This window comes from Ictidomys tridecemlineatus, chromosome 8, assembly GCF_052094955.1.
Source record: "Ictidomys tridecemlineatus isolate mIctTri1 chromosome 8, mIctTri1.hap1, whole genome shotgun sequence".
Classification (NCBI taxonomy): Eukaryota; Metazoa; Chordata; class Mammalia; order Rodentia; family Sciuridae; genus Ictidomys; species Ictidomys tridecemlineatus.
This window is the reverse complement of record NC_135484.1, coordinates 11,011,240-12,164,672: the sequence shown is the minus strand read 5'-3', so window position 1 is coordinate 12,164,672 and position 1,153,433 is coordinate 11,011,240. Positions and strand designations below refer to the sequence as shown.

The window sequence follows — 1,153,433 nt, the reverse complement described above, 5'->3', positions numbered from 1 at the left end:
GCAGAAGGAAGCAGGCATATGGCTAAATTCAAAAAACACCCCCAAAGCATCACCACTGAGGAAGAGGCCAAACTTCTGTTTCCACCAAAGGGTGTAGGAGCTCCCAGATCTGCGCAGCCAACAGCAGATGGCCTCCGGACAGGGTGGTCTCAACATCTCAGTCTGGAATCCACAGGGCATCCTGCTCCCGACAAGGGTTTACAAAGAGTCCCGCACCAGCACTGGCAGAAGAAAAACAAAGGTTCTGTGCAAAAGGCCAAGTCCAAGTCAGATCGCAACTGAACAGCCTTGACTGGCAGCAAAGTGCATTTCTAGAAAAATGAACATAAAGTTGACCGTAGAATTTAAGATCAAATTTGTAAGTTTTACCTTCATTTTTTAAATGAAGAATACAGGAAGAAAATTGCTATTGGGATAGTTATTAACCAGGGAAAGGAAGAAAGTTTGGGGAGAAACAGTTTATCGATAATAAAACTTTATCAATAATGATGATAGTGTTTTACAGATAGATGAAAAATGTATATTAATATGATAATACATAGGTGGCATTACTGCATGATAAAGGCATTGTCAAAATTAGTAAATATAATCCATCCAGATAGTGGAATCTTATTTATAGACCATGTTTTGCAGAAATCCCGCGTGTATCAGTTTGAATCACCATGTTTTAGTCAAATACCATCAGCTCCCAACAAGCTGGTGCAAATTGCAGATACCACAAGATAGTAACAGTGAGCAATTGCACAAAGTGCAGACCTCGCTGCTTCAGTCTCTGAAAGTGATGCCCCCATGATCAGTAACCACCACGTCAATTCTTCCATAGGCTACCAGTGACGGTCACATGCATCTGTCACTCAGTCATACACAGACAACACATATAAACAAAAATGGATCATCAGAAGAAAGGCCAGTGAAAATGAAAGTGCAGCAGAGAAACAAAACCTTCGAAAGCTAGAAGTGAACTTCCCAGCTCACACACATGGAGTTAGAAAAGCAGCATTCAACGTGGGAATGTGGATACCACCTCTGTGCCAGCACCTAGGTGTGCACCAGACATACTTGGTGAGGAAGTGAGGAAAGTGGTGGAGAGGCAGAGTATGACAATGTCCAGAGGAAGTGACATGGGGAAAAAATTTAATTACATTAAAGGAACTCTCAGAGATATTCTACATGAAAGCACAAAGGCTAAACACTGGAAGTTGATTCAAACTTAGAAAGTGTGACAATTCTCCACTACATAGAAAAGATACAGAAGGCAATCACTGCACAAACTATTCCTTTTTTAATATTTATTTTCTAGTTGTAGTTAGACACAATATCTTTATTTTATTTATTTATTTTATGTGGTGCTGAGGATCGAACCCAGGACTTTGCACTTCATAGGCGAGCGCTCTACTGCTGAGCCACAACCCCAGCCCCAGTACAAACTATTCTTGATAAAGTTCTTACAGACATCTTAATTCTCAAGGTGTTGAACATTTTAAATGATATGGTTCCAAATGAATATTAATCTTACAATTTTTTTCTTTTCCGTACACATTTATAATTGACAAGAGAATTTTTGACTTTTTGACAAAAATTTTGAAAGTTAAAGAAATATTCAAATTTTTTCCTTCACTTGTGTGGTTTTAGCTTACACAGTCATCTTTATGGTCCTGTATGATGGTGCAAAGAGAGGACTATCTGGGCTGTTTTAATAGGAGCATGAATTCCAGAGTTTTGACCTCCCTTTATCTAAGGCACCCATATGTATGCTCTTGACTAGAATTTACAAGATGTATTAGCTCATTTTCTGCTGCTATCACAAAATACCTAAAGCTGGATAATCTGTAAAGAAAAGAGGTTTCTTTTAGCTCACAGTTCTGAAGGTCCAGGAGCAAAGCACAAACACTCCAACAAAAGCCCTCATGGCTGTGTTACAACACGGTGGATGACATCAAGGGAGAAGCCAGAGTGAGAGAAAGAGATTGCATGGTCAGAACAGGACTCCAGAGAGATTCAGGGGTCTCTTTTATAGCAACTCATTCTCTTGAGAACTACCACATTATGAGACCAGCACTAATTCCTTCTGAAGCGACACCCCCAGGGGTCTCACCACCTCCCGCTAGGCCCCACCTCTGACACTGCCACTGAGACCAAGGGACTCATGGACCCTTCCTGCTCGTGGGGTACACTCAGACCATATCCAAACCACAGCACACAGCAGGGTCACCTCCCGTCTACTTCCCACTGCCAGGTGTCTCACCCAAAAGAAAAAAGTAAGTCTCATACCCACTTCACCCAGTGAAGATGCTAACTTTTAAACTGAAAATGAGCACCTCTTTTTCATAGCATCATTATTTCACTTGTAAAGATGATTACCTCAGTAACCACTCCACAATGATTATCTGCAATTCAAAGACTGATTCCTAAAATGTGAGTGCTCTACAGAGCAAGCACCTGCCCCAGAGCGAGCTGAAGAGACCCACAGTGCAGGTCTTTCATGCCAATTTCCAGCCTTAAAATAGGAACATGGAGGGTCTCCCCACCCAGTGGGGTCTGCATGCTCCACCTGGCCCCGCTATACCTCTAAGCTGAATAGGCAGGCGCCTTGCTGTCTCACAGCCCGTGTTTGCACCTGGTCATCTCCCCTCCGTGAGCAGCTCCCCTGCTCCCAGTACCCAATTGCCTAACTTGGAGACCTCTCTTTCCTGTTTATCTTTAGAACCTTAGTCTCTACCACAGCACCTATCAAATACTAGGTGCCCAGCACATTCTGGATTGTTTGGTTGGGTGGTTGGTTTGGTTTTGGTGCCAGGTACTGAACCCAGGGCACTTAACCTCTGAGCTGCATCCCCAGCCCTTTTTATATTTTATTTAGAGACAGGGTCTCACTGAATTGCTCAGGCCCTCACTCCGTTGCCGAGGCTGATCTTGAACTCACAATTCTCCTGCCTCAGCCTCCTGAGCTGCTGGGATTACAGGCATGCCACCCTGCACCGGGCAGCACATTCCAATTTGAATAAATGAATCAATCCTCAACTCTTCTCTCCGGCAAAACCTCTGTCAAGACGGTTTCTCTGCCTCCACCAATGGACCAGGTACACTCTCCTCCTTCCTCTCCCTCTTCTGATCAACACCTTGTAATCTTTCAAACAAGTACTATCATCACCCTCTTTTAAAAAATATATAAAAATCTCCTCCTGGATCCCTAGTACCTCAGTTCTTATTCTTTAGTTGACACCCTTTGTTTGTTCATTCCTTCATTCCATGATTTACCAGTGGCCATGTTATGAACAAGTCAAGGGTCCTATTATCAAAGTATTAGGCTTGTGGACCAGCCAACACCCACCCAGACAGATAAACACGGCACAATGGCAGCAACACAGCCAGAGGCACGTGGAAAATGTGGTTCGATCACAAAAGCCAGGGCCTAATGATTAGCAAGTGGGAAAGCAATTTTACCCTGCAGAGGCCAATGTTTATAGTAAATCTTAGAAAGGAGTCAGAATTCACTCACCAAAGGTAGTTGAAGTTGAAAAGGGTAGGCATAACCTTTAAAACATACTTTGCTGAAATCTTACCAAATTATGCCATGTCCATATACGGCTATCCCGCAGAGAATCTCAATTAAACATGTAATTATACTTCACTAATAAAAATAATAATAGAAGGGAAATCAGTGGTGTCGAGTGAACAGATCAAGGGAAGGAAAGAGAAAAGGAATGGGAAGGTACTGGGGAATCAGATAGGTCAAATTATGTTCTGTGCATGTACGAATATGGCAAAATGGACCCATTATTATGTGTAATTACAAAGCACCAATTAAAAAAATGAGCAAACAATCCTTTAAAAATGTACTCTATCCATGTTCATGAGAAAGAACACAGTTAAAAATATGAAGCACTAAGGAAGTCAGGCTTGTAGAGGTTGAATTTGAATGGATAGCTGAGAAAAATGAGAAAAGTTTGTCATTAACTTTTGACTGTCATACAACAGAAAAAAAAAAAACTGATGCCCAGCTTCCGACAGCCGTGAGGAACTGAAAGCCTGTCTGTCTAGCAAGGGGAAGTGGAAGGAGGTAAGTAGGACATTACCCATTATTACTCATCCGAGGTTCCTCAGCTCCCAGCTCCATTTTTCTATTGAAGTCACAACTACAGACTTCATCCCAGAAGTGTCCAAAATCCTTAGTTTCAACTGGGGAGTCCAGTCTTACTCCACCCAGCTCCTCCCCTGGATCCCTGGGACTGAAAGGGAAGTAGTCATCGTGGCAAGTAAGTCATTTTAAAGCCTGGCATTTTGACCCAGGTGACTCTACTCCCTACACCTGCTTTCCTCTGCCCAAATCTTTCATCCATCTTCTAGGTTCTTTGTGTGAGGAAACCAGCAGGGGAAGGAGACCATGCTGTTTTATTGACTTATATTTGTATATTTGGTTAAAACAAAAAACATGGCACCACCCAGGTCAGGAGGCAAACACAAACACAGTCCTCCCTGCAACTGAAGAGCAAGGATGTTATGACAGCCTCAGGCATTCATGTGCATCCCGTCTCCTTCCTTTCCTCCAAACCTCTTCCAAAGAGGACATGTGCTCACATTTGCTGACAGCTCAGTGACCACCAGGCCACTTTTGCTTCCTTCAAGTCTTCACGGGAGTCTGTGTTGTAGGAGTAAGGCTTCGTCTCCGGGTCCCAGGAGAACACTCGCTTTCCTCTCCGCTGAGGATCCATCCCTCTCTCCTTCATTAACACGCGACTTGCTGTATCTAACACGAGGCTTATAAACCAGTCTCTTCAAATTCGACCTGCTTAAATCTCCTTGATTTACTAAATCCAAGCAAAAACTCAACAATGAAAAAAAACATTTCCTTGTCTGAACTTGTGCCCAACTTCAGCTCCTGTCTGATCATTCTCAATGACAAATTCTGATTTCTAGATAAGTAATCATCACCTAGTATACTAGTTGTCTATTGCTGAGCAGCAAACCCCCTAAAATTTAGGGGCTGTAAAAGCATTAAACAGTTCCTTTCCTCACCCAATTTCTGTTGGTCAGAATTCTAGGAATGACTGAGGTGAGCAGCCAAGGATCTCATCCATGAGAAGATTCAGAAGGCATGGCTGACTCACTGTCACGACTGGCAAGTCAACGCTGAGTGAGGCAGGGCACCACAGCTCTTTGGTGGCCCCTCCACAAGTCTGCTTGGGTGTCCTTACAACATGGCAGATGCTTCCCCCATAGTCAGTGATCTGAGAGAGCAAAGTTCTGATGCATCTTGAAAGTCACAGTGTCTTTCTACAGCATTCTATTACGATCACAGACCCATCTCCACTCAACGAGGGAGATGGAAGAAAACTGCAGGAGGGAATGAACACCAGGTAACAGCCTTGGCATCGTGGTACATGTGTGACAGTGGTGGAGTCTTCCTGGAGGCTGATCACCAACTGTGGCAAATACTGTTCTGTGAAAGAGTGTGAAGTCAAATAGTCCTCACACTGAACCCAAAGCCCTTCATAAAGAGCAAAAACTAAAACTTTTACACTTCCTCTGCAGAAGATGGATTTCACATTTTTTGCAAGAAATCTCATGGCTCTGGGGCATATCACATATTTTTTAAAAGTCCAAAAATAATATCATATTTCTTGACTGAAGGCTGAGGAGCAGCAGGGTGGGCAGAAACGAGGGGGAAGTGGCAGAAATTGATACTCAAAGCTTCCCAAGTATTCCTCTTGAGAGTCCTTTGGTTTGGTATTTTCTACATGACAATAAGCTCCATTCAGTGAAAGATTTTCTTGCCCTTCTACTTCTGACAACAACTATCATCACAGAATAATGCTAAGCTACGTTTTGTCTTGTGCTGTTTTGCTTTGTTTTCTGGAATGCCCGAAATGATAGCACCCAGAATTTCTGGCATTTCCTTTCAATCTTCTAAGGAGGTCGAAAGCCATAAGTCTAATTACAAAAGAATGTTACCTTTGTTGCTACGAGGGTAGCAAGCCAGAAACCTGGCAAAGCTCAACATTTTTTAAACAGCGGTTTTAAAATATTTATATCAATCTTCATTTAGTTGCCAAACCTTAAAGAATCAGCAGATTTTTCTCAAGGTGCATCCGCATCCCGGAGTCATATTTCCTTAGCCCTCTGTCCCTCATGAACAATGGAATTCAAGAGAAATCTATAAGCGAATCTACCATCAGAATACGTCAGACATGTTTTTCGACTTCTAGGAGGTATCAAGAAAGCCAAGATCCTGCCCTCAGAGAGCTGGCAGAGCTCTGTCTGCTCAGCGCTGAAAACCTTTTAGGCTGAGCAGTGGGTTGTCACGTGCGTCCCCCTGTGAACCTGCAAGGAGACGTCAAATCCAGTGAGACAGGCATTCAGCCTCTTCCTCACTCCTTTCTCTCTACCCACCTGCTCTGGGAGTGTTTCTCCCTTCTGCTCATCCTACTCAGAATCCCATTCTGTCTGTTTCCCCCAGATCCAATCAACATGAATTATGACCCCGCCATACATTCAGAGCTGAGACCTTCCTCCTGCTGGCAATTCCAGTTTCAGGGTAAAAGATGGCAACAAGGAGTGAATCTCAGCCCCCCTCCCCCGCCCCCATGATCTGCCCTGCAGGGCCATGTCCGGGGCTGCACAGGACCTGGAGAGCCAGGGACAGGGTGACTGCCCTGCTAACCAGAGACAGCCACCTTCCCAGGGAAGGAAGTGACAGAGCCTTGGTTTTTCCACTTGGCCTCTTTTTAATCCTTTCTGGGGCCCTTTCTGCTTTTCTTGGGAAGGAAAATACTTATCCTGCCCCATTCAATTAAAGACTCAATATGTCACTTTCTCCTATTTAGATGCCTGAACTCCTCCTCCTCTCACCTGTCATCAAGTCACTCAGGATTCTTTACAAAGAACAAGACACAGTACATAAGCAGCAAGATTTATGAAGCACAGCGTTCAGCCTACTCCTTCAGAGAGCCACACCCAAGTTTCCTAAAGAAAACTTTCTACATTATGGATTAACAATTCTGAAACCTTCCACATAGAAGCCATCTAAAGACACTAAGGGGTCCTTCAAATACAAAGATTCGCACGAAATCATTAGCATTCGGACCTCCTTCATCCCTCTTTCCTCACAGAAAACACACAAGGCCCCCTCCGCTGCCTCCTTGGTCTCTCCCTAGAACCCACTGACAATAGACCTCTCCAGAGTACAGAAGTGAGTGTCCCCTACGGAGCCTTTCCCTTTTGAAATGGAACCATCGTAACCTAATGTTTTAAAGGAAAACAACAAGAAGCCTCAAAATAAATGTAGTAAATAGTGGAACAAAGGGGATAAGACAAGTCATTCTAGTTGAAAAGGGATTCTTACAAATGCTGTAACAATTGCCCTGGTCTCTTCCATTCTATTTTATTTTGTTGTGATGTGGCCAGACACCTAACAGGAGATCTGCTTCTGAAATGTCTTGGTGTAAACTACATTGTTACTGACCAGAGGCACCATGTTGTCTGGCAGATCTCTAGAACTTAGTCTTTGACCAGTAACTGCCCATTCCCCTCTCCCTTCAGCCCCTGGCAATCTCCATCACTAGTTTGGCTGAGCCTAATGCCCTCAGGGTCCGTGCTGTTGGCTCTTGCGGTCTCCTTCTTTCTTGAGGCTGAATGGTATTCCATAGTGTGTACACACATTTTTCTCTATTCTGTCGTCCATTGATGGACATCGATATTGTTTCTACATTTTACTTATCGTGAATCAGCGGCAATGCATGTGGGAGAACTAATATCTCTTCAGGATCCTGATTTTAAATCTTTGGGATAAATATCCAGAAGTGCTATTTGTATGATAGTTCCATTTTTTTTTAATTTTTGAGGCTCTTCCACAGCACACTATCTTCCACAGGGGCTGCACCATTTTGCACTAGCACCAAGTGTGCAAGAGTCCCAGTTTCTCCTCGTCCTCATCAACATTTGCCATCTTTTGTATTTGAAAAAAGCCATGACAGGTGTGAACTGATGTCTCCTGAGGTTTTGATTTGCATTTCCCTGATGATTAGTGACCACGAGCACATTTTCATGTAACTATTGGCTATTTGTATGTCTTCTTTGGAGAAATATCTGTTCCAGTCCTTAGCCCATTTTTAAACCAGTTTTTTTGTTGTTGTTGTCATTGTTGTTGTTTCTTGTTTTATTTTGTTTTATTATTGAGTTGCATGAATTTCTTATTCATATTAGATATTAACCTTTATTAAGAATATGTTTGGCAAATATTTTTCTACCATTCAAATAGATTGCCTGTTGATTTTTTTTTTTTCCTGTGCAGAAGCTTTTTAGTTCGGTGTAGTTGCACTTGTTTTATTTTTGTTTTTGTTTTTGTTTTCCTACCTGTACCTTCAGTTTCAAATCCATGAAATCATTGCCAAGACCATTGTTAGGAAGCTTTTCCTCCATGTTTTTTTCTGGGAGTTTTATAGGTTTTAATCTTATGTTTAAGCCTTTAATCTATTCTGAGTTTCTTTCTGTGTGTGATGTAGATAAGGGTCCAGTTTCATTGTTTTGCATGTAGATGTCCAGTTTTAGCAGTAGCACTTGTTAAAGAAGATATTCTTTTCCCCACCATGTATTCTTGTAACTCTTTGAAGACATATTGACCATATATGTATGGATTTATTTCTGAGTTCTCTATCCTGTTGCATTGGTCAATATATCTATCTTTATACTAGCACCATATTTTTTTTGGTTACTGTATCTTTATAATATTTTTTCTGGAATCAGAAAGTATGATGCATCTGTCATATTCTTTTTTATATTGATATAGTTATTCATATTCTTTTGTTATTCCATATGAATTTTAGAATTGCATTATTCCTGTTTTCAAAAGGCAGGATTATATATGGAGAACACCTTAATATTCCATTTTTAAAAACTGTTAAAACTAATGAGTAAATTCAGTAAAGTTTCAGGATACGAAATCAACTTACAAAAATCCATTGTGTTTCTGTATACAACTTAACTATCTAAAGGGGAAATCTGTAAAATAGTTTCACACACAATAATACAAAAAAAAACAGATTACTTAGGAATAAATTTAGATAAGCAGGTGAAAGATGTGTATATGGAAAATTACAAAACACTAACGGAAAAAATTAAAGAAAGATATCCAATGTTCATGGACCAGAAGACTTAACATTTCTGTTCTTTCTATAGAAAAATAAGCAAACTCATGAAAAAAGAATCTACTCAATCACAATTTAATCTTTAATTAATTATACATCATCATCATTCATCTATACTTGCATTTCTTTTATTTTAATTCATTTTGAAAATGATAAAATGAATATCCATGTATTCCCTAGCCTACCCAAGAACAAGAATATTACTGATTAGTCATGAGTCCCATGTGTCTGCTCCAGTGCCCTCAATACCACCCATGTCTCAGATTCTCAAGCCATCTGTCCCAGCCCCTGGTGAGCCACCCTTGTCTGTCAACTATGTGGCCTGGCCAACAATCTGTACATCTAGAGTTTCTAACACCACCTGCCATTTATGGATTTGGATGAAAGGTCACTCTGCAGGGCACAGGCTCTAGCATCTTGTACAGCCACCTCAAAGACTAAGTGATATATCATGAAAATGTAAAGGTATCAACTTTCCATGAGCAAACTCACCAATGTGAGAAAGGAAATGGGGGACACCCAGGGGATAAAGCCTGTCTTCTTCCTCTCTCATACAGACCATTCCTTATATCTTTCCAGAGAAGTCCCACTAAATAGGACATGATTATCTACACATCCTCTGTAGCTCTCCATGGCTCATTATGCAGTGGTAGCACTTGAGGCTATGCATTTCCTTCAGTATGAATTCACTAGGGCCATCCATGCAAAGTACCAACAGACGGGGTGGCTGAACAGAAGACATTTATTTTCTTATGGTTCTGGAGGCTAGAAATACAAGGTCAAAATGTTTCCAGGGTGAACTTCTTCTAACCTCACTCTCCTTGGCTTGTAGCTGTCCATTTCCCCCTCTGTCTTCACATGGTTTTTCTTTGTATACACTCCATGTCCAAATATCCTCTTCTTATAAGAACAATAGTTATACTGTATTGAAGACGTTCTGATGACTCAGTTATCTTCTAATATCTAATATCCAGGCTAGCATGTGTGAGGCACTGGATTCGATTCTCAGCAACGCATATAAATTAAAACAAAGGTCCATTGCCGACTAAAAAATATATATATTTTTAAAAAGACCTAATCTTAAAACACATCTGAACTAAATTGAAGACCTCAACACAAAACTCATCCCATAATATTTTGTATCACTTCATCTCTTCTTTAGTTTTACTTCTTTTTTTCTCACCCTAGTTGCCCTGGATTTTTATCTTCACAATAAAGCATCAACAGTTTCATTCTTTATACAGCCTCTGTTTTTAGAGATTTGGGGCTCATGCAGCTACACAGTACATACCTTCAGGTTCCTTCTTTTCTCATGCATTTGGTTTCTCACCAGAGGTAACCAACATCCTGAACTTGGCCTTTCACTTATATGATGTGTCTAAATAATATATTTTTTTTTCAGTTTTGAATGTTTAAAAAGAGTACAGTGATGTCCTATGTCATCTTCTGGCATTCATTTTTTTCCACTCAATGTTATGTTAATATCAATAATCTCTGATGTAAACAGCTACGATCTCTTCATTTTCACTTGCTGCAGAATATGCCATCATCGGGATATACCACAATGTAAACATTCTTTTATCAATAGAATGTGCAAAAAATAATAATAATAAGGCAGATGGCATGCAGCACACATCACAGGCCCTGTGAAGACCATTTGTTACAGATACTCCCTGGAAAAGAAGCAATAGACAGAGTATAGATTCCTTGTTGTTCATTCCATCTACAGCCGCAGATAGAATTCTTTTTTAAAAAAATATTTATTCTTTAGTCATTGGTAGACACAATATCTTTGTTTTATTTTTATGTGATGCTGAGGATCGAACCCAGTGCCTCACACAGGCTACGAACCCAGTGCCTCACACAGGCTAGGTGAGTGCTCTGCCTCCGAGCCACAACCCCAGCCCCAGCAGGTAGAATCCTAACTGAGCCTAACCACAGAAACCAGGAAGTCTCTAAAATTCTTGGAGATTTTAAGCTGCATGATTTAGGAAGCACCAGTCTTTCTCCTGGCATGGTCAGGGGTCAAGTTTGCAGTTGAGTGACACTGCTAACTAGCTGCATGATTTGCTTCCGTAGCATCTGTGGTTGGGGAATAACCAGCTCTTCCCTCCCCTGGCAGCAGCAGCAGCAGCAGCAGCAGCAGCAGCAGCAGCAAAATGGGGTCTAAGTCTTGCATTTGATCAGATTTGATTATCCTAAGTAATGGATCATAGTCAGTTTCCAAAGAGCTCTGCAGGAGTCTGGTTCCTATTTTGGGAGTCCAGTTTTAAGGATCATTCCTTTACATTTTAGCATTCATGTCTTATGTTGTTAACAATTTATTTTCCAGCATATCTACCTAAGAGTAAAATTGCTGTGTCACAGGGTATTTAGATATTCAATACTGACCATTGCCTACCAGATCCCACCCATCCTCCTTGTACCTCAAGGATTGGGGGAATGGACCAGATAAATGCCAGGGTAACCTTGAAACCCAAATTGGTGAAGTCATAAAATAGGGTCAAATCATCCTCTATGGAGTGTTAGTAATCCAGGGCATACAAAGAAGACTTTTCAGGGGAATGTAAAATTTTGGTGTGTAAAGCCACTGAGATTTTGAAGTTGGTTGTTATGGCAAGAGCTAAACACAATAAATTTTTTTAAATTAATAAATATAAAAGAAAAAGAAGAAAGGAGGAAGTATAGAGCAGATGTCAATGAAATAGACAGCCAGTAGACAACAGGCCCAACAGAGGGAAGACCGTTTCTCCCTGAACCTCAGGAAAGCCGTAGGTAATGCCCAGCTGTGCTCACTGTCCTCTTGCCAAGTGTGCCTCCATCTCCCCACTGTTCAAAGAGCACGCTGAGAGCCCGCACATAGCAAGCGGCATAGGCGGGTAGTTTACTGCTTCTTCCTCCAGTTGCCAAATAAATTTCCTCCCAGCACAGGAACCTAAGAAAAGGGTGGTAGACGGTCTGAGGTTAGAGAGCAGATCCCGGAAATATAGACAGCTGCTTTGAGCTTCATAGACACACACACACACACACACACACACACACACACACACACACACACTAAAGAACAGAGCAAGAAGCCTAAAGGCCTAAAGTCAGGAGAAACAGGTGGAAAGGGTCAAGTGGAGTAAAGGACCCAGTGTGAGGAGCAGGGCTTCCTGGGATGCTCAGAACCAGTATTTCCTATGCAAGGGGAGAAGGTGGAGGCAGCAGAGCTTTCTAATTTGCATGCACCAGGTATTTTCCATAGCCAAGAATAGAATTCAATCCCATTTCCCATGTAATTAGTGAGAAGTATTCTGCATTTTCAGTTTATCCTAAGAGTGCTTTTGACAAAAGTACTCCTAAGTGTAACTTGGGGAAAAGCAACCATACAGAGCCCCACTAATAGCATTTAATGACGATCATATGACTAATATGATCGTCATTAAACACTATTTGCAAAGGAGTCTCTTCATCTAATGACCTAGTACCTCTTCCTTTTAACTTCTTTCTTTGTTGAACTACGTCACAGTTGAATGTTTCCTGTGCCTCGGCACTTTTTTGAAGTGTGGGGTTCAGAGGAAGCAGACTTTCTGCTTATTTTCTTATATCCATGAACTACAAAGCCACAGACTCAGACGATCCTATGGTAGCAATGAGCAAAGGACAACATTATTTAAAAACTAAGCTTTCACATCAGAGACGATTTCAGCAGTGGAGTCTATTGTATCCAAGACAGATGCAACAGTAGTCTCAGTGGTTCTGTCGCTCAACCCCATCAAGATAAGAGCTCTTAGTAACGCTTCGCCATGTGGTCAGCAGCCTTAGTGTTTTTACACTGGGTTTTCTCAAGTTGAAGTGCATGTCCTTCAATCAACCATCACACAACTGGAATTGGCAAGAGGACTATGAGCACAGCTCCATCTTCCTAAATTTACACAATCATTCTTTTCTTTACTCCCACCATTAATTTTTCTATGGATAATTTGAAACTGCCTGCAAACACCTTAAATGAGCTCTTTGTAGACTTCTGAAAGTGCTCCCATTCTCAGCAGTCACTGTAATTCCAGATCCAAAGAAGTTGTCACTGATGGCCAAGGTTGAGCTCTGACAGCTAGTATGTTTTCCTTAAAATGAAAGCCAATGTAATGAAATTCTATGCATAACAATCTGCAAAATACCTTAACATAAAATATTTTTATATTTTATGATACTTTAATAATCTTTTCCTATTTTTTACCATGCCATTATTTCAATAACATTTATTCTGCCTACCATATGAGCTGTAGAAAGGCTCACAATCCAAGCTGGAAAGCAAAACATCTAGCCAACAGATGAGTCAATGCTCTGGAAAGAGAGGCAAGATCAATTAATTCTGTCCAGAGTAGAATCAGGGCAAGCTTCTCAGGGTGACCTCAGTCTAGAAGAATGAGATCATTGTCAGGATTAAGAATCCAGAACTGAGAGCTATGTGAAGGGTTTAAGAAAATGCATCTTATATCTGGTTGCTAGTTAAAACTAACACACACAGCAAATCTACACCTGGCCTTTGTATTGGATGTGTCTAAAGAGCATAATTCAGCGAAACTATTAGATACCCTCTAACGGGGGCTTCAGTGGCATTCCTTCATTGAGAAAAAAAAAATCTAAAAAAGGCAGGCCCACCTCCACATAAAATACAGTATGTCAAACAAGGTTCCCGTAAAGGTTCTTCCATTTATTTAAATGCTCTGAGAGTAAAGCAGAAGCAAAATCTTGAAAAGTCTCGGCTTAATTCTTTTCTTCTCCAAAAGCAGGGCTCTACTTCTGAGGAGTTTTGATTGGATCTCAAAACCCAAGGCTGACCATGTTTATGCTTGACATTCCACGAACACAAATAACATAAAGTGCAAATGTATTCATTCGTCCATGATTGTCTTCCCTTCTTCCTAGTCATTATCAATGGTGGGCCTGGAAATAAAGAGATGAGTAGGCCCAGCCCCAGAGGTCATTATGAGATGTTCACTGGGTCTAGGGACCCAGGGAGGCAGATAATTAGTATGAAATGTATGTGACACTGGGCAAGAACAGACTTGAGTTTTGTTTAAAAAAATAGAACAAAAATAGAATTTCTGCCCGTGGGTCATTTGCAATCTTTTAGGTTGAGTCATATAAACTGCTGATGACACAGGTGGCCCAATATCCACCAAGTCATAGGGTTCCATCTAACAGATGGAGGAGACAGGCACAGGAACTCAAGCAGAAGGGGCTGGGAAATTCACCATAAAACCTGTAGCCATGAGCGCACCCCAGCACAGTGGCACCGATAAACTGCAATTGTGGACAATCACTGTTGACAACAGTCCTCGCAGATGGACACTCGGGACCACTGCATCTGTGTGCCAATGACCTGCCTGCTCCGTGTGCAGTGTGACTGACACACTGCACATTGCTGAAATGGCTGGATGGCGTGCCCAGCTCAGAGAACCAAACAAGAGAGCCCAGCCAACAACCACATTTCAGTTCCTTTGTTCTTGACATGCACAGTTGCTCTTTCCTTATTCTTTTTCTTTTTTCTTTCTTTCTTTTTTTTTTTTTTTTGTGGTGCTGGGATTGAGGCCAGGGCCTTGTGCATGCAAGGCAAGCCCTCTACCAACTATATCTCCAGCGCCCCCCCCCCCATTTCTTCTACATATTCTTTTTCTTAAGCCATAGAAAACACAGGGATGAGTCTGGGGGACCACTGTAAGATGGAGATGGGAGGCAAAAGCCATTTGGCCCACCAGGAGCAGGGGAACACGCTCAGATTTCCTTTGCTTCAATGTTCTCTTGTTAAGAAAAGCGGAGGGCATTAAAGAGAGAAGACACACCGATGATAAATCAAGCCACTGTGGATTGATCAAAATAAAACTCATTCTGAGTGTGTCCCACTGGGGACAGACTTGTGTCATTTCTTGAGTTGACTCAAAACATCTGAGGAATTGGGATTTGTGCCAGTAAAAAGCACGTTGCCAGGCCACAGACGCCACAGAGGCCTTCTTACAGGGACAGTGGCATTATTTTGCTGGTTTTTGACAAAAGAATGAGTCATACCCTGCGGACTGGCTCCGAATGCTTTATTCACCAGAGGTTGAGACGGCAGCTGAGCTTCACACTGGACCGTCCGGAGGACGGACCTCATTCAACCACCCTGGGCCTAGGAAGTGGATTCCATTGTTATCCCCAGTTCACAGAAAAGAAAAAAAAAAAACTGATAGCAAAGAGATAAGTCACTTGCTTCAAGTCCCAGAGCTCATGAGTGGAAAGATCCAGATTATCTGACTTCAGCTACTAACTACTTGGAACCAATTTCCAAAAGGCAAGACTTCTGAGATAGTTATCATCCCCCAAGTCCCTCCTCCCTTACCCCAGAACAGACTCAGTTGGAATGATGGACAGTGTAGATAAAAGTATGGAAATAGAACCTGACGCTCACTAAATTAAAAAGAACAATTTTTTTTTTTACTTCTGAGACAACATTATTTTATATTAAACTTCATTTTTAAAGCTCTTTCATGACTCTTTAAAATTATCAAAATGTTCTGACCAAGGAATGTCAAAATGATCGAGAGAGATCTTAAAATAAAGCCTCATCTTCATCTCCCTAATAATAAAGTTAAATTATGAACTCCTTTTAACAAGTCTACTGAGTGGAAGACATTTCTTTCATTTTAATCATTTTTCTCCTGATACTTGCGCCTCATGGTAATCACTCCTTCACAAAAAATATGAGCAAAGAGAGAGAAAATGATGAGCCTATCAGCATCCCTAGACACAAAGGGTGAAGACCGTCTTTTCAGGTTTCAAATAAACTTTGAGGGTTATTTCTTATTTTTCCCCTCCAACTTCAGTTTGCACAACTCTTCAGAGAAATGTGAAGCTTGGTAGAAAATAACTGCATAACAAGCTGGTTGCCAGTCTGACCTAAAAGCTTGGGCTGTAAGCTGTCTTCCTCAGAGAGCATCAGGTCCAAAAGGCCCAGTGATGGGCAGCAGAGAAGGCAGGATCAGTGCCCACCTTCTTCATACGTGGCCCTTTGTGTCTTCATCCCTGAGGTCTGTTGTAAATCAGCAGCATAACAGATGCCTGGCTTAAAAGATGAACTTCCATAGTGCAGTGCCACAGGATCTTAGAATGTGCCCAGGGATGACCAGGATACAACCAGGAAGTACCCCGTGATAAGCCGCTGTGTGCATCTCTTGGTAAAGGGAGTGGAGTGTGTGACTCTGCCTGGCAGCTTCTTGGATACGTGACATTACTTGGTTAGTTATGGTCAACATTTCTCTCCTCTCTCCAAATCAGTAGGTCATAGGCCATTGTTTCAGGAGGATATTGTAGTGGGAACATTCTCTCTCCCCACAGCTTGCGACAGATGCCACTCACTACGCTGGAGAAGAGCAAGGCTCTTCAACAAGCCTGGATGTGCCCTGACCCCCTTTTCCTTTACTGACAGTAAACTCCACACTGAGAGCTTCCTCTGTCTTCAGCAGATTCTAGCAGTCATCCTGGCCCGAAACAAATAGAAGCCCTAGGGTGAAATAACAATTGAGAATTTCCCAAATTATGACAAGGTAAACTTCACAGTAAAAGTAATTTATAGTTCCATAGCCTACAAGTTACAAAATACATTTTTAAGTCCCCGTAGGTCACCAAACATGCACAAGGTCCTGCTAGGTTGGTGTGTCATGCAAGGACTCCCATATGTTTGAAGGAACATTAAAAAGGTCAGCTTTGGAGGACTTTTTAAGGCAGTTTTTAAGCAAAAGATTTTTTAAAATATTCTTTTTCTAGATAATTAGCATGAAATAATAAATATGTGAGTGAGGTTAACTGAATGTTTGTGCCCCCCTCAAAGTTTGTATGCTAGAATTCTGATCCACAATATTAGGGTGTTAGGAGGTGGGGGTTTGAGAGTGGTTAGGTCATGAGGATGGGGCCCTCGTGATGGGATTAGTGCCCTTGTACGAGGCAGGAGGGAGCTTGCTTCATCTCTGTGCTTTGTGAGATTCCAGTGAGAAGACAGCATCTGCAAACCAAAACAAGAGCCCTGATAAGACCTGTACCTGCCAGCTCCTGGATCTCGAACTTCTCAGCCTCCAGAACTGTGAGAAATAAATTTCTGACATTTTGACCACTGACTCTGTGGTATTTTACTATAGCAAACTGAGCTAGCTAAGACACAGAATAACTCCAAAAATAAGTAAAATAAAATATCATTGACCAAGCCAAGGTGTGGCTATACCACAAACAGCTGAATTCCTTTTAGGATGCTCACCTTTCACATAACCTCCGAGGAAGTAGCCTGTGGGAGACTCATCCCAAAGGAAATGATGCAGTGCACTTGTTAACGGGGTAGGAGCTAATGTGAAACAGCGGTCTGTGAAAACTAATCATGTAGACAATAGGCAAAAACATCCGAACTAGCCATCTCCATCCCATTCATACCCAGGGTGAAAAAGTCAACATGAGATTTTTTCTCTACTGGTAATATTAAAATATTAAAGATATTTACTAGAACTCCTTAGGGGATGAAGTTACCTGTAAATACCTCCTAAGGTTTTCTGAAGACCAGCAAAATGAAACTTGAGTCCGTCCATGTTCTTTGGACCAGAGGCAAAAAGAAGTGCTTTGCTTTGGGGATGGGGAATGAAAACAAAGAACACCCACAAAACAGATTCTAAAACTTCAGGTGTGGTGGGAAAAGAACTGAGCAGAGACAAGTAGTGAAAGGAAACAGACTGAATATAGACTGAACCACTACTTAAAGATGACACAATTTCTTTCAAAATGCTTGTTCTGAAAGGTACAGTTCTGCCCCCTATAGGCAGTTTTGGGAACAGGTGGCATTGGAGGTACCAGGAATGGGCAGCCCTGGCTTGGGGTTTACCAGGAGGGATAATGGAGAATGCAGAAGACCTCCAGGTTAGACACCAGACAGAAAAGAACAAGCCCCATCAGCACAACTTTCATTTGCTCCCTAAATATTCATGTAGATGGAAATCTAGTTTACAATACTTGAGCCTATAATTTCATTTTATCTATAAACACATGAAAAAAATTTACTCAGTTTTCTTTAAATTTTTTTATAGTTATAGATGGACAGCATGCCTTTATTTGTTTAGTTTTTTATGTGTGCCAAGGATCGAACCCAGTGCCTCACACATGCTAGGCAAGCGCTCTGCCACTGAGCTACAGCCCCAGCCCAAATTTTGTCAGTTTTAATAGGTTTTGGATTTTTCAGGAATTCAATTTGAATATTCTATAAATAAAAGGAAACCCATACCTCAGGGGTGATATGCAAGAATGTCAGAGCCACCTGCCTCCATATCATCCCAGCTCTGCCACTATTGGCTGAGAACCTTTGGATAATATCTCATGTGCAAAATGGGGTAACAGTGGTACTCACCTTAGAAAGACGGTATTTGGAACTGTGCCAGGCACACAGTAAGCACTATTTGAATGACATTTATCATAGATGCTGTAATGTATAGAACTATATCAGGAATTGGCCATGTTTTAGAAAATCACATTGCTGACATCTCTGGTATTAAGTGGCCAATATCACAGACCTGTCTGGTTGGCATGTATATCTGCCATGTTCCTGTCGAGTTTATTTTTATTTTTATTTTTTTTTAAAGAGAGAGTGAGAGAGGAGAGAGAGAGAGAGAGAGAGAGAGAGAGAGAGAGAGAGAGAGAGAGAGAGAGAGAGAATTTTTTAATATTTATTTTTCAGTTTTCGGTGGACACAACAACTTTGTTGGTATGTGGTACTGAGGATCGAACCCGGGCCGCACGCATGCCAGGCGAACGCGCTACCGCTTGAGCCACATCCCCAGCCCCCCGAGTTTATTTTTATTAGAGGTTTATACACATAACAGTCATGTTCATCCTGACAAAATCATACAAGCACATTCACAGAATTCAAATTCAGATCACAATTCTACTTTCCTTTCCATCCTCCCTCTCTTACCCCATTCTCCTTCCTCTGCTTTGCTAGAACCCCTTCACTTGTCTATTTGTTTGCATTTGTTTGGCTCTTTTTACTTCTACATAAGGATAAAAGTCCACTTGGTATATTTATATGTGCATATAACATGATTTTTAAAGAATTTCTTTCCAATGGTCTCCCCCTCCCATCCCTCCACTCTGCCTCTCCATCTCCTTCTTCAACAATAATGACTGTCCCTTTCTCTTTATGATATCCTATCCTTTCCCCCCTTCTTTCCTTTATTTTACTCTAGCTTCCACATATGAAAGAAAACATTTGATCTTTGAGTTTCTGAGTCGGGCTTATTTCACTAAGCATGATGTTCTCTATTTCTATCCATTTACCCAAAAAATGCCATAATTTCATTTTTCTTTTTGACTGAGTAGAACTCCATTGTGTTTATATACTGCAAGTTCTTAATGCATTCGTCTCACGATGGGCACCTGGTTTCATTTATGATTCAGCTATTGTGAATTGAGATGGATGTATCACTATAGTAGGCTGATTTTAGTTCTTTTGGGGAAAAAAAAAAACAAGAAGTGGGAGAGCTGGGGAGATATGGTGTTCCATCCCTACTTTTTTGAGGAATCTCCATACTGCTTTCCAGAATTCTTTTACTAACCCGCGGTCCCACCAACAATGTACAAGGGTACCTTTTCCCTCACATTCTTGCCCGCATTTATTATTGGTTGTGTTCTTGATCATTGCCATTCTGCTACACAAAATCGGTGAAAGAAAAAATTAGTTCTTTGAGAAAAATAAATAAAATTGATGAACATTTAGCCAAACTAACCAAGATAAAGAGGAAAAAAAACCCTCAAATTACTAAAATTTAAGAAGAAAATGAAATATCACCACAGAAACCACAGCAATAAAAAGGATAAACCAAACGTATTTTAAAAATTCATATTCAAAAAAATAAAAAAAAACCCTGAAGATATCAACAAATTTCTAGAGACTTATGACCTACCCAAATTGAATCAGGAGGACATAGGAAATTTGAACAGATCGATTTCAAGCAATGAATTGAAGATGCCATCAAAAGCCTAGCAACCAAGAGAAGCCCAGGACTAGATGGATTCTCAGCTGAGCTCTACCAGACCTTCAAAGAAGAACTAGCACCAATTGTCCTCAAATTACTCCATGAGATGGAAAAGAAGGGATCCCTTCCAAATTTATTCTATGAAGCTAGTGTCACCTGATACTAAAGCCAGACAAAGACACATCAAGGAAAGAAAACTTCAGACCAATATCCCTGATGAACATAGATACAAAATATATTAATAAAATACTGGCAAATTGTGTACAGAAACATATTAAAAGGATGGTACACCATGATCAAGTGAGGTTCATCCCAGAGATGTTATGTTCGTTTAATATTCAGAAATCAATAAACATAATTCATCACATCAACAGACTTAGAAAGACAAGAATTACATGATTATTTCAATAGACACAGAAAAAGCATTTGACAAAATATAGCTTCCATTCATGTTCAAAACACTAGAAAAACTAGGGATATAGGAACATACCTCAACATTGTAAAAGCTATCTATGCTAAGCCCCAGGCCAACATCATTCTAAATGAAGAAAAACTGAAGCATTCCCTCTAAAAACTGGAACAAGACAGGGATGCCCTCTGTTACCACTTCTATTCCACATAGTTCTTGAAACTGTAGCCAGAGGAAATTAGGCAAAAGAAAGAAATTAAAAGGATACAGACAGGAAAAGAAGAATTCAAACTCTCCCTGTTTCCCAATAACATGATCCTATATTTAGAAGATGCCACAAAAGTTCACCAGAAAACTTCTAGAACTCATAAACAAATTCAGAAAAGTAGCAGGATATAAAATTAACACCTATAAATCAATTGCATTCCTATACACCAACGATGAATCAGTTGAAAGATAAATTAGGTTAGGAAAACTATTCCATTCACAAAAGCCTCAAAACAAATTTAAAAAAAAAACACCTGGGAATAAATTGAAGAGGTGAAAGTCCTCTATAATAAGAACTACAGAACAGTAAAGGAGGAAATTGAAGAAGACCTTAGAAGATGGAACGCTCTCCCATGCTCTTGAAGGGGCAGGAGTAGTATGAAGATGGCCATACTACCAAAACTGTTATACTGATTTAATGCAATTCCTTTTAAAATTCCAGTAATGTTCTTCATAGAAATAACAATCATGAAATTCATTTAGAAAAATAAGAGGCCCAGAATACACAAAGCAATCCTTAGTGAGAAAAGTGAAGCAGGAGGCATCACAATAATAGGCCTTAAATTATACTACAGAGCTTACAGTAATAAAAACAACATGCTATCGGCAGCAAGACAGACATGAAGACCAATGGAACAGAAGACACAGAGAAACCCCACATTAAAACAGTTTTCTCACATGCGACAAAGGCACCAGAAATATACATTGGATAAAAGACAACCTCTTCAACAAATAGTGCTCAGGAAACTGGAAATCCATATGTAGCCGAGTGAAATTTAACACCAGTTCTCACCCTGCAGAAAACTCAATTCAAAGTGGATCAAAGACCCAGGAATTAGATCAGAAACCCTGCACCTACTGGAAGAAAATGTGCGCCCAACCCCCCATCATGTCAGCTTAGGAACTGACTTCCTCAACAAGACTCCTAAAGCAGAAGAAGTAAGATCAAGAATCGATAAGTGGGAGGATATCAAACTAAAAAGCTTCTTCACAGCAAAGGAAACAATCAAGAATGTGAAGAGTGTCTCTACAGAATGGGAGAAAATCTTTCCACATACACCTCAGATAGGATGTGTAAAGAACTCAAGAAACTTAACACCGAATAACCCAATCAATAAATGGGCTAAGGAACTAAACAGACACTTTACAGAGGAAATACAAATGGTCAACAAATGTATGAAAAAATGTTCATCATCTCTAACAATTAGAGAAATGCAAGTTAAAGCTATGGAGATTCCACCTCACTCAAGTCAGGATGGCAATAATCAGGAATTCAAGTAACAGTGAATGTTGGTGAGGATGTGGGGGAAAATGTACACTCATACACTGCTGGTGGGACTAACAATTGGTGCAACCACTCTGGAAAGCAGTATGGAGATTCCTCAGAAAACTTGGAATGGAACCACTATTTGATCCAGTTATCCCACTCCTTGGTATATATATACAAAGGACTTAAAATCAGCATACTGCAATGACACAGCCACATCAATGTTTATAGCAGCTCAATTCACAGTAGCTTAAGCTATGAAACCAATCTAGCTGCTCTTCAACAGATGAGAGGATAAAGAAAATGTGCTACATATACACAATGGAATATTATTAAGCCACAAAAAAGAATTATTTTATGATATTTGTTGTTAAATGGATGGAACTGAAGACTACCATGATAAGTGAAATAAGCCAATCCCAAAGAACCAAAGGCTGAATGTTTTCTCTGGTAAGTGGATGTTAACACACAACAAGGGGGAAGGGGAAGAATAGAAGTTCATTAGATTGGACAATGAACTGTCATGAATAACTACTGTCATATATAACTAAAAAGAAAAAAAAATTAAACTGCTTTCACAGTTTGATGTTATCTGTTTTCATTTGTTCTGAAGAATTTCTTGATTTCTACTCTCATTTCTTTTTTAATTCCTTTTTCATTTAAGAGTTTTGTTCAATTTCCTTGATGTTTATTTCTAGTTTCATTCCATTATGATCTGATAAAATACATAGGAGTATATCAAAATTTTTGTGTATTTGCTAAGATCTACTTTGTGATCTAGAATATGGTCTATTTTGGGAAAATTTCCATAAGCTGCCAAAAACATAAATTCAGGTGCTTGGGGAAAAATATTCTGTAGATGTCTATTAGGTCCACTTAATTAATAGTACTATTTAAGTTGGAAATATCTTTATTGATTTTGTGTCATGATGACCTGTGTGTTGGTGATAAGGGTATGTTGAAATCACCCAGTATTATTATGTTGGGGACTATCTGAGATTTAATGTCCTTGAGTATTATATATACATATATAATTATATATATGTATATATATGTATATATAATTATATATATATATATATATATATATATATATATAAAATTATATAATTTGGTGCACTCACTTTGGGGGTATAAATATTTACTACTCTTATAGCTCCTTGTTGTATTTTTCCCTTTATCAGGATGTAGTGGCTTTGTCTCTTCTGATTAATTTTTACTTGAAATCTACTTTGTCTGATGTAAGAATAGCTTCTCCTGCTTGTTTTCAGAGTCCATTTGCATGGAATATTTTTTCCATCCTTTTACCTTCAGCCTGTGTGTGTCTTTGCCCATGAGTCTGTAATAAATAGCATATAGCTGGATCTTGTTTTTTCATTCATTCTGCTGATCTTTGTCTCTTTTAATTGGGGAGTTCATATCATTACTATTCACTATTTGTGTGGATCAGTGTTTGTGGTTTCCTGCCATTACAATTTTTTGTTATATTTAATACTGTCTTGATTCTCAGTGGATTTCTCTTCTATTGATCTTCCTCTGTTTAGGAGTTTTAGGATTTGTTTTGAGTTCCTTTGTGTGCAGTTTATCTTTGAGTATTTTTTGTAGCACTCACTGGGCCGTCCTGAATTCTTTAGTTTATTTTTGCATGGAAAGTTTTCATGGTCTTCCCTCCTTGAATTTAAAAATGAGCTTGGCTGGGCATAGTCACCTTGACTGGCAGTTGTTTTCTCTTAGAGTTTGGAAGGCCCTCCTTGATTTTAGGGTATGAATTGAGAAACCAAAAGTGAGCCTTAATTTTTGCCTCTAAATGTGACCTGAGATTCCTCTCTTGCAGTTTTTAATATTCTTTCCCTATTTTCTGTTAGGCATTTTGATTATGATGTGTCTTAGAGAACTTCTTATTTGATTAAGTCTATTTGGGGGTCCTCTAGGCCTCCTGTATGTGAATATCTATTTCATTTCTGACATGGGAACATTTTTTATAACAATATCATCAAAAATGTTCTTAATTATCTTTTGCTTGCTTCTCTATGTTCTCCTCTATCCCAATTATTCTCAGGTTTGGTATCTTGACATTGTCCCAGTGTTCTTGTATATTCTCACCATGTTCCATAATTTTTTTTTCTTTTACTGCATTCTGTATACTCAAGTTCACAGAGCCTGTCTTTAAGGCCTGAGGTTCTCTCATCAAGGGCTAAAATTCTGTTTTCTACATAATCTAATCTTTTGGTGATGCTTTCAAGTGAATTTTCAATTTGAGTCTTTCACTTTTAGTTCTACTTGGTTTCTTTTTACTGTCTATTTTTTAATTGAAGCATCTTCTATACTTACTTTCTGAATTCATTCCTTAGATCATCATTTTTTGTTAACATTTTAATAATCTTTTTCTGGGATTTCATCCACTTCTATATCAGTGGGATCCTGAAGAAGAATAGTGAATTTGGGGAGTAAATTTTTTGCCTGTTTCCTCATATTTTCAGAAGTCTTAAACTTGCACATCAGTTGAGATGGGTCCTCCTTCCTCTTGTATATTCATGTCCTCTTGTATATTTGTTCTGGGACTTCTCTCTGTTTTTAATATATGAGTAGATGTCAAAGGGTGGGACAATTAGAGGTCACTCTCTAATTGTTCCTCCTTGGATCATTGTTGGTTTGGGGGTTTTGTCGCTTCCATTCTTTGGGTTATTTGGAGTAATGTTAAGGCTCAAGTGAGGCTAGATCATGTATGTGATGAGATTCACTTTTTCTTGGTTGGGACGTATTTCTGAATAGCAGGATCTCAACTCTGTGATCTTGAAGTGTTCCAATTTCTTTCCAGCCCCTCTTAGAGGAAGGAGGGATCCAGGGATGGCACTAATGTTAGCAACAGATGTACAGCCTTAAGATAAATACCTGGTATCTACTTTGTCATTGATAACACTAATTGTCACCTATATAGGAATGGTGGGTCAGCATTTAACAACAGTACCAATGATAAAAATAATTTTAAAAATGTGATCAGCAACTATAGTGATGCAGCCACATCAATGCTTATAGCAGCTTCATTCACAATAGCTAAGTTATGGAACCAACGTGGGTGTTCTAAAACAGATGAATGGGTAAAAAATATGCTCAGCCATAAAGAAGAATAAAATTATGGCATTTTCCAGTAGGGAACTGGAGACTATCATGCCAAGTTAAATAAGCCAAGCCAATCCCCCAAAAATCAAAGGCCAAATGTTCTCTCTGATGTGCGAATGCCAACACATTATGGCAGGAAGCAGTGGGGGGAGAATATAAATAAGTTCATTGGATTAGACAAAAAGGAATGAAGGGAAGGGAGAGGAGTTGAGAATAGGAAAGACAGTAGAATGAATCGGACATTGCTTTCCTATGTTCATACATGAATAGACAACCAGCGTAACTCCTAATCAGGTATAACCACAGGAATGGAAAATTATACTCCTTGTAAGTATAATATGACAAAAATACACTTTACTGTCATGTATATCTAAAAAGAACAGATTAAATAATTAAATTAGTGTGAACTAGATTAGGCATTCAACAGCAGGTGTTGTCCACTCTGTTGTCCATTGTACTAATAATCACAACTTGAATGGAGTAGGAATTACCTAATCTATATAATTTCTAGTTTTAGTAGGATTACAGTTTCTTGAGTAAGAGGAAATAGGGTAGGAAGGTAAGAAAAAGCTGAAGTGTTTGAAAAGGTGATGAGAGGAGAGACAAGAGATAGAGAACACATGTCAGCTGTAAAGAAGAAGGAATGAGTTTTCCGAAGTAATGAAAACAAGAGAGGAGGAGGAAATAAGAGATTTGGGCTGTTATTGGTAGCAGAGAGTGAAGAATGGGAGCTAGGAAGGGCCAGAACCTATATAAGAATGGATCAGCAAACAAAATCAAAACTACTCAAACCCTCGCATAATTGCACCCACAGAAGTCTAAGCTAGGCTACATAATGAAGGCATGCAGGAGGGAGCCACTGATGTGTAAGTCACACAAAGATAGGTAGGTAGGTAGGTAGGTAGGAAGGTAGGTAAGTATAGATAGGTAGATAGGTAGGTAGGTAGGTAGGTATATAGGTAGGTAAGTAGATAAGTAGATAGGTAGGTAGATAAGTAGGTAGGTAGGTAGAAAGGTAGGTAGGTAGGTAGATAGATAGGTAGGTAGGTAGATAGATAGGTGCTGAGGGCCATTGCCAAGTAGGAATGACGCATCAAAATTTCCTTGCCAGGGTACCCCATGTTGCTTAGAGGACATTCGATGGGACATTGCATGTATGCTTTAGTAAGGTGACCTTGCTCAAAGACCAGGGTGGATCTGGGTTTAGAGCTGATCAGGTTTGAGGAAGTATCCCGCTCCTTGAGTTTAAGGCGTTCCCGGTTTAAGACAATATGGGTTTTAGGGAAGTTGGAGGTTGAAGATTATTGCTGCTGGGATTAAGGTGTTCCTGCTGCTTGTTCCCGTTGAGTTCTCGTGAGATTCAAATGGGATTTGGAAATAAGCCTCGTAGAGTAGGTGAATTGTGGGGGCAGATTTGGGATTTCCCCTGAGCGTGTGTGGAGGCTGGTGTGAGTTCGGGAATAAAGGATTGCTGTTTGAATCTACAAGGTGTGTGGTGGCTCATGATTCTGTGCCAAGCCGAGACATTGGCAGATAGGTAGGTAGGTAGGTGGATAGATTGATTTTTCAAACCTATCTGCACGGTGGGAACATACACAACTCACACACGCACACTCATATACAGAAAATAATGGGAGAAATGTGAAGAATGATACAATACAAAAACAGTGTTTGAAAAAAGTTAAAAATTTAAAAGTAAAAAAAAAAAATGAGAACATAGAGGATCCTTTCCAGGGCTTTCTGTGTGGCACTCCCCTAGGAGTCCCACTGGGGTGGACTCTTTGGATTTGTTTTCTCTGAGCCCCCCCCCCCAACAAACTCTGTCCATTGAAACCCGCCTTCCTCTGTGAACCCAGGATTCTCTGGGTCCGTTTCTTTACTTTTCAATTTCTCTACCCCCAGCCTCGTGTCTTGCTTGTCCCCACTCCCCACTCGCTGGGCTGGTGGCCCTCGGTGCATCTCTGAGGGATCACTTCTGACGCTCAAGGTACCAACTTTCTGTATCTCTGGATTTTTCCCTTTTTCCAGTTCAGCGTTAGGTTTCCGAGAGGCTCCCTGATCATGCACCTAGCTAAGGCGCCGTCTTCCTTCCTAAGTCAGGTGCCTGCCGAGGAGCTGCAGGGGGCTTCCTCTCTCTGCTCCGCCCGCCCTCTTCTTCTTCATCTCATGGACAGGTGCGGCCTGGTCCCTTATTCCATTACACCTTGTCACAGGTGGCTCCCCGACAGCATTTACACAGTAAAACAGCCATTTCGCTATTCAGCTTGCACTTGTTTATAGTTCAGTTAGGTGGGTATGTTTAGAGACTAGTTAATTTGTTAATCCGTGCATTTCGTTTCAGAACAGCAAGAGATGCGAGGCCTTTGTTGGAATATATTTTATCGGCATGATTTTCACCTGATGGTTGGAAAGTGATGACATGAAACCTTTACTACAAAAAGGTGGGGTGTCAGGTAGCGCCAAGAGCACTGCTTTACCTACTGTCATCCTGCATCTTCATGTTAACATGTCCACCGCGATACCTGGACTGACACAAGCAGTGTCCACTCAGGTCTAAGAAATTCATATGAACTACTGTTGGATATATTCAAAAGGAGATGTTTACAATTTTTTAGCAGCAATATATTTTTCAAACACAATTTATAAGAGATATCCAGATATAAGTACAAACCAAAACAAAATTGTAGAGACTAACTGAAGGCAGAGGAAGCCAGAACCTTCTTTGTGGCCTTCCATATGGCTGCAGAAAGAGTCTGAGAAGTACGAATCTGGTAGTGGTTTGAGTTGGGCACTTGCATACAGTGAAGACTGGTTCTGAAAAGCCATTCTTAGGATGGTCATTCAACACACATGTGGCATCTTCTCCACAGAAAAGGGCTAATACCTCCAAAGCTTTGTTTGTTTGTCTGTTTGGTAACTGGAATTGAACCCAAGTGCTGAACCACTGAGCCACTTTCCCAGCCCCACTCCTTTTTTTTTTTAATTTAGAGACAGAGCCTCACTAAGTTGCTTAGGGCTTTACTAAGTTGCTGAGGCTGACTTTGAACTCACAATCCTCCTGCCCCGGCCTCCTAAGCAGCTGGGATTACAGATGTGCAGCACCACACTTAGCCCTTCAAAGCTTTTTAACTCCTGAAGCTGTGGAACTACATCACAAGAACCCTCCCCTCACTCCAGGGAGTGAAAGGAAACATGGCCACCCTTCTACACACAGAGCCAGCTCAGGTGACCAGCAACACCAGCAGGGCCCAGCTCTCCTCTGATGGAGCTGCCTCCTGGCCACCAGCGCCTGTCAGCACACTCTGCCCTCCTGCCCCGTGTGGCACACCCACCCAGTTACACGCTCCAGCCTCTTTTATCCCTCCTGTGAGTGGTGCACACACCCTGTCTTCCCGCAGGTCCCCCAGAGGCAAAAGTGAACAGCCTGAGTGAATTCAGTCACACTCACGGCCAGTGGCTGCCAATTCCCTTACCCCCCCACCCCCAAGAAGCCTTTCAAAGACAAGAGGCTCACCACCTCCAGTGAATCCCTCACGGGTTGAATTCCAGGCAATTCAGCAGAATGAACCACTCTGGGATGTGAGGAGGGTATCTGGAGTAGGAAATACCAGCTCCTCCCGGAGTGCACTTGGAAAAGTTCCTGTTGTAATTTTACTCTGTGCCTGTGTCTGCGGCTCCCCTGCTTAATTCGTGAAACCCTCAAATGCTTGGGAGGGTTCACTGCAGTTTTTTCATAGTAGTGCCCACACTGCTGGCAGCTGCGGCGGTCACTTGTAAATCTTTGAAAACACCTTGACCACTCTCCTTCCATAACTTCATGAATGACGCAAAACAGAAATATTTCAATGACAGGTGACTAAGAGTAAGAAAAATATACAACTATATTTAAAACACTTAAATTAACAAGATAGTACTTTTCCATTCTAACAAAATATCATACATTCAGTTTAAACAAGAGTTAATATCCAGACGCTTTTTCAAAATACCTGATGCTAGTTGAAAATTAGTGACCATGAGGCTTTCCAAGATATTTCTAATTAGCAAAATGTATACAGTTTTGAAGAACTGTAGGGTTTTTTTTTTTTAACCAACATAGAATTTTTCATAATTCACTTGAAATCAAAAACCAAAGGTAGACATTGTAATAGGTCAAAATGCACACTGATGTGTCTCTCATAAACCTAAATCTTGCTTGACCTTCCTGAATGATACTTTGGCTTTCAGCAAATCTTACAGCTTCTTTTCCCCTAAAGACAATACATGACAACATCCACCACAACCTCTCACAAATAACCGCGCCCTTCTCGGTGTGTAATGAGCCCTATCCGCATGTGCTCGTGTGTTCACTGACCTAGACGGAGACCACTGTGACACAGGGGCTTGACGGAGGGTCCCAGGTCCACATGTAAACTCTGCTCAAGAGCATCCCGGGTGCCTGCCAATGTCAAAGTCAAAGTCGCTGCACTTAAAATACGGTATAGAGCGTTAAAAAAAAAAAAAAAAATCAAAACAAAAATGTGTTCTCCACTGGCTTTTTTCAGATGAAGAAGATGGACCACAAACCGACACGTCGGAGTGGCAACAGCCACCAGCGAGTCCCCCCAGCCCAGCCCAGGAAACCAAGAACCAACGCTGCCAGGTCCTGACGAGGACCCAGCCTCTGGCCCCCAGGCGATTCACGGTGCCTCTGCGGGTTCCAGTGCCGGGGACAGGAGGCAGAGCAGGCTCTCCACGTCCCTTCTTCCGTCCCCACGAGCAGACCTGCGGTCCCCTGGGTCTGCGGCCGTCCCGTCGCTTCAAAATTCCGAGAAAGGCAGCATCCAACTCTCCAAAAGGAACAAGTGAAATCACACCAGGTCACTCCGTAACCCTGTGGGTGAGGTCCCCAGGGTCTGTCCGCGGGGGAGGGAGGCACTTGGTAGCAGGGGACAGGCGGGGGTCCCTCCAGGGCGGCCTCAGGGAGTCAATAGCTTGAGGCGGGTGAGCCAGCTGACCAGCAGGGACGGCTCTGCCGACTTCCCGGAGGAGGCGGACTTCTTCTTGGTCCCTTCCTCCGGGAACGGGATGGTGGCGCTGCTGTGGAGATCCGCGTTGATGTAGCACCTGCTCCCGCGGATGTAGTCTGCACCCCGCACCAGGTGCCTCTCGGCCGCGGGTCTGCAGAAGCGGTACTGGGAGTGGGTGCTCTCCTCGATGATGGGGGGGATCCGCTCGTTGCTAAAATACCTGCAGAGGGCCTCTTCCCCTGTGTCCGGAGAGAGCACACGAGTCTGTTAAAGTAGCAATCCCTGGCACAGTGCCGCGCGGAGAGTCCTCAGCCTATGACACCCTGAAAGGGGACACCCTACCCAGCTCTCCTTTCTGGATGGGCTCCGAGGCCCAAAGGCTGAGCAGGCCCACCTGGTGGGTGCTCACAGAGCAGAAGTGGACGGGTCCCTCCTGCTTCAGGCTCTTCTTGCACTGAACAGGGAGCACGAGCCAGAGAGCCTGCCCTCCCTTACCCCTGGAAAACCCCTCAGAATTCACTTAAAACCACAAACCAATGACAGAGAGCGGTAAGCTTCTCTCACTCTTTCCCCAGCCATCCTGGCTCAGCACCTGAGCATGAAGTACATGCTGACAGTGTTCCTGCTCCCGGAACACCCCCAATGAGTGCTTAGCAAGGTGGGGTGCCCTTGGATGTCACCCTGAACGAAGGTCAGGCGCCATTAACCTTTAGCGATGAGCAAAAATCTACAATGATTGGGACATTCCTGAACAAAGGACGATTTTGTCTTAAATGCCAGCAGACCTCCTGGGGTGGAGGAGGTGTTTAAGAAACTAAGCAGGAGTTTAAGACACAGGACACATTGGCAACACATAGCAGTCTTTGGAAATTCCACTCCCCAAAATGTGCAAAGATCTATGTACACAGATGCTTATGGAAACACAATTCGTAACTGTGAAAAACCCAGAAAAAATCCTAAATGTTCAACAATAGCAAACTGAATAAATAGGTATCCAGCCATGAGATGGAACACTATTGCAACTGCAGTGAAAAAAAAAAAAAAAAAACATGCTCTAGATAGGATTCGTTTTACATAGTGTTCCTGAACGTCTGGGTTTTTTCCATTTTCCACATTTTTCCAAGTGTATAAGATGTAAATATAGGAATGATTTGGAAGATACACAAAACATTCGCAGTAATTGCTCCTAGGTTGTGGAAGTTGATTCCAGCTGAGTTTTATCTTCTCATGCCTTCTAGATGTTTTCCAGTGTTTTGCTTTTGTGACTTGTTTTGCTTTTGTAACCAAAGGGGAAAAGCCACTTTTAAAAAGTGTCATAAAGCCACATTGTATGAGTCTATTTATATGGAATGTCCAGAATAGGCAAATAGACACAAAGTGGATCAGTGTCACTCAGGGGCCGGGGACAACTGGAATTGAGGGGGATGGCTAAAAGGCACAGGGGTTCTTTTGGACGATGGAAACGTTCTGAAATAAGATTGTGGTGACTAACGTGAATATCCAAAAAACCACCATGTTGTACATTTGAAGAGTGAAGTTCATGCTCTGTGAGTTACATCCCAATAATACCGTTGGCTAAATGCCAACCGACATCTGCAACTCTGGATCAATCACACAAGAAATGCAGAAGAAAGAGTGGAGGGGACTCCCATTTCCCGTTTTCATACTCCCCAACTCCTATGCTCCATCTCTCAACAAAACAAAACAAAACAAAAAAGGCTGCGTGGAGCTCAGAACCATGATAATGAAGAAGATGTCAGCCTCCCCAGATCTAAACAAAGCGCAGCCTGCCACCTGCTGACTGCTCCTCAGTCTCACAAGTAAACTAAGAGTATCCACAGACAGGCCTCCTGGCCCTTTGTCCCTTTAGCACAAGCCTAGTGACAGCAGTACTCAGAAGACACTTTCCCAAGGCCCTAGCTGATGTCAGGGGATGATCACTTTGGAAGCTTAAGCCTCCAGAATGTCCTTCCTCTTCCTTTTACCAACTTCAGGGTCACGCAGCTTTAACTCTTCGCCTGCTCTTTGCTGCCACACTGCACAAGCAAGGTCATGGTCATGCCCTGCCGACGCTGATAACCACAGGGGATCCAGCAAAACCCAAACATTTTAAAACACTTCCCTTAAGACTAGCAGTAATAACCAGTGACCTTGATGACAAGGTGAATTCAACACAAATTTCTCTCAAATAGTCACCATTCTCTAACCCAAGAAGGATTGGGGAGGAGAAAAAACTCCACATTGGTCATCAGAAAAAATAAATAAATGGATTCCAGTAATAAGTCAATAATTCAGGATGAGATTATTTAATAAGCAATTTATTTCACTTGTTTAAAAAAAAAAAAACTTTAAATAGACCTTTTTAAAAGGTCTACAGCCTTTTTAAAGCCCACACTGCTAATCAGGAGATGTGCACTCACTAACTGGGATTATGTAATCTTTCCCTGTATTCCATCCCAGAAATAAGTGGAGCCTTAGAAAGCTTCGGCAGACCTGGTTTAACAGACGACAGAATGGGAGTCGGAGAGGCTAACTACTTTCAAAGTTATCATCACACACTCAGGAATAGAGCGGAGGCCTAGGCCCAGGTCTGCTTAGATAAAACCTACCTTTCTTCCCATGACCTCGAGGTCTGGCAAAAGGGTCCACAATGCCCATCCAGTTCCCGTCCGCAGGCATGGACAAAGGCCGGGGCTTGCCTTCAAAGGGACAAGAAGGAAAGTGACCAGGTTGGAGAGGTTGGGGACTTCAGCAGTTCATTTCCAACTTAGATCCCCAAATGAGCACAGCCCCTTCAGCAGAAGCAATCACAGATTTTAAAACAAGGGAAGTATTTTAAAGCACTGTGTTTCCATAGCAAGCAATTAGGACACAGGCATGCCAAACCTGAGCCTCTGAGTCCACAACTCCCAAGTTAAAACCAGGCCGCGAGAGCTAACCCTGAAATGTGAGCCTGGCCCGCGGGGCCTCGCGGCCAGCAGAGCAGTGACTCACGAGGCTGCGCTCCAGAGCTGAGTAAAGGTCTCATACTTAAAATTTCATTGAGGTTGATGTTTTCCTCGGATTACCCTTTGAGCCTGCCAAATTCACCCAACAGTTCCAAATAAGGAAGGGGTGGGAGGAGAAGTAACAGGGGGTAACAGCAGAACAAGACAAACGCTCGGAAACTCACCGTAAGATGGTGTCTTCTCTCTCATTTTCGTGGGCGGTGCGCTGGTTTCCACCGAGTACCCCGGCAACTGATCAGAGTCAGCAATGGTGAACCTTCGTCTCCGGCTCTCCTGGTCCAAGAAGGAATTCGGGGACTCTGAACCCTTGGGGCCAGGCAACGGCTGTTTACACTTGCTGAATCCGCCGTAGGCATCCCTGGAAGATAATGTGCAACGATCAAGATGCTCACCTCGTCTCCTACCACAAAATCATGGGAATCATACCCCCCGAGCACACGTGAGAAAACTCCTCTCTCCACTGGAGGAAAAGTGTCACTTTACTCAACCCAGTGGCCTCCCAAACACACAGCTCCTTATCAAATAAAAGCAAGTACTGTGACCCTGATGAATCACAGGAAAGGCAGCTTTTTGGTCACGTATACCGAAATGGTAAAAAGATGCTTTTGCAAAGAGAGCTCTGGTGCTCCTGTGTTCTGTCCTGCAGCTGAAGTTCCTATCCATGTCAAGAATCAGAAGTTGAAGCGTGAGCTACCGAACCACTTTCCTTGCACCAAGAGCAGTATCTTTGTCAAGATTCAGCAAATATGACTCTTGATGTATAATGAAGTTGTTAGATTTGAAGATTAAGCCACAGAGACAAAGGATGCTTTATAGTAACCAGTGGAGACTATTTCTGAACTGAATAAAGAAACCGGAAAAAGTTGGACCACGGACTCCACCCTAATTCTATCTAAATGTCAGTTTATAATAAAACTTAATTTTGGTTTATCTCAGGTTACCAGATGGTAAATAATAATTAATAATAACAATAATAATAATAATAAGCACTTAGCAAATCCCTTTAGGCAATCAGGAAAACACCACTGGACAAAATATAGAGGCTGCTGCCTCCTGTGTGTCCTAGTGATGTGTGTTCGCAGGTGCATGAGTGCTCATGTCTCTCCAGGTAGATGAAAGGGCCCCAGCTCCCTCTCTTCCTCATCCTGTACACACCCCTTTCTTCCCTGGGACCCCTCACAGAGGCCCTTACCAGGTCCCAGGAGTATATGGTTTTGTAAACTTTTCAGAAGTAAGGTATTTCTGTATTCTTTTCTTAAAGGCCCCCTCCCCACCAAACTGCACAGCTTCAAGCCCCATATAACCTAGACCTCCCCCTGCACCTCCCCTGCACCTCCCCCTGCACCTGCCCTGCACCTCCCCCTGCACCTCCCCTGCACCTCCCTCTGCACCCCCCTCTGCACCCCCCACACCGTGAGACCAGTGAGCCTCCAGATTCCGTCGGCCACACTGCAGCCCAGCAACCTGCTCTCTCGAGATCCTGGAGGTTTTCACGCCCCTCTTGCTCATCTACCCACACGGGGGCTAGCACACCATGAAAACAGGAACCACGTACCGAGGAGAGTAGGGAACAGCAGGTGGAGGAGGAATGTAAAGGTCCAGGATGGCTGGCTTCTCCTTCTTCAGAGAGGCGTCCATGGTGCCTTCAGGGGACTGGGTCGTCGTGGGTGGGGGCGAGGTCTGCAGTGACAGCCACACAGAGCCAAAAAGGGCAGAGGTCAGTCAGCAAGGAGATTACCCTGGTCACACCTTCCCTCCCCAAGCCAAGGCCAGCCCTGAGTAAGCAGAGGCCAAGATCATCCACAGGTTCACAGCTATTGACAGGACTCAGCTTCCGGAAGACACTCAGAGTTCATTCATGGAATTCCACAGCAGCGCTAGTACTGACGAGGAGTGTGGGCTCAGAACTCTGGGTGTGATCCTGGCTTTCCTGGATTTCTGTGTATCGCTGAGCCAGGCACTCAACCCCTCTGTGCCTCAACTATGAGACGGCAATAAATGGGAATAAGAACAGTATTCAACGGGGGTAGCTAACATTGTTCAAAGAGCCTAGGACACTGCTTGTCACCAAGTAAGCACACAATTTCATGTGCATGAATTTAGCTGTACACGTGCTGCAGATACTCATATACTTAAGTTAATTAAATTTTTAAAGTACATACGGCTTCAGTTTGTTACCAATCTTCAATTATGTTACCAATCTCAAAGGATCTATTTTTTCTTAAACTTTAGGTGAGTCCCCCAATCTTATCCTTCTGCACTCTTAACAATGACAATGACAGACTTTTCTGGTTGATAAAGAACCGCAAGGAGGTCTCACAGTCAAGATGGGCAAACATCTGGCGGGGACCAGAGAGAACTGTGCTGGACCTGCGCCAGGTACAGAAAGCTACCTTTATACCCCCTCTGCCTGGGTGGTGACAGAAGCTGTCACTGCAGGAAGACTGTGAACCAGATTCCAAGCCTGAAAGGACCAAAGAGCCGGTGTGGCCAGAGCTGGCAGTAGCCACCAAGAGAGTCACAGAGTGATGGCTATTTTCAACAGAGACACCAAGACACAGAGGCCAGGCCCAGTCTTCAGCCCCCTACAGCAACCCCACCCTTTGCAGACTTTGCCACCAATGAATGCACAATCTGTCCTTCTATTCAGTATGAAATTAAACTCGCGTTTGTCAATCTTGGACCATATCTGAAGACACGGGGCCAGAATCCAGACCCTTAAAACCTCAGAAGCCAAAGTAGATTGGAATTATTTCCACAGGGCAGATACTCCCTGAACTGTGCACACGGTGCTGATACACGGCTCTATCAGCAACCCTCGTCTACCAGGACTGTGGCCTCAAAGCAGAACGAAACAGCTCTTCTGTGACAGGGTAACACTAATGAGTCAAAAAGAAGAGGATGGAGGGCTGGGGCTGGAGCCCAGTGGTAGAGTGCTTGCCCAGCACAGGTGAGGCACTGGGGAAGAAGGAGAAGGAGAAGGAGAAGAAGAAAAATGAAGAGCTGCCTCCTGAGAGTGGTGGGTGCCCAGGCCTGAAGAACAGGGAAGAGTGAACCACAGAGGAAGGCCCAGGGCCGGGTGAGCTCACGGAGGACTCGCCCAGCAGCATTCACCTTTTGAAGATATCCTGGACACTTCACAAGAACACCTGGTAGCTGAGCTGTTCAGCAGCTCCGCCTTTTGATGGTGGCTCAGATGCAGAACTTAATACCTTTCTCCCTCGCCGTGGGCTCTTCCCAAACATGTCAGGAAGGTAAATCTGGATAAAATGCAAGAGTGAGACTTCCACGGGAGTTTCCAGGAGTCACTGGGGGGCTGGGGAGCCTGTACTTAAACATGATTTTCCATTATGCCCTGGACACATCCATGTGGACTTTCCTCTGTCACCTCCAACTCAGACTAGAGACTCCTGCCATCTCTGCCTTCCAGGTGGCTTCTTAACTTTCTGATTGTTGTCACCTCGTAGGTTTCCCATCACCCTGGACACCCTCTGTCTCCAAGAGCCGGCACTACACTAGGACAGCGAGGCTTACGAAGGTTAGACACCAGCCAAAGGTCCAGAGCTGATAAGTGACAGAGCTGAGATGAGGACTCGAGGGACCCAGCATGAGAGCCACCCTCCTGGCCACCAAGCTGTGCTGCTCCTTGAGCCCCGTGTGGCTGCTTCCCAAGAGGTCCCTGGCACTGTCCATCTTTCATCTGAGCTGCCCAGGACCCCCTGGCCCCACACCTGGACCTACACAAGGGACTTCTCCCTGGTCGGTGTTTCTCGTGTCTAGATATTGCAGTGTGCTGAACTGCTGTCCCCTCAAGTTCTTATGTTGTAGCCCTAACCCCCAGCACCCCAGAAAGTAACTGTATTTGCACATCATGTTAAGTTGCTGGGCACGGCAGTGCATGCCTGTAATCCTAGCAGCTCAGGGACTGAGACAGGAGGATCGCAAGTTCAAAGCCAGCCTCCGCAATAGCAAGGCGCTAAGCAACTCAGTGAGACCCTGTCTCTAAATAAAATACAAAATAGGGCTGGAGATGGGTTTTAGTGCCCCTGAGTTCAATCCTGGGTACCCTCCCCCCAAAAAAGCCAATTAAGTTAAAACGAGGTCACTAGGGTGGGATCAATGCAATATGGCTGGTGTCCTTATAAGAGATCAGGACACAGACACACACAGAAGAAAGACCACGTGAAGACAAAGGGAGAAAACGGCTATTTGCAAACTGAAGAGCAAGGTCTCAGAAGAAATCTACTCTGCCAACACCTTATCTGGGACTTCAACCTCCCAATCTATGGTGCTTGGTTATGGCAACTGTTGCACAACAGTAGAGATAGTAATGCAAAGCAGGGGCCAACCTGTCACCTGTGGGTGAAGTCCACCCCCTCAGCCTCATCCTCTGTACCTGCACCAGACAGTCTCCGCTGACCAGGCGTTTTATCCACCACCTCTGGCTTCAGGGAGTGTGAGATACTCACTCCTTGCCAACCCAGAGCCCCTGAACCAACCAGGACCATCCACATCTGTTGTGGCTATCACCTCACCTAAAAGCTCACAACTGTCCCTTCTCCAGAGGACAGCAGCCTCTCCTGCGCAGGGCCACCAAGACCCGTAGCTATCTGGTGACACCAGGATGCTTTGACCTACAAACTCTGCCCTTCCTTGATGGCAGCTCGTGTGGGCGAGCGTGTTTAAAGAGCAGCGCTCACCTCCGAGACACACACTCTCACCTGCCAGTGCAGGTCCCACCTACGCCCAGCTCCAAAGTGCCAGCTCATCAGGAAGAGGCGCCCTCCCCGTCACAGTCCACATGGCCTCTTCCTCAGAGCCCGCATCTCCCCTGCAGCAGCGAGCTGGCAGGGCTGGCAGCTGGGAGGCACTCCATCAGCTCTCTGCCAGGAATAAAGAGCTTGTAGGACGTTAAGTGTCCCATTCGAAGAATCCAAACTTTAAATCTAAACAGGTTTAAATTTTTATACTGAGCCACTAAACAAAAGCAGCTGGGCATGATCAATATTCTCAGCTATGGGAAGTGGTATCTTGGCTACGACCCCAAAGCACAAGCCACTAAAGTAAAACTAGACAAAAGGGATCGCATCAGACTAAGAACTTCTGCCCAGCAGAGGAAATAATCAACAGAACGAAGAGACAACCCATTCAACATCGTAGAACCGTAGAAAACACCGTGTTAAGTGAAATGAGCCAGGCACTGAAAAACAAAGACTCCACGATCGCACCTCTATGTGCCATCTGAAAACCCCAAACTCAGTAGCCAAGAGTGGACAGGTAGGTGGTGACCAGGGAGAAGGGAAGGAGGGTGGGCGAGATGTTGGTTAAAGGACAAGATTTTCAGTGAGCTGGGGCAGTGGCGGGAAGAAGTCCAAGAGTTCTTATTATACCACATGGTGATGATGTTTAATAAGTATGTTGCACACTTACAACTGCTGAGTAGATTTTAAGTGTTCTTACCACAAATCAATAAGTATGTGCAGAAATGCACCCATTAATTAGCTTGATTTGGCCATTGCACAATGTATACATATTCCAATAAAGTAGTCTTAATCATGTGTCCTCTATCTCTACCCTCCACTTCATACTATTTATTTTTAAACCTCCCCACCCTCCCATGGGTTAGACTTATAGATATATTTGCAGTATTCTCTATCACGAAGTATCCTATCACGGATGGCTTGAGACTATCCACCTTCCATGTGAAGATGTACAAAAAAAGAAAAAAAAATCACAAGCAGCTACACATAAAATTATAATCTCAATTTTATAAAAAGCTATAAAATGTCATTTCTTTACATTCTTGGCTTAGGAAGTAAACGCTCAGGATCAATCACATTATTAGGACATCTCAGCAGTGAGCTCCTTGTACCAGGTATAGACACAAGGGCCTATATTGCTTGAAGAGAATTTAAATAACAAAACTCAAAGTCTGTTTGTTTTTTTATCATCACCAAAGACTGTCAGTTCTGACTGACACCTAAACAATGCTATCGAGCTGTTGCGGGGCTCCATGGACAGGTCACATCCACAGCACCCACCACGCCTTTATAGGGAGCCACTAAAGACTCAACCCCATGGGGACTCTCCAAGCTCAGTGTTCCATTGTGCAAAGTTGTATATGTTGATGAGAAGATCTAAGATGAACTTTCTGCCATGATGGAAATGTCAACATCTGCGCTATCTAATATGAAGCATGAGCCACATGTGAGCATATTCAATATCTGCAATGAGGCCAGGAAGATGGGAGGAACTGAACTTTTCCTTTAATTCATTAATTTAAATAGTTATAAAAGGCTAGTGGCTACTATACAATTCAGAGTAGATCTAGAATTTTTACTTTCATATAAGCAGGATTATCTAAGCATGCACAAACCAACTCCTAAAACCAGTCGCCTTCAAAGGTAATCTTTTTTTTTTTCTTTTTTTTTTTTTTGACGTTCAGCCTTGTTCATACACAGATACTGGGTAGAAGGCTTTAGGACAACAGCTACCTGCACGAGAGGTGGCTTCCAGCGCAGGTTCTTCAAGGGGGCAGGCGTGAAGTTAAAACAACCCGTGGGCCTCTTCTTGAGCAGTAACACCACTCCAGTGGGATTCTCTCTCAATTTCTTCACCAGATTTTTTAGCTGCCATCCCACCTTCAAACCAAGGCAATGAGGAGAGAAGACGGACTCATGAATAATGAAAAATCAAGCCTATGAGTTGATGGCAAGGAAATCAAAATGAGAGCAAACAGGTACACTCTCAATATGCTCATCTTAGCACTGCTTAAAACAGTGGAAAGCTGGATAGAATCAGAAAAGCTTCAAAAAAATTAAACAAAAAAGACTTTTGATTTCTTTTAAAAGTTCTAAAAGGGAAAATCAGGTCTCAAATAAACAAACTCACCACAGTTTGCCGGTTAACCTGAATGACTTCATCACCAGCGTGAATCTTCTGAGATCTGTCTGCAGGAGACTATACAGAAACAAAGGAACCGGTCTGAATTTTTTACACCTTCTATTTCTATTTCTGTTTCTATTTCTTCTCTCTCACTTTCTTTCATTCTTATATAGACAACAAGCAACAGAAATAAAATTTTCTTAGGAAAAAGAATGCTTTTTAGTCTCAAGATGCCGCAGTCCATGGAACCCGACATATAAACACCATATCATCTCTTTTATTAGTGTTGATTGTCACTGATAATCTCTCCATCAGAACAGCTGGTTCATCCAACCTACACGGAGAGTCTGGACACACTGTCAAAATGATTAGCTGCTAGAAGCCATTTCATCTAAAACACACCTTGTACATATGCCTATTAGTCTTGTAAAAGAAAACCACTGCTTAACCTGTAGGGATCATCTTTGTAACTCCGCCATCCCTTTTCCTTCCTGAATATAAATCTTGTTTTCCCTCAATCCTGTTTTATATATTACCATGATTCTATTAAAATAGAAAGTTGGTAGCAAACAGAAGATTTATTTCCTTAAAAGACAAAGAATTTTATTTTTTTCATTTTCAGGTTAAATTCAAAATGAGTGAATCTTCAGTGTCAAGAAAAAGTTCTGACTTTGTTCCTCCCAAATAATGCACTGCTATTAATTTGCAACAACAGAGATACATATGAAAAGAATATAGTCCATTTGTCCAATATTTTGCCCACGGCACTCTGGTTCATGTAAGTAACTGAGAAATCTTTAAGATACCAAGAGAAGAAAAAAGGTTAAGGCTCTGATTTTCAGATTCTAAGTCAACATTATCTAGGCTTGAATGTTTAATTCTGTATCTTATGTAACTAGCTGAATCTTCAAACAATTTACAGCTACGCTTAGACTAAATAGCACCTTTGAACACGGGGAGGGGGCAGCAATGAAACCCTAACACACTTGCTGAATTCTTCCCACTCAACTGCCGTGATAGGCTCAACAGGAAATTAGCGAGCAGAATTCAGCTACCCAAACACTTCTGCTTCTGATTTAGCTGGGCTCAACACAACACCACAAGTAACTGTGCCAGTTTTATATCTGAAAACATTTAACCTGCCTCCACTACAACCAGGAAGCCTCACCTGTAACCTGCAACGTGGGTACCACAGGGCCAAGCCTAACTTGAGTTTCTTTCTCTTGAACCCCTTTCTTTAAAACATGAATTTATCTACATTCCTTTTCACACCCGTGTGTCAGAAGTTTAGCCCATCGTTGCATCCTGCACAAAGGTTTCATGTAAGGTAAGCTTCATTTTATAAAAGAAAGCCCCGAGGCCAGAATGTCCCAGTTTAGAGCCATACAATCTCAAAGCACATGCACAAACGTCCTGAACTGACTTCCCTTCCTAAGGATCCTCCTGCAGCCGTTTCTCAAATATCTGACCAAGCAATTAAGAGCTGTGTTTGGCAGAACACTGGTAAAGAGAGAGCTTGATACCAAAATTTTCCCTAGGGCAGGAACTCTTGCCTATCTTCACCATGACTCCAACTACTGAAAACTGAGGCTTGCTCTGGTTTCCTGCAGATGGGTGATGACCTGAAGAATAATGCCCTCATTCTCCAGAGACCAACCTAATGCCCACCGAATCTTGGGGGTGGAGGAAAGGAGTAAGGATAGAGTGGTCAAGACTCTCATCAAGATCTTGAATAATATCATAATATCAAAAAAGAAGTCCGATAGACGATCATCCCAGTGAAATGATCCTGACTTCTCAGGTAACTCTCCAAAACACTGGACTGGCAGTCTGAGAATGGCCTACTGGATAGTATCCAGCCTGGAGGTCAAGATGGAGAAACATGGAGACAACACAGTTGGAAAGCAATGGTCCAATTCTGCCCACCACCACTCACCCTTCTAGGCTTCCATGAAAACATTGTGACTTGAAATCATTGTGACCTTAAGTGACAGCCAGAAAACTAACCTGGAGCTGACATTTTCTCCTGCCATTCAAGGATAAAATACACACCAGTAAGTGTAAAGTATCCACATTATGTGCTTGAGAAGCAGGCTCTTACCTACTTCCCACCCTCACCTGTAAGACTTAGCCCAGTGTCCAGCACATCCTAGGTATTCAAAAAACACAAGCTGAATAACTGAAGCAACGAGTAAGATTTTTAAATGGATCACCCAATGGGATAAGACAAGTTTTCTTTCTTAGATATTTAACAAGATAGTAACCACTTCTCTCATGGCAACACCAGAATAGATGACATCCAGGTCAACCCTAGATCTGTCACCCAGTAGTATGATTTTGGTTGGAATTCAGGGGTATATATATCATTAATGACATTGGACATTTATTTGATTCAAAAACAGTTTGTTTAAACTTTTATTAACTCTCTTCTTTAAGCAAAAGGGACAGGGTAGAAGGAAGGAATCTATGCCTGCTGGTAATGATGGGGAAATATTCTACGTGAAGTTGCTTCAAGAAGGCCAGGTAGAGTCTGGAACCCCCCAGGTCTGGTTAAGTCAAACAATATAATAACCAAATCACATAACTTCAAACCTTCAGCTCTTTGAAAACACCAATGCTCACCTTCTAAATCCATCGAACTCCAAAACAATGTACTGACTGATACGTGGATATCACTTCCTGTCAGGGATGAACTGCAATATACCAACTCTTCAACAAGGATGAGGGTGAATTATGGAAAGCCTTGAGCACCTTTTCTTTAGCATCCTCCCCTGCCTAAAAACAGAGCTTCCTGTGCTGATATTACCTATCAGGTAAGATGATATAAAAACCCCTTCTGATTCTCAGTGTTTCCTCAACAGGGGATAATTAAAGACACAACTGTCTTCCATTTAATTGTGGACCAGAACTGTGCAATCCACTTGGGATTCATCAACTACCTTAAGCAATGTAATTTTCTTATTACAAAAATCAAGTGTTTATCACAAACACTCAGCAAAGATCATGCTATTTTCTTTTATCAAAAGACAAAGCAGCCAAAGCACAAAATTGGACATGCATTTTCCAAAGAGATTAGAAAAATAGCTGCTCTTTGAAATTATCTCCTCTTGCCTTGGTTGATGAAACAGATTAATTCCCGTTTCTTTGACACATACCAGGGAAGCTACTCACATGTGTTTAGCTTTATGTCAGTGTCATTCAAAAGCCAGCCACACCACAAGTTGCAAGAATAGCTACTTTTTACAAACTGAAAAGTGAAGAGAAAAAAAAAGACAGCCCTACATATAGCCAAATTTCCAGAAGGAAGTGAGTCGTGTATAAAGTCTCTCTTGCAGTTGAAACAGACCTGCTTTTTCCATTCACAGGACTGGGAGCGGGGGAAGACTAAATTTCAGAATCATGACAAATATTATGAAATACAACGCTGTAAAAAGAATTTGTGTCGTGAAAAAAAAAAAAAAACCTAAAATAGCTGCTTTGGAGACATAAAAATTCCACTTAACCCCCCAAAATTACATTTTACACATATGGCCATCAAACCCAGTTCTTATAAGAGTGATTCATAACAACAAAGAGATCATTGTTTTTGTATTCATGGCTTAGCACTGGCACGGTGCAAAAAGAAAGGTACCACAAGACTGGGGGTAAAAACTGGGCATGACGTGTGAACAAGAGCAATAAAGGACAATTTAAATAATAAAGTGACAGCAGCTGGTGATAAGAGTACAGCCCTCTATCAACAGACATAAACAAAACAGGCACCCACGCCAGCTCCCACTGCATGCAAACATTTAAATGCAAACATTTAAATGAGAAGTACAGAGCTCTGTGTCAATTTGTTTAAACACACAATGGCTTTTAACTTTAAGGGATGCACTTGCACTTACATTTTCTGTAGTTCCAGTAATCACGTGCAATCCATCATAGGTTGACTTGATGTACATGCCCTAGAGTTTCACAAAGACATTAACCCGTTACTCCAATATTTAAAGAGAAGAGTAGAGAGAGGGACATAAACTTACAAATCAGGCACAGTCGCCACAGAACAATACTCATTTTTAAGCCTTCTGAAGCACCATGAAACAAAATCCAAAGGGCAGTGAAGGAGAACTAAACAAATCAAAAGTGAAAGAGATCAGACCCGTGAGATCTCTTTGATATGACAATCTGTGTACCTGGCACACAGAATATCGTCCCGACTCTTTATGATGTAGGAATTTTCTCAGACCTGCTCAAACAGGGAGGCATTTCAAACAAGGACTGTTCTTTCCTGACTACTTCTTTGTCCAGGGACACAATACATCCAGTTCAATTGGTATCAAGGGGAACAGCAGTGTGACTTATTCAAACCCACAGTAACTTCAACTGGGGCGTACAAATGAAGATTGCTAAATAATACAACACAGATAGCACATTAGTAGTAGGCATAGCTCTATCTGAAGGGAAGCTGAAGTCTGAGTAGGCTATGCTCCTTCCTAAGAGCCTGGAGGCCAAATCAGAAGGAAATGGCGTGTCAATAGAACGTACCATGCATAAAATATATTTTATTGAAACTATTATAAGATCGGGGAAGGGCAAACAGGAAACAGGGCAAAAAGCATTTTTGCGTGTCTACACTGTACTAATGCAGAAATGATTTTGGCCCTGAACTTGCTCTGCTCAGCCACCTACTGGAAAGAGAACCTCATCAAACACTAAGCGCTCCGGTATTCCCCCCTCCTCTGGTTTCTTTGCAGAGTCCATGAGCTCCCCCCTTACCCAACAGCACTCCCCTTCCCAGGACCCTGCCTGTGTAACATTATGATCTGAAATGGCCGCTCCATCTCTGCAGGGCATGTATCTGTTTCAGTATTACCTATGAACTTATCTCCAGGAATTCCTCCCTATTTAAACTTAATATGCCATGATCCATCATTTACTTTGAAGCCAAGTCTCAGTACGTGTATTTTGACCCACTAAGAATTTCAGCTTGTAGACATGAGTTCTGTTTTCCCCTCTAAGAGCAGGGACTGCCTACACCCCCAGGGCTCCTCCTCTTCCTCCTCTTCCGCTCATCTTCACCAGCACCACCACCAATACCAGCAGTGGCAGCTGCAGCCCTCCATGAAGACACATGCACGCTCTGCACCCTCAGCACCGGGCACTTGGCATGTGTCACCTAATGGCACATTTCAACAGCCTAAGAGGAAACTGACCTGTGAGTGCTCTCTGACTCAAGGCCTCTACGCTCATCAATGGGCCTCAGTTGCTTCCCTCAAAACTCAGCGTATTAATCCTACGGGATGAGTGTTCCAGACTAGGAAATCTGCAATACGCATTCCCAGGGCCTGTTATTACACAGCTCATGCATGTCTTATGAAACATTTCTGAAGTTTTTTTCAGGATTCATTTCCTCCAACCAGCCTGTTCTCACATTCATCTTAAGTGCTAATAGACACTTTCAGAACAGATGTTGTTTTTGTACCCAGAGACCATCTCTCCTTTGCATAAATGTTTTATATTTCCTTGCATTGCTAAGTCCTAAAAATAAAACCATTAAGTTAGGAGTGTCAAGTTTTAAAATTCTATTTCTTTTTATACTTTGAAGATAAACAAAAGTCAACGAAATTTAATGTATCAAATTCCTAACTGTTTAACTGTAATGTAATTCTACTATTCAGAATGGTAATGAAAGCAATAAGAGATAAAAAAATAAAAACAACAACAACAACAAAAAAAAAAAAACTATGGTAAAAGTTGGTGTGCATTACTTGAAAATAAACAAGTGTTATCAGAATCCTTACCAGGCCTTCCCCGGGTTTGATGTTTGGTAAGTGAACTTCTTCCAGGCATGCACACTGGCTCATAACAGGATCGGTGGTAGAGCGGATTGTTTTGTCACAGATGCCATTTAAAACCTTGACCTAGAATTGGAGAGGCCAATAGTCAGGAGAGTTCAAAGGTTAACCATGTTAATCTCAAGCTCGTTGTTCAAGCAATGCATCTGCCTATCATCCCTAGCTCTGCTCAGCAATCATTCTGCTCAATGAACACATGGCATTTGGACTCCATATTTGCAATCTGTGGGGGTGGTGCCACTACTTCAGCTCTGTTTAAAAAGCGCGACTTTATAACCACAACACCTTTACAACCACTGGAGAGTACATGCAGGAAGAAACCCTCTTCTCTCGTTTAAGGGGACGCATCTACTCCCAGCCACCTTAATGGCTTACCACAGACCACTCATATTTTCTGAACACCAAATACTGTCAAGGTTAAAAAAAAAGTGTTGTTGTTGTTTTAGCCTGACCTGAAACATTTTTTTAAAAAAATAGACTTTACTTTTTAAAGTAGCTTTAGGTTTACAGAAAAACTGAACCAGTACTCTGAGCTTCTATCTGTTCCCCTTTTCTCCAGCTTCCCCTATTATTAATATCTTGCGCTGGTGTGGAACATTTGCTATAACTGAACCAATATTGAAACATTATTATAAAGTGCATATTGAATGTCAGCATTCTTCATGTTACACAATCTGTGGGTTTTGACTGTGCTGTGTATCCATCACTACTCAGTATCTGCAGAATAATTTCATTGCTCTAAATATCCCTTGTGGTTGATCTAATTATTCATTCCCTCTTCCTCACCAAGAACTCCAGGCAACCACTGATCTTTTTAATCTCATCGGTTTTGCTTTTCCCAGTTTGTCAAACAATTGGAATTATATAGCATATAGCCATTTCAGATTAGCTTATTTCAATTAACAACATGCCCTGAAATTTCTCCATATTTTTTCTTGACTTGACAGTTTGTTTCTTGTTGTTGCTGAATATATTCTATTTTATGGATGTATCAGATCTGTTTACCTGTTTACCTATAAAGGGACATCTTGGTTGCTTTCAACTTTTGGCACTTACAAATGAAACTGCTAAAAATATTGTGTGCAATATAATACAGAATTTTGTGCACTCAAGTTTTGATTCCTTTGAGTAAATAACTATGAGCACAACTGGTGGATTATATGGTTAGAATATGTTTCGTGTTGGTTAAGAGACTGCCAAGTTGTCCTCTAAAGTGGCTGTGCCATTTTGCGGTTCATCAGCAGTAAGGGAGAATGCCTGTTGCCCCGCATGCTCACCAGCATTTGATGTTATCAGTGTTTTGAATTCTGGCTATTCTACCAGGTGTGTAGTGGTATCTCATTGTTTAAGTTCCAACTCCCTAATTTAAAATAATGTCGAACACTTCTCATGAGCTTATTTGCCATTTGAGTGTCTTCTTTGATGAGGTGTTATTCTGGGCTTTTGTTCACTTTTTAATTGGGTTGTTTTCTTGTGATTGAGTTTAAAATCTTCTTTGCATATTTTAGATAGAAATCCTTTATCTGATACGTGTTTTGAAAATATTTCTCCCAGTCTGTGGTTTCTGTGGTTTGTCATTTCATTTCTCTTAATAGTGTATTTCACAGAGAAGAGTTTTTAATTTTAATGGAATCTACATTATCCATTTTTCTTTTGTGGACTGTGCTCGATTTTCTGTCTAGAAACTCAGCACCAAACTGAATGTCACCAAGATTTTCTCCTATGACATCTCCTAGAAGTCTTGTAGGTTTGTGTTTTGCATTAGGTCTGCGGTCTCTATAGCGATCACTGGCTTTTTCTGAATGCCAAACACTGACAGGGAAAAACTCTGAAGTTTTACCCAGGGAGCATGCCCACTGGGATCTGCCTGGGCAGAAGTCACAGTGGTTACATGCAGTAGTCCCTCAATCAGCTTCATCTAACCTTTCAAAGCTAAATAACCAGTGGAATCAGGAAATTCCAAAGAGAGGCTTTTCTTTCCAAGGGGGAGAATCCAAGGAGTGACACTTTTTACATTCCTCCAATTTATTTGGCCTTCCTATTTATGGAAAATATATTTATAGCAGTTTAATTGCTAAATTCCTCAACATCAGTAGGAGGAAGGCCTTATCAAAAGAACACAGGCTGGCTTATGTCAAAAGGAGGAAGTGATGAGGAATCGTTTCAAAATTCTCTTTAAACAGTCATGGTGCACCCCCAGCTCCCATGATCAAGTTGTTGCCAAGAATTTTTTTTTAATCAAAACGATCCTTATGTGAAATCTGCACCTCAGTTTAACCATTACTGCCAGTCTAAGCTAGCATTGTATGTATAAGCTGTACCCCGATGAACTGTTCAGAAGAAAGAAACATAAAATAAAACCAAAACAGAAACTCTCCCCCTCAATACAGTTAATCCAAGCACAGAGATTCTGACAATCATTGTTCTTGCTAAGTAACTTCACTCTTCCCCTAAATTCGTAGAGGAATAGATTCATAACCCCAAAGCCAATAAGTCCAAGTATATCCTGAGGTAAGTAGCCCCAGCACCTTTATTTGAATCCATGTGGTTCCCAGTGCCTTCAGAAAAGGAACTTTAAAAAGAACTTTTAGAAAGTATACTTACTACAGTTAAAACTCTATCCTCCATTTCTGCCACAAGGCAATCCTAAAGAAAGGGAAGAAGAAAATGAAAACGAAGCATAAGAATAGAAAACTTCCAAATAACCACAGTTCAGCTCTTTGGATTTTTCATGGGGCCCAGGAGGACCTGACCGCTGGGCAGCGCTCCCTCACCTCGACAGGACAGAGGGGCACAGCAAGAACGGAGCTGACGCTGCTCTTCCCTGAGACTCCACTCTTCCCTGTCCACAAGAGTTTACAATCTAAGCTCCATCTGATCAAGTTCTTCACTTGAAAACCTACAAAACCCCCCAGCTGCACTCCACCTGCTCTCCAGCCTGTCAGAGAACAGCGAGTCGGAAGTCCAAGACCAAGAAACTTGACGGTGGCTCCCAAAGTCACCCCAGGCTCGTGAACAAGGGGCCAACAAGCCAGCAGTCTTCAGCTCTGAGCCTGCCTGTAGGAATAGTTTTCAAATGAGGGCTTGAGTAAACTCAGCCACAAAAGTTTATTTTAAGCACCACTGAGATTCAATCAGATATTTCAGTCCTTGGTAGATGAAAAAAGGTTTAACAAAACATTCATTAACACACTGCCAAAAAAGTGGTGTTGAGGTATGCTATTGATGACATTCAATGAAGGGCCGGAATGCAAAGCATTATTTACCCAGCTTGAGAACAAAAGGCTCGGGATGCTGTACCAACAGGGCCAGCTGATTATGGGAATCGCCATTGTCCTGTGCAGAAGCCACTAAAGAAAAACTGCCAATGCAAAACTTTCAACTTGCACAGTTAACCTTCTAGAACTGTCTACAGCACAGGATTTCAACCTCCTCCACGGGGTGCATGTGGAAGGAAAGCAAGATGAACTGCCAGCATCATTAAGCACAATCCCAAATGGGGACAGTCATAAGGACAATGCTAACAATTTTAGGTACTTGAAGAGTTCCAACTCTGTTGGAATCATCAGGCAACAATTTCTACTTAAATCAATATGTCATTTTTAGATCTTTTCTTTTTTCACTATCATTGGTGGAGGGGATGGCTACCAATTTCCACCCTGTGATTTAATAATCAGACTTTTGTTGTCTCCTTAAAATGTTTTAGAATGCTCTCTATCTGAGAAAAGAGTAGGAAACTAAAATAACTACTCTCCTGAACCCCAAATTTACAAAGACTCCAGAAAAGAGCAACCCAGGAGGAAACAATCAAAAAAAAGAAATTTTAGAACTGCATATGTTTTTAATCTAAAATGCATGTGTGAATCTGATGTGAATCCCAGCTATAGGAGCAACTTATGTAAAATATAATAACTACAGATCAAAGATGTCTGCTTTTCTGCTCTTAGTTGATGGAACTAGACGATTCACTACCATTGCAGTGTACCCTGTTATTACTGTCTAAGTGGCAGAGTTATTTAATAAACACCAGATTTAGAAGAACAGTACAGTCATGGAGCTTTGGTAGAAATACAACTAACAATCTGTATTTCTGATCCTTCATTCCAAATTGCAAAACGACACAAGCCCTGTCATCCTTGGGAGACCATCAACCTGAGAAGGAGAGCTCCTCTCCGTGCACCAGAACCGAGAGTCAGCGTGGTGATGTGACCACATGGCTCTAAGCCACCAAGAACACAGGCTCCTTGTGTGAGCCCACAGGGGTGAGTTTGCCTCTCACACTACTCAAGTCAGATGGGAAAGGGCTCGGCGTCACTTCCTCCAGGGTGAGGTGGCTTCCCACTCCTATTTCTGCTGGGAAGAAACAGCTGCAGACCTGACTTCCGGCTGCTTGGCACGGGGGTGATGGAATGGATTAAGAGGGACTGAAGAGTCACCCTGGTGAGTCAGACAGTGGGCAGAGCTCCTCCCTCGCAGTCCCTGGTCACCTGGATGAGCAGACTCACCTGGGCCTGGCAGCCAGTAGATTGCTCCTGCCTGCTCTGCTCACTGCACCTTATCAGGACAGCGCAGCCTTGGGCAACCTCCCTGTGCCTCTGTTTCCCTTCTCTGTGACCCAGGATGACAACAGAGTTGTGGACACCCGACACACAAGGCATGCTCAACCGTGGACTCCTCCTCTTTCACTTCCACAGCCATGGTTCACTCCGTTCCCCATTTCTTGAGCCCAAATCTTCTTCATTTCCCTATTTCCTTCCAGACTGGCTGGCACTGACACCTGCCCTTGCCACTCATCTCGCTCACCATCACCGTTCGGTTTTCACACGTGGAGGACAGGCTGGGCATAGGGACCACATCTCTTCCCACATGGTTTCCACCACCTCGAGACTGGCTGGGAAGTGGACCCCTGGACTTGTGGCAGAACCACAGCTGAGACAGCCTTTAAGGAAACGTGCAGGGGAAGAAAGGCAGGGGCTCATCCTCCAAATCAGCGGATGATAAATTATTGGAAGGAAGGAGGCAGAGAATGTGGCAAGAAAGAGGAGGGAGAGAAGGAAGTTATGCAGGAGGAGAAAAAGGACAAGCAAATGTCCTTTTTCTTCACAAAAGGAGACAAGAAGGAAAACCTGTTCTTCAACACTAGAAAGAGAAGCACCCTTCATCCTCCATTCCCCAGGGAAAAGGAACACATGGAAAGGATAGGTTTCCTCCAGAGTCCACAGATCTCTGTCAAGATGCAGTGAGAGTGGGCAGTTTCCTGGAACCGCTGATCGTGTGGCCGCCATGATGCCACACATTGGAAATGACATCCAACTCACTCATCAAAGTAACTGTCCCAGATTCCTCTGTGTGTGTGTGTGTGTGCGTGTGTGTGTGCGTGTGTGTGTGCACTGAGATTCCCATGGGGAGATCTTTCTAAATCAGCAGCTCACAAGGGCCAACACCTCCACAAACACCAGAAAGGGCGCCCCCTGAGGCAAAGCACTCAGTCCACCCTGCAGGTGACACAGGACCATACCTGGTCCAAGTACTCAGCTCCTCAGGGAGTCGTACCACACACAAGCATCCCAGGTCACATTCTACCCTCGGTCCTGTGTTTCCTGCTCAGCTCTTCATAGCATCATGGCACTATGTCTCCCCCACCCCAATATAACATATATATTATCACATATGCCTCTCTATATATATGTATATGATTTTCCTCATTTAGCACTTAATTTTCTCTTTCCTCTTCAGGTGTTTATTCCTTCTGACACCCCAGTGCCTAGACCAGGGGCAGACACAGAGTGGGTACTAAATAAATATTGACTGAAGGAACTGTCCCAATACCTGCAAAGCAACATCAACCCTCTTAGACAAAGCAGACTCATGCTGTGAAAACAAACGCAACCACCTCTGCCACCTACTTGAGCACTTCCCCGCCTGTCCCCACGCTGGCAGGGGCAGCCTGAGTCAGCTACCTGGGGTAGGGCCCCTCACTGGAGACCTGTGCGCAAAACTGACCCATTTGCTGATTACAATGTTCAGCTCTTCCACTTTCATTTAGTTGATTACAAGAAAACTCAAAGTTAAAAATCAAAGTAGGAGGCAAAATATTAGGAGGAAAAGGAAACGGGAAGGAAAGAGACCACTCCAGGGAGGTAGGATAGGAAAATACCTTCTACAACCCATGCCAGGCCTCGGCGGCTGCTATAACTAATATACCACACCTGGAGCCAGACTCCTTTGCCAAAAATACTTTATGCTTCTTTAAAACACATAAACACAGTGCCACTTAGTAGCTCCAAGCATCTTTCTCATCCTGGCCTCCAAAGCGCCTACACAAAGTTCAATGGCTGCTCAGGATGGCATCTCAAACACCTGCCACAGGCAAAGCCAAATTTCACTCTTCTCGTTTCAGAAACATACAAAGCATGGGTCTTTTCAAGATTTCATCTCTGCGGTGGCATGGTCAGAACTGAGGGGAGGATTTTCTTTAGTTTTTGCCAAGTAAGTAGTGGAAACAAATACTGAATCACAGAATTTTAGAACCAAGCAAGATATGAGGTAGGGGAAACACTTCCTTATATTTCATAGCCTCGATTCAATTAAGAAATAATTAATAAGTATCTACTATATGCCAAGTATATAATAGGAGGTGGCTAGCTTAAGTGCTCATTTTCAAACAATTTTTTTAAAAAGTTAAGATCATATAAGCTAGATAAGTTACAGAATGACTGATAACAAAACTTCTTGGGCCCTTACTAAGTCAGGACGATGAGCCAAGAGTGAAATTGACATGTGTCCCTTCCAAACCAGAACATGTGAACCTCCAGGTTCTCTATCTCTCTGCCATGAGGACCAGCTGCATGAGATACTGGTTGTCTTGTCAGTCTATGTGTTGAAGAGAGGAAAGTCTCAGCAGATCTCTGTGCTGACCCATTTGGAAGCAAGTAATCAAGGAATAAACTGCTAAAGTTTAGGGACTGTTTGTTACTGCCTCATAACCTAGTCTATCCTGACTGGTCAATCCAACAACCAGAAGTCAGAATGAAAGGTTAGAATCAGCAGATACAGCAAAGGGCTCAGAACAAAGATCGCGGTGAAGAATTTAATTGAAACTCCAGAATTTAATTGAAAAAAAAAAAAGTAAGAGCTCTAACATTCGAGTAGAAGAATAAGTCTATTATGAGTTCAACCATTTTAAAATAAAAGAAGGTCATCTCAGATTCAAAGGTCACTGATTATTTTTTCACAGAAACTGTCTGCACGATGCATTTAATTTTAAGTTTTTTTGTCTCTCCCAGATTCTGATGGGGGAAAAAAAAATGTTTGGGGGAAGGGATGTAGGTATACATCATACATCACACATCTCTTCTGAAAAAGAAGAGAAAGGGAGGAGACATTTTTGGAAAGTGACAATGGTGTACTACCCACCTTCTGCACGGTGGTGGTCAGGTCCAAGCAAAGCTGAATGATTTTGTTCTTTGTGACTGAGAAATCGGTGATCCCTGTAAACGGAGCCCTAGAAAGGAACAAAACGTCTGCTTAGAGCCAAATGGGGCTGAGAGGAACCCACGGGCATTCCGCACGTAGCGCAGGCACACAGGGGGCCAGCCCAAGGTATCTGTCCCATTGCTGTTTCCTCAAGGAACACGTGCAAGAGGAGACGGGATGGGAGAGAGAGAAAGGCTGGATAAAAACACATCAAAAAGTGAGCCCCGAAAGTTAGCATCACATCAGGAGTGAACTAACAGCCTTCATACCAACCAAACACCCAATCATTAATGTTTAACCCGGTAAAACATGACCTTGAGCCGCAGTCGCCCTCTCTTCTAGGCTGAGGTTAATTTGTTCCTGTTTTCAACCTTTTAAGCAACTTCCACAGGAACCGGAAGATCTACGCTGATCTAAGATTCCCGCCTTGCAGGGAAAGGACTTGAGAGGGACGATGGTCCAGTTTCCTCAGACCAAGTACAGCCTCCTGTGCCCGAGACCCTCCGCAACTCACCGGTCCAGCCAGGCTAGCAGGGCCTTGGCAGCCCCTATGAGCTCCACCACAGACGTCAGGAACTCGTTGGGGGGCTTATGCGACGTGCTCCCGTCATAAGCTGGACTTTTCCGCCGGCTGCTTATGTAATTCTGTAAATTGTGGGAAGATGCCCGCAGTTTCAGAACCAAGTTCTTCATATTATCCGTTTCAAGGCCATAATTCTATGGGAAATAAAAATCAAAGGGAAAAATGCAAAATGATCAGCAATGTCCAGACTCTCATAATAACTCAAGAGCCCCCCGAGCGACTAGGACGGTTTTTACCGCCAGCCCAGAATCCCACACCATCTACCCACGGCCAAACTCACCCAGTCCCACCCACACTGGCATCTCTGCTCCACCCACAGCCTGCTCTGCCACAGGACTTGGTTCTGAATGTGTCGCTGAGGTGGGGCTGCACAATTCTTGGCTGTGGTGGCGAAGTTCCTGTGCACTGCCAGATGTTCAGCAGCACCCCTGGCCTCTCCCTATTAGATGTCAGATGCATCCCCTCCCCAGTATGACAACAACAACAAAAAAATGCCTCCCAACATCGCTGCATGTTCCAGAGGGACACACCACCCGATTCTGTCCCCCCCTCATCTGCACCACTGGGTCTGTGCTATCCTCCCTGAGTTGGAATGCCAGGCCTGCACCAGGTGGGGAGCAGGGGTCTGTGCATGGCTGACTACTGTTTCCAGCACAGCAAGCAACACTGTAGCCCTGGAGTGGATGGATCTCCATCAGTCAAGACTCACAAAGCAGCCACATTAAGGGTCACTTCACCTGGAACCTATCTACTGTCCCTCTCCAGAACTTCTAACCTGTGTTCTTTTTGAACAAGGTTTGACTTTTTTGGGTAATTTAAACTTCAATTTCATGTGACAATATTGTCCTAGGCTCCCTTTCAGATAAAGAACCAAATCCTAGGAAATAGCACATAAATGGGAAATGACTTTGGAGGGGACAGTGTATATTTCTGTATTGAACTGCACATACATATCCTAAATTGATGTTTATGGTTTTAACAAAAGTGGAAGGTATTTCTGGGGTTACATTATACTCTCTTGATGGCACTCCCAACCAAGAACTTGGTACTATTTAAACACTGGGGACAACATACTGAGCACTTACTCTATGCCAGGTGCTAAGTGTTTGATTTGTATTATCTCAGGGAAACAGCCTATGACGGTGGCAATGTTATTTTCAGTTGAGTGTCCCTTATACAAAATGCTGAGAACCAGAAATGTTCAGGATCTGGGTTTTTTTGTTTGTTTGTTAGGTTTTTTTGGGGGGGGGGTGATGGTGGAATATTTGTATATGCATGACCTATCTTGGGATCCAAGTCCAAACATAAATTCATTCATGTTTCATATACAACTTATACGCATTGCTAAAGGTACTTCTACACACTACATTTAATGAGCCTGCTTCTTGATTATGACCCAGCACATGACAGCAGCTGTGGAATTTTTCACTTGTGGCATTATGTACATAAATGTTACAGCTTCCTAATAAAGGAAAAAGGAGGCCCAAATCTTTTATCACGTCTGACTTCCTTAACAAGACTCCTAAAGCAAAGAAATAAAATCAACAATCAATAAATGGGATGGATTCAAACTAAAAAGCTTCTTCTTAGCAAAAGAAACAATCAATGAGGTGAAGAAAGAGCCTACATTTTGGAAGCAAATTTTTGTCACATGCTTGTCAGACAGAGTGCTAATCTCCAGGATAGATAAAGAACTCAAAAAACTTAACACCAAAAAAACAAATAACCCAATCAATAAATGAGCTAAGGAGCTGAACAGACACATCTCAGAAGAAGATAGACGATCAATCAACAAATATATGAAAAAAATGTTCAACATCTCTAGTAATTAGAGAAATGAAAATCAAAACCACTCTAAGATTTCATCTCACGCCATCAGAATGGCAGTTGAGTATCTTTATATAAAATGCTGGAACCAGAAATCTTTAGGATCTGTTTTTTTGTTTTGTTTTGTTTTTGTTTTTTTTTGGGGGGGGAGATATTTGTATATGCATGACCTATCTTGGGATCCAAGTCCAAACATAAAATTCATTCATGCTTCATATACAACTTATACGCATTGTTAAAGCTGCCATCATGTGCTGGGTCACAGTCAAGAATAAAAACAACAATAAGTGTTGGAGAGGATGTGGGGGAAAAGGCATACTTATACATTGCTGGTGGGACCACAAACTGGTGCAATCATTCTGGAAAGCAAGGTTTTGATAGTTTGTTCCACCTTAGAAAACTTGAAATGAAACCACCATGTGACCCGTCTATTGTACTCCTCAGTCTATAGCCAAAGGACATAAAATCAGCATCTAGGTTAATGCAGCTGCATCAATGTTTACAGCAGCTCAATTAACAATAGCTAAACTATGGAAGCAACCTAGATGCCCTTCAATAAATGAATGGGTAAAGAAACTGTGGTATACAAACACAATGGAATGTTACTCACATTAAAAGAGAATAAAATTATGGCATTTGCTGGTAAATGGATGGAGTTGGAGAAGATAATACTAAGTGAAGTTAGCCAATCCAAAAAAACCAAAGGCCAAATGTTCTCTCTGATAAGTGGATGCTGATCCATAATTGGGGGTGGAGGGAGGAGGAACTTTGATTGGGCAGGGGATGAAAGGGGCAGGAAAGACGGTGGAATGTGATGGACATGATTACCCTATGTACATGTATGTTCGATGCTACATCATGTACAATCAGAGAAATGAAAAGTTGTGTTTCAATTGTGTGCAATAAATCAAATCACATTCTGCTGTCTTATATACCTAATTAAAATAAATAAATAAAATTATAATAAATAAATAAAATGTTGCAGCTTGTGGAACATTTCAGATTTCAGGTTTTCAGATCAGGGATGCTCAACCTTTGTTTTTTATTTTACAGGTGAGGAAATTGGGGCACCAAAAACAATAAATTTTCCAAAGTTACAGAACTCATCAGTGGTTGGGGTGGGATTCTTGCCTGGAAAATCTGAATCCAGGCACAGACTTTCTATCTGTCTACTGTGGATTCATCCAGATGTTGCACACATCTGCCCAAGAAAGGGTCAGGTGTGAAGTTAGAAGTAGGTCGAACATTAGACAAGAACAAGGAAATTAGCCAGTGATCCCAGGTGGAACAAACAATCAAGCTGCTTAACTGGCCAAAATTCTATGCTGACACGCTCCACCTTCCATCCAGCCAACAGGGCCAGAGAGGGCAAGTCAGCATCAAGATGCATAACACATCAATGCATTCAGAGATTTTCAAGAGCTTCCCGCCCCCAGCAAGAACAATGGTAAGTTAACAAAAGGCTTTAAGGAAAAGTCTGACTTTAAATAGATTTTATTGGACATTTAAATTTGTTGTTTACTACAAAAATTTTAAAAAATTAGATAGAAATTTTGGAAGCATAAATGAACTACAAGCCATCTTTTGCAGACTTTAAAAGATGCAAATTTCCAAATATAAATGTGCTCTGCATTAAAAGAAATGTCCTATTGAAATCTTAGATTCACTCACTTTCCCCCATCACTGTGTTTTTTTTATTTTTTTCTCTAGAGACTAAAATATAATATGTCTCTTCAATGGAGAAGACAAAAACAAAAAGAAGTACTTTCATGGTGGCTTTTGAAATTCAAACAATCGAAGACTCACAATAGAACGGATTAAAAGCCCACATGACACAGCTTGTTTTGAAGGACCTGTGAAGAGGATGGGAGGGACATGTCCCCTGGTTCAATCACTCAGCCTGCTCCCATCAACAGTGTTGACAGAGAGCAGCCAGGTTGGCTGTCCACAGCAGTGTCACCACAATTACGTGGAGCTTTATTCCCGCACACATTGACCTCTAGAACTCCAAAAGGATTAGGCACATTTACTATTATTTAAAATCTCCATCTTGTCACTGTTAAAATAAAGGGGGAGGGTAGCTTCTTGCAGCCAGTTCTTTCCATTTTCTACTCCATTTGCTCTGGTTTTTTGTTTGTTTGTTTGTTTTACAAAACAAATCATGGAACTGGAAAGAGATGGAGAGATGCAGCTAAAATTGAGTATAATTTGTAAAAGGAGGAAGGATGGGGGAAAGTTTGCTCCCTTCGACCTCATTCCACAATTAGGAGAGAACAAGAGTCTCATTATATTGGCTGGAAAGGACCTCTGCTGGGGAATGTAAGCAAGGAGGGATTATCGACTTCAGTACCCCACAGTAAAAACTGAAAAATGAAGAACTTCTCAGACTAGATTTGATCATTTTCATGGGTCTCTTCCCTAAAACCTGTCTCCGTCTGAAATTGCTGTAATTTGAGGCATCCAGAAGGTGTGAACTATGGTGGGACTAGAGCTCAGTGGTAGAGATGCTTAGCATGCAAGAGGCCCTGGGTTCCATGAAGAAGAGAAAGAGGCGGGCTGGGTGGTGGCTCAGCGGCAGAGCGCTCGCCTAGTACACGCAAGGCGCTGGGTTGGATCCTCAGCACCACATAAAAATAAATAAATAAAATAAAGGTATTGTGTCCAACTACAACTAAAAATGTAAATATAAGGAAAAAAAAAGAATAGGAAGAGGAAGGAGGAGACAAAACAAATTAAGTACCAAAATGAGTGTCCCCAAAATTACACACATGCTAAACTGCACCCACTGCCATCTCACTCCATTTCCTTAAGGTCTGGCCATCAGCAAACATTTCCAGATCTGGCTGGGAAACTGCACACCAGCCAAGAGGAAAGGAAAGAAGCCAAATTCTCAGTCTTCTGGAGCCTTCAAATTACCCACGTTTTAGCCAAGGACAAACAACACAACTTCTCCTCCTCCTTCTTTTCCCATTTTTCTACAACCTCTGTTCGTGATCTAAAGGCATGTCAGAGGCACAATCAAAGCCATCTCATTGACTTGAGCTAATGAACTAAGAATATACTGGATGGTTTTCCTAAGGGTATTTGATAAGCTCCTAAGCAAGATCAAGTTCAATGCAACTTGATGACAAAGAGTCCTCTTCTGCCTGATATCGCCCATTAAAAGAGAAAGAGAAAAACTTCCCACAGATTTTTCCATGGTAAATGATGAATAATGAATCATCTCGGGGGTGCGGGTGCACATCAGCATGCTACACAGGTAGATTCAGTACCGGTGTTTCACTGAACCATGAATGTAGGCAGTGTGGCTGAACACATGCATTCATTCCAACTTTGTTGACTACTCAGCCTACTTCAACCTTAAAAGGACAGCTGCCCTTGTTTCCCTAGTCTTAGGAGACTAGGGCTTCACTGATCTGACAAAGAATACAGGTCCCCACTGTACTTTCTTAGTATCTACCACAGATTCTTGACCTGTGCTGTCCAACAGAACTTTCTACAAGGATGACAACGGTCTTCATCAGCACTATCCAATATGGTAGCCCAGAGCCACACACCTACTGAGCATGGGCAGCGTAGCTCGTGAGGCTGAGGGGCTGACTTTTAGGTCATTTTAAGTCATTTCTACTTAAATAGTCACATGTGGTAATAGCTATGTTCTGGAAAGAGCAGCTCTATAGTGTGTACCAGTTACCCTTTGCCCCATACAGCAGGAAAAACAATGGGCCCAGATTCTGAGTTCAATCCTGGCAGATGATCCTACTCCATCTTGTAATGCAAGTCAGTCACCTAAGCCACTCCTGCTACCCAGGTCACTGTTCACAAAAGGCAGTTTCTCCCCTTGCTCTCAAACAAGACCAACCAACCGTGAGTTACTGTGAGCCAGTTTGGGGGAATTAACCAATAGCCCTTCCTTATTTTCAACCCCTATCCATTCTATCTACTCCTCTCTTTGCTCCAAAACTTTCCAGCGATTTTGTTATTTCCTCCCTCCTTCCTTACTTCTAATTCTATTCATTTCCTGTCTATCATAAAATCAACATCCACTGAACTGAGTTTACACAGAAACCTCTTTCATAACACCAAGGCCAATCACGGTTACCCATCAACCGCCCAGGACATGAATATGCAGGGCAAAAAGCTATTACCAATTTGTGCATCCAAAGATTTATATGATAGTGAATTAAACAGATAGCGTTATTGTATGTTATGATAAGAATATTTTAAATGATGCTAGGAAGACTAGAGATATTTTACTAAAATGCTTCAGAAACTCTCCGCAGCTCATTTGCAAACCCCCAAGGGACCCTCCTGCCCAGCGTAGTCTGGGGCTCCACTGCACAGAGCAGGTCCAGAATGAGTCTGAGGTCAAAGCCCGGTCTACAGAGGAAATTAGAAGGAAATTGTAGGAGATAAAACACAGCTTTGGGTTCTGGCACTTGTCCAGCTTTGTTCATTTTACTCTAATGTTTTAAGAGCCAGGGAAGAGGAAAGAGCAAACAGAGAGCCCAGAGGCAACTGCTGTTTATCCTCCCGCTGGATGTACACAATGCGCCTCTGGTCGACCCCCTTCTCCTCGGAGGCGGTGGATTTCAAAGTAATTGACTTGCCCTCAAAGTATTACTGCAAAGTGAAGGAGACAATTCAAATTCACAGATCACCTAGCAGAAAAGACTGAAAAGCCATGTTCCCAGAAAGTATAATAAAAGTAAATTCAAACATGTTGGACTGTGAAAACCAGACAGTCTGAATAATAAACAGGATGCTTAGGCATGTCCTCAGCCGTGCAAAACCCTGACCCGTAAGTGCACAGCCCCATCTAAGGTGAGTTACTGTACAGATGGGGAAAACAGACTCCCCAGAGACCACAGAGGGAGGAATCTCCAGAGCCCAGCCAGGATTAGAATGCAAAAATCCTGCTTCCCCGGCCAATGCTCAGGCCACTTGGCCTCGGTGTCTCCCTGGTGGCAGCTCATTTATCAACCACAAATAATTTCCCCATTACTCTCCCAAACAAGAGCAGCGCATCCCAGTGCAGAAGACACGGCTCTGTCCATTTTAAGAAGAAGAATATGCACAATGGGGCAAGTGTTGTATAATCGACGGAACGCAGACCAGCGATGGCAAACCCATCCCGAGCACATTCTTTCCCACATTCTGGGTGATGTAATTGTATATACCTCTGGCTCGGGTTCAGAGCATTACTAACCCAGCTTGAATGCCGACAAGCGCGTCTAAATCCTAACAGTTAAGTAAACGGCATCTTTAACATGGCACCACGGCAGATGGACTTGAATCCCACCCATACCAGCCAGTTTGTAAACAAAGTGCTCTGACAGGTGTTTTCGGCCCACACCGAAAGGAGCTGAGCACGCAGCCACTACACGGTGTAATGCTAGCACCAGGGCCCAGCAGGACGACACCCACTCACATACAGCCAGAGTTAAGCATCTATAATATGCAGTCAAGTTCACCGTTTTCCCATCTAGCTGCCATTTCCTGGGTTGATTATTTCAAACACAAACAGCAATTCATTCAAACAGCACAAATATCTGTGAAACTGAATATGTTTTCAATAGTCACAAAAGCAGACATGAAAATTGGGACATTTCTCATTTCAATTTAGAAGATGATATTTGCAGTCAAGATTGGATCCATCCTTTTAGTCTTTACAAAAGATAAGAAAATGAAACACATACAGACATTTTCCATAAAAGGCAACTTTTTTCTGTAAAGGGCAAAAGAGTAAATATCTCAGGCTTTGGAGGACCACACAGTTCCTGGTACAACTGCTGAACCCCGCTGCTGCAGCAAAAGAGCAGCCTCAGACAACACAGGAGTGAATGAACACAGCTGTGTTCCAATAAAATTTTATTTACAAAAATAGACAGTGGGCTGGTCACTGGTGCACACCTGTAATCCTAGCGGCTCAGGAGGCTGAGGCAGGAGAATCACAAGTTCAAACCCAGCCTCAGCAAAGGCAAAGCACTGAGCAACTCAGTGAGACCCTATCTCTAAATAAAACACAAAACAGGGCTGGGGATGTGGCTCAGTAGTCAAGTACCCCTGAGTTCAATCCCCCCACACCCTCTCCCCAAAAAAAGAATAGACCGTGGACCAGATTTAACTCACAGGCCATAATTTTCTAGCCCTCATTCTAGAAAATGATATTTTTCTTTCCTTCTCATAGTATCTTCAATTTATGCTTCATGGATCACTAAGAAAACAATGATGTGCTAGATCATGATGAGGATCAGACAGAATAAGGCTCTAAAGGAAGTCACTGCAGTACAGATCACCTCCTCCTGAACTAACCAGTGCACAGAGAAGGTCCACCGCCTCCAATACCAGCTCCTGGTGCCCGATTCGTGTGACCCCCAGCTCTTCAAGATCCTGATGGGAAATCCGCAGCAGCTGCTCCCCATCTATCTTCTCCCGCTCAAACTTGTGGACATACGGCTGCAGGCAGTCATCTAACCCTACCAAAAAAAAAAGAAAAATCCATTATCATCATTTCATTCCTTTACTTCCCCAAATGGCCCACATGTACATCCATCTCAGCATTCATTTATCTCTAAATGTATATTCCACCTGATGGGCATCCTTCACGTGACATCTTCTCATCTTAAACAGGTTTGAAATGCACAGTGCAAAATTCTAAAGTAGATCAAGCACTATAAACTAAAGGTGGAAACGCTAAATCCCTGCTGACTTGAAACACTAGTTATCTATACCAGACGTAGGTTATCTGTTTGCTAAGCAATCTTTCCTTTGGGGACACCATGCCTCTCCCAGTGGGCTTGCCAATCAAGATGCTTTGCTGGGCTGGGATGTGCCTCAGTGATAGAGCACTTGCCTAGCATGTGTAAGGAAGGCCCTGTGTTCAACCCCCAGCACTGGGAAAAAATACTTTACCACCGTGGTTGGCAAGTGGCCAGGCACCAGCCAGTCACAGCTGCAGGAATGGTCATGGGACTCAAGCAGAACCAATCAAAATCTCCCTTGTCATTTGGCACATGGATACAAGACAGCAGGCTCTTTCTTCCTTTCCAGCTGTGGCCAGGCACCAGCCAGTCACAGCTGCAGGAATGGTCATGGGACTCAAGCAGAACCCATCAAAATCTTCCTTGACATTTGGCACATGGCTACAAGACAGCAGCTCTTTCTTCCTTTCCAGCTGTTAGTCAGCGGGTACAACTAAGTGATCGGTTTTCTGAGAATACATCCATTTGAGAGGGGGAAACAGTGCTCTGATAATAACCTATAATCCCTGGATCCGACCTTCCTACAGACTCTTCTACTCCTAGGATTTTCTACTTCAGTTGAAAGGCATTCCCCTTCTAGCTGAAGCACGTCTGTGATAAGTTTCTGGCCCCTTCAACTGAAGTTCTGATGAGCACAAACCTGAAGGGGGAGGAGCCAGCAGCGGTTCAGAGAAAGCAACCTGAAGTGGATTAGCTTGGGGCAGCTTTTCCAGGTCAGATAGTTCTGTCAATGTCTGAAATGGGTAAGCCAGACAGGACTTGGGAATCTTCCTTCCTGCACAAAGAACTCTCTGGTCAACTGGATAATGGTTTTAATGGAATAAAATCTTACCCTGAGTCAGTCAATCTTTTCAAAGCTGATGATAAAAGTCGCTTTTGACTAGATTTATATAAATTCAATTACAAGACAAAGGATGAAGACTCAATTTTAAACAAAGCATGTGGAAGGCATGCTGCTGACCCGCCACCGTGCACGAACATGCACACACCGCGCGCGCACACACACACACACACACACACACACACACACACATTTAACCTTCTCAAAAACTGTGTCATGTGGATATTCCTCTGGATTGGAAAAAGTAGAAAGGAGGTCCAGCACTTCCTTTTGGTCACACTAAAGTCCATGAATCTTAAAATCAGATGATGTGGGCTGGGGATGTGGCTCAAGCGGTAGTGTACTCGCCCGGCAAGCACAGGGTGCTGGGTTCGATGCTCAGCACCACATAAAATAAAATAAAGATGTTGTGTCCACTGAAAACTGAAAAATAAATATTAAAAAAATTCTCTCTCTCTTCTCTCTCTTTAAAAAAAAAAATCAGATGATGTGTGATGCTAAACTACATCTCAGCCCCACAAACTCTCACCATTTGCCTCCTGATGAGACATATGTATATGTATATATATATATATGAAGAGTTTTGTGATAACCATTTCTTGCTATCAAATATAGAATTAGGAAAGGAACGATTTAATTTTATAGTAACAAACTCATCCTCTCCAAATTGACATCTGTCTAGCAGAGGGTCTCTGTCCCCGCAAGTGAGCTTGGACACGCTGATACAAACCCTCTCCAACTGCCTTGAGCCTCGTGGCCTCTGGCCTGTGAGTCAAGCGATCAGTGGGCCAGTAAAGTCCAGAGGCTCAGAATGATACCTCCCCCACACCTGGGACCAACAGGCTGTCTCAGCACCCAGCCACCAGGAGCCTGTTCACTGTAGAAGGACAGTACCCATCTGCAGCAGGCAAGAGCGGCAGGGGACAAGGCCCAAGGGCAGCCCCCTAACTACTCTGTCCTCACTTTATAAATAAGAAATTAAGGCTCCTGGAAGGCATGCACGCCGTGGCAGTCACATGGCTGGTGAGAAACCAGGAGAAGGATTCTGTCAGCTCTTCTCTTCAGCTGGATACAGAAGAACAGAGCTTGAACTCAAACCAAGATCTACTGGTCACAAGCCTTTTGCTCTTCTGCATCCTACTTGATAAACAGGGGATTATAACCTGGGATTATAGAAATTCCTCTCCAAGCATCTTCCTAAATAAGCAGCAAGGCCCAAGTTCAAAACAGTTATTAAAATAGAATCACAAAGCCTCAGAGGCACTTAAAAGATACTTTAGATCTAACTGAGTCCCAAATTGGGAAAGAGCAGACCAAAGACAAATTACTGGGAACTCGACCATAAATCCCTTAACCAGGTCACAAGCAGGTTTTCGTGTTCCTCTTTCAGGATCTGTCTTCTCCAGCCCACTTCTTAGCTTTACAAAGAATTTTTGTTTTAATCATTCACAAAAAGTCAGGAAGGTTATCTCAGATATTTAAATACTGTTATGGCTCAATTATATCTCCCCAAAATTTATGTTCAAGTCCTAACCCTCGGTGCTTGAGAACATGTTTGAAGAAGGAATCTTTAAAGAGGTTATTTAATTAAAATGACATCATGAGAGTGGCCTCGATCCATCACTGGTGTCCTTGTAAGAAGATGCACAGATGCACTCGGCGGGAAGACCCCATGAAGACACAGCGGGAAAGACAGCCATTCATAAGCCAGAGTAGCCTCAGAAGAAACAAGCCCTGCTGACCTTGATCTCAGACCTCCTGCCTCCTGAACAGGTAAGAAATAAATTTCTGTTGTTTCAGCCACCTAATCTATGGTACTCTGTTATGGCAACCCCAGCAAATAAATCTAAGCCTAGCCCAATTTTATTTCATATCCATCCACATGACAAACTGTTTTTCCAATACACAAGGACCAGTGACCAGTGGAACTGCAACTGGTGTCCACTGTGCAAAGCAAGCTCAACACTCCAAACTCAAGCACCAAACTCGGAGAATGATAGAAGTTTTCCCACACAGAATAAATTAGCCCATTAGAATGACAGTGAGGAAACCATGTCCCAGGGATGTTCAATAAAAATAGGAATAAAGACGTGACCAGAGTTCCTCTTCCATTAACCAAAAAAAGAAAAGAAAGGAAGGAAGGAAGAAATAGGATTTCAGGAGTAACCGTGGAATGAAGCATTTAAGTAATATGAGGGGAACAGAGAGGAAGACTGAGGATGTTGGTATAGCGAGGGCTCTAGTTAGAGTCAGGATGCAGGTGATCATACACTAAGAACTGTAGGGTACAGAGCAAACCAGAATCTCCTTGAGGATTCTGGGGAACGACAAGAAATGTAACCTCAAATCATCAAAAGCTCCCTAAGACAGGCACCTGGGCTGGTTCCATAACCTGGCTACAGAACTGTGCTATCAACACTGGTGACCGTATCAGTAGAGTGTGCTGATTTTAGTTCTGTGGGATAAATACTGAGGAGCAGAATGGCTGGCCCATACAGTGGTTCCATTTCTTTCTGGTTCTTTTGAGGAACCTCCATACTGTTTCTCAAAGTGGATGTACCATGCATATTTATAAGGCACTAATTAAAGTAAGTAAATATTCAGGGCACAGGGGCACAGGCCTGTCATCCCAGCAGCTGGAGAGGCTGAGGCAGGAGGAGGATTGTAAGTTCAAATCCAACCTCAGCAATGGCGATGGAGAGGTGCTAAGCAGCTGAATGAGACCCTGCCTCTAAATAAAATACAAAATAGGGCTGGGATGTGGCTCAGTGGTCCAGTGCCCCCGAGTTCAAACCCCAGTACCACCCCCCCCCAAAAAAAAGAAGTAAATAAGAAGAAGGGCAATAAGGGTATGGAAGAGGGGAAGGAAAGTGGGGGCACTGGGAACTGAAATGGAGAATTAAGTTCCATGATGTACGATTATGTCAAACTAAACTCAACCGTTATGTATGATAAAAGTATTAAAATAATTAAATCATTTTTTAGAAGTTCACGGAGATGAAGAATTATTCAATAGGAATATCACAGTGCCACCTATATGAAGACCATCTATTATGGCTCACACGCTCAAACACAAAGATGATGACTATGCTGGGCTTTAAACAGAATTGCTCCCCGGCTTTTATCACCCGATACGTTACGGCCTATTGGTCAGTCATCGCAGGGTTCTGAATACAAGTAGACATTTACAAACAGCCAACTTAAACTCCTGCGCAGTCCCACAAAGGAAGAGGAAAGCCCCACGTTGAGTGAACGGATCTAGCAGTTCTAGAATTTGCAATAAACTGTACTCTTTACTTATTTGCCAAATGTACCTATTTGCCAGTTTCTTGCTTTCAGCGACTTACACAAAGTCTAGCGGGACTAAGAAAACATGTAATTAAGTAACATTAAGTGAAACACATTCCATTTACACAAATTAAATTAAACACCCACGGAATGTGAATTCATGGAGGATGGCCCAGGACCCTGAGGGACCAAGCTTCCTACTGTGACTGAAGCTGGCCCAAGCAACCCTAAGCTTACAGAGAAATCCCAAAAGCACAAGGGGCCTGTATAGGCCTGAGTTCCCTTCTCTGTCCCGCTTCTTACTTACTGGGTAACTTGGGAAAAGCTACTCAACTGCCTCATCTGTAAAATGGGGAAACTAATACTACCCACTACAGAGAAGTGCCATGAAAAACTAATATTTATAAAGAGTCTAGAAACGGTGCACACATAGTAAATGCACTCTATATTTTTTGAAGAATGTGTTCAGAATAAAATCTTCTAAGTGTTCAGAATAAAAAAACTGCTAGGGAGAGAAAGAAACCCCCAAATTTAGGTGCCCCCTCCGGAACAGAGTAAATTGGAGATAAAATCTCAACAGCCTGTCGCCTTTCCCAGAAAGTGTCTGCAGATGTGACAGGTTGCAATAGCCTTGGTTTCTTCTAGAAGTGCTTCATGATCTGCATCAGCACATGAGCAGCATGAAAGGAGAGGCTGCCTCTCACCCACCGCTTCTGCTGCTGGCACGAGAACGTTCTGTGTTCTGCACACAGCAGTATTTTGTCCTTCTGGGGGTGAATAGTATTTCATTGTGTGTGTATGTAGGGCATTTTCTTTATCCATTAAAGGATGTTTTAACCTGGTTTTTGCTGTCATCACTGCTGTTTTGTTTGGTTGTTTTTTTTTTTAAGAAATGTTTTGATTTAGAAATCAGATAGGTTAAAACTTGTAGTCTCCCATCTCACTCGGGACTTCGAAGAGTCACAAATGACAGGTGCTGCCAAAGCGCACTCCAACAGGATTCGAATCAAGGGTGTTCTTCAACTAGAAGAGTCTTCAAAGACTCACACACATTCCATTTCATTCAACAAGGCTCAGGTAGACACCGAACATCCCTGCACACCCCGTGGGGATGGACCTCCACTACCAAGGAACCGAGGATCCAGAGCAGGTCCCGTGTGATGGTTGAGCCAGAGGAAAGGAGGCAAGGTTGGAGAGGACACTTGCACCTGACAACATCCTCAGAACCTCCCGCGCTTTTACAGACATTCAGTAACGCAGTCCTGCCGTCAGGACTCCTGTGCTGTCACGACTCTTCTGTCTTCCCAACTTGCTGACACCCCCATCCAGGACATTATAACTTCCCCCAAACGGGACACCTTCCTAAGAATAAAAAGGTCAGGTATGAACCAAAGCTCAGTGTTTTGGCTTCTGCACAAGCACGAGATGATGAATGGGGCGAAGCCGACCTCACACAAAAACTCAGGAGGGCGGTGAGTGGTCAGGACCCGGTCCCTCTCACTCCTGTCATACCACCTGGGACCGACCGTCTTTCTAACGCTTGTTCTGAGGATGTCCGCGGGCCTTCGTTCTAACTGGCTGATAGCGCTGATTTGAATGCAGCCGTTTGAGTTTAGGCAATTACCCTGGGTTGGAAACACAGGACCACGCTGACATTCAGCTAGGTAATTTTAAAGCCTCGATGAAAGATTTTGCCCCAAATTGACGAACCTTTCCTAAATGCTAAGCCGCACCTCGAGGAAGCCAGGTGGGGAGGCCCAGAGCCACCTCTCAGCGGCAGCCTGAGATAACAGGGTCCACTAAGCCTTGGTGCCTTCAGCAGGTCCCGTGAAGGCGGAACCAGTCCCTTGGCAGGGAGAGACAGAAGTCCGAGCCGCTGGAACAACCCCTCCCCTATCATCTCCCACTGGAATACTCGTGTCTGCTCTGAGGACCTACAGCCAGGACTGCGGCCAGCACCACCTTTCTCTGGCTCAGGACCCAACTTCACTCCCAGACCTCAGAAGGCCACGGCTCAGCGGGGGACGCTCACTATTCTGTTCTCCTTTCCTTGGTTTGGAATTCCTGCTTTGAGGAGAAAAGAACCCGTGGACTAAGCCAGTTTTCCTTCATTGACCAACACAGCCCATGGCAGTTCCTGTACTCCGTCAAAGAGCCCGAAACGGAAATGTCCTAAGTGGCCAGTGGGAGGTGGACCCCGTCCAATGGGCACTGTCCATCTCAGCTGGGCATGAGCACTGCTTGGAGGCTCTCTGGCTGGTCACCTCTCCAGTCCCACACAGTGACGAGGTCCAACCTGCTCCAGTTTCCTCTAGTCCCCTTTACCTGCCTACCCACGTCACCTGCTCCCTGGACGTCCAGGCACGGGAGTTCTTCCTGTATACAACAGGAGCTCTTGACACACTTCAGCCGCACCTTCGGGTCATACTGTCTTCCTTTTCCCTTTTCCCAATCCCTCATCTTACACTTTCAAACCCATTCCCTTTCACTTCCTCTAGGACCTAAATTTATCCTCACCGATGCTTGAACTTGAACCTTCCACCTTCTCAATGGCTTTGGTAACAGAGGAATTAGTCAGTGGTTAATACCTGGGCTCCGTCCCTAACCTCCTGTTTGTCCAGGTCACTGCACTCCACCTCCTCCCGACTACTCACAGAAGCTGCCCTGTACTGGTCTGCGAGGACCCCATAACTGTCATCTCCTCTGATTTGATGCTGTTGCCAACTTCTTCATTCTAGAAAGTTTTCTCCTCTGTCTGCCCCATGTCTTTTCTCTTGGGCTGCTCACCAGGTTGGTGAAAGTTTATCCTCTGCTCCTTCTTTAACTGGTTTCCCTATAAACTGTCCCTTGAATTTGGAATAGCTAACTTCTTCCTTGGAAGTCCCCTTCTTTAGAAAAAAAAAAAAATCCTTATCAACTAGCAAGGACTTAACCAATCTTTGTCCCAGTGGTCCACAGGAGAATAAGAACCTATAAGACATGGAAGAAAACACAAGAACTTTGCTATATTACTTTATCCAAAAATGTAAGAGCATCTCAACTTTACCAATATGCACCTGATTCTGGCATATCCGTCTGTCTCTGAGTCCGATGTCCTGCTACGTACTCCAGGGACCCAAAAGCCCTTCCTATACTGAGAAAGGGGAGGAGCTAAACCCAAATGAGTCCCTTCAGCCTATGATGATGGTGATGATGCTGTAGTTGATTATCAACTCTCAGCTCAACTAGTTCTCATAACGCAGGCAAAGTCCTTAAAGAGATTCCTGCAACTGGAACTGCACACTGACGATAATACAAGGGCAAGCAACTAAAAAATAGCAGAACTGACACTCCTAAACCCTGATCCAATCTATCAAGAACCATTCGAAATATGATGTCTAATATTAATGAAGAAATGCACTCTAAGTGTCCACCTGCCTTGTGATGTTAAAAAGTTTTAAATCTTTAATCATCTTTTGAAAATATTTGCTTCTGAAGTTACTCATTAGCAAAGGCCTGATAGTACCGCAGAGGATACATGTTACACATAGATAAATGTCTACTGATTGCAGCTGTGTGCAGATAGGTTTCTCAGTTATAGGAAAGCATTATCAAAACTCCATAGACTTCCGCCACCTGCTCCCTAATCTAAGCTCAGCACACACAGTCCTGATCCCTTCCCTCTCTCATCAAGACTGTCTCTCTTGTTTTCCTTATTTTGGACACTGACCCTGGGACTTGGAGTTTTCCAAGCCACAGACAGGGAACTCCCCTTCTTGTGCATTTTTTATCCTCACGGAGGTCAGTCTTCAAGTACCATCAGCTGCACCTGCTGAACTTCCCTCACCACACTGTGGTTGGATAAGCATCCCCAAAGGATCATGTGCTAAAGGCTGGGTCCTCAACCCGTGGAATTACTGGAACCTCCTGGAGGTGGGACATAGTGGGAAGAAGTTAGATCACTGGGGGCTGCCCCTGAAGGGGATAATGGGACCCCAGACCCTCCTCTTTCTCTGTCTTTGTTTCCTGGCTACCATGACATGAGCAGCTTCTTCCTTCACATGCTGCCCGCCATGACATACTACCTTGCCACCAGCCCAAAAGCAATGGGCCAACCATGAACTGAAACCTCCAAAGTGTGAGCCAAAATAAACCTTTCCTCTTTCTAAGTTGATTATCTCTGGTATTTTGTTATAGGAAATGAAAGCTGACTAGCAGAACTCGGTTCCTCCTTTCTATCTATACTGTCACAACTAAACCTCTCCCTCACTCGGGTTTCTACAGTAATCTAGAAACCAGCTGCCATGCTCAGGCCCTTCTTCCTCTTAAATAATCCTCTATAATTCCATCTGAGCAAAGTCAAACATCACAACTTCACAGACCCAAAACCATTAGCTTAGCATAGCCTCCCAAGCTCTTTAGGGCCTGCCCTTTTGCAAAGTCCTCTGCAGTCCCACCTTCCATCACACTTAACCTGAGAAGGTGGGAGTGTGCCCATTCTAATGCATTTCTCCCGAAATAGCAAAAGTATCACTCCAGATTGCAAATACAGCTCTCAGGACAAATCCAACCTGTACCTGTGTCTATAAGTGAAGTTTTATTGGAACGCAGGCACGGTGCTCCCATTTGCCTCTGGCTGCTCTAGGGCAGCAATAGAGCTTTCAGTAGTTGTGACAGAGACTGTCTGGCCCACAGGCCTAGAATATGGAGCTCTGGCCCCTTACAGAAAAGAGCTGCAGACCCTGGCATAGCTATGCCAGAGGAGAGTCAAGGTGAAGATAAACCTGCCAACCTGAAAAACCAACCAGACAAGTCAGTCTACTCTGACATTGTGCGATCCTAATTTTTCTTCTCTTTTTATATGTTTGGAAGAATCGTTTTCTATAGTTACATTGAATTTAAAAGCAGAGAAAAATGTTATCCCTCTTCTTCCACAGTAAAATACATGAATATATTTTGGGGAGACCCCTTACAACTTTTTACCCACTTTATTATTTTTTTTGGGGGGGGTCAGTGTTATACCTTATACACAATGAAATTAGCCATCAGTGTACAATGCATTGAGTTTTAATCAATACATAATTGTGTAACACTACAGTCATGGTTAAGTGTTCCTATTATCTCCACTCTCTCGTGTCTACTCCAACCTGCTTTCTGTTTAAATGAACTTGGTTTCTTACCCCTGCTCACCTCCACCCACTGCCTGTGAATGGTCAATTCTGGCTCCTACGCTCCTCACCCCTGCATTTGTCTTCCATTAGCTGCAGCTTTGATTTTTTTTTTTCATTTATTTGGATTTGTTATACATGATGGCAGAATGCATCACAAATATACAGCACAATTTTTCAAGACACTGGTTGTACACAATGTATTTTCACACCTTTGTGTCTTCATACATGTACTCAGGGCAATGATGTCTAACTCATTCCACCATCATTCCTACCCGCTTGCCCCCTCCTTTCCCCTCCCTCCCTTTGCCCTATCCAAAGTTCCTCCATTCCTCCCATCCCCCCCTCCAACTGTCATTATGCGCCTGCATCCTCATATCAAAGACAACATTCAGCCTTTGGTTTTTTGGGATTGGCTAACTTCACTTAGCATTATATTCTCCAACTTTATCCATTTACCTACAAATGCTATAATTTTATTCTCTTTTAATGCTCTGTGTGTGTGTGTGTGTGTGTGTGTGTATGGTTTGCATGTATGTAAGTGTGTATGTATATACATGTATAGATCTCAAAGTTTCCCCATCCATTCATCTACTGAAGGGCATCTAGGATGGTTCCATAACTTAGCTCCTGTGAATTGTGCTGCTACAAACATTGATGTGGATGTGTCACTGCAGTGTGCTGTTTTTAAGTCCTTTGGGTATAAACTGAGGCGTGAGATAGCTGGGTCAAACGGTGGTTCCATTCCCAGTTTTCCAAGGAATAGTTGCAGCTTTGATTTCATTAGTCATCCTGAGAGGCTTCTGGTTACAGTTAATTTAGTACCGGGACTAAACACAATGTCTCATAGCTGGACTGAAAAACCTCTGCTTCTGCATGATGCCTAAACTTTACCACTTCCCTTTATTTACACGACAAGAGTATGAAAAAGGAAATAAACTGCCCAGGAACTAAACCCCAAATGTCCTCAGCTAAAAAGCAAAAAGTCATTAGCAAAAACGAAGGAGCCTGGTTTTGAGAAAACACATAAAAGCTCTGTGTGGGTCAGGCTTCCCACCCTGCTCATCTCAGTGCACAACGAAGCCTGTGAGCGGGCTGCTGCTCCCTTCCAAGCAGAACCTGCAAGAACTCCCGCCAGCAAGGACCCTGGAAGCCCAATTAAGAGCCACCAACGCTCTTTCCCTTTGGTTATGAAATGGGAAACGGATTGGGGGAAGGAGGAATATCCCAACTGGCCATTTTTTAGGGTACCACCCTGGGGGTGGGGGGACCAGTAACGCTGAAGATAATGGTTGGCCTTTCACCGTTTGGGAAAAGCTGGTTTGCACGTCACTGAAGAGCTTCCAGATATGTAGCAACCCACTGACCGCTCACATTCCTCACAAGGAGCAACTCGCAGAGCAGGACAGGGAGTGCTAAGGCGCCCGCATGTCCCTAGTGCATGTCCCCGCAGCCAGCTCTGCTGTCTCACTAATAACTAATGTCCCCTAAGGCTGACGTCACTCTGAAGACACTAGAAGATGCCACCAAGAAACAACCCCCCTCTGGGGCTCGCCACGTAAGGAAAAGGTACATCCCTCAAACAAAACTGAGAACAGGAAGCGGGTCCCTGCCAGGAAAATGTAAGGAAGGAAAACCAGAAAACCTTAGCTCAAGGGTCCAAGCTACTCAGAAAACACTAAGAAGCACCAACTCGTCTGAGGTTTCCGAATTGGTAAGTAACACATCCTGGCTGAAAATTTTAACCAGGAAACTCTGGCTTCTTCAAAGTTGTAGGCCTTCCAAGCCCACTCTGCCCCACCCCCAACAGATTCTGCCCAGCCTCTGGCCGCTGTGAAAGAGACCCCTCCCCACCCTCCCAGCACTTGGCACTGGGCAAAGCCCCGCTGCGGAGGGCAGAGAGCCCAAGGTGGGGACAGGGGAAAGGACGGAAGTTAGTTTACTAACTTAGTTACCACTTAGTTACCGTCTGATATCATTTTGAGGGTTAGAAATGTATACTGATGTCAGTCCCTGAGAATCTGTCAACTGGACATCCGTGGTCTAAACCGGTGATCAGAATTCAGAACCCAACAGTGTTCAGCCACAAGCCCTCCCCTCTGCCCCGCCCCACCAGAAACTGTATGATGAACCTGAAAAATAATACTGAGGACGAGGAAAAAGCACAACGTTGGCTTATCTGTCTGCAGGTGTATGCGTGTGCACGTGTGCGTGCTGTACCTACACACACATATATCCTGTGGCACGTGTCAAATCAAAAAAGGGACAAGGAGGAGATGAACACACGGCATACCACAATACTCTGGTAAAGAAAAATGTACTTTCCGGAGTCATTGGTTAACGGTTCAGTAACCAAACCCGCAGCGTCCAATTCTGCAATACTTGGTGTGAAGGGGGGAGGGGAAGGGGAGTGAGACTCAACATGAAACTGAAGAAAAGAATTTCCTTTTGCCCATTAGGTTGTACTTTCTGACCTTCTAGCACAGCTTATTTTGCCAAAGTTATAAGTTAGATTTCTGTCTGAAAACCAAACACTGGCTACAACTGCTGTCCCTGGGATGCTTATAAGGAATCTAGGGAAGAATTAAGCAGCTCCTTGCACAAGCAGCAAGTCTAAAAGGTTTATAGCACTGGGGAGAATCAGCCCGGCACATGGACCACAGGTGGTCACAGCAATAGGCCTGGAACCTGGGCCCCGGCTGCCCTGTTGCCTGGCTGTCAACACCACTGGGGAAAGTCCCACATGACGTGTGCATCACCTCTGTTCTACCTGAGCCCTTGGGAGTTACATGGAAAAACTGCTTTTGGATAACGCTCCATCACAGTCATTTCAAAGTACACAGCCCAAACGGGCAGACAACGCGTTGACTCAAACCCCTGCATTAATGGGGGCTGCCGTGTCTAGAGAGGACCTGCACACACAGTGTGTCTTGATCCTTGTGTGATTCCAGGAAGGGACCAAAATCAGGGGATTATTTCAACAGTTTACAGATAAGGAAACCAAAACTCAGGAGAACCAGGTAAAAGGCAAAGCTAAGCTAGAGCCTGGCCCCGGACTTCAACCAGATCCTTGCAGGGCCTGAGGTGGTCAACAAAGAAACAGAGGTACAGCAGATGGCTTAACCAAGTACAGTCATTTACAGACCTTCTAACATGAGGACTTATACGTCTCAAGCATGATGTTGAGCATCGTGAAAATGGCCAAAGATATAGGTCACTAGTCAAGTAACTGAAGATTAAAGAACTGGGAGCAAAGCAAGAAGGACTTATTAAGCCCGTTTTATTAGCCAGGAGAGGCAATATGTCCTCAGGAGTCAGATTGTCTGGATTCAGTTCTACCAATTCCCAGCTGTGTGACTTTGTGCAAGTTACTTAATCTCTCTGTGCCTTTGGTCATCTACAAATGGAGAGGTTAACAGTACCTACCTCGTGGGGTCAACTGGATGATTAAATGAGTTAGTATTCTTGAAGCACTTAGAAATGGTGCCAGGAACACAGTAAATGCTTGATCTCATGTAGTATTTGTGAAAATAAAAATTTTAAATTTTGGAGAAAAAGAAAAGAAACTGGAGTTCAGGAAGCATTAGTCACTGGCCTAAAGTCACACAACCACAACAGACTGGATCAGGATTTAAGGCCATTCTGCAGGACTGCGGAAGGGCAGCAGGAACCCAGCGTAGGCTGGGGACACCTGCAGGCTTGATGGAACCTGTGTCCCCAGCATGGCCTGCCCTCTCTGAGGCAGCAGGAGAGGAGGCAGAAGGGTGGGCAGACAGGAGGGTGGAGACAGGCCCAAACCGCTGCTGACCGGCACAGCTGCCCACAGTGGAGCAGGTGTGTCAGGCAGCAGCAGTGTCGCTAGGTATTTTCATGACGGCTTTATTGAGATGCGACGCACACACCATACAACACACCTACTTGGAATGCACAACTCGATGGTCTTCGTATATCCACAGAGCTGGCCCTCCGCGGGCACCGCGATTCATGGTCCTCGGTGACTGGCTTCTTAGGCTTAGTATAATGTGCTCAAGGTCCTCTAAAGCCTTCTCAGCCCACAACATAAATGCCACTCCCTGCTCCCAGCCCTGCTGGCTTCCCCTGCCTGGGAATGAAATCCTCAGCTGGCAAAGTCCAAGTGTGCTGCCTGGCTGCCTCCCCAGCCTCACCGTGAGCCACACTCTCCCCGCTCCACGATGCTGGACCCTGGCCAAGCACCTGTCCACCCAGAGCCCATCCCTAGGATGGCCCTGCCTCCTTGTCCCTCAGCCTAAACTCAGTTCTCGTATCCTCGAGGGGCCTCAGCAGGTCACAGGACAGTCAACGGGCAGATGTCTTGATGTTCCCTTCCTGCAACCTACCTGCAAGCACCTCTGTTCCCAAGCCTGCATTTGCCTCTCTCCCCCAGGCTGGGACCACATGAGCCTTATCACTCCCCATGAGGCCTCATGTCATAAAGGGGATGCTTAAACACCTGCTGAATGAAAGAAGGGAACCCCAGCTGAGGATAAAGACCACGGTCTTGATGGGTGTGAATCAATAAGGTCGGATGGCCCCCCACCTCTTGGGATGCATCTGGGTGAACCCCTCTTTCAGTCACTTACTTGCCAAACATTCTTACCGACTCCCCTTGGGACCAGAGCTGTGGATACTCCAAAGGAGAAATCAGAAAAGTCCCAACACTTATAACAGATGATGTGGCAAGGGGAGAACCTCTCAGCTTCTTCAACACAACATTTCCACCAGCTGCTGTGATTGAGGCTGCATGGGGTGTTGGCTCTAGTCAAGCCTTCTCCTCATTCTCTAGAAAATCCAGTTTTTACTGCCCCCAGAGACCAACACAAATGTCATGCTGCTTGAGTGACTTAATGTCACTGTCCCCTCCTCTTACTCTACCCCCTTTGCTGACAGGTAAGAGCACTGAGGTCTTCCCAGCTGTGGGACCTGGAGCAGATCATGTGGCCTCTTCACCAACCCGTGAGTGCAGGGCCTGGGAAGATGGCCCTGTGGTCCCACCAGCCCTGCACTTCTGAGCCTGTACTTGGGGCTCTGCTTCTTTCCTGTCGTCACATTACTGAGGCACAGCTTCATCCCACACCCTGGGACAGAAAGCTCAGGTCATCTAATATCAAAGCCAGAGCCCCACCGTGGGGCAGGGAAGCGACACCATCTGTCTACAGCAAACTGACATGTGAAGAGGGAGGACTTCCGAGGTCACTTAGTTGTAAGATCGTACAGCCCCAGAATTAGAGCAAGATCTTACAGCCCCGTTACACTCCTGGGTTTTGCATCATACTTAAGACACAGTGGTGCGTCCTGTGAACTTCACTCACAGGAAAGCAGGTCTTATGTTGGCTCAGCTGGGACGGTCAGGATGCAGGGCAATGGGCTCCTTAGGAGAGTGGCCTCCAAGAGCATGCCCCTCAGCTACTCCTGCTTCAGGGCTGGAGAGAGTAGACAAGACTATGTCCAAGGAACTGTCTGAGCTTCTCGGAGGAAAAAAAATTCTACACCAGAAACGGCCACACTGACACACAGCGCACAGCGCAGATTTAGGTATGAGCAATAAAAGAAGTGAAAAGTCCTGGGCCCCGGGCGCAGGCACCCTCTCACCAGCGATGTCACAGTGCGAGTGGGTGTGCAGGGGATAGACCCGGGGATGATCTGTGTTTGTGGAACAAACTCAAGAGTCTCCATCATCAAAAGATCTGCAAGATTGAGGGCCTAAGTCCTAAAGTCATTAATGCAACGTGCAACAGAACTGGGACATCTTACCAAATATTAGGGTTAAAAAGAACTCAAGTTTTCTCTGACATGAAATCAAAAGAATAAAGTAGAATTGGGAAAAAAATGAATACATAAAATCACGTTGTAACAGCAAACAGTTTAATGTCACTTTCTACATGGCAGGTATTCTTCCAGGACTTCATGGATATGAGCCCTTGGTCCGAACGTGCCCCACGACTGTGTTACCTACCCATCCCCCTTTGGAGACAGGAGCTGAGGAACCCAGAGGGGAGGTGGCATGCCCAGGGCCACCAAGAGCCACAGCTCACCCCCAGGGGCTGCTGCTCCCCTGCCAGATGCCTACAAGATGGAATGTTCTCAGACCTCCCTTAGCTGATCTAAGGAAAGTACAGTTTTGCAGAACAGGAAATTACACACGTCATTTAAGCGGCCTTAGCTTACTGTCTGTGACTGCCTTCAGAAATCTTAATGGCCTGGTCAATAGAAAAGGCTCTCCCACCCAGATGGGCCAGAAAAGAAATGACTTTAATCTGAAAGGAATAAAAAACAGTCTGCAATGAGGGGGGTCTCCCAGGTTTCTTAATTACACTCTAAAACGCAGGAGAGATGGACTCTATCTTTTTTCAAGGAATTCTGGATAAAATTCTTTTCTATCAACTCCTACCTATAATTCCCAAACTTAGTTTCAAAACTTTCCTTTAGAAAAAGGCAAGCTATCTCTTTCTGGGACCCAATAAAAATAATGTTATTGCTAGGCTGTGCACTGCACATTTTCTGTGTACCATTAGCATCCCAGATTTAAGGAAAAAAAAGTGGGGGTTGGAGAGAGAGAGGAAAAGACGAGCAGCTGTTAGCACAGGTCAATATCTACCTGTATATCCTAGGGCTACAGAAACCAAACACCTGGCCATGGTGACTCCTGAGCAGAGAGCAGCCCAGTGCACCAGCTCGTGCACCCACAGGTGCGGCACCCAAACGGTAAAGGAAGCACCTGCCCCGCAGAAACACAGGAGCATGAGCAACCACACTGGCAGAGGCCTGGAACTAGTATCACCCGGAGGCTCCATTTGATCATCACTGAACCAAGCGTGGACTTCAAGGAAACAACAGAGCAATCCCTGAAAGTGAAGGAAAAAGAATCAAGCTATTTTTCCATGAAAAACAGAGCTAAGCAAAGAGAAGAAACATGTAGGAATGCAGAGGCAGAAAAGAGGGAGATACATCTGGGGGGAAGAGAAAAAGGCAGATTAGCTGGCTACCCAATTAGAGCCCAGGTCACCTTTGCCATCATCCCAGACCAGTGCCTACATGAAACAGCCACAGAAACTCCTCTCGGGCGCCTCCTGGCCCATCCTCCTAGGTACCCCTCAAACTCCAGATACTTAGTTTCCGTCACCTCCATCCTTTCATCTGCCTATTTCCTGTTGGCACTACCCACAAAACAAAAGCTTTCTGCTGGAGTCCAAAAAGAACGGCCTTTTCCCCCAAAGAGCTGATTCCATCTGAGTCAACTTAGGTCATCAGGAAAGACGTTCCAACTCCACGCAGACACAAGCACAGGCCTCGCAGGACTCGCAGTGCCTCGGGGCTTCTCACCAAAGACCAGCAATGGGTGATCCTGAAGATGGGGATGCCACCTCCCTACAACCATCTCAGCTGTTCAGTCACACATACAAACCCAAACCCCTCAAAGAGGTTTGCACACGGCTTATGCTTGATAGGAAAACCACGCATCTAGGATGAGCGTTTACCTCTGAAAAGGATGCATTTAATGTGAAATTAATTTCTATTTATTTTTACATATCTACATACTGTATCATACATATGTATACGATGTTATAAACATACATACGTCTGTTACACATACATACATGCAGAGGTACTTCATGATCATCAATCTTTTTAACAGGTCCTTCCATATATCATACTCATGGCTTTTTCTTTTCTCCTTACATGCAGAGGTACTTCATGATCATCAATCTTTTTAACAGGTCCTTCCATATATCATACTCATGGCTTTTTCTTTTCTCCTTTCGGTACTGGGGATGGAACCCAGCGATGCTCTACCACGAGCTACATCCCCGTCCTTATTTATTTTGACAGAGTGTTATGGTTTAGACGTGGTGTCCCCCAAAAGCTCACATGTGAGACAATGCAAGAAGGTCTGGAGGAGAAACAGTTGGGTTATAGCCTTAGCCCAATCCCTGAGTTTGACCCTAATGGGATTAACTAAAGTGGTAGGTGGGGCTGGCGGAGGTGAGAATTGGGGCATGGTTTGGGTATATATTTGTATCTGGAGAGTGGAGTCTTTCTCTCTCTGCTTCTGGATCACCATGATGTGAGCGGCTTTGCTCGGCCACCCTCTCCACCCATGATGTTCAGCCTCACCTCGAGCCTCAAGGAATGGAGCTGGCCTCCTATGGACGGAGACCTCTGCAACCTTGAGCCCTTAGATAAACTCTTCCTCCCCTACAGTTGTGCCGGTCAGATCCTTCAGTCTCAGCAGCAAAAAAACTGACTAAAACAGACAGGGTCTTGCTAAGCTGTCCAGGCTGGCCTCAAACCTGAGATCCTCCTGCCTCAGGCTCCAGAGAAGCTGGGACGACAGGGGTGCACCTGGTAGGATCACAGTCACTCTGGCACACCACCTTCTAAATTTTTCTTCTGTAGACATCACATTTGACATTACTGTTTATGAGGCTAATGGATCCTGTCTCCTGCCTCTAATCCACAAGGTGGATCAGAGCACCACCCAGCAGGATGCCAGGCACCTTGTTCCTGCAGGTTCTTGCTCACAGCAGGTGCTCTGCAGGTAACTACTGAAGGGATGAAGATGGAACTGTACCAAACAACAGGAGGGCAGCAGAGAGAAACAAAAACAGAGCAGATGTGGACTCGGGCAAGCGGAGTCAGCTGACAACATTTCCTCTGCATCTAGAAGTGGTTCTCTAGGCCTCAGTTTCCTCGGCTTTCTCTAAGAGAACATGAAGTACTTTCCAAATTGTGAAATACTTTACTATGGCTGTTAAGGACAATTTGAGTCACTATTTATAGGGATAGCACTGAAAAGTTTCCTTAGGGGTCTGGGGTTGTAGCTCAGTGGCAGAGCACTTGCCTAGCGTGCGTGAGGCACTGGGTTGGATCCACATAAAAATAAATGAATTAAATAAAGGTATTGTTTTCATCTACAACTAAAAAAAAAAAAGTTTCTTTAGAATAAATCCTTAAAGTAGCAAGTTAACCTGACGTTCTCACTGTCATCTGCATTTTGCAAAACTGACCGGCTACCTCTCAAGTGAATGACAATTTGTTTACAAATTACAGTAGCATGCAAACACCTGGATTCAAGTCCCCACTGCACCACCCAACTTCTGACAGTCTTTTCCGCATTACATATGAATAATAACAGGAATGATCCACAGATCCCAGAGTCCCTCTGTGACAGTGACATCATGTTATGCTTTGCAGGGCAGGTGACAGCTTCCTGTCTGCCCAAGTTAGGATTCTAGCTCCCAAGGCCACATGGTACCACTAGGAAAAGAACCATCGTGATAACAGAGGGATAAGAACTCGGGTCCCATTTCATCAGGCTATGCAACCATCACTAATAAATTGAGAGCATTTCCATCACCCCCAGAAGGACCCCTCTCCCCACTGGCTGCCCCTCCTTTTTCCCTCTTCACCTCAACGCTGGAAATTACTAGTCTACTTTCCGACTCTATGGATTGTCCTGTTCTGAATCCTTCATATAAATGGCATTGTACACGACCCCTGCAAAATAAATAAATGAATAGGACTCATACAATCTGTAGCCTTTTGAATCTGGTTTCTTTCACGTTTCACAATGTTTTCGAGGTTTATCCACGTTCCACACACGTCCGTCAACACTCCAGTCCTTTCCATGGCTGACTCATGTCCTTTGTGTGGACATGACACATAGTTGAGCCATTCATCAGATGGAAATTTGGGTTGTTTCCACTTTTTTGGCTATTATAAATAATACTGCTATAAATATTTGTTGTACAGGTTTTTATGTGAACACATGTTTTCAGTTCTCTCTGAGTCACATGGTAACTATATGTTTGACTTTTTGCAGGAACTGCCAAACTTTTCCAAAACAAAGACACCGTGTGCTTTACATTCCAACCAGCCAATGAAGGCTCCATTTCTCCATGGCTTCACCAACACCATCTTCACCAACATCCACCTTTTTCATTATCGATACCCTAGTAGATGTGAAATAGTGTCAGGATTGTGTTATCAGATCTTAACACACAAATTTTAAATAGGCCTTCAGAAACAGAAATCAATTATCAGACAGGGGGAGAAAAAATTTCAGATTACATCAAGGAAGCACTTCCAATCTAGACTCATCCAAATAACGATCCTTGGGATTTTTGCCAGACCTGAGTGTCATTTCTGATTATTAAAAATCGATTCACTTTAAAGGTCATTTAAAAACCTCCTAAATCATGACGGTGGATCGTTTGTCATAGATAAAGCATCATAAATATAAATGTTGTGAAAATAAAGCCAATGAGGACTCCCCAGGACTACTTCTTCATATGGAAAGAGAACTCGGCGAGTGAGACGTGGAGAGATGGCACTACAAACACACGCTTCCCTTGACCGCGTCAGACTGGACACACAGAGGTGGCACTGTGAGAAAGAAGCCATCTAGCAGCCGTGCCCACAGCCCTTCAGTATAACCTCTGGTACCGTCACAGGCTTTGGGATACCTGCCTTAGCAATGAGGAGCTACCATTCCTGAAGGGGTTCAGAGCCTCCACAGTGACAATCACAGTGACAATCACACACACCTCTCTAACCTGCTGTCCTATCATGGAAGCCCACAGCCCTTGGCTGAGGGAGGGCCCTTCTACCCTCTGTGTGTTCACCAACCTTGTTCAGTAGATTTCCAATACATCTGCCCATACTTTGGCTGCAAGCACCTGGCTTTTCAAGTTTCAACAAAAACAACTGTAAGAGCAAATATGCGTAACACAATTTAAAAGAAAGAGCACCTGCCCTGGGCAGGCAAGCCCAGACAACACTCTCCGTGAGGTGACAGAATACCCGGGCTTCACTGACAGAACTGGCCCCAAGAGTCATAAAAAAAACACAATACACTGCCTCTGCTGAAATCCAACCCAGCCTCCCTGACGCCACCCAGCACATGTACCATCTATTAAAAAATAGCCAGGGACAGCACATTTGGGTACATCAGGATTTTGAGACTAATTATCATCTGTCATCGCCCAAGCTCAATAAAACACTAAACAGTAGACTACATTAAAAGAAAAAGAGCAATTACTAAGTTTGAAGGAATCCCATTGCCTCTGTCCTGGGTGTTCCCACTCAGCCTTCAGGTCTCAGTCAATCAGTCCTTCCCACTGGGAATATGTCCCTGCTACTTGGCACCACATACCCCAGAAACAGACCTAAGGGCACCTCCCATCCCAGCACAACTCCCTGCATGGCTGGTGTGAGTGTGTCTCCCCAACACAACAAGGTCCATGAGAACAAGAACTGGACTTGTTCACCTCATTCCCCCAACAGCTAGGACAGCCCACGGGACAGATTAGGGACTCGAGAATTATTTGTGTAGGAATGAGGTCAAAGGATGTCAAAATTGTGCTAGGCTTCCCACAAAGGTTAGCCAGTGCTGTGGCTTGAAGAGGCTCTGTCTCCTTCAAAACTGTGCTGAAATTTGGTCACCACTGTGGTAGGGGATGGGGCAGGGAGCTTTCAGAGGTGGGTAGGAAGCTACGAATTAGTGCAGTTCTCATGGGATTGGATTAGTTAGCAGGAGAGTGGGCTGTTTCAGGGTAAGGACGCCCCTCTTGTTTTGTCTCTTCTGTGTATGACACTTGCCCTTCCACTTTCTTACCACGTGATGACGCAGCACAAAGACCTTGCCAGATGCAGCCATCTATCATGGACTCCCGGCCTCCAGGAGCATGAGCTAAATAAACTTCTTTGCTTTATAAATCGCCCAGTGTGGTGTATTCTGCACTAGCAACAGAAAACAGACCTAAAACAGCCCATATACAGCTTGGTCATGTTAAGAACTAGGACCAAAAGGACATTTCAAAAGAGCAAAAGGGTGCAGGGCCAGGCCTCCAGAATCTTCTAAAGGTTCCCGCTAACAGACTGCACCTCCCATGCAGCTGAAGCCTCCCTTTCTTCTGATGTAACTTCCAGACAACGGAGTTGGAGACTTGACTCTAGTGAAGTTTTGTAGCGGGCCTGCTGCCCAGGGGAGAAGCGGCCAGTGACGAGGGAGGGAAGAAGAAGACTAAAATTCCCTGAGTGCTTACACATATTTCTAATGTTATCCACAAGAATCCTGTGCTATCACCAAGACACCAGTCAGACTTGTCAAATTCAGGAACTTGCTCAAAGTCACACAGCTCATAAAAGGTCCAACAGGAACAAGAATCTAGTTCTTTAGGAGCTGAACCAGTCAGGCCAGTATCAGAGAGCACGGCCAAGCTGAAATTGGCCTCGGAGAATGGCCAACGCAGGAGAAGGAACAGGAGGGCATCATAGTGAAACTGCTGAGAAGAGCTAATGTTTACTGGCCATTTTCTCTGTGCAAGACATGGGACTGGCGCCTTTGACTCATGCTATTTCGTCTACTCCGGTAAATTCTAGGAGGTGGGCACTGCTGTGATCACCATTTTAGAGTATAAAACTGGCTTCAGAGAAGTGACCTGGGCAAGGTAACCAGCAGCTGATAAGTGCCTGAAATCTGAGGCCCGGGCACATGAGCTGACATCTGGAGCATGTGCCCCTCCCTCCTGCTGGAGAGACTGGCACAGAGACACAGAGGAGGGAATGAGGACGTTCGCAGTGCACGCATTTAGATGGCACAGAGCACAGTGAGTAGGGTGAATGGCAGCCTCTGCTCTCTAGGAGTCACGCGGTAGGAGAGAAGACAGTGAATACAGCACAGTTATGATAGCACGGGGTCTGTGGGTCGCAATGATGCACGCCTGTAACACTAGACACTGAGTTAGGAGGAGCAAAAGTCTGAAGCCAGTCTGAGCAATTTACCAAGACCCTCAGCAACTTAGCAAGACCCTTACTCTAAATAAAAAATAAAAGGACTGGGGGGTGGAGCTCAGTGGTAAAGCACCCGGGGGTACAATCCTCTGTATCATGAAGTGTGAGGTCAGGCCATCTGGATTCAATGGTTGCCTAGCATTGCAAGCTTAGGTAGTGATTTCTCTGTGTCTCAGTTTCCTGCACTATAAAATGACAGGGGTGACACTGCCTAGACCTCATGAGGCTGGCATAAAAGGGGGGGGGGGGTGAGCTAAAAATAAATTTCTTAGAACATATCTGGCTCTTGGAGGGAAAGGGGAAATACTGGAGAATGATACTGGCCAAATGATATTGTTATATTGTGTGCATGTACAAATATGTAACAATGAATCCCATTATGATGTACAACTATAATGCATCCATAAAAAAAAATGTGGAAAAAAGAACACACCTGTAACACAATCAGCACAAATACACACCAGCATGATGCTGAGAACTAAGGAAAACGACTAAGAACAGTATAGCCAAAGCAGAGGACTATGGGAAGGGAGAAACCTGCGGTATCTGGCAAATGTGCGAGATGGCAAAGACTGACACAAGTCAGAGATGCCCTCAGAAAAACTGCCGAGCAATCCACATGGGCAGGGTGTGAGCCTGGCACAGATGTAGACTACGGATCCCAAGAGAAAGAGGAGGAAGTGTTTGGTGGCAGCCTGCAACCATTGCACAAGAGGCAGAACTTAACCAAAGACGACGCCAGGAGTCTGGACCAGGCTCAGACTCCACATCAGGCAGAACATGGGGACGTGAAAGAGAGGAGTGTAGGAAGGGGATGAGGTCATGCATTTCCTCCTGCACCTGCTGAGCTGACAGTGGCTGCAGTGAGTCAGAGAGCAGGCAGAGGCCCTGGGCTTTGGAAGCTTCCGCCGCAGGGCCCTGAGGAAGGGCTGGCCCCAGGGAAGCACCACTGACTGAGCACACACTGTGTCTGTGCTCTTCTGAAGAGCTCACAACATGGGTCTTACCACTTCCCTTTGCTCCTGAGGAAATGATGCAGGGAGACAGAGAAACGGCTGAGGCCAACTCGCCCAGAGAATGGCACAGCTGGTTCATCCAACCCACGTCTCCCACGGGGAGGCTCACACAGAAAAACCAGAAGAGTGAGTACCCTGCAGACGCCTGGCCCGTCCCCACCCTCCTGGGCAGCCCTCCTGGCTGACCTCCTCACCATCTCCAACTCAGCAACTTCATTCATCAGAAAGCACCAGCCCTAATCCTCCCCCGCCCAGGGAGTGCCAAGCCCCTGCCCAGGCACAAATGCTCACCTCCCCACAACTGCAACTCCTGCAGACTCTGCTGTCACCCACCCACCCCGCCTGCACAGAGTTGGGGGGGGGATCTGGTCACCCCACCCCACCCCTCCAACACCCATGGCTGATCCTGCTGGGGAGCCTTTCCTGGGCCTCTGCCTTCCTCTCTGCTCCGTCCAAGCAGCCCTGGAGGCCGCATGATCAATATCCACCCTCTAGAGAGCAAAGGGCTCTTGTGCACCCCTGGGCATCCCCGGGACTGAGCTCCTCTGATGCACCCTTTCACACATTCCAAGTGACCTCGTTATCTCTCCTCCACTCCTTCCTTCTCCAGAATCTAAATTTCCAGAAAGAAGAAGTCACTTCTTGGTGTTCCTCACACTACCTCACCCATGGCAGATGACCAATAAATAATCACTTTTGTCAAAGATGGTGGAAAAAACCTTTAGGACAGTATCACTTTCAGCAAACTCCCCTCTGACACCTTGGGACCATAAGAAAACCCCAAGAGGCCTCTTCGCACACAATACCAGAGAGCTCGGGACCGTTTTCCTTCTGCAAGTCCGACAGCATGCCAACAGAAATGACAGTCTTATAATCTTTCTTCCAAGCTATGGATGGTCACTGGTTGAAACACTTGAAAAAACATAAAATAAGCCCCCCTTGGACCCATAAAAGATAGGATAAGCATTATGCAATAAGGTACATTCATTTGATATCACACAGGACTTCTCAGACCCCACCCAAAGCCTGCTCACTCTGTTTCCTAGTCCTCAAGAGGGACAAGTTGAGTCAGCTGAAGACAGGCGGGTTGGAAATGCCGCTGGAAGCATCTACCACCTAAAGACCAAGCCCAGTAACTGTGAAAATATGGCACTCCAGAGTCTCTCAGCAAAACAGTCCCCCAAGTCTATCTTTAGAGTAATGGCACAGTGCAATAACTGTGACTAGTTCATTTTCCCACTAAATGATGAATGAAGAAACAATTATTAACTAGTGAGCATTCTGAATGCACTCTGTGAGCACAATAAAAAAATTTTAAAATTGTTTTAGAAAGAGTTCCACCCCAAATTGGAGGGAAAATAAAAATATCTGGTCTTAAGTGATGAAGTTCAGTTATCAGGAAAATTCATGAATATGAAACATGAATAGAACAGCCCATTCCCTCAGCAAGCCCAGTAAACAGGATGATACACTGTATCAAATCTCTCAGAAGAAGTGCAGAATGTCCACTCTCTAATCTTTTTTAACTTTGAAAACAACCCAACTGCAAGACTCAGGTGGCTATGAGGTCAGCTGCTTGGATGCCAATTTAGGAGCCAATAAAACCTACTTCTGCAAAAAGAACCCACTGTATTTCAAAGCATTCTGTGCATTTCAAAGACAATTCCCTAAGATTCTTCAATCACTGACCAACAACGATGATTATAGCATTATAACGTGGTGCCTTCTTTTGGAGCACTTGGGCAGCCATTGGCTTTGCTGACAAAACAAACAAACAAACAAACATATTCTCGGAGCTTTGCTGTAATTTGCAGCACGGTTTCAAAATATCTCTGTCAGGACGGTACTGATGCCAGCTATTGGTGTTCACCGGGTCAACAAGCTTGGGGCCACACCAGGCAGCCCAAGGTCACTTCCCCTCAATATGCCCCAAGGAGACTGTCATCAGTCTCTGCCATTCACACTGCTCTTCCCAGCACACAGATACTCATGTGACACCCCCTATGAGACCCCTCAAAGGCTCCCCCACCCACTCAAAGGATGAAGCCCAAACTCCCTAACACTCAGCACCAGACACTGGCGGAATTATAACCGAAGCTCTCACGGGGCTCCGTTCAAATGACAGAAAGCAGGCCAACAGCTCACAGGCTTCCAAAAGCTGGCCCTAGGACTGCAGCCAAGCACCTCTCCTGTGTCCCCTCCCCTTACATCCTGCAGGCCAGCCTGGATCCCCTCCCCCAGCACATCTTGCAGCTTCACAGGTTCAGGAATTCACATGGGCTCTTCCTCTGTCTGCAGTGCTGCCTCCCCTGTCAGGTCGGGCGAACACCTCCAGATCCTGCAAAGCTCCGCTGAAGATCCTCCTCCTTCCTGAGGCCCTCTCTGGACACCACCAACACCCCAGTGCCCTGCCCTGCAAGAGCCTTCTTCCTTCTGCCACCCTGGCCCACGCACTGCGTATTCATGTGTCTGGACACAGGAGCTACCTCAGGGCTGGAGCGCTGACACATGCCTGTCACCGTTCCCGGTCCTTGACAGCGGACAGCTGCACCTCCAAGGGCTCAGAGAGTGAAGGAAATGTGCCTCCTCTTTTTATGATCCCATCTCTGAAAAGTTCTGGCCACGGAGAAAGCACAAACTCACACATGCCTTTTATTTAAAACTCCTTTTGTAAAAATAAATAAATAAATAACTCGCCTCACCCCCACCTCCCCCAGAAAGCTGCAAAAGATCCCTTGGGGTTCTTTCCCCTGTAAAAGGATCTTGACACCCAGCTATGTGTCATGGCGCACAAAGCGGCTCTAACTTTGCAGTTGGAAAAACATCATGTTGTAAAGGGAAAATCTCCACCTGCCAAGGCACTGAGGACTTCTGGAGCCTCCGGGATGCCAGGCCGGACCCGGGGGGAGCCTGACACTGTCCTCTGCAGCCTGCGATCCTTCTCCCAAGGCACCTCCTCAATCCTGCAGGTTGCAACTTTCTTTCTGAGGACAAATTCTCAGTGGGGGAGGGACACGTGCCCTTTGAGCTCTCTCTTTTTCTATAGCTAAACTCTGAGCCTTAGCAACTGGATCTTGCCTCCCCAGCCTTATGATCCCCCCACGGAAGGTCAGGGGGGGGTGGGAAATGTGTCCAGGACACCGTGTGGCTCCCGATACCGACGAGAACTCAGAGTGAACCTTTCTGTGCAGATTCCTCCACCACGGAGGGCCCTAGTGTCCATTTCGTTTTCCACGTTGGGCAAAGGAAAGCCCTGAAGTGAGAGGCTCCCGTTTCCGTAGGAGACGCTGGGTTCAGAGCGAGGTTAGGGCTGCAGAAACGTCAGCCAGACCTCAGGGAGACCGGCCCGAGCCCGCTGCCAGCTGTCCCTCCTCAAGTCCCGGTACAGCTCCAAAACTGGAGACCCCTTAAAAGTAGCAGAGGAAAGGGTCCAGCTGCTGCAGCCCAACTCAAGCACAAAACCAAGAGGGGGAAATGGTTTCCATATTTCACATAAACACAGGTCTGACGGCGACAGCCAGGAATGCACGAGTCCACACGAGTCGACCGAGGGCTGACCATGATTACCACGGCGCGGAGCCCCCGCTAAATCAAGACGGGGGTGTGCCACGCAGAAGGCCAACGACGGGTGTCCCAACGGGGAGATGTCTGTGTGGCCTGTTTCAAAACGGCTTTGTAAAAAGTAGAAGGTAAACATGGGAGCGGAGGGTTTTGTTCCCAAGGAAGCACGTGGAAATTTAAAACTTGAGCCAATGTCATCCGGGATGGCATTCCTGCCGCTGACTGTGACTGGATCTTGTTGGTGGCCCCCACCCCAGACCCCAGCCTGCTGAGCTGCAGATGGGCTCTGCCCTGGAACGGGGTCTGGGCTCACTCTACTGCAGTGCTCATGGCGGGTGGGGGGACCAACAGAGGCAGAGAGCACAGAAGGGCTGCAACGGCAGAAGGGCCGTCTGCAGGTAGGAGACTTTCTTTCTGTTGAACAGTGCAGAGGAGCAAGCCCCAGAGGGGCAGGGCTGCGCCATCCCACTGGACGCCAAAGGAACCTGGGAGACACCAGTGCCAGGCACTCAGCTCCATTCTGCAGCACGAGGGGGGCACAAGCTCCCGGGGTCCACTCATACCCGCAACGACCACGTGATGCATTACTGCCCCGTGGGCAGGCAGGAGGGCAAGCCCCACAGGGAGGAGGGCTCAAGCCACTCTCCCAGGACGTGCTGAGGGAGGAGTCAAGACAGGGTTCTCCCTAAAGCAGGGCTTAGACTTTAGGTCTAGAATGTCCCCCAAAGGCCAGGGTGTTCAAGGCTTAGTCCCCGGCTTGACTATTAGCAAGTGGTGGAGCCCACTAGCAGGCCCTTGGGTCATGGTGGGTGTGAACCTGAAGGAGACCGTGAGATCCCAGCCCCCTCCTCACCCTCTTGCTTCCCAGCCATGAGGTGAGCAGTTGTGATACACACTACCATCGTGATGTACTGCCTCGCTACAGGCCCAAAAGCAATAGGGCCAATGGATCCTGGATTGCAACTCCCAAGCACCTTTTCTCTTTTAAAAGTTGATGGCCTCAGTTATTTTGTTATAGTGATAGAAAGCTGACAAACACAACAGGGGTGTGTTCTGGACTGCGTCCTCCTCAGGCGAGTGAAATATCTGACCATAGCGGGCTCTCACACACAGGATGGCTACAGAGACACAAAGCTGTCTTTCTAGTTGTTCCCCAAGGGATCCAATCAATCAATGCTTAGCAAACAGACAAGTGTGAAATTTAAATCCAGTGTCTGAAGGAGCCACGTCCATCACTGTGTCCCTTTTTGTCCACCGCAGAGAAGTGATAACACCAGTTATAAAAGGTGATTTCACATGGAACTGAAGAGACACCACATTCTTACCCACTCATTTCCCACAAACTCAGCTTCCTTGAAGGCCAAAATAAGATGGTCAACTGTGTATGTCCCACTGTGTCTAGTGATGAGGATTTCTTTAGGAAGCTACTAAATGGTCCACATCTTCAAGAACTTTGAAGGTCCCTCCAGCGCTTATTTCAGAGCAGTAATTCCAATAAGCTATCTAAGTAACAGGTCACAAAATATGGAAGTACCTGATCACCAAAGTCCATCCTTTTCAAGAATGTCCCTCTTCAATGAAGCAACTGGCAATATGAAATGTAAGAAGGCTAGTGCCTTCAAGAGCACATCTCCTTCCTAATTACATCACCACATTACACGATTTCATAGGACCTATACGTATGTTTTATACAATCTGTGTTTTGCTATTTTTAAAGGAGACCTGACCACCAGATTCTGTTCATCTGCAGAACATGTTAGAAAAAGAATGACAACAGGTGGTTTGCAAATTGTTGAGCTGAGAGGGCATCTCCCCCCTTTGTCTAAACAACATGCACTGAGGTCCTAATGACAGCATTCCAACAGCCAGCGCTCCTACGCTACTATGGGGACAATTGCTGTTGTACTTAAGGGATTAGTCAAGGTCTGCTGGGGCGTGGCAAGCTCAAATGCACAAGCCAATTTTAGCAATTTGCCATCAAATGCTTCCCGCGATATCACCAGTCCAATATCACCAGTATGGATGTAATGAATCCTACCCTCATTTCCCTCTCCAAAGAGACTCCCTTGTCAATTCTGGGTCAGCTTCTCAGTACTAAAACTCAAGAAGTTAGCTTGCCCTTTGGATCCAAAATTGATGAACCTCTCTAAAGTGGACGTCGCAAAATTATAAAACAAGCTTTGGGGAAGGTCCCGCATTCTTTCTCTGTCTGGTCAGACATCTCAAAGATTGTATATCATTGTATATCTCACTTTATTATGATCCTGGCTTAAAAATGACAAAGTGTTTGTTTTAAGCAGAGCTGGTGCCACAGTAATAAGCTCACAGAGCAGGAGATCAGTTCTCCCTTGTCAGCCTGACCCAAGATATTTAGCCAGCTGCCAGCCAGCCTGCCATAAAATAACCTGAATCCACTGTCCAGCCCACTGTGGGTGGACCATGGCACCCTCCTCTTCCTGAGAGGCTGACCCAAAATTGCACATAGCCATTCTTAAATTATGAATGAAGTCAATTTTGATTATATAAAAATAACTTCTAAAAACGTTTAGATTTATCTAAATATAGTAATGGAGGTGCACTCCTATAACCCCAGCAACTCAGGAGGCTGAGGCAAGAGGCTCACCTCTGAAAAAGAATCGAAGCCAGCCCCTGCATCTGATGGAGACCCTGACTCAAAATAAAAAAATAATAAAAAAAAAAAAAGGATGGGGATGTAGCTCAGTAGTAGAGCACCCCTGGGTTCAAACCCCAGTACCCAAAATAAATAAATAAATAAAACGATTGTGTTCTTTAGGGGCTTGAGAAAATGGTTCACACCAATACTGATAGGCTAGTTTGTTTGTGTTTTTAAAGGTAGAGTTCAGTGATACAGCTCAGTGGTAGAGCACTTGCCTAGCATGTGACAGACCCTGGGTTTAAATCCCCAACACCACAAAAGAAACCAATGAGTAAAGAAATACAGTAATGTGGAAAGACCTATAAGATACTGTCCAACATAAATAGACACTACAGGTCAGCAGGGCTTGGTGGCACACACCTATAATCCCAGCAGCTCAGGAGGCTGCGGTGGGAGGCGGAGGCAGGTGGATTATAAATTCAAAGCCAGCCTCAGCAATGGCGAGGCGCTAAGCAGCTCAGTGAGACCCTGTCTCTAAATAAAACACAAAATAGGGCGAAGGATGTGGCTCAGTGGTTGAGTGCCCCTGAGTTCAATCCCCAGTACCAAAAAAAAAAAAAAAGAAAAAAATAGAAACTATAGATCAGATACAAGATCTGTGTGAATCCATGATGTAAAAAAAAAAAAAAAATCATGATGAATGAATAAGCCTGAGCTCAGTGCCAAGGCCCGGGGAAGGCTCTGAAAGGGGGTGACACCGGCTCTGAGGCAGGAGGGTTTGGCAGGGAGGGGCATGGGGCCATCTTTTCCAATGGATCTTAAGTTACATTGTTTAAACTTTTTACAAGAAAGTATTTCTGTACTTTTGACATGCCCTATTTTGTATTTTATTTAGACACATCCTAGAGTCTCAACTGACTTGCTTAGTGACTCCCTATTGCTGAGGCTGGCTTTGAACTCGTGACCCTCCTGCCTCAGCCTCACAAGTGGTCGTGTGCCCCTGAGTTCAATACCCAGTACCAAAAAAATAAAATAAAATCTGCAGGCAACAGAAGGATACCGTGGGGGTGAACCTATGGAAACAAATCGCATTCCACAGCCCCCTGCCTCCTCGGGAGGATTTCCCATTAATATTCCTGTGATTACTAAGCTGCTCCAGGAGCCGCGGCGGCTGCCTGCCGCACCAGCAGCAGCTGTTTCCTATCATTCATCCTCGGTTTCCTCCAAGGCCACGGAAACTGAAAGGCAGTTCTATCTGGTTCCAGAAACGGAACAGGCAAAGCGGCATCCACACCTTCACCCCAAGGGCATCTGGGACTCACGACAAGAAGGCTCCGGACAGGGGCTGCCGTCTGTTCCTGAGTCTAAGGCAAAGCGTTACTCCTGAACCTGCCTCCAGGATCACACCCCAGTCACAGAGCCTCACGGCAAGTGACCACGCAAGCAAGTGACCTTGACATGGTCACATCAGCCGCCATATTCAAAGATAGTCACTGTTCTTCAGCACAAAAGCAAGCAGAGGTTTACCATGAACTTCCAGACACGTTTTCTTATGCAACAGGCTGGAGAAGGTGAATCGTGTTGAGTCCAACCTGTTCCCTGCGGTGACCTGCCACACACTGTGCCCTCAGGCACTACCAGTATCCAACCGGTTCTCAGATGCTTTGCCTAGGAGGGCCCCTTCCCCTATCTCAGATCTGGTAGCAAGGTCACCTTTATCCTTTAAAACCATCTTCATGGAACTGTCTCCTAAGCCACATACACCACCACTCTGGGCTCCTCTGAACACCTCTTGGCCGTATAAGCACGTCATTAGGCCACTGGACGAATTATGTCACTGGACGAATCAGACTGCGCTGTGCAATAATCAGCATTGGTCTCTCTTCCCTGCTGGACTGAACGCTCCCAGCACTGGGTCCCCAAACCAGACACTAGCCCAAGCACCTCCTAGGTGGTCAGGGGAAGGGATGAGGAATACCAGGGCTGGTGGGCGGGGCCTCCAGAGCCGTGGTTTGATGTGAGCGAAGGGGGAGGTTGGAGGAAAGAGTAAAATCATAAGCTCTCTGGACGGGAAGTCTGGAGAATCCGGTTCTAACCTAGGTTTCAGGTTTCGCCAGTCCATCTCAGCCACCGCAGTCCTTAAGTATACCAGGAAACAATGTATTCCCTCAAAAGAACATGCTTTTGGCCTGGATGATCTAAGGTCATGGTCAACCCTCAAAATTATAGTCAGTGATGGGAGGAAAACAAAAAAAAGAAAATCATGATGCTGAATTCGCAGTTCAGGAAAAACTCCCTCTCTTACATCACCAGGAGTCAAGAAATTCCCAAACGCGCTTACTAAACGGGGTGTCTTCCAGTTCACCGACCTACACAAGATCAGCATCTTGGCATTGCCTGACGCTAATGCCCCTTCACCATAAAGGTCTCCCTTGTGTCCTTCATCCTAAACCTAAACGCAATTCTCCTCTACGTGCTCCCCAGAATAAAATAGATAGATATTTTAAAATAAAAAGCAGCTGCTGCCATCCCAGCTGATGGCGAGGCCTCTTGGCAAATGCGACCTTCACAGGAACACCCACAGCCAAGCAGGATCCTAAGGCCAGCCCACAGAGGCACTCAGCCACACAAGCCAGGCCGCTGCTGTCCCAGGGCTTTGGAGACAGGGATCTTATCTGGGTTCCTCACCCCTGCTTTCACAGAGAGGAACAGAGCCAATTCCACTGAAGGCAGGCAGGGCTACCAACCAGTTTGGGTTTCAATTCTTTATGGGGTGTTTTGTGGGAGTATTTTTCAACTTTTCAATTAAAAGAACAATTTTGAAAATTGGCAGCCTCTAAAATATGCTGCATGTGAATCTCTTAATTATGGCTTCCATCTCTCTACAAGTGTGATGTTGGGGGAGGAAGGTGGCTATAGATATCTTACAAATAAACTTTTAAGAGTATTAATTAACACAAAAATATAGTCAATTGGAAACTAATCTAGAAAAGGTTATATGGCAGTTTCTCGAGAGCTGGAAAGCATCTTCTTTGGCTCACACAGATTTTTCCAGTTTCAGAACCCCTTTTCTACATTTGTCTCTGCTGAAGTCCTGCTCCAGAAGCAGCTACACACTAAAATAAAATAAAATAAGCAGTGTTTCCCTTGGCTCTAAGAGGCCTTACCAGTGGAGTCCTCTTCATCTCCAGATAGATAGACAAACCACATCACCTCTGGAGCTATTTGTCTAACACCCCAGGCCTCCCCAGCTCACAGCAGGCTGAATCTTGCTCAGCATAAGCCCAGCTCTCCCTGGACACCCTGGCTGTGCTTAACATCTCTCCAGGTTCCTATCAATGAAGGTGCCTCTCCAGCACCTGTGACGATCACTCTTTCCCTCTTCACACCAGCAACCTAAACTTGCTCCAAGAAGTTTGTGATTTTCTGTGATCAGGAAACTAGGAAGCAACTCAGTGAACAAGGAACAGCGGCCAGGGCCCCTCTGACAGCTTTTCCCACAGTGCTTATAGGAGCAGATCTTACGAAATAATCTCTTGGCTCCCAAGAAGAAACCAGGCTGGTTTCCTTAATTGGGCTTGGTGAGACAGAGCACCTTCCACCTAGGGCTGTTCCGCTGGGACAATCACTCAGTGGTGAACATGCTACACAGAGGACACACCCATCCATTACTGTCACACCCACCTGTAATCAAAAGCCACAGTAAAGCAGGAAATGTAGTAAGTCCAGGGCACTGACCATGATAAAGCAAGGAACATGCCCTTGAAGGTGCGCTTGGTGGCTGCTCCCCTCTGTCACTTAGTGACTGCATCCCACATATCACTAGAGGCAACTGCCACGTCCCAAAACACTAGGCTGGGGGAATTACCAAGGAAAGAAATTTAGGAAATCATTTACCATGGTGAAGGGTAAGAGGCAGAGCTGGTTTCTCTTCCAGTGCCATCTTATGTCAACCTACCCTGGGAAGGACTTGTGATCCAATTTTCTCCTTACCATCCCTCTTGCTGATACGTCACTCCGTATTTGTAAAAGGCAGAGTGGTCTTGCTTAATGTAGAGTTGACCCATCCTACTGGAGATGCGCAGATTTCAGGATATGCCGTAGTCCACGCATTGGAATCAGCAGCTGGCGTTTCATTGAGTGCTGCACTATGGCAGGAGCCGTGATAACAGCTTCCCCTGCTTTATCTCCCTAGAGTCTCCCCGCAAGCTCTGAAAGTTCAGTCATAGCATGATCGAAACTTGAAGATAAGCAATGTACACAACCTGCCCATCATCACACACGTAGTAAATGACAAGGATCCAAACTCCAGCAGTCACTCCACAGGGCTGGCTCATAACCCCTGTGCCATACTGCAACAGCCACAAGAGTTTTAGAATGAGGAATGGCCCACACACCAACACACAAATTTGTACAACCACACCAGAGGGAGATTATGAATGAAGGCAGGAATGTATTTTCTCTCCAGGCAAAATCCTTGAGAGGAACACAATCATTCCTCTATTGCAGGCAATTAACTAGAGGCCTGTGCTTTTACCTTCACCCCACACAGACACATTCCAGGGAGAGGCATGATTTCTAACGCTAATACCAACTTGGTTAGAGACTTTCAGGTTTCACCTTCCTCCCTATCGAGTGTTGACCAGAGACCTTCACTTCCAGGTTCCAATTTGAGCAGATAAACAGAGTCCACCCTCGACCATCTCAAGAAGGAATGCTAACACGGATATTTGGCTTTCAGAGGAACACGATGGTTATTCAATGAGAAAAAAGGACACTCACTATGTGGAATAGGAAACAAACCAAACTCCTGACATCACACTGTCACAATATGTCACTCACAGTGCAACTGTGGGTCTGTAAAGAGCAAACAAAATCAACAAGATCTGTACTATGCAATCTGCCTTTATCAGAACAATGTGATAGTCTTACGATGCTCTTATAATGTTGGGTTATACGGTTACCACTAACGATGATAATTATCTACCTTAAGCCACAAAATTGAGATCTTTTGATGAGTCACTATGAAAGATTGATTCCCACCTCGTTTATCATTTCCAGGAAGCCTAAAACAATTGCACTTTATGAGACAGAGTTTTCTAGATCTCCCCCGAAGTCCTAAGAATGCTTACAGGCACTGATATTTTTATTTCTTCATTATAATTCTTAGAAAATGTCCCTTTTCTCCTTGATTATGAGACCATGATTTGGGGAGATGGAACTTTTACAGCAGGGTCAGAAAGTTACATATTATCTCAAGTTAAATTTTTTAATTAAAAAATATGAAAAAGGTCTCAATATACATAATACCTTAATCGTGTGTGTGTGTGTGTGTGTGTGTGTGTGTGAGTGAGTGTGTGTGTTGGTGTGAACGGAACCCAAGGCTTTGCACATTCCAGGCAATTAAAATATTTTTGCAATATCCTGCTAGGGACTTTTCTTAAAAAATAAAGGAGAAACAAAACAACCTCAGAATGTGAAAATAAACCTAAAGATACAAAAAGAACACAGAAATCAATTTCAAATTGTTAAAACATGCAGATAGAGATGTTAAATTGAAAGAAAAAAAAAAATCTATATATGTCCTCCAAGGGGCCATGTGTTCAGAAATAATGGGGGAGGGTGTCCCAGGGGGACAGGAGCAGAAAAATTGGGGCTGTGTTTTTCTTTTAAGAGTAACTATTTAAAAACAAAAAATTTACTTCGTTAAATTATGTGAAAACCACATTCCTCTGAATTATAACTTTCGATTGTTGAAAATGGAAGCCTTCCCAGAACTCAGGATATGTTTAACCCTGGGAAAGAAGTGACAATGTCAACCACTGTAACCACCCGGAAAACAATTCAGAGAGAGAGAGGGGGGCGGGGGTCAGCCACACCCTTCAGAGGTGCTTCTCCTGTTTTCCTTTCCTCCTGCCATCATCAAGCCCATCAGTTTTGAGTGTAAACTGTGGGATCCTGCAGGGTCCGGAAGTCAGACAGGAAGACCCACGTGGCTGCTTCTGCATCCGCTATGCCAAGGGCAGCATTCACTGGGGTCTGGGTCTGAAGTGTTCATTGCAGCTATTTTCAGGACTGGGGTAAAAAATTGCTCCACGCTGGCAGGTCTATGGGGTATAGAGACTAAGCATGAGGTTTACCAAGTAGAAATGAGGCAGGGAGGCAGGGCTGTAAATAATGGGGTACTCATGTGCCCGAGCACCCCGTTGTTGGCACTGGGAGTCCTCCTTTCCAGCCCTTAGATGATATCTGCCCACTTTTAGAGAATCAATTCCAAACACTGCCTCGCTTTGGCTGACTCCACCAGACTGGAGTCTCTGAACATTACAAAGCCTGCATTATGCCCAAAGCATTATTAATCATTAATCAGCAAGGAGCAGCAGATCACGGGTGATAACACAGAACACCCACGGCCCAGGGTGTGACCTCCAGGACACACCCCCTCAAAGCCTAGGTAGTCCAGGCTCCTCACCTCTGGCCGCCCCACCTTCACACCTCTCCATTCCCCACCGGCTTCCTTTTCTCTCTCATCCCGTCACTCAGAACTCCTGTCTCTTCTTTTAGCTCAAGTCAGTATGCGGGAGATTTTTTAACAAAGACTTTTTCTGTTTCCTGAATTAAAGTCAGATCAGTGTTACATTTCACAGATCAAAGGAAATAAATACCCACAAAAATCAAGGCTCTTTTTTTCACAGAGCCCTTAAGTGATGTTTCCCCTAAGATCCAGGGGCTCCCCATAATAGGGTGACCAGTCTTCTCCAGGTGGAAAGCCCAGTATGGTACCACGCTCCATGAAAGAGGCCAGTGTTTGCGTGACAGAATTCTGAATCCAATAGTAACAACAGAAGCATTTAAATAAACAAATACACACCGAGGCACATTTAAATGGGTCTGAGAGTATTTCATGGATACACACATGATGTGTTTGTACTGTGGGTCCAGGTGCTCCTCAAGGAGGGCAGAGTTCACTGGTTTTCAGCTGGTACAGGCATAATCCACCTCACATCAGACCCAGCTCGGGAGGGTTCTTCCTGTCACCAGCAAATGCCATGCTGTCTCTTGCCTCACAGTTTTTAGCCAAAAAACATTCTTTCCCCTACACAAGGCTCTTGTTCACCTGAAAGTTCTCCATCTAGATGTCTCTTCCTCCAAGAAGTCTTCCCTGGCAGCCCCCATTCAAACCTGGAGTGAGATACCCCTCCTCTGCAGCTACGACGGTCCCAGCTTAAATGCCTGATGACTTGTCTACACTCCGCACCACCTGGCCAAAGGTATCAAAGACACAGGGACCCTGTCTTGTTCACTGCACTTAGCAGAAAACATTACCCGTGACAGATGCTCAGTAATGTTTGATGAGTTATATCTAAAGTTGATGGGTTTCCACTAGTTGTACCAATTTTCCTGCTTACAAATGGCTTCTACCCATGGGCTACAACATGCATGATTGCTATATGATTCGATGGTATTCTGGATGCTTCCCATAAATCCTATGAGATATGGAGGTAACTCAGCCACGTAGAATTCTTCTAAGGCTTTGGGTCTGTCCATTATCAATCTTTTCTACACAACTGGGTGAGCTAGGGAATAACACAGAACCCAAACAGAGGCTGCTGAATCTCACTTCCAAATTTTCATTTCCAAAACCCATGTGAAAAAGAAACGGAGAGAGAGAGAATTGCTGCTGAATAACGCGTCTCTGTAGAAGCCACCAGTACCTCGCCGCTCACTAGGTGAATGGCTTCGTTCGTATTCAAGAGATGGCATCATCTACCTCCCAGGTCAGGGAGGACCACACAGGTCCCATTTTATTAAATATTATTAAATACCCAAACGGTCATCTATTACAAAAGTCGGAGTTTACAGGGAACTAAAATAAAAACGCATTCAGTGCTTAAATCATCCTGAGAACCCAGCAGGGCCAAGTTCACTCCAGGAGGTGCGTTTTCAGGACCTGGGTTCCTCTTCTCACCTCTGTTCCGAAGCTTGCTCTAATCAGACACCTGCCCCTGACCGAATCGCCAACACTCCGCTGTCCAGCTCTCCGAGGACCGACCCCCCAGGGCTGGTTCTCGGCCCTTCTCTCACAGGCTGGACAGCACACTTGCCCAGCGGGTCAGCCCTCCTCCTGGGAACACCTTCTCACTGCGAGACACTGCCAGCTCCCAGTTGTCCTCCTACCTCCTGGCAGCAAGTGCACAGCAATCCGTCTACAGAACATCTGCTGGGCCGTTCTCCTCTGCCTCCCTGTCGCTGCTCACTCGGCCATATCATTCAGTCTCTCATGCCACCTCTACTCTGATGGCCACCAACTGTCTCTCTCCATTACCAGCACACACACACACACACACACACACACACACACACACACATCCCCATTAATCCAGACTCATATATCCGACGGCCTGCTTTCTTGGTGGGCTCACAGGAACTGCAACCTTAAAATCCAGACCTTCCCCTGCCTGCTTCTCCCACATTCTTGCACCTCTCAGTAGATGGCCACTCTATTCTTCCAGTTCCTCAAACCAAACATTTCAGGGCACCTTCTCATACCCACACCCCACCCCGCAGTAAATTCCACTGGCTTTTCAGAACACTCGGAGAACGAGCACCTCTCCCGGCCGCCACCAGCTGGACCAAGCATCATCTTGCACGTGATTACTGCCATAGTCCCTCATCCAGTTCCCCAGTTCCAGCCTCACACAGCCACCGTTATGACCTTAAAATGTAAATCTGATGTCACTCCTGGGCTCAAAACCCTCTGATGGCTCCAAAAATACTGAGTGAAAGCCAAAGCACCTGTCACGTCACAGGCCTCCACCCATCTGGCCTCCCGTTTCCTCCTGCATCTTGGCTCCTTCTGCCCTTCTTCCTCACTCCCTCTACCTGAGCCACTCTGCTTTCCTCACCTCCTCAATATGGCGGTGCTCCCTCTGTCAAGAACTCTCTTCCACCTGGCGGCCACACTTCTCACTGAAATCTTTCCCTGGTCACTGGAGTTAGACTGTATCCCTAGCTCCTGTCCACATCCACCTGTGGTCCTTCCACATAGCATAATTCATGCTCTGATTCTACTGATTATCTGTCAACCCTCACTATAATATCAGCTCCTGGAAAACAGAAGCTATTGGTCACTGCTGTATTTTCAGCTCTCAGAACAGGGCCTGGCAAACAACAGGCATTCAATATGTTTGTTGTTGCTGTTGTTGTTGTTGTCATTATTTTGTATTGGGAATTTAACTCAGGAACACTTGACCACTGAGCCACATCCCCAGCCCTACTTCGTATTTTATTTAGAGACAGGGTCTCACTGAGTTGCTTAGTGCCTCACTTATGCTGAGGCCGGCTTTGAATTCACCATCCTCCTACCTCAGCCTCCTCAGGTGATGCTCCTGCCTCAGCCTCCTCAGCTGCTGGGATTACAGGCACGTGCCACTGTGCCCGGCAAAAGTTTTCACAATGAATATCAACCATCTTGAGATCTGGTGGAGGTGCCAGTTAACTCTAGTCACAGACAGTGGATGAGGAAATTAGCTCCGAATGCGTTCCAACAATATATGTCCACGTTTAAAACTTCATTTTCATGTAAGTGGGGTGAGTCTCCATTTAAAAATCAGAGATGAGAAATTGTCAAGTTTTAATGGAAATATTAAACCAGTCAGCACACAAGAAAAATAATCTATAGTTTTACAGCTGAAAGTAAAGGGTTTGTTCACCTTGCCTGAGAGTCATCATAGAAGAAATCGCACCTGCTCCTAAGGGCTGGGCCAATGAAGGCTAGGAAAACGGGCCACGTCACACCCATTCCGGAAGGACCCACCACCCCTTCACTTAGTGGCAGGCCCTGAGGGGCCCTGCACACCCTTGGTTCTCCCCTGTCCTGTCTTCTACTTGCCGCTAGCTCTGAGAAGCCCGTGATGTCAGGGACTGGCTGACCCACCACACAGCAACCTCGGCCAGCTGGGTTAGCCAGGACGGGCATCTCCCTGAGCACTGCACAGGACGGCAGGGAGAGGCCACGTGCACGTGGCACTGATCGGCACGGCCTCACACCTCCACTCGCAGCCTCCTGCAGGCTTCTGTGCAGCCAGGTTGTATTTTGTCGTCTGTGACTTTGGGTGTGCTCTGCAGGAATAATTCAGGGTGACACAGTCATGTATATTGCATCATTTCACACTCAAGTTCAAGGACCTGAATCTCAACGATCGATCGCTAGCCCACTTTAACACATTCTGTCTGCGAAGCTGCAGGCTATTTGCACCTCATTAAAACAGGAGACAATCAGAGCGCCACAGTGAGAGAGGGCACTTTGTCTCCCGAAATGTCAGAACCCGGCAAGACGGTGGCGCTAAGCAAGGTGCGTCATCCACACACCAGAACTGCTGTGGAGGTGGGTGTCCATGAGGGGCGCTCACCCCAACCCCACAAAGCGGCTCTTCCCCAGAACCCAACACACGTTCAATGACACAGCCACGCCACGTCACGGAGGCAGGAGACCTGTACTTCAGAGTCCCCACTCTCCCACTCCCATGTTCAGACCCGCTGAGGCTTCGGGGGTGATCCAGGGAGGCACCTCTCTGCCTGGCTCCCCACCTCTCTGTATGAGGCACTGCCCTGTCCGACTCCAGGGTCCTCCTGGCTCCCACAGTTCAGTTCTGTCCGCCACACCACCTTTCAAGCCTCTGTATGATTTCCCCACAACCCAGTAAACTAAAAACCAACTCTAAAAGTCAGTGGGTCACAGATCGTCTAAAAGCACTTACCCCTGGGCCTCGGGGCACAATGACGACATGGCCAGCATCTCTGCGAGTGAGGGCCAGCAGCCACCTACCTGATCCCTTATCAGCGACACTTACGACCAGTAAAATCTGAGCACCAGCATCCTTTGTGTGTCCTCAGACAACATGGCTGGGACAGATGAGCATGCATCCAACCAACCCAGGCCAAACTAGGGAAGAAGTTAAAAAGATGGGCCGGCAGTTAGAAGGTGTGCCACAGCAGCCAGGACTTCAGGGGCCACCACCCCGGAGAGACCACCTGAAGGTGAGTCACATTTGCCTGAAGGCTGTTACAGATTCCAGAGCAGATGAGAGGCCGGGGAGAAGACACCCAGGGCTCTGGGCGAGCACAGGAGAAAAGCCACCTAATGCCTGAAGTGGACAAGCGAGAGAGTGAAATGCACCTTGGTTCCACCACCTGCAGATGACCATCGGGGGCCTCTGGACGGATTCCCTTGCAGCCCTTTAAACACAGAGCCACAGAATCTCAGAGAACCTAAAATATTAAGTGTCTACCCAAAGTTGCTCAATCCCCGTTCGATGTACTTAAATCTCTCTCTTTTCCATTTACCACAGTCCAGTCGAATGTTTCAGGGAGAAGGAAAAGGTGGCTCAGGGGTGGAGCACTGGCCTCACACATGTGAGGCTCTGGGTTCAGTCCTCAGCACCACATAAAAAATAAACAAAATAAAGCTTTAAAAAAGTGAGAGAGAGAGAAAAGGAACAGTCACGGTATTCTCTAGATTTTTTTAATTCAATGGTAAACTGCAGGTTAAATCGAAGTAGGCCAATTCGAGACTATTAATAATGTCTGTTTTTCCCTTGTTCTGGAAACTTCTTAATAGGCCAAACTTATGTCAGTCCCTATCAAAGAGCAGCAAGGGGAGATGTCTGATCCTAGAATCAAACATTTTTTTTTTTTTTTATTCAAGCCCCATTCACTCACCATGTGACCTCAGATACATGAGAGCTTGCTTTCCTTAACTCTAAGATAAGGACGATAAAAGTCCCAGCATCAAATACACATTGTGAGGACTAAATGAGATAATTCATGAAGAGCTTTAGCAAGGCCCGGCTTGCTAGACTCTCAATAAATGTTGTCTCCCTGCAAAACCATGAGCTTCCCATAGACAGGCTTCAACTAAACCCACTCGCCTTCCTGTCCCTAGCGTGAAGCCCAGTAATTGGCACAAAAAGGGGAATCTATATCTGTTTTTCAAAAGCTTTTAAAAAGGAATTAATGGTTGAAATGAAAACCCAATGAAGGTTTAACAAAACATCATCTATTATGAATATACACACAGGTGTGCCTGCTTGTGTATGTGTCTAATCTGTGTATATGATACGTATATACCCAGCCTGTGTGCTTAAGAGGCAGACTGAAAGGTTAAAATAAACCATGATTTTTTCATGAGCAGTTTGCCAATCATAGCACCATGAGCTACAAAGAACTAAAAATAAAAACCTTGAGCCATTTCACAGTATAGTGATTCAAACAGGACCCCAGAGACCTGGACGTATACTCAAAGTCACACATGAAATCTGACTGTACCCACAGAAACAGGCCAACACTACAAAGCCAATCCTGCAGAGAGTCCCTCAACCCATGCCAATTCCCGTGCTGGTACTGAAGAGTGACTAGCCAACAGCCTGGGTCCATCAAGGCATCCATGTTTCTGGCTGAACAACAACTGCTTGGAATTGTGCATGTGATTTCAGAAACAATGGAGCTGGGTAAACGGTAAAATGAAATCATAGGTTAAAAAAATCACTAACTAAATAGCTGATGAATTATTCTGTAGCCAATTATATTCCCATCTTACAGGAAGAGTTCTCATTAGAATGTTTCTCGTTAGAAACGTCAGGTGTCCCCCAAAAGCCCCTGTGTTGACGCAGGAATCTTCAGAGATGAAATGACTGGGTGGTGAGAGCTGTGACCTAGTGGGTCCATCCTACTGTGAACAGACTGAGACACACACAGTGGGGTGTGGCTGGAGGAGCGGGGACCCTGGGGGCTGCCCTGGAAGGGAGCGTCTTCCTGCAGTCCCTTCCTGTCTCTGCCTCCTGGTCACCAGGAACAACGGAGCAGTGCTCCTCACTGCGCCCTTCCACCATGATGTTCTGCCTCCCCTTGAGCCCACAGCCATGGGGTTGGCCCACCGTGGACTAAACCCCCCAAACGGTGAGCCGAAATAAACTTTCCCTCCTCTACGTTGTCCTTGGTCTCAGGGACAAAAACCTAACTAACACAGACAACAGAGACCTGATGCTTGCTATCCACAGAGGGAATTACAAACTGGCCCAGAGGGGTTTTTATTTGGCCTATGCCAAAAAGCCATAGATGGTTTTCTAAAACCTGGGAAATGTCACAGAGAAACTGATTTCTGGATTCATTTAAAGAGAGAAAAACAACAACCAAAAAAAAAAAAATCTAAAGATCTGGAAACTTTAGGTCCACGATCAGCAGAAAATGAACAATATCTGTGTCTGTGGGTCTCAGTCTGCCCTAAGTATTGGGAAAAATAAAAGATAAAAATTAAAAAAACAATTCTTCCTTGCTAGTGAGACATGTGAGACACATGGTTTGACTGGCAGCACCCGGGCCACCTGGAGGACGTTTCTGTAAAGCCGAGCTGTGAAGCCTCACGCCAGCCCACGCCATCTCTGCACTGCCTGATGACCCAGCAGGGGCCTGAGTTTCACACCATCCTGGCCCTCAGGTTCACGGCTGCGGTGCCCTTTTCCTGCTCACGGCTGTAGGGCTGTCACTCCACCTGCACAGACTCGACATCCCTGTCCTGAGACAAAGGAGCTCTTGACCTTGAAGTGCCACAGAGTGGTCCCTGCCAGTATTTCTCTTCTCTGCTGTGTCTTTCTTTCCCCCCCACTTCTCTCTGCATCTCTGGGTTTTGTTCGAAGCCAAAATCCTGGAGCTGAGTGAGAAAGAACAACTGTCCATTCTCTTCCCCAGGTGCATGCGGGAGGTGTTACATTCTGCTCCTCCATTTGAGGAAGGTCTGGAAATTCCACACGAAGCCTAAACAGGTCCCTTCAGACCTGTGAAACGCTGCCGGCCTCCTGGGTCTGAGTGGGGCTGAGCTCTCACAGAGGCACAGAATAGGATGCCCTGGGCCTGGCACTGAGCAGCTGGCCAGGAGCCCAGGAACTACAGCCTTAACTCTTCCTGCCCGCACTGTGGAAAGGACACTTAACAAACCCAGGCACATTAAACTCCTCCACTTCAAGAGGCCACACCATCCCTACCGGAAAAGCCCTCCTTCCTCATCAAAATCATGTATCAGCTAAAAGGCAACCATGAGCAGAAGTTATGGGACCCTCTGACTCTTGCCATTTACTTCTGTGTGTTCCATGTGAAGGCTTGCGACCAGTGGTCTCCATCCTCAGCCTCCACCAGAACCACCTGAGGGGCTGTTAAGACCCAGCGTCCTGAGTCCCATCCTGGAGCTTCTGTGTGTCTGGGCTTGAGGACACAAATGTCTGTGTTCCCAGGTGAGGCTGGTGCTGAGGAAACCGGTTCAAGGACAACGGTAAGAAGTCACTAGCAGCCACCACCCGTATGTGGCTAGGTGTCTTGAAAAGCTTGGTTTAAAAACTAACTAATGAGAATAAATTTTTTAAAAGAAAAGAGAAAATAATTGTTAAAAAGAAAAAAAATCTTTAGTGATCATTTATGATAGTCACATAGTGACAGATGCCCCTTCGGTTTCCCTATTCCACAGGGACCGTTGATCTCTGTTACCATCCAAACAAGAATGAAGAAAGCCCTCAAGAAAGGCCACCCTTTACAGCTCGGCTTCCCAGGAATGTCTTCCGGTTGGCCTGGGGTGCTAAGCGTCAAACCACCTCATCCCGTGAGTCTCAGATGTCTCACTAGCAGGGAAGGGTTGTTTCTGTTTTTTAATATCTTATTAGTGACTATTTTAAGCTTCTGTGTCGACAGAGCCATCTTCAGAAACGCTGCTCACAAACCTGTCATCTGCTCATGGTTAGCGAAGTCTCCAGGCAGATCCGTGCTAAGAGGGTGCTGCCAGCTCCAACAGGTGTCCCTCAGCGGGTCCGCCCTGCACAGTGCGCTAGTTTTCTGCTACTTCACAGATCACGTTCCAGCTGGTATGTCGCCCTGCATCTCTTAAAGACGCTGTGATCTAAAGCTACTCTGAGAACATGCAAGATGGTTCCATTTACACAGACTTAAGTCAGTTTGGAAATGCACACACACACACACACACACACACACACACACACACACACACACTCCCCCAAACCCAAAGCACTGAATTTCCCCTCTCTTTCTATCTTTGAAAACAGGAAACAGAATGCTTCTTTCACTCAAAGGTTTTCCTCGGGAAGCATGACTGAGATTATGATAATCCTGCCTTTTGGCAAATAACACATAGAGGTTCTCCTCCAACAGGTCTCTACAGATGGTCTCCCGAAAGGTGGCCTAGAAGGTGAGCATGGGTCGCAGGATAAAGCTTCCAGGCTGCTCTGTGACAAGCCTTCAATTCCCTGTCCCACTTGCCTTCCCCTATTGAGAATTGATGCATCAAGTGCTAAAAAGAAAGAAAAAAAAAAAGTGTCCGATTCTTACTTGCTGATAATTTCCCAAAATAGCATCTATTCAACCAGAATGGCTATATTCTCTAAAGTAAAAAATTAGGACAGTCTGTCAGCAGAGCAAAATATTTTAAGTCAGATCTGCCGGTTCCATTACTCAAATAGAAAGTTCCAGAAGTTTCATGTAGAAGGCTTTCTAATTTTACCACCTATTGATCTGTAGTCTAAGGACTTTCTTTGTCCTAATAAACACAACTGCGTTTGCCCTTCTGGTCGCAGGTTAAAAACTGTTCAGTTAGCCAGTAGATGTCAAAGAAAACAAACTAGGCTGAGTCCACTTTCACAAAAACCCTATTCATAGATGAATAAGCAGTTCAGAAACTGTAGCTCCAGCAAAATGTGCCGGAAAAGAACAATGACATGGAAAAGCATGTGAAGGCAGGGTCCGAGTGTGCCTCCATTTTAAATGACCATCTCCATGGCAAGGGAGGTCACCTAACCCTGGGGGAGAGAAAGAAACAGAAGTTCCAATTTCAAATATAATATTAAGTCCCTGAAACTTGAGGCTGTGGCTGTACCTAGATTTGGCTACAGAGAAGCTGAAACCACCAACATGGGAGTCCAAGACACCATCATCTCCACAATAGTGCAACACCTTTCAGCAGGGCTTCCTGAATTCACTGCTGCCCCAGGAAGCCACAAGGATCTCTCCAAACACAGATCAGATAATGTCATGCCTCTTCTTCCCATCAGAAAAAAAAAAAAAAAAAAAAAACTTGCAAGCACCTGACAGTGACATACAAGACCCTACGGATCTGGTCTCTTTGTGTCTCTCACCTCCTCTCCACCCACCACTCTACAACCCCACCGCCCTCACTCTTCAGGACTCCACAACCTTCCATTCCACAAACCCTCCAAGCTCATACCACTGGGCCTTTGCATATGCTATTAATGCCCACTCCTATGATGCCCTTCTCCCTAGTTTTTCCATGGCTGGTTCCTTCCTGCCATTCACACCTACATGTCATCTTCTCAGAAAGGCTTCCCTGATCACTCCATCCAAAGGAGCCTTTATCCACCCACTCTCCTTCACGTCTATGCTTCACTTTCCTTTTGACACGTATCAGTTCTATTTTCTCATTCATATACTTTGTATTTGTCATCTCCCACACCTACCACACTAAAGCAGGGACCACCCAGATCCCTGCCCCTAAACAAGACCTGGAAATGACTCAGTCCTCGGGAATCACCATCAGCGCTCCATAGCCACAGCTTCCCCATCGCAGAGTCAATAAACTGCAGATTGAAAAAAAAATGTCTGGAATGGGCACGTTTAGACTTTTTTATTCCTGTCATTATACCCTAAAGATACAGCATAACTACTATTGACATAGCATTACCTTGTCTTAGGATAGTCTAAGTAATGCAGCAATGACTCAAAATACAGTGCGGGATTCGGGCAGGTTGTGTGCAAACACTATGTCAGTTTTCATAAGAGACTGAACCTCATAGAATCATTCATTCCCTCACTGAGCTAGCTGCCTTCTGAAACAATACAACACAACCAACAAACTTCAACCAAGGAACTGCTAGTAACATCCCAGCTGCAAAAAGGTCAAGCTCAAAAACTCTAGGATCCTCCATAAGCTGTGTACTGGAAGCAAGGAAAGAAAAGGAACAAGTCCCGTGACTATAAATCCCAAAGAAACAATCAGGAAAGAGGTTCCTTGAAGTTGCCCCTTCCCACACCTGGGATCAGGAAGGAACTGGGAGGTGCCCACCGTGACCAGACGAGGAACCAAACAGAAGCCCGTGAAATCTGGTCCTGGCACCTCCCCTTGGATTCTGGACAACCCATTAACTTCCAAAAGCCTCAGTTCTGCTCATCTGCAGAATCTGCTCATCTGGACATCTCCAGGCCTGGGAAAAGATTGGAAAGGACAAATCTTTTGGAAGTGCTCTGCTGAACTCATGGAAGTAAGACTCAATTGATTCATTCAAAGCCTAGGTCATGGCCAAGCTAGGGATGCGACTCCAGGAAGAGCAGGATTGAAAGTGGAAAGGGAAAGTGAGGTGAGAACGTGAATGTCCCCAAGCACAACCCGTTGGGGATGGCCATGGGAAAGCAGGACACTGGAGTGGTGAGGCAGACAAGAGAAGTATTCAAAGTTACGCCCAATGAGATGCAAAAAGCTGGTCTGATGGATGAGACCAGGCGGGAAGAGTCTCCTTCCCCCTCTACTTGGGCACAGGCTTGAGACACTGAACACAACATGACCTTCCAAACTTTGAGAACTGTGCTGGTTATTTATTCCCGAAGTGACAGTCCACGTCATTTCCCATCATTAGTGAAGTCTCCCCTCAAAAATCAGGTAAACGTGAAGAACCCCAAGTAGTCACAGTCGACAGGACAACGCAACTAGCCAAAAGCCCATCTTGTCCTCCAAGTCCCACGGAGGATCTTGAGAACAAGCTGCAGCCATAGTGACCACCAACCACCCCAAAACTCCTCCTTCCTAATTGCCTGAAGAATAAAAAAATAAATAGGACGTTGTGGGAACTCTTGAAGTGCTGAGGGATAGGTAAGACAATCTCAGAGGAAATGTCTCATTTCGTTTGCTAAGAATTACCTGATGCTGTTGCTAGGTGGTGCTTATATAAATATAAGCACACGCCCTAAGATTGCTTTTCTGTTTTAATGAGTAGCTAAATCAAGCATCCTCAAATTAAATGTCATTACTCCAAAACTTAAGTAAAACAGACCAAGCACATGTCCAATCAGATAACTCAATGACACAATGGCAAGACTATCAGTAAAGTTCAAAAACATTCTGCAGCTATGTCCCAGAATTGGTCTTCTCAACTTGTAATGGCTTCGTGGATTGTAACATGAAACAGGGGACCTTGTTACAACACAGACTGCGAGTTAACAGGCCTAAGCTTCTGCATCTCTGAAAAGCCCCAGGAGAGGTCAATGTCCCTGTGAGGGACCAGATGTCCGAGAGGGGTCAGCAATGGACAGTGAGAGCTATCCTAATGTCGTCCTGACTAAAGTCCAGTTACTATTAAAAAAAAATTTTTTTAATATTGAACTATGATTTGAATTGATTGAACGCCCCCCCCACAAAAAAAATTCATGATGTTGGCAAGAGACATTTGTCCTTCAGCTACTCAAGAACCTTCTGGATCAGCTCCAATCCCTGCCCAGACCCTCTGACTTGTTGGCAAACACTAGAGAAATCTCCTTGGCACAGACTGATGGACGTGGATGGTTGGAATTCACCTTAGGACAGACCCAACTACTCAGAGAGAACAGTTCATGTCCTGGAGCTATAGGATAAAAGAAAAGAGGGAACAATAAAAACAGGAGCAGTAATTTACAGAGGCAGAACTGGGATGCAAATGGAGCCTGACTCCTAAGCCCACGCTCCCAACCACTAAACCTCCCAGCCTGGTGCAAGGCACCAGGTGACGAAGCCATGGAGCTGGGGACAGCTTGGGCACCACCACTCACAATATGCCACCCTAAGCACATCCTCTCTCTGCCTCAGTTTCCTCCCTATGTGCTCACATAGTTCCTGAGAGTTAAATGAGGGAATCCAAAAATCAAGCTCATAGATCAGCATCTGCCATATAACAAATGATTCAATCAATTTTTTCCCAATATTATGAGAAAAACCTATCATTGGAGTCAGGAACTAGAATAGAACCAGACAGAATAGAATGAAAAGAAGTACTTTAACCTATGGATGAAAGGTAGACCTACAACTGCTGTAAGAATGAAAAGTCCTCTCCGTTCTAATGACCACAGAAGCTAAAAGAAAAGTTACACGCTAAACTGGAACCAGGTTACAAAAAAGAACTGGCCTCCATATAGGTGGTGGTGGGAAGGGCATAACATAACAGGACAAGGTGGTATGCTCAAGGGACTCCAGTGGGCCTGCCCTCTAGAGATGACATGGAAATCCAGCCCCTACGTGAGCACACAGAGAGCCACGTTAAGATTGCTGGCTACCGTCTACTAGTAGACATTTCAAGGTAAGAGCACAGGCCAAAGCCTGCAATCCCGCAGGCTCAGTTATCCAGGAGGAAAAACTTTGCACTTTGAATGGAGATGGGAAAGGTAACAGACCCTTCTGGCCAGGAAGACTTCTGTTCTAGAATGAAAACTGGGCTAATCATGGCCAAGGGTCGGACAGGCCCGCTGGGACAAACCGGTCCCGTCCTCCTTGCTGAGCACACTCCCCAATGGCCTGAAAACAAAGACTACTTGCATATCTTCATTTAACAAAACTCCTAACGTTTAAATTAAGTTTGGAAACAAAGACCTCAGATAAGTCAAAGTTTTGACCTGAGAAGACTTACCAGGAAGAAGTCATAACACTATTCCTAAAACTAAGCTTGCCCCTGGGCTGGATGAAACAGGAAAGGGTGGCGGGTACTGACACTATGCAAGCTCATCTATGAAAATCAGTGTGTGTGAGCTCCTGGGTGGTAGAGGCACGGGCCGCCCACCACTTCTTCCTTACTGACCACATCCCAGGTTTTTTCAAGGCCACAATATACCACACTTAAACAACAAACAAACAAAAAAAAAAAAACCACTACAGTGACCTCCTCCCCGACAGCATCAGGTGGCCGCGGGACAGTTCTGCAACTAAAATGGAGGCAGGGACCCTGGATGGAATCTCAGAGAACTCTAAGAGGAAGACTCCAAGCCACCAGGCTTAGCCTCTGTGGGTCGTCCTTGCTCCTCCCTGGAATAGGAGCACAATAGGGGGGTAGCACCGCCACCTTACAATGAGGTATTAAGAATGAAATGGACATGACATGCTGGGCCACCCCTTTGCCATGTGCTGGGAGTGTCAGAGAAGACACAGGAGCCTGGGCTGCAGACTGCACCAGAGCCCCCATTTCATCCTGCCTGGCCAGTGATCCCCAGACTCTTAGCAGAGAAAAACAAAACCCTCATTTGGTTAATCCACTGGCTCTTCTGTGCAGCCAACTCTCCGTGTTGTAAAAGATCCGTTTGTTTTGCAAAAGTCTTTACTGAGGCAAGGAGCCATGAGCTACGAATTAATTTGATTTATAAATAACTTCCTGGCATATTCGTATACACAGAATATGCAGAATGAAACATACACACAAAGGAGGATTCTCCTCCACTAACACATAATCTGATAATTAAATCATGAGAATCCTAAAGGCCTACAGATGGCTAAGCTGAAGATTCTCTGTGTGTCTAGGCATGGCCTTTAGAAGAAACTCCTGAGAAGACAGACTGAGGCGGAATCTAACCAGTTGGGGTCAAATGCTGCTCTGCTACCCGCCAGCTGGGTGACACTAGTGTCCTGGTTTTCTCAACTACAAGATGAAAATAACAGTTCCTACTTCAAAGGCTGGTTGCGCATATTAAATGAGTTGCCATTCATACAGCACTTAGACCTATGCCTGATACAATACTAATATTTACTGAGCATTTATTAACATTATGAGAAAACTGAAAACTAGATGAAGTAATTCATTCTGCAGACAGCAACTTCTTTTCTAAGGCATGAAGCTGGCTTACAGTATCAACATGAGCTCAGCTGCAGATGTGGCCAGGCTTAGTTTTAAACCTCAGGCTTTCTCCATGGCTCATAATCACCACACTCATATCCACACAATACCAAGAGTGGCAAAGTCTACCTGAAGAGCTATTTATCTGGGGATGTATTTATAAAATGAGAGTTGGAAGGAGAGATTAGCAGAGACCACTAAAAATAGTCCTATAAGCAAACAACTTTGCATAAGTCAACAATTTATTAAAAGTCAATACCTGAATTATCATTATTATAAAAAAACATTCATATGCCATGCAGTCTGGAAGAATGTGGCCTCTTGTCACCTACGTCAGTCATACATTGGCTCCTTTCATCTTTTTTTAGATTCAAACAAAGAAAATATCCAGGTCTTTCTATGAGGTTGTACCTAAGGGTCCAAAAGTGCACAAGTATTTTGTATGAAGTTGCCAAGTGCTAGCCACAGGTATGTAACCTAATAAGTATCAAAGGTATTCAGCCACCCACACTGACTCTTTCAGGTCAATAGAAAACTCTTTCTAGATGAAAGCAACCTTGGCTCAGTCACAAACGTCAAGGCAATTGGATACCAAAAGCACATTTTAATCAGCTCTTCCTTTTAAATGCTAAACAAATATAACAACCTGTGAATTTACACTTCTCTCCCAATCCCAAGAGGGGCCAAAAGAAAAAAATAAATAAAAACACCAATGACAAATCTTAAGAGTGTGAAGATCTCACTCACAGCTTCTTGTGTGCCCATTATCATTTTTCTTGTTGTACATTACCAAATAGGCTGGTAGAGACTCAGAAAAGTCAAGATGTAACCCTTTCGTGCCTCTAGAGCAGTATTGTCCAATAGAAATACAATGTAAGCCACAAATATGAACCATGGATAACCAAATTTTACTTAAGAAGGTAAAGATAAATAGGTCATACTAATTTTAATGACAAATTTAACCCAATATAAATCTATTGGGTTACTATCAATATGAAATAAATGTAAATACTATCAACATGCATGCAATAAGTTTAAAAATTACTAACAATCTAACATTCTTTTTTCATACCTAGTCTTCAAATGTCACATGCATTTTATATTTAGAGCACTTCATAATTCAGAATAGCCACCTTTCAAGAACCCAAGAGCCAGTCTGGCTATTGGCTACCATTACTGAACAGAGAGGTTCTAGAGGCCAAGTTGCTGAAATCACCAGTTTCTCATGCTGTCCTTGAGGATGGACATACAGGTGAAATCATCACCAGCTTGGTCTCAGCAGTTGCTAGGTGGGGATTTGGTAGCATCTTGAATGGAAAAATGTACTTCATTTCCAACTAGGGCACTGGCAAGTATATAGCTTTTAAGTCTACCCTGCAATGGCAATGCTATTTACCATTTGTCCAGACAAATGGCGGCACAGTATCCAAGTATTTGTTGTTTTCATCCTTGTTTCACCCAAGAATCCAGGAAATCCTGGTCACCCTTCTCAAGGAGGATGTATTCTTTCCCTTCCCCAGAGGAGCGGGAAATGGTCAGACATACCCAGAGCACAACCCACACACCTGACAGCCCATTCCAGTGGTCTATGACAGGCACAGGCATGAGAAATGAGATGATGGGTTTCCATGATGCTGCAGCCATGGGTGAGACGTTTGAAGATGAGCTGATCTTACCAGCATCACCTACCTCACAGGCCTACTGGGACGACCAAGGGCAATAACATAGAGCTCTTAGCAAATTGTGAAGCGCTATACAATTCTAGTTATTATTATTGAGAAAGGACACCATTCCTCACCTGAAAGAGCAGATAGAAAAGAAAAAAAGAAAAAGACAGTAACTTCAAACAGAGGTGCTGAAGTGGGGAGGGGGAACCCCTGAAAAATCTGCTGGTCGTTGGTGGACTTTGTTCTCTTGGAAGAGTACAAAGAGGTCTGAGAAGCCTCCAGCACCTTTTGCTGGGAATCTTGGGAGGCGCTAAAAAGTACAGACAACGAGGAGTAAACCCTTAGCCCTGTTTCGCCGCCCATCACCCACTGCGTATCCTCGCACAACTGAAGACAGGGCTTCAAAACAGACCTCTCCTTCCCAGGAGAAATGTGGCCTGAAAACCCTGCGCCACCGGGGGGTACTGGCGCCTTCCCCGAGCTAAAGTCACCGCCTCCCCGGGAGTCTCGGCTCTAGGTTTCTCTCCAGCGCAAACGCCGTGCTGCCGGCTCTACCGTCTTTTCCAACCAACACAGACAGGCTGGGCCAGGGCCGCGGTCTCCCTTTACCTGTCCAACCGCCCGGTCATGCCCGCGGACTGCACTGGGCAGGCAGCATTTACAAGGTCCAGCGATAGTCACCCACACAAAGGCGCCTTGTGCCTCTGCGCTCGCGGACGGGCAGCCAGGTTCCCGGGCACGGCACCCGGGCAGGCAGGGAGGGCGCCCCCAGCGCCAAGCCCCGAATCTCCATTCCTTATCCCCAGAGAAAGGCAACCCCTACTCCTGTTTTAAAGATGGGGCTCCCTTCGGTTTGCCACAATCCGCACCCCCGAAAGGAACAGCTCAGAGCTGGCACACACGAAAGGGGCGCAAAGGCCACTCGGCAGAAGTTTGCATTGTCACCGCGCTGTGCTCCAGTCTTGTCTCGCCTGCAGGAGGGGCTGGGCACCCCCTCCCCAGCTCCAGCCCGCCCCACTCCAGGGCTGCAGGACGCCGGGGGCCCCCCAGGTCCGCTCACCTCTAGTCCAGTCCACCACCTGTTTGGGGCTCCACTTGGTCACGGGTTCCATGGTAAAGGGCTTCGCTACCCGCTGGGCTAAGGGAGTCAGCGGTAAAGTGCTGCCTGCGCCGCGGCTCGTCCCCTGCGCGCCAGAGCGCCCCGTCAAGGCTGCATGGCAGCGGTCAACGGGTCATCCCGGCGCGGCTCAGTCAGGGGAGTGCGGCCCGGCTGCCAGCCCAGGGGACAGCTGCGCAGCTCCTCCTCCAACTGCCACAGTCCAGCTGCGCTCTCCTCCTTTCCCCGCCGCCGCCGCCGGGACCCCGGGCACAGCTGCTGCTCCTGGGCGACAGCAGTTGCGAGCACGCAGGGCTGCGACCCCAGACGCCTGGCCTCAATTCGGCCCGGGACTCTCTCGGCCTGGGACCGCTTCCTCGGCTCCCAGAACGCGCGCTCCGCTCCCCTTGGGCTCCTTCGGTGCGCCGTGTGCTCTATTGGGTCCCCGCTCCGCGTGCGCTGGCGCCCGGAGCCTTCCCGCCCGCGGGCCCCACCTCCTGCGCCGCGCTCAGGGGCCGCCCTGACAGGGAGGAGCGCAGAGCGTGCGCGCTCGGATTACAAAGTTTCAGCTCCCGGTGTCGCTACCCGAATAAAAGAGGGGGCGGGGCAAAGACCCGGGAGACACTCCTGGGAGGGGAGGATCCGACTCCGGTTACTTTCCCTGGTTAAGCCCGGAGAGCGCACACCCTGAGCGTCCCGGCCGTACTTTCCTTTTCAAGGGGCGGGCTGTAGCTCCAGCGTGCATCCTGGAGAGCCGGTTGGCTCGCGTGAGGCCCTGGTCCTATTGGAGCAGAACAGTCTCTGAACGTGAACAACAGTACACTTAAAAAAAAAAAAAAGAAGTATGGTCTACACGTTCTGTTCGTTTAAAATGTTTCGTATCACAATATTGCTTTTCCATTCCGCTGTCCTCGTTACAAGTGGAATTATTTTATTTATTTTTTGTATGAAAAGATGACAATGTAACGCTATTGCAGTATTTCAATTTCTCAAATTAATCTCTGCAGATTGGCAGCTCTTCACGTTACACTTTGCCATATTATAGTATTCATATTTGCAAAGTGAGCTAAGGCTCATTTAGATTAGTCATTAACCTTGAGGGGGAAATTGTTAGCCAGCCAAGAAAAAAAAAAACAGTGTGTGCATAGTTTCAACGACTAGGGAAGAGCCCTTCCACATTCGTGAGTATTCAATCTGGGACCAGAGCTAACACTAAACTGTGAAAATCCTAAATAAAGACCGGGAAACTTGCCTATATCTCCTTCAAGCCCTCCCTATTCTGCCTTCCAAATATGCATAGAAGTTTTCTTGGCCCTTAGTGATTCTTCCTTTCAATTACAGGTATTGATTTACATTTTGCCTTGGCAACTGTAACCCCTTAAAGGTTGAACCTCCTTCACATTATATAGAGCTTTTTCTCCTCTTCCTCTTCCAACCAACTAGCTCCTAGCATCTAGTACAAGGGTATAGCTAATATTTATTCATTCAGTAAATATCTGTGAATGCTGGCCATGTGCCAGCCACTGCATTAATTCACTATTTGTTGAAGTAGGATAATAGGTACTATTTAGCCCATGAGGGAAAGAGGGCTAGCACCTAGGCATCTGTTGTATAGTGTGATGAGCTAGATCAATAAAGCAGAAGACACATTAAAGGAAGAAAAACATCAGCCCCCCTCTCATGCAGTGTATCTATAGGACTGAGGAACCACAGCAACACAGATATACAGCTATCAAACACAATAGGGTTGTTGTTTTGTGCAAGAGTGATAGACCGGGAAACTTGGCAAAGTCAATGATAAAATTCCTGATAGAGTAGTTGTCCTAAAAAAAAAAAGAAAGAAAGAAGGAAAAGAAAGAAAGAAAGATCTTTGAAATCATCCATTGTTAACTTTATGGCAGTTAAGTAGGAAGATGCACCTGGACATTTGTTCACTGGAAGATATGACCAATCTCATCCATGCCTTTATTTCCAGCAATCACTACATGCTATGCCATCAGTGATTATGATTCGGGTGACCACATACTTTATCTCCAAATCAAAATATTCCTGGTATTGATAATTAAGTTATTGATAATTAGATTGGAATAAGATAAACTAGGCCATATAATCCCTGTAATTATGGAGGGGGGGAGAAGTCAAGTGCTGGTGATTTCGCCATAGTGTTGATGCTTTTATCAAGTGTTAATACTTTCAAACTGTTTTCAAATTCATTTACAGTAGTCTTTACTGAAGAGTTAAAAAGCTAAAATTTGGGATTTTATCCAGCTGAATCAACATACTGTCTACCCTCAGTACATAATCCAGCATAGCTAAAGAGGAAGGCTTGCTAAAATCCCTAACCAGGAAGGTCAATTAACTATCTAAATGAATTAACATTCTGTTTACACTTCAAGTCCTGCAGGCTAATTATTATTTAAATAAGAACTTCTACCTTAATTACAGCTCTTAGCATGTGAAAGTTTTAGGGAGGCCTGACTTTATGTGTGAAATGCAAATTTGAAAATATAGAAAGTCTCTACAGGCAAACAATAAAGGCAGAGTTCTAGGTAAGTAGAATTGGAAATTAAAGTGTATAAAAAAAGATGATTTATAATTTGCCTATTTTTTCCTCTCTGCTAACTATAATCATAGTTACAATGTTACCTTGTATATACACATGGTACCAAACTGCCTCTCTGCAGCAGAACTCTTCTGCTTTACACCTTGATACCACAATTCCTTGCACAAACAAGGAATGGCATATAAGTTTTTTGCTTTTTGTTTTTTTCGGGGGGTTTTGTTTGTTTGTTTAGTTGAATGAATAAAAGAACTAATGCTAGGACCAGGGTATCCTAGAATTCTCTTTCCTGCTGCTTTATTTTTTCTGACCTTGGGCTTCCTTGCACATTTAGATCATTTATTCAATCAATCAAATATGTTGTAAGGATCTGTAAAGTATCTACTCAAAGGGGCACAAGGAGGTCAGAAATGAATGCCCAGTGGCTTTCATAGATCTCGTAACTTTCTGAGGGAGGAGCAGTTTCTTCTTCAATCAGAGGAAATCTGATTTTTCTTGCCTTGAAATTCAGAAAAGAAGTTTTTGAGGACAGATGTGATATTAACAATTTGAGCCAGTCTAAAATTTATTATTATTTTATTTGAGAACTAGGAATGGAGCATTTTTGGATTAGTGACTATTACTATAATTTTTTTTAATAAATACAGGAATAGCAAAAGACCTGGCCCCTTCCCCAGCAAAGCAATGCTTTTCAGAATGAAAAAATAAATAAAATAAATGTAAGCTGCTCTAATGGCCAACGTTTTCTCTAGGGCCCTTCTCTTGATGATCCTTTTTCCCCCACAATATTGCTTGTTGTTGTTGTTGTTTTCAAGAACATTTTTCATCATTTAATTTTTTTCACACATAAATGGCCTCACGTTATGTCTCATTTGTTATCTTTTAACTTGAGAGATACCAACAGATTCTGCAAATTGCTGCCTGGGAAATATCCTACAGTTGGAGCTTAGCATTCTTATCTATGACATTACCTCACTACAAAGTCATCAGTTAACTAAATTATCCAGGCTGCAGATGATCTTGTCTTCCACTCAACTCCATTTGGTCTGGCTTCTTCACACTGTAGTAATGGAGTTATCTCCCTAAACATACCAGGTTTCCATCAGACAACTCAGGTAGTGAAGTTCTCAAACTTGTTCTCATTAAACAAATGCTGCCTTACTTATTTGAATTCTTTTGATCATTCAGGTCCCTTAATGAAGTCATCCTGCAGCAGGAAAACTGATATTTGCCTTTCTTTTACTGAGTTTGCAACTAACTCAAAGATCAATGCCAATTGGATAAAGTTCCAAAACCTCACCTATTTTAAATCATACCTACAGAAGTTGATTACACTTTTATAATAAAAGGAGGAACACAGATGCTGTTCAATCCTATGTTCAAAGATCTGAAGCTGTATTTTGTTGTAGAAGGTAATATCTACAGAAAGTGTTCAGTTTTAAGGGACAAGTGCTAAAGCAGCTGAGGAGCACACACAGCAGAGACAAAGAAAGAACAATCAGCCCTGCATCCCTCCCCCAGGACCTGGGACCTGCACTCTTCTTGCAGCTATCAGGTTGCAGAGTGTCCAGAAAGAACGGAATGCTATTCCCCTCAGTTGTTCTAGTAGTTTCAATTTAACTTTATGGAACTCATAATCTCTGAACAAGTAAATAAAATACCAAGAGTTCTGTGTTGATAGTGACAAAGGATTGAGTGGAAAAAGATTAATGAAAGTCATTCTAGACCTAAAATTAAAAGTCATTCAATTAGGCCAAGTGAAGTTTTAAAATAAAACACAGCTTTGAGTGCAGTAAACACACTAAGCTAAATTGTTTTCAGTTCTCTACATTATTAACAAAAAAAGACATAAAAATGACTGTTTATATTTGTCTTTTATATTTCTCTAACTTGAATTTGGCATATCGGAAATATTTTATGTCATTTCATATCAATAGACATATACATTCAAATACATTAAACTATAATTAAGCAGCTTTAACAAACCCTGAGTACCATCTAAACATTGCTTGCTTTCCTACTGCTTAGCTAAAATTGTATGTAGAGCAAGAAATTTCTAGTTTCCAGCTACACGAGGAGTATTTAAATTCTGCCGCCACTACTAATCAACACATCCAGATTTGCACCAAAAGCTCATTTATGTTTCCCATTTCGGATCCTTAGACATGAGAGCCTACTGTAACAGGACTCTGTTCCTTAATTTTCCAAAATAGCCCCTTACATTTAGATATACTGTCTCCATTTAGGATTGGGGAGAAGTGGAAAGAAAAAGAACATATTAAAAAAGCAGCAAGGGTTTCTGCCTACTCCAGCATCAGAAGGGACAGGATTAAAATTAATACCAATCAGTGTTTTCCTCTCAGGAGTCACAGAATTCCATAGGATTTTGAGAGTATTCCCAAAGGTCTAATTGAGCAGGAGAACTCACACTTGCTGCCAAAAAATCAGCAATATGGTGCTTGAGACCCACAACCAGCTCACAAGAGATGGCAACAGTAACTGTTATCATCCACATGCTCTCCATTCTGGAAAAATTCCTCCAGTTTTTTTTTTTTTCCCCCATGTGGGTCTCATATAAATTGTGCCTTTAGTGACAGAGGAATGGGTTTATCTCCATTCCTTTTCTACTTTCTCCTCCCTTTTCTTGGACTTAGCCCCAAGGAAGCTGCTTTGGTGGGAGCAGGGAGATTCTAGGCACTGGGGGAGCCTCAGTTAAGGGCCAAGGGAAAGTTCTGTGGAGGTCAAACCTCAGTGCCTGGTTTCCAGGAAAGCTCTGCTGCAGGGTGGAGAAAATCCAGGTGTGTCCTGAATAAGAGTGGTGACAAACTCAGGCCTTCTTCATTCTATCAGGCCCCCAATTGTGTCCCCTCTGGGTGTCACATACTGGCCAGTCAGGTGGAGCGAAGACTATGGTATCCAAATATGAGGCCCGCCTCACCTGGGAGGAGATCTAGTTGTCCTACCTTCTCACCTTCTCTTCCAGAGTCATCTCCACCTTCTTCATTTCCTTGTCCTTTCATCAGATAACCTGGTCTCCTCTGTGGCGCTGGTCTAAGATGCCCCTTTCCTGGAAAAACTTGTGTTTTAAAAAGGAACTCTTATGAGATCCCGACTAACTTTATTATCCCAGTGCCTTAACCAGTCTATCACTAGCTGTGTAACCTTGAGCAAGTCGGCCTCTTTGAGCCTCTATATTGAGGATTTTTGTCCAAAAGAACGCTACGGATTCTTTTAGCTTTAAAATTCTCCTTTCCAACAGTGAAATACCAATTGCTGGGGGCAGTGGAGGAGAAGGCCTTTTTCAATGATGGTCTTGACAATACCTTTCTGTCTCCATAAGTCTACCTAGCTTGCCATGGTCATATAACTCACCTGTTGAATTGGTTTGGGAGGTATTCGCTTCAACAATAGGAAATGGCATAATACCAAGAGAGAAAAAAGACAACTCCAAATCCTGCTTGATTTTCTTTTAATGGGTTTTAACACAAAATGAAGATATGCAATTTATCAGAAGCTATAAATATAATGATAGCAAATCATACCCTGGTTATCAAATTAAGGATTTCACTTCTGTCAGTGTTAAAGTAAAATAAGCAAAAGTATCAAACACGCACACACACACACTTACTACTACCACTAGCCCTCAGGTGGCAAACTGGATCTTTCTTGGGGGTATGTCTCCCCAGAAAAGAAACGTTCCCTGGTTAATTTTATGTGTCAGTGTGATGGGGGGCTAAGGGATCCCCAAAGCACTGGTGAAGCATTATTTCTGGGCATGCCCTTGAGGGCGTTTCCTGGAAGAGATGAGCATTCAACTCAGTACAGTGAGTGAAGAAGGTCTTTCCTGGCCTTGTGGGCAGGATTCACATATTCTGCTGAGGGCCCAAGGGAATCAGCAAGGCATAGGAAGGTCAAACTTCCCTGCAATCATCTGGACACCCAGCATCGCCTGTCCTTAGACATGGGAGGTCCTCAGGCCTTCCACACTCCACTTCTCAGGCCTTTGGTCTCACAATGGAAGTGTCTTATGCCGATAGCACAGAACACCACATTCTGGGTAATTCATAAAGAATAAAACATTATGGGGTCACAGCTCCAGAGACTTGAAAGTCCAAGACCAAGGTGCCAGCAGATTAGGGCCCAGTTTCTCCACTTCCAAGATACTCCTTGTTCCTGAGTCCTCCAGAAAGAAGGATGACTGTGTCCATACATGGCAGAGGGCAGAAGGGCTGAGAGTCCCCTCCTAAGAACATTTTTATTCCAGGCACAGGGGCTCATGCCTGTAATCCCAGCAATTCAGAAGGCTGAAGCCATGGCAAGTTAAGGCTAGCCTTAGCAACTCAGCAAGTCCCTACCTCAAAATAAAATGTAAAAAGAGCTAGGGATATAGCTCAGGGAGAAAGCACCCCTGGTGGATTCGATCCCCAGTATCACGCCAAAACCATAAAGAATAGCCAAGAGTCCTTTTATTGAGGCACTAAGGCATTAAAATCACCCATGAGGATGGAGCCCATGTGACCTGATTGCCTTTTAAGGACACCCCCCCCATACTGTGACATTGGCAATTAAATTTCAGCATGAGTTTGAGGGACAAACATCAAACCATAACAAGGAGTCACACCATCCGCTCCCCTTGGTTCTCCAGCTTCTGGATCAAGACTAGATCGTGCCGTCCGTTTTCCTGAATCTCCATCTTGCCGACAGCGTATTTAGGACTCCTTGACCCCCATGATCACAGGAGTCCATTGCCATGATTTCCACAGGCTCTTTCCCCCAAAGAACCCTGACCAATACAGCTGGCATGCAATGAGGCACCCCACTTTACACAGGACCCAAAATGCTATCTCACTTCCAGGTATCTGCCCTCTACATGCACCATAACCCAGAGGTGGCCTAGGAAAGGTGTTTGAATTTCATTTCAGTGAATTTTTTAAAATTTATATTCTGTTTAGTTCTGAGGCTCTTATATGCGCCCCCATATTAAAACATGTTCTCTCTCTCTCTCTCTCTCTCTCTCTCTCTCTCTCTCTCTCTCACACACACACACACACACACACACACACACACACACAATGACCTCTGACTGAATTCTGTTTTACACAATGAAATTCAAGATCAGTGGTTGGTTTTATTGTTCCAGAGTAATGTGCTAGAAGGTTCCAGTAGTTCCACCAGCATCCTTCACCCAGTAATGATTCACCAAATCATTTAATCTCTCTTGAGTCAGAATAAGACCATCTATAAATCTTTATAGATTCATGTCATCATAAATTCAACCATGACAGCATTGCTCAGCATTACGTAAAAATCAACACAAACACATACATCTAAGGCTAACCAAAAGAGTTCTTGAATGCCAGCGTGGCTTGAAACAGTACTTCCTTTTCTTTGTGTTTAGCACTTTATAAAATATTGTCTTTCTAAGAGAATGAGAATCCATCCTCCTCCAACCATTTGCCACTGGTTAACTAGAAGCATAGCAATTACTCCAAGATTCGAAACTCCCCCACTCATGCAAAGGGAGAGAAAGTTCCTCTCCTGCTCCCTTTTCTCTTTGATCTCTGGATCCATCAACAGCTTCTTCCATTTAGGGCAGGATCTAGAAGGAACAAACTCTCCACATAACTGATAGGGTCTGCAGGTTGGCTGATTATTTTTCATTATGTTTTTTCTTCCTTTTTCGTATAGAACTTGATTCCGTGGTTACTAGTTACAAAAAAAATGGGAACAATTCAAGGAATGGTATTATCTTCAATTACTAATTAATCCACTAAAAAACTTAAAAGCTTTCTCTTCTGGGAAAAGGGAGCCCTATGTGGTTGACAAGAGAGCTTTATCTTTAAAGGTTCAGAGGCTAAGTCAGTGTCAATCTCCAATGGAGTGGACATTCCTTTAAGACTCCCTAACTTCTCAAAGAGGAAGCCAGTTAGGAGAAAAAGTTGAGCTTGTCAGACTCCAAATGTACCATTTCAGAGGCTAAGAGATAAGCCCTGAGTCTGTCAACACATCCAGGCAACAAAGGAAGAATCTCTCATCTGTTCCAGCCAAGCATAAAAATATTATAGCCAAGGCCACAGCAAGACTCCTCTACCCACATTTCTATATAATTATGTATGTACCCTGAACAACCAGGCATAATCTCTCGCCAATTGTCAGGTTGAAACGTAGCTGACCAAACTTTCAGGTTTTCTTTCTATCTTACAGCATTTATGTGCGAATGATTGGTAGTGAATGCCACGTAGGAGCTGTACTTGTACAGATGATGGAAGACGCACAACCAGAATTAACTTATTGGTAACCAGAGGGGATTTTTTCCAATTGACAGGTAAAAATTACTTATCTTTATGGTGTACAATCTGATGTTTTGATATTTGAGCACTTTGTGGAATCGCTAAATCAAGCTAAGGAGATTTTATTTTACCTCCAGATCACGTAATTCCAGTATTGCCGCAGTCTGGCTGGGCACAAATAACCGAGCCGCCACAAAGCCTTGTAGGTTCAAACAGCAACTCTTTATTCCCGGACTCTCACCAGCCCTCTACACACACTTCCCAGGTTCACATTCCCTTCACCGGGCTCTCCACGCGCCAATTCTCCCAGAACCCCTCAAAGGGAATTCCAAAGTAGCGGCCCCAAGGAAGCAGGATCCACCCTAATCCCAGCAGGATCCGCCCTAATCCCAGAGCAGGGTCACTTTTCAACCATTCCCTCTAGCAAAATGCCAGGCATCATTCGGACTAAACTGAGGCTCTCAACACAGTATCCCTATCATTCAGGCAACTTGTGTTTGATATAAATATGAGTTAGTGATAAGTTATATTTATCAACTAATCTCAGAAATGAAAAAGAACAAACCTCACCTGTTTTCATTAAGGGAACTCTTAAACAGCAGTGACAGAATAATAAGAAGGGCAAAGCTCAAAAACCCTAATGATTCTTTGCCCAACAATAACGTTAACAAACAACTGAATAAAAGAAGGCATGATACACTAATGAACAATAGGGGGGAAAAAAGGAAAAGCTAATCTTAAGTTCTCTGAAGCAGACCGTTTAATTTTTTTTCAAATGTATCAGGATAAATATGGTGGTTTAAAAATGCGTCCACAAATTTATCGATATCTGCTCTTTGAGAGGGAGAGTCTTATCCCCCTTCCCTTGAGTGTGTGACTTCAGGTAGTGAAGATATGTGACTTCAGGCACAAGTCATAAAAGGAGTTGTAGCTTCTGCCCGTGTATCCCGTGCATCAGTCCCTGGTGGGGGAAGCCAGTCTCCCTGTTGTAAAGTCCTGGGAGAAGGACACACGGTGAACCCCCGAAGCCTCCTGCTGGTGGCCAGCAATGATTGGCCAGCCATGGACTCCGCAGCCTTGGAAGCATCCGTCAACCTCAGTCAACCTTCAGAGGACTATAGCTTTGGCCAACACCCCAGCTGCAGCCCACGAAAGTGCCTGAGTCAAACCTCCAGCTAAGTTGCTCCTACGTCACAGAAACAGGGTAAGATTTTTTTTTTTTTTTAAAGATTGAGTTAGTCAGATTTCTGTTACTATGATAACACACCTGAGATAATTGACTTATAAGAGGAAATGTTCATCTTGGCTCACATTTTTGGAAGTTTCGGTCCATGATCAATTGTCCCCAATTGCTTTGGGCCTGTGGTGAGGCAGCAGATCATGGTGGAGAGTGTATGGTGGGGAGTGTATGGTGGAACAACCCATTCGCTTCCCATTCACCAGGATGGAAGAAGAAGGAAAAGAAGAAGAGAGGTCAGAAGGGACTGCATTCTCACTGTCCCTTGGAGGACACACCCCAGTAATCTAATCTCTCCCACTAGGCTTCATCTCCTACTACTACCACCTAATTAATAGTGCCAAGCTGGGGATCAAGCCTTCAGCACATGGGCCTTTGTGGAAACATTCCAGATGCAAATCTTAACAAATATTTCTTGTTATAAGCTACTAAGTTTGGGGGTAAGTTATGAAGTAATAGGTGACTAATATAAAATATTTCACCCATTTCTACATTAAGATTTCTGTAACATAAAAATATAATAGGGGGCTGGGACTGTGGCTCAGTAGTAGAGCATTTGCCTGGCATGTGTGAGGCACTGGGTTCGATTCTCAGCACCATGTATAAATAAGTAAAATAAAGATCTATCATCGACTAAGAAAATAATTTTTAAAAAAATACAATAGGACACCACCCCAAACATGATATATTAATTTATCCCTTGCCCATCCCCACTGATTTGAATGTAAACTGTACAAAGGCAAGAAGTTTCTGTCTTGTTCAGAGTTGTACACTGACAGGGAAAACAGTGCATAGCATTTGACTAATGCTTTACCCAAGGTGAAGGTAATAAATTTCAGCGGAGAGGCTAAATGGCAATATGTATGGTAAAGGTGGAATAACCATTCTAATGCTATAATTTTATTATGGAGATAAAGTATCTGTAAAATCTATCTGTTAACAAATGAAAAGGCTCACTCTTTTATAAAATTTTATAATTTCTGCACATGGTGTTAACCCACAACCAAGTTTGAAAAGGGAAAGTGCCATAAACAAATAAAACCAAAACAATATCCAAGGACACATACACATATGAACATGTACATACGCATGCACACACACACACACACACACACACACACACACGTGCATATGCAAACACACAAATACCTGGGCATCCAGGGTGGAAGAATGGACTAAATGGTCTCCAGGCACCATTAACTCCATCCATAACTTGTACACGCTGAGACCGTAACATGAGTACATTGTGGTAAGTCTTTTAAAAGACAAAATAAATAGTGCAATGAGCATTCCATTCCTTGCAGAGTTGTTGCTTTCTGTGTACACTACAGAGCAGTAGTGTACTGTTCTTTCAGTAGCTTCCTCATTTGTATCTAAAGTCGCACCTAATCAATCTAATTATTTTCTGCCGCATCCAACTGAATAAATTGATTCTTTATGCAAGTAGCGATCTCCTCTGAATCCATCCACAGCAGCCCATACCTGTTGACTCTCTTTGCACTTGCTGGTCATTAAAAGAATGCTCAGTAAATGGCTGTCCTGTGTTTTACCCTTCAGGTCTAAAACAACTGCAAAAAGCCTGTGCTTCTCTCCGTAGCTACTTGACAAGGAAGCACGTGTCTTCCACCAGCTTCTCCTGCCCAAATGAGATAAACAAGAATATGTTTTCAAAATTAGAGCATCTTTCTAAAAGAAAACATAACCCATTTCAGAAAATGTTACCTTCAGAAACCTGATCATCACACTAGTTTTGGGTGAAGAGACTGGAGGAATGATGTCTGGTTCAGCCTCCTGGCTGAAGTGTGTCACGCAGAAGGAAACTGTGGAAGTTGAGGGAAATCAGAAATGGTCTGCATTTCAGGAGAAAAATCAATGCCAGGTCTTGTGTGCATTGTTTGAGCTAAAACCAGATTGGCTGGCATGCCCTGAGGGAAACACTCTAGAAAACTTAAAAAAAAAGAAAGAAAGAAAGAAAGAAAGAAAGAAAGAAAGAAAGAAAGAAAGAAAGAAAGAAAGAAAGAAAGAAAGAAAGAAAGAAAGAAAAGAACAAGAGAATGAACCGAGGAAAATGACAGTGTGTGAGTAAAGAACACAAAAGCTGAATATTAAAAATCAGGTCCCACTTGTGATGGAGACCGTGCGGAGGATGTTTTGTGTATTATTGGCCCTGGGGCAACAGAGAGCTAGATCGCTGGGCAGTCTTGGGTGGGGAGGAATGGCAGCAGCAGGAGGCTATGGCTGTAGTTACTGTGCTGGGGTTTGAGGGGCAACAAACACATCTCTCTCTTGGTCAGTATCTTGGGAATTGAAATATTGATAAGTGTCATAAACCAGGTACAGACCACTCCCAATCTTAATATTGGGGGAAAGAAAAATCCTTTTAAAAACAAAATAAAATATTGAAAGTCCTCATCCCAAGTAATCTGAACTCTATCCCGTATCCTTCCCTCCCCTGTGAAAGCTGACCTTCTCTCCTCTCTGGCTGACCTTGGGGTTTCCAAAAGGAGGAATATCTGGTTTCACTCTGTAAGCACCTACTGACACTTAATGCTTACATCTATTATTTAGTTGAGGGTTGCAGAATGGTGATGTTCTGATTCTACCATCTTGCTTTATTTATACAATGAAATAATTTTTAAAAATAAGTCTTATTCTCATCTATTTTTTAGATACCCGGTGGTATAGTTTGCATGAGAAGATAGGATACATGCTTGACCCTTTTTTTTTTCTTTTTGTGCAGTTTTCAAGATAATGTGTTGGATATTTGTTATCCTCCCAGGGTGACTAACTTTTTTACCTTTCATTTTTACTGTAATCATTTCCAAAGTCACAGGTTCTGAAGGCACATTTTATAGGTTCAAATCTACTGTGGCTCTTATCTTCGCTGAAGCTCAGACTTTCCCACCTTTGGCCCGTGAGACCTTCTTCCCATGGGCTCAGGGAGCCTTGACAGCATCTCCAGCTCAAAGAATTTCTTTGAGGAGATACTTTTATTTCCTTTTTACACGTGGGTTTAGTGCGATTAAGTACTTTGCCTCTGTCCACACAATAAATGATGGAGTTGGAATTAAAATCCAGGCAGTCTGTTTAGAAAGCCTGACCTCTTCAACACTGTGATAACTCTCCAATGACAAGACCATATCCAATTTGAGACACGATTCGTAACTATGTCAGGTAATATTTTATTGCATACTAGTACGGGTCCAGGTTCTCCAGAGAAACAGAATCAACAGGAGATTACACGTATAGTATATAATACATAGTATATATTTATATACGTATGCGTTTTCCTTATATGTAGAGAGGTTTCCTGGAAGGAATTGACTCATGTGATGGAGGCTGAAATTCTGAGCTCTGGAGTCAGCCAGCCAGAGACCCTGGGAGCAATGGTGCAGTCTCAGTCCAAGTCCAAAGGCCTGAGAACCAGGAGGACCAGGGCTGTCAGTTTCAGTGAGAGTCCAGCTCTGCAGGCAGGAGACGCCCCATGGCCAGCTGGAGACAGTCAAGCACAGAGAACGAATTCTTCCGTATTCATCCTGCTATTCGATTCAGGCCTGCAAGTGATTGGAGGAGGCCCACAGGAGAGAACAGTCTTCTTGATCTACTGACTCAGATGTCGATTTCCCCCAGAAATCCTCTCATAAACACACCCAGAAATATCATTGAGCCAATATTTGGGACCCTGTGTCTCAGTCAAGCAGACGTAGAAACTTAACTGTTACAATCTTCTCTCATAATCAGTGTTTGGAGGAACTCGTTGCAGACAGCCCTGAAGTCCAGCAGAGAGCACACGGGCATTGCCACCTGCCAGTGTTGCTGTTCAGGGAGTTCTCATTGATGGCCACAGCTTGGTGCTGGCCGGAGGTGGGCAAAGCGATGTGGTGTGCTCATTGTAGTACAGGTGACAGTTCAACAGAGTCTCTCCCCAGGGATTTCTCTGGCATATGAGACTTCAGCCATTGCTTTCAAAGGCTCTAAATACTAAACTAAATTCAATCATTCCATTCTGAATATTGATTGGGGTTGATAATTTAAGAACAATATTAAAGACAGAACACAGTCATAGCAATAGTCAGGCAGTCGAGGCTGAATAGGACGCGTTGAATTTATACCCCCAAAAGATAGGCTGAACTCCTAATCCACGGTCCCCCTGTGACTGTGACTTTATTTGGGAATAGCATTTTTCACAGATGTCACCAAACTACAATGAGATCATTAGGGTGGATCCTAATGTCCTTATAAAACAAACAAACAAACAAAAAAGGTATAGAAACATAGAAATGCCCAGGAGGGATGGCCCTGTGACATCGGAGGCAGACACCTGGTGAGGCTTCTATAAACTGAGGAACACCAAGGATTGAGCCAACACCAGAAGCCAGAAGTTAGAGGAGGCAGAAAAGGACTCTCCCCTACAGGCTTCAAAGACAGTAGGCCCCGCAGACACCAGACACCATGAGACAGTAAATTTCTAGGTTTTGTTTGTTTGGTGTTAGGGATTGAACCTAGGACCTTGTGCTTGTGAGGCAAGCACTCTACCAGCTGAGCTATATCCCCAGCCCAATACATTTCTCTTTTAAGCCACCCATACTTTGGTACTTTGTTTTGACAAACCAGGAAACTAGAAACTAATACAAGATCTTTCATGAGTTGTCTTTTTTGCCCCCTCTTAATGGTGCTGGGATTGAGGCACATGACTCATGCAGGTAAGGCGAGTGCACTATCACTGAGCTACATCCCAGCCCTTTTCAATTTTACTTTGAGACAAAGTCTCACCAAGTTGTCCAAACTAACCTGGAATTTAGGATCCTCCTGTCTCAGCCTCGTGAGTCGCTGGGATTAGAGGCCTGCACCACTATGCCCAGCTCCTAGTGGTCTTTTAACCTGGAGGAAATCAAGAGCCAGTGAAGTAAAAGACTTGTCAGAGGTCTCACAGCAGAACCAAGTCTAGAATTCAGGCCTTCTGACTCTTATTCAAGTCAGATTCCAGAGTCCTCCATCAACAATAATTTTCTGCCTTATTGGTTTAAGCATAAGAATTCATTTATTCACTCACTCCATAAATATTTATTAAATATCTACCAGGAAATTTAGACCAATATTCATATATTCATTCCACTAATAAACCAAAAGGCAGGCTACATTGTTATCAGTTTATAAAGACTGGATCAGGCCAGAAATGGTGGCACAAGCCTGTAATCCCAGGGGCTGGAGAGCCTGAGACAGGAGGATCACAAGTTCAAAGCCAGCCTCAGCAAAAATGAGGTCTCAGTGAGACCCTGTCTCTAAATAAAATACAAAATAGGGCTGGGGATGTGGCTCAGTGTTCGAGTGCCCCTGAGTTCAATCCCTGGCACCCCCATCCAAAAAAAAAAAAAAAAAAGACTGGATCAGAAGTTCTCAATAGGGAGTGATAATGCCCCCTACAGAACACTTGGCAAGGTCTGAAGACATTTTCAATGATCACAACTAAGGAGGTGCTGACGGCCTGTAGTGGTACAGGACAGAGGTCATCCTGTAGAGCACAGGACAGGCCGTCAGCAGCACAGAGTTGTCCATTCAAAAGGCAAGAGTGCCCTGGCTCTCGGACTAGACTAAAACAGAGGCTGTTTCTTCAGTATACTACATCACCATTCCTCATTGAAAAGGACCTGAACATTGATGCCTGAACCCACTGTAAATCTACTAGAATTTGTTCCCCACAGGTTTATAGAAAAGAACACATATTTCTCATTTCAAACCCAACGTCTTTGTCTTCCTAACAATGCCATAGCTATTATTTTACTGCTGTCCAGAAGAACTGAACTCATGACAATTGGTATGAAGATTCCCCACAAAATCCAACCAACAGCACCCTGTACAGAATCCATCTCCCATGGACCAGAGAATGGCATTTTCCTGTTCTCCACTGTCCACCCAGCTGAGTAATTTGTGTCTCATGAACCTAGACATATTGAGATGAAAGCCTTTGGGTTTGCTAAGCACCGAGAATAAGCATTTGGAGCTGAGATGAACACCTGAGAGGGGACCATCAAGGATCAAACCCAGCTGAGAGGAGAGAAGACGCACAGGAGACAACCTCACAGCCATTGGATGAGGGAGGGGGAGTGGTGTGCACAGGACCCAAGCGAGGGTCACAGCGCCCATGTCTATTCCCGCTGAGCAGAATAATCCAAGAGATAAGAAGTTTCCTGAAGATTGATGATTCTAAATCCAATAAAGAAATGACAGGGCACATAGGCACACGCAAACACAAAATCCAGGACACCTGGCCAATTCAGACTGGCTGACCTTGAGCCAGGGAATCTGCCCTCTGTGAAGGGACCGGGACCCAGGAGCCAGACCCTGGGTTGAGGCTGACCGTGACCAGATGTGAGGAAGAAAGGTGCAATGATGGAAATCCAACACAAACAGTGTGAGGCAGAAAAATAAGAAGATATCGTCAAAACTGGCAGAATAATCTAGACCTTCTGAGCAAACCTCAGTGAGCAGATTGTGATTACGATCACATTACTCCATCTACCTAATGAACACTCAGAATCACCCAGGAAAAGGAAAACTTGAAAATGATAATTGACTTTCAAAATAAGCCTTTGTATTAAAAAAAAAAAAACTTTGACTTACAAAGTGATGATAACTATGACTAGCAATAGTAATAAGTAGAACATTGTTTTATTTAATTTTCTCATTTAATACAATATTTTTATGAGGTGAGTCTAACAAGAATTATATTTTATGGTTGAAAAATGGGGATTAAAGAAGTTAAGTAACTAGACAAAGGTTATGGAACTAAGGGATGACAGACTAAGGTCCTCACCTACATCATCGATTCTCAAGGCTTGGTAGTTGTTGTTTTTCTTGTCATTACAGGTTGTTATGGTTTGGATCTGGAGTGTCCCTCAAAGGCTCATGTATTGAAGGCTCGGTCCCCAGTCCAGCAATGCTGAGAGGTGGGGACCTGGATCCTGAGGGCTCTCACCCCATCACTTGGGTGGTCCATTGATGGCCTCACAGCAGCATGGGTTAATGGAGGTGATGGAAACTGTAGGCGGTGGGATCCACTTGAAGGTAATGGACCCATCAGGTGTGCTCTTGGGGAGCATATTTTGTCCCAGCCTCCCACCTGCTTCCTGACCAACATGTCATGAGCAGCTTTGCTCCACCACACCCTCTTACCACAGGCCACAGGAATGGGACCAAGCAAACTATGAACTGAAACTGTGAGCCGAATCAATCCTTTCCTCCTTTAAGTTGTTTTCTGGGGTATTTTGTCACAGCAACGGAAAGGTGTGACAAAGGAAAGCTATAACACAAAGGTTGAGTGTCCCTGACCTCAAAATCTGAAATCCAAAATGCTTTGAAATCTGAACTGTTTTGAGCATATGACAGATTTTGGAGCATTTCAAGTTTTGGATTTTCAGATTAGAGATACCCAACCGATAAAATCTTATGAAAATATTTCAAAATATGAAAATCTCCACCATCGTAAAACACTTTTGGCATCAAGCATTTCAAAGAAGAGCTATTCAACCTGTATGAACCACATATTTTAATTGAGAAACTAATACATGAATCTGGGGGGAAAACAAAAACAAAATATGAACTATTAATGAGGGACAATCGTTCTTCCCCAAACCAGATTTTCTGTTCTCTCGTCTTCATGCTGAGAGGACCCACTTTCTCCAGCATTTTTTAAAATATCTTTTTCTAGGAAGTCCATAAAGCATCTTTTGCTCACTTGACCTATTTGCTTTCAACACAAGGACAGCGCAGAGCGTCAGAAGAGGATTAGCAGAGAAGTCCTTCCATGTTTAGTCGTCTGCGACAGAACATTTTGTAGGGGACACTAAGATGAAAACCACAGAACTCAGATATTCCCAGTGGAAGAAGGCTTCCCAAGGTTTCTCAGAGAACCATCATCTGATGCCAGACGTCAGTGCAGTTGAAGGATTTTAAAATCCCTTCAAGTTCATTATCAACAGAATTTGATGATAAGGATGAAGAAGGAAGGGATGTCCAAATGTAGGGTCGATTTTTTTTCAGGTTTTCAAAATGCCAGCCCATAATTCCTGCTGAGATGAGACAGTAGCCCCCTGAAAGGGCTCAGATCCCTGTGTGCTTAGCTTTTAACTCAGTGCAGAGAGAAGACGACGAACTGTCCAGTGCAACAAAATGGGCAAAGACACATTTTGTCTTCCAGCTCTTCATCCCCATTTCTTTCCCAAACTTCAGCAGCTTCTTCTCCCACCCCTCCCATGTCTACCCCTGGCTCGCTGCCGACCCATCCCCCAGTGTGCTCTGCTTTCTTGACTCCAGTCAGGGTCTGGCTTGACCACCAGCTGGCAGCAGGGCCCAAGCCACACCACACCTGCTCACTGACCCTCGGTTTACTCATTTATAAATCTAAGGTGGCATTACGCCTACCACACAGGGTTGTTAGAATCAAATGAGAACGTCCTTTGCAAATTTTATAGCTCCAAACCAAATTGGCCCATTACTAAGCCCCTAGGGTTGATATCTACACAGACACGAGGTAGAACCCATACTACATGGTGGCATCAGAGATGTCCCTGACGTTCTGTGTCCCAAAGGTGGGCCAGTTGAGCAGTCCAGTGGCTTTGGGTCAGTGGTGGACATTCTGGGTTATTAAAGTGCCTCTCTCCTTCTCCCTCCTCTCCTTCGACATAACTGATCACAGCTCCAGGGTTCAGGGGAGCCATGGGATCCTGATGGACCCTCCTATTCCTGTATGGCAGGCCCTGAACTTGGCTTTCCCTCCCTTTTCAGCACTGGATTATCACTTTCTAGCTGCACTTGTCGACATCCACAACCTGGCTCTTGGACCTTCTGCCGCCTGCAGCTGTCCACCCTGCAATTCTGGGGGGCTGGGATCACGGTGTTGGGGCTTGGGTAGCGGAGTAGTGCAGGAGGTTGGGTAGGTGTGAGAGGGCAGAACTGAGGTCTGGCAGATGGGGGATGTCATGGAAGACGGGGATCCCACATACCCTATGAGTTAATGCAGTTGGACGAGTGGGACGTGGTGGGGCTGATGGTGACAGCACTGACAGAGAAGAGTGGGAGACTTCACCTGGAACATTTGGATGGGCTACAAATACACCAGAGCAAGAAATTAACAACCTGTGGGTCATTTTGTAAAAATATAATAACCATCACAGTGATCTTTACAAAATGCTAAGCATGTGTTCGTCCACTGTGATTGCATCTCTGTGGTGATCGTGCTGCTTATTAGGTAGGTGTGAGCTCACCCTTATTGTTTTCTTTGACAACAATAGCAAACAGCTGCATCTGGTACGCACAGCACCCATGAGACTGGTCGTCAGTTTCCTGTCCCCAGGAAGACCAGCAGAGGCTGAAAAACACTGACTGAGCCTGCAAGGCCATCCCAGAACCTGCGCCGCCCTGTCAGTGTGTGTGTGTGTGTGTGTGTGTGTGTGTGTGTGTGTGTGTGTGTGTGTGTCTTCCCTCTCTGTCTTCTGCTGAGCTGCTTGAGTTTAAAGAAGAGCCAACACTGGCTGATCTTGAATGCCTGCCACCATGACCGCATCTGGAGAGTGGTTTGAGAGTTCAGCAGCAAATGAAAACACTGAAACAAAGGGGGCCTCCTGTGATGTGTTAGCTATAAAGGAATCTAGAAAGGTGAGCCGGATTTTACATTGCTCATTTTTTTCCCTCAATCGTTCATAAAATTGAAATAAATGACTATTCAGCATAAATTTTAGATTTTCCCTTTGGAGGGGATATGCAGACAATGATCTTAATACATTTTGTAAATCATCTTTCAAAAGAACAAAAAAGCAGAGCTGAGAAAGATTTTTTTCCTTGAATGATTTATATGACAGGTTAAAAGCCAGGGAAAGTACAAAAATAAATAAAATCCAACCCTAATTTCAAAGGCATTACAACATGGTTCGAGGGTCAGGCAGCCATGAACACTGTTGCTGTGATATTAGGAGCTGTTAGGGCCTTTGTCCATTTAAGGATGGTCTAGGAAGTTGCAGAACAAAAGCTTTTGTGTTTTCACGAAAGTCTTTTGTTAAAAAAGAAGGTGAAGGAAAAAGAATGCTTAAGTTACAACATGTTACTAAAATTACTGAACGGATTTCACAAAAATCTATAAGAATTTTTTTAAGTAGCAAATACTACATTCAAAAGCTATGTAAGTTTTTTGTATGTTTATTTGCTCTTAGGTCTTAGTTACTAAATTCCTTCCCAACCACAGGTTGTCTCATGCCTGCTTCTAGTGAATTTACTTTCATGCAGTAACAAAAAGTGGGTGCATTACTCATGAATCATGAAATCACTTCTGTAAAGTTTAGAAAAGTAGGTACACTGAAAATAGAGAAAATAGTAAAACAGAAGCCTAGAGTTTTGTAATAAAGCCCTACAAAGGTCCTGGGAGGAATGCAAGAGAAGTGGGGACTTGATATTCAAAGGACCGTCCCTTTTATGAGGACAGCTAGAGAGATGCTGGCACCAAGTTATCACAAGCAGAACGAAGGCTATAACACCTGGTGTCCTCTAGCAACACAGGACAGGGCTTTGGGAAACTGGAAAAGCTTAACCTCATTGCACAGCCAAAGCCAAGTCTTCTCGGAACTTTTCCCATCTCAGACATTCAGATCCGCATCTCCTGGGACAAGGCTGGAGCCTGAGAGACCGACACCAACAACAGCTCAGGGTCAGGAAGCCAGAGAGGCGCTGGACCAATGCATGGGGCAACAGAAAGGGGGAAATTACTCTGGGATCTATTTATATATATATATATATATAAAGTAAAAGGAATTTACTTAAGAATTTAGAGAAAGCCCTTTGGCTACAAATAGTACATGACAAGGAATGGTTCATTACTCATTGTCTTCATATATGTAAGATCCACCAAAACCATTTTCATTTAGTGCACTCTTATTTTTATTATATGTAAAAATACGCATAAAGGACTTTGTAAATGCTAAATAAGTTCTTATCATCACGAAAAGACTTATCTAATTGGATCTTTATTTGTTTTGCCCAGAATTATTTTAATTTTCTACATAAAATCCATTTCTGGGTTCTTTATACATAAACAGCAAACACTGATAATCTAGTTTTAACAGAATAATGGTGAAAATACCTCTACTGTTTACATTGATAGCAGAATATTGGTACTTGACTCCTTTATCCAGCAGTAGAGAAACACACACACACACACACACACACACACACACACACACACACACACACACACACCATTCGGACATTCTATGATGTTAAGCAAGTTTCTTAACAATAACCAATCTTTACTGCAGCCATTCCCCAGAACAGACTTTTTTTTTTTTTTATTTGCTGGTAAAACACATTTGTGATTTTTGTAGGAACTTTTCCTCGAAAGTTTCTAATCTTCTAAGAATTGAAAGACACTATCTCCCCAGCTCCCACCCTTTCCTCCCATGAGAACCACCAGGGGATGTGGAGCACTCCAACCAGCAGGTGCTGTGGAGATTCCATTTTGCACCATATCCAAACACGTCTAGACAGCACCATGGTCTTCTGAGAAGCTCTGTAAACTATTCTAACTGGAGTTTCCAACTATAAGTGATCTTCCAGCTCCTGCAGAAGCTTGCAGGGTTTTGATCTGATTACTCTTCCTAATTAGATTGACATCATCGAGGTCAGTAAGAATGAGGATAGAATATACTGAATCATAGTCTCCGTTCCTGTCTCTGTTTTGTTCCCTCATAAGGCATAAAGTTTCTTATCTGTGAATTCTTTACTATGATGTTTTCTAGAAATTAAGTCTAGGAGAAACTCAAGTCAAGAAAGGCACAACCTTATAGAGCTCTTGTGATTGTAACCTACCAGGACGGTGAGGATCTGTGAGTGAGCCTCAAGATCAGGAGGCCTGCCCAAGTTAGGATTCAGGAGCAGAGGAGAAAATACTCCCACTGAATGCATTGCAAAAGAGTCAAATCTATTAAAAAATTGCATTTCAATAACATTCTAATAGTTATCTTTAATGTTATAATTTTTACATTTTTTTAAGGAGGTAAGTTAATCAGGGATGAAATAAAATTTTCTCATGATGGCAAGAATGTATCCACTTGAACTACATAGGAGTTTATATTTTCACACATAGTACTAAATGTTCAAGAAAAATGAACTCATTTCAAAATTATTGTTTGCCCTGCATGCTCACCTTCAGGAGCATTTAAGCTTTTCCTAATCTGTAGGTTCTGTATGTTTGGTAACATGGTTTATTCTTCATAGACTAGGCCTTTGGGGAGGGGGAATTTCTATAAATCTTTTCCCTACTGAGTGAAGGTTCCTTCAGATCTTGAGTGCAGGGTCTCAACTTACTCATCTATAGAGCTGATACTCTGTATTACCTGGGGCATTAAAATATCATGTGGTCAGTTATTAATAAAATTTTGTTAAATTAATTTTCTTGACTTTTAACAAGCTTTTGCTAGCGCTTGTCTCTCAAAAATGGTGCACATGCCAAAGTCATCCCATTTCACCGATGAGCAGACTGAGGCTCAAATGCCCCATAGTGAAGAGTGGAGCCACAGTTCTCAGCAAGGCAGGGTAACCCCAGAGCACTGGCTCTGAACGATTTCGCCAATGGTCCTGGGCCTCACTGATTTTAGTCAATTGAAAAATACGCTAAGCAATTGCTGTGTGCCTCTCTATTTCAGGTGATGGAGAGAGAGGAGAGACAGACAGACCAGGCCTAGACTCGCGGAGCCTACACTCTAGGGTGAAGGGTTTGAGAGCAGGTGAGGAGAGGGCATGAGGGAGGGGCAGAAAGAGAAGTGGCCTTCCCTTCTCTATGGCTACTCCGTGGTCAACTGCTTGACCGGCCAATCTGTTCTCCAAAGTGGCTGCACCACTTTACACCCCCCTCCCAGCGAAGGGTTCCCGTTTCTCTCCACGCACACCAACCCTTGTTAATATCTGAATTTTTTAAATTAATAAATCCATAACGAGTTTCGCTTTTAATTTCTGACATGTGATGTAACATCCTCTAAAACAAAACAAGAAATCCATCAGATTAAGAAAAAAAGAAAGTACTCAATGTTAGAGCCCTGATTACCTGATTGGCTGCAGAGCTCCCCTTTGTGTTTCCGCAGACAATGGGCCAGCCCAGCCGGCCACTCAGTGTCCAGGACACCCACCAGCTATGTGGGGACAACTTTCCCAGATGGTCTTTAAATGATCAATCAGGCTCCTTTTCATGGAGAGTCCCTTCCTCCTTGCTGTGTCAGAAAAAAACAAGGTAAAACTCTAACTCTGTGATGGGACAACAGCAAGCCAGCCCAGGGGCAGTGCTCCTTCTCTTTCTTTTGTAAAAATTTACATTTTACAAGTGTCATAACTCATTCAGACAAAAGTAGATCACCAGCACATTTAAGGTTCACTAGAGAAAGAAAGCCATTTCTTTCCAAGTGGCTGAAAGCAGATTTGGGGTCATTTAGAATTAAAGAAATGTAAAATAATAAATTATGTATTGGGGACATATTTTTCAAACATAAATGCAACTTTTAAAAGATATATTCTAACTCTTGAGAATTTTGATTTAAAAAAAAAAATTGGCCTACAACAAATAAACAGTGTGTTAAAAGTAAGTGATACACCCGGGTAGCAATTCGGTGACATGTAATATCTAAACCCCCAGGCACAGCTGACCTCACCCAAAATATATTCCTGAAAAAAGAGTGCTCCAAGCAAAACTATCTCTAATAAGAACAAGGAGTTGGCCATACATTTGGAATTCCCCATTTCTCTTTGTTCTGATAATGTTTTGCCTTTCACTCAATAGGACAACCAAGTATATTTGTATTAAAGATCAAGAAAGGAGAAAAGTGCAATTGAAAACATGGCTTCATGCCATTTTTAACTACAAAGGACATCAAAAAAAATGTAGTTGAAAAGTTTTACCCGAAGAACTCTTTAGATAGCAGTTTCATAAAATCCTTATTTCATATTTTTTCATTAGTGCTTTGGTCTTCCAACTACTTTTGCTTTCTGGGAACTCCCACAGACTCCTTGTTAAATAAATAAGGTTTGTTTTGAGATGGGCTACCGTGAGAAGGCACTCCTGAAAACTCTGTGATGTCTTCAGTAAAATCCCATTCTTCCATGATTTCTCTTTGCCAGATTATACATAGAATATCAGACATTCCTCTTAACAACTTTGTGGTTTTCAACATAATACTATATTGAAATAATACTTAAAAAAATAACTGTCTTTCATCTGAAGATCTTACAAAACTTGGTTTCGTGACTATACCTCCCTGCCCTACCCTTTCCAAGTGCCACAGAAGTATAAACTTACCTTTTCCAAAAAGAATAAGGTCACAAGACTTTTAAGACTTTTTTTACACAGGAAAAGACATTGAAGAAAGTCTGTAGGTCACTAGTTCTCAAAATGTGGTCTTCAGATAACGTGCATACTTAGAAATGCAAATTCTCAAGCCCCATCTGGGTGAACTGAACCAATATCTTGGGGGTTGGACCCAGACAACTATGTTTCGTCGCAAGCCCTTCAGGTACCTCCAGTGCCAGTGCATACTAAAGCGTGAGACCCACTGATTCAGACAAACCCTCTTATTTGACAATGAAAGTATCCCAAGCCCTGCCAGATTAACAAATTGCCTAAAATCGTTAATGTCAAAAGTGGAATTAGATTCCAAGTCTCAACTTCAATTACAATACTTCTAGTTTGCAGACTTCAAAGGTGTAAGACATATAGGAAAATCTCAACTATTTTTTTTTTCTCTTGACATGACTTGATTAGCTACACCTGGTTGAAATCAAGGCAGGAATCAGCAAAGAGAACTCAGTAATACTGGTTTACAAAAATTCTTTATCACCCTACCTTGACCTACATGATTTGTTGTATAGTAAAACAAAGCACTGAGTTTGGATGCTAGAGAGTTCAGTTCTAGTCCTGTCTGTAACTACTAAATTTTCTGCAGACACATCCCCTCCCTCTTCTTCTGCTTACCTGATCTATAAACATAGGAGAGTTCGATTTGATTGTATTGGAATTTAAGACTCTCCATAGCTTAGAAATGTAGTACTTCCCTAACCCTGACTTCTACACAGATTTTCTTCTTGTCACCAGATAGAACAAATCCATTTACTGGGGACTGGAAAACTTGAATTTTAGTGCTTTTATTTCACACTTTTTTTTCTGTTCTAAGTCTATGTCCTTTACAAAGGCTAATGTGCTGTCATTGATTCGCTTGTGATTGTGAAAACAGAACTTAAAGAGTAAATAACAGAACTTAAAGAGTAAATCACAGAACTATTCAGGAGAAAAAGGTTGACCACAGAAACTGAGTATTTTAACTTTCTCAGGAATGGAAATTTAATATGCTTGCAAGTTCAATCTGAATTAATATCCCCATAGTTTACTCTGTAGATTTGGCCACAGTCCACAAAATATAGCAAGAAAAAAAAATTAATGCCTTAAAGCAAATAGTGTTATACTATAGGCTGAAACATTAGCAGTTGACAAAGTTGGCCGCTTTTCAGTCTGCTCATGTGATTACATATGTTTATAGATACCCCGCTTAATATGTAGGCGCTATTTCACATTTACATTAATAACTGAAACTTCCGTTCAACTGAACAGGCATAGTCCCGAAAATGGAATCTCATGGAATGAAATTTCCATCAGAAGAGAATCACAGCAGGGGGGACTTTGAATCAGGGAGAAACCATGATCAATAAAATCCCACGCAGTATTTTTCCATATCTCCTTAGGAGTCTCCTAGTAGTTACTATTAACACACACACAAAAAAAATCACTTTCCAAGGAAGGCCCAAAAAATCAGTTTTGGGGCTGATTGTTTTTCTACCCATCAACAACAGACATTGCTTTCTAATTGAAACACAAGTCCAAAGTCACAGTTCATCCTGGATTTTTAATGTGTAAGGAAGCTTTTTTTTTTTTTTTTTTAAGGATAAGAACATTAACAGATACAGAAATAAATTAAGGGCGTCTCAAGCTTCTAAATTAAATTTGAAGGTACGTGAGAAAAAAGGAAACGAAGGAAAAATAACAGCACTTCAGGAAATTTCACAAGATTTTTCACCAAAATAAACTATAGCAACTTATAGAAAAGGAAAACTGTGGAATCAGTATCACAAAGGATTAAATTAGTTTCTTTTGTTAAATAGCTACTCTTGTATATGTTATTTTATTTTATTACATAAAGAAGCTAAGAAGCATAAAATAAATTTATTCATTTGAGGACATCATTGAAAGATAGTACACACTGAGAAAATAAAAGCCCACCATTTAAATATGTGGTTGAGCAAAAAAAAATAACTGCCTAGAAGGAAAAATAGAATTTTAAGAACCTTTTTAAGATAAGAATATTCCATGCATACCATAAGATAGCAATACTTTTAAAATTTTTCTTTTAGTTGTTGATGGGCCTTTATTTTATTTATTGATATGTGGTGCTGAGAATTGAACCCAGTGCCTCGCACATACATGATAGAGGAGCGCTCTACCACTGAGCTACATGTCAATATATTCTTTTAAGACAAAAAGAGAATGAACTGAGTATTTAAATCTCAAAATGTATCTTCATTGAGACCCGGGGCCATCATGCCATTGCAGGTCACACTATTGCTTTCCTACTGCATGTAACCCAGTCCCGTGGCCCTCCACAAAGCAAACCCACACAGGTTGGACCTGGAAGTAAACCTGCACAGAGACCTGCTCCACCCCTTCCACAGGTCCAGCCAAGCCAGAGTCCTCCGCCTGGACGAGGCTGGAAGGTCCCTGTCCACCGGGGAGGATGGCATTGCTCCCGCTGCCCCTCCCAAGCATCTCCCAAGGGCGGCTCTCTTGAGTGCTGTTTTCTGTCAAGTCTTCTAATGGTAACACGACTTTCTGTTTCATTTGCTTTGTTTTTGTTTTTTTGGTGCAACTTTTGTTGTTCTTAGACTGGATACGGAGAGACTGCAGTTTTAGGTGAAATCATTGGCTTAAAAAAAAATAATTAAGGAGGAAAAATTATCGCTGAATGACAGAGTTAGGACTTTAGTAGCCAAAGTCCTTGACCCTTCTCAGCGGAGTCTCTCTAAATAGTGTCATTCTCCTGCCCCTGAGGCTTTGCTTCAGATAATCTGTTCTGGTTCCCCCAGAGAATATTGTCCAGAGGGGAGGAATCTTGTCAGCTTCCCCTGTCCCCGTTTCAAACTCTTCCCCTGTCCTCGTGGGACATGCTCCCCACCTGCTGAAGCGCAGGGCACTCCTCCAGGCCCTGAACGTGCCGCAGTGGATCTCATCCCAGACACAATCCTCTATGGCCTTTTGGCTCAGAGGGGAATTTTCCAGAGCCTCAGAATGCTTCTTCATTTATGTATCCCTTCTTGTCTAGATCTAAAAGGAAGCATCCCTGCCAAGGTCCACCCTCCCTGCAGACACCTCTGTGAGCTCCTGCCTCCTGCCTCTTCTGAGGACTGCTTTATCAATGCCTCCACTCTCCTGTGACTGCCTGAGTTCTAACCCGGAATTTCCATTAACCCCACATCCAACCTGTCCTTAAGTCCTGTTAGAATTACATCCCCAAAATGTCGTCTTCCAAGTCGGCACAGCTTCACTGCCTCCTACCAGGGCTAGTCCAGGTGCTGGCAGCTCTTGCCCGCCCACTGCCCGGGTCTCCTGTTCTCCCTGAGTATCTTCCTGTGCCCAGTAGACTCTTTCCCAGTAGTAACCAGCATGCCTCAAGGACAAAATTCAGATCTGATCGATCCCTTGCTTAAGGCCCCCAGTTGGTTCCCTCTGAGATTAAAACAAAAACCAGGTCCTTTGCCCCAACCATCAGAGCCCTGTCCAGCTGGCCACGGTCTGCCTTCCAAACCTCAACTCCTTTAACCCTGATGGTGGGCTCTCTTCTCCTCCAACACAGGAGGCCCACTTCTCCTCTACGTGGGGGGCTGCTCATCTGCATGTGGGTGTCACTGTCCCCTGCTTGTCACTTCAGGTCAGCTCCACTGTCCACCACAGAGCACCTAGTCCTGAAGGTAGGGCCCTCCCACAGCACTCCATGGTTATGTTCTTTATCGCATTCGCCAACATGCAAACATTTGGATGCGTGTTGTTAGTCTGCTGCACATCCAAATGGCACTCCTCTAAAAACAGGGCTGATAACCTTCCTCCCCCTACTTACTAATAGTATCTGCTACAGAAGAGCCTTTACAGAAATATTTCCAACAGAACGCATTTAATCCAAGGACCCATTCCTCCCAGCTTACATATGCTCCTGTCTCTCCCTCAAACATGTCTTCTTTCCAGTATGAATTCCTCCCTCCCCATTGCTTTCTTGTAACTCACCGTAGATTTTCTTGGAAGAGGTTTCCTCCCTTAGGGTCACTCCTCAGCCACTGAAACTTTACCTCTGATCCTGTGTGCCTTCCTCATGGCAAAATTCCATTGGTTTCCAACCCCAAAACCTCGCTGCTCTTGTCTTTTCATCTTAGTATCCCAGAGCTCAATATCATCCAAAGGCACGTGGTGTTTAATTTTTTTAATTAATGTTTAACTAATTAACTAAATCCAGATTATCACACTCTTTTATTATAATTATCAACATGTATTAATTTTATAAATTAATAGGATCCACTGTGTCCTATACATGCACATCTTATGCATTGGTACACAAACTCTTTCTGGAAACTCTCTCTTTTGCCTTCTGCAACTCTGTCTGGCTTTCTCCTGATTGGATATTTTACTAACAGTCTTTTCTCTCAGCCTTTCTCATTGGCTCTGGCCTCCACCAGTACATGCTCATTGAAGGAGAGCTTGTCCATCACAAGAACCTCACTCTTCACTCATGTAGTAAAGACTCTCCCATCTACACCTGTCAGTCAACTCTTGCCTAAAGTCCACGTAGATACCTTTCAAGGTATAGCTTGAGATTGGTGATGCATAATTACATGAAGTAAACATGTCCAAAATGTAGCTCAGACTCACAGTCCCAGGTTGAAACCCACTCCTGTTTTCCATGCATAATCAGTTGCCCAAATTTGGAATCTCAGAATATTGTCTCCCATTCTCCACTGACTTTAAGAAATGTTAGAAAAGAAAAAAAATGGGAAAAAAGAACTATGAGTTTTCTATGCTACCTTATACCATTAGTCTTTTGAGTTTTCCAAATATAGAAGTTTTGCAAAACGTCTCACACACTCCAACTGAGATGTGCAGAAAAAATGTAATTTCTTTATTTTGGTCTTTTTCCTAAGTCTCCAACTGCTTGTTAATAGGAAAAACACATTAAGTTAATGTTCAAGTCTGTTCAAGGCATAACACAGTCTAACAATATAAATAGACCATTTAGGGAATGCCAAATCTCCCTTGGGGTGGGGGGAATGTTCAGTCTCTGAAGAAGCTTCCCCTCCTCCACTGCTTTCCTGAGAGGTTGTCCAGATGCACAGGAGGGGAGTGTGATTGATGTGTCTGCAGTCTGGGGAGATCCTGGTATGCTCAGATCCCACGACATGGTACCCTGGTGTCATGGAACCTGTGATTGGGTCCCCTCAGCTTGGTCAGGACCAAAGGGCTGACACCTCACTGGGCTCCTGCTGCCTGTTTTCCCCAATTTCAACAACCCAGCATCCATTTAGCCCCTGCTTCAGGCATGCCTTGGTTGACACCAATGTGACTTGGCTTCTGTCCCACCCAGGAACTGAGGCTGAACCTTAGAAGGTGTGCTTGGTGCCATTAATTTCTGAGCCTGCATCCTGGGGAGGCTGTGGACAGAGCTCCCCATCCCTTGTCCTCAGTGTAACCACCGACTGAACATGCTCCCACCTCCCAGGACTAAGGGCTGACTGCCGGTCCCCTCCCTCTTCTTCTCCTGCTCACTAATACTTTCTCCTTTCTCCTCCCCACAGTCACTAGGGTTGGAAATCCAGTGGGCTTCTCTTTGACTTCTCAAGATCCTGTCCTGCTCCTTTCTGGCTCTGTGTATAATGAAAGGCCACGTGTGTCTTCTCCTCACTGTGGGAGGATTCTCTAAATTCACCTCTCCAGGCTGACTTGATCGTATGCTAGAAAGGAATTAAAGGGATTTGGAAAATATTTTCTCACAATAGCCTGATGTGCCTGATAAAAATTGAAACTGATAAAGTGAACTTTTATCTCTTGGGCTAAGGAATTTTGATCCTAACGGCAATGTGAGGAACTGTTGTTGACAGTTACAAACATGATTTGGCGGTTACTTTTAAAAAACCCAGCTAAGATGTAAAATGACTTAGACGCTAGCGTTTCCCAGATTTGACAGCCATGACACTCATGGAAAATGTTAATACTGTAGGACACAATAGGGAAACAGAAGAAGCACAAGTCCAGAAAACAGAGAGCTAGTTAAAAGGCAATTTAGCAATTGATGCAAAGGATCATGATAGTATGAATGTTAGATCCAGGGCTGGGGATGTAGCCCAATAGTACAGCCCTTGCCTAGATGCATGAGGCTCTGGATTCCACCCCAGCACACACCACACACACACATACACGTACACACACGAAAGTAAGAAAGAAAAAAAGTTAATTCTAGGGGCATAAATAAATACATTTGAAGGATACAATTAGAAGAAGGACATTTTGTTTGATTAGACAGTTGGACCAAATGTGTGCTAATTCACAAAGAATTTGGAAGGAGTTTCCAAGACAGTGGGCAAGAGGATGAGGTTCTTACTAAGTTTAAAGTAAGGAAGATGGTTCTAGGGAGCACAACATTAATTGGAATTTCTTCCAAGTTAGAAAAGACTCCAGAGATCATATCACCCAACCTATTCATTACTTTTGAGCACTCCTCTTTGTTCAGTTTTTATGGGCTAAGTGTTTCCCCTAAAGGTTCATATGTTGAGGCCTTAACTCCCAATATAATTTAATTTGGAGGTGGGTCTTTGGAAGGTAATTCAGTTTAGATTAGGTCATAGAGCAGGGGAGGGCATGGTAGGATTAGTGCCCTTCTAAGAAAAGGAAAATGGAAAGATCTTTCTCTCACCACCAGCTGTACCAAGGAAGGATCATGTGAGGACACAGGAAGAAGGCAGCTCTCTGTAGCCAGGAAGCCAGCATTCACCAGATCTGTTGGCACCTGCGTCTTCGACTACCCAGCCTCCAGAACTGTGAGAAATAAATGTTGAAACCACTCTGTCTATGGTATGTTGTTACAGCCGTCCAAGCTAAGATGTTAGGCAATGACCAAGTTGCCCTACCAATATCATCTCATGAATCGTCAGGCAACTCTAGGAGATAGCTATCATTATTTAAGAGTAAGGAAATGGAATCCCTAAGAGACAGGTAACTTGCCTAGACAATTCAGAAATTCAGTTGCAGAGCCAAGATTCAGATCCTGATCTCTCTGTTCCCAGAACCTGTTGCTTTTCCAGCATCCTGAACCTCTATAAAAAGAGCACTCCACAATTTATTTGCAAAACTTGCATGTTTGTATATGTTTTACAGCTTCTCTGATGCTTCCGTTTCGTGTCCAAAACCATGGAGCCAGTTAGCAGTAAGTGATCAGAATACGACCTCAGATTCTGCTGCACCTTCAAATTTCTTTCCATGTTCCACGCCCTTACCTTACCCAGTCAAGTACATCTGGGAAACAGCCCGCACGTCTGTGACCCAAAGAGGCTCAGTGTTTTAAATGTAAGGCTGCAGTCAGGCCTGGACGACCCTCCTTGCTTCCCTGACATGGCTATACCAACGATCTCTGCAGAGGCTTTGGGGAGGGGATCTTCAGCCCCCCTCTTTTTCACAGAAGCCTCACAATTTAGTAGTCTCTACAATACCATGAAAGCTGAAGAACAGGGGAATAGCTGGACAAATTTGTATTTTCTTTGTACCAGTTCAGACACAGACTATGATTTCTTTGAATCCAACTATACTAGCTACAGTTTGAGAGTGATCTGCATTTAATTCAATTTACCCTGTTATCTTTTCCTTCTCAGGGCACAAGGCACAGGACCACTCTCCCCATTAAGGATGCAAAGTACATGACAGATGTGGTCAAGTGCCCCAGCAAAGTCAGGATGATGTAATTTCTGTGTTCAACTTAACCATGCCCTAGCCCAAGGGGAAAGACTCATTTTGCTCATTATGAAAATCATAGCTTTGTACCTGGGTTAAGATACGCTTGGTGATATGATTTCATTTCAGAACCATGGCATTTTGAATGCATTATGCTTCAGCTAGCTTAAGCTTCTTCATGGAATGTGCTGTTGATCTAATACCATGCCAACCTAACCACCAGCGCTGTCAAATTCCTTAGATGCCTCAGCACAATTAAGAGAACTGAGTTGTTGCAAGGTAATTATTCAGAATGGATTAATGTGCAATCCTGAAGAGCAGCAGCACCCGTGGCAAGCATGAACTCTATTTTATTACTGAGGGGGAGAGAAGTCAGGTGGATTGGGGGAAATTCCAAAGTACAGGCCTTCATCTCTCCCATCAGCATAGGTGACAAGGTAGTGTTTTGATAACCGAGGGTATCTAACACTCCTGAATTCCTCAGCCAGAGCTGGAGCACCCCGGGAAACACATCCCATCCCTGGCCTGGCACCTTACGAAAAGTATCTTCCTGAATCCTGAGAGAGGAGATGGGTACCCTTATGAAATTTCTTCTTGGGTTTAAATTGGCAACTGTTCCTACAATTATCATTACTTATTTTCTGAAGAAGAGACAGATTTCCTATTTGTTTTTCTTTCCTATGAGCAAAAAACTGTTCTAGAAATATTCTGATTCTGTATATAGACAGCACATCTGTGGGGTTTTTTTTTAAGTTACAATTATTATTATAATTAAGATGTTTTCTTTTTCTTTTTCTTCTTTTTCTCTTTGGTACCAGGGATTGAATCCAGGAATACTCAACCACTGAGCCACATCCTTTTTTTTATATCTTATTTAGAGACAGGGTCCTGCTGAGTTGTTTAGGGCCTTGCTAAGTTGCTGAGTCTGGCTTTAAACTCATGATTCTCCTATCTCAGCCTCCTAAGCCACTGGGATTAGGGGTGTATGGCACTGTGTCCGGCCTGAAATGACTTCTACTCTTACTACTAAGTAAAGTTTCTGTGAAGAACTAGTAAAACAAAAAAACATTCCTCACTCTTAAAAGAAGGGGTAACGTGAGGGAGAAAACAAATTATATATCAAGATATAAAACATCATCAGCCACCCAAAATAACTGAAAATTTACTTTTCTGTTCTCCATGAGAACTTTGGGGACCCCTGGGAGAAAACATCCACAGAGGGGCCTCCTGAATTTGTGGCTCAAATGGCTTTCTCTCATTGTGGGTCCCTTTGATGGTAAATATGGCTCTAACTAAAACAGAAATAAACTTTAGGGGCATAATGTCGAGGGGAATGAGAACAGGTCTTCACACACTAAGAAACCTTTATTACAACATAACAAGCAAACCAAGCAATATTTGGTTTAGAGATAGACGCATGATAAGTCAACTAAGTTAGGAAGTGAACAGGATCTGGGCGGGCTCACCAGGTAACTTCAGTGGTACGGGTAAAGTTCTAGTTCTTAAATTTGGGTGAGTTTTACGAGTGTTCATTTTGCTAAATATAAATACCTGAGTGTGGGGCCCAGCTGTGGCGTGCTAAGGAGTCAAAGTCATAAAAATCCCCCAGTGGTGCCAATGTACAGTCAGGTCGGGAACCCCTGAGCTCAACCCTTCACATCTGGCCTTTGTCAACCCTCAAGTTTACGGCCTGGAAAGCGGAGAGGCAGCCAGATGCAAAGCTCTACAGAGGAGAGCACAGCCTTGGTTCAGAGCCCAGGGGAAAGGTCTTAGCTCCTTGGAGGGTTTAGAGCGTTGTGAAGAGCACACTCGGCAGAGGCTCAGCCACCGTCTTGCCCTGGCTGTGTCTTCCCACCATCTGGCTAGACAAGAGGCCTTTATGGCAGGAAGCAGAGATGATGGGATGGCTGGGTGAGTCATAACAAGTGTCATGTCAGGAAGAAGTCTGCAACGGTAGCCCCCATGACCATGACCATGGCTATGAACCTCTGGGAGAATTCTCTTATCTATTACCTCATGGGAATTTGTGATAAAATCCTGAGGGGGGGTGAGGAACTGCCTGTGAACCTATCTTCTGGCTCGCACGAGTAGAAATGGGGCTCGGCAGCTTCTCTTTGAGAAGAAAGTTAAGGCAAAGAGTCAGTAATGGTCACTTTAAAGAGAGAACAAAAGTCTGCTGAGTCCCTAGGGTCTGTTGCATGAACTGAAACCCTAAATGTAAGGTCTGAAACATATAATTCCTAGAAGAAAACATAGGGAAAAAGTTCATGGATATTGATCTTGGCAGTGATTTGATGGATATGATTCCACAGGCAACAAAATAAAAAGCAAACAAGTAGGACTACATCCAACATGAAAACTTCTGCACAGTAAGGGAATCCGTCGGCAAAAATGAAAAGACGGCCGGCGTGGTGGAATATTCATGATCCACATATCACATAAGGGGATGATATCCAAAATATAGAAAGAGTTCACACAATGCAAAATAGCAAAACCAAAACAACAAAAACCCAAATAACCCCATTTTGAAATGGGAAAAAGGACCTGAAGAGACATTTCTCCAAAGAAGGCATACACATGGCCAAGAGATAAATGATAAAGTGCTCGACATCACTAACAATCAGGAAAATGTAAATCAAAAACACTGAGATACCACCTTATACCTGCTAGGAGGGCTATTATGAAAACAATAAGAGAAAACAAGAGTTGGGAGGATGTGGAGAAAAGGGAACCCTTGTGCAGCATTGGTGGAAATGCAGATGGGGGCAACCATTGTGAAAGCAGTGTGGCAGCTCCCTAAGAAACTAAACTATAACTCCAGTCGGGCATGGGGGTGCTCACCTGTGATTCCATCAACCGAGAGGAGGCTGCCGCTGGAGGATAGCAAGTTCAAGGCCAGCCTGGGCAACTTAGCGAGACCCTGTCTCAAAGCACAATAAAAATCACTGGGATTGTAGCTAAGTGGTAGAGTGCCCACAAGTTCAATCCCCAGTACCTCAAAGACAAAATACAACAAAAACTACAATATGCCCCAGTGTGTTACTCAGCTTTGTGTTGATGCAACCCGAATCCAAAATATCTGGCAAGAACAACTTAGAAGAAGAAAGATCTATTTTGGCTCACAGTTTTAGGAGATTCAGTATGCAGTCTGCCAACTCCAAGGCAAAAACTTCACGGCAGAAGAGTATGGCAGAGGTGAGCTACTCAGCACATAGAAGCTGGGGAGAACAGAGAGGAGCCGGGGAAAAGGGAGACATTTCCAGGGCACATCCCCCGTGACCTACTTGCTCTGACTAGGTCCCACCTCTCAGTGGTCTATTCAGCCATTGGTGGGTTCATCGATTAAGTGAATTATTTCACTGATGAGGTCAGAGGTCTTGTGATAAAAGTCCCACTGTGAATCTTGCTGCATTGGGGACCATGATTTCAATACATGAGCTTTCGGGGGGATGTTGGAGATCCCAATCATTACACCCAGCCATCTCACATTTGGGTGCCCAAAGGAAATGAAATTCCTACCTCCAAAGATATCTGCACTCCCTTGTGCACTGCAGAGTTATTCACAATTGCCAAGATATGAAACAACCCAGTGCCCACTGATGGATAAATGGATAAAGATGGTGTGGTGCCTGTGAACAGCAGAATAACTTTTCAGCCTTTAAACAGGAGATCTTCTCACCTTGACAACATGGCTACACCTAGAGGACATGAAGCTAAGTGAAACAAGCCACAGGGAAAAATAATACTGCATGATCTCACTAATATGTGGAATCTAAAAATATAATGAGCACATTAAAAATATAATAGAAGAAAGATGGTTACCAGGGTAGAAGAGTAGGAAATGGGAGGTACAGATGAAAGGGTACAATTTATCAGATGACTAAACCTAGAGAGTTATATTTAATGTTATTTTATAGTATACCCCAAAATTTCTGATTAGATTTCAGATATCCTTTCTGCAAAGAAAGAAAGAAAGAAAGAAAGGTAATATGAGGTAATAGATGCTAACATACCTGACTATAGTAATCATTTTGTCTATAGTTACAAAAATACTATTCCATGCATGTCAAATACACAACAATACCACACAAAATATTGCACAAAAGAGAAAGAAGAGGAAACAGGACTGGGTTTGAACCGGGGGGCTTGCCTACCTGCAGCACTCCCGTGGACAGTGATAAGCACACTCTGGGCAAGCCTGCCCGGTGAGCTTTCCCAGTCTCTTTGAATCATCTCAGGACAGTACCCTGATCACTGCTGGCATGGCCAATCATGCTACTGCAAACCTCCACCATCCAGCATTTCCCCTGTGGGAACCTGAGGAGGGCAAGAGCCTCCTTGATTCACCTACCTCTCTCCATTCCCCTGTCCTCAGCCCCCAACTGCCACCATTTACAGTCATTGTGGAAACATCCCAGGTCTCCAATTGTCAGACAAAAGAGAAGTATCTTGAACTTACAAGATAGATGTAGAACCAAAAGCCATATTCAGTCCCATACTCACCACAACCAAACTACTGCCAAGGACTTAGCAAAGCGTCTTTTAAAGTGGCTTGTCCTTTTGTGATTTGCTTATGTAGTAATGTTACTGCATTGATATTTGTGTTCATTTACTTCTTCATGACCTAGCTCCCCAGCCTCATCTCTTACCTCTGACTCCATGCACACTGAACTTCTTGCAATTTCTCAAAGACCTCGTTCTCTTTGCCCTATTCCCTCGGGGAAGGTTTATTTGCTCAGCAAGACTCAACTCTAACAAAACTCCTTGGAAGTTTTTCCTGACCACTCAAGCTTAAGTGACCCAAAAAACTGCTGGTTTCAGAGAGACCCAGAACAAGAGAAGGCCCTGCCATAGGCCAGCTGCCGCACAGGCTGCTCTGCCATTCGGGCCACATGATCCAGCAGGTCCAACGATGTTTGGAGTGACAGTGGCAGACACAGTTGCTACTGGGAGTCTTTGGCAGTCTTCTGCAGGAGAGTCACAGGCAGGACCTTGGAATTTTGGAGTCAAGTCCTGCCATCCTTTGCAGACCACTACTGTCCTTTGGAGAAACAGCTATTGGCCTCTTGCAAGCCTCAGTAGAGACGGAATTCTTGACCAGTGAACACCATGTTACCATGCCACCCTAGTTGCCCATCATGACCTGGATATTATCGACCTACAAAGTCATAAGTTGGTGGTTCACAGCAGTACCCCATCATCACATGGAGCTGATCTATGCCTGACTGTCCTGAAGGTGCAGTAAGTCACATGAAGAAGTGGCCCAAATGCCAGTGGACCTCACTCCTACACTGTCTCATCTCTCCCAGCTTCCACCTAGGGCCTCTTGGGGAGTTCCCTGAGATCAGGTGACCGAGGAAAATAAAACTGGCCTGCTTAATGGTGGTTCTGCAGGGATGCAGGAACCACTAAAAGGGGGCCAATGCAGAACTCCAGGCCCTCTCTAGGACATCCCTGAAGGACAGTGAAGGGCATCCCTGAAGGACGGTGGTGAAGGAAATCTTTTCATTGGCAGATCTACAGTTAGTGTACTTGACTGGGAATTTTTATTGAAAAGGGAAATAGCCAGACATATGATGATATATGTTCATGGACTACAGCTAGTGGTGCGGCTGGGTGTCAGAGGAATTAGAAGAAACCCTATAGGAAAATTGGTGACCAGGACATTTGGAGAAGAGGTATGTAGACAAAGCTTTCTGAACTAGCTGGGAATGTGGAAACCTTTTTGTCCCATGTAAATGTTCACCAAAGGGTGACATCAGCAAAGGAGGACTTTAATAATCAAGTAGATATGATGACCTATGCTGAGGACAGCCTCTTTCTCCAGCCACACCCAATATCACCTACTGGGTTCATGAACAAAGTAGCCATGATGGCAGGGACGGGTGTTCTATGTGGAGTCAGCAATATGATCTTTTGCTCATCGAGTCCAGCCTGACCACAAGCCCAGCTGAGTGCTCAGTGTGCCAGCATCAGAGACCAACACAACTCCCAATATGGCACCATTCTCTGGAGTGATCAGCCAGCTAGATGGTGGCAACTTGATTACACTGGTGCTCTTCCATAATGGAAGGGCAGAGCTTTGTTCTTACTGGAAAAGACCCTGCGGATACTGACTTGCCTTTTCTGTACGTAATGCTTCTGCCCAAACTATCATCCATGCACTTGCAGAAGGCCTTTTCCACCACCGTGGTATTCCACATGGCATCGCTTCTGACCAAGGAACTCACTTCACAGCAAATGAAGTATAGTAATGGACCCATCCTGATGGAATTCCATGGTCTTTCCATGTTTCCCATCATCCTAAAGCTTGATAGAATAATGAAATGCCCTTTTGAAGACTCAGTTACAATGCCAGCTAGGTGACAGCGCCTTGCAAGTTTCTCTAGAAGGTTGTATTCCAAATCAGTGTCTAATATATGTTGTCTAACATTGTTTCTTGTACAGCCAGGAATTCTACGTCTGGGAATCAAGGGGTCGAAATGAGAATCAAACCATTCACATTCATCTTAGTGACCCACTGGTAAAACTTCTGCTTTCTGTTTTTAAGACCTTATGCACCACTAGCCTAGAGGTCTTGGTTGCAAAGAGAAGAATGCTTCCCCTAGGCCACACAACAATGATCCTATTGAACTAGAAGCTATGATTCTGCTGAACACTTTGGGTTCCTCATGCCTCTGAATCAACAGACAAAGAAGAGGGTCACTGTGCTAGCTGGGGTGACTGATCCCAACTACCAAGGGGAAACTGGAGCACTACGCCATAGGGAGGTAAGGAGAGTGTGAATGGAATACAGGAGATCCTTCGGGTGTCAGTTACTGCTACCACTCCCTCAGTGGGTAATGATAACTGGTCCAGGGAAACTACAACTCCATCCAGGAAGCTCCAATAATGTCCTAGTATTGTCAGGACTTAAGATTCAGGTCTCTCACCAATTAAAGTACCATGCCCAGCTGAGATGCTTGCTGAAAGTAAATACTGGCCACAACTGCATGACCAGTTACAAGAACAAGAACCATAACTGTCATGAGTATTTCTCCTTATTTTGCTATGAATGTTTGCGTGTCATATCATGTATGATGAGTTGACTTTCTATTACAGTGTTTATGTATTGTTAATTTAATACCACAACACTGAAGTTATGGGATGTCAAGGAAAAGAGTAAACATCAGACCTTCCCTCCTCTTCTGGGAAGGGGTGGTGCATTTTTCCTGACATGAAGCATAACTATATCATGTTAGACAGAATTAGAATTTTATTCTATGTGAGTTTAGAGACTAAGTAAGGTTTAATAAGATGCATGTGGATGGCAAGTTAATAAGTGAACTCGTGATGGTTAATATTATTTGCCCACTTGACTAAGCCACAGGGTACAAAGCTATCTGGTCACATATTTCTGAGAGGGTATTTTTGGATGAGCTCAACACTTAAGTCAATAGGCTGAGGACAGCAATGGACCTCCTTAACAATATTGGGCCTCATCCAATCCACTGAGAGTGTGAACAAAACAGAAACACCGACCCTCCCCCAAATAGGAAATTCCTCCAGACTGAAATTCCTGCCTAACTGCCTGCCTTTGAACTAAGACATTGGTTTTGGATTTTGTTTTTCTTCTACCTTTGGACTCAAGCTGCCGGTCTTCAGGCTGGAACTAAACCCTTGGCTCTCCTGGGTGTCGGGGCCTGGGGCTTGGCCTGGACCTGTCCCATCCACTCTTCCAGGTCCCATCCTGCCACTGTTCCAAACTCGGAACTTGACACCCTGCATAATGCATGATGCAATTGCTTCAAATGAATAAATCCGATTGGTTCTGTTTCTTTGGAGAATTCCAACATAACCAACCCAGGAATGAAGAGGACACAGCCTTTCCCCTTGTGACATCCCCAAATGTCAGCACCAATGGGTCTCAGCTGCCCAGTTCCACAAGGGAGGGAGTCCTACAGTCCCCTTCATGGATAAGGAGGGAGGCTCCAGGTTTCAGCTCATAGCAAGAAGATTTGCACCCCATCCCCTGTTCTCAGCGCAGCCCCTCACTCACTCCCACTGTGGTGTGTGCTGGAATCTCCAGCAGTCCAGAAATCCACCTGATTTCTATGTCAGGGAGTCTCAGATCAGGGGTGAGGGATGTTGTGTGGCTACATGTGGTTGGGCAAGGAGCCCAAGAAATTACTCCTCCTTCAAAAGTGTCCCCTAATAGTTCCTTAATACTCAGATTCCACCCTGCAGCCCTAATCAGTAGTTCTGCTCTTAGGTTGTAGATGCCTCAAATTTATTTATTTGTTTGTTTATTTATTTATTTTCTTCCTTTCCTACTCTCACCCCCCTTTTGTTTTGCAGAAATGGGTCTTGGACCCAGGGCTTCTACACATGCCAGGCAAGTGCTCCACCACAGAGAGCTAAGTTGCCCAGACTGGCCTCCAGCTTGTGATCCTCCTGCCTCATCCTCCAGGTATCTGGGATTATAGGTGATGCCTCAGATTTCTGAGACTTTCTGGGGTTCTGTTCTGCAGGTGAGTTTGTTGCTGACCCGCTGCTACATGAACCTACCAGCCCCAACGGGCACTTACTTGGCTTTCCAGCTTCTCTCGTCCACATCAGCTACAACTTGTCGGCTTCCTATCAAGTGTCCACAAACACATTTTGCTTCATTTGGTATTTTCTCCTCTCCTTTTTGTCCTTGGGTGTCTTAGTCCAATCAGGATGCGACAACAAAATATCATCATGGCAGTTCATAGGTAACAGACCTGCGTTTTTCAGAGTTCTAGAAGTTGGGAAGTCCAAGGTCAAGGCATATGCAGTGTCTGTCGAGGGCCTGTTTACTCCCAGACAGCCATCTTCTTACTCCAACCTCACGTGGAGGACCGAGCAAGGGCTGTCTCTTGGGTCCCTTCTGTAAGGACATTAAGCTTATTCAGAAGGGCTTCATCCTCATGACCTAACCATCTCCCAAAGGCCGCTGCTCCTATTATCACCACCTTGAGGGTTGCAATTTCAACGGGTGAATTCATGAGACACAAATATCCAGGACATATCATTGGGTTTTATGATTCTTTTTTTTTTAAAAAAAATCTTTTACTGATATTTTCATGCAGCTTTGGAAGTGGTAGAGGTAAGTATATGTATCAATCTGGATTTGAACAGAATTGGGAGGGTCACTGGAATACACAAAGGACTACTCATAAGAGGTCTCTTTAGGAGGGTTATGGAATATTCTAAAATTAACTGTGGTTATGAATGTACAACTCCAAGAACATACTAAGAACTATTGAATTGTACACTTTAGGTAGGAAAATTAAATGGTATGTAAATTACACATCAATAAAGTCATTTTAAAAATACCCATGGTGCTGAAGTCTTTTTTTAACAATACCAAGGATCAATGCTGTGTGTACCCCATTCAAACATGGATTATGGATGGGTAAATAAGAGTAATGGATCTGTGAGAAAAGAAAGCATTTAAAATTTCTTTTAAAATCCATCACAACTTCCCCCCAAAACACAACTAAACATTTCTATAAACTTCTGTGATGTCATTTAAGACAAATATTTAGTTTTAAAAGTGTGAACTCACACATATTAAATCAAATCAAGTTAGGCAATTTCATATAATCCATCAATTTAAAAATATAAAATTTAGGGAATTTAAAGTAAGTTCACTTAATCTGCTTATATCGTAAACAGCTGTTCAAATAGCATTTTGTGGTAGAGACTTTTTCAAATATGCTTTATTGAATGATAGCTTCAGACCTCTCTGTGCATGCCAGCTGTTAGATTTAGGGAAAAGCATCTTGTAATTTGGGGACATGTCAAAACCAAAAGGCATGTTGGGTTCATATTTCTGCATCAATTACATTGCTGCCAGGAAGTAGAAAAGCATCCAGGAAAATTTCAATCAGGTACCAGAAATCTACAGGGAAAGTTTCTGTTTCAGTAACCATTCTGTGGATACAATGAGGGGAAATGACCTACTGGGAGAACATCTGGAGCTGTCCAGGCACATTGCTCAGACTGGTCAGCCTAAATGTCACAGGGCAATGATACCATTTTTAAAAAATATGTTGAGTGGCAAGAAGCATTTGTCTCCTAACATCCTCTGGAGTACATTTGTGTTTTTAGTTTGTGTTTTTATGACTAGCTGATAGTATGTTCTTACTTTGCAGGCCAAAACCTCATCTCCCAAGGAACAATAACAAAATCCCCCAAACCAGCAATTATCAAACCAGCTGGCCCTGTGTCCAGCGGAAAGTGCACTGAGGTAAGACTCATGTGACCTGGCTTACAGACGGTGGTGCATTTGCTACGTGTGTGATTGTAATCTGGTCTCCAGATCTCTGACCTTCAGTTTCCTCATTAATGAAATGGGTATAGTCATGGTAGTCTCTCATGATGCACAGGGTTAGGACAGAGTGCAGGACAATCGCTTATATGGATGTGATTTATCAATGACAAACTAGTAGAAGTGCAAATCAGCATTCTAAGTGGCAAGAGTCTGTAGGAAAAAATAAGAGGAGCAGTAATAAGTAAGATTTGCTCAGGAAGGAAAAGGTCACCTCCAATTCTAACAATTTTAAGGAAAAAAAAGGATACTTAAGTGACTATGTATTGGGAAAATACTCTTGACGGCTGGTTTTTGTATAAAATATTGCTATGGTTGGATATAAAGGCCACTGCTGTGACCTTGCAGCAGTGTTCTTAGGCGAAATGGTCAGAGTGTGAGGTGGTAACTGAATCAGTGGGTTGATCCACTTGATGGATTAATGATGTGAAAGAACTACTGCACCAGGAGGTAACCGGGAGTGGAGGAGGCCTGTTGTTGGAGGTGCACCTTGAGGATTACATCTTGTCCCTGGCTCTTCTTCTCTCTTTCTGCTTCCCAGTGGCCATGATCCAAGCAGTTTTCTTTGACTCCACCCTTCTGCTATGACGTCCTGCCTCACTCAGGCCCAGAGCCACGGAGTCAGCCAACCATGGACTGAACATCGGAAACTCCAAGCCCCAAATAAACTTTTCCTCATAAGTTGGTCTTATCAGATGTTTTGGTCACAGTGACAGAAAGCTAACACAAATATCTATCAACATTGACTCCCCATACTGTCTGTCTGTCTGTCTGTCTGTCTGTCTCTCTCTCTGTCTCTCTCTCTCTCTCTCTCTCTCTCTCTCTCTCACACACACACACACACACACACACACACAGTCCCCCAATGCAGATTATATCACAGTCTACAAAACAACACCTGCTGAGCTTTATAGTTAGCTCAGTCTGTGCCGCAAAAAATCAACTTATAGAAAATGATTTTATTTACACAGTTTTGCACTGTCTGGCACTAGCCATGCTATACTTCATAGGGGCCTGCTAGGGAACTGAAATTGAGAACCTCAACCATATGAGCAAAGATAATTTAGGTCAACAATTGGCACGGCATTCAGAACACTGAGTGGGGGGTAACCCAGGCCCAGAGGATGTGGCTATCCAGCTTCAAACTAGGCTCTCAAGAATGATTTTAAATGCTACAGGGACACATAAATGATCTGCTTTGTCAATTACTGCCTCAGTCCAGCAAGAATTATATTTATTTCTCATTCATCTTTTTGGTAACTAAAATGTGATGCCCTCAATAGTAATGGAATTCTGTAATTCTCCGACAGTTTCCTTTTTAACATCCTTCAGGAAGTGGGGGAAATTAATGGAATAGTAATTATTCTCCATCTGCTATAGGAGGCAAGCAGGAGTTGGTCAAACTACAGAGAGTGGCCCACCTGGCCCCAGGATGCAGCCAATCAAAGCAAATCCATGGAATGTAAAAAACTCATGTCCCCCTGGGAGAATCTAGCTGCAGAAGCTATGGCTCAGTGCTGGGAGGGAGAAAGAAAATCAGAAAAGGTGACAAAATCAATGTAGTATGACATTAACAACAAATAGAGTTGCCTGGGTCCAACTCTTCCCATCTCAAGAGCCAATCTCCCTTTGCTCTCTCCCTGCCGCCTTCCCTGATTACTGCCACTTTGACTGGAAGAAGTTTCACAAGGATAAACCACGAGGAACAGAGAAGGGATGTCTCACACTGTGTTGTGGAAGGGAGAGATCCTTCTCTCCTGAAGGTGGTGGAGTGGTTTTCAGATCATACATAACATCCTCATTTCTACTCTTCATCTGAACGATTTGAGAGAGCGATTTAACCTGCCCAAGTCTCATCTTCTTTCACCGTAAAAGGGTCTATGAATAATGTCTTCAAGCTAGGTGTGAGCATTAAGTGAGATGATGACTGATATACAAGGCAAGTACTTAGCACATGGTAAGAATTATTATTACATTGTTTTTGCATTTACTGATGGGCTTTATATTGGGGGACTTTTTCAAGGAAAGAAATCAAATAGGGTGTTGGAAGAGAGTTGTGGTTTTCAACACTTCGAGAGAAATGTTTTATTAAAAGAGGAAGGAAATATCAATGTTAGCTTTGGCAAAAGAGCTCTGTATCTCAAACAATTGACTTCTGATTCATTATCAAGTTCAATAACAGTAGGCAAAGTCCCAGAGACGGGACAGCAATTAAGAATATCCATATAGGCTTTTCTCAGGTTCCTCTGAATCATCAAGTCAATATTTGGGAGATTAAGCTGCTTTTGTTGTTTACATAGATTTCTTATTCCCAAATGGGGGAAAATGGGGAAAACCTCTAAATTCAACATTTGCTACACCTGTTGCCCTTCTTTCGTGTTTTGGTTTAAATAGCAAGGCACTATTCGAGAAACATTTTATAAGAGAACTTTTATTTTAGAGAAACCTTTCATAAACTGGGTACTGTTTCAGAATCTGCTTATTTACAGTTCTCATGGAATTTTCTGTGGTACGCTCTGTTCAGTAGGAAACATCTGTCTTTGGGGTTTTCATCACCGTGAGGCAGTTAACTGTGGGGCTGGGCATGCCTGGGCGCACACAGATAACTCCACGACGGGGACTAGCCCATGCACACGTGTTCACTGTGACACCCACAGCCATGTCCTCCCGTGAACACTCACGTGTTTATTTGCAGATAACATGCAGAGGTGTGGTCCAGGTGGAAGTGTGCCCAGAAGTTCCAAATAAAAAAAAAATTGTCCATCAGTGACAAGTCACGGCCATTTCTAGGACTGAATCTTTGATACTTCGGTGACATGATAATGCTGAGGGTCTTTATTGAAAATAAGCTCAGGCCCTTTGAGGAAAATGTGCTTTGGGTAATTGTAATTTTTTGAAGCATTGACGACCCGTTTACACCTGCATTTTCATGGAAGTCCTGCACTTAGAGAGGGTTTTCTGTTTTGTGTGCTCAGCCCTGGGCTTCACATACGAGGTTCACAAGTGAAATCCTCTAGTTTTTAAGATCTAGGGCATCTCACAGAGACCAAGACTTTTAGACAAAAAGAAAAGCACAGACCCCTCTGTTCCTGAAGCCCGAAGGCAGTCTTTCCCAAGTATGGTCTAATATTCCTTAGGTATTTTTACATCTATGCATGTGGTTAGCTTTAAAAGTAAACTCGCTGATCAAGCTTTACATCTTATTCTCCAACGCCCCTAATAAACTTGAGCAACACCTGATAAGAGAATTAACTGGCCTTTTACTTTTAAAATGCGGTGGAATTCTGGAGTTGGTCCCCAGAGGTTCACAGTGCCAGTTGTGTTTGTCACTTCCTACTCCACGCTCAGTGCTATCACATTGGAAGCTTAAAATCAGCTATTCTGGAAATATTTACACCACCTGAATAGGCAGAAGTTACAAACTGGGGCTTGATTTTGTCCAGACAGCCTGATGTTGAACACTTGCCAGTATATGGCTGATTCCAGCCCTTTCTTATAAAGTTGCCACAATGGGAAGCATGCTGGCCACAGCTCGATCAGCTGCACAGTCCAGATCCGGGCTTGGCTTTTGCGCCTGCCCCAGCAGAGTCATGTGTAAAGGATCCAGAGCCACCTAGGATGCAGGAATCACCGTGAAGTAGGACTGGGCTACCACAGCTACCTTAGAAAGAAAAACTACCTGTGTGAAGGGTAGGGCATTTCTTTCCATTCTATACACACGATTGCTTTCTGCGGGGGAGGGAACTCAGGGGCACTCCACCACTGAGCCACATCCCCTGCCCTATTTTTTATTTTATTTAGAGACAGGGTCTCACTGAGTTGATTAGCACCTTGCTGTTGCTGAGGCTGGCCTTGAATTCAGGATCCTCCTGTCTCAGCCTCCCAAGCTTCTAGGATTACAGGCATGCGCCACTGCACCCAGCCCACATGGTTGCTTTTTAACCTAAGGCTTGACTTTTGTAATTTTTTTTTTCTATTGCCTTCTATTTCTTGAATTCAACTTATTTCCTAGATATTTTTAATATCTTGTTTGGATCATGATTCTGTTAGGCAATACCCTAATTAACCTGAGTGAAAACACTAGGTAAACTATAAAGCCCCACATAAACATAAATCATTGCTGGGATCCTCATGCAAACTCAGCATAATGTATACTACTGACATTCGCACCTGGGTCATGGATAGTCGTGTTGAAAAGGATAGCGCATTGGCTTGCACGTCCCTGGTACAGGCAGATGGTGATGCCAGGAAGCCAGAGCAAAGAGGTAGGCAGAAGGAGGTAGAAGGAGGAAAAGATCCTGGAGGAGGCCAGCAGAGCTCCTGACCACTGTGGAGATCTTGTCAGAATCCCGAAGAAGGTGCACTGGGGACCCGCAGCATGTATCCACTGACTTCCTTCCTGTTCTGATTGAGGGTCACCCCTGAGGACAATAACTCTCCGGCATTTCCAAGCAGTGAGGTCATTTTCCAAGGTACTGAGAAAGACCAATGCAGAAAAGCAGAGTGCTGTGCTCACATCAACCTGCACAGAAACTGTCCACCACAGCCACAGACAAAGCCGACGTGGGTTGAGGGCATGAGGCTCAGCCACCAAGAGTGTCCGCTACAGACAGAGGAGTGAGTTTGGGTAATGAGTTTATTAGTTCAGTAAGTCCCACCCTCAATAAGCTCATAGTCTAGAGAAAGAAGACAGATTTTTCTAAAAAATAGTAAGTATAACCTAAGTTAGTGATTATGCTAGGGAAAAAAAATTTTTTTTAAATGAAAGAGGCAAAGGATTAGAAGGTGATGGGCCCTGGTAGAGTTGGAAGTGTTACTATAGAAAGAGCAGTCAGGGAGTGCCTCCTGGAGGAGGAGCAATGGGAGCAGTGAGGGAGTGAGGGAGGGGCATGCAGATGGGGGAGACCGCCACTAAGTCAGAATGACAGTCACACCAACAAAATAAACTACGGTACAGGCAAAGTCAGATTTGTGTTGTTAAAGGATTCTTCTGTCTCCCAAAGAGGGTCCCGGCTTGGGGTCTACCTACCATCTGACATGGCTCTTGCTTGACTCTTTACTTCTCACTGTCCGTAATCGACAGAGCTTCAGATGCTCAGTGTGATTTGTGACAATCTGCTTCCCGTCATGCTTTCTGGAAACAGGTTGGTTTGTCAAAATTAGAACCAACTGGACCCTGTGCTTCATCCCTGCACAAAAAATAAAGCTGAAGAGAACACAACCTGAAACTTGTATACAGTACTGATTGCTAATGCCAGGCCACGGATTAACCAGAATCAAGGACACGTGTGGAACAGTGGAAAAAACATAGGCTTAGATCCACCTAAGTTCCCATTTCAGTTCATAATGATTAACTATATGGCTTTAGACAAAGTCCTTCACCCCTCAGAAGTCCAACTGTGAAAGGGGGACAGTCATGCCTATTGGGAAGTGTCATGAAGATTAAATCAGGGGGTGGGGCTGTAGCTCGGTGGCAGAGCGCTTGCCTAGCATGTGTGAGGCACTGGGTTCCATCCTCAGCAGCACCCCATGAAAATAAATACATAAAGTAAAAGTATTCTGTCCATGTACAAAAAAAAATTTGAAAAAAGAAAGATGAAATCAGATCACACATAAAAGAATCTGATTCATAACAGAGGCTGAAAATGGGTTATGATCACATTGATCACATCACAGAAATACTGGGGTAGGTGTGATTTTTGTCCTAACAACAAAAACTATTACCAAGGCCCACACAAAATCGAAGCTAAGTAAACAGACTGAAAGGAACTTGTAAATAGATCTGACAAACCAGTTTAGTCCAAAAATTATGCCAAGACACATATTTAGCCTCCATGAGAAACTGCTGGGAGCAGTGAGAAAGGGAATGGCAAAAAGGAAAAGTCAGCAGGCCGCGGGGGATGTCCTGGATGGTGCTTTTCTGGCTGGGAAAGCAGTCGGGGCCACCATGCAACCCAGATGCTAAAGCCTCGAAAGCAGGAATGAGGTTCTGCAAAGTTCGATCCCAAAAAGGGAAGCATATTTTGATGATGGGACCAAGAAATTATTAGCACAGGAAGGCACGCCTGCCATCCGTCAAGAGAGGACCGCATAGCGTCCGTCCTCAACTCCCACTCAGCAAGCAGAGCCCTAATCATCTTTTACTAGGCCTCCCAGATCACAGGAGCAGGCATGCCCTCCGAGCCCCAGGACGGCAAGGTAAGTGGCTCACAGGTGTGCGTGGGTCTACGGCAGGTAGGCCAGCTTGAAACAACTCCAGAGGGGCCTCCCCCAGCCCAGAGTCCCCAACTCTGAGAAGGAGGTCAGCCCCAGGCTGATGCTCCCACACCAGCAAGGAGAAGCTGGGCACCACGTGCACCTACTTCCCTGTCTCTTTTGTACCAAACTGAACCACACACAGGTTAGACTGGAAGCAATGACAACCCTTAATGAAAACTGGGAAGAGAACTGAAAGCAAAAGCTTATTGCTGACAGATCAGGAAATGCAACCAAACATGCTTTATTTACACCTAGGTGCTCAAGTCAGTGATCCATAGACATCTCAGGCATTGGGTGCTTTCTGTGGACCACCGACCCTCCTCCTTACCACTTCCACAATAGCAATGTGTGATTTATATGGTGCTCCATGGCTTACAAAGCATCCCATCATATATGATTTTGTTATACTCCTGCTAGCATCCTCATGTTTTAGAGTTGAGGCATCCAAGCCTAGAAAAATAAAAGTAATTGGTTTATCCAAGTCCCCACGTGAAATAGATACGGGGACAAGGTTTTGCATCCTGGACTCCTAACACCAAGTTTTATATCTGTGTCTACACATTTCATAGAGTTGCCAATTCCAGATTTCCAGAGCCCCCTGGAAGTTATTCAGCTATCTGGTGGCAGTGAGACAAATGAATTTTACCTGTGCTGTGGCCTGGGACCAATCAGTCCTTACCAGCCAGGGATCATGGGTCCAGAATTTAAGCAGTGAAATCTAAGGAAGGTGGGATCTTGGCCAAACCAATAATTTCTCAAAAGCCAAGGTGACCTTGGGCAATTGTGCTCTTACTGAGTGGGAACAGCAGGCTTCTTCCTGTCTTCCAGAAAGCATAAAGGGTGAGTTGGACAGTATTATTTGAAAATCTCTTCAAACCTGTTAATAAGGTTGAAATAAATCATCCAAAAATTTTGCCTACAGGTCTAGTTTTCAAATTTGTTTATACATTTCCTCAAAGCCTTTAAGTAGAGAATCTTGACAAAACATTTACATACAGGCTTTTGCTTCCGTTTTATATAATCTCATATTCTCATAACCTGTTTTACTAGTTAACGGAAATGTGTGATGTGGCAACTCTCTATCTCTACAATTTAAAGCATGTGTCTATCGTTTGGTGGCCAGTCTCTCTGCCATGAACCTTAATAAACATGTAAGTTCATGATGGCAGGAATTCTTGTCTGTTTGAATCACTCACAGACCCTCAATACCTAGATGCATTGGAAGCTCATTAAATATTTGTTGAATGAATGACTTGTGATGATGGTAGGAACATTTTACATTGCCTCTTGGTAGCATTTTACATTGCCTTTTGCCTAAAACTAAAAATAGAGTCAAACCACACACAAGCTAGACTGGAAGCAATGACAACACTTAATGAAAACTGGAAAGAGCATTGAAAGGAAAAACTTACTCCTGTCAGATCAGGAAATGCAGCAAAACATGCATTGCATTCCAAGCCTCAGCCCGGAGCCCGAAGCATCACTGAGCTGAGGACATGATCAGAGGTAAGAAGGCTAGTGGCTGAATTTGTGGATAGAGTACAAGAAAGGAGAAATACACACACACACACACACACACACACACACACATTCAGAGAGAGAAAGAAAGGGAGGGAGTGCTATAGAAGGGTGCTCTCATTTAAACTGCAAGGATTATCTTGGCCAAGAAGTATCAAGTATCTCTCCCTTTCCCTGATAACAGGAGCTACAGCTGAGACATAACTTATTGATTCGTTTTCCAATACTTTGTAGGCTTCAAAATTATCTCATAATTGTGCATAAAAGATAAAATATGTGCCATCGTGTATAACAAATTAGGATAAATAAATAATTTAATTTAAAAAGATAAAGTATGTGATATAAGAAAAGTACTAATTACGTAGATAGTGATTTTCAGAGAACTCCAAGGACCACTCACAAGGGATTATTGTTCCACATCCTATGTGATTTTTCTGTGAGGAAAAAGCCTGTGCTCATTATCTGAGTCCAGAACCTGACTCTCTTTTATATGTAAACACAAAGTATTGCTCCATTTAAATATATATGATATTTCCAGCAATGTAAATATCATATAAATTAAGAAAAAATCAAGACTTATTTTGTTTTTAAATTTACCAAAATTAACTGTCCACTGAAGAAAATCACCACCAACAAATGCTCTAGGATCAGTGGCAGTAAGAAGAGAACGTCTGTGTAGGTCTGTTTTTGTAACTGTCGCATTTACAGTGATAACTCATTTCCTTTCAAAATTACTAGACTTTCACTTCCATTCATGAAGCATTGGTGCCTACAGGAATTACCTCCTTCCATGCACAAATTGCAAACTGGAAAAAATATATGAAACAATGTTTTTCAGACCTTGGACAACTGACAGCACCGTACTATGAATTCAGAAAAAGGCGAATCAAATGAGCTCAGTGCCGTGATCACCCAGCTTCCTGCCTGAATGTAGTTTCCAAGCCTCATCGTTACTGAGCTGAGAGACAGATCAGAGTGAAGGAGGCCAGTGGCTACACTTGTGGGTGGAGTAATGGAAAGGAGAAAGACAGACAGACACACGCACAGAGATCTATAGAAGGGTTCTCTCAAATCTGATGAAACACTAATGATAAATATGAGATCCAAAAGGCAAAAATGCTAGATTGGATTAATAGCCAAGATGATGAAAAGAAATGAACAGTATCAATGATATATGGAACATAAATCCCCCCCAAAAAAAGCAGATAGCAAGAGAAAAAGAGGGGCAAAAAATCAAACAGAAAATAGAAAGGAAATATCAAGATGGTAGATTTAAACCCAACCATACCAATATTTACATTAAATATAAGTAGTCTAAACATTTCAATCAAAGGACAGAGGTCATCAGATTAAAGCATACTATTTTTAACTATAGTAATGTTTATGAGAAAAACACTTACATATAAAGAAACAGATTAAAATAAAAGGATAGAGGGGAATGAAAAATACCAAGCCAAAAAAAAAAAGTTGAAGGAATTATATTTATATCAAACAAAATAAATTCCAGAACAATGAATAGTCCCAGGAATAAAAAGAGACCTTTTTAATGTTAAAAATGTCAATCTGGTGGGGCATAGTGGTGCATACCTATAATCCCAGCAGCTCAAGAAGCTGAGGCAAGAGGATGGTGAGTTCAAAGCCAGCCTCAGCAAAAGTAAGGCACTAAGCAACTCAGTGAGACTGTCTCTAGATAGAAAGCAAAATAGGGATGGGGGTGTAGCTCCATGGCCTAATGCCCCTGAATTCAATCACCAACACCTCCCCCACCAAAAAAAAAGTCAATTTGTTCAAGAGGCCCAGCAGTGTTAAATGTTTATGTACCTAATAGTCAAGGTTCAAAATACATGAAAACTGATAGAACTAAATGAGAAGTAAAATAATTTCAACTTCAATGTCAATATCCTTCTCTCAGTGATTGATAGGATTAGTGGAAAATCAAGTAAGAAAATCAAAGGACTCAAACCAAACTATAAACAAAGTTGACTGCCATGTACAGAGGCTTATGGGGCCACAGAATTTTGCCAGCCCTAGATGTAAAAACAACTTAAATTCAAACTTGGCCAAAAGATGATGAAATTATATAAAAGAAAGCAAAACTTCTTAAAATTGAAAATATGAGATCATGAGGTTGTGTGTCACATCTGAATACTTGTCCTCATTTGTATATTTTCATCATGTTCATAAAGATGAGAATATTAAAATTTTTCTGAGCCAACAGTTTTTAGGAACTAAATCAGAAAAACAAAGCTAGTGCCTGACCTGTTGGTGATGATATCATTTCTGGTTGGTTTTACGAAAAATTTACCAGATAGTGGATGGAGATCTGGACAAGTCTCCCGTTTGGAAGTGGATAACGTGGCATCAAATGTAAGAGTAATTTTAAATTTTTGTAATATGATATGATTTCCATGTGCTGAAACTTGTTCCATGTAGTAAAGACTTAGTAAAATTTAAATTGTGCAAGCACATGAACTAGAAATGCAATTATGTGTAATTGACTTCCCAATATACTTGAAGTACATGCCCTTACTGTATAATTTACAAATCTGTACACAATTAATTTCGTGTGATCTTTTGATCTCTTTTACAATGCTTTACTTTTTCAAGTTATGTGGAATCCTAAGCCTATTACTAAGGGCATTTGTAGATCAGTGCATGTCTCTAACACCCGTAATAAAACATCCATTCCCTTGACATTTCAACTCTTGCTTTGACTGATTAGGCAATAGCTCCACTTAAGGAAGCCAAATTGGTTCTCCACTTAAAAGGGAGAAATTATGTTCTTCTTCATAATTATCTGCACTCTCCTAATAATCCTTACCCACCACTGTTACTATGCAAAACATTGATAAAATATTTCTTTGTACATTTCAAAACGAAGGACTTCACAAATGCATATTTTACTACCTTCAGAAGTAATAGTTTAAATGAAATATATATCTACTGTCTGAGATTGTCAATATTAGCAAAATCTTTAATGTCTTTAATTTATACCCAGACACCTAGAACTTTAAATAGCAGTTCCAAGAAATCAAAAGCTTTTTGACCAAATGTAAAGTTAGGTGTTGCTTGGTTATAGAGATACATCTGGGAAGAACATCACCAGTGATTTTGCTGCTGTGTGAACATCAGCGAGTATTTACACAAGCCTAAATGTCCAGTCCACTGCACACCTATGCTAATGACATAAACTAAAGGTTTATGTAGCTTTGCTCAAGGCTACATACAAACTTGCAAAACATGTTACTATACTTGCTAGGTAGGCAACTGTAGCACAATGATAACCTTACCTGTATCTAAACATAGCTAGTCTTAGAAACCATACAGTCAAAAATACAGTATAAAATGTATAAAATGGAGCTGGGCATGGTGACACATGCCTATAATCCCAGTGGCTCAGGAGGCTGAGACAGGAAGATCAAAGCCAGCCTCAGCAACTTAGGGAGGCCTAAGCAATCACTGAGACCCTGTCTCTAAATAAAATATAAAAAAGGGCTGGGGCTGGGGCTCAGTGGTTAAGCACCCCTGGGTTCAATCCCTGGTAAAAAAAAAAAAAAAAAAAAAAGGTATCAAATGGTACCCCTGTACAGGGCACTTACCACGGACACAGCTTCCTGGACTGCAGGTTGCTCTGAGTGCGTCAGTGAGTGGCCAGCTCACGTGAAGGCCCAGGACATGACGTACAACTGTACACTTCTAAACACTGCACACTTAGGTCACACTCAATCAACTTAAAACCTCTTTTTTTTTTTCCTTTGATATTAAATTTACCTTAACTTACTGTAACTATTTTTACTTCAGAAACTTTTCAATGTTTTATCCTTTTTGACTCTTTTATTATTACCCTTAGCTTAAAACATAAACATATACTCCACACCTGGGCAAAAATATTTCCCTTCCTTGTATCCTTATTCTACAAGTTTTAATTTTCCTTTTTAATTTTTCTTCACTTGTTATACTTCTTTGTTAAAAACTAAGACACAAGGGCTCAGTGGTGGAGTCCTTGCCTTGCACCCCATGAGAGCCTCAGTCCAATCCTCAGTACCAGAAAAAGAAAAACGAAGACACAAACACACACATTAGCCCAGGTGCACACAAGGTCAGGAATATCGATATCACTGTCTCCCATATCCACATTCTTCTCTCTGGAAGGTCTTCAGGGGCAGTAACACAATCTGAGCTGTCATCTCCTATGACGACAATGCATGTTCCTGAAATCCCTCCTGAAGGACCTGCCTGAGGCAGCTTTGCCGTTAATATTTTTATACAACACTCTAAAATGTAGTAAACTCTATGTGTAGTAATGATAAAATATATATATAGTGATTATGCATAGAAACACATATATCAGTGGCATTGTCCTGTATGACCATTATCAAGTATTAGGTACCATGCGTGACCGTATGTACTACATGTTTACAGGATTTGGGCAGTACAGTAGCCTTGCTTACACCAGCATCACCACAAATACATAATACATTGTGCTAAATGTTACAATGATTGCAATGTCACTCAGCATTGGGAGTTTTTTTGCCTGCTTACAATCTTATGGGAATGATTTTATAAGACCACCAGTGGGTATGCTCTCTCTGCTGCTAACTGAAATGTTCTGAAGTGCACAGACTATGTACTGGGGAAGGGATTCCTAGCTTCAGGCCACAGGTTACACACTTTCTAATAGTGTAACAGGATGGAACAATTAGTAGAACTTTTACTTCATTGTCTCAGGCACACTCTCTTCAATGATTTCTCCTGGTCTTAATATAGTTATTGTCTCGTGGGGCCCATCAAAGATTGGCTAGAAAGGAGTCTCTGGCATTTGTTTGGAGCTTTTAAGGAGTTACAAGCTTGTCTTTTTTCTATGCTTCTCCTTCTCTTGAGCTGTGGTTAGCAATTTCTGCCTGCAGTGGCTCTAGGGTTTTATGTAGCTATCTTTTATCTCAGCAATACAATCATTAGACCCTTGATTACTAGAAACAGAGATTTACTTAGGCTACTAAAAAAAAATAATAGGGACATATGATAAAATGTGCAGGTCCACAGCTTCAAAGCTGTAAGAATACCAGGCAATTCTTTTTTTTTTTTAATATTTATTTTTTAGTTCTCGGTGGACACAACATCTTTGTTTGTATGTGGTGCTGAGGATCGAACCTGGGCCGCACGCATGCCAGGCGAGCGCGCTACCGCTTGAGCCACATCCCCAGCCCACCAGGCAATTCTTGAAACCTTGCTCACAGTCCCTGAGTTCTGTCTTTCAAAGTGCTGTTGCTTTGATCTGTAGGTTCATCTTCCTGGGAATTGACTGCATTCCCCAGAAACTCGGGGAATTTGCACCCCAAGGAACAGTTTTGGGAGAAAACTGAATTGATTGGCTTAGCTAACCCACTGTCCCAGAAGGCAAAACCCTTCACCTCTGGCCTGGGGTTTGGTGCTCAGGGTTGGTCTCACCAGAAGCCACGGCTTCACAGCTACAGTCAGTCACTGTCTCACTAAGCAGGAGGCCACAGCCAGGATAGTTTCCAATATTGAAAATAAAAGAAAAATATGGCAGCAGGCACTGCAATAACCTGCCCAGCATGTGTGTAGCCAGAAGGCGCTGCACCCCAGCCTTGGTGAGCTAAGAAAGGGGCCTGCAGAAGCCCAGATGAACCTCCTCACTGTTCATGGAACTGGAAACCCCAAGCTTTGGGCTTCACAGAGAAAACTGACAAAACCCAGAGCAGCTGTACTCTGACTGATAAATCCAGTTCTGCCTTCTTTTGCCCAGATACCCACACATGTTTTGAGTAATTGACCTGGAATTTTAGTCTGAATATTCTAGCCATCTCAAATACCATTGGTTATCTGTATAGCTAAAAATAATTATACTTGTGTGCACTTAACTAGTACACCAGACTACTTGACATTCTCTCCTGCATTCAGAAATTTAAAAGGGTAGATGATCCTGCTGTTTGTTAACTTTCTAGAAACATTAATCTTGGAAACAGAATCTATCATCTTAAGTCCTGATTTCCAGTTGGGGAATTATAATTTTTTATAAAATCTGCCATTTGAACAGGTAATAATCACCAATACATCAGAATATTGAAAGATAAAATGTAGCTAAACTTTTCTAATCACTTTCTCCCTTAGTATTTCTAGATCCTTCCTGTCTGGTGTGCAATATTCTTCAGGAACAGACATGCTATCCGAAAGTGCCCTGAGTTTGCCCAGTTCAAAAGGACATTAGGAAAAATGACTTTGAATGCCCACTAATAGCAATTAGGAAGCAACACTTCCTACTTATTATTTTATCACCACTTTCCTGAAAAATAAACAGTCAAATGTGTGGCATTTCTCAGTTACAAGAAAATGAAAACTGACATGAAATAAATGGAGAGCTAATAATGGATCCAATTTCGTGGGGTCAACAAAAGCCCATGTTATTCCCACCTGAAGGCAGCACGGTTGTGCTTCAGTTCCACGCATCCGTGTGTATATAACGCATGCACATATTTGCTCTGAGGTTGTGGAAGCAGACCTGCGGCAGTGTAAACAGCATCGCACCTACGCTCACGGCAGGACCCGTTTGCACACCTGTCTTTCTTGGAAAGCTCTCAGTTGACTGTTTTCTCAGGTTCACGTACAATTTCAGGGTCCCTGGAAACATCTACTCTGAGTCAACTGTACCAGCCACGGGAGTGCAGTTCAATTAGGAGTGAGGAGGTGGGGAGGGCAGGTGTCACTATTTTAAAGGCACCAGTGGTCTCCTGACGGCTGATTTCCACCGCTTTTCAGAGAGTACTGTCTAAAAGCCCCTCCCTCATCCTCAGAGATTTGAGTTGTGACATTTAAAAAGGGTGGAAAGAGAAATAGAGAAGTGGACCACATGTAGAAAACCTGGAATAAAACTTCCATTTGTTCACAAAAACTGATTTAGTGCCCACTAAATCTGGCCTGTGCCAGACTTTAGACATACAGCCGTAAACTTTCTACTCTGCCTTCTTTTTTTTTTAAAAAGGTTTATTTATTTCTGCTATCAAAGAACAGAATTATGACAGTGTAATTTAACAATCTTAATTGGCTTCATTTTAAATTTTAAAATCAGGTAACACTTCATTTCATAAAACAGAATCAGTTTTCCTATGAGCCAAGCACTCATCAAAAATAATTTGTTGATTACCATCAGATTATTTATTTTGCTTACACAAAATAAGGACAAGGGAACTTCATTATTTCGCCAGTTGAGAATGGCTGTTCTCCCTCCAATCCAGATATGTCAGCTTGGTTTGATTGACTCCATGTTTTTTTTTTTCCTCCCCTGGAACATTGTCTCTGTTGAAAAACTGGCTTCACAAAGAAGGTGGCAGCAGGAAAATTTCAGAATCCAAAGCTTAAAAATCAGTCTTGGGCAGTGTGGGGTTATTTTCTGTCTCTGGGGGAGGTCATCCAGTGTCCAAGGCCTGGGGACAGAGGCAAAGTCCCCAGCCGCCCATCTAGGAGATATCACTCTCAGTAGCATCTGGTGTCCTGACCTGTGCTCGCCCAGGATGACAGTGGGTAAGGAGCAGAAGGTCACAAGTGTCCCCTGACCCTCTGGGAGACAGAGCTCACCCTGGGCAGACCCCGGGGCTGAGGGTCAGCAGCCAGGGGAGAATCAACGATTGTCCCCGACTGTGGTCCCTGAGGTCCTGGGGCAGGGATGCAGGAGGCAGCCAGTGTCACAAGATGTCCCCATCCCCAGCCAGGCTGGGCACCTGGCTAAGCGAGGAGAAAGACGGTGTCCCTCCTCAGGGCCTGGCCCATGCCCCTGGCCTCACTTCCTCCCTGGCACCGCCTGGAAGGGGAGGAAGTAACACCCAGAGGAAGGCCGGGAATTGAGGCCACCGTCACATTCAATTTCAGGGTGCGACAGCTCAGTCTGCCTCCAACAGGCCCCATACTCAGCTCCCCTTCTTGGGCCACATCCTTTCTGAGAGTCACACCCTGCCCTTTATAGGCACAAGGACCCAGAAGTTCCAGGGACACGTCGTCCATGTTTAGGCCCCCAGATCCGGAAGTTCCTCAGGCGTCCAAATTTAGGTCCACAGATCTGGAGGTTCCTCAGGTGCACGTCCATGTTTAGGCCCCAGGATCCAGAAGTTCCTCAGGCATCCATGTTTAGGCTCTGGGATCCAGAAATGCCTCAGACTCCATGTTTAGGCCCCCGGATCCGGAAGTTCCTCAGGCGTCCATATTTAGGCCCACAGATCCGGAGGTTCCTCCAGGTGCACGTCCATGTTTAAGCCCCCAGGTCCGGAAGTTCATCAGGCGCACGTCCATGTTGAGGCTCCGGGATCCGTAAGTTCCTTTGGTGCACGTCCATGTTGAGACTCAAGGATCCGGAAGTGCCTCAGGCGTCCATGTTTAGGCTCTAGGATCCAGAAATGCCTCAGGCGTTGATGTTTAGGCCCCAGGATTCGGAATGCCTTAGGCATCCATGTTTGGCCCTCGGATCCGCTACTCTGCCTTCTAAACAATCATTAGCAGACACATAGTGAGTTCTCCAGAGTGCAGAGCATCCCAGCCATGATGTCTGGGGTCAGTGAGCAAAGGGAGAAGTTGGGACAACAGGGAGAGAGCTTTCAGTGGGTGACTTTCTCCAGATTACATCATTTTCTAAAGTATTTGATGTCATCCAAGTATTATTCTATATCCTAAACAAACAGAAATTTAACTTTTCAATCCAATGGTGAAAAACATTGGTTCATCCACTCATGAATAGATATTTATACACATGCAATTATAAGATAATAAAACACAAACTAACAGAGTTGTATCCTACTAAGGAGGCAAAGAGAAGGAATCCAATCCAGCCTGGGAAGGAGTAAGGAGAGCAGTCAGGGAGGGCTTCCTGGGAGAGGAGACTACTGATGTTAGAAGAGAAGGAGAGAAGTGGAAGGGAGAATATTCTTGACTGAACATCAGCCATGAAAAGGACTTGGAGATAAAGAATTTGACATCTCCAGCGTCTTCTGTGTGGAGCTGGAGTGGAGATCTGCAAGGCATTTAATATCGCTAGAGCCTAGACGATGAATCAGCAAGGGCTGAGAGATGAGGCGAGACTGATAAGCCGGAATGAAATCACAGACAGCCTTGTGCACCACCGGTTCTAGGAAAAGGCTGCTATGTTGGGAAAACCTGTCCAATGCAATGTAATAAAACCTAATTGAAGGCTCAGGAGACCTCACCCAAGACCCTCCCTGCCACTGCCGATCTCAGGCAGGATATTAAACATATTTTCATATTGAAAACCTTTTCCTAATTTTTTGTCGTTGTGATGCTGCCCTCTGCTCTTTATTTTCAAATTCTAGCTACTGAGACCTAGTGGCAGTTCCAAATGAATATAGAAAACAAAGTAAAATCTGTAAGAAATCATTGTGATTATTTATGAAACAAAACAGATCATCAAAAGTCTGCTTCAGATTTGCTCTCTGGGCTTCAAAGATCACAACAGTTAAACTGAATTCAAGAAAAGTCCTATTTGCCTGAGCCAATGTTTTTGTGTAAGTCTGAGAGCCCGCCTGTGTTCCCGTTACCTGGAGATTGGCTTATATGTGGTTCAGATGCCTTTTAGGCCAAAGCTTCATGTTAAACAAAGGAAGGTTAAGTCTCACCTCGAGGCCCCAGAGTCAGCCAGCAGTGTGTGTCATGAGTGGCCACCTGTGTCCTGGGAATCCTTGTGCACAACCCCCATCTTCTGTCCCCTCTCCCACTTCTTTCTCCAGTTCCATGTCAGGTAAGTTCAGTGGGCAGACTCAAGTGTGGCTGGCCTAGAGAACATTGCTTATGTACTCTAATGCACACCAGAAAAGGGTGAACAGAGCGTATGAATGTCTAGTTTCATAAAAGCAACGATTCTTATAACTAGGTTGACCAGATGTCCTGCCTTACCCCGCGACTGCCCCAGTCCACATCTGTGCTGTCAATATAAACTCAGTTTCTTCCCATTCACTGCAAGAGCTCTCTCTCCACTTCCCAGCCCCACTCCTATTCATTCTGCACAGCAGTGAAGATGATGGAATGGCAGTGAAACAAGAATTTCAGCAGCACCTTAGAGATTATGGCTAAGAGTTGGAACAATAATGCATGTGTTCCAGGAACTGTTGGGTAAATTATAGAACTACAAGTAATAAATATAAATTCTCGCTGCACTCCCCAGAAAAGTGAATAGTTATTATTTTAAAACATAAGCATGACCCATCTCCCACCCTAAGCAAAGATGATCAGAAAACCTGGGGCAAAAGAATTGAGTGAGAGAAAAACTGGGAAGAATCCATTAAGAGCCCAAGGAAATGGCGTTTGGTCACAGTCCAGGTCATCTGAGCTGCTGTTCTCCTGAGCTCAGTGGACGGCTTCTTACTACTAATGATTTCTCCACTCTCTGGCCATTCTGGAAAGCGCGTTGCACAATGCCTCCGGTCCTTTGACCTGCCTGCCTTCCCTAATTCTGAGTCTTTTACAGAGGACTCTGAAATGTTGCTTTTTAAAAAACAACAACGACAACAACACCTTTTTTGAGGGGCTGGCGATGTGGCTCAGTAATCAAGCACTTGTCTGGAATGACTGGGGCCTGGAGTTCCATCCCCAGCACCACACACACAAAAAGGTGTATTAAGATAATAGACATTGGGGCTAGGGCTGGGGCTCAGCAGTAGCACACTTGCCTGGCATGTGTGAGGCACTGGGTTTGATTCTCAGCACTGCATATAAATAAAGGTCTATCAACAACTAAAAAACTAAATAAAACTAAAAAAATTTTTTTTTTTAAATATAATAGACATTGGAAAAGTGTACAATTTAATCAGTGTTGAAGCACGATGATTCCTATGAAACCATCACCACAATCAATGCATCCATCACCCCCATGTCTCCCCCACCATTCTTGGTCACTCCCTAACTCTATCCCCAGCCACCTTTCATTTGGCTTAAAAACTAAAAACAAAACAACAAAAAAAAAAAACAAAGAAAATGTTCAGAGAGCTATTCTTGGCAAACACTGTGTAAATTAGTTGCCTAGTTTAAACCTTCCCAGGCTCGAAGGTTTCTTGTAAATCCATGTGAAAAATGTGCAGAAATCCACTTAGTCGTCTGGCACACTTCACATTGAAAGAAAAAATGGACAAATAAGATGCAAGAAAATTCCAAGACAGCAAAGAATATATTTGGCTTGTTTAACAAGCTTATGGAAAAGAAGTATTTGCTTTAGCTTGAAGCCATGGAAAGCATTCTTTCCTATGGAAAAGGGGATGCCAAGAACAGCAAGACGCCGCAAGAGTCCAAGTTTTTATGAAAAAGCGAGCGATGGCCTTGCTGAAGGACATGCCCTTCTTGATTATGGAAATAAATCCTCTTTCACCTGAGTGGAAGCCTTCTGTGTCCCGGAGGTATCAACTACAGAGCAACTTCTTTATCAGCACTTTAATAACTAACTGGAAACTTTAACTGGGAAAACAGATGTTCAAAGTGTATTCTTGATTTGGATTGCATTTGCTCTTGGAAAAATAAGGTACCCCTCCTTTTTTTTTTTGGTACTGGAGATTGAACCAGGGGAACTTAATCACTGAACCATATCCCAGCCTCATTTCCCTCTCTCTCTCTCTCTCTCTCTCTCTCTCTCTCTCTCTCTCTCTCTCTCTCTCTCTCTCTCTCTCTCTCTCATTTAGAGACAGGGTCTCGCTGAATTGCTTAGGGCCTCATTAAGTTGCTGAGGCTGGACTTGAACTCACATTCCTCCTGCCTCAGCCTCCTGAGTCACTGGGATTGCAGGTGTGCCCCACATACCCAGGTCCCTCCCCTTTTTTAATGATGAGAAACTGGCAAAGGCATGATTCTGAGTATCTAGAGACTTTTCCAGTAATTAACTACAGGAGCGTATAGACAAGTCACTTCACTTTGGCTTCTTCTTGGTGCCACGAGAAGACGGAGCTCAAGGAATCTTCAAGCCCTAAATTTCACAGTGTGTGAGTTCTTCAGGAATATCTTTGTCCTCGAAAGGATTCAGCCAGCTCAGATTTACCCCGGAGTGGGAAAAGAGCAGCCCTGACCCTGCTGACCCACCCCCTCCCCGGCCCTCCCCTGTGGCAGCCACCGCAGTGGCCATTGTTCAGCCATCAGACGATCCCAATGGGTGTACCCAGGAGCCATCAAGTCAATCTTAACGTATTTCCAGAAAGCATGGAGAACTGTGCCACCAAACGGCTCCTGTCAGATCACAGGAGTCCTAGGTGCTGCAATTTCACTCAGGGCAGCCAGTGACACATTATTTGTAGCTGCCACCATCGTGCCACAGAGAGAAAGAGGCGTCCCAGGTCTCCGTGTCTGTCTCCTCCCCAGCTTCCAGTTCAGTTTCCTAAGCCCAGCACTTCTCAGCCCTTTCAACACAATGCACCACAGGAAAGTCTACTTCAGCCCTACACAGAAGTAAGTGAGGATGTTTATGGCCACAAGAGACACACCTGGGACTCTGTCCACCTTAGGCTCTACCAGAACTTTCGAAGGGCTACAGAATCCCATCTCTCACCACTCTTGTAACTCGTTCATGATCCACCCCTTTGCCGCAGCTCACTGGTTGGGAAACCTGCTCTAAGTGGTTATCTGGTCAAGCCCAGGTCACACGCCCCCCCCCCCCGCAAAGGAGGCTGGGAAATAACCTACCAATTTTTACCTTTTACTTCTATAGTAAGAGCAAGAGCAGGTTCTCATGGATTTGGAGAATTTCCTAAACAGACACAACAGCTGGAGAGGAAAGTGACATGCTGAGAGCTTTTACCTGTGCACAGACTTATTCTAATGGACCCTGTCAAAAATCCCCTGTGCCCTAGGACAGCAAGGACTCTATTTGGGCTTAAGAGCACGATTTCAGCAGGGACCTGTCTGCCTCCCTAGAGCTACTGAAGATAGCAAGGCTAGATGCCATGATCACTCTTCCATGGTTATCATGTCATACATTACCTCTAGGCCTGGGCACTGGGACCCTGCCTGAAGAGTCTTGTTTGGACCCTTCTCTGGTGACACCCCTTCTCACCCCGTGACACCACCAGGAAGCCAAGGGATGTCCCTACTCTGAGCCCATGCCATCTATCTCTTCTAGAGTTCTCTGGGAATCCAGGACCCAAAATTGTCTTCACAGATGACCAATAGTCCATTTCCAGGGCCAAAGTGGGTCTCTTCCAAAGGGAGAGAACTTGCCCTGTCTGGGTGCACATGCTGAGGACTGAGCAACAGCCAGTGGGCTGCCACGTTCAGGGGACAATGCACCTGACTCGGACATGTGGGCTGGTGGGTCTGCATCCGTGAGTGTAGAGCAGAGCCACAGTGGGAGAGAAGGGCGGGGAGGCAGGGAGAGCCTCTACCTGTGTTCTTGTCTGAGACCTTGCGTCTGACTATACCCATTCCAAAGTCAAGACTTCCAGGCCATCACCTGCCCTCAAAGCCAGTTATCTCCAGTGCCTGGCTTTTCAGCTCTGCCTCTGCACAGAACTGGAAGCCATTTGCCTGCAAAATTGCAGCAAATCGAACCCTGTGGGTCACAGCTGTACTGAATGCATTTCAGAGCAAACTTTAAAATCTCATCAGACATGTGGTTCACATTAATTCACCTTTTAATAGAAGCTGTCACAGTGGAGTTCACAGAAACATCATCCCAGGGAGCATGTCATTATTTGCAGTGGAAGGTCTTAATCTGACTGGGCAGTGAGTGAAATTACCCTCCAAGAGCAATGCTTCCGAAGATAGCCCCTAAAGACCTGAGCAAAGCAACCAAAGAGATTTTTTTTTTCCTAGTAGAGAAGCTAAACATACTCCCAGGTGACGGGCATACCTCCCTTGGCGAGCAGAGTCAGAAAAGCCTCATACAGCCGAACATCCAGCCTCCCAGCACTGTTCCTTCTTTCTGCCTAGCTCTTCAGAAAGCAGCTAGTCCTTCTTATCTGGAAACCCAAATTTTACTGCATCCCAATGACCAACTGACAGCAACGGAGACTTTTGCCAGACCAATAAAATGAAGCTCTTTGATGTTTTCCAGCCCCAGGTTCCTCCTCAGCCCTCATCTTCTGTTCATACCATCTGCCTGCCTTGTGGCCTCGAGGCTCCTCTCCTGTAGAAATCCCAACTCTTCCTCAAGGCCCAGATCAAGCTCCACCGCACTGGGCGGTGATCCCTCCCAGCTCTGAAGTCTGAAGTGCCTTCTCTTCCCGTCACTGATGTAGCATGTACCGTATGGCTTTCTTGTGAGATCACCTGTCTCACTCTGTTTAACCTCTTAGAACTCTGGCACTCCTATACCCACCCTTTAATTTTAGCCATGGTAGTGATTAATTCATTCATGTTGATTGAATTAGAACATAAATGAATATTTTAATGAATTACCAACTAGTTTCTAAATATAACCAATATTTTGTATGAATTTATCATAGTATGCAAGAACAAACCATTTAAATTGATAAACCCAAGGCATTCTGAGAGCCTCAATTATTAAAGATTCAATTAAATATATTGTATACACAATAAATATTCAATTAAATATAATATTCAATTAAATATATTGTATTACAAACATTACATACATCATATACACAGCTAGAAACAAAGTGTATATTTCATAAAGATTTTGAGAAAGAAGATTTGGGAAATATTGGGTACGTTCAAATGTGATTCATGAATTTGGGGGTACCTCTTACCTGTGGGCTAAAACATCCCCAATCCCAGTCCTGGCAACCAGGGTCAGGAGTCAAACCCAAACAGTCTAAGTGCTGATGAAGGGGAAGCTTTCACTATGGTCCAGGTTCTGAACTCCAAGTTCAAGATTCAAGATTAATCAAGAAGATGGAGAGCTGGGGTTGTGGCTCAGTGGTAGAGCGCTTGCCTAGCACGTGTGAGGCACTGGGTTCGATCCTCAGCACCACATAAATAAATTAATTAATTAAAATAAAAGCATTGTGTCCCTCCACAACTAAAAAATATTTTTTCAAAAAAAAATAAAAGAAGATGGAGAGCCATAGGGAGGAAGGCACACAGCTGTGGACAAGTCGAGGCAAGTATCTCAAAATTATACTTGTCAACAGCCGGAAACTTCTGTAGCACTTTTATGTGGTGCCTGGGGGCGTGATGTAGAGGTAAAATTGGAGGTGAAGAGTCACCACACAAGGCAGGGCAAGGATTCTTAAAAACCAACACTCGGGAATCAGAACTGCATTCACTTATTCACTTATGTATCCTTCATTAAATGCTTGCTGAGTGCTCCTGCCAAGTGCTGTTCTAGGTAGCGTGAAAGAGTCCAAGATTAAGTCAAGACACACACTTCATCTTCAAGGAGCCAACCACTGATTGACAAAAAAAAATAAAAGACAATCAAAAACCTTTATGGAAAAGGATCTACGCTAAAATGGAAACATCCAGGAAGTCCTGATGGATCACCCACAGCAGGACGTCCCTTTGACCAGGCACCTGTTCTGTGCAAACCTTCAGTGGGCATCTCGTTCATTCTTATAAAAGTCCCATGAAATGAGGAGTTCATAACTCACTTGAAACTATTGTTCGAAGTATGATATGTCAAGAGCTTTGTAATGTTGTGAACAACCAATAAAAAAAAAAAGATTAATCTCTAAAAAAAAAAAAAAAAAAAAGATTGCAAGCCATCTCATCACAAAGTAATGCAAAATGTATTTCTGTTTTACTATAAAATACTAAGATTTCTGTTTGACCTTACCATAATTTGATGTTTTAAAACTTGCTTGTGATTCTTGCCCATTCGTTGAACTTACCCATGTCCACCTCTTCCTGACTTTTTACTTATATTTTGTCCATTTATTGATTCTGGGTTTTTATTTTTCTTGTGCTCTCATAGTCTTATTATAGACATTGGGACCTAAACCCACATGATGAATATAAAGAATTGTACTCAGCAATAAAAGAGAATAAAATCATGGCATTTGCAGGTAAATGGATAACATTGGACAAGATAATGCTAAGTGATGTTAGCCAATCCTCAAAATACAAATATTGAATGTTTTCTCTGATATAAGGAGACTGACTCATAGTGGGGTAGGGAAGGGGAGCATGGGAGAAATAGATAAATTCCAGATAAGACAAAGGGGTGGAAGGGGTTGTTAAGGGGTAGGGGGTTAGCAAAGATGGTGGAATTTGATAAAAATCATTTTCCAAATACATGTATAAAGACTCAGGTTTGTGTCAACATATTTTATATACAACCAGAGATATGAAAAAGTTTGCTTTATTGTTGTAATAAAAATTGTAATACTTTTCACTGTAATTTATTTATTTTTCAAATAAATAAAAAAATAATTAAAAAAAAAGTCCCATGAAATGAGCATAAGTATAACCATTTTCTAAATTTAAAAAATAGAGAGCCAGGTACATGGCATGCACCATCGTCCCAGCCCCTGGGAGGCTGAGGTGGAGGGCCGCTTGAGCCCAGGAGGACAAGTCCAGCCTGAGCAACATAAAGAGACCATGACTAAAAAAAAAAAAAAAAAACAGAATTTTTGAATTGAACTTTTTGTTCCAATGCACACACTCAGCATACAGCAAAACCAAGATTTTAATCTAGTTGTATTTTACTCGCAGATCGGTTCCACTGCCTGGAGTATTATTAGCATGACTTCACCAAGGCCATAAAAGTACTGAGAGATTAAGTCATTTACCAGGCAGAACTAATGTCTGGATGAGAGGTGCTCTGGGCAGCAGGGCCAGCTTCAGTGGCTCCTCAGAGGAGGTATGTTCATGAACAGCAAGTAGACAAAGTTATCCTCTGTGTCAAGGAAAAAGGATAATGGTAAAGGGCTGCCTTTAGCCCACAGAACATCCCTGCTTCCTGATTTCTTTTGCAAGTTCTTGTTCTGGAAGATCTACGCCATCTCCTCCTCCATGGCCAACCTGAGTTTCCACCCTTGCATCTCTTGCTCACCAGAGGGACCGTCACCCTCGCGTGGCTGTCAAGCTATGTTTATTTTTCTTTATGGCTCCTAACCCATTAACCGCGCCGTGAGGAATTCAAGCTCATCAAGGCAGCATTACCAATATTTACGTCAGTTTTCAAACTTAATTTCTCAGCGTGGAGGTGAGACCACGTAGCTGCGGAATGTTTTTATTTCATGAGCACAGAGTTTCTATAATTGCTTTTTGTTTGAGCTGTGGTTGAAGATGCCTCCTTATTTTTCTAGTCAAAAAGTAAACATTTCCTTCTGCTTCCTGAATAAGAAGATATATCACAAGGACTCGTTCTTACAAATTTCATTATAATGAACCACTTTTATGTTCATCGTGAATACTGTGTCCCAAGTGCAGTAAGATTCAGCTAAGAGAAAGAGCATCCCAGAGGTTGGTCTGTGTCCAGCCACATTCCAGGAGGACAGATCAGCTGTTGGTAAGGCCACTGATAGCCTGAGTCACCCCTGCAAGCTCACTTAGCTTCTTCCTCATGGACCTGAAAGCCCTTCTGCTCCGTCATCTACCGTGGAGCTTGGAACAGAGTGAGACCCTAGTGGGTTTTTGTTAAGTTAGTGATTCAATAGATTTTTCTCAAATTGGGATGCTACATGCTGTTTGTCAAAAAGTGATCTTTTTACTAACACACTGAAATAACCCAATAAAGCAGTTCATTTAAGGCAGCCTCCTAAATGTTTGGATCAAGAGAGGACTAAAGAGAATTGTGCTTGGACACATCATAATCCATGCTGATTCCTAGTCCTCACCTCCCTCTTCAGGGCTCCCCTTGTAGCCCCAGACATAAATATCTGTGTAGCTAACACAGGGCCAGGAGTTATGCCACCTCCCAAGCCCTGGCCTTGTCCTGAGTGTTCTCTGCATTTTCCCTATCGATGGTCTACAGTGACCCACAGTCTAATCACAGCTGGATGGAAATGGGGAGTGCTGACAGAGAGGTGGCTTTCTGGAAGAGGAGGATGAGGTCCCAGTAGGAGATACTCGGGGACATGAGAGAACTCCACGGGGCAGTAGTGAATGCTCCCACCCAAGCAGTAGGCAAGCATAGAAGTAAGGGTCCCCCATTACCCTTCCCCTTAATGAGGCTGAGTGGTGAGAAGTACCACTGAAACAAGCCGCCAAGGGTCCCCATGGTTGTTGGGCTCACTCAATCTCCTCCAGGCAGAGGGAGGACGAGATGTTAATACCGCAGTGGAGTAGCCAGGCCCATGGCCCAGCGGCAAGGCGAGGTGGTTTGGGGATACCTGAGTCAAGGTATCCCCAAAGCTGAAACAGAGCATGCTGTTTGTTTTTGATCTTTGGATAGATAGAAAACATGAGAAGTTTGTGTTTTATAGACTAAGGAACAAGTCGCTGATCAAAAACAAAAACAGATACATAGTCTTGCCCAACAGCAGAGTTAGTCGCACTCATGTGACTGGCCCTGCCCCGGCCTAGACTGACCGCGGCCAAGAATGGAGTGCTGGGCGCAACCGTGGCCAGAGGTACCAAGGACTGTGGCCACATGCAAAAGCACAGAAAAAAAGAGAGACTGTGGGCCGAACCCATTAACTGCTAGGTGATACCTGAGGGAGAAATCAGCACTGTGCTCGGACCTAACCTGGATGCAAGGAGTCAGGGGAAGTAAAAGGTCCCTCTGCTCCCTGCACTCCTTGCACACCCCAACAGGGGACAGCAGTGACTTCGGGAACTGGTGCTGTAGACCCTGACTCATTAGGACTTGCTGTCCACATTCCTGCAGAGGGAAAGGGGATTCTGACATGGTTTGCCTGGGGAAGCGCTATTAAAGTGACCCTGTGGGTGAGACCCCTTGGGTCAGGTCAGTGCATGTTCTGCGGCTTCCACGTTGGAATAGATAGGTTACAGCCCTGATCCTAACTGTCAGAGGGGCTCCCCTGCTCAGGGTCTGCAGCCCACAGAAAGGTGGTGATGGGATATCACTCCGTCGCCACCTGGACAACTGGCTTCTCTGTCCCCCACAAGTGGCCTAGGACATGAGCAGAAGGAAGAAGTCTCTTACTAATGGCTTACTCGGGCCACTTCCCAGGACAACACCACCACCTGCCTGAGGCTTTGTGTACCTCTTTTGAAAAATAAAACAACCTCTATTAACCGCCTACTCAGTTCTTGTTGAAACTGAAGGTCTTGTGATATTGCCACTTGGTGTTGGTCAGGGAAGAATCCATGACTAACAAGGTGGGAAGGGCTCAGCCAGCCACACTTATTAAGTGGAAATGATTTACTCAAGAACACAGCCTTGTTTTTGTAGGACAAAGTGGCAGCCCCCATGGCCCCTTGAGGCAAAGCCACTGGCTCAATGAAACGCTCAGTTTACAGAGGTTCTTCTAAATACCTACCTACTTAAGCACGGCTCACTGATGGTTTGGCTAAGCTTAAACCCAATAGTGTCCACTGGACTGGTGCATTCAAACTCAGTGCCAGCACCACAGACCTAGAAATGACCGGCTGTTCTATTTAGTGAGAATCCCTAGAGGCGGTCCTCAGCACCCTGACCAACGCTGCCCTAAACAAAATGTGCTGTGTTTTGACTGACTTTTGGCTGTTGCCAATGGCTCAGCTGCCACTTGGAAGACTGTAGACTGGTAGATTAAAGACACCCCTTTCTGGGGCGAGGAACTGTGGAAATAAGTCATGATCACCATTTTCACAGATTTTCATGAGAAAGACCCATCTCCAATGGCACTGGCTAGGAAGCTGCTCACTAGGCCTACACCACTCAGACTGCCACCGTTGCCACTTAGATCCATTACTTGTACTGGACGTGGTCATGAGTCACCTTCATAGCCCAGACACACAATGAAAAGGGTTATATTTCTGATGCGGAAACTACCGCGGTGATGAGTGATGCTTTCCAAAAGTTGGTCCATTTGTCTATTGATAAAAGAAACATTCCCCCCCTTCTGTTCCTGACCACTGGACTACATCAGTCCTGACCTCCCAGATACTGTGACACCTAACACTGTTGATACTTTTTCACGTTACAGCATTGCTATTCCAGTTCAAAACATCAACTTTTCCACACCACTGTGGTTCCTGAGACTAAGATGAGTCATTTTTCTGCTTTCTAGATCACATGTACAGTCCGAAAACAGTGTGCCTTTTGTTGAAATCCCAACCAACAAGGGCCCAAGTAAAGCTTTTTAATGGACTTTCTATATACACTGTTATCCAGAGGCATCAGGAATTATAGGACTAAAACAGACTTCTCAAAAATCATTTCAAAAAGATTCCCATCAGGGGCTGGGGATGTGGCTCAAGCGGTAGCGTGCTTGCCTGGCATGCGTGCGGCCCAGGTTCGATCCTCAGCACCACATACAAACAAAGATGTTGTGTCTGCTGAAAACTAAAAAAAATAAATAAATATTTAAAAAATTCTCTCTCTCTCTCCAAAAAAAAAAAATTCCCATCAATGTCTCCTGATCTACATAACTTGGGCAGAATCGGCCCCTGAATGCATCTATCTCTCATAAAAGTTCATCCTAAACAGATACCAATGTGAAAGTGGTGAGGAGCCATACATATATCTATGCTGAAAACTCAGTATTCCACCTTGACGGTTCCTGGCATGGTGCATCTGTCTCTCTCCCCGACAGCAGCCCCAGGCCTGCTGAACTGGTACACTGCCTGTGTGGCAACCCCATCAAAAGGGCATCTGTCACATTCAAACTCCTTGTGGCTCAGCGTCCTGGATGCTCTTGTTGGATAGGCATGGCTCTAGATCATAATGACAATGAACATTTGGTTGGGACAGTGTTTTCTGGGTTCCTGCACAGCCCAGGTAGAGGAAACAATGGATCTCTATAAATTTATTTTAAAAAAGAAAAAAAGCACTCTTTTCCCACTTAGGCTTGATCCTTCAGGGCAAAATGTTTGGGTTCAATTAGGTGATGATTAAGGGGGAGGGTAAAGGCACTGGGACAACTACTGGGATGGAACATGCTGATCGATGGCCACTGAAGGAAAAGCACTGGCTCCTGGGAAGGAACTACCTTAGACCCTGAAGCGCGAGAGACGAGATCACTAATGCTCTCTTAGTCCCCTACACCCACCACCACAGTCTGGCAAAGATACCCTGATCAATCTGGACCGGCAGCAGGACATGACCCATTGCTGGATTTGCCCTTCGCATCTTAAGTTACAAAACACAGACAGATCCAAATGGACATGAACCTCACACATGGGGACTCCCAAACATGAACAGCCTTCACTGTGGACTAGAACTACTTGTTTCAATCTGAACAGAACAAATTCATATGCTTTATCCGATGCCTGAAGAGCCTTGAGTTGTAGCCCGTTTGCAGAGCGAGGCTGAAGCTGCTCAGAGCCACCGTCCATGTGGCTTAACCAACCCTACGTAATGGTGACCCAAAGCAAGTGCAGCAACAAATCCCAAACCAGAGTGACCTATACTCCTTTAGGTTGCATGTTTGTGTGTGCCTAAGTGTACGCCACAGGATATCCTTCCACCGAGAGAGTAAGGATTACTTCTTGACCCATTTATTGCCACCTGTAATTATTGTGATGACATTAAAGATCAGGTCAGTCTAAACTCCTTTGTGCAAATCAAAATAGATAATAACAGCCTTAGACCACATCCTGACCATCTGAGAAAAACATCCACTGTCCCTCCTGCTAGGACTTATTACAGGTGACTGAGTGCAAGACCCTGGGAGCCCGGTTAAGGTTAATTCTGCCAGTATCAGAGTCCTGTCTGCAGCAATCTTAAATCAATGTTGTGTAAGATAAATGGAATGAAAATGGCCCCAGCACCTGTCTGTCATCTAATGAGAGTAGCAGATGAAGTGGCATGCTTAGGTGAAAATTTGCCAGAAGTCAAGGCAATACAGGACCAAAGCATGGTTTACTGGGTCTCCTGTACGCCTGAGAAGGCCAAGAATGCAAGGCCCTGATCTCTTCTTACCCAGATCATTTCTCAGGGTTGAATTTGAAGTGAGCAACTTTGGGGTTTGAGGTAAAGTCTCTGTGTGGATAGTCGGGTAGTCTTGCTTATGACTTGCTACAAAATGATATGTTCCCTAAGCTCAGTATTCCTCAGTGGACACCAATGCACTATTAGTGTAGCCTCCATCTGGACCCTCCACGTTGCCCCCGTGGGTCTTGAGGGCAGGGAACTAAACCAATCATGGGGACATTTACACTGTTTACTGTGCCATGAGGAATACAGTCCTTTATCTCTCATTTTGGAATTTCATGTCTTCTATTATCATCCACAAAACCATAACCAGGTTAATTTAACTTGCAGGAAGAGTAAAACTTCAAAACTATCTCAGTTCTTGACACTGGCTGGGGGTGGGAGTGGAGGAGGTAGCGGAGAGTCAATCAGGTGGTCCCACTGACCTGTCACTACCTTATGACCCTTTGCTGTTATTACTTTGCAGTTTTGTGACTTTGACAACTAGTGGTTAGTTCTCATCCACACTGACTGCAGATTTTTCAAAGTGATTTTTCACGGGCACGTAGATAACCAAGGTGTAGAGCTTGCTGAATGATGTTCATCTTCATTATGTCCTCTGGACAACCCCACACACTATGGGACACTCCCTATTCCTTGGGCCCAGAGAGCTCTGCTGACCTGGATATCAGTGAGCACCTTGGGAGTCCCTCTCTCCCCCCAGAGCAAATGCCAGATTTCTTTGTGAGCCCAAGAGATATCCTTTCTGAAGCCCACTTGACCCCTGCACTTGGGCATGCTGAGGTCACAACCTCCTTGATGTCACTCTGCAGGGCCCCCAGGTTGGAAAGGAAAAGGCAAGAGGTTGTGGGAGACCCAAGGCAGAGGTCACAAGTACAATTTCAAGGTCACCAGGAAGCAAGGGGTAGGGTCTTAAAATTTTGAAAAGGGCTCCCTGAAGAGAGATCATTCCTACCCTGAGAACATGAAAGACGAACGGTGCAGTTTCTGGCTGCACATCAGGCAGACTGATGGCAAAGCTGCCCATTCCCCTGGCACTTCCAGGAACCAGATGACGGCAAGCATCCCTCAAGAACACAGAAAGCCTTGGAAAGTGATAGAAAAGCCTGGGCCGTGGATTTGGATTTACTTTACATCCTTTGTCATTAACTCTGGGAACGACAGTATATTACTTAAAGCTCCACTCAGAACCTTCTGGAATGGGAATGTTAACACGAGTCTCCTACAGGTTAAATGAACTGAAGACAAGGAAACTCCCCGGGCCTGAGTGACATCTGGCTCTCTCTGCCTGGAGGGAACATGTGCTGGCCTCAGCCCTGCGAGGTGACAGTGACAGCGTCTGTGCCCTGCACCCTGTGTCCATCATTCCTGCCCACCTGCCTGCCGCCAGGCCTGTGGGGAATGGTGGAACGGTCCCAGTGTGCACACAGCAGGTCTTCTCTTCGCACACCCACTGCTGGGAGAGGCTGGTCCTGGTGACAAAGCCTGACATGGCCTAGGCCTTCCTGGTCTGAAGGCGGCAGACAGCCCCTCAGCCTTAGCCTTCATCCTGCAGCTCCTGTCTGAGCCTGCACCTGCAGCTGCAGGACAGAAACTCCTGAGCAGGGCCCAGTGGCCTATTTCCATGGCAGTGTAGAGGGTGGGACTCACCTTTATGGGCCCCCAACCATTGCAAGATGGAAAAATCTGCAGATACAATCCTCCTGGCAGCTGCATCTCCTCCTTCTCCAGCTCTATCCTTTTCTCTACCTCACACTCTCAGACCTCACTTCCGGCCAGAGCAGAGCAACTGAGCCTCCAGGACTGGGGCAGAGCACTGCTGCTCCCAAAGTGCTGGTCCTCCTTATCTAGGCTGCTTTCCATCATTGTTAGCTTTGCGCACGCCTTTTTTCCCCTTACAAAATGGGAAACTTCCTTCTCCTCAATAACACGTGGGAAAGTACGTGACATCCCCCCCGCCCCCCCAGTGACACTTGCCCTTCAGTGGCATTTGACACTGACTGCATCGCTTCAGCCCTGACTGCTCCTGCTTTACGTCTGCTGTCCCAGGAAACACGAGCTTGGAAGAGACCCCAAGAGTTCACCCGCGTCATTCCTTTTGTAAGGGGCAGCTCAAATGTTCCTCAGAGTCCCCTGAGACCTAGCAAGGGCAACTGACCGGCCCAAGGTGGCACAGCTGACAATGGCCGGCGGGTGTGTACACAGGGGGCTGCAGTGGTGCTTTGGGTTCACTGAATTATACTGAACTATAATTTGCCTTGACAACTATTGACTTTGCAGGAATAAATCTTCCCAGGAGACACTGAAAAGAACATTCATTAAATGGCGTTTGCAAGAAAAGCATTAAAAGACATTCATCGGTGAAAGGAGAGCCGCCAGCTGCTCAGAAAAGCCTGCTTAAGTTTGCAAAGGGCAGGACCAGGAAAAAGTAGGCTTTTCCCTACAACGAAGCCAAGAGCCAACTGGCACCCCACACCAGAGACCTCCTTCTTTAGGCCTCCCTCCTTTAAACCAAAGGCAAACATGGTGAGAAGCAAGCAATGAGTGTTGGTATTATTTTTCTCTTGAATCTAACCAATACTTTTTATCCTCAGGTTTCAACCACTGACTTCCTTTTTTTCCCTTGTATTTACTTTTCCCAACAGAGATAACAATAAGGGAGGGTCCACATGAGACTCTCGGGGCCCGGACCCCCTCGATCTGTACTAGACCAGACTCTGAATTCCTTTATTCTGTTTTGATCCCGTGTTACTTTTTCCACAGGTAGTGGTTTCTATGAAATCCACAAAGCAGTCATTTGCAGATGGTTTGGCATCTTTTTCTGGGTCATAAAATATCTTCTGCTACTAACAAGGTTAACTTCATGCACTTGATATTTTCATTGGGCGTATATATTTTAGCTCTGAGTCATAAGAAAATAACAGACAAAAGATACATTCCCTGAGGCAAATAATAAGGAAGATTTTAAACACAGATTTCATTGAGCTGGGCTGGCCCACTACAGATATTGCTAATTCCCTTTTGTGGACAATTTTAAGCCTTTTCTATGGATTTATTATATGATCCCCCCCCCCCGATTTTAAACCTGAAGGAAATGTTAAATCCCCTTCCACCATTTAATTTTCCAGAAGAGGAAAATAAGGCTTGGATGTGAAATTACTTGCCTGAAGCCTCCTACTAGTAGAGTGTCAGGAGGCAGGACAGGAAATCGTATTTCTTCATTTTTAAGAAAATTGTTCCTGAAAAGAAATAAAAAGATTGTTCAGTAACAATATATTACTAATGCCTTCTAGAAGACATTATATTATATTATAGAAATTATATTATTGAGTACATTATTCATAGCCATTATTTAAAAATCACTGGCAATTAATAAATAAATGGGGGAGAAGAGACAAATCTCCAACACAAAGGAATTCTGAGTAACTGGTCGCGGTACTCCACCCTCAAGGTGAAGCGTAACTCCCTACCCTCAAATGCAGACGATCCAAGCAACAATCCTCCCAAAGAGTAGAAGATGGAAAGAGGGTGGAGGGAGGGGTGGAGAGCAACTAGAGGGGAGAACCCGGCCAGCACCACCTCATCCAGTGGTCAAGGTCAATGTCAGTGTGATAAGGTGTGTGGACCGCACGGACCCTTAATGTGATACATTGAGAATGGCTCTTCACATCTGTGGTCTTCCAGAGACCCACAACCCCCATCTCATTATGAGGAAGACAGCAGGCAAATCTCAGCGGAAGGACTTTCTACAATATTCTTGACAATATCTTTCCCCAATGAGTCTGAGAAGTTGTCACTGCCGAGAATCTCAAGAGACACACAACGAAGTGTAAAGAAAAGGGACAGAAAAAGGGGAAAACCTTATGAAATCAGAACCAAGTGTGGCCTCTGGTTAGTAGGATGTCTAGATAATGGCTCATGGGTTGTGACAAATATACTATGCTGATTTAAGATTTAAAAATAAAGAAAAATAGGTAAAGATAGATGGGAGCTCTCTGTACTATCTTCTCAATTTTTTAGTAAATCTCAAACTGTCCTAAGAAATACAGATTATTAAAACACATCACTGGAAAAGAGGGAAAGCAGGTGTTTTCTATTGCAGCCCTTTGATCCAATGGCACAATATTGTCTTTTTCACCCAACTGTCTCTCATGAAAATGTGCCTCTCAGGAAGGTTTCCTAACAGAAAGAGGACCGGAGTACCCCTCCCACCCAAATATCTGAGCAATTTGTTCACACAGACCTTCAAGAGAGGACTACAGAGTAGAAAAATTAAAGTGCATGATACATAAAGACGGGGACACTTTTGTCTGATTTGTAGACTGAAATTTCCCCAAATCATACAAGAGTGCCTGGCATAGAGTTGGTGCTCAATAAATATTTGCACAACAAATGAAAGTCATAGGTAAGAAATTATCCTTCTTAGAAACATCTATAGCTTGAAATGAGATCTAAAATGCCCTGACTGATATTTCAAGATAAATGTACAAAACTTATATACTCAAATGAGTGTAGACCCACCAAAGTCATACCCCAGGCGGGCACGCACTGTTCATTCTGATGCTATTATTTCAAATAATTTTAGAGTTCTTCACTCTGGAGGTATTTTTTTTTTTTTTTTTTTTAGAACTTACAGAGTCAAGTCCAAACATACAGAAATGAGGATTTCGTGAGCAAGGCTCCAGCGGTTTCTGCTAAACCCCTTTCCTCAAGGTAAGGGTCCTATTGCTGGAAACTAGTTTTCCCTATCCCCACCCCCTGCTAAGAATTTCCAGTTCCTCCATAAAATCCTAGCTTCGAGGCTACATTCTCTAAAACACTTTTCCTTGCCATCACATTACTGTCACCCCAAGAGACAATTCATCATTTTTGGTCCTACAGTAGTCCCCCTTTATCCATATGGTTCTAAGACCCCATGTGGACACCTGAAACCAAGGGTAGTACTGAACCCTATACATATTTTTTTTCTCCCTACCTATACTTACTTATGATGCAGCTTAGTTTATGAATTGGGCCCAATAAGTGATTCACAATAACTAATAATAAAATAGAACAGTTATAATAATAGTCCATAATAAAAGGTATTTGTAAATTAGGGATTACTTAGTTCTGGAATCTTTCATGTAATATTTTCCGCCCAAGGCAACTGCAATCTCGGAAAATGAAACCGCAGATAAAGAGGACTAAGGTACCTCTGTTCCCTGTTACCACCTTTGTCAGGATGGACCTCGTTTATGTATTTTTATTAGCCTGGGAGCTTCTCAAAGGCAGGAGCCTTCTGTCATTCATCTCCATGTCCAAAGCTACCCCCAGAGCTGTTCCCTCAATGACCGCCTGTTGAATTGAGTGGAATGGGACAGAACTGTAATTAAGACCAGTCATAAGACATATTCCTTTCAATAATCGCAGTGATGGCAAACCCTAATGCTTTGAGCATGGAGACATGATTACAGAAGATCAAAGCCTTTGAGTGCCTATTCTGATGAGCAAGTGGGTAACTGGGCTGAGCAATTCTATCTTATCCCAAACCAAGAAACGTCAACAAATAATGAGGTTAATGTCCTTACATGGCTCGTCAGGTAAGCAGGTTCAAAAAAATCAGTCTTAATATCTCATATCTAAATCCATATCTACTACAAAAATGCTTACAGAAGTAGCTAATAGATTCTGGTGACTGCAAGGATTTGTTCAATCATGCATTCAACAAAGTGCTTTTTATTAAATTGTAATAAGCCTGGCAGTGTCTAGATTTGCACAAGACAAGGTCCCTGTCCCTAGGAAACTCACAGCCTAGGGTAGAGTCAGATCTACACACTTATCACCAACTCCGACTATAATAAGTAGCAGATAAAGGTGTGAGCACTCGATCTGTGAACATGGATTCTAGAGTTGTTCACTTTCATTGGGAAGGTGTGGAGAAAAGGTGTTCTGTGGATTCTTTGCCTCAGTGAGTGGCCGGCCAGCTCAGTAAGCCTAGGGTGAAGTACCTATGGCCCATAGTGCATTTAGGCCAGAGTGCGGCAGACTTCCAATGCTGGTCTAGAGTGTCACTCTGTAAAAATCATGAACCTTTGCAAGTTTCCAAACTCACAGCATCGACAGACCTGTTTCAGGAAAACAGAGCCCGTCGTCATTGCCCTTTGGAAGCAAAACGGAGGATGATCCAGCTAAGGGCTGAGACTGGAGAAGCTCGAGAAGAGGAAGACCCGCCAGGCAAGGGTGCCCTGGGCCAGCAATGCTCACGCACTTGGTCTCAAGTCCCCTTCACACTCTTAAGTCACTGGGGACTCCAAAGAGCTTTCATTCAGGTGGGTTAAATCTATCTACTTTTGCTGTGTTATAAATGAAATTTCAGACAACTTTAAAACACTAGAGCACCTAAGTACACATTCCATTTGCCTTCCGAGAGGTGACATCACCCATACTGTGGCTTCTGAAAAACTCCACTTTCCACCCCTTAAATTATGAGGCTGAAAGAGGGAAATAAAGTTGTACCATGACTACAAAAAAATGCTTCTTTCACCACCCAGGTCTCTGAAAGTGTCCAGAGGCCTCAGGGACCTTGGAAACACATTTGGAAAACCACAGCTCTAGGTCATAGGCCCAGAGCAGAAATAGTAGAGAAGAAAAGAGACCATTGCCCTTCAGAGGTAGCCTCAGCAGGACCTGGGGACAGGCTGAATTGGTGTGAGGTTGGGTGGGGTGCCTACGGAAGAGGTGAAGGAAACAGAAAGAGTTAAGAATAACTTGGAGATTTTCATTTTGGAGAACTATGGGATTTTTTCCCCCAGCCCCTCCAATATATACATATATGGTTAATATATGGTTAATAAAAATAAAACGTGTCCATGCTCACATAATATAACAAAACTGCAGCTTAGATGTTGAGTCTTCTTAGACCTTTCCTTTTTCTCTTTGTTCTTTCTGTGGTGCTGGGGATAGAACCCAGGAGTGCTCTACCACTAAGCTGCATCCCCAGCCCTTTGTAGTTTTTATTTTGAGACAGGGTCTCGCTAAGTTTCCCAGGCTAAACCAGTCACTGGGGTTAAAAGTGTGCACCACCATGTCTGGTACCTTATTGAGATCCTTAAGCAGCCCTGTGGCACCTACCCATGGAGACACTCTTCTTCCTAGGCAAGGTACCAGAGGCAGTAAAGTCCTTGGCAACAGTGTCTGATGAGGGAATGAGTGTGGACCAACCTAGCTGAGTCTGATAAATAATCTTCTGAGCCCTCAGATGAAAAGCACCCCAATACACACCTCCACTCTTGAACAATGACTCATATTTCAAATCTGTGTTGATATGATTGTCCTAAGAAGGCAGCCCCCTCACTGCCAGCCCCCAAAACAATAGTACTAAACTCCACTTAAAAACACCCACCACTTAACTGTGGCCTTTAAGTAGGGTGTGCTCATTTAATTAGTTTTAATGACCAATTAACAGGGTTTCAACATAGAACAACATGATAAAAGTTGATTTTTTTTAATTTCCTGAACTACTGAATCATCCCTGATGATTCTGACTGAACCCTAACTTATTGCCATGATACAATTTCATTTCAGAGCTTTTATGAAAGCTCCCCCCTCTCCTCAGTTTCGCACCCTTCTGTTTCTTAGCCCATCAACCTCGTGTTCAGTTTGCCATTCGATTTTGGTCAACGACCCACACATGCCATTTTTTTTTTTCCCATCCTGTAACTGTACCAAAAAGCCTAGTCTCCTCCCAGAATCCCACACTCAGTCTCAGGACATGGTGTAGCAATTCACATGTTTTTAAAAATCAGAAACTCGGGCTGGGGATGTGGCTCAAGCGGTAGCGCGCTCGTCTGGCATGAATGCGGCCCGGGTTCGATCCTCAGCACCACATACAAACAAAGATGTTGTGTCTGCCAAGAACTGAAAAATAAATATTAAAAAAAAATCAGAAACTCTTGACTCAGAACATGAGGAACGCTGCTGAGATCCTAGCTCATGTTCGACTGTGTCCCTTCTCAGCCCTCCAGGTGCCGGGTCCTGCGCTGTCAGGTAGATGTCACTCCTGATCAGCTTGTGCACATCGAGCTTCATCATGTCTTCCCTCTGCTTTGTATGCACTCCACTCTCTTCCTTCCTTTCAAGGCACAATTTGAATGTCCCTTCCCATGAGAAGCCTTCTCCAGGCCCTCTGGCCTGGCCTAATGGCTCACTTCCCATTGCTTTTCTCCTGGAACTCCACAGTTCTTACCCCGTGACTCATTAGGCTGTGGGCTGCTTCCAGCCATAATGTCATGTGTGTGTATAATCAGCCCTTCATCGTCGCTGCTTGAGTGGATTTGACACCCAACAGGGAGAGCAGGAGAGATAAGCTCAAAGGTCCTACCTCAGCACATGGGTGGACCTTTTCCAAAGCTCTAGTCCACATTTGATCTTTATCCTTGTCCATAAGAAAATACCTCTGTATGTAGCACTTGGCACGTATTACCAAGCATGTCATTACATTTTAAGAGCTATTACATCTCCAATTCATCTTCTCGGAGCGAACAATAAAAGCTTTCAACCGGGAATGAGGGGAACAGATGAAATGATGATCCAAAGCAATGAGTGGGCTGAGCACAGGTCTCCAAATCCTTCCCCCATGGGCCAACCTCTAGCCCTTTGTCTGAGCATGGTACCCTACCTTGTGAATGCATCCATCATTGCTTCAGGAATACAGCTTGTCTGGACTCATCTCTGAGCCTCTGTTTAAATCACTGCCCTGGTCTGAACTGTCCTTCCACCACTCCTTTGCTTCTCCCTTCAAAATCAAGTTCATATGGCTACTTCTTCCAGCCTTTCTTGACCAGAGTCATAAATGCTGGTACTAGAGCTAATAGTTCTATTGCTGATATTCTTCATTCACAAATAAAGAACTGAGATCAGTTAAGTTCTGTGACTTGTCTAAGACCATAGAGCTACCCCCAAATCTGCGTCTTAACTTGCAATCCTACTTATCACCATACTCATTTCAATCTTTGCTCACTGTGCTCTCCTCTCACCCCAGGATCTGGTTAGAGTTGTTTCTGGTGGGAATGATTTTCATTCCCACTGGCTGGTAAAACCCTGGCACAGCATTATGGGCGTCTGAGATGCAATAGAAGGCACATGCCATTTGGAGCTGAGTCCAGATTCAAGGGCAGACTCTCCCACATTCCAACTGTGAGAACTTAAGCAAGTTACATAAACTTCTGAGCCTCAATTTCCTCATCAGCAAAATAGAACTTAACATGAGCCAGGCTCAGCAAAGTGCAAGAGGGATGAACACACCATCAGAAGTTCAACACCTGCCACAAGCCAATGCATGGTCAAGGTCAAGTCCCTTACACTTGATGGCCCAGACAGAGTGGTTTGTATCTGTATGGGCCACTTTCAGTTCTAGATAGTTCATTAACTCTGGGATTCAGGGTAATGTCCATTAAAGTTTAAAAAGAAAAAAAAAACTTGTTTTCAAGAAGGGAAATGTTTATGCTTCCTTTGCATAGAGTCATGAGAGAAAACAATCCAGAGCTTTCCAAAAATATGGCCCAAAACAAAAATAAAAACTTCAGTTTTCTGCCAAAGTAGCTTCAAAATATTCAGGATCTTGAGTACTTCAAAACCCTAAAGCCTGACCTGATGGTCAAGGGCATCAACTTCACAATGCAACTGTGTGGCCAAAGAGCATGCTTCCTCCTTGACCAGAGAGAACATCCTGTAACCTTTAACCCCACACTTGAAAGTCAACTGTTTATCCTCTGGAAGCCCAGGAAGCACAAAGCTGCTCGCTGAGCCCTGGGCCAGAGTAAGCCATAGGCCTGCTTTGCTGAAAAGGCACTCCTTTTTGTTAAAAAATAGAAAAGGAAGCCCTTTTTGTTTTGCATTTTATATTCACATAACCAAAATGGATGGAACGACACTAAAGCCTTAACAGTGGTCACCCCAACAGGTGGGTAGAGCTGAAACGGTTGCCTCTTTCAATACTTCCCACACCGATGAGCCTGTAGTTGTTTGAGAATTTCATCTAATAAATAAAATAATTATTTTTAAAAAGTCATTCCTTCTAGTTGCTAATAAAATTGGTGTTGGTGGTTGTTATTTTAATCCCCAACTAATCTCCATTCCCACCCCCAAAAAGTTACCAAAAGCAGTTTAGGAGATGGTGGACAGTTGGATCTCAGGTTTACTAAATCAGCAGCAAACTTTAACTCTCAAAAATCTGATGGTGAGAAGTTTCAATCCTTTTTCTGTTGTGTTTATATAAATACAACTATGTCCGATTCACCTTCCCTGATGGGTGTGCACTTCACTCGTGAATCAGTAAATTAGATAATCACAAAATTCAGAGAGGAGCCACATGGAAATTTCTCATTACTTTGTGATCACTGTGGATTTCCCACTGCCCAGTGGCCATGGGGCCAGTTGTGGGCAGTCATGCCGTCCCTGGTTCCTTTACCAGCCAGGTGTCACCAGCCCCAGGTGTGGTGGGCATGGGCTGCTAGTGGCCCACAGTTGCCCTTTCTCTGAAGGCCTGTCCTCAGCTCGCAGGAGGTGTGTGCCTCCCTCAGCTGCCAAGAGAAGTCCCCTGCTCCAGGCCTGACACTCACGTGTGCCACCGATGCTGCAGAGTGACCCTGGGGCTCCTTCTGAAGCCACATCTTTGCTTAGTCTCTTGCTGTTTTCTCACTTCCTTATAGGTTTCTCTTTCAATAAATCACATGCACCTGGTAAGTAAATCACTCTTTTCAGGCCTGAGATAGTGGTTTTCATTACCCTGCTGAAAGTATATAATTACCTTCACATAATTATAGTTGATCAAAACCTAAATTTTTAAAAGATGAAATCTTCCCAATTAGTACAACAAACCAACCAGCTCACCACCCAGCCATGCCCAATTCAGGGATGAGGAAATCTGAAATGTCATTTGCATTAGCGGTAAGATCCACTACTCCAAGAGAGAAATCAGGATAAAATGCAATTGTTCTGCCTGGTATGCGTGGCAGATATTTAATAAACATTTAACAACTGAAGAACTGTTTTGTTTTGTTTTTTTGCCAGAAACTAGAAATATTTTTTAAGAATAAAAAAATGCCTGACAATTGAATGTTTTCAAATATTTCGGTGACTTTGGTGTAATTTTTTTTTTTTTTTTTTGAGCCCAGCACAACCCCAAACATGTAGGGCTAACTATGTAGGGTTGGAGAATTGAAGAGCTTGGGCCACATTCCTATCCTCATCTAACCATCAAAAAGTCCAGCATGCACCCATCTCTATTATCCCATCCTATTGACCCAGGGAAGAGTGGGCCCTTAATGGGTAGGTACTAAAAGAATAGTTTGTATCTCTCGATGTCCTTGGAAGTCAGGATTGAGGGCCACATGAAAAAAATGACAACCCACCAAAATCCATGAACATTTTAATTGAGCTTTTAAATATCTAGTTGATAGATTCAAAGACTAACAAAGTAAAACAAAGGGAAAATAACACCCTGTGACCAAAGCAGCCTGGAAGTCTTTTGAGACGGGTCTCACTAAATCACCTGGGCTGGCTGGAATTTGGGATTCTCCTGTCTCAGAGGTGCTGGGATTACAGGGGAGTGGCACCATGCGGGCTCAACAGACCCAGTGGCGAGCTCTCATCTCCCATTCCTTCACCCTTGTGTTTATATACTTCCTGTTCAAAGCTAGTTGAGGAGAAAAAATATCAAAAAATTGCTTGAGAGGTCTAATTGACTTTTTCTAGAATTATTCCAATTTTTGCCCTCAGGGTTAACACATAGGACAGTCCTAGGTTGGCTCTGATAAAAGAGGTGCCTTCTAAAACGGGTGCTATGAATCTCTATTTTCTTTTTTAACTGGAACATTTCCAAGTTTGTCATGGCACCAAGCTCCAGGAACCCCCTTCTTCTGGGGTCAGTCCAAATCTCAAACTAGTTACCAAGCCTTCTTATTTCCCTAGTGCATAAAAAGCCCCCAGGGTCTAAGCTGTTTCCTAGAAATCCCAATGCACAAAAATATTAATAAAATTTAATATTAACACGCACACACTCGCACAAAAAGGAAATAATAGCACATTGGTCGATTATTCAAATAGAATCCTTTTTTATTATTCATGGGGTAAGTTGGAATTTTCCATTCTTTTTTCTTTTTTTTTTTCTTTTTTTTTTTTTTTTAGGAGAATTACTTTTAGGCAGGCTGGTAAAGCACTCGTCTTGCATGCGTGCAGCCCTGGGTTCAATCCTCAGCACCACATAAAAATAAATAAAGTAAAGGTATTGTGTCCAACGACAACTAAAAAAAAAAAATAAGTAAAAAAAAAAGGAATTACTTTTAGGCATGATCTTGATTCAGAATAATTACATAAAAATAGAATTTTAGAGGGGAATTGCATGGAAATGGAAGGAGACCCTCATTGTTATACAAAATTACATATAAGAGGATGGGGAAAGGGAAAAAAAACAAGAGAGAGAAATGAATTACAGTAGATGGGGTAGAGAGAGATGATGGGAGGGGAGGGGAGGGGAGGGGAGATAGGAAGGGGATAGGAAAGGCAGCAGAATACAACAGACACTAGTATGGCAGTATGTATAGACGTGGATGTGTAACCAATGTGATTCTGCAATCTGTACACGTGGTAAAAATGGGAGTTCATAACCCACTTGAATCAAATGTATGAAATATGATATGTCAAGAGCATTGTAATGTTTTGAACAACCAATAAAAAATAGAATTTTAGGATAGAAAATCCCAAACTATATTCTCACCAACTGTGGATTTATGAAAGACCAAAAGGAAAATGTCTTCCTTCACGTTCTGTGAAGAAGGCAAGCATATGATAGGAATGTCATTGAATCATCTCTGCAATCTACAGAGAGGTTAATCCTATTTTAAGTAATCTATGTGTTCTAACCATAAAACAACCCATATTTAAAAATAAACACCCATTCCTTGAACATCTGAAAAGCATGTCTACCACTAAATAGGTCCATCCAAGAAAACAAACATGGTTTCTGACCAGCTCCCACTGTTTACCCCATGTGGGCGGGCTCTTCCCAATCACCTTCACAGACCACAGCATACTCTTTCAAAATTTTTCAGTGGAGAAAAATTCTTTGCCCTTTGAGGTTGGATTCTATTTTCAAAATAGCCAACACCTATTTTTAAAAAGGCGGAGGAAATTTTTAATAATAGGGTTGGATAGTGAAGATAATTACACAGGTCTGGTAATTTACAAAAATACTCAAGCAAAGGGAAGTTAAAACAAAGGTGGTCACCAGATCCCAGCCTTCCACATTCTGACCCAGTCGTCTCTCTCTGGAGTCTCCAGGGGACATTGAAAGCTAGACACAAGTAAAATCTGTTGAGTTTTTCTTACAGTCATGAAGTACAGACCTCAGGACGTAAATCGATCGTATAATGTGGTAATAATATAGTGATAGTCACTCTGGGTGGTATTAGCTTGAGGGTTGACTCCTAGCAGACTACGTGCTTGTCAATGGTATTATAAATCTTAGGTACCATGATGTAGGGTAGGATCATGGGCTTCAAATTCCTGCTTCAACACTTTTACTTGTAAGCCCAGTTACTCAACCTCTCTGCACTTCCATTTCATCTGCTATTATATGGCAATAATAATCGTACCTTCTCCTTGTGAAAATTAAATGATTTAATGTATTTCGAATGCTTCCCATGGTTGACTTATTTAGTCAACCACTAAATAAGTATTACCCATAATTTCTTTGTGCAATTGCTATAACCAGTAAGGAATGAGAAGCTACCTTCAAAAACAACCAGCTTAAGCAACTCAGCAAGACCCTGTCTCTACATAAAATATTAAAAAGTATGCTGGGGTTGTAGCACAATGGGAGAGTGCTGGCCTGGCATGTGTGAGGCACTGGGTTCGGTCCACAGCACCGCAAAAAAATAAATAAAGGTCCATGAACAACTAAAATAAATAAATAAAAAAGGGCTGGGGATGTGGCTCAGTGGTTAAATGCCCCTAGGTTCAATTCCTGGTGCAAAAAAAAAGAAAACAATGACAATAAAACAAAAGCCAGCCTGTGTCTGTCCTGTTTTAGTCAACCTTTTCACTGCTGTGACCAGAAGATCTGACCAGAACAATTTCAGGGAAGAAAAGTTTACTTGAGGGCTCACAGTTTCTGAGGTCTCAGTCGGTAGAAGGCGGGCTCCATTCCTCAGGGCTGGAGGTGAGGCTGAACACCATCCCGGACAGTAGTGGGAAGAGGGAAGCAGCTCACATGATGATCAGGAAGCAGAGAAAGAGAGACCCCACTCACCAGATACAAACTGTACACCCCCAAGTCATGCCCCAAATGCCCCCCTCCTCCAGCCACACCCCACCTGCCTTCAGTTACCACTCAATTCATCCCACCAGGTGATTCATTCACTGATTGGGTTAAGGCTTTCGTAACCCAGTAAATTCTTCTCTGAACCTTCTTGCATTGTCTCACATGTGAGTTATGGGGGGACACCTCACATCCAAACCGTAACATATCCAAAGCATACACTGTTCTAATCCAGATCATAGGGCCTGACGAGAATAGAAAGCCACATGGCAATTCACAGGACTCTGAACATACAGTGAACAGCTATTGAGAGGCACTTGCAAGTGCTGTAGCAATAGAACCCAGAGGAATCTGAGGGACCTGCAAGGGAATGGCATTATTGCTGTTATTGGAATGCAATTGCGGTCAACCTGTGTTTTATTGAATATATGATACTACAGAATGATGTAAGCGTCCTAGCTCCAGAGATAATTACAGTAGGAAATGTGCAGAATCAATGAAACATGGCCCCAGATGTTTATAACAGGACATCAAGCTGTCTAACTCCGGTGGGTCCTTCTACTTTCTAAGTGCAGCCTCAATCCTGAAAGGGAAAACTTTCCCCAGATTCATTTATAAAGGTAAGAACTGGATATTAAATCAGAGACACGGCATCTGATAGAAGAAAAAGTTGGCTATGATCTACATACTGTGGGATTGGGCCCCAAATTCCTCAATAGGACACCCATAGCGTAAGAGTTAACAACTAGAATCAACAAATGGGACTTACTCAAACTAAAAAGTTTTTTCTCAGCAAAAGAAACAATAAGAGAGATAAATAGGGAGCCTACATCCTGGGAACAAATCTTTAATCCACACACTTCAGATAGAGCCCTAATAACCAGAATATACAAAGAACTCAAAAAATTAGACAATAAGATAACAAATAACCCAATCAATAAATGGGCCAAGGACCTGAACAGACACTTCTCAGAGGAGGACATACAATCAATCAATAAGTACATGAAGAAATGCTCACCATCGCTAGCAGTCAGAGAAATGCAAATCAAAACTACCCTAAGATACCATCTCACTCCAGTAAGATTGGCAGCCATTAGGAAGTCAAACAACAATAAGTGCTGGAGAGGATGCGGGGAAAAGGGCACTCTTGTTCATTGCTGGTGGGACTGCAAATTGGTGCAGCCAATTTGGAAAGCAGTATGGAGATTTCTTGGAAAGCTGGGAATGGAACCACCATTTGACCCAGCTATTCCCCTTCTGGGTCTATTCCCTAAAGACCTAATAAGAGCATGCTACAGGGACACTGCTGCATCGATGTTCATAGCAGCACAATTCACCATAGCAAGATTGTGGAACCAACCTAGATGGCCTTCAATAGATGAATGGATAAAAAAAATATGACATTTATACACAATGGAGTATTACTCTGCATTAAGAAACGACAAAATCATAGAATTTGGAGGGAAATGGATGGCATTAGAGCAGATTATGCTAAGTGAAGCTAGTCAATCGTTAAAAAACAAATACCAAATGACCCCTTTGATATAAGGGGAGTAACCAAGGACAGGGTAGGGACGAAGAGCTTGAGAAGAAGATTTACATTAAACAGGGATGAGAGGCGGGAGGGAAAGGGAGTGAGAAGGGAAATCGCATGGAAATGGAAGGCGATCCTCAGGGTTATACAAAATGATATATAAGAGGAAAGGAGGGGTAAGACAAGATAATACAAATGGAAGAAATGATTTACAGTAGAAGGGGTAGAGAGAGAAAAGGGGAGGGGAGGGGAGGGGAGGGGGGATAGTAGAGAATAGGACTGACAGCAGAATACATCAGACACTAGAAAGGCAATATGTCAATCAATGGAAGGGTAACTGATGTGATACAGCAATCTGTATACGGGGTAAAGTTGGGAGTTCATAACCTGCTTGAATCAAACTGTGAAATATGATGTATTAAGAACTGTGTAATGTTTTGAACGACCAACAATAAAAAAATTAAAAAAAAAAAAAGGTAAGAACTGGGCTTTGAGTTCAGCCCAGTGAGAAGGGCCCCATGGGAAGACCGTGTTTTATATATGAGGTGAAGAAAACGCAGAAGAATGTGGAAAATTTTGAGTGAGCATAAGAGTTTCCTAATGCAGGTGTTAAAATTTACCCAAGTGAATTCTGAAATTCAGAACTTTTTCTTTCATCTGTGGAGAGTACATTGTCCAAGCAAAAGTGAAAGAACCAGGCAAGAGGAAAGGATTCCAGACCTCTCTTTCCATATTGCCCTTTGGGTTTCTGGTAGCTCCAGGTAACTGGTAGCTCCAGTTAAACCGCCACCGAGTTTAACTGTAACCTGGGCCAGCTAGCCTTCATCAGGTAGCACGAGAGCCAAGACATGCAAATGGCATTCAAGACTGAAGGTGGGTCAGGTGATTCTAAAGACTCAGGTCCCATTTGTAACCATTTGTTTTTATACTCAAGCTCAAGAAGTATTAGTCAAAGAATCTGGACTAGGTACAGAGTAGTGTGTAGTGTGTAGAGTGTGTGTGTGTGTGTGTGTGTGTGTGTGTGTGTGTGTGTGTTTATGTTTATAAACAAATTTATTTATATTTATCTATACATATGCCCAAGCACAGAGTGTTGTGTGTCTAGGACTGCCCTAAAAAGAACTCTACCTAGTAATATAGGAGCCTACCCTCTGATAATCTCTTATAATCTATCAATCATAAATTTGAAAATAAATATTAAAAAGTTAGTTTGTAAATCTGTGACAGAGTACCTATAATCATATGGCTCTTGGATCCAGGGCTTTTTTAGTAAAAAGTTTTATCGATTTATTTATTTATTTATTTATTTATTTATTTTAGTTGTATATGGACTCAACACCTTTATGTTTGTTTTATGTGGTGCTAGGATCAAACCCAGTGCCTCATACTTGGGAAGCAAGTGCTCTACCACTGAGTACAACTCCAACCCAAAAGTTTCATTTTTTGAGCAAGCCCCTAAGTGAAACTACTGCCTCTTTGGCAGATGAAGAATATCATTCAAGATGATTTATTTCTTAAGTGTAAAATCTGGAAGATGAGCAGCAATATAATTTATCAAGGTTTTTTAAAATAGGACAGAATGTGGATCTTATTTTTATCCATTAAAAATAACTTTTTTTAGGAGCTGGGGTTGTGGGCTCAGTGGTAGAGTGCTTGCCTCACACATGCGAGGCTCTGGGTTCGACCCTCAGCACCACGTAAAAATTAATAAACAATAGAAATATTGTGTCCATCTATAACTAAAAAAATTTTAAAATTTTTAAAAAGTAACTTTTTTAGAAAAAAGTGAGTTGTCTCAGTACTTTCATAGTTATTAAAAAATATCACTCAGACCCTATTACAAGTAATTCTAAATTGCTTAATGTCTCCCATTTATGATTTAATTAAATATTACTTGAATTAAATCATTGACTATCTGGGATATGGAAATCCTAGATTTATACAAGGATATTTGGAAAATAATATTAGCATTTGTTATGGCAAGAATTTGTCAGGAGATCGGTATTGGAACATTAGAAAATTTAAAATTTTCTTGCTTTTATCTCATGTATTTTATGTATTTTTAAAAGGCAACTGTCCCAACTACAAAAATGACCATGTCTTGTGAAATTATCTATAGATTCTTTTCTAATTAACCCATCAATGATGTTGATAAAGTTTTGGTAGTGCATTTTTCTCCTTGAAGAACAGAGAGTCGGAATCACAAAGTCTCTCCTCTCTAGCCTATTATCTTTAAAGCTTGATAACCTCCTAGCAATGGGTTGAAAATGTTGTGCCCCTCCCCGTCATACTCTTCCGGGTATTTTTTCTGAAAGACCAGAGCTCCAGAGCTTATGCCATTATGTCTGAGTATATAAAAGATGGCAGTGATAATGCACATGACATCATGTAAACTATGTTATTTTGACTTTTAGATTTTCCATAAATATAAATCCTGGCTAAGGCTGCCGAGAAGTTTGGCAAAGGCCAGGCTGCTTTTATTCACTCTGAGTGGGTGAAATCAGAATTCCTTGGCCTTACGCATTCTTGTGGTCTCCACCAACAGCCCCTCCTTTCTGACATCAAGTTCATCTTCAGTGTTTACTCAAATGTGTTTGGCCCACTAATGCCTGTTTTAATGAGAATTACAGTTCCCTGCCAGGAGTCCCATTTGGATAATTTACTTTCTCTTTGTTGATCATATCAAGCAAATCATTACAAATAATAATACTGTAATAACATAGTTCTTTCCAGGAAATGTCATCTTGCTGATGGCATCTAAGACTGGATATTATTAAAATCTGACTCCTCTTTTCATCTGGCTGCACTACAATTCAACGCCCCTTGACGAGGGACAACATGGAGAGATGTACTGGCTTGTGATCAGCATTTCAGGTTGGTGGTCAGATAAAAGCTCTGATGGAATGCTTTTCAAGGATATGCTGTGCATGCTCAAGTTCCCTGTTGTAGTTTGGCTCCGGCTGTTTTCTGAATACCTCTGTAAGAACAGACCATTGAGGCAGTTCAGATCTAAACAGAAAAAAAAATTTTTCATTTGTTTTTCATTTTATGAATATGTATAATCCACACCATTACCTTATTATGGTTTAACTAGTAGGATAATTAACTAGTGCAAAAATTCATGCAAAACTTTTTTTAAACATCTCCATTCTGAAATCAAAGCAGTTGATTCCATCTCACCTTTCATCCGCTTTCCCTCTGTTCTCAGCCATATTTGTTTCCAAAAGAACTTTCTGGAGCATTACCTAGCAAATTACTTCTCAAAAACATGGCAATTACTTCTTCAGTGGTAGATGGGTAAAAGTGAAAAAAATGTAGAAAGAATCTGGAGGTAGGGAGGATGCTTAATCTTAATATCAGGATGCAGCAGCCTATAATTACAGAATGCCCAATCAAAAATAACAAAGAAAATGGAAATTTCTATCTCTCATAACCAGAAGAATGTAACGAGGTAGGTTATCACAAGGTTGTCAGTATGGTTCCACAACGTCAGAGCTCTCAGCCAGATAATAGCTATTGAACCCTACGTTCACTCATCCTTCTTTCAACATGCCTTAAAAATTCCTCAGCTCTCCTTGGCACCACTCGATTGCTGGGAGAGGGGGAAAGTGCTGGTTTGGGACTTAGCACAATGCAAGACAACGTGGCCAAGACAAACAAAAGGTAAAGTCTTTGTCACTGAGAAGCTCTTCTTCTAGGGAAAAGGCTCAAACAAATGAAACCAAAGTAAAACAGTCTGACACAACAGTCAGGCCTTCATCCGATGGTCTCAGACGGTAACCGTCTGGGTAGGCAATCATAAAGCAGAAAGGAATTTTTCCGGAAGTTCACTAAGTAACTCACAAAACTTCAAGGCTGAAAATCTGGAAAACAACCAAACCAAAGGAATCCACAGCCAGAGTCATGTAAAAGGAACTGCTTGGTTACAAAGCCACCACCAGACATTGGGTACAAGGCACTGCCAATGCAGGAAAGTTCTAAACTGCCCCTGGGCTGTTGCATGACGGGCCTCAGCACTAGACGAGTTCAGTTCCTGTGAGCTGACCACCTGTCAAGCGGGGTTCTAAGCAAGTTACCTTTGTCTCACCTCATCCTCACGATGAGCCTCTTAGGAAAGTGAGTGCTCCATTTTATAGGTTGGGATACCGAGGCTCACAGAGACTAGGCACCTGGCCCAAGGTCATGGGGCTTTAGTAAGGAAGCTGGCACTCCAGCCCAGGCCGCCAGGCTCCAGGATTTCATCTGCCCCTCAATGCCCAAGTAGGAGCCTCTGCTGACTTCTGAGCCAAGGCCAGTGCCCTAACTGCCATCAGGAAGAGGGTCACATGTGACCGTTCTGATTTCCAAACTCCCATATGGCTGACTCTCCAACATGAGAAGGGCATGCAAATGCTGGCAAAGAAAAGTTTACAAATATCACCCGAACTCTGCAGAGACAGGTGAGAAGTAAAATAAGTGAAATACCCAAATGTGAGAAGAAATGGTCTAGTTATTCTCATGGTCCATTACGATTTCTTACATTCATCTCTGCCACGAATATAGGTCTTTCAGCCTAGAAATGCCTCCATCTTTTTGTTCTAAATATGGGAAGACAAATTAAAATCCAATGTTGCCTTCTCTTTCTCTTTAAATTGTGTCAACGCTGATATAAAAAGGTGGCTCACTAGTTTCAGTCTTCAAACTCATGAAGATAAAAATGTCCTTCCCCTCTCTTACTTCTCAAGTATTGAAATGATTTTCCAGGAAAGATAAACTCAAACATGAACTCAGGGCTTGAAGGAAAAATAAAATAACCTTACTTTTTATTCTCCTCTCTACATGTAGCTAGAAAAGAGCAAAGAACAACTATTTTGTGGAGGCAGGGTTGAGTCAGACATGTTGACATCACAATTGAAGGGTTTGGAAATAGAGTTGTACCCAGAGGACACCCGTCACTGTGCATTAATATATTTTGTATTAAATGCAAGTAAATCAGTATATAAAGTGTATAAGGAAACAATGAATCAAAGAGCTTTCTGCTGTCATGTATAACTGACTAGAACCAATATAATTTAAAAATTTTTTAAAGTATATAAAGATGCAATAGAATGCTAATAGAATCAACCACCTAATAGAGGAAAAAGTAGGCCCAAATCTCCACCATGGTGGATTAGGCCCCAATTTCCTTAACAAGACTCCTAAAGCACAAGAAATAAAATCAAGAATTAATAAATGGGTTGGACTCCAACTAAGAAGCTTCTTCTCAGCAAAAGAAACAATCAATGAGGTGAAGAAAGAGCCTACATTTTGGGAGCAAATTTTTGCCTCATGCACATAAGATAGAGCACTAATCTCCAGGATATTTAAAGAAATCAAAAAACTAAATACCAAAAAAAAAAAAATCAATAATTGGACTAAGGAGCTAAACAGACACTCCTCAGAAGAAAATATACAATCAATCAACAAATATATGAAAAAAAAGTTCAACATCTCTAGTAATTAGAGAAATGCAAATCAAAACTACTCTAAGATTTCATCTCACACTAGTCAGAATGGTGGTTATCAAGAATATAAACGAGCCAGGCATGGTGGCACATTCTATAATCCCAGCAGCTCAAGAGGCTGAGACAGGAGGATTATAAGTTCAAAGCCAGCCTCAGCAATGGTGAGGCACTAAGCAACTCAGTAAGACCCTGTCTCTAATAAAATACAAAATTGGGCTGGGGATGTGGCTCAGTGGTTGGGCCCCTGAGTTCAATCCCTGGTACCCCCCCCCCAAAAAAAAGAATACAAACATTAAGTGTTGGCAAAGATATAGGGGAAAAGGCACACTCATACATTACTTGTAGGACTGAAAATTGGCTCAACCAATTGGGAAAGCAGTATGGAGATTCCTCAGAAAACCTGGAATGGAACCACCATTTAACTCAGCTATCCCACTCCTTGGTCTATACCCAAAGGACTTAAAAACAACATACTATGGTGATGTAGCCGTTGATGTTCATAGCAGCCGTTTTCACAATAGCTAAACTATGGAAGCAACCTTGATGCCCTTCAATAGATGAATAGACAAAGAAACTGTGGTATATATACACAGTGAATATTACTCAGCATTAAAAGAGAATAAAATTATGGCATTTGCAGATCAATGGATGGAGTTGGAGAATATTATGCCAAGTGAAGTAAGCCAATCCCAAAAAACCAAAGGCTGAATGTTCTCTCTGATAAGTGGATGCTGATCCAAAATTTGGGGGAGGGGTGGGGAACAGAGGAACTTTGGGCAAAGGAGAGAGAGAGAGGAGGGGAGCAGGCATGAGGGCAGAAAAGATGGTGGAATGAGATGGACATCATTACCCTAGGTACATGTATGACTGCACATATGATTCAATGCTACATCGCGTACAACCAGAGAAATGAAAAATTGTTTTGCAATTGTGTACAATGAATCAGAATGCTGGGTCTCACTCGCTGCCGCCGGCCCGCGCTCCGCTTTCTCTCGCTGCTCCGCGGTCCATCCTCCGCCGATGGCCATGGAAGAGGAAATCGCCGCGCTCGTCATTGACAATGGCTCTGGCACGTGCAAAGCTGGCTTTGCCGGCGACGCCGCCCCCCCAGGGCCGTGTTCCCCTCCATCATGGGGCGCCCCCGCCACCAGGGAGTGATGGTGGGCATGGGCCAGAAGGACTCGGACGTGGGTGACGAGGCCCAGAGCAAGCGTGGCATCCTGACCCTGAAGTCCCCCATGAGCACGGCATCGTCACCAACTGGGACGACCTGGAGAAGGTCTGGCACCATACCTTCTACCGTGAGCTGCGCGTGGCCCCCGAGGAGCACCCGGTGCTGCTGACGGAGGCCCCCCTGAACCCCCAGGCCAACAGAGAGAAGATGACACACCGACCATGCATGTGGCCATCCGGGCTGTGCTGTCCCTGTACGCCTCTGGGCACACCACTGGCATTGTCATGGACTCTGGTGACGGGGTCACCCACACGGTGCCCATCTACGAGGGCCACGCCCTTCCCCACGCCATCCTGCGCCTGGACCTGGCTGGCCGGGACCTGACAGAGCGCGGGCACAGCTTCACCACCACCGCCGAGCGGGAGATCGTGCACCATATCAAGGAGACGCTGTGCTACGCTGCCCTGGACTTGGAGCAGGAGATGGCCACTGCTGCATCCTCCTCCTCCCTGGAGAAGAGCTACGAGCTGCCCGATGGGCAGGTGATCACCATCGGCAACGAGCGGTTCCGGCGTCCGGAGGCACTCTTCCAGCCCTCTTTCCTGGGTATGGAATCTTCCGGCATCCGCGAGACCACCTTCAACTCCATCATGAAGTGTGAGGTCGACATCCGCAAAGACCTCCATGCCAACACCGTGCTGTCGGGCGGCAGCACCACGTACCCAGGCATCGCTGACGGGATGCAGAAGGAGATCACAGCCCTGGCCCCCAGCACCATGAAGATCAAAATCATCGAGCCCCCTGAGCGCAAGTACTCTGTGTGGATCGGTGGCTCCATCCTGGCCTCACTGTCCACCTTCCAGCAGATGTGGATCAGCAAGCAGGAGTACGACGAGTCGGGCCCCTCCATTGTCCACCGCAAATGCTTCTAGATGGACTGAGCAGGTGCCAGGCACCTGCTGCAGGAGCTGAATCTGAAGTATAAATTTGCTCTGGCAAATGTGTACACCTCATGCTAGCCTCATGAAACTGGAACAAGCCTTTGAAAAGAAATTGTCCTTGAAGCTTGTATCTGATGTCAGCACTGGAACGCAGAACTCGTTGCTGATTTTGACCTTGTATTCAAGTTAACTGTTCCCTTGGTATATGTTCAATGCCCTGTGCATATCTTTGATTTAAGCCTTTAGTCCATGTGGCTCGGTCACCTGGTACCTGAGGTGAGAGCGTGCATAAAGGAGAAGTCCGTGGCTTAGGGAATCTGAGACCACAGCAGTGATCTGTGCAGGGTATTCATGTGTCAGCTGACAGACTTCCAGGATTGCTGGGGCTGGCAAGAGTTCCTGGGCCAGCTGTCACTTCTTATCCGTCTAACAAGGTGGGAAAATCCGAGCCTTAGGACCCCTAGTCCGAGCCAATGTTCTCCCACCTGACCACCATTGGTTATTACTTGCCTTGAGTTGGAAATGGTTTGCATTTACATCTGTAAATTTATTCATTTTAATTCATGTAAGGTTTTTTTATACTCAATTCTTTACCAGATGACAAAATTTTTGGTTTTCTACTGTTATGTGAGAACATTAGGCCCCAGCAACACTTAATTGAGTAAGGAAAAATAAAGTGCTACAGTACAAAAAAAAAAAAAACCAAAAAAACAAAATGCAGTCTGCTGTCAGATATACCTAATTATAATTAATTAATTATTTTAAAAATAATGAACCAAAATTATTACCTATGTACATGTATGATTACATGACTGGTATAACTCTATATCATGTACAGTCAGAAGAAAGAGAATATATAGGGGCTGGGGATGCGGCTCAAGCGGTAATGCACTCGCATGGCATGCGCTGGGCGCTGGGCGCTGGGTTCTGGGTTCGATCCTCAGTACCACATAAAAAAATAAAGATGTTGTGTCCACCGAAACTGAAAAATAAATATTAAAAAATTCTCTCTCTCTCTCTCTCTCTCTCTCTCTCTCTCTCTCTCTCAAAAAAAAAAAAAGAGAGAGAGAGAAGATATACTCCATTTATGTATGATGTGTCAAAATGCATTTGACTGCCATGTGCAAATAATTAGAGTGAAGCTTACATCCAAAATCAGCAAATGAATATTTATAGCAGTTTTATTCATTGATGTTCTGTGAAGCGACTGATTTGGTAAAGGATTGAAAGAATGAAGTCACTAAAAATTTAAAATCTGGCCTTTAGACCAAAGGCTACTCTTGATCCTACCTTTTGGTTTCATGAGAGAGTAAACACAAATGGGACTTTTGTGGGGTCATGATTCAACCCAAGCAGATTCCTTGATTTTAATATTTAAATTCATTTCTCAAATTATTTGTACTATCCATGGAGACACAGTATTCAATTAAAAAAAAAAAACCCTCCCATGGTGGGGTGGGAGATTGGAGATGCAGTGTTTTTCTTAGAGAAGGTGCTCTGTCTGGCATGGCCACATCCAGAATTTGAATTAAAAGGGATTCATGTCTCAGGGGCTGGCCCAGCTAAGTTAGGACCTGGAGGAAAAAAACTAGGAATGCATCTCAGAGAAATTCTGCTCTGATATTTCCTGTTTTTCACCCAATTAAGCTTCAATTTCCTAAAAATGTCATTGCTTTTCATTCAATAAACAAATGATAAAGAAAACCCAAGTTATGAAATCAGTAACTTAATTATCTTCATTAGAACTTTTATTATTATTTTTTTAATCCACAATTAGGGCTGGAGATGTGGCTCAAGTGGTATCACACTCGCCTGGCATGTGTGAGGCACTGGGTTCCATCCTCAGCACCACATAAAAATAAGATAAAGATACTGTGTCCACCTTAAAAAAAAATAAAATAAAAAATAAATTTAAAAAAATAATAATTTTAAACCCCACAATTAGCCCTAAGGACCATGCTGATTTTTATATCAGCTTTAGCCTGGAGCCAATGACTTTTGAGAAATTTTCATTTCTTTTGAGAAATTTCCACATGTCACATGAATGATGATTTGTGTGACAGATTCTAAACATGAAGTCTTTTGCATTTAAATATTTTCATGGGTTTTCCTTCTCCCTACAGGACCCTGGCTCTCAGCTTTTCATTTCTTTTCGAATTCCACAAATATGAATTTCCTTGAGTTTGCTTCTTGACAACTTTCCAGTAGCCAGAACGGGAGTTAACATTATTGGTATCCTAATAATATAGGCAGTGTGGACAAAAGAACCGTGTTCATCTCTGGCTCTTCCTAATACTCATTTCTAAAGACAAATATTCTAAAAGAAAGTTTTCCTCGATGGAGAGGACCCGACATCACCTCCATTTAAACTTGACTTTCATTCACAAACTCCATATATTGCCTTAAACCTGCCTGCTATGCTATCCCCACAAAGTGTCCTGAAAATTCAAAACATCAGTGACATGCTCAGAAAAGGTCTAGCCCTTGATCCTCATAATCACCCATCAGCTTGCTCTCTTTGTAGTTTAACAGGGAGCACCTCCTAGGAAACCGGCTCCATGCTCTCGCTTCCTCTCTCCCTATCAACTCACTCCTGCTCCTCCTAAAAGGACAGTGCTTTACCTTCCCTCTAGAAGAATGATGGGCTAAGGACCCAGTAAATATCAAAGCTCCTCTTCAATTGACATTAATCCAAAATTTTCTCCTGAATGGTAATACAAAGATTTCTTCTTTTTTTTAAACAATGTGATTTTTTTTTTAATATTCATTTTTAGTTTTCGGCGGACACAACATCTTTGTTGGTATGTGGTGCTGAAGATCGAACCTGGGCTGCACGCATGCCAGGCGAGCGCGCTACCGCCTGAGCCACATCCCCAGCCCCAATACAAAGATTTCTTCTAATGATATAATGGAGATTTCATATCAGGTAAAACAACGTTTAGGTTGTTAATCTGCTAGGTATTTTAAATGTTCTTTTTTCCTTCTAAGGCTATTTATTAATTACAATATAATATGGAATGGCAAACTAGCAGGAGTACCTAAAAAGCCAACCAAGAGTGGGCTCTGAAACTGGGTATGGTGGTGTATCCCTGTAATCTCAGCAACACAGAAGGCTGAGACAGGAGGATCAAAAGTTTGAGGCTGGCGTCAGCACCTTAGCAAAGACCCTGCCTCAAACTAAAAAAAAAAAAAAAAAAAAAAAAAAACAAAGGTTTGGGGCTGTAGTTCAGTGGTTAAAGCACCTCTTGAATCAATCCCCAATACTGAAGGAAAAAAAAAAGTGTGGACTGGTTAAATAAATTCTGGAACTCCATACACTGGAATGGAATGCTAAGGGGCTATTTAGGAGAGAAGGAGGAGGAGGAGGAGGAGGAAGAGGAAGAGGAGGAGATAAATATACCGGTGTAATGATTCTCCCATGTACAATAAAAAATCAAAATACATTTTAAGGAAGGGGAAAAAAGTATAATGCAAAACACCATTTGAGTAAAAATAAGTGAGAGTAGAATTTATGCGTAATTTCTTGAATCACAGAGCGAATTTTTGGAAGGATACACACAAAATAGGTTGCCTCAGGAGAGGAGAACTGCATAGAGAACAAAAATAAAGTGAATTTTCAGAATGTGTAGAAGTGTTTATTGCTTACATATTATTGCCAGGCACTGCGACACACAGTTAGGCTTTCTTTCCCTTAAGAAGCAACAGCCTATGAGAAAAGAAAGCAAATGGATATTATGCATTAGAAAGCCATGATGGATTGACGCCCTTGGCCCTGACTGTGATGGCAGTGGACACTGGGAGGAGCTGGGGACGCGGAAGCTGGTGGGAAGCAGCATCTGAGCGGCTTGGAAGGGTGCAGAGCTGCGGGGGCCGCCTGTTCTCTATCTGGGCCAGGAATTCCATTTACGATTGTTAATTGTGTCTTCTTTTTCTCTTTTTCCCCTCATTTTGCTCTCCTCCTCCCTCCTTCCTCCTCTTCCTCCTGTTCCTCTCTCCACCTCCCACTCCTGCCATTCCTGTTCATCCTCCTCCCCTTCTTTTTCTTAAATGGGGTTCTTAGCATTCATATTTCATGAGCATGGATCTTTTAAGCACATTTACAACAAGCAAGGACACTCCAACCTCTAGTGATCTTTCCCGCATATTCCCAGGTCTTTATTTTTCTTTGTTTTGATGAAGTGTTTATTTAGTAGGTATGACATCATTTGTGTGTGTGTGTGTGTGTGTGTGTGTGTGTGTATGTGTGTTACTATGGATAGAACCAGTGGTCCTGTGCATGCTGTGAAAGTGCTCTATCACTGAGCTAAGTCTCCAGCCTTTTTTATTTTAAGAAAAGGTTTCACTAAGTTGCCCAGGCTGGCATTGGACCTGACATCTTCCTGCTCAGCTTCCTGAGGAGCTGGGATTACAGGAGTATGGCCACCGAGCCTGGCTGTGATGTTGTTCTGATGTACCTAAAGCACTGAATATGCCCACGTCCTATTTACATGGTGATAACAAATGGATTACAAAGCAAATATGAGGAAGTGTTCATACTTGATGATCTCAAAATTAATTCCAGAAGTACAACAGTAACCTGTAAGGATGGCCTTAGCCTAAGCAACTCCATTTTAAAAATCCATCTTAAAATAAACCTGCAGTCTCACCAGGTACAAGCCCACAGAGCCCTCCAATATGTCACATCTCCCCTCGACTGATAAAACAAATCACTTTCCACAGCTCTGGTAAAAGTCGGGGTGAAGTCACATGTCATTTGTCATAACCTTGATAAGAGTCAGAAGTGTGATATCAGGGTGGAAATCACCAAACCACATGGCCTGACTCTAAGATGTGAGATGTCACTAAGAAACCTGGTAACAGCTGATAGGGACCAAAAGGAAAAGCAGAAGTCCAAAAATTTAGTATAAATAAGGAAGCAGATGAACAGACATTCAAGCCAGTCAATACTGATTCCCACATGCCAGAGAGCCTGGTGAGGACCTGGACGGACGTCCCAACTCTTCTCATCATCTGCCTCATCCTCTGCGTCATCCTCACTGCTCTCAAAATCTACAGCGGCCTCTTGACGCTGGTGAGAAAGGCGACTTCTTCTCAGCCAGCCATCAACTCCATACCAAGAGAAGCCTCCATCTGTTTCTGACTAGAACACCGTGGTCTGAATGAGTGTGCATCTGCTGGACTTAAGACCTAAGACTTTAAAGCTAGCACTTAAGCCTAGCATGCAGAGGGAATGTCTGTAATCAGTCTATCATGATTAAGTGTGCTTGTAGTGCTTAGAGTTAACTTTGCTTTGAGTTGATTATGTCTATTGTAGTAACCATCATTAAGGATTGTCATTACTTGATTAAGAACCTATAGAGTGAATTGTATTGAATGATTTTGAGTGAATAAAGCATTGAAAAAGGCATCTCTCCCCTCCACTGCAGATGTCTCACCTTTGCTCATCGCAACAGAACCCTTCCCAACAATCTGCTATAAGCAAGAAATTTAACTAAAATGTGCATATTTCATTTATGGAACCTGAAAGCAACAGATGTAAAACTTCAGTATCCCTGGCCCTGATGTAGCAGACTGGAGTAGCATGCTTCTGGTTTTACTTGCCTCTTTATCATAAAATGCTTCCATCTTGCATAAGTTCTGGATTGAAAATTGCTATCAAAGTCCAAGTCTGTAGCAGACACACACACACACACACACACACACACACACACACACACACACAGCTTGCTTGCTCCTCTGGAATCTTCCCCTGGCCTTTGGCTGGAAATAACACAGGAATCAAAGCATTTCCTTAAAGTACAAAAGCCAAGATAAATCCACTTATTCTAAGAAACAATAGAAATGAAATTTCCACTGGGATCAAACTCAGCACAGCTGATTAGCATTTCTTTCATGCTAAGTATTTGGCTTAGATGTCAGGTTAGGGGTGAGGAGATGAAGAGTCCATTGACTTGTTTTATTGAACATCAACATCCACCACAGAGTAATCAACTTGGGTTTTACTTCTTCAAATGCTTTTTCCCATTCTAAATGATCAGTATTAAGTATCATATCTTGGACCAATTTTTGTTTGGTTTTCACATTTTTCCAGTTTTCCAGTAAGAGGCTTATTCTACCACAATTAACAAACCAGACCACCCACCAATCACTGTAGGTCTTCCGGTAATAGTTTGATGTATTTTATGTGTGTTCTCAATTCATCTTCAGTAGCAATTATATCCCATTCATGAAAAAAAAAAACAAAGCTTCAATTTTTTGTTTCTATTCGACATAATCTAAGTAGACAGGCATGGGGACCTAGAGGGTCACCAGAAGAGAAGCCAATATTCTCCTTGGAAGGAAAAACTAACCCTGTTTAGGCTTCTGGTACCCAGCACCAAACTTTGTACCTTCTTTTCAGTAGACTTGGAGCATGAAACCAGTCGAGGATGGTGGATCCTGCCCTCTCTTCTTCTGTATGCCCCACCCTCAGTTTAAGTCCTCATCACCTTATATTCCAGATTCCCTTCACTCTGTTTCCCAGGTCTCAAATTTCCTACTTCAATGCTCACTTCACATAATACTAACCTCCAAATGTCTCTCCAGGCTTTTCGACATCTGCTTTCCTGTTCTTTTTCTGGCTGTACACATTTTCTCATTGAAGGCATTTATCACTATCCTCAGTAAGATTAGCCTGGGTCAGCCCTTCCCCTTGGCCAAACAGGGTAAGAGAATCAGGAAATCAGACTTGGGGAACTTGTTTCAAAAGAAGCTCCTCTAGCTTCCTGTTTCCACTGGATTCTGTTCACTGGGCCCAGTATAAATGCCATAGTCCTTAGCATATCCCCAGCATCCGATACTGTAGTACACATATTAGATTGTGTGTGTGTGTGTGTGTGTGTGTGTGTGTGTGTGTGTGTGTGTGTGTGGTGCTGGGGATCGAGCCCAGGGCAGCCACACTGTGTGGTACAGAGCATGCTTGCAAGGAGCCCAGCAGATCTATCCAGACCTCAGTAAGTGGCACTCTTAGTAAGAAAGTCTGGTGAAAATCCTGAGAGCATCCTTTGTGACCATCACAAAATTCTAGGTTCTTCAAATTAATTCAAGCAAGATAAAGTAAAGAAGGTTCAGAAGATTTGCTATCTTCATTATCTTCAAAAATAAGAACTATAATTGTTCTGGGATGCTGTGAGAAAAACTGCTACATTCATTTCCTAAAACTTATGGGTTTTTTAAATATTTTTTTTTAGTTGTACTTGGACACAATATCTTTATTTTATTTATTTTTATGTGGTGCTGAGGATGGAACCCAGGGCCTCACATGTGCTAGGCGAGTACTCTACCAATGAGCCACAATCCCAGCCCCGACTTCTGTTTTCTTAAACCAGCTTGTATTTGTCCATTCAGACTGCTAGTAAAAAATAAAATAAAAATACCAGACCTTGGGTGACTGTCTACATAAATATCAGAAATTTATTTCTCACAGTTCTAGAAAGCAAGAAGGCTAAAGTCAAGGTGCTGGCAGAGCCGCCTGGTGAGGGCCTACTTTTTTCTGGATGGCATCTTGTCACTGAGTCACATGGCAGAGAAACAGATGAGCTCCTTTGGACTCTTTTTCAGGGCACTAAGCCCATTCTTTAGGGCTCTGCCTTTGTGACCTTTGTGACCTTTCAAAGGTCTCATACCTAGACTCTCACATTAGGGCTTAAAATTTCAACATGTGAGTATGGGGGAAATACGAACATTCACACCATAGCACAGGTTGAATAAGATCCTAAAACTCGCCACCCCAAGTGCCTGTCTAAAACAAAATTTGTAAGTACATACATTGCAAAGGAAAAGTTCTATAATGTATGATTCCTTGAGGACACACTTATGAAAAGAACATGGAAATATAATTTCTGTTTCTATGATACGGTATTTAGAGAGAGAGAGATCTGGGAGGTTTTCAAAATGATATATAAAATATAGAAAGTACACACATCTTAAATATACAGATTAATGAATTTTTCACTGTGTATCCACCCATGTGACTACCAACTAGGCAAAAATATAAAATATTTCTAAGACTCCAGAAGCTTCCCTCAAATTCTCTGAATATTTTCTGAAATATTTTGTGGGTTCCCCCATTAGGGAGATTTTAGATGATTTTTAACTTTCTTCCTTATACAGATCTGTTACCTGTATAATCAGAAAAATAGCAGATTTCCCTTGCAGTCATTTTGAATAACAGAACTGCTCGTGAATCACAGAAAAGAACTTCGGGTGTCTGAATTCCTGAGTCCAGCACTTCACTGGTTAACTCCATCATGGTCTGAATGAGTCCTGTGAAGCCTGTGTGCTGGCATCCCAACCTCTGAACCTCCGTTGTGATGGTTTTAGGAGATGGGGCCTTTGGAGAATGATGGAATGATAGGGGTGGCGCTCTCACAAGTGGGCCTGCTGCCCTTATAAAAGAGGACACCAGGAGAAGTTGCAGTCTGTGACCCGGAATAGGGCCCTCACCAGGGCCCAGTCAAGCTTGCACCCTATCTCAGACTTCCTAGATACAAGACTATGGGAAAGTAAGTTCTGTTTACAAGCCTTCCAGTCCACAGTAGTTTGCTACAGCGGTTGGAACTCAGATAAACTCCTTTAGTATTTTTGTTTTTCTCTGTATGTTTCTTGTGTCCCCCCTCCCCTTTCTTCTTAATACTTATCAAAGACCCCTCCCCCATTGCTTTCTCACAGTCTAATCTGTTCCGACTCTGCAAGGTAACATTTCCAGGCTTCCTAAGCCTCCTAGGAAGAACAGCACAATCCTGGGACTCGGCACTGCACTCAAAGTACAAGGAGCCTAATCAAGAAAGAGGCACAAAGTCAGGAGAAGAAAGATCAACCCAAAAGGTTTAATACTGACAAGGGCAGATTGCAGAAGGCCACTTGGATCTGTGAGCCCAAACAACCTCCTAGTTCCTAAGGCCCCAGAGTTCCACTTCCCACCCATCAGCCTGCAAACAGCTCCCTCTGCAGGAATCCCCTCTGCCTGCAACCTCAGGACCCCTGCTCCTGTGGCTCAGCACTTTCTCCCAGGCAGATAAGTCACCAAAGAGGTGGATGAGGGAAGGGCAGAGGTTATCCTCCCCAAGTTCCTAATAGTCCATTTACGGAACTGGGTAGATGTTTCCTTCTCAAATATGGTTCCCACAGTCTGAGTAGAGTTGATGAAATGACCCTTAAGGTCTCCAGAACAGATTCTGTGATTCCAGAGGGAATTGGCCTCCCTCTTCTGTTCTTTCCTACAGGGTTTCTTAAAGAAAATATATAAACAAGCAAACAAATGAGTGCAGTAAGATTAAAAACAACTTTACAGTATTGCCTGGAATCTCAGAGAACAGTTTCGGTCAGGGTGGAAACCCTCTGGGAATGTGTGCATTATTGAAAGGCCACAACAAAGAGAAACTGGCCTGCCAGCAACTGATCCCTTGTGTGCCTGAGCTCCCAAACTCATCTTAATCTCATTGTCGCAACCTGAGATGATGAGTCACTGGAATTTCTAAACCAAGTGCAGTTGGCAATAGATTAAATGCTGAAACTGAAATTCCCACCAAGCCTGTTTTTGTGACCTGTGAAGTACATTCAAACAATTCAGGACTCATTTCCTGAGAGGATATTCTCTACTTTCCAGCTACTCTGCAAACTTAAAATTGGACTCAACCTTCAACTGGAGAGTGTGCAGATCCTGAAATGGAAATAAACTTGTTCTTCAAGTAAAAAAACTTCAGGGTGGGAAGGGAAGGGGAAAAGTTTACTTGATAATGACGTGTTTCCTTTTCAAAAAAAATTCTCAAAAAGACTTCATGCCTAATTATTAACTTTTTTGTATTCTGTAAGTAAATTTTTTACTAAAGTACAACATACTTGTAGAAAAGTTCGCAGATCATGAGTGATCAGATTGGTGGAGTTTCTAGAATGAATACACCTGTGAGACCAACCCCAAGTCAAGATATAAAATATTACCTGCTATTACTTACATTGCCAAAACTTCTACTGCTCCTCCTATTTATTACCAACCCCAGCAGGACCGCTACTCTGACTTCTAACACCATGTGCTAGATGTGCCTATTTATTTTTAGCCTTCTGAAACTGAAACTATACATACAGGATATGGTCCTGCATGTTGAACGCTTTTGCTCCATATTGTATTTGAGAGATTCATCTATGTGACTACCTATAGTACTTCTTTAATTCCCATTATTGTTTCATATTTCATTGAATGAATATGCCACAATTTATTCATACTACTGTTGAAGAACATTTGGAAAGTTTCCAGTTTAGAGCTCTTATGAATAGTGCCATGTACCCTATTATCTTGGTGAACACTGGTGCACATTCCTGCTGGGTCTATTCTAAGACATAGGTTTTAGGTCACTCGGTCTGTGATAATTGGTTATGGTAGCAATAGGAAACTTACACAGTTACCTTTTCATATGGTGGTTGGACATATGAATATCTTTCTTTGTAAAGTACTTGCCTGACTAGATCTTTTATTCACTTTTCAAAATATATTGTCTTCCTTTTTGTTTTGATTTTTGGGGGTTTCTTTTATATTCTGCATTCAAGTCTTTCATGGAGATTGGTATTTATAATTCATTCTCCCTTTCCATGCTTTTTTCTTTTATTCTCTTGGTGGTATCGTTTGGTAAAACCAAGTTCCCAGGTTTAACCATGTCCAGTGTATTTATCCTCAATCTTGTCCTTTATGGTTAGTGCTTTTTCAACATGTTTAGGAAACATTGACCCCAAGGTCATGAAGGCATTTCCATCTTATTTTCTAAACCTTTAATATCTTGACATCTGCAATTGATATTTGGGCATCATATAAATTCCAGATTTACTTTTTTCTGTATAAAGACCCAAATGGTCATCAGCACTTGTCAAAAATGGCATCTTTTTCAAGCCAGGCACAGTGGTGCACACTTGTAATTTCAGCTATTGAAGAGGCTGAGGCAGGAGGATCACAGGTTCAAGGCCAGCCTAACCAATTTAGTGAGGCCCTAAGCAACTTAATAAGACTCTGTCTCAAAATAAAAAATAAGAAGGACTGGGGATGTGATTCAGTGGTAGAACACCCCTGGATTCAATCCCCACTACCAATATATATATATATAGCAGCTTTTCCTCCCCCATACTACAGTGGCAGCATTGTGATACATCATTTGACCACAGATGCATTGGTCTATTTCGGGACTGTTTTCTGTTCTTTTGTTCTACTTATCCGTCTTTGCACCTGTTAATAAAGGAGTTAATAAAGCAAGCCTCAGGATGCTATCCTTTGATAGGCCTGTATTGAAGTTAACCCTTGGCTGGCTGGCATCTGGGAACTGAGACTTGGAGAGGGTTCCCATTTTCACAATAGGTAAGGTGGCTCATTGTGACTAAACTGCTTGCACACAATATAGTTTATGCTGGAAATCTGCAGTTTGGGTCCATGCTAGGCAGAGAACCTTCAAGATGGGCCCTCCGTAAGAATCCTGGGCACTAGTAGGAGCTTTGCTGCAGTGGCAGAGTGTTTGCTTAGCCTGCTCAGTCCTGTACCTATACCCCAGCACTGTCAAACACAAAAAACAAACAACCCTGTGGGCACTGAGTCTCCTCTGAGCTTCCCCGACTGACAGTTCACACATGTTGTCATAGCTCACAAGGGGAATTAAATACATCCTGTGGGAGTACACTGGAAAAGGAATCTTGGAAATGTGAACCTAATTTCCTCCAGACTTCACCCTGTGCACATTTTCTCTTTGTTGATTTTTGTTTTATGTCCTTTTGTTTTGTATCTTTCACTGTGAAACAAAGTTTTCTTTGTATTTTTTTTTTGCTATAATAAATCATAGCCAGAAATACAAGTATATGCAAAGTCCTCCTAGTGAATTATCAAACCTGAGGGGCCCTGGTTGTGGCCTTAGGGAATCTTGACCGATATGATGCTGTCTTAATTACTATAAATTTATAATCATATTATCTAGTAGCAAAAGTTTTCTAACTTTGTTCTTCTTTAAGATGGTCCTGGCTATTTATTATCCTTTGACTTTTCATATGAATTTTGAAATCAACCAAATTTTCACAAAATCAATTTGGAGTGGGATTTATTTGATCTCTAAATTTATTTGGAAAAACTAATATTTCTACAATATTGATTCTTCCAATCCATGAACATAGAATAGTTAGATCTTCCTTCATTTCTAGCAGTTCTATAAATAATATTTTGTAGTTTTTTTTTCTTGATGAGAATGTCTTATATCTCATTTATTCGACTTATTACTAGGCATTTGATATTTGTACACATCACATTTTTCATTTCTAGCTTGTAAGTTTTTGCTGCAATTAGAAACAAAAATAATTTTTGTATATTGAATTTATATACAGCAACTATATAAATTCATGTGTTGATTCAATAATTTAATCATAGAAACTTTTGACCTGCTATTAAATAATCATGTATTTGATGAATAATAACGACTGGTGCCCTCGTATGAAAAAAACAGGACACAATCACAGAAGGAGGACTTTGCAAAGTCACATGGAAAAGACGTTATCTACAAGCCAAGGACAGAAGCCACATGAGAAACTAGTACTACCCCTTGATCTTGGACTTCCAGCCACCAGAACTCTGAAAAGCATAAACCTCCCCAGTTCACGCCTCCCAGGCCGTGGTACTTTGTTTGGCAGCCCCAGAACACGGATGCAATCATGGTCCTTCACAGCCCACGGTGATTGAAACACATAGACTTGCCAGGCACAAGGTGGCTTTCATTCTTCACAAAATCCAAAAAGAGATGTATTATTGAGTCAGTGATGAACTAGATTTCAGAGGTTAAAAAATGCATCTGCATCACATAGTACTAGACCTTAGGCCCAAGTCTGCAGGACTTTACTGCTTTCCTATTCTATTTGCTTAGAATTGTGAAACACGATTATTGTGACTCCTGTCACTCGCTCTTTATTTAACAGAAAAAAAAAATCACTATGGGAGTACATTTCCCCATGTTAGGGAATACACACACACACACACACACACACACACACACACACACACAGAGTCATAAAGTTCATAAGGATATTTTTGCCAATGTTGGACCACATATTGATGGTGATCCCATAAGATTGTATCACTTAGTGACATTATAGCCATCTTAGTTATCACGGCTACATCTACTGAGTGTGCATGAGTGTGTACACACGCCTATATGTGTACAGTCTGACCTCAGTATCCATGGGCTCCACATCTGTGGATTCAGCTGTCAGTCAAAAACATTTGAAAAAACTGCATGTGCACTGAACATATACAGACTTGTTTTTCTTATCATTATTCTTTGAACAACACAATATAAATATAAATATATATATATATATGTAATTTACATTGTATTAGGTATTCACACAAAGGAATAAAAAGGAATGAACTATTATTATATGCTGTCATGTTTAGTGAGGTGTTCCCCAAAAGCTCATGTGTGAGACAATGCAAGAAGGTTTAGAGGAGAAATAATTGGGTTATGAGAGCCTTAACTCAATCAGTGCATTAATCCTCTAGTGGGATTAACTGAGTGGTAATTAAAGGTGGGTAGGGTATGGCTGGAAGAGGTGGGCATTGGGGGTATATCTTTAGGGCATATATTTGTGTCTGCTGAGTGGAGTCTCCCTGCTTCTTTTTTTTTTTTTTTTAGAATTTTAATATTTATTTTTAGTTTTCGGCAGACACAACGTCTTTGTTTGTGTGTGGTGCTGAGGATCGAACCTGGGCCGCACGCATGCCAGGTGAGCACCCTACCGCTTGAGCCACATCCCCAGCCCTCTCCCGCTTCTTGATCATCATGTGAGCCTCATCCCTCTACCGCTCTCTTCCACCATGATGTTCTCCCTCACCTCGAACCCTGAGAAATGGAATCAGCTGTCTAGGGACTGAGACCTCTGAAACTCTGAGCGCTCAAAATTTCCTCCCCTAAAATTGTTCTTGTTGGATCTTTTAGTCACAGCCTCGAAAAATCTGACTAAAACATATGCTGTAGTATGGACAATGAACATTATAGCATTATAGCATTATACTAAGTAAAAGAAGCCAGATGCAAAAAAAACAGTCTATAGACTATACAATTACATTTGTATAAAATGTCCAGAAGGTGGAAATCTATAGATGGGTGGGCCGATAGTTACTCTGGGTGAGGTGTGGGAGTGGTGTTTGACTGCCAACTGGCTCAGGGAAACTTGTCAGGATATTTGGAAATGTTCTAACAACAGATGATCACCGTCACCATTTCACAGCTGTATACAATAACTTAAGATAAGTGAATTGTATCCTTACAGTGGGTAAATTTGTGGAACATAAAATTACACCTCAATAAAACTGTAGCAAACAACCATCGTGGGATCAGGCATGGGAAGGTGGAAACAGGGTGGCAATAGATGAATAATCATCACAGCTGGATGATAGGTATCGGGGGTTTACCATGCTATTCATTCTACGCTTTCATGTATGTTTGAAAGTTTTCATAGTAATAAGTTCCAAATGATAATGAGAAATGAAATTTGAATTGCTTTCTAAAGATACGTGCTAAGAATTTCATATAATTTAATACACTTTTTATACTTGCAATTACTTTTCAAGCCATTCTACTAAATATGACAGTCTTCAACAGAAGACTAGCACAGGAGATTCCATGTGGTACCTATATCTGTATGTACAGGTTGAATAAGCCTAATAAACTAAAAAGCCATGCCGTCAAGAAATCATAAAGCTAAAGAGGCTTAGAGGGGTCACCAGATGACCCCTGCTTCTGAAAGGGTCTCATACAATTGAGCTATCTTTTCCTTTTTAAATATGTGTAGCCGTACATAAGAGAGTTATTCAAAATCCCTTTGGTATTTTAGGTCAGCCCAATCTGGCTGAGTTAACAAGAACTTCCTGTAATCTGCTGACAGCCAAGTAGAACCAAGTGTATAAAGAAGTCAGAAGCAAGTTATAAATTCATTTTAAGTCTGGCTTTTAATAAAGGGAATTAGCTAATGAAGGGAAATTGTTGACGAATTAAACATATGCATTATTGGAGAGTGTTTAAAGAGAATTTAAGATATTGCCATATCCAACTGCCTCGTGGGCCAGATGTAGCTGAACACCAGCAGCTGGCCCCTGGAGAGAGGGACTTTCCTGGAGGGTTTGCCTTAGGTCAGCTGCCAACAGGATAGCACCATCTCTTAGAAAGAAGAAATGTCAAATGTCATATGCATTTTGTTAGCACCAAGGATGGAACCTAGAGATTCTTTACTACTGAACCATATCCCCAGCCCTTTTTATTTATTTTTTTTTTATTTTGGGACAGATCTCAGTATGTTATTGAGAACCTTGCTTAGTTGCTGAAGCTGGCCTTGAACTTGTGATCCTCCTGCCTTAGCCTCCTGAGTCACTGGGATAAATAGGCATGCACCACCACACACACCTATTGCATTTTCGATGTTAAAAAAAAAAATGTAAGTCTTTTAAAGGACCTGAGAAAGTATCTTATTAGACTTAGAAGCTACAAGTTCAGTGGAACAAGTACCAAATTTTGTTTATGTATCACATTGCCCATGGCAACAATCTGTTTATAAAGAGAGGGTAGGCTGCTAATCTCACACACACCCGTACACACACACACACACACACACACACACACACACACAATTAACAAATCATTTAACATTTGAAATGTCTTTGAGATATCACCACCATTACTTGAAACTCTGAATAGCTACACAGACCACACAGGACCTGTTCTCTGACTTTCCAGAAGTTCCTCATTGTGCATTATATTCCTGGAGACTGCTGCCAGATTTGATGGGACTGTCAATAAATTTTGTACAATATGTTAAAACTCTCTTTAAAAAGCAAATAAGTAAAATACAAGTAGACGTTCTTGTGGCAATATCAATCCCTGGGAAAGATGATACACTTGTTTTATATTTGGAATAAAGTTCCCAGCCTGGTAGATGGGTGAGTATATAACCATCAGAATGCCTGACCTCCTACTTGAGCTCTGTGGGAGAAAGAGGTGAGAAAAGGTGTTGTCACTGCTCCCGATGACCCAGAAGTCAAACCTTTTCCTCAACCTCCCAAGTTCCTAAAAACTCAATGCTCCTAACACTATTTTCTGAGTTAGAAGCAGGTAAAACATGAGAAGTTCTACCAGAAGCATATAAGTCCTCCAGTCCTCTCCTGAAAGATACCAGCCATTATGCAAAATAAGTATTTTTTAAAAATTGTCCCCTCATAGTCCTTTTAAACCTGATAATCCTGTCATTCAAGTTTATGAGCCCTAACTGTATACTGAGTTTTAAGAGACATGTTCTAGAAGAGTCAAAGTACATATACTACAGAAAACTTCTGGTATCTTTCATATTAAAAAAAATATCAAATGGGAACCTCTCCCCAAAAATGCACAGTCCCTGGATCCAACTTGCAAACCATCACCTCGTTGCTGGCAGTAGCCAACTTTCAGACTGTCCTCAGTCCTGTAAGTCACTCAGTCCATTCAACTCAGGGAGAACACTTTTGAAAGGACCAATGAAAAAATTTCCAGGGGATATAACTTCTCATCATTTTAAATGGACACTTGGGCCTGGGTTGTAGCTCAATGGCAGAGCCCTTACCTTGCACGTGTGATGCCCTGTGTTCCATTCTCAGCACCACATATAAATAAATGAATAAAATAAAGGTCCATCAACATCTAAAAAAATATTTTTTAAAAAAATAAATAAAGTGAAGGTATTGTTTCCGTTCACAACTAAATAAATAAATAAATAAAATGTATACTTGGAGCAGAGGTCTCTTAGCCATAGAAAAGAAGCAAATTTGGATGTAGAATAGCCAGCTCTGGTGAGAAAATCCTCACTCCAGAGACAGCAAAAGTCTGAAATATGAGCCACCCCTTCCTTGACCTTGGCACACATTGCTCACCATTAGGAACTGAATCTTGACCTTAAAATGCAATTCAACCATCACTCACATGCAGTATCCAGGTGAGGTGATGAGACACTTCTTTGCAGAGTAGGAAGAAAATATCAGACTATTTTTACTTTTTATTTCATTTTTTGCAAATGTTTTCTAGTGGGTGTGATAAAGCACCATATAGTGGCTTATATGTAAATGCAAATATACATATGGAGCCTAAATTTTTAAAAAATCTTTTACCAATAAATGTGGGAGATCATAAAAGTTTGAAGTCCACCACTTTAAGAACCAATAACCAATAAATTGAGGTTGTTACAGGAAATAAAAAGTCATCAACACTCTACATCCTAATACCTAACAGTATCTTTCCTTTAAAAACAAAACAAAAACCTTTTATTTATTTCCTTATTTCTGCTCAAAATGTTGGAAATTGAATCCAGAAACTATGAATAGCATTTAGGGAAGATTTCATATGATATATTTCTTTAATATTGCCTACAGATTTTTTTTAATTTTTTTTGTGGTTGTAGGCGAAACAATACCTTTATTTTATTTGTTTATTTTTATGTGGGGCTGAGGATCAAACCCAATGCCTCACACATGCCAGGCAAGCGCTCTACTACTGAGCCACAACCCTAGCCCTGCCTACAGATTTTGTAGTATATGCGCTTTGTCTCTTCTATATCATTTGTTTCAAAACTCAGTACAAATTTAGGGCAAACAACTTGCAAGGACAGGGATCACTATGGTAGTAATTAATTCTTTCCCACTGTGCTCAAGACCAAGAAAATAATGATTAGGTTAAAATTCTGATTTTATCCCAATCTGAAACCATATTTTTATTTAGTGACAATAGCTATAAACAGGCAGATTGAAATACTTCATTCTTTAAGAATGAAGTCATCTATGTCACTAGGAAAAAGGATTTGATTGACAGAATTTTACTTACATTCACACTATTCAAATATTTCCAGTTCTCTACCTTTTAGGCAGGACTATACTTCCTGTTCCCATTAAGGGTGGGGCCACATGACATATCTGGCCAATGAACTGTGAGCAATGGCACTGCCATTTGGGAGCATTCCTGGTGAGTGCAGGATCTTGTAGGGTTTTCCTTTTTCCCTCTGGCATGGTGACTAAGCTTCTATCAGCCATAATAGTTAAATGACCAACAACGTTCCTCTGCCAATCTGCTTGGATACATGGCAGGAGTGAGAAATAAACCTATGTTGTTTAAAGTCACTGAGATCTGGTAATTGGTCTGCCTCAAACTATACCCAGATGGAGACCTGAAGTTGCATTCAAAACCCAACAAGTCATAACTCTTTTTTTTTAAGTTATAATTTACACTAATTTTGGTTAATATGTTACTGCATTTTCAAGAGACCCAGCCTTACAGTAAACACCACAGGGAGTTCTCTTTGATAAATTCCCTTGAGAAGTTGACTTTATCTATTCCTATAATTTTGGAAGCAGAATTTCATCCTTTAAATTTTCAGAGGGTAGTCTTTGGTTTCAGGTACCAGACGGGGTCTGCTGGGAGTACACAGAGCAGAAAACTGACCTGACTCACCTTGACCTGGCATTTATCTAACCTTTACTTCTCCTCTCAAGGTGAGAGCTGGTGAAATTTCGTACAACCAGAACCAGCTAGTCTTCCCATTTTTCCTTATTCTTACAATAAGTGAAAAGAGAATTAACCAGAGGTGATCTATTCCAAAATAAAAAAACATCTAAATTTCACAGGGAATTATGTTTAAATATATTCTCATATCATGTTATGAAATTATTCCATTTTTATTCCAGTAGAAAGAAAGACCTATATGAAGCTGTTCCTAAAAGCCTAGTATGGACTGAACTGTGTTCCCTCAAATATTCGTATATTTAAGTCCTAACCCCCAGTATTTCAGAACGTGATTAATTTGGAGCTACGGTCTTTGTACAAGGGATTAAATTAAAGTGAGATCATTAGTTCAAGCCCGAATCCAGTATGTCTTATTTCCTTATAGGAAAACAAAACTGTAACACAGACAGGCCCAGAGAAAAGATGATGAACAGACACAGGAGAAGACCATATCTGCAAGCCAAGGAGAGAGACCTGGAAAAGACCACAAGGAATCCCACTCACAAGGAACCAGTCCTCCTGACGTTGGCCTTCAGAACCGAGAGAGGTTAACTGGGCTGTGTGACCCACCCGGTCTGCGGTACTTTGTTTGAGTGGCCTCAGCAAAACCTGCTGTGGACATAGTGGCAGCGCCGTGCAGTGATGCCAGGAACTCAGAACCTCTCAGCTCACGCACAGCCCTGTCTGCACCGGTCACTTGACCTCCACCACCTCCCACGTCCTCATCTGAAAATGCTTATATTTTTCTTTTTGGATTTTTTAATTTTTATTTTTAATTGGCAAATTAAAGTCATATGTATTTAGGATGTACAATATGTTGCTCCAAAATACGTATGCCTTGTGGAATGGCTAATCAAGCTAATTAACGTGTGCATCACCTCACATATTTGCCATTTTGGGTGGGTGATGAGAACACTTAAAATTGACTCTCCTGGCAATCTGCGTGAATATCATATATTGTTATTATATGATAGTCACAGTCATGTTCAACAGTATTCCTCCTATCTCACTGAAATGTTTTAAATTAATTTATTTTATTTTATTAGGCCTATATGACAGCAGAATGCATTTTGATTCATTCTACTCATTTGCAGCATAACTTTTCACTGAAATTTTGTGTCCTTGACCAACATCTCCCCAATCCCGCATCCCCAGCCCACCCTCCGGCAACCACGTTCTTCTCTCTGCTCCTGAGGTTGACTTTTGAGATTCCACACGTGGGTAAGACCATTTGGTGTTTGTCTTTCTGAGCCTGGTTTATTCCACTTCACATAATGTTCCCAGGTTCATCTTCTGTTGTCACAAAGACAGGATTTCCTTCTTTTTTAAGACTGAGTGGTACCCATCGTGTGTATTTACTTTTTAAAAATGTATTCATCCACTGATGGACACGGAAGTTGATTTCATATTTGGACTATTGAGAATAATGATGCAGTAAACATGGGAGTATAGATTCTCTTCAACATACTGACTTCATTTCCTTTGGATGTACACCCTGTGGAGGGATTGCTGGATCAGATGGTAATTCTATCTTTAATTTTTTGAGGACCCTTAATACTGTTTTCCATAGGACTATGGGAAAAGTTCGCAAAGTTTCCTTTCCTTCCTATTTTAACACTTTAATTTTTTGTCTTTCTGATAACAGCCATTCTAACAGATTTGAGGTGGTATCAAATTGTGGGTTTAATCTGCATTTCCTTGATGATTAGTGATGTTGAGCATTTTTTCATCTATTTTTGGCTACTTATTAATATCGATTCGGATCTTTTGCCCATTTTTTAAAAATCATGGGGCTGGGGATGTGGCTCAAGCGGTAGCGCGCTCGCTTGACATGCGTGCGACCCGGGTTCGATCCTCAGCACCACATACCAACAAAGATGTTGTGTCCGCCGAGAACTAAAAAAATAAACATTAAAAATTCTCTCTCTCTCTCCCCTCTCTCACTCTCTTTAGAAAAAAAAATCTGTTAATAAAAAAAGAGAGAGAAAAAAAAATCATGTTGTTTCCTTACTATTGAGTTGTTTGAGTTCCTCCAATATTTTGGGTTAATTAACAAGCCCTTCCCAGAAGTATGATTTGCAAATATTTTCTCCCATTGCACGGGGTCTCTTTACTCTGTGAATTGTTTTCTTGATTGGACAGAAGCCTTTTACTTGATACCATCCCATTTGTTTATTTTTACTTTGGATGCCTTGTGCTTTTGGTGTCATATTCAAAAAAATCATTGCTCAGGTCATTGTCAGGAGCCTTTCCCCTGTTTTCTTCTCATGGTTTTATAGTTTACATTCAAATTTTTTATCTATTTTGAATTGATTTTTGTATATCGTGTGTCAGTGCTTTTTCTGTTACTATACCAAAATACCCCACAGACCGGGTAATTGGTAAAAGGAAGAATTTTATAATGGGTCACAGTTCTGGAGACTGGGAAGTTCAAAAGCAGTGCCAGCATCTGCTCAGCCTCTGGTGAGGGCCTTGTTTCCATCAGTTTTTTTATTGCTGTAACTAAAAGACCTGACAAGAATAATTCTGAAGAAGGAAAAGTTCATTTCGGGGCTCACGGTTTCAGAAGTCTAAATCCAAAGACACCCAGTTCTATTCCTTGGGACTCAACGTGAGGCAGACCACCATGGTGGACTGTGGTGGAGAGAAGCAGCTCATATGATGATCAGAAAGCAGAGAGAGAGAGAGAGAGACTAAGCTCAACTCATCAAATATACCTGCCAAACTCACATGCCCAATGACCTACCTCCTTCAGCCACACCCTACCCATCTTCAGGTACCACTCAGTTAATCCCTATCGAGGGATTAATTCACTGATTGGATTAATAGTCTCACAACCCAATCATTTGTCCTCTGAACCATCTTGCATTGTCTCGTACATGAGCTTTTGGGGAGCACCTCACATCCAGACCAGAACAGGCCCCAAGCTGCCTCACAGTGTGTTAGAGAGTGTAAGGACAGACTACTGTGTGTGAAAGAGCTCACTTTTTATAGCAAAGCTCCTCCTAAGAGACTAACCCACTCCTGAGTGGATGTCCTTAATCGCCTCACAAGGGTGGAGCCCCACAACCTAATCACCCCTCAAAGGCCCCACTTCTCGGGGCTGGGGATGTGGCTCAAGCGGTAGCGCGCTCGCCTGGCATGCGTGCGGCCCAGGTTCCATCCTCAGCACCACATACCAACAAAGACCAAAATAAATAAATATTTTAAAATTCTCTCTCTCTCTCTCTCTCTCTCTCTCTCTCTCTCTCTCTCTCTCACTCACTCTTTCTTTAAAAAAAAAAAAAGGCCCCACTTCTCAACACCTCTGGGTTGTGAATTCTGGGGAACCCATGCCCAAACCATCGCATGGTGTGAGGTAAGGACTAATTTCATTCTTCTGCAGGTGGACACTCAGCTGTCCCAATGCCATTCGCTGAAGAAACTGTCCTTTCTCCATTGTGAGTTCCTGGCACCTTGGTTGAAAATCAATTGACGGTGAACGTGTGGCTTATAAATCCCCAGTTCTTGCTCACTCTGCCTCACTCTGAGGCTTTCAGAAGAACCTACAGAGTTGTTTATCTGAACACCGTGGAGCAGCTGAGTGGCCTCTCGGGAGGGCCCATCCCTTTGTGGACGGTTTGGATGAGTCAGTGCAGGTAATTCTCATCCTACCATTTTGATGGTCAAATTATTTTAATATCATTCTATGGTTTCTAATTTTTTAATTTCCTCTAATTTTTCTCATCTCCCTTTAGGAACCAAAAATTCTACTTGGTAGAACACAGGAGAGGCTGCGCCAAGGCAAAATCACAAGCCCCGTCCTCTCCCTGACCAATGCTGCCCTGCCCCTTAGCAGCCCCCTCCAGGAGCGTCCTCGTCCTCATCTGGCTCAGTGGGAGGTCCCTGCAGTCACCTGAAGTCAGTGGCTTCTTCCTCTAGTGTCCCTTGTACGTTTATACCTCAGAGGATGTTTTTACCAGGGAGAATAATGTCTGCTAATGATAATCTGTCTCCAGTGATGGCCTTCTGTCCCCACCTGCAATGTCACTAAACAGAAATCAAAATGATCAGGTTTTGGAACAGACAGAAAAAGAGTATTTTGAGAAAGGGAGGCTTGAATTAACATTCTGCAAAACACCACCTTCACATCTCCTAAGCTGGGGACACCGTGGTAGCAGCCAAAGCCCCTGACCAGGCCGTCGTCCTGGGCTCAGGTCTCAGAGGCATGAGAGATGGAGGAAAACCAGGGACCAGAGCAGGGACACGGTTCTGCCCCAGCTCCTGGTGGAGGCAAAACAGATAGCCCCAGCAACCCTGTGCAAAGAAAAGAAAAAGAGTGTTTCTTTGTTTTCTTTTTCTTTTCCCTCTTAAGGTTGGAAAATAGGTTTGGTGTCTGTTGCCAAAAGAAGCTTTTGGAATTTAAATCCCCACCTTGAGTTTCACACTCTGCTCAGCTATGAAGAGAACGTTACGGAAGAGGACGTGCTTGTGACTTTGATGTCATAATGGTAAGGGTGGACTGGTTAAGAATGTCGGGTTTTGTGAGGTGTGGTGTTGGCATTTTTTGTCTTGCTTTCAATCATGTGGAAAACCTGACATTTTCAGGGACAGTATCCTAGGCGGGAGGAACGTTCAGGGAAAAGGGATCAAAACAATCCTGGAAACTCCCCTGGTGTTCAAGCGGCTCCTTCCACAAGGCTACCGAGGGCTGGGGGCTGGGGGACACGGGGGGCCTTCCTGAGAGTCGGGACTTCCTTGTTATCACATCAGAACTTCCTGTCAGCGTCAACAGTCCCTGAAGGGTGGAGCAGAAGAACTGGATCCTGTTCCTGAGAAAACCTACCTTAGTCATGAAATGTCCATTCTCCAACCTTCAGTTCGGCCGAGCAGCACTGGAGCATGAAGGTGCTTTGGAGCTTTAACCCTGCTGATCACTTCTTATGATCCAAAAGGGTGCAAAGCATATATTAATCCTTGTTTGGCTGGATATCATTAGCAACACGGCTGTACACCTGAGGTCAATAAAAAGCATTGCTAGGGTGTTGACATGTTGAGGGCCTTCAAAGGAAAAGGCCTTTTCAGAGTGCATCATTCCGGCCAGAACCCCAGCTCTGGTTCCAAGATATCGCCCAGGAACACTGGGTTCCATCCACTCCTACCGCCTCCGTCCCCCCTTGGAAAACGTGTACGGGTCATGAAGGACGTACGTGAAACACCCTGAGACCATCTGTGAAGGGTCTGAGCCTCTGACTTGCCCCCTGGAGGAGGGCTGCCTGACCCACACCAGAGCACAGAGGGAGACGTGAACTCTCGTTGCAACAGGATCCCCAGATTTCAGAATTTATTTGATTCCACAACGTAATCTGCTGAGTCCTGCCTCATAACTCTTGAGCTTTGTAAATGAAGTCATGAATTGAGTAGGACTATGTCATCATCAGAGACAGGGGTTAGAGCTCAAGGTGGTGGGCCTGCAGCAGATGCATGAGAGGGCCAGGCACGGCCGTCCACGGGCTGCCGAGTGGGGAAGGAAGAGAACTCTAGGACACGTGGGAAGCTTTTCATGATGCAAGTGAAGACTTAAGGTCTGTGTAAGAAATTTCTGGATAACTGGCCACTCTCACATAAGGATAGAGTCACTTGGTAACCAAGGAGAGGCAGACTGAGGGTGGGTGAATGGGTACGGTTGTGACTCCCTGTATAAACCCTTGTCTCTGGAGGGTGGGGGAGGGGGGACCGTTCACACATGGGCGTGGAAAACAACCTCGTGAACCTCAGCCCTCTCTTGTCACACAGAATGTCCTCAAGGCTGAGTGAACCGATCACTCCAAAGAGCCAGCGAGACCTAACAGAAGTCCAGGCCATCCTGCCCCACCCCTCGTGCAGCTCCGAGGGACATTAGCAGTATGCTTTTATTTATAATGAGGAATTATTGACTTCCAGAAGGAAACGATGGCATGACTGGATTTCCTGTAAGAGACATGAAAAAAGTAATAAAACCCAAGATGACTTTATGAAGAGTGCTAGTCGATTTCGCATAAATGCCTGACATGACCTTTTGCGCTTCTGAGCTTCTTCAGTTACAGTAATATCAGAGAAGGTGGCCAAAAGCACTTACTATAAATCATAATGTTTTCCTATTAATGTGAATCACTGCATGAAAACCCAGGCCGACCTCACGTCTAGACGCACTAAGAAGTGCGATGCACAGGTGCACACACAGAAGAAGAATACTTATGCCCTTGTTATCTCATTTGCTTTATAAAAAAAATTACATTAAGTGAATACTAGCAAGTTCGTACAGCCTAGGGAGGGAAACAGCAGCCTAGGAGAGGAAACAGCAGTCTTCACAAAACAGTTATGAAATGCAAATCCCCAGTTAGGCATTTCTAAATCAGAGGAGATAGAACCGCTTCACTGTCCCAACCCGCAGGACATCAACGAGGGCGGCGAACCTAGGTGGGGAGGAATGAAGGGACAAGAGACACAGGGATGACAGCAAGACAGAAGTTCTGATCAAGCTGCAAATTTTTATTGTTCACACAGAGGTATTTATATGCTGGGGATAGGGAAGCTCTCCTATTGGCAGTTGCTGGGCGTAGGTTGTGAAACTGCCCGCCCTAATCTCAGCAGGATCCACCCAAAACCTGGAGCCACCCTAATCCCTGAGCAGGGTCACCTTTCAACCAATAATGCCGTGCGTCATTCCTACTTGGCTATGGCTCTCAGCACTTCACCAAGATTTGCCCTAAATAATTAAGAAGTCAAACACTTGTTTCCCCAAGAACTGAGAATTTAGTAATACTATATAATCATCTCGTGACCAATAGAACTTGTGGACCTCTCAAGTGTGTATGCATGTGTGTGAAATTTTTGATTTGAAATTATTCAACTCTTAAAGGAAATACTATTATCTATCCCAAATGTTTTATTTTGGGGGGGGGGAGGGTGGTTACCAGAGATTGAACTCAGGGGCACTCCACCACTGAGCCACATCCCCAGCCCTATTTTGTACTTTATTTAGAGACAGGGTCTCACTGATTTGCTAAGCACCTCACTTTTGCTGAAGCTGGCTTTGAACTCACGATCCTCCTGCCTCCATCCCCCCATCCATGGGGATGACAGTTGTGGGCCACCATGCCCAGCCCCAATTTTTTCTTTATATCACTTTGGTCACCTGATTGCTATCAAGGGAAGTGATTTACTTTAAAATTTTGTCTGACTGCACAAGCTTTCCTGTACTTCATCTGAAATATGTATCATGGTTCCCCAACACCAAGTGGCTGTGAGAACCCCAGGGCAGGGCTGAGACTTACCTCTGTTCAGTGCCAAGCAGACGGCCCAGCACATGGCCTGTGGAAAGCAGTGACTTGGATCATAGCCTCTGACTGCCTATGGCTGTGTTTCTGCTGGGAACTTCCTGTGTAAAATGCAGGTCAAGAATGCCCAGTTGCTATGGTAACTGTCTAAGGAAACTGTAAAATCAAGGAGTCTGGACCTTGAGCTGAGGCACCAGCTCCCAGGAATAGAGAACTCGAGCATAACAAGATCATCCTAATGCTGCTAGTGCTGCGTCCTTCAGATTGCCTGCTTTGCAGAAACTTTCCCACAGATAACCCTTTGATGATAAAACCTACATAATAGTGGGTGTCCCTCCTGGTCCCAGCTTTCTCTCTGTGTATGTATGTTGTCTTTCTCAATCCCCCATCACCCATCCCAGTTTCTGAATTAATGGCTGTGGCAGAGCTGGCCTGTCTCACTTTCCTGCCCACATTCTCCATTCTCTTATTCTTAGTTTATCCTGCTACATGGTGTGCATCCTCAGAACCAGAATCGAATTCCTTCCAAATGTGGAGAATTCTAAGTAAGTGAAGAAATAAGAGGAGGGCAGGGGAAATGCTTCAGCAGGGAAGTGTCAATTCTGTCCCTTCTGTGGCCCCTTGCTGTCTCTTCAGAACCCAGCACCCTGTACCCTCTGCTGCCTATCAGCCTGGCTCTTGGGTGTCTATCTCTGAGGTCTCATTTGCACTGAAATACAGGTCAATCAATGTGTTGCCCTTCCAGGGGTACTTGTCTTCTCTCTAATTGCAAAATAAGATTTATTATCTCTTACATTCATTTCAGATATCAAAAGATATGGGCAAAAGTAGAGAAAGCAATCAGAGTTGTCTTCCCAATTGGGGGGGAGGGGCGGGATTAACCCACCCACCTAGGGTTGTTTTTTCTCAGAACATTTTAAAACAATATGCAAAGGTTTAAATAACAATAGGCTGGGCAAGGTGGTGCCAGCCTGTAATCTCAGCAGCTAGGGAAGCTGAGGCAGGAGGATCACAGGTTCGGGGGTCAGCCTCAGCAATTTAGCAAGGACTTAAGCAACTTAGTGAGACCCCGCATTAAAATAAAAAATAACAAGGGCTGGGGATGTGGCTTAGTGGTAAAGTACCTCTGAGTTCAATCCCATCCCAAAAATAACTAAATCCATTGCTTTATTGACAACGTGCAGGGAGGAAGAGCCAAATTAGTAAGGATACTAAGGAGAGAGGAAATTATTATACAGAAATTGAAAGACACTTGAGATCAGTAGGCACAGACTGGGGCTGGGGATGTGGCTCAAGCGGTAGCGCACTCGCCTGGCATGCGGCATGCGTGCGACCTGGGTTTGATCCTCAGCACCACATACAAACAAAGATGTTGTGTCCGCCAATAACTAAAAAAAATAAATATTAAAATTTTCCCTCTCTCCCTCTCTCTTAAAAAAAAAAAAGTAGGCACAGACTGTCCATTTATGTAGAAAAGAGATAGAAGGAGATTCAAAATACTAACAGAGAAAAGACAATGAAAATAATTCACCAGTTGTTAGTTTGAGCTGAGAGTTGAAGGTTACTCTGCCTTTTGGAGAGAATTTTGCTCCCTTTTTTGACCTCTCCTATGAGGACTCAAAATATCAAAGTCACTGATAACAAGTTGAATTGTGTTCCCAAAAAGATTATGTTGACACTTTAACTCCAAGTACATACAAAAGTGGCCTTGTATGGAAATAGGGTTTTTTGTTGATGTAATCAAGTTAAGATGAAGGGTTTGAATGGATTAGGGTGGTGCTACTCCAGTGTAAAAGGTGTCTTCCAGAGTTATTCAGTGCACAACATGTGCAGCAGGATGAGGTGTCCTTGAAAGCAATACTGCAAATGCTCAAGTGAAATATTGTTGGTGGTATTTAGAAGGAAAGAACTTGGGGCTCATTTGTTTGGGTTTTTTGTTTGTTTGTTTGTTTGTTTTCTGATATATATTTTTTAGTTGTAGTTAGACACAATACCTTTATTTTTTTAATTTATTTTTATGTGGTGCTAAGGATCAAACCCAGGGTCTCGCACGAGCTAGGTGAGCACACTACTGCTGAGCCAAAACCCCAGCCCCTGGGGATCGTTTTAAAATAAAAGGACAAACCTTCACATAAAGTGTGTATAATATGAATGGTTTAGTTTGAGTCGCTCAGGCCTTGTGACCTAAGACAAATGTCACAGTTTTTTTATGGGACATAAACTTAGACATATCCACATAACATACATATGGATTAGATTCTTTGACAAAATGAAACTGTTCTGTGGAAGAAATTTTTCTTATTATTCATTTTTCTCCTTTGCAGACACATATTTTGATTCATTCAGACTAGATTTAAATGACCTTTTATAAGAGGTGGGGGTGGAAGAGGAGATTTAACAAAAGTCAACAGGAAAAAGAGAGAGACAGAGAGAGAGGGAGAGAGAGAGAGAGAGAGAGAGAGAGAGAGAAAGAACTTACTAATAAACCTGCCAAAAAAGGAAATGAGATTTTGGAAATATTCTGTACATGGTATGAAATCCAAGATTTTTTAAAATGAGGGCATTGTTCACAGGAATATTAATGTGATCGTTTCATTATACTTCAAAAGGATTTAAGACCTAAAGAAACAGTGCGCCTTTCATTTCAGCTGTAAAATATCCAAAACGAGAGATGCTCTGCACTTAAATGCCTGAGACAACACATTCCTGGCCTCCACTGTGCCCAGCCTCCCACCCCGGCATTATTTTCTACATGGGAGGCAGGAGGTGGTAGAAACGTGGGGTAGGGGATTTCAGCAGAAATCCACCAACTATTTCCCCAAAGATTTGACATTTCACAGATTAAATAGCTTATGCTCCTGAAAGTGTAGGATTAAAACAAAATTTTCATCAAAGAAAGGAGTGAGATAGAGTAAGAGGAGACTAATTAGCAGTCCTGGGTCCCCACGGTTTCTCTAGGGTACCCTGCAGGTCTCTCAGCGAGGCCTCTGCCAGGGCTCAGCCTAGAGGACCAGGAGTCCTCATGGAGCACACCCAGCCCCAGGATCAGCTGTGGGACCTCCCATCTGCAAGGAGCGTGGGCTTTGAGGTGACAGGTCTGCGTTCACCTCCTCTCTGTCCATTCACTGAAGTGTTCACCGAGCGCTCTCCGTGCACCAGGGGCTAAACGTTAAACACAGAGGGTGCGGGATATTGGGGAGTGAGGTTGTGTGCCTCTGCCATTGGGTAACACCAAGCCTCCACGGGGGATTGTCAGCCACCTCCTCTCAGAGATGACATTTGGGGGAGGAGGGGAGGTTTCCCTCCCCCACATAGCAAAGTGACTTGAGGAAACTTTTCTGCCCCAAAACCTCCTTGACCAGGACCTCCCCACAGAATTCAGATTGTTGAATTTGAAAACCCCGATATTACGCTGAAGGTATTATTTTATAATGAGGCACACTATTGTCTTTTTGTGCTGGGGATCAAACCCAGAGACCCCTGTATGCTAGGCAGCCCTTTGCCACGAGACACCCCAGTTCCCTGCTCATTTAGTCTTTTTTTTTAATCCAATTACTAACTTTTTTTTTTTTTTTTTAGTATTTATTTTTTAGTTTTCGGCGGACACAACATCTTTGTTTGTATGTGGTGCTGAGGATCGAACCCGGGCCGCACGCATGCCAGGCGAGGATGCTACCGCTTGAGCCACATCCCCAGCCCCAATTACTAACTTTTTAATTCTTTCCACTCCTGATTTTTGAATCCTACACTCTTCCTTTTTGATGGTGCTAAAATCAGCCTGTTCTCCTAGCTGCGTGGGAGGCTGAGGTAAGAGAAGAAGCACAAGTTCAAGGCCAGCCTGGGCAATTTTGTGAAACTCCATTTCCAAATAAAAAGGGCTGGGGATGTAGCTCAGTGATAGAGAGCCCCCTCAGAGATAGACACACACACACACACACACACACACACACACACAAATTATATATATATATGTGTGTGTGTGTGTAAAAGAACAAAGAAGAAGGATCATAGTATATCCTTGAAGATTTTAATCTCCTTGTTAATAACATTTTATTAAATGTAAAGAACAGTATTTAATAAAATTCTAGACCCATTTATGTGAGGGGGAGAAAAAAGGAACTCTTGAGAAACTAGAAATAGGAGGGACCTCCTTTATCATATAAGAGTTATGCCCAAAAGATACGTAGCTGACACCGTCCTTATGAGGAAACGCTGTGTTTCCCTGAGGTTAGGAACAAGGTCAAGTCCACTACCGCTGCTCCTGTTCAACATAGTACCAGATGTCCTAGCCAGTGGAGTACATCAAGCAAGAAACACAGGACAGTAAGATTGAGAAGAAAGAAAAACTGTTATTCAGTTACATGATTGCATATATGAAAAAAAAAATCTAATCTACCCCAAAAAAACCCTATTACAACAGGAAACCAGATGTAAGATTAATATGGAAAATCTGTTGTATATGCCTATAATTGAAAGATAAAAAATTTTAATGCAATTTACAATAGCTTCAAAACCTAGGAATAAGCCCTATGAACAATGAGCAAAACTTTAAAATGAAAGCTATAAGATATAACTGAGAAATTAAAGAAGATTTAAATGCATAAAGAAATATCAATGTGGGGGCTGGGGATGTGGCTCAGGCGGTAGCGGGCTCACCTGGCATGCGTGTGGCCCAGGTTCGATCCTCAGCACCACATACCAACAAAGATGTTGTGTCCGCCGAAAACTAAAAAATAAATATTAAAAAATTCTCTCTCTCTCCCCTCTCACTCTCTCTTAAAAAAATAAAATAAAGAAATAACAATGTGGGCTGGGGTTGTGGCTCAGTGGTAGAGCGCTTGCCTAGTATGTGTGAGGCACTGGGTTCAATTTTTCAGCACCACATACAAATAAATTAAATAAGGGTCCATCAACAACTAAAAATTAAAACAACAACAACAACAACAACAACGTTCATGGATGAGACAACTAGTAAAATATCAGTTCTCCCAATATTGATATGCAGATTCAACACAACCCCTATCACAAATGTTTAAATTGATTCGTAACTTCAATGCAGTCCTAATTCAAAAAAAAATCTCACCAAGTTAAGGGTTCATTTTATGTTTTTTTTTTCCTTTTTTCTCATGGGGAGTGATTGACAAGATTATTTTCAACATATATGCAAATACAAAAGATCTGGAATAACCAAAGCAACATTGAAGGAGAAGGAGGGGGAGGAAAAAAAAAGAGAGGCAGAAATCCATAATACAACTAGCAAAGGGCTCCCAGGGAATCTCTAAAAGAACTTCCACTATCAATAAGAAAAGGACATTTAAATTTTTTTTAAATAGGCAAAAGACTTAAGATACTTTACAAAAGAAGATATTGAAATGACCATAGACCCATGAAAAGATGCTAACACTCATTAGCCACCACAGAAATTCAAATTAAAACTCTCTGTCAGTACCATTATCTACCTAAAGAAATGGCCCAATCAAAAAGGCCAACAATAGGGCTGGGGATGTGGCTCAAGCGGTAGCGAGCTCGCCTGGCATGCGTGCAGCCAGGGTTCGATCCTCAGCATCACATACCAACAGGGATGTTGTGTCCGCGGAGAACTAAAAAATAAATATTAAAAAAAATTCTCTCTCACTCTCTCTTTAAAAAAAAAAAAGGCCAACAATAACCAATTTTGAATGAGAAGAAATGAATCATTTGGAATTCTCTTAAATGGCTCTTGAAAATGTAAATGAGCACCACCATCTTGGGAAAAGTTTGGCAGAACTATCTGTAGCTAAATCTTCATATTCCTGATGACCCAACCGTTCCTTCTGGGTATAAGCTGAGCTAAATGAGTGTCTCTGACCACTCTGGGACAAGTACAAAAATACTCATGGAAGCTTTATTCAAAATATTCAAAAGCTCTATTCAAAATATTCCAATGTCCACCAGGAGTAAAACTGATAGGCTATGGAATTTTTTTTCATTTGTTTCTTTATTTATTCTAACTAGGTCTATATGACAGCAGAATGCATTTTGATTCATTGTACACAATTACAACACAACTTTTCATTTCTCTGGCTATACACAATATAGCCTCACACCCTATGTGCAGTTATACATGTACCTGGGGTGATGATGTCCATCTCATTCCACCATCTTTCCTGCCCCTAAGTCCTCTCCACTCCTCCCTCCACTTTGCCCAATCAAGTTCCTCTATTTGATGGCGCCACCCGTGAGATATTGCATCCCTGGCGAACGTCTGTGCAATTTGGAGGAGAGCAGCCCTGGCAGCGGCACCTATACCCGGCACGGCTACATCTTTTCATCGCTTGCGGGCTGCCTGAGAACGGTGCTCTTCCTGTGGTGTCTGTGATGAGAGAAACAGAGTCCCAATTACTTCCAGATGTGGGAACTATTGTAACCTGTAAGGTCTCCAGCATCAGTTCACGCCTTGCCAAAGTGCACATCCTATATGTGGGGTCCACACCACTTAAGAACTCCTTTCGAGGAACTATCAGAAAGGAAGATGTCCGAGCAACTGAAAAAGACAAGGTTGAAATCTATAAGAGTTTCCGCCCAGGTGACATTGTTTTGGCCAAAGTGATCTCCTTAGGTGATGCACAGTCCAACTACCTGCTGACCACTGCCGAAAATGAGCTGGGAGTGGTGGTGGCCCACAGTGAATCAGGTGTCCAGATGGTTCCCATCAGTTGGTGTGAGATGCAGTGTCCTAAGACCCACACTAAAGAATTCCGGAAAGTGGGGCTGGGAATGTGGCTCAGGCGGTAGCCCGCTCCTCTTGCATGTGTGCGGCCCGGGTTCGATCCTCAGCACCACATACCAACAAAGATGTTGTGTCTGCCGAGAACTGAAAAATAAATATTAAAAATTCAAAAAAATAAATAAATAAAATAAATCTAAAAAAAAAAAAAAAGAATTCCGGAAAGTGGCTAGAGTTGAGCTTGAACTTTTTTTTTTTTTTTTTTTTTTTTAAAGAGAGAGTGGGACAGAGAGAGAGAGAGAATTTTAACATTTATTTATTTTTTCTTAGTTCTCGGCGGACACAACATCTTTGTTGGTATGTGGTGCTGCTGAGGATCGAACCCGGGCCGCACGCATGCTAGGCGAGCGCGCTACCGCTTGAGCCACATCCCAGCCCTGAGCTTGAACTTTTGCTGACCTAAGATGCTACATATTACCCCGTGGAGGGGGTGCCTAACACTGGATCAAGCACTTTATACACCCCTCAGTTAGGTACATTATAGAATGTATGTAGTGATCAGGTAGCATGTGAGTAGTTTGGTAAACATACTGATACAGTGGGTATTCCAGAAAATGTTTCTTGCTTAAAAAGAAGGACAAAGCAGTATCATGCAAGATAGCCAGGGAAGGATTTGTGTGACATGAGATCAAAAGGAATTAAAGAGCTTGGTATATGAAGTTGTCTAGGCAGAGAGAAGCCCCAGCAAAGTATAGAAGCAAAAATGATGGCATTAGTTTGAAGATGAGAGAGATCAGTTAAGCATGAAGAGGCTGCAGAGGACACTGGAAGGAAAGATGAACATGAGATGGTTCTTCTTGGAGATGTTGCTCAAAAGCCCATGACTCCAGTGTGTGCTGACAGTGATGGAGGGTGAGCTTTGGAGACAGCCCACCTAACTTTATGCCCTCTAGTTACTAACCTTCCCCAGATTAGGGAGTTTTTTTGGTTTTATTGAAAATTTTGTTGCGGGGGGGAGCTGGGGTTGTGGCTCAGTGGAAGAGTGCTTGGCTAGCATGTTGGAGGCAACTGGGTTCAATCATCAGCACATTGAAAAAAAAATAAATGAATAAAATATTGTGTTCACCTACAACTAAAAAAAATTAAAGAAAATTTCCCTGAGGTACCTGTAGGTCCACATGCAGTTTTCTTGTTTGCTTGGCTGATTTTGTTATTTTGGGCAGTGGTGGGGATGGAGCCCAGGCCTTTGTGTGTGCCAAGTACACACTCTACCACTGATCTACTTCCCTAGCATGTGCAAGGCCCTGGGTTCCAACTCTAGCACCAGAACAAAAAAGAAAGAATAAAATCTCCAGCCCTGCAAAAAAGAATGAATACAGAGAAAAAAAAAAAAAAACAAAGTTCCTCCATTTTTCCCATGCCCCTCCCCCCATTATGGATCAGCGTGCACTTATCTGAAAGAACATTCGGCCTTTGGTTTTTTGGGATTGGCTTACTTAGCATGATATGTGGCCATGGAATATTAATACAAAGAATTTTAGTCTATTCTGCTTGGTCATAAAAAAGAACTATCTAGCGGTGTGCACAACAACAAGGGGGGATTTTATAAACATAATGGTGAAATGTGAAAGAAAAGCAGAAGAGTACACACTGTATGACTGTATTTAAAGTTTAAAACCAGGTAAAACGAATCCAAGGGGATCAAAGTGAGAATAATGCTCCCTTTTGTGGAGTACTACTGACTAAGAGGACCAATCAGGGAGCCCCCTGAAGCCCCGGACTTGTTCTACATTTTAATCTTCAGCAGGTTAGAAAGGCGAAAGCATTCATAAATCTCATCATGTGCAAAATTCACACTTCAGATCTGTGACCTTTTTCTCTATGTAAAAGTTACAGTTTTAAAGTAAACAAAATTGTTTTCGATTCTCTGGAGAAATTTTCCATCTTGTCATCTATTTTCTTGAAGGTATTTATAGCAATTATTTTAAAACCTGTATGGCTAACTCTGACATTTTTTTTAATATTTATTTTTTAGGTGTAGATGGATACAACACAATGCCTTTATTTTTATGTAGTGCTGAGGATCCAACCCAGGTCCCGCCTGTGCTAGGGGAACGCTCTACCGCTGAGCCACAATCCTAGCCCCCTAACTCTGACATTTGAGTCACCTATAGTCTCTGTGGTTCCTGTATCTTGAAGGACTTGGTAACTTTGTATTGAATGCCAGACATTGTGGGGGAAAGTTGTGCAGTCTCTGGATGACGTCATCCTCTGAGCGGAGGACTGGCCGTCTCTGGCAGGCACCGGGTGTGGGTGTGGATCTGTGCACACTGAGTACTCACGGAGCGGAGGCTGCCCTGCAGTCTTTTTAGAATTTGTCCTTCCTCTATACCACACCCATTCTGAGGTTTTCACTCTCCAAACAAAGCCTGGGATGTTTACTAGAACACCCACTCCTTGGCTCCAATTTTTATCTCCCTGTCTCCGTACTGAGGCTGCCAGGCACTCCCACTCTGATCTAACCTTTTCTTCTGCTTAAGATCAGCAAATGTCCCAAGCAGAAAACTGGTTCTGAGTGCTGGGCTTATATCTCTGAATTTTTTTCTCTTTCCTGGATCTTGGGTCTCAAGTCTCAGAGGTCTTGACAATCCTCAAATTATAATGCTCACCCTGTTGCAGAGGACACCTTCCCGGGAACCTGAGAAAGGCAGTCAGAGGTCCCCACTCACCATGTTTTTGTTCTTGCTTGACAGGATTCCAGGCAAGACTTAGCAAAAGAACCAACCTAGATGCTCTTCAACAGATGAATGGATAAAGAAAACGTGGTATAGATACATAATGGAATATTACTCAGCCTTAAATAGAATGAAATGATGGCATTTGCTGGTAAATGAATGGAGCTGGAGAATATCATACTAAGCAAAATAAGCCAATCCCCAAAAACAAAAGGCTGAATCAGTTTTCTCTGATGTGTGGATGCTAATCCATAATGGGGGGGGGGACTAGGGAAGAATGGAGGAACTTTGGATTGAGCAGAGGGGAGTGAGGGGAAGGGAGGGGATCTGGGGGTGGGAAGGACATTGGAATGGGACAGACCTTATTACCCTATATACATGTATGATTGCATGACCCATGTGACTCTGCACCATGTAAGGCCAGGGGAATGAGCAGTTGTGCTCCATTGGTGTACAATGTGTCAAAATGCATTCTGCTGTCATGTGTAACTCATTAGAACAAATTTTTAAAAAATAGCAAGGTTCATAAGAAATGAAGGGAAGGGCAGGGAAGGACAGGGAAATCCTGGAGGGTGAGAATGGGTCCCGCAGACGGCAGAGAGGCACGGCCCTCACCAAGTCAAGGGTCTTCAAGGACCTCCGGCCCCTTGTCCTTGCCTCAGCTTCTCACGCCCCTTCATCTCTTCACTACCCTTCAAATAGCCCTCAGCACCCTTTTCTGCGAGGATCTGGGATGGCCTGATGGCAGGAATGGCTGGGACGGGCCAGGAATGGCTGGGACATGGTTGGGACACAGTTTCAGTGATAGGGGAAGGTCCTGGCAGGGTCTTGAAGCCATGGTTTTCTTGAGGGAAGGGAATTCATTGCAGCTGGGGAGGTTCTACATGCCAGGCCCTAGGTCCCAGGGCTGCGGGTGCTACGGCGCCCTGAGGTGGACTGCCGATCACCCTTTGTTGTCCTCTCCTGCTTCTTTGTTCTTCTTCTCCTTGTGGCTGACCAGCTCCCTGACGGCCTCATTAGCCCTGTGTATTGCCGGAGGCCCTGCTGGCTTTCACCTTCAAGCTGAATTTGAAGTCTCTGTGTAAGGCCCTGAACTAGCAAATGCCCCAGGGGACCGACCTGTGTGGAGCATGGGGCCGCTCTGGGGACCTGCCCCTATTCCAGTATTGCTGGCTCCTGGCCACACTACTCAGCAGTCTTCCAACAGACGTGTTTGGTTTTGTAACTGGCTTTTCTAGATGTTCTTGATAAGAGCAGTGACCTACTCTAAACTCCACCATGCAGTTAATCTCAGAAATCTACTCATCAAAGCACAAACAAACACTAAAGACAGAGGGACACTGGCAGAAGTGATTGGCATTTCAGGAGTTACCTGCAGAGGCAGCAGTGGAGGGAGAGAGGAGCGCAGTGGGAAAGGTGAAGAAAGGCTAAGAGCCCCATTTATAAGCAGTCTTCAAAGGTTCTAGGGATCAACACCTGGGCCGTTTGCCTACAGGCTAAACCAGCATAACTCAGGAGATGTGATGGAGCCTCTGGCCTTTAGCTTTTCCATTGCTCCTTGCAAATGTCTTAGTGATGCTCACCTTTCCCCACCTGGGACAATGTCTTGGACAGATCCCAAGACATTCCTTCTCAGTTATCAGGTATAGATTAGACCTGTTGCTTTAAATTGCAAGGATTCTTCAATCAGAAATTAACACCCAGTCCCGGACAATAGTTAAAATTTTGAATTGATTCAACATCAGGGCCTCTCTCAGCTTCCCAGCGCCACTGAAGGCTGAGGGTGACAGCAGGAAAGGAAGAGCGCTCCTTCCCAGGCCACGCGTCCACCCCAAGCTGGGCTTCTGGGCTCTCTAGGGCTGGGGCACAGGGAGTTGGGGAGGAACGGGGAGGTTGCTCTGTCTGAACAGGCAGTATTGTAAGGCAGCCTGGCTCTCTGGCCTCAGAGATGCTGAAACTGTCTCCTGCTCATGGTGAGAAACTGATGTGAGGAAACCAGCCTCCACCTCAGAGCAAAGCCTGTCCAAGGAAGGGGCGTGACCTTTGTCCTTGGAAAGACCCACAGAGCACTCCTAGGCACACACCCACCCTGCTGAGTTGTTTTGTCTACAAATAACAGAAGAGATCTGCAGAGCCAGGTGTCCCTGACTCAGTCAAGCTAGGTGAGGACCCATAGCAACCCCCTAGCAGCCACCAATCAGCATGAGACAGGGAAATACCTGGGATGCCAGATGACCCTCCAGTAGTTTATGGTGGTTGATAACGTGTTGGGAAACCATGTAGTTCAGCACGAACACCCCTCGGGGCCTAAACCAATCAGTTCAAAGGAATCCCCCTCTTGTACTAACCAATCACCCCTACCCAACTCGTCCCTGCCAGTGAATGTGCTAAACATGTTTTAGAGTTGTTTTATGATTTTCCCACGGTGTGGGATGATTTGCTAAGAGATGCTATGATGTATGTGGCGTCCCTGCCTTCTCCAAAGAGTTTATAAAACTGCTGCAAACCCTGGGCTCGGGGCCTCTCAGCATCACCAGTTGCTGTGTGTGCGCCCGGAGAACCGAGCTAGCTCGCAATAAACACCCTCTTTGCTGCTTACATCAATCTTGGTCTCTGGTGGTCTTTTGGGGGTCCCGAACTCGAGCATAACAATGGCACCCACAGAGGTTTAACTGCTTAGTCCCTTGGTTGAGCACCTTCACATGGGTGATGGCATCATTTGGGGCTAGTCTCTCTCCACCCTAGAAGCCCTCTCACTTCACATCCCACCTCTCCTCCCAGCTTGTCTCCTTAGGCAGAACTCACTTGCCCAGTGGTCCACAGCTGGTCCACTGGAAACACTCGTGGCCCTCTGCACCAGCCACCAGAGGGGTCTGCAGTGACTCATCCCAGAACCTCTCTGGGTCCCCTCATCTTAGATGCTTACTAAATGACTTTTTCTTCTTCTCCAAACTTCCTCAAGCAGGAGTTAGACACCAGTTCACTCTGTCCTCCAAATCTCAGGAGATGCATATTGGACCCCCCACTTGGTCCTGGTAAAGTCCTCTCCTATTTGAGATGAAACAGGAAATCTGTGCCCCAAATCCTTGGTGGGGGATGTAGAAATGGCTTAAATCTGCAAATCTGCAAAACTTCTCTGAAGAAATCTTCCTCATCAAGCCAGATGCAGTAGCACATGCCTGTAATCCCAACAGCTCAGGAAGCTGAGGCAGGGGGATCATCACAAGTTCAAAGCCAGCCTCAGCAACTTAGTGAGGCCCTAAGCAACTCAGTGAGACCCTGTCTCTAGATAAAATACAAAAAGGGGGGGGGGGCTGGGGATATGGATCAGTGGTTGAATGGCCCTGGGTACCAAAAGCAAACAAAAAAACATCTTCCTCTCCAGATGCCCTCTTCCTTGCCTCTTCAGTATTTTTATATTCTCCAGGTAGAAGTGGAAAGAGCGGCCCAAGAGTCATTCAACTGGGTTTGACCATTTCCTCTGTTAATCTTCATACACATCCACTTTGATATCTATCTTACTGGCATCTCAGTCTAGATGAAGGCAAGAAGCATCCTAATGGCCTGGCTTTGGATTTTTTGACTTTATGATAGTGTGAACCTGACAGGCATTCGGTAGAAACCAAACTTTGGATTTTGAATTTGGATCTTCCCCTGGGCTGGTCATTTGCAGTACCACCCTCTCCTATACTCAGAGCAAGAGACATTAAAATAGTGAGCTGCAGCCTCATGTTCCAGGGCAGAAGTCAGCTAGTACTTTCTTAAGTTGATATATTTGCAATAACTTTAGCAAAGGTAACTAAGTGAATGAAGCTAAAAGGATTAAGATGGGTGATCTTTAAGGACACCATAAGAAAGACTATGATCTTATTAGTCTATACTATTGTATTCTTAAAATTTTGCTTGTAATACTCTAAGACAGTTTTTTTTTTAAATAAACTGAAATAAAAATTCCCTCCACAAAACCCCGACTGTGACACCTTCCCTGACTGGAACACGGATTTCCAGGAAACAGCAGAAGCAAAAGGTGACCAGCTGCACCAAGGCCGCCCATAACAGCAAGTCCACATGCTCAGAAGAGAAGTCTGCAAAGGCTCAACAGGCTCTGGGCCCAGCTTCTGTGCTTGACCCACCTGCTGATCCACAATGACTTGCTCAAGGTCATGTTCTTTGCACACACCCTAAGGGATGGGTGATTCTTCTTCTCTGCTCAGGAAGGACAATGACAATACCTGAAGACCTGCAGAGTATAAACCAATCCAAGGGAAACACCCAGCGCTTGAAGGCCTCCTCCAGCCCCAGCCAATGTCCAAAGACCGCATTTTATCACTGAGCTTCCTACTTCCTCCCACCATCCCATCTCATTAATCCAAACCCAATTCATGAATGCAGATCTGCTCACCAAACCCACTGTGATAACTACAACCACCCGACTCACATTCCTGGAATATCCAGTCTCCTGGATCCTCCATCCAGATGGCACGGAGCCCTGAGCTCAAGTTCCGATCCTCCCCTTGGCAGAACCTCTCCACCATCCTTGGAACAACAGTCGTTCAGCCTGAGCTTTCTCCCAACAGAAAGGGGGCCCAGAGACTAAGATAATTGATAGAAAGTACAGGATGTTTGGGGGTTTTAATTTTAATAAAATAGGTAGTTTTTACTTTGCATCAAGCATCATTTTAATCTCTATGATACAGGTACAATTACCTCCACTTTAAGCAAAGGAAACTGAGGCAATAAAGTCAAGAAAACTGCCCGTAGCAAAAACGTAGTGAGTAGCAAAGTCTGTGTTTTAAACCAGCCTGACTCCAGAGCCTGTGCTCTTCATACCAAATTGTGTAGTATTTCAATATAAAACAACACATGAATGCAAAATGCTGCGTCCATAAAGCAGGCTACAATCATCCAAACCTAAATCTCTTACATGATGAGGCTCTTTCCTCACAGTAAAGAATAGAACATCACTGACAAGTCTTAATAGGCTCAAAATATTTACACACACATACCCTCCATTGTAAATGGCCTAGGTGGCATTCTGAACCTTTACAAATTCCATGAAAAAGAAAAAAAATCCAAGCCTTCTTCACTAGAGGGCGCTTTCCTAATAGGGAAGTCTTTTGTAACAAAGGAAGCTTGCAGAGCCGGCCAAGTCATGGTCGCAAACATCCTTGTAACCAGCAGATGGCGCTAGAATCCCGCGGATCCTGAGGCTGAGCCCTTAGCTACATAACTCATCAGTTAAGGCAGGTTATGTTTTGTTTTGCTTTGTTTTGTTTTTAATATTTAAATATAACCTATTTGGTTGTCAAAAGATTCCACCCAGAACTCTCACACAACTCACTGAGTTTGTTTTCTGGGAAAACAAAACAAAATAAGAAATAATAAGGTAATAGGGAAAAAGAGAATTTGTTGAGGAAAAATGACAGCTCAGGCAAACTCCTGTAATCCCGGCTGCTGGGAGGCTGAGGAAGGAGGATCGCGAATTTAAAGGCAGCCTCTGCAGAAGAAAGGTGCTAAGCAACTCAGTGAGACCCTTTCTCTAAATAAAATACAAAATGGGGCTGAGTACCCCTGAGTTTGAACCCTGGTACAAAAAAAAAGGTTCGAAAATATATTAAAGGGATATCTTTATATATCTTGACATAAACAATGAGAGCATTGAGAGTGCTGGGAAGTGCACTTTTTTAGGCAAGCTGGGATACCAAAATCAATCCTTCATAGATAAAGGGTTTGAAGACACCAGAGAACTCAACTCTAAAGACAGGGCACCTTCCTGGGATGTTTCACGTACTTATTCTGAGAGCCTTTGTAGAGAGAAAGCCCTTCTCTTTGAACAGTCCTCTCTGCCTTCGTGCTCTGCAAATAAATCTCACTCATCATTGACAGTTAAATTTACAGAGTTCCTTCCCTGTAAACTATTCTCCAACCTCCTCAACTGTGGTCAGGAGCTACAGCTCCCAGGTTGGAGAGGAGGGGAGCTCCGGGGCTCAGTGACAGGGCGCTTACCTAACATGCCAGACCCGGGGTTTGATTCTCAGCACTGCAGAAGAAAGAGAGGAAAAAGAAGATAAGGAAGGAAAGGACCAGCAACTCCAATCTTTACAAACTGCCACCATGAATAGCTTACCAAATTACGTACTTGTCCAACTGGTGACTCCAGTTGGTAAGCACCGTGGTCAGCAACACCGCCCCAGCCGCAAATGCCAATGTCAATTCTGGGTTCCCCGGACTAGCTCTGTGGCCTTGTCTGGGTCATTCACCTTTCCCCTGCCTTGTCCCCTCATCCATAAGGTGGAAATAACCATACACTCACTGCACCGTTGAAAGGATTAAATAAGATAAAATATGAGAACGGAATAACGCCAATCTTACAACAAGTATCAGTAAGTTTTAAATTTTATTGGTTTACTTAGTAGACAGTTTGCTCTTCTTTGTATATTGGAATCACCTGGGGTGCTTTCAGAAATGCTGGTGCCCAGGCCCTACCCAAGACCTGCCGCGAAGATTGTTCAGGTGGCCCACAAGGTGAGTGGGAATGGCCCGGGAAGAAGGGCTCTGGAGGGAGGCTCCCGACGGGATCCCCTGGGATTTGGGAGGGGCTCCCGCTCTCCAGTCCCCGTCCTCACTCTTCAGACTTTCTCCATCCTCTTCAAGGCTGCTTCCTGGGAACCCCGCCCACATTTGGTTCCTTTAAACATTTGTTCAGTGAGAGATTTTAAAACTGTCATCCAAACAAGAAAGAGAGAGTGACCAGCAGTTTCGACGGGTTGCAAAGGATCCCAGATTTGGGGAACTTCCAGAAAAGAATCGAAATGGACAAGAGATTTCAAGCCATGTTTAGTGACAAAAAGTTCAGGTTGAACTATGTGTTGATAAAAGAGGGCACCCACCAACCACCGTACCATGGAGGACTTGAACCGACCCCTGCGACCTTTCAGACTCTGATTCCAACCTCTCTGATGAAGATAACAAAGCCCTGAACCAAAAGAAAACGAAGGGGGAAAAAAAAATCAGACCAAAACCGAAATAGATTCCAAAAATCTGACTGAGAAGAAAAAAAAAGAAACTGAAAAAGTTAGTCAAAGGGTTCTGAAAATAAATATGATGTAGATAATTCTGAAAGAGTTCAGGAAAAGAAAAACTCATGTAGATTTAAGAAGATAGATTTAGAAATAAATCCCCAAAAAAATGACAGTGAAGAATTTACATATAAAAAAGTACAAAAGTGAAAAAAAATTAAATGTAGTACAGAGACTCTTTTGCCAAAGGAAAACTAAGGACAGTAGACTCAAGCACTTCTGAAACTGTGAAATCTCCCAAGATTATTTGTTCTAAGACAAAAAGAGAAAAACAATCAGCTTGGTTGGAAAGAACGAGGGATTCTTTGATGTTAAACATGTTTATTTTTATATTGATCTTTTAAAAAACTAAATGATAATAATTTTCATGGTATGTTGGGAATGTTTAAATGCTTAAAATTAAAGCTATGAAAGAAAAAAATAACATAATTTATTTTTTATTTAGCGCTAGAAGACATGTAAAAATTCCATTCTTAATGACTTTGATTTATGTTGGGCATTAGTAAAGGCTATCTGCTCTAACCAGATAAAGTGTTAATATGTAATCACTTCATAAGAAGAGATGTGTCTGAAGGCAAGCAGAATTGTATATTTATTTATTAATTAATTTAGCTACTTTGTGACAAATATGTGGTAGCTGGAACGTGAAATTAGGTATGGTCCCCCATCTCAAGGCTTTTGCTAGCTTATTTGGTGACTTTGGGAAAATTTTAAAATTTTAAAAAGGGCTCACAGTTGCTCCTTTTGTTTTCTTCCCCTGAGCAGACTCAGCCACCCTGCAGGGTACATGTTTGATGAGTGAAGATGCTTTGACTTCAGCTCTTCCTCCTTTGTAGATGCTCACGTACAGGTAACAGCCCACTAAATTCTGTGAAGTGGTCCGACTCTAAAGTAGCACGACCCAACAAAAACACATAATTGAATTTTGAATAGCCATGTTAAAAAGTGAGAAGAAACAGATGAAGTTGATTTTGATAATATATTTAACCGATTATGTCAAAAATTTATTTCAGTTTGTAATCAATATTTTATAAGTTAATGACATTTTACATCGTATTTTTGCGCTCATCTCAAGTTGGATGAGCCATAATTCAAGCGCAAAATGGCCATTTATGGCTCCTTGCCACTATATTGGACAGCACAAATCTAAAAGGGAAGAAAATCAGAACCAGAGTACAAAATAAAATAACAGTTGGTGCCACAAAAGATGTTTTGCAGAGAGCTATGGAAGTTCCTAAGAAGGGGCCACTCAAGATGTGGTAATCAGATAAAAATTGCTAAAAGATGCACTATTTTGATTGAAGTTTGGAAAAAGATTTTAGCTTGAGGATCAAAGTGTTCTACATACAGAGAACCATTTGAGCAAAATTGCAATTGGTCACGTTCAAAAAGAGAACCATTTGTGATCAGATAACATCCTGAAGAGGTAAATGGGTAATAGAGAGAGAAATGACTGGAACGAAGTAAGAAAACACCTGGCATCTAGTTTGTATTTACCTGTTAACTAAGTTTAATAATATTTTGCATTGCCTCTGACAGCAGGAAATTTAAAAAGAAAAGATTCTCGATGTGGCTGCCCAGGTGTTTTGGTACGACTGAAGGCTGCCTGGGTAGGTAGCCTGCTTCAGGGCTGGGTACCACTGAGCTAGACTGTTACCTTTTTAACAGCAGGAGCTGTTCTTTGTAACACCAGCACTCAGGTTAATGTCCCACACAAGGGAGAACTCTGTTTGTTGAACTTAACTGATAATATGAGAAGATCTCTGAAGAAATAAATTTCTTATATCCTCAAAGCACCGCTAAGACCTCAAGGTGATTTTAGGTCCAACTGTTTCCCAACATCATACCCATATACCCAGGAAGGGAAGGCTTGCCTGAGTGTATTAGGGACACTTGAAGAAAAGTGATGGGGAGAGATCAACAGCAAATATTTTCACAGAACCCAGAATTTATACTGATAGAATGCCAACAACTGTAGGTAAAGCTAAACTCTCACCTGGGGGTACTGAGAAAATAACTCCAACACAAGTCAACGAGTACTGCTCAGTCTCAAAAACTACCAGTCATTTCCTGATTCCTGAAACAGGAGTGGCATTTCTCAAAAGCAGCAAATTGTACTAGTATACCAAGGTGCAGGTGGTTTATAAAATTAACTTAACAGAAAAAAACTGTGCCAGGCTGAGGATACAGCTCAGTAGGTAGAGTGCTTGCCTTACTTGCGCAAGGCTATGGGTTCAATCCCCCAGCACCACCAATGATCACTGAAGTGTAAAATCTCATGTCATTTAGGAGTTGAAAACAAAATCACCAGGAACTTTTCCTGGAGATGTTAGAAACTGTTAGACTATGAAGAAATCCCAGAAGAATTTTACATTATTTCAGAATGGCTAGCTGCTGTACATTGTACAAAGTGAAAAGATAAAGGTTTGGATAATTTGGATGACTGAAAATAGAAGTTATCATTGGGGACTTTTCTTGCACCTGCTTTGTAATGATTATTGTAACCACAAAGGGACAACATTTTTGAAGCATTGGTTCTTGTTTGTTTGTTTGTTTTTGGTAATCCCCAAACATTCAGGGGCACCCAAGTATTGAACCACATCCCCAGCAGTAATTTGTATTTTATTTGGAGATAGGTCTCACGGAGTTGCTTAGGGCCACACTAAGTTGCTGAGGCTGGCTTTGAAATCACTGTCCTTCTCCCTCAGCCTCCCAAGCCTCTGGACACAGGTGTGCCCCAATGCACCCAACAAAGCATTGGTTCTTTATGAACGTTCTCTCACCTTGCCATCCTAATTCAGGTTAGCTCAATTTGAGTGAATATTATAGAATTTTGCCCCAAGACTTTACTTGCAATCAGAAAGCACTTATTAAATGCCCATATGCTCTAAGCACTGTACTAAATATGTCAGATTGGATTGCATACTTAATGCAAGTTCTCAAATGGTTCATAATCCCAATAACTGAAGCATAAAATAGTTTAACTAATGACTCAGAACTTGAGCAGACAGAGGCCTGGAAATACATTTCAGGAGAAACACAGAAAGCATTAGTTTTTCCCCATTACCATAAAGCTCTGCTATAGATGGAGATATATGTATGGGGTTTGTGTGTGTGTGCGTGTGTGTGTGTGTGTGCGTGAGCGTGTGTGTGTGTGTGTGTGTGTGTGTGTGTGTGTATGCATCTGTGTGCATGCTGGGGATTGACTCCAGGCCCTCGCACATGCTGAGCACACATTCTGTTCATTCTCTTTTCACTGTCACCAGCCAGAGGCAGAGGATGACACTTCCCTTTCGAAAGTAAAAGGTTTCAAGTGAAACCATGGGTGTCACTTTCTGGTGGCTTTCTGCCTTCTGCCTATGTGTGGGCAGCTAGAACCCAGGAGCCTCTGGCAGGTACCCTTTCTCTTTAGTCAGGCATAGGTTTCAGAGGCAGGGAGCTGGGGTGCTTAATGCAGAACCAGGAGCCCACGTTTCCAACCTGAAGTCCCCCTCATCCTTGTCCTCGCTGCTTTAGGATCACACAACTTGGGAAGCTACTGCTGGTCGTCTGGTGGCATAAGGTCTTCATTCAGTTTAAACGGTACTTATATTATTGCCACAGCTTTGCCACTCTTAAGATCCAGGTGTGTTCAACTTGACCAACCCTTCCTGCGGCTACAACCTACGTTCTAAAATTATGCCTCAAGGGCTGGGGCTGGGGATCAGTGGTAGAGAGCCACCCTGGCGTGTGTGAGGCACTGGGTTCGATCCTCAGCATCATATAAAATAAATAAATAGAGATATTGTGTCCAACTACAACTAAAAAAAAAATTTAAAAAGTAGAAATTATGCCTCGATAAAGATATTCTAAAAATAACATCGCTTCAGCATTTTTTTTTACTGCATCACCTCTCATTTTTCGTTGTTCAGTGTTGCTATGAGAAGCTTGTCAGTAGGATTCAGATGTTTGCTAGGAGACCTGGAGTGTTTCTTGGTTTTAAAAAAGAAAAAAACTCTTAATTTTTTTTCTTTCACTACTATATAATAATGTTCATTTTAAATACACATAAATGGTATCATCTGAATGTGTCACTTTACAACTTGCTTTTTTTCTACCCCAGCACAATTTTTTAAGAGTTATCCACAAAGATGCATAGTAATTTTAACCATTATATAAAGACCTGGGTTTTTTTTCTTCCATTATAAACAATGTTGCAAAGAATGTCCTTGCTCATGTTTCCTTAAGCAAAAGTAGAAGTTTCTTGAAGGAATATATCTTTAAAAGGAATTGCTGAGTAATAGTGGGCGTGCATCTTCGGCATTACTAGATGCTAAGAAAATGCTCCCCAAAGCCACCGTTCCACTTTCCACTGCCACCAAGAGCTCTCCTTCTCTCACACCCTTTAGGTATTTTTCAACTTTTATATTTTGGAGAGAAAATATATTAGTCAAATATAGGTATAAAATTATAGGTATAAAAATAAGATCTTTATCTTCAAGATTCTGAAATTTCACAGTGGTATATTCCATTGTTGGCTTTTGCATTCATTTGGTGGTGGGGGCTGGGTGGGAGGAGGAGTAGAGTTCCCTTTAAATCTGAAGATATACCAGTTCTCTCCTAAAGGTCCTTGATCATCCCCTCCTCTCTGTTCTCATCCCTCTATCCAGGACCATCTTTATGGCTGTACAAGTTGTGAACTGCACAGCTTGAAAAATCATGAAGGTCTCATCTGTCTGTTGCTGAAATTCTTATGAGGTGAATGTTGAACACAGTGAAATGACTGTGATTCTTACCTTATTTGCTCTCTTTTTTTCTCCTTTAAAAAACACTTTATTGAGATACAACGGATATACATGTTATAAAAAGCTGTGCAGGGGCTGGAGTTGTGGCTCAGTGATAGAGCACTTGCCTAGTATGTGTGAGGCATGATTCTCAGCACCACATATAAATAAATTAAGTGATAAAGATCCATTGACAACTAAAAAAATAAAAAATAATAATAAAAAAAAGCTGTGCTTTTTTAACACTTCCACCTCCGTGAATCTGGGAATAAGTACCATCACCACACTCAAGGCCCTAGGCATATCCACTACAAGTCTCCATCTCTTTTTGTTCACCTTTCTGAGCTCTGTCTTCAACACCCTTTCCCAGAGACTCAGGAGCATTTTTGTTAGGAAACCCAATGTTTAGACTGGAGGTTTATGTCTCCAAGTGTGTGCTGAGGTGATGGTACCAGGAGGCGGGTCCTTTGGGAGGTGACAGGGGTGGGATTAATGACCTCCTAACAGAGAATCCCTTGAGCTCCCTCAGTCTTTCTGCCATGGGAGGACAAAGCAGAAGGTGGCCATCTGTGGACCAGGAGGTGGACCTCCCCCCCACCAGACAACAGATCCACCTGCTCTGATCCAGAACTTCTAGACTCCGAACTGTGAGAAATAAACTCCTCTTGTTCACGAACCACCAGTCTCTGGTAAAATGTTCTTTTGTGGCTCCTGAATCATGTGTTTCCTCCAAGGTCAGTTTTCCTGTCTGCCTTCTTGGTCTTCCTCATTCATTCCCATGACCCTGTCCGTCACATTTGGAGACTTAGAAAGGCTGCTGTGAAGCTGGGGGGTCTATGGGCCAGGTCTGTCAGCTGGCAGGCTTTGCTCTAGGATGACCCAAGGGGCCGTTCCCCATCCCCCACCATGGGTCAGAGTGCAGAGGCCGCCCTGATTTTGCCCACCCACATCATCAGCAGATAGTGCCCATTTCATTTACTTCCAATGAAGGAGGAAAAACAAAACTGTTCTTTTCACGTTAACATGTTTGTTCTAAGCATTGTTGACTATACCTGATTACTGCAGATTTGGGGTCTCCCCAAGATACTGCAGAGTGTACTCTGATTGGCTCTCTTTTTAGCAATACCTCTAGGCAGGTAGTTTCTAGGCTTTATGTCATCTTCAGTACTTTATTATTGTTTTAGCAATATTCCATTTTCCACAAACAAACCAAAAACTTCGTTCATCTTTGTTTTGTTGCAATGATTGGCACATCTTTTCCATTGTTAATTTCATAGGGACTCAATATGGAAAAGTGAAAGAGTGTGAGTTCTGTCCACACATTTGAACAAGAAGTCTCAAAATTAATTAGAATAGTAAAAGGAAATGTGTACCCCTAACTAATTAGACTGTATTATTTACATATAACCACGTAACATTGAAACTTATTAAATTATAATCATCATGCAGTAAGCACAAATAAACATGAACTTTTACTGATTTTGCATAGAGAATACCAGAAAAGGAAAGGAGAAAGAAACCACAAAGACATTGGGGACTTCAAAAATTCATAATTGGAGCCAGGTGTGGTGGCGCATGCCTGTAATCTCAGCAACACAGAAGGATCTCAAGTTCAAGACCAGCCTCAGAAGGCCGGGCACGGCACACACCTATAATCCCAGCAGCTCAGGAGGCAGAGGCAGGAGGATTGTGAGTTGAAAGCCAGCTTCAGCAATTTAACGAGGTGCTAAGCAACTCAGTGAGACCCTGTTTCTAATAAAATACAAAATAGGGCTGGGGATGTGGCTCAGTGGTTGAGTGCTCCTGAGTTTAATCCCTGGTACAAAAAAAAAAAAAAAAAAACAAAAAAACCAGCCTCAGTAACTTAGCAAGACCCTGTCTCAAAATAAAAAGTAAAAAAGTCTGGGGAGGGCCAGGTTGTTAGCTCAGTGGTAGAGCACTTGCCTATCATGCCTGAGGCACTGGGTTCGATCCCCAGCACCACATAAAAATAAACAAATAAAATAAAGGTATTGTCCAACAACTAAAAAAATATTTAAAAAAGAAAAAGTCTGGGGATTTGGTTCAGTGGTAAAGTACCCCTGGGTTCAATCCTCAGCACCCCAAAAGAAAAAAAAAAACTATCAAACAATTCCCTTACATTTGGCTTTATTTGTTTTCAATCCTATAATGAGACCACACTTGAAAAACAATTGGTTTCACATGATTTTGGAAGTTCCCTTTTTCATATGGAATATATTACAGAATCTCAGTTACTAGATTTAATGATCACTGTGGATCATCTAATTTCCACTCACTCACAAGGTATTTACTGATCCCTTCTTACCATATGACGAGTTCAGCTGCTCCAAGCAGTGAAAAGAGATCAAACAGCAAGGACAACAGAACAATCCTGTACTCTTGGCCTGAAATTGCTTACCCTCTAATGGAGAGTGGGGAGCTAAGTAGACACAGGTACCACCAAAGACATCGAGGTGCCCTGGTGAAGTTTACCTTAAGATTATCTTAAGACTGGGACATAAATTGTAGGAGCAATGATTATAGACTGCACTTGGAAGAATGGGAGATTTCAGTGCAAGCGGCATTTGAAAAACACAAAGGATTCGGGGAGCACAGCACTTTGGGAACTTTACCGGTGTTTTAATATTGGAACATGAAGTGTCACCAGAGAAATTCTAAGTTAGCATCCCGTACAGCAAATGAAAATTAGTGTGACATGGACCATTAAAAAAAAAAAAGGTTGTTATCAATGTGCCAAACACACTGAAAATAGTAAAAAAAACTTGGTGGTTTCCTTCAAATCTAAACTCAGATTTCAGCTTCATTGAACTCTGGTTAGATTCTCCCTCAACTTCTTCTAATGAATTTCTTCCCTCAAAGTAGAGTTTTCTCCACTATTCCCTTAGGAAGTAAGTGGGAGCTAAAAACCAACTTCTCACAAACCCATCCTCTGTCCAACACACATTGTTATAAAACCCCAAACAGCCACTTAACCATTTCAACAAGACTTGTGGACTACAGAGCAGATGAACAGATACAACTGCATCATTCTATTTCAAGGTTATTACTCCCTTTACATTTTAAGAAACAGGAGAGTTTCTATGTTCTCCTACCTTATACCAGAAACATAAGGATTCTGAAGATGAACAGATTCACCGGAAGACACCCAGTAGTAAAACTTTCAAAACAAAGTAAAGAACTCATAGAAATCAAACTGAAGAAGACACAGCATCCAATCAAGGGGCTATGCACTAACTGTAAAACAAATAACAAACAAAAATCACAATTGATGATGGAAGTTAATACTCTAGTTCCTGTTTCATAGACCTCACTTTCTTATTTCACATTCTGACTGACTTAAATATTCATGAAGGATTTTTTTTTCTCGAATTTGTTCCAATGTCAGTGCTTAAGCATAGAATCTCCCAGATGAGTAAGTGCTAGACCACAGTTGATTCCTGAACAATCCCACAGACCTTATCTCACTTGCAATATTAAAACTGTAAAAGTGTTTCAGTTCCTTTCGTAACGAAATCATAAGGAACATTTAAAAGTAGAAAGTGTTTGTTCTTCATATATACTCCTATTAGAGACTAATGTTATAAATTGCACACACACACACACACACACACAAAAAAAAAGGTTTGCCTAAGCAAAACTTTTTATAGGATGTTCACATGTATAGCAGAAATTGGTAAAGCATCTTCTGTCAACATAATGCTATGATGGTCCTTATACATCAGAAGCACATTTTATGAAGGAAATATACAGAGAGAATAGGAATGGAATTATACAAGTCTATCAATGATTATGTGACCAAGGCTTTTTTTTTTTAGTCAGTTTCTTATAAAATGTCAGTTTCCTATACTTTTTCATCTCTGAAGGAGGTTCTCATTCCTCTAGAAAGTTTATTGATAAACTTATAAAATTTATAGGTTCAGGAGGAAGCCAGGAATCTGATTTACAGGAGTCATGTGCTAACTATTTTTAAGGTTCTCATAAAAGTAAAGCCAACTGTTGTGCCCAAGGAATGTCTCATCAAAGAAGTGAGCAAACACAGTGGGAAAAGGACTTGATCAGTTTTGAAAGGGAGAATTATTTTAGAAGTCCAAGAGTTAAAAGTGAAACATGTTTATCAAGATGGTACTCAGGCCGAGAAAACTTTTACTTCCTAGACAAGGCAAAAATATTTGAGATGAGGAATGAGATAATCAAATCAGCCTTTATCACCAGAGGCAATCAGAATGAAGGTGTGGTGAACACCTGGAGAGCAAGCCTGCTCATTCATTCATTCACTTAGCAAGTGCAGACTGAGCACCCCAGTTTTCTGAAAGATCCTTTACTAAGTAAGAATACACACCAACAAACAGAAGGACTTGCACCAGTCTTGTGAGTTGTCTGTGTTTAATCTTTTTTGTTAACCAAAATTGCTGCTGGTAGCCTGACTTAATTTAGGACTATCCTAACAGCTTTCGGTTCTGTATTTATGCTAATTTGCCTAGCTATTTGTAGTCACCGCATTTGCAATTAAAATGTTCTATGTAATTGTTAGAAAACTACTCTGCAAGTGAGATGAAAAACAATTTTGTTCCACCCAAAATATGTTTAAAAGGCAGAGAGAGAGAGAGAGAGAGAGAGAGAGAGAGAGAGAAGAAAGAGAGAACAACAACAACAAAAAAAAGGTTAAAGTCATTTTGATGCTTACCTGGATTCAACAGTTAAGAAAATTGGGTCTAATGTTAATGTGTTTCTCAAAACTAAGAGGACTCAATCAGCATGCATAACAATAAAAAATCTGAGAACTATTTAATTCAGTAGTGCAGTTAATCTCATGCTGCTGGGAGCTCAGTCTGTGGAGGTGATGTATGTGTCATAGGTTTCAATGCAGAACTTTTGGACTCTTAGTAAGAGGGTGCATAGCCAGCCATCAAGTTAGTATTTGTGTCATGATTTACTGTATCACACCTTTCAACTTTCAAGAAGAGGTATCTTTCTCCATTGTCCTTAAAACTCTGAGAACCCCATTCTATCAAACGATGAGAAATTTAATGTAAACTATTGTTGGCACTGTCAGAAGACATTAGAGCCATGTATGCAGCAGAGATTGCAAACCCAAGTCCATTTTTTTTTCGGCCTGGATTTAGTTCCTGGTTGTGTTTTATTGGCCCACAAAGTATAGATTATAAATAAATAGAATATATTAACAATAAAAAAATTCTAGGGAATTGCCAGAATCAATATGGGAAACTTTGGTATAAAATTTGTATTTCAGGCTTATATTACACAATCAGATCTGGAACTATCTGGCTTCTATCAATTCTTGGCAGCAATTGACTAGAGCAAAGTAGGGCCAGTCCTTTTAAAGGGGTATTCTCTTGTAGCATGACACAGTCCTGATATTTCTCTAAGATCTTACCCTTAATGACTTCAGCACATCATTTAGTTTTTCCTCCTCATCCCCGCAGACACTTGATTTTTTGCAGTCTAGCCCACTGAGTCTTGAAGGAGAAATGTGGCCAGTTACTGAGTTCCTAATAAGCCAACTGAATGTATATTTAAGGGGCTCCAAAAACAGAGCCACCATACCATGATAATTGCTTTGAAATCTGTGTGTTGTTAAAACACTGAAGCAACCAGCAGAAATACCAGCACGGTACTAGATTTTCTAACATCTATTTGATAGTGTAGAGGGTTTGTAAGTTTTATAATTAAATGGGGAGGGAGGCACATTGGCACTTCAGTGGCCTTTTAGTGCTGACAACCATGAAAATCATTACCTTGCCTCTAAGCTGAGATTCAAGCACTGTCTTCCTGTCCCAATTTTCAGTAATGGCAAGAATCAGAAATTATAGCATCTCCAGTGGAAACTACTTGGACTTTCTCAGAGATGACAAAGTGAGCACTGTAACAGGAAGCTCTCATCTTCTATAGTAAGGGTATACAAATGCATCGAGTAAAGCTGATAGGAAGCTCCTAATTTTAATGTTAATTGATTGAGGTCAATTTCATCCCGATTTGGAATGCAAATATGAAACACACAATTGTACCAAAATCCTTTGATCTCAGCCTGTAGCTACTACCTTTCCTCATACCTTAGCAAGGTATTAACAACTTAGCAAGTTGTTACTTGGTTTTGCCCCAGATGGGACAGACTTCAGAGCTTAATAATGTTATGGGAACTGATGGAAGTTAAAATACACAAAAATATCAACTTTATTATAAAACAAAGCAAATATTCAAGATTCTTCTCAAAACAAAATTAGATAATACTAAGAGTAATTTTAAAACCTCTGAAAAATTGTCAAATAACATTAGATCAAGAAAATATGAGGGAAAAAAGAGGGAGGGAAAAGAAGATTGAGCAATGTATACACTGCTTATCAAAAATGAGAGAGGGATTGGGCTGGGCGCATAGCTCAGTGAGAGAGTTTAGTTTAGCATGTGTGAGGCCTGGCTTCCATCCCTGGAAACACACAAGAATGAAAAAGATTTTGTCTTACTGTTAACACTAACCATTGTAGATAGATAGGTTAAAGACTGTTTTTTAGAAAAGTAATGGTCAACATTAGTACATTTCAAAACAATACAAGAATGTATTTTAATAGTAACTGCTAAAAAAAATTGATTTTGAACTATTTGCCAAGAATTGTACAAAGATAATTATAAACATTGTCTGTTTTTAGTCTCTATAGTTGCTTTAGGAAGTAATACTTACGATTGTCCCATTTTCATAGATGAGGAAACTGCAATTTAAAGACTATGTAATATATACATATTGATATCAGCAAATCGTTTATAAAACAGGAATTGAAAGTCAGAGATACCTGATTCCAGAACATGAACTCTTAATGATTATATCCTACTCCTTCTGAAAACATTAGAGAAGATACAGCAAAGAAAACATAATTCAACGTAATTCAATGGCATGGTGGTGCATACTTATGATCCTGGTGATCAGGAAGCCCAGTTAGGAGGATTCCAAGTAGGAAGCCAGCCTGGGAACTGAATGAGTCCCTCTCTCAAAAAAATTTTAAATTAAATTTAAAAGGTCTGGAGAAATATTTCATTGGTAGAGTGCTTGCCCAGCATGTGCAAAGACCTGAGTTCAATCCCTAGCACCAAAACAAATAAACCAAAAAACCCATCATCATTTATATACAAAATTACAGAGAACAGAAGAAATAATTGCAGAGAAAAGAAGAAATAGTATGTCATTTATTTTTAAAAAAATATATTTGAATAAAATTCCCAAATTAAGATAATGTTATATTAGAATCTAAAACAGAGTCTAACCATATACTGTTTATTAAACACAAGAAATGAAATGACACAAAAGAAATAAAGGTTAAAGGATAAGGAAAAATGTTATTCAAGTACCAAGAAAAACTCAAAACCTTACATTAATATCAAGGAAGTTACTCTCAAAATGGGCATCAAAACCTGAGAACTATTTTCTTAATTGTTATATTATTAAACTACACACACACACACACACAAAAAAAATTTTTTTTTCAGTGTTGAGGCCCAAACCCCAGGCTTCAGGAATTCTAAACACATGCACTATCACTGAGCTACATCCCAGTCCTATGCTATTGGTTTAATAAATTGTTTGAACTGTAGACTTCAAGGAAAAATAATAAATTTTATACCATTGAAGGTATAATTCATAATAAATTGTAACTTCCATGAATTTTTATTAAATAGCACTGAACCATAACACTTAGAAAAAAAACTGGTTAGGAATACTGGAAAAACTGGCTCATGTTATAGTGGTGGGTGAATTTAACCTCCCAAATATCTGGTGGGTGAAAATAAATAAGCATAAATGGAGTCTAAAAATAGCATAGAAATTGGGGCTAGAGTTGTAGCTCAGCAGAAGAGTGCTTGCCTAGCATGTGTGAGGCAATGGATTAGATTCTCAGCACCACATAAAATAAATAAAATAAAGGTCCATCAACACTAAAAAATATTTTTTTAAAAAAATAGCATAGAAATTGATTTACAAGACCAAGTAACCTACGGCATCAATTTTTTTTTTTTTTTACTTCGAATTGAACCCCAGGGGACTTAACCACTGAGACACATGCCCTGCCCTTTTTCATATTTTATTTAATATAAATAAAATATATTAAATCACTGAGTTAGGGCCTTGCTAAATTGCTGAAGCTGGCTTTGAACTCTAAATACTCTTGCCTCAGCCTCCCAGGCCACTGGGATTACAGGCATGTAACATTACGTGGCTTGCAGCGTCAAATTTTAAAATCTTCAGAGTATTTATAAAATTTTCCACATTTGAAAAACAATGAATAAATAAATAAAATTCTACATTAGAAAGAGACTCTTACTGAAACACAAACACACAAACACACACACACACACACACAATAATCACCCCAAGGGGCAGGAAGGAGAGGTTGGGTTTCTGCTCATTGCTCTCAGGACCATAACTAAACGTAAGGGGAGAGAAGCACGACAGCAGTTAAAGAAAGACAAAATTAATGGAATATATCGGAATATATTGGTTGCTATTTCGAAATAGACCTCTCTCAAAGAATAAAGGATTTTCAGCAACATGAAGCAAGAATGGTCTTAAAGCAGAACCAAAAGGAATCATAGAATATAAAATGTAATCATTGAAATTAGGAATTCAACAGAGAGCCAAAGTAAAATATTGAGTCCAACCCAACTTATCTGGAAGAGGGGTTACCAACCATCCTGGTGTGCCCAGGGCCAAGGAGCTCCCTGGCTTGCAGGCTCCTTGTGGAAGGGAAAGCGAGAAATGAAAGACAGAGACCAGGCAGAGACACAGAAGACAGTTTATTTGTCTCTCTCTCTATAGGAGAGAGAGGCAGAACAGGCTTGGGTTCTGGGACTTTCATGGGGGAGGCTCAGGATCAGAGCTGGGCAGGTCCTGATGAGGAGGGTTTGGGGTTGGATTGGATGAGAGAGTGATAAGCCTTTCTCAGAAAGGCCTTGGGCAGGAAAGCAGAACTTTTTCCTTAAAATGGCCATCCAGATGCTAAGCAAAGACCTTACACTTGGGCTAAAACTAGGAGTCTAGGGAAACTCAGATTTGGTCATCCCATCAAAAAAATAGGAAGTCTTTCCAAAGACATCAGGAGGAAATAAAATTTAGAAATTATTTGAAAAGTTACCAAAGCTAGAAGTCAAACTGTCAATCCTTACATAATAGAAGATCTAGAAGAAGGAAATATTTTAAGAAATAATAATGAGTAATTTTCCAGAATTAAAGAAAACCGAAAGATCTGAGATGTAATGATTCTAAATTGCCAAAGAAGATGGCATGTTTCTTTTAATCATCTAAGACAGAAAATTATAAAAGCAGACAGAAGTATAAAATACCTGCCAAGGAATATGTATCAGATTAGTATGAATTTCTCAAAAGCAACATTGGATACAGAAAAGAGAAAAGACAGTAAACACAGGTTTTAAAGCATTAGGAAGAAACAATGTTCTCACCTAGAATTTTGTCCAGCTAAACTTTCATGCATAAACTACACTGAGGTATAGAAGGCCTCTGGAGCTTTGTCACACACAGATCTCTCCCAACACACTTTTGGAAATTTCAGTGAGGAGAAAAATACAGGAGAATATCAGAAAGTATATGAAAATAGAGATCTGCAAATAATTTAGTAATACCTGTATACTGTGTGGTCTAGATACCAGCGCAAAAAGTAAATTCATAACTTAGAACATAAACTCTATCAAAATAGCAAGGGCAGAGAAGGTTGAGGTGGGAGGAACTGAGTTGGTAGGAGATAAAAGCCCACTAGATGTTGGTAAGTTTAAGGAATTAATAGAGAAAATAAACAAGTTTAGGTCATAATCACTTGGGGTCTACCTAAAAAATATAAGGAGAAATCATAAATATCTGCCAATCTAGCACACACAAAAAGCCTAGATCCATTCAATGAGATGCCAAAGAAGGAAATAAATATAAAACATAAAATATAAACAATATGTTATTATGTTTAATTAAATGTAAATGGGTTAAAATATAAAATCAAAAGAAATTGAATTTAAAAAACAAAATAATAGTTTTATTATGACAAAAAAACTTATATTTCACCTTGAATTCTAAAAGAAAAGGAGCATTAAAAGTAACAATACAATCAAGATGCAATCTGTTATGATTTAAATAGTAGGTCTTCCCCAAAAGCTCCCGTGTGAACAATGCAAGAACTTTTAAAGGTGAAATGATGGGATTATGAGAGACTTTGTCTAATTGGTGCATTAAACTTCTGATAAGAATTAACTGAGAGAGGGGCTGGGGATGTGGCTCAAGTGGTAGCGCACTGGCCTGGCATGCGTGCGGCCCGGGTTTGAGCCTCAGCACCACATACAAACAAAGATGTTGTGTCCGCCAAATACTAAAAAATAAATATATATAAAAAAAGAATTAACTGAGAGGTAATAGAAGGTGGGTAGGGTGTGGCTAGAGGAGATGGGTCATGGGGGGCATGCTTTTGGGGTATATATTTTGTCCTTGTCCAGTGGAATTTCTCTGCTTCCTGGTGAAATGCCCCAAGTCACTTTTATTCACCACACTCTTTGGCTATGAGGTTGTACCTCACCTTGAGCCCTGAGGAATTGAGCCAGCCTTCCATGGACTGAGAACTTTGAAACCATGAGCCCCCAAATTAACTGTAATCCCAGGTGTTTAGGAGAATGAGACAGGAGGATCATGAGTTCAAAGCCAGCCTCAGCAACTTAGCCAGCCCTAAGTAACTCAATGAGATCCTGTCTCTAAGTAAAATACACACACAAAAAAAAAGGGGGCTGAGGATGTGGTTCAGTAGTTGAGTGGCCCTGAGTTCAATCCCTGGTACCAAAACAATAAAATAAAATTGTTCTCATTGGGTTTTTTGGTCACAGCAGTTAAAAAGTGGACTAAAACACAATCTAATGCCTTCAGCAATATTAATCAACAATTAATAAAATTATAAGAAGAGATTAAACTGCAAATACAACTGGAGATCGTTGCAAATGCTGTCAGGAATATGTTAGTAAAGCACACTGACAATAAGCTACAGATGCTTTAAAACCATGATTAACAAACTCAAATACCTATATAACCAACAAAAAGGCATGTTCTTTTGAAGTATACATGGGACACCTTCAGCTGACTTTGCCTACAACTTATTGGCCAAAACTGTATCTAATGGCTACTCCTACCTGCCAAAAGCCTACAACTAAAGACTGAGATTTAGCAGCCTCTACTCCAGTGGTAGGCAAGGAAGACGGATACGGGTGTAGTTTTGGGTCAGCCAGACTTTAGTGTCAAATCTTGGATATGTCATTGTTGGGATCTTACTTCAATGATCAACAGTAACTGGACCAAAAAAATTCAAGTTCCAAATTTTGATGCTCAGAATCAGAAAGCATTGCTTCCATTGCATCTAAAAGAGGTTTTATACCTGTTTCTTACAAGTTCTCTTGTAGTAGTTGTCTTAATGTTTATTCTCCGAAAGCTTTAAAGATCTTATGTTTATTCTTAAGTTCTGAAGTTGCAGGTGAGTATATGTGGAAGTGGGTCTTTCTTATGTTCATTCTATGTGGCAATCAACAAGTACTTTTAATCTGAAGGTCTGAATCACTTTCCAGTTATAGGACTTTTTCTTCAATTGTTTCTTTGGCAATAAATATTCTCTCCTTGTTTCCTGTTTCTCTTGTTGAGATGGCAATTAGTTGCAGGTATTGACTTTCCCAAATTGTCTTCCTCTCTGATCTCTATCTTATGTTTTGAACATACATGTACACACACATTCTCTCTCTCTCTCTCTCTCTCTCTCTCTCTCTCTCTCTCTCTCTCTCTCTCTCTCCTCCTATATCTGTTGCCTTTGTACTCAAAGTATCCATATACCAACAGCACTGGCATCGGTTGGGAGATTGATAGAAATGTGTAATGTCAGGTTTTAGCTCAATCCTACTGAATCTGAGTCTTTAGTTTAATTAGATCCCCAGTATTCTTATGCACATTAAAGTCTAAGAGGTATTAGTGGATTTTTTTTTCAATTTCACCTTCAATTCTATTAAAACACTTTTAAATTGTGGCATCTATATTTTTCTTTTTGTTTCTTTGTTTTGGTGCTGGGGGTTGAAACCAGGGCCACTTAACCACTGAGCCACATTCCCAGCACCCCGCCCGCCACCTGCTCCTTTATTTTGCGACAGGGTCTAGGTATTTTGTTTAGGGCCTTGCTAAGTTGCTGAGGCTGGCCTCAAACCTGCAATCCTCCTGCCTCAGCTTCCCACGTTGCTGGGTTTATAGGTATGCACCACTGCTCCTGGCTAAATTTTAATTTTCTAATACTCCTCTTTTGTACTATTTATTTTTCAAAAACGTTTTATATATTGTCTTAATTTGCTTGAATTGGTATTACAGAATACCATAGACCAGGTCATTTATAAAGAATATACATTTGTTTTCTCACAGTTCACAAGGCTGGGAAGTCCAAGATGGAGGGCCTTTTCTTGTGTGTCCTCTCATGGAAGAAGGTGGAAGAACAAAGAGCCAAGGAGAGCAAATCCCCTCTGTGAAGCCTTTTATAATAGCATTGATCCATTCATGGGCACCGAAGCCTCATGACCTAAATGCCTCCACTTAGGGCCCACCTTCCATCACTGTTTTATAAATTTCTAATACGAGTTTGGAGGGACAAAAACTATAGTGTGTACATAATATTTTCTTGAGACTTATTTATGTTAAGTTCTCTTCAGTTTCTTGAATTATTTTTCCCCTGGGGTAAGTTTTGTGTGTTTGTCTCTTGATCTAGCTCTTTTGAGTTACCTTTTTAAAAATACATCTGCTGATCCTTGATAACATCTTCATTTTAAGAATAAAAGACTTGGACTGGGGATGTGGCTCAAGCGGTAGCGTGCTCGCCTGGCATGGGTGCGGCCCGGGTTCGATCCTCAGCACCACATACCAACAAAGATGTTGTGTCCGCCGAGAACTAAAAAATAAATATTAAAATTCTCTCTCTATTAAAAAAAAGAATAAAAGACTTGATGGATTATTCTTACAGCTAGTGTGGATTTCTCCTTCTACTATGGAAATGCACCAGCCTCATGAGGAGCCTTCTTCTCTGACTAGGAAGGCTTTATTTGTTGGAGGCCCATGTTAATTGGCATGTTGAACTTCATCATTAGTAGCCAAGGAGACATCCCAGAACTCACCTTGGAAAATATGTCTTCAGACTGTTGGATATCTTTCAGAATCAGACTTTTCTTCTTTTTGCTTTCTTGTGATGCAGGTGGGTGGGGTAGAGAAGTTGGAGATGGGCTAGTATAGCTGTTCTCTTCTCAGCCCCCTCGCCTCCACTTCCTGATTTCTAGACTGGCTGGTGTCCTCTTTCCCGCTTTGCCCCCTGGCTGCAGTTCCAGCTCAACCTCACTGGTGAATGCACGTCAGTCCTACTTTGATTCCGGAACTTTTTTGAAATTTCTTATCCACTGGTGAATCGCCTAAATGTCTCTACTCCCATAGTTTACATAACTTGGAACTTTTCTATAGTGTCATTGCAGTGGGTTCTCAGAAGGAAGGTTAGGCAAATGCACGTGTATAGTTTAAGACCTAGGTTCAGTGGCCTTCAAGGCATTCAGCAGCACTACATTTAAATCATAAAGAGATGGTATTTAACTGTAGACTTCAATCTTTCCCCTTCCATCCATTTGGACTCCCACTTAAAGCTGATTTATGAAATAAATAGCACAGGAGTGTCTCCGCTTTTCAAGATACTTTTGTAGACAAGATTCTGAAATGTGGGTGAATTTGTCTTCAACGGCATAATCAGGAAAGATTGAAATAGAGCTGTTGGGTGTCAAAATGGAAGAGGGGCTTTACAGGTGAAGAACAGAGTCCCTAGCCTGGCGCATGTTAAGTGCCTCAGGGTGCAATGCCGGGTACCAACAACAACAACAACAAAATACAGTTCTTAAAAAATAGGCTTTGGGGTAGCCACATTGAGAATGTGCTGTTTAAATCTACAGATGCAGCCAAACTAGAAGGCTAACATGAAAGGAAAGCGAGGAACTGAGAGACCAGGTGAGCGAGAAATGAAAGACGGAGACCAGGCAGAGATACATACCAGGTTTACTTGTCAGAGCTGACATATAAAGGCCATCTCTCCATAGACAGAGAGAGGCAACACAGGATTGGGGTTTGAGACTTTTATGGGGAGGTTCAGTGATTAGAGTCCAGTAGGTCCTAATGTGGGCAGTTAAGTGTGGGTTTGGTATGAGGGAGTGGTGAGCCTTTCTCAGAAAGGCCCTTGGGTAGGAAAGCAAAAGTTTCTTAAAATGATGGCTGTCACTTAAGATGGACATCCAGATGCTTAGCAAGGACCTTACATAATAGATTCAACAAAATCCAAATTTTTTAGAAGTTAGTAGGTTGGAATGGGCTTAATCTAAAACAAAACAAAACAAACAAACAAACAAACCAAAAAAAAAAAAAAAAACAGAGCTCAATATAGACAAGTATAACAACTAGAACTGGGCCCAAAAAAACAACTGTACTGCAATATAGATTAAAAGCAACAGATGTGATATGATGTCAATGCTAAAGATAGCAAAAGGAGTGTTAGTTTATCCAAATAAAAGTATGGGTTCAATGCTGATACTGAGAAATTGATGTGACTCCATTTTTGAAAAACCAGCCTCTGCTTCAGCAGGGCCTGTCCAAAGTGGGTGGGTGGAGGTGACCCTTGTCCTTGGAAAACCTGTTCCTAGGCACATAAGCTACCCTGCTGGTCATTTGTCCATACCAGATGTCCTTGACTCAGCAAATGCAAGTTCGTGAAAAGACCAAAAGAACGCCTGAGGCCTAATTTCAGACCATAGCAACAACAATTATAGTGAGACAAGGAAGATACCAGAAATACCAGGTGATCCCCCCAGTAGTTTCAGTGATTGATAACATGATTAGGCAACCCTGCAGTTCAGCATATACACTCTTGCAACCCCTTGCGGCCTAAACCAATCAGTTCAAATGTATCCACCACTTGAACTCACCAATCACCCTTACCTGACTTGTTCCCGTCAGTGAATGTGCTAATCAATGTTAAGAGTTGTTTTTTTCTCCCGTGGTATGAAATGATTTGCTGTGTGAAGTTGTGATGCATAGAGTATCCCCCAAAAAACCTATAAATCCTCACTGAACTAAGGGTCAGGACTCACTCTTTGGGACAGCTGCATCTGAAACGGTTGTAAGTCCAGGCTCGAGCTTGCAATAAAGACTCTCCTGTGATTGCATCGGATTCAGCTCCTGGAGGTCTATTGGGGATCCCACGAATTTGGCATTACAATACCAAAACCAAAAAGAAACCAACAAGGAAAAAAGACCTTCTATAAGGATGGCCTTAGGCCTGAGCCTAAGCAACTCCATTTTAAAACTCCAGTTTGAAACCTCGAGTCTCACCAGGCATGCCTAACAGAGCCCTCCAGTATGGCCCTTGGGCACCAACAAGGTCACTTCTACCCACCCTGACAAATTCAGTGAAGTCTCTGGCATGTGGTTCTCACCCTATAAGAGGGAAAGGCAAGAAAATCAGGGTGGGGACCACCAGACCAAATGCTTTAACCACAGGGTAAATGATGTCACTTAGAGACCCAGTGGCAGCTGATAGGGATTGAAAGGGTGGTCAAAAGCCCCAAAATTTAGTAGAAATGATGGAGTAAATGAACAGACATTCAGCCAGCCGACACTGATGCCCTCACGCTGGAGATTCTGATGAGGACCTGGGCTGACATCCCAACTCTTTTCAGCTGCCTGATCCTCTGCATCGTCCTTACTGCTCTCAAACTCTACAGCCACATCTTGACCCTGGTGAGAGCCAGGACTTCTCCTCAACTGGCCATCCGCCCCACCCCAGGGGAAGCCTGCCTTGGTGCCTGATCTGATCATCGCGGTCTGAGTGAGAGTGCATCTGCTGGACTAAGAGCTTAAGGCTTGAGAATCTTGTCTTGATACTTAGCATGCAGAGTAAATGTCTGTCATGAGCCTGTCATGATTGTGTTTGCAGTGCTTAGAATTAATCTAGAATTGTTTGCTGTGAATTAATTAATCTAGAATCGTTTGCTGTGAATTGACTATGTCTATTGCAGTGCCCAGCATTAAAGATTGTCATTTTCTTGATTAAGAACCTATAGAGTGAAATTGTATTGAGTGATTTGAGTGAATAAAGCATTGCCAAAGGCAGAAGAGCGTGAACATTCTTTATTTCTCCCTCTCGACTGCATAAATCACACCTTTTGCCATCTCGACACCTTGCTAGGTCTACTCCTCCCTGAACTGGTCAGTCTTTATTTGGAGTACTGTGTTCAGTTCTGCAAGCCAAGGGAAATTACACTCTGAGAAGGTCTAAAGACAGTGTTTTGGTCAGAGAGATGATCACATTGTTACTGAAAGGTCAGTCCTTGTCTCCCATGCCTATCCAATAAGGAGGACACGGGTTTGAGAAAAAGAAGTCTTATTGCTTTGCTAGCATACGAGAGTATCTGCCGGATACTCTCGGCAGAGGCTGGGATTCTGCTCCTCAGAGGAAACGGGTTTTTTAAAGAGGTGATTCAAAGGCTACATTCCACACGTTCTCTGTCCTTGGTAGTAATACACTTGTGAATTTGGGAGATAGTTTTTTGTATGTGTTTTGGTACTGGGGATTGAACCCAGGGATTCTTTACCACTGAGTCACATCCCCAGTCCCTTTTTATATTTTATCTAGTGACAGGGTTTCCCTGAGTTGTTCAGCACCTTGATAAGTAGTTGAGGCTGGCTTTGATCGTCTTACCAGCTTCTCAGCTTGCTGGGAATATAGGAATGCCCACATGCTGCAGGAGACACCATCATTTCTAAGATCTTCTGGTGCCATCCTCAATTCTCAATTACTTGGTTCCTGTGGTGGGTGTGGCATCCAGGACTGTTAATTCTGCCTAGGATGAGGAAGAAAGCTGATCCTGTTTTCTCCCCACCCCCAACCGAAGGGAGGGGGAAGGAATAAAGAGGAGGAGGGAGAGAGTAAGAGAAAGAAACATGTCCACTTTAATAATAAGTCACAGTGGCAAGGCAGCAAGGGCTATATTCAAAGCATAAAATGGACCTCTGTTACAATATGAAGAATGATAAAGAAAGTATTACTGTTTATGTGGGGTAGAGAGCATGACAGTTTAAAAAAATTATTTATTGAAAGATTATACTGTAGAAGAGAAATTAAACCCTCACAGTGTGACTCTGGAATATGGAAGTGAGACACATAGATGAAGGGTAAATGGGAGTAATGTTTGGCTCATTTTGAGATAAAACTTAATAGCAAACAGTTCAAATAAATTGGATTCCAAGAGAATTTCTGACTTCCCCATTACTGGTATCATAAAAGCAGAAACCAAATGCCATTCACATGGCAGCTAAGCATTGGTATATTCTTAAATTCTTTTCAACAATGAGATTTTATGAATTAAAAGTAGAGAGAGAAGAAATACAAAGTTACTGCTTATTGCACAATAAATTTTTCAAAATTATTCTGGATCTATCAGAGACCTGGGGATACATTTAGAAAGGAAGGGCACTGTTCATAAACCCCTCTTGTCCTCATCTTTTTTCTTATCCAGGCTCAGTTCATTGCTGAGAGCCATTGCCAAGTAGGAATGACGCATCGAAATTTCCTTGCCAGTGTACCCCATGTTGCTTAGAGGAAGGGCTCATGGAAATGGACTTGCCTTGGACATTCGCTGTGACATTGCATGTGTGTTTGAGAAAGGTGACCCTCCTCAAGGACCAGGGTGGATCCAGGTTTAGGGTGTATCCTGCAGGTTTTAGGAAGTATCCTGCTCCTTGGGTTTAGGGCGTTCCCGGTTTAAGACAATTTGGGTTTAGGGTGTTCCCGGTTTAAGACAATCTGGGTTTAGGGCAGTTCCAGGTTTAAGGTTATTCCTGCTGGGAATAGGATAAAAAGCCTGGTGAAGTACATGAATTGCGCAGCAGAACTTGGATTTCCCCAGAACGTGTGTAGAAGCCGGTGTGAGTTCGGGAATAAAGAATTACTGTTTGAATCTCCAAAGCTGTGAGTGGCTCGTGATCTTGTGCCCAGCCAGACTGCGGCAGTTCATTCCCTTCCCAAGTTCATCATCCACAGTTCTCTTGCTATTCTCTCCTGACTAAAATAACAACCTCCACCCCTATTTTCCAATCTCCTCCCCAGACTTATTTATTACTTATCACCAAAAAATTAATCATAAAGTTAGCTTGTTTATTTTTCATGTTGCCTAACTTGCCACAGAAGACTCAACTTCAGAAAGATGCCACTTCTTCCAATTCTATTTGTAAATCTAGTGGGGTTGCAATAAAAATATCTATTACTACTTATGGTAGTAGGAAAGTTGACATTAAAACACTTAAGAAATAAAAGCCAGAAAATGTCTGAAATAGAAGAGCAACAAGGTGGAACCAATCTACCATACAATAAAATATATTATAAAAACCTTAATTATTAGGTATTAATTGTTAATTAATTAATTAATTAACAGGCATATTAATAGACAACCAATGGAACAGAATAGAGCATCCTATTGGAATTTAGTATATGAGTATACACATAGTAATCATAAACTCTAAGCTTAATATTTGGTGTTTGTCTTTTTTTTTGTGTGTGTGGTTCTGGGTATTGAACCCAGGTCCTTCTACATGCGAGGCAAGCACTCTACCTACTGATCTGTATCCCCAGCCCAAAGCTTAATATTTGAACAGGCAAATTTATGTACAACGGTGTTCATCTTTTCCTAGACTATTATGGATTTTCTGTCCGTGTTTGTTGAGGATCAAATACAATCTTTTTTTTTTTTTTTTAAGAAAGAGTGAGAGAGGAGAGAGAGAGAGAGAATTTTTAATATTTATTTTTTAGTTCTCGGCGGACACAACATCTTTGTTGGTATGTGGTGCTGAGGATCGAACCCGGGCCGCACGCATGCCAGGCGAGCGCACTACTGCTTGAGCCACAACCCCAGCCCCTCAAATACAATCTTCAATTCTGAAAATAATTATCTTTAATTATCTTCTATTTTAAATTTAATTATCCATTCCTTTATTGATAGAATTTGGGTTGTTTTCACTTAAATACTGCATCCATGAGTACATTTAAAAATCTTTTTTGAATTGAATATTATATTCTGTCTTCAAAATTTGTGTTTGTGTCTTTGGACACACTATACATACATAGATACAATAGTCTGTACATACACATGTACTGGATACACAAGCATCAAAATGGATGAATCCCCAACATTATACTAATAAAAATTCGAAAAATATTATTCCATTATTACATGAAGTTCAAAATATACAAAACCAAAAATAAACTACATAGGCGTATATCTACACTTTTACAAACACATATGGAATAAACCTGTAGAGAAAAGCAAGGGAACATGCACTTAATATGATAGCTATTTGGGGACCTAACAGAAGTGTTGGGAGGAAGGGTAATAGGATTGGGGAAGGGCATAAGACAATCAGTTGGAGGTAGAATAGATTAACAGAAGGCCTGAGACTGCTATCTCTATAAAGGCTTACTTTCAAGGTTGGACCTCGGTTGGTGTCTGGGAACTTGGATTTGGGGAGGGTTCCCACCACTGCCTGATAAGAATGACTCTTAGGGCTGGGATTGTGGCTCAGTGGCAGAGCACTTGCCTCTCATGTATGAGGCACTGGGTTCGATCCTCAGCACCACATAAAAATAAATGAAAATAAAATGAAAGTATGAAGGTATTGTGTCCATCTGCAACTAAAAAAATTTTTTAAAAAAAGAATGACTCTTAGCATCTAAACTGTTTATACAATGTGGTTTTTGTTGAACACCCACCTTCTTCATTCTGGAAGTCTTGAATTGTTACATACTCCAAAAGAGTCTCCTCATTTGCCCAGAAATAACAAAATCAGAGTAAGAAAAGCCATCAGTCATGTCATTTACTTCTGCTTCTACTGGGTTATTGCAAAGAAATGGGTGAGAAGACAGATCTGAGATCCATCTGGGTAGAAGCAGAACCTTGTAAAGTACTGAGCAAAAATTCAGATCCAAATGGTTAAAGCAGGCATGAAAGCATTCTTCCTAAAGTGGGCTTAATTCTGTAACTGAAATTCTTTTGATGGCGTAAATTAATGTATCAGGTAGCTTATTTGTGAATACCATGATTTATGATGTTCATTTTGAACTCTTGTCTATAAATACATGAAGCTACTGAATATTTTTACACTTGGAAACTGAGCTGGTTGTTACATGAAAACACATGTACAAACAAAATAAAAAACACTGTGGACTTTCACTCAAGCTGATCTTTCTTCCTAGTGTGAGGCAATCTTACCTATCTAAAAAAAAAAAAAAAAAATTACTCTAGGGCCTGATGCATGGGTGAACAGCTGTAATCCCAGAGACTCAAGAGCCTGAGGCAAGAGGATTGAAAGTTCAAAGACAGCCTCAGCAATTTAGCAAGTCCCTAAGCAATTTAGCGAGACTGTGTCTCAAAACTAAAAAATAAAAAGTCTAGCCCTGTGGCTCAGTGGTTAAGCACCTGTGGGTTCAATCTCTGTTACAATCAATCTATCAATCAGTATTACTCTATTCAGCTGCGTGTAATGGTGCATGCCTGTAATCCCAGAAATTTGGGAGGTAAAGGCAGGAGGACCACAAGTTCAAAGCCAACTTCAGCAACTTAGCAAGACCCTGTAAGGCTGTAAGCCAATCTCAAAAAACCAAATGCCAAATGTTTTCTCTCATATAAGGATGCTGATTCATAACGGGGATATAGGTGGGGAACATGGGAGGAATCGACTAACTCTAGATAGGATAAAGGGTAGGGAGGGGAAGGGAGACGGCATGGGAGTAGGAAAGGCGGTGGAATGAGATGGACATCATTAGTCTAAGTACATGCATGAAGACACGGATGGTGTGACTCTATGTTGTGTACAACCAGAGATTATGAAAAATTATGCTATGTATGTGTAATATGAATTGAAATGCATTCTGCTGTCATTTATAACAAATTACAATAAATTTTAAAGACCTAATTTTAATTTTTTTTTTAAAGAGAGAGTGAGAGAGGGGAGAGAGAGAGAGAATTTTTAATATTTATTTTTAGTTCTCGGCGGACACAACATCTTTGTTTGTATGTGGTGCTGAGGATCGAACCCGGGCCGCACGCATGCCAGGCGAGCGCGCTACCGCTTGAGCCACATCTCCAGCCCCTTAATTTTTTTAAAAAAGTAGTTTAGTGATTTCCAGGTGCAGGAAGAAGAATAGAGATGGTGACTGCTAATATCTACTGCAATGTAAAACTAATTAAAACAAATTTAAAAATGAAATAAATAAATAAATAAATAAATAAATAAATAAATAAATAAATAAATAAAGGGCTGAGTATGTGGCTCAGTGATTAAGTGCCTCTGGGTTCAACCCCCAGGTACTCTCTCTCTAAAAATTATCTGTGAGGACTAACATAGTTCAGGGGGCTAGGAGGGGGCATTTGTGGCTACTGAGAGAATCACCAAATACCCAGCATATATACTCATTGAAGTATTAAAATAATTTGTCCCCCAACTCTCAACTCCTGAAGGTAGATGCTGCATATGGGCTCTTCACTAGTGAGCTTGTCCTGTGTGTCATTGTGAGCAAGCTATCATTAAAGAATAACTGAAATTCTTGAATTAAAAAAGAATAAAAAGAAAGAAACAGCGGAGCAATGTCTAGCATCAAACCAAGGGTTATCATGTTCAAGGAACTGAACTGAATGGGGGAATGAGGGAATGGTGAAGCTGGAAGGGAGAAGTAGCTATGGCCATGACCTCCCTGAGATGATCTTCAAGTTCTGCCTTCACAGCTTTTTTTTTTTTTTTTACATCAGGGAGTACACATCCTCCAAATTTTGTTTAAAATTACTTTAGGTATTTTTAAAAAATATTTATTTTTTAGTTATAGGTGGACACAATACCTTTATTTTATTTTTATGTGGTGCTGAGGATCGAACCTGGTACCTCATGCATGGTAGGTGAGCACTGTACCTCTGAGCCACAACCCCAGCCCCTTGCTTTAGGTATTTTAAATCCTTTTCATTTTTATACAAGTTTTGAAATTCAACTATCAGTTTTTAGGAAAAATACCCTGCTTTTTAAAAAAAGGCATTTTAAACTTTAAGTCATTTGGGGAAGAATTGACATCTTCACATTGAGTTTCCATTCCAGGAATGTTGTTATTGCTTGGATTATGATGTAATACTGCTTTGTATTTGATTGTATAATTAATATTACATTATTGTGTTGCTCAAATCATTTCTGCTTTGGCCACTTAGAGTCTTAGAGTTGGCTCCTGTGTCACTTTGACATACACCATCATTGTGTATTTTTGTGTGTTTAGCCCTCTCTTACTTTCTTCCATTAGGACAAGTTACAGGCTCATCTTACATATTCTGTGCCACAGTATGAGAAATTTCTCCAAGAATCTCTGATTCTTTTCATTGGACAATAGTATTAGAAACCAAGATCTGGACATTAGGTGTTCTTATTGGCCATACTGGAATGCATTGCTTCTAGGCCAGTGAAGAAAATAGGCCCTTGGAAGGATGTGTGTGTGTGTGTGTGTGTGTGTGTGTGTTAACTAACGAAAGCACATACCCATGTTTATAAATATTTCTGTATACAACTACCTATATCCATGTTAAGCTGAAAACAAATTCTTATTGGTATCTCTAACAGTAACCCACTGCTTCATTATCTGGCTCATTCTAGCCTTTTCCTCTCATTTATAGATAAACTCCCACATCAACATCCCACCAGCTATTCATTTACTTAATGTTACTTTGAGTATTTTATGTTTTCAGCTCTAGAAATTTAATTTTGTTATTTTTTATACATTGTTTTCTCCTTATGTTCATGTTTTCTTGAATTCCATTTAAAAATGTATACTAGCTGCTACAATTATGTCTGTCATTCCTGGGCGTGCTTCTGTTGATTTATATTTCCCCTGTGTCACTGTGCATTGAAGGGTTTACTCGGTAGGTCTTGGATACTTGAACAGCACATATCCAGGGAAAGGTCTGGCTCTTGATAATGTCCTGGAAGATGACTCCTAAGCCCTTGGAAAATCCTGCCTCATTAGAAGGCATTATTTATTTGTGGGGCTGGGCAACCCAGAAAGTTTATGCTACCATCACGATTTATAGTGCTGCCTTAGGTCATACTGTATTGGTTTGAGGCTGAATAACTAAGGTGAGGTATCAGAAGCTACATGCCTACAAACCAACCCTAATACTCTTCCCACTTCCACCTCCGCCCCAACCCCAAACGAACAAATTAACAAACAAAAACCTGGACAGCAGTGTTTGAGTCAGCTCACTTGGAAACTAAAATACTTTGTGCTTTTTGTGACTCTTGATAGCTGGGAGAATTAAGTGCTGTCCAAAGGCTCCAGTGGCTCTGATTAAGTGTCGTCCATCTGGCTCAAGCTTTTGACAACTGCAGGCTTATGGTTGGATTTTCCTGAGCTCTCCTTTAGATGCCTGGGCCTTTGCTGATTTTAATCTGTTGATTTTCATGGTAATAAACGTTAAGTGTGAGTATAGCAGCTTTTCTAAATTCTGCGAGATTTTCTAATAATTTAACTCCAGGGTGATTCTGGGGACTTCCAACAAGAGTCCCATGTTACTCGTATTTTATGTTTGGTATTTATTTAATGTCGATCATTTTGAATGTCACTTTGATAAAGTTGCTTTTGTAGTCTTCTTTTAAAGAATATTATTGAATTTTGTTTTGCAGGTAGTTGAGTTACTTCTTTTTTTTTTTAAATTTATTTTTTAGTTCTTGGTGGACACAACATCTTTGTTTGTATGTGGTGCTGAGGATCGAACCCGGGCCGCACATATGCCAGGCGAGCGCGCTACCGCTTGAGCCACATCCCCAGCCCCTGAGTTACTTCTTTTACTAGGGTGACTCACTAGAGTGAGTCTACCTTGGGGCACAACTTCAAGTGTTCAGCAAGATTTCTCTGTTGTGGCTCATCAGAACTCTCAAGCATCTCCAACTCTGGCATCTGTTTGGCTTTCAGTTCCCCAGTATCTTCTTTGCATGACTTCTGGTATTTCATGCTGTGCGTGTGCTGCTTTGTATAGTAGTCCCCTGATCCTAGTTTAACTTCATGTCATTTCAGTTAACTATAGTTTGGAAATCTAAGTTAAAAACTTCAGAAATAAGCAATTCATAAATTTTAGATAGTATGCCATTCTGAGTAGTGTGATGAAATCTTGCCCTGTCCCATCTAGGACACAAATCATACCTTTATCCACAGTTTCCAAAATGCATATGCTATTAGCCCATGGCACTAGTCATTTGTTAGCTGTTTCATTTATCAAATTGACAATTGTGGTATCACCATACTTGTGTTCAATTATCTTTATTTTACTTACCAGTGACTCCAAAATACAAGAGTAGGGAGGCATAAAATTTGGATACGCCAAAAATAAGCTGTAAAGCACTTCCTTTAAGTGAAAATATATATAAGTTCTTGATTTAATAAGGAAGGAAAAAAAACTATATGTTGATATCGCTGAGATACACAGTAGGAACAAATCTGCATGCAATTGTGAAAAGAAAAAAAGTGTTCTGGTTTTCCAGTTGTATATTAAATTGCAAAAATTATAGCTACAGGGGCTGGGGTTGTGGCTCAGTGGTAGAGTACTTGCCTAGCACGTGTGGGGCGCTGGGTTTGATCCTCAGCACCACATAAAAATAAAATAAAGGTATTGTGTCCAACTACAACTAATTTTTTAATAAATTATAGCCACAGTTATGAGATACAAGTGCTTATCCTAAATGGAAAAGGCATTATACTGTACGTGGAACACACAATAAACGTGTTCCAATTGACAGTTACATGTTGTGACAGAAAGAACTGGGCCAATGTGGAACTTGAGTACGGGATCTTCTGAAATGAGTGACATCAAGCCATTTATTTACTGCCTGTGTGTAAAAGATAGTATATATAAAGTCTGGTACCACTTGAGGTTTCAGGGATCCACTGCAGGTCTTGGAACACATTGCCCAAGGATAAAGGGGGACTTCTAGAAGTAACCAAAACTCAAGGTGATCTCTGCAGATTTCTAAACCCCTTTCTCCATCTAGCTTGCTCCTCACTATCACTCTGCCTTGCAAATTCCAGCCACCAAAGATTTCCAAAATTTTATCTCCACCTCCTCAACTCAGCAAGACTCCATGCTGTTTGGGTCCTTGCTTCTTTCATTACGATCTAGAAAAAACTACCAGGCAGAAAGCAAAGGGATTATTGAGATAACTTCTTCCTTTTCCTTCTCTATTGCTTAATGTCTGAAAATAGCTTTTGTGTATATTTTATACATTTTCTAACTGTTCATATAAGAAGGCAAGTAAGGTACCAGGTATTCTATCGTGGCAGGAAACACAACACCCTTTACTGTTTGGGTTGCTATTTTACATGGTATTTTTAGATTAATTATATTATAATATATTTTCCACACATATATATACAGAAATCTAATAATATATTATAAATGCTTATCAATTCTATAATTATCTATAGACATTTTGTTTTTTTATTATCTATAAAGACATCAAAATAACTTTTTTTTTTTTGTATACTGGGAATCGAACCCAGGGCCTTGTACATGCGAGGCAAGCACTCTACCATCTGAGCTATATCCCCAGCCCACTTTTTTTTTTTTTTTAATGTTTGGAATTTTCATTTTTTTTCTCTTCCTGCATTTGTTAGGGCTTCCAGAATAGTGCAGAACAGAATTGGAAAGAATGCCCATCCTGGTACTGTTTTTAACAGGAATGTTTTAAGTATTGTTATCAGGTATGGCATTTGCTTGCTGTAACTGTTTTTGAGTGATCCTGATTGAAATACAGATTAACGACATTGTCTTTTAGAATTCAACTGAACAAAACTGTATTCCACCCCCAATTATGTTTAATTCCTAATCCCTGGAACCCAAGCGTATTACATCTTACAGCAAAAGAAGGAAATTGGTTGGTAGGGTGAGAGATGTGATGAAATTAAGGACCTGGAGATGTGGAGATTACCCTGGATTATCCAGGTGGCCCCAATAGACTCGTACATCATTACAAATGGGAGAGGAAGCAGGGGACGTGAGAGGAGGAGGTGTGAGGAGGGGAGGCCATGTCAGAGTGGGGTATGATGTAGGGCCTTCACCTGTCCTTGTTGGTTTTAAAGATAGAGGAAGGGGCCTCTCACCAGTGAGGAATGCCCGCTGCCTCTAGAAGCTGGAAAGGGAAAGAAAATGGATTCATTCTCTCCTAGCACCTCAGTGGGGAGGAAAAACGGCCCTGCCAACAATTGATTTTAGCCAGGGAAATCCATTTTGGACTCCTGCCATCTAGACCGTCATTGTGTTAAGCTACCAAGTTTGTGTAAGTTGTTGGAGCAGCAGCCAGAAACTCATACACCATTATCCCTGAACATTTTTTGCAGGGTTTCCCTGTGAACTCAGGTGAAGGAGCAGTCCTCCAGGGAGGAGGACCACACTCCCTGAACTCCAGGGAAGGATTGTGTGGGCTTCACTATTCTGGGAACATTTTAAACTCTATTAAGGACTTCAGATAATGTACCTTTGAGCTGCAAATCCACGTAGAGGCCGAGATACATTTCTGTTGTTCAGTATCTTTTGCTCTTCTTGCTCTGTTGAACGCGAAAGTCTTTCCTATACACCCTGGGGCGGCAGGTGAAATAAGTTCTTTTTCACCCTAATCCCGGGTCACAGCACTCGGAGGGTCTAACTGGATGTGAAGAGACTCTCTTGTGTTTTCTTGTTTTCAGTAATGAGGCTGGTTTGAATAACTTAGCATAGTCCAGGAAAAATAGAAACATTTTTTACATTCTGAATCTGTCAAAGAAGTCTGGCACACTGGTCTCAGCACTAGGGAGGCTGAGTCGGGAGGACAACAGAGGGAGATCCTGTCTCTGAAAAACAAAGAAAAATGCCCGAATCTGTCAAACCCATTCCCTAAACTTTTTTCTGGTCTGGTTGTGCTGTCTTCTATTTTCTGGCTCTGTCTACTCTTAATACTTTGTTTTCTGGTTTGTTCAATTGTATAATTATAATCTTATGTGCAGTGGACTCTCATTTGTCAGACTTCTTTGAAGGTGAGGTTGGAGTTGCTTTCCTTCCAGGAAATTTGCAGTTACTCTTCAGTTGCCTGGTGGCATGCCAATGGAGTACCAATTTAAAATAATTTCTTTGCTTGAGGTTTTTCACCTAGGTTTTGTGAATTGGACCACAAACTTGCATGAGGTCTGACTTGTGGTTACAGATTCTCAGGGGAAGTTTTTCCCTCTCTTCACTCAGTTCCAATGTTGAGACAGGCAAATTTCCCTGCTACTCTTTTTCTCTTGCCCCTTCCCACAAGTTTTTTGTGCTCTCCCTTTATTTCCACTGCAACCTGATTTCTGCTCCCTGCCCCATCATTCCACTGAAGTTGTTCTTACCAAAGTCACAAGTGAAACTTTTTACTGAATCTCATGGACCCTCCTAGACCTCAGACTTTCTAATGGTAGGGCTGCAGTTGGTAATTTTGACTGCCACCTCTTTATGCTGTCCCTGTAAAAACCTTGCCCTCTGGGTCCTTCTCTCCTCTTTGTTGCCACCTTTCCTTTGTACATTCCCATCGCTGTGTCTCATTCATCTCTGCGTATCCAATAACTTGAATAGTCAAAACGTGAAAGCAGAAAGTCAAAGGAAATTCTAGAAGAAAAGACTTAGAAACATACAATACATATCTAGAGGAATGTGATGTATTATTGATTCATGTAACAGGTTAAGTGAGAAACTGAGCCACGGCAATTGCCAAGCAACCAAGTGATCTAATCTTCCTTTAAGGCACAGATGACATTATTCCAAGCCTCCATCTTACCTGCAAAACTTTGGCTTTCATTGTGCCACACTCCCTGAAAGGAAGAAAATTCTAGTGGTTCCCCCACATACTGCTCTACTTCAGGGATTGGATTGCCTGCAGATCATGGGAGGATGTTTGACCCATGTGTCCTTATGTCGAGTCAAGGTGCTGTGATCCTCTCTAGGCCCAGGAAGAGGTGAAAATCTCTTTCTCCTCATGCCCAAACTGAACTCCAAGTCGGCTTAATAAATTTGCCAACAATGTAGACAAATACTGCATGTGTTGAGCTTCATTCAGAATAAGATTGTGGATTTATGTTTGTAAACAAAAATAGCAACTCCAGATGAAGAACAATACTCTAAAAAAAAAAAAAAATCCAAATATCTTCCCAGAAAAATGAAAACTATTGGCAAGTTTCTCCACTGCTTTCAGCCTATATGCTTTTAGAGATGTTCCAAAGTTTCGTGTTTCACCTGTACTAGTGTGCTGAGGCTACAACAACAAAGCACCACAGACTGAGTGGCTTGAACAGCAGGCCTCTGTTCATAATTCTAGAGGGTTGGAGTTCAAGGTCAAGGGTTCACAGGGTTGGTTTCTTCTCAGACCTTTCCCCTTGGCTTGTAGATGACTGTCTTTTCCCTGTCTCTTCATGTGCATTTCCCTTTGTATCTGTGTCCTAATCTCCTCTTGTTGTCTTAAAAATACATATTTTTTGAGATGGGTTTTACTATGTTTCCCAGGCTGGCCTTGGACCCTTGGGTTCAGGTGATTATCCTGCCGAGGCTGACTTTGAACACACAATCCTCCTACCTCAGCCTCCAGAGCTGCTGGGATTACAGGTGTGTGCCACCATGCCGAGTTCTGTTTAGTTTCTGAGGAATTACCGTGCTATTTCCCACAATCAGTTTATAATCATTTATATTGCCTGTACAATATTCCATTTTGTTTCTATACCTTAACTTACTAAGCAATTCCAGAATCCTTCTTTCCTGAGGGTCTCAAGTTTTCATTTTTCCAATTCAGAGAGAATTATTAGTTCTGATTTAGACAATTTTCTGGGTATTCCCCCCCTCCAAGTTTGAAAATAACTTATATACGCATAGCATTCCTCCTGATAGCTAATGATCGAAGATTTCTTTTTCTTTGCTCAGTGTTACTTCATAATGATTTCACCTTATCTAGGAAATCTGTACATGTGTTATGGTTGGGATGTGAAATGTCTCCCAAAGTCATGTGTTGAAGGCTTGATCCCAATGCAGGAAGGTTCAGAGGTGGAGCATTGAGGAAGAAATTGGATCATGAGGCTTTGCCCTCATTAGTGGATTAATCCACTGATAGGTGAATGGACTATTGGGAGGCAGTGGGGATTGTAGTGGGGGAGGGTTTGTGGTCATGTTGAAGTAAGCAGATCACTGGGGGACATGTCCTTGGAAACTGTATCTTTTCTCTGGTCCTCTCTGCTTCCCGGCTACTATGAGGTGAGCAGTTTTCTTCTAATATGTCCTTCCACCATGAAGTTCTGCCTCACTTCAGGCCCAGAGCAATGGAGTCTGGCCAACCATGGATGGAACCCTCTGAAACCGTGAGCCAAAATGAACTTTTCCTCCTCTAAGTGGTTTGTGCTGAGTATGTGGGTCACAACTAACATGCATGGATGGGAGCCATCATCTCTAGCTGGACGTGTGCTTTCCCATGTGGTAGCCACTAGCCATATATTAAACTGTGAAAGTGAAATGAAGTTAAAAATTATTTTTCTAAGTTGCACTAGGCACATTTCAATCGTACAATAGGTTGGCACTACTGAATTTTGCAAGACAGACACAGATATAAAACATTTCCATAATCTTAGAAGTTCTATGGGAAGTACTTCTCTAGGCTATTTTGACTCTGACCTCCTGGCTGTGGCTGAATTAGACCCCATGAGTTACTCCCAGAAATGATTTAGTCCTAGAGGACAGGTCAATAACCACATTCACAGGAGAATGCCATAAACTCTAGGAACTGAGTGTTGTAATTTACAATTTGTATTATCTCTTTCAGTGGCTGGAATACTCCCACCCACTATCTCTCATATAGTGTTTTTTCAGAATGTAAATTAGTGGTCTTCAGTTCTTTGGCCATGGCCCAACTAATCCAAATGGGATCAATTAAATTCCTTGCTTCCCTTAGGAATCTGAAACTGAGGAGAGGTTTTACGTCCTCTGGCTTTCAAAACCTATAAAACCAGGAGTACTAGTCACATTCCATTATGTAAAACAGAGTTTGCTAAGAAACACAGGAAGTAGAGGGTAGGCTGCCTCCTATGTTTTCTGTATTTTGATTCATGTCCCTTTTTTTAAGCTCAGCTGCATTCCTAACTTTGGATTACTTGAGAAAGATCTGTAGCTTAATGGTGAATTCTTAGCATCCTAATCCATACACATATACACACATACATGTGATACAGATGAATTCTGGTGTTTTCACATTGCCTACAAACTTTGCACAGTCTGGGCCCCTGGATGTTAGCCCCTTCTAATCTTTCTTGATCCTTCTCCCTATTGCTTTATCTCCTCGTCTTAAGTGCATTTGTTCTCTCGGACTCTGCTTTTCTTCCCTCTTTCCCTGATGGAAATATGTTCTCTACTATCTTTGTGGGTATGAAAACTTTATTAAATCAAATTGTGTAACATGTTAACAACTGATTTTACCCTAGCTCAAATTGCACTTAATCATTCAGGCCTATGTAATTAACCTTTAACTATGTGTGACTGAATAAATAATCTCTCATAGGCCCAAGTGCTAAATTTTGATTAGGAGAACCTGGCTTTGTACAGGACTGAGTACACTTCCTCAAGTCCCAACCTTCTACTTTGGAGTGATTGGGACACCTCTTGCAGGGTCAGCTATGAAAAGAACATGAGCAACAACAGGTTGGCTGGGGGAAGATGCACAGACAGATGTCCCCAGTAAGAAAATGCTGCATGTTGGTTGTTAAGTAACACAGACATGGCCAGTGTGAACCATTGACACCAGGAAGGGGAAAGTGGTATGCTTTGTGGTTTTCAGCACCTTCAGGCCAGGGCAAGAGGCTCAGCATTGGAGTTGCAACGGAAGTGCATTAAAGGGATTTTATTTTAAGCAAGAGAGTGACCCGATCTGATGTGTCTAAAAAAAATCTTTCTGGCTACTGTCTGTAAAATGAATAATGGCAAGAAAACATCATGGCTAGGCATATGAACCCAGGCAGTGGAGACAGAGAACTTTGTGTCAGCATTTGAGATATATGAGGTAAAAATGTAAGCTTTTTCTCATTAGGTTTCCCCTTTTACCTTCTGAGTAGCCATCCCCTATAACAAAGCTGTCCAGTGAAATAGATTTAACACCTAAAATGTCTGGAAGGCCTTCCCTTTTATTATATGTGACTCTGGGCTCAGCTCTTAGGAGCAATCTTGATTCCATCAATCCCCCAGCGGAAATTTCTCCTGTTCCTGTCCTCTATTCCTTTTTCGTGGAGCTGGGGAGGAGTGATTGTTGAAAAACGACTTTCAACAAGAGGACAATAGTGTTTGAGGGTCCAGTGAGACACCCCCAAATTATAACTTCAAATAAATGTTAGTTCTCAGACTGGTATGGATTATTGCACGAAACCGGAGCGAAGGCATTTTGCTACCATGTCTTATTCTATTTAGGATATTTTATATGCATCCTCTTACTCCGAATAATCTAGGGCATAATTCCTTTGGATTAATTCCCCCCCGAAGATGGACTCTCCTTTACGTACCCCGACGGTGTGCATTCTGGCACCCGCTCCCGCCGCGCACAGGCACACACACGCATTGTCTGGGCCCCACCAGACCGGGCTCCTGCGCAGCGTTCATTTCCTGCACGGGGCTGGGGCGTTCGAGCTGCCCTGCCCGCCTGTCCTCATCCCGATCCGGAGATTTTATTTCTAACATTTCCTTCCCAAGTTCCTACGCCGCTTGGGCACACAGTCACCAGACGAAAAACTGGGAACTTTTGTTTTGGCAGATAACCTTTAGGCCACTGTCCACTAAAGTTCTGAAAAACCAACTAAACCCAGCCGCTCCTGCAGAAGCCAATCCACAGGGGAACAACGGAAATGGAGATTCTGTTGTTCCCACAATCGGCCTCTTAGCGGGCACATTCAGATTTTTCCTACAGCCGCGCTTAGAAGCGGCCTCCTGCGCCGGACACTGCCCGCCCGCCGCTAGCGCTCCGCAGTTCTGCAGCGCTCGCTCCCGCGCCCCGGGCGGGGGCGGGGGCGAGCGGCCGCGAGTAGCCCCCCGCAATCGGGCCTGCGGGCGGCGACGCTCTGGCCGGCTCTGGCTCGATGGTTTCCGCGCGGCCGCCGGGCCCGCGCGGTCCAGTCGCCAGGGGGCGCGCTGGCTGGCGCCGCCGACTCCGAGGTGCGCGGCCCGATCGTGTCCGCCATATTGGATGCCGCAGCCGCCGCTGCCAGCGCTTCCTCCTCTGTCTTCGCCGTGCGATGCTGGTTCCTGCGGCCCAAGCGGCGGGGAGGTGAAACAGGAGCCCGTGGGAGGAAGAGGAAGAAGGGGGTGGAGAGAGTAGGGACGGGGCCTGCGGGTGGGGGACCGAGACCGAGCGGGGCGGAGAAGAGAAGGCGCCGCGCCAGCCCCTCCCCCGCCCGCGCCGACCCGCCCCGGCAGCGCCTGTGTTCCCAGACCGGCGCTCCGCCCGCCCCAGCGGCCATGCCGGGGCCTCGCTGCCCCTGAGGAGCTTCGCCTGCCAGTGCCTGTCTTTCCGCGCCCGCCCGGATCGCAGCGGCCGCTTTCTCGCCGGCGCCCGCGCTTCGGTCTCCCCTCCCAGTGCAGTGGCCGCCGCCTCTTCCGCCGCCGGGCTCGGGGCCTCCGCGCAGACAACATGGAGGCCGTGAAAACCTTCAACAGCGAGGTTGGTATCGCTGCCGGGCCGCCCCTCTTGCCCACACCGACGCCCCCCCCACTCCCGGGTCCGGGCCCGTGCCCGCGCGCAGAGGGTGGGCGCGGGCCCGCGGGCTCCCCGGGCGGGGCGCGGCGGCCTAGCCGTGCCCGTGGGGGAGGGGTGTACTTCGCGCCCCTCCCCCGGGGCCGGGGGTGGGGGCCGGGGGTGGGGGCCGGGGGTGGGGGCCGGGAGGGCGCCGCGCTGGGGGAGGTCCCGCAGGCTCCGCGCCCTGTGGATGGCTGCGGGTCGGAGGCGAGGCCCGCTCGGGCCCTCCCCCGGAGCCTCGGGCGGTCTCTCGGGGTCAGTTCCGCGGAGGCCTGGCCCGCCCACCTTTTTCCTGGGCCTCGGAAATTTTTAACTGTTCGCAGAATGACACTCTGCGGACCTTCCCGCGCCCTCGGTGAGGCGGGCACCTCTGGGGCAGTGGGCGGGAGGAACCCACGGGGTGGAGTGTTTATAATTGAGACTGTTGACTCGGTAACTTGCCGACTGCGGACTTAGGCCAATGAGCTGTTTGGTAAGGAGGCGAGGTGGTTCTGCGATTTATTTCTGTTTGTACTGCCCTCCTTATCCATCACGACGTAAAGACGCATCTTTATGGTAGGGAGAGATCTGTGCACGCAGGGACGGAGGCAGCTGGGGGAATCTGTTCCCAAGGGGTCAATCACGTGTCAAAGGTTTTTTAAAAAGCAGGTGTCCGATGTTCATTTTTCAATTAAATTTATTGATTGGACGGAAGGTTTCCATGCAATTTATCATTGCTTTTTAAGCTGTGATTTCACTAGATCTTAATGCAAACATTAAACATCAGGTAAACAGTTACACACCAGAAATATTTTTCCAATCTGTATGCCTTTTAAAAAATACTCCAACGTGTTGGTAACTAAGTTAGCATAGTTTTTAAATGAACTTTTGATTTGGAAATGCTAATACATTCAATAATGTAATTGTTAATGTCTTAAACACTGACTTCTTAAAATACTAGATTTATGATTACCCAAATATAACAACACTTTTAAATGCCCCATTTACAATTTTATTTTTTACATTTTAAGAATTAGCATTTGGGTAGCTTAGCAAACAGGCTAAACGTTAGATTACATTATGTGAATAGGACCCTCCATATTAGACTAGATAGTGGTGACACTTGTATGAACTTTTTTGCGAAGGACTTTTTTTTTTTTTTTTTTAGTACTAGAGCTTTATTTTTTAAAAACAGCTTACTAATAAAAATTAGAGCAATAGACTTGGGAATCTTTTCTTTTTATTTATGAATTCATACCTGATAATTTGGGACAAATATCTTCACATAAAATTTGGCTCTCCCACCCAATACTTTGTGGTACTTAGAATATGAAACAAGAATTTAGTGATACTATATGTTTAATTTGTTAATAGTTTCACAACTGTACAGGAAGAAAAACAGCTTTGTAGCTTTTTTATTTGCTACATATAGTATTTGCAGCACTAATATTAAGGTTTTAAAAACTCCCTTCCATTTTAGGGGCATCTCTCTTAGTTTAGGAGTTTTGTATTATGTGTTCTCCCTCTACCCCCCCAGAAGGTTTACAGGAGCCCTCAAGTGGTAACCTAATGGTTAGTGCACTGTGGTTGGTCACAGTAAAGCATAGTAGAGAAGAAATATTACTGGTTTTTTTTTTTTTTTTTAGTATTGGTTAAGGATGAGGGGAGGGGCCTAACATTTACATGCCTAGCTGAGTTTACCACCTTTGTTTCTTATCTAATCTTTATAGGAACTTGAGATTTTTGGTAGTCCTATTTTAGTGTATATGTAGCACTCCCACTCCCTTTTTAAGTTACAAAGAAAAGTCTTTAAACTTTTTTTACTGATAATGCTGTAAGTTTATGTTTTAAGATGGGGTTAGCTTAAAACTAGCAGTATGAAGTCAGGGTTGAGGAAAGGAAATATGTTTGAATAAGACCCAAAATATGCATTTTTTTGGTTTAAAAAGATTGATTATAAAATTGAGTGAATATTGATAATTAGTGAATGTTTTTGTTATAGTAAAAAGTTTTTGAATTAATGTGTTCCATTAAATCATGTTGTAAAGTATGAAAATATAGGAATCTGAGTTATAGAAAAAATGATGTTTTAGAATCCTTGCTTATAATGAATTTGGCTTTTAAAAGCATTTATCCTTCGGCTCAGTTCATCAGAACTTTGGTAAATTTAAAGGTGTCTTTGAAGCATTGAATTGTCAAGAAATTCCTTTTGCTTTATAAAGCATAGAAATTTATGTCTGAAATATCAATGTTTAAGATGTTTGAAATATGAATGCTCAGATACTATGTCATGCCAATTCTCAGGTTTTCCCAAACTGAACTTCCCCACACATGTTTTAATTTTGCAGAGAATTTTGGCTTGAAAATAAGAACATGCTACATTGTTAAGCTAAGAATATAGATTTTTAAATTTTGCAAAATGTGAGTTTAGTCTATGGAAAATCCTGATCTTTTATACGATATGTATGTATCGTTATCATATCTCCTCCTACCATTATAATTTCTCAAAAGGATTCTGGTTCTTTCAAGAATTATGTGGTAAATTCCCCTTAATTATCATGAATTGAATGACATTTAGGTTCAAAAAATGATTTTTGTGTGCTCAGTGTGCTAATTTTGTATGGAAACAATAATTTCTATTTAAGCATCATTGAGATCAAAGCATCCCATGGCTGCTATTGTCAGTTTTGAAATAATGGAAGTAAATTTGCCTATGTTGGAAGATAAGACTTTCTAAGAGTCAATGCTTGACCAGACCAGTTAATCTTTGAAGAATTATCATAATAAGGTATTATAATTTTATTGCTCCATGGTTGTAGTATTTACTTGTTCTAATGTTAGAGTTTCACCTAGGGTATGGTAGGTGATACATGCTGAACTATTTAAATGTGTGGTCTTCTTTAGGACTATGGTTGACTACTGGAAAGTAGCAGTTTTATATGTGAGCTACACATTCATATTCTGTATTTAAGAATAATCACTGTATGGAGATCATTCTGGTAGAGTCTGTCTGCCTCTGCTTCCTTTTTAAAAAGAAAGGAAGGAAAGAGAATGACAATGTCTGACTTTTCCTTTAGAAAATTTCAAATTAATTCGGAGAAAGCAATTTTTTTTAAAAAAAGCATTTTGAAGTAATATATGAAAAATATAAGAGCCTGTTAGCATTGATTGTGCTTACCCGAAGTAGCTAGAGGAGGTGTGATTTATGTGTTGGATTTTTATAATTTTTAAAATTTAAAAAAAATATAATCCCAGTATTGTCACACTCCAAAATATTACCAGTAAATCTTAATCAGTGTTCAATTTTTTTAGCTTCTTTGTATAGCTAGTTGCATTACTCCATTCTCCCCCTACCCGACATGATCCATTTCTCTTGCTACCCTGAATAGACTGAGTAGGAAGATGTAGGACTCGATCTGTAGGTTTGAGATGTGTCAGAAATCTTTTTTTCAGTTTAATTTTTGGATTTACCTTGGCTCATAAACTCTGAAAGGATTTTGTTACCTTTTATCTTTAGGACACTTAAAATACTTGGTGTCTTTTGTCCTTCACATCCTTTGATTAGGTAACTTACTCTTGAAACTGTTACAGGAAACAAACTTCAGACTCAATCTAATATCCAGTACATTTTCCTGTCTACAAAGTGAAACCCATTTCTGTTTTCCTTCATTTTCAGTTTTGTATCCAGAGAGTATTCATTTTGTCTAAACTATGGGACTTTTTATAATCTTCTCACCAGTATCAAGTAGTAGCCTTGGTTTGGTAGAGAAAAGTGGAAAAGGTAGCAAGAATAATAAAAACATATTTGTTTCAATTTGTATGTTTTTTTCTTTGTCTATTGTTCAGGAAAGAGAATTTACATGAAGCAACTCTGAAACATTGTGCTTTTCTTTGATTTTCATCTACTAGGGAACTTCTCATTATTCTTTTCTGTGTTTATTTTATAGTGGGAGTTCTGATTAATTGTGTCAGGCCATATTTGTTACCACCTAGGTAAAAGTCCTTTAAAGAAGTAGCATACTTAAGTTGTAGAAGAAGGAAGCCTTCCCTAACCCCTCTGGTTCAGTTCAGGATTTCTCAGTGTTGATTCTGTTGGACTTTTGGATTAGGTAACTATTTGCTGTGAGGCATGATCCTGCACCTTGAGAATGTTTAGCAGCATCCCTGGCCTTTTCCCACTAGATATCACTAGCACCTTCCCCATTTGTGACAACTGAAAATGTCTCTAGGTATTACCATCTTTGGGGAATGACCTTGATTGAGAACCACTGATTGAGATTTCCTTTTAAGTGTCTAAAGACATCTGTACTTTCCCTTCCAGTGTTTACTATAATTAGTCTTTACCACTGAATTAGAAGAATGACTATATTCTCATTGCTTCATATCCTTGATACACAGGACAGCACTTTAATCAGTAGTACATGTACATACCAACAAAAAAAGTTCTTGAATGAATGGATGGGTTATATACTAACTAGGTAACTGAATGACCTTGGCCAAGGTAGTTAGCATTTCTCGATATTTGGTTTTTAAATAAGTTACTGATTTGATTTTATATTTAGATTCCCTGCTAGTGGGACAATTCTTTGACTAACTTAATATAAAGTTAATTTTATGAGGATTTATTATGCCTAAGCAGTACTTTAAAGGTTATTTTTATGGCACTGTAGGAATATAGGAGATTAGGTGGAAATTTTAAAATTTAAAGTTTTTATCTGATTATAATTTTTACTAAACGAGGGGCGGGGACTTTTTGATTGAAAATTCCAGTTAGGTTAAATCCATCTTGGTTTTATATTGTTTAGTAATTATACTCTGTTTTCTTAAAATGAAGATATGGTAAAATGATGATATGGTAAAATATGGTTTAAAAATTTGAGGATACAAGGATAATTGAGAGATTGATACTGATGATTTTGAAACTGCATGCTTTGAGAATGTCTTAATCATTCAAGATTACATATAATTTTTTTTTTGGCAAGATTGAAATCTATGTTACACATACCATTCAACCATTTTATACTAAACTACCATTGGGTTTGTTACAGTAATTTAGATGAACTTTTGGAGAATTTCTTTATCCCCAATCTCCTAAATACTTATATATTTTATGATTGATTGTTTCTTTTAAAAAAGGGTATATGGGTAGCTTAGAATAAGTGATATTACTGCTTACATATACAATTTCAGATATCTCTTTCTAGAGTCAATTGTGCTGTTTTTGGACAACTTCTAACTCATAAGGGTATGAGAAAATGTAATCAACCTTGACCATGAACACTGGCTGAGCTCCTGAACTCTTAAGTGAGCTCATTTTATCTGGTTTTGTTTTCTCAACATCTTTCTCTACTCCTCTCTCTCAGGATTGTGCCTCTACTCCTGCTTGTACAGACTGCTTTTCCAGCAGCATGGACACAAGAAGCATAGTAAGATGATTATAATCCTCGTAAGGCAGGCGCTTTGGAAAATGTTAGGTTTAAATTGATAGTGAAATGACATATTGATTACATGGGTGGTACTTAGAAGCAAAATGAAGTTTGTCACTTAGAACATGTTAGTAATCTTAAAGAGAGCATGTAAGAAATAAGTTGAATTTATTTGCAAGAAATTGTAAAGTTTCTTCCATGGGGGGTGTGGTTTGCGTTTAGCCGTGAACATAAATCATATATAAACTCTTGTTAAATTTACTTGCATTCTGCTCCACCTAATTTTATGTTTTTTTTAAATATAAGAAATATATTTGATAATGAGCAAATTGCAGAGCTCTTAATTTGATGGTTGGAAATAAAATACATTTTATTTTTTGAAGAAGTTTTTCAAACTATAAGATGACAAATATAGGAATGGAGAAATAAAAAAAGACTAAATCATAGAGGAACAGATTGTGATAGAGTTACTTTAGTTATGAAAATAAATAAATGATGATGAGAAATGTTTTAGATCCTGTGGTTTCTTGTATGAACTCTCAAGTTTGATGTAAATACGATGTGTTTTCTCTGGTTTTTATTTTATGAGTTTATTTCATCCTTTTAACTGTTTTATGAAAGTTTTTGATAAACCATATTTTAAACTTAGGGAGGGATATGCAAATGTATTATGCTACCCACAGTAGGCAAAGAAATATCTTAGAAACTTTGAAATTACTTCATTTAGTCAGAGTGCAGAATAGATTATTCATATTTTCTAGTATGATTGTTAAGTTAATGTGTACCAAATTCATTTTTGAAATAATTTTGCAGTGTAATATAATTTATGTAGATTTACTTGAAAGACCATTCATCCTTTCATTCATTCGTTTGTATAATTCTTTGTGAATGCTTATTGTGTGCTAGGCATTTTTCTATCTTCTGTGGTACATTGGTAAACCAGACCAGCAAAAAGCCTTACCTTGTTGAAGCTTATGTTCTTGTGATCCTTTCTCTTTTGCCTCATTTTTTTTTAAGAGAGAGAGAGAGAATTTTAATATTTATTTTTTAGTTTGTTTGTATGTGGTGCTGAGGATCGAACCCGGGCTGCACTCATGCCAGGCGAGCACGCTATCGCTTGAGCCACATCCCCAGCCCCTCTTTTGCCTCATTAGTCTTGTGTTTAGTGTACTTCATGTAGAGCTGGTGGGGCTGGGCAGGCATACTAACTCTTCATTGCTTCATTGCTGTGGACTGGGTTGGTTGCCTTTCTTTAGTGTCATTTCCACCTGGTCTATTCAGCATTTTGCATTTTTCCTCAAAGAGCCAGATTGCTTGACCACTGGTCAAAATAGAGACTAAGTAGGTAGATGTATTTTAAAAAGATCATGATCCTCTTTTTCCAATAATGGGCAGTTATGACTAGTAACATTAAAATTTTATTTTATAGCAAATTTACTGTCATGTATTTAAAAAACACCTCCAGTGACATTTTAGAATTATAACTAATATAACTTTTAAAGATGTTTTCTTTTTTTGGCAAGATACAGTTTCTATATGCAACTTCTTTTCAGTGGTAACCAAAGCTTTATGAATTTACAATTTATTTTTTTTTACACTGGGGATTGAATCCAAGAGTGCTTAACAACCCTGAGCCCCATTGCCAGCCCTTTTTATTTTTTATTTTGAGACAAGTTCTTACTAGGTTGCTTATAGTCTTGTTGAGTTGTTGAGGCTGGCTTCAAACATGTGATCTTCCTGTCTCAGCCTCCTGAGCTGCTGAGATTAAAGGCATGTGCTACCACACCTGGCCATAAATTATTTTTAAAATAAACTTTTCCTTGACTTTAGTATATGAAAAATTTGAGATATCTCTCTCTCTCTCTCTCTCTCTCTCTCTCTCTCTCTCTCTCTCTCTCTCTCTCTCTCTCTCTCTCTCTCTTTTTGGTACCAGGGATTGAACCCAGGGGCACTTAACTACTGAGCCACATCCCCATCCCTATCCCTAGCCCCTTTTTTATATTTTTTTTAGAGTCAGGATCTTGATGAGTTGTAGACCCTTGCTAAGTTGCTGAGGCTGGCTTTGAACTTGCAGTCCTCCTGTCTCAGCTTCCCAAGCCAGTTGGATTACAGGCGTGTGCCACTCCACCCGGCTGAAATCTTTTTTATAAACACTTATTTTCTGAATTTGGTGTGATTCCTCAGGGCTCATTTCAGTCTTGTAAATACAGAACAAACCAGTTTTGGTCATGTACTTTAATGTGTAGAACTTGGGAAATAGGGGCTGGGTTTGTAACTCAGTGGTAGAGCGCTTGCCTTGCTTGCGTGAGGCACTGGGTTCAATCCTCAACACCACATAAAAAAAAACAAAATAAATATATTGTGTTCATCTACAACTAAAAAATATTAAAAAAAAAGAACTTGGGAAATAATATAAGAAACCTTTATTTAGTAGAAATACTGGGTCACAGTATCTCCAGGGTTGACCAAATCCTAGTTAATGTCTTTTTTTAATTTAGGAATGTTTTTGAAACCATACAGTTTTATGGAAGAAATTGATATTATTGAATTTATCAGAATATTTGACATGGGTAAAAATCTTGAAGTAAAAGTATTTTACGTATTTATTTATTTTTTTGTGGTACTGGAAGTTGAACCCAGGGCCTCATGCTTTCCAGGCAAGCACTCTACCACTGAGCCATATACCCAGCCCTATTTTTTTCTTTTTCTTTTTCTTTTTCTTTCTTTCTTTCTTTCTTTCTTTTTTTTTTTTAAAATATTTGTTTTAGTAGTAGATGGACACAAAACCTTTATTTATTCATTTCTATGTGGTGCTGAAGATGGAACACAGTGCCTCACACGTGCTAGGCAGGTGCTCTACTGCTGAGCTACAACCCAAACCCTAAAAGTATTTTATTTCTGTGCTGGAGATTGAACTTGGACCCCTGGACAGGTGAATATGTAATCTGCCATTAAGCTATACGCTCAACCATGGCATCAAAGATTTTTTTTTTTTTTAAAGGGAGAGAGAGAATTTTTGAGTATTTTTTTTAGTTTTCGGCGGATACAACATCTCTGTTTGTATGTGGTGCTGAGGATCGAACCCGGGCCTCATGTATGCCAGGCGAGTGCGCTACCGCTTGAGCCACATCCCCAGCCCAATTTTTTTTTCTTAATCTTTTCTCCCTTTCAAATGAATCTTGAATAAATGAAATCTTTACAAACTAAAACATCTGATATTTCAAATATCTAGTTTGTGTAACAGTTGCTCACCATAATGGAAAAATGTCTGGCTTATGTATTTTTGAAGTACTTTATAGTATAGTTTTCCCTGGGTGTTCAAGGATGATTGATTCTATGATAACCCTTTCAGTTGGAGATATGCAGGTCCCAAGATGCTCAAATCCCCTGTATAAAATGACACTATATAGTATTTGCATATAACCTAAACACATTCTCCTCTATACTGTAAATCATCTGTATATTACTTACAATTCCTAAAACAATATAAATGCCATGTAAATAGTTGGTATTGTTTATTGTTTAGGAATAATGACAGTGCATGTTCAGTAAAGTTGTTCAGTAGAGTTATTTTTCCCTAATATTTTTGACTTGTGGTTGGCTGAATTCATTGATGCACATGACTCACAGATGTGGAGGGCTGCCTGTATATTATTTTAGATTCTTCTCTTTTCCCCTGTCCATCTTCATGTTTCTGTGAATCTTAAAGGATAACTTTTGAGAAAGGTTGGATAGGTGAGTTTCCATTTTTGCCGAGGAAATGGAGTTTTGTAGGTATTAGAATAGGGACTGAACGTGCAGATGTTTTTCTTACCTTTCTGTGTAAAGGAGAACCATCACTCATGTTTTCATAACTTTTTGCTGGCAGCATGTGCAAATATAAATTAACTTCATTTTTTTCCTCATTCTTTCAAACTATAATTTCACATTTATAGAAAAATTACAAGGAGGATATTTTTTGTGACTATTTCAACTATATTTCTCTACCTTCTGTTAATCATATTTGCTGTCTTATTCTTTCTCTCCATTTACACATGAACACACATAACCTTTTTTTCTGAATATTTTTAGAGTAGATTCCAGTCTCGGTGCTCTTTACCTCTAAATAGCTGTGTATGTTTTCTTAAAACATTATTTAATCATGGTTATCAAACTTGAGAAATTAGCACCCATTATGTTATCTGAAAATCTTTTTCAAGTTTCACAGAATGTACTAGTACGGTCCTTAATAGAATAATTCCTATACCGCACATACCTTAACATTCATTAGCTTTGTCTCCTTTAATTTGGAACAGTTGATTATTCTTTTGTTGTCTTTTATGACTTTGAGATGTTATTTGGTAAGAATAAACCAGTTGTTAGAATTCACTCAATATTGATTTGTCTGCTGTTTATTATTAGGTTCAGGTTGTGCATTTTTGGCAGGAATATTCCGGAAGTGATATTATGTTTTTCTCTATACACCATATCAGTAGGCATATAATGTCCATTTATCTCATTAAAGGGGAACTGTTATCTATAAGGTTTCTCCATCTTCTTGTAACATGTATTTTAAGGGGAGATATTTTAATGCAAGTGTTAAAAATACCATCAAACCTTTTCCACTTGTTTTGATATATGTTCAATTCTTGCCTGAATCAGTACTAATATGGTTGCCAAATGGCAATTTTCTAAGTCTGTCATGTCTACCTCTTAGTTGGTGTTCTGTAAGAGCTTTTCTTTACCTTCATTTTTATGTATGTATGCAATATCATTATGAACTCATGGGTTCTTTATTATTTGCTTTTTTTTTTTTGATAATTCTCAGATTTGACTTAATCAGAGCTCCATCAGGCTGGCTTCTGTGTCCTTTTGATGAGTACTAATCATTTTCTGAATACTCTCTTATTTTCTGGTGTAATAAGATACTCCTACCCTACCTAGCCATGGTAAGCTATTTCTTCAGGAAGCCCTAGTTTCTTTTAGAGGATATATATCTGTCAAGAGATAAAGCTAAATATTTTATACAAACACATGCACACACCTCTTTATCTTATATCTGTCTAAACAGGCATGAGTTTATCATGATAGCTTCAATTCCAGTCCAGCAGTATAGGGTTCATCCTAGCCTTGCTCCTTTTAAAATCTGTAATTCCTTTCTCTAACATTGAGATACCTAGTTTTTGGTTTCTCTAGTATATTTAGTTATTATTTGCTTATACTTCTAACATAGATAGTAGTTCCAAAATTGCTAGAGCTATGCCTGTGGAAATAAACATTATTAACTAGAGTTTAATGTTTGTTTATAATTTATTTTTTGTTTAGCTTGTTGGTATACCATCAGAATACTGTGTATAAACATTACCTGATTAGTTTGTTTCCTTTAATGTGGTTCTGCTATTTGTTTGAACTATAGTGAGGTTCAGTCTTTTTTTTGTTTGTATTCCACTTTGATTTTTTTCCTGTTTCGTGTGTGTGTGTGTGTGTGTGTGTGTGTGTGTGTGTGTATGGTTCATTACAGGTAAATTCTCTTAATCCTCCTTTACTTTTTTCCTAGATTTAACGTCATAACTACTTATGCTCTGGTAAAAACATTATAACTACTTATGCTCTGGTAAAAACAAATCATTTATCTAACATTCTTCATATCAGATAACATTCTAAAATTCAATGTTAAATAAAGAGAAGAGAGATGAAAGTACTAACATTGCAGATTCTACTAAGAGGTGAAAGGCAATCTGTGTTCAGAAAGCATTTGCTTCATTCATTCTTTTGTAACAATTCTTCTGTGAGTAGATTCTCTAATCCATGGATCTGTAAATGTTTTCTGCAGATTGTAATATTTGTGTCCCACAAAACCTAAATTATTTTCTTTGATTTAAGTGACTGACTAGGTTGGTATAAGGGCATGGTACCAGTTTTAATTAAAATGTAGCAACTTGGGAACCTGTATCATTTTTGATAATTTTGTTGCCCTGGAAGATATCTTGATATTATAACATACATTAATAATGGATAAAAATTATAAAGTCTTAAGTTCAAAAGAACATACTGGAACTTCCTAATTATATTCTTCATTTTTTTCCAATAATGGGGAAATGTTGGACAAGATTTTTGAACAATAGATAGTAACAAAATGCAGATCATATCTGGTATTTTGAACAATATTTGTAGTGTTCATCATTAACAAGAATACCATTGCTTTAAAAAATTCAGCAAGGCTTTTAAAGAAATCATTTCAAACAGTAATAAGTATAATTTTTCACTTGGGCGCATAAAAATGTCTTTCATGTTTATACACACATATTTACAATATTTACAAATATATAGATAGATGTATGCTTATAAATATATAGCTAAATGTACATGAAAGATTCTGGAATGTAACCTGCCAGTCTTTATAACACTGGTAATTTCTGATGAGAGCAGTAGGTAGATAGGGTGCAGTGAATTTGAGAGCTTTTAATAGCTTGAATTTTCCACTTTTATTTTGTTGAAACTCAAACTGTATGTGTTTTAGCTTTTGGAAAAGGTGGAATTGTTCTGTTTTACCTCTTATTAAATTAATTTTTAAGAGAAAGGAACCGGGCTGGGGATGTGGCTCAAGCGGTAGCGCGCTCACCTGGTATGCGTGCGGCCTGGGTTCGATCCTCAGCACCACATACCAAGAAAGATGTTGTGTCCGCCAAGAACTAAAAAATAAATATTAAAAAAAAAAAAAAAAGAGAAAGGAATCTTCCTTGTTAAAGTTTGAAGTCTTTAAGCATTATTGAGTGATGTATGAAATTTGTGTTTAAATAAGATTTATCTGACTCTTATTTGGTCAGTATACTCACAGCTTTATAATCTTTTGTCTTTTGATTAAAGTCTACTTTGTTATTAGGTTAAAGCTATTAAATGGTGTGTCTTCACAGTCTTCCACCATCTTATTTGGTGATACAGTTGTATTGTTTACATGATTGCCAGCTGGTGGGTTTCTTTGTTTTTGGTAACTAGATCATATCTATTATGTGTATCTGGTTACGCAGAAGAACTAGGTTTGACACATGGTTCTGTAACTTACTTAACAGTTCTTTGAATTTAGTTGTCATTTAACTAAGTTTCTACATCCATAAGATGAAAATATTCTGTCAATCAATTTTCAGGATATTCTGAAAGTAAAAGTGATTGAACAATTGTGATAGTGACAAAGTACCTTAGATCTGAAAAGTAGTACTTACTACTTTCTTAGCCTCTTTTATCATTTCTTAGATGATTTTAACCTGAGGCTGAGTTTGTTCTCATTTTTACTTATTCTCCTTCTGATAGTTAGTTTTCCATACTTATTCCTTGTCTCTTCAGCTATTTTCTGGAATGATTTGGATTTTTAATTTTCTTTACTGGGATTCAGCCCTGTATATATGTGCATTTGAAATTATATTGCTGTCACCTCAAATTTAAACTTATCTTTCTCCCATAGATGTCCTGCTTTAGACTTGTGTTTATGTTAGTAGTAAAACCATGTCCTTAAATACCCAGACTCAAAAACTTGAAATTTTCTAGATTCCTTTCTTTCACACATATTTTATCAGTCATGAAATTCAGTGTTAATTTTTAAAATATATTTGCATCCTTTCTTATCAAAATTTTAGTTCATGTATGCCTTTCTTCTCCTTTGATATCTATCTATCTATCTATCTATCTATCTATCTATCTATCTATCTATCTATCTATCTAATCTATCTAATTTATTTTGGTACTTTGGATTGAACTCAGGGGCTTTTACCACTGAGCTACATCTCTAGCTCTTTGTATTTCTTGAGTCAGGGTCTTGTTTTGTTGCTTGAGGATCTCACCAAGTTCCTAAGGCTGGCTTTGAACTTGTTATCCTCCTGTCTCAGTCTACAAGTCTCTGGGATTACGTATACACTATCACACCCAGATGTTAGAGTCCATTTTAATTTACTATTTCTTCCTGGTTCATATAGTAGAACTAGTTTTTTTTTTTTTTCAAGATTACTACTTTTTTATTAGATTGATCTCTTTGAATGATGTTTCCTGGATCACTTTATCCTTTTAAAATCCTTTCAGAGTCCCTTTTCCTCAACTGTGTGTGTATATTTTGGGGGATGGGGTGGGGTACCAGGGCACTTGGCCACTGAGCCACATCCCCAGCCCTATTTCGTATTTTATTTAGAGACAGGGTCTTATTGAGTTGCTTTGTGCCTTGCTTTTGCTGAGGCTGGCTTTGAACTGAGATCTTTCTGCCTCAGCCTTCTGAGCTATTGAGTTACAGGCCCATGCCACTGCATCCGGCCCATCTTTGTTCTTACTGGTTTTGTAACTCACTGCTATTTTTCAATAGAGTAGCACAAAGATGTGTTCAGAGTCTAATGTATTTATTTCGTTACAAAGTAAACATTTCTTCCATCCTTTTTTGTAATGACTGTTTATAAAGATTTATTGATGAGTGTGTTATAAATGTAAATGTTGTGGAAGTCAGGAATGCTCTCTTTCCAGTCAGCTCCACTTCCATTTTCTTCATTAAATCTTATTTTTGCTTTTTCCAGTTGGATATATATTTTATTTATAGCCTGTACCTCTTCCATTACCATTATTTTGGCACTAAATTATGTCATGTGATCCTATTTTCATAAGGCAAAGTCAGAGGTTCTCCTGGATCCCTCAAATTTTAATTACAACTTTAGTATATTACTCCTATGGTAGTGTGAGGAGAGAATAATGAAAGATATTCTGTCACTAATAGTTAAGTTTAATATATATATTTCACGTAAGTGTCTGAAAAATTACCTGTGAATATATTTTAGAGACCTTTGGAATCATTGTGAGTTGTCAAAACTGATATGGTAAATTAGAAAACCGAGAATCTACTACAATCTTACTATGTGTATGAGTTTTCCTTTTTCACCTCGGTAGATAGTTGAGGGGAGCCTGGTCTTCATGTTATTTTTTATGTCCTATAAGGCTAAATATTATGCCTATCTTCAGTAGCTGAACACTGGCTCAATTTGACAATTTGACATAAATCACCATTTAGCTTTTTATTTTTTACATACATGACAATGATGGAATGTATAACACTTATTATGACCATTTAGCTTTTTGTATTCTTCAATTCTTTTCATTGATTTTTACCTTGAGAAAAATGTATTAATGATTAAATGTAAAACTTTATTAATGATTTTATTATGAAACATTACAAACGATATAGGGAATTATTTCAGAGTGATACATTCTGTTGCATTGAAATATGTTCTTTATATCCATATATCTATGATTTTTGGCCTGGGATTATAAATACAGGATTCCAAAACCCACTAAGAGTAAAATTCTGCCGGGGGCGGGGGGATATCAGTGTAAATTTATACCATCATTGTGGTATTAACATTATACATCTATCTTGGATTAAACTTAATCTGCATTCAGGCACATTTAGTTGTGAGGATGTTGGGTGAATTTGTTTTGTAGCTTGTGTTTGCTCGATTGCCTTTAGATCCCTTGTGTACCTAGTATGTAACTGTTTTAGCCATTGTGGAAAATATGAAAAAATTGTTTTATTGGGTACTAGTTATTGAGGATTAATAAAACATAAAGTCAGAGTTTTCCGAAGTGGATGGATAGAGGGAGGGAGAAATTGTGTACCTTATGTGTACATGTGCACTCGTGTACAAATACCCTTGGGGGAAGAATATGATTTTGAATGTGAAAACTGTTCCTTTTTATCCTTATGTGATAACAGGAAGAAAACCCTCAGTTTGGTACCACTGTGTCTTTTGCATTGCTACATATTACACTGTAGATTTGCTTCTGGCAAGCAGTGTTATCTAGAGAAAATGTAATAATGTTTTCTTTCATTTGTAATTACTTTTAATATTATCTTATGATAGTTCTGGGCTAGAGCAGTGTTTTTCAAAAACACATTTCTTTTTTTTAATATTTATTTTTTTTTTAGTTGAAAGTGGACAATCTTGATTTCATTTTTATGTGGTGCTGAAGATCGAACCCAGTGCCTCGTGTGCTAGACGAGCGCTCTACCACTGAGCTGCAACCCCAGCCCCCACATTTCTTTTTTTAACCTCAACCCATAAGAAGAAATAGAGCTTTTGTCATGATCCAGGGGTTACATATGTATATTTAACAGGAAGAAAAATGTCAGCCAGGATTTATCAGTGCATGTCATTATTTTGTTTTGTTCTATTCTTTTTAATTTTAACTGGGTGAGAATTATCTGGATAAAGTTCTCTTATAGTGTGTTAGCTAGATTATGATTTGAATAGCATCTAGTTGGAAAGAATGCTATGAAGTAGAAAAACAAATGTGTGCTATAACATTTTTTTCCTGCTCTTGTTTTTGTATTCTTATGTTTATAAAGTTGTAATTATTGCAAATATTTTATATTTCTCATTTTTTATATTTATTTTTTAGTTGTAGTTAGACACAATATTTTTATTTCATTTATTTACTTTTATGTGGTGCTGAGGATTGAACCCAGGGCCTCAAACATGCTAGGCGAGTGCTCTATTGCTGAGCCACAACCCCAGCTCTATATTTGTCATTTAACACATCAGATATTTTTGTTAATTTTGCATTAATAATGTGTGTATTGGGCTAACTTACTGTATCTTACTATACCTTACTAAATCTAAATCATCTTGGATGTTTAGGTTTTTTATTTTGCTTTTTTAACTATCATTTGTTTTGCAGCTTGTGTTTACTCTATTGCCTTTAGATCCCTTGTGTACCTAGTATGTAACTGTTTTAGCCATTGTGGAGAATACGAAAAAATTGTTTTATTGGGTACTAGTTATTGAGGATTAATAATGTGAAAATAAACAATTATGGTTTTTGTTTTTTATTTTTCATCTTTAAGTATGTAAAGTCATTAGTAAAAAAATTATGACTCTTTATTTATCTCTATATTACCTCCTTTCAGATATTTTTCCGTTTTAAAACATCCATCTTTTTTTTTTTCCTTTTTCATTCTGGAGTTTTAAGTCTGAGAATTACAGTGTAGGTGTCCTTTTGGGATTGGCGTTTGTTGATTATCTTTCCCCAATGTAGTAAACAAATTTTCCTGCGGTGTGTATACGTGCCTGTTGGTGTTTTGATATGTTAAGTAAGTTTCACTTCACTGGCACACTGGACATTTTCAATATTATGTTGTTAAGACTTCATTTAAATCCTCTGGAGAATGTTAAATAATTTTTTTTTTTAATTAGGTAATGGACTTGGGCAAGTTCATATGAAAGTTCTGTCCTGCCTTTTTGTGGTGGTTCCAGTGTCAGTTCAGTTTTGAAAATATTTGTTTATTTATTTATTTATTTATTTAAAAGAGAGAGTGAGAGAGGAGAGAGAGAGAGAGAGAATTTTTTTTTAATATTTATTTTTTAGTTCTCGGCAGACACAACATCTTTGTTGGTATGTGGTGCTGAGGATCGAACCCGGGCTGCACGCATGCCAGCCGAGCGCGCTACCGCTTGAGCCACATCCCCAGCCCCAAAATATTTATTTTATTCTTTAGGTGTGATCACATATTGCACCCAAGAGTTGGTCTAGTTAATTGCATAGAGGTTGACATGGATTTTTGTTCTCAGAGCCTTTACTCTGCTTCTTTGGGTTTGTTTCACCAAGGATGATGAGCCCAGGACTGGAATTAGTTCACACGCAGAATTATGGGATATTCTTGTTCTCTTGCACATCCTCATGTTCTCCAGATCACAGGCCCGCTACCCCCACTCCCTACCCTGGACCCCTAGCCAGAATGTCAAGTTGCTTTTCAGGTTTAGTCTTCAGAATTCGAGAAAATTGGGACCCCCCCCCCACTCCCATTCTTTGGATGGTAGGACTCCTTTTCCTTGGTCCTTTGACCAGAGATAGGTGTTCTGTTTGGGTTTTAGATGCTGGAGAGCCAACAAATTGTTGGTAGGCTAGGAGAGAAAAGGGAGAAGGGGGAAAGAAGAAAAAAAGATTGTCTCCTTGTCTTCTCCCTTCCTTGACAGCATAGAGGGGTCTTTTTACATGTCTGTTTGACTAAACATTGGATGTTTCTCCTGGTGTTTTTGCTTCTGGTATTGGCTGTACCATTCTGTAAATCTGCCAGCCCTGGGATCAAAGCTGGAAGATCATGGAAGAATACCAAATACTATGAAATTATCTCCTCCCCCACACAGCCTTCTCCTGCTTTTCCTGGTCAATATTCAGGTTTGACATAAGACTTTGTTTTGCCTGCTGGTTTACTTTTGTAGAGTTCTCAGTTGCTTTTGTATTCAGTCTGAGGTTTTCATGTGTTGGCAAGGAAAGGGGTGCATTAGTTGGTTTACTCCATGTTAGGCTGCACTATAAAGCCGTTTTTACAGTACTCTTTTTGGAGGGGAAATACTGGGGATTGAACTCAGGGTCACTTGACCACTGAGCCACATCCCTGGCCCTATTTTGTATTTTATTTAAAGATAGGATCTCACTGAGTTGCTTAGCGCCTTCCTTTTTTTAACTTTGTTTTATTTATTTAAATTTTTTTAAAGTTGTAGTTGGACACAATCCCTTTATTTTATTTATTTATTTTTATGTGGTTATGTGGTGCTGAGGATTGAACCCAGCCCCGCACACATGCTAGGCCAGCATTCTACCGCTGAGCCACAACCCCAGCCCCAGAGCCTTGCTTTTGCTGAGGTTGGCTTTGAACTTGCCATCCTCTTGCCTCATCCTCCCGAGCTGCTGGGATTACAGGCATGCACCACCATGCTGTTGCTGTGTAATAGGTTGTCAGAAATTTAGTGTTTGACTAAAAACAGCATATATTTACTTCATAATTTTAATGGGTTATGATCCAGGCACTGTTAACTGGTGATTGATCTGTTTCTAGTGGCCTCCCTCTGGTCTTGTAGCCATGGGGACCTCTCTTACACATGGCAGTTTATTTCTTTAAAACCAGCAGGAAATTCTGTCTCCAGTCTGCTGCTGCTGCAGAGACTTATATAACAGTTACCAGAGAATGACTATCTCATCAAATTCATAAGACTTACTCACATTCAAGGGTGCAGGATTATTTGGAGAGGGGGTTTATACAGGGCCTGTGCCACCAAGCAAGGAGAAATCTGAGGGTGCTGTTTTGTATCATAAATACAATGCTTTGGCATTTTCATTACTAACATTTATAAATAGTTCTGATTTTGTAAATAGTTCTGATTATTTAAAAATGCATTTTGTTTGTAGTTTACTATCTTTAATGTAGAACATGAAAAACTTTAATAAAACAATGGGAATGCCAGTAATTCCTATTTAAATAAAATAAATGTAAAATTGACAGAATTCACTAAATAGGAAAATCACATTGTCATGTTCCTATTGTCCTTCATTCCAGTGGCATAGTTGGGAGTTGGGACGTGAGAATGAATAGTTATTTCAGTTTCTACCTCAGTGATTTGGAACTAGGAATAATAATCCTTATGAATGAGAAGGTTCTCTTTTAAATGCATCAAAAAGGTGTGTATGTTTTTCCCTGGCTTTCTCCCCCAACCTCTAATTTATTAATCATGACAATTAAATGCTCTTAATTGGATCAAAAATGTTCATATTATTTGTAAAGGGTCTTAAATAATTAAAATTTATTTTCTTACAGATCTTTATGCTAGGTAGTTCAAGATTTAGGTGCTGACCATTAATTAGGTTCATGGGAAGACTCTTGCTGGCTTTCAGATAGCTGCCGGCTCACTGTGCCCTCACACTGGAGGGTGGGTTAGGGAGAGAACATACAAGACAGTGTATGTCTGAGTGAGAGCTCCTTGGTGTCTCTTATAAGGAAACCAATCCTATTGGACCAGGATTGTCTACAGTGATGTCCTTATTTAGCATCAATTGCCTTCAATGAAGCCCTGTTTCCAAATACAGTATCTTTGGAGTTTGGGGTTTCAATATAAGAACTGGCAGGTAGGAGAGAGCTGAAGAGATGTTTTAAAAAATGTTTGTTTTTTTTGTAGTTTAATTGGACACAATACCTTTATTTTATTTATTTATTTTCACGTGGTGCTGAGGACTGAACCCAGGGCCTCGCATGCGCTCTATTACTAAGCCACAACCCCCGCCCAAGCTGAAGAGATTTTATTGAAAGCCCTTCCTTCTCCTTGATCCCTCCTGTTTTAGTTCTTAATGCTTGAGTTCTTTGGGTGATTACCCTCTTATCAGTAAATAATATTTTTATGCCACTATTTCTTAAAATTTAGCCATTTTTTATTGAGCTGTTGGAATAGTAAGTATAGAGCCTTAATTTGTTTGTACTGCTACTGCCCTCTTTAATACCTTGAATTTTGAGAGATGAAACTCTGGAATTCTGCAGGAAAAATTATTTCACTCCTTGGCTGTATCTTTTGTGTGTGCTGTGACTTGTGGTTTCCTCATTTTATCAGTTATCAACTCTTTTATCACATTTCCATTTTTAGAAGTTTGTAATGTCTGTCTGCTGATTCTTCTCAAAACATATGAGGGAGGCAACTTATGAAGAAGAGAATTTTTTAGTTTGCAGTTTTGGAGGTTCAAGGGTACGTGTTTGCATGGGCTCAGTTCTGGTGAGAGACCTGTTAACTGCTTTAGATTATGCTGGATGGCAGTGGCAGGACCATTTCCAGGAGCAAGTGATCATGAAGCCAGAGAGCTGTGTGGGGCCAGGCTCAGGCTTGTATAACAGTCCTTCAATCCTCCAGGGAGAACTACCAGAGTATTGCAAGAGAAATACCTTATTCTCTTCTGAGAGTAGCTTCCCTGGTGTTCCAAGGACCTCCACATAGACTCTCCCTCTTAAAGCCCACCACCACACTAGCAGCCAAACTTTTAGTATGGGGACAAACCACATCCAAATGATTACACTCACGAAACCTAAAATATTTGCTAACCCATTACAGAAAATGTTTACGGACTCCTGGCCTAATTTATATTAAGTGGCGTTTAAGGTCATTAGTAGAAATTTTGTGGTGGAGTAGCCAGAAGCAGCAACTGAGCTAACATATTTTAGCTTAGGTAAAAGATTCCTCAAATCTTGTTTAAAGTCATTAGAAGCTAATTGGACTTGAAAGAGTTTACAGGTTAAAAATATGCATTTGCTCTGGTATCACAAGTGGTAACATAGAAATTAAAAGCCTTTTACAAGATTAGGGTCGGGAATTTAGCTCAGTGGTAGAACACTTGTCTAGCAAGCGTGTACATTAAAAGTCCTCCTTTTAGCAGCATAAAAAAGTAAGTTACAAATTTAAGGAGGATTATTCAGTGTATACAAGGAGAACTGAATTAATTAGAGCGAGAGCTTTTATTTTGTACCTTTCTGTTGAAATGATGTGTTGGTGACCAAAGGAAGAAGGACAGCTTAGGTTATTCTGAGGTCAGATGAATGTAGTGAGTTTGTGTAAGTAAAGGCATTTGTAACCTTAGATTAGATAATATTAGCACATGGTATATAAGGGGAAGAAGCTTAAGTTTGGGAAGCAGAGTTCAATCTGGTGCACAGCAAGTACCAGGGGATCTAGAAAAATCACGGTAGTTTTAACTGAGGAAGAACTTAATATAACAAACTGAACTGGGGTAAATAGCCACTTGAGGTTTTGGAAGACACACCAGCAGGGAAAACTATTTACCCCAGTTGGAGAGCCCAAGCCTAGAGAGCATGCAGCTGTGTTCTTCTGACCTAAGCATAGAAGTGGAATCATAAGGCAAAACAAAAGTATGGTCCCAGAATCAATTTTAATTCTTCTCCAGCATTTCCCACTGTTAAAACCCTGATGTTTTGTGTGTCCTGATTCAGATTTTGAGAAAATGGAGATAATTTTATTTCTGATTCTTTGTGGATTGTTTACATATTTGATGAGGGCTGGAGTTTGAATGAAACTTGGCAGTTTTAATAATAAGCATTGTTATACAGTGTAAATAAGTTACCTGTTGAATAATATTTATTAGTGAATGCTTGCTGTATACAGTCATTGTATCATATCTTGTGGATCTAAAGATAGTTTGTCTATTCATGTATGGGGAATTATTGTGGAAGTCTGTTAAAAGCCTCTAATTCGCTGGCAGCATTCCATCACTATAGATTTATCATTTCTTCTTCTTCAGTGCTGGGAACGAACCCAGAGCCTTGGCATGCTACACAAGCACTCTACCCTCTGAGCTATATTCCCAGCCCTTATGTTCATTCTTTTCTTTATTTAAAAAAATTTTAGTTGTAGATGGACATAATACCTTTATATATATAGTGCTGAGGATTGAACCTAGTGCCTCACATGTGCTTGGCAAGCACTCTACCACTGAGCTACAACCCCAGACTTTATTCTTTTCTTAAACTACTGAATGTTATAGTGACATTTACAAAATTCTCAGCAGATGTTCGTTGTTAGAAGTCCTAGAGGAAAGAGTTTGATGCTTAGGATTTACTGACAGTAGTCTATATAGAACATAGAAATTTGGAGAAATGAATATACTGGCATATAAGTACATTTTCTAAAATAGGTAGGAATATAGTATATTAAAGTATAGTAAAAAGTATATACAATTATGTTAAAATTCCTTGTTTGATATAGGTATTTGGTTTAATGGGTAGTGTAAGATCTTAAGTATCTTAGCTTAAGAGTTCTTAGAAAGTACCTGTCAGAATATAATCTTAGGAAGTATCATTAGCAGGTGGATCCCTCTACAGGAAATTAAAGGGCGAAGGATGGTTTTGCTTGTACTAGAATTGATTCTAATTTGCACAGTAAATGCTATATATTTACCCCTTGGTAAACTTAAATTGCTTTTAAGAAACTTAACACCCTTTGTTGATTGGTATCAGTTACCATCACCCTTGTGGCAGTCCTTTTTTAAAAATCAAGTATTAATCATACAAGTAAATGTCAGATTACTGCAGTGAATGCTTCAAAAGTAAGTGGCAGGGCAGTGAGCCCATAAAGAGGAGAGTCTTGTCTTAATCTTATTGGAGAGGTAGGAGACCCTTTCCTCATTAGATGATGCTTTAAGAAATGTTCCAGTGCAAGGCCATCAGTAGAGCCAAAGCAATAACAGAGATCCTTGGTCACTGGTTCTTTGCATTCATGCTATAGAGATTTTCAGACAGGTTGCATGTAGTTGCAGGCAGGAGTTTATTACTAGGGAAAGGAAAAGGAAAGAAGGAACACTCTTAAGGGAAAAAGGGAGAGAGTGGGTCCTCACAGAAAAGAGGCCCCTCCTGCCCTCCTGTTTTATTGGGGAGTTCCAGGGAAGTTTTCAAAGAGTCCCACCAAGGTCCACCCCTTGACTTTTGAGTCGCAGCAGGATTGCATAAGACTTTGAAGTCCCACTGCACATGGTCTTACCCCTACCCCATGGAGGGGAGATTTACTGTTATAATGACATACTAAATATCTAAGGCAACTCTTGAGTCACCTTGGCCATGCTTACTGATTTTGATTAGAACTTGGTTCTACAGATTTTTTGATTGGGGGCTTTGCTTCTAATTATTCTATCTGCCTGAGTCCTGTAATCTGGTCTGTGTAAAGGTTACACAGGTACCCCTTTCAGAGTAATGTGTGTTCTTATCATCAGGGAGGAGTCTTTCTTTTGCAGATAGAAGGTTGTTTGTTGATAAATGTAGCATATCCTGTTGGCTTAAGCTACGCAGCGCCAGAGTTTTTTCAAGTAAATTGTAAAAGAAAGCATGTGAGGGTCAGTACATAAGTTCATTCTATAGAATTTTCCCCTTAACCTTATGTTTTCATCACTTGTCTGTCTGCTACCTGTCTGAAAGATAACTACTGGGGAAGCCATGGTGACATGTGTCTACATAGAGGGAACAAGCCTCTTGATTTGGGGCCCAGGGAACTCAACCCTGGAGGTGGGGGAGATCATTTGTTCCAGGAGCAGGGAAGGGCCAATGAGCATGGTATAAACTGAGGCTGGAAATAGACACAGGAGTTGGACCAGGCAGGGCTTTATATATGCAGGCTTTTTTTTTTTTTTTTTAATCATGTATCTGAAGAGAAGTGATTGGCCATATTAAGGGGTGTTGGGAGTAGTTTTGAGTGTCAGTCATCTGATCAAGATAGTTTTTAAAAGAGTTGTAAATGTATTGACAACATATCCATTTAGGTGTTGTCCAGGTGGATGATGAAGGTAACTTGGACTGTTGTCATGGAGGTGGTGACCAGGGGAGGAAGAAGAGACAAATTATGGGGAAAACAACAGATTCCACATATAAAAGAGGTGAAAGTGAATAGAATTTGAAGTCTGTTCAAGTGGTTTTGCAGTGTTTTAATGGTTAAAGCCGTTTCTAGGCTTCTAAATTATTATGCCAATTATAGTTAAAAATGTTATCATCACTGTGTACAGTGGAAAAATAATTTTTTTGAGTGGAAATTAAACTCAGGGATGCTTTACCACTGAGCTACATTCCAGTCCTTTTTTAAATTTTGAGACAGGATCTCGCCTTCCTCAGCATCCAAGAGGCACTGGGAATTCTAGGCATGCTCCACTCCCCCAGATTCAAAAGTTTTAATCAGTATTCATTTATTCATAGTTACTTGTTGCCTAATTTCTCTAACATGTCTTTAACTGCTTTCTTTCTAAGCACTATTTTTACCCTTTGCTTATGTAAGAAATTTCAAAATAAAGATTTTTTGGAGGGAGAATTCTTGTTAAACTTTAGATCCCCTGATTAAAAAGAAATGGTATACCATAAAATCAACCAATTTGAAGTGTACAATTCAGTGGTTTTGCTATATTCACAAAGTTGTGCAAACATTACCACAATTAACTTTAAAATATTTCTTCACTTCCAAAGAAACTCTTATCATTAATTCATCATTTTTCTTGTTTAACTTAGCAAAATGTTTCTAAGCTTCATACATTTTGTAGCATTTATCAGTGTTCCCTTTTTTAAAAAAACATATTTTTAGTTGTCAAAGGATCTTTATTTTATTTATTTATATGTGGTGCTGAGAACTGAACCCAGTACCTCATATACATGCTAGACAAGTGCTCTTCCACTGAGCTGCAACACAAGCCCTCAATATTCCTTTTAGTAGATGGACACAGTACCTTTATTTTATTTTTATGTGGTGCTGGGGATCAAACCCAGTGCCGCACATGTGGTAGGCAAGCACTCTACCAACTGAGCTACAGCCCCAGTCCCTCAGTATTCCTTTTTATCACTAAAATTTCATTGAACAGATAAAACATTTTGTTTATTCATCAGATGATGAATATTTGGGCTCTTTCTGCTTTTCAAATGGAATTTTAATGAATTTTATTTATATGATTATCCATGTAGAAGTTTTTATGTGAACATTTGTTTTTAGCTCTTTGGGGCAGATACCTTGGAGTGAAATTGGATCATTCGATAACTTTAAAATTTTTTCAAGAAACTACCAAACTGTTTCATAAAAACTATTGGAGAATTTTACATTTCCACCAGCAATGTGTAATATCTAAGCAACTACCAAGTGATAGTTCATTGTGATTTTGATGTGTTTCTGTGCTGACTAAAGATTTTGAGCCTGATTTTTAAAAGAAAAGCCGCACTTTGATTTCATTGAGAATATAAAAATGGAAATGTTGGTAATTTCATATTATTGCTTGGGAACAATTAGTTTTGCTGTATTTAAAATTTATTCTTTTTTTTTTTATCAGTTGTATTCCTTGAATGACTACAAACCACCCATTTCTAAAGCAAAAATGACCCAGATTACAAAAGCGGCCATCAAAGCTATTAAGGTGAGTAATAAATTTTACTCTTATGTTTTCAAAAGAAAATACCATCCTAGTATTTTGAAGGAGAAATAATTTTTATGTATTTTCTCATGTGAAGAATTAATATATGTATAGTGTGTAAAAGAAAAAAAGTGTATTACTTGTAAACCCTCCCTCATAAACACTTAAAATTTTGATATTTATCCTTCCATAAGCTTTGAAGTAAATATTTTTCCTTTTCTTAGGCAGGTGATATTTTGGACATTAGCCACATCATGGAGATTTTAAATTGTCATTTGTCACACCGACATTGCAGAATCTTAAATACAAATTAGTAGAAGACTTCTAAATGAAAATAACACCTTATTGATTCTGTATAGATTTAAAAATGGAGCACCGTGGAAAATAATTAGGCCTTGTTGTATGTAAGATACTTGAACTATGGAAAGGGAACACAGAGACAGGTTTTGGATAGGTTTTGAACCTGTGTTCAGGAAAAACATGTATATTTCTCTAGAACATGGATATAAATTTTAAAAAAAAGTATATAAAATTTCTTGGCTAAAGGACCTTTGAAGCTCAACCACAGACATCTTTCCAAGAAGTTCTTGTCCCCACAGCTAAGATTCCGTGCTTTATTTAGGAGGGCTGAATGCCTATTTTTAATTAAGTAGATATTAACCTGTGAATATTTTGTGAATGTTTTCCTATTATGAATTAAAACATCATAACTAGAAGTACCAACTATATAAATTATCTTCTAATAACTGTATATAACATTTAACAAATTTCTATTTACTAATAGTTGCTACTGAGATAAATTCAGATAATGGTTGATTTTGCAGTTTTCTTATAGCTAAAATTTAGTTTTCAGATTTGTAGTTAATATCTTAAACATCATTATAGTTAAAATCTCTATACTTAAATAGGGAAAATCAAATTCTCTATACTTAAATAGGGAAAATCAAAGACAGGATAAGGACAGTTACCACATTTTTCAAGGAAGTAATTTGCTCTGCTCCCATCTGATAGGCTTAGTATATAGAAGAAATTGAGTGTCTTGCACTTTATCTATACTATTTTCTATTATAATGATTTTTACGATCACAATCCTGTGAATATGTAAACGTGTGTTGTCATTTTTATTCTGTAAAAGTTAGAAGTTGGTGTATTTATGTAATTTTCCTGAGCAGAATACTTTTTTTTTAAATAAAGGTCCATCAACAATTTTCTTTTTTAGAGAGAGAGAATTTTTTTAATACTTATTTTTTAGTTTTTCGGTGGACACAACATCTTTGTATGTGGTGCTGAGGCTCGAACCCGGGCCGCATGCATGCCAGGCGAGCGCGCTACTGCTTGAGCTACATCCCCAGCCCCAGAATACTTTTTTAATTAAAGGATTCAGTTAAGTATGGGTGCTAACCGTATTTTCTATTTTCTGATGTCAGAAAGATATAAGAAATTAAGTAATTTGCTGAAATTTGAATCTAGGTGTCTGTCAATCAGGAGTCTCTTTGTTTTTATGAACAGTGCTAATTTGTGCCAATGATTTTAATTTTGAAAAATTAAAGTTGGAAAATATTGCAATGAGCATCAAATATTCTTCCCTTAAATTCACAATTACTAACATTGGCTACATTTGCATTATTTCTACACATATGCATGTGCATACACACTTTTTGTCATTTTTTTCTGGTGGATTCGTTTGATAGTTTCAAACTTCATTCATAATAGTGATTATTAATCTTTATGTACTTGAATTTACATCTCCAAGAACAAAGACGTTCTCCTAAGCAATTGCAGTATAAGAATCATGTGAAAGAAATTTCACTTTGATAAAATACTGCTACCTAATATACTACATAGTGCATACATAAAATAGCATTGACTTTAGTTCTCATGTCTTTTTAGTCTAAGGAGGTGTCCTTTATAAAACATAATTCATTATTCAGGTTAATTTTTCAAACAGCATTATGCCAACCATGGCATTAAAATTTATTAAACGTAAATTCTAGATTCTTTTTTGTTAAATTTATAATTATTTCTAAATTATAATTTATAGTTATAAATATTATTTCTAAATTATAAATTTAGAAATTCTATTTATTTATAGGTTTATGCTTAGTATTTTTATAAAAATGTGTTTTCTCATAATTAATAGTATACCATTATTAATTTTTAATCCTTGTGTTTACTTCTATTTTTAGTTAATTTTGTATGATCCATTAGAACATTATACATCTCTACATCTTAAATGTTCCTGTAGTTCATTTTCTGGAAGCAGGAGATAATAAAGTTGAAAACAGCTCTCTCACATGATTTGCTAATGTTCTAGGTTGATGGGTAATTGATTTTTATAGTACTAGCCTTGCTTTAGCTGATAATTATGGATACCTGTTCTTTTCCTTCCTTGAAAGTAATACATCTCCCATTTTATATATCATAATATTTTGCTGTCAACACAAGTTTGTCAAAGAATGTTTCCATAAAGACTTTAATAGGGGGCCAGTTCTGTGGCTTAGCGGTAGAGCCCTTGCCTTGTACATGTGGGGCACTGGGTTCAATCCTCAGCACCACATAAAAATGGATAAACAAAATAAAGTTATTGTGTCCATCTGCAACTAAAAAAATACATATTTACAAAAGACTTTAATAGTATTCTTTTATATCTACATGAAATAACACATTTTAGACATGCTGACAATGTATCTACTTAAGAATCACTTAAGAAATTACATAGCCAGCTAGTTGGTTGTAAAAGGTGAGTGGTGTGAATGCTTATCTTGAAGTTTTGATTCCCTGAAGACCTTAAAAGAGCATACTACAGGGATACTGCCACATCGATGTTCATAGCAGCACAATTCACAATTGCTAGACTGTGGAACCAACCCAGATGCCCTTCAGTAGATGAATGGATAAAAAAATGTGACATTTATACACCATGGAGTATTACGCAGCACTAAAAAATGACAAAATCATGGAATTTGCAGAGAAATGGATGGCACTAGAGCAGATTATGCTTAGTGAAGCTAGCTAATCCCTAAAAAACAAATACCAAATGTCTTCTTTGATATAATGAGAGCAACTAAGGACAGAGCCAGGGAGGAAGAGCAGGAAGAAAAGATTAACATTAAACAGAGACATGAGGTGGGAGGGAAAGGGAGAGAAAAGGGAATTTGCATGGAAATGGAGGGAGACCCTCATTGTTATACAAAATTACATATAAGAGGTTGTGAGGGGAATGGAAAAAAAAACAAGGAGAGAAATGAATTACAGTAGATGGGGTAGAGAGAGAAGATGGGAGGGGAGGGGGGATAGTAGAGCATAGGAAAGGTAGCAGAATACAACAGTTACTAATATGGCATTACGTAAAAATGTGGATGTGTAACCGATGTGATTCTGCAATCTGTATTTGGGGTAAAAATGGGGGTTCATAACCCACTTGAATCTAATGTATGAAATATGATATGTCAAGAGCTTTGTAATGTTTTGAACAACCAATTAAAAAAAATTAATTGTTTTGATGGGCCTTTTGAGCCATGTTAAATCCTGTGGTTGGCAGGAAATTCTTTTATTAAAAGTGATTTTAATACTGTACCTTTTTTCTCCCTCTTTCAGTTCTATAAACATGTGGTACAGAGTGTTGAGAAATTCATTCAGAAAGTAAGTATAAGCTTTTAATACTTAGACTAAATGTAATGTAATTGTATATTAGTGCCTGTACTCTTCTCCTTTAAATGAAATCCTGAGGTTGTTTTGATAGACTATTAAAAGTAATTCTAGTTATTTTATTTTCTAATTAAGAGAGAAAATGAAAGTGCCTTTTGGATAATTCTAAAATGGTAACTTTCAGGCAAATATTTTTGCTAAATTTACATTGTCTGAGCATGCGTTCCTTGAAAATAATTACATCAATATGATTGATTTTTTTTTAAATGGAATATAAATCTGTTGTTAAATGGAATATAAATCTGTTTTAGCTCTCTGTTTATATTAGGTATGGATAAAATATTGTCTTGGATGTTTTTCTTCTGTTGATCACTTTATTTGATCCATTAGGATGTTACAAATTGCTACGTTATTATATATACCCGCAGTTCCATTTTCCAGGAGAAGCAGAGGAGATAAAGTTGAAAACATCTGTCTTGCATACATTTAGTAATGTTTTTGTAACCAGAGTCTGAGACAGTTGTAGTTCTTGAGTGCACCTGTTTGTGATCATTACTCTGTTGATGCCAGAGTTTCTGGCAGAGGTACTTAAGACTTAATTCCTTATGATACTACAGGAAATCAGTACTTTCCTGATTTGTGTTTAGGATTATTTTCTGTCTATATTCATGTGTCTAGGTATAAGCAGAGGCAGTTTGAGAATCAGAAGTATATGGCATTAAGGATTTAGCAAGGTTGCAGTGTCACAAAAATAGTTGACTGAGAGAAGAGTGCAGGAATCAAGGTGAGATTTGTGTCAGTCAACTAGGTAGCCTTGAGTAACTCAACCTGTATTTGATTTAGGCCTTTTCTCTTTTTTCAAGGGTTATTTTCTCAATACTTAAGGTATTAATTAAATATATATGGGGATTAATTAACTTAGATAATTTGAAGATAAGATGTGAGTAAAATAACATGTGCTTTTTTAGGTAAATTAAACTAAAAAGTAAAAATGCTACTGATTGAAAGATTTCATCAGTCTAAAGCAAGTCTTTAAAGTCTTTTATCTAAAGCAGTGCCTCTTAAGCTTTACTGTGTGTAGGATTTAGTAGGGATCTTGATACAATGGAGGTTTTGTTTCACTGAGTGTATGGAGCAACCATATGAGCGGTAGTCTTCATTTCTATCAGTTTATATAATGTCTTTGCTGTTTATATAGAAGTCAGAATTTGAGTGGTAGAATTTAAAGGATAAATGTGAATTTGTGGAAAATTGTTTGTTGACTGATTTGATTTGGGGTAGAGGTAGTTCTAATAAGACATTTCAGAATCATATGAAGACCTGTAGTGATCAAAGTTATTCCATTGTTAAGTAATTTATTATCCATCAGAAGAAGCAAGTCAATATTTGTTTCCTCTTTGTAATTTTGCATTTCAAGAACAGTTTAAGTGGAATCTTATAGTATGTAGCCTTTTGAGTTAGGCATGTTGTACTCAACATAATTCTCTGAGATCTAGGGAAGTAACTGTATGTATCAAATAGTTTCTTACCTTTTTATTTCTGGGTAGTGTTCCATTATATGGATGCACCACAGTTTTAACAAGTGACTTATTGAAGATCAGCTGGGTTGTTTCCAGCTTTTGACTATCATGAATGAAACTGCTAGGAACATTCATATATAATTTTTGGTGGATTTTTTTCATTTCTCTGGGATAGGAAGTCATGTTTTCATTTTGTAAGAAACTCTCAAAATTGTCTTCTAGGATAGCAGTATCATTTTATATTCCTATCATGTGTTATAATAAAAATAATGCAGGTAAAGGGAGAGGCATGCTTCTAGCTTTGTATTGTGTTAACTATCATTTCATGTTTTGGTCATGAGAGATTTATAGGTGGAGTAATGAATAATGGTGATAAATGAAAAATTAACAATAAAGATGACTTCCTATGAGCTAGAAAAACTGAAAGAATATTCTGGTCTCTGGTCTTTGTCTTAATGAATTTTGCCAAATATCATGGTGTGTTCCGATTTTGTCAAACCTTCATGAGGCAGAAGCAAAGGCCAAAAATACCAAACTCAGACAAATTTTAGAATAGTTATTTGCATTATAAATAACTGAGTTCATTATTCTGAACCATAAAGAAAATATATTTTATTTAGATTTAGAAACTGTACTATTTGCTGACTTTTCTACCATCTATTTGCTACCATTCTATTTGCTAGCTCGAAATGCACGAGCTAAATGTTCAGCTATGTTCCTAAAATATGTAGACTTTAGCCAACTCCTTTTAAATCTTCCTTTGTACATGAGTACTACAAATGAAATTGTCCACTAAATTCAGAGTGAGATTAAATGTCATTACTCAGAACTGTTTCTTTTGTTACAATCTGGATACTATGTTTCAGTCATATACTTAGATGGTATGTGACTTCTCTTCAATACCACAGGTCAGCAAAACATTTTATCTTTTTAGTCTCTAATAATAGTCCCTATATGAACCACCATTATCATTATTTATGTTTTTGACTGTGATTAACCTTCAGATTTTTTACTTCATTGTTAGATCAGTGAGAGTAGGGAATGTGGTTTGATCTTGTAACACATTATGAAAATATTGTGTTAAACACTTTAGGCATTACATAATGAAAGATTTTGATCTGGTAGTTTTATGCCCATTATTTGATTCTTTGTAGTGGATATAAATTTTTTAGATGAAGCCAAAACAGTTTATCATCTTTTGGTATATTTATTTTTCTGCCCAGTGATATTTCCCCAGAGGAAGGATAGAGTCCACATTGAAAGGTAGTTACATTTATTTAACCTTTTTTGTTTTGTTTCATGTAGGGTGCAGTGTTCTGTAATGATGGACTTTTATCATGGGTATTGCCTTACCCTTGGGACAGTGCACATGAAGATTTGGGCTTTGGGGCACAAATAGTTTGAAAGGAGCAGACTTCCATATTCTTACTTTGCATATGCGCTTTTTATTAAAATTTCTTTGCCCTGGGGTGTTTTAGATGAGTTCTAAGTCTCTCAATCTGTAAGTTGCATTTCAAATATATCTTGACCTGCCCTCCTGGGTCATTACAATATGAGAAACTTGGGCTTGTTGTGTGTGTGTTTTTAAGAAACCATGGATGTTTTATATAATTTGTGTTGTGTAGTACACAAACATGCACACACACATACACACAGAAGTGCAGAAAAACAACATATATAGCTGGATTTTTACAAAGAGAAAACCTGTGTAATTTCTACTCATTTGAAATAAAATTGTGATTGATGTGCCTACCACCCTAAGTGCCTCTTCTTGATCACATCCTCCACCCAAGTAACCATAGTCAGACTCTTATGTTAGTCACATTTTTGCTTGGTGTTATAGTTTTATTTAAAATAAGTGCATTTTTTTTTCAGTTTTTGTGATCAAATCCTCAAATATAAGACCTTATATATTTAATACTGTGTGTTACCCCTGTATACGTGGGAAAAAAATTGTTTTACTTTTTCTAGACCAGTATGGCTAATAATTTCTCTACCATACCTACCCTACATGGTGAACTGGGAAACTGTCCAAAGTTGGTATCAGAACTGAAGTTTCTAAAAATCCAAATTCATACATGTGCACATGTCATGTGCACACACACCTTAGGTTAGGTTCTTCAGTTATCTGGACAAAATCATAGAGACATTCAGCCCACTCCATTAATAAAAAGACCCCCAATCACCACCACCCCTGCCCTGAAAATAGAGTTTCCTTACTGTTGTACCTGGAACCAGTTTTTAAAAGTTTCTCAGTTGTCATCTGGAATCTAGAATATTATCATTAAAAATAGGTCTGATAAAGCATGGTTGCTACTTCATATCTTAATGCAAGTGCAAGATATTTTATATTTATAGACTTGTGATATAATACTATCTTAAGTGTAACTATGAATTCTTAAAAGTGATTTAATGTAGTTTTTAATTTCACATAATGGAATTCTTTGTTCATTATATGTTTAGGATTTTTGCATGTTTTGTATAGCAAGATCTTTTGGGGGATGGGGTACTGGGGAACTCAGGGACACTCAACCACTGAGTCATGTTCCCAGACCTGTTTTGTATTTTATTTAGAGATAGGGTCTCACTGAGTTGTTATTGAATTTGCAGTCCTCCTTCCTCAGCCTCCCAAGTTACTGGGATTACAGGCGTGTGCCACCATGCCTGGCTATTTAGCAATATTAGTTACTGCTCATTGTTGTATATATTACACTTTACAAATAAGCTTTAGCTTGCCCATTCTACTGTTTACAGACATGGGAGGGGGTATGTGTGTGGGTGTGATTTTTCTACTTTTTGATATTCTGAAAGTACTGCTGGGAATATTCTTATATATGCATTTTAGTGCATGTTATATTTGTGTAGGAGTAGAATTGCTGTGCTATAGAATATGCATTTCTTCTACTTTGCTATATAATGCTTAATTAGTTTCATAATGGTTATACTAATTTACACTCCCACTAGCAATCTGTGAGATTGTGTGTCGTCTCTCCCCCTCCGCCCCGTCTTTGACAATTCTTGGTATTATTATACTTAAATTTTCTAATCTAGTGAGGTTATTTTCAAAGGACATTAATAAATTACCTTCACAAAAGGAATTAAATTTCAGTCAGCTTTAAAACTGTTTTTTAACTGTGGTGGTGCATGCCTGTAATCCTAGCAACTGAGGGAGGCTAACAAAGGGAGATCATAAATTGGAGGTCAGCTTCAGTAACTTAGGGAGGTCCTGCCTTAAAATAAATAAATAAACAAACAAACAAACAAATAAATAGGGCTGGAGATATAGCTCATTAGTAGAATGCTCCTGGGAAACAACAAAACTTGTTTTCAGACTCCTAAGGACTCATCAGAATGAATTCCTATGACTAAAGAGTAAAACTTACCCTAGTATGTTTAAAATGTTAGGTTGTTTTCTGATTACTATTACTTTTCTTCAAATTAAATGTTTCATCACCTCAGTCCAACCTCAGATATTTCACAAAGATGTATATAAAATTTGGATTTTTTTTTTAGCTGTGTCTTTTCAGGAGCTAAGGTAATATATTTTTCTTACTTAAAGTCATCTTTCTCCTCTCATCATCCCTCAGTGACACTGCTTGCACATCAGTTAAGAACTAATCACCTTTCATCTCTTGCTTCCTTGTTGGTGTGATCAAGATTCTCTGTGAAGATGGGCTAATGATTCCCCTATTCTGGCTTAGGGGTTGTGGAAATGCATATTGCTTTTGTGGAATTTCAGAGCTTCCATGCTTTTGGAATTTAAATTATTACAAGTTTAGAAAATAGCATAAAAGTATTTAGTTGGCCATCCAAGAGAAAATATCATTTGATCTTTCTTCCTATTTTGTACTAATATCTCTTACCAAATTTGTTTTCTTAGCTGTTATTTTCTTAGGAAATACTACATAGATTTGTTCAGAATTGGCAGTGAAGATGTTATAGACTCTGTTAAGAGTATTATTATATGCTTAGTTCCTGTTGAATCTTTACTAAACTAATATTGGATATCCATAAAGTCTGAGACATGCTGCTGTTGTTTTTTTTAATAGTGTAGCTATTATGTTAATTAGCCTAGGTTTGTAGACTTTATAGGTACCCCATAGTATGAATTCTTAGGCTATAAACCAGTTATTATCTTACATAAAGGAAACAAAATCTTAGGAAACACTTAAGGAACATATATAAAGTTTCTCATGATTTCTTAGAATTCCTTAATTGACAGTACATTAAACTGTAAATTTTATAGTTAAAATGATCATGTTCTAAATGATCAGTGTTAAATCATCAACTAATAGTAATTTGCTGCTTAGAAGACTCAGTTGGGGAAAACTTGAAGGACACATTATCTCTCTCTTGATTGTATTTGCAATCTGGTTGGAAGGCATTAGATATATAGTGAATTATTTACTAAACAACTTTATATTTAATAGAGAAGCAACTTTGTTTCTTTTTATCATTACTTCATATAGAATGGGGAGTATAACAGAATTTATAATTTACTTGATAAATAATCCAGTAAAATAGTCATTTGTCTCCTAAACAGCAAGCTTATTTTAAATACAGAAGGGAATTTATTTGATTCTTATAAAATTCTTCCATGTGGCCTATAGCATAATACTGATCTCTTTAAATTCTGTGGGAGAAATAATGCAAGGATGCATTTTAAAGTTAATAATGTAATTTTACTTATACCTGAAGAAATCTATGAACAGGCTTCAGAAGGTGTAGGGAACCACCTGGTAAACTTCCACAGTGTACAAGGAGTCTTATTAGAGAACGCTTCCAAAATGTTAAAAACACTGATTCAGCAATGATTTTTTTTTTCTCAAATAGGGATGAAGCTGCAATTAGGGCCCACATTGTATGAATATTAGAATCTTCAGGAAGGTAGATAATTTGAAAAATCATACTTATTTTTGTAATATATGTGTGTTTGAGGTAGGATGTAGAGATTCCTGAAATAACCTACAGGGGTCAAACAAACAAAACAGCAAGAAAATCTTGGTATGAATGTCTAGAATAGTTGGAAAGCTCTTGGAGCACTTCTTAGCATTGGTGAATTTGATCATATTTGCTAATTACCTGTCAATGTTATTGTTCTTTTTGCATGTGTTAGCTTTTTTTTTTTTTAATGTAAGTAGAAAAGTCCACTGTCTTTGTGTGCGATGACACAAAGGAAGTCTTTTTTTTTTTTTAAATTGTTTTTTGCTGTTGTTGTAAATGGACAGAATACTTTTTTAAAATTTATTTTTATGTGCTGCTGTTGAGGATCAAACACAGTGAGTCACATGTGCTATACAGGTACTCTGCCACTGAGCTGCAGCCCCAGCCCCACAAAGGAAATATTTTTAAGCCAAGGAAAAAGCTATTTTCATTGCAGCTCCCACCTAGTCTACTCTGTGATTTTAAGAATCTGTGTTTACTATGCAAGCTAGAAATAATGGAATTTTGCTGCTAGCACCACTAAATGTTGGCAGCTCACAAGCCAAACTTTTCAGTGTACAGAGGAAAGAAAAATCACTCATGGTTTCAGGCATGACTGTATCCTGGGAATCCTCTTTTCTTTCATGGCTACCATCAGCATCATGCAGTGTCTTGCAGGTATAGCCCCTTACTCCTGTTTTTTTACTGTTCCAGCTCTGTTTTTACGTTCAACTTTTAGTAGTTGAAAGTGGCAGCACAAATTCTAATAGGATTCATATGTGGTCCAACTGGCCTGGAGAGTTCTTTTTAAACAACTCTGCCTGATGATAGCAGCAGATGCTAATTTGGATGGCAGCATGAAAATCACACAAGTATATTTAAAGGTGCATTCTCTCTAGTCATTCTTCCCTTTCTTTTTCTAAGTGACTTTCTCTGAAGCATGGGAAATTGGAAATTATTAGAATATTGTTTGAAGATGGTATATCTGTAAATATTTTGCATAATACAGTTTTTAAAAAATTATTTCAAGAGTCAAAATATAACATGCCCTGCCATTGGAGAGACTTACAAATTCTTGTTTTCAGTCTAATATAATAAAAATGTGAACAACATTTCATATTTCTTTGACTTAACTTGATGTGGTTATTTAAATTCTGAGACACAGCATGTTGGTGTAGAGTATGTCCGAAGGTAACTGTGGAAGAAAGAATGTTTTTCTTTAGGTGTTACTATTCACTAATAAATCTGCTAATATATTTTTGAAGCTTTAGAATCTTCACAGATGGCCATGAAAGGAAATTGTTTATAGCACACACTCATCATTATTCTGAATTAAGTTTATGGTCAGAATTTTTGGTATAAATAAAAGGAAAAGATTAAAAAAGACAACCACATTTGGGACTGGGGTTGTGGCTCAGTGCAGAGCGCTTGCCTTGCACATGTGAGGCACTGAGTTCGATCCTCAGCACCACATAAAAATAAACAAAATAAAGATATTAAAAAAAACCTCAACATAGTAATGATGTTTGGATACTAATTTTTTTAAAAGACACCACATTAATTATTGTATTACTCATACATTAATTTTTAAAACTCTTATCAGCATAAGTTCTCTTCAGTTTTACTCAAGATAATCATTTGTGTAAAATAATGCATTATGTATAAGATTGTTTTCTGCCTTTGGGAAAGTTTAAATGCCAGTCAGTAAAAAATTATTAAGCACTGATCTGTGTTTCTAGCACTGGGGAATAGTGTGTGTGTGTGTGTGTGTGTGTGTGTGTATTTACCAAAGTGGATGTTCTGATTTTCATTAAGTTTAGAAAGTTTTATTTACTGACGGGTATTGTTAGCTAGGGTAGATAGTTAATTCTTTGAATGTATGGTAGTGAAAGGAAGTTAACCTTGGCTAGATGGATAAAGTGAAGAAAAATAAGTCAGTTTTTTGGACATGAGGGAAAGCCTTAACTCTTTGAGACATTTAAAAACAGAAACTTCAAAACAAAGTTTTTTGATCCTTCAGTTTACTCTAAGTCTTTAATGTCCAAATACTAATTTATTGCTCTTTTATGAAATACTTTAAGCATGTAATAGCCCACATCTCTCCTAATAGACTCTTTGAATTACAGTTAAAGTTCTCTGCATTTTTTCCCAGCTTAATAAAGACCCTTACCAGATAGCTTTTTTTTTTTTTTTTTTTAGTTTTAATATATTTTTTTTTTAGTTTTTGGCGGACACAACATCTTTGTTTGTATGTGGTGCTGAGGATCGAACCTGGGCCGCACGCATGCCAGGCTAGCGTGCTACCGCTTGAGCCACATCCCCAGCCCCCAGATAGGTTCTTAAAAAGGGTTTTAAGGAACAAACTAAATGCCACCTAGCCTTTTTGAAGAATGAAATCAATCATTGTTTTGGCTGAAAATCCCAGTTAGAATCTGTGTGTGTGTGTGTGTGTGTGTGTGTGTGTGTGTGTGTGTGTATTTGTTAGTTAGGGATGGGTTTGGGTTTTTCTTTTTTTTTTTTAATTTTTTTTTTGGTAGTTGTAGATTGTCAGGAAGCCTTTATTTTATTTATTTACTTATTTTTATGTGGTACTAAGGATCAAACCCAGCTAGGCAAGTGCTTTGCCACTGAACTACAGCCCCAGCCTGGGTTGGGTATTCTTGTATCAGTGATAATACTTAGATTTCCAAGAACATTCTTCTAATTCAGTTTTGTTTTAATGCCATATGTGCCAGAAAACAACTTTAGGTAAAAATATTTAAGCTTTTATACTACTAAAAAACGAACTTGCTCTGTAACCATAATTTTCTTTTATTCTAATATATGCTGATAGGCAGTCTTTTTTTATGTTTTTGGTATGGAAACAAAAATAGGAGAAATAAGCTTCAGTTTTTTTTTTTTTAAAGAAGGATTCTTCATTGTGTTGACTTACTTACTGTAGGACAAAAAAGCCTGTAGTTAAAAAGTCGGGGACTTATAATTTCACAATAAGATTGAGAAATAACCCAGGAGAGTTCTTGAAAAATGTTTTCATAGGATAAATTCCCAGAATTATAATGGTAATGTCTTATCTCTTATAGTTGGGGTATTTGAAAAACGTTTGAAACTTTGGGTTCCCTGTATTTAGAATGGTATAACTTGCCATTTGTTTTTTATTTTTAAATTAGTGTAGAAACCTTTTTTTTTCAGAGAAAGAGAGAATTTTTTAATATTTATTTTTTAGTTTTCAGCAGAGACAACATCTTTATTTGTGGTGCTGAGGATTGAACGCAGCGCCACGCGCATGCCTGGCGAGCGCACTACCGCTTGAGCCACATCCCCAGCCCTAGAAACCTTTGTTATGTGTTTTATATTGAAATCTAATACATGTAGGCAATGAATTTTTTAGAGTCCTGTCCTTAATTTGCTTTTTCTTTCCGTAGCTTTTCAAAATCATTATACAAATTTAAATATCATAACAATATCTTATTTATAAATTTTTTTTTCATTGAAATCAGTTATGCAGTACTATTTTGGAACTTGGATGACTGACAGTTGAACTGAATGAGGAACATAGCCAAAGTAGATTCTTTAAAATGCCATTCCAGAGACATATGGTGTGGAATACTCAGTGTTTGAATATTCATTACAGCATGAGCAGTGTTTATGTACTTCTATAGGATTTATGATGATTTTTACCTTTGTTTTCTTCCCTTTCCACTCTTTTTCTCATCAGTGTAAACCAGAATACAAGGTACCTGGACTTTATGTTATTGACTCCATTGTGAGACAATCCCGACATCAGTTTGGTCAAGAAAAGGATGTGTTCGCACCCCGATTTAGTAATAACATCATTAGCACTTTTCAGAATTTATATCGTTGTCCTGGGGATGACAAGGTATGGTGCTGTTTTGCTTGGTGTTTAGATTATTCTAAATTCAAATATTTAATCATTACAATATCCACATTCATTTTTTGTTCTTAGAATTCCTTGAAGAGTGAAAAAATGTTGGTTTTTGCTAGGTTTTAATTTATTTGAAGCAACTGCTGTTAAAGAAATTGGCTACAATATCTTTTGGAATTATATTAAGCACTTATTCAAATCTAGGACTATTTTAGGATTGTGATGTTTGAATTGATATTTTCCTTTTCATTGTTCATGGAAAATGGTTTTGCCAAGTAATTCATAGAAAGTAATTGTATATCAAAATTGTTTTGTTATGGTACAATTTTATTAAAAGTGTTAGAAACCATTACTATTAAATCTTTGAAATCTGAATATGTACATATTCTGTAATTAACAAGTAACAAAGAGTTTTGGACCCAAAGGCAGAATAAAGAAGAGTTGTTTATTTTTATATTTGCCCTTAAATCATTTTGATGCTGATTTGGACATTTAGGTGTGGGTTTTGACAGGGTTGAATGTAATGTTGATTAGTTAGCAAAAGGTAAGAATGGGTGAAGACTAATGGAACTCATTTCTAGGTAGTTTTATTTATTTAAAAAGGACGTTTATATATAAAATATGACAATATTTCATAGGTTACTTTACACAATAAAATAGGCAGTACAAAATAATAGTGTTGCCATAAGAAATACCCAGGTATACTGATATCAGTCACATGGATTTAACAGTTATGAACAAACTATCATTATATGTAGTTTTATTTTTAATAGCTAAAAGAGAATATTGAACTGGAAGAAGAAAACCTTGTTATAATGAGTAGATAACAGATAAATTTATTATGTTATATTTTTAGTGAACTATTTTTGGATATAACTTCTTAACAGTTAATTTTTTTAATTTTGATACTTCGATACTTAGAAAGGCTGAAAGAATGTTTAAGATTTTAAGTGGCCCATCTTAATTGACTGTTAAAATAGGCACTTTGCAATTTTGAAATTTTATATCAGCATTTTAAAAAGTAACTCAACATTTTGACTTAGAAATTTCATTATTTGGACTTTGATTTCTGTCAGTTACAATGAACAAATCAGTCTTCAATTTGTGTATCATAATGTAATATCTCTTATAAGTATTTATGGAATAGGGCCTTTTTGTTTTTTAAAACTCTAGGAAGTAAGATTATATTAATGCTGTAATTTCGATAATAAATGAGGGGCATTATGTGTATGTATGTAGATTTTTAGAATGATAGTTGTTAGATAGTAGTTATTTTGAATAACATGATGGGTAAATGTCTTAGAAACTGGGTTGATTCTTGTGTAAGGCACAGAACTTTCTAAGTGCCTATCTTTTATAAAGAAGTAGTCGTCAAATCTGAAGTTATTAAACATTTGTTGTGTAATTTTCTTTTTTTGTGTGCTGGGGGTTGATCTAGTACCAACTTTACTGCTGAGCTGCATCCCCAACACCCCACTGCCCCTTTTATATTTTGAGGGAGTCACCTAATTGCCGGGTCTTGCTGTCTTGCCAAGGCTTACCTTGAATTTGTGATCTCCTGCCCCAGCCTCCAGATGGCTAGGATTATAGTCAGGCACCCACTGCGCCCTCCTTGTTGTGTCATTTTCTTATGTTTCATTTGAAAAATTTGCATATTAATGTGATTTGGACATAATTTAAAAATATATAAACCTAATAGTATGAGGAGCTTAAAAATAAACCAGATCTTTATTCTGAAAATTGGTCTGTTACTGCTATAAAACATATTCATTTAATTAGTGCTATTTTTGAATACATATTAATGGCCTCTTTTTCCCCCTAATTAAGGAGTCCCACAATAATTTGTACCAAATCTACTTGCTTATTGTTTACAATAAACTTTTATGTGTTTAAAAAGTTGTGAATCAAATTGTTCAGTGTCAGTATCAACGAAATGGTGATTAAGTGTATATTCTGTGTGAAGTATTTGTATTTCATTAAGCAAGGTTTTAAGAAAAACAGGCCAGTTGATGTTACTTAAAAAAATATTGTAGAATATCTTGAGACATTCTCTTTTTAAATATTTTTTAGTTTTAAGTGGACACAGTATCTTTATTTTATTTTTATGTGGTACTGAGGATCGAACCCAGTGCCTCCGGGGTGCTAGGCGAACACTCTACCACTGAGCCACAACTCCAGGCTGAGAGACATTCTTCTTAATTGGGCATATTGTTGTGCTTGTGTAAATCTGAAGCTTTCGGGCAAATTATCACATAATCAATGGAGATGTATAGAATTTTTTCTGATTATCAAGTTTTCTCTAAATACTATTTATTATGCTTTTAGACTTCAGAATTGTCCAAGAAATAGAAGTTGGTGATACCTATCTTTTTAGGTTCTGTGTTTATAATACTCAGAATATAACAGGAGATAGGCAACAATACAATTAAACAGAATTTTACAACTGAATGAAATTTCACTTAATCTCTTGGAGCAAGATTAGGGTATGCATAATTAAAGTGAAGTGCCATTTTATAGTGTTGCTATAAGAAGAACTGTAAGTAGTAAGTAAGATATAGCTCTCTGCCAAGATGTTCACAATGGGAGTGGTTAAGATTTTCAAGACCTTCAAAATACTGGTCAACCTAAACAGTTTGATACAATTTGAAATTGAGAAAAGAAACCCAAGAATACTTATGGTATATAGTCTCATATTTATAGATAAGGGAACTGAGGGTTTAACAAATATATTTTTTTTAATTGACACTTTTGGCTTAAGACCAAGGTTAATGAGAAAGGTTATGTAGATAGCATGTATTTCATGAATTTTATAGCAGCTACATGAATGTTATATGATTGGAGCCTTACCAAAAATATGAAGTATTCATACATAAGGGATCTAGAAAAGGGTGAGATTAAAACAAAAATTGAGATACCTGTGTATGTATGTATTTGATTGGGTTGAGTTGGGCAATGCTGAGGATCTTTAGGGGGGAGTAAAAGTAAATTGGATTCAATGCTGCTATTAAAGGGCCTACGAGAAAGAGAAAAAGAAAATTACTCAGATGGTTCAGATATGTAAATCTGCTTGTTAGTAGCAAGCAGGCTTTTTTTTTTTTTTTAATAGAATGGTAAAGACTTTTCCGATTATGGTAAGTGAAATAAATAAATGTAGAGTATTATTCATTTATAATGGTATTTAACATTCTGTGAGCTACATTAAGTAATGCTGTTATGGGATTGGCATTATGCAACAAGGGGAGAGTAGGGAAGAATAATGAAGGGGGAAGGTGCAGAGTGAAGAGAGGTTATATTTCACATTCTGTTCAGACAGAAGTGTGTATGTCTCTGGTTTAAAGCATCAACAGGGAAGTAGAATTTATGACAAGGTGCTTAGAAATATCTTGTAGAATATCTTGAGACATTCTCTTTTTTTATATTTTTTAGTTTTAAGTAGACACTGTATCTTTATTTTTATGTGGTGCTGAAAGAAAGGATTAATTTTGTTAAAAATATGCTTGGTTTTTTTTTTTTTTCTTCTGATGGCAGGATCGAACTCAGGGCTTCATGTATGCTATGCATGTCTCCATTAGTGAGCTTATATCCCCAGCCCTTGGTTAAATTCTTATACGAAGAAATGCCCTCTCCTATATTTAAATAGTTTTTAAAATGAAAATTTGTGAGAGTCACATTAGTAAAGGACTTTATCCTGAAGTTATTTATTTGCTCAAAAGATAAACATTTTATGAGATAAAGTTAAAATTAACTTTAAATTTAGTACTGAGATGAATCCTAACTCTGTTTGGAATACTTAATACAGTTCTATAGGCAACCATAGTATTAAATTAAGCTCATTAGAATTGCGTGGGAGATAGAGACTAGTTGTTGTGTCTGCTTTCAGCTAAGTGTAGCTTTCATTTATATTGTATGTCTATTAAAACTAATGTTTTCCCCCTTCAACTGAGATAAGATTAACAAATGCAAAATGGTAGAAATAAATTTTCAGTGGTAGAAAGTACCCCAGAAGTGTTTTCATCTCTTCTTCCCATCCAGCACCCTAAAAGCCCTTATGAAATGATTATACTAATGTTTTGAAAGCAAAAAATCAAAATGTCTTATTTCTTTTTTTCTCTAGAGTAAAATAGTGAGAGTTTTAAACTTATGGCAGAAGAATAATGTATTTAAGAGTGAGATTATTCAACCGCTTTTGGATATGGCAGCAGGGATTCCTCCTCCAGTTGTCACACCTGTTTTGGCCAGTACTACTGCTGCTATGAGCAACACCCCAGGTATATTGCTACAATATAGATTTGATTTCTAAATATTCTCATATTTTCACATGGCTATTCATATGTACAATAACAATTCTACACCACTGGAAAATTGTGATGCTATATTAGATAATTGAAAGAAAATATAATTCAAAGGAAAAATAAAACCATGTATTTGTGTGTGTGTGTGTATTTGTGTGTGTGTGTGTGTGTGTGTGTGTGTGTGTGTGTGTGTGTATGTTTTAAAGTAGGATTGAACCTAGCAGTGCTCTATCATTGAGCCACATCCCCTATCCCCCTAGCTTTTTTCATTTTTTATTTTGAGACTAGGTCTTGCTAAGTTGCTCAGGGCCTCGCTAAATTGTTGAGGATAGCTTTGAACTTGTGATTTTTCTGCCTCAGCTACTTGAATTACTGGGTTACAGGTGTGTACCATTTCGTCCAGTCCTTTAAAGTTGCTGAGGCTGGCCTCAAATTTGTGATCCTCCTGCTTCAGCCTCCTGAGTCCCTGGGATTACAGGCGTGTGCTAGCCTTGGTTGTTTCTGTATAATTCTCTCATTCTGAAAGCTTTTTTTTTTTTTTTTTTTTTTTTTATCCCAAGAAACATAAATATAATGAACTTTGGAAAATGAGTGTGTCAGTTAGGTTTTTCCAGATTATTTGGGTTGTCTGTAATCTCTTAACACTTGATATAAATCAACTTTATATTTACAGGAAATGAGGTTAACTTAATCTTTACAAAGAACCTTAAATTGTTTGATAATGCCAAGAATGCTTTAATAATAATCTCAAAATCATGTTTTCTTAGGGTATTTAAATGACATTTAAAAATTTTTATCACAATTACAAGAATTGAATTTGGTAACATTTTCATTCACATTTAGTTTTTGTGCATTTATTGAAAAAAATAGTTTTGTAAGTTCTGTTTCCCTCAAAATTGTATTTTTCTTATTATGTTGTTGAATCTCTTCTAATGTTTTATTTATTTATTTATTTATTTATTTTGAAGTAGTTGAACACAATACTTTAATTTTTGTTTTTTAATGTGGTGCTGAGGATTGAACCCAGGGCTCGCACGTGCTAATAAACGAGTGCTTTACCATTGAGCCACAACCTCAGTCCCTTCATAATGTTTTTAATGGCTCCTAAGTAAGCTTTGTTAAACTCTTAGCTCAGTTTTTAATGATGCTACATACACTTTATTAAAGTACTATCTTAGTTCACTGAGGAGAAGTATGAACAATCCTTTTGGTTGTTTTTTGTTTTTTAACCTAATTACATGAAGGATTTTTAAAATTTTTCTAAATGCTGACAATAAAATAAAAATATTGATATACATTTGTCTATGTTTTATAAAAGTAATAGAACAAATTCCTCAACTTTTTCAAATTGTATTTATTTACTTCTGTATTTGGTGGGCTGTGTGATGTCTTTTTAAAAAGGAACACCTGTGACACCTGTTACTCCAGCTAATGTGGTCCAAGGCCTTCCTGATCCATGGGTATCTCAGATAACAAATACAGATACACTTGCGGCGGTTGCTCAGATCTTACAAAGTCCTCAAGGCCAACAGGTGAGCAGATTTTTTCTTATGTTGAGAGCGATGTATAATTCATTATTTTCCTAATGTACTGTTATATAGTATACCACCTAGAGATAAGTATTTTTTTAGTTTTCTGAAAATAGAATCACTATATAAGTTACTCTATATATAGCTTCCACTTTTCATTTAGTAATTCATCACAGTTACTCTCATGTCATTAAAAATTTTTATGCCAGGAATGGTGAAACATGCCTTTAATTTCAGTGACCTGGGAGGCCGAGGCAGGAGGGATTGCACATTTGAGGCCAGGTTGTCAACTTATTGAGACTCTGTCTCAAATTAAAAAGATAAAAAGGTCTGGGGATGTAACTTAGCGGTAAAGCAACCTTGAGTTCAATACCCAGTACCCCACTCTAAATAAATAAATATTTTATTAAAAAATTGTTTGGCAGAATCCTAATTTTTAGCACTAGTTTATGCCAAACATTATTAGGTGCTATTGCAACCCCAGTTACAAAATGGATGGGGTGCTCTTTTATCTTAGGGATAGGTGTCTTAGGGGAGACAGACAATAAAAAAATGACAAAATTACTTTAGGTAGTCATAATTGTCTTAGAAAAGGTTAGGTGGATATAGTTACCAAGTTGGGCTAGGGGTGAAAACTAGAGAAAGGATGCCCCAGAAGATGCGCTTTGAGGAACTGGTATTTGAATTGAGACTTTTGGTATGTGGTGCTGAGGATCGAACCCGGGCCGCACGCATACCAGACGAGCGAGCTACCGCCTGAGCCACATTCCCAGCCTGAATTGAGACTTTTGAGAATAGTCCTAGCAGGATGGGATGACAGGAAGCAGAGAGAATTGCATGTGTCAACATCTTGAAGATGGGAAATAGTGTGTTGTATTGTAGGAATAGAAAGCAGACTGCTGTGGCTCTACTGTTAGGAGCAGAGGAGAATCATGCTACGTTTATCCATTGATTTGAGGTGTGTGTGTGGGAGAGATATCTTTACAATATTTAGTTATTTATACTTTATTGTTTATAACTTAGGCTTTGTAACTTATTAAATGTAGTTTCTTCATAGTTTGTAGGTTTCTGTAAATATATTTGAGTAGATTGGATTTTTGTTTCCAGTGCCAGTCTAATTTCTATTTTCAATTTATTTCATTTTCCAGTTAAATCATATTATTTGCAACTAATGGTAATTCTGTATCTTTGCTTTAAGTTCCTATGTCCTATATATTTTTCTTACTGCACTATGTAGATGCAGTGATAGCACTCACAGTGTTTGAGTTCGTGGGCTTTGCGGTAGGGTATTTAAGATAAACAAGACATATTCTTTGGCCTCTTGAAGCCTAAAGTCTAATAGATAATTGGAATACATGAATATAATTAAAATGAAAAATGAATAACAATCCTGAGAAAAATAAAAAACTTTGGAAATTCAAAATTAGGGATAATGCCTTGGCTTAAATAATTGTTTCAGGGAAAGTTCTTTTGTACAAATGACAGTTTGTTTTTAAAGTATAGGTAAGAAAGGGATGCCGAGGTTTAGTTATGTAAACAAAGAGACTCCTGAGTAAAAGGTGGATTCTCAGTCTTTCAAACAAAACCTTCTCCACCTGCATATTTCTCATATTAGTTGGAGATAAGTATCCTTCCAGTTTCTTGCTTTATTTTTTGCATTGAGAGATCAATTCAGAAATGCTTCTTTTTCTTGAGCTCAAAAACATGGAGCCTATCAGATTCAAAGTGACTTATCCTTGATTCATTTCTTTAATTCATCATATCTGATGTCTTAAGTCTTATATAACTGGGGATATAATTCACTGTTAGAGAGCTTGCCTAGCATGTGTGAGGCCCTAGAAAGAAAGAAATCGTCTACTTATATTCTGAATCCATTGACTCTCACTACCTCATTACTAGTCTTGAGTTACATTATTATCTGTTTTGTTGCAGCTGCCTCTTATGGGGCTTTCACCCTTGCTCTACAACAGTCTTTCTCGTGAGCTCAATAGCTCCCTGTTTGACTCAGTAAAAGCTTTAACAGTCACTTCACTAACCTTTTTATGTTCTCAACTTGATTTCTTGTTTCCTTCTATTTTCATCACCAGTCCATCATTTTCTCTAAATTAGAGATAAGTGTTTTGTTTATATTGACCCCTCCTTAGTGTTATCATTTGTTTCTTTCATTACTTCTTTTTCCCTCTGATTTGTTCCGCCCTAGCCACACCTGCCTTTCTGCCATTCCTTACCTATACTATTATAATCCTGCCTCAAGATATTTGTACTTGGTGATTCCTATACTGAAAACTGTCTTTCCTCATATATTCATATGGTTTCATTCTCCCGCAAGTTGTTTAAATGTCATCGTAATAAGACCTTCAGTGACTGGTGTTTAATATCATAAACTGGACTTTTCATCTTTTTTACTTTGACTCTCACCTTTATTTCCTTCCTTAGCATTTACTACCTTATATGACATTATATAATTCATTTATTTTTTGGATGATGATGTTACTTCATCTCTTCCTGCTGTACTATGTATGTTATACTAGGCCTAGGATTTTTGTCTGTTGTTTTTTTTCCACTATGTCTAGATGATAGTAGGTATTCAGTATATTTTTGTGGAATTAATGACAGAGGTATAACAGAGTTGGTTTTGAAAACCATAGAAAGCAAATTGAGAAATGACAGTTCATTTACTGAGCAATGGGGAATGGATAAATCTGTATACTGAAGCCAAATGATCTGATTAGTACCTTAAATAAGATGGAGAGAAGTCTAGAGATAGGGAATATCTTCCTTTTAGTAGTAGTGATATTGAAAGACAGGTAATGACTATGGGGAAAATATTAAGATTCTGAATTCTCTGAAAAAGATAAGCTCAAAAATGTGAGGCCTGTCCAGTCTTTTTAATATAAAAATCAACTCAATGAGTAGTCTTAGACTGGATACAGTTTCTGCATTTTTTAAATTGTAGACAGACACAGTACTTTTTTAAATGTGGTCTGGAGGGATTGAACCCAGTGCCTCACATGTGCTAGGCAACTGCTCCACCACTGATCTACAACCCCAGCCCAGTTTCTGCATATTTTAAAAAATATTTTTTATTGGTGCATTATAATTATACATAATGGTAGGATTCATTATTATATACTGATACATGCACACAAGAGTTTCTACATTTTTGAAACATTTGGGAAACTGATTATGGACCAGTATTAGCTGAAATGATAAAATTATTTTGTGGTAATCCCTTTACATTAGTTTATATAAAGCATGTTCTCATTTTAAAAGATACTACCAAGTAAATATTTTTTATATAAATTTTCCAGAAGTATGGAGTTATTTTTATTGCTTTCCAAAGAAAATAGTACAAGGAGGGTTAATTACACACAGATAATGAAGATATTGACAAACATGATGGCAGTAGAGGAAAAAAATGCTGAGGTAATTTTGAATTTGGGTGACTGAAAGAATAACAGTGTGGCTGGGAAAAATGGCGATGTCAAAAGGAATAGTTAAAATGTATAAAGGATAAATATGGTATTTTTTTAATTTCCCTTTCTATTCTTGTTGTCCTTTTCCTTACTTTTTTCACCACAGTAATGTGGAGAATTTATATCTTATATGTATTTATTGGTCTTAGTCATTCTGGAGCTTCTGGGGTGCAGTTAGTTAACTCTCATGTAGTATTGCATTTTCTTTTTTATCCCATTAGTAGTTTTGAAGAAGATGCTTGGTGGTTAAATGGTTCTAGTTTGTACCCTAATGTTGCTATTTTAGAATAGACATGAATGATTTTATTTACTGTCATCTTGCATGTTATTTGTACTTTCTCATACTAAAAGTTGAACTTAAGGGAATACAGATGTCTTGACAATCAGTTTGCTGTTCTCTTTTTCAAATATAAATTGATAATTTTCATATATACTTCAGGTTTAGGGCTTTTTCAAAATGATTTTCATTTTTAATTGACACATAGTAATTTTGCATACTTAAAGGTTATATATGTGTATATATGTATGTATATAATGTGTAATGATAAGTTCAGGGTAATTGGCATATCTATTACCCCAGTCCTTTTTTAAATTTCTTTTTGTTGGGAATGTTAAAAATCTCTAATGGCTATTTAAAATAATTAATAGTTAATCATAGTTCTAGCATTTGGTAGAAGTTACTCCTCTCCAACTGCACCAATGTGCCTATTACAGATTTAGAACTCAATTATGTATTATTTCTGTGATGAATGTAGGGATTTCTTATTTATGGATCTTACAAGTTTTTTAGCAAAGGTGAGTAAATAGTGGGAAGTGGGTTTCTTTTTACTGTACTTGACACTCTTCATTGTTAATAACTTGTTTTTTAGTCTCAAAGTTGGCTGTAAGAATAAATTTCTTAATTACTCTCCTTTCAGGATATGTTCTTAGATGATATGTCTGAATGATAACAAAAGCTCTGCTGTTGTCAATACTTATCCCTTCATGGAGTTAATTGAAGAAGGGGTGAGAAGCATAGTGAAAAGTATTATTTATCTTGTCAGGAGTCCCTTTTCTGTTTGTTGTGGTATAAGTGCTTTATTTTATTTAAAGTTTCCTGACTTCCTAGAAGACAGACTTACTAAGGACTGTGTTGTATATGCATACTAGGAAAGACTTTTTTTGATTGCCCAAGATTGTAGAATGATTAAATTTATTAACTAAAAGTTTTACATGGGCACTCTTATGAGTAAATTCCAACAACTGTTTTATAATAATTATTTTTCCTCTAGCTTCAACAGTTAATACAGACCTTACAGATACAGCAGCAGAAACCGCAGCCTTCCATCCTCCAGGCCCTGGATGCTGGTCTTGTGGTTCAATTGCAGGCTCTCACAGCACAGCTTACAGCTGCAGCTGCAGCAGCCAACACGCTCACTCCCTTGGATCAGGGAGTCCCTTTCAACAAGGTAGCCATTAAAATATTGGATGCATTCAATAGGCAGTGTTAAATTGTGTGAAGTGTCATGTGGATTCTATAAATTGTGTTTTATCATATTCTGTCGATATACACTGTACTGTAGAAAATATATTAAATTTAAAAAAGATTTAGACTTTAAAAATTCCTCTTCAGATGTTTAAAATACTTTTTTTAAACTAAAGATAAATGGTCAGTGTATTTTCCATTGAGGTAGCAGCTTCTAAGTCTTACTTAATCTAAATAGCTTGCCCACATAAAAAGCCTTTAAGTTGAATATTCAGAAGGTGACAGAACATATGAAGATGAGGATCTTCATGTTCTATCAAGGGATAGATGCATTGTTTATGCTTCTAGGTGTTACCAAGCTGTATTGACATGGCAGACCACTTCATTATTTTAATCCTTAGTCTTATGTAAGATTAGTGTCAGTGATTATATTATCTATTTTATAATTTGTTTTGTTATTTAAGACAATACAGTAGATCTCTCTGGTCCTCTGGAATACATTCCAGGACCTCTGCTGGGTACCTAAAACTGTGGATAGTACCAAATTGTACACACACACACTCACACGCACGCACACACATGCACGGGACATTCTTCCTGTATGTGCATACTTGCAATGAAATTTAATTTATAAATTAGGCATAGTAATTAACGTCTGCTTAATTAACATTAATAACATTTTATACATTAGGCACATCATTAACATAATGAAAATTATATATGACTATGGTCTCATGAACAAACCAAGACAATAGGCTGCTGTTGACTGGATAACTGAAACTGCAGAAATCAAAACTGGATAAAGAGGACTACTCACTATGTATGTCATGGTGCTCTCTCTCTAGAAAGAGTATAGTATACAATGATATAAAACATATTAAAATAAAGAGATAAACTAATGGGATATAAGTAACATTTAAATATTTATGTAAAACACTTTAATTTGTCTCTTTTTCCTTGTCATGCTCCCCTCCCACCAGAAGTTGATGGATAGGTTTGATTTTGGGGACGATTCTGAGCATAGTGAAGAACCCAAAAAGGAAATTCCAACACCTCAACTGTAAGAATTATATTTTTCTTTTTCTGTGACTTTTGTAAATATTGGGTAGGATGTTACCATCTACTAAGTATACTTTGACTCAATTAGGATTGTTATGTCAGGCTATTAAATTCTTACATACAGAAAGGTGGCAGAATTGCTGTTTTGTTGTCTCCCTGGATTATTTGTACTCTTTTTCAAGTTTTGCAAATAGTTGTACTATGTCAAAATTTTTTTAATAGGAAAAATGATAAATAAGAGTAAAGATATAGGCTGGGGTTGTGGATCAGTGGTAAAGTGCTTGCCTAGCATTTGTGAGGCACTGGGTTCGATCCTCAGCACCACATAAAAATAAATAAAGATAATTAAAAGAGTAAAGCTAATTGTGATGTTTTTACATCTATTTGTTTAATTTAATTTAAATTTAAGAATATTTTCAATACAAGGACAGACACTTTCTTCTAGTGCCAAATCTGCTTCTAGGAAGTGCATCAGACTAATCAGAAATAAGAATTGATGTTATGGGTCGTTGAGAAAATTATTAAAAGTTTTGATTATAAATTATAAAAATTGAAGGAACATTTGAAGTTATGTAAATTGCTTGATGTGATGGCACATGCCTATAATCCTAGCTGCTTAGGAGGCTTAGGCAGAAGTTAAAGTTTAAGGCCATCTGGGCAACTTAGGAAACTCTGCCTCAAAATAAAAACTAAAAAGAGCTAAGGATGTAGCTTAGTGGTAGAGCACCCTTGGTTTCAGTCCCCATCATGTAAATCAGTGTCCTAAGAAAAATATAAGAATATCCTTAACAGTCCTGATAGTTTAAATATCCAGTGTTAATGCCTTTCAGAAATGAGAATTTAATTAAATTAACATTTAATTTAACATGTTATTACATGTTCTTTTCTTGAACTAAATTCCGTTTATTTTCCACACTGATTCAGGATTTGCTTTTTAAAGTGTGGAGACGAATTTGCTCCATTATATTTTGAGATTTAGTCTTTCAGTATTTGAAGGTAGCTGTTGTTCTTCTTGTTAGGTTTATTTGCTCCGGATGAAGGTGTCCCACCCCTCAACCCCGACAATGGTTTCTAAAGTTCTCAAAATCCTGCTAGCCCTTGGGGGGAATTTTTAGTTCATTTCTTACCTTATGGAACCCAGAATTCCAGGTTCTTCCAGGTGTGCATTTCCCAGAGCATAGTTGAAATTGTTTTCTCTTGTCTAAATACCATTTTTGTGTCAATATACCTAATAAATAACAGGTATGCTTTCTAAGTATATACATTTTTTATGGTCAATTATAATTCTAAGTTTTACATATACTGATTGATGTAGCATATTCCACACTATCTCATAGTTAGAGAAGGAGTTGAAATGACATTGTTTAAATACTTTAAATTGTTTATAAAAGTGTTTTATTGAGATTTATTTTAAAATCACTAATGTATATGTATTTAATAGCCTGAAATCTTCAACCGAGCATCTCTGACATGTTACAGACCCATTAAAATACTATTGAATTTATTTATCTTCATATTAATATTCTGAGGTATTCTCTTTTTTGTGTTAATATTTTAGAAGCAAACATTATATTAGAATATGATTTCTTGAGGTGGCTTTTGTTTCCTTTGAAAAAATAGTAATTATCATATTATCTTTAGTGGATTTTAAAATATATTTCTACTTTCCTTTTAGTTCTCATGTTTCAGAATCTGTGAACAATTCCATTTTTCATCAGATAGCAGAACAACTACAACAACAAAACCTTGAACATCTCAGACAGCAGCTCCTGGAACAGCAACAGCCTCAAAAGGTTCATAACCCCATCTTGTGGTCTTAGGAGTTATTGCTGTTCGTATTATTTATAGGATGATTGGTTTTTGTTTGATTTGGGTATTAATAGAGTGTTTTTTCCTCTCTTATTTTTACCACTTTATTTCCTTTCATAGATATGGTAATTTTTCTTTGAATGTTTATCACTAGGAAGATCAGTCTTTTCAAGACATAGTTTTTTTTTTTTTTCTGTAATCAGAATGTATTCTGGCAACTTAATGAATCTATATTGTAGAAATTAATACCAGTGTACCACTGGATAGAAGGAAGAGGTGGAGTTTCAGAATTGCCATTTAAACCTTGATGTAAATTCTATTCCGTTTAACAAGTCAATGATGATTGTGTTACCGGTGATGATAATGACGACAAAATAGATTGCCTTTTTTAATCCTAAAATTTTTATTGCTGTTACCCTGTTTTAGGAGCATTATCAGCAATGTAATAGGAAAAATATAGGCATAATTACATTTAATTCTCATTAGGTAGACACTGTGACTTTTATTTTACTGCAGAAGAAGTTGAAGTTTGGTGAAATTAAATATCTAATGCAAAAGTACAAAGCCAATATTATATATGATCAATCTTAAGACACAACATTATTTATATATAACTGAGATTTTCAAAATACTTCTAATTACAGCCTAACATCCTTTTGAGGTATAAGAATCTTACTAATTTGAGGGATAATAAACCTTAAAAAAAAATTACACGTTAGAATTGATAAAATATGTCAAGTTGCAGAGCAAAGATTAAACTCATTTACAAAGCATATCTCTGCTATATATGAGAAATATTTATAGATACCAACTGTTTAGGAGTGTTAGGAAGGTCCTCTGTTTCCCTTTAATAAAAAAACTAGAGATTAATGAATTTAGCACAATACTACAAAAATTTTAAAAGTAAGAGCAGTACATTCTTAGTACATTTTTAGGAAAGCCATGTATACAAAGTTGTACAGGAAAATGGTTTTCTGAGTTCTGGCTTCAAGTAACCTCTTCTCTGGTGGAGCACATACATTTGTGTAAGCACATCGCAGAATTCTGTAGTTTTTTAAATAGAGGTTACAGTAAAGGGTCTTGGCACTATGGAATAGAGAATGGGTACTTTTTATTTTTTTTATTTTTTGAGGTTACAAATGCCTTTTGTTTTTAATACGCATTTTTAAGAAGAATTCTACAATGAGTATACAAGATGTATTCTAAAAATTTAAAGTTAGTTCAAATGAAATTATCTGTTGACTTATCCAAAAATACAGAATTGGTTCCATTGTTAAAATGTCTAAATCATATGTTTCATAGCAAAAGTATGAGGACCTTGGTCACTCCTTCATTCTTTTGGAAGAAAATTTGCAACACTGTCATTGCAATTTTTAAACAATCTTTGCTAAATTAATCCATTCATTCATTAAAAATTTTTTTTGCTCTTTTTAGATATACATGACAGTAGAATGCATTTTGATATATTATACATATATGGAGTATAACTTCCCATTTTTGTTGTTGTGCATGATGTGCAGTTACACTGGTTGTGTATTCAGACAGGAATGGGTATTTTAGGTGGCAGGTATAGCAAACTTTAGACATAGATGGTGCCTGCGCTTGTCCTTTTAATGCAGGTAATAAGTGTAAAATGGATATTCATGGAACTCATGCATAGAATTATAGAATGGAATTTTATACCTTGTTTTGAGGAACTAATTCTGATAGAATTGGTCAGAATAAAGGTAGTATATTTAAAGAAAAACACAATGAAACTCAAAAGAAATTGGTTGTCAGTGATGTGATACAAAATCACAGAATTGATGCAGAGGTAGCATGTGGTAGAGACAGAAGAGTTTATCCAGCAGCACGTTTGTTCAGCTCTAAATATGACACTTTTTGAATTGCCTTAGTTTCATTTCAGAAGGTTTAGCAGAAGCAGTAAAGTCAAGGGTAATACTTTAGAACTAAACTAAAGTGAAAATAAACTAAAAATTTGAAAGAGCGCCAGTCTGCCTAAGAATCTCACCTACCAATAAGAGAATTCTAGACTTAGTTACTAATTCTGTATATTAATTCCAGAGTTTCACCACTTAAATAAACACTTTCCTTTGGATAGAATGGAAGTTCTTAAAAGCTTCATCGTTTGAAATGAATCCAATGAAGAAAAGAGGAGATGAAGGGAGAAAAAACTTTTCTCATGGACAGTGATTGTGAAACTAACAGGTTTAGAGTAGGAAAGCAAGTTAACTGCATATCAGTTCAATTTAATAGGTTGTGATTGCATCAACCAAATTTTTTTCTTTAGTTAAGTACTTAATTTAAAGTAAGATAAGCAAAAAAAGGTAAGCATTTTCATTTACCAGTAAGCTCAACATGACTGTGTAAGTTATCGTAGGGTCTTAGTTAAAGGTGTAATAGGATTGATAGTGCTGTCCTGCTCATTGCAGTTCTTAATCACACCTGTGGTGTATGTTGATTGTTATTTTCCATTAAAGTTAAAATTTTTTTTCAAAATTGAAAAATTGGACACTTTTATGGAGAAAAATGGTGAGAATTGTGAAGGGATTAGGAATTATGTCAGAAGAGGAGTGATTTATGTTAAATAAGTTTATGATTTTTCTAATTGTTTATTAGGATAGTTAAAAGGTCACAAGAGCTATAACTCAAAATGAAATCCAATGGGAATATTTTCAAAGAAGTTAATAATAAGATTAAGGAAGTTAATAATAAGACTAATGATTAATAATAAGTTAATTAATAATAATCAATAATAAGTTAATAAGATTAAGGAAGGGGCTGGGGTTTGTGGCTCAGTGGTAGAGTGTATGCCTAGCATGTGTGAGGCCTGGCACCACATAAAAATAAACAAAGGTATTGTGTCCGTCTACAACTAAAATAAATAAATAAATAAATAATAATACTGATGAAGCACTCTTATTAAGATATCAGAAATATGTAACTTTTTTCAGAAAAATTTTTACATAGTACAATAGAAATAGTAGAATTGAAAACGATGAAATGTCATGAGTAATGTAAAGAGTCCTGAGTTGTTGTATATGAGTTGCTGTCTACAATCTCAGATGAATTTCCTTTTCAAATACTGAAATTATAGTGTTATTTGATTCATAAATCCAGGTCGATGCTAAGGTATAGCATATGTGTATTTCAGTAAAATCTTTGAGTCTTTATTAACACTTCTACATTAAAAAAAAAGAGAGAGAGAAAAGAATTTTATAACTGATTAAAATGTGACATATTACAGTGTTAGGGCCAAACTTGAAAGAAGTGTCTGCTAGCTGCTGTTAACCTTATTCTCCCCACCCCAGTATTTTCATTGCTGTTTTGTATGAAGATATTCAGAAGGAAGTAGACATGTATAAATAGGATGTAAACTAGAAAAGTTATTTGCCACTTTGGGCCAGTGAAGGTCTCTTTTTCTTATCTTTTTAAGTCATGTTATAAATAATTATGGAAGTGAGACTATAGAGAGAAGGGGAGCTGTAGTAGGAATTTTAATATAATTTCGATGTTGCAAAGCTTTTTTTGGTGTCAAATTCAAATATTTTATATACTTTAAATAAAACGGAACATTGCAGGATCTTGTTGGAAAACACTGCAAGATAAAAAGTTTTTCTGTTGAAATGGCTGAGAATTTTTCCTTAGAGAGATTTTTCTTGTACCAGTTCTTGGTGATATGGATGGAAAATTCACGACCTGCTGCTTATTATGTTTTTCTGTTAAATTTCACCCTCAGTTTTGCAATCTTGTTTGCATTCACATTTGTCTAATGAATATGAAGTACATTTCCCTGTTATGTTTCCTTTGCTATTAAGGGCCAAAATGTATAAATTAAATTTTCAACTGTTCAGGGAAAGATAAAAGTAGACTATAGAGATGGTGTCTAATCATTTTCTTGAAGTATAGCACAGTATTTTTGTTCATGTATTAAAACTCAATAATGATATTTATTTCACTATTAAATCACCCCTTTCAACAACTCTGTTGGTTTTATTTTATTTTTTGACATAATTGGGAATAAATGATGAATAATCTTTTGTAATAATGAAATAATTCTTGGGAATAATAAAATAGCAAATGTTTAAAAATAAAGGAAAATAAGACCTCTAAAAACCCGTGACATATCTTATGTTTATTTATTTAATAAACATAATTGCAAAATAACATAATAAATTTTCTTTTTTTTCTTTGTAAGTTCTTTAAAAAGGAAAAAGTTTAAGAATAGCAATCTTTTCAAATAGGTAAAACTGCTGAAAAAAGAAACTCAAAAACTAAAATTGGTTGCAGTGGATCTTGATATTACACTAAGGGTTAACCTGTTAAATAATTAAGGGTGAACTACAAATGGGATCAGATAGATGTAGAGCTTAAGATGAGTGCTGAAGTAAAAAATAACATGACAATAGGCGAGCATTGAATTACGACTAAATGTGAAAGGATGAAGTTGGAAAACATCTGCTGTGTTACTAACAAATTCTGCTGTTATTGTACCATTTTAAAGGCTTAAGCCAGGGGCATGCTTAAAACACATCTGGAAGATAACACTTGCCAACTTTATATATCATGGTATAGAGACTGCTATCTGTTTTATTCAAACTCTAGCTTTATTTCTTAACCTTGAAAATGTTGCCTGTTCTCTCATAAATTAAGGGACTTGAAACTGTTCTTTAATTTTTGTTTTTTCTCATTTTGCTCTTTTCTTTCAGTTTGATTGTTAGTACTTATAAGAATAATATTTTAAAAATGCCCTTGAAAATAAATTCCTATTCTAATTGATTTGGTGCGATTCACACTTAAGTCCTGATCTTGCTTTGAAATTTTTTTAAGGACACATAAAATAATCAGTTTTAGTATATACTTAACGATATTGTTAAAGAAGAATGCTGACTATGGCCAAAATAGCTACTATGTGCTATTGTGTTCTTTATTTCCATAGAGGAAAAACATGAAAGAAAAATAGATTTTGTATTATTGCCAGGATAAGTTCTCTTTCATTAAAAAGACATTTTGAGGTTGAAATAAATAATTCTCAAGAGTTCTCTTAGTTTAGAAAAAGCATATGTACAAAGGTGATTTAAAATCAGTGTACCCTAAGGCCTAGGAAACTAATTTTTGAGGATCATTTTGACATTTATTCTACTTTGAATGTGTTTGGAATTCTTTATGGTTTTTTTTTTTTTTTTAAAAGAACCTCAAGAAATTATTGTAACGTGATGCAACTCAAACAAAATTAAATGATATATCTAATCTGTTTCTTGCCTTTTAATAGTGAGAATTGCAACCATCTAGTGATTATAGGAGAAGAACTTCTGAACTTCTGCTTTAATAGCCATTTGGACATTACCAAAAATAACTAAAAATCAAAGAACATTTTACTCAAATATCTGAAGTACCCTCTCTAATGTTCCCTGATTTCAAGTAAATTTGTATTTATGTACAAGTGCAATTTTAGATTGATAACTTTAAAAATTATTTAACATGAAATTTCTTTATGTGTTGGACTACTTTTAAACATTTTATTGTGATATCTGCTGTGTATAAATTTGCATTTGTAATTAAATTATCTCCCAACATTTGTGTGCTCTCAACAGGCAACTCCTCAAGATAGTCAAGAAGGGACATTTGGATCAGAGCATTCAGCGTCACCATCACAAGGGAGTAGTCAGCAACATTTTCTTGAACCTGAAACAAATTTGGATGATTCTATAGATATACAGCAACAGGTAAAAATAAATGCTTTATCTAGTCGTAGTTTATAAACTTATTTAAATAAAACAAAATGTTGTATAGTGGTAAGGTCCTCATGTGGTTTTCTGAAGCGTCACAGTCCATCTGTTTTTCCTAGTAAGCAGTAATGTCATTATCATGAATATTTTTTAAGGCACAAATGATATTATGTAACTAAATCTAAGCTGGGATTTTTATGTGTCTTCTTCTTTCTAGGATATGGATATAGATGAAGGACAAGATGGAGTGGAAGAGGAAATCTTTGAACAAGAAGCTAAGAAAGTGGCTGTTCGTTCCAGATCAAGAACTCATTCGCGATCTCGTTCAAGGTCCTATAATATTATTTAACAGTAACTATGTGTGAACTTTTTAAAATGTTGGCTTTTTTTCTTTCCATCAAGATTAAAAGATTTTTTTTTGACTGATTTTTGAAATGTTATCATAAAATGTGTTTTAAAATCAAGAACAGGCTGGGAGTACGTTAGTACACACCTGTAATCCCAGTGACTCAGGAGGCTGAGACAGGAGAATCACAAGTTTAAGGCCACCCTCAGCAACTTAGCGCTGGGCCCTTACCAACTTAGAGAGACCTTATCAAATTAGACAGGACTGAGGGAGGTAGCTCAGTAGTAAAATGCCTCTAGGTTCAATCCCCAAGAATCCTCACCCCCCCTATTGGAAAAAAAAAAAAAAGAAAAAAAGAAACAACCTTTGTTCCATTTTTATATTTAGAATGTTTGTGCTATTGATTTGAGTAATTTATATAATAATAGCTGTATCAAGAGACTGGATTTGGGTTATACTTGATTTAATAATACTACTAGGAAGGCATCTAGTTTAGGATATTATTGCCTCTCAACAGCCATTAAATCAAGCCATGTTTCTTGCATTTCAGTTTACTTTATGATATTAAAAATGACCAGAAAAATAAAACTTTAAAAATTATTGTTATTATTACTTTAAATGTTTATTTATTTTTTAGTTGTAGTTGCACACAATACCTTTATTTATATGTGGTGCTGAGGATCAAACCCAGGGCCTCCTTGCACAAGCTAGGAGAGCGCTCTACCACTGAGCCACAACTCCAGCCCCCCAAAATTATTTTTTTAAAGCCATTATAAGAAATGTTTGTATTTATGGGCTCACTAGGCTTTAACTTTTTCAGATTTTTTTTTTTTTTTTTTTTTTTTTGCAGTATAGGGATTGAACCCAGGGCATTCTACCATTGAGTTACATCCCTAACCCTTTTTATTTTTTTGAGACAGGACCTTCCTGAGTTATGTAGGCTGTCCTTGAACTTTTAATTCTTCTGCATCAGCTTCCCCTGAATCTCTGAAATTACAGGCATGCACCACCAAACCAGTAATTTAACCACTCTTTAACATTTTTTAGACCCTAATTTTTATATGTGAATGTTCTTGAGAATTTGTACAGTAAATTTTAAAAAGTATTTTAGTATCACCTTTCAATCAAGCACTGTATGAATTTTAGAAGTTGACCAACATTAAACTGAATTATTTAGTGGCCTACATTTTATAGTGAAGTCCTTTCTCAAATCTCATTATTCTTCTTGCTCCTGATAGTGAATAATCGCTAAGACTCAGAAGCACTAGACAAATATTTGTGGTTAATGTGAACCTACATTGCTCTGAGAATTGAGCACTATGTGTGTTTGATATAATGTTAAATGTTTTAAGAGTTAGCTGAATATACATTTTTCCCCTCATTTAGAATTGAGCAGTGTTAAAGAAGGACAACATTGTCCTTAAAAATAAAAAGAAATGTGTTTTTTTGTATGTTTTTGTAGATCACCAAGGAAACGGAGGTCCAGGTCAAGATCTGGTTCTCGCAAGCGTAAACACCGAAAGCGATCAAGGTCCCGCTCAAGAGAGAGGAAGAGGAAGTCATCACGTTCATACTCCAGTGAAAGGAGAGCCAGAGAAAGGGAGAAGGAACGACAAAAGAAGGGATTACCTCCAATTAGATCTAAAACATTAAGTGGTAAGTAACATACTTCTGTAAAACTTTGGTTTCAATACATTCAAAAAATAGTTATCTCCTGTAAGTTCTCTAAACCAAACTATTTTGGACTAAAAAATTGAAAATGGGTTAGGTAAATGAATGATTATGTCCTAGTTTTTTGTTGTTTTTTTTTAATGTGACAGAAAAAAAGGAAAAGTAGATTCTACTCAAATACTAAGAATGTTTAGAGTAGATTTTTTTAAAAATTTAATGCAAGTCAGGAAATATGACTTTAATGACACATAAAGCAGACCAGGTTAATATCTATAGCATAATGCAATTTCTCTTATTTACAGCATCCTAACCAACTGTGAACACCAGTTTTATAGAAGTAATTATTACATGAAGAATACACTTTGTATTGTGTGTAAAATTTACTTATTAATTTTGTAGACCTAGGGCTTGAACCCAGGGACTTCCTCATGCTAGGCAAGTACTCTAGCATGGAGACATGCACATAGCCCTACTTTGCTATAATTTTTAAACCATATTATAAACTTGCAGGTTAATTCTCGATGAGGAATTCCTATTGTACAGGCTGTTTCCCTCTTTATATCTTAATCTTTTGTGTATAATTAGAACAAATTTAGTAATGGTTGAGTTTGTTTTAGGAGCAGACTAGGGGACATTCATATAATAGAATTGTCAAGTATAGCATAATAAAATGAATTACTGCCAAATTCTGCAAGGGCATTTTTATTGGGTTGTCACTTCTAAGGTGAACTAGTAGACTATAGATGGGCACAGATGTATATAAAATGTAGCAAGTTATGATCATTTGTTAAGAAGTAAACTTTAATCATGGTACCTAATTTCTGAAGTTTCCAAATTATTTCTGCATGAGGGATAGATAAATATTTGGTGTAATGTGTGCTACTAAAGCATTATGAAATTGCAGGCCTAAAATTAAAGGCAGCAACACCCATCTTCTGATTAAGTTTTGGCAATTCGAGTAGGTCTTGACTATCTTCTGAGAATCTGGTTATGGGAGGTAGTATTTAATATTGATATTTTATCTTCGTATGTGTCTCTTTGTTCCTTTGGGTGAGAGACTAAATGTAAAATTATTAAGTGCTGTCTGATAAAGGAATAACGTCCAAAATCTCTACTATGCCTCCTTGAATGGTTACCAGTAGAACATTCAGAATTACTCATTAACCAGTATGAAGGTAGAACTACTATTTAGAGTCTCTTTCATTTAGTTCTCACTTACATTGTTGCTGTCACCATTACATAGCTGTTGACCGTGGAATCTATTTTCTTTTTTTTAAAACTTATTATTTTTTAATTGACACCCAATGATTGTGCATATTTGTTGGGTACAATGTGACATTTCTATTCATGCATACAATATGTAATGATCATGTCGGGGCATTTAGCATATCCATCATCTCAGACAATTATTATTTCTTTGTACTGGGAACATTCTTTTGGCTATTTGAAATGTAATAAACTTGTGACTCTAGTCACCCTACTTTACTATAAAACACCAGACTTATTCCTCTTATCCAGCTGAACTGGGGATAGGGCTCAGTGGTCTAGCATGCACGAAGCCCTGAGTGCAATCTCCAATACTGCAAAAAAGTAAAGGGAAAGAAGTAAAAAAGAAGAAAATCAACTTTTTTTGTTACCCAAAAATCAGCTTTTTTCTATGAATCTCTCCCATACCTTTCCAATTTCTGCTAACCCTTGAATCTTTGTTCTAGTCTACTTCTATGAAATCATTTTTTTTTAACTTCCACATCTGAGTGAGAAGATGTGGTGTTCTGTGTGTGTGTGTGTGTGTGTGTGTGTGTGTGTGTGTGTGTGTGTGTGTGCCCGTGCCCGCCCCCTTTATTTCTCTTATCACAGTCTTCTCCATTTTTATCTATTATCCTGCAAATGAGAGATTTCATTCCTTTTTATGGCTGAGTAATATGATGGAATCAATCTATCTATCTATCAATCATTTTTGTGGCACCAGAGATTAAACCTAAGTGCTTAACCATTGAGTCACATCCCCAGTCCTTTTTTATATTTTATTTAGAGACAGGGTCTTACTGAGTTGCTTAGGGCCTTGCTAAATTGCTGAGGCTGGCTTTGAACTCAAGGTCTACCTGCCTTAGCTTCCTAAGCCGCTGGGATTACAGGCATGTTCTACCGTTCCTGACATAAATTTAGGTTTTATTACTGTTATTTTCATGAGTAAAATATCATACAGTAAAAAATAAAATTAGAAAATACAGTGAAGAATATATCTCACATTGTTAACTACAGAACTATTTTTACTCTGAAACAATATCATATTCCTCTGATCAATATTCTCTCTACATATAATAAACTCATGCGGTTGTGCTTCCCTGTTATTGGTGCTTAGAGTAGATTTTAGAACACAAGATTTTTGAAAATAGTTCAAGAAATATGAAGCATCAACAAACAGTAACATTCCAGGAATCAAGTTGTCCTCTCCTTTTTTAGTCAGCCTTCTTAGCAATGACAAAAATCAATAACAACAATCTAGAGGAGAAAAAGTTTTTTTTTTTTTTTTGTTTCATTGGTTCATTTTGTAGTTGGCCAACTCCATAGCTCTGGACCCTAGGTAAGGCAGAACATCTGGCAGAAGGGTTTGGAGAGAGCTCTGCATTCCAGGGACAAAATGTAAACCCTAAAGGCTCAACCCCAGTGACCTTCTTCTTCCAACCATATCTTGCTTGTCTACAATTAATGCCCAATTAGTTCATATTTGTGGATTAATCCAACGATTAGGTCACATCCCTTATAATCTAATCGTTTCATCTGAAAATTCTTGGGTTGTCTCACACATGAACTTTTGGGAGATATGTTGTATCTACAACTTCTCATGGAGTCAGGGAGAATCATTTTTGCTTCTTAGGAAAATTTGTAGAAAGATTACAAGAAAGAGCTAGGAAACATGAATAGAATTTGGGGATATTAAGACAGCTAGAAAAATGCAAGACAGAGTAAGGAAGAGGAAGGAGCTAGTCAAATAACTTAATCAGACTGCTAAGGGTTTGTGGTAGATTGAATAATGGGCTCCCAAAAGATATTTTACATCCAGTATTTCTGCAATTTGTAAAACATTTGCATTAGAAGGCAGGTAAGTTAGCTTTCTATCACTGTAACAAAATATAATAAGTAACCACCTCAGTAAGGAAAAGTTTTATTTTGATTTACAATTTCAGAGGTTTTAGTCATGGTTGCTTGGTCCTGTTGTCATTCAGACTGTGGTGGCATAATGCATCATGGGAGGATGTACAGGAGACCACTTCATATCATGGGTCTGGGAAACAGAGAGAGAGAGGGAGGAAGGGGTTGAGGTTCCAGTATCGCCTTCAAGGGAAAGCCCCCAGTGACCTATTTTTCCTTGTATTAGGCATCATCTTCTAAAAGTTTCACCATCTCCCAATAGTATCACTGTCTGTCAGCCAACTCTTTATGGGACATTTTGCATCCAAATTATAGTAAGACAGACTTTGTAGTCCTTTTAAAACTAAAGCTCTAAGGCTGGAGATGTGGCTCAAGCGGTTGCACGGTCCCTTGACATGCGTGCAGGCCGGGTTCGATCCTCAGCACCACATACAAACAAAGATGTTGTGTCCGCCGAAAACTAAAAAATAAATATTAAAAAATTCTCTCTCTCTCTCTCTCAAAACAACAACAACAACAGCAATAAAAAACCCTAAAGCTCTAATTTAATATTTTAAAAATATTAAGGATCATGAGATGGAAAGATTTTTTTGGTTAAGTATTATATATGTGTAGGATAATGCTACATGAGACAAAGAGTAGCTAGCAATGAAAGAACATTTATTAGTGTTCTGTGATAGCTAAATAATTTCTATGGCTTACATAGGTCTGGAAGATGTTTGTGTTTTGAAAAGCCAGAGTGGAAGGACCCAAAATGACCTTGCCAACAATCGTACTCCAGTGTGAGGTTAAGTTGACCCCAGAGTAGAGCCTGTCCTAGACCTGCCCTATCAAGATCAAGGTAGTCAGAAAGCTGGAAACTTCATTTTTAAAATGACATTGACATAAATCCAAAGTCAGTATATTAAAACTTAGTGTCAGCTGTAATATAAATATCCTCAATAAAAGGTGGTATTCATGGAGGCATAGTCCAGGTGAAAGTAGACAGAGAGTCTACATTTTATTAAGGAAATAAAATTATAACAAGGAGTTATAATTCAGTCGTCTTGCCCGTGTCCCGTATAGGCAGTGGAATGGAATTCCCTCTGTGGAATGGGCTGGCTGAGAAATAAAAACTTAGAAAAAACTAGAACTCAGAAAGTAATGTCAGAAGCAGGGCAGAATGGGCAAGCTGATCAGAGTGATCGAGCTTGTAGACTATGGCAAAATGGAGCCCATTCCTGCTTTATTTATATCGAGAAACATCAAAGGCCTTCCATAGAATGTTCTTTTCCACCAAAAAAGGTTAAAGGTGGGCTGCTCAGTTCCTAATTGGTTATGCCCATTTCCGGAGCTTCTATGGGGGATCTTCCTAGTAATGTGAAGATAAAGGTCACATGCATTGGGCAGTCCTTTGCAGTGGTATAGTTAGGTATAGTTCCCACGGCCAAACCTTACTCTCCGTGGCTTCGTGCCAAGAGAAGATCCTCATTTCTTGGATGGCTTCCTGAAAAGTCTTTTCCCCATTTAATCTCTGTGCAGAGTATTATTATTTCCTTAATGATAAAGTAGGTAGTATGGCTTTCAGATTTATTTGTTTTTAGGGAAAACATCCACTTATTCATTCTAATACTGAAGGATATTTGAAAGATTGATGGATAAGATTGTAATGGGAAGTGGTTTTAAAACTTTGTTGCACATTGTGGTCAGCTGGGGGAATTAAGATAAAAACAAAAACAAAACCTCCCATATTCTGGTGCAGCACGCCATGTACCACTCGCAGTCTCCTACAGGAGACACTGGTTAAATTGAGAACAGGTGACATGCAAGAGGTTGACACAGTGGAAATGTGACTGAGTAGTTGGAATTGATTCGATCAAAAACATAACAGATATAAGTGTCCATTAATAAGTATTTTAAGTATATTATGAATTTTATCTGTCATTAATACTTTTTCCTCAAGTTACTTGAAAGAAGTAACTATATATCTTTGTGATTTAGGTCATTTTGTCTATTTTATTTCTTGACAGTATGTAGCACTACTCTCTGGGTTGGTCAGGTAGACAAGAAAGCGACACAGCAAGATTTAACCAATCTTTTTGAAGAGTTTGGACAAATTGAATCCATTAATGTAAGTACCACCTTTTAAATGATAATTTGAATTTTAAAAGTCAAGCTTTTCACTCATTTAAAGAATCTACTTTAGTTCCCAGTTAAGCTTAGTAGTAGATTTTTTAGTAGTTTAGCACTGTATTTATTTAGTTTTGCAATACAGGTGATTGAACCCAGAAGTGCTATACTACTGAGGTACGTTCCCTTTTTTAAAATTTAAAACAGGGTTTCACTAAGTTACCAGGACTGACCTTGGGCTTGTTATCCTCCTGCATAAGCCTCCTGAATTGCTGGTGTTACACCACCAGCACACCCAACTAGAACTTTTTTCTTAACATCAAATGTTTGAATTAGCAGGAACACTGTGACCTAGTATTGTTTCCTCTCTCTTTTTTAAGATGAATATAAGAAACAGTCTCACAGAATAGTAATCACTCTCACATGGGCACTTGAGTGTAGTAGTTTACATGCTTCATGAATCATTCTTCAGATCTGTAACTGAGATTATTTTTCTATTGTTAAAACCTTTGTTCAGAAGTCTTGTTCAAAATAAAACAAATGTAGTTTTATCATCAATTGTTAAAGAATACAGATTTTATATTAAGGATGATACTTCCCCAAAACAAAACCCTTCACACATTCCTTAGTTAATCATTTGAAAAAGTTGAGAGTATCACTAGAAATAAATTATTTGCCTTCAAACATTTTGGCTATACAATATTATTTCCCTTTTATTTGGTAGTATTTTATATATGGAGATACATAATTAATTTTGTTTTAATAGTTCTTTATTTTGTACTCAAGAAATCTTAACATTCAATATTTAAGATTTCACATATATTATGACTTAAAATGAAGCCAAATTGGGTTTTGAATTTTGTTTTTAACTGAGTTAATTGTACATAAATAATATTAATAATACATAAACAAAATCAGTAAACAGAAGGACAGGGGAAATTAGTTGATTAACCTACAAAAATTGGTGTATTAGTTAGTAGTCAGTGTTCTGTTTCACTAAAACTGTAAAATCCAACATGAATTTCCATCCTTATACTCTTTCTAAAAAAAAAACAAAAACAAAAAAATTATTTTTTTTAAATAGATGATTCCTCCCAGGGGTTGTGCTTATGTCTGTATGGTACATCGACAAGATGCATTTCGGGCTCTTCAGAAACTGAGTTCCGGATCATATAAAATCGGTTCCAAGGTTATTAAGGTGAGATTTGGAGGAGCAGGGAATGGGAGGGATTTTTAACTTTTTGGTGTTCTTTTTTTTTTCGAGGGTGTGGTGGGTACTGGGGGATTGAACTCAGGGACACTTGACCACTGAGCCACATCCCCAACCCTATTTTGTATTTTATTTACAGATAGGGTCTCATGAGTTGCTTAGAGCCTTGCTTTTGCTGAGACTGGCTTTGAACTCATGATCCTGCCTGAGCTACTGGGATTACAGGCATATACTGCTGCACCTGGCTGTGTTCATTTTTTTCTCCCACGGTGTACTGCCAGAGATTGAGCCCAGGGCTCAAGCCTGTGGAGCATGCACTGTACCACTGAGCTACAGCCCTTAGCCTTGTTTTCATTTTAATGTTATAGGCACAGCTCATCAGAAACATTCCTTCAGTATTGTTGAGTTACAGAATTAGATATAGGTAAAATAAGTCCAGTAACCAAACATTAGTCAAATTATTCCTTAAAACCACACTTGTACAATATTCTGAGTAAACAATGGTACCATTTTATGAGCTTCCTTTCTGTTTATTTTATTTGCCATTTCATGGCAAAGTTATTTTTGTAAACTCAAGTATAGCTAGTCATTTTCTTTCTTGGTGTACAGGTTTTGTTTGAATTGTAATAACTATCCTAATTATTGCTAATGTAAATTTGACCTTTTTATAGTGAAAACAATATTTGGATTGTCTCTGGAAATGTATTATTTTAGCGTTACAGTAGGAAGTGGAAATAAATCTTATACACACTATACTAATGCAGATTTAAAATTAGCAAAACTAATTTTACTTGTATTTGTAGTATTAAAATAAAGTTTTGAATTTTTTACATTGTTGTTAAGGTATACATAAGAGCTTCCTTTTTTCCCTCTCCCCATTCCCAATAGATTGCTTGGGCTTTAAATAAAGGTGTAAAAACAGAATACAAACAATTCTGGGATGTGGATCTTGGAGTTACATATATACCATGGGAAAAAGTTAAAGTGGATGATTTGGATGGTTTTGCAGAAGGAGGCATGATTGATCAGGAAACTGTAAATACTGGTAAGAACCCTAAGGCCATTTTTAAATCCTTTTTAAAAAATATTTGTTTTAATTGTAGATAGACACAGTAACCTTTATTTTATTTTTGTATGTTGCTGAGGATTGAACCCAGTATCTCACATGTGCTAGGCAAGTGCTCTACCACTGAGCTACAACTCCAGCCCCCTAAGGCCATTTTTTTATTTAAAAAGGTACATTTAGAAGGTTGTACTTGAAATGGATTTGGAGTGATAGAGTGAACTGTTCTATTTTATTTACTGAATTCATCTCCCAAAAAAGAGGGAAAAGAACACTGCTGTGTCCATTGTATATGTTTAATGGGTCCTATTTCATAAGTCTTAAAAGCATAGTTAGAAAATTGTGGATTAGAAGTGTATTATAAATGTAGCATTCCTCATGTATATCTTATTTTTTGACACTTGTGTACATGGAAGGTTTTTTGACTAAACATTTTTAATTTTTTGAGTACAGTGGGAACTGAGAGCTTGAAAGTCTTTGAGAAGCTCTCCAGATTATTTTGAATATTGTCCATGTTGGGAAGAGCAGTAATAGAATTTGTGTGTGTGTGTGGTGGTCGGGGGGTGGTACCGGGTATTGAATTCAGGGACACTAAACCACTGTGGCATGTCTCCAGCCCTATTTTGTATTTTCTTTAGTGACAGGCTTAGCACCTCACTTTTGCTGGTTGGATTTAAACTTGCAATTCTGTTGCCTCAGCCTCCCCAGTAATAGAGTCTTAGTCTAAAAAGCTGCAATTCACATTCATGGAATATAATAATACTTCTGGAGTACCTACATCATTTGGTCTCCTTTTTTTCAAATTTACCTTTTTTGTATTAAAAGATTTCAGTTATAAATTCACAAGATAATTAGCAGTTATATCCAGAAGGAAATATTAAATTGATATTTGGGAAAGAATTGAAATATGATTGGTGACTTATTTCTTCACATCTTAGCTCTCATTAAAATTGGCTAATTTCCACAATATTTTTGTTGTTCGGCCAATGTAGATATTTTTTCTTGGTAGGAAATATAGCTCAGTGATAGAGTGTGCGCTTAGCCTGGGTGAAGGTCCTGAGTCCAATATCAAGCAAGACCTTAGTTGTTTTCTTTGTTAGTCTCCCTTACCTCACCTCAGCTTCTTCTCCAGAACGTTCATTCTTTTAATATAGACTTTAGTTCTTTCTTTTTTTTTTGTAAGTCCTAATTTTTGGAATGGGAATTATGACAGAGACTAATATACAAAAAATTATTACTGACATAAGGTATAACACAGGGGTCACAGTACATCGGTCAGATCCTGCCAGTGTGCTGTTCTGCACAAAAAAATGTATTGAAATATAATAGTCTCACTTGGTTACCCATTTCATTTGACTTGTTGTTTGCAATATTAGTTGAATGGTTGCAACAGGGAGCATATTGCCCACAAAGTCTGTGATACTTATATAGGAAGACATTGCCAATCCATGTTATAATGGAAATAGATAATACATACAAAAAAAATACAAATTGTATAGTGTTTGTGTCAATAAGTTATAAGAAAAAAAAGCAGAGAAGGAAGATAAGCATATGGGTGTTTATTACAGTTTTTAAGTGATTGTAGGTCTGGTGGAGAGAGTTATTTAAAGAAGTGAGACAGCCTCTGGGGGAGAATGCATTCAGTCAGAGGGAACATGAAGTGCAAGTCTATATTCAGAAATTTGGAGACTGGATAGCTTTAGCAGAGCGGGTGAGGGAGGAATATGAGGTGAAGGCTAAGGGGTACAAAGGGGTAAATTCTTATTAATCTTATTTGATTTTTTTATTCTAAATGAGTTGGAGAACCACAGGGGGGCCCATAGGGCCTCTTTGTGCTATTTTTGCATAGTTCTATTTTTAGGAAGATTTTTCTATATTGGGTTAATACTTCCTTTGTTGGTCTCTTCTTGTATCTTGTGATGAAAATATAGATAAGGCTGGCTCCTTGTATATCCAACATCCTTTGTGATATATTTCTATTATATCTCTTCTAAGTGTTATCTTTAGATGTCTTGTTTATCAAGCTTTTTTGGACTCCTTAATATCTGGGCAAAAACCTAGAGTGCACCGAAGTTGTGGATGTTTCCTAAAGTTTACCAAGGTAGATGAAGGATTTAGATGTGATATAGATGTATAAATAGGAAAAATTGAAAAGTTGTACCTATCCAAAGGAAGTTAATTTCAAATATTTTGTTTAGAATGGGAAACAGTGAAGAGCTCAGAACCCATTAAAGAGACGGTCCAGACAACTCAGAGTCCAACTCCAGTTGAAAAGGAGACAGTGGTCACAACTCAGGCAGAGGTTTTCCCTCCACCTGTTGCCATGTTGCAGGTTAGTGCTGTGTGGTTTTTTTTTTCCTTCTTTTTAAAAAATATATATTGTTTTACATTTCTGTATTTACTCATGTATTCACTATTTACTTTATAAAAACTTGGAGGAAATTGTTCAAAGTAGGAAAGGTACTTGTCAGTAATGTTAGGCAAAGAATTTTTCTTTTAAATCTCTTTAGTCTTTTTAAAGATTTTTTTTCTGGTGCTATGGTATCATTGTGCCAAACAAGAAGTTTAAAAAAGGTAAATATGGAAAATATTGCCTCTGCAAACTTGTATGATCATTTTCTTTGTTTAATGAGTTCTGGCTCTGAGACTTGCACTATTTTAGGAACCTGGGGTTAGAGTAACACATTACTGAGGGGGAAAAAAAAATCCTGCCCTTTTAGGGCTTTCATTTTTAATAGGGAAGAGAGAATGTAAAATAAGAGTGAGATGCTATGGAAGGGTAAAGATAGTCTGAAACTGGTTGGGAGTGTCTGGGTAGGTCCTTATAATTTTAAATATAATGGCCAGGGTAGACCTAGTTGAGAATCTTAACATTTGAGCAACAAAGGTATACTAAGGGAATTAATCATGTGGATATCTGAGGAGGAGCCCACTAGGTAAAGGGAACCACCAATTGGAAGGCTGTATGCCAGGAACATACTTGGTGTGTTCCAGGTGCCGTGAAACTGTAAGTGGCTAGAGTAAGGCCAGTGAGAGGCAGGTTAGTTGACAATAAACCTCTGTAAGGTCTTTGGTTGTCATTCTGAATGAGATGAACCATTGGAGGATTTTGAGCAGAGGAATGACTTGATCTGACGTGATAGTTTTAAAGGAATGTGCTGACTACTATTTTGAAAATAGGCTATAATGAGCATTGATAAAAGCAGGGAGCCCAGTTAAAAACCAATATAGCAATAAAGGTGAGATATGATGGTGACTCCAAATAGCCTGCTAGTTGTGGCAGTAATGAGAGTTGGATAAATGTTAGACATGCTTTGAAGTTATGATCAATGGGACTTCTAGAAGTATTTAATATGGATTTGTGAGAAAAAGCAGAGGCAAGGATTTTTTTTTCCCTAAGATATTAGAAAGATGGATTTACCATTAATAAGAATGGAAAAGACTGTGAGAAGAGTTCTTTTGGGAAGCACAATTGGGAGTTTGTTGTTTTGTATGTGCATATTAAGTATGAAGTATCTTTTAGACAGTGAACTTGAGATGTTGAATAGACAGTTGATACAGTGGGAAATTTAGGTAAAGTTATGTAGCAGGTAAATTTATAGGAAATTTTGTACCTAAGATGAGTAAAGGATATTTATGTTGGGATAAGAAGATAAATGTAAGAGAAATTTGAGCCATTCTAAAGCTGTTATTTCATGTTTTCTAATAGTGTGTCGTAACATTGGTAGGTATTATCTAGGCTTAATAGGAGATTAGTAGGCAGTTGAAAATTAATCCTAATATTCAAGTATTCAACCAGGCATCCGTTATTTTACATCATTTGAATATAAGAAAGATTTCACAATCTCCAAGTAAATTATCTATTGTGTATTATTGCCTTGCTTTTACCTTAATAAGTATACTTATTGACAAAATTGTGGGGGTTGGTAATGATATTTGGTTGCTTTCCTAAAAGTCCACACATACATGTAAAATTACCTTTAGCTATCCCAAGATGTGATCATTGCAAGTGAATAAACTGATAAGTGGCTTTTTTAAAAATTCCTTCCCACTAAAGATTCCAGTAGCACCAGCGGTGCCTACAGTTAGTTTAGTTCCACCAGCATTTCCTGTGTCCATGCCAGTTCCGCCTCCTGGATTCAGCCCAATACCTCCACCACCTTTTCTGCGAGCAAGTTTTAACCCTTCACAACCACCTCCTGGTAAGAAATTTTCACATTATTATTTTGTGTTGTTGAAGATTGAAACAGGGCCTCTGTGCATGCAAAGCCAACATTCTACTCACCTTATTATTCAAACTGTATTTAGAATATCAATAAAGTTGTTCTTTTTCCAGGCTTAAATGTCAAGGAGCCAGTGGTTCTTAGACCTTAGCATACCGGATTTTGTTCCTCTAAGTTTGTAGATGGGCCAGAGTGTTTTCATTACTAATTTATGCTCAGAAGGCACATTTCTGGAAGAAGCACTGACAGAGAAAAAGGAATTCCTTTAAAATAATTGAAGATAACAACACTTAATGTAAAACTTTTGGTACTGGGGATCAACCAAGGAGTTCTTAACCATTGAGCCACATCCCAGACTGTTAATTTTTTGTTTTGAAATAGGGTCTTGCTAAGTTGCTGTCTAAATTGCTGAGGCTGGCTTTGAACTTGAAATCCTCCTTGCCTTAGCCTCCCAAATAACTGGGATTACAGGCATACACCACCTTGCCCAGCTGAAAGTTATTTATAATCGTTATTTTTTGATCAGCAAGTTTGCATAAAATTCTGTAGATTGTTTCATTATATTAGAAATTATACTTTAAAATGCTGATTGAACTTGGAATACTTTTGTTGGCCTAATAAATTGTTGATAAGCAAAAGTGCCCAAATCAGTACTTTCATGTTAAAAACTATAAATTACTTAACATACATCTTTTTTTTTAATTTAATTTTATATTTTAGTTATAATGGATACAATATCTTTGTTTTATTTTTATGTGGTGCTGAGGATCAAACCCAAGGCCTTGCATGTGCTGGGCGAATGATCTACCACTGAGCCACAACCCCAGCCCTTAACACACATCTTAACAATTAAGTATATGTAATTGCTTTATAAAGTTTATAGAGTTTTTAGTATTAGACCACGGAAAGTTAAAGGAATGAGGGAGAGATACAGGAATCAAATGATTTAGGTATTGTTTCTTAAAATAGTTTTTAGCTTCATAAATTATTTGCACATTTAAAGAAGTGCTTTGTTTTCTTTGATTTATATTCTTAACCATTGGGTATAGTTCTTAAAAATGGTCAACAAGAGTAGAGAGTAAATTAATGTTGGATGTGGTGGCACACACTTGTAATCCCTGTGGTTCTAGAGGCTGAGACAGGAGGATTGTGAGTTCAAAGCCAGCCTCAGCAACAGTGGGATGCTAAGCAGCTCAGTGAGACCCTGTCTCTAAATAAAATACAGAATAGGGCTGGGGATGTGGCTCACTGGTTGAGTGTCCCTGAATTCAATCCCCGGTGGGGCCCCCCGCCCCCTCCCATGCCCCAAAAAAGTAAATTAATCTTCATAGAATGCTTTATTTTTCAGGTTAATATAAATTTTTTTTTTAAATATTCATTTATTTATTTTTTTAGTTTTAGGCAGACACAACATCTTTGTTTCTATGTGGTGCTGAGGATCGAACCCGGGCCGCACGCATGTCAGGCGAGCGTGCTACTGCTTGAGCCACATCCCCAGCCCCAATATAAAAAATTTAATTTCTGTTTAATATATAATATAAAATTGAAAGATTTTTTTAATACTTATTTTTTAGTTGTGGTTAAACAAAGTACCTTTATTTTATTTATTTATTTTTATGTGGTGCTGAGAATCGACCCCAGGGCTTCAAATATGCTAGGTTAACACTGAGCCACAACCCTAGCTCCTAAAATGGACAAATTTTAATAAGAATTTTATCTTTAATATTTTAAATGTTGAAAAATCTTTCCTGTTACTGAGCATGGTGGCACATTCCTGTGATTCTAGCAACTTGGGAGGCCGAGGCAGGAGGATCACAAGTTCTAGGATGGCCTTGGCTAAACCCTGTCCCAATATAAAGAAAATCAGAAGGGCTATGGATTTAGCTCAGTGGTAGGATGCTCCTTATTTCAATCCTCCAGTATCACAAAAAAAGAAAGAAATTACTCTTTTCCATTATTTTCTGTATTCATTTGAAAATGAAAATTTCTGATGCTATTGTGAAATTATACTTTTAATAATTGTGCCACATAGACTTGGTAAATTATTTTCCATCATTGAATTTGTTGATAATATCTTTATTTTTATCACTGTTTTCTAATAAAGTTTACTGGTGGCTTGGTTTAAAATAAAAAATGCAAAGAATCAGATTCATAGCATGATCATTTGATCTTTAAAATAATAAAAAAGGCAGTATTAAAATGAAAATTTATTCTAGTCCTCAAAACATATAGTGTCTCTAAGATTAATGAAAATATTTTGATCTAATGGGTAAACAGCATATGTATCAAAGAACTAAAATGGTGTGTCTCATAGATGACATTGCATGTAATGTGATCAGTAGTTTGAAATGTGTTTCACTGTCCCCATGCACACTCTGTGCTTAAAGTAAATAGTTTAGCTGACTTGAATTAATCATTGGTTTTATAGCAACACAGAGTGTGTCTCAGGACTTGAATGAGTAAATACATACAATGTGTTTATGATCAGTATCTCCCTGCTTAATCCTAATTTAGGATTTAATAAAGTACATGCTTTACATAAATGTCATTTAAAAAATAGAAAATATATGTACAAATATGAGGGCATAGTAATAAACAGTGGAATTTTGCTGGATGTGGTCGTGTGCACCTGTAGTGCCAACTGCCCAGGAAGCTGAGGCTTGATGGATCACTTTAGCACAGGAGTTCAAGGTTAGCCTGGGCAACACAATGGGATCCCCATCTCTATAAAAGAGAAGAATGTGGAATTTCATTTATAGCTGTTGAAATCTCTGATTTGAAACAAATAATTTTACTGTTTTATTTTTGGTCTTTTTTTTCTCCTATGTAGGTTTCATGCCCCCTCCAGTTCCCCCGCCTGTTGTACCACCCCCTGCAATTCCACCAGTAGTACCAACATGTGAGTTTTCTACTTAGAATTTCCTTTATTTCCAGTAGTATTAAGTGTATTGGTTCTAATTCCTGTGAATTTATTTTTTTAATGAAAGTTTTCAAACAAATGTATTTGTTAGATGATTTCTAAAAATTAACAGTATTATGACAATTTTTATATTTGCTCAGTTGTCTCAGAATGTTTTTCTGTAATTGAGTTTAGTAGTCAGGAAGTCAAAATTCAAAGATCCCCCCGTCATATTTGTGGTTTTTGTTTGCTTTATTAAATGTCTTAATCTAGAGCAGATTCACCTAAACTCTGCTTCCATTTCATTATTCTTCATGACATGTTGAAGAAACAGTTCAGTTTTTACCCCCCATCATGTTTGTGGTTTTTGTTTGCTTTATTTAATGTCTTAATCTAGAGTAGATTCACCTAAACTCTCCTTCCATTTCATTATTCTTCATGACATGTTGAAGAGACAGTTCAGTTTTTATATATATACAAGATCCCAAATAATGGATTAGAATTTTTGCATCTTTGTGGTATTAAATTTTTTCCTTTTGTCTCTACATTTCTTATGCAATGGAAGTGAGCACTAAAGACTTAGATCCTAGTTTAGCTTTTTTCACAGCATACTTAATAAGCCAAATGCCTTAAACTTGGCATGGCATCACATCAGAAGTCATGTAGCATCTTATCTTTTTACCTTGTGGTTTACTTTGTTTTTTAGAGCATTTTTAGTTTCATGGTAAAATTGAGCCAAAGGTACAGAAATTTCCTATATACTCGCACTCTTGACATGCCTAGCCTCTCCAGAATGGTGTATAGTTACAGCTGATGAACCCACATTGAGACATGATTACAGAAAAAGTTCATAGTTTACATTAGGGTTTAGCCTTTGGTGTATTTTCTACTTTTAATGATGTTATGATGGATCAGAACATTCAAGTAGTGGAACTTGGTCATTTGAAACATTTTCCTTCAAGTTTTTATATGATGGTTTCATCCATTAGCCACTGTTGCTTGAATTATTTGCCATTAATTGCAAAGTTGTATCTTTTAAAATCTAGAATTCCTTCTACATTCCTTAACTAGAGTTTTTTTTAATTAAAAAAAATTATTTCTCATCAACTAATGGTACTCGTTTAGTCTGGGCAGGAACGTCAGGGTAGATGTGAAATCTTATCTTTAATTTCCATCTTTCAGTATGATGTGTTAGTTCTAGGGAGTCTTCCTGTGATAACCAATAACTGAGGCAGGGAGGATTTCTTATATCTCTCCTCTTCCTCTCCCTTGTCCTCCCTTCTTCCTTTTTTTTTTTTTTTTTTGATTGCTTTCTCAGTGTTTATGGATTAAAAGACTTTCTTCCAATCACTTGCATGTATTGTTCTTCATGATGTTCAGATTGCTTCATCTTTGAACAATTTGGAGAACCTATGTGTTGCTTCTTTGTTAAGATGATTGCATTAGTTTTTCAAGGCCTTTTTTTGGCCCATTGTGTCCCTGACTGATTTTGTGTTTTTCCTGCTCTAGTTCAAGAATCCATCGTTTCTCCAAATGGGATATAGTATTTAGAGGTCACAATTGGGGTATAAGATTTTCATTCTGCTTTTGCGATTTCTTTGGGCATAGGAATTTTCAGTGTATAAAACTAGACAGTATATGTTTTGAAAAGGAAAAAAAAATATGAACATACACTGTAAAACAAATTTGACTTTATAGAACTTTTTTTTACTTAGCTACTTTGATTTTTAAATTTATATTCTACTGAAAACATTAACTTGATTACTTATTTTCATTCTTATAATTAAAACCTGCACACCCAATACACAATAGTTTTTTGTGAAAAGGCCAGGGTTAGTGCTAAGAAGCATTCTGGATGAAACTTAACATTTCTCCACTGATATCTTTATCCTCAGAATATGTATTTATTGAAAATGTATGATCAAGTTGCCCTTAACCTACAGTCACCTGAAAACATAATTTGCTCTTTGTAGTGGTGGCACCAGCTTCATGTGTGAATTTTTCATTTTTTTGACATTTTCATAGAATAGGCACCCCAGCCTACCTGGTTTTCTTTACTAGAATAAACATTTCAAAAGGAAAACAAGAACTGAAATGTAAATTATTACAGACATTTATTACCTTTAATTTCTTAGTCTTTTTCCTATTTTTGGACATTTCAGAAATGTTAAATATGCCCTTTTATTCATTTTTATTGCTTTCATGTGTTTTCCCTGTAGCTGTTCTTTAATCTTCTAAACAAACCTTTAGTAATTTGGGTCAAGCTTATCTCAAAAATTAGACCTGAAAAGGCCCATATTACAAGAGAATATATATGCTAAATAGAGGTCTTAACTTTGGATATCTAATGCATTTTCTTAATATTCTTTTTTGTTTGTTCTTGTGTATACATGACAATAGAGTGTATTTTGTCATACTATACCTACATGGAGTATAACTTCCCATTTTTGTGGTTGTACATGATGTTGAGTTTCACCTGTCTTGTATTTATATATAAACATAGGAATGTTCTGTCCGGTTCATTCTACTGTCTTCCCATTACCCTCTCTTCACTTTATTTCCTTTTGTCTAATCCAGTATTTTCTTAGGATTCTTAAATGAATTCTTCTTTCAGTGTTTAGGCCACATTAGAATTTTTCCTTTTTAATATTCTTGGTTAATTAGGAATAATTATTTATTTCAGAAAATTAGTTTAAGTGTGCAGAAGTTATTTCTGAATTTACACAAATTATGCTAGATCCTGCCTCCTAATTATTCCTAGTTTATTAGTTTGGAAAATCTGGAATTGATTAATAGAAAGATGTTCTGGTGTGCTCCAGATTGCTTGCACACTGTCTCATTTTTAATAATTCCTGTTGCCTGATCATAGGGGTTTTAATCTGTATTTTACTGCTCTCTTATGTGCTAACAGTTTGTCCTGGTAACTCTAGAGTCAAATGTGAGGAAAAATATTTCCTAAAGTCTCCAAATATGATTTCAAAATCATAGTTGTGTAGTTAACATTCCTCTAGTTCTGCTTTTTAACATACAGATGACATTTGGTCTTGAGAATTTTTCTATCACTTCTTTAAAACATGGTTTCAATAGCTTTGTATTTGTAGTCCATCTCATCTGTATTTCTAATTTCATTTGAAAAAAGGTAGTGAATGTAAGAATGTACCTTGTAGGTTCAAGGAGAATGGGCAGGTTTTCATTCTGATGCTAATCATTTGTCTGTGTTAATCATTTCTGTATATTTTGCTTTTCTGGCTAGTGTCTTTGGAAAAGTAATTTTTTGTATTCCTGGAATTTTCTTTAGTCCTGGTTCTTGCTTTACTAAACACTTCTGTTAAAAAAAAATACTTCTTATACCTGTTGGTGTTCCCTATTTTTAAAAGTAAAGTTTTGTAAATATGCCTTAGTCTCTTCATGATATTTCATTGGTCCTTTTGAGCATTATTTATTATATAATGTCCTTAGTAATAAAGATGCCATAAAGTGAATCATTCAAGCAGCCAGAAAATGTAGCTCATGAATTCATTAGCTAATAAATCTGAGATAACATTATTCTCTCTTTAAACAGCCTTAGTGCAACCACCACTGTCCATGACCCCTGAAGCTGTGAAGGATGTTGGATTTGGTAGTCTTGTTTTACCAGGTGGTCCAGTTGCCAGCAGTCTTGCTACTTCTGCTCTACCAGCTGGAAATGTTTTTAATCCTCCACCTAAACAAGCAGAGCCTGAAGAAAAAGTACCTCATCTTTTAGAACACCAGATTTCTTCTGGTGAAAACAGCAGATCAGGTAAAAAATAAATAAAATAAATCTCTAGAAATGCTATTAAATCTTTATGTATTTCTTTATGTATTGATATTTAATTCTGGGGTGGCATGCATTTGCACAGATGTTGAAATATTGTAATTTTCAGAGAGAGAGAGATCACTATATCCTAGCGACTTTGATTTTTTAAATGACATTTTACTCAGAATAATGTAGATTTCGGTTCCCTTGCACCTTTTTGGCCTGCCTCAGTGGATTATTATGAAAATAAAGCTGCACAGAACCTGTATGTTTATAAGAAAATGAAATGAGCAAGTATTAGGTATGAATAACTTCTACCAATCCTGGATATTATCCAGTTAGATCTGGATGATAAATATGGTGTTGGAAAGCATTTAAGTTCTTTTGTTATGGCTGTGCTATTGGTATATTAAAAATTATGTTTTAAAAAGGCTTTCCATTAAAGGTAAGTGAATCAGTGTAAAGTTTTATAGAACAGTCCCACTTAAGTTTTAATATTTAAATTTCACTTTGTATAATTTTAATAATTTAAAAAAAATTTAATATGTATTTTTTAGTTATAGTTGGACACAATACCTTTATTTATTTTTATGTGGTGCTAAGGATTGAACTCAGGGCCTTGCACGTGCTAGGCGAGCTCTCTACCTCTAAGCCAAAACCCCAGCCCCAATTTTAATAATTTAAACTCAATTTTTATTTAGTGTTTAGTATAGCTTGATTTTTGCGGATACAAGTAACTGATTAACTCCAGCTAATTACTGGAAATTATAGAATTAATAATGTATAAGTGAAGTTTCCTTTTCATGCCAGAATAACTATTATTTTGAATTATTTCTCCTCTTTCCGCTTTTAGTGATTCCGAATGATATTTCAAGTAATGCTGCAATTTTAGGAGCACAGCCGCCTAATGTGACAAGCAATTCTGGAATTTTGGGAGTCCAAAGACCAAATGTATCAAGTAATTCTGAAATTCTTGGAGTCCGGCCATCTAATGTTTCCAGTAGTTCTGGGATTATTGGAGCTCAACCACCAAATATTCTAAATAACTCTGGAATTTTGGGAATACAGCCACCGAATGTGTCAAATAGTTCTGGACTTTTGGGAGTGCTACCCCCAAATATGCCGAATAATTCTGGACTTGTAGGAGTACAGCCACCAAATGTTACAAATACTTCTGGACTTTTGGGAACACAGCCACCTGCTGGACCTCAAAATTTACCCCCTTTAAATATCCCAAGTCAAAGGATGCCTGCAATGCCAATATTAGACATTCGTCCAGGACTAATACCACAGGCCCCTGGACCAAGATTCCCTTTAATACAACCTGGAATTCCACCCCAACGTGGAATCCCTCCCCCATCGGTACTTGATTCAGCTCTTCATCCACCACCCCGTGGACCTTTTCCTCCAGGAGACATTTTTAGTCAGCCAGAAAGACCTTTTCTAGCTCCTGGAAGACAAAGTGTAGAAAATGTTATTAACCCAGAAAAAAGGATACCGCTTGGGAGTGATAACATTCAACAGGAAGGAGATAGAGATTACCGGTTTCCTCCCATAGAAACCAGGGAGAGCATTAGTAGACCTCCCCCAGTGGATGTTAGGGATGTGGTTGGGCGGCCTATAGATCCAAGAGAAGGTCCTGGAAGGCCTCCATTAGACGGTAGGGATCATTTTGGAAGACCTCCTGTAGATATCAGAGAGAATCTTGTGAGGCCAGGTATAGATCATCTTGGTCGAAGAGACCACTTTGGCTTTACTCCAGAGAAGCCCTGGGGGCATAGAGGAGATTTTGATGAGAGAGAGCACCGGGTTCTCCCTGTCTATGGTGGTCCAAAAGGATTACATGATGAAAGAGGTAGATTTCGGGCTGGAAGCTACCGATTTGATCCTAGAAGTGGTCCTTGGAACAGAGGATTTGGACAAGAAGTTCACAGAGATTTTGATGACCGCAGAAGACCCTGGGAAAGGCAGAGGGATAGGGATGACAGAGATTTTGATTTCTGCAGAGAAATGAATGGAAATCGTCTTGGACGAGATAGAATTCAAAACACTTGGGTCCCCCCTCCTCACGCTCGGGTTTTTGATTATTTTGAAGGGGCCACTTCTCAACGAAAAGGTGATAATGTGCCTCAGGTTAATGGTGAAAATACAGAGAGACATGCTCAACCACCGCCTTTACCAGTACAGAATGATCCTGAACTTTATGAAAAACTGACGTCTTCAAGTGACATAAACAAGGAGAAGAGTGACACAGTTGCTGATATAGAAAGTGAACCAGTGGTGGTAGAAAGCACAGAAACTGAGGGGACATAATCATCACTCAGTAGGTAAAAGATACCTTTTGTAAAGTTGTCATCTCTCTGTAATAGATTAATGGCTGACTGGACCATAGTTGTTCACTTTTGTCTGCCAGAATTAAGTTAATCTGATGTTCATGTTCACCTTTCTCTTAAAATAATTGTACAACTGACTTGTATAGACATTGTTCTTAATATGAACATGATAGGTAAACTTTTTTTTTATTTTTCTGATAAAATATAAATGTTGCCCCAGATTCTTTTAACGTCAAGGAAACGAATAACAGCTTGTCAGAGACTTCCTATGGAAGAAAGAATTTTTTAGATACTATCAGTAGGTTGGATATGGTAATAGATATATTTCAAAATAGCAAGTGGTGGTATATCTTATCCATATCTCTAGGCTGCTGCAGCATTTTAAGGTAGTAGACAAAGCTGTGATATTTTATGCAAAGACTGGCTCTAGATATTTGAGGAGCATACTACAGAGATTTTAAAAAGTGATTTTGTAAAATCTACACTATGGTCTCTGTTACTCCAAAGTAAGTGTGTGTGATTTGTTCCTCATACTGCAGTGAGTAAAAGAAAAAAAAAAAAAGTAAACAACAACATAAATATTAAAGTACGTTTCAATGTTGGGTGAATTTTGTTTTTAGATGCCAATAAAACTTATTTGTTTGATAACAGTGTTCTAGGAATTGTATTTTTTTAACCTACAAATTCTTAAGACTCTGAATCATTAGAAGCATGTGCTTAGTTGTGAAAATTTTCTATTATTCTTATAACAACATCAAAGAACTGTGTGGTAGAAAAAGCATTTACTTTGTTATTAAAATCATGCAGTCTCATATAGTATGTATGCAACATCCATGTATGTTTACTGTGTAAGTCATAGTTTTTTTCTTTTTCTCTGTATGTTGGTCTTCATGTACATACAGAGAAAGTGAAGAAGAGTTTAGGTAATGAAACGTTTTTTAAAATCTGATAGAAAATTGGAAAAGTTTGGCAAATTTGCTCATAGTTACAGCTTATTGTTTTTAGTCTTTATGAAGATAAAATAAGAAGTATTATAAAGAAATACAGTGGCAGGGTGGCAGTTCTTTTTTAACATAGCTAAGTGAAGCCAGATTTAGCTTGGAGCCATATTTCACATAAATGCTTGCATTGCTTTGTTTCACACTGTATTTGGTATTCTGCATAGTTTAGTAGTAGCACTAAAGACTTTCTTAATTCATGTGCCTGACATGAATTACTTAATTGAACAAAATGTATGTATATATAGATAGATATAGTGGTGTTGGTGGACTTTTAAGATACTAATTTGTATACCAAAACAAAGTGTCCATCATATGTTTGGTAGGCTCTGGGTAACACTTTTGGGATTAGCCTCCCAGGTAAACTGAACAGGAGAAAAATTTGGGGTTAGTTTCCTGTTTGGTTTTGCTTTTATGTTTCATTTATTTGCTATTTATATTCTTTTGGGTTTTTCATATATAGTATATACATATTTAAAAACCCTTTGATGTTTTTTAGTTAGTTTTTAATGGAAGGCTTTCATTTGGTTCTATGAATAGTCATTTTCTTTGCTGTGCATTTTGAACAACTATTTCCTTATCAAAAGTACTTAAAATATGTTTGTCAAGCCTTCAAAAATGATAGAGCACACCAGCCATTAAAATTGGATTGGTTTTCCTTACCTCTGATTAATCTAGAGATGCATAAGATAACTTTAAGATTTCTGGCCAAAAATAAAATCTCTTTTTTACAAGGTGTCTTGACTAGAGATAGTACATTATCTATTTTACTTTCTGAAAAAGTAGGTGAGAGTAGAAATGTTTAAATACTGTTTACTTTGTTTATTTCCATGGTAATTAAGTGAATAATTTGGAGTTAGTTCGAGATAATTTCCTTAGGGTAGTGAGGAAGAACTACGACATTGGTGCAAAGTTTTAATGTTAGAAGACATTGGCCTGGTCCTTAAGGAAATAATATTGAGTGGAATTTGTTTTCAACTACTTTAGTTGTGTTTACCATGATTAAAATTAAGTGATATTGAGTTGAATTAAGTAATTATGAAAAATGTGAAGCTTCCTAGTGTTTATGGATCCCAGACTTTTCATCACTGTTACACCTCCATGTAGGAACTTGAAAACAAAATAAGTTCAAGTGTTAAGCTGGTTTGAAGGTTCTGAAGGTGAAAGTTACCTAGTCAGTTGCCAGTACTATATCTTGAAACCAACCTAGGAAATGTTTGAAAATGCTCTTTTTAAATAGCTAGAAGGAAATTATGATCTGCTTCTTTTGCTCACAGTTCTTTCACAAGAATGCTAACTATTAGAAGACTGTTCGGAGTAACATAGCTATTTTAATAACAGTGGTTTCAGGTGCTGCAGGAAGTAACTACTTTAGATCCTGAATTATGTAGTGGTGGTTTGTTCTGTGCCGGGGATGAGACTAGGGTTTGTGCCTGCTAACCTTGCATTCTAGCACTGAGCAACGCCCCTAGCCCCACATAGCATTTTAATATGTGACATGTTAGAGTGATGTGACTTTGTCAGTATTAGTAAACCAAGTAGGTAGTTTTAAAATATTTTAATGTCTCTAAACATTTCGTTAAACACGGGCTTCTCTACTTAGCTTAAATGTATATACTGTATTTGATCTTTCATACTGTAAATAGAAATAGCAATGTTGTCTTTATCTGCATCATATTATGGGTACAAGCTCTGTTCTAATTTTGTTTCAATATGGGGGTGGAGAAATACTTTGAAAGATAGTAGTAGTATGAAATTATTCCTTTAAAACTTTGAAAGTGGCCTGATATATTTCATTGATAAAATCTATTTATTATTTAAGCGATTGTATTCTTACCAAAGCAGTGAATTTAGTCACTTCGTTAAATTTGCCATTTTTACTTTTATATAAAAGGTTATATTTTATAGAACCACACATTTAGAACTTTTTGAGGGCAGTGGTTTTACATTTAAAAAGAAGCTACCTTTTTTAATTTGGAAAAGTGCTTTGTATTTCATTGGAAGCACCATTTGGAAACAGAAATTGCTTTTGATAAGACATGCCAGTAATTGTAAAATTCATCACTAATTCAAAGATGTTGTATAAAAAGAATGATGGTATCAAATAAATCTAATTTATTATTGAAATAGACATTCAATAGTGAGAATGTATGAGTATTACTATTATTAAATGAATTTGGGTAAATTTCCTACCCATTTAAACTTTCATACACACATCCATACTATTAAGTGATTTAGAGAATATTTTAGTGTTTTTCCTCACTGCATGTATTTTAGATGGGTACAGCCTTGAATGACAGGAAATTTTATATTCAATTAAAACTAATTGGATATACCTTGTGTGCCTTCATATTAGTAGAGTAGTATTTATTGGGTGCTATATTAAAAGTGGCCTTTTGACTTTCAAAGAAAAAAGACTAACATTTTTCTCTTTTTAAATATTTTATCTGCCTATTACAGAAAGGAAAACAAGTACCCATTCACTGCTAAGATAGGAAAAATAAAACATTGAATTATCTTTTGTTTTTAAAAGGACACAATACTTTTATATAGTTTTTATGTGACACTGAGGATTGAACCCAGTGCTTCACATGTGCTAGGCAAGTGCTCTACCACTGAGCCACAACCCAGTCCTTGAATTATATTAAGTAATCATAGATGCTGCAGTGCGGCAGAGAATTACAAATGTTTCCTTAATTGTTACTGATGTGGTTTTATATAAAGCATCTTTTAAACTAAAGTTGTAGGAACTAAAATTTTCATTTTTCACTTCTAAAGTAAAAAGATTTGGTTATTGTCATTTTTAATACCAAAAATGATACTTTGATCCAACGAAACTGCTGAAGCTAGAAAAAGATAGCTTTCTTTTGGTGCATGTAGGGGTCATACTTTAAGTAAGGACACTCATATTGAAAGCAGTTTGAAGTGGGCTTTCTCTGTGATTCTCAACAACGTATGACAGACTCATTTGTGGAATTTTTTGAATATTGGGCAGAAGCCAGTTATCACAGACTCTTCTGTGGTAACATTACAAATATAAATTATATACATGTGCACATTTTTAGGGTGTATTTTTTTTAAGCTCACCACATACTGCCATTTTAGATATATTAAAATAAGTAAATATTTATTATAAAATTTTTAAAAATTAAAATATTTTGGTTATATAGAATTATTTTTGTGTTAACAGTTAATTGTGGCAATTGATGTTGACAGGTCACTTATAGATGGTTAAAATTTAAACATTAATGAACTACTATATCAAGAAGAGGAAGGAAACTTATGAGATAGGTTTGTACGAAGTGCTTTTTTGACTCAAGTGGACCTGTTTCATAGAATACCTCAGAGAAAGTTTTGATTAGAAGTAAAAGCAAGTTTGGGGGCAAAATTGTGAGAGTTAAGATTTATCAGGGACCAAGAAGTAGTATTATTAATTAGACTACTTCAGTGTAAGTTGCATATCAAAAACTAATGCAAATCAGGTTGTTAGTTCGTGTGGAAGATTTGCTCATTTTTCTTCCCTCCACTTAATTTCCTCCCTTTTCATCAAGCTCTTCATCCCTTGTAGACACTTAAGATTACTCTGCCTTGTTGTAAAAATTATTCAAGATACAGAACAAAAGACTGTACATGCATGTGTGCATGTGTAGTATATAAACAAAGAGAAAGGTGCTAGTGGACTAACTTTTTATTGTATTAAAGATGTTAGATGCTTCAGATAGTAAATTGAGAGTACTTTTGCATGAAGCTTAATAGATAGTTAAAATTGAGTATACAGTTGTCTCTTGTGTTCACAGGGAATTGATCCCAGGACAGTGCCTTCAGATACCAAAATCTGCAGATTCCCAATCTCTTATATAAAATGGCATTTTATTTGCATACCATCTTTGCATATCCTCCCATAGTCTTTAAGTCTTTCTAGATTACTTCTAATACCTAACACAACATAAATGCTGGGTATTTAGTTATTATACCTGAAGTTGTTTGAATCTGTACTTGTGGGACCTATGGATACAGAATGCTGATTGTAACACTTGTAACACTTTCTATGTTCTTTGTCTCTTCATTCCCCCACCTATCACTTTTGTTTTGCTGTCTTTCTCAGAATTAGGTTCCCAAATCCTAACTATAGCACTCAGTGCCCTTTTTGATTAATCATTATAGGTAGAGATCAATTAATTTGTTAATTGCATTGAAAATAGTTTGCTGGTCCTTTACTGGGTGATTTTTAAGGTTATTTCCAGCATTTAAATACCTTGAGCTTATGAAATAAATTTTTTCTTCTGTAAATGACCAGTTGAAGAAAATTAAGGGAAACAGAAAGAAAAAAATAACTATTGGAAGAGTTAAGATAAGAAGCCTTTTTTTGCCCTTGGTTTTTTTAAAACTAGCTTGAGCAATTGCTAGCTATATGTCTTTGGACAAGTTTCCAAACACTAATCGTTATTTTTTAATAGCTAGTCTGTAGAGTCACAATTTTTATTAGTAAAGATAATAGTAGCTAATATTTAGTCAACATACACTATATGACAGGAACTGGCATAATTGTTTTATTTATATAATAATACTCATGACCATACTGTGAGGTAGTTATTATTTTATGATCATTTTACTTAAGAGAAATCTAAGTCTCAGATTTAAGTAACTTCCCAAACTCTTATAACTTGTAAATATTCAAGTACAGCTTGAAACCCTGTTGTACCAGATTTAGAAACTAGAGTGTACCACCTCACAAAGTACCTGACATGTGGCTGAGGCTTGCCACATAGTAGTTCCACAGAAAAATATAAACAGCCCACCCAGGCTTATCCTTACAAATTTATGGCTGCATTGAAACACTGAAGTTCTGTTTTCATTGTTACAGGTGTGCATCATGTTATCTTTCCTATCAGGAAATACTCATGCTAGATTCTATTTTCATGATTTTTTTAATGTTATGCCATGCCATTATATTTTGAACTTTCTCAGTAACTATTTTGGAGGTATGTTTATGTCGACTCAAGTTCGTAAGGTTTCTTTTGAAAACACTTTCCCACAATTAAATAAAATTTCAAAACCCTTCTTTTGCCCTTTGAAATGCTTTGTGAAGCATTAGTGGTTGCTTGCAAATGTATATTTCAGAATGTGCTTTAGGTGTCTGTTTTATAAAATTTAACATATGTTGTCTGTATAACTAAAACTTAGTGCTTTCTTGTGCATAAAACTAGGTTAGGAGTACTCCATTGACTTCAATTAAATGTGTGAAGTTACCTTTATAGCATTTAATGTTGGTGTTTTCTGCCATTAGTTTGCAGTTGTTTTACCTTATTAGAAAATATAATTTGGTTTTAGGTTTTCTTTAAGTCATTAAACTTAGATTCATATAAGTTATAATCCAAAGCATGTCATGGTGCTGGCCTTTGATGCCTTGAGCCAATGATTCTGAACATTGTGGCCATGTCACTACGCAGTGTACACCTCAGGGGGACATGCTTATTAAATTTATGGATAAACTTGATATTTCTGCTAATCTTGTCAAAGTTTATTATTTGCTTGTTATATAAAATAAAATGTTGGATAATAAGTGTATTCATGATGAAAAAATACTTCAAGTATTTGTTTACAATCAGAATTCTTGTATTAAACTAATTTTGGAAGTATAAAGGATAGCTGCTATTTAAGAATAGACCTTCCCTGCTGTGGTTAATTGCTCTCAGCCCATTAGATAGTAGAGGGTAGAATTTAATACATCACTGTGGTTAGACTGAGGTAAGGACTCATTGTTTTTCAGTGGCAAAAACATCAAGAGCCCTATCTAGGACAGTATTTTTAAGAAAGCTTATTTAATAATATTTTAATTGTAGACCTTTTTTTGAGTATATTACTTTCTGAATTGCTAGCCCAGTAGTCCATGATTGTAAATTAAAATGCATTCTCATTACGACAGAGAAGGGTTTGTGGAGAGATCAACATTTTAAACTCTTTGTAGCAGGCATTCTGCATAATTTCTTGCTTTTCAGAAAACCTCTTTGGTAGGCTTTGCTGTCTCTTCTTTACAGATGAAGAAGCAAACTCAGAGGTGTCCGTGATCCACAGCTCTTGATTCACACAGGAGCTCTGATCAGGTTTTTCTGACTTCAGAGCTATGCTTTACTTGAGATGCTCTTTCAGGAAGGTAGATGTTAATGTATGATCTGTTCGATTACTATCTTGGGAATGCTGAAACAGCACAAAAAATTGGGTAGCTTAACACAACAGGAATTTATTCTCTCACAGTTCTAGAGACTTAAGAATCCGAAATCAAGGTGTCAGCTGAGCCCTGCTCTCTCTGAAGGCTGTAGAGAAGAATCCTTCCTTGCCTCTTCCAAACTTCCGGCTGCTGTCAACCAACCTTGGTGTCATAGATAAACCACTCCAGCATCTGCCTTCATCGTCATTTGGCCGTCTTTCTTCGCTTGCCTTCTTCATCTTTCCTCCGTGCATGTCTGTGTCCAAGTTTTCCTCTTCTTAAGAGGCTATCGGTTATATTGAGTTAAAAGCCCATCCTAGTTAACTAATTGTATCTACAACAACCCTGTTTCTAAATAAAACATGCCTTCTGAGGTACTTGGAGTAAGGACTTCTACTTATATTTTGAGAGGAAAAAGCTGCCCATAATAACCTATGAATAAATGGTATAACCGCCTTAGGATCTGAATAAATTGACCTGAACATCTTCAAACAGAGTGGAAGGAGGAGGTACATTTTAGAATGACAAAGCTAAATCTTTTATAGAGCTTCAGTTTTAAATTAGTTTTGGTGTTACAACAACCAAATTTAAATTAAAAAAATAAAAATTATAAACCTTGAGACATAATAGGCAGCACTGCCTACTTCTTAGATGAATTTGTGATGTCTGTACTTTGATGTTTCTTTGTGAATAATTTTTTTTTCAAAGGAAATTCAGTATATTCACATTATATAAAGTAAATCTGGTTAATGCGAGTTATTCTTCCATTAAAAAGTACATACATAATGAGCCAGGGGTGTAGCTCAGGGCCAGAGTACTTGCCTAACATGCAAATTCAGTCCCCAGCCCCACCACCAAAAAAAGAAAAAAATGCTGGTGCATAAAGCTGGATGTTTCTAAGACTTCATTCAGTCCAGCTGCTCTAAAATGTGTGGTGCTGGGTCTCTCCATTTTACTTCTGTATGTCATGATTTTGAAAAAAAAAAACTGACAATCCTGGCACAGTGACATATACCTGTAATCTCAGCAAGGCTGAGGCAGAAGGAACTCAAGTTTGAGGCCAGGCTCAGCAGTTTAGCACCGTATTTAAATAAAAGGCTGGGGACAGTGCAAGTAGCTGAGTGCCCTGCGTTCAATCCCCTGGACCACAAACAACAAAAACAATGTCAGTATTTTCAGTTTTTTCTGATCCTTAAAAGATTCTCTTTAGAGTTACATAGGGATCACTTTGATATTCCATTGGTGTATCACAGAAGAGTTTTTTGTTTACCAGATTTTTCAATGTTTTATATGTGTATAACCTTAATACATTTATTTATTTTTTCATAGAATTTACTAGCAAAATCCAGTGAAGTAAAAACAGCTTTGTGTCTGACTGAAATCCAAGATATATGTGTTCTTCCTAAATAGGTGTCTTTAATAACACCTATAACTTTTACAGTAATTTGAATTGAGATTTCTCCTGGGTATTTGAAGAGCACTGTACCTACGCACAGTGCTTGGCACTTAGTACCATATAGGTGTCTATTATGGCCAGTAAAGACATTGAGAATGTACAAGTCATATTTTTTTTTATTTTTTTTAATATTTATTTTTTAGTTTTCGGTGGACACAACATCTTTGTTTGTATGTGGTGCTGAGGATCGAACCCGGGCCGCACGCATGCCAGGCGAGCACGCTACTGCTTGAGCCACATCCCCAGCCCTACAAGTCATATTAGTGTCCTGTATTAATTGCAAATAATTAAGGTGCAGATCATGAATATTAGAACCCAAAGTATGTTGAGCTGGGGGGGGGGTGGAGTTACAGGTTTCTACAAGCTTTTTGACCTTGAACTTGGGATCTTCCTGCTTGAAGGCAGTTACAGCTGTGGGCAGGCATCCCACTCTCCCAAGTGGTGGACTATCATGGAGAGACTGCTGAGATCTCATTGCAGAAAGAGTGATGAGAAAACTTCCTTTGGTTAATTGTTTAAATATGTGTAGAAAGTAACAATTTAGTGGGTTACATAGTTTTATTGTTTTTTTGGGTACTGGGGATTGAACCCAGGGTGCTTACCCACTAAGCCACATCCCCAGTCTTTTTTTTTTTTTTTTTTCCTCACTAAGTTGCTTAGGGCTTCACCAAATTCCTGAGGTTGAAATTCCTGAGGTTTGCTTTGAACTCAATCCTCCTGCCTCAGCCTCCTGAATCACTGGGATTGTAGGTGTATGCCACTGATGGTTTTTTTATGAATGAAATAGAAAATAAAGATTTTCAAGTATGCTTTTTTCCTGATTATTTTTTTAAAAAGAGACTTTTCCCATAATTATGTTAATGCTGAAGTTGTTAATCATTGAAATAAAATAACCACTTCCTTAAATTACCTCTGACTCAATCTATTGTATGGAAACCACATTTAGAGAAATCATTTAAAAGTGTTTTCATTGCCTCCTCTTATCATACAGAGATATTGAAAAGCATATTTAGAGGCAGTTTATCCCAAAGTAAAATTTTCAGAAAACTTCGTAGATTTTTCATTTCTTTATGATTGTTTTTGAATATTCACAGGAATCATAGTAAAGATCTTGGACCTACTGGAAGTTACAAAATCCTACAATAGTGATCACTGTCTGTACTTTTAATTATTTTATCAGAGCTTTATAAAAAGAAAAACAGCTGGATTCTTCAGGGTAGGGGATATTGTAAAAATGTTATCTTCAGATATTAAGTCAAATTTGAAGTGGAGCAGTCCCTTAAAGAACTGCTACAGGCTCTAATTTTTCTTTGCTACATTGGTTATTTTAAGTTTATATGTTGGAATAAAGCTATAGATGGAGGACTAAATGGAAAGAATTAAGTGCATAATTTACCTGCTCAGAATTCATAATTCAAAACTTTTATACTCTGGGCAAGGAAAATCTATAATGAACAGTTTAATCAGTGTAGAGTGAGAGGAATTTCTTAGAATCAGTTTTCAAAGGGCTTGCTTATTCCCCAAACAGTTGTTTGGCTGATGGTTAGAGAAAGGTATATGGGAATGTTCATGAATTAAGAGACAACTCTGATGGAGGATCTTCTGTGGCAAAACTGTCAAACTATGGGAGTGAAGACTAGCTTTTTAGGCTCAGCCACAGTGGCACATGCCTGTTATCTCAGCAGTACTCTAGTGATCCAAAGGTTGTGGACAAGTTTGGCCCGGGTTCTTATCTAAACCTCCATATATCAGAAGTGATTTTATTAGTATAACCAAGTCTTGTACAATTATGATTTCTAGTTCTAGAAGATTGAATGAGATAACACTTGTGATTTGTTATTAAGTCCTTTCAGGTAGTTTTTTTTTATTGTTGTTGTTGTTGTTTTCCTTTTGTTCTAAATAGTTTAGACCACTCCTCGTTCCTTTTTTGTAGCTTCAAATTGCTTGTCTGGTGGATAAAGTGATTATGGAGCCCTACCTTTTGTTGGTTGGTGTCAAATACCCACTCAGGCATGGAGCACAGAGCATTTATTCTGGCTGGGTATGGTTGAGCAGGTAAATACTTTCCTATTGCTCATTGAGTATCTTTGATTCTGTCTTGGCCCTTTATATTTTTAGTTTAACATTTCTAAATAGTTTCTAATAATCTAATGTAACTCATAATGGAAATGTGTCTGTATGTACACATATTTTTTCATTTCTTTATGCTTGTCCCTTGAATATTCATGGGAATCATACAGAACAAGTATATTTTCTTTCTCTGCATATCTCACATTGGTTTATGAAACTTGTTAGGACTTAGAACTTTGAGGCCTGATATTTTCTAATCAGGGCCAACTTAGTTTTCATTAGATATATGGCTGCTTTAAATGCTCCAGTAACCAGAAATGAAGACTACATGTGCACTAAGCATAGAGAAGGAGAACAAACAAGAACCGAGTGTAATTTTCAATGTAGTGGTACTACTGATAACTACGTTGTAAAGCATTAGCTTTAAATTACTTTTGAGTCATTGATTAATCTGATTTATTATAACCTACCAGTGGTCTTTAAAATTAGTGTCTAGTACCAGGCACAGTGGCACATGCCTGTTGTCTCAGCAGCAGAAGGATCACAAATTTGAGGTTAGCCTCAGCAACTTAGCAAGATCCTAATAAACTTAGCAATATCCCATCTCAAAATAAACAGTAAAAAGAGCTGGGGAAGTAATGTAATATAGCTCAGTGGTAAAGCACCCCTGGGTTCAGTCACCACTACTCCTCACCCACCACCTTCCATTGTTGTGTAGCTATGTAGTGCTTTGAATAGCATCAGAACTGTGGTTCATTTTGTGGATTAACTTTAATTTGCTTGTTTGCTTCCATTTTTTTTTTCTTTCTCCCCCCACCCCTTATTGGAAGACAGTCTCAGTTGCCCAGGCTGACCTTAAACTTGGGATCTTCCTGCTTGAAGGCTCCTGAGTCACTCAGATTATAGGCATGTGCCACTGCACCCAGCTGCCTCAACTTCTTTCTTTGAACCAGTTAATTCAAAGAGTTGAGAGATTAACTGAGGCTGTCCAAGACTTCTGAGAAAGGACAGAGCTATGAGGATGGGTGAGAGCCATGCCACAGTGGACAGACATACAGCCTGATGGTGGCCTTGAATCATTTTATAGCCTCATATTCAAGAACAAATCTTTCTTCTATTTTTAAAAATTTTTTTGGAAAAGCCTATTTTATGGCTATTCTAGGAAATAATCTAGAAATTATTAATCACTATTTTTAGATTTTTGCCAAACTGATGAATATAAAGTGAAGTATTTAATTTCAGTGAGCTAGTGTGGGTAAGGTTGATTCATGAGAAAAGATAATATGGTTGGCTTCATATATAAAGAATATGAAGCAGAAGACTTCTTGGGATGATAAATAAAAAATAAAGAAATTTTAGCTCTAGGCATTTATTGGGTTTGGGGATTAACCTGGGAAGGAAACCTCTTCAGTGCTCCTGACCACGCTGCCCGTGCATTCCTTTGGGTCCTCTGCTACAGCTTATTCTAGAAAATGAGAATTAGTGGCATTCTCAGTAGTTTCCATTCTATACTCTTCTGGTTTCTAGACACAGTATAATAAAACACTGTAATTTGCCTCTGTAACAGAACAGTTGAGTCCCTGACTCTTTCTGGTTTTCCCAAATTGTCTCGCTCTTACAGGTTTCATCTTTTTTTAAAGAATCTTTGAAGGCTGAAGGGAGGAACTTGAGAGAACTGTTTTCCTGTGGTTGCACAATGGGAAGAACCCAGAGCCTAGGGAAAGTTGACTTTGTAATACCCGTAGGACTAGGATTTCTTATTTTCTTGGCTACAACATTCTAATTTTAGTGAAAAAAATGCACAGTGTGCTGACATTTTCTCTCCCCCCCAAGAGATACATGTACCTTACCCCCTTAACTGTAGCTATTTACCATGAATCTATCCCAGGACTCTCCACTCCTAAGCCCAGAGTCTTCTATATTTCTCCAGGCAACCATTATAAATTACAGTTTTCACATTAGATCTGGAACCTATTCTTCATTCTTGGTCCTGGAACATTTTGCCATGTAACACTATGTGCTTAATTTATTTCAGTGACCTCCTTGGTTTGTCATGTACAGATTTTAGTTCTTAAGATGATGATGTGTGAATTGTAATATGTTAACTTTGATTTGGGAAACACCATTCTTCCTCACCTTCCACTTGAAATACACTCAAGTAATTAACCACTCAAGTGTTTGTGTTCCTCAGTTCTTTGAAGTATTTTAAAACAAAAATAGCAATACAGTAACATTTATTAGCCCTTAATTTTACAGATGTCACAATGCCCTAATTATTACTCTAGACTTATTTTTATCTCTAGGGAAAAGAATTCATAGTGGAGATGTTAAATAGATTATATCTTTTGCCATTTGTTTTAGAGTGAGTTTAGCCTTATTGAGAAAATAGTTTTAAATTATTATTGGAAAGATTGTAATACATAACCTTTGAAGCCAGTTTGGATAGTAAAACCTTATTTTTAAAAAGTTGAGTAGTTTATCTTCATTGTCCTACTATGGAGGAAGAAATTTTTATAAAGGGACAGAATTGAAAAGAATTTAAAAATAGAATGGAATATTAGGATGGTACTCTTGTATTACTTCCCAGTAAAAATGAAACTAGTGAAAGACTTACCTAAAATTGTTTAAGAAAAGAGAAAGCATTGTTTAGCACCTAAATACAGTCAGGTTCTTTTTAGAATGAAACAGTAAAGCTTTATATTAGGCTTTCATGTTTATGAAATAATGGGCCCAGAGATGAATATCAATTGTGATCCAAATAGGATCATGGAAATTAATGCATATGGCCTTGCCAACTTTTTAATAAGTACCCTTAAAATATTTTGATCCATTTTGTTCATATTAGGAAAAGTGAAAATGGTCTCAATAAATAGTCCACTTTGTAATTTGCCTAAAACCAATTTACTAGAACAGGTCCAGTGAAATCTGATTTGCTTAATGTTTGGCCCTAAAATAAATGATTTAGTAACTTCTGATGATAAATAGACCCAGAGTTGTATTTTTTTTTTTACCCATAGCTTAATACTTAATTTGTTAATTTAATTGATTATGGCTATACTGTTCTTCAGTGAGTATATTCCCTTGCTTGATTTGTGTTCTTAGTTTTTTACAAGTCATATGCAGTTTTCATTTCCTTTGGGGCACTAGAGACTAATGACCTTAGATGGCCCTGATTACTGTGTGAACATGTTGGCCCTTAGGGTTTATACTCACTTGGATGTAGGCCTGGGTATCATTTTATTGTGTGGTTTTGGGTAAAAACTTTTTCTACAATACCCTCTATCTTGGACTGGCATTCGGAGGCCTCAGCCTCAGGTGTGCTAGTCAAATTTGAGTAGTCAGATGCATTTGAATAAGTTTGTACATTGGTTCTTAGAGTACGGAATTTTAGATTTTTTTGTCTGTTAACTAGTAAAGATAGCAGATCTGGAAGTGAATCCAACTTAATTTTCTTCATTTGGAAAAGAACTGGTAACCTCCAAGCTCTAATCTTTCTGTACTCTTTTTCAACTGCAGATGTCTATAGAGCCGCCAAATGTGGCTTCTTTCTGGTAGAAGAACGTCATACTCTTGAATACATACTTATTCTGAGACTTAGTAGCACAGATGAGAATCTTTGCCTCTTATATCTGGGATTGTTGTTTTGGCAAATTTAGTTATGATATTTGTGTCAGGATGCATTTGATCTGAAAGATTGCTAAATGCAAATTCAGGTCTGTGGCTGTGCCTGGAGGTTTTCAATTAAGTTTGTGAATGCAGGGAAAAAAGAATTTCTGGGGTCAAGTTCCATAATATTTTAATAGATATTTTTAGGAGTTTTTTTTTTTTAATGAGTTAATTTCTCTGAGAACACTTTCCTAGGTAATACATCTACTAATAGTGGGAGTATTGTTTCACGTCTAGTCTCTCTGCTTTCATGAGTGCCTCCACTTAAATTGTATTGTGAGTCAGTGCATATTCAGCCGCCTTAGGAAACTCAGGACGGTTGAAACATTTTTTTATAACTTTATTTTTATTATTTATTTTTATGTGATGCTGAGGATAGAACCCTGCCAGGGCCTTGCATGTGCTAGGCGAGCGCTCTACCGCTGAGCCACAACCCCAGCCCTTAAAACACATTTTTAAGAAGACAATTTAGGGGGATGGGGTTGGAGTTCAGTGGTAGAGTGCTTGCCTAGTATGCACGAGGCAATGGGTTCTATCCTCAGCACCACATAAATATAAAATAAAGATATTATGTCAACGTAAAACTAAAAAATAAATATTAAAAAAAAAACAATTTAAAGGATCTGAAGACGTTATAGCAGCATCTTCCAGTCAGTCACTTTTGACAGTGTACAGTAATTAAACTTTCAGAACCCAAGGTGTAAATAAATTTTTCTGTATACTGAGCACAAATGTTAATGTAGACTATTATTACTCAGCAGTATATGAAAATTTAAAAGTGATGCCTAATCTAAAATATCAATGTATTTTAACTTTTTTGTCATAATAAAATTTAAAATGTTGATTTTAATGGATAGGATTTGAAATAAATAAAATGTAGTAGACTTCCTGTTGAAAAGTTTACAAAATTATGATAAAATTGTGTGTTCAGGGTAATTTAAAAAAAAAAAAAAGGTAAATTCAGTTTTTATTGTTAAAACTTGTCCTGGCAAACAAAAACATGGTTCTTCTTAGTATTTTTTCAGGATGACCCTATACCTTAAATTTTTGGAAAGAATATTTTGATAAAGGTTCTTCAGTACAGTCTTTTTATTTTTGGTACCAGAGATTGAACCCAGTGACACTTATCCACTGCTGAGCTGCATCCCCAGCCCTTTTTCTTGTATTTTTTTGTGAGATGGTCTCGCTAAGTTGCTTAGGCCACACTACGTTGCTGAGGCTGGCTTTGAATTCATGATCCTCCTGCTTCAGCCTCGTCAGCTGCTGGCATTGTAGGTGGTACTTGGTTCTAGGTGCATTCTTAGGCTCAAGTTTCTTCTGTGAGCTGTTTTTGGAGAGCTCATAAATGGAAATACACTTGCTTTTATGTCTGGAAGGGAAAGTATTTCTAATGCCCAGTTTTGCTTTCCCTAGGTAGGTGTCTCTCTCATTCTCCACAGAATCATGTGAAGCTTTCCACTTAACACAGACGCGAGCAGCCTTCCTCAGCTCTCAGCAGAGGGCCTGGCTTCCTTTTTCATGGTACAGTTAGTAAATGACAACCCCTCTTGGCTTCCAGTGTGTCCTCTTTCTTCTCCCAAGAGACAGTTGCCCCCTTCTTTCCCAGGGACGTTGAACAATTTGGAGACATTCTTGGTTGTCACAGTGAGGTTGAGTGCATCTGGCATCCAGGATCCTGCAGTGCACCCCAGGACAGAGCCATCTGTCTCCTTGACAACAGTGCTGAGGCTGAGACCCTTGCTGCTTGCTGGTTTCTGTCTTACTGTCCTGTGTCACTCAGGACACCACCTCATCACATATTTTCTCTCTCCTGTATGTTTTTCCTTTCCCTCTTTACTGACACCAACTTTTCCTATTAATGTGCTCAAGTTTCTCACACAAAGAAGTAGAATTTTTCTTTTGACCTTTGTTATTTGCTAGCTATTAGTCTTCTTGATTCCTTATGGCAAGAGGAATAGTGTTTCTAAAGAGGAAGGGTGTTTCTAAAGAAATTCTAAGGAATTGAAGGCAAATCATTTCAGTTTCTTTTTTTCCACTGACACTGCTCTGTCTAGGTGCTGGTGGTCTCTTAACCAAATCCAGCAGCCCTTTCCTCTGCTTATCTTCCTCGTTCCCTCAACACTGTTTAATGACAGTGACAACTTTATCTCACAAGACTTTTCCCTCAGCTTTTGCAGACTTCTCTCCAGTGTCCATCTTCACCTTCTTCATTGAATCCCACAACTCCTCACCTGGTTCTCTCGGTTCACAAACATTGGCCCACTAGTGGCCACACCAGTGATGCCCAGATCTACCTAGATAGTTCATAAGTATCTTACACTTAATCCCCATGTGTTCTCTCCCAAATTCCTGCCCAAAGTGTCCTTTGCCCTGGTCTCACTGCTTGACACCCACATTCTTTTCATCTCCCGAGCTAGAAACTGGGAAACTACTCTCTTGTACATCCATAATATCCCTTGGCAACAAATAATTACGTTTAAAGGGAATATTATTTTTCCTCTTTAAACGTAACTATAAGTCTCATTGCCGTGTCCTGGCCTTCACTTGGTCCTTCAGTATCTCTTTACTTGGCTTCTTCAGGCTCAACACTGATGAAGGCATCTTCTGCAGTGCTCACCAGTGCCTTTTTTCCAGAATGCTCCTTGAGAAGAAGTGTATGGCCTCTGGGGCTGTACTGCCTGGTTGGAATTGAGGGCAAGCTTTTTGGTGCCTCATAATTCTCAGTGTTACTGAACATGTTAGGTTAAGTAAGTTAAAAATGTAAAGCATTTGGAATAATTCCTGGCATATAAATAAACAGATGTTTGTTACTATTATTATTAAGTATATTCAGATGTATATTACAATATTATCTAGGAAGAGTCCTTCAATGATGTGATAACTTCCCCAACAAAGTCCAAACTATAAGTCTGGCATGCTGGACTCATTTTGATGTGAGTTTCTCATCTCCCATAAACCCCGTAAGCACCATGTGTTTTAGCAATTTGATATTACTTCAGCTGTTTCTCCAGAGTGCTTTGCTACTTGTCTTTTGCCTGAAATGCCATCCTGGTCTCCTCTGCACAGACTTCCTGCCCTTTTCCTCTCACTGCATATGTTAATTACGGTCCTTTGCAGTTAACAGTGCAATTGCCTGTTGTTCCTTTTTTTTTTTTTTTTTTAAAGCAGTGGGCTCATTGAGAGCAGAAACGAGATCATGTGTTCCCAGTGAAGTGCCTGAATCATAACACACATTTAAAACGTTGAGGGGGATAGCATTTTTTTTTTAAGTGAAGAGAATTATAAAAACAAAACATTGAGATCTGGAAAAATTAGTCCTTTGCCACACAGATCCTTGAACCAGCAACTTCAGCGTGACTTAGAAGCTTATTAGAAATTCAGAACCCCAGACTTTCAGAAGCAGTATCTGCAGTTTTACCATCCTCATGGTTCATACCATGACAATATTTAAGAAATGGTGCTCTAGTTCATTTCTTTTTCACCCAACATCAGATTTTCTTTTTGTTCAAAACTATATTATTTGATACTTGTAAAGATTTAAAAATAAGCAAATAATGCTTAACGGCAAGAAAATCAAAATATATAAAAGGGCAAATTTAATAAAGTTATGTATTTTTAATTGTACGTCTCCTAAGATAACCATTAGCAGAAACTCTAGGTCATCTCTTGCTCTGGCTAGGGCAGGGACAAGGTTTTGGGGTTTTTTTGTTTGTTTTGTTTTGATTTGGTACTGGGGGTTGAGCCCAGAGGTGCTCTAGCACTGAGCTATAGCTACAACCCATTTTATTCAGTATTTTGAGACAGGGTCTCACTAAATTGCCCAGGCTGGCCTTGAACTGCATTGCTCTGATTAGAGGTGTGGCCACTGTGTATTGAAAGATCGTTTTGAATTAGAGTCCTCTTTGTGTATTGAATAGTATTCGATACCATTCTGACAGTATTTGTAACAAGAACATTTCTTAGGTGAATATTTTTATTTTGCCTATAGACCACATTTCATCAAGTCTTGGGGTGGAAAGCTGAAGGAATAACTTCTTAGATGGTTTTGGCCCTAGCTAATTTATTTGGCTCACTTTTCTGCCTCCCTTTAGATACTGATGGAGTGCCCATAGGGGTAAATACAAGTTAGTCAAGTGTGGAAGGCCAAAAGTAAATGACATTGATAAACGAGATGCAAAGATTGGAAAGTATTGAGGCTTCGTTAAGTTGCTGTAAGCACCTTGCCTCAACTCAAGGACATAAAGAGGTGTCTTCTGTACTTTAACACACAATGGTGAGTGCTTATAAGAAACATCTTTTGTGTAACAAATATTTCCATCATAGGGTTAAAGTTTCTATTAAGATATTTCCAAAAATTATGGGACATTTGATTTTTTAAAAGTATAGGCTTGAAGTAAACAATTTGAAGTTAAATATTTTCATTTGACATAGAGTTCCAATTTTATTTCCAGATTCTTTGAAACTATGTATAAAACTTAGAACTTTAAACTTTCAGCTTGATTCTAAAACTAAAATATATAGATGCTTGAGATGTCTGAGTTGGAAAAAGTGTGACCACATGTATGTTGTTGGAATGGAAGCAGATTCATGCTGAATTCAGCAGATACTTACTGAAGAGTGTATGTATTTCAAGGGTCTTGATAGATACTTTACATAACTGTTGGTGGTGCTAGGTGGCTAAGAAAGAGAAGATTGACAGAACACAACCCCTTCTTCCAGGAAGTTTAGCTTTTGGAGGGGGACAGCCAGTAAATTACATCTCTGTGTAATGTTTGAAATGCTGTAGAAGAAGGATCTTTGGGATCTTTCCAGAAGAAAGAAGGGTACTAGTTGCTGGGTTTCAGTTAGAAGATGCTTTTTTGTTTTAGCAAATTAACTCCCTAAGTCTCAAGATCCTCCTCTGTGGATAGATAGATGAGGAATATATCTACCTGGAAGGCTTGTTTTGAGCATAAAATAAAAAATGAATGTTCACCCAGGCATGGTGGTGCATGCTGTAATCCCAGCAGTTTGAGAGGCTGAGGTAGGAGGATCAAAAGTTCAAAGCCGTCCTCAGCAATTTATTGAGGCCCTAAGCAACTTAGGGAGACCCTGTCTCAAAAGAGCTGAGGATGTGACTCAGTGGTAAAGTGCCTCTGGGTTTAATACTGGACACCTCCCACCACCACCACCAAATGCATGTTCAGTACTTAATTCATGTGTACAACAGACAGTTCATTATGAAATACAGACTGCATAATAAATTTTGGCTGCCAGTGATAATCAGGCAGTTTCTGTGTAACTCAAGGGAGTCTGTCTTCTGTCTTAGCAGTTTCTGCCCCCCATTCTGTCCTCTTTTCTTTTTATATTCATAGCCTCAGTGCAGGGATTTGAGGGGAACATCTCAAAAATCTCGGAGGTCAGTTTTAGTTTTCTTTGGAAGTTCTTTTTCTCCTATTGTCCCCCTTAACTATAGTCTCCTGTCACTTTTTAAGTTTTCCAGAACATTAATGGTATAGTCTTCTTACAGTGTGGTGTCTCTTGTCATTCAATATTTTTATTGTCCAGTATGGTACCCCTGGGTCAAGTATAGCTATTTACATCCAAATAAGTTAAAAATTTAATTCCTCATTCACACTGGCAACCTTGAAATGCTCCATCACCACTTTTAGCTGGTGACTGGAATGTTGGACAGCACAGATACAGATTTCCAGAATGTTACATGTTGTGGTGCTATTGGAATGGTGACTGCTGACAGCATCTAACCAGGGAAGTGGACTATTTGCTCCCTCCTGGGTACATGGACATTGGAGATGGAGTTCTTCTCAGTGGAATGGGCTGGCTGAGAAATAAAAGCTAGGAAAAATAGAACGGCAAAAGAACCTCAGGATACAGAAAATGATTTCAAAAAGCATGGGCAGGATGGGCAAGGATCGAGCTTCTATACTCTGGCAAAATGGAGACCATGCCTACTTTATTTATATAGGAAGATATCAAGTTCTCCCACAGAATGTTCTTCTCAATAAAAGGTCAGAGTGAGGCTGTCCATTTTTCAACAGGTTATGCCCACCTTTGGAGCAACCTTGAGAGATCTTCCTAGCCCAGCGAAGATAAAGGCCATGTGCCTTGGGTAATCTATTGTGTGGTAGAGCCACAGATAGTTCCCAAAGTTAAACCTAAAATCTCCCTGGCTACATGCCGAGAGAAGATCCTCAGGTGTTTTTCACGGATGACTCCCTGCAATTTGCCTTGGCAATTTTACGACTGAAAATTCTCCCCCACCATATTATTTCTTCAAAAGCTTAACACCTCTGGCTATTTCCCGTTGAGCTATAATGCTTAACAATTTTGATTTATTTTTATAAATTAAACTCTGGGTAGGTAATTTATTTGCATTTTAAGACTTACTAAAATATTAGAGTTTTTGTCCAAAAACAATTCAGTGAAGTTTTCAAATAGTATTTTAGACACATATTTAATATATTATTTTGGATAAAGGTAATGGTGTTTGATTACGAGAAACATACATTCAGCCGACTGCTTTCATACCTCTTTCTTCTTCAGTCTGTTACCATATTTGCGGCTTTATGTTTTAAGCAACTCAGAGGCTTGTATTTTCCAAATGCAGTCAGTATTCAGATGCCGGTCTCTTCAGCTTCCATTTACATCTGTGGTACCACTGACTGCAGACACAAAAACATACTGACACATGATTTTGACTAAGTCAGCCTGTGATGTCCTGAAGTCAGATAGTGGTGATGGCTGTACTACTTTGAATATACTTAAAACTACTGAATTATATACTTGAAAGGGGTGAATTTTATGATATATGAATTAATACCTCAATAATAAAAAAACAGTAATGTGTGTAAAGCACTTGGTAGATGGGATATAATAAGCTGTCTTTATTATAAAGATCAGCAGCTGCTTTTATCAGAAATCATTTGTGATTCAACCATTACTAGATGATTTTAATGAGGTTTGCCCGCAGTGGAATGTTTATAATGTAAAAAAGGTGTTTACTAGCAACAGGCTTTGAATTCAGGTATTAAATATAGCAGTTTTTGTTGTTGTTTTGTTTGTTTGTTTGTTTGTTGCAGGAGAGCATTCCATGTTATAGTCAATATTATAATATTATTTCCATGATTTTCTTAACATAAAAATAATTGCCATTAAAATGGTAAATGTCATGTCATTGTTTTTTAAAACAATAAATCTCACGTCTCGTGAAGTCATTCATCCTTGGAAAATCTTTACTTGCTGTTTTATAGTCCCATCCCTTTTATTCAGGAAAAGATAATTACAGAGATTAAAAAAAAATTTGTAATGATAGCAGATTATATGTATCTTCAGTTTGGGGCTTTTAAAATAAACATGGTTTCAACTGAAATCTAATGTTTCTGTGTACCAGATACTGAATAGGGCACACAGGAAATAAACTTCATGCCGTAAATTAATCAATCTAAAGATGTTGTTGTCATAAAAGACCAAACATTCAGCTGTAACAAGAGTGTCACTAAGTTGTTTAAATAGAAAATGCTCTGATCCCCTTTCAGAACGACCGTAAAGAGGTACTGTAGAGCCTCGGAATGCTGGTGGCAGGAAGAAATCAGTGGTTTCAAAGGCTTCCAGGAGAGCTAGTTGAGGACAAAGACAGTTTGCCAAGTGCAGTCCCAGTGCCCATTCTGATGTGTGATGGTTATTTGTTTAGTTTACAGTATTTATTGGGATACAGCTTGCTGATAATTAAATACATAAGTTGCCGCAACTGTTTATCAAGCCATTTCTATGCGCTATATTTTGTTAGGGTGGGTGGGAATGGAGATACTAGGAAATTCCGTAACTGTCATGGTCTTCAAGGACTAGAAAGTTGTCGAGTGACGGGGGCGCTGAAGAATGGTGTACATGAGGCTGAGTACAGTTGAGTGCTCCAGTGAGATACAGTGGCGACTGAGTCAGGGTGGCAAGCCGGGAAGTAGATTCCAGTGGGACCCTGAAGGGCTCCACTGAAGGCAGAGAATGGGTGAAGGGCATCCTAGACAGGGTGCCAGCCAACCAGGACACTAACAGGGTGCAGCTTCAGCGTTCCTCAGAGGCAGCCTTCAGAGGTGACAAGTTAGGAGCTCCCTCTGGCTGGAGCTGACAGTCACTTTGGGAGTAAGTGATGGATATGCTTCATGGGTTGAGACTGGTCAGACAGAGTCTTAAGTGCCAGAGGCTTTTCTGACACCTAAGGCTGGGCCTAGGCAGAATTACAAGTAGGTTGTTCCGTTTTGCCACTATTTTTCTTGTCTCTCCATTGTCTTAGTCCTCTTGGATGTTGACAGCCGTTATTCCTTGAATTATCGTGAATTAGTGGATAATCTTTTAAAAGATTCTCTTAGAACCTCACTTAAATAAGTGACTTTTTCTTTTAAATCAAGAGCTTTCCTTTCATATTTTCATTACTGATGAAATGGCAGGTAGCTCTCACTTTTGGCCAGGGCAGACTGCCCTGTGGAATCCCCCATGGAGGAAGCCACCCATACCGTAGCTCACATCTTCTAGATCAGTGTTTCTCAAGGTGTGGAGCATGGATAACCGTATTAGAATACCCAGAAGATTTTTGAAATTAAAAATGCTTAAAATACGGGCTAACCCCTTTCAAAAGACTAGAGATTTAAACTTTGGGAGCGGGTGGAGGAACCCTGCATCTTTAACAAGCAGTCCAGGTAATTTATATGTAAGCTGAAGTTTGAGAACACTTATTCAGGAACCAGTGTATAGAATTGTCATTCCAGTCAGGAGATTTCTGAAGACTTACTTCCTATGTATTAAGTTGCTTCTTCCCATCATATGTGGCCTCTTGTTTTCAAATGGAAGCCAAAAAAACATTAAATAGTTTAGTGGTGCTTGGGGTCAGCTTTGTACTGTTTCTTACAGTGCAAGCAATTATTGTATAGCACAGCAAATGATTCCACCTTTGAATGGTTGAATACTGTGTGAACATAGCAGCACAGCCTGCAGTGTTTGTGTTCAATCTGTCAAATCTCATATATCAAATTCCTTTTAAGAATGTCAGCACTCTACCAGTTCCTGGAGTTGAATGTTTTCTACTTTACCTGTTGAACTGCTTGCTTCCTTAAGATTTCCCTGCCTTAATTAGGTTCTTTCCTAGAGGGTTAAAATGAGCACTGAATCTGTATCTTTAAATTCTTATAACTAGCCTTTAAAAGAAAAAAGTTGAACAACAATTCCAGTTCCAAAACACCATCTCATTTGGGTGACAGTGGCACACTTTGTAAATCCTAGTGACTCAAGATGCTGAGGCAGGAGATTTCAAGTTTGAGGTTGGCAGGAGCAACTTAACGAGATCCAGTTTGAAAAGCGGGGGTGGGGGGTGGGAGGAGATGTAACTCAGTGGTAGAGTGCCTCTGTGTTCAACCCCAGTACCACCAGAAAAAAAAGAAGGGGAGAAAAACCTCTCAAAAGTGAGATTAGGAGCTTGGGTTGTGGCTCAGTGGTTAGAGCACTTGCCTGGCACATGTGGGGCACTGGGTTTGATCCTCAGCACCGCAATAAAAATAAATGAATAAAACAAAGGTATTGTTTCCATCTACAACTTAAAAAAAATTAAAAGGCTGGAATGTAGCTCAGTGGCAAAGCACTTGCCTCATATTTTTGAAGCTCTGGGTTGGATCCCCAGTCCCCCACCCCATCAACAAAAGAACCAATAATAATAATAAGATAATTAAAACTTTTTTTTTTTTTTTTTTTTTTTTTTAAGATGAGTGAGTGAAGCTGGCCTATTTTGGAAGTGTGCAGGGGTGGGTGGAATAGAGAATCACTAAGGATCATTTACTTCTCTCTGGGTACAAGTTCTAACCCTTGATGTGGGTACTGCCTTTTTGTTACACTTGGCTCCCTCTAGATTATTTTTTTAAATATTTATTTTTTAGGTGGAGATGGACACAACACAATGCCTTTATTTTTATGTGGTGCTGAGGATCGAACCCGGGTCCCACCTGTGGTATGCGAGCGCTCTACCACTGAGCCACAATCCCAGTCCTCCCTCTAGATTATTGACCTTTGGTTAATATAATTGTGAGTAAATTCAGGTTATTACCATTTTGTTACTTTTTTGACTGACAGGCAGATTAGATACTTAATAGAACAATGAATTTCTTTATATTCATTTGAGTTAGGAATGGAACCAATAAATATTTATTCCCCATGGCTATAATATATAATGTAGTGTGCTCCTTTTCATTCTAGTTTCTTGGTAACATTGAAAAGAAAATCTGTCTTTCTAATGTGTCCATACAAGGTCCTTGAACTAGAGTCTCTTGTCTGCAATGTAAAAGGGCAACAGTGGGAGGAAGTAGTGCGTTAGTCCACCTTCTGTGAAGCCCAAGAGCTGTGTTTAAGAAGACCTTCAGAAGTGGCAGCTGGGTACTCTGCATTGATCAGATTAGATGCAGATGTGAGGTCTGGCTTTAGCTCTCCTTTGTTCTGTGTATCTCCTTTGTTGATTTTTAATTTGGAATGTTTTCACTTTTGTTTACCTTTAAGAAAGGAAAAGGCATTTTGTAGATAACAGGAATTCAACACCCCATCATGATGCAGATTGATGCAGTTAGTTTAATGTAGACTGTATAACTTTTTCCATTTGCAACTTAGTTGTGTATTTAAATGACAAAGAAGTGGCCAGGCAGATTCCATCAAGGAATGTAGTATTTAGAGCTTCTATCATGTAAGACCTATGTCATATGCTTCGAGTAGAAAGGAGGATTTTGAAATTCTTTAGCCATCCAAAAAAAAAATGCTCCTGACACAGCAGCATTACTACCAAGTGAAAAATCAAGTCATTAGCCATAGCAAAAGTCAGTTTTCAGTTAGCAGTTTTCCAGAAATCATTTGATTTTTAAATCTGCTATAAGACTGAATTGCACTGTTATTAAAATGGAACATCTGGAGTCTCTTTTATAAAACTGAGAAATGAAGATGTCTCTGGTCAAACATGAAAGCTTTTAGCTGAACATGTTATTTTGAACCCTTTACAAGGGTAAACCGTCCTATCTTCAGGATTGTCACCTCATTTTACTCTTTATGTGATATTAGATACCTTTCTGTGGAATATACTGTAATTTCTAAGACCCACCCCACAAAGACAGGGTGTCGCTGTGTTGCCCAGGCTGGCCCCAAACTGAGGTTCAAGCAATCTTTCTGCCTCAGCCTTCCAAGTAGCTGGGACGTGCATAGTGCCCAGCTTGATTTGTGTTAAATTTCAGTTTAAAGAACTGAGTTTGGAGTGTTATTAATTCCCCTCCTGTTGTGAACTTTGGCAGAATTTTGCCACTGCTGAATGATTTATCGGGGCCAGGGTTTTGACTCTTTCATGTATGAGGGCAAAGTTTTACAAATCATGTGATGATTAGCTTTGCCAGATGCGAAATGTTGCAGTTTTTGTTTCCCAAGATGATAGATCTTTAAAAGTGGCCAAGAGAATTGATGAGAAAAAGGATAGTCTCCAAAACTTCTGAATTGTGAAATTATAGTCAATGCTAATAAACACTGTGGATGTGGAGATGTTAGTATAACTTGTTCACAAACTCTTTCAGAATGAAATCTAAAACACTCTCTCAGGGTCAGATGAGCTACAAAATAAGTGGAGTTTGCATTTTTTTGTTTTTGTTTTTTACTTCTAATGATTTTTTCCACTCTATTCTTTATTTGTTCTTTTTTTATTATGTTTTTCTTTTGTTGATATTTAAATGAGTCTGTATCTGGCGTCTTTCAGGGAATTTTTTAAAAGTCATCCCTTTTGTGCCCTCACTCCCTCTGTCTCACTCGCACCTTCTTACATACAGCAAAAGCTACACATCACTGAAGTGAATGGCCACCGAGTGACCGGGAGTTCACAGGTGCGGATTGAAGGCCATCCCAGACCTCTGCTCTCCGGCTGTCAGTGTGTAGCCAAGCTCTGCTTAGGCTTTGTGTCCTTGTTGCCTCAGTGCAGCTCACTTTGACATGGACTAGCTGCTAAATGGAAAATTCACACTGTGGAATTTCATACTGGACAACCATGTTGCAGTTACTGCTGCTATTTGAACAATATTTTCTCAAAGTAAAGGGAGAAAAAAACCAACCTGTCATTATAGCATTTTGGAGCCTTAGCATTTTAAAGCAGTGTTGTGTGTTTGTAAATAGTAGTGGTTCTCAAAAAATCTTTTTACTACCTTCTTCGTCCTCATGAAGAATTCTGTCAGGCACAGAATTTATTATTCTGGTTGCTTGAGGACTTACACAAATCTTTCCTCCCATGATATCACATTCTTTAAGCCAACTAGGCTCAGCCTTAAACAAAGCTTTTGAAATTTATGGAACAAAAGCTTCTCTAGGTGAAGGGGAATATCATTTTGCTCAGAGCTAATTCTTGGAGTGTCATTTGGGGTGATGCTTTGAATTAAGCAAACAAATAAGAAAATTTGTGAGAATGCTTGATATTCCCCTCTAGAGTAACCTTCATGAGAAGATTTATTTCCTTTTAGCATTTTACCCTATCAGTCATCTTCTTATTTTTAAAACTGACAGTTTCTTTTGGCAAATAAATGTATCAAATAATTCGTCTAAGCCAGGCACAGTGGTGCACTCCTGTGATGCCAGCGACTCTGGAGGCTGAGTCAGGAAGATTGCAAATTAAAGGCCAGCCTCAGCAACTTAGCAAAACCCTGTCAGAAAATAAAAAGGACTGTGGATGTAGCTCTTTTTGATAAAGTGCCCCTTGGTTTAATCCCCAGTACTCCCCTCCTCCCCACACACACAAATAAAAGGTCATTTAACCAAAAGTTTGACAAGTTTGGTACTCTGTTGAGAAAACCTACCACCCTGACCTGTTTCATTTCTACTGTCCACTGCACAGCTCTTGTAATTCAAAGTGATCTATTGCATATTTTTTTTTGTTTCTTTTTTAAAAATAGTACAAGTTCTCATAAACAATTCAAGCAATACCAAAGACTATGAAATAGAAAAGTTCATAGCTGGCCAGCCATCCTTTCTCCTTGCTGAAGTGATCACCGCTATCAGTTCTTCACATATCCTTCTAGATGCACATAAAGCAGATCATCTTTTTAATGCTTTTTGAATGCATAATATTCCACTCCTTGGCTAACCCTAATTTATCAACCAATCTTCTCCTGAGAAACATTTCAGCGATTTCCTGTTTTTTTTTCTCTCCCCTCTATTATACGCATTTTTGGCAGAGTTTTAAATGTTACTCCTGTTTTAGACATGTTATTTTAGAGTACTGTCAAGGTTTTCGTATTTACATAGATTTCTTAATTGAATGTTTATAATTTTAAAAGCCATGAAGTCTTGCAGGGAATTAGCGCTGATTTGTAGAAAATTGCTTTTGTGGTCCTGTGCTACCCTCAGGTGAAGGAAGCATTATCCTGAGGGCAGAGTGGAGCAGGGACTCCAGTGAAGCAGTGAGGGACCCAGCATGGGGTTTCACTAATTCCTGTCCCCTACCAAGAAGTCCTTGGGTTTGTGAGGCTAGGCATGTTGTGCTTCTGTCACTGTTGGGTGGGAGGAGAGTGGTAAGGCTGAATTGTTCCTATGAACAGCTCTTGAACCAGAAAGCCAGCTCCCTGTCTTTTCTCACCGCCCCCCTCCCCAAACGAGAGAGGAGCTACTTTCCAGTATTCAGAAGCCGGGCCCCCAGTGGCTCCAGATAATGTTGCATGGGGTTGAGACAGATTATATGAAAACTTTAGATTATTTTATTGAAATCTCCATATTTTAAGAATAAGGTATTTAAAACATGTCTTTATAATTACTTGCATAGAGATAAGATAGGGCCTTCTTCACCTTGCTCTCCCCATAGTGCCTCACATAGCAGACAGCAAGTAGTGATCAATTAACAAATAGAAATGAAAAGACAGTTTTGTTATACACATCTGTAAATCCTATTTACCAAAGATGAATAGGAATGACGTCATTTTTCCTAATTTATCACTCCTATTTTAGCAATAAGGAACATTTCTGGAAAAAGAACTCTACATTTAATCTATTCTACTTTGTGCAAAAACAAGCTAATACACCAATCCTCAGTTATATCTGTTATTAAGCTTAGTTAAAAAGAAAGCAAATGGGAAAGCAAATAAATTTAATAAACTTGTGGATAATTAATTTTTTATAACCCTTGAGACTTAAAAGAGAAAACCAAGACTTGACCTATTATTTTGAAAAGAAAGCAAAAATATTCATGAGAAAGTAGGCCACTTAGTATTTGACAATAGAAAGTTTCAAAGCATTTTGAAAAGTTTTATTCTGTAATTTTTCTGTAATTGGTGCCTTTGAAAAATCTTAGAGTATATTGGTGATATTTCCCAAAAGGATATTTTTATATAACAGTTTTCATAACTGTGATACTATAGCCACAGTATTATCAGCGGGATTAATTTTTGGACTAAAGTACTGTTTAGTTCTCTCCTTTAATAATATGATTTCAGCCTACTTCAATTTGAATGTTTAATTCTAGTAGAGGAGTAGATTTATTTAAGTAAAAATTATACAAACATTCCAAAGAATAAGCCCTGCATCTGAAAATTCACTGTGGAGTCAATCACATTTCAAGATTCTGTTTTTCTACCAGTAGAGGTCACTGTGCCCCTATAGAAGGAAACCCAGTGCTGATGGTCATCCTAGAACTAATAATAGTCGTTACTGGACTGGAATTTCTGGGATCTTAAGCCCCAGCCCCAACTCACACACACATCAACAGTGACACTTAGCTATCATCAACCAAGAGTCATTTGTCACTGTTTGTGCACGTGAGACCATATCCTGATGAGGGCTAGTGGAGTTACAGCCCAGCTTCCCACAGTATACTTGGGCAAGTCAGCTTTAGCACCAGGAATGGTTCCACAAAAAAAATTAAACAAACCAAGACATTGAATCTCACGAGTTTGATAGAAGCTTAACATTCATCAGATTCACTTTGGAGGAAGTGGGGTGGGGAGACTTTTATTATTTTAACAATTTGCAAATCCCAGAGAGTTTCAAAAGAATTCTTTTTAGTACAGTTATCTGCTTATTACTAATGGGAATTTGCTTATTAAAACTGTTCAGACCTTTTTACCATGGTAGTGTCTATATTACACGGTATTTCATTGTTTGCATATACTAACCAAGTATTATCTAGGAGAATAATGTTCTATTGGTTTGTCTACAGAGATATCATCTCGGAGGACTTTTCAAGAATAAACACAATGCGGTTGTTATAAAACTAGTGATGCCTTTACCAGATAACTAAAATAAATGCAAATTTCAGATGAGCCTTGTACATTAATCCTCCTTACTTTTAAGGAAGTTGTTACAACTTCACAACATGGAATGTTGTGAAGATAGCAAGCAGTAGGGAATCAAGGGACACTTCTGCAGACCAGTGTGATCAGATGAGGACCCTGTGCCTCATGCTTTTGCAGTGCCTTTCAACAACATCACTCTCATGCGTGCAGGGATGAGGGGACATTTGAGTCCTAGCTCTGAGGTTATCTTAGTGAACACTTTGTGCCTCAGTTTCCACATCTGTGAAATGGAGTTAAGAGTACCTGCCCCGTAGAGTTGTGATGTGATATGTGTGGAGTACTCACAATAGTCTAGAACACAATGAATACTTTAACTGTTACTACACAGCCTCACTTTTTCTAAACAGGGCCCATGTGGGGATATGAAAGTTGAATTCGTACACTTTCAACTATTCTTGACTATTTTGGGGATCAACAGAGTTTATTCTGTTTTTGAATTAACTCTTAATCTAGTTCCATATCAAGGAACTAGATGAGTGTATAATCTTTAATGATTCAAGTTTTCTTCATTTTTTTTCTTTGAAGTTTGTTTCCATATTGGTAAAATGATTTTTCTCCTCTGGTCCAATATTTTGCTCTAGTATTTTCCCTGTGAGGTATATAATCATGTTGCACTTGCTTTTTTTTTTTTTTTAATGATTTGCATTTAAATGTTCTAGTTTCGATGAAAGTCATAAAATATAAGAGATTGTTTTCAGGATTGTGCCTTAATGTCCTAATTTATTATAGCACTTTGAATGTTAAAAATGTGTTCTATCATTTATAAGGCATTTGTGTTCTACACAATTAAGCACTTAAAACAGTAATCTGGCCATTTATACCACATACTAATTCTGGATGAGGGAAATCAATATCTGGTACAGAAACATACACATTTTTATAGGTATAGATTTGGTCTCAAAAGGTGAGACCAATAATAATTTATTTTAATTTTTATTATTGAAACTCCATTCTCTAATAAATTATGTGCATATGCACTGCCTCTGTGTAGGTGAGATAAACCCATTTCAGTGAAACATTTTGGTTTCAGCTCACTACAATCTATTACTAGGTATATGAACTAGGAGAAAAGTTACTGTCAAACGTGTCTAATAAACATCCAGTATTTCTTTAGGGGTGGGAGGGATTCCCTAGACTAGACAAAAGGAATCCCTACAGTGTCTTCTCCAGTAACTGAAGAACCATATATTTCTAAGACAAAGGGTGTTAAAAGTGATGTTTCAGGAAATATAAAAATATTCCCTGAAACAAACCTCATATTTGCACTTAGGCTCCTGAGTGGGTCACGTAAGTGGCTCCCCACCCCGTGGGCCCAGGAGCACACTGGTAGACTGTTGCGCAGTGCAGCATCATTCCAGCCATTTCTTCTATGTGACTGTGTTTAACCGACCTATAGATCAGCCACCAGGGAAGGAAGTGGGCCTCCTTCCTGTTTCTCACAGTTACATTAGCATTTCTTGCATGAAGAATGCAGAATGCCAGTCAAGTCTCTGCAGTGGCCTCATGGCTAAGGGGGGGAACTTTTACTGGAATATACTGCTGTGAGTTACAGGGGGATTTTTGTGTTTTTCTTTATTGGTGCACTATGATTTATGTATAATTATAGTGCACCAATAAAGTGGGATTCCTTGTGCATTTTGTACATGCGCATGACATCATTTGATCACTCCATTCCCAGCACCTTCCCTTTCTTTCCCTTGTTACTCCCCTGATCAACCTGCTCTATTCTACTATCCTCCATCTATTATTATGATTTTGTTTTGTTTTGTTTTGGAGACAGTCTGGCCAAGTTGCTGAGGCTGACTTAAAACTGGTGGTGATCTTTCTGTCTTGGCCTCAGGAGTCGCTGAAATTACAGGTGTTCATCACCACACCTGTTTTCTTTAAATGATAAAAATAATCATTGCTTTTTTATAGTATTTCCATGCATTTTATAAGTTTAATAAAGAAGATAATTGGAGATACAGCATCAGTTTAGCCTTTCAGAATTCCATTGTGTTGATTTGTTTCATCAGTAATTCTTTTTTTATTGGTTCATAATTTTTTTTATTGGGATATTGGTGCATGCATGTAACATAATTTGATCAGTTTTCTCTCCTTACCCTCCCTCCTCCCTCCCCCTGCTCTCCTTTTTTCCCCACCTTTTTTTTTATTGGCGCATTATAGTTGTATGTATTGATGGGATTCGTTGTTATGTATTCATACATGCACACGATATACTATAATTTGGCCAATATCACTTCCCTGTACTTACCCCTCACTCTTCCTTGGTCCTCTTTCTCTACTGATCTCTCTTTCAATTTTAGGAGCTCCATCCCACCTTTGATTTTCCTCTTTAGCTTCTGCAAATGAGAGAAAACACATGATCTTCGACCTTCTGAGTTTGACTTATGAGACTTAACATGATGGTCTCTGGTTCCATCCTTTTTCCTGCAAATGCCATAGTTTAATTTTTCTTTATGGCTGAATAAAACTCCATTGTGTATATGTACCTCATTTTCCTTATCTATTCATCTGTTGATGGATACCTAGGCTGGTCCCATGGTTTGGCTATTGTGAATTGTGCTGCTGTCAACATGCGTATGCCATGTACCACTGTAGTAAGATGACTTTAATTCTTCAGAATAAATACTGAGAAGTGGTGGTATAGCCGAGTCATATGGTGGTTTCATGCCTAGTCTTTTGACTCCATAGTGGTTGTACTAACTTATAGTCTCACCAGTGGTGTAAAAGCATTCCTTTTTTTCCACATCAGCATTTACTGTTATTTGTATTCCTGATGATTAATTTTATTATTGTTGTTGTTGGAATATCAGTGCATGCATAGAGCATAATTTGATCAGTTTTACTCCCCAATACGTCCCTGTTCCCTCCCCTCCTCCTCCCCCTGCTCTTGTTCTGCTCTATTGATTTTCTTTCTGCTTTCAGATGTCTTTTTCTCCCCACTTTCTCTTCCCTGCCACTAGCTTCCACATATGAGAAAAATGTGCAGTAATTCTCTGAGTCGAAAATATGGAACGCTTCATGAGTTTGCCTGTCATCCTTGTGTAAGGGCTGTGCCAGTCTACTCCTGTCGTTCCCATATCAATGTATGTGCTGCCGAGGCAAGCACTCACCAATAAATCTTTTAGGGAAACTCTGAAAATAGCCCAGAAAACTATTTAGACCACATTTCAATAATAACTTCATTATAATTGGCTTTTGTGATATTTGCAATATTATGATCTATTCAATTTTTCTGTCTTCTAAAACAAACAATATAACTATTTTATTAGATATTAAAAGCAGTATTTGAAGGCAAAAATTAATTTCTTACATTTGTGCTTGTGGACAATTGTCATTTCTTTTGGGTCCAAGGAAGCTAGGAGCTGGAGATACACTCTGTATTAAATTATTGAACTTCTAATCTTAGATGAGGGGCCTGAATTGAAAGTATCATCCTGCCATTGAATGTATTCATTCATTTATTCATAGACTCTGAAGCGCCATATGCAAAAACAAAACAAGGTCTTTGCCCTGGAGGAATCAATCCCCAGTGTTGTTGAAAAAGCAAACCTGCAGATGGACAGATGACTAGATGGAGGGGTTGGCTCTGGATGGAGGTGTGAGCAGCGTGCCTGGCAGGTCTATCGGGGAACATCCGCCATGGAGAAGGCTGGACTAGGGAAGGCAAGCAGAGAAAGTGGTGCTTGACCAGGGACGGTCCTGCAGCTTGCTAGAAGTGAACTGCATTTACAGGGGCTACTCAAAGGCACAAAAGGACACAAGGGCCTCTGCCCAGCTGACTGCAGTGGGAATCCGCAGCAGGAGGTAACTGGTTCAGACCACAAATATACTCTCACCTTCTGAACTCACATCATCATGTAAACAGAAGTGAAGTCAGGAAAAGTGGTTGGGAAAGGCTTCAGATTCCCTGTCTGTTTGGGGTCCAGTACTCCTGTCATCTTCCGAAGTACCCAGTGGCCTTCTCCCTCCCTCAACCTTGATCAGAAATGACCCTCTGCTAGATCAAAAGGAAGATATCATTGCTTTACCTTACCTTTCTATATTTTAGTAGTCAGGACTTCTTCCTTCTGCACAGACCTATTCTATATGTAAAATTTTAGCTAGTTGTTATTTAGGGTATTAGAATAATGTATGGGCAAAGAAAACATCCCTTTGGAGTCAAACTTCCCTGAGTTTCCCTAGTCATATCACATGGGGCAGGTTTCTCGGTTGCACTGTGCCTCAGTTTCTGCAAGAGGGTTTGTAACAGCACACAGTAGTGCAACTCCGAACAGGACTGACACGTGGTCAGCACTTAATACACAGTAGCTATTTTTTATCATTATTATTCTCTAGATAATAGAAAAGAAAATGTCAAGACTGCAGACTTTAGGAGCGCCAGGTTCCTAAAGACTTGTTGTCAGTGTTCTTCTTCAGAGTGCCCTAGAAAATGTATGGAAATGGAATGGGGAAGGGTATCTTTAGATTGAAAGTCTTCTCTCTTTTTAGTAGTCCTTCCAAAAGCACACATCTTACAAGACATCTAGGTGACAGTGTATTAGATGTGGCATAAAGCACCCCACAATCAGAGTCTCTGTTGTTGTGTGTTTTTTGTTCAAAAACAGATAGCATTGTTGTGCATAAACAGGTAACACAGTATAGAGAAAAAAGTCATTCCAGAAATAACTCAGCAGCAAGAACTGGATGGTATGTGAGCAGGGATGTTATTTGAGAGTGTTGCCACCCACATGGGCTTTTTCCTCTGCACTGGGGAAGGGAGAGGTGGGGACTGGTCTGTGGAGCTTAGCGCAGAGAGAGGCTGCTACCGCCCTCACGGGTTCCGTGCCAGCCAGCTGCCTGCCAAGCACAGGGGCTGAGCCGGCTCCCCACCCCAGAGAACCTTGAAATGATGTTGAATGCAGTAAGGTATGCACGGGACCGACTCTGGCCAGCACTGTGGGACCCTCACATTGTTTCAGTGCAGTGCAGTTTGTCTTGCCCAATGATATGCAGAGAACAGCAGGCTGTATGCGCCGGATCTGCAGCCACACACTGTTTGAGATCCTTGCGTTGTCCTTGAGACTTCACAAGGTTATATAGGTGGGTCATAGATCAAAGAAAATGAGAGCCCAAAGACTCTTGAGAGATATTGGAATGGAAAGTCGGGATAGTGAAGAAGAGGGAATTTGAAAAACATGTTGAATGTGCTTCATTTTATAATACACAATGGAGCCTTTTTAGATGCTTTTGGTTGAGGGAAGACAGGTGGAATGTGGTGATGCTGTAGGGGATTGTAGGGGCTTAGATTGCTCAGAGGTGTGAGATGAGGCCCAGCTCTGCAAGGTTTACAGATAGTTCCTCATCTGTAAAGCAGGAGAGAAAAGACCAGCAATTTAGAACAGCACCAAATGACATCACAGTGTAACAACTCCTTGGAAGTCTGGGGAGGCTTGAATTCAGCTTTTATAGAGAAATGGTGCCATTTGTTGTATCACAAGAAACCACACTCCCAGTCCAGGGAATTGAAGATAAAACAGATTTTTTTATATTCCCTTCAATGAATGACTGAGAAAAAATAGAGGCTTAGAGGGCTCTCAAATAAAAATACAGGACACCCGGTTAAATTTGAATTTCAGATTAAAGAGTGAATAAATTTTAAACATGCCTGAAATTCATGCTTAACTGGCATCCTGAATTTTCTCTTTCATTTCTCATTGGAAACCTAGAATCACAGTAGTGCCAGGACACTGACTATGGCTCAGGCTCATAAAAGATGCAGGCATGTACCAGGGGCTTGGCCTCCATGGACTCTTCTAGATACTCAGCAGTAATGGCTCACTCTCCTCCTTCTGCTCATCACCAGAATCACGGAGTGTCGATACAAGCATTTTAGTGGCATCATTGAAGAATAATAATAATAATAATTACTGTATTTTGAGTACTTTCTCTACTAGACCTATTATTACATAAATTGTTATATCCTCATGGGGAACAGGCATGGTTACCGCATTAAGCAGGACTAGGAACAGTTAACTTCAAGTTACACAGGTATTTTGAGCAAAGAATGGTTTAGACTTAAGGGTGTGTGACGGTGCAGCCTGAGTTCTTGACATCTACTCTGTATGGATTGACCAAGACAGCTTGTAGTTGACTCTATAACAGAAGTTCATTGCGGGATTGTCTTATTTTTCTTTACTATGATAAGTATTTTTCTTTATATCCATGGATTGTATGTCCAAATTCCATGCTCTATCATTTTCTCCTCAGATTTCAAGTTTGTTTTCTTTTGCCTAAAATAATACCTTTTCTTGCTAATTAATGTGCACTTCGGAACATGTAGGTGTGTTCTCAATTTTATGAATTTCAGCATGAATTAAGTGAATTCATATTAGGTATTACATTTAACAACCTGTATGCAAAATCCTATGTAGGTCTGACCTCAGGTACTCTGTTGATAATGTACCTGTTTTATCAAACTAATTATATCAAATTAAAGAATGAGAATCCTTTATTGAAAAATATCTTACCAACCAAATTGTGTTTAAAACTATTTTTATTAGCTTTCAGCTCTCTGAGACACAACCATCTCCTCCATCTGATTTCATTTCTGCCATGTTCTTGGTGACAAAGATTTTAGTATGAAGACAGTTGGTTGACTACAAATAGGATCTGTTTTTACTTGTGATCATGGATTTAAGTTTGGCAAGCTAAAGGAATGTCATGTTCTACTTGATGACATGACCAGTACCTACCCAGGAATTGTTCTAATTTAGAATGTTTTTAGTTCTCTTCGTGATTGCTGCTTGGAGTTTGGCCTACTTGAATTTGTAAGAGACTCTATTAAGAGAATTTAAAACCTGCCTGTACCCTGAGCAGCCTCCCTGTGTGGACCCACCTCTCCCCAGGTCATTTTGTCTCTTCCATCAGGTGCAAAGCTCCTGAGAGCCACTGTACACCCTGTGCCCTGAAAGGCTTGTCTTTGTCATATTGCTCTGTTTAAGCTGCACTTGACAGCTGCACGTGACAGTTGGGAAATTGCTTTCAAAGTCTGGCATTTGGGTTTCAGTAGCCAATTTAAATATATAAGAAACCTATGTCTACTTAAAAATTTTTTCTTGAAGGCATTTGCATTCAGTATCTTTTAAATAAGGAATAAAGTAAATGAAACTGACAACAGGGTCCAATTTTGTTAAATGTCTTTTGGTAATGTTTTGGTAAGGGGCATGGGAAAGACTTGAATGTGATTCAATACAGCATTCCAACATAAAATCGATATAACCAGTAATAACTGTAAATTTAAAACCTCGTTTAGAAATTGAAGTTAAGATACATATTTGATACCATCCTTGGAGAACCCATTTATGTGTGAATTTTAAATGAAATTATGCTAAGTAATAATAATAACAAACTGTTCATGGCAGAAATGATCAAGAGAGAGATTTTATGAATGAATGCCAGCAGAGTGAGTATAGGAATTCTACCACATGCATAGTAAGGGATTTTAGTCTTAGTGATTGAAACTCTTGTCAGAGTCAGAAGTATTTGCTCTTAATTTGCTAGACAATTTCTGTCCACTGATTATTGATTATGCCTTTATCAATCAGGGAATACAAAGTCACCTTTTTTACTTTTATTATTGATCCCTGTGAGCTATTTGGGGGTATTAGTGGTAGCAACTTTTCCTCTCTGGTGCTCTGCAAAATTCTTGACGGTGTCTCTCTCTCAATGAATATTTGTTGCATTAAAATTAAATAGCCTGGTTGAGGCCTCAACCATGTGCTCATCATGTCCATTATATTTAACAGAGAAATAAAAAGATAGTTTTTAAATTTACCTTACATGTTCCCCTTACTGTTAAGGAATGTGGGGATAGAAAATTTGAGCTTCTGAAATATTTTGGAGGATAAATTCAGTTGTAAATATTTTTTCTTAAATACATGTATTTATATTCACCTTTTATACACCTATAACACAGGAAAATATATATTTCATTTTTTAAAATATTTATTTAGTTTTTAGTTGTAGTTGGACACAATACCTTTATTTACTTATTCAGTTTTATGTAGTGCTGAGGATTAAACCCAAGGCTTCGCACATGCTAGGCGAGCACTCTACCGCTAAGCCACAACCTCAGCCCCTATATTTCCTTTTTATTATATGTTTTTATCAGTATCCTTTATATCACTTATCCATCTTTTCCTATCTTCTGTTTTTTTAGAGCAAGTATGAATAGAATTCTCTATAGTTTAAAATAGTATAATAATAAATATTCTCCCCAGAAGCCAGGACTTCTTGTGAGTAAAAGTTTTCTCTTAAAAGCAGGAGTTACAGGATAGTGTGGGCTTTGAACACACCTTTCTCTCGTAGATGTCATTAAACACCCCAACAGTAAACTGTATTCTGAGGCACCTGAGTTGCATCCTCTGCCCAGTGACCTATCAGTCAAACTTTGGGAGAACATCACCTTGGCATAGTTGTCTTGTTGTAGAATATTCTTTTAGTAAGGAAAATCCTACCTTTATCACTGAACTCAGAGAGAGAGATAAAAATAAAATTTTGGGATATCATGGATTTTGCTAGAATTTATTCCCTAAAGTCAGAGTCGTACCTGAAGATGACAGTGACAGAAAGAATAGGCCCATGGAGTACAAATAGAAAAGCAGTTTGGAAAATCTATTTCTACACAGAAGTTTTATGTAGTAGCTGAGAGTTTTGAGTCTAATTCTGGCTTTTTATCTATTACCTCAGCTTCAATAAGAGTACTGTCGATTTTGTTTTAATATTAATTTTTTTTTAGTTTTTGGTGGACACAACATCTTTATTTTATTTTTATGTGGTGCTGAGGATCGAACCCAGCACACCACGCATGCCAGACAAGCACACTGCTGCTTAAGCCACATCCCCAGCCCGTGGCTGTCGAATTTTTTATCTAAAATATTCAAGCACGGGGCTGGGGTTGTGGCTCAGTGGTAGAGCACTTGCCTAGCATGTGTGAGGCACTGGATTCTATCTTCAGCACCGCATAAAAATAAAGTAAAGGTATTGTGTCCATCTACAACTAAAAAAATAATAATAATAAAATATTTAAGCTCAGGAATTACTGAGAAAATTATACAGTTATTGGGGGGGGGCGTGTCTTGTAATTTAACTCCCTAACAAATACTTCCCATCAGTGCAATTGTTGTATCTTTAAGCAGTATGGCAGTAGGACCCTTAGAGAGAGCCAGTCTCCTATCCTTAGCCAGTACTATGTCTTTGTCACATGTAACTTTTCCTAAAAATTCCTCTAGTCTTATTTTAGGCCCAAGATATATAGGTGAAATTCATCTTGATTTCACCTGACTTAAAGTTTAGCAACACCATGCATCCCAGATTGTCCCCAGTAGACCCCAGTTGATGCCTGTTGTCCAGTGTAATTACTTAACAGTGCCTGTTTTCACTCTGAAAGATGTTCTTCTATGGACAAGAAATTGTGTATTCGTCATATTTTTTTAATGTTTTAGTTGGACACAGTGCCTTTATTTTATTTTTATATGATGCTGAGAATTGAACCCAGTGCCCTGCACATGCTAGGTGAGAGTTCTGATGAGCCACAACCCCAGCCCCATCATTTTTTTTTAACTAATGGAATCAGATGAATCAAATACATTTGTTACAAGTTGTACAACACCACATGAAATATGGGTGATTTAGAAAGGAGACAGGGAGTAGGCAAAATTTTTGCATAAGTACATCCCTGTGCATGCAGGAAGGACTTGGGTTTCCCTACCAACTCCACTGTGGAAGACAGGTAGAGCAGCTTTCTGCTTTACATGAGGTAGCCAGTGCCTCAGATGGCTTTTAACCTTGAGCTAGAGATTCATTTGAACAAGCTGTTAAGGGCCTGCCAGGTAGCTGGTGCCATGGGGTACAATAGCAAACACCACAGATATGACCCTGTCACCACAGAGCTGATGAGAATTCTCCAGATTTGGCTGTCTGTCCAACCTATATAATCATTTTAAAGTTTCCCTTTTACTTTTTAAACCAAAGATGTAGGCTGCGTAACCACAGTCTGCAGAGTAAGTTTTATTCCTTCCAATTTCATATACTTAAAATAATTCTTTATTGGGTCATTAAATTCGTGTGGCGTTTCTCTGCAAAGAAGCAGCTGTGGCAGTTGTGACATCAGATTAGTTACACACCATAGCACCTGATACCTGCTCTGCTGGTATTGGCACAGTGCCTTCAGAGGGACTGTGAGAGTGTCCATCAGGATGAACACTTAAGAACAAAGCAAACTGGGATTTGCTTCCAGAACCATCCGAAGAATCAAGTACATACAAGGAAACCTAGCTTAATTAAAGTCACTTTTCTAGGGCCTTCAGTTATTCTTTTTTTTTTTTTTTTGGATACCAGTGATGGAACCCAGGGCACTTAACCATTGAGCCACATTCCCAGCCCCTGGTGCTGGGGATTGAACCCAGGACCTTGTGAATGTGAGGCAAGCACTCTACCAACTGAGCTATATCCCCAGCCCCCCAGCCCTTTTAAATATTTTATTTAGAGGCAGGATCTTGCTAAGTTGCTCTAGGGCCTCTCTAAGTTGCTGAGGCTGGCTTTGAACTTGCAATCCTCCTACCTCAGCTTTCTGAACCCCTGGGATGCACCACTGTGCTTTAGAACAGGAGGCAAGACAAAATCTGCTTTGGGGCAGGCAGCAAGTGGGATTTTAAGTGCCAGGCCAAGTATCTCAGGTTGGGCAGGCCAGAAGGTCACAGCCCAAGGAATCAGTCAAGGTGATGTCAGGCAGCCAGGCCCAGGGCCTTGTTAAGGGCATCAGGCCCTCTGAGTACTGGTGGGGTGTGTGAGAGAGTGGGTGGGAGCCTCCACTGTATGTAGTGGTCACAGGCAAGTGGCAGAGCTGAGCCAGTGGGAACAGCTTACTCCTGGGCAGGAGGCAGGCAGGTGTCCCAGCAGTGTGTGCCCTGGGAAGTGAGCTCAGCTCCTGGCCCTGCTTTAACAATTTTCTGCCGTTTGATTCTCTTGTCCAAATAATCCAGATGAGGCTGACAAGGCGTCCTGGTAGAGCAAGAAATGCGAGCATCTTAACCCAGTGACTGAACTGGCACCCGGGTCGAGCCGACAGCCTCACACAGCGAGTGCCAGCAGCTGGTGGCTTTACAGTGTAAAATAAAAAGAAAATCCCTCACAAACAGAGCACAAGTCATGTCCTGTCCAAATATGCCACTGCAAACAGCTGGGTTTGGCTTCAGGTGCAGCTGTAGTTTTGAAAAATTATGTAGAATATCCTATTTTTCAACACAGTAGGCAACAGACTGAATGCTTACTGTAGAAAATAAGTGATCTGTTTAATTTCCAACTTAATTTTTATGACCAGACACAACAAGAAATTCACATTTAACTCTGGAGGCTGAGGGTTTTTTCCCTTCAAGGGACCAGCTTCTCTTCTCTAATTCTAGGGATACGAGGGATGTGGCTGTGGCCTTCACTTTGAGTTGCTGCTATAGAACATTGAGTACCATTCTTTTCCTCTCAACACCAAATGGTTTTCTGAATGTGCACTGCTGGATTGTCTTTTTCATTTGAAAATACTTTGAAGTTCTTCCAATGTTATTAAGAAAGTTTATTTTTTGTTGAATAAAAACAGTAGCAAGTCTGTTTTACTTGAAATTAAGGGCAAAGATTGTTCCATGTGAAACAGGCAGAATCCTGTCATGTGAGGATGACCTGACTCAGATCCAGGGGAGTTAGCAGTCATCTAAGCGCCACTCCTCTGGTCACACAGGAAGGCCAACGACTGTGCATTCCTCAGGGCTCTGGGGGATGGCAGGAGATGATGCCTGTGTACCTGCACACCCACAACTGTCCTTTTATTTTCATGTGATTTTGAGGGATCATGTATGCTATTGACTTAATTGTCATTTTAATAACATTATATGAACCACACTTCCCTCCCCCCAGGATGCTGGTCACAGTGTGTTCCTGTGACAGTCCAGGGCTCTTACCAGTCCACTAGCTAGCCCTGACTGCGGGGAGGATGGGAGGAAGAGAATCACTGTGAAGCTGGTGGACAGGAGGGACCTCGGCCCCCAGGGGAAAGCCATGGAGTATTTGGGGGATAGGGAAAGGTGTACATTTGACCTGATCTATTAAGGAAAGGGCTTTGTGTTTACTTTGAAAGATGAAATACACCCTTGCAAAAAAGTGACCTAAAAGATCACTGCTGACCCTCAGTAACTGTGTCTGGAAGTACTCTCCTTCCCCACTTAGATCTCATATAGCTCTAGACTGAATTATTTGGGCGGATATTTCATTTTTCATTTTATGACAGCTTTATAGTGTGCATGTGTATATTGCATATATCCTATTTAAGGAGTGAAATGAAGTGAAATGATTGCACTTGTGTATATTGGGGCTGTCTTTTATATATTAGATTTGACACTTATGCAGGATTTTAAATGAGAAATGGGTGTGGTTGTATTCTTATTTCTAAAATTTAGATATCTGTGGCTTTTAGTGACCATCGTTCCTCTTAGAGCAACAGAAGCAAACACATTTGGCACAAGATGCTTATTTGAAAGTTCTGAACATTCTTTATGTTCCCAAGAGAACATTCTACTCAGAATTACCACTCTTCATTATACTTAGCTAAAATACAAAATGAATTGTAAGTGCTCGGTTGGGTTGAAGTTCAGGTGTGGGTATATTTACATGTGCGTCTGAGCACACTTAATAAACTTATTCCTCCTTCCACCAGGAAAACCCTGCCAGGACTGTGTTTATAGAGTGAGAGGTTTCCTTCTTTCCCTCCTTTCCTGTTCTTTTCTTTCTTCCCTCCCCTCCCCTCCCTTTCCTTCTTAATCCCTTCTAGAATGCAGAAACCAGAACCCAGTAGAGCAGGGAGCAGCTGGGGGGCAAAGGTTAGTGGGAGTTCCAGCCAGGGGAGGTGAGGACGCTGGGGTGAGTAAGAGCAGGTGAGAGATGAAGACTTGACCGTAAGGACTTGCAGAGCGAGGGGAGTGAAGGGGCACAGGTTGGTTTAATGTGGGGGCAGTTTTCATCACTTTCTAGAGGGGATGAGCCATTGGGGAGAAGGAAGTGGGGGGAGGGGCTGTGGGAACTCATTGCCCCGCCCACTTTCCACCTGGCAGCACTGTAGTTATGATCTCTGTGGTTGGGGCAAGGTAGTGCTGTTTAATTTTTATCTGATAGTTTCAGTTGAAGTTGGGGAAGTAGTATTCTTACGTATCAGACGTCACATCCGGATTCTGGACTCCTAGAGTCAAAGGAGTATTGGAAAATTGGGGATCTAGTCGTGGCCCTGGCAGGTGCTTAGACTGTTGCCACACCCGAGTCTCTTTCTCATACACAGGTGGCTTTAATATTTATCTTAAAAACATGAGAAGAAAAAGGGGCCCTTGTTCTGTAGCAGTCCTGGCACGGGCTCTGTAAATGCTGTCAGTCTCATCACCTGGGATGAGACCCGCCAAGGTGTGACTGTAGCTAGTGTGAGCATCAGCAGGATGTAGGGACATTCCCCACAGCAGCCTGGAGTCATCCTAGGGTTTTCTAAATGCTAAGTACTTGGTGAGAATCCTTGGGCCTTGATTCCTTCAGCACACAGGTCTGTATCCACTGCCTCTCAAGCATGGCAGCAGAGGCACTTAATTCTATTCAAATAGCAAAAACACACATCCCAGTCTGAGGTTCTCAAAAAACAAAAGAAGCCAGTGCCCATTCTATAGTGGTATGAATGGTGACAGACAACAGCTTCAACATCAGCATAACAGGCACAAATGATTATAGTCTTTAGTGACCCGTATTTGGCTTTGCAGGATAGCATTTTAGCATCCAGTAATTATTAGGTGCCTCTGTATGACACTCTCCTGGTGTTCTAGTTGGCAAGAGGTTGAATGAGACATGAGCTCCATATTCATAAACTTAGAGTCTCGTGGAGGGGATAATTTATAAAACAAAAACTAAAAAATGAAGTAGAAAGTATCAGAGTATAAGACTTTGTAGCCACTTTTCCCAGTTTTCAAATGAAAACAAAATGCATAAGTACAGATTTTCAGATTTTCTACATTATTATTTGATAGAATGGAGAAAAAAGGAAGTGTCAGAACTATAAAGAATGAGCTCACATTGGTATCAACTTGGCCTCAGGCTTTGTTTATTTATTTGTTCAGCCAGCAAATGAGTGGTCAGTGTTGCTGGATGCCAGAGAAATTCAGAGATCTCGCCCTCATTCACCCTCTGAGTCTGGTGGTGACAGTACAGGAGGCATGGCAACTGGGTTTGCACAGGGAGCTGCCTGCGGCGGAGAGGGATCCTTGAGGAAGGTTAGTCTGTGACTTCTGAAGACCCTAGGGTGGATTTCGTAGGAAGCTGGCTGTGAGGGTTGTGGACACAAGCCAAGAAAACTAAGTGGACCTCTTCAGGAGGGTGAATCTTTCTCATGTCTTTGAGTCATGATTTTGTCTGGTCAAAAAACATGGGCAATTTTATAGTTTTGAGAAAGGGAATGAGGGAAATATAACATGGTAGTGGGGTTTTAAATTTTTTGTTGACCTTTTCAATTAGGCTTGGAAAGATTAAAGGCAAGTGCCCTATTAAAGTATCAGGATTAAGCTTTTCTAGAAAGACAGGCAAAACATTTTCAAGCCACAGTGTTTATTAACCCTAGACATGAAAGATTTATAAGAGGCAAAAAGAAAGAAAGAAAATTTGATAGTGTTTCACATAACTGAATCCCAGAAAATCTTGGCTCTTCTTCTAAAAATCTTGAAATAAACTGTTTTCTGGAACATTAATTGGAAGACAGCTTGCTATCACCAAATTGTTAGTCTGCAGTAGAAACTCAAAACTGCTAACAGATGCACCCTACAGATTTTTAAAACATGGAATCATTTTAGCCAGCTGCCAAACCATTGATCTATATAACTTTTAAAAATATGAAATATAGGGCCTGGGGTTGTAGTTCAAGGGTAGAACACTCACCTAGCATGTGTGAGGCCTGGGTTCGATCCTCAGCACCACACAAAGATAAATAAGTAAATGTATTATGTCCATCTACAATTAAAAAATTTTTTAAATATGAAATATACATATAAGTGTACATAACTGTTTAACTGACAGAAGTGTTTCTCTTTGTTCTATATATCATAAACATCTGATTTCCAAATAGAGACTTGCCTTGAGTAGACTGAACCTATTTGAATTAACCTAGTAGTTTCTCCAAAAACAATGTAGATTAAATTCAGTTTTTTTAAAAGTAGAGTTTAGGTGCCAGTCCCAACTCATTTAATTCCATAACTTTGGGTAGGTCTCTTAGCTTGCCTAAGGATTTTCCACACTTCTTTAAAACCATATTTTTTCGAGGGTGTGCATTTGACATTCCTACAACATGCATAATCCATGATGTTAGAATATATTTAGGAAAAACTTTTCCCAAGTATTCAGTTTCATCAATGAAATGAAATTCACTAAGGCATCTGGGCCCAGGTCCACTTTATACCCATTTATATATTAACCATAATTGTTCCCATGAGGAGTCGAACAGAGTCAGTAGTAAACAGAACGTGTTTTGGGTTCCAGTCCACATTGGCCAGTCTACTCAAAAGCCACAACTCTTTAGGGTTTTGTTTAAAATGGGAGCATGAGTGAGTAGGCATCACAGGCTTAGTAGTCTGGGGAGGTGGGGAGATGGAGACCAAGTTTATGCAGGCTTGCCCACAACTCCTCCACAATCCACCCTGCTAGATACCTCTTTAAAAAAACAAGCAAGTAGGGCCTGGGGACATAGCTAAGTTGGTAGAGTGTTTGCATCTCGTGCACAAGGACCTGGGTTCAAGCCCAACACCACCTTTAAAAATTAATTAATTAATTAATTAAGCAAGTGGCCAGGTGCAGTGGTGCATGCCTAAAGTCTCAGCTGCTGGAGAGGTTGAGACAGGAGGATCGTGAGTTCAAAGCCAGCCTCAGCAAAAACAAGGCAACTCAGTGAGACCCTGTCTCTAAAATAAAATACAGAATAAGGCTAGGGATGTGGCTCAGTGGTCGAATGCCCCTGAGTTCATCTCCAGTACCAAAAAAAGAAGCAAGTGTCTCTCACCCATTTTTTTAATTGGATTTTTTTAAAAAAAATATATGTTTTTAGTTGTCAATGAACATTTATTTTATTTATTTATATGCAGTGCTGAGAATCGAACCCAGTGCCTCACACATGTTATGCAGGTGCTCTACCACTGAGCCACAACCCCAGCCCCTCTCTCACCCATTTTTATAATAAAATTCCAATCATGACACTTCCATTTTGCAAACCTTTGTTTGCAATCTTTATAATGTTTTAGGAACTTTTGCTAAATTTTGTAAGAATCTTATTTATTCCACTGCGTAGATAAAATTGGGTCTCAGGTTGTATATATTCTGTTTCTATTATTATGATCCTATTTTCTAAAATACACAAAACATGCATAGTGCTGAAAATTGTGTAAGATAGAGGTAAGTATGGATTAAATAATTTATAATCCTAAATCTGGACCTTTTTTTTTTCCTCTTTATTTCTAAAAATATAGAAATCTGTTTGCCATATAGAGAAAAACCATGCAGGTAGAAAACTGTAAGAGTCCCAGACAGGTTAGCTTAGCTGAAGACCTGTGCACCATGGAGCTGCGTCCGTGCGGCAGTTTTGCCCCTTGCTCAGCCTATTGGCTCTGGCCACAGGCTCTTTCTCTTCAAGTCTCCGCAAAAGTTAGGTAATGATGTGTCTGTGCAGGGCGCTGGCTGCAGTTCATCCACGCAGGGCAGAGAGTGGAGTAAAGAGGTGGCCATGAGTCCTACTGGGCCTGACCACTTGGGCCTGCGGGACTGCCTTACTGTGACATTTTGTGAAAGATATTCCAAAAGGTTTAGAGATGAATTTGACAGTTTCAACAAAGGGAAGCAGAGAGGGAGGATAACTCCACAGGATAACCCTGCTGGTGCAAGTCACATGGCACGTGGTGCTGAGGAACAGATCAAGGCCTTGGGACCAGTTCTGAAAAGAGCCAACAGAAGACGACTCTTAATTCAAGATGAGTATAGAAGAGCTGTACAAAACTGTGGAAGGTGAACTGGAAGGCTAACAGTGGGCTGGAATGTGGCTCATGTAAAAAGGGGACGTTTTAGTATTGCTCAGAGCCAGAGAAGCGCAGCGGGGAAAGGAGCAAGCAGCCGTGGCCTGTTAATAGATGTGGGAGCCAGAGCTTTACGTCCAAGGGGTCAGAGCCTAGGAGAGGTGCAGAGATGCCCAGAGGTCCTAGTTACACTGTTGCTGCTCTGGCTAGAGAAACATCCCTGGGAACTTGGGTTACCAGATTGGCCCACAGCATGCTGCAGACAGGCATGTGGTGAGCAGGGTAGTACTCTGATGCTTTGAAAATATTTTAACCTTCAAGCAAAGAAAAAAGTAGTTTCCTAGAAGTGCATGCCAGTGAACTTGTTACTCCCAGCATGATGCCGAGAGGATTTAGTTAAAAGACTTGTCACTGTTAAGAACGGGTTCTCTGCCCTGGGGTCACTAAGGACAATTCCTGCCAGAAAAATAACCAGCTTTGAAAGAAGGTTATTTCACTGCGGATGAGAAAGATGTTGCAGATGCTTATGGTTCAGTAAGGGAGCGAGGCAGTCAGTCGCTCAGTTTCTTTGCAACAAGGAGGGAGGAGTTGGTCTGGATGGCAGTGCAGCGTGGCTGGCTTGCTCCACTGGGCTAATGGCTTAGTGTGAGCCTCAGGGAGGAGGGCTGCCAGGGGGGTGATGCAGGCTCCTGATCTCAGACGCAGCCAGGGGGAGTTGGCCTGTCCTATTTCTTTTCTAGCAGTTATGTCTGGGAAGCCCAAATCTCTGCCCTTTCATGTCACAGAGCATAAGTCCAGTTCCTCCGTTGTATTTCACTTATTTTAAGCCACTGGCCTTACAACCCCTCAAATGCCCCCAGCCATGGCCTGAGAGTTGTGGAGCAGAGGTCAGAAGACAGGGCCTGGGTCAGAGGAGGGAAGACATGCCCAGTGGATGAAGATGGGCCCAGACACAACAGGAAGGAAGTGAGGGAGTCCGGGGACCGCCCAGAACACAGGGCGAGGAGCTGGTTCCCCTGGGAGACAGAGCGTTTCAGAGAAAAGGTGTTGTGGTTCATGAGGGTTCCCTCCATCCTCCATGAGTCCTTGCAGATTGTCACAGGCTTGTTTAAAGGGGCTGAAAAGGTACATCAGACATGCCTTCTTCAACTTGTTTATTACTGATTTAAAAGAGGAAATGGATGTCAGGCATGTTAATTAAACCCAGGAGTGACATGAAAGTGGGAGAGAACTAAAATGTTGGACAAGTTCTGTGTCTGGGTCCAGAAAGCTCAGCTGTTCAGGTGTGGGGAGGAGGCAGCGGCTTGTCAGTTGGGACAGACCATTCTCAGTGCTCAAGAATACGGTCCAGGCCTGGGGATGTAGCTCATGCAGTAGCGCGCTCGCCTGGCTTGCGTGGGGCCTGGGTTCGATCCTCAGCAGCACATACAAACAAGGTTGTTGTGTCCGCCGAAAACTAAAAAATAAATATTAAAAAAAAAAAAAAAAGAATACGGTCCAAGCCAAGATGATTGACAGGCCATGACAAAGTGATTCTGTCTCACACAGATCAGACCGCAGCTATGGTTTTTAAATCTGTTCCGTACATTGAAGAACAAATTTTGAGTTTGTTGAAGGAGAATGACCTAGATATTTTGGCACCACGTGTGTCAAATGAGGACTAGTGTGGGGGGAGATTTGAGGGGTTGTAAGGCCAGGGGCTTAAAGTAAGTGAAATAAAGTGGAGGGATTGGACTTATCCTTTGCGACCTGGAAGGGCAGAGATTTGGGCTTCTCAGACATCACTGTTGGAAAAGATTAGTGAGGCTTTGAGGGATCGGTCCTGCCACTAGAGAGGAGCAGGGACAAAGGCCATTTGGGGAAAGAGACAACTCAGGGATCCCAGAGAAGTTGGTCTATAATGAGAGACGTTGGCCTGTAAGCCCATCTGCACCTGAGATAATGAGGTTCCAGGTCTGTCTTTTGATGTGTGGTTGTGATTACCCATGCATCACATGCAGATTCAGAATCATTGGTAGACAAGTTTGTGATATTTAAATTGTGTCCTCCTTGTTAGGGACGTGGTTCAAAACTGAAATTTGGGGGTTATCTTGTATGATATGGGCATCAGTTTCCACCTGGTTCATTCCGTGACCTCAGTAGAGAAACTTGATTGAAACGAGAGGCCAAGGAAGAGCGGTCAGTACCGTGAGGCTGAGAGGCCTCGTTTTCTTATCTCCACTTCCAGGGAGAGACAGCAGAGCACTCCTAGAATAGATGAAAGTGTGCTGTGGGTTTTTTTATATTCATACTTTGAATTTTTTTCTTTTTTTTTCAGATGGGCAGGTTAATAAAATACACATTTTAATGTAAATTAAAATTTCAAGAATTTGCATATTATAAATGTGCAGCATCTTAGCTGATAAAAAGCTGATCCTGGCTCAGGCAGTGCTGCTGTGGCCACAACCTAAGATCAGATATTCATGGGAACTTGGTTTCCAGCCTCCCACTCTAGGCACCCTTACCCTCCTGGGAAGATAAGATGTTAGTGGGTTGACGTGCACAATTTCCTCGTGTCCGCAAATGGGGATGCTGTTAAGGCGGAGGGAATTCTTTTTCCAGGTCTTAGGTTTATCATTTTTGTTTGTTTTGTTTTTAAGCTGCTCAGGGCCTCACTTAGTTACTGAGACTGGCCTCAAACTTGGGATCCTCCTGCCTCAGCTTCCTGAGTCACTGGGATTACAGGTGCGCACCCCCCAGCTGAAAATCAGCTCTTAAATGACAGGTGCCTTCCCTGTTGCTTGGGATACCATTTTACCAGCCACAGTACTTGGCTTAGTAGTTTGTTTTGTCTTCCGAATGGCTCCTGGGAAGCTCTGTGGGGACTGTCATTGTCCACACCTCCCTCCTCCCTCTGCCTGTCCTCTCTGTTTCCTCTCCACCTTCCCTGTCCCCTCTTAGAGAAAGCCTTTGAGGGCACCTGGTCCAAACAGTGCCCGTCTTTCCCTCTCCCTGTCGTTCCACTCAGGTTTTCCCTGGAGCTGCTGCTCCGGCACAGCCCCCCAGGTGGGACGCGCACAGTCACTCCCTGATGGGGGACTGGAGAGAACTTGCAGAGAGTGCACTTTCATCATCAGGGGTCAGTAGTAAAAGATAAGCATCCAAACCCATCTTCGGTTCTGGAGGGCCATTTTGCTGTGGAGTGAACCCACTTCAGGGTTCTTGTCACCGAGGTGCCCACCTCTGCCCCCTGAGTAGGGAGAGAGAGAAAACAGCACACACAGCAAATTTTAAGCCTCGGGTAGGCAATAGATGAGTTTTGGTATATCCCACATATCACATGGGATGTATTTATAAATTATTATTATTGTTGCCTAATTTGGCAACCCTACCCTTTAGTTTCCTGATGCATATCAATTGTCTCTCTGTTAGAAGGTTTCTCAGAAGAAAACTAATGTCATTCTTGCTCCTAGTATGCAGTACCAGGCTTCATTCAGGACTTTGTTGGAATAGAACTCAAATTTCGAAAGGTGTTCCCCTGCCTCATCCCCTCGGTCTTCTGCTTTCTCTACCCAGGAAGCCATACTGACTATAAATGAAGATGACTGCTGAAAGGGTAACCTGGAGCCATTCCTGCTTTGTCATTTAAAACAAAGTATTTGCAGATGTGGACTTTAGGACTGTAACCAGACTTAACAGATGACTTGTACACATCTCAGCTGATGGACCTTGTTTCCTTGCAGATTCACAGTGAGGTTCAAAATGGGTGGCTTAGAGTTTAGAAGTAGAAATGAGGGTTGTGGATTTATATTTTTTCTTTCTGCAAGAGAAAAAAAAAATACTTTGAACCCAAAGAGGACCTTCCTAAAGAGAGAGAGTTGGCTTAGTAAAGGCCATCCCACCTGTTAAGAAAACAAGCCAGGATGTGGGTTTTTTTACAGCACAGTTTTTACAAGGAACAAAATGGAGTCAAAGTTAACTGCACTGACTGGGCCTTTTGGCCATGAGAGTATAATGAAAAGCTGCTTCAAAGTACAAGGGCCACATAAATGGGAAATGGATATATTATTTCATAGCTGATATTCGCTACCAAGCTTTTAGTTGTTTCTTACCTATAAAAATTGGTTATGCAGTTAAAATACCAGCAGCATTAAAGGCCTGAGACACAGTTGGAATAAACCAAAAATAAAGCTAGGTGCGGTGGCGCACACCTATCCAGCAACTTGGGAGGCCGAGGCAGAAGGATAGCGAGTTTAAAGACAGCCTCAGCAACTCAGCAAGGCCCTGAGCAACTTAGTGAGATCTGTCTCAGAAAATGAAAAGGACTGGGGATGTGGCTCAGTGCGTAAGCACCCCGGGTTCAAACCCTGCCCACTGCCCATCCCCCACCAAAAAAAAAATAAAAGATATCCCATAATATCCACTGAGATATTTTTAAATTATTGCATTGAAATATAATTGAGGATTTGATATATTTTTTTAAAATCTTAATATACTGTCACAGATGAATTGTATCTTGATTTTCATTTTTTTCTTAAATGAATAGGCATAATTTTTTTCGAGTCTTTTAATTCTACTTAAGCCCCTATTGTCAGCACTTTTGAGACCTCTGAAGAATGGTTATTGCATATGTTAAGTAAACTACAAATAAGATAATGGCAGATGAATGCCCATCTTCCAGTCTCTGGGAACTCCTACTAGTTTTATTTTATTACTGCTCTTCCCTGTCATTATTCCAAGCACCAGCCCCTCATTGCCCTGTGGGGTGTCTGTGTAAGTCCATCTACTATGCAGACTTTGGACACCTTCTCCAAAGTGACGCCATTAGGCATCCTGGGAAGTGTGCCAAAGAGTGAGCCCAGAAAGCGGGGGAAATCTGGCTCATCACAATTCCAGTGAGGAAGAGCGCCAGAGTTTTGACAAAACTTTTTGGCAGCGAGGCACATTTAAAATGATTTCTCGCACGAGCTTCCCTGGCAGCTCTAACCCAACAGTGGGTCAGGATGCAGAAGAGCCCTTTGTTGGGCTGGGTTCTTCCTACACTCAACCTGCAGTTAGAAGACCAAAACCCCTGTAGCCACCCTGGAGACGCAGACCCTTGTTGCGGGGTAAACAGGTCTGTTGAAACATCACAGGGGAGAGAAGAGACTTAGGAACAGACGTGGGCTTCACCTGCTATGAGCAGGAGGCGCTGAAGGAGCTGAAGGAGCCTCTGCAGGTTAATGGGGCTGCTGGAGAAGGGCTAAGGTGAGCGTCCACTGGCAGTTTGGCACCTGGCCCAGGTGCTGCCTTCCCTCCTCCCTGCAGGGCTAGATTTACAATCAGACCTCATTCCCTCTCCCAGGACTGGTTAAGGCTCACCATGTTCATATTGCCGTTTAAGGGCAGGGATAAATAGCTAAGGGTCTGAAGAGGCAGAAATATTTCCTTTAAGATTGCCAGAGAGGACACTGGAGCTTTAGATGTGTTCCAGGGCAGGTGGTTGGAAAAGTCAGTAGCAGTTTCTCTTGAAGACAAAAAAGAATCGAATTGCAGACTTTTGTAAATTGGCTTGGTCTCAAAAGGGACATAGTCTTGTGTAAAACTTTCTTACAAACAGTTTACATTTACGGCTGAATTCAAGTTGTCCTGGGACCTGTTGGAATTTTGTTTTCTTCTTTCTCCTGTCTCCCAGCCAAGAGACCAAAGCCAGGACTACCTGGGCCTGTTCCACCCTGCCCCGTGGCACTCCATTTGTGGGTGGCTCCAGGTCAAGGCCCTCCTTCCCTGGGGCCACAAGGATCCCTGGGCCTTACCTATTTATGTATCAGTTAGATACAGATGATAGTGTACTTAACGCCTAGAGACTTTTGTGGCCTGCTTGCCAGTATGTATGTGATTGGCAGAAGGGAGGGACAGACTGAGAAAAAGATTTAGAGCTGATTTGTGTCCTGAAATTTTTACACCCAGGTCTGACTAGAAAACCTCCTTTCATCCTGAATTGCCATTTATCAAGTGGACAGGCTCTCCTGCTATACACATTGTCATTTCAGGGCGGGATTCGTTCCCAGGGAAACAGTTCAGCTTCCCAAAACGTGCTGCTTGATGCCAGGGAGGACCGGCTACAAAAAGGTAGCAGGGAATTTTGATGGATATCAGATTTATTTAATATTTAACTTTAATTTAATATTCATGGGATCAAGGAAGCGGATTCTGTGGGATTTGGTTTGAACAGATTCAGTGGTGGTGTTTAGAATCATCTTAGTTGGAATGCTTTGGTTCATAGGGCTTAGAATAAAATGAGTTGTATCTATTAGGTCAGTGGCTTTTAAAGTCTGTCTTTTAGAGGCTGTGGAGGAGGAGGAGGAGATGGGGTCCCCCAGAGTCCGGACAAGCTTGGCTTCTTCGCAGGCTGCTTGGCACTCATGTCTTACACACCAGATCTCACAGCTTAGAAAGTAGGAAACTCACGCAGACCCATGCTTGGGAACCGTGGCATGCCTGGCTCTGACGTTTGGTTTCAGCTCTTCCAAGTCAATTCATAGTGGATAATAAGATGTGATTTCACTGAGGCACAAATGTGAGTGGCATTGACTGCGGGCTGGTGGGTGGCAGTGTGTCGCCCAGCTGGGTGAGTCAGCCCTGTTGGCCACCGTCAGCCACACGTCCACGCAGCCTCTTTCACTGTGATTGTACACTATAGTGGGATTTGTCATTTAAGATTTGCTGATATCTGAGATGTAAAGGGCATTTGCCTTTCACAAATGTGTTAGGTCTTCTGAAAAAGGAATAGGACTCTGGACAGCTTAATGGAATATAGGTGCTTATACCCAGGGGAATTGTTAGGTGTGGTCTGGAAGCTTCCATGCCACATCACCTCCTGAACATGTGAGGAAATTGTATTGAGCAGAGATGCAGCATGCATCAGCTCTCAAACACTACAAAGGAAGAGAGATTTCTTACCCCAGATCTTGGCCAAGGCTTCTAAGGAATATGGTTATGGAAAGCCACCCATTTTTTTTTTAAATCATGTCTTGTTCTATTCTGTGCTTTTGGATATGCCTGAGACAAATGTTCCCAAGATGGTGCTGTGTTTGTAAAAAATGAAGTTCTATTAGTGGTTCATTAATTTAGATCATATTTGGAGTTCTCTTTGAATTTGTTAAAATAAGACTTTGTGCCTTCCCGAAATCTGTCCTTCAGCTAAAAAGAAAAAAGCCGAGTATTGTGATGTGTGCTTATAATACCAGCAACTCGGGAGGCCGAGGCAGGGGCATGGTGAGTCTGAGGCTAGTCTGGGCAGCTGACATCATATTTACTACAGGTTAAATCCCACACTCTGGGACTGCTAGGGATGTTCCTGGTGGTGGTAGCCTTAGGGGAGGCCTTGCTAGGAACGAGTGACCTTCATTGCTGTACTTGTGCCCTGCCTTGCACTCGCTTAATGGATGTGGAGCCTGGTTTCTGTCATTGTCACTAGAGCATGGAAAGCACAAAGCTCAGCTGAGCAATGGAGTCAGGCCCTGGGGGCATTGACTGGCCAGCCACTCCAAACACACAGGCAACTTGTCTTTTTTTTTTTTTCCTACTTTCCTGTAGTTTTGTTTTGTTTTGTTTTTGTTTTTGTTTTATTTTTTAGTTGTCCATGGGCCTTTATTTTATTTATTTATACATGGTGCTCAGAGTCAAACCCAGTGCCTCACATGTACTAGGCAAGCGTTCCACCACTGAGTGACAACCCCAGCCATCCAGTCACCTCCCTCTTTTAAATGCTTATTCTGGACAAGAAGAGACAGCACATGCTGCAGAGTAAGCCTCAGCGGGAGGCAGAGCTGGCCCTGTGAGGGCGTCCAGGCATGCCCACCAACCTGGATCTTGTGGGTGCTATTCCAGTCTTAAATACCAGGAGCCACCGCTCCTGGCTGCCTGTCCCTGCGCTGGCTCTCAAGGGCTCCAGGTGCTGTTCCTGTGTCGCTATTCCACGGGTTACCTTTCCCTTGGGCTGCGTTTTCTGGCATCCAATGAAAGTGTGTCACTTGTCATTTCTTTGACTATGTCAGTTCTCTGCCATTAATGCAGTTTGCAAATTGGTTTCTGTAGCTATTAAAAAAAAATAGCATCTGCTCAAATGGGCGGCGTGTGGTCTCTCCAGCTCAGCTGTGAAGACAGCTGAGGAAACCAGATTGAGTTTGCGCTCAGCAAACTGGATACAAGGAAAATCAAAAAAAAATTTAAATGGATGATTGTTCACTTTCAAAAGGTTTCTTTACCTCAGGAAAAAATATTAATAGGATTTCTTTAAACATCAACTCTTTTCAGTACACTAAAAATAAAATTTAATGTCTTAAGTTTCTAGAGCATTCTTTGTGCAAACAGGTGGCATGTCTATAGGAAAAATTCTAAGTCTCTTAAAGTTAACTTTAAAAATTATTAAAAATTTTTATCCAGTGGGTTCGATTCTACAAAAAAATTGATAGTGGTCACTGTGACTTGGAGGTAGGGAAGAGTACATCTTGGTAAGTGATGGTTTAAACGTGACAAACTTTAAAATGAGGGTACTACAGCATGTGACCCACATGCATCAACCTGTTCTTGAAGACCCAGAGTCCAGCTTTTAACCCTTAAGCTGGAAGGAGGGCCCTCTAGGCTCTCAATGAAAATTCTTTATGCTCAGCATGGGCCCTGGCCTGGAGGCTGCAGGCAGGGGAGGTGACTCCCCAGTGTTTGGAGTGCATGTCCTGGGGCTGTTTTACACCTCTGGCCTCAGGTGATTCACTGATGGACTGGCCTTCCATGACAGCGGTTTAGTCTTATTTCACTTTTATCCACACCTTCCCTCATGCCTCCTTGAGCATCGTTATTCCCCCTGCCTGGGAGTCAGGCTCTTACCAAAATGAGTTTGGACACGGGCCTTGCTCTTGGCTTGTGTCTCGTTCCGTCCTGTGGACTTGGCGGTCTATTGTAAGGTTGCAGAACAGTGCCTGGGTAACCTGTCCTTTCTGTGTAAAGACTTCTGCCCTCTCCCCCATCCTCCACCTGCAGGGTGTCCAAGTACAGAATTGCCAGATCATATATAGCCCGAGCACAGCACCGGCTGTGGCACATGTGGGCCCTGGTTTTCTGGGAGTGGTGAGCAGAAACTCTTGTTTGTTTGTTTGTTTGTTTGTTTGCTTTTTGTACCTCAGCAAAGGCATGAGCATTGGCTTACTGATTCCTGGGTGCTTGTGGTGATTCCCTCCACTGTAGTAGAAGTGGTCCAGAGAGAGAGGGAAAGGACTGGGTTGGGACTGGGAACAGGGTGGAAAATGGGAGTACTGTGGCTGCTGCTGACATGAGCAGAGGTGGCTGGCTGTGCCCACAGGGTAGAGAAGAAAGGGAAGCGTGTCCCCTGCAGGGGGATGCAAGGCCTTGTTCCTTCTGTCCATGGGTGTCTAAGAACATGGCCGGCTGAAGGACGAGTGGCCCTTTTCCTCCTCCATGAGGGGCTTCCCACAGAGCCTCTCAGTCCCCACGGTCAGCCCTGAGGCCAGGTGTTTGTCTCCCTCTCACATTTGAGTGACCAAGGAACCCGAGTGCTTACAACCATCCTGCCACCTGCCTCCCTCAAGCCAGCTCACGGCATGGGACCCCACCACCTCTGGAAACCGCTGGGTCCATTATGGTCCCAAAGTCTACCTTATACTCTGATCATTTGTGCCAAGTGGTCTAATTTTTCAGGATGTACTGTTTGAGATTTTTTAATTGAATGAATAAGGGACATTGATGGACCAAGAATAAGAGCATCATGTATTCTTCACAGACTCATCTCTGCGTGTATTGGGCAGGGTGGGGCGGGGAGCGTGGAACCTCAGAGCCCCAGTTTGCTGATGTTTTAAATGGAAGTTGTGTGCCTTGCAACTCCTAAGGCCTGTTTTAGTGCTGATGTGATCTATCTTTCTATTATGGTGGAACTAAGTAACTTTTTTATGGACTCTCGTGGATCACATGCACAGTGCGCATGTGGACATGAGGCAGGAAACGTGACCTTGGTGAAATAGAGGAGCCCTGTGTGTCCCCATCATAGGAGTAACCTCCCCTACTAGGCAATGATTGCCTGATTTATTTTAGTTATTCTCACGCTTGGCACTTGGAAAGACACGCCTTCATATTGTTCTATTGTAATGGGACATGGCTGCACACATTTTAAGTAGGTTTTTAACTACAGAACAATAAAACATTTAGCAAATTATGTGAGAACATGTCTGCACACTCTGCTACTGCAGCTCTGTGCCAACCATCCAGCTCCCATATGGGCTGACCAAACGGATCAGCTGGACGAGGCAGATTGGGGTCTGGCATCCACGAGTAACTCTGGCACTTTCCCTTCCACATGGCAGGACCGGCTGGCTGAGGCTTGGGTCTCAACGGCTTTTGGAAAGGTGCAGAACATTCCAAATGTCTATGATATTGCTCTATCGCCTTTTTGTCTAGCCCACTGGATGTTGATCCAATATGATGACTGCTGGAACAAATCATCCCCCCTGTGGATTTTCCATCCCCCTGGCTTCTTAATCACAAGCCTTTGTCTTTTGTGGAGAAGGAAGGAAGAGGAGGACATGAGATTAAAGAATTTTCCCGGTGAAGGCATGGGTGTGCAGGAGACTCATTCCAGAGGGTTAGAGGCTCTCTGCAGACTCTCCCATTTTGTTCTCCCTGCCTTCTTTTTTATCAATTATAATTTAGAAATGACTCCTAGATTATATACAACTCCTGGCCTGCTAGTAGGTCAGTTGGAAATCAGTTAAGGATGAAAAATGGAACCACCCCACAGGATCTTTTCCATAGTGCAGAAGTCAACTGCATTTCTGTTTCTTCATGCATTGTGTCCCTCAAAAGGCACTCTCTCTGCCTGGTCCTTTCCCCAGCCTTGCTCTGTGACCTGAGTCACTGACCTGGGGACCTGGTCACTGTTCCTGCAGCAGGTTGTGTGTGCTAGGAGAGGCTGTCGCTGCTGTGAAGCAGCGGGCCACTCTGCAGCCCTGGTCACTCGCTGCTCGGCCTTCATCGTGGGCCAGAGAGTGGGATGGCCACTCCCCTGTCTGGATACTCAGGGATCTGAGGGGAGCAGCCTTTGAGAGGAAATGCATGTCATTTGGGAATCAGGCACATTTAGTTTGAAATCTAGGCCCTGCTCCCTCCTTGGTGTCTAATCTTGGCCTTGTTATTTGACAAAAAAACTTCAGTTTTCTTGTTTGCAATGTAGGATTGATGAATAGATCTATTTGCAGGGCAGCTTAGACTAAGCGAGAGGTGTTACCTGGAACCGGTAGACTCCTGGGCATTTGCGTCCGTGTAAGGAATACCTTTGTTTCCATGGGTCTCAGTTGTGTCTGGTTTACACAAGTGTAACTAATTGAGGATTTCCAAATGCAGGAAAGCTGCAGAGTATAATCATCTCATCGTGAGCTGCAGAAAACTGCTTCTAATTCATTTTTTTCTTTCTTTTTTTCCTTTTGGTATCGGGTATTGAACCCAGGGACACTTTACCACTGAGGTACATCTCCAGCCCTTTTAATTTTTTATTTCGACACAGAATCTCACTAAGTTGCTTAGGGCCTGACTAAATTGCCGAGGCTGGCCTTGAACTTACAATCCTCCTCCCTCCGCTTCCTGAGTTGCTGAGGTTATAGGCATAAGCCACCACACCCAGCTCAGGTTTGTATAAAAGTCATCTTGTTCTTTGCACCAGGTTCCCAATAAAAAGTAGGAACTTTCTTGGGCCCCCTTTTTAATTTACAGTATTATGGAGGGGTCTTGATGTACACTGGTAACTGCTAGTGAGAGTGACCCCTGACTGAGGGAGAAGGGAGAATGGATTTCTTTACAAAAACTCCAGCTACTTAAGGAGTTTCGAAGAAGCCACCTGTCACATCCCAGCAGCTGTGGCTGTCCGTAGCAGCTGGATCTCCTTTTATGTGACAAGGCATTAAATGCAGTAACTTGTGTTGGCTTTGATGTCATTTAGGTGGAAGCTCCGAACCAGGTATAAAAGCTTCTGCGCAGTGGTACAGCATACAAACAGTGCCCTCCAGGGGAGAAGCAGGCAATTAAAACCAATATGGCTTCAACCCTGGCGCTCCATGTATATATATATATATATATCTCATGCCTCCCCCGCCCAGAAAACCATGATCGTGAAAACACTTGCCAGGATGCCATAGTACATTTTACATACTGTTTGTTGAAGTTCATTTGTCAAGACAGAAATATTTATTTCTCTTCCCTGCCAACAGAGAGACAAGCACAAATTTAGTCCGTGTTAGTATTGTGTGCATTTACAGGTCTTTCTTCCTTGTTCCCACCCCATAATTTGAGTAAATTTGTGTCTTTTTTTTCTTCTGTTCCCCTGTGGTCTCTGTGCCTTTACCACAAAAATGCTGATCTACTGTGGACAATAACCCTAACCCTGCTACAGCCTCAAATCTTATTCAGATCGAAGAAGGTGGCTCCGGAACTTGAGTCTTGCAGCCATTGAGAGTGAAATGACTGAGCTTTTGAGTAGAATTTTAAGACACCTTTTTAAAAATCAACTTTTTAAAAGTCCTAATTTATGTTCAAAAGATAAACATACTAGCAAAGCACTTCGAATAATCCAGAGTAATAGATGACATCTCAGCACCAGTTTTGTTTTGTGTGGCTCATTCACACATTTCACAAAGTTTTGTTTCCCCTATGTCAAAACCATGGGAGAAAGGTGAAAAAAATCGTGCATGTCATTATTCTTGCCAATCATTCAAGCCATTGTTCTTGTCACACATGACAGAGTGCCTTAAAATATATAATATGATGATATATAAGTATGATATGATATCATGAAGCATACTATCACCTAAATAAGTCCTCTAAGTTTTACCAACTGCAAATACATAAAGATCAAATCAAAATGGTGAAACTTTCAGTTACAGGAACTTATCATTTTGTTACGAACAAGAACTATCTACCCAAAATTTCCAAATATTTAACCTAATTTCTACTTGTACCCTTGACAGCTGTGAAAAACACATGATTTTTAATTGACTTCAGATGTTAATAAGTATTTTGAGACTTCTCTGGAAGTTCAGGCACCCAGGTGTAGGTTTTTGTTGAAGTCTTAACCATTGCCTCAGGCTGACACAGTGGGACTTGATTGTGCTTTGCCAAGAGCTGAGAAGGCAGGAGTGCATGAGTTCAGTAAAAGTTAGAGTTAGATGGCCTTCTTTTTAGACATTATCTACTGAAGTTTTTTCAGTCTATATGGGCAGAACCCAAGGCCCAGCAAGGTCAGGTGCCTGCACTAGTTGTGGGTAGAATCACGTCTGGAGCTGGGTAGCTGACTTCCAGGAATGGCTCCCTCCTGAACCATTTCAGTCTGGGGGAGAAGTGGACACTGCACAAGCTGGTTCTTCCTGCTCTAGTAGAAGAAGAGATGGCATTTTAGAGCAGAGAAATTCATCAAACATTGAAACATTTGCTGTTGTATTGACACCATCTCTTCTTTAGGAATTATCTTGGAAAAAGCTAGGAAAAGTTATTCCATTAACCAGTGATGACCAGTTATTGTTCCTTTTGTCAACAGGCAAGATGATGAATGAAGTCCTGGCAGCTTCCTGTGTCCCAGGCCTTGTAGAAATAAATGAGACAGACGAGCTTCAAAGTTCTAATGTGCATCACATCGGATCTTGTTTAAGGAAGCGTTAAAAGGAACCCACCGTTACCTATTGAGAAGGCTCTGTGCTCTCAGGCATTGTTTCTGATTGAATCCAGAGGTTGCAAGCATGCCTCCCTGTATTACCTGTTGGAGCAGGTTTAATTTTATAAATTTTAAACACAAACTCTATGAGTTTCTAGTTCATAATTGTTCTTTTTGAGGATCCACTCAGATGAACAGTATCGCATCTGTAAGAGATACACACTTCCACAAGCCCAGAATTGATTGGGAGATCAGTGGCAACAAACTCCATCTGTAGCATCCAGTACCAGTGACGGAGGAGACAGAGCTGGAGGAAACCTATCGCGGGGAAAGTCATTGTGTTGGAACTACAGATGACTGGAACCATAGCTGTAGTACACTGAGGCTCTTTTCTTGAACACCATATGTGCACACTGTGTAATTCTTGACCAGTGGCTTTAATCCATTATTATTGGTTATCTCTTTGGACGTTCAAACATTGAAAGTTTTGAGCTTTCATTTAAAAAAAAAAAAATTATGCAGGTTTGAGAAAATCCAGGGTTCCATATCGTCTTCCAAGTATTTCCCTCCAGCCTTCCTGTCCTGTTAGGAACAGCAGGTACCCAGGCGGTAGAGGAGCAGCCTTATGGGAGAGAAAGGCAATGGGGGTGAGCAGGCATACTACATTGTACCGTAAACATACTTTATAAGTACTTCGCTCCTTAGCTTCTCATTCAGGCAGACATTGCAAACGTCTGCTGCAAGTATCCAGAACGGATCTGTGTTTTTGGAACTCATCAGTGTTCACAATACCTGCAGGGGAAAGAATTGCAAAAATATGAGCACCCTTTACACCTAAAAGAATACTTTTTATCATTCTTTTATTTGTTTTGGCTCTGTCAAAAATTAAAGTGCTTGGAATGCTGTAGTCTGTGGTCTCTTGAAGTTTAGTCAATGAGAACCTAACACCTTCACAGAATGCTGTCACTTTGGACATTCATAATAAAAACTGAAACTGATTTTGGTTGTTAGTCATTTATTTTGCTTTATAGCTTAGTACATCTTTTGTGGTTCATCGTTGCCCAGGAGCCACGCACTCTGTGCTGCTGTGCATACAGAGAGTAGAGAGACGCACCCGGTTCAGGTTCTCGCTGCCTCCCTTGTTGAATCACAGACGTTTTCCAAATTTGAACAGCCACTGTCTTTGTTATTTCTTGAAAGACTAAGATATTTTTTAATGCCATAGTCTCTTTCAGTATGCATTGGGCAATTTGGATTAAGGATAATTCCCGAAGATTACATCTAAGCTGCCTTGAATTTGGGCTTATATTTTCTATTAAATTGATATACTATATTTTTATTATAAAATATTTCTCCTGAATAATAAGTAGGAAACTGGAGATGGCCATGGGCACTACAGGCTTTGCAGTAGCATCTGTCTTTGACCGTCGGCCCGGTGTGTTGGAGTGCTGTTTTATGTATTCTGTCACACTGCAGTAAGAAAGAAAACAAAGAAGTCCAGACAATGAGTCTTGTGTAGAAAACTTAGATCTTGCTTGTCACTTTTACTAAACTGGATATGGCTGTAAGAAAAGAACCCTTCCCTTCTCTTCTGTTGTAATTACACCTCACTTGGCAGGTATACCACCCCTGTAGCTCCCTCCTCCCAGCCCCCCAGCCCTCCCCAGAAGGGTCAATGTGGATTTGGGATGTACCTGGGTATTCTGGCACATATATGAGCAAATGAAGTGACCTGGGGACTTCTTTTCTTTTTGAGATGGGGTCTCGCCAAGTTGCCCAGGCTGGCTTCAAATTCCCGGGCATGAGCAATGCTCCTATTGGCTGCCCAAGTAGCTGGGACTACAGGCAAGTGTCACCACACTTGGCCCTAATTTTAGAACTCTTAAATCGGTGGTGGGGAGAGGGCCTCTAGGTTCTTCTCCATGGATGAGATGGGAGAAGAAAGTAGAACAGCAGCTGTACCTAAAAATGGGCTCATTCTTTCAGAACCGAGTGCATGTGCAGTTGGTGCTTAGCTGGCGGTGTTAATGGCCAGGTACACAGAGTGACCATGGGTTAGAAGGGTCATCTTTTAAAAACCCCAGGGCCCCATCACAGGGGCAGAGGTTGGTTCAGTCTGAGGTTGATTCCCTTGTAGAAGCTTCCTGTGCCCTCCACATCCGGAGGGGCCTCTTTGTAATGTGCAGCCCTCACTCTGCCTGCCTGCAGTCCACTCTTTCTCGGGACTTCCAACATTGTGAGCTGGCTGTAAAAACAGTATTGGTGACTTTGACACCCTGGAGCTCTTTGGTGTTTACAGAGTTACAAAGACTCCTCCATGTGGGTCCTTGGGTTCTGGAAGTGCTGGCCACTCACTTGAATTCCAGGACAGTGAGCTCACTGGAAGCAGATGGGTGGTCTTAAGCAATTTCTTTAGTGGTTGCTACATTCTTCTAGAAGGAAAAAGGAAAATCTTTTTCCAATGGACTCCCCAAAGGAATTGCTCATGGATGATTACTTTCATCCAAAGTAATTTGTGTTTTAAGCAATTTAGAAATATAAGCAGTTAAGAAAGTAAAGTTTTATGCTTTAAAAGAAAGCCTCTTTCCATTCATTATTTGAGATTTCCCCAAATCCTGTATTTCTGCATTTGTTTGATAAAATTGGGGAACCTTCCACACTATGGTGGTGGGATTGAATCCAGTCATTTGTAGCTGGCTGTTCTCAAAGGACTACTTAGGATTACAGATAGAGACAGCCTGGCACAGTGGTTATTGTTTTAGATGTTTATTGTTCCTTTAATTGTCTGTGAGAATGCCTTGTTTTTACCCCTCATTTCTTTTGAGGCACACGTCTCCTTCAAAACACGTTTTAAAAAATATCACAGAAAAAGGCTCTACCCATAAGCTATAAGGAAATACAATGAAGTCCATTTTTATGAAGTCTTATAGCAGAAATAAATTATTTCCAATCCAGTAACAGTATACTAACATCAAATGCCCGTTACTACAGACAATGTGAAAAAAAAAAAAAGATTGTGAACCAGAAAGAAATGTATTTTATTATCCAAACTTGATTTAAGTTATAGAGTATTGAGATTTTTTTTTCCAAAAAGATGTCACTCATAAAATTAGATACAAATTTTAACATCCGTGAAAGGATCCATGCCCTTAGAAATAAGCATGACTGTCACATGGCTGAGACCATCAGATTGCACAGAGGGGAAGAAACCCAAGTGCTCCTTTTGTCATTTTGCCCTATTGATCATGGGGAAGAAGAAGTATATTGAACAGCAGCAATTGCTGTTCAAAAGATTTTTTTGAAAACTCTGAAGTCTGTGTGAACCAAATCTTGCATCATCATAAAGGAACCCTTGACAGACATTGTGCATTCCCACCCACCAGGTCAACAGGCGAAGAGCCACAGCAGTCAGAGTGGGCACGTCCTGCTCGGCTTTGTGTCCTCCTTGTCCTTCTTTACTGACAGAAAAACAAAAACAGCCAGAAACGTGCAAGTTATCAAGAGTTGTATTTTGCCTGTGTGGATCGGAGCACACAACACACTTCATGTAACTGGCGGCATAAGCAGAGGAACCAGAATTTTCTGAGGTCATTAAGAAGCAGAATTCCCAAGTGAGGCCTCGCTGGGAACTGCCAGAAGGGCGCAGGGACCCAGAGGCCACCCCTGCATCTGCAGCAAGCATAGCCACCCTCCTACATCCACAACCAAACCCCAGAGTCTTCATGCTGAACCCAGTGCCCGAGCTTCACTCTTCAGTAGAAAATACCAGTATTCCTTCATTCATTCAACACACAATTTATTTAGCACTAAGTGCCTATTACTGTGCTTGAGATCAGAGATGGAACTTGGACTGAAATTATGCCTTTGCACGTCATTAAGATGCACATCTTAAAAAGTAATATCTGTGTTGGGCCTGGGGCTCTGGCCTACCATGTGTGAAGCCCTGGGTTTGATTCTCAGCACCACATATAAATATATAAAATAAAGCTCCATTGGCAACTAAAAAATATTTTTTAAAAAAGGAATATCAGTGTGTTGCACTTTAAGCAAAAAATCAAATAAAAAAACAAAAAGAGTCACAGAGCAGATGCAAATAAGTACTTTAAAAATTTGGTTTTCCTGCATTGAACTTTCCACTATAGAAAAAAAGGAGAACATTTCTTAAAATTTATAATTTTGCTGTTTCCTTGTCAGCAGCATGTTTATTGTTTTATTTCACTTTGAAAATATTGAGATCATATTTACCTCAGTAGTGAACCATTTTTATTCAAATATTTCCAAAGACTTTCCTCCAGTTTCATTGGCCAAGCAACAAAGATCTCCATAGCAAGATCCCACAAGTGTTTTCTCCATACAGGAGAGCCTAAACAGGACCCGTACTTCTGCACCCCTAAACTTTAGCCATGATACATTCACTATACCATCCGTAGATGCTGCCATGGTCACTGGAAGTGACAGGTTTCAACTATGAGCAGGTGACAGGTTTCAACTATGAGCAGGCATAATGAATTTGGCTTAGCAACCTTTGGAAAATTATAATTAAAACTCGAGAAGCTATCACTATGAAACCCCATCTATGAATTCTGTTTCTTGAGAAATCTCTCCCATTTAAAAATATAAGTTTAATGTAGAGTAGCATGGAACAGATAGGAAATTATTCTTAGCTGACATTTTTTTTCTGAAGTGAATTTGATTGTCCTGAGGCCATCCTAACAGTACACAAGGAACAAGGTTGGTTTTCTCAGATCTCTCTCAAAATTAACAGTTGCATAGAAGGAAAATGGACCTGACTGAAGGTTTTTGACCTAGTGGCATCTTGCATAGAAAGGTGTTTGTTAAATACAAAAGAGGAAAACAAAGCCAATACAAAATCCGTGAATTGTGAATTCAATTCACCATTAGCTTGGTATGTTCTTCTGAGGCAAAAAGTCGTGTCAGAATTTAACTAATTGGAATAGAGACTTAGCAAAATCTAAGTTTGCTTTGGAAACTCACGTATTTCTATTCCAGTGGTGAACAGTGTGGATAATACATGTTACATAAAGCAAATTATTAACTCAAGTAAGTATAACCATAACCATCACCAAATCCCTTGCTTACTGCCCTTTCTTGGACTTTAGCCAAGATAAAAGCAGTGATGCTCCATTCAACTAAAATCCTGTTCGCATTCCAGTCAACCTTGGTATGTTTAACTGTACCATCAGATTCTTCAAACTGAGACTCTGCAAGAGAATACCATAAAACCTAGAAAACTAACAGAATATAGGATTAAGTTTTTCTCATGGATCTCCAGTGTTTAAGGAATTTGAATGCATTTTTTAATCAACATAAATGCTCTACTGGATATGATCTTGTGGGTCTTTGGTGTTGCAAAGACCATCAGTGCTTGGTGGTGTTCTGAGCCTGGCCAGCCCTCTTAGAGCTCATCACGTTGGACTGGGGGTTGTAGGCACAGAGCTTCTAACTTAAGTCGATTAATGTCTACTTAAGTCACTGTCCCCAAAAGCAAAGCAAAAAGGAAAACCCACTTAATAGGAGAGAAGTGCTTAATGAATTTTAGTTCATCTCCTAAATGCTGGGTCTCTAAAACTGGCCTCCCACTTGAATAACTGGGCTTGATCAAAGAAGTTTCTTCTCTTAACAAATTTCTTCTATTACCCCCATAAAGAGAACAAGCTTTCTTGTTGGTTGCTCTTGATGCCCACTCGCCTTCCTTGGTGAATGCTCTCTGCTCAAGATGCTCACAGACATTTCATAAACGTGTCTGCACATTAGTCTCCTAAAAAACTTAAAAAAAAAAAAAAAAGAAAGAAAGAAAGAAAGAAAGAAAGAAAGAAAGAAAGAAAGAAAGAAAGAAAGAAAGAAAAATCCTAAGTCCCTTCTTCAAAGATTGTGCTTCCGGAACTCCCAACGCTGAGTGTTGGGAGTTCCGGAAGATCCGCAAAATGGATTCTAACGCAGGGACAAGTTTGGTAGTCCTGGACTAGAGGGAAGAAAGACTTGGCCGCCGAGGCCTGCATCCACCTCTGCCTCCTTGATCGGTGTTTGATTTGGGGCAAGTGATTGAAGCACACTACGGCTTGGTTTCCTCCACTCTAAGATAGAGCTGATCATGCCAGTTTTCTCACCTGTGTAATGAAAACATCGTTTGCATTCTGCAATGAGTGGTGTAATTGATGGGTTTGGCACAGGATGGGTGCTCAGGAAGTAATTTTTATTTATCCCTAAGGTAAAATGAAGACAGGGAAACAGCTGTAGCCTAAGTGAGGTCACGTCAGTGAGAGTGAAAACAATCAGGGTGATACCATACTCACGTGGGGTACCCCCCCACCCCACCCTGCCCGTCCAGTTCCTCTATTGTGAGCTTTGGAAAGAGCAATCAACTTCTACTCACAGATAAGGCCATTGTGTGCATCTGTTTTCCCAGGGTGGAGTGAACAGGATCTGCTCGGCAGATAAATCTGGAGGGGCATGGGGACTTGGCCTTGGCTTCATGAGTTTGAACGGCAGATTGCTGATCAATCTCACCATAGCCCACGGATGTCTCCAAGGACAGAAGAGGAAGTCAAGGGGCCAGTACCTATCTTGTCCTAGGCTTTTGGCTCATCAGGATCCAATACGTGATTATCTTTTAATCTAATGAGTCTCTCTCTCCTCTTTTTTTTTTTTTTTTAAGACTTTGCCCAGTCTGGCTTCAAACTCCTGGGCTCCCATGATCCTCCTTCCTCAGCCTCTTGAGTAGCTAGGGGTGCGGGTCTGTGCCACCGTCCCAGGCCCCACTGTCTCCTTTCATTACCTGTTTTGCATTTGTCTTAAACAAAAGTCAATTTTGTTTTTAAGAAAATGAACCCCCCCACACAAGGCCTGTTGGGATGAATTTAATTCTTATTACACAGACTTGAGGGAGGACAGAGAATGCTTCACTCTGCCCTGGGGGGAGTCTTGTGATGGATGAGAAGGGGGAGTTAGTGGCGTGCATGGCTCTGGTGGAGAGTGGTGAGCAGAAGGAGCCCACCCCCCCACCCCCACCCACCCCGTCCACAGAGGTTTCTAGCTCTGAACATAGGCGACATCCTTGGCAAGTTTACGTTTTAGTTTGAGAAGCAGCATGAGTTTTCATCTGATTTTCAAAGAGCTCAGGAACAGTCCAAGACCAAAGAACCACTTTTATTAACAAGGAATATGTTCAAATGAAACTGCAGAGTCCGAGCTCAGGTGGCCGCACTGCTCTCCAGACTGTTTCCCACCCCACTGGGCGCCCGGGCATCCCGTGGCAGCGCTGTCCAAGCCCAGGTGCACCAGGTGATCCCAGCCCAAAGCCTCTGGGCCCAGGACACACAGGAGGCAGCTCCGTCGTCCTTTAGCTGCAGACGTCAGGTCTCCTGAAGGCACAGGAAGGAGGGAGAGCTGTTGCTGATGGAAATTCTCCAGATGTTGACCCCAACACTGCGGTCAGGCAGGCCCAGGGCACACGGGTGCAGAGAGGGAAAAGGAGTTAGAGACCTAAAGACAGGAAGAAGAGTTCAGCCCTCCTTTTCCTTTCTTTAATATCTATCGTTCAGCTTTCCTGAGCCAAACAGAGTTTGAGCAGGATGCAGGAATTTTACAACTGTGTCTGAGACTTAAACTCCGACACCAAGCAGACAGCCATCGGGCTGTGACACCACATTCACCTGCAGTGGTCAGCACACTGTGGGAGGGTTGCAACAACCACTGGGAACCTGTGACTGGGGCTGGCAAGAATCCCCACCCCTAGGAGTTCCCTACCTTCCTCCAAGTCTCAATTTCCATCCATAAAATGGGGATAATGGTGTCTCTGTGGTGGGAATCATTGAGGACAGAATGAGACTGTGATTTTAAGTAGATCTTACGTCTAGCCCATTCCGGATGCTCATTATATCAAATATATTTTTCATTGTGAAATCATGTTGTAACTTCCTTAATTATTAATCAGCAGCACATATGAAAGATTCGGGCCTGATCATTCGAGTTCAGAATCTGTGAGGAAAGGTCTAGAATGATCGCCAGTTGCTTCCTTTCCCATTGGGCCCCCGCCACAGGACTGACTCAACCATTAGCTTTCTTGGTTTGTTTTTGTTTTATTTTGCTTTTATTTGCAGTGCTGGGGGTGGAACCCAGGAGCTCACAGATGCTGGGCAAACGCTCTACCACTGAGCTCCATTCCCAGCTCTGGCTTTGCTTCTTTCATTGTCCAAGTAAGAAAAGAATGCATTACAAGTGCTAGCGGACCTGTAGGCCCGTGTGGGGAAGCCCAGGAAACATCTTGGAATCAAATGTGTTTTCCCAACCTGCTGACCTAGCCGAATGTCATGGTTTCCTGGTGATAGACGCTGGAGGACTCTGGCACTCCAGGGAACGTGGTATTGTGGCAGTTTCATGGCTGTTGTTGCATGGCCTCAAGAGGCTGTCCAGGGTTAGAAAGGAGGACCTGTGCGTGGCCCAAGAAGGGACATGGGGAGACAAGAGACGGGAGGTGCAGACCCTCCAGGGAACAGGGCTTCCTCAGGGAGGGAGTTGGTGCTACTGCTCTCTGCAGAGCCACTGGGGCTGTGCTGGGTTCCGGGGCAAGGTCAGCCTCAGAGAGGGCAGGGCTGCCCCTAGTGCTGACTGCGCCACTGTGCACATTCCAGAGGGGACCCCTTTGTCCTGTGGCACGGGGAGCACAGCTGGCTTCCAGTTCCTTCAGTGGGTGCTCTTGAGCAGTAGGCCACCTGCGTACTCCTTAGCAGCCCTGGACAGACCCAGCGTGGCCACTTTACCCCAGCCAGGAAGAACAAGGGGCTGGGATCCTTGCTCACATAATGCCCAGGTTTGGAGGGAGGGCAGGATGGAGGTAAAGGTGCTGGGGGTGGGGAGGCCAAGGACTTTCCTTTTTAGAACTGGTACAGGTGTCCCCCTCAGGCCTGTCCAGGGCTCCATGGGAGCTCTGAGCCTCTCCAGCCGGCTGTTCTCTCTTTCTCTGCCTCCTGGCCTGCTCGCTCCAGGTCCTCTCCCCCTGCCCTTGTTCCCGCTGGTGGGATCTTGACTTCTGGGCTGCAGAGGGTCCTCTCTGCGGGTGATGTTGGGAGAGGCTCATCTGGAGCCGGATTCTGAGAACTAGAGGGGCCAGGAGACAGCAAAACCGGCTGCCCTTGCCCAGCCTCACGTCCCAAGGAAGGAAGCGGTGGGGCCTTTGGTGTGGGAGGAATGAGCAAGGATGAAGAGTTTGGGGCCCTTCTGTCCTGCCCCACGTTCATCATGATTGAGCTTCTCGGGGCCTCATTCTGTCTCGGCTGCCTCAAATTCTCTTGGTTTTCTCTTCTGTCTCTTATAAGGACACTGGTCAGGTTCAGAGTCACCCAGACAATCCAGGATGATCTCGAGATCTTAATGTCCATCTGAAAAGGTCCATTCTCCAAATAAAGTCACATTGGCAGGTTCCAGAGGTTAGTACATGGGCATGGCCCTTCACCCTGCACACCGTAATCCAACCTGCACTATTGCCTGATGTATTTTTCTATATTTTCCCCAGAAGACTGGTGTTCTGTGACATGCCTTCAGGCCAGCCCTGCGTAGAACACAAAATATTCTAGAATATCATCTGAACAGAGCTAGAACACTGTTGACTGGGGAACGCAATTCCATCTAAAGGTCCAAACTTAGCACCCCAGGAATCTAATTCTGAAAGATCAAATGATCCTTAAATATGCGTTTCTCTCCTCACCCCCACCATCTTTCCTAATGCCAGCTACCATCACCTCGAAACTGAATTCTTACATCACCTTCCTAACCAGCCCACCTTCTCCCACGCTCCCTCCAGTTTCCACACCACAGAGGCCACATGCACACACAGAGGCCCCTGCACACACACACACACACACACACACACACCCTCACTCCTAAGAATATAACCCAGTTGGGGCTCAGTGGCAGAGTGCTCACCAGCATGCACAAGGCCCTGGGTTTCATCCCAAGAAATAATGAAATCCAAGTGCACAGGCCTGGAGGGACGTAGCCACGCCCACTTCTTTGCCCTCCCACACTATCCGACTCCCCAGGCCCAAGCCACCTTGTCTTCTCACAGCTCTGCCTGAGTGTCCTGCCCTGACGCCTGACTCAGGCCCTTGGGCCTACTTTCATTTGGGGGGGGGGGGATATATATCTGCACCCACTCTACTTGCCACAAGATCATGTTAGAGATTTTTATTTGTTGGCTTTTGCGCTATTTGACGAGAAGTGGCTCTCGAGAGCACATGGGTCCTTGGCCATCTCCTGTGTGCTCCAGAAGTAGTGGCAAGGAGAGCAGTCCATTCGGCTTGTTCTCCTGTAGAGCAAATTCTCCGGCACCACTGAGTCCTAGCTGTAAAGCCGGCAGCTTAACTGGCCTCTTATTAAGCAGTTTTCATTTCATCTTTTGGGGACATTTTCCTCGGGTCTCACCCTTTCTCCACGTGCCCCTTCTCTTGCCAGCCTTGCCTGGCCAACTGCCACTCACCCTTCAGCTCTCTCCTCGAATGGCGCTCCCTTGGAGCCCTCCTTGACCCCCTCCTTCCAGCCAGTCCCCCAGGCACACCATCCCATGGCACGAGGTCGCTTTCCCGTGAGCACATCTCAGTCTAACTGCAGACTCTGTGCTGGCCGGCCCCCCACAGCACTTCTCTTGGCACCCCGAAACTTCAGCATTCAGATTCTTCTCACGAGCTTAACCCTGATGGCCACGACCCAGGAGGTCTGTTGCTCGGTTTAGCTTTCCTGCTACTGAAACGCGATCCAGCGTTACTCGTTACTGCTCACAGCGACTACTGACTACCGTAACCCAGCAGCACACCTCCTGTTCAGGGACCCATGTGGGCTAGGGACTGACTCAGTCTCGATTGCCTGCATGTCTCGTTGGTGAGCAGCGCATGTCCTGGGTCATGTCACATCCCTCACCATCACTTGTCCTTGTCATCCTGCCAACCAGTGTCCGGCAGTCTCTATTTTGCAGAGCTAGTGGTTTCCCTGCTGCTTGGAATTACACAGGGAGGAGGGTCAATGGATGCACAGGGTGGCACTGTCTGGAAAGAACTTGGCCCAGACCTGCAGCATGGGAAGCACTTGTGACTAGAGCTGTCATTGCCGTCAAGTTGGCAGTACCTAGATCATGTGAATATTGGTTTACTCATCGTATGTTTGATATTTAGTCCCCAATGTGCTGATTTCACTGCGTACCTTCAGATTTGTAAGGCTCAAATAAACACCAGGTCCTGGGAGAGCTGGGTGTGGGGTGCACACCTGTAATCCCAGCTGAGGCTGAGGCAGGAGGATTGCAAGTTCAAGGCCAGCCTGAGCAACTTAAATCCTGTCGCATTATAAAAAATAGAAAGGGCTGAGATTGTAGCTCACTGGTAGAGACACCCCTGGGTTCAATCCCCAGTACTGCAAAATTAATTGATTATTTTTCATTTTAATGAAAAAGTTTATGTTTTTCAATTACATGGGTATTTAATTCTTATTCCAACTCTGCAAGACCCACATGAAAATAAAACTTAAGGGGCTAGGGTTGTGGCTCAGTGGTAGAGCACCTGCCCAGCTTGTGAGAGGCACTAGGCTTGATTCTCAGCATTGCATATAAATAAACAAAGGTCCGTTAACAAATAAAAAAATATTAAACAAAATAAAACTTAAAATAGAAAAGGAGAAGAAGTTAAAAAAAATGGGTGATTCAGAGCATTTGATTTACTTCTGGACTCTGGTCTTTGAGTGGCTTTGCATGGTCTCCTCCGTCTGTATTGAGCACTCCGTATCTTCAACCCTCGCTACATTAATTTTTAAGAAGCAAAAAATGAAATAAATGCCGGTGCTTCTCATTCTCAGTTCAGCTTTTGATCTGGAATCTAACACCACCAAAATTGTAGTCAATCAGAGCAAATGGATGTTTCCTCATGGTTCTGTTTAGAAGGACCAGATTTAAAAGTGGTTTGGTTCATCAGCCGTTTCATTGAGCTCTGGATGTTCCCTCCATCCTGCTTCCTCCGAAGAGCACCCTCGGAGCGTGGCGCGTGGAGCAGGGAGGCTGGTACCACTTGCTCTCTGCCTCTCATTTATTTTGGGAACATTCACTAAGTACCTGCTAAACAAAGAATTGTGCTTGCCATGCAGGAGGATTAAAAACTGGAGGAGGCACAGAGCTCCTATCCTGGAGACGGCTGGGAGGCCAGTGTCAAACTTCTGTGAGACAAAACGAAATCAACGGGAAACTGCAGGCGGAGGAGAGGGGTGGAGGTGGGGTCCTGAACAGCGGGCAGTGAAGCTGAACCTTGAACGTGGGGAGGAGGGGTATAGGATTCCAAGGTGAGGAAACCCAGAGCAAAGACCAGGAGGTGGGCAGATGCACAGCAGGACGCAGTGAGGAGCTCAGGGACAGAACAGAGTCCTGTGGGATGGAGCAGGGGTGGACCGTCTGGTCGAGAGGGGCAGGAGTGTCAAACTGGTGACCTTGGTTTTCTCCATCTGCTGTCTGCTTTACTGGCTGGTGTTCTGTTCATTCTAAGATTTGACGCGTTCATTTAAGATCAGCCTCATGTGGACCAGGCGCTGCCTCATCTCGGCTTCCACAGAGCTTCCAGCCAGTGGGAAGGGAAGGATAACAGCGTGAAGGTCGTGTCTTGGGTGGGCGTGCATGCTAAAAGCAGAGTAAACCGGGGTAAGGGGCATAGAGAGGAAGGGTGGGAAGGCCAGGGTTAATATTTTATCTGTCGCCCTCAGGAAAGACCTCACTGACGTTTGAGTGCAATCAGAAAATGTGGGATGTAAGCTCTGGTTGATGGCTTGAAAAAAGTGAATGGCGAGTGAGTTAAACCTGGTGTTTGGCCCAATGGGGTGGTTTCTGGCGTGTGGGTGTTCTTTGCCATCGCCACCACCCCCACCCCCCACCCCCGCGTGCAGCTTTGCTGAGTCCGTGCATTTCTGGGAAAGCTGTTGCTGTCCTGGGTGTTTGCCTGTAGACCAGCAGAGAGAGTTCTGGCTTTGGAGTCACCTGGAGGTGACTCAGTTGCATCTGTGCCTTTACTCGCTCCATGACCGTGCATTTAGACTCCTTAAGCCTGTTTCACAGAATGGAGAGAGATAATGGTACTGCTGAGAGAAGTAAATAAGGTGGGTACCCACGGAGTGCTCAGCTCGTGGCTGGTGACAAATGTCATTTGGGGACAAATGTTAGTACAGTGAGGATTTTGTCTAAAGGATGGGTCATCCCAGCAGGGTTTGTGTGGAAGTCACTTCCCTGCAGTTAGTCTCCGGCCTCTGAACTTGACAGTGCACGGCTGGGGTTCATCAAGGGCAGGATGCGAGTCTCCTCTGTGGGCTCCATGCCGTGGTCTTTACCGTGCAGCAGTAAGGAGGCTCTGATGGAGAAGTGGACTGTTGACCGTGACTCCCCTGGGAAGGGCCCAGCGGAGAAAGGATTCTATAGAGGAAAATATCAAACTCAGGAAGAAAGTTGCTTTTTATTGAATGTATTTCCCTAAGTTTTCCATGTTGATTTCTAATTCCATTTTTATGATATTTAGAAGAAGAGGCTACCATCAGTGGTAGGGCATGAGCCCAGCCTCCATGGGGCCGGGGTATGACCCTAGCACAAAACATAAAAATAAGATTGGTGATAAGACATTTTTTTTTCCATAGGAGACCTGAATTTCAGTGGTATTTTACCAAAGTTCAGACGTATTTTACCAAAATTTACCTTGCAGCAGAATTGCAAAGATAAATGACAAACTGCTGCTTTCTCTAGTCAGCCGGGGTTAAGTAAGTCTCCAGGTCCCACCCTGTGAGCGATGACCAATGGCTGTGAGTCTTTGAGGCAGAATCATCAAGAGCAATCTCCCATTTGAGGGATTTAATAATTTCTACTTATATACAAGGACTTTTTTAAAAAATATATTTTGTTTTATTTTATGTGGTGCTGAGGATGGAACCCAGTGCCTCACACCTGCTAGGTGAGCGCACTACCTCCGAGCCCCAGCCCCAGCCCTACAAGGAACTTTGAGAAGTTGAGCTGTAAGGTGGCATAGGAGCTCACCCATTATCATCCTTATCGTCATCATTATTATTATTACTTAAAGAGTGGCAGGGCCCTTGACCACAAGGGGACAGATGTTGCCTGGTAGGACAGGGACCCCCAGCTCAGAGCATCGTGGAAGGAGCCCTGATTGGAGCCCTGACTGCATGGACACAAGGCCCCAGCAGGTCTCTTGAGGCCAATCTTCAGGGCATCAGTGACCATTTCAGGCCATAGGTGCTCATGATCTTTCCATTCGAGCCAGATTACTCTCGGTGCTGTGTCACCAAGACTGGGTGGTCTCTGATGACAGAGGAGGATGCTTTTTCTCAGCCAGCCATCAGAGCGTCAATGCGTGCATTGGGCAGAGGCCATGTCCCCAGCTCCCCGCATCCCTGCAGCTGCTTCCCTTTGCAGCTGAGCGTGAGGAGGTGATTGTGCACAGTCTGCACCTAAGTATGGCTCCTCTTACCTGCGGAGGCCACAGCCACCTTCTTTCACTGAACGAAGCCTGTTCCCAGGGACTAGGAAGATCACAGGCTTTCACAATCCTCAAAGGATTGCTTTTAGTCAATATCCAAAAAAGAAAAAAAAAAAAAAAAAAGAAAGAAAGAAATGCTGGTTTGCCTGTCGAGTTTTCTTCCCATCTCTGTTTATCCTAGTGTGAAGAGAAATGTTTGGGCAGCAGGAAGTGGACAAGAGAGGGGCCCAAGCCGAGTCCCGAGTCCGCTGTGTCAGCAGCAGCCCGACTGGGGCATCTTCCACCTTCACCAGCGAATGCCAGGCATTTGCTTCCTGACGAAACCCGATGGTGACCCAGTCCTTGTCTTTGTCAAGAGTGTGGGTGCAGCAGGTCAGCTTGCTCCTCGGCTCTCCCAGCTCCTGACCTGGGGAAGTTGCTGGTCTTTCCGAAGTTCTGAGTGAAAGTCCAGAGGGCCTTGGCCAGGTTAGAAAACTCTCCCGGTTGATGGCCACATGGTTGGTCACTGAGACAGTAGCTGGCTAGTGAGGGGGTTGGGGGGCCACCTAGGGCAACTGCCTAGGCAAGACCAGCCTCCTGCAGGAGCAGGCTGCAGGTGGTGGGCACGGGGCTTGCAGGGTTTCCTGTGGAAGAAGGCACCCAGCTCTTCCGCCCCCTCCCACACACTCAGTAGTGACACACGCTCTTGGTCATCACGTGCCAGGCACCGTCTGAGCACTGTAGAGGTATTTTCTTACTGCCCACCACCTCTCTGTGAAGTGTACCCTCTCATCTGCTGGCAGAGTTTAGAAAGGTAGGTAACTTGTCACCCCTGGTTGAAGAGGTGGAGTTGAACTTCACCTCCGTGCACCGCCCGTCTCCCTCCCTGTCCAGGGTCACCTCTGTGAACACGGGAGCGTAGCTCTGTGGCTCGGAGCCAGGCCAGGAGTCGGGTGAAGGAAGTTCCCAGCCAGGACTAACCCGCTCCTTCCCCCCGGGACGCCAGGAACTTGGGCAGCCTGGGCAAGGAGACTGGCTTTGGTGGACAAGGGTCAGACCCAGGTGTCCTGGATCTCTCTGTGGTGGCCCAGCCTCCTGCCTCCGGGTTGCTCCTAACCTGTCCTGCATCCTGACCGCCCTTAGCTGGACAGAAGTGCAGCCAGCAGTTCCACCTCAGGCTTTCACTGCTGCCATTCTCGAGGGAGGGGCTGGGGAGTCAGGAACCTGGAACCTCGGGGACTCCGGGAGGAGAGGTGACCTTGCTGCCCTCACTGCTGGTGGGAGCGTCTCCTGAGGTGATGGGGGAGTGTGGGGTGCCTGAGGGGCAGGACAAAACCCAAGTACCAGTTGGAACATGTGTTCCACCTTCGGCCAGTTTGTTGGGAGGCCCTGGGGGACAGTAATGACAAGCAAGCCCGGACCCCGTGTGCGTTTGGAACCTTTGTTGAAATCCAGGAGCAGCACACGTGCTCTGTGCTGTCACCCAGAAAGTGGCAAACGAATGGATAAAGTCACTTGAAGGTTTAAGAAGTACAATGACCTTAGCAAACCAGAGGCCGAAGGAGACTCATTGGGGTGACATTGTGCGAGTGGGAATGAAAAGTGTCGCCAAGGAAAAACCCTACGGAGGTGACGTCCTGGCTGAGACACAAAGTCTGTATTCATTTGTGGGTGCGAGGAGCAGCCCCAGCGAGGGTTAAAGGAGAGAGGTCATTGTGGCTTTCATCCCGCCACTTCTGCTGCCCTGGGGAGAAAAGATGGCGGAGGTAGGGAGGCCAGCTAGAGGCTCTTCCCACAAGTCGAGGTTGCTGCCCCAGAGGACAAAGGTAGATGTGAGAGAGGGTGCCTCCGAAGGACTTCCTGAGGGCAGGATTTGGAGGTCCTGGGGGAAGGAGTCAGAGGTGATTCCTGACGGGCTGGGCCTGCGCCATTTTCTGAGTTAGAGGAAGTGGTCTTCAAGGCAAAGGAGCGCACAGTGGTCGTCTGGGGGTCTTGAAGAGCCAGGGGAATGGCAGCAAAAAGGACTGCGGGTCCACTGGTCAGTCTGTAGGTGGAGGCAGAGAAGGGAGTCTTCGCGGGGGTGACCTAGAGGCTGTGTTAGACTGAGCCTTAGCACAGAGCTGGTGGCCTGGAGATGACGCCATGGTGGACCTGGCCAGACCCTCGTAAGAGCCAGGACAGATGGACAGAAGAGAAAAGGAGAGGGTCAGGCATGCAGGCCCAGCCTGGAGCTGTCTGACCACTTCAGATCTCCAAAGGAGAACCAGAAAGCAGCACAAGGAGGGAGCAGGATCCCTCTCGCTGAACACTGAGGGCCTGCGGGCAGCACATAGGCAGCCTCATCTGCTCTGGGAGGCTCTAGGGACGGGCTGGAAGCTTCTGGATCTCTGACTTGACTCCAGCAGCATCTGACCACGATGCTTGGCCTGAGTCCTGGTGCCACTGACATTAGCCAGCCACCGAGCATTTCCTCTCACATTGGGCTCGTCCTCCTTCTCAGGGAAAGGATGTCTTGGTCACCGTGGCTTCTGCTGACTTCTCTGCAGTCTGACCCCCTCCTCTCCATGGCGTCCTCGGTCCTCCCGGTCACAATGTGGGCAGAACATGCACTGTGCCCCGACAAGACCCAGGTCTCCCTGTGATCCCAGTGATCTGTGAGAGAATAATACACCCGATTTTTAAAACAAAATTCCCTTCTAAAAACTTACAAATTGAAAAAGGATTTTGATCGGAAATCTTTGCTCTCAAAATAGATTTCTCCTGACTTTAAGTGGAGTCTGACCTGAGTAAGCTCTGTGGGGTCAGGAACATTATCCTTAGGAAGGACACTCATGTCACATGGGTCGTGCCGTTTCATTACCAGAAAACGGGGATTGTTACATTTGCCTATGTCACAGGATGTGAGCTGTAATTATTGAAAGGAATTTTTTTAAAAAACTAACTCGTGATTTTCCTGCAGAATACATCTTCCTCCCCAACCCCCCTCTCTCTCTCTCTCTCTCTCTCTCTCTCTCTCTCTCTCTCTCTCTCTCTCTCACACACACACACACACACACACACACACACACACACATAATCATCTCTTCCTCATGAGACTGCAGATATTTCCCCAGGATTCACTAGCAGCCCTACTGAAGGCAGCTTGCTGTAGCCGTGACCCGCAGTGACAAAGGCCCAAATGGAAATGCAAGTTTGGGGAACTGCTCCTGACCTTCAAAGCCTCCTGCATCACTTTCCATTTAAGTTTTCTATCCTGGGCCCATCAGGATGTAAGAGGATGTCATGGGGAAGCCATTGGGAAACGGGACACGTGTCTTCTGTTTTCCCCCAGGCATGGTCCCAGGCCTTCCCTGGTCTCGAGGGGCAGGTGGGAAAACAGACTGTCTGCTGTCGTAGCTCATCGTAACAGGAAAGAGCCAACCCTGGGTGCTCTGCCCCAGTTTGGCCTGGTGGCGTGACACACCTCCAAGGCTCATCTGCAGAGCCCTGTGAGGGACAGTTGGCAGAAGTGTCGGTGGCTCTCAAGCTGGGAGGACACGAGTCTGGATTCCCCGTGTGGGGCCATGTCCAGTGCTCTCAGAATCGATGGACCTTTATTTTATTTATTTAGTTTTATGCAGTACTGAGAAGTGAACCCAGTGCCTCATACCTTCCAGGCAAGCTCTGTACCACTGAGCCTCAGCCTTCCCTCCACCAGACACTCCTAAAGGCAAAAGAGAAAGAATAAATCCCCATCCTTTGGGCCAAGGGCACAGCGGTGGCTTGTCACAAGCATGCGATGCCTGTTTTGTCACAGAAGTCCTGGCGATCATCAAGCCGTGGCCAGCTTTGCCCTCCATTCCTCCCTACAGTAGGTGTGCTGTCTCAAGCTTGTACACTCCTGACTGCACCTCCTCCCAGTCTTCAAATAAAGTTGAGGTTCCAGGAGGATCTCGGGGTTCGTCCCGCAGCTCTGTGGGCCCCGAGGCTCCCCAGGTCGGGCCAACTGTGGAAGGGCCCAGGCCTCTTCCAGGCTCCCCCAGGCTCTCCCCCACCCCATCGTTACCTCCATTCTCCAGTGTGGCTGCCTCCTGGGATGTTTCCAACACCCACCGTCTCCTCCTTTAGACACAAAGGCCACCATCCGCCTGCCTCTTTCTTCCTTCTTGTTTCTCCAAGATCATTCAAGTCCTGCAGACTTGCCCTCAGTTCCTTGCCTGGTTTTCCATTTGAATACGTGGGCAGAGGTGGAGACCTAAGCCAATGAGTACTGACAAAACCGAAGACGCAGAGCTCACTGAAGAGGTTCCCCACAAGAACCTTCTGGGGCGCCATTTACCAAAGAGTGAGCGTCACCCCTCCTCTGTGCCAGGAGGGGCTGGAGGGGCTCTGAGGGGACCCCACATCCCAGACTATGCTGGTACCTTTGGAGGAACTGTGACCTCGCTGTTCAAGTACGGCATGCAGGTCACCTGAGGGAAGTTGCTATTGTTTTAATTAGACAGATGACAGCCAGAATGATGGTGAAAAATCTAGGGAAAAGAGATCATCCGCCTGATGTTGAAAGGGCACAGTAATCAGGGACACAAGAAGTTGATTCAGTGGTTTAAACAAAACAATGTCCCACCTGCCCGTCCCCAAAGAATCTTGTAAGTGTAGGTGATATTAATGGCACCAGGCACTTGAGTTCCTCTGCACCCTACCCCGTGCCATCGGCTGTGTGTGCCTGTAAAGAGGGTTCAGCCTCTTCCCAACCCTCTGACGTCACTCTCTCATCGCCCCCATTCTGCACGCGACTCTGAGGGGCTGAAAAACTTCAGGATCACGCAGCTTCCAGGTGGCGGAATCGACAGGCAACGCGGTCCTCTGACCTAGCAGGCTGTCCCTCCACCACTGTGTGACATCCCCACAGCTACCACCTGTCTCTGGAGAAGGCTTGCCCTTTTCTCTTCACACCAAGAGACGATATCTAAAACTAACAGGGATGTCAAAACTGGAACCACGTTTGTGTTTTATTGTAAGGGACGCATTTAGTCAGGCACTGGGTTTTTTTTTCTCATTTACATTATGTTGAATTTTGGGAGATACAATCTATTTCTAGTAAGAAGATGCTTACATCCATAATTTAGCCAGTATATCTTCTGGGATTGATTTGTATTAGCCCCCTACCCTGGAACTGTTGCAATGAATTCATAGCACAGTCTTTGGCGTATTTACAAAGGCAGCCTCAAGAGGGCGCTCTGCACAAGCCTTAGATTTCATTTCCTTGTTCTGTTCTCTCCAGGCCAGGGACTTGGTTTCAAGCATATTTTCAGAGAACGGATTACAGTCCTGCATGAGGAGAGAGGGAGTTCATGCAAGAGCCACGAGGGAGCACAGAAGTGCAGAAATCGGAGTTCTTAGGGTTCAAGCCAGGAAGGGCCAGGGACTTAGGGTTTCGGTAAAGATTGCTTAAAGAAATTCCCCTGTGAATATATAGATTTGCAAAATAATCATGGATATTTTGAAAGTTGAAAGTGACCTTATTATTTTACCCAACAATTATGTTTTCCTCAGGACAGAAAGCTTGATGGGGTGCCATTCAATAAATATTTTCTATGCTAGGTTTTTCCTCAGATCCCAGTGATAATTCATCAAGGGAAAAAAAAAACACACAAAGAAAAAAGAAAGAGAGAAACTCCCCTATATTCTTTTTTTTAACCTTTATTTCACTTATTTATTTTTATGTGGTGCTGAGGATCAAACCCAGCATCTCACTGAGCGCTCTACCACTGAACCACAACCCCAGCCCCTCCCCTATATTCTTTACTATGTAGAATCATAGAAGGACCAAGAAGATTAGAAGAACTGTCTCCCCATACTTAAGGACTTGGGGGGGCTGGAATTCCCGATTCTCCTTGGTAACCAGTTACAGCGGGCCCCAGAGATTCCTGAAGTGGGAATAGTTCTGAATCCTATATATGCCGTTTTCCCTAGACATACCCACAAAACTGTAATAAAGTTCAATAAGTAGATTAGACACAGTGAGGGATTAACAATAATTAATAATAAAATAGAACAATTGTAACAAGATGCTATAATAAAAGTTATTTAAAATGTTTGGGTTACTTATTTCTGGAATTTTCCATTTAATATTCTTAGACTGCTGTTGAGTCAGGGTACCCGAAATCTCAGAAGGCAAAGCTGTGGATGTAAGGCGACAAGTGCACATCATTTAATATATTGATTTGGATCCTGAGGCAGAGGGTGTTAGGGTATTTGTTTTTGTTCCTTGAAAAAATCCCATTAGTTCTTTCAGAAAAAGAAACACAGAGACACAGCTTTAAAAGGCAGAATAAAATTAAGGATGGAATTCAAAAGAATATTTAATTTATAGAGAAGGTAAGAAAAAAGAAGCAGAGTAAAAAAAAATATATATATATATGTATCTCCAACAGAAAACAGAGCATCAGACTTAAAACCAACCACATCAATAAGTAAATTTTGGATATAAATTAACATTATGTATAAATTTGTGAATTACATTTATATTTAATAAATGGACTAAGTACTCTAATTCAGAGGCACAGAATCTTAGACTGGAGAAAAATGAAAACTCCAACTATATTCTGCCTTTAAATACAATTAAAAATGGGTTCAAATTTTAAAAAAGATGGCCGGATGCAGGGTGCATCCCTATAATCCAGCAGCTCAGGAGATTGAGGCAGGAGGGTTGCAACTTTGAGGCCAGCCTGGTATTTAGCAAGGCCCTAAGCAACTTAATGAAACCCTCTCTTCAAATAAAAAATAAAAGGGGCAGGGGATGTGGTTCAGTGGTTATGCACCTCTGGGTTCAATACACAGTACCCCCCCAAAAAAAATAGATTCAAAAGATGGGATAAATATGTCAAACAAACACTACACCTTAGAAGGCTGGAGTGGCCATGTAAACTTAAGACAAAGAGACTCAAGATGATAAGTATTACCAGAAGTAAAAGGGCTGTTCTCCAGGGACATACAACAGTCATGAGCTATATACGCCTAGTAATAGAGCCTAAGATACATGCAGAAATATTGACTAATTTAAGGGACTAATAAATAAATCCATGATTTTGTTAATTTGGCTTGTTGGTTTATCTTAAGATCATACACCTTTTTAATTTTTTGAGTAAAGTTATTTTTTTTTGAGTAATACAACTACTTTTAAGCTTCACCTAATTCAGAGAGCAAGGAAACAAGGCTTAAACTGAACTAAGAAAATGCTAACTTAGAAATAAGAATTACTCTCAGAGCCGTCCAGAGTTTAAGTCTCCACAACCACATGAATCTCTCTGTGTAAGCTGGTGAGAGATTTTTCACATGTCTGTCAGTACACGATAGAACAACCAGACAAAAAAGCACACTCATCCATCTAGCTGGCCTGTCCACAGGGGACCGCGCTGGCGCCAGCCAATGAGTGCCCTGCTCACGAGAGTTTCTATTTCATTTTCTTGGCTAATGAAGAGCCGTCGTCTCAGCATCCTTTGTTAGCCCAAGGACTTCTTGAGGTGGGTAGTAATTACCTGTGAGAGTGAACCTGAACTCAGCCTACGCAGGTGCACACCAGACTTGAGACTCACCCTGGGCAGGAAGGGTTTCTAGAGCACAGAGGAAATTGCTTCCACTCAGGGAAAGTGAGGCTCCCCTCTGTCTCCTAGGAGCATCTCTTAAAGTACTGTTTAGGAAACACCAGGCTGGTGGGAAGTGGGCTCCTTGGAGGGCCCTCCTGCCCCAGGTTTGATTATGCTGATGAGCTCACAGCTCCCGGATAGTTTACCTGTGTAGTTAAGTGGCACTTCGGATCAGAGACCCTTTACCTACCCAGCTGCTCCCTTCCCCACCAGATAAAGGTCTGCTGGGAGCTAATAGGATTATGACAGCAGGAGGACCAGCCTCATTCCCCCAGCTACAGGCCTTTTCTCTCACCTAATTCTCAGCCTGACCGGCTCCTAAGAAGGGAATTTTTCAATTTCCTGCCCTGATAGGATTTTAACTGTTTTTCGTGCCTGAGAAAACAATGGCTTTGGATCTTGCAGGCACTGTCTCGGGACAAGGCAGAGAAATTAGTTGGACGGAAGCATCTTTTGCCTCGGTATCATCAAGATTCGCGTGATTGTGAAGACTGGACAGTTCTGAGACAGTGTTTTCTTAGTTTCGTTTAAGCCTTATTCCTAGTTTCCTACCTTAAGTGGAGCTAGAAAATAGATCTGCTATTACCCAACTCTACTCAAACACAAACAAAAAAGTCTGAAAAACATTAGGGACTAATCCCTGGGAAGGGGATAAGTGCTCAGCCTAGTCTTGCACAGAATCATCTAGCACACCCCGCCCAGAGACACTTGCCTTCCTAAGTCGATCGTAGGTTTTGAATCAAGATTGTGGTCTCCATAATTCCTTTCCTTCTGTATGGTACATTTTGCAACCCCTGTTCCTTCCACCTGGTGTCTTCAGCTAGGTTAGTAACTCTACCTTGATGTCACAGAGAGACTTCAAATCCTCGGTGGTCCCTGTGGCAGGTCCCCAAATGGAGTAAGGCATTTTTGTCCCCCATTTTGTCTTTAATGAAAGAAACGGAGCATGAAAGCACCGAGTATTTCCCTCCAGCCTCCTGGAAGGCCCTTCCACTTGCCCCTGACGGAGACGGTGACGGGGCGGGAGGGGAATTATGGTATCACTTCAGAATCCGGATACATCATCTCCATGAGTTCTTTCTCTTCTGATGGCTTGATTACATCTCCCCATGGGAGAAAGACATTTGGAACCTGTTTATTTTTGCATAATAGATTTATAAGAGGGGAAAGTATGAAACACTTCTTATCCCAGTTTTCCTTCTAATGATTTAAGGAGAGTCAGGAACCCTGACGTACAATGAGAAAAAGCAACTCGGAGTTCAGAGTCAAGGAGATCGCCAGCTGTTGGTCTTGAGCTGGGACACTGGAGTCTCCTGTGGGCCTCAGTGTCCGGAGACGGGGGAGATGAGTACTTTCCTGCCCGCCTCATATGAAATAGCAGCAGAACGCACGTGAAGGCTTTGTGGGTCACAGCCCAGGTGTCAGGCAATCCTGATCTACCAGCCTTGGTCACAGTCTGGGACTCTTCTTTCCATTTCTTAACCCTTCTCATAATCTATTTATCTTTTCCTTTGGTCCAGTATTCTTTTTTTTTATTATTAGTTGTTGATTTGTATGTGGTGCTGAGAATCGAACCCAGTGCCTCACCCATGCTAGGCAAGCGCTCTACCCCTGAGCCCCAGCCCCAGCCCCTGCTACAGCACCCTCCTATATTCCCCGCCTTCACTCATCTGGCGAACTATCATGATTTTCATAATTCACCTCCTGCCGCAGCTGCCCAAACTATTCACGATACCTGCCCTGTTATCCTTCCTTCCTTCCTTTTCTTTCCTTCCCTCTGTTTTTCTTTCTTTTTCTTTTTCTTTTTTTTTTTTTGCTGTGTGAGGGGGTGAATGCCAGGCAGATGCCCCAGGGCTGAACTACACCCCACCCCCACCCACGGGAAGGGACCCCTTCTTGAGGTCCGTTGGCAGTTTTCTGATCCTGACCTTCCCTACCTTGCCACTCAGCATGGAGAACCTAATGTTTGCATTCTGCTTGGGAACTTGCTCTGAGCAGGACACACCTCTGGTCGAGAAACCAACCCCCCTTGGTTTCCAAGGCCCCTATTTGTTTTTGAAATTCATTTAAAATTTTAGAATTTTATTTATTAATTTATTTTGCTTTTTAGGCTCCGCAGGAGAGTCCACTTTATAAGCATTTTGACCCATGTGTTGTGAAACGTAGGCCTGAAAACAGAACTACCCTTCAGGGCCCGCAGGCTCTTGTGCTGGCGTTGGTGGCCCGGTTTTTCTTTGGAGGATAAGTCTCATTGATGTAATTCTGAAACAATTTTAAACCCACAGATTAGGAACATATGTTCCTTCCTGTCACATGTTGAGAGAGACTTCGACTCATTCTGAAGTCTCTATTGCAGAATGTCTTTAAAGCAAAATCGCAACTTTACAGCTACATCATCTACGGATGACACCAAGTATGAGCAGAGCGACCCAGAGAGTCGGGGGAAAGGCCTGTCCTCCTAGAGGCCTTTCTCTGGCGAAGGCCTCTGGGTTCTGGCCACGGGTGGGTAGGGACTGTGATGAGGTGGGAGACTTGTTGTCCCTGCTGCTATGGGTGTCAGGAATGTCCCCAGAGCTGAATCTGTCAGCATGAGCTTTGCTCGCTCCTTCTTGAGGCTGTTTGTATTTTATCTGCTCCCTCTTAGCACCTAAGTTTCAAGTTTCTATTCTCTACAGTAGCACACGGGGCTTCCTCTTTTCATCCTACGATGACCTCATTGGAGCTGCGCGGAGTGCCCTCCTCTCCAGGAGCTTGGATCTGCTTCTTCCCCGTCCAGTTGACATGAGCTGGAGGCTGTGTTGACATCTGCTCAGCCTTCAGCACCACCAAGAAGGCTAATTATGGCTCAGAAAGTGGAGCACTTTCAAAAGAGCCTTCCTCCACCAGCCAGATAGGTTTCGTCCTGGGGTTTTGATGGGGTGCCGCGGCCCTCCTTGTTGAGATGCAGGACCACGTCTCAGCGCTGCTGACAAAGGGTTAAGCCTGGTAGGCGGCATCGGTATAAGTGAAAAGCAGCCCCCATCCAAGGCATATAACGTTCGCTCCAAAATAAGCCAGCTCGCCCCTCTTTAATGGGATCACTGCAGCCTTGCCAAATTCCCTGGCTAGTCAGTCGTATACATCTGGTAAAACTTTTCATACCATTCAACATTTGCTGCAATATGATTTTAATTGCATACAGATTGGATGGCTGGAAGAAAGCACTGGAATTAAACAGAATCCAGTTAAACACAAGCCCTTTTATAAGTGGTCCCAGGTTGGTTGGGATGTATGCAAGTGACCGTAGAGGACAGGGAGAGGGATGTGTAGTGGGGGATGCCGGGTGGGGGTGTGACTCTTCTTCAACGTGGGAGCGCAGCCATTGATCTGGAGGGGAGTGTCCTCAGGATGATGCTTGTCCCTCCTCCCCTGTCTTCCTTCCAAGTGTCGAGTTGTGTCTGCAAGACAAACGGCTCTCTCGGCAAAAAAAAAAAAAAAAAAAATGCTTTCCGTTTGAAAGGCCGTGGGGATTAGATGTAGCAAGTCGGTAGTTTTGAAACCTTCCTCCCGCCACCAGACTGTATTAGGCTGTGCTTGTTTCTCTGATGTACGTTTGACATAATGGTTCCCAAAGGGATGCTGTTTACTTTGTGCAAGAAAAGGAGCAGGAAGAAAATTCAGTTTCAGAATCCGAAGTTGTGACTCCCATTCCTGAGGCCCTTACGGGGTGACCCGCCCTTGTGGAATGTGCTTCCCTCCACCTAATAGCACCACTTTGGTTTCCTTCGGAACTTACTGGAATGGCTTTTACTGGGTGGATATCTTGTGGGCAGCCACTCTGGATTTCAGCCTTCCCTGGGTGAAATGAAGCTACCTCACGATGAAGTCGGCCTGAGGAAGTTTGAAGGCTGCACCCCACAAACCCTGGCCCAGGGCCGGGCCTGGCACACACCTCTGAGGGCCAAGAAGGTGCAGTTAGGAGGAAGGCCTGGGTCTGAGCCTGTCCTGCCATCACAAGAGGCAGGAGAGAGGCCAGCCTGATGGGTGTGCGTTTGTGGGTGACGTGTCTGCACCAGGGAGTTGAACCTGGAGGAGGAGGCGGAGGAGTGGAGGAGTTGGCAGACCCAGATACTGGGGGAAACACCCTCCCCACCCTCCTCACCCTCTCCACACCCTGGGCCAGGGCAGCCGAGGTAGTCCCCACCTGCCTTGTGGCCTCAGCTCACCTGGATGGCAGCCACAGAGGGGCAAACATCTGCCTCCCTGTTCGTCCTCTGGGTGGACATTTGCGTGCAGACCCTAAGCTGCAGATACGCACGCTCGAGTCAGATTCTGTGTTGGGCTTTGGCTCGGTCCCTTTTTTGGGAAACACCAGTTTTAGCCTCTAGGGAGTGGCAGACTTCATTAATTTATTTTATTTGAGTTTCTGCATAATAGTATCCATAATAGGACCCACAATACATGATGCTATCTCACTTGGGGGAAATGGCAGAATTACCAGTTAACTGTAACTTGTCCATTGAATCATGAATTTCTTGAGGCAGCGTTCCCATTCCATGTGCTTTTCCTATATCCACCGACTCAAGATTAATTTCACTTAGTTGAAATGCACTTTTAAAAAATGCACTGTGTAATTATGTGTTCAAATATACAACAATGACATCTACCAGTCATATTTAAAAAAAAAAAATGTTGGGGCTGGGATTGTAGCTCAGTGGGAAAGTACTCGCCTAGTACGTACGGGACCCGGGTTCGATCCTCAGCACCACATAAAAATAAAGGCATGGTGTCGTGTCCATCTACACCTAAAAAATAAATATTTTTTTAAAAGTTTTTCTATATTTAAAGTTAAAGAAAGAAGCTGGACACAGTAGCACACACCTATAATCCCAAGAGACTCAGGAGGCTGAGGCAGGAGGATCACGAGTTTGAGATCAGCCTTGGTGATTTAGCAGGGCCCACGGCAACACAGTGACCCAATCTCAAAATGGAAAAACAAAGGGGGACTGGGGATGTGGCTCAATGGCAAAGTGCCCCTGGGTTCAGTCCCCAATGCTCCTTTCCCTTCTCCCCCAAAAATGAAGGGAGGAAGGAATGGAGGGAGGGAGGGAAAGAAGAAAAGGTTTAGGAAGGAAGACATAAGGATAGGAAACCGCTTTTCTGTACTTGATTTCAGATGGCAATTCCTCTTTCTTTTTTGATGCGTCCTAATGTTCTTAGCTCATTTGGCCCCAGGCTTAGTTACACCACTAGAAGCCACTTCCGTAGAGACCAGATACTTAGTTACCAAACCCTGAGGAAGTCAGAGATGCTGCATGCAGCTGCTGGTGTCTCTTGCTGGTTCATCCCAAAGAATTCACCCTACGGCGAGAGCACCGTGATCCTGTCCCTACGCTGCCCCCCCTCGACCTCCCCAGTGAGACCACAGCCCTGGGGGGCCTGGGCTAAGCTCTCCACACCAAGACCATCTTCCCCCACGTTGGGGAAGGGGCAGGCTCCCAGGCATGAGTGGGGGCCAGTAAGAGAGGATGCCCTAAATGTGCTGGGTTCAGGCCCTTGCTGAGAGGTTGGTGTGCCCTTGCTCTGCCGCGCCACCGTGTGGTCCCGGCCCAGCTGGCGCGCAGGGGAGCACAGGCACTTAAGTGAATAATTACAGCAGAGGGCATGGATTTGCTGTGCCCCAGGAAGTGTCGTGGCCCAAGAAGGGTGATGGCTGGAGGGGCTTGCAGAGGGAGCTGTTGGGCAGCTGAAGGATGAACAGGGGTTCAGTGCACAGCAACCTGGGAGGGCCTGTCAAGCCATGGAGATGAGTTAATGATACGCAAGTGGCAAAGGACCGGCCGCAGTAGTCGGACAATAAAAAATTGAACATGGTTGGAAAGCAGTTCAAAGGGGCGGGGGAATTGACTGGATGTGAAGCCCTTTCCCTGGATTGGGGCCAAATTGCATTGACCGTGGCCAACTATGATTATCTGCCTACATGTCCACATGTCCTGCAGAAGCGTTTGTGCCCTGAGATCTGGGAATAGGTCTTACTTACTTTTTTCAATTTTTTTTTCCCCCAAATCCCACTGTTTCGTGGGGCCCAGGAGATTTCCACAGAGTGGATACCTAAATGGTGTCGACTGGCCCAGAATGCTGAGCCAGAGTGTGAACAGGTCACGTGCCGTGGTGATTTGTCTGGACTTCACCTGGTGGGTGGTATAGAGTCATTAAAGGTTCTAAAGTGGAGGGTGATGGAAGCCTATCTGTGCAGGAGGGCGATTCTGGCTGTAATGCAACACCTTTCTGGGGAGAGACTGTAGTTGGAAGAACAGTACTGAAGTCCGGGGTTGGAGGAGCTTTGGGAAGGCCAAGACAAGAGACTTGAGAGGTATTTACTGGGCAGAATTAGGGTCCAGTCCTAATTTTTGGAGAGCACTGGCATAGGAAGGGGGAAATCAAAGATCACTGTGCTCTCAAGTGAAACCAATTCTGACTTTCAAATAGATTTATATTCAAAGACAAAAGGGAAAAGAGAGCCTAAATACTTGGGCACTCACCATAATGAGCTCAAACAGAGAATAAGAGCTCACTAACCAATAAGATTTTCTGGACATACAAAAGAACTGGTTTATATTGGATATTTAATATACACACCGCTTTTGTAATATACATAATGTACAAACACGTGAATGAGGAATAATTCTAATATCACACGTGTGTAATCAGGGTTGTTCCCTGTGGTCTCTCAGGTTGCACACTGCACAACTCTAGAGGACAGCACTATTGAAGGTGAAAGGTCACCCTATCAAGCTGCTCTGTGCTCTTCTTATCCTTTAAATCAGCATATTCATGGACTGTTCTTTTTAACAACAAATAAAGAAGCTGTTTAGTGTGAGAAATTGAGACACTTGCAAGGATTAATCATCTGATGAGATGTGAATCCCTTGTGTGGCTGACTCATTAATGTTAGATATGTGTTGGGCAGAGGTGGGTGGTTGTCTTGTTACGTTGAAAATAGAAGAATTGTTTTTCCACCACCACCACCTCCATTTTGTTTGGAGGCAAGGTCTCGCTATGTTGCCCAGGGGGACTTGAACTTCTGGTCCCAAGAGATCCTCCTGCCTCAGCCTCCTGAGTAGCTGGGTCTTCAGGTGCACATCACCACCCTCAGCCCTGTTTTTCTCCTTCCTAAAGCACTTGAGAAGCTTTTCCCTTCTATCGGCTTCTGGAAGCAACGGGAGAGCCCAGCTCTGGTCGGTGGGTGCGTGGTAGGGCTTCCTAGTGTGTAGCATGCTCTGTGCCGTGACGGGGTTCAGAGGCCCTCGTGCAGAATGACACGTGGAGTCAGCCATTAACGGGATGGATTCATAGAGGTGGATGAAGAAAGCAGGATCCTGATATCCTTTCACAACAATCATACGTTGCTTTAAATTTTTGTGGCTCTTGCTCACGTGCTTCAAGGGGAACTGCTCCAAAATGTGATGGCCCAGAATTTAGGTTTGGCCTGCTCTGGGCTGCAGCCTGCTGTGGCTGAGGTCTCTAAGCTGTCACATCATTTCTCCGTGGCGGCCTGAGACTCAGCCTGGAGGACGCGGGAAGCTCTGCAGAACGTGTCAGAGCCCAGCATCTCCCTGGATGTCGCACTGCCGAGGGCTAACGAAGGGAGGGAGTCCTTGCTGATTTCAGGGCGGCCCCGCCTGCTTTGCATCGTGGACAGTCTCAGGCATGGTCTGGAGTGGGATGTGAGCACCGAGCAGGTAGCACAAAGGTCTCTTTTCTCCACACTTGCCGCTGCCACCGTACAGTGGAAGCCAGTCAGACTGCCCCCGGGCTGTGCATTTAGTTTGAAGAATGTTGGAAAGGAACTGTGTCGCTGGCCATCTTCCTCCTCCCGGGGAGTGTTTGTTGTGATTGGAAGTCCTTCTGCCCGCCTGGTTGAGGCTCCCCCCCTCTTTGTCCTCCAATGTTAAACAGCCCTCTGAGCAAATAAACAGAGAAGGCGGTTTGTAGTCAGCTCCAGAAACAGGAGCCAAAGTCCCAGACCCGGCCCTGTCCTCCGTGGTGCGCTGGCTTTTCTGGCCCTGGAGGCCCGAGGCCAGGCGCAGAGTGGAGGCCCTTGCTGGGTGCTGGAGGCCCAGGATCAGGTGTTGCCTGGGCGATGGCTGCCCGGGCTTGCTGTCCAGCGGAACTTACTGAGGATCCATCTCAACTCATTCCCTTTGGGGAAGAATTTTTGAGGTGCTCCACACTTGATTAAAACCAGTTAAAACTGAGCAAGAAAGCCGAAAAACATGTGCATTTCTGACAGCAAGAGTTTGACAGTGTGCTCCACGGCTACCAGAACCTCCATCTGCTGCTCCGCGGTACCTGCCGTCCAGGCAGCTGTGAGCAGAGGTGCCAGAGAGGAGGAGCCAGGGGTACCCAGGGCTGCTCGGCAGCCACGGAGCACACAGGCCCTGGTGGCCTGTGCCACCAGGACCCTCCCAGGGCAGCCTGACCCTTGAGTGATGAAGGAAACGTGGGCTTTTATTTCTTTTTTTAAGTATATTTGTAGTTGTAGATGGACACAATACTTTTATTTTATTTTTCATTTATTTTTAGGTGGTGCTGAGGATCGAACCCAGGGCCTCCTCCGTGTGAGGCAAGCGCTCCGCCACTGAGCCCCAGCCCCAGCCCCTTCTGTCACTCTTTTTGTCCTACTAGACCTGGAAACACCGAGTGGTCACTGTATTGACCGCTGTATTGTTAGTCCCCCGTTTCAGACAATATCTTTATGTAAACTCCTCTAACTTAAAAGAAAACCCCGCAAATGTGGAAAAGCTGAATGAGTCGCAGAGCAGACAGCGCCCCGCCAAGCCAGGAAGCCGCCAACCACTGTCCCAGAGGCCCTGCCGGGCTGCCCCAGCCCAGGCCCTCTCGTCCCCAGAGCAGCCACCCCCTGGCTTTCTGTGGTCCCTGTCCTCTTGAGTTTCCCTTTGAATAGTTTAGTCACTCAAATGTTTGATCCCCCGAACTGAAAGTTTGTTCTCACCATGTAAAAGTATGTAATGGGGCTGAGGATTTAACTCAGCGGTAAGCACATGCTTGGTGTGGGTGAGGCCCTGGGTTCCATCCCGAGCACCAGAATAAATAAGTAAAAGTACTTAATATCTGTTCATTCCTCTTTTAAAAAAAAAATCTTTTTTAGTTGTGGATGGACACATGACCTTTATTTTATTTATTTATTTTTATGTGGTGCTGAGGATTGAACCCAGTGCCTCACGTGCTAGGCAAGGGCTCTCCCACTGAACTACAGCCCCAGCCCTATTTATTCCTCTTTTAAACTGCAAATGCTCCTCCAGCCCCTTCTATGTTATCTGTTGAACAACTTTTAAGTAAAAACTGGGCTGCAGGTAGGCTCAGTACAGAGTGTTTGCCTAGCATGTGCAAGGCCCTGGGTTTCACCCCACCACTGCAACAAAACTGAAAGTATTTAAGTTAAATTCTATCCACCAGCACAGTCACTTTAGTTATCTAGTCTTGGGTTACCCATAATTTTGAGATATTTTTCCCCCCTGGAAAATAAAATGGTTGACACTAATTTTAAATGAAACAGAATGAAAATAGATCTCATTGATCTCACAGCTAAGAAGTAAAAGAAATTCTTTTGGATCTAGACTCACTGTGAAAGGATGTTGTTTTGCTAATGTTCAGATGGAGCTTTCTCCTTAATGATACCATGGGTGCCAGGCACAGTGACCCACACCTGTAATCCCAGTGGCTTGGGAGGCTGGGCAGGAGGATTGCGAGTTCAAAGACAGCATCAGCAACTTAGCGAGGCCCTAAGCAACTCAGTGAGACAAAAAAGGGCTGGGGGTGTGGCTCAGCAGTTAAGTGCTCCTGAGTTCAATCCCTGGTACCAAAACAAAAACAAACAAAAAATGATACCATTGGTTTTGTGATGTGTGTGGTTTTAATAAATAGAATCATCATGTTCTATATCCCCACCTATCTTCTGGACAAAGACTAGAAAGAAGTTCATATGGCTTGATAAGAAATGGCAAAAATGACAGCCAGGGTCACGAACAAGCTCAGAGTCAATAACAAGGGCTCCGTTGTCATTCTAGTTGGGCTCCTGTGTGACCCTGGGCCCTCCTGTGTCCCTTCATCCATCTGGTGAAATAATGGGACCCGTTTATGAACCAAGCCCACCTGCACTTGTGTTATAAGGGACGTGTGTGTAAGGGCTGTGGATGTGGCTCAGTGGGAGAGTCTTGTCTAGCGTGCACAAGGCCCGGGGTAGATTCCCAGCCCAACAACAGAAAGGACAATATATGTTGATCCCTGAATGTGGTACTTAAAGCTGAGTCCTCGATTTGAAAATAGATATGTGAAAAACACAGACTCGAGAACTATTAAATACGATGTCATTTATTTGTAGGCACTAAAACATTGAAATTTTTACTTGATTATTTGTTAGCTTGATAATAACTAATATGGTAAATACTTGCAGAATGCCTTTCAGTTCATGAAGCACTTTCACTTGAACTCTTTCATTTGTTTCTTTTTTAAAATTTGTTTTAATTAGTTGTACATGACAGTAGAATCCTTTCTTCCTTTCTTTCTCTCTTTCTCTCTTTCTTTCTTTCTTTCTTTTGCTGGGGATTGAACCCAGGGCCTTGTGCATGCGAGGCAAGCATTTCTGAACTATATTCCCAGCTCCATTTCTGAATAGAATTTTTTAAAAAATGCCCTAATTATTTCTCATGCCTTCAACATCAGCTAGCTGCTCTTCTAAGTCGTAACCTGTTGGGAAGAAAGATTTGTTAAAGACCTTGTTATTTGTACAGTTCTGTCACACACGATGGGTGAAGAAATACAAATACGAACATCGAGTTGTTATTTTTCTATGTGTTTCTGGAACTTTAAATTTTGTCTAGTGTCTAATTCTTGTCACTATCATCATAAGTCTGTCTAGGGAAAAATACAGATTAAATAATGGAGAAGATGGTTAATCCCGACATCATCCGTGTCATTGCTTAACAGATAGATATGCAATGACCAAGTCACCAAAATAACGATCGGCCTTTGCCCCTTACCTACTCCTGTAGCCCATCCCACCAGAGGCTTCTGGTGTGGGCAGCACGGCCTGCTGTGTGGGCGGGTCTTTTCCCTCCTGCCATCAGTCCACACGCGTCTCCATGCGGCGTTCTCGTGAATTGCCACGGATTCCCCACCCTGCAAACACGGCACCCAGAATATCTGAATGCACTTTTAGTAAAAGAAGAGAAAACTCTATAAATGTTTTATCCTGGGAAGGGAGGTGACAATAACTCACTGCCCTGAGGAGGCTCTGCTTTGGGACTGCGGTCATTTGTGAGCCCCACGCCTGCCTCCCTCCTACTGGCCGTCTAGATTCCAGGCCCTGTGTGCTTTCCCACAGTGGGATGGCAGGAACCTTTTCCAGATCCAGCAGATGTTGGCAGACCTTCCCGCAGCTCCCTGGGTTCACAGCCCTTGGGGCTAGATTTGGGGTCCCGTCTTCTTGAGGTTTAACCTCCTCTTCTCGAGCCCAGCTCCATCCTGCCATGCAGAACTGGTGTCCTTGTGCCTCCTCAGCTTGATGGTGACCCCACGGCCCCAGGCCGCAAGAAAAGGGAACGCATTCTATTTTCCTGTGTTGTTCCTGAAACGTCCTACCCGTTCTTCTAGCTCTTCCCAGCTCTGAGCATTGACTTGAACACCTCGTCCTTAAGAGACTCCACCCAGGGAGGAGCCCACCTTGTGCCCAGCTCACTCCTGCGCTACATGCTGACTGACCCCTGGGCAGACACCGGCTCCTCTTGGCACTCTCCATTGTACACACAGGCAGATACGTGAGCGATGCAGGTAAACGTGCCCAGTGGGTTTCCTTACCTTCATGCTCACGTGCCGTCTTGCACGCTGCCCATCTCTTTTATTTATTTGTGCATTCACCTACTTTCAATGCTGATCAAGAGCCACTTAAATGAATCCCATGACCTTTTAGTGTGTCAGAAGCTACAATTTGAACCACGTGGTTCTAATTAAGGTGCCCGGTTCCGGCTCCCCCTCTGTGCTGGTTTGGGAATTCATGGAAGGCAGAGTGTGTCCATTGCTCTGTGGTGTGTGCAGCACGTTTCTTGGTGCCTGGCATGCAGCAGATGCCCAGATAAATAATGACTGAACCCAAGGACAGAGCCTCTCTGGGCCTCTGTACCCTGTTGGTACAATGGAGAAGTGCCGTGGTAACTCACGGGGCAGGCGTGAAGACTGCCTGAGACCCTGCATTTGAAGCAGAGTGCACAGAACCTGCACCAACAGATGCCCTTTTTTTTTTTTTTTTTGTACCAGGGATTGAACTCCTCAAGGGCATTCAAATACTGAGCCACATCTCCAGCCCCATTTTGTATTTTATTTAGAGACAGGGTCTCGCTGAGTTACTTAGTGCCTTCGCTTGTTCTGAGTCTGGCTTTGAACTAATGATCCTCCTGCCTCAGCCTCCTGAGCCGCTGGGATGACAGACGTGCGCCACGGTGTCCGGCCAACAGATGCTCATTTAATATGTATTTTATCTGGGGATTTTCTCTGTCTGACTCTCAGTAGTTGACGTTTAACTCTGCACTGCAGTTTCTCTACCTGTAATGAGAGGTTGGAACTCCATTAGCCCAACAGCCCAACATTGGGACATTTTCCAATGGATTATGGAGCCAGTAGGCAAATTGTCCCTCAGGGACCCAATTCATTCCTGAGGTTTAGCATGGGTCACACTCTGGCTGAAAATATGTGAGTGTCATGGGGGCTGGTCCTTTCTGTCACACCTTTTGGGATTCATTTCTTTGTAAAAATGGAGACTTAAGCTTATTATTAGAATTTCATTGCAGAAATTAAAACTTCTGTATTTAGAAAGATTATAAAATAAGTTTAGAATAAACATGAAATTCAGAGTTTTCTTTTTTGGAAATTGAAAGATTTCATGAGAGCTGTTATATTTTTCTCTTTGTTCTAATTAGTTATACAAGACAGTAGAATGCATTTCAACACATCGTACATAAGTGGAGCATAACTTCTTATTCTTCTGGTTGTACTTGATGTAGATTCCCACCCGTCGTGAGTCATACATGCACACAGAGTAATAATGTCTGATTCATTCTACTGTCCTCTCTACTGCCATACCCCTTCTCCTCCTTTCACTTTCTGTCTAATCCAAAGTACCTCTATTCTTCCCTAGTTCCCGCCCCCCCCCCCGCATTGTGAATTAGCACCCGTATATCAGAGAAGGCATATAGCCTTGGATTCTTTGGGATTGGCTTACTTTGCTTAGCATGATATTCTCTAGTTCCATCCATTTACCAGCAAATGCCATAATTTCATTCTTCTTTAAGGCTGAGTAATATTCTATTGTGTCTATATAACACATTTGCTTTACCCATTCATCTGCTGAAGGGCACCTAGGTAGACTCCATAGTTTTGCTATTGTGAATGGAGCTGCTACAAACATTGATGTGGCTGTGTCACTGTAGTATGCTGATTTTAAGTCCTTTGTGTATATACCAAGGAGTGGGATAACTGGGTCAAATGGTGGTTCCATCCCAAGTTTTCTGAGGAATCTCCATACTGCTTTCCATAGTGGTTGCACCCATTTACAGTCCCAGCCAGCAGTGTATGAGTGTGTCCACATCCTCACCAACATTTATTTCAAAGCCATGAATGCGAATTAGCAGGAAGAGCACTGGTTGATGAACTTGTGACCGGGCTAGCAGCTAGCTGCTGGGTTGTGTGTGCGAGAGAATGTCTGGATCCCATTTCCTCACCTTTGAAAAGAAGAATCCCATTCAGCTCCCAAGTCCTGTGCTCCGAAGTATGAACTCTGGGGTCCTTCAGCTTACACTCACTGGAACACAGGAGCCAAAGGGGACATAAAGACCCAACAGACGTCCCTCGGCTGCAGAGTTCAAATCCCCTGTGGCACCTTCTTCCTTGATGCTCCATATCCGTCCCTTGGTCCTCCCATGTATAAAGGTTGAATGATGCTTCCACTGACGTTGGAACAGGGAAGAGTCGGGTTGGCAGTTATTTAAGTAAATCAAGCCTCTGCACAAATCATCACAGGAGTTTGTGCTGAATGACTCTTCATCTTGTGCATGACACGTGAGTTTTTCATCTGGTGCTGCGTGACGTGATGGTTGGTGTCTGAGTGACCTAACAGGCCCGTTTGCTGTTTCCTTCCAGGGCAGAATGACGGGGAAGACCGGCTTTGGAGCTGCTGGGGGACTGTGAAGGCTCTCATCTCCAGCTGTCGGGTTGAAGCTCCAGAAGGTCAGTAGTGACCCCCATGGGCCACCGTCTTCAGGAGTTCTTAAGGAGCTGGCGGTCTGAAGTTGGCAGGGTCACTCCCGAGTCGCGCCTGCCTGGGGCCCTTCTGACTCGTAGAGTGAAGTTCCCCAGCCGCGTGGGAGAAGGGGAGGGCGTGCATGGTGAGGCTCTCGCTGCGGCTCCATGCCACCAGCTTCCCTACCTGGTGGCTTCTCCTCTGCCCCTTGGCAGTGCCCCCTAGAGACGCGGATGGAAAAGAGAGTTCGATGGCAAGCGATTGGACCTCCAAGGCTAAGCACCAGCCCAGAACTTTCCCAGGGGCCTCCCTTCCCTCTGTTTTCTAAAGGGCTGCATCTCCAGCTTCTGGGCAAAGCAGGGGCCGTCACTTAGGCGCTGCGTGGAGAGGAGAGGAGCTGCCTGTGAGACCCTGTCTCGCGGCCCAGTTGCTCCCCGCGGTTCGCTTGGCCTCAACCTTCTCATGAGTCTTGCCCCCAGCTCTAGTTCCACCACCTAAAATAAAACACGTGCCCTCAGGCCCTCCCTGCGAGGTCCCCCTCATCCTGGAGATGAAGTTCAGCCTCAAGTCCTCTCTGATCCGAGCCCCACACGCCCCTCAGCCTCATTGCTTTGTGCCCCTCCGTACCCGTGGGCCCATCATCTGGTGGGTCCCTCTGTCTTGCTATGGCCTTCTGTCCATCTGGCGTAATTAAATGCCCCTCTCCTCCATCTCCCTGGTCAGGCTCAGCTGCATGAGCCTTTCTGAGATCTCTTGTGCCGTCCACAGGGCCCCCCCACCCCGAGGCCTTCCACACAGCTCACCCCTGTGCTCACCACAGTATGTCTATGTCACACTTTTATCTCAGTCTCCCTCCTGTTGCACTGGGCACCCTGCTCGGGCAGGGACTTCCTTGTTCTTGAGGCAGGAAAGTACAGTGGTCAGACCCTGCAGGCTTAGTACAGATTGAAATCTTGGTTCGGCGGTTTCCGGGTTGATCTCCAGCTCCATCTCTTCTTAGCCTACTTTCCCTCCTGGGCGTAAAGAAGAGAGGACCATGTCCGTGTTAACTGAGTGTGTGAAGCACTGGGGCTGTGCTGTGTCGCCGTTATTGATGACGGGTGCTCATGTGGGACAGATCACGTTGAAAGACACTGCATTTTCTTTCCGTGAAGATCAGAGCCATGGAAATGGCAACAGTGATTTGTAGTTTGTGGACATCTGGGAATTATCTGCCTAGGGAAGTCGAATGCGAATGTGGTGTTTTGTGGTGCCGCAGGGGTCTCTACAGTCATTCTTCACTGTGCAGTAGAATCGCCTTTGTTTCCAGATACTTCTAAGCTCATAAGTCTTTTGGAGGCTTCCAAAATGTGGCTACAGTGTAAGTCCCTCTCAAGTCCCCATATCTGTTCCCTTACCCTCTCTGAAGGGAACAGAAGACTCAGATTGGTGGCAGAGGATCCCCCCTTTTCCCCTGAGGTGGAGGTTGTGCTGAGGGTGAGCCTCTGCACTTGGGCCTCCTGGGCTCAGGACACGGCAGTCTGCTCCTTGGCTGACTCATCAGTGCCCCCACAGAGACTTGGCGTGACAGCTCAGCGCTGTGTCCACTCTTGGTGCTGCCACCCTGTTCCTTTGATGTGGCCTCTGTGCCTACTTGCCTGGGGGCCTGCTGTCTGGACACGATCCTCACAGGCAGCGGGAACAGCCAACCCAAGGAGGGGTGGGGGCATCCTGCAAAGGGAGAGCAATACCAGCACCAGGCCTCTGAGTTCCAGAAACGTCCAGGGCTCAGGCCCAGAGCCCCTGCCCCTTTGCACATGCCCCACCCAGCCAGGGTCGCTGCCCTTGGCCTCTTTAGGGTTCAAAAGGCTTCAGACATGGGGGACTCACCGACCCAAACTCCAAGCCATAGAAACGTGTACTGGGTGGACCTGTGACCTGGAGGAGACAGCGGGCCGCGCTTCAGTGTGTGGAGTCTGCCGAGAGCTCACCAGGAAGATCTCCATCCCCCACTCCTGCCCCTCCACAGAACCTGCCGCTGTGCTTCCCGCCTGCCTGTTCTCCTGCAGCCTGCTTGCCCCCGCGTGCTGCCTCAGTCTCTCCTACAGATCAGGGAACTGACCGGCTCAAGTCACACAGCTTCTCCTCCTGGCCCTCACTCTCCTTCTCCTTCCCCTGAAGCCTGTCACTGCAGGCCGCCTGCTGCCCCGCCCAGGAGGCTGCCCTGGGCACTGGACAGAGCCTTTGCTCTTCCTCAGCTCCGAGCTGCTCCTTCCGAGGGCCCTTAGTCAGACGCCTTGGCCCCAGCAAGCAGGTCTGCACCCCACCCCGAGCACCCCCCTGGAGCACCCTCCTGTTCTCCTGGTGGAGCACCCTGTCTTTTCAGAGCCATGGTTTTGGGGGTGACTTAGAGATTTGAATCTCGAGCCCCGACTCCCGCTCTGAGTTATAACTGCTGTCTGGACACCTCAGCTCAAGGAATGGATTAGAATCCACTGTGACTAACAGTGGACATATTTTCTGCCCCCCACAAACTAATTCCTCCCGGAGTCCGGAGTTAACTGATCCTTTTACACCAGAGCCAACTTGGACCCAGTTTCCTCCATCTCCTGGAAACTGTCACCAAGTTCTAATTTTCTTTTAGGGCATTCAGACTTGCCTCAGGGCCTCTGGCCGTGGTTCCCCTCTGGATTCCTTCTCTTCCCCCATTGCTGTACTTAAGCACCCCTCCCCCCACCCCACATCACTTGGCTCAAAAGCCTTTCAAGGCCTCTTCTGGCCTACGACTGGCAAAGTCCCTGTTCCAAAGCCCCATGGGACCTGACCCGACCCTCCCTATTAACCTTGTCCCCACGCCCTGCCAGGCCTTGGCAGATTGCCTGCTGTCAAGTCACTGCCCAGGTTCCAGGGGAGTCAAAGGACCAAGGTTGTCAGTCCCTCCTGCGAGACCCGTGCAGTCGGGTGCAGGGCTGGGGCGGGGTCCCCAGCTCGTGGACTCTACTGATAACACCAGGGCCTTGCTGAAGGCAGAGGAAGCAATGGGAACAGAGGAGGGGCCATTACTTGTGACATTTCCTATGCTGTGGCTTGGAGAGTAACTCTCTCAACCTGGAGCCTTAATGTGTTTCTTGAGCCACTTTGTTATCAAGAGACCTTGTGAATACCTATGAGATGATATTAATTATTCAAAGTGATTTTCTTTTAGTGTTTTTGGGGATTGAACCCAGGGGTGCTCTACCATAGTGCTTATATATATCCCTGGACCTTTTTATTTTACATTGAGCAGGCTCTTGCTAACTTGCTGAGACAGGCCTTGAACTTGTGAGCCTTCTGCCTCAGCCTCCCAAGTTCCTGGATTACAGGTGTGTGCCACCATGCCCTGCTCAAAACAATTTTTGAGTGAAAAATTACATCGACTTTCCTTGATTTTTGAGGTCAGAAGAGAAGAATGGGGGTGGGTAACGATTTGCCTAATTTTCTATTTTTGAAAGAGATCTTTTGAATCTTCTTTTTATTGGTAAGTGTTCTACTGAATCTTCATATAATCATTAAAGTCAAGTATCTGACTAATATGAAATGGTCTTCTTGGAGAATTTTCTCCTTGTCCAATGGGCTGGTTTTAGGCAAGGTGAAGTCATGGCAGGTATTGCGCTCTTTCTGTGAGGTACTGTTTTTAAGAGGACCGTTCAGCTTCCTGTGTGGCTCTCCACAGATAAATCTGCAGCCAGAATCCTCACATCGAGAGAATTCCACCCCTATGGAATTTCATAGTCTGTGCCCGTGGCCTGGCATTCATGAGACGAGGTTGTGCTTGGATCAGAAAAATTCTCCAGACTTGAGACTTTTGTTCCTGGATGATTCCTTCTCCTATTACTTCCTCATTGTATTAATGACTTCCCAAGAATCCAAGATAAACTATTTCCCCATGCCTGCTGCAAGACCATAGCTCAAACATTTGCTGTTTTATTGCCCCATATTATTAAAACCACCCTCTGGATTTGCACCTAAACATTTGGGCATATATTTGCATGTGTGCCCAACTCACACAGTAGGTACACACACGCTCTCACGCCTTTTGATACCTGTGTGAATTCTGGCTGAGATATTGGGCATGTGCAATTGGGGTAGATCCTTTGTTGGGCACACATAGTCCTGCAGCCCCACCTGGGCTGTTCCCCACACCTGAATGTTTGAGCCAGAGAAGGTGTCAGCATGAGCCAGCGCCAGGCCCACCTGCCTTACAGACAAACACACCCAGGCACCGTCACCTGAGCCCTCCCGACCCACCCCAGCCAAACACGTACTCACATGTCCAAAGGTACACAAAAGGCTGCCCTCAAAGTGGGCCAGACATCCACACTGAGAGTTCCAGGAGGGGTGTCCACAGGCACACAGTGAGTGGACTCCGAATGGCTCTCTCCTTTGTCTTTACAGTTTACTCTCCTTCTCCCTTTGCCAGATGTATTTCCACGAGGTGCTGTTTCTTGGATCTGGTCTTTCTGTCGCCGTGTTTCTCCCTGGCAGAGTTCCTTCACACAGAAATCCACACTCTCTGTCTCTCATGATCAATGGCATTGGCAGGTCCCTGGTACCATCTGGGCAGAAGCCACCATGAACCTTTTTCTTATTCTAAGCCAGTGTTCTCAGTGGCAGTGTTTCATCATCATCATCATTATTGACCCGAATCAGGTATTGATATTGTAGTATCTGATTTTATTGATCAAAAGAGGATCAGGGAAGCTGAGGGTGTAGCTCAGGGGCAGAGCTCCTGCCTAGCATGCACAGGCCTGGTGTTCAATCTGCACCATAATAGGTAAATTAAAAGTAAATGAAGGTCCTCAGCTGGGGGTGTGGTGCAGCGGGAGTGTGCATGCTTAGCATGTGTGGGTGCCTGGGCTAGATCCCCAGCACCGGGAAAGAGGATCTCTTCAGCCTATCACTCCCGGGCACGAAGAGTCATCCCCTAGAAGATGTATGAATCTATGTAATCTGGTAGACATGTCAGGCTTTCTTTTTTGACTTTAGGTAAATTACTCTGCACAAAACACATTGGATGAATATATATAAATGTGCACAACAGTTAAGTCACTATTGCAGAAAATCTGGGCCTTGCTGGTGGGAACTGATTTTAAAAGCATTTTAAAAGGATATTATAGGAAGAGTGGAGTGAAAGACCCAGGATGAAGACAAGGAGACTTAGGGCAGCTGAGGCACAGCATGTGTCCTGGCTTGTGACGACAGAAAAGACGGGAAAAGGACTTTTAAAGCTCTAGTTAGAAGAATATGAGAATGGGAGGCAAGGAGTGGCCCGCTGGAGGTATCACACATGGGCTAGGTGTCCTCTTCACCAGAGAGGGAGTTCAATGGCAGAGCACAAGTTGACCCTTCCGGCCTGAGCACCTGTGATTCTGTGAAACAGTTGTTGGTGTTCTGTATGAGAGCCACGGGTGTCTCAGGAGGTGAGCTATTGAGATAATTCTGGAAACTGAAAGACCAGCTACTGAAGAATGATCAGTCATTACTGCTTTTAACCTGAAACAGGTAATGCATTTTCCCAAATTATTGAATTGATTCCCAGGGCGTAGCTTATTCTCTGGGAGAATCTGGTTTGTTCCCCATGTTCCGACTTCAGCAGATGATAATACTGTGCCTTTAAATAGGCCTTTTCATCTGTGACTCTCAAAGAATTCTGTAAGCATTAATTAGTTCTCACATGTGACCGGGAATTTATTTTCTCACTTGTCAGATGGATAGGAAACAATTTCACACCTGGGCAAAGCTCAAGTACTGAGGTGGTGACTCCTGGGGAGATCTATCCAAAGAAGGGAAAACCTCAGTCACCCTTCAGGATGGTGTCTGACAGGTACCAGATGTCCCTGGTGTATGGATGAGACCTCAGACTTTGATACTGATGCTCACATGAATTCAGACTTCTTCCTGCCGTTTATTTCTATTCAGATTTTCTAACACTAAAATCTCAAACAAGATGTAAAAATTGAGAGAAGTTTCCAACCTAGTCAGTATATAGATTGAAGAATTATGGGCTGGGACTCTGGCTCAGTGGCAGAATGCTCACCTAGCACGTGTGAGACCCTGGGTGAGATCCTGGGTTCGATTATTTATAAGTGAAATAAAGGTGTTGTGTCCAACTACAACTAAAAAATAAAGACTTTTTAAAAATAATTATGTAACCCTTTTGCCTCTATAAAATTATATTGCACCAGATGTGAGCTGTCCGGAAGGTTCTGGGTCAGGACAGACAGGTTATCATCTCCCCACCCCCTGTCACACTGCCCCGGCCCCAGTCACCGTTTACCGCTGTTTAAGTGGTCACAGGGAACTCTCTGGGGTCCCAGATGAAGGGAAACGCGTCACACCTTCCTGCCGCTTCAGTTCTAACTCCCACCCTGAGGTTTTCGTAGTTAAGATCTAAACATCACCTGCTGCCTTCAGGACCTGCCCCTTGGTTCCCTCCTTGACCCCAGGTCCCACCGGCTCCCCACACGGAAGTCACTAGGTTTTCAGTGACCTTGTGGGATTCCAGGGGGTGCTTCTTGGGGTCATGGCACTTGACCTCCCTGATGCTCTGGCCTGTCCTCTAGAAAGTCTCTGTTCCCTTGACGCCAGTGTCTCCTAAACCCCCGCTTCCCTCTCCCTTCCCTGGCACATTCTTTCTTGTTGGAAGACATTCTACTGGGACCATGGGTCCTCGACTGTCTTCTCAGGGGGTCAGCTCCACCGTCCTTATCTCTCTCCATTTCCCTGATGGAAAAACTGAAGCCTCTTGTTCTTCTTTCTTTCATTTTCTCTACCCAGAGGCTCACAGAGTTCCTCTGTTTCCTCTGTAGTGGCTCTTAACCCTCTCTAACACCTCCTCTAAGCAGGTCCCTAGCATTAAATGTGTGTTTAGTGGAGATGCAGCCCACTCTTCCCATTTTCAGTCGTTTGCGTACCATACACACTGTCTATTCAATGAGTGTGACATTTAAATACACAAAATGGTCGCTCAAAAGGAGGAGGCTTTTCGCTTGTTCATTTCTCTGCAGTACTGCGTATTGAGCAGGAGCCTCCCACGTGGCAAAGTGCTCTACCACTTAGCTACAGCCCCACCCCTTTTTATTTCGAGACACAGTCTCCTGATGTGGCCCAGGTTGTGATCTGTGTCAGCCTCCTTAGCTGGGACCACAGGGGTGTGTCACCCACCTGGCCAAAAAGGTGACATTTTAAAAAGTAGATGTAAATTAAAATACTGATATCTCTTCCCGTGTCCCTGCGGATGATCTGGAGAAGACCAGGGAGGACATGCCACCCTCAAAACCAGTGGCCCAACCATGCTGACCCTCACCAGGCATCCGCCTCTCCTTCCCATCGAGCACCTGCGTTCCTTTCTTTTCCTTACCTGAGGTGTCCTGGACTGCCCAGGAGGGACAAGCCCAGCTCTCAGGGGACCCCAGGGCCCGGTGATCCTGGGGCCTCTTCCCCAAGCCTTTGCTCCTTCCCGCACCCCTCTTGCTCCTCTCCACATCTGGAGCCTCACCTCATCCTACCTTCCCTGTCCACTCCAACACCTGAGCCTCCCTCCTGACCGCCAACTGGGCGTATGGCCACCTGCCTCTCAGCAGTGCTGCTCGGCCTGCCCCAGGAGCCATTATCTCCTCAACTGGACTCTGATCCCCCCAAGTCCAGGTCTCTTCCTTCCTTCACATCCTTCTCCAAGGAAACCAGTGTGGACGGCGAACCTGACCACTCTCACTTTAGTGCTGCTTCCTCCTTCTTTCCGGATGGCACCCTTGTCAGGGACACCCAGGGCTTCTCAGTGGTTGCATTTGGGCAGAGACACCCACAGAGGCCCCAGAATCTCGGGCACAGCCCCACTTACTGATCACAAGTGCGCCTGGGGGCTCACCATGTCTGTGGCTAGCAGTTTAACTCCACTGAGTGCTGCTCAAGCTCACCTTCTTCCAGAAGCTGGTGGTGAATTCTTTTAAAAATTCAATAGAAGAAAAGTTGGCTGCTTATTAGGAGTCTGCTTTGGACTGCCAACTTGGATTGCTTTACATGAATGTTGATGCACGGGCAATTTATTAGCAAAGTATCCATCTCTTTAGTGCCCAGCGGGGTGCAGGACATGCGTGTAAATCATCCAGATGACAATGTCCTGGACTGGGCGCTTGGCACTCACCTACCACCAATCAATGCACCTATTCACAGATGGCAGAGTTGGGATGCTGAGGCCGAGCCGAGAGGCTGCCACTCAGGAGCAGAGTGACGGACGTGCCAAAGAGGCCTCGAGTCGGAGCTTCTTCCACATCTTCTCAAACTCGCCCGCAGTCACTGACCTGGGAATTGGGAAACAGAGGACTGGAATAAAGATACCAACCAGCTTCCCTGATCTCCAGCTTTACGGCCCTGGGGCTGAAGGAGCCATTCAGTTCTCAAAGGTGCATCCCCGGGGACTGGCTGTCCCTGGAAGGATAACCTTTGAGACCCCCTTAATTGAAACACACTCTTCTTAGTAAAATAAATGCATACAAACTGAAAATTAGTTTCTTTGGTCCACTGTAAGAGGAATTGTCCAAGAAATTGAGTTGTTTAATATTTAAACTACATTTTTCTTGTTTACATGGAAAACTTGGCAGGCTTGGTGAATGTCATAATTGTGTTCAGAGTCCAAAAGTTATCCCATAACATATATTTCAAGTGTAATAGAGCTCAGTGTCTTGAGCCAAGATGATCCTGCCAACCTCTTTTGGGTGGCCGGGAATCCTAGCTGATCTGGAGGGTGACAACTCATACTGTAGGCCGGTGACCCTGGGGTACTGCTTTTCAGATTAAAGTGTCAGCTTTGCTACTTTAATGAGGGGTGGCTGTTGGATTTTCTTATGCTTTTTTCGTTACTTATGAGTTTCTCTTAACTCTGAAAGCAAAGGGCCAATTTGGACAGTGAGTCAGGAAAAGACCGAAATCTTTTCAGAAATCTCTGCTAGTAAAATATTTCTTTGAGATTTTTGTTTGTTTGTTTGTTTTTAACTGGGGATTGACCCCAAGGTCATTTAACCACTGAGCCACATCCCCAGCCCTTTGTATTTTTTTAATTTAGAGACAGAGTCTCACTAGCTAGAGTGAGACTTACAGCCTCGCTAAGTTGCTGAAGCTGGCCTCGAACCTGCGATCCTCCTGCCTCAGTCTCCTGAGCCTCTGGGATTACTCTTGTATATTTTAGGAGACCCACAGAAAAAGAAAGAAGGAAAGAAAGACAAGAAGGGGGAGTGGAGGAAGGAGGGAAGGAAGAGGAGGAGGAGGAGAGAGAGAGAAAGAGAGAAGACAGAGAGAAGAGAGAGAGAGGAGAAAGTCTTCCCGGGGATCCCACCCAGTTTCCTCTCTGCGCAAGTTTAGCTCAGGACACAGCTTGTCTTTCCAGCCTCCAGCTCCTGCTGTGGCTCTTGGCAGAGGCTACTGGGACCACTGCAGATGGCACTGGGAGGGGGGGATGCAAGTGCTGGCCTTGTTAATTGCCGCTGGACTTGGGCTGCCGTCTGGGAAGGGAATACCCACCTTGGTTGCCAAGTGAAGCATTTTCACAGCCTGAGGCCATCGATGCGACTTTGCTTTGTGAATACCAAACAGATAGAGGAACAAAGTGCCAGTCCTGAAAGGCGAAGAGAGGACCATCACTAAGTGCCATGTAGGAATTCAGAATGATTCTTGGTACAGCTATTCTGTGGCTCGTGAAATAATTTTGTATGAAAATAAGGCAACTTCTAGTGAGTTGGTTCATATTATTTCTTTCTTACTGTTTTCTTTAAACCCTGCTTTGAAGTATATTGGTACAAACCCGTAAGAAATTTGGAAAGTCTGTGCTCATCATTGGGGTGGATTAAAACACTCGGAGCCTTGCAGAAACCTGTGGTCTAGAGTCATGGAAACCAGGGGATTTAGAAGTCTAGACTGATCCAGGAAGAAAGCACACATTTTCTCTGAAGCACTAAATTGTTTGCCTTCCATTTCAGATTCATAGTTGACTCATTTCAGATTATAGTTGACATGTATGAATGCCCATTTTTCCAATGAAGGATTGATGCATTTTGTAATTACCAGTCAGGGGTATTTACCTATAAAGAGTCATTTTCCAAATGTTCATACCATTCTGTAGCCCTCTTTATTCCATGACATCTTAAACACGAGTTTATTGTGCATCTACTATGTGAGCGCTAGGGGTATAATTGTAAACAGAACCAGAGCCAACTGGCCCCTTTCCTCAGGGAGTTCCTTGGCCCTCTCTGGTGCTCCTTGGTCTCTGTAGTCATGTTTGCAGGGCAGCACTTAGCTTGTTCTTGAAAAATGAACTTGACTTTCACCAAGTGTCCAATAGCAAAGAAAAATAAATGATTTTGAACGCAGAGACGTAAAACAGAAATACAGCTTAAGTGAACCACACCTTCAGATGCTAATTTCAATGATTTTTCTTGTCTTCCTCCTTCTCATGCACCCTGTTCTCTCTTCTGTTGAATGACGACTGGGTTCATTGCCTTTAAGCCACCATTGATTCGTAATTAATGACCGCACTTAGGAATGTCTAGTATATTCCAGGACAGGGCTGGGTATTGAGATTGTAGAAATACAAGGACACCTTGACCCACATGGTTTTTCCCTCTACCAAAGTCACTGTATTTTGCCCAAAGTTGTCCATTCTCCCACTTTTCATTTCTGGGCTTCTTCTTCATGAAAGGATGATATTCGTAGGATTTTGAAAACATAAAGAGACCAGAAAAGAGATGAGTTTTAAAAACATCTAATTGCTAAATCTTAAACCCTAGATTTCCAAAGGCAAATCCCCCCAGCTACACACCTGGGGGTCCACACGAGTCACCAAGCAGGACTGGAAGCCCATCTGTGTGCTTGAGCCTTCCTGTCCTCAGAGCAGTGTTTCCTGGGAGCAAGGAAGACCAGTGGATTTTTCTCTGGTTGCTTTTGAGTCACTAACCATGGAAATACTTATGCTCATTTTATAAACACCAACTACATCCCAGATAATAAATGTATACTGATTCATCTCCTATTTTTATAAGTCACTTTCAGAGGATAGCAGTGGATCTTCAGAGGATGAGTGAACCCTTCCTTTAAAAAGCATATTTCAAACATCCCCCCCTAATTATATTGGAGTGAATTATATTATATTTTAATTCATAGAAAGGTCAGTGCATTTTCAAAAAAAAAACTCTTGCTCCATCAATATAACTTAAATATTTTAAACTAAGATTTAAAATATTTAAATAAACTGGATTTATGAGCTTTCACTTGTGTCTTGGATGAAAGAGAGGAAAAGAGGCATTTGGATTTATCTTCGTGACCGATTGTTCTTTCAGGAACAAGGCTGCCTTGCTAAACCGTGGTCGTTTCCCCGGGTTTGAATGGCTTTGGGTTGTAGTTTTCACAGTGCTGGGATGCAGCCCAGGGCCTTGCCCTTGCAAGGCAAGTGCTCTACCACGGAGCTATCCTGAAGCCCTGAGTGGGATTTTAATTCAGGTTTATAGATTTATCTTCAGGAAGGTGAGGCACGCTTGCTTTCTTTCCCCAGAGCAGAGCTCAGCAGATGGCCCTCCTCTAAGGAGACCATGATCTAGTGTTGGGGGGCTCTCTCTGGACCTCAGACGTGAGACAGGCGTTTGATGCCAGTTCTCTTCCTTGTGTTTGGAAGATTCCATCTGGTCCTCTACGTGCATTTCTCTATCCCAAGAACCTTCTAGGATGTGATTACTAAGTTAAAGCAGCACATAGAAAAACTGGTTTTTACTTCTTGTTCATAGAGAGTAACACCCCCAGAATTGGCAGAGCTAGTGTAATGCCACACCTGTGACTGGGAGAGGTCAGTAAAGTCTCCTGGGATCCACGGAGGCTGCAACTGGACAGAAACGTGAATTCCTAGTCACTCCGTGAGGCAAACGACTGTGTCCACGAGGAAGAAAAGCTCCTATTAGAACAAGATGCAGGTTGGGCCTTCTGACTGCAGGAGGGACACAGAGCCCTTCTAAGTGTGCCGGGCTCACGTCACTCCACATATAGTGTTTCTCATCTCAGGGTTTCCAGAAAATGTCCTGTGAAATGTAAATCCCAGGTTCTTTTATTCTGGTGCATTCTTATACATGATCAATGAAATTCAGCTTGATTACATTTACTGATTTGGCCAATTTCCTATAATTAAGGGGGCTTTTCACAAAGAGACTAAATAGACTGCTGAAGAAAGTATAAAAAGACGTGTTGGCGGCACATTGGTGTTTGGGGCACAGTTGCGTTTGAGTTTTATGAAGGTTTCCTTCCTCCACGGAGAAATCTGGAGACTCTAGGGCATAGCAGCCTGCAGTGTTGTTTTTAAAGGCCTATGCAAGCCAGTTTATTTTTATATTGAAAAATCACCTCCTTTAAAACTCTTGAGAATTCCCCAAATTCCACATATATATATATAGTAAGTTACATGTAAAGCTCACTTATAATTTTTGGAAAATTTGAGAAACTTAATACTTCAATGGTAATGATGTCAACCTTTTGAAAATGGGAACCTGCCACCGGCCAGGGGAACGTGCTAAACACCTTGCACCTTTCTCTCAGTAACGCTTCACAACAGCCTCATAAGGCAGGCACTTTACACCCGAGGAAACTGAGGCCAGAAGAAGGCTAAAGTAACTGGCCCAAAGTTAAAGAGCCAGAAAGTAATGGGATTGCACTCCTGTAGGTTGGCTCAGTTTGACTCCAAAGCTCATGATCTTAATGAGTTTACTCTGCATTGCTTCTCTGTAAATGATAAAAACAGCTGCCTTAATTAATGATTGTGCAAGTAAAAACAGCTTCCTCATAGGAGGTGCATGCACTTATTTTGATTGGCAGTTACGTGGTACCATAGCCAAAGACTCCTAAATTTCCTTAGCAAGAACATGCACAAAGAGGCTAAAAGCATGCTGTTGGTCACTAGTGTCTAATTTCCCTGTTACCTTCTTTCTTCAATGACTGAATCAACAGGTATCCCTTTTGTTTAAATAATGGATATATTTATATATTAATAACTAGAAAGCAAAGCTGCATGAAGTAAAAAAGTACAACAAGGAAAATTAGATTGTAGAATTAAGCTTTAAAATACAAAATACAACACAATTTCTTTTTCTTTTTTTAAAGAGAGAGTGAGAGAGGAGAGAGAGACAGAGAGAATTTTTAATATTTATTTTTTATTTTTCGGCGGACACAACATCTTTGTTGGTATGTGGTGCTGAGGATCGAACCCGGGCTGCACACATGCCAGGCGAGCGCACTACCACTTGAGCCACATCCCCAGCCCACAATTTCTTATTTTCTCTTAGATTGAGTCTCTGATGTAAGATGATAGTTCACAAAGCATCTCCAAGTGCTTTCATTTTATTTAAAAATTTATTTATTTATTTATACTTTTTTAGTAGTTTGGGGATTAAACCTAGGACCTCATGCATGCTAGGCAAGTGCTCTGCCACTGAGCTGTACCCTGAATCCTTTTTTAAAATCTTGAGGCTGGGTCTCACTAACTTTTCTAGGCTGTTTTCAAATTTGCAGTCCTCCTGCTTCAGCCTCCCACGTAGCTGGGATTACAGGTGTGTGTCACCACACCTGGCTCTTGAGCCCTTTCTAATTGTGCTCACACACACCTCAGATAGACATGTGGCACTTAGGCATCAAGCCAGGACTGCAGCCGTCGGAAAATCATCACGTGATACAAAGGGGACGAACTCTGACCTGGGTTGGGTTTGCTTGCTTTCCTCTTGGATGACGGAACGCTAAGAACAAGGTTAAGTTGCCCCTTGCCCAGCTCTCACAATGATCTGGAGTGGAATCAGCCTCCTGCTTGTCCTGCTGTGGCTTGGAGCTTTCTCTAGGTCAGGAACCATGACTGTGTTCCCAGGGACTGGAACTGTGCCTGTCAGAGTCCACAGCTGGGGGCTGGTGAATCCGGGAGTCCATAAAGGAGCCTGTTTAAAGTGAAGGACTCCTGGCTTCTGCTCTCGGTCTCACACTCCCTTTGTAAAATGTTGCAGTAGAGGGTTGTTTCCGCTCACAAGTTTGGAGTTCGAAGCCAAACATTCAAACAGAGCCTCAACAAAAGAAGGTGCAAGTTCAGCCAGGTGCAGTGGTGCACACCTGTGATCCCAGCAACTCTGGAGGCTGAGGCAGGAGGACCATGAGTTTTGAACTCAGCACCTTAGTGAGGCCTAAGAACTCAGTGAGACCCTGTCTCTAAATAAAAAATAAAAAGGACTGGGGATATGGCTCAGTGGTTAAGTGCCCCTGGGTTCTAGCCCCAGTACCAAAAAACAAACAAACAAACAAACAAAAAGAACACCTCCAGCACTGTCTCTCCCTAGGATCCCTGTTCCTTTCGGGTGTTTTCCAAGGTGCCTGGGGAGACCAGGGATGTGTGGTTAAGAGGGGGTGTAGAGAGCTGCTCTCACTTCAGCGGGGTCATCCATTGATATCTGGATCAAGATCTCTCATCTTCCAGCGGGCATTCTGAAGGGGTCTGGTATAAGTTCATCTCCACTGTTGCCGGTTTGGAAATTCAGCGTGGCTTTTATTAAGTTGGAATGCGGGGAAGAAAGTTTTACCTTATTACTAGCTGAATTTTCTGTAGCCAGAAGTGACTCTTACACTTTGCTTGTTTTCTTCCTGTGGCACTCACCACAGACTATCTGTTAAAATTGTTATTTGTGTAGAAATCTTGTCATCCAAGACGGTTAGCTATTTGCTAGATATTTGTTTTGTTTGGTACTCGGGTTTGAATCCAGAGTGCTTTGAACCAGAGTGCTTTACACATCCTCGGCCCTTTTCATATTTTATTTTGAGACAGGGCCTCACTTAAGTAGCTGAGACTAGCCTCAACTGATTCTCCTGCCTTAGTCTCCTGAGTTGCTGGGATGATAGGTGTGTGCCACTGTACCCAGCTATTTAAAATATATATATATTTTCCCTTGGCCTTTGCTTTGGAGGTCGGGAAACTTGGAAATGAATCCTGACTTCACTACTTCTGGTAGTCATAAAAACTTGGGAAAATTTATTTGCCTTCATTACATTTAGTTGCCTTATCTGCAGATTGGGAGAACAGCAAGTTCTACCTCCTCTGATTGATTTGGGAATTCAGAGCATGCTGTCTGGCACACAGCAACTGCCAAGTGAGATCTATCCTTATCAGTAAGGAAGCCTTGGAACTTTCCTCAGGGGGAAGGAGTTCTGCAAGTGTCTGCCCTCATCCTGACTTGATTGGCACTCTTGGAACCCACAGGTGTCTCTTGGAGCATATTCCAATTAGGTACGACAACCTTGCCCTGTGTTATAAGCTGCCTGTCACTTTTCCGTGTGATATAGTCAGTGTGACTTGATAATACTTAATGAAGCCTTAAGCAACTTGAACACAAGTTCTTCTCTTCAAAATTTTAACCTTGATTTCAGGCTGTTCCTATCATTCCTTGCCTGCCCTTACCCCCACAGGAGGCCAGGAAGGGAAAATGGGATTCTGTGCATGTGACAGCATATGTTTTTGAGCATTGACATTGCCCCAGATACAATGCCAAGGGGGCAGCATTTAAAAAGAAGTATAAGAATTCAGGCACTGCAATATGCCTGGAATCCTAGCAACTTGGGAGGCTGAGGCAGGAGGATCCCAAGTTCAAGGCCAGCCTCAGCAACTTAGACCTTGTCTCAAAATAAAAAATACACTGGGGGCATAGCTCAGAGATAAAGTGCCCAGGGTTCAATTCTCAATAGAAACAAACAAACAAACAAGGACATTACAAGAACCCTCCTCCTTGTACCAAAGCAGCCAGCTGCTACTACCCTGATGCCTGCATCATAGATTAACTTCATTTTTTTGAGCTTCAGTGCATGTTGTTTTATGTCTGACTTACTTCTAACATCGGGTCTGTAAGCTTCATACAGGAGTTGGTCTATTTGTTATGCCATATACTAGTTCATGTTATAAATATACCACAATTTCTCCACCTGTGATTGAGGGACATCCGGGTTGTTTCCTGTTTGGGCTGTTACAAGGAATGATGCTGTCGACAATCTTATGTGCATTTCTGCTGCATTCTCCCCCTGGAGTAGAATCCCTGGGTTGTTGTGGATGCTTTTGTGCTGTTTCAGTAGTTACTGTCAAAGTTTTTCCAAAATGGTCGTAAAAAATGTCACACTGCCACCATCAATTTAGGGGACTTGCTTGCAAACTGGCCAGCACTTTGTATTGTCCTCCTTTTAGTTTTAGGCATTTGGAGGGCATGCACCGGAGTCTCTTTGTGGTCTTAGTTTTTCTTTTCTTGATAGTTGAGAGGTGGAGCCTCTTTTCATGTGTGTTATTAGCTCCTTGGATAACTCTTTCCAACGGTAACAGGTCTCATATTTGAATTGCAATGTCAGATGTTTTGTTTTTATTAATTGGTTTGTCCAGTTCTGTGTGTACGCCAGATGCCAGGTCTTTATGGGACACAGTTCCTGCAGACGTCTTTTCGGAGGCCACCTTGGAGCTTAGTGGTTGGCAAGTGGGTCTCGGGGAACGGGAAGCCAAGTGCGGGGTTTCCTTCTTCAACTTTGCCTTTTCTCTGGGATTTTGGTCCAAGACCTCCGAGTCTGGGTCACTCTTGGATGACCCCAATATAGGAATTTTGGATGCTTCATATTTTATCCAGCTTCCCTTCTAGATTTTCATAAGGATCAATCTGAAGTAAACTGTCCCTTCACCTTGACGCAGTTGATCACAGAGGATCACAGAGGAGTACCTTGGGACGGAGCAGGGTGTCTGGTACCCTATAAACATGCACAGAGAAAATCCTCTGGGCCAGCCTGAGCGGGAAAGAGAGGGTGAGGAGTTTAGATGGGGCCATGCAGGGCTCTGTCCTGTGGCTTGAAGGTCTTGTCCCTAGTCCAGAGATCCTAGCACGACATCCCTGTGAGACTGTGGGCCTCTTTGGAAAACTCCATCCAGTGGAGTCATGAAAGAAAAAAAAAAAAAAAAAAGAAGGACAGGAGGGAGGGAGGGTCTTTTGGGGGGAGGGTGTAGTCTGGCTGTGGGTACACAGAGCTCCTCCTGCTGAGGGACAAGTCATCCAGGAAGCTCTCCTGTAGCCATATTGTTTAAAGGTACCAGAAAGACACCTGTGGTTCCAGAGGTGGCCACATAGCAAGTGGCAATTCTGTTGAGCACCCAGGAGTGGGCTAGAGAAGGAGAGTGCTCATCTGATCTGAGGCGCAGAGCAAAAGAATCTCAGAGTGAAGGAGCAGGTGAGAAGCCACCAGCACCGAGAACTGCTACAAGGAGCACCTTTGAGCTGAAGGGTCCAGGACATGGGGTCCTTTCCAGGCGAGAACCCCCGAGCAACTTAGTGACATGCACAGTCCCTTGCCATGGCTAAGCAGATCCCTCCTGCAGCATGGAGATGGCGGGCCAGGTGGATGGCATGGCTCATTCAACTGCTTGAAAAAATTGACTGTCCGCTGGGAAGGCATGCCGGCAGGCAGGCAGGCAGGCAGGAAGGGAGGGAGAAAGGAAGGGAGGAAGAGAGGGAGGGAGGGAGAAAGGAAGGAAGGAAGAGAGGGAGGGAGGGAGAGAGGGAGGAACGAAAAAGCCAGGGCTAAACTCGGAGCAGAGGACACCTCTTCGGTGCTGTGTACCCCCGCACTGTGGTGGGGGCTTCCAGATGCTGTCTGTCTCTCAGAGCACGGTGCAGAATTTGGCTGGGAAGGGGAGGAGGGCGTGCCTAAGGGCTGGCAGTGTGGCATTTACTACGAAGACCATGGCTGATGCCCAGGTCCAGGCAGAATGGAGGATGGGGACAAGTCTGCCACCCAGATGTCCCTGGCATCAGGCTGGTCTTGCCACCCCACCCTCCCCCTCCTCCTGGAGAGAAGAGGAAAAGCGTGGGGCATTGTGGGTAATCCCTAACTGTCGAGAGTATTCCAAGGGTTTTCAGTTGGATGGGGCTGCAGTTCTTTGGTAATGAGACCTAGTAGCCCATTACTCAGAATGGGCTGCAAATATATAGCAAGGTCCTAACTCCTAGGACCTACCTGTGACTGTGACCTTATCTGGAAATAGGGTCTTTACAGGTGTAATTAAGGTAAGATGAGGTTCTTTGGCTGGGCCCTAATTCAATGTGATTGGGGTCATAAGAGAAGAAACAGACACAGAGAGAGCAATGTGGCCGCAGAGGCAGACACTACAGCCCTAGGCCTACAGACCTAGGAACACGGGGATCGCCACCAACCCGAGAAGAGAAGAGAAAGGCACAGAACAGCTGTCCCCTGCAGCCTCCGAGAAAGCAAGGCCCTACCCACCCCCCTCCCGACTGTAGATGTTCTAGAAATGTGAGCCACTGGGCTTCTGTTGTGTTAAGCCACTTAGTTTGCTACAGTTCCTGACAGCAGCCCCAGCAGACCAACACAAGGACTAACTAGCCATGGGGGTTGGTAAGCCGAGTTCAGTTCACATTTCCACGCCCCTCCTCATCTTGCTTTAAAGTCCATCTTTGAACTTGTGTTTTGCTTACCAGGGTAACCTCCCCTGCCACCTTTGGACCCGCCTGACCCCCACCACAGTGTGCGAGTGTCAACCGCATTGCGTGCATCGATCACAGCAAGTGTCAGGAGGCGCCCGCCCGGTAAGCCAGCTGAACCTGGCTCGAGTGAGAATTGACACCAGCCGAGGACACAGATACAACTGACAGTGCAAGATGTGACTGTGCAGGAAGAAATGACTCAGGCCAGGGTCCCACCAGGAAGGGAATGGCTGAATTACTCTGTGCAGTTACAGCATTTTCTCATATGAATGGCTCATCAATCTGTCTGGATGGTGGAAGGGCTCCCGGGGATTCCTCCTTGATTAACTCACCTTGTATGTGCTGAGATCCCATCTTGCATCCTCATTCCTTGGGTTCCCTAAGTCCTCTGTCAGTTTTCCAACTTCAGCAGAGACATCGCCTGAGAAGGTTGGCGGTTTGCACTCTTAGCAGCAGCCAGCAGTTGTTCACTGTGTGGTTCCAGCCTGGGACCTATAGGGTCTACCGAGTAGGTCACAGGGAAGGCCAGGGATGTGGCCTAGGGCCAGGTCATCATCATCATCTCTCTTAGCTAGCTTTTTTGCTGCTGTGACCAAAAGACCTGAAAAGAGCAATTTTAGAGGAGGAAAAGTTTGTTTGGGGCTCATGGTTCCAAAGGTTTCTGTCCACAGAAGGCCGGCTCCATTCCTCAAGGCCTGAGGCAAGGCAGTGTGGCCGAGGAAAGCATCATGGCACAGGAAGCAGACAGAGAGAGAGTCTAAGCTCAGCTCACAAAATACATTCACCCGAAGGCACGTCCCCAGTGATCCACCTCCTCCAGCCACATCCTGCTTGCCTGTAGTCACAGCTCCCTGGTGGGGACTAACTCATGGACTGAGTTAAGGTTCTTATAACCCCATCATTTCACCTCTGAAGTTTCTTGCGTTGTCCCATACAATAGCCAAGATTCAACGAACATCCGGGTAGGAACAGTGATAATGGACTTGGAAAGCTTGAACTATGTTTTCAAAATAGAAGTTCATGGCCCAAATGAAGAGTTCTGTCTTCTCTGTGTGATCTGTGGCCCATCCACTCGGTGCTCAGCTGATCCCTAGCTCTGTGACGGTGAGCAGGTGGCTGGCTCCTCTTTGTAAGCTTCAGGGTCCTTCTCATCTGTGAAATGGGATGACAATACTACCTACCTCAGGAGGAGGTGGCAAGATGCAATGAGATGAATCGCCTAAGATGTTGTGTCTGCCAAAAACTAAAAAATAAATATTAAGAATTAAAAAAGAAAGAAACAAGCCCAGTGTTTGGCACAGAATATTCAATGAATGTTAGTTTAACATCAGTCTGAATTTTTTCTTCTTCATTAATATATAGTTGTTTCTTCATGTAATGCCAATTTTTGCTAAAACTGTCTTGTTCCACGGAGTGATCCAGGGCCCTATTTTCAATCTGCACCAGGAGATTAGCTGTCCATCAAAAAAGCATTCGGGTCCCCATTCTGGGCAGGGCCCCACTCTGCCACCTGTGTGTTTGTCACATTGAAAATACACCCACATAAAAAGAGCATCAGGACAAGAGGGATTCCTCAACTGTTTTTATCTTCTGATACTTGGCGCTTTACATATATGTGCCCTTTACAAATATTAAGTCATTTCTTCTGTATATAACTTCATCACATAAATTTGATTATTATCCCTATTTTACACACAAGGAAATGGAGGGACTGAAGGTTAGGTCACTTCCTGAGATAACAGAGCTGGTGTGGGCAGAGAAGCCGGGATTTAAATCAGACATTCTGACTCCAGTCTCTGACCTATGAAGTAGCCTGCTGTGTGTGGGCATGTGCCTGGTGGACGGATGGACACACACACACACACACACACACACACTGCATAGCTTTTACTTTCCATTACGCTGACTTTCACTGTTCCTGAAAATGTGTGATGGTCCTAGATTTATATTTTTCTTTTTCCTTTTTTTGTCTTCCTCCTTCCCTCCCTCCCTCTCCCCCTTTCTTTCTCTCTTCCAGGGATGGAACCCAGCCCTTGTTCTCTGAGCAGTGCTCTGCCACTGAGCCACACCCTAGCCCGGCTAGATGATTTCCTATGCAATCACTTGTGGAGTGGTGGAGTGGGAAGGAGGGGTTGGGTGGCTCACGGGGACAGGTCTCTGCTACCTCTTCAGGGAGGCAGAGAGTGACCAGCAGGGTGGAGTTGCCATCCCTAGATAGTTCTGCCCTCGGTCCTTATGGTCTTATCTCCACTCTCAGCTGAAGCTGACCAGCCTGAGGTAGTGAGGGAGAGTTGTGGAGGACCAGCTCCCAGATGAGCAGGGAGGGAGGGAAAGGAAACTTGGGAAAGCCCGTTAGGTCAAATGTGGCGAGGAAAGAGCCTAAGGTGACAGAGAAGGGAGGGGGGAGAGGGTCTGCCCCCCCCCTGGGGAAAAACATCCAGTTGCCGTATCACCACTGCCCAGGACTCTGCAAATTGTCTGTGCCCAGCGAGACAGGAAGGCAGCTCTGCAGAGGAAACCTGGGCCCCTCAGCACTCCAGCCGCTCTGGAGTTAGGTCCAGCTCCTGGGCCAGTTATAAAGACACTTGGCCACTGTGCTTGGGAAGATGGAGTGACAGTGAAGGATCTAGTAGTCGGAAGACTCCAGAAGCCCAAAGCTGGCTCCGGCTGGGCAGACCTGGTAGATATGCACAGACGGATGCCATTTCTGCCAGGCCCTGGACCGTGAGAGGGTTACTTTGATTTGCTGCCGTTGTGTGGGGGAAAACCGTCAGGAACGGCAGTGGAGAGGCAGAGAGGTTGGGAAGCTCTTTAGGAGGGAACAAGGAGAAAGCTGGAGGCCAAATGATTGAGAGGGACAGGAGGCGACACAGGAGGCCCCAGGCAGTGTGGACACAGAGAAGCTACTGACTGCAGTAGGGAATGGGGCGGAGGAGGGGAGCTTTGGTCAGCTTTGTGTCACTGACCAAAATACCTGATGAGAACAACTTAGAGGAGGAAAGCTGATGTGGGGCTCACCCTTCCAGAGTTTCAGTCCATAGACAGCCGTGGTCACTGCATTTGAGCCCAGTGTGAGGCAAACACCAAGGCCAAAGCCGCCCAGCTCGTGGTGGCCAGCGGGTGGGGGGAGCAGGGGTCACAGTGAAGATGCACCCTTCCAGGCCCTGCTCCCTGTGACCCACCTCCTCAGCCACACCCACCTGCCTCCAGTGACCACCCAGTCAGTCCACTCAAACCAGGATGGACTGATGAGGCTACAGCCCTCACAACCCAGTCATCTCACCTCGGAATATTCCTGCATTAACACAGCTGTTTTCCATCTAAGCCCCAACAAGGAGCAAATGTGGGGCCACCACAATGACAAAGTGATTGTGAAGTCTGGTCCAATGGGAGAAAGAAAGGCAGGGTTGTGCAAAATCCTAGAGTCTTAAGGTATGTTTTTGGTAATTCTCCCACTATTTTTTTTCTCCTGGCACTGGGAGGTTGAACCTGGGCATTTTACCACTGAGCTACGTCCCCAATCCTTTTTATTTTTTATTTTGAGACAAGGTCTCACTAATTTGTTGATGCTGGCCTCAAATTTGCAATCCTCCTGCCTCAGCCTCCCCAGTAGCTGGGATTATAGGCATACACCACTGTGTCTGGCTTCCCCACTAGTGTTTCTATACTGATGAAACTGTTGGACTGGGAACAAAGCAAGAACAAAATGTCACTTTCTTCAGGGGTAGTAGGTGAGGAAGAGTTGGGGGTGGTATGGGGCCGTGAGGCTGCACAGTGACCCTTAAGTGGACAGTTTTATGTATTCCCTGGTTTTTAGCACAGGCTGGCAGCGCTTCAGCTAACAGCCTGCCAGTCCCTCCTCTGTTTACCTTGCCATGAGGACAGTGCCAGGGAGACTCTCGAGGGCTTCCAGTACATTTTTGAATTGGCTGTTTCTCATTACCTCACCCCAGTGAGAAGATGGATTTCTCAACCACCCACTGCCGGTAGGTGAACTTGGAATGCCCTAGAGTCTCAGGGTGAGCAGGTAGCAGCAGGAGGGTGGCTTTGGTTGCTTCACTGTCTGGTTCTCTGAGATTAATAGAAATGCTCATCTGGAGTGGTTGCCATTCTCCGTGAAAGGTCAGGTCCAGGTGGGACTCCTCACAAATCCAGGAGCCAGCACCCTTTCTTGGCTGGAGGTGGAGCTCAATGGTGGAGGCCCCGATTCAACCCCCAGCACCGAGAAAATAAAAACAAAAACCAATCATCACCTTTCTTATTACAGAAAATTGTATTTGTGCTAGGTGCAGTGCCTGTGGTCTCAGCTACTCAGGAGGCTGAGGCAGGAGGATTGCTTGAGCCGAGGAGTTCAAAGCCAATCTAGATAACCTCCGTCTTTTGGTGGGGGTGGAGTGGGAGGTGGAGCAGGGGAGGGAGAGAAGGAAGAGGGAGAAAGAAGGAAAGGGAGGGGAAGGGAAGGGAGAAAGGGAGGGAGCCTTTGTTGGCTGAGAGTACAGATTTGCACAGGATGAATCAAGACAGTGTGAGTGGAGAGGAGGAAGGAAAGTAGTTCCCAGTGTCTCTGTCCTCTCTCCTTCTCAGGGCTGCATTTTTAAAGCAGGGTGTGATGGTTTGGATATGAGGTGTTCTCCCAAAGCCCCTGTGTCCGTGCAGGAATGTTTGGAGGTGAAATGATTGTGTTATGAGGGCTGTAACCTCAGCAGTCCATCCTAGTTGGAGCAGAGTAACTGGGTGGTGACTGTAGGCAGGAGGGGCGTGCCTGGAGGAGGTGGGTCAGTGGCCTGAGGGGTGCATCTTCCCTGTGGGCCTTTCCGCCTCCTCTCTGCTTCCTGGTTGCCATGAATGGAGCTCCTCTTCCCCACCCTGCCCTTCCTCTATGAAGTTCTGCCTCATCTTGGACCCAGAGCAATGGTATCAGCCAACCAGGGACTGAAACCTCTGAAACCGTGAGCCCAAACAAACCTTTCCTTCTCTAAGCTGTTCTTGTCAGGTGTCTGGTCACAGCTTTGAAAACCTAACACACAGGCCATCTGTTTGATTAGGGAATCCCGCACTGGTCAGTGCGTTCACTGAGGCTGTCCTCCTACAGTGATGTGGAAGGCTTCCACCACGTGCAAACTGGCTCTCCTCGCCTGTGTTGGAAGAGGGATGGAGAGGTTGGAGTGAGAAAGGATATTGTTGGCAAAGAGTAGCCAACAATAATTGATTTTTTTTTTCTGTCTTTATTTCTTTCTCTTTAAAATTTGGTTAAATGCGAATACCCTTAAAACTCAGAGGGAAATTGTGGGCAGAAAGATTTCACTAATCTGTAACTATGGGGAGCCACTGCAAGTGTTCATGAGAGTTCTGTAATAATCAAGAGGATAATATTTTAACATCAAAAATTTTTATTTTTTTTAAAAGAAAAAAACTTGGGGCTGGGAATGTGGCTCAAGTGGTAGCGCGCTCGCCTGGCATGCACAGGGTGCTGGGTTTGATCCTCAGCACCACATACAAATAAAAAATGTTGTGTCCACCGAAAACTAAAAAAAATAAATATTAAAAAATTTTCTCTTTCTCTCTCTCTTTAAAAAAAAAGAAAAACTGTTCTTTTTGGTCTCATGATATAAAATTAACCTTTTAGTCAGTCCTATTGAACACTTTATCTAAGGGCTGGGAATGCTTGCCTTAGCATCCTGAGGTCTTGGATTCTAGCCTTAGCACTGGACAAAAAAATCCAATTTAAAAGCTTGAATTTGGATTTTTAATATTTGTGACTTTCTTAAAGCTTATAATTAGAAAGTTTTGGTAAAAAGCAAATAGTAGCCCCAAGTTCAAGGTATTATTGCTCAAAGATTTATGAATGCATGTATCTGTTAATATGTATTTATGTTCTGTGCTAAGACATAAAATTTAAAAAGAGACTTCTGCATGACACCATTCTCCAATATATCACTAAGGTTGTGAAATTCCTTTAAGAATCAAAAACTACAAAAGTATAATGTTAGATGAATTAGTTAAGGCTGTATATATTGACATGCAAAGATATTCATTTTATACACATACATATATATGACATACCGATGAATATGTACTAAAATTATTATAGATGATACCTTAAGACTTCTTCCTCCTCTTCCTCCTCCTTCTTCTCCTTCATCTTTTGTACTGGGGATTGAACCCGTGGGTACTTTACCACCCAGATACATCCCCAATCTATTATTTATTTACTTATTTAGCTTTGTTGTTGTTTTGCTTTTTGGTACTGAGAATTGAGCCCAAGGGTTCTCTATGATGGAGCTACACCCCCAGCTCAATTTTATTTTTGAGACAAGGTCTCGCTAATTTGCCCAGGCTGGCCTTCAACTTGGGATCCTCCTGCCTTAGCTTCCAAAGTAGCTGGATTATGGGTGTGCACCACTGTGCCTAAGTTTTAGCTCATTTAATAGCCTTACTTTGATACAGGAATCCCAAATTACATATCATCACCCAATTATAATACTTTTTCAGGAAGTACATGATGATTAGTGTGTACTGATTCAACTACTCGTCAGTACACCTGGACAGATTTCACAGCTCTTTTACACAGGCAATTCTAACATCCTGGCTGAAGTCCATTATCTAGATAGTTTAACTTTAAAAATTAGTTCCTTCTAAAGATCCCATCTGTGCACCAGATGGCCCCATGCCAATAACTTTCCACTTCAAATGGGACTCAATTTATCTTTGTCAGCAAGCAGAAGTATTACCTGTTTTCCTGTCCTTCTTATCCATGTAGAAATGAGACACCAAAACCCTAAACCCCAATATTCCCAATAATAATAATAACAATAAGCAGTTTTAGAACAGAAAGTTAGGGAGACTAGGCTGTTGGGGGCAGAGTGGAAAAAAAAATTGAATATCCACAGAGAGGCCTGGGAGGAAGCAAAAGGAATTCAGAAGAGTCAACAGAGAAGCTTTTGGTGAAGTCCAAGAACAAGTTTAATGGGACGAGGGAATTGGAAAAGTAGAACTAGGGCCATAAAGGGAAATTTGAGAGAAAAGGTATGCTTGTATTTTGTAAGTTTTGCATTTCACAGTGAGTTTATGGAAACATGAACACATTTCCTCTGCTGAGGGCGCCAGTGAAAATAACTGCTGACTACATGACCAGGTGCTGGGCGTATATAGTATTATATGCAGTACTTTATTTTGATTCGGATACCTGTTCAGATACGTTCATCAGGCTGATTTTATAAATTGTGAAAAATAAAACAAACTGAGCAATCAATGTCAAGGTGATATTTTTTTAAAGGATTTCCTCTCTGAGGGTGAAGTCCAAGGTAAGTCTTTGTGAGCGCACAGGGTGCCTGCACACAGGCTCCTCAAGAGACAGGCTGGAACATGAGCTAGTGGAACCACTCAAAACTCACTCAATTTGAGAATGGTCTGCTTCCCAGGGAGCACCGAGAACTGCTGTCTCTTCTTTGGAGATGTCAGTGATGGGGTGGAGATGCTAATGGTCCTGGTGAGGAGAGAGTCGCTGACATGAATCAAGGTTTTGGATTTGGAATCTTGAGCAGTTGTCTGAAGAAAGCATAGATATAGTTTAGATATTATAGAGATTATAGAGTATTAATACAAAGTGGCTATTTGTTTTCCAGTATTCTTTCAAACTTGTCGGAGGGAAGGGAAACTGGTGAAATAAATCTAAGGGAAAGAAAAGCAACCTCTTGCCCATGTATATGTGCATACACAGGGTACACACATGCATGCCCACACACATGACTATATCATGCAGTCATACCATACATATATGCAAATGGTTTGAAGCCACTGGAGGGTGGATCAAATTTGGGGCTAAAGTCAGCTTTTTGGAACTCCAATGAAGCCTATCTCTCTCTCTCTCCTTCCTTCCTTCCTTCCTTCCTTCTTTCCCTCACTTCCTTCTTCCCTCCCCCCCCCTCTCTATTTCTTTCATTTAAAACATGTAGCAAAGAAATCATACAAGGTTCTGAGCAGCCAGCAGAAAAGATCCATTTGTATTTGGTCAAGTGATCTGCAGAAAGGAAACCATGTTCTTCCTTGGAAAGGCTCTCCAAGAAGTCTCAACTTCTCCAAAATTAGCCTGACCCAAGAAGGCAGAATTCATTCTGAAAACATCACGAGGCACCTTCTGAGTTTCACAAAGTGTAATAACTGGAGGAATAAAAAAGAGGCATTGGACAAGACCCCTTCCCTTAGATTTGGGTAATCAAAGAAAATAGGACAACAAGGCTCTTTCTAAGTGGTGAGATGGCTGCTGTTATTCTTTGTTAACTTTTTAGAACAGAAAAGGATCTATAACGGGGTAGTTTGAAAACCTTGATGGCTATGAAGTGAGTGGATGCCCATGACATTGGGGTGACCGTTTATAACCTTCACACTCTCTTTTGCTGGAGTGGAAATTTGAATTTATCTCTGCAGGTAGATTTTCTTTATGTGGTTGTTGAGTGAGTCTACAGGCAAGCGGATTTTTTTTTTTTTTTTTTTTTGCTATACCATGTGGACGATCCTGTACACTTCTTTGTCTCCCTCCCCCTGCCCGTCCTCCTCTGTTCTGTCTGCTAACCCACCTCTGCCTTGCAAGGCTCTGTCTCCTCTCATTCCCCGGTGTCTGCCCAGGGTATTTCAGCTTGCCCACTGCAACACGTTATTTCTGCATGCCAGTCTCAGTCTCCAGGTTCAACCTATATCCTGAGCATTAGCTTCATGTATTCTTCCCATGTTCTTCCCAGATGTGTCTTAAATGTACCCCCTAGTCTATTCTCCATCACCAGCTAGTTGGGTGCTTAAAAGCCACTGGAGGGCTCTCATTGGCCTAAGAATGAAAATCCCAAATCCTTAACATGCCCTCCTGACCCTGCATGATTGGCTCTCACTTGCTTCTCTGGCTTCATCTCCTGTCAATCTGTCCTTGTTCCTTTCAAACTCCAAGCCTCAAATGTACCATCCCCTTTATCTGGAATGATCCAACTCTCCCTCAGTCCTTCAGGACTTGGCTCAAATGTTGCTGCCTCAAGGAGGCCCTCTCGAGGGACCATCTTGAGTGCTCTCTGCGAACACTCATCACAAGTTAAGCATCCCTAATCTGAAATCCTAAAAGCAGAGATGTTCCCAAATCCAAACATTTTGAGTGCCACCATCATGACAGACACCAGAAGTAGAAAAATTCCATACCCAATTTCACTTCATGTGACAGGTCACAGTCAAAATTGAGGCACACTAAAAAATATCGCATAAAAATTACCTTCAGGCTGTGTGTATAAATGCATGAATTTCGGGTTTCGACTTGAGTCCCATCCCTTAAATATCTCATTGTGTGTCTGCAAATATCCCAGAATCTGAAATACACTCTGGCCCCAGGCATTTAGGATGCAGGGTACTCAAACTGTATTATGCTGTGTCCTCACCGTATTTATGAGACATTAAAAAATAACTATTTGTAAGTTTTTAAATTTACTATCACCCTCAAATTGTAACAGTTATGCAGATTACATTCCTACTGCCTGGTACAGTGCCAGGGTTGGGTAGACACTCAGTAAATGGATTACTAAATGACCAAGTCAAGGTGTTGAGAACTAATTTTTTCTTCCTAAAGGGATATGCACACCATTTTTTTAACTGACAGAACTATCTCCACAGATGATGGAGTGGGACTCGGATTGAGGATAAGGAGGAACATTTGTTTTTCTCTGTTTGGCCCTGATGGCAATGCAACTTGGGTTTCAGTGTGGGACAGTGATACATCTTCCATGTGGAGGGGACTTACTGCTTCCCTGCCCAGTCCCATGGATGTTTTCACATCTTCAGAACCATTATTGGGTCTTAAGTTTTTTCTTTTCCCTTTTGTAATTCCTAGGTTCCATCCCCACCTGTCCCCAAAGTTTTTGTCAAATTTTGTTGAATTCACAGTTTAGTCATAGCTGTGCTAAGGGACCTGGGAGAGGAGGAACCATCTCCAGCTGTGAAGCTCCTGGGGGAGAAATGCTAAGAGACAACTTGCAGCAGAGAAGTCCAGGTCAGGAACCAATCAGCTGGTGCAGGGGACAAGTGCCAGCCAGGAGAAATTTGTAAAAATGTGCAGATTCATCTGGAATGAGCAGGAAGGTTTTGAGAGGGGCACTGGGCAATGCCTGGACTTTCTGAGGTGACTTTAGAAGTCCAGTTGTCTCTCATCTTTTTTGCCTTCTCCGTACAAATGGATCTGGTCCTTTAAATAATTGCCCTGTGTGCAGACTTGTTAAGCTTTGTCAGCAGGGGGCAGGTGAGACCTTACTGGAAGGGAGAGTTTTGTCCTCTGGTGGCTGCCCTGGCATTGTGCAGACCTCTTCAGTATGGGCAGTTTCTCCAAGAACACCCATGGAGTTAGCTTTTCCTGAACTCTGCCCTTCAGCTACTTTTGTAATATAGATACCAGCATTTTTTTTTTTTTTTTTTGTGCCTGGATTGAAACCTGGGGCACTTAATCAGTGAGCCACTTCCCCAGCCCTTTCTTATTTTTTTAAAATTTTGAGACAGGGTCTTGCTAAGTTACACCCTCTTGCTGAGGGTGTCCTTGAACTTTGAACCTCCTGCCACAACCTCCAGAGCTGTTGGGATTCTAGGCACGGGCCACCAGGCCTGGCTCTAGCAAGTTTTAAAGGGTGGATTTCCAGCAGGCACCAAGGTGACATATCAGTTGTGTCTCAGCCCCAGGGGAAAAGGAGGCTCACCCTGGAGGACTTTATCTCAGCTGGAGGCCTGGTGGCTACTTCTTAAGTTTTTGTATCTACTCTATCTACTCTTCCTGTTTTCTTTTGACTTCTCACTGATCAGTTCCTCATTACTCCAAATCCTATTACAAGTGATGGTTCTTCATATTAAACATTCACTGTTCAAATGGCTGTGTGTTTTCTTTCTATACTGATATGCATGGGATGGAGGCTCAGACTGGTTATGTGGCTATCAAGGGACAGAGTCTATAAGACTGGGGGATTTGGAGTTATCTGGGTTGTATTTTTCTAAGTTTACGCTACAAACATGTTACTTTATAAGTATTTTAAAACTGAAGAAATGCACTACAATAAGCAAACACACACACACACCTCTCCCCAGACTGATAGATGTGGAAGAAGTAACATATTAAGGAGGAAATGTGCCTTGGAGGAGGTGATGTGACGCTGGCATTGAGCAGGGAAGGTTGGGGGGGGGGTGGGGGGCATTTCCTAGGCAGAGCCTTGGGTGTAAGGATCTGGAGACAGGACCAGGGCAGCCTACATAGTGGGAATAATCTGGCACTACTGGTTCAGTGTGCACAGAGCCTGTGTTGGTTGCCAATGGAGAGCAGGTCTGTCTGATCCCAGCCAAGCCATGGGGGCTTAAAACTGTGGGTCCTGTTGTGGGAAAGTTGATTTCCTTCCAGAGTGTGAGAAGGCTGTCAGAATGCTTCTCACAGATCTGCACGGAGCTCCAATTATCGTGGAGCTTTACTGACTTCCAACTTGGCTGCTCCCAGGAGATCGGTGTCCCCCAAATGGGTGGATTTGGTTGCAGAACTCACCAATGATCTTAGACTATAGGAAGTTAGGTGGTGGCTTCCCTCGGTGCTTCATTCGGGCTCAGATTTCACACTGCCAGGCTTTCTCCCTTAGTTGCCTTATTTAGTTTTACAGTCATTTTCTCAAAGAGAACCCTCCACTCCTACTCCTGTCTTGGGGCTGCTTCTAGGAGACCCCATAGTAGCACATCGCTCCCATCTACCTCCCCATCCCTCTCCTCTCGGGGCAGAGCCTCAGCCTCCTCAGCCTTCTCTCACCACCACTCGAGTTTCTCTAATAAACCTCACAGCCTCTGCACCTGGAGAATCCAACATCGGCTGGATTCGGAGTCTCAACGGCCTCCTCCGCCTGAAGCCATCCCACGTCTGGGTCTCAGCAGGGGACAGATGGGCAGTCTCCGCTGCCTCGGAGACGGCGGCTCCCGGTGAGACCCGGGAACGGACAGACCGTCCACGCTCACCCCACCCCGCAGTCCTGGGCACAGCGACCGGCCTCTGGCTCGAACTTGCGGAGCTGTTTTCTTTACTGGGATGTTGCCACGAAAGCGCGGGGTGCGGGGGGCGGCGGCGGGGTCCGGGGCCGGGCGGGCCGGGGGCTGGCGCGGGGCGTGGCCGGGGGCAGGGGCGGGCCGGGGCGGGGCCGGCGGCCGGGGCGGGGCGGCCGGGGAGAAAGGTGCGGCCGCGGCTCCGGGCTCCGAGGCGCAGCGCGCAGGCCGGGGGCATCCTGGACCGCCGCAGGCGCACCGCGCGCGCCCGAGCGGAGAACAAAGTGACCCCAGAAACTTCTCCAACTCCGCCCGGCGTCCCGGCTGGGCCTCACGCCGAGCCCGGGGCAGAGCTGGGCGCGACCGGCTCTGACTGCGTCCAGCTCCGGACCCGAGGTAAGGGGCGCCGCGGGGCAGGGACGCGGGCTCCCGGGACGTGCGGCGAGCGCGGCGCCCCCTTTGTGGATCGCCCCCTCTCCTCCCCCCTGGTGTTGGGACCCCGCAGAGGGGCGCGGCTGGCATGGAGCAGGGAAGGTTGAGAGGGTGGGGGGGCTACCACCCTCTCCCCGGGTGGTAGCCCCGGGCCCTTCCTGTTCTCCCGTGCGGAGCCTGGCCCCGGGTAAACGTTACAGAAGACTCTGGAACGGGGTCCCCAGGTCCCCCGGTCCCCAGGTCCCCCGGTCCCTCGGTCCCCCGGCGCGGACACCTCAGGCCTACCCCTACCGGATCCCGGGGGGAGCAGGCGGCGCGCCCCGGCTGGCAGAGGCAGAGGTCCTCGCCCAAAGCCGAGTTGTCCAGGGCGCCCCGGGGTTCTGGGTCCCCCGCTCCACGGTGTAGACCGAGCCGTCGCCGCTGCGCCCTTCTGAGCACCCGAGTTTCGCGTGGCGTCGGGAGGTGCAGAGTACCGCCTCGGCCACCCGGCAGACCACCCGGACCCGCGCTCCCTCTGGGGACCGAGGTGCCGAGTTTCTTTGAAAGCCGATACGTTGTGCCCCTGCGGGATCATATTTACGAAAAAACAGTCTAGGAAGAAAAGGGCCCATTCTCCCTTTCTTCCAACCGTTGACTTCTGACAGCGCCGTAAAGTGTGCAAGTAAGATCGCACGAGGCGTTTTGAAAGGGTGAAACTTAACATCAACGTGTTTCCTGCCTCGTCTTGCTTTTTTTTTTTTAAATTGGAAAATGGGGTAACTTATCTACAGAGTGTGTGTGTGGGGAGGGCGGGGGTGCTGCGTGATCCCCGATTCAGGGGGAATTCTTCTTGCTCTTTGCAGCCCCAGGGTTAGAGGCCACTTGGTGACACTGCCAGGCAGCCTTGGGTCGCCATAAGACCTTTATTCACTATACGTGAGGGTCCTGGGGTTCTCTTCTCACAGGGTTTCACTCATTCTACCGGCTGTTTCTCAAGTGCTTCTGATATAGACTTATTTTAACCGATAACACCTGGCAATCTCCAGTTCTCTTCTCAAGAGATTTAAGCCAGATCGCCTCTCAAAGCTTTTGAAATGTCTTCCAAGTCTCTTACAGGTGCAGATCATGTGTTCCAAAAATCTTAGCCCCAGGCTCTGGGTGAAAAGAGCCAATAGCCACTTTCAGAATTTTGGCATTAAACATTAGAACATGTACATATATACACTTAGAAGTATTTCCCGATAGTCTGAGATTTTTGTTTTAAAGGTGTCTCAAGGGGCTGGGGATGTGGCTCAAGTGGTAGCGCGCTCACCTGGCATGTGTGCCGCCCGGGTTCGATCCTCAGCAGCACATACAAACAAAGATGTTGTGTCCGCCGAAAACCAAAAAATAAATATTAAAATTTTAAAAAAAAGTGTCTCAAGATCAGTACAGTTCCAGAAACTTCAATTTCATTGGATTTTACCTGCTCAGTTTACAGGAAAATAAAGCCTGTTTTAGGATATTAAAGACTTTTGTGGGGGCTGGGGATGTGGCTCAAGCGGTAGCGCGCTCGCCTGGCATGCGTGCGGCCCGGGTTGGATTCTCAGCACCACATACCAACAAAGATGTTGTGTCCGCCGACAACTAAAAAATAAATATTAAAAATTCTCTCTCTCTCTCTCTCTCTCTCTCTCTCTCTCTCTCTCTCTCTCTCTAAAAAAAAAAGACTTTTGTGATAAATATAAAAAGTATGGCAAGGTATAACTGAAGAAAAGTTTATTATTTACAATCATGAAACAAGCCCCTAGTGATCCCAGAATTGGGTTTCAACATTTTACCATGCTGTATAATATGCTTAATAATATGGCCTCCTGCCTGCCTCTGCAGTCTCATCTGATGCCCCTTTTCAGGTCTCCCTCCCTGCGACTCCCCCCACCCCACACAGAAGCACACAAACACTGCCTGCTGCAGACATATCAAACTGCTAGCAGGTTGTCATTTTTAGGCCACTATCTAGAATGCGTGACACTCTGCCTTCACTGTTCTTACTCCTCTTGTTCATCTGTTGACAACCCACACATGCATCCTTTGTCAGTCAAATACCTTCTCATTTCCCCTTGATCTATTGCCAGAGTTAAGCTCTTCCTCCTCTAGTTGTGAGCTCTGCTAAGAGAACACGTTTTTATTTGCACAACTGCTCATGTGATCTTGTAGAGTTGGGTGGGTTGTTCACTGCACAAGGTCATTTCAACCAACAGGCAAGCAGAGACTAAAATCCAATTTGCAAATCAACTCGCCAAGCCTCTGGTGCAGTTCACTCTGCTGGAAGAAGATATCTTTTGTAATTTACCCAAAGTTACAGTATAGGTTAGTGGTGATCCTCCCTAAGCCTGTTCCCACTGTTTTCAGCATACATTACCACAAATGATGGAGTAGGAGATCGGGTAAGGTTCCCCAAATCAATGGGAAAAGAAAGGGTTATTTTTTGTGAACTCTAGAAGAAGTAAGGGTTGTGTAAGCAGGTGTATAGAAATGTGCTCAACTTGGCTCCTATCTGGCTATTCAGATAGAAGCCTTCTAGTTGATTACAGGGAAGACTCTGATGTGTGAACTCCCTGGTGGGCAGCAGGGATTTTTATCAGCATGTGGTTGGCTGCCTCTGCTGGCCTTGCAAGGCACTGGGGTTCCATCATCTAAGCATGATTTGCCAACACAGATAAGGTGCAAGAAACTCCAAGACCACAAAGAGCTTTGCTCAGTAAATGCATGCTAACAAATTGGATTAAAGTGCCATTTCGTATAGAAGAATTTCAGGCATCCCAAAGTGACATTATCATAGAATTAAATGGAGAAGAAGAAGAGGGGATTTTCAATCTGATTTATTTAGGTTCTCCAGTGAAATCATTTAAGATCACAATCTGCCCATGAAAATGCAATTTTTATGTAGGGGCAATTTACAAACTAAATTGGATGCAAAATTCTTAAAAATGCTTCAAATATGTATGTACTTAAAAACTCCCAACAATGCACGAGGGTAATCTGGAAGTGTTTTTCCAAGTTACAACGAGTATATGGATCATCTCACAAAAATTTATAGAATTGTGATATAAAAGTATGTCCTTGGTAGATGTCAAGAGGGCTTGCCAGTTATATGGAATCCTAGAATGTCTACAATTCATAATAGCATTGGAATAATTGGAAAAATCCACCCATTTTATAAGTAAGGAAACTGAGTATCAGGGACTTCTCCAAGGTCACATAAGAGCTTTGTCTCCACATAAGAGATTGTAAGGTCTCACAAAGTGAACATTCTCAACTCCAAACACAATGCCTTCTGTGACGTCTGCATGCTATAAGTACTTGCAGATTGGAGGAATGAATGAATGAGCCAGTTGATGGCTTACTTATTTAAAGTAATTATGGGATGTGAAACAAACCAAAGTCCTTTGGAGTCCGTTATGGTGGAATTTGACCTGTTTGTTTGTATTCCTTAAATGTAATAAAAGAAGCCAGAACTCTTGACAGAAAGATATGACTTTAAAAAAAAAAGAAAATTAGGATTTATAATATAATGAATATTGACCATGATTTGACAGGCCTTAGACATCACCAGCCTCAGTTTATTCTATTCTATGGCCTCATAAGTCTTAGAGTTAATGGAAGAATCAAGTGAGCTTTTATGGGGGAAGCACTTGGCAAGCTTTGGAACAGAAGATAAGAATCAGAAGTTGAGGTAGTAACTACTGGGCACTGTGCTAGGTGCTCTGTATACACCCTCCAGTTTATTCCAAAAGAAAGAAAGAAAAAAGTCCTTTATGGAATAAGGAAGAAACCCAAATTTAAACAACTGCTCCTCAACACTGAACAAGAGTTGAGTGGTCCCCGATAATGTGTTAAGAAGTTAAGGTCCAGTGATGAGGTCACCGAGAGAACTCCAAGCAGAGAAGATCAGCAAGTCATGTTAAGTGAGGCACAGGTCAGGGGGAGAGAGGTTAGACTGGTCCCTCTTTGGGTTGTTGAGTGCATTTGAGGAAGCAAGACTGGCAGAAAGAAGATCAATTTTAATAGTGTGCATGATCCAAGGCAGTGGCAATAGGGGAGTGGTGGTGGCGGACATGGGGGAGGTTCCAGAAAGGCAAAGTAGGCGACTTGGCAAGTGGGAGTATGTGGAAGGCAGGGAGCATGACATCCAGGATGTCCACCTCTATCAGCCACGAGGAGGAGGAGGTTGGGGACCTGTGACTCCCTTACCGCACAGTTATGGAATCGCACAGCTGACGTGGGAATCCAGGTTTCTCCGACTACCGGTTGTTAGCATGCCCATAAATGTAAACCAATCAAAGATTTTTAATAAAAGTCATTTAGAATTTGAAAGCTTTTATTTTTATGAGCTACTTGTTCATAACCTTAGGAACAAAAAGCACTCGGTTCAAGCCCCTCCCTCAAATGGTTAAGGCCAGTAAACACGGGCTGGGGCCCTGCCCAGGGCCCTGCCAGGAGTGTATCATGTATTTCCTATCTTGGATCTTGGACGCCTGGGTGCTGGCCACTCCTCTCCAGGCATGCCATCCAGCTGGAAAACGGTCTGCCTGGTTTCCACTTATGAGGTTTGTAGATTGAGTAACAGAATCGGGACTGCAGCTTTCATTGTGTTTTTCTGGTGTTGGATTACAAGGTTTCTTTTAAATTCATGGTTAGATTTCCAAATGTGTCTTTTGGACATGGTTCTTTGAGTTCCCATTACTCAGTGATTTCTTTGCATTGGGAACGGTATGTAAAACTAGAATTTTGAAGATTCTTTTGTCAGTTTGGGAAACAGCATAATAAGTAAGCTTGCTAATCTTCCCTTAACCCAGTGAGAGTTAAGGATTCCCAAAGCTTTTAAAATACAGTGGTGGATTTTAGTCCAATGTACTGTACTTTAATATTCAAAACATTTTTTTGTTGTTAGCTAGTAAAGAGGGTTTTCCTCTCTAAGAGGAACATGACAGCAGTAGCTTCCTCAATGGAAGTTTGTTTTAAGAATTGATAATTTGATGGATTAATTAACACCGTGTGCTTAGAACTGGGCCAACCGTGAGAGGGTTTGGTTTTAGCTATCTTCCTTATTTTCCTTTCCTTTTTTTTTTTGGTACTGGGGATTGAAACCAGGGGCACTTAACCACCAAGCCACATCCCCAACCCCCCCACCATCTATATTTCTGTCTGTCTATCTATCTATGTATCTATCTATTTTAAATTAGAGATGGTCTGGCTGAGTTGCTTAGGGCCTAGCTAAGTTGCTGAGGCTGGCTTTGAACTTGTGATCCTCCTGCCTCAGCCTCCTGAGCCAGTGGGATTACAAGCATGCGGCACGGTGCCCATCCTTTGTTTTCTTTTCCGGTTCTTCCCTGTTGGTGGATACAAAGCCAACTGTGGAGGCTTGGCAGGGCCTCCACTGAGTGTGAGGTTCATTTTCTTGTGCTTCACGGGCTCTTTATCCTTGCCTTCAGTTGTCCCATCCATCATGTAATATTTAACACTCTGTCACATAGAGAGTCCCCTTGCAGGACCAGCATGGTGCCTTTGGAATTCTTTTTAAAAAATTTATTATTTAGGGGCTGGGGATGTGGCTCAAGCGGTAGCGCGCTCGCCTAGCGTGCGTGCGACCCGGGTTCGATCCTCAGCACCACATACAAACAAAAATGTTGTGTCTGCCGAGAATTAAGAAAAAATAAATAAATATTAAAAAATTCTCTCTCTCTCTCTGTCCCCCCCTCTCTCACTCTCTCTTTAAAAAATAAAAATAAAAAAAATAAAAAATTTATTATTTATTTAAATTGGGTATATATGACAGAAGACTGCATTTTGATTCATTGTACACACTTTGCAGCACAACTTTACATTTCTCTGGTTGTACACGATGTCATGTCACACCATAAATGCAGTCATACATGTACCTAGGATATTGATGCACAATAACTAGGATAATGATGCACATCTCATTCCACCATCTTTCCTGCCCCCATACACCCTCTCTATCCCCCTTTGACCAAAGTTCCTTCATTTTTCCCAAGCTTCCCCCATCCCCATTATGGATCAGCATCCACTTATCAGAGAGAATGTTCATTCATAGCAGTTCAATTCACAATAGCTGAACTGTGGAAGCAACCTGGATGCCCTTCAATAGATGAAGGGATAGGAATACTTTTGATTAAATGTGTCTGACAGAATGTGTGAAGTGTCCGTTGAAATTCTTTTTGAAGGTAATGTCATAGTTATGAAGCTGACTCTTTGGGTTTTATCAATAATAAAGTGCTAAAAGGGTAATAACATCTGTCTTTCCTGGGTAGTGTAGTAGTACTGTCATTATAGTGGGTATTAATACATCTATATTCTAGTCTAAAACATACTTTTCCTCCTTTGGAAAGTCACTTAAATGTTCGAGGTCCTTTGTTTCCTCAGGGAGAGAATAAAATTGTTATTTAATGATTCCCAATGTCTTCTGGCAAGCGCGGCATCAAATTCTTCTCGTTAACTTACCTCCTCTGGCTTCATGCTACGGTGGTGATTGGTAGGATAATATTCATACTTATCCTTACATTCTTAACCATGAAATTGGTTTAAAACGAAGGCTTTCAAAGGAGGGCATTTGTGCATTTGAACAGAAAACGGTGGAAGAACACATCTGGAGTCCGTCAACGTGAATTAGGCTCTCGTTTGTGTTGGTGGCATTTGCAACTTCTGGGATCAATACCTATGGTATGAGTTCATGAAGCCTTGATGAATGTTTGCTGAATCAGAAACCAAAATACTTTCATTAACATGTCCATTTTGAGCTCTCCTTCTGGAAAATCTTAATCATTCTGTGAAAGCGTAGTTCTCCACAGTAACTCTTCTTGACAACTGTCTGTTGGGCTCCTTGTTGGGAAGTACATTTCATAGCATGTGAGCAAAGAGCTACATTTTATTCATGATTTTTTAAAAAGAAACCTCACTGATTGGTTCTATTCATTATTAAACATATACCTAGCCCTCCTCATGGTCCCTACTATGTTTTTCATTTTCTATATTAGAATTTGGCTGTTACAACAAGAGAGCACTAGTCTCCTCAGCCCCTAGGTTCATCTCAATGCTCCTTCTAAATCTCTCCTTGATTGTTCTCTGACCCCCCTACCCAGTCTTTCTCTTGAAACATCATCTGTTCTTGCTTTGCCTAGGTGCCGTCCTCTGTATGGTCACTGAGTTAGCCAGCTTTCCATTGCTTTGACAAAATACCTGGGGGGAAAAAAAAAAACAAAAAACAAACAAACAAAAACCTTAAGGAAAGACTGATTTTGGCTCATGGTTTCCGAGCTTTCTGTCCACAGTCCTTTTTTTTTAATATTTTATTTTATTTCTTAGTCTTAGGTGGACACAATATCTTTATTTTACATGTATGTGGTTCTGAGGATTGAACCCAGTGCCTCATGCATGCTAGTGAGCACTCTACCGCTGAGCCACAACCCCAGCCCCTGACCACAGTCCCTTGGCCCCGTGGCTTTGTAGACGAGCAAAGGCTCAACATGACGGGGAGCGTGATGGAGCAAAGCTGCTCACTTTATGGCGGCTGGGAAGCCCAGAGAGACGGGAAGGGCCAGGGATGAGACCCACCCTTCCAGGGCACCCCCTACCTCCAACTAGTCTCCACCCTCCACAGTTTCTACCACCTCCCAACAGTCCATTCAGCTGTGAACCCCTCAGTGGGCTGATGAGATGGAGCCCCATGAGCCAGTGACGTTCCAAAGCCTCACCTCTGAACATTGCTGCACTGAGGATCAGACCTTCAACACGTGAGCCTTTGGGAGCCGCCCCAGAGCCACAGCGTAGCAGCCGCGTGATCTGTGCAGTGGCTGTGGATGTGTCTGTCCCTCCTCCCACCCTCCCAGTCAGATTCCTTACTAATTTTATGTAACCATGATCATGTCAGAGTTTGTTCTTTGAGATGTTTTGGGACACAGGACTTTATTAGTGCCTTCACGTCTTCCTCCCGATGGATGCTCGAGTGTGAACCGTGTAAAAGGTACTTGTGTGTGCTTGAAGGATTTTTCTTGTTATCTGTCCCGTCAGAGGTAATAATCCAGGGTAGTTAGCATGTCACACTGAAAAGATGACTTGGATCTCTAGGTTCTGGGTAGTTTTTGACCAAAATAGCGGTGTGATCATGAACAAAACATTCTCCTTGGGTTTCCATTTCTTAATTTGTAATTCTGGTGGGCAGGAAGTTACACTGGATTAACTGATTTTTAGGGATCCTTTCCATTTTAAAACATATTTGTTCTCTCTCTCTTTCTCCCTCCCTCACCCAGGAATTGAACCCAGAGCCTTACATACTGAGCTGTTCTCCCAGCCCTCTATTTAAAATTTTGTTTTGAGTCAGAGTGTTGTCAAGTTGCCAAGGCTGGCCTCAAACTTGTGACCCTCCTGCATCAGCCTCCCCAAAGAGCTAGCATTCCAAGTGTGCACTGCCACACCTGGCAAAACTCAGTGTTCCTATGCAGCTATTGTGAGTAAGAAAGCAACAGGAAAACATTCATAAAATTGAGAGAGAGAGAAAGTGTGTGTGTGTGTGTGTGTGTGTGTGTGTGTGTGTGTGTGTGTTGGGGGCTGGGGGCTGGGGTCGTGGCTCATGTATGAGGCACTGTGTTTGATCCTCGGCACCATATAAAAATAAAGGCATTGTTTCCATATACAGCAACAACAAATTTAGAGTAGTGTATTTGTAATCTGCTGTTGTGCTCACTGACACTTGCACAGGACTAGATAACAGGCACCATCACCCAACGCTAGCAAGAAAGGAGGATTTGTGAACACGTGCCTCGTGGTAAATCCAGAATGAGTAATTAGGCATTGTTATTAGGTTATTTTCTGTGCTCTTGGCTGTGGATCATATAAATTTCAAGGCCTCATGAACTGGAGGACATATTTCATATTGGAATAGTTGGAAGAGTTGCCAAGGGAGAAACTGAATTAACAGTAATGGCTTAATGTGGGCAGTTATGGAGAGCTGGGGAAGGTGGAGCATGTATGCAGAACAAAGTAGCCATAGAGGAGGAAGAACAAAGTAGCAACATAGATGCTTGTAGAACAAAGTAGCAATACAGAATGTGCCTAGAAGATAGTAGCCACTGGGATCAGAAGGTAAAGCATACAGTGATGGTTGGTAAGATGGTTGCAGTGCTGGTGAGACAGATTGTAAAGAAGAGTCAAATAAGAAATTTAGAGATATTAAACAGTGTCTGTAAATTTTGTCTTACATGTGGAAAAACAGAAGGGGGTTCTCAAACTTGAAATTGCATAAATGATTCTTTTTAGGACCTGTTAAGATGCAGATTCCTGGTGCTCACATCAGATTGATTCTGGAGGTCAAGGGTGAGAAACTGCCATAAAGGCTGTGAGACTTGTCCCTAGGACACTTTTTGGGGCATCTAATGACCCTAGGACACTCTTTGGGACATCTAATGAGGTCTCTTTCCTCAGGTGTTCCCTGGCATGATCTCCAGTTGAAATGGCTTATATAAGATTGTGAGGACCAAGCCAACTTAGTTAATTTGCCAGAGCTGAATAGGAGGTTTGTAGGTTGTTCACATATAAATGCAGCACAGTTTTCCTTATTTTAGATGGATCTTTGATTTCTGGTCTGACAGAAACGATTTTTAAAGAGAAACACCTGTTCTGTAAACAATGTAATATGTATGGTAATTGTGAAAATGAGTGGGGGAAAATTTCAGCCAGTTTAGGGGCATCTATTTCGTGATAACTGATAGGAAGTGTTTCTACCCTTTTCCGTATAAAGGATGCCAATAGGTAGCACTTTGTTTTGCTCTATTTTGGTTTTCTATGTAATTGAAAATAAAAAAAAAAATACCTGTCCTAAAAACATTTGAAGATGTCAGTAAAACAGACGGTGACAGTTCCCACCCTGGTCATTAGTCTAAGTGTGAGGAAACTGAGCCCAGGAGGATAGGTGGCATTACAGCATTCTTGGTATGTGTTGAAGAGAAATGTCATTGCAGTGTGGCATTTTCTGAAGAGCTGTCACTGAAGCAACATTTTGATGGCTTGATAAATCTCATGATTCATAAAATTCACTACAACTTGGAGTATACTGAGTTGACAGGCAACACTTGGAATTTTCAGCAAATCCATAAATGGGAAGTTCTGAGATGGACAGGCATATGCATATGTTATTGTCAACATTAAATAACACCTCTTCTAATTTTTTGCTATCATCTAAAGGAAAACCTCTACACATACATAGAGGGCATTAAAATTCTTGAATGAATTCAGAAATTATAAATTTATCTGTGTACTATAGATATGACAAAGCTTTAAAAACTATTTTTAAAACAGTGATACTTAAATGAGAATTTATTATATTCACATGTGCATATTCAAAATATTGTGGTCCTAAGTCACAAATCATGCCATATTATTTTAATAGTTGTCATTTATTAGCATGCATTTCAGAACAGGAGATACTTTTAAAATCATGTAATTTGGGCTCAGTAGTAGAGCAGTTGCCTGGCATATGTGAGGCCTTGGGTTTGGTACCCATCGTTGCCAAATGAAAAAGAAATAACTGGATTCCGCCCGTTTTCATAAGAGAAGCCTAATGTTTCTGGCAGGTTAAAGGACCTGCTTCAGGCTTCCTCCCTGAAAGTTAACAGTAGATAAAGCTAAGTCTTGGTCCCAGATTTCTTTACTGCATAAGAACCAAAAGGTCTTCCTATGAGAACTGCATCAGAAAGCCAAAAAGTATTTTAGATTTTCCATGAGAATGGAAACTAAAGCATTGAATTTTTGGAATTAGCAAAGACAATAACAACTTCTTAGCTTGTGTGCTTGACAGCAGAATCCAAGGAATGCACAACCTACCCAGGGAGAATGGCCTTCCAATAGGGTGTAGGGCATTTGCAAAGGCAGATGGTATCTTTGGAGCTAAGGCCCTTCGATCTTTTTCCAATCAAATGTGGTTAGGAGACGCAAAGACATAATGAGTGTTGTTTGAGCTGAAAGGAATCTTAGAAATAATGTAGTTCACCCATGAATATATATGTAATTTATATATGTAATATAAATTTAAAGTCTCCTAACACCCCAGGGATACTATATCACTGAACAACATCCCTAGCTCGTTTTAATTTTTATTTGATGCAGGATTTCACTACCCTGCCCAGCCTGGCCTCACACTTGTGATCCACTTGCCTCCGCCTCCTGAGTCGCTGGAATGACAAGCATACATTGCTGCACTTAGCTCTCCCTTTATTTTGCATAAGATGAAACTCACTTTTGTCCTTCCTGATATTATCAATAGCTATGATGTTGTTGTTAATTGTTTTTAAAAGAAATGCCTGATGTCTTCAGTCTACTAGGTTATATTATAAGCAAAATAATTATAAGGCAATGTCCATGAAATTCATAGTTTATTATTAGATCAGTGGAAGAGGTTAGTGATGGTTCTACAAAGATGGTAGTTTGGGGGCGGGGCTTTGACTGGTGTTTCTTTTGTAAGTCAGTGTGCCATACCCCAAACACCCCCTCAATTGCTGTGTAAGGGTAGGTAGGCAGCCTTGCACGGATAGCACAAGGTCCAAGTCAAGGAAGCTTTTCCAGTGTGTATCTTTGGTCTGGAATTGTTAGGCAGGCTCTTACAGACATTAGCAAACCGGCAGGAGCTTGTTGTGATAAGAAGCAGGTTGCAGAGATGAAAGGCTTTGTCTATCAAATCATTACTGCATTGTAACCCTTTATACTCATAAATATTTGCAAGGTAAATAAATGAGCAGAGGTTGTAGCAATTCTTATGTTCTTTGTGAGCCATGTTATCCAGGAAATTAGCTAAAAGGCTTCCCCAAAGCAAGCTCCTTAACTTTGGTACATATTTATTTTTCAAGGTGATGTTCATTTAGGGAGTGCTTAATAAAGACTAGTTTAAAAGATTTTACTTTAAAAAGGTAAAATGTCAGTAACAGGACCAAAAGGTTGATTCTTATAGTAGTGTCTCATGGTTTTAGATGTTAAACTTCATGTGGTAAGTTATGTTTTTTGGGGGTACTGGGGATTGAACCCCAAAGCACTTTATCACTGAGCTACATTTCCAGCCCTTTTTATTTTAAGACAAGGTCTCACAAAGTTGCTTAGGGCTTTGCTAAGTAGCTGAGGCTGACCTTGAATTTGTGATCTTTTTGCTTCAGCCTCCGAAGCCACTGTGAGGTGTATGGGTGTATGTGACTACGCCTGACTCTTGGCATTCTCGAAGTTTGTTAAAATCGAGCTGCCTGCATAATGTGTTATTTGTATATTTTGCAGAAGGTCAGCAGTTCACATGTATAGATGGCCAATATATTCCTCTAACCTCACATGATAAAAGATAAAGTGAAATTAATGGCGTCACTCTGGAGATGAGAAGTAGTGATGTCACTACTTGCTTTCAAGTCGCTGGACCAGGTTTACCTGGAAGGAGCTGCTGAGTTCAGTGATCTTCCCATGTTTTGTCTCTTTGGTATTCTTGTAGGTTTGGATGGCCACTGACATCCGAGGCTACAGGGGTCCTTGTTTTTTAGAAATTAATTTCTTAGTATCACTTATCCCTTATGAAATTTCTGAAGTATTAGTGAATTCTGCACTCTTAAATTATTCTGTAGGAACCAAAGCTTTTTTTGACCCTTTTGGATGGGCTTTCTTGCTGAGCAGAGCGTTGATGCCATGCTAGTCTTCACGTGCCTTATGGTGATGGCTTTGCTTTTTCAGAGGACTAATCTGTTGGCCCAGGGTTTTGGGGAGAGTTGCTCAATGTGTGCTGCAGGAGAGGTGTAGGATTGAAATAGGAGGAGAAAGAGAATAATGGGAAAGGGCATTAGATGAGAGGTTCTCAAACCCCAGGGCATTGGAACCACCTGGAGGGCTTGATGACACACAGCCTGCTGAACCAGTCCTCACAGCTGCTTACTCAGCAGATCTGGGGTGCCCTGAGAATTTGTTTTTAAATGATGCTTCTGCTGGTAGCTGGGAACCACCTCTGGAGAAATGCTGCCCCCCGCCTCCGTGCTGGTCTGTGCTGAATGGGGATTTAGATCCGTGGACAACATTCAGCTTCTCCATCTCTGTTTTCCTGTCTGAAGTGGCACAACACGAGTGGATCTCAAACCTCTGAATATCAGGGGAATCTTTGTTTCAAACCACGCTTGTGTGAAACTCCAGTCTAAAACAAATGCTGAGGTCGTATTAATTGTAGCAGGGATCAAGGACACAAGGGCTCAAGAGCTTGCCTTTCCTACTCCCTTGGGTGAAGTTGGGGGGAGCCCCTGAGGCCCCTCTGAAGATCCTAGTACTGTAACAAGTCGGAGAAAGAGACAATTCCAAGGTCCCCAGCACTTGTAGATTTCTCTCATTGTATATTCTGTTGAAATCGTAGACTGTTAGAGGGCTGAGAGAATCTGACCAAGAGACGTACCAAAACTTAAAGTGGTGCCTTTTAGTATAAGTAGCTGTGCTTAATGGCTGTGGGTGTAGCTCATAAGTAGAGCAGCTTGCCAGGCAGAGCAAGGACCCGAGTTCAATCCCCAGGACCAGGGAGGCAAAAAGACTAACAAACCCAAAACACAGAAAACCTGTGCTTAGGATGCATATAGAGGTCAGGAATAAATTTAAGATTTTTCTAGTATCAGAAAAGATTTCTGGCTCATTTCCGCTGGAAAAAAAAAGGAATTCTAGTAAAAAAAAAAAAAAATGGGAGAAATGATTTATGTGCCTTCTGGCTTTGTACCCCACAGGTGTGTGCAGCTGAATGAAAATACTTAACCTGTTCTTATAAGTCCGGTCAAGCCTGATTGAATAATCTTTTCTGGAAAATGGAAGAGAAGGAGAGCTGTAGCACAGGCCATTCAGTAAAGGGAGTGAAAGAACTCATCCTTTACGAACACCCGGGAGGAGGTCTCCTTCTGTCCTTGATTCTTTTTGCCCACCACTTTGTGGAAGCCCTAAAATTGACTTTAGGGAACTTGTGTATTAGTTTAAGCTTGACTTTGGTATTTTATGCATCTCTGTTTTGGGATTGTTTGTTTGGGTACCAGGGACTGAACCCAGGGGGCACTTGACCACTGAGCTGTATCCCCAGCCCTTTTTATGTTTTATTTAGATACAGTGTCTTGCTAAGTTGTTTAGGGTCTCACTAATTTGCTGAGGCTGGATTTGAACTTGAAATTCTTCTGCCTTAGCCTCCTGAGCTGCTGGGATTACAGGCATGTGCCACCATGCCTGGCTGGTCTGGGTTTTTGAACTCCTTATTTTTAACTCTTCCTTAGCTTTCTTTTTTTTAAAAAAAGATCAAAATAGAAACAATCTAAACAAATGAGGAACAATCTCTGTGGACCGAGAAAGCAAACCAGGTGCAGAACACTGTGTGTCCCTTGCCATTTAAAAAATAAGACTGATTTTCAAAGTGTGAGTCATGGGTAGTGAATTGGTCTAGTGGATCAGGTTCATGTGTGTTTTCCTATGAACAGACTTCAAAGATTTCAGTGGCTTTCTGACTTTTTTTTTTTTTTTTTTACCAAGACCCATATTAAGACCCACCTGTTGAGGAGCAACCTCATACACTGTGGAATAGGAAGTCTCCATATGCATTGCATCATTTCTTGAAACTGTTAGTTTATCTATCATTGGTGTGTTTGGGGCTTTCAGGGAAACAGAACAATAAGGTACATAGATTTGTTGGCAAGAAATGACACGAACACTTGTGGAGGCTGACAAGTTTGCAGAGTGAGCTGGCAGGCTGGAGACCCAGGAGAGCTGCTAGTGTAGCTGGAACCCAGAGGCAGTGGGCAGTTCTCTTGCTCAGGAGGCTGGGCTTTTGGTTCTGTCCTTCACTCTGTATTCAGCTGATTATTGGATGAGGCCATGCAGGGAGGGCCATCTGCTGTACTGAAAGTTCACCAATTTGAATGTTAGATAGCATCCCAAACCCTCTCCAAGCTGACCTGTCAGGTCCACCAGTGCCTATGCGTACACTAAGTTATAAGATGAAACATGTCTTGCCCATCGAAGTTAGGAAGCCACGGAGATCTGTATCCCTCTCTGTCTCCTTAGAATATCTCTGAAGGCTACACAGAGTGGGTCAGAACTTGAGCTATAGCAGAGGTTCCCAGTCTGAGGAGAGAGTCTACCTTCACCTCCTGGAGAACCGTTCTAAACTCCACATGTCGTGCTGTGGCGCCTGCCCACAGATCTTAAATGAGATGATGAACTGAAGCAAGAAAAGACGGAAGTCCTGAGAGAATTTTAGGCTCTATGTAGCAAGTGGGAGGCACTGAGCTCCTGGGGTGCACTCCTGTGCCCTGGTTGACAGACCCTCTGGAGTTCGCACTGGTCTCCGCCGTGCTCTACGGACACCACGCTGTTTTGCCTGCCCTCATCCCAATATTCATGCTAATGATGACAAATGCACGTGTGATAGTAATGCAGATGGTTCACGGGAACCTGTACCGTGTACTTGTGGCATTCCCAGGACAGTCTTTAAGTTTTAACATCATGCTTATTGTTAACAAATCTACTAAATGTTATTGCCATGCCCTGTGAATCACCGGGTGAAGTTTTCCCCAGGGATGAGGGGCTGGGGACTGGGAGATGACAGTATACATAAATCAGCAGTTGACTGGCTTTCTTAAACCTCGGGAGGAGGTGCCAAGTTAAATTTAGGGATGCTTCTTTGAAGAGGGTGTTGGGGGCACCCTCTGTAACATAACATGATTCCTTAAGATGTTCCAGGTAGCTACTCAATTTTTAAGGCATACTTGCCATTAAAGCATGGGTGTGTGGGTGTGTGTGTGGGGGGGAGTCATTCTGGAATTGACACTAATGAGGAAAAGTTTTGGAGAGCTGATCATTTAGCCAGGTCTCTGAGGCCTGACCTCTGTAGCTGTTACATTCCCAAACCCTTTCAACTTATAATGGAAAGGAACTGAAGTGTGATCCTGGGGCTTCTCAGATTTTTCCTATCCTATTAAAATAATTGAGTGTGAGATACTTCACTTTGAAAAATCTGGACAATTGCTCTGGTTTCAGTTGTAAGCCGGGAAATGGTCTCAGCACACACTTCCTCTGCTCATATTGATCTGTTTTTTTTTTTTTTTCCTCTCTCCTGAGAGGTGTGTCTGACAATGGCTTGCCCTGTGACTGGTATGTAATTTAAACATGTGCTAAGCATAGCTTTTGCTCCCTTGGGATCACCATGAGATTTTATATCTCATCTGGCTCTCACAATTCCGTTTAATTGTAGCTATTTTGCTCTTTGGCCAAGTCAATAAAACTAGTCATCTCTATGGGGAGACAGTAAACTTTTGCTGGGCATACCAGTGACAGTGAATTCTCCTGCAAGCAGACACCTTTTCAGGAATTATTCTTATAAATGCGGGGAGGAGTTGGCAGCATTTTGATGCCTTGGGAGGGGTTTTGATGGGTGCCAAATGGCGTATAGCTACTGTGTGCTTGGAAAATGTTAATGAGAGGCTGGGCTTTTCAGAGTGTGTGTTTTGGCTTCTTGAGATAGCTTCCTCGTAGGAGGAACCTTCTTTTAAAACCAAATGTAGCCCCTGGATGTCTTCCAAGAGAAGTATTGTAAATATATTCGAACTGATGCTGCATTGGGTTTCTTTATAGAAAAAGAAAAGGGGAGTGGCTGATGAATAACATGGCGCTGGAGTGGAGCTCACAGTTCAAAGCGATCATCTTTCCTCGTGGTCAGCTTATTGTGAACACTGAGTCCTGTTCCTCCTGCCCTCTGCTCTAGGGCCCTGTTGCATTTTACAACGGGTAGCCCTCTTCACTTTAGGGCTGAGCTTTGCATCCTGTTCTTTACTAGGAGCATTAATGGAGCAAAAGGTTGTTCACTGTGCAGGAGGGGAAGGACGATCTTTACAGTGTCTTGATTTTTTCCCCCCCCCTCCTGAGCTTTCAATTGAAAAAAATATATGCTTTGCTACCTTTATGCAAAAGGTAGGGTAAGATTAAGAGCAAAACCCAAATAACCAATCTCTATTAATTCATATTTCTACCCTATATATAAAATGACTATTTTACAGGACAATTTCTGATTCTATTTTTTAATAGTTATTTTTTATTTGTAGTTGGACACAATACCTTCACTTATTTATTTTTCTGTGGTTCTGAGGATCGAACCCAGGGCCTCACACACGCTTGGTGAGCGCTCTACTGCTGAGCCAGCCCCTGATTCTACTTTTAAAATATTCTGCACACACCTCCTTTTCTTCCTCCTCTCTCCTTTCCCTGGGTGACGTCTCCTCAGCTGCCCAGGAAGGCTTTGAACTTGTGATCCTCCTTCCTCAGCCTGCCTCGGAGCTGGGCTGACAGGCACGTGTCACCTCCTGCACGACTCCTCCTCCTCCTCCTGCTTGAATTCTTCCATTGGGATCTTTGGAGTCTCTAAGCTCTTACAATGAGGGATCTTAGTGTGAGTTGAAGCTCACTTCAGAGCATGGAGGTAGGAGAAACTCAGTTATGTCCATACCCTGAGCTAGGGCGTCTGCGCATCTCCTCGTATTCCTCGTACATGGCCTGCTGTGGCTCGTCATTGGTGTGTCTTCCACGGTGGAGGACCCAGGCTTTCTCTGTACTAAGATGCCCACCAGTCTTCACAGTTCCTGTAGTGCAGCTGGGTTTTGGGGTCTGCAACTAGCTTAGATCATCAGTGCTCCCTCAAGTGTGAGCCATAGGTAATCCAGGAAGTGGGATTACCCTTCCAACTTATTTAGGTGTTTGATCTCCTACAAATGCTTCGTATTCAGACTTTGGCATGGAGTTTTGTCTATTTCACTTTGGAGAACTCTGTAGTTTGGAAGTGACATGCTGTGAAAGTTTGAGCTCAAGGGAAGAAAGGTGTGTCTAATGACATTTCAGGAATATGTTTTATGAATGGAATATTGAAAATGCTCCGGACCCAAAGCATTTTAGATTTGGGAGGTTTTCAGACTTTGGAATATTTGTATGGGCTTGACTGGCTGAGCATACCTAATCTGAAAACCCCAACTCTGAGATGCTCCCAAATCAGAGACTCTTTGAGCATCAAGTTGGCATTCAAAAAGTTTTGGGTTTCAGAGCATTTTGGGTTTGAGGGTTAGAGATGCTCAGCCTAGGTGTGTCAGGCACTGTGCTAGGCACTCACAAGGGCTTTCCAAGTGAACGCTTCCTGTTCCATGTCACGTGGGGATCGTAGATGAGCATATTGAAGTGTGGAGCTAGGATTGAATCCCAGTTTGTCAGATTTCACATCTTGCCTCCCAGTCTTTCTTAAGAGGGGGAAGGGCTTGCAACACATGTGCACTTTACAAGCCATATGGAATTCTGAAAAGCTGCTCAGCTCTGACAGCTGTTTAAATTATCTGTGACACTGCCTCCTACCATTAACCAGGATGACGGATTGTTGACAGTATCCATCAGAAGAGGCTGGGGTCCTGTGCTAGAGGGGTACTCATAGGCTTTCCTAAGTGTTCAGTAAGTATAAGTGAAACCTGGCTTCTAACCATTACTGCCAGGCTAGAAAACCTTTAAGGTAGGATGTTATACACTCATATGCACAACTGGGGGGAGGGGTGGTGGCATGTCATTATACTTTTGTGTCTTAAAGCAAGAAAACTAGGTAGAAACCAAAATGGAATATATACATTATTTCCATGTAGCAAATCCCAGGGAGTTTAGTTTGACTGATCTCATGCTACTCATTCATATTTCATTTTTGTTGATTCTTTGTCTTTGAAACAAAATTTTTCTTCATCCTTTCTTATTCCATAGGTGTGTTTCATCTCTGTAGCTGGTGTGTGTACTCTCCAAGGTCATTCACTTTGTCTCTTATTTCTCCATTTTCATCCCCCAGTTATGTAGAATAGAGGTAAACTCACAGGCATCCAATGTTTATTGAGTAGTTATTTTTGTTGTTTCTTTGCCATATTACTAGCTGAAAGATGAGATATTGTGCTAAATTGTTCTTCCATTGTTTCTCCAAGGTTTCTGTATTGGTTGGCCGGCTCTGGAGGCTTCTTTTCCCTCCTTGTGTAGGACTGTCCTCCTGGTTTTATTGTCAGCCATGAGACAGATGTGCATGTGAAATGATTCTCTGCTATTTGTATAAGTGAAGGGTGCTTTTGACTGTGGTGGGTGATTCTTCTCTTTTGTCTTTAGCTTTTGCTCATGTTTTGAGTGACTATATAAGCCCTATTGCAGGTTCTTGTCATTTTATATTACATGGCTGGTTGGTTTAATTTCTTCTGCATTTTAATTTTTTTTTCTCATTTTTAAAAATTTTGTGGTACTGGGGATTAAACCCAGACCCTCATCTATGCTAGGAAGCTCTCTACCACTAAGTCATACCGAGAGCCCTTTCTCCTTTTTATTTTTGAGAAAGGGTCTTGTTAAGTTGCTGAGGCTGTCCTCAAACTTGTGACCCCCCTGCCTCCGGCTCCAGAGTGGCTGGGATTACCACAGAGCCTGGCCAAATATTTTCCTCTTTAAGACCAAAAGAGAGAAAGACATTTCCTTGGCTGAAGCAGGGCCAGAGCAACAGAGGGAATTCCAGTAAGCATCTGTTTACCTTTCTGTTCCCTCTCCATAAATTCTTTTCCTATGAGAAAAGAAGCTCTGGGCTACAGCCACCTGTTGTGTTTGTAGTACAAGAGAGTCGTGGGTTGGAGGTTGCAGAGGCGCTTCGGAACAAGAGCTTGGAAGGACTGAAGCCCGGGCCTCACTGGGCGTGCAAGAGAGGAGCAGGAGGGTTGGACGCAGGGCTGGGGGTGTGAGCTGGAGCTGGGGGTGTGAGCTGGGCTGTCGCAGGTGGTGGTCTGTGAGGGGAGTTCCCCACCATGTGGGTAAGAGAGAGGAGGAATAACTGGGCTGGCTGATATGTGGACAAAGTAGAGAGAGGGGTCAAGTGACAGTGGGCATGCGAACCAGGGCACTGGTGACAATGAGGGTGCCACTCTACTGGAAGAACTGGGCGAGGACTAGGTTTGGGTTTGACCCTTCTGAGTTTTGAGATGCCAGCAGTTCTATGAGAAAGGTCCCATCACTAGTTAGAAACCTGGAACTCCAAGAGCAAGGGCCCTGTTGCTGTGTGGGTTAAGGTTCATCTCCTAGAGGGGACACTAAAACCCTGCCACAGAGCCTGCAGAGAGAGCAGACAGGGACAGGACAGACTTGTTTATAGTCATTTTTTAGAAGTGGAAGAATAGGAGACAGAGGAGATGGCTCAGAAAGGATGTCAAAGGAGAGAATTAATTTCCTGAGCAGGATGCGAGGCAAAGGAGAGTTCTTAAACTCTGTGTACATGAGGCCATCAAGACTGGAGTGAATTTTAAAAAGCTGCAATGTCCCTTACTAGCAAGGAGTTGCCCAGCATCGCTGGGAGGAATAACCATTTTATAAAGATTTCTGGCACAGTTTATCAAAATTTCAAGTGCACATTAGCCTCTGAACCAGCAGTTCCTGCCCTGGGACGCTCCCATAGAAAGAAAAGCTGCCGTATGTAATTTGTTTGTACAAGATTATTTATTGCAGCGTTGTTTGTAGTGGCAAAGGATTGGAAGCTAAGTGGATGCTTTCAGCAGGGAAGAGCTGGCTAAAAGGTGGCACATCCAGGCCTTGGGTTTCCATTCACTTGACCTGGAAGGAGTCCCATGAGAAAGAGGAGGTCAGACCATGTAAAACACGATCCCAAGTTTGCAGAACCGGAAAGGCTGTGAAGATTCGTGTGCATATGCTGTTTAGGAGGAGAGGTGGCCAGTGTGGGAGGAGGTGGGCAGGGCAAATGAAAAACAAGGCTGCTTACAGAATGTCCAAGACGAAACGCCAGGAGAGCCACACAGGTGCGTCTACCTGCACAGACAGGGTGGGGGACATTCACCAGGTCACTACCTGCAGGTCTCTCAGGGTGCAGAGGTGCAACTGATTTTTGCTTTCTTCCTTATGACTTTTCTCTGTTCATTGCAAATAAATGAAGAAAGGCTGTGGGTCTTAGAGTCTAGGAATCATTGAGAACCATTCAAAGGACAGTTGGGAATTCCTTGCTGTTAGGAGTGTTTGCAGATTAGAGATGTCACATGCAGGTATGTTTTTTTTTTCAAGCGATTTTGAGGGAAAATCTTGGTAATAAAAGTGAAGAGACAACTTGAGAGGGCAAGGAAAGTTTTTTTAGTGTGGGGCTGTGTAGAAGAGCTAGGAAGCACAGGAGGGAGCCGCAGACACAGTGGAGGAGCCGCAGACACAGTGGAGGGGCCCCAGACACAGTGGAGGGGTCTTCCAGGTCCTGAGCACAGGCAGGTGGCCTTGACAGGGAGATTACATCTCCTGAGGCCAACAGGCCAGGTGAAGAGGCAGAAGTGGTTTGAGGTTTAGAGGAAATAAATTGAGGGAAGGTGTTCTTAGAATAATATGGGAGGTGGGATTATCAGGTAAGCATGAAGGGGTCTCACCTTGGTGGCTTTGGATATTTGGACAGATGCAAAAAAATCCCCTGTCTCCCCTCTTCACCTGCTCCATTGGCATCTCTGGACGGATTGGCCAGACCAGAAAGTAGGGATGGCATGATGGGACTTCAGAATTTATTTTCTGTGGGATCAGTAAGGCTTATCCAGGAAAATTAAGGGACATAGGGTTTCAGGTTGGTGTTGACATTATCGCAATAATGACCAGAAATAACTAGGGTCCAACTGATGGAGACAAGTTCAATAGGAGGGTCCCTGGGAAAGGGACTGGAGGGACCAGGGGCCCCATGAGAGGTGGACAGCAGATGACTTGGAGTCCAGGGAGGCTGCAGGCCCCGCGATTCTGAGAGCGTGAGGGTGGAGCAGCAGCAACAGTGGTTGATAACAGGCCCCTGCTTCCTGTCACTACCTATTCTAGAACATCACCTGCTTCCTTCCGTCCGCTCACAGGTAACAGCCTGATACCGTCCATCCATTCATTCATTGGTGCTGGGGATGGAACACAGGGCCTTGCACATGTTGGGGAGCTGGGGGCAAGAGCTGGTCTGTTACAGGAGGCTTGGAGACCTGCAAGGAGAGTTCCCACTATGTGGGTGAGAGGGGAGAAGTCACTGCCCAGGCTGGGCAGCAGCGGCCTACCACTGAGCTGTACCTCCAGCTCCAGTCTGACGTTTAAAGTTGTCTGTTTTGGGTGTCCCCAGGAAGCCTCTGCTTTGGTCTAATTGGTTTAATTACTGCCCCTTAAAAAACCACCTAACCGGTTTGCCTCTAGCCCTGTGTAAGCAAATCAGTAGCCACTAGCAACATGTGGCTGTTGAGCCCTTGGAAAAATGTGAATGCAACTAAGGTATGTTATAAATATAAAATACACACTGGGTTTTGATGACGGCACACACAAACCTCCCAAATATAAAATATCTTGTTAATATTTTTAGTGTTTCAATTTTTTTTCCCCCTATTTTTGGTGATACTGGGGATTGAACCCTGGTGGAGTCTCCTACGGAGCTACATTCCTAGCCCATTTTATTTTCAAGACAAGGTCTTGCTGAGTTGCTCAGAGACTGGCCCCCAAATCTCAATCCTCCTTTCTCAGTCTCCCAGACATTTATAATATTTTGGGTTAAAATATATTATTAAAATTGGTTTTCACCTGTTTTTTACTTTTCCAACATGACTGCTAGGAAACTGACCTTAGATATGCCACTCACCACTTACTTCTATTGGAAGCTCTGCTCGGGAACTTTGTTTATGTGGTTTCTCTCTGGATGGCTTCCCAGTTTCCATCCACTTATCCATACTTCAAGTCCAGTGTTCTTTATTGCAGAATGTTTGCCTGCCATAATTGTTGTCTTCCCTTTTATCACACACTCCCTTCTTAGATTGGCTCACCACAGGCTTTCTGTCTTGTTTTTTTGAAATCTGGAGTTAAAAGTTGCCTGTTTCTGTACTGGTCATTGTTGTATTTCTTACTTAACACACACCACGTCCTTCAGTACTGTGTGAGGTGCAGGATTTGACAGAGATGGTTCAAATGAAGTCCTGTCCCCGATCTACTTTTTGCTGTTGCTTCCCCCAAATGAATTTACACTGTTAATCTTCCAGTTTAGTCGCCCCCGGTAGAATCTGCAGCAACCTGCTTGATAACTCTCGCTTCTCTTTTCCTCTTCTCTCATATTATTGGCCCAAAGGAGCCTCTGCAAATGAATGCTCTTGCCATGATGGAGTGCTCAGTGCTGGGTAACTTTCCAGAAAAGCATCTGAGAAGAAAGCACCCATGAGATACAAAAGGGGAGGTAGATTGTGAGAGCCGTCAGTGGCCCAGCCGTGTGCCCAGGTGTGCCTTCTCGCACTTGAAGAGCTGGTTGACATCATCCCAGGCACATTGAATGCTTACAGGAGACTTGTACTGCTTTCCCCTGGTGGGGACAATTGCCCCTGGCCTCCTTGCAAAAGCAGTAGTGTCTGTGGTGAAATCCCCTGAGTTGGGAGGAGTTGGTATGGTTACTACTCCATGTGAGGTTGCTGGAATGAGGGGCTAGTGGCGGTTTTGTGGGGCAGCATTTCTGGGGCTTGCTTGGGTCACGTTGCTGGGTTTGGCTGCTGTGAATGTGTCCAAAGTAAATTTCTTGCATTCATCTTAGGTTCCCTCCTTCCTGGCTCCTGTTTTGAAGAAGCAGATTTTTCAAACTAGGGCACTGAAAGAGAAAGAGGAACTCGGTTTTCTTTTCTTTCTTTCTTTCTTTTTTTTTTTTCCCCTCCCTGGCTAGTGATTTTTACTTTATTTTGAAATTTGCTGACCTTTCCCCTTTGTGCAAGGTATCCGACTTTGACTTGGATTTGCTTACAATGTCTTTAGGAAATCCACTTTGGAGGAAAATCTGAACCAGGTGGGAATCTCAACTAGAGAAACTGCCTGTACCTGGCACCTGGTGTGCTGTAAGCCAAGTCTTAGCCTGGAGTGAAATCTGGAGGGTGAAGCCCAGCATGATGCAGAGGGTTGATAGGTTTCAGTGTAAAGAGGCTTTGTGATTAGGGCAAAAGCACTTCTTATTAAACTTCACAAATTACTAGCAGAGTTTTCCTTTCCATATTGAACCCCTCCACCCTTCAAATGATTTCTATTCAAGTTGACATTTTCTCTGAATAGGAATGGGGTCCATGTGGGTCCGGATGGCATTGGGTCTGGGTGTTCTCTCTTGCATCCTGAGGGGGTGGGTGGCGTCCTAGCCTGGAACCAGCTAGAAGTGCACAGTCTCTACTGGCCAAGCAAAGATGAAGACTTACTTGAAGTCGAATAAGGGCAGATTTTACCCATCATCCATCGGGGGCCTGCCTGTGGGGAAAGTGGCTATTTGTGCACACACTCGGCAATAACATATGTAGCCAGCCTCCCTTGGGATGAAGCCCCTTGTGAACTTGAACATTTTTGTGCTTTCATTCCTCATCTGTAGAAGTCCTAAGTGATTCCTTTAGTTGTCCCAGTGTATAAATGACTTGCTGAGCTGCAGATGGTTGGTTTGTGCGTCACGTCCATTCTCTGGTCCTCACTGCTTTGTCTGTGAAATGAAGGGATTAGAGAAGGTCTTTCCAAAAGCCTACTTCAGCAGCCGTGGTAGCATCTTTTTCACTTGGCAAAAGCCTGTTGGTGCCAGGGGCTATATCAGCCACTTCACCAGCATCCCATTTTGTACTCTATATGCATTCAGCCCCAGCACCAAAACAAACAAGAGGTACTATGCAGTAGCTCTCCAGGCCTGTAGAGAAGGGCACGGGCTGCCAGAGGTCAGGAACTCTGTAGTAGAGCTGTATCAGTCTGATCAGAGGTCAGATCATATGTGTTCTTAGAACAACACCATGCTGGTCTCTACAGCTTTATGATCCTGGGAAAAGTACTCATGGACACTTTGCCCTGGGGTAATCGAAGGACAAAGGTGAATTCTGTACCTGCCTCGAGACTTGAAAGTACTGGGAAAACAGTTTTTCTCATTGTAAGATTTAATTACTAATATCAGGACCAGAGATCATAAGAAGTAAAACAATGTAATGTAATTTAAAAATTTTCTGACACTTTTTAGAAAGAAATTTCCTAGAAGAAATAAGGTATGAAGTTGTGTGTTGTTTTTTCTCCCTGAGAATGTCATAAAAGCTGGTTTAGTGATTGTCATTTGGTGTCAGATAAAGTCACCTCTGCCTACCTTAATATTTTTGCTTCATAGGAAAAGAAAATCCTCCTAAATTGCTTGTTATATTTAGGTCTTTGGGGTGGGATCTTGTGAATGTGCTATTATTATAGACTGAAATCTATGTATAGGGACACTCAAATTAAAAGTGGTGTAAATCCATGTCTTTAAAAAAAGAAAGCAATTACTATGTTGGAAAGCCAAGCTATAAAAAGTAAATGAAATCATAGGCGATGCCAGTCAGGATTGCACTTTACTAAGCAAATCTCCCTGAATCTCTTCCCCCTTTTGTGTCCTGCAGTGGCATAGTGGGGATTGCAAATGTTTCAAAACCAGGATCATAGAGACTTATAGGTGACTGATTGGAGATTGTCCCTGTGGGCACCATCCTATGGATTAAGTGACAGATCCAAAAGGACCACTCAGCTTTTACCTTGTTATGTGTCGTTTTAGTTATTCCCTAGAACATGGTCCTAGTTAATAAAATTAAAAGGGTTAGCTTTTATTTAAGGCACACTTATCCACATTGTAATATTTTCTCAACAAAGTTGAAATTAATTTCCTTGACAATAAATGTCGTTTTGCAACTGAAGTTTAAATAATACCTGACAATTTTGCAAATTCCAGTTTAAAATATTCTTATTAGGTACTAGGGATTGAACTTGGGGACGCTCAATCATGGAGCCATATCCTCAGCCATATTTTGTATTTAATTAGAGACATGGTCTCACTGAGTTGCTTAGTGCCTCACGTTGCTGAGGCCTGCTTTGAACTCACGACCCTCCTGCCTCAGCCTCTGGAGCCATGGGATTACAGGCATGGGCCACCACTCCCAGCCTAAAATCTATTATTTTTAATACATAATACACAAGTGTGTGTGCGCACACACTCATATTTGAGCATCTTTTATTTCCCAACAACTTCTCCCTCTAGAGCCAAAAGAAACGAAGGAAGGGAAGAAAAGCCTTTGTGGGCTTCTGGAAAGTGCTGCGACCCTTTGCCTCTGAGCGGCGGGGTGTGAGCCTCGCCTGACAGTCTGGGGACTCGGAAGAAGGAACAGGATTGACTGTCCCACAGGTTTCGTAGGAATCCCAGCTGAGAACTACGATGGGCTCGCTAACAGTTCTTCTTGCTCACAGGTACCTTGAGGCCCCCAGACGGGAACGGAAAACACTGACCTCCAGGCATCTTGTTTCGTCATCAGAGAGTGTTGCATGGCTTTGGCTGGATAAAAACGAACTGAGGAGAGGGACATCAGACCCAGGTAAGCTGTCACACCGTAAAAAGTAAAACAGTGTCCCTCTTAAGGACCTGTTCAGAATTTCAAATGATACAGATCTTTGTTGCTTCCTCAGCAAATACGAATGAGGTTGCATCACTGTGAAGCGTTCCGCGAGTCCTTCTGACTGTTAAGACTCATCTCTGTGATGAGAACCGAGTTTCTCTCCCCCCGCCCCTTGGTGGGAGTAGCAGTTACTTTTCTTTGCAGAATTTGCCGTGGTTAATCACGTTTTGAAGGGAAGAGACAACTACTGAGCACCGAGGGAGGCTTGGAAAGTTTAGGTAACAAAGAGGCTGTGAGCTTGAGGGGGATGCTTCCAAGCAGGACCGACCGGTCAGCAGGGACTGACTCACCGTGACTCAATGGCAGCCTGTGTGGCCCTTTGGCTCTGGGACCAGCCTTTGAAAGCACAGAGGCAGTGCCTCCATTCTCTCACAAGAGCCTGAAGGGTGGATTACACGGTGGTAGTCATGGCTTGCCTTGAGTGTGGGCTCAGCCTCGCTCAGGGACTTGGTGAGAAGCTGTCACACACCTTTGGCTTTGACTTCACATGTGGTTGGGGAAGAGTGGCTGCTGCTGGTCTTATACACCAGTGAGACTGTCCCCAGAGAAGTGGGGGTGGGGTGGGGGTGGAGAAAAACCTTGTTTGTTCCTTGTTACGGGGCCCAACTTTACCTGCTTGGAACACTGTTCTTGTCGTGTTCCGAGTCACCTCATAACTTCTCTTTGTGGACTTCCACTATTTGGGCTCAGTAGCAGACATTATAATTACTGTAATTTTATAGAATATTTTATTATCTGATAGGGCAAATAATCCTTTTCCCCCTCAAAATATGCTTTCTTGACTATTCTCCACAAGGTTATTTTTTCTAGATGAACTTTAAAAAAATCTACCACATTGTTTTAAAAAAATGTGAGATTGCACTGAATGTTTAACAATGTAAGGAGAATTGACCTACTCTTGATTTGAATCTTCCTATCCAATAACATAGACGGCTCCAAACTTTGTAAGTATTTATGCCCTTTAGTAAGTTTTACATAGGTTTTTAAATTTGTTTATGCATGCAATACTGGGATTGAACCCAGGGTGCCATATTTACTAGAAAGAAGAAAAAAATATGGGAGCCATATCCCCAGCCCTTTTTATTTTTCATTTTGAGGCAGAGTCTCACAAAGTTGCCAAGGCTGGTCTTGAAGTTATGATCCTCTGGCCTCAGCCTCGTGAGTTGCCTGGTTTGGCTAAATTTTTATAAAATTTCATGCAGTTGATATTCACTGGATTCTCTTGTAACGCATTTTTTACTTTGACAGTCTGTTGAAAATTCCATTGTGAAAATGCACTTTCATAAATACTTCACACATTTGGGGGCTGGGGATGTGGCTCAAGCGGTAGTGCGCTCGCCTCGCATGCGTGCGGCCCGGGTTCGATCCTCAGCACCACATACCAACAAAGATGTTGTGTCCGCCGAGAACTAAAAAATAAATATTAAAAATTCTCTCTCTCTCTCTTTAAAAAAAATAAATAAATAAATAAATAAATACTTCACACAGTTAATTAGCTGAGTAAAGGTGTTACTTAATTTTCCTGTCAATTTCTTTGGTTTTAAAAGGCTAAGTACATGTGTGCACCTATGTGTTAGATGTACCTTAGGATGAGTCAAGACAAATCCCATTTTAATAGCTGTCATTGTTGCTGATATTTAAATTTTTTTGCAATTCATTTATAGTTTTATGATAAATAAAAAACAATAATTGTTCTTATAAATGGAGTTGTGCTGTTTCCACACATACACACATTGTGTGATCAAGTTAAACATCTATCTCAATCATTTATCACTTCTTTATTGCCAAAACATTCAAAATCCTTCCTTCTAGGCTTTTGAGATCTGTAATACAGTCAATACTGTCACTCAGCTGTGCATTAGCACACCAGAACTCTTTGTTATTCTTTTATAATTTATCTCTAGTTTTAAAAATTAGTGATCTCAAATTGAAAATGAGTTTTGTTTGCTTTTGAAAGTGAAGTAGTAGTTAATCTGGATACTATCATTGTCTTTGGATATAATAGTCTTTAAGACTAAAACAAAAGGCAGAGTTTGTGTCTAAAGACAAGGAACTAAATGTATTAGGAAGGCTTTCTGCAACATGGGCTTTAGGACTGAAACGGAGCATTATTAATTTGAATTAACTTATTCATTTTTCATACTTTTGGATAGAATCAAAAGTTAAGAGAATTCTTGGGAACAGAAGCACATTGCATATATGATTTGAAGTATCTGTGGAAATTATTTTAATTTGTGTCTTGAAGAAGTATAGAAAGAGACCAGAGGCTACTAACCGAGGTGACAAATTTACAATTTCTGTAAGTGCTACTTTGGAATGGCAGAAAAGCTTCGGTGAGGATGTAGGGACTACTTTTTATAATATGCAATGAACAGTTTGGGAGGAAAAGAAAGGCTTGGGTCAGTGAGCAAGGTTACACTCATGTTAAAAAGGAAACTTCAGGTTGAACTATCTAAGCTGTTTGCCAAAATGTTTTCTCCAGTGTCTCCTTGTGTGGTCTCCCTAGTGGGTCTGAGACTTGTGTGAAGAGGAATTGAAGTTTAGGAGCTTCCCTGGTCTTTCTTGCCCCCACTCCCATCACCACGTGGTGCGTGGAATGGACCACTCAGTGGGTTTGCCTTTGGAAAACTTAAGAAACTGATAGCAGTCTCTGTCATGTCCAGCATTAATCATTAAGCCCCTGTCCACCCAAGCAAAATTAAATGGAGGATTAAGGCATCTGTGAAATAATTCAGGGAGACTCCTTTGAGGATGGTCAAGATTTGTTTCCTCCATTTCTGTTGCACTCCAAGCCTCTTTAGCATGTGAGGAACTTTTCTTCTCCCTTCTAAACTTTTGCATTGTAGATACACTAAAGGAATTTGGGGCACATAGAGAATCATTTCCTCTATTTTCTGACCTTGAGTTGATCAGCCATGTGTTCAGTTACTGTCCTTTGCAATCCCAGGCCCCGGGCCAGTTAGACTTCCTCTGTTGCCCCTGTTGATGCTCTTGCTTGTGTGCTTAGGTTGTACCCCAAACACATGTCTGGTCAAACTGGTTTTGACTTTCCTTGTTCTCCAGTCTCCTGGTCCCCTTTCTGAACCCTGGGACTTGACTGACAGCTGGATCCCATTTTGAGTACGTAGATAATCATTGACACCATGGTGGCCCAGGGCCTCTGCTGCCTCCCTCAGCCCTACTTGAATGCAACCCAAAGAAACCACAGGCTGTTACCAAGAGCCATTTCTGTGTCTCTTGGTAATATACTGAGTGTTTTGCTCCCTTAATTCTCAAGGGCAGTTGGCATGTTCCCTAAAGCAACTGTTAAAGATCAAATATAGACTTTAAAATACAAAAAAACACTAACAAAACAACAACAACAAAAACAACTCTGGAGTGACCTTATTTGTGGTCCATAATGTTTGTTCTGTTTTGTGATATTTCCCAGTCATGGAGTTGGTATAGATAACGCTTTGCTTCTAGATTCAGAGTTAACACAGCAAGTTTCTCAAATTTAAAGATAAAAGTTTAAGAGCAGAAAGTCAAAAAGAAACTTTTGAACTGAAGTCAAGAGGAAAACTGTGCGAGTGAGTTACATGCAGAAAGAGAAAACTTGCCCCAGAGATTCGCGGGGCAGTGACTGTCTCAGAGCAGCCCTACCTGCTTCCTGCTCGTCTCCTGAGCCTGCTCATTGCCCTCCTGTCTCTTACTCACTTCTGTGGTCGCTGTTCTTTTCCTGCCTCCTTTTGGGTTCTGTTTCAGCACCCACTATCAGACAGTGGTGTCCCTCCCAGGCTGCCGTCCCAGGTGCTCATCAATGGATGAGTTTTGTCTTTGAATTTGCCTTCACCTAAATCATGACATGCCAGTTACTGCCCTTGTAGTTGACCTTTCACTGGGACCTCTCTCTGGGGGTTCCTGTGTGTTTAACTCCCATCTGGATGTCTCCATCTGGATATTGGTGACCCTCCTGGACTAAGTTCACCAAAAAGTAGCCAGGTGCTGTGGCACATGCCTGTAATCCTAGGGGCTAGGGATGCTGAGGCAGGAGGATCCCAAGTTCAAGGCCAGTCTCGGCAATTTAGCAAAGTTTTAAGCAACTTAGTGAGACCCTGTCTAAAAATTTAAAAAATGAAAAGAGCTGGAGATGTAATTCTGTGGATAAGCATCCCAGGGTTTAATCCCCAGTGTCAAAAAAAAAAAAAAAAAAAAAAAAGACAAAGCCTTTTCCTTCAGGATTGTATCTCTTTTTAGAGCCCCTGCTACAAAGAGTGTGCTTGAGATTTGAAGAGCTCTATGATTAAGTCCTGTCTGAGCCAATTGATCTTTTCCTATCTTATCACATTGGCTAGAACCTCAACATTGGCTTGTTCCCGGACTTAAGTGGAAAGATTGCATTTTAACCATTATGTTAGCTATAAATGTTTTTTGGGTGTATACTTTTTAGTAAAGTTTAAAAAATATTTGTCATTATCTGATTATGAATCAACATTTTTAAAGTTTAGAGGCTCCTTATTTATACCAACAAATGTCAGAACCGAAATGTAGTAATTTTAAGGAAACTAGACTAGTATTTTAATGCAAGTGACACAGGTCAAAGAAACTTTCATGGTTAAACAGGAAAAAGGTAGGAGTGTGGTTTGGAGGGAGTGGGCTATTGTGGTAGCTTGTTTAATTCTGGTAGGCATCAGTTCTTTATTTGCTGAATGATGTAAAAGTGATGTAAATTTAGGTTTGCTAATTTTTGGCTGATGACTTTAAGTGTATTTTCCCTTTAATAGTTCAGGAGGCTGACAGTGAAGGAGGGGTTTTGGAAACATCTTGTTACCCCCATGTCGAAGGTGCTGACCATCATCACTGCAACCTTTATGTCTAAGCAACTTGGAATTTAATCCATCCTGTAACTAAGAAAACTAAACCTGATTCAATCCCAGATGAGGGCCTCTGGAAAAGCCTGAATGTTCTCTACTCATCAGAATCACAAGTTAATCAGAGCATCGTAATTTTATTATCTATGTAATGATCACTGAGTGAATGGTGATTAGCTCTCGGATAGGGTCATACAATCCTTACTTGGGTGACATAAATGACCCTGGGAATACTGTGGTTCATCTTTGGTTTGACAATTATTTCATCTATTGACTCTTTTATGTATATGTGCATTTTAGACAGATTTTCTGGGAAATCTGTGTGCACAGAATAAAGAAAGAAAAAGTGTACACAGGATGCATCATTTGGGCATTTTAGGAGATGATTAATTAGAATCGTAAAGGTGCGCCCACACAGAGGTGCTCAGCGAAGGTTGAGAGTGTTGGATGAAAACAGGCCAGAAATGTCTTGGGCTGAAACCTGTCATTCATTCTTGGTTTCTTTCTTAGAAAGTGAGCTGATCTCAATGATCTCCATTAGCTGTAAAATTTGGAAAAAAATATAAAAGGTTTTAAAATTAAAATTGTTAGCTGTAGGGTTTTATGTCAAGGAACTTGCCATTATCCCTAGGCACAGCTCTCTGTAACTTTTTCATTCCTCCTCACCTGATTTATAGTTTTTCCATCCTCTTCTTCAAGGTCATTCTTCCAAAGCAGGGTGCAAGGTTGGGTTGCACACCTATAATCTCAGCTACTTGGGAGGTTGAGGCGAGAGGATCACAAGTTTGAAGTCAGCCAGACCCTGTCTCAAATTCAAAAGGGCTGACATGTGGCTAGTAGTAGAGCACTTGCCTGTTATGTGCAAAGCCCTGGGTTTGATCCCCAGCCCTGGGAGCGGCAGGGAGGATTCTTCCAAGTTGCCCTGGCCACTTGCGGTGATTTGGGAGGAGCATCTTTGGAGTTCGATGTGATTCAGATCTTTTCTTTATTAACTCTTATGTAATACATAGATTTTAGGCAAATTTTCTGGGTCTCAACTTTCTCTTCTGTAAAATGGTGCAATGAAATACCTCAAATCTAGTCGTGAGCCTTGAATGAAATAAAGGGTTGACACCATCATATTAAACATGTATTAGGTACTAAGTAAACTCTGGAAATTACCATTTTCCTTTTCCCTTAAGCCAAGATAGTTCTGCAGTTTCCTTTTCTCCTCCCCCCCCCCCATTTTTTGTGACAGGGTCTCCCTGTGTGCCCTGGATGGCCTGTAATTCCTGGTCTCAAGACCTCTTCCTGAGCAGCTAGGACTACAGTTACACAGCACTGTGCCTGGCTCTGGTTTTCTGTTTTATAGGATTTCTGTATCTCTGTTGTCCTGGGGTGGAGGGTGGGGGGTGGAATCCCAGCCCACTCCTGTCCTCCAGCATGGACGCTCCCTCCCCAGTGAGGCAGGGCAGTGGGAATAATGTTCTTTGCACTCTTCGGAGTTTTCCTGAGTCTTCACTCTTCCTGTGTCCATTGCTGGTCTGAATCTTTATCCAAAGCTGTAATTCGCTCGTCTTTGTTCTCTGTGCAGTTTTTGCAGGGCCTGGTTGACCCTAAGGAATAATTTGTCCCTTCACGTTCTCATTGAGGAACTAGAGAGCCAGTCTCTCTCCCATCATAAAGAGACGCCAGAGCTTGAAGATTTTCTTTCTTGCTGAGTTGCTAACAAAGAAGCATTTTTTCTTTCTAAATGCTTTTTATTGAAGCCTTTGGGTGCAAATCATGGTGTGGAGCTCTGTGATTTGTTCCAGTGTGGACACACCTGTGCTGTAGGGCTGTAGTGAATCTAAGGATGCTTCTAATTGCTCCAAGCTGTTCTGAGCCTGCCTGCCCCTTATCTTTCAGATTACCCACCTGTTGTGAGGAGCATTTCATCCTCTGCTGCCCCCTGACCCACCATCTGCCAGTTAGTCTGTTGGGACTGTGGTGGCCCGCTCTGCTCCCTCCCCTTTCCCTCACAGGGGGGCCTGGAGCTAGAGAGACTGGCTCTTTGTTCCCGGTGCTGCCTGCATCTTATAGATGGAGGATGCCGGATAGAATGCCGGATTCCCCTTCCCCTTCAGGTGGCCTTAGACAGTCTTCCCCTGTGGCTAGCTGGATGTGAAGTAGAGAAGCTGCTTCAGAAGACATTGACTCCATGCCCCTCTGTGTTCACCAAAGTATGTCTCGGAAAGGTTGTGAGAGACAGCGCTGATAGGTGGTTAAAACCTCCACTTCAACTTTAAAACATGAAGAGTAAATGAAAGAGTTAGGAATGGAGGCAGGAAGGTTACGTGGTCTGTAATGTAGGAGCCAGAAGGCTATAGACAGAAATCCAGGCCTGGAGGTGGGGGGTGGGGGTCTTGATTGCTTTATGAATAGCTTCCTGTTTGAGAGGGCTCTGCAGATCGGAATGTTGGGGTTAGAGGTCTGGACAGATGGAATCGTGTTTCCAGCGGCCACTGTCGAAGATTGGCCTTGACTTTCCTTAATTCTAATGCTTTTGTTATCATGTAGTTTACTAAATACCATAAAGGGTACTAATACCTTTTTGCTATCAGTTGTTTAGTGACAAGAGATGGATTATGCAGTCATTTTGGCATTGGATCAGAGATTTTTTGGAGGTGATGATGCTAAATGTTTTCAGATGAATCCCAGCTTTACCACTCAATTAGTAGTGGACTGTTAAGGATCCTTGGAAGGTGGACGAGATAAGGCACAGGGGGCTTCCTAAGCTGCAGGAGGTTGTACTTCCAAGCTACCTGGTGCAGCGCGACAGTCCCACCTTCCGCACCTCCTTTTCTCTAGGTTCTTCTTGGGCACTGAAGTGCGTCAAGTTCTTTCATATTCTGCCAGTTGTTCTGGTTTGCAAAGGCCCACAAACCTCCCTTGGGATTGATGGGAGACCTGTCTGGGATTGGACGTCGGTTCACTCTGCCACAGGGTACCAGCTCCAGGGATGGGCTCCACCTGGACTCCTGTGGTCCACCTGCTCACTGGCACTCTGGTCTGCAAGATGCCACTTCTTCAGGAGGTCGGCCCTGGTGCCTTTGCCACCAATCCTAGGTGACTGCTCAGGTGGCATCTGCCTTGACAGGTCATGGGGTTCGTTTCCAGCCATCGGATCTCATTTGTGCCTTAAAGTGTCTCCTGAAATAGGATCATGTTTTGTTCTTGTTGGGCTTCAACAGCAGAAGTGTGTCTGCTCATGGTTCTGGAGGCTGGAAGTCCAAGGGAGACAAGTGGGCGGGATGAGTCCTGGAGGAGGGTGGTGGAGCCCCCACAGCAGGAACACACCAGGTTGCACACTTAACAGTGGTTAGGATGGCAGGGTTTACGTTATGCACATTTCCCCACAACTGATCAATAAGAACCATTTACAAAAAGTCATGTTCCCTGTACACTGTTTCTCTAAGAGAAGTCAAATGGGCACGTGTGAAATTTTCAATTTAAGAATTGTGTTCTGGTCAGTCTTGGGAGAAGGTTTTGATTACCGCCAAAAGAGTCTCAGAGCACAGATCTGGTAACCAACCCCCTCCCTGCTCTGCCTTCCCCTGGACCTGAGGTGGGGGGCACTCCTTGAACCCTTTCTTGGTGTTTGTCTGGAAGGCAGAATTCTGGGGGCCACGGGTAAGTGGCTTCCTGAGAGAAATTTATTTCCACCGAAATTTCCCAGAGGTTGTAGGATAACTAGATAAGGCTGCCCACCCTCCAACCAATAAATAAATAAAATAAAATCAAGGTCTAGGGAGACCGCAGTCATTTGTTTTAAAATATTTAAATTTATTAACTGATAAAGACTAAAATCATACATTTGTATGGGGTATCGTGACATCTCAATACATGTACACATTGTATAATGTTGAAGCTCCACATAACTCCTTCATCGTTGCCTCATAGCAGAGACATTCAAATCCCTTCTTCCAGTTTTTTGAAACATACAGGGTGTTATTGTTACCCGTAGTCACCCCACTGTGCATAGCACTCAGAGCTTCTCGTATCTCACTGTAATTTAGTGCCCATCAACCCACCTCTCCCTGACCCTCTCTGTTCTCCTCTTACACGAGATCAGCCTCTTAGTATTTTGCGTATGAGTGAGGTCACGTCGCACTTGCCTCCCTGCCTGGCTTATTTCACGTAACATGCTGCTCTCTAGTTCTACCACGTTGTTGAGAATGACGGGATTTCATTCTCTTTATGGCTGAACGTGCTCCATGGTGCCTAAGTGTCCCATTTTCCTCATCCGTTCATGAGTTGGTGGATGCCCAGGTTGCTTCCTTTCTTGGCCACGGTGAATAGTGTCAGTGGTCGTGGGAGGCAGGCGTGTCTCTGACACCCTGATTTCTTGGGTGCACATCAGTGGTGGGTCTTGTATGGTAGTTGTTTTGAATTTTTTTTTTAAAGAGTGAGAGAGGAGAGAGAGAGAGAATTTTTTTTTTTTAATGTTTATTTTTTAGTTCTTGGCGGACACAACATCTTTGTTGGTATGTGGTGCTGAGGATGGAACCCTGGCCGCACGCATGCCAGGCGAGCGCGCTACCGCTTGAGCCACATCCCCAGCCCCATGTTTTGAATGTTTTTGAGGAGGCCCCGCGCTGTTTTCCATAATGGCTGCACTCGTTGGCATTCCCACCACAGGTGGGCAGGGGCTGCCCTTTGTCGCCCTCTTGCCAGCACTTGTTACCTTTTGTCTTTGGGGGGATGACCATTCTTACTGGAGTGAAGTGATGTCTCTTTGTGGTTTTGATTTGCATTTCCCCTGATATTTAGTAACACTGTTGGTCATTGTATATCCTCAAAAATGTCTAAGTCTCTTGCCCACTTTTTAATTGTCTTATTATTGCTATTGAGGGGTTTTTTAAAATTTTTTTTTTAGATGTTGATGGACCTTTATTTTATTCATTTATTTATATGTGGTGCTGAGTATCGAACCCAGGGCCTCACACATGCTAGGCAAGTGCTCTACCACCAAGCCACAACTCCAGCCTCAAAGACTTTTTTTTTTAAGAGAGAGAGAGAGAGAGAGAGAATTTTTAATATTTATTTTTTAGTTTTTGGCGGACACAACATCTTTGCTTGTATGTGGTGCTGAGGATCGAACCCGGGCCGTACGCATGCCAGGTGAGAGCGCTACCGCTTGAGCCACATGCCCAGCCCCTGCTATTGAGTTTTTGGTGTTCTTTATATATTTTGGATATTAACCCTTTGTCAGAACTGTACTTTGCAAATATTTTCTCCCTGGGAGATCCCCATTTGGTGAACCTCAAGCTCATACCATTTGGGAGTCCTCTTCAAGGAAAAAACAAAACAAAACTGCAAAGAGATCCTTATTCTGTACTTTTTTTTATCTCTTGTTGCCAACACCCAGAGTGAATCTTCTCTGATTCTACAAGGACATTTGTTATGAGCACATGTCATTTGTTTTGATTCTCAATTAGAGGCAGAATAAAATAAGGATTTTCTATCCCAAACTGCTTCCTTCATCTGAGTTTTATTTCCAGAAGCAAAAAAGACTTGGAATAATGTGTAACATTCAGAAGATTTGACAAGTAGCAGGGAAACCCCTAAGAATGGAAAATGGGTTACGCCATTGAAACTCAGCTGCAGTCCATGTTTAGTTTAACCATTTTTTCTGAACTTCAATTTGACAATAATTTAGACTGTAATTAAGTATTACAAAGTGACCTTTGACCAAAACCAATTAACTTTGAATTTCTCTCCTGGATTGTTGCATTATAAAATTTTAGAGGCATTTTTTTCTGAGAAATTACATAAAATTTCCATGGTAATGATGACCTTGAGGTATTCTTGGGTCAAAGAAGATGCACAGTCTCTTCTTTGGTAATTACTTTCTCATCTTTTTCCTCTTCTCTGATTAGTCTTCCTATTTGTTTTCTGACTTAGATAAATACTTCATCAACCCCAGATTAGAATCCTCTTATTACCTGTGGGAATTCCTGCGTGTGGCCCAGGGCTTTAATGGAGCGAGTTAGGGAGCGTTTAGCATTGAAAGTGACTCTTAGTGACCAGATGGACCATTGGGAGCTGAGAGAAGTCACAGGAAGCCTGACTCCTAATGGGGCAGAGCAGGCAGAAGCAGGGTCCTGGTCTAGTTATGGGTGCTTTGTTTTAGTACAAAACAGCATGAGCAAGTTTCATAATCCTTATTTCTTCTTCTCAGGAGAAGCACCTTTCAGAAGTAAAATCCCAGGTATTTTTTTCAGGTCATGAAAATGGACGCAGAAATCCAAGAATGTGCCTCATTTCTTTTCCGGAGCAGGGCTTGCTCTATGCACAGAGTGGGTGAGGCTCGCCAGGTGGGCATCTGCTGCCAGCCTTCCCACTTGGCCACGTCCCTGACTGCTGGATGTAGGGTCAGTGTCCAGGTCTCCGCATGTTCCGAGTGCCAGTGAGGCACTCGGACATAGTTGACAAATTCATTGTCACCCTTGGCCAAAGCCAGAATTAAAGGTGAAAAAAGCAAACTCTGGGAGCCAATTACACCCCGTTGTCATTCAAGCAGGACTTGTACACTATCTCAGGCCATTTGCATAACAAAAAATAATTGAAAAAATTTTTTTTTTCGGGAATGGGAGAACTTTATCAAACTGGTTCCTCTGGGTGGTGAATTGAAGGCTCCTCTGACTTCATAAGTCTTCAGAAAAGCAAAAGTAAAAGTGGTTCCACATCCGTCAAGGGTGGCAGCCATTTCCACTGTATGTGAATTCGGCCAGATTGTTTTTGGCTGGGTCTATATTGCAGAGGAGAGGGCGTGGTAGAAAAATGAGATGGGAACGAGTTAAACAAGGAGTTCTGTATTGTTCTGAGTTATCCGTGGTGGAAGGGGGAGAAGTCGAGAATAGAGCCAGACAAAAAGTAGCTGGCACACCCGCGTTGAGCTTTGGTGGGGTCAGGAGTGCTTTCAGACGATGTTCCCTGCACGGTGCGTCCCCAGGAACGCGGGAGCACATTCTGAGAACCTTACTTAAAATACGACACTGAGATTTGTCTTCAATGAGCTCCTCTGTACAGTCCCTCCTCCTTCTGAGGTGGCCACAGGGCCGATGTGTTGTTGGACCCATTGGAGCTGTTTGAACATTTTTATTTTTAGCAGGAGAGGGAGATAGTGGTGCTGGCACTGGGATAAATGGACCAAGAGTCTCAGTTGAAAGAGTTTTGTGTTGGAATTTGTTCCCTCGCCCTGGCTGGTTGGGCAGAAGCCAGCTACAACTTCACTGTACTTCACTGTCCCCACCCAGACAGTTTTCCCACGGCCTCCTGCCCGTGGGCTCCCGTCCTGTTGCAGGTGTTGAGCACTGTAGTACCCATCCCCTCTCGGGCAGCTGCCCTGGGTGCCACCATGCTTCCCCCCCGCCCCAGCACCCATCCCATTGGTCAGCCCATTCTGTCAGGGCACTTTAGGATGTCACCTTTCAGCTCACACACCCCTCTGATACTTTAATTATAGAATTGGAATGATAATAAGGACTACTGTTTGAGAACACCTACTAACAGTCAGTTTCTGAGTTCAAGTTCCTCACTTGTTTAATTTTATTTAGGCCTCAGGACACTACAGGGGATGCATTGTTATTTCCACATACAGGGAAGGAAAGTGAAATTCACAAGGATCAGAAACCTCAGAGTTGTGGGCCGTGGTGGTGCATATCTGTAATCCCAGTGGCCTAGTGGGAGGCTGAGGCAGGAGGATCGTAAATTCAAAGCCAGCCTCAACAACTCGGCATGGCCCTGGATCTAAATAAAATATTAAAAAAGCTGGGAATCTGGCTCGGTGGTTGAGTGCCCCTGGGTTTGATCCCCAGTACCAAAAAAAAAAAAAAAAAAAAAAAAGCTCAGAGTCTCACTGATGGGAAGAGGCAGAGAGCGGCCTTAAATGCCCTCAGCATTGCCCTCTCGCCTTCCGTGGAGCTGGCGGGACCTCCAGAGGTCATCTTGTCTGAGTGCTCGTGGCACTGATTACACATTAAAATCCTCTGGGAGTTTAAAACAGAGAAAGAGATTCGCTTGGTCTCTGTTTCTGGCCTGTCCGGCAGACACTCTCGGGCAGGACTTAAGGAGACCCAGTGGTGGTTCTGCAGCTCAGCCAGGTGAGTACCACTGGTCCAGTCCAAGAGCCTCAGTGTTTTCTAGATCATCAGGTAGTTAGTTACAAGCAGGGACTTGACCCCAAGTCTTCTGATAGCCCCTAATCTCTTTCTGCTGTACAATTTCTGACCTTGACAATGGAGTCTAAACACAAGAAACTTCATTTGGGAGGCATCTTACCCCATGACATGCTGCCACTGTGTGTACTCGAGGGCCCGGCTCCATTTTGAAGGATCACAGATAGTGAGAATGTGACCTTGTGGATATTAGCTGAAACCTTAATATTGTTACCCGTGATGCATGCCTTACATCGATTCCATCCCTGTGTGCATTCACATGTATACAGCTGTCAATCATAGTTGGTTTGCATGACCGCCTGCTTGCTAGGTGGTTTGCATGTGTGACATCCCCAGCACAGCTAGGCAGGACCATGACAATCTCTGTTTTCTGGAGGGAATGATTGGATATGGAGGTGACTCGTCCTGCACAGTCACGTAAGGTGTTCCTCAAGCCAAGACCAGAAGTGAGGTCTTTCAGTCATGGTTTGGTTCTCTTGCCACAGAGCCACTGAGCCACCTATGACTTGTGAAGGATGTGGTGTGCCCTATCTAGAGCCCTTTGGGTGTCGGGGGGCATTGGTGATGCTGTGTTCCTGTTTTGGGCTGCTTCTCAGGCACTGGGCCGAACATCCCGAGGGCTCGGGTCCTCATTCTCGGGAGACTTTCTTAGTGCTTTGCTCTCCCTGTCCCCCAAGGTCTTAGTGACTCTGAAATGCCTCTTCTACCTCTGAATATATTAATCCTTGTCTCAGCTTTTTTGCATCATGATGTTTTTCAACAGTATCTCCCAGATCACAGCTTTGGTTATTTTGCATGGTTCCCTTTATTTCTCAAATCCATTGAAGTTTCTTTTAACAGTCATTTGAAATTTATTTCTTACCCTCTTGTTGAATGCTCTGATCGCTTTTTTATTCATAGAAGCCTGGTCCTGCTTTATGAGCATAATATTGTCTCAAATCTTTCCTAAAATACTTAATAGATTATTTTTTAATGCTGTCTTCTCTCTTGGAAATTGTTTCCTCTGGGGTCAGTTGTCCTGTGTTTATTCTGGCCCCTTTCATATTCTAGTTTTTCCTCAAATAACTTATGATCCTTGGTTTTTGGTTTTAGTTTTGTGAGTTAAGAACTCTGTAGATAAACTCGGAGGATTGCTTTGATCTTCTGTGCAATTGTAAAACAGGCCTGTGTAAGCAGCACTTAGATTGTCCTTTGCTGGTGATGTCAGAGGAAGGGGTGCCTACCAGGTGCCTTTGACACTGTGAACTCAGGATTCCCCTTAGCTCTTCTATAATACCACACTAGGATTCCTCCAGTCGTAGGACTGATTTTTTTTTTTTTTTGAAAAAAATTTTCTTCCATGTAATTTCTTTTCTTTGGTGAAACAACACAAAATGCATTTTGGGTGGGAATTGAATAGGAAAAAAGTACATAACGATCAACGGAGTTTGCAGATATAGAGTTTAGGTATATAGATCTTGTTTAGGGTTTTAAAAATTCTTTTATTAGTACAGTATAGCCATTCATCATAGTTGGATTTATTTCACACAATCATACATGTATGGAGTTTAATTTGCTCCATTTCAGTTCCAGGTACCTCCTCTCCACACCCCATGCACCCCTCGCCCCGCACTTTCCCTTCCCTACTCTACTGATTTTCCTTATGTTTATAAATCTATATATTTTTAGTTGGTGCTTTATAGCTGTATGTAAAGTGGATTCGCTGTGGTGTATCTATGGGTGCACTTTGTGTAATTCTGTCAGATTTGGTCTGCATTTCCTCCCCTTTCCTGCCCTGCCTTCCCTTCCCCTCAATCTCCTTCTGGTGTATTGATCTTCCCTCTGTCTTTGATACCCACCCTTTTCCCCTTTTATCTTACTCTAGTGGAAAGCATTCCACCCTTGATTTTCTGAGTCCGACTTATTTTACGTGGCCTGATGCTGGGAAGAGAAAGGGCAAGAATGGTGGGAGGGGAGCTCTTCCTGCATCATCCCTGGGCTGCCCCAGGCCCTCTCCACACCCTTATCTTCAACTCCAGGTTTGATACTGAGCCCCTCTTGGAAGGATGCTGCTCACCTCCAAAAGTTTGTGCTGTGGTCTTTGCTGTCCTATCCTTGCAGTGGGTGTATCTGCTCCCTATTTTCCAGGATTCCCTCAAACGGTCTGGTCCACCTGGCTGCTTTTCCTATCTCCAGCATCATTGTTTTGTGTTCTTTCATTGGATTTGGATCCCCCTTCCTCCTTGCCTGGGGCCTCCGGTGAGGAATCTGCTCTGGGTATGCTGCTGCTGTGCTGTGGTATGCTTAGGCTCCTCTGGGAACTTCCTCCCCAGGCCTCTGCGCCCCCTACAGAGGGAGATGTGTGGTGGTCACTGCCCAGGGAGTGTTGTAGCCACTCTACCCTCCTCGATTTGCCTCTGCTGCTTGGATTTTCATTTGCTGCCAGTGTTTATTCCCGTTGGACTCCATGTGAGCTGTGGCGGTGTGGTAGGGGTTGGAGCCTGTGGAAATGTGTTCTTGGAGGTATTGTAGATCCATGAAGGCCAGCTTGAGCTCAGGAAGGGAGAAGGAGAGTCCAGGTGGGTTTCCAAGTGCAGATGTGACCTGGTTCAGGGTATAAAACACCTTCACTTCTCCTTGAGTCTTTCCAATGCTATTACCCTCAGCCCAGGTTCACCAGGAGGGCAGCAGTGACTGGCTATCCAGCACCTACAGGTCTCTCAACCCAAAACATGGTCTAGGGAGGAAGAGAAACCTACTACCACCCCACCCTTGTATGTTCTCCCTTTCTTTCGTCTTTTTACAAGTCTTCTAAAAAGCCCATTAACATCTTGAAACACAGTTTAAAGAGGATGAGAAGCAATGTCCCTCCTGAAGTGTGTGTGAGGACACAGCGTCTCCTATGTTGCTGTCTCCACCTGATTTTAGAGTGGAAGGCACGGGTAAGGAACGTTATGAGTGAGTGGGAGCTGGGGTTTGGGCCCACACGGCACTAACCATCCAGTCATATCAGGCTGAACGGCAAAGGCTTGTGCAGGTTGCTGAGCAAGGGTGGTGGTAAAACTTCGATTGTACTTTCTGCTGCTGCCCTTTGTAACCAAATGTTTGGAGCAGAGCATGCACAAGAAGAAAATGGCACGTGGATGAAAAAGGCATTAGGGTGTGTATGGTTATGAAAGCATGGGGAAGGAGTTGGAGGGGAGTAGGAGGTCTGGGGATAAAGAAAATGGCCCCTGTGGCAGGGCTGTAGGCCTGAGGACGCAGAAGCTGGGGCTGCTGAAGAGGCTCAGGAAGGGCCTGATGTCCTTGGGATGTCCTTGGGAGGGTAGCATGGTGACTTGGAGAGTTTTGGCTGAACTCTTCCAGAATAATATTTTTATAGCATAGTAAGTGGAGCAACAAACAAATAAATGCAGGGCAGGGCATGCTGGAACAGAAAGAGATCTCGAGAAACTTAATACCCTCTTTGGAAGGGAACCTGGCTCCTGGTTGAGGCCCAAGACTAGAGGTCATGCCCCGCTTCTGACCGGCTGCCAGGTGCACGTGCAGACCTGGGGTGCAGCGAGCCATTTCTGCCTGTCGTCTTCCTGGTGAGAGGACGCCACAAGTCACCCCGTGGAGGTCAAAGAGGGACATGTGTTCACAGGAGGTGGCTCTCCAGGTAGCTCATCCCTGAACCTCACTGAAGACTTAGAACTAAAGTAGATGCGTGTTTCTTTCTTCTCGGTGTTTTTCTAGTGTTTGCCCACAGACTTGCCGAGCACGGTGGATCATTAGTGCTGTGATAATTGTTAGATTTGGCTGGTGCTTTTAGTTAGTCTGACGGTGCCTGCAGTTCAGCCTTGGCATGTCTGTTGTATGAACAGCAGCTCTCGGGGTTTGATGGTATATTTTAACTGGTTCACTTATCAGGATGATTCTAATTTGAAATAATAGCCGTCCTTAAAAATGAGCATTAATTAAAAAGATAATGATATAAATGTCTGGTTGAAAAGGCAAATAGACCCATGACCTCAGGGCAAGCAAGATACTTTCATTTAAAGTTTTCTCTTTAAATTGCAGGAAAAAAAATCTTGTTAGAGAGTATGGTATTTACAGGCAACAATAAGTATTAAGTATATTCCATTATAAGGGAAATAGTAGCTTAAATGGTTCTTGTCGGACGAAAGCTGAAGAGTTTTGATAGCTTTAGTGAATACTTTGTCAGTACACTGTTCCTCGCTTCCTGAATTAAGGTCCTAAGACTGTTAATTGCTTTAGGTACAGAGTAAGTGTTTGACATTGAACCTGAAGTTCTCAGAGGGGTGAGGCTATTACATTTTCTTGTCACATACTATGGATCCTCCTGGACAGATAGTTTGCCTAAAATATTTTTGGCTTTTAAAACGTTAATCTTGGCATTAGAATTAAGATAATATCGGTAAGCAGATCTTTGCTGATTTTAATACTTGAGATGACAAGGAAATCAAAAGAATGGCTTTGTGGCTGCTGCTGGGCCAACTTTTAGAAGGAAGGTCTCCCAGGCCAAGACTGTCTGCCAAGTCCTAGGTACTGAACCATGGAGCGTGGTGTAATTTTGATTATGGATCATGTCACCATCTCAGAAAATTGGGATCATGGTCTGGATATAGATTGAGATAACCCTCTTTAAAAGAAGTGGATAGGCCAGGGATGTGGCACAATGGTAAAGCATTCACCTAGCATGCACAAAGTCCTGGGTTCTATCCTTAGCAGTGTGGAAAAAAAATGAACGAATGAATGAATGAATGAAAGCTTCAGGTGTTGGAACTCCTGTCTGCTTCCTGGAAGGGCAGAAACTCCAGCCACGTGAGAGGAGGGGAAGGTCTGCCAGCTGTTGGGTTCCTTGCAGTAGCAGTACCAGTGGCAGAAGGTCTTCCAGTACTGTTCCACCAAACCCCTACTTGGGTCTTCAGGGAGCAGGTGGCTTTCTGTCAGGACAGTGGTTTCTTTCTTTTTCTGAAAGCATGGTCTGGTTCTTGTTTGAACGCGTTTCCTTTCCCTGAGATATCCCGACCTAGCCAGTCCTGGTGCGGGGAGCTGTTCCTTACAGATTCCCCCGTTTCTTTCATGCACTATTTTTATTCATCTGAACTAGACTCTCACCAGAGTCATTCTCAAGTGGGAATCGTTTCGTTAATTTCTCTTTTCCCTTCATTTTCCTCATCCTAAGTGATTGAAGTGACTGACAGAGCAAAGGGAGTGGAAAGAGGGTGACACTGACTTGAAGCTAGTGGGCATGGGGCAAAGGCGCTGGTCTGTGTGCACGGCGAGGTCAAGGTGGGGAGCAGGGGAAGGTTCGCAGTGACACATCTAAGAGAGCAAGTGAACAGCAAACACAGACATGAGCAAATGGTCTCGGGGGAGTAAGAGGAATGGGGGTTTGGGGTGTCAGATGGTGGTTTGTGCCCTTGGAAGCAGAGCCCGCTTAGACCTGTCACCTGGGGCTGGGGTGGAACATGTCCACCACGCTGCGTGTAAAGCCAGCCCCTATGCATTCATTATTTTGAATCCTTTTGACAACTCAGGTTGAGTTTTATTTTCCATGTCTATTTTCCTTAGAGAAGGAAGGAATTTTACTAAGTTGCCCAAGGGCCCAAAAAAAGGAACTAATAATAATGAGGAGGCCAGAAGTGAGTCCCAAATCCACCTTGTTCCAAAGCCTACATTCTTTCTACTAAACCCTCATGTTTCCTGTAAAGTCTACTTGCAAGATATTTTTGGCCTAAAATGTCCTCTTGTTCAGCTACATTTTTTTTTTATCCTTCTAACAAACAATTTGTAAATCTCACCTTTTTCAAAGACCTTAGCAATCAATTTAAAATGAGGTGGCAGTTTCTTCCATACTGTTCTATTTAATGGCATAGCTTCCAAAGTCACTCAGTAGTTACCACCAAGGAAAGTAGATTTCCTTTTTTTTTTTTTTTTGCTGTTTTTTAGTTGTTGATGGACCTTTATTTTTTATTTGCTTATTTATATGTGGTGCTAGGAATCGAACGCAGTGCCTCACATGTACGAAGCAAGCGCTCTACTGCTGAGCTATAACTCTAGTCCCAGTAGATTTTTTTTTGAAGTTACCTGTGATGTGCGAGTGGAGGCGAGACATGAGAGAAAAAAGTGCTTAGCTATTTAGTGCACCAATGTGTAATGCATTAAGGTAAAAAAATGCAGATTCTAACAAAATCCTTCAAATAGTTTCCTACTAGGATGATTTTACTTATTATGATGATATTGTAATATATCATATTAAATATATTTGTTTATATTATAGGTGGACAAATAATGTTTTATGTTAAATACGATTTGAAATTATAGGGAAGTTACTTGATATGTTGATTAGCCTTTTTCTTTTCTTTTTGAGATGGGGTCTTACTGTGTTATCCAGTCTAGCCTCAAGCTCTTGGGCTTAAGCACTGATCCTCCTGCCTCAGCCGCCCAAGTAGCTGGGACTACCACCAAGCCTGAGGACAGATCTTTTAAATATCTTAATTATCTGTTGATTATGCTTAGCAAATACTGAATAATGGAAGGATTAAGAAATCGATTGCACAATTCGTCACATGGGGAAATCTTTATTCTCCATGATCTGATTGGCTATACATCTTATGAAAGAAGTTAATCCTAGGAAACTATTCTGTAGGGCCCATAAATGCCAGGACCATGTTAGTTTCATTGACCACGATATCTTTGGCACTTAGACGAATTGTGTTATTATTAAGTATTTACTGAATGAATATGTATGAGAATGAATGAAATTTTTTTCTAAAAGCAAAACCCAGTTTATACTAATAATACTGCAAATCCATTTCAGGCTTCTGTATTTTTTATTGTACAGTGGAATAAAAATGGATTGTTATTATGACCTTGAGCAAAGTGGTGAAACGTTAAGGAAATAATTGTTGATATTTAGAAAGTACAGATGGTAGGAATACAAAGTATTTATCAAGATATTACCCTAAAGCATCTGTATGGAGGGGAAGTGCATTGGGCAGCAGGGAGCAAACCAGGTGAGATGGTGACATTTGAAGAAACTAGTTTTCTGGATGAGGGGGATGTGGCCTTAAGCTATTTTTTAAATTCAGTGGCCTGAAACTATTTTAAAAACAATTCTTTACCATAAAAACACATCGCCATGTATTTTATCAGTAGTGAAACTCAAACAACACTGGCAGTATTTGCAGATAAGGACGATCATCCTTTTTTGTCAATGACTTAGAAATGGAGAATTTATTTCTCTTTGAAAGTTAAACTATAAAAAGTTCAAGGTGAATCAGGGCAGAGATGTACAGGGTCACCTGACAGATACAGAAGGGCCTGCGAGACCTGCATGCACAAGCTTACCGGCTCTGTTAGTGTTGTTACCAAACTCGGGAGGGTTTATCTTTCATTGGGCAAGGGATTGTTGAGGAGATGGATGTATCGGCTTTTTCAGCCTGGTGACGTTAAGCTTCTTTTTCTTTATTTGATACTGGGAATTAAACGTTTTGCCACTGAATTACATCTCCAGCCTATTTTATTTTATTTTGAGTCAGGGTCTCACTAAGTTGCTGAGGCTGGCTTCTAACTTGGAATCCTCCTGCCTCAGCCTCCTGAGTCACTGGAATTACAGGCAGGCGTCAACATGCCTTGCTAAACTTTCATTTTTCCCACCTGATCCCCCTGCCCCTTCTGTGTCCAAGTTCAGCTAGCTCACTCTGGTCTGCAAATTATGCTGAGGCAAATATCCTGGTCTGCTGAAGAGTGACTTTTTCTTGGACTGGGTTGTGGCCTCAGTGGTAGAGTGCTTGCCTAGTGGCCTTGGGTTTCATCCGCATAGTATACAGGAGTTAACTTTTCTTGGTCAGTGAATGAGGTGTCCCCTAGGGGTGTGGCTACGTGCACCCTCCCTGGAGGTGCTACCCCACCTTCCAGGCAGCAGCCATGCTGGGCAGGTGGGGACTCATGAAGGCCTCCTGAGTGAAAGCTGGTTTTTGAAACCGTTACTTTCTCTTGTTGCAAAATAATGTTCAGAGGCAATCTCAGAAATAGGAGTTAGATGGGTGGGGTGAGGAAAGAAAATCACTATGTGAGAAAGGAAAAAGGAAGTTGGAGAGTTGTTTGGTAGTGGCATTCTTTAAGTATTTGAAGGTATCAAAAGGATTTCTATTGCATATAAGAACACCATCTTAAAATATGCAGCATTGGAATTGTGATGTAAAAGATCTGCTGTGGTTTTAGTCAAAGTATTTGACATTGGGCGTATTTATTGAAAAGTATCATTTCAAAAGGCTTCTGAATATCCATTTTAGCTTTTATGACATTTGTGCATAGAAGGTTGGGTTGCATATCTTGAAGTCTATAATTTAATTATGGACAGTGATTTAGTTTTTGTGGTCTGTGTGCATATCAAGGAATTAGAGTGCTTTTTTTCGTAGTTCGTGTTTGTGTGATGGACGAGAACATTTTGTGGTTGCAGGAAGCTCTGGAACATGATGTTGGCTGTGGAATTACGATCTGGAGCCATTTCCTCCACTTGGGGAGTCATTGTTGGGTGTGTTTTGTGTTAGAAGAGATTTGTCTGGATCACAGATCATTTCAGAACATATTTCATTAGAACAAGAAACAAGTTTGTCTTTCTGGGCCACATACATTCTATAAGCCTCTGGCTTATTTCTTTTGTGATACATGCTAAAATCAAAGTACTATGCTTTAACAGCAGCTTAAACATGCTAAAGTCCTCTCATACATTAGGAATGTGTTGGTGTCCCTGTGCAAAAATTTCTCAAAGAAACCAATAAAAACAGGCTGGTCACCCATGGAGTCCAGAGGGACTAGTCCCAGAGGGGCCAGCTGTGGGAAGTAAAGGTTGTATGTAAGGTTGAATCGATACATATTGTATCTTGACAAAACAAAAACAGTACAAATTTGACTTCTCAAATCAAGTTTGGGGACTTGTCTTCTAAAATCTGAAACAGTTTTTGACTTCAAACATGAGAATTTTTTTGCCTGCTGTCATTTAATGCACTTTATTTGGAAATATCTTTTTTTGTAAGGAGATAGAATATTTATGGGTGTTAGTGAACACATCAGAGGGAGAGGGTGGTGTTTGGTAAAGAATTATTGAGTGTTTATGGCGAAAAAAATCTATTCAAAATGAACTGTTTTCTTCCAGAATTTTTTGTTTGTTGGTTTCTGATGGCTTATCAAATCTACCTTTCTGTCTGGGCGTGGTGTTACATACCTATAATCCCAGCAGCTCTGGAGGCTGAGACAGGAAGATTGCAAGTTCAAGGCCATCCTTGGCAACTTAGTGGGGCCCTAAGCAACTCAATGAGACCTTGTCTCAAAATAAAAAAGGCTGGAGATGTGGCTCAGTGGTAAAGGGACCCAGTAGTCTCCCTCCAAAAAAAAAAAAAAAAAAAAATCTACCTTTTAATTTTTTTCTGCACACTCTGTGTTCCTATCGTATTGGCTCTAGTGGCCCTCCTGGTAGTTCTCAGATCCTGGGAATTTAGAGAGTTCTTGACACCTACTTATTTCCCATATGTGAGTCCCGCCCTTTTGCAGTTTCTTTGTTCTGACCCACGACAATGATGCCATCCATTTCTCTCTTGGCCAACTTTTTCTCTTTCAATAAAGTTTTGTTGTAGGACAGTTTTAGACTTACACAATGGTTGTACAGATAGTATAAAGAGTTCCCGTACGGCCCACACCCATTTTCCCCTGTTATTAACCTCATTGTGGTACGCGTTACGAGTAGTGAAGCAACATGGATATCATTAACTGAGGTCCATGCTTAATTCACATTTTCTGTGTTTCCCCCTACTGCCCTTTCTCTGATCCAGGACCCCATCCAGGAGACCACACGACACATCTCTTTAGCCGCCTCTTAGTTGAAACTATTTCTTCAGCTTTTCTCTTGTGTTTGAGGACCACGACGGTTTCAAGGGCACCAGTCAGATTTTAGGGAATGTCCCTCATTACTGGGTTCACGTATTTGGGGGAGGAAGACCGCAGCTGTGAAGTGCCCTCGGTCCATGATGTCAAGGGCACATTCTGTCAGCATGCCCTGTCACTGTTAATGTGACCCCTGATCACCCAGCTCATTCGCACGTTTTCCAGCTGTGAAGTCACCCTTTCTCTTTCCATACTGTACTCTTTGGATGAAAGTCGCCATTTGCAGCCCACACTTGGAAAATTCGAGTTATGTACCGCCAACTTGAGGTGGAAGAAATCCACATACATTATTCATAATTCTACATGGGAGACTTGTAGTTATTTGTGCAGTCATTTTTATCAGTGTGGTTTCGTGAATATTTATTGTAGGTTATGATCCAATGCTGTCTGTTGTTGCTCCAGTGGTTCCAGCTTAGGAGCTCTCGCAACTGGCTCCCGTGTCCCTTTGATTAAACCCCCTCCTTGTGGGTTTCTCCTGCCTCAGTCCCAGAACTGGCCATTTCTCCAAGAATCCCTGGTATTAGAAGCATGCTAGGTGTGCTCTTTGCTACTGGGATGTTCCACATACATATGTTTTAATGTTTATTTCCTATTCCTCTGACTAGATTTGTGGATCTCAACTTGTCCTCAGAGTAACTAAATCAGAATTTCTGATGCTGGGACTTGGACATTAGTATGTGGCTAAAGTTTCCCAGGTGATTTTAATGTGCATCCAGAGAAGCAATTCTTTTTTTTTTTTTTTTGGACCAGGGATTGAATCCAGGGGCACTTTACCACTGAGCCATATTCCTGACTCTTTTTTATGCTTTATTTAGAGATGGAGTCTTGCTAAGTTGCTTAGGGCCTCACTAAGTTGCTGAGACTTGTTTTGAATTTGCAATCCTCCTGCCTCAGCCTCCTGAGCCACTGGGATTACAGGCGTGCACCACCACCATGCCCAGTAGCTCTTGATTTTATAACTGAGTAAAATTGAGGCTCTGAAAGATTAACCAGCCTACTCAAGATCACATGGTAAGCCTTGGAACTGGAATCTGAGTCCAGGTCTGTGGTTCTCCAAGGGTAATGAGGATCATCACTTACCATACTGTCTTTCCCAGGGATTTTGAGTTAGAATGGGAGAAACAAATTGATAATTACATTAGAATGGGACGTTTTATTACAGAAGTCTCTGTAGGATGATATTCAGGAAAAAACAAAACCGTGCCAAGTGATACATGTTACAATGGAGCCACAGGGCGGTGGGATCCGACATAACCAGGGGGGTCATCGTGATGGAAGGTTTCCTGGAGTAGGCATCTGGCCTGTGTTCAGAGGGAATGTTAGAAGTCAGCTCTGCAACTTGGACAGGGAAAGGTACTGTGGACATCAAAACAAGGCACTTAATGTCGTACAGTAATAATTATCTGAACTACCGACCATTTGGATTTTTGCCAGTTTTTTCACCAATTTATGTTTTCTTTTGCACAATTCAGGATCTGATTGTACATTGCTCTTGGTCATTATGTCTTAGTGGAGTATACGCTTGTCTGTGGATGACTCTTAGATTTTCTTTGTCTTTCATGACGTTGACGTTTTGGTGGATAGTGATCAGGAATTTTGTAGCATGCCCCTCTATTGGTGCTTTGATGTCTCACTGGATTGGGATCCAGATTTGGCAACAATATCATGAAGGTGATGTGCCCTCCTCCTTGCCTCATGTCAGGGGCATACCATTTCACCAGAGCTCTCTGGGGGGGATGCAGTCCTTGGTCCTTGGTTGATAAGTCAGGTGGCTCTCTGGGCAGTGAAGGGGTTATGTTTTGCTTTCTGTTCTCCACTCATTAGAAGCAGGTATCCAAGTCCAGGCCACACTCACGGGGAGGAATTTCACTCTGCCTCCCGGAGGTCTTACCTGATAACAAGCATGGTGTCTGGCAAAGTTTGGAAGATCAACTTTGAAGCTTTGCTGAGGTTTGTTTCTCCTTAAAATTTCCCCCCGTCTATGGCTTTTACTGTTCATCCACGTGATGGCAATTAGGATTGTGGCTTTCTAATGATGACTCTCCCTTGCACCTTTTCTTTCTTGCAGTGCTGGGCATTGAACCCAGGGCCTTGGGTATGCTAGGCGAGTGCTCTACCCGAGAGCTACATCTCCAACCCTTTCTTGTGTCAAGAAGATTGTTTCTTCTCCCCCACCTATTTGGTCATTTATTTATGTCATCACAGACTCATGGGGCATCTGGGAGGGGGGGTCATAATCCAATACCATCATGATTTTGTCATTTAGCTTGGGACAAGTTCTGCTGATGAGAACTCTTGGATAGGCTCCTGTGTTCTTTTCAGTGTTCTGCATGACAAGATGTGTCTGACTTTACTTTTCCTACTCCAGTCCTAGAACGAGCTGTTTTCCAAATAGTCCCTGAATTTTTCATTTGAGAATGGCACTTAGATGCCAAGGTCTGGGTGCTTGGTGTGCTCAGTGCTATTGGAGTGCCCCTTCTTCTTCTAGGTCTTTTCCATAAATAGAGGTTAGGAATACTTGTGTATAGATTAACCCATCTATATCTGTCAATCAGAATAAATATGAGTTTATAATGATACCTCTGGTTCAGCTCTTTATTTCTGTATCTGTATATATGCGGAACACAAATACATACTGCTCTTTCTAAATTCATACCCATTATCTATATTTATTTTTGTATCTACTTACCTGTATTTATGTTAAAATAAACATGAGCTCATAATGATGTCTTTAACTCTCATCAAGTGCTAGAGTACTTTCTAGCATTCTCCCTTTTGTAACTTCTTTTTCTGATGGTGAAAATCTTGGCTCCCATTATCTACGATTTATTTGCACATTTCTTCAGTTCTGTGTATGTGAAGTAGTTTCAGAATTGCCAGCTGTGCTTCTGATGGCGATGTATTTACCTACTGCAGTGCAGTGTTTGTGTAGTTTTACTTCATTTTTCTGTCGTTGTCTTATAGTATACAATCAAAATAGTAGGTACCAGAGGTGCTTAGACCAGTTCCTTTTTCCTCGCCAACTGCAGTGAAGTTCTGTGTCTGTACAATGGCTACTTCTTTCTTCCAGACTCATTCCACCTTGAGCTTCCCTGACACCCTTTCGGGTTCTTTAAAACTTGTGCAACAGGTTAGTTCACTCTTTGAGGTGTACGATTCGATGAATTTTCAACAAATGCAACCACCACAGTGCTCTGTGAACAGTTCTGTCATCGGAAATATTCCCTTCTGTGGTTGCCCCCGCCCACCCCCACTCTCTGGCAACCACTGACTTTTCCCTAGAATTCCACCTTTTCCAAAGTGTCACATAAATAAAATCATAAAGTATGCAGCCTTTTTTGGTCTGGCATTTTTCATTTAGCAAAACTCATTGAAAATTTATCCAACTTATAGAGTGAACAATGGATTGTTACTTTTTATTTCTGTGTAGTATTCTATCGAATGTATCATTGTTACACATTCAAGGACATTTGAAGGACACATTGAAGGACATTTTGGTTATTTCCAATTCTTGCCTGCTATAAACATTGTGTACATTTATAGTAAAGCTGCAATAAACACATGTGTACAAGTTAGTGTCAGCCTAAGTTTTAGATTCACTTGGGTAAATACCTAAGCGTGGGATTGACGGTCATATAGTAAATGTATGTTTAATTTTATAAGATGCTGAATTAGTTCCCAGGGAGGACTATATCCTCTTGTTATTCCCACTTGTTGCCCCATATCCTCAACAGCTTTTGATGTTATTAGTTTACTTTTTAAAATTTTTAGCTATTCTAAGAGTGTAGAGTGATGTCTCCTTGTGATTTTAATTTGAATTCCCTAGTGGCTAATGATGTTGATTATCTTTTCACGTTCTTATTTGCCATGAATATGTCTTTCTTGATGAAATATCTACTCAGATATTTTGCCAATTAAAAAAATGTCTTGTTGGTAGTCTTATTTTTGAGTTTTAGTAATTCTTTATATATATTTTTGAATACAAGTCCTTTATCAGACATGTGATTTACAAATGTGTTTTTTTTTCCCATTATGTGACTTGTAACATTTTTCTAAAGAAAATAACAGGTTCAGATTTAGTGGCAAGGCAACATGATTTAATAAAAGGGGTGGTGATTCAAAACTTAGCAATGCAGTAACAAGATATCTGCAGCTCATTGTAAATGATAGTTTAAATACTTTGTTTTCCACAACTCAAAAACAACGTTTTAGCAGTTGATCATATTGTGGTCAACTGATTGTTTATACCACAGCTTACTGCAGTCTCAGGGGTGGAGAGTGTGTGGAGTGTGTGTATGTGTACATGTACAATTGTGTGTATACTTCCTGTAGGGTATCTTTTTCTTAACAATTACATGAGTACATGCACATATAAAAAGGGATGGGAGTGTTAAAATTTGTGCATTTCCTTGCATGCATAACTGAATAAAAAAAACAGTGAATATGGAGACATAAGGTAGTGAAGCTCAATAGCAGGGTTGGGGATAAAAGGAATGTATGAGAGACAGCAGAAATTATGTAAAAAGAATGGATGACTAAATATGGCTAAATATTCATGAACGATTATAGAGCCACCTAGGGTGGATGAAGGATCAGGAGGTGCTTGCTAGATATCTGATAGCTTTGAAAAATTTTATCTTGATCACCATGAGTGATTAAGTAGTCAACATCTTGATTGCATGGTTTTACTGAAAACCAGGATTGACTTGTAAATTCCTTTTCAGTGTCTTTCCCTCTGGCAGTTTATTATTGCTAGAAGATTTCCTTTGCCTGTGTAGGAATGAGCCTGGTGTTAGTGGAGAATCGGGTAACGTGGCACATAAGACTCACGTTAAGAAGCAAGTCTGAAGTCTAAGGGTCCAGCTTTTGCAGCTTGAGGACATGAAAATCGCATAACCCAAGAGCTTGGAGTCAGAGGTGCGTTGCTAAAAAAGACCCTGCATCCGGGTTCATGTTTCTGACTTGCCTGTGCCTTCGTGGAGAATTGTGAATATAGTTGCAATTGGAATTTAAATATTTGACCTTCTCAGAACTTTTGGTTTGGCCTTGAACCAAGTGTAGTGGGAGTGGGCCGGCCCGGCAGGAGGTGTCTCACTGTGGGTTTTATTACTGTGTTGCTGTAGTCCTCAATGGGGTGAAATGCTTTTGAGTATTTCCAGGCAGAAAGTTGACAGGGCTTGAACATTAAAACCAGGTTACATAATTACACTCCGTGGCCTGTGTGATTAATAACCCGTGTGCAAGCACATTGAAAAGAAACAGGGCCTCCTCCTCTTACATTTAGGTTTTCCCCGGATCTAGCTACTACTGCTGCGAAGGTACACATCCCATGTGGCCACCCTCCCTGGTCCCCTCTTCCTGCCTGCCCATTCCCTTCCCTCCCTCCCCCTCCCTTCTCTCCCGCAGTCCTCTCTTCCCCAGGGTCGGGTATGGGCAAAATTATTTTTGTTCTTATATACACACTATTCCTCCATTCCTTTCTTGGCTTCTATTCAAGCAGGGCAAAGTCTACTAAAAATGATCCTGTGGAAATGATCCCACATTTCCTTTCTTCCTGCCCCTTTATAACCTTGTTATTTTTAAATCAAAAATAACTTTTTTTTTCTTAATTCAAAAGCACAACTTCCTTTTGTAGTTTAAAGTGTGAATTTACATTTGAATAAAAATAATGACATCATGCGAAGGAGGAAAAGATCCTTTGGGGCTTGGCGACTCTGGTTGGAAAAGAGGTGGGAGCCTATTTGACAGTAGGTCATGCAGATAATTTGTCCTCGGCAGACCCAGTGTGGGTGATTTGGAGACAGGTCTGTGCTGCATACCTGGAAACCTTTGGAATGGATAGCATTTCAGTTTTAAATCTCAGGCCCCCTTCCAAGCTTTCCCAGTACCATGGCTCTGCCTCATGCCATCTCTGTCTGGCTCTTGTTTGTCTCTTACTTTGCTGATTTTGTTGGTTGTTTACATCATATTACATGGGAGACTGAGAGCCCGGAGTGTGGGCAGAAGTCAAATCTGAGTGACTCGTCCCTGTACAGTGTCTTGGCCTGGAAGCGTTTCTTCCTGCCCAAGGATTTGTACAAACGTCTGCTAACTTTTGGAGGGAGGCGGCCAGGAGAAGCCTTTGGTGGGCAGGCTGAGATGTGTTATGGTATTCCTGCATCTGTATTTCTGCTGTGTCTTTCTTGTTCGGCTCCGGTTTGCCCTGAGTTTTATCCTTTATAATAGTCTTGGATTTCAGACATGGGAAGCAAGCCCAGATTTTAACAGTAAACTTGGGGAAAAAAAAAAAAAAAGAATGGTGTACCTTCTTGATATCTGACGGCTGATGAGTTCCTTACAAGTATTTCTATTTATGATCATCTCAAACTGCTGGATGTGGAGGGCTGTCAGAGAAGGCCTTGCCCGGGGATCTCCTGGTGCAACCACAGCAGGATAGGACGCCTAACTTCGCAGGACCCTACTCTTCAGGGGAACGTGCTCTGGGCTTGGCAGAAGGGGTCCCCCCTGACACGGTTGCTCCTGCCCCGAACTCTCCCTGCCCTCCCCAACTCCAGGGCCCCCTCTTTCTTCCCTGCTGCTCCCAAGTTACCACATTCTGCCTTTTAGCAGTTGGAACCAGGTGTCTCCTGAGATCTCCTTCTCCTTTAATCCTTGAATAAATTGACCTGAGCTCCTTATTCCTCTCCCAGGGAAAAATCCAGTATCCCCAACAAAGCTGGAAAATCCCCGTGAGGACTCCTGCGCTCCTGTTTGACTCTGAGTTCCTGTCTCTCCGGAGCCTGATTTCTACTCTCCCCCAAGCTCCCCTGCCTCTGTGGACCCTCTGCACTGACCTCTGAGCTGAGTGCTTTGCACATTTTAGTCCTGATGGACACAGGGGTGGAAGGAGGATTTGAACCCAGGACTGCCCCTGCCTCAGTCTTGGAAGTCCCATTGGCCACACTATTTTAGTTCCATTTCCCTCTTCAGAAAGTTCTGTGAGAAGCAACCTATCTTATCATCCTCTAAAGTCCTTTACAACCCTTTGTAACTGTCGGTAAACTTTGAAAGCTGATTTTTCCATTGTTTCCTTGAGTATCATCAGACAACCACCAGGGCCTCATTCACAGGAAGAAAATAATGACCCTACTTTGGAGAGACTGTTATTAAGGCTTCTTCAAAGCAGCATGTATTTGTCTAGAATCCTGGCGAAAAGTAGCCCTCTGTTTCTGTTTGGAGGTAGGGCCCCTGAGAAGCGGTTGTAAACAAGGAGTGACGTTGTGATATCATAGAAGGCCTCTAGCAGTGACTCAGATGTGGTGTCAGGGGTTTAGTGTAGAGGGCTCACCCAGTGCCTCGCTGAGATTCTGCACAGCAGCTAAAAGGTACTAGCAAATCAGATTCGGGAGATTTGCTTTGTCTTCCACTTTGGGTCAACACCTTGCTTATTGTTTAAGCAAAGAAAATTGAAACAGTAGAAATGTTAAATAAATCAATTGCCTGTTTTCCATATGTTGTCAGTTTTGCTACCCCATGAATGCTCTGGAAGGTGCTACCTGGCCAGATAGTCCTTTTTAAGCTGAAATTTAATTTACTTAAAAAAAAAAATCCTACATGATGTAGTCAGAAAGAGTTAAAAACTGTTTCTGGTAAGCATATCCTTTCCTGAATAAGGTGGGTTCTCAGGACTTCTCTATGTGGAACAAAACCCCGAAATGATAAATAACTGAAGGCAAAGGGCCTTAAAAACACTGCCATAAATCGTCCCCATCTCTTCTTGTCAGAACGATGACACTCTGAGGTGGGAGTGGAGACTTAGTTCCAAAAAAGTCTCCTTTATTTGTTTGACTCTATGACTGAGCCCAGTGGCTCAGCTTGGGGTTTGAATCTATATGAAAAAAAATTATTTTTAAAGGGAGACTTTTTTGTTTTTCAACATTAATATTCTATTGTGAGTTCAACATCTTTCAGAAAAATGTGGAACCAAAAAAACATCAGAAAGGAATCGGCCCAACCCTGAGGTTGGGGAACTAATAGTACCCAAACCAAAAACAGTTGGAAAATTTGCTTGATTAAAGGAAGATAATGAGTTTAAAATACTGCAACATGTTTTCCTCCAAAATGGAATATAACAATATTCTAAGCATGGGAGATTTTCAATTCCCCTGAAGGCACAAATGCAGGGTAGAAAGACTAATATTTAAAAACAGATTAAAATAACTCACAAATGAAGGTAGTTTCCTTGGAAGACCAGTGGAATCCCAGAGGTGCTGCCTCGGCTGGAAAAACATTTGGAGATTCTCTCTGTAGAATTCAGGCAGCTTATTCTTTTTTAAAAACTAATTAATTCATTTTATTTGTTTTAATGAGTTATACTTGAGTGTAGAATGCACTTTGATACCTCATATATAATGGAGTACAATTTCTCATTCTTCTGGTTAAACATAGACGTGGAATCCCACTGGTTATATAGATTATATGTACATAGAGTAGTAATATATGATTCATTCTCCTATCCTTCCTACCTCCATTTCTCTCTTCTAAAGTAACTCTATTCTTCCCTAGCCCCTCCCCTATTGTGAATTAGCATCTGCATATCTGAGAAAACATTTGGCCTTTGGTTTTTTTGGGGATTGGCTTATTTCACTTAGCATAATATTCCTCTATCTCCAGCTTCATCCACTTACCAGCAAATGCCATGATTTCATTCTTCTTTAAGGCTGAGTAATATTCTATTGTATATATGTATATATGTCACTTTTCTTTTTTTAAATCATTCATCTGTTGAAGGGCACCTAAATTGGTTCCATAGTTTAGCTGTTGTGAATTAAGCTGCTAAAGCATTGATGTGGCCGAATTACTGTAATATGCTGATTCTAAGTCCTTTGGGTATAAACCCAGAAGTGGGATAGCTGGGTCAAATGGTGGTTCCATTCCAAGTTTTCTGAGGAATCTCTGTACTGCTTTCCATAGTGGTTGTACCATTTTATATTTCCACCAGCAGTGTATGAGTGTACCTTTTCCCCACATCCTTGCCAACATTTGTTGTTGTTTATTAATTTTATTTGTTTATCACTGATGGTCTCGATCTTTATGTCAGAATGGTGACACTGAGGTGGGCGTGGAGAGCTGGTAACTGCCTTTTTGACTGGGGTAAGATAAAATCTTAGAGTAGTTTTGATTTGCATTTCTCTAATTGCTAAAGGTGTTGAACATTGTTTTTTATATTTGTTGGTGGATCTTATTTCTTCTGTGAAGAGTGTGTTCAGTTCCTTAGCCCATTTATTGTTTGGGTTATTACTATTTTGGTGTTTTTTGAGATTTTTATAAATCCTGAAGATCGGTGCTCTCTCTGAGGTGTATGTGGTAAAGATTTTCTCCCATTCTGCGGGCTCTCTCTTCAAGTTATTGTTTCCTTTGCTGAGAAGCTTTTTAGTTCGAATCTGTCCCATTTATTGGTTCTTGATTTTACTTCTTGTGGCTCTAGGAGTCTTGTTAAGGAAGTCAGATCCTAAGTTGACATGGTGAAGATCTGCGCCTACTTTTTCTTCTGTTAGGCACAGGGTCTCTGGTTAAGTGCCAAGAGGATATGAAAAAAAAAATCTAAAGGCATGTTTGAACATTGTGGAATAGGTCCTCACTGGGGTGTCGCTCTTTGAAATCTTCATCAAGATACGGACGGTAACAGGACTTGAGGTAGCTATGGCTTTATGGATGTGCAAAGAAAAGTACAAGCTGCTTTTTAGGATGCATCTGTTGACCACGAGACTGATACATTTCATTTGCTCCTTTACTAAGCCACTCATTCCCCACACTCACGGGTCATAGGTTCTTTGCCACGCTGAACAAAGGCTTGTGGAGCAGAGTTTGTGCCCCAGTATAACAGGTGGATAAGCAGGTGATCTCTGCACAGTGGGGTAAGTGCTGATCAGGACGGGAGCTGGGAAGGGGAGTTCTGTGGGCCATAGAAAGAAGTTTTGGCCTCTAACTGGAGGGGTGGATGGTGTGGAAAGGTCTCATGCTGGAGCGCAACAGGATGAGATGGATGCTTTAGCATTTTCCTCTGGCTGCTGTGTGTGGGGGAGATGTGTGGATAGGGGGAGGCGTGGCAGTCCTCTAGGAGTCCAGAGTCTGGAGACTGCGGTGGACAGAGGAGAGGGGGCGCATGTGAGAGAGCCACTCAGGAAGTGGAAGCCAAAGGACTTAAGGACTTCCTTGAGGCTCGGATGAGGAAGGAGAAGGGTTCTCTCCAGTCTCCAGTACCCAGAGGAGGGGGTAGGGCAGGGCTGAAAATAACTTGGCCTGGGTTATGTGACTTAGAGGTGGCACACCCAGGGAGTGGCAGGTGGCTCTGGGGTTGAGAAGAGGTAGACACTTGGCTTTTGTCAATGGTACTGAAAGCCACAGAGTCACCCCCAAGAAGAATATTGGAGATGCAGAGGTGAGGATCTTTCCCAGAGCCCCGAGGATCACCAGTATGTCCCAGGAGTGGGCAGAGGTGGAGGAACTGGGCACAGGGGCCAAGGGTCAGCCTGTGAGGCTGAGGGCCGAGAGGGGGCCGGGGAGCAGGGGATCCAATAGAGAATGGAGCCTCAAGACGTTGCACGGTTTGTTCTTATTTTATTTGCAATGATAACTAGAACCTCACTTGTGCCAAGCCAAGCGCTCTACCACCAAGATACATCCCCAGTCCTCTTTATTTTTCATTTTGAGGCAGGATCTCGCTATGTTGAACTTGGGATCCTCCTGCTTCAGCCTTTCCAGTAGTTGGTGTTCCAGGTGGGCGCCACCACGCCCGGCTTCATCCCCATTTTAGGTTTGGTGATAAATGAAAGATGTCACTCAGGAGGACTGTAGTCAGTAGTCAGCAGAATTAAAATTCTTATTTACTGTTGGGAAGTAAGTCGACTTGATATTAGCTCCCTTGTGTAAATTGGTAGTTGTCATGTCCCAAATCTGTGGCTATCGTTTATTTAGAGATTAAAGGACTTTCTCGGGGATCACCCAGTTTTAGCTGGTGCCTGGCACTTCTCTTGGGCAGAAGGGCCGGAGTCAACAGCCAAGTCCCACTTTGTGCGACTGTGATATTATACAAGGGTTTCCACTTGAGCTTGATTTCCTCTTGTTGAAGTCCCCCTGCTCAGGGTGGATTTGTGTGCTCAACCTGGGTTTAAAGAGCAAGGAAGGGAGGCTCAGGGTCACACCCACCACAGCCAAACGGAGGGCCGAGTTCCTCTGCGCTCGGCAAGCTGCCCCACGTCCCCGTAATTAAGAGTCTGCGGTGATTTCCACTTCAAACGCCACGTCTCCCTACCTGCCATAGACCTTCCCACGGGGCAGAGTGGGAGTGCTTCTCCACCCAGTGCTCATTAGCACCTTTCATCCCCCAGATGAAAGCTCCCCAGACATCAGTCATCCCCACAAAATCCCTTTGAGGCAGAAGGTGGGAGCTCGCCAGCAGCCCAGCACTGGGACCACCGTGCCCACTGGTGATCCGAACCAGGCGCACCACGGTGATGCCAGGCCCTGCCCCACTCTCACTCCTGATCCCAGTCGGGCCCCATCCACCATTGATGGCGTCGTGGAGCCGCTGAGGTGGCTCCTCGGAACTCATTCAAAGAAAATTCCTGATGGCAGACTCCACGGCGAGCTCTCCTTTCCCCTCATCGGTTAATGGACTTCCACGCAGTCCTTTGTAAGAGACTGTACCGTGACTTTATCTGCCAAGGCTTAAGAATATTAACCTTATTGAATCAATGTAATAATAAGCTCAGGTAAAATGTTTTTCCAAAATTTTCATGATGGATGTCTTTTTCTTGTCGGTCGTCCTATGGGACTCGGGGGCTTCTTCTTAAAATGTGATCGATGTGCTTTGTCTTCAGAGCCAATGGCAGTGCTGTTTGAAGTGGGCATCACTTCAGAGGGTTGTCAGTAGAGGGAAGCGGGACCTCCAGCATTCATCCGTGACCATGGCCTGGGGAGTTCAAGGATTGGGCAGCTGGCAGACCTGTGAACGAGGAAGGGGCCTCCGTGCTGTTCTGCACAGGGTGGTGGGTGCAGCTCTAATTGTGGACAAGGTGGTGGGGTAGGGCACAGTGTGGAGCAGCAGGCTGGGACCATGGCCCTGCCTCCCCCTGGTGGCCCTCTTCCTAAGGGAGGAAATCTGTGTGAGGGAATGGGGAGATGGAATTGGATGTTCAAGTTGGATGAAGTCAAAAGAAAGATCCCCTGTGTAATTAGCACAGAACACTGTTAAAACTATGCTCATTACCATGGGAATATCAGTAGTGCAGAGAAATTCTGTAGTCACCATTAGGACTAAAGACTAAACAGGACATTGGCCTTTTTGTGTCATTACTTTGGAATTAAAAAAAAAAAAAGAGCAACTACATTTTCAAGAAAACCTTCATCCTTGCCTTTATTTTAGTTTTCTTGGGGGGTCGAGGCTATAATGACTACATGTCTACTTTCCATGCCTGATGTCATTGGGGAGTCCCTAGGGCTTTTAATGAGGTGAAAAGGAGGTTTCACAAAAGAGTTGGTACAGAGGAAAGTGAAGGACAGACAGACAGTGGGGCCAAAAGCAGACTTGTCAGGAAGGAGCATGGTGGGGGCAAGGCTTGAAGCCAGGCAGAATATGGGGCAGAGCTTGAAGGAGCTGAGAGTACAGATGCCCTTGACTTAGGAAGGGAGTTACATTCCAAGTAAGTCCATCACAAGTTGGCAAATGTCCTTAAGTTGAAATTGCATCTAACGCACCTACCATGCCAGACATCATGGTCCAGCCTCACCTATCCAAGATGTGCCCCAAACACGTGTCAGTCCAGAGTTGGGCAAAAGCATCTCACACGAAGACTTCTTTATAATCACGTATTGCATGGCTCATGTAATTTATGGAACACTGTACCTGAAGTGGAGACCAGAATGGTTCTGTGGGTACACGTTTGCACCATGGTAAAATCACAAACTCTTAAGTCAAACCCTCCTTAAGTCTAGGACTTAATTGGGTGGGGAGGTGCATAATAGTGATGGAGTTTCTTGGGTGGGTTAAAAGCTGGGAGGGGTAGAGCTTTTGCTCAGGGGCCTGACACTGGTTCAAATTAGGCTGTATCCCTGTAATGTGTTTCATGTAATAAAAATCAGTGCACATATGTGTTGCTCCCCTCTCCCTTGACACCTATAGCCCTTTTAAATTGAGGTTTTTCGTTATTCATGCTCATGAAATAACAGATAATAAAACACCTATAGGAAGTTGGTTGCTAATTTCCTGCTGAAGTAATTAGAATCAAAGTTCTGAAATTCTTTCAATAGAAGAAAATTCTGTGATCCTGGTTGTTGCGGGAGGTACACGATTTAGAACTAGTAATCATCACTTGATGCTAATTTGTGTGAATGTGCTAATTTGGTAAAGGGAGAAGGTGAGGATTGATTGCTGAATTGTTGACCACAGGACGAGCAAAATCCTGAATATATGATGTAAATAAACCCTGCCCCCCTTTTTTACATCTCTGCTACTGGGTATTTGAAATTCTTATCTTTGCCCTAAATTCTTTTGTTTCATATACATAAAATTTATATTTAAATTTGTCATGATTTATGTTAGTTTCTGAACTTTCCCATAGTTTATTGTATTTTGGGCCAGAAGGTCAGTAGGAAGCTATTAATTCTACAGAATCCTAAAGCATGCTCAGTACTTTGCTTAGTGATGGGTAAATTTTTCAGTTTTGAAGAACAGCTCTCCTATGGGCTTAGTCTTAGGCTAAGCGAAGGAAGGGACTTGGGGTAACTTGCCGATTCAGGAGGCCACTGTCGTTGCCTAGAATGGAGGAAGCGTCAAGGCTGCAATTAGTTCATTACTTTTGATTTTAGATAGTTATGAGATTATTTAAATATTTTACTAGAGATATAAAAATCATCCCCAAGTCTATTCAGGTTTCTCAATTTATGTTTCCCCTTAAACTTATAATTCACTCACCTACTTGCTTCCTGGAGAAATGTTTTTTGAGAAATGTTTCACAGTATTTGTTAGTAACGGACATTTCGGCCTGGCCTTGGTATTACTGAGTCATCCTGCTAACCTCGAGCTTGTTAAGAATAATTCAAAGTTTTTATTAGTGCTGCGTACTGCGGGAGACTGCCTGATTTCATGGTGGGATCCCCGAAACCAGGGCGGGAGGAGAGAGCTCCTGTTCATTAGTGAATATTTAATAATTGACCTAGAACCTGTGTCAGATAAGACAGAGGTATTTTCTCATTTTGTATTCTTAAGAGTCCCAGGAGGTGCATATAATCATTTTCATTTTGCATGAAGGGAAATGGGTTGTAGAGAGTGATCAACCATCCAGAGTTGGGGACCAGCAAGGGGCAGATCCGGGGTTTGTGCTCAGCCCCTCCTGGTCCAGGTTGGGGCATGCGCACTGGCATTCTTTCAAGTGAGCGCTCCTCTATGTTTCGAGCACACTTCAGAATCCCCCACTTTGTTTTCATCTGTACCACCCACTTTCCAGCTGAAGCTCATTTGGTTTTGGGTGACAGTGACAGCCTAGTGCCTGTGGGAAGGCCTCTTTGCTCCTGGGCTCCTGACTTGCTTTGTGGGTTGTCTTCTCAATAATGAAGTGCAAGTGACAGCCCAGACTTCGGTGGCCTCCAGCATCTGCTGCTTTCCCCATGCTCACCTCATGCGGTGTCCCACTCTGTGTCCTCCTGCCTTTGGTGGTCTCACGCTTCCTGGCCCCTCTTTGTCCATGCTGTTCTTGAGAACCTGCAGCAGCTGCCTGGTTTTTCATGTCCAACTGGGGCACATTCTCCGGGGCCGGATCAGCCAGCAGGCCTTTGTGCCTCTGCCCAGCCTGACATCGTCTGCCCCTGGGTGAGCTCTCTCCCGTGGGAGGTGCTCCCTGGCGTCCCCCAACAGGCCTCCGGGGGCAGTCTGCTCTTGTTTGAAGGGTGCGGTATCTGCCTTTATCTCTTTGGAAATGGATTCCATGCATGCTCCAAATCTTTTGTAAAGTTCTGAGCCTTGTTCTATCATAGGAGTTGATGCTTTCCTCTAGGTATGTGTTGTTCAGCTTTTAAGCTGGATCCAAACTGTTTCTTCCCCTAGTTCAACTGACTCACGGCCACTGGAAACTCTGTTTCAGCTAGAGTTAAGGGATATTGTTTTGGTTTTGGTAAACCAAGGCGAGCAGCACTCGGCATGCTCCTTCACAGCACCATCTTGCTGCCATCCCAGTTTATCCGGCCCCTTTATAAGTTGCCTTTTCTCCCCTCCTACTTCTGGGCCCTCCAGTGAGTGGTGGTGGGCCTGACCAGTCCCTGTGGGGCATGCTCCAGTGTCTGGCACAGCACCTTCCGGGTTCCTAGGTGTGAAATGAGTTTCTGGTCGGCTGTGGCCAGTGCAGCTGCAAGTTCAGATGTGCACAGTGGGAACCTTCAGGCAGATCCCAGCTCTGGCTTAGTATAAAATGTTCCTGAGGTTGGTTTGCTTCTTGGGTCATTTTAATTTGCTCATCACGGTGGCAGGAGATGGGAACAGCCTGTGACCTCCAGGAGCTCTGACACCAGATCATTCAGTGAACCCAAACCAGAGTAGCCTTCTGTCAAGTGTTTTTCTCACCTTCCAGAAAGGCATCATTATCTGAGCCTGTTAGCATTGTTTAAAAACTTATCTCTGATTTCCTTACCTTGACACAAGCATCCTAAGGGCCCCAGTGAGCTAGGACCTCCGTATCTCACGTGCACTCTTTGTTGATTAGAGGAAATGAAAATATTTATGAAGTGTGTTTAAAAGAGAGTTTATTACAAAGCCGACAGATTCTCTATTTTTAGAAATAAAGCTATATATTCTGCAGAAAACTGCATGAACCTAGATTTTCTTTTTCCTGAGTATTTGACTTTCAATAAAAGTTTAGTTTAAAAAAGATGACATCTTCAAGTGTCAAGGATGGCATTTTTTAACTTTCAGTGACTTAAAAGTTTAAAAAGAGCATCTGAAATAGTGTCTTACATCCTGACCAACGTCTCCCACTCTGGGACAAACCTGGGAGAGTCACAGTTGAAGCAGTTTTGAAGTGAGCCTTCCCTGGAAGGAACTCGGTGCCTCTGGCCAGGGTCACAGCATTGACTTTCTCAGCTATTTTAATGACTAACGGCGAGAGAGAGAGAGAGAGAGAGAGAGAGAGAGAGAGAGAGAGAGAGAGAGAGAGGGAGGGAGGGAGGGAGGGAGGGAGGGAGGGAGGGAGGGGGGGGAGGGGGAGGGGGGAGAGAGAGAGGGGGAGGGAGGGGGAGGGGGAGGGGGGAGAGAGAGAGGGGGAGAGAGGGAGAGAGGGAGAGAGAGAGAGAGAGGGAGGGAGGGAGGGAGGGAGGGAGGGAGAGAGAGAGAGAGAGGGAGGGAGATTGGAAAAAGGCAGGAATGAGCGAGTCAAGGCTCACTATTTCCTGGAGGTCCACAGTGGGGGCCAGTCAGGAAGAAGTTCTTTGGGCATGGACTTATTAGCTTGTTCCTTCCTGGAGGAAGGGAAAACGGAACGGCTCTGAAAAGTTGAGGATGGTAGAATATTCCCGTCATCCGCAGTGTCACCTGCGGCAGGCTGCAGCAGGAATACCTGCTAGGACACACCTCTCCAGATTCTCCTAAGTCCAGGGATTCTGGGACCATGGAAATGGCCACAGCACCAGTGACTCACTCACTCCTGCCTTTTCCCAGCCTCTCTCTCTCTTGCTGTTGGTCATTACACGGTCATCGTCCTCAAGGAGGTCTTTTCCATGCCGTGCCACTTTTCCGAAGTCACGTCTGGCTCATGAGATCGTATGAGCCTTTGGAGAGAGTGTCTGGCCCAGGCTCAGTTGGCTCAGCTCTGAGAACAAGCTAGGGTCCAGGGCCCAGGCAGGCAGAGCCTCTCTTCCTGGCTCCATGGCATTTAGGTTCCCCAGAGTCGCTCATTCCTCAAGTATCTGCTGAGGACCATGGAATACATCCTTCAGTAGAGGTGGCTCAGGTTTGAACACACTCCCCGATACAGAAGCGTTGGAGTTTGCCTCGTACCTGTGTTTTTGTTTTTTTTTTTTTAAATTTTATTTTTTTAACTTTTTTTTTAGTTGTAGATGGACACAATACTTTTCCTTTATTCATTTATTTTTGGGTGGTGCTGAGGATCACACCCAGTGCCTCACACATGGTAGGCAGACGCTGTGCCATTGAGCCACAACCCCAGCTCCATACCTGCATCTTCTGATGCTCACCTGACAGATGTGTTTCCCGCTTCAAGATGGACAGACCCCTGGCTTGGGTTTCGTTCAGCTGGGAGGCTGCCTTGCTGAACTGCTGTGTGGTACTCATTAGATACGTGACGATTCCTCCTGGGTCTCATTTGCCCTCCTCTCTCACTCTTGGGCTTCTTCAGTGTTGAAAAGGAGCACTTGGCTCAGCCTGAAAATGGTGTAAAGAAAACACGAGTGTACAAACCAGGCTGTTCCCACCGGGAGGGGGCCTCGTCCCCGCCTCTCCCGGAGCTCCTGCAGCTGTGAAGACAGGTACTTGGCCTGTCACCGAGGGAGCCTTGCTAGGCCTGGCACTGTGTGGACAAAGCTCAGGAGGTGAGGAATAGAGACTGTGGAAGGACACGTCGGGGAGACACCCCGCTGCTTTGTGGCGCCCCCCTCCGCCTCCACACAAGCACCCAGTTCCATTGGCTTCTGAATCTTATTTCCCTTTTCTTCCCTCTTTGAAAAGATGCTTGGAATGATGAGGGGATGGTTTTCGGTATCAACAGGGATAAAAATAGAAATGGAGATGGGCAAAATGGTGGCAGCACAGGAGGAAGAGGGAGGCTGGGATTTACCGCTTGGGCTCCGTGCAGTTGTAAGCATCTCATGTAAAAGGGATCTTGGGCCTCATCCCTGTTTTCCACAGGTCTAGCATGCTGCTGCGTGTGAGGTATGTGTTATAAACACGACGTAAAACTAAATGTGTGTACTTCTAGGGTGGGAGGCTGCCACCGTCCATTTGGAAGTGACAAGGCATCACCACGGGTCTCTAGTGGAGAGGGTCATTTCCCATCACCCACTGAGCTCTCTCAACCAGGTAGTTGAGGGCTTTCCCTCATCTAGAAGCTGAAATTCAGACACCAGTGCTACATCGATGTCTTTTGTCTCAACAAGGGATCGGATGAGATTCTTAGAAGTATGTGCTCATGTGCTGGAAAATGTGGTGGAAGGTGGCAGGTGGGTCCCAGCATTGAAGGAAGCTGAATCTGATGCTAGATCGGAAGCCTTGGGGCTTCAAGGCAAGCACCCAAGTGCACACTTCTTGGCCCAGGCCTGACAGTCCCCAGGGTTACATCATGGCTGTACTGAAGGTTGATGCAGCTCCCAGGGAAGCAGCACGGACTGCCCACCCCCTCCAGGAGAGGAGTGTCACAGGATTCGCAGAACACTTCAAAAACATTCATAGGATCCTAGTGAGGAAAGACCCATTCTGATCTTCCAAAGGTACTGAATGTGGGCAGTTTTTGTTGTGCGGTTTTATTATTCTCATGTTTGAGTCTGCTTGAAGACTGGGACAGGGGTAGTTCCAACAGCATCTTACCCCCCTGGACCATAATCCAGGCTGATGGCTGAAGTGACAGATGGCTTATTTGTTCACAGTCTGTGCAAAACCCTAAGCAAGCTCTCGGGCACCTTTATATCCCAACACTCAGCATAGTGCCTTGAACACAATAATTGTCCAGCAAGTACTTCTTGAATTGAATTGAATTAACTCAGTAAACCCGGTACATAGGTGCTTAAGCCACAGTGTGCTAACTTTTGCACCCTTGAATTTTATCTCTGGATACACGAACCCTTGTGGGAATCCCGGGAAGACTTATTGTAAATAAGCTCAGTTGGCTGATGTGACCCTACCATAGGGAATACAGTGGACCTAATGGATGCACCTTGTTCTGCCTCCAGCTGTTCATGTTTCACATGAGCCATTTCATGACAAGGGCCCCGTTGTAACGATTTGCAGTAAGTAGTCGGTACTGGGCTCCATGTATATAGATGGGGAGGATAGACTGAAACTTGCTATTTTCATTGTAATGAGTCATCTCTTTGTCATGAAGGGCAGTTTCTCTCACATTCTGTAGTCCACTGGGGGACTCCTCGGTTCCCTTTGTGGAGGGAAACATCTGATCCCCTGGCTTTTTGTGCAGGAACACTGTGCTAGTGTTGGTGGGAGAGACAGGTGGAGACTGTCATGGACAGTGGGTGGCACGTCATGCTGTCGTCTTACCAAATGCCCGGGACTCGGTTGCAGAGTTTGGTTCATTATGTCCCTGAGTCTCTATGGGCCTTGAGATACTAAATCATTCCTGAGGGTGGAGATTCTGGAGGTGCTCAGTCACTCAGTTCGACCCAACAGACCTGGGTCATAGGAGGGGTTAATGGCAGCCAGAGTCATCTTTCTCACTCCCAGGCCTGGAATGGGTCCCACATACCATGTTGTTTTGAGTCTCTAGCATCGAGAAGCTGCCCAGCTGGTAACAAGGCTGAAGTGACCCCGAAATATGAGTTTTTTTTTTAATTCCAAGATATGCTGATTGCAAAGAGGATATATGTTGAAGAAGGTGTGAATCTCAGAGTGAAATATCTCAGGGAGAATTGTTCTTTTTTGCCTAGTTGGGGGCAAGGTAGGAGAGAACAGGTCTTAAGCACACAAGTGAAGTAGGCACCTGACCATTCTCTTCTCCATCAACTTTGACAGGTCACTGTGATCAGTTGTGCTGGCTGCTGAGGGCTCTTGCTCTTGCCTGACAGTGGAAGTTCTGCAGACTCGGGGCCTCTGAACTTGGTCCAGGCCTTTGACAGCTTATGGCATGACTAGTATAGCAGTTCTTGAGGGATGGTCTTCCCTTCTTAAAGATTTAACTTTTATACTTTGTGATGTAGCTGAAGGAGTGGGCCACAGCTTTGGGGGAGGGCGTGGGGACAGAATCTTGAACATTGTAAAAATCTAACCCCTTTTCATCTCAGAAAACTTCACGGGGAGCCAGGTGTGGTGGAGCCTGCCTGTAATCCCAGTGGCTCAGGAGGGCTTTAGGCCCTCAGCAACTTAGTGAGAGCCTCAGCCACCTAATGAGACCCTGTCTCAAAATAAAAAGGGCTGGGGATGTAGCTCAGTGGTAAAGTGCCCCTGGGTTCAATGCCTAGAACCCCGTCCCCCAACCAAAAAACACAAAAGGGAGAAAAACGTCAGGTGTGTCATGTTGACTTGCAGTGGTTTCGTGGTGGCAAGCAGTCTCTTGGGCTTCCAGTCTGCCTGGCATGAGTGACACATATCAATGAATAACTGTTCCAACCTGGTGTCTGCTTGCTGCTCTAGGCACAAAGATGCTCTTATAACTAAGAGCGTGGAATGGCTGGAGGGTTATTACAGATGTATTTACCGGGCACTTCCTTGCATCTCATAGATCACATGGTCGTGAGACACTGCTGCCCCTTTTCATGGCTAATTCTCCTTCACACACGGCCTTCATTGGCAGCTGTACCCCATCTTCATTTGGTGCAGTGGATCATAGACAACCAGGTGACAGTCGTGTCTGTGTGACAGAGGGATGCGTAAGGAATGTGGAGAGGTTGTGAGGAAGAGTCCGGGATTCACAGAGAATACTCTTGGCAGCCACTATTTTGTCACACTGGGGACAGAACTGATATCATTGTTTGGAGAACTGAGTCCCAGTTCTTTCCCACTCCCTGTGTGACAGGTCAAACGGATCTTTTCTGGGCCTCGCTTTCTTCATCTACGAAATGAATGGGGTCGAAGTCAATGTTCCCTAAGCAAATTCTGTAATCCTGCCTAAAATCTCTTCAATCCTACATGATTAGTAGGTAAACCGCAACTTTCCCTTTACTTTTAACCTAGGTGGTGGTGATGGGATGGAAAAGCAGGCTAGTCTAAAGTGAAATCATGTCCTAAGAGCAGTTTGATGATCAGTTCTTCCATCGACCCATTTATTCTGTACTTATTAATGAGCTAATAAGGAGCTCACGTAAGGAGCCGTGCTAGACACTAGGCGAACAGACTAAGACGAGCCCTTCACTTTCCAGACAATTAAAATTGGGTAAAGGAGAGAAACAAGTGAAACAGCATCGTAGGGCTTGCCTCTGTTGGATGGGGCGGGGAGGTGGAGGAAGGACGACCCTGAGTTTGGGGGACGGGGGGAGCCCTTAAGCTGGCTCTCAGGTGATTGGGAGTCCTCCAGGGAGACATTCCCAGTAGGGAACAGTGTACGTAAAGGAAGAGTCACGAAATGGCAAGGCATTCAGTAGGAGTACGTGGAAGCTCTATCGTGTAACATGCTTAAGACAATATTATCATCACTGGAAAAATTAAAATGTGGTAGATCTTCTATTTTATAGATTTTTGGTTCGTAAATAAATATCAGGCCATCAGTAAAATATGACAGTTCTTGATTTTTCCAAATATTATCAGTGATGTACTTAGATGGACTCTTACAACCTAAAGATATTCTGTCTCTACTGAATTAATAAAGGGAATTAAAATTTCTTGTCAATGTGAGATATTTTCTTCTGAGGTGTTCTTGACTGGACATATCAGATTTCTGAATTTTTTCTCTAATTGTGTCATGGTGGGCAGATCAGGCTCTTTTGTGACTTTCAGTTCTCACCTATAGCGTGGGGGAATTAGGTGGTTTCTAATTTTTTTTTTTTAATTTTTTTTTTTAGTTGCAGATGGACACAATATCTTTATTTTTATTATTTTTACGTGGTGCTGAGGATTGAACCCAGGGCCTCATGTGTGCGAGGCAAGAGCTCTACCACTGAGCTACAACCCCAGTCTGGGAATTAGGTGGTTTTAAAAGGTCCACACCGTTCTGATAGTCAGATGCGATAAGTGACAATCACACCTCCGCCACTTCTGGTTGTATAGGTGTGTTTGCACAGCTTGCGGTCACCAAGGAGATCCCAGCAGCAACTATTTGTAATCAGAGTCCAGGGGTGGTTTATTGCTGTTCTGAACATTTCACATGACTCACCCGCTTTATTAAGTACTTTTCATGCGTTATTCCATTAAATACTTATAAGAACATGTGGCCCTCAGCAAGAACACTGTCGGTAGGTAGTATAATTTCCATTTTATAGTTAAAGAGACTAGAAGTTCAGTCCATCTAAGTAATCACTCGGCTGGTTGTACGGAAGCTTTGGTGTGCATGCCCATGTCCATCTGCGGTTTCAACGTCAGAGTGCTCTGTCAAGGACTGTGGCTGCCCAGCACATCAGGACTGCCCTCATGAGGGACAGCGTGAGCACCCCAATCCCTACATCCGAAATCGGATAAACTCCAAAATCCGAACTTTTGGATCATCATGTATGTACTCAAGAAGTTTTGGGTTTGGGATCATTTGGGATTTTGAATTTTTGAAACGGGTATGCTCACCTGATACCATCCAAGCAAATATTCTTAAGAGTTGAAAAACTCTGAAATCTCAAACATTTCTGGTCCCAAGCATTTTGGACAAGAAATGCTCCATCTGTATCTTGTGTATGCCTCAGACTTGATATTATACCTTATAAAAAGATAAGCCCCTCTCACTGACAGCAATCTGTTTTACATTTAAACAATTAAAAAAAAAGGAAGTACTGTCTGGTGTGTTGATTAATGGGCCCATGCATTTTCACACGTCCCTGGGGAGCAGATCAAACATAGGGAGGAGGCATTGTTCTCCATAATCTGAGAGGACTTAGACCTGTTTAATGAGTAATGAATCTTGCTCCTTGGACACCCCTCATTTGCATTTGGATTCTGCTCCGGAATCCATGATAACTGTTGAAGACTTGCTGGTTCTTACTGGGGCCTTGGCTGGTCTTTCTGTGTGTGGGAGGTGGAGGCGGAGGAATCTTTTCCCTACCTTGGCCTACTTGCTATCTCAGAGAGCCATTTCCTGATCTTCCAATTTAAATTAGTCATTTGTCACTCTTATTACCCATCTGTCTCTACACTGCATATTTCACTCTGTTTTTTTTTCCCATATTTTTTCCCTTCTATTTATTTTGACTGCTTTTCCCCATTTGAATGAAGCTCATGGGAGCAGAGACTTTCTTATTCACGTTTATATTTCCAGCTAGCTCTTGGAGTAGTGGCGTGATCATGGTAGGCACTCCCTGCCTGCCTGCCTGCCTGTCTGATCTATCATTCTATCATTTATCTGCCTATCACCTGCCTGTGGATAGCTATCTCTTTTTTATTTACCTGACTCTCTTTATTCTCTCTCCTGTCTGCCTGTTTTCTCCCTCTCCTGCCTGTTCTGTGTGTGTCTTTCCTCTCTCGCTTGCCCTCTCTTTCCTCCATATAGGTCTATTTATTAATGTGAAGGGATGGGATGAAGCAGTAAATCTGCTTCTTCACTTAGGATGTGGGAAGATCCCTTTGTTTTCTTTATTGTCAATCACTTGCCCTTTGATTTCTCTTTTAGACCCCCTCTTTTTGTATCAAGTCCAAGTTACAGCAGAGTGCTGAGAAATTGAGCTTTAATTACAAAATTCTAATTTTGAGAAATCGTTTCTCACTCCTCCTGTGTGTTTATTTTCTCTTGCCAGGGCTGTGTATTTGAATGACAACGATTGCTCCTCCGCCAGCTGGTTCTGCATGGAGGAATGAATGAATGAGTGCCCAAGTGTGCTCTGTCTACACCTCCTCTGTGGGTAAGTTGAAGGCCCCGAGTGTCTCAAAGGTGGTAAGAGTCTGTGTCAGTCTCTGCCCCTGATGGATTGCCACATTCCTGGGTAGCTGCTAACTGCTTTTTGACTGAGGATTTGAGTGAGGAAGGCCAGTGAGGATACCTCCGTGCTTGTCATTGAGGATGCTGTGGCAACGGGGCACCAAACCTGAGCAGATTCTTACTGAGTCTGACATTACGTTACCTCTAAATAGGAAGATGTCTAACGTTCCTGGGTATTTGCACATATAGTGCCTATGAAAGCTAGAAATATTGATGGTAATTGGCAACTTGTGGGTTGACTGACCTTTTTGATCACTGCATTGGGCTAATAAAGAGATATCTAATTAGACTTGGAAAGATGTTTATATTTTAATGAAGAACCTCAAGTCTAGAGTTATTTGAAATTAGATTGAGTCTTTTGAATTCTCATCTATGTCATCTCCTGGTTTAGTGACCCTAGGCGGTTTATTTAACCTGTTGGTGCCTCAGTTTCTTCTTATTAAAATGGGTGTAATACAAATATTTTTCTCCTTAAAGTGATTAGGATTAAATATGTTATGTCAACTGGGTTTAAAAAATTATATCTGGGTACTGTTCATCAAAAGTCAATTCAGGCCTGGGGTTGTGGCTCTGTGGTAGAGGGCTTGTCTAGCATGTGTGAAGCACTGCATTCGATCCTCAGCACCACATAAAAATAAAGTTATTGGGGCTGGGGGTGTGGTTCAAGCGATAGCGCGCTCGCCTGGCATGCATGCGGCCCAGGTTTGATCCTCAACACCACATACAAACAAAGATGTTGTGTCCACCAAGTAAAAATAAATATTAAAAAAATAAATATTAAAAAAATTAATATTAATATTAAAATAAATATTAACAAAAATAAATATTTAAAAAATTCTCAAAAAAAATAAAGTTATTGTGTTCATCTACAACTAAAAATATTTTTTTAAAAAGCCAATGCATTTGTGTGGAAAATTTGTTTTGCATTGAAAACAACAGTCTGTTCCTGGGATCAGCTGAAAGAACAGATTTGATCATATTGATTATACTGTCATTAAGTCATAACAACACCACTGATAGCACATACGTCATTTTGTATGTGTATAGCAATACTGTTGTCTTGCTATCAGACAGACTTGGTTTGAGTTTTTCAGTTGTAGTAGTTTTGTGGTCTTCAGCAAATTAGTTCCAAGGCCTCAGCTGCTTCTTCTGCAAATTAGTGATAGAAATACAAATCACAGTGGAATACGATAAGAATTAAATATGAAAATGTGTCACACTTCTGGCGCTGTACGCCTGACAGCTGCCAAGTGTCCCTTTGCTTCTCTCCAGACCTTAGATTTATGCTGTCCATTGATATCTGGAAGGAGGTGTGGAAATGGTGTCCCCTCCGTACCTAGTGGTGCAGTGAGCTTTGCAGGGGGCCTCTTCCTATGTTGAAGCACTTGGGACGACACCTGTGAGAGGGAACAGGAGCCATGCTGTGTGCTTGGGCTGCTGCTGTTGAGGGACACATAGGAGCCACGGGCAGCAGCAGAGGGAGGCCAACTGGACTGTCTTACAGAGCTGTGGAGAAGTGGGCGTGGCCTTGTGCAGGAATTGAAGTTTTCAGTACAGTGGTGTCTGGAGGCTGGTTTGCTGGAGATCGAGAGCTCTGCAGAGAGGCCCCTCCATTCACCAGGAAGGTGGAGGGCCTGGCTCTTACGGTCCTTTACAATGCCTCTTCTCCATGAATGGCTCCTCTCCCGAACCAAGCCTGCATATCTGGTCACCTTAGTCAAGTGGAGGCGTATGTTCTTAGAGGGTCAGAACCAAGCTTTGTTGAGTCGGGGAGTTGGGACGATGAATTGTTTTCATTGAAAATGTATTTCAAGATGGAAAATTTTCCTGTTTGTGCTTTGTTATTTTCATGAGGGGTTGTAGACTCATGGGCTTCCATCTGGTTCTGGGCTATGGATAACTTGTGTTTGGCCTGCAAAATGCATCCTTGACAACAAGCATGTTAAGAAAATTTAATTTAGTTAACTACAATTAAAAACTAAAAACTTTACCTAAAAGCAGCATTTTCAGTGTTTCTTAAAAATATGATCCGTCGGACCAACTCTGGTTGTAGACATTTGGAATCCCAGCAATTTAGGAGACCGAGACAAGGAAGATCACAAGTTCAAAGCCAGCCTCAACAACTTAGTGAGGCAGGCCCCAAACAATTCAGTGCTTATCTCAAAATAAAAAATAAAAAGGGCTAGGGATGTGGCTTAGAGGTAAAGCACCCCTGGGTTCAATCCCCAATACCAAAACAAAACAAAACCACAAGAAAAAGGTGAGTCATCTGGCACGGTGGGTTCTGCCTCCCAGGAAGCCGAGAACAGCTGGGGCTGGGTAGCTCCTGGCTCTCTGTTGCTCACACGTGGGCCAATCTGTCCAGCAGCAAGCAGCGGTCGCCATTTTTCTTTCACTTGTTTTGTTCTATCTTAGAAGAAAGCTGGAAAGAAAAAATACGGATCTCTGTATCAGTAATGGGAAAACTATTTCCAGAATTTCTTATTTTAAGAAGGATAGAAGAGAGCACTGGTGTGTGTATCACTCTGGTAAAAGTGTAATTTGCACAAGTGGTTTGTGGGCCCTAAGGCTGCAGTACTCGGGCCTGCTTCACACACTCATTTTTAGTGGCTCTGGAGGTATTCAGGTGGGAGAGTAATGTTCCCTCTGCCTTCAGACCACGCGCCCTTTCCCTCAGTCCTCTGCTCTTGGAGAATGTTGCCTGGCGGAACAGCGTCTTTGCCTTCCCTGACGTCGGCTGTTGGGCCTACTGGCTTGTGAAATGGGAACAGTCTGTAATTTGTATACCCGAGTGGACCCTGGAACTGGGTTCCGTTCTGCCTCCTCCTGGGGACCCCAGTCCTCCCTGGATTCCATAGCTTCAAACTCAGGGTCCTGTAAGCAAGAGCATGGACTCTATGCCTCGTGGGCCGCTCTTGAGTCTGAAAGCTCAGCACTCTGCTCTACATGCCTCCTGGTTTCTAGGGAAGGGCATGGCATGGTCTGGCTCTCTTCCTTTGTTTTGCTTTACAAGACTGATTCTGCTTCCTGGTGAGGGAGAGCCAAGGGTGCAGAGCCAGGCAGGAGGGAGCTGGAAAATCCAGGGATGCTGCCTTGGGTTGTGTGGAGGGTGGTTGGGTGGAAGAGGGAGCCGGACGGGTGTTGACAATGGCAGAAAGAATGACATTGATGAATGGAAGTTCTAGAATGACTGGTTAATGCTGCAGGAGGGAGTTCCCCTCTACCAACTGGTTATTTCACCAAGTGGTTATTTAATCTCTAACAAAGCTGCGAACCACCCTTCATTCAGGGTATTTAAGTAAAGGAGAGTGGCCCATCTGTCGGGATGCTGTAGGAGGTTCTCAAATTGGAAGGAAGGTTGGGCTTAATAGGTGACCTCTCTGATCTCTTTAGAAACTTGGATTCAATTATTCTGAGAATTAAACTTATTAGAAACCTTTCAGCATAAGCAGCTTCAGTCAGTAACGGAAAGTACTGTGAGCCAACTGAGAGGCTGCATATAAAGTGTTAAGTTACATTAAGATCCAGGCAGATTACTTGTACTTTCTTAACTGTTCCAGTGTAATCCTTCAAAAATGTTGTAAACAAATGTATCTAGTCTAGGATAGTATTTATAAGCCAGGGTTTTACAAGCATATTTTCTGAATGATTTTTTTCTACCAAAATTTTTATTTTAACTTATCGAAACTCATTTCTGTAGGTTTCTTTTTTACATACATATTTCTCATTTACTTAAAATACCACCAATTACTTATTATAAAGCCTTCTTTTAAATTTCAAAATTTAAGATGTTCTGCACTATCATTCATTATGAATTGTCAAAGTATATTTAATTTGGAGGGAATGGCCTACAGGGGAAAAAAACACAGTAAGGGAAAGCTTTCATGAAAAGTTTTAATTAAATCTTGATTTTTATGTCGCTTTATATTTGCTCATTCTTGCAAAAGTAATGGTTAAATTATTGGAGCTTGCTTGTATGTAATATAAGTTATAACTTTGTAAATATTTATGCCATAAAACCTCTCATTTCCATGACAATTGACTCCTTTAAGATATTTTTGCACATTTGATGTCTTAGAAACACATAGAAAAGCTTATGTTATGGAATTCAGATTTTTTTTATGGCCTTAAAGCAAGACATAACCATGTTAGTATTGTTTTTTGCGTTTTCTTAAAGTTGACTTTAACTGATTCTGAAGACATGTCCACTTTGCTTTTAAAAATGTCACAGATCTATTTTTTTCTCTTTATTTTGTTCTCATTTAAAACAGCCATTGAGTGCTTAGGAGCATCTTAATGATGGTATAGTACAGGTCCACCAAAGGGGTGCATAGCCGTTTACAGTGGTACATGTCTGTAATCTCCCCCACCCCCCAAAAAAGTGGTACATAATTTTAGGGCAAAGCGTTCCTGCAGAGGCCCTGTAGGCTCCCTGGCATTCCTTCCTGACAGAGGTGAGGCGGCAGAAGCAAAGCTACTAACATAGTGTATTTAGTTGTGCGTTTTGTTATGTTTAGGATTTGTGTAGATTTGTCTGCATCAACCCAAACTAAGTATTGAGTTTAAACTGGGCCCACTGGACTCTGCTTTCTTCAGCAGCATTTGAGAGAGATGCGTTTTCTAACACCCTGGAGTCACTGTGCACAGGCTTCATCTCAGGGAAAGTTTCAAAAGAAGAACAGAAGTTTGAGCTGTGAGACGCAGGTTCACAGCCCCTGTGGTGCAGGAGGCGGGCGCCAGTGGCCAGCACCAGTGCAGGGGCTTTGCAGTATCCCCTTGGTGCTGAAGAAGCAAAGGTTGCTGCTTAGCCGTCCTCTGAGACTGAAGCAGCCTGGAATGGGAATCACTCCCTGAGAAGGGCTGGGGAGCTTGCAGAAGAAATGCTTGATGGGCAGTGACCACATGTGGGGTGGTGTATTTTAAATAAAAGGATCAAATAGCTTCTGACACATAGACTTGGACTGCAGCCAACACGGTTCTTCCTTTCACGTTCACCATCACCACTACCACCACCACCACCGCTGTGAGCTTTCTACTCACTCGATTGCTTGTTTGTTCATGCATTTATTTAACCGGTGTGTACTGGGTATTTACCGTGTGCCAGACAATTTTTTAAGTAATGGACTTTTAACAGTTAATGATTTTAATAAGGACACTGATTTATGGAGTTTCCATTCTCAGCAAGGGCTTGTGTTGAACAGTTTATTATTTTACTCAATTCTTACAATAGCCCTGGGAGGCAGGTAATATTGCCTGCATTTTACCAGTTTAGAAACTAAGTCTCAAGAGAGGTGGTTGAGTCATCTTCTGTGTTGCTGTGACCAGTGTAGCTACAAGAACAACCTAGAGGAGGAAAAGTTTATTTTGGCCCATGGTCATCTTGATAACACAGCTTTGGGCCCAAGGTGAGGCAGAGTATCATGGTGGAAGGGTGTGGAGGAGGAAAGCAGCTCAGGTCATGGCAATCTGGAAGCACAGAGACAAAATATAAACCCCCAAGGCATACCTCCAGCGACTTATCTCCTCCAGCTACACCCTACAGATCTCCAGTTACCACCCAGTTAATCCATATTAGTGGATGAATCCACCAATTAGATCCCACCTCTCATTATCTAATCATTTCACCTCTGAACATTCTTGCCTTGTCTCACACATGAAATCTTGGTGGATATATCGTATCTAGACCATAACAGCCACCAAGTAACATATACAGAGGCAGAAAGCAATCAACGGAGGCAGGCCTAAGGAACTCTACTGTCCAGGCCTGGGGGTTCGGCTTGCTTCCTGGGGATAATGACTGAGTAGCAAATGGACTGCATGTGTCAACTGTGCATTGGTGAGTTTTTAAAAATAGTTATTTTTTAATTATAGGTGGACACAATATCTTTATTTTATGTGGCGCTGAGGATCGAACCCAGTGCCTCACGCATGCTAGGCGAGCGCTCTACCTCTGAGCCACAATCCCAGCCCTGCATTTGTGAGTTTTTAGGATCCACCTGGGAGGTAAGCCTTCAGACCATGCCAGGTTTAGACAGAAGGACCAGCTGTGCATGCAACTGATGTATTCTCTGGGATAACTTGGAAGATTTTGGTTTCAGAAACACACCTGTTAGGTTTTGGGGTATGGGGGTCACCTTCTCAAGAAATACGTCTGAAGCTGTCAGCATCCTCATGTGAATACATCATATGCATCATTTTCTTCTCCTAGTGCCCTTATCCAGAACATTTTTGCAACCGTGTCTCCAGTTCTCTCTCTCAGCCCACTCTGTTTGATGGATTGCTTTTGCATGGAGAGCACAAGGTTCTTCCATCTCTTTTGCTCAAGGGGGTAACTGCTTCACAGGTTGATGCTGACAGGTGTGAGCCATTATTTGATCATTTGCATTTTTGTTTGGTAAAAGTAATTTATATTTTTAATCTTTATTTACTGTTATTATTTTGTTCTCATTTTTTTAACCATAAATTGACTATAGACTAACAATAAGGAAAGATGCTTGGTGAGATGTTCTTTCAGTAGTGTTCTTTTTGACCTTAAAGGTGGAGTAAAAGGGTGGATTCTTGAGTTTTAAGCAAAGAGGTTATTTCTGACAGCTCACATTGCTTCTAAGATTGTCTTTTTGGACTGGGATATGACTCAGTGGAAGAGCACTTGCTGAGCATGCATGAGGCCCTGGTTCCATGCCCACCATGCCCCCCCCCCAAAATTGTCTTTTTATGTCAGATTTTCTTTATTTATAGATTATTAGTGCATTTATTTATATTTTTATTTGTGATAAACACTATTATTGATCCCACTTTATGATGAAGAAAATGGGTTTCAGAAAAAATAAAGGTACTTTGGATAAGGTAGCGGGGAGTGAAGGGAGGGGGTCAGGGGTAGGAAGTTTTGTTGAATGAATTGGACATTATTACTCTATGCACATATTTGATTACATAATGGGTGTGATTCTACATCATGTACAATCTGAAGAATGGGAAGTTATACTTCATTTATGAATGATGTGTCAAAATGCATTCTACTTGCCATATATAACTTATAAGAAAAATTTAAAAAAGGAAAAAAAAAAAAAAAAGAAAATGGGTTTCAGACAGCATTGAAGTTACCATGAGATCAGTTCCTGGTCCCGGTACACTGGTTTTGAAATCTGAGATGTTTCTACAGCATGTCTCACACATGAAATCTTGGTGGATATCTCATATCTAGACCATAACAGACACCAAGTAACATATACAGAGTTATGTTATTTTTTTTTTATTAATTATGTGATGGTGGTCCTGAACAAAAAGTTTTTTGTATGTGGTGCTGAGGATTGAACCCAGGGCCTCACGTATGCTAGGTGAGCTTTGTACCACTGAACTACTTCCCTAGTCTTCAGATATTTTTTTAAAAAATTCTGAAGGTATTCCTAAGCCATAATTTATCATTTTATATCCTCCAGCTCTTCTCTGGATAGACACGGAAACTCTCGGGAGCATGCCTTTATGAACACGTGCTTACACACTCACTGTAGGATAATTCTGTCTTTAAGAATTATCTGCTCAGTCTTGAGGAGGTATAGAGTAAAACCAGGTGTTATGATTGGCCAATTGTGGGATGCACCTGTGTGTACGCATGCCATTTCTCCAACCTATTATTAAGGAAATTTGCAAAAGTACAAAAAAAAAATTGTACAGGGAACACTCATCATAACCACCACTTAAATTCTATAATTGTTAACACTTTGCTATACTCGCTTCTAACTGTGCCATTTTGTATTGAATGCTTCAAAATTGAACACTTCCTAAGTAGTAATTTACATGTTTCTCAGATCTTTGCCAAGGAATTTAATTTTAGATGCTTGTTAACACATATGTCCTGCTATCTCAGAATAAAGCATTAAAAAGATCAAGTCTAGTTTTATGATTTGAAAGTATGCTGGTTTTTGGAGTTGTAGGATGGAGAACTAAATTGAGTATTTTATGTAGTTGGGCAAAGTCTAAAGAATTTGAAAAACCTTTTTGCATAGTTTGAATCCCCAAGTGACTTTAAAAATTCACAGAAGTAAATTATTTGGGTGACCTCAGTAATAAAAAATAGACCAGATAAATGAAAATCCATTTGAAATGTCTGAAGAATGTTGGAAGTAGTTCATTCTTACAAAAGATTTTTAGCACAGAGAGATCTACATATAACATGTATGAAAAGACCAGAGTTGTCTCATGAAAATCTATAAGCAGCAATAGAGCACGGACATCCAAGTATGTTTCTTCTGAAATATTTTTCAACCTTAGAAATATAATCAATTTAAATTTTTCTTCCTTCTTGTATTATCTTTTCCTATTCATATTTAGAAGTCCTTCCCTGTCTCAAAGTTATGTGGAAAGCTTCTTTTACGCTAGCTGATATTTTATTTTACTTTTTTTTTTTCCTTAACAAAAATGACACTGTTGATCTAAAGGAACAGGAGCTCAGTGACTTAGCAGAATTCTTATGACTTCCGTATTTACCCAGAGTATTTTGTTAATAAACATACATGTCTGGTTAACATTTGGGGAATTCCCACATTTTATGTTATGAGACTTGGTTTCCATAGCAACCTTCTGACTTCAGTCCCAGGGCTTGTGGTCACTGGGGTGGTACATCCTTGCTCTGCCGCCTGCAGCTGACCAGCTCTCTGACCTCGGGCATTCACATAAGGGCTCAGTTTCTATATCTGTAATGGGAGGGGGTTAGAATAGGGAACTTATCAAGTTTATTCCATGAGCGCTAGAAATTCCTTGGTTCTATGTTCTAAATGTGAACACACAACCAAGGAATTTAGACTAAATCTTATGACTATTAGACTGATTATTTTATTTAATGGCTTTTATTTGGTAGTTAGGATTAGAAAACATCCCTTCAAGCATGTATTAACTAATATATGGAAAAAAGTCCAGTTTTTTCTACCATACGTCTGTATGGTAGATGTATACGTGTGTCTGTAAAGATACATTTTCATACAGGGAAGGAGTTAACTTATCCGTCTTTAGTATAATGTGGTCTTTCATATGAAATAACAATTTTGCCTATTTCATATGTAGCTCCATTTACTGTTTTAAAATAATGAAAATATTTGCTTACCAAGCTCTCCTTATGTGTTTATCCAGAACAACTATGTCTCTGCTCACTTAGAATATGCATATCTTGAAAACTTTTGATTAAACTGTTTTCTGTAGAATATAACTTCAAAAATTTTAGAACAGGGCATGGTGGCACATGCCTGAAATCCCAGTGTCCGGGGGGCTGAGGTAAGAAAATCACCCTGGGCAACAAAGTGATACCTTGTCTCAAAATCAAAAGGGTTGGGTATGTAGCTCAAAGGTAGAATACCCCTGTGTTCAATCCCTGCTGCTTCAGAACAAACACAAAAATATAAAGCCCCCCACAGATGTGCTCTGTTTTTTCATTCAGCAATGGCACCCCCCCAAAAAAATATATAAAATTATCTGAACATGTTGCTTTAACTTTCAGGTATATGTTTTATATTTAAGGTGTTTTTTCAAAAGATACAGTAAGACTTAAAAACAGTCCGAGATTCTGGTGAATAACTTTAATTTACTGTAATTTAATCCTTATTCTTAGAAAAATTTTGAGTAAAATAGGCACTTAATAAAATAAGGTAACAAGGACTTTGAATGTAAGAGGACACTGTAGTTCAGCTAAGTTAAAAATGAAATAACTCCATGCGGGGAGTGTGTACCGGCTATTTTGCAAATCATTAAATAACTTCAGGGTTGCTCCGGAGGCAGGTTTTTTATGAGCATGACATTCCAGCTGTGGTTTTGGGGGCAGAATGTTTACTACCACCCCAAACACACGGGTGGTAGGTGTGTGTTTCTACTGCTAAAGGGCTTAAAAAAGAAGCTGAGTCTCCCTTCAAGTGAGTCAACCTTTATTCAGCAAACCCTGGGCCGGTTCCTAGGGAACTTTGGTGGTCACCCTGGAATGCAGGCCCACACCAGCCCAGTCCTGGGCAAGCGCAGCGTCGCTGGCCTGATGGCAGGCTGTCCCGGCTAATCGCTCCAGGCAGCCCGTGGAAAACCACTTTCTGGTTCAGTCTGCCTCATACTGTTCCACCAATGGAAAAAATTGAACATGATGAGGGTGTGTAGCTAGCAGACAAAAATACATCAGCATTGCCCAGGATCCGTTTTTAGCTCTTAACGGCTGAGCATTGAAGTGTTAGACGCTGCTTCCTGGCTCTCCACGGGCAGGGGCAGGAGAGTCCGGGGATGTGAATGTGGATTCCAGCTCCGAGGAACTTTTTCTGTTAACCCAGAGACCCTGAGGAAAACTGGCTGCATCCAAAGTTTGGGCAAAGGTAAGCTTAGACGTGTTTATTTTCCTGCTCCTGGAACTGAGACTTGATTTTATATGTGAGTCCTTTGGCAACATCGCCTCCTGTGCCGACTTATCCTTGTTTTACGTTATTCTGTGCTGAAGCTGCCCACGTTGTTGTGCAGAAGAGAGTCACCATCCATGAACTGGAGTGTCTATATGCTTTCAAACGCCTCATGGTGAATTTTTTTGTGGTTTCCTGCCACATTTTATGAATTAAAAATTCTCCAAAAGCCGATTCTGTGGATTTCTTTTTCTTGATGTCTCAAGGAATCATGATCACTCCTGTAAGATCATGGTAAAGCATTAATGACAGCTACTCCGGCTTTACCGGTCAGTTCCTTCAGGATGAATGGAAAATTTAAGTATGTCAGATTTTTTTTTTATATAGATTCTTGATTAATATGTAATTCCATCGGGACTTAAATTTTTAGCTGTGTGAGTTCTTTGGCTTAAGAGTTTTCAGATTTCTAGTTTGGAGTTCACTGTTCGGTACCGTTTGTTCTTAAATTGTGTCTCGGACTTTCTGAGGGAGAAGGATCCCTGGTCATCTGCAGGGTGGGAGTACCTGGTTCCAGTGGAGTGACGGACCGCACTGCCATCAGGCAGAGCTGCCCATTCATCAGGCGCGGGACACGGGCAGCATAGCGCGGGTGCTGAACTGCGGGGACAGAGGAGCCCTGACTTCCCTGAGCTGCTTCCTGGGCTTCACATTAATTTGGCCCAGCATGTAATTCTCAGAAAATTGGTAGGTGGAGAGACAGAAATAGGAAGCTTTATTGAAGTCACTGTGACTCGGAGGTTATTTATAGGTTTTCTGGAAAGTGAGGATATAGCTGCTGGGGTTTCCTGACCCGCGGCAGCGCCTCCCTGTGGTTTGCATCACACTTAGGGACCCTGAACTGGGACACTTAGGCTCAGTGTAATGGCTGTGTGAGTTGTTCTCGTGTGGGCAGCGTGGTGGGTCCCTTTTCAGCTGCAGGAGGGCTGTCTTCTCCCGTGCATGTGATCTCTCTCTCTCTCTCCTTCCCTTCAGTTCCTTTAAAAAAAAAAAAAAGTCTCCTTGGGATAGAGGAACTGAGTGTGGTCTGGGTGAGTTGGAATTAATAGACACTTTGTCACTTTTTATTGATGAGCTTCCTTTTAATCTAAGAAGTGCTGCTCTGACAGAGCCAGTGAATACTCGGAGGAGGAGCAGAGTGGAGGCCCAGCTCCGTCTCCAGTGAGATTAACACTGTCACTGACTTTGATTTTTACCAGAGCTTGCACACAGAAGCGGCCTCTGTTGAAGGACCTGAAGACCCAAGTCCGCACCACCAGGCCGTGAACAGTGTTGTGAATACTCACAGATAACACCTCCTGTCTCTGTCTCCGTGCAGAGGGCGCAGCTTGCAAAGGTCCTCTCAGGCCAGGCCCATGGGAAGGGGGTCTGGAAGTGCAAGATAAGGGTTAGGGTCCTTGAGAAGAGATCATCCTCCCAACGTGGTTCCTCACCCATGAAGTAAGACAGATGATTCCGTCTTGGTGGTCTCAGCTTGCATTTGAGTAGAGACAGATTTCCTTGTGCAAAGTCAGTATGGAGCCTCTGCAAACTCCTCCCGCCAAAACTATTAGAAAGAAAACCCAGAGTTTGCGTTCCTTAAATATCTGCTGGGGTGCTTTACTAGTTCTGTTTGTGCCTCTAGGTTTGGTGTGCTTTATAAGGTTCACTTGTGTGATAGGAAGTCAGGTTAGTAAGATCTGTTAGCTCAACTGTTAGTTCCATAGAAAGGATTTTTTTTTTAATCTTTCAGAATGAGGTCTTTTTAGACTTTTGTAAGAGCAAGATTGCATTTTTCTTTTGAAACTTAATGTGTCTTAGGTAAAGACCGATGTAACGATGGCTTCATGATAAGAGGGGAGATAAATGTATGGAATTGAAAGAAATAGCAACAATATTGAAGATGGGGAAAAGTAATAATGATGATAGTAAATGTGAATTTCTAATGGTTGATATCTTTTTAAAAAATTATTCAGTCCTGTTTAAAACAGGCTAATAAGTGTTAGTATTTAACCACATCCTAGGAATATGTCATATAGTCTGTTGTCAGTTATAGTCTATAGTATTATACAGGCACAGAATCTTAGATCTGAAAATGGATCTTGGATAAGTTTTCAAATTGGAAAACTGCAAAGCCACAGAACTGAAATGATGTGTCCAAAATGACAGAGCTGGTTAGTCACCCAGATTCTGTATCCTGTTAGTCCTTTTCTTGTACCACTCTTAAATCGGGAATACCTCGGCACATCCCATCCTGATATGTCTTAGTAAATTGATAGAGATAGGGGTGTGCATACGTGTGTATGTGTGTATGCACACACATGAATGCACATGTATATTCACATGTGCATATATGTATATCCATTTCCCCTCCATTCTGCCCGCCCACCCGCCTGCTTTTCTCTCATGTTCGTTCATTTTACCAATCTTCTTATCAAGCCAGAGAGATTGGATGTTCTAATCAAAGGCAGGACTTTTGTTTTTTTTGGAGCCTAATGAATCTCAACCCTGTGCCCCCTCTGAGTAGCTAATGTTAGAGAGAATTTTAGGTTCACAGGAGTTACTCTAACCTAGTTGATTAGACAACTTTGATTCATCTGCCAGACTGTTCCTATTTGAGCCTTAGATTAAGAAGGTTTCTGCCCCCCCCCTTTTTTTGTATGTGGTCACTTTGCAATAGATTATTTAAATAGACTATTTAGGCTTTGTTCCGTACCTTACAAGAGACACTACAAAGTGGAGCAAAAAACCTAGCAGATAAGCTTGGCTTTGGTGCCAAGATAATGTAAGGTACTTTTAGAAAAATAAACTTTATGTAAAAAGTGGTAGACTAAGTTATGACTTACGGTCTAGGGAAGGACATGGTGGGCGGTACAGATGACCAGGTGCAGTTGACCAGGAAGTTCCCAGGACTTTGATACGGGCTCCCGCGTATCTGTAGAGTGAGCCTGCTCTGCACTCTGCTTCTGTCCCCAGCTGTGCCACATCGCTATGGCTGCAGAATTGTTGTAGCAGGACGCGGAGGAGGGTGAGGCAGGAGTTTGCAGGCGGGAGAGACAGAGCTGAGGTCCATGGGATCGAGATGGCGGGGAGGAAGTCTCCAGGGGAGAGAATGGAAGTGGACTGGTTTTCAGGCCCTCCATGGCCACCCCTGCCCACCACCTGGAAGTCCTCTACAGACAGGTGAGGGGACAGTCAGCAGTTTACCAAGGAAACTTGTGGCTGAAAGAAGAGGAGAATGAAGCGCTTCCTGGAAAGCGGGTAAAGTCAGGCCATTTTAAGTGGAGAGTTGGGTCATGGATGAGCCCAGGCAGCCAGATGGCCTACCTGTGGGACAGAGTAGCCATAGCTCTCGGTCCCTCCTTCCTCCCAGCCACCCCCCAGCAAAACTCCTTGAAGGAGCTGCTTCTTTGCATCTTGAGCTGCCTCGACCTCCTCCATCCTCTGCAGTCGGCCTTCCTCCACCCTCATGCTGTTTGCAAGTTCACCAGGAACTCCCACTTTGCAAATCTGCCCAGCCCGTGCTCCTTTCTCAGTCCTGGTAATTTGAATCAGAAGCTTCTGATACTTGCTCACAGTTTCCTCCCCGAAGCAGTTTTTTTCTGTTGGCTTCATGGGCAGCACACTCTCTTGCTTTCCTTTGAATTCAGTTGAGGGCTCCTTCTGTTGCTTCCCCCCTTCCCCATACCCCATTTCTTGGACATCCTAATGCTGGAATGCTCCAGGCCCTTCTGGGATGTCTGTCTTCCCCTTGTTTACTTATGGAAAGCTCATTCATTCTGTGGTTAAATGCCATCTCCACTGGCATATGCAGCAGATTCGGACCTCCAGCCCGCCTCGCTCCTGATTCCAGACTCAAGACCCAAATGTCCACTCAGTGATGTCACTTTAATGTTGACGGACTCCTCTAGTCAATTCCTTTATCTTCTGTTGGTCAGCTTTCCTTCTCTGTGACAAAATACCTGAGAAAATAAACTTTAAGGGAGGAAAGGTTTATTTGGTTCACAATTTCAGAGGTTTCAGTCCAGGGTTGGCTGGTTCTCTTGTTTGGGGGCCTAAGGACAGGCAGAGAGGGCACTGTGACAGGGAGCTCACAGAGGAGCAAAATGCATCTCGTGGGAGCTGGAGAGCAGAGACAGAAGGGACTGGGTCTCGGTCTTCCCTTTAAGGGACCCCCGCCCCCTCCGACCTGACTTCTTTCCAGCGGGCCTCTCCTCCTGAAGGGTCTACCACCTCCCAGAGGGGCCTCAGGCTGCAGACAAGCCCTTAGCACTTGGTGCTTTGGGGACATTAACTCAGTGGCTTACATGAGAGCCGTAGAGTTGGCCTGGAGGTTGCCCACCACTCACTGCTGTCCCTGGGGTCCTGTGGGGGTATCCAGAGTCAGTCCACTCTTCTCTCTCAGCCTCACCTGAGCCCTAAATGCCGCGTCTCTCCCCTGAATGACTGCAGTGGCCCCGCTGGTCTGCAGCCTCCACTTGCCCTGGCCATCTGGGTCCATGCAGCGGACACAGTGATCCTCCTGAAGATATGCCCCATTGTGAACCCTCTCTGTCACGACGTAATCTCAGCACAAAAGTCACGGTCCCAGGCGTCCTCCAGGCCGATTCCGGGCTCCTTGTCTCTCTGCGGCCTCCTCTGCTCTGCTTTCCCTTGCCCACTCTGCCACCCTGGCCTCCTGCCCACTCACCTCTGGTGGGGCCTGGGATGCTCTTTCCCTCGTGGTCTCCCTCCCTGTCACTGTTCCTGAGGCCTCTCCACTCCCTTTACGGAAATCAAGGCTCATTCTTCTGTCCCCGCCCTCTTGGCTTCCCCTCTCTCCATCTCTGTTTGGGCCCAAGAGCTCAGCACTTTCCAGTGTGTACTTTGTCTTCCCTGCTTGGGCCTCACGTCTCCCCACTGTCACATAAGCTCCATGTGAGCAGGGACAGGTCAGTTTGGCTTATTGCTGTGTCCCCTGGAGCTAGACTGAGGACCTGGTAGGGAGTAGTCATTCAGGAGTATTTATGGCAGTAATCGGCAAGAGCACATCCCACCTGGGAGCTGCGACCTAACTACAGCAACCCAATCTCAATGCTGAATGTCCTTGGATTCGTATAGTTCATCTCAAAAATAAAGAAATCTGTATTTTACTTGATGTATAGGTTTTATTAGGGAAGCAGGACTTAACTTACTTGGCATTAACTGAAATTGGAGCTTCAGGAAGATGCTCTGGGTTACCCCGGGTCCATGGCCATGTTCCCACAGCCTCTGAGAGGAATAGTTTGTGTCAGTTGGAGAGAATAAGGACTGCGGTGCTTACAGCATGAAGAAAACAGAATTCTCCCCCGTGCAATGTTCTCTATGAAGCAGTAGAATAGAATAGCCAGACTTAACCTTGAAGTTCCTTCGTTACCTTAAAGTGCCAGAGTTTGTTTCCTCTCCACCTCTCCTTCCCTGCTGTGGAAGCCCTCACTGCTTGGGAAAAAGACACCCCGAGAGAGACTCTCCCAGTGTTTTATTTGGAAAAGAGACATGGATCCGTCTTAACCGCTGATGTGAAAGGGGCGCCTTAAAGTTGAACTGAACTTCTTAAGAAAACAAGGAATCATGTCAGGTTTAAAAGATGCAGAATTTAAAATTATTTTGAGGGGCTGGGACCGTGGCTCAGAGGGAAAGCGCTTGCCTCGCATACATGACGCACTGGGTTCGATCCTCAGCACCACAGAAAGATAAAGATACTGTGTCCACCTGTAACTAAAAATAAATATTAAAAAAATATTTTGATGTCATGCATATATTAAACCATGATCTGACAGGTCCAGGTTTGCTTTCTGCCTTTACCCTGTTAATGATCTTGGTCAAATAATCAATTCATGGAGGTGAAGGTTCCCTTTTCTGTGGTAAAGGGATGACCACACAGACTGTTTGTGCTCTTGTGCCCTGTGAGGCTTGGCCCACAGCAGCATTCGGAATACGATTAAACCCTTTCCCCTTCTTCCATGCGTCTGTCTGCTTTGCATATAAAGATATTTTAAATCCCTATAAATTTTTTTAGCTAAAATCTTACCAAGTTTGTGAATAATCATTGAGTTAAGGAAAGTTTCAGCAATGCCTGGTTTATTCTTGCCTGAGGGAGGGCCCAAGGGCAGCTTAGGTTGTACCATGAAGACACAACCTTATAGAAGTGAACTCTCAGGTAGGGCAACACCTAGCTGAAGGAGAGTAGTCACACACTCACGAGGGTGGGGAAAGCACCTATTTAAAGGAGGGGAAAATGTGTGGTTGAGGCCTGTTCATTTTTTTCAACTTACATGGAACAGTGAAAGAGTCGGCCAAGAATAACTTGGTACAATCACCGTGGTATATTTTGGTCTTAGAATGTGATTGAGGCTCAGGAATACACTGTCTGCTTCCAATTTACCGAGGCGTGTGCCTTCTGTCTGGGGCCCCGGGTTGGTGAGAGCCGAGGCTGCAGCCGAGTTCCAGGCAGGGCCTTCCGTCTGGACAGAGCTCACCCTGTGCCTGAGCTTGCTCTCTGTGGAGTGGCTCAAGCTCATAAAAGTCAATCAAGAGAGGTTATTTAAAAGCCATGCTAACAGTTTTGAATCTCATGGTCATAAGTTACAAAATAAGAATCGTTGGTTCTGTTAGTCACCCAAACATGACAGATTCCCTAGAGACGGAGACGTTGGGCAAATTTTTGGATGAGAATTAAGGAGAGGTGAGAAAGACAGAGCAGGTGGGAAATGGTGGAAACATTCAACAACAACAACAAACCCAGCAAATCCATGCCCGGAAACGTATGGGATCAATAATCTCTAAGCAAAAAATAAGGACAATGTTTTATCTCTTACCAGGATTATTTTCACTTTAGATTATATGGATTCTGTTATCTTGCCTGAAATGGTGGTATTTTTTTTTTTTAAACCCCGAGCATCTTCAGTTTCCAAGATGGCTGGGCAGTAGCTGGGTCGCCCCATTTATTTGACCTTCCAAAAGCAGACCAGTAACGTTTGGGGGACACACTGTCTCACCCGCTCCCTGGTAAGCTCAGTGCTGGGGAGGTTGCCATGTGCTCCTGCGGATCCTCCAGGATGCGTTTCTAGTTTCTACTCTCACCCCACTTTGTGGGAGGGTCCTACCCTGTCCTGCTCACTCCACCCTATTTCTGGGCACCGTGGGTGTTCCAGGCCTAGTGGTGATGGGCGACCCCCCAGCTTCCCCTCCTTCTCAGCCTGGCCCCCCTGACCTCCTCCTCCTCTCTCCAATTTGTCCCCACCACCCTGGTCACCCTTCCCGGAACCAGCTAGGGCTTCCTCTGCTCTTCGCTGGGTGTTGACTCCGTCCTTTGTGGGTTCAGCTGGGAGCCCCATCCTTGCTGTCTGTAGCTGGAAGCCTCATCCTTGCTGTCTGCTCCTCTGGAACCCCGTCTTTCCTTTCTTCACCTGACAGATTCTCATTCACTGTTCACGTCCCAGTTATCTTCCCACTGGGCCATTCCCAACCTTCCTAGGAAGAACTGGAATGCCCGGGGGACGTTCCCCTTCAGTGGTAGAGGGCGACCATGGGAGGCCAGGGCCCCACTTGGCGCAGAACTGCGCTCTCCTGATGAATGGTCCCCTTCTTGTCTGGTGCTTCCCGTTTTAGCCAACGCGTTTGTTGTGGATGATGATTTTTTTTTTTTAATTATTTGAGACTCTTTGGAGCTTGGTTGCCCTCAGGTCTTATTAGAACGGACGTACTGTTCTGATGATAGTCCCCTGGAAGTTTCATAATCATTCATTGTTCTTTGAATTTTTGTTTTGCACCACGACTCTAGAAACGACGCTTTTCCTTCTCACTCCAGCATACGGGCAAACGCCCAAGCACTCGATTCAGTTTCGTAAGACAGTTTGATCCTATTGGGATGAACTCTGTGGCTTCCTGTTGTGTTTATTATACGCTCTCTGCTGCACTGTTCAAACTCTATCCTATCCTACCCAGTCCCATTAACTTCAAAATACTGGCAGCATCAATTTATTGAAGGAATTTCATGACCCCACATAGGACCACGACCCATAGTGTGATCAAGACTTTCATAAGTAATATTGCAGATGTGGAGGTCTCTTTTTTCTTTTCTTTCTTTCTTTTTTCTTTTCTTTTCTCTTTTTTTTTAACCAAACAGGTGTGGGTTCTGAGATCCTCGGGATGAACTGACTCACTGAGGGGATGATCTGTGCACAAAGCCAGGCCATTGTCTCTGTGGAATTTATCACTTTCCTCCTGTTGAACAGCAGCCAGCTGGTGAGGGCGGTCCTGCCCCTCAGACCCTCAGTGCTGCGACTGGCTCGTCCCTCCATCCTCACGGTGCCCGCCCAGGGAGGAGTCCTGCACCAAAAGAGGACCCGGGAGCGCCCCCCACCCCCCCACGGGTCTTGGGTTTGCAGCCTTTTAGCAGCAACTTGCTCTCTGCCAATCTGATAGTTAAGGATTCTTCTTCCTGGGCAGCATTCCCCTGGGGACCTCGTGACACAGAGCTGGCTCATGTCGTAAATGAGAAGTGAGCTCCTTCGAGTTTTGGTGTTGGGTTCATGCATCCAGGGTGGAGTTCATTGACTCGGGATGAAAGAAGCAGATTCTGGAAATATTTACTGTGTAAGTTTGGATCCTCGTTAGAGTCTTTTCTTTTAGGTCTATGTGTCCTTGTATTTTAGCATTTCTACATGCACAGTAGAACTGCGGGGCAGGCCTTCTCGGCCCCACCACTGTGGATGCCTTGGGCCAGATGCTTAATTTGCTGTGAGGAGCCCTGTGTGTTGCAGGATGTTGAACAGTGACCCTGGCCTCTCCCGACTAGGTGCCAGTGGGATGACGGCGGTGGTGACAACCCATAATATCTTCAGACAGGCCAAATGCCCTCTGTGAGGCAAAGTCACCTTAGTCGAGAATGTCTGCTTTAAGGTAACACCAGTGGTTCAGTAGGCACCAGGATATTTCCTCCTCCTCCTCTTTTTTTTATTTTTTATTTTTTGTGCAGTACTAGGGATTGAACCCAGGAGCCCTCTACTACCGAGTTACATCCCCACCCCCTTTTATACTGATTTTGAGACAGGATCTTGCAAAGTTGCTGAGGCTGGCCTCAAACTTGCGATCCTTCTGTCTTGGCCTTCCGAGGCACTGGGATTCCAGGCCTGTACCACTCTGCCCCATATTTACGACCGTGAGTATCTAGTAATGCAACTGAATGGGTTTTGTCCTTGTTTTCTTGATGTTTGACACCTCTCTTACAAGTTAGGTCGTTTTTTCGTACTGTACTACTTTGTGGGAATTAATTGTAATCAGACACATGCTGATAGTAGGATTTAGAAAATTCCACATTGATATATTTATAATATTTAGTGATTAATAGTTAATGGAAGATCTGCAGTGACAGTTATAATAAAATCCGATATCATAGTACACAAAGTTAGTTTTATAGCTAAAAATTAATAAAAGTACTGTGTTGCATTTCACAGTTTTTTTAGATGGTTCCACATACATTTGTATATTTGATTTTTAAAACATGAGGTGTGTAGGATGGATTTTTTTTTTTTTTAATCCTCAAGTTGCAGATGGAGAAAATGAAATCCAGATAGGGTCATTCTCCCACAGATTCACAGGCTATTCAAGAGGCAGAAGCTGATCTTAACCCAAGTTCTGGCAAAAACCAGCCTAGAATTCTGAGACTCTCCCCCACCAGCCCAAATAAAGGGAACCTGGAGATACTGTGATAGCCCATGATGGCCAGCCCATTTCTTATCTGGTTATTATCTCTGTGGAAGTCTTTGCCTTGGCAATGGTGGGGGTCCTGGTTTCAGTGTAAAAACCTCTCTGGAATTATGTGAAGCCTGTGGGTTTCCCTTGGAGGGTGAACTTGAGTTCCCTTACCCCATCTCACCCAGCCATAAATGTGCCTGGGGCAGTGGCCCTGCCAGGCCTCAGAGGGGCTTGCCCCACCCATCCACCCCTCCTCCACACTACCCTCTGCCCACCCTCTGCGTCCCTCTTGTTCTCTGTCTGGGCAGCCCAGAGGCAAAGCAGAGTCCAGTGGATTAGTTTTCCTGCTGCTAACAGTGCCCTCCCTGGAAGCAGAGGTGTTGGGACTCTGACGGTCAGCGTAGCCCTGTCTCAGGGCAAATGAAGACAAGGCAAATCTTGACCTTCCTCTCTGCACTTCAGTGGCTGAAGCACAGTGGCTGCTGGGATTGTGGTGGCACACTTGTTAAATCCGTCCACGCTGCTGGACATTTCTAGTGTGGAATTAATCATAACTTAAAAACCAAAAACCTTTCACCCTCGTGATTTTAACTTAAAAAGCTACATAGTGCTCTCATGTGAGTGGGGATTGGAGGGGAATGTAGAAAATTAAAAAAAATAGAGTTTTTTTTTTAAGGTTCATAGGATTGTGGCCAACTTAAAAAATTTCCGTATTTATTTTGATTATCCAATAAATGAAATTTGTATAAGATCATTTTCGAAGCATATCGTTTTGGGCAAGTACACACTTAGTGCCATCTTCTTTTTATCCGGGAGTGACTTCACTTGTATTACCTGCCAGCCGTGTCTGTCTTTAACAGGTGTTTTTGCTATTTTCAGGCACAAAGTCCTTTTTTTTTTTTTTTTAGTATTTCTTGTTTGTTTGTTTGTTTGTTTGTTTTAAGAGTTCACAGGAAATCTTTTCTTTTCTTTTTCTTTTGGTGGTGCTGGGGATTGATCCCAGAGCCTTGTGCCTGGGAGACGAGCACTCTGCCAACTGAGCTATATCCTCAGCCCCTCACAGGAAGTCTGTTGTCTTTATTTTCACCTCCCTGAATATCAACAAAACAGTGCTAAAGCTTGAATACCACTAAATTCCCTTAATAAAGGAGGTAGAGCCACAGATTGCTATTTCTTTCTTCCAGACAAAGATCGCGGCTGAAGCATGACAGATAAATATCTGTTAAATTGGTCAAACTCCTTGGGGACAATAATTACTTATTCTCCCTCAGGGGTTGTCCTTCCTGTCAACAGATTTCTCATAAATATTGGATAGATTCTTCCTGCTGCAGTTTGAAGCTATATTTCCCCACGGCCAGCACTGACCAGATCTGTTGAACAGCTGGTCAGCATTAGGCCTCTGAAAAGTGCGTGTTGGTAGTCACTCTGTCACTGCTAGATTGCTCTTCTCCAGGCTCTGTTGTTGTCACGGTGGACGGCCACGTGGGCTTTTGCACCAATTTGGCCCTGGCCGGTTGGGAGTTCCTGCTCTGCCTGTGTCCAGGTCATCTTCCAGCCTGTGAAGTCACTTTCCTGCAATTCAGCAGGTGTCTGTGGAGGGCTTCCCGTGGGCTTCTGTTTCAGGCCTCAAGTGGACAATGTTTCGTGAAGGATGGAGTACTTACTGAAAAGTCACATGAAACAAAAAACTAATGTAACAAGTGGTGAGATGCACTGAGGTCTTAACCTGCTGCTAGGGTGCAGACTTCCAGCTCGGAGCCCTCGTGTAGTTTTGAGTCCTGGCCTTCGTGTTTCCGGGAGCATCTGACAGTCCCTGGGCGTGGGGAGCTGGAGGCCAGCGGGGTGTGCACGCGCGTTGGCTTGGCAGGTCTGAACTTGGGAGAGGCCCGGAGGCCTGCCCCTTGAGGTCATGCCTAGACCTTGATGTTGAAGAAAGTAAACAGATGCAAAGGCTCCCTCTGGTCAGCCAGTTGTGAAGGTCTAGGAGGCGGTAGCTGGGAGCTTCTCTGGCCACTTTTAGCTCCCTCAATTTGGGGGGGGGAGAAGATTCATGGAGCAAAGACCAATCGTTCAGGTTTTGAACTTCAAAAGGTGGGATTCGTGCAGTCTAGTTGCAGTGTCAGAGTTAGGATCTGCAACCCCACGGCTGGTCCCTCTTTCTGTGGTGTAGAGTGCTGCCCACTATAAGGTACAGGCCAATCACAGAGCAGGCTCCCCTTCAGTGCATTAATTGGGTGCTGGCCTCAGTTCTAATAGGCTCTGATGAGCTATTGGATTTCCTGCTGGTGCTCGAGGGGAAAATCTATTTGACTTTTTTCTCCCCAATCTAAAATATATGGGATAAACTCAAGCAGGAGACTTGTCTTTGGCCCTATTAGAAGAACTTATTTCCAGGGCTGTTTCTTCCCTTCTTTTTTTTATTTTTTTATTTTTATTTTTTTTATTTACTGGTTGTTCAAAACATTACAAAGCTCTTGACATATCATATTTCATACATTAGATTTAAGTGGGTTATGAACTCCCATTTTTACCCCAAATACAGATTGCAGAATCACATCGGTTACACATCCACATTTTTACATAATGCCATATTAGTAACTGTTGTATTCTTCTCCTCTTAAAGTCACTGAACCCTCCAGTGTAGATGCACAATACCAACGAGCACAGGGAAGGATGTCACTCATCAGGGAAATGCAAACAGCAGTGGAATACTGCAGTGGGTATCACCACCACCCACGAGGGCACTGCTATCAGAAAAAACAAAAACCCAAACAAACTAAAATCCGAGATATTAACAGGTATTGGCAAGAATGAGGAGGAATTGGAGCCCTGCTGAACTGTCAGTAGGAATGTCAAATGGTACAGTGCTGCTGTCATAGAATGACCTGATGATCCAGCACTTTCACATCTGGGTATGTGTCCAAAAGAATCGAAAGCATGGTCTCAAAGCTGTCTTTGTCCACCCATGTAACAGCATCATTCACAATAGCCAGGAGGTGGATGCAGTCCAAGTGTCTGTTGGTGTAGGTGAATGGATGGATGGATGAATCGTGGTGAATACATACGGTGAAGTGTTTTTGGCCTTAACAAAGAGGCCATTCTGACACACGCTCTACAGGAATGAACCTCGAGGACATGGGTGTGTGAAATAAGCCAGTCAGACTGACAGACCTTGTGTGGTTCTATTACACGGGGAACTGGCGTTGTCAAATTCATAGAGAGCGGAAGTAGAACGGTGGGAACCAGTGGCTGGGGGCCAGTAGAGTGTGGGAAGCGGCTGTTCCGTGGGTGTAGAGCTCAGTTTTGCAAGAACAAAAGACCTCTGGAGGTGGATGGTGGCCACAGCAGCACAGCAGCACGAACCCACTGAGCACTACTGAACTGTACTCTTGACAAAGGGGTAAGATGGTGCATTTCATGTTAGGCACATTTCACCACAGTGACCAATTGCATCTAAAAAAGAACTGAATGGTCACTCCTGAGCCCTCACCATCCCGTGCTTTGTGTCTACAGACAAAATCTAGGATCTGTGTTGGCCACGGATGCTGCCAGATGCAGCCACCAACACAGCTCTTCTTTCTCCCCATCAGAAGCCCCTCTGTCCCCTCCAGGGCCAGCCTCCTAGCCCTACTAACGTGTTCTGGAGAAAAGCTTTGCATGTCATCCCTGAGGTCAACCTCTGTAAGGGGAGCTGTCTTGGCCAAGGGCTGGTCGCTGTGGTTTAACATTTGGGGTTTGTTTTTACTGCTTAGTGGAGTGGAGGACAATGAAGTGCTGTCCCGCCAGGGGGTGCCCCTGCAGTCCTGTCCACAGGAGTCTGAGGGTTGTTTTTCTGGAAGTGCTGACAGATGAGCCAGGCATGACTCACTCCAGCCTCACCTGCCCTCCCCTCAAACAAAGGCAGGCCTTTGACTGCAGACCAGGCATGGGCTTGATGGCCTTGACGAGATTGGATGGACAGTTCTGGCTTCTTTGCATCTTCCAGACAACCTTGCTGAATCCAGCAGTCCATAGACATTTATTATCTTGACAGCGATTCCAGACATGAGTTGCTTCTTCAGATAATCTACGTTAAACCTGTTTTTCCTTTCCGGGAGCTTGGTACACAGTGCTTGATGGAGTTTGTTCACGCTTCTCTTTTTCAGGATCTCTTCATGGACTCGCTTCCCGTGCTTGTTAAACGTGCCGCGTTGCTCCCAAGACCATGTAAAACCTGCTGACCTTTAATCTCCTCAGAGCAAGAACGAGGCCGCAGGTAACCCAGCTCTCCTGCGTGGGGCTCGTGTTGAGTGTGTAACTGTGAGTCATAGGTACACCTTCAATTATTTGGTCCAGTGATTTGAATTTAAAATGTTTGGCTTTGGGGGCTGGGGTGGTGGCTCAGTGGTAGAGTGTTTGCCTAGCACGCATGAGGCACTGGGTTCAATCCTCAGCACCACATGAAAATAAATAAATAAAATAAAGGTCTATTAACAACTGAAAAAATTTTTAAAAAAATGTTTGGCTTTGCCAGTCTACTTGGCTTCTGTTTTGTGGCTGTACGTTCTTATATATGAAATTGAAAACCTGAATTATTGGGAAAACTACCGGGAAGCGTCAGCTCCACCTTGACTCAAATAGCGACGGGCCGTTAGAATGGAAAGCGGGAAGTTTGGAGCAAATTTCACTTTGCATTTTGCCTTAGGATTAGCGTCCTTGAGCTAACGGGGACTGCATGGGGAGTTAAAAGACCCTAATACTTTTTTTCTGGTTGATGGCCACATTCTTATGAGCCAGCTTTAGACCTTTTCCCCTGTCCTTCTCTTTCTTTGTGGTGCTGGGAATGGAACCCCGGGGCTCTCACCTGCTAGGTAAGTGGCCTCCGCTGAGCCACATCCCAGGCCTTCCTCAAAGTGGGGATGCCTGAAGTCTTTAGAGATGCCCAGGGTGAGTTTTATTAAAATGTTTTTCTGTCCCTCTCTTGTTTTATTTTAGTCTTATTTATTTATTTATTTATTTATTTTGGATAATGGGAATTGAACCCGGGGTGCTCTACCTCTGAGCTACATCCCCAGCCCTTTTAGTTTTTATTTTCAGAGCTTCTTGCTAAGTTGCCCAGGCTGGCCTTGAACTTGAGATCCTTCCGCCCTCCTTCTGCCCTAGCCTCCTGAGAAGCTGGGATAATGAGGGGGGGGCTAGGTATGCAACCTGATTTTGGAGGACTAATCCTTTACTTGGGTGGTATTCCTAGCTTTGTGATCCATGAAGACTTTGCAGAGCCTGCTACGTGGGGTTGTGTTACCATAAATACAGGAGTTTTTGAGCAGTGACCTTTTTATACAACTGGCATCCGTATCTATGCCTTTTGCACCCATGAGTTCAGCCAGTGGCAGGGTGAATATATTTTTAAAAAAATTGCTTCTAGCCTGGTGCTGTGGCACATGCCTATAATCCCAGCTCCTGGGGAGGCTGGTGCAGGAGGATCGTAAGTTTGAGACCAGCCTGGGCAACTTAGTGAGGCCTGATCTCAGAATAAAAAAATGGGCTGGAGTGTAGCTCAGTGATGCAATGCTTGCCTAGTATATGTGCAGCCCTGGGTTCAGTCCCCAATGAAGAGAAAAAAGCACCTATACTAAACACCTACAGACTGTTTTCCTATCATGGTGTAACAACTATTTACATAGCATTTACATGACATTAGATATTATAAATAATCTAGAGATGATTTAAAATGTTTTTGAGGAGGTGTGTAGTTTATGCACAAATACTAAGCCGTTTTATATGGGGACCTGGAGCAAGCTCAGATTTTGGTGTCTGTGGGGATCCTTGATTCAGTTCCCCAATGTTGTGATGAGTTGTTAGCTCTTCCAATAATGAATGTGTAATGAAAATGTATCTTGCTGATTACTGAAGCCTTTGTCTGGTCTGACAGAGTAAAGGAACTTTCCCTTCATCTTTGTCTTCAAGAACCATTATTCAAAACCTGCCAACATCAAGCATGAAGGAGGTCTTTGCCTTCAGCTGATGTTTATACCTATTCAACTTTTGAATTTATGTCATGCCACAGATAATTTATTTAAAATTACTAGCACACAAGTTTCCATTATTGTTTATGTGGCTAATGAGCAGCTTCTCACAATGAGGAGAGCCAGTTGAGTAAGCAACTCTTGTCTCTGCTCCGAGTCATTCCAGGCACAGACAGAAGTTGATGGTTTCCTGTGTAATGTGTCAGGTGTTATTTTTGAGAAAATTTTGTCATAATGAGATGTAACTAGCTTATGGCTCTTAACGATGCAACTATTCTTAATTTAGGTTAAAATGGGGAACTCCGAGAGTCAATACACCCTTCAAGGATCTAAAAATCATAGCAATACTATTACTGGTGCTAAGCAAAAGCCTTGCTCCCTGAAAATACGCAGCATTCATGCAAAAGATGAGAAGTCGTTGCATGGATGGAGTCACGGAGGTGGTGGAGCAGGTTACAAGTCCAGGTCCCTGGCCCGGAGCTGCCTTTCTCACTTTAAGAGTCACCAGCCTTATGCATCAAGACTTGGGGGACCCATGTGCAAACTCTCCAAAGGCACTGCCTACTCCAAGCACAGGGCGAGCGCCCCAGGAAATGATTTCCAGGGCCACAGTGCTGCTTTCTCACCTGAGAATGGCTTCCACTATGTTGGCCGTGAGCCGGCGGATAACCACATCACCTCGAGAGACTGCAACGGACACCTTCTCAACTGCTACGGGAGGAACGAGAGCGTGGCCTCCACCCCGCCAGGGGAAGACCGCCGGAGCCCCAGGGTGCTCATCAAGACCCTGGGGAAGCTGGATGGGTGTTTAAGGGTGGAGTTCCACAGTGGCGCCAACCACAGCAGAGGGCCCGCAGGGGACCCCAGTGGACCTGTGCAGCTGCTGAGATACTCGCCCACCCTGGCCCAGGAGACCTCCCCTGTGTCCGAGGCCACAAGGGACTCCAGTGCCGGCTCCCCCGCCAGCCAGCGCCCTTCTCCCACCGACTCTCACCTGCGCTCCAGCAAGGGCAGCTCCCTGAGTTCCGAGTCGTCCTGGTACGACTCCCCCTGGGGCAACGCTGGGGAGCTGAGCGAGGTGGAGGGCTCCTTCCTGGTCCCCAGCACGCCCGATCCCAGCCTCCCCATCAGCTTCCCACCAGGTGATGCCAAAAAGCCTTTCAACCAAAGCTCTTCCCTGTCCTCCCTCCGGGAACTGTACAAAGATGCCAACCTGGGGACCCGCTCCCCCTCCGGCATCTGCCTTTCCGATGAGTACATCGGCTCCCACACCTGCCTAAGCAACCGCGTTTCCTTTGCCTCCGACATTGACGTGCCCTCCAGGGTGGAGCACCGGGACCCTGCCCAGTACGGTTCCTTCACCCTCCCCTGCCGCAAGTCCAGAGCCTTCACCGAGGACACTGCCAAGAAGGACACCCTCAAAGCCAGAATGCGACGGATCAGCGACTGGACCGGAAGCCTGTCGAGGAAGAAGAGGAAACTCCAGGTGAGGCCTCCTTGGGGCAGAGGGACGGCCCCGAGTGTCCTGTCTGTCAAATGGGAAAGGTATTAGGAGGCACTCAGACGCCTGGGGAGCCAGCTACACGGGGGAGTCTGGCCTGAGACCTGGCCCGTGTTTCCAGGGTCTGTCTGTCTTATTTACTGCAGATGTGTGTCATCACTCGTAGCCTGTGACCTCGGACTCTCCATGTCTGAGTCCCCTCAGGCTGCAAACTAGGTACCTCTGCCTGGCCGGCTCCAACTGCAGCTCTGCTTGCCACAGTTCTGGGGGCTGGGAAGACGGATGGGGGTGCCAGCGTGGTCAGATTCCAGGTAGGGCCCTCCTCCTGGTGCAGGTGGCTACCTTCTTGCCAAGTCCTTGGGTCACAGGGAGAGAGGGAGCCTAGTCTGTTGTTAGCAGGTCACTGATGCCATTGAGGCTCTGCCGTCACGGCCTCCTCTAAGCCCAGTCCCCTCCCCCAGGTCCTACCTCCCAAACCCCTGCAGTGTGTGAGGGCTTCACGGGGGACTTGGGGGAGGCACCATTCCGTCCACAGCTCCAGGTTCTGTGCCTGACTCCATGGTAGCCCCACAGGAGTGACCGTAACGACTGGACAAACTGTCCTTAGGTCGGAGCTGGAGGGAATTCCTGAAGCATCGGAGGATTTTGCTGGACTTCCTTCTTTAAGTCCAAACAAAAAGGATGAGGATGATTATCATTATTTTCTGGATAACTAGGCTTTCTGAACTTTTTATTACTTGAAAAAATAAAAGTTTCTATGTTTTAATCAGAACGTTAAAGAAAAAAGAAAAGGAAGAAGTTGTTAGGGTAGTATACCTGTGGGCAAAATCTGGCCTCTTGCTCATGGGGGTAGCTAGGCACTTTTGAAAGCATCTTATAGCTAAGTACAAGTAATAGCAAAAATATAATGCTGATATAAGAAGAATGATGATGATGATGCTGCTGATACTTTTAATGATATATGAAGTTTTTTAAAAATATTTTTTTAGTTGTTGATGAACCTTTATTTTATTTGCTTATTTATATGTGGTTCTGGGAATCGAACGCAGTGCCTCACACGTATGAGGCAAGCACTCTACCACTGTTACAACTCCAGCCCCGACATATGAAGTTTTAATGTGTCAGCAAAGTGGTTAGCCACCAGGAAGGAGAGCGATCCTTTTTCAGTAACTGGTGACAATTGCTAGGTTTTCGGGTTGTGGATGTTTCGGTCACTTTTACTTTTAATAACAGAAGGGAGAAAGCTTCCCGCCTCCCGCCTCCCACCGTCACTTTGTGTAAGTGACAGAGCTGAAGAGAGCTGGACTGGGCAGTCAGTCTCTAACAGAATCAGGTCTCATCCATCCTAGACAGACAAGTATAAGACTCGTAGAGCTTCAGGAATAGGAAATAACATGACTGCTCTGAGTAGGCCGTTTCAGCGTCACTAAGCTTACCCTAGCTATGTCCCTCTTGTGTGTGATGTCCACTGTCATCGCTCCTGTACGGTGCTCGCCTGCCCGTCTCCTCCCCATTGAGACGAGGAACAGATGGTCCCCTGCCTGGCTCCAGGGCCTCCTCTTATCCCTGAATATAGTAATTAGCTTCCTCCTTAGTCATCACTTCCTGGCCTAAACCACTAAACTGAGCAGTTACCATCCAGAATACTGTAAGTCACTCTGGACAGGAGAAGAAAACAATCTGTGTGCTGAATTTTAAAGCTTCTGCTTGGAAGTGACACATTTGACCTCTCACATTTATTGGGCAGAGTGAGACTCATGGCCCTGATAACTTCAAGGGAGGCGGGGATGGGAGCGGCCCAGGGGAGGACCAAGAATATTTGGAGGGTACACTGGCAACTGCTGCAGATTTATCACGGCCCAGCTGAAGAACACAGTCCCCCAGCGTTTCTCGGAGTTCTAAGTCCAAGAACTACAGCCACAATGTTGTCTCAGGGAGTTTCTACAGAGAACGCGTGGTTCTTACTAATAGAGAAAAATGGCAAGTGAACAATTACAAGGTATGAATTTAGTACTGGCTCCTAGGATGTGAGGAAAGGCCACCGATTTTCCTTTAGCTTCTAAGGAGTTAAATCCTCCATCCCAGCCTATTGGGGTAAAATCGACAAATAGAATTTGTGTGTGTTCAAAACACACACCTTGATAATTTGAAATGCAGGTACGTTGTGAAGTGGGCACCGTGAACAGGCCTGTTGACACTCTTGAACTTCACAGAGTTGCCTGATTTTTTTTTTTTTTTGAGTCAGAAGATGTCTTGGCAAATTTCAAGAAGGCAAACCAATTTTATTAGTTGCAATAGTGTATGTTAAATCTCTAGAACCAATTCATCTTGTGTAACTGAAACTTGTACACGTTGACCAACTTCTCCCTGTTGGTCTGCCTTCTGGCCCTGGAAACCTTTCTGCTCTGCTTCTATGAGTTTGACTATTTTGGATCATGCAGGGTCATCTTTCTGCTGAGTGACATCTCTTGACTCCCTCTCTATTTTGGCTACAGTTCCCTGGCCATCAAGAATATATTAGTCATTGTTTGCGACTATCTGATTGGGCAGAAACAGAAATCATATGCCTTAAGTACATATATAACAAGCTCTATGGTTTCACAAGGACGAGGAATTCTGTCTGAACTTATTTAAAAAAATATTTGATTTTTTTAAAAAGGCCCTGTTTTAGCCTGAAAATTTATGATGGATGGGCTATTAGGATTATAGGATTAGAAACTGGTTAGACACTAGGGAAATTCGCACCTATGTATAAAAATCAGTTATAAATATGAATGTGCACTAAGGAGAATTGCTTCACTGTGGTTGGATGTTGAACAGCCCTACAACTTGAAGTCTCTATCTAACGAGAATCAACAAGAGTGTTTATAAGTCACATGTAACTTTGGCACTTGTGTGCTTTTCTCTGGCAGAGTCCTGCTTGTTTTGAAACGCCCTATTGTGGCTCTTGCAGGGTAACAGAGTAGTCCCAGTGTTTTGGGGCAATGAGTCAGAGAGTCATATTTGTAGCTGAAATGATGTTAATGCTAGCTAAGAATTCCTTCATCTGTTAGGAGTTTTGGAAGTTCAACAAAGTGACAAAAATCTGAAAGTATTTTGAAAGTTTCCTAAGTGACTCACAGCGGCTGCTTTATTTGCTTTGTTCTACACAGGCATCAATGTATAAATAAATATGACGATGGGACAGAGTGTAAACACAGTGGGAAATAATATTTTCATTACTAATAGCTGTGTTTGGGGCTCGGTTGTTTATAGCTCCTGGGCATTTAGAAATATTCTTCAGTTGCATGATCATGATTTTCTTACAAAAGGCAAGTAAATGCTACTAGTTTTCTGGATGAAATTTTTTTATATCATATTTATTTTTATGTGGTGCTGAGGATCGAACCCAGCGCCTCACACGTTCTAGGCCAGCACTCTACCACTGAGCCACAGTCCCAGTTCCTGGATGAAATTTTTGAAAAAAGAATCTGTCCACACAGAGGAATATTCAAAATAATCCCTTTAATCAATGGTTCTTGGCCCAGTTAGCCCCACTTTTATTTTAATATGTAGGGAAATATTATTGAAAGCCCAGTTGTAGTTGAGTGGACTTGAATGTATTTAGCTTTCTCTGCCATTGCCTATCTAAGCTATGAATATGGAATAACTGTACCTTTCAGGTCAGGAGTTAAGTTCACTTTTGGCTGAATAAGATAGTACTCAAGTGAAAAGATGTAAATAAATGCATTTTTTTTCCAATGAAAGAAATTCCCCAATTAAGTAAAAAATATGAATTATGGAGAAAAACTATAATTACTGGCAGTACCCTTGGTGGATAAGGAATCCTTGGGGTGTGGTATTTAATATAGGAATTGGGAAAATAACCTAGAGATCCTTAAGTCCAAAGTCTAGACCTGGACAATTGGCCAGAAGCTGAGGACAGTTCATCACAGAAGAGGAAGAGAAGTTTGCGTGGTTTTACACAATAACACCAACATCTCTATTCCCCACCCTGCCCTGGAAACGGTGACTGTATAACTTAAGTTTTTAAATAATATAGGTTGAAAATAGATTGCAAGAGTGTGAATTCTTTCCTGGAAGTCATTGATTTCACAGTTAAAAAAATAAATAAAAAGAAATATCATTCTAGAAATTTTCACTAGTGGGTTAACTCTACCAGTTAGTTTCTTGATGCTCAGCGCAGGTTAGATACAGGAGAGTCTGTGGTATTTATTGACCTCTCTAATTGTCTGTGCTGCTGATAAATATTGGCTTGGGCAGCCCCATTCTTATGAAGCGCTCTACCACTGAGCTACATACCAACTCCAGGCAACATGGTTTCTAAACTTCTTTCTGTCTTGAAGATACGATGATTAAAAATGTATTCTTTTTATAAGAATTTTATTGTAAGAATTAGCTACTACCCATATGATACTGAGGCTGTGTAGAGGGGGAATACTTTAGGTGCTGGGACCTCTGATGCATGATCATTTGTATTTGCACAGGAGCCACGGTCCAAGGAGGGCAGCGACTACTTTGACAGCCGCTCTGAAGGGCTGAATGCAGATGTGCAGGTGCCCCCTCCGGGCTCTGCGCTGCTGTGGCCAGGGGGCTCAGCTCACGTCCTGTCTCAGAGGAGCGAATCTGCTCATGCGATTGGTAGTGATCCCCTGCAACAGAACATTTATGAGAATTTCATGAGAGAGCTGGAAATGAGCAGGACCAACCCAGAGCACATAGAAACATCCACGGAGACCGTCGAGTCCAGCAGCGAGTCACTCAGCTCCCTGGAGCAACTGGATCTGCTGTTTGAGAAGGAACAAGGAGTGGTCCGGAAAGCCGGGTGGCTCTTCTTCAAACCCCTCGTCACTTTGCAGAAGGAGAGGAAGCTGGAGCTGGTGGCACGGAGGAAGTGGAAACAGTACTGGGTAACTCTTAAAGGTGAGTGCCCTGTGACCTGCTGTGGGCGGCAGGTGGCCCCGTCTTCCCCTGTGCTTGCCTGGGAAGTGCCAGTGAGGTCGGCGTAGACTGGAGCCAGCGGGCAGGGCTTCCACGCAGAACCTCACGGCGTGCTTCACCACAAGCACTTTGCCAGACCTGTATAAAATGGTTCACTTACTATTTGTGTTTAGTATTCAGTCTAACAAATAATTAGTTCATTTAAAAGCGATTGCTTATCATTTTATATGCATTACTGTACCACTCTTTGATAGTGTTCCTACTTCTTGGGAAAGAAAAACAAAAATAAGACCCAAACCAAACTAAATGAATTGCTAAATGTAGTTCAGAAATTTCATATTTTGCATACATTCAGAATTTGACAGTGATTCTTCCTAGCTTGAATACCAACTGGATTATTGGATTTCTATCATTCCATGTTTATGAACTAAGAAAGTGTAATTGTTATCCCCAGTGCAACAACTTGCATTCCTTTTTCTTTCTTTCTTGTTTTTTTTTGGTCTTGAGAATTGAACCTGGGGCTTTGACCGTGCGTGATAAGCCTGTGCTTTACCACTGAGCTATACTCTCAGAGCAGTCTTTCTTTCTTTTTATTGTTAATTCCCGCCCAGGGCCTCACACATGCTAGGCACGCCCTCTACCACTGAGTTATAGATATTGTGTCCATCCACAACTAAAAAAAATATCGAAAAAAAAACAAAAGAAAATCAGAATTGCTTTGCTCCTCGTAGTTGTGTGGAGCTGAGAAATCTGAATGAGGAGGTATGGTGCCCTCAATCAACACAGAGCTGATTGACACAGAGGCAGACAGCCTCGCCACCCCAGCATTTCTGTGGAGCCCCCCCCCCCCCCCGTGCCTCTGTCAGAGGAACGAGTGTGACATTACAAGTCAGACCTCCTCAGGTGACACCGTACCCTACCCAATCACAGAAGAGGGCAGCCGCATCTGTAGCTAGTAGGTGTGAAATGCCCAGAGCCCTCCGAGGTGCCCCTTCCTTGCTTTCCTTTGCCCCATATTTAGATACCCACAGCCTGGGAGGGCAGGCCTCATTATTGGATGACCAGTGAGCCCCCCCTGGTAAATGGGCACCTATGGAGGCACTTTCCCTGTAAGTTACACTTTTTCCCCAGTGAAGGAGCTGTGTACCTCTCTCTCTCTCTCTCTCTCTCTCTCTCTCTCTCTCTCTCTGTGTATGTGTGTGTGTGTGTGTGTGTGTGTGTGTGTGTGTATGTCTGCACACACCACAGTCTTTTTTCTAACCCTGGATTTAGATCCTTGTGGTATGTTATGGCTGGGAAAGACAAAGAACGGACCTCATTTTCGGATACTGGGGAGACAGGCTTTCATATTTTAACAGCAGAGATTTGGAAAGTTGAAGATCAAATTTTGAAGGAGTAAGAAAACTTAAAGATTTAAGTCAAAAGAGACACCGAAGAGGGGCTGGGGATGTGGCTCAGGCGGTAGCGCGCTCGCCTGGCATGCATGCGGCCCGGGTTCCATCCTCAGCACCACATACCAACAAAGATGTTGTGTCCGCCGAGAACTAAAAAATAAATATTAAAAATTCTCTCTCTCTCTCTCTCCTCTCTCACTCTCTCTTTTAAAAAAAAAAAAAAAAAAAAAAAAGAGACACCGAAGAATGGGACAGGGAAACATGGCAGCAAGTGACAAAGGTTTGGGGGCTTAATCAGCAGACCACTCAGAAGAAGTTTCCAAGGTGCTCGCTAAAGTCAGAGCAAACATATTTTAAAGGAGGGGATGTTGTCCTTTGCTCTATCCTTAGCGGTGCCATGTCTCTTGCAAAGGAGGTGACAGTGGTATCCTTTGTTCTGGTCAGAGTTAGCTGTTCCCCTCCTTGTGGGCCCTGTATTTCAAGAGACTTGGTCAGAAATAGAAAATGATTCTTGGAAAGGCTCTACGTGAAGTCTCCCTGCCTAGAGCGGCGAGGACACCTGTCCCCAGGGCGTGATCCTCTGGAATCATTTGCAAACCACAGTCTGAAGATGACTCCTACTTTCAAGAGGGAGAACATAGATGTCTTATTCCGTCATGCGTCATGTATCCATTTTTTTAAAGTTTGTTCCTTAAAGTTGATGCTTTGGGAAGTTCTTCCCTGTTTGCCTGTGGCATCTCCACAGTGGGGAGATGATAGTGGGGCTTGTGTGTGGCCACATCCCACCTGAGAAACAGGGTGTGAGTGACGGTGAAGGGGTTTGGAGCCAGGCCCTGGGGACTGTCCACCCCAGAGACAGCAGAACTGGTGTGAGGGCGAGCAGTGGTGTTGTAGAAGGGCGTCGACTTCCTTCTGTAAGACGGACTGAAGGTCGACAGGCTGGTTCTAAGTCAGCGTGAGCTCCACCACCGCTGGAGCTTTGGGCAGGTGGAAAGACACCACCTTCCTGGTTTCCACACTCCCGACTTGTGCAGGGCCAGTTGGTGGAGGCTTTTTGGTGGTGGTGAATTCAGAAATACCCTCAGGGCTGGAAGATCCAACTGCCATGCCCCTGTGTTCCCCTGAAGGTAAGCCAGACTTCCAGCTGCTGGCTTCAGGGACGGGAAAGGCCCGAGTTTTCTTTGACCCCTGAGAGATCTGCGCTCTGCTTGTGAAACACTTCACGATCCACACACAAACGGAGCTTTGTAAACGTTATCAAACACTCATTCCCCGTTTCCTTTGCAGCCAGGGCTCGCCTTGCGATAAAGATGTTTTTCCCAGCACGACCTTTCCTATGTGGCTCTTGACACCTTTTCCTCTGGGACTTTAATATGTCAAGTTCCATTTCCTTGGCTTGAAGTCCAAGTTGTAATGCTCAGACTTAACTCTTTGGTTTAATCGTCCTTAAAATCATACCTATGTGTAGATTCGCATAAATATTTAAACAGGGTTTTAAACTTACTCTCAAAGAGTTTTCAAAGTATCTGTGTAAGTAAATCAGAACCGGGTTTCCGGAGAGAGCAGTTATTAACCAACAACCTGGTGGCCTGCTTCCCTTGAATGTGCAGGTGGGCTACGGGTACACAAATGCAATACTTCAACAAGGTGGTTCTGCTTTACATCTGTCTTTTCTAATGAGTGGATTTCATGCAGTTAACAGGGACTTCCTGGGCCAAATTGTTGGCAAGGCACTAAAGATGTCCCTCAGAGTGCACATCACACTGTGTCCAGCATCAGGAGAGGAGTTGATCTGATAATTTGAGGTTGCCCGTGATTCTGCCCTGAGACAGGCCAGCGGCAGGGAATGGAGGGAAGAGTGTGGGACAAGAAGGTTTTCACGAAAAGGAGGTTTTCAGGGAGGACTGAAGCCAGGTGCTCTCCTTCCGCTGGAGGTATTTCTGTTATCACCTCTTGTATATTGTACTTCCACTCCTGTTCCAGCGTATTTTTTTTTTTTTTCCTGCTGCAGAGGCAAAGAGGATACCCTCTGTCCTCTCCAAAAAAACCAAAGTGAAACCTGAACTTTCAAACTGTTCCCGTGTGAACACTAGCACCTGGTGGGCCCTGGACAGGGCTGATGGCTGCTGCCCCCGGGGTGAATGGGAGGAGATCTCATCAGTACAGATCAGTCCCTTCACCCCCCTCGAGAGGCAGAGTTCCTTTAAGTTAAAATTGGTGTAACAAGAGTTAAGATGGATTTCCTGTCCTTTAAATTCAATAGGCACGCCATTCTGCTTATGGAACTACATGCTGGCCGGCTCTAAAGTGAAACGTCCACGTGAGCCGCCGTCTGGTGTTGATGGGGTGTTTGGCAACATCTTGGCACGTGTCCAGGGCTTGTGTTCATTTCCTCTAGATGTAATGACTCAGATCATGGCCTTTGGGATACAATGGCAGGGAGACTGGGAAGAAAACCTCAACCCATTGGAGAGAACGCGGGCTTGGGCGCACTTAGCCTTGCTCTCTCACCTTCGCCCTGACGCGTTCAGCAGGGGCCATGGTCCTGATGGAGCGATTAGAAATGTACCATTAGCTGGGGAAAGAGAGAGACTCAGACCCTCGAGAAGCAACGCTGGCCATTAATCTCTTGCTGTTTCCTTTGTCCTTAATATTTGAGCATGTGTAGCCTTTTGGGGTGAGGTTTTTGTTTTGTGAGGGTTTTTTTTTTTGGTGCTGGGGCTCAAACCCAGGGTCTCCAGCATGCTAAGCACACCCTGTGGCACTGGGCTCCACCTGGAGCCCCTGGGTGATTTATGCATGGGAGCAGACAGCTCAGCTCAGTGCCTCCTGAGCTCATGAATTGCAATCTTTGAAGAAGAAAGCGCCAGTTATGAAGTCCAGTCTTGGGCTAGCACCGTTGTGCTGTTTGTTTAGATTAAGACTTATTTTTAGAGGAAGCAGCGAAACTGACAAGAGTGAAAACTCCTAAACTCTTACGACTGAGGACACCCACACGCAGGATGGAGTGCCGTTAAGTGACTCTGCTGGCTCTCAGGCAGGTGAGCGCTGGCTGGAGTGAGAGGTAGTTGCTGAGCTCATCAACTGTGACCACCTCATTCGTGCCATGTGCCGGAGCCTGGCTCAGGAGAGGTGCTCAGAACTGATTCTTGGACGGAGGCCGAAGGGATAATAAACCTAAACCAGGAGCATCAATTTGATTAAAAATTGTCTCTAATAATTATAAGGCATTTCTATCTAATCTTCAGACCCTTGTTAACTTCTACCAGCGATTCTTTACTAGCTTAATTTCGGGGGAAATGAATACTGAAAAGCCTAGGAAGCAACATTCTCAGAGTAATATTTAAAATTCAGGAATACTCAGTTTCATGTTTCCCCCTTAGCCTGAGTCAGTAAGATCACTGTGATATTTTTTTTATCACTTGTGAAATTAGAGAATTTACTAAAAGGAAATCATTCGCCCCAGCCTTTGGAGGATACACGGGGCACTTTCTCAGAAATGGCCAAGTTACCTGGTTGTAGTTTCTTGTTAACTCCTTATTCAGTAACTGTACCTAGAATCTGTGGTTTCTTTAGCCTCCCCTATTTAATAAATACATCCTAAATAACACTGTAGTCTGCCCAAGAACCAGGAGGCTGGGGCCAGAGGGCCTGCATTGATAGCCCTGTCCCTGTGCCAGCTGTGGGGTTGTGCAGGGAGTCCACCCTCCAGGGTCTTCGCCTGAAGAGTGGGTGAATAGCCACCTCCTTCCTGCAGGGCCCCAGGGGGATTGACTGAGCCACATGTGCAGAGAACCCAGAGGAGTTAAGCCCAGTCTGTGCTGGGCATCATTGTTGCTGATACGTTTACCGAAACATACTCCCCTGCCTGCTAAGACAAGCAGGCCACTTCAGATGCCATCTGACTTGTTGGTGGTAAACGATGGTCTCATTTAGGGCTGGCGGTCTTGATTGCATGCATCCCTTACTCTCATGCCTTTCCCAGACCCTCATGTCTTGTGTCAGGGACATTATCTTGCTTCTCTCTTTCCCAGGCTGTACCCTGCTGTTTTACGAGACCTATGGGAAGAATTCCACGGATCAGAGCGGTGCCCCGCGGTGCGCTCTCTTGGCAGAGGAGAGCATAGTGCAGTCCGTCCCGGAGCATCCCAAGAAGGAGAACGTGTTCTGCCTCAGCAACTCCCTTGGTGACGTCTACCTTTTCCAGGTACTGCTGGGGCTTTGCGAACGGAGGGTCGAGGGGCTGCCCTGTGATCAAAGGGAACAGAGTTAAAAGGCAAAACCGAGAACTGAAGCCGGGCTTTGGATTAAGACTTGCGCAGCAGACACCGTGGTGCTAGCTGCCAGTGTGGTGGTACCATGGCCAGGGTAGACACGGGTGCAGCTGGCATTTCCCAGGCACCCATCGAGTGCGGGGCTGCGGCCCATGAGATGCTCACAGGACACAGAGAAACATCACGGTCCCCGCTCCGGCACCGCTCACGGTGTAGAGAATGCAGCGTCTGGGATTCCCAGAGGCGAGGCCTATTAAAGGAAGCCTAGGGAACCATGGAGACTCGGGCTCCTGAGAATTCCAGGGGAAGTCAAAGAAGCAGCTTTCTAGGAAAAAAACCTCCTGGACAAGTGAGGTCTCATTTCCCTGGGAAAATGGCCTTTGGAAGTGAAAATTCGGGCCATCTGCTGTTGGAAGTTTGAGCCACCTTCTAGTCACAAAGGCAGCGTGGTAGAGCAGAGGGGTGCTGAGCCTCGGGTACTGGGTCACCCTTAGATTGGAACTCTGGTGCTGTGGAGCACTTGGGAAACTTCTGAGCTTCAGACCCTTCAGCGTGTACGTTTATAAAACCTAACAGGATTGCTTTGAGGGTGAATATCATCATACGCATGTGTTCAGTCCTAAAGGAATTCCAACAGTTATTTGAGATGGGGTCTTGCTACGTTGCTCAGGCTGGTCTCAAGTTCCTGAGTTTAAAGTATCCTTTTGCCTCAGTCTCCCAGGTAGTTGGCTCTACAGGTGCCCATCTGGCTAGGAAATTTTGACTCTTGTTATTGATCCACTCAAAAGAGTTGGGAGGGATCAACGGGAAGTGAAATGTGCCCTTCCAGTGCCTCCTAACCCAAGCCTAGTGCTTGGGGTAGATGCAGCGTGGGCTGCAGATTGTATCTGGCTGGAGGGTTCGTAGAAACCTATGTGGTGGACACTGTTACCCAAAGTACACATATAAAGACACGAATGGGTGTGAATGTACTCTGCACACAACCAGAGATATGAAAGATTGTGCTCTCTCTGTGTAATAAGAATTGCAATGCATTCTGCTGTTATATATAAATAAAAAATTAATTAAAAAAAAAAAAAGAAACCTCAGGGATCCTGGTTTAGGTCTCTGGTAAATTTGGTCCAAGGTGCCCTCAGAAGCCCTGCAGAACAAATGTTCTCGAGACCAACTCTGGGAGTCCAGAATTCTCTAGTGCCACTGCATCAGGGTTTCCTGAGAATAGCCTTACCTCTGTCCCCAAACTGACTTGACTGATAGGAATCGGGGCCTGAAGTACGGTTTTCCTCCTCTTAACAGACAGATCCTTTAACACCTTTCATAATGTTTTAAAGTAAAATAAGGAATTGATGTCAACCCTAATGCGGGCAGGTAAACCCCTTACGTTAAATCTGTGTGGACTTCTAGGAGTGAGTGTGAAGCTAACATTTTGCGATTCAGGCAGAATATTCTTACTTTTAAGACCCTCTCCCAATTGGTCCTATTCGATGATCCCGAGGCCAACGGAAGATCCACTCTTTGGCTTGTGTGAATACGGATATTTCTGGACACCATGAAAGTGCTTCTCAGCCTTCTCAATGTCATATATATTTGCACATTCCACTTAATTTAGGCCTTCCTGATAGTTGTTAAAATATTTTCCTTTTATAAAAATAGTATGGTCTTTGCATCCGAAGTCACTTACCAAAGAGAAACCTTTACAAACGCCCAGTATTGGAAGACGTCTACTTTAGTGTCCTTGGTGTGCGTCCTCTCCCTATATTTTTTATTGATTTTTTTAATAATTGAAGCCACATTGTAGACATAGTTTTATATCCAGATTTTGTGTTTTAGCCCCAATATTTTCTTCTCCTATTAGACTGATGAAGAGAAGCAGCCACTCAGAGTGGCATGATGGAGCAGCAGAGATGTGGCCTCGTTTTCCGTCATTTCTGTTGTTGACTCCTGGCCGCTCCTGGCTAGGGCCCCAGGGTTGTGTCTGCTCCGCAGTCCACATTCTCTCTGGTCCTCTGAGCCCAGTGAGTGGTTGGGTGTGTTTTTGAAATTAAACTCTTTTTTTATGAAATGCAGGTATTTCTTGGGATTCACTCATCCAAACCCAGCCTGCCATTCTGGAGAGAAGTTTTGTGTCCAGGTAATTTCAAACCATCTCCTCGCTCTCTGTGTTTAGGCCACCAGCCAGACAGACCTGGAAAACTGGGTCACGGCCATCCACTCTGCGTGTGCATCCCTTTTTGCAAAGAAGCATGGGAAAGAGGACACGGTGCGGCTGCTGAAGAGCCAGACGAGAAGCCTGCTCCAGAAGATCGACATGGACAGCAAGATGAAGAAGATGGCGGAGCTGCAGCTGTCTGTGGTGAGCGACCCCAGGAACAGGAAGGCCATCGAGAACCAGGTACAGCAACCAAGCGTGTAGACTCGAATTAGGATCCTAATTCACGTACTCTGGGGGAAGTGGTTTCTTTTTCTTTCTTTCTTTTTTTTATTTGTTCATTTTAGTTATGACGGTAGAATGTATTTTGACATATGAAACATACATGGAGTATAACTTCCCATTCTTGTGGTTGTACATGATGTGGAGTTACACTGGTCCCGTATTCATGTGTGAATAGGAAGGTTATGTCCTGTTCATTCTACTGTCTTTCTTATTCCCATCCCCCCTCCCTTCATTCCCCTCTTTTTCTAATCCAATGAACTTCTATCCCCCTCCCTCCATTGTGCCGCATCCGCATATCAGAGAGAACATTCAGACTTTGGTTTTGGGAGATTGGCTTATTTCACTTAGCATGGTAGTCTCCAGTTCTATCCATTTACCAGCAAATGCCATAATTTCATTCTTCTTTATGACTGAGTAATATTCCATTGTGTATATAAACCACATTTTCTTCTTCCATTCATCTGTTGAAGAGCACCTAGGTTGGTTTCATAGCTTAGCTATTGTGAATGAAGCTGCAATAAATATTGATGTGGTCACATCACTATTTTATGCTGATTTTTTTAGTCCTTCAGGTATATACCGAGGAGTAGGGTAATGAGGTCAAATGGTGGTCCCATTCCAAGTTTTCTGAGGAATTTCCATATTGCTTTCCAGAGTGGTTGCACCAGTTTCCTGGGGGAATAGGTTTCTGTGGCTTCTAAGTTCACGTACTTACGGCCATCTCGTGTGACACAGGTGATGTGGTTCGCTTTACAACCTTCAGTGGCTGATCAGAAACACATTGCACATCCCTCATCTGAAATGCTTAGGACCAGAAGTGTTTTGGATTTTCTTAAAATGTTTGAATTTTGAAATATTTGCGTATATACAATGAGGTATCCTGGGGATGGGACTTAATAAAAATTCCATTGTAACACACCAATTTGGACAGACTGATGCATTAGAAAGAAATTTTACTTAAAACACAAAAGTAATTTGTTTCATATGCACGTTAAACACAGAACCTGGGTGTAAGTTACATAATGTTTTAAAGAATTTTGTGCATGAAACAAATTTTCATAGTGTAGGATTTTTCACTTGTATCATATTGACACTCAAAAAGTTTTGGATTCTAGAGCGTTTCAGATTTGGGATTTCTGGATTAGGGTCGCTCAACCTATATACTGAAATAGGTCATAACCAAATCTTTTTGCCTATGTTAAGTGGTGCCATTTGGCCCAGCTGATTATCTGAAAAATCACTATTTTTCTGAACAAAATCCATGTGATAGAAACCCCAGAGGATTGGACAGCTAAATCCTAATACAAAGAATGGCTTGGGAAGGGGGGTTTGGTGTAACGCAGCTAGCTATTCCTGTGTCTGTGGAGTCTAGAAACCACTAACAGACAACGGGGAAAATGCTTTCCTTGGTCTGCTGCCACATTCATGCCATTGGGTGGCTCCTATCCCATAGGCATTGTAGAGGAGGTGAGGTAGCTTTTTAATTTTTATTTTCCTTTGCTTGGACCACCTCAATACTTAGGAAAGAGCTCGCGAAATTTCTGACCTTCCTCTCAAGTCAGGTTCCCTGGGAAACAGACTGAGCTGGAGAAGTGTCCGTGAGGAGTTTTACTGGAATGCTCTCAGGAGCCATAGTGGTTGGGAGTAAGGAGCAGGAGTGGGGTGCAGCCAGCAGGATTGTGACAGCCGGGCAGGTCCCACAGGAAGCCCTGGAGCTGGATGGCCATGCAGAGCTGTCTGCCTCGTGGCAAGGGGGCCAGGCTTCCGTGCCTGGCAGCTCCCTTCAGTGGAGGTCAGTCCCCAGAGGCATCCAGCTGTGAGCCTTGAGCAGCTGATGCTCCCAGCAGCCACAGGAAAGAACACCTCTGTTTTCAACAAGGGGGTCCAGGAGATGCAGTGTCCACTCTGACCCTTCCAAAATCAATTGTCAAGTGACTTGAGAACTTGAACAAGGAATAGGGTGACGATAAGTTGGCATGTTCTTGAATTTTTCATCCTTTTTACTTGAAAATGAGGTTCTTAAAAAATATTCCATAGTAACACAGAGATGTGGACCAGTTTATTAGAAAATTTTGCCCATGATGTTTTACTCAAGTCGCATGCCAGTCTTCCATTATGTGTGAATGTTTAGCCTTGTTCAAAAGTTGATCATCTACATAGATTTGAAAAACAGTAGGTGTAGAAAGAAATTCAGGTTATAGTGGGAATCACGCATGAATTCAAATGATGTATTTGTGATACGCTAAGAATTTGGAATATATTAGCAGTAGTAAAATAACCAAATAACTGACTCTCATCTAGTATTTTTAAAGGACGATGCAATGTAGGTGAATCTTCTATTACTCTTCCCATCTTTTCCTGTTCTTATGTTCTATTCGGTCTTCATTCCTTCTCAGTTCTTTCCCTCTTATCTGCAGGTACTGGTCAACCTGACAGATGCATCTGGCTTCAAGAAATAAAAATCATGATGAATTATGGACCCTGTTGCTAATTAGTGTATAACTTAGTTAGAAAACCTGTTAAATATGAAACTAAAGAACATTCTAGAATGGGATGTTTGGTGACAACTGACAAAGTCATCCAATTTCATGAGGGATCAGAGGGTTGGCGTCGTGGGGACTTCCTGGGAGGACATGGCCTTCAAACACTGGTGGATTGTGCAGGTGCGAAGGATTTCCAGGAAAAGACCTGGGGCAGGAGTAACAGGGATGGCTTGGAGCTCCTGGGCACACCACAGAGCGTGTGGCTTGGCAAACGAGGAGTAGTTGGTGCTGAGCTGGACAGGCCTGGGGCAGTTTTTGGAGTGTTTTGTCTTATTCTGTAACAATGTACTATCAACTCGGTGGATTAGTAGCAACCCACATGGTCCCCAGGGATGGGAAGTCCAAGGTCAGGGCAGATTCCAGGTCTGGTGAGGGCCTGCCTCCTAGAGGTGGTGTCTCCCTGCTGGGTCTTCACTTGGTGAAAGGGCAGGGAGGCTCTCTGGGCCTCCTTTGTAAGGACACTCATTCTCTTCACAAGGGTTCTGTTGCTGACCTAACCCCTCCCCAAAGGCCCGGCCTGCTAATACCATCGCTATAAAGGTTGTTTTTCAACTTGAATTTGGAGAGTGGGGCGCCATACCCATTCAGGCCTTAGCAGTTTTGAATGCTGGGCTTGGATAGAAGTTTCAACTTGTATTCCACATTCAAAGTAGAAAGCAATCTAGTTTTCTGCATTGTGTCTTGGGGAGACCCATCAGGCAGTGACTTGGAGGACAGATTGAAGTGGGGAAAGGCATCGGGCAGTCCGATGGCACTGGTCTGGATGTGTGCCTACAAGGGCTTGGTCAACAGTTCTCATGGACACCAGAGAGCATGGTCTGCTGTGGCTCTGTGGACTCTAGAGTCACCTCCAGTCCTGAGTGGAGCTGTTCTGATACAGGAGATGCCATTATCTACGCCTGCCAGCTGGAGGCGCTAGACGACAAGACAGTTTCCACATGGAGGTGAGAAGGCAGCATGAGCTCCAGGAAGAGAGCAGGAGTGGAGGGGCAGCGGGTTGGGCAGGAATACCCCTGCAGCCCGCCGGAGCCCTCCCCGCTCACATCTGGGAGGAGCCTGGTCCTGAGGCTGCATGACCGCACTGCCCAGCCTCCTGCCTGGGGAATGCAGGGTGTGCCCAGCTCTGCCCAGGGTGTGAGTGGAGAGCTGAAGGAGAGACGGCTATCCTGGTGTTTTCTTTGTACTGCATCCCACCTGGGGTCCTGAGGTCCAGTTGTGACAACCCTTCTGCTGGGAGAAATATAACTCATGGGGTCCAGTGTCACAGAATGCTCGGGTGCCCTTGTCAAAGACCACATAGGACAGTGGTGGGATAAAGTACAGTTTCAACCCTTCTGGGAGAAATGAGGGAACATTGACAGGCTCCCTTTATGTATGTGGACCCTTTTTTTTTTAAGTTACAGATGAGCACAATACTTTTATTTTATTCATTTATTTTTATATAGTGCTGAGGATTGAACCCAGTGCCTCACGCATGCTAAGCAAGCGCTCAACCAGAGCTACAGCCCCAGCCCCTATATGGAGCCTTTTTATGACCACAAGAAGTCCAAGCACATGAATTTTTCATTAGGTAGACTTTTTTTGCCTGCCTGTAGTTTGTGAATGCCTGATGGATGATGTCACCTTTGGTGCCATTCTCTGACTGGGAGGGGTTACCCTTGCATAAACCCTTTCACAAATCAAAGGGTCCAGAATGATTGGCCTCAAGAGCTACTTCTCTTATGAAGAATTAGGGTGATGGCCACTTGGGGCCCATTGTCCACTCTTGCCAGAGCCCGTACCTTAGTTATTTTGTCCTCGTGCTCCAACCCCACCGGCTTCCTCCCTGCTCCTGTACCTCCTCCACCTACCCCCCACACACCTCCTGCATGCTCATCTTCTAGTTGTACTCTAGGGAATTTCTGGTGAGATCCTGTTTGGATTGATATTTAGAAATTTCACCTTGACTAGTTTTTAGGTCATAATTTAGTCCTGTTTTCCCAAAGGACTTTGCCGTTATTGAAAAGCATCACATCTGGCCATGAAAGGTGAAAGAGCTGTTTACTCTCGACCTGCAGACACACAGACTGAGAAACGCACAGACACACAGCGGGGAAGTAAGCACATGCTCGGAATTGCTTTTATGAGATCCCCTTTGACTAGGAAACGGTAATGTGACCACAAAGGTATTTACAGGCTGAGGCCACTTAGGTCCAGGCTCCCAATATCCCATACACGCACAGTGTTTAAGACCTCTATGAAAGAGCAGTATTCAGTGCACTTACCATTTAAAAGTCTCAGGTCCACTACATACTTTTTTTGGGTGCCTGGTAATTGTACTGAATAGTGGGCTCATTGTGACATATTGGCACGTGTGCATAGCATACTTTAATAACTTTGACTCCCCAGTGCCTGCCTTGCCCTCCCCTTGTCCATCCCCTGATCCCTTTCCTCCATCCTCCTTATCTCTCTTCTATTTTCTTTTTTCTTGTTTCTAAATATGAGAAAAAACATACAGCCCTCAACTTTATGCATCTGGCTTGTTTTGAGTAACGTGATGCTCTCCAGGTCCGTCCATTTTCCTGTGAATTTGATAGCTGACTAAAATTCTTGATAGCTGACTAAAATTCTGTTGCGTGCACATACCACATTTTCTTTATTCATTCTTCTATTGGTGGACACCGAGGCTGGTTCCATAGGTCGGCTGTTGTGAATTGTGCTGCTATGAACATGGGTCTGCATGTATGTCTATAGTGTGTGGACTTTAGTTCTTTGGGGTAAATACTGAGGAATGGTATGACCAGGTCATATGGCGGTTCCATGCCTACTCTTTTGAGGGACCTCCACACTGATTTCCCTAGTGGCTGTACTAATGTACATTCCCACCAACGGTGGGTAATTGTTCCTTTTCTCTCCGCATCCTCTCCAGCATTTATTGTCACTTGTATTTCTGATGTTCTAACTAGAGTGAGATAATATCTCAGTGGCATTTTGATTGAATTTCCTCGATGATGAGAGATGAAGATTCTTTTCCTTATAATTGTTGGCCATTTCTACCTTTTCTTTTGAGGAACATCTATTTAGTTCATTTGCCCATTTGTTGAGTGGGGTGTTTCTTTGGTGTTGACTTTTTTGAATTCTTTATACATTCTAGACATTAATCCTCTGTCAGAAGAGTAGCTTGCAAAGATTTTCTCCCATTTTGTAGGTTTCTTCCTCACACTGTTAATTGTTTCTTTTGCTGTGCAGAAGTTTTTTAGTTTGATGTCATCCCATTTATTAATTCTTGATATTATTCCTGAGCTACAGGAGTTCAGGTGAGGAAATTTCTGCCTGAACCAATATGCTGAATTGCTTCCCCTATATTCTCTTCTAGTAATTGCTAAGTTTTTGTCTTATTTCAAGGTCTTTGATCCATTTTTGAATTGATTTTTGTGCAGGGTGAGAGAGAGAGATCTAGATTCTACATATGAATATACAGTTTTCCTAGCACCTTTTGTTAAACAAGTGTCTTTTCTCCAATGTTAACTTTTTGCCAAGAATCAGATGACCATAGCTGTGTGGGTGTCTGTGTCTTCTGTTTTGTTGCATTGGTCTATGTATGTTTTCATGTCAGTGCCAAGCTGCATTTGTTACTGTGGCGCCATATTATAATTTGAAGTTGGGTACTGTGATGCATCCAGCCTTATTCTTTTTGCTTAGAATTGCTTTGTCTGTGTCTTTTGCATCTTCCATATAAACTTTATGACTGTTGTTTCTAGTTCTGAGAAAGATATCTTTGTGATTTTGATGGGGATTGCAGTGAATCTATAGGTGACCTTTGGCAGTAGCTATTTTAACAATATTAATTCTGCCTGTCCATGAACATGGGAGTTTCTTCCATTTTTTGGTGTCTTTGATTTCTTTGTTCAGCATTCTAGAATTTTCCTTGTAGAGGTCTGTCAACTGGAAGTCTTTCCTCTAAAATCAAGAACAAGACAAGGATGCCCACTCTTACCAATCCTGTTCAATATAGTATTTGAGATTTGCCAGAACAAAGGAATACAAATAGGAAAGGAAGCAGTCAAATTGTCCTGATTTGCAGATGATATTAATCCTATACTTAGAAGACCCTAAAGGCTTCATCAAAAGACTGTTGGAGCTGATAAACACTCTAACAAAGTAGTAGATTAAATACTCAACATACAAATATCAGTGGTTTTCTATACAACACCAGGGAATCTTCTGAGAAAGGAATCAGGAAAACAATTTCATCCACAATAGCTTTATAACAAAAGAAAATATTTAAAAAATAACAACTTTTTATTTATGTATCACTTTCTTCCAGAGACTCCCGATTCCCTCAGATCTAGTCATATGATGCATGCCAGTAATAGCAGAATATACAGCATAGATGACATCATGCAAGATAAAGTCCCTGGGTCAGGTTTTCTTTGAAGCATGTGGGTGGAAGAAGTCACTGTCAATGCCTTTTCCTAACAAAAAGACACTATCACAGTAAGGACACTGAATTTCATACTGGTATGGGGTCATGTGCTTTGCTTAAAATAAACCATCATTCAGGCTTGTCCTCAAGCCTCTGGGCTTTTCCATGGGGCAGGATGATGCAGACTTCATTTGAGCATATCCAATTTGGACCAGACCACACTGTGTGTCCACATGTCAGAGTGTCTTTGAAGTTCTGGAGGAGGAAGCCTTGTAAATTAAGTCCAGTTAGTACTTTATTTTCCTTCCCGTTTATTATTTCAAACAAGTAAATAAGGACAAAACCTCACCACCCTGAGGCCCTCTTGGCATCCTCCCAGATGGCTTCCCCCAGACGGCTCATTCTGTGCCCTTCTCTGGTGGGGGGGGGGGCTGGCAGTTTCCTGTGTTAACCAGGCGGAGAGGGAGGGGATAGCCAGACCCCCAGGAGTTCTCCAGTGAGTGGGATGTGGAATGTGGGCTTCGTTTAAAATGTTTACTTAAAGGTTTAACGTGATAAGAGATTGTAGTGAATCTAGACAATTGGAAACTGGTGAAGGGGCCAATGTGAACAAGCTTTGAGGAAAACACAGTAAGGAGTGTATGCAGGGTCGGGGGAGCAGCTAGAGAGCAGAATATTTGTGAAGAGGGATTTGAGGGAGCAAGGCCTGTTCCTGCAGGTGCTGGGTGGAGAACAGACTTTGTTCTGTAGCTACTGGGAGACGGTGGGTCTGTGTCGTTGAGTGAGCTTGGGTTACGTGCATCCATACTCTGGGCTGGAGAGTGCGCCTGGATGGGGTACAGAGATCACTGTCCTCGGGGTGTTCTCATCCTAGTAGAATGACAGAGAGCTGAGCACAGAGTTTCCACAGGATACCATGAATTCAGGGTAAATGATGTTTGAGTGCCAGGGAAGACGGAAATGGGAGGACTTCCCGGGAGAAATGCCTGAATGGCTTCTTGAAAACCCAGGGGTGAATCGGAAGAGGATGGAGAAGAGCATTCCAGGCGAGGTTCAGCCGTGGCAGAGTGCTCTGCCAGTTCAGCGTCTCAGCAGGGGTAAGAGGTGGAAGAGGTAAGGGGGCTGTCCTCCTCCCTTCTCTGTACTGCTGTGGAAACCTCCGGCATGGCCTTGTCAAGTTCGTCTTCCACACAACCAGAGCAGATGTCATCTAGAAAGGCAACCTGACTGTGTGTTTGTCTAGCTAGTGGACCTCCTGACTTGCAAGATGAGGACCCGCAGAACCTCTGCCCTGCCTGACCTGTGTCGACACTGTGACAAGACTGGCTTTCTGTAGGTCCCCACTGGAGCCACCACCCCACTCCTCACTGTGGCTGTCTCCTCTACAGTCAGGACTCCATTTCCAGGGTGTGTGCATGTCCCTCCTCCCTGTCACCGGCTCAGCCCTCTGCATTATAATGAAGGCTGAGGGGCACATCCTCCAGGGGCTGCCCGACTCCCCTCCATCCACCCCATCAAGGACTCCCATGGTTCCTGGTTTCTGTCTGTATCTGCACTCCATCACCTTGAGGCTGATCTTACACCTGCTATAAAACATGAGCTCCTAAAGCAACGTGAGTAGATACCCCCATGTCTCTCTGGTGAACCCAGGAATCGCTCCTCTTTGCTGTAGGAGCAAACTGACTTCTCCTCCGAGACGGTCCTTCCTTGGTCCTTCTCCAGGGCTCCTGGTGTCTTTCCCCGTAGCACAACTCCTCCTCCTGCTCGCTCCCTGCCACGATTCCCTCCCTGGTCACTAAGAGAGCTCCTGTTTTAGGCCATAGTCACTCCATAGGTAAAGATGTGTCCGTAGTGCCCTCAGGTGAATTGGATTTTCTAGTGTCACACAGCTGTTCAGTGGCAGAGCTGGGGTCTGAATCCAGATCTGTGCTGCGGAGGCTCCCCTGCTTCTCAGTAGGATTTGGGTACATCAGATGATGCCTTGCTCACTAAACCATGGGATGAATTATTTGGCATAAGTCAGAAATTAACCCTTAAGTTATCTGTTATCACAACTTGTTTTTTTTCAGCTCAGTGTGTTGGGAAGTATATTGGTTATAAACTAGACTAAATTTTATCTCGAAACCAAACAAAATTGATTCTCTAAACTGTAGCTGGTTGTTCTAACTACTAATGAACTTTAGCATAATCTGTGTCACTGGTTGGTGTCTTCTATGAAGATAGGTTTTTAGAGTTTGTAAAACATGGAAGTTTTTCAGTTTATTCCACCAAAAAGGACAAATGAATTCTCTTTTAGGCTGAACCTAGTCATGGACAACTGGCCAAATTTCATAATTAAATGACTACACAGTGGAAAGTAGTTTTCTAGGAGCACTGGGTGTGGTAGGAATGTGCTTGTCATCTTTTAAAATGTGTCATTCATTTGATTCATTTGTTATTTTTATCATCAGGCTTCATCTCTCCCCTCCCTCTTTTCTATAGCAGAGCACAACCTCTCTGAGCTCATTAAATGAATATAGCTATGGCTGTAATGAAAAGGAAACTTTTTAGCATTTAATTTATGTCAGAGCTTAAACATGTGAGTTTTCCCTGTGATTTTGCCAATAACTTATCCTTTTACAGTGAAAGAGAATGAAAACCACCTTAGAGTAGGTTTTTTCATCCTTGTCATTTTCTGTTTTGTGCAGGGACATGAGAAGAAATGAAAGCTCAGTCTACAGGTTGAGTTTTTAATATCATGTCCTGAGACTTACCTTTAAAAGTAATGTCCAGGGACAGCTGTCAGGGTGCAAGGGATTCAGAAAAGAGGGGGCAGTCTTGGCTTCCAGGAATTCATTTTGGAAATTTTGGTTTGTAATAATGTTTGGAAGAAAATTCCAGAATTAATTAAAAAAAATCTGTGATAAACATCTGCTGATGGCATTTCCAGCTCAGCGATAATATTGATGATGATGATTGAATTCAACGGAGGTAGCATAATCGCTAAGGAGACTGTCTTTTGTTCCTGCCTTGACATTTTAAAAGTGCACTTTTATCTCATCGTCTGCAGGATTATCATAAAATGTTTTCTTTTTAGTTAGCATTACTTTAAATGTGGGCTAAATCTGAATGTCAGGGTTAAAAACTGGAAGGGGAACAGTTCAAGATGAATAAGTCACTAAATGAGGACGCAGGCAGCTCCGCTCCTTCTCTTAGGAAACCTGGGCCTTGGAAGAAGTGATGTTCACTGCGTCACTGAGGTGGAAGTTGCTGCAGCTGGCTTCAGGAGCACCGAGTCCTGCGGGGAGGGCAGCAGACCCCGTAGCTTGTCGGGGACAGCGGTGTTCACACTGACAGCACTGTCAGTGTGGGTCTTTGTGAGTCCGGAGGGCTGGCTTATTCAGACCTTGACTGGTACGTGGGCCTTGGCCTCTACTGAGGAAACAGGTGGGGCTCCAGATTTTCCAGGTCTTGTGAGGTCTGTTTTGAGCTCACGGATTCAGCCCTCTGCCACCTCCTCCCCTCTAGGAAACCAGCCACATCTGGAATCTAGAATTCTCTAATTTGGCGAGACCCAGAAGAGCCCCTCTGAATCCACATTCACAGCCCAACTTTCACCTGCAGATCTTCTAGCCACTCCCTAGAATTTGGTGAGTGCAGGAAGAAAAGTCAAACATCTCATTGTTTCTTATCCGACCACAAATCCTCCGTTAAGCTCAGTAACTGATTCTCTGTATAAAGAACCTTGACCTTAAAGACAAGGTAAATATTGTCTTTAAATGCAATAGATGTGCGACTGATGCTGGCTTCTCCTGCCATAGAGATCTGTGGGGTAGACTGTATTACTCAAGGGTCTCTGGAGAAACCACGTGCACGCACACCAGGGAATTGGTGATCGTGCAGGTGGGGAAGTCTCAAGGTCTGCAGGAGAGGACAAGCTGGAGAGCCGGTGGCTGTCTCTAGACCCAAGGCTGATGGCTCAAGACCCAGGAGGAGCCAGTGGTCCAGTTCACAGTCAGGCAGGGAACTTCTCTCGCTCCAAGCCCTTTGGGTCTCACCAGGCCTTCAGCTGCTTGGATGAGGCTCACCCATATGAGGGAGGGCAGTCTGCTTTGCTCAGTCTATCCATTTAAATGTTAATTGCGTCCAAGAACACCCTCACAGACACACTCACAATATTGTTTGAGCAAATATCTGGACACTTGGGGCCAAAATCAAGTACAATAAAATTAACCATTGTAAAAGCTGATGTCAGGGTTAGGATAAAGAGCACTGTTGAAATAGTCACTTTCCTTGCATTTTCTACTAAATTCCATTTTTAAAATGCCTCTACAGCATACACTCTTAATTGAGGCACTTAAACTCTTGGAACTTAATCACATACATTAGCCAAAGTCATGGTCTTTGTAAGGTCTCTTTTGGTCTGTTAGGGTCCCTCTGCGTCTCCGTCCTCCAGCAGATGAAAGCATCTGGATTCTTGTTCTTGTCATGAACTCACTTGCATTTTGGGGGGAGAGATCTAGGAGTGTTGACAAAATTTTGTTGTTTTCTTTCTTTTTTTTTTTTTTTCTTGACAAAGTCTTAAGATTCCTTGTTTATTGTGTGGGATCAAACCGTCCTTGCCTTTCAGTGGTACTTTGATGGGTATTCACATGAATACCTTAAATGGCACTTTAAGAAATACTCTGTAGTTTGTAGAACTGGGTGTAAGTATAAGAGATTGTCATCTTTCCTGACCTGCGGTGACTGGTCCAGACTGGGCTCTTATTTCCTTCATCCTTTTAATCCACGACGATGGTCTGCACATCTTTCCTCTGGCATCCAGTGACCTTCCTCTCAGGTCTACAGTCCCAGTAGACCTCCCAGAAAGTATCTCAGCAATTTCACACCGAGGGGTGTGTGTGTGTGTGTGTGTGTGTGTGTGTGTGTGTGTGTGTGTGTGTGTGTTGGGGGTGGGGGGGCTGTCACCCGATCTGGAAATATACTGTGAGAGGACAAAGGAGAGCGTCTGTGATTATGGGTTTTCAGGAACCATCTAGAGGGGAAGAGGTTTGTGAGGTGGAGCTGGAAGTCTAGTTTCCACTGCAGCTTGGGGTCCTGATAGACTCTGTTTATCCCTCTCTGCCACATCTGGAATCCAGAATTCTCTAATTTGGTGAGACCCAGAAGAGATTTGCAGCTTCCATTGGAAGTCTCCTTTCGGTCTTGGGCAGTGGTCCTCACTCAGGCTGGGCACCAGAATCACAGGAGGCACTTTGGAAATCTACACTATCTTAAGCCTTGGACCTGATGAGTGGACTCTTTGGGGTTAAGACCGAGTCATCTCTGTTTTAAAAGCCACCATGTGCTGCTGTTCGCTCTGGCTAACACCAGTAGGCTATTCCACCATTGGCAAGGATACAGAAAATCCCACCCCCGACAGATTTATTTAGGAAAGCACCTTCAGAGGAGAAGAGGGCCATCTCCAGAGGGAGAGACGTCCAAGGGCATGTAGACCCTTTACCCTGGTTACATTCCTTGTGGACATTCAGGTCCCTTCAATGCTCTCGTGAGTGACTTCATTGATTTACTGAGACTGATGAATCAATGAATTATTTATTAAGAGCTATAGCCATCATATTTCTTTCCCACAGGAAAGTTGTTCAGTGACCTTCCTAAGGAAGTGATACAGACAATTTAGAGGAGGTCTGGGGAATACCCAGAATTTGTGACTTTTCTGCAGGGAGAGACTGAAGGGGTCTCAGTGTCCAGGGTTGGAAGTCCTCCAGATTATCATTGATCCAGAATTAAGAAGCACCTCAGCAGGTGGCTGCAAAGGCAGGGACATAACTCCCTGTCCTGAGCTCCGCATGACGGGCCCTTGCTGTAGGCCTCTTGTGTTCTGAGATGGTCCCCCAGACCTGTGGAGCCAGCTTTCTGCTTGGCTTCAGAGCTCCATATTGGCAAGTGACCAGAGCCTCTCTCCACCTATAGTTTCCATCTTAATGGAGTAATGCTTGTGTGTAACACACTGTGACATCCTTGGGAAAGTGACGGAGGCCCCCAGAGTTGAACTATTTCTTTACCCACTCAGGACTTCAGTTTTGAAGAACTAGGAGGAATTTCCGTCGTGTAAATAACTGTAGATTCTTTAATTTCATTCAGATGTACAGATGGTTGTTATTCTCAAGATCCCTAAAATAGCGGTCCCAGCTCTGTTTGTCCTCACCCCCCCAAGTCCATTTGCTTCTTATTGTTCCTCAAGTTACTCAAGTGAACAGGACTGCAGAGGCCCTGCCTTCACAGAGCCAGTTCAGTTAATTTGCTTTCAGATCAGAGGCTGTAAATGGGAAGGGAAATGAAACAAAGGGGAAAAAAAAATCATGTTTTGATTTTGCATCCTGATGTAAGTCAGTGTGGTTTAATGCCGGAGTTCTCCAAAGATCAAGCCATCTTGGCATGTCACGGGATCAGGACCACCAGCCACCCTTGGTTTTTGGCTGCCCTGATAAGTGTATTTTGTTGGGAGCGCGGAAGTGGCGAGCAGAGAGGGCTGGTTTAAACCTCTGCAACTCCAGCTGAAACTAATTTTTCCTTGACGTTTGATTGCATTTTCTACTTGGTCCATGCAAACTCCTAAGTTTTATTCAAGTTCCTTCTGCTTTTGCTGTTTAAGATCCAACAGTGGGAGCAGAATCTGGAGAAATTTCACACGGACCTATTCAGGATGCGCTGCTACCTGGCCAGCTTACAAGGTGGGGAGTTACCGAACCCCAAGAGTCTCCTCGCAGTCGCCAGCCGTCCTTCCAAGCTGGCCCTCGGCAGGCTGGGAGTCTTATCCGTGTCTTCTTTCCATGCTCTGGTGAGTTCCTTGGGAGAGGATCACAGTGGCTCTCCTTCTCCAGCTTGTCCCCCTCAGCTCCGTGGGAAGTGAATCTAGTATCTAACGAGGCTCATGCAAAGGCCAGGGGCTGGGATGTGCAGAGGAGACCAGAGAGAGCCCAGTTTGTCTGCTGCGTCTTTTAGGACCCCCACTGCTAGCGGACAGTTAGTCCATATTCGTGTCCTCACCTGCCTGCCCTCAGCTCCTCTGCATGCCACCGGGCAGGCAGGATCCTTGAGGAGTAGCGACAGTGGCCTGAGGAAGCGAGGAGGGTTGTTCCTGTCAGAGCTGCGCTGGGTTTTCTGGGATTGCTCCTGAGGTGGCGTCTGTGGCCGTTCTGTGACCCTGCTCCCATGTGGGGAGTCTGAAAGCTCCACCTTGGCTTGTGCTGCCTGGTGGGAGAGAGCAGCATGGTGGGTGCTGTCCTAGTGCGCGGGGACACGGAGCAGCCCTTGACACCCGCCAGGACAGGTTTCTAGTGAGCAGAGCTTCCTCCTTCCAGGGCGACTGTTAATGCTTCTCTGGTTTCTAAACTGTTTTAAACTAGGTGTGTTCTAGAGATGACTCTGCTCTCCGGAAAAGAACCCTTTCGCTGACCCAGCGAGGGAGGAGCAAGAAGGGCATATTTTCTTCCTTAAAAGGGCTGGACACGCTGGCAAGGAGAGGGAGGGAGAAAAGAGCGTCCGTGACTCAGGTGAGTCCTGAGCCACCTTCCTGAAGCCCCTGTTTATTGGCCTGCGATGAACCGTCGGTGTTCATGCCCTCTTCAGGGTGAAATAAGAGTTTGCTCAGGCCAAGCGTGGTGGCGCACGCCTGTGATCCCGGTGGCTTTAGAGGCAGAGGCAGGAGGATCGTGAGTTCAAAGCCAGCCTCAGCAGTTTATTTATTTTTTTTTAAAGAGAGAGAGAGAGAGAGGGAGGGAGGGAGAGGGAGGGGGGAGAGAGAGAGAGAATTTTTTAATATTTATTTTTTAGTTTTGGGCGGACACAACATCTTTGTTGGTATGTGGTGCTGAGGATCGAACCTGGGCCGCACGCATGCCAGGCAAGCGCGCTACCGCTTGAGCCACATCCCCAGCCCAGCCTCAGTAATTTAGCAAAACGCTAAACAACTCAGTGAGACCCTGTCTCTCAATAAATACAAAATAGGGTTAAGGATGTGGCTCAGAGGTCAAGTGCCCTTGAGTTCAATCCCCAGTACCCTCCTCCTCCAAAAAAAGAGTTTGTTCAAAGCAATCCCTTTTGGCACGGACTTTTGATTCCAAGGGAAGTACATACAAGTTGCTCTGTGTGCCCATGCACACCTGCAGGAACCTTGTGTAGTGCTTAGGCATACGAAGAATTATCAGACAGTCATCCACACTCTTCAGTGCCTTTGGTTCTAACATTTATTTTCCCATAGCCTTCATACAAAAATAAATATAGAAAGTTAATACCAATCAGAGCGACTGCAGCTAAATTCTGTTGATAGTGCTGGATTCTTTTTTCACTCAAACCTGGAAATATGAAGAAGGAGTTTTCTTTTATAGAAAAGGAGACTGACACTAGGAGAGTCACTCAGACTGACACTAGGGGCAGGGCTGGGACTTATCTGCCTTGAGTCCAAAACTCCGAAACACTGGACAATGGCTGCTGCTCATTTTCCCTTTAGAAGTAGTGGCTCTTTGACCATTTCACCAAGAAAAGACAGCCTGAACATTTGCTCCTGGAATGTGGCCCAAGTATAGCGAATTCGGTGTTCAGAACCGAAGTGTTTCCTGATGCCCATGACATAGCCTGTGACAAGGAGATTCATCGTGCGATGGGTGTGTTTTAGGGCCATTATTTTTTCAAATACTGTAGAAAGAGAAGTAGTGTGATGGTCTGATCCTGTGAGTGGGGAGAATGTGTGCAGTGCCCTGGGGAGGAGCTCTTGGTTTTATTTTCAGTGGACTGCCATTCTTCCGAGTATGCTTTCAGTGTCATGGGAAAGAGTGGTCACATTTCGTGGAACTTTATTTTCTAATTCGTGTGCGGCTCTCTATTCAGAAGTATATAATACATGTATGAATTAGGTGGATAAAAGGACTAGTATCAACTTCTTTGACTTACCTAAGACCTTGAAACAACAAGGTCAGAAGTTGGAGGGAGTGGATTAGCTGATGGAAAGATAGCAGAAACACAAGACTTCTTTTACGTAGCCAAGAATATCACACTTTTTTTTTTAACACATATCATTATTTTCATTGGTCAGAGGGAAATATATAATTAAATTTATAAATAATAACACATAGTCGATAATAATACACATTTGACACAGGTTTCATCAATAAAGGTAAGTACAATTCACTCTGAACATGAGTTTTTAAAAATATTTATCTTAAAGCTAAAGATGGTATTACAATTCATGGTGAAACACTAGTTAGCTCTCCATTTACAAAAATGTTGCCGGTCATCACCACAATTACTTAACATTTGGAATGTCCCAGCCATTTCATTGTTGTAGGTAAAGTCTCCCCACAAAAAAGAATATTTTCCACTCTAGTAAAACATAGGTAAAATACAAATATGTGATGACATAAAGTGTATTAGGGGCTGGGATTGTGGCTCAGTGGCAGAATACTTGTCTAGCATGTGTGAGGCACTGGGTTCAATCCTCAGCACCACTTAAAAATAAATAAATAAAATAGAAAGGTATTGTGTCCATCTACAACTAAAAAAATTTAAAAAAAATACTAATTTTCTGGCGTGGTATTTAATTACAAGGTTATCTTTAGCCATGACTTGTTAAGGAATATCATACTTTAAAATCATACTTCTACTTATATTTTAATTTACATTATGCATTGTAGTCATAAATCATTGGCTATACTGGGCCCAGGTTTTCTCCCCTACCACCATATTTTTTTTTTTAATTGGTTGCATTATAGTTGCACATAATGCTGGGACTTATGGTCACAAATTTGTACTTGCACACTGGGCCTGTGCTTCCTGAGCTGAACTTCTGAGATGTTTAAATAATGTCTTTAAGGCCAATCATGATTTTATTCAAGATGATCAATTTTGTGTCATTAAAATGGATAGCTTGCTTGTTTTTCTTAGATGTAGATGTTTAGCTAATTACAAATGAGCTTAAAATGGTCTTTACCCCAGCATATATGGTAAATGTTCCCAACAAAAGGTTTATTGATGGACAAAAAAACATTTGGTTGAACATATGTTTTTGTATTAAAAAAAAAGATGACACCAACTATATTATTAGTATTTATATAATTGAATCAAGTTGATTTAGTAGATATTATTAAATGTTTAAATGATCTTTAATGCTAGTTATCTACAAAATTTAGAAGGAAATTTGGAAACTTAAATGATTCGTAGTCTGTTTATCCAAACACAGTCACTTTTAACATTTAGCTGTTTTCTTTCAAAATTTATTCTGCATGCATTAAAAGAAAGGATAAGCTTGATTTTGGAGCCTTTGCCAACTCTGAGCTCTGTTCCATCTCTTCAAAAATGTGAACTTGTCAAAAGTGACATCAAAAAGATTCAGAATGACTTGATTAATATATGACATCATAGAAAAGTAAAATACATGACTAGGAAGAAAGAAAGCAACTTTTTTTCTTCAAAGTTAGACCTTCAATTGGGTTGGAATATTAGACATTACAAATTGAGAAATGAAGATCTTATGTTACACAACTTTAATTTTTAAACACTGTAAAAGGGTGGATGCCATATGAACTTCTCAGAGCCATTTTTTTTTTTCTCTCTTTTACCCCTGTCTGTCAGATATTTGATTCGAATAGCGGCCATGGATTTTCTGGAACCCAGCAACCTCAGAGCTCCACCAACTCCAGCGAGGTAAAGTCTGCTCCAGGCAGCCAGCGTGATTTGTATCGGTGACACAGATGCTCTCTGAAGCAGGGAATGCTGGCTCAGCATTCTACTTTCAACAGATTCATCAGAATCTCTATGTGAATCTGTTGAAAATAAAGTTAGAATCGAAATGGTCCCTGCTAGGTAGACTAAGATGGGTCCTGAATGCCAAGTCTTTGGGGAGGTAAACTCATGCCAACACCATCCTCGAATTAGTGGCACAACTCGACCAAGGTCCCGAGAGCCTCTTCACTGGGGCTTCTCTCTTCCTCACCTGAAGTTGAGTGAACCCCAAACTGCGTTTTCCTCTCCTTGTTCCTGGAGGTCTTCCTGCTGTACATTCGGTGCTGTGGGTGTCTCCAGGTGCCCTCTGCAAAGCCCAGTAGACTCTCTTCCCAGACTCCAGATGCGCTTCTTACCAAAAACTCGTCAGCTGTTTCCGAATGACATTCTGAAGTGGGTGAAGTACTCGGGCCTCTTCTTTGGTGCCTTTTCAAACCCACACCTTCCCCTAGAAGCTGGTGCATGTTACGGATCTGTTCTCTGACCTCCCCCTCACCAAAGCATCTTGTCTTCAGTGTTATTTCTAAAGAAGCTCTGAGCTGTTTGTTGGAATTGAAAAGCTAATGATGACAGGCTTAGACAAACTTAATATACCTTTGCAGAAGCAGGCAGCCTTCTTTAGTGAGTTAATGGGGATAATTCAGTGAATTGGGAATTTAATTAGAAAAAAAAAAATAGAGGAAAGCCGAGTGTTAGACACTGTGACTAGACCGGGGGAGGGGAGTGAGGAGGAACCCTTGGGTCACCCTAACATGTACAGCGTAGATGGCCGTATTCTGCCTGCACGTAAGGCTGATTCCGGGCTGTTTGGCCATCATGCTGCTGAGACGGCTCCAGGTGGCAGCTCGGCCTGCAGAGTCCTGCTTCCCGGAGAGTGAGCTTAAGATGGGTCAGGAGAGCCTCTGCTGGGTGCCTTGCTCCTCATCACCTCCGTCCTTAGGGACAGGGCTGCCAATAGACAGGTTATGCAACGGAGTGTCCTGTACCAGGAAGCTGGGCCTCGGAAGTGGCTCCTGGCCTGGGTTCTCCTTTTGCTAGATTTAACCAGCCATGGGGGACGAGTGCCTCCTTTTCTAGAAGTCATGATGAGTGGTCAGAAGTCAGACCTTTCATGATGAATGGCCTCCCTTCCCAGCCCCTTGGGTTCTGTGCATCTGCAGAGGCTGTTCAGTCGGCATCCGTCGCTCCGTCCTCCAGGGACAGGACCGTCCTCCAGGGACAGGACTCTTTGCTGCGGTTGATGCATCCCCATTATTTCCTGGTTCTTACTCTGTCCTGCCTTTTCCTATTGGCTGCCCTGTCTGGCATATGCTTCCAGGATACCTGGTAACCAGGACCCTGGGTCTGGAGAGTTTGTGTATATTCCTTTGTTAGATATATATTCTAAATCGGTAACACACTGCCGTGGGTATAGCACCAGCTTATGAAAGTTTGCTGATTGTGTTAGGTGCAGTCCTCTAATGGCTGAGAAGAAGTGTTTGCTCTCTGAGAAAATTTTTGAATCATTCTCTCTTCCAACATCAATAACAATTTTAAATTCTTGCTTTAAAAGTTAAAGAGATTATATCTCAGGCACTCTTACCCCTCCCAGGCACACTGGGCTGGGAGTCATGATGAGTCTTTCTTTCACCTTTGATTTTAATAAAATCCTTGCTTATTTGCCTAAAGAATAAAAGAAATTATATCTTAAAACATTTTCTGTTATCTGAACTTATGGTGGATTTTGACAGTCAAATTTGCTTAAAATAGTCATCAATGGTGAAATTCAGTTTTGTGCTTATTTAAATCAAGCTCAGCTGACCAACCCATCTTGTGATTTAATTGATAGACCTTACCAAAGCACCAGAGGTGAGAGAGAACCATTGCTGCATTCGTTTTTTTAAGCATGTATATTCAGCGATCCCTATTTATTTTAATTACGCATCACTTCCAGTATAGGGATAATCAAAGACGGTCCTTTTGTGGGCAGGACTGTTTTAGTGGTGCATCTGGTGAGTCTGTTCTTTCTGCACTGCCTGCAGCACTGAGCTAACTAGGTCTGAATTGAATTGCAGCTAAAACTAAGGGCGTACGTAAAAAAAGAAAAAAAAAAGTCTTTGGGACTCAAAATTCTTCCTGTAGCTGGCCAAGGAGTTAATATTACATTTCACTGCTTTTCCTCTGCTAATCACTCTTGGAGACTATTTATAACCAGCACAAACCATCTATTTTTATACAGTAAGTACAATATGTCCATTTGAGCAACACAGAAAGGCCATTGTGAGGGAGGGGCCGCGCACAGTTTTAAACACTCTAATTGGTGCTTCCCGTCCTGTCCAGCACTTAGTCACCCTAATCCAAAGTCTGTTAGGGCTGGAATAAAGCCAGTCTCATTGGAGCATTTTTAAAATGACACCTTGGCTAGCCAAAAATGAGAGCCTTTTGGTCTCCCCCTTGATGAGTAAGGAGGAGCTTCCTGCAGTGTGGCAGGCAGAGTTTGTTATGGAGATTGTGACAACAACCCCCCACCGGGCTCCCAGGGTCATCTGCCTCAGAAGCTGCATCCCAGACATCCTGCCAGCCTCTGGCCTTGGCCCTCTCTCCTGGAAAACTGGCCTGGGGTGTCCCAACTTTATGGCAGCGAGTGAATGAAGTATTGTTGTGTTAGTTATTAGCTCCTAACTAGATGGGTGTGGGGGGACCTCAGGTTGGTTTGTGAAGTGGAAAATGTGAATTAAGAACTGACTCCTGACCGCAGGATATGCCGCTCAAATAGGGAGCTTGTCTGGAGCCCTGCCCGGCCACAGACAGACGTGTGTATGGTCCCTGGACGTGTGTACGCATGTATGTACAGCTGGCCATCCGGGGCTTTGTCTCCCTTCCTTCCAAAAGATGGTCGGGCACCAGCCCAAGAAGGAAGTAAACACTGGGTCTCTGTGACACTTCACTGCTAAGGACACCCAGAGCACATACCTCCTTTTGTGCCTGCTCCTCATCTCACTTGCTAATAGACTTTCCTTTTATCGGCAACTGTGGCGGTGCCGGCCCATTTGTGACAGCCAGATTGCGACTTTGCTACTCGCTCCCCTCCCGTGATCCAAGTAGTAATTACCAGCCATTTGATCCAAAAGCATCTGCTGTGAGAACACACGGGTTTCCATACTGAGCAGAAGGAATCGGACATGTGGTTTCAGGGCCGTTCAAGTAATAATAATAAGAGACGTCGCCCTGCAAGGAGGGAGCAGCAGATTTGCAAGTGTTAACTGGTCAGTGTGTTGCGGCTGCGGATCGCTCTGCTCCCACGTCATGATGGCCAGGGGGAGCTGGATGGCAAGGTGCTCTCGGCGACAGTGGCCCCACTCTCCTGGGTTGCCCGGATTTTTATTTTTTTTAACAGGGGATGACTCCCCTGCAGTTCTGACATGGCCATCCTTGAACTGCCATTTCATTCAAAAATGGTTATGGGTAGAACAACCTAGTGCCCCCGTCCACGCTGCCCTTCTGAAAGTCTTCAGAGTGTGTCTTTCAAACACCCTTCTTCTGTCTCCCTGTGAGGCTGGTGTTTTTAAGGTAAAGAAACAGAAGTGCAGAGACATGGTGACCAGGCTAGCCAGGCCTCGCCAGGCCGGTCCTGAACCAGATTGTCTTCCCGTTCGTGTATCTTTGCCACCTTCATCCGTACCAGGGACTGCAAACATACCAGGGACTGCAAACTTGAACGAACAGTTGGAAGGTGGACACGGGGAGGTGTCGGGGCAGGAGGTGGTGTGGATAGGCAGCAGGTAGCCACTGGGGGGGGGGGGTCTGGGTGAGTGGTTAAAAAGGTTTAATATAGTACCTTTGCAAAGGATATGTTGGGAAAAGAATTTTCCAGATGGAAACAAGTTTTTGTTTGTTTTCAAGATTCTCTATTCCTTTTATGAAAAGAATGTCAGAATATTTATCTGGCTTATTGAAACTGAAGCATGTGTATTTTTAGCTTAGATAGCATTGACCTTTCTCAAGGGAATCCATCCAGCTTTCTCTCCAACGGGGAAAGCTCTCAACAGCCTAGAAGGTCTGTAATCATCAAGTAGGTTTGTTTTCTAGTTCTAATTAATTCATTCCACATTCTTGAAGCTTTCTTTGAATAATCAGGTTTTATTTATTTATTATTTTTTTTTGTACCAGGGATTGAACCCAGGGGTGCTTAACCACTGAGCAATATCCCCAGCCCTTTTCATTTTTTATTTTGAGATAAGTTCTCACTACGCTGCTTAGGGCCTTGCTAAATTACTGAGGCTGGCCTTGAACTTGTGATCCTCCTGCCTCAGCCTCCTGAGTCCTGGGAATTACAGACATGCACCACCACACTGGCGGATTTTTTTTTTAATTTTTTTTTTTTTTAGTGTCAGTGAACTTTATTTTTATTGTATGCGGTGCTGAGAAACTAATCCAGGCAAGTGCTCTACCACTGAGTTATCACCTCAGCCCACACCCAGCAGTTTTTACTTTTTTTTTTTTTGTATTACATGCATTTGTGGTGTGTGTGTGTGTGTGTGTGTGTGTGTGTGTGTGAGCAAAAATCTCATCTAATTTTTCTCTGTCGGGTCTATTGAGAAGGTGTGAACTTTGATGGCCTTGGCTTTGATGCACATCTTCTATTATTCACTAGAGCTTAGTTAACAGTATAGACTCAAGAAATGAAGCCTCAGAGTAGCTGTAGGTAAAAAGCCAAATTTAAAAATAACTGAATATAATAGAACTTACCTCTGGTCTTTCCTTCTCTTTCTCTATTTACCTTTGTACTTTTCTTTCATTCAATATTTCTTCCCTTTAATAATCTGTTGATTTGTTCTCTTTAAATTTGGGGGTGTTATAAGGACCTGACATTACAAAAAACAGCCTTAAATCGTATTTGGCCAATAGATGACCTTCACCTTGCAAGCATCCAACCCAGCACCCATGGGCTGGGCACCCCGTGAGCTGCGGTGTTGTGGGTATAGTGCACCATGGTAGGGGCTGATGGAGGCTAGGGATGAGGAGGTCCAAACCCGTGCTGTCATTCCTCTGACCACCCCAGGTGGAAGGACCTGCAGCTGACCATTGTGTGAGCTGGACTTTGCTAAACACACATTATGCCAGGAATAGGCAAGTGGGCTCATCTAGGGGAGTGGAATTGGGGATAGGTGGGGCAGAGAAGGAGGCATTTCAGAGGAAGGGGTGGCATTGAAAAAGGGTTGGAGGACACGTGTGATTTCAGCGCCGAAGCTGTGAGGTGGGCAAGGAAATTGAAAGGGGCAAGGATCTGTAGCTACTCCTTTTGGGGGAAAGTCAGGTGATCCAGTTTGTTTGACTGGAACTGGCATGTGTGATGGTGAAAGAAGTCAGGAATGTTAGGTCATGTCCCCTCTACAAGGAGTTCGCCACCAGGGTGACATTTCTGTGCAGGAGAGGGTGTTATGCAGAGGCTAAAACCAGACTTCAGGGATCAGATCCCCACGGAGAGACATGCACAGGTTCAGTGGGCTTGGGAAGGTTTCTAGGATTTTCTGCACCTTATTTTTCTCACCTGAAAATAGTATGTCATGTTGGTGCCCACCTGAGAGGGCCATCTGGTGGGGCATGGATCTGTAGCTACTCCTATGGCGGACGGCAGGGGACGGGGCCACAGGGCAGCAAGGCATGGCTGTGGATTTATATTTCTCAAGTTTCTCCTCTACCTGTTGACCTCAGTCACATTTTTCCTGTTCTGATCTGAAAGTGCAGCATCAAGTCACCCAGCACAGTAATTATTCTGTGGGCTTCCTTTGGCTTTGATCTTCTGTGGTTTCTTACTCCACAGCGCCCTCTGCTGGGGTTTTAGTTTGAGTCGCAACAGTAGTTTAAGAAGTGGGGCTTGCAGGGCTGCTGCCCAGGCACCTGGTTGAATCACTGCCCACGTAGAGGTCCCTGGAAGAATGAACTGGGAAAGCTTGTGGTTGGTGTGAGCTTGGAGCCTTCAGGAGATGGTGGTGTCCCCGCTGGTTCCTGGCATCCTTGGCTCCAGGCATCTGCTCCTTTGTCTCTTTTCCTTCATGTTGGCACACGAGGGGACAATCATTCTGGCTGTGATCATCCTTCCAGGAAAATGTGATGAAAGTGATGGATTCGTGACAGATCCAAAAGTGTCATTTCAGAGTTGATCACCACATTTTCAAAAAGACGACTTGGAAAGATGGATTCTTCCCTGGCTCTGCCCAAACCTGTTCTTTTGAATTTCTTTATTGTTTTTATTCTAGTATTTAAATCCTATGGAGGGGAATCTTTTGCTTTGTATTTAAAAGATTAATGGAATTAAATGTAAAATCACCCATCCATGGTAATTTTGAGGTATGATCCATGTGAAAACATTGACTCAACATGTGACGTTTTCTGGTATATCAGACATTTTCACATATATGACTTCCTTTGTTCACAGAAGTGTGTATTGTTAGTGAACAAACTCAAGTAATTATAATAATCCCCTTTGACAGAATAGGAGCTGAGGCTTAGCCACTTAATTGACTTGCCCCGGGCAGCTCTTTGCTGCCTAAGTGATAAGTCTGTTACTTTTGATCACAATGAAAATACAAGAACCTAGCCTGAGAAAAACATTTCTGAATTGCTTAATAAGTGTTAACAATTCTTTAGTTAAACCATAGAACACATTAGCATGAAATTATCCAATGACGGTGACGGTGAAATTAGGAAAGTAAGCCATTTGGAAGAGCCTCCTAAAGATGGTATTTGGGGGTGATTTTCAGAGTGCCTACTCAGAAAACAGCTGAAAAGGCAACTAGAAACTCGAGGAAACTTGTGCTTGGATTAAGTGAAGTGCCCTTCAGCCTCAGGATGCGGGCAGAGAGCAGAGGTCGTGGATGAGGTTTGAGGAGGATCGTAGTGTAGATGCAAGTTTCACAGTGGACCTTCTCTAACATAGGTCTTGAGCAGGCAGACTGCACACCAGGTAGCCCTGAATGGGTTTCGGTGTTCTGTCTTGATCTGCGTGGAGAAAGGTAGAGTGGAAAGAACAGGAGTCTGCCGATCTTGCGCCCTTGCTGGGCCTCAGTCTCACCCACGTGGACCAGGGGGAAACGGGCTGTGCTACCCAGAGGTTGTGAGAAGCTGCTACAGGAGGAGTGTGGAAGGGCTTATGAGAACCACTTCATAAATCAAGGGGACAGTTTTTCAGGAGTTTCCTTCATTTGAGTGTCTAACCTGTGTGCGCTTTCTTCCCGTATCTCAAAACAGGTGGATGAACTTCTGCATCTATATGGGTCAGCAGCAGATGGTGCTCCCCGCAACACCACGTGGGAAATCCAGGCTTACATTCACTTTCAGGACAATCAAGGAGTCACTGTAACCATCAAGCCAGAACACAGAGTGGAAGACATTTTGACCTTGGCATGCAAGGTAATGAATGGGTTTTACTGCACAAATATACTTATGAATAGAATTAATTGCCACACTCCTGTCTCTTTTAATTTGGTGTAGTGTAAAAGGCTTCTACAGAGGGAGCCTGTTGGCGTACTAGTTGATATATTTATTTGCCTTCTTTGATCCCTTCAGCAGATCGAGTTATTCACCTCCATGAAGAACCTGAGTGTTCTATCTAAATTCTAAATACCTTTACACCTAGGATGATGCTCATGTGTATTGCCACTTCAGTTACCTGGAGATGGTACTCTGTATGAAGGTGGTATAAATGTGAAGTGCTTTGATATTATCTTAAATCCTTTTACCTGGTTTCTCCAGACAAAATAAGTAACATGATACCATTCACAGTTGCTTCATGGAGATTGGCTCAAGATGATGTTTTATTCATTATTCAAACTAGACTTTATTCCGAGTCTGAAAAGGAAGTACATGGTAATGTTAAAGACAGCCTGCAGCCAGATGAAATCCATTCACGAAGGAAGCTCAGAAGCTTTCAGACCACCAGGTGGCACAGTAGAGCTTAAATATGGAAGTTAAATATTGAGAGTGTGTAATGTGTGTAATGGAGAAAAAAGGCTACATGTAGAGTTGGTGACTCTGTACCACATGCAGGCAATAGATAAGGCTGATGGTTGCTTTTAGTACTCTCCTGTCATTTTGACTTGAGGCTTTAGGATTCTATATGTTTACATATGTACCCTGCAGCCTCAGAACCGTATGTGCCTTTTGTTCCAGTATGAGAGGTTTTTAATGCAGAAAAACAACAATGGTATTCATAGGCCTGAGTAAACTTCTCAGTGTTGAAAATGTATAGGGTGGGAGAAAGAATGTGTATTTGTACATTTTTTTCTTTTAAGAAATTATGTGGTGGGAAATTCCCAATTTTGAGATCTGTAGAACCTGAGATTACTCATATCTACTTTAGTTATGGGAAGCCACTTAAAGTTACATTCAACCAATATATAAAGAGACAGTGTTTGTTGTAATGGTAAGTATATTCTACCATCAGATTTGTTTTACCTTAATTTTATCATTAAATGCATCCCTTGCATTTAATGATAAAATCATTTAGAGAAAATCTTTCCTAGAAATGATTATTTGTCTATTCTTTCTTACATAAAATTTGAGCTCTTTTATAGTTTTAAACTCAGCAAATTATATAGTCTTTGTGTGTGTGTGTGTGTGTGTGTGTGTGTGTGTGTGTACGTACGCGCGATAGGGATCGAACCCAGGAGCACTTAACCACTAAGCCATGTCCCCAGTTCTTTTTTTTTTTTTAAATTTTGAAACAGGGTCTTGCTAAATTGCTGAGAGTCTCTCTAAGTTGCTGTTGCTGGCTTTGAATTTGCAATCCTCCTCCCTCACCTCCCAGACTGTTAGGATTATAGGCATGTGCCACTATGCCTGGTTTATAGTCTTTTTTTTTTTTTAAAGAGATTTCTACTTTGATTTTAATGGGCCTGCTGAACAATGATAAATTTGAAAAGAACATTTAAAATCTGATTCCTGTCTTCTTTTTTTTTTCCCTAGATGAGGCACTTGGAACCCAGTCACTATGGCCTTCAACTTCGAAAATTAGTTGATGAGAGCTTTGAGTGCTACATTCCTGCCCTGGGTGAATACATGCAAGAACAGGTGAGTGCATTAACTTTAGGAAAGGGAATCGGAATCATATCAAATCATTTTGGGTTTGAAAAATGTAATTTTGAGGGAAAATGGCTTAAATTTCGCACATGGTTTGGAAATGTCCCTCATCTAAAGTGTAGTTTGTTGATAGCTTTCTTGTTTTGTTATGTAAAAAAAAGTAAAAAAAAATCCAAGATACCATTATATCAAACCTCTGATTTTGTTGTTTCTGCGGTTTTCAGGTTTATGATGAAATAGAAGTCTTTCCACTAAACATTTATGATGTGCAGCTCACGAAGACGGGGAGTGTGTCTGACTTTGGTAAGTGCAGGGAGCTCTGTGCTTTGCTGGTCCCCACCCCCCATCTTTGGACCTTGTTGTTTTATGTTCACGTTTTCAGAGAATGACAGTAGATTCTGAACTTCCTTTCTCTTTTTTACATTACTATTTACATTAGTAGAATAAAATATGTCAATATTTGGGAACAAGGCCTGAGTAATGAAAGGAATGAGTATGAACATTGATGAGTAGCCACAGTAATAACACTGAATTTACCAGGAGGCAAGTGTTCAAGGAAATATTGTCAGTGGGTTGGGGAAGTGGAGGGGTGAGGTGAATTTAACTTTTCTTTTCATTCCCAGGGTTTGCAGTCACAGCCCAGGTGGATGAGCACCAGCATCTCAGCCGGATATTTATCAGTGACGTTCTCCCTGATGGCTTGGCATACGGGGGAGGTCCGTGTGGCACCATGTCTGTTCTCTCTAACTCTCAAACTGTAGAAATGTGGTCTACTTTGTGCAATTTTTTGTTTTGTCAAAAAATGGTTTCTCCTGCAATTTTAAAGAAAATAAACTTAAGAGTTTAATTGAAAATGCATGTGTATATAGACACAGAAAGCTTGTGTGCATGTGCATGTACATTTTAAAAGACAGAGCATGCGTCCACGTGTACAGACGAAGGGAGAGAGTATGAGAGGCAGGCCAGACACAGATAAAGCAAACTCCATTTCCCAGGGCATTTGCCCTCAGAACATTCATCAATCAGTGGCTCTGCAAATTGTGTCATGTCAGAACTCTTCCCTGTAGTGCTGTGGCTCTGAGTGGCTGCTAGCTACTGTAAGATGTGGTTTTTTCTCTGAGGAAAGCAACAGGCAAAACCATCCCTCAGAGTACACGGTTTGAGTCTGCAGCCTTCAAGATATTTCAATAACCTGTTTTCTTCTTGTTTCCCTATGCTGCTGCTCAGGATTGAGAAAGGGCAATGAAATCATGACCTTAAATGGGGAAGCTGTGTCTGATCTTGACCTCAAGCAGATGGAGGCCCTGTTTTCTGAGAAGAGCGTTGGACTCACTTTGATTGCCCGGCCTCTGGACACAAAAGCAACCCTGTGTACTTCCTGGTCGGACAGTGACCTGTTCTCCAGGGACCAGAAGGGTCTGCTGCCCTCTCCCAACCAGTCCCAACTGCTGGAGGAATTCCTGGACAACTTTAAAAAGAATATAGCAAATGGTAAGTCTGCGTCCGCTTCCTTCTTACTGGCTGGTATTTTTCCTCAGGCTGATACATTGTTGCAAACTCAGATGATACAAACTTTTCAAAGAATCCTTCCTGAGAGAAGAACACAGATGCCAACTGGAATAGATTGTAGCAAGAGTCCATGCATTTTTGTAGTTATGGTGCTTTCCTGAAAATAGAAAGTAATTTTTTATACCTTTATTTTATTTATTTTACTAATGTGGTGCTGAGCATCAAACCCAGTGCCTCACCTGTGCTAGGCAAGTGCTCTACCACTAAACCACTACCTCAGACCCCAAATTAATAATTTTTGCACAGAATATTCTTTAAAATTGCAGACTCTTTAAACTCACCCACGGTATTTAGTACCACAGTTGCCTGTCATGGAAGGCAGGTGAAGGCCTGCATAAAAGCTGAGGTTGAGGGCTTTTCCTTACTCTTTGGGGTCTAGAGCAGGCCCCTGTTGAGCACTATACTGGCTCTTGTAGCAGCCAAAGTGGTTCTTTTCTTGTCAGATGCTTTCTCAGTAAGCAGGAAACTTTCAACATAGGTTGTGAATTTCAAAACTTTGTGAAGGCCTAAAACTGAAAAATTTGATGCCAGTGTATTTTTCTCAAGGTAAGATTTCCATCTGAGGAAATCATCCCAAAGCTTAAATTTCTGAAGTTACTGCTCATGCATATGGCCTATGCTGCAATTTAATGGATTAGAGGCTCCAACTATTTGGGAACATGAGAGGCAGCACTCTGTGTCCCTGAGGTCAAGCTTCAGAGGAGCCCAAGACAGGGTCCTCATGCTGGGAACACAATACTTAACTAAAATGACAATGCATTTCAATCGAAGCCTTCGCATGATTACCAAAAATAAATGAAAAACCCCAAAGAAAAGCTGTTAGGATGGATGTAATTATAAAGCAAGTTTATTAGGTCACTTTTGGAATTAAAAAATTCAGATTGTAAGATTTGTGATTCAATAAGATACCTAATGCTTTCTCCTCCTCTCTTTTGGTTTTCTTCCCATTTAAAATGCTATTAAATTGACTATTGGGATATAAAAGGGAGCATCATAAAACAAAAAGTTATGATGGAACTCATTAATTACGTGCCATATTAGGCCATCACTCAACCTGCTGGCTGCTGTCACAAGCCTGAGTGTTCCACATAATCTGTGCGTGTGTCGCTTTGCTGGATTCATTACTCTGGAGGGATGTGTGCATTTCCTGTGTTATACTTCTGTGCATTTTATCACAATAAGGAATCACTGAAGAGTCTATTATACTTTTGATACTTTCATAAGTGAATTCCTATAGAAAGCAGCAAAAGGGTCGAATTTACCTTTTTTTTTTTTTTTTTTTTAATAGAATGAAGCAGGTGAGGTAGGCTTGCCTACCACTTTCTGCAATGAAACAGGATGGAAAGGTGGTCCTGGGTGTGTCAGACGGCTCTAGTCCTCATCCTAAGAGCCTCTCTGGTGGTCTGGTCTTTGATAACTTTCCCGAGGAGCTGTGAGCACAGGTCACTTGGCTAGCCAGCCGCAGTGGGGCTTGTCCACAGCTGGCCTTACCGCTGGTGCCCATCTATGGGGCTGCAGCGCCCACATGTGCAGATTTCTTCCCTGGACGGGGCTTCCCACCAGCCAGGGAGAGCCACTAGCCCCTTCCTTCCTGGTTTCCTGGTGGGACTGTGTTCCTTGGAGGGTGACAGCATCCCAGGCAGTGTGCCATCCCTTCTGCCCTAGGTGGTGGTGTTTGTCCCCTTTCCTGAGCTCCAGGTGACTGTTCCATAGTAATGTGCTTGTGTTGGAAGGAAAACAGCCACAGGGGCCAGTTCTCCACACACTTTGCAAACATGATTATTTTTCTTTCTTTTTGGGATAGTTACGTCACTTGGGAAGGAAGTTAACGGCCTGTGAATGAACACTTCAGAAGGAAACCTATTCATTCTGAAGGTAGCTGGGTGGATGTAAAATAGGGGGTGGGCAGGTAAGAAATTGAAAGAGAAAAGAAAGAGCAAACTTCTCATTTGTACATAACATCTCTGCGTTAAAAGAAGCCTGCGTTCGTGGCATTTCTGAGAGGGGCCGTGAGGACAAATGTGCAGGCCCAGTGAGAGTGGGGCTTGAGTCTGGTTTGGGGGGCCTGGTGGCGGGTGCTACCCCTCTTCCTCCTCCCTTGCAGAGGCTCCATGCTGTTCTTCGAGTGGCCCCTGGGGGGCGCCCCGGTGCACACAGAGATGCCTCACACTGTTCATGGGCTTCTGCCAGTTTCTCTCTGCTGCTCTGGGGACCACCTGCCACATAAACACCTATAACCACCCCTTGTCTGAAACCCTGATTCTCCCGCTTCCCTCGCCTTTGCAGCCTAACATTTTATTGAAACTTACTTTGATTTGCTTTTGCAGTGAAGCAGAAAACGGTAATCCTGTTTTCTTTCTTTAAAAAAAAAAATTAAATTGTCACAGATAAAGACTTAAATGCCTTTGAAAACCAGTTATTAACACAATTCTGGTTTATGCTTAGCAGTGGTCATTTCTAGACGGTGTCTGGGTACTTGGGAAGAGGGAAGGACAGCTCTGCTTCCTTGCCTAGAAAGGCCAGTTCTCTGTCTGTCAAGGACTCCCTGAAAGAGAAGACCTGTTTTATAAGAATATCAGAAGATGGAGGAGGAAGAAAGCACTAACTGGGTGTTGGGTCATATTTGGAATATTTACTGACCTCCTCCCTATTGGGTGTTTGAATGTGTGAGGTCCTGGGGAAAAGCTACATGGAGCGTAGGGCTTTTGGTCTATTTTGGGTTTTGGTCAGATATCCAGACATTTATGTTGGTTAACCTTAGTCTCTTGATTAGGTTTGAGTAAAGGGGGGAAAAATTATCTGTCTCTATCTGTGTCTAAAAGAAGTGTTAGTCACAGTGACATGAGAGTCAGGGAAGTGGCTGTGGGTTGCTGTTTAGGCTCTGTGTTTTTTTGTTTTTTTTTTTAAAGAAAAGATGGGTTCTACTGGTATCGAAGGCTGCTTGATCTGTGTGTATAACATTCAGGGAAATGGGTCTCAAACTCCACAGTGAGTGAGACTTGCTTGATGGGTCCTGCTATGAGAGCGCCTCCTTCAGGTGATTTGGAGCAGCGCAGGCTCCGCTTTTAGCCAACCAGGGTGGCCCCCCAATGGCCACACCTGGTCAGTGTGTGCACTCACGCTGCCTCATGGCCAGTAGTCTACAGGAGGCAAGCCTGGACCTAAGCAGCCCCTCTCTTTGAGTTCTTAAAAATTGAAGGAGATTATAGCAAAAGGTGACTGTTGTGCTCAGGTGCCTCAAACTGCTACCACTGTCCTCTGTAGTGGTCAGAAAGCAGCAAGTTGGACTGGTTAACTCGCCTTACTTGCTGCTCAGCCCTTGCTCAGGAGACTGTTCTATTCAGTAGGAGAGTCCACCAAGAAGCAGAGGATTCCCAGTCACCAGCTTCCCTTCCTGACGTCCTCACTGACCAGATTCTGAGAACTGTGTTCCACAGGAAGTTCCTTTGCCCCCTAAGAAGTGAAGGGCTCTTTGATTTTTGCCTTTAATTCCTGTTCTGATATTCGTAGGAAGAGGGAATGTCCATGAGCTGTATCTGACTTGAGCTGAAATACCATCTGTAAAGACTTTTTATAGGGAGAACTAATTTCACCACTGGAATTCCTCCGAGGGAATTTTAGTTATTTTAGTGCCAACCAGGCCACCATTGATGGGACCCGGTGTTCCAGGCCTGTTTATGCTGGATTCCTGTTCATGAGCTTTTATGAGTTGGGCATGAAAATCCCTTTTCTAGTGTTTGCCATCCTCTGAACAATTCCAGCAGCTTTCAGGGAAGTCTCATTGGACACAGAAGAGTTCCTGCACAAGGTCCTTATGTCAACACTGGGCTCGTGGCTTGGACGCATGCTCTCGATGCCTTGGTGTCGCGTGGGGGTGTGTTTAACGGGAGATGAAATGGGAAAGGCCAGTGCAGACCCAGCGAATGTGTCCCCAGGGGTGAAGGTTCCTCTCGAGCCCCAGGCTCCCTTTGAACCTCTCTCTCTTTGAGAAGAAGCCACTTAGACGTGAGTTTGCTCTCCTGGGTGCCTTGCTCCTGGGGATGTGTGTGTCCACGGTACAGCTTTTCACCAGGGGAAGGTCTTACAGAGCTGGCTGTGATGGGGCCAGGCCACTCATTTCCTGTTTGTGAGAGTGAGGGCATTTTGTTTGGGATGACTAATAGCATTTAGCTTGGAGAACACACTGTTTGTGTGTAAAACCGCTATTACTGAGTCTGTCTGGCTGACACCCTCGACTCCAAAATATAAAAACATATTAGTGTTCCTAAAGAAGGGAGATGCATTTTTATTTTTTAAAAAGCTGATTGGGAAATATCGGTTTTGTCAGGACTTGGAACTTTGGTCTCAGATTAAGTAGTTCCTTAGAAACATTCTGAAAGGAGGTTTCAGTGCTGTGCATCACCAGAATGGAGTATGTGGCTTTCTGTTAGCTATGGAGAGAACAAAGATCTTGGGGACACATTCCCTTGCTGAATTTTGTTTGGGAGTCTGATTCCCTTTTTCTCACTCTTGCCATTCACTTATTTGACCTTGGTATGTAAGGATGAATTCACTGTATAATCTCAAGAAACTTGCAGTTGAGTGGAAATACTTGTGAATAATAAAATACATTAAAAATCAAAACTTTTACGGTGAAGAGAACAGGGGTCGGAGGTGGGATTTGACCTTGGCATGTGAAGATGAATGAGAGGGCGGAGGAGTGCGCAGTTGAGGACTGGACTCGCAGCATGAGCGCCCAAGAGAGATTTCTAGAGGGGATGGCATTTGATCTGGGCACTGCTGACGCACAGGTTCTGCGCCCAGAGGAGGCACGGGAGTCTCCCACGGAGCCGGTGGCCTGCACAGAGGTGGCAGGCAGAGCTCCTGGGGAAAGGCGGGTCAGACTGCTGGGCAGCTTGTGGGATTTACAGGAGATTGTGGCGCCATCTGGAAAACCCCACCACCTTCCCTGTGTCTGGTGGAGTTCAGAGGACTCGTCTGGTCCTTTGATGACCTCTGGAGTGTGGTTTGAAAACCCACACCAGCCTATCAGCTCTGTTTTCTCACACTATGGCTTCCTTCCTGCGGGTCTTATTGTTTTTAATGATTGGAAGTCCCCTGAAAACTAATAAAAATGATTTGGGGAAAAGAGTGAATGACTGTAAGTTCCCTGTAAAGCCCAAGCACGTGTCAGCATTGGGAAGCCATAGATACTGATGGTCAGTCCTCACGGGTCACCTCTAGGGATACAGCAGACACAATAATGTCCTGTGGCCTGCGCTGGGATGGCTGGTAGTGAGGCGATACCTCTCAGTAAGGAGGGTGGGGCAGTGCTGTGGCCAGGGCAGAAGCTGCCCAGAGTTTGCCAGCATTTTTAGTAAAAGCCAGCTTTGTGTTCTTTCTCTGACCATTAAGTGCAAATACACCATTTAGGTGAAAAGCTAAGGGACCTTCCTTGGAAGGGCAGTGTGTGGAGCATTCGAAGCGTGCCACTTTTAGAGAGATCTGAGCCTTCTTGACGCCCTGCCTCGTCTCCTGTGCACACAGAGTGAGCCAGACCTCTGTGGCGTGTAGCTCTCTGAGTCCAGGCTGGCTGAATCCTCATAGCCTGTTGCATAAGGAAAAGAAAAAGCAGCCCCTCTATTCCTGTGGACGTTCAAGCTCTGGCTGCCAAATGATGCTCATCTGTATTTCCACCTCGGATCCTCTTCTTTTGTATTGGGCTAAAAAAAGGATTATATTCCTGACTCTGTTCCTCCCTATGAAGGAATTAAACCATCCAGAATGACCACATCCTGGTATCTCCTTTTTAGCTCACTCTATTAGAGATAACTGTTTGATTGACAGCATCCTCTGTTTTTTTTTTGGATTGGTAATACACGTGCATGGTATGAAATCCCAGCAGTGTAGAAGGCTGAACAGCCACACCAAGTGCCCTGGGATTGGGTAGCGCAATGGTTAAAAGCATGGACATTAACCAGACATCCTGGGTTCAAGTCCTGGCTCAGGCTCTTCTGCTTCCTGGATGTGTGGCTTCGGGCAAGTCACGTGACCCCTCTGTGCAGAGTTACAGCAACTGTAAAGTGGTCTGGGATTTTTGTGGGGTTAGTGAGGAAACAGGAGGAAAACACTAGGTTGCTGGCACATGGCTACAGTATGTGTGTTAAAGAAAATGGATTAATTCCTCCTGCTTTGTTCTCAGCCCCCGAGGTTCTCCTTCAGGGCAGTCGTTGTTCTTGGTGTCTTTCTCATTCTGGTCTGGGGAAGCTTGAAGTTGGGGGGAATGGTGGGGTGTTTTTCTGCTTTGTTTTTATAGCACTACCTTAGTATGTGACTGTGGTAGGCAGAACGAGGGCCTCCTTCAAAGTGCCCAGACCCTAATCCTCAGAACAGCAAATGTGGCAGCAGGGAGTTACGTGGCAAAAGGAGCTTTGTGGATGGGAGGAAGTGACGGGCCCGAGAAGAGGTATTACTCTGGGTTATCTGGGTGGCGCAGAGTCCACCCAGGGTCATAGGAGGGAGCAGGAAGGCCAGAGCCAGAGCTGTGCCCTGTGGTCAGTGTGACCGGACCACAAGCCACGCCCTGCAGGCGGCCTCTGGAAGTTGGCACTTGAAAGGAGAGAAACAGTTTCCCTGCGTGGATCCAGGCGCCCAGAGGGAACCCAGCCCCACTGGTCTTGGCCTTCCGACCTCCAGAACTGTAAGGTAACCCGTTTGTGGTTGTGTCGAGGGCTGTGTTGGATGGCAGAGATGCAAAAATGGAGAAAACACAGCCCTACCTTCAGGTGCTGGGCTGCAGGTGACGTGGGCACCGACACCCACTGTGGCGACCACCTGGTTTCAACAAACTTGGTGTGCTCCTTCTGGATCCTTTACTGCTAGGGATTATTGAGGACCCCAAAGAGCCCCAGTTACATAGCTGTTTATTGTATTAGAAATTTAAACTGAGAAGAATCTCAAAAATACTTCTTAGTTTTAAACTTGCAATGAACCCATTTCATGAAATGTTTTTTCAAACCAAAAAAAAAAAAAAAAAAAAAAAGTTGTGAGAAGAGTAGTTTTGTTCTACAGTTTTGCAAACCTCTTGATCATGTATCTTCCCGGAGGACCACTGGACTCTCAATTGGTTTCCTCGTGCCATTTGTTGCCATGCAGTGTTCTGGTGGCACTGTTTGAAGATGGTCCAGTCTCGCCCAGACGTACGCACTCAGGAAGGAGTATTTTAATAGCCCTTTCTGATAATTGTGGAGACTGTTTTTCATATTACACCAAAACTGAAGAAGTTGTCCTTCAAAGTTAGTTGCAGCGTGGCATCTGAGAAGGTGTTAGTGGACTTTTCTTCGTGGTCACGAACATCCAGTAGGTCATCTTGCAGTTGGAATGGATCTTTTACTCATACATTATTTTATAGCAGGTATTGTTTATTTGAAAAACATGGGCTCACTGAGTTATGTGGCTCTCAAGTATGGATGTCTTATTACTCTGTATTAAAAAATTCTCATCAAATCTCATTGGAAAAGTCTTTGAATATTGGGGAGCTGTCACACTCATAGTGGCAGATACAAAGTTGCCAAGAATCTAATTTTTGCCTGAAAGTTTGTATTATATCTGCGAATACTGTCAGTTGTTTTCTTAGGAGGCTCACTCTGTTCATTTTAAAGGAAATATTCTCAATTAATTGTGTTTTAAAAAAATTTTTTAGTTGTTGATAGACCTTTATTTTATTTATTTATATGCAGAGCTGAGAACCGAACCCAGTGACTCACACACGCAGGCAAGTCCACTACCACTGAGCCCCAGCCCCAGCCCCCAATTAGTTGTATTTTTAAGTACAAATGCCGTTTCACGAGTTCAGTCTGAAACTCAGTTGTCTAAGTGCTTTTCCTCACAACCACCCACGTCCCTCCCTTGGCCTGTGGCAGAGAGCTGTGTGCACTTCTCGGCTGCCTTCTAAGGGTCGAGGTGTAGAAAGCTTCTTAATTCGTGCAGCTTCACTGGGGAAATTCCATTCTGAAGTGAAAGTGGAATACTTCTCAGACTGAGCACGTGGCGGTGAAGAACGCCGTGACGCCTAGGACAGACGGAAGTCGTTGCCACTTCTGAGGGAGGGTCTCCTTTATGTTGGACTCTGAAGCATGAAGGGGTAGAGGAGGAGGCTGAGGAAGTGGGGAGGGAGCTGGGAGCCTGGCTGTGGGGAAGAGCGTGAGACTGTAGGACTAGAGTCTGGTGCCAACGGGAAGGGGAAGGGCAGCCCGATGGGCGGCCAGGGCTAGGAAGTCGGGCAGAGAAGCCGGGTGAGATTCTCAGGGCTGGTCACGTTTGTATGTAAGCAAGACAGGCCACTCTGGTGCCAGTGCTGGGAAGGGCATAGGAGCTGCTCCAGCCACATGGAGACAACAGAGGCCTGGAATGGGGTGGGAGTGGGAGCTGCGTGTGGCAGGACCCTGGCCGTCCTCCACCAGAGCCATAGGTAGGCAGCGGGGCTTGCCCTCCCTCAACAGGTACTCTTTGAGCATCAATAACTCTGCAGCACATAAGCAGAACCACTCAATAAATATTTGCTGGAACATTTCATCAATAATAAATAAAGAATATGGAAACGACAGCACTGAGATGTGAAAAAGAGGCCACAGTCCCCAGCTCTTCACCATTCACCATCCTGCCCTCACGGTACGTGAACAACTATGCTGCCTCCCAACTGTGGTCTGTTTAAAGTGTAGAAAATCAGACTTGTAGCCAAGAAGGGCATCCTGGCTTTGTTTATTCCTTGAGGTTTAATCTGTGGTGTAAATAATTTGACTGAATTTCTTTCTTTTTTTTTTTTTTACCTTGAAGTTGGGAAATGAACTTTTGTCCTTATTTCTGAATTCAAGGCCTTCCTTTAGGTCCATGAAGCACATGCAGCCCCTCACCCCCACAGTAGGTTGCATTACCTGCAGAGAGCACCCTCAGCCCCAGCTGAGAAACTGGTGGTCTCTGGAAAACACATATTTGCCTTCTTTAACTTTTCTTTCAGGCGTTCGCTTAGCAGCTATTTAGTGACTAGCTATTGTGTGGCAGGGACTGTTGTAATAAAAGTGTACATTCAACAAAACAGGTTAAAAGAAATTCTTACACATTTTAGTGCAGGAAATAGAAGATGGGCAAAAGCATAATAAATAAATTAAGTAGTGTACTAACAGGGAATTTCCAAGTGGAATGGAGAAGTTGGATCAGGGCAGCCAGGAACTGGAGTAGGGACTGGGGGGTGACATTGTAAATCCAGCAGACTTCAGGAGAACTAGAGGCACATTGGAACAAAGGCTTGAAGGAGGTAAGGGATAGAGCCCTGGGGACATCTGGGAGCAAACTCTCCAGCAAAGGACAATGGCAAGTCTCTGAGATGACTGGCCAGGACATTGGGACACTGTGCTAAGTCTCTCTGATGCATGTCTCACCTACCTTCAAGATAATTTTTAAATGGCTTGTAGTGAAAGTCCATCTAGAAAAATTCCACAAAATTGATCAAAATTAGCAACATAGAATGATAGATTCGAGTGACAACTTGCCGACTTTAAAGATTTTCACTCCTCGTGTAAAGCAAACACACATTTGTTTGTAAAAATAAATAAATAAATAAACTTTGAAATACAGTTTCAGGGCATCAGTTTCTTTCAGACAATTCAGTGATGATCTGTTGTATCTTATAAATTTATTTCTGATGCTACAGTAATCACCCATGATCATTTGTAAGTTATCCATTTACAAATCCTTTTTTTTGGGGGGGGGTCATTAGCCTCTTTAATATAAAATGAAGAAAATGACAAAGTTCAAATTAACCAATTTTGTTACTTCTTGGTAGCTCTAGAAAATTTCTTTGGAAAGAGACATGTGACATGGTTACCAAAATTATTGTGCATCTTCTTCTCCAAGGACAGCTAGAGCCCTGGCAGATGCACAGTAATTTGAATGGAAGGACGTGTTATCGTCCACTGCTTCACTTACCTTTCCAACACACTGTTCCCTCCTGAATCGCCAGCTGTGAATTGAATTCCGACTTCACGTTTCTGTGGATGAATGACCGTGTCAGGCTTCTACGAACTTTAGATGTCTTTTCGTGGTAGTATCAGCAAAATTTTCTGAGTGTTCATTAGACTTCATCATTTTTATTTTATAAAAAATGAGGGGAAGAAGGGACTATAAATGTTGGTAAGAAGCCTAAGTTTAGTGCTCATGGCTTAAATGCCAGCCGTCAGGCGGGCCCTGGCCAGCAAGCCTTCAGCACACCATGGTTGTCCTTCTGTCTTGTGGAGGTCAGTTTGACTTAGCTGAGAAAGGAGACTAAGAGGTGTGACAGGGTGTTTCAAGGTGAGATGGGAGGTAGATTTCATGAGTCTTTGAGGAATCCAAGATTGGGATTTGGCAGACTCTCTACTCACCTCTGCACTTGTCTTTTAGGACTGTGTTCTGTGAAATGCAGGGGCTGCCCGCAGGTGGAGAGTCCTGGGCTCTCCCCGTTTTGAGCTCTGCTGTGTACGGGACGGAGGAGTTAGCACCTACTGCTTACGTATTCACCTCCTGCTAAAAATCCCGTGAACACGGGGACTTGGTAGAAGCCAGAGATGTTTGAGACACAGCGCTAGCACACTTCTCGGTCAATTGCAGGTGTTGAGTAAATAGTGACAACCAAAAGGAAGGTGTCAGGGCTGTCGCTGAGAGCAGGCTGTGGGCATAAGCAGAATCCCTGCCGCACACTTTGAGGCTCCCGGTCTCTTCCTTGATCTACTGCAGGGAGAGTGTGGGATGTGACTGAGGTCTCCGCTTACTTCAGCACATGGAGGGGACTCTGAGCTGGCCTTTGGCTGTGCTGGGCTGGGAACGGGATGCTCTGGCTCTGAAGAGCCTTACCACGCATCCCAGCAGCCTGAGTCCAGCCAGGGTCCCACATCTGTCCTGTTTGCAATTGCAGTGGGTTGATTGGTGTTTATGATCTAGATAAAGTGAAAACCACAACTAAAAAGGAGCAGGAACGTCTGTGTCACCAGGCTAGGTCAGAACTGATAGTGAGATGCGTTTTCGTTGCGAAAGGCTAGGTCCACAGGAATCATGTCTGGACTCTCATCCCCGGCTTTGTTCTGTGTGAGCTGGGGCAGGTGGATCTGATTTCCATTACTGCAATTCCTAACAAGGGACTGGACAAGACAGTTTAGTCTTTCATTTTTCTCTCTCTAAAATTCATCTATTTCGTACGATTAACATAACAATTTAATGACTGCAGGAATGCTCATTTCTTAGGAAAGGTTATAAAGTGAAAAAAAAAAAAAAGCAATGTAATGGATCAAGAATTCCATTTAGTTTTGTAGGCATCTCTTTACCTCTTTAAATAGAGTCAGGTCTTGACTGCTGTGAAGAAGGTGTTTGTTAGGGCTCTGGAATAATAGCAGGCTGTCTCAATATAAAGATCACAGAGAGCCTTAAAAGCACTAATTACCCCTTGCTTCACCCTGATGGAGCAGAGATGTTATTATCATTTCACTCTCACAGCTGGGTAAATCAAGGCACAGAGACACGGGAAGTCCCTGGGAACTTGGAGAAGGTCACAGTCAGTCTCGGGGAAGGACAGTCCTGTAATGCCTTGCTTTTCCCTCCACATGGGGAAATGTCTGGATTTTAACCTTGTCTTTTTTTTTTTTTGTCTCCTTTTAAATATTTCTCTATTAATGCACATAGAGTAAAACCCACTAATAATTTGCCCTTTAGTAGAGCAAATTTAGATTTAACTGAATTCATGATGGCCCTTGTTATCTCATCTCCGTTCTTGTCTGGGGATTGGGGGTGGCGGTTAGGAACTGCCTGCCTTGTGATAGTTGGTGAAAGATGAGTTGCTTGTAGTAATATTTTCACTATCTTTATTGTTGTGCAGTGTGTGTGTGTGTGTGTGTGTGTGTGTGTGTGTGTGTGTGTGTGTGAGAGAGACTGGGATTTGTACTGAGTCTCCCACATGCTAGGCAAGTGTTCTGCCACTGAGCTACATTCCCAGCCCGTTTGTGACAGGGCTTCACTAAGTTGCCCAGGCTGAGTTCCAACTTGTGATCCTCTAGCTTTGGCCTCCTGAGAAGCTGGGATTACAGGTGTGCACCACTGTGCCTGGCTTTGGAAGAATGATCTGTCCCCCTAGCTCCTGGTAACCACAAATCTACTCTATGGATTGGCCAATTCTAGGCATTTTGTCTACCTGGAATTGTCCTGTAGGTGGCCTGTCAGGTCGGATTTCTTTCACTTAGTGTGATGTTGTCTGGGCCCCTCCGTGTTGTGGCATGAGTCAGTACTGCATTCCTGTTTGGCCACCCTTTCATGTGGTAGACCAGTAGCACTCACTGAAAACAGGATGGCTCAGCTTTCCTTTTCCCATAGCAACGTTCTCAAGAGGGAACTCATGCATACTTTTTTCTGTTGTTTTTTTTTTTTCCTTGTATCTTTGAATAGAATTCTAAGTAAGTTGTTCATAAGCGTTTTATACCAAAACTCCACTTCATTAAAATCCTTTAAGTGTCTGAAATACAGTCTTGTCTGTGATACACCCCTGAATATAATAAGCATGGCATTTGGTGACCCTCCCAACTCTGGAGAGTGTCAGTGTCTGGTGATACCGAGACCTTGGCTGAAGGTCTCCTTTGTCATGGGCTTTATATTTTTCACAGGGGCCCTGATGAGGGAAAGTGGGAGGTTCTCCTTTTTGGGGGGCTGAATACTCTGCCTGGGTCACAGCCAGAGCTGCCTGTAGAACAAGGATGTGGGTGTTATCCAGAGTCTTCTGCCACGGTCCTCAGAGGAGCTGTATGCTGCAGTCAGCCAGGGAGGTGACCGGCAGCACATTCCTACCCTGATGGCACTCGCCGAGCTCCTGCTCCTCTTTTGACTCTAAGGGTATTTATCACAAGATAGTGAATCCAATCATGGCGGCGGCCTGTTATTAAGAAACATTTTCTACTGGCATTTCCCTCCCTTTATCACCAAAATTGAACTTAGTGTGATGTTGTCTGGGCCCCTCCGTGTTGTGGCATGAGTCAGTACTGCATTCCTGTTTGGCCACCCTTTCATGTGGTAGACCAGTAGCACTCACTGAACTTTGTATCTTTGTATAGAACTGGCTTTGTCAAGAACATCATCAACTGGATTGTGACCTCAGGTTAAGTGAACTTGAGAGAGTTTTGAAATTTCCTTTTTTTTTTTTTTCTGGTATGGTATTTATGCTATGATAGAATTTACTTCTCTGCAAACTTGACCATGACATTTGGTCTTCTCCTTTGAGTTTCCTCGCCTCAAGAAGAAGAAGAATGCAGAGTCCTAGATAAGGTCAGATTGATTTTTAATCTATATTGGAGGATGTAATTTTAACTGGTGATCTTTTGGTTAACAGTTCAGTTTAGGACTTGATTAACTTTGTGGCCAAATCAGTTGTTTTTCTCTCACAGAACAGTTCATCTATTATTTCCAGGATCTCATTTAAACAGATTTATTTCATTGTGTCTTGCCGACTGATAAGAGAGTTTTGCCTGTGTGACAGAGTGCAGCAAATGTCATTAGTGAAAGGTGTCACCAACCACTGCATTTTAAAGTAAGAGCATGAATAGAATTCAGGGAAATCAGTATTAATTAAAAATAAGCATTACTGCACCCAGTTTGCACATTTAAATTTAAAAATTGGGAGGCTCTAAGCCTCTTTGCAAAGGAACTCACTGTTCAGTGTGCTCTTTGTACCATAACCATGTTGTGAGCATTTATGCAGAGTTTTGTAGCAACGGGTGAAGCTTGGAGAACTGAACAAGAGGTTTAAATTTATTCTTAGAAAATGTTGATATTCCTCAACTGGACTTTGATTTAGCAAGATATTTATCTTCTCTTAAAACTGCACTTGTATTTAAAGGAAGGAAGAAATCAGAATAATTTCTAGGTTTTTTTTCTGATCTAACTTTCTTTGATTCTCTACAAGTTGTTCATTTATGGAATTGCCCAGTGGAAATTCTAAGAAATTGAAAAATCAAATAGATTAAGAGCAGAATTCACACAAACTATGTTATCTAAATGTGAGAACATAGTAGAATTAAGTATTAGTCACTGATGCATGACCAATGCCACAGTGGATTATGTAATTGAAAACTTAAACCATTTAGAATTCACTTTTAGCTTCTTTGATATTATTTAAAAATTGTTTCCACTTTCTTTATGGAAGCGTATCCTGATTTTCACATGGTGGGGGGGGGTTCTAAGGATTGATGATTTAATCAATGATTCTATTTTTGAACCTCAGATGAGAGGTCCAGCTGAACAGGATGTGTTGCTGGTCTGGATGTTGTATTTTTACTGTGGTAGTGAGCATTCTTTCTCTTGCTTGCAGAACAAGGACACTAATGCTCAGTGGATTGCTGCTCTCAGCTGGGTGCTTTTGGTGCATTTTGGGTTCTCTGATGCCACTGGACTCTCCCAGAGAGAAAGTTGAGGCCCTGGCCAGGGGGAGAGGCAGAGGCAGGTCCCAGAGAAGGTGGCATTGCCAACCACATGACGTCTTGGAAGTTTGTGGGTCTGGTTTGGGGGATACGTGTGCATAGTGATCTGAGCCAAGAGCCAGCTTCCCCCACAGCTGGAAGGTGCTTTGAATTTTCTAGAAGTGCAACAGACCAACAAGTCAAGGGAAGCATGTCCTTTGTTTTGTTCACAACTTTGCATAGAGTTTTCCCCTCTTTGGAAAATTGAGTCCTGATGGTGACCTCCAGGACACCTGGCTGTGGGTGATCTGTGACAGAGCATGACTCTGTGGCTGGGATTCTCTTCAGTGTTCACGGTGGGCCACTTCCACACAGGTTCTGGAGTGGTTGGGTCCGTTCTTTGCACATTGAAACACATATTTTATAAAATCAAAAATTACTTTTCATATATTTTTCTCCCTGTGTTAACTGCTAGGACAGCATATATTTTTTTTTGTGGGTGTGTATATTTTGTTTTAATGAAAACACATGTAGAGGTAGATTATATTAAATGTGATTTTTATTTCAGGGTAGTATAAGCATATAGTATCCAAAAGGGGGCTCTGGATCTGATAGTATTGACCAACAGTGTGCTATAATATATACCTTGAAACATGGGAAAAACAGTTGAAACACAGCTTCCAGGGCGTCCGTGGTAGAGCATGTGCATAGCATGCATGAAGCCCCAGGTGTAATTCCCAGCACCAGGAAAAGCAAAAAACTTCTCCCCCTCTCCTGGCCCGGCCTTTTCCTCGCTGTCCCAGGAATCCTCAGTTCACGGAGGGACGCGGAGCTTCTCTTGACACCACGGCTCCTGTCTCATTCTGTTCGTGCTGCTGTAACAAACACCTCGGGTGATCTCTGGGCAGACCTCCCTGGCTGCAGCTCTGGAGGGGGACTTCCCACCCTGAGGCACTGGTGGGTCTGGCGATTCTGATCCAGATGGTGCCTGCGCTCTGCATTCCCCCACGGCAGGAGGTGGAAGGGAGGGCGTGACCCACCCCCCAGAGCCTGTTGTACAGTGACATTAATGTGGTCACCGGAGCCCCTCATTAGGCCCCATCTCCCAGCACTGACCCTGGGGACAGTGCTGTGCTGGTGGCATCCCTGCTGGCATCCCGCCTGCAGCCTAATCCCAGGGAAGTCTGACCCGACTCTTCATCACGGGTTCTGGGGGACACGGTCGCATCCTAACAACTAGGAACCTTGATTTCTCAAAAAGTCTGACCCCAGAAGAAAACACAAATGCTCTCTCATCTTGTATTGGTACAGAAGTCGATCGCCTCGATTTCTCTTATAACTGCTGCCCCCAGGATGCAGGAGGCATTCTCAGACTTTTGACCAGAATCCTTGAGACTGTCCTCAGGAGGCGCATCCCTGGCTGCTGCTGTGGACAGCTGCACACCACCTGGGCTCTCTGGGTCTGCTGGCAGCCCCTTGGTGGTGTCCAGGGCCTGGGAAGAACTTTCATGCCAATCTCTTGCTACCTAGTTGAGTAGGGAGGAGGCAGCCAGAAGATGGGATCCTGGGCTGGCCACAATCAGGTGGCCCAAACATGAAAGCTGCCCACAGTTCCAGGCTGCAGGTGGGATGTTGGCAGGGAGACCACTGCAGCCAAGTCTCTCCCGGGCTTCCCCACGACACGCTTCCCAGGGAGCTCCCCTGTGCCTGTCAGTTAGCCCTGGAGTGTACTGATGCTTCTTATCTGGCAGGGAGGTAGACAGCAGAGCCTGCACTCCTGCACGTCCCCCCCCCGCTAGACTAGATTGAAAGTGATGTCACTGTATAACTTTGAATTCAAGATTACGCGCTGTGTGGGTGAAACGACCTTAACTTTAACATCTCTTGATGTTTCTATTTTAAAGTCGGTACCCAGGATGTTAGTTCAACACAGGTTTTGCCCTTTAATTGTAAAGGATTTGAGGTTGCCAGCTACTTGGTGACAGTGGCACTAACGGGGTAGGTACTGACGCATTGTTCAAGAGGAAACTGAATTACGAGGTGTGTCATGCCTAAAGCCTCGTGTTTCCCCCTCGGTTGTCTATATGGAAGCGCAGGGCTCATTTTTCCTGCCTGCCTTCCTGCCTGCCTGTCATCCATCTCTACAAAGTAATTGTTTATTAAATGAGAAAGATGGGTGGGCCTGGGCTCATTGTGGCACCTGATCTAGCACCTGGTGGGTGCTCAGTGCCTAGCTCTGGTGGGGGAATCGATAAATCCAACAGGTGGGTCCACTTGGGAGCTAATCCCATAACCCAGGACGCTGCCGCCATGCTCAGTCAGCTACCAAATAGACGCTTTCGTTGGCCACATTAAATGTTATTAGGTTTTCCAAATTGCAGGACTTCACCCCAAACTTAATTTCCACAAGGAATAAGATGAGAAAGACAAAGGGTATATCTAACAGAGAGAAATAGTTCTCTTGAGTTTGCAGTTTGGTTTTCTCTTCTTTTAAATTGGTTTACAGTTGTATGTAAATAAGTTTATGTTTATATAAATGGGGGTTTCTGGACACTGGAACTTCATGATGCTGAGTGTGGGGAGGGCAGGAAGCAGATGCTTCGTGTTATCCCCAAGGAATGAAGAGCTCTGGGAACACGTCACAGTATATGCATCCTGATGAGAAGGCTCTGCCAGGTGGAAGCCAGTTTTTTTGCAGGATATATTTACTCCTGTTAGCAGCCCATGCTCAGGATGTGGGTGGAATGTAAGTGGGGCTATGTAGGCATCTCTCTCCAGGACAGGATGCCTGTTTAAATCAGCTTTGTAAGTAAGCATTCGGATCTTACCAGCTTACACCCTTTTTATAGCTAATCTTCCATCCTTCCAGAATGTACTTTTTCCTTATTTATTTCTCCTCTAGAAAGAACACTCAGGCCTGCTCCTTTTGCAGGTTCTGGTGAAGTTTAGACTCTGGGAACTGGGTCGGCAGCCATGGGCACTGTGGAGTTTGCCTCTCCCTGTGCCTTGTCAGTCTCCAGGACAGCTCTGGCACATTGCTGGTCACCACAGGGCCTCTGCAGATGCCTCTGTGAAGTTAGGGTGGTGGACTGTTTTGAAATTTTCTGTCTTGGAGATATCAGAAATTGTCCGGAGCTGCCTCTTGGGTCCCAGGAGTTGGTTCCCGTGGCCATCCTGCCCAGGCTCGTGCCTCAGAGGAGCCCAGCAAAGCTCCCTGAAGCTGAGGGCAATGAAGATGTTAGGGGAGCCTCGTGGACTGTAGCTCAGCCTTTGTCCTAGGTGTGCTGGGTTCTGACGGGAAGGGTCTCAAATCTGTTCCCAGGTAAATGCCCCACCTTTTCTCCTGCTTGCTTGAAGCATGCGGGTTTCAGAACCTGAATGAGTCTCTCTCTGTAAGAAACAGTGGCTCAGGGAGTTTCCTACATTTTAGTTTCAAAGTTTTGTGCATAAACTCGATGAATGACTCAGAGTTTGCCTGGCACCTGCTGTGACATCTCCCGTGCTATTTTCACCAGCGTCCATCTGGCACTGCAGGCTCCCAAGCTCCTTATGCCCTCGCCATGCCTGACTCTTCGTGGGACTCAAGGTCTCGCTCCCCTTGGTGTCTCCAGCCTTTGGTGCCTGCTGGTGACATAGTGGGTGCCACAGCCGTCTCCATCAGGAACGAATGCGTGTGTGGACTGCGCCATGGCTCCTGGGCTTGGTGAGCTCTTTGGAAATGCCAAGCTCCTTGTTTGTAAGGAAAAGGCAGCCATATTGCGGGTCTGGCTCCATAACCTAGGTGACGTGGTTCTGCACCGGCTGGCGTGACAGTCTCCTGCTTTCCTCAGATTCCCTGTGGAGACAGGTCGCTCCTTCAAGGGCCCTGCCCCTTTGCCGTAGTGTTTCCAGGTTCTCTCCAGGCATCTCCCTCAATACCTCTCTTTTCTGTGTCACTTAATAGGTGACAAAGAGGAGACCCATGGCATCCGCCTCCTCAAACTCTCTGCCTGCACTCACTTTCTTGTTATTACTCTAGTCTGTGTCCGTTTGGATCCTGTCCCTGTCCCTGCAGCATTTCTGTGACTTTCCGATCTGTCCGTCTGCAAGGTCTTGCCGTCCCAGGCTGCCTCCCCTCCCTGCCCCAATCTCTGCTGCAGCCACACTCAAGCTCCTGGTCCTGCCTGCTCTCTGCTGTCCATCTTCACCCAGCTGTGTCCACTCCTAGAGCCCCTGTCCCCTGTCTTCAAGTCATCTTCCCCTTTAAGACAGATCCCCCAGATTTAAAGATGTCATTCAGGAGTCCCCTCTTGGTGACGTCTTCTAAGGCCCAGGGAGGAGGACTCTCTTGCCCAGCATCCCCGCTCGTCCCCGTTCAGACTGCTCATGTCATCTGTGTTGCTCTGTCATGCTCATAACCCTGCCCGTCCTGCCTCTGCCAGCCACCTCTCCCAGAAGTAGACTTGGAGACTGTCTTACTTTTGTGTCCCCAGCACCTGCCTCAGTGCCTAGAAAAGCAGGTAGTGCTCAAGAAGTGTGGCTTGAATGGATGGGTGGACAGAAAGATGCATTTGTGCTGAACCCACGGGAAGGAGGACTCTTTTCCTCCTGGGAAGGGTCTAGTTGGTCTCCCAGGAGAGCATGGTGACTGCAGTAGAAGCGCGCTGGCTGGTCACTTTGGAGGGCCTTGGTTACCCGCTTCAGTCTGCTTGCCAGAGCGTGGGTATGGCATCGAGGCCAGGACCGCTCAGCCTTTGTGATGAGCTCTGCCTTATCTAGACTAACTTAGCTCTACCCTAACATCACTCAAGTGTGACTTGGATTATCTGGTCTTTTTATGGGTGGGATCAGGGTATTGGAAGAGGCAAAGGGAAGAAGAAATTAGAGCTGCAGAACTGTGTAGCTCATTAAAATGCGTTCTGGACACGCCCACCCCATCTTACAAGTAAGTGCCTGTAGAGTGATGGGTAGTGTCAGTGCGGATAGGGTAGTATCATCCCTACCCATCTGTTTCCACCTCCTAGGGCTCTCAGGGCTGCTTAAGGTCTTCCAGAGACCACACTGCCTGCCTCAGGCAGGCTGGACAGTTTCTTTGCAAGTTTGCCCATGTCTTTTGGGCTCCAGCAACTGGTTGGCTTCCTGCTTAGCTGCCTGGAATCAGAAGCCTTCCGATTTCCCCTAGGTAATGGGAGTGCCTGTCAAATGCCAGCCCTGAAGGAAAGCCTCTGCTGTGTTGTGCAGAGGCAGGTCTTTCCATCTCTGTTGAATTCGTCAACTCGAACAGTGGAGAGGTGGGTGTGTGTAGCTGTAGCCTGGGAAGCCGTGTGCTCTACCTACTGCTAATTATCCCTTTACCTTTCCTCTAGAAGTTAACAGGATATGGTCTAATATTTTCAATTTAGGGTGAAATCATGGTTGATGCCTAAAAAATTATTCTTTCAGGTGAGCAAGAAATGGATTGCAATGTGTCTATGATATTACACTATTAGTTTTCTAAGAGATTTCTGGTAATTTTTGCCCTCTCTTAGCCAAAAATAGAGGCATATCAACAGAGGTCACTGCTGTTGGATTCTTTATCCAAATAAACTGTGTAAGATCAGAGGTTGGTGAAATACAGTTTGCACAGCAACGGGAAGGGTGACAAGGGCCGTAAGTCATTATTTTGATGGGGCACCTTTGACCAAAACAAGCAGAAGATGCTGCTTCCTCCGTGAGAGCCCCGCTGTGTTCCCGAGGGCCAGCTGTGTGCGTGCGCAGACCTCAGGGTTGTGAAGGACTGCTGCCAGCGTCCCTCTAGGTTGCGGACAGTGTTCTTTCCCTGAGCCAGTCTACTCTGTCTGGCTGCAGGTGGCCAGAGTCATGTATGTCTTTGTCACTTTCCCCTGCAGATTTCAGCAATGTTCCTGACATCCCCACGGGTCTGAAGAGGAGTCAGACCGATGGCACCTTGGACCAGGCGTCACACAGGGAGAAGATGGAGCAGACGTTCAGGGTAAGCTGCCCCAATCACAAACCGAGAGCCAGGCAGCCCGGGGTGAACCTCTACCTGAGATGGGAAAAGGGGAGGTAGACTCATCCTGTCCCTGGTACAAACTTATTTTTCCCCTTAAAGAATATATTTTCTTTTTACTTTTTTAAGTGTTAAGTACAAATGGGAGCCATTATCTTTTTTTTTTTTAATATCTATCTATCTATCTATCTATCTATCTATCTATCTATCTATCTATCTATCTATCTATCTAGTTAGTTAGTTTTCAGCAGACACAACATCTTTGTTTGTATGTGGTGCTGAGGATCGAACCCGGGTCGCACGCATGCCAGGCGAGCACGCTACCGCTTGAGCCATATCCCCAGCCCCAACCATTATCTTTAAGCAGAACTTTGGCATGATATTGAAGGGAGCAGCGAACGGTACCATTCCTACATTATGATGGTTTTGCTTAGCTATTTTGACAAGGAAGTCCTAAACTCAGGTGTTCCGAAAACCATGTTAAATTACTATTCTGTTCCTTTCTACATCCCCCCGACCCCCTCCCATCTCCGCCCTGCCCACCGTGGTGGGAGGGTCAAAGGTAAGCCATTTTTGGAATGCTTTCGTGTTATTGTTTTGATTAAAAAATACATAAAATGAAATGTGTCACTGTCACCATTTTCAAGCATACACTTCAGTGGCCTTCAGCATATTCAGTTTTACAACATCTTCATCATCCATCTTTTAATCCACACAGAAACTCTGCCCAAGAACGAGTCGTTCGCCATCCTCTCTTACCCTACCTCCTTGGTAACCTCTGTCGTACCTTCTCTCATTTGCCCATTCTAGGTACCTCATAGATTAGTGGAATGATGTGTGTCCTTTTTCCTGATACTGATTTCATGCATCTGAGTTCACCCATGTTTTAGCCTGTGTCAGATTTTCATTCCTATGAAGACTGGATAATATCCCGCTGCCTGTAGAGCTCACATTTTGTTTGCCCACTCATCTGTGATAGGTGCTTGGGTTGGTGCTGTCATTTGGTTATCGGTGAGCGAGGCTGTGGCGAATGGTGGTGCATAAATGTCTGCTGAAATGCTTGTTTTCCATTATTTCACTTATACACCTAGAAGTGGAATTGCTTGGTTGGAGGCCTTTCTGCTGAGCTCTGAGGAATAGTCCCACTAGTCCTCACAGCGCTGCCCCCTCTTACACCCCACCAGCCACTTACCAGGGGTCCAGTTTATTCAACGTCCCCAGTGGCTCTTGTTACAGTCCCTTCTTTTCCTGCAGGTTTAACTGTTTGTAGTTGGCTACTTTCAAAAGGGGTCTGACATGATGTATTTAAAATCCAGTCTCGATTTTGAAATTGTAACTGTTTTGTATTAGTTGCTTTTCTCTTAAATACGAAATATGAATGGAGGAAATATGAGCAGCAATAGGTTGGCTTCGCATCACTGACCAAAATACATGACTAGAACAATTTAGGAGGAGGAAAAGTTTATTTTGGCTCACAGATTCAGTTGTGTAGACCAAGGTGAGGCAGAACATCGTGGGGAAGGATGTGGTGGAGGAGACCCGCCACACCATTCATGGTGGCCAGGAAGCAGAGAGAGGGAGGGAAAGGGGGCTGGCCACAGGGAAGGTGAACCCCTCCATCCCACGCCCCCCAGTGACCCACCTCCTCCAGCCACGCCCCACCTGCCTGCAGTTACCTCCAGTCAGTCCACTCAAACTAGGGTGAACCGCCTCACCTCTGAACACTCCTGCATCAACATCTAAACCATGACAGCAGGAATTTAAGTAAAAACTAAAGTGGGACTGCATGCCATTCGGGTTTAGACCAACTCCAGGAGCCAGCCCCTGGGTGGCAGTCTCCATGGCTGAGCCATGTGGCACGCCCTTTGTGGATAATGATGTCCACTATGAAGGGCACATCAGGTGAGAGCCTGCACCTTCAGAGTGGTCACTCCCTGGTGTCCACTCCTCTCTTCCCTTCCCCTTTCCTCCATTCCCTGCCTGCCTCCTGCCATAGCTCTCTACCCTTCCCTGCCAACTCCTCAGGGTCTGCTCATGGCCCCAGGATGCAATTTCTCCTCCTAAACTGAAGTCCATCAGCATTTTTAGTATTATTCCTGTTCTATCTCTGGTGGGTTTTTTACTTTTAGAAACCAATATTATAGCAAATATTCATCAATATTTTTTTATGAAGCCGTTGCTCCTAGAGCATGAAATAGATAAGTTTCTTTGCCTTATTATTATTTTTTTTAAGAAAGCAAACATTCCTGAAACACTCATGAAGTGAGGTGCTCTATTTAAAGCAAGTATGCCCAGGAGGCACGGGCACAGCATGGCAGCTGGGGGAAATCACTTAGCGCCATCAAGGATAATGATTTTCTCTCTGTGATAATCTGCTTGAGTTACACATTGAAGTTCTTAAGAAGGAAATTAATTCCCCACCCCAAATTTGTTGTATTTTAAGATTCAATAAAATAGATATGTGGAAAGTTAGCATGTTAAGGCTATTTCCAACTATCCAATGACAGTGGCTGCGGAAGATATAGCAGTTATAAAGTCAACCTGGGAGCATCAGTTAGGAATTTAGAAGAGCAGTGAAAGCTGTGGTCAGGTTGGAATTAGGGTGATCTGAGCTCTCATCTCCATTGTTACTCATGGTGAAGGGAGTGTGCAAATACATGCATTCATGCATACCTTTATACCTACCAAAGAACACAGGAGAGAGAACCTATTGAAGGAGAGTACCAGTTAACTATCCCCTATCCAGAATTCCAGACACCAAAAGAATTTGGATTTCAGACTTTTTTCAAATTTTAAATATTTGCACTATATGTTTGAGGCATCTTGGGGGCTGGGACCCAATTCTAAATGTGAAATTCTTCTGTTTCATATGCACCTTATACACAGCTGCTGGAGGTGATTTTATGCCGTGTTTTTAGGGTGCTTATGTTTTGACGGCACCCCCCCCCCACATGAAGTCATTTGTGCGATTTTCCATTCGGGGTATCATGTCGTGCACAAAACGTTTTGGACTTTGTAGCATATTGGATGTTAGATTTTTTGGATTGGGGACACTCAGCCTGTGTGAATAGGTTAATCATTTGCTGCAAAATTCCTCTCAAGTGTATGGTAATCACCTTCCTGAATTTTCAAATATTAACATACTTAGGGAAATGCTGAGTGGTTGATGTGTTCCTTGTTTCTTAGGGAAAAAGAATCAAATGGCACCAATAATAATAATTGAGATGGATATAAATGAAAAGTATGTTTCAAATTTAATGATAAAATATGTTCTTCTACACCTTTCTAACCTCCTAGGGACACTGTTGTGTCTGAAAGCAGTCCTCTTCTGTTTAACATGGTGGCTGGGAGTGTCTTGATGCCCAATGTCGGGGAGCAGATCCTCAGGATGCCCCCAGGCACTGTCCTCTATAAGGTGCCCGCAGGACAGGGTCGCTCTGAAGGAGAAGTCCTGCCCCTGCTCCTGGTTCTTCTCAGGGTCATTAACTTCTTTTCAGATTAGACTCTGGTTGAACCTGGGCCATTTGGGATATTTTACTAACAAGTATTCTAGACTCGATAATAAGGAATAATTTCCATTGAAAATCAAACGAAGCCTGGCTTGATGAAGCACAGCTGTAACCGGGGCTTTTGACAGCCCGGCAATTTCTGCAAATGGTTCATAATTGATTGCCTTCTCTCTCCTTAAGGGTGCCTATTACTGTCACCGCTCTTTGTGTGACCCTGTCAGCCTCTCCTGGGTGGGGGATTCCCCCCCCCAGTATTGTTAGCAATTAGCATATGCTATTGTAATAGTTGGGAGTTTGAAAGGAATAAACAACTTTTCTTCAGGCGAGGGGGTTGAAAGAGTTTTGGGTTTGTCGTGGGAATTCAAGGTGTGTGAAGCAGTCCCCCCACGGACTTGGCACTGGCTCTGAAGACGTAGCACTTGGTGGTTCTGCCGTCTCCACGTCTGCCGTAACCTGGTGCCTCTCCAGGCAGGCAGGCTCACAGTGTGGGGTGGGCATCTAGAGGAAGAGGGCGAGCCTTCCCCAGTCCCTGCTTTGGCTGCTTTGGAGGAAGAGGGCGGTGGTGCTAGGATGTCCTCGTGGATGTGACTGGGAGGAACAGTTTGGGATTTTTTTCCTTTCATTGCCTGGGGATGAGAGGGGGAGAGGACGTGCCTGACACGTCTCCCTGCAGCCGACTTGGATGTGATCCTTTCTCTCAGAGGGAGCAGTTTCCTTTGAACTTGTCTCTTTTATGTACAGCATGTAAGTAAAGGAGGGTGTGGGTTTTCTTGGGTGTAGATTCTGATCCAATTGTGGGCATGCTTAAATGATTTTCTTCGTTGAAAGTTGCTTTGACTCAAAAAATGTCTCGGGCTATTATGTAGATGAGAAGACACTGTTTTCCTTCCACAAGGTATTCCGGCAGTAATCTCTGAGCTCTCTCGATGGCGGACGGTACGAGAACTTTCTTTTGTACACTAGTTCTGTGGCGTGGTCAACTTTTCCCCTTCTCATTCTTAGGTCTTTGAATTGATCTCAGAAATTGTTTTGTCAGAGACAGATTATCAGAAAAGACTAGGAACATATTTACTCTGTGTAATGTGTTTGAAAAGAGAGAAAGGAAGAATTCACTGGTAGCAAATAATTTTCTGCTTGTAAAATCTGGGGAGCATAGCCCACACTTGCACTGGGCTTAATGCTGTGAAAGAAAATCCGCAAAGATGAAGCCCGTTTTCTACAAGGTAAGCAGAGTTTTTCATTTAGTTCTTCCCGATTAAATAATTTTGCAGCTTTTTAGAAGAATTTTATGTAATCACCTCGTGTAGCTTTGGCAGTGATTATTTTTGCAGATTGTAGGCGTTGTGTTGATAGAACAGAGCATTGAGAATCTGGAGATATACAGCATGACAACCGTGTGTTGTGCTCTTTGCAAGTTAATCATGTTTAAGTTATATTTTGTCCTGTTTATTTTTTCAAGGTAGAAGAAAAGAATGCACACTAATGGTTAGGTTTTTTTGTACACAGTGTGAACGTAACTGGCATTTAATATTTAACTCCTGCCCACCCACTTAGCCCAACCTTTTCAGGCTTTTACATGAATTACTTGGAAGGGATTGCATATATAAGAAGCTAAAAGAATAGGAAAAGATTATTGGACTACATGGTTAGTTTTCCAGCACTTCCATGTATGTACCTTTCTTTGAGTTTCCTGCATTATTTCATGGTTTTCTGGGGGTGTAAGATGTTTCTTGTTAAAAAGGCAAATTAAAAATATAATTTATTTATAAACGGTAGTCTTTCTATATGACTGTCCATTGATAGATTAATATCATCATATTTAGTTTCTTAAAACTATTCATATCTATTTCTGAATTCCAGTTATTGGATCTAATTCCTATTTGAATGGATGGGGAGAGCGTTCTCTGAGCAAATGCTTTGCTCCTGAAAGATGACTTGGGATGTGATGCCCTCTGGTAGCGTGACCATCTTGCTTGATGATGTAATCCCAGGCAGTCTTTCTTTGCAGGCAGTAGTGTTTTGGGGAGGTCTTGAGTCTGGTTGGAAACCTGAATTTGTCTGCCTGGATTTACCACTGTGTGACCGGGCAAGTTACCCGGCTTTTAGGTGATGAAGTTATAAGTCACCGTCTCCTGAACATCTCCATGGACCCGTTTTTTGAGTGCCTTCCCCCTCCATTCAACCAGCGGCCTCGTCACCTGGGAGATTCAGTGTCAGATAAGCATGCTAACAGGATGTCACTGAAATGAATCTGACCACATGACTTAAGTGTCTTAGCTGCCACCCGGTCTTCTTGGAGTTAGTGTAAGTGGAAATCATCCTGAACTGCCTCATGAGATGGAAAGACTTGGAGGCCAGGGTCTTAGGAATGGGTCTTTGGCTCTTTGTCATCTGTATGAGGATAAGGCCTGCTGGCTTCGTAGTGAATTTTCCTCGGGTATGGTGGCATGAACGGATGAGCTTTTCTGAAGGGTAGTTGAACATGATTGAGTAACAGCTCTGTGTGTGAGTCCTGCCTCCTCCTTCGGCCGTGGAGTCCATGACTACTGAGGTGCTCAGGAAGCCTGGGGGTGCTGCTGGCCCCTGGGGTCCTGCACACTCCTCCCCTTGTGGAGGAGGGCTGGGAGGACACAGTCTTGACAAGGAACAGTGTTGGGCTGAGTTTTGTACCTGGTGCACCCGTCTGCCATACTTCCTTTTGGAAGGACCTGGTGGCAGGCTGTGGACCTGCTTCAAGAGTCTGTGCCGGGTTTTCATTGGACTCTGAAGGGCATTAATCTCGCTGTAGTTAGTTGGATTTGTTTTCTCACCTTCCTACACAGGACATTAATGTCCTATTCTTCTGGGTTTGACCTTGATGTGCCAGGCAGATGCTACTCCTGTGCTGGGTGTGGCAGGATGGGCTGGCATGTGGAGGGAACCAGGAGTCCCGTCCTGCTTTGTATCAAGGATCACATACACACTATGTGCACCAGGGTTGCAGATATCACTCATCTATCAAAATGCAGAAAAAAAAAAAAAGAAAGAAAGAGAATAACCCCAAATTCCAGTGCAGGGAGCTGGGGAGGGCCTGGGAGTGAGTGAACAGGGCGCTGGAAGTGTCCGGAGGCCTGAGGACCAGAGTGCTTGAACCAGCAGCTCCTGACTTTTCTTCCTGCCTCTTTGGGGGGCCCGGTGCTCCTTCACCCCCTCCAGCTCCTGAGGCCTCTCGCTGGAGAGCAGGGTGAATGCACCCAACGTGGTGAAGTTGGAAGGATTCTGAACGGACATCCTGGGAAGGTGGCTGCTTGGAAAGCATTTGGGGAGCGGCGAGCTCATCCTGGAGAAGGAGGGATTTGATGGGAAGGCAGGGGGAAGAAGTCTTGCTCATGACTTTTCTTGCTAGTTATGTCGCTGCCCCTGCCCTGCAATGGCTCCAATTCCCTTTGCCAAGCGTGTGGACAGAAGAAAGGGCCAGCAGGCGCCAGACACTTGGGCATTGCCACCCCCTGGATGTTGCCTGATGACTGCTCGCAGTCTTAAAACTCAGACACTCAGGTGGCTTCTCAAAGTTGAGACCTGGGCTAGGGTTGGGTGGCCTCCGGGCTGTGAGTTTGCAAGTCACTGTGGAAAGGTGTGTCCCTTCTGTATTTAATGTGGAGCTTGTGGTTTGGGAAGCAGAGCATCTGAAAGGCAGGGACTCCGGAGCTTGGGGAGCTGGCAGGAAGCCCAGAGCACTGACTCTGGGGGACCTGGTGCTCCTGTACCCTTCCCGGCTTTTCAGACCTCTCATCGGAGCGCAGGGTGAGGCCCTGATGCGGTGAATTTGGAAGGACCCCCAGGTCCTGCATCTCCGCCTTCCCCTTCCCATCCCAGGCCCAGGGTGGGTGCTTTGACGGGACCATCTCCTCCACCGTTCCCCTCCTCTGTTCATTGCCTCCAGTGTCCCCCCGTCTTGCTCCAGCCCCTGCTTTCTTAGTCTTCTCCAGACTTTCCCTGTCATCCTGTTTTTCTTGGGGGTGGGGTGGGGGGAGAATCGGTTGTTCCTGAGGATCATCTTCAGATCAGAGTGAAGGAGGAGAAAACAAGGGGAAGTTGCAAAGAGACGGCCTGGGGAGCCGGTGTGAGTCACCGAGGGGTGGGCTGCAGGATCAGGGCTTGTCAGGTGGAGCCCTGGCTCTGGAATTAAGTCGCTGTCAAGCCAGCCGGAGGCTGAAGGGATAATTACACCCTCTCCTCCCCGTGCTGGAAGGATGACTAACAGGAAAGTGACTGGAGACTCCCAGAGAGGAGGACACAAGCTTTGACCCGACCCAGCAGAGAAGCACAATTCATGGACAGGGCAGTCTCGTGCCACATTGATTGCTGATGCAGGGTCCTCCTTGCTCTTTCCTGGGGAGTAGCAAGGACAGTAGTTTCGCTCCCATCCTATCTGAGACCGAGAGGGATGCATTCATCCTTTCTAAGCCTGTCAAAGGTTCAGTTCAAAGAGTAGCCAGCCAGCTCCCTGTACCCAGGAGGAGTGGGGCCTCCAGACTGGGCTCCGTGACATTCCCCTTTCATGGTGGCACATCTGCATGAGCATCAAGAGGGATTGTATGCACATTCCCTGTGTCCTTCCTCTCCTCCACCCTTCATTGTCCAAGCCCTCGCCTGGTATTTATAATCTCTTTCCTTTCTAGACTTCCTGGGTCATAGACAGACAGTTATGGAAACTTCAGTATAATTTTACTTTTGGGGAGAGAAGAAAGCAGGGAGTTTGATTTACTTATTTGTTTCCTACCAGGGGTTAAACCCAGAGGCACTTAGCCACTGAACCACATCCCTAGCACTTTCCACTTTTTATTTTGAGACAAGGTCTCACTAAGTTGCTTAGGGTCTTGCTCAGTTGCTGAGGCTGACTTTGAACTTGTGATCCTCCTGCCTCTCAGCCTCCCAAGCTGCTGGGACTACAGGCATGTGCCAGAGTTTGAATTTTTCAGCCAAATCCTAATCTTGGTATGAATTCCATTTGCATGTTCCCGTATATTCTTAGGGGAAGCCATCTGGACAGAGGGTGGACGCAGGGAGAGCACATGGGTTTTGGCCCTAAGTCTTACACTGATAATCACTTTGTGGTCCTTGGATAAACCATCACACCTCTAGTGGGTCAGCACCTCTGCCTTGCTCTGATGCCTTTTCCTGTCTGTCTTCTGCCCAGACACCTGATCTAATGTAGTGTTTTCCTTGATGTTCATTTTTTTTTTTTTAATTTTTATTTTTTAGTTTTAGGTGGACACAATATCTATATTTATGTGGTGCTGAGAGTCGAACCCAGTGCCTCAGGCATGCTGGGCGAGCGCTGTACCACTGAGCCACAACCCCAGCCCCTTGTTTTTCTTTTTAGTATTTTTATAGTTGTAGATGGACACGATACCTTTATTTTATTTATTTATTTTTATGTGGTGCTTAGCATCGAACCCAGTGCCTTACACATGCTAGGCAAGCGCTCTATCACTAGACACAGCCCCGGCCCCTTAATGTTACTTTTTGTCCTCAAAAAGAAGGAAAGCTGCTTAGAAGAAAGAAAGAAAAAACTTACCCTATTAAAATAGCACTGATCATCTATTGTTCTTCATGCAGTTCACCAAAGTTGAAACCCCTGAGGTTTGTGTAGAGTTGTTGTTTGTTTTTTTTTTTTTGGTACTGAGGATTGAACTCAAGGGTGCTTAACCATCTCCAGCCCTTCTCTGTATTTTGTTTTTGAGACAAAGTCTCACTGAGTTACTTAGGGCCTCACCAATTTGCTGAGGTTGGCTTTGAACTCAAGATCCTCCTGCCTCAGCCTCCGGAGCTGTTGGGAGGCTGTGCCATGTGCCTGGCTGGTGCAGGATTTTTAAGGTAATGGTAAAAGGTCAAGATACTTATCTCTCTGCTGTTTGCATTTTTTCTTGTTTAGGAAATTATTTGGAGCAGACCAATATAGAATTATTTAAAAGCTATAAATGAAAGCTATGAATTCATGAAAGCTATGAATCTCCAAAAAATTGCACTTATTCATATGTTAAAAAAAGTTGCATGCAATTCCATGGAGGTTATCAGTCTCATGACATTTGTCCAGGGATTTCCCATTTAGAAATCTATGAGCTCTGGGTTCATAATCCTGACTTTGAGTAAATGTCTGAATCATCCATCCTTGGTCTTGACTTAGTATTATTGACATTGCAGAATCAATGATCAAGTACCTACAATGAGAAGCACTGTGTTTGTTTAGTCCAGTTGCATCTTGAATTTTGGTTTTTCAAGACTAATTGGTTGGGTGGGTTTAACTATTAAGGCTTTTCTTTTTTTAATATGCTAAGAGACATTGAGGGGTGTTAAACATAAAACAACCCCTAGATGGCAAATAAATGATCAGGTTGAGACCAGAAACGATTACATCCGTGGTGGTGATTGGACATCTCCAGATTGTTGACACTAATGCAACATTATGTGCCATTGCTTTTGCATTTAAAAAGGTTTTGTTTTCTGTAATTGGTAAAAAACAAAAAAAAAATGATTTTAGGGGGAGAAGGGGAGCAAGATTATAAATGCTGATCCCAAGCCTAAAATTTATAGACCTCTTTGGTAAAATAAGCAGCCGTCTGGTGGTCTGATGGGCTAGGAGAGGTGGTTTATACATGCACTCCTCTTCGGGGGTGCTTAGGCAGTGCTGGCTCCCAGGTCTCATCCAAGGGCATCACGAGAAGCTCCTCAGCCACTCGGCCTCCTTTTCTTTTGAGGGATAAGAGTTACAATGATAGTTAGGATCTAATTTTGGCTTGCTACTATTTGGGTACCTTGAATCTCACCTCATCTTCAGTGTTGTCCAAGAGAGGGAGGGGTGGGATCACGTTATGTGTTCTTTAAACTCCTCCGCTCGGCCTGCCTGGGTGGAGCACCCTTCGGCACCCTGGACCAGGCGTCCTGATCCCTTCTTGAAATAGTCTTGTGCATGTAGCAGGCCGGGGACACCTGGAGGGTGCAGACTGAGTGAGGCTGTTTGTGTCCCCAGGCTGCTTTTGTGCCTTTGGTGACTCAGGGCAGATTCCCACCTTTTAATAAGGTCCCAGCCCCGCAATGTAGCTGCTTTCACTTTTGTAAAAAAAGTAAGTTCTGAGCAATTGTTCTGAGTCATTTGGCAGTTTCCTCTAGAGTCTGGGCTGTGAGTCGACTCCTGTGGCACTGTGTTTGGAGATAGGGGTTGGGGGGGAGAGGTCGGGAAACACCCTGCCTGGGATGGGATTGCTCCCTGCAGGAGCACACTGTGGTCTTTTCTCCACCTCCGATGGCTGAGGTGAAGACTTCCGGTGTGTCAGAGTCCTGCTGCTCTTGGTAACCACAGAGACCAGGGCAGCAAAAAACTCTGTCACTGAAACGGGGAAAGGAAACGCTGGAGGTAGGTGGCTCAAGTGCTCCGTTTCATCCTTGTTGTCACCACCTCCTCTGTTGCTTCTTCAGCTACCTGTGCATCTCTCTTCCTGCAGGACTCGCTGCCCGCTGAGTTGTTGAGTTCTCTGTTTCTTCGCTGCCACCCAGGTTCTCTAGTGTTCTCGGAAAACAGCAGTCAGATGAGGAAGCTCTGGGATGTGTAACTGCTTAGATGGTTCTGGTCTGGCATTGGCATGACTGGGAATTTCATAGCTAGAGGCTTAGAAACTACTAATGTCGGATGATTTGAGGAGTCCTGCATCTTTCTGCATCTCACGCCTCATCTAGCTTTGGAATATTCTAGAAACCCTTACCTTCATGGTTCACTCGATTGCAAGATCAAGGGTCATCAGAGAGGAGACCAGCCTGGCCACCCTGGCTTGGTGCTTCTAGACATCAGGAGGGTGCTGAGCTTCTCTGCTCTCCTCTCACTCGACTATGGAGGACTTGAATAGGAAGCTTTAATATGGGAGTGCTGAGTTGGCAAGACCCACTATCAAACCAGTAACCCAAGGAGGATTTAGGTCACTTAGATATAAGGCTGAGGCTTTAACAAATATCCCTTTCCACTCTGTCTTGGTTGCTTTGCCTTTTCTTTTGGTTTTGCTTGAGTGTCTGTAGGTGCACACCTTTCCTAGGCCCAGTGTTGATGCTCACCTCCAGGGAAACAGGGTTTTAATTACTTTGTATTTTTCAGAAATTTGGTCAAAATTGCAAAACTACTTATTGAGAATAATGGTAGTCTTAGTTTAAATTTTATTACTTCATTTCTATTATGTAGTTAGTGTTAGATGTTAGAGATCAGTAAGTGATGAAGTCTCAAATATTTAGTTCTATGGCCGACATTGCTTTTTTATGTGATTATCATCATCTTGAGACCCTGTCAGTGAGGATGCTAAAATCATGTAACAGATTTGACTATTACGTTGCTTAAATCCAGGGGGGAAAAAAAAGTCACCTAAAACTCTTAATTAAAGGCTCATGCAGTTTGCATCTTGCTCTCTTATGGAAATAGCCTTTGGAAATACTCATGCCTTATTAAGGTTGCCAGGATATTAACATATTTTACATGCTTATGATTTTTCTTCCCCAAGCTTCTTTTCTCTTGAAACCAGATTCCAAGCATTATTTTTAGCTGAATATTAGAAATGAAGGCCTAGGCCCTTCTGGGCACGAGGGGGATGTGTCTGGAGGCCTGGCCCTTCCTGCCTAGCCCTGTACCTTTCTTCCTAAGTGCCTGGGAGACCTCCTTGAGCCATGCAACTTGAAGGAACAGCAACCAGTACAAAGTGTGGGTGTGGAAGATGGGGAGGGACGCGAAGACGTTGGCTGCCCATTCTCCTGGCTCCGTAATGGGGTGTCATGCAGTGCCGGGCAGTCTTAGTAGCTGGCCCTGTGTTTGCCAAGCATCCACCATGGCTCTGCTTCTTTGCGGAAGCAAAAAATTATATCAATGACATTCAAATGCTCAAAAAATAATTCTTTTAAGAATTCAGTCTGTCTGCAGCAAATCCAGGCAGGGAAACCATGACTTGGTTTCTTTGGGGGACAGACATACGGAGCATGGGCAAGCACACCCTTGTGGCCTCATGCCTCGTCTCTGTGGCTAGGAGTCAATCTCGGGTTGACTCTGATTTTCTCAAGCGTAATGCTGTGCCAGACAGCACGTTTGTACTATGCCACTGAAAAGCAGATAGAGGAGAAAGATAGGGGAATTAACCAGAAGAGAGTCATCCTCTGCTGCACTTAGCTAGGAAATAGACATTTGCTCTTGAATTTGCTGTTGCATGAAGTGGAAGGAGCCTTGTGCCCAAAGGGCTGGGGTTTCCTGTGCACTTGTCAGTGGGCTTTAGAAAAACTGTCCCCCTCACCCCCGAGTCCTCGGGCACCTATCAGTTAAAAAGAGTGAAGTCGCATTTCTGCAGTAGTTCACAGTGGTGCGATGGAACGGAACAAGACCCGCATATGTGAAGTGGTTTTGTAAACTGCAAGCATGCTGAGCAAGATTGCTGAGACAGCCCAGAGTGTACTCTAGGAATTTTAAATATATCATCTCACTTAAACCCACTTCCTCCACAACCCTGTTGAATAGATATTATTAGTCCCTTTTGACCTGAGGAACCTGAGAACCAGAGGGGGGAAAAAAAAAAAACCAAAACCTATCAGGCTAGTGTGTGATGGCCAGTAAGTTTTGGAGCTAGTGTTCAGACCCAGCTCTGATACTAAAGCCAAGCTGTGGTTCACGCCTGTAATCCCAGCTACTTTGGAGGCTGAGGCAGGAGGATCACAGTTTGAGGCCAGCCTGAGGAACTTAGCAAGACCCTGTCTCAAAAAGCTCAGTAGTGGAACCCTTGTCTTCCATGAGAAGCTCTGGGTTTAATCCACTGTACAAACCAGCCAACCATTTTTCCTACTATACCATTCTGGAAGGAGAAAGTGGTGCTGATTGTAGAGAGAAAGGGGAGGGGGCTGTGTGTAAATACCAGATGTGTGGAATTACCCCTGAGTTGATTCAAAAGTAGAGCAACTCTATTTGGTAAATTGCAGGGTAAGATTTTGGAAAATTGGACACAACTGTTTGATTGATTAGCTTAATTTACAAACTGGGTTAGGCTGTTTAAATTTTTGTTTTATTTATTTATTTTGCTTTGACATATATATACTTTTCAAAATATGATTTCGTGGACTTAAAATGAAATTTCCAGTAGTTACTGTCACTTAATTTGAAATCTGCAGAAGTTTATAAGTCCTAGAATATTGTTAATAGTTCGATAGTTTGAAGTATCCAATAATTTAAAAATCATATAGTACAATACTGACCTTTTAAAACTAGCCATTTAAAATATATTTGGGGGCACACATAAGCACAATTTTTTTTTCCCAAAGTGGAAAATCACAGGTATCTGTGCAGAAGTGCACTTTTTCTCTGTGGGGCTGGTTGGCTGGTTTCTCTCTGGGCCTTCAGCATACTGGAGGCTGAGTGTTCTCACCCTGGGAACTGCCTGCCTGTGGCTTCGGGGTCTAGCAACAGTGAAGCTATGATTTTTGTCAGTCATTGTTAGAGAACATTTCTCCATTAACTTTTCTGTCTGAGAGCACTTTTTTGTTAAATGTTGGGTTTGGTCCGAGCTCTCTCCTTGTAGGTTTATATTTACCTGGTTCCAAAAACCATGTGAGAATCCCGTCCCCAGAGGGGCAGTGTCTTCCTCTGGGTTTGCTTCTGCTTTATTTCAACCCCCACCCCCATGGTGGGGAAGGCTTGGCTGGGGAGAATGGCCTTTCAACAGCTGTAGGCACGGTGCTGACAGACTGCCCAGGGTCTGTCCTGTGGGTTCCCCGACAAGAACACGCTGCTGCTGATGGTGTCTAATGAAAGACTAATGCTCTGTATGGGGTTGAGCAGTAGGGTAGGTACCAAGTGGACTGTGTTGTTGGGTGTTGCCGTGAAGCCCCCACTATTCCATGCACACGAGGAATCCAAGGATATAGAGGTGGGCCATGACAGCTAGAGGGAGCCAGCAGAGGATGGGACCCTGCGGCACTCCAGAAGCTGATCTTAGATGCCCACGGAACTGGAGTACTGGCTTTCAAGCCTCTAAGAACTGTTCTCAAAGCTGAGGGTCTTGGTGCATTTCTAGGTAAGGAACCCACGTGGATTATAAGTAGAACGGGAAGCAGAGAAGGGTAGTAGACATGGCTGGGATGGTCTGGACTCGGGCAGCTGGGCGGAGCCATCTACACAGCGTTGGACACACCGGTTAGACTGGAGCCCGGTGACAGGGTCCAACTCTGTCATCCCGAGTCTCCTGTGGACAGTGTAGATTTGCCTGCCCAGAAAGGTGGTGGCTGACACTGGGCTGTCAGGATTTGATTAGTTGTCATCAGCGACACATTCCTCTTTAGAAAAGTGATAAAGAATCTTTTTATTGCTTTAGTGTCCGCCCATTAATATGCGAAAGAAAAAAAAAACCTTGGTAATTCAGAGAATGCATACTATTTAAAGACCTTTCCTGCAGACATTGCTCAGGGTGTATTGAGAATGAAGTTAGAGGCATAGCTCTGGAGTGAGAAACTGTGCTTCAGAAAACTGGTGCTTCACGCAGAAAAACCAACCAGAATAAAGGCATTAAGTGAAATCATTAGCTACTCAATAGTCATTGTAGATACTCGTAAATACAGTTTTGCACTAATTTAGGGAACTTTAAGAACCAAAATAGGCCACGAGGGAAAACTGAAGGAAGAAAATAGAGACAAGACCTGCGACCTGGGATAAACCTACTGATGGGAAAGTCCGTGGAGGTAGAACTAAGTCAGAAGGTCCCTGGTAAGTGCGGTGGCCCACCTTGACCTTGAGAGAGACTGGTTCAGAGGCTGCTGTAATTCCATAAGTACGTATATAATGACTGTTAAGAGGCATAAGATAATCACCTCAAGGACTTAAAGTAGATACTAAAGCTCCCAGTCACGGGAAGAGGATGCAGACCCATCTCTCTGGCAAAAGCAACACAGCATCAAGTACCAACTGCAGAGAAATTAAGCATTTTTCTGAGCCTTGGAACTAAGCTAGGCGAGCATTCAATTTTGCTTAGTTTTTGACATAGTTGAAAACACACCACATAAAAGATTCTGTACCTAAGTGAATTACAATGTCATTTGTAGTTCTAGGCAAATAACCGAACAGTCGTTTTTTAAAATTTGCACTTTGTAAATGACTTCCGAATGAAGTTCTACAGATTATTTTCAGTTTTAGTTCAAAAGAAGAACCTTTTTTGATCTGGGTCCATCTCCCTATAGGAGAGTTGAACAACTTGGCCTTTTCCTGTCAAGGGCCAGCTGGTAAATACCCCAGGCCATCAGAATTACTCAGCTCTGTTCCTGATGAGAGAACAGCGTAGGGCAATGAGGAGACGCATGAGCAAGCCGAGTTCCGTGGAGCTTTATCTACAGTAACAGGGCAGGCTGGGGTGGCCCTCTGGCCGAAGGTGGCCAACCCTTCTCCAGTGATCCACCTGACTCGCCTGCTTGTCTCAGAGTGGGGTCATCGGTGTCTCTTATAACCTGGGTATTGTATTATTTGCATCCAGAAGTCAAGGAAAATTTTGGCTCACTTGCCTCTGTCTGGGTGAGCAGGTTAAATTATGTACATCAGAAGCCCTGTCTTTCTAGTTTAAAAAAAAGTGGGGGGGAGAGACACAAAGCCCACACAGGAGACACCTATTAGAAAGAGCTGCTGTTTTGTGTAGATTCCGAGAGAGGAACATTGAGAAACCCAGCATTTCCTGTGAAAGAGGTGCTTGATTGCGTAGATGCTGCCCTTGTCCTTGAAATGTCCTTTGCAGAAAGATCTGGTCTCTTTCATTCCTGAATTCCCACCAAACTGCTGTTAAATAAGGCAGTGAGCAGAAGGCAGGCAGAGGACACACAGGCCTGCCCCAGGGCTCCTCCTCTTCCCCAGGAGCTGCTGCTCCCAGGGTCTGTGTCCAGGAGACACTGCGCAGTGACCCTGGTGCTCCTGTGTGCAGGGGCACTGCTCCATCCTGCCTTCCCTGCTGTGCTGAGCGCTGAGGATGAACCCCAGGCCACTCAGTGCCTCCTGTGCCCTGCGTCCCCAGGAGGGCTGCGCTTCCGCTGGACATCTGGACAGCCGAGCGTCTGCCCTCCGCCTCCCTCCTTTGGGGCAGCCTCACCTTCTCTGGCCCCTGTTAAAGTTGCAGCCATCCTTTTTCCCACCCCACACGGTGTGTCCCCTTTTTGTCATTCATGTCACCTGTCTATGCCCTTCCCCCCCAGTACCTAGAACAGAGTCCAGGAGGGAGAAAGGTCTCTGTTAAAAATGATCCATGAAATGAATGAAGTTTGACCCTTCTGCCCCTCCTGCTCGGCATTCAGAGAAAGTTGGTTCTCCATACACCTATCTTTCCGGTTTAAAAAAAGAGAAATGACAGTAAACCCCATCATTTTCATTGAGCCTCAGCCTTTCTTGAGCCCTTGAACTGTGCTAAGGATTTTTACATATTTCATCTCATTGCTTCCTCTGTAAAATGTGCTCCCTGCTTCACAGGTGCGTCAGCGGAGTCCGGGCAAGTCGGTCAAGGTCAGGTGGCTGGCAGCTGCCCCGGCCAGGGGCTTAGCTCCAGAGTGTGTTCCTAAAAGGGCACTTGTTTAAGGTGGGGCCCTGGGGTGAGCTGGGGCTTTACGCTGGGAAGAAAGGGGCAGCGGCTTGGGAGGACCATCAGGTGCTCGTCACCCTCGCCAGCCGTCGTCAGGACCCTGCACCCAGCCGGCGTGTGCACAGTGGGTGGAGGTTGCCACGCTCACATCTGCGGGCTCTTCTGCCCACCCTGGCCCTCCCCTGAGCTCTGCTCCTTAGGTAAAGGTCACCGTCTTGCCCCCTGCTGCCTTGGTGTCCCCAGTTCTTCCCTGGTGCCTGGGAGGGTGTCTCTGTCTTCTTCCATGTGTCCCTGCAGGCCCCCATCCTTGGACCCCGCCACGCTGGCCCTCAGTTCCTGCATGTTCTACATGTTCCGTATGTTCTCCAGCCTCAAGCGTGGCTTCCTGTAGCTACCCTGACCTACCCTGCAGTCTGGCTTCAGTGCTCCTGTCCCCGACCTTGACCCAACCAGAGTAGCTCCCTCAGTTCTGTTCTGAACCCCTCATTTCTTGGGCTCCTGTCTACCTGGTTTCCTTGCTCAGAGCTCATCTTCCCAGACACGTGGACACCAGGAGCGGAGGGCCTTCGTCAGCCTCCTTCGTCCCCATGCAGCAGTGTCCTGTGGAGCCTTTTTGGCCTCAGATTCTTTTTTGTAAAGTGATGGGAAAGGAGTCCTTTTTTTTTTTTTAACTTAGAAATTCAAGTACTATATAAAATAAGATTCAGATAAGCTAAAAGATTAAAATTAAAATAATTTAGAATGCGGTGTTAACCATTGCATTTATTATATATATCATTCAATTTTATAAAAATCTATACATATATCTATATTTATAGATAGGCTGCATATTTAAAAGTTTGTATATATATTTCCTATTTTTTCCCCTTACCAATAAATCATTCCTTTTTTTCTTTTTTGGTACCAGGAAATGAACCCAGTGCTTCACCACTGAGCCATATTCTCAGCCCTTTTAAAAATTTTACTTAGGGCTGGGGATATAGCTCAGTTGGTAGAGTGCTTGCCTTGCATGCCTAAGGCCTTGGGTTCAATCCCCAGCAACACATACACACACAATTTTATTTAGACGCACACAATTTTATTTAGAGAGAGGATCTCACTAAGTTGTTTAGGCCCTCATGAAGTTGCTGAGGCTGGCTTTGAACTCTTGATCCTCTTGCCTCAGCCTCCCGAGCTTCTGGGATTACAGGCGTGTGCCACCACACCTGGCTCATTCCTTTTTCCTTGGTAGTGGGTGTCAGTCTCTTGGTATTGCTGCGGGCATCTCACTGCAGTTCTGTACCATCATTTATGCACGTTACTGTTTGTGCCCACAGTTTACCTCCTTGGTCTGCCTGGTGTATCCTTTGGAAATAGAATCGTCTGGTCCAAAGAACAAAGGACATAAGGCTTTTCAGTGCAGGATTTCCTCATCCTTTTTGTATCATTTTGATAAGAATTTTAAGCCCCTTCCCTAGAATTCGCAATCTCTTATGACTGTGATGATTTGGGGTGGTCTGTCCCCACAGGTGTTACTAATTATCTAAATCTGTTTTTATTCCCACCCCCACCTGCCAAGGTGCTAATATATTGTCCTCCCTCCTCCCTGTCCCCTGCCTTGCCCTCTCCACCCAGCCTGCCTGTGGGCCTCCCAGCTGCCCCCAAGCATCCCCCAGAGTTTGGCCCTGAAGTGCTGCCCTGGTGTGGTGGGCAGCTCAGGGCAACTTAGGTTGGATACCAGGATGTGGCCACCTGTTCTCCCAGAGGAGCCCTGGAAGCATGGACAGTTTGACTTGGCCATGGTCTGTTTCTGCCTCTCTATGGGAGGTCATCGGACCCTCTGGGGTTCTAGGTATGCTCTGCTCGGTCTTTTTATAAGCTAGTGATGACTTTAATGAAGTGCAAAGTGAGTTGAGGAAAAGTCCTTTGCACTTCTTAGTCTTTTTTTCCTAGGGGAACTTTTCTGACTTGACTTGCTGGGATCTGACAGGTGCCACCTAGTTCACTCTGAGGTGACTTGGTAATGCAGCCTCCTCCTGGCTTCCAGACAAGGAAGGGAGGATTTTTTTAGTATTCAGTATAGAGGAACACAGCAGGTGAGCCACATCCTGCTGGGGCCGGGCTGTCTTTGAGGCTAATTGGCCATTTACCCCAGGCCTCATATATTGTTTAATTTTTCCAGTATTCTCTTTGGGGGCAGTATGAGAATTCACAATCTGTTTCTGCCTAATGACCTGGTATGGTGAAACTGTGGAAGTATCTTGATGTGGATTTGGTCCAGATCAGTGGCTCAGTGTGGCGGAGGAGACCAGAGACCACACATTGTTGTGTGGACAGTTTACACGGCAAGAGAGTATCTTCAGGTCTGTGTGTTGTCAAAACTGTACTGATTCCCCTCCCCCCAAAAAAAGTTAATATTCTTTTCCTATAAACTAGGACCTCAAAGGTATTACATGCTGAAAATAATCTCTAAGTTTCCTTAGAAATATTGCCCCAAATTATGAAGCACTTTTAAACCTTTTTTCCTTAGGCTAGAAGTAGGTTTGAGGGGAAAAAAAAAAAAAAAGTACAAACAGCTGCCTTGACAGATGAGCCTGCGTACCCAGAGCCCCTGAGTGAGGCGCTGCTGTGCACTGAGCCAGGAAGCGGGACCCAGCTCAGCCCTTGATCAGCGTCAGTACTGCGTGCAGCAGCGACGGGATCCCAGTCTATTCTGGGTGATATAATATACTTAACATCTATTAATTTTTTTTTAAGCTTCCAAATCCCACAGGAAAACTGGAAAGCCTTAGGCAGTCAAGTCTCCAATTAGGAGCAAAGTAAATATCAGAGTCGTCACGATCAGAATCGGAGAAGAGCTGTTTTTTTTTTGTTGTTGTTGTTGTTGGTGGTGGTGGTGTTTTTAACAAATGCAAGCCAAGGGGAGACTGTCCTGGTATTTTCTGATGAAAAGTAATCGCTGAATCCAGATCAGAAGGGTCATGGAGTGACTCAGAACTTGGTTTGAGAAAGATACTGTCCCTGCTGTCCTCCGGTCTGGGGCAAGGCACCTGATCATCCTGTGAACAGTTTTGGTGCCAACCAAGAAAGGCTTATGGGCTCCTTGAAAGCAGACACACTTCAGCCCATTTAGAAGGAAGCAGGAGTATCCTTGCCCATCCATTCAAACAGAAATAGTTCTGCTTGGCTGTCTGAATCCAGAGTTCCTGAGTGAGCCCTCCGCATCTATAGATGAGATGAAATCATTTTCAAGTAGTGATCAACCATAATGTAGCCTTAAAAACCTGAAAAAACGGAATTAATATTATTTGTCTTCCAGACAGCTTAGTTTTAGGGGAACAAAGTTCTCATTTAGTCTTTTTAATGAATTCTAAAGAAAATAGTGTTTTACGCCCTCTTATCAATAGGCTCACAGTGAGCCCAAGATCTTAACACTGTTATACAAAACACTGGAAAGCACGACCCGGGGCCCATGCCTCAGTGGGACAGTGTTTTCCGTTTTGCACACGTACACGCTGGTAGATACTGCATCCATGCACACCTAGCTCTAACGTGGGATCACAGCATTCTTCAGTGGCAGGGGCGGGACCCACCTGTGGGTGTGTGATAGCTGCATTTGCCTCTCTTAGCCGAGATTACTGCACCCCTAGATCCCCTGGGGCCAGGAGAGCCCCTACCACCGTAGTGAGCCTGCTTTGCCTGTGCTCTGCTGAATACTGAGGAGGCCACTGCTGTGTAGACGGAGGAAGACAGGCCTCATGCCACGAAGGTCCTGCCAAAGCCTCCCTGCCCCTCAGGTGGAGAGCCTCTGCAGGTCACGGCAGACTCGGTGCTGGTGTGTTCTGTGAGAACACCCGACGTGCGTGTGTGTGGTGTGGAGCAGGGGCTCAGCAAGCAAGACTCCCTCTCCTAGACCCAGGGCCGGGTGAGAGTTGCTGGATGGCAGAGGCACACTGCTGCTTTTCATGAGTAAGGACTGAGACTCAACATGGTCACTGTTCCTGGAAAGTGCTTATCAGGTCTACACAGAGCACCGCCCTGAACTGTTCAGGGTACACCATCTCTAAGAAGAGAGGAACTGAACTATAATCGCCCAAGTGACTCGTTCATATACAGTCTTGAAAAACACTCTTGGGATCACTCTTCGGCTTTTCCCAGCCCTTCTGCCTTTTGACCCCCAGGTTTTCCTCTCAGTTGACCTTGGACAACAGCTAAACCGTCCAGCAAGTGGAGTCTTTGTAGCACTTGAAGCACTTAACTGTGGTACTTTGAAAAGTAGACTTACTATTGAAAAAATTTCAGCTAACACTTTTTGGGAGTTAATCCTACCAGAAGTGTTTTTAAGATGGATTCTGATTTTTCTAAAATGGCAAGATACTTTATTTTTGAAATCTCGTTATTTTAACACTGCATTGTTAGGTGTGATTTTTGACATCCCAGCGAGGCAAAGCTGCAAACTCACCAGATGCCATTTAACTTATGGTGCATTTTGTCAGATCTTATTTTACACAGTATATGCATGCTTAATATAGATCCCACAGCCCTGGAAACGGTTAGTTTTGGGGATTGCAAAATTACATTGTCTGAGCTTGTGGTGCAAGTCCTATGATCCTAGAGATGTTAAGTAAATGGAGTTAGAGGGGCAGATCCAGAACCTCAGGTCAGGGTGTGATTCCACCTACCTCCTGGCTTGTGGCCTCAGTCCACACCCCTTTTACGTGGCTACCTCAGTGCAAGCCCCAGGGACAGGGTGATCTGGCTGGAGTGGATACCACTCCTGGAAAACCCAGGCAGGTGCGGGTGCCCTGATGGGTAGACCAGTTGTTCTCCAAGGGACCACACTTGGCATCACCTGGGAAGCTTACAAAACACCTGTGACGAGGCCCCAGGGATTCTGACTCACTTGGCACAGGTTTCCAAAAGTTCCCCTAACAAAGCTAAGGTGAGGCCAGGTAGAGGTCCACTGGTGGGCTGGGGGAAGAGCCGGAGGGCAGGATTTGGAGTGGGTTGGTTATACTCTTTCATGTTCCTTTGGGACACTCACATCCTGGGAGAGAAGTGTACCACCTATTGGTGGCAATGGTTATGTGCCATTAGGCTTTTTGGGCACGACCTAGTAGCATCGGAGCTTGTTCCATAATGAATCTGAAACTTTGGTTGTTATGAATGTGACATGAGACATTTTTAAAAATCAAGGTTGCAATCTGATTGCCACTTTAAGATCCATATTTCTTATTCTTTGAAATTTTACTCTGAAATACATGTCTTCTGACAGGTATCACCAGAAATATACATGTATTCACATTTAAAAATAAAAACTGGTGGAATATGCGTAGGTCCAAGGAGAATAACTAGTATTTATTTATGCATTAACTATTTTGGAAGTAAATTATTATTTTTTAGACGTTGATGAACCTTTATTTTATTCATTTATTTATATGTGGTGCTGAGAATCGGACCCAGTGCCCCTCACACATGCTAGGCAAGCGCTTGCTCTACCACTAAGCCACAATCCCAGCCCGGAAGGAAATTATGCTCTGTGTGTCTGGTTGGAAGTTCAGTCCCTGTTCCCAGGTTGATCTAACTTGTGTACCAAGATTTTCATGTCAAAATGAAAGAGAAAGCAGCTTTACGTTAGAACCTGGCAGTCTGTCAGGGGCTGTCACTTGCCCTTGAGCCAGGCTCTGTGGGTTACTGGGCCCATTCTCCTACCTCACCTTTGGCTTGTGCCCTAGTTCTGCCTTGGATCATGTACCCTTTAGGACGCATATGCCGCGACCTTCCTGGGTACCCTGTCCCCAGGCAGCACTTCAATCTGTGTAATCTCTTGCAGTTTCTATTTGTTCCACCCAAGCTTGTGTTGGTTTTCAGACTGCTTGAGGCTGTGCTTTGGTGTGTCCAGCCTTGGCGAGTCTCCTGTCCTTGGGCAGGATCTGTCCCCGACTTCTTTGGATTAAGAGCAGGTCTGCAGCTGGAGCCACTGAAGTAGACCGAGAGGCCAGGCAGGAGGTCCGTGCTGACTTCTTGTCTTGGTTGTGTGTTCCCATCACTTGAGGACGCTGTCCGGGAGGGAGTCGGATGGGGGAAGGTGGGCCAGAGAGGCCTGTGTTTTCTCTGAGGCATTGAACTTGCCTGGTGACAGCGTGTGTAAAACGCATGTCAGGCCACCACGTACTTGTATCATGTTTGTGTTCTAAAATTTCCAGGCAAAGTGAATGAACTAAGCTAGCGTTAAGAGACCTAATGTCAAGTTCAGCTTTTTACCCCAGATGGAGATGGACCTAGTCCAGGCATGAAGGCATTTAAACTGAAGGAAGGACTGTTTGGGTTGAGACACAAGAGGCTGGCTAATGGTGATGAGCACTGGTTGTTGGCACTGGGTGGCCGCTTTGTTGCTGGGGAAGTGAGCACTGAGCTGGGCGAGTGGGGCAGGGGCCAGGAGAGGCCTCCAGACTGACATGGGGTAAGATGGGGTGGGCTGTAGGTGGGTAGGAGGGAAAGAAAGAGCACAGAGGACACTTGGGGTGTGATCTGATGGTGCTCCAGGACCTGTGGAGGCCAATGGGGGATGTTCTTGAGATGGGAAACCCCTCCCCTGCAGGAACACACAGGTGTCGCCGTGAGAAGCCACTGCACGTGCTCAGACCTAACAGGGACTGGCACCGAAGGCCTTGCTCTCCCCAAGTATTCCTGCTCCTCCTCCTTTTTTTTTTTTTGGTAGTGGGGATTGAACTTAGGGGCACTTGGCCACTGAGCCATGTCCCCAGCCCTATTTTATACTTTATTTAGACAGGGTATCCCTGAGTTGCTCAGCACCTTGCTGTTGCTGAGGCTGGTTTGAACTCGCGATCCTCCTGCCTCAATCTCCCAAGCCACTGGGATTACAGGCATGTGCCACTGCGCCCGGCTTCCTGCTGCTTTTTGACTCAACCTGTGTGACTCTGTCCCCACTACCTGGATGAGCGCCCTCTCTTGCCAGGTCTGGCCATGGCTACTCACTGCCAAGTCCCAACTTGGCCCTACTCCAAGGTTTCCCCCGGGTCTGGCCTCTGCTCTTGCTCTCACTCTCACCGGGTGTCACTGTGGCACCTGCTTCCCCCCGTGCCCCTACTGGGCTCTGCAGCCCCTTTCAGAAGGCCTTCTCTCTCATCTCCCAGTCTCCGCCCCGTTCCCAGCATCTGCACCAGCTCGAGACGTCTCCATTCATACTTGGCACATGTTGGCTCAGCTAAATGGTCAGATTTGAAGGCCAGACTCTAGGTGGACTGGATCCAAGCCATCCTAAACTGGGTGGCACTTAACTGTGATTCCTGAGCATCCGGAAAGCTAGGCAGGCCAACTGTTGAGGGATGTGGTGGGCCCAGCTGGGCCATCTCCTGTGTGTGCTTTTCAGAAAGGGACCTCACCCTGGTTTTAGAGCAAAGTCAGCTTTGCAGAGGGTGGGCCCTGGGCCTTGAGGTCGATTCTAGTAGGAAAGAAGCATGTGAGGGCTGTCACGAGTGGGAAGCCTGTGTCGGTATTAAACACAGGGTAGGCGCCATTTCCCCCGATGGACTTTTAAGTGGCAGAGTGGTCTGGGATGGATGAAACTGTGTGCCCTTGACGCAGCGCTGTGCGATTCCCGAGTGCCGGCATGGCTGGCTGGCGCTGGTGGGAATGGGGAGCAGCATCCTGGGCATTAACCACTCCCCACCTCTCCTCACCTCTCAGAGTGCTGAAGAGATTGCTGCGCTGTGCAGGGACTTTACCGACCCCCAGACCAACAGCATGGAGGGACCCAGGGAGAGCCAGGACCCGCCTCCAAGGCCACTGGCGCGCCACCTCTCTGATGCCGACCGCCTCCGGAAAGTCATCCAGGAGCTGCTGGACACCGAGAAGTCCTACGTGAAGGTAACGGAGGGGCCAGACGCGAGCTCCTCTCTGGTCACGGCGAGTTGTTACGTGAGCCGTGGCCTCACGTCACCTCTGCCCGGGACACCTGCCACTCATGAGACAGACACCTGCTCCCCGAAGCCATGAAACATTGCAGGAAAGGAGGGCAGGGTGAGCGGGTGGGAGAGCTGAGAAGACTCGGAAAAAATGAGATTCTCGGCTCATTTTGTTACCAAGGTAGCTCTCACTATGGAAACAGATGTTCTAGTTGTCATCTGCAATCTGTGGGAAGGGAGTCTGCACTGCTTTAGGGCCGGGCAGAGATCACTTTAGGTGATAGGACACAGGCAGCAGTCTGCACAGAAGCCACTGCAGATGCAAGCCCCCAGAGCCCAGGGTCATGGGCGGCAGAGGCTAATGCAAGGGTATCACGGGGGAACATTCTCACTCCGTGATGAGGGAGTCATGTCAAACGTCTAGGGGACCCAAAGAATTCATTTCCTTATCTCCCCTAGCCCAGGGGAACACTATGAGCACAGGCGCCTGGGAAAGCACACTTCCTCACTTTAAGTATTTGCTGAAACTCGGGACCTGTTATCAGGTCACTTCACTTGTCTGTTACTGGAACAGGATGGCACAGGTTGGTGGCTGAGAACCCAGGCCTGGCTCTGCCGAATCTGGCTGCATGTCCTAGGACATCTTCTCCAACTCACTTGGTCCCTGTTCCCTTCCTGAGCCTCCAGCTCCGAGGCCAGGAGCCGAGTGGGCTCCACACATGTGGCTCTTCCCTTCCTTCTCCACAAGGTGCAGCTGAGATTCCCTCAGTCACCTGTCTACTGTGCCTTTGGACTTTAAAAGCCTTGCTTACAGGTAGACCAGGAAAGCTCCCCCAAGCCCCTTCCTTTGGTCTATAGGGAGAAAGAAAAGCTAGATGAGATTAGTTCTGCTCTCCATTCTGTCTGGTGTTGCAGTGAGCGTGGGGAGCTCAGGGGACCACAGGGAATGACAGCCAGATTTCTGAGCAGTTCTTTGCATCCACGGTGGCCTTTCTCCAGGTAGCTCTGAGAGCTCCAGAGTCCTTCTGACATCCTGAGTCCTGGAGCCTTGACGGGCAGAGATAAGAGTAGGATCAGGTCCCTTTTTGTCACCATTTTCTTCTCCCTGATACCTCCTGCTGCTCTGGGCAGGTCATCTCCCTGTGAACTAGTACCTCTACTACCGTGCAAGCTGTGGGTCAGGACAGGAGGGGCTGACTCCCCTTTCTCTGCAAGAACCTGCACTTTGTTTTCATAGGGCCTCAGGCTGCAGCTCTTTGCCACCCCCAGCTCAGCGTGACCTGCTCTTTCTGTGCAGTAAGTCCCCTGGGTGGCCTTAGACTGGACAGCAGTGACTGCCGTGCCCGCCACTGTCTACAAAGTAACCGCACCTGGTGCCTCCTGTGATTCACACACACACCCCACTACTGCTATTTTTGTTGACATTTAACACGTCATTTTCCTTGTGGTCATTCTTTAACCTAATCTGGACTCCTGCATGCTCCCTGAAACGATCAGCATCTGTGTGCTCCCTTCTCAGGCCACTGTGCAATTTGGCGAGGGAGGAAAGCAGGGATGTTTTTATTGTGAAGCGCCATTAGTGTCACAGGCCTGGTCTTGTTCTCACGCTGATGGTCCAGGAGGCACTTTGGGCTTGAGAAAGCTCTCTGGCTCTTAGATTTCTCCCTTGTAAAATGAGGGAGCCACTGCAGCTGACTTAGTAGTCAACCATGTCTAGTATTTTAGGACTAAAAATTCTTCAGGATAAATGAAAAACCAAAGAGAAATATTTTCTATCACTTAATTATATCCTGGTCTCAGCTTCAAATTATTAAATTAAAAAACCCTTCATCTAGAGGGTTTGTAAATACAGTGAGCTCCAACTGTTCTGCGCTTACAAATGTAGCTCTCGTTTTAAACATTCTAACTGCTAATCTCTGGGGATTCTTTTCTTGCACTTGAACATGGGAATTTAAAATTCTGCTAATGTGTCAACCCCCAAATCGAAGAGCTCTCCAGATCTCGTTCTTCCAGTCCCATGCTGGAGCTGTCCGCCTGCACTGGTGCAGAGAAGCAACCCAGATATCCAGTGGGGTCCCCCTGGCAGTAATCCCCAGCCACACCTCGCTTCCCCTGCAGGGAAGGGGGGTCCTGTGGCAGTGGCCTAGAGACAGGCGTGTTTTGTCAACACAGATAGGAGATCAAGCTGTGAGGAAGGTTGTGGAATCCAGTTGACAAGTGTTGTTTATTAAGCTTTGCATTAGGTGAGCAAAAAACAACCCCTCTGGGTGCCCAGAGTGTCAGCAGGACGCACCTCACCATTCCTAATGGGAGCCTTTGGAGCTGCTGCCTGCTGCTGGAATCGCTCGGGTATTTGAGATTTAGGTGTTAAGAAGACTTTCTTCTTTCAGGATCTGAGCTGCCTCTTTGAATTATACTTGGAGCCGCTTCAGAATGAGACTTTTCTTACCCAAGATGAGGTAAATAACGCACTCGCTCCCTCTGTGTACTGACAGGCAGATTCCTGCTCCCTTCGAACCGCTCTCACACAGACTCTGTGTACTGATTCCAATGAGTACCCGGGGCGTGGGGTCTCCTGAAGGCCCTACGTGTGGCCTCTATTGCATGAACACAGCAAGGGCAGAGGGCTGGTCATTGTTATTTATAGTGGAGGACGTATGTTCCCAAACACTTTCAATGTTAAGCCACAGAAATTCATTCTTTTCTGTGGACTTCCATCTTTCCTGATTTGAATACCAAGAATTTTACATCTGTGTAAAAAGTTGTCTTAGAAATATAGAATCATAGGGGCTGGGGCTGTATGTCTCTCTACATTCAAGTGAAATCTCTTATGAAAATGCTCTTCTGGAAAAGATTTGCTCTTTCTGCTTCTTGGGGACCTTCCCTGTGACTGACATGCGGGCCTGAGGGGGCACCCAGCTTGTCCTGGCTCACACCCCTTTTCAAACCCCAACCTTCACGTAGATGGAGTCGCTTTTTGGAAGTTTGCCAGAGATGCTGGAGTTTCAGAAGGTGTTTCTGGAGACGCTGGAGGATGGGATCTCGGCCTCCTCTGACTTCGATGTACTGGAAACCCCCTCGCAGTTTAGAGTGAGTATTTTAGACTTAGATTTAAAGCAAAATTAGGTGGGAATGGTGCAAAAATCTCTCTTCAAGAAGGCGTGGTGTCCCTTGTCCAGGTGAACTTTGCACGTTCGCTGCACTGTTTCCCCGGCAGGTGGTAAAAGAAGGCCATGGATTTTTCTCCTAAAGTAAATGCCCTGCCAGTCAAAGTCTGGGCAGCCCCACCTCTGCAGCATCCCCTGGCCGTGGACCACACCCTTCTCCTTCCTCAGCTTTCCGGGAGGTATCTAGGGTCTTGCTTCTGAAGCAAGAGCACCTGCCCTGAACCTCCCCTTCTCTGTGGTCCTGGAAACCTGGGTGGAGAGCATAGGTTTCAGATGCTCGGATGGAGCCTTCTCCTCTGTGGTGCCAGAGTAAACTCCATGGTTGACATGAACACCCCCCCAGGGACGAGAAGCCAAGAGGCCGTGGAAAGGGGTCCAGAAGTAGAGTCGAGTTCCAGGCTCTGTCCAGCCCAACACCCCCTTGGCCCTCCTTGGCGGGGGCATTTCTTAGCACTCTCTGCTGCCTGTCCTCTGACGGCACACCAGGTCAGAAGGCTCTGCCAGAACCTCAAGCTGTTGGCCCACTGGGGGAATCGGGGTGCATCCAGAGTGAGCAGAGCAGCCCTGGGCGTATGTCAGTGGGGACTTCTGAGGCCCTTGTGTTTTGGTACCAAGGGGGACATTACGGAGCAGGCCTGCATCTGCCAGATGTCCACTCGTGGAGCAAAGCGAGTCTGATTTGACTTTTCCTCCCCTTCTAGAAACTGCTGTTTTCCCTTGGAGGCTCTTTCCTCTATTACGCCGACCACTTTAAACTGTACAGCGGATTCTGTGCTAACCACATTAAAGTACAGAAGGTTCTTGAGCGTGGTGAGTAGTGCATACCTTTTATAGATGTGTTTTGGTCTTTTGTATTTTTAGTTTTGATGCAGAGTAAATTTATATTTTAACAAGCAGAGGTAAGTGCAATTTCAATGGATTTGGCTCTTTTCTTAGCCTTGAAAGTGTCAGAAGTTCTGGGGACAGTTTTCACTTATTTCAGGGTACTGGCAGCACTGAGCAGATGTGCCTGAGACACAGTGGCTGCTTTGCTAGGTGGTCGCCCTCTGCTGTTGGATTTCATGGATTTCTTTCTTACCACATCCCAGCCTTATGGAACCTACCACCATACATCTTGGATGGGATAGAAAGAAATGCGTGCTCAGGACTTTCTGGTGTCAACCCTCTTTAGCTGGAGGAGCAATGACAAACTACTACCAAACCCACAAGACGTGTGTGAACTACTGGAGTCTCTCTGTAGAACTGGGAAGAACTCACTCTCCCAGTGGTGGCCCTTCTCTGCACACTGTCCTGGGGCACCAAGATCTTTCTCCTGACACTGTTTAACCACATCTACAGCTTTTGCATTTAGTTTAATGTGGAGCTGTCAGTACCTCAGAAGCCCCCAGTTTAACAGATGGAGTCTTGGGACACTTACAATTCCTAAAAATGGCCAGAATCCACTGTGTCCAGTCACTTTAAACAGAGGTCTGAACTCCAGGCATTTCCTCCTACAAACATCATCTTATGTATGTTGGTCTGTAGAAAAATCAAAACACGCAGTGCCCAACCCCCTTCTCTGTTATAATGAGGTTCACCTCACCACTGAGTTGACTGAAAATCATGTTCAAAATGGTACTGCATCTTCTAGATGCTGAGATTTTGCCTTTGTCAAAGAACCCCAAATAAGGGCATATCCTCATTTGGATGGGTTGCATTCCAAACAGCTGGCCAAAGGAGGCCACCTGGTGGAATGCAAAGTGGCAGCTGGTGTGGCCACTGGCACTCACATCATGGGCACCGGATTCCTGGGTGTACTTCGTGGCACTCGACACTGAAGAGAAAGGCAGTCCTCACTGCCAAAGCCGGTGCATCAGCGCTGTGGCTCTGTGAGGCTTAGGCTGCAGGGCTCAAAGGAAAAAATTTTCAAAAAATTTTCAAAGGAAAAATGGTGGTGCTTTTTCAGATAGCACCATGAGGCGGAGACAAGAGGGAACAGCAGTGCTAGCGAGGCCAGTGGAAGAAACTCTGGCTGTGCTACCATCTGAGTCACATGAGGGTTCGGCCGAGGTTCTGGAAGCAGTCTTGTGGCTTGATGAACTGTTTGAAACTCACCTTCCAGGCCGCCTGTGAGAGCGAGCCTGAGTGTGCACCTAGAGCCAGACAGGCGCGTTCAGACTCGGTGCTCCTCTTGGGGTGGGCCTGTACTCCTCTGCCTTCCCAGTAAGCTTCCTTTGCTCAGCGGGCCGTTAGAGCTTCAAAGCTGGATCCCAGGTTGATAACCGGGTACCTGGACCTTTATTTAAGGATGGCATGGACTACAGAGTGGAAGGTCTAAAACTTTGTTAAGACAAATGACAGACAGTGTCATGCGTCCCACCAAGCTCTTCTAAGGGTCTTTCCCCATTGCTTACAGCCAAAACCGATAAGGCCTTTAAGGCTTTTCTGGATGCGCGGAATCCCACCAAGCAGCACTCCTCCACCCTGGAGTCCTACCTCATCAAGCCGGTTCAGCGAGTGCTCAAGTACCCTCTGCTGCTGCGGGAGCTCGTGTCCCTGACGGACCACGAGAGCGAGGAGCACTACCACCTGACAGGTGAGGCGGTGAGGACGGCAGCATGAGCTGCAGGGGACACATTCTGAGTCACTGTCACGGCTGCGACTCATTCGGTTTTCCTATGTGATGACAGCTCAGTATGGCCATTCCTTTAGAATACAGGGTCCTTTGGTAAAATCAGTTTCCTGCAGAAGCTCCCAACAATTCTGAGGGGTGATTCGATCTGAATCTTTGAAAGAAGGTGATTTAAACTCAGTGTGTTGAAGTAAGCTACCTGAGTCACTTGGCTGGTAAACTGGCTGCCAAAACAACAAGTCAGGCCTCCTCCTGCCCCCAGGAAGCTGTGACAGTGGCTGCCCTGGTGCTGCCGATCCTACGTGCTGGGGGAGGCGCCACCTTGTGGACATCTCTGAGCAGAGCAGGGCTGGCGGTGAAGTGCTCAGTGGCAGACTGTGCTTTGAGGTCCAGGCTGGTGTGTTACCATCTGAAGCCTCTGAAATGACTGGCTTGAGGTACGACTGGACAAAGCACAGGGCCCTGCAATTTCAGAGTAGAGGATCCCTTAGAGAGATGCTTCTTTTGGACAGGAGAGAGAAGTAGTAATTTATTCTCCACATGTCAAAACTAGGATGTCAAGTTAAGCCAGCTCATAAAATTTCTGGGGAGAGAAACAGATTTGTTAATAAAGGTTAGCAGTAGTGAATAATAAGCACCAGAGGAGTAAACTTAACTTGTTCATCCATGAAAAGCATACTATGGGTCATAAGTGGTGCAGACAGAATTATTTTATATAAAAGTTAAAAATCTGTTAACAACTTCCTTCCAAACCTCCCTCCTGGCAGAGGATGAAAATGCTGAATCAGGAGAACAAAGTGTTAAAATACTTATTTTGAGGTGACTTGGAATTTTGCTTTTTGATTTTGATAGAATCATTGTGTCCCTTATGTGCCCTCATACCATGTATTAAACACCAGGTATCAATACAAACCACTGCTCTGGCAGCAAGGTGTTTACACAGTTTACATCTGTAACTTACTGGATTCCAATCCAGTAAGTGGCCTTGGAGGAGAGGCTGCCTTCAGGAGCAGGTGCCCTGAGGCCTGCCACTCTTGGGTTGAATTCTGACCCCACCGTTTGTTTTTATCCAGAATCTGGCAAAGCACTCTTTATCTCAATTATCTCTTCTTTAAAGTGAGGTTGGTTACAGCCATCGTTTTATGGTGGGGATGAGATGATTCACACTCATCACTCGTGATGCATGTCTAATGGGAAGTGCTGCATGTTAGCTGCTGTTAGTCATCACCAAGAGAATTTGAGGTAGAAGGTATCTGGCTGTTCACAGAAAGGACTAGATTACAGGGGGCCCTGGGAAGCCACACCTGAGCAATGCTGGTGGTGGTGGGAACCAGTCTGGATGGCTCTCCTCTGAAGCTCCTTCATCACTGTTGTTGGACAGACTTAAAGAAAACAAAGATGATAAACACGGTTTCATATTTTGCAGAGGCACTGAAGGCAATGGAAAAGGTAGCAAGCCACATCAATGAGATGCAGAAGATCTATGAGGACTACGGGACCGTGTTTGACCAGCTGGTAGCTGACCAGAGTGGTCCAGAGAAGGAGGTCTGTTGGGCTCTGGACTCAGAGAGGCCCTAGGCCTGGGTGGATGGGGTTTAGGCTACGCTGATAGTACTCTCCTGGGGGAGAAAACCACCTAAAATTTACTTGATTTTTAACATGCAATTCACTACATTGGTCTCAAAGTGTAACCTAATGACATGTTCACAATGAACCAAAGACTACAAGTAAACCACTTCACTGGGCTCATGTCCCCACCCCTGGGCATGACATCTCCCAGTCCCAATTCTTGTGCTGGGAGGGAAGGCTGAGGGAAAGAGGGAAGCAGCCTGCAGAGAGAATCAAGGGCTTCTCCTTTTTTATTCTTCCATTTTGAACATCAAATATTAGTGGTTACCTGGCTTACTGAAGCCAGTCCAAGTGGGATTTGACATTTTCTACATTATTCTTTTCTTGTGACTGTTAAATTTAGAGCCCTGTGCTTTTAATGCCCACATGCATGCAAGAGGCAATATAGTTTGAGTAAAAGATTCCGGAATCTTTTCAATAATGGTCAGTTTCAATGTTGGTACTTCTTTTATGATCAAGTCTAATGCAGTTTGGGATTAGAGGTGGCAAATATACTAGATATTGACACAGGCCCTTCAGATGAACACCGGTGGAACTAACGTTATGGAAACAGTAGCTCACGAGGCCCCTCTCACATCCACAGTGTGCAGTGAAGCAAAATATTTCACCTTCATGTTGTCTATCCACGGTTTGATGCTTAGCTCACATTATAAAACCTACTATTTAATACTCTTGTGTTATTGGGACCATAGAAAATAGGTGCATTTATCTTTTAGCAAATGACCACATATATGTAAACCTCTGGGGGTTTCCACATCTTCTTTATTTCCTGTCTTTACAATCTAGGTAACAGAACTTTCCATGGGGGAACTCCTGATGCACTCTACAGTTTCCTGGCTGAATCCGTTTTTGTCTCTAGGAAAAGCCAGAAAGGACCTTGAGCTTACGGTATTTGGTTAGTATTCCATTAGAAAGAATGTCAACTCTCAAGAGACAGACAGCAAGGAGAACTGGGCCAGCCCTACCCAGCTAGCCACATGCTGATTCCCAGGAGTCGGGAGAACAGCCACCTCTGGCCCTTCACAAGGGCCTCGCCTTGTGCCGTGTGGCTCAGAACAAGAGTCATGGGCGCAGATCTCCCAAGGCTGTTTTGAAACCTGCTATCTTAAAGCTTGCTGCACTCAAAATCTCTTAAATTCTGAGAGTCGGAAGAGCAAGTGTAGAGGGTGTAGTGCCACTGAGATGCACACCGTGTCCTCAGCCTCCAGTTAAACAGGAAGATTCGCAGTGCCAGGTGCTGCTTTAGAACACTCCACGCAGCATGACCAGAAGGCAGCGCGGTTACTCACCTGGTGTTGGGATCACACTGGGATCTTAGCGACTCCCAAGCTTGAAGAGCTTTTTTCTAGTAAAACATTCAGCATTAGTTTAACCTTGAAAAAGTCTCTATTAAATAATGACTTTTCTTTCTCTTTTCCTTTTAGTTTTTAAGAGAGCTGTCATATTGGTTTATAAAGAAAACTGTAAACTGAAAAAGAAACTGGTAAGAATCACTTTTAATTAAAACTACCTCTCCACAGCTGTCTCCTACGATGTTAAACTAGAAAGCTCGCTGAGCACCGCAGCTCACAGGCTGATTGGTACTTATTCCGAGGGGAACTAATGAAATCGGGTTCTAGGGGCGTTTCTGAGTCTCCCTATAGACAATCTGTTCACGTGGGGGCTATGTAAGAAATCGACTTTTATATCCCTGAAAGTGGCCCATGTTTATTCCACACACATTGGAGTCCGTGAAGCTTGTTTTAAAAGACTTTTGACCTTGACTCAAAACACAGGCTCCCACAGGCCCCTAAGTTAGAACTGGGCCGTGGTCCCAGGCCCTCAGCAGCAGGTGCACAGGGCTGGCTGTGGCTCTGGCCTAGAGACCTGGAACCCCGGGCCCCATGGGTGAGGTCTTGGAGAACCAGATGCATTCCCGATTCCGTGTCCTGGACCCGGGACAGCGGCACACAGCCTGTCTGCACAGAGGGACTGTGCACACCTGCTCCGGAGAGCTCCTTAACCCTCTTTCCTGTGGTCTTTTTGTTGCAGCCCTCGAATTCCCGGCCTGCGCACAACTCCGCTGACTTGGACCCGTTCAAATTCCGCTGGTTGATTCCCATATCGGCCCTTCAAGTGAGGCTGGGGAACTCGGCAGGTAACTGTTGTGCAGTGCAGCGGCAGGCAGTGAACTGAGGAAGGAAGCAGCGGCAGGCAGGGGCAGGTCCGCTCTGTTTCTGTGATAAAAGCAGCTGAGCGCCAGCCGTCAGGAGGACAGACTCATTTTAGCTCATTTCACAGCACTCATGGTGGGGGGAGGCCTCGCCTCGAGGCAGGCAGGAAGCAGGAGGAGGGAGGGGACTGAGGTCCAGTGCCCTCTTGAGGCAGGCAGGAAGCAGGAGGAGGGAGGGGACTGAGGTCCCGTGCCCTCTTCAGGGCACACCGCCATGCTCGGACTTCCTCCCACGGGGCCCCACTTGTAAAGGTCCCCCCACTTCCCAGTGGCACCGCAGGCTGGCAGACAGGCCATCAGCACGTGGGGGTACACTTCTGTCTCTCTTCTTTTTTGTGGTACTGGGGATTGAACCCTGGGCCTTAGATGGGCTAGGCAAGCGCCCTGCCACTGAGCCGCACCCCAGTGGTGTGTCTTGTTTTATAGGGAAGGAAAACAAGGACAAGAGGTGGTTTTGCTATTTATTGACAAACCCTTTGCCAACAGATGGTTTCCTCTGACAGATGGCCCCTTTCATCACTTCATTTTCATGATCAAGTTTTCACTGTTTCTCTTTTTAGCCTAACATTCTTTTTTTTGGGGGGGTGGGTGGGTACTGGGGATTGAACTCTGGGGCACTCAACCACTGAACCACATCCCCAGCCCTATTTTGTACTTTATTTAGAGACAGGGTCTCACTGAGTTGCTTAGCACCTCGCTGTTGCTGAGGCTGGCACTGAACTCACAATCCTCCTGCCTCAGCCTCCCAAACTGCTGGGATTATAGGTGTGCGCCACTGTGCCCGGCTTTAGCCTAACATTCTTGATACCCTAAAATTAAAAAAGTCTTTGGCCCTGGAAAATGGTCACAGACCCTTCCAGAATAACCATGAGTTGCTGGCAGCGAGTCAGGTGACAGAGGGCGACAGGCTGGGGTGTGCAGTGACATGTTGGTTCTCGTTAGTCTGTCAGAGGCACTGGGTTTCCCCAGGACGGGACTGTTACCTCAAGGGCCCGAGCGCTTTCTTCCGAAAGGCCAAAGAGCGGGCCAGAGGAGGATACATGTCAAAGCATTTTTTCCTGGAGCATTGGAAAGGCAGGATCAGACAGATAGCTAGAAAACTTCAGCAGGAAATACCAACTGTAAGCAATAAGCATATCAAAATCACACACAGCCCGAGCCACGAAGGAACCATGAGTCAGCACTGGGACCATCTGACTTTTTAATCCCGAGTGTTAAGCTTCACAAGGCTTCTCAATCGTGGCACATGACAAAGTCATAGACTCTTGTTTCCATTTCTTTTTACGCAGGGACAGAAAATAATTCCTTATGGGAGCTGATCCATACAAAGTCAGAGATAGAAGGACGGCCAGAAACCATCTTTCAGCTGTGCTGCAGGTATCCTGACTTCCAGAAATTTAAACCAGGGAAATGACAGAACCGACCCCTAGGAAGCGGAGTTTTAGTGCCCACCTGAGCTTTGGCTCACACCCACCCCCAAACACAGCCACTGAAGGCCCAGTGGAGGGATACGTTGGTCAAGTGTAACCCACCTGACCCTCAGGGAGACCGCCTCTTGCCTCCTTTTGTAAGTGGGGACAGCCAGGCAGAGAAGATGGCTTTCTGCCAGCTAAGCCCATGCTGGAGGGCATGGCTGGCAAAGGCCACGAGGAGCAGCGAGGGCCAGGGTAAAGGCCGAGGACCCTGCAGACCATTGCTGTGCCCCCACTCCCACAGTGACAGCGAGAGCAAGACCAGCATCGTGAAGGTGATCCGCTCTATCCTGCGGGAAAACTTCAGGCGCCACATCAAGTGTGAGCTACCTCTGGAGAAGGCGTGCAAGGATCGCCTGGTCCCACTGAAGAACCGCGTTCCGGTCTCAGCCAAATTAGGTGAGCACTTTGCCAGCTCTGTTTATCCACGACGTGGTGGGACGGGGTGTGCTCTTGTCACCCATCTCTGGGGAACACTGTCCGTGCTCAGGGGAAGCTTCGTTTCCAAGGGACCCAACCTGGCTCCTGCTCCAGCCAGCCTCTGAGGAAGGCATCTGCCTCCAGCCCAAAGCCCACTCTCCCAGGTCTGGATTCCCCATCTGTTCTGCTCACTGTGCATCCCCAGGTTCACAACGGCACCAGGCATCTAGGCCCAGTGCTTAAAATTTAAGATCAAGAAACCTAATCTTCTACACAAGCCAGCAGGTGATCACTCTAGGTTCTGCTCTTCAACTTTGTTTGCAAAATTTTAGCATCAGTCTTCAGAACTTCAGTCTTCGCTGTTTCATCTTTTGTTGTAGTTACCACACAGTTTGTAAAACTAAAAACATCTTTTTCAGCTATAATTTGACCTTTTCAGATTATGTGTTTAATGTCAAAATAAACCCTGGCCACCAAAAAATAATATGCAGCTAATGTCTGGAAACACTTCAACTGCAAGTTCCTTTCCCCATCAGCCCAAGAGAACAGAATGAAACACACACATGCAGAATGCAGACTCGCTGAAAGTTGCTTAGAAATTCCAGAGAGGGTTCTTATGAAAGATAAAGAACATATTTCTGCTTTTAATTGAGCAAGGAAAATAAACAAGAAAATATGCAGAGAAAGATGGTATAATCTTGATTATCAGATTACAAAGATCGGAACCTAGATTTTATTAGTGATTAATTTTCAGTTTACTTGTTGGCAAAATAAGAGTTCTAGGCTCTATAGGTAGTTTACTAGAGCTTCATTATTTATAAAAATAATAAAAAATGCTCACTTCCCTGAACTTATAATTTCAAATGAACATAAATAAAAAATTTCTATGCTTGCAGTATTTACACATTTCTGTCTAAATACCAGGTAATAGATTTCAAATGATGGAATACAGTCTTACGTAATTAAGATGTTAAGTCTCATACCTTACGAATCAGAAACTGCCCACTATGTAATCTCTTTGGGTCACAAAGGGAGAGCAATGTTCTTTTCTCGTTGCAGCCTCGTCCAGGTCTTTGAAAGTCCTCAGGACCTCTGCCAGCAGCGATTGGCCCAGTGAGTCCAGCAAGGGCCACTCTCTGGACTCAGACGAGTGCAGCTTGAGCAGCGGCACCCAGAGCAGTGGCTGCCCTGTGGCTGAGAGCAGGCAGGACTGCAAGAGCGCGGCTCCCGGGAGGGACCCCCACGTTGGCCCAGCAGAGTTTCCAGACAGTCTCATCAAAGAGAGCGATATTCTGAGCGATGAAGATGAGGACTGCCACCCGACACTGAACCAGGGCAGCCCTACCAAGGACATCGAAATTCGGTTCCAAAGACTAAGAATCTCTGAGGATCCTGACCCACTCCCGGCTGACCACCAGCCGGGCACCAGGGCTGACGAGGGCCAGAAGGGAGGGGAGCAGCCCAAGCTGGTCCGGGCCCACTTCTGCCCCATTAAACGAAAAGCAAACAGCACCAAGAGGGACAGAGCGACTCTGCTCAAGGCGCAGACTCGTCACCAGTCCCTTGACAGTCAACCCGAAAACGCCAACATTGATCTAAATTTGGTTCTAGAGCGGGAATTCAGTGTCCAGAGCTTAACTTCGGTTGTCAACGAGGAGTGCTTTTACGAAACAGAGAGCCATGGAAAATCATAGTGCAGCTCGATCCAGACTCATGACACTGATCCTTGACTTTTAAAATTGGTGAAGTGGAAACTGCAGAAAGACCACTACTGGGTTTTGTGCAGTATATATTTTCCCACAAAAACATTGTAAAGATTTAAGTTATTTTAATTTATTGTGGACCAGAAAACCAGATTAAACTGGTCAGAATCTGTAAATTAGTTTATATCCCTTTTTGAGCAGGTATCAAAATGATTTAGAATCCTTAAAATAAAATTTCATTCTAATTACTTTAAGTTATGTGGAAAAAGTAAGGTCGGGGAAGTTGTGATTAATAGCTTTAAAGGGATCCTTTTTTCCCCCAGAAGCTTCTGGGCATTTTCTTTGAGCTGTTAGTTTTTGCTTTATTTAAAGCAAATTTAAGTTATTTTAATGTGGTTTAGGGGCACAATGTGCAGAGATTTCATTTTTGTAAGGTTGTAATAGATGCTGTTTATACTAAACATGTCATATCTATGCAGTATATATTAAAAGAAAGCTGGTACTGTATCTTGATATTTATTTTCTTTACCAAGTTGTACAGTAAAAGGAGCATGGCATCTGACCACGGGTGTTTTACTGTCGTTCTGTGAAGACGGACAAGGACTGAGAAGCCCACCTGCTGGCTGCAGCCTGCTAGGGTCCACAGCTCTCCTTGTCACTGTCTTTAGTCTGATTTTTGCTTCTACTTTGCTTGAGTTCTTCTCGGAAATTATAAGCAAAGAGCTGTGGGTCTTCGTCACACATTTTTCTGTATATGTCACAGAGGTTCTTAAAGTGCAAAACCGAGAGCTGGGTGGGACGAAGAGTGGGGTCTACGTCTGCCAACTGCAACAACCTTCCTGTGCTCTCCAGGCGCTGAGCTGCAGGGAACAGCATTCTGGGGGAAGGGGGAAAAAGCAGAATTTTACTTAAATTCTGGGAATCGTCACATCTCCTACTCTTAAAAACGACAGGGTTCCTGGCAATTGCCACCTTGAGGGAATGACAGAGGCCACTAGAACCTCTTGGATTACAAGAGGTACAACCCACCAGAGGTAGATGCACCCTGCTTTGGAAAGCAGGTGTGTCCAAAATAAAGTTTCCAAAGCTAGCTTGCTACACATCATATCTGCTCTGCTGCATCTTGCAGAAGTATGTTCTGATTTGCCTCAAATTTTGATGAAAATCTTCTGTATTCCTAGGTACCAAAGCTCCAGTTTTGTTTCTCTATAATTTGAATTTCCTTCACCCCCAAGAGTGACTGTTTTGTAAAGCTAGAACACAGTTGATGGGAAAACAGCACTTCCCCTCTTTAAGATATTTTTGAAGCATCTTTACAGCGTTTCAGAGTACTTTAAATTGCATTTAACCAAATGAAGTCATTATTTTAAAAGAATGAAACAACTGCTTGGGACACTGGGAGGAGGTGGGCCTGGCCCTTGTTTTCTTCTCTCAGACCTCAGTCCACAGAGCTCCCCCGAATGGCTTGGGAGGTGTTGAGGCCAGCGAAGGCTTAGTGTCCTCAACAGGAGCTGCAGGCCCCCACACTTTCAGGTGAGGTGACCTCAAAGTCCAGCTTCATGGCAGGAGGGTCTGATGATGCTCTAACATCTGGGACCACTGTGTGATGTGGTGTGACTGAAGGACACCAACACACCAAAGCGGATCACAATATTTGTCCACACCCACAGACAGAACTGTGTGCAGAAATGAATGGGGCCTGTCACTTAGCGGGGGGTTGCCTAGATGACGGTAGGGCCAGCTTTAAGTTCAGACCAACTCAAGGATTTCCAAAAGCAGGATATACTTTGTGATGCTTCCTGGCTATGAATCAGGGTGGTCAGGTACAGCTGTGAGTCCCACCTGGATCAGCAAACAGCAGGCCAAGAGTTAAAATTGCCACCAGAAAAGAGGTTTTGTGGAATTCTGCCTAGCAGAACCTGAAGTCATTTCACAGGACCAGAGAGGGAGCTATGCCAGGAGGTCCTGGAAATGAGAAATGTGTGCTGTAAAGCCGAGTCCCTTTCAACAGCTAAATGCTGCCCATTAGGTGGAAATCTATAAAATACATTTCTCAGCCTTCTTAGACTATAAGTGACCCTCAGGATACAGGATATCACTGTGGTCACTGCAGGTCCACTGAGGTATGTGGGCTCTGAACTAAGACCCAGTGTCTGTTTCCCGTGTGGAGCAGCGAGCAGAGCAGGACCAAGTGCACTCACGGGAAGGAGCCTGTCACTTTGTTTTGGCTGCTCAGAAGTTACATCTGCTTCCTAGTTGTCATGTATCCTTCAAGAAGGGAGATGGCAACGTGGTGCAAAAAGCGTGGAAAAGCCATGGTCTGTCTGTGTCCATCCTGAGAACCCATCACCTCCCTGGGACTGGGTCAGCACCAGGCCTGCAACCCTGCCAGGCCTGCGAGTGGCCTCTGAGGCAAACCAAGGCAGCCACGTTTTGCTCATCGCAGGATTCCAGCTAATGACAGAGTAGGAGTCACAGAACTTTAGGAATTTTAAGGCCAGAGAGGAGGGACACGCTTACCCCAGGCCGTGGTGGCAGTACTTCCTCCGGAACTGGAATGCACTCTGAACGACCTTCTCCACCAGCTTGAATGGCTGCTCTATCTTGGGCCGTATCAGGGGCGTGAAGTGCACCACTCCCACGTCCACCTTGATGGTAAACAAGCATGCGTCACTGTGTGGCACGTGTGGCAAAGCACAATTGAGCAATCTTTAAGTCCCAGAGTGTGGGCTGCTGAAAACACAGCTTCACAGACACACCTTTCCACACTCCTCTGGCCACATAAGAAGCTGTGTTCGACTTGAGAGGATTCAAGTCCCAGTTGGCTCCATCTATTCCATAATACATCCCCTAGATCTGTGCCTGATGACCACTTAATTTACAAATGAAGCCTTACAATAGCCTTTATAGTCCATTCCAATCATCATTAAAGTCAGGCAAATAACAGCTACCATTAGGATATTTTAGTTGGCTTTGAATGAATAAAAAATAAGCTACAGCAGCAGTTCTCACTGTAAGTCAGGGCCTCAGAACAGTGAAGGCAGATGGTCCCCAAGGACTATTAGCACCCAGCTCCTGGAGAGGGAAACAGTTAGGACACCATCTACTATGGGTATGGACATGATTGATCAGGTGGACAGAGTTCAGGCACACAGTCTGCACAGCCACCTAACTTTCTGGTGGGAACTTTACGTGCCCCAGGAGGTACAGGCAGGACTGAAACTGAAAATGGAAATCTCCAAAAAATGTCACTGAGATTGTTTAGGCTGCTCCCAGCTATTGAGATTCTTTAATTATCAGAAAATAAAACTTTTCAGGCCTATCTTTTAAGAGATTTATACCCAGCCTTAGTCCAAGAATGGGCTCAGCGGCTCTCGGGATACGTTAAACACAACAAAGGGAAACACTGAAAGCAGAGACAAAGGGAAAGGAAACCGAAACAGCCTGACAGGGACTGTGACCCTGGACATGCCCACCAGGGGACCTGGCTCCAGGAATTGACACTGCACTCTGAGCACCCACAGGCCCCCGACGGCCGAGAGAGAGAGCAGTGTGGGCAGTGTAAGCTGTGCTGCTGTTTTCTGAACCCCTCAGAGGGCATCTTCTCCTGAGAGTCTCCCTAGAAAAAGGCTGGAACACGGGTCAAGTGCTGTTCTGCTTTGGCTTCAGGGTGGAGGAAACATGGCCTATGGTGTGATACACATGCAAAGTACATGTTAAACACTGGGTTTCCACATACTCTGAAATGCCTGTCCTCACCTTTCTTCTTAGTTTGGGATATCTGATGTGATACATGGTGGACAAGAAAGGAAAATGAACATGCTAAGACGTGCTCAGCATGTTTTCTTCAGGTCTAAGGACAGCCCAGCCTTCTAGGCCACTGCCTCCTGAGAACCACCAACAGAGAGGCTTTACACACCAAAAATGCCTTCCCCAGATGTTTGCCAGCTTCAGACCATTTCAGTGAAGATTTCATGGTGGACAGTAGTTATGAGTAATGGCTAAATACAACGTTAAATGTTCCTTAATTTTCCAAGTTTTTCTAATTGTGCTCTCTGCGTTGCTTCACTAGGTTAAGTTAGCAACTAGTACTTCCGTAGGGCGCTAGAAGGCCAGCACTTTCCAGTTTTTTCAAACACTGAGCATGGCAGTCAGAGGGGAGAGACTGAGAAGGTGAGTTAGGGGCTCAAGGGGGAAGAATGCTGCCATCAGCAGAGAAGATGGCTCCCTCTTAGAGCACTTCTGTGGAAGGAAAGAGACAAATGGGGCGCAGTGGGAGGAACAGCCCAAGGAACACCATGCAAACCACATGTTAACCCTGGATTCCACATACTCTGAAATGCCTGTCCTCACCTTTCTTCTTAATTTGGGATATCTGAGAAGGTTCTATGACATTCTCTAGATTTCTCCTGCCTTGTCATTCTGTGACCACCACTCCTCCTTTCCTGTCACCATCTGAGCTCCCTGGCATCCCTGTCCCTATCTCTCATTCTGCCAACCTTTATGACTCATTTCCCCAAACCCATCCATCCAATTCTCCCAAATTACACAGTCGATTCCAGCAGCTGTGCACTCACCAGGAATGATCCAACAACCTGCTGGTCTCCAGAGAAAAACATCTTTCAGCAAAATACAGCCTGATAAAATTTAACCCCTACCCAACCCAAACTATCAAAGAATTAAAACTCAGGATAAGTTTGCCTGACTCTAAGACTCTGGGAGCAAAGGCGCAGATTTGGGGTTGGAGCATGCTCCCTCCCGTTCCTTCCCGCACAGAAACTGTCACTTCTGGCTTCTTTGAATTAAAAATTCGGTTTCATCATTATTTGACTAATTTCATTCTTTTGAGACACAGTTGGTGTTTGCAAATACAGGAAACGTCTAGTGTTTGCTTTACTTAAATATTTTAAGATCCTGCAGAAATATAGCAGCACCCATGTAAATGGCAGCAGATTTCCAAAGTTTGAATACAATTCTGACACTCAGTGAGGCTGGCTAACATTTATATTGCAGCTAAAAGAAAACCTCCACTTTCAAAAGCAGTACTACTTAGTGGGGACCTCTATGAAACTCAGAGGCAAAAATAATGTGGTCAGTAATGCCTGCTGCTTCTAGTGTGGGAGGACCTCTCCTATACACCCTCTTCTCTATCCCTTTCCCAGAGACTTGTTGGAATACTCTGTATGACAGAGGCCATTTTCTCCACAAACAGAGGAAGGCTGCTGTGTAACTATGGTAACAGATACAAAAATGCTTTTTACTTATAATTGATGCTTATTTAAAATTACAATCATTATTTTTTCTTCCTTGAGTTTTATAAAAATGAAATCACGATAAAGGCACTAGATGCACTTAACATATTCTAGCTTACTGTGGCCAACTTCTTTCCACAGTCTATCTGCAAAACAAAATGACCCAGTAATATTTCAAATCTAAGGGACTTATAATGGATTTTTCTATTTGCCTCTCTAACCATCACAGTGCCAACGCTGTACCAGGCAGTTTCTCAATGTCAGCAGCCATGATCATAACAGCCTGAAGCACATGCCTCTTCTGGGCCAGCATATCTAAGGCATGATTGGTCATCAGCTCAGAGCAGTTACTTTGCATTCAAAAGGGACAAGGGTCAAGAAGCTGTTAAACCTCAAATCTTGGATATTACAACTCAGATCCCTAATCAGTGCATCCTGGCTCCTGACGATGATGTGACCCACCTCCTCAGCCACAGCCACCTGCCTCCAGTTACACCGCATGAACACACACAGTCCACTGTCTGGAAAAGGGCCTCCATGCAACACTCCCTATGGTCCTTATCCCAAACCCAAATTAAGGACAGAATTTCAATTATAAAACCTTAAAACTTTAACAGCAGTCCAGGTATTTCAAACCAACGTATTCAACAAAGATAGACTGTCAGTACACGAACAGCTTTCTTTAAGGTTTATAATTTGTGTTACTGTAACAAGATTAATTTCTGTAGACCACCTCACACTTTTTTTTCCTCCTATAGATCTTTACAACTATTAGAAAGAACAGATTTCAGCAGTAACATAGTATTTCCTATCAGAGCATGAGAGGCTGGGAAGAACCAGGCCTGGAGATGACAGTAGGCTTAGACCACAATGACAACACCAAGACCTGCCTGGGGGGAGGACAGTGGAAACTTCTAGAGTGTGGATTCTGTATGTAAATGCATGTGACTTATCCCTGCAGTCCTAGTAACAAATCAGCGCCTCTGTCTAAGAGATGTGCAGATTCACAGAGATGAACACTTCATCCTAAAGAATGCAGAGAAGAATAAAAACTAACAGTTTAGAATTTCAGTTCTATTTAACCTGGAGTTCCTGGATGACCATGTGGAAAACATCTTCCTCAAGCCAAGACTTTTCTCACAGTCCTGACCTTGGTGACCAAGGCTCTCAAGACCCTGGGTTAGCTGTCCTGCATGTGCTCCCACTGTGGTCAGCAGGTGTGGCAGGAACTGCTTGACTCCCCTTGGGGCTCCCTGCAGGGCATAGTGGACAAGCACCCAGGTCTGGCCCCCAGCTCTGCAGATCCAGAAAAACTCCAGCACCTCAGGACTGATCAGTCCTTGAAGATGGTTTCAATGTGAATAAACTCACGAAAGATTAAGAAATGCTGCTGCTATTAATGTTAGTATTGATAATATGGATGTCAATATATGAATTCAGAATGAGCCAAAAACGTTAAGAGACCACCTCGAGGTGCCTAGCCAGTACATCCTTCCTGTCAAACTCCCCATAACTGCAAGCTCTGGGGTTACTAAGGTCACACAGTGCGGTGGAATCAGAGCCAGGGCACTGGAGCCGACAGCTGTAATGGCTCTGTGTGCCCCTAGGGCTGGGCACTGAGTTCTCTCGGGGGTGTGCTCCAGGCAGCCAGACCACCTCCTCTTTTGTGGAAGCTTTTCTTCTCTACATTTTCCATATATATATATATATATTTTTTTTGCAATGCTGGGTTGAACTCCACACCTTACACTTGCTAGGCAAGTGCTCCCCACTGAGCTACACCCCCAGACTTTCACATGGGTTAATGCTGTCCTCTGCGCTTCCTATTTCTAACACGTAAAACATCCTGGGTTTTCTTTCCTTTTTCTTTTTGCTTTGTTTTGTGGGTTTTAAGGTAAACTGGATCCCATCCTTTACATATTTGTCTCACTGGCTGAACTCACGAAGTCTGGTGGAGGGAGCTAGCTCACTGCCTCCTTTGGTATCACCAGAGTTATAAAAAGTAAGAGGAATGATTCAGAATAATTAATTCTCGAATCTGGTAAAATCCAAAGTCCACATGAACTTACCTGAAGACCCTGCAGTGGGCTCAGGGCTGAGATGCTGGGGAGAAGAGAGCAGGCCCTAGGGGGCAGTCGGAAGTGGGGGGAGGAAGAGGCCAGGGAGCAGCAGTACTGGCATGGACAGGCTCCTCAGCCCAGGCTCAGATACACCAATGAGGACGGTCAGAAACAACCAGCTCTTCAAATAACGTACAAAGGAAATATGCTATGGGAAGAGCACAAAAATGCATATCCACGCCATTTTGAGACTGAAAAAAACGAGTTTATCCTGCAGCTTCACCATAAAATGCATGGACAATATTCTAACATGAGGTAATGAAGACACAGAACATGAATTCTCAAGATTCTCCCTCAGGAAGACAGAAAAACGAGTCACAAATGTAAAAATGACAAATAACAGACCAAACGAAAACGCAGCTGTAGACAGAAGCACACACCTGCTCTGCTAGGAAAATCCACAGCAGCAGGACGACCTCAAGGAATCAACACCAACACACCCAAGAACGTTCCTCTTCATTTACAGCAAAGTCCTCTACTGACAGTGAAGCCACAAACTACCAATTTTAAAAGTTGGTGAAGTTTTCTGCTCAGTCTATAACATTATTTTTAAACTAAAATGGCTGTAAGGATGGAAGAAAATGGCAGACTGATGTGTTCAGAGCCGATGCTGCTTATTTCCTAAGATTGGTCAGAAGAAAACCATCATTTTAAGATCAAATCAATTACATTTAAATTTGTGAGACTAGAATAGGTAAGTAGCTTATCTTTGAATCATTTTCAACATTGCATAGAAAGCTAACAAGAAAAGATGTTATTTTTCAAAAATGTAGAACCCAACTTTTCCTGAGAATTAAGTGGGCAGAACTGGAAAAACACACAATGGGGTGCCATCCCAGATCAAGTAGTCCTACTGCCACTGACTTCCATGTCCTTTCTTCCAATTCAAGAGCCTCCCAGAGTCCTTGCCTCCAACCTGGGCCTCTTAAACACACTCTCCAAACCTCATCAGAGTGCTTGCAAAACCACCAGACCCACAAGAGCTAACTCCAGTTTCTAGTGGCATTCAAAGTCCTCATTAGAAGAAATGCCAGCCAAGTGTTTCCCTTTTCCTCAGGGACCCTTAGGCTTCTCTTCTGAGAGATAATACCCTTGTCACCCTCTCACAGGCTGCTCCTGGGATCAGGTGATAGATGGTGAAAGGGAAATGAAAATAAACTGTTAGGTTCTGCACAGAGGCACAGCACTATTTTCATCAAGTGCTCAGATAATGACTGATGCTTTCAAAAAGAAAAGCCAGTCGGAAGACCCAGGTTAGCATCACTAGGCAACACATTACGGGGATTGCATACAACTTTTAAAAATAGAAACAGAAATGAAAACATTGTAAAGAAGCAAACAGATGGACTGCCTGACTCATGGGTGAGAACAAGCATTTTATGTGAAGCGATTTCAGAGTTAATGTGTCTCCATGAAATGCAAAGACTACCCTGGAAAGAAATGGTCAGCAAATGAGAGCTGGACATGTGCTGTCCTCAAAGCAGGAGGGCAGTGCTCTGCTCACACTATTCTGGGCCTCAATCTCATTCCTGAAACTTATCATTTTGGGCCTCAGTCAATTACTTCTCTGTATACTGGTTTTCTTATCTGTGAAATACAGATTCCTTTTACCTCAGAGGTTTGTCTGAGAACTAAATACTAGAGTGTCTTAAACAGCACCCAGGATCTAGGTGGTAGTTCATAAAAGACAGGTATTATTATCAGCCAAGGCAAAATAAAGACTTGCAAAATTACTTAAAATTCTAATCTTCAGAAAGGATAAAATTATATTTTAAATCATTCAAGAGTAACCCACAGTTTAATTACTGATAATTCAAAGCAGCTCCTGAATTTGTTCAAACCCCTCCCTGATTCTAGGCCCTGCTCCTGGCGCAGGGGACCTGGCGATAGATAGGACAGACAGGAGGCCTTGCCCTGGGAGCTTTACAGTGCAGGGGTCCTGAGTGGAGCTCCCCGGCCCCTGGTACTGGCGACCGAACCCAGGGGATCCACTCCTGAGCTATAGCCCCAGCTCCTTTGGTTTTGAGACAGGGCCCTGCTAATTGTCCAGGCTGGCCTCAATTTGTGATCCTCCTGCCTCAGTCTCCTGAGCTGCTGGGATGAAGGGTGTGTGCCATCACACCTAACTTTTTACAGAGGGGTCCTAAGCCACAGTAGAGTGATAGAGGGGACCAGAGACAGAAGGACTCTTGAATATTTTTAAATTAGAAACAAAACAATTTGTTGACTGACTCCTGAGTAGATGCTGCATATGGAATCAAGGATGACTTCAAGACGTGGGGCCTGCCGAGTGGAGGAAGGACGTGGCACTAACAGATGCAGACAGAGCAGGGTTGGAGGCCGGTAGTTCAGTTTTGTGCCACAAGAGGTCTGCAGTGTCTATCAGTGAAGTGGATCGGCAGATGGAAGCGCGACTTGGGAAACAAGGGAGAGGGTCAGGCCAGAGACTTACGGGGCCCAAAGATTTACCTAGAGAAGCCTCTGGACTCAGAAGACCTAATTCCACTTCGTGTCCACGTCAGCAGCAGACCCCAGTCCCGCTGCCTCGCGTTTCCACACACGCCTCCACGCCGGAGCGTCCTCCTCTGGCTCAGGCTGGGAGGCCAGCCCTGGGCTTGTCACCAGTTACAGTCAGGGCTCCGGGGGACCTGGTGGGGGCTCTCCTGCCACGGCAGGAACAGCAGCGCCCCTTCACCCGGTGCTCACACTCAGAACTGTTCACACCTTTCCAGGAAACAAAATAAGAAAGTCTGCATACTAAAACAACACTGTGGCTAGAAGCCAAATCCAGTCACTAGATTTCTGAAAGGAAAAGAGTTATCTTGCCAAATGCCCATCTGAGAAAAGATGAAAACAAAGACAAACAAAAAATCTGGAAAAATCTAGATACTGGAAATGTGTCTTGTTATTTTACTTATTTTTAAAAATATTTTTTTTAGTTGTTGATGGAACAATACCTTTATTTTATTTGCTTATTTTTATTTGTTGCCAGGGATCGAACTCAGTGCCTCATGCACGCGAGGCCAGGGTTCTACCACTGAGCCACAACCCGGCCTGCTGTTTGTTATTTTTATGTCTAACATAAAAATTATCTTCTTTCTTATAATGGCTATAAATTTCTACCCTGTAGAATTGAAATTACTAAGAATGAAAAAGGATAGCAGCAAAATATGTTGGTTTAGACATTCACAGTTCAGAGCCTCAACTCTTCCATGGTTTTACTTGATATGTTTCCTCACAAAACTTTCCAAAGTCTCCAACTTACAGACACTCCTGTAGCCTTTCTTAGGGGAGGGAATTAAAGAAAATGGGGCACTGCAGGAAACAAACACACCTGATCAGACTGCAGCCAACAGCTGTTGCTGGTTTTTTCTTTTATTAAATTTTTTTTTTTTAAACTTTCTTCTGAGTGGTCATTCTGAAAATTAGCAGTTTTGTGAATCTTTGTTTCTGACAATAAGCAGCAGATAATACGGCAGTCTCAACTACCATCTGCAAAGCACAATCCAGCTAAAAATACTCCATTAAATACTTTAATTTCTGAGGACATAAAATAATAAACTGTTTTTCCAACACAGACAAAAATTCCAAAATAAATTATAACTATGTGACTACCACATAATATTAAAAGAAAAAGGCCCTTTTTTTGGTGGGTACCCAAATAATTCCTCTTCTGTAGGCAGCAACACAAAAGCATTTTAGCTTTCAGGTTCTGACAAAGAGTGTTGAAATAACTCCCTCCCTTCCCCGCCTCTCCTTTCTTAATTCTCCCACAGTCCAAAAAATGAGATGGAGAACCTGGTATTTATCTTCCAGCAACATCAGCACATTTCACACGAACTCTCTGATTTCCATGTGGTTCTTTATTTGCCATTTTCAAGTTAACTTGGAGCTTTACGAAAAATACTCACTCGCAGAAACAAGTCTCACATATGTGGTTTCTCTTCACCAGACCTGCCTAGAGCTAATTTGAAGGCAACTGGCAGAGGGGAATTAAACCCCTGAAGGCTACCAACAAAAGGTATGGAAAATGAGAAGTTTCTAGAATGTTCAGAGACTGTTAGGTATTTAATTTGAATTACAAGCTATAAATCTGTTTTTAAGTATCATTTTTAATATGAATAAATGTTGCTGGAAAACTGACTTTCCATTTTAATGAAACCTACTAGAAACTTTCTTGTAATGAACAGGTCACGAACCGAATATACGCAGGCTGTGTCTGTGTGTGATCAGTGTTCTCTATAGACTGTTTGTACATGCCGCCCTTTTGCTTGTGATTATAGTCACAGTATTTTGCTACCACAGCCACTGCAACAAAGTATGTCTTTATTCTCTACAGGACAGATTTGGGAGCATAGGCCACGAACCTTTTTATGCTTAAAGCCAAAGAGAGGGGAAAAAAATCTCAGCAATACAGTCTAAATGCCAGTAATTGGGCATGCAAGGAACAGAAGAGCGACCTTCATTTTGGTCAGGGTTTGGTTGTAGCTGGTTAGCTCAACACAGATTGATCAATGTGTAAAGGTTATCTGACCCAAGAATGGAAGAAGCAAGCAAGCAGATCTCAGGGACCCCTCCTCGGCCATTTCACCACTGGAGAATCCCTTGGCTGAACATGGTCTGGGAAAGCAGTAATTTAGCAAGTTAGCCAGGCTCTGAAATGCTAAAATCCAAACTTGAAAACAGTTATTATAAAACTGCAAATATGTGCTTAGTTTTTCTCTAGAATGTTAACTTTTGTTCTATTTTGGTCTTAGTTAAGGAAAGAAATTTGGAAAACAGAAAAAAAAAATGAAATGACTAATAGCAGGCAAATCCTAAACACATGTTTAGAGATAAGTCTGACTTCAGGATTTACAATCCAACTGAAATCCTCTTCTAAAATTACAGGATTTGTATTTCAAGATTATGTACAAAAATAGAACGACTCAATCCAGGCCGACTTAACATCTTAGAGAACTGATGTTTATAATCACAGAAAGTCGGGGCTCTCACATGGGTGGGGCCTAGCACTGACTTCTGACACCTCACAGCCAGACCCAGGCTTCCTGGTGAGTCACGTGTCCCTTTAGGACCCTATGGGGTCCTTCTGTTTCTGTCCTAGTGGGACAGGGAACGGCGAGACAGTTAATGGTGGTTTTTGTCCCCAGATATGGCATTTTCCCACTTTCCGTGGGGAACCCCACAAAAGGAGTTTCACAGAAGAACGTCCTGTGGTAAAGGGGAGGAGAGGTGCCGGATGAGGGGCAGGGGAGGCGCCAGGTGGGAAGACCGCATGGCCTGGGGGGTTTTCTGGCTGAACACCCCAGTGGCATCCAATAATGATGCTCAGATTACAGCTGAGGTTTCTTTTTGTTCCAAGATTCTACAAAAATAAGTTAAATCAGCTAAGGAAGGTTACAGGAAAAAGCAAAAAGATCCAAATGTTTTTAAACATTAATGGTCATTCATATAAAGTAAATAAAAACACTAAGGTCAATTATAAACCATTGAGTACTTTCTGTGATTCTACTATTCGAAGCCCTTAAAATCTATCAATGTATTTAATCCTTTGACATAGGTACTATGATTCTCCCCATTTTCTAGAAGAGGATACTGAGGTTCAGAGAAGTGATCTGGGCTGTTTGGATTCAAAAACCCAGGCTGCCTTTGGTGAAGTATCTATGAATCACAATAATATGCTACAGAGCCCCTGTAGCATATTATTCAAAATTAATTCTTAAAGACATAAATAATAATAAATAAAAAACTAGTACTGCCCTATTTCAGGAACCTTACATTTCTCTCAAAGACAGTAAGTACAGCCAGATGGATGGTCCCAACTAGAAGGCTCTCACATTCTCATAAGCAAAACACTGGCTTGCCTGATCCGGTTTCTGGTTCCAGGGACCTGAGGAGAGCAAGCACCAGTCCAGTAAGGACTGTGCAATGGACAGGAGCCAGAATAATGGAGCACTGGGCCGGGACCCTGACCCCCCACTGCTTTCCTTTCCACCTTACATTCTGAAAACTTCTCTAGTATATATTCATAAGTCATGTTAAAGAAGTTTATTTCCTTATTATCTATATCATTCTTTTAAAAAGTCCATCATAGCCAACGTCCAAGACCTGGTGACTGCAGAGAGCAGGAATCTGAAGTGCCTGAGCTTCCTCCCGGCCCGTGTCTGCACACAGGCATCTTCAGCACACTCTGGGTTCCCAGGAGCAGACAGCTCCTTGCTTCCTGTGTGCACTGAGCACGGCCATGACAGCACTCAGCAGCACCTCAGCCTTGCTGGCCTGCAGCGAGCATCCCTCCTGGCTGCAGCCCCTGGTCCACCGGGGTAGGCGCGCGCGCGGGGCATGCAGTGCCGTGCCACTCGGACACCTCTGGCTCACTGACTCTTTCTTCCCCTCACCCTGCCTGTCTTCTCTCCCAGCTGGTTCTCTGATTCTCCACTGCCCAATTCTGACACAGCACCATCAGAACTAAGCATCGGCTCTCCAGGGGGACAGACACAGGACATCATGGCCTCGGCGGGCCTCCAGCTCCTGGCTTTCATCCTGGCCCTATCTGGGGTCTCTGGAGTGCTCACGGCCACTCTGCTGCCCAACTGGAAGGTGAAGGTGGACGCGGGCACCACCATCGTGACGGCCATCCTGCAGCTGCAGGGGCTGTGGATGGACTGCACGTGGTACAGCACGGGGATGTTCAGCTGCACCCTGAAGCACTCCCTCCTGTCCCTCCCCACCCACGTGCAGGCTGCCAGGGCCACCATGGTCCTGGCCTGCGTTCTGTCTGCCTTCGGGATCTGTACTTCCACTGTAGGAATGAAATGCACGCACTTAGGAAGGGACAGAGAGACCAAGAGCCACGCGGCCTTTGCCGGGGGGGTCTGCCTTGTGTCTGCGGGGGTCTCTGGTTTGATACCAACGGTGTGGTACACGAAGAACATCATAGCCAACTTCCGGGATCTGGCGGTTCCTGAGGGCAACAAACACGAACCTGGAGGGGCTCTCTACATTGGATTCATTTCAGCGATGCTGCTCTTTATTTCTGGCATTATTTTCTGCACTTCTTATATAAAAAAGAACCCTGAAGCGTGGCCCTCCCCGCCCAGGCAGGAGCCCTCCTCTCCCACACAGCCGGAGAACAATCCAGCCTACAGCCTGAAGGACTATGTGTAGAGAGCTGTGCCGCACACTCGCAGCAAGGCTTCCGGCGCCTGCTAGGACTACACTGTAGACACAAAAACATCAGACACGTGCTCACCTTTCTCTACAAAAAGTGAGAAATACCTAAAAACTACAAGTAGTTTAAAGTGCCAACTAACTAGCACACACAATTACATCTGTCTCAAGATTCCTTTATTTTTTTTAATCATTGTTTTCATGTTTTATTTAAGGGTTTATAATTAGAATCGATTCTGACTGCATTAAGTAAGGCAATTAACCGACAGTGTGGTTTTTTTTAAAGATGACTTACTGACACCTCTTCTAAACTGGATTCTACAAAAGAACTTAACTGCCAGGTCTAAAAAGCACCTTCCATGGTGTTAAGACTATCTCCTTGGGCAATGCTTGAGGAACCTGCTTGTTTTAAAGCCACAGGGGTGAAGGGGCCTCTGGGAAGAGCTGCCCAAACCGCACAGGGCCAGCCTGCCCTCCACTCTGGCAGGTCTGACCTCAGCACAGCACAGTAGGCGAGCAGGATGAAGGGAGCTGGCAAGCACTGCCACAGCCAAGACGCCCCGGCCCTGGGCCTAGAGCATTAAGTCCAAGTCAAGTGATAGTTTGTCTTAAAATGCTGAGGAACTCTCTTTTACTTCTAGCAAAAGGATCCTCAGATTAACTTCATTTTTCCTACAACAACTGAGACTCGCCCCGCCCCGTTTAATCTACTACCATTTGAATGGTAAGTTATTCCAGGTTGTCATTTTTCCTTCAAATTTGATTCAGGTTAACAAAAGTTCTCTTATAAATGCGCAGTTTCAATTAGTTAATGGGTGTGAAAAAAGTTAAAGACTGCTTTTAAAATACGGGTTAAATTAGTTTATGATATGTAATTTAAAACTTTTAATAAGAAAATATCAACTGGATTTTTCATAGTTGCAAGGACAGCACTGCATGCTGTCATCTTCTAATAACTCAGTTGTTAATCTATGCTACTAATTGTTCATAATACAATGGGAAAAATAAAAAAAAATGTCTTTCTTTGTATACTGATAACTCAGGAAGTGGGAAGATGTTTTATGTCAATAACTAATTTTCATGTGTGCATACAGAAATAGAGACTAGAAGACTATACTTGTTCTACTTGGAACATCATCATTTTCCTCTGCAAAGGAGATTCCATTAGCTATTAATGGAACAGCAAAAATGAAAAGGTACTATTCATATAAGAACTAAGAAGGGAATCATTTCAGCAGAAGTTCAAATGATTATTTAAAATACGTCTTTTTTGGAACCCTCCCTGACATAATCAGTTGGCATGTGGTGCTAACAAGGTCTGTATTTGATTGGTCAAAATGTTATTTCCTAAACAAAACAAAATGTCATATTAAAAAGAACTGACCAAAAATGTTCTAAGACTGCACTGCCACCTGTGTGATTGTCTCGCCTTGCTTATCGTGTCTGTGCTGATACGGTCCTCACAGCCTGTTAGAGTCCACTTCATGTATACTGAGGTAGTTCTGTGCCTGCTTCAAAGGTCACCTTTATTCCCGTCAGGAATGTTTCTCCCCACCTGTGCCTTGGCATGCTTCAGACTCTCGGAGAGATGGCACTTCAGACACGGTGAAGGCCAGATTCCTGTGCACTGCAAGTGGCCATGAGGAAGGATGACGCCACGGCCAACCCCAGCTGGGTGCGTCCCTGTGCTGCGTTCTTCCCTCTGCCCGGGACCCACTGGCTCACAGCGATCTTCACCCTGCCTCCACCTCTGCCTCAGAAATTGTCGTTTAAACGAGTTATGAGTCTACACAACATCGTCTCCAACCAGAATGGGAGTCAAGGTACTGTTTCCACGTCTGTGTCCTCGGTGAGGTGCCACTCCCAGTGCCACATGCCAGTCCTGCCCTACATCTCTGCGTACACTGGCTGGTTTGCCTCCTAACACTTCCAGCTTACAGGAGCTGAGGCTGGAAGAGCTTAGGTCAGTTACCTGGCCTGCCCAAGGCCACCAGCTGAAAAAAGGGACATGGACTCAGCCCAAGGGACCAGACTCTGGAGTCAAATGCCTGGGTGTGAACCCTAAAAGCTACACAGTGCCCCGCACGAGTCTCAGTCTCCTGTGAAAATGGGGACGGAGACAGCCCCTCACACAGAGCTGGCTGAGCACGGACGCAGCACAGCGAACGCCGCCCGACAGCGGATTTCAGTGGGCGAATTTAGACAGTGCCTGGAAACACTCTGGGCTCTCACAACTGAGGTGCTGCTGCTGGACTCCAGTGGGAAGAGACCAGGGAGGCCACCAAATAGCCGACAGTGCAGAGGACAAACCCTGTGACACAGAATTATCTAGCTCCAGTTATCTAGCAGGCAGTTCTGAGGTTGAAAAACTTTGGTCTAATATATTGAATATATTTAAATATGTATTTTTCTTTGACTAAAAAGTTACCAAAATAAAGGTAAAATGGTGAAAACACCCCCCTGAATACCACGCTAGGTTTTACCTGTGGAAGGCGTATCATGTATATATGTCTGTATGTATGCAGTTTGTCCTGAAGGGTCCTTATGCTGAAGCTTGGTCTCCAGGGAGGTGGTACACCTTTAAAGGTGGAGCCTAGTGGAAAGTAATTAAGTCTTGGGGTTCCTCCCTTACGAATAAATTAACACTGGTCTCACAGAGTGGCTTAGTTCTCACGAGAGTGACGAGGTAGAGAGTGAGACCACCCTACACGCTCGCCTCCTCTACACAAAGTTAAATGACAAACACTTAAATTATGCCAGGAGAACTGGGAAGACCATTAGGATGGTGTGAGAGAAACGTAGGTGATGTCAGAGTTGGTGACAACCGATCAACTATGACAGTAAAGTAACTGGCAGTGGGGTGGCACTTAAAATGACCTCTAAATCTAGGCTTGTGTGACCTGGGCACATGAAGAGGTCGTGAGTCAGTGCTATGGTTTGGCTCCTGGACACTCCTCTAAGGTCCAGGTGTGAGGGTTTGGTCCTGCTATCAGGAGGCGGTGGAACTTCAGGAGGGGGGACATGGGAGGTGCAGCTTAGGACACTGGTTTGGTCTGCCATGTACACCTGCTATGATGTGTCGCCTCCTCAGAGTTTCAAAGTAATGCCATCCTTGGTCTTGAACTGGAAAACTGTGAGCCGAAACAAACCTTTTCTCTTCAAAAAGTTAATTATTTCAAATATTTCATGAATTTCATGCAGTGATGGAAGATGGATTAATATAGTCAGCATACTGACTATGAGGAGGAGGAGGAGGAGGAGGCTGGGACAAACAGAGGTGATTTCAGTGTGTGACATGACAGTGCTTCCTCATGATGTCTCCTTCATCACTGAGTCGGTAGCTCTACACAGTATGTACTGTATACCCAGTGGACACTAACTTCATTTTCTTTTTTTCCCCTTTCCCCAATCATCTCATTTATATACAGAGAAATATTATATGAAAGAGATAAATTATATGGTTATCTCAATGGATACAGGCAGAGCACTTGGTACAATTCAGTATCTACTCTAAGGATTTAGTTTTAAGGATTTAAATCATAGCCCATAATTCTCCAAAACACTGTTGCAAACATTGTGATTATCTCTAAGAAATTTTGCTTTCATCTCATTTCATTTTATACATATAGAGCCACCTGCTTTCAAAAAGAATTTGAGGCAACTTAATAATAACTGCAGCATGATAAATATAAAACACAGAGAAAAGACTAAAGTTACAAAGAAAGAGAAAAAAATGATCTGAAATAATCCTGGTTGAAGCATGCTAAAGTATTTAAATATAAAACTTAGTTTAAAATTTCTACATAACCTGTGCAAACAAGGCCATGAAGGTTTCTTAGGGCACTGTCTGCTGGTAGGAACCTCCACAGGATACTGCCGGAGCCTGCCCAAGTTCTGTTCACTGGCTGGAGCACCATCCCCAGCTGCCCCCAGTGCTCACAGGTCTGGAGCCACCTCTGCTCAGAGGGCACTGCACCCCGACTTGCGGCATGTGGCCCCCAGCCCAGGCCTAACTGCACAGGAGACAACTCAGGGGGGCAATCTGTGCTCAAGAGGGCTCCTCTCCCCCATGGGAGCAGTGAAGAATCATTTCAAAATCTGAATTCTGACCATTTATCATGATATGTCTTACGTCCTCCTAGATAAGTGCTTTCCTAGATCACAAATGAATCCCCTGCATGTAATATTTACAACATAATGAAAAACATGTCAGAGAAGTTGCCGTATGTTTAATTTGAAACAAACAAAAAGCCAAACAAGAATTCAGTAAAAAGAGAATCAAAGACATAGCTAGTTTTTCCCAAAAATATAAATATTTTCTTGAGGGCTTAATCACAAAGGAAAGAAATTTTAAAAACAAACTATATACCTTACTAATAATTTCTAAACACCATAAAACATTTAGGTAACTAAGAGAAACTTTCCAACAAAATGTTCTACATCCATCCTGAAAAATCCTTGGTAAAATTCAGTCTGTCTAGGATTCTGGCTTATGATAATAACCATAACTGCAAAAGCCTTCAAGCCAAGATTTTGGTTTCCTCAAAGAATGGGTTTTCGGCCACTCGGAATGCTCGAGCACACACACGACAAGAAGAAGGCCAAGTATTTGGTTACTGGACCCTTTCATCCTAATGGCCACCTGCCGCAGGAGAGAAAGCCCCTGAGAGCACAAGGGTGGCGATCTGATGATACTCTCCCCTCTCGTCTATTCTGGAATAAGTCCTCTACAGTGTCTTTGCAATCCTGAGGGCAGCGGTGGAGGTGGGATGGCTAGTGAGTCTCCTGAGTTTGATTCAGGGAAAGCTGATGCGTCTGCTTCAGAAGTGGAAGATGGACTAACTTTTTAGTCACCTGAAAACTCAGCTAACTGTGGTGACGCCAAGAGGAAATGCAAAGGTGGACACACCTGACACCACACTCCAAGAACCACAAATCGTTTTAACACTAATGGCTAGAGCCCTTGTTCCAAATCTACAACCTGAACCTGCACCTAAATCTATAAAACACATACTGCACCAGACAAGTGCTCTGCCACTGAGCCCTACCCCAGGCCCCATACACTTGTTATGCTATCTACTTTTATTTATGGAGCTAAACTATGTAAAGACTACTCTACAAAAAATTTATATTTAAGAGTTTTAGTTACCACCAAGAGATTTCTACCCTTTATCAGACTGTGAACTTCCCGAAAGAAGCTCCATTTCTGATTTATCTCTCGCCTCCTCACTGATGTTGCATCCCCAGCCCAGCTTCTTTCAAGCAGTAGGCACCCAATATACATTCAGTGAAGAAATAAATAGATTTTATACTACATGTCCTACAGTAATTCATCAAACAGTGGTTTTGCCAAAACAGACACTAGCTTTTTAATTACTGGCAAAGAAACTTTGTTTCTGTAATTAAAACTTACTCATATAACTAGCATGGAATAGTCAAAGCCTAAATTAACATTCAAATGATTTTCCACAGATGATTTATTGCAAATAACACTGCCAAAAACGTGTAAAAAAAATCATGATGAATAAATAATGTCTGATGTAGCATTAGTTAGAATCACTTCTCAGAAACCACAAACAACACTTGATTCCTTTTCCCAAGGACTGGGATGCCTCTGGGAGCAGGAGGGGTGATGAGATGATGAATACTAATAATCAGTCACCGTCTAAGGGAGAAAAAGATTAGTGTAAGAACTATCTGTATATTTTTTGTGGTTTTTATTCAAGAGAAATAAACTAAGCCATAGTTTGCTATAAATAAACATTAGATACTAGAGACTATTTCCTATGACATACTACAGGGAAATAAAAATTATAACGAAGATCAAATTATGATATACTAAATTATAATCATAAGCAGAAACTCACCTCTGGCTTGGGGACAAAAGCCTGACCTGGAATCGTAAAGATGTGCTCCACGCTGCAGAGGTACTGGGCCATGATGGAAAGGCGGCTGCGCTGTTTGCTTCCTTTAGTGGCCGTGAGTCTCTACAGAAAAACAAAAAATGATTTTAGTGAATAATAAATCCAGAGCTAACATCCCATCGTATCTGATGTTGGACTTCTGGAAGTAAATTATAAAAGCATGGCATGTAGCCAATAGGAGGAAGAGTTTCTTCCAACATCACCATCAACAGATGCACACCTCATTCATGTGATTATACCTTATACGGTCTGTGTCATGCGTAATGCACTAAAAAATCAGGGAATAAATCTTCCCTACCACTGACTGCTGGGGATTTTCAAGCCACTGTCACATTCTATAGAAGGTGGTCCAGCTTTATAGAACTAATAATTAATGATGAAGTTAGCAAGCATAATTAAAAAAAAATAAAGATGCTCAAATACTAAATTTTCTGAATTATCCCAATATATGAATGAACATTTTGAAATACCCCAATACAAAAATGAACATTTTAACAGTGTGCTTTTCTTTTTTAGAGAACTGACTATTCTTGACAAATAGTGTCTGCAAATAACTAATAATGTATTCTTTTAAGCACCTATTTTTATTTTGAAATGTATTAGTTATAATCAAATTAATTAATAAGTGCAATAAAATTTTAGTTAAAATTGCAGGATTAAAGAATGACCAAGACACTTCTGAAGAGTACCAGCAATGTTGATAGGGGGACTCACTCTACCAAGTGTGAAAATTATAGTAGTATGCCGTAGGCACAAACCCAAGATTTGGAGAGCTGATAAGTGACAGATGTGATACAGAACTGCTAATGGGAAAAGGGATGGACCTTCAACGGAGATATGAGTATAACTAGGTATCTACAGGAGGAAAAGGTATGACCCCTCCATAGTAGGGAAAATTTCTTAAATATGCAAAAGCAGAAGCTCATTAAAATGAATGTCTATACGACAAAAACACTATGAAGACAAATTTCAGACTGAGAGAAGGTATTTGCAGGACTAAAGGATCTGTGTTTGGAATGCAGAAGGAATGCCTGCATGACAGGCATTAATAATCCTAAGATAAACAACAGAAAATATGGTAAGACAGATCACAGACGAGCAACCCTCAGGGGCTGAACCATGAACTGTGCTCAGCCACTTTACAGATCAAAACCACAATGAGATGTTGTTTCATATTCACGAAACGAACAACACATTTTCAAAAGAGCCTGCCAGAACCTAGCATTGGCAAGTACATGGAACTACAGGAACACTCGAGCATGCTAGCACGGGAGCGGGAATCATCACAGAACTCCGGAGCACAATCTGGCAACATGTAGCAAAGTGGAAGTTAAACAAACCCTCACGACCCTTTAGTTGTGTCTCTGGAAATACACCTTAGAATGGTTTATGTGCTTGCACAAGATGTGTATATGAATGTTAATTGTAGTATTACTGCATATTAAAAAAAAGCAGAAAAACATATAAGTCCATCAAGAGGTGAATGAATAAATTGTAGTACTTTTGTGAATGAAATAAGAAATAATAATTAAAATGAACGAGGGGTCATCAATGTAGGTTAAATCTCAAAACAGTAAAAAATTAAAGTGGCAGAAAATAAGTCTAGTGTGACATTTATATAAGAAGACACTGTTGTTTGCATTGGTGTCCTGAGCTGACCTGTTCTAACAGCCCGGTTTACTCTGCTGCTTCTAACGGCGGTGGGCCTGAGACCCACACAGTCTGGCTGGTTGGAGTTCTGCCTTAAGATCAGAAACTAGGCTCTGCATGAGATGCTGAGGAATCTTCTCATGAGCAAACCTGGAGATTCTGTCACATCTGTTTTGATAATCAGAAGTCATCCCCATCTCACTCCATTTCTACAATTGAAATTACTGGGAAGCTGAGTTCAAGGGTTCAAGGTAAGTGATAAGTTGCTCTAAGACACAAGGCAAAATCCTTCCTCATCAAAGTGTAAAACCAAGAAATGCATATATTCTCAAGAAAATATAAAAAAAAACCCACCATACAGAATTCAGTTAAAGAATAAGCTTCTGAATCAAATGACTGAAAACATTTCTAATTCTCCATGAAGGAAAAAAAAAAATGTTTTACTACCGGAATAAGTGGAAAATGCAAAATGCATTATAATTAACATCCAACTCACACAATTCAAGGCAGACCTTTATAATAAAATCTAGTATGAACATAATCACAATATTAAAAAAATGAACCAAAATAAATGCCCACATTTTAAAAATTATTATTTTATTCTGGATTTCTTTCCCCCTCACAGCTAATATTTTACTTTATGTTTGAAAGGTATGCATCAAGTGATGAATTCAAGAGAATTTAAAAATAACTAAAAAAAGGAAAACTGTAAGGCATGAAAATTATTCTAATTTGATGTAAAAGCACATTTAAGTATATTATTTCACTTAGAAAACTAAGCACCCAGTGTAACCAGGAGGGGGTGTCTTAACCCACTGGCTTGACCCATTCAATCTCTAGCAAATATCCCTGGGTGGTGGAGGTGAAAACATGTGAACCACAGATTTTACTTTGGAATAGAGCAGCACATATAACTGTCCCTAACTCATAAGGTAAAAATTCAAGTCACAGGCTGGAAAGCCCTGTAAAAGACTTCATTAAAAAATAGCCTAAGAGTTAAATGGCCAAGCAACCATTTGAATGTACAGCACCATCAAAATCCATTAGGAGTTACACGATTTTAACAACAAAAGGCCAGGAAGCCAAACCAGCTGAGTTTTTAAGTGAAAAGCAATTGCTAACCCTTGAGCTCTGAAAAGCACTCTGAGTATGAGAAAACAAGGGGTCAAAGACTTCCCAAAGACAGTGCTGCTTTTCCTCTTATTCATCTCAAACAATTTTAAGTACAAGTAGAAAAGTTGTGCTTAGAGTTGAGAAGCCACACAGCCGCCCATCAGGGACAATGACAGCCACATAGTCAGTGGCAGGAGAGGCCCTCCTGCTAGGAATGTACCCATCAAGACAGTGTCTCCTGGGCATGAGAGACAACAGACAGGCTGATGCTGGTCCAGTTAGGAAAAACCTCAGGACCAGCCACATGGAGGAGTTAAACCTTGTGACTTCATTAAGTCAGACTGAGCCTCCGTTTTCTCAACTACAAGGTGAGGTTAGATGAGGTCTGTTAAGGTCTCATTTAGTGTTACACAGTCTGATTCTATTTTATGAGCTATAATGTAATATTCTCTGTATATCGCCTCACATGTACTGGCTGAATTCTTGTATTTCAATCCTATAGTGCTCGAGAAAGAAATAAGAGGATGGTGTACATTTCTGGTTTTTTATTTCACAAAGCCAATGTTAAAAAATGTTTTCTGTGGCTAAAATACAACACAATGTTGCTAGTGTCCCAGTGAAACTTTCTCACAAAAGATGTGAAAATCACTGTACTTCTAATGCACTCCATAAATTGTACACTTGATAACAACTCTTCTCAATATTATGCTCAAATTTAACTAAAATCAACCTTTATTTGATAAAGAAACTGATGGCCTTTGGTGACATGGAAGCAACACTTACTAACCATGGATGACAATGAGTCATCTCTTAAAGACTCTGCCCCTGCTCTTCCCTGGGAAAGAGATGGAGTGCACGAATGAAATATCACAATAATCATGTCACCTGAGAGAAAAATAAACCCACCCACTGTGGAGTAATAGGAAACAGACTTGGTCTTTTTCCTGGTGGCTGGCAGTCTCCTGGGGAGAGGGTGTCTTGTTATTCATCACATCTGAGTCTATACTAAGGAGAACACATGGTGGGTGAGGGGAGAGGAGCCTCCAGAAGGGGCTGGCTGGTCACCAGAAAGACCAACTGATGACTCATTACTTAAACCAGAGATGAAGGGGTTCCCTGAGTTCTGAGCCATTCTGAGAAACCGTGGAAACTGATGAGGGGTCATAGGACCCCCAGCTTACAGCTGGCTGCTCAGAAGTTTTGGAGGCCCAGATTTGTGAGTGGTGTCTGATGCACTTGCAGAACTGAGCCCTAACCCTGTGGATCTGACAATAACTACAGGTGGAGAGTCTCAGAATTTAATTAAATCATAGGACACCCAGCTGGTGTTTGGAAACCTGGAATGCTTGGTGTGGGGAAAAAATGACACACACACATCTCATGTGAGAATGTTGTGAGTATAAACAGAGTGGTTTTTGTCAGAAATGACAGTTCCAAAGGTTGAGAAAACAATGAAGGAAACTTCAAGCATAGGTCAGTTAAGAAGCCAGTTAAGACCAACAGAAGGTAAGATTCAGTAACAGGAAATGACAAGAACGTGGGGAGCACTGACATCATCTTTGAGTTCCCACGAACACAAATGGGTCCTACATGTTTGTGATAAAAGCCCCACAACTATTGAGAAGATTTCATTAACGAATACCACAAAGCCAGGTGTTCTGGGCCTTGGCTTCCTGGCATTTGGGGATGATTAATGCTGGGCCAGTCCTTGCTGTGAGGGGCTTTCCTGGACCCTGAAGGACATTTACCAGCATCTCTAAGCTCTGCCAACAGGGACCTGAAGCATCCTCTGGCTGTGACAACCAAAAATGTCTCTAGAGATTGCCAAATGTCCCCAAGAGGTAGGTGGGACAAAAGTTTCATCACTAGGGATGATTATAAGAAGGGACATAGGTGGAGAGGGAGATGGATTTGAGAAATCAAATTCTTACGACACACTCAAATTATCTGAGAGAGAAGAATCTTAAGAATCAAACTCATGTAGTTATACAACCTACTCTCAAAGGAATTCTGATAATAAGTTTTGTTCCAAAGCTGAATAAAATATGGAAATGTTTTTCACAAACTGAATAGACCCTGCAGGTCTGTGATCTGAGGAAGGGAAGGAGGCAAGCCGAGACTGCTCCCTGGGTACCCGAGGCCCTGCCCTGCACAGGCTGTGGCTCAGGCAGAGGAGGGCTGCACCTGGGGAGACAGGATGGAGGTCAGAGAGGCCTGGATGGGGAGAATTGATTGATTGATTCATTCATTCTCATTCCCTCCCGTCTCTGCTGTCTCTCTCTCTCACACACAGAGTGAAAAAGGGGGTGAGGGCGGAGCCAGAGCTCCCATATGCTGAAGGTCCCCTCAAGTCTCAGGAGCCCTGATCTGCCTAAGGACTGGAGAAAGAACCCCGGGAGCCGTGGAGCTCACACAGGGCGAGCAATGGCTTGTGCTCCCCTCAGCTAAAGGCAGGGGGGTTCCGTCCCCAGCACCACACAAAACAAAAAATAGTAATTTTAAATTTTAATCATGAATAAAAATGCCACGGAAAACATGGCCACAGTGAAGAGAGAAAGATATAAAAAGGCCCAAATGGAACTTTTGGAGATAAAAATACAATATTTTAAGTAAAAATTCCATTAGATAGAATCAAAGATGAATGCTGGAGCAGAGAGTGGTGAATGCGAAGAGGCAGTAACCAGAATTTTTATGCAAGGTAAATTACTAAAATTTCTTTTCTTCATAACAAGTGACCAAATATTCCCAGAATGACTAATTCCTTTCTTCACTGCTGACTTTTTATCTGGCCACAAACATACACTGGTTGTTGATTCTGAATATTATGATGCAGCCAATGACCGGTTCTGCGCCGCGTCACACCGCTCTGAACCTTCAAGTCTTACCTCACACTTCAACACTTGAAATGAGATTATGAGATTCGTTTCTCTTTGTTTCTCCCTCTCAACACTACTTTTGTATTCTTACAGGTCTCCTCAAGATGGTCCTGGGAAATTCACTACATTTCAAGATAAATTCCCTAAGGATTAAAAGTGTATTAGATATACAAAGTTTTCTGGAAATGATCAGCATCTTTACAGTAATCATTTTTCCTTCCAGGGGTATGATACATTTTTTAAGTGAAATTTTGAGACTCTTGGTAAAGACTCATGGTTATTTTTTCAGATCTTGCTTTTCTTCTTAGGTTTTCAAAGTAATTTGTTATGTCCAATTAATATTTTGTTTACTTCTTATTTCAATAAAAATCTCTTTGATTTGCTTTACTCTCTGATGGATTAAGTTATCTATCACTAATTCAGTCCTAAACTTTTGTGTAACTATTCTTTCAATAAGTGCAAAAATGATAGGTACTTGTTAATATGGCTAATGGGGTGAATTGGGATCCACATGTTATAAATAGTAAAATTATTTCTAATTCGACCTTACAAAAAAAACCAACCAAGTGGATAGAAATGTAAAGGAAACAAAAAGCTCCTAGAAGATAACACAAAGGTGTCTCCACGTTCTCTAGATATAAAAGGATTTCTTCAACAAAACACAAAAAGCACTGATTATAAACTTAAGAATTAAGAAAACCCAATCTTCAAAAGACATTGTAAAAAATACAATGACAAAACTCCATCCATCAGGAGAAATTTGCAACCCATTTAATAATGTAAGAACTCCTCTGAATCAGTAAGAAAAGACAAGCAGCCCAAAGAAAGGTGAGCAAGCAGCTCACAGAAGATCCTCAAGTAACCTAAAAGGCCAGGAAACATAAAATGGTGCTCAAATTTAAAAAAAAAAAAAAAATTAACAGACCAAATAAAACACCACAACACACCATCATCCTCAGATTAAGAAAATGCACAGGTCTGTCAACACCAAGTACTGGCAAGAAGTGGAACAAAATGAACTCTCTGCAGATGGCATTGCAACAGGCGTTCTCCTGAGCACCACCCAGCAGAGCAAAGACCTGCAACTCCACTTTACAGCACATACCCCAGGGAAACCTTGCCCTTGTATGACAATGTTCATGACAGTTTTGTTTGTAATAAAATCACTGAAACTAATTTGGAGTCCCCCAAATAGGAGAATGCACAAATTATGACAATCAAACAGTGGGAAGTATATTGGACTATGTAAATAAAATACAGCTAGTAGTAACATGAGTGAATCCTACAAATGATGTTCAGGATAAAATACATACACACACACACATACAGGTATACGTGTGTGTGTGTGTATGTGTGTGTATAACAAACTCAATTATAGAAAGCTCAAAAATGGCTCAAGATAAAGGCTATTACCTATATGGACAAGTCTATGTGATAAGACCACGGAGAGGAATAATAAATCCAAACGTCATAGCACTGGTTATCTAGGTGGTGGGAGTGGAGAAGAGAGGCAATCAGAGTGAGCCTACTCACAGTGTGCAGGCCCCCCTTAAACCTCTGCAGCTTGAAGGCTGCCCTTTCCATCCTGAGTGAAGGGGCCCTGCCTGCCTTGGGGATGCAAGCACAGCAGGCCAGCTGCGCTGGGGGTGGAGACAGTGCACGTGCTAGATAAAGAGGGCTTCAACCCCTGCCCTTCTCAGCAACAAGCTGATGGTGACATTCTTTTTCATCCTAAGAGTACAAAGGACAAATCTATGCTGTCACAGGCCAGTCTCCACATGTGAACACACAGGCAATATGTTCATCCTTCTCTGCTCGTGGCTGTGGCCCTCACGGCCCTGCATTCACCACCAGGCCTTCCTGGTGGACGCACATCAGTCACGCTCTCCCGGGAAGCTCCCAGCAGGGGTCAGTCATCCCATTACAGGTTTAACGTTTGGCTGAACCATTGTTGGGTTTTTCTGTGTATAATGGAGTATGAAGCTAGAATACACAGGTAAAAATGCATTATCGTTTGGGATTTTAATCATTTAATAACCAGAAAAAGTTAAGCCACAAAGTTAATGCTTACCTCAGCCACTTCCTTTTGAAAAGTCAAAGTCATCTGAGTTCTGCCATAAGTAAAAGGTCCATCTCTACAAGAAACGTTTTCAAGCCATTTGATAATCAGTGGTGTTGAAACACTAAAAGGCAGATTTCCAATTATATGTATATTGGGGGGATCTGTTTGACAAGGAAAAAAATAACTTGTAATAATTGTCATCAATAAATTCTGAATACCATTTTAATTAAGAGTAAAATCAAACTGGATATTAATAGCATCAAACACAAGTATCTGAAAAGATAATGACTGAGTATTGTTTGGTCCATTGATTCTTCAACATTTTTTCACAAAGTACTCACAAAGTACTTACTTAGTGCCAGTCAGGTAGTGACAGTGCTAGGAATTCTGACTTAGAAAATGTATAAAAAACGAGTTGAACATGATGAAGTTAAAGCACTTCTGGGGTGGGCAGGGGCTCAGATGCCCTGGAAGGCGATATAGGCTGGGTATAAAGATGTGAGTGCCAAAAATAGTTGAGTGGGAAGTAAAGCCACAGAAGTGGAGCAATCCAGACATGTAGCAAGAAGACATGCTCAGAAAGAAAACCAGCAAAAACAACACATAAGAACTCAGTGGAAAGAAACCACTGGCAAAGAGTTGGTAGAGAAAGTTCACAAATGTCAAATAAAAAACAGGAGGTATTGGCATTAGGGAAGATGAGAGAGAGAGAAAGAGAGAGAGAGAGAGAAAAGAAGGAGGGGGGAGGGGAGGAGAAGGGGGGAGGGGGGAGAGGGAGGGAGGGAGGGAGAGAGAGAGGGGGAGGGAGGGAGGGAGGGAGAGAGAGAGGGGGAGGGAGGGAGGGAGGGAGAGAGAGAGGGGGAGGGAGGGGAAGGAGGAGGAGGAGGAGGAGGAGGAGGAGGAGGAAGAGGGAGGGAGGGAGGGAAGGGAGAGAGGGGGAGAGAGGGGGAGAGAGGGAGGGAGAGGGGGGGGGGAACACATACAACGTGGACAACAGCAAAGGAATGCAGGAGGATGCAGTCAGAATAGGTCTGAGGGCAGGAGATCACTGTGATCCTAGCTGGAGCCTGTCCAGGGATGGGGCTGGGGGCTGGTAGGAGCCTCCAGGCAGTGCCCAAAGGTCTGTCAGAGGCTGGCACTGCAAACACAGACCACCCTGAAGAAGCCTGGCCCTGGGGAGGCCAGAGACATGGTCAGCTAGATAATGATGTGTCAAAAACCTCTTCCATCTGTTGTCAAAGGTTTTGATGAGCAAGAAATATACTCTATCTGTGTACTCTGGGGAGCTGGCACACAGCAGATTCCCAGTGAACACAGTCCATGAAAACAGAGTGCCCTGGTTAGAGTGTGAAAGAAAATGGAATAAAGTTAAAACCAAGGCTTGGGTGTGGCCTGCTTTACATTTCCTTTTTCACATTTAGAAAAAGAAATGCTTTAAAGAGTTTATCCCATGTATATGGTATTGTAAAAATGACGAGTTTACTTGCACAGAATCTAAAACATTTGAAAATCTGAGACAAAGAAATTAGAACTAAGAAAAGGTTATTAGGTTTAAATTTTGAAAGAAAGAAGGAAAGTAAAAAAATGACAATGCACATTATTTAATTCTGTTCAGATAGTCTAAAATATAAACATGTAATAGTGAACCCTTATAGTAAAACTATAATAAATACTTGTGATATAAATAATGACAAAAGAAACATTTTAAAAAACATGCCCAAAGTACTTACCATCTTCCCAGTGTCTTTTAAGACTTTCTGGAAAAGCCTTTTCTATCTTAAAGGTCAACACATCTCCATGAACAATTCTCAGTTTTCCAGGTGCTGCATCAGAAAGCATCTAGTTTATAAGATCAATATAATGAGCTCACATACTCAGTACAACAGAACTACAACGTTTAAACCTGTGCATCATTACATCTGCTGGAAAAGCCAGAGACCAGAGTGACCGTCCACAAACTGAGAGTTTCTCTCCAACACAGGGGGGTTAGGGACAGTCACAGGTGACACAGCAGCAGCTCAGGATTGCACACGTGGCACATGAGTGTAACTCTGGCCCTCAGAATGACTTCTACTTCTGCATAGAACTCAACATAAACTGTACTCCTATCTCTAAGTCTTACAATTACAGACTAAGGATGTGATAATGAAATTCTGAGAATTAGGAATAAGAAAAATAAGCTTGAATCCAACTAAATCTTTATAGTCTAGACACCTACACAGAATTCTACACATTACCTAGATCTTTACCTTAATCTATGGGTAGATTCAAACTAAGTAGAAAGTTCCTAGTCAATGCCATGCCCCATTTGGCATTCTGAGACTACCCTCACCTAGCAGCCCTAGCCAGAACCTTTCTTGATTCACAGGCATTATCCACCTATGAACTGTCCTGGATATAACTGTCCTGGGTATATATAGTTCCACACTTGCTCTCTATCAGCCCCTTTCCACCTTTCAGTTATCTGCTTTTTTCCCCTTTCCTTCAATTTTTTTTTTGTGGGGGGGGTGTACCATGGATTGAACTCAGGGGCACTCGACCAATTTTGCATTTTTTTAGAGGTAGGGTCTCACTTTGCTGAGGCTGGCTTTGAATTTGCAATTTTCCTGCCTCCACCTCCTGAGTGGCTGGGATTACAGGCTTGTGCCACCACGCCCAGCCTTCCAACAGTCTCTTTAAGGAAAAAAGAAAACCAACAACAAAACACGGCTTCCTTTGTAATAGATCTCTCTGTCTTAATTTCATTCACTTTATTACCACACTCCCACAGTACATAATAAAAAGCTGGTACTTGGTTTGAAAAGGCCGTATGAATAAGCCAACTATAAATCTGCATTATGTGTCCCTACGCCCAATACAAAACTTGATCCTCAGTAAAACAGAAAACATGCAGCTCCTAGCCTACAAAACTTAAAATGCCAGAGTGAACTTGCCAGATGAGACGTCACTCCAAAAGCAGACTGCAAGGAAGAGATGATCCTCCTACAGCAAGGCTCAGCTCAGGGGGCCCAGAGAACCTTGGTCTAGCTCAGCTGCCGAAATTCTAGAACCTGTTGAGGGCTACACAGGGATTTTCAGTCAACAAGTCAAGGGGACTCTGTCCTTCTTCTAGTTCCATAAGCTGACCTTCTCTCCTAATACCCTGTCCTCACCTATTTAGGGTAACTAACAGGAAGGATGAAGAGGTGTCAGAAGTCAGGAGTCAGGCAGCAGCCCTCCACTGTGCCTTGCCTGTGACCCTGAAGGCACTTAAGATCAGAGTTCATGTGCTTAGTCTCCTTCCTCGGCAACAGCATGAGCGCCTTAAGGCAGCACCTCTTTCCTATGTACTTGAGCAGCACCTGCATTAGGTACTAATGCATATTGAATAAGGAATGAACACACGAATGATCAAACAGCATTCAGCTTCTTGGAAGCTGGCTCCCAAAACGTGGGGTCTAGAAACTTGCAAAGATTTACTTCACTAGTAAATGAGGTAGAATTATATAAATAATATTTCAGAAATACATAGCTGAAATGCTTATATAGTTAAGAGAATAAACATTTTAAGTTTGGAATCTTCTAGTTTTACTGGTTAACCATTGCAGTTTAGCAAACCTAACAGCATACCTTTGGTACTAACATACTTTGGGATTATTTTAAATTACCATGATTTGCTAAAACTTAACCTGATGGGTTTCAGACGATAAATCTCAGAAAACATAATAATCATAATATACTAAAGAGCTAGCTCTTTATAGGACATGCTCTTACTGTATAAACACTGAGAATTTAATTGACAGCATTGACCAAGATTAGAGAAAGCTAAAATTTCTTGATAACTATGTTTCACATAATTAAAACAAAACAAATTAGCATTTCAAAAACAAAGTGGCAGAACTAAAAGTTTATGTTACATAATGTTAATATACAGAAAGTAATTAAGTAATTTGTAATTAGGACTAAAAACAATGTAAATTCGACTGTTTGGTGTTAATTCATATGCTCTGACAGCCACACTTGAAGCATTAACTTTTTCCACACTCACAAACACAACTGCATACCAGAAAACTGACAAAGACACGGACCTACTTTCTTTTCCTAGGTTAAAGTTTCATGTCTACTCTATTTCTTCTGAATTCCCAGTTAGGTTTAGGTCTCTGTCAATGACAGCCCTGTGCTCCAGCTCCCTCTGTGACTCCCCACTGCAGGAGGAATGGATGCTGGTGTTTGCTGACTTCCCTGAAGACCTTGGGGCAATTCTGAGGGGAGAGTGCAGGACAGACTGACTGACACTGCCATTACAGACAAAGCCTTCTACCCAGAAAGGACAGGGGACTCTGCAAACTAGTCACAGAGGAATGCTTTCACCACTGCAGCACTGCTGGAGGGGGATGTGGCCGGGTGGAAGGATCCCTGTTGCTGCCCTTCAACAACATGCCCAAGGTGTGACCACATAATGCGCCCAGAGGCACAGTCCATGGTGAGATCATAAGTGTGGGCACCTGAATTCAGCCAGGTGAGTATTCATAGATACTCTTAACCTGGTCCATCATTTAAATTTCCAAAATGAGAGGGTCTTCAAGTAAAAGACTTTCATTAACTAGGACTACAAAATAAAGAGAAAACCAAACCATGAAAAGGAGAAGAATGTATTTTTTTACATGTGTGCTAAGAATCCTATCATTACAATTGTTAACACTCATGATTTGCATAATGAAATATATAAACCTTACTCTCTATTAGAAGTATTTAGACCAAGTCTCCAAGAGAGTCATTTTTCTTTTTCCTGAAACCAGGTTTTGTAAAGGGTACATGGAACAATATAATGGATAGTGCCATTCTATGGCCATTAAAAAAATAAAACACAAAACTCTTTTAACAAGTCAGTCCCAGTAAAAGCTTTTCTGTAGGGGGGTAAGTAACAGTGGTCCACCTCGGTAGCTTTTTTGGTGATTTAATTTGATGAGGAAAGAACAAATTTTTGAGAACAAAGAACCACATGTAAAATGGATATTTTGTGCATTTTATGCCACCTCCTCAGGGTGAGGAGCTCGTGGCAGTCAACACTTAGAGTGGGCTAGGCATTCATCACCTACTTCCTGATTTGCCGTAGAGTAGGGCCTGAATGCTGCTGGAATAAAAACTTGCAAAAGGGCTGGGCAAAACTGTCTCACAAGTAATATGAGAATGAAAAAATATACAATTAAAATACGACATGTGAAAACTTAAGGTCTTTACTTTTATGTAGACTACACAAAAAACAGCAGTGCTGTTATTCAACAGGAGCTTAATATCTCAACACTTTTTTAGGGAGAAGACTACAGCATGACTTCAGTCAGTGTGCTTGTTGGTTAGACTGAATCAAATATGTATGGTAAGAGCTTGTGTACTTGGCCTCATTAAGGAATCTAATGTCTGCTTACGTATACTTCCCACACAACATTTACTCCTTTATTTGTTAACATTTCTTAAGAAAATCAGAGTGGCATCTTTTTAGACTACACTGGACAATTCTCCTAAGCAGAAAGCATTGCTCCTGCTTTTCGTGATGCTGTCGGTCACTGCTGCCTGAAGAGCAGTGGCCTCATGGGCACAGAGGTGCACTGGAGTTGGTATTATTTTAAATTACCATGATTAGCTCTCTACTTGATTTATAGCTTTTCTGTTACTGTAATAACTGCTACCAACACTGACCTTTATCCTTCTCCTTCAGTGGACTGCAAACCACTGCAGCTGTTTGGCACATTTTGTTTAACCAAGTCTGTCTTGCTGTGATTAACTGTGGTCACCTCAGTTAGGCATGTCTCAAGGGAACAGTCCCGTCAAAACAGAAAGTCAGATAATTGATCTTTTTGAATAATTTGCTAGAGATGAAATAATTTCAAAATTTTATTATCTTTAATTAAAAAGAGCTTTCTCTACAAGAATGTGTGAATTACTTTGTCCCTTATAAGATGACAGTATTTGCTTTGCATCTGGAATGCCCCCCAAGAGCTTATGGACTATGCAGCAATGTTCAGAGGTGGAATGATTAGATCATAATAAGAAAATCTGACCTATCAGTGGATTAATCCATCTGATGGATTAATAACTGGGAGGTGGTGAAAACTGTAGGAGGTGAGGCGTGGCTGGAAGGAGTGGACTGCAGGAGGCATGGCCTTGGAGCCTGGATCTGCCCCTGGCCCTTCCTGTTTCTCTCTGCTTCCTGGGTGCCACGGGCTTTCCTCCACTGTGCCCTATACCATGATGTCTTTGCCTTGGAGCCAACCAACTTCACTGAACCTCTGAAACTGTGGGTCAAAATGTTCCTGTCGGGTGTTTTGGTCAAAGTGACAAGAAACTGGCTAATAGACAAGAGGAGGAATAATTATATTAGTAGCAACCATCCACTGGCTCCTGTCAGTACTCCAGGTTCTTTACGTCAATTTCTACCTGCCCTTGTAATCTCCACAAAACATAACTATTAATCCTGCTGCATATGGGAAAACTGAAGCTAAAAAAAGCTGAACATCAAGTTCAAGGTCACAAAACTAGTAAATGGCATATCTGAGATCTGAACACCAGTTTGATTCTCAATCCCATGAACTTTCCACTATACTTATGAAGAAGAAATAATCCCTGCATTAACCTATTATAAAATGCAGACTTTATCTAATATTATCTATCAATAGTCAATGACATACCTTCTGTCTCCAAAATTCCATGAAACAAGCATAAAATTTAACAGTCAGTAAGAGTCCTTGAGTTTCCTACTTTGGCCAAGATGGAGCATTAGGGACCAAATATATTCTTCTATCTTAATCTAGTAATAAAAAGACACAAAATACTCAAAACAAGAATTTTCAGATAATGGACAACAAGAAATACAAACATTCTGTAGCTCCAAGAAGCTTCACGGACCTCGTACAGAAAACATGAAGAAAACTACACAGAGACACATCATGACCAAATTGCTCGAAACCACTGGTAAAGAGAAAATCTTCAAAGCAACCAGTAGAGAAAATGGAGGCACAAAGATAAGGATGACAAGAGATTTCTTCAGGGCACTTGAGCTTCCAGCATATTATTACTCAAAACAGTCAAAAAGGGGCGGGGGTGTGGTTCACTGATAGAGGCTTGCGTAGCACATGTAAAGCACTGGGACTGATCCTCAGCACCACATGAAAATTAAAAATTAAAGTTATGACCATCTACAACTAAAATAAACAAACAAACAGGCAAAATGAAGACTTTTCCAGACAAAGGAAAAGACTAAATGATTTATCACCAATAGAACCACACTACAAGAGAATGCTAAAGGAAGTTGTTAAGGCTAAATAAAGGCACTAGATCAAAGTATGGATAAAGAGCTCTAGAAATGGTAACTATGTGAAGAAATATCTAACAAGTTTTTCTCATTGTCTTAATCTTTTTAATACAGAATATTAATATTGACTTTTAAAACAAAAGTAACACTGTCTGTAAACTTTATAACATAGGAAAAAGCAAAATGTAGGACAAGAAGATGGTGCAGGGCCTGGCAGGAGATATGCAAAGACGCTGAGGCACGATCTGCAAGCTGTAAGTGAAGTGACAATGCCACTTGGAGACAGACTGCATTAAAGACGTTCACTATAAACTTCAAATGACCACAAAAATAATGACAATAAGCTACAGACAATAGGTGGAATACTGTACCCCCATCTGCCTGCAAGATGTTTACCCTCTAATCTATGAATCCTTGAGGGAGTGATCTGAGACAGAAAGGGGATTTTGCAGACGTGTTTGAGTTAAAGATATTGGATTGGGGAGATTATCCTGGATTGTTTGGGTCCAATAAAATCACAAGGGTCCTACAAGAGAAAAGCAGCAGGATTAGAGTTAATGGTAGAGATGTAGAAACAAGAGCTGATGAGTATGGGTGGCCCCTAGAAGCTGAAAATCAAGGCATCAGATTCTCCGCTGAAGTCTGTAGAAAAAACACAGCCCTGCCAATCCTGATTTTACACTTTACAGTCCAAGAACTTTAAGAGAATACAATTTGTCCTTTTAAAGACATTGAATTTACAGTGATTTGTTAGAAAACTAATGCATAAGGTACAGACTGTCAAATCAGAGGGAAAAGACCTGACTAGACACTGCCTACAGAAACCTATTTGAAATATAAAGTAATGAACAGAGAAAAGAGAGTATTCTGACATTGATCAAAAGAAAGCTGGAATAGCTAGGTAATACAAGACAAAGTGACTTCAGAGGATAGAGTATTACCAGGGAACAAGAGATCATTTCATAATAATAAAGGGGTTAATCCACCACAAAGACAAAGCAATCCTAAATGTTCATGAGCCTGATAATAGCACTTCAAACAGATGAAGCACACTGACAGAACTGCAAGGAGACAAATCCGTGATTATTATTTGGAGATTTCAATACTATTCTCTCAATCAATGACACTTCAGTAGACCAAATAATCACCAAGGATAAAGAAGACCTGAACAACATTAACTTGATTTAATTAAAATGTACAGACGGTGTCATCCAAGGACGGCAGAATGCATACTCTTACAGAATACCTGTTCTTTTCAGAAGAATGCATGTTCTCTTTAAGTGCATGAGAACCATCTCCCCAAACAATATTCTAGGCCATGGACTAAATCTGATAAGATTTACCATGCTTTAGGTCACATAAGCAGGTTCTCTAATCACAATCCAATTAAACTTAAAAATAATTACAGACAGAATTGAAAAAAAATAACCAAATTTGTAAGCTAAATGACACATTTCTAAATCATCCAGAAGTCAAATACAAATCAAAAGGAAAGTGGAGCTGAATGTTAAATGGAAATTCTGAACTACTTCTGAAATATTTCCTTAAGTCTACACCTCAAAACTTCTTTTGAGGGGCTGGGGTGGTGGCTCAGTGACAGAGCACTTGCCTAGCATGTATTAGGCACTGAGTTCAATCCTCAGCACCACATATAAATAAATAAAAGTACATCAACAACTAAGAAATATATTTTTAAAAAACCCTTCTTTTGAAGTCTTCCTGTAAATTTAGTATCTTAAGGTGTATAATTTCTGAAAGAAAATGAAAATTAAAATACAACATATCAAACCTTGTGGAATTCTGTTAAGCAGTACTTATCAGGAACTTTATAGTACTAAATGTCTACAAGGAAACAAAAAAGCCTCAAATCAATGACCTCAGCTTCCACCTTAAAAATGCCGTAGAAAGAACAATGAAGCCCAAAGTTAGCAGAAGGAAGGACATGAAGATTTCAGAGCAGAAGTCAACACAATTGAAAACAAAAAACAACAGAGAAAAATCAATGAAACTGAAAGCTTTGTTTGAAGAAGATCAATAAAGTTGACCAATCTACCGCCAGAGCAATCAGGAAAAAAACAGAAAATGATCAAGACCAAAGAAGGGAAAGGTGACACCGCTACAGGTTCTACAGATGGTCTGACATTAAAAAATATGATTCATGTATTAATGAACTAAAAAGAGAAAAACCATGTGATCATTTCAATAAGCAGTTTTGCACACTCAATATTTACTCATTATTTCACTCCCGCCCCAAAACAAGTGAAACCTCAGCAAACCAGGAACAGAAGAGACCTTCCTCAGCCTGATACAAGGAGATCTAGAAAAAACCTACAACTCACATCACGGTCTGTGGTCAAGACTGAATGTATTTCACCTAAGGTCAGGGACAACACAGGGGTGTGTATTCCTACTACTGCTATTTCACACTATACTGTGGATCATAGCCAACAATATAAGGCAATCGACCACCAGAAGAATCAACCACAGATGCTGGAATGCAGAAGGTTAAACTGTGTTCATTTGGTGACAGGATAATGTACACAACAAATACTAAGCCACCAATAAGTGAGTTTAGCAGGGTTGCAAGATACAAAGGTCTACCTCTAAAGAATCAACTGTTATGGATAAATTTGACAAAATTTGATGCACATGCAAAACTTGCAAGACAAATCAGAGAATATATCCCATCTGATTCAAATGTATGATATGTCGAGATCACTGTACTGTCATGTGTAACTAAGTAAAATAAATTAAAAAAAGAAAATATGGAATATACTACATTCAAAGTTGAAGAGAATATATCATTAAGGCATCAATTCTCCCCCAAATTAATCTACAGTTTCATTTTTAAAAATCCTGCCAGGCTTTTTAAAAAATGAAAAATTTGATAATTTGATTCTAAAAATATAGGGAAATCAAGATCAAATGACACTGAAAAAGAAGAGTAAGGTTAGAAGACTACACTACTTGACTTCATGTCCAAGTATAAAGATACCATAATCAATGCAGATTGATATTGGTGAAAAGATAAACCTATGAACCAAGGGAACAGAATTCAAGGTCCTGATACAGACTGACACGTATAAGACAACAATACTAAGCCAATTCAATGAGAAAAGAAAGATGATTTCAACATATGGGGCAAACAAAACAAACCATCAAAAAACCTGAGCCCTCATCTAATAGCACACACAGAAACTCACATGCATCACCAACCTCAATACAAAGGTAAAGCAATAAACATCTTGGGGAGGGAAAAAGGGAACAATTTCTACCAATCCTGATTGGCAAATATTTTAAAAATATGACAGGAAAAGTATCATATTTATTTTTTAATGAATAGAAATGTGTTTAATATTTAAAGATACTGCAGATTCAATATGTAAAGAGACAATAGATTGAAATAAATAAAAACAAATATGGGAATTAGTTAAACAGTAAATACAGCAGATGTTTATTACTTAGAAAATAGTTATAGTATGTTAGAATTTTTTAATGTTATTTCTTTTTTCCATATTTTTTATTGGTGCATTATACATAGTGGTGGTATTTGTTCTTACATAGTCATACTAAAAGCATATTTAAGAGGAAAAACTGATAAATTTTGTGCTCTTCAAAAAACATTGTCAAGAAAATGAAAAGATGAGTGACAGCTGAGAAGACAATATTTGCAAAACATGTATCTGAACTATATAAAGATCTCTTAAAATTCAACAAGAAGCAGAAAGAGGTGAAAAAAATTAACAAGCAAAAAAAAAAATCTGAACAAATTCTACATGGAAGATACAGATGGCAAATAAGCACATGAATATACATGCAATATGATTCTTCATTAAAGTAGTGCCAATAAATCACAATAAGATACAATCACTCCTGACTAGGATGTGAAAAACACTATACTATGAACCAGCAAGAAGAAAAACCCTCATGCCCAATGATGAAAATGTAAAAGGGTACAGCTGTCTCCCAACCTATATATCCACACACAGAGTTTCATAGAATGTTCAAATAGCTTTATTTTCATGTTCAATGGTAAAAAGGCACCTGAAGTCCAAAAGTAGGTGGATATATTTACAAAACTGGCATATCCCATAAAATGGAATACTATTAAGCAACAAAAAGACAAACTATTGGTAAGACACCTCAACATGGGTGAATCTCAAGAGTAATTATGCCAAATAGAAAAACATCAGACAATGTTTTCTATTTGGCATACTGAACAATTCCATTAATACGAGCTTCTAAAAAAAAGGAAAACAGTGCAGTGACGAAAGCAATCCAATGGTTGCCTGGAGACAGGGAAGGGGAGGAGAGGGGATGGGTTCCTAGGAACACAGGCACTCTTCATGGAGAAATTCACTATGTTGAGTGCGGTGATGGTTTTGTGTGATCTTACATATGTCAGAACTCAGTGATTTTTATATTTGCAACATAGGCAATTTACTGAGCATCAGCTGCACCTCAATAAAGGTGTAAAACAAAATATTAGCATGGCAAATTCTTCATAAATATTTTCTATTGTTGTTATTAATGTATGAAACCTTTAAAAAAGACAAAAATGAAGAAGAATCTGAACTGTCTGAAGGGAACACATTATTGATGAAGTTATCTCCAGCTCAGAAATGGCAGGAGAACCCATCAAGGCTTCAAGCTCCCTGTGCTGTCTGGAATCTCTTTACTCCCCTCCAAGGCACAGAGAATCCACTCAGCCATAAAAATGTAAAAAATAAATAAGACAAAACACCAAAAAATGAACACCAAGAACCACACAATTGGAATGTTACAACATCAAGAGAAAGAAACCCCAGGTGCCCGATGCAGGCTGGAGGAGTGGGAGAAAGCCCCACCATTTCCACAGCACTGCGGTTTCCAGCGCGCCGGGAGTCACATTAATCTTGCCCCACACTCATTCCAGATGAGCAGTCTCCTGATCAATCCTGAGTCACCAGAGGCGCCTTTATTACTGTGTACAACAATTTAACCATTTATTTATAATTCAGATTTACCAAGTGCTTGCTAAGTGTCAGGCATCACTTAGTCCCACCAACCGCCTATGAGTAACTGAAGCTGAGACAGCATCTGCCCAGTGTCATACAACTAGTGCAGAGCCTGACGTCCACGTTCCTCAGCACAGAACCGCACCGTGCTGTGTTCGGGAATCAGACACGGTTTCTCACCTCCATAGCACTAAGTTATCACCAGCCTTCCTTCCCTGAGCTGCCTCCTGATTACACTATGTGAACTTAATTAAGCTACAAATGATACACTTTCAGCCAGAAGACTCTTTATAAATTATTATACTTTCTTTAAAAAGTAATTCTATTAGCTTAGAAACCACTAAAATGGAATCCTTAAAATAGATCATTCTTCTTCTGCTTTTACTCAGTTTTATGATTAATTTAGGACCTCTAATAGAAAGTGGTTTTACATATTGAAACATTCTTTATAGGAGAAAGAAGCCTATTTGATAATTTAGTACCCAACATTTCTTTTTAAGGTGAGTTCCTTTTCTGCACAGAAGACACTAAGAATTAATTTTACTTCTTCTGAAATGGATGAGCAGTCAAAAATATATATATCTCCTATAATTCACCTCAAATTTAGCCTTGATATTGGGAAAAAAGAACACAAAATTTCTGATAACCCATAAGACATATTTATTTTACTATCGAATGACTCCTTTAGTCAGCTCACATGACACACAGATACATACACAGTTACAGAGGCCGACTGCCTTCTTAGTTCCCCTGGAGTCACCACTTGACACCTGTTCTGCAGCAGGCACTGCCACCTGTAGTGCAGATTCAGCAAGGAAACCAACACACTGAACTCTCTACCCTCACGGCACCTACATTCCAGAGGAGTGAACAGAGAAACGAGGAGAACACATACACCAGGTCCAGTGATGTGAAATCTAATGAGATAAAGTACAGTAGAGGGTTACAAGGCACGGACTGGAGGACTGGGGCAGGGGGTTGAGAGATGGGGGCACTGGTCTTTAAAACAGCCTGTCTTCAAAGATCTTCAGATCAGATCACAGAGGAGAATATGTAAATTTAAGTTGGAAGTTACAGAAAACTGATTCACCCCTTTGCCTAATAAGAAAGAATGAATGTAACAGATGAGGAAATTTGAGGGTTAAAAAAAATCCCTTTAAGGGAGAAAAAGTCAGATAAGTACTCCTCATATCCAGAAAATGCTACAACAAACCTGAAGGGAATTAATCAGTATCCAATTTCTTTTTATCATCTCATGAGCTCATCAATAATAACATTATTCCCACTTCCACCTCAAGTTGAGACACAGTTCTTAAAACAAGAACATGCCTGAAAGCAAAAATCACGACTAAATCCCACATTCGATCAAGAAATACGTATCACGTTACAATCTCAAAATAAATCATTATACAATTCTTTAAGGCCTAAATACCAGATAAAGATGAGAAATAAATTGTTGTTTCTAAAAAATCTGATGTATGCACACAAACTCCTACATCTTTAAACAAATTTTCTCATACTGCTCTGACAGAATTTAAACATTTTTCTATTAATATACACACAAATAAATATTAAAATATACTAATTTTAAACCAATTTTCCCTCTTCTATGGAAGAAAGAATGTGGATACTTTTATTGTTCTATTATAGTCACATAATAAACTGTCAAAGGATCAGGGCTCTTTCAATGTTTCAGAATTACACAGGAATCAAACAGAGGCCCTTAAGTCATTAAGTGCCCCCTACGAGGAACTCCCTTTACACGATGCCCGACATAATCAGTTCCACTGTTTGCCGAGGTTTTAAAAACTTAAGTCCCTCCTTATTTCAAATCCATGATCCTGTCTCCTTCAATTCCCACCTGTTTTAGTTCTTAGAAAAGATCAAAACAAGCTTATTCTCTCTACCGCCAGCCTCTGATAGGCAGCTAGGAAGACCCTCCCTCAAGGTTTCTTCTCTCCCGCTAAAATATACCATTCTTTCACATATTTCCCATGTAATAATAGTATCTGTGTTTTAAAGGTGTACCACTTCATTCAAACCTTATCCTAAATCTATAAGCAGAATGATATAACTTCATTTCCTCACTTACAAAATTCTCTTATAAGAATGTTTAAGCTTAACAATTAGTCTCTCTAGACAAATGAATGTCTTCTCTGTCTTTTGCTTGTGGAAATGCATTTTGAACCTAAATGAATGAGGTTCACAAAAATCATGCCAATGAGTCATTTCTGGCCATTATTGATTTTCACTTTTTTTAAGGAGCAGACATGATATACACAGAAAATGATAAGTGATTTAAAAAAAAAAAGGTAACTAAAAACATTTTAGCATCATTGTGTTTTCAAGCAGTAGTCAACAGACCATCTGGGGATGCTTTATAGAATGCAGATTTCTAGACCTCTCTGTACAGAATCAAAATCTCAGTGATTCTGATCTGTAGTCTAGGAGCAATTTACGTAACCTTGGTTGCCCAGAGGCCTAAGAACAATGGCCTAATATTTTAAATTGTGTTTTTGCTCCCTAATAGACACTTTAAGTATCTTACCTGTAATCCAGGAATAAATCGAGTATCCTTTTCAACCACCAAGAGATCAGCAACGTTGGCATTGAGAATGGACCTTGTGATTCCCCCTGGCCCGGGACCCACTTCATAAACATAAGCATTTGTCAGATTGCCAGCTTTCCTTACAATTTTATCTAGAGGGAAAAAAAAGTTTAATCATCTTGATCATCTTGGCAAATTTCAATGTTTAAACTTTAAACTGTACTAATTCTTTAACAAAAACAGGATTATCATAGCACATTTCCTTAAATTCAGCAAAATGACATTCACAATCAGAATCTTCCATGCTGCTAGTTGAAGGCGCAAAAGCAAAAAGTGCAGTCAGTCTCGATTTTTACCCACAGACACCTATTTGGTAGTCAGAATGGCAATGGTAACACGTTCCTGGGTGATATGACTCTCAGAAATTTTAATTTTTGGATACTTTCAGATAAAGGTTAAATTCAGCATTCGGGGTTTTCTAAGCTTTGCAAATATTCATGCTAACATGAAAATAATAATTCTTAGAGTAGTCAATTTAAATCAGCAGACCTTAAGAAATCAGAAGGGTAGAATACTAATGTTTCATTGCAACTTATCATTACTTCTGGAAAAACATACAATGTGTTGGTCTTATCGACTGATATTAAAATCTGATCAACAGGGCCTTCTAGGATAGGAAATTTAGCTACTAAAAACACACCAGCACTTTTCCTCTGACATAAAGTTCCAACTTTGCTTATTTTTGGTAAGCTTATGTAAGCTGAAAGGCAAAAATTCTCTTTCAAAGATAGTCTTTTAATGGATGCAGGGAGGGAATTAGCATCCACTGACCATTTATGTTATAGGCGATTTTCATAATCCTCTCACCAAATTCCTCCTATACATAACTAACAGCTACTCTTCCAATTTAGTTTCTCTGAACTTTACAATTTCCTTGTCTATTGTTTTATTTGTACACAGTCACCTAAAAAAGCAATGGCAGAGAAAAAAAACTCCAATTCAGGTGTAAATTATAAAGCCAGTATTTGCTCCCTTACAGCTACCAAATGCCTTAGAGGGAACAAGAATGATTAATTAAGCATAGGCTTTATGTAGTGAATTTAAGATTCTCATTTTAAAAAAATGTAAAGCTATGACAGTAGGCAGGACAGTGTTTTCACCCTCAAACTTCTCAGGCATTCAAATACAAATGAATATCAAAGATGTAATGTCAAATCATTGAGTGAGTGTCCATCTTGGTCTGCTCCTACATGTACTTTAATCTCCCTGTGTGCTTTGGTTCTTACAGGAAGAGTGAATTATTATCATCTACAATCTGGAACTTATTCCTGAGGCTCAGGAAAGACTCACAGGAGGGCTGGGGATGTAGCTCAAGCGGTAGAGGGCTCGCCTAGCATGCATGAGGCACTGGGTTCGATTCTCAGCATTCCGTAAAAATAAAATAAAGATACTGTGTCCACCTAAAGCTAAAAAACAAATATTAAAAAAAAAAAAAGATTCACAGGAGAAAATGTAAATGAAGCTTCCTTTGCTGTTAAAATAAAAAGACCTGTTATCTTCAGCCCTAAGAATGGTTTTTATATTTAGCATGTGGCCTATAACTAGTTTAAAGGCTGGTACTAGTTAACCCAAAGAATGTTGGAAAATGGGCAATCTTTTAAAGCTCTTGTAGTAGGCCCCTCTTCTAAATAAATGATGATTTGAGTGGAATTAGACTGTTTTATCCAAAATGATACTGCTACAGACAAAATGAAAAATTCAGGTCCAAGAAATTAAAACAACTTATTTATGCTTTATAAACTGTGCATCATTTAATAGAAACGTTATGGGTGATTCACCGATTTTTTTAACTTCTACAGGGAGGCCAAATAGTAAACTGAAATATCAAATCTCAAAACATGAGTACTGCAGCAGTGAATCAGTGCACATATTTATAATAGAGCTTACAGCGATCTCATACAAAAAAAAAAAGGGGGTGGTAAACAAACATAAAAACGTATCAACTCATGCACCTCCAACTGGTGAATTTCACTGTTTATAAATCTTACCTCAAAAAGTCACTTAAAAAAAAATAAGGCGTGGGAATGTAAACTACCTGCTCACTCTCACAGCTTGTGCAATATGTATTTACTGGTCATTTGCACCCTCGAGGATTTCTTAGACCCAACAAATGTTTAAATAACAAATCCTGCAAAGATTTCAAAACGAGTTATGGCTAAAAGCTGCACACGACTTTAAGCGCTAGTAGGTTCAAACTGCACGACAGGCAAATCTGATGGGCACGTGCAGGCCCGCGGCGGAGCGCAGTGAGCGAGACTCCACCGCCCCGAGCCCGTGGGGAGCTCAGCGCCCGCACCGCCAGCCTCCGCGCACCGACACCCCAGCACGCCGGGCTCCGTGCAGACGTCGCACTTCACGTGTCTGGGCCGGCGGGACTCGGGACTTCTGTCGTGCAAAGCGAAGTGAGGACCTGACCGAATGCAGGTCGCCCACCTACACAGACAGGGCTGTCCCTTAAGACCCGCCGGCGAGGTCCCAGCGAAACCCCTCGCTGCAACCCCTGGGGCACCGGGGATACCACGGGGGCGCACTGGCTAATGCATCCACCTGTCAGCCTCAAATCCAGAAGAAAATTCTGGGATAGCTGCTTCGCTGCTTGCAGTCGGAATAACTTAATGAGTTCCCGAATGGTGGGCAGCGGCGGGAGACGGAAGCTGCCGAGGTTCCCGGAGGCAGCCATTAGCCCCACAACACACCACCCGGCCTTTCCCGGATCCCCCCCGCCAACCTCCGAAACGCGCGGCAGGGGAGGAGCCTGAGGCAGTAGGTTCCGCCTCCTGGCTCTCCTTATTGGTTGGCTGTCCTCCCCGGAAGTGGCGACAGGACAGGAAATCCGGGTGTGCTGATTGAGCACGCGCTGTGTCCCGCGGAGAGCGGTGCAGGATGGGTGCGCGGTGGTTTCCGCCCTGGAGCGCGAGGAGGGTCCGTGGGGCTGGATTCTCGCGAGTGGGCGGGGTCTGGGAGAGTCGGGGAGCTCGGCAGCCCGGTCGCCGTGGGGCGGCGCAGGCCTTGGCGTTCCAGGTGCGGGTCTGTGACAGGTAGAAGGCGGGTGACTGGCGGTAAAACTCCGTGTTGGCTGGGTGTTTAAGAACTCAGCTCGCAGGTGCTGCACGGCACGTACGTAACTGCTGTCAGCCTCAGTCCTTAATCTGTTCAATGGCCCAAGTTGTAAGCGCCGCTTGAGAGGCCCCCAAGTGTGCGAAGTTAGAACGTGGTGGAATGCGGGGCACCGGGCGGACGCTCAGTGGTGGTGGGCATTACAAGTTAGGTGGCAGGTGGATGCGATTCATTGCAGCACATTGGTTGAGAGGGCCAGCACTAGAAGGCAGTTCCTCGGGCCCTTCACACTGTATCCAACGGAGGAGAAACCCACCTTCTTCGTGTTAAATTAACCTGAGTTTCGCCCGAGTTACCTCCACTCTAGAGTCCCTCGTGGGGTACTGTGGCCTGGTGTGGTACCTAATCTGGGAGTATCCTTTTTTAACAGCGGAGTCTCAGCTGATCACAACAGCAGGGCTCTAGTAAACTGCTGGCGGACAAATGGTTCAAATAAGGCAAAAACATCTATGTAATCAGGCATCTGTGTACTTCATTATTGTTTTCTGTCCATAAATCCTGCCAAACGACGTTGCTGGCTGGAGTTCTTTGAACCTGTTGTGGTTCTGGAGGCTGCCTAATTTTAGAATCGTGAATAAAAGTCAGGATCTTTCATCTGAGTTTGTTGTAATGTTGTCTTGTCGTATTTTAGACTTTGGAAAGTGTTTTCAGATTTTACTTTAAAAAAAAACTTATTACAGCCTTGTGGAATAGGACAAGTAATACTAACCTCAGTGTACTGAGTTTTTAAAAAGTTATTGGAAAACCAAATAACAGTGGTTATGATGTTGAAGTGAGAATTCCCTTGGAATTGCAGTGGAGACCCCAACCATTCTCTTACAGCTATCTTAGAACTCTGAGGTAATCTGATTCAGCTTCTAGCTTTAGAAAATAGAGATGTGACCCCCATAGTGGTAAGGAGATTTGCCTGATGCGGCATCAAAAACGTAGGTTGAAGGTTTGAACTCTCGACCCAGAGGTCTTATCTACCATAACACACTAGACCTGGAAAAACATTCGCTCATTTTATCTTCGCCATTTTGTTTTCCTATCACAGTTTTTATGAGAATGAGATTTACTGTGAAGAAATGAAGGTGAGCTGCTCAGGGTCACATAGCAAAGTACATGAAGAAGGCAACCTGAGTGTTTCCTCATCTGAGTTCCTGTCTTATTTGCCATATCTCTCAACTACTGTATCAGCTTAAATTATTTTTTAAATGAATTAATTTAGGTTAGTTTTATAGCACTATTTAAATACATAGAAATAAGAATCTAGGTATGAATTTAAACTTACAAGTTTCATATGACTATTTAAAACACAATTACAATAAATCTATACAAACTTACAAAGCCAAAACCAATTCTCTTGTTAATTTACAATGATGATTGATGTTAAATCACTACTCTTAATGCTGGCTGGCTGGCAGGATTCCTTTTTCTTTCAAATTCAACTTATCAATGCTATAGTGTTCCACATTTTGATTGAATATTCTCATCAGTTTTCTGGATTCAAAATACTAACAAATCTTTGTTCAAATTTTTTGTCATTATCATTTGGGAGAAGATGGATTTTACATATTAAGTCTGCCTATGTCTGTTTTCATTAACTTGAAAACAATTGAAATTGAATTATTTGGTATCAATTCTGCTATGAGTACATCTACTGCCTCAAGTCATAAGGAGGATATTCAGATGACCCAAAATATAAACACATAAACTTCTTACAAGATTAACAGCAACCTTTAAAATTTATTTAAAAAATAAATTCAAAAGTGGAAAAAAACAGTGTCATGGAGAATTTGTAGATTCCTGAGAATTTGTCCCCAGATCTAAATAGGGATTTGTCTTAAACCATGCCATCTGCAATAATCTTTATTTGTGAGGTTATGGCCCATCACCCAGCAACGTCCCTTGCTACTTCTCTTAATTCTCTTTTCAATTCTGTGTTGTTGTTCACAAAGATGTTCAGTGACTCACTGTCACCTGGATAGTAAATGAAGAAGCTGAGTGTAGAAGACAAATCTTTTGATTCTACTGCTTTCTGAAAAACATTGTATGTGTTAAATAATTATTGAACCAAATAAAAATTCCATCTTAGAAGAATCTTACAAGCTTTTAATAATTCTTGAGATTCAATTTTTATCATCATAAATATCTGATCCTCAGTCTTTTAATTTCAGAAAATTATGCATAACTCCTTGCAAAATCCTATGAAATCAGCAGGGGGTGTTTTAGTAGTATATTTCACATATTAATGCAAACAGCTTTCTCCCTTAAAAGAGAAGCATGCAGTTTCATCAGTTTTGAAGCTTTGAAGCGTCTGCTCCATCTAGATATAGATTTTAATATGCTAAAATATTATAATTAAAGCAGAAATTACTAGCCCCACCTATCAGTGAAGATGAAGAACTACAAATGATTCATACCAAACTATAATGCAGAAGTCTAATTTGCATGAATCCCAGAATAGCTATATAGGAAAATTACTTATTATTTTAGTCTTTATTTTAATGAAAATGCATATGTGACTTTATTTGATATAAGTCATTTAGTGTCTATTTATGGGAAAAGTGCTAATTCTAAAAGATTGTCATTTTACAGTTCCCTGAAAGAGACTTGAAAGCCACAAAGAGTAATATCTTCCTGCCATGTGGGAATTTTCAAAGAAAATTAAATGTGGCTTTGAATTGCCAAATTGAACTTTAAAAAAAAAATGACTATTATGGTATGTAAAGTGCCCTTTTCTGATAGTATTTTATAATTCTGTACAATATGACTTGATGCTCTAGAGAAATATTAAGAGCTACATTTCATACACATTTAGTTTCTTTCTTTTTTAATGCCTGTTTGCCCACTGTTCACAAAAGAATCTAGTGACCTACCTAGAGGGGAGAAGGAAAAACGCAATGGTTCTGAGCAGAGAGACCAAATGCTTATTCTGTAGGGACAGAAGCAGGGCAGTTTATGGAAAGCAACGCAGCCTAATTGCCTGAGGGAATCATGTAAGAGTTCCACTACTTTTTAAATATGGTGTTTATCACTATTCCAGGCAGTACTCAGAAGCCTGCTCATTGTCCCCAAAGATCTATGAATTATTGTCAAGTATCCTAATGAGGCAATGAAGATAGGCAGCCCTTCAATTTGGGATGACTCAGGGAGCATTGGTAGAATTTTTCCCTACACAACAAAGCAGGTCTTTTTGTGAATGAAGAAAAAGTTGGCATGTGCTAAAGGCATTGTACAATATTAACCTTCATTATATTATCTGTTTGTTAGTTTAAGCCTCAATATTTAATTGGAAAAAGTCAAGAATAAATGAAACCATGAATATAAATACATTCACAATGAAACTTTTCTATGAGCTCAAAAAGCGATGGGAAAAGTGATTGCTGTGTGAACGGGAGGCTCTGAGCGCAATGAATAAATGTGTGTTCCTGAGCATCTTGGTACAGCCCCCTTCCTCCCTGGCAGAGATCTATGGGAAGGCTAGTAAATAAGGGCATGCATCTATTTCTTCTTTTTCTTTCCCAGGTCCCCAGACCTTGCCTATCCTTGCCTCACTTCCTGAAGACCAAAGTGTATGCTTAGGCCATAGGATGAATGCAGTGCCTCTTTGCACACAGCATGGCCTGTGCTCTGTGTGCTTCCATACAAGTGAGTGAGTAGGAATTCATTCCCAACCACTGGCTGCCTGTTTCTCCAACTGATAAGGGGAGCCTTGCTTAACTTGGAAGAGGGCCAGAGCGGACCTGTTGGCACCTCTCACTTCCCTTTTAACTTCCCCCTTTGGATGAGCCTGCTGTTGGACTGTCCATATTCCTCTGAACCCTACTAGGTTTCCTCTCCTCTAAATCGCCCCCAAGTTATTATGGTCCTCACTATTCTCCACAGTCCAATTTAAATCCATATTAACCTAATGAATTTCAGTTATTGGGTTAATGACCTAGGAGATGCCTTTTGATTATCTCCCATATTACTTAGCTATGCTTGCTCCAGGTTGGAAACTAGGACCTGGAAGACATCCTGGCTAAAATTCTACCCTGGCCATGACACTCCTTCACCTAGGATGAACTGAGCCAGTTCCTGTTTCAGGTGTCAGGGTGGAAGCTATAAGGGAGAGAAAAGCCAAGCTACTTTTAAAAGAAATTTAGCAGGTGAAGAAGAGCAAGAAGGGAGAATTTGTGGCTCCTAGAGGCCAACAGAACCCACATGTGCGTCCTATCTTCCTCCCAATGACCATATCTCTATCTTAAATAGGTAAGAAAAGAAATCAGATGGGGCTGGGATTGTGGCATGTGCGAGGCCCTGGGTTTGATCCTCAGCACCACATAAAAATAAATCAACAAAATGAAGGTATTGTGTCCAATTACTTCTAAAAAATAAATATTAAAAAAGAAGAAGAAATCAAACACTTGCTGAGCTATCCAGCTCCAGCTGCATCTCCAATCCCTCTTCACAGCCAGACTATTCAGAGAGTCAGGTAGACCAGCTGTTCTAACCTCATTATTTCCCTTCATTCTTTAGTCCACTCCATTCTAGCTTCTAAAACCACCATTGTGAAGATTCCCAAGGATCTTTATGTTTCCAAATCCAAAAAACAGTCTCTATCCTCATCTTACCTGTGGATGACAACAAGAGGTGGATTTATCAGCACTGACTACATCTCGGGCCCAATCCTAGAAGTGCCCATATTTACTTGTTCAGAATGCACACCATATCACCCTCTTTCACTAATGAGGAAAGTGAAGCACAGAGGAGCTGAGTGTCCAAGTTCATACAGCTCTTCCCTGACAGAGAAGGTGCTGGACTGGGACAGACTAGAGCATCTGCACACTTCAGCTTCACCCCGCTTCCCGCCCCCGCATGCACCCGGACTCACAGTGACTGACACAGTCTGTTCTCTTGCACGGACAACAACTCCGTGTCTTTCTCTTTCTCAAGAGCTGACATCTGTTGCTCCACCTAAACTCTCAAGCCTATGATTCTCAGTCCAAGATCCTTCTCTCTCTTTTCCCTCCATGAAACTGTCTTCCCACAAACTTTTCCACATAATAACTCACCCTGGCAACCTACAAGTTCATGGCTCCCTCCCAATGCCCAAATCCTATTTCCAACACCAGATCCTATTTCCAACACCAGATCCTGAAAACTCTCCTAGCCACATAGGTCACACCTGATTTCTGTTTGTACTCCCTCCATCTTTCACATGGCTCCTTGCAGCAGCTTCTGGTCTTCTTGCTCTGCAACTCATTTATGTCCCACAGTAGCTGTGGGATACTGAAAAGCCAATCTCCCACCTCATTTAATTTGCCTTCCTGCTAAGTTGCAGCCATGCTGGGTCTTCTTTAAATTCCACAAGTATATCAAGTTCCTGCTTCCTCTCTGTTTTTGTAAACACAATTTTTTTCTGTCTGGAATGATCATCTCCCACTCTTTAGGTGACTAGAACCTTCATTTTTTTCTCTCTCAACTTTAAGGTGACCTTCTCATCCAGAAGTTTCTAGATGAACTCTAACAAGATAGGGAATTAATTTGACCTATAGTAAACTTTCCCTAAGGTTTTATTTTTACACTTTTCCTTTAATTTTGTTTTTAAAGCATAGTCTTAAGTGTCATATCAACAGATTTCCTTTAAAGATTCCATTTTGGTAGAAGGGTGCCATAGAAACTTTTTCTTCTTCTCCATCTATGTCTCAGCTAACTGATCTACTAAGAGGTGACTGAGTCTAATGATTGGAAAGGATTCTGGAGGTCACGGAGCTGTAGCAAGATCTTGGAGGCTTTCCTTGGGCAAGCATTGAATCCTTGGTTGCTACTCTGGGGGGGGACTTCTAGGGAGTCTGAAGGGAGAAGCTAGTGTGGCCCAGGCACCAGCGAGGGGTAGATGGGGATACTGGGAGCATTTATTTATGACAGACGTGGCTGCCCTATTTCAATATTTTAACAAGCTCATTCAGGTGAGATGTCAATCAGTAGCTTTTTTGCCCAGGGGACTACCTTTTCTGGGACTCTCCTTCTCAGCTTTTTCTTTGACTCTTTTGGTACAACTGTCACTCAGTTCATTTATTATTTTTGTGTTTACATGCTTTTCTGTAAAAGCATGTCCATTTTATATGTCCATTTTCCCTATTGAAATTTAGGATCCATGGAAACTGGGTAATATCTATTTGTTCACGATTGTGAACTGATTATTCACCTCGCACAAATCCCAACATACAATGGATGTTTAATAAATATTCACTAAGTAAATGAATAAAAATGACTCCCTATAATTAGTTAGGGGACACTTTATTGTCAAAGGAATATGTAGCTTCCAGAATTAAAGCCGACCTGGAAACTTAGCACTCCAGGTAGCTGTTAGATCATCTGGTTGGTCTTGCTTCTTCTCAAGACCAACTGCTGTGAAACCATCTCCTCTGCATCCCTAGCGAGCTCACATTTCCAAGCCAGATCTGCTCATGCTCCTCTTTAGCTCAAAAATGTCCCAGGTTTCTGTTTCCCATTCCGAAAGTTCAGACTCCTCACTATGCCTTTTGAGGGTTCATGCAGTCTGGATTCCAAACTCATGCTTGGGTACACTTCTGTTCATGTCTCCTTTTGTTTCCCCCCTAGTGTATCTCAAAACTTGCTTCTCCACAAGAATCCCTCTGCAGCCTTATTTATTTGCTCTGCTGAGTGAAATTCTATTCATCTTTCTGGCCATAACACAAGCATGACCCTTAGCGAGAAGCCTTTTGATGTGGACCACCTTCTCGCTGCACTCCCTGTCTTGGTCCTAACCCCTCCAACTTTGAGTGCCTATAGCACCTGTTCATAAATCCAGCAGAGTATACAATACATTGCAAAATGATTGACAGAATGACATGCTGCAATATTATATAACAATAGGATGTTGGGGTCTCCTTTGTCAGACTCTTCACTCTCCCAAGAGAATGATGTGCTTTATTCATCCTTGTGTACTTAGCACTAGCATGGTATCTAACATGCTGATTGTCAAATTGAGCATGAGATGTATTGCCTGACTGGACCTAAATCATGGGGCTTGTTGAGAGTTTTAGACATAAGAACTTCACAGCAAGGCATATTGAATAGATCAAGGGAGCTGAAGCCAGGCAAATTTGTGAGAACCCAGGTTTTGCACTTTTACACATTAATTGACCTTGGCCCAGGTACCTAAACTCAATGGAACTCAGCTTTTTGTGGTAGGCAGAATAAACTGCCCCCAAATGGCCACACCCTAGTCCCTAAAACATCTGAATGTGTTGGGAATTGCATGGCAAACACATATTAAGGTTGTTGTTGGAGTTTGGGTTGCACACTGGCTGGTTTTAAGAAGGAGAAGAGAGTTGGAAGCAAAACCAAGGAGATGGTAGTGTGGGAAGGACCCTGGCTGATTTCTGCTGGCTTTGAGAGTAGAGGAGAAGGGTCAAGGCAGAGAGAGACAAGCCTTCAAGACATGGGAAGAAGCTAGAGAATGCAAGGGATGGATTCTCCCTTGAAGACTCCACAGAGGGATGCTTCCCTGCTTGACTTTAGCCCACAGAGGCCCCTTTCAGACTTCTACACTATAGAACTATAAGATACAGATTTGTGTTGTTTTCAGACACTATGTCTGTGATAGTTTTTTTTACCACAGCCACAGAAAATTAATATAGTTCCTCAACTGTGATGTGAGAATAGTAATAGACAGTGTTTCATTGTAGTTCTAAGATAATGCACATAATGACAAAATGTGGAGCCCCACACTTTGAAAGTATTTCATTAGTATTAATTTTTTCCCCTCCTTTCTTCCTCTCTGAACACACTTATCTAGAAGATATATATCTAGCTATGTATAACCAACATATGAATGGTAGGGTGTTGAAATCGATACTCTTATGGTATTGAAATCAAATAACCATCAGGATGTGGTCCCTTATTGTTGTTGCAACATATGACAAAGTAAGCCCAGAGGATTACAGGCTCATTTATTATTCTGCGGCTCTCATGAAAGATGACTTTGCCTTCTGCAGATTTTTATTAAGCTTGGCTGTTGCATATAACTCTTTATTCTTTTGCTTCATTATTTAGAGGCATTGACAATTTTAACACTGTAGAGTTATCTTAAGGATAGAATTACAAATGTTATACCTTAAAACAAATATGCCATTTGATCTAACCATTGCCTGGTTTTAAAGTTGTATTTATTTTAGCCTATTTAGTACCTTTCTTGTTCTTTTGGAGGATGATAGTGAGGAAGGGTGAGTGGTTCTAATCTGGCTTAAAGGTTTAGGTAATAATTATATCATATCAAAGCTAGTGGCAGTACAAAATGTAAAATCTCAAACTATCATTAAATGTTAAATTATGCTGTGAAATGTATTCATATGCTATGACTGAAATTCTATTATTTTAGATGATCTTTCAAACAGTTTACTCAGAAGTCTTTTGAATGGGAGAGAGTCGGGGAGGGAACTGGCAGTTATAGCTAAGGACTAAGAATCAGTACAGTAGTCTTTTATATTGCATTGTGTTTTATTATACCATACCATATGATATTAATCATATCATACCCTACCATATAAAATCATATTGTTATTTCTATACTACCTATGAGTTAAATAGACTCTGTAGTCTCACCCAAGACTCCAATCATGACTTAAACTATGTCTACAAGAAAAATGCCTTCCAAATTCCAATGGATTTGCAAATGATCAGCTGCCAAATTGGGCTCTGAAAACTGTCCCTGTCATTGTTATACTTTTGTGCCTCAATCTGTGGCTGCTCCTGTATTTTTCATATGTATTTTTCAAATATTTTGGACTATGACCCAGAGTTAAGAAATGCCAGTTACCGTTATAACCCTGCACAACCACCCACCCACACAAAAATGTCATAAAATGCTGTGTGATGCCCCCTATCTTAGATGCTTCTGTTTTAATCTTTATTTCTTCTTTATAAATGATTGCTACCTCCTATTACATTAATTTTTACTGACAATAGATTCTGACCTGCAATTTGTAAAACACTGTCTTATTATTTGTCCCTAACCCTAAAGTGAAATGGGACACCCTGGCCCAGTGTAGGGTCTCTTCCTATGTTCCTTCTTCCACGGTGATCATTTTAGTAACTCATATGACATTTTTTGCAAGTCACTAACAAATGTGATAGGTGTGTAATTTTTTTCTTGTATAAATATATATATTCTCAGTTTATTATAAACGATGATTCTGATCACATCAGAAAGATGTCATGCTGTTTTCTCACGCTGGTACTCACAGCCCTTGTGAGGGTCATTGTCTGTATCCCTTTCTGGCATATTAAGCACAACAGCTTGCTCTTTTCTGTTACAGGATAAAGGCTTAATAGATCACCTTCATTATTAAAAACACTTTGGGAAGAAGTGGCTTGGAAGTTTATCAACTTAAGAGGCTCTAAGTTTAAGAAAAAGAATCTAGAATTATAAATACTAACTTCAGTATCAAAGCCAAAACCTGACATAAACTTTTGGATTGTTATCAAATTTGAGAAGCCTTTACAAAGTTTTCTGCATATGTGATCTGTATGTTTTCAGATTTTTTTCGCACAATGTCCAATTTAACATTTGAATAAATGACACTCATCAAGCAACTTGCCAGTAATGTCTTGTGAAATTATATTATATTATATTCATTGATATCAGTATTTGGTGTCAAATAATTGAGATATTTAATTTTTTTCCAATGTATTGTATGATTCATTTCAGTTTGTTAATTGGATTATCAAGTAACTCATAAGCTTATCTTGATTTATTCTTGTTACTAAATTAACTGCATTTGAAGTGCCAAATGCTTCACTTGCAACTTACCTCCTGACAGGGGAATAGTTTCTGTTGACTTTATTGCTCACTCTTCTGTTTTTGTTTCTTATGCCATTACTATTAAATCTAAATGTTCTCTCAATTTCTTAAAAGCAGAAAGTCTACTCTATGTTCACCCAAATCAGGAGTCTATAATTTTGCATATGTTTTACTTAAATCTTCTGTAACATCTTCCCAAATTTCAGTTAAAATGTGCATCATCTGCTGAATTCCCCCCTTAGCCAGATTTCCAAAGTGACCTCCACCACCCGAGTACAGGCTGGGAAGGCACAGTGGTCTTACCTGATGGTAGTTAAAATGTCTTTTGCAGTTTTATAAAAACACAACCACACGAGTTCATTTCCAGAACTTGTCTCTGAGCCTCAAGAGAGGCTTGGTCAAGGTAAATGCTCTGATGTTTCAACGTGTTTAGCTTCATGGTCAGTCTCCTGGATTACCGGGAGAAAAGCCAGACTGAATAACTTCTGGGGACACTGTGATTAGGTTGCCAAGGCAAAACCAGGGCTTCTTAATAATACAGTCATATGTGCTGCCTGAAAATCAGACCTGAGGAAGGACATAGGCGTGGTAGTTGGTTTGTTGGTTGGTTCTGTTACTGTTCTTCCTGGGGAGGCGATCCCAGGAAGCACACACAAGGAGATGGGGGGAAATGTCGTGGGAAAGAGAGAAAGTCCATTTCAATGTAGTTCAAGTTCAGTGCTAGGGCTCTAGGACAACTGGAGCTCAATTCCAGTGTGCAAACCAACTCTTAACTGTCCCACCCGGAGTCGGAGAGCTTCCGGAAGCCCCCTGGCACAGGAGACAGAAGGGGAGGTGGGGAGCTGAGTTTGCCTGGAGCTACTGCTGCCTAGGAAGGCTGGAGGCCCCTGGGGATGTGGGAGGAGCAAAGCCACACTGCATCTGCTGCACCGCCTGAATCCCTGTCACCTAAGAATTCAGGAACTCAGACTGACTCAGTGATCAAGACTCTCCAATGCTGTAGTTCTTTCTGATTTCATTAAGATGACTTTGAAGTTTAGTGGAGAGGGGATTCAAAGACCATGTGGGTTGTTCCTAACTTGCCAAAGGAAATTCTCCAATCCAAGCATTTAAATCCCAGAATTGAGACATTTTGAACCAAAGATAAGCATTTTCTTTAAATGAAAAGAGGACATAGTTAGAATTTCTAATTGCTTCCAATTAAATTCGATACCTTCTGAGTATAATGAAAAGCGATGAAACATTTTTGAGTATACTAAAGTGAAATATTCATTCACGAAAATGAATTTTACCACTCCAAGGGTTCCCAAGGTGCAGCATTCTCATTGTGATGAAGGAAAAAGTTGATTGTCTTATGCTCATCTGCCATGGTCATCTATGAAGGACCAGATTATCTAATGGGGAAAAAGATGAATGGGATTGGTTTGGTGGGTAAAGATCACCAGGCTTATGCAGAAAGCTGGGTTTTGTCCCAGTTTAATCAGCTGCATAAACACTAAAAAGCCCCTTTTCTTTTTTTGTGCCCCAGTTTCCTTATCTGTATGTAGAGGACTTGATTGGTAATCCTGAAGGTCACCTCCAGCTCGGAGGTGCTGTCATTGAAGCATGATGCCAGTCATGAGCACGGTCTTTCTATGATATCTTGAGCATCACCAAATAAGTTAAACTTTTGGACCTTCTGTTTACAGCTTGCCCATTTGAAAAATGAAGGGACTGGGCTAGATGCTTTTTAGGGACATCTCTGTTCTATAGTCCAGTGAAATAGAAATGTCAGAGGAAAAATCTGGAAGTCTGCTTAGAGGGTCCCCAGCCTGGCCACTGGGTGGCGATCTTGTTCCATGTTAGGATAGATTTTATGGCCTTTACAGATAGCTCCAAAGTTGGAATTAACTAAGCATAGTAAAGAAAGATTTTCAAAAGGATACCGAAATAAAAGCAGGTCAGCAGAAACTGGAATTATGGAGGAATGACAATAAACAGCAATGCCAAATAAGAGACATAAAATCCCAATCGTCAAGGCAGTAAAACAGGGGGGTATGGCAGCGTGTGTTTGGGGTATTATTTAAAGGAATACGGGGATTGGAGTACATCATAAATTTATATAGTTTTTGAAAAACATGATTTAAATGTTAACTCTAACATTTAAAGATTTTACTTGTAGGGTCACCAGACACCCAAAGTCTGTACTGAAGTACAAAAGTCTAAGTTTAAAAAAAATCTAAACCAAATCAACCATAGGTTATTTCTTTGTCTAAATCCAAAGGGAGCATTTGAGAGAACTGTAATAGTCTTCGAATCTTTAAATAATAAGCCCCCCAACCCTCAATAGGGGCTGTCCCGTTTTACGAGGATGTGGTCTCCACCTGGTGCCTGGTGTCCCTTTACAATCATTTCATGGGCTGATGGCTCCCGGGAGCCAACTACCCGGGTTGGTGACCTCCGTGGCATTGGGATGAGGGCCATGTCTGTGGAGAGACTCAAGGGAAGACACACAGGGGCACAGGGGCTTTGTGATGATAGCACTGTATGCCTCTGACTCTAGAAATGGCAAAATTCAAAGAAAAACAGAATCTCCCCACCAAACACAGTGAGGAAGAAGGGAGACCCAGGGACTCAGGAAGAGGGCAATGACAGATGGCATTCACACTCCTGAATAGTGCAAATGATCGCCTAAACCAGGAGCTGGGGTCTGACGGCAGGAGCATGCGCAGATCACAGCCCCTCACCGTGGGGTCCTCTCCCAGCGGCTCCTCTTCCTCCTGATGGGTGCACACGGTTCCTTCTGAAGGCCGGAGCTTGGTCTCACTGCTCTGTTTCCAGGACTGTTCTCCACCCCTCCCTTCCTTCCATACAGTATTTATTGGCTCTCAAAATCCTCCCCCCATTCAACAACAAGATAAGTTCTATTGCTAGGTAACCTTTAACAATGAGGAGCATTCATTTTGCATTTGCTTAATGACACAAAGGCATTGTTTGCTGATTTCAGGAGATAGCAGCAGATCAAAGGCACCAAGGCCAGAGGAGCCGGCAGAGTGGCATGGAAATAATGCTTAGCATTTATGTCACACTTTATACTCTCAGAGGAGTCTGCAATTATTAATTAATCATTGCACATGATAACTGGATGAGGAAGGTCAGTGTCATTAGTTATATTTTACAGGGGAAGAATCGGAGGGTGGAGAGATTCCCCCCAATCTTTAAAGCTCTCCTCTCAAAGGGGACCCAGGGCTGGGGGTTGCATGTAAAGTACAGGTGGCTGCAGAGCAAACAGTCTGGGGCTTCTTCCTGCCATGCTCCAGCTCTGCTGAGCTGTCTCCAAACCCCCTGGACACAGGCCATCTTGTGGATTCAGGTGCTGTGCCCTTAGCCCTAACAGCCAGGTTGCTCTTGTTGTATTTGACTTTTCCATATGTCAGTCACTTGGCATGTAATTTCAATTCCTTTTCATTCATTCAATGAAACCTAATCGGGCACTTTGGCTGATTCTTCAGATGATTCTTGTCTTGGAGAGCTTTAATTTCTTAGCAGGAATGCGCACGCACACACACACACTCACACTCACACACACACACACACACGTGCACACCTCCTTGGGAGGAGAAAGGAGTCCTTTCTCCCTGGGAGAAAGGAGGAGGTCTCTGCTGAGGAGGTGAGTTTGGTTAGACCTTCAGTGGGGCTCCAGAGCCCCAGTCCCTCGGGGGAGAAGATGTGAGGCTTCCTGAAGGTCAGGGCCTCTCAGTTCTGCCTTGGGCCAGGTCTCCTGTGGACTGGTTGATCACCTCTCCTTGTGCAGTGTCTTAGCAATTGTCTTAATAATTTGTATAAATGGTAAATGATATTTTTAAAATAGAACTATGAGCAATTTGAAAGAGACTAACTCTTGTAGCTCGCAGCATACTGTAGGAAACAGCAGCCCGGGGAAGCACCGAGTATCAAGTGGCTACTCTTTCTACTGCTTTAAGTGGCCGATGTGACAAAGAGTTTTGAGTCAGTTTTTATTCTTTTTTTTTTTTGTGAACAAAGAGAACTGAGTCATTTGTTCAAAGCTCCATAGCTCTTCCAGCCATTTAATAGGAATTTGGTGACCTATGCTCAGCACTAAGCCCAGAGATCCAAATGATGACCTACTCAGACATGGACGCTCCCTGTGTGCAGCTTACAGAATACTGGGAAAGCCCGACGTTGATAAAGACGTGTCAGAATCTGTAGCTCTGTATCAATATGGAATCACAGCCTGGGACAATGTCCTTAAGGGAAAACAAAAGGTGCGATACAGAAGCTAGTGCAGGGACCTGGTCCTGACCACAGGCCAGGGGGAGGGGCAGATAAGTGGAAGTGCTCAAGTTCAGGGGGCGAGAACTTGGAGGCTGTGATGTGGAGGCTGTGATGTGGAGGCTGAGTTCCAGAGCCTTTCAAGAGTGTGAAGCAGGCCAAAGGGAAGAGCAGGTGCAGAGGACGACGTGTAGGAGGAAGTATTTGAGAATTTGAGGGGAGGTCTGCTGTGCCCGGCTGGAGGAGGGCCGTGGATGGTGTAGGACCTTGTGGGCAGGTGGGGGCTGATGTCCAGGAACAATCAGGTTTTAGAAAACACAAGCCTTGATCTGCTGAAAAGTGAGTCTGCACATGGTGGGGATTGGTGGAGGGGGGCTGGCGTGTGAAGAGGGACTCTAGGAGAGGGGGTGTTGCAGTCATCCTGGGGGGACATGGAGAGGCCAGCGTGGGGATGGGTGAGGCCGTGAGAGGCAGATGGGCCTGTGCAGCCAAAGGCAGAGCTCTTGGTGGAGAGCAGAGAGGAGGCAGAGGCAGGGGTCGAGGCTGATGCCCCAGATCCCGGCTGGGACAGTGGGCGAGGCTGTGCTCAGGATGGGCACTGGTGTATTAGGAGGAAATCAGGGCGTCGAAAAGAGTGATAAGGACAGAATTTGAGCCTAGGTCAGCTGCCAATCAAAATGTGCTTCTCATCTAGCCTTTTTTCTCCATTGCTTTCTGTAGCTATAACTGGATACCACAGAGTGGGTAATTTATAAAGAGTAAAGGTTTATTCAGGTCACACAATTCTGGAGGCCAGGAGATTGAGGGGCTGCATCTCATGAGAGCCTTCTTGCTGGTGGGGACAGGGGCATCACAGGGCTAGAAGTGGAGGAGGGGAGACACAGCTAACCTGGCTTTTATAATAGATCAAACCTCCAGGCAGCCAATTACCCCATTAACCTATGAGTAGAGTACTCCGTTCCCAGAACAGGGCCCTGTGACTTCATGACCTTCCAGAGGTTCCACCTGGCCCCACCTCCCAGAGCCCAGAGCCTCACAACTGGGATTAAACTTCTGACCTGAGCTTCCGTGGAGGCTGTTTTTGGAAACTCAGTGCTGAATCACACCTCCAGCTGGCCCCTCCCACGGCCCTCCAGCGGATCTGCTGTGGCTTCTGCAGGAAATGAATGCACTTCCCTCACCAGTGAGGGACGGCAGTGGTGGATCTGTCCATCCTGCGGGCCTCGCTGGCCCTGCACACTGGGCAAATTGTCTCACAGTTCTCACTGTGAAGAGGAGGTCACCACGCCGCCTTCCTCATCGTGGGGTTAGTGGAAGGATCCGGGTTGCTGCCTCATTCACCTTCACAATCCTCAATTCATACAGAAAATTCGAAGTTAGTATGTTATATGATTCTCATTAATTACAATTATGCAAACATAAAATCATTCTGAATAAATAATATAAATGACATTATTAAACACAATATAATATACAATTTGAATTTTTAATCACAATAATTAGAAAATCAAATATAGAAATAATAGATATGTAACAAGCTGAAAATTTTAATAGCAGTTAATTATGAAATTTCCATAGCAACAAATAAACAAATGCTCTAGTATAATTAGAAGATCGTTACATCGTAATCTTTAATTTATGTCAATTTAATACTTTGTATATTATTAATGCTAACTTAATATTAGCTATTCCGTAGCCATTGGTATCATAATGAAAGCGCCTGTATGTTTGAAATGGAGCTCTGCAGTCTAACAAGTGGCAGACTATGTGGCCACAAGGTGTTGAGCTGATAAGAGATTAAAAAAAGAAGTTTAGATACTAATTAGTAAGACTGTGAGAAAAGCAACTTCTTACTTAGAAACAGGTTGTTTTGAATGTCGGTAGGTCATCAAAATCTCAATAAACATATTCTCCCTTGTAAGTCCACAAGGAATGTGATATGTATCAATCCTATTAAAATAAGACATGTCACTAACACCTGTCAGAAGACTGCCTTAATAAATGTGTGGCTCACTCATCTTTGAAGTTAACTATGTTATGATAAAAATGTGAAAAATCTTCAGGACAATAAAGCAGAACATGATGTGGCAGTCTTCTCTTGTGCAGTGTACAACTAAATCACTGTGTGCGCTGGTTCTAGTAAGGATTACAAGAAGCAATTCTATAAACTGAGCAATCACTAAATGCTAGCTTTTAATTTAAACTCTTAAACTTACATCATATATGAAGTGCTTTAGGATTAAAGTGCCCTGACTCACATCTTAGGTTCCTTTTTAAATTAGTACCAAAGGTAAATTTTTGGTGTGGATGAAGAAATTCAAAGAGAGATGCTCAAATTGCATAAGAATTTTATCAGTTAACTCCATCTCCTTTCTTGCCAGCACCAAAATACAGCAGGCATAACTGTAATTATGGGGTGTATGGGGCCTTGTTATCAGCTGCAGTTGATGGATTGTTCTCAGATACACTACAGAGAAAAGTAGCATTAGGGCTTATTTTGGTGTTTTGCTTTAGTTCTTTTAATGGCAGCAGCTGGAAGGAACCCCGAGGCTGATTGCTAAAATACAAATAACTAGTCGCCCAGTGGGAATTTACCTGGAAAGTCAAGGGAAAGAAATGAGAGTCATTGAGTGCTCAGGGGTAAGTGTATTTAAAGAAAAGGTAAAAATAGAACTTTGCCATGTGATTTAAAATGATGCAGAGGAAGGAGAGAGAGAATGAAAGGGATTTTCAGGTACAAGAGGGAGATATGTGGCCAAAACGCTGGCAGGATGACCCAGCCCAGGAAACCTGAGGCCAGCAGCAGGGAGCCATGTGGGGTGGCTGGCTGATAGCAGCAGGCACAGAGGAAACAGCACCCTGTCAGGGCCCTGGCGGGGCAGGCCAGGCGGAAAAGCACTGGCCCCAAAACCAGGCAGGAGGCTTCCTCAGGCTCAGGTGGGTGGAGCAGGAATGCCGGAGCCCAGTGCTGGTTTTGTGCAGGAAGAGTGGAAAGGAAAAATACCTGTGGAGACAAAGACAAAACTTCCTCAATTTTGTTTCTGTTCATTTGTTTTCAGAAATCATTTTGTTTTTAGCATCCTGTCCTAGTCGTTTCAAAGGGCTTTATCTTTTTAAAGACCAATGGCACATAAGTTCAACGTATTATTAATATGTGGGGTTAATAATGGAAAAGTGTTTCTAAGAAAAGCAGAGACAGAGAGGGTGGGTGGAGAGGAGAGAGGAGAATAGCAGACAAAAACAAAGCAACAGGAAAAACTTGACAGGAAGAAGAAAAGCAAGAAAACTGTTGTTAGAGAGGCAGGGAGCAGAGGAAGATGTCCAGCCTCCACGGATGCAAAGTCATAATGATAGGAACCGCTTTGCTATTATGTACGTGGATTTCCCTGCTTGTATGTCTGCCCATACTTAAAAAAATCAAGATTAATCAGAATGATTCGTAAATAATAAGCAACCAGAAATCAAGAATAATCAGAACTCAGACGTTGGTCAACTTTTTTCATGAAGTGGTAGATGTGTGACGTAGCAGGTATTCCAGGATTTGTAGGCTGTGGGTCTCTGTCACGCCACTGTTCACTGAGAGCATCTATGGGCACCATCTAAAGAATGATGGGCGTGTTTCAATAATACTTAATTTACAAAAACAGATGGTAACTGGATTTGGCTGACGGTTTGCTGAACTTTCATCTGAAAAATCAAATCCCCTCATTTCCAGATGTAAAGGAAGTCTTGAGTATTTCAGAAAGCTGCCAAAGCCTAGTTGAAGAAGATGAGTGGCGACCTACAGTCTATTTGGGCAGATCCGATTGTGTCCAGGGACACTCGGTTGCACTGAAATTCGGGGTCTCATACATTTTCTGAATGCTTTACTTTGGATAATGTAGAATGATAGCTAATGGGTCTTAGGTCTTTATTGTTTGTTTGAGACAGGTTCTTTCCATATTGCCCAGGCTGGTCTTGAACTCCCAAACTCAAGTGATCCTCAGCCTCAGACTCCCAAGTATCTGGGCTTACAGGTGTGCATTGCCATGTCTTTCTAATATATATATATATATATATATATATATATATATATATATATATATATATATATATAATATATAGAATATATAATATTTCTATTTAATAAAATATATCTCTATAATATTATATGTAATAGAATATGTTATATTCTATTACATATAATATATTAATATATAATATGAAATATTATATATTAATATATGTTATATTTTATTATATATAATATGTTATTATTATAGAAAATATATATAATAGAATATAATGTATATTATATTACATATAATATATATAACATATATTCTATTATATATGTACTCACACATTTATGTATGTGTATTTATATAATACATATCTATATCTCCTTCTCTCTCTCTACACACACACACACACATACACACACACACTTTTTTGTGGTATACAAAACCCAGGGGTGCTCTGCCACTGAACTACATCCCCATCCCTTTTTATTTTTTATTTTGAGACAGAGTCTTGCTAAGTTGCAGTTGGCCTTGAACTTAGGATCCCTCCTGCCTAAGCCTCCTGCACAGCTGGGACGACAGGCATGTGCCACCCTATGCAGCTCATGTTAACTCTTTTGGGATGGGTCCTCTCCCTAAGATCTATTCCACGTGGACCATGCACCTTTTAAAGCAGCACACCAGTTTATGTCTGTGAAAAACAAGATCAGATTCAACATTCAAGCCAATGTTTGAGCTGAGAAGGTCATTGAAGGTCGTTTGACCCAGTCCCTCAGCACCCTGCCCAGCCTCTGTCGGGCCCTGGAGAGGAGCCGAGGGTCTGGCGTGGCCGGATGTCAGTTCACCAGCAGTGCTTGTGGCTGCGGAGCGCCTGGGTCCAGCAGCGTCCTGTCCTTCCACAGGCTGCAGCCAGCTTCAGGTGGGTCAGCTGGGGCTCCCAGAGCTGTCTGCCCTGCCCTTGTCCTTCTGGCCAGTGGCAGCACCTGAAGCCTCCCGCTTGCTGCTAAGCCCTGCAGAAGCCAGAAGCCGCATTCCAGGTTTTGGTGGCGTTGCCCAGGTCTGGCCTTAGGCGCTGGTCCTCGCCAGGTGAATGCCCAGAACCTGCTCCTTCCCATGAGCTCCTGGCCAATCCGGATTTGTTGGGGGCAGCTCCTGCTCGGCTTCTCCTGTCTGCTTGCCTGTCACCTTTGCTGCCCTTGTCCTTCCTCATTCCTCACCTCTCCTAAGAAGTCCCTGTAGCCTCCTACCCCATGGAAACGCGGCCAACCAAGCCATGAGCTCCGGACCCTGCCATTGCTCTGAGGCAGCCGGGGGGCTGCACATGCCCTTGGGATTGATTTGATATTTGGATGGGCCACTAGCCACAAAGCCACCAAGGAACCTAGTCATTGCCTGTGTGCTTCCTCCCGCTCAGCGTCAGGTCACCTGGTGCTTCAGGTAGAGGTGTGCTGCTGCGAGAGGGCACCTGAGCCCTGACATGCCGAGGGGTGCCCCTCCACAGGCATGACCCGATGTCCTCATTCTAGGGTGACTGTTCAGGTTTGCCTGGGATCACCCCAGGATGTCATTGTCCTGGAACAACTATGAACTGAGCCTCAACCATTGTCCCGATTAGCATCAAATAGCTACATAGTGGTTCTCCATTTCTCATCTGAAAACATGGGGTGATATGGGAGACCCTTCCTTTTTTACAACTCAGTTAGGAAGATCAAATGAGATTATGTCTATGGAAACCTCTTCAAAGGATTGGAAGCCCACCTGCCCTGGCTGCAGGAGGTGATATTATTATTTTTTTTGTTGTTGTGATTATCTGTTTTGGCTGTCGTCGACTGATTGGTTTGGTTCTATTTCCTTGGATACGTTTTCGACTACTGAGGTCATGAAACAAGTTATCTCCAGGTTGGGGAGCTGTGGTTATAGACACGGTTCCATTAGCAGTAAAAATAATCTCATTTTTTCAAGTTAACACTTCATTAAAAAATACAATTGATTTTTACAAAATAGAACCATGCTACCACCATAACTTTCCCCCACGATTCTTGCTGGACTTCTAAATGACGAAAAAGGAAAAAGATATGCGAACAGAGTGTTAGGCTATAGCAATACAGGCCCTGTGTGAATGGTGTGTGCACACACAGTGTTTTAATGGACTTAAGAAATATATAAAAAATGTGCTACGACTACATTGTCCTGTCGCTGTTAGTTTTCAAGTGGATAAATGCTTTCAGAAGGAAAGGAAAAAAAAATTGAGGCTGGGTAAACAACAAGATACCGAATCATATGCTAAATAACGGAGGCTTCCTGTAGGTCAAGCAGTGACATTTCTTCTTTTTAGCCAAACAGACAATCACATCTGTAATTAAACTGTCTGATTGTGTTGCTATATCTCAGGTTTTGCCTCTGGTGTAATAATGTGCTTTCTCAGATGGGATTGCTTTTCTATTGCCCTTTATTCCTGAGTGACCTGTTCTCTCCTGAACCAGGGAAAAAATGTGCTTAAATAAATAAAGGAGGGATTTTTTTTTCAGGGTTTGGCAATACTATGGGGAAAGTTATCTCTTTTAGGATCTGTGATGATGCCCCCGAGACATGGAGTTAACTTTTCCCAAATAGAAAATTAAAAAGTAGAAATGAAAATTTTCATAATGGCAAATTAAAAGTGGGGATTCCTTAAAAAGGAGGAAGGTGTTTATGGATTTCACGGGAAGATTCTTGGATACTGCTGCTTACCCTGACTGTTCAGTGTGATTTTCTTTTAACCCCACTTGTCCCATCATCTTGGATAAAAACTTAAACTGAGAACATATACCACTTATGGTAACTTTGAAATAACTATTATGTTTTTAAAGGTCTACTGAGAAAAGTAGATGAAAATACGTATAAAGGATACATAAGCACTAGATTATATTTCCAACATATTTTAATGCAACTGTGTCAATTTCATTGAAATAGTCACAAAATGAAAAAAACTTGGATTTAATTAACTTGGTGAATATAATGTGTGTTAGAATACCTCAGAAGTTGAAAATTTGGAGCCTATATGTTCTGTTTGATCTGAGCATTGAAATGATTTTTTTAAAATTTTATATAGAAATATGAATTTCTGGATTCTCTTTAAACATTGGGATATTTCATATGTCAGCACACTGGCTGGAAGGACTAGTGGCCAGGTGTCCTCCTAGTGGCAGGGGCCCCGCCAACCCCCCTCATGCCAGTCCTCCAAGAGACTGGGTGTTACATTTGCAACTCTTAATCTCAGTCTGCATTTACTTAACAAATTATAAAGACCTGTTATATGCAAAACCCATTTGAAGAAGCTTAAACCAAGATGTGCATGACCCTGTTAAATCAGGTATCTCACGGAACCACAGTCACAAGTCCTGTGGACTCCTGGGCTGGGAAGTGCTACATAAGTCTTCCCTGGATATTCAAAATGCATGCTATTTTATTATAATATCTGAAAAGCCTCCACAAGGATACATGAAATATTTTTTAAACTATTGTTTATCAAAAATGCTTCTAAGTGAAATCTCTTACTTCTTATAGGACTAGTTCTGGGAAGCCCACTTAGCCAAACTGTGATCTGTAGCTTAGCCATACACCAAAGGAGTCTACTGACAGTTACAGGTTCATAAACAAAGGAACTAAATTAGGAACTAGGAGTTTCTTACAAATATATTCAGAAGGAAAACACACACACACACACACACACACACACAACTGAATTAAAGACGTCTGTAATCTGAAATAGGCCCTTCAGATGTAAGGGTCAGTTGCCATTTTTGCAAAACACTAACGTTGGATGGAGCTTTATACTTTCTCTTTTTTAACATCTCTATTTCCAAAGAGAATTTTTCTAAAATCTAGTCAGCATGACAAGTAGGAAGACTCGATGAATATGAGCTGTTTTGAGGACTGATTTTCTAATGTAGTCACGTCTTCACTTCTCATAGCTAAATCCTGTGGGTTTTACCTCCCAAACTCCCCTGCAATGCACATCGTCCTCTCTAAGGCACTGGCTCCCTGCAGCAGGCACCTCTGCCACCAATCTCAGGTGGACTGAATGACCTCCCTGTTCTAACGTCTCCCATGCTGGACTCAAATGAACTTTTAAAGATGGGAATCAGATCACATTTCTTGACACCTTTAAGCAGGCTCCACTTGCTCTTGAAGATGAAACTCCACATGGTACCTGCAAACCCTCACCTGATCTGGGCCCGGGAGTCTCTTCCACCTCATCTTACTCTACCCTCGCCCTCTCTTTCCGTGCTAATTCTCTTACGCCTTTTCTCAGTTCTTCAAGGAGCAGCCCCTCTCCTGCCTCAGGGCCTTTGTACATGTTCTTTTTTCCTTGTCCACAACTTTCTCCTCCCTCTCTCGACCCCTTCTTCCACCCTTCCTTCCCAACTTCTGCTAAGTTTGGGTCTATTTGTTTGCATCTCAGCTCAAACATGGAATTCCTCGATTCTACCACTAGGATCCCTCAATTCTTTCAGAACCCTCAGTTGGTCCCAGGGAGAAGGCTCTACTTTCCTTCTGTTGTTCATCATGATTTGCAATTATGTAATTTTTTAAGGATTACCCTATCCATATTTTTCTCCTTTTGCTTACTAATCTCCTAGCACCTAAATCAATGAGGAATACTCAATAAACATAAGCCAAGAGGTATGTAACAGAAGTTGGATTTTTTTAATGCATATTGATTTAAAAAAAAACTGTGACAGAACTCACCTGTTTGAATTTATAAATAAACCAAAATTGTGACTGGACCGAGACACTGATCCTTACATTGTAGTATATACTTGTTTGCTGATGGAGGTTGGGAAGCAGGGAGAAAGGCTGAAACTGATCTAGCAGCAATGAAAAACAATTTCTTTTATTTTTTTTCTGGTGAAATAAGTAATGGTTTTCTGGTTGGATAATTCTACACACAGAAAATGATTGATTAACGCTTCCTGCAAGCCTGGGCTATGCAAATATAGCAGGTGTCTGTGGATATGCAAGGCTTGAACACAGTCTTCAATTATTTTTTTTGAAAAAGTTGCCCTGGTTGAGTTTTGAGTCAGACTTCCACATCTGTTGGTATGCTGCAATTAGGACCCAAAGGCAAAAAAAAAAAAAAAAAGTAAGAAGTAAAAGTAGTTTGGCTGTCCGGTACTCTAGCATTGGTGAATTAATAAATGCTCTAACTTCCTTGTTTAAGTTAAAAATAAATGATAGGACATTCATGAAGGCATTAAGTATTGCCTAGCAGTTTGTTGGAGGCTCCAGAAATCTGTGTTACATTAGCCAAATGAATGAGTGAGCCAGTTAAATTTAGCAGAGAAGGAGCCACTGGATTCTGTGGCATTTTGCACTTGGTCCTGGAGTGATGGAAGATAACCCAAATTGCTTGGGAATCCGCTCTAAGCCTTCTAGCGCACCAGAGTTCCTTTGGCAAACGCTTTTGATGTGGCATTAAAGGAGTCCTGAGGCGCCCTTAGGAAGCTGATCAGAAGAGGTTTGCTTGGTTCCTGAGAACACTCAACATTTCTTGCAGGATCAATGTCTCAGGTCCATTTTTGCCCCACTGCATTCCATCTGCTGTATCATGTTGCATGGTCACTCCTGGTCTTTCTCCTTAGGTCTCAAGCAGACCATGGTCACTTAAAAGTGGTTGCTGGCAATGAGCTCATCAGCAAAAATTTATTCTGGCTCATGATTATATTACTGCTCAGTTCCTCTTTGTCTTGTTTTGCAGACAAGAATGTTCTTATTTAAACAGGAATTGCTGCAAATAGTGATTAGGATGCATTCATATATAACTGACACTAATTTTCAAGATCTAGTTTTTTTCATTATTGGCAAGATTTCAAAATTGGCATGTATTTATTAAGTGCCTGTGATGATTGCCAAGGTTCCTTCTAATTCCAGGAAAATTCTATTATTCTCTTCTTAGATAAACCATCTTAATTTCTGATTCTGTGACCCTGATTTATATTTGAGTCTGAGTTTAAACTCTGCTCAATTGAAGAGAATAACAGTATCCATTTCTAGGAGCACAAGCTAAGAAAACAATGAGTCACATTAAATAAATGAAATAACTGTATTCATTTTAGAAACAGATATTAATATTTTGATTTTTTAAAGTTGAAGGTAGTAATAGTATCTTACTAGCTCTTTGAAAGCCTGGATTACTTAAGATCTGAAGAAAGCAGACATGAAAGAAAATCTGGATATTCTAAATAGAGAAGAAACTTGGTAAAACACATAGAATCCTTCAAGAATTCTATTAATGTGAGCAACTATTTTAAATCCTATCAGTTAAATATATTTTTTTAAAAGACAAGCCTGTGTTATTTATCTAAAGGGTTCCTTGACTATTTAAAATGAAGCACGGCTTACGATGCCATGATTTTAAATGCATTTATTTAAATGTGTCATACTTAATATGCAACTTGAAAATCTCTGAGCTGACATGAAAACATATTTGTCTGGCTCTGATTTGCTCTTCTGAAGCCTGGCCATACTTCTTAGTCTTGCTTCTCTGGCTCTCAGGGAACTGACGAAAAATTCCCCAGGTCTTAGGATCATTTTCTGTAATTCAAATTCTATTCTGAAATGATCCTTTGTCGTTGGGCACTTCCACCCCTGAGATTGATTTAATCTCTTAAAATTATTGCCTAGTGTCTCTTCATGGTTGTCACAGTATTTACCTTAAAAAAGGGTCCCTCCTTCAAAGAAAAATGTCACATTTAATGATAGGTTTTGCTAGATAGGACGTGGATTGCATTACAAAAAGTAATCAAAATAAGTGGAGTGGGTTTTGGGTCCTCCTTCAGGGCCACTTAGGTGACCACGAGGTTCCCAATGTTGATCGCTCTTAGTGCAGAATAATCGTGCGCACAGGCATTTTTATCTCTGTTCTAAAGTCTTTGAAGATTATGGATCCCAACTTTTAAAACCCAACTAACATTTTTCACTTCTTCAAAAGACATCCTAAATGAAGGAAGCTAAATGGTCTCCACCACAGTAGTCTCCTCACCCCCTTAATTAGTTGTTGTGAGATCTTAGTCTTCAGCCATCTTTACCCCACAACCTCTATTGTTATTTTCTGGAGTCTCTAAAATGGCCATTAAATTTCTCGATGTTGGTTTTAATCAAGAATAACTGTATTCCCTCACTCAACTTGCCAGAGATACAACGAGGTGTATATTACAGACATAAATGCTTTGGAACGTGGAGCTCTCTCCCTTCTCCTTCGCTCATGGAAAATGGGGCTGGGATGACTTCCTGGAGGGAGACCAGGGATCCCATGGATTGGGTCCTCTTTGCTGCCAGAGCCCAAGGAGGAAAGGGGAGTTCCACAATGGCTAGGCTCAGGTGCTGGGGAACAGTCCACATTACTGGGAGCCCAAAATGCACAAGTGAGAGCACGAGCTCCATTGATGGTTGGTTGATTCATTCATCTATTCCACAGATGTTTTCAGAAGGCTTGACTTTGAGTGGCAGGAGGAAAGGCGCTTTGTGTGCCCCGGGGCTTTTGCTCCTGGTGAGCCAGCTCTGTTTTTAGGGTTTGTCTTGGTTCCTCTTTACAGGGGCTCCGTGTTCTCCTACCTGTGTTCCCAGGATCAGAGTTCAGTAGATGCCTTTTTCTTGAGGATGAAGTTGGCAGCAAGGCTGTGGACCTAATGGAGTGGCGGGGTTTCCTGTCTGAGAGTTCCTCCCTAGCCCACGTCACTTGTCCCCTTCTTTCTACAGCAGCACTGGGTCTTGGATGTGCCCGTGTGCCACTCCTCTCGTGCCCTCCCCTTTCTTCTTCAGGTCACACTCTTCCCTGGCTAAGGAAGGACAAGTGCTGGAAGGAGTCCCCACCCCACTTTGAGCGCCCCTTTTGTCTTCCCTTTCCCGGCAGCTCTTTCATTTTATGCTTTTTTCTTTTGCCTTTCTCTTCTGTGCTCAGTGAAGTCAGTTTTGTTTTTTAAGCACCTCCCACCATTTCTTTTCAAGGTGCCCAATATCCACTCTTTGTTCCTCTCTTTTCTTCATCTCAATACTTCCTTTTCCTCTTTGATCTTTCCCTTGCTCCCCTTCTTATTCTCTTTTAAATTTTCCAATAGAACCTCATTTTTTTCTTAAGCAATTTCTTTCTTCCTTTTTCTGGGTCCTTTCATTTTTTCCTAATACCTTAAAAGAAGGAAGACCAAGAGTTTTTAAGCGTTGCTGGGGAGAGCACACCTCCACACCTGCCTCCCTCAGCAGGACGGGAGGTGGCATTGGCCTTGAGCACCTGCCCCGCTGGCCCTGGTATCAGAGTGTCTGGGGCTGAAGGCCCTGGAAGCCACCCCTGAGCCTTTGCGCAGTGCTGGGTGGCCATTCATCCCAGAACACAGCGGTGTTTCCTTTGTCTTAAGAACCCTCAAAACGACTGCAGATTTTAGCAAGTTTTCAAAGTGCTTATGTCTTATTTTTTCCTGGCAACTTGAAGGAGAGTAGGCAGTGACCTCCAGGGGCGAAGGAGGCCATCCAGGACGAGTGAGGGTCAGGAGCTTCCCAAGACCTCCCCCTCCTGCCACAAATGCATGGGCCTGGGGTGATGGCGGGAGAAGGTCCGCGGCCTTGGCCCCCAGAGTCCAACCCCTGACTCTCCACTCTCTGGGACCATAGAGGACCCATCTGGGCCAGTCAACTTCTCATCACTGGGACCAAAGTACCTGGGGACAAGAACAACTTAGAAGAGGAAAAACTTATTTTGGGCTCACAGTTTCAGAGGTTCAGTCCGCGGTGAGCCAACTTCATTATTGTGGACCTGAGATGAGGCAGCGCATCAGGGTGGAAGGGCGGGGTAGGCCCCAGGACCTGCTTCCTCCAGCCACACCTACCTGCTTACAGGTACCCCTACCACCCGAGTTATCCATTTAAACTATTAATCCGTCAGTGCTTAGTCCCTGATCATGCTACAGCTCTCATGATCTCCTCCTTTCACCTCTGACATGGCTGCATTGTCTAACGTGAGATTTTGGAGGATGCCTCACAAACCGTAAAACCATCTGTGCATCAGTTGGCAGAGGAGGCATTGCCCGAGGTTCCCTCCCGTACCTCAACTCCAGCCTGGCCTCCCCCAGTCAGGAATGGTGAGACATGGATTCCTGACTCTTTGGCTGGTGAGGGAGGATCATTCACTTTTATAGATCCTTCTGGAATACTAGGGGACCCACCAATCTCTCTTTAGTATTTTGTTTTTTTCATGGAAATACTTGTTGAGAGTTTTCTTAAAGTACATTTTTTTTTTCTGGTTGCTATTTAAATAGAAAGTTACTTCCCTGTTTTTTTTTTGTCCCTGTTTTCACTTTTTCTAATTTTACAAATAATTATTCATAATTGTGTATGTTTGGATGTAGACTTTTACAAATATGACTTTTTATTTTCTAGGTCCTAACCTGAAATAATATGGATTTCAAGGGTGTTAGGAGGAGAAAACCTCATAGTTACGCTCAAGATTTTCTTTCAACCTAGAGGCCAGGAGCTGAAAATAGTAATGTAAGTGTGTAGTGGGATCTATTTTCAGCTTTAAAAAGGGAAATGCATATGAACAATAAATTGTGCAGATTATAAAAATGTAAATTTTGAACTCTTGAGAATAATTATCACTTCAATGTGTCAACACCGGTTGTCTCAAGGGAAAAAGAAGGAAGAAATATTGTCTAATGAAGGTGATTTGGCAGTCCAGAATTTTCCCAGCAGGAGACCAGCATGGGGGAGGAGTACTCCATGTGGATCCTTGTGTTCAAAAGAAAGGAGATTCTGCAGGGGGACACTCTCTGGATCCAAATGCATAAGTGGGTGAGCAGAATCAGAACCAGGGAATTCAGACTCCTACTCAACTATTTTCCAACAAACATTTACGGGGTTTCTGCAATGGGTCAGATGGATGGAAAGTTGGAAGACAAAGGAACAGGTGACCAAGTAGGAAGACACAATGTCTGTCAACAGAGTGACCTGGCAGGTGCTGTGGACTCTGCTGGGGTGAGCATTGGGGTCCTGGGAACTTGTAAATTTTCTGGTTTCTGCTTTCACTGACTATTTGTTTTACGTTTATTGGGTGTACTTACAAAATGTGTCTAGGTTATGTCTATTTATATCTATCTCCTTTGCTTTTAACCTGGAGTGGTAAATTTAGCTTGCATTTCTCTGTGATTAGCCCTTCTTCCACTTTTAAACCTCTTAAACTACAGTTTAATCCCCCCTAGCTTGTCAGGTGTTCCGTAAATTTCTTTTAAATATATAGATTTAAATATATATATATCTATATATAATAATGATATGCATTTTATTCTCTAATTTACATGTTGTTTTCATCATAAACCTTTATTGAATTCCATTCCATTGGGCCTGTCCACTTCTTCAGCTTATAATCCTTATTAATTATAAAGTGGTGGGGCATACCTTCCAAATTTTCTGTTTTCTGTGAATTTATCTAAGTAGCTAATAATAAATAGAACTTAATCCAGGGCTAACCACTGTTCTCTGCTAAGGTCCCTGTTCACTGGATGAATTTATGAGTCCTAACTCACCCAAACCTTCCTAGAAAGTTTTCCAAAGTCAAGTGCAGCAAATAAAGTTATCATTAATTATATATTCAAAATTCATTATAAATAACTTTAATTTTTAATCAAATTTATGCCAGGGTAGAATTATATTTTTAAGTGATCAAGTGTTTAATAGTAGGTCAGGGTCCTTATATAATCATTGTAAATATTCTATTCTTGCTCATTTTATAACACCTGTTTACAATACAAATTTTTGTGGAATTTCCCCCCTACCTGTGGTCTAATTTTACTATTTGAAACAATTGTATAACTCTATAGTTGTATCTTTTCCTTTATGACATATTATTGTGCATACCAGTGGTTTATTGGATTCAGAGTCCTTAATCAAGAACAACCCCCTGATTATAAATTAATTCCTCCAGGAAAATGCAGTCTGCTTTACAATGTTATATTTAGTGATGAAGTTTTCCAGGAATTCATTTTGGTAACAATAAGGGACTACCTGCACTACAAACTATTTTAAGTTTAAATTTCTATCAGAGGTCTTTGAGATTGAAAAAAGGCTACCATTACATTAAATAAACTAACTTAAGGTCATTTTTTTTGAGACAAACTTCTTCTACCTTAGTTTCTGTGCTTTTTAAGAACAGAGGATCTGAAACCTGATTTATATCACTTAAGTGACTTAGAGATGTTTTGGTTTATTATTACAACACATTAAAGGGAAGGAAGAGGAATTATATAAAATGGTGAGAGAAGGAGGGAATGAGAGAGTTTGCCGAAGAAACAGCATGGAATAGATTAACGGCCCAGGGAAAGGAGGGCTGGTGGCACCCTGAGCCCCAGATTCCACGGAGGAGACCCCAGCAGGAGAGGGCCCTGCAGCTCTGCTCCATGTCCCAGACTCTGGGCACCTCTTCCCAAGTCACCCCACACCTGCCTAAGCATCCTTGGAGCTTAGTTATCCCGAAGGGAAATGGACTCAGACTCAACTCAATCATAATATATAGTTAAATACAATCATCCCTGCCGTCCATGGGAGAGTGGTCCCAGCCCCCCACCCCCATGGACAGTCAAGTCTGTGAATGTGCAATTCTCTTATATGAAGTGGTGTCGTGTTTCCCCAGAGGCTGAGACCTAGGATGCAAGGGCCACCTGTAAAACAGGAAATACTAATCCAACCTTGGTTAGTTCATGCTCCTCTTCAGCTTTCTTTAGGATTAAGCATTTGCCTCCCTGAAACTGTTCCATCTCTTCAATGCAAGAGACACTGACTCACCTTGTTGTTGGTATTGTTACTTACAGGTGTAGTTTACATGTATGATTGAAACAGCAAAAACAAAAGGTCCTCTCCTTCCCTCACCCAGGCATTTCTGTGTCATTTCTCATTTGATCTAACCTCACTCTGTCATCCTCTTGGCCTGGGTTCCTCCCACAGCTCATGCTTCAAGAGAAACACCACGTGACGGTTGAAAATCTTAATCATCATCATCATCATCTTCTCCTCCTCCTCCTCCTCCTTTCTTCTTCTTCTCTTATTCTAATGGCTGCAAAAAGAAGAGAGAAAGTAAAAAATCTATGGAAGGAAAGAAAAAGGCTGAGTGGAAGCTCTGCAGAAATCTGGGTTGTAACTTGGAGCTGTTCAGGTACCGACAGTGGAGTCCATCTTCGTGGAATGCATTGGTTTGAAGTACCTAGAATGCTATTAAAGTTTTAAAATTTACAACCAAAATTCTGAACTTAATTAGGGTTTGGAACAAGGATAAAACAATTTTAGGAAATTTTATGTGCATTCATAATTGTTGATATTTCTAGCTTTTCCGAGAAATGTATTGTAGTCATGTCACGGCATTGATGACTTGGCACCCTGCTATTCTTGCCTGGAGAAGCTATAGCTTCAAGGCCTCTGATGCTCAGATGGGGACAGTCATGAGCTTGGAGGTCCTTGAAGAAGACACGAGTGGGTGGAGGAACTAGGCAGCCCCAGGGAGCTTGTGGAACTTGACACTGAACAGCATTCTTCTAAGCCCCTGTCCTTGGTGCTGCCAGCAACCTCCAAAACCAGCCAGATGCCACCAGTTTTCCCCACCCAAGTCTGCACGTGACAGAACACTTTGAACTTGAAACCCTTCCTGTGTTGTTCCTAAAGTCTTATGGAGCATTCCCTGTAGCCTTCCTTCTTTCCACCAGTCCTTCTTGCATCCTCCACTTAGGGCTGTATCTCCGCTGGCTTGTCCCTGAATGGCTTTGACACCCTGGCAGTGTTGAATGGAGACTCTTTCTTAAAGGATGGCCTGCAGTGTGATAGTGACTTAGCTCTGGCGTATTATGGTCATCGAGACCTGGGCCAAGCATTCTTCAGTGTTCCCACCTACAGAATGCTCCCAACTTTCCACGGTTCAACAACAATTTCTTGACTTTATGATGGTATGAAAGTTACGTATACATCCAGCAGAAATTGTACTTTGAATTCTGAATTTTGATCTTTTCCTGGGCTAGTGATAAAGCATGATACTCTCTCACTGTGCAGGGGATCCTAGACCCAATCCCCTGTGGATATGAGGGACGGCCGTACAAGGCAGAGGTGGTACAAATAATTCTCAGCAGTAGAGAATGCAGTGATCTCATTTTTCCCAACCTTAACCCTTCTCCTGTTGGAGTCTTCAACAACTCTGTTCTTTTTCTTCTCAAAGACACATGATTTTTCTTTCTTTGGCTTTCCCCTCTATGGTGGAGTTTCTCCCAACCCCTTCTGTCCCTAGACAGTGTTGCCCTCTGAATGTGCAGAAGGAAGAATGTTTTCTTGTGACAGTTCTGTATTCCAGCTGTCCCTAAGGGCTTCACCTGTTTCAATCTGAGACTGGCTTCACTTCACAAGGAACTGAGAGCCACGGAGAAGAAGGGCAAGGATAATCTTTTTAGGACCACTGGGCTACCAAGGAGCAATGCCATATATCGACAGTTCTTCAAGAAAGCCAGGGTCCTGCAGAATCTCATCCTTGACTGGCCCTTCCTTCTTTTGCTATTTCATACCTCATTTGTTCCTGAATTTGGTCTTATTATTGCCACATTTTTTTGAACATCATTAGAAAAGCTGGGTTGGCATAAATTATGCTGATAATATCATCTATAACTCAGTTATTGAAAAGATGATACAGATTTGAGAGACATCATGTTTTACAATTGCTCAGACATATGTTTGAAACATACTCTATTCATCATGATACATTCTGTATATAGTTTTATTTAAGGATATATAATGTGTTATTAGCAATATGCTGCTATGTTTTACATCCTATGTAACATGCAGTATACTTAAAATGCATAATGTTATGTATGTGCTAAACCAAAAAATAATTCAACCTACACCTCATAATAGCTAATTGTTCTCTCAAACATCCCATTTACCTCTATTTAACTAAGAAATCTTTGGTGTTGAGAATAAGAGGGGAAAGACAACAACAACAAAAAAGACAAAAAATGTTTTTTTTTGATGAGTATTTTGCTAGTTCATCACATTGGCTTGGACTTCATTATGTGGCACGTAGTAAGCGCCATATGATGGAAAACCCTAGAACTCTCAGCTTTCCTCCCAGGGATGGGCAAAGCCAGCATCGTTGTGGGGGAGGGGACACCAGGCTCCTGCAATTGAAGATGGAGCCTGCAGCTGCTCTCTGTGAAGAGCAGGAGAGAGACCTTAGGTCACCTGCTGGAGGCTCCTAGGGAAGGCTGACAGTGGACATGCACAGAAGGTGACCTTGGGAAGTGAGGAGGCTGAAACCAGGGTCAGGTTTGGGGAAACGTAAATAAAACTCAATTGCATGAGACCCTGGATTCAGACTACTTTGGTCAGGGGATCCCAGGTGGCCTGAGGTCCACCTGCAGCCAGGAGAGGAGCTGAAGGAGGTGGGTCCATCCGGTGGAAGCAGAAGGCAGCGGCCAGTTTTGCCGGGATGTTCCCCACTCAGGAACTCTGCTCCCCATCTCTGATCTCATTCTTTCCCGCAGGTTTTAGAGGGTTTGAATGAGATTAAAGAAAGCACAAAGAGCAGAAACAAGGTCCTTGAGTCACAGAAACAAATGTTTGGTACTGAGTCAATATCGGCGCTATTTTTGGCTCCTGGGTCCTGGTTTCAGACTCAGCCCTCGGTCCCCTCGGTGCCCTCACACTTCCTGCATGTCCTCATCCATTCGTTTGCTGAAATCCCAATGACTTCAGCGATTTTATCTGCGGCTTTGTTTTCTTGCCTCAGGTCCAGCTCATTCCAGACGCCTACACCCTCCTTCCTCTTGAACGTTTCTGTCACTGCAGACTCTGTGACAATCGGGAGCTCAGCCCCTCTGCCCTAGTTTAGCAACCTCTCCGGGGAGTGTTTTTCTGGTTCTCCTCACACGATCACAAAGCCTCAGAGTCGGCACTGAATGGCCCTGCTCTGGCTCCTAGCCAGTCCATCCCAAGTCCTGTGGGGTCTTCTGTGTAAACTCCTTCCCCTCCTTTCTTTCCAAGCCTGTTAATCCCACTGTCCTCAGATACCTTCCATCTCTCACCCGGATCCTCTATGACACCACCCGCTCCCTTCTGCCCGACATAATAATGCAGAACACTATCTTCCACACACTTCAAGAGACTGTGTTGCCCATGCAATGCAGCTTGAAGGAGACTACACAGTTAGAGTTAGGGATGGAACCCAGGATTTTCTTTTTTGACTCCAGTATGTTTTTACCAAAGTACACTGTATCTTATGAATGCCAGCCTAAAAATGCATTATTTGTCCTATTTTATCCCCAAATGCTGCAGTTCTCTGTGCTTTGTTTTAATCTGGAAGCTACTTCAATTCTTTTTTTGGGATCATAAAACTTAAATAAATGAAAACAAATGTTGGTGAAAATAACATTGCTGTGCAGAAAGACAAGGCAACACCACCACCGTGTAGAACGCGGCTCTCATTGTTTTTGGAGACTGATCAACAGTGAGGATGTGGTTTCACTTGCCACCGGCTACCAGCGCTGGGTGGTTTCTGATTTGGAGTCCCCCCCCCCCTGCCAACTCCTGCTCCCAGGGAGACTGTCCCTGTCCCACCTGGCTTGGAGGGAGCAGTGCTCTGAGCTTGGGCTCTTGTCATGCTTGATTCAAATCTAGATAGCTCAGATCTCAATATTGTTGAAGAATAGAATACCATCTACCCAGGGAACACTAGCCTGAATCCCATCTTAACAAAATTTAAATCAGGGTTGGAAGGACACTAACAGACTTATTTATGAAGACTTCACTGCCCCCCAAGCAGCCTGCCATGAGGGTCCTCTAGCAGCAGCCTTCAGGGAAATTGGCCAACAAAAGCGGAGACTTTGGAGAAATGAAGCTCCCCAGTTGTAACCTCAGAGACACTGGAGAAGCACTCTCTATGGGCAAAAGAGCCTCTATGTACCATCTTGGGCTCCATCTTTGCCTCAACTATTAGAGGACTTGTTTCTTATGCCACTAAGTGGTAGCCAATGAAATATTGGCTCAATATCTGAAGCCCTTATTTGGCAATTTTCATCTTCAAAGCACTTTCCAAATGTTAACTTGACAATGTTCCATTGAACACTTGTACAAAGTTTTATGTTCGAAAACTCTTATATGCTTTTTTATTGCTTTGATATTTCATTTCTGGTTTTTTCCCCCCGTGTTTGTCTAAGGCCACATTAGCATAGTTCTTTGCTGATGTGATGCCATGTCCACCTCCACAGAGTCTAGGTATCTTTGAAATGGTAGCTACTCAAGCAAGGACCTGAGAAGAGGATATGGGAAGGAGGGCAGGAGGGAAACAGACCTGGTATAGAAACTTGGAGACCTCCTTCAAACCTTCCCATACACTTTAGGCTTTGTTTTAAACTATAATATTGCTCATGAAAGAAGTTCCATGTGCTCATTTTTTAATGGGATAAATACAATTCAATTTGTTCTAAGGCTTTTCCATTCAAACCTCAAGGAATTAGTGACTAAGGCTACTCTCCTACCATCTGGTTCTTGGATTTTAGGGTAATGAACCTCATTACAAAACTGATGAGGATTATCACACACACACACACACACACACACACACGCACAAGTACATATGTGTGAAAAAATGTCTGTACCATTTTAAGGAGTTTATAAATCTTATAAAGTCCATGGACCCTTGGTTAAGGTGCATCACCTTCCTCAATCTCAAAATGTCACTGTTTTGTGGACTTCATCTTGTTTGCATGAGCCGTCACTCTTAGATTTCATAGATGGGAGCATGCCAGTTATCAGCACTGATTCTCATAGGCAGTGATCTTCAGGTTTTTGGTTTCTTTGAATCATCTCGGCCCTTGTTAAGGTAGAGCTCGAACTGCAGAGTATTCTAGCCATACATAAACCATTGTTTCAGAGAACAGAATGTTGGTTTCCACATCATTTTTTGATCTTTACGTGGAATCAGTGTGACGCCTTTAGGGTACAAATCTGCGATGACAGCGTGCCGCATGTTCTGCGTCTGACTGGAACCTGGGAATCCATCATTTCCAGGGTAATTGGGATGGTACCAATACTCCCCTGCATGTATTCTCTTACACTTGCCTATAAGGAATATCATCTGCCAGTTTTCTGCTCCCACATGCAGTCTTGTGAAATTTCCACGGCTTCCTCTGCATAAATGGGATGATATTTCATTATTAAAAAGAACTTAGTGTCATGTGCAAACCTGAGGATTTTATTATAAACAGTCTCCTGTTAGGTCTTAGCATCCGTTTGTGAGTTGGAACAATTTGGAAATTATTTTTCCTCGCCCTTCTCTCCTCTTTCAGAGCCAGTGTCCAAAATAAAACAGTTAATTAAATTCCATGTTTGGTCCCAAATAATGAATGGAAAAGTATTAACAGTGGATATCTTTGGTTGGCTGGATTATGGATGATTTTAATTTAATTCTTTTTGCTTTTCTGTATTTTCCATAATTTCTACACAGAACATATATTGCTTTTGTAATAGAAGGTATTACATAATGGCATAGTTTCTCATGTAATCTTTTTTCCCCACATTTTTATTGTTGTATTATAGTTATACATATTGATGGAATTTGTTGTTCCATGTTTCTACATACACACAATGTAACCATACAATTTGACCAATATCAATCCACAGCCCTTCCCCCCTTCCCCTTCACTTCCCACTCCTTGGTAACTTTCATCTACTGATGTCTCTTTGATTTTCAAGAGATCACCCCCACCCTTTGTCTCCTTAGTGACCACATATGACAGAAAACATAGAACCCTTAACCTTCTGAGTTTGGCTTATTTTGCTTAACATAATGGCCTCTAGTTTCACTTATTTTCCTGCAAATTCCATAATCTCATTTTTCTTTATGGCTCAATAAAACTCCCTTGTGTATATATACCACATTTCCATTAATCTGTTGATGGACGCATAGGCTGGTTCCGTAGTTTGGCTATTGTGAATTGTGCTGCTATAAACATGGGTATGAATGTCTCATTGTTGCAAGATGACTTTAATTCTTCATGCTGAGATTTGGAATAGCTGGGTCATATGGTGGTTCTATGCCTAGTCTTTTGGGGAGCCTCCATGCTGATTTCCAAAGACAAAATACTCATTTGCAGTTCCACTAATAGTGTAAAAGTGTTCCTTTTTCTCCCCATCCTCTCTAGCATTTATGATTATTTGTATTCTTGATGACTACCATTCTGACTGGTGTGAGATGAAATCTTGCTGCAGTATTGCTGGGCACAAATCATGAGCCACTGAAGCAGGAACAAACTCTATTTCTGAACTCCACCAGCACACTCCATACACGCTCCCGGGAACTCTCCGGAATGCCATGCGGCTCTTCCTGGAACCACCAACCAGAAAATCCCTCCTCCGGCACTTCCCCAACCAATGGGAACTCTTCAGGAATCCCGGCTCAATGGGAAATCCAAGAGAACTCAAAAGTCATCATCTTAATGGCTCACTGGCGTCACCTCTCAACCACTACTTCTGGCAAAAATGCCAGGCGTCATCCTGACTCAGCTGTGGCCCTCAACAAAATATCAGTGAAGTTTTCATTTACATTTCCCTAATAGCTAATGATGTTGAACATTTTTTTCATGTATTCAGTGGTCATTTGGATTTCTCAAGAGGGGCTACTTATTAATTCATTTGCCCATTTATTAATTGGGCTATTTGATAATTTGGTGTAAAGTGTTTTAAGCATTTTTATGTTCTAGATATTAATCCTTTGTCAGAAAAATAGCTAGGAATGATTTTCTCCCATTCTGTGGGTTCTCTCTTCATATTCCTAACTGTTTCCTTTGCCACACAGAAGCTTTTAAATTTGATGCTGTCCCATTTATTAACTCTTGGCATTATTTCCTGAGCTTAGGGGTGCTTCCTCAGAGAATTATTACTAATGCCTAAAAGCTGGAGTGTTGACCCCATGTTTTCTTCTAGGTGTTGCACAGTTTCTGGTCTAATTCTGAGGTCTTTGATCCATTTTGAGTTGATTTTGTGCAAGGTGAGAGATGAGGTTCTGTTTCACTCTTCTTCATGTGGATAGCCAGTTGTCCCAGCCTCATCTGTTAAAAAGCCTGCCTTTTTTCCAATGTGTGTTTTGGCACCTTTGTCAAGGATCAGGTAACTTAGATGGATGGGTTTGTCTCTGTGTCTTCTATTCTGTACCATTGGTCTATGTGTTTATTCTATGGTAGTACAATGCAGGTTTTTTGTTTGTTTGTTTTTACCATAGCTCTTTATAATTTGAAATCAGGTATTCTGATACCTTCAGCATTGCTTTTTGGCTTAAAATTACTTTGACTATTCTGGGTCTTTTAAATTTTTTTCCCAATGAATTTTAGGACTGTTTTCTAGTCCTGTGAAAAATGTCATTAGTATTTTGATGAGGATTGCATTAAATCTTTAAATTGCTTTTGATAGTGTGGCCATTTTAAAATAGTAATTCTGCCTATCCATGAGCATGGTCTTTCCATCTTCGGAGGTCTTTAATCTTTTATTTCAATATTCTTTACTTATTACTGTAGTATTTTTTTAAAACCTAATTCAGTTAGATTTATTTCTAGTTTTTTTTTCTTGAGGCTGTTGTGTTTGACATATTTTCTTTCTTACAAGATTCATTGTCAATATATAGGAAAGCTATTGATTCTTGAATGTTAATTTTGTAACCTGTTACTTTGCCAAATTTTTTTATTAGCTCTACCCATCTTTTAGTGGATTTTATGGATCTTCTAGGTAGAGGATTATATCATCTTCAAAGAGTTATAATTTGACTTCTTTCTTCCCTATTTTTATCCCTTTTATTTTCTTCTCTTGCCTATTGCTCTGGCTAGAATTTCTAGCACTATATTAATGATGAGAGTGGACAGCCTTGTCTTGTCCAGATTTTAAAGGAAGTACTTACAGCTTTTTCCCTCTTACTAGGAGATTGACTTTGGGTTTCTCATAGTCTTTATGATGTTGAGATAGTTTTCTTCTATCCCTAGTTTTGTTTTTTTTTTGATCATGAATGGTGCTGAATTTTATCAAAGGTCTTTCTGCTTCTAGTGAGATAGCTAAGAGATTTTTGTCCCTAATTCTGTTAATGTGATAACTTACATTTATTGATTTGTATATAGTAAACCATTTTTGCATGTCTTCAATAAAACCACCTTTGTTTTGGTGTATCATATTCTTAATAAATGTTGTTGAACATGATTTGCTAGCATTTTATTAAGTAGTTTTGCATGTAAGTTCATCAGGGATATTGGTCTATAGTTTTCTTCCCCATGGAATCTTATCATTGTCTTTGGGAGTATTTAAATAGTGGATGACCACTGACTTTTCCTTTTCCACATGCTTCCTTAAAAATGTTAGGGAGGGATGATCATGCTAGTGCATGCCTGTTATTCTAGCAAGTTGGGAGGCTGAGCAGCAGAATCATAAATTTGAGACCAGCCTCAGCAATTTAGTGAGGCCCTCAACTTAGTAACTCTATCTTAAAAATAAAAAAATAAAAAATAAAAAGGCTAGGGATGTAGCACAGTCATAAAGTGCCTCTGGGTTCAATCCTCAGTACTTCCCTCCTCAAAAAAAAAAAAAATTTAGAGAGCTATATCTCTCTTTCAGAAACTACCTTACCGTTCTTAAAGGTGCATTATCTTATTGTTAAATGGACAGGGAATCATATCCTTGGTCCTTACTCAGGAATGCCTGTCCCTTTAACAGCCTGCCAGTCCTCTGTTAAATTGATCTGTCTACATGTATTTTGAGAAATCCAAAATTTCACCCTTGACTTTCTTCTAAACTCTGAGGTGGAGCCCATCTATTTCTAGCAATTGCTCAATTTTGGGAAAGAAAATTGTGACAGAATTCATTCCTGATTCAGTCAGGAACATCTAGTTTGTTATTGCTATTCAACCTTGTACCTGGGATAGGTCTAATTCAAAAGTTAGTTTAGTGAGAATGTGAGAATTTGACCAATGCTTTCTTTTCATTTTTTGCTGTCTCCCTTTTACACCTGTGTGGACCTTTCTATCATGGTCATCAATTGATTGGTCTCATAGATCCCCTGGCTGCCTTTCTGCCTCCCATGGTTCTGGCAAAGGTTTTACCACTGAGGTCTGTTCCTCAGAAATGCCCAACTATCCTGTTTTAGCTTTTGTTTATTTATTTATTTATTTTAACTTGGGTCTGTTCTTCTAGGGATGACATTCCTTCTATTTTTCTTCCACTTGGGCAGTTTTGTTTTTATTTTAACACCTCTTCTTTTAAAACTTCACTGATAAAGCATATAAAATGTCCTCCATAATGTTGGAGAAATTCCTTGTCTCCTCCTCCATGCCTTACATGTTTCCTGGTCTCCCAAAACATTTTTAAAGGAATTTTTGAAGTTTTAAAAGGGATTTAAAAATTTTCTTTGGATTGTTATTTCAACTTTCTTATTTTTCTTAATGATGTAAAATTTCTCCATTTGTGTCTTTTCCCAAAGTTGGGTCTCTGATCATTGATTTTTTTGTGGGCCGGCTCAGTCAGTTTGGAATCGCTCTTACATAGAGTTCCCACAGGCACTTCCTATCGAGTTCATACCTATCTCATGGAGCTATGGATCAGAGACCCCTTTCTTTGAAATTTCTAAAGTGACTTCTCCTAGGAAGAAGTAGTTGTCTTAATTAAAACCACCCCATGAAATGGTCTGCAAATTATTGGGTGGATAACTGAAGTTTCTCATTGGAACTACTTGGGTTGACTTTGTAACTTTGCTGCTTTTTAGAGTATTTCAGTTTTTGTTTTATAGTCTACATTAGAGGCTGCAATTTTTCTATAAAGAGTCAGATCATAAAACTCTAGGCTTTGCAGGCCACATGGTCTCTGTTGTGGCCATGAACAGTACTGACGTAGTATAGAAGCATCTACAGACAGTATGGATAGAAATCAGTCCTACTGTGTTCCAGGAAAGCTTCATTCATAAATACTGAAATTTGATTTTTTTATGATTTCCATTGTACCGTGTATTCTTTTAATTTGTCAGTCATTAAAGAGTCAGAAAACAATTCTTAGCTGACAGCTTATACAGAGGTAGGTAGTGGGCCAGACTTGGCCCACAGGCAGGAGTCTGCCAACCCCTGATCTGGAAGTTTAAGTTTGACATTTCTCTTCACAGTGATTGTACCAGATTTCCTGTCCCACAAAGTTTTGCAACTTGTTTTGGTTTAAGATGTCCCAAAATACACAGCCACATCCGCTCCTGAGTGCCTCCACCAGATCCTTTCTATACGTGTTTTTTGTTTGACGGCGAGAGACAAGCTGGTTCTTTACACGCCAATTATATCATGGCCTCGTTTGGTTGCCAAGTGTCCCCACACGGCCATCTGATCTGGTAAGTCTTTAATGTTTCTTTGCAGCAGTTTCGCAGGATGGATTGGTCTTTCACCTTTTATCCCATTCATTACCTCTTAGATTAAGGCACACTTATTTTATTATCCTTATTTTTTCAGATATGCCCTCAACCTCCTCTCTGATTTCTTTATTTGAATCTTTGGCAGCCAGGATATCATGTTTTTCCTCCTCATTTCTTATTTTAAGCTGTCTGAAACCTGAAAGCTATCTTTAACAGGTTGATGCTGTTTTACCTCAGGCGACTGCTTTTTATACTTAGGATCTACTTGTCCCCAAAGACATCTTGGTTCTTGGTGAATCCACAAATACCTCCTTGTATTATCTTGTCTACATATTCAGGCGCTGGGAATCTGCTCATCTTTCAAATTCTTCCTAGAATTTACTTGAGGAACTTGGTCTGAAGTCACTTGCCTTATAACGTAAAATTTGCCCAGGTATAATTTAAATAATACCTTCCTGACATTGGTGGTCTGTCTGATGAAGGTCACAGGTATTCAACACCCAGAACATGGCCAACCCAACCTATTCATGAGCCAGTTTATTTAATCTACCAAGCCCATGTTCTCCCTGTTCAGAAGCATCTCTTGTCTTGGAGAAGTTTGACTGGGGCAAGATGATTCTGGAAACCTCTTAGGAGTTGAATTCCAAATGAAGATCAATTTCTGATCTCGCCATTTAGGTATTTTTTCATTTTCTTTGGTGTAAATGAAAATAGCATTGAAATAAGATTTAAGATATTTGAATTTTTGTTCTGATAATATGACCTTAACCAATCGAGTTAAACTAGTTGGAGCTAAGTTTAGTTTTCTGTAGTAGGTCTTTAAGACTCTCTCCTTACCATCTGAGACTCTGTTCGGGGCATGCTCAGGTGCTCTGACACATTGGCGTGTAGAGACGTCCATTCTAGGATCATGATGCTTGTATGAAGTCGAGTCTTGCTGTGGCTTGGATGTTTGCCCCTTCCAAAACTGTTTGGAATGTAATTGCTACATAATATTACTAAGCGGTGGAAGCTTTAAAAAGGTGATGAGGTCATAGTAGGATTGGTGACATTAAGAAGAAGTCACCTTCCCCTGCTCTCTTGACCTCTGCCATCTGCTTTCTGCCATGCATGACGCAGCAAGAAGGTCCTTGTCAGCACCTGGCCCCTGTATCTTGGACTTCCCATCCTCCAGAGCCAAGAGCCAATGCATGTCTGTTCTTTATAAATCATCCAGTCAGCAATATGGGCGGAGACATGTCGTATGTTTTAATTGCTTAATTCCTTAATCTAACAACTACTCAAAGAACTTTGAAAATTGTTGCCTGGACTATGTGTATGAAGAATCAGAAACACAGATTCTTCTCAAAATGAGAAAAAAGAAAAAATAGTGCCATGTCCCAGAATTAATTACCACATTTCATATACAGCAGTTTCAGTTTGAGAAACATTAACCTGAACATTATTGGTTCCTGAACGCTATTGCTAATGGTCAGTTCATGAAAGTCTGCATATGTTATTTCAGTTCAAATTGGTTTTGACTTCTTATTCTCAAAGTCACTTTTCATAATAATTATGACCATCCAAGGCAAAAAAAAAAAATCTTTCTTTCTTCTGGGACCTCGAACCAAGATTTTTATTTATTTGTTATTTTTTTTTGATAAAGCAAACTAATTATGTAGAAGAAATAACACTTGACTTAAGCAAGACTCAGATATTTTGGATTTGATATATTTGTTGGCAGGAACGAGATGAATTGAGAATTGAGAAAAACGGTAGAAAGTCTAGCTTCTGTCCCTTATTTTTGGTGTCTGATGTTTTCAGAGGGTGGTGTACAGGTGAGGTAGGGCCGAGGGCTCTTTGTGCCAAGAGAATTTGGAAGTGTTCTGACCTTGTGATTTTTAACTTCAAGCAAACAGAGCAGGCTCTGATGCACAGGCTTTATTTAGCATGGTGATTTCTAGATAAAAAAGTCAAGGAGAAAGATGTGGTCTTCTGAATGTAAAACAGCCTGACTAATGTTTTGGTGGCATTCCTGGGTAGGTTATCAGGCAAGCCAGCCCAGGGTAAGGCATACATAAGTCATGGGCAGAAGATATAGAGGAAGCCATGTAAAATTGTCTGTAGGCCCTGAAAGACAAATATTGCATGAGTTCAATTTTATGAAGTACCTAGAGTGCTCAAATTCATGGAGACAAAAAGTGGGGTGGTGTTAGGTACTGGGAGGGGGGATAAGGAATTGTTGTCTAGCTGGGAATGGAGTTTCCATTTCGTGAGATGAAAAGTCCTCTGTGGTTAGCTGGTGGTTGTACACTAATGTGACTATGCTTAATTCCCTCGAACTGTACCCTTAGACATGGGTAAGATGGTGAGTTTATGTTTTATTTTACCACTATTAGAAAAACGGTTAAAACGATAATTGTACATATGTTATCCCACTTAAAGATTATAAAAAAATTTAATAATACTGTCTTAAGTTTATTTGGCTTATGTATAGCTCTTTTCCATTCTTACGAAAATTCATCCTATCAGTGGTTCTGCATCACAGATTTTGTAATAGAAAACATCTCTCCTGATACTTGGAATTATTAAGTGATGAAGAATTCAAGAAGGTTCTTTAGAGGGCCTCTTCCAGTATATAGATATCACAACAGTGAGAAGTACGTTAGCATTTCTCCAAACCATCAAAAAATTAATTATTAAGGGGCCTGCTAACTCCACACTTGCGGCCCAGAAGGCTTTGTTCTCCCTCTTATTAAGCTGAAGGACTAGATGCCCAGGAGACCTGGTGGCAATTTCACCCTTCACTTGGCTTCGCTCAGAGTGTTCTCCAACCTGAGAATTTCTTGACTGTCAGACTCACAGAAGACCTGTTTGCCCAGTTCTATAAACTTGATATCTAGCAACAGACAGTTTACTAAGCTTTTTTAAAACACGCAGAGCGGAAATCTCAAATCAACTGTGTTTCACTAAAATGCAGGCACATCTCAATCGTTTCTGGATGACTCATGGGGCAGAGCGTGTGTCGGTTTGTACGGAAGACCTGGGGAAGAGTTCATCTCAATAGAAAAACCAGGCTTAGATATTAGGGTTTGAGGAAATTAAAAGATAATGTCTTCTTATCCAACCCTTGTCTAAGTTCTAAACCAAATGATAAGCAGGAAAGAAGGGGGGGAGATGGAGGGGAAAGTGTTATTTTATTGCAAAACTGGAAAACATGTGAGAGAGTGGACTTCCACTTTGAACCTCAGAATCAGACAAATTGACCTGCCTGTCACAGGCAGAGCCAAGGCCCTGGCTGTCGGGACAGAACATTTGCCATTAGGTGTTGGCATGTGACAACAGACCCAGAGGTCCTGTCCTGCCTTGGCAGGGTCCCGGCTGCCTATGTCTGGCGCTTGCTCCCAAATTTGCCCATAAGTAATCCTCTTTCTACAGGAAAGGCGGGCGAGGAGGCAAAAAGTTTCCAGAGGGACCTGTCACTTGCTGCTCCTTCCTGTGGGAGCATGAAGCCAGGGTCAGGAGCCCTCACCCCCCTGTAGCACAGCTTTCTGGCCGGCGCTGAGCAGCTGGTTTTTGCATTGACCACATTGCTTGCCACTCAGGTCTGGTCCCTGTGGAAGAGGCTGCGTTTAGAGCAATAACAACAACACCACCACCAACAACAAAAAACAACTAAAAGAGAAGATAGGAAAAAACCCACATCATGGAGGGTACAGGCCCTAGCAGTACTGGCTTCTCCAGGCTGGGCAGGAACTGGAGACGATACCCCCACATTGATCATCTCTGCTCTGGACTGTGGGTGGCAGCAGCCTTCATGGTAATGCCAGCGGGCATCAGTAGCAGGGATGACAGCTTGGAAATAATAAAAACAACCATAATGATAAAAGCCAATATTAACAAGCCTTGACTGTGTGCCAGGCATTCTGATAAACAATCCACACGCGTCATCTCCTCCTTTTAAGTTTTCTTGTTGTGACTGAAAAGTAGATTCTGAAGAACAATCACCCACCGACCCTTCACCTCACCTAGTAACTATTCTCCTTTTGCTGTATTCGTGTCATTTTTATTTTCAGGGGAAATGTTTTAAACCAAGTTATAGAGACCATGACAATTTACTCCTAAATATTTCAATACACACCTCTGAGAAATAAGGACACCTACTACATAACCATGCCATCATTATCCTTGACAAAATTAGGAATTCTCCAACATCATCTAGTACCCAGCCATATTCAAATTTCCCCAATTCTCTCCAACAAATGTCTTTTATAGCTTATTTGCTTAAGCCTGAATCAAATTAAATGTCACATTTGACTCTGATGTCTCTTAAATATCTTTTAATATGGAAAAATCTTCCTTCTTTTTATTTTTTTAAGGTATCAACATTGCCTTAAAAAAAATCATAACATTGGCTTTTGAAGAGACTAGAACTGTGTCCTTCCTAATGTCCCTCCTTCGTCTTTGTCTCATTGTTTCCTTGTGGTGTCATTTAACCCACCCTTATATCCCCTGTAATGAGGGGATAGATTAAGGCTTGACATTTTGGAAAGAATACTTTATAGCATTTTGTACCTATATTTCATCTGGTATCACGTTGGGAGGTACTTTACTTCTGGTTGTCTCACCCTTAGGGACACTAGAATTGATGGCTGGGTTAGGATGGTGAGGGCCTGGTCTCTCCATGGGTGCACTGTATCAGCCACGCCCACCGCAATGGTCATCATCTGCACGAGACTGTGGTGGGGCTGCAGCCCCCCACCCGGGTATCCAGGCTCACGCCCTTGCTTGTCCTGACTCCTATCTCAGCGTTGGGAATGCCCACCAGAGGGGCATGGCCGACATTTTTTCCTTACAGTACCAGGGATTGAACCCAGGGCTTCACTCTGGCTAAGCAAGTGCTTTACCACTGAGCCACAGCCCCGGTCCTTTCTAACATTCATTTTGAAACAGGGTCTTGGTAAGTTCCCCAGGCTGACTTTGAACTTGTGATCTGCCTCTTCTCTTGAGTTTCTTGGGATTACAGGAGTGTGTCCCCGCCCCTGGTTATGGCTGACCTTAGTGAGTGCCCCTTCTTACCACAGTGACCTGGGTAAGGGGAGAAGGAAAACCACAGAACTAATCTGGAAATTCCCAGAATCACTAATAGGAAGGCAAGAGAGAAGAAAAACATTTTTGTAAACTGGCATTATACATTTGAGGGTTTTTTTGCTTGTATATTCACTCAGGTTAAAACCCATGGTTAGGGACTGGGGTTGTGGCTCAGCAGTAGAGCGCTCGCCTAGTACGTGCGAGGCCCTGGGTGCGATCCTCAGCACTATATAAAAAATAAATACGTAAATAAAGGTCTTGTGTCAACCACAACTAAAAAATATTAAAAAAAACATGGTTACACAAACCCAAATGTGTCTGTAGCCACTTTCCTTCCCACCAGGGACGTAGGTGTGCGAGCGAGTTGCTAGTGCTAGTGGAAGGTTGGCAAGCGTAAGGTAGGGCCAGGGAAATCATCCATCAGACACTCCCTGTGCTGACTTTACGTTCGGGTAATTTCGCAGAGATTCGGATCACGTGTTGTTGTTCTTTGTACGCAAAGTGTCGTTTCCTTCTGAGTGTAAGCCCTGTGAGAACAGGTGTCGTCTTTTTGTCTTTTAGAAGCTCATCTTTGGAGCCAGGCCTAATTAGTCTTGAACACGGGTCATCCAGTAGATTCTCCACAAGGCTGCGTGCCAGTCAGTGCACCTCTGAGTTCGAGTCTCCTGGTCAGGAAGGTAGGAGGCCAGTGATACACACCTGGAAGATCTGCTCTAAGGATTCGTTCATTCCACAAGTATTTTCCAGCATGATCTATTTGCCAAGCCCTGTCTAGGCAGGAGGAATTCAGCGTCCACCCCAAGACCAAGTCCCTGATGGTGGAACTTTTAAGAATCAAATGACAGAACAGGTACGACACTGAGCAGAGTTCTAGCTCACGAGGAAAGCTCAGAAAGGATCATGTCCTTTGTTCCCCTTTGTACCACCGTCTGGGTCCAGCGCTGTCTTACAGCATCAAGGGGAGTCCCGGCCACCTGAGCTGGCAGTGAAGGCACTTGTGGACTCACACCTAGGGCCGTGGGTGGGGTGCAAAGGCACATGCGCCCACGGGCTTTCCCTTCTGGGTCATGGCGGAGCTTTGACAGGGAGAAAGTCACAGCAATAAGGAAATGGGAACTTCCTAATTGAGCACGTTCAGGGAAAATGTAGAAATACACATCACATACCATGCCAAAATAAAAATGTTTATATATGAATATATGTATCTAAACACACTTATTCTAGAGAGAGAGTGAGTGGCTAAATTCCTAGAATATTTTGCTTAGAGTTTGGATCATTTCAGCAATTTATTTAAAATCTGCCCTCCTATTTCTAACAGTCCCTGTGTGTGTGTGTGTGTGTGTGTGTGTGTGTGTGTATTTCACCTGCCCCCTGTGGACTCCAAGCTCCCTGTGGACAGTGCTGCTGTTTGTACGATGTCTTGCCCGACACCGTGGGGGCATAATTAGTGCTCAAGGACTGCTTAGGCCAGGCCATAATAGAGGCTGCACCTTGTACCCCTCTGCAGACCTCAGGGTCTGGTCAGCCTTGCAGCGTCTCTGATGGACACACACTTTCCACCTCAGACTAAGCCGCAGAGTTCTTCTCTACTCTGTATTTTGGTCACAGGTTGCTATTCCACACCTCCAAGCACTTTCTGCTAAAGAAGCTGACTGAGCAAACCCGGGAAGATATTTTTCATTTCCTTTGATGGAGCATAATGCTTTCGTATATAAACACAATAACACAGTCATTACATATGCGCTTACATTATTGTAGTGGCTGTGCGTTCAGCAATCCTCCCAGCCAGGCAGGGAGCCCAACAGTTCTCTTTTCCATTCTGATCTAAATTATGTTCATAATAAAAGAGTTTTCAATCAAGGTAAATACAATTTCATCCTTGCCTAACATCTATATTCCTGTTCTCTCCTCCTTTTATTTTTTTATTTTTTTCCCCTAGAAATTCCTTTTCTTTTTATTCTAGGTCACTCACCCTGATATGCATGAGATTGTCCTCTGGTGGAATAACAGCCGTGCTCCTCAATGAGCTATAACAACGGCCCTAAATGCATCTCCTGTAACATACCTCTGTGATTTGCAAAAGTGGGAATAAATCAAAGCAGGGAAGAGATGCCACGTTAAGCCAGAAGCGAAATGTTGCATCATGTAGCAGGAGGCTGGGGGAGCGAGGCTGCTAGTCCTGGCAGCGCCGATATCTTTGTGCTTGTTACCTCCGCTGCAGCCCCATTAAAACAATCATTCTGAATCTGTGGGAAATTGTCACCTCTTTCTTTCCTGCCATGGCAGCTGGTATTGGAGGCTGCAGACGCTGCTCATTCCCTTCAAGGTTCTTAACACACATGCAAAAAAAAGAAAACGAAGCTTAATTTATTTAAAAAAAAAAAAGTGTCAGCGTACCCTCAGGCTCAGCGCAGGCACCAGGGAAAAAAGAAAAGATAAATGCCTCTAGGTGAACTGGCAGCGACTGCAATTCTCCCCTCTCGGTGCAGCTCCACTGTATGCATCACATTAATCACGCAGGATGGGGAGGCATTTCAAAAACTTAAGCAATTTTAAAACAAAGACGCACCATTTTAAAAACACAATAACATGGCTTTATTTTGTGATTCGTTCTTTGCAATGGCGTTGAATCTGAAAAATGTGCTGCAGATGTGAGTATAAATAATTAATTCCCTGGGTGGGGGCAAGCAGGAGAGGCTGGAGGAAACAGAGCAGGTGGAAGAGGGGCCCCTCTCCGTCACCCTCCCCAGACCACAGAGCCAGGCCAGGTCTTCCTGGGCACGGGAGGCTCAGCTTTGCCTGGCACCTGGAGGGATCCAGTCCACAGACGCACGGTCTTGAAACAGCTCCATCCCCTGGAGTTCCAAGGTCGTGGTGCACACCCAAGAGCCCAGTGATGACCCTGTAGTCCTGGGGGCCCTCACCTGGAGCTGAGCGCTCTGTGGTCCTCTACCTTGCCCTGCTCATTCGAGTCCAGCGACCTCTGCTCCTGATGTCCAGCCCCATGGCAGTGCCCTGGCTCCTGTGTTTGTGTTGCCCTTCCTCATAGTGAGGAGTGTGTGTGTGTGTGTGTGTGTGTGTGTGTGTGTGTGGTGAGGGAGGGCCGAGGTGCCAGGGACTGGGTCTTTTTCTTTTAATACTAGGAATTAAACCCAAAGGCACGTTATCCCGGAGCCACCATCACAGCCCTTTTTATTTTTATTTTGAGGGTCTCACCAAGTGGTTTAGGCCCTGGTTAAATTGCTGAGGCTGGCCTCCAACTTGTGTTCCTCCTGCCTCAGCCTCCCGAGTCCCTGGGATTATAGGCGTGCACCAGTGTCCCCGCTGAGACTGGGTCTTTTTCAGTCAGGCTGTGGGAGTTTCCAAGACACCCATCCCCGAGAAACAAGTCAAGGTCCCTTGTCACAAACACAACGACAAACTGGAAATACTCTCCCTGTTTCTAGAAAACCAAGTGTCCAAAATTTCACCTGTAATTGATGGCGTACATGACAGAATGTCAGCAGGGGGGAACGGGGAACCCCAGGCATGGAGGAGAAGCTGTCTGTCCCAGGGATAACCTGGGGATTCGCCCCTCGCCTAACAGCAAAAATCTACCAGGAATTTTCCCTTCAGATTTATTTGTTTTTTTTCAGGTAATTTTCCTTTTATTTTTAATTTGAAAAATATTGTGTATATTTATGGGATAAAATGTGATGTATACATTATAGTAAGATTCCGTCAAGCTCATTAATCTACTACCACCAGCTTATCATTTTTGTGGCGAGACTCTTAAAAATCCGTTCTCTTAGCAATTTTGAAATATAAAATACTTTATTATTAACTACAGCCACCACCGCAGTATGATTCGTAACAAAAACTCATTCCTCCCATCTGACACTTGGTATCCTTTTATCATCTTTCCTTTGTCCATTCTTCTCCCTCCTCCACACCCTCTGTGGGTGTGGTAACCATTCTTGTATTCAGTGTCTATGAGATAAAATTCTTAAAATTTCACATTAGTGCCATCGTACGGGATTTGTCTTTCTGTGCCTGCCTTAGTTCACATTGTCTTCTAGTGCCCTTCATATTTTCAAATGACTTCCTTTTTAATGGCTGTATAGCATTCCATTGTGTATACATATATATATTTCTTTCCTTTATTCATCCACATTTTTTTATCCATCCATTGATGGATTGTTTCTGTATCTTGGCTATTGAGGTAATACTGAGATAAACGTGAGTACAGGTGTATCTTTAACATACTGATCCCAATTGCACTGGATATATACTTGAAGTGGGATTGCTGGGTCGTATAATCATATTTCCAGTTGTTTTGAGGAACTTCTATATGGTTTCTATAATGGCTGCACTAATTTACATTCCTACCTACAGTATGTAATGGATCCCTTTTCTCCACAACTTCACCAATACTTGTTAGTATTTGTCTTTTTTTATAACAGCAATTCTGACATAGCTTTAGGATGTTTCATTTCCATTTTTATGACCACACAATATTTTAAAATTTATTTTAATTTCTTCTTAATTACTCAAAAGTATTTTGTTTAATTTCTACAATGGTTTTCCAAGATTCCTTCTGTTATTAATTTCAAGTTTCATGCCATCATGGTCAGAAAAGATATATAATATTGGTTCAGGCTCTTAAATTCGTTAAGATGTGTTTCATGGCCTAACATGATCCATCCTGGAGAATCCAAGAATGTTCTCATATTATGAAATATATCAGGTATATACAAAACTCCATCTTATGTACTACAAATTAAAAAGCCAGTTTAAGAAATAAATATTGCAGACACTATTTCAATCTCTTTTAAAAAATACCTTATATACAAACAGAGATATGAAAAATTGTGTTATATATGTGTATTAAGAACTGTAATGTAAAAAAGTACATGCAGAATGGCATACACTTATGTGAACATACTTTATGTACAGAGATAAAAAATATGAAAAATTGTGCTCTATATGTGTAATAGGGATTGTAATGAATTCCACTGTTGTCGTTGTGTATTAAAAAAATAATAAAATCAATAAAAAAAAATCTGTTTCCAGTCTCTCTTTGCTCTCATCATAAATAATTTGGGGCTTAATTTCTGGAGAGTTCTGTCCACTTATAATATGCTTGTGATTGTGTGTGTGTGTGTGTGTGTGTATAAATAATATTGTTTTGCTTGCTTTACAATTTTATTTAGTGGTTCCACTCTATATGTATTCTTCCACAATTTTTCCCTTAATATTATTATAAAGTGGATCCGTGTTGTTTTAATTCTGGGATCAGCCAACTGTGGCCTGTGGGCCAATCCACCTGCTGGTTTGTTTTTATACAGTTCAGAATAAGCTAGGAATGATTTACATTATAAAAGCTTTGGTTACAAAATAAAGTCAAAGAAGTAAGCGTGAGAGAAGCCATATGTGCCCAAGAAAGTCTTCAACATTAACTATCTGGACCTTTATAGAAAATTCTGATGCCTCCTTCTCGTCCGTCTTGTCCGAGTTAATTGGTCCCTAGGTTTGTGCCATTTCACCTGGCACTAGCCTATCCAGTGTGACTTTTTTCCTTTCAGTTAATACAATTTAAGTTCTAAAACTTGCATTTGATTCCTTTTATAGCTTCTGTTTCTCTGCTGAGAATACTTTTGTCGTGTGTTTCCTGAGTGATTTTAATTGTCTGGTGGAATGTTTTTTTTGTAATAGCTATTTTTAAAAGTCTTTGTCCAACATTTGTGTCATCTTGGTGTTGGCATCTGTTGACTTTCTCCTTTTGAGTCGAGCTTTCCTTGTTCCATGTGTGACAAAACTCTTGGATTACATCCTGTGCATTTTGAGTACAATGCTGCGACACTCCGTTTCTCATTTAGATCTCCTATTTTAGCAGGCCCTTAGCAGGTTTAGGTTCAGAATACACATCTTGGCCCACTTTTGTGGTCTGTGGCTCAAATATCAACTTAGTTTTCAAAGGCTCTGCAGTGCTATTTTGGTATGCTCTACTTGTGTGTAACCCAGAGGCCAATTTGAAACCTGGCCTGTATTGTTCACCAGAGTTCAATTCTCCAATCATTGGCTGTGTTGATTCTGGTTGGTTTCACACACTGGCCCCTTGGGAAACCACCTAGGACGCAGATTTAAAGAATTCTTTTCTTCACTTCTCTTGTCTCTTGTCTCTGTAGCCCCTAGCCCCAGCACACACACTCTTTGGCCTCTGACAGATATTTCCTAAGTGCAAGACAGGAATAATTGACAGGTCTTTACCCACAGTCGCCCAGGGCAGAGACAGGGTAGAGAATGGCAGCATCTCTGTTCATCTTAGCAGGTGGCAGGTTTAATAGAGTTTAGTCATTTTCTTTGATGAGATTTCACATATTTTGTTAAAATTATTTATTGGCACCTTATATTTTTAATGCTGTTCTTACACTTTAAGCATTTTTAAAAAAAGTCAATTTGACTTTGGAGGTAAGTTGACTGAATATTGGAAGGGTGTGGCACAAGATTATTATGTAAGTATGTAGTGATGGAGTTCCTTTCCCTAGTTAGGGATTTACCTAAGGGAATCACTAAATGGAGACGGCAGCATTATTGAGCTGTTCTCTTTAAGACCAATGGGACTTTTGGAAGTAATTTGAAGGTGTGTGAAATTGATAAAGACTTCTTAAAGCAGCTTTTCTTTTGTTCAGTTTGGGAAGAAGGACTGGGAAAAAGTAACTGGGAGGGCTGTGGATTTTCTTATGGAAATTAATAGGGGGAACCACTTAAGATTGCAGAACAGGAAAACATGGAGAGAAAACAAAATCCAACATGATAATAGCTGGTGGGTGTGTAAGAAGATGCTTCAGGTTGTTCGGTTGTGAGTGACCTCTGTGGATGAAACATGCTGATCCAGGCCCCTGAGTCAGGCCCATCTCCTAGAGCAGGGAAGGTCTGGTAGCCTGGTGAGCAGCGCGTTCGTGGCAATAGTGTGCGTGGACTTTGTGAGTATGCATAGTTAGCCTGAAGGTGGATTAGACAAAAGCGATGGTGTTAACTTAGAAATTTCTATTTTACCTATTGGAGCCCACAAAAGCAAAATCTAGCCAGGCATGGTGGCACACTCCTGTAATCGCAGTGGCCCTGGAAATTGAGGCAGTAGGATCTCAAATTCAAAGCCAGCCTCAGCACCTTAGCAAAGATCCAAACACCTTGGAGAGATTCTGTCTCAAAATAAAATGTGAAAAAGGGGCCAGGGAGGGCTAAGCAGTTAAGCATCCCTGGGTTCAATTCTGGTAACAACAACTACAAAAAAGCAAAATCCACGATTTTCTGAAATGTTTATTAGAAAAGATGCAACTAATGAAATGATGGAGAGTAGTTTAGTGCAGGGTTTGGAGTGTGATGAGGTTTCAATGTCTTCAGCTGAGGCATTTTGGTAGCTGATGGTGCAATAGCAGAAGAAAAGGGGAGAGAGAGCAGCATGGTGAGGTGGCCCAGGGTTGGGTTTGGAATGTAAAATTGGGGCGTCTGCTGCTTCTTCCAATGGTGAAGTAGGACGTGAAATACCAGACTGGAAGGCAGGGGAGAAGGCGAGGTGAGATTTTCAATTTGGGGTCTTCTCTGGAAACAGGTGACGTTTAAAGCCACAGGATTACCCAGCTCAGGAGACTGAGGCAGGAGGATTTTGAGTTCAAAGGTAGACTCAGCAACAGTGAGGCTCTAATCAACTCAGTGAGACCCTGTCTCTAAGTAAAATACAAAATAGGGCTGGGGATGGGGTCGAGTGCCACTGAGTTCAATCCTGACAGCGTTAAAAAGAAAAAAAAGTTGACTTTCTCTGCTGGAAGAGAATTTCAGTGTTGCAATTTGTTGGGGGAAGGATTCAAAATTTCAAAGTCTGGGAGCCTCTCCTCAAGGAAATATATGCTATACCCTCCCTTATTCCATTAATTGAGTCAAACAAGGCACAGGGCAGTCAACATGATCCCAGAAGATTGAATGGGGATTATAAATGTAACACAGGCTCTGACCCGCTGAACCAAGTTCCTCTTAAACAGCACTCCATGCAGTTGGTGTTCTCTCAATCTATAGAAAGATGGATAAAACACGAGACAACCGGGCCCAAACCACGGTCCACACAAGAGCTTGTATGTGAATGTCTACAGCAGCAGTATTCATAATGGCTCCAAAGTGGGAACAACTCAAAGGCCCTCAACCAGTGAATGGCAATTAACTGTGGCATAGTCCTACAATGGAATATTGTTTGACACCAACATAGGAACAAGGTCCCGGTGCTTGCAGCATCACAGATAGATTTTGAAAGCATGCTAAGAGGAAGAAACAAGTCACGCAAGACCACATATGGTAGAATTCCATTTATGTGAAATGTCCAGAAAGGGCCAGTCTACTCAGATGGCGAGCAGATTAGTGGTGGTCTTAGGCTGAGGCACTGGGGGACTGGGGGGACTGTCTGCTGATGGATAAAGGCTTCCTTGATGGAATGATGAAACCATTCTAAAATCCATGATGGTTAAACGACTCTATAGATGTACCAAAAACGATTGAATGGTAAACTTCAAATGGGTTAATTTTATAAATTACATCTCAATAAAGCTTTATAGTTAGATAACAGACAGCAGGGGTCAGGTGGGATGGGGAGAACAGCATCAACAAAAAAGATAAAAAGAAAGAAAACATGGTCTTAGAGATCGTGTGTGTGTGTGTGTGTGTGTGTGTGTGGGTGTGTGTGTAAACAACCTATAATAACCCACAATTTATTCATAAAACCAATAAAATGCTTGGGCAATCAACTAATATAAGTTTTTAAAAAAAGCACCAGGGATACATAGCAACTGTGAAAAGGTATTACAGGATGAAAGGGGAAAATGCCCTGTAGAGAAGAAGAGGGTGCCCCAGCCTGGCAGAAGCCGTCACTCAGCCATCCCTCCCTATTTGTTTGTATTATGGAGAACTTAATGAGAACATTAGTGAGAGAAGTAAAATAAAAGGACCAAACAAATACAGGACCCAAACAAAACACTGTGAGATCCAAAGGGACATTACAGGTCTAAGGTCATACACCAAGGCTCAAAGCAGCATCTTTATAGAATGAATTAAAAAACTTATCAACATAAGGAAAAGAATAGACATTTCTAAAAGCTCAATTTCAAGTCCAAATCCCTCCTTCATATGAAATTCCCAAGTTTAAGTAACTATGAAAACTGAGTACTTTTTTTTTTAATTTATTCTTTTGGTAACCCACTTGGAGGCATAACATGTCCTGAACAGATGTGAAGTTATTTATAAGCTTTGTTTTTTCAATGTAACTTGGATATTCATATTCATAGTTTTGTTTGAAAAAACATTAATGCTTCTGAACACTGCCCAGACTCCACTGGGAATATTACATAACATGTACAATATGCATTTGTTATTTTCTAAAATATGAAATCATTTTGAATTCCAAAATATATCTTGTTCCAAGGATTTCAGAAGGGATTGTGAGTCAGTAACCAATTAGGAGAAATGACCGTCTTAAGAAAAGAAGCGGGCGGGGGGAACTTAATTAGAAAAACTGACAGGCCAGAGAAAAGAAGAATCAATGATCCACTGTAAGAATAATTGATGTGTATAACATGTCAAAATACATTTTACTGTTAGGTATAACTAAAAAGAGCAAATATAAAAAATAATTGATGCTTCTAAAATAAGGAAACAAAGAGCTATAAATGTATTCAAAGACCTAATGCAAGAAAATTTTTCTGAAGTGCACAAAATAATGTTGTTCAAAAATCACACTGGAATATGAGTAAAATTTATGTAAAATATTTAATTACAGAAGAGTTATGAGCCCAAAAGATAAAGGAAGAATTATTTAGGCATCTGGGAAAAAGAAAAATAATTTATTTACAAAGGGAAGAGGATGAAGTTGGCCTCATACTTCACTGCAGCAGTATTCAATGACACTAGAAGTACTTTGTCATTGAACCGTACAAAGTTCTGAAAGGAAGAGAATATGGTCCCCAAACACTAAAATACTGCCAGATTATCACTTGGTAAAAAATGTGGCAGACTGACATTCTCATGTATGAGTTAAAGAAGAGGAAGTAACATGAACTTCTTCCAACACTGCTTGACCCTCCCACAGATCAGAAGCTTGAGTTCAATAAAAACCGAAGACTAGAGAAGCTGTGTTAGAGGGGGTGGTGGTGAGCAATGAATCCATTCCAAATTATCTTTTTTCCCCCAGTGATGGAGATCAAACCTAGAGCTTCCATCTTGCCGGGTAAGCACTTAACCACTGAGTCACATCCCCAACCCTGAAGTTCTCTCTTTTAATTTACTTACAGAACCTAACAAAGGCTATGCTTAATCAATAGTTCTTTCACTCTCCTGAACAATGGGTGGACCTTGGGGTGCCCTAATTCCGGTGCCACCCTCCATCTCTCATACTATTCTTGTCTAGTACTTTAGTTCTACTTTTAAAAATGTTCCTTCTAAAGCAACCACTCATTTTCTCTTGCCATCAATGCTTAGAGATTTTGACAAAAGATTTTTCAATTTCTTTGCTGATCACTGCTTATTGTATTCCATTAATTGCATTTCCTTTTCTTAAATAGATCCTTTTGTAGTTATTTCAGAGAGGGAGGTAAATTTTAGCTTTTTGATGTTTGGAAATATCTAGATTTTTGCCTTGACCTTTGAATACTAATTTCACCGAGCCCAAAAATTCTCCACTGATAGTTACGTTCCCTCAGCACTTTGAAGATAGTATTTTGTTATCACCTGGTGTCCGGTGATGCTTTGGGAAGGTCAATGTCAAAGTTACTGTTGGTCACTTGTAGATACAGCCTCTCCTCTCTGGTAGCTCTCAGGTCTTCTGTTTCAAGATGACTCTTCTCATGGAATTTCTGTCCTTTCTTCTTCCCCCTCACCTCCCCCCATCATCTTCTTTTTCTTTCTTTCCTTTCCTTTGTTTCCATTCTTCTCTTTTTCCATTTTTAAAATTTATTTTTTGCTTGTCTTTGTTATGCCCTCTCCAAAATAAACTTTGGAATATCTTCCATTTAGAGAGAGAGAGAGAGAGAGAGAGAGAGAGAGAGAGAGAGAGAGAGAGAGAGAGGTGTTTAAAATCCAGAATTTCTTTCAGCCTACCAATTTGGAACAATTTAATATCTTAGTATATTTAATGTTCACATTTGGAAATCTGCTACTTCTACTCACTTCATGTCTCTGTAAATGTTTATTCATTTGTCAAACAATCTCCCATAATTTTTGTTAAGTGAATTTATAGGTTTGCTACATTTTTTTGTTTCTATTTTGAAGTGAGAATCTCCTTTTTAAAACCTACATTTTCTATTTGGTTATTACTAAACTAAATAAATCTACTGGTTACTATTATTATTTTTCTCCTGGTTAGGTCAGATTCTGTATAGTATGTCATGTGAGTAACATAAAGATCCAAAAGTCAAAAGGTGAGGTAAACCTATTTTTAACGACAAGAATATTTTATTTCATTAGACAAAAACTGGGTGATCAAAAAGTACATTTGATTTTCAAGAAGGCAAGGGAAGAAAAGTAATAACTAGATATGAACAAGAGAAAAAATTTTGATGTATAAGTTTTTCTGCTAGACATTAGATCTGACTACAGAAATTTCTAGTTTAAAGTCTGAATCAAACTAAAATGGAGGAAACAATTACACAAATGACTGAGTATATTAAACTTAGTAGAGTTTGAATGATTTGCATCAAGTGACACTTAAAAATACTGAGAAATTCCAATGCAGGGTACTAGAAATCATTTTGGAGACATAATTGAATATATTCATCTTTTCTTTTTCTTTAGGGTAAATTTAAAATATACCTCAGAAACTATAGAATTAGTATCAATTGTTGAGAATAATGTAAAACAAATGATCAGGTCATCATTTAGAAAAACTTGGAAGAGTGTATGTGGCTGCCTGATTTGGAAAAACAAATCATGTCAGACCAGTTTAGTTCTGTTTTATGACAGGATAACAGTCTACAAACATAATAGGCATTTGAAAAACATAATTCCTTTTAATTTCAGTAAATGTTTTCTTCTGTTGTATATGACATATCATAAGCTAAGAAAATATGGCGTGGTGTAGTGTTCTCAGTGGCTAGCTATCATCAACCAGATTCCAACTGGATGCTGACATTAACAGGTGCTCACAGGAATTCCTGGTGGATTTCTTTGAAGGCAATAACTCGGTTGAAAACCTAAACAAAAGATTTGAGATGTTACTAATTAAACCTGTAGGTACTACTAAGCTACATACTGTTTTTGGTCTCTGGGTCTAAACTTCAGAACAATCTTGAAATATTAGAAGGAAAACTTCAGAAACATTAACCAACACCAACAACTAAGTAAGAAAACTAAGATGTGGGGAATGTCTTGGAATCCTTTGGGGTGAAACAGCTGCATGGTGTGAAAAACTGGCCAGATGGAATTTAAAATTAAAATGAAGATCCCAGTTATCTTGTGGGGAAGAAGTTGAGTTGGGATGTAAGAGTCAGGATCACCGTAGACAGAAATGTGATAATAATGAAAAGTATTTGTTAAAAGAGAACAAGAAAGAAATAAGGAGGGAGGGGAGGAAGGGAATGAGGGAGGAGGCAAACACAGAGTTTAATGTCCTGTATGTGGCCTATAAGATCCATGAATGTCACTTTTCTGCCCAGGACTGGTCATGCGGTTATTAGAACATAATGTCTCCTTTTCATCCACTCCTTTAGAGTGGATGTAAGTGATTCTGAAGAAGAGCAATGAGAAGAATTGAAGGGCTAGAATGTACAACCTAGGCTGAAAGGCTAAAAATTTCCAGTTGTTTGGATTAGATAAGGGATAGCCAGGGAATAGCTTCGTTATCATTTTCACGTAAACGGTTTTGTAGAAGATAACCCCCACTGGTGACTTCTCTGGTCCTCACAGGATGAAAAAGAGCACAAAAGTGCTTAATTTCAAATCTGAAAAGAGCAGGTTTGGACCTAAACGCAGATATCAGTCATCAGGGTAAAGTAACTTTGAAAGGGTTTCTAAAGGAGGTTCAGGCCAAGTAGCAGCATGTCTCCAGACTGGATATAATGTTAAGTATGACATCGAGTTTGAGAAAGATGAACTGTGTCAGAGGGTAAGCTATATCCCACAGGCCAAGTTGGACCCACCACCTGATTTTTGGATGATCCACGAGCTAACGATGACTTTTACATTTGCAAGTAGTTGAAAATAAAAATTTTGTAACAAAAGAAAATTACGTAAAATTCACCTTTGGTGTCCGTGAATAAAGTTGTACTGGAACACAACCACACCCATCCCTTGGTGTTCTTGTTAGTGGCTCCTTGGGCCCCTGACCATGGCAGAACTGAGTAGCTGAGATTGAGACGGTAGGTCCACAAAGCCTAAGCTGATGGCTATTTGGGACCCTGGCCTAGATGACCACAGCACTTGCACCATGTGTAGATTTTACCTCCAACATCTAGAAGCTTTCCTTGTTGTAGAAAAAATGAACCCCTCTGGGGTCAGCCGATGAATACAGGCAGCACATCCTTTGAAGGGTTTTTGACAGGGCTTTGGGTCCACAGAAGAACACACCGATGCTGCTGCTGGAGGGGTAGGAAAAGGGAGCAGTGTTACCCAGGGCAAGGCCAAGACAATCGTGGAGCTCGGAGGGGCTGTGGACGTAGGCTGCTTATTCATTTACTGACCTGCATCCATCCACCTCCTTTTTCCTTAGATTCCCTCTTCCTATTTTCAGTACCTTGCTCCCTCCCAGATTCAGGGGTTCACCTAGATGGCTATGCAGGAGGTTTTGAGAGAGAGAGAGAGAGGGTGTCACCTGGATTTTTTGATCAGGTGACCTTGATTAGCATCTTCTTGGATCCATGGCTAGAATATCAGCTTTCTGATATCAGAAACCTGATCTGGTGTGATCCCAGCCCTTAGGACAGTGCCTGGCATATAAAAGACAGTCAATACATATTTGTTGAAGAAAAAGGTCGAGTTGATTATGATCTGTATGCTCTTGGGCAAGACCTGAGATGTTATTTTCCATAGATATAAGACAAAGACAATAATCACATGATATGTTTTATTTACATTATATGTTTTATGGAAAGCAAAATGAGATAATGCATCCAAAATGGTTTTAAAAGGGTGAGTTAGTACTAACATTCTGCTCAACCCTGCCTTTTTTTTTTATAGATAATAAAATTTATACTGAAGTCATAGCAACTTGATTTATTTCTTCGGTTGGAATTCCTTTAATTTTCCAAGAAGTCCAAAACAAAGAGATGGAAGGAAAAAAGACATTGCTGAAAACAGACGCAGTCCTCTACAATTATGACATCTCGGAAAACATGGCCGAGGAGATATTTTTACATATGGTGACTATCCCTGGGAGGCTCAAATCCCTTGTGACATCACAGTGCAAGCCTTCAGCTTGTCTCTGGAAGTTGTGAAGTTTCTGGGTCTAGAGGGAGTTACAGAGATGATGTCTTTTTTTCCCTTGTTTTGAATATCATTATTCCCTGTAGCATTTTTCCAGTCTTTGCATGAGCCAAATTAGTTACTCTAGTCCAGATCAAAAATTCTCCAACTTTACCATGCTTCAGGCCATCTAGGAAGATGGTTAGAATGCAGATTCCTTGGCTCCAAGGAATGCCTGGTTAATATGGAGCCTGGGTGATATTCACACACAATGTCCTGGGAGCTGCCTTTGAGGAACTGTCTTAGGAACATTCTTCAGACCCAGGACCAGGGCACTCTCCGGTCGTATTCCTTCCGATCTGGCTTTTGTTGGGGAATGCCTACATAGCCTAGTTCATCTTAGCTTCCACAGAAGCAGGGTTCTCTGCCGTATCAGAGCCACCTTTTAATTATGTGTTCCAGAACTGTAATAGCCATGGTGGCAGTCGATGGTTTAATGATATCTTACACTAGCTTCAAAAGAACTTATCAAATGGCTTCATTTGTAAATGACAATATGTTTAAGATGTGTAAGTACGACTCTCAGAGATATCATTCCCCACAGCTAAATTTGACAAAGTAATTTTTCAGAAAATATTCTCTAGCCTGAAAAATACGACTTAATGAAGCAGTTTACAGGGGGTTGCAGAGCGAAAGGACAGGGTCAGGGTGCTGTTGGTTCCCCCCAGTTGGCTGCTGGGTGACTTTGAGCATATTAATTATCTTCTCAAAGCCCCCATCACCTCATCTGTAAATTGAGGAGCATAAATCTAGTTTCCAGCTCCGGGAATCTCTTCTGCTCTCGTAGCATCGCTGTGAAGACAAGGTAGGCCACGGCAGGTCCAGCTTTTGGCCTCAAGCGTGGCACGTGGTGATTTCTCAGTGACTCTTAGCTTATCTTCGTCATTATGACACACTGTGTCTGCAGGACTCTGCCTACTCCACGCAGCTGAACAGGAGAGGGAGGGAGGGAGGGAGGGAGGTATTAACTCGGAGGCGATGATAGACTTACTTGAATCAGCACTATGTCTTTTGAGCTCTGGAATGAAACATTTTGAGTGATGCATGAGTCAGGTAAAACCCTTTCCAATGAGAAGTCACAGCTCTGCTTTGTGTCTGATGCCCAGAGGGACCCTTGCATCCATTTTTCAAAGATGCTGTTATGGGTGGTGATATTTTTCCATTAGTGTAGATGTCACCAAAGAGATTGCCCACTGGCCCACTCCCAACAGGCTAAGATGTCCTTTCGTTTACAGCCACAGTCACTGTTTGCAGGAGCCAATGGTGCTCTTTGATGCTCTGCCTTTAAAACTCCATTTCAAAGGCTTCTTCTGATTGCTGGCTGCCAGGTGTACCACTGGTGTCCCCAGCGGTTCACAGCTCCCCTGCCCCTTTGAAGTGATGGCTATTACACTGCACAGCTAAGTGCATACTTTTCTGTACTCAGGGTCCATAACTGTCATGGTTATGCGATTGCCAAAAAGTCTTACAAAGGCCATTCATTATCTATCTTTGCTTTGACCAAAAGGTCAGCCCTTCACCAGCTGGCTGCACATCACTGTCCCCAAGCAAGGCATTCTGTTGCCTGCCTGCTGTTGCCCTCTTGGTATTTACAATTCCAAGTATGAAGATTTCTTGTCACGAATGCATACCGTGAACCACGGGGCCGAGATTCCGTGAAAAGCGGTTAAGGCGTAGATGCGGCAGTTTTTATTTTTTTATTTTTCTTTTATGAGGCAATGGACAAATGCAAAGGAACCCTAAAGGGGTTGGTAAAGAAAAAAAAATCTTCTATAAAATTTAATTACCCACAATTGCTCAGAATTAAAAAAAAAAAAAAGATTCTCTGCAAAAGAAGTATAAAACCACGAGACACTATTTATTCTTGGGTTTACAGCTGCAAGCCGTGGAGTTTGCACAGGCGAGAGGAGCTGGATCAGGGACAATGTTAATGGCATTGATCAGTCTGGGCTGCTGACTTTGATGAGAAAAGGACACATTTCACATGGGCTGCAAAGATGGTTAACATGCACAGCGTTATTTTTAGCTCTGATAAACAGTAAGGAAAATCCTCCTTTCTCCTTCTATATTTGCTAAATAACTACTGTGCTCTTCTCTGTGGGGTTGGTGCATTTTTCAAAACAGGGCAGCGATACCATGCATGAAAGGCATCCAAAATATCACCCGCCAGGAGATTTCAGCCAGCAGATATATGGGAGTGAGGGTGCGCCTGGGAGTAATCCCACCACCTTGCTGGATTCCCAGGTTCTGCTGCCGTGAGCTCTACTCTCTTTAAATTGTGTGTTTGTTTTTATGTGTTGGCTTTTATGCTTGGTAAGTTATAACCCTGTAGGGGCAGACCCTAAACCCCATTTTAAAAAAATCAAATTACTTTATACCCTGAGTGCATTCTGCAAATAAAATCGATAAACAGAAGGTTCCCGTGGATTTATGGAGACTTAGAAAGAAGGCACCGAGAGCTATAGACCCTGTTTCACACAATGGACACAACTTCTGGTTAATCTTTCCTAGTGAGTGTTTTTCATTAGAAAACCCTCCAAATGATTTATCACATAATTATAGTTTATACAACACCTTCTTTTTCATAAGCACAGATGATAATTGTGCTGGCCAGCTTTTTTTTTTTTTTTTTTTTTTTTTAAACCTATCTTCCAGTCCTTTGGTAGCTGCTGGCTGCATTACTTTCCTCTGTGCGTTAATTACTGGGCTGTTCGTTACTTGCTGCAGACACACCTAACAGTGCTCCGGTGTGACTCTTCTGCCCACTTCCCACCAGCTCCATCTTCTTTGGCAGGCCGAGCCGTCTGGCTAGGACTCTGGTCCTAGCTTTCTCCTCCATGTCTCCATCCCTCCTCTTGCTCATGCTGGCCACTGCCAGGCTCTGAGGTGTATGGATAAAACTGCTGCCCTTGAGGGGCTTAGGGTCTTATAAGGGAGAAAAATAAAAGCAGCTAACTTGGAAGCTTTGGATTTCTGAAACTGGTAGAGCCATTTTCCCCCAATCCTATTCTCCTCCTCTACCCCAACAAAGCACTAAAATGTATACACTTCATGCATAAATAACCTGCTGCCACAACTCATAATTTGATAGATAACATCATCAAAGCAGCTTTGCAAAGCAATAACGAATCCACCTTCTACTTTCTTACTCTCCTCCCTAATCCCCCCAACCACACGTAGAGTAATTCTAGTAATTTTTGTTGTATTTTCACTTGGTTCTAACCAGAGAGGCAGATGCCCTCTGGTGGGAAGGTACTATTTAAATATGCTGACAATATTCGCATCCTCAGTTTACAGTGGCTTTATTTTTCTCACAAAGCTATAATTTATCATGTGTTGGATTTTCATGTAAGTCTACTTCTTTGAGTGTTCTGAATATTTTAGTCATATAATGAATGTTTAAGATATCCTGTTAGATAAAAGACCTTGTGTGCTAGCCTCTGAATGCTAATGTCTTAAAAATATCATTGAAAAACATTTTGCACATATGCACGTACAAATGAGAATTGAAGGGTGTGCACACAAGCAAATGTGGTTCCAGATGGACACATTTACTCCATTTAGTATAAAGGTATTTTTACATTTCTGAAAACAATGGGTGGTCTAAAATACATTCATGCAATATGGATCCGAAGCCCCCAATCATATGGCAAGTTGACACCTCTTTTCATTGTTGGGTTGGGTCGAACTGCTTTAAAAAGGGGTGTCGTATGCTTCCACGCCTTATTCTTCCCGTCAAGATAAAAGAAATACTTCTGAAGTTTCCAAAAGTGGCCAGAGCTTTAAAGTTGTTATGGTAATTAATTATATAAAGTTTACACCTAGGAGGCACGGCCAAGTTATTAGCAGATAAGTCAAAAGCAGCAGACTATAAATATTATCTGAAGCGTAAGATCAAACGCGGAAGCCCTATGGAAAAACCTCATATTCAATTAATTAAAAACAGCTGATCCAGAAATTCAGAAGTTTGAGCACATACACAAAATGTGCCTTTGACAAAGGAGTAGCTTGATGTGACAAAGCTATATTCATTTTCATTCCGTCTACCTTCTTGGCAATGATCAGCTGACTCCTGAGTACTCGTCTGTAGCTTGGGAACATATTGAGGGTGTTGACCAAAACAATGAAATTTAGCTTCCCCTTGGTAAAAGACACATTTCTATAGATTAATAAGACATAGATGTCAGTGCATTATTTAATTAGCCTACTATATTTTAATTAGGAGAATGATTTTCATTGTTTTTGTTTAGAGTGCTTTTTTGTGTTTGTCTAATTGAAGCAATAAACAACAATTATCACAGGCATGTGAGTTTGGTAATAGCAATAAAAGACATTATTTTATACATATACTTACTATTTGCTGATTGCCTTTTAAAGCTATTCTTTTGTTTTTGCAAATTCAGCTGATATAATTACCAATATTAATGACAAATAAAAACAATAGATACGCTTTCCTTTTTTCTATTTCCAGCCTTTGATCTATTTTTAATTTCTCTCCCCTCTTCCTTATTTGTATTCGTTTTGATGCCATCAATTTGTTTCTCTATTACTGTTATTTTTGCAATTTTCTGTTTCCTTTAGAGCTTGCCCAACTCTCTTTGATCTGCTTCCCTTCAAGCTTTATTTTTGGTGCTGTTTTTCATGTTCTATAAAAAATACTTTTGCCCCTCTTCCCTTTATTCTTTTGATTTAACTCCTTCTCAGAACAAGAACCAACTCCAGCTTTGAGTGAACAGGTAAATGTTTTTTCAAGAGCAAGTCCTGAGAATCCTCGGCTTTGCACTGATGAATAGACATGGTGGAGAGCCTACTTCAAAGGCCCTCGAGAACAAAGGACCTTTCTGAGACCACTAGCAAATCTACCAATTCCTTCTGAACCGTCTTTGCCAAAAGATAGGAGCTAACACAGGACAAGCCTGTCTGCAGGAGTGGCCAAGTGGGCTTAGGAACAAACATATCCTTGACATAATAAGGGGAAAACATACTGTTTATCTCTTTAATAAGCATCCTGAGGAAAATTAATGTGACTTTGTCCTTTGTGCAGAACAGTAATTGGATTGTGTGTTTCATTTCTATCTGGACAAAGGCCAGGATATTGAAATACTTTTCAATATTAGATTTTCTTGTTTAAAAATTAGATTTTATTGGCATTCTCTTTCCGAGATTTCTTCATTAAAAGCTTCATTAAACATAAATCTCCTTTTACACAGCAGAAAACAAAAATTATTGCAACGAGGTCATTTTGAACGTCTTCTAGAAGGGCGGGGACAGCTGCCTTGCTGGAGACTCCTCTCTCCCAGGGACAAAGTAACAACTGACTTTGTGGGCGTGGGTCTGCTATTTGTCATATTGAGGCTTGAAACTATATGACAAGTTGCTGTGTTCTAGAGTCTTAGGCTATTCCAAATATGGTATTTTAAGAACACCTAGTTGGATGTGGTGGAGCATACCTGTAATCCCAATGGCTCAGGAAACTAAGGCAGGAGGATTGCAAGTTCAAAGCCAGCCTCAACAACATAGTGAGGTCCTAAGCAACTCAGTGAGATCCTGTCTCTAAATAAAATACAAAAAAAAAAAAAAAAAGGTGTGTGTGTGGGGGGGTGCTGGGAATGTGCATCAATGGTTAAGGGCCCCTAAAATTAAATCCCAGTACCAAAAAAAAAAAAAAAAAAAAAAAAAAGGGCTAGGAAGTAGGCTTAGAGGCTTGATTCAGTGACATGCAAACCTGGGGGCCTCTTCTCTCCTGAAAGATGCAAAGTCATCCGTGGGGGAGAGAGAGTTTGCAAAGCTAATGTGCTGAAAAATGCACTGGACATGAAATACATTTCTGCACTTCGGTTCCAGCCTCTAGAAAGAAATGAACACACTCCTGACAAGGCAAGTGGGGAGGGTGACAGCCACAGTTTTCCCAGCTCAAAACTGTTTTTGCTGCTCACTCCCTGCAAAAATTGGACAGGCTCACTTCTCAGCCCTGCAAAGCATAATTTTCTGGGCAGAGTTTGTGCAAACCCAGTCTTACCCTCGGTCTCCTGACGCACCGTGTTTCTGGCTCACACTTTCTGAGGGGAGAGAGATAATGAAATGGTTTGGTTTGAAAGGCCTTCCCCACTGGGCTGCAGGCTTCATGTGTAACAGAAATAAACAAATGCGCCGTGAGATGTCAGTAAGAGATGAGCCTAATAAAGAGCCGGACTACCTATAAGAGCTTACAAGATATATAGATCCCTGTTTAACGCCTGCAAAGTGGGAAAATTCCTTTTGTGATAATTGAAAACTGAGTGCAAAACATTGGTCAAAAATAAACTTTCACCAAAAGGTGAAAGTAGGAATAACCCCCCCCCCAACCCCAAAACCCTAGTGATCATATATGAGCTTTGGACCTCTTAATTTCTACCTCTAAGTGTTTTAAGGAAACTGTAGATGAAATTAACTTGTTGCTGCGCTGGACAAGAACTGGATGGGGGTAAGGTGACCGGTGGTGACTCTCAGAGCTCAAAGAGACTTGGGCTCCAGGATCCAGGAACAGGTGTTGAGAAAGGAGCCCAGAGGAACTGGATTCAAAGGTCTAGAAGCTAGGATGGGTTGGCAGACCCTGTTGGAGAGAAGGTCTAGGCCAGGTGTCCACAAAAGCCAAGGCTAGAGGCAAAGGGGAACAAGTGGACTCCTGGGTGAGGGGCTGGAAAGAGCCGCCAAGGCCACTTGCCACAGGTTGGCAGCTCTTCTGGGGCATCTGAGGCTGAGCCCCGGGAGTAAAAGTGAGACTTGGCAATTGACTGTGCAGCTGGTCCACTTCCACGCCAACCTTGAAGCTAAAAGTTGTTGGTTTTTGTTTTTAGCTTTCTTTTTTTTTATTGGTTGTTCAAAACATTACAAAGCTCTTGTTTTTAACTTTCTTGTTGGAAATTTGTTGCTCTCAGACGACTCAAGGTCAGGAGGAAATTTCCACAGACATTCCCTCAGCCTGCGTTCTACCCAGGGCTGTGGGCTCAGGGGCCTCCTCAATGAATCCTCTTGTCTTGGGTGCAAGCTTTCTCAGGCAGGCTGTCCAGGAAGCAGGGCTCAGAGAGAGCTGGGCAGCTGAAGTCAGAGGGACTTCACACAGAAGGAGGGCACTGGAACTGTATGCCTATGAACCTGAGGGCCTCTGGGTACTTCTTCCCCCTTCTCTCTTCACAAAGCTCCTTCAATAATGATCCAAAGAAGTCTCACCATGTAGTGACAACTAATAAAGAGTAAAATGGATAGTTCTGGCACAAACTGACTACATGCAAAAAAAAATGTAAGAAGGAGCTGAACTGACATCAATAATATTCACCAAAAAAAATATTCTATGGAGCAGAAATAAATACTAGGAAGCTACGAAAAGGTTAATAAAGCATAACTCCTATGAAAGAAGAGCAGAGAGCAGAAATGTAAGGAAGCTGCACGGAGAAGTCACAGGTGTTAGAGATGTGGTCAGAAGAACCCTAGGATGTTTTAATTTACTTCTGATAAAGTGGACAGAAAGAAGGTTGGGCTGTGGAAGACCTAAGTAGCACGGTTAATAAGGCAGATAAGAGTAATAGTCATTCAACTTTGGGACTTGCACAGGAGAAGGCTTTTCCCTACCCTCCAAATGTTGTGGGTTTGGAACCCTTGTTGATCTCTCTCTGCTCCATTGGTCCTCTCATTTGGTGTTATGGCCTCCAACCCAGCTTCTGCCCTGGAATCATGATGCGTACTCACTGCCTACTTGACGCCAGTATGTATAACGGGAATCTTCAGCTGAACATGTCAAAGAAAAAAACTCCTGAGAGCCTCTCACTGACAGCCAGAATGCTTCCAGTGCCATCCAGGTAGAATTGGGGACTTCATCCTGGTTTGGCTCATGCCTCATATCCAACCCATCAGCAAATCAGGTCAGCTGCCTTTGCCACCTGCCCAGAATGTAAGGGCCTCTCAACACCTCCACTGCCACGCCCCACCTCCACCGAGCTACCTCCACCGCCCACTGCCTGCCTCTCCATTCTGTCCAAGGCCCCACTATTCCTTAAAGCAGCCAGAGAGATCTCATGTCACTCTTGGGGTTCAAATCTCTAAATGGCTTCTCCTCTGTGAATACAATTCAAAGTCTATGATGATCTGCAACTGTCCCTTCTCCTAAATGCAACCCCCTGTTACTCTCCCTCTCAGGTCCTCTGTCCCAAACTACTGGCCTCCTGGATCATGCCTCGGGACTTTGCTTGTTCCCAGACGCCCACTTGTTACACTCCCTCACTTCCTTCAGTTTTGCCTCAGACAGGGAAGATGTTCTGCCTTGATGACAATATTAGAATATACTGACGTTCAAGAGCCATAGATGATGAGGGTTCACTTAGGGAGTTAGAAGAGCAATGATCACTGTTTGTGTTACTGCTTTATACCTAACTTCTTAACATACTGTATGATTTTAAAAATATGAAGACAACACCATGAATATTATCATCTGTATTTTACAGTGGGGCACAAAACCTCAACCCAGCTGGCTTGCCCAAGCTCACCTACCTGGAAACTTCTAGAACCAGGAAATATAGGCTTCACTCTAGAGCAAGTGCTCTTTCTTCTTTACATTAAAATTTATTATATAATGATAATGATAACATTAATCCTCGAATCAATAATAGTAATATCAGCAGCAGCAGCTAAGCTCATGGAGCAGAGTATAGTGAGCACTATTTTAGGCACCTTACATTCATTCATTCACCCCCACACCTAGGTGCTTGGGCTCCAGTTCCTGAGTCCTTAACCACTACCTTAACTCCCTGCTTAGTCTTAGAACATGTTCTCTCTGCTTTTGCTAGACATGCTAGATACGCCGTACAGTTGGACATAAGTGAATTCTCCAGTTGGGTAATTAGAGATAACTGTGCTCACCAAAGTTTTCTTGAAGGCATATGTTGTTTAAGAAATATCATCTTTAAATTGAGGTTAAGTGTGAAAATTTTCAACATAATCAATAATTGTCAGAGGCTGTAAGCCAGTTAAGCAGAAGTTTGTGGTTCTCTAGGAGATGTGCAGCACCGACTTCAGATTCACTTCCCGAGTCAGCAGTAACTTGCACTTCTCAGGGGAGGCTGCCAGCAGGCAGAGGAAAGAGAGCTGGCCTCACTCACCTGGGGTGGTCGTAGGCTATCTGCTTGAACTCGTTGTTCCAGTTGGGCCTCCCGTAGAAGGTTTTCTGCTTTAAGCCCGTAATCACATCGGTGTTCTCATCCCAATGTAAAGCTATGTGAATAGCCTAAAATAAGAATCGTGGTATCAGATGACATTTAGAACAAAAGTAGGAGCCTCCTATAAATAAAGGATGAAATCTTTAAGCTCATGTGTAGATTTGATACAAAAAGCCTTTTCTACAGGACTGGAAATGCTTACCATTATTAGCAGATACCATTGATGTTGCATTTTAGGACAGGTATCATATTTCATATATCTTTGCATTAGACCTACTGAAATAGTACATAGTAGGTATGCAGTAATATTAGCCTAAGAAGGATATTTTTCTTTGAAAGGAGGAGAGCCATACAGCAAATGTGGCTAAGGGAAAGCAACACTAAGTGGTTTCCCTTTTTTTCTGCCAGACTTCTTAAAAATTAATCTCCACCTGCTGTCCCTCTTTGCTTCATGTTAAATCCTGAGTATTTGAGAAGGGCATTGCCAGATTAACGTGCCATGAAATGTCCAGGAAGAAGATGGGTCTCACGGTCAGATCTGCCTACTGGGTTGAAACAGTTTGATGTGCAGTCATTCCTTGAAATCCATGGGGGACTGGTTCCAGGACTGCCCCTTCCCTGCAGATACCAAAGACTGAGGATGCTGAAGCCCTTTATAGAAAATGGCACAGTATTTGCATATAACCTATGTAGATTCTCTAGTATTCTTTGCATCATCTCTTGATTACTTATATGTAGCATCTACTAGGTTGAAATCTGCACTTACAGGTGTGGAACCTATGAATAGGGAAAGCTGATCTTATACTGAGAGCCTTCAAATACTGGGAGGCTGTTGAGGCTGGCAGACAGGACACGGAGGCCAGAGCACAGCAAGGGGCATGGTGGGAGCTCTGTGCCCAAGCACTTGCCTTCGAATTCAGCGAATCCACTACTGTATCATGTCAGCCAATGAATAAGCAAGCGATTGAGGTGTATCGTTCCCTGGTGATAGTGTTTTCAGTTGCTATCATTGTTTTAGCTCCTGCTGAATTCTGGTAGCTACCCCGTTCTTTCCTCATGGGTGTGTGACCTGCGCTACCCTTAGACCCATCACAAACATTTCCGCTCACTTGTCTACACTTTGGTGCTTGATTTGGCTTCGCCTTCTGACTCTTCCTAATCCTGAAAGTCTGGGTAACAGACAACTCATGCCCAAGTTCCCACAGCACAGCCTTTTTCCTTGTCTGAGAAAGAGACCCGGGCCAGCGAGGTTCTGCTGGGAATAATGGAAGTGGCCCCAACAGGCCAGCAGATAATGGCAAACTGGAATTTCAAAACTCCAGGCTACAGGAGGTTTCCACCAGGCAAGTTTGACTCCAGGTAGCAAGACTACTAATGGAGAAGAGTTTGGGGTTAGCATTCCAGGCAGACAGAGAATGGGGAAGAAAATGGCAGAGGTTTCTGAGTGACCTGTCAGGGAGGGGGACCAGTAAGAACAAAAACATGGTTGTTTTGAAGCATCGGTGGCAGGATGTGCAACCACATGTTCCGCAGCCCTGGCACCAGAGGAAACGGATGGGGCTTGATGGAGCTAGGTCAGGTTGGGAAGGGCCTTCAGCACTTGCTAAGAAGTTTGGACATTATTTCATGAAGGCCTTACTTACTTCTCTTTGTAGTGCCGCCAATCACTGATGTTCAAACATTTGGAATTATATTTGTTCCATATTTCTCAGCCCAATGTTCAATTAATCTCCAAACTCTTTTGATTTGCCCTTCATAATACTTCTTCCATCTGTCCCTTCTGTTCTTGTCATTTTGCCACTTTGAGGTTGTTGAATTCAGTCTAACAATTGGCTATTTCTATAACAGCCTCTTGATGCTTGATTTACTGACAGAATGCACCAATTATTTTTTCCTTAAATGTTGAGATTAGTGATTTCTTGCCTGAAACTTGGGAGTCTAAAGGATGTCCAACATGTCATGGGAAAAATTTAAGAAAATATCTCTTTTAATTTACTTTTATTTAGGAAAAAATATATACTCTACTCTACTCTTGGAAGTGGCAGAGATAGGATGGAGACTGCAGGGTTTCATTGGCACCAGATTGACTTCAGATCTCAGCTGGGAGAACCCAAGTCTCATAACTCCCAAATGACAGGGGATGCCTAAGCAGACACTGGGGATCGATTTTCTTTAGAAGTAGAAGATAAGGCATGGTTTTGGAAAAGAAAAGTCAAAAGCTGTCTCTATACTTCACCAAATGGATCATCAGTCAAAAATCCCACTTGAATAAGGGAAATGTTTGTTAAGAAAACATAATTAACACTATATAATTCATTAAGATGTTTTAATCTTAGTTTCCAAGAAACCCACATTTCAAATTATCCCAGAGGATTAAATATTTAAGAAGGACTGTAAATAAGACCATAAAAATTCTTAAAGCTACTGAAATACAAGGAAAGTCTATTCATTTGCAGAAGGACAAAGCCAAATTATAGCAATGTTCTACAACTGTGTGTGTGTTTGTGTTTGTGTGTGTGTGTGTGCATGCTTGTACTGACACATACAGAACATTCATTTATAAATTTAGTGATTAATCAAAACTCATTGGCTCAGACTCACTTCCTTGGAGGTAAACATCAATGATAGTTGCAACTGAGATGCTGATTAGAATATACATTTTATAGCCTAGTAATCACTTTATTGTTAACTCTAATATTTGAGGAGTTGAACTGGATTCATATGTACTTGTCATCATTCAATATTAGTAACATTGACCTATTACTGTGGTCCATATTTTGATATACATTGTTTTTGGTAAACTCAGCCTTAGTATTTCATTAATACCATGGATTGTAGAACATCTGCCTAAGCAAAGATCATCTTGGTCTCAGGTAAACAGACACATACATACACCCACAATTTCTAAGAACACCTTAAGGAAAAGAAATCTCCAGACAAACCATGCGTCCCTTATTATTTTCTGTAGTTACTCAGATACTTTTCAATGAAAAAGGTTCAATATAAATACCTGGGAATCTTTTCTGTTTAAATCTGAACAGCTCAAAGAATGGAATTAAAATCAATTACGAACTCAACAGATGATATAACCAATCAATACTTGCTTAATGTCACTCTTAAAGTGACAAATGCAAACTTCTTTGGGATTTCCAATCTGGATTGTCCTCTGCTGTCCAACCTGTTTATCTTCTTTTCTCTTCCACGGTAAGATAACTATAGGTCCTTTTATTGCTACAATTTATAGTTCTTTTTAATCTGGTTTTATTTTACTCTCCTTTCCTTTTTAGGAACATAAAGATAATTCTTTCATGCTGCCAGATAACTAGATAGCTCATTACTGAAACTCTCCCTTTTGTGTTAAGCAAGCCAGGTAATGATGCTCATTCTCAAAATCTTATCGATACCTGATTTTCATCCCAGCCAGTAAGAAATATATGATAACTCAGAAAGTGAGCTCTCCCCTGCTCGCTCATCCGTGTTTCCAGTGAGAGTAAGAGATCAGCAAACCATTCAAATGCCCTTGCATCCCGGCAAATCCAGTAGAAATACACCTGTCAGGAGAGAAGGCAGGAGAACTGAGCCATCTCTTTTTTCAAAATGTGCTGATAATCACAGACTACTTTATCTCCATTAAATTATTTGAGCCCAAATGGGCACTTCTGCAAAAATAACATGCTTTTCTTTGCCAGTGAACAAACTGTCACACTGTGATTTCTTTTGAAAAAATTCACATTGTGTTTGAAAAGGCCCGGAGTGAATTCAGAGTCAGGAGCCCGTGGGCTGTGCCAGTTCCTCTGGATGAGGATCAACTCACCACATTTCTGGCTGTGTTTCTTCTGAACAAGATTAATAATCATAACTAGCTGTGCCTTTCACTGCTCCCCAAAGGGGATAAGCCCTTAGACCAGCCCCCTTCATCTTTACTTATGACCTAAGCTCGGGATTTCAACTCTCTTCTCCAGAGACCCCGAAGGCTTGGGCACTAATCCACTTCACCAGCCGAGGCCTCAGGAGAATGGAGATTATGGTAATTGTGGAGTCAAGCCACACAGGCCAGAAATCTCTGCTCAGCGAGACATATCAGTGTCCAGAAAGGCTGGTGCGTGGGGGCTGTGCCCGAGTGTCAACTGCTGTAGTGAAATTATGTCCAGGGAGATGACTTAAAAAAAAAAAATCAACAGCTCACTGGGTTGAGCAAATGGCAAGTGACAAGAAGAGTTTTCTAAAACAAAGGCTTAGTTTTTGGGCTGTGAGTTTCAGATAACGGCATCTAGAAGCAACCATGGGAGAGAAATCTGTTCATTCTCTGCATTGTCCTCATACTCCTACCCATTGCTGATACTACTCTTTCCTGCACCAGGAGATATCCCAGGAGGTATCTCCAGGCCTTAACAACATCTGTGGGCTGGACTCGACCCCAGGCACTGCCAGGTGGGTCTCCAAAGGCCAGTGTTCTCCCTCTGTGCCAGCCTGCCTGCAAGCTCACAATCATGCCATCAGATTTACAGGTGAGATTTAACCAATAGATCAAATTCACGAGGAAAAGGAAATTGCGGAATGTGTTCAAGGCTAGACATCTCACCAGTCCTCTTCCGATTTTTACAGAAATCTACAATATTAATAGGAAGAGCAAAAGCGGGCGGAGTAAGACCCTTCCACTCAAGAATTAGAGACGTGTTTCTTGGACAGCTCCTGCTCAGAAGACACTTAAAATATTAATCCCAGGACAAATGATCCCTCAGTCCCTAAACACAAAGGATCCTCCTCCATGCACCCTGCTGAAAAAAAAAAAAAAAAGGATTGCCTGTCTCTTCCTGGCTCCCCCACTTCCTGGAGATTGAAGTACACAGTCCTGCAGAACCCAGCCAATGACTCCCTCTGGTGAATGCCCTGAGCATCCCCACTAACGGGGTGTCTGTCATCCACGCGTTCACAGACTCTACAGATACATACTGAATGCTCACTAGTGTCCAGGCCATTCTATGTTCTGGAACAATCGAGATGAGCAAGAGAGAGACACACAAAATCCCCGACCTCATGGGGGAGTCTGCATGTTAGAAGGAGAAGAAAGATGACAGATAAACATGCAAAACAGAATATGTCAGGTGGTGACAAGTGCTGTGGGGACACACAGGAAGACCAGGAAGGGTTGTGACATCAAGCCCAATGGCCAAGGGAGGTCTCGCTGGAAGGGGGCTTTGAGCAAAGATCTGAGGAAGTAAGGGAGTCAATGGGTGATCTGAGGATGGTGGGGCAGAAGGGTAGAGGCCCCGAGACCTCTCAAGGAAGAGCCAGGGGGCTGCAGCGGAGGAGGAGCAGCAGGGGAGGAGAGAGAACAGAGGCTGTCCCATGGCTCCGGGGCCATGTTGACTTGAGTGGGCCAGGAAGGCCTGCAGGGCCTAGCAGAGGAATGCCACCATCCCCGGCCTGTGGAGGGCTCTCCCGGGCTGCTGTGTTGAGAGCAGACTGGGGACTGTGGGAAGCAGCGGGGGCAGAATGGAGGCTGTTTGGGAGTCCGATTTGATGTCCTGTTGGTGATGAAATCTGCGACCTTCATCTTCCCTCCATGAGACGGTTCATCTAAACTATTCTTGAGTACCTCTGCCCCTGCTTTAACTTGCTTTGCTCTCAGGGGAAATGGAAAAGCTGTTGACTGAATTGGACGCCTGCTCCACCGTGCACCCCCACCCCTTCCTGACCCGTCAGTTGTCTTCTCTCAGAGTGAAGGGGGCATTCGGCGAAACACCATTGATTTCCTCCCTATTGTTTCCCAGCCGTGAAGGGGCCCACGCAGAATGCACCCACACCTGGATAATAACAAGCCATTCCAACCGTCCTTACTTGAAACATTCCCACATCTTCACTTCCCCCAAACTCTAATCTTTGCCTTTTCAAATAGAAATTATTTCTGTCCTTGCTCTCTGTGGCACAGCTGTGTGTCTGTGTTCTTAGGTTTTGCCGGGCCTTTTATTCTTTTTGCTTCCTTCTAATGGCTTTGTGTCTTTCCCCTCCATAATTGACTTATAGGTGACACTGGCAGCTTTGGTACAAGAGACTTATGAGGGAAAAATGGATAGGCCCAGAAGAAGTGCTTCAGGCACAAAGAGGGGGAAAAAAGAGAGAGACTTTGAACGGAAGAAAAGGGGTATTTGCTTTGACTCTTTTTCATCCTTCTAATGGTAGGTGACACTTGCTGTGAAGGGACATAAGAGTTCCACCTCTTCATTTTGCCCACTAGAAAGGACCTGGTCAATAGTAGAACAAGTGTCCAAACAATGGGCTACAACTCTGTGATCTGTGCTTTCCGACCCTCACCCCACCTTAGTCTCCAAAAATAAAACTAACCCTAACATCAGTTCACTGTGTAAAGCAGGGCTCTCAGAACTCTGTGGCTGATATCAGAGACCAAAAATACCAAGATTTCTTTAAAAGATGCTACTAAACAGAAAGCCATCCCCAGGGAAGTAATGAAAGTTCTAAACTTTCAAGGTAGCCCAAGTTTCCCTGATTCCTATGAACATGGTGCTTGCCTAAGGGTTTTAGGTGGCCCCTCTGGGACTCTGCAAGGGCTTCTCTGTGCATATGGCCTTCACTGTCACATTATTCCCATGGACTGTCGACCTGACCCAACTTCCCCGTGTCCATCACATGTGATCTACACCCAAAGAGCTGAGCTCTCTCCTTCTATCTCAGTTCCGTAGCTCCCAAGCCTGGGCTTCTTTTAAAGAATTCCTCAGGAAGGTATGTGGACTAATTCCAAGGGATTTGGAGCTGGTAGGAAATGGACCTGTGCTAATTTTTGATAATAAACATCAAAAAATGAAAACAAGAAGAGCTACCAATTTATCTTTGCCAGTGGAGCTCATAGATTCTCCCATCAAAGGTTGACTCTTTCAGGCTGTTTCATGTCAAAAGTCCCTGCCCAAACCTGGAGAGGCACCTGCAATCACAGGCAGAGCACAGCTCTGCAAATACAACTTGTAGTTCTTTAGATCCAAAATTGATTTCCTGAGGATGAATGGGGAAAAAAGTATTTATCTATTCATTTATTTATGGCTCAGAACCACTGCAAAAAAAGGAAAGTGTCCATAAGGAATGAAATACAACACAGTCTTTAAACACCGAGAGCCCTTGGGTTCTCTCCTGGACCCCTGGGAGGTGCAACTGGGACAGGCTACTTAACTCAAGACTCAGCTCCCATGTGTGTAAGATGTCCATACACCGAGGAGAGCTCATGAGGTCATTGTGAGGACAAGGACATGGCCTATGGAAGCAGGTAGCACCATGTCTGATGAATGAAGTGCTCAGAAGATGTTCACTATGACTGCTGCTCCCGTCATTCGGGAAAGCAAACAGATTGAGGATGGTGTGTTTATGTCATAGAGTTAAGAGGGACATTTGCCTTACATGGAACTGCGTTCTCCTGGGTCACTCCTGAATTATAGAGTTAGTGATTACTGAGAGCAGATAAAGCTAAACTTTTTTTTTTTGGATGGTATTGGGGAACCTCTTCTTTTGAGCTACATCCCTAGTCCCTTTTTGTTATTTAAAAAAATTTTTTTTTTAATATTTATTTTTCAGTTTTCGGTGGACACAACATTTTAATTTTATTATTATTATTTATCTCGACAAAGGGTCTTACTAAGTTGCCAAGGCTAACCTTGAACTTGCCATCTTCCTATTTGAACGCCCCCCCCACCCCGCCCCCATTGGAGTTGCCAAACTTGATTTCTAGCACCAGTCTTGGAACTGGAATTTCAGCATCGATCATGATGACTTAGCTCTTAACGAGGAGTCCTCCTCTAGGGCAAGTGCACTCACCCCGGCTCCGGGTGTGCTAAACACACGTGGGAGGTGTTTATAGGTGCCTTCCCTAAGTAGAAGGCCAGCGGGGAACAGGGTGGGCCACCTCCTGCAGGGCAGCACACACCTCTGTCTCCCACTCTGGACAGCAAATCTACACTAGAGCCCCAAGCTAGGACTCTGCAGAGAGGAAATCATGACCACTATCCCAAAAAAAAAAAGAGTTTCTCTTTCTGAAATGGTACAGATTGCAAATGGTATTGAGAAAATATATACTATCTCCTCAATAAGCGATGCTATTATTGTTCTGGCTTCTATTTTGTTATTACTGTCAAAGTAATCCTGGATGAATACAATAGCATACAAGAAAAAAATACATGGCAAATATATTTCTTCTTACTGATAAGTTTCCCTAATATGTAAAATTTCTAATTTTAAACAATAAAATCATATGTTTTTTTTTTCCCTAAAAAGTCACTCTGAGACTGAGACCAGGCTGGTCAAGAGTTTTTTCATGCTTAAGATGTTTTTCTTAAAACCATCACCCTAAATGTTAACTATTTCATGACTATGTTACCGCTTTGCCCTGTGGTCCAGGGCTGAACCTTTGTTCTTTAGTCCTTGCTGGACAACAGAAGCATTCATGAATAGCAAAGTGATTAAACAGATCGTGGACTTGCCATAACATGGAGTACTCTGAAGGTACCACATAAAATGAAATAGGTCATCAGGCTTTGACATTGACGTTGCTTCCAGCCACGTTCTAGCGGAAACTCAGAACTAAACAAATGGTATGTATCCCCTCTCTCTACAGAGCACACACACATTTATGTGACAATGACCCCTCTGCATGTAGGTGTAGGGCTGCGTACTTGCATGGGACCAAGAAGAAAAGAATGAAACCCACTCACTCGGTGCTCAGTGGGGAGCTGAGTGGGGCATGGTTAAGGTGGGCAGGGAGCTGAAGGAAGGGAGATTTTTGAGAGTCTTTTAGGTGAATCTTTTACAAGGAGACTGTAGTCAGGTATGGCTTGTGTGGTTGATAAACCAAGGTGCTGAAAATATTGACACTGGACACCTCCCACGGGGCGATGTAAGGCCCGATGGGGTGCTGAGGTCTTCTGGGGTTGCCGGATCTAAGAGGGGAGCCCACGCGTCTTCAGGGAGAGCGAACGGGGCCTACTCCACCCTGCTCAATTGATCGCAGCTCTCAGTGGTTAGGAGAGATGATCAATTCCAGGAGTAGCCCGAGCTCCAGTGTGAGAGAAAGCGAAAGTAAATAATTTCTCAAACTAAACAGACTAAATTAAATGCATTTTTCATTCATTAGAAAAGAGAGCAGGTCCTCCTTTGTTTTATTAATATCTTTAAGCAGAGTATGGATTTTTGTCTTTCTTGGCCTCTTTCTCTTGTTCCCAGTGGCCCATGCTGTCTTTTTATTTGAATTATCTGTTTATTATATTAGGTTAAGAACCCAAAGGCCATTTTGCCTGGGACACACTATAAATACCCATTATCACCGTTATCTATTATTGAACTGATGAAGAGAGACAATTTATGGAGAAATTAGATTATCTCAGTTTTTTTTGTATAATCTATTTTACCATAGTCTAAAGATTACATATACAGTTAAGAAAATGAACCAAATCTTCCAGTTGGTAGTTCCTGCGGTGGTTCCATCTACCCGGCTGTGATATTAGGGGGAACCACAATGTGTAAGCCAATATATTTATGTCAGCATGCTTCTCCCCCCCTCCCCATTCACACACACCTATTTCATTCATCATCTTGACAGTTTGCACAAGCAAACTGTCCTAATTTTTTTCAAGAGCTCTTTTCACAAATTGAGTGTGATGTAGAATTAATCATACCCGTTAGGCAGGATTGGAGGCCTTTCAGCCCTGCAGGGCATTCCTGTCCCTCAGCCCTGGAGGGCTTCCTTGGACTTCTGCTGCCCGCCCTCATCCCACAGGGCCCAGGGTTCCCGTCTGCTTTCAATCCAGAGAAGTTTGCTCTTACTTCTGGGTTGAAAATACCCTTTTCATGTGCTGAAACGTTCCCTGCTTTCTTCCCAGCAAAATCTCCTACACTTAACTGTTCTTTTGTCTTCTTAGGAAGCCTCTCCTTGACCATGTCTCTCCCTTCCTATACTGCCCTCATATCTCTAAGAAGAAAAGATGGAAACAAAGAAATGTCAAAACATCAGCTTCAAATAGAAAGTGCTGCTTATGACCCCAAAGGAGCCGCTGGTGCCTTACAGTTAAGTGCCTGCATTTCACTCCGTTTTGTAGAATACAGGGTACGATGGGTACAGGAGAGGGGTCCAATAGAGAAAAACTGGTACGATTTATTTATTTATTTATTTTGCTGTAGACTTAGGACTTGGGACTTTGGTATATGAATGTATGCATTTATGCCAACTAGTATTTTACACACACAGAGGAGAAAAATTCTTTTTAATTGCAGTTAAGCACTCATGCTTAAAATTCCATCTCTGAACCCCTATTCTGTTTTTTTCTTCTTTCTTGTTACAAGAGAACAATGTGAAAACTGTAGCCCAGACCTGAAATGGTGAAGATGCTGTTAGATAAATATGTACTTCTTTGCTTAGCTGCACTTTGAAAATTATATAGCGGCTGACAGTTCAGTGGAAAGAGTAGTATTTATATCTCGAAAGCGCACAGCAGCCCTGACAAATATGAGTTACATAACCCTAATGATAGCTGTTCTCACACACACCAAGTTGCTTCAAAGGAGAGAAAGTTCCGAACTTGTTCTCATGCACACCCGCTCTCAGGAATTGCATCTTAAGTGTAATTCTCAGCCTCAACTTTCAAGAGCATGAAACCCTCACTTCTTTCATGAAGGAGCTTTGAAGTGGAAATCAGAAACCCATGCTCTGGTCCTGACTCGGTGGCCCACCAGCTCCTGTGTAACCACAAATAAGCATGTCCAGAGAAGTCAAGGAGCTCACAGCCTGCTGGGAAGAGAAAATATTTTGTGGATCCTAACGCAGGAAACAAAGGTAGGTGATGGAACAGGAGGAGAGCAAGGAGGGTAATGGAGGAGGAAGAAGGGAAAGGCTATTGGAGCCCAGGTGCGAGTTAGGTTGTTGTAAATTATGCGTGACAGACATCTTATGTCAGTCTGGGAGAGCCCGGCACATAGTAGGTGTTGAATAAATGCTGATTGAGTAAGTGAAAGTGAGACATATGATCAACACCATCTCTGTGTGACCCCCAAGTGTGACAGGAACTGAATAATGGGCCACCCCTCACAGTGGGTGTTACTTGGCAGACAGCAGGAGGAAAGGAAGCGCTTGAGAGGCCTGACAAGTTGTCACAGACCATAACAAAGCTCTGCCCTGAGTTCCAGATGTACTCCACAGTACTGTTCTGCTCTCTTGGTGAAGTCCCCGGGGTGGGAAGTGGGGAGGAATGGGCTTTGGCACAAGATGGACCTAGATTCAGATGTGAGTTCTGATACTTGTCAGTGCTCTGTGCTTCAGACTCTTCATGGGTGAACTGAGAAAATTACTTATCTGAACAAATTATATAACAACTCGCTAAGATGATTCTATCATTCTTATTAGCTTTGTGATTAGCTTCCATTTTTCTCATCTGCAAAATGGGAATTAAAGTGGCAGGTACCTTGAAGAGATAGTGGGAGAAACTGTATGCAAAATGCCCTGCTAGGTAGTAAATGCCTGATCCATCTGGGCTGGTAGAGTTAGCATACCAACAATCAGTTTATATCTTGGCAGGTATGAATAACGTTTACATGATTTTATACACATCTACCCAATAATTCTGTAGTCCACATTACTTATTTGTCTTAAGTGTTATTAAAACTCCTAGTTGGATATGGACTCTTATTTCTCCATTGCGTGGAGGAAAAAATCCAGTTACAAGAGGTGGATGATGAACTGAAGGCGATACTTCAGTGACAGCAGAGTCAGGCAGATTCCCGGATCCAAGTCCAGGAGCAGATTTTCTAAGAGCCCCACAGCCTTCCTACCTCAGTGCCCTAGGGCTTCAGGGGGTGTCGGTGTCACGTCCACCATGTGTTGGTCATGTCATGGAAAGAACCAGATGGAATCCTGACTCTGCCTTTTGTTACCTGTGCATTTCCAGGAAAGTCACTTTAAACATTTCTAAGCATTGGTTTGCTTATCTAGAAAACAGGATTTGTATTATTTATCTCATATATAAGATCAAGTGAGATCAAACCAAATGCAAAAACAAATGTCAAGCACTTGTCATTAGAAACATCATGAAAGAACTCTTATCCTTGTGTCTTACATGGTAAAGCCCTGGCACGAGAGATCTTTGAGTGTGATATTGTCCTCGGGGCTCACAGAATGCTGTTCTAACAGGTGTCAGGTGGACAATGGCATTAGGTAGACAAAGGTATTGGTGGGCCAATCCACTTGGGAATATCGGGTGAAACAAGACTGAATGAGGTTCTTTTCTGCGGTACTGAAGTTCTGTAGAACTTCCATAGGGTAGTCGATGACAGGAATCTCCTAGAGTGGGATGAACTAGAGCATTTCTTAGGTTTATCTAACCACGGGATCCTCTTTAGCAGACCAAGTCATGTGACTGGTGTTCCACAGAACGCACCAGGGATGGGCTGATTGAGTCCAGCATCTTCCTTTGATGGATACAGGAGCTACAGCCAAAGGCTCACTCAGAGGAGCAGCAGCAGGACCAGGACCGGCCCAGCTCGTCTGACGTCACGGTTTGCCCTGTATTCACACCCCTGGGTGTAAAACAGTTCCTTTTTTGCAGCTGCTCCATTGCCTGCTGCTGGTCCTAAGGGGGTGATTGAGGCTCAGAAAATGATACTCCAGAGGATGGCTTTGGCACGCTCAGTGCTTTGAACTCAAGGAGAGCCAAGGTCTCTGGCCTCCTCCTGCTCCCTGCTCCTGTCTCTCATCCCTCTTTCCTTCAGTTCCCTTGGACCCTCTAGAAAACTAAGCTACAGGAAGAAAAACTCACAGCCCACGTGAACTCTGCTCCAGGCACTTGTCTTTGGGCCCACTCCTCTCCCCTAAAAAGTCATTTATTCTTCCTCTGAAACTGCCTACAGTGCCCACTCCCCTCTCCACTATAAAGAAAGTATTTCAGCTGTAACCATCTGGTCCCTCTTTGAATTTCATGCTTTGCTTGACTCCTACTTGCCTGCATGAGAATAAACTTGCACCTTTTCTCCTGCTAATCTGTCTCTTGTCAGTTGGTTTTATGGATTCAGATTATTAGACTTCAGGACCTGGAAAGGAAGCTCCTTTCACCTCTGCAGGATCAAGGTATGAAGTCTCTAGATGGGTCAGGGGAAGAAAGAAAGCCTGAAGAAATCTGGTCGTAGCACATACAAGAATCAGGGACTGGGTAGCAACAGCAGTGGAACAGGCCAACGAATCCCAAGAGTGGCCATGAGAATAAGAGGCAGCGGTATGTTTGCAAACAGTATTCATCTAAAGGGGCAAAGGGGAAGGCTGCCCACTAATGTCACCAACGGCAGCCCAGTCACATAGCCATGTGCAGCCTGTCCATATTTTATTGAGATGAGCATTGACATGTCCTGTAATGGCAACGAAGCAATAAAATTTATGTCTTGTCATCTTTAACAAGATTAGACATAACCCTTCTCATAAACGCAGTACCGAATGGAGATTTTTAAGAACATAAGTATAGTTAAGGATCCTTGAGTTTATCCCTCATAGTTAATTAAAATCCTCCTCAAGAATTGGCAGATGATAGATAGGACGTCGAACCTTTGAATCCAGAGAAGGGTGAACTCTGGATTCTTCCATACCTTGCTCAGCCTCGGCTGGCTCCGTGACTCACAGCACTTGTACCATATGGATTTCAGAAGAGACGCGAAGGGCGTGACTCCGATCCCTGCCGCAATGCACACGCTCACAGGGTAGTGAAACACGTCTGTCAGCGCGGCTCCAAATGGCCCGTCCACTGCCAGCCTGGAATCACAGAGCGCAGTGCATTTGACCTTGAGAACACCTTGTTCTTGACACAAAACCAGCCAAGCCAGTGCTTTTCAAAGGTCCTATTTTGTGCTCAAAATCGCCCCATTCAGAGAGCACAGGTTCAGCATGAGGATTTGGGGTCTTGCCTCAGGGGGAGAAACCAGTTAGTCCTGCCCAGGTGCCATCTATGGAGGGAAAAACTCTGCCAGCTCCTGCATTAGCGCACACCTCTCCCACCTGGTGAGCTCTGCTTATAGTTCCGAGAGGTTTGCTTTGATTCCGAGCATCATGGAGAAAGAGACGGATGGAGGTGGTTTATAAGGCTTTTCTCTACTTTTCCTCAGGTAATTCTCTCTGCGTACATTGATTTGGTTGCATTGCTTTGTCTGTTTGTATCATCTAGTCTAATGGAAGTCTTTCATTTGGAATAAATTTACTTTTGAAATAATTTGTCTGTTAGGGAGAACTTCTACAAATCACTATCTTGGGTAATGCTCACTCGAAATCTGTGATAATTAGGCCGGGGCCAGCAAAGATGCTTTGTCTTTGCTTGGCAAATTTTTCTTTATAAGCATAAAGTATATTCATGGAATAAGTCAGATGGTCTTTAACACTGTCCTACGCGGACTGGCTCCTTGGATTTATCTCACGGCTCATCACTAGTTCCCCCGTTGGCTTTTCTTCCATTTCCCTAATCAGACAGGACTGCCTTCTGCATGTGTTATCTTTCCACCTGGAATACTCTGCCCAGTTCTCCCCATCCCTTTACTTGGTTAAGAGTTACCCTTTCATGAGGTCCTATCTGGGGAGTCTCTCTTGGTGTCCTAGACTAGATTAACCCCCTTCATATAGTTTAGGCACCATGTACCCCCGCTTCTCATAGTTACGATTTTTCCGTGTGTGTGTGTGTGTGTGTGTGTGTGTGTGTACTTGCATGCATGTGTGACTTAATTCCATCTTGAATTCTGGACCCTCAGGTCTATGGAGGTAGGAACCAGGTCTCTCTTTGTTCAAGCATCTCTTTGTATCTCAGCACCTCTCATGCTATCTGGCATGGAGCCGTTTAGCAACATTTGCTGAATCAATTGTACAGGGAATCCTCAAAATATTTCAGTCAGCAGAATGTATTAAATGACCCCAACGATTCCAAAAGTACACATTTACATATGAACAAAGATATGCTAATTAAAAGGTTTCTAAGTTATTCCTAACCATTCCCTAAGGAGAGTCTGTGGAAGGCACCAGGTTGGCCCGTTTGGGCTGTGTTATGTGTTCGTGAAAGTTCAATTGAATTTATTTAAAAATTTTCCATATTCTAGACTTCCTAATAATTCAAATTAAGTCTCTTCAAGTTAATCTTAATTAATAAGGCTTTATTACATATTGATATATGGAAATGGAAGAATAAAAATAAAATGTCATTAATGGGAAAACATTAGTATCTTAGCCCACGGTAGATTATTTTACAAATAATTAAAGAAAATTATTTTATAAATAATTACAAAAAACCGCCTACAGATTACATTGTCTTATTGTTATTATTTTTATAATGAGTAATACTTGGGATTTATTTGATACCAATTTAAAAAAGATATCAATTATACCCAAAGAAGAATTATGTCCTAAACTCCACAGAAACACATGATAAATTTCTGCATGTTTAGAATTGAGAATCCTCCCTCCTGTCTCTGAGAAGTCACGTTTGGATGTTACAGTCCAGGATACCTTGATGCCTTTGGGGACACTTCTAAGTTTGGGGCAATTTTTTCCTGTCTTACTGAGATCTGTCTTCTGACGTCTCTTGTCTTTTGCCTTCCTGAGAAACGTGTCCCAGGTCTTTCTCCTTTCCTGTACCTCAGGCCTTTCAGTAGTTGATCACAGCTGTCATGACAACCGTTATTTTTTTAGAGGCCCAAATCTCCTCGCTGCTCAAGACCCTTTGCAATTTCAGAATTGGCTTCCTTTGCCCTAATTCTTGTTTTCAAGTTTACTCCAATATCCCTCCTTGATTCCAAATCTCGGTTTCGAATAATGCACAACAGGAAAAGAGTCATCTTCCTGGCCTCTGTGTCCCACTGGGTCCTTGCTGTGTATGGTCTGCAGCAAGCCCCCTGCCCCGCCATCAGCCTCCATCTCCTGCCTTTGAAGTCTTCCCATCCAACCGTTACTTCCATTGTCCTCTCTGGTGCTCTTGCTTCCTACTTTGCAAATATTAATCATAGCTGATTTTTTTGAGCACTTACCATGTGCTGCCATGAATCATGACAAAGCTTTTATAAAGAACCCCATGGCTAACTCTAAACCAAGCCTTAAGGACTGCTTTTATCATCTTCTCGGTAAGATGAGGAAACCGAGGCAGGGAGTTCCACACATTCTCCAAGATCATGCCCAAAGTTGGACTTGAACCCAGGCCCTCTGAGGCCGGAGCCCTGGTTCTGGGGAACAGGTGAAACGGCTGGGAACTCCAGCATCAACTCGGAGGAATCCTCCCTTTTACTTCAGGAGGCGTGGCCTCCTTGGCCCCACGTCGTCCCCCTTTCCTGGGCTGAGGGGAAGGAGCACTCTCTCTTGCTAGCCTTGCTTCTCCTCCTGCGTCCTCACTCACCCTTTTCCTCTCGCACTCGGGGGCTGGGTTGAGACCTTTCAGGGTCCAAGCAGTGAACAGATGGGTGCTTTCCCCGTTATGGTGCAAAAGTAAACCAAGGTTAAACTGGAACCTGGGCCAAGGTCGTCCAGTAAGATTTGGATCCTTTGTGTCTTGAAGATCTGAACAAATTCTAGTTTTGAGGAGCACTTATGGCTCATACATATAACTGCACCTATGTAAAAGCAGAGGGCAAACCAGTTTTACAAATGACAGGAGGCGGCACTGTTCACGAGCACTCATTTAGTTATTGGATAGACACTGGTTGAGTTCTTACTTAGCAGAGCTAGTTTCAAGAACCAGCGATGTTAAAGTGAACCAAACATATAACTCCCTCTCTCCACGGAGCCTACGCTGCAGAATGGGGAGAGACAGCAACAAGCAAACCAGCCCCTGTTTAGTGTGCCGTGTGGTGGTGAGTACTGTGGAGAAAATGAAAGGGTTGGTTTATATGGGGAGGCAAAGAAGGGCCTCTTTGGGAGGAGATCTGAGTGGAGACCTGGAGGGAGCACCAAGCAGAGATCTGGGAACAGTGTGCCCATGGAGGGAACAGCAGAGGCCAAGGCCCTGAAAGCAAGTAAAAATCAAGAGGACTAGCCGTCCACAAATGGGCACATCCAGAGAACGTGGAAAACAGACACAGTGGAATACTATTCAGTCTTAAAAAATGAAATTTCCTTATTTGTGACAACATGGATGAGACTGGAGGACATTCTATTAAATTAAATATTTATCAATTTCAATATATTTTGTAAGATATGTGTATTACATCTATGTCATTACAGTTAGGGGGGTATGTTCACAAGGTCTGTATTGTATAACAAGGTGACTGTAGTTGATACAGATGATATGTTGAAATCTTGAGAACTGCAAAAGAGTGGATGTTAGGTGCTTTTGTCACAAACATGTTGACTCTGTGAGGCAATACAACTGACGACTAGCTAGATTTAACATAATGTGTCGCTCTCCCTCTTCCTCTAGATCTATCTATCTGCACACATAATGCGTATGTACTTAAAAAATTGTGTGGTATGTAATAGATATATATCTATATAAGTAATTTTATCCATCAATCGAAACACAATCATAAAAAAGAAAGAAGATTGGAAGGGCTGAATCAATGAAGGGATGGGAGGTGGAGCAGAGAGCTCAGGGAGACCCCAGGGGACCAAATCATGCAGGACTTGGTTCTGGACCATGCACTCCACAGACAGAAAGCACATTCAGACGGAAAAGATACTGAGGAGTACACACTCGGGGCTTACTGGAGGATGGCTTAAGGGCTAGCTGGTTAGCAAGGGGAAGGGTGGCTGACAGACCAAAGAGCTGCTGCACACTGCACAGAAACCAGGCTACGAAGGTACCATCTTGAGGGTGTCCGTCCTGGCAATGTAGGGGAGGGCAGGGCTAGGAAGCTGTCAGACACCTCTGCATGTGTTTTTATTCCTGATTTTAGGCTTTTGCACTGCATCCTGAACCTTATGATTCTGTTCTGTTTCCCAGTTTCCATCCTATAAAAGCAGTCTTAGCTGAAGAGTGAGGCGACGTCACCTGATTTGGGGCTCTGGCCTGAGCCGGTGGTGATCATGCCAGGCTTGATATTATATCTTCTTGAGTACCGACATTTGAAATGGAGGATGCAACTTTTCTTACCATTGGACAGAAACAAACCCAGCGGGACATTCTTGGTTCTCTAAACCATGGGAAGGGGACCACAAACTAATTAGATTCTGTGCCTTAAGTTATACTGGCACTTAGTCTGTCACCAAGAAATATGTGAATTAAATAATCTAAAGAACTCATTGCATCAGAACCCATTTTTTTAAAAAAAAGTTCTTTTGTCTTTCCTCTGTTCCCTCTGTGGGTCAGATGCTGTTCTAGGCAGCAGAGAAGCAAAGAGGAAAGACAGTGTGCTGCCCTCACAAACTTCATTCTAAGCGTTGTGGATATTTTCTACCCAGGTTCCTAAGGTAGCATTGCTGTTCCTGAGGATGGCAGAATTAGGCATATCCTTTGAAATACCAAATTCTTTCAAAATATTTTTATCATCTTTTTTATTTTTGTGTCCCTGTTTCTCTAGGGCCCTAAACATGGATTTAGGTGCAGGATTTGGGTGCAGCAGAACTAGGCCTCCTGCCGTTGTTTACTACAAAGAGCTAAGGAGCTGTAACTTACAGTGGGACTTCTGTCATGTGCTTGGGACTTTTTGAGTAGGGTGGTATTGTGGATTGAATTGTGTCCCCTTGTTGGTATACTGAATATGAGAATGTGTCTGTATTTGGAAATAGGACTGCAGAGGTAAAGAATCAAGTTTAGACGACACCAGATGGGAGCAGTGTAGGCCCTGAAATCCAATAGACTGGAACACAGCCTCCTTCTTCCAAAGACCAACCTTCACAAATATCTGAAAAGCTCCAACTGTGATAAAAAAAAAAAAATAGTTCACAGAGTTGTCTCACCCATGGCAGGTTGTATATAATTAGCCAAGAGATGCTTTTGGAACTGGGAAAGCAAACTGTTCCTTCTTCCTGGATCATTGCCTACTTTTGTTGAACATTTGTTTTTTTTTTTTTTTTTTTTTTTTTTTAGAGAAATCTACTTGCTTCTCCTGGAAATCTTCTAAATGACACTTTTTAATGTAGATTCTCAAATTTTAAAAAATGGACTCCAACTTACAACCTGGCTTAAAGATACTGCTGAATTTGGTAGCATGTTGATGCTTTAAAAATTCTTTACTGTGCAGTATTATGACTTAGACATAAAAGAGACATTGGCTCTAACCTTGGCAGGCTGTGGAGCTCCTTGAGGGCCTGTCCCTCTGCACCAAAGGCCTTAAATAAAGCTCCCGTCCAGTCTCCGGCTACCCGGATATGCACACTGAAGAAGTCCTCCTGGGGGGCAGAGGTGAGGGTGAAGGGGTGCCATTCCAGAGGGGATATGGACGGGCACTGGATCAAGATGTACTGCCCTGGTGCCATTTTAAAGCCACGTTTTTTCATGTGAAGTTCTAGGACTGCAGACGGGTGGCTTACCACCTAAAATAGAGCAAGACCGTAGACAGTTGTTAGCTGTTTTATTCAGGTGAAGTCAATAAGAAAAGGGCTTTCATTTCACGAAAGTTTTCAAAATTTTAAATTGGCCTTTTTAAAGATATAAATTTCAATGATACCACTGCTTTCCGGGTTTGAACTTGAGCAGAGTGAAGTTCGTTCTTCACAGTGCTGTGGCGGACATTTGGGTAGCTGCATCCAGGTGCAACTTCATGCCCAGCACATGACTCTGTGTCTCCAGTGACCAGGCATCCCCCAGCACAGTTATCCAGTTTGAAGAAATATCAGCAAGTATAATCTGCATATCATTTAACTGTGCTTCAAGTTATTAAACTGCTCAACAAAAGCATTATTTCCATGCTTTTAAAAATCTAGGAAGAGTTTACTACCTTTGTCAATGACCTATAGGAATAAAACTGGATCTTCCTTCATGCTGAATGAGAAACAACCTTCTAGCTCTCAAATATTTATTTGTTAGGTCTTCTTTTGTTTTGACTAAACCTTGTCCAGTATCCTACCAGTATCCTGAGTTTTAGATGCCAAAAAGCATTGCACAAGGACTTAGGACCTTCAGTGAGAATCTATAACTCATTGCTTATTCAAGGAAAGAGCACATTTTCTACTTTGGATTTCCATCTTGTCTTTTGAAAAATCTCTCTAGATCTTTTTTTTTTTTTTTTTCTGGCAAGAGACATAAAGAAACAAAACCTAGTATCTAGACCCTGGGACAGACAGTACTTTTCCATTAAGAAGAACGTCTCAGTCTTTTACTCATTAGTTCTAGTTCTCTCCCTTCCAATGTTTGTTCTGATGCTGCGGTTAAATGGTCTCCCTAGTAACCGCTCTAGGTTTCCCCAGTTTTACAGCCTGGCTCTTGATGCAGCCTGACATCCTTTGGTGCTTTAACATAACGACAGCAACATTGAAACAGCTTAAAGCAGGAACAGGAGGCAATTTCTATATCTCTGCTTTCTTGAAGACTGTGAAGGGGATGTAGTATTCTGTTAAAGCTATACTAGTGGAGTGCTATAAGTTCTGTTAGGAGAGAATTTTTTTAGGCATTTAAAAAACTAGGGATGGTAAAGATATTTATAAAGCAACATCAAGGTGAAGGCTTTCTCTCTAGGCTTTACCTAGCACTATCATTAATTTGGTGGTTCCTATTTTATCCTAAACTCATTTCTATACTTAAAAGCTCAAGTCCATCAACTAATTGATGCACTTGAAAGTCTGAACTTAGAGATAATATTAAGATGGCCAGTGCATGCATATGTAAATAAATATTATTTATATCTTCCGAAGAACTGGTAATTAAAAAAGAAGAAGAGGATTAATATTTGGGAATGGTATTGCATTCAGAAATTCCTATACTTTTCCCTGATCAAAATGAAAATAAAAGTTTTTATTTTACTAATTATAAAAGGAATATATTCTGGTATTAAAAATTAAGCAATCTAAAATTAATATAAAGAGCCCTCACTTAAAAATCTACTATCTGAAAGTAAGCACTATTGAAATTTTGTTGATATTTGTATATTTAGATTTATCACTTTTTTTGGCAAGAAAAGGCATGGAAAACTTACCATATAAAATCAAATGTATACATAATCAGTTTTATGATTACTATATGGTAAATTAATCAGTTCTCCATTGAAATTTTGTATATTACTTACACATTTCACTATGATGAAGAATGTTGCAGTGGGGAAAAAAAAACCACTTAGGGTTGGGGTACAGTGCTTTATTCTTTGTCTCCTGGACAAGATTATTGGTCTCTTTCTATCTTGCTCTGCATAAAGAGTTGTGAGCCAGGATACTAAGACTGGGAACACTACCAAGGTGCACTCCACTCACCGGGGCAGAGCACTGTATAGGTCCTTCCTCTTTATTTTGAACCACCTTGTGCCCCTTCTTACCCTGAAGCTTCTGATTCCCTGTCCACTGCTCAGCAGTCCCAGGTGGGAGTGTACAGGCTTGAAAATGTTTATATGTTATTTGTATGTTTGCAAAATCTGTGTCTTTATATGGTGCATGAAGTTATTCTAGTGGAATACATACTCAACCCATCTGTCTTCCCAACCTAGAGAGAGACTGGAATAAGGAGAAATAAGGCAATTCCAGTGCTGTACTATAAACCTTTATTGGAATTCTGCATACCAGTCTGGAGCCCTGATCCCTGTCTTCAGTAAAATTAGTCACACTAAAAGATGCTCAGGATATAAGCAATTATTAGACAGAAGATGAGCCTCTAAATTACAGATAGTTCTGCAATAAAAATGGCAAATTAAAAACTTGGGCTAATAAAAAATTTTCATCTACACTCAGGCCTTTATTCAGACATAAAGCTCCACGCATACCTTGGTAATGACAACTTCTTGTTGAGATCGCCAGAACCTAATTATTCTTTCACATGCATACAAGACCACAGGGCCCAAAACCCATTTCCAAGCCTGCAGAGAGCAGAGAGAAAGAGAAAGGAAATGAAAACAGAATCCAAATATTTTCAATTTGAACCAAATCAATATATAATATGATGGGTTAGACATTTTCCTTTAACTTTGGCCCTGTTATCAACAACAAAGATGTCTCCCTGTATTAAATACTATAGCATTTAATTATTCCTTGAGGTCTACAAGCTTATTTAAGAGATTAAACTCTTCTATATTGGTTTTTATGCTTACTTGATCAATGATGTCTTTATGTAATTAGAAATAATTGAATTTGCAAAGAAATAAGGAAGCAGATTGATGTTTATGTTACATATGATAGGGTCATAAATGCTCCCAAACTCAGCCAAAGTCAAAGGCTTACAAAGCAGCATTACTCAGCCAACACAGGACATGAAAATTAAATGAAAAATCTCAAATAGTAATTTGAACATTGCATTACTAATATGGGGTCTGTCTGAATATAACACACACACACACACACACACACACACACACACCCCACACAAACCAATGTCCTCTGGAATAAAATATGAAGCTAGTTTCTTAGCCTCTTAAATCTTAGGTATAGAATCAGAACAAAAGAGTCATCAGTTTCTGGAGACCCAGGACAGTGAACATTCTGAATAAATCAGATACTCTGTTAACCTTTCATGAGCATAGTCTGCATTATAGATGATCGATTTACCAGCAGGCTATTCTAGGTGTTGTGCACAACACAGTGTCTTACCTAAGAAAGGGGAAGGAATGGGATCTTAAAATTGATGAAGGCTTGTATTAGGTTGGAAATGGAGTCATCCCATGAGGCATATGATTATTATCTTTTACAGTAGAGAAATTAAAGCTCCATAAGACCAAACAACCATCCATGGTCATCAGGCAATAAGGTGTCCATTCAAAATGTGAACTCAGATGTGCCTAACCATCTCAGTTTTTGCTGAGAACCGAGACCCTGGGCTGCCTCTTCCAGCATCTACCATGTAACGAAGATGCAAACAGGCTTCTTTCTATCCAACACTACAAATGGTCCTGAGGCTTGCTCTACAAAACATTAGAAACCAACCCATGAACTCATTGAATTTCAAGATGTTAAGGTTCTTATAAATCTAGCCCAATTCTTTTGTACAAGAAGAAAATTCAGGGTCCCTGGGAATGGGAAGGAGTCGCCTAAGGAGGCAGAGCCAGACCTCAAGCCGTGGAAAATGACCTCATGTTTCCTCTTTGGTACTCTAAATCCGCTCCCCTACATATGATAGGGTCATAAATGCTCCCAAACTCAGCCAAAGTCAAGAAAAGCAGCATTACTCAGCATTCCTCTCTTGGGAGCAGGAAGGGCCTTGCTTTCTTTTGAACTCAAGGGTTCTCTAAACCCTCACCAATGCACTCATTAATGACTCACTATTTACTTATCAGTTATTCTGCTCTGTCTCTTGGATTGACACATCACAGACTCTTTAGCATTATTTTACCTCTTTTGAGTTGTCTTTCTTGTTGGATTTCTTTCTTTTTTGGTTATTTCTGGCTCTGTCTGTATGGTGTCTCTTCTCTCCTGCACCAACCCTATTGGCTGCTTTCCTGGTGGCCTCTTGTGTGCCTCATAAAGGATGCACGTATGTAGGTAACAGAGCAATTTGACCCACTTATTCTTTTCTGCCCCCGTGGGGTTCAGCAACATGTTCAGATTAGCAGCGAGAACAAACCTCTTTGTCCACCTGGACTCGGGGGAGGTGGGAAAGATGATCAGGACAAGGCAAGAGATAGGAAGTGGCAGAAGGACAGGTTTGAATGCAGGAAATACAACCTTGGGTTCCTAATGCTTGAGTGAACCAGGAAGTGCTTACAGAACAGCTTTGGGTATTTACAGAAATTGCAAGAATGCAATTCTCTTTATGTGGGGTTAGAAAGGTATTTGGAAAATACACATTCTTTATGTATTTGTATAAATAATCTTCCATACACGTTTTAGAATGTTTAGACTCACATCCATCACTTGGGGTAGTGCCAAATTAACCACAGTCTCTGATATTTCCAAGGTGATGAAATGGGATGGGTTATTTTTCCTTTAATGATTAGTCAGGAAGGAGAATGCAAGCTATCAATCCATCTCATTACTAGTAAAGACACTGCTCTGGGAGGAGATAGCCCAGTTTCCTTCCCAATGAGACTCCTGGAACCCCTGGAAGTGAAAGAGTGAGGATGAGATGCACCCAGAGAAGAGCCTTAGGGAACTGGCTGGCCTTGGTGACCAGGACAGGCAAAGCAGAGCGAAGACAGGGGGTCCACACTCCTGAGCCAGAGGGATGGATGGTGAGGTGGCGCCTGCTCTGTGCTTGGAACTACACCTCCCCATCCTGTGCCTCGGGCCTTATGATGCTCAAATTTTCTGTTTCATAAAACAGGGAATGGTTGGAGAATTTTTTAAAAATCTAAGCTCCCTCAAAGCTTTGGCTTTATTCACAGAGATAAATGTGATGCTGAGGTTATGTACTTGTACACAGCATCAGAGACCTGACCAATAGATCTTGGGGAAAGGTCAGAGATCCAAGCAATCATTGAGGGGTGCAGAGGGAAAAGTCACAGCCACAGGGTCAGGAGCTCTGGTTCCATGATGTAGCTTTGCTGGGAATGTCCTTCGTGACCATAGGGGAGAAAAAACTCCTTGGACCCCAGTTTTTCCCCATCTATGAAATAAAGGAGCAGAATTATGCAGCATCTGAGTTTCTTCAATGTTAAAATACTGTGTCGATTCTCAGCATTATTTTTTCCTTCTTCGGAAATACTCAGAAAGTCATGGTACAGTGAGTATTTTATGATAGAAATAAAACTATGTTGATTTAAAAGCAGCAGTAATGAAACTTGTTTCCTCCGCTTTCACTCCTGGTTTTTCATTCCTACCAGAAAATAAGAACATGCTGGCTTTGATTTTATTTTATGTGTGTGTTTATGAATAGCCTCTTTTTCTAGACAATAAGATCTCCCGGGGCAGGAACCACAGCTCTGATTCCTGCGTCTGGTGAAATGCAAGCACTCAAGAGCCACGTGTAAAAGTTGCCTGAATTAACTCCCCCTCACCACTAATACCATTCCCTCGTAATTAAAAAAGTCCACCTGAAGATTATGACTGGCTGATATTGTGGTTAAATGAAGTGAGGTGCTTCCTGGGCTAAGGAGGACCCAGCATTTTTTGATATGGGATCACATGAGCCGTCCTGGAATCTGGAGTCCCCTTGTGCGGGTAGTTTGGGGTAGAAAGGAGGAGTCAGACACATGGGAGGGGGGTGCCAGGTGTAACTGAGGGAATGAAGGGAATGTTCAAAGCATTCTTTGTCCCCACGTAGGGATCGGTGTACCACAGAAGGTGAACCGGCAAATACTCTACTGATAAAAACACTGGGAGAACCCACTGAAATCAGAGAGGAAAAAAGAAAGAAATGGAGTCTTGCAAAGACTGGGTAAGGCATGGTGCAGTGAAGCACAGGAGCCCTTCCTTGTCCTTGGGATGACTTTCGGATTCAGTCTATGAGACATCAGAGAGAATATTGTACCGTTCAGCCAAGCGGTAATTGCACAGCCCACACACACTTTGAATCAGGATCCATTAAAAGTAATGGGAAAGAGTGACACCCTGAGTTTGGGTGTGCAAGGAGGTGTAGCAGGGGAGAGTTAACGGAGAGATGGTAAGTTCCCCCCTCTTAATGATAATTAATGTCAGCATACACTGCTGGGAGCAGGCCCTGGTCTGCATTCATGAGGTGTGGGAGAGTATTGATTTTTTTATGGAGATGCTGTAGCTGAAAATTTTAGAGAGGCATTCATGTTCCTCATTAATATGCAGGCTGAATCGTGGCTACTGAGAGTTGAGTTTAAGACAGAGACAATCTATACTGGCCATTAAAAGAACCACAGTCTAACGGGCACATCTATTTCAGTTGTCTCAGTTTTAAACATTCCTCCCAGTAGTTTTACCCTTAAAACCTGGTGCTTAATTTAATATTTTGAGGGTTTAACAAAAAGCTATTATTTATATTCTTCTGATGTTGATGACTTAATTTCCTAAATCCCCATCATTCGCATATTAGTATATTCTGTTTATGCTACCTATTTTTGGACACTTGTTTCCTCCTCGTTTTAATCTACTGGCTTTAATTATTTTCCCTCATGCATCACCCAGCTGTCCCAAAGGTTCGCACCATTTTAAGACCCTGGATGCGACCAAATAGGATTGTTATTTCTATTTACTTATGCTACCAACTATAATGACTGCAACATACTCAGAAATCTTACTTTGGAGATCTATGGACATTACCATCTACTCAAATTAATTAAGTCTATTCTTGGATAACAGTGCTATCATTTCATCCACGAGAGCCTAATTAGAAAAAGAAGGAAATGAATTGGACGCCCCGATTTTTCAATCCCAAAAAACTGTAGGAAGGAAGAAATAAAGGAAGGGAGCAAGGAAGAAAGCAAGCAGGCAACCTTATAAAGAGGGTTTGGTTCTCACTTGGCCCTAGCAATCCGAGGTTGAGAAGGGATGCTGTTAATTCTCAGAGTGGAGAAGGCAGCTACGCAGGGGGACAGGCAACCGAGGAAGCAGGAGGGCAGAAGGTAGCTAGGCACACGCTCATTCCTCCAGAGCCGTTACTGTGCTATTATGGATCCCCACAATGTCTGACATCCATATTTAAGTATAAGTAGAAGAACACATTTCAAAGCTGAACAGAGTGCTTTTGGCAGTAAACCTCTTTTAAAATTATCCTTAACTGGATTTCTCCATTAGTACACTTAATAAAGAGTGGGCTTTCTCTAGTGGTGACATGAGCTGTTCTTTTTTTTCAGGCATATAAAAGCTCTAGTTATCTTAACTGTGGGGACAGTTATTTTTAAAAGCTGCTGGGTTCATTCTTACCGAAGGTTCCTTGCCAGAAAACTGAGGCACAGGGCACAGGGCAGTCGCCCGCCATTCAGTATAGCGGTCTCTACAGAAGGTGACATTGTGCAGCAAGAGACTCTCCGGAGTTTGACCTCGAATAATTTGACTTATTAAAAAAAAAAAAAGCACACACACACAAATGTCAAACTGATTTTGTGCAGTTTTGTTATACCACAAGATTCATGTATTTTACAGCAGGCTCTGGATCAACAATTCTATTGCTTAAAATCTGGGCTGTCACTCATTTTCCTCAGCATCTTTAAAAATAGGCATTTAAAAAGCTTTGGATAACTTTGAAGATCCCAGAAAAGAAGTGCCCCTCTGTGGTATCCTGTGCTAAATTGAAAGTGTCTATATTAGAGAATTCATAATGAAGGAAATTGTTTGAACACATCCTTTTGTAGACTGTTGAATTTAATTAGGTTTCATCTCGTCCTGATTGCTGATTTGGGCTAATTGGCTAACTTTGTACTATTTGGTTCTTTTGCAGATTGATTTAACTTCTACCCTTCTTAGTTTGTTTCTGAGAGCTTAGAACTTTTCAAGTAAAGAAGCCAAAAGAAGTGCCCTGAATAATGGTTATTTTTCCCCCCAGTGAGCACTAGCAGCCTTAGTGTATGACAGGGTCAAAATAGGTCACTATGAAGTATGTCTTTGAGACTGTATTGATAAATTTAAGAGTGCAAAGTGAAGGCAGCCTTCATGAATGAAGCGCTGGATGAAGAGTCCTGTAATTCTGTTCTATTATATTTGTCAGAAATGTACTACCAAGTGACCTTTGACAGACTGCTTTGGTTCCAGCTCCTGGGGTCACACACTGGTGTACTGACAGTGAAAAGCACCAGACTTTGAGGTCACATAATTTGAGGGTTGTGTAGTGCCTCAGTGTTTATGAATAAGATGCACCGATTTATTTTGCCAATAAAAAATAGACTCTTGGACTGAGATATTTTAGTATGTCACACAAATCCATGTCCTGGACAGCCTTTGGCATTACAAGGCATGGGAGGAGGAAGCAATAATGCCTCTGGAAAGAGCTTGGGGTCAGTTAGAACTGATGTGCTGGTCTCTGTCTGGGTCTGTTTTATGGACGTCATCCAAACCTGATAGCACACCTTCGAGTTGATGAGCAAAGCTTTGATCTCCAGGTGCAAATAATGTCCAGACATAGCAAGGGTGAACACTGAATGGGAGCCAGAAGAGGGGCACTGTGAATGTCACTGCATCCATTGCCAGGCCTTAGACAATGTTTCCTGGACTAGGTCCCAGAGGGTTCTACAAATGAAGTTATCTTTAACATTTAAAAAAGGTTTTTGAACGTCTCCATCTATGTCATCCCATAATAGGTAGATTAGTGGGCTTTAACACATTCCAGTAATCCTACTTTTACTTGGCATTTTGTATAGAATTTTGCAAATTACTTTTGCTGTAAACAGTAGCTGTAGAACACTTCAAGCTGAGAAGATTAAATGAAGCCCTGATCCCCAAATAAGCCTTTCAACTAGGTAAAAATGACTAAAAAATTTCATCTTGAAGTGTTATTTGGATATCAAAAAAGTATCTCCAATGAAACACTGCCCACTGAAGTCCACTGCTTCTACAGTGCACCAGGGTGTGGACCAGGGAACACGGGTTAGAGGGGTGACTTCTGGGAAGAGGATCTCTACACACCCATGGACATGGATAGAAAGAGCCTCCCAAGGTGCCGGGGGCAAGAGCTGGGCATCGGAAGAAGGCAGAATTGACATCTCTGAATGGAACACTGGGCCACACCCTCCACTCTGTCTGCCCCAAGTACAAATAAATAGGAAGGTTGAGGTGTGCACACTCCCAAGAGCCAACGGCAGACACTCTAAAGCTGAAACAAAAGAGAAAGTCTTTAACCTGTTACCAGCATAAAAAGGAAGGTTGACCAGGATATAAGGATTAGCAGTGGGAAGGGCACTCTTGTTAGTGTAAAATACACCCCCAGGGGTACCCCTCCTTGTATAATGTGCGCACAGTGTGTGCACAATGTGTGCATGTCAGACAAGCACCTGGACACGCAGCTTGCAATGAGGCAACGTGAAAGTGTCACCCCTTCGAGAAGTGGGGCCTGGGCAGGAAGGAGCATCTCCTATAGGGAGGGAGTTTGGAGGGGACAGCTGACTTGCTAAGGTGCGAATCTAAAAGAGCTGTCTCGGGGACCCAAGGGGACCACCGAGTCGCCAAGGCGCTGCCCTCCCAGGCCAGGCGGGTGGGGTTGCGCACCTGCTCTTCTGCGTCTGCGCAGAAGCTGAGCCCTTGGGGTCCAGCCCCTCGTGTGCGCGCTCTGCAGGGGCACAGGCGGGAGAAACCCGAGTGAAAGAAGGTGTTCAGCTAGTCGGGACCGAGGAGGAGCCGAGAGGTGTTTGCACCACCGCCTGCCACGTGTTTCTGGAGGACGAAGGTAAGCCTTAAAAACATGGAGGGTCCGTTCGTTCTTCAAGGGCTTCTTAAAAGTAGGGGGTTGTGGCTCCGGGGTAGAGCACTTGCCTACCATGTGTGAGGCCTGAGTTCGATTCTCAGCACCACATATAAAGAAATAAATTAAATAAAGGCCCATCAACAGCTAAAAAATATTTTAAAAATAGAGGTTTAATTCCCTAAGGATTGGGAATTAAAGGTCTGACTCTGCCATTCATTCACCTGGGACCTTGAGTGCCACTGGACTCCTCCTTGTGAAAGGGGACACCCTCACCTTTTCTACTTTCAAGATTGTCGTCAGGGTCAAATTGATCCTGCAGATGGATATCCAATGGGGGGAAAAACACCAGTCGATGAAATGAATAAAAAGGGCAAGCTCATTTGTAGACAGCCATTAGTGAATTCAGGTCATTAAGGAACTGACACGTACAGGTGGGTACATTGTGCACCCTTGAATACTTCAGGTGCTGGTCCAGCTTCTCCGTGAGGGTCAACACTCTGCAGGTGCGGAATGCCAGAATCAGTCCTCATAGAGGTATCTGAGAGGTCACATGGGGAAACTAAGACTCAGAGAACTCAAAACACTTGTGCCCAGTCACTCTGCTAAATAGGGGTAGAGTTGATCTCTGGAGCCCAGGTCTGGCTGGTCATCTCAAACGCTCTGTGCTCTCCTGCACACCGGTCTGCCTAGTTGATGGATTTGGCTAAGCAGAAGTGAAATCCAGATGTCAAAAAATATATCTCCTGACTAATCCCACATAAATTGGATTGCAGAAACAGGTACAGAATGAAACATAGATCTGCTGTCACCCAGCATTCATTAGAATTTCTGAATCTTATAAACATGTCAAGACTCACTAACTGAGTGAGCTTGGAAAAATAAATAAAATACCCCTCTACCTAGGTGACTTATTTTTCAGTATCACAAAGAGAAGTTTGCCACAGTGGGCATGCATTGTCACACTTAATAGGCGTCCTGTTGTCACCGCACGTCGGGTTCCTTTATTAGAAGGACTTCCAAAGATTTTGACGTTCATGGAGATAATAATCTGAACATGCTGAACATAACTTGGACTTACCCTGCGCCGTGGACAGCCAGGCTGATGAAGAAGATGGTGAAAAGATGGTGCGTGTACCAGAACAGCTCATAGGAGAACTGCCTGATGAACTCTGTTGAAGAGGTCACGATCAAGACCAAAGCCAGAGAGAGCACCAGGCCCGTAACGCCCGCTACTGTCGACAGCAGCTCAGCGGTTGGGTTCTAACAGAAACGGACGCCTCGACATTAATATCTCATACACTTTGTAGGTTTTAGAATCAACACTTGAAGGTCCAAGCAAAGAGCCATTCACAATGTTTTGCTTAGAAGCCTATTAGCTGGATAAGATTTGGGAACAACTCAAGAAATGAGTTCCCTCACCCTTCCATCTTTCCCTGTGCTTAGCTCGAATTTTATGAAGTGCCATGTCATTAACTACAATTTTTTTCCCATTTATACACATTAATTTTCATGTCCAACTTACTGTATTGGGTAGACATTAGCATAAAATATAAAGAGAGCATTTTAAGATAGAATATAGCAAGTCAATCCATGTTGTTAAGTTTTTAATTTTTAAAATAAAAAATGTGGATCACCATGCTTAATTGCATTTTAACATTAATAAACACATTTTTTTTTTTGAGAAGTCCCTTAGGGGCATTCCTAATACAGCAGCTGCACACTCTGTTCCCCTGGTAGTTCTTCCTAGCTCTTGCTTTTTAATTGGAAAGACCATGACTTGCATTTCTTTCACGCCACCTTAGGGGGCCTGAAATAAGGCTTGGTAAATCCTAGGTGATCAATAAAGGTACAGCTATTCTTTTCTGGTGGATACTCCCAAAAGGCCTGAATTCTGACCCAAGAGTGCAAGGGACAGTTAAATAGTCTTTTAGAATATGAAGCAGAAGGCGTTTGGTTTTCATTGCGAGTTTCCCATATTCCTGCCCAGTCATTAGTATTCATACGTTGTGCTACTATCGCTGAGCCAACCATGAGCTCAATAAACTCACACTATATCTTTTGTCAGTAAAACCTCATTAATTTGGGCTGCTTTGAGATCCGAAGGTAATTTGGACAGGGACTTCTCCATTGTTTATTTTTTCCTCACAAGGCAAAGAGTGAAAATAAAATTGAAAGGGGTCTGTCTAAAACATTTAAAGGAGGTTTTTGCAAGTATACTTGAAATCCATTTCCAGCATATGCTGTGCTAATTTCAAATCATCCTTCTTTGACTATTAAGGCAAATTTCCTCTTTTCTCGCAACACGTTTATAGACTGGTTTGAGTTGCAATGAATCCTCTAAAGCAGTCCCCCTCCTTTTCTTCCCAATTGCTGTGTAATACACTTTGTGTAATTGATATCATCTCTCTCCAAACACCCCAACTTAGAGGGCTTTCTGAGCTTAGTTAGTGCCTACATAGTATATTGCTTAAAAAATGTAAAAGTAATTGTGTTAATTATTTTGTTCAATGGCTTTAAAAGTTACTTATCATGTATTCTGTTTATTACATGATCTTTTTAAAATGTTGATAATTATTCTTATATTTGTGTAGCACTGGATTTTCTGGAGCTTTCGGGGGGAAATGGGTTAGCATCCGTGGGCGCACAGTGATGGGAGAGGTCTGCCCACGTGCTTAGGACATGTGCAGTTTTGATTTGTCACTGTGAAATGTGTGCTTCTAACTGCCGTCAAGTGAGCAAAGGAACTCAACCTGATCAATGGCTCGATATTGAATTATCATCTTAGGGGAGTTAGGAGTTTAACATGGGAGAATCACTCCCAAAACAGATTTTGAATTTTCCCCCCTTCAGTAAATCTGTAGGAGTGAAATGGTCACTCATGGAGAGGGCCCAGATAACAACAGAGAGATTTCTACTGCTGCGTTGTGTTGCTTTCAAAGCCCTTTTCTTGGAAAATATAGACCTTTTAACACGGTCACCATGCTGGACACATATTGCAGTATGGGAGTACGTGGAAGAGAGTTGGGGTCAACCACCAAGGAAGAGTTCTGGAGGAAGGATTGTCCTTTTCTCCAAGGGTAGTGGGTGTGTCTACATTTGGGGTTTCCTCCCCACAGGTGCTGCCACTCTGTGCATATGGGTCATGAGCATCAGTGGGGTCACGAGCCGTGGAGGTCTCATTATGAAATTAGCTTCTTTACCTCGTGCCTGTTTTCATGTGGGCCAAAATATGAGGTGTAGGAGAAGGGATCCAGGAAACAATTTGCAAATTGAAAATGAAGACATCCAATTTATAATCTCTGCATTTAGATGGGACTCACATTCTTTATGAGTCTAACCAGTGGGGGGAAAAACTGATCATGAGCTGCTTTGGAATTTTAAAACATTAGGTTTTTACATTAGGTGACTACATTCTTAAGTACCACCTATATATTTTCACTACAAATTAATTAATTGGCATGTGTTTCCGCTTTGCTCATAACCTCCCAGGAACATGAATGGTTGAAAAAATAAGTTTAAAAAGGTGAAAATGATAATAACGTTTGGCATAAACGTCTTCTCTCCAGATCTTGTATTAAAAGCTATTGAAATATATATTTTTTTTTCCTGATAAAGGGATGAGATAAGGAAGGATTTTTCAAATGGGAAACTGGAACTCACTGTGTGGAAGGTCCGGACAGGGTTGAGGTAGCTCTCATTTGGGGTGTTTCCGAGCTTGGAAAGTGCTGCCAGGAGTCCCTCCGCATCCTCCGACTGGCTCAAGTGGTAGCGCTCGAGGTTGAACAAATGGGCCACAATGTGGATGGCTGAGGATGAGGAGATGACATAGGTAGGACATGCAACATGTGGATTTTGTCCTTTGTAGTTACTCAGAAATGCGATGCCACTGTGATCAGGTTTCTCTGTTCTGGTTTTCACACTCCCCAAGGAAAATTGATTTACTTATGCATCTTTCCCAGTGTCTTGAATAGAGTGGATCAAATGCTTCTGAAAATGGTGTGTGATTCACCACATTCGTTTCAGTTACGTTGAGAAAGAAAGCAATTCTCAATTCAACATAACAATTTTAAACATACAGCCTCTAGAAGTGGAATAGGTCTTACGATATCACAACATAATTATATATAAGATATAATTCTTAAAGAAGACATGTGCATGTAGATAAAAGTGTGAAATTTCTTAAGAAGGCAGAAAGCATTCCTCTGGAATTCTTCATACACTCTGATATATTTAATGATATACATGAATGATACCAGGATATATTGATTTTGTTTTCTTTCAGACATCATATTGTATACATTTTAGCATTTACGTCTAGGTATACATATCCACATGTCTCGTGGAGTTGAATGTATTAGTCCTACTGTATTGAAATACACCAGTATTTATGGAACTAAAATACCCTCTCCATATTCTTGAAAAGTAAATTCTGTGCTTTCTAGTTTTGAGAATGGGTGAATAAGATCAGGGACACAGAATTATCTAGATGGCTGAGGATTCTGGGTCTGATGTTCCTCCACCTGTCTTGTGAAATCTTCCGGGCCGCCAGCAATCACAGTGTCTAGACAACTGCATGCTTTTGCTCTGGAACCCCAGCTGGGGAGCTGGTTGACACCTGCCTTTGTGATCAGACTCAGTGGAGGACTCATTTCCTGGGATTGGGATATAGGCAATTCCCCAGTTGATATCTCGTCTCTCTCTCTTCTATTATAGTATATACCAGTTGTGGGTGAATTATGAGATTCTCCATGGTTGTCCACTGTAGGTGGAGGTGCGTAAGAGAAGAGGCAAATGTGACCAGCAGAAACTTCTAGAATATTGGTGTCATTTTGGTCCCTGTGGTCCTAATCACATATTTATTTAGAAATGCCATTTTCTGTTTAGAAGAGATTTTCTGTTACCCTAGTCTTTTTTATCAGAACTATTGCCTTTTCTGCCTTTCAAAGTTTTACTCATGCTCTAAGACCTAATTCAGAAAGTTGTTTTCTGTTATAAATTCTCCACTTCCATAGGCACAGCTGATATTTTGATTACACGATTTCTCAGAAATGATTGTTGTGTTTATTTATGTTTGTGTCCCCAAAGGACTTTGACTCTTCGAGATTTAGTCCTCCTTAAAACTTTTGTGTGTGGCCCATTGCTTAGCACCAGCAAGTACTTAATAATTATTTTCTCAGTGGCTGTGATATTATAGAAAGGTAGAAGGGATAAAGAAAGGGTCAGGAAATCAATGGATTCAACATTGACTAGAGACGTATATCTGCTGGCATATATGTCTAGCACATTTTTCTTCATGCTTTAATAAGTTTGAACTCAAATCAAACATTACTTTTAGTTGTGACTCACCAAGGAAAGCAAGGCATATGATAGTGCTTCTGCATTTACGATGTTTGTTGCCTGTTTGTGAATTCAGTGAGGTTTGCACTGAAGAGAGTATACTTTCTCCTATGTGCTGCTATGGTTTGGGGGTAGTTTGGGGAAAGGTGTGTGTATTAGAAGTGTGGTCTCCAGTGTGACAATGTGGAGAGGGCCCTTTAAGAGGTGGGGCCTAGTCGGAGGTCTCACTGGTGGCTCCGTGTCTGGCTTCCTGTCTCACCATTACTCGCTGTCTCTCTCTCTCTGTGTGCTCCAGCCCTGGTGCCTCTGCCAGGAGGTGATGCAGCAATAGGGCTCGTGCCAGAGCTAGCACCATGTTGTTTGGAATTTACACCTCCAAAGTGGTGAGCCAATGCGTCTCTCTTTTTTTTTTTTTTATAAAGCACCCAGCCTTACTGTTTCTTTACAGTAATGGATAATGGACTAATACATGAGCTTTGTTGACATGTGGCCGTGGCTATGAGAGAGCTGCCTCGTTTAGCCTCAACAGCCACAAAGCCAGAAAAGCTCCTCCAGTAGCCGTCTCTTCCAAAATGCTGTACATACACTGGGAACTGTTTGCCAATTTGAACACACACATCGTCCAGTGCCACAGTTCAGCTGCAGCAAAATAACCGGGGGGTGACGAACAACTTGTGTACATTGATACAGCAGGAGTAGGAGCCCTTTATTGTAGGACAGGAGGGGTATTTATGCATTCCCCACAGCTTATCTAATTAACATAAACTAGATACAGCAGTCAACCAATAAGGAATCTCCACACTTAATGACTCGCTGGCGTTACTTCACAAACCACTCCCTCTGCAAAATGCCAGGCGCCATCCTGACTTGTTTACAGACCCTAACAGTCCAGCATTTCTAATTACTATTTTCTGATAATAACCTCAGAGTTGTTAAAAACAGGTGGTATTTCTCATATTTGAATGTCTACACCAGGCGTTGTTAGAAATGCATAGGCATATCATCCGATTAACCCTCAGGGATTAGTCTTAGTCCTGTTGTATAGACCAGTGTTCAAAAAGTTCATGGCAAAGGTGAGATCAAACCCCGTTTATGTGACTTCAGGGCCCCATCTTTTGACATATAGGCTTTACTGCTTTTTGGACTAAAAATATATAGTTCTGCCTTACTGTTTTCTCAGAACAGGGCTCTCCCACAAGTTTAGGTAAAGCTCTGTGAATGGCTTACTGATGCCCCTAATCTACCATTCTTAATTAAGGCTGATGACCGATGGTGACATTTGGTGTCCTTATTGTGAGCTGGTGTAACTGCCCCTTTGCCTATCACTTGAGATACCCAGGTACTCCTCCTATTTCTGATTTTCCCTCCTCCTCCTATTTCTGATTCTCCCACCAAACACTAAGGCACTGCAGAGAGACTAGAGCTGTTCCCATTTTATAGAAATAGAAACCAAACTTCAGATTAAAATAAAATAAGTGACCAGTGTACTATTGCATAATCCACAGGGGACAGTCAGAAAGAGAATATGGAATAAATTCTCTTATGTTCTTCTGTTTTTATAGCATTCCTCCCCCATGTAATGAGCTGTTGATCACAATCTGTTTTCTATTAGATTGATTTCCACATGAGGATTTGACACTGTTAAACTAAATTTAAGTGTGTGGATTGAATGAACAAAGATATTGAACTATTTATTTATTCTTATTGCCAGGTCTCTCCTAACAGAGCTGAAGAATCTAATGAAGTAGGATAAGAGAGCCCAGGACACTTTTCAAGAGGTGGCTTCTGAGGGAATAGGCTGAAAACCACTCTCCTCGGTATTTTTCACGAATTTGAAATTCGTTTCTTCAGGGTTTCTTTGCTTCAGTGCCTCCATTTTGTTTTTGCTTCACAAGGCAGAAGATAAAAGGTGGGATATTTTATCTATCTCAGGAACTCTCAGAGCGAAAACTGTGTATGCCCATTTTTGTTTATCTAAACATTTTATTTTCCTTTTAGATCAGATCCTAATGTTATTGTGATCTTGGCTCAGAAATAAAGCTAGGCCAGCTACTCCATCCAGGGCTGCCGGGACTTCAGAGATACCAGGGGAGGCGTTGTTCTTGTTCTTTTTTCAGACATTGTATTTTCTGTTCTCTCTTTTATACATTTCACTCTTTTAAAATACGAATAACCATGCTACCTATGTCATGGTGGCAGTTGCTCAAAAGAGGTGATAAAGTGCTGGTGGTATGGCTTGACTTTTCTCTCTCAGTCGTCAGGACCATTTCACGTATTAGATTTGTTGTTTGCATGCGGCACAAAGAACATGGAGGTGTTATCTAATTTCATTAAGCCCCGTTTTTTTTTTTTTAATCTGTAAAGTGAGTGGATTGGAGGAAACTACAGTGTATCTTAACTTCCTTCCACCTATGTAGCTCTGAATCTTTCTCTGAAGTTAAACAGGGATGTTTAAGATCCAAAAAGGACCTTCAGACTACTATTAGAGTAATAATGCAAATGTGAAATTCATGTTTTCTATAGTTTTCAAAGTCAGCGCTGGTTTAGACGGGACTCGTCAGTCTTGCAGTAAATCCAGTGGAATCAACTACACAGGGGAGCTCTTCCAGGTGTCCCTGTGGACTTTCCATAGTACACACTGCTCTACCCTCCTTGGAAGAGCCAAGATGCAGGGGCCAGGACTGTAGCTCAGTGGTGGAACACCTGGACTGGCATAGGACAGGCCCTGGGTTTGATCCACAGTGTAAAAAACAAAAACAAAAACCAAAACCAAACCAAAAAAAAAAAAAAATCCCAAAAAACAAAAGCAAAAAACTGAGATGCATAACCCACCCAAATGCTCCAGGCTAAAAGGTGCTATAACTGGGTCTTTCTACAATTTTATTTTCTCACCAAAGTTACTTTTAAAAGAGAGTAGCAATCTTGGAAATACTACACATGCACATTTAATTGGTGTGTGAACTTCTGAGTTCAAATAAGGAGCTTTTACTGAACAGTGAACAAAAAAAAAAAGAAAAAAAAATCATAAAGGCTACAATTAGAGCCAGCTGCCCTGAGATAGTTCTTTTTCCTTCTTTCATTCCTTCTTATTTTTCTGAAGATCAAAGGACACATAACAGAGGGGAATTTTGGAAGTGTGGTCAGTTCTAGCTGTCTCTCTGCCTGCCCGGCAGTGATAACAGTCATTTTGGAGTTAGTCACCTCCTAATTAAGCAGCCTTTGGAAACAGGGACCAGGACAAATCCTGAATGCACTTCTGCAGCCAGAATTTGGCCGAGACTTTGGAATTTGCGGTCTGATTTCTGCAGGAAGACCCATTGATTCTGGCACCCTGGGCCTGCTGTGTTTGTGAATTGAATTAGATCCCTGTTGGGCAGGACTGGAGGTGGAGCGTCTTTGGGGCTCCCAGTCCCTCCAGCAGAACTGGTTAGTAGCAATTCTTTGGGGGTCGGGCCCTGAAGAGCTGGGGCTCTTGGTGCTCTTCTCTTCCACAGCGGCCTCCAAATCTTTGCTTTTTTCCAGAACCTTTATTCTGAGCTCTCTGCTCTCAAGTTGCCCCTGTTCTGTTTATTGATGTTTGTAAACTAATTTTAGCAACTCATCAGAAACTGCACTCAGGGTAATTGTGCACCCCTGAAACCTGGCAGACGCAAGCCGTGGAATTTGCTGGAAAGAGCTGCCTAGGTCACTATTTACAGCCTCCTTTGATGGAAGCTCAGGCTCAAAGTACTACTTTTCAATTGGAGGGGTCTTCAAGGTCTGCCGTGGACCAGGGAATCCAGAAAGATCCACATTAATAAGAACGGAGAGGCTGTGAAAGTACGATTTTTATACCGGTGGGGTTATAGGTGCCTGAGCATGATTTATTAGTGTTTGAAGAATGCTCCGGCAGCTCTTATCATAGGCAGGCAAGCAGGGAGGCAGGAAGCCAGAAGAAGAAGGGCTCCTGTCACTGCGTTTTCGGTGATGCCCTTGATTATAGAGACCATTGTTTCTCCTCTTCCCTCCTCCTCCCTAGCCTGCTTCCACCAGTCTCTAATTACATCCTTTAATGATCTGACCAATTAAAGCCTGCAGTTCAACTTGGAGGGGAACGGATGAGAAATTAGAGTCTGGCACGCAAACTTCAATGTGGATGCACTTCTCCCAAGGTTACACACCTCTATTAAGCCAGTCGACTATTTGAAAAGCAGCATAATGGGCGAGGCTAATAAAATAAGCGCAGGGACATTGCAGCTGCTCTCCTGTGAATGCACCAGAAGGACAAAATGTGGAAAGCAAGGTGTAGCTATGAAACCAGGGTTTAGCTTGGTTTTTTTTTTTTTTTTTTTTTTTTTTTTTTTTTTTTTACCCCCTAAAAGCACAGTTGCCAGCCGCGTTGCTTAGTTGATGTGAAATGTAATAATTGCTTTGTCAGGCTTTGGGAGAAGCGGAGAGCTTTCTTTCCACCTTCCTGCCTTTGCCTGGGAAGCAAACCTCGGCAGCGCGCTGGTTGCCATGGAGGTGTGGACCAGGGGGCACGCGGCTCTCAGATGCAGCTTTGACTCTGCTGGGAGAGCCTGGGGGATGTTTGGGAGCCTGGCTGAGCACTGGTGGTTCAAGAGGAAGTGGGCTGGGAAGGATGCTTGATGCTCTCCAGGGATTTGTGAGGGAAGAGGGAGAAAGAACGTCCTGCTGTCCATAGTTGCACAGAATGTGAACTTCTTATCTTGAACAATGGGTGTCATTTTGAGCCACTTCATGCCCCCTTCTCTGTGTTTCATCCACCCAAAGCTGCTCCTGGCTCTCTGAGCAACTCTTGTACTTGGGTCTTATACCTTTCCCGGTAGCTCCTTCAACCTCATGTCTGTTGCCAAATCCCACTTATCCTCAGTTTGACCACATCTGTTGAGGATGTGCTATGTGACAGGGACAGGGGAAGTCAACGTGCATAAGGCACATCAGAGTCTGAGGACTGTCGAACTGAGGTAGGAAGTGTGACCTCAGTCTAGAGGGGAGTGGGCTGACCCTGGGTAAGTAGACCAGGATGTGGTGGTATGTGGATGCACTTCTCCCAGGGTTACACACATCCTCCAGTGAGGATGATGAAGGAGAGGTGAGGCACTTCAGGTAAAGGGAATGCCATGAGCAGAGGTCCAGAATGCTCTGGAGGGCAAAGTCCAGTGGGGTATGGTATGAGACTCGGATGGGGCCGTGGAATCCGACTGCCAGGCTGCTGAGCTTGGGTTTGATCTTATCTGCAGTAGCAGCAAGTGCCAGTCCTGGCAATAATCTGCACATCTCATCGAGATGCATGAATTGTATTACCGTTCTTTGAATTCCATAGAAGACATGAAAAGTTTAATCCGAGATCATACAACCAACCATTAGCCCGGGCTTTCAATAGCTTGATCATGGGGTTCTAGTGACTGCTGCTGGTTCTGGTGACTGAAGGATGCTCCATGGTAAAAGAGCCCTGGCCACCCTTGTTTGAGAAGGCTGCAACCGCTGTCAGGGTGTCCTGCACACGGGAGACATCCAGTGTACATTCAGTGTACAAAAATGAGGACTCCTAAGGTTTTAAAGGAAGCCTAGAGATTCTTTGAATTCCTTTTCTGATGAGCCTACCAAGCTTTCTGGCCTCTGCTTGGACATTGCCCACAACAGAGAACTCAATGCCCCGAGGGGCTTTAAATATCATTTTAGATAAGTTTCAAGGTGTGGAAAAGACTTGCTTTCTAAGCTGGAATTTAGTTCCATGACCCCCATTCCTCACGCATTCACTTATCCATCAAAAGTTGCAGGCGCTGGGTCACCAGGTGAATAAGCCTTGCTCTTTGTCCCCCATCCTTCAGTTGATTTTCTCTAGGACATGATGTCTTTGTACCCTTATCTCTTAACAAACCACAAAGACCCTCTGCAAAGCATTTCTCGGGTTGGTTTAATCTGGCGTTGAAGACAATCAATGGGGAGAATCTTCCCCTGATGTCTCACTGCACACCCAAAGTTGTGTTAATTGGCACTCGGGCACCGTCTGTCATGTCTTGTTGCTTAATTAAATTCACATTTGTTTTGAGTGTTCCTTTTACTCTGCTATTTTTTATGCATGAGAGGATAAAAACAAATGAGGAAAACATTTTATAGTTAAATTAGTTTGAGGGAAACGGTCCTGAATCATAACTCTTTATTGTTCTGATGGCCTTTTATTCCAGTGTCTGTTTTCCAACAAAACCACGATGCGGTTGATGATTTCCTTGCTTTCTCTCTTCCTGACCAGCGTCTAACCTTGGCCTGGGATGCTAATTTCTACCAGACAGCCACCTTGCCTTCTTGAATTAGAAGTATAATAATAACAACAGGACTTTATATGCCAATAAAGATTCCCTTCTCTTCAAGATATTTCACAAATCCACTGGCTCAGTACTCTTCGGACTGAGCTCAGTACTCTCCTTCACATGACCTTCCTTTCTTTTTTTCTGTCTCTGATACCATTTGGTAGTCATTTTCCTATAACTCTGAGAGCTTGAGCACAGGTCAATTTTATTTCTGATGTAAATTACATTGAATAACAAGTGTTCATTTGTCAAGTAGGTATTTGTCTCTGAATTATCAACAAGAGAAGCTATTTACAAATGAACAGGAAATCTCACCAACTTTCATAAATTTAAAGTTGTTGTATGGAACAATCTATATAAGAGTATAATCCAGAAATTAAAAAAAAAAACATTCGTATATGGTTTATCTATCAGATGGATGGTAAAGATTTCTTTTACTTAAGGGTGAGACTTGATAGAGGGATTAAAATCAGGTTTGACATTAGGTATCATAAAATCCATTTTGGAATTAATAAGTACTTACTTGCATTAACAGCTATCCCATAGGCAACCAGTTTGTGAAATTTGAGGTTTTTGTCTAATTGCCTCCTCCAGGGTCCTTTGCAACACTAGATAAAAACAAATAAGTAAAAGCCCAATTCAGGGGAAGGTCGCAGTGACAACCTGGTCTTAAGAGTTAAGAGAGCAGGACTCAGTGCTGCTGCTAAATTTCTCAGGGTGAGACTACAGGACGTGAAAGTTAGCAGCAGTCAGTCATACAGCAAAACAAAAGATTATTATTTGCTTTCATGAAATTTCAACTCAGTAAAAATTATTGAATTGGTAGTTTTCTGGCTATAATTAACAACTCTCGAATAAGGGTTCTCTATGCATGCTTGAATGCAATTTCTTTGTTTAGAAACTGGAGGTGATGGCCTTCATCCTCATCCATGGGGTTTAAGTAATCTATAAATTATTCCTCACTATGCAGAAGGGCACTATATGCATGTATATCCAATATTCATAAAATGATTATGAAAATAAATTGATCATGATGTAAAGGTTATCAAAGGCCTCATTTTCCGTATGTTATTCTGTTTCAGATGGAACACAGTTAAGGTACTCAGTGCCATGACGCTACTATAATTAGGAAATATCCCGATATGCCAGGGAGATGTTGAAATCTACGTACTGAGATTCATGTACCATGATTGTGTTTGGGTAAGAACTCAGATGTCTCCTGGGTGGCTCATCTCAACTGTATATTTGTCCTCTTTCAATCAGAAACGGTACCAGGCCAAGCTGTTGTAATGCCTCCATCTCCACGGAGCAAATGTACCCAGAAGAGGTGGAGCTGCGAAGGAGGCCAATGGCAAAAGCCAAAGCCACATGAAACTGGTTTTCAGCTTTAGCTCTTCTTTTCTCTCATGCAGAGAAACAAACCTAAGCTTAAGGAGGGTTCCTGGGTGTGGCCAAGTGCATGTTTGTTTTCAGTAGCCCTATGTTAGTTAAGTTGTAACAACTTAGATGATTTCAAATATTTTAGTACTCACGGTGCTTGCTCCTCTCATGAATGAAATCAGGTTCCGACTGACAGGTAACAGAATTAGCATGCAGTTAAAATTCAGGCACAGTGCCGATGCTCGTGCCCACGCCAGAGTCGACTGTCCATAGGAGAAGACACAAAAAAAGACACCATGAAGATGAGGGACAACAGGATGCTCTCTGGAACAGTAATGCCTAGGGCCAACTCTACTTACGCCCAGCAGGGCTCGGGTGTAGTGGAAAGACTCCTCCTCTTCATACCAAAGGAAAGTATCGATAAACAGATATAAATTCACTCCCAGCCATAAGACCTAGAGTGAACGAAAAGAGAACCCATCAATGCTATCTTCAACCTTTCCTCCACTTAGAATTCCTCATTCTTTTGAGATGAAACAAAGAGCATCTCCATATTAATCAGAATTGCTCCACGTATTTATTTCTCACAGGTCAGTTTTTGGCAGAGATCACAATGGTAAAGAGTTGATGAACTTGGTTTTAGACACCTAGGTCAACTTCCAATAATTTAACGAAAACTACAAAACCTTCTTAGTCAACATGGCTTGGCAGACAACAAGGGGGAAATCTTTTAAGGTGCTCTAGAAACATTCCAATGTCATAGACTAATTCAAAGACTTCACTTGATTTAGAGAAACCCTCATATATTATGCGAAAACAAACCCCTTGACTTTAAAAATAATTAAAAATGAACTCAGTCGGAAAACAACTTTGCACGATTCTATAAGGATAAATTAAATACATCGGCTGAATTTTTTCTAGCAAGTTTTAGTCTTTTTAACTGAAGTAATGTTTCAAGACTTCTAAGGTCTCTATCCAAGTCCTCCCAACAATCAGTCTCTTGAGTATGTACATTTAAGGCAAACTGACAAAATGACACTTACTACTATGGTGATGGACAGACTCTCATTCAAAATCCAGCAGCCCCTCATGGCCATTTTCCTCTTTGCCATTAGCCGGTGACTCCTTGCAGTCACCTGAGCCTGGACGTGTGTGCTGAAGAGGGTCACCCTTCTCAATCACTTTGCCTTTTTGTCTTGGGAAGCACCTACTGGATTCAAGGAATTTCTAATTAAGGACTGCCTGCCACAGGCAATCAGCACGCTGACATGCCTCCTGACCTGGGTAAATACAAGGCGGGTCTCTGTCTAGTGATTCCTTTCTTCAAAGATTTCATAAGAAAAGAAAGCTTGTTTTATTAAATTGTCCTCTTGTACTTTATACCCCATTCATTTTCTACATGATTGCAGTCTCGATGGCAATAAGTCTACATGTAAAACTGGGAAATAGTGCGGGGGCTGCAGGCGGCACGCAGGGGGACGCTTTGACATAGCTCCCTCTACTTTGTTTTTACTTCTTTGCTTCTTCCCCCTTCTTTCCAAAAAGGTCTCCAGAGAAGATATGGAGTGGGGGCTAAATATGATTAAATGGTGGAATATGGTGGGGAAAAAAAGATTCTAAGAAAAATCACAGATAGAAAAAGTCTTACAAATCTAAAAGTGTGATTATTATTAAAAAATGAGCTTTTTTGGTGGGGTGGGGTGGGGTGATGGAATAGAACCCATTCCCTGCCCCCCTACCCCCCAAGCCCACTTAGTGCACCAGGGAGGCAAGTGAGACTATCTTCTCATACTTGGGCAAAACCTGAAGTCGCTACATTTGAGCCTGATCATTCCCTGATTTTATGTTGTCAAAGTTATCATAATATAATGATTATGTGTCTATTCTGGTAGACAGAGTTATCCCCATTGAAGCAATTCTCTGGCTAGTTCTGGCTCAAGTATTTCATTTAAAAATTTCAGATAATTAAGATGAAAATAGGAGATTTGTATCATTGGGATAATTGCCAAAGCTTTCTGTGTTTTCCTAGGGTAGATCAATTTCATTGTCCTAAAATAATTTTGTTTTTTTTTTTAAATTGTAAATCTTGTAAGAACAGTCACTCTGAATAATTTTGACCTGTATGTACACTAGCACTTAGTTAAGAACTTTTCAAGCTTTGTCTAATGAAATCATCCATTGCCTCTAACAGGTAGACAGTATGAGCCCCATTACACTAATGTAGAAAGAAGCTCAAATGAAACCACTTGCTGAAGGAGTGAGGCACTTGAATTCAGTTCTCTCCGATTCTAGCTTTTTAAATTTTGTCCATTTACCTTTTAATGCTTCATTTATAAATTCCTAGCATATGGATCTGTGCATAAAAGCTACCTAATAGATACACATTGCAGTCCTATAAATCAGACACATTTGAGTTGTAGGAATTCATTTAATTCACAAATTTTGAATATGTTGTTATGTGTGATGAAGTTATTTCTATATAATGCAGTGAATGATGGAACAGTAAACATAAGTCATCTTATTAATCAGGTATTTTTTATCCTACATTTTGTGAGACTTTGATATCTTGGAGCCTGCAGTGGTTGGAACGCGTCCCCAAACTTGTTGCCAACGTGATCCTCAGTGGGACCGGTGTTGGGAGGTGGGGCCTAATGCAAGGTGATGAGATTCGTTACTGGATTGATGCCATTTTTATGAGGGTGGGTTCCATATAAAAGGAAAAGTCAGGCCCTCATTTTGCGCTCTCTCTCTCTCACCCTCTTTGCCCTTCCACCATGGCTGGAAGTTAACAGTTAGTTAATTTCAAGCTACTTGCCTATGAACACTCCTTTAAAATCCAAAGTAACCAATACAATGCAGTGTTCATACCTCCCAGCCACCTCCTTTATCAAATGCTCACACACCAAGCCAACTTTTCCTCTGTCCTGAGTCATCCCAGGTCAGGTACTGGTGACGGCTAGCTGGTGACCACCTATTGCTCAGAGCCTCCTGCAGTTATTCACACTGTCCAATCCTAGGCCCACTCCACTGCTGATACACCTTGCCCCTTCTTCCTGTGGAAATCACAGTAAAACTTTGGGTCTATAATTTCCCTCTGATTCTTCTAATTCCTGATCAGTCTGGTGCTTCCCTTCATGGCCCTGAGTGACATGGGATGGCCCTACTCTTGGGACTAATGAGTAATAAACACTTCTTTCAAGGTAGATGTCTTTATGTCTGTTGTCTTACCACACCTGAGTATAAGTCCCAGATACCTTTATGGGGGTTAGGGATTGAACTCGGGGGTGCTCGACCTCTGAGCCACATCCCCTGACCTATTTTGTATTTTATTTAGAGACAGGGTCTCACTGAGTTGCTTAGGGCCTCGCGATTGCTGAGGCTGGCTTTGAACTCATGATCCTCCTGCCTTAGCCTCTAGAGTCACTGGGATTATAGGTATGTACCACTGTGCTCGGCCGGTTTCATTTTAAAACATCTTTATCTCTAAACATCTAGAGATTTAGAATCACAGTTTGAACATTTTGATGAAGAAGTGAACTTTCTGCTTGCCATCCAGCCCTGACTATGTGTTACCATTTTGAGCCTCAGTTTCTGCATTATTTAACGGTATTAATTATAATGCCTACCTCCTATAGTCAATGTCACTGCTTCTTTACCTGTGCATACACACACATACACAGAAACATACCCAAACCACAGGTAAGCAAGATGGTGCTTCTTTTGGAGAAGTCATAGCTTTCATAGTAAAAAATTTTATAGATTTATTTCTCCTTAGAAAAAAGGCATTTTGTTTTAAGAATTTTCCCCTCTAGAAATTTATAAAAGCACAGGTATTTTGGCAGCATTTACTTGAGATAAAAGAGTGCAGTTAGTGAAATATCTTCAGTAGTTTCTTTAACAATAAGCAATATGAAGATGTAGTCTTCATATTGAATTCTTTAAGCCAATAATCTTCGATGATGAAATGATTTGTTATTTCTGAAGTGTTTAGGATTTACATATCTTAGAAGCCTTCTTCAATTGAGTTATAAAAGTCAATTCAGAGAGAACACATCCAGAATTTTATAATATCTTCTATTTTCGATTCAATGAGTGTGAAGAAGAGTTTAAAATTTCCCAGCCTTCTGTACACTATTATAAATGAGAGACATATATTGATCTTCTTGGTTTGTATCCCTAATGTCCCCCAAAAGCTATGTGTTAAAGGCTTGTTTGCCAGAGTATAGCACTAGGAGGTGGGGATCTAGTGGAAAGAAGTTAGATTCCTGGGGCCAGGCCCTTGAAGGGGATATTGGGACTCTAGCCTCTTCCTCTCTGTCTTTTTACTTCCTGGCCATTACAGGTGAACAGGCCTCCGTACATGCTGCCTGCCATGATGTTCTGCCTCACCACTGGCTCAAAGAGATCATGGACTAAAACCTCTGAAATCATAGGCTAAAAGAAGCATTTCTTGGTTCTAAGTTGTTTATTGTAGGTATTTTGTCACAGCAACAGTAAGCTAACTAACACATGCTGAGGAATAATGTATAATCACTGTTTTGTTAGTTGCTTAAAATATTTCTAGTACTACAGCAAAAAAAAATACCACTTAAAAGTTTTTGTTTAAAATTTGATCTTTATATGCTTCATCCTTATTCCTAAAATGTGATTTGTTGATTCCTCGCTTTGAATATGTAAAGAACATCACGGTTTAGCGTAACTACTATTCACTTATAGAATACAACATTTCTTAATGGTTGTATTATGAAACTGTGACTCATGATTTAGCTTGAATATTTTCTTCATAAATTTTATTTTTGTAGAACTTGGAATGATTTTTAGCTGACTCATATCAAAGAATCATAAGTAAATTTTAAATTATGTTCAAATTCATTCAGGGCTCAGTAATTTTGCATACCAAAGTCCAATTCAGTCTAACCTTCAGGGTCCTTTATAAAAGCACTCAATTTTCACAAATGTGACATTGGGTTACTCTTATTAGTTGTTAACCTACCTGGTAAAAGTTTGAGGGGTGTGTATCATGCCTGAAAAGGCTGCCTCCGTTTTTACTTTGTTGAAGGAATCTATATAGATGCAGATTACAAGTTAAATAAAGACTGAACATTTTCAAAGAACCAGGGACAGATTAAAGGGGCTGCTTTAAGCAGGAAGGAAATTGTGCAAAATCTCTGAAATGATATAAACGCTTAGCATAAATTAGATCTATTTTTATCCAATTATTTTCATCACTAATAGGCGGTGCCTCTCCCATGTTTCAGAATTGTCTCAGAAGAAGTGAAATTTGCCTTGTTTGTTTGCAAGGTGGTGCTTGCTCTGATTCAATGGGTTTACTGGTTGGCTCTCCCAGCCCACCGCAAAAGAGGATGGGGGATTTTGTTCTCTTAAAGCTCTCCAATAGCAATTCTTCATAGTGGAGGGAGTCAAGGGGGATAGAGCAAATGTTTGCAAAGGCAGGTTATGTTTGAATGCAGACTGTCCTAACCTTGCTGGATTCCTGGACTGGATTCATTCTATTACATTTTTAGTCCTTTTCAGATTCTTAGTTGATCAGTTGACCCAACAAAGAAACACTTTGATCTTCAAGGGCAAGATTGATCACCTCGTAGCTTCTGCTGCTGCATACTAAAATCTAGGTTCCCTATAGATGCAGCAGCGTTCATAGAGTATAAAAATAGCATTGCCAAATGAGCCTCTTCTAAGCATTAAACATGTTCTTGCCTTTTCCTAAAAGCATATATAAACATTTAAGCATTAAGGTGAAAAGAGATGAAAAAATAAAGAAAAAAATTGCTAACACATATAATTCCCAATCCTTACATGATTATTTTGAGAAGCATTTATTGTGACAATTATGTAATTATGTTGAATAAATCATGTTGCATGAATTCCATCTTAAAGGAAAAGCAGAATAAAAGAAGAAAGCGAAGAAAGCATACATATGAGAATAGCTGAGTTTAAAATAAATCTAATTAAATCTATCACCAATAACCTAACTTTTGTCAATTTAAGTGTACTGTGTATTTATTTTAGCAAGTATGTTTTTTTATAATACCACTTTTAAATGGCTTGTATCGCAGACGTACTTGATTCTCCTGAGTTTGAGCTTTCTCCCCTCCCCTGTCCCATGATTCTTAGGTTTATCCAACGCACTAGCAATTTCAAATGAATACCCGCCAAGATCGCTGCTTATGTGCATCACACAATCTTAGGCACAGGGGGGTTTTGAGGTCTTGCTTCTGCTATTGAGAACCTGTGACAGTGGGGGAGGTGACGGGGACATATGCAAGGATTGAAGAATCATGTAAAAGTGAGGGCCTCCTGAGTGGTAAAGATCACACACTTGGGGCCTCCGAGCATGGAGAGAGGGACAATCTTCTTTTTCTGAACCTCTGAGCCCAGAACTTCAGTGATTTGTCGGCTTCCCATATCCCTGCCTTCATCTTCCTCAATGCTCACAGACATTTGCAGCACATTTCTTCTTCCTGTGTGCCAAGTCACTAAACCCTTCTTGAAATCAACCTGAAGACTCATAAGAAACCAGAGTGACTAATTCAACATTTCTTACCCTAAACTGAAAGGCACCATTCAAAGTCTCCTATTTTGTTGGTTTTAATTTCTTGGTTTAAAAATCCAACAAAAGCCAGGATTATCCTGCTCTTTAAATATTATATATTGATGTGTGTCTAGCACACATCAGAAGTTAATTAATGTTAAATAAGAAATACAGAACCACATCCATTTCTCCCCTTCTCAGCAGAAGACAATTCTATACAAACCCCCACACAGAGTCGCGGGGATTTTAAAGCAGTCAGTGGCTTTCATTAAAGTTTGAAAGCATGAGGAAAGTTCTCCTTTCCAGGTAGTGAATCATTTCAACCTCTGAGTTCAGGAAAATTGAAAGTTTAAGAAGTCTAGTCGAGAAATCCCTTCTTTGCATATCCAAGCTGTTCATCTCTCAAAAGTCAAAGTGGATGCCAGAATTCCATAGATTTCATTTTTCAAGATGAACATTCATATTTGAACATATTTCAAGCCAGATGGTTTACAGTTCATGTATTTGTTGGCATTTTCCTGCCACAACAACTAAATATTGAAGACACATATTTGTGATGAGAAGAGCACTTCCAACCATCCTTTTCCCGCAGCTCTTCACGCTGCGTGCACAGCGGCCCCCCAGCCTCCCTCCGTGCCTGCTGCGCCAAGGCTCTGTGGAGGCAGACCGTGAATTACACCCATTTGATTTAATAGACACGGGATAGGTGAAATAACATAAAACAGCCCTCCTGCAAATAAATACTTCTTGCAACACTCATCAATTTTCCGGTAGCAAATAAGAAGGCAAATGAACATGTATTGAAATTCTCTGTTTTCACCATCCGTTTGGACAAGCCGGAAAGTTTACTTTCCATCTTTTTGGAAATTCACAAGCAAGTCTGCCAAACTGTGGGACTGTTTGACCAGAGTTCAGAAAAGAACAGGAAGCCACAAAGGTTTAATTTATTTATTTTTTTTAAATAAAACCATCAGACATGAAATTCTGAGCTGGAGGAAGAGCTCACCTGTGTCTTCAAGGACGCCAACATCAGTCATCGCGTGCGCTGGTGTGTCCCTCTTCCAGGATGAAGTCGGTTTTTGTTCATTTGTCATCTCGTGCAATTTAGTATTTTTTTTCCTACCCAACTGTTAATGTGCATATTGTTAGTATTTTAAAGATTCATTTTGTTGACCAAAGGCCATTAGGAAGCTAAATCAAGACAATACAAAATTTTTTTTTTTTAAATGAAAAAGAAGCACAGGGTCATCATCCATTGACCCAGGACAGGCACACACAAACAGATGCAGCAATTATTCTTTAGTAATGGTTTGCAGAGTCCCATGTTTTGAATAAATATTCCTAGAATTATGATTCTCAAGACATGAGTGAATGCTTAGGGTTCATTTACTGCCATTTTCTCATGTTGAAGAGAAAACAGAGACCAGAGAAGTTAAGGGACAAGGTTAAGGTCATACTTCTGGTTAGTGGAGAAATGAGACTGAAGTTGGGTGGTCAGTTTCGTTGGCTATTTTTTTTTTTAAGACAATACACCTCTGCTTTCCTGTCTTTGCTATATACAGTGGACAGAGAAGAAAGAATCAGCAGAAGTCACCTCCTGAGAGCTCACTCAGAAGTGGGATCCCAGGCAGTGGAACCTGGAAGTGCTAATAGGAGGATCTTTCCACTTTCCAAAAGCCAGGAAAATGGGTATTTTTGGAGGGTCTTTCAGAAGCCAGGCATCTTGTATGCTGGATACATAACCCTCACAGAGTTATGAGGAGGTACCATAGCACAGTGTTATAGATGAGGATGTGAAGATTCAGAGAGGCTAAAGAACTCTCCTAAGATGTAGAGAAAAAGCTGAGTTGTGAGCTCATCATACCCAAAGCCTAGTCCTGTGGTCTGCCTGCCCGGCCATGTCACTTCTGAGTCCCAAGCACAGATGCTTAATGACAACACCTGATGACAACTTCCCTTATCTGCATGAATGCTTCTGTTTTGATTGGCGTCCAGAGCTACAGGCGTTTTATGGTGGCCTGGCTGATTAACTTGAATCAATAAAGAAAAAAATGTGATTCAGAATGACTGTGTTTTCAGTCCCGTGGAAAGAGAGGATCAGTCATCGGGTGCTACTCTGCTCTCCCTCACTGACAGCGCAGCTCTGGAGAGAGTGTACATTTCATATCCACTATTTAAACGTGGTGCTTAAAATGTGAATTTTCCCAAGTGAAGAACATGACTTCATAGGACAGTGACCTGAAGAATTGCCTTGTTCGTGCTATGTAATTTAAAAGTGAAATTTATTGTCCCCATTCCCATATCTTAGCAGTTCTTTTCAGCCAAGAAGAAGAAATAAAGTAATTGCTCAAGACCCACATTAGAGTGTTTAGAGGACGGATTTTTTTTTTTTTTTCAGTACTAGAAGGGATTGAGCTCAGAACCTCATGCAGGCCAGGCAAGGACTCTACCACCAGCTACACCTCTAGCCTCTGAATCTCCAATGAGAGCAAAGAACTCTTTGTAAACATGTTGAAAATCAGGTGTATTGGTCTAGAGTTGCTTGTGATGCCTGGCTCCTCTTCTGTCTCCTCTCTAGGGAGTCATCCCTCCAAGCTAATATAAGTTTCATTGGAGTTGCAGGTGCTACAAATTGACGGTCCCTAACTGTAGATCTTCAATTTTTCAGTTCAAAGTCTCTTCTAGGAGGTTGCGGGCCCCTGGATCCACAGGTGAGGTGTCATGACTGTGTATCATCTGATGAATGGATATGGGTTGTGACTAAAACAAGTTTGGAATTTGAAGGGCAGGTCAGAAAGCGAGGTAAGAATTGATATTGCACAGCTGGCTGAAGGCTCAGGCAAGGCAGGATTTCTGTCCTGTCTCTTAAGAATTCCTTCTATGTGGAAGAGCTCAATCTTTGCTTATAAGGCCTTCACTGATTGGGTGACAGTCACCCATACATAAGAGTAACCTGATTTGCTCCAAGTCTACTGATTGACATGTCAATCATCTCTTAACAAAACAAAACAATACCTTCAAGGCGACATCTGTATTATGGCTGGCCACACAACTGGGACCATAGCTTAGTCAAGTGGACATGTAAAATTAACAAGCCCCTGCCTTATACATTCAACCCTTTTTGAGGATCATTTCAAATATGATCTCCACTGTAAGATGTCTTCCCCTGAAATAGCTCGAGTCTAGTGCGGAAGGTTATAAAAAGAAGGTGTGGTTGCACAGCAGTACCACCAGGGGGCAACAGCCTGCTCATCTTGGGGAATAAGGAAGAGACACATTTCAGGGGATTTGTAATTTAATCAGGAAGGAAAAAATATGAAGGGTCTTCCAGGGAGGGTAGCCAACTTTTTGTCAGTGTGACAAAATATCTGAGAAAAACAACATAAAGGAGGAAAGATTCATTTTGACTCACAGTTTCCATAGTCGCTTGGCCCTATCACTGTGGGTTTGTGGAAAGGCAGACCATCATGGTGGGAGGGTAGAGTGGTACAAAGGTGCTCTACCTCATGGCAGCCAGAAAGGAAAGAGAAATCAAGAAAGGAAGGGATCGGGACAAGATATGTCATCAAGGACCCACCCCCAACAACCCACTCCCTTCCAACTAGCCCCCAACTCCTAAAGTGTCCACTACCTCTCAGTCCCTTCAGATCATCAGTGGATTAATCTGCTGATGAGGTTGGAACCTCAAGAGCCAACCATTTCCCCAAAGTCCCGTTTCTGATGGTTGCTGCAGGGCGGGCCAATCTTCAGCCCCTGAGCCTCTGGGAGACATTCCAGATGTAACCATATCAGGGGGAGCCGCAGTTGCAAAAGCAGTTACAAAACCACAGGGGTGTGAGGGAAGAGCACGCAGATAAACAGGTCAAAGGTGAAGACCAGAAGGTGACAAGAGACATGGAGAGATAGCCAGGGCCAGGTCACTGAGTATCCTGGGGACATCATTACACATACACATTACCATGAAGTCGGCAGCTTCAAATAGCAGATTTTATTCTCTTACAGTTCTGGAGGTCGGAAATCTAAAATCAAGGTGTGGGAAGTGTTTCTTCTCTCCCAGGGCACCTAGGGAGAATCCCTTCCATGCCTCTCTTGAAGTTTTCGTTATTGTTGGCAGTCCTTGACCTTCCTTGGTGTGTTAATCAGCTTTCTGTCACGTAACAAAACACCTGGGACAGTCAAGTTAAGAGGAAGAAAGGTTTCTTTTGGCTCATGGTCTCCGAGGTTTCTGTCCCTGGTGACTTGGGGAAGAAGAGAGAGCAGAGGAGAGCTGAGGGAACAAAGGCCAGTTTCCCAACATTCCTTTCAAGGGTGCGCGCCCAAGGACCTAACTTTCTTTCCCTGGGCTCCACCTCCTAAAGTTCCAGCTTCTCTTAATAGTGTCACTATTGAGGTGGCACCAAGGTACTAAGCCTTTAGTATCATGGCCTTTGGGGACATTTAAGATCCATCCAATAGTGCCTGGCTTGGGGCAGCATAACTCAGTCTCCTTTGTCCTGACATGGTCTGCTTCCCTCTGGGTGTATCTGTGTCTTCTCCCTTTCTGTCTTTGACAAGGTCTCTCACTCTGTATAAGACTGCTCTCATCCAGGGTGGTGTCTCCTTGAGCGACCTCGATTATATCTCAAAGATCCTTATTCCAAATAGGGCCACGTTCTGAGAAAACACACCTGTTAGCTGGAAAGGTCCCATGCCCTTCAGTTTGGGACTGTCACTGTAGGGAAGCAGTGTACAAGCATGCAATGCAGAGGAACTGGCCTCAGAAGGTATCAAGAAGATGATCTGGGGGTCAGGGCGAGGGCAGACTGGAAGGAGTGATTTGGAAGTCAGAAGGCAAAGTAGGACGTCACTGAAATAGACCAGGGGAGGGCACATGAAAGTTAGCTCAAGGAGTGCTAATACCCAACACATTGCCGAGCCCCACGTGAGTGCTTTCTGAATAAAAACGTGAATTAGGGGCTTTTTAGAAAATCGACAGCATGAAATAATAAACCTTATGGAGGCAAACATTTTTCCTTATGGAACTATTTCAAATATCAAAGAGTTCTTTTTTTTCTCTTTCAAGAACTAGATCTATCAACTATCACTCTTCTTTCATTTTCAAATGAAAAATATAACCATATACATAACTAATTAAATTAATATAGCTTATTACGACAAAAATAATTTCTTTTAACTTTGTGGACAGTACCACATTTTATATTAAGCTGCTAATACTCATAACTCTATGATTTTGAAATCAGCCAAGCTTGAAAAATTATTGTCTCTGACATTCCCCATGATCAAAGCAACCCCAATTATAATATTATATTAACCAAGCTGAAAAATAGTATTACAATTTCTAACCTTTCTGAACTGTAATTAGTCATCTACCTATGTATCCAAATTTATTTGATATATTTGCATAGTTAATTAATTATAACTTATTTAAAAGTGTTCCATTTGTAAAACTTTGCTTTGCTTAGTCTGGAAATCAAATTGCCAAGTTATAAATCTATTTAAAAAAATCTTCTTAAAATTGTGTTCAGAGACATTTAAGACATTGAAAAGATATGATTCTTTCTTTTCCTAAAATTTAGACTTTGAAGAAGAGATGAGGGCTAAGTTGGAGGAATCTGGTAAATGAAATGCCAAGATTTATGAAAAGCCTCGAATCTCCTTCAGAACAAATGACCAAATAATGAACTGATGATAAGATAGTGCTCCTAAAAAGTGATTGATGCACTCCCAAAGAAAAAGCTTTCAAACTTAAGGGATAAATGCTTAAAAGGGTGCATTTTTGCATTAAAGTCAAATTAGCAATAAAGCATTCCCATTGGGTACAAAAAGCATAGGTATCACGCCCAAGATTAAATGTTTAAAAATCTCTTGAAATGACTACCAGAAATCAAACTGCATGCAAATTTACCTGAACTCAATTTTCAGGGGAGAAATTTGACCCGTCGTTCAGATGCCTACAATTACCAAAATATCTGGATGAGGAGGGCTTCTGGGTTCCACCTGTCTCTTCTGCTCTGTGTGAATGTGTCTGAAAGTTTGCTTTTGGAGGCTCCTGATCATGACCGTGACCTTAATAGATACAGGGAACAACACTATTCCTTGGAGATGCCAGCTAAACTAGTTCTAACTATGAAGAAATGCATGTGCAGGTTGATGACACAGGTGGAAGCCCCAGTAGTGGTAGTCAGTGGGGTTCCCAGGTTGGAACTTCGCCCCTGGACCTGTAAGTTGTAGATGCCCCCTGTGTACCCAAGGAGGAGGACCAGGCTTCTTGTCTGCAGTAGTCCATTTTCTGTTGCTGTTACCATGATGCCCAGAGAGGGTAAGTTTTAGTGAAGAAAGGTTTATTTGGGCTCACAGCTCTGGAGATCCAAGGTCAAGAGGCTGCATTTGGTGATGGCTTTTTTGCCGGCAAAGAGCCAAGGAGGCAGAGGGCATCGTGTGAGAGTTGTATCTTTTCCGATCTCGCTTGTAAACCCCTGGGTTCAATTTCGAAGGCTCCTGCCCCCATACCTTTCTTAAATCCTGATCATCTCCCAGGCGGCCCCCCATCCACCTCTGAACACTATAATTGATTGTTTCTACCCCTTTTATTCTTCCCCAATACTGGGGTTTAAACTCAGCAGTGCACAGCTGCTGAGCTATCCCCCCAGCCCCTATTATTTTATTTTTTAAATTTAGGAAGGTGGTCTTGCCAAATTGCCATGCTGGGCCTCAAACATGCCATCCTCCTGCCTCAGTCTCTGCAGTAGCTGGGGCTGCAGGCATGTGCCGCTGTACGCCGCAGTTTCCGCTCTCTTAATGTATCCCGTGGTGATTAAATTCCAGTACATGAAGATTCAGAGGATGCACCCAAACCACATCCAAACCATAGCACTGCCTAATGGAGGAAGCTGTGAGATCCCTAGGAACAGGAGAATGTGAAGCCTGGAAAGAATGGAGCATTCCTTATCATGGGAGAAAACAGAATCGCCTGGAGTCAGAATTCCGAATTATACTGAAAGTTGAAGAAGCACAGAGCCACAAATTCATGTAAAAATGTTTCATAACTGGTGAAACTTTCGGCACTGCTGAACATCCCATAGAAGGCAGGGCTCTAATATTGGGTTTCTCTTAAGGCTGAAAGATGACCTTACATATAGATATTTTATACATACAAGGTTTGGCACAAAGGAAGACATGGACAGTATGTTGGATAATTACCTTCTAAATGATTGAGAAAAATAAAGCAGTAATTACATGCAGAGGAATTTGCTTACAGTTTATGATGTGTCTTTGTAGGACAAAATGAAGTAAAACATTTTTCTGGCAATGTTATTCTGAAGGTTGCATGAATCGAAGGATAAAGACAGGGGCATTGATCTTGTTGCCATTGAGAGCCAAGGTTTCACGTGTGGGGAAAGAAAGGATTCAGATGTGAGATCGACATGGTGAAGTGGCAACTCTGTGATCATGGATTTGAATTAAAATTATCAGTAAAAGGTCATAACACGTTTCATCTAAGCGATTGTTTTCTTGCTATGTTCAGGGGAAAGGTCTAGAAAAAAAGAAGAGTGTCCACGGACAGTGAGCATCCCTTGGATCAGGTCCCGGTTTCTAAATGTTATTCATCAATAAAACCATGAGGGGCCGAGTCTCAGGTTTGCTGAGCAGGAAATTGAGAAGAGCCTGGGATAGATCTCGTCATAGCAGAAACTCTCAGAGACTCCAACTGACATGTCGAGGAGACTTGAGGGACCAAGTGGAAAAGTTCCTGCTGGTCAGAGATGAGATAACATGAGCATCAATAAAGATCACGACATATCAGATATATAGAAGGTGCATGAATTCACAGAGATACTAAACAGGAAGCACTTTAGTTGTCACATTTGGAGGATGTTGAGCTATCAATGGTATTTTGAAAATTGACAAATAAGGAAAAGAATCAAACATTTTTACTTCTTATCCTGTTGTTCTGTTCGAACTGTACCTAGTACAATCAAATCATGGATGAAGGGGACATTTTCTTTTTAGGACTATGGTCTTTCGACTTGGGATCACAAAAGAATAATAAAAGTTAAGAAGATCACTTGCAACCCCTGATTTTCACCCTAGCCTAACTTGAATGCATTTATCAGTTCTGGGTGCTAACATCACAAAAAGACATTTGACCAGATATTGCACACATTTTTATGGTTCATAATATTGTGCAGTATTTGCCAAACAAAATATTGAAACTTTATGTGATCAGGTGCCAACCTACTCAGTTTCATCAAATAAAAGACAACTACTCAAAAATTGGAGGAAAGCTACAGATGACAGAATTAAGAGATATTAATCATTTGCAATGTATGCAACTTAGTAAGAACTCGACAGAACTATAAAAAGTTATGAGATAGAAGGGAAAATTGGACATTGAACGATCTCTGGCCATATTCGTTTTTTTCTATCTTTTTAAGGATAACAAGATAAATGTAGTTATATTTTTCAGAGTCCTCATGATTTAGAGATGTATACTGAAATGTGTATGGGTGCAATGACATACTGTGATTTTTTTTACTTCAAAATAATCAAGAGATAGGAGGAAGAAGGTGGGGTAGCAAATGAATAAAGATTAGCTCAGAGTTTATTACTTTTGAAACAGGGACAGGTACATGGGAGTTCATAATATTTTCTTTTCTAATACTTTGCACAATCAAAACTGCTAAAAAAGGAAATAATAGATATGTGAAAGAGATTTCAAAACAAATATGTTTACAATATAAAATTATGTATGAAAGGAAGCCTTTAAATCATAAAATGAAATAATGAAAGAGAAGTCAAACAAAATAATGAAGATAAAAACAAAACAACTAGCCCAATATAAATTATCTTTTAGCCTCAGAGTATACTATCAACAAGTATACAAAATTTTGAAAAAAATTGTAAAAATATGATTTTCAAGAAAATAGGGACTAATCCAACGTACTCAAGGAAAACTAGAAGACTCCAGTAAACAGTAATGTTTAAAGAAATTACCTAACAATAAAAATTCTATACTGCCTTTCCTAATCCAGTGATTAGACAACAGTTCTAAGTAGTTTAATGAGAGTATTATTGACCCTTTAGAAGAGACCTCTATCTTATAAGAACAATTTCATGCTCATGTAATCTTGATGACTAAACTAGATAAAGAAACTTGGAAAAAGAACATAGACAATTTTGTTTTGAAACTTGAAGTAAAATTTCTAAGAAATCTTGTATAACCAAGAAAACTGAGCAAATTGAGCATAAGGCTGCATAGGAAATTGTTAAAACCACCTAATGTATATTTGGGAAATGAAAGATTTTTTTAAGATGAGAAAAATCTCTTAAGTGTTATTACATAGGAAGAGCATGAGGAAAAGATTAACATTAAACAGAGACGAGTGGGGGGAGAGAAAGGGAGAGAGAAGGGAAATCATATGGAAATGGTAGGAGACCCTCAATGTTACACAAAATTACATATAAGAGGTTGTGAGGGGAAAGGGGGAGGGAAACAAGGAAGAGAATTGAACAACAGCAGATGAGGTAGAGAGGGAAGATGGGAGGGGAGGGGGTTAGTAGGGGATAGGAAAGGTAGCAGAATACAACAGTCACTAATATGCCATTATGGAAAAATGTGAGTGTGTAACCGATGTGATTCTGCAATATGTATTTGGGGTAAAAATGGGAGTTCATAACCCATTTTTACCCCAAAATTTCATACATTGAGTCAAATGTATGAAAGATGATATGTCATGAGCTTTGTAATGTTTTGAACAACCAATAAAAAAAGTATTATTACATTAGTAAATTCAGATCAAAATCCACATGACCGTCTCAATAGATGGAGAAAATAACTGTATAGGACTAGTACTCGTGTATAATAAAAAGTTAACAAATTAGGAATATAAGGTTCAGGCCATAAGCTGGGGAATCTCTAACACAAAGCTATATTAAACATTATACAAAATGATAAAACTTAACATTCCCATTAAAGGGCTTGCATGAAGCAAGATTGTTCACTGTAATCCTCTAATCCTGTTCTTAGAGACCTAACTAGAAAATATGACAAGAAATCGAACTACAATATTTAGTCTGTAAATGATCATCTATATACATGATCCAAGAGAACACACTGTCAAACTGTGGTAACTACTAAAAGATTGTAGGAAAGTCCTCCAGAAAAGTAGTCAAATGAAACCAGGCAACTTGAGAAGAAGCCACACGTTGGTCAGCACATGGAAAAAAGGAAATTTAACTTTATTAAAAATCATAAAAATACAAGTTGAAGGGGGAAAAGCATCCTTTCTTACTTATTTGGCAAAATTAAAATGGCAGGCTAGCTGGGCATGGTGGCGCTTGCCTGTAATCCCTGTGCTCAGGAAGCTGAAGCAGGAGGATTATGAGTTCAAATCCAGTCTCAGCATCTTGGTGAGGTTCTGTCTCAAAAAATAAAAAGGGCTGGGATGTGGCTCAGTGGTTAAACACCTCTGGGTTCATTAGTAAAGGGCTGTATTGAGTTGGCCAGGATAAGGGAAAAAGAGCTGTGGAAGCTGCTGGTGGAGTGTGAACTGCAGACACTTGGGGAAGCTATTCAGCAGGGTCCTCAACTGAGGCATTGGTATCATCTAGCAGTTCTGCTGGGTATCTGCCTGAAGGCACCTCTCAACACCTGTATCCAAGGAATTATGGACAAGACGTTCATTGCAGCTTTTAAGAAAGTGATAAATTTTAAACCACCTCATGTCCATGAATAAGAGAATGCATAAAAGGCACTTCACTCTGAGCTGTGTTCATTCTTGGGATTTTCAGTATCATCTTCATGATTCCTAATCAAATCCATTTCTTGTCCCGTGCTTAGCTATTGATGTGGTGGGCAAATGTGTCTTCCTTGCTTCGTCAGTGATTTGTTTAATGATTGCATTTTGATATGTTCTTATGAATCCTTAAGTAGGATAAAAAAATCAATCAGAAATTTCAAATCACGAGGCTCTGATTTTGATATCCCTCATTGTGATGTCTCTAATTAGTAATCCACGGCTCAGCAGAAAGAAGAAATTCATGGGGTGGATGGAGGAGGATGTGAATGGAGAAGCGTTTGGGGTGAAGGATTTTGGGAGAAGCCGGGCACTCTAAAGGACAAGCAAGAATTGGGTTGAAAGGTCACAGGAAGTAGCTTTTCAAGACCAAGTTCTAGGCAAGTTTTTAAATTTTCTATTTGAAAGAAAAGAATTATTGATGAAATATCTTACAAAAGGCCATGTTATCACCATTCAGACCATTTTTAAAGCATATATAGATTTTTAATAGAGCCCTGTTGTTGACTTTTGGGTACGAAGCCTCCAAGACTATTTTCCCCCTTTATGATTACATGTTAATTAAATATTCTGATTACATTACATTGTGATTACATATTCCCTTGCTCCAGTCTTTCCAAAGGCAGCATTTTAGACGATCTTGAAGTAGTCTTTCATAAATTATCACTTAATAAAAGAAAAGAAGCGTAGCCAATTATAATTAAGTGTTCAAGAGCTAACAATTTTTTTTTCCCTTCTCAAAAATAAGTTCTGGGAAATTTGTGCAGCCTTGTATTCTGAGAGGCTAAAAAAGCCCTATAGCAACTGAAAAACGACATTGTTAAATAAATGAGGTGCAAAATTTGATTTACCTTAATATTGTTACAGTCTGGTGGGGAAAATCCACAATATTCTTCATCCTGTCACTTACAAATTAAAAAAGTATCCTTTGTTTATTTCAGTCCTATGAGGCTGTGGCTATCCACATGTGCACAGATGCCAGTTTTGCAATGTTCAGGTGCTGTATTTGTCACATGCATGCACATATATGCTGACATATGTAGGCCTACTCTTTGAGGGCAGGCATGATTTGTGCATGTGTGTGCACATGAGTGTGTACATGTGTGTGAGCATGCACACACATGTAAAGAACCAGTGAAATGAATTCCAGTTATAGTTCAGGGCAGGTGTCATACTCTTGCTCACCTGTCTTGAATAATTAAAAAACTTTCACTTACCTGCAAGTTTGGAACTATTTATCATGCAGCTGTTTTAGGAGAAAAATTTAAACTTTTGGTAATTGCTCTACTAAATCATTATTTAGGTTTATGTCATTGTATCCATTTAGTTTTGGGTCACTTAGGAAGGTAGGATAGAAGTGACATTCAGGTTCAGAGTTAGTTTAAGCAAAATTAATTATCTGTCTAGTGGTTTATCTGGATTATGTTGGATCTGCAAAGTCAAATTTTGTAATATATAGTTAGTCAAATGCATGATGTAAGGATAACTGGAAATTTACAATGTGGTGCTCCTGACTATTCAAGTGGAAGTTGCAATAGTTTTTTTTTTTTTTTTTTTTTAATGTGGATTTGAGCTCAGGGGCACTTGACCACATCCCCAGCCTTTTTTTTTTGTATTTATTTAGAGAGAGGATCTCACTGAGTTGCTTAGGTCCTTGTTAAGTTGCTGAGGCTGGCTTTGAACTCATCATCCTCTTGCCTCAGCCTCCTGAGGCAGGTGGGTGGGACTGCAGCTGGATGTCACTGTGCCAGGCTAGAGTTAGTTTTATGCTATTTCCTCTTAAATTTTTACCCTGGGTGTTTACCTTTTTTTGGATAACCACATGGGTTTATTTTCTGGCTATTCTGTGTTGCCAGCCGTGGTGCCTTTGTAGTGGGATTGATAATTTACAAGTGGGAGGCAGCAGAGTTACATACAGAGTCAGGTGGAGTCAACAGCGGGGGTTCGTGTGGATCCTGTCCTTGCTCTTACCATCTGGCTACCCTTGGCTAAAGCACTAACCTTCTTGCATCTCAGTTTCCATCGCCATATAAGGGGCTAATTATAATACTTACCTTGCAGGCTGATTATAGGATGCACTAAGATGATGGACATCAATTCCTGGGCACAGTGCAGCCTAGGTACATAAGATGCATACCTGTCATGCAAGGGGAACCAGGCCATGTTACCCAGATATGCCACTCTGGCCTGAGGATTGCTTTGAGCCGAAAGCCTTTGAGAAGAAGTAGATATCAGAAAAGTTCCCTGCCCTCCCTCTGTTTGCCTAAAAGCAGGACATGTGTTTCCAAAGCTGGCCCTCCTCCCTTCTCTACTAGGAAGGATCAGAGTCAACTGCTGGAGGTAACTCTATCTTCCTACCAGCTTGCACATGGCACCAGAGGAATCTGTGTTCCAAACATTAGTAACCAGCTTTTATAAACCGTTGGTTTCTCATATATATATATATATATATATATATATATATATATATATATATATATAGCCTCTCAGTTTTCCACTCTTTAAAGAAGTCCAAACCCACTTTCCTTGGCCCTATTATTTCTCTATAATTCCATTGTTCTTTGTTGAAGATTTGACATAAGCCAGAGTTCTGAGGCACCTCTTTGAGTTGCTCATTCCCTGAGTTCCTCCCATGCACAAGTGAGATGAACATGTTAATCCACATTTGTGTGGTTTCTCTTGTTGATCTCCCTGTCACAGGGGCCTCAGCTGAGAATACAGGAGGGTAGAATGAGAGATTTTTTTTCCCTCCTTATCTACACATGCCACAGAAATCCACAAGTTTCCTCTGTGAAAGAAGCTTGGAGCCGATTCAAATCCGAATCACTTTTGAAGTTAAAAAAAAAAAAAATACAGATGTCAGGTGGAGCTTAAAATCAATTAGATCAGAATTTTTGGCATTTGGCCTGGGCGTCATTATTTCTTAAAGCATCTTAAAGTGACTCTACAAGTAGCCAGTGTTGAAAACTTGTAACAAATGAAGCTTTTGCTTTTAAATCAATCAAACAAAACGACAACAACCCCCCGCCCCCCCTTACCACCACCAAAAAGAAAAGAAAAAAAAAAAAACCAAAACCCAAACCAAGGCTTGTTTCTTGGGTGTTTATGACTTTTCATTGAAAAGCATCAGAATAGCTGCCTTCATTTTGTCATTTACAGGTCTTGGTTTTTTTGTTTTTAAATGGCAGGGGGTGGGGTCAGACCCAGGCCCTTGTACTTGCCAGGCAAGCACTTTACTGCTGAGCTACGTACCCGCCCACCATTCTCCTTTCAAGCTATGCTGTGAGTTCCCGCCCCTGCCCTGGCACCTACCATGGTGGTGTTCCAAGCAGAATCTGCCACCCATGTGTGATCACTCTCTGTCTCCTCTTCCCCTGACTTTAATGGCAGCCTCATCCAGTTTCCATCAACACGTCCGGCTTCCTTTATGAACCTTTCTTCTTTTGTCTTTCTCTTAAGTACTGGGGTCCCAAGTGTTCATGACCCCTTTGCTTCTCACGCTCCATGGGGTCTACCAGCAGTCTCAGCCATGCCGATTGGTTTAACCATATGCTGGTGGTCCCAAATCTCCATAACCCAGAACTTCACCTTAAACTTCAGAGTCTGTGTTACAAACCTTCTCGTTGTCATCATTGTGGTTGTACCTCTAGAATACTTTCTATCGTGTGGTATGGGCTTATTTTTTTAAGTTAAATGAGTCTGCTAACGGGCAAATGGTCTACAAGGCCATGCAGACTAAGCAGTATAGATTCTATCCTGCAGGCCATGAGCAATCACTGGGAAACTTAGAAGCATTAAGCTGAGATGAGCAGAGGTGCATTTTAGAAAAGTAACCCTAGTCCTAATTTAGGAGATAATAGGAGAGGAAGATCATCAAGAGACAGAATAAAAATATAGCAAAGTAATATCTACTCAGCTTGAAGCTAACTAGAGTATGCTACCCCAAGACTTACCACTTCAAAATAAGGATTATTTTGAGATGAAGACAATTGAGGAATAATAGAGATAGGAAAAGCTCTAAAACCATAAATATGTATGGAATTATATCTATTCTCCCACCCTTGTTACTCTGTCTTCCATCATTTTAATTCACAGGGCTTCAGCAACTGAACTTAGGCAAGTTCACACCCTACATGTTCCTACTGTTTGCCAGGCACTGAGACATGTACGTTCCATCTTTTGTCTCATTTTTTCAATGTACACAGTAGCCTGTGATAAAAGTTTTGTTACCATGCCCATTTTGCTAATAGGAAACCTGGGGATTAGAGAGAGACTTAGTTATTTATGAGGTCATAAAGAAAGTTAATGTTGGAGCACTGTCCCAGGAAGAAGTTGTGAGGCCCTGAACTAAGATTTGGGTAGTAGAGATAGGAATCAGAAAACTGAGCAAATATTAAGGGAACATAACTTTGTATCAAGTTAGCGAGGTGGGACAAGGGGGAGTGGGTTGGTTTGAGGGTCCGTGACTCTAGGTTGCCATTCTGGGCGTATTTATCAGTCTTTGTAGAATTATCAACCAAATCTTCAGTTTTATAAATTATATACTCCAAGATTGAACTCACCATTTATATAAATTTGCATTTATGTTTTTGGACTTTTTGAACTGGCCTCCACCTTGATATGATTCTTTCTTCTATCTATTTAAATCATATAAACAACGTCAACATTTCAAAATCTGTATCTCAAGTATTATCTCTTCTGACAATTTTCTTATAATTTTTTGAGGGGTACCGGGGATTGAACTCAGGGGCACTTGACCCCTGAGCCACATCTCCAGCCCTATTTTGTATTTTATTTAGAGACAGGGTCTCACTGAGTTGCTTAGCACTTCACTTGAGGCTGGCTTTGAACTCACAATCCTCCTGCCTCAGCCTCCCAAGCCACTGAGATTACAGGTGTGCACCACCGTGCCCAGATAAATTTTCTTGTAATTTTAGCCAATACAGAATCTATATCTTAAAATGTCTCATCTACATCTAAAACTTTAGGCCTGCAATCAGAAGTCATAGAAAATAGGGGTTAAGTGCATGAACATGAGAGCCACAGACACTGCTGGCTCAAGGTACCAGCTGATGACTTGGGCCGTGTCATGGATTGACTGTGCCCACCTCCTCCAGGTCATATTTGAGATCCTCACTCCCAAGGTGGTAGTATTAGGAGAAAGGGCCTTTGGGAGGTGAGAGGTCATAGGGATGGGGTCCTTATGAGTGGGATTCTTGCCTTTATGAAAGAAACCCCAAAGGCTCCCTTGGCCCTTCGGCCGTGGAAGGTTACAGCAGAAGCCAAAGGTTCCTGAGGACGCTGGCCCTTACCAGGTGTCAAATCTGTTGGTGCCTGAATTTTGGACTTCCCAGCCTCCAGAACTGTGAGGAATAGCTCCTGGTCTATAGGATGTCATTGCAGGGTGCTGAATGAACTGAGACAGCCAAGTTAATGAACCACGTTGAACTGAGCTTCTCTCAGCTGTAAAGTGGAGGTTTCAATAACCATGGGTATAAAGTACAATGAATGGTAAGTGAAAGAATGCCTGTCAAATGCTTCACCTTGCCTGACACCTGGTGAGCACCTATAAGTGTTGGGTAGCCCTTTACCATTATTCCGAAGCACCCCAGTTCTTCTCAGTGTTCTCGTGGTGTTCGGTTTCATACACACAACCTTTTCTTCCCAGGAACAATGTAATCATCTCAAGGGCTGGGAAAGCATTCTGCACATCTGGAAAATTGCTAAATACTTATGGAGTCCTGAATGAATGGATGATCATGCAACTTCTTTTGCTTTTCTTCCAGTGGCTAACAAAATATCAGACCCAAGCTAAACAATTCATAAGCACTACTTGGGTGTTTTGAAATTATTAAAAAATAGCAATGAGTATGTTCTCATGGTTGACTAGCTTAATTGAATGGAACTCTAAATATATTGTCGCCAGAGGAATTTTCTCTAAATTTCATAGAAGCAGAACATTGGCCTGGTGCCTTCTCTTGGTGTCATTGGTCACGTGTAACCATTGTTAGGACTACAAAGGTGGAGTCCTTTAATTTATCAGGAGGGTGCAGAAAAATTCCTTCCTCTCTTCCATCCACTTTCCTTCATCCTTTCCTCTCTACCTCTTTTTCTTTCCTCCCCACATTCCACAAATCCATCTCGCGTGCCTACTGTGTGCAAGGTGCATGCCGGCATTGAGAGCTAAAGAGAAACATGAAAATTCAATGGAGGATGAGAAGCACTTACCACCTCAAGGAGCTTATAATTTAGAGGAGGGCACAGACCCATAAATAGAGAGTCACGCAGCAACATGATAGAAGAAAACACACGGTGCTATGGGGCCAACATGGGGACCACTAACTTTAGACTGATTACACCATTCCTGTCATTCTAGATACACTCAAGATATAATTCTCTTGGCGTACTAAATTAATGTGAAAAACACATCATCGTGACCTTCAATCTAGAAGATGGAGGGCAAGATGAGGCTGGAGCATCTCTTTTTCTTCTGACATTATACATCTGATTTCACTGAAATATAGTACACAATTACTTGAAATGAGTGCCTATAAAGGTCCATAAAACTAAGTGACCTTTCAAGATATAGAGGAGGTAAAAGGTCACTGTCATCACTCTCTATGAATCACTTCATTATCAATACTTTAGACTTTGAAGTAAAATAATGCAAAGTTTACCTAAAGCAATGACATCAGATAATTAAGCCACTCTTTGGTATTTCACATTAATATTTCAGAAATAGGGCTCAAGAGTATATTTCTAGATGCACAAATGCTGATCAATTTTGGGTTGATCAGTCTTGCCTTTATAACTTAGTAAATTCTTATGCATTGATAACAAGTGCTTCTCTTTACATGGCATGTGATCATGGTGACATTTGTTACTCTGATATTAAAGACATGGCACAATAGATAATGACAGAAGTTGCAAAGCAAAGATTGCAAAATGTATAAGAACATTTCTATTTAATTGTATGCTGTATTTCATTCTCTACCATATTTACTTTTTATTGAATGTTTTAATGTGTGCCATTAAGTAAATGTCCTCACACATTCATAAATATATTCTGTATTGTTATTGCAGGGGAATGCCCATTAAGGTATCTGACTTATTAAAAACAAACAGCTACATGTGTACTTGTGCTGCCACCCATGTGACAAACTACAAACTTGGTGTCATTACAGTAGCCATTTATGGGAAATGGAATAATTATGCTGCTGCTTTAAATTACAAGAGGGGTTCTCATTGGAACTGTGGACTGTTAATATGGGTGGCAGTCATTAAGGATTTATCAGGTTTTCCTTTCTACTCTGAGTTGGCATTTAAATATGTGTAAATTCATTTACATAAGAAATTGAAAGCCATTGATTAAGGCGATTGGAACAAGAGCTTTCAGATCTCACTAAGTTGTTTTCTGCACAGTTGAAGATGAAATAGTCCTAAATCAAATTTTAGCAAAGCATTCACAATAATCGCATCCAAAGTGACAGCAACAGGCAAAGGTCAGAAAATGACACTTTCAAAAAGACAATTTCTAACTTAGAGAAACTGTAAAAATAAGTTCCATTAACCATCAATAAAACCAAAACAACAAAAAATAGGAAAAATAAACTGGTCAGTTTTGTACATCACAGACAAAACAATTTGGGTTTTTACCTAGATTCATTTAAAAAAATATTAATATCAGATTCCTTTATAGTGATCCTATAGGGATCTTTCCTATATAGGGATCTTTCAAATTGTCACTTAAGGATATCAAATAATTCCATGTATAGCAGTCCATGGCTTTGCTTTCTAAGGCTTTATCTAACTGTGGTCAAGTCCAAAAATATAAAATGGAAAATTCCAGAAATGAATAATTCAAAAGTACTAAGTTGTGTGTTAGTCTACGTAGATAATACAATCTTGTACCTCCTACTCTGTCCCATGCAGGACACAGTCCTTGCTGTGTCCAGTGTATCCACTCTAATATGTTGTTAGTCATTTCATAGCTTTATTAGTTACTATTTCAGCATACCAGGTATCACAGTGCTTGTTTGGATAGTCCTTATTTTACTCAATAATGGTCCTAAAGCACAGAGCAGTGATGAAAAGGAGGTACTGAATATAAAACACGAAGGGACAGGTTAATTTCGGTACTATGTGGGAACACTAGAGGGCACATAGAATAAAAACTGTATGTACAGGGTTTGGTGCTATCTGCAGTTTCAGGCATCAACAGGGAGCCTTGGAATGTATCTCCCACGGGTAAAGGGGAGTCCTGTGCACTCTACTGCTTTGGTTTTCTGTGGTCACATATACATGATACAGTCTGGTAGAAAGAAGTCCAGCAGTGTAATCTTTTCCTCTAAATAGCTGTCTGCTAATCCACTCACCCCCTGGGATTGTCTGAGTAAAAGAAATGTCCTAGACCAAATTATCTTTTAAGGTCCCTTCTATCCCTGATGTTCCATAATCGAGAAAATTGTTTGAATGTCAATGTGGATTTGCAGTCACAAAAAAAAAAAAAAAAATCCCCCTCCTGCTTCGGCTGTCTTCCGTGGAGTAATGGTGTGTGTACACTGTCTGGGGCTTCTTCTCATCTTGGCAGTGTCACTTATTGCAGAGGGGTTGGGGGAAAAACTGTCATATTAGAAATATTCAAAATTACAGTCTATTTAAAACAATTAAATAATAGTTCTGTGTTTTGCTATTGTGTTTGCATTTAGAATAAAATAGCTATTTAATCTGTATAACAATTTGAAGCTAATGATGGTTAAATCACCTAATACTGCTTGATACCAATGCATATTAATCTGAAATTTAACTCCATTTATAAGAACCTCAGTCTCCAGGCACTTGTATTAGATCTCTTCTAGAAAATGATTTTAAAACATTCTGACATCAAATCCTTCTTGACTTTGGAGTCTGAATTTGAAAGTACAAGAATTTGTCATATTGGATCATAAATCTGCTCTATGAGAACTTCTTTTCCTTAGATTCTAGAGTTCAGTTTATGCTCCCAACAACAATTATACTAATAAAAATGTCTAAGCAGGAGATAAGCAGAAGGAAAAAGTACATTAGAAGCCCAAACAAGATTTCCTTTTTTTTTTTTTTTTTTCACAGAGAGGAATAGACACCTCTTTGGCATTCACCATTATAAAACACAAGATTAATGCAGTTCTCAATAAGAAAGCTGTGCATAAAATAAAACAGCACAGCCATTATCCATCTCAATGGAGATGCCTCCAACTTACAAATCCCAACAATCCATAAAAAATACATGATGTTATTAGGTGGTGGAAGCTGGCAATATATTGTCCATAACTTATTTATATAAGTCTGTTCTGAGAAGCAATGTTTAACTCTGCTGGCAAAGCAGATGGGAGGTGGGGCTTGGGTGGTTGTTTACGGAGTCTGAAGGTAATCGATAGACAAATACTTCTTGAAAAAAGATGAAACCTGGGACATCTTAACCTCTCTATCATTATCTCTTGAACCAGTTCTCATTTTCCTCCAAGCTTATACTGATTTCAACCAAGCAATGTCATCTCATTTTTTTTTTTTGTCTAAAGTTTGTTTCTCTCATTCATGGATTTACTATTTTAGTAAATGACATCCAAATTAGAAACTGGTGGTTTCAGGCAATCACAGAGGTGTTTGAAAAGACTGCTGCTGTCTAATTGGCTAAAATACTGGAGCCTACCTTGGGCTTCCATGGGACTAGGTTTGGGATATCACCAGTCTCTAAAGAGAGAAGTTGTTCGTTATCTGGGGAGGTCTGTGGGTGTCAATGAGAAGTATGATTGAATCTAGGTGTTCAGGGGTCCTGGGCTCCTGAGAGTGTGTGCTCAGACTTTGTGGGACGCAGACTCCTTGGTCAGTTACCATAGTTCACAGATGCTTTGATGTTCTGTGTCCATATTCTGAAAATTTTGCTTACATGACTATTTCTAAAGCTTTGTCTATTTGCAAACTTCTTTCACCTTAAAAATAAAAAAGAAAATTTTCTGTTTTTAAATAAGGAGTGGAATAAAAATGACTTGAATCTTTATTCAAGGAGTCAACACAAGGAGTGAGTAATGCCAAAAGAAGAACTTAAAAATTTGCTCAGTATTTTGGCAAGGTACCCAACTCCCAGCAGGCTCTCAGTACTTATTTCTTCAGTCATTTTTTTTTTATGGGAACTAAAAGTTTCCCATTAGGATACACAAGGCCGTCATTGAGCTTTAAATGTGAGAGTGCCCTCCCAACCCATTTGGTAGGGATAGCTCATGTCTTTTCAGGTCATCCGTTTATAGGGGAGTTAGATCATCTTTTCTTTCTAGGGATACTGTGCAATTGATTTCTCAAAGGTCACCAATGAACTTCTTCAAGTCAATTGAATTTAAAATTTAGTTTGGCCTTAAAGGGCTCCGCAGTTCAATGGGCTAAATCGGGGATTAACAATTAAAATTCTGAACCCCATTTTTCTGGCATCTGGTAGCTTGGGAGATTTCATGGTTGTCATGTTAGCAAGGGCTACAGGCTCTGGCTCGTGCTCAGACATATTTTCCTTGCACAATTGATGTTGGAGGTGTTTGTTCTTTTTTAAAGACATAAATATGCCTTGAGAATTTTAAGATTAGTGTACTTTATAACTTAATATGATTTACTCTACCAAGTTAATTAGAACAGTTCCCATGCTGAGTTTACTTGCATGAGGATAGGCAATCTTGACCAAATCAGGGGCATCCATTTATGAACAGGTGGGAGTAGATGCTGTGGGGTTAAGACCCTGGAAAATAATGTTTGTCTAAGTTTAAAACAGAGCAAACAATAACAACACTTGCGTGTGTGTGTGTGTGTGTGTGTGTGTGTGTGTGAGAGAGAGAGAGAGAGAGCGCCAGAGATATTGAAAAAAAAGAATGAGCCCCTTGAATCTGTTATTTCTACTTTAAAAAATTTAAAGTTACTACTTCCAGATTTTTTTTTAGAATTTTAAAATTTTACTTAATTAGTTATATATGACAGCAGAATGCAATTCAATTCATATTACACAACGACTTCCAGATATTCTGAGGGATCTTATGTGTATACATATATATATACACACATACATACACTTATATATGTATACATATGTATACATATATATACTTATACATATTTGTTTACACACATATATAAATCATATTTTTCACTTAAGAATACACTATGGATGCTTTGAGCTCATTCTTTTTAATGGCTGTGCTAACCCATTAACTTGGTAAATATTTAAGAATGAGTTTCTTTACTTCTCTGCACCACAAATGTTCCATCTGTTAAGTGGGGATAATAATAACACTTATCTCATAGGGTTGTTTTGAAGATTAAATATGTCAAAGTATATAAAGAGCTTAGACGTGGGTCTGGATGGTAACACCTAGGATAAAGGACTTAGATATGCTCTTCACCATTATAACTTTTAGCCACAATGTGATAGTGGTAGTCTGTAGAGATATTAAAATGTGTCTGCAGAGTCAGTTGTGTTTTCAGACAGTGGCAAGTGCAGGAGAATCAGAGAATTTTTTTCACACTTTTGTATGCGGTGTCATTTTGCAATTTAATTTTAAGTGAACTGGAGCATGAATGAGATAGAATATAGGAGAATCCCTATAGAGTGGGAGAAGTCAGTTCTGCCTTTACTCTGCCACTGGACATATGAGACTTTGAACAAGTCATCTCTGAATTCTGGAGCTAAGGTTCCTCATATCTAAAATGAGGATGTTGGAAGAAATGGTCTCTAAGTTCCCAGTGGCTTTGATGGTGAGCTGGTATTGTGGAAATAAAGAGAAGGTCCACAGGATGCAGCTTCCCCCAGAGTTAAGGCTCTGGGCGGGCAGGTGCCTGATGTCTTCTTTAACACTGAAATTGCAATGACTGGAGCGTGCCTTTTCGTCTACTGGGCATTCAGTAAAATTTCACTGGAAGAATGTTCTAGAAAGATGATTCAAAATGCAGAATGAATACCAGGCACACAATAGGTTTTGTTTTTTAACTGATCATCTGAATTCCTCTCTAGAAACCTTTCTGGGAATTCAGTGGAGATTCCTATTTTATCTTTGAACATCAGAAAAAATTCTAAATTAGATTTAATATTAGTGCATTATTGTATATTTATTTCTACTACTACATGAAAATACTCTTAAGTTAATCAAACTAATCCTTGCAAAATATTTCTTTCTAGGATATTTTGTTAAACTAAAGGAATGGAGAGTGAATGAAAAATTCTGTGTTCTTGGTGCGTACTAAGTGAAAAAGTCTAGGTCCTCTTAGGGAACTACTTAAATGCAACAATGAAGTTGAAAGGACCTCTTGGACTGTTAATTGGAGCAATTTTTTTCACAGTGAGAAATTAAGATGAATTTTTATAGAGTAGCACAATTAGATGCAGTTATATTCCACTTTGATAACATTAGCATTTGTTATGTGATTAGAAGAAGAGCCAGAGATTTTTGTTAGGTGAAAGGACTAGCCCCTTAAATCTGTTAGTTCTACTTTCTATTTAAAAATTTGAAGTTACTACTTCCAGAGATTCTGAGGGACGTCATGCAGCCTGATGTGTAGAGGCCTCTGGAATAGAATTATTTTTAAAGTATGGATTTTTAAAATGCCAAGTTTCACTTAATTACACAATGAAACCAAACTCCTGTTCTTAATCAGAAATATTGTGGGGGAAAAGCTATGGAAAAGCAATGAATTATAATAAATGGTAGTGAGTTTTAATATAAAACTCACAGAAAGATGCAACAGGTCAACCAATCTATGAACCTCTGGAGGGTAAGAAGACAGTAAACTTGACATTGCACAGTATTTGACATACTGTGGTATTTGACATACAGTGAATCATTATTTACATTTTATCCAAAAACATTTACCTGGGAAAAGGTCATGACGTTAAATTTGGAGACATTTACAGCAATTGCCAAATGTTTACTATCTACATGAATGTCATGCTTCTCAGTCAAAAGCAGGTTGATGTGCTAAATGTCAATTATTTCAACTTGTTTGATGGTAGCACAGATTGCCAGGCAACATAAAAAGAGGTTTAATAAATATTATATACACTGCTAACCATTAATCTTGCCTAGCAGAGGCTCGAGTTTTACGTATAGAGGATTTATGACAAGCAACAGCTCAGGACATTAAAACTCAATTATTGCCATCCTGGATGGCGGCCCTATCATTAGCTTCTGGAAGCTGCACCTCGTTCCCCCTGCTTCTGCTGTCACTTTTGAGAAGGCATTGGGGAGGATGGAATTATTTCAGGAAATAGCACTTTGATGTTTTCTTTGTGTGTTTTTTTGGTCCTTTTCAGAATTAGCAGCAAAGGAGGATTACCTAGAGTTATGTTGGTCGGAAATTGAATTGTTCCATTTTTTTTTTCACTGATTGTAAGGCATAACGATATTTTGTAACAACTCCAAAGAATAGGACAGAAATGTTAAGAGGGATGCAATAGCATCGACTACACAAGAGTTGTGAGGGAGCAAGCAGAAGTGTTTTGTATTCCATGCACTAGAACTCGAAGAAAACACGTTAGTAGCAAAATATGTATATAACACAGGGCTTGGTTATAGAAGCACAGAAGTCCTTTGGATCAAGTGCTCAAGATTTGTATTCTAAAAAGCTGAAATCACACACACATACACACACACACACACACACACACACACACACACACTATAGCCTTTTCTTTGGAATTAAGTTTGTGAATAAACTCAGGTTATTGGCTGATGTTTGCTATTATCTGATAAGCATTTGTTGAGCACCGCTGCATCCAAGGCATGGTACCAGTCTTTTGTGTAACAGATCATTATAGTAGGAAAGATGGTAAAATAGAGAAAGTTAGACTATTTAAATACTCCAACAAGGAAAGTAAAACAAAAATAAAATATAGTTGAGAATTTAGAAGGAGACATTCTGAGCAATAGCAAGAACATCTTTGTGGGAGTCTTAGGCTGTATTGGGCAGGTAGAACAGGCTCAATTGGAATCAAGTGGCAAAGGACGATCCAGGTAGAAAGATACCAGTGGCTGGGGTGAAGATGTCTGTGAGGTGAGAGGCAGGTACTGCCGTCAGCTCTGTCTAAATTGAGGATTTATGAACAGAGTGTGTTTAGTCAACCTGAAAAGGCAGACTTAAATGGCTCAGAAAGAATCCAAGCCTGGTTCTGTGGTGTGCACCTGTGATCTCAGTTACTCATGAGGCTGAGGAAGGAGGATCACAATATGAGACCAGCCTGGGCAACTTAGAGAGAATCCCTCTTAATAAAAAGAGGAGGAGAGCTGGGGGTGTTTAGAGCTCCTTTCAATTGAATGCCCAGTACTGCAAAAAGAAAAAGAAAAAATCCGATTACTGGGTGAGCATTTGGCTTTTATTCTGCAACCAAATAAAACTGTTGGAGTTCTTTGAACAGATCAGAGTTAGATTGGCAAAGATTAATCTGGCAGGGTCAGGAGAGCGAAAAATGCCATTATTGGAAGAATAGAGATAGGCAGGGAGACTCACGGGTATTGAAATTAGGGCAGGAGGGCTGGGGACAGACTGTCTCATTCTATACAATTCTGCTTTTTTATTTGCAGTGCTGGGGATTGAACCCAGGGCCTCGCATGTCAGGCAAGTATTCTACCATGGAGCCACCCCCAGCCCACCTGTCTTACGTTAAGTGCTGTGCTGGCAAAGGCAGTCTTAGGAAGGAGTGGCTTTTCCTTCCTGGGAGACCTCCCATCAGTCGGGAAGTTTCCAGAGTTCTCTGTTGATAAAGACAGCCGAGCTAATAGGCATCTTTGTTCATGTGATGAAGGGGTTTTGAGAAATAAGTACAAAGAATTAGTCAAGAGTTTTCTTCCCTTGAACCTGTGAGGGTCCACTGGCAAATGTTTATGGTAAGCCTCTTACATACCAGATGCAAATGCAGTTTGGTGGAGCTGATTTGCAGCTAATGCCAGAAGGGTTGAGTCATCTTCCAGAACAAATAACATAAGCAATTCTTTCAGCTTTGAAATGTAGGTCTATTTTAGAATTTGAGACACATTGCTGTTGTTCTCTGGCCCTGGGCATGAGCAAATGAAGTTTACTATCTATATTTATAATTTTATTTGACACATAATAATTATACATACTTATGGGGTGAGTGTAATATTTTAATACATACAGACAATGTATTATGATCAGATAAGGTTAATTGACATATCCATCACCTCACACATTTCTTCTGTGTTGGAAACATTCACAATCCTTGCTACTTGCGATTTTGAAGTATATAATTAATTGTTGTCAACAGTCACTGCCTTATTATTGTGCTGTAGGACATTAGAAGTTATTCCTCCCTATGCATCTGCACTCCTTTACCTTCCTCTCTCCATCTCCCCCTTTCCAGGCTCTGGTAACAGCTGTCCTATTTTCAAAAGGGTTAAAATCACTTCCTGGATCTCAAGATCTCACTTCTTTCAAATTGCTGGGTCGCTTGATGTTGGCAACATCTTAATATTTATTCATTCTAAATAATGAAGGCCTCTGATAAAATATAATGATGTTATCAGAAAAACTAAACCCCTAGGTTACTTTCACTTCTTAGTAAAAATTCACAAGTTAGATTTCTCATTTGCCTAACGGGGACTTGAAGGAAACATCGTAGGTAAATGATGAGGAAAAATGTAAAGTAAGAGTTTTCCCAAGATATGGAAAAAAGGTCTTGGGGAGGATGGGACTATTTCAGGAAATAGCACTTTGTGTGTTTTCCAGTCAAGCTGATGCATAGGTAGGTGAATCTATGGATGCCTTTACTTCCTGAACTTAGCTGGAGTCCTGGGCATATTCAATGACCTTAAACACTGATTTCAGTATTCAATTGTATGTTTAAAAGGTAGACTTCTGCTTGAACTTTAGAGCACAGAAGAAGAATTGGAAGCCCCATGTTTTTCCCCAATCCGAATAAAAATACACAGAATAAAAATACATCTTCACTATTCAAATACAGAAAGAGTTAACTCACAAGGTATGGAATTTCCTGAGGGCTGAGTAGCCAATTGGGGTACTTTTCACTGGTTTGCTGGGTGAGTAAGATTTAGATGTCCACTGGGTGGCTGGACTCAGGTGATTTTTTTATATGCCTCACAACTTAGAGCTCTTTACCCAGAAGAATGCAGGGGACGATAAAGAGATCATATTAAGGACTTGTGCCTAAAGAAAGTGGCTGGAATAACTCAATATGCTTTATATGTCTCAGTTAAGTGATGAATTGAAGAGATGCAATAACTCTTGACTGCCATCCGAAGGGTAAAAAGAAGGGTAGGAATATATATGGTGCCAAGAGGAAGTATAACAAGAAATAATGCCATGGAATTTACTAAAGGAGACTGTGGGATCTGAATTGGAAACATTTTTTCAATTTAGAGCTTCAAAATCTAATGTGTTTTGGCACCGTCTCCCAAGGGCCTTAACTGAGAAAGTCCTTTGAAGCGCTCTGAACAGCCTTGGTTGGAACGATTTAAGCAACATGCCCTTTAGAAAATAAAAAGCCTTTTCCAGAGGAGAGGGGCTGGAAGGATCGCACAATTTCTTTTCAACACAAAATATTTTGATGTAAGGTGCTTCTCTTAGGTTTATCCCCCGCAGACCAGCTCTTCTGTAAACAGGCTGCAGGCCCATCAGGCTTACTGGTGCCGACATTCACAAGCAGCACATTAAGAAAAACACTGGGGCCGGCTCTCAGCCGGCTCCCTGTGACCATGGGCATGGAGTGACAGCAGCCAAGTCTTGGGCTGCCTTCTGTCATCTCTCCTCTTGGAAGCGGGTTTGGGGGAAACCTGGACACCTGTGCAGATCTTTCCCTTCACTCAGTCTCTAAGCTAGGCTTCAGAGTCTTCTGACACCAACACAGCCTAGGCACTAGCTTCTGTCCCTTCTCCTGGGTCACATCTGTTCTTCACTTTTGGGACAAGTTCACCTCTCGGCCTCACTTCTTTTTCTCATCCAGAAAAAAGTCACATTGTCACTTGTGTTCAAACCCAGGAGAGAGCTACTTGGATCATCTGAGCAATATCAGAAGCCAACTGCCCTCAGGCAGTCAGAGACCTGGATCCTTCTAGCTGGGAAACCTCACTGTGTAACCTTAGCACGTCTCTGGAACATTCTGGAGCGTAGGTCCTTCCTGTGTAAATTAAAGATGTCCTGTTTTTCCTCACAGGACTGCCACTGGGATCAAAGGCAAGGACACATGCATGTGCATTTTTTTGGTTGTAAAGTTCTACGTTAATGTTAGTTACTGTTGTTAGCAATAAAACAGACAAACCTTTCTCTGGTTCCTTGTGTTTACAGTGATCTCTCTGAGAGTGACTGTATCTCTCCTAACAAGATCTAGGTTCTAAAACGGGAAATATCATTTAATATGTTATATTTTAATGTTGTAAAAAATCTTCAGGAGATTATGAACATGGTTTATGGGGTAGAGAAATCAGGGAAAATCTGGAAGGTTGTTTCAAGTCTTTGGTGGACTCTGGAAGGAAGATATCTGCATCTTCCTTAGCTGGGGGTGGCCACGGAAGGGAAGTGGACAGTACAGGGACAGGTGATATGAAAGGCAAAGGGGAAATGAGGGGCTGGTAGAATTCATTTTTGCTGGGTTTCCTCTGAGAGAAGCTATAATGGGCTGAATTATGTCCCCTCACAAATTCGTATGTTGAAATCCTAACCCCGTGTGATTTCATTTGGAAATAGGGGCCTTTAAAGAGATGATTAAATTAAAATGAGGTCATTAGGGTGGGCTGTGCTCCCATATGACTGGTGTCCTTATAAGAAGAGGAAATTTGGATACAGACGAGTACAGAGGGATGATGACGTGATGGAAAGATAGAGAAGAGCCAAGAAGAGAGGTCTCAGAAGAAACCTGCCCTGCCTGCACTTTTATCTTGAACCTTCTGTCTCCCAGAATTGTGAGACAATTAATTTCTATTGTTTAAATGACCCCGTCTGTGAGCAGACGAACACAGAAGGCTCAGGCAGTTGTGGCTGCTTTCTCTGTCTGCAGGAACCCCACCTTGCCTTCCTGAGACCCTCCTCCTCAGCAGTCATCACTGAGAGTCTGGAGTTGGCAGCTTCCATCCTCTCTGGTTAGCTGGATGCCTGGGGGTGATGTATGTGAAGGTTATAATAATGGAAACATCCCCCCCTGCCCATGGTACCTAGAACCTGGTGCTCTAGGTACATCAGAGTTGTTCGCTACAGCATGCTGGCCAAATCTGGTCTATCACCTGCTTTTATAAATAAAGTTTTATTGCAACACAGCCATATTCATTTGTTCATGTGTTGTTTATGGCTGCTTTTGTGCTGCCATGGCACAGGGGCAGAGTCGCGAGGAGTTGCACAGGCACCAGCTAACCAATGAAGTGTGAGACACAGTATGCTCTCTAGTCCTCAACAAAATAAATTTGCTACTTCCTGTTGCCAAATAAAAGGGCCTTGTTAGGGTTTAGATTACATGTCTTTCAAAAGCTCTCGTGCGATAGACAACACAAGAAAGCTGAGATAATTGGGTTATGAGAACATTAACCTAATCATGTCTTAATCCCCTGATCAGGATTACCTGAGTGAGGACTGCAGGCAGGTAGGTTTGGCTGGAGTAGGTAGGTCATTGGAGCATGAAGGGAGTTTCTCTCTCTCTCTCTCTTTCTCTCTTCATAGCCACGCCCTGACCTACTTTCCTCCAGCACTTCCTTCTGCCATGATGTCCTGCCTCACCTTGAGCCCTGGGGAATGGAGCTGGCCTTCTGTGGACTGAGACCTATGAAACCGTGAACTCCCTCTAAAACACTTTTCCTCGTCTAATTGTTCTTGTCAGGTCATTTGGTTAATAGCAGTGAAAATACTAGCTACGATAGGCCTCTTGTGCCCAAGGCCTCAACCATCCTGGGTGTATGGCTTTTGAAGGGGAGGAAGAAATTTGTGAGCTAGATGTGGTGGTGCACACCTGTAATCCCAGTGGCACAGGAGACTGAGGCAGAAGGATTGCAAGTTCAAAGCCAGGCTCAGCAATTTAATGGGGGCCTAAGCAATTTAGCAAGACCCTGTCTCAAAATAAAAACTAAAAAGGGATTGGATATGGCTCAGTAATTTAGTGCCCTGGGTTTAATCCCTGGTACAAAACAAACAAACAAAAAAACTATAGGGTTAGCTATACAGCCAAGGTCATTTATAAATCAGGAATTGCATATTTTAAGTCTTCAGCACTACTCTTGTGGTGATCCTCCCCAATATAGCTTAGCATGTTTTCTTAATTTCCACATTTATCATCAATTTCCACAGTATGGGATTCATTCAGATCATACAAATTGACTTCTGCAGAGTACCATATACTTTAACTGGATACTGTGGGATACCAACGTCAATAGAAAAAAGATTTTTTTTTTGTCTAAAGTAATTTTCACATGTAATAGTTCAAAATGCCTGGTTAAGTAGGGAAAATGGCAATACATTCATAGGACTGATCATTTAAGTGGCTACACTTAAATAGTAAGAAACTTTAAATGCTTAGGGCAATTGAAATTAAAAATAACAAAAGAAGTACAAATTTGTGTACTGAATATCATAAAATCTTATCAAAAGAAATTAAAGAAGAGGTAATTAGTAAGAAAAAGACATCCTATCTTCATGGATGGCAAGACTTAATATTGTTAAAATGGCAGTACTTCTCAAATTGATCTGTTAATTCAACTCATTAAAATCCTATCTGCCTTTTTTTGAGCAGAAATTTACAAGGCAAAGTTCTAAAATTCGCATGGAATCTCAAGGAAATCATAATAGTCTTAAAAGAGAAAACCAACACTAGAGAAGACTCACTTCTCAATTTCAAAACGTACTGCAAAGTTACAGTAATCAGAACAGTGTGGTACTGTCCTGATTACAAATGTACTGGTCTGTGGAATGAGGTTAAGAGTTCAGAAATCAACTCATATATTTATGATTTTTTTTCCTATGAGAGCGCCAAAATATTTCCATGTAGGAAGAGTAATCTTTTGCTGGGAAAATTGGATATCTACAGACTAGTGAATTAAGTTAGACCCTTACCTTATGCCATGTGTAAACATTAACTCAAAATACACTAGAGACTTAAATGTAAGAGTTAAAACTATAAAACTAATAGAAGAGAACACAGGAGTAAGTTTGTATGATCTTGGGTTAGGCAATGATTTCTTAACTAAAACACCAAAACCCCAGTGGCTAAAGGAAAAAATAGAAAAAATCACACCACAGTTAAAATCCATGGTGTTGAAAGTGGTATCATCAAGAAGTAAAAAGAAGGGGGAAAATATTTTCAAATTGTGTTTCTGATATGGCATTTTCATCCAACACATAGAAAGAACTACCACATCTCAATAATAAAAAGACCAATAACCCAATTAATGTGCAAAGTATTCAAACAAAAAACCCTCATAAGAAGATAGATAAATGACTCATAAGTACATGAAAAGTTGATCAACATAATTGTTCACTGAGAAAACACAAATTAATATCACAGGGAGATACCCCTTCTTGCTCACTAGGATGGCTGTAATAAAAATTACCGATCATAGCAAGCATTGATGAGGATGCTTTGGAGAATGATAGTGGGAATGTAAAATTGTGCAGCCTCTTTAGAAAACAGTTTGTCAGGCTCTCAAAATGTCCATCATACCATGTAATCAACATTCCCCTTGTAAATATACACTCAAAAGAAATGAAAACATATATCCATATAAAATTTTGTGCATAAATGATTATAGCAGTATTACTTATAAGAGCCTCAATGTGAAAAGAAGCCAAATGTCCATAAATTGATGAATGGATAAACAAAGTGTGGTATGTCCACGCACTGGAATGTTATTCAGGTATAAAAAGGAATGAAGTTCTAAAACACGCTACAGTATCAGTGAACCTCAAAAACGTGCTAAGTGAAAAATTTGAGTCATAAAATACTATATCTAAAACAAATATTGTATCTTGTATGGACCTGGTATTTACATATATATTTCAAAATTATATAATTGTAATTATATATAATTAAAAATAAGTCTATGGACAAAAAAAAAGCTTTTGTCGGGGTTGGACTAAGGGAGAATAGAAGAGTGACTTGTCGTGAATGGGGGTTTCTTTCTAGAGTAATGAGAATGTTCTGAACAGATCGTGAGAAATGGTTACACAAGTTTGTCAATATATTAAACCACTGAATTGTAAGCTTGAAATGGGTGAGTTTTTGATATGTGAATCTGTAATGACTGCTTATTCACTGTGTTATCCTGAGCAGAAACAAGACTTTGTCACCCTAATATAATTTCCAGATCCACCTTCTGTCCCTAATTCTTCAATGTGTTTCAGCCAGATGTCTGCTTTATACCGGTGATAATATCCCTACAGGGAAGCTAGATGCAGCCCACTTGATTGGCCCTGCTGGCCCTCACACCCCACATGGACTGTGTGTTGATGATATGTCACAGTAGCCACTTTGCAGTATCAGTGTTAGCTTGCTTTCAAGTCACCCATTAAAACTCCCTATAGAAATCTGTTTGACTAAATACCTTGAATGAATAAAGGTGGTAGTCCATGAAACCCTCTCTTCCCATGTACTCTCTGATACCCTGTGTGTGGCCTCCAGGCATGATAGGGAACATCCAGGACCTGTGAGTAATAAAGTCTTTATTTTCATCTTATGTTTCTCCTAATCATGGAAGGGTACTCTCCACCTTAAGTTTTCTATTCAAAACAATTATACCAAAACAAAGTTGCTAAGAAAGAAAGAAGGAGAACATAGTAGATATTTAATAAATTTTTATGGAGTGATATTTTTTCAAGATATATTTTCAGCAGATGAATTCATCTGAATATGTTAAAAGGAATTGTCTGAAAAATCCTATATTGGTGTGAACTGCATTAGGACATTGTGAAATTCCCTTCCCTGGAAGACATTTTCAAATACGAAAAGTTTTTATCTGCTTTAGATGATTTTGATGTTGTCCTTCTTGCAAATAAGAAGAAAGATTATATGACATTTAGCCCTAACGCTCCACTCTGAGTTTGCCCTTTACTGGTATCTAGGTATAATTTTTAAAATAAACCTTGACTCAGTAAGAAAATAATTTTTATTTTCCTCTAGATTTCTCTGGTATCTCTTATTGGAGTCCATGGGTTACAAGTGAGCTATCAGGCTCTGCTACTGTCAGAGAGAGAGAGAGAGAGAGAGAAGAGAGAGAATGAGAGTGAGTGCTAGTGCATGCTCTCCTGGTAGGGGCTCAGTGTTCTCCACAGAGTTCCGTCCCCATGGAGAATTTTCTAGGGAGCAACCAGCATTTTTCTGTCCTCATTTTATTGTTGGTGATCATGATCATGATGTCAAATGGTTAAATACATACAGAATCATTTGCTTCTGAAATATATACATCTGGGATGGTGTAATTGATAATTTGTTATTGTGATATTAAATGAAAAACTATAGAGAACCGATGTGAAGAGTTAAGACCTGTTAATGATCTTGAAATGAGCTTACTCCTCTGGAGAATTAACTCAATGCTATCAAATAAGTAAATATGATCATTCCAAATCACTCACTGTCCCTTGAGTCACTTCTTTTTGCCATTCTAAGTAGCATTCCTATAGTTTGTTCATAATCTTGCTGTGAGTTAACTAATGATCAGTTATATTACCATCGTCTAAAAGCATGATTACAATGCTCTTATCCTGACGTTTAGAATTGTCAAGGAATTTTATTCTCAAAAAGAAGTTAGCTTCCTTAGCTCAGAAATAACAACAAAGACCCTTTTTAAAAGGATTAGGTCATTTGCTGGGTGAGATGCAAATATTAACTTATCTGCTCCACTAACCCACAATGACCTTGTGTTTGATGACTGAAAGAAATTCAGAGCAAGTTTTCTAATCTTCACGGTCAGCTGTGACAGCCCTGACTTTGTATCATAGTGTAAGAGTTAAATAAATTCAAGAGAGAATATTATTTTAACTCTCTGGCAATGATATTGTTATTTCCTTTTGTTATTGAATAATTGAAAAGGTATCAAATAGCAGTTTCAATTATTCATCAAGTTATTTCATTTACTAGACTAATGTCTGTAGGCAAATAACTGACACTTGAATTTAAAAACTAGCAGCATCTCCATAGGTTTGTTTATTGGGTCATCTCTGCTAAAATCCTCAACTATAAAAGCTTCATACAGATTGTTGGTCAGTGTTTATAGAGAGGGTACTGTATTTGTATTAGTTTTTTGTTTCTGCAATAACAAACTACCATTAATTTAGCAACTAAAACAACACCCGCTTATGATCTCATAGTTCTGTAGATCAAGAGTTCAGGCAGAATGTAGCCCAGCTGGGTCCTCTGCTTAGAGTTTCACAAGGCTGATCCTTTCTGGAGAATTTGGGACAGAATCCACTTCTAAGCTTATGCAAGTTGTTGAAAGAATTCAGCTCCATATGGTTGTAGGACTGAGGTCTCCATTCTCTTGCTGGTGTTTGCTCTTAGAGACTGCCTGAGTTGCTCCTAATGAATTTCCTGCAGTGCTCCTCCAGTAGCAACGGGTGCTGCCAATCTCTCTGGTTTCCCATCTGATGCATCTCTCCTGCCTCTATCTTGAAAAATGTTCTCTGCTTCATTGTAAGGTTTCATGTAATTTGATCTGGTTCATCCAGATAGTCCAGGAAAATCATCCTACTTTAAAGTTGATAATTTTAATTACATCTGCAAGGTCTCTTTTGCTATGTTTTATAACATATTTCAGTTTCTGGGAATTAAAACATGGAAATTTTATGGAGCTGTTACCCTGTCTACCGTAGTATTGAATAACAAGGCAGAGGGTTTTCATATTCCAAATATTTAGAATTTGGGGGTTGCTGAGAGCCATTGCCAAGTAGAAATTACGCATCGAAATTTCCTTGCCAGCGTACCCCATGTTGCTTAGAGGAAGGACTCGTGGAAATGGACTTGCCTTGGACATTCGCTGTGACATTGCATGTATGTTTGAGAAAGGTGACCCTGCTCAAGGACCAGGGTGGATCCGGGTTTAAGGAGGATCCTACTGGATTAGGGTGGATCAGGTTTTAGGGAGTATCCCGCTCCTTGGGTTTAGGGCGGTTCCAGGTTTAAGGTTATTCCTGCTGGGAGGGGGTTTTGTTTTAAAGAAAGAGTACAATGATGAAGAAATACCCCTATTGGGTGCTAAGCATAAGTTTAGACAGTACAACTATATTTCTGTAATTCCAGAATATATTTCCAGAATTTTGAGCTATGCAATTTGTTTCTATAAGATACATTTCTATTCCTTCCTTCCACTCTAGAATTGCAAGCATGCAGCATATATTTTGATTGTGTTGTTACTTCCAAAATAAAGATGTACTATATTTTACTTGCAGAATTCCTTTAGCTTTTGAATACCTTTTTGCAAACCTGTGCAATATACTTGTCTTAATTCCAGTATCCTGACTTCCTGCCACACCCTCTTTTGTTTTAAAGCCCCACAAATTGAGTTGGACCATGAAATCAGAACATCATGTTCTGAAACCTTGCCTCTATCATATTCTTTCTGACATTTTTGTTACATCTTACATTGGCAGTCCCTGGGAACCAATGCTGCATATTTGGTTATTTCAGCAATACTTAGCCTCCTTACATCTTTCCCATTTTGTGTCATTCAATCCTCTCCTGACATCCTTAAACCTTTGCTGCTACAAGGGAAGATATTTACCTGAAAATGTCACCTCCGTGTAAATGTTACAGCTGTCAAGAACTATGAAGAATCTGAGGTTTTATCCTATTTGCAAGTTAATAAGTTTACCTGTCAAAATTTCACGGATGCTTGGAGAAGATACGAGACTCTTGTGTCTGAGACAGAGGCTATTATTACTCATGGCACAAGAGAAAGTATGAAGTTCATGTTCACAGTGTTTCCTATGCTCCTTGGGACCCAGAGACATGATGTGGTGCAGACGAGATGGACACTCCATTTGCAGTGGGTTTGTCCCACAACTGAGGAGCTGTGAGCTTTTAAAGGGAGCACAGGAACAATTCTTTCAAAGGAGACTGCAAGCAAACCTTCCCAAACTTTGCCTGAATAGAGACATTATCTTTACATGTCCTGAGTTGCAAATTGTCCTGGTGCCCCATAGGAAGATACTACATTTTCCAAGGATGTTGCTATACAAATATCCTCCAAAAAATGTACTGAAAAAAGTTACCTATAATTCTGATCCTAAGACATCTATAAATGCAAGAGACCCATGGATAATTGTCTTCTAATAACTGCTTCTTATTTACAAATATCCCTTTGGAGATAAGTAGGTATGCCCATTTGATATAGACTAACATGGTCTAGGAACTTTTTTTTTTTTAAATATTTTTTAGTTGTCAGTGGACCTTTATTTTATTTATTTATATGCAGTGCTGAGAATCGAACCCAGTGCTTCACACATGCTAGGCAAGTGTTCTACCACTGAGCCACAACCCCAGCCCAAGGTTTAAAGGTTAAATTAGAGCCACTTAAAGTTTGCTAAATTATATGTATACTCTTCATTATTATTTATTGTAAATGAATTGCTTATATATGTATATATATATATTCAGACATACACATACACAAACAAATGCTCTCCAGGAGACTATTACAAAACAAGCAAAACAATTATTTATTTCTAACATTTATTCAGCAGAACAAATGAAACAACATACCATTAAAAGATCAAGTGAGACATGGTTTAGAGAATTATGTTCACAGATTTCAGAAAGTGTTTCTCTGGGAAAATAAACCCTATTTTAAACCAGCTTATCTAAAGTGTGTTTTTCAAATACAAGTTCTAGTAGTTGATCTTTGATAAAAGAATTCATGATCTAATAATTTGGGGACATCCTATTTAATTTGTGTCTTTCTCAATATGAATTAAATGCATATTGTACATTAAACACTCTTAGAAGTCCTGACATGAAGAAACTGGTTTATTTTGTTTAATTCAATATTTTCCTGTTGATTCGAAAATGAAGTCATGGTTGTGTGTGAGTGTCTCCATGCAGCATTCTACAGAACACACTTAAAGAGTTTCTACCTTTCAGGAACTAAGATTTAGATTTACCAGGTCATGCTTTTCTTATTCAGTACAGGCTATTTAAAGTTTGGAAATGTACCTTTGAGGTTGATTTATTCAACATATTACATTTAAATAATATGTTTTTATTGGCCTTGATTATCCAGAAATGTCATTAACATATTCTGTGTCCTTCTGCCCCTCTGATGTATTTATAAGGTCAGCCCCAGTAGTTTAATTTTTATATTGATGAAGAAGTGTGCTCAATGTTACAGGATTGTTTACAATGAGTTGAAAGCAAAGTAGAAAAAGAAATCCATTCCAATCAATAAACTGGTTTTTAAAATGTTGACAAAATGGTCTAGAAGTGAGAATGCAAGAGGGTAAACATATTATTCCAATGTTATTTTCATTATAATTGGTATATAAAATCAATGGCATTGATTATAAAAAATCAAAATGCTCTAAATTAAACCATAATTCAATGTTTACTGAAAGCAGTAAACATTGACATTTGTGTAGGTATGTCAAATTACTTAATAATTCACAATAAAGATAAACATCTATCTGTACTCTTTGCACTTCTGAAATATAACAGTTAGTTAAAAAACTATCGGTTGTTATGAAAGACTTTAATTTTAAACTAAATTAATCTTATACCTTTTGAAGTCTTTCCACACTGTTAGTGTCGGTGTTCAATAGCTTTATTTTTCCTCTGCTCAATAAGACGTAAAACATATAACAGGACAAACAATAAGAGACAAGAACAGTTTCTGTTAATCCAGATGTTTTAATAAATGAAGATGATTTCTTTTTAATTATATTTTCTTCCAATCTGTTTTTAAAAATAAACTTAATGAGGTATAATTATAGAATAAAAGGAATCAATTAAAATGAATAATTAGATTCATTTGAACAAATGTATAAAGTTGTGTGAGCATCATTATAACCAAATATAAAATTTTTACATCACCCCTAAATTTCTCCATGTCCCTTTGCCCTGGACTCTGGAAACTAGCGGTCTTCCCTTCAGCATAGTAGTGACTTTTTTTGTTGGGTATGTGATGCTCTGTGTCTGACTTCTGTTACTTGCATAATCCATTCACAATCATCTACCTGGATGGGTCTGTCAGTGGGTGTTTCCTCTCCTGACCAAGCAGTATCCACTTCTATGTCAAGGCCATAGGAGCCATAGAAGGCAAGGCCACCCCTTGAGGCACACTGACTATAAATAAAACTACCAAGAGCCTTGGTTATGGAGTCTTTTCATTTCTCTTGAGCAAATATGTAGGAGTAGATTTTCCAGGTACTTTGGCAAAGTGTATTTTTGGCCTAAGTGGAAACTGCCAAACTGGTTTGCAAAGTGGCTGTAGCTGTTTTTAATTTATGTATGAATTACAGCCACAATGATCCAGTTATGGAGACTTAATATCTTAGCAATAGGGAGTCTCTTAATCCATTAACATAGTATATCTCTTCCCTAATCTAAGTTCTTTTTAATTCCTCCTAGAATTATTTTGTAATTTGCAGTAATTAGGTCCTCTCTAATATTAAATTTATCCTCAAATATTTCCATCATATGTCATTATTTATTTAAAAAATCTATTTGCAATTATTTGTTATTAGTATATAGAAATAAGATTTATGTATTAAACTATTATGTATGCAAACTATTTTAGTTTTTCTTTTCTAATCTGTTTGTGTTTTCTAGCATTTGTTATTATTCTTTCAGTATCTGTAGAAGTTGTAATGATGTTACTTATTCTATTTCTAATATTGGTCCTTTATATTTTTCTTTGTTTCAGGCACTTGTCTTTTGGTTACATTGGATTTTCTCTATTTTTGTCTTTTCTATTGTATAAACCTCTTTATTATTATTTTCTTTCTTCTGATAACTTTGAATTTAATTTTAAGGACTTCAAAACTTTTTCTTTATTTAATAAGAATACTTAATGCTATAAAGTTTCCTCCAAACATTTTTTTTTCCTGCTGCATCCCATGAACAGTGATGTGCTTGCTGTATTTTTATTATAATTTTAAACATTTTCTCATATCTTTAATTTTTGACCCATGAATTATTTAGAAGTGAGTTCTTTAATATCCATGTAAATAGGAATTTTTCCATATGAATTTCTTTTTTGACTTTTGGTTTCATCCTGTTGTAGTCAAAGAACATACTTTTCACAAATTCAGCCCATTTAAATCTGTTGAGACTTGTTGACTTTCTCTTGGTGAATGCTCCATGCAGGGTTGAGGGAAATATGTATTCTTGTTTTTTTTGGAGAAGATGGATCTTCAGATGGGCCAAGTTGATTGATAGAGTTGTTCCTCAGATCTCCGATATTTTAATGATTTTTCTCCCTTATTTTTATCAATTACTGAGAAGAGATTGTTGACATATCTAACCATAGTTTTGGATATTTCTGTTTCCCTTCTATTAAAGGCCTATTATTATGTATGCACACTTCTGGGATTGTAATGGATTAGCTTCTGTATTGCCCTAAAATGTCCCTCAGAATCCCTGGGCATATCCTCAATCTGAACTCTTTGGTGTTAGTATAAGCTACTCCAAATTTCTCTTGATGATTTTGCATGCTGAATTGTTTCTTATTCTGTGACATTTGACTTACCTGGGTCCTTATATTTAAGGCCATTTTCTCAGAGAGCATATATCTAGGGCTTTTGAGTTTTTAAAATTACACCTAGCTTTTTGCCTCATTGAATGAGTGTTATTTAGCCCATCATATCACATTAAAGGTAATTCTTGCCATGTTTTGATTCATATCTGCCAATGCTAGTTGTTCTCTTTGACACTCCCCCCCCCACCCATACTCACATTTTTCCTGCTTTTTTAAGTTAATTATTCTTCCTTCTGCTATCTGAGTCTTTCCCCAGCATTCTGGGGTTTTGCCTTGTGCATGTGTAGATCAGTAATCAGGCAGTGATTTGAGTGGACACATCTGCAGATCTCTGGAGCTCTTGGTATAGCTCCACCTTCTTCCCTGATTCTGCCTACAAACTGTAGACCCCAAACCCTGTCCTTCAGCAAACTGAGATGTCCAGTCTCTGTTCTCTACCCCACTGCCTTTGCCAGGCAGGAAGCCGGCCGGGGTGAAGGTAAGGTTCACCCCCACTGCCCTCACAGATCACCAGCCTGCGTCTCCTGCCGTCATGGTCTGAAAACACTGCTCTCATGTGCTTTATGCAGTTTGCTAGCTGTGTCCAGCAGGTGGAGATTCCTAGAGCAGTTCACCCGTCTTGGGTATGAGCTTTGACGATGGGAAAGTCGTCCACATGCATTTATGAGAATGGTGTTTGCCCTCGGCCCCACGGAGAGAAAATACTCCTTTCCTTCCTGAGCATCAGGCTCCAGACCTTGATCATCTTAAATAAAGAATTAGTAAATTGTCACAGACTAAACTACTTGGATCTCAGCACTATGTAGACTTTTTATTTTTCTCAGCTGGAGCTATTTAAAGAAACAGAAAAAGATTTTCTGAAACCTCATGAATTTGTCTTCATTAGACTTTATTTTACTGTCTGAAATTGGGGACTTTTATTTTTTGTTGTTGTTGTCGTTCGTGCCAATGTCACAGTAGACTCTAGAACCAATGGTTTTCTCATTTGCAAAATGCAATTAAAACAATACAAATGCTATTTTTGCATTTTTTTGTAGGAATGGGAAAACATGTAAAATAGGGTGGAAGTGTGAAATGGGGAAATTATCTAATTATCATGATTACCTTTTGATGTAAGCAACTGACGCTTCTCTTTGGCCTTAAAAATGAACCTGTGGCCTGCTTTGAGAAAAAGGAAACTACTGAACACAAATAAGAAAGGAACATGCTGAGCAAGTCTAGAACAGGCACAGTCTGTCCTCATCCGGGTGGAGGACAGAAACCAGGATGAACTCCTTAGCATGTGACATTTGAGAGAGTCCAGGCCAGCACATACCACCACGGTCATTGGGAGAAGTGCATGAGCTGTCACAGCTCAACCTTTGGCACAAGAGCTCTGTGCAACCTTCTAGATCTTTCTTCTCCAACACAGGCGAAGGAAGGCTTAAGAGAACAGAATTCTCTCTCCTTTTCGCTTAACAGGGAAGAGTGGTTTGCTACATAACTATGCAAGCCCAACGTGCTGCAGGTATCATTTTCTTCACAAAAATAACCAGCTGATATTATCAGAGTCCCTGCCTTGAGGAGCATAAGTAGCCTTTTCAAAGGCACTGTACAACTACCTGCACTTGATAAATCAAAATTTGTAGTTTTGCTTGAGGAAACAAGCTGTTAAACAGGCTCATTTTAGAAAGCCTTTTCTGAGAACTTTCTCTTTTCACTCAATCATTTCAAGTATGAAGCCTAGTGATTTGGGCATCAAGGGTATTTATTCAATTTCTTTTCACACTGTACTGTAAGAAACGAGAGTAATAGTGCTCATTTTTTCCCCTGATTTTACTAGGTGATAAGCAATTCCCATTTCAATATCACACAGAGCTGCACTTAGAATGCCTCTAGGCATTGCAGAGCAGAGCAGGACTAGCCTCCTTGGCTTTCTTTGTTGCCCCCAAATCTTATGAGCTGCTGCCAAGTGTTGGTTATGCTTTCTAGGGTGTCAGATGACAAAAAAAAAAAAAAAGGTGGGAAAACAGAGTTACTAGAATGTTCTGAGTCAAATGCCTGATTGCCTCTTTAACAAGTAACCCCATGCCGTGTGAACCTCTGTATGAGATGCACTGTGGTACGAGGTTGGGGAGATGAAGGTGAACAACAGAAAGATCCTGTTCTGGAGGGGCTTGTCGTCTAGTGACATGCTATCCATAATGAGATCAGTGGGTGATGTGTCGTGGTAGAGGTGAAGGGACCTGTCAGAGCCAGGAGATGCCCCAGACAGCTGCAAAACACCCATAAAAGCAATTCTCACTTTCTTTTTGAGATGTTACTGAAAGCTGTGAAAATCATGAGTGGAATGTGTTCCCTGTTTCTGCAGTCCTCTGGTGTAGGAATCGTGGTGTTTAGAGAAGGCTGCTGTGATAGATTAGCTGCAGCACTGTTACAGCAGAGTAAAAGGGAGATTCATATCAGTTTCACAGGAAATTCTCGGAAGGACATTGTATCCAATCTTTTGCAAACCAATACTTCAAAAATAATTCTATTCGAATATTCTAATAATGTATTTATTCTTCTTTTAAAGTTATCAAACTACAACTTTCATTTGATTGTTATGCATACATACTGAAATGCTTCCCCTTGATTTTTGTATCACATATAACCAATAGCATTATACTTCTGAATTATATTGCCACTGATTAGATCAAGACAACTTTCTTCTGATAAAAATGCCCATCGGTTTTGCATAGTAATAAAATAAATTTGAACAACCACATTTGCAAGTGACCCTCCTTAAGGCTTGGGATTTGTAGCAATCTATCATTTTTCTAAAAGAGCCTTTTGAGTCCCATGTACTTTAAGACTGCGATGCAGGACTGGTCATCTAACCAGGGAGCTACTCTATCTAGTCATCCTCTGCTGACTGTGATGTTCAATGTAACTCTCTTTGAAGGACTGAGGAAGTCATTTGAGTTTGTTTTCCCAGATATAACTATTTGATTATTTAAAAGAATTCATAAACTCTAGTGCTGTGTATTAATTTGAAGATACACAAAGCTTTTGGGATTTAGTCCTTTCTGAATGTCAAGAGCTACTAAATGACTGAGGACAATGTAGTTTCTTAGTATCAGGTAGCCAACTGCATGAATTTTTAATTTCTCCTCTTAAAGTCTGTTTCCCCAGATCTTAAGTTTGCTGAAGAGCACCTGCATTAACAATGTACGTTTGGGAAATGGAGCTTGGAGTATTAAAACACTGTCAATCATGAAGCAAGAACATAGCACAGTTCTCTATCAGGGCAGGTATATTATTAACCCAGGCATTTCCTTTCTTTTCAATTCTTGCATGTTCTATTAGTCTCAGTAAGACATCTATTGGATCTCAGATTATGGGTCTGGGATTCTTTGTATTATTACTATTTAAGAAACATTACAATAAGAAGATGAAGAATTGCTGACAGGAAGCAAACAGTTGTTTTAGAGGGAGGTCTGTTTCATGTGGACATAAAAACCGCAGCCTTCAAAATGGAGCATGCATTTGGAATTTAGTATTTGGTATAAGATATTCTTCTTCCTTAAAATGCCTACAAGGTTGATTGAAAACAATTGGCTCCTACATGCGAATTTTCACATTCCCACAAATGCTCAGCTACCCTGCAGTGTGTATTACAGAAATCCAGTGCACCAGCCAGCAGTCACCGGCACTGCCCAAATCTAATACTGCTAGCAGGAGCCATTGTGCCATTAGAGGGGGTTTCACCTTATAGGGCCAGACTCTACACATCAGCATCTAATCTACCTTGCAGTTAAGTTCATAGCAACAAGATGGTACTGCCTAGCTATATATGCTAAATTCTTTGCATAGGTGGTGTTACAGTTCTACTCTAAATAAAGCAATCAATCAATATTTCTTCTCTGCTTACACTCCAATCTTCAGAACTGCTTGTTACGCTAGCGAGATGGATTTACTTAGAGCAGTGAAAGACATTCAGCAAGTCCATCCAATTTCTTGATTTATTTGCTATTGATGCATAAAATAAGCTTGTCTGTGAAATAGCTGGGTTGAAATTGCTGTTCTCATGCATTTTCATTGTTATTATTTGGCTAGACTGACTCTTGTGGGTCAAATTAAAACTCATTCATCCAGAGCTCCATGAGTGACAATAGATAGCTTCTTCAGTTACAATCAGAACCCGTGCTATGTTTGAATAAAACTGTTTAAGAATCGCAGATAATATCTGGATCTACCAAATTTTCTAAAAGCAAAGGTGGAGGAACATCCATATGAATTGTTTACCTCAGAAACTGGAAGTTAGCATCTAGATTTTATTGTCACTAAAAACAAAGAAGTATAAGCCATAAGCCTCAGAAGGCAATGGTAGCATATGTGGAATCATCTACTACCAACAATAATGACATCGATACCTACATTTTGTGTTGTCTTAGAGTTAAAAAAGGATTTTCATAAGTATTGTGGCTTCTGATACAATAGTTCAAGCTTTTTAAGAAATAAACTATTGTATGCTTGTATGAAGAGTGAACAATTTATAATGAAATTCTTAGAAATTGTTATTCAGGAACATTTCCAGTCCTACCTTCTTTCCCTATCATTTTTTTTATTTTTAAACTAGCAATATAAGAATTTTTAAAATATCGGAAACATCTGTTTATATAGTTAACCAAATCTCCCTATCTTTAACAATGTAAAATTCTCTAGAAAATTTCAGATGTTTCATTATTTTTACAAAAAAAAATTTTTTTTTTTTTTAAGATCTGGGAATGTAACTCAGTAGTAGAGCAGTTGGCTAGCATGTGAGGCCTGGGTTCAAACCCAGGTACTGACAAAAAAATATATATATATACATCACACACACACACACACACACACATACACACACACACACACAATATATACCAAACATTAAAAAAATTCCAAAGGAAACAACATTTAGTCAATGTGTTACTATTTGAAAAGTATATATTTTAAAATTTTAGGTTCCTGGTACTTATAAAGCATATTCTTTATTTTTTTTAAGGAGCTTATCATTCTAGTCCAAGGCTTTTGTTGTATACATGAGGAAATGAAGACATGCAAATCAAATCAAAATGACTTTCCAAGGTCACTCATCTAAGTTTCTTACTGTTAGACATTCATGCGCTTTAAGTTCATTGTCCAGAATAAGGTAAGGATTTCACAATTAAGTGTGTCATTTCATTGTGTAGAGAGCCTTCTCCATCTTGATGCATGGACTGATGTACCTTAGCTACCAGGGGAATCAAATGACTGTAAGAATGGGACAGATAGAATTCCAATATGGTGGTCATGTCCGTGATTCCTTCATCTCTGTGCCCTGTCTTTATGCACTTTTAAGTCCACTCAGCAGATGAAGCCAGGAAACAAGGATGGCCACTGATGGGGCCCATACAATCTGGGTCCGCTTTGGTTTTTTCTTGTCATTCCTTTCATTTAATCTAAATATTCTTCCTGTGTTTCCACCTACCACATTTTTGTTAGATATGAATCACTCTTTACAAGTGTCTTTTCTTGTCTGTATTTTTTTTTTTTGTAGGCAAAATGCCTGTCCTTTTATTAAGGAATTTGGACACTATTATTTTTTACTTAAGAAAAAAATTATCTTTTTATTTAAGAGTTTGGGTAAGAACTAGAAGCATCCTATATTTTGTTACTTTTGACAATAAAATTAAGTCTAAAGTGAAAGAAGTGAGTAACCTACAGCATACCCATTTGTCAATGTAACATCCTGAGCAGCACACTTTAAACTTTTAAGCATATACATTTTTAAAAGATTTCCCTATAAATAGCTAATGGGGTAAAGTCTTAATGTATGAGAGCTCTGAGTCATCTGTCTCACTCACTGCTGTTGTCATGAGATTGGGAACAGTGTTTCTCACAGAGAGGGTACTTTTTCCTCCCTGAATTTGCAGATGGCTCCAGATGTGTTGCAGATATCTGGTATAGGTGTTTTAGGTAACGTATCTAAAGAAGATGATTCTTTTATTATAATTTAAAGTAAAAGTTCATTAATAGAATAGAACTTATCAATGGGAAGTATCACAGGAAGGTTTTGAGAACTCTTGCACATGTAGATTTTGGTCAGCTCATTCAACCTTGTCTTTTCACATGTGGATGAGCGATGGAGACCAAGATATAGGTCACATTGCTGTAACCTAGTGGTCAGCTAAGAACACTGTTGATATTCAAGTGAAATGAGTTTGAACAATCATGCATGGCTCTGTAGGAGCTCAATGCTTTCACCAGGATTTTCTGTGAGAGATGGTGTCTAATGGATGGGGAGGCAGTACCTTATATTCTCATGGTTGCCTTTGGCTGTCTTTTGCTTCTGCTGAACTACTGTTGTTCATTTTTAAACTTGTGACTCCTACAGTTTCACTCTTGGTGTTGATGTAAAGGGGGTACATGGATCCTTTTCCTCAATTCTCCTTCACCCCAGAACTTTCTTAATGCAGGTCAGTTATACAAAGTGGAGCTCCTAGTAAAGCTTTGTGGTTTGCATGGGTGAGAAATATCATAGTACTAACATCAACAACATAAAATCGCATAGTAGGTAATTCTAAGATTTATTAAACAACGTTTTTCTTGTTCAGTTTAAGAAAACATAATCACTATATGTGTAAAACTCTTTGAACAGCATGGAAGAGTGTTATGGTTTGCATATGAGGTGTCCCCCAAAGCTCTTGTGTTGATGCAGGAATATTCCAAGGTAATGTGGTTGGATTTTGAGAGTTGTCACCTGATCAGTTCATTCTAGTTTGAATGACTAGATGGTAATTGTAGGCAGGTGGAGCATAACTGGAGGAGGTGAGCCACTGGGGGAGTGCGCTGGAAGGGTGCATCTTTCCGTGACCATTTTCCTCTCTCTCTTTCTCTCTCCGCTTTCTGACACCACCATGAGCACTTTGGCCAGAGAAAAGTGCGTGTAAAGCTGGGGCCAAAGGAAAGTGTCCTTGTTGAAGAGAATATAACCCCTAAAGAGATTCTAAGTACTTTTCACAAAGATAATAGGAAAGACGGCTTGAGGACATCTCAGAAACTTGCAAGGCCAAATCTACAAATCCAGGGAAGAGAAAAGAAAATTCCTTTGAGAAGAGGTCGTGGGGGGGGGATGAGGAGGTTGGTGAACTGGGCTAAGCTTCTCAGGTACTCAGAAGCCACTGCGACTGTGATTCCAGGCAGCCCATGTATTGACAAGCTGGCAGCAGATCTTGACATCATTTATGCAGTGCTGGTTCTGCAGGAATGCCAGATGCTGAGTTCAGTGGTCCTGAAAGCTTCCACAGAGATTTCAAAGGACAGCTTGGGAGATCAGGAAAAGCTTAATCGGCCTAGAATCCTTGAGAATACGATGCTTGAAGCTGTGAAGGGGAAAAGGTGATGCTTGAAACTGAAATGGAGACCCCAGGAATTAAAAGATGCCAATAGCATAGAGTCTCTGCCAAGAAAAGTTGCCGGTTGCATGTGTCCTACAACCAGCAAGGCAACAGGCGCAGGGCTGCTCCCTTTAGAGAGCACATCCCATGACCGAATGTCCTAGATGCTGTAGGCAGAGTTGTAGGACCTGGCTGGGTTTTGGTCTTGCTTTAACACATCCCTTCTTCCTATCTCTTGATTGTTCCCTTTTGGAATGGAAATTTTACTCTGTGCCTCTGTATATTGAATAAATGTAACTTGGGTTTTGATTTTTGCAGAGATTCACAGCAAAGTCGGCCTTGAGTCTCAGGTGAGACTTTGGACTTGGACTTTGAGGTCATGCTAAAACTGTTAAGAATATTGGACTCTTGGAGATGAACTGAATGCATTTTGCATTGTGAAATGCATATGAGCTGTTGGAGATCAGGGGTGGAGTGTTGTGTTTTGGAAATGAGATGTCCCCCGAAAGCTCTTCTATCTATACAGGAATGTTCAGAGGTAAAGTGATAGGACTCTGAGAGCCATCACCCAATCAGTACACTCCAGTATGAGTGGCTGACTGATAACTGTAGGCAGAGAGGCCCGGCTGGAGAAAGTAGATCATAGAAGATGTGCCCTGGAAGGGTACATCTTCCTGTGGCCCCTTCTTCCTTCCCTCTTTCTCTCTGCTTCCTGACCCTCCCACGAGTGGAGTATCATTTCTCTACTGGGCCCATGCCCTGTGATGTGCTACCTTGCCCTGGGCTCAGAGCAATGGCGTGGGATGTCTGTGGACTTAAACCTCTGAAGCCATGAGCCACAGATAAACTTTCCTTCCTCCAAGTTGTTTTTTGTCGGGTTTTTTTTTTTTTTTTTTTTTTTTTTTTGGTCACAGTAATGAAAAGCCAACTAAATCAAATGATTTACAGTGGGAAATATTCTTTCATTAGATCTTCAAGTTGCTCTTTTCAGAAGTATCCTTCTATAACATATTCATAGGTCTACAACTTTATATATGTGTCTCAATTCTGTTTTTGGAAGCAAAATAGGACCATACCAAGGTCAATACTTACCTTGCATTCCATCTGACAAAAATATTTTTTGGTATTCTGTTATCAACACCATAGATCTGCTTGGATATTTCAGTGTCTGAGATGTGCCGTATTTTATTACCCAGCTCTAAGGGATGTTCAGTATGTTTCCAGTCTCATGCTATTTCAATGTATTTCCATGTGCACATGATTAAATGTTTGGTTAAATAAAGTTCTATGAGTAAAATTTTTTAGTTAACAAGTATTTGGACATTTAGTTTCAATGAATATAACCTGGTTTCTCTTTCAGAATAATTTGTCTCACTCTGACCTCTAAATCCCATTTGTAGTTCCACTGGTATATCATTGAATTTACTGAATCATTTAGGGGAAGAAATATTTTACTATTTTATTTTAGTATCTAAATTGAAATGCCTTCCAATGTATTTGTCTTATTTTTTGGTAGCATTAAAATTTTCCATGCTTTAAACTCTGCTCATTTCTTGTTAGAATTTTTTAAATTAAAAATTATCTGATATGGATTCACATTTAATTATATAGAATAATACTGCAAGTTTCAAACTTAACTCACTTTTCTCCCAATGTTAACATCCTGCAAAATTGTAATACAGTATTGCAAGCAGGATAATTAAGTCAACACAGTCCAGAGACAGAATATTTCTTTCACTGCAAGGATCCAATGTAAAGCCCTTTTATAACTGCACCCCCTCCCTGCCCCATTTCCTGTTCCTCATTCTGACCAACACTGAATTGTCATTCCAGTTTTATGAATTTTGTCATCTCAGACTGTTACACTAATAGAGTAAAACATTATATAACCACCAGGGGGTCCCCTTTCTAGAGTTTCCTAGAGATTCATCCAAGTTGCTGTTCCAAAAGTTTGTTTCTTTATAATGCAGAGTGCTATTAATGGTGTCATCATGCTGCAGTTTCTAGAACAATTCAACCACTGGATTACATCTGTTTTCAGTTTTTGTGTATTATGAATAAAAATGTCATAAAAATTTATCTGCAGGTTTTTGTATGAGCATGCTTTCATTTATCTCTGGGATAAATACTAAGAATACAATTGCTGAATCCTATGGAACTTGATGTTTTAGTTAGCTTTGTTGCCGCTGTGACCAAAAGAGCTGATAAGAGCAATGTTAGAGGAGGAAGAGTTTATTTGGAGCTCCTGGTTTCAGAGGTCTCAGTCCATAGCTGAGGTCAGGCAGAACGTCATGACAGATGAGTGTGGTGGAGGAAGCTGCTCAGGACATTGCACCAGGAAGCAGAAAGAGAGACTGCTCCCCTGACCATGGATAAAATATAAACTCTAAAGGCACCGCCCCAACGACCCACCTCCCCCAGCCACACCCCACCTGCCTATAGTTCATCCCTACCATGGGGTTAATGCACTCATTAGGTTAAGGCTCTCATAACTTTCTTGCATTGCCTCACACCTGAGCTTTTTGAGGGACACCTCATATCTAAGCCATAATATTTGACTATTCAATTTTGGGGGTCAAAGACTCTGCTTAGCCCCATCTTCTGAGTATTTTCTCTTATATTTTATTCTGTTTTATACATTTATGATTTACATTTAAGTCTGTGATTAATTTTGAGTGTGAGTTTTAGGTTTTGTTAATTAGGTCTGAGATTTAATTTTTTTTTTTGCCTATAGATATTCAATTACTGCAGCACATTTGTTGAAAAGGTTATCCTTTCTGCATTGAATTGATGTGCAAATTTTTCAAAGAGCAATTAAAAGTGGTGCACACCTGTAATCTCAGTTACTCAAAAGGCTGAGGCATATGATTGCAAGTTCAGGGCTGGCCTGGGTAACTGTCTCAAAATAAAAATTAAAAAAGGGCTGGGGATGTAGGTTAGTGTCAGAGCACTTGCCTACAATGTCTGAGGCCCTGGATTCAATCTCCAGTATCGAAGAAAAATAACAAACAAGAAGTAGTTGAGCATATTTGCTGGGTCTGTTTTTAAATTAGCTATTCTATTCCTTATTTATTGAGAAGAAGTTATTTTTTTTTAAATAAATCATGAGTGAGTTTTGGACTTTGTCGAATACTTTTGTTACATAATTGATATTATCATATATTTCTTTTTTAGTCTGTTACTATGGTGAATTATATTGATTGATTTTTAAATGTTGAATGGCTTTGCATTAATTGAAATAACTTCTAGCCTGAAACAGCATATAATTCTTAGTATAAATTTTATCATTTGATTTGTTGTGATTCTATTGAGGAATTTTATATGAAGCTTTTTTGAGAATTACTTTTCTGTAAATTAATTTTTGTAGATTATCTTTATTTTTGGTAGCAGAAGAGTAGGATTAGTTTGGAAATGGTCCCTCTTATCCCATTTTTCAGAAGAGATGATATAAAGTTAATATTAATTTTTTTTTCAGTGTTTGTGAAAATTCTCCAGTGAATCAATCTGGACCTGAAGTTTTCCTTTGGGGAGGTTTTCAATTGCAAATCCAGTTTCTATAATGGTATAGAACTCGATGGATTATCTGTTTCATTTGGTCGAGTTGGTAGTTCCTGGGTTTTGAGAAATTGTCCCATTTGTCTAAGATGTTGAATTTATGGGTATGACAGGTTTTGTGGTATTCCCCTATTAACCTTTGAAAAGGCACAGGTTTTGTGCTGTTTTCCTCATTTCATCCTTGATATTGGTGATTTGTGTCTGTCCTCTTGATTTTTGTCTGTCTTGCTAGAGACTTATTGATTCCACTTTTATTTGAAGAACAAGTTTTTCATTTCAATGTTTTCCTCTTCCATTTTACTGACTTCTTCTCTTTATGATTCCTTTCCTTTTGATGGATTTGAGATAGTTTTGTTCTTTTTTAGCTTTCGTTCTTGAGGTAAGAACTTAGATTATGGATTTGATACCTTTTTCGAATATAAATACCTAATACTGTAATTTTTCCTCTCAGCGCTACGCATCCCACATATTCAGATAAGTTGTATTTCATTTTCACTTAGCTCTCTGTGCTTTTAATTTTTTCCCTTGAGTATTCCTCTTTGACCTATGAATTATTTATAATGTGTTATTTAATTTTCCGCTGTTTTGAGATTTACTGCTTTTTCTGTTATTGATATCTCTTTTTATTTCATTATGGTTAGAGTACGGAGGAGCTCTGTGTAATTTTGATTCTTTTACACTTTTGTTTTCTAGTTCAAGATGTGGCTTATCTTGGTAAATGCTCAATTAGCATGTGAAAAAAAGTGTAGGCTTGGACAGAGTTCTAAATGGGTCAGTTCTGTTGCTTACATACTCTATATCCCACCAAGGTTGCTGACCTTTGCTATCCAGTAGTTGTATCAGTTACTGAGGGGGGTGTTGGTGACCCAGCTATAACTGTGGGTTATTCTCTTTCTTCTTTCAGTTCTATCATTTCTTGTTTTGTGTGTTTAGGTGTTTTGTTGCTCAGCATAACATATTCAGGATTGACAGGCCTTTATCCTTGTTGCATAATATAACGTCTTTCTTCAACTCTCCAATTTTCGTTGCCCTGAGGTCTGCCTTACCTAACTTTAAGATAGCCTTTCCTGCTTTTTAAAATCATTTTTGTGGTTTATCTTTTTTTTTTTCAATCATCCTTTTATTTTCAACTGACTTATGTCATTAAATTTGAAGTGGATTTCCTTTAAATAACATACAGGTAGATCATTTTCTTTTTCCCACTTGCCAATTTCTACCTCCTAATGGTTGTATTTAAACCATTCACTCTTCAGCTGAGTTTTGATATGTTAGTATTTAAGCTTCCCATCTTATTTATTTACTTATTTAGGTTTGTTCGTTTCTTCTGTTTCTTGTTCTCTTCTCGCTTTCCTCTGATTTACGGAATCGTTGTTTAAGGACTCTGCCGATGCATTCTGAGTGCTGTGGGGGTGTGACTCTTCCTGTTTTCTTAGTGGTTACACTGGGTGCTGCACATATACGTACAGTTTATTGCGGGCTGTTGGTATCAGCATTTTACCGCTTCAGGTTAGGTGTGAAAGCCTTACATTTACCCTTTATCTTTTAATTGTCTTAACTATCAGATGCTGGTATGGTTTTGTTTCAACCATAGGATGTATTTTAGGAAATTCATGAGAGGGGTGGCAGGCTGTCTTGCTTTCCTTACTACTCTTCCATCTTCATCTCAGGAGTACCTTCATTTTGCTTCTGTGGAAGAATGTCCTTTAGCCATGATTTGAGGCGAGCTGACGGGTCCCTGCTGGTGGTTTGGTTGGTGGAGGGCATCAGAAGTCACTAGACCTGTCACTACAGCATGTCTCCACGTGAAGGAATGGAGTCTGGCCTCTATGGACACAGTGAGCTTCTTGGGCTTGGGGGCTGCTGTGGCCAGGTTCTCTTTTCTGCCTAACGCCCCCTGCCCTACCCTGTGGCATCTCTGCATTGAGGAAGGGACACTGACTGCCGTTGTCACTGGGGCTTCAGCTCCATCATGGTGGCTCTGCCTGGCACCTTTGTTGTGTGCAAGACCTCCATTGTCTTTGGGACTTCCCGGCTACCTGCTGTTGTGTTTTGAGAATAGAAAACCCTGGGCATGGGCACCTTGTTCTCTTGGGCAGGGGTTGTACGAGGTCCTGATGATGAGTTGGCAGCATAAAACATAACCTTTCTGTCCTGGGCTCCCAAATCAGTTCACTTCCTCCTACCATCTCTCAAGTTCTTTGATGATATTCTGCATATTTCCAGCATTTCTTATTGTACTTTGGAAGAAGCAAGGAGAGGCAAGTCTTTACCAGCCATTTTGTTTGGATGAAAATTTCTCTTATTAAGAGTTTTTTAAAGTTAGATTGTTATATTTGTAAATATCCTTTACTACCACCAAACAAGGGATTTCTCTCTGGCCACGTTACCCCATATAATACTTGCCTTCTCTATTCCATCTCTGTCCTCCCCGTCTTACCTGGATTTTCTAGACAACCACTAATTGTCACTTGAGTGTGCAGAGCACTGCTCCCCCAGCCCCCAACTTGTAACTCTGCTCCAAACCCCTCGTCTGTCCCAAAGCCATCCATGGGGTAACTCGAACAAAAGAGCCTCCTGCTCCTTTGGCCCAGGGTAAGGCATCTTTCCCTTTGCCGAGTGCTTTGTCCTTGGAGGACGTTTGCTGTTTTAAATAGCCTCCTCTATCACCCCTATGCATTAACACTAATGGAGATGGAGCGGTTTTGCTCCACCTTTTGACCAAAGCCTATGATCTTTCTAAAGGTTGGGATTACATCCCTAGTACCAAGCAAAGTGCCAAGCACAGAGAGGATCTGCAATAAATGTGTGTTAAGTGGTAGGAATAAAAGGCAGGCTGTGAGACTCTTTCTTCCACCGTGTGAATAGGTTCAGCATGGCAATAATAGGTCTGGAGGGACTCTGAAAGGTCAATTAGTTCATCTTTCTGCTTCTGCCCAAGAACACATACTGGATAACTAGGTAGCTGGTCTGATTTTAAGTACTTTAAAAGAAAAGCAAATTACAGTTTCCTTTAGTAATCCATTCCAGTGTTTAACAACTCTCATTGTCAGCAAGATTTTCTTTATATCTAGCCTTAATGTCCTACATTGCATTTTTAAATCTTAGCAGGGGGAAATGTGCAGTCAGGATTTGAAGGGTTTTTATTTTGTTAATTTCTTTTGAGCAAGTGAGCAAGTATTTACAAACTAAATACTTTCCCTGTGTGCCTCAGTTCCTGGCTGCCCTTCACCAGGAGGTGTACGCATTTTTCTGTCCTCATCACTTGGCTCCACATTGCCAGTGCCCTGATGCTGGCTCCTCATTCTGGAATCTTCATTGCACTAAGGGTCCCGACCTGTACCAGCGTTCTTTGTTAGTACCCTCCAACACTGACTTTAAGAATTAACCACGTGACTTATTTTAGCTAAAGGTACCCTTGAAATTACACAGAGCAAAGCCTGGGGAAAGCTCTTGACTCTTCCTGCCTGTTTTCTTGTACTTCACCATAACATGCCTGGGTAACACGCTAGAGGAACAAGAGAACCACGTTTAGAAGAACAGAGTCTTACAAGGTGGGGCCATCCAAGGCCAGCCAGTCCCCAGCCAATGCTTCAGCTGACTGTAGACACATGAAGGAGCTCCGAGCCAAGACAGGCTGAGCCTGGCCCAGACCATCAGAAGAAACTTCTGAATGGACCCCACAGACCCATGAGAAATAATGGGTGGATATGTTTTATTATTTAACTTATTTTTAAGATTCTCTTTTTACTTTACTTTCTTCATAGTTTTGATTGGTGCATTATAGTTGTACATAACAGTAGGATTCATGGTTATATTCTCACACATACACAAAATATAACAAAATATTTTGGCTGGTAATTTCGGCAGTGGTTTATATGCAAGAAAAACTGAAATGATCCTCCGGCTCTGGAGGAATTTGAGCTCAGTAACAAGACCCTCTTGCTGCGGGTGAATCATGTGAGTCTCTCTCTGACTCTTTTTTTTTATATTTATTTTTTAATTGTAGTCGGACATAATGCCTTTATTTTACTTATTTTTTATGTGGTGCTGAGGATTGAACCTAGGGCCTTGCACATGCTAGGCGAGTGCTCTACTGCTGAGCCACAACTCCAGCCCTCTCTCTCTCTGACTCTTAATGTCTTACTTGTTGCCTGTGCATTTGCTTTGCTCTGAGTGGTCTATCCATATAACTCACTGTGGACTACTCTTTGCTTTTGACTCTCCACCATTGACCAGGATTCTAGTTATTTACCTCTGTGCATGTTTGGTGTATACCAGTACAGACCCCTATATGATCTTGTCTTCTTGCTTGATCTTTGAAGTATGGTTAGAGCACTCTCCATTCCAACCATAGTGATAAATTATTATGTGATTGTATTCTGACTTACAACTAAATATATTTCAGGGCCAGGGAGTTATCTAAGACAGTTTGAGTATTATATGAAAGAGTCCAAATATGTAGGCTTAATCCCCATATCAGCAACTAGCTTTATAAAGCACACACATATAAAATATCACCGTTTCATTTAGATTATATTCTGAAATGGGTGAAAAATTACATGAAAGCACACCCCTTATAAAGGATTCTAGGCAGAAGAATTTGGGTGGCTGTGTCAACAATAGTTAGGATCCGGACGCACATACACACAGACACGCTTTGGTGACTGTGGGCAGGAACAAGTCCCTGTATGAAGACAGTATAAACACATCTGCATCACAGCGGAGGAAAACAGTAATTGATCCGAATATGATGTGATCTCAATGTTTGTCCCACCTCTTGTTCTGGGTCCCCAAATTCCTATGTTGAAATCCTGATGCCTAAGGTGATTAGGTATCGGGGTGAGGGCTTTGGGAAGAGATTAGGAAATTGGGTGGTGCTCTGATGAATGGTCGCAGTGCCCATATAAAAGAACCAGAGAGAACTGTTGCCCTTTCTGCTACGTGGACACGAGAAAGCACCATTTATAAGCCAGAAATTAGACCCTTACCAGGCACTGATTGGGCTTTGCCCTTGGACTGCCAGCCTCTGGAACTATGGGAAATGAATTTCTGTTGTCCATAAGCCGGCTGGATTATGGCATTTTTTATGGCAGCCTGAAATGACTAGTCGTATAGAATTGATAATTAGGGAGTCCCTGTGGTACTAACTGGGCATCCTAAGATCATCGACACAACCATTTTTTTGAGAGTTATCTTGTATAGCATAATTCATGAATAGAGTAAGCATTCAAAAACTACCCCTTCCCATGGCAAACCCTCTTAGATTTTTCTATTAAGATTTTTCTATTACCAAATAGAGCAACTGTTGAGTGAACTGATGTCTCTGTTGTGAGCTTCACTAAAGAGTGAAGGAGGTTTGAGTTGAAGACCGAGGGCTGTATCTCAAACCAAGAGATTTGGGGATTTTCATCTGCCACCTGTTGACCTCTGGTTGTTTTTCTTCCTGAGAAGAATAGGCAGGGAAGCTGGTGGGTTACAGCTGGGAGTGATGGTTAGAGGGTGGCCTGTGTAGTGAGGCAGGGAATGGGCTCACTGGCTGGAGCAGAGCTTCCCCCAGGCCTCCTGCCTGCCCTGTGGAAGCGGGGAGGGGAGACTTCACCGCTCCTCATTTTGGGCTCACACTCGGGAGACTGATTGGTGATGGAGCGGGTTTTATTCAAAGCCAGCTTTGAGGAATATAGGGGAGACTTTTTTCTTTCTCAAATCTGCATCTTCCAAGGATTCAGAGGCCTGGAAAGCTTTCATAAGAGGAGAGGAGGCACAGTGGGACGAAAAGCAGGGAATATACATATGTAGATTTAGCTGGGCTGTGCTACCAGAAACCTGTCACCTCTCCAGGTCCCCTGGCTTCCCTCAGGGCCAGGGGCAGCCCCTCACCCTGCCCTCCATTTTCAGTCTGAGGCAGTTCAGAAGTTAAAACAATTGGGAACTTTTAATTTCAAAGGGAGTCTGTTTCAACATTTCCTTCCACATTATCTGTTCTGTGGAGCCGAGTAGAGATATGCACCAACCCCCTGAACAGGAGAGATTTGTTTAGCAAGGGTTTCCCTACAAACATTACTTTGAAGATATGCTCTGAGGGATGCAGCTAATGACTTAAAGGAATCAAAGAAATTGAGATATTTTTATAAGGTGTGTTTTAAGATAATATTAAACTGTGCCAAATCCAAAGGTACCCACGTTTTTTTCCTCAGCGTTCTTTGCATTCCTCTTCTGCTAATTACCCAACTGCTCTGGAACAACTCCCCTGTCCTAGCTGCAGTCCCACTTACTCCTCTCAAAAATGACACTGCCACTCCCTACTGTGACAGGAAACGCAGGCACCTGCTGTGGATGTCCTCAGTGTTATGTTCTCTCTCTCCTGCTCTCAAAACCCTTAACTTTGCTATTCTTTCTTAATCTTTTTTCATACATAGTTAAACTTCTCCACTGCCCTGACACCACTTCATCCTTTTAGTTTAACTCTTTTTTTAAATTTTACTTTTATTTAACTTTTTAAAAAATTTTACTTTAAAAAATTTTTAATTGATTTTTAAAAAATAAATAGCAGAATGTATTACAATTCTTATTATACATATACAGCACATTTTTTCATATCTCTGGTTGTACATAAAATATGTTCACACCAATTCATGTCTTCATACATGTACTTTGCATAATGATGTTCATCACATTCCACCATCCTTGCTAATCCCCTGCCCCCCCTTCCCCTTCTACCCCTTTGCCCTATCTAGAGTTGTCTATTCTTCCCATGATCCTCCTCCCAACCCCACTATGAATCAGCCTCCTTATATCAGAGAAAACATTCAGCATTTGGTTTTTGTTTTGGAATTGGCTAACTTCACTTAGCATTATCTTCTCCAGTGCCATCCATTTACTTGAAAATGCCATGATTTATTCTCTTTTATTGCTGAGTAATATTCCATTGTATATACAACCCAATCAATAAATGGGCCAAAGACCTGAACAGACACTTCTCAGAAGAGGATATACAATCAATCAACAAATATATGAAAAAATGCTCATCATCTGTAGCAATTAGAGAAATGCAAATTAAAACCACTCTAAGATATCATCTCACTCCAGTCAGAATGGCAGCTGTTATGAATACAAACATCAATAAATGTCGGTGAGGATGTGGGGAAAAAGGCACACTCATACATTGCTGATGGGACTGCAAATTGGTGCAGCCAATATGGAAAGCAGTATGTAGATTCCTTGGAAATCTGGGAAAGGAACCACCATTTGACCCAGCTATCACTCTCCTTGGTCTATACTCAAAGGGCTTAAAAACAGCATACTACAGGGACACAGCCACATCAATGTTTATAGCAGCACAATTCACAATAGCTAAACTGGAACCAGCCTAGATTCCCTTCAGTAGATGAATGGATAAAAAAAAAATGTGGCATACATACACAATAGTTTAACTCTTTCTATTTGCACTGAATTTAATTAAATTATATATTCAAGGTAAAAGAAAACACCCAGCTACTTGGGGAATCCAATAACCTTTTGTCAGTGCTCAGACTTCTTGAGCTTTCTTGAATATTCAGCATTGTTGGACAGCTCAATCCCTTCCTTGAAATATTTGCTTGTTTATTTGTGTGTCAGTATAATCTACTGGTGTGTGTGTGTGTGTGTGTGTGTGTGTGTGTTTCCTGATCACTTTTGTAGATGCTTCATAGCTCTTCTTTTTCCACATGCCCATGAGTGTAAAATATCCCTACACTTAAGTCCTTGGCCCTTTGTCTTTCTTTCTTTATATTTCCCTCCATAACTACATTCCATAAGCCCTCCATTTACCCTATCCTTTTTGATAGATAGCACACAGCCATGAATGGTGGGAATGTGAGCAGAAGGGGATAAATCCATAAACTGGGCCTATTCTACTATGCACCCCTCTCTCTAGGTTTTCCTTTACAAAGCAATTTACTTGAGACCACTCTTGCCCTGCCTGGCTTCATTTACTAGTGTATGCTATATTCTTCAGCAAACAGCCTGTTATCTGCAGGAGAAATGCAGGCCCAGAGTCTCTTCCCCGATAATAAGAACAACACACATTATTATCCTGAAGGGGGACTTTTGTGAACTTTACAAAGATCAAATTCCAGGATTCAGGGAGACAGAATAATTAGAAGCAGAGCCCTCAACCATAAAATCTCTAAGAACAAGTTCCAATTAGAGTGATCAGCATGGGCTGAGGTGACTCAGAGTTGCCTTGGATATTTAGCATGTCATTATAATAGTAAATCTCCCCTCCATGGGGTAAGACCAGGTACAGTGGGGACTGGAAAGTCTGATGCAATCCTGCTATCAGTCAAAATCAGAAGGTGCACTCCCCAAAAAAATTGGAGGGCAGGAGGGTGCCCCATCCTTCTTCTCTCTGAGAGAACTCACTCTCTTCCTTTCTCCCCAGAGAGTGTTCTTTTTCTTTTCTCTTTTAATAAACCCCTGCCTTTTGCTACGTGCAACTGTTTTGAAGTTCTTCAGGCAAGATTGCAAGAATTGATGGTTCCATACTTCCATGGTCACTTCAGCTGGGCAGGAGGATCTTGTTCTAAGACACTTTTTTCCCCCCAATAGGATTCCAGCCCTACCTATTACAATATTCAAACCTGTCCACAGAATCTATTCTTCAAGATCAGGCAAGTCATACTGACCTCCATAACTACTGAATAAAGAATAAATGGATTTCAACTAAGTATCCAATTTGATATTTCAGAGCCCAAATAATTTGGTCTAGAATACATTACAAGGCAAATAATGATGTTTTGTTATTTAAACAAGTGAGTCAACCCCGAAGCCATGAATTTCAAAGGTTCACGTGTCTTCTCTTCACTGTAGGTGGATGAATTTGTTTTTTTTTTTTTTTTCTGGCTGTACTCACAGTTACCCCAGCTTCCATTTCTGTTCAGCCACAGTGAGGGAAATGGCTGCCTGACTTTGCTTTGTTTTTTGACGAAGCACAACAGGGCATGCCAGGGGAACTCTGTGGGGAAAGCGCAAAATTAAATGAATTTTATTCAAGTACTGAATTTTCAGCAAGTCAAAGAACTTTTTATTTGGTATTTTCATCCAGCTAGGCTCTTTCTGCATAATCTGCTCCTTTCTTTTGTTCCCTGTTGTTCAATGCGTTGCTTCTGATGCTGAATGTGCCCTGGGGAGAGACATGAGTGATCACAATGGCCCAGCATGGATCTTGGCACATGGTGCAGGAAGCAGGGCAGCACCAGGCTGCAGGGCTCTGAGGGGTGCATGGCTTCTCCAGGCAGTCCCCGGGGCCTTGGCACACGTCACGGCTCTGCCTGGAGTTCAAGGCTGCATGGATAAATCCTGTCCACAGACACGCATCTAACAGAGCCTTTATTCTTGGGATGGGTCTCAGCATCTCCCTAGTTATGTCAATCATTGAGAGCACTGAGTTTTACAGTGTTGCTGCATATTCTTTCATTTCTTTTTCCCGTAAATGAGAAAAGGGCTTAAGGAAAAAAACATCCTGTAGCTCTTGAGCTCAAGCAGCAAACCCAAACTAGGTACCAATGGCTCACACTTGCGAGAAGAAGGGAACTTGAATTACAGCACACTAATAAAATAATCTTTTCATTCCAAAATAGGGTCATGGTCCCATCAGTAAACTAACAATGACTTGGATTCAAGGATTTAAGGCCCTTCTAAGATCACTTTTGCATAAATTGTGTGGATGGCATCTTTCTCAACTTGTGGAACTAGGTCTCTTTTTTTTTTTAATTTATTGGTACCAGGGATTGAACCCATGGATGTTCAACCACTGAGCTACATCCTCAGCCTCATTTTTAATTTTTATGTTAATTTTGAGACAAAGTCTCTCTAAGTTGCTGAAGCTGGCTTTGAACTTGTGTTTCTCCTGCTTCAGCCTCCTAAGCTGCTGGGATTACAGGTGTGCACCATCATGCCCGGTGAACTAGGTCTTTTATGTCAGCATGTTCTAAAATATTATTGATGAAAGTACAGACTTCGGACCAATAGCATCTATACCACCTGGGATATGGATTTTCTGCAAGTGTAGAGTTATAATCCTTATCTAGGTCTACTCAATGAAAACTTGCATTTTAAAAAAGATTCTCAGGTGATATGTGTGCATTTTTAATTTTGAAAGCAAAGTGCTAATGTATTGCATCCATTTTTCTAAATTTCCTTCATTGATATTTTAATCCAGTAATCTTTCTCTTATCATTTGTTTATAATTTGACAAAATATCAAATCACTTCAATACATACATGGTAGAGTTCAGGACTTCTTTGTTTTCATATGAGAAACTTTATATCAATAAAACCATTTTTAAATTGTCTAAATGCCAACATGTGAGAATTTATTTCCAATTCCTGGCTTGTTGATTTGGTAAGACAGTTCTGAGCTGGTGCATGCTCTTTCTCTCTCTCCACCTTCTCTCTCTCTCTCTCTCTCTCTCTCTCTCTCTCTCTCTCTCTCTCTGACACACACACACACACACACACACACACACACACACACACACACACACAGCCTATGGGCATGTAAAAATCTAGTTTTCTAGTCCCAAGTTGAAAGCTGGTTAAACATTATATATTTGAAGCACATTTTAATTGATACAGTAATTTTAGAAGCTCTGAATGTCAAGAATAGAAATGGTTCTAATAAAATTCTATTGCTAGAGTACCTGGTTTAGGAATATTGTTTCCCTGTGGGCTATTATGCTTGCTATGATATCTTTTCCAAAGAGAGACATATTTGATCAAACTCAAAATACAGCGCAATACAGTTAAGTGTAAGCCCGAAGTCTTGAGGTATTCTTATTTTTATAGAAGCAGCAAAACATTATTGACAATATATCCTTGCTTGTCTCCATTATGAGAACAGCCGCTCAGATGGAGTTGAAATTTCTCATTATATCCTGGACTTTCTGATGCCCCAACCCTAGTGCCCTTAGGGCTGAGCTAGAGTGAGATCCTTCCTCAGGGGAGGAGTTTTTAAAAGTTGGGAAAGACACCTGCACTGATTATAGATCCAGACATCTGAGAGGAAGGGATGTCCATCCCTCGGGGTATGTGGTCACCTGACTCCATCTGAGTCCTTGGTTAGAAGCAAAGAAAGGCCTAGAAAAATGTGCAAGACAACATTTAAGCAGAACCCAGGGATATTATGGAAATTCTTTCAGTTTGACTACTTCATTTATTCTCTTACTTATTTATGTATTCATCCAATAAGGGGTTGTTAAGTCCGTCATCTGTCGGGCACTGTTGTGCTCTGGATTTACAGCAGTGAACAAGGCAAAGATCCTGCCCTCGGCACCATGACCATATCAGCAGGAAGTCATCAGAAGATTCTGAGTGGGGGTGCACTGTGCTTTAGTTATGTTTTAGAAAGCTTCCTCTGGGTGCTCTAATGAAAGGAGATGGCGCTTATCATGTCGAATGGGACCAGTGTCCACCAAGGGTGAAGTGTGAGGCTTTCTCTCACCGATCTGGGCTTATGCGTACAGAGACTCAGACCTAATTTCTTAAGACCCCAAGCTAGTTCACTCATGCTAGCATTTCTTCAGGTAGCCCTACTTAAATTATGTTTTGAGTCGAAGAGACCTCCTCAGGCTAGGTAGCTTCATGCTGAATGTCTGGTGCGGACAATGATAATAATATTCCAAAATTGGAGTAAAATCATGATGGCTGCCGGATGTCTTCTGAAACTTCTTATCGGACTGGTGTTAACAAATCCAGTCTTGATCGTTCAGTGTATTAACTTGCATGAGGAATGGATTTGAGAATGAAGGGTGACAAGCCAACATTTCTTGGTGATATGTTATGTACCAGATTCTTTAGGTATAGACTTTTCTATACCTAACAATGTGTGGTGTGGTGGGTGCTTTATCCCAATTCACAAGTGTGGAAAATGCAAATCAGAGATGGTTAAGTGTCTTCCATGTTCCACAGCATGACTGTGATGGGAACAGGACTGGGAAACCCAAGCTCTTCCTCACCGCTGGGCTGCTTCTGTGACCACATCAATGCTGACAGTTGCTCAGCACTGCAGGTACTGCCCTTGGACCACTCACCACTATTGCAACACTTCAGGTTAATTGAAGGTATAGAGTTAGGACCCTTGCAATCCTTACAATTCTGTTATACTCAGGACATCCACCGACCACCATCTTGAATTGCTTGTTATACATTATCCTTGTCAAAATTCTAGCTGGCATAGTTGGTACAGCAACATGGAAGTGACTGTTACCCATTAGGATGGACAGTACCAAAAGAAAAGGAAGGCAGGTGTTGGTGAGGATGTGGAAAAACGAAAACCCTTGTGCGTTGTTGGTAGGAATGCGAAATGATGCGTTTGTTACGGAAAATAGTATGGATGTTCCTCAAGAAGTTAAAAATAGACTTAACCATGTGATCCAGCAACCCCACTTCTGAATATTTATCCAAAAGAATTGAGAGCAAGGTCTCAAAGAGATGTTTGCACACTCATGTTCATCACAGCATCATTCACAATAGTCAGCAAATGGAAGCAACCCAAATGTCCTTTGACCAATGAGTGGGCAAAGAAAACATGGCATTTACTCTAGTGGAATATCATTCAGCCCTTAAAAAAGTAAATCTTGTGACATACTTCATGAATGAACCTCTGTGATATTATGCTGAGTGAAACAACCTGGTCAAAAAAGCACAAACACTATATGATTCTAGTCACAGGAAGTATGCAAAGTAGTCAAAGTAGAAAGGTGGTTGGCAAAGTCTAGGGGAGAGGAAAGGGAAGATAAGTGTTAATGAGTCTAGTTTCAGATTTGCAAAATGAAAATGTTCTAGAGATTGGCTGAACAGCAATGAAAATATACTTAACATGCCACTGAACTGCCACTTAAAATATTTATGGTGGTAGATATAATACTATGTCTTTTAGCAAAATGTAAGAAATCAAGGAAAAATATATATACTTATTAGTACATAATTATCATTAGCACTTGAAAATCTAGGACAATAATTAATAATGTCTTCCCATCTCAGTTTACAAAACGATGTAGGATGTATAATATCTCCATGGATGCTTCTGTTGGAATGTCTCTGTTTTAAACAACTGGTCTTTAAGGGCATGTCTAAACTCACTTCCTTCCGTGTAGTATGGATTTTGGGGGTATTAGTGGTGTTTCAATGTGCAAACAAAGCACTTGCTATTTTTTTTTTTTAAATACACTTGCTATTTTTTTTAAATCACTTTGTTATAGACATTAATTTCTTCATAATCTCCAATTCTCACATTTCCTTTTATCAAATGAATTCACTCACATGCTCTATGCAGAAAAACGTTAGTGTTTAACTTTCTTTTAGAGGGGCTTGACAAATTGCTAATATAGCATCATGTTTTTTACCTCTATCAAGGGTCAAATAAACAAGACTTTATGAAGAATACTTCTCTATCGTTTGCAAAACTGCTATGAAACTTAATTTTGTTACATAATCTTAATGTTCTTTAATAAACACATCTGCATTTGATCCCTCTGATTTGTCTCAGTCTAAATATTTATATTTTTATGCAGCCGAATTATTTATTTATTATAAAATGTGCATTATCTCTCACCTTTTTTTTTTTTTAACTTAGCTTCCAGAAATTTCAGGATTTTTTTTTTTTAATTAAAATTTAGTTATTCTTCCGGCCAGATTTCTGGTAATTAACACTGTCATCACTATGAAGCTCTGCATCTTTTTTATATTTCCTTATAAGAAATTTTAATACTATTATGGATTTAATAAAATAAAATTTCAGGACTTGTGGATGCATCAAACAGCAATTGAATTTCCAAAGTTGTCATCGGCAGGCTTTTCACTCCTGTGCTACAGACTATTGAAGCATTTCTCAACTGTTTAAAAACCTGTCCCTACAGGCAGAAAGGATGCACGAGCGCTCTTGAAGGGGTTTGGAGTGTGTCTCAAACAGCCCACTGCGGGCATGATATTTCTTTGTAGTTTGATGTTTTATCTCCTCTATAACACATCTGCATTTTTTAGAGATAAAAAGATAATTTTTAAATCACTTACCAGTCAACGTACTTAACTTTTCCTCCTCAAATCTTTGAGTAAAATTAGGACTCAAGGTAGATGTACTGTTTTTATGTTATGACTTTGAAATCCCTTTGATTTCTGACACTGGGATACAAGAGAGAAATTCAGAACTGAAAGTAAACTTGCATATAACCTTTTTCCCCCCAATCCTCCGTATTCTGTGTAATGAAATTTAGGGAGAGAGAGAAGTTCAGCTGTGATCACCCAGGGCAGAATTTGCTTATGCTCTCCTGGACCCAGGCACTTCTTATTATCTCACTTGCCTTATTTTAAGATCTTGCATCCAATTAAGTCACCCAGGATGCTGCTCAAGTGATCTCCGGGTTACTCTCCAGGTCTACTACCTGAAGAATTTTTGTGTTTTTGAAAGCAATGACCATGCTGAACTTCATTAATCCGAATGGAAAAAAAAATAATACATGTCAATGTATTATTTGCATCTAGATGCCCAGCCTTCCATAAAGATATATTGTACCTTAAACACGTGGCCCACATGTGGATGTTTTAAAGGATGCACAGTGTTCCAAAACTCTACTGTACACAAAGGTGTGTGAAAGTTTGTATTTTAATTTCCGTTTTCTGTTCACCTCCATTTCTGTCAGAATATAAGTGTCCTAGAGAAAGATATCAACAGAGAGAAACTATTTGTATATATTAGTTACTGGAAATTTATCAAAACCCTTGAGTTATTATACCTTAGCTAGTGCGGCCCAGTAGAACTTTCTGTGGTGATGTGAATTTCCAGTAGACACTGTGCAATATGGTAGTCACCAGCCTGATACGGCTGTCAATCACAGGAAATATGACTAGTGCAATTGAAGAACTGAATTTTAAATTTTATTTAATTTTAATTAATTGAAAAATAGCACATGTGGCTACCAATGACAGTTTTGGACAGGGTAGCCTCAGAGTCTTACATCAGAAGTGAGGCCTGGACACACATTTTTTTGCTAAATGAGGTGATCAATTTTCAAAACATAAGATTAGGCAAATAATTTTATTTGCAGTCTTTGCAAAGATATCAAATTAATCACTGATAATCATATGAAGAAATATCTCAGAACAGGAAAAGCCTTTCTTTTTCTCAAAGGGGGATGAAAAAAGAGTTTAGTGACAGTCATAAAATTTAACTTTCTTAAAAAAAAAAAAAAAAAAAGGGGAACACTATTGCCATCTAGTGGCTCCTGGGCGCTGGGACAGGTTAGGGTTTTGAAGGTGCTCAGGGAGAAGGCCGGAAGCCTGGCTGTGTTCACAGGGGCATTTCACTGTGTGTGCTGAAGGCGGTCTCTACCCCCAGAGTCAGAGGCTTTTGAGGAATACCCACGTGATAAAAGTCAGTTTTAGAAAAAAATAAACAATCTTTTAGCCTGGAATGGCTAAAAAAGTATGGTCAGCTCTCTGAATTCAGTAACAATGAGCTTTTGAAAAAAAATGATAGTAGGCTCCTGTGTTGCCTCAACTCCACAAACTGTGCATCATTTCAAATTTTTTTACCAATGTCCTCCTTCACCTCTTTCAAGTATCATGAAAAAGGAAAAGGAGATAAAATAACCTGTAGAATTTTCAAGATTCTACATGAATCAAAATAAAACTGTCCTGCCGTATTTTAAACTTCTGAAAATGTTTTTGATGGTCATTCATGGCTCATTTTACCTGAACGCATACAAACAGGCACGCACACACACACACACACACACACACACCTGTAGTGATTCAGTTTCCTCTTCCTCATCCCTTTTCCTCTCATTCAAAGAATTGTAGGATCTTCTGGGGCAGAAACTTGGCCTTTGGTAGCATGATGCTTGTCAAATATTAAATGCCGTTTATACTTACGCATTGATTTGTCTTCTGGATCTCCTCCTGCGGAAGGGTCCTAGGTACTCTCCTGGTACAACTGAGGATATGAATGTTGCTTTTATCCTAGAAGTGCTTCTGTGACCAAGGAAAGCAATAATAAAAATGACTTCACATACCTGATGGAGAGGAGAAGGAATAACACTACGTGTGTAATTATGAGGGATGCAGGGGAGGAGAGATGATCCATTATACATACTTTAGTTCTTCCCAGCTGATTTTTGAATGGTGCTAATGATTGATACCAGAGATATCTTGCAAAATATAGTAATAATAATAAATTGACTTTACACTTTTATTTGGGAATCTACAATCAACAATTAGGTTAGGGCATTATGAAAAACCTTGAATTCAGAATTCTGGAAGTTTCTTCTAGCAAGTAATAATCATGCACATGGCACAAGTCCTAGACTAAAGATAGGAGGTACCTCAGGAACTTAAGCATCAGAGGACTATTTATCTCAAAAAAGAACTTACGGATGCATTAATGTGGAAGAGGAAGACACGCATAGTATTCTGTAGAAAGAAATTGCAGGATTTTGAACATATTGTAATGAGCATGTAGTGTAATCTGTGCTATTATAGGCAAAAATGCCAAATCTGAGTCCAGTGGAAATGGACTAAGGAGAGTAGCTAATGCTGGTCATTGAGGTGCGCTAGAGGAGTCAGGATAGGAAAAGAGCTTTCTGGATCATTGATTTAAAAAGCGAATAAAACTTCCTTAACTTTTAGTGGAAAAGGTAAGAATAAGAGAACATACAGGTACAGAGATGTCTGAGAAGTAAGAGACAAATGAGCATGATCCCCAGAGATCAAAAATACAGAAATATTAAAGTTATCAAAACTGACAACAATGAAGATTAACATATGAAAACCAGTAACATTTCAAATGAAGAAGATAGTTCTTTCCTTGCCCAATTTCCCTTTTTCGGGAATAAATTCATTGCCCAAATGTAGGTCAATGAAATAATAGCACATCTTGAAGGTTTGTACACCAGGAAGTTCAGAGGAACGTAACTTATCTTGAGAGACATTTATGAAAGAAAACTCAATGCATAAATTAATTTTTTCTTCTGCTGAAATATATGTAGAAAAAATGAGGAACATTCATCCCTATCATATTAGTTTGAAAGAAAAAACAAAAACGAAATTAGTACTTCCATTTTTGGCCATATGGCAGACTAGGTAACAAAATTGACCTGCAGCTAACATCTAGAAATGCAGATGAGATATAATGAAAATTGTTTGAAACATAGAACTGAGTTAGAAAGGGAACATAGTATGGGAGCCAAAAAGGAGTAGGAAAATGGAAATCATTCCTGTACGTGTGAGCTGCAACTGTGTAATCCTAGAACGTTGTTCAGAGAAGCATGCATACAGAGATAAGAGGAATTGGAGCTTAGCAAGGAAGAGAGGTGCAATCCATACAGCTCACTGCTCCATAAAGCCAATGAAGGGACTATGTGCTGAAGGAAGGGCAATCTTAGAAGAGGTCTACATACCAGCTTGGGAAGGATAACAAAGAGGACTAGTTGTCTCAGCTTCAAATCTGGGAAATTCATAAGTGCAGATATAGCCTCACAATGGTTTCGAGACTTTGTTTATATATTGTCTAAAATGTCTGTAAATTCCAAGGTAAGAGATTAACATGAAAAGGTTCTAGCTAGAGATAATCCTAAGGCTCCTAGCAGAGCAAGAATCCCAAGGAATACTTTCATAACTTAGAAGAGAGTTCATTGATAAAGCTCCTATCTTCAAACAATGAGTTCACAGTGTATCTCAAAACTCAAAATAAAAGCATTTACACACTCAAAAGTGAGCAGGTAAAATAAACAAGCATATTAACCATCAAGAATTTGAGATAAAAAGATTGAAACATGGAATAGAACATAAAATAACTATTGCTAGTATGTATAAAGATGTTAGAAATGTTGGAGAAGAAAATTATAAATATTCATAAAATTAAAAATACAGACTTGAAAAATCTAGTAGATTAGGCAGCTGAACATAGACTTTGTAAACCATAGGATATGCTTGAAGGGATTACTGAATGTTTAGTACATGAGAAAAAATATGGAAAAATATAAACCAGAATAGAATAGTCTCAACATAGTAAATATGAGAACCAGAAAAAGAAAATTAGTGAGAATGAGAAGAGTTCAAATTCAAAGGTGCCAGGCCCAAGATTTTCCAGAACTGATGAAAATCATACACCTTCAGATTCAAGGAGCACAATGATTTCCTGGAAGGATAAAGAAAATTTGATTTCTAGAATTAGTGAAAAAAAAATCAGAATGCCAAAAGAACAAAAACAAAATTCTACAAAATTGTAATAATTAGGTTGTTCCCATACTTCTCCAATTGCAACAAAGGAAGTAAGGAAATAAAGAAATAAGATTTCAAAGGTCTTTGAGAAAGAAACTTCAACTAGATTTCTATACCCTGCTAAACTAATTCATAGATAAAGACATTTGCAGACAAAAACAAAAAAGACTTTACAACTTATTGAATGAAATATCAAAGCAAGAAATATGGCACAAAGAATTTCAAATTCAAAAAGAAGGCAATGATAAACCAGCAAAATGTCAACAGAGGGAAATCTAAATATGATGATAATTAAGGTGAAGGCGTAATTTGACATTGACGATGAATTTGTTTTGTAGAAACACAGTTTGAATTAAATACAGAATAACAATAACATATAAGATGAACAGAGTAGGATTAGTGTTAAAGTTTCTTGTAGGGTATTGCATTGTTTGTGAATAATATAGAGAAAACGACTCATTTTAGACTTTATTAGTTTTATTTATTTAACACATTCTCTTTTCATATTAAAACTCAGGGTAAAAATAAGACAAAGAAAATAGAATGAATATATATTTTTCCGTAAATAATCATTATCCCTATATAATTGAGAGTACTCCCTATAAGAGAACAAGTTGATATCACAGAAAAAATGATATAACAGAACTACTGCATTTTTTATAGTTACTATTTCATTTTTAAATTGTATTTTATTTTTCTACTTCTGATTTCTTTTTTTTTTTTTAAATGGGAACACTTCTTTTATGTATCCAAAATAACATTATTACCCATCATAGTAAATCCTTTTTTATTTCTCAATACCCATTGTATTTTGAACATTGCCTTTCTTGTTACAGAAAAATGTCCTACAGAGGTAATTTCTTTACCTAAGTAGAATCCAATGAAGGAGTCTTACCTGGTATCTGATTTGTTTTTTTCCCTCAAGTCTCTTTCAATTCAGATTGGTTCCCTTTTCCTTGGCACTGACTTCTTGAATAGACCAGGCCAATCTCACCTCATGGATTCTTTTACCACAACCTTTTGGGTGTTGGTGATTTTGATCTTTTTTTTCCTGTATATTTACTATAAACTCAAGGCTAGATAAATAATTGATGAATTCAAGATAGGCATTTTATTTTGTTTTGCCTAGACTATATCTTTGGTGATGTTATGAAATTTATTTCTATCAAATCAGAAAAAAAAATCCTGACTGTATCCCAGCAGGAACCCAGTGGTGGTCTTCTGATCATGAAGAGTGATCCCCTCATTGTACAAACTTATTTTTTCTGGTGATCTGTAGTGCTTGTTTGGTATAAAAAAATACATTTGGTTCTCTGACAACAATTCACTTGATGTTAATAACAATTGGTAATGTTTGCCTGAGTCAAAAATTTCACTGTAGATTATAAAGTGATTTCCTAATTTTATCATTCCTTCTTAAATATATTATCTGGCACTTTCTAAAATATAGCACTTTTTACTTTATCAATTGAGACTACTTAGTTATCTCAAAGTAAAGTTCTTGCTTGAAAAACAAAACCAGTGCTTAATTTCTTCCCTTTATATAATAAATTGTCAAAGTAAGGCATTGTTTTAAGGGTATTCTCAATGGATATAAACTACATTTTTAAAAATTTTCTGTTTTTCGAGAAACTATATATGTCATTAAAAACACATGAATTTTCATAACTGCCCAGTGATTCAACTGACTGCCATCATTATTCTTTTCAATATTCAAATTGGTACAATTATGGCCATTAAAGAGCCCCTTCCAGTCAGCTCTTCCTTCTGTCCTTTTAACAGACCCCATGAACCTTGAAAATGTTACGGCAGAATGAGATACTCTAGGTCCACATGGCCCCTTCTTCACTAGGACCTGCACTCAGTCGTTTCCGCCAAGGACCCTTGTTCCTTTCGAGTTGATGATCATGGGATCGATCAGAATCTGAGCCTTGAGGAGGCTCTTTGCCCCTGTGGCAGCCCCCCTGCTGGGCCATTTGACGCACAATGTCCACCATCACCAACGTGGTTTATTTATGTATTTATTTTTACCCTTCTCTCATTGTGCTACTTTAGGTGGCCATATAAAAATTTATGTTCTTTAGCGGTAATCACAGCAAATGTAAACAGACAAAACTCACCATTTGGAAGGTAGAATTCTTTCAAAAGTCACCTCTATGCTACTTACAAGTGACACTTCTAAAACACACTCACAAAGATGGAGAGTAAAGGAGGGTAGAACAACCCTACTAGGAGAATACCTGCCAGAAGAAAAGCAGAGCAGACATGTTAGTATCAGAACAAGGCAGGCTGCAAGATAAAGGCATTCTAAGAGTAATGAGGACTGTCACATGATGGTAACGGGAATGATTCTTGTACCACATGTAACAACTCTGCAGCCTCAAATTTTATAGAGTGAAATTGTCAGAATTTTGGGAGAAATTTGCAAACCCATGATCATACTTGAATATTTTAACCTGTATCCAGGATGCTTTAATATGTAAGGCATTCACTTAGTAAGATTATAAAGTTGGAACAAAAACTATGAGCAAACTTTGTCTAGTGGTTATACATGAAATCTGGAGACTGCAAGTAGAATCTACTACCAACATACCCAGAGCAGGCACAAAAATGACACTCACTGTGCCATAAAATTGGACCTTCAAGTATGAAAGAATCAGTATCATATAGACTATATTCTCTGATCAATACCATTTGTAACCAAAATGTTGAAGTAATAAAACATGCCCTTCTAGATAACTCATCAAACCCCCCAAATTAATGAAAACATTACACAACTAAACTTGTGTAATCAATCAATCATTTCGTAGAAGAAAATGTGCATCTTCCAAACGTGTCTATTAGAAAAATTAAACATTTAAGGACCGGGCAGCCAATTTAAGAAGTTAGGGAAGAGGAGAGTAGAAGAAGAAAATAATGAAGTTCAGAAATTAATAACAGAGAAGGTAATTGTCAATGGATAGCATCAGTAGAGGTGGACATGGTTCCTGTTGGAAGACTCACAAAATGGAAAAGCAAGGGAAAATCAAGAAAAGGCAAAGACCCAAAATGAAGTACTAGAAAGGATAGAGTGTGTTCTTCCCCGACAGCTTTGGAAGATGAGCTCCCTGGGTCTCCTGCCTACAGCTGTGTGCTCTGCGAGCAGCAGCACAGTTCCTGGCAGAATGGTCACCGCAAGAACATTTGTGAAAATTTCCATGACAAGGCAAATGTCCTTGGCAGTTGTGGCACATTAATTTCTAATTTATGGAACAAATTAATTTATTTCATCATCTTTTTTTTTTTGGCTGTAGCTAAGGAGAGCAGAGGGAGAGAGAAATTTTCTAAGAAATTAAGGGGTGGTTTGGGGAGACTTAGATAGGAGAAAGGGGTGGTATGGTGCAACAAGTCAAAATCGACTGTAATTTAGTTTCTGTGCATTTTATGTATAAAAATGATTTTGGGGGTCTCCTATACCAAAATGATATGCTAAAGAGCTTTCAGAGATTTAATTACACATTTAAGGCAGTAGCTCCACAGTTTTTAGATTAACTGAATTTTTTAAAATAGTAACTGAATTTGCAACAAAGAGGGATATTTTAAAATAATATGGCAATCTAGGAAAACTGAGACATATTCTTCTCCAGTAACAGGGTGTTGGAGGACTGGGCCACTGCAAAGACTTCAGGAGGGAAAAACATGTCACAGAATTGCAAATAATATCATTGAGGGATGTTCCCTGAAGGTAATTTTTTTCCTTTGCCAAATTGTTTGAAGTGTTGCCAGAATCCTGGGAAAAAGAACTTGGACAGACACTACTGGGTCAGCCACAGGATACATACTTGTAACATTTCCAGATATATATGCTCATTTTGGAAGCTGACATATTAACTCTCAATGCTTCCTTTTAATGTTTATTGCTTGGAACAAATGTGACATTAAATGAGTATTGATTTGGATATGGTCTCACTGTCCATTGTGAATTTTATATTAGAAAATCAAACCGTCTTTGATTGTTCTCAGAGGAGGCTGATCCGTACTCAAGTTTGATTAAGACAAATCTGGTTTCATGGCTTTTGCCGAGTTTTCCTTGTAGGTACACCCTAATATGGCAGACACCCTGCTTTCTTTCTTAGGCCCAAGAGAGGGATAGACCAGGAAAAAGGATGCACATCACAAACTAGTGTGTGGGGGGGAAGACGTCAGACATTAAAAGCATTTATTCTCTCGGTGTTCTGACATGAGTTGTCAAGTGATTAGATCCTGATGTTACCGGCATGAGAACTGAGAAAAGCAAATCAAAAGATATTGTTGCATTCAACTCGCTAACAAGATGTATTTGAAGGTGAAATTCTGCAGTGGGAGGACCACAAGTGAAGGCCAACAATTAAAATTTCACAGACTTTCTTTCGGTTAAATAAAATTTGCATCTTGCACAAATTAATTGGAATTTTATAACAGATGGAGCCGGATCTAGGGTCAGCAGAAAAAGAGTTTTCAGTTGATTGATGAGACGATGAAAATTTCCTACTTCCTTTATATAATAAAAGAACTTCACAGAGATAATTTGGGTACATCCGTGCAGTTTGGGCCTTACCGATGACAGGCTCGAGCTCCAGAGTGAAAATACACCAGGGCCACTTTGGTGTCGGTTCTGACCTGACACTTCTCTCGTTGGAATGTGTTTTGCTCTCAGCTGTGCTGGCTAAGTGACAACACAAGGAAGGTGAATTCTGTGTCGTGTGATTTGAGGACATTTCAGCTCTGAGAGTTAAGAATCTCCAAGTGGCGTCTGTGAATAGACTTTCTTGATTTGTATTAAAACAGATTACACCCAACCAACCATCGAGTTCCATGGTGTAAAGAGCTTGTCTTTGTCATGGGAATGAGTTCAATTTGTGTACAGTTTCGCTGGAAATGTCTAGACATTTCTCCTTAAGAGACACAGATTTTTTTTTTCCTTTTAAAAGACATGGAAAAAAAAATAAAAAAAACAACTTTACATGCTTTCAAAAGATTGAAAAGATTGGAGGTACAGGCAATTGCAGATACCTATGGAGACATTTTTCTGAACATTTCTCTGACATACCTCCTCAGTTTGTTGTCCTTTGGTGACCTGCATTGTGGGCTGCTGCTCACAGCAGTGGTTGAATATACATTTGTCATTGAAGGGACTAAAAATCCCCAAAGTGTTACTGGCCTGGGTGTAATAAAACAGACAGCTGAACTCGAACTGATTGAAATGCAGTCTAGCCTACAGCTACAGGCACAGTTAAAGACACGGGCATGGCGATGCTTATAAATTGACTTAGCTTTTAACACTGGCTCCATGGAGTGCCTGCCTCCCCTGTCTATATGCCGGCTTGCTGAACTTGAGGTTATACCAAAAATGACATCCACCAGGAAGAGCGCAACGAGCAAAAGAGCTTTCTCCCACACCACCAACATAAACCAGGCATGGAGACACATTCTGAGTGTGTTTATGTGTTTGTGTACCCATGCATATACACAAAGACATAAAGGCTCTGGAGAGTGCAGGTTCAAGGGCAAGAACAAATAGCAGCAGCAGCAGCAGCAACAACAACAACAACAACAACAATACATTGACTCATTTAACACAGACTCTTCATCAATATCCACTGTGGGCAGGGTACAGGTAATTTAGGATAAGGACTAGATTTCTATATTTACATCTAAGGCTGGAAATTAAACTTTGCCAAGAACACTTTGAACACCTTCAGTTTGTCATCTGCAAAAGCACACTTCAACGACATCTCCAATGTCATCTTTATTGGCTCTTAAAAGAGAACATTGCCTTGGAAAACAAGCAAGGTCGTTGCTATTATCATACAAGAGATTTCCAAGGATTGACCACAACTCTGAGCTCAGAGTTATTTTTAGATGTGCTCAAGGAGTAAAATGACTAAATGACAGTTTGATTTCAGAAACAATGTTCATCCCTGTTATAGATCTGCCTCCCACACCATGGAGACCATTCTCCATCACTGCAAGTCCTTTGTGTTTGTATTCATATTAAATGTGAACTAACAATGAAATAAGGGATGGAGATGAATCTGCAGGATCAAGAAGGTACTGTGCCTACTTGTTCCGGGTTGGAAAAAGGAGGATCAGTTGAAAGCAGAACAGGTAAGATAAATTAACCTATAGTAAACTGGAATGTTCATGAAAAACACTTTTAAAATCTGCTAGCGAGGAGTAAGTAGTCCTTATCCATGACCATCACAGAGGATGAGACCATAGTAGAAGTTCAGAGGGAGGCGTGGGACAAAGTTAGACTGGGGGAATGGGAATCTCTTACCCTCATAAGATGAAGTGTATGCCCCTGTGGAGTAGACAGTCCAGGCAGAGTGTATATTTCAAATCTAAAATAACATTTCTAGCAGATTGCATAACGCTGAATGATAACTGGTGCAGAGAACTAGAAACTGGATAAAAGTTCTCCATAATTCTAGGTTAAAACATGGCTTCTAGTGATAGTTTCAAATGAGAATATGATTTTTTTCTCTTATACTACTGCCACCTTTGCAGCCCTTACCTCTTCCTTAAATCAGAAGAGAGAGGGAGTGGGAATTTTTTTTTTGTTGCCACATTAAGCATTGTTTACTTCCATAGTTATCTTTCTAATTACACATTAGCACAGTTTACATGCAAATAAAGCAACTATATAGGTCTATGTGTGAATTTGCTTGTACTTGTCCCTGTAAGTGATTGCAGCTAATTTTGGTAAATAATTTATGTTGCACTTAAAGGCATGAAATGAATTTACAAATGAGAAAAATTAAAACAATTGTTTCACACCCTCTGACATTTCTTCACATCTTAAATTTGAAGGTTTTTTTTTTATCTCCCTGGTTGGCCTTAATTATCTTTGTTTTTTAATAATTCCTCTTGCAGAAATTATCAGAAAATCATCTTGGATTTTATGTCATCATATTGATGGCACCAGAATTTTTTTTTTTTTTTACCAATATGCTTTTATCCACTACATTGTAAAAGTTGCTTTGGAAAATATCCCATTATTGCACACAAGACTTAGTAACTGAATTTAACATTAGCAAGTATAATTTAGCCACTTGCTTTGATTTGAAAGATCTAAGTGACCAAAATACTGTGTTCTTCTCAACTACCCCATGGGAGATGCAACTTTTTCTGTATATGTAGGGAATTCTTTTCTTGGATTCTTAGGTAGGGATTCAAACACAGACTTCACTTATTAACTCATGATCCAGTAGATATTTAGGCTATTATATATATACTGAAACCCAACAAGTGGTCGAATATACACATTTGGATAAAGGCTGTACTTTTTAGGACCTCAGACTCTAGAGTAAAACCAGAATGTACACAAATACTTAATACCCGATTGGATGACTGCAATAACAGGGGTCATTGTAAGAGGTTCTGGTGATAGAAGGGAAAAGTTCCTAAACACACAGCTAACCTGATGCTAATAGTCAGTCTGGAGCCTGTCTGCTGGGCTTTGAATACAGCTTGTACCCTCTGCTAGCTATCCAACAGGACTCCTGCCTATAAATAAGGCACAGGAAATAGCAAATAGCTCCGAGATTGTTGCTGTAAGTAAAAAGTGAAATATTCTTTAAAAAGCACTTAGGTTAGAAATCACAAAGCATAGGTGTATAACATGTTTTAAAGTGTCTATTAATTCATTTGCTTAGAGGTTTGGGGTGAGGGAAAACTTCATGGAGGTATGTGTTAATTGAATCTTGAAGGATGGATGGGAATTTGTCATGGTAGACAACAGGGTTGATCAGATGGGCGGCTTTCGAGGGTTCCATTCTACATGGGGTGCTAACACATCGCCTGACAATTAAAAGATGGGGAAATCGTATTTATTAGGCCTCCTCCCAGGGAGAGCACTGATTGGAGTTTTAGGGAATGCCAGGAAGAGCGGTCGGGGTGGAGGAGGGAGTCTCCCAAAGGCTGTGCTCATGTAACAACAGATGGTCACTAAGTGGCTTCCTGGGAGCTGGGTCTGCTTAACTGCTACATGGTTATTTAGATGAGCCCTTACCCACGAAGCTTTCCATCTTTCCTCTAGCTTCATATGAATTTGATAGAGTGCCAATTGCTAGATTGCCTCGAAGCAAGGTTATGTGGTTGTAACAGTCAGGGGAGAGCTTGGATACAGGCAGAGAGGCAGGAGCACCCATGGAGGAATAATTCCACGTGGGGGTAGAACAGGAGCTGCTGATGAGAAGAGTCACCTCCAAGGGATGAAGATCCTCAGGTTCAGGTCTCCTGGCAATGGGGAGCCTTTTATGGAAATGACAAATAGATTTATAGCGAGGAAGATTCTCTGTCTATGAGGGGACTGGATGCTGGAAAATACACAGGAGACCATTGAAACAGACCAGGAGCCTTTTGATGAAAGCCTGAAATGAGTCAGTTATTGTGTGGATGAAGAGGGATTGGACCAAAGGACGGGGAGAGGCAGCCACCGTACGTAGATTAAGTGACAAAGTGGGTGGTTATTTCATGATTATTGCTATTCCCATTTATTTATGGTGATAAAGGTAAAAACTCACAGTATGAGTTGGAACCAGGAAAAACTTGAGTCACATTGTAGCAGTAATGGCACTGGGGCATTGCAAGGGATGTCGATGTCCTGAAAGAATTCGAATCAACTATGGACCATCATCATTCAGAAATTTCCATTATTTGTAGTTTCTCAACGCAAACGTAGTTGGGAGTAAATTAAATCTCTGTGCACTTTTAAAGAAGAAATCCTCAGCAACCTCTTTCATCATAAAAGATAAGTCAATATGCAAATGACTCAAGAAAATCATACAAACCCTACTATTTTTGTTTGGGCTTTAATGATATCAAGGCTTCATCCAGACCTTTGTTTATGTCTATCATTCTATGAATTCTTTCTCCTATCCCCTTCTCTGAAAAGAATTTGACAGAAGTCTGCATATCCTTTGAACTTTAAAACCCTTGGCTTTCCAGTGGCTTAATTACGGATTCTTTAGCTTAACTAGGTTATATATATCTTTGTTCCATCCTAATTGGGCTCTGAGCCAGGTCTCTGAGCATTTCTTGATTCAGATTTCTGACATATTTTTCATTGTCTCTTCATTGTCACTCCTCTCACCCTAAAAGAAGGAGCTCTGCCATCCACAGATTTCCTCTAGGCGAGACTGGAACTTCTCCATCACGTAATCTCACACGCAGCAGAAATTATGTTAAACTCAAAACAATAAAGAAAACATGCATAATGCTGTAGTCGGAGCCTGGAAATGATGTCCGGCCTAAAGCCCTTTGTGTGGAGAGGGACTTCCTGGTATTAGCTGTTCTGTGAGCCAGCATGGGCAGCTCAGCGGCCAGCCAGAGGCCACATCAAAGAGGTGCAGCCCTTTCAACTGTAGCTCCTCTGGAAAGAATTCCACAGGGCAAACCTGTAAAGGGGGAAATAATGTGTCAAGCAGGCTCTGGGTTTTGGTAGATTGTAGGAAAAATATCTCAGATTGAAAGCAATAAATTCCAGTAGAGGGGAGAGAGAGGGGGGTGTGTGCAGATAACATTTGTTTGAAATGAACTTTAAACATGTGATAATATGTCACTCCCATGGGAAATCTGTGCGTTGGATGTGGTTCTTTCCCTTTCATAGCTGAGGAGTTGAGATCCTAGGTGAAGGTGCTCAAGATCACCAGCTGATTAGTGGTGGAATCAAAATTAAAACCTTTGGCCCACGATGCAGAAGCTCATGCCTCTATTTCTGGCCCATACTGTTGGACTAATTTTTTTTTCTTTTTAATTTTTTAGAATCTAATATTTAACTCTAATCTTCAAAACGTGATAACTATAACAGGACACATCCACATTTTTAATGTCCTCTGCTTCTAAGTTTATTTCTAAGTAGATTATTTGGAACTTGAACAGTTTTGCAAAGAAAATGTGATACAAAAATGGAGTTATGCTGGGAGTGGTGGCAGACACCTATAATCCCAGCAGTTTGAGAGGCTGGGACAGGAGGATTACCAGTTCAAAGCCAGCAAAAGGGAGGCACTAAGCAACTCAGTGAGACCCTATCTCTAAATAAAATACAAAATAGGGCTGGGGATGTGGCTCAGTGGTTGAGTGCCCCTGAGTTCAAACCCTGGTAACCCAGGGTTACCAGAATTTATATTTCAAGGCAAACTCCCTACTAATCTCTCATGTGGGGTCCTAAAATCAAGGTGTACTTTGAGAAAGAACGCTGTGGATGGCAGGAAGGAAGAGAAGAACTCATTTCTTGAGGTTAAGCTTTGCTCTTGGAAGTACTGCAACTGGTGAAGCTTTTTGGCGATATCTTTTTATATCCCTTCTTTCACCATTAGTGACTGCTGGTATTTTTTCTCAAAAACCACTTGTATCAGTGTAGGTCCAGCCAGGAGACAGAAACCATGCAATAATTTAAAGAGTGGAAATGTAATATAAAAATCACAAAGTTATGATAGCAGAATAACTATAAAAGTACAGACATAAAAAGGGGACCTAGGGCTGAAGGAGAAGACCTTAGAAAGGACAAATTTGATAGAAGTATCCTTCGTTCAAGGCTGCAGTTGAGACCTTATTGGAAAGGTACGATCGCAGCCCCTGGATGGAGGCCCAGGGCTGAGATGGTCTGGTCATGGGGAAAACACGTACAAAGCAAGCTCCTAGGGCACATGCAAGTCACGGGGTCTCAGATTCTGAGGTGTGTAGGTGAGCGAAGGCTGGTGGGCAGGAATTCAGAGCAGTCAGAGCGCTGCTATGGGCAGGGGGCCAGAAGCAGTGGTACTTGCATTGGGAGAACTAGGGACGATGTGGTTGGAGCCAGGCCAGGGCAGTAAGTTCACCAAGAGGCTGCACTTTGGGGCAGAGCAGTAACACTGTCCTGTGTAAACCTGTAACATACCTGTAAAAGCAACAAAACCAACCAACCTCACGACAGAACCAGCACAGGGAGCCCCTTACTCCTACAGTGTGCGGCATCCCTCCAGGGCCTTCCATGGACAAAGCTGTACATCAGGCTGTCTGTAAAGGAGAGACTGCACAGGGACTGAAGGGGGAATTTAGAGCTAAGAAGTAGAAGTTGGAGACTGGACCATTATTTCCTTCTTCCTCTGTGAAAATAACTTCACATAAATACCAGTAAAGAAGAAGCAAATGAAAGTAAATAATGTTTTTATTAATTGCGAGCAGTTGATCACATATCATCCTTGAATGTGGCTGGATTTTTTTGAGGAGGGGTGCTTGTATTTTGCCAATGATGAGCACAGTGCCTGGCTTTCAGCAGGCTTTAATCAATCTTTGTTGAATCAATGAATCTCAGTAAGGTTTATATTCTTATGAAAGAAGTGTGAACTATTAGTGAGAATCTGTAAGTGCCATTCACTGTTCACTTTTACATAGTGAAAGTAAGTGCATCGAGAAGGGAGCAAGATAGCATAGGTAAGGGGAGAGATTCTGGACAAGTGAATAAATGATTGTGTCACTGATGGGCAGAGTTGAGTGCAGATATTTAGATCCAGTCCTTATTTTGCCTTGGCCATTATAGCTTCTTCCCTATTTTTTGAGATTACAGATTCACCAGACCTTCCAAATCGCTTTGCTGAGTGTTTCTAACACAGAGATGAGACGGAAGGATCCTCTGGGTTTGGGGTAATAAACAGGCACAGTGGGTCTGTTTTCTTGATTAGGATTAATTTTAGTTGGGAATTATTGTCATTAACAGGAATGAATAAGTGCCTTATTGAGAATGTGTGAAAATCTGGTTCATATCTATATTTTCCACTTTTCTTATTTATTGTCTAAATATGATTTAAATTTTATTATTGCCAGGGGGAATCATCAAGCCCCATATTTATTATCTATTTATGTGTCTATTTATTAATTTATTATTTATTATCATAAGATAACTCCACCCTTTTCAAAAAGTAACTTTAAACAGACATGATTAAGCCATGTAAAAGATTCATTTTAAAAAAGGCCAGGAAAAGGGATTTTAAAAACATAAAAGGAGGAAAATATTCATACCAGAAATTAGAATTGTATGGCTACGACAGAGGATGAAATTATTGGATGCCATATGTTGGGTGCTTAGAATATTGGTTTAATTAGAAAAATAGTTAACTTGAGATCCAAATATCTAGAATTAGACTCTCACTCTGCCATATGCCTGCTGGGTGTCTTTGGTAATCATTTTTTTTTAGTCTCCACTTTCTCATCTGCAGACTAGACAGAGGTGACTTGGACGTGTTGCCGTGGTGATGGTTACAGGAACTCTGGCACATGCACACGTTTTCTGACACTGTCCACATCTGAGATGTCACTCTCAGGGAAGCAATCTCCACATTCGATATGTGAGCAATAAAGTTGGTATTTATTTGTGAAGAGAAGAACTCATATTTGCCCTCAACCATAGCAATAATCCAATTGTTCCCAGGTAGACGGTTAGGGGTACCCATGCTTAGTAGTGTTCAAATGTTATTGAAAGGAAAGTTCCTGGTTTGATCTCGGCTGAGACTCCCGAGCTCAGGACCACAGGGTAGGAAAGCTCTAACGTGGCCTGGACATCTGTATGGGCAAATATTACCAGTCACTTCAGGCAGACACAAAAACTCCACAGAAGGTTAATTTTAAATAACACTCCTCCTGATAAGTTAGCAATGAAATATACCTTGAAGCACATTGCAAATTAATGCCCACAACAGAGGAGCCTTATTATTCAGAATGACCCTTAAGAATATCTGTCCCCAACAGAACGTTTGATTTGGGATTAACTATGTAATTAACCTATAGCTTCAAAAATGGGATCTTGAGAGCAACACTGTGTCGTTTAATCTTCAGCTAGGGATTCTGAGCATGTTCCTCGGGCCTGGAGTGGGCCTGGAACAAAAGTGGATGGTGAATGAATGCAGTCTCTAACTCTGGCTTCATTTCCTGAGAACTCCAGAAAAATTTATTCTGAAGAAGCCAATGACTTCTGGCTGAGCACCCATTATCTTCCTGTGGTTCTCCTTGTCCAGAACAGGGATGGCGTATTGAGGGAGGAATGTCCGTGGGGTTCTGCATGGCTTCTCATCTCTTCTTATTCACCAGTCTTGGCGTGTGATTGCAACCACTCCATTCACACCACTCCTTCCAATCTTCCAATCGTCCAATCTTCAGATTCTGTGGAATCCCAGCCCTAGAGAGCCGGTCACCCACCATGTATCCAGCGAACTCAGTCCTTTCATCTGTCACGGACATCTCAGATTCAACATGCCTCAGACTCCTCGTTTTGTTTCCCAAACATCCTCCACTGTAGGGCACGCCACATTAGAGAAATAGAAACCTATGATGGAGAAAAGGAAACCTAACTTGCAGATTGATGCTCACTCCCTGGTCTTGGGGCCACTCGTGGCTAAGATGGCGTTACCGTGGGTTGTGACAAAAAAATCAGACCACCTCTAGAGCAGGCTCAGACCCTGCTGACCTTTATCCTGATTGGCTCCTGTGCTTTTATTAGCTGTGTGTGCTTCCTCGGTAAACGAGCTCCAGCCTTGACTGGTCTCCCTGCCGAGTCTGAGGAAGGGCTGGGCGCGGGGGGTCAGTCGGCCCTCTCCTTTCTTGGCTTGTCCTGGCCGGGGCGTGTTCTCCCATCTCTCCTGCAGGTTGGGAGGGAATGAGGGCTAACAAAATTGACCTCAGTAGTTAAATTCAGAAACCGAGGGTCTATTCTGGACATAGCCCTTTTCCTCACTGTGACACCCTTTCCAGCCCATTGACAAGCTCTAGTTCATCCTCTCCCAGGAACATCTCTCAGGTAAATCCCCTTCCCCATTCTCACTGCTGCTGCTGCCCCAGTCACCACCACTTTCTTAATTGTCACCCAGCCAGGCCACCTCATCGCTGCTCACTCTTCGTCTTGGAGGATTGTTCTAAAGCCCAGATGTGGTTATGTCATTCACTGAGAGGCGCTGACTCCTCTCCACCCTTCAGACTCAGATCAGCAGCCACTTACTGTGGGAAGACTTGTCGGATTCTCTGAGAGTTAGCTAGGAAAGTGTCAATTATTCATGGAAAACTTGGAGTGTTTTTTTTTTCCCCCCAGCTTTCCCACCCACGATCTCATACTCTTTTGTTTTCAACTTGAACCCGACAGAATAACTGCCACAAAGAAAGGTGGAGAGAAGAAGGTTGTTCTGCTATCAAAGAGGTTGTGAGCCAAGAACACATCATAAACATTCACAGGAAAACCCATGGAGTGGGTGCCCTCAAGAAGCATGTCTGTGGGGCACTCAGAGGGATTCAGAAGTTTGCCATGGAAGAAGATGGGGACTCCTGATGTGCTCATCGATACCATGTGTGCAAGGGTTTGGAAAATGAGATTCACCAAACAAGTTCTGTACTTCACTAAACTATGTCCCTGCTTCCACCTTAAAAAAATATACAGTTTATGTGGATGAAAACGAACTGCTTATTGCCCAAGTTATAAAAGTACAAAAAAATATGGAAATGGGGATTGTGAATGGCAAGGATACAAGGCCAAAGAGTCCTTTATATGTTGGACCAGTTGAAAAAAATATGGGAATTTATCTCAGAGTTAGTAAGGGTAACGGAACATCTTACAAAGCAAACACACACCCTCGAAACCACAGTGTAATCATGTATTTTTCTAGCATTGCATTCTAATTCCATCTCCACCTTCCTATGTCCATCTGCTTTCCACTTAGACCCATCAAATCATTTGCCCCTTCACTGCAGCACAATCTCTTGACCACTGGCAAATTGCTACTAGATTATTCTCTCTTCCTTGCTTGTTTTCAGAGTCCATTTTTTTGAGCTATTTCACACTGCATGATAAATCTCTATTTCAGGCCTGCTGCCTTGATTATATCCCTCTGTTTTTCCCCAACTCTGTCGGAGAGTCTCACTGTCTGCTGAATCAAATACAGTCTCGTAATAATAACCTCCAGAGATTCCCATCAGACTGGCTCCTTCTCCCGGCCGGCTCTGGTAGAGCTGCAAGCCAACGGAGGCACTCTTCTTCCCCATGGCTCTCTTGCTCTTCCCACTGAGCTCCCCCAACACAAAATAGCAGCCTTGTGTTAGCCTTGCTCAGATTCATCTGCCCCAGAGTCGATTTTGGATTTACCTACTCAAAGAAACTTCTTCCTGTGCTTCTCTTTGCAGCCTACTCTAAGAGTCGCAGCATCTTTCTTTGCACATACTAATATCATGATATTTTCTTGAGTTCACTGTTCATGTTAATCACATATTTTTCTGAATTCTCAAATCTTTTAGAGTGGGAACAATTTCTTTCTTGCTACACATGGTATAGCTTCAAGGGATTAGAAATGGTACCATTTATCCTGTGGATCTTCTACAAATATTTGCTGATTTAGTGATTATTGTGTGTGTATCCAATATTCCAGCTACAGAAAAATGAGTAGTCTAGACTGTGTGCTGTGTGTTAATTGTTGATTAGGACTGGAATGCATAATATAACTGAATTAATGTGGCAAAGATTTTGAATACACTCAAATCCTTGGAAACTACCTCTCATAAGACCTAATGGAAAATGAATTTAGAGATAAGCCTATATGTAAGAATTAGGTGTGAGTTCTGACTGAATATGTTCATTTGAAGGCTTTGATTGCCTTATATGTTAGAAACGTATAGAACTATTTGTATTTTTCATCAATTTCTTATAGAGTAAGGACTTAATATATTTTCTAGGTCTCATATTTGGCTTCAAAAATTATAAATAATTTTGGGTCATTTCTGATTATGATCCATGAAATAATCATTCTGAATTGCTTGTTATATTTTGTGAAAATTTAATGATTTCTAATGCTTCAATTTTTTGTTATATTTTGTAAAAATTTAATGGTTTCTAATGTTTCAATTTTTAAAATTCTTGGTCACTTCCTAAAGACATATTGTGGTGGGTAGAATTCTAAAGATTTCCCCAGATTCCTGCCCCCTGACTAGTCAACCAAACGCTAATGTAGGTGCTGTTGTCAAGGGACTTTGTAGATGTACTGAAGGTTACCAGTAAGCTGACTTGATGATAGAGTCATCTGGACTCTCTGGGTAGACACAGAAATTGTACACCTGTAAAAGGAAAAGAGGAAGGCAGGAGAGAGCATGGACCAGAGCGGTGTGGCAGAAGAGGAAAGCAGAGATTGCATGTGAGGATTCTACATGCTCTGTTTGCTTCTGAGAAGTAGAAGGTTATGTGAAAAGCTGAGGGGAGCCCTTTAGGAGCTAAGACTGACCCCCAGATGGCAGCCCCGACAATCCCAAGGAACTGGGTTCTGCCTACTGCCTGAGTCCGAATGGAACCAGTTTCTTCCTTTCAGTAAAGGCTCAGCCAGACAAAATCTTGATTTTGACCCTGTGAGTTCTATGGTGGAGAAACCAGTCATGCCAGTGTGGATGTCTGACTTGTAGCAGAAAATGAATATTATTTCAAGCCGCTAAATGAGTGATAATTTTATACAGCAGCAACAGGATATAAATACACATATCAAAAACACAGAAAGGTTGATTTTTGACCCTTTCCCTTCTGTTGAAAACCTTTTTTTGGGGAGTACTGGGGATTGAACTGGGGGACACTCAACCACTGAGCCACATCCCCAGCCCTATTTTGTATTTTACTTAGAGAGAGGGTCTCTTTGAGTTTCTTAGCACCTCACTTTTGCTGAGGGTGGCTTTGAACCTGCGATCCTCCTGCAGCATGATCCTCCTGAGCCTCTGGGATTACAGGCGTGTGCCATTGCATTTGGCTCTTGGAGACCTTCTGGCTCATTTCATTCTGGATGGCCCTGTAGGCTCCACCCTGCAATTCATGAAGGTCTGTGGATAACAGTTATATGATAATATTTGCTTTAACACACTTTGTTAGGGAACACAACTTGGTTTATAATTCAAGTAAATTTTCTTTTAAGAAAATTCTTTCTCAATTTTTATTCACATTTGTACACATTTGATAGCAGGTTTGATTTGAGATGGAAATGTTTTATGAATAACTTTTTTTCCCTTACAATTTGGAAGATATTTTCTATTGTCTTCTGGTTTCTAGAGTTGTTAAATTTTCTTTTTGCTATTTTTAATTCCTGATCTTTTGTATACATTCTTCAAATTTTATCTAAAGCTGTTAGAAATCTCTTTAATCCTGATGCTTTGATGTATCATGACTTCAGGTTCTGATAATAGATCTTTAAAATTATGCATCATATATTTACATAATTATATATATTCATATATGGGTGTGTGTGTGTGTATAGCATTTGTATGCACACATACACACATATACACACACATACACACACACACACACACACATATTTTGTCCAGCCTGGGATTCTTCCAATCTATAAATTCATTATTTCATGTCCTGTAAAACTTTCTTAAATTATTTCTTTGAGGGCTGTGGTTGTGGTCAGTGGTACAATGCTTGCCTAGCACACGGGAAGCACTGGGTTTAATCCTCAGCACAAGAAGGAAAGAAAGAAAGGAAGGAAGGAAGGAAGGAAGGAAGGAAGGAAGGAAGGAAGGAAGGAAGGGAGAAGGAAATTATTATTTTTTTTGATGAACTCGTCCCGTTTTTTTTTCTGTTTTTTCTAAAACTCTATTCAAAGGTTGGACTCCGTTGCAAGACCCTCTTATATCCATATTGTTATTACGTGTGAACAGTCTTTTTATTCTGTAGGTTTTCTCAATGTTATATTTATCCCGTTATTAATTTTATTTCCTTGTAATTGTCTACCATCATGCTTTTTAGTTTCTTGAGTTTTCTTTGTGTTTCTGAATTTCTCTCCTTTCTTTCTTTGTATTTTTTTCAGTTAATAACATTTTGTTCTTCCTTGCCATGATAGTTTCAGGGATTTTTGTTTGTTTGATTTTTGTTTTTTAAGTTTTCATCTCTTGCTTTCACTGTCTCGATGCCATCCACATTCCTCTTTTGGGGGTTGTTTTGTCTCTGTTTTGTGAGCGGCAAGCCTCCATTGCAAGCTAGTTTTCTTTACCATTTTGAGCGAGTTGAGCAAATTAAAATGGATAGAATCTTCTCTGATGGAAGCGTCACCTGTAGCACTCTATTTGTGACGTGCTATTTGTGCACCGATAGGGAGGTTTCAGTGTACATGGGTCTAAGCACATTAGACAGGGCTGCATTTAGATTTTAGTTCTAATGAAAAAGAGGAAACATGCATCCTTCCCTGCCAAACCGTATAAGGCTGGTGATGAAGGTCTTCCCTGGTGAGTTGGGTTCCGGACAGCATCTCTCAGCTCCTAGTGGTGGCACCAGCTGTCATCTGCACAGTCCAATCCTGTCTCAGCTGCAAGATGACCAGGGGTTAAAATAGTTATGTGGTGTGATCTGAGAAGAGTAGATGGGATTTCCCTCTTTTGTGGAAAAACATTTCTTTTGTTAGAAGCAAAGGTATCATGTGCGATTGTCCCATGTTACCTTGAAGAAGAAACATGTTTACAGAACATTTCACATGCACACTAGCTCCCTCATCTTGGTGATTCTGTGAGATAAGACGTGCTTATTGGTTTGTATTCTCACAGAATCCTTCTCTGCTGTTACCTGCACTTTCAGTTTCCAGGGGATCCCCTCCTGCCTGCTGTAGCCAGGAGCCTTAGTCTGATGTGTGGTCTCTCCTGGCCTGGAGCACACACGTGACCCTCCAGCTCCCAGCAGGTGGCAGACGAGAAGCAGCTGGCACACACGTTAATTCAGACGACATCACCATAAACCACTGGCTCCTGGACCTGGCGATGCCCTTGGCCTTCTCACTCCTCACCCTGGGCTTCCTGCATCCTCCCAGCTGCAAGTCTGCATCCTCGGCCTTACTGTCAACTCAGGAGCTCTTACCATCCTTCTGATAATTTCCATTTTGTTATCCAGAAGCCATCAAGTTATTGCTCTTTTCTATAATATTACGTTTTCTCCCCACCTTCTGGATGGTTTTGGAGGCAATTGGGCAGCATAAAGAGCACTAGCCTGGAAGTTAGGAGATCTGGATTCTAGCCTTGGCTTACCACTTAATTAGTTGTAGATGAGGCTGTTTATGGGGGGGGTACCCCCCAAAGAACAAAAATGTTAAAATCTGACTAAATATACCTTCTTAGTTTCTTACAGGCTGGGATAATCACGCTGTTGGGAGCAGTAAAAGCAAGGAAAGAAATTCCGCTAAATTAAACCTAGCAAACATTTATTTAAGGCCAATTTAAAAAACATTTAGAAAGAGGAGATAGGAAAAGGGAAAGTCATTGGAAGAAACAGGACAAGCTGACTGATAAAAGGGCTTTAGCTCTGAGAAGGAGAGCCCGGAGTGGAGTGGGCTTCCCACCTGGGCTTGCAGCGCGGCTGCCAGAGCTGTAGGATAAATAGGTGTTTTCTTCCTGGTCCTTGATAGCATAGTTTGTGGGAGGGAGACTTTTTAGGTACCTTAGGTGATTTGAATGATCTCATGTTAAAACACAAGGCTATAATAAGTTTCATAATACAAAAATTAAATGATTCTTAAAACATGAGTCTCCAGGATATTTTGCCATTGTGGCTAAATCTTAGGACCTTCATCTCAGTGTGTCAGAAATACCTGGTTACTGGACATCTTAATTTTTAATTTGTTATTTTTAGATAAACATGACAGTAGAGTTTATTTTTTTAAGAGAGAGAGAGAGAGAGAGAGAGAGAGAGAGAGAGAGAGAGAGAGAGAGAGAATTTTAATATTTATTTTTTAGTTTTCAGTGGACACAACATCTTTGTTTTTGTATGTGGTGCTGAGGATCGAATCCGGGCTGCACGCATGCCAGGAGAGCACGCTACTGCTTGAGCTACATCCCCAGCCCCAAGTAGAGTGTATTTTGACATATTATACATACATGGAGTATAACTTTCCATTCTTGCAGTTGTACATGATGTGGAGTCACACTGGTCATCTATTTATATATGAACATGGGAAAGTTATGTCCAATTTATTTTGCCTTTCCTATTCCCCTTTGTCTAATCCTATGAACTTCTATCCCCCCCACCCCACCTAATTGTGTGTTAGCATCCACATATCAGAGAGAACATCTGGACTTTGGTTTTTTGGGATTGGCTTATTTCACTTAGCACGATAGTCTCCAGTTCCATCCATTTACTGGCAAATACCATAATTTCATTCTTCTTTATGACTAAATTATAGTCCATTATATATACACCACATTTTATTTATTCATTCTTCTGTTGAAGGGCACCTGGGTTGGTTCCATAGATCAGCTATTGTGAACTCAGCTGCTATTAACATTGATATGGCTGTGTCACTGTAGTAACTGGACATCTTGATGCAAGAGTCTGAAAGTTAACGTATGTGGAGAGCCAGAAGGAAAAACTAGTCACCCGATGTCCGTATCTTGGTTTAGGTGACCTTAGCTGTTTGCCTACAGTTTGTTGGATAGGAGGAGAATGGGTAGGATAGGAAGAAGAGAACAAAGGGTTGAAGATAGTTCTGGTTTTCTAAAGGGGTAGAAGTTCATCTCCAAATACACCTTGCCATGAGCACCTTATCTTTACATGTTTCCTGCTTTGGGTTTCTCAGTTTTCATTTTTAATGTCTCCAAATGCCTTGTTTTCAAGTAAGAAATTCAGTCTTGTGTATTGGTGAGAAATACACACTCAGGGAAACAGTTTAATCACTGGGAAGCATTGAAGCTAATGCTCCTCTTCCCTCGCTCCAATTTGCCCTCTTGTAAAGGGGGGATATTGATTTGGCCATGTGCATTTTCATGTCTACATTTCTAAACTCTCATTCCAATTTTTGGTTGATTTTCTTGGATTTTTTCATATCACTTTTTAATGATGACATTTGTTCTGTCTTGTATTTATGCCTCCAGATCCTTCCTCCCTGCGGCCCCTCCCTTCTTTCCTGTAAAGTCTTCAGTACACTGCTGAACGGTACCATGACAGTGGGCACCTCCTTCTTTCTGATTTAATTGAAGTCCTTCTCATATTTTATTATGAAGTGTATTTATGGTATAAAATTGACTTTGATTTAAAAAACATTCTGTAAGATAGGAAATCTCTCTTCCTCTAGAGTTTGATAGAATCTACCATAGAGCTAGCCGTGCCTAGTGAATCCCCCAAGAGTGATATCTTCATGATTTTAATTTCTTCAATCCAGGTAATACATTCAAGATTTTATTCTTGAGTCAACTTTGAGAAATTCACTAATTTAAATTATTCATAAATACATATGCACTTACAATTTAAAATATCTTCCTTATATGGTGTCATTTTCCCTCCCAACGCTAACTTTGACCTTTTGGAGAAAAAAAAAATTGTCTGATCATGCTTAATGGTTTTTCTAAAAAAAAAAAATTAGTTTCAATGGAAAAAAATCTGAAATATATACAAATGTAGAAAGAGTAGTTAAGGAATCAATATACCATTCTCTAGCTTCAATAATTAACAAGCATGGACTGTCTTCTTTCACTTATACTTCTACAGACAATATATAATTTCAAATAAAAATGTGTTCAAGTGTCTGGAATCAGAAACTTGTTCAAGAACTCTTTCATTTTAGCAGAAAACAAATTAAGGAACCACAGCTGAGTGTTGGGGGAATGTTCTTTGGTACTGAGTTAATCTTTAGTTTTAGGTCTTTCCAGTGGAAAGAGCTAGAAAATGTGTTTTTAAATAAATTCATCATGAGTTTGGAATGATACTTTTAAGGTAAATATTAAATATTTGCTTGATTCCAAAGTCAAAATGAAGAAAAAGGATCTATTAAATTAACAAGCAAAGCCATTGTGTATTAACTTATCTTCCTTATAACCATTATTTAGCCTTAGTTCTTCAGATAAAGAGACAGGGTAAAAAGTCTGATGCCTTTTCTGTTGAGACAGTTGGCCTCTTGGACTAGCTTTCTCTCCTTTCATTTTAAACCTCTAAGATTTTAATAGATCATGACTTCATTTTGGCTATTCCAGGCAGGTCTTTAAAGATATGTGGTCACTCTTCAATACATAGCTTCAAGTCCTACTTTGTTTCAGAAAATTTTTGTTGAATTGCAATTTTTGTATGAGTTTGAGTCTTTGGAGACTCCCATTATATTTTTATTTATACATAATCCAAATCAATTCATTTCTCTCAATTCTTATTTATCTTATTGTTCATACCTTTTCAATTTAAAATTTTCCTCCTTTCCAACTTCTGTTTTCCTATTAAGGTACTGGCACTTGTGTTCTTTCCAGCCTATCTACCTTATTGATGATTTAAAAAAAAATGTTAAGTCTTTCATGAATTGTGCTACCTCTTTGCAAAACTTTAGTTTCACAAATCTCTCCATTGCTGATTTTTTTCTCATTTGCATTTGTATTGTTTCATAGGTTCTGGTGTGACTTGTGTTAAAACACGAGAATAGTTTTATCTGTAGAGTTTCTTTCCAGCATGTTTGTATTTTGTGTGAAGATGCTGTCTGGCTCCTGTTTTGCTTAAAGTAACTTTATATGACATTTGATTGAAATTCTTTCTTGTTGTTGTTGTTCTTCTTTAATGTAACATGAGTATACTTTTACTCATAGAAGGCCGGTGAGGGGGTAGTTTTACCCCCCCTTTTAGCTTCTTAGCTCTAGAAATATTTCTATTTTCTATCAATAATGGAAAAATAGCCTCACCTTTTCTGAGATCTGCCTTCTCTGCTTTCCTTCCCAACTTTTATGTGGACCTTATCTTGCTTCATGGTACTTACTTTGGATTTTACTCCCAGCCATTTTTCTTCAGGGTACGGCATTGCTTTGGAATGGAGCTCCGGTTTGCTGATGTTATGAGTCCTAAGGTCCAGATGTGCTCAGCACCATCAGACCTTTTGGAAAGTGAGTTTTTCCCCAGTCCTGTTGGCTGGATCCTGGAGCCCCTCCTGTTCTCAGTCTTTGGTCACCTTGCTGTACTCCACAGTGAATGTCTCTGGGTTTGGGTGGCCTGGGAGAAGCCCAGAACTCTTCCCACTGCCCCCTCCTACCCAGATGCCTGGTGATCTGGAAGCTCTCAGTGGTTTGTCCCTGCCCACTTTGGGGGTTGTGAGATAACCTGTCACCTAGCTTTTTGCATCTTTGCTTTTCTCTATTTTATGGTGGTTTGGGGCACTTGAAAAACAGACCTCCTCCAATACTGCATTTCTTATCTAGTTTGGGGTTCTATTGATCAACTCATTTTTAAAAAATATATTTAAATTTCTGTTTTGACCTTAATAGCTCTTTTTTTTTTAAAGGAGTTTATCTAGATTCTTTCATTAAAAGCTTAATACATTTCTTTTCATTTGTTCTTAATTTCTAATAAATACTTTTAAGACTTTTCTCCCTCTGAGCATGACTTTGGCTAAATCTTTTGATTTTGGTACCTAGTTTAATGCTGCTTATTTTTCCAAAACTGTTGCTATTATATAAGCAACATTTATTGACTGTAGTGAAGTATATTGAAGGTGGAAGGTATAGCTCTGTGGTAGAGTGCTTGCAGAGGTTGCACAAGGCCCTCAGTTTGATCCTCAGCATTAACAACAGCAACAACAATAATAATAATAATAATAATTAATTTTACGATGGTCAATAAGTTTTGTTTATATAATAGCATATTTTGGAATTTCATGTTTTTCCATTGATGGACTTGTATATGAACATTTTTTAAAATATTTTTTTTAGTTGTAGTCGAACACAGTACCTTTATTTTTATTTGTTTTTAATTTTATATGGTGCTGAGGATTGAAACCCAGTGCCTCTCACATGCTAGGTGAGCGCTCTACTGCTGAGCCACAACCTCAGCCCCTATATGGCCAATTTTTGTGAATGTTTTGTGGGCATTAGAAAAAAGTGTATATTCTCTGTATGTTAGATACAAATTCTCTATAAACTTTGAGATCTACCTTGCTAATTGTATAAATCTCTATTTCTGTTTTTCTTTTCTTGAGTTATAGGTTTCTGAGAGACGTGTGATAAAGTAACCAATCATGATTATGGCTGTAGTTTTGTCAATTTCTCCTTTATAGTTCTATCAGTTTTCCTTTGTATATTTCAAAAGAAATATTGATGAGTTCATGGAGTTTATAGCTGTCATGTTCCCGAAGTAAATTTTTCCTTTTGTCAATATGAAATATCCCTCTTGCCTCTTCTATTTCTTCTTGATTTGTATTCTTTTAAATTTTAGTTTCGAATCCTCCTGTTGAAAGTTTATTTTCAGTTTCAAATGCTCTCCTTGTCTTGGTAGGTCTCTTGGGAGGGTGTGAGATGGGGATTGCTTCGTGCTGCCTCATATTCCAAATTTCATGTCATTTTCACCCTGTTTAGGATGCTGTCGTAGAATATCACAGACTGGGAGGCTCATAAACAGCAGAAATGTATCAGTCACAGTTCTGAAGGCTGTAAGTCCAAGGTCAAGATGCTGGCAGTCAGGGTCTGTAAATGATCCTCCCTGATTCATCTCTATAACACCTTCTGTGTCCTCATGTGGTGGGGGAGAGGCAGGCTTCGTACAGAAAAGCACTAGCCCTCATGACCTAGCCACCTCCCAAGACCCCATCTCTTGGGCCCACCACCTTGGGGACTAGTTTTAGCATTAACTTGGAGGGGCAAACCGACCTTCAGACCACAGAAATTCCCTGCTGTTCTCCATGCCTCCCTGCTGTTCTTTGCCTTGCCTGATATATTGGAGTCATCCTTTCAGATTTTATTTCCTGTGGAGGGTGTTCCTGTGGGAGGGTGGGCAGAAAGGTGACATGTGGCTGTGTGGGGCACGGGGTAGTGCCCAGGGTTTAGCCCTTGTCTTGTACACCCTCTTTTAGTGGCAGGCATTGTCCTTTCCCTGCAAAGCTTCTGGTTCTTCTTCCTCCTGAGTTTCCCAGGTTCCTGGGGGCATGTTGGCACCACTCTCATTGATATTCCATCCCGCAAGTTCTTAGCGTGTAGCCTTCTCCATTTTACTTAGTCATCTGCTTTTCATCTTCCAAATGGTAGTTTTATTTACTGTTCTCTTCTCTTGTTCTCTTAGTTCTTGTATTTTTATAGCTTTTTTAGTCCTTTAATGGTCATTTTATTGAGTTTCTGTGAAGGAGAAGAGATGAAAGTATGTAGTCCCAGACATATTTTAAAATACGTGTGTCTTAGTTTTCTGTCTCTGGTAAGTTGCTATGACGCCATCAATCTTTCTCTACATTTTACTTTTACAAATTTGGAAATTTCTATTTTATAGTTTTATTTATTTATTTGTTTGTTTGTTTGTTTATTTATTTATTGCTGGTAGTGATATATGGGCAAGATTGTGTGTTTGATAAATAAAAGACTTGATTGTGAGAATGTATTCAAGGAAAAAGTGATGTTAATAGCCAGCAGGCATTTGCTAAGTTCAACTGATAGAAAACCAGCTTCATTACTTTTTAAGATAGGTCTATATCTACGTCACATTCTGTTTCTACTAAAATTTCACTATTCCTTTTGTCAAAAATGCTGAGCCTGAGAAATGAGAACTTCTCAAGTAATTTTGCATTCCATGCTTTTAATTTGAAAATTATTTTTGGATCAAGTCAACAGAACAAGTTTTGCCATGAGGCAAGGGAAGAGACCATTCTTGCATGTAAAATGTGTGTGCTGTATCAACACAAATAGCTCAGGACCCATGTATGTAAGAGCTGCAGGACTCGGCAGTAAGCATGTCTCTACAGAGTTTGATTTTGTTATAATCAGTTTGGTAATTAGAGAGCATCTCAGTGGAAGACAATAAGTTTGACATTCATTAAAATAGCTCACATAGGGCTGGGGATAGAGCTCAGTTGGTAGAGTGCTTGCCTCACATGCAATAAGGCATTCAATACCCAGAAACATACACACACACACACACACACACACACACACACACACGCACGCACACAAGTAGCTCACATGATTATGTCTTTAAAAGAATTAACACAGTGGCTGAGATTTGAGGGTTTCTTTTTTAAATTTTTTTTTTGTATTCCTTCAATATAAGTGTGCTTTTATTTTTTGAGATTTACAGTTTGAGTCTCCAGTGATTTCAGAGAAAATGTTGAAAAACTATTCTAAATGAATAGTGAATTAAATATCTAAATGAACTTCTGTAGACCAACATTAAATTTTAATATCGTGGAATATTCTGATGTACAGAGAAGGTATACATTATACATATACATGTAAAAAACTTACCTTTTTAGTTCAGTCTTTTTTCTTTCCTATCTTACATGCTTTTGAAATATCTTTGCTCTGCATTTATTCCACATAGAATTCAATTTATTAAAAATTTTTTATGAAGAGACAAGACCATGTTATTTATTTTTTCTGAAATAAGTGGGGAAAATGTACAGTTCCATTACAAAACAATTTTGAGCATAAAACTGTAGTTACATTGGTGTTACGGGACTTAAAAAGTAATTAAGAGTTTCAATGGGTTTTGTACACAGACAGATCTGGAATACTCTAAGTCTTGGGTTCTCATTCGAAAAATTGGAAGTTACGAGGTTGAAATGAGGTAGCGTAAGCAAGTTGTTTAGCTCAGTACCTACAATGGTTATGTTCTTACTTCTCTATCATAGTTTTATAAGAACATGTTTGTTTAGCTTGGAAATATACACTGCTAATAGAATGTGATCAACACTTTGCTCCTATTAAAGAAACTGGGAAGATGTCTTGAAGTTATAGAAGATTTGAATCAAACTATTTTGGGAATTCTATTATAATTTTAAGAATAAAATGGGTTGGGTCAAGTTTCATGTCCTACATAGACAATTTTTTATTAGCTACCAACATAAAGAATATAATTGCCAATGTGAATGATTTTTATGTCATTCATTATTTACTTTTCAGGAACATTAAAAACATGCATAATAAGTATCTTGCAGTTTTACTAGCTAATAGATATTTAAGTTGATTAACAAATTATGTCTCGGTAAATAACATGGTAGAATTGCTTGAAAAAAATGTTTTATGCATCATAAAATTTTTACCCTAGAATGTATTAAGCAAGTTTATTTTCTCTGGTTTTATACATTTCTTTCATCAGTTTACTGACAAGTCTCTTAGTTATGTTGCCTTGGGCTGCAAATAACAGGAAACCTGGAGAAAGAATGAAAAGCAGAAAGTCTTGTCTCCTAGGAGGAGCTGTAATGGAGTAGTTCTAGGAAGAGTGAATCTTTCAAGTTAGCCCTGGTAAGGCCCACGTTTTGCTTGAGCAAAAAGGTTTAAAATGCCTCACATTTCCTAAAGAGTGTCAACCACCTTCTCAGGAGCCAGCGCGTGGGCACACGCCCATGCCTAAATTCATCAGGAAAAAAAAAATGTATTTATGATCACCCTAAACTAATCAGTCTTTTCCTGCCTGGGACTGGGATAGGCCTGTGACTGCAGGGCCACCTGATGCATGATCAGATAAATAGCTTTCTCCCGGAAGAGGACAGTGCCTTGGAGTCTACCGAGGAGTCAAATAAACACCATGGATCAAGCAAAGCCTTGAGCATCTTGTTCTCCTACTGTGTCCCCTTCCCAGACCAGGGACTGCTACTGGTCCCTTCACTTCTGCACTGCCTGGTCTTTTCTTCCGTGTCGTTGACTGCTCGTCTCTCCTCCTCATTTTCCCCTGTTTTTTCCTCCCTACCCTACAAGTCCCTTCCACAGCGAAAGTAAATGCATCTCCTGTTTCATGAATGATAGTTTATTTATAACAATTTGTGGTCTTAGTATTTTTCCAAAGGGCCTCATTTTTATAAATTTATCTAGATGCTTTCCCCAATGTAAACAGAGGGCTTCCTCGAAATGTTCTCAGTGTAAGCTGAGTCATGGCTAAGATTTCTGGAAGCACAAGAAGCCACCAGACAGACTACCCTTCTTCATCATCCACCTAGGGATCTGTTCTCACTTGAATCATCTTTTTTTTTTTCTCAAAGATGCCTTTTCTGGCCGCCTGAATCAGGCCCCTGATGATTCACACTAACAGCACCCAAACACACATTTATTATATACATCACAGTTACAAGATTTAATTTATTTTAAAACTCACTTCAGACTTTGATGGAAGAATTAAAGAGAAATGGGGACCAACATCTTGCTGTGTGTGTTGCACTTTTATCTTCAATATCCAGCAAACCTGGTGTGTGGTAAACACTGCATATATTTTCGCGGAACAAATCAATGAGTAAAACAAGGAGCTAAAGTAGCTGAGCTTGAAAAGGTGAAGGAGCTATCTTGGAAAATAATAGTGAATCAAAGTTGGCATCTGTTGAATGGAGAAAAAAATCATTACTAAGAGCTGCATGATTGAACACAAGCTTAAGGCAGAAACTCAATGGGAAACGGCTGTTGTCACATCAAGTTTGGATTTTGGTAGAATTCTTAGATGGAGATGTGTGTGTAGTCCAATAGTTGGTAATGAAGATTTTTGAGTTTATAGAAGCCAGAAATACAGATTTGGAAGAATGTGTGGGTATCTAGTGGAGAAAAATAACTGAGTTTAGAAGATCGGAAGAAATGTGCACATTAAGATAATAAGGAGCTGAAGATTTTCAGTGGAAGAAGATGAAAAAGTATAACCAGAGACTCACTCACTGGGAGAACCAGGAATTTTAACACTAAGAAGGAAAGAGCAAGAAGATAACCCAAGAGCAGAGCTCAGAATAAGGTGCCCCCAGGTCGTGCAGGAGGTGGACTGGGAAAGGGCTGGGGACAGCTGCCATGCTGTCGAGTACAGCAGGTAGAGTGGTCCTCAGGGTGCAGATTCTCAGGGTTAAGGGAGACTTGGGGGAGAAGCATCTCATTGGAAAAGAGTGGTGATAACGGAAAATGAACAATTACATAAAATTTCAAGAGAATCTCATTGAAGAGGGAAGGTATTTTTAGGAAAGAAGAGATGAGCATGACTGTGGCAGAAGGAAGGAGGCCATATGGAGGAACTAAAGATAGCTCTCACATAAAAATAGTAGCTTTATGTATTGTTATGAATTTTGCTTTGTGTTGTATTCTCGAACATATTTCCCAGACTTGAAAAATTCTGGGTTTTATCCTAGCTACCTTAAATTGTAACAAATCAAATTTGTAGTTTCAGCTTGTAAAATGTTTTCTTCCTTCCCAGGAAACTGATGACCTTGAAATAATTTCAGTTAGAATTTTTTTTTAACCTTGTGTTGTCATTGGTATTAGGACTGTCTGGTATTCCTTCTCAATCCAGTTTTCTCTGTCATAAATTCTAGGAACTGAAAAAACACCGCAGAAAGCAAAAAGTAATGCGTCATCGCACTTAGAAAAGAAGACGTCTCGAGGACCCCGCTCTGGCCACTGTACCCATGGCTTGTCTTGTGCTTTAAGACAGCTGATGATCCAGAGTCACGATGCTCTTTTCAATCTTCTGACCCAATTTAGAGACACCTTTGTGGTGACCAACCCAGATCAACATAGGAAAAGTTAATGTTCTCTAAAGAGCCCCAGCAACTTGGGAGGCTGAGGCAGGAGGATCGCAAGTTTGAGACCTACTTCTGAAACAACTTAGGGAGAACCTGTCTCAAAATTTAAAAAAAATAAAATAAGAAGGGCTGGGGATATAGCTTAGTGGTAGAGGGAGTCCCTCAGTTCAATCCCTTGCACTGCAAAGAATGAAAGAAAAGAAATCTGTGGACATGGGAAGAACTTTGGAATCTTATGTGCCTTTGTCTCTTACAGATCCTGAAGATGCTGACCTACATATTACTCTGGGTTCATCTGATTTCTTTCCTATAATCAAGTGAAGTGATTTTTCTTTTTTTCTTTTCTTCAACTGCTTCTTATTGAAAAGAAAATTCTTTGTCTTTTTTTCTGAACCACTGATTCAAGTCCTTCTCTAAATTTTAAGCTCAAAACCTTCCTTGGGGTATTCAGTGCATGGCCTTTGATGTAGTTTGGTAATTCTATGTTTTGTGGAAGCAGAGTTTATTCAAATGAAAGTGGTTTGCTATTCTTTCATTGTGCTTCTGAAAAAGTTATTAGACTTCAAATGTGATGGATCCATGCAATAACCTGCCTACGGCCTGAATTTCCTTCGCTTGGTCTTTTTCTAAACTGAATTACAGGAATAAGTTGTTTGTCAGCCTCTTCTTTGGTTTGCAGGTAGGAAAAACAGTTATCTGAGCTATTTTGGTTTTCATTATATGTTAAGATAAAGACAGAGTAAAGCTTTCTAGGGAGTATTTAATGTTTCAAATATGAACGTCAGTGTTTCAAATATGAAATAATGAACTATTGCAAAGCAAGGATCAGAATGTAAAAAAGGCAGTTCATTGGAGAAGAAAGTTGGCTCTAGAGTTACTGGTGGGAGCAAGGGGAAATAAATGATCAGGCATCTATTCCCCAGAATTTTTTTCCATCTCTGTATTTGTACTGAATGGCACATATGCATGGATACAAGCATTGTCCAAGGCCAGTACAAACTGTGGCCTCCTTAATTTCGATTAGTTTATTGATCACATTTTACTCATTTCAGTATCTGCTTTTCTTCTTACTATTGACATAAAGTGATTTTAGTAGGACTATATACTTCCCTATTATTTTTATACAGAAATAAAACACTAGTTTGACTTTTCTGTAACAAAGATAAAGCACATGCTTAAATATTGTTCTGAAGTATTTACTGAACTACTTCTGAGAGCATTATCCATAATTCTTGGGGATTGGGTGACCAGTTAATTCCCGATCCACATTACCAAAAAGACAGAAATGTGTATAGATGTACAATGAGGAGAAAACTATGGATATCTATCAATATGCAGAATAAAATAGAGGTGAGTAGTAACGTTGGGAGGACGACTCAAAGATCACAAGATTTTCTCTAGTCCAGGAGGTGCATATCCACCATCTTACATCCTGCTCATTTGCTGAGCTATGCACAGATGAGGACGTGGGAATGAGCTGTAATATCTGTGTTATGGGTTAAGTTGTTATACTAATGTCATGTGTTGGAGGAAAGGTAAGCTAGAGTCCTATGTTGAGTAGATAGCCTTCAGATGTGGGCATATTTGGAGATAGGGTCTTTGTGGAGAGCAGGCTGTACCCTGCTGTGAGTTACTCCATAGAACAGCCGTTCTCAGGCTGTGTCTAACCCTGAGTCAATCCGTTTTCTGGAGCAGTCGCTTGCCATGAGCTGCTGCATTTTGGGTACAAGTGCTAAAGCAGAATGACTCTGCAACGTTGTTTGTACAAGTAAACAGCCACCTTCTGTCTGGTCCAACCATAAGGCACACATTGACAAATATTTCAGTTGTGCCAACTTGTCAAACTAAATCAGGAGCACCTGGACACGTGGGCATTTCCATCCTATCAGCAATACCAGATACAGGTGACTATCAACCTCATCCAGTTGTAAGCCCCTCACCTAAGACCCATAAAAGCAGGAGCTCCCCAAGACTGGGCATGGAGACATCCTGACCCTGTCACCTGCTCACTCTTCATGAGCCTTGCCCAGAAAAAATTGCCACATCCACGAACCTCTTGTTCTCTGTCCCTGGACTTCAGCTCAGCTTCTCCTGTGTGTGGGATCAATGCACAGCCACTCCAAGCTGCCATTCTGAAACTGCCGGAGCCTCAGTGGAACTGGTTCATGAGATCCCTTATCTACAGCGACTCTTTGCATTTATACCTACTCTCAGCTTGTGCCTTTGTCACAGCATTCTGTTACCCTGTGGCCAACTTAACCCTCTCTTAGTCCTTCTGTAATCCATGCATACATTGTGTGAAGTTCAATGTGTGGCTTGAGTGTACTAGAAATTAAGATTGGAATGGAATAAAAGAACTTTCCACTGCTCACCTTCTGACTATGCTGTTGACGAAAGTGGTGTATCGTGGGAATTTGTTGTTATTCAGTGAATTCTGACATTAGGGAAAGACCGTCACATGCTTGATCTATGTGCATGGCACAGCTCACTCCCCAGTCTTAATTGAATCAAGTTAAACTAGTCACTAAGGCCCTAGCCCAATATGATAGGGGTCTGTACCAAAAGGGGAACTTTGAACATAAAAACAAATGCACAATCTTCACATGGCACTGTGTAGCCCTGATTTCATGTGTAGACTGTAGTGATGTCACCAGCCCAGGAGCTTCCAGTAGCCAGGAGAGATGGCTGGGACAGACTCCTCCCTAGAGCCTGTATCGGGGAACATGGTCCCGTCCATATCTTGATCTCAGACTTCTGGTCTCCAGGACTGTAAGACAATAAATTTCCATTTTTTAAGTCGCTCAGCTTGTGCTGCTGTGTTATAGCAATCCCAGCAAACTAATAAACTAAGCTAGGGTAGGCGGTGTCAGATGGCATCTCCCGATCTCAGTGCATGAACACAGAAAATTTGCTTCTTGATCATGCAAAGTCCAGTGATGGGTGGTCCTGACTGGTGGACAGCCTTCCATGCAGCCATTCAGAGGCCCAGATGTGCTCCATCCTTTTGTTATCTAAGGCCTGTGGTCATTTGCTGGCCTCTGTACTCACACAGCTGAGGTGGAGGGAGAGAGTAGGAGGGGGGTGGGACGAGGGGAAGGGAGAAAAGTTATGTTTGACTAAGGACAGCAGAATAGTATCCATGAGTCTAATTCTGATGGGGTCAGAAGTGTGCTGGTATACAGTATCATTATCATTAAAGATGTTTGGACATTTTTAAGCACTTTATACCAGACATTTAAAAAGCACTTTACATATATTATTTGTCTCATTTGGTTGTTAATAATTGGTACTATTATTAACCTCTTTTAGAAAAAGATCTATAATGGTCTATTCTACTATATCATATCCACCGTCACAATAACTTCATTAGTTGCTATATGTTCCATCTCTAAGTTATTTTTGTCCTCTTCATTAACAAAATTTATATGCCACACTAGGTATAATATGTACTAAGGACTCTATTAGCATATTAATGTAATTTGCTTGGCCAGTAAATACTGAATTCTAACTGATACGGATATGAGAACCCCCTCCTCCATTTTTTTCTCTTCTTCTTCTTTTTTTTTTTTTTTTGGCCTTTTCCAGATACAAATTGAAATAAATTTCAAGTTGTTTGATCCTTGGCCACTATTAATTCTGCACACGTTATCTTAATTAAAGCAAGTTGTAACATTTTATATAAATGTATTTCGTTGGCTATAAACAATTCTATGAGAGCAAAAGAAAAAAATTAAAAAGTTATTTTTAAAAATCCAAAGCAAGCTAGAACTCACTGTTGGAATTTCTATTTTATTGCAGATTTTTGATACAATGACAGCCTGGTTGCAAATATGAAAGAGGTTATTTATTAGGTAGTAGTGCCCAGAAAATACAATGAGTGAGGACAAGGAGGAGAATGCTTTCAGTTTTATAAAGTCAACATCTGCACACTCAATAGAAGTGCTGTTTTTTGTCAGAGATTTTTCTCTGCATATGAAAACCACGCCAGGGTTTAGCTTTCCGACAGTTGTGCTGATGGTTCTAATTGAAGAATGAGTCATGGTCACAGTGTTCCTGTTGGAAATATAAACTGAATGGACCTTCTGAGTAAAAGCCCAGCCAAAACAGTGAACCACCGACCTGGAATGTTTAGCCATGTGGCTTTATTTTGTTTGTGGAGTTGAGCAGAATTAGAAGGCTTTCCATTTACAGTTATTTGCTTTGGTTATTTTTTCGGACTCCTTTGATTTATTTTTGTAGTCTTAGCTATACCGGATTACTTTCAGTCCAGGACTAAAAGGTAGTTTGTGGGGATTTTCCAACTTTATTGAAGTTTAATTTATGTACAATTAACGGGCATATATTTAAATTACATAATTTGATGAGTTTTGACATATGTATACATCTGTCAATTAACACTCCCAGAAACAGAATAAAAAACATTTCCATGTCTCCAAAATGTTCTCTTGTGCTCTTTTGCAATCCGCCTCTTCCTTCTGCATCCTGAACATGGGAAATGACTGATTACTTTGAGTTTTCCAGAATTTCATAAATGGAACCACATATGGGCCTTTTGTCTTTTTTTCACTCAGTATATTTATTTTGAGATTCATCCATTTGTTGTGTACATCAATTTTTGATCCTTTATTAGCTGAGTATTATTCCGTTGCCCAGATATGTCACATGTGTTTTTCTTTCACCTTGTGGGCATTTGGATTTTTCTAGTTTGGGTCTATTAAGAAAAGAGCTGTTATGAACATTCATGCATAAGTCTTTGTGTGTGTCCATATGTTTTCATTTCTTTTGGTAAATATCTAGGAATGGAATGGATGGGCCATATGGAGGTATATGTTTAACTTTTTGAGAAATTGGCAAGCAATTTTGCAAAGTGGTTGTGCCATTTTACATTCCCGCCAGCAGGGGGCGGAAGTTTCATGTGCTCCACACAGCTGCCCTCTGTATTCAGTCTTTTTGGTTGTTGACATGTGATGGGAGCCTTGATATTGAGTATCAGTTCATGGGTTTTCTTAACAATTCCCAGACTTTCTTTGAGGAATTCTGATTTTTTTATTCCTTCAAATCTTTTTGCTTGTTTTAAAAATAAGGTTGTTTGACTTATCATTGAATATAAGAGTACTTTATGTAGAGTGTTCTAAGTAGAAGTCTCTTATTTGATATATTTATAAATGTTTCTCCAAGTTGTGGCTTGCTTTTTTTCCCTCTAAATATTGATGGTATCATTAATTCAAAGATCAAAAGCTTTTAATTTTAAGGAGGTTTGATTGTTCACAATGTTTCACTGATTGTGGATTTTGTTACCTAAGATATATATATATAATTTTTTTGTCTAATTCAAGGTCACAAAAATCTTCTCCTATGTTTCCTTTAGAAGTTTTATATAATTAGGTCTTACATGTAGCTCCATGATCTAGTTTGCATCTTGAATGTCTCCCAAAGAACTGTGTTAACAGCCAAGTGCCCAGGGTGATGATGCTACTGGGAAGTAGTGAAGTATTTTGGTAGCAGGACCTTGTGAGAGGTTCTTAGGCCACTGGACACATATCTTGAAGAATACTGTGACATTCTAGTCCCTTTCTCTCACTTTTTAACCTCTGGCTGATGGTAAGGTGAGCATTTTTGTTCTGCCACACACTTCCACCATTTCGTGCTACCTACCAGAGGTCCAGAGGAAAGGGACCAATTGATCTTAGACAGGAACCTCCAAAAATGTGACCCCAAATCAACCTTTTCTTTATATAAGTTGACTATGTCAGGTATTTTATTATAATGATGGAAAGCTAACACAATCTATTATACATTTGGATTAATTTTTTGTGTATTGCAAGGGTTAAAGTTTAATGTTCATTTTTAAAAGTATATAGATTATTTAGTTGTTCCATAACTATTTGATAAAGGCCATCCTTTTCTCATTGAATTGCCTTGACACCTTCAACAAAAATCAGTTAACAGTATATATGTGGGCATATTTATACAATCTATTACATTTGATTTTCTCTAATTTCAAACTGCTTTGATTACTATGCACTTATAAATAGCTGTTTTGTTTAATAAAAAAATATATTACTTTCTAGAGTGGTTTTAGGCTCACAGAGAAATTGAGCAGAGATTTCTCATATATCCCCCATATGTGTTCATGCTTAGCACCCCTGATATGAACAGAGTGTTTGGGTCCTCACAAAACCCATATGTTGAAACTTAGTCCCCTATGTGGCAGTATTTGGAGGTGGGAAGTGACTAGGTCATGAGAGTGGAGCCCTTGGGAGTAGAATGCATGCTCTTATAAAAGAGATCTCAAAGAACTCCATTACACATGAAGGATGGTGCAGGATGGTGGCCGACTATGACCAGGAGTAGGCCCTGGTCAAATGTGGCAGTGCCTTTAACTTGGACATTCCACTTCCAGAACTGTGAGAAATTAGTTTCTGTTTACAGGCCGTCCAATCTTCAGTATTCTATTAAAGCAACCCAAATTTCCTAAGAACTCCCCTATTATCAACATTCTTCCATTAGAGTGGGATATTTATTATAATTGGTGAACGTAGATTGACATACGATCATCCAGAGCCTTTAGTTTAAGTTAGTGTTAGACATTTTATGGGTTTTGACAAATGTGTAGTGATATTTACCCACAATTACAGTATCATACAGAGTAATTTCACTGTTCTAAAAGTTGTAAATGCTCTAACTACTTATGTATCCCTTCCACTAACCCCTGACCTTTTCACTATCTCCATAGTTTTGTCTTTTTCAGGATGTCATATAGTTGGAATTAAGTAGCATGTAGACTTTCAGATTGACTCCTTTCAATTAGTAATGTGCATTCAAAATTCCTCCATGTTTTTCTTTTGTTTAATGCTGAATAATAATATTGCCTGGATGTATCACATTTTATTTATCCATCAACCTGCTGATGGAAAACTTGAATTGCTTCCAAATTTTGGCAGTTAGGAATAAAGCTGCCATTAATATCCATGTACAGATTTTTATGTAGACACAAGGTTTCAATGAGTACATACCAAGGAGTATGATTACTGGACATTGTTATGAGTATGTTTAGTTTTGTAAGAGACTGACAAGCTGCCAAGCCACTTTGCATTCCCCCTAGCAATGATTGAGGGTTCCTGTTGCTCCCCAGGCTGACCAACATTTGGTGATGTCATTGTTCTGGATCCAATAGGTGTGTTCTGTTCTAACAGGCATGCTGGGGAGTCTCATTGTAAATTGAATTGCATTCCCTCAATGACAAATGATGTAAAATATCTTTTCCTATGTTTGTTTGTCATCTGTTTATCTTTTTCTGCTAGAGTGCCTATTCTAGTCTTTAACCCTTTGTAAAATTAGGTTGTTCAGAAAAGCTCTTTGAATTTATTTTGGAATTTATTTTTTGTTGTTGTGGTTTTTAATCATGTAGGATAAATCTTTGAACTTTGTTTTTTTTTAGTAATTTCTTAGTTTATTCTATCCATCTATCTATCTTCTAAAAATAGTTTGATAATTTGTACCCAAAAAAGCATTGATTGAAATTATGTTAAATTTATAGATTAATTTAATTATAAGTACCATTTTAGTGATATTGAATCTTCTAATCCATGAATGTTATATCTCTTCATGAGGTATTTGAGTGTTTTGAGGATTCTCTGAGATTTTGGTAAATAGTAACAGTTTTACTTCTTTTGTTATAATATTTATATATTTCTTTTATTTTTTTTCCTTTACTACAGTGTCTATGACTTCAATTATAATGTTGAATAGAAATGGCAAATGTATTCCTATTTTATTAATCATTTTAGAAGGAAATGTTTGATATATATTTTTTCATTTAATATGAGGGCTGTGTGTATTTATCAGATTGAGGAACAACCTTTCTATTCCTCAGTTTATAAAAATGCAAATGTATCTGCTGAATTCTGCTGATATTTTGTGTCCATGTTAGTGAGGTATATTGGTCTGTAATTTTTAGGTTTATACTCAGAAAATGAGTTTGTCAGCACTTTCTCTCTCTCTCTCTCTCTCTCTCTCTCTCTCAGTTCTGTAAATGTTTGTGCAAAAGATTAATTTTATTTTTTTCCTCAGTGTTTAATAGGATTTACCAGTAAAATCATTTGTCCTTGTTTTTTTTGTTGTTAAATTTTTTTTACTAGTTCAATTTCTTTAAATGATAAAGGAATGTCTAGATTTTTATTACATATGTTGTAATTATTAAAAGTATTACTTTCAATGCATTTTTTTCCATTTCACCAAAATCGCCAAATTTATTGACTTTAAAAATATTTTTATATGATCCTTTCAATATCTACAAGATCTGTATTGATTATCCTCTTTTGATTCTTGATATTTGTAACTTTTGTGCCCTCTTTCTTGATTAGCATAGGATAGGAGTTCATCAATTTTTTTTATTTTTCCAGAAAATCAGTTTTCTTCTTTGCTCATTTCCTGTTTCCTTTTTTCTGTTTATTTCTAATCTTTATTATTTTATTATTTCTACTTGTCTTCGTTTTGTTCCTCCTTTTTTTTCGTAAACTTTTTGTTGGAACCTTATGTAATTAATAGTTTAGATTTTTTCTTTTCTGTTATAAACATCTAAAGAACTAAATTTCTCTCAAAACATTGCTTTATGCATCTCACAAATTTTAATATGCTGATATTTGCTATTCAGTTCAACATATATTCAGATTTCATTTGTGGTTTTCTTTTTTTTCGTCAACCCTTTTATTATTTATGAGCATGATTTTCACTTTCCAAATATTTGTGGTATTTCAAGGTACCTTACTGATAATGCTTTGTAATTTCATGTGTCCAGAAAATGTGAATCGTATCATCTCAGTCCCTGAAAGTTTTTGAGAATTGTTTTATTGCCAGTATTGGCAATGTGCCATGTGCACTTGAAAATTGTGTTTTCTACTATTGTTGGATATAGTATGCTACAAATGTCAATTAGATCAAGACAGTTAATATGGTGGTTTAAATATTCTAAATATTTCTTGATTTTTCCTCTTTAAGTATTCTATAAATTTATGAGGGAGGGGTGTTAAATATCCTAGTGTGATTTTGTAATTCTCTAATTTTCTCTTTAATTTTGTCAATTTTTGCTGCTTGAACTTTGATTCTTTGTTGTGAGATACACACATACCCATGAATGTTATGTCATCATGATGAATTGTTCCTATTTATCTTTAGGAAATGTCTGTCTTCTTATCTGTAATTACTCTTTGTCTTGAGATCTCTAACATCTAATATTGATATTTCCCCCTCTATTCTTCATTATTTGCTTCTTATTTAAATCATGCTTTATTTATTTGCTTTCAACCAGTCTGTGTCTTCATATTTAAGGTATGTATCTTAAGATTTTTTTGTGGCAATGTGCTTTTTTTTAAAGACAAAGATCTATAAAGTCATCATTTACTTAGAATTCTATAACTTATGGACCTATAAATTAAATTAAATTAAATGATTTTTTTTAACAATAACTAAAGTTCCAAAATAAGGGGTGGTGGTGTTAGGGAAGAATAGAGGTGCCTTGGATTAGGCAGAGGGGAGTGAAAGAAGGGGAGGGGGTATGGAAGTAGGAAGGATAACAGAACGAATTGGATATTATTACCCTATGTGCATATGTTGACTACATAACTAGCAATTTCGCTTTTTTAAAATTCACTCTGATAATCTCTGACTTTTGATTATATTGCTAAAATTATTAACATTGAATATAACTATTTATATGCTTGGACTTATGGCATCCATTTTATTAATTTTCTGTTAGTCTTTCTCACTTTGTTTATGTCCCACCTTCCCCTTTTCTACCTTTTTTAGGTTGTTAGAATAATTTTTACCATTGTACATTAATTTCTATGTTATCATGCCTCATTGTTATTTTTCTCAGACCTCATTGTATTTTTAAAATATGTTTGTTGTAGAAATAACAATATATATTCCTAATTTTTCCCAGGCTGCTTAAAGTTAATATTATACAATTTTATTTCAAGTTAGAAAACTTATGATTATAGGAATCCTTTTGATACTTATTTCACATGATATAGTCATATATGATACAACTCTATACATTGAAAATCTCACAAAATGATGCTTTAAATTTGATTGTAGCAATACGTATTTTATAGAACTTGAGAAAAATATTTCCCAAGATATTTACCTTTTCTAATGCTTTTAATTTGTTCCTAAAGCTACATATTTTTCTCTGAATACATTTCTCTTCAGCCTGAAAAAATGCATTGAGAATTTCTGACAGTGAAATTCCATTGGTGAAATACTTCATTAAGTCTTCTTTGACTTCAAATGTCATTTTTAGCTTCATTTTTAAGGATATTTTCACCTGGTATATAATTTTGCATTTAATGTACTTTAGTGTTTAAAATATATCAATCCCCCATCTCTGTCCTCCCTGGTTTCCAATGAGAAATCTGCAATTATTTGCTTTGGGATTCCTCTATATGAGGCAACTTTCTCCTCTTCCTTTAGACTGCTTTCAAGTTTTCTTCCATATCTTTAGTACTTTGCAGTTTGAACTGTGATGAGTCTAGATATGATTTTCTTTGAACGTATATTTTTTATGGGTTTCTGAACTTTGTCAATATGTAAAATTGTGTCCTTCATATGACTTGGGAAACCTGGCTGTTCTAAATTTAGACTTTTTTTCTGCTCCATTTTCTCTTTCTGGAACACCCCTAACATACTTGCTAGATTTTTTGACGTTTTCATACAGCTCCCTTAGGAGCTATTTTATCTATCCATTCATCCTATTGAATGATATCTTTCCATCATTATATCTTTATTCTGATCTTAAGACTGTCCTGTGGATTATTTTGTATTGAAATTCCTTATTCTTTCATTCATTTTGAATACTTATTTAACCTCATGGAACATAGTTATAGCTGATTGCAAGTGCTCATTTGATCGTTTCAGTATTTAGCTCAACTCAAGGTAAATATCTCTTATCCTTTTCTTGAGAGTAGATCACATTTTTTTTTCCATTTCTTTGTATGTCGATTTGGATTGTATAGTGCGTGCAGAATATTATGTTCTATAGATTCTGAGTGCCCCTATGTTGAACGTTGTCCTTTTGTTTTATTAGGCTACCAGTTCAGTTGGCACTGTCTTGCTTCCTTCAGTTGATTGTTTAAATTATATGCCAGTTTTAAAATGTCTTATCCCACCGTTTTGAACCTGTCTCATGTATGTGATGTTGAGGTGCCCGTCTGAGCTGGCATCCTTAGTACACAGAGAGGGTCCACACCCTGGCCAGAGCCACTCCCTGCTCTCCTGCCAGCTGTTGCTTCAAGTTTTGCTTCCACTCCACATTCTCCCTGCTTTTTTCTATGTTCAGAATCCCAAGATACTTCTCTATTGTATTTTGTCCAGAGTTTAGAGTTTTCAATAGAGAGATTGGTTTTTAGAAAGATTATCTTGCTTGTATTAGAAGCTGAACTTCCAATTAAAAGGGATTTCAAAAGGAAACTTTTTCTAGTCATGGTAACACATTTTGAAAATCGCAGCACAATTCAGAACTCTGGATTCAAATATAGATCATAGTCTTAGAGATAAGACTTCACTGCTGAACTCTTTGTAAATTTGGTTAAGTGAATCAATCTTTATGAACCATAAAACTCCATCCTTAAAATGATGACAGGGACCCTATTTCTGTCTAGCTCACAGGTATGAGGGTATATAATAAAATCATCTTCAAATTATAAACTTTTGTTCATTATTTTCAAACTCATTTATTTTGCAATACAGACCACAAAAATGCAATAACCTCCTAACTAGTCCACTCTATCTTTTTCAGGAAATTATATTTTCCTGAAAAGTAAATTTTATATTTGGGGTCCTCCACATCTGTGGTGTACTTTCTGAACTTCCATTCCTATGATCTCATCTCAGTTGAACCATCTAGACCTTGTGCGTTTCTTTTGTATGCTTCTGTCCATGATTTATTAATTTTAAATAGAATTTCCTGATTCTATCGTATCTGGCTGTCTATATTTCCTTGAGATCTAGCTCAAATCTTTCATGGGTTCATTTATAGCTCCAACAATTCCTCCTCTCCCCTCCCCTCCTGCCCTTTCCTCTCTTCCCCACTCCTCTCCTCTCCCTTTTGGACCATTAAATTTTCCCTTTTTCCTTCTGGATTAGTTCCATTCACATGCTATAATTTCTCTCATTAAAATGTCCTTGCTGACTTCGTGTCCCCCTCTGGTTACCTACCATCTCTCTGCTCACCAATCTTAGTGACTTGACTCTTCTATCCTCTCTTGAGCTCTCTCTGACCAGCCATCCATTTCCACCAAATCACTAAACTTGCTCTTGTCAAGATCACTGGTGGCTTCCAAGTCACTTAATCGGATGGTTATTCTCAGCAATAATGTTGTTCCACCTCATGGCAGCATTTGGCGGAATTGATGGACCGCCTTTCTTTGAAAAGCATCGTTTCATTTTTTTCCTCCTGCCTCAGTGGTTGTTTCGTCTGAATTCCCTTTCTTTTTCATCTCCTGATTTCCGACCACTGAACTTCTCTAATTATACTCACTCTGTTGATGGTCTTTTCCAATATTGGGGCATTAAATATCTAATCCTGGTTTGTCCTTTCTGAATTCTAGACTCACACATCCAATGACCTACTAAACTGACTTTTTAGGTGGTATCTCAAGGAAAACATGACAAAAAAAAATAAGTTTATTTTTCCTGCCAAACCTTTTTCTTCACAGTCTTACCTATTTTAAAGATGATAACATAATTATTTCTATTCTATTAGCCCCAAACCTGTGTCTTCTCTGACTTTCATTCTTTCTTGCTTCTTATTTCATCCTCCCCAAAATCTTGCTTGCTCTGCTTTCCAGTAACAACAGGACTCTGACATGTCTCCACATCCCTAGTATCCCTACACTACTCGAGACGTTTCCAACAACTTCCTAATTCTCCTCCTTGCTTCTATTTTTGCTCATTTATATTATATTCTAAAAAGGAGCAACAAGAATATTCACATATGATTCTCAAGTCAGGTCACCCTTTGTCTTGAGTCCCTCCAGTAGCTCCCATCTTTTTCAGAGTAAGAGCCAAAGTCCTTAGGTTGTCCCCCAAGTTTCTGTCCTCTTTGGCTGCCTGTCTCCTCTCCTCTTCCACCGTACTTGGCCTGCCTTATTCTTACCCTCCAGCCACCCTGTGCTGTGGCCCTTCTTTTAATATACCAGATAAACTCCAGCTTGACAATTTCTGGGCATGCTTCAAGGATTTAACGGGAGAGTTGCCATGTAGTGTAACGTTTTAAATTTTACAAGAATGATATAATTACTGATGCAAATAAATGTCAGTACAAATACATACACTTCATTACTATTATCTTTGTCACCATCACAGTGTGAGCTAAGTTCTTGAAACTTGACAGTAGGAACATTTCGCTCTTTTAATGTCCAGATAAATCCCTCAGAGTCCAAAATACAGCTGATATTGAAGTTATAAAACGTGTGTGTACTGATAGGACATACAATTATGACCACTCAAAATGGAACTGGTAGGTCAGACTGACCTCCGTTGCTGTTGGTTGTGGGCAGAGTGGACCATTAAAGTCAATTTCTTCTGCTGAGTCATTTGACATGGGGTAGGTTTTGTCAGAGGTTAGTCTTTCATTCTGCATTGGTCATGTCTTTTATTTTCCAAATACAAGTTCCAGAAATAAAGAAAAACAAGAATTTTTAAAAAAAATTAGAATAACAAGAAGCAACTAAAATTGAAGAAAAGGAACACAGGTGCTTGTAAGTTAGAAGCAGCATATTTTCCACGGACAGGGAACCGATCTTGAGGGAGATAAAATAATAGGGCCTAGCTGAGAGTGTGGGCAGCAGGTATATTCTCAGACGACCCCGAAAATGACAACTGAAGTGAGTGCTAGAAGTATTTTCTGAGCTGAGCACTGTTCATTCCTGTACTAGGTCATGGGAGAAGGTTGTAGACACATCTTGCTAAGGTATGAAAAACAAGGTACTTTTCCGAGGATCGTTTCCATGGGTCAGATGTGGTCCCTGTAGAGGGCATAGGGCTGATTGTTGACCTCTCAAGGTTCCCTTTCAACCCTATCATTGTTCAATTCTGTAACTGAGTAGTAAATAAGAGGATCATCTAATTAACGTTACAGTCAAATCTGCTTAAGGTAGGCTTATGTCCCTGGCGTTTCTGAAAACACTGTAGATGCGATTTCCTTGAAAAGATCCTCTTAAGAAATTGATAGAGGACATCTTGCTGAGTTATCGAAGTCATCTGCCTTTTGGCTTCAATGAGGGCTCATTTTGTTTATCACAGGACAATGTTTGATAGTTAATTAGTAGTCATATGTAGTAGCATGGCAAAAGAATCAAGTATTTTGCTTTTGGCAAAAGCTAATGATTTTTTTTTCCGTAAGAACAGTATAATGTATGATTTTATCTTTCATTTTTTTTTCAGAAAATAAAAAAATTTGCATACATTTCTGCAAGAGTGAGCCCTAGTATTACAGAAAAACTAAGAATCAACTAAAACAATAGCTTAGCATAAATTAAAAAAAGATTGGGTGGTAACATAACACAACAAAAAATAATACTTGACTTGCCTCATTGCACTGAATTTCTGCACAGCGTAAAACTTTCATTGGAAGCCAAAACAGTGGAAATAATAAATGGATACTATAAATTAAAACTGGAGCAATTACAAAGGACATCCCCAAATAATTCTATATTCAGGGTGTTCCAGTTTTATCATAAGCTCTTTTTGTTTTGCAAAACAAATTTCATTTCCAAATTAAGGAAAATATTTTTGATGCACATGATTATAAACAGGCTATTGAATTAAGACTCCAAGGCTTTTACAAAATAGTGAATTCCTCAATATTCCTAATATGGTACAATCTAACACAACAAAGTTAAAATTCTCTTATTATAAAAACTCTCTTTTCTACGTTCAAATGATTCCCAGTGATGAACTTAAAACAATACTCATTATAACATTTATATCATTCCTATTATTGTATTTATAAGGTATAATTGTATTTCATGGGCAGGAAGGAGGTAATAGCCATTGTTAAAAAGAAGCCAAGAGTCTGTGAAATAACTATTTCAGATATTCAAAAGGGAAAATGTTGATTTGCTTAGTATAAATACATGTGGATGATTATCGGCCATTCATTTTGAACTCAGTTTACTTACTCTGATTTTCATGGTTGACTGACGGGGCTTATATCCCCCCAGTGAAGAAGATGCATCTACACTGAACTTCCCTGCTGAATTATTTACCCACAGGGGAATTTTCTTAGGGAATGGCGGAATGTCTCTTTTTGTTAATAGAAACATACTTGATAAAAAGAGAGAGAGAGAGAGAGAGAGATTAAATAAACACATTGATAGCTTTCATTTATCAATTTTTCATATTAAGAACTTATGTTTATCAATGTTTGCCCTTCAGTCTAAGTTTGATAACTGACTCTGCTGCAATGTAAAATGAAAAATGCTTTCCTTCACTTACATGGGAAGTATTAGGAGGCAGGACGGGTTCCTGAATGGTGACTTTAATCTCTCACCTGTAGCTGGGGTGCTGACATTCATAGATTTTGTCCCTTTGGATCATGATGTTGTGTGACCTCCAAGACAGAAGCATCTGTGGTACTGGAATAGTTGCCTGTCCTCTCCATATTTCTCTCTCGTCATCCAATGTGTGGCTACTTCCTTCTCTGTCATCTTCTGTTGCCTTAATAAGATTGTTAGAATTGTCATTGGCTCACAAAGAATCCAGGAAGAAAACAAGGAATAAATACATGAATAGCTTAAGCATGTATTTTTGTAATTCTTAACAATTCTTCTCAGACCCAACTGCTGCACTTTGGATAAGGGTTCCCTGAGGGTCCCCAATGCCGTGCCCTTGGAAGGTGGTGAAAATTTGAAGAGGTGGGGCCTAGTGGGAGGAAGTTAGATCATTGGGGTGTGTCTTTGGAGGGGACTGTGAGTCTCCAGCCCCTACCCCTTTCCATCTCTTTTTTCTACACCGTGCCATGAAGTGAATGGGCTTCCTTTGTGATATGTTCCTGCCATGAAGTACTGCTTTGTCACAGGCCCCAAAGCAAAAGGGCCAACCAAATAGGGACTTAAAACTCCAAAACTGTGAGCCAAAATAAACCTTTTCTCTTCATAAGTTGATTACCTTGAGTATTTATCATAGTAATGGAAAGCTGACTAGCACTCATCCTCACTGTAGACTTCTACATGTCCATAGTTTTCCTGAGGATATTTTATATTTGAAAGAAGTAGTTGAAATGGGCCTGACTTTTGTTATATACTTGGAACGACAAGAATTCAACTCCTTGAAAATTCAATGTCAACTTCTGAGACACAAGGGGGTTTTTCATTTTTTAATAAATAAGATAAGACAGGCAAGTAAACGCATTAATAAAAATGTTACATAGGGGATATTATTGGGGGCAAGAAGAAATTCAGACTGATTTTGCTTACTCAGCCTCTCTACAAATTTTGTTATGAAGTAGCAGGATTCCAGGGCACCTTTATATGGTTCATTTTCTATATGTTTTCACCACCTTGCCATGTTCTGAGTCACAGCTGGTAGTGGTGGCTTGATTTCTCCACACTTGGAAGGATGCAGTATCTGTATCTTCACTGCCCCTAGTTGTAGAGTTGACATTTGAAGTCAATACATGGACTCTGACATGGGAGTAAAAATGAGATCTTTGGAAAATGTTGAGAATCTTTTTTTAAAAAATTCTAATTTATTATATATGACAGCAGAATGCAATTCAATTCATATTATACAAATAGAGCACAATTTTTCATGTCTCTGGTTGTACACAAAGTAGAGTCACACCATTCATGTTTTCATACATGTACTTAGGGTAACGATGTCTGTCTCATTCCACCGTCTTTCCTCCCTCCCTCCCCGCTTTTCTTTTCTTTCTTTGCCCTATTTAAGTTCATCTATTCCTCACATTCTGCCCCCCAACTGGGAATGGAACCACCATTTGACCCAGCTATCCCACTCCTCGGTTTACACCCGAAGGACCTGAAAACAGCATACTACAGTGATGCAGCCACATCAATGTTTATAACCGCACAATTCACAATAGCTCAACTGTGGAACCAAACTAGATGCCCCTCAGTAGATGAATGGATAAGGAAAATGTGGTCTATATACACAATGGAATGTTACTCAGCTTTAAAAGAGAATAAAATCATGGCATTTGCAGGTAAATGGATGGAGTTGGAGAATATGATGCTAAGTGAACTCAGCCAATCCCCAAAAAAACAAATGCTGAATGTTTTCTCTGATATCAGGAGGCTGGTTCATAATGGGAATCTTTTCTTAAATTTCCAACAGAAGCTATAGTAAAATGAAGACCTTGAGACACTACATGATAGCTATGATATGCACCGGTAGTCCTAACTACTTGGGGAGGCTGAGATGAGAGGTTTGCTTGAGCTTGAGAGTTTGAGGCTAGTCTGGGCAACATAGGAAAACCCTACCTCAAAATAAAAATGTAAAGAAAGAAGAGATCACCATTACATTTGGCAATTCACAAGGGAATGTCGTCTTTTAAAAAGAAGAATACAAAGACTTTTAGAGGTTCCATCAGTTTGAATTTCACCAAAAGCAGATTCTGAAAGAAGGACTGGGGTATGAAGAGCTTAGGATATGGTCCCCAGAAGTGATGCATGGTAGAATAAACTGAGGCAAAGATGGGGAGGACCAATAAAATGTGATGAGCCGATCATCCCAAAGGGAGATGCTGGGGCTCCACCAGTCTCCATCTCTGATGGTTGAGGATCGTCCCTGTGGGTCTGATTTCCTAACACTTCTCTCTTCCCTCAGCTGAGAGCCATGCACACTCTTCGGGCCAAAGAAGTCATCTGGTGAAGAGATACCTGAGCCATGGTGTAGACGAGAACTGTGCAGGTAGGTTCTGGGATGGGGTGAAGGAGTGTGAGTAGGGCCCTGAGAGCTGTATACTGCTTATGTTAGGGGAGATGACATCTATGAAGCAATAATGATACTGATCTGTCCATCAGTTAGGGCTCAACCACTGTGAGTGAAAGGGATGGGGCACTGTCGGGGAAGTCTGTGGGAGACTGTGTGTGTGTCTGGAGGAGGACCTGCGTTTTCTAGAGAAGCTGGGACTGTAGTCAGGAAGGAAAGCGAGACACAAATTGGGAGTGAGAAAGGGTTAAGTCAGAACCCCTGAGAATGCTCAGAACCTATGCTCATCACTCACCTCTTCCAACTTGAACACCAAAGGCGAAGCCAGCATTCTGCACCGAAGAGGGGCCTTACTCTGGTTGAGAGGTGCTGAAAGTGGAGAAGCAGCAGAGTTCAAAGAACTGTGCGATCAAAAGCTGGATCCTGCCAGTGAGGTGGGCCAGGAGATGAGTGGCTGTGAGTGGAAATCACAACCTTCCCACACAGTGGCTACTGCTTCCCTTCCACCTTCCCAGTCTCACAAACATGTTTCATGTGGTCACTCTTTGACCCCGAGCAACGAAGGGAAGGGAATTCTGGCTAGCCCACTAAGGTTACAAGGTACAAAACCACCACATCTTACCCTGGTGAAGTTCCATTTCCTGGGAAGAGCAAGTGAAATGTGCATGTACCTTCTGAAAACCAAGGAGTCAAATTATTTTGAGCTCTAAAATTCATAACCTTTTAGAAGGTTAGAGATAGTTGAGTATAACAGTACTCTAAGTTAACCTTTATTTTAACAAATTTATTTAAATGATTTCTCATAGCATTAGATGATCAAAATTTGATTTGATTAGGAGGCTTCTTGTGTGGAGGCAAGGCGATCTCCCCATCTGTATGGTTAACTAAGCCATGAACTCCCCTTTTCTTCTACATTTCCCAAAACATGAAATTCAAATCAAATCAGAATCTCTTAATAACTAGTCACCACAGAAACTAAACTGAGGTATTTTATGAACCATTTTGGTCATTTTAGGGCACAAATGAATTTGTTTAATCCATTATTATCCCTGTCTTGGTATCCTGTTTGGTATAATACTAAGACAGGTATAATAGTATCTAATCCATTATTTTTTTAATATTTACTTTTTAGTTATAAGTGGATACAATATCTTCATTTTATTTTTGTGTGGTGCTGAGGATAGAACCCAGTGCCTCATGCATGCTAGGCCAGCACTCTACCTCTAGGCCACAATCCCAGTCCTTAATCCATTATTGTAACGGTTAACTTTTATCGGTTTAACATGGCTTCAAATAATGGATTGAAGATATACTCATTGGTTGAAATCAATTCTGGAATTTTCCACCAGGATGTCAAAGGACCCAAAGCAAGTACACAGTTTGCTTCCAACCCAAGCTGGAGAAATACTGTGGAATTTTCATGCCCACCAGGAACCTATAAGCTAGGTTAGTTAGTTATCTGGGTTCTCTTACTGTTAGTCTTAAGGAATCTCATATTGAAAATTTCACCACCAGGGAGTTGGTGAAGGCTCCTGAAGGTAAGATGTGAATCATAATGTCAAGCTGACAGTTCAAGGCTAGCAGAGGACTGGGAATGCTCCGGACAAAGCCAGTGGTAACAGGGTACTGGGGGCCTGGCTTGAGCCTGCTCCCCTAAGCTGAGCCACTCTTCCCATCTCCCAGGTGAGTGGCATCACCTTTGTAACTTGAAGCAGTCCTGGTGGAAAAGCTTAGACAACAGATCTTGGCAGACATGATAAATTCTCACGCCTCCCAGCCCAGGCTGTGAAGCTGGTGCAGCTCTCCACTGGAGGAGCATGCCTGAGGCTACAGGGTTGCCTCCCCTCTTCCGGATTACAGGGAGGGGTTCTCTGCACAGGTGATTGATAGGTGTGATTTCTTAACTGTTTGTAACTGTCCTCTTGAGATTTGAATTCAGGCAAACTGGAGGCCTTTACTCAGCACTAATGTTCATTCACTCATTTATTCCTTCTGCAAACGTTTTCTGCATACCTACCACGTGCCAGGTGCAGGCCTGGTGCCAGGTACACAACAGCAATTATGATCCACACGGCTCTTACCTTCACAGGGTTACATTGCCAGAGGGCCTCAATCTTGGCGCTTTGGGGCTGTATTATTCTTTGATGTGGGACAATTAGAGGTGTCTCTGGCCTCTGCCAGCTAGAGGTGATTACCAACTAGGGCGAGTTGTGAAAATCAAGATGGCTCCAGACACTGCCAAATGTCCCCAAAATAGCCCTTTTGGGGAATGTCTGTAGGAAACACCTGTTAAGTGAGTGAAGCTGGTTGTGTGAGAGAAGCTGCCATTTGAATAGGCACAGTTTTCTCTGCTTTACAGAGTAAGAAATTACTCTGATGTAGAGTTGGGGATAAGGCTCAATGGTAGACCACTTGCCTAGCATGTGCAAGGCTTAGGTTTGAGGTCCAGAACCATATACCAACATACAAGCGCACACACACACACACACAAAATTACGAATAATTCCTAAATTGGACAAACAGGAGAATTCAATCTAGGTAGCTAGATGGTATAAACTTTGAGTGGTATAAATTTTGGGTGAGTAACTTGATAGGCAAGACCCACAACATTAGTTTTAAAGAATCATTAAAAACTCGATGTTATTCTATGACCAAAGATCACATGTAGGAAAATAAAGCAGAAATTTTCTCTAAACAAATTTCTGACAAAGAATCGTAAAGGATCTTGATAAAAAAGGGAAGTAGGACTGTCTGAAAAACCTCCTGTGATCCTGTGTTTGCTAAGGGACTATTTCATGAGCCCATGGTGAAAAATGACCTGCAGAAGACGTGAAAGGAGTCGAACATACATGCTGACGAATATGCAGATGCAGGGTGATGCATGGAGTCACCTAGGGCTTGCAAAAAGTGCCAACAACAACAAAAGGATGGTTTAAAGCTGTGTTTGGAGCAAGGAAGAAACAAAGGAGGGAGGCCCTCTACTTGGAGCAGATGGTGTAATGCTAGAAGATGACCAGGAGAGCACAGACCTTCAGCTAAGGCCTCCTCATCAAGGAGGATCATGTTCCAATTGGAAAGATATGTCAGAACAAATATTTTAAAAGAAATTGACCCAATACAGCAAAGAAGTAACTAAACACTTGTTTTCAGCATTTTAAAAAAATTCAGTTTCATCTATTCATTCATTCATCCATCCATCCACCCATCCATCAGAATGTACTGAACAAGTAAAAAGCAATCACTCTCAGTTCCTGTGTTCAAGGATTTCATCCTCTGTTGGAAAAGCCAAAAAAAAAAAAAAAAAAAAAAAGAAGTAAGTAAAATTTTCTGGGCTACCTTGGACACCATTCAAGTCATTACAGGACTCAATAGGGGTCTAATCTGCTGTGATGCTGGACAGGTGAAGTCACAGACTTCTCAAAGTTTGATAAATAAGGATTTCACAAGATGAGAAAATGAAGGGAAGAGACAATAAAAAGGTGCTCCTGGTAGAAGAAAATACCCGCTTACGGGCCGAAAATAACATAATGAGCTACTGAGAGAATCTGCCTATGTGGTCACACAATCACTGTTGGCAAATTTTGAGAAGCCATGGTGCATGGTCTTGGTTCCAGAAGCCTGGGGATGATAAAAACTTGATTATCTAAAATGGGATCCTGCAGAACCCTTCTGTGTTCTCCAGTCTGAACTGTTTCCCCTACATGTGCACATGCTACCTCCTGCTCTTTGTCCAGGCACCACAGCACATGTGGATGATGAAGAAGGAATAGGTCACCTGTGCATCCCTCCTCTCCACACCTGGTTCCAGGTAGCATATCTTTAGGTTCCAATTTATTTTTCTCCATGTGTGGAACTGGTACCACTAATTCTGGTGGGATCAACTTGGGGGATTACCAACTGGGCAATCATCAGAGCCACTACTTATGGTACACAAAATGGGTACAACCTCAGTGGAGACCAGTTCCAGAGGGCTTGGGACCCCATAGAGGGTTAGGTGGAGTGATTAAATATGGTAATATTTAGAATAATGTTTAGGAATGTATTACCACTTTGGGGTTGAAGATTTTTAGTGAGATAATATATCGATCCTTGGCAGGTCTATTTTGACATTAGCATGCAGGGACCCAAATTGCAGATGACTAATAACTGGAAGAGATAGCTCATCAGATGGATGGAAGAGCTAAAAATGAAAGAAAAATAGTTTCCAGTTTATGAGAAAAAGCCAAAACAAGAATGTGAAATTTATCCCAGAATAAATGTTATTCTCTGAATTCTGAAAAATCTATTTTATGAGTGCAGGTTGGAGGAGACAAAATGATTTATGTAAAAGAAGGCTTGTAAAGTTTAATTAATCATGAGCTCAATATCAACCCGTAATATGACGTGGCTGCTGAGAAAACACAGGTGATGTTTCTTTTCTTTGAAATGCTCTGTCCTTGATGCTTTTCAAATTCCAAAACCAATACGTGTCTTGTTTGAAAAAGTGGAACCGAAATGAAAATTTAAAAGGATATGAAAAGGCCTTTCTCTGCATCTAGTTTTTGGCTCCTTTTTGCCCCAACAAAGAATTATCTACCCAAAATGTTAGCAGGAACAAAGTCCAAAAACCTCACCTTATATTTACTTATTCACCCTATTTTTCTATATGCTGTGGTGTCCTGAAAATTATCTGCAAGAAATTTTTTCATGTTAAAGTTTTTCCCTCTGTAAAATGGCAATACTAACAGCATCCACCTTGCAGAGTCGTTATAACAACAACAAAATCAAACGTGAGGTATCTAGACCAGGGCCATGTCACTCTCTTCCTGATGAGGCTCCACGGGAGGCAGAGGAGGAGGAGGGCTGTGCAGTGGGACAGGGCAGCTCCAGCTGTGCCCACGTGGGAGGCCTTGGGTGCCAGGAAGCCGGAGGTGCAGGGTAAACTGCAAGCAGAGTGCGCCTGGTGACGGGTTAGGGTGGGTTTTAGCTTTTTCTGACTGGTCTTCAGTTGGGAGTGGGGACAGAATTAGGGAAGTTGTCAATTGTTAATCAAGTCTTGGACACTGGGGCTGAGTGTTCCAGGTATTATTGTTTAGCTTCTTGGACTGTTGCTGAAGACAGCAGTCGGGCTCCCTGGGTTCATGCTGTTGATGAAGTGCTCCTTTCCTGGGAAGGTTGCTGCAGAGCGTGGTCAACCTTCTGCTGTTATGCATGCGGTGGTCCTTGTCAATTTATTCAGATTCATTCTCTCACTTTGAGGTTCCTCTGATTATCTCTTCCTTTGTAATTTTCTGCTTATTTCATCCGGTCTAGTGCAGAACCACTCCCCCACCCCCAAGAAAAGGCTCAGATTGCTCACGTTTTCATTCAAGTTGATTGTTTCTAACATAAATTTTATGATGTGAGGGGCTAATGATTCTGATGCTCCAAAGTTCAGGTTCTTGAGTCTTATTAAAATTCAAAAGCTAAGGCTTGCACACTTATGTCTCGTGCTGTTGTCTGATGGTTCCCAGAGGCAATGACAAAGAAAAGGAAAGGGCAATAAGGGTAAGAACGTTTAAAAATAAACAGCCCATAGCACACAGTACCTCAGACTCACCACATTTACCCGTGTGACATTGAGTTGCTCTCCCTGGAACCTCCAAACAACTTGGGAATGTTTGGAAGGATTATTGAAGAATAAGCTTTTGGAAATAAGATTTGAGTCAGAATCCAGCATGTGGTCTAGAAACACCTAGGATTAGGGCAAGGCAAAGTGTCTTTTATTTATATTATACATTCATTGTGAAAGTAAATTTACCAAACTCAGCTATGAATTCGCTTTCTTTTTAGGCAACTTGTCAGTACATACAGCTCAGTTTTCCAGTAGCTTGTGCAATTTGTTATAGATTTTTCAGTGCATAATTAATCAGGTCTAGTGTCTGTATCCTATCACTGTAAGGTAGCTCAAATGAATTTGCTTCAACATTGCACCGTTGTCATTTCTCAGTTTGTCTGAAGTTCACTTCTGGTCGCCATTTCCTTTGACATATTCCCTTTTGCATTCAGGTTTGATGTTTTTAATTTATGTTGAGAGGGACTGAGTATGGTTTTAGCATATCTCCTTGATTTTCTTGTTTGAGAGTATTGCTAAATAAAATACAGAGTTCTTGATAAAACACGGTTCCAATAAGTTGAAACTTTTGTTGTATTTATTGCATGTGACTTTGAATTGAACTTTTTTTTTGTTTTTTTCTGTGCTGAGGATTGCATGCATGCTAGTCAAGTGCTCTACCACTGAGCTAAACCCCCAGCCCTGCAATATTTCTTAAGATATTTATAAATTAAACTTTTGGACGATGTAAATTAAAATGTTTCAAGGTAAAAATATTAATATTATAGAACTACCTGATAAAAATAAACCACAGGAAGCAGCTATTAAAATATCCCTATCAAGCCTGCCCCAAGGAGATATTTTTGCAATAAATACATTTTGCATATGACATTTAAAGCAGTTGATTAAGGGAATGGAACGATTGAAAGTTAGCAGGGGTAGAAATCAGATTTTTATCCTGTGCTTTCTCTGCTTTTTCTTTATGATTGCTTAGGAGCTGCTGCACTAAGGTGGTTCATGAAGCTGCGGTTGTAACCCGCTGGGATGCTTGTATTTAAAGATTGCTGAGTTCTGCTTCCTTCATCCTAATGTCTCTTACTTGCAAAACTTGGAGAATATGAGAGATATTTTTATAGGTTTATATGAGTGTGGTTGTTTATGGAAGACTTATAATTTGACTAAAGAGGGTTATCTTGGAAAAAGGCATGGTCAGGTATGTCCTGCCACACTGAATACTAATATGCCTTCGGTAGAGGCACATTACACTTTTATTTCTGACTGTACATTGAATTATTTACACCTTCAAGGCAGCTGATTGAACTGCAGCATCAGTCAATTAGCAAATCAAAAATTTATATGATTCCAATTTAGCATGGAGTCCTTCTCTCTCTCTTTTTTTCTTTTTAGATTTTCACCCTGACAGTGACAAATTACTCCTCTGCTGGCTGAGATTGGAAATTAAAAGCATTTAGAGTTGCTCATGCATTTATGCTAATGAGAACTTCTGATATGATTTGCATGCAAAAGAGGACAATCTGAAAGCTCATCAGTTTTTCATGCTTCCGCATTTTGATGTAGCAGAATTTTTTTTTTTTCTGTTTTTCCGCGGAGCAAATTTTTTTTTTTTTTCTCCAGGAAACAATACTGAATGTGAACAAAAAGAGTTCTTTCAAGTCAGAAAGTTCTTCTTTTTACCCTCCAGATTCTTGTCAAATCCTGCGCCTGCACTTTCAGAACTGTAGCCCACATTCATTAGCATTTTAGATGTTTATCAAAGGAAGGTTCCAGTATCTGCCAAGCAAGATTATAGCTCAGATTCATTTTCAATTCAGCAAGGGAGAGGGTGGAAAAAAGATCTGGGAACCCACAAGAGAAAGGACATGCACTCTGACAATGTTCTTCATTTAGAGCAAATTTGATTAATCACCAAAGGTGGCAGTTTTAACTTTCAAACATGGCTCTGACAAATTTTAGGAAGGGTCTTAGTATAAAAATCTTCCACTGATATTTGTATAAAAGAGAGCATTCAAAATGAACATAGAAAACTTGAGGGGAAAAAATGAGAAGAAACATATTACCTAGAAATTTTGAAAGGAATTTAATAATTTTCATAAATATGCATTTATTGAACCCTTGAGATAGCAAAGGGTGAATTGAAAGGATGAAAATACATAATTAAAAAAATCATTATTATTAGAAATTCGTCTTCCCTCTTAGGGTTCTTCTCATCCGATTAAAAGCTAAAAATGCTTACTATCAAAATGTAATTGGTGCCATGGAAAATTTTATTTAGCCAAAGTAAGTTTGCTTGTATTACTGTGAGTTGTCATTCGATGCAGTTCAGATCTATTTTGTACTAAGTACATGAAGACAATGCAGTGCACACCATAAATACACTATCTATCTACTCACATAAAGAAGCCAAGAGTCTTTCAATGCACATAATCTTATTTACCTAAGGTGTTTTAGGGAGCAGTTCTTAGACTTGCCTTTTTATGCTGGAGTTTACTCTGATGGTGAAAACCCTGGCATTTGATGTACCTGTTTGCATCTGGTGCTCCAAGCTGCTCTCACATGGAGCAATGTGTGCTAGCTGCTGAGGGCATTGCCTAGAGTCTGGGATCGCTTTGGATCACTTCCTTGTGGGTCCGTTAGGACTGTGCTGTTGCACCATTTTCTGCCCCACACCTCTTTCAGGAATCTTGGACTCCCATTCTACATTGTCACTGGATTGCAGATGTTTACTTCCAGTGACCCTGGATTTCTGCAAGCATAAAGAACACCTTAAGCCAGAATTCTATTTTGGGTGATGATACTTGGAGCAAAAGCCACTTCACTGCCAATCATATAAAGTATAGCACATAAATTTACAATGAGATTATGGCGATGTATTTTTAATACTATGGTTTTTATTGTTATTTTAGAGTGTAGTCCTACTTGTAACAAACAAATTTGCTATAACACAGCCTGCTGTGTTATGCTGGCAGCAGCCTCATTAGTCTCACATTTATTGCATTCCTTGATTGCATCAAGAGGCCACATCAAGATTTCTTAATATTTATTAAGAAAAAGCAAATTTCTATACATAAGGTATTGGATTATAATATTTAAAAGTTCAATAGTTGTCAGATTTGCAATTGGGTTTTGTAAAATTCATTAAATTACTTGGTAATTAAAAAAAAGAGGTCACATCAAGTGTTTGATTCATATATATACATACCATTATGTTTGCACAACTGATGACGCATTTGTCAGAATGTATCCCTGATGTTAAGTGACATGTGACTGCACATATAGGAAGAGTCAGCAGAGAACTTTCTCGCTGACATGCAGACCAGCAACAAGATGACTGTCTGCAGGGCAGGAAGAGGGCCCTCTCCAGAAACCAAATTACCTGGCACCTTGATATTGGACTTCCCAGCCTCCAGAACTATAGGAAATAAATTTAATTTGTCTAACCCACCCAGGATATGGTGATTGTTATGGTAGCTTCAGCAGACTAACATATTAGCAAGGAAGACAAGAAATACAGCGGGCCTCTGTATTCATAGACTCTGCATCCATTGAGGCAACCAACTCAAATATTCAAAAAGAGATTGAATTTGCACTAAATTTTTACAGACTCTTTTTTCTTATCATTTTCTAAACAATGTGTTATAATAAGTATTCATTCACATTGTATTTGGCATTATAAATAATCTATAAATAATTTAAAGCATACAGATGGATGTGTGTAGGTATACCTAAATATTAGGCCCTTCTAGATCAAGGATTTGAACTTCTAAATGTCCTGGAACCCATCTGCTACAGACACCAAGGGACAATTATGTTTGATTTCTAGACTTGGGTCTTAATCTTATTTGTTGTGATCTATGCTATGCTGCCTGCATATGGTCTAACATGACCATCTTATGAAATAAACTTTTGATCTGTTATCCTCCATGACCATTTGATTTAGTAAATCAATCTATCATTTTGTATGGAATTACATAAATGAATATTCAATGACAGATAATTGGGTTTGCTGTGGATCGGGTCATGTGCAATGTGGGAAGTAATGCTGAACCCAGTAAGAGCTTGTGAGTTCCTGGGCTCTGTAACCCCCTCCCACCTGCTCAACACAGATGCAGCATAGCCATTTGTCATCTTGGAGGTGAGCGATACAACATTCTACTCCAGGGCTGCAGGCCTTCACCCAATGGCTAACGGGACAGAAAAACCGAAGGCAAACTGGTGTGATAAAGAGGGCTGGCTGCAAAGGCTTGAGTTTTGAGAAACTGCAAAAAGAGACACTGAGAACCCCCTTAGTTAGAACTTCAATCCTGCTATGAAAACTATATTGGAATTTTCTTGAAAAATTCCTTTTTTAGATTATGTGTGCAAAGGCAAGGATTAACATCTTTTTCTTTACACAAAGGTGTGTGTTTTAAGGCTTTCTATGAGAATACAATAACATCTGGTGCCATGTCTCCATCCTAGGTGGTTCATTTACCTTTTCATATCTAGGGAAGTGTCAATGGCACCCTGCTGTGAGCTGCCTGGACTAACAACCAGGAGGAGGCAGCGGTGGGGACCCCAGGTGGTGGTGCTGCAACTGCGGGAGCACTGTCCTGTCACAGAGGGACAGGAGTGCTGAAGTTCTTACTCTGCTTTGCTTTGCCTTTGGCTGGCAGAAACTATCTTTTAAGTCCATTTCTGATATAATTATTTGTTCCTGTGCCTCCTAATATTTGCATTCTTTTATTTTTATTGCCTATTTGTTTTTCATTATATTTGACTTCTGATTCTTTCAAGGGGTGTCAATAAATCTAACTAATAATCACTAACATTTATTGCAAGCATATTAAATGTAAATGTTTAAGTGTTCAAGGTTGATGTGTTTTACAGTCCTATGAAGCAGAGTATTTTACAGATGCGGGGATACAGGCTTTGAAATCTCTTGCCCAAGGCACAGAGTTTCTGTACGTGGCAGAGCTGTGATTAACACAAGGGCTTGTCTGTCTCTGAAGTTCTCAGTACAGGGTTGGTGGCTGGGACATTCTGAGATATTATGACCTGAGGTATTCATTGTATTTTCAGCTCCAGAGAAGGATCAAGAACCCATCTTTTTGGAAAGAAATCAGTGGGCTGGATTCTGTCTCTCTGAGGAAATGCACACAGGAGTGCTCATGGTGCATATTGTGTTGCCTTTTTTAGATGCTCCTTTGAGAGGCCTATATCAAATAAAATGTTCAAATTAATGATGCAAACCAGGTTCTTTGACCCTTGCTTTATCGGTGCAGATTCTCATCCTGGGCTAAGCCAGGCTCTCGCATCTGCACTAACAGAGAACACGTCTCTTGCATGGGAAAAGTCCCATCCACCTTCCATTCTAATGGAATCGCCTGCAACAGAACAGCATAAGCTCATATTTACGCAAACCATTACTTGTGTCCAGCTGACTGTTCATTTACTGAAGGGTTTTGAATGTGCTTGTGTTAGAGAACCAGGCACACGATCCTATTTCTTTAGAACACGTGCTTTCGGGGCGCAATTCTTCTTGCTTTGACAAATTACAATGATGATTTTGCCAGATGGAATATGGACTCCCCAAGGAAACTTGGGGACCGCTAAGGACTCTGCAAAGGCAGCAAAACTTGTTCCACTTGGAATCAGAGGTGATAGTCAAAAGTCAAATAGAGGTTGTACCAACACCCTTTACACTTACAAAGCCCCCTTTACAAAGGAGTCCCAAGGCACAGCGCATTTAGACTTGTAAAAATGTCAGCGGTTAAGGACAACACAGAGCAGCAGCAAACATGACCTTTCGTGTAGCCCTGAATACTGACGGGAGAGTGGGAGGTGTGTGCTTTTTATGGGAAGTACATTATACTAGCCGCATTCTCTCAAACCTGCCATTGTTCCAAATGTGAAACTTTTATCCTATGCCAACGGAGTTTTGTGTTGCTGTGTGATGATAGGATCTGATCCTAATTCAGCAGCATGTCTGAGATTTTTGCTACATGAAATAAAATTGCTACCAGGCAGCTCTACCATGTAGACACTGTAAATTATGGCTGATCACTTTGCTCTTTTAAAACAAGACACAGCACAAATATTTTCATTCACATTGTAATAATCTTTCTGAAATTTGAGTGTTTTTCTATCTTGATTTTTTTCTCAAAAAATGTTGTTCTTTAAGAACTTTTTTAAAAATTCCACACCAATGATATTGATCTTTAACAGTGTTCCTGTGGGTGTCAATGGACTCCTTTTTCTCTGCACTGTGTGTGTGTAAAACGTCGCTGATCTTTTATAGACACAATGGTCCCGTATACTGGAGAGACCAGTGTTGTTGAGATTCTAATATTTCAGATTTGCAAATTCTAAAATTTCAGATTTTTAAAGCTACTTTATGGTTTTAAAAAAATGTTGTAATTTTCTAAACAAGGCAACCCATAAAGTTATACAATGTGATGAACAAAATAACTTCATGCTACCTTTTAGATATTTTTCTTGAGTAGTTTTCTAAGGCTGAGACAAGGAAATGACATTCTAGGCCTTGGTCAGTAGGCAGTTCTAAGTAAATTATTCATTGTTTGATATTGTCAATTTCTTCACCAATCATACCCCACCCCCATTTTATTTTGGTGGCAATGATAGATGACAGAAGAACTCAGAGAGGCTTTCTGGGTGATTTCATCCTCAGGTTCCACATTTTGTCTTAGAGGATTTCCTTTGACTCATGTTTATGGTTCATTTTTTAGACTCCAGAATTATGAAAGTAGATTGATTTTATCCCTAAATATAAATCAGACTAATCGACAGTAGTTTCCAAATTACTCCAAATCCATCATAATCTGACTCTTGAAACATGAATATTCTTTTAATGGATTATAGATCTTCAAATTTTACCATAAAATTCATAAAATTTAGCAGTGAAAAAGATATGTGGAATTATCTATCTCTGGTCCTGATATATCATATGTGATCTTTGTAGCTAAGGACTTAAAATTGTAGAAATTCATACTTTCTTTCTCTCAGCTGGCTGGGAGATGCTTTTGAGACTGTGGTCTGCAAGTGGGGAGGGTAGTACCATGATATGAGCTGACTTTGGATATGCCCCTCCTAAAGCTCAGGAGAAGGAGCACTGGCTACCTGGGGTATATACTCATGACAGATGCCCAAAAGCAAAAGACCAAATGTGTGAACACATTTTAGGTCTCTGCTTATGTCATGTCACTATTTTGCAGTTTACCAAAACAAGCCAAATGGCCAAGTCCAAAATCATTGGATAGGAAAGTAACACTCCCTATCATAAGACCAAGACAAATGTTTGGCTGTATATCACCACCACAGGAGACTGACAGTTTTGACCAACTAATCCATTTCTGGTTAAATTAGCTCTAGAAGATCATGTTATTTAAAAATGGTAATCTATCACAAACCCCAATGAGGATGTGGTATTATTGCCATTATTTTATAAAGAAGGACCCTGGGACAGAGATAAGTCACTTGCTGAAGATTACCAGCTAAGGCATGACGGAGCCTGGTTGCAAACCATGAGTCGGACTCCAGAGTCCTGATGAACCTCCTACACGGGCAGGACAGCTTACAGCACCAGTCTGTCACGGAGAGCAAGCAAAAGCAAAAAGTAAGTAATGAGATAAAATAAGAAAAATGAGAATAGCAAAAATTCTTCAGACTCCAATCTCATGCAACCTGGAGACAAATATTGCATTTTATTATAATTTATTATTTTCTACTAAAATAGAGTTTATCAAAACTGACCAAAATTCGTATACAAATCATAGGAGGGATGTGCTTCTGAAACCATGTTGGAAAAAGTGATCTATCAGGTGACAACAATGGTGGCAGATCTCAACATTCAGGAAATACATATTTCCTGTAAATGAGGGAAGCATCACTCCACAACAATCCAATGTCACTCGCATAAAATAAAAAGCTTTACAACCTGGAAAGAACCACTAGGAAATCAGGCAGAAAGTGCATAAGGCAAAAGTTCAGAATGTGATGAGATGTCAGATCTAAGAAGACACTAGAATAATTCTGGGCCAAGATTGACAAAAAGGAATTGTCATCCAACTGGCCCGAAGGTTCCTCAGGGGAGTGTGCAGGGGAGGAAGGACAGAGCACTCCTGGGAACACCCATAGAAAACACTGCTGAGATTGCACCATTCATGAAGCCTCCTTGAGGGCTGAGAAAGCGCCGCAGACTAGAAACACAGGAGCTCAAAGAAAAGACCACGAGAAAACAGCGAGAGCCGCAACGGGGATCTGGCAGAACCCAGGGGAAAATGCAAGTCACCCAAGGAGAACAGACCCTGTGGCCCTGCAGGCAGGAGCCCAGAGACCGGGGCCAAGGATGATGAGCAGAATGCAATAGGGAACTGGAAATTCCTTCAAGAGATTAGAGAAGACATTCCAAAGGTAAAGGTAAAGGTAAAGGTAAAGGTAAAGGAGTTGCAACACAGGCATACACGGGATTGGAATTTGAAAAAGATAAGCAAGAAGAACGGAGTGGAACAAATATTTAGAAATGCAATTCAAACATTTTGAAAAATACAAGAGTATATTATTATACTTTACATTTGTATCATACATATTTAATACATATTATATATAAATTATATAAAAATATAATTTAAACAAATGTATAATAAATATACACATAATACATATATTTATATATACTACATATTTAAATTTTATAATAGAGATTATTTATACATAAAATATATATTTAAATGTATTGTGATAAAGACACACCTTGTGTCAAAGGAAAGAACACCTGGATGGTCAACACTGTACGAAAGCCTAATAGTTATCGGTCTTTTAAAAAGAAAGAAGGAAATCTCTATACAACCAGGTTCCAAGAGGAAAGTATCATCCTGTGTTCAAGTTTTTCCACAATGACCTTTTATTCTGTACTTGAACAGCAGGAAAGCATCAGTTAGAATGCCTCAGTAATTGAATAATGTAGAGTAGAATTAAAAATAGAATACCATGGACTACACACTCTAGAAATAGATGCCAAATGCATGGGAAGTGAAGGAATTAGGACAGAGTAGCAGCATGAGCCAGTGTGTAAAGGTAGGTAATTCAACATAAGGAACAGTGACCACTGAGTTGTCATGGGAAAAAAATGATATTCAACCCATACATCATATTTCTTGCCAGGATAATTTTTAAAAGAATTAAATAGTAAAATGTGAAAATAAAACCATGAAAGTTATAGAAGAAAATGTGGAATAATTCCTTAAAAATGGAGTCAGCCTTTTTCTTGATAACTCATAATTCAGAAGCTATGAAGGGTTGGTAATTCTGCATGAAAGCAAAGATACTGTGCATCATTGAAGCAGAGCATCAGGAAAGTCAAAATACAAATAAACAACAGGTAAGCTATATTTTCAACTATGCAATAAATAAAGACCTTACATTGTATTAAAAATGCCCAGAAAACAGTATTAAAATGGGGGAAAAAAGAAGAGCACATGGCACACAAAGCCATATTGACGTACGGCAAGATGTTCATTTATCTCAATATTAGCAAAGAAACACAAATCAAACTACACCAAAGTGTCCCCACATCTGGGTAATCTAAATACCTAAAGAGACTTTGAGGACCTGGCCACCTCATTCATTGCTTATTGAGAGTGTACGTTTGTACGACTGCACAGGGGAATAATATCATCTTAAAATATTTACCATGTTACCTGTCTTTCCCCTTCTTCAGACTTCATTTTGGAGTATGAGTTTTCCTTTTATTTCATCATAAGCCGAGTGTTAGATTTTGTCAAATGCTTATCTCAGCCTCTGTTCAGAATTCTCATGAGTTGCTCTTATACTTGGTTAGCAAATGAACTAAATTAATGGAGGTCAATGGATGGAATCATTCTTTTTGTCTCATTCAGGGGAGGGCCATGAGAATGGATACCCTTGCCTGGTGATTTCAAAAATGAGAATTCAACATGGGGAATTGGTGACAAATAGTTTGAGAGAGCTGAAAGAGATGGCTGGGGATGCTAACCTAGCTCAGGGGACTCATGGTCTCTAGGGCTGCAGAGATCAGCATAAGGGGCCATATTAATAGGCCTCAGGACCTAAGAGCCTTGGGGACCAGAACCGGAGGACTTTGGACCCCGGGGGAGAGGCAGCAACTGCTGGAGATGCCTCTGCGGTGGGGAGTTTGGAGAGTCAACCATGAATTTTCTGTAAATTCTACTCTTCAATTTCCTTCTGGTACTTTCCACTGGCCAAACCCTATCAGAAGCTATTATGCCAAGGAGCAAGGAAACCACTTCCATATGGAACAGAACAGGAAAGGGCAGACATGGATCTTTAACCCACTGTTGAATGTATTCTGATTATTTGATTTGGGCTGAGCTGTGGTCTGAAGAGTAGTTTGAGGATATTGCACATCTCTATGATCTGGAATGTGGGGATCATCTTTCTCTTGACCCACACTTATTAATATAAATTTGTTAATTAAATTTTAAGTTTTAAAAAAATGGCCCCCATATCCTTAATTAATCTCCTTTCTCCCATTTTTTTTTTCTTGTTTTAAACTCAGGTCTCCATTTTTTTCTTTCTGATTAGTTAGGCCAGAAATTGGCTTACTGTATTATTCTTTTAAATTATAAAATGAAACTTAGTTTTATTGGTGAAGTCTGCTCTTTTGTTTTGTTTGCCTTTCCACATAATTATTTTCTGATTTTATTATTATTTAATTCCTTTAAGTTATTTTTTATTTTCCATCATCTTGAATGGAATGTTTATTTCATTTTTATCAGTTTAATTTGAGACCAATTTAATATGCATTAAGGGCTCATTTTGCTCTGAATAATGGTTAGTCAATAGCCCATGGATTCTGATAAGTATGACTTTCATTGTTATTTATTTCTCAGTTAATAAGAATTTTATTTTGCTTTCTTCTTTTTATCATGTAAATTCTCAGCTTTTGAAATCTTTTCACATATAGAAAAATGCTTACCTGCATGCCTACAGCCAAATTAAATATCAATTTGTGATTAAGTACAAAATTTTGCCAAAGTTTTGTTTCATTTTTTTGTTTTATCTTTTTAAAGAAATGAAACAGTAGATAAGGCTAAAACTCATTTTTTTCACTCATCTTTTGATTCAGAGGATAATTCTATCACTCTATGTAGTTTTAAAATAAGTTCATGAATCCAAAATCATGCTATTCTGTGTTTTAAACTTTCATAGTTTTGTCATATAGCAAACTTTTTTTTTGCACATTTCACTTAATAATAAATTATAAATTTGGATTTGCATCCTTCATTTTAACTGCTGTATGGTACTTCACTGGTTGAGTAAACCACATATTTTTTTTTTAACTTTGAGACAGATTGCTTTAAAATGTTTCACAACATGCATAGCAATAAATATGCTTTTATATGTTTTCTTATGTAGCCATAGACATTTTCTAAGATAGTTATTTAGAAGTAAAATTTCTTGACAATAAAATATTTCTAGATTCAACTGAGTTGAATATTTCCAGATTTTCCTTAAAAATATTTATTGTTTTACACTCCCACCAGCAGTTCCTATTTTCTCTCACCAGTATTTGCTGTTTTCAGTTTAAATTTTACTAGCATATTTTTAATTTGTAACCAGGTTTCTTGCTCTATGAATTGTTTCTTAATATACTTGCTAATTTTCTATCAATTCTTTGCCTTTTTCTTATTGATTTTCAGATATCCTTAATATCTTATATACTTAAGTGTTTTGTTAATAATATTGGTTACAAATCTTATAAGTGATTTTCTTTTCATTAGTCACCTTTCACAAATCCAAAATTTTAGTTTAATTTAAATCTCATTTAATAAGTTTTTCTTTATCGGGTATGCTTTCACATCTTACTTAAGAAATCATTTCTTACCCTAAAGCCATGAAGTTATACTGTTTTACATTTTATTTAAAGTGTTTATCTTCAAAGGGTATACTTATTAAAAACACAGTGCATACTTACGTCTTAATCCTTTTGTGAGCTATCAATCAACTTTTGACTTTTCTTGTATGATCTATCATTTGCCTCATTGGCATTTATTGACTTTTCCCTCTGATTTGGCATGTTTTCTCTGCCATATGCCAAGAACTTGTTTGTATGTAGATCTCTTTCTATGCTGTTTTCTGTACCAGTAGAATTTTTGTTTATCCCTGTGCAAAATTCTCCCTGTTTCCATCTTTAGGATTATGGTAGGTCTTAATATCTAATGAAGCAAATCATTGTTGCCCTTGAAAATCACTCTGGATATTCTTTGCTTTTTTTTTCTTCATATGAATTTTAGGATCAGTTTGTCAATATTCATAAATAATCTTTTTAGGGTTTTGACCAAAATTAATTTATAGATAAATCTTGGGAGAATTAGCAGCTTTTACGTTATTCTTTCTGGATTTCTCTTCTAACTTACGTTTTCTATGTTGGCTTTCCAGAAAGTTTCACAACTTTTTCTATGAAGATCTTTTGCTACGTTTATTCCTAAATGTTTTAATGTTAGTGTTGCTGTGAATGTTATCTGTTGGGAGGTGAAAATGTGTCACTATGAACGGAGGAAAAGAGGAAAGCAGAATGTGTCATTACAGAAGGAAATGTGGGGTGTCACTAGATGGAGCCTTTTAAAGCCAGGTAGCCATGGCTGTGGCAACGTCTAAGTCCAAGGCGGGGTGAAGGGACATGTTTCTGTTTGACTCCAGACTCCTATCACTTCATTGAGGAGCTAATACCACTCACTTAGATCCAGAAATGGCAGGTGGTATTGCCACAGCATCTGCAGCCTGCTGGTTTGAATGTGCAGAGCAAGAACTATTGCTAAATTGTAGAAACTCCTTAGCCAAACCAGGTCAGGGCAGTCACGCTGGACATTTTATAAAACTGTAATAGTGGCTCCAATTTCTAAGATGGTAGAGATTGATTGTAAAGTAAGCATACAGGTGGCTTTGACCTTAAAGTCCCAAGGAGCCCAGCTCCATAAAAAAGTTCCAAGTTTGGGCTGGGGATGTGGCCCAAGCAGTAGCGTGCTCGCCTGGCATGCGTGCGGCCCGGGTTCGATCCTCAGCACCACATACCAACAGAGATGTTGTGTCCGCCGAGAACTAAAAAATAAATATTAAAAATTCTCTCTCTTTCTCTCTCTCTCTCAAAAAAAAAAAAAAAAGTTCCAAGTTCCCACTGGCAGTAATGTGGCTGATTATGAAGGTGTGGGAAGTGGGAACAAAACTTGGATATTTTATACATAACATATTTCACTGCCTCTCAGAGGCATAAGAAGTTCAAAGGAATCTGCAAATTTGCCTTTATGCTTCTTTCTTCTCCATTTAAAGTAAAATTTCTATATTTTACACTGTTGACTCAGGCTTTATTGATATTCTTTTTGATGCCAAGGTATTCCTCTGCAGCAGATCTACAAAATGATGAACTAAACGTGTATTCAAGTCCCCACAGCAAGATGGATATGGGACGAAGGCAACCTTGGTGACCCACAGTCTAACACTCGCCCGGGCTGTTACGGTTTGGAGGCGAGGTGTTCCCCAGAGCCTTTGTCAGTGCAGAATATTCAGAGGTGAACAGGTTGAATTGTGCGAGGTGTGACCTCGTCAGTCCATCCTAGTTTGAGTAGTCTGACTAGGAAGTAACTGCAGGCAGGTTGGTGTGGCAGGAGGGGTGTGTCCCTGGGGTGGTGCCCTGGAAGGGTGCATCTTCCCTGCAGCCTCTTCCCCTTCTAGGCCCCCTGAGGGGAAAAGCTCTTCTCCACAACCCTCTGCTGGGATATTCTGCCTCCCCTGGGCTCCACAGCAATGGAGTCAGTTGTCTATGGACTGGGACTCTGATACCAAGGGCCAACAGAAACTTTTCCTCCTCTAAGTTGTTCCTGTTGGGTATTTTGGTCACAGCAATAAGAAACTCAGCTGAAACATAGAGACATACTCCCTTTCCCATACGCATTCTTACCAGTCTTTCTTTTGAAAATATGAACTTAGGGACTTAAATATTCTACTAGAGAGCCCTTTGGAAAGCTATTTAATGAATATTTATGGGAAATATTTGCCATTTGAGCTAGTATTTCCTTTTGGATTACCAATTCTGCGAGGGCCCCAAATTCATCTTTCCTGTGGTGGGTAAACCCACTTCATACTTAATTAGTTTATGCATGAAGTAGATTCTTAATGTCACTTGATGCTCCAAGTCCATGATCAGTGGAGAAAGTTTTAGTCTTTTCAAAAGCTTAATATGTCAACAGTTTTATGTCTCATTCTAAACCCCTAATTAGTCTACATCAGGCAACAGGTGAAGGAAAATACAGGACTGGAGTGAACACCACCTGATCTTGAGAAGGTGCAAGTGTCAATGTTAAACAAAAGGAAAAATTCCCAGCAGCTGCAGGTGTCCCCATTATGGGGATGTTGACATCGTTTTAATTTTCTTATCTCTGAAAAATGTTGCTATAAAGTTTGTGAGACAGATTTCCCTTTTTTTTTTTTTCCTTCCCAAAGGAATGTTTTGGGACCTACTGTAAAATCCAAAGAGGATGAAACAGAATGAAAAGGTAGATATCAAAGTCTAGGGGCGGGCAATGTTGAGAAGGTTATTTTAAGAAAAATCAAAATGCACCGGCAGGTGTGTGGAGGGAAGAGGGAAGGAGATGGAGGAGGAACAACCTTCACCTTCAGGACACTGGCTGGACCTGTGTGGAAGGAGGGAAGCCCGGCCCTGAAACCAAGCAGACAGGCTTTGGAACAGCACGTTGAAAGGGGAAGACATTTTTATTCAGATGTCGAAATGGTTCTTCTAATTTTTAAATTGAATTTATTTTTAAATTTACAGACAGTAAAAGTCATTCTTTCTGGTGTGCATTCCTAAATTTCTATATACGCCAACAAAGTCTGCAGATCATTCCAGTCACCTAAGTAAAGTCAGCTGTGAATGAACACACACACACACACACACACACACACACACACACCCGAAATTCCACACAATGTCATGGGATTTTCTGGACCCCACACACAAAAGACCAGAACAGTCATTGAATAGAGGACAATAGTGATCTTGTTAACATTCTAGAGATCTCCAAGGGCACAGTAAGATTGTCCCGCCCCAGAGACCTTCCCCATTGTCCCAGCGACAGCAATTTATATGCCTGCGGTGCCACGGCTTTGCACCCAGCTTCATTTGAATTACTGTTTTGATGACTTACACTTTAAGGTTTGCTGGGACTCCTTGTCACTAAGATTTGTACCACTGAGATAAATATTAGTGAGTCAAAATTCGCTACCTCTTCAGTTAACTCCTTTATCGTGAAAGATATCCTACCAACGTGGAACAGGGTTATCTCCTAAGCCTTTGGAGGGGGTGTGTGCTGATGTCAAACTGGGAGCTTGCATGGTGTCATTATCTTTTCATATGACCTGGCAGAGACATAAGCAAAAATATTGTCACGATCTTATTGGAAATTCCATGGTTAAGTTACTTTCAAATAAATAATGTAAAAGAAGGCAAACTTCTCTGGGAGTATGATCTTAGAGACGGAATTAAAAGATTCAGGGAGGCAGAGGAGGAGATTCTGCCTATTTATGCTCAGCACAAAGGCTTTAGGTAGCATGTAGTGGATATGTGAAAAGAGAAAAATATGTCCCACTGGTATTTATCCATTTCATTCCAAAATAAAATGGGAATTTTTATATAACCTGAAATAGTATACATATTTGTATTTCATTTCCCCTCTCTAACCTCAAGACATAATAAAGTGAGGTGGAGTGGGACTTCTTATAGCCTTTCATGTAGAAATTGACTTTTTAGTAGAAGATTAGTAAGGATGCCACTTTTTAAAAACCTGCATAGCCCTGAAAACGCTGTTGTCTGTTCAATATATATTAAATAATTTCAAAAACATCACTATTGAACTTTGAAATATTGTGTTATTTTACTAAATACTGCCCTGGAGGATTTTTTGAAGAGACGCATTATTTGTATTTATTTTCCAAATAATTCATTGTTTTAATATGGTGTGTCTATATATGGAATGGGATTTCCCACTCCACCCAGTTCACTGCCACATCTCTCTGAGACTCAGCTGGGACCAGCCTTGGGGATGAGGTCTCTCTCCAGCTGCCCTTACTCTCCAGGGATAAGAAGATTCACTTATAGCAACACTCCAGGAGGTTTTTGTCCAGTGAAGCTCCTCTGATTTCTTAGTGCGAACCCCTGACTCTGTGATACTGCCTTGTAATTCTATTGACAACTTACATGTGCATGCAAGAAGCTGATTTTCCCTGTATTGGGAGAAAGAGGCTCGAGCAGTCTGGATTCACCAGCTGTTGAACATATAGATTAGAATTAGACCTGAGTGAAAATTCGTGTGCAAGCCAACATCTTGCCTGCAACTCTCTAATGAGCCCCTGTTGTATTGGTAAGCCTTGACCTCTAAAGCTCTCAAGTTTGTCCTGGTGCACTGTTTGCAGGAGACATGGAGGGAACTGTGAATTCAGGTTAACTCTCCTATAAACACCAGTGAGCTATAGGGGCAGCCCAGCTAATTTCAGGAAGGCAACTAGGGAATTCTGTGGCCGTAAGCACTGTCTTGTGTCTGCTTCTGTCTCAGAGATGGCTTCTGGGAATGCATTTAATCAATGTTTTATCCCCTCTTACATGAATGGGGCCAAGGCTATGTGTTTCAATGAGATTTTGATTGCAAGCTCTCTTGAGGGGGTAATACAGTTATATTATACTTTTTATGCAGCAATACATGGTAAATGTTATACAAAAATAATTGGACACATGATTAATAGCTCGTAAATGTCCACTTAGCACAGGGTGGTACTTTGTAGGGAAGTGTCTATTTTCCGTTGAGAATTGAGTTTAGGTCAGACATCACTGAACACAGGCAGGAGACTATATCTTCCTAAAACAAAGACAAAACACAATGTGGTCTCGAACCGTTAAGAAATGCTCAACCATAAACCTATGCTGTATTCCCCTCTGCTTTAGAAATTTTATCTTTATCCACATGCAAATGCTGTCAGTGATTGGCAGGATGGGACACATGTTAACTTCAGCTTTTCCTATTTCTCAGACAGAATTTCATCAATAGCATCTGATAAATGTTCAGCGCCACGAGATCAGCTTTTATCCAGTTCACCCAGACTGCCTTGGTATAGTCACCAAAGATCTGCCGAGTGGGTGAGTACATCATCAAATGCCCAGATTCCTCATCAATATTGTCAGTCTTCAAACTGAACCTGCATTTGCTGGTGGATGAACATTTTTATGAGGGTAATGGGAAAAGCTTCCCCATTCTTTGTTTACAGCCATTGAAAATAAGTAAAGCCAATTGTCAACCAGATTACAGTGGGTTTTGAAATGAGCAGCTGGGATTAGGACATGGATTGGCATGTAACTGTGAGATCTTGGTCCTAGGCAAGAGCTATCCTTTCCCACTTCTATTCCCTTTCAATAAACATCTCATGGGTCAATTAAATCATTTCAAAATCTAGTTCTGACCCAAGAACCATGCTCAAATCTCTAAGTCTGGATCCACATGGCAACCTTATAAGCCACAGCAGTAGGTGCACAGGGAGAGCAAGCTACCTTGGACTGGGATGGGGGTACAAGTTTAGAAGACAGCCATCTAAGTAAGGAGGTATCCACTGAGCTTGTAGAAAAACCTCATAAGCCACACATTTACACTGGGATCAATACCAGACTGTGTATGATGGCGGTCCAATGAGGTTAAAATGGAACTGAGCCCAGATTGCTGCTGTAAAAATTGAAGAAGGCTTTTAAACTTTTTCCTTCTTCATTTTTTTTTATCCAATCCAATTAGATTTCCTGGGAAAACCTACTGTCTGAAAATGTAAATATTAGTGGACTTTTATGATTTCAAACTAATGCAGAGTTATTGAAGAACATAACTGGTTGCTTAGCAGTGACTTCATTCCTACAGCATGCCTTTAGGGGTCTAAGGATCTTAAATGTCACCTACATTTGTTTCAAAGGTATGATGTACTGTTCAGCAAAAATACCCTAGCTGGGTCCAGATGCGGCAGCCTGTGATTAGAATATTTCATGTTCAAATCAAAAGCTGAAAGGCCAGTGACAGCAAGATCCCCACTGAAAGTTAATAGTGAAATCACTGAGAATTCCGGGTAAGCGTCAGTAGTTTGAAGGACAACAAAAATAAGAAAATCATTACAAACCACCAGCCCAAGAGTCCACAGACGCAGGTTATAGTCATCAAAGGAAGCCGCTGTGCTTCTGCTCCATGTACGCTCTTGCCCCGAATCCTATGATTCAGGGAAGGAGCCTGCAGAAAAATAAGCTTGTTGAAACACTTTTGGTGGAGAGGTAGTTGGCCACATTGGAAGATATAGGATTGCAGGGTGGTGTGCCCCAGAGAGGCAGGCCCAATTTCTGTAAGTATATATGATATGAAAAGTCATATGTAAATTCATAATATACATTTATCGATACAAAAAGCTGATTTTTCTCTGAGCATCTTCATTGAATCATAGAATTTATGGCAAGAACAGACTTTCAGTCCAGAGAGAATAGCTGTCTCATATGTATAGTCATAAGCCACACATTTACACTGTGATCAATACCAGACTGTGTATGATGGCGGTCCAATGAGGTTAAAATGGAACTGAAAGATCCCCCCTCTGGTGACTCTGAAGCCGACTCTGAAGCCCTCATGACACTAGTGCAGCACTATAGTATAGTACCCATGTGTTTGTGGTGATACTGGTATAAACAAACTTACTGTACTCTTCCGGCCACATAGAAGTATAGCAATGCAATTATGTGCAGAACAAAACACTTGATAATGACAGTAAGTGGTCAATTACTGGTTTATGTATTTACTATGCCATACCTTTTATTGTTATTTTGGTATGACAAAGAGTTACTTGCACTTATAAACAAAGTTTACAATCTACCTTGTTATGCCAGCAGCATCCTTGAACATCTCATGTCTACTTTATCAAGAGACCAAGTCCAGTGACTGGTCTATACCTTCTGGATTTGTGTAAGTAGATTCTATGAGGTTTATGCAACAACAAAATAATCTAATGAAACATTTCTCAGAATATATTCCTGTTTTAAGCACCACGTAACTGTATGTATATATATATATATATATATATATATATATATATATATGAGAAAAATAGAGGAATTCATGCTGTGGAACTGGTGTGGATTATAGGGGCTGGGAAGCCTGAAATATGTAGGGAAGCTGGCAGGCAGGAAAGTTGAATTCCTTCTTCTTTGGGAAACCTTGATCTTTACTTTTTAGTCCTTCCACTGATTGAACAAGACCTACTCATGTTATGGAGCATAACTTTTACTTAAAGTTTACTGATACACATGTTAGTTGCACCTAGCAACATCTGGACTGGTGTTTGAGCTAATATCTGGACACAATAGCCTATGTAAGCTGACATATAAACTCAACTTTCATGGTAGGCTTCTCCAGGTTTGCCAGAAGGCCGTACTTTAAGAGACAGTCTTGGTGAACTCAATCCCTCATTCTTCCAGGCTTAGAAACCTGATTCCATCAACACCTTCAGAGAAATTCTGCTCCCAGGACTGACAGTTAACTGGAATGCCAGTTCATAAACTTGCAGTACACCTGTCATGGCTATTAAAAATATTTACATTGGCGTGCCCAGCACATCTTCTCTACATAGACACATCTACTTAAAAGCCAAATGGTAACTTTCATAAAGACTATGATTGTAGTGCTGTTATTAAAATCATATAAAATATATAATAAATTATCTGCATTCAAAAAAAAAGGAAAGAAAGAAAGCCAAATTGTTATCAGAAGTTTGTTATGATGGAACAGAAGATGCCTTGTTTAGCAAAATAAGCCAGACACAGTGAGATGAGTGGCGCATGTTTTCTCTTGCATGTGGAAACTAAAAAACATAAAGGAAAAAAAACCCTGAAAGTAGAGGAGTGATTACCAAGAGCTGGGAGAGTCCCAGGGTGGAGGATGAGGCTAGAAGAAAGGGGAGGATATGATCAATGTGTGCTGCACGCGTATAGAAAAAGCAGAGTGCAGTTAATATGTGTTAATAAAAAAAGGAAGAACAGGACTGGGATGAAGACTACCTGTACAGAAAAATATCCAGTTTGATTACATAAAAGATTTAGGCCTTAATTTAGCCAGGTATAAAATATGGGATCAAATCTTGTTCCCACTCTTTTATTTATTTTCAAGTAAAGTGTTTTTTTTTTTAAGTTTGCTAAGTGAAGAAGAAACGAAGTCAATAAATTACATATTGCAGATGTGTGATGGCACAAGGTTAAGTTGATAAGTTGACACCTTCATCTCCACAAGAGGAATCTTGCTGCCAGGGAGTTGGAATGATGCTAGGTGCTTCTCACTTTCCCTCAGTGGTCACAGATCCACAGACAGCCCTCTTCTTCAAGCTTACATTGCAAGCACTTACCCTTTTGATGGACACTTTCATATGTTAATATATTTAATCATTTTAAGCTGTTTTACTGGTATCATTCTGTCTCTCCCTATATTTTTTCTCATACGTTTTAAAAATTTTTAAAAATTTCATTGGTGTACTATATACATAAAGGTGGATTCACTATTACCTAGTCGTACACGTAGAGGATATTATAGCAGTATACTGTGGCCAATATCACTCCCTGATATTACCCCCTTCCTCAGAGATCAGTACTATTCCCTACTAACTATGCTTTTGCTGCTGGTATCACTTGCCAGCAACAGCAATATTTCCTAAGGAACAGAGAAAGAGACAGGTGGAGAGTGTGTGAATGCTGAATTTGAAGTTCAGGATACACTCCAAGGAAGGAGGATTAATATTGGCTTTGGATGGGTTTTATATTCAGAGCTTTGTTACCAACTCCCTTATATGTAAAATGAAGATAATGAATTTAATATGTGTGTTATTTTAAGAATTAATATAATTCAGATTGGGGCTGGGGATGTGGCTCAAGCGGTAGCGCACTCGCCTGGCATGCGTGCGGCCTGGGTTCGATCCTCAGCACCACATACCAACAAAGATGTTGTGTCCGCCGAAAACTAAAAAATAAATATTAAAAAATTCTCTCTCTCTCTCTCTCTCTCTCTCTCTCTCTCTTAAAAAAAAATCAGATAAAGCAACTAACAAATACAGACTGGCATAGAGGAGGTGACTCAGAACCAATAATTCTCTGAGTTTGCTCCTTCTCTCCCCACCCTGCCCTAGGATGTGAACGCATTTGAAGGTGGAGAAGGAGGGTGATGTTCTTCTTTTCTCTAGAGCCAGGGTGCATATCCTTGGCAGAGTTAGACCACGAGACCTCCATCGTAGTTGTGGTACATTCTAAACAAGGCTCCATGAGCAAATAAATGACAGTTTCAAGGGATGCTCTAATGTGTCTCTGAGCAGAGGTCAACAGAAGCTGAGCAGGCCTGTATCTGAAGTGGACACCTGGTCTGATGAAGAATGTGGAGGCGGATGGTCAGCCATGAAGGATGTCATCAAAAAAAATTCCTCCTTTCAGTGAAGTACAGACAATGAGAATCGCTGCTTCCCAAATCCTGCTGTTGTCTTTGCCTTCCATGTTTGAAGCTCTGCACTAGGAATGAGGATGCTAATGAATGTCCATTTACAAGTAACTTCTGTGAGTGGGACAGAACTATAAGACCCAAGAAGTGCAGGCTGCAGTTGGATGACCTGGTTTATGCTCTGATTGTGGCACATTCTACCTGTACAGGCTCTGCCTCCTGACTTCATCCTCTGAATTTCAGCTTCTTCCTGTTAATAACCACCTTCAGGGTTTTCTGAGGATCACATGAGGAAAGGCCCCTAGTCGGGTGCTCTTTAAATCTCTATCATTCAAATATTCAAGTCTTAGTTATTACCATAATTAAATAACTTTGTAATTGAAAATTTTATGTACAATATTCTTTGCATTTCTGTATTACCTGTCATTTGAGATCATAAACTTCTCATGAAAGTTAATGAATAGTATAAGTATTACATATGAATATATTTAAAAAATGTTTTTTTTTAAAAAAATACCGAGTTTGACTACATGCAAGTTTCTTTAATTTGGCTGGTGTTATACATTTCATATTGTAGGGTACAAAATTTTAACATATGTTTAATAGTTGTGCCTTCATTTACTGAGGTTAGGTTATTTTAAATCAAAACCCATAAAGAACAAGATTATACTGTGAACAAAGAGACAAAGGGAAGCTAGCATGATAAATACAAATTCTTAATTGACCTGGAAGTTGGTTTAAATTCTCATTTCTTAGCCAGAAGAGATAGTATTTTCCCCAATTTTTCCGAATTTAACCCTGACTGTAGTGGCCAGATTTCAGATTTAGTTTTGCTCAGGCATTTGCTACAGTGGTGGGCAGAAGCCTCGGGAGAGTGATTGTTGAGGAAAGACCTGGAAGAACTAAGGAGGTGGGGGGAGCCTGGCTAATGTGAGGGAGCAGAGGCCCAGGAAGGGAGGCCCTGAGGTGGGGCAGGTCCAAGAAAAGTAACCAAGTGCAGAGCAGAGCCTGGGTCACACCAGCAGAAAGCAAAAGGGACATCTGGTGGCTAGGCAAAGCCATAGGCTCGCATCTGCCCATCTTGAGGATGAGGTTCTCTGTATGGAGAGTTCCTTCCTGTTCCAGTCTGTTCACACTTTAGGAACTGACTCAAATTCTGCCCCCACTGCCCGGTTCCTCCTCTGGGTTGTCATAGCGGAGTGTGTGTGTCCCAGTGTGTACAGACTATCCAGCTAGCATCGTAGTCCACATGACCTGTTGTCTAGAATTTTACTGCTCAGAAAGCGTTTCCAAGGACGTGATTCCCTTTGGTGGACAAACTCACAGGTGACTATCCTGTGGTCCTTGATGGGCAGACGAGGACAGAGTTTCAAGTGGTAGGGCAGTAGCTGAGGGCCAGAGGCAGAACCTGGGGTTCTGTCATCTCAGGACCTCCACCCTTAGCTGCTCTCTCTCACTCCCTGTTGGTTGTCATTAGGCTGGGGACAAAGGCTGCATCCCTCTCTTTTTCCTCCCTTCTTTCCTGCTCTCCGCTTTCTGGAGCAGACCCTGCCAGGCCTCCACTGAGCTCCCCAGGCCAATGTCCTTTGGCCTCGAATGGTCTACTGTGAATCCTCTCCCAATACTCTCCAGCTGTTGCAGCAGCTTTGCCCCAAAGAGGGGAGACAGGAGAGCCTGGGAGTTCTAGTCCATAGGGGATGGTCCTTAGCCAGTGGCTCAGGGCGATGCTTTACACCCCAGCACCCGCCCTTGGCGAGGGGTGAGACTTTGTCTATGGTGTCCATTTTTCCTTGTCTTGTCCCCTGAGCCTCACTTCACTGTCCCAGCCCCACCCCAGGAGCATTTCCATAAAAAACCACTTGCACTTGTGTACTTCTCCTTGAAATTGCTATTTCCACCCTTGGACCTAGAACACTTAGCCCCAAACTCTTTCCCCACCCCCACAGCTTGGCACAATGTTGCTTAATACAGTAGATCGATAAGTGTTCATTGAATGAAAATTGGCTGCGGAACAACCATACAGCAGATCATCAATAAACTGATGTATGCCATCATTTGTTTGTGCAACAGACATGACTATGGGCTGTCTCCTGTTTATTTATTATTCCGCTGCATTCATAAAAACAAGCATGACTCTTCTCATCAGTTATAAGAGGGCGAGTCTATTTTTAACCTAAGGGTTTTATCACCTTGGAGTTGTTTTTCTCTCTCATATAAATTGTGAAAATATGTTAGGTTTCTCAGAGTCACCAAAAGCTGGTTAGCACATTTAATTAATATATGATTTTTATAGTTAACTTGCAAAAATAGTGCATATAGTATTTTTAACTTGAAGTAGAAGTCTCCTATTGCTAATGAAGTACCAAACTCAGTTTTTTTTTTTTTTTAAGGAATAAAAAGGTTTGTTATGGCTATCGATTTAAAGAAAATACAGACTTTTGAGTGAAGGATTCATTTAAGATTAAGTAATCTAGATTTATGAAGTGAGACTCAAATAATGAAAAGAGAACTTTTAAATAAAATGATTTGCATTTTTCAGGAAACTTCATTCTGTTTGAATCAAACCCCACATGCGTGCACAGGTGTGCATACGAGCATGCAGGTACACAACACAGAATGCGCTAAGGCAAATGTTTTTCCAATTGTAAAAGCTATGTGCTCCAGTGTCCTTACAGCTGGGCCTTCCCGCCCTCTTCTCAGCCTGCTCAACCAGGTGAGAGCTTTCTCTCCTGGCCTCCCGGGGGCCCACAGCATGCCCTCCTGGTCATTCTTCACACCTCCCAGTGAGCTTCCTGAAAGAGTCTGAGACAGGTTTAAATGCCGCACCCATATTCAAAGACCTTTGAACATTGGGATTGCTCATGGATCTTTAAATCTTCATCCATTTAATTTTTTTTCCTGATTGTAAATATATGTGCTCTTGTAGAAAAAGAAATTCCAGAAGCATTAGTAGACAATAATAAAATTATTCAAGATCCAATCACATAGACATGATTATTCTTAATAATTTAGGATAATACCTTTCACCATTTTCCATATATATTTAATATATATACACAAAATACATTTAATTATTGGGGGATTATTTTTTAATAAAAATAATCCTTACTGTAGAAATAATTTATCATCAGACTTTTCTGAGTTTATCATTAGACTTTACCACTGCTTTATTCTGCAAAGACATAACTTTTACATGTTATTCTATAGCCCATCATACCGCTGTATCATAATTTATCTAATCCTTCCCATATCAAAGGACTTTTATATTGTTTCCAATATTTTCTTCTTATAAAAGTTATATCATAAATAATGAAAAGTTTATATCATAAATAATGCTGTAATAAACATCCTTGTAATGTGAATATGGTCTTAGAAGTAAATGAATGTAATTGTAGAAAGATGTAGTGTTTGGAAACCCTGCTCTGAGACTTTGCTCAATGTGGTGAAGAGTTTAACAATTTGTTATTAACATACACACATTTTTATTTTATGTAATTATGTATATTACTAAAACAGCATATATACATACATGTATATGTATTAAGTTTAATGAAAAATGATCCAACAAACATCCATGATTCCAAAATAGCCTTAAGAAAAAATTACCAATACCTAAGACCCTTGTATGTTCCCCTCTCTTCACCCCAAAGATAATCATTACCTTAAAATTTGTATGAATTGCTGCTTGTTTTTTATAGCTTACAAGCATGTGCATACTAAATATGCTGTTTAATTTTGCCTGCTTTGGTACACGAAACAATGCTGTATGGATTGTGGCTTTTTGTTTCTTTTTTGCAATTTTTTTTTCTTTCAAAACTTCTCCATGCTGGTGCATGATGCTGTAGACCACTCACCTTCATTGCTTTTCAATACTTCTTCAGCAAAATTTGGAATGTTATATATTATGTTCTTATGAACAATGCTGCCACACATGCTGCCCTTTGTGGTTTTAGCCTGGTGTATATATTCAGTTTTTTCTTTCTAGGGAAATAATTCATAGTAGAATGTTAGGACGTTCTTATATGCTCATGTGCCGCTTTATTTAGCAATACCGAATTGCTTTTCAAAGTGATCACACTAATTTATAACCCTTTTAGGAATGTGTAAGAATTTCCATCTTGGCCATATAGTCTCATCAAAGTATTCAATTTTCGACAACATAATGAACTGAAGTGGTACTTTATTGTGATTTCAATTTGCATACATTGACGGAGGGAAGAAAATATAATTCTCTTCTTTAACGCTCAGAGGTTCATCCTTGGGATGGTCTCCTGTAACAAAAGTCAGATTAACAAGAGAAAAAGCAGCCAGTCTATGATGGCTCGATGGCTCGTGGTGCACATGACACGGGAGAAACCTCAGTTCAAAATTCACTTGAAGCGGTGGCTTAGTGTCTGGATTACACACTTTCTCCAGTGAAGAACAGTATATTTTAATGACGTGATAGGATGAAGGAAAGTAGTCCCAGGCTTCCCAGGGTGGGAAAATTGTGTGACGCCAGCTCCTGTTTTCTCTGGTGCCATCTCTGAGCTGGTGAAGTTTGTGAGGGTGAATTTATACTCTCAGAGGGAAAAGGGAGGAATAGAAAGACCTTTTGCCATCATAAATCTGAGTACTGCTTTTGGCACAAAGGGGAAGGCGGAGAGCCCCTGTGCATCTGAATGCCTCTAACTCAAGACTCCTTCCCCTTCTGCCAGGCACACCTGGTTTTCTTCATTGATACTCATGTTTCCGCCTCTGGATTCCTGCACTTCCAAGGTCTTTCAATTGTGTTCATTTCCTTATTGGTTCACACAAGACCTTTATATGTTCTGAGTAATAAATATTTGTTACATTTTTTGCAAATATCTTCTGGTTTATGGCTTGTCTTTTTACTTTTTCTATTTGTTTTGTTTTGTCTTTATGTGCTTTTTCTGGACAGGAAAATCTTGATTTTAATAGAATTCTAATATAAGTGAGTCCCTGTGCTGGTTCTATTGGGTTTAAAGAATCTTTCTCTACTCCAAGATTATACATATATCTTCCTAGAGCATCTTTTGAAAATATCACTGTTTTGATCGTTACATTTAAGTCTTTAATCCACCTAGCCTTTATTCTTGTGAGTGTGGTGAGGAAGGGATCCATTGACGTTTCCCTTGTGGATGTGAAGTTGTCCCAGTGGGAGGTGACTGTGCAAGCCCCCTCCTCTTCACCATCTGGGTTTCCACTTCTACCTGCTGTACTTGCTTTTGCTGTCATTTTCCCATCTTTACATGGCCTGTCTTTCTGATCTCATAATCAATCTTACTATCTGTTTGGACTAGTCGCATTTTCTTGGCTGGACCAAGAAAACTTTTAAATCACATTATCAAGTTTTACACACACACACACACACACACACACACACACACACACACACACACCTGCTCACACAACAAGAAAAACCCTATGGTATTTTTATTAGAATTGCTTGAATGTGTTCAGCAATTTCAGAAAAAGTGACTCTATTCCTATTTGGGTTCATCTGCTTTTATATTTCAATAAGGTTTTCGTTTCCATTTAAGGTTCTCATACATGTTTTGGTTAGACTTACTCCCAGGTGGCCTATATCATTTTGATACTATAGTACATTTTATCATTATTTAAAAGTCCCTTTCCATTTATTATGTATGTTTATTGATCTTACAACTTAAATTTTCTTATTAATTCTATTATTGTAGACTATGTTGGAGCTTTTTCATAGGTTACCATACTATCTATAAATAATACTACCAGTTTTTCAGAATTTCTTTTAAATTTAATCTTCATTTTATAATTGCTTAAGACATATACAGAGATCCAAGGATGAATCCCTAAAACAAAGAGTTATTTGAAGAAATTTTATGTCCTTCTGTCCATAATGTATCTCATCCTTGGGTGTATTATAACATTGTACATTTGCTTTTCTATATTTTGCATTTTGCTCTTAACAAATATCCCAGGGATCACCCTAAAGCAGTATATAAAGTGTTCTTACTAATAGCTGTATAATATTCCATTATGTGTATGTACCACAGGGTATTAAGTTCCTATGGGTGTATATTTGAATTATTTCTTCTTTTTCTATTATGATTGCTTTAGTTCATAGCCTTCTGTCAAACCTTTAGGATTTTTGCAAGTGTGTTTTGAGGACTGTTTCTTGGAGTGAGGTTGCTAAATCAAAACCATGCATGGGCAATTTTGTTTGATATGGTCAAATCCTCTTCTACAGGACTTGTATTATTCTGCATCCTCACCAGCAATATATGAGAAGGCCTGTCTCCCCACAGACTCCCCAACAGAACATTTTATCAGGGCTTGGATTTTGCCAGTCCAACATATGAAAAATAGTATTCCAAAGTAGTTGGAATTTGCATTTCTTATGACATGAAAAATGAAGCGACATTTTTTCTTTGTCTCGGGAGCTTTACAGTTTCACGATACTATTTCAAGGTATCGTTCTTTTTATTCATTCTGTTTGGGTTTCACTAGGGTTTCTGAATTTGAGAATTGTCTTTCAGCAATTCTGGAATTTTCTTAGCTGCTATGTATTTGAATTTTGCTTTTCTATTATTTTCATCTTTTTCCTCTTGTAAAGAAGAATACGTTTTGGACTTTCTTATTTGACCCATTTTACTGGAGCTCCTTTTTAGACTTTATAACACTCTGACTCAGTGCTGCGTTCTAGCTATTTCTCCTCCTCCCAGTGTGTTTTTTCTCTGACCGGCACAGTCTAATATACTATTTCAGTTTTTCATTGAGTTTCTGATTTCACTGATCATATTTATTACTTTTGGATGTTCTTTTCTTTATATAATATTTCTCTGGTCAAGATTGATGGTCTCGTAGGGGCTGAAAAGGGGTGATCTCATTCTGCCCACCAGAAAAGGTCATGACTGACGTCCGAGTAACAATAGAAAGGTCATTAAGAGAAAAGCATAACAAATTCATTTTATCATAGTTTTATGTGACATGGAGCCCTTCACTGAAGATCCAAGACTCAGGGGGAACTGCCATTTTAATGCTTAGGTTTAGGAATGTGGGTGAACATATAGGACAAAAAGGGGCCAACTGAATGTAAACAGAGTGGGTGGGGAAACCCAGAAAACCTGTGGTTCAGAGTCTTCTTAACCCTTCTGGGCAGCATTGTTGTCTTTGAGGACCCCTTTCTGGGATGGAGATAATAAGACCTGCAGTTAAACAAACTAGTCCAGATAATTTCTTTATGGCCAGCTCTTACACAGAACGGATTGACAGTGGGTGGATGAGAGTGATATTTTTAAGTTTTATGGCTGGTTTGGAGGAAAAGAGGTTTTGTTTTCTATGGCTGGTCTCAGGAGAATGAGATGCAGGAGAGCAGGTGAAAGTCAAAGAGAAATTTGCTTCTGAAGCAATTGAGAGACATTCACTTTGGGGTGTCTTTTCCTGAGCCCACCATTTTCCCCTTCTGTAATTACACTGTCAAGACCCTTTTGTATTCTTTTCAACAGTCTGCTTCTGATAATTCCAGTATCTGCTGCCTGGTGGATCAGTTCTGTAGGATGTTTTCTGCTGATTCTTCATCATGGTGAAGCGCTCCCTTGTGTGTTCCGCTCGCATACGCACGCACACAATTTGGTTATGCGATGATGACTCTTCGGAATTTGTGTACAAAATGTTTTAAAAACTGAATTTAAAGAGTTTTGCAATAGAAATGATTTACACATATGTTGTCAGGTACCTGGATATCACCACCTTAAAATAAAAATTTGGTTTCCATTTTTCAGGCCACAAAAGTAATTTAAATTCTAGCCTCAAACGTGAGAGTATAGTTTGGGCACTCTTAGGGAGCTAGTGTTCTTTATGTCTGCCCTGTCCTGAGCTAATTATGGAGCTGGCCAACTTTCTGTGGGTTGTTTTCCTGTTCATTGACAGTATCACTTTTTCCTGTCCATTGTCCATTGACAGTATCACTTTTGAGGAGAGCTAGATTTAGATAGCTTTTGATCCAGACCTCGCGCCTAGATTTTGCTCTTGTCCCCTGTGCTAATGTGACCTACCAACCATGGGCAAATCTCTCTGGCTTTTCCTGAGCTTGCTTCTCTCTGTGCAGTTACCCTTCATTTTCCAGTTGTCTGTGACTAGCTTAAGCTTGTTTTCAAAGAGATTTTTAAATTTGTATATCTTTATTGAAGAATAATATGCGTACAAAAAGCGTGCGCACACACACACACACACACACACACACTCACACAGGTTGTGAGGACACAGTGTGGTGCATTTGTACCAATTCAGCACCCTCTTGTCAGTGCCAGAGAAGAGGTAGACCATGACCTATAAAGGCTCCTTCTGCGCTTCCCCCAGCCATCCTGAGCTAGGATGGAGCAACAGCCCCGAGGCATGGCAGCCACAGCAACCTTGACCTCACCTCCACAGAGGAGAGGAGTGGAGCCCCATTCAAGAGCACCCAGGCTGAGTCCTTCCATTTACACAGAGCGGCAAGCAAACAAAAGAATTGCTTCTTATGCTCTGAGCACTGTTTTTTGATGATCTGAATTTGGAGCGCAGTCTCTGCACACATGGTTAGCTATTGGCTGAAAGTAGACTCCTGGTCTTATATTTTGAGAGACAAAAGTGGTAAATATCACATAGCCAAATCTACTGTTTATTTTTTTCCTCTGTGTTATTTATCCCATTTTCTTTTGAACAAGATCAGATAGCTGTGTCTCTGCAACCTCTTCTAGGTTTCTTGTAAATAAACTTTCTGAGGTTTGTTTTGGCTTCGTTCATGTACTGTGACTTTCAGTTAATTGATTGTTCCAGAACAGTTTATTTATATGGTCTTTCTGGGTTACATTATCCTCCTGGTTTTATTGTTTGTTCAGGCATCAGTACGCTGCTCTATTCTTGAACTATTTGATTACCATTACTTTGTACTATGTGCTTTTAAATATAGTTAAGGCAAGTGTCATCTTATTATTCCCTTTTACTTTAGAAAATTTCCTCAGCTATTTCTAACATTCAGGTTTGTTGGTTTGTTTTTCAAGTGAGCATTAGCACACTAGAACTACCCCAGAATTCCATTAGGGTAGAAGTGCATACTTCTATAAGTAGATTTGAGTAGATTTTAAATATCCAACTATCAAATAAAAGAACATGGATCACCTTTCCATTTATAAAAATATCCTTTAATGTCTGTCATGGGTTGATGTACCCATTTTGGTATGCATTTACTGGGCATTTATTATTATGAATAGGCTTTACTTTTTCATTCTATGTTCTAACATGTAATTGTCTGCCTATAGAACAATTATTAATTTTTAAATATGTTTGATTCATTTTCAGCAGCCCAACTGAATTATTTTATGTTGGTTCTAAACGTTTTCATTTGATTTCTATTGCATTTTCTTTTTTTCTTTCTTTTGCTTTCCTTTCTTTCTTGTAGTAATAGGGATTGAACTCTTATATATTCTAAATAAACTAAAGTAATGTGCATATAATGACAATTCTCTCTCTTTTATGATAAGTTATTGCCTCTTTCTTATGTCCAAGCACATTGGCTAGACCAATGAAAAACAACCCTAGCACTAGTAGATGCCTGTCTTCTCTTTTTAATGAGAATATAAATAGTATTGCTATAATTTCCTAGACAAGCATCTAAATTTAACTGGTTATCAACTTCTTTCTGGCAGTCTTTATATATAACAACGTTCCCATTTTTGTATGTTGAATTGTGGCCAGATGGAAAACATTTTTAATTTCTTTTTTTTTTAGTGGGATAAATGATTGGCATATTTTATGAGCCATATATATCTGAAATGTATTTCTATTGTTTCCACGTATAAACATAGACAAAATATCCAAATTTTGACTGAGTATAACATTCTTGAGCCCTCACATTTTGCTTTCAAAATTCTATTATTCCTCCATTTTTCTAACATTCAGTGATGCAGAGATGGTTGAAGCATGCCTAATTTGGACAACGATAGCCTTTCTAAATTTTGTTAGTTGTCTGGATATTGGAAGGCTATTGCATGGTTTGACTGGCCCCTCCAACATTCATGTGACATTTCATTGCCAACTTGACAGGACTGAAAGGTGGTCTCCTCTTTAAGAGGTGATCAGGCCTTGAGGGTTCCACTTCCTCAACGGATTAGTGCCCTTGTTGAAGGGCTGGGTTAATTATCTAGGAGCAGAAGCTCTTTCTCCTGTGCCCTGTTCTGCCGTGGGCCTTTCTCTCTCACCATCTGACACCCTGGTCACGGATGCAGGGTGCAGGGTGCATGGGGGAAGCCCTCACCAGAAGCAGCCCTTTGAGCTTGGACTTCCCAACCTCCAGAAATCCACCTCTTTTCTTTATGAATTTCCCCTTTTGTGGTATTCTGCAACAACAGTAGAAACTGGTCTGATATTTCTTCCTTAATTCTTTTTCCACATTACCTCTGAGATTGGGGTTATTTGATTTTTATCTGGAGTATGGTGAATTATTTCAGTCTTGTGCTAATGTGTTTATTTGACTAACAAAAAATTATTTTAATTACATCAGGCTTTCTTGTCTATTCTAATTGTTCCATACTCCTCCGAAACAAGTATAATTCTGAGATATAATTTTGATTCTGTGCAATTTTATCTATTATTTTTTTTATATTGTCTTTCCTCTCTCTGGTCTTATTTCTTTGTCCTTTTCTCTGTTTCAGATCTGGAGAAGTTTTGAAACTTATTCAACATCACTAATTCAGTTTTCTGTAGATTGATCTTTCTCTTTGCTGTCTAATTTGAATATAAATGCTGTAAATCCCACAACAATTTGCTCCATAATAATGCTAATTCTCCTATAACAATTGACTCCCTCTTCTCCACAGCTGAATTCTCAATCGCAGCAAATTAGTTTGCCTTCTTGGGGAGACTGGTGCAGGGCAGGGAAGGCAAGGCCAGGAAAGAAATTAGAGACTTCTTGGAAATACAGAGGGAGAAGGAAGGTTCCCTGTTATCAGGATAATCTGAGTTCAGATTCACTGAATTGGGCAGATAAAACGAGAATCATCCACTGAGTAGATTTCTGGACTTGCTACCACTGTCCTGGAGAATCTCAGGCAGCCACAGGGCCCATGGTTGTGCCTCAACATTGAAGTGGAGTTGAGTAGATGTCATCACCGTGTAGGGTCATGTAATGGTCTATAAAACATGGATTCAGTTTGTGCAGTTTGGACCCTTTGCAATAACACAACTCTACACGTTACCATTTGGAAGGGGTGGAATTTACCGCGCTACTATGCACTATTAGTTTCATATTTTTTTATCATGATTAAAGTATTTGTGTAGGAATCATAATAGTGTCCTGAAGATAAGTGTGCAAATATCCCACATTTTAATTGATGGTTTTATAGGTCTGTCCACATTACCCATTCATTACTCAGCAGTGCAGGGCAAGGCTGTTTTTCTTTTGGAAATCTGACCTCTAAAAGAGCAACTGCTCTTGCCATTTGAAGACACAATCATGTTTCCTCCTTTGTGTGGATGTTGGTCCAACTTCAATCATGTTATATCTCTAGAATCTCTAGAATGTGCCTATTCTCCATGTGAAGGTGAATCTCTCCCCTCTCACTGGGGCTCACATCAATGATGCTGCTCTTTGACCTGGGATTTGTGGATGTGTCTGCATCATACATCCTAGACCTGTGTGCATCTTCTCCCATCTGCCTTTTAAAGTCCAACAGATTCTTCTACAAAGAAACCAGTGGGTCTTGGCCAACATTCACCAAGAATCTACTCTGTGCCAGATGCTGGCAACCTTTCATTATTCTATTTCATTATCACATCCACACTAAGAGGAAGGACCTAATATTAGTCCTATTAGGCACATTAAGAAGCAAGATTATGGGAGACGTATAACTTCTTCAAGATCACAAGACTCACCAATGGCACAACCAAGCCTCAAACCCAGGTCTGTCTGACACGCAAGTCTGTGTTCTTGACCTGAATCTAAGACTATCTCCAGCCTTCTTTGACCCTTAGGTATGGGGCAAATTCATGGAAGAAGATGTCTGAGTACCATGTTAGAATACATTTCTTAAAAGTTATGCAGTTAGAATGACTCTCTAAACCTCATCTGTAAGTATATTAGCTGAGACAGTAAAAAGTGAACTTTCATGTTCAAATGAAACAACTATGTTTATGAGCATAGCATATCTGCCTGTATGTAAAAGAGATGTTTTCTTCTGATAACTACTTTAAGTTGTACAACTTTTTCCCTCTTCTCTAGACCCTAGTAAACTTATTAAAAAAACAAAAACTGGATAGACTATGGGAAAGAGGGACAAAGAATTTGGTACCACATCGTCACTGTGATCTGGGTGTTCATCCACCCCCTTCCCAAATCTATATGCTGAAATCCAACCCTTTGAGGTGATGACATGACAAGGTGATTAGGTCATGAGAGTGGATCCCTAGGAATGGGATTAGTGCCCTTATAAAAGGGGTACAGGTGAGACTCCTTGCTCTTTCCACCATGTAAGGACATAGCAAGAGGGTGCCAAGAACCAGGAAACAGGTCTCACTAGGCACCGAATTTGCCTTGATCTTGGAATCTCTATCCTCCAGAACTGTGGTAAATAAATGTCCTGTGTTTATTTATAAGCTACCCAGTTGATGGTATTGTGTTGTAGTAACTGACTGGACTGGCAAACTTTTTTTCTAAGTGGTCTCTTCATCATCTTACCATTGCTCACATTTTCTTGACTTGGGATTATTGAGAGACTGACATTGACCCTCTCTACCCATCCTTTGTCACTAATGGCCAATAATGTATTTTGTCAGTATTCGTTACCAGAAGACAGAACAGGGCAGTTAAGATGTAAAGTTTCATGTGAAACTCATTCTTATAAAATAAAACATATCTAAAAAAAATCACCTTATATATATTTCATCATCTTATGAACTAATATTTTTGCTTTTAAAGTTGATCATCAAATCTCTGATCTATTGAATCGAAGTAATTAAACATAGTGGAAAGTAAGAGAAATCAGAGAGAGGCTGGGAGGGAAGTGTGGAATGAGTTCCAAATCCCTCTTAGCAATGGCAGGTTGAAGGGAGGGCTTGGCTCTGCCTAGAGAGAGCTGCAGTCAAGGCAGAGGTGCTGGCTCTGCAGCATGTCTCCTCCTTAAATTCTAACCAGGTTGTCACACACACACTGTACCCCACTCCCCAAGCACACACCTGTGCTAACGTGCTAGTGGCCTGGGAAGGATGAGAGGAAATGTAAAACAAAGCAACAGCAGGACAAACCCAAAGGCCTGCTCCTACTGCACTCCCTCCACAGAAAGCCTGGTCCTCACACCCTGCTTCCTGGAGTCCTGTCAACATACGTGAGACCTGCACTGTCTCAGAAGTGGAGGGGAAAGCTATGGAACGGGGTGGGGATGGGGTATGTAGGTGGAACAGTTCAGAGCTCCCTTCTGTTTTATGTAGGCCCTTGACAAATTAGATGAGGCTCACCCAGCCACTGGTGATGGGGGGGGATCTTCTTTACTCAGCTCATTGCTTCCAAGGCCGATTTCTTCTGAAAACATTCTCACAGAATTACCTAGAAATAATGTTCCACCAGCTACCTGGGCATCCCATAGCCCAGTCAAGTTGGGCAATAAAATTCACCATCACTGGTCTAGCCCTTGTCCACTTGGTGCCCATCTGCTCTTCCTCAAACCACATTCAGTCTCCAAATAAAGATAATGACAAGGCTATGGTTCTGCCTAACATAATATAATTATCTCACATATAAAAGCTGAGATCCTGGGCATCTGTCTATAGTGTCTGTCCTATGTGGTTGCTTGGTGTTGTGTGGTAAGACAGAGGATCCTGTACAGTTTTCTTAACCCCACTCTATTGACCTTATTTTATTGGGAATTCCTCCCAGATTCTGGCTCTGGGTTTTCCTTTGCAGGTTTTCTGCAGTACTTTGAGACAATAAACTTTGCAGTATACTTGTGGCTTTTTCAGGATGAGGTGGGAGAAAGTTTCTAAGCAGATGCCAGTTTTACTCCAATGAGTACTCGTTTTAGATGATTAAATGAATGTGTGAAAAATCCTTAGGAAAATGCTTCCAATTTCTGTACCTAAAGCCCATCATTAACAGGGTATATTGAATTCATCGGTATCCAGTTAGAATAGCAAGAGATGGGTTTTAAGCTACATTAGGTTCTCTGTTTCTCAAACAGTTCCACTTTATCAGATGCTCTGTGTGGAAGTAGAAATATCAAGTTGTGCATGTGCGTGTGTGTGAGTGAGTGTGTGTGTGTGTGTGTGTGTGTGTGTGTGTGAGAGAGAGAGAGAGAGAGAGAGAGAGAGAGAGAGAGAGAGAGAGAGAGAGAAAGAGAGGAGAGAGAGAGAGCGCACATGCACACACATGTGTGGGTGCCCTTGTAGCCTCTGACTCTAAGGCTTATGATAAATGGTTCTACCCTCCTTCCATAATTTGGACTGTTCAGTAGTTTGGCATCCCTCTCCAATATTTTTTTTTGCTGATAATTTTCTTTCCTTTATTTTTTTTCAGTTTCTATTACTCTACAGATTTCAACTCCTGAAATTTTATACCTGAAGCCTTGCCATGAAATATTCAAAAGATGCTATATTTCATAGTGCTGAATAAGCAGTTTGTTTATCCTCCCCTGGCAAGAATGCAGCATAACTTCGTTTCTGGAAAAGGGGCTTATGTGGGGTGATTAAAAATTCCATTTTGATAATATGTCTATGACATACTGCCCAGTATTCATAGAAAACTATTAAATTGCAGATTATACCAAAATACTTCAGCAAGTGACTTCTGTTTCTATTTTGCTCAGATGAAGACTTTTAGCCACGAACTTTCTATTGTTCTGCAAAATGACTCTATTTTCCTGGCCTTGTTTCCTTTTCTGCCTTTTCACGAGGAAAGGACAAATATTTCTTCTTTCATGCAAACCACTCTCCTGGGACTCTGTGCTCCTGGTACCTGCTGTCTTCCTCTGAGACCTCACTCTCTTTCTCACCCTCCTTCCAGGATTTTAAAGCCTCTCTTCCTGCCCATTTCTCTCTTTCTTCACATACACTCCTCTCTGCTTAGGAATTTTTTTTTTTGTAACTTGACTCTTTTGCTTACTATACCTTATCCAAATAAGCTCTCTTAATTTTTAAAAGATCATTAAATTTCAACTGAGTTTATACAACTTAGTCTAACCTGTAATGCTGAATATGCATTTAAATTTGGCAACAATCTCTTAATTGATAATTAGGGGCTTTTTCGTATTCCTCTTTTGTTCTACCACTTGCAACTACCAACCATTTCTTCTTAAACTCCACATTTTTTCTTTCTTTTTTTTTTGGTACCAGGTATTGAACTCAGGAGCACTTGGCCACTGAGCCACATCCCCAGGCCTCTTTTGTAATTTATTTAGAGACAGGGTCTCACTGAATTGCTTAGTGCCTTGCTTTTGCTGAGGCTGGCTTTGAACTCGAGATCCTCCTGCCTCAGCATCCTGAACCACTGCGCCCAGGTTTTAAATTCTCCATTTTAATTCCATATTGCTTTGTGTTCATTTTCTTCTCAATTCTTGCAATTTTTAGATTTTCTCTTAATGATTTCACTCACTTCCAAGGTTTTACTTTTTAGAATTCCCCACCCTTCTTGGTATGAATTATCATATATTCAGATATATGTAATTCATATGTATAATTCATTCATATATATATAATTCATATAAATGTATAAAATTCATATATATATATATATATATATATACAGTCTCCCAGTGTCTACTGGTCTTCAATCCAGAATTTCTTTTACTTATTTAATTGTTTTACCTGAAATCAAAAAAGGAAAGAAACACACACCACACCAAACCAAATAAACAAAGCAAGACAAACATGCAAACAAAAGTCTAGGCAGAGCAAAACATAAGCAAACAAAACACATGCCCTGCATAACTCCACCGAACGTGTTGCCCTTTTTCCAAAACCTGTTTCTCCACGTCAGCTCATGTCTTAATCCTGTGACTGGTGCTACCTTCTGTCTCTTTAGCTAGATGTGGCCAAGTCATTTCCAGCTCCTCCGTCCCTCCCAGGGCCCCCAGTCCAGCAGGCACAAGGCAGGACAGGAAGGTGGAATAAGCTATAGGATAACTGGGCCCAGTCGTAATCATCAAGGCTTTGTGTGTAACTGTGATAAACGTATTGATCAGGAATTATTGAACTATTGATTGGGAAACCCAATGCAAAATGAACATGTGGGCTCCCTATTAAAAAATTATTAAAATTTGGTGAAAAGAGAGCATAAAACCCAAGGCTGGTACATGGAAACACAGAGTCCCGTGTGGCTCCCAGATCACATCTCCTGGGGCTGGCTCTGCTGTTCTTCTTCCCTGTCTGCTCAGTGCGGGAGGCTGATGTGCTCTCTAACATAGTCTTTTGCCCTGAAGTTGGGTGATACCTACTGGCTGCTGAATCTCTGCCTTTCTTCCTCACCATCTTGCTGGTGCCGACTTGATGGTGATCATTTCTTATCCATATCCCATCATTCCTCAGTCCATCCCACTTAGATTGTCACCTCTAACCATTGTTCACGAACCAAAGCCCAAGTTTAGATTTTATTTGCACATCAACATTGCCTTTCACCCTTATTGCATGGGTTAGTCTGCTAAGGCTACTCAAGTTAAATGTCACAGCCCTGGGGTGTAAAACACCAGAATGCTCTTCTCTTAGTTGGGGAGTCTGGAAGCCCACATCAAGGTGAGGGCAGGTTGATTTCTCTGAGGTCTCTCATTTCCTGATTTAGCACATGGCTGTCTTCTTCCTGTGCCCACCCTTGGTCTGTCCTTACTCTGCACCCTGATGTCTCTTCCTCTTCTTGTAAGGACACTAACCTTTTTGAATCATGGCATTTAACCTTAGTAACCTCTCCTACCTTGCCCAGCATCCTGGGTCCAGCTGAATTGATACATGAAGATGACCGGTCTCATTGGGAGTCAGGACTTCAGCTGGTTGTTGGGGAAGAGTAGATGTCACAGTTCAGACGTAGCATTTGCTATTCCTTATGTGATTTGAAGAGTATGGAGAGAAAGCTCCGTGTGAACACAGCACATTGCAGACACTGCGGCGCCCTGGAAGGCTGAAGGGTGAGTGTGTGCTTCCTGCTGTCACACTCTCTAAGCAGGTCTTACCAGGGCCCTCTATGCCTTTGCTCCTGTTGGGTCCCAGGCATAAACCCAGCCTCATTCTGTCTAGTGATGCCCTCTTTTCTATGCCTCTGAATTGCCCAATTTCTGCTTCACACTTCCACATGAAGACTCCCCTCTCTATGCATTTGTTGGCAAGGTCTCCTCCTAAACTGTGATCTCCTCTGAATCTAAAAAACACCCAAGCTCCTCCCACACCTTTAGAATATCTAGGACCTCATCTCCTCCTTCCATCCCTTTCCACCCCAGGAGTTTAAGAGATCCTGGAGGAAGGATGTTGTGGCTAGGTCTGTGCCTCTCGTGTGGAACGTGCCTACCCAGCCTGGTGATGCTGTGTGTGTGCCTACAGTGTGAAGGCTTTGCATCCAAGGCTGGCCTGAGATTGGAATTTTCTACAGACTCCCAGACGCTATGGACACCAAAGCTTTGAATTGCAAGATGCTAGATTTCTTTGTCAAAAACTATCCCCTTGCCTACTCAGCCTACCTTCACAAACAGGAAGCATGCAGGTATTTTATAGTGAACTATCCCCTCTTGATTAGCCTCTTCTTAACCTCTGTGTGTTAATTCAGCCTGGACCTAGGATGCTGGACAGGGCAGAGAGCACTCTGTTTTCTGGGTCAAAGGCAGAAAGGTATCATTTACACAGACATTTTTGTGGCAGTGTGTTCTTTGTTGGGGGACCACCGGGTGATGCATATGGGGAAACAGGAATTCCAATCAATTAAAGTTCAATTTTCCTCCACAACATGAAACTTTGCAGGCCTCTGCTTTCCAGAAGAGGCTAAACACATGCTGCTGTGGGCTGGAGAGAACAAGAAGGGAGCTCGTTGTGTTTATTCTTTGAACACGCAGGGCATTTACTTCATGTGAAATTATTTATTTCTTAGAATTTACTTTATTCTAGAAGAAAAATATAAATGTCTTCAGGGGATTTTATTTTGAGAAGCCTATTCTTTTACTCTTGTCCTTCTCACTTTAGACACAAGATAACTTTGGATGCATTAAATTCTAATGAATAAGAACATATTTTAAAGCCCTTTCTTTGTATTTTATTCAGTGGCCGACTGTAGTTTCCTACAAAATGCTTTCTAAATTCAGTTTCTTATCATGAATTCCATCCAGAATAAAATATACACTGGCCCTGGAGCACACCAGCTGTTTATGTATCGGCCAATATATCTCACGGAGAGTTCTGCATGATACATAGGCGATCATTTAAAAAAATAAAAATAAAAACTCAACTCAACATCAAGTATTGAGAGCTGCTCAGTTAGAAGAAAAGGCAGGGAAGAAGAAAAGAAGGCAGCTTATTAATTAGCTCCTTTTGCTTTGAACTGTGAATTTCTGTGCTGTTTTCAAGGCTTCTATTTTTACATATAATATTTCAGAGCATATTCTTGCATGTTTTAAAGTCAAATGGAGAAAAAGGGGGTCCAAAAGAGTGATTTCTAAGAATTAAATTCATTTATAACATTTTTTTTTTTTTGGTAATAGATTCTGGGAGGTGAAGAACAACGGGTCTCAAAGTCACCACCCTTTTCAAACAATGGGCAAAGGGTGAAGAGGTGTACACAACAACACATAAACCTTTGTCCAAAAGGGAACCTGTTTCTGGAGGTGCTGCCATGAGGGAATTCTTATAGTGGCATCCCTAGCCTGCCTTCTCATGTGCTGATGTCAAAGTAGGTGTTAACCACTCCTTAGGCATGCTGTCCGCCATCTTGACATCCATCCAATCAGGTACGCACCAAAAATCCACCCAAAATATGCTAGGTGGTGCTAGTCCAAGGATAATGGGTTTGTGACCACGCCTGGATCTTCATGTTACACAGCCTAAAGACACTGAAGGCAAAGTCAACCATGACATGACTAACAGATCCATTTTTTTCAGTGCCACAATGAAGACCAGCCATCATCTGCAGACTGTAGCTCTTTCTTGATCACAGAGTTTTCAGTCACACTCTTTGCCAGAACCTGAAGGACACAGAGGGTTTGTTTATCCAGTTCTCAACCTCGCCAACTGCTAGAAAGTCAATTCTGCTAATTATTGGCAGGAGTGGGATCCAATGACAGCCTTACCATTCTCACTGCCAATGAAGACAGTTGGCTCAGTGTGACGTTTCCCTGGTACATGATCCTGTGTGGTGATAGAAGTCTTTTCAGCTTTATTATGGGAACTTCATACTGTCTTTTGACTGATTTTAAGAGTCTTGAGGGCTCAGTTCTCTGAAGGTAGAAGTGCCTATTTAAAAGCCTGGTAATTGATTGATTGATTGATTCCTTTATTTATTCATCCATCTCTCCATTCATCAAAGGTTTATTGAATGTGCATTATGTGATAGAACTATGCAGAGGACATGCAGCCCAGAGGCAACATGAAGATTGCAGGTGCAGAGAGCAAATGTTGGAACCCCTCAAGGAGAGACTCCTACATCATCAAGGGAATAGGATTTATATAATAAATCGATATCAGCCACACTCCCTAAGGGAGCACCAGGAAGATTGTGTCTGTGGATTACAAGTGGAGGACTTGGGGTGAACAGTTGGGAGTAGAGAATGGAGAAAAAAGTCATTACCAAAAACATAGTAAGATTCATTGGCTGTGTTACCCATTCCTAGTCCCCAAAAAGAAGAGGACAGGGCTCTTGTAGAACTAGAGAGGAGAATGCTGCTTCTTTCCACCCAGATTCTTCACTGTTTTCCTGGTGACTGGCTCCGTCCAAAGGCCCAAGTGGCTGTAAGTGATAGTCCTAGTCTGTGAAGATGGAATTTTTTTAGAGAAGTTCAAGAGAATTTTCTCACCAGCTGTCAGATTTCTTGCTGGGTCCTTGAGAAGAACTACATAAAATTCTGATCCAATCAACTTCAGCATTAAGAGTGGCTTTATTGAATTTTTCTGGGAAGTGTCTTAATAGCTTCAAGAGCCCAAAGATACAATGTGGTATTAGAGGGCTGATGAATACAAGAATGAGGTGTTGCTGATTTGCTTTTGCCTTATTATTTGTAAAAAATATATTTATTTTTTAGTTGTAGTTGGACACAATACCTTTATTTCACTTATTTATTTTTAGATGGTGCTGAGGATGGAACCCAGGGTCTCGCCTGTGCGAGGCGAATGCTCTACCGCTGAGCCACAACCCCAGACCTTGGTTTTGCCTTTTAATATGCAAAATGTGACAGAGTTGTGGTCAAGGTTCTACAGCACCATTAGACAGAATCTTAACCTATGCAGGCCAGGTATCGCCATTGCCTCTGAACATAGACCCCCAGTGATCATCTCCACTGAGTGGAAATCACACTTAGGATTGGTGCATGCTTCAGCCTTGGTTTTCAACTCATAGTGAGGTCAGCTGCATTAGAATTATCATTCCTTACAATGGAGATTCACCGATGTTGCCCCTAACCTACTGAACCAGAATTTCTGTAGGGGAGCCTAGGAATCTATATTTTAACAAGTTCTGCTGTCCAGTGACTTTTATTGTTAGGCAATTTGAGAACCATTGTACAACTGTTCCTATTGATTTTGAAGTATGGTCTACAGCATTAAATACAGTCATGCCTCTCATAATGACACCTGGTTAATGACCGACTGCACATCTGATCGTGGTCACCTAGATCAGGTTGCCTCTGACTTCATGGCCATCTTAGTTCATGTTAAGTACACCCTGTGGATGTTCAGGCAACAAAATCCTCGAACATATTCCCTTTGCCAAACACTCCACAACTACATTTTTCTGATACTTTGTGAATCTCTTTGTTCTCTCGGCTTTCATGTTGAGTCACCATCTTTAAAATCATGTTACACCAAAAGGCACTATCAGAGAAAATGATCACTCATCCCTATGTACTTATTAATAAATTGTTGGAATTTATTCCTGGAGATCCTCATGTATATTTTGTTGATAACTAAGGTATGTGTGGTAACATAATTGTCTGAGTAAAATCTGATAACCATTTAGCATGCATAGAATATGAAATTGAAAGTTCTTTTAAACCAGAAGGTCAAAAAGGATCCTGTGAGTCCCCTCTGGAAGGCCTACTCGTCTGGATGTGGCACAACAATCCAAAGAGTGCTGGCAGTTACCAGGGCTGGAAGAGGCAGGAACTGGAATGGATTCTCCCTCAGAGCCTGCAGAGAGGGATGGCCAGCCAACACCTTGATTTCAGCTCAGTGAAACTGATCAGAGACATGTCACCTCCAGATCAATAAGCATATATGTTTCTATTGCTGCAAACCATAAGGCTTGCCTTAGGAAACTTACATCCCTGAGAACATTATTTTCTGGCTGGACATATTTTTAGAGATGGTATTTCCACCAAAGGAGGAAAGACAAACTCAACTTCATTTGCAACAGAGTTTAATACTATTGTGCGATTACCCCTGATGCAGAGAAGAAGGAGGTCTCTTACAGTTCTAATCAAGGGAAAAAAGCAATATATAAAGAGTTAATCCTTTACTGATTATCTCAACAAAAAAAATTGAATCCTTTAGAGTCACCTCTAGTCATAGTAGCCCCTTACATTGCTACTCTGTGCTTGACAGGACCCTGACTTACAGAGGGTCATTTGAAGGAGAATGCAAAAGTCACCCATAACGCACTGGTATTAAACTATTTTATCAGTAACTAAAGACATGTTTCCTCAAACCACAGGATGACAGGCTTTCTTGGAGAGCTCTATACCCAGAAATCTGGATGAAGAACATAAATGCAAATTCAGAAACACAGTTTGATTTTACTGGGAGAAAATTCTGCAAGGGTGTCTCATATCCTGCACGCAGTGAGAACAAGGTATGAACTGCTTTTGTCCGGGACTATCTTTTTCAAGTCTGTTTGATTAACAAACAATCTCAGAAGATAGAGATACTATCTTCTTCCAGAGCCAGGCAGGTTTATTTACAATTTTAGTAGAGTATTTCCCTTGGAATAAAAAGCTAGTATGTTTATTGTCCATTATAAAAATATCTGTGTTCCCAAATCTCTGGGTCCTTCTTCTGTAATGTGACCCACAATGCACAAGCAGTAACTGGGCTACTGTACCTACCTTTTAGAAATGAGGGTGTTATGGTTTGGATGGGAAGTGCCCCTTAAAAACTCCTACGTCAATGCAGGAATGTTTGGGAGTGAAATGAATGGATTGTAAAAGCTCTAACCTAATCAGTGCATCCTACATTGAATGGACTAACCCGGGGTAATTGTAGGCAGGTGGGGCACGGCTGGAGGAGGGGGTCACTGGGTGCATGTCCTAGGAAGGTTCATCTCCCTGCGATCCTTTCCCCTTCCTCTGTCTCTGCCTCACTGCCATGAGTGGAATAGCTTTCCTCCACCGCCCTTCTTACCTGATCTTCTGCCTCACATTGAGCCCAGAGGAATGGACTTGACTGACCATGAGCTAAACCTTTGAACTTTGAGCTAAAATAAACTTTTTCTCATCTAAGTTGCTTTTTTTTTTTTGGCAATGGAAACTGGAGAACACAGAGGACTTGGGGGATTGCTGTGGAAGCTGACACTGGCCGCTGCAATCAAGTTCTTTGCTTTTAGAATGGAGTTTTATTTTGCTTCTTTCATCACTCATGAAGTTGTGGCAAAATAATTGTTACCTTGAAAACATGATTAAATCTTAGACCCTTAAAACTTCTTTACAGAGTGGCTTTAGGAAAAGAAAATATAGAGACACACATTTTCATTCATGATTGATGGAGTCCTTTCTCTTGAATTTGTGAATAAGCAATGTTTATCTCATTTGTATAACTCACAATTCTATTTTTCTGGGACCCATTAATCCCTCTTAAAAGAATTACTGTTAGAAATATCCAAGAGTCTGCTTATCTAACTTCTCTAATACATGTATAACCTTACATATACATTTAACTAGCTTCTCTGCTACATCCATCAGCATATTTAATATACTATAAACTTATTAAAGTTATAGGTAATAATAGTATTAAGAACATTTCTAGTTACACTTCTCTCATGATTGAGTCAACATGTGGAATATTGGATTTACCAAAAAGATAATCCTCTATCTTCCATAAAATATAGACATTATTGTTAGCTGTGTTTCTGGTCAAAAATGTAGCCTGAAGTAAGTTGTAAAAACTTATTAAAAATAAAAGTCAATAAGGAAAATCTAGGAATTTCAATTATAAGCAGTTTCTAAGAAAATTGTTCTTTAAATCCCACAGAAATCCAGTCTACTAGGGAAGGCAACAGCAAATACCACATCCGTAGTTACATCAGCCAAGTCCCTTTTGTCATGTCAGATGATGTTCACGGACTGTCACGAGTACGGCACGGAAACCTTTGTGGAGTCATTATTTTGCCTACCACAGTCCTTCCCTTGTGCCCCACAAATTAACATCCATCCCAAATGCAAACCATTTCACCTCATTGCAGGGTCCACGATGGTCAAAGCCTATTATGCATCAAGTCAGAAATCTAATCTAAATGGCCACAGCTCAGAAGTCCCTGATCTCATCAGCTAAGTCAACTGAGTTCTGTTCAGGTGAGGCTCTGGGTACTTCCTCCTGGGGGGCACAGTTCCTCTCCACCTGTGATCGATGGAATGGAAGAAAAAGTCTCCCTCCCCAAATACAGCGGTGGACAGGTGGAGGACAATGATGTGGACATTCAGACTCATCAAAGGAGAAGCAAAAGGAAAGGCGTTACCAGACACCAAGAACTTAGAACTGCAACTGGGGAACTCCCATGACGGCTCAAGGCTTGAGATTGGTCCCCCACGGTGCAACTCAGAAAGGTGTGTTGATTTTCTCATATTTTTGTATTGTCCAAATTTCCTTCTGGTATTTATTTCTAATGTCATTCCAGTGTGATGAGAGGATGCACACACATGTACAAAATGGAATTTGTTTGAAAAATAACGATGCAAAGCAGGGAGCCAAGCTGGGCAGCCACACACAGCTTTGTTCAATAGTATGCACAACCTGTGTTGCTGTCCAGCTCTGCCCCTTTCTGTCTTTGCTTGTTTTTCAAACAAATTACATTTTATACACAAGGGCTCATAGCACAGCTTTGTGAATACTGTGTCCTTAAGTCAGGCAGAAGAAAAGAGTTAAAGTGAGAATAGGTTTTGAGTTTTCTTTCTTTACTGTGTGCCCACCTGCACTGTTCTTCATCGTTTCTTTTGTGTGTGTTCTAATTACTCTATAGTCTCCTTTCAGATTGAAGGATTTTATTATTTCTTGTGGGGCGTGTCTGCCAGTGATGAATCCTCCCAGGTTTTGGTTATCTGGGAACGCCTTAGTTTCCCTTTCACACTTGAAGGAGAAGTGTGCTGTGTACAGAATAGTTGGTGGAACACCCTCACCTCTCAGCACGTTGAACATCTATGTCCACTGCCTCTGGCCATCACTGTTTCTGACGAGAAATCTCCTGAGTGTGAAGGGACATTTTCCTCTTGTTGTTTTTAATGTTTTTCTCTCTGTTTTCGGCAGAGGTTTGAGAGTGTGGATTTTTTTTTTCTAGTTTATCCTACTTGGAATATACTATGTTTATCAGATGCTCTGATTCATATTTTTTTACATCAAATTTTACAAGTTTTGGTCTTTGTTTCTTGAGATAGTCTTTCTGTATTTTCTGCCTCTTATTAGAATTTTCAACTTTTGTTGAAAATTTTGTTTGATAGTTTCTATCTTTTCAATGATGTCCTTTACTTGGTAAAATAAAATTCTCAGACTTCCCTTTAATTTTTTTAGACATTTTTCTTTAATTCTTTAGCCATATTTTATTAACTGGTTTGAAGCCTTTGTTTAGTAAATTCAATATTTACACATTCCCAGGGATATGTTTTTATTGACCAGACTTTTTCCTGTTTCTGTGTCATACTTTCCTATTTCTTTATGCTCTTATAAATTTTTTGTTGAGAATTGAATTTGTATTCACTTGATTTTGTTGAAACTGAATTATATTACATTCCAAGTTCTACAACAAGTTCAGAATTCCAATCATCTTCCACCCATCCCCATTCTGTAAGTTTTTGTTGGTTTTATGACTTTTTTGCTTAATAAATTTCCTGGACTGAGTCTGTTTACTCTATACCTTTGTCATTTACAGCTGTGGATGTCTCTGCTTGATTATCTTGTGATGAGATAATATATGGAATCAATAAGTCTGCCCCAGGAGTTGACAAATCTGCTTGGCTTCTACTTCCTATTTCCACAGAGCCTCATGGTCAGTCAGAGATGAGTGGTCAGCACTTTCACAGCTCTTTACTGGCCTATGCATAGTCCTATGTGTGTGCCTGGCCTTTACCTTTCCAGGAAAATGTTGGAGTGTTTTGTTTTTGTTTTTGTTTTTATTGCAATATTGGAGATTGATTTGCTGAGGTTTTTCAAAGTTCTCTCTGAACATCTCATTTCCTATTTTTTTTCTGGGTATTTGATCAATTTTTTAATTGGTTCCAACTGGAACCACTACCTTGGGCAGCTGTGATGTTAAACAATTGCTGCTAATTGTTGTTGAGAGTCACAGCCAAAGGGGCCCCAGCAAACTTCCAGCTGCCGGCTGATGATCCAGCTGCCAGCAAACTTCCAGTTGCCGGCTGATGATTGGTTCACAGTGGCCCCAGCAACATCTAGCTGATTGGCTCCTCTGCGGTGATGTTCATTGGGCTGTTTCCCTGCCCTTCAGACTGCCAGCTGATGATTGGCTCACAGCGGCCCCAGCAACATCTAGCTGATTGGCTCCTCCACGGAGCTGCTCATTGGGTGACTTCTTTGGCTCTGCCCACGCAACCCAGCCAATCGGCCTCAAGAGCAGGAGGATTGTGGGAGGTTGAGAGGCTGGTGTGGGAGAGAGAGGCTTGTGGAAGCCGGTGGTGGCAGTTGGGCTCTGAGGGTTTTTCCCTGGAGCTGTTTTGTTTGGCATTTGTAGTTCTAAAAATAAAGTTAGTTTCTTTTTGACAAGTGGCTCCTGATTTGTGCCAAGCCAGACTTCGGCAGCTGTGATGTTAAACAATTGCTGCTAATTGTTCTCTACAAATGCTTGCTAAACTGCAAGCATTTATTGTCAAGAGCAATAAAGACAAGTTCTGAAAATGAACTTTTCAGGGAGCTAACATTCATGTCAAATAGAAACAGTCCTCTGAGTATCAAGTTGGGAAAATCCAAACCTGTTCTGCCCTCACTCAATGGAGGCTGGGCTGCTGGCTTTCACAGCTCTCATGGTTGAGCTGTTAGTTCCCAAGACTATCTCAGATCCAGTGGGAAAGGACAGGGGTAAAATGTGTTAAAACACCATGGCACCTGCTGTTCCTACTGACATTCAGCTGTTTTCCTTGAATAACACTCCTTGGATTTTTGCAAGCCTTTGGTTAATTCCAGCATTCTGAAAAATCAAACTTCGACCATTTTTGCAGGTGTTCTTGCTTTAATGGAGGAGTGAATCTTCAGAGGTCCTTATTCCATCATTCTGAAAGTGCTACTTTTTCTGCCTTACTGAGTTCTTCTCATCATGTAGGTCAGATATATGATGTCAATCATGTGTGGAAAATTCTAATCTTTCCTGTGTCTCCCAAAACACGGTGGTTGGTGACACTGTGCTTGTTAATTGCCTACTTCTTATCTGTCTCTGTCATAAAGTCCTGGATGCAGGGATCATGTCCTGCTCACTATTGAATCCTCAGTACTTAGATGCCTGACACATTGAAAACCACTATTGTTGAATGAATGAGTCTCTTTGACATAATTTTAAAATGCACATGCTGAAATAATCAATTAGATATTTTACCAACATAATTTTGGTTATCTCTTTCAGTCTGATGTCTTTAGGTTGATTTATTTAGAATATATTTCATTTTTTTTTACAGAGGGAAGATATCCTTCACAATAAGATAAATATTTGCCTATCTTTCAAGACTTAATAGAAAATTCACTTGGCCCTAGAGATTTTTAATTTTTTTTTTCCTTTTTTTTCTGTCTTCTCTCTTATGTCCACCCTGACACAGGAATTGCCAAGATCAGACATAGAGAGGAACAGTGACATAAAGACAGTCTTAGTAGTGTGTGCAGAAGAGGAAAAGGGAAAATCATTCTCCCTTCTCCCTTGGTGATGAAGGGGTGGCGTTTATAGGCTGATTGCATGAATATGAGTTTCATGATTTTTTTTTTAATTCTAGCACCAGCAGCAGGGTTCCTTCTGCAGAAATCCTTGATTGAGGAGCTAAAGGCAATGAGAAATAAGTGTAGCTGCTAATTAGACACTTTGAACGAGCAGAGTGGGAAAACGAGCCACAGAGAACAGCACGCCTGCCTATACTCTCTGAATCTGACAATCCACATTTTTAAACTGCAAAGGCAATGCACATACTGTTATTCTCTCTGGACATTTTGATTTGGAAGTCTTGTCAGGCCAGTGAAAATATTGGATAAATCAAGTAAAAAAAAAATGAATCACCAAAACATCCCCTTATTTTTTAGTGAAGTAAAAAGTACTGACAAAATATCTGGAGGTTGAGTTTGATGTCTAGTGTAGTCTCCCGTTACATGTAACAAATTCATAAAAAGAATGGTATTGACATTTTAATTAACAGCGTTCTTTCTCTTTCATGCTCTTCTTTGTCACCCAAAAGGTTGCCAACTATTAACAACCTAAGAGCACAATAACATATTCTGATACAGCGTAATTCAATCACTTTGGAGGCGACCGTGTGACTATCTGATGATCTTTGTTCTATTTCACTTGACTGCAAATGTGGTCAAACTGCATTTATACCTGACATGCTTAAAATTCTCTGGTTTGTAACATTGACTCGGTACAGGCAGAGCAGCAATCAAGTCCGGCATTAAGAGGTAAAAGTACATGAATGTTCTCTTCTGCAGGCCATCCAGCCAGAAAATAGCCTGCACCACTAACAGGGAACACAATGGCTACCACAAGCTGAAATTAGGTCTCCAACACAGGAGTCCTTTATGTTAGTTACGTTGGAAAATCTTACCAGTGATTCGTTTCTTTTTATTTGCCATGCAAATTGAAAACATAATTAGGACCTAACTTCCTCTATGTTAATATCATATAACTCTTATTTGTAGGATTTTACTTTCAGATCAATTGGTACGATCATGTTAGAGAACTTGCTTTCCAAATCAACCTCTTTCTTTTCTTTTTCCTTAATATGGATTGACAGATTTGCTCTAAGTAATTTATTTGCTCACTTAGGGACATATTTGGTGTAGTAACATCATGGTTCAGACTTGACCTAGATTTTATGTTGGGTCCAGACACATTTCCTGAAGAAAAAAAAAAAATTCCTGAAAAATGCAAATTTAGGTGTAAAGCTTTTCCTATCTTGGCTATGAGGGACAATAAATGATCATTTTGAATACATTTTTAGTTCAATCTTCAATCTTGTGGAACAGTGTCCCATTGTGTTCCAAGAGTAGCTTGGCATGCACATTAGCTGAAGAAGACCAACAGGAAAACAGAGGGGGAATTTCTACTGCTCTTTCTCCCAAGAACAAATGAGGGAGACTTCGTCCTTCATGTTCTGCCTCAGCTGTCCTGTTGAGAACCTGTGGCTTGACCAGCCATTTGCAAAATATCAGCCTGGGCCAAAGCAAGGTAATTCCCAGGACCACACCAATAGCAGTGGTCTGCAGCTGTCCAATACCTCTATCCTGTATGAATGTCTGGGTCCTCCTGTGTCCTGTGCAACTGGGTTTCACCACAGCACTTGCTCAGGTTGATAGGACCATACAAAATAGTGACCAAGGCATCAAGCTGATCGTCACTAACATGACCTTCATAGACTTGCACTATGAAATCATAAAGTGAGCCGAAAGGGCAATGAAACCACTCTCCAGCTTTCTGGTTGATAGGGTGATTCCAACTAGAAGTTAGCTATTTCTTAGGGGACCCAGGACCTGAAGAAGTTTCCCTTCTGCTGTGTTCTTCAAGACAAAGGGGCTCAAAATGCGCTCCAAGCTGTGACATGTAAAGATGACATTTAAACCTGGGGTCCTGGCATGACATACCTAACCCAAAGTCATCGTTTGCAAATGACCTCTTCACTGCAGTGTGAAAAAATTCCAGAAAAAGGAACTCATCACCCCAAATTTAATTCACTTTCTATAAGATGGATTCCAATTTTCACAGCATGTTGTTATCTATTTCATAAAAACTGGGGCATGCATATTCTCTTCATTAAAATGTTTAAGGATTAAAATGAGTTTTCTGTGTTTTATTTATTATTATCTTTAAAAGTTGCAAGCATTAATATTGTATCATACAATTTCTAATTTTAATCATGGATTTATTAAATAAAAAGCTTATAAAGTAAGTGACTCAATTTTCATATCCATCAATTACTTTAAATGATCAAAGCTTCTGATCTTATAAAACAGGCTATGGGCATCATAACCCTCAACAATTGATGGTTCTTCTGAAAACATTGAAATTTAGACTATGCAGCTCTGTAATTGTGAAACTGGAATATGAATTCTTAAAGTCCTAGAAGACTTTACATGTCTCATTCAGCTACTTAATTCCAGGGCAGAACATAAAAAAAAACTCTGGAGAGTAAAAGGAATTCAGTGTTTGGACAGATAGAGATAAGATGGAAGAATTACCTAGCTCAGACTGTCCAAGGCAGAGCAACCTTTGATAAGAATGCTTCATTTAAAAATCCTGAAATCCCAGCCAGGGGGGAACATTTCTCTGAGAGGAAGAAAACATAAAATTTGAGTGAGAAAACCTAATTTTGAGATGTGGTCATGAATCTTTGCCTCCTCTGTGTCATCGACTTTCTTCTCTTACCTGCCTGGGTGCTTATGAGCTGCCCCCAGCCCCTTTCCCCCTCCTTCTCTTTGCTTCCCATAACCTGGCAGTGCCTTGGTTGAGTAGAGAGTAGAACGTCAAGTCCGAGGTAAGCATATATGTTCATTACACAGTGCAATGGAATAAAGACGGGACTTGAAATGAGAGCAGAGGTTGCGCTGCAGCTTGCCATCTATGTGACCTTAGAAAGGTCTCTTGCTTTCTCCAACTTCACTTCTCCTAGAAGTCCTATATGCTGCACAGGAACATTGTGGAGCACCAATGAAATAATATATGTCAGAGTGTTGCATAAACCATAAATGAGCATTATCTGAGGCAGCTAAAACTATTTCTGCTTTATGTTTGAGTGTTGTCTTTTATTATAATTGCTCTTATAGTTTTCATATTCCTCCTATAAGAATGTAAACATCTCATGGGGTAGTCTCTGTCCCGTATTCATCACAGAAAACCATTTAGTGGTTTGTGCAGAGTGGAAGCAATGGTTCTTTAAACCGAAATAGCCACATGAAATAATAATAAAACAGTTTCAGGTCAACAAATTGTAAGTTCAGGAAGGCAGCCAAAGCTTTCCCGGAGCAATCCCCAGAACCCCAGCTGCAGAAGTGACTTATATACTAAGATTCACACTTTCTTAGGATTCTCATCTGCATATTCAGCATATTCACCTTCCCCCCCTTTTTTTTCTTAGAACATTCCATGTGGTTCTCAAGGGCTGGCGTGCCTTATATATCCAGACGCAGGTCCTCTTCTAGCACATTCTGTCTTCCTGCAACAATACTATATCATACTTATAATAGCATTGATTTCTGTTCCTTTTTAAAGTTCCAAACTTATTGTAGTCTGCTCAGACCATTTTTAAGAAGAAATGTGTCATTACTTCTGACATTACTGACTTTTTTGAAAATGCACTGTATTCATCTTGTTTTGTGTGGTGGAAGAAAATATAGATTTTGTATTTCCTGTTGCTAATTTACTATATTATCCATTTTGCAGGCATTCTGATTCTCAAAATTGGAATTTTTAGGAACAGTTTCAAAGACAAAGAAAATAGAAATAGCTAAGAAAACTCCGTGCTGCTCCTGAGCAGGGTTACCATAACAGAACGGATATATATGAGGCTAAGGCGTAACACACCTCAGCTTCCAAACTCATAAAATTCCAATATCTCTGGGTGCTGCAGCTGGTGAGCACTGAGCAGACAAGGGGTTAAGCAAGCTTTCTATTTTATGGACCCTTAAATCCTAAGTGATGTTCGGTGTTGCACATTACGAGGGCAGCCATGAAAGGGTATATATAACATTTTTTTTTTTTTTTTTTTTTTTACTCTTCACATCACCTAAGTAAGATTTTGAAAGCTTGGTAACATCCCAGGAGCAAGAAAAGCATAAAAGCATTCACTAGACACAGAAGGTGGAGTGGATACATTAAGATCAGCCACCACTTTAGAAAATATATGTGCACACACATGCACACAGGTGCACACAAAGGAGCCACTGTGGGAAGGTTTTAGGCTGGCGTTTATAAAACCAACGTGAGCTAAAGAATATTTGAAAGTTTTTTTTAATGTCAGGGTTTCCATATAACCTGGGAACATTATCAAATATGGAAATGCCCACTGAAGTTGTATTTCCAAAAATATAGTGTAGTCATCACTTCTTGGTTCAGAAAGATTATGTGGCTAGATCTAAGTCTTCTGTTTGGTTTTGCTTTAAAGTAAAATTCCAAGTTCTAAATCTTGCAAAATTCCTCAAGATCATGCAATTTATGTGTTTTCCTGATATTCGTTTTATTATTTGTTCTTTGTAATTCATGTTAATGTATACTTACTCAAGTAATAATCTATGTAGAGTACTTTGACATTCTGCATTTGGAAGCATTACTTTATGGACTGAAAGATTATAATAGGATACAAGTGTAAAGGAATGAAATTCACACGTACATTTGTAAGTAATTCAAAGTGCTCCCTCTTTTGTTTTATAAAAGAAATTTGACAATCCTGTGTGCAGAAATATTTAAAGCATGGCAAGAATAGTAAAATTCATCATCTTTTAAATATGAGAGATCATATACACATATCATGAGTACACATATTCAATTTTGTAAGTAATTGAAACAGGTGTAAATCGGACCTAAAGCTCATGAAAAAATATCTTGGTGCAGGTTGACCTGTGTTAGATTTTGTGTCACTAAAACACACTATTTTAACTAAGTGGCTTGAGCTATCCTCCATTATTGAGCAAAGAAGGTACAAGAACAATATTGTCTCAGACTCAAGTTTGTGAAAACTGACTTCAAAAATAATCAGGCTCTTACAGATGGATCATAATATTGCATAGCATATAGGACTGTAAAGTATAGTTACAAATCACTTAGCACAATTCCTAGTAAAAGTCCCAAGCACTTTATAAAGTCATCAGTTTTTATTGATTTGCCTACTAGTAAAATGAAGACAATGTCTATCTTTCAGTGGTTTTCATAAGATTTATGATATGTGTGATCTGCTTTCATGCATCTGTTAGAATGACTGCGTTTTGTTTTCTTTTACCTTTAAGTCACAAATGTGATGTATTACATTAATAGATTTGTTTATCTTAACCCTTTTTTTCCTAGCAAAAGTTCAATTTTAGGCATGTTGCATTAACTTTGCTATCCAGGTAGTTTCAATTTGGTTCATTCAGAATATTTGCAGCTGTATTTATGAGAGAAAGCAGTCTTAATTTTTCTTTCTAATGTTGTTTGTTTTGGTATTATAGTATTTGATAACATATATTGGGAAGTTTTAGGCTGGCTTTTATGAAACACTAATTGAGCTCAGAATAATTGAGCTCAATATATAAAAAAGCTTATTTAAAAATGGAATTATTTTTCATTCTTGTAGTAAACTAATTTTAACTAATTGTTCAAGTTCTTTGTTATATAAGTTTAGATTTTTAATTTCTTCTTGAGACAGTTTTACTAAATTTATTTTTCTAAAAAGTCATTAATTTTCTCTCACTTTTCAAATGCACTGGCACAAATAAAAAAGGTGACAAAAATACCCACTTCAGGAAGCTGTCAAGAGAAATAAATGAAATGACAGGTACTGTATATAAAGCTCTTAGAGTGAGCCCAAGATATCCAAGAGTCAGTGAATGCTAGCTGTCACTGCAGTGCTGTTGCTATTACCTTTTAAATCTGCTGTTTGTAGGCATGTGCATTCTTCACAGCTAATATTCAAACACACCCTTCTTCTTCTTCATATTACTTTGTCCCAACTTTCTTTCTCTTATTTGAATTGAACAGAGCTTTCTTAACTTTTGTCTATTTTTTAAAACTACTTTTTCTTGTATTGTTGTTTTTTCTACTGTATTATATGTTTCTGAGTAATTAATTTTTTGAAAATTCTTTCTACTTCTTTGCCTAATTTAATGATGTTTAGCTCACTGAATTTAAGATTTTTGTCTTTTCTAAATATATATATTTTAATGAATATATTTTCCTCTAAGAATACTATTTGTTATATTCAATCCATTTGTTTTCCATTTTCTTGAGAATAAAAACTCATAGTAAAATTAAAACTATATATGGATCCTAAAAAATAGCACAAAGACTACACACACACACACACACACACACACACACACACACACACTTGAGACAGAAAGAATGAAACAATAAGGCAATAGAATAATATCTTCAAAATGTGAAAAAAGAATAACTTGTCAACTTAGGCTATAAAACTTTCTGTTATTTTTATATGGGATTTATTCTTTCTGACAACTCTTAAGATGCTTTCTTTATGTTTTGTCTTCCATTATATTCTTTTATGTGAATGCAGCTACGTTATAGTTATTTTTTATTCTTCCTACTTGGTTTGTATGGTACCTAATGAATAATGTATGCTATGTCTTTCATCAATTATAAAAAAAAAACCTCAGCCAATTTTGTCTTTGAACATTACTTTGCTTCCATTTCTCTGTTCTTTTTTTTCTGTAATTCTGAGTAAAGATGTTTAAAACTCCTCATTATTTATAACTTTTAATCTTTCTTTCTCAATTTACATCTTGGTTGTCTCTCTGAGCTATTATGTTCTCAATAATTCCTTCAGATCTATCTTCCAGTTCCTTAATTATCTCTTCAGCAGGATCTAATCTGGTCTAAAAATTAATTAATGTTTTAACCTCAATGTTTATATTTATATAACAAATCACACATTTCATTATATTTTTTCTTTTAATGCTGTACTTTCAATTGTATAATATTCCCACGTATGTTATTATTTGGATTTTATCTTTTCATTTTTGGAAGTTTTGTGGGTTATTTTTTTTATCTCATGGGTTCAATTTATGGTTTCTTCCTCTTTTGTCAATTTTAATTGTATCATATTTCCTAAGACATATTGCATATGTGCTTTTTTGTTCTGTATCTGATAATTTCAATACTTAATGTCTTTTCGGATTTGAGTTGGGTGTTATTTCTCTTGATTCTTGTTTATGTGCTTTTGTCTTTCATGTGTGTTGTAGTTTAAAAAAATAATCTCCTGTTTTAATTAGACCTTTATGGGGATTATTTAATTATTGTTATGAATTTTTGAAAATTATTTAAAGCTTGTCTTGAGGGTGCATTTCCCCAATAGGCTTTCTATCTTTTTTGTATTTGTTTTGGCAAAGTGCCTGGGACATCACTGGCCCCAAGTCATTTTGAAGTATTTCTTCAGTTCCTGGTTTTTAATTTCAATAGTCAGGAAGGTTGGTTAATACCTTCTGGGGTCAATGGACCAGCAAAAAGATTGAGGGAGGGAACTGTTGGACTCATATCCAAAACCTAGCTATATCATATTAAACTACTTTGCAAAAAGTATTGGGATTTCAGATGTTTTTTTAAAATATTTTCACCACAATAATTATTACAATGCTATCCTAAAATTTTCTTTTTATTTTTCATTCTTTCTACTCATATTATCAGTCTGATTCCTAAGAGAAGAATAACGTCAGAGCCTTGCAGGAAAATATCTAGTAAAATGTTTAGCTACTTTCCTGAGACATATGACTCTAAGAAACCTTCCTCCTCTCCAAGGGCAGCACAGCTTCTTCTCTTGCAGTCCAGTACTAGTTACTGATCATCCATTAACAATTCCCTTCTCCAGCTCCAGTGGATTGCTGTTTAGTTATTTATTTAAAAAAAATATTCATATACTCTTTTTTTCCAGCTAAACTATGGGGTCCCATGGTCAGGAACCATGTCTTTATTGTCAAATATCTTTAGTTGTCTTAGGGAGTTTGCAAATTGGTTGGTGCCGTCCACCTTGCTCATCATTCTTTGAGTGCCCACATCAGTACCTACCTGACTTCACATGGTTCTGATACTTATCTTGCTAATTTTAATCTTTCTTCCTGTGGGCTGCCTCTACTTCTGCAACCCCAATTCTTATTTTTTTAAATCCTCATCTACTAACTTCATCTTCAACTTCTCCACTTTCAGAACTATAAGGCAGCAAGTACTTTAGTTATAAAACTCCATCAAATTTATCCTAAAATTTGACTAAATATTTTTTTTGTTGTAAATTTTCATTAGTTTTGACTTTGTTCCTTGGAATCAAACAGGTGAACCAAAGCGTTTCCTTTAATACAAAATCAGGCAAAGAAAATAGAAAGGACTCCATAAAACCAGGCACTAAACTTGAGTGCTGTATTTACTGATGACATTGCCTTTCTATTCCTGCAGCCTTGTGGCCTATCTTACCTCCTCAAGTGCAGGCTTTACCCTCACCAAACCCAAGGTCCTGTCCCTAAATCTATGTCCATACATGTCCTAAGCATGTGGGGAGTTTTAATCAGTGGAGTTGCTGGTGTAGCACAGAATGGAGAGCCCCCTTTGACTCCTGTGTCTTTTACTGGGTTGCTTTGTATCCCAGTCTCAGCAAACTAAAGAGTTAACTTCCTCTTCTTCTCACACCTTAGCTCATGGGTGGCCTGGTAACCTCATTCTCTTTGGGTGTTTCTTGTTGGCAATTCTCCCTGATGTTGCCTATCTCCCTTACTTCTCTTATGCTGGGATTTGGATCTCCCCCGGGCTTGTTCCATACCTAAATGCCATTTGTTCTCTAAATTTACTTGGTTCTGTGACTCTCATCATATTCCAATAGGTTGCTGCCCATTACAGATTGCTTATCACCAAGCACCTTAGTAAACCTTTTAGAATAGCCAAGGAAGTTAAGATGCAGTAGATAGAGTACATGGAGGGAGAGAACCTTCCTCTGCTTGGAGATCTTGAGTTGACATTGTCAATATTGCTGTGCTTTGGACAATAGAGATGGACAAATTTGTAATGGGAGATATGACTGGGTTATAAGAAACCCTATAATCAGAAACGTCAACTTTTGGGGACATATATTTTAGACACATAATAGTATCATTTAACAAAAATATCAATTAATGCCCCCACTACCTCCATAAGCTTCATGTATCTTTAATATATTCTCTCATTTTATTTGTCTAAATTGTATGTAGGATACAGTAAGTGAGCTGCACAGTATAATAAAAGATATAATAATGCTACTAAAATTGCTTTTATGCAGTGTCATGATTGGCCAATAAGTTATAAAAATCCCATTTTAATCTTTTGATCGCTAAAGAAAACTGTAGAACCCAGTTTTCTCCTTTTCTCTGATTCAAAGGATTCCTAAAAAACATCACTTCTGAATTCCTGCTGTTTAATACAGTGGGGTTAGGGCAGCGGAAATGAAAATGCACAGGAATATACTTTCTGCACATAATTTTTGACAGGATTGGAACACAATCAAAGCAAAACCTATAGTTTAATACTTACTATTACATAGAAAACCACAACACCAAACTTTTTAAGGATGAAGAAAGATATTAAAATCAATATTAAGCACAAGAAAGTATTAGTCCCAAGAAAATGTCAGATGAAAAACCTCTGGAGATCAATATTAGAGAACAAAAATTTCAGATACTTTCACTGTGATATTGCTGCTAAAAAGAAATTTGCACTAGTGACATTCACAATATGCAAGATTCTCATTAAAGGAACTTCAGCTTCATAAGTACTTGTTACAGAATCGGATCGTTTTCCAAGCCTTAAAACTTCTTTGGGTTTTACTCCTCTAGGAGATTCTGCTGCATCAGACTTGGGTACAGGAACAGTAAAAGGTATGCTGGGCAGTAGTGGCACATAGCAGAGGCGGGGAATGGCAGGTTTGGGTGTTTGTATTTATTAATGAGGTTGCTATTGTGTCACCAAAGGAAACAAGTCGAGAAGCATAATTTTATCCTATTGGAATGATTTACCCCTGTAGAATAAAATTAGTATTTTCTTCTAAATTCTTAGAATGCTACCTAATTTCCCACTTCTTATCCAGAAGTAGAATCAGCACTCGAATATTAAGTTAGATAAGAAATTCAGCTTCGATGTTTTTATTTTGGGTTGGGACCCATGAAAGAACCTTTTGCATTGGAAAATGTTTCCAAATGTCACCATGTTTTGTATATTACTACACAAAACAACTCTCAATACCTCTAAACAGTGATGAGTAAGCTCACAAAGTAGGCCCTCCATGAAATGTTGTCCCTGATTTTGTTGGTTTGGCAAATCAGTATTCAAAGTCATGTTGATAACTCCTTTATGATAACTCATTTATTATCCGTCTTTCCAGAAGGCTTGGAGAGTCACCTGTTATCATTGCTTAGCCACAAGGTCAAGTGAGGCTACTCAACCTCTTTGACCCATTTCCTAATCTGTATGATGTACATAATACCTGCACAGGATCTTTCATGTTCTGGAATGAAGAAATGAAATGAGAATGTTAAAAAGTGCTTTCAAAACCTGAAAAATCCTATGCAAACATAAATATGTCATTCCATTTGGAAGCCACAGTGGTAAAAATACACATGCATAACTTGGTGCCACTGGTGACAGAGGCAGCAAGGAGAATTCATTCTTCATCAAGGTCCAGATCCTCCTTAGGGGACAGACAGCAACAGGGAGGCTAAAGCCCCGATATGGACTCTGCCAGGATGAGTTGTATCAGTGCGAGATTTGTCTTCTCTCCATGTGCATTGTGAGTCCAGGACCTCATTTGCCTGAAAACTGCTCTTGCTGATAGTAGCAGAAAAGATGCTCTGGCCCTTTGACTCTCAGAATCATTTGACAAAGGAATCCAGAATAGCCCCTTCTAACCTATCAAGAGATAAATGCAATATCATTTGAATATGCAAAATTGGGTGGAGAGTCCTCCTTAAACACATTTTCACATCATGTTGAAAGAGGTTCATAATTTGACGAGGATGTGTGAATCTAGATTCTGATATAAATAAAGCAATTTGCAGCCAACGTTATAAAAACTAGAGCTTTACTTCACCCATTTGAAAACTGTCCTTTGTCTTTCCCCATCTCTGTAATTAACTAGTTCCTATTCATTAAACAATGAAACAGACAATTAAATAGTAATAATAGTGCTTTAATTATGAAGGTATTGTTATCTGCATAGAATGTGGGAAGGGAGATCACTTTAGCTGTGTTGGAAACGTTTGCTTGTCTGCTTCTGAAATGCAGAAGAATAAAAGTTCATCATCTCAGGGCCTCTAATGGAAAAATAGGACAGAATCTACACCCCAAGAAGACCATTTCTGATAAACAGGAGTCTCATTTATTAATGGATAAACATCGATCAAGACGTGTGAATTCTGAACAAGCATCCTCAGTGTTCCTTCAAGAGGCATTTCTCCTGGTGCTAAGAACCATCAGTGAGTATTTTTAGATGCAAGGATACATGATTAACATGAAAGTCCTGTGCTTGATGACTTTCAGAGTTTGTTAAGCATCATAATACTGGAGTTAAATCCAATTTAAACTACTCTTTAACCCGCCTTCCTTTTTATCCCTTTGGGTTGAGTGTAATTTTTATACTAGAGTTGGCTCTAGTGTTCTTATTTTATGTTTTGATACAACTGAATAAATCCTCATGTTTCTAGTTATACAAAAACAAGCTGCATTTCCAAAATAGGTTTTGTCCCTATAATTGATAACAATTCCCCACATTTGGGGTTTTATTTCTTAGGAAAGAGTTTCAGATACAGAGAATTTTTTTTTTTTTTGATCATTGCAAAATCCTCTTTTACTCAGTAAAATCCTAGGCTGTGGGCAGCTTTGGGAATTAGAAATCCATATTTTCTGATTAAATATAAACTTAGTGTTTATTAAATGTTACATATTTGTCAACAAGAGAGGTAATAATGTGTGGCATCACATCTGGATTTGAATGTAGACTTTGTCATCTAGAAGCTCTGTGGCCTTGGAAAATGACTCCTTTGAACATTGGTTTCCCCATGTGAAAAATGGGGCTGCAGTTGTAGGCTTTGAGGTTTAAATGGTCATTCTAAACACTTAGCGTGGCTCCAGGCTTAGTGTGCTTAAGAATTTCACTTGTAATTGTCAGATTACATTTCTTAGGCTTTGTGTTCTGCAGTGTCAGTGTGCTCCTTGATAGCCAGTACGAGCCACTGAATCTTCCCCTCTGCCCAGAAGTTGTAAATAATTAGTTATGTTTTGTTTCATTTTTTTTTCTTTCTTTTTTTTTTTTTCTTTTGGTATTGTATATTGAACTTGGTGGTCCTGAACCACTGAACCACATCCCCCAGCCCTTTATTTATTTTTCATTTTGAGATCAGGCCTTGCTAAGTTGTTGAGGCTGCTCTCAAATTTGCAATCCTCCTGCCTCAGCCATGTGAATTGCTGGGATATAGGCAGGTACCACTGTGCCCAGCTGTTTTACTGTTTTCTTACACAGGTCCACTTGTACTCTTGCACATTTTTCCTATGTGAAAACTTTACAGGAACTTAGCTGCGGGCACCTGATTCATGGGTCTGAGAGCTGGCTATGGATTCCTGGTATCCAGCTCCTGGTCATATTATTTTCGAAGCATAGCTCTTCTTTCCTGAACTGGAAGACATTTGCTTTTATCAGTGAAGTATTAAAAATCATTTAAGGTTAAAATCTTGAAGGTTACAATTTGACAGATTCCCCTGGGAGTTCTGGTCCATTTCAGAATACTCCTACAGGTAATAATGATCTTCAGGCTCTTTAGATGTGGCTGATAAATAATAAGTTGATGGCAGAATATTAGTTGGAAAGTGGTTAAAAATCTGAACCAGGGAATATTTGATAGAAACCCAAATAATCAGAAAGAATTAACTGGAATGTGTGAAATTCTAATTTACAAGGCAATTGCAGGGGAGGTAGCATCACAACTCAGTGCATGTTTAGAAGTCTGGATTACATCTTTTTTTCCTCTGCATATACAATGTATCTTTCCTTAGTGGCCCCTCAGGCTAATGTTGGCTGTGAGGCTCTTATGAGAGCATACGGCAAACAGATAATTCTGTCTTTTAATCCAAGAAATAATGCTTCTTCATAAGTAAACATGAAGTTTTCCAAATAGTCTCCCTTTCTTCTGGAATGGAGGAGAACAGATCCCAGAAACTGTAACAGCCGTGACCTCAGGATCTTATAAAGTGACCCCATGGCTGAGGGACGAGGCGCTTTCTCCATGAGAGTATCCATCAAGTTTCCTGTTGGATCTGAGTGACATATTGATGTTCAGTGTCACACAGATCACCCAAAGCTCAACAATTTACTTATGCTCTTTTCTGAGTCTTACCAATGAAGAATTATTTTGGTCAATTTAATAATCAATTTTTTTTTGCCAAGGTCAATATTGTATTTCATTAATTCACTGCCTAGTATCTTCTTTTGCTAATTAGTGAGCTCATGAAATCAGAGAGAATTAATATCCTTATCTTTATCCACACAGTATTTCTACGTGATTTTCAGTGTTATGTAGCCACAGCTACTCAATTTTATTCCAACCTATGTTCCAGACTTCACATAAGCACCATTTTGTATTGGATTACAATCACATCATTATCAATTCATTAACACAGATGTTTTTTGAGGACCTACTTTAAGGTCATTTTCAGGGAAGATTCCGTCATGAATAAAACACAGACTTGTCCTCAGTTGCTTGATTCTCAGGTAAAGACACATCACCTTGTGAGGTAAGTAGAATAAAAAATTTACCTTTCTATGACAGATTCTGTACCAAGTGTCTTGTGCACCTACCTCATTTATTCCTTCAAATATGCGATGTGCTTGGTATGACTGTACCCATTTCATAGTTAAAGAAACGGAGACAAGAGAAGGTAGACAACTTGCCAAGGTTCAGGTAGCTGGGGAACTGCAGGAGTAACTTTGAAGTCATTTTGACTTCCAGCAATATGTTGCTCCTATGTAAATACAGGGCTGTCGTTCAAGAAGGAAGACTTCCAATGCTGTAGGAGAGCAAAATCAGTTCTCATGAGATTCCAGAGAGGGAAATTTCAGAGAGATGACCTGGAACTCCAAAGACCAGGGAAATGTCACAGATGTGGTGGCCCTCATTCAGAATCCTGAAGGATAAGTAGGTTTGGGTCATCTTGGAATTAAAAAATCATTCAAGGATCTGGGATAGATGGGACATTGGGGTAAAGGGAGAGAGACCTCTGGGAAAAGTTGACAGTCAAGCTGGGCAGAAGCATGGAGCCAATGGGTAGCAGGGGAGAAGAGGGTGAAGAAGTAGGTTGTGAGAAATTGACAGGAGTATTTGAGACCTGGCTAAGGGATTTGGACTTAATTTGAGGCACAATAGAGAGTCTAGAAGGTTTTCAAGGAAAATTATATTATCCCAGCTGTATTTCTTTCTGGAAGATTAATCTAGGGGTGCTTGGGAGCTGGAGTGGCCAGTTGGTCAGAACTGGAAGGTGTGATAGACAAAAGTGAGATGTGTCTTCAAGGTTCTTGTAACACTGAGATGACTACAAGATTTTGGTGACATTCCAAAATGTCCACAGTAAGAGATCTTGACTTTCTCTTGGTTCTCTTATTTTATGGGTCCTGAGTTTTGGAGGAGGGAAGGTGTCATTATTGGCTTTGGTAGAAGTTGAAGTGGAGCTGCTCATTGAGTGTCCAAGTGGAGATTTCCCAGAGGCAGTGGGAACACTGGGTAAAGGACTGGATATACAGATGGGGAAATCGCCTGCCTCCGTGGAGAGTGACCAGGAGAGAGATGGTGGGAACCTGAGGGAGAAATTCAAACAGAGAGGAGTACCAAGACAAGAGGTCAAGGGCGGCTTAGCTTTGAGAGTGGGAAGAAGAGAGGGGGAGGGGACAGGAAGAGGGAGGAGGGGAGGCCTGGGTGCTACTCATGCACAGCCTCCGTGGAGCTGGCCTTTGGCTCGCACACCAGGAAGCCCAGACTCCTTGGCTGAGGATCTGACAGTGGTGTGGTAGTGACAGAGCGGGAAATGGACTCTGAGGCTCCTGACTTGGAAGTCTGTGCTTTTTCTTGGTCAGAAGCCATCCAGCTCTCTGTCAAGGGCCCGGTCGTGAACACCTTAGGCTCTGTAGGCCATCTGGTCTCTGTCACACCTACTGGATCCTGCTCTGGTGGGAGAAAGCAGGCCAAGATCGTCCGTCGGGAGTGGCCATGGCCAAGCCCAAGGAAACTAACTTTTGGACGCTGAAACTTGAATTTTAGCTTAAAAGGAGTGCAAAAACCAGAAGCAGGGGGTTTGGCCTGTGGGCTGCGGGCCTTCAGAGGAGATGGGTGGGAAGAGGTCAGAAAACCACAGGTGCGCGCCCTGAGTGCTGCCGTGAATCTGTATCTCATCGTGAGGGAGGGCACACAGTTTATTTTAAAGTCTGTCTTGTTCAGATCCTGGAGTCCACAACAAGAAAGAAGTCAGCATGAATTCAGACTTGCTCCTTAAGGAGGGGAATTTAGTCATCCTCCTGGAATGAGGTTTTAGGGGTTCCTCCCAGGCGCAACTTGGTCGGTTTTATTCCCTCCTGTCTTTCAGCTCTTTCTCTCCTCTTTGTAGATCCCTGGGGAAGGTGTACTCACCCTTCAAACCTGAACTCCAGGTATATGAGCTCCATTTTGACCTTGGTTCTGGTATTGCAGTAAGGCTGCTGGTGACACATGGTACCACCCCTCTTCTCCTTAGGAATGAATCTCTAACACAGGAGACAAGGAAAGATCATTCTCTACCCAATCCTCATTGAAAACTACTCTCTCAGGTTTTGTTCTTATTTGAAAACCAAGTATGAGACACCAATAATGAACTTTCTGAGAAAGAAATCAGGAAAACAATTCTGTTCACGGTAGTCTCAAAAATAAATAAATAAATTAAATACCTGGGAATAAATCTAACCAAAGAGAAGGGAAACTTCTTTGGATATTATAGAACACTGAAGAGAGAAATCGACCTTAGAAGATGGAAAGGACTCCTATGTTCTTAGGCAGAGTTAATATTGTCAAAATTGGGGCTGGGGTTGTGGCTCAATGGTAGAGTGCTCATCTAGCACCATTTGAGGCCCTGGGTTCAATCCTCAGCACCACATAAGAATAAATAAAATAAAGTATAAAAAATTATTTTTTAAAAATAATATTGTCAAAATGGCCATGTTACCAAGAGTGATCTAAAGATTCAATGCAATCTCCATCAAAATTCCAGTGACATTCTTCACATAACTAAAGAAAAATAGTCCTAAATTCATGTAGAAGAATGGAGACAGAGAATAGCTAAAGCAATCCTGTTCAATAAGAGCAATGCTGGAGGCATCATAATACCTGATCTCAAAATTATACAACGAAGCTACAGTAACAAAACCAGCATGGTATTGGCATAAAACAAGACACGAAGTAGGAGAAATTTTGCATATTTTGTCTCTCATCTCTTAATCAAGTCCTCCTATAATTACATTTAATTTGTTGAATGCCTGTTGTTGGGATCTAAGTTCCTGTTATACACACATATAGAGACCCAAAGTTGCTCTATATTTTTGAAAATATATGCTTTCTTCTGATTATGTTTTAGTGCTGTTTTATCTTTTCCCTTCCTCTCTTCCTGGCAATGAAATTTCTCTTAATAAAATTTTGAGGAGGTTTATTTATTAGGAAAGACACAATTGAGAAAGAAAGAAAAAGAGGTTTTTTTTTTGTTGTTGTTGTTATTGTTTTGGTTAACTGGACGCCAATCTGTAGAGGGAGAAGTAAATTTCACCATCTTCACGGCCCATGTAGTCCTTCAATATTTCTTCAAAAGTCCAGCATTTTGAGAAGTTCAGGCAAAGGTTTCAAAGGCAGGATGGGCAAAACTCATAGAAGGATTTAGGCAAGCGTGCGCTGCATGAGCTGCGACCTGCCTGTTAGGCCCGCTGTCCCCTGGAAGCATCTTCAGGGGCCATCTCTCCATTGTCTCACTCCTTGCCACTGCAGGGCCCTGAACTCCAGCTGCAGAAGCAGACAGTGATGAGATGGTACCTGTGGGAAGAACCGGTGTCTCTGCTGCCACTAACTAATGATGGGAAGGAGAGCTCAGGGTGTTCACTGACCACTGTCCTTACACTTCCCAAATCGTCACTCTTTCTTTCTTTCTTTCTTTCTATTTATTTATTTATCTTTAATTTGTTCTACTTAGTTATACATGATAACAGAATGCATTTCCATTCACTGTACACAAACAGAGAACAATATTCCAATTTTCTGGTTATCCATGCTGTAGAGTCGCACCATTGGTGCAGTCATATATGTACCTAGGATAAGGATGTCCATCCCATTCCACCATCTTTCCTGCCCCATGCCCCCTCCCGTCCCCACCCACCCTTTTGTTCTATCCAAAGTTCCTGCATTCTTCTCAACTCCCTGCCCTCTGTTTCTGGATTAGCATCCACTCATCAGAGAAAACATTTGGCCTTTGATTTTTGGGGATTGGTTTACTTCGCTTAGGATGATAGTCTCCTCAAGTTGAAGAATATCATGCTAAGCGGAGTAAGCCAATTTGCTTGGCTCAAAAAATGGGAAGCAATATTAAACTCATTCTGAACTGGTAAACAGCATCAAGAACAGAAGTGAAGCTAATGTGAGACATTTGGAAATCAAACCCAAAGATGAGCTTCTGATTGAAGCTGGTTTCAAATCATTGCTTCGAAACAACAGGAATAACTACTCCCTTGCACTAAGGACTTGGCACATCCCAGTCCCTGTACTGGTCCTTCACAGACATTCCTTCATTTAATGCCCATACTTTACATGGATGATTATGTCCTTCTTTGGTAATACTGAAACCCAGGGAGATTATTTACCTTGGCAGGAATCGAACCTGGGTGTGATTGACCCCCAAATGTATACTGACCCTAAGCACATCAGACTGAGAGAACCCCCTATTTTGGTAACCTTGACCTCAGATAAGCTTCATGTTTTTGACCTCTGTGACCTTTGTGAATCTTCAGGGAGTTCTAATTGGGAGGGAAAAGCAACTTCCTCGCAGAACATAACAAAATCAAGCAAGAGGAGCAGTCCTACAAGTATCTTTTCCAGTTTGAACAGTTTCACTAGGGAGGGGAGCTGGGCAGAGCTCAGGTAGGGGTGACCCAGAGGTGACCTTGCTCCTGGAACTGAACAGGCTCATCCCTGGTGAAACAGATTGGAGACGATGGGAGCAACCACAGGGCAGCCTGGTTGCCTAGGAAGGTGTCAATTCTTCCTACCCAGGAACATGTACCTAGGAGGGGAGCCGATTCCAACAGTTATGGGGATCTTGGATGACATGTTGTATGAAATTCTCAAAGTGGGACCCTTACATACATAATTTATCTCTGTAATTAAAAAGGCTAATTTTAAAAACAATACAGATGCAACACATAATGGTGTGATTTCTTGTCACAAAACAAATTATTACCTTGATAATGTAATACTGTAATTTACATTGCTGCAAAATACAGTGCTTTCACGAATTGCATGATAAACGTTGTCTAATTATTTTCCTCCTAGTTCTCTCTCCCTTTACTTGCTTTGCTCGTGAGATGGTAAGAATCCAGTTGTCAGTGATGGGTTGAGTCTCTTGTCAGCATTTGTGCAAGTGAGGACAAAATCCAGGAAGGTCCTTTGGCTTGGTCCCATTGGATAAGCAAAGCAAATGCCATCACATGCTTCAATATGAATGGGCATGTTGCAGAAAGTCTCCAGGGGGCCTGTGTTTTGTGTGTGTACATTTCATTGCAAATTCTTCACGTATTCTGCAGGCGAGAGCAAGGGCCTACTGTTATGGGGGTACTTTAGCCATAAATGACCATTATATTTCTGAGCAGCCCCTTCAATTCCCCTTCTTCCCTCCTGGTTACAGCACCATAATTCTCGGCCGGGAAGGGAGTGTAAATAGCTCTCCCACCGCTGATGCCACTTAGCCGGCTGCAAATTGATGTGGATGGCTCTTTAGCCGTGGAGACTGTGTCTTTCACCTTCACAGCGCTGGCGTTCATTGGCCTGCGGCTTCGAGCCTGAGATAAATCCTTAACTAGAGCTGTGCGCTATGCATTGCAACACATCAGAACTCACCCAGCAGACGGAAATTTCAAACATTTTGGAAATTTACACCTTGTCACTCTCTGAGGGCAATGATTTCAAGAAATTATGCCATCTCTACCCACCTTTGCATACTAAGGCTAAAAACCCAGAGCCATTTCTAACTCCAGCTAAAGTGCTGAAGGTCAGAGGAGTCAAGATGAGCCAGGGCTGTGTGCATGTTTCCCATTATTATGCTAATCATATGCATGGTCTTTCTGCACTTACACATCCATTTTCAGGGCCAAAAAAAAAGTAGCTCGGTGTTTTAAACAATGCTAAGATTGTAATAAAACCGTGAAAAATGACTGAAAATCTCAAGTAGAGACTCACGCTTTGCCCTTGGCTTGTGACATTTGTGAGAAAGAAGTAAAGGTAAAAGCTAGAGCATGGTATCTAAAGTCTAAATTTTTTGTTTGTTTGATTTGCTTTCTGACTTTGGTATTGGTACCTTAACACAGGAACAGCCTGTTTTCCACTGTGAGCTCTCTTGTGATTTGGGTGGATGTTTGGAAAGAAGTTTTAGGTTCTATATTGGTACATTTTCTATGAACCTATCTCGTGCAGTGACACTATTTATGAAGTTATCCGATTTTTTGAGACTCCAAACCAATCATGGATTTCCCACTTCATATTCTGAAAATAGTTACCAGGAAATTAGCTTTCCTTTCCTGGATTAAAAAAATACACCAATTAATTTAACCCCTTCTTATCCTTTCAATTGTGTAATATGTTAATCATTTTAAATTTCTTTTGCTAAACTCTATAGGTTAATTTAACTGAAAGACATTTATTCAGTGGGGAGTTATTTTAGGCAATAGATAGCTTGACTATGATTTTTTTTTTTTACTTACCATGGTACAAAAGTAATACACATTTAGTAGAAACCACACTGTGCATTTTGTATTTGGAACCTTTTCTGGGCTAACATTTGCAAGCACAGCTTCCAGTCAGCCTGGTGATCGTGAGAAGAACCACCCATATTCTGTGGTGCACTGTGTTGTGAAGCTGTTAGGTTTGGTCGGTTGGGTAGACAGATGTTCTTCCATGTACAGTGGGGGGAGGTCCCAATAAACTCATGCTAAATTTATAAACCAAACATGCATTCAATATGCTAAACTACCAAACATCGTAGTTAAACAACATGATACGGTCAGCCCTCCGCATTGACGGGTTCCGTATGGATTCAACCAAATCAGACAAGAAATATTTGGGAAAAAATATATTGCATCTATACTGAACACATGTAGACATTTTTCTTGTTATTGTTCCGTAAACAACACAGTATGACATCGACTTACATATTATTTATGAGCTATTAGGTATTGAAAGTAGTCTGGAAATGATTTAAATGCACATAGGAGGAGGTGCATATGTTATATGCAAATGTTGCACCATTTTATATGAAGGTCTCGGGATCTGGGGTGTGGCTCAATGGAGGAGCACAGGCCTGGCATGCATGCGGCTCTGGGTTTGATCCCCAGTACTGTAAAATGGAAAAAAAAAAAGCAGAATAAAACTTTTAAACAAGGGAATTGCATGTCCGTGGGTTTTGATGGCTACCCAGGACAGCATGCTGCAGAGCACTGGTTGTTTCCCCCGAGGACTGCAAGGCTGGGTGAGGGCTGCTGCTCACTGCTGCTGCCCAGCATTAAGAGAGAGATCCTAGCACAAACTGCTGTCCCAGGAAAAAGATCCAAATCCCAAACTCAAAACTCGATTTCTATTGCGTGAGTATGACTTTCCCACCCTTGCAAAGTGGGAAAATCTCAAGTCCAACTGTGGTAAGTTGGACACCATATTACTAAATGCATTTTTTACTTACCATGTTTCCGGTTTAGGGTGGTTTATTGAGATGGATCCCCATCATAAATCGAGGGACATATGGGAATCATTATATGGAAACTAGCATGCAATGAATGCTGTGTTCCCGATAGGAAAAGGAATACTGAGAGATTTCTCTTGAGCTCAGAGCACAGGATTAGTTCTGCCACACGGAGGGGAGGGGACAGGAAGGCTCTCAAAGCAGGGCCTATGCATGCATGGGCCAAGAAGATGAGTGAACATGATTGGCAGGGGAGAGGGAAGGGCTTTTCTTAAAGGAAGCAGAACACATGAGGAAGGTCCAGGGTGATTTCTGGGGCTGAGAGTGTGGAGCAGCCTGGGAACTGGTGCCCGGCTGAGCTGCAGAGCATTTCAAACAGTAAGGTTGGAAGGGGGTGTGGGACAAGTGGAAGAAGGCTCTGAGTGATTTACTCTGAGTACTAGAAATGGAAATTGAGCGTCATCACAGACTTTTTCCCCCAACCATCCCTCAAATCCACAGCTCTCCTTATCTGAATCAGCAACACTGTCACCTAGACTATCTCATCCCATCAGTGTGCTAATACCTCCCCATATAAGAGCAACCTTCGTATGTCTTTTATCCTCTCCCCTCAGCAAGCCTGGCATCGTGCTGTATGTGCAATCTTCATGCAGCCGACAGTTTCAAAGAACTGATTCTGAAGTATCCATGGTCTCGGGAACACAGGACAGAGCCTCAGGCCCTTTGCACAGCCTTTCTGCCCTGTGGTGGACACACCAAATCCCCAGGTATCCTCAGCTTTGCTACATTAAGCAAATTTCCCACTTTCTGGGATCATGTTTCTAGATTAAAGATGTTTCAGGCAAGCCACAGGGAAACATATACTCCCTAATGGACAGGAAGATTGTGTAGCTCGACCAAGAATAGAATACCTTCGGCATGGAGCTACTTGTTAGGCAAACTGGCTGTCCCTTATGTGTGGAGCACAGAGACTGGATGGGTTACAGATGGTGCCCCTGCAGCTGGAATCCTAAACCACTGCCAGGTAGTGAAGGAGCAGCATCATGGGATGCCGGGGGAGGGTGGCCTGGCCTTGCTGGGGCAGGCCCGGCTAGCAGGAGCTGGCCTTCCCTGTCCTTGCAGCCCATCTGCCCTGCCTCCTGACCAGCTGACCTGCCGGGGCTTGCCGGAGCATGCCAAGAACTTTCCCCTCACCTCGTCCCGCTCCACGCGCTTCCTTTGCCCGCTGTGCCGTGGTCTCCTGGACACAGTGGCCTCACCCTGACTCCTGTCTACCAGTCCAGCAGATCCAAGGGCCACCATTTTCTCCAGGAGTCCCGATGGAGCGGGTGCTCTGTGCACCTGCACCACCCTGCGAGCTTCTCCAGGAACACTGCACTTCCACACACCCCATTTGCTCCTACTGTTAGTTCTGTCCCCAAACTCACTGCAGCAGCCTCCTGTGGGTCGGGTGAGGCCAGGATGAGGGTGAGATGAGAGAGACACAAGACCCCTCTGGAATCAAAAGGGATCATACTGAGTATACTATTTTAGAAAATCAAAAGTAATGCCAGAAAGTGTCACGATGATAAACATCGGCATTTTCAATAAAGACAGGATCCATATCACTGATTTTTCTTTCTGCCTCAGGCTCCAATATGGCTTGGCACAGCACCGAAACTGATCCTGTCATGATTTAAAATGTCGACGTTATGTTCATCATTGATTTTTGCATTAATTTTATTTAAAAAAATTATTGCATTAGGCTATCGCATCTTGATTGGTGAAGGATTTTTGGTACACACCGATTTTGTGCCTAAACAGGATGCCTCGGTGGCCTTCCCCTAGGGTGACCGTGGTGCTGGGACGAGGTCTTATTCCTCCTTGAACCGAAAGCTCAGCTCAAGGACATACCTGTGACAGGTGCTTATTAAATGCTATCCTATCTCCTTCTAGACTTCGTTCAAAATGAACTCCAAAATAGGGCCAGGTGAATTTGTGAGATCTTCGGTAAACCGCTACTTATCAACATTCAGTTCAATTTCTCCTCCCAGTGTAATCTCCAGTGGTTGGGAAAGCTGTTTATCATCTAAAGGGAAACTGACCCCTTAGGCCCGCTCTTCAGGCTGATCCTGACCCCTCTTTAAAGGATCCCAGATGAGCTGACTTCCTTTCAGGTGTGCACTGAGTACCTGCCCCATGCCAGGGCCTCCCCGGGCATCCTGCCTGCTCTCGTGGAGCTTATTAAAGCCTGGGAAGGGAGAAGATGGGTAACGTGATGAGGCAGAAAATCCAAGAGGCACACACAAGATCGAGAAGCGATACCGATGCAGGAGTGATCTCAGACATAAATAGAGCGGCTTCCCCAGCTCGCTCTCAACTCCAATCGCCAAAGATCGTAAAATAAAGATAAGTTTTCTTTCCTATTTGCCCATCAAAAATTGTTTCTTACTTTGGGTGAAAGGATATTTGCAAGGCGGCTTTTATGATCTACAGCTACTCTCACCTCGAGTCGAAGCATTTTAGGGATCAATGTTCACAGCACCACGGGAAGACAGGGGATATATATCTGTTAGTTGCCTGGATTTCGCTTCTGACAGTGATTGAGATGGCGAGGACCACCTCTACCCCAGCACATGCCCACCTGACATCAGTTACCTGAAAAACGACTGTAGGTTGTCAAAGCCGAGGGCGGCCTCTGGGAATACCAAAGGCGAGGCAGTCTGGCCTGTATTTCACCAGGTTGTGGTTTCGGCCACGCTTTGTTCGCACATGCATGAGCTTGTCATAAAGGAGAAAGGGAAAGCTGTATTGAGCATTGGACACATAATCACAACTTCATTTTTCATCCATGTGCATCCTTCCCTTTCCTTGAGTCCAAGGACTTTGCTTTCTGTAAAGTTTCGGGAAATGTTTATTAAGCACGTACTATGAACTAGCACTGTGCCGTAGGTGCTCAGAGCACAGAGATATATTAGATAGGGTCTCTGCCTTAGAGGAGTGTGCAGTAAGGAGGGAGAGAGCAGGCAGCAGGGCCCCATCATCACTGAGTGTCAGCATGCGTTGTTCTACCGTGAGTTTTGGGCACTCTGGCTGTAATCAGGGTGGGCTTGAGGGTCCTGCTGATGGGTGCCTTGGGCAGTGACTTGCCATCCTTAAATCTTGATCTCCTCTTCTCTAAAATGAGAATATGGTTTCTTATCTCAGAGGATTGTTGTTGGAATTACATGAGCTAACATGCAAAGTACTTAGACCTGTGTTTAGCACATGGTGAGCCCTCAATAAATATTAACCATCATTAGTATTGTAATGAAATATCGTCCTGAGGAGATCACACGCAGGCTTCTGTGGGAGCACAAAGCAGAGTCAGCTTTTCCAAACTCAAAGGAAAAACCAAGTGCAAAGTCAAAAAAAAAAAAAAAGAAAAAAAGAAAAGACATGCATGGTACATGGGGACAGGGGCGGGGAGCAGGGGACTGCCAGGCTTGGTGGTGTTCAGAGGAGTAGAGGCCTACATAAGAAGCAAGTGAATGAGCAGAATGCAGAACTGAGGAGGTTTATGGGGCCAACTGGCAGAGGAACTGACTCTCACCAGCACTGAGGATGTCAGAGAGACGCGTGGAGTAACTGTGGACGTCGCCCCGAAAGGAAACATAGACATTGAGAGAGAGGGAAACAGTGGTCTCTGCCACATCCTGGCATTTAAACCCGGGCTCTGGCACTTAGTAAATACTGCATTAGTTGATTTAACAATCCATTGATTATTACTCCTGGGTTATTTATGGGGCCTGCCACTTTAATACAGAAGGGATGTTGGTTCCATTGAAGTGTTAGTGCAATTGTTCATTTGGGACAAGTTCTCCCATGGTCCCCTACTTCATTCCTAATTTATTCTAGTCCTGCAACTCCACGTCTTTGTTATTGAAATGAATACCTTGGGATATAGCCAGTTCGGTTCTCCCCCAAAAATCATTTTTAGAGAATCATTGGTCGGTTTTGCATAAAATAAAAATTAAGAAGTCTCCTGTCAACGGAAGCAAACGTCAAGGCAAGAAGAGGGCTGTTTGGCGGGTGATGGATGCCAGGGCAGAGGGCTCCCAGGCTGGGCAACCGGATTCATTTTCTTTCCAAATCAAAAGCGTCTTTGGCATCTCCCTATTGCATTTGTCAAACACATTCAGGACACCCTTTCTACAAATTGCTACCTTAGTCTCAAATTAGATAGTTTTAATCAGCTTTCTCTTTCTGTCCACAATGTCTAAGTAATACCAAATTTGGGAATAGCGTTTTAATTATGCTACCATTATTAAGGCAGCAGGTGGCTTTTAATGAGATCTTGAAACAGAACTATTTCCTCTATGTCCAATCAAAATCCACATTTTGCTGCCTTGACAGAAAACACTAAACTGTTTTTCTCAATTCTGGGGAGATGACTCACTGAAGATTGTGATTGTTCTAAAAATTAAAGTTCCTGATTGAACCTGTTTTTGTGTTTTGCATGACAGGGAAATATATATATTTTGGAAATAAACAACACCACTAGCCCAAATAAAAAGTATTTCATGCAGATTAGCCTAAATCTAGTGTGAACAATTAGTTCTGAACTACAACTAAGAAGCTCTATTTTTTAATTCTTCAACAGTTTTATTGAGAGAAAGCTGAAAATCTGTGAAAATGCATACACTTATTCAGCATGAAAGAGAGTTCCAGCAATAAGGACTTTTAACAATTTAGCTGAGCAAAGAGCTGCGATTGCCTTCTGAAACCCAAATAGATTGTCAAATTTTTTTGTTGTTACTTTTTTGTGTATAGCTCAGAACGTTCAGTAAAATATCTCAGAAATTACCTTCTCTTTATTTTTGAAAAACTTGTGGGTCTAGAAGTAAAAAGAACCCAGATCTTCCATAGGGAAAATAAATGTTGATTTTAAATTGTTCTTTTAAAGCAGCATCAGAACCTCTACACAGAGGTATGAAGTAAAAAAATATCATTAACACGAATACAGGAATGCTCCTTATGCGGCTAAAATATTAAGAAGTCTTATTTATTGATCTTAGGGATTTTAACTTTCATTTTCTACACACACATACCTGTTTACTCCCAGATGAACCAAGAGATTTACAGGATGAGGTAACCAGACTTCTGTGTTTCCAGGGAGCACCATGAATGTGGCTTAAATTCTTCAGTGTGAAACCTGCTCATCTCCTTTCCTCTCTGTTTTTGTCATTTTGTGTGGCTGCAACAGAAGAGTACAGGTTGGGTAACTTATATACAATAAGCTTATTTGGTTCAAGGTGATGGAAGCTGGGAAGGACTGACAGGCCACCTCTGCTGAGGACCTTCTTAATGCATCAAACATGATGGCAGGTATCACATGCTGAGAGAGTGCATGAGCAGGCAAGAGAGTGGGACTCACTGTTAACAACACCCCGCAGGTTAACTAACTTTCTCCTGGGACAATGACAATGATCCATTCCTGAGGCAGAGCCCCCACACGACCTGATCACCTCTCGCCAGGCCTCACTTCCCAACCCTGTGGTTTTGGGGATTAAATAAGTTTCAGTGTGAACTTTGGAGGATGCACCCAGATCCTAGCACTGCCACATTTAGGATAGTGGCTTCCTTGTTTGCCGACCTACCTTGAGCTACGTGAAGAAAAAGTCGAAAGTGGATGTTTGTCCCACTAGCGGCTGGGAGTAACTTGGATTCTAAGAAAAAAGGGGGATCCGTCGCACCCATGGAGTAGCTCGCGCCAGGGACTGGAGTCTTTCAATCAGCTAAATATGTAGCCCCAAACGAGTGATGCGACATAAGTCTCCCCCAAGGACAGGTTGTCTCCTGTCTTGTCTCAGACCTGTTTGAACCACTCTCTCACCCTGTAAAAGATCACCAAGGAAAGCCCTGAGCCAGGGGTGGGCAGGACTGGACATTCTGAGCTCTTGTAAGTGGCTCCGAGAGGACAATGGGAGGAGGCAGGCGTTAGGCATCTGGGCAACTTGAAAATGGTTCTGCAAGCAGTGGAAACCCACTGAGGCGTTTAAGATGGAAAAGTGGCACAAACAAACGTGTATTTGAGAATTAATTCAGTGGCCAAGACGGAAAAGAAGGAGGTGGTGTCGGCATGGAGCTGAGAGAGGTGCAGGGAGCAGGGCGGGAAAGAAGAGAAGGAGAGACGTGGGGAGTGCCAGACCACGCGGGACGTGGAATCCAGGACCACTGGAACACCCGCACGGAGAGACGGGGACCTTCACAGCAGACGCGGAATGCCATCACCTTGAACTAGAGGCAAAGGGGGAAAAGTCTCAGAAAAGTCAGTTCTTCTAGGATTGGGGCCACCGCCTGTTCATATGGTGTCTGATGTCCCCGTAGAGTGAGACAGATATCAGCACTGTGTTAATTCCTGCTCCATGGTACTGCCAATTTCCTTATCGTGTTTATCTCTTCCTCTCTATTCTGTATTTTAACTTGCATTTAGTTTTTCTGAAAGGACTCAATAAGCTCACAGCAGAAATTCTTTTTTAAAAAAATTGATGCAAAAAGGAACACTCATACATTGCTTGTGAACTGCAAATTGGTGCAACCACTATGGAAAGCAGTATGGAGATTCCTCAGAAAATTGGGAATGGAACCACCATTGACCAAGCTATCCCACTCCTTGGTTTATACTCAAAGGACTTAAAATCAGCATACTACAGTGACACAGTCACATCAATGTTTATAGCAGCTCAATTTACAATTGCTGGACTATGGACCCAACCTAGGTGTCCGTCAATAGATGAATGGATAAAGAAAATGTGATATATATATATAGAATATATATATATATACATATATATTTATATATATATAAAATGTGATATATATATATATATAGAATGGAATATTACTCAGCTTTAAAGAAGAGTGAAATTATGCCATTTGCCAGTAAATGGTTGGAGTTAGAGAATATCATGCTAAGCAAAATAAGCCAATCCCACAAAGCCAAAGGCTAAATGTTTTCTCTATTTTGCGGATGCTAATTCACAATAAGGTGCGGGGCACTAGGGAAGAATAGCGTTACCTTAGATTAGGTAGAGGGAATTGATAAGAGGGGAGGGGAGGGGATGTGAGGATAGGAAAGATAGCAGAATGAAACAGACATTATTACTGTATGTATGTATATATATATATGTGACTGTAGGACCAATATGATTCTGCAACATGTATACTCAGAAAAATGAGAAATTATATCCCATCTATGCATGATCTATCAAAGTGCATAAATGCATTCTACTGTCATGTATAACTAATTAAAACAAAAAAAATAAATAAAAATTGCCAAACCAAAAAAAAAACAAACAAAAAAAAAAATTGAAGCGTGAGTAACTCACGAGTTGCATGTTTTCTGTCTGGTAGTGGATATTGAAAGTATTTTATGTCATGCTTCACTCACCGGACGGTGATTGGAGCAAATTCACCAATTCCCTAGGTGACACAGACACCCTTTCCTCTTCTGTGACCCTCATGCCTCAGTGTCACAGTCACCATGTGTTTCTCTCTTCCTCTCTATTCTGTATTTTAACTTGCATTTAGTTTTCCTGAAAGGACTCAATAAGCTCGCAGTGTTTCAATGGTGAAGAATGTAAAGATGCTAAGAGATGTGAATCTTTGTAGGATAACTTCAATAACAGCATCACTGATAAATTACTTTCGTTATTCATAATTATAAGAAATATAATTAGCTCACTTTGCTAAAGAGGAAAAAAAGGTCAGGGGAAGGAATCTCATGAAAACAGAAGGGAGACCAGCAGAGTAGAGGGAGAGATTCAGCAGGCACGGGGGTGGGGGGATGGGGTAGGGGAGGTACTGATGGATGAAATACAACACATTATATTCTGTGCAGGTACAAATATAATGAACTCCACTATTCTGTATAATTTTAACATACCAATAAAAACTTTTGAAGATAAATATGATTTAATCAGGCAAAAAAGAAAAAAACTAGCTTGCTTTCTTTGAATGTGGTGGGGAAAACACAATTCTTAATATTTTGATTGATATTGAACATTTTAAAATGAAAATTACAGACCTTTTAAAATACATTATTGTGAGGCAGTTTCATTTTTAGAATTTTCAGGAATCAATATTAAACTGCCCATTTTTTTCCCAGATTTTATAATGAAAATAAATTAGAAAATGGGTTTAATAGGTCTAAATTTATTTCACAGAAATTATTAGAAGGCCTCTTCATGAATGGTAAGAGATATTTGAATACCTACTGTGACTGTGTCTGCCATCTTATGATTTCAGTTTGAAAGGAGGAATGAAGTAAGGTTTTCCAGGTCTCTTTTACAATGACAAATTCATTCATTCATTCATTCATTCACTCTTTTCTGCTCTCACATGCTTTCATTCATTTAACAAGTATTTACTGAGCATCTACTATGTGTGGACAATTCTGGCCATATAATAACCATTCCCTCTTCTAAGAGCTCTTTGGTTTTCTTCTGGGAAACTTCCCGCCACTGTTAGAAATCTTGCTGGTGGTAAATCTGAGAAGCTGTGTCCTACCACAAGCCTCTGAGCTCCACAAAGCCTCTGTTCTCCACATCTGTCCTCTTATTGACCTGGAACACCTCATGGGAAGGCATGAGACCCAAGGCCAGACACTCTCTCCTGGGGTGTAAATGTGGAGGGGAGTGAAACTTTTGCAGAAATTTGGTTGGAACTGGTCCTTTTCCTTCATTTGCTGATGGTGGGACAGGGCAGGGGTGAGGAGGGGTAGCTTCTTTGGCTTCTTGATACTTCTTATTGCAAACATTTTCTTTTTTTTTTTCCCCTTTTGTGATTTTTCCTTCTTATTCTTCTAATAACTTCATTTTTTTCCCTTAATTTAACCAGATCTTATTTCTGATGTCAACCATCAAAGAACCCAAGTGAGCTGTAAAGACATACACCCCACTGTAAGGGACTTGCAGTCTAGCAAGCGCACAGCAGATCTTGATGTCAAAGTGCATGTGAATGACAGGCTGGTGTGTTTCCTACGGTAATCGACTTCTTACGCCACCAGCATGTCAGACTCGTCAAATGCTAGGGGTAGATGAAATCCTCATTAACTCACAACTCAGTAGGAACAAGCAGTGTAGCTTAGGTGCCTGTTCCTTCAGGTGAGTAGATTTACAGTAGGTAAAACATCAAATGAAAACGCTTTCATCCTCATGGCAACGGTCGGATATGAAAAATAACCTTAGATCTCTAGCACTGAGTGGTTGACGGCAAAAGCAGTCTGCTACCACAGAGACCAAATCTAACCATGCAACAAGTTAATGCAGAGGTAAATTTAACTGTCTCAAACAAACAAAAAAACCAAAAAACCAAAAAATAATTTATATTATTTTTGGCATTTGATGACACTAAAATAGGCTTAAATCAAAGGAGCCAAAGCATTCAATGCAATTTAATGAGAAATGAATCCATTACAGAATATACTTTTATTGCTTTGAGGAGGTAAGAAAGAATAGTTTGACTTTTTTTTTTAATGGATATAACTGCACCATTTTCTTGTGCAGCTTCTGCATTAGAGTTGAAAGAGATTTTTATGCACAAATGCCAATAATGGTTTTAAACAGTATAAATACTTGCTGGAAGATGGATCCTAATGCCCTCTTTGGAACTATTGTGGTCTATCAGGTCAATAATACTCATTTAAAAAACTCTCCAAAAGTGTTTTCATACAATAGCCCCTGAAGATAATGAAAGGGCCATTATGGTTTGCTGAGTCAATAACCTATATTTTTAATACATACTCCAAAATTCATTTCCTTTTCTATGTCAACGTCTGTTTAAACTATTTCAATTAATTATAGTAAAGAGGGAGAGCTGTAATCGGTTTGAACTTTAGCTGTTATTCATCATTCAGTTCTTAAAACCAGTTGCTTTTCCTGCCACGTTAAGCTAGATTCTTACCAATGGCTTTGAGCAAGGGGACCTGGAAAAAAGGATGTGGCAGAGAGAAAGAAGAATGTCACTTACATGTCAGTGCAAATAGAAATAAAAAACCTCTACAACAGTGACTTGGAAAACTGGGCAAAAGGCAGTCTGCATCCTCCAACTGGCCAGGTTATTGCAGATAATTGCAGGTTTTCTGGATATTTTTTTTAAAACTTCATTTTATAAAATGATTATATCAGAAATTTAAATCTGGACAAACCAACACAAGCATGACCAATGGGCTCCAAATAGCCTCTTCTCAGTTATAATTTCACATTTATTTGATTTGTGCGAGAATGAAATACTTTAATGTTTAAATTACAGACATTTAAAACATAGCTTATATATTTAGTGTCTGACAATTGAGACTCAAATTGCATCTACTTTTACAGAAATGGTGCAAAGGTTGTAAGGGCTAAATTGATAAATTTATTCTGAAGGGAGGCACTGACAATTTGAATAAGGTTATATTTATTTTTACATGTCTTGTTTGTATGGATATATGCCTGATTTAAAGTGTTGGGATTCTGCAATTTTGCTGTAAGTTTTTTTTTTTTTTTTTTTAAATATAACCACTGTATGTTGGATGCTCACGGAAATGAGGCTCCTGTTTTTCCTGTTTCTCTGTTGATCGGTATTTCCATAAATATTTTCTTCCCCTTCCTCTATACTGTGGTTTTGTGAAAATACCTTTCAGCTTAATTATTTAACCTTGGCTTGTTTTGCTAGGTGAAGAGAGGCTAGCATTTTTGCTTGGCTCTGTTATTTGAATCTGACAAGGTTTCACAGTTTAATTAAGTTGGATTTTCTAACCTGCTGGTCTTGTCTGCTGGCTGCAGTGAGATCCCCAAGCAGAGCAAAGTGGTGGTGCTCGGTGACACCACACAGCTGCATGAGACAGAAAGAGAAAATGGACCTGGAGTCACCTGAACCTGGAGCTTAAGGGGGAAATGAGGTACTTTAGAAGAGGGGGCTCAGGGGCCACGGTGGTGGGGGGGTTGCCAGGGTTGAGTCAGCACAGACTTTATTACCCCAAGCCCTGATTGACACCACCACACGGGTCTTACAAAAATCGGTGTTCAAGTGAGCAAAATAGTGACACAAATCAGAGCCATAGACACAGTCCGTGTGTTCATCCAGCAAACTTACAGAGTTCCTAAGTGAGCCACTCCCCAAGGGCTCGAGGAGAAATGGCAAAGGGCCTCTACCTTCCTGAAGCTACACCAGATGCCAATCAGAGTATTATACACAAGAATGTAAAACCACAACCTCAATAAGGAAAGGTGGTAGATAGAAGAGTAAGTTGACCTGGTTAGCAAGGGGTTTGGCTAAGAGAGATGAAGTTTTATTAAAAATTAATAATAACCATAGTCCTAATGCTAGTACTACCGTTGATAAAAGGTAACGTTGACTCAACATTGATTATGTGGCATGGGCCCTGTAATAATAATGTAATGGTGCGATAATTGTTACTTAATCCCCATGACGCTCTGTAAAGTAGGTACTGTAGTCGGCTTCATTTGACAGAAGGGAACACTGGGATACAGCAAGGTTGAGTAACTTCCTTAAGATCACACAGCCCAAGAGGGAAGAGGAATAGGAATCAACACAATCCAGATTGAGAGGTTTTACTCTTAACCATCACACTTGAACCTCCTCAGCAAATTGAACCTGGAATTCTCAGTCCTCTGCCGCTAGAAAATGATTAGAATAGTGAATAAAGTACTCTCTATTTGCCAGATGCTAATCAAACCTTCTGATTATGTTAATTAATTTCATCCTTTAGACATTCTTCTTTAAAATAGGTTATGTTGTTCGCCCCCTTTTACCAGTAGGGTAATTACAAACCACCTCCAGAGTTCTTGTCCAGGAGCTATCTGCTATTGGGCCTTGCAGTACCCAGGTGGTAGTCAGAAATGCAGGATGCTGCTAACTGTGCCAGGAAGGGTGTCAACTGTCCCTCAGGACTAAAGACGCAGCTGAAAAGGTCTTCCAGAATGTGGAATAAGTTGTACAGATAAAAAAAAGTTTGCTTCAATATTGCAAACACACCTATAATCTCATCATGAATAAAGACAGAAATTGGCAATAAAGTAGAAACTTTGTCATTTGGCTTAGGATTAAAACCCGGTAGACTAGCTTGCTGAGTAGACCTGTAAGGAGAAAGCTCAAATATGAATTAATCCAAAGGAATCTGCAGTCCCTACGGATTGAGCCTGTCTGTGTCTAGGCAAAGGATTTTGAAATAACTGTCATGTATTTCTGATTTCAGATTCATTTGCTTTTTAATAAGAGTTTAATGTTAAAAAGAAAACACTATTGTGCCAAAGTTCAGATCGTCACTTTTGAACAGATTTCCATAGAGTTAAGTCAGGTGCTTGTCGTGAAAGGTCACTGAATGACACGGGTGGAGTCAGCCTAAGCGAGAAGAGCGGATATTACCAAGAGATGGATGGAGCCCCACTTGTCACAGTTAGTCTAAATATCGGACCACTAGGTCCTCAAACAGCCAGGAATAATAAGCTGTGGTTCTAGAGGTTTCAGATTCAATTTTCATGATTTGTTAGGCTAAACCTTTCCACTGCTGCTAGTTCTCACCTACTGTCAGGCCCAGGCAATAGAAGATCATTTTCTGTGATTCCAAACCTTGGGTCACGTGTAGGAAATTCACTTCTCTCTCCGGATCTGAAACAGGGCTTATGCTGGAGAGCACACACGAACTGAGCCGTGGTTGGGCATGTTTGGTTCAGAGGATGCTGGGGTGCCCAGCACCACGGCACAACATAGAGGGGAAGGTTAGCTGCAAAAAGAAGGTTCCGCTTCATCTGGGTAAAGGTCAAATCCAGCTTTTCAGTGGTAACATTTCTAACTAGGGTGATTGTTAATTTCCTTGATTCCCATTATTTAGTTTCTAAAGGGTGCAGATTCCAAAGCAAGAAGTTAGGAGAATCTGATCCTTAGGTCTGATACAAATTCACGTATGGGGTTGCAGGGACACATTACGGACACTTTAAACATGTAAATCTAGAGATGGGCTACTACACAGTTGACAGGCTGCTCTTGAAAGCCTTCTAAGAACTCTCTAAGATCTCCTGGGGGATTAAACTTCCCTCTACTGCAAGGCAATCAGGATCTCAGGCTCTAAATCCCAACATTGCTGTTACTTGCTCTTGGTCCTTCCAGGGTGACAGTAATTCTTGGCACACAGTGGAGGAGAGGGTGCATATATATTTGGGCCTGACACCTGTGAGGCTTCCAGTAGAGAAATAATGATACACCGAAATTAAAGCAATTAGTAGAAAAAGTTAATTTTTCCCATGTATATTAATAGAAAGCCTCATCAATATTTTCTCTATGAGCGGCATGTAAATCAACTTTTCTCCCTACTATTAGATTATTGCTAGCTCTTTGGAAAGTCATTTTAAAGCATCATTTGAAAACCAATCACAAAAAAAGTTGTAAAGAACTGTCATCTTTTCATCTTTTATGCTAGGATTTATGAAGTGAGCTCCCTCTTCCTCTAAGTGACTGATCTAAGAAATTCACAGACCTTTACTTAAACCATGTGAAAATAAAAACCTAGCACGGTATTTCTATCATGAGAGACATCTTTCTTTCTTCTGCCTTCACTGTGTTTGATCATGGACAATGAGATATATAGTTGTATAGAGACACGTCCATTTGCCTTTCCCCAATGACATTCCCACTAATATATTTTTTCCACCATTCATCTTGACTAGTTTGATTTTTCTCCTGGTTGATTTTTCTCTTCTCTTTTGTGAAGGTTTCTGCTCAGACTACCAATGCTTTCCTTTCTTCTTCTCTTTTATCAGTTCTGAAAAAGGGGCTGTGAATTTCCACAGAGCTATGTTTGTTTTTCAGTGAGTGTTTTTTCCCTCCAATGCTGAGGACAGGCCATTTATATCTTGGTGATGAAGGATAATTTGACTTTAGTAGAATTGTCTTTTCCATCAAGAGAAGGAAAACATGGCTCTTTCCTGTCCCACTCAAATTTTAATACCAAAGAGTGTTAACACAAATTTTTTTTGATAGACAGTGGAGTCTATCAGTAAGCCACAAATTTGCCAAAAGAATTCATGGGATGTACTGACTCCATATTTCCTATTTTACTCTATATTCTGGAAAGCAGGAAATGGAGGGAGAACTTTGAGCTTTATTTTATAATAATGTTACTGGGTTGTTTATGAGGGTCATGTTTGAATTATGAATTCTTTCAGGCTCGTAAGTCACAGGGGAATAGTAACTACCGTAGACTCATCAACTTTTTTAATTCTGTGAAACAAATCCCTCTGGAAAAATGAATATTAATAATTAGACAGTATCCAATTAGGGGCCATAGGCCAGAGCTAATCCCTCAACTCAAAAATCCACAAAGCACATGTAACAGAAGAAACTTAAGCTAACAAACCCTATTAACATAAAATTAATGATAATAGTACAGTGTGAGAGATTTCAGCCCCCTTCAGTAAGAACTATTGACATAATTGTTTTCTTTTCCTATGAAATTCATTTTTTAGCCTAAGCTTTTCATTTTGCCCTTTGAAACAAACATATAATTTTCATCTTACATTCGTTTAAGAACCCATATTTTGATCAGTTCTTAAATATGAGCCTTATTCCTTGCAAATTAAGAACACATCGAGGCCTCTATTTTCTTTGATGTTAACAGAGAAATTCACTGTCTTCGGCAAACTCAGTGAGGAATTACTCCATTTCTAATTCACGCAGAGGTGTTCGATAGGTTTTTCCAAATCCTTTGGAGTTCTGTTAGGTGTATCAGCCTAACTCTAGATGGGCATGTCTCTTATCACAGCATCCTTAAATGGTACTCAGGAACTCCAAGGTACAGAGAAGACAACACCCTGGGTTAACATGGTATCTGCACGTGCACTCTATAACTTCCTGTTCAGTGACACAGAGACTTAATATGTTCTCTGGTGCATTGGTCCCTCCTTAGGAACCCTGAGCTGGCCAAATGGAAGGAAACTCTTATAAGCAGAAGCAATGGAAATGAAATTGGTTTCCTTAAACCCCAGCCCATGTTCCTTTTGGATCTGATCTAGAGATTTTCTTAATTCTTCTACAGCCAAATAATATATTTTCACACTGTTCTTCTTCATCTTGCTGGAAGCTTTGCAAGGTGTCAGGGACAAATATGGAATAGGCTTGTGTGTCTTCTTTAGAGACACAAAACAGAAGTTTGCACATGCAGTAAAATTCACCAAATGTTTTCAGGGAGAAAGGTGATTTCATTTAGCCTCTGAACAAAAAGGAAAAAGGCATTCAGATATGTTAAGGCCTAAATGATATAGTAGACACAAGTAGACACAGCAAGGATACGCTACAAACTGTTCCCTTTATGCCTATTTCAGCACACAGATGCTTTTTATCTCACTAAATCAGAAGTGCTAAGGCTTCATCATTAACCAGATTTCCCCCCAATAAAATGTCAAGGCTAATTTCTGGTTCCATGGGTAAATGGACTTTTTTTTTTATCTTAAAAGTTTCCAGGAGTCATGTTTCTGTGGAATGCCAGGGTCATACTTTAAGGCTGTGCTTGTCTTTTTGAAATGAGAATAACTGTTCATTTAGTAGTCAATAGTCCTTGACTATTCTGAACTATGGAAAAAAAGCAATAAATAACTTTGTTTTGATCCCTTTTATCCACATTCTTATAAAGCTTCAGAAACTATTTATCTTAGCTAATGCAAAAATTTACCCTCAGTAGTTTAAAAAATGTAGATTTAAGACAAAAAAAAGAACCAAATTTTGGTCCATCCAACTGGCAAAGCTTGAGAACAGTGACCATGGTCTGTGTTGGCTAGGGTGTGGAGAAATGGGTATAATTTTATACAGCTGGTGGGGTTTTAAAATTGGTTCAGCATGTCTGTAGAGCAATTTAGCAACAGCTGTCAAAATATATTAAAAGGCACCTAGTTTTTGATCCAGAAATTCCTTTTCTAGGAATTACTAAGGAAAATATTAGAAATGTGTATAAACACATTTGTCCTGAGATTTTTTGTTTCTTGTGCAGTTATATATAATCAGAAAACTTGAAAAATTCAGTAATAGTGCATTAGTTAAGTAGATTGTTGAGTATCTACATGGTGTAAAAATCATGTTGTACCAGAGGGCCTGACGTGAGAAAATGTTCACAACTCTTCTTTGACACTTCAAGTGGAAACGGAGTTCTGTGCAACAGTGTGCCCACAGAGGCTGCGCTGCTCTATTGACATCTGTTTCTGGAAAAGAAAAAAAAACACAAAAAACAAAAAACCCAAGATTTCCCTGTGGTTTAATCTATGTTGTGGATTTCCAAAGTCTTCTTTATTATCACTATTATTATTTAATTTCTTTATTGCTCCTCTTTCTTCTTTCTTTCTCTCCTTTCCTTCTGTCCCTTCTTTTAGTTTTTCCTCCTATCATTCTTTGTTGTAAGAAAATGTGGAATAAATAGAAAAGATGGTCAAGGAAATCTCCCGTGGGCAACTCTTCCCTATTTAGGGCTTGCCTTTCTGAGCGGCTTCCAGCCTTTCATTGATGTTGAGTTATTTTCAACTCTCTATTTTTTTCTATTGATTAAAAAAAATGACAGCAGAATGCATTACAATTCTTATTACACACCTGAGAGTGAGAGTGAGGTTTTTTTGTTTGTTTGTTTGTTTTCAGATAAGCCAATTAATTCTGCTTAATCGAGGTTCTTCTGTAGACCTTCCTTTCTTTAGGCAAAACTGGTGTCCATTTGTAAATTTGATTCAGTATTCCTTTACTTCATATTAATTTGTGCCTCTTTGACTTCTCCTTTGAAATTGGTTATAACATCTTTTCTGGTTCTCTCATTTAATTAGTAGGCTAAATAAAATATTTGACAACTAATCATTACATATCCATATGAGAGTCATGATTTTACCTTTTTGGAAAATTACCCTTTAACATTGGTTTCTTGCTTTTATTACTTGAGTATGTATTACCTTTTTGCTAGAAAGGCAAAACAAAAGTTGCTGCGATTTAAAAGAATTTATTGTGCTACAACCCTATATTTTACAATGTCAAAGTGGCATTTTTATAAAACATTTCCCATGAAATTTTCTTAATATTTCTACAAGTGCATTTAAAAATGTATTAGATGCACAGTATTTTCAGACCAATATGCTATACTGGAGAGCCATATATGAAAAGGACTATGGCTATCATGTTAAACATCTTTTAAGAACTATTATTTTCTGTACTAAACATTAAAATATCCACTGTTTCATTAAAAATATCTTGAAATATCAACTCTATTGGTGTTGACTTTTCCAAAGTGGCTTTGGCTGTTTGTGGCTTAATCCCCACCTGGCAGATCAATTCAGTGCCGAGAAAGAACAGGGCATCTTTGGATCTCGCTGCTGTGGACCTGCAAAATAGCCGTGGGCAGATTCCTGGAGTCTCACGTATTCACAGGAGTCTATTTGCCTTCACAATCAGACCATTAAAATATAGTCCATAATGGAACAAAGAGACAAAAGGGGTTTTAATAAAAAAGAGCAAGATACCTGACTCTCATTGGGAAGGTCAAATCACCTTGATTGTGCATAAGATGTCATGTAGATCAGGTTGGAGAAAACTCTGGCCTTGGTCATAATGGGATTTAACTCATGTGATCTTTCATGTTCACAAGATGAATCAATCTTTCTCTTTCCTTCTTTTTCCTCCTCTCCTCTCCCCTCACTTTCCTTTCTTGTCAAAGTCCATTTATGGAATGGGGATATGGAGGGAAGGGTTTTTCTTTTCCTTTTTTTTGGCACCGGAAATTGAACCCAGGGATGCTCAACCACCAGCCATATCCTCAACCCTTATTATTTTTTATTCTGAGACAGAGTCTTAATAAGTTCCCGAGGTCCTCACTAAATTGCTGAGGCTGGCCTTGAACGTGGCAGTCCTCCTGCCTCAGCCTCCTGAGCTGCTAGATTACAGGCGTGCACCACTGCACCAGGGGGAAGGAGGTGGTTGTGTTGAGTGTTTTGAAGATCACTTTCCCCACTAGAGGCTTTCCCTAACTTCTTGAGACTTGCTCCTCCTTTACTCTTGTCCTTGAAGAAGGGGTGAGAGATGGTTCTAGACTGGCCAGGATCATGAAGCCAGTGCTTTTCTGGCTCAACATTGGGAGACACCAGAAAGAGGATGCAGGACTCTTTGCCTTGGCTGGCGTAACTGGCTGGACTCCGCAGAGCTGGGGGAGCTCTTGGTCTGGAAACGCCCACTTCTTGGGGGAAAACACTGCTTCTTTTCCTTGGTCTTAGCTGCTTGCGTGCAGATTGCTGCTCTACACCTTCCAGGCACTACTGATCCCAAAGGATCAGGGCAAAGGGAGGGACACAGCCCAGGCATCACTGCATACTCCCAGCTAACAGATGCATCGCCCATAGTTCTGATGGCACTCTAGGGAGGTTCTGTGGTTTCAATGTGTCCCCCCAAGAACATGTGTTGGAGACAGTGTTGGGAGGTGGGGCCTGATGGGAGGTGTTTAGTTCATGAGGGTCATGAATGGACTAATGCTAGGTGTAAAAAGACTTGAACCTGCAACTTCAATCTTGCTCTCTCACACCTTGACTTTGCCCTTCTTCTGAGGGATAATGCACTAAGAAGGCCATTGACAGGTGCTGACCCCTTAGTCTTAGATTTCTCAGTCTTCAGAACTGTAAGCCCATAAATCTCTATTCATTAAAAATTACCATTCTATTATAGCAATGTGAAACAGACTAAAGATAGAACCTATATTAAGCAAAAATGGGGTTCTAATATCATCGCATTATTAGATTAAGCACTGTCAATGGCGTCTTCTCCCTAAGGTCCATAGTATCTATTTCTGCTTTAGTTAGCAAGATCTTGAAATAAATAACACCCACGGATGGTAAGTCAAGGGTCCTTGGTTTCCAGAGAGATGCATTTCCTGGTGTAGCTGGTTCGAAGCACAAACTCCGGGAAGCGGCAGCCTGGGATTTTGCATGCCCTTTGGTTTTGATAGTGCATCATATCCCAGGTCTCACACTTTTGATTTTCATAGTATATCATATCCTAGAACGTACACTTTGGATTTTGATAGTGTATCGTATCTTAGATCTCACACTTTTGTAGCATTAGGTAGAAACAAATCTCTTTCAATTTCCTCAGCTGCAGTAGCAAGATTTTAAATCACTGAGTTCTCCAATATAAAAATGAAATGTATCCCACAGTGAGAAGATTTTTCAGACACTCCTCTTGACACTCTGAAAATCTCAAAGTCCTCCGCTCTCACATCCCTCGTTAGGATTCACAGGTGGCCCTCCGGTTTTGTTAAACAGTCACCCTATCTATTCAGCTTTGCCTGCTAAAATATGAATTGTGGCATTTGGGTTATTTCTTTTCCATATTTCTATTTGTGCATTTTATTTTTCTAGAGTTTTGAATTAATATCCCACTTACAACTAGAATACTTAATTGATTTTTTTAATATCTATACTTTTCCTATGAGTAAAAGTCATTTTAGACTAAAGAAAATTAGGAAAATAATAAAACTATTGAGAGAAGAGAGAAAGGGGACGTCTTCTATTTCTTAACAATTACAAATGCGTCACCTTGTATTTTATGTTTTTTCCCTAAACTTATGATATTTGATATAGTTTCTCTAATTGTGGTATGCATAAATCTGTGTCGTGAAAGTAGAACTGAAAGATCAAGATTGATGCTTCCTTGCCTCGTCCCCAACTCTGTCCTGTGCATCTTCCATGGTTCATCCATGAAAGACCAATGAGAGAAAAGCACAGAGAAAAAAATCCCAAGTACCTCTCCATGTTGAGGCAGGGCTAGAGGTTTTGCTTGTTGACTTGTTAGGTTTTATCCACCCCTCCCAGGTGGAGGCATTGCTACTTGGCTATTCTTTTTAAAGTACCGAAAAAGGTAACATTAAGTTAGAGAAGAATGACCTCTAGAATTCTGAGTCATCTGAAACTTTTTACTTAAAACAATCCTTTATTTTTATTTTAAAAAGAAACACATGCCCTTTGCTAAAAAAAAAATCAAAACCTACAAATAAAAACAAAGCATTATTTTTCTTTTCAAAACTAAATACAATAAGCAAATATCTAACAAGATATCATCTGCCCTCTCATGTATTCACAGACCCTGAGCACCATTCCCTCAAAGACCCTTACTCATGAAATCTGTAAATGCTTATTAAAATTTGCACCTTATTCCAGGCTCTCTTCTAAGCACAATAGAGACTAAGACAGAAAAATCCCCTATTCACCAGGGGCTTACATTCTGCTGGAGGGAAACAAACTGTGAGCAAAATTATTTTATATTGTCATGAGATTTTCATTAAGGAAGAAGCAGGGTGAAGTAGCAGTGGCAGGAGGAAAAACCTATCTATCCACCATTGATCATTGTCTCACTGCCTGAGATCATGTATTTTCTACTTTGTAACTTCTTTCAAATCCTTGTTTTTCCAAGGAGGGAAGTGGAATTCTAATTCCATCTAAGCAGGAAAGTCAGGCCAGTTTCAGAACTGCCTTAGAGCCATGGAGTCATGGCTGGGTGACATTGGTGAACTTATTTCTCTACTATGGATCTTAGCGCCTACTATGCATTCTTAGTTTCTTTTAGGAAATAGCTTTTCTGAATTTTGGCTCATAGAAGAATCTGAGGAGTGCCCTGAAATGGTGTCCCTTTTTTATGTTTGCAATATCTGTGGATGGTCTAAAGATTTCACGAAAATCACAAGAAGAAAAAGGTAAGCTCAGTGTTGAAAACCACTGGATTTAATGCCCAATGCTCCCTTTCACCCCAGTGGTGTCAGGATGCCTTCATATTTATTTTAACATCACACCTGATGTACGAGGTTCTGGTTTGGAGCAACATTTTAGAGCTTCAAATAAATTTTCTTTTGAAAAATTTGCCTCTTCTCTCTGCTTTACGGTCTTCTAATCTCTTTATCTCTGCAGACTTTTACTTCGGCCCTTGAAGGATTGGTTTACTTTACAGAAGTTATTGCATCTGAAGAATCATAGACACACAAATGTTCAGGCTCAGGTCTGAGAAATTCACAGAGCAGGACTAACAATGGTTGCAGTATCAAATCCTAGGGTCAGGAACATGATCATTTTAACAACTGATCACAAAACAAAGTATGCATATGGTGAAAGCTAAGAAAGTGGCAACTGCCTTGTATCTTAATAGAACAAACAGGTAAACAAACAAACAAATACCACACTGTGAAGAAAAGGAGCCCTGGCTTTGGGGTGGTGCAAAAATACTTCCTGGTTCCTACATGTGCACATTTTTCATTCTGAAATATAAATGAATCTATCTCTTTTTAATCCATTGCTCCCAATGGAAAATGTAATCAATGGTAAATATATTTATGTATGCAGAATTTTATACTTCATCAACATCCTCAAAATGAGTTTTCCAGCATCTAGAAGGAAAACTCTCCAGTACATGCCAAGGAATGTAAAGTACCTTCTTCCTGATGTGTGTTACACACTGACACCGTCGCTGTGTCAAAGACAAATGTTTATGTTCCTTCACCCGAGTGTTGTGTATGCCCATTCATTTGTGTTTCTAATATTGAGTGTTGGCATCGATTTCCCTTTCCTGAGATTAAAGAGGGGAGCTCCAGATTTTAGATGACAAAAGAAAACTCACAGACGCCTGGATTTTAGGGACATGGAAGAAAGCCTCAAGAGCAGGAGCCGGGAGCCAGCTGACATCGTGATGTTTTTTAGTCCATTATGTTAATAACGACAGTTCCTTGAATGGACAGGTTCAACTCACCCGATGATCTATGCACATATCAAATAGTTGATCATACTTAAAACCCACTTCCAGTGCTCCTTAGCTCAAACCCTAGGAGGGCAGGTGTTTGGTCCACCCGGTTCGCTTTCCAAATTTCAGTGCAGTGCCCGACATCTATAGAACACTTAAGAGTAATTATTTGAATGAATAATCAGATGGATGGCTAAATAAATGAGTTAATTAATAAAAATGCCTGGAGGAATTACTTGTTAAGCCCCCGGGTGACTCCTTTACTTTCTACGGTGAACATGTGTACATTTTCATGATATTAAGTTCTCAGAAATCAGATGCTATACTGATTCTTTTATGAGAATTTTTTTTTTGGTCACAGTTTTGTCAAAAATTACAATAAACTAAGGACTTTATATTATATATCTTTTTTAAAATATTTTATTTTTTTATTTAGATGTGGAATAACTAAGCATGGTTAACTGCTTTGAGCAGCTGACTAGATCTATTTATTCTGGAAGTTCTGGAATCCTACTGCGGCTGAGGAAGCCAGAGCTAGAAGGGCTTGAGGGTCTGGGGAAGCGTCCCTGGTTCCAGAACAATCCATCAGAAGCAATGACTTTGTCCAGAGGCTTTAGGGAATCTCAGGCTTGGCTGGGAGATAGGAAAAAACCAGTGTTATAAACCGGCGGTTGCTGCAGGCTGAAGACTCAGGATCAAGCCCGTGATGGTGATGTGATTCCTGGCAAGCGCTTAGGTAAGATGCTTCAAGACAAATGCTAATCTCACAACAAGACACCCATCACGGAGCCTCTATTTCAGTCTATGTTAATATGACATAGTCTAGGGGCAGCTTACCATTCAGAGAGGGGACGCAGAGGTGCCAAGAAGAATTTCAACATTTAGTCTTATACCTGCTCTGATACTTATGATCCCAACCCCATTCCATGTGGCAATGCTGATTTCATAGTCCACGTGGAGGGGCTACGTCTGCCTTCTGCTCAGGAACCAGAGGGGCTAATCTGTAGGTAAGAGGTACTGGCATTGCAGCTAGGCTTGTGTCAGGCAAAGGCTAACAAAGCTTCTATCGAGAAGCTGGGACTAAGTCTTGGTTCCAAAAAAAGAAGCACCGTAGTTATTTACAAGTGCTCTAAGTATTGTTGTCAACAATACGAGGAATAGGCAAATGTATCAATTGGAAGGCCAATGTTATCCCACCTGTGAAAACCATTTTTATGTTCAAGTTCCTCCCTGGTTTAGTGTTCAGGTAGGAGCTTGCCAAAAAAAAAAAAAAAAAAGGAGAAAATGTCTGGATTATTGCATGCAGAGGGTTTGAGGGTTTGAGGGAGAGAGACTTCCACACTGGAGACAGGAGAGCTACTGCAATAGGGAGAGGAGACTATTGTAGCAGGGTGAATACTGTGATAATTATTAGGTCAGCAAAAGTCTCAGGAATTAGGTAAAAATGGATTTTCTTGTATAGAGAAGAGTACAAATCTAGGAAGAGCTAGGTGGGAGGAAGTGGGATCAGTCTGTGGCTTGATTAGACTGTGGGTCTGAGGATGTTTTACCTTGAGAACAGCCTATTCTCAGGAGAAGTTGTATGCTCCCTCAGACCGAAGGTGGGCCCAAGTTCAGGGACCTGGGGGGAAAGAAAAGTTTTACCAAAGTATCCCAGTGCTCAGGGGCCTACCAGTTCTGTCACCAATTTATGAGCAAAGAAAAGGAATGTAGGGAGTTGGCGTCTGGCCTTGTTCTCACAAACCAGGGGACAGGCATCCCTGTACGTCTGTCTCCTCTAAGTTCGATGTGGAAGGGTGGCTTTTTGCAGTAAGTTCTTTTCCAGATCACAAAAAGTGGAGGCTTCCTGGAACCTTTCCTACTGTTCAGGACCACAGGGCTCAGGTAAGGTTTGATACTGCCAAGCTCAACTATGGGGCAGGCTTTGCTCTGTGAGGGTCTCACTCTAAACCAGAAAAGGGTGGGAGCTGCTACAAACCCTGGCCACTACTTCAGGTGTCTCTGGTCATTTCATGTCCATGTCATTCTAATTGCCCAACAGTAAGTGGAGAAGTGAGTAGATCCTTGGTATGATGACAGAAAGAGCTTGGTTATTGAACCACTCCCCAGGTACCAACGTGGCAGAACTTCTCCCGTCCAGCCCCCTGCAGGCAAACTGCCTAACTTAGGAGAATTTGTGAAATCCCTCTCCGCCATTTCAGATAGTTAAATCCACTTATTGGGCTAAATATATTGAGGAAATTCAGAATCTTGTTATCATGAATAGTAAATTTCTGAATGACTAACAGAACTTTTTTTCTCCCTACCATGCTAATACAAGTGATTGACTCAGCCAAGGTCAGTCAGCATGGTCATAAAAAATTATCCTTTTAGCGGTTTAATATTGGGTGCAGGAAAGGATGTGGTAGTTGTATGCAAACAACCACCAAGAAATGCAGTCACAATTTTTTTTTCTGAATACATTTAAAAAATAAGGATCCATATAATGTCAGGCCATTGGCCTGGGAGGCAAGAGAGGCTAGCTCGAATACAAATATACTGTTTCTGATGAAGGAAACACTTTTTTATTCATATAAAGTATTTATTAGGTATTGGGTTTTATAAACAGTTTGGTCCTAGAGTCTTTATTTTAAAAAGGTTACTCTGAATGCATTACCGGGTGTCCTGTGGAATATTTCACATAAAAGGAAGCAGAAAATGTATAAATGTAAACAGGCTAATTGTATGCAGATATAAATTATGGATGTTGGTCTTATGAAAAAGTGCTGCTGATTTGCAGGGGTCTTATTCAGCAGCTCTGTGTCTTGTCTAAGGGGATATTTAGTATGGCTGTGATGTGCAGAATTTAAAACAAAACTTTGAATTCTGGAGAATAAAATATAGCCCAATTGTACCAGGACCACCCCGTGGGGAGGGGAGGTTTTATCTCATTTTATTGCTGTTGGCATCGGTACTCATTAGCTCTGTTATCCCACGCACGCTCTGGTCTGCAGATGCCGTGCTGAGGCAAAGGTTTGGGAAGGGCTGCTGCTTTTCCTTGATGCTTCTCAGGAGTCACTGCAGGTGACACTGTCCCCCAGTAGTCCTCACAGTGTTCATGGCTGGAGTGGCTTGTTGCACGCACAGGAAAAGTGAGAGACGTGACTCAGGCTACTAGAGCCCCCTCCCATTCATAAAACAAATAAAAACATGAAACTTATGAAGAACGCCAGAGGATAAAAAGAGTCATGCTGGATGGTGCAAAGGAAAGGACGATGATAGGATCACTCTGCGTGCTGGCGACTTGCCACGCCATGGCCAATTTTAAGCTATACCACCAAGTTTAACCTTGGATTAAAAAACAAAAACAAAAACAAAAAAATCCCCCAAAACAAAAAACTTTCATTCCATTCTAAAGCACTGAGGAAAAGTGGAAAATGAACAACTTCAGAAGTATGAACTAATTGGCTTAATACTTTATGATAAGTGACACAGAATATTCTAGAGATTTATGTGGACAGCACAAGCCTTTAAGCTGTCGTGTGATGTAAATGCTTCCTAGTAAATAACTGACTCCAAAGGCCCCCTCTCTTTCCCAGACACTGTCTGCTTGTTAAGCCAGCGGAAAAACAGAGCTGAAATATAAACAAAGGCCTTTTTTTAAAATTCTAAATCATGAGAAGTAATTTGTGTTTATAATAATAGGAGTTTCTAGTATCATCAACAATGAAATATACTTTAAAGGATACTTAATCCAGTCTGAAGTTGGCAGCCCTGTGAGACGTGGAATTCATCAAACCACAGAGCTTTTCTTCTTCTTCTTCCTTTTTTTAAAAATATTTTTTAGTTGTTGATAGATCTTTACTTTTATTTATTTATACATAGTGCTGAAACTCGAACCCAGTGCTCACACATACCAGGCAAGTGCGCTATCACTGAGCCATGGCCCCAGCCCCAGAACTTTTCTTCTTGATGGAATGAAAACACGGGGTTTCAGTCCTGTGCCAGGGATGCCCTCATGTGTAAACAAGTCACTCACCTAGAGAATGCTTTATCCAGTGCATCAGACTCTAGACCAGATAATTTGTAGAAAGTTTGGTCTTGACATTTTTTTTTTTAAATTCATTGCTCTTTGTGTACCTGGTCAAAGTGCTGTTATAGTTAATTTCTTTTCTTAGCAACCCCAAGATTTCTTAGGCAGGACATGTTACCCAAAATATGCCCAGTCAACTTAACGGGTTATCTAATTTGAATAAATTAGATTATATCAAAGTGTTAATATATTGGCTTCACCAAATCAATATATTTAGACTTATACTGCTTTAAAACAGCGGTGAGCTGGCACTGCAGTGTCATTGATTCAGCACATGTTCATTAAGTGCTTATTGTAAGCCTAAAAGACACAAAACTATTCTCTTACCCCAGCAAGGCAGGTGCTCACCAGTTTGAAGATGATAGAAATTAGGGCCTTCGATGTCAAGGATTTGCTGCTGTACTTTGCTGTCTTGGATATCCCATGTAGAAAGCTCTCGGTCCAGTGGAGCCTGAAAATGGTTCAGTTCATTTAGGATATGTGGACAGCCCAATCTCATCCTGAAGTTCTGATAACCTAGCTTGACAATCCACACTGCCTTAATTCTCCGAGCAATTACCAAAAGAGACCTGTCATCTCAGGAGCTTTGTGATTTTGGAAACAAAAGGCATCCATGTGTTTTGCAGAAAATAGGGCATTCTGTTGACAGTTGAGGATTGAAAAGAGGTTGAAAGTGGAGGGCGATAGGATGTTCTGCTTAGGTGTACAGAGCTTGCTTCCTTCTCTATCTCCTGCCACCCTGGGAGGACAGGTAGACCCTCCCTGAGGTAGGCATCCACTCTGTGGGGTGATAAGGTTGGGAAGTATGTGATGAACTATAGGACATGACTAAACACCTCCTTGGTTGGACAAGATATCTCAGCTCAAAAAGTGGGTTCCCTTATTAAACTCTAAAGTTTAAAATATATTTTATTATTACTAAGATAGCTCTGTAAATAGAGCAAAAAATGTTAATAAAGGCTAGTGTATCTGAGAATTATTGCTACAATAACTGGAACTCCATAAAATTTCCAAGAATTCTGATGACTTATTATCCCTTGGTAGAAATTATACTTGTATATAAACACTGTTATAAAAATGCAATAGTAGGATTTTGGAAGGTTGCTTCCTTGTAGGGCACCCAAGAGCTGAATTATCAAAGGGAACCCCAGAAAAGAAGGGTGAATTCATCTGAAACTTAGATTGGCTTATTGAATACATCTCTGACCTCTCCTTTACCCAGAGTTTGCAGATGGGCTTTGGGCTGGAGTCATTTGACAAGCAGAAAACTGGACTTCAGTAGGCAGCCACAAAAGACTATGTGACCTCTGATTTAGGAAAAAATGAAGAGCTATTTCTGGATATTGGAGATACTAAGGTAATGCAGATATGCTCAGAGAAGTGGCAGCCCTGAATTCTAGGTTAGCCAGGCACCTGTAGAGTGTGCCTAGGTATTAACTCAGATGAACACGAAGCCAAGGAAGGTTATCAAAGCATCAGCAGCAGTGTGCTCATTCCTCACATGACCATTTCCAAGTTGTGTTTGGACCATGAATTTAGACTTCACTTTACCATCAATAAATTAAATGTGGTGACGTGGAGATGAAGTTGATTCCGTTATTGTTTTTCAAGTTTACTGTTCTTGTTGGTTTCCTCCATAAACTGAAAGAATTGATCTATCCATATTTAGATATGAAAACCACTGATTCTACCATTCTTGGTTACAGGGTCAGGCCAATTTAAAACTCAAGATTCCCAAAGTACCTGTAATACCAGCAGCTTGGGAGACTGAGACAGGAGGATTGCAAGTTCAAATCGAGCCTCAGCAAAAGCAAGGCTCGAGGCAACTCAGTGAGACCCTGTTTCTAAATAAAACAAAAAATAGGGCTGGGAATGTGGCTCAGTGGCAGAGGGCCCCTAAGTTCAATCCCCAGTACACCCTCTCCCCACCAAAAAAAAAAAAAATGCCCAAAGTGAATTATGGGCACCATACACCAAACTATGTACATAACGTGCGTAAGATTTCACATTAAATTGCTAAATAAGTTTCTTGTAAGGTGTTACTCTGAGTTCCCTCCCTATAACATGTACCTGAGGTAATCAACTCATAAAAAGAAAAGGTCGATTTCAGGTCACAGTTTTAGAGATCTCAGCCCAGAGTTGGTTGGTCTGTGGCTTATGGCCCAGTGATGAGGTAGTACCTCATGGTGGAAGTTCATGGCAGAGCAAAATCACTTGCTTCATGGCTAGGGAGTGAAGTAAAAGAAGGGGTTGGGGTCCCACTATCCCCTTCGAGGGCACATCCCCAGTGGCTTACAGACCTCCTCCTGGCCTCCACCTCTGGGAGACTCCAGCCCCTCTCATAGCACCACACTGGAGACCAGGCCTTGGGCACCCGGGCCTTGGGGAGACATTCCAGATCCAAACCACAGCATAACACCAATGAAAAGGGGAATTTTGATGAAATACAAACAGGGCATCATGTTGAAAAATTCAGTACTCTTGTGCTTGATGGAGATCCCCAGAGAGATGGTTATAAAACAAAGAGCAGAGGCCAACTAACGGACTCAGAATTGCAAAACCAGTGTCTGACAATGGTCTGAAAAGAAACCCTGGCTCTTCTCATGAGGAGCATTGGTTTGTGCCTATGGCTGAGAGAAACCGCAGGGTAGTTATTCCACGGCATGCACGGCGAAGCTTAGCATGTGTGTAAACTCATGATTTCTGTTGATTTATGTGATTTGTGTCTAATTTATTCATCAGCGAATACTGAATAAATACATATGAAACAAGATTTTGAATAGGTGGACCTAATACATTAAGAATTTTTGTTATTTATCTTAACACTCATAACCTCAAAACTTTGGATGCATCGTTCAAAATACAGGAGGATCCCGGCCCTTCTGTTCTTATGTTAACAAGCTGGACACCGAACAGCTAGGAAAGGGAAGAGCACTTGTGAATGGATTGACTCGTTTCAGGGGTGTAGCTATCAGACTCTTCCTAGGAACTAATAATTATCCTGTGCAAATTTTTATGATGGACCTTTTTTAACTTCCTCTTTAATATTTTTGTTAAAATTTGAATATATACAAAATAATATTTAAAATAGGGAAAGTATTGAAAGCAAAACAATAATTTCAAATATTTAGGAACTAAATATGTATATTTTTTCCTAAGCACAGTCTTTCTGATGTGTTTCTACCACACAATTTTTTTTTTTTTTGGCACAGTTGCGATTTGTCTAGGTGTAGTTAAACTGGAAAAATGTTCTCTAATCTTCACAAACTACATCCCTCGGTTTCCTCTGCTTCTATTTTCCCTAGTAATCTGGGGGGAAATCAGATGTCATGACTAGAATTGGGCGAGCTGTAAGCTTCAACGCCTGTTCTGCCAAGGACATGGTACAGGCCAGCGTTCCTCATTACTCAGCCTCAGGACCCCTTCTTGCAGGGCCTGAAGAAAACTTGCAGGCTGCGGTATAATAGAAGAATATCTTTTCCTCCACACTGCAGCCATTTTTAGATAATGAAAACCTATAATTTTATTATTAATAAACACACCAGACTGTCTTGATTTAGTTGTGATTAGAACAAATATGTATTTCTATAGAAATTATTATTTCTATATAATTATAATTTCAATTTCTACTGTGACTCACTGCGGATGCAGCACTTTTTTTTTTTTGGTCTCATTTCTTTATTTCTTTACCCACCCATGTGACTCTGTAATTTTCTTGCTTAATAGATTTAGCTCAGAGCAAAGCCAAAGCAAAACAAACTGCAAGAACCCTTCCTAGCTGTATTTTCATTTACAGCTTGTGAAGCATTTGGAGAATTTTTACACGTTTATTGTCACAACAACTTGGCAAGTGAGGCCAGACAAATATCATCGTTCCTACTGTAGAGGCTGGGAGAATCAGAGAGGTGGGTGACTTTCCCAAGGTCACATGGTAGGAAAAGTAGCTGTGTCTAATGGCTCCAAGCTCTGCGAGGATGCGAGGATGCCGTTGGGTGCGTCCCTACACTTGGGGAATGAGAAGCCACTGTGTATACATGCACGTGACCCTGAATGTCAGATTTGCTCCAGACTTCCCTTCCCCTCACCTCTCTCCTCTGTCTTCTGTTGTCTTTCTTTCCCTTTCTCTCCCCCTCCCTCCCTTCCTAACTCCAGTCTCCCCATCTTTCCTTTCTTTCAACAAATACCAGTGAGCACTTTAATCCACACTCTCCTAAGTATGGAAGGCAGATGATGGCGAAGGCAACTCAGGGTCTGGAGCCTGGTGGCTGTGGATGGAGCTCAGCTCTGACGCTCAGTGGCAAGACAGCACAGAAGTGGATTTTGTTCTGCGGGAGCCTGAGGCAGGTTGGAAAGGCAGCATCACGGTGCCAGGGTCAGGATGGAATAGAGGAGACTCTCTGCAGTCACTCCCAAAATGTCCCATGTCACTTCTGCTCACAGCCCACAGGCCAGAACTATTCACATGGCCCCACCCTAGTGAAACGGGAGGCTGGGGAGCAGACCAGCCACAGCCCTGTCCTCATGGAGCTCTGGTCTGTGGGTGGTGGAGACGCAGATAATTAAAAAGCAAGACATGAATAATGCAGATGGCAATGGGCACAATGACAAAAGTAAGCAGTCAAGGATAATATTAGGTGTAGCCAGTAAGAATGGAGTGGTCAAGGAAGTTCTCTCTGTGGTTAACATTTTCTATGGGGCAGAAGTCTGGGTGCAGAGACTCTCTCTGCACCCAGACTTCAGTCTCTCTATAGAAAAGGTGTGATAACTTGGGCTAGGGGTGTGGCTCAAGTGGTAGCTCGCCTAGCATGCATGAGGCACTGGGTTCGATTCTCAGCACCACGTAAAAATAAAATAAAGATTTGGTGTTCACCTAAAAAAACTAAAAATAAATATTTTTTAAAAAAGAAAAGAAAATGTGCGATAATCACCGTGTGTTGTTTTGAGCCACTAAGTATCTGGTAGCCTGTTATGTATAAAGCAGTATAAAACTACTACCGTGGGTAGTTTCCTTATAATTCAGTAATAATTATCTTGTGTAATTTTTTATGATGGAGCTTTTTTACTTCCTCTTTAATATTTTTATTAAAATTTGAATAAATACAAAATAATATTTAAAATAGGTAAAGTATTGAAAGTAAAACAATAATTTAAATACCTCCCAGCTTAATAGGAATGTCACTAATCCTCATTCAGTTCTAGCAGCTCCATGATCCCCCAGGCATTGGAAGTAAGGCATATCTTGAAATTTATGCCTTTTATTCCCTTGCTTGCTTTTATACATTTACACAGGTGTGTGTATCCTTTTAAATAAAGTCCCATTTGTTTTGCATACCTTTGACATTTGTAAAAGTCATCTTGAAAACGTTGTGCAAATTGCTTTTCATGCTCAATATCATGTTTTGCACTTCCACTATATGGATATCTGTAGCGTTTATTTGCTTATTTTTCACTGCTAGATAGCACTTCTTGTTACAGAAGACCATGATATACAAGCCATTCTTCTGTGCATGGACATTTGGATTATTTATTTCTAAATTTTTCTATTATAGAATTGCTAAAATATACGTGATTTTCTATTACTACAAGTACAACAGCTGAATCCTAAGTGATGCACATTTTCAACTTTCCTGAGAAAGGTCAAATTATTCTCTAAAGTGGTTGCATCAAATGCACTCCCACCACTAGATTGTGAGTGTTCTCAATAATATTTATTACTTAAAATATATTACCTAGATTATATATATTTTAGTGGGAATGCTAGTATGTGTGTATATATACTTCCCTCTTCCCTCTTTCCATATATAGAAAAAAATATATATTTTTTAATTTTATTTTTTATTTTTTGTAGTGCTAGGGAGTGAGCCCAGGGCTCTCACACATGCTAGACCAGTGTTCCACTGCTGAGCTCCATCCCCAGCCATCCGCTATTCTTTATTTTTGCCAAAACTTGTTACTAGCAAGTGTTTAATGATTGCCAACCTGGTGAGTTTGAAATTGCACCCATTAGGTTCTTGCTGGCATTTCTGTGATTCATGGTGCTGTTGCGCATCTTTTCCTAGATAGTTAACAACAGGTCATTTGTATTTCCTCTCATGTGAGGGGCCCCTGTAAGTTGTGCACTGGGTCAGAGGACACAAGCGGCACACCTGAGGTGAGTAACTGGAGATGAGAATCAGAGGATGACTTGCGAAGCTGTGGGCCGAGCCCCAGGGCAGGTGACAGTGCAGATACCTGTGAGGCTCATAGGCCTGATCTGTGAGGGGGGGGGGCCAACAGTAGCTGGACCCCAATTCTGTTCATGGGAGGGGACCAGAGACAGTTGTGAGACGTGGAGAGGATGCTGCAGCCAGCCCCCGGAGAGGAAGAGGCTGGGAGACAGGTGAGTTGGGGACAAACCTCCCACTTAGCTCGCAGCCTGCCAGTGCAGCCTTTGTGTGAGTCCAGAGAGACCAAAGGCACCAGGAAGCTTGTTGCCTGGTCTCTACGGGCCCTGAGAGTGAAGGAGAGAGAAAGAAGAAGAGATCTGAAGAGGCAAAGTAGAAAAGGTGCCCTATCAAGTGCCATTTTTCTACCAGATTGATTGAGTTTTCTGGGTGAAAATAGACACCTGCCTGGTCTATTTTTTTATGGGACTGCTTTCCCAAGCACGTATTTCATATTTAGTACAAAGGTTTTATTTATGTTGAGTCAAAATTTGTCATCTTGAAACATCTGGTTCTGGATCATGTTCTAATCCCCCTTAAATGACAGACCTACAAAATCCTAGATGCTTGCACGCCCTCCTTATTTCTTCAAGACCTCCCCTCCAGCCTTTCAATTATCTGTTTATTGGCTCCATATCACAGAGTTTGCAGGTCACTGACCACATTGCCCACCCTCATGCTCTCAGGCCTGGTCTTCTCCATCTGACTCATGCACAAATGACTTTTAAGCCTAAATTCTCACTGTTCTTATCTGCCTGCTGTATTTTATCTTATTTGAGTCTAGTCTTGGATATTCCTGTTGGAAACTGTGTAAATTTGATTCATAAAATATATCAGTCCTTTTTTCCAGTCTTGAGTCATCTACAATCATTATTAATGTGGACTTTGATTTAAATAAACTTAAATTTAAATTTGGCTCCACTGCTGACAGTGCGACTTTGTTCAAATTTCTCATCTTTTCCATGATCCATCTCCTTATTAATAGAAAAGCAATAATATCTATCTTTGTGGGGCCTAGTGTTCATTATTTTCAAAAAACGTTGGCGCATAGACAGAATGAGTAAGGTAACATAGGTGAAAAAGCCTTCAGAATAGCAGCTCTGGGGCTTAACAGGAGCCGAGTTTTTGACGTGGGACGTGCTTTCCTTTTGTGCTTTACGTAGGGTAAGACCTCTGCTCTGGCTCGCCTCAGCATCCATCTGCCTAAAGTGATACTGAGATTTGTCTCAGCTGCAAGGCAGAGAGAAAAGCCCATCAAAATAAGATTATCCAGCGAGACAGTCATTTTTCCCTGATGAACTTGGCCTTGAGAAAGTGATTTGTCCTCCCGTATTTCTTTGCCTCCTACTTGGTTCAATGGGAAGACCCAATACACAGCATTCTGTGTGGTCTAGGAGAGAGATCTTGTCCACCATTAGGCTTTATCTAATTAAAAAGGAAATTTTATGGGAAGAAGTAAAAACATGGAACTGTCAGATAATCAGATACTTCTTCCTGACTTCTTCCTTGTGCTTTGGCCCAGAAAGGAGGCGATGGTCTAAGTCAAATGAGGGAAGCCCAGAAGGCAGGAAATCTGTCCCTTCTGCTCACTCCAAATGCTGAGAGGAGGCGAACTTGCAGACTGGCCTACACCAGTGCAGAACATGTTTACAGCAACGTAGTTTAGTGGTCAGGCAGATAGAGGCCTTTGTATTTAGTGTCCCCAGGCTTGTCCCTGTGCTGAATGGACATAGGCATGACCCACATATCACGGATGTCTCAGTGGGGAGCTTGCCATAGCAGAGACATCACGGCTGTCACACAGGGTCCCAGAAATGCTGTCAAAGCAGGGAGTGAGTGGATGGCACAGGCAGAGTGGGTGGGATGTTTCCATGCAACAGAAGAGGGAGGGTGCTTAGGTAGTCTTGGGCCAGCAGGGGGCACCACTGAGCACTGATCTGTCCAAGAGAGTCACATCAGTTTCCTGTTTCAGTTCCCAGTGTTGTTTCAGAGAACACAGAAATCACCTCATCCGAGGAAGGGACGCCTTGTCCAACTGCCACAGGCTGTGGAAGCCATTCCATCTGTCCTCAGACCTAACTTAGGTTTCAAAATGGAAGAGTGCTTCCTTTAGTAGGGACTGCTTGTGTTAACGTGATGTTAAACGAAATTGCACCCATAGTTAAATTTCTCCCACTTACCAGTAGACAGAGGCTCATAAAGAAGTCAGCTGCACAGAAGATAAGCTTTTTATCTTTGTAGAATCAATTTATTGTATGATATATATTTAAAACACTTCTTCATTAGACATTTAATAAAATGTTAATTTCCCATCATGCTTTCTCCATCAGTAAATTTTAAAAAGTTGTTTAATGTCCCTGTTCTAAATACAGATGCTTCATTCATATTGAGGATAGGTGATAAATTCATTCTTGTAAATTTTTACTCTAACCTTTTATTTAAAATTTATTTCTCTTTTGCTGCTTTACTCAATCTAGAAACGCAACTCAAACTGGCTTAAACAAACAGAAACAAAAATGTGATTTTTTTTTTTGTTTGTTTGCTTGTGAATCATTCTAGGATGGATTCCAGGTACAGTTGGCTCTAGTCTTATGGTGCATGAGTATTTGGAATTTATTTGCCCCGTCTTTCAGCTTTACTTCCTTCACAGGGGCCTCAAGCCCAGAATGGCTGCCTGAACACAGTGACTCTTAGTGGTTCCAGATCAATTTTATCAGGGTCATGACCAGTGCACAAAAGGATATTTTTGTGCCAACAATCAACCCGTCCTCAAAACAAAAATTCTGGAATTAAGTTTGTTGCCTATTCCTGAGATGATTGCTTAAGCCTTGGGACAAAATGTTCTGAATGGCCAGGGCTGAGTCAGGTGCCCACCTGGACAGTGAAGGAGTCAAGGCAGCTTCATTGGAACCACTTGGATTAAAGGTGGAAGGGGAGGATTTCCAGAAGGAACCAGGGTGCTCTTGCCAGAGCTGTTCTAAACAGAGAAGGCCTGCAAATGTCCACATGTGCTTTCACCACTCGTCCTCTGTCCATAGCTCACTCTGTCTGTCATTCACAAAGGTTCCCCAGGAAGGCCTCCCACAAAAGGCTCCCCAGGAAGGCCTCCCACAAAAGGCTCCCCAGGAAGGCCTCCCACAAAAGGTTCCCCAGGAAGGCCTCCCACAAAAGCTTCCCCAGGAAGGCCTCCCACAAAAGGTTCCCCAGGAAGGCCTCCCACAAAAGGCTCCCCAGGAAGGCCTCCCACAAAAGGTTCCCCAGGAAGGCCTCCCACAAAAGGTTCCCCATAGAAGACTCACCCCAGAGAATTCTCTTCAGAAGTTTCCTCACGGAAGGACCCCTCAGAAGGCTCTTCATGAAAAGTCCCTCTCAGGAGGCTCTTCTTGGAAGGTCCCCCGTAGAAGGTTCCTCATGGAAGGTTCTCCTGAGAAGGATTTTCTTGGAAAGTCCCCCTCAGAAGGTTCCTCATGGGAGGTCCCCCTGAGTAGCCTCCCTTAGACTTCTTCCTGAGGAAGTTTCTCCGGGGAGGTTTCCTGACTGGAGCTGCGAATTCTTTCAGTAGCAGCTTGCAGGAGCCTCGTGAGGCCTGAGCCTTGAGTTCCTCATGTCTTGATGGAAGAGTGGTCTTCCCCTCTGTAAAAGATGTCCTCTCTGACTGGACTGTCCACTGTGGGGAAGGGAGATACAGTGCAGAGGACCAAGAGCGCGCCCTTACCACCCACCCCGTCAGCAGCATTCGCCCTGGGTTCCCAGCACGAGGCAGATGGCCCTGTGGGCTCCTCCTCACCTGATGTTCTCTGGCTGCTTTTCTCATCAAGAGCTCAACTTCCTGCACATATTTTGCCTTTTCCTTGATGACGGCCATCCTTGATGAAATGGAAAGCTAATCAGTGTTGGGTGAATAAAGAAATAATGGAAAAAGAAGAGTAAATTAGCTGTTGAATAATGGAAAAAGAAGAGTAAATTAGCTGTTGCCTTCTTTTTATGAACATTATAATCTCTGCCTCGGCAGTGGAGGCCCATTGACCTGCTGCTAAAAACGGCTCTAAAAGACATTTTTTGTAAAATGATTCTTTCCCTATAAATGGCTCAGCTCACTTTGGACTAAGGCTTCTGGCACCCTCTGTGGTACAGGAGGATTGTGGGAAGGGGGTCATTTACCCTGGGAATGGCCCAAGTAGGCGATGGGCTGCCTACCCTGTCACCACACCCCTTTAAGATTCAGTGTCTTGGTTTACAAAATAAGTGAATTGCACTGAAAGATGGTGATGTCCCCTCAACCCTAAATTTTTCCCTTTCTGAGACTGTGGTATTCAGTATTTGAACTTTTCAGAGAAATCCCTGTGAATATGTCATGATCTCTTGAATGCCTGTCGTCATTCTCAGGGGATCAAATGTGGTGATCTCAATTGGGCGATAAAGAAAAGGGCAGTCCGGCCAGATGTGACCTGGTGGCTGGCCTGGGAGTACTAAGCCTCATGTGCCCTGCTTAAATAGCTTCTCAGACATCACAACCAGATGAGCATGCTTGTTGACCACGATAGATGAGGGCAAAAACTAGACCCTCTGCCGTCCTGTATGAGCACGCAGGTCAGAAGAACTTTGAACAAATCACAAAAGTGCCCAAGCTTCACCTCTCCCAGCTAACATGGGTGTCTGCTGTTCCTTTATGAATGGGAGGATTCCTCATAGATAGAAATTATTTACTTACACAATTATGGAATTGCCCCCACCCCATCCTGACAGTAACCAATCTGGAGCAAACTACTGCTTTCTTATAAAAAGTCCTATCACAAGCCCATATCTCTGCCTGCTCCCCTTCTGGTTCCCCATGCATTGGTGTATAAACCCAGCTTTCTGACCCATGTGTGCTCCTGGTGGTCTCTGGTGGTTGAGATTGATGGAAGTTTCCAGCTCACTTTCATTGTCTTCCATTTTCTGTCTTGGAGTACAAGATCACAGCTTCTTTTCTTGGAATCTCATGCTCTGAATGCTGGAGTAGGTGTCTGACCAGACTCCCTCCCCTTTCAACTGACTTGTGACCTACACAGTGACCAGTGGCCCATCACTATGCCTTTTCCTCCCTCCACAGAAGCAACTCGGTTAAGAGAAGTAGCTTCTGTTATTAACTTTGCTATCTTCCTCCTCCGGCTTCCATATTGGAGCATGTGAGGCACTTCCAACATCAGTGCAGATTTCACACTGAGTTTCTGATTTGAAGTGGCTTTGGTGGGACCACTCATTGTCCCCCCTCTTTTGTTTTTTAACAAAGCTCGTCAAGTCACTCTAAGTGTAATCACCGTTGTAAGCATTATTTTAAGAAAACAATTTGTCAGATGTCAGATTCCTGTGTTAACAATGTTGGCTACTACATGCATCTCCCCCACCTCCCGTGCCGGAGTCCATGTCCTCTCTGTCCAGTCCTAGACCTCTGATCCCCAGAGCAGCTTGTCTGTCCTTTCAGACTAAGTTGGTGCTCAGGATCATGCACCTTGCCCCATCAGGCCCAGTGTATAAACCTGGGTTGGGGCTTTCACACACACACATATACATATGTGTGGTAGGTGTGTGTGTGAGTGTGTGTGTGAGTGTGTGTGTGTGTGTGTGTGTGTGTGTGTGTGTGTGTATCTATCTATGGATATATATGGTGCACTCCTGATGGAATGAAAAAAAATTACATACATATACATACGTGTGTGTACATGTATGTGTGTGTGTGTGTGTGTGTGTGTGTGTATCATGCCACAGAGGGGACTGCAGCTGCAGCTCTGTTCCTGATGCTCGTGCTTCTTGGGCTTTAGGCCAGATTTGGATCCCTGCTCTCAAGGTGAAATACTCACACATCCTCCCTCATTTCCGACTTTCACATTCCCGACCGGATCTCTGTAACCACAGTTTGTGGGAACTACGACTAGAGGTTGCTGAGATGCTCAGAATCCATGCTCTGCCTGCTCAGCTCTGGAGCGGGTTTGGCTTCCTGCAGCAGGAGTCCTCCCGGGGGACTCAGGTGGGTGGCGATGAGCAAAGGACGGGTGACCTGGTGCTTGTTTGCTGGGGGCAGCTGAGTTTATGCTGCATAATTATCAAGCACCTCCTTTGACTCTCCAGAGTGTTTTGGCCTGGATGATAAATTATCTGATCACCTGCCACAAGGCCAGTGACGATGTGCGGAGTGTGGCCACCTTGGCTCGACATGCCCTGGGAAGGGACAGAAGGAGCCTTCCAGCAGTCCGCCCGGTGGCCCGTTCCCGGTTGTCAGGAGGCTTCATCTCCCGCCTGTTTTGTGAAAAGCAAAGACAGCGCTTTCTCCATTTTTCATGTGACACATGAACGCACAAGACACTTACTCTTTCTTCCTCCTGTTTCGAGTAGGGAATCTGTTCAAGGGGAGGAGGGATTTGTTACTGAACAGGGAGGGCCTTCCTTATGCAGGTTTTTGTTTTTCCGAGTTCCTCTCCCTTCTTTTTCATGGAGATTCATCTTTCATTCTATTATTTTATTCATCTGTTTGCATCTTTCAGACCTTAGTGATCTTATTGTTCTGATTCAAGTTTCATAAAACATTCTATTTAGTCCACTTCTTTTGCTTTCCTTAGAGACCCATATTCTTGACTTCTGAGAGCAGTATTCTTTCTTTGAGAGGAGAGTTAGTCACCGTGGGGGACAGTGCCATGAGCCCACACTCCTCCTGCCTGTGTCTCTGAATTTAGCCTTTATGGAAAGTCAGATTCAGTTCTATGAACCACCTTTGAGCGGCAACACCCCCCCATTTTACTCCATGTTGTGTGGTGTTTCACAGCATCACACAACACAGCAACACACAACTCTGTGTTTGCTCACTGCCGAGTTTCTCTGTTTTGTTTACTGTGTTCTTTCTTCCCCTGGACTTTGAGCATGTTTCAGGCAGGAGATGGGTTTTCTATTTAGTGTGTATTCACACTGGTCACCAGTCCAGACACACAGATGCGGCACATTTGTGACCAATTAGTAGCCTATCGCTGGTACAAACATGACCGTGATCATTGTAGACTTTTACCTTTGTGTGGGGAGTGGTCAGCTGTGTGCTCACTTCTACTGGATGATGATATTTTTGTGCAGCCCTTCTATGGTAATTGGCTTAGATCAACCAAAATATGTTGTTACTAAAGCAATTTTCTTGGGGTTTCTGTGATTTGATGGAGTGGTTCACTGTGGATAGTAATGCTACGTTAGCAGACTTTCATTTTATTTTATGCTGTGTCTTCCTCCACATTTGCTTTGGATGGCCTGCAACGTATTCATAGAAATTGCAGAGCCTTGAATATTTGGCTACATTACTTGCTGCCTCACACCTTGTCACCCGATGTGACAAAATGACAGGGCTTCCTTAGAAGAGTAAAAGCAGAGAGGCTATATCGGCATTAAGAAGCAATATTATTATTTACTCAGTGTTATCATTTGAAGGTGCATGAGGTTGACACAGTAATCTCAAAAGGATTAAAAGCACAGTGACAGAATCTGTAATGTTTATTAACAGGCCAACATAAATGATAATTTAGTGGTTGGAATGCTAGGGCTGAACACAATCAATTTGGATTAGATGCACATTACCAAATTGAATACCTTTTATTTCTGCATAATGTTGGATCATGAATCAGACTTTTATTTATAACACTTGACTACAGAAGCAATCGAGATTCTGAGTTCATCTAAAATTACTTATTATCAGAGAAAGTACAACAGGTTTTAATATTTCAAAGCAGGCTAGGTTACTAAGGGTAACTCTTTAATCATAGTTTTGCGAAAGGTGGAGAACCAATGAATCTACTTGATCTGGGGATAATGTTTTACTCTGTCAGAGGGAGAACTGCCCGATGTTGGATTGGATCTAGGAGAATTTACTTTTTGTGTACGGATAAAGAGAGAAATAATGGGCAGTACTTTGCCTAACTAAAGGGAAAGCATTTGGGATACACATGATGAGAGAAGAGAGTTGGTATTAACTTGGAAAGAGGTTTTGAAATATTCAGTGATAATGTATCTGGCGTAATCCAGAAAGCAATAAAGCTTTCCTCAGAGAGAGAAGTTGCCAGTGAGGACTGGGGATCCGAGGGGCAGTCATGAATGTGCTTAGTGAGTGAATGAGATCAGGGGTGAACTGTCAGTTCGTAAGGAAGATCAGTTGGTGGAACAGAGGTGTCTCATCCACAGGGGAGCTGAGTGCCTTGAATTAAGTATATTTTCTGCTAAACCAAATATTGTAAGGCTTTTTGGTGGAGAGTAATAGTTAAGTCATTAGGCTCTGTTTCCTCTATTTCCACTTGGCATAGCCTACCATGCAGATAGCTGGGAGTGTCTATCAATACTGAAATACTATTTTGAGCAAATGAACATGGTACACGGAACAATTACTTGCCACCACTACCCCTCAGCATTACATATTGAGAGCATGTGCACATCACAGATTTCAAAGAACAGCTCAAAGGGAGAGCAGTGACTTCCAGGAACATATTTTCAAAGGAATGTATAACATAGACCAAAAAGTACTAAGTTTATCTGTTGAACTCTGCACTTAAATACAAAGATTGATAACATTGTAAAGGTGGCTGGCTAGTACTGACTATAAGATTATTTTTTCTTTAAAAATTCTTTCTATTAAAATGAAATGTGGGAACCATAAAATAGATTGGGATGTTGTAAAACATTTACATTCATCTTAAAATTAACTTTCCTCTTATTATTACTTGGGTACCCATTATTTTTCTTTGAAAGCATGTTTAGGTGATTTTTATAAGGTGAAAATTCAATAAGATAAAAGTGGCTACAATAATCAATATTTCTATCATAGCCTCATTTATAATATCTATCAGATTTATTTTATTGAAGATTTTCTTCTTTGCTTTAATAACTTGTTTCATAATTTTAAAATTACCTCACTTAATGTATTGGCAATTCTTTAGTGTCCAGAAAAAAAATGTTCTCATTTACTCATTTTTTTTTTTTTAACAAGGGAGGCCCTTAATGCTTAGCTTTCCTTAAGGTCTTCACTTTGGGGTAATCATGGGGACACACAGAGCACTAAGTGTTTGGGTAAACACACACACAAAGATGAGGTAAACAGGGAGGTGGGTTGGAGGCAGGGAAAATGTTTAGTGTAAAATAATAGCTACAGCCACTTATTTAGGGCACAAATGATTATTCTCATAATATAAATTTTTTAAAAAAGGTTTAGACAGGTATAAAGGCTTTATCAAGATCATCCAACTGGTAAATGACCCACAGGTATGCAAAATAATATAACGATGACACCCATTTCTTCCCCCTCAACAGCACCACCTTCTTCTGTGGGCAAACTCTTCTGTGCCCCCGGGTTGCTGGCTCTTTGCTATCTACTTTGGCTCACTTATAGCCGGTGCCAAGGTCAAGTTGGCCAAAGCTGGCGTACCTTTGCCATTGTACCAGTGGCCAGTCAAAGGCCCGTGGGCTGGCAGGTTGTCACAATAAGTGATAGTGAGTATTTCTACACAGAACCCAGAATTCTGGGATTATTTTGATAGGATCTTTGTGCTCTAGGAGGCGATAAAGTTGGAGTGCAATCTTGACAGAAACCCAAACCCCTCCACACCTAGCATCAGAGGTCTTCAGGAGTTCGCAACCCAGAATGACTGCGGGGGTTTTACAGTGTTTTAATGTTTAAGACACTACCATAATAATAAACAAGAGTCCAAAAGCAGGCAAGAAAGAAAAATAATTCACAACGATAATACAAATATAAAACAAAAAAATGAGATGATACATTTTAATACAAAATCAGTAAGCACATAAAATATACCTGTTTCAATACAAAAATGAACAAACTAAAATTTTAAAAACCCAAGTACCTGCTATTTACAAAATACGTAACCAATATGTTAAGATACATAAACATTGAAGGTAAAAAAAATAGAAGATGCTCCATGAAAACACTGGCCACAATAGAGCTGATTTAGCTGATTTAGAGACACAGTAGATGTTAAAGAAAAAATTGCTAGTAGACATAAAAGGAAGTATGTAAGAATAATAAAAGATTTAATCACCAAGTAGATGTAATAATCCTAAATTCAGAGTGTATGCACATTGTATACACACACACACACACACACACACACACACACACACACAGCAAAGGCACAAAATATATAAAGCAAAAAATAATGGACAAAAGGGGAAAGAGAGATTTCCAATCATCATGGGGGATTTTTAACATGTCTCTTTCAATAAATGATGAAATAAGCACATAGAAAACCACTAGAGCTGACAAGTGCATTCTTTTCAAAAGCCAGAGGCTGAAAATACAGGACAGCGGAGGTGACCCCTTATGGTGACACCCGGGCCTCTGCCTCACTGAGCCACGTGGGTTCTCCCCAGGTGCCAGCCTGGTACATTTATACCCCCTTTCCACCTCTGCTCCATCACGTGAACCTTCTGGTCTTCCTCGAGTCAAGTAATCCCACTCATTTTCTTTTTTTCAGACTTGGTTTCAAATGTGATTGTCTTTCTTTCCTTCTTCGGGGCTTTTGCAGAAGCTGGGTTCTACCGGGCTATTTGAAGGCTCCTACCATGTTGCAGGGCTCATAATGAAGGAGGGCACCATGACTTCTGATGTTTACAAGAAGCTCTAGGCGTGTTTGTTGGGTTATTTTCCAGGTCACAATTCCATCCTTTCTCCCTCTTCACCTCGATTTTAAAAGAAAACATCTCTCCTAAACTGTTCCTTCCTAGCCCTGTTTAACCCAGTAAGTCCCACCACCCCAGATGTGGAACACCTTTAAGAACCTAAATCAAGCAACAAATAGATGACTTTCAGTAACTTTTGAAATTAATAGTACGCTCTTAGGGTTCTATTCTTTTGATAAAAGTAATAGATAAATGATCATCAAATGTTTGAATATATGTATTTCACATATACGAAATATCTACAAAAGACCTCTAGATGGTGATTTTCAACCTATTTTAATGCACCTATGTCAATTTTGTTGAAATATTTGCAGAATGGAAAGCTTGGGAATCGGTGGGTTAAAATATTTAGACTATTAAAAGTATAGCAACCCCTGAGATGATCAAAGTTTTAGAATTATATACAAACACAGAAGCTTACAGTGTGGCTGGGAATGCAGAGGAGATCTTGGGTTGCCTTCTGGATGGCATCACTAAAGCCTAAAACCAACAATATGGAAAGTGCAGGATGGATAATTTAGCTCTACATGTAAGTTTCCATTTCCAAGGCTTAATCGTTAAGTAAGGCATCCTGCTTTTGCCACAAAACGAGTAACTGGGATTGGTCGTGCATGGGAATGTATTTTCTTTTCTTTCGTTTTTTTAGAGACACAGAAATTTATTTAGGAAAGCAAAACATTCAGGGGAGGATTCGGGGCATCTACAAAACAAGAAACAGCAGCCAGAAATGTATTTTCCAGGTCTGGAGGGATAGTGTGAAATGTGTCACAATTTGTCAGCTGCCCTGTGTGCAAGGTGACCTTGCAGTTTCAGCCCATGGAGAAGAGACCCTTCCTCTCTGCCTCACCCGGGGGTGTTGCAGGCCACATGAAGGAGGCAGCAAATGAACCGTTTGGGTCCGAAAAAACAATGATTATCCTGCCTTCTTCCTTGATTGTCCAAGGAAACAATAAAATAGCAAATTATAAAATGGCAACTATTTTTTTTGACATCCCTTACCTCATTTGTAATTATTAACTGTATAGTCTTTTTTAAAAATCTTTATTTATTTACTTACTTTTATGTGGTGCTGAGGATCCAACCCAGTGCCTCACACGTGTGAGGTGGGTGCTCTACCACTGAGCCACAGCCAATGTTTCCTACCTAGTGTATCTCTTCACTGTCCCCCAGGACAATACGCTCCTGTGGGACATGGCCTTGTTTCCAATCATATTTTCAGTACTTTTCGTTTCTTCTTGGCCAGATCTTGACCACACAATCTTAAAGCCAAATCTCAACCACTGGACTCACCACCCAACAGCTGGCTTTCTTCAAATGATGATTTATTACAAATTTTCTTTTTCCAGGCATACGTCCATAATCTCTCCTTTTTCTAGAAGATTTCTGGATGCAATTATTTTTCAATAGCTTGATGCTGCTGTACTAATCTAGTAGTATACCTCCATCAAAAATTTTAAATTAATTTTTTCCTGAAGATTTTGTCTTTTACACCTTATTTACCATGAAAGATTAAAACACCCAGAGGAAAACTAGTTGATAAGTTTCAAAACTAAATATTCAAAAATTAAGGGTAAACCCCAGATATCAACTTATTTTCTTTAGACTTGGGTAATTCAGTCCCACTTACAAACATAAAAAGCTTTTATGCTCACATATTACACTGTCCTGACATCAAGGTGTGACCTTTTAGTAGAACAAATAGAAAATTAATTCTTCTTATTGGTGTGTAAACATTAGGTTACTTTTCTTTCCTTTTTCTTTTTTTGCTGCAAGAGCTATTCTAAGCTATTTGTCTTTTTAAGCTTTGCAAATGGGAAATATATTAATGTAGGTTACTTGAGTCTATTAGAAATTCACCTCACTGTCTATTAACATATCTCAACTCTTCCTCAGTAGCACTTCTACCTGTATTATTCATTTTTCATTATCCTATAATCCAGGGCTCTCTGCTGAGACTCTGTAAAACACAACTATTAGGTCCAAACTCAAGGATATTCATCTGTTGGGACACGGATTAGATCATCAAGTTATTTCAGCAGGCTCTACCAACTGCCACTCAATTGTAGACTGAATCTCCCACCAGCACCGATTCTAGCTGCAATCCACGATTGGAATTTTCTGTATTCATTTCAGTCTGCCTCTAGCACCAGCTTGAAGTAGCTTGCCAAGGGACTGTGAATTTTTAGCTACTTAGTCAATAGACTGGCAACCTAAGACTCCTGTATATTTTCACCCAAATGAGGCTTTACAAACCTCAGTTTCCCCAAGGAGAGCTCGTATTGAGCTGAAGACAAAAATTTTACATTTTATCAATCGTGGGTCAGAACATCATCTGTCAAAATCAATTGTTTGTCTTCTCACCTTTTTCCTGATTAAGAATTCTAGCAAAATATGTATGAGGTGAAGCCACAGAACAAACATGATAAACCAGAAAGTTTTAGAGTTTTAAAATCAGTTCAGTGTTCGAGCAAAAAGCAATTGACTATTGAGGTGAATTGTTGGGTTTATCAGAGCACCTTAAAAAATGTCATTAAGTTGGGAAAAATCTGTCAGTAATAGGAGATGAGTTAAATGATTGTCTTGTGTCCATTCAGTGGGATTCCATATGATCATTAAAACTCATGAGGCAAATCTATTTTGTTGACTTGAAAGGCAAGTTATAGAATGTTATTTGCCATGCACAGGTATGTATTTAAATTGCTGAGGCTGGCTTTGAACGTGGGAGCCTCCTGTCTCAGCCTCCAGAGCTGCTGGGATTACCGGTGTTCTGCCTGGGTATGTATGTAAAAATCATGGCAATTATTAAAAGTGATCACTTCTAGGTTAAAAAATTTCAGGGATCCTTATTGTTTAATTTACTTTTCTGTATAATGGAATCTTTTTTATTAAAAGTGAGCACACAGACTTTTTCTTCTAGTCGCAAAGGAGAAATAGGGGTCAGATTTCCTTTTCTATGTTACACACCTGAAAACCTAAATGGAATATGTGAAACAATGCTGTTCAGATGTTGGGCAGCAGAAAGTGCAGGTCAGCAATACTCCAGGGAAGGGAAATTTGTGTTGTGAGCTGCACAGACTCTCAGCAGACGTCCTCAGCTGAGTTTCAGGGCTACCCAAGCTGTACCTGGAGTACCCTGGGGTGGGGAGGCAGAGGTGGCATCTAGGGAGCACGAGATGCAACAATTAGCTGGCCAAAGTGCCAGTGAGATGAGTGTGTCAGACACACTGAGACCTGAGGTCCTGCCAAGGAGTGGTACCTACAGCTCTGACGTGCTGAGCTCATGCTGTCATGGAACTATGGAAAGTTAGGAGGAGAATTAGAAGAAAAGTAAAAGCCACATCGAGATGGAGATTGCTCTTGTTTGTAACAATGAGAGTGAAACTAGGAAATTTACATAGGAAAAAAATATGAGAAAATCAATGAATTTGGTTTAAACAAAGAGGATTCAAATGTGATACACAAGAAAAACACAAACTATAAAGAAAAGCACCAATATACTAGGCATTGCAAATTTTTTTTTAAATTGTTCTTTAAAGATACCATGATGAAAATGAGAAAACAAGCCAAAGAGTTGGATAAAATGCTTGTAGAATATATATTTTTTCAAAAGATTTGATAGATATATATCAAAAGATTTTCATCTATAAGATATAAAGAACTTTTAAAATAGAAAAAAATATATTTATATTACCCAATATAAATTGGTAATCCTGTAAACTGACATTTCATCAAAGGAGATGTATAGACTGCAAGTGAACACAGGAAAGGATCCTTAATCTCATTGGTCACCAGGGGAATGCAAATTAAAATTGCCATGAAATTCTAGGACATTAAAATTAACAATAGTGTGTATGGTAAGCAGAATGACAAAATGACCTCCAATGGACCCCATCAAATGATGCTCGGGTACTATCTCTTCCCTGTGAGTATGCTGGGAGCTGCAACCATAAAGAAATATTACTCTTATGGCAAAAGACTCTTGAGGACATAATTAAGCTCAAATCTGTTAACCTTAAAATAGTGAATAAATGTGGATTGGCCTAACCAAAGCAAGTGTATTTTAAATCTGGATCTAGAGGTCAACACGGAGGAAAACAGAGAGGTCAGATGAGAAGGATTCTATGTACCAGCGCCAACTTTGGAGATGGAATGGGTCTCATGTTGAGAAATGCAAATAGTCTGAAGGAGCTCACAGCAGTCCATGCTGATGTTCAGCAAGGAAATGGGGCCCTGGCCTCTCCAACATCAAAGGATTGAATTCTGCTGCATCGTGGATGCTTGGAAGAGGAACCAGAGCTCTGATGAGAACAAGGCTGGATGGAAACATTTTTTTTAGTGTGTGACACTCTGAGAAGTGAATTCAGCCACTCAAGCCCTGGACTCCTGACTGACATGAATACAAGTTATTACATGTTTGTGGTTTTAAGCCACCAAGTTTGTGGTAATTGGCAGACTGCAGCCAGAGACTAATACACTGACCATCACATATGTCTGCAGAGATATAGAGCAACTGGAACTCTCAAACACCGCTGGTAGAAATGTAGAACAGCACTACTAATTGGGAACCGATTTAGCAGTTTATTAAAAAAAAAAATCTAAAAAATAAACACTAACCCCCCCCATAACAGCACAATAAAACACCTTCCTAACATAAAACACAGCTAATCTACTCCTTGATGTTTACCCAAGAAAAGTGATAACGTGCATCCCACAAAACTGTTAATAATAATGTTCATAGCAGATTTATTAACAATAGCCCCAAATGGTAAACAACTGGAATGTCTATCAATAAACTAATGGATGAAAAAATTGTGGTATGAAATTTGCTCAAGAGAAAAATGGAATAAAATATAAATAAATGCAACAACACAGATAAATATCAAATATTTTTTTTGCTGAGTAAAAGAAGCCAAATAAAAAGATTGCATACTGTATACATTTGTACTATATGGTTTCATTCAAGTAGAATCCTAGGAAATTCAAACTAATCTTAATGACAGAAGGCAGATTGGTTGTCAAAGGCAGTTGAGGAGTATAGTAATGGGCTACATTGAAGGGAGAAGAAATGCTTGTGAGTGAAGCATCTGTTCATTATTTTGATGCAATAGTTGTTTCATGAGCATACACACATATCAAAGCTCATCGAATTGCACACTTTAAATATTTGTAGTTTATAGTATGACAATTCTACTTCAATAAAGCTGTAATAAAATACAGATATCTGTAAAATAAAATAGAAAGGGAGATAAATGTTCATGGTTTCTTGTTCCATTCCAACTAGCTCTGTTCCCGACTAGTGTGAACTCAGGCAAATATTCTATTTCCGGCCTCAGTATACACTTTTGTAGAAAGAGTTGGCAGAATGACCTGATACCTCAAGATCTCTCCTATGGATCTGTAATAAAATCAACTTTCCTGTGTTTATTAAATTCCAAGCAGGAGACTCACTTCACATCCTGAGATGTGACTTTGAGACACCAACGACTTTTCCAAGACCACAAAGTGAAGATGATCTAGGGCCAACAGCCCACCTGACATGACCTTCATGTGAGCTTAGCACAGGTAGGTTCTATTACCCATCCTTTGACCGACACATTCCCCTCCCATTGGCCATCTTCTCCCATGATTTAGCATCAGGTGTGGATAATTTTTTTGTGTGATTTGTGGAATGTCACAGCTCGGCTCTTATTCATGTTAATGTAAGTCACCAGGCAGAACTGTATTCACAGTGCTGGGAATTTATGCTAGAACAATTTCATCACTAACATAACAGCTCACAAATTACAAGGGTTAACCGTAATTCTGAACCTTACTTTTTACTTTCTATCATTGCCTTTTCACTCAAGAAGAAAAGTGGAAGAGAACAATCCATTGTATATAAGATAATATGTAATTTTTTCCCTTGCTGAATTTAACTTCACTTGAAAGAAGAGACGATATAAATCCCTGAAGGGACCTCTCACAGGAGAGAGCAGTTATAAGCTTCCGTCTCTTTTGTTTGCAAGTATTTCCCAAGAGACAGCATATAGTATTCTATATAATCAAGTGAAAAACACTATACTAATTAATTAATTTAGCTTATGAAATAGAGGAAAATAGGCTCATCAGAAAATTTCACCACTATGAATCAGTCCTGCACCCTCTTCCTGTCTGAAGTGGGCCATATTGTTGCTGAATTTGTAATTGCCTGGAGGGTGAGCTGATTAACAATAATCGGTTCAACTTTAGAGCAATATATTCACATCATGACTTATACTTTTATTGTGGATCTAAACTAAGAATTTCAGGAGGCATGTGGAAAAATTGATTGCACACTCACACACAAAAAATGTAGAGACAAAACAAATCCATAGAGACAGGAAGAGAAGCACAGGATGCCGAAACTACCCAGATCTGATGATTCTTTTTCTTTTTAACCCTATCTTTCTGTACTTTTCCTACATACATTTGTGTTTCTTCTCCTATCTCAGATGATTCTAGCAGTTCTTTTTTTAAAAAAAAAATGTTTATTTTTTAGTTGTAGTTGGACACAATACCTTTATTTCACTTACTTATTTTTATGTGGTGCTGAGGATCGAACCCAGGATCTTGCACGTGCGAGGCGAGCGCTCTACCGCTGAGCCACAACCCCAGCCCACTAGCAGTTCTTAATATCTTAGAAAGAAGAGACTAGAGAAACTCAGAGACTGGGGGTCAGGTTTCACATCATTTTTATCTTTGTTCTTTTCATTTTGAGTGTTCACAAAGGTCTCAATTGCTCAATGTCAAAAGGTGCTGGCCTGTGGCCGGATGTCCTTCCTGTGCGGAGCCACCTTGAATCTCATACTTGAGACGAACAATACTGCAAAAGTTTTATATGCTGGAAGCACTGTTTTTTGGTTTGGGTTTTTTTTTTTTTAGTTTTATTATTTTAGATAATAAGGAAAGGCATTTAATTTTTAACTTTCAAAGATAGCTTTATCAAGGTACAACTTATCTATAATCAACTGAACACATTTAACATGTATAGTAAGTATTGACATATGTATACATGAAACCATCACCACAATCAAGATAATGGACATCTCCATCATCCTTGGAGGCTGAACCCATGACTTCATTTTGAAAACATTAAAAATTTCCACAGAATAAACCTACATTTTAATTAATTAAATAAATAATTTTTTAATTCCAAATATGGACCAGCCTTTTGGCGGTTGCCCCTGCACCCCATCTCCAGTTTGCCTCGCCCCTACAGGCCTGCTTTACTTGTTGATGCTGTTTGCTTGGCCTTTGAATTCACCATCCCTGCCAATCAATGTACCCTCTATCTTGACATGAGCATTTACCAGTCTCCAAACACCATAAACTTTTGTTTGCTTTTTTCTTGCAAATGGCTCTGCCAGCCTCCTTTGAGCAAACTCAACAGTTCATTCCTTAGTAAAGCTTTCCTTTTTTAAGATCTCTTTAGACAGGATACATTGCTCCTCACTCGGCTGCCTCTGCCTGCTGTTCTTGTCATTATTACAGAACATGTCACATTGTTGGTTGGTTGTACATCTTATCCCTTCTGCTAGATAGATGACCACTCCTCAACTCTAAGACAGAACTTTTTCTTTTTGTTTTGGATCCTCAGAATCTGACCTAGTGCCCCATACAAAGCAAAAGCCTATGAGACATGTTTTAAAATGTCAAGTTAAATGGATTCTTTAAAACATGAGGCCTTTAGTTTATATATTCCATTCAAGAGGAAAAGAATTCATAAACATAGCTCCCATTTTGAAAAAACTAAACATTTTAACTGCGACTCCAATTCAAGTATACACATGTGTACACACAGGACCTTGAGGGCTGCCTGTTTACTGAGTTAGACCCAATAACCACGGAGGCTCCCTGGGACTTCACAACATTGAAGCAGAGTTCGTCTGACTTCTAGGTGAAGGTTTTACAATCTAATTCCTCAGATTTTGGAAGGTATATATTCATTGTGTGGATTAACCAATTGCTAAATTAATAACATTCATGCATTTATGCTTGGATCTTTCATCCATGAACACAAAAGAGCAGAACACGTATGTACCTTAATAAGAACTCTTCTATTTGGGAGCTTCTTGCTCAGAAGTTTTCTAAATATAAGCAAGTTCTTTTGTCAGAGAAAAAATATTCCTAGCTAATTTTCCTTCACTTTGGTGACTCGGTGACAACCTCCATTCTGGTTCTGACCAGAAGCCACATCATATATTTCTGTTGAATCTACATAAAAAAAAATCTTTTAAAAAACTACATGCTGCAAGTCTTTCCTTAGATTATATGTGTTGGAGTTCAATTCCATTTCTTAGTAGTAGAAAGCATGGGGAAAAAATTGGCTTATTTTGAAAATCCAGTTGTTTTTCAAAAATCATTTTGTGACTGCCTCCCATGTTCAAAAAGCTCTATATTCACTATGGAGAATATAAAGAAATGAGTAATACCTAGTCCATCTTCTTAAGGGTCTCATAATGTACTGTGAGAAACTGAAAAATATGTGAGCATTTTAGGTAATGGGAACAGCTCAAAGAAAAGCCCAGAGACTGGAGCATCAGCCAGTGTATTCATAGAACCGTCAAGTGGTGTGTGCCTGCCTGAAACAGTGATGTGCTGGTGTTGGGAGGGGACGTTTGAAGCTGGGGACCAGGGAGAGGTGGGAAGTCAATTTGACACCAGAAGGTTTGAATATCAGAGATGAGAAGTCTGGATTTTTATTGTGTATAGGTTATCAGGGAACCATTAAATATTGTAGAGTGACATGTCAGACTGGAAATGAAGATTTGGACATCTGCTTGTCAATGTATCAACTCAGCATTTATGCATAGAATTTTAAGTTCAAGGTAAGTTTGTGCTTCTGTCTCTCTCTCTCCCTTTCACTCCCTTTTCCTCCTGTCCCCTATTAATAAAACCCATGTTTACTGAAGGTTTCAAGGGTAGTCTCAAATTATTAACAGGGTATGACCACACATGGAAAATGAACCATCTCTACACCCCAGAAAATTCAGTCCCCAAGGATGATTATTTTGCAGCATGTTTAGGATTTATGTGGCTATATAATGTTGAGAACATTTTACTTTAAAAAATAATTTTGTTAAATATTTATTTGATCTTGTATTAAAAAATGACTCCCACCTGCTAGGTTCTGGACCACTGATGGTGTTGACTATTATCCTGCTTACTCCAGAGCATCTGGTTGTATTTCAAAAATAGGCAACTTTTTAAAAACAAGAAGTAGATAGCAAGAGAAGGCAGGGTTCAGACCCACAGGGTGACTGCATTAAGACTCTTTTCCTGTCCTCTTTGCCATCCTGATAGATGATGATAATTTTCTTTTTCCCTGCTGATAATAAATTTAGGCTTTCTTCTATCAGTGCATGAATGTTTCCAGTGTTTCTCAGTTTAGCCTTGATAAAATTATCCTTCAGAGGAAGGCGGTGGAACACCCTGCCCAGGCCCCGTAGGGATGGACCCTTAGGGACTGGCTTCTGCCTGATCCACAGTATGAGGCCAAGATCCAGCCTGAGATTCTTAACAAAGCTGAGCACTCCCTGTACAAATTGAATGGCCCAGGGTTGCAGTCAAGGATCCACGAGGCAAGCCAAGGCCCCTGCAGGCTGGGACAGGTCAGAAAGCTGAAGACATAGTAGTGCCTGATGGTCTGTGTGTGGACACTGGGTGGCCTGCCTGACATGCTGCTTCTAGCAGAGAACCAACACCCACTGAGAAATCATCCAGGCCCACAATCTGTCCAAGAGCAGCCAGGCTACCCCTTGAGTTTTCATTGCTAGTACCTGTCCAGGTGGCCCAGGCATGCTGACGTTGATGATGTCCGACTGAATTTCACCATGGCCTCAAGTGGGTATTTTTACCACCCCAGTGTGGATGTTTTCTGGCTCAAATCTCTTTCATTGGCTGGGTCATGTCATTGTGGGGTGATTCAAGGGGCAGGACAACCAGAACAATAGTGACAGAGAAGTATCCAGGCATGTTATGTCAATTTAAAGAGCATTTTTCTTCGGCCAGTCATCAATCCCTGGCCCTCACACCTAAGGAGTATATTCTTAGGCTTTACAGATAAAAAGGGGGATTCATGCCTGGGTACCCAAGCAATCTTCCTCTGAAAAAGAGAACTTTCAAGAAAACAACTGTTAGCAAGAACTTCTGGTTGGAAAAGTTAAAATATTTAATGAATATGATTTTATAACTGAAGAAACCATGAGCCGAACCTGCTTACAATGATAATTTGGGGTTTAATTAATTAATGACTAAAGTACTTTGGAAACACAAAGGACTATATAAATGCTAAATATTATTAAATGTTAATAGCCATGTTCTCGAATAACACTGATATTAATTTAAATTCCTAAACCTTATTATCAGAATGAAATGCATGCTAATGAGGCTTTCCTAATAAATATTTTGTTTATGATGTATTTAGAGTGGTATTACTTATCTTGCTAGAGCAAGTATAAATTACTGCACTTGGCAAAAGGGTTGCTGCCTTTTCTTCACGATAATTAAAATGGAAATGTAGAGAAATATAATGAATATATTAGGCAAAAAATTTTGTGTCAGAGCCACCGAGGTTTACTCTGTACCAAACCAGTGATTCTATTTTTTCTTGAGTAGTGGTTCCGGTATTTTGTTTGTCTCTTTTTGTCTTGTTGGACTCCCTTGATGGTACTTAATGAAACCTTTTAATTTTAAACAAATTGGAGTAAAATTTATAATTTCAAGGAATTTTTTTAAAAGTTCATGTTATCCTTTGAAGTCATGGGAGGTTTTCTGGGATGATTCTAAGGAGGCTTAGGGACTCCTTTTTTATGTTGTTTCTTGCCTGGGGCTACTGATAAGCCACTGTCCTTGCTGACCATCATGGAGGTGGGCTTTCCAAGCTTTCTGGTCCAGGCATTTACTGGGTAACAATGCTAGAGCTTGCTTCTGGGGTATTGAATCATTTGTGTTTCAATTAGTGATGACTGGAGTGAGCTCCTCAGGTAGAACGTATTCTTTTATTATTTATACATGGTCTTTTCAAACTGTAGTGTCTGCTTCTCTTTGGGATAGTGATGGCTTAGTCTAGACCCCCTTCAAGTTTAGAAGTCTGAAATTTATCCATACTCTAGAATTACAGGAAACAGAAGACTTTTCTTGTAACCTTCTTATGGCCGGAGAGATCACAACCTTTTATTCATACATGTGAAAATAATACCTAAACCTAGAAATAAGTTACGTGTCAGCACAGTGCTGAGTATTTTGCATGCATTATCGAATTCAAAACTAATGAAAAACTCCATGAAGTTGATAATAATATTATACCTTTTAAAAAGCCCAAATGTACACACCTATTTAAAACAATCCGTTTGTAATTTAGAATAATGCACTTTTATTATTACTTGTAATGATACTTCATAAAGTTGGGGTAGTTGACCACTGTCATTTTGGGGCAAATCCTTTCTAAATTAATTTTGCTCTAGTTCATAAAATTTTAAAGTATCCAAGTAAAAAACATTCTACTTAGTCATATATGGAAATTTTCCTTTGGGATTGATACTTTGTGTCTGAATTTAGGAACCCGTTTTCCACCCAAAGAGGAGAAAACATTTCACAAATAATTTTTTTCTAGATCTCTAATTACTTGACATTGTTCAAATATTTTTCTCTACTTTTTGCACTTAATCCATTACTCTACCTGAAATTCATTGTGATGCATAGTCTAAAACAAGTTTCCAAGTTCATTATTTTCCTTCGAGGGGATAGTCGTTATTTCTAGAATTTTGATAAAACACCATTAGAACTTGGAAAGGAAGCCTCGTTTATCAATATGTCGATCGTTGGCGTCTCTATGCCGTCTGATCAGTGAGGGTTTGAAGCATGGGATACAGCATGGGAGAACAAGGACACTCCAAGGGGCTGCCCAGCCCTGGAATGTTTGGCCAAGTCCTCGGAAGAGGCAGGAAGTAGTTGAATGTAGGAAAGCTTTGGATGTGAATGGCAGAAACGGCTGCCCTGAGAGACCTAGGACCTTGTCTTTGGAGTTGCTTCCATCATTTTTTCCCCAAAGGTCAAGACTTGAAGTCACACTGATAAAGGCGGCTGAAGGAAGTTTCCAAACGAAATGCCATCACTGCATCAAGCCAGGAGGGAGCTGCGGCACAGAAGCTCCTGGTGACAGATGGCTTTAATGCAGCCAGAATATTGGCTACGATCCAGTCATGTAGGAAATGGATTCGTGTTCTCTCATTGTTTCCCCCCCCCAAACAATGGCAATTTTGAGGCCTCTGGGTAATAGCTTTGCTGTTGAACATAAACAGAAAAAAAATTGCTGATTGCTGGAATTATTATTTAGAGAAGATGGAAAAGAAATTAATGTACACCAGGTCCAACAGCTGGTGATGGTTAACACTCTGAGAACTTACTGTGTGTGTATGTTCACCCCATAGGCCCTCACAGCACCCCTATACCTAAAAGCTATTATCACCTAAAATAATGAATCCTTCTTTATAGAATCCACCTAAGAAACAGAGAACAAGGGGTTTGAACTTGATTTCAGAGCCTATGCACCTAATCACTATGTTGCCTATTTGAATTAAGTACAATGACTCTTTAAATAAGGTTTTGAGTAAAGAATGGAGGATTAATTATTGGGGAAGTATTGTGTATAAAATAATATAACCTGTAAACATTTAAGAACAGAAAATATTATAATTATCATTAAAGATTTACTGCATAACTTTTAAAGTCTCTTTCAACAACTTTAAAAAGTATATGAATACATGACCTGTGAAACTCTACATCATGTACAACCATAGGAATGGGATCCTAATTAGAATAGGTCACATTCCATATATCTGTAATATGTCAAGATACACTCTACTATGATGTGTTTTTAAAAAGAACAAATAAAAAATTTTAAAAAGTAAAAAGAAATCTTCAGATGATGGAAAAATTGAATAAGCACAAAATAGTAACTATCAGAAAACCATATTTCTTATCTGAATACCATCTATTAAGAAGAAAATAATTTAATCTGCCTATTCATCAGTTTTTAAAAATATTCATATGATCTTTAACAAAAAATCTTTCAAAAGGATATAAGATTATGATACATAATATGATTTCACTGTAATCATTACCACATAAATTTAAACATTTAGACATTGTATCAAAATTTATTTAGGAAAGAAGGAAGTGAGCTATTATCCCATTCTTTTCATTTAAGTTCATAACCATCAGAAATTTGCAGATCTCAGATAAGGAAATGAAGAACATAAGTAAATCTTCAGAAATAAAATGTTCCCTAAAATAGTAGATGACATTGACACAGAGGTACAGAAACAGGTAAAAAAAATAAAAGATTGAAAGCATTATGATAAATACAGGCAGAAGCACATTAGCATATGGAAAATACCATCTTAGTATTTTTATCAATATCCAGCCCATCGAAGAAGTCACTGAAGCTTAAAGGTGTTAGAGGGAAAGAAAGATGAATACGTCTAATTGTTGTGCTATTAAAATCTTGGCCATATTCTTTTTTTTGTGCTTTCCATAGCTCCTACAATTCATATACCAAAAACATATGAGTTTGTGATAATTATTTAAGATAATAAGCATGCCAACCCATATAAATTACTAGTCTTCTGGCTCTTCGTAAAAAGAAAATTGCAATGTCACTCTAACACTAAACATTTTAAAACTCTTAGCCCAAGCTTTTCTAATCAATTATAGCCCTTCCATCCCTCTCCTCTTCCTCCTTTCCTCCCTTCCTTTCTTCCTTCCTTCACCAATCATTGAAAAGCTTTCTGTTTAGGATTCACAATGTGCTTTTGTCTTACCCATGTGGTAGAAAGGCCCATGAGATAGAGCTCCTGCCATCCGGGATTTCAAGATTTGTTAAGGGAAAGAGACATATTATAAAGTAATCAGAATAAGCTAAGTATAATTAAGTATGCTGCAGTGGGCTTGACTGTGGCACAAAGGAGGCTTTGGACCACTCTGTCTGTGTGCACAGGAAGGACCTCAGAGAAGGAGTCCCGGGGTGAGACGGGCATGTTGCGGTAGTCACCAGGAGGAGCAGGAGAGACAGGGTCCAGAAGCTGTGGAGGAAGGGCAACCAGACGTGCTCCTCAGGCCCAAGCCAAGGTACTGTTAGAAGAGGGCTGAGAAATAATGCTGTAGAAATTGGCTGGTTAAGGAATTCTCATGGCTGCCACTCTTGTTCTTCCTCATCCCACCTCCAAAGTGGAGAGTAAATTGAAAACATTTGTAGAAATATTGGGGGGGGGTCTCAGTCCCAGGTGTAGAAGTCATTCCTGTTTCAGCTGTTAGGGGCCAGCTCAGGCAAGGACAGCTCTGCCACCCATCCTGGTAGAAGGCCTGGCTGTCTCTCCTCCACGTAGGCCTCCCCATTGCTCTCTGCCTTCTGGCACTTGGCACAGGCTTATGTCTTTACACGGGCCACAGTACAGAAGGTCTTGGGGCTGCTCCTCTCTGACAAGAGGCCTCTGTGGCTCTGTCTCCTCTAGCTCCCTTCTCATAGGATCAGAGGTCTTGATGGACCAGAGCCCCTGGGAAAGAAATGCACCCATTATTTGACCACCCAACCCTCTCCTCCCAGCATCCCTTCTACCTTTGTAGAAATAAAAGCAGAAGGAGAGACTTGGGGAAAATTTGGGTCTACCTAACTTAACCCAGGCAAAATGATCCTTTTGGATCCCTATGGGCTAGCCCAGTTCACCACCTTCCATATTAGCATTGGAGCAGAGTGTCTGGTAATAGAAAAGGAGCCTTGGGTTTGGATTTTTCTGTATTCAGATATTTCTCTCTGCAGAGCTCTCAGAATGTGGTCTCAACATTTGGATGACCCTAAGTAGTGTCCTCATCATAACAATGTCTGTCTATCTGTCTGCCAATCTGTTTTTCCCTCTCTCTGCATGCACATCCAGCAAAGGCAATGTCATCAGGAGGCTTGAAGTGTCATTCTGGGCAAGAAGTTAGGTAGGTGTCGACATGATCCGATCAGCATTTCCAAGAGACCATTAGGAAGCTGCATGTGGACTAGACTATGAGGGTGGCCGGGTGGAACACCGATCCAGGAGGCCCACTCAGTGATCGAGGGTGTTGCGGACTCCAGTCAGGGAGAGGACAAGGGAAGGCGGATTTTAGTCAATAGGGCTTAGTCGTGATTTGAGTGGGGAATCTGAGTGGGAAAATGGGTGAATTCAATTCGCCAACTAAAGAATGTTCTCAGTGTAAAGAAAGACAGTGGATTATATTTTAAAAATTGCTAACAAGTTAGATTAGAACGCCTCTGGAAAATTAAATGTGGAGACTTCCAGCTTCTATTTTTAACAAATGGTTCTGGTCCTTGTGAGAGAAGCCCAAGCAGATGGGAGGTCACAGATACACAGGTGAGATCAACTAGGGAGGGTGTTTGGAATATGAAGAACACAGAGCTGAGAATGAAGATGCTGTGAATCTAATGTGTGTAAAGCAAATAAAGAGAAGCAGAGATGGAGGGAGGAAGATTGAGGGGAAAATTACCAAGATTCAGAATTTTCTGTGGTTTCAGACTATGGACTATGGGCCAAATCCAACCTGCCAGCTGCTTTTGTTAAAGTTTTTTTTTTTTTTTTTTTTAAATGTGTTTTTGGAACTCAGCCATGTTCATTCATTTACATTTGAGACTGTGTGGCCCACAAGCCTAAAATATTTACAGGCTTTCAGAAAGCTTGCTGACCCCTACTTTCGATCACGGAGGCATGACAGAGTCACTATTTTTCTTAAATGTCAGCTATAGAAAGAGTGAGGCAGACGACTTAGAGATCCCATCTGTCTCCATTGATCTTGCAACCACTGGGGGAAGAGAATTCTGATAGTTATAAAATAAGCTCATCAGCTCTAGTGTCAACTGGAAACAAAAACTGGAAAATAAAAACATAAAGCACTTTATCAAAGTGGACAGGGCCCTCACGAGTCAATTCCCCATCATGAGGAGAATTAAACAGAATCTGATCCTTGGTTTGGAGGCATTCACTCAATTTTGGCTAACTGTGCTGAGAGATCCTGAAAGGAACATTGAGAATGGTATTAGAAGATGCTGAATAGTGAGGGAAGTGTCAGAACAGGAGACTAAGAGCATTAAAATCATTCCTGCATGCAGACCGCCAGGCGTTGGAGGAAGCCAGCTGTGAGCTTGATATATACTATAAAGAGGCACAGATTGCTTCACCAGATCAACACAGAAACTGATTAAAAAATTAAACGCAGAGGCAGTTGGAATGCACAGAGACTGGAACCAGGGAACCAGCTAAATGCCACAGGAAATTCTAAGACCATCTTCTCCACCATGTCCCTGGGCTTCCAAATGACATATTTTAACCACCAGGTACCAATGGGTCTCATAGGTACCATTAGGAGATGCTATGATTTCTGCACATCACTGCTGAATAGCCAAGTTCTTATTTAAATTATCAGTATCTAAGAGCATTTGGAGTAATATCTATGAATTTAGTAGAAACAAAATAATTGATCTCTTGGGAAAGGCTCAAGAAAATTAAATGAAACTCAGTGAGCTGGCTCTGAACTTTAACCCCTCTTGTCCCACATCTGGCTTGAAAAATCTTCTCTTAGAAGGTGGTACTTATTGTTTGTAAAGAAAGAATACTAACAAATTCATTCTATTGAGAACCATTATATAAGCACAGCATTAATCAGATCATAGAGAATGAGTGGATGGTTTCTACTATCTCTTTGCAGACAAGACTGGCTGCTGAATTTGTAAAATGAGAATGTGGGCCCCTTATTCAAAAAGGGAGAAAAATGCCATTACAGGTACATAATTTCTTTTATGCTCTTTCTTCTCAAATTGTCATGGTGGTTTTTAATTTAATGTTGTCCTGAATAAAGAAAAAGTGAAAATATTAAACCATTAATATGCAATTTTTATTGTGCTTTGCCAGTTTTGAGATGTTTTTATTAGTGCGTTGTAGTGATACGTACTAATGGGGTTAATTTTGACATTTTCATAGATGCATATAACATAGTTTGCTCCATTTCGATTCTTAGTTCTTCTTTTCCTCTCCCCCTCCCTTCCACTGACCCCCCCTCCTCTACTCTAATGGATTTCCTTCCACTTATTTATTTTTAAAAATTGGTGCAATATGCCACATTTTCTTTATCCATGAGTCTGTTGATAATCCATTAATCTAAGGCTGATTCCATAACATGGCTGTTGTGAATCGTGCTGCAATAAACATTTGTATGAATGTATTACTGTAGGATTCTGATTTTAGTTCTTTTGGATAAATAACGAGTGGGATACCTGGGTCATATGATGTTTCCAAACCTAGTTTTTTGAGAAATATCATATTGCTTTCCACAGGGGTTGTGCCAATTTGCAGTATATTAGTGTACCTTTCCCCCACATCCTCACCAGCATTTCTGCTATTTGTATTCTTGATGATTGCCATTCTGACTGGAACAAGATGAAATCTCAGTGTAGTTTTGATGTGCGTTTCCCTGATTGCTAAGGATATTGAAAGTTTTCCAGATATTTGTTGGCCATTTGTATTTCTTCTTTTGAGAAATGTCTGTTTAGATCATTTGACCATGGATCGATAGGATTGTTTGTTCGTTTGATGTTAAATTTTTTTCAAGTTCTTTATATATTCAGGATATAAATCCCCTGTTAGAAGAGAAGCTGGCAAAGATTTTCTCCCATTCTGTAGGATCTCTCTTCATGCTCTTAATTGTTTCCTTTGCTGTGCACAAGCTTTTGATTTCTGAGACCATCCCACTTACTGATTCTTGGTTTTATTTCTTGAGCTTTAGGAAGAAAGGAAGTCAGTGACTGTGCCCAAATGTCGGAGTGTTGACCTTATGTTTTCTTCAAGCAGTGACAGTGCTTCTGCTCTAATTCCTAGGTCTTTATCCACTTTGAATTGATTTTTGTTCAGGGTGAGAAATGGGAGAATCTAGTTTTATTCTTCTACATATAGATGTCCAGTTTTCCAAGTACCATTTGTTTAAAAGTCTGTCTTTTCTCCAATGTTTTTAGCACCTTCGCCAAGGATCAGATGACTGTATCCATGTGGATTTGTCTCTGTGTCTTCTTTCCTCTTCCATTGATCTAAGTGTCTGTTTTTATGCCATACCAAGCTGTTTTGGTACTATAGCCCTGTAGTGTAATTGGAGGTCAGATTTTGTAATGCCACTAGCAATATTCGTATTGCTCAGGATTACTTTGACTCTTCTGAGTCTTTTACTCTTCCATAAGAATTTTAGGACTATTTTTCTTAGCTATTGTAAAGCATGTCTTTGGTATTTTGATAGGATCTCATTGACTCTGATTGCTTTTGATGATATGGCCTTTTGACAATATTAATTCTCTCTATCCAAGAACCCAGGACGTCTTTCCATCTTCTCTAGTCTTCTTCGATTTCTTTCTTCAGTGTCCTGTAATTTTCATTGTAGAGGTATTTCACCTCCTTGGTTAGATTTATTCTCAAGTGCTTTATATTTACCTGGTAGGGGAGACACCATGATCACAAAGGTAATTTTTCCAGGACAAGCCTCATCTAATATAGAGCAGACATCGTGATCTTGCTATTTTTCCAAATGTGGGAAACTCAGCTGTAGAATTTGTGGTAGTGGGGACTGCTTTTATGCTTTCCTATTATATGGTAGCCCTCAATGTTAGCCTGGGATAGTGTTGTTTGGTTGTCTATTTATGTGTGTGTTTGTATGGTCTTGGAATTTTTATCTCTTGAACAGATGTTTGTGCTGGTGGCTAATGATTGTTTCTAGAAATCCATATGCCTGTAAACTTTTTTGAAAATTCTTTCATGGGCCTCCAAGATTGCTTAAGAGAGGGTGCTTTGATTTTTTTTCCTCAACTGTGTCTTCTGTTTGTTGAAACTGTCCAGTTCTCCTTTGATATCTTCATTGCCAGTTTTAAGCGTAAATATAAGAGCATTTCACTTAGATTGGGAATCAGTGAAATGAGAAGAATCACAGACAATCAAACATGAATATGTTAGTTCTTACCAAAATGGTGGAAATTCTGCATAACACCGAATCAACTGCTTTTATTTCACTTTTTGATATGTATACACTCTCTTTGGTTTACTGATAGATTTACTCTATCTTTGGTTTACTGATAGGAAAAAAAACTGAAAAAACAAAAGAGAACACTTCTCTTTCCTTGTCCTTACATATCATCCTACGTGGCTGACTAATGTAGGTGAGTGACATGAGTAAGAAAGGATATGATACAGTTCCCAGCGATCTGGTCACTAGAGGCCACCATCACCTTTCTGCATTGGAAGCAAGCTCTGGTTCGGATGGAGAGTGGTCTGCAGGGCTCTCAGCCCCCTGTCTCCTCAGCTGTGGGTGAAAATGCTTACTTTGTTCTCAGATTGAGCCTGTCTGAACTCCACCCATCAAGGGTCCACTGGAGTTCTGTACTGATGGGACCCTGTGACTACCACTTATGAATGGGTACAAAGACCTGCAGACAGCATCTTGAGCCCCATGTCCTTTATCATGTGATGCTACGTCCTCTGTTCCATGGGACTTCATTTACAGAACCTAAATCCAGAGATAAAATCGCAAATTTCAAGACCTCAACAGAAGAGTCCTAACCTAAATCACGTGGGACTCTTCTCAGTGTGGTCCTTAGAACTGCACAGGATGCTGGTCCCATGGAGTCATCTGGGCCTCTCGGTTCCAAAGAGAGGCCTACTCTTGCCAGCCAGTGCCCTGTCATCTCTAAGATCAACCAGCAGAATGAGGAGCTGAGCGCAAAGAGACTTGGTTCAATTCTAAGTCCCGCATTCAGCTTTCAGGGTCTGCAGATGCTGCAGCAGCCAGGAATCTGCAAAGTCACCCAGGGCTCTGGGCTCAGTCCTAGAAACTGCCTAAGTCACGTGTCAGAGCTGCCTAAATAGGACTTCATTCTGCTCCAGTGGATAAGACTGGCATCAAAATGCTCAGCTGTCAAGAATTAACTGGGGATGTTTGTCTTTAGGAGTCCCTACCACGGAGGAAAAGGAAGACTCCCCAAGAGACCCCTCTACTTAATTCCTCCAAAGAGAGGCCCTGCCCAGCACCTGCACTGTAAGAGCAGGGCCGGGCCACGTGGGCACTTCACCTATGCTCAGGTTCAGACTCGGGAAGGGTAAACTCAGCACTGGATGACAAAGCTTGTGCACTGGCACCCCCCAGCCGTCCCTGCCACCCTGAAGTGGAATAGTGATAGCGAGTCACCTTGACCTGGAAGCAGCCATGTTCACTGCATGCTGCATTAGACTCACAGGCCTGCATCCTCATCCCAACCTCCTGGACACCAGGGCCTGCACTTGGGTCAAGTGCCTGCACAGAGGACATGAATCTGTCTGCTTTGAGGCCTACACCTTGCATCTTACTTATCCAATATTCATCTACTGAGTTTCTCGAGCTTCTCCCTGAAGATCTGTATTAGTGAGAAAGAGGTCTGAGGGCAAAGCTGGAGGCAGCCACCTAGTAAAACTGCTTTGAAGTTCCATTTTACTCTTCTGAATTCATGTTGAGTTTTGCATTCTACCCATAAATTATCCAAATGTATTTTAATATAGATCCACTTTAATTAACCCTGTTCAATCACTTAACTTTTCTTCTTAAATTTTCCAGAAGAGTTGATCCTCATGGAAGATCTGTATCCCATGACTTCACATAACATGCCCACCCAATTTGTGAAGTAGAGATGCATTTGATTTTTTATTTTTCTCTCCAAATGTTAACTGAGCACTAATTAAGGCAACATGCTGGTGGAACAGGGTGAACAAATGTGGATGCTGTCCCTAGACTCACAGCACTTACAAACTAGCATCAGCCAGGATGAGAGCCTGGTGCTGTCTCACTGGAATCACACAGTATGATACCATTTTGCATTTTTGATAATTGATGCTTGTGTAAGGTAAGAACTTGGGCCTCAATCCTTAATATTCTTTCTCTTACAATAAAAAATGCTTGACTGGAGGTTGAGGGTGGGGGCTGGTAGGGAGAGTGTGATGGGAAAAAAAATACAAAAATAGTTATTGTTGCGACCAGAGTTTCAATGAGCATTCATTAGTAAAAGTGAACACTCCCTGGTTAATTGAATGGCATTTAATCACTACAAGGTCATTCGGTGCAGACAGACAGCATGGGCCCTGTAACCTTGCTCTTCTTATTCCATTTCTGGATTTTTATGAGACTTTTCCACCTCACTGGAAAGTCGTCTTAGTCAATCAATTTTTCATATTTGGTTTGGATCACTTTCCTCGGGTAGATTAAGATCCAAGTGTGCTTTTGTGTTTTTAACTATATTAATTGCTTGATCAACTCCCATTTCAGAGAAGCTCAGGGAAAAGCTTTGCTTGCATCTCTTCTTCCCTGAAAACCACCTCTTGGTCTTTTCTTTTTTGTTTATTAACCCTGCACTTGCCATGCAAATGATACAGATTTTTCACTTCTGGCACTAGAAAATTACATTTGTATTTGAATTCCACTTGAAGCTTCCACAGGAGATTGGGCTTGTTTCTGTTCTTTCTTTCTAGTCAAGCCATGGAGATCTAAGCCTGTCTCTGACTCAGTGGTGTGGCAAACAAGTTTCATTCTTACGAAATAATTTCCAAGTAATACAAAGTGGAAAAAGAAGAAGAACATGTCTTCAAATGCAGAACTTTTTCTTTCTTATGAGCAACTGAATTTATAGGGTGGATAAAGGTTTAATTGAACACTTAATAATCAGCAATAATCAGTGAAAAGATATGAGCATGACCATTTGAGTATTTTCACTTTATGTACTATGGATAAGTATGTTAATATTTAAAACACCTGTATCTTTCAAAGGCTAAAGCAAAACAATCATGTAGTTCCAAGTGGAATGGTCTATTCAAGAGGTCCACGTTATTAATAAGAATGGATCTCAATCTTACCACGAATAAAAGACTAACCCCTAGTATTTGTGTGGACCTCTAAAGCAGATAATAAATCTTGGTATTAAGTAAAACCTGACAAATTTTCCCTAGAGAATTATGAATAATGAGATTGTGTAGATAAACAATCCATCACTCATTTCTGTATAATAGTCCTAGTGTGTTAAATATCTATTTTTAATATTCTAAAATAGCCCACCTTCAGGAACTCATTGGTATACTAAAGCATTTACAATTGTAGTATTTTCTTTACAAATTACTTCAGAGATATCTCCTTACAATAATGATTGTTCACCTGAGAAGAAAAACAAAGAACATTAAAAATATAATTGCCTCTGATGATATGAGATTTCTCTGAACTCCAGTTATGGAGAGCTAAAGTTTTATTAATCATTTCTCATGTCCTATTTCTAACTTCTCAACTACCTAAAAAATGAAGACACATAATATATTGAAAACTAACTGCTGTCTTTCCTTTCTTCCTATGCATCTTTTCTAATCCCATTTCATTTTACCCAAACTAGACTAATTGTTGGCCCCTAATATCTTTCTACCTCCAACTTTACTGGGGTAAATCTTTCAATTTGCCTGAAATTGATTCCCCAGTGCCTGCCCCTCATCCTGCTTTTCAGTTTTCAAATTCCAACTTCTTTGTGAAGTTGTCCCTAAAATATTCTCTCTTCTTTGAAAAACTAAATTTAGGATGTTGTGAAATAAAGTATTAGACAAAATTTATAAAAACATGGGCTTTTGAGTCAGAGCAAGATTTAAATTGTCGCTGAATAGTGGCCATATACCCTTGGGCAAACTGAATTCTCAGACTCTCCTTAGCAGTGGCCATAAGACTGTGGTAGAGGTGCAATGATTTACATAAATTTGCATAAAATTCCGTCCAGGATCAGTCCAATAGAAAGGGTTGACTGGTAGCTCACTCTCACTCCTCTTCTCAGCACTTCCACTACAGCCAGGACAGATCACCTGTGTGAGGTGGGAGAGGACAAGCCTGTTTCCCTAACTAGATGGTTGTGGTAAGAAAGGGCCTATGTTCCTATGCTTTTGTTTATCACAATGTCTAATACAACTTCATTTCACTTGATATATATATATATTTTGTACTGAGAATTGAATCCAGGGATAACTAAACCCTGAGCCATGTCTCCAGCCCTTTTGTATTTTCTATTTTGAGACAGGTTCTTGCTAAGTTGCTTAGAGCTTTGCTAAATTGCTGAGGCTGGCTTTGAACTTGTGATCCTCCTGCCTCAGCCTCCTGAGCAGCTAGGATTACAGGTATGTACCACTGCACCCAGCAAAAAATATCTTTTAATTGGGATAAATATCTTGGATGGGAGATAATCTAAGTTAACTATGTGAACAGTTTCTTCTGTGCATACCTAAATGGCTACTCATTAAAAATAAGTAGAACCACTCTCTCTTTTTTCCCATATGGGCGGGGGGGGGGGGGGGGGGAGGGGGGGGGCGGGGGGGTTATGTTTGAAAGAGAAAGGGACAAAAAAATGTGTATGTGTGTTTACACTCAGGATTAGGTGGCAACTTGGCAACTTCTGGATTGGGAGTCAACTAACTTTGTTGCAAAAAAAAAAAAAAAAAGAACAATAAACAAAAGATTGTTCTTTCTCACCAATTTATTTTCAGAGTATTATCAGCTAGAAAACAAAACAAGTTTTCCTAATACTAGATTCTTACAATTTAATCTAGTCCATGGTATTTAGCTCAGTATCAAGTTTTCAAGCTTTTTTTAGCTTTAGAAAATTATAATTTCTGAGTAACTAAAACTTGAGAAATAAAAGACATCTTGCGAGCATAATTTGTAAAGCATTCAGTGGTTAAAATAAGAAAAATTAGCCTTTGAGTGAAGCTTAAAACACGTTTGTCAAAAGCTAGCAGCCAAAACACAGGAAAGCAATTTATCCAAAATTAGATTGCTCTGAAATACTAAGGTTAATGGAATCAAGGAAGGAAAAAGGTGGTGAGATAATTTGGCATCGTTAAAACCTTCAACTTGGATGGGAGATATTCTGAGTTAACTATGTGAACATTAACTCATGTTTTAAAAATGCTCCAAACAATTGGGGCTGTTAGGAGAAATATTCCAGGAAGAAAAGCATGGGGTGATTTTTGTATCTATCTTTTAGAAGGATAACATGAAATTCTCACTGAAATCCTTTTCCGGCGAGGCTGCTTTTAACTTATAAATAACTTCACTGAACACTAAAGACTACAAAAAGACAATGGGAGTTAATACTAATAGGAGCGCAAGTCTAAGTCGTACAATAACTTGAGAAAAAGAGAGTTTTTTAATCAATTTACAAAAATATCTCTCTGGGTATCACTTGGGGCTTTTAAAATGATAGAAAGAAGGAAATGATGTAAAATAAAACTATGAGGTTTGGTAGGAGGCTGCCTCACAGAACCTGCATCTTTAATTATATTAATTTAATTCAGCATTTTAGTTATATTCATTCATTCATTCATATGTGAATGTCTAAATGTGTCCTGAAAAGTATGACCATAACTTTTGCAAAAACAAAAATGCAATCATGATCAGCTTTCCTTTAATGCAAATGAAAACATAATAAGAATCATGCTTATTTTAATAGATTCTCTTGGTCCCATTACATATACATAGTATTTAATATTTTTAAAGCCAAATAACTCTGTTAAAGTGGCTTTTTCTCCCTTTGGACACCTTAGGAACCCAAAAAGTGTAAATTAAATGAACCAGGATCCAAAGCTATAGAATTTATATTTTTTAAAAAGAGTAATATTATTTGTTAGTGATCTTGTTCAGTCATTTATAAATAGTCACCTTTGTAAAGCAAGAAATAACCTTGTTTAAAAAAACCACTAACATTGTTGTTCTATTGTCACCTGCTGGTAATTGAAAATGTGTTTCTGTCAGTTCTACCTAAGATGGAATGTAATTCCTTCTAAGATCTTGATCTTAAATTGGTAGCGAGAAAGCCAAAAAGGAAAAGCAAGAAGTCTTTACTTGTTCTTTGCAGGAGTAATTTTGCACTGCCCTTTCTGATAATGTGAGTTATTATTCTTACTGACTCTTGGAAGGCAGCAATAGGCTTCTATTTTTTTTCTTACAGCTCTGTTTTCCTCAATTGATATGGAAGTTGAGTCCCTGCCTGGCTTTGGAACACACATTTGTAATGTTTATTTTAAAATAAAATCCAGATTGCTTTGTTACAGCAGGCATCTATACACAGTAAATAGTGGAATCCTTGCCGTGATCTCCTTGGCTTTTTTTTTTTTTTTTTTTTCTGAGAGACTACAAATTTGTTCTAGAACGTGAGAAACCTCATAGCTTAAAATGTAACAATGATTTTGGAGAATTAGTCTTAGTCTCAATATCATGGACCTGGGATAACTCAGACTGTTGCTAGCCTCAATTAGATAAGTAGTCAAATCTGATAATTTAGAACATCACACTCTGCAATGCTTATCTGTATTTCAAGGAACGCAAACAGAATTTTAATTACACTTGAAACACTGCCTGAGGTAATCATATCACAGAAAATACTGAAGAGCTCTTTGGAAATTCTTTTTTTTTTTCCTATTGGAGGGGATAGAAAAGACAGCTGGAAATAAGAGTAAAATTCTATCTTAACCATCAGAGAATTTGAAAAGTAAACAAGCTGATTCAAATGCAATTCTCTCTACTCATCAACCAAGTTCAAGGAGACCCTTAATCTTGGCATTGGACTGGATTTATGAGGTTTAAGCACAGCTTTTCACTGGAGCTGCAATTGCATCTGTATTATTCCGGATGGAGACCATCCCAACTAAACACTTCCAGGAACTGGGAGTTTCCTATTAGCAAAGCAATCTGGTCCACTCAGTTTACAAAGAGTTCTAAATGGTAGAGTGATCCCTATATTGAGACCAAAAAAAAAAAAAAAAAAAAAAGCTTCCTCTAGAACTCCTTTTTATTGTTCTTTGCACTGTCCTGTGGAGTTAACGGAGTACATCTAATTAACTCCTGTTTCACATGACAGTCTTTCAAATATGTGATGATAGCCACCATGACCAGCGTTTCTAGGTTCTGTGGTTCAGTGGTGTTAATTTTATTTCTTTTGATTTCCTGCACACTGCAGGGATCAGGGAATGGGGTTAGCTTCTTCCTCCTTTTTCTTTTTTAACCACAATAAAAATGACTTGTAAAAGGGTTACTTTTCCACTGCCTTTTTATAGGCACTTTGCTAAATTAAGTAACAGGCCTACTTTAGTCCTTCAATATATGTGGTATTTCATATCCGAAATGCATTTTGATGTTTAAAGTTTCTGATCAATAGACAGATAAGCATTTGGACTTTTAAACAAAAGACCCCCTTGATGATGTCATATATGGAATAAGGCAACTGATTATACTATAGGCTGAAGACTAAAATTTTCTGTGTCTTCCTGTGCTGTCTATTAGACAGTGGTTCTTATGGCCTACATGTGTTAGAAATGTAAATTGGAAGCTGGACCATCGTGTGCATGTTCGAAGAGTACAAGTTTTTGTGATACGCAAGAAGTAGCGCTCTTCTGCCTACTTGGTTGTTTAGCTGTTGGTATAAAGAAGACAAGTACCCTTGCTTATAGGGCAGGGGTCTCACACCTATAGAATGTTTTTCTCAAACATGCAAATGAATTTACAGTGCATGCTTCAGAAATTTTCTTGGCAAATCTACCTGCTGAGGCATTCTGATATCAACATGCCGCAGATGAGCAAATAAGACCTCTGGAGCCTGAAACCCCTTCACTGTGTGTATCTAAGCAACCTGCTGGTGATGGGGTGGCGGGCAGCAATGGAGAGGAGTTCCACTGACAAGAGGAAATTTTCCAAATGCTAGACCCTGATGGAGTCTGAGTATTCATCAAACTAATCACATCATGCACTTCACTGTATACAGTAAACCAGACCTGAACTGGAACGTAAGAGGAAAAAATCAGATGAATTTTATAGGGAACTTTCTGAGACCACTTTACAATATCTAAATGTAACTTTATTTCTTTGCAAGTGAATCTTAACTCACTGTGGTTTTCCAACTGCCAATATCTAAAGATGAAAATCCTCAAGTCTGCAGGAGCTGAGAAAGGAGGAAACTTTAAATTTCGTATGGACCTTCCACACTTCCAGAGGATAAAGCTTGATTTTGTGGCCTCAGTGGTGCATAGATCCCATAAAGCTAGTCAGCCATTGGCTAATGTTCCAAAATCTCCAACGCACCAGTTAGAGCCAGGGAGGGAAGTCCCATTTAACTGGGCATCTAAGATGCTTTACTGACAAAGCAGCACCAACAGCTCTGTCTGGGGTGTTTAGCCCAGCGCTCCCCCCAAAGCTAATGGGATCACGGTACTTTTATTAGCTTTTCTTATGAAGCATCCGTTTAATGAAGCTTTGGGTAGGAATTAACTTTTTCCCCCTTTGGGGCCCAGAGAACTTCTATGTAGTTAAGGTCACTCCACTTAAAAGGATTTTCCTCCCTACTTCTCAAATGCATCAATAAAACAGAGATCTCAACTTCTTGCTTTAATACAATGGTGCAAACCCACATAGGAAGGCCAGTAAATGATGCATGAAGAACTCATAGAAAATATGCAGAACTTAGAGCTGCCTGGAGTAATGGTAAGTATAGTCTGGTAAAGACGAAGGATTCTGGAAAGTGTCCAGTCAGATGAAGCAAGAAGTTCACAAAGGGAAATTCTCTCTTATATAAAATGGTAAAAACCCAAATTCTGGATGGTATGGAAATCTATAATTTTTTTTCTCTTAAGGAACAATTAAAAGATGGAGTCAAAAGCATTGAAATTTTGGAGAGCATAATCAAATATAAATATTAAATTAGAATTATTATAAAAGTATGCTTTGCAGTAAGATATTTTGCTTTTATATGGCATCCACCTACATGTGGGGGCCAGAAAGTTGTGAAACTTAGAAATTTCAATTATCCATCAAATATCAATCATCATATTTACATCCATAAATGTGAAATATAGAAAAAAAATATAGAGGAGAAGCTCCACACTTCAAAATCATTAGGATTTGGTTAGGATGAAGTTAACACAGAAAGCTAACAAGTGCATGACAATGCTGAATAATCTGGCATGCGATTTAAGTGTCAGGGGACACCAGCACTAAGAAGGGAGGTGTCCCTGTGGGCTTCAGGTCCCATGGATGGTGTCATAGAGAAGTGAGCTTCTACAGGGTCTGGAGGATGCACAATGGGAATTAGGGAAGGTGAAGAAAAGAACATTTTCTAGATAGATTTTTGAGGGGGAATCGAAGAACAATGGGAAGATGTAGGTATGTCAGAGAAGAGATGTTGGGAAGTTTTCATGCCATGGACCTGATTTGATGTGAGGACGATTTTTGAGTCAGGTAGAAATAACACGGCAGCAGGCAGAAAAGGTCAAGCAGAAGAGTGGAATGAGTCCTCCCTACCCTCCTAAATTCAGAAGTTGAGTGGAACTCCAAGGCTTCCTCTTATGACCCGCCACTTAACTGTGCATAAAGAAGCATGAACAACGGTGCCCCAGAGCAGGATGAACTGTGAGTCAGGACACGCGTGCAAGGCAGCAGAGTTTCGGTTTAGTCTGGGGGCAGTGTTGGTGGGTGTAAAAGAGAGGGAGACAAGCTTGTTCCCAGCATTCATGAGTGAGAGGAGGAGCAGCTGAGCTACATTCATTAACAACTCTGGATGCAACTGAAGATTTCAATCTAGGAACTGAAATTAGTTAGTCCCACCATATGCAAAGTTCTGGTTTACATCCAATGTATTGGCCTCAAAAATATACCTCAGGACATAAACTTGTGACTCTACATGAAATAATATGGATATATAATAATATGGCCAGGAAGGAGTAAAGTACATTTTAAGTTTAACTTTTACCTCATCAGCCAAGGGAAAGGAGATGATTATGAATAAGCTTTACAAAAAGAAAAACGAACAATTTTATCCCTACAAGAAAGCCAGCAAAGACTACTTTTTAAAAGATTTCATCAGGAAGGGAAGATAAGCAAAGCCGTGTTTCAAATCCATACATACTGCAGGCAGCCTGATTGTTGGAGTATTATTTGGTGGCCTCTATATTTGCACATATACTGTTGGTGCAAAACAAATAAGCAAACAAACAAAAAACTCAGGTCCTTATGTTTTCTCTTTATTTCAGAGAACCTTATGAGTTTAAGACTAGCAAATCCATTGCCCAAGCTTGTGATAGCAATGAGAGATAAGCACACAAGTACAGGGGCTCTGAAATTTCTCATCACACAAAACTGATAAAACCTAACATGCAGAGCACCTGAGAATGCCAAGGGCTGAAATGAGACTGCACCCAAACAGCACCGTATGGGGTGCAGTCAAAGGAAAAGGTAGGGTGGGCGGGCAGGTAACTGGCCGGTGTTCTCATTGAAAGACAGACCACGGGCACCCCAGAGGTGTCAGCAGAGGGTCTGCTCCTGAAGCAGTACCAACAGTCAGAAGGACTGTCAGAAGAACTCCTAACCAAAGCCTAAGTTTTCTCTTTAAGAACCTTTTCAGGGCTGGGGATGTGGCTCAAGCGGTAGCGCGCTCGCCTGGCATGCGTGCGGCCCGGGTTCGATCCTCAGCACCACATACAAACAAAGATGTTGTGTCCGCCGATACCTAAAAAATAAATATTAAAAATTCTCTCTCTCCCTCTCTACCTCTCTCTTAAAAAAAAAAAAAAAAAAAAAAAACCCAAACCCATTTTCAATGGTTGGTTCCACACTTCCTGGAACTTATTCTTCACCAATGGTATGGGTTGAATCATGGCCCCCAAAAGACATGTTGAGGTTCTAACCCTGATACCTGTGAATGTGACCTTATTTGGAGTAGAGTCCTGCAGATGGAATTAACATGGAAGGCGAGGTGGGTCATACTGGGCAGGGCAGGCCCTTCATCCAACGTGACTGGTGTCCTTGGAAGAAGAGATGAGACACAGACACTAACCCAGAGATACCTGGAGAGTGCCATGTGACAAAGGAGGCTGAGAAGTGGACGCTGTGGCCATAAACTAAGGGACATGATGGATGACCACATGTGCCAGAGACAAAGAGACCAGTGTGGAGCAGATTCTGCCTGGGGGCCTCCAGAGAGAGGACAGCCATGCTGACACCTTGCCTTTGCATTTCTATCAAGACTGTGAGACAACGAATTTCTCTTATTATAAGCCAATGAGATTGTAGAACTTTGCTACAACAACCCTGAAAACTAATGCACCAACCACGATCCCTTACCAATTGTCTTGTAAAAACATAGGCTTTCTTCTATGTGGTGACAAGCTCCATGCAGGCAGAGGTCCCTGTGCTACACTTCTCTTACCTGGTCCTCGGCCCCAAGCACCTAACTCACTGTTAAAATAGAAACCAAGCCCTTCATTTGCAAACACAAATGCCATGCAGTGTTCTGGAGTACCAAGTTAAGATTATTGAACAGGTGGCAAATGGGTGCTAAAACCTGCTGGATGCTAATTACCAAATGGAGGAAGCCTCTGGAGTGTATTTGTCCTAAAGCAAATTGCTGTATATTTTACTTCGTAATTGTTTTCTAATGATTTCTATGTTGTCTGCTTCCATAAAATATTTTACTTAAGTGACATAACTAACAAGCAAACAGAACAATTACAACAAAATGAAAAATGTTTGGGGGGAAAAGAAGGATAAAGAAAGATCTACTTTCAGCAAGAAGTTAATTATTACGATTGAGTTTTAAATATACCTCTGAGCTTACTGGCAGCCAAGGAAAAAAGGTTTTATGAGTGGTTTTGAATCAAAAGGGAAATATTTGACTTCTGGCAGAAGAGATGCAATTTCTCTTAAAGCCTTTAAGAATTTTTACATGAATTCTTCATGTGAATTTTTATTTATTTATTTATTTATGTATTTATTGCAAATTAATATACAATCCACAAACTAAACTATTGGTTTCTTGAGCAACTATGTGGCAAAAGACATTGACATATTTTGCAAATCAATGTTACTGAAGTAATTCCTGAAAGGACTTTGAGAATATTTGGGGATTTAGTTCTTCAGTTATCTCATAATAATCTTTTTAAGTACCTGGAATGTGTTGATGTTGCTGTCAGCTTTGCATCCCTGTGACCCAAACACCTGGCAAGAACAACTTAGAGGAGGTCAAGTTTATCTGCAGCTCATGGTTTCAGAGGTCTCAGTCCATAGATGGTTGACTCCACTGCTGTGGGCCCAAGGTGCACATCATGGCAGAGGGTGCAGAAGAGTAAAGATGGCAGCCAGGAAGCAGAAAGAGAAGGGCTTCTAGGGCACAGCCCAGTGACCCGCCTCCTCCAGTCCCCTGCCCACAGTTACCACACAGTCAGTCCAAACGAGGATGGGCTGATCAGGTTGCTGCTCTCACAGCCCAGTCATGTACCCAACCTGGGGGCTCTGCGGGGAGGCCCTGTATCCAGCCCACTGCAGTCAGGCTGAGACATCCATGCAAGTCCTGTCCATGAAGAGCTCTCTGATTAGAGGAAAGACAAGCCACAGACCTATATTATAATAAACCACGGGAGGCACCATGTCACCAAATGGAAAGGGCCAGACACACAAGGCGCCTATCCCGGGATGCCACTTCAGGATGTGGTTTAAGGTAAGTGTCAATGGAAACTAAAATTACACGGTTCCATTGCCTTTCTTCACAGGAAGGAGGCACTAGAGAAGGTCTGGAGATCGTGGTCTGTGGGCCTTATTGGACCATGACAAGAGTTCTGTTTATAAAATCACATGACACTTTCTGATACATGTAAACATGGCATTTTTAAAAAATTTGAGTTCTGGCTTCTCTGAAAATGGAAAGACTTGGGCCACACAGCAACAGGTGATTTCATGTGTGGGTCACCCAAGTTTGGGAAACCGCTGTGCTGGACGATCCCCTACAATAATTGAGACTCCAGTCAGCTCATGATATTTGTGGAGCAGGTTCACCTGATGGGTAAATTCCCTCTGCGCTCCAAGTATGAACATTCCTGTTTTTCAAATAACTTATGTTTAGAGATCGAAGGCATTCAAGTTGCACCATTGTCGTTCTGTTGTAAAAATTTAAGACTATGCACTTATTGTTATCTGAGTGTAATGTCAAGCCACTGTCAACCAACGTGAGCTGCAAGGGTACCTGCCAAATACGCATACATTATTCTTTCCTCAAAAAAAGTTTTTATCTGTTTGAACCACTGAAGGAACAAGTACTCCAAACCCCAAAGCTGTGCAGCATCTAATGAGGCAAGTTGCACAAAGAATAGTAATGACAAAAAAAACACCACTTACTGAGCATCGCTAATGTGTCAGCATTGTATTTCACGTTTATCTGCATTTCCCATTCAATCTTCACAACAAACATGTAGCCTGAGGCATTATCCTACCAGCAAGGAACCTGAGTCTCAGACAGAGATTCAGCAATGTGCTGGAGGTTACAGAGCTGCTAAATGGCACAGCCAGAATTCAAACCCAGGTCCAACTGACACTAAAAACTGGGCTCTCCAACACCATACTTTCAAATTCAGAGACTCATTTCTCCACCATGCAGTAGTCCTCCCACATCTAGATTTTACAGAGCAATATCCCAGCAAAAGCAGTGTCTTTTGGCGCTGAAGTCAAAGGGATCAGATTTACAGTGAAGTGCGTTCAGAAGTATGGTAGCTCACTCTAGACCTCTCTGGGCTCTGCATACTCTTAATACACTGCAATTTCTTTTCCCCAAGAAGCTAAATCTGGATTTGGAAAAATAAACTTTCATTTTCTGTACCAGCTAATCCTTTACTAACTGAAATCAGTGTGGACAGCTGACACTTAAATACCCTTAAAATCACTTTACTCAAATATTAGCAGTAAAACTATGTGGCTCTATGCATGAGAAACGCGTGAAGAGCTGTATTTTTAAAAAGCCGGATCTGTTGTAAACACAGTCTCTTCAGACCCAAATCTTTTCACACCAGAAATAAATTTTTTGTTTTTTTGTTTTTTTATCTATCAAGAAACATCCTCAAACACTTTCTAGATTAGGAAAAAAACACCATCTTTGTGGATTTAGAATCATATGATTATAATTCCCTCCTTCCCTACTCCCTTTCCTCCCTCCCTGTCCTTTCCTTTTTTTCCTCCTCCACCTAATAACGATTATTTATCCAGTGTCTGCTCTTCACTATGAGCTGGAAATATAAAAACATAAAAGGCCTGAAAGTCACATTCTAGTGGGATAGAAAATTATTCTATGTACCTAAAGTGTATTAATTAAAAATGTACATTTAAAAAAAACTATAGCAGTGAATAGGACCAGAGTGATATGTGCCATAAGAGAGAAACACGTAAGGTTCTCCAAGAGAACAAGTGAGTGATTTGAGGGAGGAGCTAAGAACCAGGGAAAGGTCAGCTTTTGGGCAGAGGGTGATAGATGTGAGTTGGAATTGACAGGTACATGGAAAACCAGATTAAGAGAATTGATAAATTGGTTTAAAGATTGCAGGAAATTTTGAACTGAATCCGATCGTTTCTTTAAAGTTGTGTTAATTTTCAAATATGTGATGTTTTTGAAGATGTTTGAGTGTTTTCTCTTTCTAATATGATTCCATTACACTTAGAGATTTCGAAATTTATTAATGGCCCAGCAGATGGTCCATTTTAACTGAAGTACATAAATTTTTACATGAAGTGTAGCATGAAGTTGTTGGTGGATTGTACTAGAAATGTCAATTAAGTCATGGTGGTTTGCAGTTGCTTTCAGAATTTTATTTCATCCCTGATTTTGTTTTTCCCAGCATCGGTGCCTGGAGTGGTGGGGTTTAAAATCTCCACCAGGAACGGTTGATACTTCTATTTCTTCCTTCACTTCTGTCATATTCACGTTAGACAAATACCCTTATGATTGTTTTCTCTTCCTGATAGGTTCACCCTTTCCTCAGTCTGAACACTGTCTCATGAAGGTGACTGTATCTCAGAAATATGTTCATGGCATCCTCATTTCTCACCCTTTATCAATACCCTATTTGTGTCTTTATGAAGTATGTTTGCTGTAGAATCACAAATTTGGGTGTTGCCTTTCCATTCTATGAATCCTGCCATTTACTTGCAGCATTTAGTTAATCAAAAATTAATAAAATGGTTGATACATTGAGAGTTGTATCTACCATCTTATTGTTTGTTTTTATTTGTCCTTTCTTGATATCTTTGGTGTTAAATGATTTCTTTGAAGAACTCTAATTTATTTATTAGCTTTTTAAAAAGCTACATTTCTTCACATTATTTTTAGTGTTTGTTCAAAAGATTGCAATAAACATACTTGACTTTTGAATTTCTTAGATTCATTATGTACAAATATATAAAACTTGGAACCATACAAGTCCATTCTCAACATCTTTTTTGGTTGGTTGTCATATTTATCACATTTATGTATGTTGCAAATGACATAATTCAGTGTTGTAATTTTTCTTAAGTAATTCATTTATATTTTAAAGATGTTAAGAGGAAAAGTTATCTTTAATATTTACTCATGTTCATCATTTCTAGTTTTCATTTTTACAAAAATATATTTTCCCTTTACTTCGCTTCAGCCCAAACAACTTCTTTTTCCATTTATTTGTTGTGCAAGTCTGCCAGTGATGAATTCTCTCAGTCTCATTAGTTATAAAAGTTGTGATTTTCCCTTCGTTTATGAAGACTATCTAGACATAAAATTTTGGATTTATGCCCAGAACAATATCCCCAGCACATTGAAGACATCATCCTGCTGTGTTCTGGCCTTCATTCTAAGATAAAAACTGTGGTCACTAGTAATGTTATTCTTTTATATGTAATATGTCCTTTATCTCTGCTATTTTCAAGTTTTACTCTTTACCTTCAGATTTTAGTAGTTTGATGGGCCCAGGAAGTTGGCTTTCTTTGTGTTTATATTCCTTGTCAGCTTGAGATTTACCAAGCACCTTGAATCTGTAAATTTATGTCTTTCAGCACATTTAGAAAATTGTGGCTATTATTTTTTCAAATAGTTTCTCTGCCTTTTCTTCTCCTTTGCTTTTGGGACTCCAAAAGCTCTTTGATATTACCCCACAAGCTCTTCATTCTTTTTCTACTTTTGTTCTTCCCTATTGTTCAGACAGACCATTTCTATCCAGAGTCTCCAAGTTCACTAAATTCTTTGCCATTGCCAATATAACAGCTTTTTATTTCATTTTTAATTTACAAAATTTCCACTTCATTATTTTTAAGTGACTTTATTGATGTATTATTGACATACAATAAAATTTATTCATTTGAGCTATACGGGCCAATGATTTTTCGTAAGTTCATGGAGTTGTACAACTATCACCCAAAACCAATTTACAGCATTTCATTATCCCCCAAGAAACCTGGAACTCATTTAGTCATACGATATTCCTAACTTCATACCCGGGAAACCACCAATCTTCCTGTCTTTAGAGATTTGCCAATTCTGGATGTTTATTAGAAATAATACAATACAACATGTGATGTTTTGCATCTGGCTTCTTTAGCTTAGTATAATGTTTTTGAAGTTCATTTATGTTCTATCATGTATCAGCACTTTGTTTCTTTTGATTGCTAAATAGGTCATAATCATCTGAATGTACCACATTTTGTTTATACCTATTCACAAGTTGATGGACATTTGGGTTGTTTCCGTTTAGGGACTACTGTAAATAATATCACTATAATCATTCATGTACAACATTTTTGTACAGGGGCATATGTTTTTATTTTTATTGAGTAGATACTTAAGAGTAGAATTGCTAGGCTTTATAATAAATTTATGTTTAATATTTAATAAACTGTTAAACTGTTTTTCAAAGCTGATACCATTTTACAATAACCATTCATAACACATGAAGGTTCTAATTTCTCTATACTTATTTTACATTTCTTTATTTTATTATTATAATCATTCGGATGGATTTCATTGTAATTTGAATTTAAATTTACCTAATGATAATGTGCATATTAGACACCTGTATCTTTTGAGGTAAAATATTTGTTCTAAATTTTGCCCATTTTTAAACTGGATTATATTGAAGTGTAAGGGTTCTTTCTATGTTCTGGATATAAGTCTATTGTCAGATATATAGGTGTCCTCCCACTCTGTGACTTTTGTCTTAATAGTGTCTTTTAGATTGCAAAAGTTTTCATGTCTAATTATCAATTTTTGTCTTCGGTTGTTACTATGGTGTCATATCTAGGAAATTTTGCCCAACCTTAGGTCATGAAGATTTATTTGCTCCTAAATTTACTTGTTGGATTTTATTCTAAGAGTTTTAGCTTTCACATTTAGGTGTATGAATCATTTTGAGTTAATCTTTTGTACCGTGTGAGGTAAAGTTCTAAATTCTGTTGTTGTTGTTGTTTAACTATATCATATGATATATTTGCCTTTCATCATTGAATTGACTTAGCAAAGTTTGAAGAAAATATTCAGAGATATATATACATGTATATGTATATGTACATGTACATTATATGTGTCTGGTATGATATGATATGAAGTGCACAACTTCATTTTAAAAGTATTTAAAAAAACTTTTCATGTATCTATCTATATATATATATAAATATATATATATCCCAAAATATATGTGTGTATGTGTGTGTGTGCGCATGCACATGCAAGCGTGCGTGAGTGCACCCGCATATATATATATATTTAATGGTGTGAATTTAGATCCAGGGTCTCACATATGCTGGGCAAGTGCTCTATCACTGAGCTACATCTCCAGCTCTTGGTTGACCATAAAAGCAGGGGTTTACTTCTGATCCATCTAGTCTGCTCTGTTAATCTGGTTGTCTACCTATGTCCATGCTCCTATAACTCTGTAGCAAGTTTTGAAATTGTAAACTCTAAGTCCTCCAAATGTTTTCTTTGTGGCTGTTATAAAAGAAAAAACAGATTCTATTCCTCTGCTGAGATTTCCTATTTGTTTATCATGAGTCTACTTCTTAATTCTCATGAGCATAATTGTATTAGCTGCTTTAAAACTTGCCTGTTAACTCCAAAAACTCAGGCTTGGTCTCTATGATTTTCTTTTCTCTTGAGTATGCTCATGATTTCTGTTTTTTTTAATATGTTAGACAGTGTTGAACTGTTTGTTGTCTGAACATTATGGAACATCCAGATTTTTAAAAATTCTTTAATTTCAATAACTATCATGCAATAAATTTAGAAATAATGATAAAATTAGAAAATCACTTTATTCAATGCCTCATGAACAGTTGGTTCATATGCCAAGTGTCAATGGATGATATATTGTTTGAAGCAAGATAGTGTGGAGGACCCAGTTGTGGGCCCACATGGTAAAAATGAAAAATTAAAACAATCTTAACTCCTACCTCAAGTAGTGAAACTAACATCACCAACAGTGAAGAGTGCATTATGTGTGTCTGGTATGATATGCTATGAAGTGCACAACTTCATTTAGAAGTATTTAAAAAAAAACTTTTCATATGAGTGTAATCAAATCTATAGCCAACTAACAAGAAATATAATGGAAGGAAACACAAGATGAGGAAGAATCAATAAGACAAATCCCAAATGTGGGCCATTCTATAAGACAACGGGTCAGAACCCATCAGAAAGTTAATTCCATTATGTTAGAAGAGATGAGGGATAAGTGGACGGTCGCACATGCCAATAATCTCAGCAGCTTGGGAGGCTGAGGAAGTAGGATCACTTCAAAGTCAGCCTCAGCAAAAAGCCAGGCACTAAGCAACTCAGTGAGACCCTGTCTCCAAATGAAATACAAAATGGCTGGGGATGTGGCTCAGTGGTCAAATGCCCCTGAGTTCAATTGCCAGTGCCAAAAAAAAAAAAATAGAAAGAAAGAAAGAAAGAAAGAAAGAAAGAAAGAAAGAAAGAAAGAAAGAAAGAAAGAAAGAAAGAAAGAAAGAAAGAAAAAGAAATATAGAGGTCATTTCAAGATTAAAATAAAGAAATAAAACCAAATGCAGACCGAGAACTTTGACTGGCTCCTGATTTTAAACGACCAACTTCAAAAGATATTTTTTAAAGCAAAACAATTGATGGAATGAATTTTGTATGGGGAAGATTACATGACATGAAGGATTTTTTCTTTAATTTTATCAAGTATGATAATGGTCATTTGTTTATATAGGAAGACACTTTTTAGTTTTTAAAGAGATGCATAAGGAAGAATTTAGAAATGAAATGTCATGATTACTATTATCCCACTTTCAGGTGGTTCAGAAAAACAGAAATGTTGGGTATCTATCTAAATACATCAGATACGATATTGTGTAAACCATTGCAGAACCTAGGTGATGGGTATCTATGCTCATTGTGTTGTTCTTTCATCTTTACTAGGTGTTTGAAAATTTTCACAATAAAATATCAAAGAAAAAAGCCCTTTCAGCATCTGCTGGTGTCCAACAGCTATGACATCTGCGTAAGAACAGATCCTAACCTACTTTTGCTATTCTGCCAAAGCCCACCAGGGCTTTGTGGGTTTTTTCCCCCGCTTTGGAAAGAGTGCAAGACAAATTTTCATGCTAGTATCTGATTATATTGCTTATACCTGGGAAGCAATTCTTTCTTTATCCAGATGTAACATCAGACAGGGAAAAATATTTTCGAGCCCAATGGAGAGAAGTTTCCATTGTCTCTGGAGCCTTCCATTAGAGCGGATGACGAAGAACTGACCTCTCTGCTCAGTCTGGGTGTTACCATCCAGTCTGACTGCTGCATCTTTGACCTGGAAATGCACAGCATGAGCCTCTGCTGGCCCCAGAACCGGGCAGTGTGATTCTACTTGCAGTTGGGGGAGAGTGTCCTTTGAAGGTATTCTATCAAGGATTCCATCTCTCCACTGTCCCTGGAGGTCCTTCCCCACCCCTACCCCCACCCCTTCATCCAGGAAATAAAAGCCATCGAATTGTTCAATCAGCTTCATTAGGTGGCTGGTGTCGAGTGCTGTTATCATCTCTGCCGTGATTTGATGATATCCTCTTGCTTTGTTATTTTCCAGCTCCTAATTGCACCCCACACTTTTGACATCTCTATTGGATCGATGTTAATGTCAAGTTGTCCTGATTCATGTGCTTTATTGAAATCTGGTACGGAGGCAGCTGAAATATGAATCAGTTGAGGACTTTTTTGAAGTGCTCTGCCTACAAGCCTTTCTTTTTGACTTCTGTAGCACCTAGAAGTGGTTTCATTTTTGAGAAAAGAATAAAGGCATATGAGATTGAACTTGTACATGATGTTAAAAGTGCATCAACCTGTGTTCAAATTAGGAAGGCAAAGGCATGAAAAGTAGTCTAATAACATGGAATACTGCGTACGTTTTGGGACAAATTAAAGTGACCAAAAGAAAAAACATTTTTTTTTTTTTGTAAAAGCAATGGCTAGAAAACAGAAACGCACACACATGCATACAGATTCAAAGAAGAAAATTAAAATCAACCATGAATACCCTCCCTTTTGTTATCCTTTCGTAGTGACTTTTTTCTTTGTGTACAAATATCTGCTTATTCATTTTTCATTAAAAAGATGCAATGATACAATAGACATTTGATTCACAATCTGCTTCATATATATTCATGCCCTGGATTTCTTTCCAAGCCAGTAAATATAGATATTTATACGTTTTACAGTTTGCTGTATGATATTCTTCAATAATTGATTTAAACAATTCCCTCCATATAAACATTTATGTTGTTTGAAAAGTTTCCAGAGTGCATGTTTGAAAACTTGCTGTTTCCTACCTAGACCACCCATGCCAGCCGTCATTTCTCTAGTTCTACTTGGTAAAACTCCAGCCTATTGCTTTCCAAAATGTGTTCTGCGACAAATCCTTCAACATGTAAATTGATGAAACATTAATAACAAAGTAAAGCAGTGTTAATTACTCAGGGGAATCTTCGAGTTTTTAATATGGTAATAATTCTCGTGAATCAACAAGAGAGGGATATGGCAATCATCATTTCCCAAACCTATTTCATCACCCAGCATTTCAAGGACTTGGTGTTCCATGAAAAACAATTTAAAACATAATGTTCTGATTCCATGTAACCCCTGTCTTAAATCCATTTCTATTTTGGTGTCCTGGTGCCAATTCAAGTTCAGATGTTTTCCCAATGGATTTATCATTTTTATAATTAATGAAAAAAAAATCACTCTAGTTAAGAGGATGTTTATTGGGTATCTATTATGTACAGGGCACTTCCTAAAGCGATAGGGATATATACAACCATAAGAATCAAGTCCATGTGATTAAGGAGCTCATGGCTGAGCTCAGTGATTAATTAATAGCCTTAGTGACTCTGAGCCATTCTGCCGTCTCAGGTCTGGCCCATCAGAGAGAGCCCATAGTCTTTTGGGCATAAAGACTCAATTAACACCACTTAGATGGACCTAGGGCTGTTGATGTAGCTGCTCAGAAAGAAGTACCTATTCTTTTTCTTGCAGGGAGAAGCTGCAAATTTTGTCAAAACTCAAGTAAGATACACAAGAGCTAACCAAAAGGTAGAGGGCAGGTTCTGCTGGGCCACGTCCAACTGTGGACTTCAATTGCATGAGCCAATTTTGGGTTGGATTTTCTGGGATTTTGCATTCAACTGGTTCCTCGCTGTTTCTTCCCTTATTGAAAAACTCATTCAAAATGTGTTAGGAAACTTTCTTGGCTGAGGATGAATATAATTAAGTATAAAATAAAATCCTTTTTGATGATTTAGAAAAATGTAGTGTGAATCATAAAAGTTGTTTTTTTAAACTCAATCTTTGATCTCAGTTTGTTTTCTTATAATTGACCTATTTTTGTCCTGAAAGTGGAAGCATGATGAATTAGGATTAATTGAAGGTTTTGTTCAGGTTTGGTTTTAGTAGCTAGAGACCTGACACTACATAATCCCAGGAAATGACCAAATTACCTAGATAAGCTTAAGCAATATTTACTTGTTTCTTCTAAATTAAGAATATTATTGTTACACAATCCTCTTTAAGCCAAGTTTCACCAGAACCCAAAGAAGCCCATATGAAAATGGTTTACACTATAGACATCTTTAATTCTGAGCCCTCCTCAATATTCTACATTAAACTATAGCCCCCTGAAACCCTGACTTAATAGCATTTTTATTAATCATTTGTTCTATACATTTGTTTTATTATATATTTGTTCTATGACTTCTTTTGAATGAGAACTTTTTCCCCTGGTAAATCTGCCCCATTTCCATCTCGGTAGATGTTTGTGCTTTTAATTTCGTCATCAGTCTGAGTTTTTCTAAATTTCCATGATGATGGCTGAGACCCTCCAGCCTGCCCCTTGTCCACTGAAGCCTGGGCTGGCCTTTTATAGGCAGATTGGTTTAGACATTTGACAGCAATGAAAGATTGTCAATGGTGCTGTTTTCAGCTCAGATGAAACAGGCCTACAAGTTTTGCTTGTGTTATTCAAACAGCTGTAATAAATGCGTAAGTATGAAATCTAAGTCTGTGATACTAGTTCAATAGGTCAAATGTTAGCCGCTTTCAAGACACGATAGACAAATGGGCTCCTGTCCTGAAATGTGCCAGGACAAGACTCTGAATGCAAACTATCTTTTTTTGTTAATTTTATTTAGACTATAAGATTTGCCTTTAAAGAACATATATTTAAAATAAATAAACTTCCTCTCACTCTAGTCTTCTTAGCCCCCTCCTTCCCTGACTGATGAACACAACGCGCTGAACCTCAATTCATCGGCAAGCCAGCTCTGCGCTCCAGATTCTAGAAAGCAGCTTGATTTGGCTTACCAGAGGGATCAACAGGATTCTTTTTTTTTTCTTGCCCCACCCCACTCCTTCCTTCCTTCCTTCCTTTCCTGTTCCAACCACAAACTTGCAGGAAAAATCTGTAGGCTTCTGTTTTAAATGTGACTTTCTTCAGAGCCACCCATACTAACCTGTTCAGTGGCTCTCGGAGATCTACTTAGCATAATTGTAATGATGTCACCAATGGCTCCCTGGAACACTATGGGAGAAAGTGGGTCTCTTGATAGGCTCTTCTTCTAGGGCAGAATTCCCAGAGCAGGCTCTAGGTGAGACGTCAGCTTTTGGTTTGATCCAGAGTCAAAGGGATATTTATAAAATAGGGGACAACGTATAACTTTTATTAAAAGCATGACAGCAAAACAAAAGAAATAAAGAAATACAAAAGGAGGTACTCAGGAGCCACTTAAATTTTCAAAACATTTCTTTTCTTTAGATATTTGATAATATATAAATTTATCCTTGGATTTATTGGTCGATGAAAGTCGTATTTGAGGAGAGAGTTAGACATAGTGTGATTTCATAAACAGACAGTAGAAGGCACTCCTCATTAAAATTGGTAGGCTGACATTTCCAATAATGTTGTCCCTACTTCCATTTCAGTCACATGAAAAGTTGAGCTTTGTTTAACAGTCTGAAATTCTTTGGAAAAAAAAATGAGTTTAAATTCAGTAAGTGCGATACTGTCTGTGTTTGTTTAAAACAGATACTAGAATCATATCACATGTCATATCATCACCAATTAACATTAATTTTCCCATCGACAACTTCTGAGACACCATTCACTAAAATTAGGCTGAACAAAGGCAGAAGTAATCTACAATACACCTGAACACCAACAAATCTGAATTAATATTGATCAATTCAATCAACATACAGGAGGCTGAAATTAAATTAGTAAAATGCCTACTTGGACTGGGTTAGATAAGTTGGGTAGGTTTATCTGGAATTCACCAATATCCTGTTTTTCATGCAAATCACAAGTTTGTTCTCAAATTCTGTTCTGTTCTTATGCCACTTAGAGCAGAGCTGGAGGCGGCCAGGTGGATCCTGAAGCACACATAGCATATATGCATGGGCAAGCAATTAGAAGAAACTATCTCCTCATTTCAGAAGGGAAACACTTCAAGCACTCATTATGCTTCATGAGACGTTGCACACAGAATGGTGGAAGATTCTAGTATCAGAATTCTACTGGAATAATTTCAGGTGCATGTTTGATTGGCTCTAATTCAATGAGCCTGCTCAGTCAGCCAGTTTGTTTGACCCTGGACAGATGACTTGGAGTATATTGGAAGGTTTGGGTCATGGTTGTGCTTTCAAAAGTAAATAACACTGCACAAAAGCTTTCCATGAAGTTTGACTTTATACCACTTCCCTCCTAAGCATTAGCCAGACCTCTCTTACCTTTATGTTCAAGTCTCCTTCCTCTGAGCTATGGATCACAAGACATGTTCCTCTGAAGAGGCTGCTGGCGACTTGTGCTTAGTGAGAAATCAGTGTGCTTGAGGAGAAGGAACATAGGTTTTCTTTCTCCTTGACTTAACTCTAGCTAGACTCTTCTGAGTCCCTTTTCTGACAAAACTCCAAACTGAGCTCTGCTTTGGCCCCATTATTCTGGGTTTAGCAAGAATCCTGCTGAGTCATTTTGGTTAAAATCTCTCACCCTTGCTTTTACCACCCTTGACATCTTATCACTCTGGCCTGCCTTGTGCAAAAATCCTGTTAGGTCAGCTTAGCAATTACCTTGCCGTTTACTAATTTCCCATCGCTGACCTCTTAGTCTCACTCCTTGCAAAAATCCCCTCTTTTCCTTATTGTACTTGGAGTTGAGCTCAATCCCTCTCTCTGACTAGAAAATCCCATTGTAGTAGCCCTCTTCGACTAAAGTCACCTTTACTGTCTTTAGGGATAGACATGTCCCCAGGGGAAGGTTGCCAGCTCCTGACTAGTTATTGAGAGAATCTGTGTGTTTGAGTAAAAGAGTATTAGGTTTATGAACATATGCACTGTAAATGGGGCAAGTCATGTGAGCTTCACAGGTTTCTTGTGGGCAAATTTGGGCTAATAATAACAACTTCTCAGGTTTTGCAAGGACTAAATAAGTCATGCAAATGAAATTTCTTTGTAACCTGGTAAGTTAGTCAAAGTTTTTGTTATCATTTAAGCATTTTAATTTGCTTATTATTCTTAGACATTTACATATTGTGTATTTCAAGATAAAACAAATGCTTAAAATCATCAATATTATAATTATATTTAAATGTAATTCTCAAGATTTCAAATACCTGAACATGTTATTGGGTCTTATGTCATAGAAGCAAGAGATAGAAAATTAACATTTTGGTGGTGTGAGAGTCAGGACCAGAATTCCTTTACACATCTCAATAAAATAGTTGTAAAATCCAGAAAGATCAAATGAGAGTTTTCTGACTGTGAACATTTTTAAATGGAAAAGTCACAAAGTGCTCAGAATTTATATGCTTTCACAAAAGTATAATTATTTAAAGCTTTGTCATAAGTGATAAGCCACCATGTTCATAGACTACTCCTCTGGTATTAAACCTGTTTCCCTTTACCTCCTCCTGCAAAAGAAGAATTTACTGGTCTTTAAGAGGTTCCCCTGGTTGAAATCTTCTGTACAATACTTGCTTAATGAGCTGATTAACAACTGTTACTGAGAATTAATGGATCAAATCACAGTGGCAATCACCATATTGCAAGTCACTGTGTTGTATTAAGTTATGATGGGGCCATACATTTTACGGTGATGACTCTTACAATGAAGGTATTTGAACAGATTGTGTCATGGGTCTCATTGAAGGAACTCCAAAACTGTTTTGAACATAGGAAAGCCTTTTGGAATCCCCTAACAGTAAGCACGAACAGAATCTACTAGCAGAACATTAGGCCATTAAACACATTGAACATTTTATTTTAAATAATTATGCAGAGTGCTTTTGAAATCTGTGTTAACTTTATATACTTATAATCCAAAGACAATGGCAGCGTTTCCATCTGATTAGGCATCTGCCTTCACATGGCTCGAAGCAGACTGGTAGATAAATGTAAATGGCTGCTACAGGGGGATCTTGGTTTGGTCAATTTGCTACCTTGCAAGATAGTTTTCGGTTTGCAATATTTTTTTTTTAAATCGATTTTTTGCACTTAAGTAGTTTTCAAAATATTAATCTTTTAAAAACATGTCTATTAGTGTATTTCCATTATTCATAATAGTGGGGCTCATTTTGTCACATTCATAAATGCATATAACATAGTTTGCTCCATTTCAGTTCCCGGTATCTGAATCTTGAGTTTTGCATTCTGTTAGAGAATGCTTTAATAATGAGATGCTTTCTCAATAAAGCTGTTGTAAAATAATGAAAAGATGATTGATTCCATTATATAAGCAGCAAGTAATGTGTTATCATGGGCTAATATTGAAATTATAGGTATAACTAGTTGATTGTATGATTTTCTAAATATTTAGTTAAAAATATGGAACTACTCATTAGCCTTACATAAATTATAACATCCCCTTTTGCAACACAGACTCATGGTTTAAACATTTAAGAAAATAATTCAAAATGACTTATCGCTATCAGATGTGGGAAAATGTCTGATTAAATTAAAATATGTTTTCTTAATTAATGTACTCAAACCAGGTATGCAGGTTAAGTAGAGTTATACAAGGGAAGTTTATCAAATTCAGAACATTTTAAACAAATTTAATACTCACAATTTATTTTAATAGACAAATAAGATTATGTAATAAATATTGCACAGAAGGCTGGAATTTATTGGGAAAGGCCCACAAATAAAAGTTTTTCAAGTAAAGACCAATCAATTTCAGCTGACTAAAAGACTTATTGATACAGGTTTTTATTTACTATGTGTTTCTATATACATTACTTCTAACATTATTTCTTTTCCTTATTAGTTTGATTTAATTCACTGTGTACATGTGCCAAGATTTTTCCAACTTCACCCCAGTGCAAACCACTTTCAATCAAATTAACTTAGTCACTATCTTCTAAACACACCATGGAAATCCCACCCAGGGAGCAGAGTATAAAATATGAGTGCAGGCTGCAGGGCCACATACCTAGGTTCAAATGCCAGTTCCACTGCTTACTAGCTGTGTGACCCAGGATAATTTATTGAATTTCTCTATGCCCCTGCTTCTTCACGGATAAAGACCTAGACTCTCCCAACGGGATTTCTGCAGAAAAAATGAGTCAATACCGATTTACTGCTTGGACACACCTAGTACCAGATAAACATTCAATATGCGTTAGCTATGCCAAAAGGAAGGAGAAGCTCACGTAGGGCAGTCATAAGCCCATTGCCTTACTTCTAATTCTCACAAGAATCTTGTAGTAAAGGGAGTACACCTTTTTATTAATACAGGAACTAAGTTTCAGGAAGAATAGTAGTTTGTTCAGAGTTGCTCACTTGTATGGGTTCTAAGGGTGTGATTATGGAGTCAAACCCAGGTTTTTCCAGAACTCCTCTGTTGTCTCTGGCTGTGTGTCAGCATCCTCTAGAGAGCTTGGCAAGGCACCAACACCAACTTCCTGCCTCAGCTCCAACAAGTAAAGAATGTGGCTACCATCCCTTCTGTCCTTACAATAGAAAAAGCTGAACAAACCCAAAGTCAATGATTTTCTTGGACCCATAAGAGACCCGAGGTTATAAAGTAAATCACCGTCCTGAAATCTAGAGAGAGAGGTAAATCCAGTGAGTTATAACTCAGGTATTCTTACCTGGTGCAGAATCTGCTGCCTACAGAGAATTTTGGATGAACTGCTGAGGCCTGGGTGTAGGCCATTGTGAGAGTGAGAAGCCCCGGAGCCTGTCATCTGTGGGGCACAGGTGTGTGGAGTCACCTCCAGGAGCCTCTCCAGATTCCCCAGGTGAAGAGCAGAGGAAGTTTGCCTCCTGGTTCCCGCAAGGTGGAGGGAAGAGTCATGGCAGAGAAGTGCAGCTGCTTTCTCCAGAACAACGACCTCTGGGAGGATTTTTGTCAGAGCCTCTCCCAGCTGGAGGGAGGGCATTTCTTTCCAGCCAGCCCCTTCTTGCCTTCTCCTCCTTTCTCAAGGGCAAAACACCAGTGAGGGTCACAGTCCCAGGAACACTCCCATTAAGTGACTGATATTTATTCAGAAGACCTCAGCACCCACCACCTCGAGGGGCTGCGGTGCAGCAGAAGGGATTTCCCATGAAAGAACTGCTAAGGGCAGCCCCTCTCCAAGGAGAAGGCAAGATGGCACAGAATCCACAGGGAAGACCAAGAGGACTGCACCACTTCGAGGCCTTGGCGCCTACAGCTCCAGCAAATGCTGAACACAGCCCCCCCTGGCCAGTCCACAGGAGACCTTGACGGAGGCCCATTACCTCAGGATCTACGGCTCCGTACATAATGTCTGGTTGTTCACAGAATTTACAGGGATAACCAGGGAAAAACAGACGGCCTGAAGAGATTAAACAGACATTCCAGTCAAACTCAAAGTGACACAGATGTTCAGATTATCAGACAGAAAATTTAAAATCATTTAAAATTAAAATGATAAATAATGGAGGGGCTCTCATGGGAAAAAGTAGGCAGGGTTGGAGGAGAAGTGAAGGGTGGAAACTCTAAGAACCAAAATGAAGTGCTAGGAAAAGGGAAAGAACCTGCAGAAATGAAGAATTCATTTTAACAGGGACATGCATAACCTGGACACAGGCCATGACAGTGAGCTTTTGAAGATCAGTTAATATAAATTTACAAAAATGAAAGTTTTCCTTATTCAAAGAGAAAAAAGAGTGAACAAATTAGAACAAGTGTCCAAAAACGTAAGACAATTTCAAAAGGTATACAGATGCATCATGGAAATGCCACAAGGAAAAGAATGAAAAAAAAAAAAAGGAAAAAAATTATTTAAAGTAATAGTTCAAAAAAATTCCAAAATTAATGAAAGACACAAAACTGCAGATCCAAGGAGTTCAGAGTATATCATTCAAGGTAAACACCATCCTTCTCCTCCCAAAAGAACAAACAAGCAAAATCCTCAAACATCTCCTTGTATCAGATGCAATCTGCAAAAATACAAAGATAAAACAGAAATTTTTGAAAAAAATAAAGTCCAAAAGGAAAAACACTTTATGTAGAGTGGAGTAAGGATAAGAATTACAGCAGATTTCTAGTCAGAAATGATGCAAGAAAGGGGAGAAATATTTAGTGTTGAAAGTATGAAAGCAATATATAGCATTGGAGTAAAATATCTAGTGTTAAAAGAAAATGCCAATCTAGAATTCTGTGACTTTCCTAGACAGACAAAAACAGAGAGAATTAATTGCTAGCAGATGTGCTGAGCAAGAAATGTTAAAAATTCTTTGGGGAGAAGGAAATTTATGTGTCAGAAACTCTGATCTATAAAGGAAGAGTATTGAAGAAGGAATACATGAAGGTAAAATATAATCTTTTTTTTTCCTTTTCCTTAGTGGTTCTAAAAGAAAACTGATCAATAATACTAATATGATTTTGATGATCATAGCATGCATAAAGGAAATAAACAACTAAAACTGTGATAAACTGTGGGAGGGAAGAATTGGAACTGTCTCTTAGAAGGGCACTTACCTTGCACATAAAACAACTCAGTAGCCCCTCTTGTCTGAGGAGGATTCATTGTAGGATTCCCCCACCCCTCACCCCCGCCACAAAACACTTGGAACTACAGATTCTACTGAACCCTCTCTATACCATGTTTTTCTATATGTACAAAGTTAATGACTTTTCCACCTTCACTAAACACTCACCACACATGGTGACCATACTTGGGCAGTTTGAGGTGCGACCACAAAACTAGCATGAGTTTCTTTTTCCTTCTTCACAACTTTCTGAAGAGAAGATGTGTTCTTATTCCACAGTAAGAACAAACCTCTCTATATGGGTTTGTTTTCTTCCTTATTAAGCCAGGAAGTTTTGCCTTTTCATTTAAAGAAGCTCTCTGTGGCTCCCTTTGGCTTGTACAAAGTGCCTACACCACCACTCTGTGTCCTAGAGCCCTTGTTATATAAAACACGACTTCCTTGGACACAGGAACCCAGACACTGTGACATGGCCCTGACAGTCGAGCTGGGGAAGGGCTGAAGGGCTGGGTAGAACATTCAGCTTGATGAGCTAGCCACGGAGATGACACATGTCCTCAGCTGGACAGAGAGGGACCGCATGAGCTGCCATCCCACCGCTCAGAGTGACATGGTCTAAAACACAGACTAGTTTATTTCCGGAATTTTCCATTCAGTATTCTTCAGACCACTGTTGAAATCAACACTGAGGATGAGGCAGGACTACTCTCTAGTGGAATTGCAAAGTAGACTTAGATGACATCAAAATGCCTGCTGTGAGCTGTAGGAATATACTAAATAAAAGTTTTAAAGTGTGATTGAAATGTTAAGGAGGAGATAAAATGAAATCACATAAATACTCACTTAAAACCAGAGAAGGCAAAGGAGAAAAAAGAAGCAAAAAGTAAATAAGAAAGGTTACAAGAATGATAGATTCTGATCCAACTTCATAAACAGAACACTTTCATATTTTTAATGTTTTTATTAGTTCATTATTGTTATAAATAATATTAGGATTAATTTTGACATAATCATACATGCAAGAAATATAATTTGCTCTACTTCAATCCCAGTGCTTCCTCTTTCCCCTCCTTCCCCTCCTTCCTTTACTCTTCTGGCCTTACATTTATTGCTTTTTAATTAGTGCTTATGGATTTGCATAATGATGAAGTTCACGGTGGCATATTCACATATGTACATTTCATAATTTGGCCAGTTTCACTCCTCAGTTGCTCTCCTCACCTACCCTTCGGCCCCCTCAACCCCCCTCTCCTACTCCCTTGTTTTACCTTCTGTTTTCATTGGATTCCTCCCTGTTTTTTGCTTCTTATTATTTTTCTCTAGCTTCTGCATATGGGAGAAAACATTTGACCCTAGACTTTCTCAGTCTGGCTTATTTCACTGAGCACGATGTTCTCTAGTTCTAACCATTTGTCAGCAAATGCCCTAATTCCATTCCTCTTTAGGGGTGAGTTTAGCTCCCTGGTGTGCATAGACCACATTTTCAGTTGTCTGTTGACAAGGATCTGGGCTGCTGGTTCCATAACTTGGCTATTGTGAATTGTTTTGCTATAGACATTGAAAACATGAACTGTTTAAAAACATCATCAAAGAAAGATTGCTAGAATGAATGAAGAAGGGAGAGAGAGAGAGAGAGAGAGAGAGAGAGAGAGAGAGAGAGAGAGAGAGACCCAACTACATGATAGATTGTCTAAAAGAAGCCAATTTCTTGGACATTTATTTGCTTTGGGAGACCTTGACAGTTTAGAAGTTGAGAAGTCCTGGTCAGCTATTTGCAAAATGCTCCTCAGTTTAGATTTGTCTAATGTTTTTCTCCTGATGAAACTGGGGTTAGAGATTTGAAAGTTCAAAGACGTAAAGTGCCACCACAGCACCTTGAAGGTGCAAAACATCAACACGATCATCACTGTCCCTGCTAACTTGCGTTTCCTGGCTGATTGCAGTGATTCCCGCGAGCAGCCGGGGCTGAGTGGGCCAGCCACTTGCATCCTGCTCCTCAAGTCCCTCACTTTTGATTTTCCCAATGCCTCATCCAAAGACCAGCTCAGAGTCTGAATTATCAGAGAGTTTTGCTTCCTGCACTCAGGGTCAGTCGGCCTCATGGATGTCTGACCTGTGCTGACTCAGGACTCTTGTTTGATGCCCCGTGCTTGGTCTGGATGTGGTGCTGTCACCTTCTTGAAATTCTTAATGATTTCTGAAGAAGGAACTCTTGGGATTATAGAGCTAATCCTGAATGCCATAGCCTGGAAGTGTCTCCAATCTTTGAGCATGAAGGCTATTCATTTGCTGTTGCGTATGCTTTCCTATGTCTCCTCTTACCTTTTTAGGTCCATAGTTCCCCTTCTAAATGAATTATAGAACTTTTATAAAATTCTTATTCAACATTGTAAACCATCAGCCACCAGCTGAGAGCTCAGATATAGTAGATTCTCAGCGAATATTTTTTGACCATTGTACAGCACAGCTAATATTTCACTTATTGAAAATATTGCCATTAAGTCATTCAAAATAATAAGCCCTGTAAATGAAGGGCCAAAATTGATAACCCCGATGCAGCATTAAAAAACTGAGCTTCTTCAAGGAAAGATGACCCAGATAACTGATCATCATGAATCCAACTGGGGAATCTGCAAAAGAAGAAAACATCACACTGAATAAGTGGCAGCCAGGAACTTTTAACACATTCATTGAGCAAAGAAGTCAATGCCTTTGGACTATATCCTGTCCTGGTCCCCCTCTCTCTGTCCCTTAACTTTCCTGTGCCATGCCCACCACCATGATGTTCTGCGACACCCCAGGCTCAGAGCCATGGAGTCAGCCAGTGTGAACTGAGACCTCTGGAACTAAGAGCCCAAATAAACTTTCCCTCCTCTAAGTTGTTTTTGTCAGATATTTTGCCTACAATACCCCCAGTTTTGCCCAAATTCCACTCCCTGTCTGTCTGCTGTGTTGCTCTGTGGTTTTCCCCAAAGAGATGTGGAGAAATCAGATGACTGACGGGTCACACCTTTAAGTGATATCGGTCAGATCTCACCATTTATGGCAACATGTAAGCTGATTTGTCGTTCTCATGATTATGAGATTCAGTGGATCTGGGGGAGGATGTGGGAATCTGTATTTTAACAAGTGATTCAAATACTTTTCATGATCAGAAAAACCTGGGCTTTGGTGGGAGAACATTTCCTGCTAGAACAGAATGCACCTTCTCTCTTTCTAAGAGGTCATCGGGCAGGGGTAGGTTTCTCAGATGCCCAAGCCTTCCCGCACTCTATAGCCTTTCTACTGGCACAGTGGCAGGCCTCAGCATTTTCAGTGATTAATGGCACATGATTGGCTTGATGTCATCCACACTGCTATCCTGGGCTGGCCTGCTGGAAGTCCCCAGTAGTTCCTGTTGGCCCCTGGTGCTGTCCGATTCCTTCAGACACCATCAGATACAGCATGGTCTCAAAATGGCTGGACTTTTGCCTGGGGCCCCCCCATGTGGGTTGAAAAGCCAGCCCGGTCCCCACACTGCCTCTCCCATTTGACTCTCAACATAAATTTATATGCCCTGGGTCCCAAAATTTATCACATGTAGCTTGAAGTACATTTGTATCAATTGTGTATTTATTTTTTCATTGCCCATTTATAATATTTCATTTCTACCACCTGGCCTTTGGATAGACCCATCTGAGGACTTGGCCAACATTTCTTACCTTGTTTCCAAAGAAGAATTTATCTGAGTTGCCACCGATCTCCACAGTAAGTGTTGAAACTCAGCCCCTGTAAGTTAGGGGCGCTGGGTGCTCACCGATTCCAAACCACAGAGAGGAAAGGGAGTGAGGAGGCCAGGACGGCCCACCTTCAGTCCTGCGCCTCTGGGTCCACTTACTTGAGTTCTGTGGTTCGAAAACAGAGCAGGAAACAGAGCCCCTTCAAGGACACTTTGAGGCAGTCTGGGAAGTGCCACAAACTGTCATTAACCAGGTGCTCGTGCCCCTCAATCAGCCATAGGGTAGCTCCGTCCCCATAAAAACATCACGCTGATCAGGCAGCAAGAACAGAGACTCAGGGGTGGCTGGGAGGGGCAGCAGCTCTTATCCAAACGGCTGACAATACCCCAATCAGTGCCAGGGGCAGCAGGTCATGGGCAATCTTTTCCGAAACCGCTCCTTATGGAGGAAGAAATAACTTCGGCATCTCCCTGGCTCCTCTGTTAAGAGCTGACTTATGTGCTGTGATTTAAAAAAACAAAAAATAAAAATAATAAAAGGATAATTTAGGATCCACTGTCCCTTTTGTAGCTATGCAAGTTATAAATTATAGTGTTACAAAATGTAACCGTTTTAGTTCCCAGTGGGCCCTGTTCTTTGTGTGTATATTTATCCAATTGTCTGATTCACTTAAGTTTGTAACTACAGGGTCTTGCTCTGGGTTTACAAAATGAATAGCTCTAAAAAGTCAAAGCAGCAATCAATTCTTTAAAACCCAGATTTGCCCTGCTCGGAGTCATATAAGGATAGCTTCCTGATTATCCAAAACAGCACTGACCTAGAGACAAAGGAGCCCCGCGACCCCCTACAGCAACCTGGACTGTGATTTTTCTCTCTACTTTGAATAGCGCTCCATCAGTGAAGAACTACTCTGGGTGATATTGATCTCCTGGGCCTTGTTCAAAAGTGAGATGACAGGTCTATTTTGGATGATAAGTAGATAAGGATTATAAATTCACCTTGAAAATAAATAAAAATAGCTCATCTCACCCTTTTATTTATGTCTCTCTTAGAAGAGGAAGTTAGCCTACTCTATAGAAAACAATCTTCTTCCCAGGCTTGAGGATACTTTGCAAACCTCAAAACCAGCTTTTATTGGGTTTGAGTAATTTTTAAGCCACTAAAAGAATTAAAGATCTAATTTTTTCCCCCTTACAATCTGCCTCAGTCCGGGCTAAGAATCATTACTGCAAATTTTTGAAAGACAAGCCCAAGTGAGCTTTCTAACTAGGGTCCAACCTGATATTTACAAGGAAGCCTCCCCTCTCCTCCTTGGCTGGCATCATCTAAATTCCCTAACACCTGGTACGTCCTACTTTTCACTTGTGAATTAGAAGCTACTAACATAAATTCAATCTAACATTTACAGTCTGCACATAAAGATTGCCTACAAATCTGGGCTGCAGTAGAGCAAGAATATTAGAAACTCAAGTGAAGTTGATCATCCCTGGGCCTCTGAAAATCACCAGCTAGCCAGGTTACTTGTTGACTTACATTGCCACACATTTATTGAGCATCTGCTATGTTCCAGGTACTTGC

At 41.6% G+C, this 1,153,433-nt stretch overlaps 7 protein-coding genes, 4 long non-coding RNA genes, 2 other non-coding genes and 2 pseudogenes across 40 annotated transcripts in view; 8 read left to right on the top strand and 7 right to left on the bottom strand.

Moving 5' to 3' along the window:
- Positions 1 to 29,090: 29,090 nt before the first annotated feature.
- Positions 29,091 to 116,142, bottom strand: Cnksr3 (CNKSR family member 3). Of its 2 annotated transcripts, none has more exons than XM_013356923.4 (13): positions 115,542 to 116,142; positions 62,171 to 62,334; positions 53,960 to 54,162; positions 53,386 to 53,473; positions 48,574 to 48,615; positions 45,916 to 46,035; positions 44,020 to 44,079; positions 40,139 to 40,207; positions 39,742 to 39,888; positions 34,803 to 34,927; positions 33,412 to 33,605; positions 32,849 to 32,938; positions 29,091 to 30,478 (listed from the first exon to the last, which is right to left on the bottom strand). In XM_013356923.4, exons 1-13 carry the CDS (start codon positions 115,591 to 115,593, stop codon positions 30,189 to 30,191), a joined length of 1,644 nt encoding a protein of 547 aa, XP_013212377.1. In that variant the 5' UTR covers positions 115,594 to 116,142; the 3' UTR covers positions 29,091 to 30,188. The 2 variants fall into 2 exon arrangements, with proteins under 2 accessions (XP_013212377.1, XP_040139393.1); XM_040283459.2 differs by lacking the exon at positions 115,542 to 116,142 and adding an exon at positions 115,091 to 115,237.
- Positions 116,143 to 210,088: 93,946 nt separating this feature from the next.
- On the top strand, positions 210,089 to 211,630 carry LOC101954319 (actin, cytoplasmic 2 pseudogene; annotated as a pseudogene).
- A 31,637-nt stretch (positions 211,631 to 243,267) lies between these two features.
- Positions 243,268 to 243,836, top strand: LOC101954616 (exosome complex component CSL4 pseudogene; annotated as a pseudogene).
- Positions 243,837 to 291,068: 47,232 nt separating this feature from the next.
- On the top strand, positions 291,069 to 573,535 carry Scaf8 (SR-related CTD associated factor 8). 12 transcript variants are annotated; one of them, XR_013424742.1, is made up of 24 exons: positions 291,072 to 291,202; positions 296,620 to 296,682; positions 316,303 to 316,386; positions 319,981 to 320,025; positions 330,190 to 330,351; positions 334,472 to 334,625; positions 336,051 to 336,181; positions 340,926 to 341,102; positions 342,100 to 342,179; positions 343,854 to 343,971; positions 349,582 to 349,713; positions 349,934 to 350,046; positions 351,525 to 351,718; positions 356,896 to 356,996; positions 358,080 to 358,193; positions 359,094 to 359,250; positions 361,467 to 361,600; positions 363,326 to 363,470; positions 366,322 to 366,390; positions 369,953 to 370,171; positions 371,022 to 372,495; positions 383,097 to 383,218; positions 469,319 to 469,405; positions 526,703 to 526,734. XR_013424742.1 is itself a non-coding variant. In XM_078018851.1 (22 exons), exons 1-21 carry the CDS (start codon positions 291,173 to 291,175, stop codon positions 372,479 to 372,481), a joined length of 3,882 nt encoding a protein of 1,293 aa, XP_077874977.1. In that variant the 5' UTR covers positions 291,072 to 291,172; the 3' UTR covers positions 372,482 to 372,495; positions 432,886 to 433,997. The 12 variants fall into 12 exon arrangements, 3 of the variants coding, with proteins under 3 accessions (XP_077874977.1, XP_077874978.1, XP_077874976.1); XR_013424745.1 differs by lacking the exon at positions 526,703 to 526,734 and adding an exon at positions 477,609 to 477,939; XR_013424747.1 differs by lacking the exons at positions 469,319 to 469,405; positions 526,703 to 526,734 and adding exons at positions 390,991 to 391,172; positions 432,886 to 433,997.
- Positions 405,235 to 405,340, bottom strand: LOC120889346 (U6 spliceosomal RNA). Its single transcript, XR_005733259.2, has one exon. It is a non-coding gene; the product is annotated as a U6 spliceosomal RNA (small nuclear RNA).
- On the bottom strand, positions 494,897 to 497,120 carry LOC144365987 (uncharacterized). Its single transcript, XR_013424740.1, has 2 exons — positions 495,927 to 497,120; positions 494,897 to 495,505 (listed from the first exon to the last, which is right to left on the bottom strand). It is a non-coding gene; the product is annotated as an uncharacterized LOC144365987 (long non-coding RNA).
- On the bottom strand, positions 560,475 to 565,353 carry LOC144365986 (uncharacterized). The gene is made up of 2 exons (XR_013424739.1): positions 564,547 to 565,353; positions 560,475 to 563,687 (listed from the first exon to the last, which is right to left on the bottom strand). It is a non-coding gene; the product is annotated as an uncharacterized LOC144365986 (long non-coding RNA).
- A 10,324-nt stretch (positions 573,536 to 583,859) lies between the features above and the next one.
- Positions 583,860 to 701,814, top strand: Tiam2 (TIAM Rac1 associated GEF 2). 5 transcript variants are annotated; one of them, XM_078018846.1, is made up of 27 exons: positions 583,860 to 583,988; positions 597,908 to 598,017; positions 600,054 to 601,253; positions 605,756 to 606,191; positions 611,638 to 611,810; positions 614,045 to 614,269; positions 627,894 to 628,079; positions 628,648 to 628,794; positions 631,868 to 631,939; positions 639,248 to 639,409; positions 640,964 to 641,068; positions 641,302 to 641,380; positions 641,701 to 641,793; positions 642,305 to 642,568; positions 662,958 to 663,061; positions 687,876 to 688,055; positions 690,484 to 690,552; positions 691,058 to 691,183; positions 691,962 to 692,070; positions 693,656 to 693,835; positions 695,298 to 695,416; positions 696,287 to 696,395; positions 696,925 to 696,983; positions 697,532 to 697,637; positions 699,002 to 699,089; positions 699,429 to 699,583; positions 700,664 to 701,814. In XM_078018846.1, the coding sequence occupies exons 3-27, from the start codon at positions 600,060 to 600,062 to the stop codon at positions 701,296 to 701,298; spliced, it is 5,175 nt and encodes a 1,724-aa protein (XP_077874972.1). In that variant the 5' UTR covers positions 583,860 to 583,988; positions 597,908 to 598,017; positions 600,054 to 600,059; the 3' UTR covers positions 701,299 to 701,814. The 5 variants fall into 5 exon arrangements, with proteins under 5 accessions (XP_077874972.1, XP_077874973.1, XP_077874971.1 ...); XM_078018845.1 differs by lacking the exon at positions 583,860 to 583,988 and having other exon boundaries at positions 597,924 to 598,061; XM_078018847.1 differs by lacking the exons at positions 583,860 to 583,988; positions 641,701 to 641,793.
- Positions 701,808 to 747,124, bottom strand: Tfb1m (transcription factor B1, mitochondrial). Of its 2 annotated transcripts, XM_078018853.1 has the most exons (8): positions 746,915 to 747,055; positions 745,658 to 745,773; positions 744,308 to 744,459; positions 731,205 to 731,313; positions 729,484 to 729,635; positions 721,717 to 721,836; positions 703,828 to 703,955; positions 701,808 to 702,184 (listed from the first exon to the last, which is right to left on the bottom strand). In XM_078018853.1, exons 4-8 carry the CDS (start codon positions 731,311 to 731,313, stop codon positions 701,941 to 701,943), a joined length of 753 nt encoding a protein of 250 aa, XP_077874979.1. In that variant the 5' UTR covers positions 744,308 to 744,459; positions 745,658 to 745,773; positions 746,915 to 747,055; the 3' UTR covers positions 701,808 to 701,940. The 2 variants fall into 2 exon arrangements, with proteins under 2 accessions (XP_077874979.1, XP_005321447.2); XM_005321390.5 differs by lacking the exon at positions 745,658 to 745,773 and having other exon boundaries at positions 746,915 to 747,124.
- Cldn20 (claudin 20) lies at positions 712,414 to 718,505 on the top strand. 7 transcript variants are annotated; one of them, XR_013424755.1, is made up of 5 exons: positions 712,414 to 712,700; positions 713,570 to 713,730; positions 714,764 to 716,573; positions 716,944 to 717,045; positions 717,389 to 718,505. XR_013424755.1 is itself a non-coding variant. In XM_078018854.1 (3 exons), the coding sequence occupies exon 3, from the start codon at positions 715,187 to 715,189 to the stop codon at positions 715,844 to 715,846; it is 660 nt and encodes a 219-aa protein (XP_077874980.1). In that variant the 5' UTR covers positions 712,414 to 712,700; positions 713,570 to 713,730; positions 714,764 to 715,186; the 3' UTR covers positions 715,847 to 718,505. The 7 variants fall into 7 exon arrangements, 1 of the variants encoding a protein (XP_077874980.1); XR_013424750.1 differs by having other exon boundaries at positions 716,944 to 718,505; XR_013424751.1 differs by having other exon boundaries at positions 712,415 to 712,700; positions 715,099 to 716,573; positions 716,944 to 718,505.
- LOC120889168 (uncharacterized) lies at positions 747,080 to 797,547 on the top strand. Its single transcript, XR_013424756.1, has 3 exons — positions 747,080 to 747,388; positions 787,731 to 787,946; positions 793,599 to 797,547. It is a non-coding gene; the product is annotated as an uncharacterized LOC120889168 (long non-coding RNA).
- Positions 797,548 to 806,502: 8,955 nt separating this feature from the next.
- Positions 806,503 to 860,131, bottom strand: Nox3 (NADPH oxidase 3). The gene is made up of 13 exons (XM_005321391.2): positions 860,084 to 860,131; positions 859,400 to 859,495; positions 859,193 to 859,303; positions 858,184 to 858,268; positions 849,670 to 849,815; positions 847,088 to 847,269; positions 843,540 to 843,669; positions 838,541 to 838,633; positions 835,915 to 836,168; positions 830,321 to 830,483; positions 820,105 to 820,251; positions 816,644 to 816,768; positions 806,503 to 806,629 (listed from the first exon to the last, which is right to left on the bottom strand). Exons 1-13 carry the CDS (start codon positions 860,129 to 860,131, stop codon positions 806,503 to 806,505), a joined length of 1,707 nt encoding a protein of 568 aa, XP_005321448.2.
- Positions 860,132 to 940,084: 79,953 nt separating this feature from the next.
- On the top strand, positions 940,085 to 1,034,000 carry LOC144365985 (uncharacterized). Of its 5 annotated transcripts, none has more exons than XR_013424736.1 (6): positions 940,094 to 940,397; positions 981,536 to 981,619; positions 1,004,310 to 1,004,412; positions 1,030,599 to 1,030,736; positions 1,032,342 to 1,032,450; positions 1,032,543 to 1,034,000. XR_013424736.1 is itself a non-coding variant. In XM_078018844.1 (5 exons), the coding sequence occupies exons 1-5, from the start codon at positions 940,313 to 940,315 to the stop codon at positions 1,032,390 to 1,032,392; spliced, it is 465 nt and encodes a 154-aa protein (XP_077874970.1). In that variant the 5' UTR covers positions 940,095 to 940,312; the 3' UTR covers positions 1,032,393 to 1,034,000. The 5 variants fall into 5 exon arrangements, 1 of the variants encoding a protein (XP_077874970.1); XR_013424735.1 differs by having other exon boundaries at positions 940,096 to 940,397; positions 1,004,306 to 1,004,412; XM_078018844.1 differs by having other exon boundaries at positions 940,095 to 940,397; positions 1,004,306 to 1,004,412; positions 1,032,342 to 1,034,000.
- Positions 1,034,001 to 1,118,246: 84,246 nt separating this feature from the next.
- On the top strand, positions 1,118,247 to 1,118,407 carry LOC120889422 (U1 spliceosomal RNA). Its single transcript, XR_005733315.1, has one exon. It is a non-coding gene; the product is annotated as a U1 spliceosomal RNA (small nuclear RNA).
- A 30,682-nt stretch (positions 1,118,408 to 1,149,089) lies between these two features.
- LOC120889170 (uncharacterized) overlaps positions 1,149,090 to 1,153,433 on the bottom strand; it is a 6,213-nt gene continuing 1,869 nt past the window's right edge. Inside the window, exons 1-3 of the long non-coding RNA XR_013424734.1 lie at positions 1,153,389 to 1,153,433; positions 1,151,838 to 1,152,356; positions 1,149,090 to 1,150,766 (exon numbers count right to left, since the gene is read on the bottom strand). The exon at positions 1,153,389 to 1,153,433 is cut by the window's right edge and continues 1,869 nt beyond it. This is a non-coding gene — a long non-coding RNA (uncharacterized LOC120889170). The remainder of the gene's footprint in view (positions 1,150,767 to 1,151,837; positions 1,152,357 to 1,153,388) is intronic.

Coding starts and splice junctions, on each gene's coding strand:
- Cnksr3 (XM_013356923.4), bottom strand. CDS start 115,593: ATGGAACCCGTGACCAAGTGGAGCCCCAAACAGGTGGTGGACTGGACT. Junction 40,208..44,019: donor TTACTGGAACTACAGAAAAT/GTAAGTGCAAGT, acceptor GTTTCTGTATAG/TCTCCTGCAGACAGATCTCA. Junction 33,606..34,802: donor GCTGTTCCCTACTCTCCTCG/GTACGTGGTTCC, acceptor ATTATCTTCCAG/GGATGCCTACGGCGGATTCA.
- Scaf8 (XM_078018851.1), top strand. CDS start 291,173: ATGGAGGCCGTGAAAACCTTCAACAGCGAG. Junction 296,683..316,302: donor GCATGGACACAAGAAGCATA/GTAAGATGATTA, acceptor TTTTTTTATCAG/TTGTATTCCTTGAATGACTA. Junction 358,194..359,093: donor TCGGTTCCAAGGTTATTAAG/GTGAGATTTGGA, acceptor CATTCCCAATAG/ATTGCTTGGGCTTTAAATAA.
- Tiam2 (XM_078018846.1), top strand. CDS start 600,060: ATGGGGAACTCCGAGAGTCAATACACCCTTCAAGGATCTAAAAATCAT. Junction 642,569..662,957: donor TAAAAAGAATATAGCAAATG/GTAAGTCTGCGT, acceptor TTTCCCCTGCAG/ATTTCAGCAATGTTCCTGAC. Junction 697,638..699,001: donor GAGGCTGGGGAACTCGGCAG/GTAACTGTTGTG, acceptor CTTTTTACGCAG/GGACAGAAAATAATTCCTTA.
- Cldn20 (XM_078018854.1), top strand. CDS start 715,187: ATGGCCTCGGCGGGCCTCCAGCTCCTGGCTTTCATCCTGGCCCTATCT.
- Tfb1m (XM_005321390.5), bottom strand. CDS start 747,047: ATGGCTGCCTCCGGGAACCTCGGCAGCTTCCGTCTCCCGCCGCTGCCC. Junction 744,460..746,914: donor TCTGGATTTGAGGCTGACAG/GTGGATGCATTA, acceptor TTTTCCCTCTAG/ATAAAATTGTAAGGAAAGCT. Junction 702,185..703,827: donor TACTGCCACCACGGCCTGGG/GTAAGCGTGTCC, acceptor CCCTTCCCCCAG/AATGCTGTTCCCTGCAGCTC.
- Nox3 (XM_005321391.2), bottom strand. CDS start 860,131: ATGAGGGGCTGCTGGATTTTGAATGAGAGTCTGTCCATCACCATAGTA. Junction 859,496..860,083: donor GTCTGTCCATCACCATAGTA/GTAAGTGTCATT, acceptor CGTTCACTCTAG/GTCTTATGGCTGGGAGTGAA. Junction 836,169..838,540: donor AAGAAGTTGTCATTACCAAG/GTATGCGTGGAG, acceptor GCTCTATTTTAG/GTGGTAAGCCACCCGTCTGC.
- LOC144365985 (XM_078018844.1), top strand. CDS start 940,313: ATGGAGATGAATCTGCAGGATCAAGAAGGTACTGTGCCTACTTGTTCC. Junction 940,398..981,535: donor ATCAGTTGAAAGCAGAACAG/GTAAGATAAATT, acceptor CTCTTCCCTCAG/CTGAGAGCCATGCACACTCT. Junction 1,030,737..1,032,341: donor CTGCACGCAGTGAGAACAAG/GTATGAACTGCT, acceptor ACCTCATTGCAG/GGTCCACGATGGTCAAAGCC.